At 38.1% G+C, this 1,153,433-nt stretch overlaps 3 protein-coding genes, 2 non-coding genes and 7 pseudogenes across 12 annotated transcripts; 6 read left to right on the plus strand and 6 right to left on the minus strand.

The window, feature by feature from the left end:
* Window positions 1-34,881: 34,881 nt before the first annotated feature.
* Window positions 34,882-734,889, plus strand: ENOX1 (ecto-NOX disulfide-thiol exchanger 1). 3 transcript variants are annotated; one of them, XM_053665398.1, is made up of 19 exons: window positions 34,882-35,152; window positions 167,136-167,201; window positions 212,871-212,994; window positions 389,931-390,076; window positions 438,705-438,851; window positions 488,570-488,713; window positions 489,548-489,685; window positions 549,502-549,675; window positions 550,843-551,049; window positions 554,646-554,879; window positions 565,035-565,247; window positions 582,171-582,277; window positions 586,620-586,740; window positions 614,659-614,843; window positions 645,609-645,716; window positions 649,815-649,871; window positions 676,000-676,102; window positions 721,339-721,424; window positions 733,991-734,889. In XM_053665398.1, the coding sequence occupies exons 5-19, from the start codon at window positions 438,764-438,766 to the stop codon at window positions 734,120-734,122; spliced, it is 2,097 nt and encodes a 698-aa protein (XP_053521373.1). In that variant the 5' UTR covers window positions 34,882-35,152; window positions 167,136-167,201; window positions 212,871-212,994; window positions 389,931-390,076; window positions 438,705-438,763; the 3' UTR covers window positions 734,123-734,889. The 3 variants fall into 3 exon arrangements, with proteins under 3 accessions (XP_053521373.1, XP_053521374.1, XP_036988117.1); XM_053665399.1 differs by lacking the exons at window positions 34,882-35,152; window positions 167,136-167,201; window positions 212,871-212,994; window positions 389,931-390,076; window positions 438,705-438,851 and adding an exon at window positions 445,831-445,998; XM_037132222.2 differs by lacking the exons at window positions 34,882-35,152; window positions 167,136-167,201; window positions 212,871-212,994; ... (1 more) ...; window positions 438,705-438,851; window positions 488,570-488,713 and adding an exon at window positions 546,479-546,583 and having other exon boundaries at window positions 489,611-489,685.
* On the plus strand, window positions 301,864-303,502 carry LOC128627469 (tigger transposable element-derived protein 1-like; annotated as a pseudogene).
* Window positions 411,241-411,922, plus strand: LOC119039444 (acidic leucine-rich nuclear phosphoprotein 32 family member E-like; annotated as a pseudogene).
* Window positions 459,414-460,414, minus strand: LOC119039449 (replication factor C subunit 5-like; annotated as a pseudogene).
* Window positions 722,981-723,087, minus strand: LOC119039486 (U6 spliceosomal RNA). The gene has a single exon (XR_005080622.2). It is a non-coding gene; the product is annotated as a U6 spliceosomal RNA (small nuclear RNA).
* Window positions 734,890-751,806: 16,917 nt separating the features above from the next.
* LOC119039469 (40S ribosomal protein SA-like) lies at window positions 751,807-752,702 on the minus strand (annotated as a pseudogene).
* A 30,995-nt stretch (window positions 752,703-783,697) lies between these two features.
* Window positions 783,698-790,743, minus strand: LOC119039470 (synaptophysin-like protein 1; annotated as a pseudogene).
* Window positions 790,744-801,862: 11,119 nt separating this feature from the next.
* Window positions 801,863-810,813, plus strand: LOC119039471 (40S ribosomal protein SA-like; annotated as a pseudogene).
* Window positions 810,814-812,121: 1,308 nt separating this feature from the next.
* Window positions 812,122-821,239, minus strand: LOC119039472 (Y-box-binding protein 1-like; annotated as a pseudogene).
* A 52,048-nt stretch (window positions 821,240-873,287) lies between these two features.
* Window positions 873,288-968,629, minus strand: DNAJC15 (DnaJ heat shock protein family (Hsp40) member C15). 2 transcript variants are annotated; one of them, XR_005080043.2, is made up of 7 exons: window positions 968,459-968,629; window positions 948,110-948,161; window positions 945,534-945,607; window positions 920,992-921,068; window positions 902,727-902,797; window positions 900,854-900,932; window positions 873,724-873,809 (listed from the first exon to the last, which is right to left on the minus strand). XR_005080043.2 is itself a non-coding variant. In XM_037128534.2 (6 exons), the coding sequence occupies exons 1-6, from the start codon at window positions 968,558-968,560 to the stop codon at window positions 873,739-873,741; spliced, it is 447 nt and encodes a 148-aa protein (XP_036984429.1). In that variant the 5' UTR covers window positions 968,561-968,625; the 3' UTR covers window positions 873,288-873,738. The 2 variants fall into 2 exon arrangements, 1 of the variants encoding a protein (XP_036984429.1); XM_037128534.2 differs by lacking the exon at window positions 900,854-900,932 and having other exon boundaries at window positions 873,288-873,809; window positions 968,459-968,625.
* On the plus strand, window positions 884,950-885,056 carry LOC119036668 (U6 spliceosomal RNA). Its single transcript, XR_005080044.2, has one exon. It is a non-coding gene; the product is annotated as a U6 spliceosomal RNA (small nuclear RNA).
* Window positions 968,630-1,007,902: 39,273 nt separating the features above from the next.
* On the plus strand, window positions 1,007,903-1,140,750 carry EPSTI1 (epithelial stromal interaction 1). Of its 5 annotated transcripts, XM_053665446.1 has the most exons (13): window positions 1,007,903-1,008,207; window positions 1,018,395-1,018,436; window positions 1,033,852-1,033,910; window positions 1,035,586-1,035,669; window positions 1,038,773-1,038,846; window positions 1,039,509-1,039,592; window positions 1,051,746-1,051,819; window positions 1,083,792-1,083,885; window positions 1,095,985-1,096,059; window positions 1,099,099-1,099,182; window positions 1,121,577-1,121,650; window positions 1,129,023-1,129,122; window positions 1,137,894-1,137,983. In XM_053665446.1, the coding sequence occupies exons 1-12, from the start codon at window positions 1,008,029-1,008,031 to the stop codon at window positions 1,129,096-1,129,098; spliced, it is 999 nt and encodes a 332-aa protein (XP_053521421.1). In that variant the 5' UTR covers window positions 1,007,903-1,008,028; the 3' UTR covers window positions 1,129,099-1,129,122; window positions 1,137,894-1,137,983. The 5 variants fall into 5 exon arrangements, with proteins under 5 accessions (XP_053521421.1, XP_053521420.1, XP_053521424.1 ...); XM_053665445.1 differs by lacking the exon at window positions 1,129,023-1,129,122 and having other exon boundaries at window positions 1,137,894-1,140,750; XM_053665449.1 differs by lacking the exons at window positions 1,095,985-1,096,059; window positions 1,099,099-1,099,182.
* The last annotated feature ends 12,683 nt before the right edge of the window (window positions 1,140,751-1,153,433 follow it).

Below are 1,153,433 nucleotides of genomic sequence, written 5' to 3' on the forward strand. Positions count from 1 at the left end.
CACTCATAATTATAATTCAAGTTACCTTTAAAAAATTCTCGCCCAAGGATATGTTTATTGATTTTAGAGAGAAAGGAAGGGAAGGAGAAAAAGAGAGAGAGAAGGAAACATCGATGTGAGAGAAACATCCATCAGTTGCCTCCCGTAGATGCCCCGATTAGAGATGAAACCCACAACCTAGTTATGTGCCCCAACTTAGGATTGAACCCACAACCCTTTAGTATATGGGACAATGCTCCAACCAACTGAGCTCCCTGACCAGGGTTCTAAGAGTTTTTTAAAAGCATTATAATAAACTGATACATTTTTATATATTTAATCTTATAATCAATGGCAGTATTATCATTAACATTCAAATAGCCCATTGTTGACCAGTAGGAGCTTCTACAGGTTAGCTTCTATATCCCTTGGCATAACCCTGAGTTTTTCATAGTTTATTTGATTTCAAGAGTGACAAGTTGTCTCATCCTTATCTTCTATATTTACTGTCTCAGATCTGAAAACTACTATTTTACCATGGAGCTTCCATTACTTTATTAGGAAATAATATTTAAGAAAAATAAGCTGAGTATAAAGGATGTCTATTGATACTGTGGTTGTCTTGTTCCTAGGGCTTTTCAGTGGACTGAATTAAGAGATATCAATATTTTTGGATAAAAAATAAATAAATCATGAATTGATACTGTAATTTTCAACTCAGATTATGTCGTTTTACTTAACATCTTAAGTTTTATAGGTGCATTTTTCTTTTATGCTAAAAATCTTAGTTTCTAAATCACATTAATATGGTATTTATTTTAGATCCACCAAGATGGTGGAGGAGTGAGTGGAAGTTACACTAACCTCCTCCAAGGACCAATCTGGAATTACAACTAAACTGTGGAGAAATCACCCAGCATAAACAACTGAAAAATAGAGAGAAGCCTTATAAACATGGGCAAATAGAAGAAGGAGCTTCAGCACAGTGTGAATGGTAAGGAGTGTGGTGAAAATTCGAGAGGACTGGCTGGGCTCCCAAGGTAGCAGCTGAAGTGCCAGAGAGACATTTAATCTGCTAGTTAGATACCCCTGAGAAGTGTTGGATCTAAACTCTAAGATGGGATACCCACCCTAGAATGCCAGAGCCCAAAAAGTTCACAGATAACATCCAGATGTGAAAAGTGGCAGGGTTGCTCTCTGCCAGAGACTGATGGCTATAGATGCAAAGACAAGTTTAAAGAGCCAATGCATAAACTTTCATTTGCAGCCACTCACCCTGGGGTCCGGCAAAGGTAGGGGGCAGAGTGGACTACACACACTTGAGCAGAGACTGGGGGGGCTTTGGGGAGAGAACTGAGAGAGTAGCAGCCAGGATCCTAGTGTCGAGTCAGCTCCCATATGCAGCAGGCATCTAGCTCAGGCAGACCACTCACCACCAGCACCAGCAGCCTTAGGGGAAACAATAGCACCAACCCCAGGAAGGATTCTGCCCCACACTATGGTACTTAAACCTGACTGCTGAGTGCAGAGTGACTAGATTAACCACTGAAGGAGTCAGCCAAACACAGTAAGATCCCTGGTAGTCCCTAACATGCTGCCTAAAGTAGAATGGGGTCACCGTCTGACATCACCAGAGGTGGATCCAAAAAAAATTAGTGATAAATACTAGATGCTACTGAGACAAAATCCACTGTGTTCTTCTCCATAATTTGTGATATATATATTCTTGCATGAATAGCTTTTTAACATTCATTTCTTGTCCTTCAAGTTTGTGCATGTTGTCACTAAATTATATACCATAGTTTATTTCAATTCATGTATTTTTCTCCTCCCTTCTCTTAAGCCATTTTACCCTCTTTTTACCTCTTATTTTCATTTTAAACTTTGTTTTCTCTCTTGCTAAAACTTGCTTTCATTCCATACTCTCGCTATTTCTCCCTCACCCAGCTTCTCAAAACCAATGATCTTGTCAATGGTCATCTCCCATTCTTTTTCTCGCTCTTAAAATACACATGTTCTCTCTCCACCTTCAGCAATATTTGCACATTGGTGTGGATAGGGTAGTTGTTGTTGCATTTTTTTTCAATTTGATCTCTATACCTTCACTAATTTTGTATGTCAAATCTCAAATTTTACCGTCCCCTTCTCCTACTCTATTTCATCTCAAAATTTAATTTTTCCTTGTCTTAGCCTGGTTTTTGTTCCTTAGTCTTAGTATTCCCCCTCCCTCTATCATCTCAAAATCACTAACCATTCTTCTAGACATCTCCTAAGCTTTTCTTTTTCTTTCTTTTTCCTTCCCCTTTCTTTCTTTCTTTCTCTCTCTCTCTCTCTCTCTCCCTCCCTCCCTTCCTTCCTTCCTTCCTTCCTTCCTTCCTTCCTTCCTTCCTTCCTTCCTTCCTTCTTTCTTTCTTATTTCCTCTTTCTCTCTTTCTTTCCTTCCTTCTTTATTCCCTCTTTCCCCATCCCACCTGTATTAATTTTAGCTCATTTGTTGTTAATAGTAGTGTGGTAAATCTCTCTCTCCATTTTAGTTCCTATTTTTATGTGAAATTTTGCATTTTTTGTTGTTAAAGTACAGTTGACTACATTTTCCAGCCACCACTTTCCCCTGTCCCACCCATGCCAACCTCCCACCCTTAATCCTTTCCCCTTTGGCTTTCTCCATGGATCCCATGCACATGTTCCTTGATGACACTTCCCCTTCTTTCCACATTATTCCCCTCCCTCTTCCCTCTTGTTACTGTCAGTCTGTTCTTTATTTCAATGTCTCTGGTTATATTTTGCTTGCTTGTGTTTTTTTTTTGTTGTTGTTGAATAGATTTCAGTTAAAGGTGAGATCATATGGTATTTGTTCACTGCTCTGCTTGTTTCACTTAGCATAACACTCTCCAGTTCCATTCATGCTGTTGTGAAGGGTAGAGGCTCCTTCTTTTTTTCTGCTGCATAGTAGTCCATTGTGTAAATGTACCATAGTTTTTTAATCCACTCTTTTACTAATGGGCAGTTAGTTTGCTTCCAACACTTGTTGTAAATTGTGCTGCTATGAACATTGGGGTGCATAGGTTTTTTTCAATTGGTGTTTCAGTACTTTTAGGATATAATTGCAGCAGTGGAATTAATATTAATTTTTCTTTTCTTTCTTTCTCTCACTTTATTTTATTTCATTTTCTATTTAAATCTATTACTATGTATTTCCCTTTTCTTATTCCATTTTGCCTTCTTCATTCTCTTTTTTAATTTATGATGTAAATTTTATTTTCTCTTTTTACATTGCTCCAATTATCAACTCTTATTAGTATTCCTGCCTCTACTTTCTCAAAATCATTTTTCTTTCAGTCAGCCATTTCATATTCAGTTTTCTTTCTTATCCTAGTCTTAATCTCTTTACACCTTTATAAATACTAATTCACTTGCTGTTGATAGTGGGATAGGGGGTGTGAGCTATTTTTGTGGGTGTGGGTTTGTTTCCTGGGCTTTGGGGTTTTGTTCTGGCAGGAACTGCACAACAGCATACCAGATGGGTGGAGTGACCCTCAGTCAACAAGCTAGAGGAAAAACTCCACTAAAGAACTACCGAACACCAATGAAAACCCAATTACATCCAGAGAGCCAACATAAATGGCATAAAGGGCATCCTAAGAGCAACAAGTTTAGAAGAGTAAGGAGACTGTGCCACTGAATCACATAGGTCTTCTACCACAGAAGTTCATACCACAAACTGAGGGAGTTAAAACAGATCAATTTAAGAAGCAGAAGCAGGCAAGAAGATGCTCCCACAAATTGGAAGATGAAGAAACAACCCCCAATTGAAAGGAAAGAAGAATTTCTCAGAAAGAGAACTAAATGAAATAGAGGTAACTAAATCATTAGGTATTGAGTTCACAACAATGGTTATAAGGAAGCTCAATGAGCTCATGAGAATTACAAAAAAACTACAGGAAAGCTACAAGGAATTTACTGTGAATCACATCAGCATGAAAAAGGACATAAAACTATCAACAAGAATGAGGGGAAAATGAAGTAGCAATTTCTGAATTGAAGAACACAGTAGGAAGAATTAAAAGCAGCCTAGATGAAAAAGAGGATGGAATCAGTGAACTGGATGACAAGGTGGAAAAACGTTCCCAGAAAGAGTAAGAAAAGGAAAAAAGACTCGAAAAGAACAAAGAGGGGTTAAAGTTAATTGGGCAGGACAAAATGAAATGTAATAATATTCATGTAACAGAGATATCAGAAGGAGAAGAAGAGCAAGGGATAGAAAACCTGTTTGAAAAAGTCATGATGGAAAACTTCCCTAATTTGATGAGAGAAAAGTCATACAAGTTCAGGAAGCACAGAGGGCGAGGCCCACTGCAAGGCACATTGCCATGTCCTCTTCCAACCATGCTGTCTGACAAGGTCCGGACATGGAGGATTCGAGTTCAAGGAATTTGTCTCCCTGGAGGAGAATGTGGCATCCAAAATGGGTTAACAATTGGCTGTTTTATTTTAATTATTTTACTCTTGCTACTGAATATAGACATTGTACTGTACTTACTTATTCCTGTGAAAATCACCCAAGAGGAAGGGAAAGTTCAGGGGGAAATATTAGTATTCCCCATGGAACTGCCTGAAAGGATGGAAAAATCCCTACAGATTCCCCTCTCCCTTATACAGGGGCATACAACAACCAGGATAATATAATTGTTAACCATAAGGGAAAACATGTCAAGTTGTATAAATTACCCTGGTTTGAGCAACTTAAAGCGATCAGGACTGCCATGGTGTACCAGAAATAAGAAAAACAAGTTAGATCTCTTAAATCAACAGTTAAGGCCAGTTAATAAAGAACCAGGTTATTGTTGCAAACATAGGTTGCACTGCCAACAGTTGAGGGAATGGAAGAACAGATTAGAAAGATTAGACTTTCCCACAACTGTTCCTTACCCACAGATACAAAGGGTCTTCCAAGAAAACAAGTAAAAACTATATAGATCCCTACTCACAGCCCAGGGATATAGTCGGGACGGTTGAGATGCATCTGCAAGGCAGAGGCAACTGTGACTGGATTTCCTGTTTATTTCTCCTTACATGTTTGTTTGGGTGATTAAAAGATGGTGGGATTGGTAGACTTGTATTTCAGGTTCATTGAGCATAATTTCAATGAAGTTATACAAAATAATTTCTTGACCAGAGAACAAAGTACCTGTATGTCTAAAAGTTGTTGGAGTAATAGCCCCTCCTTTACCTTGAATAGGAATATATATATATCAATTAGACAGGCAAAGAAATAGCTATTACAAACTAAACACATAGAAACAGTTACTAGGGAGTCAGAGTTTATAGTACACAGAGAAACATTTTAGACAGAAAAGGATAGATAGTTAAGTTAGACATCACAAAGGCCTTATAATAAATTTCCTATTACCTCTACTCAATCTAGCATATCCTTTTGCCCCATGACAAATTCTGAGAAATTTAATAAACATTAAGACATTCAAACTATGTACATACAGCTACTTCTAATTGTCTGACGTATGGCTCTCCTGGTCAAAATAATCTTTGTTTAATATAACTGAATCTATGGGAACTTGTGTACTTTTCCCGGTTACCTTTGTATTGATTTTTTCTGCTTAACTGATCATGCTATACTACAAATGTTAATCACTACCTAAAATGAAAATATAAAAACCTGCTTGTACTTGAAATAAATGGAACAGGGCTTCACTGTCCTTTGAGGCGTGTTGTCGTCTGTTATCCATCGACAACACCTTACCAACCTTTCAGGAAACCCTGGACCCTGCTGTGGCTGGTCTGTGGCAGCACATCATAATTAAAATGGCAAAATTCAAAGACAAATAGAGAATCTTGAAGGCGGCAAGGGATAAACAGGAAGTAACATACAAGGGATCCCCAATAAGGCTAGCAGCTGACTTCTTAATGGAAGCATTAAAAGCCAGAAGGGAATGGCAAGAAATAATTCAAGTAATGAAAAGCGAAGATCTGCAATCAAGACACTCTATCCAGCAAGGCTCTCATTTAAAATAGAAGGTGAAATAAGAAGTTTCCCAGACAAAAGAAGGACAAAAGAATACACCTCCACCAAACCAGCAATGTTAGGATATGATAAAGGGAGTGCTTTAAGAAGATTCAGAAAAAAGAGTGAGAGAGAGGGAAACACAGGTACAAAGGGGAAAATGGCAATGAATAAGTACCTATCAATAAGAACCTTAAATGTTAATGGATTAAATGCTCCAAAAGACATAGGGATCAAAAGACACAGGGTGGCTGAATGGGTAAGAAAACATAATCCAAACATATGCTGCCTACAAGAGACCCACTCAGAAAAAAAATCTACACAGACTAAAAGTGAAATTGGGCAATGATCCTCCAAACAAATGGACATAAAAAAAAGCCAAGATAGCAATATTTATCTAATACAAAATAGACTTCCAAACAAAGGTGATGAAATGAGACACAGAAGGAACTTTGTAATACTCAAGGAAAGAATCCATCAAGAAGACATAAACATTATAAACATGTACGCATCCAACATAGGAACACCCAAATATCTAAGGAAAATCTTGGAGGACTTCAGGAAAGATATAGACAGCAAAACTTTTATAGTAGGAGAGTTTAACATCCCACTGTCAAAACTGAATAGATCTTCCAAACAAAATATCAACATGGATATTGTGATACTGAATGATGTACTAGATCAAAAGGACTTAACTGATAATATAGAACCTTTCATCACAAAGAAGCAAAGTACACATTGTTTTCAAATGCACATAGAACTCTTTAAAGATAGACCACATGACAGAACACAAAACAAGCCTCAACAAAGTCAAGAAAATTGAAACCATATCGTGCATTTTCTTGGACCATGCAAGATTGAAACTAGAAACTAACCCCAAGAAAGAAACTCAAAAATAGTCTAACTCATGAAGACTGTATAAGATGATATTAAAGAATAAATAGGTTGACAATGAGAACAAAGAAGCAATCAAAAAAGTTCTGGAAACAAATGAAAATGAACATACAACAGTCCCAAACCTACAGGACTGTACTGAGGCAGTCCTGAGAGGGAAGTTCACAGTGATACAGGCCTACATAAAAAAGATAGAAACATTTCAAATAAATAACCTAACCCTACATCTAGAAGAACAGGTAGAACAACAACAAGCAAAGCCCAGAATGAGTAGAAGGAAGGAAATAACCAAGATCAGAGCGCAATTAAATGACATGGAGACTAAAAGAACAATTCAAAGGATTGATAAATCCAGGAACTGGTTCTTTAAAAAGATAAACAAAACCAACAGGCCTTTAAGCAGACTCATCAAGAAAAAAAGAGAAAAGACCCAAATAAATAAAATCAGAAATGAAAGGGGAGAAATTACCACAGATACCACAGAAATACAAAGGATTGTAAGAAATTACTATGAAGAACTAACTATATGCCAAGAAATTTGAAAACTTGGGTGAAATAGACAAACTTCTAGAAACATATAATTTTCAAAAACTGAATCAATAAGAAGCAGAAAGCCTGAATAAACAGATAATAGCTAGTAAAATGGAAGCAGTAATAAAAAAACTCCTGGCACACAAAAACCCTGAATTGGATGGTTTCATAGAAGAAATTTACAAAATAATTAAGGAAGAGCTAACCCTTACCCTTCTCAAACTATTCTAAAAAGTCCAAGAAAAAGAAAGGCTCCCAAACTCTTTTTATGAGGTCAACATCATTCTAATCCCCAAACCAGGTAAAGATACAACAAAGAAAGACAACTAGAGGCAAACACTGTTGATGAGCATAGACACTAAATCCTCAACAGACCATAGACAAACTGCATCCAACAATATGTTAAAAAGATCATACACCATAATCAAGTGGGATTCATCTCATAAATGTAAGGATGGTACAATACTAGCAAATTCATAAATGTATATATCACATAAACAAAAGGAAAGCCAAAAATCACATGATCATATCAATAGATGCAGAAAAAAGTATTTGATAAGATACAGCATTCATTTATGAGAAAAAACTCAGTAAAGTGGATGTAGAGGGAGCATAGCTCAACACAATAAAGGCCACATATGAGAAACATATAGCCAACATCATACTCAATAAACAAACTAAATGCTTTCCCACTAATATCAGGAATAAGACAAAGATGTCTACTTTCACCACTTCTATTCAACCTAGTATTGGAAGCTCTAGCCACAGCTATCAGACAATAAAAAGGAGTGAAAGGCATCCAAATTGGAAAGGAGAAAGTAAAACTGTCATTGTTTGCAGATGACATGAGAGTGTACATAGAAAATCTTATAGACTCCATCAAAAAACTACTCGACCTAATAAGAGAATTTGGCAAAATGGCAGAATACAAAGTCAATATTCAGAAACAGAAGGCATTTTTGTGCACAAACAACAAAATATCAGAAACAGAATTTATGAAAAAAATTCCACTTGCCATAGCAAGAAGAAAAATCAAGGATCTAGAAAGAAATCTAACAGAGAGGGAGACTTCTGCCAAGATGGAGGCATAGGTGGAGACGCCATGCCTTCTCACACAACCAAGTTTAGAGACAACTAAATATTAGCAACAGAAAACACAGCCAGAACACGGAAAATTGAACTTTTCGGAAGTCTGTTAACGACAAATTCTTCAGCCTGACCGGTAAGAGGGGCGAAACCAGCAGGTGGCAGAGCAAGGTAGCACAGGAAAACTCAGTCAGACAGACTCAGGTGCACGGAACCAAGCGCGGGGTTGGACGTAGTGAGAGACCCGGCGATCATGGGGAAACAGCAAGGGAGCAGGGCTGTGGGTTGACTGTGGTCGCGCATTTGTGTGTGGATAGACAAGCCAGGGAGTGGGCGATTGGACCAGGACCCAGCGGTTCCCAGCTGCAAGCGGCAGCGGAGGGCACCACCATTTCCTCGCTCTGACCCCACCTCCACATACAGCCTCATACCCCAGCGACTCTGAGTGGCCCGCCCTGGTGAACTACCTAAGGCTCTGCTCCTCACCCAGTGGCACAAAACAGCAGAGGGGGCTGCCATTTCCCCTCTCTGACCATGCCCCCACATACAGTGTCACAACCCAGAGACCTGGGAGTCCAAGGCTCTGCTCCTCACACTTAACGGGGGCGAACAGACCAAAAGTGGCTCAAGAAGAACTCACAGCCCCAGAGCCTATAAATCTAAGTGATGAAGAAATAGCAAAACTCTCAGACACACAGTTTAAAACACTGGTGATCAGGATCCTCACAGAACTGGTTGATTATAGCCACAAATTAGACAAACATATGAAAGTGAAACTAATTGAAATGAATGGAATTGCACAGGACACCAATAGCAATGAAAAGGAAACTGGGACTCAAATCAATGGAGTGGACCAGAAGAAAGCAAATAATGGCCAAACAGAAAAGAGTCAAGAAGCAAGAATTCAAAAAAATGAGGAGAGACTTAGGAACCTCCAGGACATCTTTAAACGCTCCAACATCCGAATTATAGGGGTACCAGAAGGGGTAAAGGCACAGCCACCAGTGGAAAACTTATTTGAACAAATAATAAAGGAGGATTTCCCCAATCTGGCAAATGAAATAGACTTCCAGGAAATCCAGGAAGCTCAGAGAGTCCCAAAGAAGTTGGACCCAAGAAGAAACACACCAAGGCACATCATCATTACATTAGCCAAGATTAAAGTGAAGGAGAGAATCCTAGATTCAGCAAGAGCTAAGAGGACAGTCACCTACAAAGGACTTCCCATCAGACTGTCAGTGGATTTCTCCAAAGAGACCTTACAGGCAAGAAGGGGCTGGAAAGAGGTATTCCAAGTCATGAAATCCAAAGACCTACAACCAAGATTGCTCTATCCAGCAAAACTTTCATTTAGAATGGAAGGACAGATAAAGTGCTTCTCAGATAAGATCAAATTCAAGGAGTTCATCATCACCAAGCCCTTATAATATGAAATGTTAAAGGGACTTACCTAAGAAAAAGAAGTTAAAAAAACATGAACAGTGAAAGGACAGCAAACTCAGTTATTAACAACCACACCTAAAACAAAAGCAAACTAAAAGGACAGCTAGATCAGGAGTGGAAACATAGAAATGAAGATCTCAAGGAGGGTTAGCAACAGGGGAGTGGGAGGAGGAGAAGGGGGGAGAAGGTACAGAAAATAGGTAGCATAAACAGTAGATAGAAAATAGATGGGGGGCAAGAATAGCATGGGAAATATAGAATCTAAAGAACTTGAGACACATCATCATAAACTAAAGGGGGGTAATGGTGGAGACGGGGGGTAGGGTGGAGGGGAATGAAGGGGGGAATAGAACAACTGTAATGGCATAATCAATAAAATAAATAAAGTTAAAAAATCTAACAAAGGAGGTAAAAGACCTGTACTCATAAAACTACAGAATACTGAAGAAAGAAATTGAGGAAGACACAAGTAAATGGAAGCATATACCATGTTCATAGATTAAAATAATTAACATGATTAAAATATCCATACTACCCAAAGCAATTTATAGATTCAATGTAATCACTATTAAAATACCAATGGCATATTTCACACATATAGAACAAACTATTTAAAAATTTTATATGGAACCATAAATAATCCCAAATAGCCTCAGTAATTTTGATAAAGAAGAACAATGTAGGAGGGATCAAAATACCCACTACCAAACTTTGTTACAAGTACACTGTAATCAAAAGAGTCTGGTCCTGGCATAAGAACAGACACATAGACCAGTGGAACAGAATAGAGAGCTCAGAAATAAACCCAAGTGTCTATGGCCAATTAATAGTCAACAAACAGGGCAGGAGCATAACATGGAGTAAAAATAGCCTCTTCACCAAATGGTGTTGGGAGATTTGGACAGGTACATGCACAAAAATAAAAATGGACCACCAACTTATATCATACTCAAAAATAAACTCAGGATGGATAAAAGATTTAAATATAAGTTATGACACCATAAAAGTCTTAGAAGAGAATATACACAGGAAATTTTCAGATATTCCATGCGGCAGTATTTGCACAGATATATCCCCTAGAGTGAGGGATATAAAGAAAAGAGTAAACAAATGGGAATACATTAAATTAAAAAGCTTCTGCCTGTCTAAAACAAACATCAGCAAAATTAAAAGGAAACTGAACGTAGGGAAAAATATTTTTGCCAATGAAACCTCAAACAAAGATTTGATCTCCAAAATATATAAAGAGCTCATACAACTCACACCAGGAAGACAAACAATCTAATTAACAAATGGGCAAAAGTCCTGAACAGACAATTCTCCAGGGAGGACATACAGAGGGTCCAGACACATAAAAAATGTTCAACATCACTAGCCATCAGAAAGATGCAAATTAAAACCATAGTGAGATACAACTTTACACTGGTCAGAATGGACATAATAAAGAAATCAACAAACAAGTGCTGGCAAGTTTGTGGAGGGAAAAAAAACCCTAGTACACTGTTGGTGGGAATGCTGACTCATGAAGACGTGGTAGAAAACAGTATGGAATTTCCTCAAAAAATTAAAAATGAAACAGCCTTTTGACCCTGAAATTCGACTGCTGGGACTGTACTCTAAAAATCCTGAAACACCAATTCAAAAGAACCTATGCACCCCAATGTTCAAGCAGCATTATTTACAATATTCAAGTGCTGGTAACAGCACAAGTGCCCATCAGTAAATGAGTGGATCAAAAAACTGTGGTACATTTACACAATGGAACACTATACAACAAGAAGAAAGAAGGAAGTCCTACCCTTTGTAATGTCATGAATGGAACTGGAGGTTACTATGCTAAGTGAAAGAAGCCAGGTGGTGAAAGATAAGTGTCATATGACCTCACTTCTAAATGTAACATAATCAACAAAATAAGCAAGCAAAATATAACCAGAGACATTGAAATAAAGAACAGACCATACCCAGAGGGGTAGGGAGAGGGGGTAAATGGGGAAAAGAAGAGGAAGGGTGAAGTTAAGGAACATGTATAAGGACCCATGGACAAAGACTGTGGAAGGGGAGAATTGAAAGTGGAAGGTGTTTAGGGCAGGGGAGAGTAATGGAGGAAATAGTGGGATAAATATAATTGAAAATTATATTTGAAAATAAAAAGTAACAAAAATATGACATTTATTTAAAAAAATAAAAATAACAACGGGACAATGTTAATACAGCAAACACATTTTAACTGTTCTTTCTTAATAATTAGGGTTTTTTGGCTTCATCATTTTTGGATAGCTATCTTTCAATATGGACTATGGTGGTAAATACAGAAGTTGCAATAGATAAGAACCAAATTCAAAATATGCCTGGGATGTAATTTATTTGGTTTGTTGGTTTATTTTAAAACTAAACTCAACATATCAGATTGTGAGTAGAATGCTAATATTTATTGAATACCTAAAAAATGCTAGATACTTGCTAGGGTACCACACAAATATTTATCTTGGTGTAATTCAGTATTCCAGAGTTCTGGATCACTTTTTCAACGATTGTATACCTGCTAACTGTATCTCTCTGTAACATAATATAATGTGCAATATATGAGTATGTTTCTTTCTCTCCTTTGTCTCATACTCTGTCGTGCCAGTAACGCAGGAATAAAATGCATCAGTTCAGCAATGTCAAAAGGGTAAATATAATGAAATCCCATTGCATGTAACACATTTGAAAAGGAATAAAAAACATGAACTGTCTTTGGGTTAATGTACAAGACTTGGATAGAAAGAAAAGGAAAAGATTGGATATTTCAAGGTAGAGCCATTATGTGCAGTAACAACCACAGCATGCAGGTGTAACTGGGGAAGAAGTAAAGGAGAATGTTTGAATGAGATACACTGAGATTCAGAGGCTGGGCAGAGTTGGGCAGGCTGCTTGGTGGAGGGGCAGAAGAGAAACATCTCTGAGAACTGCCACCTTTGGTTCATCTGTTGTTTCTGTTGGCTCCTCTGGGGTGTTTGGACATGAAATCACAATTATGCTATGCTTCTTTATATAGTGTTATGTAAGTATTATTGTGTATGATAATTCCATCAAAATGATTTCAAAACATGAAGTCAGCAAGAATGGTGTTATCTGTAATCATTAAAGTAACTCTCCCACAAGCAACTCTCAGCCAACCAACCCATTCATCCAAGTTAAGCTGGACACTATTAACTTGGGAGCAAGCCACAGGGCCTTTAAAAAAGCAATCTACACGTTTTCTTTTTAAAGCCTTAAGCTATACTAAATAAATATGAAGAGGTTGCAATTTATAATTTTGAATTGTCTTACTTTGAACTTGTCAAACTAAGTTCCGGTGTTTTTATTGTTTATAGCGCTAAAAGCTGCTAACGAGTTGATGCCATTTTATCGTGTTTCTTCTTACTCTTGAAAGTAAGAAGAAATGGCCTGGTAAATTTAACTTTGACAAATGCTTGAACAAAACCTTCCAGAATATATCCTACAATCCCCAATTTGATAGCAGGTCAGACACAACAGCAAGCTGACTCTGAATCAGAAAACTCTGGACAGTTGCATGGGCTGTGAGGGACTGTTTTAGTTCTTCTCACCCTTCTCAAATCCTCCGCTCTTCATGAAGAGCATCTAGATGGGTGTTTGACCTGTGCAGCTACACCCTCTGGCCCAAACCTCCCAGCATGCCTAACATTTCCATGGATTATTTAACTAAGATGCCTGTGGAGCAGCCGCTCCATGCACACTGCTGAGACCCAGTACAGATAGATGTAGTTCCTGAAGTAATCAAGCTTGTAGTTTAGCAGGGAAGCAGATATTAAATAACTACAAAGCTAATTATTGAATTGTTAAGATAGTAAGTTTTCTGAAGAAGCAGGAAAATCCTAAGAGGATGATTTCATCTGGGTAGCTCATGTAAGAGTTTGTCCAGCTAAGGAATGCTGCACATGTAGCAATTTTTTTTTGCCATAAAGACTATAGAATCTCCAGGATTCTAGAATCATGGTAAGAACAAGAAAATTATCATTAGCAAACACTCTTTTTGTACTTTCTATGTCTCATACACTCTGATAAGCATTTAATAGGCATTAACTCTATCTTCATAACTTCCTTATGAGGTAGGTGCTATTAGGATCATCATTCCCATTTCACATAAGGGGAAATGTGTGTATGATCACATAGTGACATAAAAGCTTAGCCAGGGTTTGGACCCAGGTGCTCTCAACCACTATGCTCTGTAGGCGTAATTCTCCTATATTACCCCTATGAAGCACAGGGGAAAGAAGAAAATGCATCAAAGTATAAAATATGGGGTGATTAGCTCATGTACATTCATCTTCTGCATCCAATAGCAGAATTCAATTGGATGAGGATTACTAAATTCCACCAGAAATCAGAAACAGCTGGATAATATTTGATATATAATTTATATTTTCTTCATCTATTTATTTTTCTCATCTATTTCTTTCCATATTCAAGTCAATAGCTAGCTCTGCGCTATTGACTTGAGATGAAGAAAGTAAAGTAGTCTCTCTTTTATAGCTTTCTAAAAATAAAACTAAGCCTGTAGAAGAACTCAACACTGTCTATAGAGAATGCATGAGGGAGAAAATGTTTGCAGAAGCAAGAAGAGTATGAAAAAAGTAGAGGGGAGATAATGGATTATCCAGGAACTCCTTGAACAGGAGTTAGATGCAGCCTTCAGGAACTATCCAGAGGACAAGATCTTGGTGCAGAAAGACTTCAAGAGTTGGCTATGACTATCCAGGAAGGAGAACATGGAAGCATCAGAGTGCCACCAGAGTGGAAGAGACAACACATGTGAAAAGAGCTAATAGCTGTGCATTCGGTAGGACAATCAGGAAACCACTGTTTAAATGTGTTACTACCACTCAGTATACTCTCTACCACACAGTAATATCTCAGATTCATAGCATTTCTGATCATTTTCAAGCATAGCTACAGTTTTACCTTTAGGGAAGCATATATCTGACTTGAATTTCTTGTTTCAATTAAAGCTTCTTCTCTTGTATCATCTAAGCTTCTTCATCTTGTATCATCTGACTTCTGGCTTTGTTTGGGTACCAAGAATAGGAAGTGAAGGCTATTTCTACTGATATCTTTTGAACTTAATCTTCCAACACCACCCCAATGTGGAGGAGGAAGGCTGAGAGGAAAGAGCAAAGGCCTATTTATTTAGCATTTGCTGTCTGTAGTTCTGTCAAATATAGACTCTCTCTTTTAGGTTATATTTGCATATTATTTAAACACTTTCCAGTCAGGGACCTCTAGTCTGCACCATTCTCTAATGAGATACATTCCAGATGACCTCTTACCACCCCCTGCAGCTGTTCCTCTAAGGGCACACACACAGTCTCTTTCTGCTGGAGTTCTTTCACTTGAACAGGAGCCTCCTGAGCTGGTTCAAACCTGGCTCTCCTCCAGAGTTCACTTGGTGATATGTAAAATCCCACAGCAACAATGCATTTGGTGTGGGGATCTTTCCAAGAAAGGCAGAGGTTATATTTTCCTTGAAGCTGGAATGATGGGAAGTCCAGAGTTAGAAACTGAGTTATAGAAAATAAATGAATATTTCTTACATGGTTATGTCTGTAGCTTAAGAGTCATACCTGCTAAAACAGTAAGCCTACTGTATAAATGCAACCCCTTGAAACTGTGTGCACATGGCCCTAATAATATATTAAATGTAGGCCAAGAACTTTTTTGTCCATTATAATGAATTTCTGTGGACTTCAGAATGCTTGTAGAGGAGAAGTCAATTGCCATTATCCTATAAGAGACTGAAGGGACAATTTACTTTCTAACCAATTCATAACCATGGAAACTCTAATATCCAATGAGCAGTGCCTTCTGGTTTCTCATTCAAGGATTTTAAAAACAGTCTTTATAGTAAAGCAATGTGAAGAAAGACATTTCTTCCCCTCCTTTCTTCTCTCCCTCTCTCTTCTTTTGTCGATTGGTCAGTAGTACTCCAAAATTTTGAAGTCACTGCTATCACTAATTGTCACAAGTTTGGCTTTTGTTCATCTTCTACTGCCTAGATTTTATCTTGTCCTTGTTGTGGCAGCAGGGGACCATGATGTTTTGACAATTTTTCTATTCTGTTGATTTTCTCTGTTAATTTTCAAGATAGTTAGCAAGAAAGTCCTTTACTTTCCATTGGGGGGAAATCTGTTACCTGGAATTTATCCAATATTAATAACAATTTTAAAAGAATAAAATTTTATACTTAAAAGTATATGATGCTACTGTATTATTGCATTCCACTTTATCTCTAAAGAACTACTAGGTTCTTTTGGGTCAACTTTTACACTTAATTAGTGAGAAAATTAATAAACCTACAAGTTGGGTCTGCATACTAAAAGAAGGCAACATGGCTGAAGGTCTTTTAAGAATCACACATCATTCTGCCTCAAATTTTGGTTTTCTGACTTCTTGAATATTTTTGATTTTTCATTTACACATCTGTGAATCCTTAAAAGACTAAAAAAAACCCCTAACCCTGGCAAATATGTTAGTATGTTAGGGGGAAAAAACAGCAAGGAAGGTGGAATAGCAGTAGAAATGGCTGTTCTCAGCTCACAGCACAGAATATATTTCGAGGAGGCTGACAAGGTTTCATGGCAATTCCAGGTCAATAGTTCAATACTACTTCTTTTGGCTCATCCCTCAATAGGTTATGAGTTCTTTTACAATAGTCCTCAAAGTTCCCTATATGTCCCTAAAAGCCCATCTAGTGAAACTGACAAATAAAAACTCTCACTTTTTAAATGTATTCAAAATCAGTGTATAAACTAATTGTATATTCTAGATCAGCTAGATTTTCCTGATAAAATACTTATTACACATGTAAATTTTATGTCATCATCATTTACATTGATTACTGACAGAAATATTAGGGGTCTGATAGTGTGGCATACAATTAATAAAGCAATTTCAAATGGTTGAAGGGAGGGAATTTTATCCTAATGTGAACCATTTTATTTTTGTGAAACCAATTACACACATATATTTATTAGCCATTTACATATCTCCTAGACACTTATGTGCCATGCAAAACATAGTGCTGGGCATAGAAATATGCCATCCTATTGTGTTCAATGGCAATTCACATGTAAAATCCTGGACGCAGTGCATGAGTTGGCAGTGAACTGGGTTAGATGTCGTAGCTGGCAACCTCATTTACTGGGCAGTGCATTTGAGTGGGAGTCATGTTTCTAAATTCCATTCAAGACAATCCTCCCCTCAAAGCAAATTACATTTCTTGTCTCCTTAATTTCTCCAGCCTTAAAGGTTGGGAGAAGTGCTCGAGAAGAGAGAACACTGGTGAAGATTCCCAAGGTCTTGTTTTATCAGAGTTTTTCATGGCATTCCAATTTGTAATTCATATATTAACTAGGTAGTTCTTAAATATATTTGGGGATCCTAGATTTGTAACCTTTGAAATATCTGAGAATTCTAGTTATCCCTGTAAGGTGATAGAAGTAGGATAGAGTATAACACCCCCCCTACACTGTATTCATACAATTTTATTAAGGTTTCAATAGTCTATCACTGTCTTCTTACTTTTTGTCAATGTCTATGCTTTTTTAAGGATTTTATTTATTTATTTTTAGAAAGAGGGGAAGTGGTGGAGAAAGAGAAGAAAAAGATCAATGTACAGTTGCCTCTCGTGCACCACCTACTGGGGATCTGGCCCACAACCCAGGCATGTGCCCTGACTGGGAATTGAACCAGTGATCCTTTGGTTCACAGGCCCACACACAATCCACTAAGCCACACCAGCCAGGGCTCGATGTTTATGTTTTCCTATATATTTTTTTAATAGTTAAATCTCGGGCCCTCGCTGGCGTATCTCAGTAGATGGAGCACGGGCCTGCAAATCAAAGGATCGCAGTTTGATTCCCAGTCAGGGCACATGCCTGGGCTGCAGGCCAGTTCCCAGCAGGGGACACTCGAGAGGCAACCATATATTGATATTTCTCTCCCTCTCTCCTTCCTTTCTCCTCTAAAGATAACTAAATGAAATTTTAAAAAAAAGTAAAATCTCAAGCCAGAATTTGTGATTTGAGGAGAAAGGCAAAATAGTAACTTCTTAGCTGAGCACAAAAATGTAGAGTGTTTTCATTTTTTTCTGAACATTAGAATTATAGGAGATTTTTTTAAAAGACCCACAACAACATGGAATCCTGGCCCCACTTCACACCAATTAAATAAGATTTACTAAAGAGCCTTGGGCACCAGCATTTTACAAAGTTGTCCAGATGTTTGCAATGTGTAGCTAGAGTTGAGACCCACTGGCAAAAGTAAACCAACAATGAGTAGAAGAGGATGAGTCTCATGGCTGTGGAAGACTCTTGGGAGCAGAACAAAAAATGTGCTTCGAGGAAAATGGAATTGCCTCAGGATCAGTTCTGTACAAAGAGAAAAGCATGGAGAACCAATGAAAGCTTGATAGAACTAAGCAGGTAGGATTCTAAAATCACCAGGTCAGAAGGACTTGGTCTGGGAAGGGACTGAATATGAATGACAAGACAATGATGGGTTGGGGCACTACACAGTAGATTGAAATCACTGAGAGGCGTCCTAGTAATGTATGACTGTTAAATGTGCTGCTGAAGGTGCTGCTGTGCAAGTACACATGGCTCTATAACAGTCCCCCCAGGAAGGCCTCAGTGGCTTTTTGGAGCCCTCCCAACCTGCAGTTTGATCTTAGACACCACGGAAGCTACAGAGTAAAGGATCTAGACAGTGATTACCAAACTCCAATGTCCATAAGAATAGCCTGTTAAATGAAGACTTCTGAGCCCCAGAGCAGAGGTTTATGATTCTGCATGTCTTAGGTTCAGGCTGGGAACCTGTGTTGCTCACATGCTCCCAGATGATGGTCAGGTAGGAGGTTGCAGGATAATAATTCAAGACCGTGTGTGGGGGTGTTGTCAGGACACAGATCACAAAGCAGTGAATGTACACTGACTTGGGAGAAAGCCCAGACCTCTTTTCCACTATGTGGGAGGCATGAAGTAAGCATTTATTTTTTTAAACTTTACTTATTTTTTTAAAGATTTTTATTTATTTATAGTCAGAGGGGAGGGGAGGGAGAGAGGGAGAGAAATATCAATGTATGGTTGCTTCTCGTGTGTCCCCTGCTGGTATGTGCCCTGACTAGGAATCAAACCTCGACACTCTGGTTCGCAGGCCCGTTCTCAATCCACTGAGCTACGCCAGCCAGGGCTCAAAGTAAGCATTTATGTATACTATATAGATCATGGCCTACTCAATTTTTTAAAAAGTGTTTCTTTTTTCTTCCTTCTCTTTGTAAAAAAGGAAATACATTAGTTAGCCTCTGAGGTAGATCAGATTAAGGATGGAGAGAAGAGTAGTTAGGCTGAACTGAGGAGATGAATTATTTTACAAACCTGAAGTTTCTCTCAGTTTTCACTTGGTGATGCTTACATGTATGGCAATTTAACTTTCTCTCTAGAGAGAAACTTCAAGACAGAAGTTTCTCTCTAGAGAAAAATATCAAGATGGATTTCTACGAAGGCAATTATTTTGTTTTATTAAATATTTTTATTAATAGAAATAGTAAAGCAACTTAGAATGTATTCATAAAGAAATAAACACAGCCACTTAAAATTGTCTTGAAGTATTCATGACAGGTAACAAAAAGGTCTCTTTATGTTTATGTTTTGTATAGGTATTGAATATGCACAAGTTATGATCATCTCTGCAAACCAAGTAACAGAGAAAAAATTAATGCCCAGTAGATGGCACTGTTTACGTTTCATAAGAGAGTCCAGTGAGAAAATATTCCCCTCATCCCCAAATCTATTTGTTTTGACAATAATATAAATCCAACCTCCATTTTTAAAAGACATTACTTACAAGGAGCCCAATCATTATGTCCTTTTCTGAACCCACATTGGATAACTCTGTCACAATTTATTAAATAGAAAAGTACTTAAGGATTATTAATCTTGTCTGAGAGCAGAAGGCATTTAACTTGTTCCCTTTTTTCAGTGCCACTAGGCAACTGTGATTCTCCTCCCCTCTGTTAGCCCCCTACCACTACAGACACTCTCTTCAAAAAAGATGTAGGTTAAAAATCGACTTCAGACCAGAATGCACTTGTGTTTAAATGAATTGTGTTTGTGTTGGGATTACATTTAGTTGTTCTCTAGCATCTTCCCTCGCCCAGACATTAATGAACTAATATTTTATTGTCTTTTGACATGAGAAAGAACATATGTATAACTGATGTAGGTAGAATCCTGAAATCAGAAGAATACTGGTATGAGCTTTGGGGCTCCAGCTCCAGCAATAAGCATAAGACCCTGGCTACGGTAATTAATGTTCTGAATATTATTTTTATCATGTGTATAATGGTGATAACGATGCCTACTCCACAGGGATATTATGAAATTAAACTAGGCAATGTAAACATCCAGTACGATGCATGATCCATAGTAGGGACTCATGTGGTGGTATCTCATTCATGTTTACATCGAATGAATCTCCTAGAGTCAGGCTTGCCTTACACGATCTTTCCTTAAGGACTTCAGGAAAACAAATTCCATAATTTACATTAGCCATATATTTAGTCCTAACTCTCCTCCAATATAAATGAGGCTGCGTCACTGTGTTTTCTCATCACTAGCATCAAACTTACATTTTTAAGCATTTTGAACTTTAGAGGTATATGGAGGTAATTCGTAATTCAGCAAGCACTCTTTACTGTTGAAGGTTAAAATAGCTGTACCTTGTAATCTCTTACTCAGCTGCCAACACTAATTAAATACAGAGAGGTGAACATATGGCTGAAATGTTTGACACAGTATCTATTTTTCCCATTTTGGTTTAAGATTATGAAAATTATATATTGTCTATAAAAGCTAGTATTTCTTGTTAGTGATAGTTTCCCAGTCAGAACACTAAATATATAAGAGTGCCAAGATATTCTACTATGAATTAAAATTTGATATCTGTTGGCATTCAATTTGATTAAAATTCAGAAACCAAGCAGAAAAAAGATAAGCAAAATAAACTAGAATATTCAGAAGGAAAAAAACTTGTAAAGAGAAGAGGATGGGAAATCACTGTAACAACAAGTTGAATTTTCTATATTTATCCATGTGTGTTTGCTTCACTTGGTTGTCAGTTTTAATTGGCCTGAAACATGCTGTGTTTCCAACCTATTTAGAATTTCAGTTGTCATTTCTGCCATCTATGATTGTATTCCTAAATGCAGTCTATGCCTACTGAATAATTAGGGTTTCTCTCATTATAGAAATAGCTAGCTTATAAAATCTACTGCTAGTTTTTATATCTATTACACAACTGTTTAGAAGTGCAGAAAATGAGAAACTGTGTCCTTCACAAACCATATTTACTTTACTAATAGCAAGGATGATTCATCAAAGTTGGCCCATAGGTTAAAGCCAAGGTGGGTATGTAGTAAAATGTCAGGAGCTCACTACTGATATATATGTCTTTCCAATACAACTGTTTCCTGGATTCCAGGACTATTTTGAAAAAGAAAAGAATCCTACTCCAAGTCCTAGCCCAGTAGCTTGGTTGGTTAGAACATCTTCCTGATATGCCAGGGTTGCAGGTTTGATCCCCAGTCAGGGCACATACAATGGATACACAAATAAGTGAAACAAGAAATCTCTCTCTCTCTCTTGCAAATCAGTGAATAAAATAGTTCCATAACACAAAAGATGATACCTATTCTGCTTATGTGCATGTATGTCTGCAAGAGTATACATCTATATAAAACTTGATGGTTTTAGGATTTGAGAGGTCAGATGATATACTGTAAAAAGCATAGACCTTGGAGAAAGACAGATTTGGATTGTTAGATAGATATTAGGATTTCTTAGTTTTCTTACCTTAAGAACTTCTTTAACGTTTCTGAAGCAAGCTTTGTCATCTATAAAAAATGAGGCTAATAATGCATGCCCCACAGGAATTGCTTGGTATATTCTATCACAATGTATGAAATGTAGGAGATGCTCAATATCTATTTTAAAATTAACTCAGAACATAGAGTTGTTTAACTCTTAAACAACTTCATATATAAAAATATGGACTTGTAACAACAAAAATTAGTTGTTGATTATTTTCAAACATAATTATATGGGAAATAACAACAGAATCTCTTTTTAAAAGCGTCTATTAGTATATTTAAAATTTAACAAAATAACACTGTAGAAAACATTATTAAGTATGGTGAAATATACTGTAGAGCACCAAAGGGCAAGGTATTATGTTGCTTCTAGGCCATTCATTTGTTCACCCCTATTAAGAAAAACAAACTCCACCACTAACAAGCATTTTTCTATGCTCTGTTATAAACAGGACTGGTTGATATTTAGGTATTGGGATTTGTTCGTTTAGTTAGTGTTAATTTGTATGTGAGTGTGTATATTCTTTTACCCTGTTCGGACATACTAGTATGTGCCTAATTAGTATAATATGGAGATTAAAGATTAAGTAAAATAAACATAAAGAAGATTTAAGGATCATGTGGGTAGGGAGTTGGGATTCACATTCCTTTGTCATTTTCTCTGCATGTCTCTCAGACCTCTCACTTGATATGAAAAGTTGGAAAGGTACTTAAAATCTCTGATGGTTTTATTGAAGGGGTAATAAAACCGAACTACTGCAAGGTGACACTGGATGCATTCAGAAATCTAGTGCTGGATATTCAAAATGTTATTAGACTATATTATCATAAGGTTTTCATTTTAAATAAGATTTTATTCCCAGAGAAATAGCTTGATTGATGGTTTTTTTCTGAAAAATAAAAAATTGAACTAAGGACACAATGTTAGCTATAATTCAACAATATGTATGTTTGACAGAGGCTGTGTGGGTGACAAAGGGCTGGTGGTAGTCTTCTGAGTTAATTACAATTCTGAGGAATAAGACTCAGTTGAGCTTAACCAACAACTTCCTTCATAAACAATTTTGAAAAGATAGTTAGCCAAAATGATGCTAAAAAAGTAAAACACATCTGCAAAATAATAGCATACCTAAAAAGGATGATGAGGATGTTGATTTGGTCCCTAAACTTTTGCACATATCAAGTATAAGCACTGTCATTTGATTCTGGCAACATTAAGAGTTGTAAGGCACTCCTAGCAACTAATACGTGAGAAACTCCTTCAGCTCAAATCCCGTGCAGCTAGTAAGATTATTGCCTGTTTCCTGCAACCTCTAAGGGAGATAGCCACTGACAAATACACAGCCATTCTCACACCCTTCCCTTAATTTCCTTCTACTATTCCCTAACTCTCTTATTGCACAATTCAGCTTGTGTGCCCAAGACTTTTCAAAGCTCAATATAGCACACAAATATCTCTGAACTCTCATGCATTAGCACGAAGAGAGTTCAATAATAGCAGGCTCTCAGTTGCAAGTCATTTGTGTCCTGATATTAGCATCTGAATTCTGGACAAAAGATTTTAGCAGTAAACACATCACACACTTTCTTCATGAAAAGGTTAAGCTTGAACTTTTTAAGGCTCTTCCATTTACTACATTTTGCAGGTTATAGTTGAGTTTAATAGTGAAGTGGCAATGTGCCTGAGCTACTGAATGAAGGTAGCAACTTCTCGGAAGAATGATGTGACTGGAAAGTGACATTTAAAACTGGCATCACAAGCTTCACTAAATGAAACAAAATATCAGCAATATGCAATGGTTTTCACATGTACAGCAGCAGACTAAATGGCAAGAATATCAGGTCATGGATTCAGCAATTAGTTTTTGAGTCCTAATAGAATATTCTGATAGGATATCCATACTATTAGTTAATTAGTTAAACAACTATTTATTAAGCATGTACTGAGGGTCAGGGTCAGGGTAAGTTCTGAGATACAAAGGAAATAAAATAGACACACTTCTTGGCATGTCCACAGAGCCATCACAGTTACTGCTATGGTACTCCTGCGGCATCAGTTGAGAAGAGCAGGAGGCAGAGATTCTGCAGGTACGAATTCCTCTCTAGCTGTACTGCTGGCTTGCAGAGGGGCCTTAGAGAGGCATTTAACCTGCTAGTCTCATTATCTGCTTTCATACAAGGAGGCTAACAGTAACAGTGCCCTACGTGGCTTCCTGACAGTGTCACTGTGATAGACAAATGAGGTAATCAATATGAGAATGCTTTCAAAATTTTAAAGTACCCATTTTATTTCCACCTTGCAACAGATAGAAATAATAATTTACACCTATTCACCTCAGATGGATGCTGTTGTTTCTTGACATTTATTAAACAGCAATGCTCTCTCCTTAATTTACAAATAGAATTAGATAGAGTCCTTGCCCTGTGATTTTAAATTAGGCAGATATATATGATAAAAAGATGAGAAAACACTCAAGACAGACAAGGGTGATGATTACCTGGGGGAAAGGGGTATAAGAAGACTAAATGGTAATGGAAAACTATAATAAAGATTATATATTAAAAATTTATTTTAAAAAGATACACAATGTTGTGTGATGATCATTAGTATCTTTATAAAAGGCCTATTTTCTTAGTCCTTAGGATTTTTGTTTATTGTGCAAACGTAACTTATATAATGTAAAACAAGAAGAAAGGTACAGGAAGGTTAAAAAGAACTGAAGTTGAGTAAAAAGAAAGGAATAAATAACACACACAGGGCAGCTGAGTCAAACAAGATGTACATACAGATCACCTTACTATATGCTTTATACTTTGCTGAGTCACTGATGGGGGAAACATTGCTGTTCACATGAGATGAACAGCAACTTAGTTTGTAAGTAGATCCTTCATTTTACTCTAATGGATCACTGTGATACTGTATTCAGCTTTAAAATATTAATATTTTAAGTAATAACAACTGTAGTAAAACCCTCGACTATTTTAGCATTTGTATAATGCTTTAGATTTTACAAAATTTTTTATGTGAGCCATTTAATTTAAACTTTGTAATAACTTTGTAAAATGAGCCTCATTATTATTTCTAATTTAAAGATGAAAAAGCTGGATTGTAGTTGGTAAAATAATTTACTCAAAGTAAGATAGAAGTGGGATACCCATGATTTTAACCCAGTTTTTCCAACTCTAAGATGTGTTTTCCATCTTTACTTCACATGAATAAGTGAACAGTCTAAAACAAAGCACCATTATAATGTGCTGAAAAAGAAACATGTAAAATAAATTAAAAAGTAAATGTAAAGCAGGACTTTAATTTGAAACCATTGTCTCTCATACCTCTTATTCCAGTTGTAGAATTCAGAAGTCAATTCCACTGGTGTCGAGAATAATGCAGTAATTAGAAGGATCTTGTTCAAAGGTCATTCTGAGCAAATAGTGTCTTCTTAAGGAGTGTCACTGTGAAAGTTTAGTTGTGGATTGTGGTTCTGCATATGTGTAGCATACATTTCTTTTGTAGTATTGTCGGTATGCAAAAAAAAGGATTGATGTGAGATTCACAGCAAAGTTTAAGGCATTTATTTTGTGTCATGTATAATATGAAATCTGAAAAGAGAGTGAAAGTGGCTTTAGAGAAGTATAAGCCAAACCCAAAGTCATTATTGACACTTCCATTTTAAGAATTAAACAAAATTCTAGTTAATTGTATTAGTGACAAGGGTATACATATAAAACCTATATACATTCAAATAATTATGCACTGTTGTTCATAAAACTTTAATGATTTCCTAGAATTTTAATAGTCTCCTAGTCCAAGAACAGATTCCTACATGGCCCCTTTGCCAAAGTTAGGGTGAAAAGCAACAACTACAATAATTTTTTATGTAGCGTTTTAGTTCAGGCTAATATAACAGAATATAATATACTGGGCAGATTAAGCAACAAACATTTATTTGTCACAGTTCTGAAGGCTGTGAGGTCTAAGGTTAAAGTGCTGGCAGATCCAGGGTTTGGTAAAGGCTCTCTTCCTGGCTTACAGATGGCCTTCTTTTTGTATCCTCACATGGCACAAAGGAAACTCTTCTCTTCTTGTATGGCCTCTAATCCCATTCATGAGGGCTCCACCCTTATGACCTAATACCTCCCAAAGGCCCCACCTCCTAATACTAATACCATCGCATTGGGAGTTAGGATTTCAAGACATGAATTCAGGGGAGTTGGGAAGAACACAGATATTCAATCCATAGCAGGTAGACTAGAATATCTAGTTTATTTTCCCTCCCCCACTTACCCCACTGCAATAAAAACATCTTTAACACAAGATTTTTTTGCCATAATCAGAATAAAATCTTGTTTCTTCTCTCCTTTTGTCTCCACTTTATAATTCTAGAATATAAAATGGAGATGTCTCACTAAAGTAGCTTCTAAAGGCCAATTTCCTTTTCTTTTAATTTCTTCTTCTATAACTGTCATGGAATAATACGTATCCAAATGTGTAAATACCCTAGTTTGTATTTTCTATTATTATAGTATGAGAGAATCACCTGACTAGAAGAGCATTTTATTGATCATCAATGTCTGGCTTTAAAAAGTACTCTGTGTAAATGCTTTTAACTATACCTATTTATAAAGAGTTTCAAAAAAGGACAATTCCGCCATCTTTCTTAGGAACTCAAGTGGGACACAATTGCTTTCTTTGCCAGGAAAATATACTTTAATTAAATCTATTGTATGCAACAGATTAAGAAATAAAAATATAGAGACTGAATCTTTTGCATGTGAAAACTTGAGTCTAAGAATATCTTTAATGTAAAAAAGAACTTGAGTTTACTTATTCTCAAAAACTTGTGTTGTGATTTTTATAATACGAAACTCACTGAATGTTTCACATTAGGTCACACAGGATGCATACCTTTGAAGAAATCTTCATGGTTTGGGACTTGCTTTACAGTTTTGCAGTTTCCAAAATGTAGGAGTAGTCTAGCCCTGAGGAGTTCCTTGTGACTTCATGCTAGCTGAAATCACAGGGAACTAATTTAGAAGGATATATGGTGTGATATGAGGGGTGAGAAGTTGAGCAAGAAGGAGGAAAGTCAAATAGGTGTTTTTTCTGTTGGGCTGTTTTTCTTTATATATGAATGTATTTAAATAACTGAATTCCAGTAATACTTTATTTATTCAGAATACAGTCTTGACATGAAAAGTAAATAAAAAGTGATTTGTAGTGAAAAATAGATGTTCTCAATTCTATCTAATGAATTATTTTGATGAGAGAAGACTCTATAGTCACACTGATAGAAACAAGAGATAACTCACATCATAAAGAAATATAAAGAAAGTAGGTGCATGAACTCAGAAGTCCATGTGGTGAAGGAAGAAGGTGTATTAGGGTTCTTCAGAGAAAAGAACCAATATACATATTATTGACTTTTAAACAACACAAGTTTGAGCTGCACGAGTCCACTTATACATAGATTTTTTCAATAAATATACAGTTGGATCTCCATATCCCTGGATTTTGCATGCACATATTCAACCAACTGCACATCAAAAACAATATTCTCTATCTAAGTTTGGGAATCTACATAGCTGGAGGACCAACTTAAGTCATACAGAGATATTTTACTGAGCACTTGAAGCTTGTATTATTCAAGGGTCAACTGTCAACTGTATTACATAAATATAGATTCCCAGTGAGGGCACATGCTTAGGTGGTAGGACCCTGTTGGGCACATGTGAGAGGCAACCAATCAATGTTTCTCTCTTACATCTCTCTTTCTCTCACTCCCTTCCTCTCTCTCTAAAGTTAAGAAGCATGTCCTCAAGTGAGTATTTAAAAAAGTTAAAAAAAAAAAAACCTTATCCAGTACACTCGGAGAGCAGTAGACTCATGATTAAAATCCAGCTCAATCTGATTTTAAGTCTCACCACATTTTTATTTTTCTATGATCTATGTTTTATTCTTAAATATTTATGTTTATTATAGTGATTCAGATTTATGAAGATTAGGTTAAAAGATATACAACATACAAAAAAAGATATACAACATACTGTATTTCAGCAGAATTGCCATAAAGTCATTAAACTAATCATTTTTCTTCATTATTCTGGTCAAATATGATTTTATCATATTAATTTAAAGGATGATTTTTGAGAATTAAATAAAAAGAAATGGAAGTGGAGAGCACCCATCTCTCTGAGCTTCAACCAAACCAGATATTGCATATGGGGTATTCCATGGCTACTCATGAACTTGGTCTGGACCACTGGCTTCATCCTGTCTCCCAGTTTCAAATTTTCTGTTTCTGCTCTCACCTCATCTTTTAGATCCAATGCTGTAAACTTGGTATCTCTCAATAAAGACTTTGTCACTCTTTCTGCCCAAGGCTACTTTTCAGCCAAAGGTGGACGTACACAGAGAAACTTATAGCATCTAGCACAGGGAAGAATCAAGATAAGTGATCCTGGGCAAGAAAAGGACATCTTTCTTGTTGCCAAAATTATCTGATTTGCTAAATATAATGGTTCCTCTTCTTTGACTAATGCTAGAGGCATGCCATCAAGTCTACAAAGCTTTTTAATGCATATTGTTATGCCAAGTACTGTAAATAATTTCCAAGATTATAGCTTCTCTCATATGTTGCATTTTATTATCTCATTATTTTCTTATATAAGTTGCACATGCAGGATGTTAACTTATTTACTTAAAACTTTCACAATGTACAAATGTAGGGTATATATTCTTCAGGGAACTACTATAGATAATTAATCTCACCTTATTTTATTTTTCCTTTTTTCCTACTGTCAATTCTTTAGCTTTTGTTTTAAAAATAGTATCAGAGAGGCTGGTCTCTTAGATTTACAAAGTGAGATAGGCTGGTATGGGGTTATTTTACTCTGGGAACCAACAGCCCTCTGTACAACTAACAAATTGGCAAAATTATAAACATTGCTATACATTTAATTAATAATGATAGCTTCTTGGGTAAAATAATACACATGCTCAATTGCAAAAGTGGGAAAATCTACTGGAATTATAGCCAGCATTTGCATTGTAAAGGGCTGTTTATGGACTTTTAAAAGCAAAATAAAACAAAATGTCCTGATTTTGCCTGCAGCTATTGACATAAATCATGAACTCACATCATTTACCTCCAGGCTAACTTTCTGCAGAACCAGTAGACGGTTACTCCAGTAAACACTTTGGTTACTTATTGAAAATCAAGAGTCTTTTCTGCTCCATCAGGAAATGTAGTGCCAGATCCAAGGTCAGAGCTGGACCTCATCTTGGGGGTAGAGTTAAGTAATGCAAAGCACCCACAGAATGGCCAGAGGCCAAGGAGAAGGGCTTGTGACTCCAGAACAGAGCAGCTGAAGGTGAGATTAAGTTTTAAAGGGTCATTAAAATGTACTCATTGTAAGGAGTGGTGAAAGTGGGGAAATCAAAAGGCCAAGTTTCAAGGATGACTAGCTAAAATCCCATTTAAAGGACTTGCTGAGCAAAGATCACATCTTAGAAAGAGTATGAAAGGAAAAAAAATCAAAACACTTTGGGACCTTTTCGTGGAAGTGTTTTAACTGTTTTTGTTAAAATGTTAGCATTTAAATGGCTGAAGTTTGACTTGAATGACAGCTAAAAAATAAATGTAAGCTTAAAAAAGGTCTGGAAGGGTATATAACAAAATAGTAATGGTGGTTGGTCCCTGAGAGGTGATGTTACAGAAAGTTTTTCTTCTTTATACATTTCTGTACTGACTATCCCCCCCCACCCATTAGCAAACCCACTGCTTTCACAATCAAGAGGGAAAAATCGGTGAACTATTTTTAAATTTTAAGGTTGGTATTAATCTTTAAAATAAATGTTTGCATAGCTAAATTAGCAGGGCAAGGCACCACTGGAGAGACAGAATATGTGTGATGAAAAAAAACATGGACTAATCAAAAAGAAATGAACACAAAAGCTTAGTTTTTGCAATAGCAGCAGAATTTATAGAATTACAGCACCTCTACAATTATGGAAGCCACAGTTTCCTGCATGTGTCTGTTTCTGCCAACTTTTGGTTGTCTATGGTTTTCTTAAAATATCCTTGGAAAGGACTCCCAGGAATCATCAAATCAGTTTAATGTTCCTTCAGTTATATTCTAACAAAGGCTTCCAGAATTTATATAGGAGCTTCCAACTCATGTACCAATTATCTGCCACACACATTTGATTTAGAGGCAAGAGTACACAAAGAGTTACTGACCTTCTACAACATGAAGAACCCTTTTCCACTGTTTTCTTAAAGTTACTATTCATTCACATTACACAGGAGAGCCAACCCGAAGCTGGAAAAGTAAGTTCACTAAGGTCTCACAGCAAATTGTTGGCCAGGCTGGGATTTGAACTCAGATCTTATGACTTGGTTCCCAGTGCTATTTTTACATGACACTGAGACTGCTTCTGGAAAAGTAAAAACATGAGACTTACAGACCTGGTTTTCCTGGGGCCCTTGAGGAGGCAGGCTGTGTAAAGTGTTCAATACATCAATATTTGGGCTTTCAATAGCTCTAATGATCTGACTGGCTTTATGGCCAGTCCACCCTATGAGTGAGGGGAAGTTGATGGTAACACTACCTTTAAGCACTGAAAACTTCTTGCTTCCTTTGACTATTCTTTGTCCACTCTTTATAATTTTGTTATGAATTAAGTAAAGAACTTATATTTTTAAAAGTTACAGTAATCAAAATAATTCTGTGTTAATAAGTGAAAAAATCTGAGGGATCAACATTAAAATTTTTAAAGAGTAATAATAAAATATTATGTTCAAATTACCCAAGAATAGATTGCTGGTTTACTATTTTTTAATTGGTTGCATATAAAGGCTAGCATATTCTGATCAATTCCACTCTGCCCAGGGATCCTCAGTGATAATCCACAGCTGCCACTGACAGCCTGGTTCATTTGCTCTTATCAGTACTTTTCCTTCTATCCCCAATCTAAAATTCATAATATAGAAACAGAATAGCTTTCTACTTTATACAGCATGTGATAATCGAAGTGATTATTACCAGGGAGTATGAATATGAAAATATACACATATACATTAGCCACTAATAATCAATTTTCAACAGAATATTTTATTTATTTAACAAGTGGTTTCATTAAGTTGTATTGGTAACTCAAGTAGAAGTTTGTTGTATGTGATCAAGTGGTAAATTATGCTTATGTTCACTGTTTTGTTTCCCAGAACAATGATAGCTAGGTTTTAGGCTCCTTCAAGACTGAGATAGATTGTGTTTTATAGTTCATTGGTAATAACCACAGCATTAGGAACAGAACTGATTATGATGCAGGTTCTTAATAAATAACCTGTTCAGTTTACTGATTTGCTTATGCATCTTCTTTAGATTAAAAATAGAAGTGAGGACATTAGTAAACTTACCAATTCATTTCCTTTTGGCCATAAATGTCAATGTGTGAATGATCTACGTTAAACAGGGGTTCTTGACCAGAGGTTCAAAAGAGGTTTCCTTAACTCCTTCAAGTTATATTCAAATTTTTTGTATATTCATATGTTCACTTTCCTGATGAAACAATCCATAGCTTCCTTCAGCTTTCAGAAAACCCGTAAGTCCATAAACTATAAAGAACCTACTGGTATCATATATCCACCTGCATCTCAATTGTCAGCAGTGGTAACTAAGAAAACCTGTCTACTTTTGCTTGGAATAACCTATAAGTTTTTTTCTTTTATTTTTGATTTCCCTAAAGATGCTTGATCTCCAATCAGAGTTGTTTCCCTAAGTAATATCTGGAATAAAGCTATGTATCAAAGCAAGACTTACCAACAGGATAACTGAAGACTTCTTGATCTTATGCTATACTCTGTGCTGAGTTGGCATTTTGTGACCACGTGCAGGTTGAGGCATTTTTTAAATCACTTAAAACTCTAATGGCCTAAGTTATCAGGGACCTAATTATGGGGTAAATTACCTGTATCCTTATGCATGCTCACAGCCTCTAAAATCTACAACAGCACTTCAGTTAACAGTCCCTGCCTTGTAACTTCAAAGAATTTGGGGCAATTTGCTCCCAGCATGAGGCATTGACTTTGAATTCATGGTATACCTCATAGCCTAAATTTACTAGTCTTCAGAGGTAGAATACATACATATTTTTATTTATAATTATATATAAATGAATAAAGTAGATTAGATATTTTATATATAAATAAATAAAATAGATTTTATATATATATATATGATTGGTTAGTTGTGGTTAGATCAATTTAAAGTGTTTCTCCACATATCCTATTCTTTCCTAATATTGTGTTTTTGAAAAAGTTAATGTTTGACTAGTTTATTGCATTGCTGCAAATTGAACAGAGCAGTTATACACTAAGGAACATTCCCTTTTTAGGAACAAAAATAGGACCTTTATAACTATGCTACTGAATCTCAATCCAATTGATAATAACATACTAAAACAAATATACTACTACTTTTAGTAATATATTTTATTATATTTAGTGCTTAAGTAACATGAAGAGCTATAGTTTGTATGGTTTATACCATTTTCATCTTACCTAGTCCTTCAAACTTTTACCTTTAAGTGGTCAGAAATACTATATATATCTTATATTGCTATTCTTTCTGTTGTTTATCAATTAAATTAACATAAATTAAGATGGCTATAACCCTACATTCTTATTTTCAAATGTTGGCTTCTTATAAATAAGTGTATTTATTTTTACAAAGACAAGACTGCTCCCTTTTTTTGGTCATCAGAGAAGATAGGGCTTTGTTGTATTCTTCAACCCCCCAAATGAGAAAAGCACATGGAATGCTGTTGAAATCTTAAAGGGAACTTCCTAAGGAAAACAATGCTTTGAAATTATTTCTAAAGACTGTGATGCATACCCATTTTAAAGGTTGGCTGTTGAGTTCATTTTGGTTATTAGAGTTTTCTGCTCCTCTTGTAAATTCTAGAGCTTCAATTAAAAAAAATTAAATATCTAAGATTTCAACATAAAAAAGCACATTAATTTCATATCACAGCAAATGGCTTCTAAGAAGATTGTAAATTGAATGACAGAAGAGAAGTCATTTAAAAGGACCCCTACTAAAGAACACAGGCAGCACCCAAATAGATCCATTTTAATTTCCAGTTTATTTCAGTTATATTTCAAAGCTGTGATATCATGAATGGAGACAGAAGTGGCTCATAGAAGAGCCTAAGTTCAAAGGAACTGAAATTTAGCATGCGATGTAAAATTGAGGACTTTCACTTTTAAAAGTATGATTGTAGAAATGCCAAGGCTGAAGGAGTTGGGCTTTGTGCTATAGCAGAATTAGTAGTCTAGGGTGATCCTGTATATTTTGGTGAATGGCCATCAAGTAAGGCTCTTTAGACAAGCTTGTACCTGATAAGCTTTTAGAAAGATGTATTTCTCTTAAAACTGTTTTCCTGTCCTTCTAATTTAGAAGGGGCATTATAAACTGCTAGTGAATGCTGACACTCATGTTTTGAAAGAGTAGATTCCCCCAGGACCGAAATAAACCATATTTTAGCCTCTCACACCCTGGGTATCCCATTGGCTTCTCTGCCGAGTGCTCTCTGCTTGCACCCCCTGGAAAGACTGCACAATGGATCAGTAGTCTCTGTTGTCTTTTCCGGGGCTCTGGCCTCCAGAGAGGAAAATAGACACACTCACAGGGAAATGGCGTAAGTTAAAATCATGCAAGCTTGGTGGAGTAGAAATGAGTTTCCCAGGATCCAAGTCTTGGCCTCCAGGATATGTGAAGCTGGAAAACGATATGATTCATTCAACATTTATAGAAAACACGCAAAGTGCTACTGTGCTCATTACTGGAGGGCATGCAAGAGTATACAAAACATAATCCCTTCTCAGAGGATTCCTGACCTGTAGGCGACTGCGAGTATCACCCAGACCTTATAATCGACCCTTCAAGAAATTCTTGGGTGAATAAAATTGCACTCGGTATTTAAGATAGACATGGGAAAGTATACAACTAAGGCAGTGTGTCCCTAAGGAGCAAAGGTATGTAAATGTGCTTGAAATTTTTATTTCTGAGGTGTATAATGTGGCTTGGATGAATGAGGGACTAGGGCGTTTAAGAGGCTCGAATCGTCAGGGTGACCGCACTAGCCTCTTTTTGAAGGAGCCTGACTTCAAAGAGGCACTGCTCAGATGCCTGCTCAGTTAGTTGAATTTGAACAAAGGAGGCCAGCACTTTTACCTGAGATGTGGATAACTTGGAGGAAAAGTGGCCTCTAAGGAAAAAAGGCACATTCCACCTGGAGTGAGAAGCACCCCGGCTCTCTGACCTTGCAAACCGATTGCATCTTCCATGGACCTACTCCCGTTTGCTCCCCCGGCCCCGCACACTCTACCCAGGCCAAGCGGTGGGCCGCGTTCCGCCAGATTCCGCCGCCACTCCACGCCCGCAGCCCTAGCACAGGCCGGCTCCAGCCAGTGGTCGGCCACGTGCACACGGATCCTCCTTTCGGCCCTTCACGGGTACGGGAGCCTCCAAGATTGCAGTGGTAACTGTGGGGTCCAGATTTCTGTTGTCCCGCACCCAGCCGAAGTGTTCGGACAACGAGGGCGGGAGCTAACCGCTCAGTCCCTCCCTAGAGGGGGCAGCGCGACTGTGGGCTGCGGGCGCCGCCTCTGCTGCATCCGTGGCTGCGCGCTCCGCGCAGCTCAGCCCCTCCAGGAACCGGAGTCCGCGCCCGCCGCGCTGCCGTCTTCTGCTGCGCTGCCTCTCGGTGGGCAGCTAGGCGCGCGTTCGATTTTTCTACCCCGATCATTCATCCGACCGATTTCCGGGTGTGAAGATTTCGCCTCGGTCCGTACGAGCATCTCGGCCTCTCTTCCCCTGCCTTCTCAATCCCCCCACCCTGCCGGCGCGCGCGCGCTCGCGCTCGTGCACACACACACACACACACACACACACACACACACACACACACACTTCCACTTGTAAGCGCGCGTGCGCCGCCCGCGCGCGCAGAGCCGGGGAGTCTCCAGTGCCCCTCAGCAGATTCTACTCTCTCGGGCGTCGCTACTCACACAGGCTTCCAGCCGCCAAGGGGTGTCCTCTATCTGCTGTGGAGGAGGCGGAGAAAACCGCAGCTGCAGCCTGGGGCAGCTCCGTGTTCGGGACGGAGTCCGGGAGAAGCGGAGAAGGAGGACGCCGAGACAAGGAAGAGCCGCACCCGGCGCCCAGCTCTGCGCGGCGGGCTGCCTCAGCTCCTAGTATCGCGGCCCCAGGTAAGCAGCTCCGGGCCCCGCGCATCCCTGGGGCGTCCGGGCTTGTAGCCGGGGTTCCCCAGCCTGGTCTCCGCCACGGCATCGGGGCAGAGGCTTGGAGGGGACTGGGCTGGGGCGGGATGTGAGCAGGTAGGGGTGGGGAGAGGTGGATGGAGCCAGAGGTGAGGATGGTACTATGGGTGCTTGGAAGCGTGGGGGCTTCGGCGCAACCCCCTTCGCCCTGTCACTTTTACGAGCCCAGCGGTGTCTGGCGCTCCAGACAGCTGTTCGCAGCGCTCCCCGCGGCCGGCAGCCAGCGTTGGCTACAAGCTCCGCACCCGCCGCGCGCCTCCTCTGCCCTGCACCTTGGACAGCGCACCCCGCCTCCTCTGGTCCCCTGAACCACACTCTGGACCGCATCCTGCTCCTGCAATCCTCCCGCTGCCCTCTTCTTCCCAGATTGTTACCCTCCCGCCCTGTGTCCCTTGCCCTTTCTTCCTTGGCAGGCTCTGCGCTGGTGCTTGTCGGAAACTTTCCTCCCTGCTTAGTCTGCTCTAGGTACTATTGTTGTTATTTGTGACTGTCTACTTAACGCGGGAGAACTCAGACACCTTGGACGGGTCTTCCTTGGTGGGAGAACGTCCTGCCCGGCCAAGCCCGAGGCAAAAGAGGCACTGGGCAGCTGGATTTGGAAGCTGCCAGCGTGCAGAGCCCGCTCCTCTTGGACTCCCCAGCTCCCGAGACTCCACACGTGCGTGCCTCCCACGGACTCGCCCCTCCCTGACCACCCGGGTTCTCTCCCGGCACGGCCACCGCCACCCCATAGGTTGGACACCGGGGCTCTCAGGCCTGATTGGCTGAAGGCGTAGCCCCGCCTCCTTTCCAGAGGGGGGTGGTGGTTCTGGAGTGTTGTGGTTGTCATTCTGCTGCGGCGTGTACTTGGGGGAAGTGGGGTCTACAGGTATCGAATCCCCTGCTGGATGGGATCCCCGCGTCCCATTGTGTACAGTTATTCACCCACCCTTTTTCCTCCAAATACACTACTGTGTTTTCTCCTTTTCTCTCTCTCAGCCGTTTGCTGCTGTAACATTAAAAAGTAGTCTTGCAACCCTATTTTTATTAACATTATATTTGTTCGGTGGTAGCGATTTTAAAAACAGGTTTAGAAGAATGAAGGAAACGCGTATGGTGGGGATCGTGGCAGACTGGGTTGCAGATTTGATCCAGCAGTCTGGACAAAATAATGGGTGCTTAAGGGATTTGAAGAGGGTTGAAAAAGTGAGAAAGACATTTTTTTTTTTTTTGGCGGGGAGGAGAGAGGTTGGTGAACGAGCTTGGGAAGCTGAGGGAGAAGGACGTGGGTCTTCTGTGGAGTGAGATGTGAAAAAGAAATGCAGACGGGCGCTCCCGAGAGGTGGAGGTGGCTTTTGAAGAGGGCTCTGCCTGGGAAAGAGGTATTATGGGAGTGTTGTATTTAGGTCGTTACTAACAGACTTTGTTTCTGTTTTGCCCTTATGATAGGAGACTTTATAGTAATAATGTCAATCCATTTAGTGGATTGGATGACAAACTTATTCCAGTTTCTTGTAATATATAGATCTGCTACTGGTAATGAATTTCACAAAGTGAATTTCAAAGGCTCCTCTAGGGGGATGCGCTAAAATAGTTAAGTTAGAGCGCTTTTGAAATATTGTGAAGGAAGATGGGTGAGCATTGCATAAAATTCAAAGATTGTTCTGGTATATTTAGGGCCCTTGCAGAAGTAATATGTAGGCATAAATGATACTGATTTCCTTTCAAAGCATGATTGCCTCTCGCATTTTGAAGCTTTAATTCCTTCAGGCTGTTTTGATGTTGTGTCTGTACATGTAGGAATATTGTAATTCCTATTTTTGAAGGCTTGTTACAAAACAAAAAGCAACTGATGCAAGTTAATGTTGACAACTTTATATTGAGTACACTGGGTTATTTTATTTGTAAGCTAGTGAAATATGCAAGAGTAACATAGCATGACTGTTATTCCCCCAGGAACCCACATCAAAATGAAGTGGGGATCACATGACGCTATTCCAGGGAGAATAATTCAACTATTTAAAAAAAATGAATGTATTTTAAATTTGGGTGTAAACAACAACCAAATTTTCCCATTTGAAGTATTATCTTTGTACGCAGTGGTACACATGACATTAAGCAAGGCAGCAAATTAAATATATTAGATGATTCCAAAGTAGGTAGTAAAGGCTTGCCATTTATTATTTTTATGTAAGTAGACAGAATTGCTTTTCTGACTGGAGAACTTTGTATTCAAAACAGAATTTGATACATCTAGCCAAACAAATTATTGTTATTGTCAAGAGTATAATTCTTACTGTGTTTGTATATCTCTAAGTCACACCTTCATTTTTCCTCAGGGATTCAGATTCTAGTTGTTGGCCTATTAAATTTGATGATCTTGGAGGTAGGTAGGAGAAGAATGTATATGTTTGCACATATACATATATACAAATGTAAGTATATGTATCAGCACACAGCTATATATTTATATACATGGGGCACATTCAGTGTATTTGTTTATATGTATGTTGTCATCCTTAGAAAATTTTCTGATGTCTTCTTGTCCAAAAGGTGGCCCTGTTTTAAAGTGTAGAAAGCATTATCAACAGTAGAATTGTCCAATAGATCATGGAAACAGACAATAGTATTTTGTTGCTTGGCAACCACATACTGTGAATGAAAAACAAAGCAGTGACAGCTGCTTCCACATCCTGATACTTGTATTGTAGCTGAAGCTTTGCAACCCTCAGATGAAGCAAATTTGTGGAGTTTCATTTGAGCAAGGTGAAACTGCTTCTTTTGGGGATATTTTTTAAAAGAATATTTAAACATTTTATTATGATAAGACATATTATTATTGTGGGTTGAAATTAAGCATCTGATTTCAGTGGCCTTATGAAACCTAGTGTGTAAACCAAATAATGGAGGATTGGGAGGAGTGCCTAGTCCCTTCTTATTCTTCCCTCTACAGTCAACGAGCACATTTTCTGCTGCCCTAGGTGTTCTTAGGATTTTACAAAAACTTTTGAGTTCTCCATGATACCTAAATAGATGGCTGGATTTTAACTGCTAGGAGGGAATTAGAGATTGATGTTCTGGCCTAACCCTTTAATTTTAAAGGGCACCGAGGTGCAGTGAAGTGATGCGAGTAGACTCTGGTGACAAAGCCATCTCCAGGATGTCTTCCCTTTATTTCCTCTTCTGACTTACTCTTTTTTGTTCTTTATTTACATAAAATTTGTACCTGAGATACACTTAGAAAATACAGTAATATTTTGGGGTGAAAATCCTGATTTGTCACTATACTAGATTATAGTTTTAGATACATTGTGTACTGTGTATTCTTCCTTTGATCTCTGAAAGTCCTATGACTCTCACCTCTTTCTCCAAAGTGAACAAGCCCAGTCCCTTGCCTTTGTAATTGTTTACAGCTTTGGATAGTCTTTAATGATCTATTATTCTCTATGTGAATTTTAAACATGGATGAGATTGAAGATTATATTGGCCAGCCTGTAAATCTGCAGGAGTTTAAACATTACAGTTTATTAGTCACTCATTCCAGTCTTTTGTCTGCAGCATGATAGACATAGTGTTGGTGTAGTAATCTGGACTTTAATATATGTGAGACATACTGTGTCACTGCATAATATTCCTTTGTCTTTTATCAAAGCTGTCTTGCTAAAATTGTTACCTGAAGCCTGTTTGTGGAGGACAAGTCACCTGTGAGAGATGGTAGTAGTGCAGATTGTTTCTTAACTCAAAAATGATAATAAATAGATTATTGGGGGACAAACTTGGATCACATTTACATTTTTGAGCGTTTCTTGTAAACTAATAAAGTGCATTGCATGGGTGATATGTTTTGAGGTTCTTTATGCTATTTTGAAGAATCTGTATTCCTTTGTTTATTACTTATGATGAAGGTAGGCATTTAATACGATACCTTAAGTAGAAAATTTTAGTCTGGACTGGTTGAAGAAACAATGGAGTGACTGTATTAAGTGTAATTGAAGAGCCATTTTCACCAGAAAACATGCACTTTAGCATATTTTGGGGGGGGATAAACTGATTTACAGCATATTTAACCTAGTTTTAGAAGTCTGCTATTAACTTCTTCTAGCTAGAAGGATTTTTAAGCATAATAATAATTTGGTGGATTTCAAGTGAACTTCACTAACTTTTTAAAAAACCTTTTTCCACAGTCTTGTTATAGCTTGTCCAGGACAAGTACTTCTTTTGGGTTAATATGAATTTTAAGATCACTGTTATTATTATTTATAATTCCTGAACCATTTCACTTTGTGTTATGTTAAACATGCTGCAGTTCACACATTTAGTTTAATCTGCTGGAATCTTGAAATTTAATGAACTTCCCTCTGCTATGTTTATGTACAAGGTAATGTGTGTATGTATGTATGCAAATGCATATACAGTAGTTACATTTTTTCCTTTTTATTGTTTTCATCCTTATGATAGAACACTAAAGGACTTGGTTTGTGTTGTTTTTAATATAGTAAAGAGAAGCTGTAAACAAGAGATATTTACATTTTCAATTTTCTTATGTCAGTTTCTGCTATTACAGCCTATAAACTCTCACCCACACAAATAGGATGATTACTAAAGACAAGGAAACAAATAAATATACATCTAAGCTTCATCCCATCTGCTACTCTCCAGGTTAGTCAAGAAAGGATATTCTTGACTAACAACATCAGTTTCGGTTTCTACCTACAATAGGAAAACATGGCACGTGGTAGAAATTCAGTATGTATTTTGTGGAATATGCACTTGTTTTCCTTTTTTTTAATGTTGCATATATTTCAATTTGCATCTATATGAATGATAAAAGTTGAGAAAATGGAGAAGAAATTAGTTTTTTAATTGTTTCTGACACTGTATTAGAAAGTAGAAATAACTACTTTAACCAGTGATATTTTGGAATGTATTTATTGTTAGTACAGAGAGTTATACTAGGGGTATTGATTTTTCACAAATACAGCCATCCTGAGTCCAGACTAGCTCTTTAATAGCCCACAGCAGCATAACAAAGGTTATGGCAGCTTGTCCGAAGGAATACTTTATTTAGTTGGAGCTGGAGAGTGAAGTTTGCTAGCCCTAATGTTATTATCCAGACTGGAATGTGGCCAAGGTGCTGTGCTTAACATCCCAAACGCTGGGAGAAAAGCCACATTGAGCTCTTTAGTCACTTACACATGGCTAGACCTCTCTTTTGTCTAATTTGCAAGAGAGCACCTTTGTAGCTTGAAAACTGCACAAGCTATAGTGCACTTAAGGGATAGAGCCCAGTGTGACCATCTGGCTCCCACACACCACATTTCTGGTCATTGGAAGAAGTCGTAATCCCAAGAGCCTCAGGGCCACTGAGATAAGACTTTCTTCTTTATCCAGCTCCCTCTTTGTGAAGTAGGTGGAAAGTGTAGTGTCTCTGTGGAAAATCCTGGCAGAATCACAAAGTAGGAAAAGTCTAACAAGCTTCTAATTCCTCCTGAAAAATCCTTCACCTTTCTACAACTTTCTAGGTGTTTCTTTCCTTTGTAGGACTTAATTCACAGTTGCTTATTAGCAAATCTTTGTTAATGTCATGCTGAAGAAGGCTACAGGATTTTTCTGGAGGAATTTTTGAGTGTCTGGCATATAGTAGGTGTTTGATATGTATTTGTTTAGTTCCACTAGTGGAATTATACCTACTATTTTGGTAAATATGGGAGACAGTTTTGTTCAAGAAACCTTCTTAGATAATATTATACCATTATGTTTTAGGATTCTTTCTTTAACAGACATCTGTTGAGCATTTACTATATGAATGGTACAGTATTTGGCCCTAGGGATCATAAAAATTCTTAAGTCACAGTTTGTGCTCGTGGAAGAGCGTCTATGCTACTTGCATGGAAGTACATACATTCAGTGCGGTTTAAAAGTGACTATATAGAGGTGTCAATAGTCTGGAGGCAGGGCATAGAGGACCTAATAAAGACCACCAAAGATTTTTTACTTAATGTTATTGGTCAGTGTTTTACAACCTACTATTCAAAGGAATCTCATGAAATGCTTGCTCTAGTATTGATTCCTGGGTCCTACCCCAGACTCACTGAATTAAAATTTTCAGGGATGTGGGGTGGAGCAGACATGGTCAACTTCGTGCTCATAAGCCAAGATGCTCACTGCTCTAGTACATGTTTGCTGTTTTCCACCTGAGGGCTTTCTCTCTCATGTGGGACAGCTTTGTAGGGTGGCAAAGCTAATGGCCTCAAGAATGGACCTCAGCCAATGACAGGAGAGAGCTGGATGGTAATATACTGGAATTCTGGACCCTTAGGTGCAATAAATGATGCATATTGTACACTGTGTCCTAGAGTTCCCCAGTGAGACTGAGCTTCAGTTGTCCATGCTGGCTGTCTGCTAGATAAACCTGTACCTTATTGGCTGTCTCCATCCCTCTACCTGAACTTCCTGGGATTCCCCTGCTGCAAAAAAAAAAATAATAACTTGCATTTAAATACTGCCTCAAGGTCTGTTTTTGGAAGAACCCAACATATAATACTGAAGAATCTGCTTTATTTTATTTTTTGTTAATGCCCTCCCCACCCCTGATATTTGCTGTATAATGAGGCAGATTTGGGAGACCGAGCCTTAGGCGATAAAGAGCTACTGAAGGATTAAGATGAGGGCACTACTGCTTTTTGATTTGCAGCAGATGGAGGGAGAGCTTGGGGCATAGAGATGAGCTAAGAAGTGCCCAGAAAAGCAATAGTGAGCACCTAAGCGGAAGTAGTAACTATGGGGATGAAGATAGGGAAAGGGTGCAATGTGGATTTTGATGGAAAGCTGTCTGGAAAAGTCAGCATAGTATGGAGGCCTGTGGTGTGTAGTCACTTAGCTCACTGCCATTCCAAAAACAAGATTTTCATATTCTATCCTATACCATTGCCCTGTCCATTGGGCTTGGCACCCCTTGAAGGGCTGAGAATTCTCTCTTTTGCTTATAATTGTGATCAAACTTTCTAGATTTAAGTAATATAATTCTGGACATAAGTAAGAGAATACAGATAAAAAAATATAAATAATTCTCAGATCACTAAAAAAAGAAAGATATATTTTATAGGAAAGATTTGTGGAGTTATAGAAAAGGGAAGTTGGAGAGGTACCTGTGACATGTGTTTATTTTGTGATGAACAGTGATTTTCCCCCCCATACTTTGGCTAAGGGTACACAAGATCTTCTTCACCCACCATCAGTTTCTGGAAGACCCAGCATGCACTTATAGCTATTGTTTTTCCTGCTTCTCTGACATCCTGTATTTTAGCTAAGTGAATGAGTCGTAGCTGTGGGTGGAGCTGATTCTTTGCTCTTGTTCTGTCAAAATGCCAGGCTTCCGACTCCAGTTTCTCCTGCCCCATCTTAGGTCACCAATTTCCAAAGGAGATCAAAGGATACAGGAGGTAGGAGGAGGAATCATAAATCCATAAAGAGAACCATTTTGAATTAAATGCTTAATTACAAAATGAGCCCGTTTAAGCTTGTTAGATGATAGGAAATAAGATCAGGCAGCCTTCTAATTGTCTCATGTATGAATACTAATATTCTGGCTCTGTCTGTAGTTAGAAAGACAAAGACTGAATAATGAAACTGGAGCACACTGAATAATTCTGAAAAAGTAGGGTGGAGGGCTTGACTAGATGAAAGGAGGTGAAGGCATTAGCCAAAGAACATGTATGCATGACCCATAGACACAGACGACAGTGTGGGGATGGCCAGAGGGGAGGGAGGAGTAAAGGCTGGGGCAGGGAAGCAGGCAAGGGTGGGGAATGGTGACATTTGTAACAGTGTCAACAATAAAAATAAAGTAAAAAAATATGAGCCAATGACAAAGATGAGACCAAATTATGATAAATTGTTGAGTGGGTCAGCAAAGAGATTACGGGTCTGCTTAACAGAAAGGACAGAGTTGTGACACTAGAAATCCTGAACACGTGAGTGTGACGAGGCTGGAGACACTGGGTGTGTAACACAGCAGAAAAGCAGAAGCCTTATTAATTTAGCATGTTATGCAAATTTATAATTGTTTAAATTAAACTGTTTATTTGCAGGTCATTTGAGGTTCATACGCAGTTATAGAAAATAATACAGAGATCCTGTGCACCCTTTGCTCCCCAGTGGTAACATCTTGCAAACCCATCTAGTACAATATCACAACTAGGATGTGATTGATAGAATCCACCAATCCTGTTCAGATTTCCCCAGTTTTACTGCTACTCATTTGGGTGTGTTGTGTTTGCACATGTGCATGTGTGTATTTTTTGTATCTAATACTTATGATATTTTTATTTTGAAGGAGCCTTTTTCATTCTAGAAATTTGAAAATAAAATTTAGTTGTTTAGACTAGTCCTGGCTTAACTGTAAATGAAGAAAGGTGCTATGGAATAAATTCCTCAACCGTGTTCTAAGTCTGTGATTTTGCATAGCAGTATCTGCTGCCACCTGAATGTGGCAGGAATGTCAGTGGGTCATTTGGCTAGGTATAGCTTTTACTTTATTTATACCTTGGTTACCATTATATGGCAATAAGAAAACCTTTTAAAAGCATGACTGTTGTAAAAGAAACTTGCTTATTATAGCTGGTTGTTATTCCTCTTCCTTGTACCAGAATTTCTATCCTTCCCTTACATCATTCCTTGCCCTTGCTTCTTCCTCTCTGTGTTGCTTTCCCAGATTTCTGAGCCAGCTGGCTCCCATGTGAGAGGTACATGGGAGATAGCAGGGTGAAGGGCAAAGACAGGGTTTTGTTTTCTTCCAGCTTTGTGCAGCATCTCTGACAGTGGAATGTTTCTTGGGTCGCACCACTCACACTTCACAGACCTCTGGTTCTAGCTGCTCACAAGTGACCTTGGCCCATGGACTCCAGCAACACTACTGCCATGATAGTTTCTTTAGCAGTTTCTTTAGCTAGGGGAGGGAGCAGCTTCCTGCTCTTGTTTATCTCTGTATTACCTCAAGATTATGTATTAGCCTCTCTGCTCCTCTGTCACCTGAGTAACCAATTCTCTATATTAAATTTCTTCCATGAAAAAATACTTGAAGAGATTTCTGTTTTCCTTATTACACATTCCCCAGTTCTTCTAAGCGTGGCAGTGGTATAAATCTGATGAGTTTTTCCTCTTTTTACATTCTGGCTTCTGCCACTGCAAAAATCTTGGCTAGCTACATTCAGAGTAGAAAGTACCTTAGTATAAAGTAAGGTATAACTTCACCTCTTCTATCAGGAATCTGTCCTTTACTGACTTTTCATCCCTTCCTAATCTCTGGTTTTCCAAACATTAATTTCCATTCCAAACATTAATTATATTTGGCACTTTGGCAATTTCTCCTAGGGTCTTTGTTATTCTATACTTGAGCCCCTTCTGTATCTTATTCTACTTATCTTCTCTATCTTATTTTTTGCCACTAGTTCTTCCTGACCTCTTTGCCTGTCTAATATTCTTATGCCCATATTAACATGTCAGTCCCATGATTCACTCCTGAACGTACTTTGGTACACAAGTTGGACCTCTGACACTTAAGATTTGGTTTTGCTGACACTTCACTTTTGTGCATCAGGATGCTTTTTAGATACGTATTATCAGGCTTTTTTACACCTCCTATGGAAGTGTTACATGTGGTTCTGTAACAAAAACAATGTAAAAATGTTAGTAAGAATGTTTTTGAAAGACGGGAACAGTATTCAAGCATCATCTTCAAGGAAAAAGCACATTTAAAAGCCATGCCAGAGGAAGCAAAGCTGGGGCCAACATGGTGGCCATACAAACTGCCTTAAGGAAAGGGACACAGAAGAGAAAGTTAGTATCTTAGAGAAAGGGTCAGGGTAATGTAGTGACTGCTGTGGTTCCTCTGCCAGTGGAGAGCAGCCTTGTTGGTTGCTGCCATACTGGATCTGTAGTTGGCCACATTGGGCAGTGTCACATACCCTCTCTAGGCATTCCCCAGCCAAGCATAGAGAGCTGGGAATTGGAGCAGGGAGAAGGGTTTAGAGCTGTCTTGGACTAAGATGTTCAGAGGCATTATGAACAGTGTAATTGTTGGTGCCCCACACTCAGATGCCAGGAGCAGTACCATTGCAGCACACATGAAGATTTTTTTAAAATTAATGGCCATGCAAATCAGCACCAGGTCTATGGAATTGGGCCTGGGAAAATTCAGAGCTCAGCTAAAGAAGAATATAAATATTGAAAAATAGCCTGTGGCATGGGCTTTAAGTGTATTCAGGTCCTCATTTCTGCTCTTGCAGTGGGAACAGGGCTGGAGGCTGTTTGTGGGCTGGTGCACACAGTTCTGAACAGACAGAGCTCTTCAGAACCTGCCCGTAAGACCACTCTTTTGCCTCTGCTCTCCATAATGATTGGAAGTGGCAGGAGAATTGTGGATTAGACGGCCCTGAGTAAAAACTAACAATAGAAAAGAAAAGTGTATTTTAAATGGGTACACCTTTTGAAGGTAAGTAATAAGATACACTTCAGCCTCATGGATAAATTAGGGGTATACAAGTGCAAGATTAGAAGAGATAAATCACTTGCACTCTTAAAATCACTAAAGAACAGATTGTTTAGTAATAATCACTGATTATGCCTGCTCTTCTGTGAATTTTTCCTTGAATTACTTTATTCCTTTATCTCTTAGTATCGATTGAGTTCAGGTCCCTTTTCCCTGGTTGTACTCTGTGCTCTTCCCTTCAGGAAGGTTGTGCCTACATGAGAGTGTTTAAAAGTTTTATATGACACCTTGCTGAAGCCTGGTCTTTAACCCATTTCATTTGCATCTTTACGCAAGGGTATAGTCTATAATATTTATTTCCTTATTACTCAGTGGAAACAGAGACTATATTTTCTTGTGCAGTGGCACAAGGAGAAAGTTTCTAAGGGGAATTTCTTTGAGGCTATAGAAACTGATTTTGTCAAGAAACAAAGCAGGTGCTACAGAAGTTAGAGAAGTTGTTTCTGTGCACTAGTTGTTGCATTCTCTATCATGTTGAATTGTCCCTAAGTAGTTTCTTATTTTTCTCATCCAGTTGTTAAAAGAATAATGTTAACATATATTTTATTTTTAATTTTTAAGTATATTTTATTGATTATACAATTATGGTTGTCCCATTCCTCCCCTCCTTGTTCCCCTTCACCCTGCACTCCCATTCCCACTAGCATTCCCCCTTAATTCATGTCCATGGGTTGTGCATATAAGTTCTTTGTCTTCTCCCATGCTATTCTTAAGGTCCCCCTGTCTATTTTGTACCTATCATTTATGCTTCTCATTCCCTGTACCTTTCCCCCTATTCTCCCCTCTGAAAACCCTCCATGTGATCTCTATTTCTGCGAATGTGTTCCTGTTCTAGTTGTTTGCTTATTTTGTTTTTGTTTTTTAGGTTTGCTTGTTGATAGTTGTGAGTTTGTTGTCATTTTACTGTTCATATTTTTTGCTTCTTTTCCTTGGATAAGTCCCTTTAACATTTCATATAATAAGGGCTTGGTGATGATGAACTCCTTTAACTTGACCTTACCTGGGAAGCACTTTATCTGCCTTTCCATCGTAAAGGATAGCTTTGACAGATAGAGTGATCTTGGATGTAGGTCCTTGCCTTCCATGACTTCGAATACTTCTTTCCAGTCCCTTCTTGCCTGTAAGGTTTCTTTTAACAAATCAGCTGATAATCTTATGGGAACTCCGTTGTAGGTAATTGTCTCCTTTTTTCTTGCTGCTTCTAAGATTCTTTCCTTATTTTTAATCTTGGACAATGTAATTATGATGTGCCTTGGTTTGTGCTTCCTTGGGTCCAACTTCTTTGGGACTCTCTGAGCTTCCTGGATTTCCTGGAAGTCTCTTTCCTTTGCCAGATTGGGGAAATTCTCCTTCATTATGTTTTCAATTTGTTGCTCTTCCTCTTCCCCTTCTGGCAGCCCTATGATTTGGATGTTGTAACATTTAATGTTGTCCCAGGGGTTCCTAAACCTCTCCTCATATTTTTTTGAATTTTTGTTTCTTCATTCCATTCTGGCTGAATGTTTATTTCTTCCTTTTGCTCCAAATCATTTTTGAGTCCTGATTTTCTTTTCTTCACTCTTGGTTCCCTGTATATTTTTCTTTATTTCACTTTGTATAGATTTCACTTTTTTTCTCTATTTTGCTACCATACTCAATCATTTCTGTGAGCATCCTGATTACCAGTGTTTTGAACTCTGCATTTGAATAGGTTGGCTTTCTCTTCATTGTTTTGTTGTATTTTTTTCTGGAGCTTTGACCTGTTCTTTTGGGGGGCTATTTTTTTGTTTCAGCACACCTGTTACATAGTAAGGGCAGAGCCTTAGGTGTTCATCAGGGTGGGGCAACACACATTCCTACTTTGTGGCTCTGTATGTGGGGTAGGGGCCTGAGAGGGAACATTGCCACTTGCTTGGTAGGCTCTCTGCCAGTTTTCAGTCACTTCTCCTGCTATGCACAAGCAAATTGGGTGCTTCTTGTGCTGATTCTTGGGTGGGTGTGTGTGTGTACATTCTAGGACCTTGTGGGTCTCTCCAACTAACTCTCCTGTGAGGAAGGGTGTTTTTCCTGCTGCTGCAACCCTCACAGGTTTTTTCAGTCGGAGGTTTTGAGGCTTTATTTTTGCACAGTGGGACACTGGGTTGTGTGGTCTGTCTTGCTCCCCAGTTGTTCCTCTGGGTTAATCTGCACATAAATGTGTGACTGCTCGGTCTGCCAACCGCTGCCTCACCCAATCCAATAGCTGCCTCCTTGTCTGCCTTGGTCCTCCAGCCTCTGCCTTGCCACCAGTTTTCTTTGCCCCAGGTGCCAGTGTCTGTACCTCCTACCAGTCTGCATGAATGTTTCTTCTTTAACTCTTTGGATGTCAGACTTCTGTACAGTTCAATTTTCTGTCAGTTTTGGTTGTTTTTTGTTTTTAAATTGTTTTTGTCCTTCTTTTGATTGTACAAGGAGGCATAGTGTATCTACCTATACCTCCATCTTGGCCAGAAGTCTTTGTTAATACATGTTTTAAATATCACATAATATTGCAAGCTAGCTCAATACTACATTTGTAACAGAGATTTAATGTTCTCTTAGGGAGGCTTGCTACACATTTATTGAGCCAAAAGAATGGGTGTTTATTGTGCCATGTTCATGCTAGGGAATGCAGTAGTGAACAAAAGTGATCACTGTTCCTGTCCTCCTGTGATCCAGAGTTTACTGGAAAGGATATTAGGCAAAGTGAAAATAATTATAAAATTAGAACTCATGATAAGTAGTTGGAAAGACTAGGTTTCTCTGAAAGGGTATAATGAGGGTGAAGTGGTTAGGGGAGGCTTATATGAGAGAGTAATTCAGAAATTAAGACCTGAATAGGAGTTAGGTCCAGGTGGGAGTCCAGTGTGGAAAGCCCAGACCTGAGAAAGGGCTTGGCCATTGGAGCCACTGAAAGATGGACAGTGTGTCTGGAGTACAGGGAATGAGGTTGTTGAGGTGTAAGTTAGGACCTGATTATGCCAGACCTACTAGGCCATGCTGAGGATTTTGGGTTTTATTCTAAGTTTGATGGACAGCTATTGAAGGGTTTTTGTTTTGTTTTATTTTTCTTTTTTCAAACTGAGGTGAAATTCATGGAACATAAGTGAACAAATCAGAGACATTCACAATGTAGTGCAACCATCATCTTGAATCGATTCTAGAATATTTTCATCACCCCAAAAGGAAAACCTATACCCATTAAGCAGTCATTGAAGAATTTTAAAGGAGTGATGTGATGTGACTTTTAGTATGTAAGATCTTTCTTCAAGTTTCTGAGAACAGATTGGAGAGAATACAAGTGGAAATAAAACAGCCCACTTGGAAATTATGGTCACGTCCAAAAAGTGATAGTTGGTGGCTTCCTGGACAAGAGACAAATACAGTGACCACAGATAGGGAGAAGAGTAGAATTATCCAAGACAGTTATAAAGCAGGTTTGATTATTTATAAGTGAATTAATCACCTTGTAATTGTCCATATCACAGTTTCCCAAAGGTTGATCCATAACTTACTCAGATCTATCTAGCATGTTTGTTAAAAGTACAGCTACTTAAGTCTACTGAAAGATACTTATGCAGAATAACTGAGAAGGGACTCTGATGAATTATTATTGAAAATGAGGTTTGATAAGCATTCATTGTTATCCTTTTTGTTATTCTTATGTCCTTTAAGATCAAAGGCTACCCACATTCCATCAAAGTGGGATGAAATTAGAATGTGACACAGAATAGACAAAGGATAACCTAGTGCCTGCTTGTAATTTTGAGTGGGAGGGATGCTTTTTTGAGGATTCCTCTTTAATTTGATCCCAAAGGCAGATAATGTGATACGGACATTTTTATAGGTGGTGTTTATTATCAAATCTTTTCTTTTTTGGAGCATTGTGGCTCTCCCAGAATTAAATTGTGACTGACTGAGAACAATGGCATTTCATGAAATACAATGTGGGTATAGTGTAGAAATTTATTGTAAAAGAAGGAAAATTAACTTGTAAAACAAATTGTCCTAGTATTATTTGCAGTTACATTGTGTCTACAAGATTTGTATTACTTTAAAGAGATTTTAACTCCAATGAACTAATTTTACTTAGAAGCCACATTTTTTGAGACCTTATAGTCAGAAAATCCTATAAGCTGTAGTAAAAAGTCACCAATAAACAAATGACAAATTTTTGGCTTCTTTTTTAGTTGCATAATTGCATTTTTAATTTTTTCTTTTTACGAATGTTTTATTACATATGCTGTTACAGTTGTCCCAATATTCCCCCTTTGCTCCCTTCTGCCCAGCCTGCCTCCACCACTTGTTCTTGGGTCATGCATATGTGTTCTTCATCTAGTAGCTTCACCTTCTTTCAAACAGTCCCCACCCCCTCCTCCCCTCTTACAGCTGTCAGTTTGTTCCGTGACTCTATGCCTCTGGTTCTGTTTTGCTCATTAGTTTATTTTGTTCATTAGATTCCTCTTATAAGTGAGATTGTATAGTATTTGTCTTTCACCAACTGTATAATTACACTTTTAAATATTCAGTTTTAAGTGCAGTCATTGCTTGATAAATTTTGGTGATTTTGAAGTGTGTTTTCATTTTATTTTATTTTACTTTATTTAATTTCATCATTATTATTTTTTAATGTTTTATTGTTTTTGCCATTAAATTTGTCCCAAATTCCCCCCTCCCCTTTGCCTCTCCCAGCCCACCTCCCAGTTCCGAGTTTAATCTCCACACCATTGTCCTTGTCCATGGGTCTTTCCTAGATGTTCTTTGACTCATCCCTTTAACTTCTTTCACTTATTCCCCACCTCCTCCTCCCCTCTTACAACTGTCAGTCTTTTCCATGAATCTGTGCCTCTGGTTCTATTTTGCTTCTGTTTTCCATTTGCCTTTGGTAGAGTTTTCAAACTCAGTGCTACATTTTATAGTTGTCACTTTCAGCCAAAGTCTGCAACACTCAAATGTTTCTATCCTAATTGCGTACAGATCTTTCAAACAATCTCTGCTCCCCCTATAAATTTATGAGATATATTTGCTTAAGTTATAATTTTGTAATTGAAAGGGGTCACAGAGAATGTCTAGTTTTTAGCTTGCTTGTAACTGCTTATTACCTTTGGAAAGCTAGAGTGACTGGAATGAAGCTCTGCCACTGAGAAGCAGGGTTCCGTCCTTGGAGATTTATCCCCCTGTGAAAGTGTGTTTGATAACCAGTGGCAGGTAGGGTGCTCTACCCAACAGCATAGCACCCCAAACCAATGGCCATTCTGCAGCTTTGAGTGGCCTCAATGGCACCTATCCTTCCTGGAAGCAGCTGTATGTATTGCTCTCCCTGCACCATTGGCCCTCGCCCACTTTATTTTTCCCTTTTTGGAACAGGAAGTGCTCAGCTTTTGTAAGGTTTCATTTTGATCAGTATTGTTTCCACACTTCCAGAAAGGCACTTAGGCACCTCTGGCTGTGTTTCTTTTTCAGCATATACAAATTCAGATCTTAAAATGGTTTTATTGCTTCATTGTGGAATTTTATAATGAAATAATATTTTGAGTGCCTGGCTAGCTTCTTCGATTTTTTTCTGGAATGCATATGAGGCAAAGCTCCTTGTTTATTTTGCACTAAAGATAAACAGAATCAGTAAATAGCCAACTTAAAAAAAATCTTAGTCTTTCTGTCCCACAGAAATGCCATCCTATAAGAGCAATGCTATGGAAGAATACAAAAAGGAAAGTAAAATTAGTCATAAATACTAGAGATAATTGTTGTTGACATTTTAGTAAAATTCTTCCAGGCATATCTTTCTCTCTCTTTCTGTCTTTGTCTCACATGTACATACCATGTAAAAATAAAAGTCTAAATAAACGGGATTTTGTTATCTGTGCTATTCTACAATCTGCTGTTTTTTTAAAGAATACATGAAAATCATCTTTCCAAGTCAATAAATATATATTATCTTTTAATGATGTAATACTTTTATTTGAGGCTTTTTATTGCAAGTAACACAAGTCCTAGGGCAAACTAGCTTGAGAGCATTTTGTTGGTTGCCAGATGGGAGGGGTTGTGGGAGAATGGGTGAAGAGGTCAGGAGATTAAGAAGTACAAATAGTCACAGAATAGCCATGGGGATGTAAATTACAGTATAGGAAATGGAGTAGTCAAAGAACTTACATGCATCACCCATGGACAAGAACAATGGTGGGGAGATTGCCCTTGGGGGTGGGGGACTGGGTGGAGGTGGAGCAAGGGGGGAAAATCAGGACAACTGTAACAGCATAATAAAGAAATTGTAATAAGATCAAAACAAATATGTTGAAAATTCCAGTGGATAGGGATGTCTGGCACAATTTACTGAAATTCAGATTTAGGATTATGTTTTTTATAATTTTTCTTTCCTACTCTTTTTTATTCTTATATAGCAAAATAACTGCACCACTAGGGGCCTGTTCACTATTCAGAGAGCTTCTAATGATCATCAGACTAAAATCCTGGGCTGCCTTCTACTTGGACCACCTTAGGTGGTGTGACCAAGGGAATGGCATTTTCATTGCTTTAGATCTGGGTAGATGTTTTTGTTATCCCATCCAAACTTCATGAATAGGAAGCTCAGGGTTCTGCTGGAAAGGAAGGGGAAATGGCTTGCTGGAGAGGCAGCTGCTGGTGTCTGTTAGAGTTTACAAGGCTTAGTGAGAGACATTTACATTTCCAGTTTTTCAATCTAAAAATCATTGCTGCTCTAAACATGCTTATGTGTATGCCAATTTATACTTGTGCAATAATCTCATTTGGGTAAATTCTATTAGAGGAATTGCTGGATCAAACGGCTTGCCAATTTTACCTTTTAATAGCCATAAGCCATCAAAGCTGTGAAACCTTTAAAATCACACTTTTGCCAATTATATATTATATGTTGAAATCCTTCAACTGTCTGTTTGAGCTCTGTGTGTGTGTGTGTGTGTGTGTGTGTGTGTGTCTGAATCTATAAGTGGAGACTTAAGAATTAAAGCAGAATTTCAGGTGTCACAATTTCTTTGAACAAGACGAATTTGAAGTGACATAATTTGAGGTTAATCAAAGCTTCTGTGGTATAAAATGTTTCATTAGAAGGTGCAGAGAAAAGGATGGGGAGGAATGTACTCAGTCAGCTGCAAGTTTAATGCTTGGTGGGTGATGCTTAGGGTAGACTGTTTGCCTGTCCCTGAGTGCCCACCTGAGTCTCGCCATTGTCCCATGCTCTGCAGTCAGTGTATTGCTGCTCACCTCCCCATTCCAGTGTGTGATATAAAGACCAGCCAGGAGTAATCGGAAGTGCTGGTAGCTGATGGCCATGCACATGCTTACTCTGCACTTTATCTATAGTACTTCTGAAATTCTTCCAGTTGAATTTACTAGAAAAGTTAATGTAGAAATCAGTGATCTCTAGGATGGCAGGACCTTGTATGCCTTGGTCATCATTTTGAGAAAGTGAGTGGAAGCTCATTGTGATGACACTCTTTTAGGGACCCAATAGCAGACAGGTGCTGTTTGCCAGGATAGCCTTTATTGATGTGAACACAAGGGGCATTTGAATGGAAATCTAGAAGAAGATCTCAGAATAATAATTATGTCTTGAGTATTTTCAGACATAGCTGCATATGCCATTCCATGTCATCCTCATGACAACATTTTTATGTCAGTAATAATAAGAAAAGCTCAGAAAGATTAAGTAACTCATCTGTTGTCATAGCTAGTAAGTGGAAGAAACAAGAATTTTGAACTCTTCCAAACATTGGTGCTCTTTCTCTCCTAAGATAGAAATTATTAATAGTAATTAGCTTTACTTTATTTTAACTGATGATACAGAAGGAGTACAGTATTTAGTATTGCAATTGAGATATGGCATTGAAGATTCACCTGAGAATTGTAAATGATAAAAATGACTGAAAGAGCAAATGGCCCAAATGAGGTATGTGACCTAGAAAATAATAGAGCTGGGTCAACAGTGACAAAGGGAACAGGCTTACCTGTGGGAAATGACTTGAGGATGAGAGTTTCATGAGAATGAGCCATTCAGAAAGGGGCCAGGCAGGAAAAACGGGTAAGATAAAGTGATATGGTGCATATGAGCATATTCTAAAGCTGTGACTATGATAAAAGATGTAAATTATTATGGTTAAATTAGAAATATTTCCATGACAGAATTTAATTACATAATAGAGAAATGGGAGGGGCTTGGAGATGTGTAAACTTGGCTGCTGTTTGTTTGGGTTCAGGATGCTGGAGGGATATGGCTCAATTAAAACAAATAATACCCTTATCAAGAAGACAAAAGAGGGCAGTTTATAATAAAAGTACAACTTTATCAGATACATTTATATTAAGAAAGAGAATGTTAAGGTATCCAATACTTAGCAGAGAAAAATTAATGGTTTAAACTCACAGGAATAGAATTAAATTATGTAACGCGGGCCAGTTCTGCTAACATTTAGAATGAGCTCTTTGTGAGCATGGGCCAGAGGAGGACCCCAGCTCTCTCAGGCTCTCTTGCTCTTCCCCTTGCTAATTGCAAAATGCCACGTGGACCTGGAGGGCACTGACAGACTGAGTGATTCTAGTGAGTCTGTATTGCATCTGGCACCACTTGCATGGCTGTCCCTGAGCTCCTGCTGGCTGCTAGGCACTGCCTGTGTTTGTGGAATCTGCCAGTGGACAGCTGATTAAGAGCCATGGGAGAGTACAGTGCTTTGGCAAGTGTGCAGCTGCACATGGCAGACCCAGTTCACTCGAAGTGCTTTGGTGGGAGCCGAGTGCATTTTTTCCCACTGGCACTCTAATGAACCCATTACAGAATACCTGCTACAGTATCTTTTTAGTCACCTTTATTGGAATTGACTCCATTGCCCAGTTGCATTGATCATTAAAAACTTTTAATGTGCAGTCTCCTTTTCTCTCCTTGGCAGGAGGCATTTGCTGCCTGCCCTATTTGGCAGTCGCCATGAATCCCAGTGAGCACTAGTGATGTTATTGGCTGAGGAGTAAAACAGAAGCTGAATAAAGTTTGGCTCACAGCGTACTTCAGGACAGAGCTTCTGGGTTCAGGGTTAAAACAACACAGAAACAGCAACTGAAAATGTCATTGAGTATGGCATTCATGAATGGCCTTGGATGCCCAGTGGGGGCGTCTGTGGCTTGGTGTGGAAGATGCTGCTGCCGACTCCACACTCTGAATTTGTGCTCATATCTCTTTAGTCTCAAAATCTTAGCATGAAATATTTAGTACCCCAGGAAAGCCAAATTAATGGTGAGTCAAAGTAATTAAGGCAAAGTAAATAATCTCCAAGGTTCTCATTCCCCGTGAAACTAATTTCATATCTTATCCTTCATGTGTTAAAAATAGTTCTCTGCTAATTCAAGATGCCCGTGCTCTGTGTTGGTGAAGTGCACTTCAGTTCTATTGAAAGATGCACAGCAGAATTATTTTCAATTGGGAGTTTTTTTTAAGAGAGACATTTTTGCACCACAAGAGCCTGAACCTCTTTGGTTGAACTGAGAGTTGTGTACAGCTGTAGCTGGGCAGATGAAAGGCCAACAAACTTATGATAACTTGCAGCTGGGATAGCCTTTTCATCCTTTTATGAAGGATTACCATCCTTCTAGCCTATGAGGAATTTAGTTAACTCCTTTGCGGGATTTTGATTGGCCATAGTTTGACCCTCCCTGTGTCTACGAGTTTAGAAACTAGATCTTTTAGCTCTTCTGAGCAATGGGAACATAGGGACTTGAACACAATTTTAGTTATTTTTCACCTTAAAATAATCATAACATATAAATAGGGGAACAGTTGTGAGCTTATGAGTTTTTAGGCCTCAGTCTTCCAAAGCCAGCCTTTCCACAATTGAGCTATTGCAGTGACAATAACCCCGTTGTAGCAGGGCCGAAGAGGACATGGTACTTTTGGCTTGAGGCATGGCCATGATGCTATGGGTCCTCAAGCTAATGAAGCTGCTTTAGGATTTATCACTGTTACAGCAATGGTCTTGATTAAATTAGAGAATTCTTTCTCTTTGTAATAAGAGAGTATTTTGGTTAGAAAGAACAGGGGTATTTGAAGATAAATGTTTAACATAGAATCTTCAGGTACCTACAGATGAATGAGAGATCATTATCTTGCTGTTGCTCACTTTCAAAATCCCTTAGTTATCTTTTTTCTCTTCAAAGAGCTGCCTCAATCCTTCAGTGCATCATGACCTGTTCTCCTGGAGAAATTCTGTTTTGCTTTTAAAAGGTTTTAAGGTGGCAACATTGGAGTGGTGCAGGCAGTACCAGCACACCTCAGAGTCATTGCGGGTTTGGTTCCAGACCACCGCAATACAGCAAGTCAGAATTTTTTGCTAGTGGAGGGTCTTGCCTTCAACTTGTAAAAACACAAATCTGTCAAGTGCAATGAAGCAAAGTACAGTAAAACGAGGTATGCCTGGGAGGCTTCTACACTAGGGCTGGGGTCATGCAGTAAAAGTGTACCTGTTTGTAGCTGATAAAATGGTATTTGCTTCACCTGTCAGGACACTTAACCGAGAATGTTTGGGCCTCAGCCTGCAGTTACTTGGAAATATAAAAGCTTTAGTAATTATTCTAAAGAGGATGGTGTTTTTTAAAGTTGTTTCTCTGGTTTAAAATGACTTTTTGTTCAAAGCGATGAGTAAGTGCTAGAAATAATTGAAAATGACTTGAAGAAGAAGGGTAGAGTGGAGGTAAGGCATTTTAGCTGCTGGCTGGTACCAATGCTTAAAAGCAGGTGGTTTTGTTAGATTTTATACACTGAGTGTGGTGTAAAGAACAAACCTTTCCATTTTTTTCCTAAGAGCCATGATGCTATCTTAGTAATTGAAAATAATCTTCTAAAGTTGCTCTTTAACTAGATTTATACAATCCCCTTTCAAATCAGCTGTTATCTGCCCTTACATTTCACAGTAAATGTTGCTGTCTGCTCAGTCCCTGCTAACAAGAAGATCAAGTGTAACTCTTTTCATGATTTGAAATAAAGTGTTTCTATTGTAATTATCCTGGCTCCTAGTTGTGCTGTTACAAGTGGGCTCATTTCTCAGCAGCTTATGAGGATGTTTCACTGAGGAATATAAGGCCTTCTGTTCTCACAGGGTTTTCTCTCATAGACATTTTAAGGATTTCTCTCAAACATTTACAATTTTTATGTTTAAAATAATTTTATTAACCAGTGCCAACCCAATATATTTAATAAAAATAAATGAAAAGCTGTTTGCAACAACAACAACGAAAAACATTTTTTTTTTCGTAAATATGTCAGGGTATGGCCTGGGATTAGGGACAAGTCTGGGGATTTTTTCTCCTATACTTGAATGATACTTGAAAGGCACTATATCCCACTATATCCCCTGTTTATATCTTCACTGACTTCAGTTGGGAAAAATTAGAACACTATGCCTGTTAAACTGCAGGAGGCAGGTTTTAAACTGGTGTTTTGTGATGGTGGTGAGAGAGGTAAATGTTAAAAGGTTCTGCTGGGGAATATTGTGAGAAGCTATTGGATCTCTTTTGGAATTCTCCAGGAACCTTGTACATTCTCATATTTGGGCTACAAATTCTGTGTGAGTCTTCTGGTTTGTGATAGCACATGTAACTATTTCTATATTGTGTTTATGTTTTATTTTTAAGCTATGTTATTTCTCTTGCATAGTTGGTTTACAAAATTCTTATGCTTATTGTAAGCTAGCAAAATTTTCATTAAGGTTTTCTTTAAATCAAAATTGCTAATTATTTCCTCAAGAAAGTTACTGATCAAGCCATAGAAGGATAAAAGTGCATTAAATCCTATTTACATTGGAGCAGCTCATCAATCTTAGACTATACCTAGGAAAGTCTGAGTAGGTAGGTATTTGTTACTGGTATTGGAGAAGTGAGCAAGGCCTAAGGGTTGAACTAAGGATAGGGTTAAGGAGGGAAGATGCTAACTGGGCCAACAAGTTGATTTTCAGACATCTTTTGACTATAGTCCACATGGCTCCACCTCTTAATAGCAGTTGGAACAGTTAGATTGAAGCCTCACTCTTCGATTTAACAGCTGTGTAAATCTCTTAAACATTTTAAACCAAAATTCTATTGGATACAAAATAAGAGAGTTGGACACAATGACCATTTAAGATTCTTGACTGCTCTGAAATGACAAATTCTATTCAATCTGAAGAATATGTGCTGTACTCATTTACCCATGATAAAGAGATTGGATTGATGAACTATGGTTAAGCTACACAGTCTGTCTTTTTAGGCTATCCTTTGTATCACTCAATTCTATAAGTAAGGATTATTGAGAATTGATTGAATTATTTAAACACCTTTAAATTACATTAACAAAAATATAAACATTTCTTAAATATGCCTATTCACAAGCTTCATATAATGACACCTTTCCTCCTTAAACTAACTTCTGATTTTAAGTAGAATGAGTATTGTTTTATATTGTAAATAGGAAGAGTGTAAATATCTTGCCTAATTCCCACAGTTGGCTACAACAGTGCCTTTTTAAGACTGTAGGATTCCAAGTGAGTGCTTGTCCCTGATTATTAACTTTCATCTGGTGTAAATAGATATACCACTGGCTTACTTTTGTTGGAAGCAAGATATCCAGGTTGTGCTTCTACTTTTCTTTCTATACTGTGTTTTGTCTTGTTTAATATTTACTACTTCAACCATTTAGAAGAGATACAGGAACAATCATAAGGCCTTCGAATCGAATTTCTCCCATGGTTAACTAAATAGATGAGGAATGTGATAAGAAACTTAACTCTGATAGTTAAAAGGAAGCTCATTTATCCCCAACCTGAATCATCTCACAAAACTGAGACTTGGTTGTCCTGTAGAATAAATAATAATGCCCAACATGCATACCCTTTACTCTTTGCAACAGTAGGCTGCTGACAGGCCAGAGAGTAAGGGAAGACTGAGGGGAAGCATGCATGGAAGAAATGGAAATGGCTGCTTCTGTAACTTTTATTCTGGAGCTCCAAACAGCGCACTATAGGAGCAGAGACCAAATCGGTAATGAAGTTTAAATTGCTCCTAAGCTGCTTTAATATATGAGTTTCTCACTTAACTGGAGATATTGCCAGATGAATTCTTCAGATTTTTGCCAACACTGAGCAATCCTTCAAGATATATCTCAGCAGTCATATCCATCTCAAATAGTTCTAAGCACATCAAACATGATTCTTGTACTTGTACCATTAAGTTCAGCTTTATTTGATATTAAGTGCAGAAAAAGTAAAGAAGGAAGATGTGCATTAGTTAACTTGCAGGAGGAGGTAGGATGACCTAGAGAAGGGCAGAGATATGCTTTTATTGTTTTTGTTTCTCTTCCTGTTCTGTTGCTTCTACTTGGGTCACTGTTTCCAATTCCTCTGCTATAAGAATTTGTAATATTGCACTAATTGAGGCTTGGAAGGGACACAAATCAGCTTAAACTGGCGAGAACATTGTGAATACTTGTTATATAGCAAGAATTCTGGGTGATTTGTCTGAAACAAATGAAGAGAAAGAAAGGAACCATAGTCCTTCTTGTAGAACAGGGAGGAGAAGTGGGTTCAAACGTAGAGAAATTCAGCTGAAAGCAGCTCAGGCTAATGCAGTAAAGTGAAATGACATCAAAGATAGTGAATGGTGTTATGTGTAATATGCTAATGGAAAGTCACTTCTCTGAAAACATATATAGAGTTTTATATACTGTCATAGAATGCTGTGTTTCTTTTCATTGTATAAAAAGTGAGTTACTGCATTTATCTGAAGTAACTGCAGGGTGCTGGGAAAGACGATGTGTCCATCTTCTTGTGGAGAACATTGAGTTGTGTTCCTCTGAGCTTTATTAGGTACTTTCTGTATTAATTTTTGTATGAAATAAAGATGGTTTCCTTCAGGCTGAAAGCACTTATTAAAAATTTTCACTGATCATACTTTTGAGGATCTTGCTTTACCTTACCTTAATTTCTCTATATCTGAGAGGAAGATTGGGTATCTTGTGGGCATTTCTGTGGCAGAGCTGTTTCCTGGAGATGAGATAAGGGCAGAGAGGCAGGAAGGGCCTCAGGCCTCTTTCTGTGACTTTAGGAAATTCCTTTAGAATTTTGGTGGTCATGGCTTTTTGTTCAAAGTATTAATATTTATACTTGCCTCTTTCTATATCTCAGAAATTTGGGGAAATTGAATCAGATAATAGTACGAATGTTTCAGCTCCTTGTAGGGAAAAGTACTATATGATTATAATCAAGATAGTGCTCACTGCCAGGCAGCTAATGTTTTTCTCTTTGTTTTTTTCTGCTCTAAACGCTCTGGAATATTTCTGACCTGGAAGCAAAGTTAGGAAAGCACAGTGCCCCTTAGCTCTCCAAAAAGATTTCCTCCAAATCCTATGCAGTTTACCTTGTATTTTTACTTTATATATGGTACTTATTGTTCAGGTTCCTTTGGAAATTTTCATTTTTTAAAACATTTTTTATTGTTGTTTAAGTACAGTTTTCTGCCTTTTTCTCCCACCCCTCACTACCACCTCAGTCCTCCCCACCTCCTTTCCCTGTTTCCACCCCCCTTGTTATTGTCCTGTGTCCTTTATAATTGTTCCTGTAAACCCTTCACCCTTTTCCCCCATTGATTTAGCTTTTAAACATAAGAGAACAGTGTAGTCGGAGAGAGCAGGTTAGGGGGGAGGAGTGATAGCAGAGGCAGGCAGTGTGGACCTGTGGCAGAGGACTCACAGGCCCTAAAGGAAACAGTGCTTCAGTGCACTTGCTTGTATGGTGCAGGGGCAAACATGCTGACACAGTCTCTGGTTACAGGGGCGAGGGGCACAGACAGATGGCAGGCTGCAGCATGCAGCGAGACTTCTAGTCTTTCCACATCTCAGCAGAGTTCAAAGTAAGTACAGGATCCCGGCATTCATAGTGATCACCAAGTGCCACTGGAAAGACAGTAAATTACAATCATTTGTCATTTTAGTGGGTCAGGAAAGTGTAAAGCTTGTTGCATTTTAGAAGGATTTAGTTTTTAGCACTTTAAATAAAATTTTAATACAAAGTGATACTTTCCAGCTTTATAGAAAGTACTTAATCAGACCAGAATACTGTTTGATGATGGCAGATAATTGAAGATATTACTTTTATTATGTAAATGGAAAACATTGAGCTGTGTTTCACAGTATGGAAGACATTCTTACTGTTGTTGATAACCTTTCAGATGAGTAGATGCTTCTACATCTAGGGTGGTATTCCCAAAGCCCCTCTGTAATCCCCATTATTGTACATTTTATGATAATCAAGCCATTATATTATTCTCCTGATAGACTATAAGTTTTGTGAAGGCAGAGACCATGTCAATCTTGTTCATTCTTGTAGCTATAACATTGAATACAGTACCTATCACATAGAAATACTCAGTAGCTATCTGTTGAATGAATGGATGTACCTACATACAGTGTAGCTTGATTATGCTGTATCTTGGATGGATTCAGACATCAACCAAGAAGAAGTACTGGTACATAGTTTAAGTGTTGTCTACAGCTACATACTGAAGAGACATCACTCTTCAAGGTGATATAAAATGCCATATCCATAGAAACCATTAATATTTATTTTTAAAATGCTTATCAGATGGTTGTAATGTGGCTTGGAATGTGAACCTCTGATGTAGAGTTTTGCAATTACATTTTACTTTGAAAGATGGACTTCTCCATCACTGGAAGTTAAAGAAAATGAGACACTTCCTTATTAGAGATTGTAGAGACTCTTTCAGCAGAGTGTGGTAAGTGGGAAAAGTTCAGTACCTTAACAACAGGGATTGCTATTGTCTACCTTGCTGTTATGCTCACAAAATCTGTCTGGACTTTAAACAAATGAACAAAAAATACTGTAACATAGGAGGTCCAAGAGGAGGAGCTGCTCTTTTGTTTGTAATATTCTAAAAAAAACCACTCAGAGGACCAGCAGCTGTGGACGCACCTTTTGTTACTCACTTTACAGGGGAGTGCACCAAGGCAGGGGAGCATGGGCAAAAGACTGGTCTGTCTCTGGTCTTGGTGCTGCTTGTTGGGTTAGGGAGTAGCAGCAGGGAGGGAGCCATGATAGCATGTGAAAATGCTACAGGACTGAGGAAAACACAGGGGCCTTGAGAAGGCTGGGACTCCAGATAGTCTGTTTTCCTCACTCTTTATGGCTGCTGGCCAGGCTGCCACTTGTTCACTGAGGTGGAGGGGCTGGGCCGTGTCTTAAGCTACCTCACAAATATTTATTTATGTGACTTTGTTTACTATTTGTTTTTATTATTTGTTATTATTGCCACTAATATTATCAATAACAGCACTTATTGAATGCCATCTTCTAAGAGCATCATAAATATCATTTCATTTAATCATCTAAGTCTTATGAGCCACTGTTTTAACCCCATTTTACAGATGAAGATCAGAGCTTTATAAATAAGTTCAGTAATTTGCCCAAAACCACTGAGGTTTTTAGTTTTAAATTAAACCTTTTATTTTGAGATAATTGTACATTTACATGCAGTCTTAAGACATAAGATAGAGATCTCTTCTATCCTTTACTTAGTTTCTCCAAATGGTAATATCTTCCAAAAACTACAGTACAGTATCTCAGCCAGAATACTGACATTGATACCATAAAAATACAGGCATTTCCACCACAAAGATCCTCCTTGTTGCCCTTTTTAAATGCCCACACCCATCTCCTCTCTTCTGGCTCCTGCCCATAGCTGTGACCCCAGCAACCACCAGTGTGTTTTCTAGATTCTATAATTCTGTCATTTCACGAGAGTTTTATAAATACAGTATGTGGTCTTTTGGGGTTGGCTTTTTTCCCATACAATATTACTCCCTGAAGATTCATCTAAGTTGTTGATTCTACCAATAGTTTGTTCCATTTTATTGCTGAGGAGTCCAACTTTTTAATCACTTTTCTGTCAGAGGACTTCTGGGTTGTTTGTTTCCAAGTGTTGATTACTATGAATAAAGTTGCTATGGATATTTATGTAGTATAGATTTTCTGTTTGAACACATCCCAGGTTTTCATTTCTCTGGGATAAATGCCCAAGAGTGCAAATGGTTTATAGTTTCATAAGAAACTGCCAAACTTTTTTCTACAGTGGCTATACCGTTTTACATTCCCACCAGCAATGTAAGAGTGATCTGGTTTCTCCACATCCGCATCAGCACTTGGTGTTGTCATCTTTTTAGCCACCCTGATAGGTGTACAGAGATATCTCATGGTGGTTTCAATTTGCATTTCCCTAATTCTTTGGTGAAACATCATGCATCTGCGTTCACATGCCGCATGGGTCAGGGCTGTCTGGTCACAAGGCTGGTGGTTGCCTGACATTCACTTGGAGTAGTGAGGGTGGCAGAGCTGCAGGACCTCTTATTTCCCATCATGCGGCAGGCAGCTTGGTGACTGAGCATGGGTCAGAGAGAGAAGATGCTCACGAGGCCTTTTGAGACCGTGTCTTGGAGCTGGCACACCTTCAATTCAACTGTATTCTGTTATCCAAAACGAGTCACAAGGCCAACCCAGATTCAAGGATTGGGAAATAGACTCTACCTCTCCATGGGAGAAGCTGCCAAGTCAAGTATCAAATGGTATGGGTACAGACAGGAACAGAGAATTGGGGGCCATTTTGCAATTAATAAACCACATTGGGTATCTTGTATCATTATGTTCTACCCATTTTTTTGGAACCATGTGCCTTAGTGAAAATATATTTGACTAAGTGTTGGAAAGTCAATTGTGTATGTGTTAAGAAATTGGGTTAAGGATGCTTAGAGCCCTAATATTATTCAGCTTGTTTATGAACCTTTGCCTTTAACATGTGCAGGGTTGGCTTCTGCCTAAAATACAATGTTATAGTTATAATTAGAGAAATGTAATCACGTTTTTATCTCTTTTGTAGTGTGTTACATAGGCTAATTTCTGCCTACCCAGTTTCAACTCAGCTGCCTCTGGGGCAGCCCTTACTAAGCGCCAGCCACTGGGGTTGAAAAAATAGGAATAAAATGCTTGCCAAGGACTTCTCATCCAGTGAAAGACAAGGCTGTACATAAAATGGAAAGTGGTGTGCTGTGTCTCTTACCTCATTCCCATCTTTTTTCTCTGGACCTCCAACGCTTACTATGTTTTTTCTTCTTCTCACCAGGGATGACATGGCCTCAACTCTTTCTACTTTCCTCTCCAAGGTGTGTGATCACATGTGCATACAGGCTACTTAGAGATTTGTCTGTGAATGGGGCGTCTGTCTCATGCAACCTGGCTGAGTGACAGTGTTCTGGGTATTGCTTTCTAATTAGTAAGGGATTTCTCCATTTGCTCGTTAATTCTGTTCATTTCAGTAATTAACTGTAAGCTGGTTGGAGGTAGTGCAGGTCTCCCACCATGATTATTTTGTGGCTTTGGTTGAAGCTCTAAAGCTCTCTGTGATATTTTACTTCTTTTGTTAAGATCACACTAAAAAGTAATCTAGTTCTGGCTGTCATAGCCCAGTGGATTGAGCACAGGCTGCAAACCAAAGGGTTGCCAGTTTGATTCGCAGTCAGGACACATGCCTGGGTTGCAGGCCAGGTCCCCAGTGGGGGCCACGTGAGCAGCAACCAAACACTGATATTTCGATCTCTCTCTTTCTCCTTCCCTTCCCCTCTCTAAAACATAAATAAATAAAATCTTTTAAAAATCACACCAAAAAGTAATCAACATGCCTTCTTGCCATTTCGCCTACTTGACAATTTGGAAGATGATTGTGGATTACTTTATAATTTCATTTTTTTTGTTAAAAATGTTGTAACAGAGGAGAAAATTCTGGGAAAACATATACCAGATGATTAGGAGTGGTAATCTCTGCCTGGTAATTTTAATGATAATTTGCTTTTTATTATTTAGGCTTAATTGTGTTTTCTAATTTTATACAGTAAAAAAGTATTATGGTTATAAAACAGTTAGAAAGTTTATATGAAATAAATTTAGGACCCACAGGTAATGATCTATAACCAGAGAGAGCATGAAGAGGGAGACGCTTCGAAGACCTTCACAGGTATGTGAGGTCCTGCTTAAAGCAGTGATGGAGGCCTCCTAAATGACTGTTCTGTCAAGGGAGAGAGATAAGAAGCAGCTTAGGGAATTTTGACTGGATTTTATTCTTCGATGATAATTCTGTATGTTTTCCCCTGGTGTCTCTATTTCTCTCTGCCCTTCATACAGTGTGCCATTCGTACTCAAAGATGATGATTCTGACAGCAGTGGTCATTTGCAGACATGCCTGTAGCTGAAGATGCTTATGTTCAACCCCAGAGCCTTTCAATTAGGAACCTGCTTTGAAGTTTTCTCTGCAGGGTAGAATAGTGAGTGGTTTGTGTTGTGGGGTTTGTAACAATGGTGTTCTTTCACAACAATGGTGATGTGGAGGGTGGAGAACCATGTGACCTGTGAGTTTTCTGTTGTGGAGAACCAAGGCAGCACACAGGGTGTGCTGCATTGCACAGCAAGCATCCTATGTACTGATGTGGGGTCAACAAGAACATAAGCAGACTTTAGGGTCAGCAAACCAAGACTAATCATTCAAAATATAAGCAGATACATATGTAGAGGAAATACTTCTGTTCATGGCCCAGTTCTGAAAGGTATGACCTAAATTCCTACTAAGAAAACCTGGTCATAGTGGGATGAGGAAAAGAAGCAGAAACCAGCCAAAAGGAATAAAGACCAAAAGAAGTCGAAGCATGACTGTTATTGATTCCCTGGATGTCCTTTTCTCTGGTGAGGGATTATACTGTTTCACATTTCAAAAATTGTTTTAGGAAGGATTGTTTGCGTTAAATCTTAGAATTTTAACAAAACAACTTGGATAATGTCTTAAACTCACCATGTTAGGCTGAAGACATAGAAACAGAAATACTGAGGATATATGTTTTCTTCTCCTCTTTCCCCTAACAAATCAGCCTCCATAGTATCCCTTTGCCCATAGGTAACTATGATTAACTTCCTTTCTCCCACTTGACCCCGATGTTAATTCTTAATCTAGTAACCTCTGGCAAGAATCCAGGATACAATTTCAATAGATATAAATTAATTGTATTACTATATAATAACAATAAGCAATCAGAAATTGAAATAAGAATGTCATTTATAATAACACCAAAATATAAAATACCTAGGGATAAATCTGACAAAAGATGTATAAAACCTATATACTGAAAAACCATAATATATTGCTTAGAAAAATTAAAGAAAACCTAAGTAAATGGCAAGCTATAACTTATGCATGGTCAGGAGTCTCACTGTTGCTATGTCAGTTTTCCCCAAATTGGTATATAGATTCAATGCAACCCCAATCAAGATGCCAGAAGTCTTTGAACTTTAAAAGATGAATCTAAAATGTCACACAGCTACTCAAGGAATCTGGAGTAGCCAAAGCAATTTAGCAAAAGAAGAACAAAGTTGTAGGACTAAAATTACCTGATTTCATGACTTACAAAGTTTAGTAATCAAGTGTGTGGTGGTGGTATCACAAAAATCAGATAGATTATTGGAAGAATGAGAGAGAGTTGTTCATGTAGAGACAACCGATTTTAGATGAAGGAGAAAAGGCAAGTCAGTAGAGAAAGGATTATTTCTTCTACAAATGGCTCTGGAACAACTGGGTATCTATAAGCAAAAAAAAAAAAAAGACCATTGAACCATATCTTAGAGTATCACTGACATATGTGTAAACAGATCACAGACATATCAATATATGTTAAACTATAACTATAAATCCTAGAGAAAAAAACATAGGAAAAATCAATGATATTGGGTTGGATGAAGATTTCTTAGATGTGAGATTAAAAACACAATGCATAGAAGAACAAAGTGATAAACTGGATTCATCAAAATTAAAAGGTTTTGTTCTTCAGGACTTCCGCCAAGATTGAGGCATAGGTGGAGACGCTGTGCTTTCTCACACAACCAAGTTTAGAGACAACAAAATATTAGCAACAGAAAACATAGCCAGAACACAAAAAATTGAACTTTTCAGAAGTCTGATAACAACGAATTCTTCAGCCTGACTGGTAAGAGGGGCGAAGCCAGCAGCAGGCGGAGCGGGGTTGCACAGGAAAACTCCCTCAGACGGACTCAGGCACGTGGATCCCAGGTGTGGGGTTGCAAAGGGTGGACCCAGTGGGGTGCAAAGGGCGGACCCAGTGAGCGACCCAGACCCAGTGAGTGACCGGTGGATCCGGTGAGGACGCAGGGTGGCGCGTTGACTGTGGTGGTGCATTCCTGTGCGGATAGACCGGTGAAGGAGTGGGCAGTGAGACTGACTGACTGAGTGGGCCCCGGCAGCAAGAGGCAGCAGAGAGGGCTGCCATTTCCCCCCTCTGACCCCGCCCCCACATACAGCATCACAACCCAGCGACCTCGCCCTGGTGGCCCCGCCCTGCCCCTAAGGCTCTGGTCCTCATACTTAACAGGTGCTCGAACAGACCAAAAATGGCTCAAGAAGATCTCAAAGCCCCAGAGCCCATAACTCTAAGCAATGAAGAAATAACAAAACTTTTAGATGCACAGTGCAAAACACTGGTGATCAGGATGCTCACAGAAGTGGTTGATTTTAGTCACAAATTATAGGAACATATGAAGGCTAAACTAATTGAAATGAAGGGAATTGCATAGGAAACCAATAGTGATGAAAAGGAAACTGGGTCTCAAATCAAGGGGGTGAACCAGAAGGAAGGAAAAAAATGACCAAACAGGAAAATATGAAGAAACAAGAATTCAAAAAAATTAGGAGAGACTTAGGAACCTCCAGGACATCTTTAAACATTCCAACATCTGAATTATAGGGGTACCAGAAGGGGAAAAGGGACAGCCACCAGTGGAAAACTTATTTGAACAAATAATAAAGGAGAATTTCCCCAATCTGGCAAAGGAAATAGACTTCCAGGAAATCCAGGAAGCTCAGAGAGTCCCAAAGAAGTTGGACCCAAGAAGAAACACACCAAGGCACATCATCATTACATTAGCCAAGATTAAAATGAAGGAGAGAATCCTAGAAGCAGCAAGAGATAAGGGGACATTCACCTACAAAGGAGTTCCCATAAGATGTCAGCGGATTTCTCCAAAGAGACCTTACAGGCAAGAAGGGGCTGGAAAGAGGTATTCCAAGTCATGAAATCCAAAGACCTGCAACCAAGATTGCTCTATCCAGCAAAGCTTTCATTTAGAATGGAAGGACAGATAAAGTGCTTCTCAGATAAGATCAAATTCAAGGAGTTCATCATCACCAAGCCCTTGTTATATGAAATGTTAAAGGGACTTGTCTAAGAAAAAGAAGATAAAAAAATGAACAGTGAAAGGACAGCAAACTCACAGTTATTAACAACCACATCTAAAACAAAAGCAAACTAAAGGACAGCTAGATCAGGAGCAGAAACAGAAATGAAGATGTCATGGAGGGTTAGCAACAGGGGAGTGGGAGGAGGAGAAGGGGGGAGAAGGTACAGAAAATAAGTAGCATAGATGGTAGGTAGAAAATAGATAGGGGGAAGGCAAGAATAGTATGGGAAATATAGAATCTAAAGAACTTGAGACATGTGCTCATAAACTAAAGGGGGGAATAGTGGGGGTGGGGAGTTGCAGGGTGGAGGGGAATGAAGGGGGGAATACAACAACTATAGTGGCATAATCAATAAAATAAAAATAAAAAAACAAAATTAAAAGTTTTTGTTCTTCAAAAAAGATACTGTTAAAAATGCAGAGACATGCCACAGATCGGGAGAAAATATTTGCAATGTACCTTATAATGAACCTGCACTCAGAACATATAACTCTTCTTAAAACAATAGTAAAAACATAGGCAAGTGATTTGAACAGATATTTTACCAAAGACAAAATATGGATGTAAAGTAAACACATGGAAAAATGCTCAAAATCATTACTCATTAGGGAAATGCAAATTAAAACCCCAGTGAGATTATACAACAAACATTAGTATGGCTATAATTAAAACATCTAACCATGTCAAATGTTGATGAGGATATGGAGGAAATGGAATTTTCATTCACCGTTAGTGAGACTGTAAGATGGCCTCGGTACTTCAGAACATAGTTTGGCAGTTTCTTAAAAAACATAGACCTATCACATGGTTCATCCATTCCCACTTCTAGATATTTACTCAAAAGGAAAAGAAAACATGTATCTCTGCAAAGACTTGCGTATGACTCTTCCTAGCAGCACGCTTTGTGATAGCCAAAAACTCAAATGTTCTTCATCAGGTGCAAGGATACTGACTGTGGCATAATGATATCTGTGCTGAAACTACGCAGTAGTAAAATGTAATGAACTATTGATTCATGAAGCTACATGGATGAGTCTCAATATAACCATGCTGAATGAAAGACACAAGGTGAAAAGTAAAGGTACGTACTGTAGGGTTCTGTATATGTAAACCTATGGAAAATACTAACATATCTATTGTGTCAGAAAAAAAAAACTGGTTGTCTGGGGATGGGAATGGATAAGAGGGGCAGATTAAGTAAAAGGTGTGAAAAACATTTGGGGGAAGCGGATATGTTCATTATATCAGTTGTCAATAATGGTTTGTCAGGTGAGGCCATATGTCAAAAATTATGAAATTGTATACTTTAAAATGTGCAGTCTAGTGAATTTGAGTTGTTTCTCCGTAAAGCTACTAAAAGCTGTGGTAAAGTCCTGTGGCAGGCAGAGGTATGGGGCATCTTGTGGTACAGAGAAAGGAGTGGGTCAGTCTTTCTGGGGAGACAACAGTTGGTAAAAGTAGGGGTGATTTTTGCTGAGCTGGGAAAGATTAAGAAAATTTGTCAGAACTGCCAGGAAGACAAAATATTCCAGGTAAGGAGGCAGTGTTGGCTAGGACTTACAAGTGTTAAGGAATGGGGCAAAAAATTTGAGGACTTATGGAGAGGTTTAGCATCCTTGCAGCCACAGAGATAAATGAAGCTAAAGAAGTAGGTAGGGGCAAGACCATAGAAGTCTTGTTTGTCATTTTGAAGTATTAGGATATAAGGTTATAGGGACAGGTGAGCCACTGAAAGTGTTTAATCTGAGCAGTGACAAACCATATTCACTTGAAGGAAGATTATTCTCCTATTAGAAAGAATGCTTAACTATGAAAATTAAGGGCATGTAGGATTTTAATTAAGAAGAAAGTTTTCCATGATGTGTTCCATATGAACCCTTTCTGTGAAAATATTCTATTTTAAAGGGCATGAAAGAAATTTGATCACATGGAAAATGTGGCACCAACTGCCAACTCTGTAGACACATGCACATGGACAGACATTCCTCTTTCTTTCTCGTTTTTTACTTACCCAACCTGTTGACATAGAGAACACATTCCTCAGTCTTGTTCCAAAGCCTTTTGACAAAAGGTTCTAGATAAGAGATGTTGCCTTAATCAAAATAGTAAAAGTGCTTGGCTACAGAATCCCATCAGAATGGAACTGATAACCAAGCTCAGCAGCCTGGAGATTTGGAAGGGCCCTCTGTGTGTTTGAGCTCCAGTGGCCAAGCACTCAAGACCGGGCCTCCTTCTTCCTGAGGTATTTTGAAAAGCCCCTTGTGTGTTTGAAAGTCAGCATTCCAAGGGCAGCTGATCATGTCCCAGCTGGAATGTTACACTTTAAGAGCTTTTAAGGCAGGGATGTCAAGCTCATTTTCACCGAGGGCCACATCAGCCTTGAGGTTGCCTTCAAAGGGCTGAAATAATTTTATGACTGTATAAATGTAACTGCTCCTTAACTGTTAAGGAGTTGAAATTACATTCTCAGAGATCAGTAGTGTGTATAGGTTTCAAATGAAGTCAAACCCTACTAATTGCCAGGTGAGGAGCGAGGCCAGTGCCGTGTTGGCAAATAGGTGCATCTCTGCACCAGGGATGCTGATGCTGCCCTTGCTGTTGTCATTGAGCCCAGCATTTCCATGGCTCCTTTCTACAAGGTGAGCTCCAGCCTGGGCCTCAGAGGCCCCTCTCTGCACCTGTTTAAAGATAAAAAAGCAAAGTTATGTTTATCTCTGTATGGCACAAATCTGTTGTCAAAAAAGAAGCACTGCAAACTTTAGAAAACCTGTCCTGTATAGGCTTTGATAAAGCCATGGAAAGAGGGGACTTTTTAATCCCTCCTAGGAAACAAACTGTAGCTGAATTTGCCCCCTGCCTTGTTCTAATTAACATCAAAATATATTCCTGTAAATAGTTACATTTAAATGGGACTGACTCCACTTTATTTATAATAAACCTTTACTAAAATCCAGAAAACAGGGGAAAAAAACATTCAGTGTGACTTGATGAGAAATGATTGTATGATAACCATTATACGATAAACTGATGATGAGAATGATAATGGCTGAAAATTACAATTCACTGTGTGTTGGCACTTTTTTATGTGCATCTATGGTTACTAATGTGATCCTTATAATGATCCTATGAAGTAGATATTATTATTTTCCATATTTTATATACAGAACCTGGAAACTGAATCTCAGTGAAATTAAGTAACTTACCTTGGTGTTACATGACTTGTAGTGGTGGAGGAAAATTCAAACCCAGGCAGGCTGATGTTACTCTTCAGGTATTCTGAAGCAATGTACAATATTGCCTCCTAATTATATAATATTGTGAAGAAATCATTTAAGCACTCTGTAACTTGTTGTTTAAATGGCATTAATAACTAAAATAAAGTAGTAATATGGCTGCAATTTATTGAGTACTTACTATGCCAGGTACTGTGCTTAGTACTTTGCATGTATTATTTAGTGTTTTGCGTGTATTTGATTTTGTTAATAATGCTTCAAGACAGCCATTATTACTCACATTTTATAGCTGAGAAAAAGAAAGCTTAGACACTGGGGGGTGGGCTGGGATGGGAGTGAAAAACAGAAAACTGTACTTGAACAATAATTAAATAAATTTTTTTAAAAAAGAAAGAAAGCTTAGTAAGGTTTACTGGCTTCCTCAAGGGCAGGTAGTAAATTTGAGATAGGATTCAAAGCCAAGTCCTTGACTCAAATGCTTCTGTTTTTAATCCTAAGCTATAAGGTAATACGAAGAACCCAAATTGGACTGTTTCATGTATAAACAGCTCTATTATATAAGTCATACCATAACTCTGAACTTTTTAGTTTTTATAAATAACTCATGCATTTCAGAATGGTTGAAGATTCTCAAATGGCTTTATCTTCACATTTAAAAATGTTTCAAGCAATGGGACTGGTGCCTGAATAATGCTTTGAATTATTGGCAGTATAGTCTGGAGCAGGTGTTTTTAACATTGTTAGTGTCATGGGCATCTTTGATTATCTGGTAGAGTCTATGTCCTTCTTCTTGAGTACAGTATGTAAAGTAAAGCATAAAATAAAATATATAGAATAACAAGGGACCAAATACATTGAAAGAGTTACCAAATTATTTAAACAAATTTGTTGTGTGGTAATACATGTGCTTCTTTTTTTAAAAGATTTTATTTATTTTATTTTTAGACTGAGGGGAAGCAAGCAAGAAAGAGAGGGAGAGAAACATCAATGTGTGGTTGCCTCTCACATGCCCCCAACTGGAGACCTGGCCTATAACCCAGGCATGTGTCCTGACTGGGAATCCAACTAGTGACCCCTTGGTTCCCAGGCTAGGGCTCAATCCACTGCACCACACCAGCCAGGGCTACATGTGCTTCTTTACTAACACATTATATTAGATATTGCATTGGGTATAATGGCCACTATAATTTCCTTTTATTTTTTATTTTATTATTTTTTATCCTCACCTGAGGATGTGCTTATTGATTTGAGACAGAGAGAGGACAGGAGGAAGAGAGAGAGGGAGAGGAACAGCCCTGTGAGAGACATTGATCGTTTGCGTCCTGTATGTGTCCCAACTGGGACTGAACCTGCAGCCTAGGCGTGTTACCTGTTCTGAGATTCCATCTGTGACCTTTCAGTTTATGGGACAGTGCTCCAACTAACTGAGCCACACTGGTCAGGACTGACCACTGTACTCTCAAACTGGTTATGAATGTAGATGATATTTTGAAATACCAGTAATTACTAAGATATGAAAATACCTATGATTTCTATTGGTGACAGTTGTGAAGTACTGCTAATGCTACCTTGATTTGTTGTCTAAATTCATAATTGAAGCAAGTGCTAAATTCAAGTTAGCTATTGCTGAAAATGTGGATCTAATCTTTTTCAATCTGAGTTTAAGTATCTCTGTGAATTCTATCTATGGAATCATTTGGGATCCATGAACCCAGATTTACAAACTCTAGACTAGAGGTTATTGATTAATCTTATGCTCTTCAAGTAAAGGTATCCAAGTTCACATGCTGTTTACATCTAAGCCCTCAAAACTTTGCACCTCAACATTGAAAATAATCTGGGATCCTTTCTACTACCGCCACATACAGGTTCTCCCTGAGTTTGAGAAAGGCTTAGAAATAGTTTCTTTTCTTCTTGACTTTATAGTGTTTGTTGGTTCTTTGCCATGGAATATGAAAACTCAGTCTTCACTATCTTAGATTTTACAGTTCTAAAGAGTGATGGCAATAGTGGGAATACACTTTCAAGTCTGAGGATGGGATGACACTGCCTAGGAAGCTTGCTCATCATTGACAATAACAGTCATAGAAGAAGTAAGTGGGAGACTTTGGCATTAAAAGCAAGATATGTGGCTTTATTACCACAGTGGATTCTGTTAGACTTTTACTCTTTTCCATACTTTCTTTTCATGTGCAATGATAGTACCACATGTAGCACAAGGGATTTGGAATGGGTTACTTTGTGCTTGTCTGGCTTTTTGTAAATTGATTGTATGTTCTGAATCTGCTCACTAATTCTGTTTATTCTCCGGTTTTTCTTTTGTGCTATTTTATTTACCATTACCCACTTTTTCTCAACCTCACTTTTCCATGCTTTGCCTCCTCCTCTCTTTTACCTTTCAGAAAATCTCCATCACTTTTTGTGAGAACTGTGAAGATGAACAGTGATCCTTTGGACCCTGTGAAATACCTTCTCCTGCCTTTATGTTCATTTGATGTTCACACTTCTGCTGTCCCTTAACGTAGGGTGGTTGGTTAACATCTGTTCAGGTTAGACCTCAGCATGACCAATTATTTTCATTCCTTAGTTATACTGCCTGTCTATACCCTTCCCAGCCCTATCCCTAACCACCATCTACCCTTGAAAGCTCCTCTTGGAATTTATCCCTCATTACCCTAGCATAAACTTCTAAAAAGTTTGTCCCCACATGCCAGTTGTTTTAATTTTTAAATCATTTTCATTGTTGTATTACAGTTGTCTAACTTTTCCCCCTTTTGCCCTCTTCAGCCTATCCCACCTCCCACTCCCACAGTCAATTCCCACATTGTTGTGCATCTCCATGGGTCATTCATACACATTCTTTCTCTAGTCCCTTCAAATTTATTTTAATTGTATTTTTCCATTACCGTTTATCCCCTGATACCCTTTTCAACCTTCACCCATCCCCCACAGCCAGCTGTCACCACTCTGTTGTTCATGCCCATGAGTCTTTTCACCTTTTTGCTCAGTGCCTCTACACCCTAACTTCCCCTTTTCCCAGCCAGCTGTCAGCCTGCTCTCTATCTATAAGTTGGTCTCTATTTTGCTTGTTAGTTCAGTTTGTTCATTAGATTCCAAATATGAGTGAAACCATATGGTATTGTCTTTCTCTGACTGACTTATTTCACTTAGCTTAATGTTCTCCCAGTCCATGCATGCTATTGCAAAGGGTATTTTTTCTTCTTTTTTTTTTATAACCAACTAGTATTCCTTTGTGTAAATGTTCCACAGTTATTTTATCCACTCATCTACTAATGGACAATTGGACGGCTTCCAAATCTTGGCTGCAATAAACAGCCATTGTAAATAATGCTGCAATGAACATTGGAGAGCTTATATCCTTTCAAATTAGTGTTTTAGGCTCCTTCAGATAAATTTAAGTTTTACCTTTTCAGAAGTTGTCTAATGACACACATAATACAGTTATACAGAATTCAAACATTACAGAAATGCAATAATGTAGAAAATTAAAGTGTGAAATCCCATAATTTCCCTGTCATTTAGTGTCTATTACTCCAGATGATTTCTTTCTTGTGTATAGACCAACATACATTAATATAGCTAGTTCATATAAATGATTATATCATGCATATATTTCTGCAATGTGCTTTTAAGAATTTTACTTGTCATATCTCATAGGAATATCTTCATGTCAATACAAATAGATATACCTCAATTTTAAAATGGTATAAGAAGTCATTTTATGTATATATAAGAATTTATTTAATCTGTTTCTTATACATAGATATTTGAGTTTCCCTCTTTTTAACCATCACAGACCTGCAATGAATATTTACATATACTGTAATTGCCCATAAAAATATAGTGTGTGTACATATGTGTATCCACAATAAGAATAAAGGACATTTTCAAAGAAAACTATGTAATTCTACTACTTACATCTAGTTGTTTGGGGGTTTCTATTTTCTCTTCTACATTTCAGCCTTTTATATACATGATTTTAGTCATGGTGTATTAATCATTTAATATTTTGCTTTTATCATTTAACAATCTATTATAAGCATTTTTTCATGTTGATAAATTTTGGTGGTTTAATGGGAATGTCAATTTCCCTTCTATTGATTTTCTGGTTGATGTTCTTGTCTCCTACTCTTCTATTTCCTGTTACCTGTCTCATGATACTTCATGGGTTCAATTATTTTATTGCAGTTACCTCTCTTCTTGCATTTTCTTTGCTAAGCAGCTTCTGTTCCCTGTGCTCTTGTGAAACCTTCTGACCAGAGGCTGCAGTATCCTTGTTACCTCTTCTGTGGGGCTCAAGGCCCAGAACACTCTCAGTGCTTAATACATGATCAACATTTGTGACTGAGTGTCTTCTCAGTTATTTCACTAAGAATTTTCTTCACAATGCATTTTTCTGCAAACATTGCCTTCTGGATAAAGGTGTATACCCTGTTGGTAATCCATAAATGTGAAGATGCCTAGGAGATGTAATTTATATTCACAACCATTTATGTAGTGCATTTAGGAAGTTCAGCACCAAGGAGAGTGACTATTTGCTTTAGCTTGGGTTCAAGGTTAGTGGAGGATTTACTGTGTTTAGGTCTCTGTAGTGCTGTTGGCAAGATGTAATTTTTCCATAATAGATGAAAAGCCAAGTCCTGTATAAGCAAACTTTAATAATGGCAAAAGCATGGGCAAAGCTATACACAAAGGAAATATTAAAGTTCACATGCCTGTAACTTAGACTTAATTGAAGCAAATAGTCTTCATATTTACATTTGAGTTCTTTGTTTTAATATCAGTTCCTGGCGTGATTCATTACAAGTCTTCCATTCTTCTACACCTAAGTGCTAACGGCTTATTAGTCCAGGATTCCCACTTGGTCTTTGTCTTGTCTCCATGCCTGAGGAAAGAGTTAAATTCACCTTTCTGTGTCTTAGAAATCCTTGACATGGTACTCTGGCCTCCTTTGCTCTGTCTCTGGTGCTGGGGGGGTATTGCTTTCTTATTAGGTGTTGGTTCACTGGGAAAAAATGACTTGAAGGGCTTATTAGGGTCTTGAAGAGCTTTTTTGTCTGTTTGCGTAATACGTTCTCTGAACTAAGTCAGGTATTGCTCAGAACCTGTTTCAGAAAAGCCTTGAAACTTCATGTGTTCACTGGAAAAAAATGCTTGACATTTATTGTGCCCTTGAACTCAGTATCTTTTCACTGAAATAGAAATTTTGTCTATGATAGAAGAGAGTAGAAAGCTGCTAAGTCCAGAGAAAATCACCCCTCTTATGCAGAAAAAGAAAAATAGCTTCTGTTTCCTCCCTGTGTTGTAGTACTTATCCTGCTATACCTGCTTCTCCTGAGGCCGGAGGAGGAAGATTAAGTCTCTTCAAGAGACACTAGAAATATAGTGCTTTTCTCCTGTCAAGGCACAACAATATATTTAAGTTGTGCCTTGACTGTCTTCTCAAAGGACTTTAATAGAACTTGAGGATTTATGCCTGAGAACCCCCTGGGCTGGACCTATTAGGAAATCTACATCAAAAGCTACTTGAGACTTTGAGCCAAGTCTCAAAGACTTGGAGGTTTAGGTAGACACACTGTACCTCCTCAAATACCAAAAGAAGGACAACTACAAGTTTAAAAACAAAAAGCAACCAGAACTGACAGAAAATTGAACTGTATGGAAGTCCGACAACCAAGGAGTTAAAGAAGAAACATTCATCCAGACCATTAGGGGGGTGGAGACAGGCAGCCGGGGTGGAGAGGACTCATGGCAAGGCAGCAGCTGGAGGACTGGGTTGGGCAAGGTGGTAAATGGTGGACTGGGTGAGGCAGTGGCCTGTGGATTGGGCAGTCCCACTACTGGGGAGCAAGACAGACCATGCAACCCAGTGTTCCAGTGCAGGGAAATAAAGCCTCAAAGCCTCTGCCTGAAAATACCTGTAGGGGTTGAGGTGGCAGGAGGAGAAACACCAAAATTCATAGCAGAGTTCATTGGAGAGACCCACAGGGTCCTAGAATGTATACATACCCACCTACCAGAGAGTCAGCACTAGAAGGGCCTAATTTGATTGTGAGTAGTAGGGGAAGTGACTGAAAACTGGCAGAGAGTGGAGCAAGTGGCACTGTTTCCTCTCAGACCTCTCCCCGATTATACAGCTTCACAACAGAGCAATGTGGGTTGCTTTGCCCTGGTGAACATCTAATCCTCCACCTCTACTACATAACAGGCACACTGAGACAGAAAAAAATGGTCCAAGTGAAATAACAGATCAAAGTGCCAGAAAAAATACAACTAAGTGACAAAGAGATAGCCAACCTCTTAAATGCAGAGTTCAAAAACACTGGTAATCAGGATGCTCACAGAAATGGTTCAGTATGGTTGCAAAATAGAGAAAAAAGTGAAGGCTATCAAAAATGAAATAAAGGAAAATATACAGGAAACCACAGTGAAGAAAAGGAAGTAAACTGGGACTCAAATCAACAGTTTGGAGCAGAAGGAAGGAACAAACATTCAACCAGAACAGAATGAAGAAACAAGAATTAAAAAAAAAATGAGAAGAGGCTTAGGAACCTCCAGGACAACTTTAAATGCTCCAACATCTGAATCATAGAAGTGCTAGAAGGAGAAGAGGAAGCGCAACATATTGAAAACTTATTTGAAAAAATAATAAAAGAAGACCTCCCTAATATGGCAAAGGAAATAGACTTCCAGGAAATCCAGGAAGCTCAGAGAGTCCCAAAGAAGTTGGACCCAAGAGGAACACACCAAGGCACATCATAATTACATTAGCCAAGATTGAAGATAAGAAGAGAATCTTAAAAGCAGCAAGAGAAAAGGAGACAGTTACCTACAAAGGAGTGCCCATAAGACTATCAGCTGATTTCTCAAAAGAAACCTTGCAGGCAAGAAGGGGCTCGAAAGAAGTATTCCAAGTCATGAAAGGCAGAAACCTATATCCAAGATTACTCTATCCAGCAAAGCTTTCATTTAGAATGGAAGGGCAGATAAAGTGCTTCCCAGATAAGATCAAGTTAAAGAAGTTTATCATCATCAAGCCCTTATTATATTAAATGTTAAAGGGACTTATCTAAGAAAAACAAGATAAAAAATACGAACATTAAAATGACAACAAACTCATAGCTATTAAGAACCTAATCTAAAAATAAAACTCCAAAAAACAAAACAAACTAAGCAAATAACTAGAACAGGAACAAAATCACAGAAATGGAGATCACATGGAGAGTTATCAGTGGGGGAGTGGAAGGGGAGAGAGGTGGAAAAGTAGAGAGAATAAGTAGCATAAATGGTGGGTGGAAAATAGACAGGGGGAGATTAAGAATAATATAGGAAATATACAAGCCAAAGAAGTTGTATTTAAGACCCATGAACATGAACTAAAAGGGGGGAATTCAGGTGGGAGGGGGTGTGCAGGGTGGAGGGGAATAAAGGGGGGGAATGGGACAACAGTAATAACATAATCAATAAAATATATTAAAAAAAGAAAAAAAACTACTTGCAGAACAATAAAAAATATTCAACAGTAAAAACCAAAAATCAAAAAACAAAAACAACTTCTGAGTTAATAGGAAAGAAGCTCTCTTGTCTTTCAGTAAAAATATTTTGGAGGGGTATATTTTGAGGGGTGCTTCAGATCCCATCTAGCCTTTAATATATTCTCTATTGACCAGTGTGGAAATTTGTAGTTCTCACAATTCATTATTTGAGGTTACTAGTCATGTCTCTAAGAAGTACTAATGACAATCCAAAAAAATGATCACTGAAGGATTATCTCTGCAGCTTTCTGACTGGTCCTTCTGCTTCTCTCTTCACCCCCTTTCCATGTGTTTTTAATACAGCAGCCTGGATGATCATGTTACTCTCCCCCAAACCAAAATTTCAGTCTGTGTGATTTCAAAACCAAAAAATATTGGAATCAACTTCAGGTTCTGTCTGGCACACCCACCACATCCAATCTCTAAGCATATTCTATCCGCTCCGGAATTTGAAACACCTGTGATATTTGACCACTTCTCACCACTTCTACTTCATGCTCCTCATTGAGTTATCTGGTTTATTACAGTAATCTCTTAGCTGATCTCTTTACTTCCACCCTTGCCCATTTATTCTATTCTCAATATGGCAGCTAGACAAATTCTGTTAAAATGTAATTTAGTTCAACAAGGGTGCCAAGATAATTTAATGGGGAAAGAATAGTCTTTTTTTAAAAATGGTGCTAGGACAACTGTATTTCTCTTTTTAAAGATTTTATTTATTTATCTTTAGAGGGGAAGGGAAGGAGAGAAGGAGAGAAATATCAATGTATGGGTTCCTCTCATGCATCCCCTGCTGGGAACTGGCCTGCAACCCAGGCATGTGCCCTGACTGGGAACCGAACCTCGATTGTGTGGTTCGCAAGCCCACGCTCAATCCACTGAGCTACACCAGCCAGGCTACAACTGTATTTCTGCATACAAAACAATTAAGTTAGAGCCCTGGCCAGGTGGCTTAGTTGTCCACACAACAAAAGATTGTGTGTTTGATCCCTGGTTGGAGCACATATGGGAGGCAACCAATTGTCTCTCACATCAATGTTTCTCTCTCTTTCTCTTTCTTCCCCTCTCTCTAAAATCAATAAAAAATATCCTCAGGTGAGGATTTAAAAAAAGAATATTTGGATAGACCCCATTCTCTCACACCATATAAAAATAAAATTCAAAATGGATTTAAGATGTAAATATAAGAGCTACAACTATAAAACTCTTAGAAGATGAAGCAGATTTAAATCTTCATGATCTTGGATTAAGCAACAGTTTCTAGAATGTGACTCTAGAAGCAGAAGTGACAAAAATATAGATATACAGTTAAAGAATTATTGTTTGGAAGATACTTCTCTTTGAAAGTATTGAATGAAAACATTTTCTATTTAAGTGTGGATAAGAGATGGTTTAATATTATCTTTACCAATTAATCTTTTAAATTGATAATTTAAAAACTAGTGTCACCATAATTTGATATATGGCAGTAAAGAAAGGCATTTAACCATAAAATAGGTCTATTCTGTCTAAGATATTTTTCTTTTTCACTTAATGCCACAGAGCTTTTTCTCAGATTACTAGATTTTTTTGACTATATATTTGACTGTATAGCTACATAAGACCCTGTTATGTTAAAATCTGATTAAAGATTCTTACGCTTAAAATAGTATGGCCTAATTTATAAAATTATTTTCCTCTTGGTTATATCATATACTATGTGTTTTTGAGCTTGGATAACAGGACTTTTGAAAGTATTCTCACTATAAAATTAAAAATATGGCATTCCTAATGATTTATAATTATATTTGGAAAACACTTTATTAGTAAAATTTTTCTATACATTCTCATTTGAAATACACAAGATTTTCATAGAAACTAATTATGTTGATACATTTAGTTTTAAATTAAAAAAATTCTATAGAAGCAAGAGAAAAATGGTTTAACATCATAGCCCCAGTTCTGTCAGAATTGGTTCAGATGAGACTGATCTCCAGTGTGGGTTATTGAGCAGAATAAGAATTAGATCCCACATAATCAGGAATGTTTGCTGTGTGAGAGCCCAGTGTGTGTTTAGTGTGATTGCAGATTAGCTATACAGGGTTCTAAAAAGTGAAGGTACATTCAGGATACTTACGAATTATAACTTGCTTGATAACATTTGTTATTGTGGATACCAGATTTTTAAACAGGTGGTCTTTTTTAGAAGGTCGAGCCTAGTCTTCTTTCTAGTTGAATATATTATTTTGCCTTTCACTCGTGGTATGTAAATATGTTGAATGTGCTTTCTGGGTAATGGATATAACTTGTGCAAATGGGTGGTGTTTTTGGCCAGTGAGATTATTTCTGAGGAAGGGCTCCCATTTATCTGTAATAGCTTAGTGAAGATCTGAACCAAATGGAAGGAGCATCCATGCTTAGGAATGGTGAAGCTGGGAAGAAAGTAAAGTTGAACCTGTCAGAGTATTCAAGCATTCATTGCTACTGCTGGGCCATGCATCCAGAGATCCAGACCGATGCTTGCTTGAGGAAATCTGTGTCAGTTGCTAATCTGATGCTCAGGCTGTCTGTTATTTATTATAAATACTTAAGATATGTAGCCATTTTGTTAATATTTGGGACTATTCAAGCCAGAAGTAGCTTCTGGAGAAGTAGTTCTTCCCACTATTGTCTGGGATTGGAAAAACTTAAAGAAAGGATGATGGTATGTAGCAGTGCATATTTAAATTATTTTCCCAGTTGGACCCATGGTTCTGGAGGTGTCTTTCAGATGCTATTCTTGATGTTATTACATACCTCATTGCTTCGATATTGGAAAGTACTAAATGCAATGGGAAATATATTTGCTGGTAAATATTTTTAAAAATCTAAGTCTAAATCTGCCTTCCAGTAGAAATATTCTGTGGCAGAGTGAGATTAGATCTGACCTGCATGAGGACTCACTCTATCTTCTGGTTCCCTCGATTCATCCAAATTTAAGTTAACTATTTTTAAGGGTCCCTAAAGTGGGATTTGGGGGGAGAGATGTAGGATGAGCAGCCAATGTTATGTCTATTTTCTACCTTGAAATTAGTGCCTTTGCTGCCTCCTATGCTTTCAATTAAGGCTCAGTACTACCTTTCCACTTCTACTGAAGGTCCCAAAACCCACCTTTCATTGCAAATGTAAAGCTGGTTTTATAGAATTTCTCACCCAGTTGATCTCCTTAATTTCTATTGTTAATCTATTACAGAGATTATTAAAATCTATTATATCTCACCCAGATGGGTGAGAATGAGTCTTTCCCTAGAACTAGAGGGCAACGCGGCAAATTAGAGACAAAACATTCAATTGTGTGGTAATTGCTTGGGGGAGGAAGGGGGGTCTACATGGTAATGGATAAAAATACAATAAAGATTAAATAAAAAATAGTAACTTGAATGTGGTAAAGTAATTCACCAGACAATATATGCCACTTCATGGTTGTCTACAACTGTTAGCACAGATCTGAATTTTGTGGCATTGTTTTTCCCCAGAAAGCTTCCGTATCTCGTGAGCTCTATGTAATCTGAATATGGTCACATGGAAACAGAACACGTGCTTGACATTCCCAGGGCTAAATTAAGGACATGTCAGTAATATTCATAGAAATTAAAAAATTTTTTCATCCAAGGAATTCTTCAGTGTCGTATAATTCTTTCTTTAGAGAAAATTATTGACAGCACCTCTCACATATAACTTGTTGACTGGCTTTTTTCAGAGGAACAAGCAAACTACCAGGCTTCATTTGCTGAAAATTTTAATAATTTTGTTGCCATAATTTGAGAAAGTAAAAAATATTTACAGTAAAGCTCTTCATGTTTTCTGGCCTACATTAATAATTAAAAGATGAGTAAAGGCACTGTAGCAAAAGTTTCCACACAAGTACAAATGTGTACAATTGAATCAATAAGGTGCATTAAAGGATGTTCTCTGAAACCAAGCTGACTGAGAGAGTGCAAAATGGGTTTAAAAAAATCAATAAAAGGAGGGAAATGGAAAGGGATATTCCTGAAAATAGGTTTTGATAATCATTCTCTGTTGCCTACTTTACTTTTAATAGTGGTGTGCTTTAACAGGAAGTCTGAGGAAGCAGGGATTCTTCACATCATTGTCTGCACTATGGTCAGTACTAAATAGAAGGCCTGTGTTGTTTTAAGCTTTAACCTTGAGTGACCTAATGGTGGTCATCTCACTTAGAGGTTTTGAATTCTTTTTCTTTATTGTCTTCCATCTTTCACATTTCATTTTTTCTCCAAATTTGCCTTTTTCCTTTTATACTTTCCAGTTCCACAAGTACTTGTATTATTTAAAATGATTGTTAATAAATTTTATTGTTTGTGTCAATTTGGTAAAAACCTTAATGTGTTTTATTGATTACATTATTGTTTTGTTATATATAACGGAGAATATATAAAGAATTTTTAATGTCTGTTCAGAAAAGCCAAGTTGTAATTGTGGTATTTAAAGGTCCAGTTACTAGATTGTTCCCTTAAATGCCATGCTTTTTGATACATTTAAGCATAGAATATTTTGATTAATATTTTTAGCATAGGAATACATTTTCTTTTTTTCCCAACTCATTTTTCAGTTCAAAATGGTAGACTTTTTTTCATTCTGACATGATGTTGGATTTAGCTGAGATCTAAAAGCATATTACAAATGGTGTCACCTCCCACCTGCCCTCTTTGGATGTAGAGAAACAGACAGCGAGCAGCAGTCTGGTAGAAAACCTGCCTAAGGCAACCCTGGCTGGTGTGGCTCATTGGATTGAGCACCGGCCTTCAAACCAAAGAGTTGCTGGTTCAGTTCCCAGTCAGGGCACATGCCTGGATTTCAGGCCAGGTCCCCAGTAGGGGGCATGTGAGAGGCAACAACACCCTGATATTTCTTTCTCTCTCTTTCTCCCTCCATTCCCCGCTCTCTAAAAGTAAATAAATCTTAAATAAAAATAGAAAGTCTGCCTAAGTCAGAGCTGGCAAAGGTATCTTAAAGATACATCTTAAGCATGATTTTTATTATCTATGAAATTATAGTATGAGATCTCTAAAAATATAACTAGCCCCTAATAAGTTCTCAGATTCTGTGTCTTCCAGAGCTGTCCTCTGTCTTTGTGAATATATCCCTTGTATCTTTGTTCCAAACAGAGCAAACTGGAATCTTTACATCACACATTATTATAGTCTCTTCAACAGGAATGCTCAATTTTCCCAATTGCTAGTGGTGCATGCTGTGATTTCATTAAATGAGATGTAGTTGTCATTATCTATGTGCTTATACCTGCAGATGTTCAAACATCAAGTTACCAAAGGGCCTTTATATCTGGGTGATATGAAAAACAAATGACAAGGGTCAGAAGTTGGTTGCTGAGACTTCTGGATTTGCTTCACTGCCTTCCTGAGGAAAAAGAAGGCACATTGACGCCGACAGTGTTCAGAGATACTTTCCAGTATAAAGGTAGTGAATTGCAATAACAATTTTTCATTTCCCTTTTGGTTTCAGAAAAGTTTCTGATTTGAGGGGATCTTATTCACTGGGATAGATTACAGACAAGTTCAGTGACCTCAATTTAGTCCAGGAGTCTGAAGTTAAGCTGGCAGCTGGCCACGATCTCTTTGACACCTATTGGGGGAAAAATCCTTCCCATCTTCTTTCTAGCTTCTGCTGGTTTGCTGGCAATCCCTGGGCTTCCTTGGCTTGTGCTCTACAGCACTTTAATCCCTGTCTTAGTTGTCACATGGCAGGTATTCTGTCCTTGTCTGTATCTATTCTCTTCTTTTTATAAAGTCTTATTGGATTAGGGCCCAGTGTTTGGACCTCTTCTTAATTTGATTACAATTTAAAAGACAAGATTTCCAAACAAGGTCAGATTTATAGGTACTGGACATTAGGATTTCAACATGCCATTTTGGGAAACATAATCAACACATAATATTTCTGAAGCTTTTTTCCATGTCTAAGATGCATAGAGTTTCTTGGTGTGGGGTTAGACCTGAAGATGAGCAATCTGAACAATTAAATTTGGAAAACAAGTCTCTGGTACAAAGAAAGATAATGAAGCTTTTTAAAGGATAGTGCTTTTGGTACATTGAATATCTGTGTCTCTATTTTTGTTTGGAACATTCAGACAATGTCAAGAGTAAATCACCACATTGGATATAGCTTACTCTAATGCCTTTTGATGCTTCTGACATGTTTGTAAAGCCCAAGATTCATTTGTGCATAGAGGTTATTATGTTTCAGTTCTTTGTGTGGAAAATAACTGAACTGATGGTGCTTTTCAATGACACAGTTACTGGACCTTCCATATAGCAATTGCTATTTGGTATTTGCTCTTCTCTGGCTACAGAAGGTGTTCTATGTACCATTTGTTGTATTTTGTCATTGTTAATAGTCCTCCAATGTGGCTAGTTTAAGACTATTTAGGGTGTATGAAATACTTACATTTTTGTTTCCCATCCTACACAATACAGACATTTGTGTGTGTGTGCAGAATGGGGTCTGGTCATTGAAGTAAGAAGTTGTACCCTGGAGAGAGCTTTACCCTTTACCAGGTTCCAGGAAGGTGCCAGTTAAGAGTGAGATGTATCTTGTGATTGTCTCTGGTGGGCTTTTACTCTGTGGGTGTGCTCCTGTAAAGTTAATGTAATTTGTGTTAGATGTAATTAGTGATATGAGCTGTCACTGATTTGTCCACATCCAGAGCAGTCTGATGGGCAGGTGGGCAACAAACATGCTTTGTCTTGCCTTCCTGGGTGAAGAGTAATGCCAAAGAGAATCCATTGAGTGCTAACAGCCAGTCCCCCCCCCCAAAAAAAGGAATTAATTGACAGTACTGCCTAAGTCCATGCTTCATTCTCTGAACTTTTTGAAAATATCAACTTAATTCTTGTGGGGATTCTCAATTATGAAAATCTTGGAGCAAGATTTAAGGTGAAGATATCTTAAGGTCCTTTCACCTAATAGCACACTGTATTTTTTGCAAGGGTACTGTTTTTGGTATTGATTCTTTAGTGCTTAGCAGTTGGAATCCAACTGAAAGACATTTTTTTCCCAATGGTAGAGGGCTGATTGGGCGTCCATCCTTATTTGGTAAATGTGCTTTAATGACTTGGTAGAAAATAAAACTAATGCTGTGAGAATGGAATTACAGTTAACCCTTAAACAGTGTGAGAGTTAGGGGCACCAACCCCCATGCAGCCCCAAAATCTGCATATTAAGTTTTGATCCCCTCAAAACTTAACTAGTAATAGCTTATTGTTGACTGGAAGGAGCCTTACCCATAACATAAATAGTTGATCAATAAATATTATATATGTTATATGTGTCATATATTCTATTCTTACAATAAAGTTAAATAAAATGTTATAAAAATCAATAAGGAAAAAAGACACTTACAGTACTATCTGTATTTATTTAAAAAAATGTCCACATGTAATTGGACCTGAACAGTTCAATCCCATGCTATTCAAGGGTCAACTGTACATTCTAGAGGCTTAAATTGTCAAATATCAATTTCAAATAGTCTTGGTAATAAGAATTTGAGGGTACATACTTATGAACAAATGCAGTGAAATATGGGCTTAATGTATCTTCTGTTGTTGGATGCTTAAATCACAAGGAGTAAAAAAAGACAAAATACTAAGAAAATTTCTGAGCTATCAAACAGGAGTGGGTCCCTGGAGTTCATCTCATTTGTCACATGTTTCCAGGCAGATCTGCCCTTGGCTGTGTGAGACTGTGCAAAATCCAACCCTGCAAATAAGCTGTTTTTTTAGAGTTAGCTGAAAAGGTGCAGGAACAAGGGGGTATCAGCCTTGTTCTAGAGAGGTGTTGCAAACCTCTTATAGTCACATTACAGATGATTCTGATAAGATTTGAAATGAATTCTGATGCTGTTAGTATTAATTTAGTTTTTCTTTCCCTTTTCTTTCTCTGCCTGGGATAAAATGTTAATTGACTCTCACCTGTGACACTTGTGTGACTCATATTGCTTGTTTAATTTAGATTATGAGCCATGGGCAGGCTCCTTTTATTTCCCTGCAGTGTGAGGGGCCCCAATAGCGGAAATGTTTATTATTATTATAATCATAATGTTATACTAAAATATTGTGCTGATTGTATTTACTCATACATGATAGCTTTAGTCATTTCAACTTGAAAATATTTTATTTTGCTTTAAGCAGGTTATACAGTGGTTTTTTAAGAAAGGCTAAGCTAGGTACTCACTTGAAATGTAGTATAAATGCATTTTTGAATTGTGTTGGTTATTCTGAGCCAAAAGCAGTTACACCTTCAGTGCAAAGTATGTTTTAATTATTTTCAATCTCCTCTTACTCCAGAATGGAAAAGTGGACTTTTTTTCCCCTCAAATTATCCCCAAAGAAAGAAAAAAAAGTAGAACTGGAACCAAGGTTAAAAAGGTTTGACTGAAGAAGAGGGTTATGATTCAGTGAAAGTAGGTGGCTATAATATTCTGCTTAGAAATATCTTCAACAGGAACTTTCTAAAAATTCTAATCTCTGTTATTTACTGTAGAAATCTCCATCTATGGAAAGTGACAGAAAACTGAGGCACACATATCAGAATAATTCAGGGCAAAAAACTTTCCATGTGAACTATATCAACAGAGAAAACCTTGTTAACTAATGCTGGCTTGGAAAGGCCAGCCAAATTAGTGAAGTTTAAATTAAAGTAATCTCTGGTGTGTTCCAAATTGATGTAATTACTCAAGGCCATTACCTAGAACTTGGCAGGGGTTTCTGGGTAGTCAGGAGGAACTCAGAGAGGAGCTGGGCTGGCTTGGTGGGTCTTTGCTCATCATAGATGGTTAGTCATTTTATTCATTCAGTAGGCATTTATTGCACAACTGATATGTAATTGGCTTTGTGCTAGGAACTGGGCATACACAGATGAGTAAGACATTGCTTTCTGCCCTCAAGGATGACACATGCCATAAAGAAAGCCTTAGGAAGCTACTACTGAAAGACCAGTAGTAGGTTATAGGATATCACAGAAATATTGAGAATGGTTAGCTAGATTAGCCCAAGAGCCAGAGAATGTTACCTGGAGGAGGTGATGCCTGAGCTGAATCCTGCAGAATGAAGGTGAGGATGAGGAGACAGTGTTAACAAAGGCACTGAGGTCAGAAATAGTGAAGGCATTATGCTAAGTGAAATAAGCCAGCTGATGAAAGACAAATACCATATGATCTCACCTATAAGTGGAACCTAATCAACAAAACAAACAAGCAAGCAATCAAAATATAACTAGAGACATTGAACAAACTGACAATAACCAGAGGGGAGGAGGTAAGAGGAAAGAAGGGGAAATATCATCAAAGAACATGTATAAAGAACCCATGGACAAAACTAAAGGAAGGTAGAATTGAAGGTGGGAACTGGGAGGAAATATATATATATATATATAAAGAAAGAAATAGTACAGGCATAACAGGAAATCATAAGCAGTTCCTGGACTACACAGAGCCAGTGGGGGGTGGGGGTGGGCAGTGATAGTGAGGCTGGGTAGTGGACAGAGACTAGATTGAGTTTGGGCTTTTTCTGTAGGTGATATGGCGCTACTGAAGGGTTTTAAGCAAGAATATGATAGAGTAAGTTTGGTGTTTTACAAAGATCTCTGGGGGATAGTTTCTTGAATAGAGGGTAGGTTTGAAGGATTTGAAGGTGGAACAAGTACAGAGGCATGCAGGTAAGTTAGGAGACTGTTGGTTATCCAGGCAAAAAAGGAAAAGCAATATAATCTCATTAGTAAAGATAGCAGACCTTGGAGATTAACTGGATATAGATTCTGAGGGCAATGGAGGAATATAGAATGAATATCAGATTCCTTGTTTGGACATCTAATGAATTGCTGGTGTTAACAACTGAAATTGAGAACAAAAGTGTAGGATCAGGATGATGGGTGAAGGTGAAGACATGTCTAATATGCTGTGAGATATAAACAAGTCATCTGTACAAGGCATGCCCTGGAGATACCACCTTCCTCTCCTTCTCATTTTCTCTTTGCTGCTTCACTGCAGAAGTGTTTAATGTGGCCAACTATAGTAATGGATTTGGAATTCATTAGCATATGGGTGGTAGATCAAATTGTAAGAGTGGAAGAGGATTCCCCCATGGGTAGAGGGAATACCCAAAAGTGTGTTAAGGACCCCAGAGGGTGGAAGAAGTCTTCTAGAAGTGAGGGGTGGAGGCTCCTGGAGTATGAGCAGAGGGCATATTCTCTTAAAGAGTGGGTGGTTACTTAAGAAGGGACCCAGTGCAGAAAAAGAGACTTGTTTAATATACAAAGTTCAATTCTTTGTCACTAAATCAAAGGTTACTCACTTCTTCTTCCATCAGATAGAGATTAGTATTTTCAGGCCATTTGCCATTTGCTTTGTTTTATAGTCACCTTCAAGATACTAACTTTTACAGGTTGATTCCACATTGATCAAAACATTGACTTCCATGGGGTGATGAGGAAAGAATAGGGAGTATTCTATGCATGTTTGTCTAAGACTACCTTTATTAAGAACATTGTATGGGCCAATGTATTTTTCAAAATGACAACATGAATAAGGTGTTACAAAAATCTTTTAGTTGATGAAAAATCATCAGTTTTGATGCGTTACTGTTAAGATGTTTGAAAATCACTTTTTGTCTAGCATATATGAATTAAATGTTTCCAGTGTTGATCACATTTACATTAGACATGTGTCTTCTTCATTAATAATGTAAGGAAAAATGTTTACCTATGTCTACTTGAATTATTCCACATGCCACATTTGCAGAATATGAGTTAAGAGGTTTTACTATAATTTAATTAAAAGACTAGTGTTTTAATCTGTATTAAATAGATACTTGTTTAGATTTTCTGCTTTATGTTAGCATATTAAATTATATTTGAAGTATATATTGAGTAAATACAAATTTAGGGAATGTTGGTTATTGTGGAACATTGAATTTTCTGTTGGTGCTATGTTCTGCCACTTTCTCACTGAATGACATCAGGCAAAGTAGATAATTTCTTTGGGCCTCAGCTCTCTCATGTGCACCAAGTCAGTGGCTTTTGTGGTTATTATGGTTATTGTTTTTGATTGTGTGACTAAAGCTGAGAAAGAGGAGCAGGTTTGAGTTGGAATGTAACTGTGTGTCAAGGAACTCACCAGTACTGTAACTAGCTAAAGAAAGGCAGAAATCTCTCTCCACCTTCTGCTCCTAGTCACTGAGATTTTTTAAAGGTATAAACATTATTTTTCTTTTATGGAAATACTAAAAATTTATATCAGTTTTTGGCCATTTTCAATTGTTATTTTATTACAGTTCTCCCAACTTTTCCCCATTGGCCCTCTGCACATCCACCCCCTACTGCTACAGTCAATTCCGACACTGTTGTCCATGTCCATGGGTCATTCATACGAGTCACTCAGATTCTGGATGATGTTCCACACACCTCCATTTAGACAGAATACTTTACAAAGATGTATGGTTGGATTAAAAATATGTTGTCCATTTTTCTCCAAATTGTGTTTTATAGAACATTGATTAGTGGCACTTAATGAAAGGAGTGAGAGGTTAGATAAGTCTTGAGGAATACTACTTACCTGGTCCCTTCCTTAGAAATTTCCAGTGCATCTCACATTTTCCTGGAAGTTTTCCTATAAACAATTTTTTAAAAATCTGGTGTAGTTCTTAAATGAGTTTATTAGATTCTATGTACATGCTTCTTCAGTCTTCAAGTGCTGAATTCTGATCAAAGGTGAATTCCTACTTCCCCCATTAAGCCAATTCTTCTTGTCTTTAATTATTGAAAGCACAGGTGCTATATTTTTTGGACTATAAGACACACACACCCCAATTTGGGAGGAATAATGGTTGTTAATGCTGCTGTTGAATTGTTTACATTTACATTGGTGAAATATTGTTATTTATGTTATTAAATATTTTATCACATTTTTGCTTCAAAAAATGTTTTCTATCTTCCTCCTCTAAAATCTAGGTGTGTCTTATGGTCTGAAAAATACTGTGATATTTGTTGGGTGAATCAGGTGTTTCCCAATAGTTTATTTTTAAAAATATACAGATGATAGAATGGTTACTGAGTAATAAAGTTGCAACATGAAAAATTGCTTAGCAAAAGTCAGAGTTTAAAACCTTAAAATATTTTTTGTCCTTTTCTGTGGATTTATGTTTTTTCATGTTGTATGACCAACTTTGTTTTATTCCTGTCTTGTATGTGATTTGCTTTGGAAAGTAATATCATCAGGGATCACTGGATCATATCTGGTCACCATGAAAATTAAGAGCATCACACCTATCTTTAAGTGGCTTACAGCTGGTCAGAAATGAAGTGGCTGTAGAAATAACAACACAGAACAGCAACCACTTCTCATGCAGAAATTTCTAATTTGTGAAAGATGAGTTTGACTCAGGAGACAAAAGATATGCCCTTATTTATAAAAGTCTTGCTGCCCAATCCTGCCCTAGTCTTGGAGAGGAGCATGACTTTGGTTGACACTGTTAGCTCTTTTGAGCCCTCTTTTTGGGACACCCCACAGCAGGAGGTTAATAATGTCACCTCAGGAATACTTGGTTTTCCTGAGGACTGTATCCTTTAGACTGGCAGTGATTTTAAAGGCCCAGTCAGCCATGTTCTGAATCCTTAACATTCAGTCATTTCAGGAAGCAGGGTTCTTTAGAGTCATCTTATCTGGCTCAGAGTGATTGGCTGATGGTTGCTTAACAATGGGAATGGAGACATTAGTTGGCTTTCTCATAATTAAAAATTAAAATGCTTCCATCACTCCTTCTAAACACCAGTCAGAAAACTATTAGTTTATTCTTTTCTGCCAAGGTTAAATGCTTTAGCATTACAACTTAATAATGAAGGGACCTAGGACATACATCCCATGTAATAGGGTTTGAATTCTCCATATGCAAGAGAACACTAGCTTTGTTGTGTCAACCCCCAGAGTAATCAGTGGAGGCAATTGTGCTCTCTCCTTCCCCTTCTCCCAGTGGTTCTACATCCTCATGATGAGAATAACAGATAATTTTTTCCTCTGTGCACATGCTGCATTTATAGCAAGACAAAGCAGGGTAACTAATTTAAGAGTGTATTTCTTGCATAGATTTAAATGGAACCTGTCCGGGTAAAAGAGGAGGAAGGCCATGGAAAGGGAAGTGGAATCATGATATTTGTATTTCTCTGATTATCTTATTTAATTTAGCATGATACTCTCCATAATTTCCATTGTGTCACAAAAGGTAACATTTCCTTCTCTTTTTTTAACCAAGTAGTATTCCATGAATCCAATTAACAAAAATTAACAAACAAAATTAAAAAGACCCATTGATACAGAGAACAGTCTTACAGTTGTCAAAGGGAGGGTGGTAGAGGGGCTGGGTGAAAAAAGTGAAGGGATTAAGTCAAAAAAACCAAAACTCATAGACATAGACAATGGTATGGTGATTACCTTAGGCTAAGGGAAGTGGTGGAGGTAGAAGAGGATAAACAAGGGATTAATGGTTGTGGAGGGAGATGATATACAGATGGTATATTATAGGATTATACACTTGAATCCTATATAATTTTATTAAAAATTGGCTCTCCATAAATTAAAAATAATTAAAATAGTAATCAAAACAGCCAAGTGCTGGTGTAAAAACAGATACATAAATTAATGGAACAGTAAAGAGCTCCCAGAAATAAACCTATGCCTTTATAGTCAATTAATATTTTACAGAGGAAGCAAGCACATACAATGGGCTAAAGACAGTTCATTCAATAAGTGGTATTGGGAAAATTGGACATGTATGTGCACAAAAATGAAACGACCACCTTCTTACACCACACACAAGAATAAATTTAAAATAGATTAAAGACTTAAATGTTTGGTGGTGTAGAAATGGAGACAACTATATTCAAACATTAATAAAAATGATTAAAAAAAGAAAAAAAGGACTTCCACTGAGATGGAGGCGTAGGTGGAAGCACTGTACCTTCTCACACAACCAAGTTTAAAAACAACAAAATTTTAGCAACAAAAATGCAGCCAAACCACAGAAAATCGAACTGTATGGAAGTCTGACAACAACAAACCCTTCAGCCAAACTGGTAAGAGGGGCAGAGCCAACAGCAGAGCAGGGTCAGGCAGGAAAGACCCACTGGACTGACCTGGGCAGACGACCCAGGTGTGCCAGCAGCTGTGGGTGGATCCCAGGTGTGGAGTAGCAATGGGCAGACTCACTGAGGGCACAAGGCGGTGGAACCACTGAGGGCTGATTGGGGTCACACATTCACGCACAGATAAACTGTAAACCGGTGAAGGAGCAAGTGAGACAGACCATGCAGGTCCCAGTGGTGGGAAGTGGCAGAGGGGACTGCCATTGTCCCTCTCTGACCCCACCCCCACATAAGCCTCACAAACCAGCAACCTGGGTGGCCCCGCCCTGGTTAACATCTAAGGCTCCGTTCATACATAAGAGGCATGAACAGGTCAAAACATGGCTCAAGAATAACTCAGAGCACCAGAGCAGATAAATCTAAGTGATGAAGAAACATCCAAACTTTCAGATGCACAGTTCAAAACACTGGTGGTCAGGATGCTCACAGAACTGGTTGATTTTAGTCACAAATTAGAGGAACATATGAAGGCTAAACTAATTGAAATGAAGGGAAATGCACAGGAAACCAGTAGTAATGGAAAGGAAACTGGGACTCAAATCAAAGGAGTGGCCCAGAAGGAGGAAAAAAATGACCAAACAGAAAAAGATGAAGAAACAAGAGTTAAAAAAATGAGGAGAGGCTTAGGAACCTTCAGGACATCTTTAAACATTTCAATGTCTGAATTATAGAGGTACCAGAAGGGGAAGAGGAACAGCCAGGAATGGAAAACTTATTTGAACAAATCATAAAGGAGAACTTCCCCAATCTGGCAAAGGAAATAGACTTCCAGGAAATCCAGGAAGCTCAGAGAGTCCCAAAGAAGTTGGACCCAAGAAGGAACACACCAAGGCACATCATCATTACATTAGCCAAGATTAAAATGAAGGAGAGGATCCTAGAAGCAGCAAGAGCTAAGGGGACAGTCACCTACAAAGGAGTTCCCATCAGACTGTCAGCGGATTTCTCAGAAGAGACCTTACAGGCAAGAAGGGGCTGGAAAGAGGTATTCCAAGTCATGAAATCCAAAGACCTGCAACCAAGATTGCTCTATCCAGCAAAGCTTTCATTTAGAATGGAAGGGCAGATAAAGTGCTTCTCAGATAAGATCAAATTCAAGGAGTTCATCATCACCAAGCCCTTGTTATATGAAATGTTAAAGGGACTTGTCTAAGAAAAAGAAGATAAAAAATATGAACAGTGAAAGGACAGCAAACTCACAGTTATTAACAACCACATCTAAAACAAAAGCAAACTAAAAGGACAGCTAGATCAGGAGCAGAAACAGAAATGAAGATGTCATGGAGGGTTAGCAACAGGGGAGTGGGAGGAGGAGAAGGGGGGAGAAGATACAGAAAATAAGTAGCATAGACGGTAGGTAGAAAATAGATAGGGGGAGGGCAAGAATAGTATGGGAAATATAGAATCTAAAGAACTTGAGACATGTGCTCATAAACTAAAGGAGGGGAATGATGGGGGAGGGGGTATGCAGGGTGGAGGGGAATGAGGGGGGGGAATAGAACAACTGTAATGGCATAATCAATAAAATATATTTAAAAATAAAAAATAAAACGAGAAAAAAGACTTAAATGTTAGGCCCAAATCCATAAAAATTCTAGAAAAAATAGCATTAAATTAGAGACATTGCTTGTAGCAATATTTTTTCGGATCTATCTCTGAGGCAAGGGGAAGAACTAAACAAATGGGACCATATAAGACTAAAATATTTTTGCCCCAAAAGGAAACTATCAACAATATAAGAAGACAATCCACTGAATGAGAGAACATATTTGCTGATACATCTAAGAAGGGATTAATTTCCAAAATTTATAAGGACCTCATAAAACTCAACACCAGAAAAAAACCCAATAAAAAATCAATCCAACTAGAAATTGTGCAAAGGATCTGAATAGAGACTTCTCACAAGAGTAATTACAGATGGCTAGTAGACATGTAAAAAGATGTTCAACATCACTAATCATCAGAGAAATGCAAACTAAAACCACGATGTGATATCACGGCACACTGTCAGAATGGCTATCATCGTTAAATCAACAAACAACAAGTGCTGGTGAAGATGTGGAGAAAAGGGAAGTACTTTTGCACTTTTGAGGGGAATGCAGATTGATGCAGTCAACTGTGGAAAGCAATATAGAGATATCTAAAAAATTTTAAATGACTCAGCAATTTCACTTCTGGAAATTTATCCAAAGAAATCTGAAACACTAATTCAAAAAATTATAAGCACCCTTTTGTCCATTGCAGCATTACTTACCATTGCCAAGATTTGGAAGCAGCCTATTGTCCATCGGTAGATTAATGTGTTACAGAACAGACTGGGGGCTGCAGAATGACATACTATTGCCAAATGGACCTACCCTTGTGCTTTGGGGGTCCACAACCCTGTACTAGGTTTGCCTTGCCCACCACCTAGGAAAGATGTCTCTCAATGCCAGAGATTGGTGAAAAGGAAAGGGATTATTTATTTAAAGAGTTATGAAAAGGAAAGGGATTATTTATTTAAAGAGTTATACAAAGTTAAGAGTAATGACTTAATGTCTTTATTGAGATCCCAAAGTCCTTTAGAATACACACAAATGCACGATCCTTTCTTCCTGCTGTGTTCAGTCCAGGGTACCGTATCTCAGAAAAAGAAATAGAAGTCCGTGGTACTTCTCTGCCCAAGGCACACCACATGGTGGTCCAAAAAACACACCGCATGGCTGCTGAGCCTGGGTTTAAATCACCAATCTTCCTCTGCCACACCTTTTCCAATTCCTCCCACAATTGGCCACAGCTGCCATTGTTCCCATATTTTTCCAGCTTTACTGGGCTGCCATAGTAAGTCCAGGCAGGTGTGGTTCTGTGATGTGGAGCCAATCATCTCCAAGCTCTTACACAGGCTGTGTAATCAGAGTTGCCTCTCAGTTATATTATAGGTTGAAGTCACTCCCATCCCCCAGCTTAAAGCATGACCAAAGTTATTTAACATACCTATGAAACCAGTTAAAGATTATAGATATGCTAAATGACCATTCTAGAGATTATCTGCAAACTGTTGCTATTCAAAACAACTCTCAATGGCCCTGCTCAATGCATCCCATGCCCCAGCTCAGACTTGTGGGGGTGAGGACATCATATATATATATATATATATATATATATATATATATATATATATTTATTTATTTATTTATTTATTTATTATTATTTTTTTGCCTAATATTTCCTGGACACCAAGTTCTGGGCCCCATTACAAATCCCTATTTGGGTCCCCCCTTGGCTGCACCTTGTTACAAGTGGATAAAACGAATGCCCTAACTGGTGAGGCTCAGTGAATTGAGCATGGCCTTGAACCAAAGGGTCACTGGTTCAATTCCTGGGTTGTGGGCCAGGTCCCAGTCATATGCCTGGGTTGTGGGCCAGGTCCCCAGTGGTATGTGGGTGAGATGCAACAGCACAGTGTTTCTGTCCTTCTCTTTCTCCCTTCCTTCCCCCTCTCTCTAAAAATAAATATATTTTTTAAAAGTATGGGAATTTACACAATGGAATACTACTTGTCCATAAAAAAGAAGAAAAGTTTGCCCTTTGATGGACCTGGAGAATATGAAGGTAAGTGAAATAAACTAGTCAGAGAAAGGCAAATACCATGTAATTTCACTCTTGTATGGAATCTAATGAACAAACTGAACTAACAAGTAAAATAGAGACTGAGTCATAGATAGAGAGCAGGGTGACAACTGGCCAGGAGTGAGGGGTGGGGAGAGATGAGGGGGTGGAGCGATTGAGCAAAAAAGATAAAGGACTCATGGTTGTGGACAACAGTGTTGTGATCGCAGGGTGAATGAGAGTATAAGGGGGATAAATAGTAATGGAAAAAATACAATAAAATACATTAAAAACAAACAAAACAAGAAAAAAAAGAAAGGTGGGGCGAAAGAGAGAGTCTTCTTTTGAAGAAGGTTGAATTAGATATACATGAATTAGAAACCATGCAGAATCTTTAAGTTCATTTTAGTTTCAGTTCCAAAATCTATTATTGGGGTTGTAATACAAAGACAAACTTAACTGGTTTTTGTTTAATCTTTACATATGTATTTGGTGTTTATTGAGTTCCTATTATTTTGCTAGTCAGGGGAGGTACTCAGATAAATGAAATATTTCTTTTGCTCAGCTACAGGGAGACATAGGTGGTCTGGGAGTTCTCTCTTCTCTTCTTTCCTTCCATTGAGTTGGAGGTATAGATGAAACAGAGATGTCAAAAGGAGGACAAAAGAATAAACAAGGTACCCAACATATAAGGAAGGGGCAGAGTACATGGAAGAGAGACCAGGCCCACTTGGACTCAGCATTCATGGTCCTGAGGAGAATAGATATGCCATTTCTCTTTGTGCAGAAGTGTGTGTTACCTTCATGCATGGGAAGTCCTTTGTATACATTTGATTTATTTAATTGAAAAGAATTGGTGGAGAGACAAAATAGGCACTTCCATTTGGGCAATAGCAAAAGAGCACGAGAAATGAATCCCTAGAATCTTTTCCTGGTGTTCACAGCATTACTTAAAACACTTAATATGATGTCATGTATGATTTATGCTGTGTAGGTGTTTTTATACTGTGCTTGAAGCAGATAGGTATTAAGAATGTAATATATTATGTACTTTCAAACACAAAAACTGCTTAGTGATGTGAAGAGATAAAGTGTTGTACTACTGATCTGATAGTCCAGAATAACTGTTTTCAGCGGCAAAGCTTATATTTGGACATTTTTATCTTAAAGAAATGTTCTGGAGTCTAATTTCCTTTTTTCTACTTGTATCTGTAGGGTTTGGTTCAATTCTTCTTTCTTTCATGTATGTGTATAATCTGTCCAGAAGGTATCCAGCAATTTACTATGAAAAATAGAGACATTTGTTGAAGACAATACAAGATACAAGAAACATTGTACACAGAGCAATGACGCTTTAGGCCCCTTCAAAGTAGGCACCTTGAGACCTCACACAGTTCTAATTACCATCAGCTGCCCCATATTTTCCTGAATCTCATCGACAGTATGAAATTTCTTCTTTTTCGAAGGTGATTTTAATTTTGGGAAAAGCCAGAATTTGCAGGGCACCTAATCTAGGCTGTGGGGAGACTGAGTTACTGAGGTGATTTGATGTTTCATCAAAAAACTGCACGATATGTGATGCATGAACGAGTGCATTGTTGTGTTGAGATGCCAATCACCAGTAGCCCATGCTGGTGCCTTCTGAGTCATCCAGATAGTTTCCACAGAGGAATGTTCAAGCTTAATGCAAAATTTGATGCAGATTCATGCTCTACTTGCTCAGTCATTTCGAATGCAATTGCCACACAATATGCATGCTCACTCAGCAGGCATCTACCACTCCCACTGACTGGTATAGTGGAGTCATTATTGTTCACACATGTGCATTCCAGTCCACTCTTCTTGGCTGCCAGGTAAACACTGTTGTTGTGCAAATCATTCTCATTATATTATGGCTGGACTTTCTCTGGACAAACCTTGTGTGTGTTTTCCTTTCCTTTCCTTTTTCCTCCCTCCCTTTTTCTTCCTTCCTTTTTCTTTTTTTCTCTGTTTTTTAATTTTATTTCAGGCATTTGTATATATGTATAAAGTGGGTGATACCACTGATGAAGGAGAGTAACACTTGGACAAAATGAGTTGTTTCCCATTTATAGCCATGATGTCAACTCATTTCTAGTTTTGAGTATCTTCAATGACTCTCATTTTGTCTTGCCCTTTCCCTTTTTATGAAAGTGTCTTAATGCATTTATACTCACAGAGTACTTTGTTTCTTAGTTGAAATGAATATAAGATCAAGAATTTAAAGTGCTTTGGGAATAACAGATAGAGTCAGCTGTCTTCCAATTTTTAACTTGTAGTTGAAATCTGTGGTGATGTCATTTGAAAACAATCCTAACAGGTAGAATGCAGAGCACTTACATGGCTCCTGAGTAACTTTTATAAAGGGAAAACACTTAAATGAGAATCACAGGTTTGCATTTATAGATAGTGGCTTAAATCATGCTCTTGGCTTAAGTAGCACAAAATAAGTTAGAGAAAGTAGAATGCCCCACCAAGAAGCAACTTCACACCTGCTAGACTTCCAGGTTCTTAATATGGCTTCCCTAGAGTGGTTTTCAAGACATTTAAGTATAAAAAGCCACAAAACTTATCTAAGCTTCTGTTTGAAAGGTCCAGGTTCTTACTCAGTCAGCCACGGTTGAGGCTAGGGGCTACATTTAGGGTCTTCTGCAGAGTGACAGAGCTCCAGAACTGTGGGGGCAACTTTACCCTCAAGTTCCCCCATCTGCCATGGATGAAAGTAAACACTACCAAGACATGATCTGCTTGGGGAGGAGAGGTAGCCAATCTCTCAGAGGAAAAAGGCCAGGAGCTCCTTCCTCTAGGGGCTTTTATTGGGTTGTAATACACAGGAATACAGGGCGGCAAGGATCAAACAGTGGATAACATTTCAAAGAAATCTGAGGACTTAGTCTGAGTCAGTGTCTGACAGGAAAGGGGGTTCGCAGAAACTCTGGGAGACATACTCATTTCCTGCTTGGACCCTTAACATATGAATGAAAGCACTCTTAGCAAAGCAGGTTTCACAGGATTTTTAAGGAATTCTTCTAATGCCATATTTCCCCAGATCCGCTCTAGCAAGGCAAGGAGCTGTACCACCTCCCCATCAGGTTTTCAGGCTTAAGTGGATTAGAGGCAGGAAGCGCTTCTCCCAGAGGACATGGGGACTCGGGCTATGTCACATAGCCAGAGGGCAAGGGTCCATTGCTCCCTCTTTGTTGCAGCCCCCCTCCCCGAGTCCTTCCATGAGGGCCTCCCCAGTGATTGAGTCTGGCTTAGGTTGCCCCCCCCTGCTGTGAGGAGTCTTACCCATCATTAACATCGACCATGCTTTTGGGGTAGGGGAGGAAGCTGAGGCAGTATTTGCTACCAGATACAAGCTTTGTCTCCTGTGGCTCCCATTCTGGAGGTCACTCGCTCATCCTTAGCCATGGTGGGCAGTTATAATTTCTGAAACCAGGCAGAACAGTTCCCAACACAGAACCTTGAATGTTTCTTAAGATAGTGTGACAGTTTTGAGAAGGCTGGAAACTCAGTCACTGTTTTGATGCTTCTGGAAAGAAAACCTGTTTTGGCTTTTTGATGTTTTTAAAGTCCTTCTTTGTAATGATGTAATTCTTCTTAACAGGTTTAGTGTATCTTTTAAGTTTTCTCTTAGAGATTCAGATGAATGTTGTCATCTTCGTGTGAAACTGAGGATATCATATTGAGAGTATTTCACATTCAGGTGTGGGATTTGCACTCATCCTTATTGCATTTAGCATTTGGGTCAATGTTGTCCAATATTTTGAAATTTCAGGGTTTAAAGAAAATTCAGTGGAAGGTGGCTGGCTTCATAACACAGTAGCTTTGTAATCTTGAATAAATTACCTAACTCTTCTTCTTTACCCTTAGAGTGAGAATAAGATCAATAAGAGGGATATTACCCACTTCATGGGTTGGTTTTTTAAAAAAGATATGTAAGGGCTGTTCATAGTATTTGGCATTTAGGATACACCAAGAAACATTATATACCCCATTGTTAAACTTATAGGTAAAATCACTGAAATTACACTATTTATATGTATTCTGCTCTTACTAGGAGAGTGGACACAAAACTACTTCATATATTTTTATTTCACTTATTGATATGTGGATATTCTCTCCAATGCTCTCTGCCTTTGGCTTACTAATAAATAAGAAAGACCTGAATGGAAAACAAACTATGGTTATCTTCTCTTTCCCTTTCTTTGTGTCATTTTCAGCAATAATTTTGGCTAATATTTAGAACAGCATTCAAAGGTCAACTGTATAATACTATATGTCAATTATATCTTAATTTTAAAAGGGAGGCATTAAAAGGGTTTCTATATGTGCAAAAACTTTTAGTAAGGCATAGAGGATTGGAATTACAGACTCATTAGGTTCAGGGGGCAGCTGTATTCCAGGGTGGCTTAAGAAGAGAGAACATAGTAGTTTTATAGAATATTTACTCTGCATTGCATGAAAATGGTGGAATAAGGTCTTTACTTCCTTATCTCATCTTTATTGCATAGGGTCTATAAATCTGCAAACATTGTCCTGAGAGAATCATCAGATTTATATATGTGATTTTTCAATAATAATGTAAGTAATTTATATTAACTTTAGACAATTTCTCCCAAATGAAACACTTAATTCTCTGTTTGCTTTTTAGAATGATTAGAGTTAGAAATATAAATCTTGAATTTTTTTCAAATATATCTGCTTCAAGAAAGCAGTATGTGAAAATACTGTAGGTTTTTTTCTTTATATGTGAAAACTCCCGTGAATTAAAATATGTTCCTCTCGTCACGTCTCAGAGATAGTATATGAGTTCTGAAAGCCTTTTCCAGAAACTTGAAACAGGCAGTCAGAATTGGGCAAGAAACTTATTAATTTGGGCTGGCTAGGACTTGGGAGGTGTATGGTCTATTAGGTCCATGGTCAAAGTGTCTGGAAAGTTCTTTTTAGGATTCTGACTTGTCTCTCAGAGTTCTGGATGCTCTATTTCATGTTCCAAGGCTACCCATACTTGTTAAGCTGCATTTGGGTCCTTTGATGGTTGTTACTTTGAATTCCTTATGTTGAGGTGAAGGCTTAAATTGGGTGTCTTTTCTATGGATGCCTTAGGACTTGGTGCCTAGTTTCTTCTCTTTTTTACCTGTGATTTTCTCCTTATCTCACAGATTCCCAGCCAATGTATTATGACCCTTGGTTTGGGAGGGGTTCAGAGGGAACCCCTCTGCATTCAATGCTCATCTAGTGCATTGAATGGCTCCAGCTCCCAGGCAGGGAGGCAGGCTGGGGCAAGGTGAAGTTGTAGAAACCAAAGCCCAAACATAACCCTGCACATGTAACTGCTGATGCATTTGGGTGCACGTGTATGTGACTGAGTAGGGCTTCTCTGTGCACCTGTGGGTAGGTGTGGAACACCACAACTCAATAGAAAGTTTAAGTACCCAGTTATCACTGCTGATGGATATCTGATTTTTAGTAGGCAGTATAAGAGCCTTAGAAATCTTGGTGAAAGCCATTTTCTGGGAGAGTGACTAGCTGCAGATCTTCATGGGTGGCCAATGGGAATGTACATGCTAATTGTTTTACATCTAGATCAGCTCGGAATTAGACCCTGAGCCTTCAGAGAAAGATGGAGGAGATTAGTGGTGGGAAAAATAAATCAGCAACTAATAATAAGATTTTCCTATATATGAAATATTTCTCCATGAATTTATTATAGCCATCATAGCTGATCTTGACATAGTTTTATTAAAGTTTCTGCATAGAAGTCTTATACATTTTGAAGTTAAGTATATTTTTGTTTTATTGTGGCTGTTAATCTCATTTTCTTATATGTATATTTAAAGATTTTATTTTTTTAATTTTAGAGAGAGGGGAAGTGAGGGAGAAAGAAAGGAAAAGAAACATTGATGTGAGAGAGAAACATCGATTGCTTGCCTCTCACATGTGCCCCAGCTGTGCACCTGGCCCTTAATCCAGGCTTATGTCCTGACCAGCAATCCAACTGGTGGCCTTTTGCTTTGTGTGTGATGCCCCCAACTGATCCATGCTGGTCAGGGCATTCTTTTATATTTTCTATTTGGTTGTTAGAGCTGTGTTGTGGATTTTTGTAAGATGGTCTTGAATTTAACTACCTTGCTCAAATTTGTTACTATTTTTTTATTTAAAAATCTATATATGCATTGATATTACTATTCTTATCTATTAGTTTTTTTATTTTTTGTACTGATGGTCATATTTTCTTTTTATAGGAATGCAGGTATACTCTATTATGTAACATGTAATCTATACCTCTTTTCTTTATGTTTTATTATTTATGCTATTACAGTTGTCCCCACCCCAGGCCATCACCACATCATTGTACACATCCATGGATCAAGCATATATGTTCTTTGGCTAATTCCTTCACCCATTCCCCCCTTCCCTCACCCCTCCAACATCTTTCAGTCTGTTCCATGTATCTGTGCCTCTGTTTCTATTTTGTTTGATAGTTTATTTCTTTTTAGATTCCACATATAGGTAAGGTCATATGATACTTCTCTTTTACTGACTGGCTTATTTCACTTAGCATAATAATCTTCAGGTCCTTTCATGCTATTGAAAAAGGTAAGAGTTTCTTCTCTCTTATGGCTGTGTAGTATTCCATTGTGTAAATGTACCACAGCTATTTTTTATCCACTCATCTACTGATGGCCACTAAGGCTGTTTCCAGGTCTTGGCTATTGTAAATCAAACTACTATGACCATAGGGGTATGTATACTTTTTCAAATTGCTGTTTCAGATTTCTTAAGATATAATCCCAGAAGTGGGATTGCTGGGTCAAAAGGTAGGTCCATTTTTAATTTTTTGAGATCTGATTTCTATTTATCTATTGATTGTGTTAATTTTTCTCTATTGATAATTGTACTTTCTGCTAATCCATTTTTCTCTACTCTTTCAATTATTATCCTTCTGATTTATTTTTTAAATAATTTTATTTAGTTATTTTTCAAGTACAGTTTTTTTTTTTGATGAAAACATTTGCTTTATTGCTGAGCATGTTGCTTCTGGTGTCTTGTTCTCATTAGGAACCATGATACGGTGTTTCAGCTTCCAGTAACTCAGCTCTTGCTGTTAATATTTTTTTATTATTAATTTTATTTAGTTATTTTTCAAGTACAGATTTTTGGTCTATTTCTCCCATCCCAGCCCCTCCTTGTCCCGTGCTCCCCACTTCCCTTCCATTTCCACCCCCCTTAGTTCTTGTCCCCGTGTCCTTCACACTTGTTCCTCCAAATCCCTCCCCTTTTTTGCCCTTAAATTCCCTTCCCTCTCCCCTCTGGTCACTGTCCCCTTGTTCTCTATTTCAGTGTCTTGGTTTTTATTCTGCTTGCTTGTTTGTTTTGTTCTTTAGTTTCCTGTTAAAGGTGAGATGATATAGTGTTTGTCTTTCAACTCCTGGCCTATTTCACTCAGCATAATGCTTTCCAGTTCCATCCATGTTGTTGCAAAAGGTAGTAGCTCCTTCTTTCTCTCTGCTGCATAGAATTCCGTTGTGTATATGTACCACCATTTTTTGATCCATTCATTTACTGGTTGGCACCTAGGTTGCTTCCAACTCTTGGCTATTGTAAATTGTGCTGCTATGAACATTGTGGTGCATAGGTTCTTTGAAGTTGATGTTTTAGGATTCTTAGGATATAATCCTAGCAGTGGAATTGCTGGGTCAAAAAGCAGGTTGATATTTATTTTTCTGAGAAAATTCCATACTGTTTTCCATAATGGTTGTACCAGTCTGCAATCCCACCAACAGTGAACTAAGGTCCCCTTTTCCCCAGAACCTCTCCAACATTTGTTGTTTGTTGCTTTCTTTGTGATAGCCATCCTGACTGGTGTAAAGTGGTATCTCATTGTGGTTTTAATTTGCAACTCTCTGATAGCTAATGATATTGAATATCTCTTCATGTGTCTCTGGATATTCTGTATGTCCTCCTTGGAGAGGAGTGTCTGTTCAAGTCCTTTTCCCATTTTTTAATTGGGTTAGATGCCTTTTTAGAGTGGAGTCGTGTAAGTTCTTTGTATATTTTGAAGATTAAACCTTTGTCTGAAGTATCATTGGCAAATATGTTTTCCCATACAGTTTGTTGTCTTTTTAATTTAATACTATTTTCTTTAGCTACACAGAAGCTTTTTATTTTGATGAGATCCCATTTGTTTATTCTTTCCTTTATATTCCTTGCTCTGGGGACATATCGGTAAAAATGTTGCTGTGTGAAATATCTGAGATTTTCTTGCCAGTGTTCTCCTCTAGGACTTTAATGGTGTCACGGCTTATATTTAAGTCTTTTATCCACCTTGAATTTATTTTGGTGTATGGTGTAAGTTTGTGCTCAAGTTTCATTTTTTTGCACGTAGCTGTCCAGTTCTCCCAACACCATTTGTTGTAGAGGCTGTCTTTACTCCATTTTATGTTACTGCCCCCTTTGACGAATATTAATTGACTTTAGAGAGTTGGATTGATTTCTGGACTCTCTGTTCTGTTCCATTGGTCTATGTGCCTGTTTTTATGCCAGTACCAGGCTGTTTTGATGCCAGTACCAGGCTGTTTTGATTACAGTGGCCTTGTAATACAGTTTGATATCAGGTATTGTGATCCCTCCTACTTTGTTCTTCTTTCTCAAAATAGCAGCTGCTATTCCAGGTCATTTATGCTGCCATATAAATTTCTGAAGTGTTTGTTCTATGTCTATGAAATATGCCATTGGTACTTTAATAGGTATTGCATTGAATCTGTATATTGCTTTGGGTAGTATGGACATTTTGATGATTTTAATTCTTCCAATCCATGAACAAGGTATATGTTTCCATTTGTTTGTGTATTCCCTGATTTCTTTCTTCAGGGCTGTGTAGTTTTCTGCATACAGGTCTCTTACCTCCTTGGTTAGGTTTATTTCCAGATATTTTATTTTTCTTTTTGCTATATCGAATGGGATTTTTTCTTGATTTCTGCTTCTGCTGATTCATCATTAGTATAAAAAACGCCTTTGATTTCTGGATATTGACTTTGTATCCTGCTGTTTTGCCAAATTCATTAATTAGTTCGAGCAGTTTTTTGGTAGAGCCTATAGGATTTTCCATGTACGCTATCATGTCAACAGCAAACAATGACAGTTTTGTTTCCTCCTTTTCTATTTGGATGCCTTTTATTTCTTCTTCTTGCCTAAGCACTGTGGCCAAAACTTCCAAAACTATAATGAATAGAAGTGCTGAAAGTAGACATCCTTATCTTCTTCCTGATCTTAGTGGAAAAGCTTTTAGTTTTTGCCCATTGAGTATGATATTAGCTGTAGGTCTCTCATATGTGGCCTTTATTATATTGAGTAATGCTCCCTCTATTCCCACTTTGCTGAGTGTTTTGATCATAAATGGCTGTTGTACCGTATCAAAAGCTTTTTCCGCATCTATTGATATGATTATGTGATTTTTTTCTTTTCTTTTGTTTGTGTGATGTAATACATTTATTGATTTGCAAATGTTGAACCATCCTTGCCTCCCTGGGATGAATCCCACTTGGTCATGGTGTATGATCTTTTTGATATATTGTTGGATGCGATTTGCCTGTATTCTGTTGAGGATTTTAGCGTGTATGTTCATCAGCAATATTGGCCTGAAGTTTTCTTTCTTTGTTGTATCTCTATTTGGTTTTGGAATTAGGATGATGCTGGCTTCATAAAAAGAATTTGGGAGTTTTCCATCTTTCTGGAATTTTTGGAATAGTCTGTGGAGAATAGGGGTTAGCTCTTCCTTAAATGCTTTGTAGAATTCTCCTGTGAACCCATCTGGTCCAGGGCTTTTGTGTGATGGGAGTTTTTTGATTACTGCTTCAATTTCCTTTGCTGTTATTGGTGTGTTCAGATTTTTGTTTCTTTTTCATTAAGTTTTGGAAGATTATATTTTTTCTAGAAATGTGTCCATTTCCCCTAGGTTTTCAAATTTTTTGGCATACAGTTCTTCATAGTAATTTCTTACAATCCCTTCTATTTCTGTGGTATCAGTTGTAATCTCTCCTCTTTCATTTCTGATTGTGTTTATTTGTGTCCATTCCCTTGTTTTCTTGATAAGCCTACTTAAAGGCTTGTCTATTTTGTTTATCTTCTCAAAGAACCAACTCCTGGATTCATTGATCCTTAGGATTGTGCTTTTAGTCTCTATGCCCTTTAGTTCTGCTCTAATCTTGGTTATTTCCTTCCTTCTGCTTGCTCTGGGCTCTTTGTTGTTGTTCCTCAAGTTCTTGCAGGCGTAGGGTTAGGTTGTTTGTTTGAAATGTTTCTATCTTCTTTAGGTAGGCCTATATTGCTATAAACTTCCCTCTCAGTACTGCCTTCACTGTATCCCATAAGTTTTGGGTTGTTATGAGTTTGTTTTCATTTTTTTCCAGAAAATTTTTGATTTCTTCCCTAATATCATTCTTGACCCATTCGTTGTTTAATAGCATACCATTCAGTCTCCATGATTTTGGATGCTTTGGGTTTTTTCCTTTGGGGTTGGTTTCCAATTTCAGTCCCCTGTGGTCAGAGAAAATGCTTGGTATTTTCTTGAATTTGTTGAGGCTCGTTTTGTGTCCTATCATATGGTCTATTTAAAAAAAAAGAAAATGTTCTATGTGCATTTGAAAAGAATGTGTATTTAGCTTCTTTGGGATGAAGAGCTCTCTATATATCAGTTAAGTCCATTTCCTCTAGGGTGTTGTTTAATGCTGCAATATCTTTGTTGATATTTTGTTTGGAAGATCTGTCCATTTTTGATAGTGGGGTGTTAAAATCCCCTACTGTAATTGTGTTGCTGTCAATATCTTTCCTGAAGTCCTCTAAGATTTTCTTTATATATTTGGGTGCTCCTATGTTGGGTGCGTATATATTTACGATGTTAATGTCTTCTTGTTGGTTTCTTCCCTTGAGTATTATGAAGTAACCTTCTGGGTCTCTCTTTATGGCCCTCTTTTTGAAGTCTATTTTGTCTGATATGAGAATTGCTACCCCAGCTTTTTTTTCTTGTCCATTTTATTGGTAAACTTGTTTCCAGCCTTTCTCTTTTAGTGTGTGATGGTCTTTTGTCCTGAGGTGGGTCTCTTGTAGGCAGCATATGTGTGGGTCATGCTTTCTTATCAGCTATCCTGTGTCTTTTCATGGGAGCATTTAATCCATTTACATTTAAGGTTATTATTGATAGGTACTTATTCATTGCCATTTTTGTACCTGTGTTTCTTTCTGTCTCTCTCTTTTCCTTCCTTTCCTTAAAGCAGTCCTTTTAGTATTTCTTGTAGGACTGGTTTGGTGGAAGCATATTCTTTTAGACTTCTTTTGTCTTGGAAGCTCTTTATTTGGCCTTCTATCTTAATTGAGAGCCTTGCTGTGTAAAGTAGCCTTGGTTGTAGGCCTCTGGTTCTCATTACTTGGAATATTTCTTGCCACTCTCTTCTTGCTTGAAGTGTTTCCATTGAGAAGTCAGTAGCTAACCTTATTGGGGCTCCCTTGTATCTTCTTTTTTCTCCCTTGATGCCTTTAAGATTCTCTCTTTGTCTTGGAATTTTGCCATTTTGATGATGACGTGTCTTGAGGTGGGCCTCCTTGGGTTCCTCTTGATTGGGACTCTGTGATTCCTGGATTTGTATGACTTTTTCTCTCATCAAATTAGGGAAATTTTCTCTCATTACTCTTGCAAATATGTTTTCTATCCCTTGTTCTTCTTCTTCTCTTTCTGGTATTCCTATTATTTGGATATTATCACATTTCATATTGTCTTGTATTTCTCTTAATCCCTCTTCATTCTTTCTGAGTTTCTTTTCATTTTCCTGCTCTTTCTGTGAGATGCTTTCTACTTTGTCCTCCAGCTCGATAATCTGATCCCCCACCTTGCCTATTCTGCTTTTGAAACTTTCTACTGTGTTCTGCAATTCGGAAATTGTATTCTTCATTTCCTCTTATCCCTTGCTGATTGTTTCTATTTCCTTTTTCATGGTGATATAGTTTTCGGTGAGATCATTGTAGCTCCCCTGTAGTTTCTGGTAGCTCATTGAACTTCGTGATAACCAGTCCTTTGAATTCACTATCTGATAGTTGATTAGCCTCTATTTCATGTAACATTCTTTCTGAAGTCTCTGCTTTTTCTTTCATTTGGGGATTGTTTCTTTGTCTTCCCATATTTTGTGAGACTCTTCTTTTTAGCCTCAGCTTCTAAAATTGATCTGTTCTGACTCCCTGGGTTTATGTTGTGAACCTCTGTGGTATAATACCTGTGAATTTCAGTGGTGCAGACTCCTTCAGGTATCTTGATGTTCTCCATTTCCGCCTACTCCTTTTATTGTGTATGCGTAATCAGTTGTAGGAGGAGGCAAAATGGTTTATGACAGCATAAGAGTTTTGTATGATATTTACAGTCACAGCCGGTAGAGAAGAGATAGGCAATCTTTAGGCTATATATAGTGTTAACTGTATTCTTCAGCCCAAGTCGCCACTTTTACGAGAGGATGGACAAAAGATAAGTCTCTTGTTGGGGAGGGAAGGCTTGTTAGTTGGAACTAGAAAGCGGTGAGGTTTTAGACGGTCAGATTTTGAGGTAAGGTGAGTGTAAGGAACAGTAAATAGGTGTAGTGTGTGAGCAAATAGAGTTAATCATGACAGTGATAGAATTCAGGGACTTGTACAATGGGCTAAGATGTGGGAGATCTGTTGTGAAGTGTTTACTGTTGTGTAGATCAGCTATTATTTACACTAATATTAGAGCAGCACTCATATAACAAACTCTATGTGATCTGTCTGAGTAGGGGCTATAGAGTTTTAGGTAGTGTGCTAAAGGAAAACAAGTGGCGTGGAGTTTACAGGATTAGCAAAGCACTGTGGAGGAAAGGACAGGGGGATCCTGTCTAATAATACAATATAACTACTCAAGGCTGAGAAGCCTATACAGAAAGAGGAGGAATACAGAGATATTATTAAAATATAAAAGATGTGAAAATAATGAAAAATATGCAACACCTCATGGCTTCTCTGCTATAGGAAGGTGAAATTTGTCTCTCTGTCTCTACTGTTGAGATGCCCCCTCTTTGGGTTCTATTCTGGTCCTTTCACAGTTCCTAGTTGTTTGTGTCTCTTGTGGGTAAAAGGAAATAAAGCAACAAACAAACAATCAAACAAAATGCAGGAGAAGGGAGGCCAAAGCGATGAGTTTAAGAGGAAAGGAAGAAGGACTAAAGCAGAGAAAAAGAAGGGAGAGGAACAAAGTATAGAAAGATAAAGCAGTGATAAAATTTAAAAAATATATAAGATTACTAAACAAATGCACAAGAAATTTACTAAAATAAAGGGAAAATAAGAAAAAAAACCCCAAATAACAAACAAACAATAACAAAAAAAACAATAACAACAGAGAAACCCTTCCCTTGTTGATCTCAAACTGTCTAGACTGGTTTTACTGGTTGCAGCAGGATGTCTCTGTGGGTTGGGATGCTGGTGCAAGTGCGCGCACCAGCCAGGCTACCAGATTGGGGTGTGGGCGCCCGCACACTCGCCAAGCTGCTTGGGTCCCACAGGTTCTGGTAGGGTCCTTCCCAGTCCTGTGTTGGGGACTCAGAGGCTTCTGTGCCTGTGTGCACCCGCCAAGCTGTCTGGGATCCGAGAAATCAGCAAGATGCCTCCCAGCCCTGTGGTGGGAACCCAGAAGCCTCTGTGCTTGCGTGTGCCCTCCAGGCCTTCCGGGACCTGCAAAACCGGGAGGGCACTTCCCAGTCCTGTGGCGAGTCCCCAAATGCCTCTGCTTTCCACCGGGCTCACTGCAAGGCTGGGTGGGAAGCAAGCCAAACTGTCCTGGCAGGAGAACACCTCAGTCCACTTTCAAAAAAAAAAAAAAAAAAAAACCTCTCCAGACAGCCTGCCTGTCAGTCCAGCCCAGTCCCCAGCGAGACCAGTGAGGCCAGTGCATCTCTCAGTTCTCCCAGTCTTGTGACCACAGAGTCTACAGTTGAACCAGGCCCTGTGTCTTTGTAACCCTCTCTGGTAATGCCGGCCAGCATACAAGTCTCTGCCCAGTGTTGTCCAGTTTTGCTTATATGGGGAGCGGGGGAGCTGCTGGCTTGTGCTGGTGGCCACTGGGACCTCTGGGTGCCCAGGCTCCTGTGGCAGACATCTATGGTGTTGGTCTCAGACCGATGGCTCTGGTCCCTGGCCGTAGAGGCAGCACCGGGGCCATCACAGTCTCTGTTCTTTTAATTTTACAAATGCTGGATAACCGATGGATTAGTGCGCTGCTTCTCTATAGATCTGCCAGGATTTTCACCCACGAGTTCGGGAGCTAGAATCCGCTCCATCCTACTCCATCACCATCTTTGAGAACTAACCTGATTTATTTTTCTTATTGCATAGTGTTGGCTTAAAGTAATGATAGCAGGTAACATTATCTGCCTGAAATTTTTTCTATTATGGTACTTGCTGTAGATTTTTGTACATAATGTTATTCTTGGTAAGTTAGCCTCATTTTCAGTGGTCTGATAATTTTAACATGAACCACTGTTATACTCTTTCAAATATTATTTCTGTATTTATTGAGATAATCATGTTATTTTATGATTTAATTTATTAGTGCAGTGGGTTACTTTAATAGATTTTCTAATGTCAAACTATGCTTGAATTATTAGCATATTTATTCTCCAGACATATGAAGTATCTGTATATTAAAGTAAATTATCTGATTATGACCGCTTTTTTTCCTTCTCTACCTCTTCCTTCTCCTCTATTATTATTTTAATACTCTTGTTAGGTTTGATTGGCTAATGTGTGCTTTAAGATGTTTGCATATATATTGATTAGTGGAATTTTCTTGCATTGTCTTGATCAGATTTTATAATGAAGATAACATTGGTCTCATGCTATATGTTAGGCATCTTTCCTTCTTTTCTTTTCATGTACTTTAACAGCTTACATAGGGTAGGAATTTTCTTTTCATTGAAAGTAGAGCTCATTGGCAACATGATCTGGGCCTGATCTTTTCTGTTGTGGAAATTTAAAAAAATTTTCATTATTGCAAATTTAATATTTTATACTTTTTTAATTTAAAGTTTCTACCTTATCTTAAGCTATTTTGACATTTCAATAATGTTCCACAGTCTTTTCTGATTTAGATTTTTTATTTGTAGATTTTTGTGTTCTTTTTAAAGATTTTATTTACTTATTTTTTAAAGAGAGGGAAGGGAAAGAGAAGGAGAGGGAGAGAAACATCAATTGGTTGTCTCTCACATGACAGCAACCAGGGCCCTAGCCTTGTAGTCCAGGCTTGTGCACTGACCAGGATTCAAACCCGTGACCTTTTGGTTTGCTGTACAAAACCCAACCTACTGAACCACACCAGTCAGGGATATTTCTGTCTTTTCCTTCCTTCCTTCTTTCCCTCCCTCCTTCCTTCTTTCTTTCCTTTCTTCCTGAGGTATAATTGACATATAACATTGTATTTATTTCAGGTGTACAGCATAATGATTAAATATTTATGTATGCTATTAAATAATCACCACAATAAGTCTAGTTAACATCATCACAATATGTAGTTGCAACATTTATTTTCTGATTCAAAACTTTGGATCTCTCTCAGCAACTTTTAAATATACAGTACAGTGGTATTAATTATAGTAACCTTGTGGTATATCTCCATGACTTATTCGTTTTATAACTAGAAAATTGTACCCTTCACTAATTTTCCCCCTGCCACGCCTCTTCTTTTTATTGTTGTTGTTAATGTACACTATTTTTAAAAATCTTATTCAGATTTGCCTGAGCTGTTTCACTTGGAATCTTTTAAAGAAACAGCTTTTGTTAATTTTCATCACTCTTTCTTCTTCCTTCTTCCTCCTCCTCCTTCCTCTGTCTTCCCTTTATAAATATTCGGTGTTTTATTCACTGAATTTTTTTTTGCCCTCATCATTCTTATTCATTTCCTTTTTTTGTGTTTGGTTTTATTTCCAGATTCTTATATTGAATGTTTAACTTGTCTGCTTTTAGTATTTCTTACTTACTTAAAAATATACTTAAAGTTATAATTTCCCTTAAGATTTTCTCTGTCATGGTTGTTTCATGATATGTTATTTATTTTCCAGACATATTTTTGTTTGTTTTTAGCTAACCCTTTGTTATCAATCTATGTTTATTACATATTATGATCATAGAACATTTTCTGTTTGATATTGACCTTGTGGAATGAATTTTTGTGTGTGTGTGCCCTACTGAAAAATCAAATTTAGGAAATGTTCTAAAGCCCATTTATCTATTTTCATGTAGAAACTTATCTCAGTCTAATTGGTTTCAATTTATGCATTGTGTTATTCTACTCTATTGTTTTGCTACTTTATTGTCTTCCTGATCCATCAGTTTCTGAAAATATGTGTTAATATCACAGTCATGATTTAGATTTATTCATTCTCTTTATATTTTTCCAACTACTAATTGGTATATTCTGAGGGAAACTTGTTTGGTGCTATACTCATATACATGATGGACTTATATTCTTAACCCAGTGTTCCTTCTAATAATGTGTAACTTCTTTGTCCCTCATGACATTTCCAATAATTCTATTTGTTTTTGTCAAATATTAAGAGAGCTATGATAGCTGTCTTTTGGTTTGTTTATAGTCTTATGTCTGGCTTCCTTTGCACAGTGTGATATTTTTCAGATTTTTCCAAGTTCTTGTTTGTATCAGCACTTCATGTTTTTTATTGCTGCATGGATATACCACACTTTATCTCTCAGACCACTGATGAAGTTTTTAGTTTTGATTGTCTGTTGTAAATACAGCTGCTACAAAAAATTGTGTACATTGCCTTCTTTGGAGGAAGTGGGAGAGGTCTGTGTAAATACCTAGGAAAGGAATTGCTGAGTCATTGATCAGTATGTAAGAAAAGCCAAACTGTTTTATAAGTAGTCATATTCTTTTATGTTTCCATCAGTGATGTCTGAAAGTTCTAGTCGCTCCACATTCTCAGGCTTTTTTAGTTACCAATCTGGTAGGTAGATCTTGTGGTTTTAATATGCAGTTCATAGGTAATTAATGATGTCTAATTGAATATCTTCACTGTGTTACTTGACTGACCATTTGTATCTTCTTGTGTGAAGATTCTATTTAATTCTTTTGTTTATTTTTATTGTGCTGTCTATTTCTTTATTATTAATTATAGAACTTTAAAATATGTTTTGAATGTAAGTCCATTTGTCACATACATGTATTTTCAATATTTTATTCATATCTATGGCTTGCTTTTTCATTTTTTATGTCTTTTGAAGAGAAGTTTTAATTTTGATGAGTCCAATATATCAAATTTCCCCTAATTATTAGTGTATTTGTGTGCAGAAATATCTTTACTATTTCCTAGTGACATAAAGTTATTTTCTTATATTTTCACATGGCCATCTTACAATTTTAGTTTTTATGTTTAAGACTATGAAACACCTGGGATTACTTTTTCTATATGTTTCAAGGCTCATTAATTATTATGGATTTATAGTTGTTCCAGTATCATTTGTTGAAAAAATTCTACTTTGTTGAATTATTTTGGTGCCTTCAATGGTTATAAATTGCTCATATATTTCTACACATATTTCTCAATTGTTTCTTCCATTGATTTATTAGTCCTTATATCAGCACCTCATTTTCTTGATCATTGTAGCATTTTTGAAAATTTTAAAGTTAGGTTTGATAAATGCTTCAACTTTTTTCTTTTTAATGATTGTTTTGATGACTAGAGTCTCTTACATTTACATGTAAGTTTTAGAATTAACTGTTAATTGCAACAAAAACTCTGCTGCAATTTTGATTGGGATGGTGTTGAATCTATAGATGAACTTTGGGGCAAGTGACAATTTAATGTTATTGGGACTTCTAGTTCTTGGAATTTCCAGGTTTATGAACATTCAATATGAATATGTCTTTTCATTTATGTAGGTCTTTATTTTATTCTTTAATATTTTGTGGGTTTTAGTTTATAGGCCTAGCACATTTTTATTATCTTTATTTTTGAGTATTTAATGTTTTATGATGCTATCATAAATAGTATTTCAAATTACATTTCTAATTTTTCATTTATGGTCTATTAAAATACAGTTGATTTATATGTAGTGATTCTCTATCATCTTGCCTTACTAAATGAAGTTTTTTTTTTTCTCCAGAGAATATGTTTGGTTACAAAGGAAATCTTAAGAACAATGTAAAAAGGATCTCTTTTCTGTACATTTTGGCTAGCATTCATTATCTTTTTTCTTCTTGATAATAGCCATTGTGATTTTGATTTGTATTTTCCCGATGATTAGTGATGTTGAGTATCTTTCCATGTATCATTTACATTTTAGGATTTTTTTATTTATGTAAAAAATGCCATTGATATTTTGATAGAGATTACATTGAACCTATAGAATGTTTTGGATTGTGTGGACATTTTAACTATATTAATTCTTTCAATCTATGAGCACAGAATGTCTTTCTATTTATTTATGTCTTTTTCAAGTTCTTTCATCAGCGCCTTATAGTTTTCAGTGTACAGATCTTTCATCTCCTTGGTTGAATTTATTTCTAAGTATTTCATTTTTTGATAACATTATAAATAGAATTTTCTTAATTTATTTCTGATAGTTTGTTGTTGGTGTATAGAAATGTACTTGATTTTTGTATGTTGACTTTGTATCATGCTACTTTACTGAATTCATTTATTATTTCTACCAGATTTTTGGTAGAGCTTTTAGGATTTTCAGTGTTTCATCTGCAAATAGAGACAATTTTACTTCTTTCTTTATTAGGATTTGAATGCTTTTTATTTCTTTTTCTTGCCTAATTGCTCAAGCTGAGACTTCCATTACTATGTTAAATAGAAGTGACCAGAGTATGCATTCTGTTTTTTTCTGATCTTAAAGGAAATCTTTCAGCTTTTCATCATCAAGTATAATGTTAGCTATGGGTTCATCATATATGGATTTTAATATGTTGAGATACGTTCCCTTTATACCCATTTTCTTGAGAAGTTCTATCATGAAAGGATATTCAATTTTGTCAAGTGCTTTTTCTACATCTATGAGAGATCATGTTTTTTATTCTTAATTTTTAATGTAATGAATCACATATTTATTGTTTTATGGATATTGAATCATCCTTGCATTCCTAGAATAAATACCACTTGATCCTGGTTCATAGTTAATTTAATGTACTGTTAAGTTCGGTTTGCTGATATTTTTTTTTAGGAGTTTTGCATTTATATTCATCAGGGTATTGCTGTGTTATTTTCTTTTCTTGTGGTGTCCTAGTCTAGCTTTGGTATGAGGGTAATGCTGGCCTCATTACATGAATTTGGAAGTGTTCCCTTCTAAAGGTTTGAGAAGGATTGGTATTAATTCTTTAAATACAGTATTTGGATGGGAGAAATAGACAAAAAACTGTACTTGAAAAATAACTAAATAAAATTTTTAAAAAAGAAAAGAAAAGAAATAAATACAGTATTTGGTAGAATTCACCAGTGGAGCCATCTGATCCTAGATTTTAGTTTGTCAGTAGTTTTTTGATTAGTTTATTTAATATCCTTAATAATAATTGGTCTATTTCTTCATGATTACGTTTTTTTTGGATTGTATATATTTAGGAATTTATCCATTTCTTCTAGGTTTGTTGCCATATAATTGTATACAGCAATCTGTTACCTTTCGTATTTGTGTGGTATTAGTTAAAATGTCCCCTCTTTCATTTCTGATTTCATTATTTGAGTCCTTTCTCTTTTGTCTATTTTGTTTCTTATCTAAAAACCAGGTCTTAGTTTCAATGATTTTTTTCTCTTTAATTTATTTCTGCTTTGTTCTGTGGTACATCCTTTTTTTTTTTTCTAACTTAATGTTTAGCATTTTGTTTTTTCTAGTTTCTCGGGATACAAAGTTAGGTTGCTTATTTGATATTTTTCTTTTTTCCGTAAAGGATGTGGACAACAGTGTGGAAATTGCTAGGGGCAGGTATAAGGGGACTAATTGGTGATGGAAAAATATAATAAAGATTAAATGAAAAAATAATAATAAATTTTCATCTTTGAGCTGTTGGCTGCATCTCATAATTTTCATATGTTGTGTTTCTGTTTTCATTTGTCTGAAGGTCTTTTTAAAAATATTTCTTTTGAATTTGTATTTGACCTTTTGGTTGTTTAATAATATGTTGTTTAATTTCTACATATTTTCCAATTTTCTTATTATAATTGACTTCTAGTTTCATACTATTAGGGTGGGAAAAGATGCTTAATATAATTCAACCTTCTTAAATTTATTAAGACTAGCTAGCTTTGTGGCCTAATTCATGATCTGTCCTGGAGAACACTCCATGTGTGCTTGAGTATATTCTGATGCTGTTGGATGAAATCTGTAAATCTCTGGTGGGTTCATCTTATCTAAGGTGGAGTTTAAGTCCAGTGTTTCCTATTGACTTCTGCCTGGAAGACTTAAACAGTGTTTAAAAAGGTATATTTAAGTCTCTTAATATTATCATATTGCTGTGTATTTCTACTTAAACATCTGTTAATATTTGCTCTATGTAACTAGGTGGCCCCTATACTGGCTGCATAAATATTTGATATGTCATATCCTATTGATGAATTCAACCTTTTATCATTGTATAATGACATTCTTATAATCTTTGGCTTGAAGTCTGTTTTATCAAATATCAGTGGAGCTTCTCCAGCTTTCTTTTGGATGGAATATCTTTTTCTGTCTCTTCACTTTCAGTCTATGTGTGTCTTTAAATCTATAGTAAGATCCTTGAAGGTAGCATATAGTTGTAGTAGTTGTTGATGTTTTTAATCTGTTCAGTTACTCTATCTACCCTAATTGGAGAATTTAGTTTACTTACCTTTAAAGTAATTATTGATAGGTATGGACTTACAATTGCCATTTTGTTAATTCTTTTCTGGTTGTTTTATTATAATTTCTTTGTTTCTTCCCTGCTCTCCTCCTCTGTGATTTGATGATTCCGTATTGGTATGCTGTGATTATTTTCTTTTTACTTTATTTTTTTGTATCTAATATAAGTTTTTGCTTTGTGGTTACTATGAGACTTAAATAAAACATCTTTTATTTATAACAGTCTATGTTAAGCTGGTAAGAACTTAACTTCAAATCTATATAAATGCTGTATATTTTTCACCTCTCCTGTATTTTGTTTTTGATATTACAATTTATATCTTTTTACCTCTTGTGTTCATGAGCAACTTATTATAGTTATAGCTATTTTTAATACATTTGTGTTTTAATCTCTATACTTAAGTTATAAATGATTTACCCATTAACATTACAGCATTACAGTATTCTGATTTTATCTATAGATTTACTTTTATCAGTGAGTTTTATACTTTCATATGTTTGCCTGTTACTAATTAGCATCTTAGCATCTTTTCATTTCAACCTGAAGAACTCCCTTTTCATTTCTTGTAAAGCTTGTGTAGTGGTGCTGAATTCCTTCAGCTTTTATTTGTCTGGAAAACTCTTTATCTTATCTTCAATTCTAAAAGAAAATTTTGCCAGGTAGTGTGGTCTTGGTTGGAATATACTGATCTGTATGATGGTATCTCATGAGTTTCCACACTATCTTCAGTCATTTTCTTTGTTTGTTTTTGCTTCTTTATTTGGATGATTTCACTGCCTTGTCTTCGAGTTCATTGATTCATTCTTCCAGCTGATCTAGTCTGTTGTTGAACTCCTCAACTGAATTTTTCAGTTCAGTCATTGTATTTTTTTAACTCTGTGATTTCTGTTTGATACTTTTAAATATTTCCCACCTCTGTTGAAATTTTCACGTTTTTCATGCATTACTCTCTTGACATTGGTGAGCTCTTTGTAACCATTATTTTGAAATCTCTATCAGGTAAATCTCTCATCTCAATTAAAATCTGTATATGGAGATTTATCTTATTATTTTTTTGGAACACATTCTTATGTATCTTTATTTTACTTAAGCTGTGTCTTATGTATCTTTATTTTATCTTTACTTTATGACTCCTTGTGTAGTCTCTGTACATTAAATGAAGCAGCCACCCCTCTTAGGCTTGACAGAGTAGTCTCACATTGGAGGTGTACCTTATCAGTCAGCCTAGACTGAGTTCCTGGTTGTCTGTTAAACCTTGGTGGTTGTGCAAACTACCTTATTTGGTCTTAGATACTCTCAGCAGTTGAGGGTTCCCAAGACCTGTCACTTTCCCAAAGGGGAGGATCATATTCAGCTCCTAGATGCAGGTTCATTTGAAGCTGAATTTTCATATTGTAGCTGGGAAATTATGCAGTTAAACTCCTCCCAGGGACAAACTAGAAGATGGGTGGTTTTGCCTGCTCCCTCTATGCTACATTCAAATGTATAGTACTAAAAGGTGGGCATGTTCTTGTGCTTATTACAGATTAGTGTTTTGTTTGAAACAGCCTGCTAAACTTGTGAATGCCAGTACATTAACTGTCAGAACCAGGTGATTTGGGTTCTTTTCCTTTGACAGCACCTGCAAAAGTTGGGGTACCAGACTTGTGAACAGGCTCCTTCTAGGAATATATAAGCAGCTTGGGCTGGCTAGAGGGAGAAGGTAAGGGAGATGTCTGCCAGCTTTTCTGGTTTCCAGGGAGGGCTGCCAGGTGGTTAGTTAGTTTTAAAATTGTATTCTTTTTCTAGCTTTATAATTTGGCAGCATAGATTTTTAGTTTTAAATCATTCTTGTTTTTTTAATATAAGCTTCTTTTAATGCTTCAAGATTTCCTTTAAGGACTCTAGTTAATTTCACAAAATTTTATATGTCTGTGTTCATTATTATACAGTTCTAAATATTTTCTAGTTTTTCTTATATTTCTTCTTTAGATTCATGGATTATTTAGAAGTGTGTAACTTAATCTCCAAATAATTGTGTTGAAATTTCTAGTCCTTTTTAATTTATTTCTAATTTAAATTCTTTGTGGACATATGTCATACAGATAATATATTCTGTATGATATTTTAAAATTTATTGAGAATTACTTTATGTTCCAATATGTGGTCTATCCTATTGAATGTTCTTCAAAGTACTGACAAGAATGTATATTGTGTACATTATGTATTTTGAATTTGGTATTCTACATATATATTAAGTAAATTTTGTTCAAATCTTATTTATCTATTTTATTTTTTATCATCTCCTGAAAGAGAGAGGTTAAAATTTTCTAACTATATGTGTGAATATTTTCATTTCTCTCCTAATTTCTGTCAAGTATTTAGCTTCATGTATATTAAAATTCTTAGGTGCCTACATATTTGGATTGATATTCTTTATGGATATAATAGCAGTCTAAATAAGACTGCTTTATTATTGTGAAGTAACTCAGTTTATTTGGTAATATCCAGTGGTTTGAAGTACACTTTGTTTAATATTTATTTAGCTAACTCAGCTTTCTTAGGTGTCATATTATATATTTTTCCATTTTCTTTTTAGCCTGTGCCTTTATATTTAAAGTGTACCTTTTTTATAGAGCATGTAATTAATTGTTTGCTTTCTTATCTAGTTTAGCAATCTAGGCCACATAATTTCTTGATTTATTCTATGTATATTTAATGTAACTATTGATATTTGTGTTTAATTTTGCAATCTTGATACTTGGTTTCTACTTGTCTACTGTATTGTTGTTTTTCATTTCTTATTCATTTTGGTTAATTGAATATTTTAATATCCCATTTTAATCTCTCTATTTTATTTTATTTATATTTCTGTATTATTTTTAATAGTTGCTCTAGATATTACAATGGTCAGTTTTATCTCATTGTGGACTACTTTCAATTAATGTTATAAAACTGCATATGAAATGGAGGAACCTTACATGAGCACACTTCTATTTCCATTTCTCTTTGCCATTGTACTATTGATATCTCATATTTTTCTATATAGATATTATTAAGCTGAGAATACACTATTATTCCTTTTGTACTAGTGAGCTGACTTTAAAATGAAGTAAAGAAGTAGTATTTTATATTTATCTATATATTATTTCAATCTTTTTTTTCCTTTATATCTCAAGGTCCAATATCCAACATCTGAAATGATCTTAGTACCATTCATTAGAGCTAAAATACTCCCCTTAACTTTTTTAACAAAAAAAAATCGCAGGCCTGTTGTAAATGGTTTTTGCTTATCTGAAAATCTTTATTTTGCCTTCATTTTTGAAATGAAAGATATTGAATGCTATATGTGCCAAATATAGAATATTAGTTAGGTTTTTCTTTTTGTCAATGATGTAAATATGTCACTTCAGTATCTTCTGGTTTTCATTGTTTTTGCTGGTAGATCTGTTATCATTCTTATTTTCTCCTCTGCCACCCCCATGTCTCTTTGTATGTGTGTATGTGGATTATTTTACTAGTTTGTATTTCTTCATATTTGGTTTTTGAAGTGTCACTATAATTTTCAAAGCTGTGGTTTTATTTTTATCTATACTGGATTTGTCAGTAATATTTTTGATTTATAAAATTTTTATCCTATTTTTTTCTGAAAATAGTTTTTCAATTTGTCTTCTCTCTCCTTTGAGGTTTCCAATCACAAGCATATTTTTAATATTGCTCAGTCTTTTGAGCCTCCGCAATAATAAATTTATTTAATTTTAAATTAAATAAATAAATTTATTTATTTTATTATCAGATAAAATTAATTAAATTTATCTGATTTCTGCGTTTTATTTTTTCAGGTGTTAGTAATCATTTTATTTCTTTTTTAATAATTGTGGTTCAAGTACAGTTCTCTTTATTTACCTGCCACCACTTTCCCCCACCCCACTTACTCTCACCTCCCACCCTCAATCCTTTCCCTCTTTGGCTTTGTCTGTGGGTCAAATACATGTTCCTTGACAATGCTTTTACTTATTTCCCCTGTTATTGCCCTCCCCCTCTAGTTGCTGTCAGTTTGTTCTTTATTTCAATGTCACTAGTTCTATTTTGCTTGCTTTTTTGTTTTGTTGATTAGGTTCCACTTGTAGGCAAGATCATATGGTATTTATCTTTACCATCTGGCTTATTTCACTTAGCATAATTCTATCCAGTTCTGTCCATGCTGTCGCTAAGGGTAGGAGTTCTTTCTTTCTGCTTCGTAGTATTCCATGGTGCAAATGTACCACAGTTTTTTTATCCACTCATTTACTGATGGACACTTGGGTTGTTTCCAGCACTTGGCTATTGTAAATTGTGCAGCTATGAACATTTGGGGTACAGAGGTTCTTTTGAATTGGTGTTTCAGCAATGATTTCTGTGCTTTAGTTTGGATGATTTTTGTTGTCCTCACTTCAAGCTTGTTGATTCTCTCTTATGGCCAATCTTGTTAATTCTATCCATTAAAAAATTCCAATTCAGATACTGTATTTTTCATTTTAGTATTTCCATGATTTCTGTTTCTACAACTTCTGTCTTCCCTGAAGTTCCTCTGTAGTCATCCTTTAGGCCAGCAAATTTCAACCAGTAGACTGTTGTGCCACAAGAATTTTTAAAACATGTGATACCTGACTATTTGGTCAGGAGCACTGACTGTCCTCCCCTTAAACTGTCAAATAAAAATATGACAACCGTTGACACTATAGTAGTCATTTGAGATGACTACTATAGTGAATTAATCAAACTTCTACCTATTTTTGTCAGATCAGCAAAAATATATTTTTGGTGTACCACAGAATTTTTATAAGTAGTTTATGTGTGCTATGAGATTAAAAAAGTTGAAAATTGCTGCTTTAGACCCAAATTCTCTCATAGCTTTTCTAACATGTATTATGTTATTTTAGTTTTTGTTTGCTGATTTCAACATTAAAAATTGTTTCTGTTGACTGAATTTTCTTGACAACATGTCCCATTTTCTTATTTATTTTTATACTTAGTGAATTTTTATTGTATGCTAATATCGTGGATGATATGTTGTACATACAAGTATTCTGTAACTTCCTTTGAATATTTGTGTTGCATTATAGCAGCCAGGTGTGCTACATAATAATCATTATACTTATGGAGGCTTGGTATTAGGCTTTGTTAGGGGAAGTTTATTTTAGTTTTGCCTTTAGTCCCATGAGAAATAGTTCTTCAACATAGTCTTCTAAGTTGTGGCTCTTCTGTGGTGTCATAAGAAAGCTCAATTTTTTTTCCCAAGCCCCATCTAAATAGGCAAGACTTGAACTGCAGATTTTGTTTCCTCTGAGATCAGCCACTGCTGAAATCTATATTTGGTTCATTCAGTCTTCTGTTGGTTGGTTTTTCCTGTGTTCTTTGGAGTCTTGCCCCACACATGCATGCATGCGCAATTACTAAATAATCAGATTATACATTTTGTGTTTCTCTTCTATGAGTTTATTCTTTCTTGGACCTCCACCCACTCTGGACACTTTTTACAGTGCTCTGGCAGCCTCAGACTGTCCTTTACCACCTCAGACCAAAAAGACTATGAATTTCTGCTTGAACTCTATCTATACTGCCTGAGGGGAAAGTGTGTAATAGTAGATCTTATACAGTGTAGTTTCTTTCTTCCAAGGTTTAGCTCTCCTCTTTGTTTACTTTCTCTTCAGTGCTTTCAAAGAGTTGTTTCTATATTTTGAGTAGAGTCTATTTATTTTCAGTTGGAGAATTAATTTGATAAAAGATTCTCTAGCATTATCATAAGTCATAATTCCTTTAAGATGTTGATTGGTGAGTTTAAACTATTTGTAATGATGTTAAGTACTATTATATCGGGACTTGTTTCTGCTGTCTTATCTATCCTTTTCCTTATTTCCCCTGTTATTGCCCTTCCCCATCTAGATTTTATATTAATAGGTTTTTTAAAATTATTTTTTCTTATTTTAAAATTTCCTTTGAAAAATATTTTTTGTTCTTTTTTAAAAGATATTCATTCAATTTTTACTTTTTAGGTGATTCTCCCTAACTTATTAAGATATGCTCATTTTTTTGTTTTTCTCCATAAATATCTCAATTTAATTGTTATCCATATTCCTTCCTATCAAGAAAAGTACAACAGTATACCTGTCTTTCCCAAGCCCTGTCATTTTGGTATTTTTGGATTTCACTTCTGTGTCATCAAAGATTCTTTTCTTTAGGTTTCAGCCTAAGGAGGGGATGCAATGGCCTCTTAATATAATTATTATTTTTAATAAAATATAATTCCAGTAGATACAGGGCTATTTTTAAAATATAAAAATGAGAATCTAATAAAGAAACAGTTTCTGAAGGAAGACCATTATAGAATTGGTTTATTCTTGTAGTCTGTGATTTCTTTTTGAACACATACCACAGGGAAACAAAACAGAGTCTTCATTTGGAATTTAGGTAAGTTTTCTTAACTCCTAAACTATTACTTGTTTATTATATTTTTGCTTTGAATACCTCAGGTACTGAGTAAAAATCCACTATTAATAAACAATATTGGGATATTCCATAGAACACAGGTGGCAAACACAAGGCCCACAGGCTGAATCTGGCCCTCTACCTTGTTTCTACCTGGCGACAGTGCCCCTAGTTAAGAGCCTCTGTCTCTAGTTAAGGAGTAGTTACATTTATAGTCTTAAAATTACATTCATTTTCTGTACCTTCTCCCCCCTAGTGCTTCTCCCACTCCCCTGTTGCTAACCCTCCATGTGATCTTCATTTCTATGTTTCTACTCCTGATCTAGCTGTCCTCTAGCTGGGGAGAAGGTACAGCAAATAAGTAGCATAGACAGTAGATAGAAAATAGATAGGGGGGAGGGCAAGAATAGTATGGGAAATATAGAATCTAGAGAACTTGAGACATGTGGTCACAAACTAAAGGGGGGAATAGTGGGGGAAGGGTGGAGGCAGGGTGGAGGCGAATGAAAGGGAAAATAGAACAACTGTAATGGCATAATCAATAAAATATATTTAAAATAAAAAAATTACATTCAATTCTTTGAAGGTAACCTTGAGGCTGATATGGCCCCCGGTCAAAATGAATTTGACACCCCTGCTCTAGAACTAAGTTAAGAATAGCTCATCACTGGGCCTGTGACAGTAGGAGGAGGTAGATAAGTAACAGTCCCAGAGAAGCCTTAAAGAGGTAACTGAGAATACCATTTGAAGCTGCCTGGACTTATGGTCCTGATAGGTCCACCTACTCAGGGGGAACAAACACATTTCTGGTTATCCATAAATGAAGGAGATAAGCATGAAGAAAGTGAATGGAACAGGGAGAAAAAGCTAAATTGTTGAGTGGAACAATTATTCCATAATCTTGGTATTTAAAGAGGAGAGGAAATGGATACATTTGTGGAAGATTATAAAAAGACTACTATCCATTTCACTTTGTTTCCTCACTCATCCCTCTGCTTGGTTTGAGGTTACCTGAGGGATGAGTTAGGGAAAAGAAACTTGGCATGCCCTAGACTTTGAGATGTGCCCATCAGTCTTCTAGCTATGGCAGTGCATAAGTTTAATCCTTTGGGAGAATGTTAGCCAAGATTTTTGCAACAGATATAAAGCCTTGTTCTCTAATCAGATTAAACAGCAAAACCCTTTATCGCCCATCTCCTTGCTTCATTAGCATTTTTATTTTGTTTGCAACTGGAGTGTTGTCAATCCTTTAAAATCCAACTTTAAATTTTGGACCCAAAGTCAGTTTGTACGATGATAAGAATGATAGCAGTATTTTAGAGCACTAAAACTGGTTAAGACAGACTATTAATACATGCAATATTTTGGATAGGTCTAAAGGGTGTTATGCTGAGTGGGAAAAAAAGCCTGTCTTAGGAGGTTACATGGTGTATAATTGTATTTATATAACATTCTTTTTTAAAAAACATTTTATTTATTTATTTTTAGAGGGGAAGGGAAGGAGCGAGGGAGAGAAATATCAATGTATGGTTGCCTCTAGTGCATCCCCTTCTGGGAACTGGTCTGCAACCCAGGCATGTGCCCTGACTGGGAATCGAACCAATATCCCTTGATTCACAAGCCTGTGCTCAATCCACTGAGCTACACCAGCCAGGGCTATATAACATTCTTTAAATGACAGAATTCAGAATTAGAGATGCAGAACACATTAGTGGTGGCCAGGGGACAAGGATGGGATGCACAGGGTAGCAGGAGAGAGTTCCTTGGTAGAGATAGAATTCTGTATATCAAATGTAATGGTGGTTACATAAATGCATATAGGGAGAAAAGTGCATGCACATACAAGTACATGCTAAAGCTGATAAAATCTGACTAAGACCTATAATCTGTAGGAGTACTGCACCAATGTAGTTTTCAGGACTTGATACTATACTATAGATGTGTAAGGTGTTACCATTTGCAGGAAGCTGGGTTAACGGTACACAGGTCTCTCAGTACTATTTTTGTAATTTTCTATTAGTTTATGATTATTTAAAAATAAAAAGTTTAAAACATGTGCAAACATCATCACTTAATTTATGTTCCTCCTCATTTAGAAGCTAATAAGTGGGGGGATGATCTAGAACTTAAACCAAGCGTACTGTAAGAGCCTTTGCAGTAACATGTTTTGTCCCTGTTGAAGTCATTACACAAATAATTTTGAAAACCAAGAAAATATCCCAGTAAAAAGTAATTTTTTAAAGTCCATTTATCTCTTCCTGAGGATTTTTTAAAACTCAAAAGAAAATTTAATTTCTACCCTTACTGGATGAGATTATTGGCTACCTTGTTTCCTGGTTTAAAATCCAAGACTTATGAAACACAAACTCATTTGTGATCATAAAAATATATCTTCATTTACTGTTGGATCTAATAAAATCAAGATGCCTTTTAAAAACAAATGATTGTTTTGAGGGAAGAAGTATGGATTGAGGCACAATTAATGGTTTTTGCGATTATTATTTACTGTACAGGCATTAACTAGTCTTCACTCATTAGTTGAACTATATACAAACCCCTAAATATTCAAAACATGAACTAATTTTTCTTTATTATTAAAATTTCTGCATGTAAAACTAGTAGCATTTGAAAGCTAATTTCCCTATATGCCAGAGTAATTATAGAAGAGTAAATAACCTCAAGTATTCTTTTGACCTATAGAAATGATTTAATATTTTTCAAAACTGGTATTCAACTCATTTAAAGAGCAGAAAAGTTCCTTAGTATTGAGGAAAGATGGGACTTTAAGAATTCTCAGGAACATGTTTCCCTTCTAGCAATTGCTGTAGGTTTTTTTTTAAACAAATACTTTTTTTTTACTCTTCAAGTACAATTATCTTGATTTCCCCCCACCAACCTCCCTATCCCATCCCTCCTGACCTCCCACCCTCAAACCTACTCCCTTTGGCTTTGTCCATGGGTCCTTTCTATATATTCCTTGATGACCCTTCTCCTATTTTCCCCCATTATTCCTCTCCCCACTTCAGGTTACTGTCAGTTTGTTCTTTATTGCAGTGTCTCTGGTTCTATTTTACTTGCTTGTTTGTTTTGTTGATTAGGTTCCACTTATAGATGAGACCATATGGTATTTGTCTTTCACTGCCTGGCTTATTTCACGTAGCATAATGCTCTCCAGTTCCATCCAGGCTGTTGGTTCCTTCTTTCTTTCTGCTGCATAGTATTCCATTGTGTAAGTGTACCATAGTTGGTTTTTTTTTTTACCAATTTGCACTATACACAAAAATAAATTCAAGGTGAATAAAAGACTTAAATATAGATTATAACACCATAGAAGTCCTAGAGGAGAACACAGGCAGGAAAATCACAGATATTCCATGCAGCAATATTTTCACCAATATATCACCTACAGCAAGAACATAAAGGAAAGAATAATCAAATGGAGCCTCATCAAAATACGAAGCTTCTGTACGGTTAAAGAAAAAAGCAGTAAAATGAAAAGGGAACCAATTGGTATTGTTCTTGGGTACTTTCATCATTTGAGAAGGAGAAAATAAATCTCTGCTTCTTTTCCCTCCCTTGCAGCATGGAGTGTGTGTGTTCCTTTGCAGAACCCCAAATCAGAACTGTGAATCAGAAGCCACCATATAAACATGAAGGGATTTGTTTGGCTTGCTGACCATTCCATAGGTTGCATTCTTTCATCAACTCATCTCTACATTGATGCCCCCATGTGATACTAGAGGCCACCAAACTTTTCCATGAGATTTTACATGGAGGACCTGAGCCATCATGTTGAGTTTTTATCCCTGGGACTTTTTTTTTAATCCTTTACAAGGTTTGTGGTACTTTCCCCATTCTATGTACAGGTTCTAGAATAAGTCATTATGCAATTGCTTCACAAGTTATGAGGCAGTAATCAACTTAGATGAGGTCTTTGCTTCTGTATCTAAAAATGTTGATATCAGGCCTCAAAGTGCCAAAGTAATTCTTGCTTTTTAAAACTGTGGAGTTGTTTTTCACAGGCTTTTTTACTAGTGTATGGGCTGGAAGCTGTAAATTTTTACCTGAAAAGTTAAAACTGTGAGGAGAGTGTCTCAGTACATGTGACTCATGTTCCCTCTAGAGTGGGATCATTAGAAGACATTCTGTTTGAAGTAAATATATCCTTAGTGAAGTGTGCACAAGAGTTGACATGTGCTACTTGCCATTTTCAGCCTGTTATAATTTTGTAAAAAGAAGTAAAGTGTTGATTGAAATTTTCTATTTTTTATCTTCTTGTTAAGATGGTTTGGGTTTTATTTTTAGCCTTGAAAATTATAAAATGAAAAAACAACTATTTATTTTTGTGAGTTTTTATTTATATTAAAATTGTAATATTTTAAATTTTCAAAAGATGCCTCATTATATACTTTGTTTAAATTTTAGTTAGTAATTTGTCTGTTTTATAATCACTGAGGGGTTTTTTTGCACTTTTTAATTGTTGTTCAAGTACAGTTGTCTCTCCATTTTCCCACCAGTACTTTCCTCCATCCCAACCAACCCCACCTCCCACCTTCAATCCTTCTGCACTTTGGTTTTGTACATGTGTCCCTTATACATGTTCCTTGATGACCCTTCTCCTTCTTTCCCCTGTTATCCCCTTCCCCTCTCCCTTCTGGCTACTTACAGTTTGTTTTTTATTTTGATGTTTCTGGTTCTATTTGCTTGGTTGTTTCTTTTGTTAATGAGGTTCCACTTATAGGTGAGATCATGTTATTTCTCTTTCATCCCCTGGATTATTTCACTCAGCATAATACTCTCCAGTTCCATCCATGCTGTCACAAAGAGTAGTGGCTCTTTATTTCTTTCTCCTGTATAGTATTCTGTTTCATGAATGTACCACAAATTTTTCATCCATTCATTCACTGATTGGGACTTAGGTTGCTTCCAGCACTTGGCTATTGTGAATCATACTGCTATGAACATTGGGGTGCATAGGTTCTTTAGAATTGGTGTTTCAGGATTCTTAGGGTATAATCCCAGCAGTGGAATGGCCTGGTAAAAAGGCAGTTTCATTTTTAGTTTTTTGAGGAAATTCCATACTGTTTTCTACAGTGGTTATTCCATGCAGCAATATTTTCACTGATATGCCCCCTAGGTCAAGGGACATAAAGGGAAGAATAAACAAATAGTACTTCATCAAATTAAAAAGCTTCTGCATGGCTAAAGAAGACAGCAAAATGAAAAGGGAACTAACTGTATGAGAAAACATATTTGCCAATGACACCTCGGACAAGGATTTGATCTCCAAAATATATAAAGAACTCACAAAACTCTACTCCATAAAGACAAACAATCCAATTAACAAATGGTCTAAGGACCTGAACAGACTCTATTCCAAGGAGGACATACAGAGGGCCCAGAGACATTTGAAAGGATGCTCAGCATCACTAGTTATCAGAGAGATGCAAATTAAAGCCACAATGTGATATCACTTCACACCAGTCAGAATGGTCATCATAAATCAATGCTGGTGAGGTTGTAGAGAAAAGGGAACCCTTTTGTACCATTGGTGGGAATTCATACTGGTGTAGCCACTGTATAACTGCTGTTTTGAATTTTGTTATTTATGTTGTGACTTGGTATTCTGCAGAATTTTTGATATTTTGCTGGTTGCCATAGGAATTAGGGCTTTTGGAAGTCTATATTTCCAACTTGATATTGTTGATATTTGATTTGCTTTGAAGATCGCTTCCAGGTCAAGATTTGACAAGTTTACCAAATGCTGTTGATGAGGGCATTGCCACTCATATGTGGTTTACCACAAACAAAAAAAGGGGCTTTGTAAAATGGGCTAATCTTGTAAATGTGACTCACTGCTGGATTGTGGGAGCAACTTTCTTGCAAGTCCCCCCGAGTGCCACGGACACGAGTGAATATGGCCGACACATGCTGTGATCTGCTTAGGGAGGAGGAGTGGGCTGTGGCCAGTTTCTCAGGGGAAACAAAGGCTGGCAGTGGCCAGTTTCTCTTAGGAGAAAAAGGCCCCAAGCCCCCTGCTCCAGAACTTTTATTGGGTTGTAATACACAGGAATACAGGGTGGCAAGGATTAAACAGTAGAAAACATTTCAAAGAAATCTGAGGGCTTCAGAATCTGTCAGGAAGAGAGTTGTAGAAACTTTGGGAGACATACTCATTTCCTCTCAGACCCTTATCATATGAATGAAAGCACTCTTAGCAGAGCAGATTTCAAAGGTTTATCAGGAAGTCTTTGTGATGCCAGATTTTTCCCCGTCACTCACTCTAGCAAGGCAATGAGCTGCACCCCTCCCCAACAGATATTCAGGCTTAAGGGAATTAGAGCCAGGAAGTGCTTCTCCCAGAGAACATGGAGACTCAGGCTTTGTCAAAGCCCGGGGCGGGGGGCAGCGAGAGTCCATTGCTTTTTGTTGCAGCCCCCTGAGTCCTTCCATGAAGGCCTCCCAAGTGATCAAGTCTGGCTTAGGTTGCCCCCTGCTGTGAAGGGTCTTAACCGTCATTGACTTCCAACCAAGCTTGGGGACAAGGAAAGGAAACTGAGGCAGCATTTGCTACCAGAGACAAGCTTTGTCTCCTGCGGCTCACATTTCAGGGGTCATCTCTTGCCCTTAGCCACATGGGGTCAAGATACAATTCCTAGAACCAGGCAGAGCGGTCTACAACACTGGATACACTGAAGTGAAAATTTTGGTGAAAACCAGTGATACCAAAAGTTCCTTAGTGACCCGCTCATTTCTTCTGAGTCCCCTCCTTCTTTAATTTCCCTGATCTGCTTCTCTCCCTCTTTGTCCTCATTTTCTATTAATGTACAGAGTGTTTGAATGTTTTCTCTGCCACATCCTTTTCCTTCCTCTGCCTTCTTTGCCTTGCCAAATGTGGATGTTCTTTATGTCTCTACCCTTTCCTCCTCAACCCTGGTTCTGGAGTGACTGTGAGCATCTGCAGGCCCAGTGGAATTGGGTTAATGCACTTTGTTTTTATTCCTAAGCAGGGCAGAAAGTACCACAAAAGCTTCATTTTCAGTAGCTGTTGAGGACCCAAATCAGCCTCTCCTAGGCCAGGTATTGAGAGTGAGAGGGTACTTTTCTGAGTGCCATGTAGTGCCACATTTTGTAGCCCCTGAGTCACATGGACTACCTGTGTTTGTGTATACCCATAATGAATAAAAATTTCTATTTTGTGCAAAAGTGATGTGGTCTTTATAGTCACCCCAATTATTTTCACAGCTTAGCCCAAACAACCAGAAAGTAGAGACAGAAGGAACCAAAAGAAATAAAAAAGCAAAGAAATGCTACAACCACATTGGAAAACAGTTTGGTGGTTTCTCAAAAACTTTAAATATAGAGTTACCATATGAACCAATACTTCTCTTAGGTATATACTCAAAAGACTGAAAATATATGTTCACACAAATACCAGTATACAAATGTTCATAACAATATTATTCATAATACCTAAAAGGTGGAGATCCCCCAAATGTCCATCAACTTATGAGTGGTTAAACCAAGGGTTGGGTATTCATACATGGAATTTTATTTAGCTGTGAGAAAGAATGAAGTTCTGATACATGCTACTAGGATGAACCTTGAAGAAGTTATGCCAACTCAAGGAAACCAGTCACAAAGTACACTTACTGATTCAATTTCTATGAAATGTCTGTAATAGGCAAGTGCATAGAAACAAAGTAAATTAGTGGTTGCCATGGATTGTGACAGAAGTAACAGAGAGTGACTTTCAATGGGTATGTTGTTTCTTTCTGGGATGATAAAAATCTCTGGAATTAGATAATGGTGATAGTTGTACAACTCTGTCAATATATGAAATTTGTTGATTTGTGCACTTTAAAAGGGTAAAGTTTATGGTATCTGAATTTTATGTCAATAAAATTGTTATTTAAAATAAAAACAAAAATTAAAGAATGTAAAGGTAAAAGGAGAAAGGGCTGGAATATTTCATTGAACCAAGGTAGGCTCTTTGACTGGTTAGGCTAGTTAAAGGACTTATGTAGATGAGGAAACCAAGGCTCAGAGAGGTTAAAGTAACCCTACTGAGCATCCTGCTAAGGGTTTGGTGGGGATGGAGTAAGAATCCATTCTTCTAAAAGCACACTTATTCTAATAAGTTTGTTTCCTCCTCAGAAGAGCATGCCTCTCCTATTGGATATTTATTTTTTGAACATATCACTATATGAAGACTAATTACTGAATTAGTTTGAAGTCTGAACTTGCTCAGCATAAAGTCCCACCTATTGCCTGCCTTCTGCTTCCTTGGAGGATGCTGTAGATTTGTGTGCTAGCCATGTTTGGGCTCTCCTCACTGTTGCTGTGTTTTCTATCCTCGCTAGAAACAGAGTGGTGGTTGCTCATCTCTATGAGTGGAGAGTAATTGGGACTTATGCTTTGGGGTGATTTTATTTTCTTAAATGCACTTTGTGAAAGACAACACCCATAAAATTCAGGAGAGGATTTTACTTAAGCTATTATAAGAGGGGAATGTTCATTGGTGTGGTCTGTCTCAAAGAGGAGGGAAAACGTTTGGGTTTCATGAAAGAAAGGAGCCAGTGAATAAGGGTGGCAGTGGGTCTCATCTTCAAACAGGAGAAAATGCAATAGTCCCTTGCAGTTAGCTACTGTTTTAACTGTATCTTCTCCAACATCAATAATACATTGAAAGCATGCACATTCCACTGGCATTATAAAGATGGAAGCAATCTAGAATGTCACTAAAGGGAATATATTGTCCCCTCTTTACACAGTTGAAGAGAACTCATTTACCTGGCCATGGTCAGTTTTAAAGGAAAATAAAAGAAAACGTATGGTGAGTTAAAGAAAGGGAAGGACTGGCTTGTGTGAACAAGTTCAGTAGGTAAATGAGTATCCCGGTAAAGTGGCTTTTAAGTCAGCCAGAACTCCTTCCAGCTAAAAAGGCACAAATTCAGCAGAAGAAGAACTTTGGAGGATGTGATGGAACAAATTTTTCTAAGAGTTGATAGATTTATTTTTGAACAGAAGAAATATAAAAAATTAAAATCTTAGCTTTGGTGTTGTTAAGACTGAATTTGTTCTGGCACAGACTAGCTCAATAACAAATTAGTCTTTCTCAGTGTTCCTTCCCCACCCCCACTGACCCAAGCCTAATTTCCATGATTTTGCCATATGGATGCTCTGACTTTTATAAAGAACTTGCTCTATTGAGCAATCTTGGTGCATTTTTCAAATGTTTCTTGACATTAACAGCTCTATTTCTCAATTAGCAAAGGGAGTAAAGTTGATTAAACATATCCATAGGGTGACAGTTTACATCTGATTAGCCAGCTCTAAGGTAAACATTAAAAGGTCGGGGTAGATAACTTTTACTTCTTTTGTTTATGGGAAGACCAGTCAGGAGGTCCTAGTTTCCTCACTCCCATGATTGAAAAGCCCGACTTTAAATTGATGTACTTAAACTGATTTTAAGTAATATAATTTGTTGAATTTAAAACTTACTTAGTTGATATTTTATTTGTGGCATTTTTCTAACCATATTCTGATACCCATCTGTTTTTCTGAAAACTACAATTAGCTAATTATAGACCAAAAAAAGAACATATGTATAGACTTGTAACATGTACTAGTAACCTATTCGTGGCTTTGTTCTTGGAGCTGGAAGGTCTCCAACTTTTTTTGTTTTCAGACTAAAAATAGGCAAACAGAGAGAGGAAGGGAAGAAGTTACTTCTATTTCTTCTATTATGAAAATGAATAGTTCATCCTTATTTTATGCTCTTAGGTATCAAGATAGCTACATTATTGTCTTGTGTATGAGGAGGATTCAAAATAGTAAATTTATAGTGTTAATTTTTCAGGAAGTGGTTTAAGTGGTCTTATGGTACTTTGTTAACTGAGTTTGGAAAACCTGGAGCGAATGAACGTTATGTTTCTTCTTTGTGGTCAGTATAATTTAATTAAAATGGAAGCTCTTTTAGACATGTGTTCCTGCTTTCTAAATCCATTCATATGAACGTATTTTTGTATTCTTTGTCCATTTTATTCATTCTTTTAAACAATGGGAATATATTATTCATAATATTTTAATTATAAAAGTGTACAGAAAGCTTTTAAATTTGATATAGTTCTATCTGTTTATTTTTTCTTTTGTTTCCATTACCTGGGGAGATATATCCATTAAAAAATCACTATGAGTAATGTTCAAGATTTTGCTGCCTATGTTTTCTTCTAGGGTTTTCATGGTTTTGGATCTAATATTTAAGTCTTTGATCCATTTTGATTTATTCTTGTGTGTGGTATAAGAAAGTGGTCTACTTTCATTTTTCTGCATTTATCTGTCCAAGTTTCCCAGCACCATTTATTGAATAAACTGTCTTCAGTCCATTGTATGTGTTAACTTCCTCTGTCGAATATTAACTGGCTATAAAGGTATGGGTGTATTTCTGGGCTCTCTGTTCTGATTCATTTGTCTGTCCATTTCTATGCCAGTACCAGGCTATTTTGATTACTATGGCCTTGTAGTATAGTCTGATATTAGGTAGCCTGATTCCTCCAACTTTGTTCCTCTTTCTCAGGATCACTGTTGCTATGTGGGGCTTATGTGGTTCCATACAAATTTTTAAAATATTTTTTCTGATTCCGTGAAATATGTCATTGGAATCTTGATAGGAATTCTGTTAAATCTATAAATTGCTTCATGTATTATGGACATTTTAATGATGCTAATTCTTCCTGTCCATGAATACAGTATGTGCTTCCATTTATTTGTATCTTATTCAGTTTCTTTCTTCACTGTCTTACAATTTTTTGTGTATAGGTTTCTTGCAGCCTTAGGTTTATTATACTTTTTTGAAGCAATTGTAAATGGGATTTTTTTTATTCCATTTTTTGTTTATTTATTATTGGCACATAAAAATGCAACTTATTTCTGGATATTGATTTTTGTATCCTGCCACTTTGCTGAATTCATCTATAAGTTCAAATATTTTTTGGTGGAATCTTCGGGGTTCTCTGTGTGCAGTATCATGTATAGGCAAATGAAGACAGTTTTACCGCTTCCTTTTCAATCTGGATGCCTTTTATTTCTTCTTATTGTCTAATCACTGTGGCTAGGACTTCCAGTACTATGTTGAACAAGAGAGGTAAAAGCAGACATCCCTGTCTTATTCCCAACCTTAAGGGTAATACTTATAGTTTTTGCCCTTTGAGTATGATGCTGGCAGTGGGTTTGTCATATATGGTCTTTATTATGTTTAGGTATGTTTCCTCTATTCCCACTTTGCTGAGAGGTTTTATCATAAATGGATGCTGGATTTTATCAAATGCTTTTTCTGCATTTATTGATATGATCATGTGGTTTTTATCCTTTATTTTGTTTATGTGGTTAATCACATTTATTAAAAATATACCCATTTATTGAATTATGTACCAACCTTGCATTCCCAGAATAAAGTCAGCTGGATCATGGTGTATGATCTTTTTGATGCATTGCTGTATGCAGTTTGCCAATATTTTGTTGAGGATTTTAGCATCTGTGTTCATCAGGGATATTGGTCTATAATTTTTTGTGGTGTCTTTTATATGGTTTTGGAATTAGGATAATGCAGGCTTTGTGAAATGAGTTTGGGAGCCTTTCCTCCTGTTGAATTTTATGAAATCGTTTGAGAAAAAGAGGTGTTAGTTCTTCTCAAAATGTTTGGTAAAATTCACCTAGGAAGCTAACCAGTTGTGGGCTTTTATTTGCTGGGAGTTTTTTGATTACTGCTTCAATTTTACTAGGTGAAAATCTTCTTCATTTGGGTAATGGAAATTACCCTTAAAATTTTCTAGTTTTTCTGTGATTTTGAAAATAATCTATCCAGAACTAAATTGGGTAAATTAAGTACCCCAAATTATTATTTCTAGATGCTTAACTTACTACCCCAGCATCATAGTTTTAGAGTACATTGCTCTCCCACTTTCATCATATGTAAAGTTCCCACAAGTCTTTAGGTCTAATTCCATTCCTCTTCTCTGTTCCAAAGATCTATTACCATGCTTCTAAGTCAGATATACAAAACTATAGTCATAAGCAGTGTTAGATTTTTCTCACAGAGTAAGGTAGAATTTTTAAAGAGCATTGAGAATGATTCCTAAGACTACATGAGGTGACCCCTGAATGACCATAAAGATGTAGTACGAGTGAGCCAAGTGAAGGTTGGGTGGGGTTATGTAGAAGTGCTTTCTAGGCAGAGACTTTAGTGTGAATGGCGTCAGAGGTAAGGACTAACTAGCTGTGTGTATATTTGTGTTATGAAATATGAGGCAAATGTCATGAGAAATCAGGTCATAGACATGGTCAGGTAGTAATGTTTGGTGTTCTTTCTGCCTTGTAAGAAAGGTATTTCTTTATTTTTATATACACTAATTTTCAGATGATGTATAATGTTACAGTGTCTTAAGCAGAGGCCTAACTCTGTCTAATTTGTTTTTTAGATAGATTTTTTATTCTTTTCATGTATATGGCCCATTCTAGAGAAAGTAGCTTGTATCAAGTTTCTACTAGAAAGTAGCAAGGAGATTAACAGAAGTTTCTGTGGTAGTCCGGATAAGGGTCACAGGGACCTGAACCAAGGTGGAGGTGGTAGAGGGAGAGAAGGGGGCAAATGAGAGGACTGTTTTGGTGATTTCTTATGAGGAATGGTGGATAATGCAGATGGAAGCATGAAGGGTGGTTCTAGGCTTCCCATTACTGGTAAATGGCCTCAAGATATAGGGGAGACAAGTCTGTCTTGTGAAGAGGAGGAGATGGCAAAGTAAACTCGGTGGCTTAAAAGAATGACAGGATTGAGGGAAGGATCTGACCAAACAAAACTGATGGGCCTTCAGCCCAGTTTCCATTTGAAAGTGTTAGAGTGTTCAAATTGTGACCTTTATATTCACATATTCTTTTTGAATACATGCCTGTGACTCTTCACAGGCCGCATCCACATCATGTTGGTGAACTCCTGCCCTTCTCCTACAGTTCTCCCTTGGACTAGCTGACAGAGTCCGGAATTTTTTTAACTACATATTTAACATAGCCAGTTGGAAACAAATTGCTATTTCTAAGTTTCATATATTATCTGCATCAGCAGCTAAATTTTTAGATATGCTTTGCAGATGATATTTGAAGCTAGTAGACTCTGAATAATGATGTCCCAATAAAAGAGCAATGAGAAAGACTTGTTGCAGCTGACAGAAAATCTTATCACAGAAGACAGGAGAGAAATGATACTTGCGGAGTTTTTCTTTGCTTATACACACTGACTCATCTCTCTCAAATAAAGGAATAATTTTGCTAATTGGAAGGCTATTTGTAATAGTTAGATTATCACCTGATATGAGTTATAATATGAGTGTCAGTATAGGAAGAACAAAATGCATATGATTTGTGCCACTGAACCACCAACTGTGTGTCATTAAGTGGAAAAATAGAATTTGTGGCATTCGTAACCATCCTCAATTTATATTTATTGAACACCACCATGTTGGAGGGTAGGCTTATAAATAGCCAGTGGGTCAAGTTGAGCATACTAATAATTTATGCTGGGAAAGTAGAAGAGGTTACTGATTATATTTTCTTCATCATCTGTGTACCTCCTGGAAAGGTTATTATTTAAAAATCTGCTTGTCTTTAAAAAAAACTGTTTATAAGCAAGGCTGGTTGTTCTTCTATGAAAAAGGGTGTTTTAGATAGAAAGTCCCTTAATCTCCTTCCCTGCCCCAAAGACTTGACATTCTAAAAGAAGTGAAAAGGGTAGATCGGTAGACACAGCCCCTCAAGATGTCATGTTATTTTCCTAGCCAAAGTCCTCTGGGGTCAGAATTGCTGAGGAATGGGCATGGGTGTTCTGGCCTGCATTTTTTTGTTTAAGCTATAGGCTCTGTTGTATTTTATAATAATGAATCAATGCTTAAAATGTTATTGGGGTGGAGAATTGCAAAAACTGGAATTGAAAACAAATGTATTCTGGTATTGAGTCTAGTGAGTGCTGAGTGTGTGTGTGTATATGTAGACAGGTATATATTATTCATGTTTATATTAATATGGTTGTATGTATATAAGATATGATCACAACTTTTTTGATGCAGAATATACATTTTACCTATATAGGTTGATTTGTGGACACAAAAATGAATGAGAAGAAATGAATATTATAATACATAGCCCTAAAACAGTCCATGTGAATGGTAATACAAATCTGGCTTTTTTGAGTTGATTTTTACCATTTTCCTTAAAGGCAATTTGGCTGACTTTGTAATCTAAATATTGAGGTCAGTTTTTCAGAGATGGGATCAATTCTTAATCACTAAATTTGTACTCATTTCTACATGCATTCATTTAAATATCTAACACGATCCCCCAGTTTCATTTTCATTTTGTCATTCTTCTTTGCTGCATCTCATCTCTTCTCATTTCATCTCCTGGCACTGGTGTTCTTCAGAGCTCTGAACCTGGCCTCACTCTTCTCAGTTGCCTGAGTCACTTTTGTTTATCCTCCCTCCTTCCTGGCCTATAGATAAATTTTGGCTCTGTAGATAGATCCTCGTAGGTGTCCACCCAAATCCACATGACTCTTATTCTAGATGCAAAGCTGTATAGTGTGTTTCCCAGCCTCTCATTCAGTTAGGTGGCCATGTGAGCAAGATCTCTCCAGGGAATGTGACTAGACATGATGTGTGTCTTTCCTTGACCTGGCTCTAAGAAAAATCTCCTCCATATGAAGGAGATTTTTCTCCTCCGCTACTCTGTGAAGTTTTCTTCTTTTGGCTGAGGGACAAGGGTGCTGCTATTGGCCGGGCTCCAGGAAAGACTGTCATACCACTATTGTCTGAGTTCCTTGCATCACCACATGAGAACGAAATTAAACTTATTACAAAGGCACTCAGTTTTGGTATTCTGCTAATACAGTCTAGTCTACTTTAACTAAGACAACTCACAAGTCTATGTTTCTTTACCTAGAGTCTGGTCTTCTTCCTAAAACTGAGATTGAAATATCTCAGTACTTATTAGACATGCTTTGGGTCATGTTTTTCTTAAACTCAACATGTCTAAAAACTGACTCCCACCTCTCTTTCCTAACCCTGCTCCTTCTCCAGTGTCTAAGACATACAGTTGGGAGCCATTTTTGACTGCCCACACTGCTACTTCCCTTATTTAGTTTAGGAATCAGAAAAATCTCAGTTCCTGGCTAACTTTGTCCTGTTGACCTGCTTTTTGTATATGTTTATTGAAACACAGGCACACTCACTTCCATGTGTATTTTCTGTTTCTACTTTCTAACTAGAACTTTGGGGTTGAGTATTTGTGGTAGGGACTCTATGGCTGGTGAAGCCTAAACTTTTCCTTTCTGACTCTTTATAGAAATTTTTGCCAACTTCTAATCTAGTTGACTGCCAAACTCTGTTAATTCTATCCTCTTAATATTCTCTTAAACCTGCCCAATTCTTTCCATCTCCACTGTCACCATTACTGTCCTCATCTGGAACACTGAAATAGCATCCTAAGTGGTTTCTATGATCTAGTCTTACAGTCTTATAGTCCATTCTCCATATGGCAACCAAAGTAATCTTGCTGAAGGAAACTGTTGAAGATCTGTTTACTGCTACATTTAGCCTGCTCTAATAATTCAACTCCCACATCTATATATGTCTTCACCTACAACCAAGTGTCTCTCCTGAAACTCAGAGTTAACTATCATTACCTTGGTTAAAATCATTCAGTGGCTGTCCATTACCCTTAGAATAAAACAGCTGAGGCCCAGGCTTACCTCATTTAGCAATTTGTATAATGTATCATGAAAGGACAGAGAAAAAAACAGATTCTTTTTTTTACCTGATTATGGGGAGATGAAAGTGAGAATGTATTATTTTTTTTGTATGAGTGAGGAAAGTGGGTAAAGTCACATCTCTTGTAGTTTGGTTTTGCCTGAGTAGTTTCTCTTTGCTGCCTTTGCTACTTTGGGGGATGGGATGGAGATAATGTGTTATTTTCTTCTTGCGTTTGCTTGGAAGATTGAATAATGATGCATTGCTGCGGCACCAAGTAATAGCAGCATTTCTTTGCTATGTACAGCTGAGTCATAGGCAAGAAGGCAGACACTGCTCCCATGCTCCCACAAGCCCTCACATGCTCCCCAAGGAGAGGACACAGTAAGAAAGCTCAGTTGCTGGGCATTGACCACTTGAAATAGAAAAATGGGGACAAATCACACTTAAATAAAAATGATAACCATATGAGTGAGGTTTGAGTATACAGGGGAGTCTTTTTAAAATAGGTGACTCGCTTGGCTAAAAACAAGCCCCAGTCTTTCTAGGCAAACATACATATGGTTTAACATTAGAATCTCCTATTGTCCCCTTAAGCCAGATAACGCAGAAATGAAATGACAATATGGTTGGAAAAATTCTGTTTTCCCTCAGGATTTTTTCTCTTTATTCTTTTTAGTCTACTTTTTAAAAAAGAAATTCTTGTTTTTCTTGCTCACCCCTTTCCTTCAATCTCTAAATATTTTTGGAAATAAACTAATCGATTTTTTAAAAATCTCATTGGCCACTGCTAGTGTAAGTAATTGATGGCATGTATTCAAATCCCATTTCTGACACTTATTAACTGGGAAGACTTAGATAATTTACTTAATAAAGCTCTCTAAGCCACAGTTTTCTCCTCTTAAATAGAGAATATTAATATAAGTCTCTACCTTAAAAGATTGTTGTGAGGATTACATAAGATATATAAGGTCCTTAAGGTTATCTTTTGTTATTAGGTCTAAAAAATTCTAAGGCTTGCCTATTGTTTCATCTCTCTTTAGAATGTTAGATACTTTCCCTTCATCTTTCCAACCATGACTGTGTCAAGACCCTGCTGAAAGATGACTCTCAGGCCTCATACATGAGTTGGCTTTTGACTTCTTGGCTGATATATATTGGCTAAGACTTCATTTATTTCAGGTGACTTCTCAGTTTTTAAAAGCCATGTGGTAATTCCCACCTCCTACTGCATATCTGGTTCTTCTAAAAGCCTGTGGCAAGTTTCTCGTAAGAGCTAATCTTACAAGAATCGGTATGCCTTTCTGCAGGCCAAGGTGCTGTCATTCCCCAGAATACATGGGAAAGAAGAACCCTAGCTGAGCTCAAAGTGGAGCTCACAGTCATCTAAAAGTCCAGAAAAATGGAAATGGTAGGGGAATATAGATGCCTATAGTTTATTAGCCTTGTTCTACCAGCAGCAACTTAAAGAAAAAAATTGGTCATCATTCAATACTTCTTTTCCTGAATTTTCTTTTCAGTTAAGGTCTTACATAGCTGAGGTTTGAACTGCCAAATGCACTGACTCACTCCTTCATTATGTAAGTCATTACAGGTCACATCTCAGGTGTTGGAATATCTGCTTCAGGCTAACAGCAAGGTGCCCAAATGTCTCTCAGCTGTGTCCTTACTCTTGCAGTCACCTGCATTTCCAAGAGAAATGCCAGCTCAGTTCTTCACCTTTAGCTATGAGTCCTGTGCTGAGGCCTCATTAGCATCAACAAGCTCCTCCTCTCTGCTGCCTTCCAGGCAGTGGCCTACCTAGGGGAATGGAAGAAAACTATGTAAGAGGTAGATTGTAGTGGCTGGCAATGAAACTTTTGCAGAACATGCAGATTGACTAGATCTGAATGTAGGGAAATATGAAGAGACCCAGTGTGGGAAAGTGTCATCTGAGTTCGAAAGTTGAGGCAGAATCTTTGGCACCAACTTGTATTTAAACCAAATACCATAGAGAATGACCTTGGGGATCCTGGAAAGTAGAAGAATAGTAGCATGATTTACACAGTGAGGCCAAAAAGAAAGTAAATGCTTAAAACAATAATTTCTAAAAAAACTACAAACTCTAAAGGGATATTCTAAACACTATTAATGAGAAATCCAATGCAAAGCTCAAATATTAATAATGATTCTATTTAGCTATGACTGAATTTTTTTTGGCCTGGCTGATACAGTATATGTATTCCCATTTGTAACTATCTAGGGAAAATATTGTTCTCAAATACCCCCAAAAAGATATAGCTTGTTACTGTCTGTGATTGGCTATAGCTACTATGCATAAGCCTTCTTTACTAAGAGGCCACATTATTCACTGTGGTAAGTACAAGCATGAAAATTCAGTTATTTTGGAAGATTACCTATTCTCTGTAGGGTGATAGTCCTCAGAGGAGTTACGGGGCTTCAAAAACAATTGTATTATTATCCTCTGGTCATTAGTATCACTGGTGTGGATAAGGAGTTCTACCATTGGTTTGATAGGTTTCAAAATGACTTCTGACCCCCCTTTATGGCCACTCAGAGGATCTTCAGGACCTACCACATTTTAAATATCTGTGTTAGGAGACATCCTTAGACATCAGACTTTTGCTTATTTTTGTCCTTAATTTAGACATGCTCCTTGTACTTTCCTCTGACAATTCAACATTGGTATTCCATCAAGAATAATAGCTGGATAAAGTCTTTCCTGACCATTTTGATTCTTCAATAACTGAGATAGTTGTCTCTACCACACAGTCAAGAACTTGACACTGACTTATTTTGCTCCTCAAATAAGTCATTAAAATATAATTGTTCAAAAAGTTTAAAGGGGCAGTAAAATAATTACAGAAATGGCTAAAATAAAAAATAGGCCCTGGCTGGTGTGGCTCAGTGAATTAAGTGCCGGCCTGTGAATCAAAGGGTTGTCAGTTTGATTCCCAGTCAGGGTACATGCCTGGCTTGCAGGCCAGGTCCTCAGTAGGGGGTGTGCAAGAGGCAACCACACATTGATGTTTCTCTCCCTCTCTTTCTCCTCCCCTTCCCCTCTCTCTAAAAATAAATAAATAAAATCTGTAAAAAATAAAAAAATACAAAATAGGGAAGACAGGAACTCAAGTGAGGAATTTGTTTTTTCTGGTTAGGACATCAACCTTATGGAACAGGTTTTATTTAAGGTAGGCCTTGAAAAAGGTCAGGTTTTGACAGGTGAGTTGCTTCTTGCACAGACATATACATCTTCATTAGCCTAGACCAGAGTCTCTGTGGGGGCAGGATGAATTCTCTTTCCTTAGTGTTCTTCCTGACATGTGGTCAGTGCTTAACACAGAGTAGGTGCCTAATGCATATTTGTCACCAGAGGTAATGAAATAACCATTTCTTCTAGGAGAAGGACTGAAATGATGCAATTGAAATATTCAAGCACATAATAGAAGAAACGCATATCCCTGCCATACCCCTGGAATATTTTTCAAGAGGGCATGTTTCTTTTTAACTGTTTGTTGGTTTCATTGATACAGTTACTTTGATGTCATATTAAAGAGAAGGTAGAGTAGTAAATGGGGGGGTTCTGTGGGTAGAGCCTGGTTGGTTTTACAAATTATCTTTGGAGATGGAACTATGGCTACTTCATCCTGGAACAGAGAGAAACCATCACAGAATCTCATCTGACTTGGTGCATTTTTAAGTCTTAAGTGTCTTTTTGCCTGATTCCACTGTATTTTACACATCTGCTTTTCATCTAACTAAGAAAGGTTATACCTGACTCACAAAGTAGCCATCGAATAAGTGTAGTGAGCTCTGGAGAGATCCAGGAATCAGAGACACTAGATTCTCACTTCCCACTCAGCTGAAGTCCAACTGAGTGGTACCCAGCATTACAAAAACAATTGCAGAAATCAAACCCTTGAGCTCTGAAAGAATCAAGTTAAGATTTTAAAGTTTCCATGGAAGAAAAAAATCACTGCTGCATCCTTTTACTGTGCATGCCAGCTAGCAGTGACAGTTCAGTCTCTCCAGATGCTTTCTGTAGCTGAGGGGACATTTGAGAGCTACTCCTCTTCCCCCAACCTTGGGCTATCCTCCCATAGGTTATCAAAAGGCCATTGAAAAGCTTGCACTGAGGGCAGAGAGGATCTGAAAGTTTGTCCTACCTTGCAGGACTACCCCAACCCTTGCTTTGCTGGACAATTGCAGGAACCTTAAAGATGTGCAAATCCAGCCGTCCAGAGGAGAGTTTCTCTGCAGTTATCTGCCATTGACCTTGGCTTAATTTGTCATGTTTTGGCTGATAATTCCAAAGATAAAGGATGAGGTATCTATTAGACATGATGTGCCATGTTCTTCCTTTGAAGTTAAGTTTGTTTTACTAGCTAATGATTCTTTTCTGTTATATTGAAAACTAGTGCACTGCTGGTGGGAAAGCAGACTGGTGCAGCCACTATGGAAAACAGTATGGAATTTCATCAGAAAGCTAAAAATAAAACTGTCTCTGACCTGGCACTCCACTGCTGGAATTATACCCTAAGAACAATGAAATGTCAATTCAAAAGAAGCTATGCACCCCAATTATCATAGCAGCACAATTTACACTAGCCAAGTGCCATAAACCCCGAATAGCAGCTGCAATTTTGAGAAAGAAGAAAAAGTATGAGGGACCACAAGACCTGATACGAAACTGTATTACAAGGCCACTGTAATCAAGACAGCTGGGACTGGCATAAAAACAGGCACATAGACCAATGGTACAGAACAGAGAGTCCAGAAATAAACTCAAGTCTCTACAGTCAATTAATATTTGACAAAGGGGGCAGAAACATAAAATGGAATAAAAATAGCCTCTTCAACAAATGGTTTTGGGAGAACTGGACAGCTACATGCAAAAAAATAAAACTTGAGCACCAACTTACACCATACACCAAAATAAATTCAAGGTGGATAAAAGATCTAAATATAAACCATGATACTCTTAACGTACTAGAGGAGAACATTGGCAGGAAAATCTCAGATATTTCACGCAACAACATTTTTACTGATACGTCCCCTAGAGCAAGGGACATAAAAGAAGAATAAACAAATGGGATCTCATCAAAATTAAAAGCTTCTGCATGGCTAAAGAAAACAGTATTAAAATAAAAAGAGAACCAACTGTATGGGAAAACATATTTGCCAATGATATCTCAGACAAGGGTTTATCTCCAAAATATACAAAGAACTTACACAACTCCACTCTAAGAAGACAAGCAACCCAATTAAAAAGCGGGCGAAGGACATTTCTCCAAGGAGGACATACAGAGGATCCAAAGACACATGAAAAGATTCTCAGCATTACTAGCTGTCAGAGAGATGCAAATCAAAACCACAATGAGATACCACTTTACACCAGTCAGAATGGTCATCATAAACAAAGCAACAAACAACAAATGTTGGAGAGGTTGTGGGGAAAAAGGGACCCTAGTTCACTGTTGGTGGAATTGCAGACTGGTATAACCACTAGAGAAAACAGTATGGAATTTTCTAAGAAAACTAAAAATGGATCTGCCTTTTGACCCAGCACTTTCACTGCTAGGATTATATCCTAAGAACTCTGAAACACTAATCCAAAAGAACCTATGCACCCCAATGTTCATAGCAGCACAATTGACAATAGCCAAGTGCTAGAAGCAACCTAGGTGCCCAGCAGTAAATGAATGGATCAAAAAACTATGGTACATTTGCACAATGGAATACTACACAGCAGAAAGAAAGAAGGAGCTCCTACCCTTTGTGACAGCATGGATGGAACTGGAGAGCATTATGCTAAGCAAAATAAGCCAGATGGTGAAAGACAGATTCCATATGATCTCATCTATAAGTGGAACCTAATCAACAAAACAAACAAGCAAGCAAAATGTAACCAGAGGCATTGAAATTAAGAACAAACTGATAGTAACCAGTGGAGAGGTGGAAAGGGGTAATGGGGGAGATTGGGAAGAGCTTTCAGGAACATTTATAAAGGACACATGGACAAAACCAAGGGGGGTAGAATCAGGGGTGGGAGGTGGGGATGGCTGAGGTGGGTGGGAGTGGTAGGGGGAAAATGAAGACAACTGTATTTGAACAACAACAACAAAAAGTCTAAAACCAAACCAAACAAAATTTGTTTTATAAGTGTGATGACTCATCATTATATAAGTGCTGTTCCACAGGCCCTAAGGGCAGAACATGTAAAATGTCATTTCAACTGCCAAGATTTTTTCTAATTTAAATTTTTAACAGAATTTTGAAAATGGCTTAAATCTAATCAGCTTCCTCAGGATCTCAACTACTGCTACGTTCATAGCACCAGTATTTGTTTGAGAACACCAGGAGAGACGGATCTGCCACTGCTAGCTGGCATGCAGGGTAGGAGGATGCAGCAACATTTTTTCTTCTGTCTAAGAAACTTTCAAATATTGGCTCAACTCCTTCTGAGCTTGAGTGTTTGATTTTGCAATTGTTTTTATAATGCTGGGTTCTGCTTTTCCAATTATTCAATTTCATATGAGTGAAAATGGCAACCACAACTGCCAGCACCAATAGTGGCCAAACTATATCTACTCTGAAGAAAAAAGAGAGAAAAAGAAAAAACACGTGGTTATAATATAGATCCATGTAAATAATACTTACCAAAACAGTTCTAATATATCAGCTTTAAGCATGTCTAGTCTACTAGAAGTAAACACCTATTTAGACAACAGAGCTGAGTTATTTTTAGTGGCTCAGATTCAGATGTTCCTATAGTCTAAACAACTGTGAAGAGACTGCCAAAATCTTTTCTTTGATCACAGTGAGATCATACCTTTGAAACCCCACATGGTGAAGCAAATTAAGGAGAAGATACTACCCTGATACTAGGGAAAGGAAAGGGGAAGAGTATAAGCAAGCCAGGAGATTTTTTTGTGTTTCAGAACATTTAGTTATATACTTATACGTAAAGATTGGAGATATAAAAAACAGAAAAACATACTTACAATGTCCATTTGAAAGTATATTTTTTTTTCTTTTTTTTTATTAAATTTATTTTTTTTGAATTAATTATGCTGTTACAGTTGTTCTATTCCCCCCTTCATTCCCCTCCACCCTGCCCCCCCAACCCCACCATTACCCCCCTTTAGTTTATGTCCATGTGTCTCAAGTCCTTTAGGTTCTATATTTCCCATACTATTCTTGCCCCCCCATCTATTTTCTATCTACTGTCTATACTACTTGTTTTCTGTACCTTCTCCCCCCTCTCCTCCTCCCACTCCCCTGTTGCTAACCCTCCTTGAGATCTTCATTTCTATGTTTCCACTCCTGATCTAGCTGTCCTTTTAGTTTGCTTTCATTTTAGGTGTGGTTGTTAATAACTGTGAGTTTGTTGTCCTTTCACTGTTCATGTTTCTTTAACTTCTTTTTCTTAGATAAGTCCCTTTAACATTTCATATAATAAGGGCTTGGTGATGATGAACTCCTTGAATTTGGTCTTATCTGAGAAGCACCTTATCTGTCCTTCCGTTCTAAATGAAAGTTTTGCTGGGTAGAGCAATCTTGGTTGTAGGTCTTTAGATTTCATGACTTGGAATATTTCTTTCCAGCCCCTTCTTGCCTGTAAGGTCTCTTTTGAGAAATCTGCTGACAGCCTGATGGGGACTCCTTTGTAGATGATTGTCCCCTTACCTCTTGCTGCTTCCAGGATTCTTTCCTTCATTTTAATTTTGGCTAATGTAATTATGATATGCCTTGGTGTGTTTCTTCTTGAGTCCAACTTTTTTGGTACTCTCTGAGCTTCTTGGATTTCTTGGAAGTCTATTTCCTTTGCCAGATTGGGGAAATTTTCTTTTATTATTTGTTCAAATAGTTTTTCCACTGGTGGTTGTGTTTTTCCCCCTTCTGGTACCCCTATAATTCGGATATTGGAGCGTTTATAGATGTACTGGAGGTTCCTAAGCTTCTCCTCATTTTTCTGAATTCTTATTTCTTCATTCCTTTCTGTTTGATGATTTTTTTCTTCTGCCAAGATGGAGGTTTAAGGTGGATGTGCCTGCCTCCTCACACAACCAAGTTTAGGGACAACTAAATATTAGCATCAGAAAACATAACCAGAACACGGAAAACTGAACTTTTCGGAAGTCCGCTAACAACAAATTCTTCGGCCTGACTGGTAAGGGGCGAAACCGGCGTCAGGTGAGGAGTTACAAAGGAGTCGACCGGGCGCGGAATCCAGACGCGCGAATCCAGTCGCACGGGTTCCAAACCCAGGACTGGACCTAGTGAGCAACCGAGCGGCCCATCGGGTGAGCGACTACGGAGGAGTCAGTGGGGAGGCGGTGGCAGCGAGTTGACTGAGGTTGCATGGTTGCACGCGGGTGAGGGAGTGAGCGCTTAGACCGGCGGCGGCGGTGGCGGCGGCGGCGAGACGCGCTGCCATTTCCCTGCTCTGACCACACCCCCACATACAGCGTCACAACCCAGCGACCTGGGAATCCAAGGCGCCGCTCCTCCCACTTAAAGGGCCAGAACAGACCAAAAATGTTGCAGGAAGACCTCAAAGCCCCACAGATAAATCTAAGTGACAAAGAAATAGCAAATCTCTCAGACGCACAGTTTAAAACACTGGTCATCAGCTTCCTCACAGATCTGGTGGACTATAGCCACAAATTAGAGAAACATATGAAGGCTAAATTAAGGGAAATGAATGGAATTCCACAGGAAAACCATAGAGATGAAAAAAAAACTGGGACTCAAATCATTGGAGTGGACCTGAAAGTATATTATTAAATGTATTAAAATATTCTGTCCTGGTCAGTGTGGCTCAGTTGTTGGAACATTGTTTAGGAAACTGGAAGGTCGCTGGTTTGATTCTCTGTCAGGGCACATGCCTGGGTTGTGGGTTTGGTCCCAGGTTGGGACACATGTGAGGGGCAACCAACTGATGTTTCTCTCTAAAAATCAGTAATCATGTACTTGGCTGAGGATTTAAAAAATAAAAGGCATTCACACAATGGAATTCTATGCAGCAGAGAGAAAGAAGGAGGTACTACTCTTTGCAACAACATGGATGGAACTGGAAAGCATTATGCTGAGTGAAATAGGCCAGGTGTTGAAAGACAAATACCATATGATATCACCTTTAATAGGAAGCTAAACAGCAAAACAAACAAGCAAGCAGAATAAAAACCAAGACACTGAAATAGAGAACAAGGGGACAGTGACCAGAGGGGAGAGGGAAGGGAATTTAAGGGGAAAAAAGGGGAGGGATTTGGAGGAACAATTATGAAGGACACAGGGATAAGAACTAAGGGGGGTGGAAATGGGAGGGAGGTGGGGAGCACGGGGCAGGGTGGGCTGGGATGGGAGAAATAGACCAAAAACTGTACTTGAAAAATAACTAAATAAAATAAAAAAATAAAAGGCATTAAAAGATTCTGATTTCAGAGACTCAGTCTTCCATTGTGGAATTGAAAGCTGGGAATAAGGAAGCATTTAAGAGACTACTGACCTAGTTTGGGCAAACCATACTGAGGATACCAGGAACCAGATATGAAAGCTTGATGAATATAGTGCTTAGGCTGCTTTTCATTGTTGAATTAGAAATAGTATATGGAGCAATAGCTAGAAACTTGTTTCTCTTTTGGAAGATACATTATATGAAGTCTTAGTTTAGGAGAGGTTTATCTTGTAATCTTTGAGATATTCTAAACACAGGGCATAAGTGAACAAAAATGGGCTCAGACTTTGTTTTAAGCACCTCTTGATTGTATGTGTGTGTGTGTGCATGGGGGCGGGGGTAGAAAGAGAGAGAGTATGTATGGCCCAGGCGAGAGTATCTGTTTAATTGAAATCTGATTGTCCTGTTATTGGTTGAGCAGGACCTACCTGAGCACAGTAAAACCTAATTTTAGGCTTAGCAGAAAATGAAGTTAATAATAAAACACATTAAAAACAGTTAGCTTATTGCTAATTCTTTAAAAATTATTTCTCAAGATTTTCCCCCCAAGATTAAAATTTATATATCTACCAAATGAGATGAGAGCCAGCCTGACTCCACATGGGTAAATGTACTAATTTTGTCATCTTAAGGGAGACAAGCACAGACCTGGGGCACAGGGAGTCCAGTTTTAATTTCATTTGTGCCATTACAGGGGCAAATGACTTTGTCTCACTGGCCCTTAGTTTTTCTCATATATAAAATAAACGGATTGGATCAGGTGACATCTAAGGTCTGTTGTACATCTAGTATTCTGTAAAACAAAAGTGTAAAGAAAAGCACAGAAGTGGTAAGGAAAAGAAAAGCTCTGACTCTTTCGTTCTGGGTAGAGAAAGAAAAGAGTCGGAGCTAGGCTGAAACCAATGTTCTCTTTTCTCTCCATCTTCAGTTTAATTTCTGCCTTATCTGGTGTTGTTATATAACTCAGAAATGTTCCTCCTGCCTGCTCCCTCTCTTTCTTTCTTCTTTTCTCTCCTCTTCCTCATGTTTCTTTGTTTAGGCTCCACACTCTCACTCATCTATGTCTCTGAAGACTGATCATATTAAGAATTGGTCAGGAAGACACAAGAAAAGTAATGAAACATTGGAAAAATTGTTTTCTAGTTTTCCCCCCTTTATTTCCTGGAATCTGTTATAGCTTCAGGTTTACTAAATAAAAAATGAAATGTCTAAAATTATGGATTGTAAATTCATGATGATAATTGTGGTAGTCATAATGATGATACTGACCTTGAATGCTTACTATGTACCAGGAACTATACTCAAGGCTTTAGGAGCAATGACTTATTTAATCTTCATAATGAACTACGAGATAGTTCCTGTTATCATCACTATTATGCAAGTAAAGGCATTGGATCAGAAGGTTGAGGAACTTGCCCACATTTTAGAGATGATTATGGCAAAGTTGGGATTCTGTCCCAGGCAGCCCTGTGCCAGTGTCACTGCTCTTGTCCACTCAGCCTTGCTGCATCTCCTCCAAGGCAGAGATAATATCTTCTATTCATTTTTTGTATCCCCTTGAGAATTTGGTACATTGTTTGAGGAAAGCACACTTTGAATTTGTGTAGAATTGAATTAAAGGAACACTATCCTACCTGGAAGAGAAAGCCGTTCCAGTTTCCCCTTGCCTCGAGCCTCCAGTGTTCATAATGCCCTCCCAAGTGAGCTTGTTGACAAATATTTGACTTGCTATTTAAAAGCACTTTTTCCTCTTTGTGTGAAACCCATGGATTCTTTTAATTAGAAGTTTTAGTTTTAATAGAGAGTTAGACCATAGTTTAAAGACCATTAAATTAAATTTCTGTGCTAACAGTGACACTGTAGTATTATTTATGCAAATGGAGCTGAGAAGTTAATATATGAATCAAATGGTATGTGAAGGAATAGCTAGGAATAAAGGGTAAATGAAAGCACTAGAGTTAGTTCTTAGAAAAAAATTCTTTAAGGGAATTGCTTAAACTCAGTTGACTTCTTTTGAGACGTACTAGGTTTTTTACTTACTATAAACATTTGACACAGAAAGAACAGATCAATACATTTATACTCCAAGGTCAATATTTCTATTCTTATGTATGATATTAGGGGTTAGAAAAAGAAAATGAAGAGCTAATTTTTAAATATTTATTACCATTGTATAAAGATAACACCCTTTTCCTCAGGTGTTCTATTAAATGATAAAGGATGGTTTACCTATTCATTATGTTTTCTAAGGCCTCACTTATTTATTTGGTGGTCAGATTTCCTGCAACTCTGTCATGTGGAATATGTACAGTGCCCAGAAGTATAGGATCATAGGAGATTTCTTTCCAATGGGAATCTCCAATTAGATTATTTAATCCAATTGTTTTATTTTGCAGATGAAAAAGTACAGCTCCAAATGTGTAAGAGACCTAGTTAGTCATAAATCAGAACAAAGTCTCCAAATAGAAAAAGTAATGACAAAGGTTGTATACTGTTTACTGTGTTAATTCACTTTATAAATATTTGTTGAGTACCCAACATGAGTAAGATATCAGAGATAATTTAGTCCATCTTGGACTAACAAAGATATGGGCACTCCCTGAAGCTCTAACCAAGCATGTGTCAGGAGGCCACAAATGAGAAATATCTGAGAATGATTCTTAGTCGACCCTTTGAAGTTGACAAGGACTTTGTCTTGTTACTTCCCCAGTATCTCATGCCTTCCAGGAGATGAAGCTGCTGACCACAGGAAGATCTGAAAAGAATTATTACAGCATATAAATCTGGAAATGTTTCATATAAGCAAATCTACTGACTTAAAAAGCCTCCAAAGAACTGTGACTTTTCATTACAGTGCTAAGTCTTAATAAGTTTATGTTGATAGTCCTGAGTCAAAAATATGTTAAAGTTCTTTCAATCTACTCTTTTAGCAAAGTATTTAAGTGTATAATATATTTTAGAAAACTTTAAGATAGAATATTTGTGCATAAAAGGGTGAGCTTCACTTCTTTGAGACATTTGCTTGAAAAGTCATTAAAATTTGTTGAACACTTGCTGTGCACAATAACTTATCTCAAGACAGTGAATAGAAATAAGTTTGATGTTAGTGGAGGGGAAATTAATCATCATTGTAAATAAAGTTGATATTCAGCGTTAACTTTATACTAGAGTGTTGAATAGTGAAGCACCATTATAAAGGTTGGTGTATAAGAGGTCATGGTAAATGTGGAATGGTTGGGAAATGAATATACTACAGCAACTTCTGCAACCTAAGAAATGTCCCAAATCTGTGACTTCATTGGATCCTCATACTGGTTTTGCATTTTACTCAGGGTTATTCCCATTTGCAAATGAGGCAGCTGAGAATCAAGAGGTGAGCAATATGCCCAAGAAATGTAGTTGCCAAAGAATAGGATTTAAGTCTCCATCTATGTTATTCCAAAGCCAAGGCTTGATTCACAGTGTCTGAAGCAAGTGGTATTTTATTCTTCCACTGATAGAGTGCAGCTTGATGACATATGCACTCATTTATATATGTGCATTCATCTACTCAACAAATATTTAAAAATCAGCTTTATGCTGGACTCTGAGGAAAGAAAGATATGAATTAATAGAAATTTTGAACTACAGGATAATATAGTAAATAATAAAGGTACTTGACAAAAGCATAAGAGTGTGCATTTAAAAAGAAAATGTAGAGTTCTGGCCAAGATGGAGGTGTAGGTAGAAACCCTTTGCTTTCTTGTACAACCAAAAGGAGGATAACAACCAACCTAAAATAAGTAAACAACCAGAAGTGCCAGAAAATCAAACAGCCTGGAACTCTGACAACCGAGGAATTAAAGAAACAGTCAACCAGGTTGGTAAGATGGGTGGACTGAGAGAACCCACTGCAAGGTGGTGGACTATGTGGGCAGGGCTGACTGAATGGAAAAATGAGACTCAGAGCTAACTATGGACTACGGTGGGAGCTGCTGCGGTGGGAGAAACTCCCAGTCTCACATGAGAGTTTGGTGGAAAGTGGACTAGAGACAAGCAGACTAGCTGCATTGTTCCCTTTCTGGCTCCTCCCCCACAGGCAGCACTGCAGCACAGCAAGGAAGGTTGCCCTGTCCTGGTGAATACCTAAGGCCCTTCCCCCTTACAACTTAACAGGTGTCTGGAGACAAAGGAGTACAGCCCAAATGAAAGAACAGAGCAAAACTCCAGAGAGAGAGAGCTAAGTGATGAGTAGATAGCCAACCTATCTGATGGAGAGTTTAAAACCCTGGTAATCAAAATGCTCACAGAACTGATTGAGGTTGGTCAAAAAAATGAAAGAACAAATGAAAGATACACAAAGTGAAATAAAGCAAAATATTCAGGGAACCAACTGTGACAGGAAGGAAACCAGGACTCAGATCAATGATTTGGGACAAAAGGAAGAAATAAACATTGAACCAGAGCAGAATGAAGAAACAATAATTCAAAAAAATGAGGAGAGGCTTAGTAATTTCTGGGACAACTTAGGACTCTAAGTTTAAATGGCCCAATATCTGAAGTATAGGGGTACCAGAAGGAGAGGAACAAGAGCAAGAAATTGAAAGCTTATTTGGACAAATAATGAAGGAAAACTTCCCCAATCTGGCAAAGGATATAGACTTCCAGGTAGTCCAGGAAGCTCAAAGAGTCCCAAAGAAGAGTCCCAAAGAGTCCAGGAAGCTCCGAGAGTCCCAAAGAAGTTGGACCCAAGGAGGAGCACACCAAAGCACATCATCATTAAGTTATCCAAGACTAAAGATAAAGAGAGAATCTTAAAAACAGCAAGAGGAAAGGAGACAGTTACCTTCCAAAAAGTTCCTATAAGACTATCAGCTGATTTCCCAAAAGAAACCCTATAGGCAAGAAGGGGCTGGAAAGAAGTATTCCAAGTCATGAAAGGCAATAACCTATATCCAAGATTACTCTATCTAGCAAAGCTATCATTTAGAATGGAAGGGCAGATAAAATGCTTCCCAGATAAGGTAAAGTTCAAGGATTTCATTATCACCAAGCCATTATGAAAATGTTAAAGGGACTAATCTAAGAAACTGAAGGTCAAAAACTATGAACAGTAAAATGACAACAAACTCACAACTATGAACAAATGAATCTTAAAAAAAAAAAAGAAAAACAATGAAAACAAAAACTAAGCAAACAACTAGAACAGGAACAGAATCAGAGAAATGGACATCACATACAGGGTTTTCAGTGGGGAGAGGAAGGGTACATGGAAGAAGAAGCACAATTAATTGGCATAAAATAGAAGGGGAGAGGTAAAAATGGTATAGGAAAGAGATACTTTAAAGAACTTGTATGTACAACCCATGGACATGAACTAAGGGGGGAAATGGTGGAGGGTTGGGGGATGAAGGGCAGACAGGTATAAAGGGGAAAAAATGGGAAAACTGTCATAGCCTAATCAATAAAATATACTTAAAAAGATAAAATAGAAAATTTAGTCTATAGACTCCATATTATTACTTTAAGATCAGACCTCTTATTCAGAGAAATTTTTTAAATTTTAAAAAACATTGATTAGCTATGAAAACAGAATAAAATCTTTTGTAGTTAGCAAATCCATTTTTATAAACCTGAATATACACACTAAGTTGGTGATGTTGGCCCTGATGACTAAGCAAATGGAAACATTCTCCTTATCCACCTTCAGGGTGATAGCTTCCCCATTAAGCATCCTGTGCCTATATTTTATGTGCAACATTTATCATAGCACCTCCCAGATTTCCAAGTACATGGAGTATCAAATGCTGATGCTTTATTTCTTGCTTTACTCATTCTGAATCAGTGAAATCTAAATTAATGAAATTTTCAGCACATACATATAGAAAATCAGAAATATACTAACAGTGTATTCTAGAAAGCATAGGATGTCAAGTCAGAAGATCTAAGTTTGAAGGAAGGTTCTTTCACTTGTGTGGCATTGTGCAAGATTACAAGTCTCTTTGAGCCTGGGTTTACTTAAGTGTATGTAGTAGTGCTTATGTCACACACTGTTATGAGAGTTAAATGACACAATAGATGTGAAAATGCTTTACAAAGTAAGTTATGGTATGTGCCTGTGTACAGATCTTTATGGGATGATCAAAGTGCTAACTGGCAGGCCAGGGTTTCAGGTGTCATACAAGGATAGTAAGGCATTTGCCATTGGGATTAAGCTGTGAAGGAAAAAAGAATATAGAAAAATGGAAATGCAGAGATAGGTTGTTTTGACTATAAAGGGAGTAGTGTCAGCAGTATTTGCCTTACTTTTGCCTACTCAGTTTTTTACCATCCGCAGTGATAGATACCCCTGGCCTCCTGCTGCCTGTGCTTCAGGCCTCTGGAGTTGCCTCTGAGGTATCTTATAGTGGGGTCAAAGGCCCACCGCCTTGAATGCCCCCCTGATTTCTAACCCACTGTTTCTTCCCAGTCACTCTGACTTGTGTGGTTGTCTGTTCTCCAGGCCTTGCATCATTGGTCCATCTTAATTACTGATTTAGTCTTCCTGGGAGCAGACTGAATCAAGTCTCCTATGAATTACCCTCAGTTTGCCTTTACCCTTGCCATCTGGCTTTCTTGGATTCTCTTTGTGAATCTCAATCATTATCCTGTCAAAAAAGAAAGAAAATTTTAATTATTTGAGAAAATGTAGTTAGGAAAATAATGTGTTCATGCAGTAGAAAGGGTTCTATAAGCAAAATTGATAGGGAGATAAGGCCTAGGTGGGTGACCTTGGTGTGAATGGAATGATAGGGAGGGAGTCCTGGCAGGTTTTGGAGGGTGAACCACTCGAGTATTTATTTAAGAGCAGGACAAGTATCGACTGTCTTTTTGTGTGTGCTGAGAGCACATCAGTTTTAGGTGCACTTGTGAATGCATTTGGTAAGAAAAGTAGTGGTGAGCCCTGCCTGGTGTAGATCAGTGGATTGAGCACAGGCTTGCGAACCGAAATATCAAGGTTCGATTCCCAGTCAGGGCACATGCTTGGGTTGCAGGCCAGTTCCCAGCAGTGGACGCATGAGGAGCAACCATACATTGATATTCTCTCCCTCTCTCCTTCCCTTTCCTTCTAAAGATAGATAAATTAAATTTAAAAAAAAGGAAAAGTAATGGTGAACTAGAGTGGTTCCCACATTAACATATATGACTATCATGCTTTTAGCCCTGAAAAGTGATTTTTTTGAATCTCCAGGTTGGAGGACACAGTTCCCCTGATCAAGCATATCAAACTACTTTCTCTTGAAGCCCCTTCTTTGGCTGTTTTTAGTCCAGGTATTTTGGGGACCACTAAATGTGACCATGTTGTCTATTGGTAGGGCTTGCTTGCAAGGTAGGGGGTCTTTGGAATAACATTATTAAAGAAAAGTAGAAGAGATGAAGTCTGCAAGTCAACAAGAAAACAAACAATACCAGTTTGGTAAGAACACAGAACATATGACTCACAGGGGCAAACACAGAGGCAGACAGCCCCTCACTATTTCCCTTTCAGACTTCAGAATGTGGGAGTCCTAAAGCCTTGGTGGGAGAGCCTGGCAGGGGGAAAATGGAGCCTATTTTCAAAACTTGCACAGGTAGTATGCAGACTAAACAGCAGGTTTAGGCCTCCTGGTCTACCTCAATGTTTGTCTTCTTTAAATATGATCGGAATTATTTTAGTGGTAATTTCATATAGTTGACTTTTACTCCTTGAAATAATGTTGCAAAGACCAGACCTGTCACCTCTTAGGTCCTAGTGTTGTGTTTTTCTCTTTTCCTAAACTTTGTGTAGTGCTTTTAGTGACCCTGGAGAATAGGTGAGGAGTTCCTGGTGAGGTGCATGAAGAGGTGCTGGTGTGCCTGTGCGTTATGGATGCTTGTGTTTCTCTCGTTTATGAGGAAGCTTCTTCTGGGTAGCACTGAAGGGAGTTTCTGAAGATCTTGTGCATGCAAGGCCTTGCAGTTCATAATATAAATGTCTTTTTAAGAATATGTCACAGTGCACTTTAATATTTGATTTTTCTCTGTAAGGCCTGCTTTTACATGATTCATTTCTTAATTTTGTCAGCCACATTTTATGGATTATTTAAATAGCCCACAGACAGAATGAGCTAAAGGAAAGAGGGCAGCAGCATTTCCACCTCTACCTCATCTGGAATGTGAGCTCTTGCATCAAGAACAGTGCTTGCAGGGCTCTGTGCATATCCTGGGTGGTACACAGAGGATTGTGGTGTATGTGTGATCTGTGAGGGAACTTAGTTCCTACTTCCTGCTCTGCTGAAAACTTGCTGTATGATTTTTGGTGAGTCTTCACTTCATTTGCCCTCAATTTCTTTGCAAGTCAATGGGAACCAGAACAGTAACAACCCATTCTCTTTGGTCTTTGAACTATTGTTGAAATGACATCAATATATTTTGAACTGCAAAAAAAAATCTATTAAACATTCAATATATTTACATATACCCAGATATGTATACATTTAGATATTTGTGGGTGTATGCATGTGTATGTATCACACTATTTACACTTAGGAAGAGATCAAGCAAGACAAACTTGAGTTCTCTTGATGGATTTGAACACTCACACCCCTTCCATCGTTTGGCCACATGGCACATGGCACCTTGTTTGGTCTTTATATGATGTCTCCTAGAAAGATCTTTCTATCTCAATAAATGGCATCTCTTTCCAGTCATAAATCTTTTATTTCTCTTACTCCCCTACCCCCATATCCAGTCTATTCATCACCAGTCCTGTTAGCTCTTCTTTAACAACATATTCAAAATGCACCTGCATCTGCTGCTACTCTACCGCCCTAGGCCAGACCACCATTACCAGCCTCTGGCAATTGCCTCTTGGTTTCACACATTTCCACATTATAACTTTACTTTCAGAAAAGTAAAGCACATTATGATGACCCCTGATTAAATCTAGTCAGTGGCTCCTGATGCTTTCAGAATAAGGATTAAACTTCTAATCACAACCTCCTTGGCTTATTCTGATGTCATTCTGTGGCTGGCAGTTAGACAAGATGAGAACAAGGACGATGGGCCAGGTATAGAAGGTCACTAGGGTGGAAAGGCCTGGGTGCCTGGCAGTGGGAAAACAAGGACTCTGCCCCCAGGGTGACCTTTTCTCCTTTGGCATATTGCTGGTCATGCAGTTTAGACCCCCTGACCTTTCATGTCACTGGTCATGTGGTTTGGAGGTTTGGACCTTCCCCTGACTTTTCTTCCCCTGGCATATTGCTAGTTGTGAGAGTTAGACCCTTCTAGATGGGGAACAACAAGGGGCCAAAAAATAACCCTTAAGCATTAAGCCCCCAGAATAATGAAGTTCTGACCCACATCAAATACATCTAGGCTTCAGTTGTGTTTCAGCTTCCAGCCCCCCAAAACAGCCAAACCAGACAAGTGGTGCCATAGCTGACATCAGGACCAGCTGTGATGACTAAGGACCCCTTCCCTGGCACCAATCAATCAGTGGAGACAACAGCCCTGAAAGGACACATCTGGAAAGCTGATAAATATTTTATTAATGTCCTTCCCTGAGATCTTCCCTGAAATCTCTACCCTTAAAAGCCCTTAGGACAGCAAACCTAGCACATTCCCTCCCAAGAATGCAGGACCATGCCCACACCTCTCCTCTCCCTTTTTTCTTTCCCCTAGGACCCTTCTTTTGCTTTTGTAACTTGTTTCCTAAGCCCATTTGCTTCTTTCTTCATTTAGAAAGTTTCTAAATAAACTTTCTCTTATAGTTTGAGTGTTTACTCTGAATTATTTCCTAGCCAATACTGAAGTACCAAGGTTGCTGAACCAAGGTCTGGTCTGACCTGGTGCCATTCTTGCTGCCACCAACAATTCCTTTCCCTGCCTTGTTCACTATGTTCTAGCAAAGCTGGCCTCTTCTTCAACTCTTTCGTGGCTTAAAGATTTTTAAAAGCACTTAATTTTTAGTGTACTTTTAGGTTCACAGCAAAAATGAGCCGTAGGTACAGAGAGTTGTCATGTATCTCCTGCCCCTAAGGACCCATACATGTGCAGCCTCTCTCACTATGGACATCCTGCACCACAGTGGGACATTTGTTACAGCTGGTGAACCTACCATTATACCATTATCACCCAAAGTCCATAGTTTACCCTTTGGTTGTACATTCTAAGGGTTTGGACAAATGTGTAATGACATATACCCACCATTATTATAGCACAGAGTGGTTTCACTTCCCCCCAAAAATCCTCTGCCCTCCTGTTTATCTCCCTATATCTAATCTCTGGTAACCACTGGACTTTTTTTATTATCTCCATAATTTTATCTTTTTCAGAATTTCATTTACTTGGAAACCATGCAGTATGCAGCCTTTTCAGATTGACTTCTTTCATTCAGTGATATGCATTTAAGGTTCTGCCATGTTTCTTCATGACGTTAAGTATTTTGCTATAGCTTTTTTGCTCTGCTGGGCTTTTCTCGCCCACCCTATTTAACTAGCTCCTGCCATCACACCTCCCTGTTGTATGTTCATCATAGTACTTATTACTCTCTGACTTTTCTTTTCTTATTTACTGATGTTTTCCCACTAGATCTTAAGCTGTGTGGGAGTGGAAGTCTTGTGTGCCTTATTCCTGGATGTACTCTCATTACCTAGAACAGTTCTTGTTCCATAGTAGGCGCTCAGTAAATGTGTGAAGAGTTGAATGCATGATGACTTGAATATCAATTCCTTTTAGCTTTACTCTTCTCTCCTTTTGGGTTTTCAAGTGATAAACCCTTTTATTCTCACTAATTAAGGTTTTGTTCCAAGAAAGAGGCAGACATTCATGTTAAGTCACTGAGTCTGAGAATTATATCTAGTTCACCTTTGGCTTCTGAAATTCTCGTGGTTGTCTGCTGAATGAATTTGGTTTCCAAGCAAATGGCAGTTGGTAGCATTGGTGGGAATCATTCACATTGAGAGTGGGAACAGAGTCAGTAGAAAATGATTAAGGGAAAGTAGCAGAAAAAATAGGATTTAACATTTATTGAGTTACACATTGTACTCAAAGCTGTATATAACATAAAAAGCAAATTAAGAGACAAGTCATATAAAATGAGTGAGCACACACAAGCACACAATACTGCAGAGATGAAGGTTTTTCTTCAGATGCCTTCTCTCATTTACCAAAGTGTAGTCTTAGCAAAACCTATAAGGCTAGTTCAGGAGAGAAATAACACAGCCAGTGTTTGTGGCCTAGTCATGCCCTGTGGGAAATAGGCCTGCAATGTCATTTCTGCTTTTTAAATAAACTTTCTCTAAGGCTAACAGGCTTTCTTGGGAGGCCAAACCAAGTGAAACTGAGTTTAATGTTCTCATTAAAATGTTAAAGAGACTGCCCTGGCTGGTGTGGCTCAGTTGATTGGAGTGTCATCCCATAACAACAAGGTTGCGGATTCAATTCCCAGTCAGTGTATATACCAAGGTTGTGGGTTCTTTCCCTGATTTGGGCACAAATGATCCCTGGTCCAGGTATGTATGCGAGCAAACAATCAATGCTTCTCTCTCCCTTACTCTCTTTCTAAAAACAATGAAGGACATAAATAACTAAGTATAGAAAGAAGAAAGAAAGAAAGAAAGAAAGAAAGAAAGAAAGAAAGAAAGAAAGAAAGAAAGAAAGAAAGAAAGAAAGAAAGAAAGGAAGAAAGAAAGAAAAATGAAATGTTAAAGAGGCTTTATTTACAGACAGTTGAATCTGTAATTGCTTTATCCTTGTAAACTGTGAAAGTCTCTGGTGATCTCTTGCGGAGGGATTTAGCCAGTTCTCTCTGTCAGGAAGGTCTGTTTAATGGAGAGCTCACTTGGATCTAGAGTCCCAGAAGTAGATACTCTGGATTGTATTTTTCAGAGATGTAGAGGATGTTTTTGTTAGGAGCAAACCTTCATCAATCTGCTTTCATTCTGTATATCTTGTTTTGAATGCACTATTTGATTACTTGATGTTGAGTTTTGACTTGGAAATGATATGACAGATAAACATACATATACACACACACAAATGTTATGGAAGGAAGTGGGGCTTTTCACCTCAAAGGTGAATTCTGTAGAACTTGCTTCTTAGACTAGACATTTTCAGAAGGTATTTAAAAAATATACCAGTACCTGTCTCTTCCTTAGATATGCAGGTCTGATTTTGAAAAGCAGGGTAATATGACTTGACTTCAGTGGGAAGCAGTGGGAGAGTCTGTGTTGCATCCTGTAGCCCAGTTTTCTGCAGGCCCACAGCAAAACTCTGAGTCATATGTTGTAACTGCAGAGAAACTTCATTCTTCAATGCAGTCTTTCCTACTTCTTTCTTTCAGAACTGTGGTTCTTATATAGCTAGAAACTATATTACTGGAAACCTCAAGATAAAATTTAAGGGGGAGAAGGAGATTTAACCACACTATCTTTTTAAAAATTTTCTTCTTATTAGAAAATCCTGCTTGTTGAATGGTAACAAAGCTGGGTCTCATGATGTCAGAGTAGTGTTATAAGTATTTTCCAGGGGTTGTTTAAAATCGGTATTTTTTTTCTTTTTCCACTGATAGGTTACTAAGATACTTTATAGATCAAAATATGTGTCATAGAGCTGTCAAAGTTTTTTCTTCAAAGGGTAAAGTCCTCTTTACAGTTATGAGTGCAGGGTATTTGCTAAAACTGGTTCAAGTCTGAGTGGGCAATAGGGTTACCCAGGACAGTTAACACTGGAAGTTCTCTCTGATAAATTAAAAAGGTTTATGAAGAATTCCTTTCTTATCCAGCAAAACTTTCATTTAGAATGGAAGGACAGATAAAGTGCTTCTCAGATAAGATCAAATTACCAAGCCCTTATTATATGAAATGTTAAAGGAACTTATCTAAGAAAAAGAAGTTAAAGAAACATGAACAGTGAAAGGACAACAAACTCACAGTTATTAACAACCACACCTAAAACAAAAGCAAACTAAAAGGACAGCTAGATCAGGAGTGGAAACATAGAAATGAAGATCTCAAGGAGGGTTAGCAACAGGGGAGTGGGAGGAGGAGAAGGGGGGAGAAGGTACAGAAAATAAGTAGCATAGACAGTAGATAGAAAATAGACGGGGGGGGGCAAGAATAGCATGGGAAATGTGGAATCTAAAGGACTTGAGACACATGGTCATGGACTGGAGGGGGGGTAATGGTGGGGATGGGGGTAGGGTGTAGGGGAATGAAAGGGGGAATAGAACAACTGTAACAGCATAATCAATAAGAAAATTAAAAAAAAAAAGAATTCCTTTCTTTGCAGAAAAGGAGGCATGACCATCTCAATTCAATGTTAATGTTAACTACAAAAACCTCTTATAGGATTTGAACATGAAAAAAGTGAATTCCAATTTCTGGAAGTAATGTTAATTATACAAACTAATAATACATTTTTAAAATTAAGAGTTTCAGAGCAAGATACAACAAATTACCACTGCTGGGTTGGCTAACTCTTGCTTCTAAACTCTTGGTTTATTTTTTGGAGTGACTTGCAGTCCCAGTTTTGGGAAACTGTTAACTTGGTTTCTGAATTTTGATGTGATCCAGAGAGGTGGGGACTCTTAGGATTCTATTCAGCCACAACTCAACTGTTTTGTATAATCTTCCCTTTATCACAGACAGGATAACTGTCCCTTTCCTGGAGTGAATTCATTCTGGAGCATTCTTGGATTGCTTAGAAAATCTTGGTGTCTTGTGATCTGATCCTTAACTCCCTACTTTAACTCAGAAACCACTGAAGAAATGTAATGGTGTGATGTATCTATTAGTAGTAATAGGGTATGTACAAAGTATCATGGAAACAAATAGAAGGATTAAATAATTAACTCCAGGTTACTGTATTTTTTGGAAAACTTTTGTCTGCTTTTTAGTATTTTAATTTTTTTCTCATTTGCTATTAGAATTTTAGTTGTCGCTCTGACTGCTCAGCATCCCTGTCCAAAGCAGCCCTCTTCCCTTTCTAGTTCTTGGAGGTGGGTTACATCAAGAGCCTATGCTGACCTTAAGGTTAGGTTACATAAAATAAAAACCTAGGAGAAATTGTCAAAGTGTATTAGTGTAAGAAGAATTTTCCTGCAGCTAGTTAATTATGTTGGTCAGTTAATTATTTGATTAATTAATTTATTCATGAAATGTTTTGGGAGCATATACTATATTTCAGTGGCATATACTATACCTACGTATTGGGGTCAAAAGGTAAGCAATCAAATTTCTCCACAAAGTTTCGATGACAGTTCATAGGGGTTGAAAATTAAAGAGTGAAATACCTGAAGAAAATCAAATTGCTTTTCTTCAAAGCATATGTGTGAGATTTCCATGTCACAGCCTACTCCTTATGTTAGTGGTGGTGTTAAACCTTGGTTCTTGAGTTTGGCAAAGAAAGAATTCAGAGCCAAGAACTCTAGCACGAGAAGTATATATTTAGCCTTTTGGAAGGAAAGTCATAGGGAGAATATCCAGCTGGGCTGTATGGATCCAGGAAAGAAGTTACAGAGGCAAAATAAGGGCCCTTGGAGCTTAGTATAAAGAAAGCAAAGGATACATGCCTAAGGAAAGAAGGGGTGAAATGTGGGGGCATGCTCTAGGTTGAGAGAGAGCATGACATAGGTACTTTGCCTTAAGGATTTTCAGTCTGTTTCTAAAGGCAAGAATTTTAGCTGTGGCCAGGTGGCGCAGTTGGTTGGAACATTATCCCATACATCAAAGGGTTGCTGATTCAATCCCCAGTCAGGGCATATACCTAGGTTTTGAGTTCCACCCCAAGTTGGGTTGCCTATGGGAGGTGGCCAATCAATGTTTCTCCCTCACATGGATGTTTCTCTCTCTCTCTCTCTCTCTCTCTCCCTCCCTCTCTCTCTAAATGTATCCTCAGTGAGGATTAAAAAATGAAAATAAAATAAAGGCAAGAATTTTAGAAGAAGTGTCAGGGGAGGATCTCAATAGAAAATTCATCAGTTTCCCAGGTGTCTCCTTACAGGGTCATGGTCTCTACCGATTGGTCAGCACTAGGGTAGGTGGACATTAGCTATTGTACCTGGTCCTGATGTCAGCCATGGTGTCATTTTGTTTTGCTGCTTTTCTGGGCCTGGAGATGAAACACAGCTGAGGCCTAGATGTTATCTCTAGCTTGACCAGAGCTCTGTCTCTGCAGTCAACAGACCTGAGACTTTGTGCCTAAGATTATCTGATGCTGATCAGAACCTTGTTGTTTTGAGGGTTTACTGCTTAAGGGAGTGGTTGTGCAAGGGAGAAGGAGGCAGGTGAGTCAGGGTGCTGGATGAGGCCAGTTTGAATCAGCTGTCCCAGTTTGCCCATTCATACTTGCCAAAGAATTTTTTTAGTTTCTTACCACCCTACATCACTTAGAGTTCTCCATAGGTGCATCTTATGTGGGAAAAAGTACCAGAAATTTTGTTTATTACAATAATTTTCTTATATTTATTGAGCTGTTACTTTTAAGGCTTCTTCAAGGGGCATTAAATGAGCCTCTTTTTGTGTGCTGCTTATGTCTTTGTCAAGAAGCGCTCTGTTAACTCTGACCTCACCTATGTTATTCATCTGCTTTGGGCTGGCAATGAGGCACATTTCAGTTATTCTAGGAAGGTTTGGGGAATCTGTACCAAGAGGGGTAAGACTAACAAAAAGGTGGGATTCATGTTGGGTGAAGGGAATGCACTTAAGGAAAACTGGGAATGAAATGAAATCTTGTCTAGTGTATTTTACATCTTTGTACCCTTTAAGCACAGCAGCTGAATATTTGAAAATTGTCCTGTATTTTAAAACATGCTAAGAAAATGCTAGCTTACTGCATTTTAAGAAATGTTATTTTTCTTCTCAGTTGTTGACCTGGCACCAGGTTAGGAGAATCTGAGAAATGCAAGTATGACAATGGAACAATAGAGGAGTCCAGTAATTTTCCTATCTGAGCTGAGCTCTATGTTTGGGAGGACTGGCTATATACTGATAACAGATATTTGACTCTAGGGAAGGAAAGAGAGCAAGGAAGAGGGGAATAGATGTGTGGGGACATTGGAAAACAAAAGGGTAAAAGGATCAAGGGGGAAAAATTAGAAAGATATTAGATTGTGTTTCTTCTCTCCCTTATCTCCTTCTCACAAAAACAGAGTGTGAAATAGCAGGAAGATTAAAAGGGGGAAAAGAGAGTTGAATTAGAGATAGGAGGGCACTTGGAGGTAGTAAGGGAGAAGGAAATGAGTCGGATAAATAACAAAAGTGAGGGAGAAGGAGGCAGGATAAGAACTATTTAAATGTAGGGAGTAGAGACAGGCACAGAGAGGGGAGTGTACCCGGTGGTCACACAGAGAGCCCTCAATTGCTCCCAGCAGTGCACCTGCCAAATAGCTGGTATACCTTCCTGAAGACATTTTCCTGACTTTTGTATTAACTTTAATGAGATTCCCTTTATGGTCCATGTATTGCTGGTTGCAGTTTCACTGACACTCTGTGTGATCAAATGACAAATGTGGAGGCACAGTTCTGTTATGCCTGCCCCCTTGCAGTGTTCAGCAGACTTCTGAGTCAGTGCTTCTTGCATTTGATATTTGCCATCTCCCCTTGTCCACAGGTAGGCAAGTTGAAAGGGAAAAGATGTTCCTAAGCACTGCCACATTTATAGCTCATGCATACAAATATTCAAAGCTGTTGAAAAAATATAAAATTATGATTCAATGTTTTTTTCTAAATAAGGTAGTTGACTCCATTGCTGGTCTGGGTGTTGGGTCTAACCCAACACCATATTCAATGTGCCTATAGATGGGCTCCTGCTAAAAAAATATTTTCTTGTTAGCAAACTTAGCTCAGGAAGCCTTTCCAATATTCCAGGCCTAGGTCAGGTGCTTTCTTAGTGTGCACCAGTGCTCTTCTCTGCACTATGGCTTCCTGTGCTGACCTTTCTTTGTTAGAACCACCATACCATGTTGTAATTTTTGTCCTTCCACCAGAGCTGGTGCTCTTTGTACCATGTGGGTTATTATAGAATACCTATGTAGATATTCACTAACTGGTGAACATCTGGTGATTGTGGGCCAGGTGCATAAGGCCCTTCAGAACTATGTTTCTTAGATTTTAATGTGGGCCAGGTGCATAAGGCCCTTCAGAACTATGTTTCTTAGATAGGAATCAACTGAAGGTCTTGGTGAAATGTAGATTCTTTTCCAGTTGGTCTCAGGTGGTTCTCAGTTTCAGCACTTCGGGCTCTCTGCTGACACTGGTGGTGCTAGTCTGTGTGCCTGACTTGAGTAACAAGGCTTTCAAAGTACTTTCTAGAAAATAAAATTGGGATTTATTCTATGAAAATATCTAGTTGTACTTTTATAGTTTGCAAAACAACAGATTTTCTAAGAGAAAATTTAGAAGTATCTAAATATTACTTCAGTTTGGAAATTTGCAAGAAATCTTTCTCTCACTTAAAAATAGTAGTCCTATACTGGCCAGCTCCTCAAACTGCTTTTGAATGCTGCCTTAGGTTATACTGCCCTTAAATTAGCATAGAGTTTTATTTATTTAGGGTTTCTCAGATTTGGGAGGCCCTGGCCTTTGCACTGACTTTGCTGTAGCTACTTTAGCAGCAAGGACAACTTTTAAAGCAGAAATATTCTTTGGAAGACTGAAAGCTCCAGGGATGTGTTTATGCTGAGACCTTCACATTTATTGATTGTTACCAGGTGAGCACTGTGCAAAGACTTTCTCTAAAGTCAGTGAGTTGGAATGCCTGGAAATAGGAAAGGGCAACGTTCAGCTCATACTTGGCAAACAAAACCTTGCTTACGCTTATGTATGTTCAAACAACTCTGAATTTGATGTTCGAAGTTTTTTCTAATAAGATGGCCTTTATTTTGTAGGCCATTTGCAGCCAGCCTTGCATCATATTTGTAACACCTGGAGGAGAGAGCGCTCATCATGCTCAGGTAAAAGGATACTGTCTACAGCAGGTGACAAGCAGAACTAATGACAAGATGTTTGTCACTGTATAAGAAGTGATTCAGGTTAATTATAACATCTTGTGTATGTTTTACTCACTCCTTCCTGGGCTGCAGAGGGCCTGTCATAGGTGATCTCAGTGAACTCGTGAACAGTTGGGGAATGTCAACAAAGTACCTACAATAGACCTCTGTAAACAACTGGTAAGGACACAGGATGGTGGTCGCCTGAAATCTCTTAGCATCTTCTACACAGTTCACATAGAATTATTACTAGTGTTCATATTTATTATCTTATTAGAAACCTTTTACCTTTTCAACATTTATGTAAATATATGAATATTGAAAACTTCTAATTAAAGTCTTATCTCTGCCTTCTTATATGAATTGCTGTTCTAAATATTCCTTGCATTTAAAAAAAGTAAATGCTTGTTTCACAATTTTGATTTGCCCAAATTTTGGTCACCAAGATTAATTTTTCATTAACATTTATTGCTTCTGTTTCTTCCTAATCATTTTTAGAAGATTAAACAGTCCCCATTGGTCAGCCTCTATATAGCACATAAACAATTATTTTATTTGATGGAGCTGATGCTGAGGTGGTAATCTGTGGCCCAGTGACTGAACCTGACCCTCTTAACTGAGTCAGAGCATCTGTAGATAGACCCACATGAGGAATGCTATTGACCATGGCAATTTTCTGATTAGTATTACTTCTTTTTTCACCCAATCTGGTGGCTATAACAATGTAGGACAAACTGGGTGGCTTAAACAACAGACATTTATGATTCTGGAGGCTACATCAAGGGGTTAGCAGGGTAGTTTCCTCCTGAGAGTGGTGAGGGAGATTCTGTTCCATGTCATTCTTCTCACTTCTGATAACCTCAGGTATTCCTGGCCTTAAATGATCATCTTTTCCCTGTGTCTTTACATTGTTTTCCTTGTAAGCATATCTTCTCTGTGTTAAAATTTGCCCTTTTTATAAGGATACCTGTCATATTAAATTAGGGTCCATTTTAGTGACTTCATTATAACTCAGCCATCTGCAGACTCAACTTCTAAACAAAGTGACATTTACCTGTATTAAAAATAAGGACTTCAACATCTTTTTGGAGTATACAGTTCAACCTCTAACACAGTCTAAGTGGAGGGGACTTAGTCCGTTTTGGTATACCTTAAGGAAAGTAACACAATACCTGCTGCTTAATATTGGTTGGCAAAGACTGCAATGGCCATTATAAAATTTGGCCATTACAGTGAGGCCAAAGTATAGTGAGTAGTATAGTGAGTAGATGTGAGCCTTGTTATTATGCTGACCCTTGTTCTCAGTGAACTCTTACTTTCAGGATAGTTCAAGTTAAACATCATAGATGTTATAAGATTTTTTCTTTAAAAGCAATAATGAATAGCATTTTTATAAAATATAGCCATCTGTGAGAGGTAGGTGAACTGTCAGTTTACATGCCATGTCTATCAATGCATCAAGATATCCTTCCTGCTAATTCAATACTATTGAATCATACTTAGACAGATTATTCTTTTTTTCCAGGTACATTGCTTTGCACTTATTAAATCTAACATTTTGTTCCCTAGAACTAATCTATAAATGCTATCCTGAACCAGATCTATACTAGCTGAGTCTTTCCTATGTTTCTTTAGCTCAAAATTATTAGAAGTTATATCTCTTGAGGATTTAGATTTGTGTGTTGGTAAAATATAAGTATACTGGTCTCAAGGTAATATTTAAATGATCCATTCTTTAGAGGAGCTTATTTAGAAAACCCTTATTTTCTGTATGGGGAGAGCTTTCTGAACATGTGTACTCAGACTTCCAAGAAAGAATTACCTTTTTATACCAAAAGGAAGCCTTCTCCTGGGTGAGGCTAAAGGCCAATGGCAGAGTTCTTTCTGAAGTGAAATAAGGATTTTTAGAGCCCTGTAGATGCATTTCAGCCTCTGGGTTAGTGGAGGCTCATGCTCTGGTCTCCCCAAGGCTGAGCATCAAGTGGGCTGGAATATTTGACGTATAGGCATCCAACCCCACAACTTTCTTATTCCTGAGGGTGGGACTGTAGTCTCTCTCATTGCCAATTGATAGCACTGGCCCAGACAGCACTAGATTTATTATATGATGACAAGTAGCCCTGGCTGGCATAGCTCATTAGATGGAGTGCTGGCCTGCAAACCAAGAGGTCACTGGTTCAATTCCCAGTCAGAGCACAAGCATGGGTTGTGGGCTAGGTTCCCAGTTGGTGGTATGTGAGAAGCAACTGGTCAATGTATCTCTCATATATCATTGTTTATCTCCCTGTCTTTCTCCCTCCCTTCCTGTCTCTCTAAAAATAAATAAATAAAATCTTTAAAAAAACCCTAGATGATGATAGGTAGTAGAAAATGAATATGAAAATAAAAATTCATTTTAGCATTTTCTACCAACATTATTCCTAAGAATATTGGTAAGTCAAATGACACACATTTATGGAATGTGTAATGCATGAAGGCATGATTGTATCAAATACCGTATGGGGATGTATAACTTTATTCTGGTGTCTCCACTTCTTATTTTTATTTTTTGTTCAAGAGCTTACTACCTTCTATTAGAGGTCTTCTATAACTTACCATGTGAATCTCCTTGTTTGGTTTGTGAGACTGTATAGGGCTTTATTAAAATTAAAACAATTAACTTGTGTTCCTAATACAATGACCAGATCAGAGCAATTGTGGAATAGCCCTTTGAAAATTACATGTAGAGTTCAGTGAGCAATTATATTCTGGTCATTAAACAGTCCTTAAATATCTTGCTAAGTATTCTAAAGTGGACACTAATACAATTTTAACAGTCTAATAAATCTTATCTAAAAAAGTAGGTTATTATATATATGCCTAGTACTTCTCTACTACTAAGGAGAAGAAATAAAGCCTCTAGCATCTTGAAAACTAGTTTTCATTGTTGCTCACACTTTCTTCACTTTCATTTTCAATTCTCCAATGTCACTAATCTTAGATTGCTGAAAATTCAGATGTAAATTCAGATGTTTTGTGGAATTGATAACAATGTATTCATTGTTAAACTCTTCTGATTTTAGAAGAAAGGGGAAATGATTTTAGGTGCTTTTAGGTAGCAGTCAACATAGTAGTTTTTCAGACTTCTGAAATTAGAGTGTATTTATGACACATGGAAAATACTTTAGAGAAACTATACTTTGAACCAAGATTCTATTAGACTTTTTCAGAAACACATGGGTAAATTAAAATATGAATCTTATTGTTTGTTCTGTCTGGATAATTCTTCTTCCTCTATATTTTGATGGTTCCTTCCTTGTTTCTTTTAAATCCATGAGTTAATGTTTAGTGCTTTTAAGTTGATGATATAGAAATAATGAAGAAGAGCAGTGGGCTTCTAGCAGAGAGTTGAGAAGCTTGGCATTCTCCTCCATCCCTTGCTTCCCTTACGTTTAGTTATTACTGAACTCTGTCAAGTTTCTGTAATTCTTTTATATTTAACTTTCCTTTTTGTGTTCATCTATTACCAGACTTTTCTTTCTTTTTTTTGTTTATTCTACTATATAGTTTGTTCATTTGTTTATTCATTCATTCATGCATTCATTCACTCATATATTGTCCTCACCTGTGCCAAAATTGCTCTGCAGATAATGTCAAAGAAGTTATAATTTAGGTGGGAGATAAGTTATTTGAAAATTATTGCTATGATCAAGCTATATACTAAGTATACCTTACACATAAGAGAAAGAACAACTAAGTTGGCCTGGGAAGTCAGGAAATGCATTATAGAGAAGACAGATTTGAGTGGAAATTGGAAGATAACATTGATAGGTGAACCAGTGTGGAGGATAGAGAACATTCCGAAGGAGATGAAGTGGGGAGGCTTAGTAGGTGTGAACGAGGGAGCTGGTTGGGTTGGTATATACCTTGCTGTTTAGGTGATACTGGAGCATGAAGCAGGAGGAGGATGTTGGACTGAATGAGGCTCTGTGGGGGAGGGGAGAACCAAATGTTGGAGGTCCCATTAACATATTGTTGAGCCTTCCTTTCTATCTCATGCCTGCAAATTGCAGTTGCCTTCATTTCATCCTGCATGCAGCAACCAGCCTGACTGCGTTCAAAGCTGTTCATCTTCTGCCAAGCTCCTCCCAGGTCTTGCTTCTCCTAAAAGGAAGTCAGGCCTTCCTAACCTAGCACTTGGAGCTCTCAGCCTTTTCTTTCTTTTGTTTACCCTGTAAATCAATTAGTCAAGCTACAGTTTGGCTGCTTTACTTCTTACACACAGTTCCTTTTCTCCTCAGCTTCCACTTTCACAATCTTCCCATTCTTCAAGATCTCACTCAAATTCATATCTTTCATGAAACTTTTCTCCACTTCTAAGTAATTTTACCCCATCTGAATTCTAGGATAACTTTCTATGGATTCTTTGCATGACAATTTTAACATACTTCTTTATATCACAAGTTATTTTGTAACACTCTTGGAAGGACTGCCTCATGTTGAAGGGAAGTACTATCTACCTATTATGTCTCCTGTTTCTGCTGAAAGTGAAGCTTCTTGCATGTAATAGATACTGATTTGATTTTTTTTAAAACAATGGAGGGGGACTGAGCTCCTTTAATTTGTAAGGCTGTTGCAGAGGTGAAAGGAACAAAGGGATTGATTAATCATCACATGGAAAAGGTAGTGGTTAATGAAATATCCAGTCAAAACTCTTGCAGGACAGAATTACTGTCAGTGAAGTTAGAAGGTTTACATTAAACAAAAAGCAGGGCTGTGAACAAAGAAGAGGTCCAATGTGAAAACCAGTTACACTGACCTAAGACTTAGACATGGAAAGAAGAAACTTGGAAAGCCATTAAACCGTATGTCTCGACAGTGAGTGACAAATGACATAACAGGTAAAAGCACCTATATTGCATTATAATGCTCTGCATCTTTATCAGAGATGGCCTCCGGAAAACTTGATTCAATTTAAGCTTCTTAGTTGCAGATCTGGAGACAATCACAAATTCAGAAATATATTTATGAAAGCCCATTGCCACTGAGCTCAAAAGACCATAATCCTATTACTTGTGATTTTGAGAAAGGGTAAACATGAATAACTGAAAGGAGATATTGATTAAGTCATATGAACAGGAATAATGGAATTAAAGTAATTGAAGCAATATTGGGCCTAATGGACCTTATTCTCTTAATGCTTTTCTTCTGCTATTTGTATTAAGTTGGCCCTAAAGTCAATTGGACAATGTGCACAGAAAAAGAAGGGCATAATGGAAGAATCTGTATGCTGTCTATAAAAAATCAATCTGTTTTCCATACAGAAGAACATCAGTCCGTCTGGGAAATCAATTAACTGAAATTTTTTATATTTGTCTTATAAGATAAAGATATGAGTGATGACCAAAGACTGTATGCTGTGCATACTGTAGATACTCAGTTTCTTCAATTAAAAAAAAAAAACAACTTAAGGACACCATGGAGGTAATTTAAAAACAACTTCAGTGTAAATCCTTTTGTCAGTGCTAATTCAGTCCATTCCTTTTACTTGACTATCTTACAGAACTGTAAATGTAGATTATGCAATTTGATTAATCCCTGAAGTGAATTCTCTACCTTTCCAGTGCCAGGCAATCCAGGCCAGCTTCATGTGACCTTGGGTCTTTGCATTATTTAGGGTCTGAACTTTTTTTTTCACTAAACTTGCTGCCCTAAACTGGCACATTACATTTATGAAGCATCATTTTGATGAAGTTACTTTCTATTCAGAAAACTTTAGTATCTCCTCTGTTTATAAAGTTATGGGCTCATTGTTCTTTAGAGGACATTCTCATCTAGATGGCTTTGAAGAGCTTCTGCATTCCAATGCCTCCCACTGCCCATCCACACTGAACTCCCACCAGGCTCCTACCCAGACATGCTGGGGGGAAGACTGATTTGTCTCTTTAATGGTGTCATCCTATGTTTTTAATGTACTCAATATTCTCCTTCAAATATTTTCTCTCATATTTATATCCATCCAATTAAGAGTCAGTTATGCCTAAGGCAATAGTTATATTCCTTAAAACTTTGCATTATAAAAACCATATTATGAAGATAATTATTTTAGTGGTATAAATGGTGTTAGGGACCAGAGAGTGCAGGTGCACAATAGCAAAGTTATTTTTACATAGAGTTAATTCAATAATAATGGTGTTTTCAATATCTATAAAAGTATAACATAAAAACCTGAGCATCATTGAAAAAATACATTTTACTATATCTCTTTTTTCAAGTTTGTAGTTAACCAAGCTGGTATTTTTAAAAATTACTTCAAGATCTGCCCTGGCTGATATGGCTCGTTGGACTGAGCATCAGCCTGCAAGGGGTTGCCAGTTTGATTCCCAGTCAAGGCACATGCCTGGGTTGCAGGCCAGGCCACCAGTAGTGAGCATGAGAGGCAAACACACATTGGTGTTTCTCTCCCTTTCTTTCTTCCTCACTTTCCCTCTCTCTAAAATTAATAAATAAAATATTTTAAAATTTTATTTCAAGATCTTAATAACCTACTAGGTGAAAAACAGAGTCAAGACTTAAAGTATTTGCACTGTAAGCAGGAGAGCTTTCTTTTTCTTATGCCAGCAGTTGTAGTCTGCATAAAATAATTTTTGTTCTTCAATCAATTGATTACTTTATATCTAATACACATTAGCTAAACTCTGTGGAAGAAATGCCTGTAATGTTTATTTTTGAAAACTGGGTTTTAGCCTTTCTTTCTTCCTTGAATTTGCCTCTTACCATTTTATTCTTTTGCCTGGTGGTTCTTCCATCTGACTATTCCTTTTTTTAGGTTCATTATCAATTTGAGAATTGATAGAGGCTGTTCTGAAATAATCCTTATTTCTCATACTTTTACTTCTCATAATGGCCAGCACATTGCTAGGACAGTGAGATATATTAGTCTATAAGGGCATGCAATTATTAGATTCAGCTTCACCTAAATCTGCCAGTTGTTATTGTCCTCATATCCTGTTCCTCCTGAACACTGGACCTTATTTTACTCTTGAAAAAGTTTTGAGTAATTCTCATTTCAATGTCAATTTGAGAGGTTGAAGAGTGACAGATGGGTTTCAGGTTAAGATGAATACATGTTTTAGTTCCTGGCCATTTCTGAAAATCCATTAAACGTACCTAGAAGAACAAAGAAATAAGGCAACAACTACAGCACTTTGAAGTGTGGATATAGATGGATAAGAGATAGCTCACTGATCTGGCCTGCAAAAGTAGAATTTTAATATGGTCAAGTAGAAAGGAAGAAGTAGCTCAATTTACACTGATGAACTCTGCAAAGCTCAGGAATTTTTAGTAACAAGAACCCCTTGGAAATGAGGGTAAAGATGGGATTAAAATTAGGAGCATTGGGCCCTGGCTGGTGTAGTTCAGTGACTGGAGTGTCATTCTGTAAACCGAAAGATCACAGGTTTGATTCTGAGTCAGGGCACATGCCTAGGTTGTGGGGTTTGGTCCCCAGTTGGGGCATGTGTGAGAGGCAACCTACTGATGTTTCTTTCTCACATCTATGTTTCTCTCTCTCCCTTTCCCTCCTTCTAAAATTAATAAGCTTGTTCATGGTGAGGATAAAAAAACTTAGGAGTATTCGCTGAAAGTTCATATCTGCTTTCCAACTTTATACAAGCAGGTAGCTGTTTCTCTTCCACTCACACAGAAGAATAGAGATTATTTTTTTCTATAGAGATGAGAAAATAGAAGGTTGCTAGATTATAAGGAAAAGATAAAAGTGGTATTATATAGTCTTGAAATTGGGGAGGTTGTATTGATATACCAAATCCCTAGAACCACAACTACCTTCTTTTTCCTAGCTCATAGCCTGAGGGCAGCTAGTATTATACCCTACCTGTAGGAGAGTACTGGAGACTTCCCTGAGGTTCTAACCTAAGAAATAAAACTCAAGGATACTGATATCAGATATTCCCTCAAAGAAGGGGCCTAACCAGAACAATCTCCATCATCCTTCCTGATGACTTTCCAGCTACCAATTTTTAAATATCAGCAGACAGCCAAAGGTCATTAAACATTTAAGGAAAGTCTCCATCATGAAGAACAGTAACTAAAAACATGTGTCTAGAAAAAAAAAGAACTTGGAGGAAGCAGAATTTTGCAGGAAGAAGAATTCTTAAGATAAAACAGTATACTGAGAGATAAGGAGTGTTATTGCAGCCATGAAACAGGACAGAAATTATAATCTTATGAGATAAAGTTAAGGAAATTTCCAGAATATGGAATAAAAAGAGAAAGAATAGAAAATAATATAGAAAAAACAAGAAAGTTAGAGGATTGGCCCATAATAAAAAATAGGACACTATATTGAGAGACTATAGCAAATGGAGAACAGAAAGTCATCAAAGGGATTATTCAATAAAATTTCCCACAGCCAAAGATAGGGTTTTCCAAATTAAATATGATCCCAATACATCATCATGAAACTTTACAACACTATGAGGTGCCCCAATTAATGACTCGGTAAATCAACATAAAGAAAGACCCAGGATCCCAGTGACAGAACTTACGCAACACTCAGCTGTGCAGTAGGACTAGGTATCAATAGATTGGAGTAAGGAGAGAGGTTCAGGAAAGACTTTTTCATGATGATGAAATTAGTAAAACACTCGATGTGTTTTCACTGAGAGGAGGTTTATAAATCTGGGGGGGCCTTGAAGATAACCTTATGATAGTGTATAGGTGATAACCCAAATTAAATGTAACAATGATTAACTCAAAGGGAGAAAAAAATAATACAGAAAAGGAAATTTAATCATATATTATCATATGACTCACTAATGGTATCTCTGTAGCTATAATGACATAGAAATGGATATTTAACATAACTAAAATTGTGGTAGAATTCTGGAAGGATGAGAACATGGGGCACATAATATGTGTGTATGTGCTCATGCATGTGTAGATATATGTATATATCTATATAAATACATATATATTTACATTCATATCTATATGTAAATATATACATATATAGATATATACATGTATATATACATATACATATATGCAGCAGCCACCCATGGATGCCAGTGAAAGATCACAGTAGCTTTAAATGGAAAGAAGTATCTAAAACCCATAAAGAGAATTTAGGAAGTTGCTACCTGTAACTTTGCCCACCAGTTCTCCCTCCCCCACTTTCTAATTTCCTACCTTTAGCCAGTTGTACTTTACTTCTGGAGTATAAGCTCCTCCAGCAGATTCATGGCTGCTTCACCAAGAAGGCAATGATGCCTTGTCAGTAGCCTGTTGAATCCGATGTTTGTGGACATGTTTAATGCCTTTCAGTAGAACAGTGGGTACTGTGTCTCTGTGTCTATGGAGAAGACAATGGGCAGCTGTGACCTGTGCTAGGCCTTACTAGATTCCCTGAGGCTGAGGGGTGTCAATACCTCATAGTAAACCTGGAACCAGGTTTCATAGCACAGTACTGATTTTCAGACATGGAACCAGACTCAAAAACAATTAAGAGTAGAAAACAAACATGTCCTAAATGAAAGCACAGGACAAAACTTCAGAAAAAGAACTAAACAATTGGGGACAAGCAATCTACTAGGTGAAGAGTTCAAAACACTGATTATAAGGTTGCTCAATGAACTTAGAGGAAGTGTAGATGAATACAGTATGAACTTCAACAAAGGAATAGGAAACTTGAAAAGGAGCCAGTCAGAAATGAAGACTACATTAAGTGAAATGAATAATGCATTACAAGGAATCAACAGTGGAGTAATGAAGTAGAGGATGGAATCAGAGAATGGGAAGATAAGGAAGCATCCAGTGAGAACACCAAAAGAAATGAGGGTAGTGTAAAAAGCCTCTGGGACAACTTTAAGCATATCAACATTTGAATCATCAGTGTGCCTGTAGGAGAAGAGAAAGCAGGAAATTGAAAATGTATTTGAAAAAAATAATGACAGAGAACCTCACTAACCTGGTGAAGGAAATAGACATATAAGCCCAAGAAGCATAGAGAGTTCTAACAAGTTGAGCCCAAAGAGGCCCACACCAAGACACTTCATAATCAAAATGCAAAAGTTTAAAAATAAAGAATCTTAAAAGCAGTAAGAGGAAAGCAGTTATCTAGAACAAAGCTCCCATAAAACAGAAATTTCAGGCCAGAAGGGACTGGCAAGAAATATTCAAAGTGATGAAAAGCAAGAGGTTGCATCCAAGATTACTCTACCCCGCAAAGCTATCATTTAAAATGGAAGGATATACGAACAGCTTCCCAGAGAAGAAACAGCTGATGTAGTTCATTACCGCCGAACCACTATTATATGAACTGTTAAAGGATTTTCTTTGAAAAAATATGAACAACAAAATGGCAATAAATACATATCTATCAACAATTGAATCTAAAAAGCAAAATGAACAAGCAGAACAGTAACAGACTCACAGATACAGGGAATATCTGAGAGTTGCCAGATGGGAGGGAGGTTGGGGAGATGGGTGAAAAAGGTGAGAGGATTAAGAAGTACAAATTTGTTGTTTCAGCATAGTCATAGGAATGTAACTTAGAACATAGGGAATGTAGTCAATATTCTAATGGCTGTGTATGGTTCCAGCAGGATGCAAAATTTATTGGGATGATCACTTAGTTACATAATGTCTTTTCACTGGGGTGTACACCTGAAACTAATATAATAATGTATGTCAATTTAATTGAAAAAATATAAATAAATAAAAATAAAGACAGTTGAAAGCAGCTGACCTCTGGGCCTAGTACTATTTAACAGTTAGAACTGTGTTATGAATCAATTGGTATAAATACAAACTAATTTTTTTTAAAGTCTCTAGTGTGGTTGTATTAGACTTTCCAGGTCTTTTAACTCATCCAGGTGTTGAAGAGAGCTGCTTTGAACTCTGTTTTTATGAGTTGAGGCTACTCATACATTATCTACATGTTGTATTTTACCATTTTGTCTCAAGCATTAAGATAAAGAAAAGGACCATACATCTGAAGATAGCAAACTTAATTTTTTTAATAAAAGGGAAAGTTGAAATAAATAGGGAACATAGCTTGCGTTTTGAATGTTTGATTATTTTCCTGTTGTTCCTTTAACATGCTCCTAGGGAAGTTAGTAATAATGTTCTAGGAGAAGAGTCAGGAAATGGATAATCACTCTTTCACTGAATTAGCTGGAAAAGAAGAAAGGCACTTGAGGATATTAGTACAGAACACTCTCCTTCTACAGAGAGGACAGAGAGTGAGGTCCATTTGGTGCCCTTCATATTCAAGGCTGAAATTGGAAATAGTGGTGTTTTAATTTGCCACTCAGTTAATGGGCCTGCTGATTTGTTCTCATTTTTCAGGCCTTAAATATGTCCTTAAAACCCTCTCAAGGGTTTTATACTTTTAGCCTGAGGTCTCACTCTGTGCTCCATTTTTTCTTTTGTTATTCAAACATTCTCATTGTATCTTTCTGTTTCATCTTCTGAGAGGTTCAGAATAATACATGGTATGCACTGAATAATTTGGGTGAAAATTGTGAGATGTCTCGATGATGTTAAGCCACACAAATCCTAGAAAATAGTCCCAGCTTATACTAGCAGTATACAGGTAAACTTTACAGTGTTACTTTTTTTTAATTTACATTTTTTGCCAGTGATGATGCATTCTTTTTTGCCCATATTACTGATTACAATTGCAAATATTTGCAAAAACTGCTCAAATGACTTCTTACTGTTCTGTAAGGAACACAGTATTACTTTACCCATTTAATGGCTATTTAATATTTAAAAAACAATTTTCCAAAAATATGTTCATAACTATATGTAACACATACATAAATCACAATGGGAAAAGTACTGTGATATGCACGCCCAACCCTGGTGTGGATAGGCTTACAAGTCTAAGAGAATTTGCCACAAGGAAAGGTTAAATTGGGGGGAGGTTTCCCATTTGAGACACCAGTATGAGAATGGTAAAAATAGGGTGCTTTTAGATGAAATCAAGATAGGGATTACTCAATAGGTTACCCACTTTTTGCCCCCAGGATTCCTGGCTGTGAGCTGGAGGTGAACCCAACTTTATGATTTAAATCAGGAATGGTGGAAAATCAAGGAAACCCATCAGTTGTTGAATTTTTCCAGAAAAGAATAAACAGGTGTCATTTTCTAGTGTTAAGGGATATTTATTTTGAGTGGAGATTTGAAGGAGGGCAGGAACCTGTGTGGGGGAGGAAATGGGAAAGAAGGTTTTGTTAAACAATCTGGAGAGCAGAGAGGGGTAGGCAAGGGAGCAGCGCACAGCCTGGAAGGAGAGTCAGGAAAGAAGGGAGTCAGCTGGTGGACATTTAGATCTGGGGTAGATATTTAAGAAAAAACATTTGAAACATTTGGAACATTTGACAACAAATGGTATGACCAACATGACATTTAGAGATGATTCTTGCTGTAACTTATAAAATAACTCAGAGGAGGAGGAAGGCTGGCACATGCTAAGGACTGCAGCTGAGGAAGAGGGAGAAGGGGATTGGATTTGGTGACAGGATGGACAGAAGAGAGAGAAAATAAATTGAAGTTATAGATATCTTTCAGTCAAGGCTAGATTGCTGTCTTGGGGAACTCCTCCCCTTCCTAACAATCCCCTCCCCCCAAAAAGAGAGAGAGCAAGGTATCCAAAATATTATACAGCAAATGACCAAATGACTTCTGGAACAGGTCAGTTCTCTTCTCAATTTGCAAGTCATAATATAGTGACAGTTTGCAAAAAAATAGAAATTTAAGTTGATCATTTCATGGTTGCATGTGCTATGGCCATTCCTTCTATTCTTCGAGCTCTTGTGAGATCCTAGGATGACAATAAATAAAGGAATGCGACCAGAGTTAGTGGTCAGGGAAGGAGACTTGGGGACCATCTGTGCACACATAGCAGTTGGATGGTGTGTGTGGCTCAGCATTTCCTGTCACAGAGAAGGGAAGAGGCTTGAAAGCAGATAGTGTGAGTTGCTTTGTGAGAAGGCCAAGGGAGTAAAGAGCCAGAGATGGGGCTGTCAGAGTGTCATGAAACTGTTTGATCTGCACTTGAAATGGATATTGGTTTCATTAGAGCTGACAATATGATTTGCAATTTTAGGCCATAAGTGAAGGGACTGATTCTTCCCCTCAAACAGAGAATTCATCATCTAGATACAGCAAAGTGGGCCCCCAAATTGGCATGGCGGAGTAGATGTTCAACCACCAGAAAGATTTTTATGAGGCTTTCCTCTTTTACAAATGTAATTCACCCTTATTTTTCTTATAGTACCTCACAAAAATTCTTTAAATGGGCATCAGAAGGGAAATTTTAAGGATAACTGTATCCTCCACAATGGTGGAGCTATTTAATCAAACAAAAAATGGGTGAAGGTGGTCAAAAGATTCAAACTTCCAGTTATAAAGTAATTAAGTCCTGGGAATATGACCTATAGCATGGTGACTATATTTTACAATCCTGTCTTATGTAATATCTTTGACGGGTGCTAAGGGAGTGGACTTTAAAAGTCTTGTCACAAGAAAAAACATTTTGTAACTACCATATTTTTAGGGCTATAAGACGCACTTAGATTTTAGAGGAGGAAAATAGGAAAAAATTGAAGCAAATAATGTGGCAAAATATTGAAGAACCTGTGACCCTGCTCCACTGTGCCCCTGTCCCCCTGCCCCCCGCCCATAGCGAGCCAGGTAAGCTGCATTCGGACTTTAAGACATACCTGCTTTTCCTCCCAACTTTGGGGTGAGTGCGTCTTATAGTCCAAAACTACTGTATGTGTGGTGATAGATGTTAATCAGACTTATTGTGGGGATTGTTTCACAACATATATATACACTGAATCATTCTGTTGTACGCCTGAAATTAGTATAGTGTTATGTGCCAATTATATCTCAATAAAATTTTTTTGACATTTTTAAAATTGTTCAAGTACAGTTTTCTGCCTTTTACCCCATTCCAGCTTACTCCCCAGCCCTCCCCGCTTCCCTCCTGACTTCACCCCCAATAAAATTCTTGAACAAGATATATTAATTTTTACATTATAATAAAAATCAGCACTACTCACCACACACCAGGATACTGTGTACTTGGTTAGCTCTAAACTGGAAATCCTTTTGAATTTTTGTATTATTTAGGGTTTTCCAGAGAAACAGAATCAATATGAAGATATACGGGTGTGTGTATATACATGCATGTATCTCTGTGTGTGTGTATACTCATATATGTATTAAGAGATTTATTTTGAGGAATTAGCTCATACAATTGTCGGAGCTAGAAAGACTAAAACTCACTAGCTTCAGCAGGCTATAAACTTGGCAAGGATTTCTTTTATAGGCTTAAGGTAGAATTGCTTCTCCTACAAACTCAGTTTTTTTCTTTTAGCCTTCAACCGATTAGATGAAGACCACTCAGATTATCCAGGCTAATCTTCCTTATTTAAAGATTTCTAATATTAAATCACATCTGCAAAATGCCTTTATAGCAGTATTGAGACTAGTATTGGACCGAGGAGCTGGGCACAATAGCTCACCAAGTTGACAAATGTTTATCATCACAAATCTCTTATTTTTACTATAGTAAAAGAGCAGAGTTGGCTGTATTTTATCCTGTTTCCTCAATGCCGAAGTCTTTACAATGGAGAAACATTCAGTGGTGGCAGTTTTAGTGGTACAATTTTTTCTGTCAGGTTTTTAAATAAAAAAAATATTTGTTTGAAAACCTATGTAATGTCAGCACCTTAGCTCTGTCCCAGTGATACTGCATGGTCTTGTCTGTTCCTCCTGGTGGGAGTCTGCGTGGGGATGCAGATCACTGACTTCTCGGGCTGACTGTGGGACAATCGCATGGAATGTGGGGAGTTAATATTTTCTGGGAGGAATTTAATGTAACGGTTTACTGTCGTACACATATAAATTTGAAGCCTTAATGTTATACTATTTTGATTATTTGCATTCACTATGCATGCAAATCCACAATGTATACTATATGCCAAGAACATAATTTATAAATTGGTACTTTCCCTGGTTGTTAGTATTTGGCTGCTTTAAAAATTAATACTTTGAGGAAATGTACATTATCAAATTTATATGTAGTATCTTTAGTTTCCAAAGAAAATATGTAGTACACTCTCTACTGGAAAGGCAGATCTCTGTTCTAATGCTCTCTGCTTTTCAGGAAGTTATGCATAATGCTAAAGGTTAGAATGTTTTTATTTCTCTTTCCTGTGAATGGGCTTGGATTAGGTGTTGTAGATGTTTTTCTCCCCTAACAGTGCTGAAAAATTTGTGTTTCTGAAGCATGATTGCAACCTGGTACAAATGGGGGTGAGCCATTTTAGCAGGTAAACACACCTCACATAATAGCATATTGTACTTCCAGGTGGAAGATCAGTTCTGCCCTGAGTAACAGAGAGCAGTAGAATCCCAGGGGGAGACCCAAGCCTCTCCCTGTTGCCATTTAGGCTTGTTGTCTTGGCAACTGAAATCCAGCCATCAGTTTTTTCCTCAGGCAGGGAACTCCAGTTATCCTTAACTCTGCCATGACCTTTACTCTTAACACCTTTCAAACTGGTGCTGGATTCTGCCTGGCAGCTCCAAGGCAGCTTTGGGTTTTCTCTTCCTCACACATCTCCAGGCCACCCCCAGCTTCTGTTCTTTCTTCTAGGACCACTGAACCCTTGTTACTGTCCTCCTGACTTCTCAGCTTCTTTCCTCTTCTATCAGTCCTGAACGAAGTTTCCCAAACCTTCCTTCCCACTATTGAAGAAAGTCGTCTTTCAGCTTAGACCTGTGGGGGTTCAACATTCCCTTCAGGGAGCAGACATTTGTCCTCTCCCTCAGTGGCCTGCTCTGGCATACCATTGTACATTTGTAAATGATTTTTTTTAACATTTTTCTCTCTAAGCTGCACATCTTATTACTGTTAGTCATCCTCCCTCTGTACCTCACCAGCACTGTGAACCACTTGACATAGAGGAATATGTCTCTAAGTTGTCTTCACCCCTTGTACAATCAGCCCTTTTTAAGTGATAATGAGCAAAGGCTCCAGCTGATGGTTTACTGGCAACACCGTCATCGTCTTCGTAAATATCATCACCAACTTCTATGTCAGCATGGTGCTAGTAGCTATGCAAAAGAGACTAAATTCATGTGCCCTGTAATACTGACTCAAACCCCAAGCCAGGGGTCCTGTGTGTTGTGAAGCCTGTAGAATGACACAAGTGGCGATGAGACTCCATCCTGGTGCTGCTCACCAACACATGTGTCCTTGGGCACAGCTGCATCTTCCAGGGGAACGGGTGACTCACCTCCCAGCATTCTCCTCCCCCAGCAAAGGGACCTTAGCCAGCCAAACTGCCAAGACACAGAGCTGAAGGGGTGCCACTTTCTATTTGCCGGCTGAGGGGACATCATTTACTAATTTGCAGCTGGGCACCCTGTAAGCTTGGAGAGGCCTTGACTTATGGTATATATACATATGAAAATCAAGAAGAAACAAAGTGAAGTATTCTATTAAGAGGGGAAAACATCAAAAGGAAGGACAAATTACTCCCTCTCCTTTAGAAACCATGAATGGTAGGGAATCTTGTTTTTGCTTTTGAATTATGTGACAGTATTCAATGAATCTGATATAAATAGCAGGTGAAAATAGTTTTGCAATAATAATGACATCCAGGCAAAATATCTTACCGTAGCTTTTCTTCCTCTTCCCTCCTCATCCCCTCTCTTCTTCAGCTGCTTTTTGCTCCTCCCCCTCTTAGTTTTTTGATAATAAGCATAATAGCTGTTAAATGTATAAAATATTTTGGGTGGCTCAGAGATGCATTTTTCTGGGCTGGATTGTGTCGTGAGTAACTTTAACCACAAGGTCCTATATGCTGTGGACAGAGTGGCCTGCTATCTGTCATAGAATGTTTAGGAACCGGGAAGCTTTGGGCTTGATTTACATAGAATTCAGGAGCAGTGAGTGTAAGAAGCCTGGCTCACTTTTGGAGTTCAGGAATGTACTAACCTCTCCCATAGCTTCAGATTTCCCCAAAGTGTGGATGAAGGGAAGTGACAAGCTTCCCAAGAGAAAGCCATGAGGGAATAAATCTGCCAGAGTAGAGACCAGACCACGTGACAGGGTCTGGTCTGGGTGTTGAGGGAGCAGTGGTGGCTGGTACCTCCCCTGACCTAACTAACTTCCCCTCAGCTCCCGTTACCAACAACAGACTCCTCCTCACACTCACAGGACCAGTCTGCTGTGGCATGAACAAGAGTCATGGTCTAAACCAGGGGGCCAGCAAACTCTGGCCTTCAAGACAGGTCCAGCCTGTGGCCTCTTTTTGTAAGGAACAAAGGCTAAGAATTATCTGCACATTTTTAAAGCATTGTAAGAAAAATGAACAAAGAAGAATGTGCTACAGAGACATACTGTTTAGACCTGTGAAGCCTAAAATATCTATTATCTAATCCTTAACAGATAGAGTTTGCTGACCCCTGCAAAGAACTGGTTGGAGAAGCCTGGTGATTCTTTCCTCTTGGTACCTTTTGCAAAGAGAAAGGCCCAAGAGTATGAGTGGTTTCCCTAAGGCCTAGGCCTTTCAATTGGTGTTCCAGAGGAAGTTATTTGTCCAGAGAACATTGTCAAGGATGTAGATTATGACTTGTAGATGGCAAGTGACAAAGGTCAGCAGAGCAGTAGAAGAACGTAAGAGAGGAGGGCTGTCAGGCAGCAGACCTTGGAGCTATTCCTGTGGAGGATGCACTCCCATAAGCACCAGGGTACCCTGGTGGGAGTAACTGGATGGGATGCAGAGAACTGGGACTTAGGCTATCACCTTAAACAGAATATATTTGTAGCACCATGTGTGAGGAGTCCAGGGGTTTTGGTTTGCACTTATGTTCTAAAGTGTGTCTCATTTTGTAATTGTGAGAACCCTCTGAGACAGACAGAAAGGATGTTGCTTTTCACTTCTTTCCATAGAGAAGAAAAGGATTGATGCCTCATCAGGCATAAGCCCTACTCAAGGTGATATAGTTATTATCTTGTGGAGCTGGAAACTCAAATATTCTGGCTCTAAAATTCGAGCACCATCATCCTTAGAGTCAATGAATTATCACTACAAAGTGTTAACTCTATATCCTACTACCCCAGCACAAAATCTTTCTCACTCAGTATTAAGTCTATTTGTAAGTTCATTATATGGACATATAAAACAACAGAAAAGGTTAAAACTGGAATTGTTCTGTGTATTCAGCTTAGTCACTTTCTCACATGGGCAGGTAGATGTTGAAGAAACTCTAGCCAGAGTGTACAGGGTAATGTGTAGTGCTCTAGATTGTTTATGTGTATCTGGGAACTCTGGGTTCTATCTTCATAATGAACCTCTGAAATGAACAATTGTGAGAAATAATTAATGACACTATGATTATCATAATCAGAATTAGAGACATTTTCACTGTCTTCCATAGATGTTAAAGTAAGACACTATGATAGATAAATGAAGTGGCTTATTCTGCTTATGTATGCCTTGGGTATCTAAACCTATCATTCCAATAGATAAGGCAGGAGAATTTCATACATTTACTCACTATGTAGATACTTTGGTATTTTTGGCATAACTCGGTGTGTAGGGGAGTCAGCTATGGTCTCTCTCACAAGCTCTAGCTCTGGCTTGATCTGAACCAGAGCAATGGATTTGGTCCTGGAGCCCATGTCATTGGTACATGTGACAAGCAGCCACAGGGAAATCCACCACAATAATAGCAATCTAGCCATCTCTGGGAGGAGTTGAACCATATCCATATTCAGGTAAGGGGAGCACTGAGTGCTCCCACTGAAAATGATATCGAGGGACTCTAGGATAATGCCCTCTTTACATTGTTCACAAGATATATTAACAGTAAAGCCTTATTAGTAGTGCTTGTGAATAGTGAAGACAGGAAAATGAGCATGGCAGTTCACATAGCACACTTTAACTTGGAGCAGCGAGTGCCACTTCCTCAAAGTGGGCATTTTGGCTGCTACAGTGAGTGCTCTTAACAGGGCCAGGCCAGCCATGGGTTAGTGACTCAAAATCTGACTTGGATCTTTGCCTTTCTAACTTGTTCTGCCTTTTTAACTTCATCTCCAAAGATATTTCTTAGATAGCCTTCTCCCCACCCATCCTAGGGTTCTCTTCCACCCAGCTCTGTCCTATCCATTCCCTGTCCCATCATCCTGTTCTATTTTCCTCATAACATTTATTACTCTTTCATGTAATTTTTAAAAATGTATTGGCCTCTCTTCTGTCTGTCTCTCTTACCTCTGGAATGTAAGCTCCATGGAAACAGAAGGCCACCATGACTCTGTTTTACTGTTGTTTTCTGAGGCACATAGAACAGTATTTGGCCTATTTTTAGATTCTCATAAATTCACTGAGTGAATCAATAAATAAATGAATTAGTGTGTTAATATGTACTTTTCCGTTGCTCAGTCCCACAGTATCATGTCCAGGTATAGTGTTGTGTTTTTTTTTCTATTAGAAGAATCCAAAGGGACTGTATTAGTTTTCTATTGTTGCAGAAACAAGTTACTACAAACTTAGCAACTTAAACAATACAGACTTATTATCTTAAAATTCTGAAAGTTAGCATTTCAACACAGGCCTCAGTATAACAAAGTCTGGTGTAACAGGGATCCAGAGGAAACCATTTTCTTGCCTTTGAAGCTTTTAGAGGCCATGCATATGGCCCCTTTTCATCTTGGTGGGTTGAAGTTTTGAATACTGCCATCTCTGATTCTCCATAGCTGGAGAATTTTCTTGCCTTTTAAGGACTCATGTGTTTAGACTGAGTTTACTTGGATAACTTAGGGAGATATTTTATCTCAATGTCTTTAAGGTTAATCATGTCTGTAAAGTCATTTTTGCCATGTAGGGTAACATAATCACAGGTTCCAGGTAGTAAGATGTACACATCATGGGGGTGGAGAGACATGTGGATTATATTCTGTCAAACTAGTGGACTTACAAAAGAAGTGGAAGTTCGGTCCAGCTCAGATCATCGTTTCTTTTCCAGAATATATACTGTAAAAGAGAGAGTAGGGTAAGTGGAGGCGGTTTGGCTTCCTTGCCCAGGTGTCTGAGTAACTAAGGGAATCATTGTTCCCATAGTTTTGAAGGGGCCTGATAAGTGGTGTTCTCATAGCCTTGAGACTGGGTCTAATAAATGTTCCCATACATGAAGTAGGCTCAGATGTGCAGAATTATGCTATGTTGTATAATTTTCTGGCTTTTAGCAGGCTTTCTTTGTTCCGCTATTTAAAGAGAGGCTAGGGGCTCCCTGCTGGGACTATGCTGGGGAGCAAAGACCATAATGTGTGCCACGCAGAGACATGTGGGGAGACATGCAGCTTGTAGTATGCGGGGATCACCCACCCATGAATAAAGGCATGCCAGACATCCCAACGGCTCTGTGAATATTTTTCCATCTGTCTGGATACCATGAACCTGTCAGGCCTTGAATGGTTGCAACACAGTTCCCAATTCATTTATCCATTCAACAAGAAGTATTTGTGGAGCTTGTCACATTCTCCTTGACATATTGTTTCTAGTGGCAGAGAAGACCAGACTAAATTGTTGTGTTATAGGGTTGTATTTGGGGAAAGTTTACCTGAATTCAGAACCAGGCCTGACAATCAGAAATTGGGTTACTATCCAAAGTGGATCAGTGTGACCAAAGGGGACTTGGAGCAGCTATAATAGTGGTGATAGTGGTGACACATAACATTCATTGAATACAGGCTTCTTTGGAGTAATTTACTTAACTCGTGTAATCTCTACCACTACCCTGTAATAGGGGTACTGTTATTTATTCCCATTTTACAGATGATGAAACTAAGGCATAGAAAGGTTAAATAAGTTGCTTAATATCACATAACTAATAAGCAATTGAGCTAGGATTCAAACTCCCAGGCAGTCCGGCTCTAGACGCTACTCCCTAAGCACTCTGTTCCCCCACCTTCATGGGGCCAGTTAGAGTGGCTAAAGAAGCCAATGAGAGGATCAGCATGGGTGCTGGGCAACAGAGCCTCAGTTTATGTGCAGCTGTGCCTGTTGGATCATTATTTGGACCTCATGGTTTATGCCTGAGGAATATAGGACAGACCTCACTGTGTGTCAGGCACAGCCACCTGCCTGCTATGGGGAGATGCGAAGACGCCATCTATGCTCAGAAGGGTACAGAACTGTGCAGCCAACGGGCATTCCCTTTGAGGGGCGGTGAGAGAGATGTTCTGTACTGCACAACTAGTCAAACTATCTGTTGGGTTTCTAGTTTTCATGAAGTACCAAGAGTGGAATGTACAGAGAAAAGGGTTCAGAACCCTGAGTTTATGTGTCTGCTTCCATAGTTAAAAGATTTGGGTTTGGGTAGAGTCACTTCAAGTTACTGAACCTCTGTGAGGAGAAAAAACAAATTCTGTTTTTATATACCTCCAGGGTGGTATCAAATGATTATTGGGGAATGTTCTATAAATGTTGGTCATAACTGTACACTTTTTTCATTTTTGTAGCTACAAGGTGGCCAGGCAATCCCAAGAATTTCATGTATGAAGGTGGTAGTTGTGGGTTTACCCTGATTGTGTGAGAACAAGTGGCAGCTGTGAGTTCCTGGCTTTATAGGGAGGTGTAAAACTTATTTGGGAGTTAGCAAGCCTCTACAAATACTTATTCAAATAATCAATCACACATAATTCTCAAAAGCAGTGAAGGCTCTGGGATTTTACCCTGCCTGCAAAGTAATAAATTAGCCTACTGCAGTTTCATACATACTGGCAGAAGACACAAAACCCCTGGGTCAGACATAAAGGACTTTTTCCTTGTGGCACAGCAGACAGCATGTGCTTCATGCTTATATCATTTTCTTTTGTCCCCAAACTCCCACAGGGCAATGCAGAGCAAGCCCAGGTGGATGCCTCACACTCAGTAGGTCTGTGTCACAGCAGAGGAACACAGAGTTTAGGCAATCACCAGTCTTAGGGCTGTTGGCAAGCTTATCTACCCTTTATCATCCTGATCAGAAAACAGGTCTGTCCTCTGTCTTGGAGGGAGGTACTATCTTTATTCTTCTAAGATGTTTGTTCTATAAACATCCTTGAAAAGACAGTCTGGGACAAAAGCTGTCACAAGGCATGTAGTAAAGACACCCAAGAGAAACTGATGCATAATTAGCTAAATTCTTAATAATGACCTATAAAATGTGTTTCTGTTTAAATATAGATAATTGTAACTGTGAGTTGGTATAATATGAATTCTGTTTGAAGAAAAAATCCATTTTTAATTCTATTCACTTAGCAAGTTCCAGTCAATATTTTTAGAATGGTGATTCAGCCAGACTTATTGCATAAATACTCAGTTACTACAGAGTTCAGAACATCTACCAAATTGGTAATGAAATGATCTTTTAATTAAAAATTATTTACATAAAGTGTTCAGAAAGCATAGGTTGATTCTCTCTTTGATCAGCTTTGGTTAGAGGAGTAGCAAGTAAGAATTTTATGCTTTGATAATGGATGATACTGATAGAAACTTATGGAAAGTTTTTTGTTAAGAATAACACACTTTTAAAAAAATTCACAATAAACTTCTAGAGAAATTTTTATTGGGAAAGATATTATTTGATTTACAAGTTTTTATATTTTATTTTTTAATTAATTTCATAAATATGTTACATTTCATCATAATGGTTAAACACTGAACTCCTGTCAATGCCTACTCAATGTATAGTCAGTGATGAATTGAACCCAGATGGATTGGATAATTGATAAGAACTTCAAATTTTAACTTTGACTGCTTTTTAGGTTTAAACTGGATATAAACACCCGTGTGATTTTGTAAATGTCACAAAGCTCAAGGATCTGCACTCTGCATGGGAGTTGGTGCAGTGCTGTGAACATGCAGACTCCAGCTCTGCTCATTCCTAATTCTGTAATTTACCTAAAATATCTGAACTTCAATTCCCTCATCTAAAAATTGTAGATAATGCCTATTAGCTCACAAGATAGTTGTTTGACCTAAATGAAACAAGTTATTCAAAGTTATTAATACATTACTTTAGTAATGTAAAGGAAGTAGTAAAGTCAGTTCAGGACCATTATAAAGTTTTTTTTGATTACTTTCATCTTAGGTGAAGCTTTAAATTTGTAGTTAAATTCATTCTCTAAGTACTTATTTATTGTCTATTATTTTTCTAGTTATCTAGGTGCATTGCAGAATTAAAATCATTTTTTAAAAATTATCCCATGGATATCAAAAGCTCATAAATTGCTAGATACTAATGTAAAAGTCAAGAATCTGCTCCAACTTATTATTACAGGCATAGAGAGCTATCTAGGGAAAAGCAAGGGTTGGCTTAAAGTCCTAGAATAAGATGCTTTGCTGATTTCAAAATATGGCACTCACTATAAAATTAATTCAATTATTTACCAGCTGCACACATACTAATCGGGGTTGAAAATATGAAAGACCACAGGGAATACTGGATGGTTACCTTTCTATTACCAGTGATGGAATTAAGAAATAATGACAGCTCACATGTGTGTGATGTCTCCAGTTTAAGAAAATCAGGAACTGAACATTTAAAAACTAATTATAATTAATTAAGATGACTAAAAGAGCTATGACAATTTGGTACTCTATTTTTAGCCATTTAATCAGTCTTTCCAATGAAAGTAGGAAAGAGATTTTAGATTTCACAAAAAAATTAAAAGCTTTGCAATAGGAATGGAATGAGAAAGCACAATGAACAGAAGACTATTAAATTCTATACTATTTAAAATAAGCAGCTACTCTGTTCTATAAATGTAGTAGAGTTCAGTCATGCCATGACTGAAGAGGTAGGCAGAAAGGAAAAGTTGATATATTTCAGCAGATGAAATGATGGAAAATAAATGGCAAGGTGCCTGCCTCTTTCTGATGTATAAATCTCTATTCCCTGCCACTGTATAGAAAACAGCACTATATGATATGATCAGCTTTTATACCAAATGTGTGTGTGTATATATTTATGTGTTGTGTGTGTGTATGAGGTCTGTATGGAAAAAGTCCAGACATTGTTCATATAATAAGAATGGTTTTGCATGACATTGATGTAACCTGGCAGCCAAAGAGAGTGGACTGGAATGCACATGTGTGAACAATGATGACTTCGCTGTATTATTCAATGGGGGCTATAGACACCATTGAGGGAGCATGTGTACTGTGCAGTTGTCACATTCAAAATGACTGAGTGAGTAGAACAATAAATCTGCATCAAATTTTTCATTAAACTTGAACATTCCACCATGGAAACTATTTGGATAAATCAGAAGGTCAATGCTATGGTCATTTGATGATTGGCAGCTTCATCACAACATACCTGCTCACGCATAACATCTCGTGCAGAGTGTTTTTGTGAAACATCAAATCACCCAGATGACTTAGCCCCACTATAGCCCAGATTTGGCATCCTGTGACTTTTGGCTTTTTCCAAAGCTAAAATCACCTTTGAAAGGGAAGAGATTTCAGACTGTTGATGATATTCAGGAAAATGATGGGGCAACTGATGGTGATTGGGAGAATTCTGTGAGGTCCCAAAGTGCCTATTTTGAAGGGGACTGAGGTGTCATTGTCCTACATACAATGTTTCGTATATCTTCTTCAATAAATGTCTCTATTTTTCATATTACATGGCTGGATGCCTTCTGAACAGACCAAATGTATATAAAAATATATTTTTTGAGATTTATTTTTATACGATATGTGTTCAGATTGTTAAAGGCTTTACTTAGTATAGATAGGGTTAAATATTTACTTCTGGCTAAATATTACCATATGGAAAACTTTAAAAATAGTAGCATTTTAAAGGGAGAAAAACAAATGAACAATTTGCAAACTATATCAAAGCTAGTCTAAATTGGTTTTTCATGGCAGTGATTGGAAAATGCTAATATTATTTCTATTCAGCCTAATGCATTAAATCAGCACCTACCATGGGCAGAGTGCTGTACTGTGTCTGCAGTTGACTAAACTGATCATCATCATTAGCATATCTTCTCAGTTCATTTCCAACCAGAGAGTAGTAGGCACCGGGGAACAGAGGCACTATGTGCCTCAGGCTGTGGCATCCAATTATAAGAGAAAAGATTTCTGAATCTGAATCTAACCCTTGCCTTCAAGAACTTGATAATATGGTAGGGAAACCTGCACACTGATGAGAGGGGACACATGCATATATTTAAATAAATTCCTTATGACAACAATTTTTCTTTATAAGTAAAAATTTATTTGAGTTAATTTTTATATGTGTTTTTTCCTACATAACTGTACTTTTTTTTTACTTTAATAGACAGTGAAATGAATCTTTCTTCCTTTTCCTTCTGCTTGTATTTTTCTTTGCCTTGGACTATATATGATTGGACATAAATATCCCACAAACACAGCTGTAGCATAAATGAGGAAGTAGAATATCAACTCAAGTGGAGGAAGTTGAAACTCTGGGCTCTATTAGACAGGAAAATGGATATCCAATAAATAGAGTTGTTGAGGCTACAGCAAGTTATCTGCACAAAGCTGTAGGGTCAGCAATCTTTAGATAGTATCACAGATGAGTAGTTAATTAAGTAAAGATATCCAATTCCAGTGGGATCTTAGGGAAATGATGTCTATTCTTTCTTCTCTTTGAATGTTGGGGCAAATTGGTCTTTGATTCCATTGTATCTATCTCTTCGGTCCTTCTGCCCTAAGTTCTGCTTTTGTTACTTTGAAAATTCTTTTTGTTGAAATGACCTTAGTGTTGGTGACACCCATAAGCTAAATTCAATTGCTTTTTGAAAAATACTTTTTCTTGAGTAATTTCATCAACTAACAATTAATTAAAGCATAAAGTGTTGGGCTCTTCTGCCAAGATGGAGGCGTAGGTGGAAGCACTGCACCTTCTAGCACAACTAAGTTTAAAAACAACAAAATTTTAGCAACAAAAATGCAGCCAAACCACAGAATATTGAACTATAGGGAAGTCTGACAACAACGGACCCTTCAGCCAAATCGGTAAGAGGGGCAGAGCCAGCAGCAGAGAAGGGTCCGGCAGGAAAGATCCATGGGACTAACCCAGGTGTGTGACCCAGGTGCACCAGCAGCCGTGGACGGATCCATTGAGGGCACAAGGTGTTGGACCCACTGAGGGCTGATCACGGTCACACATTCATGCACAGATAAACTGGTGGGGGAGCTAGCAGTGAGACAGACTGAGCAGGACCCAGTGGCAGAAGTGGCAGAGGGAACTGCCATTGTCCCTCTCTGACCCTGCCCCCACATAAGCCTCACAAACCAGCAACCTGGGTGGCCTTCCCCTGGTAAACACCTAAGGCTCTGCTCCTCATACCTAACAGGCATAAACAGATCAAAACATGGCTCAAGAACAACTCAGAGTCCCAGAGCTGATAAATCTAAGTGATAAAGAAATAGCCAAACTTTCAGATGCACAGTTCAAAACACTGGTGATCAGGATGCTCACAGAACTGGTTGATTTTAGTCACAAATTAGAGGAACACATGAAGGCTAAACTAATTGAAATGAATGGAAATACACAGGAAACCAGTAGTAATGGAAAGGAAACTGGGACTCAAATCAAAGGAGTGGCCCAGAAGGAGGAAAAAAATGACCAAACAGAAAAAGATGAAGAAACAAGAGTTAAAAAAATGAGGAGAGGCTTAGGAACCTTCAGGACATCTTTAAACATTTCAATGTCTGAATTATAGAGGTACCAGAAGGGGAAGAGGAACAGCCAGGAGTGGAAAACTTATTTGAACAAATCATAAAGGAGAACTTCCCCAATCTGGCAAAGGAAATAGACTTCCAGGAAATCCAGGAAGCTCAGATAGCCCCAAAGAAGTTGGACCCAAGGAAGAACACACCAAGGCACATCATCATTACATTAGCCAAGATGAAAATGAAGGAGAGAATCCTAGAAGCAGCAAGAGAAAGGGGACAGTCACCTACAAAGTAGTTCCCATCAGACTATCAGCTGACTTCTCCAAAGAGACCTTACAGGCAAAAAGGGGCTGGAAAGAAGTATTCCAAGTCATGAAATCCAAAGACCTACAACCAAGATTGCACTATCCAGCAAAGCTTTCATTTAGAATGGAAGGACAGATAAAGTGCTTCTCGGATAAGATCAAATTCAAGAAGTTCAACATCACCAAGCCCTTATTATATGAAATGTTAAAGGGACTTACCTAAGAAAAAGAAGATAAAAAAGATGAACAGTGAAAGGACAGCAAACTCAGTTATTAAGAACCACACCTAAAACAAAAGCAAACTAAGAGGACAGCTAGATCAGGAGCAGAATCATAGGAATGAAGATCTCATGGAGGATTAGCAACAGGGGAGTGGGAGAAGGAGAAAGGGGGAGAAGGTACAGAAAATAAGTAGCATAGATGGTAGGTAGAAAATAGATAGGGGGAGGGCAAGAAAAGTAAGGGAAATCTAGAATCTAAAGAACTGGAGACACATGGTCATAAACTAAAAGGGGGGAATGGTGGGGGAGGGGTGTGCTGGGTGGAGGGGAATGAAGGGGGAAATAGAATAACTGTAATGGCATAATTAATAAAATATATTTAAAAAATTTTAAAAAGCATAAAGTATTGGAAACTTTTGTTTAAACTCTTCCTATTCTTTACCTTACTGAGTTACTTATTTACAAGAAATAGCAAATAGCATATCTGTCAGCTCCTGGCTTTCCTTTATGATATTGATTAAATTTTAGGATATTTAAAGCAAACCTATAGAAACAAATAAAACTCTGTGTGTGTATATGGTGGGGGGGTTACTCCTTTTAAAAAAACTATTTATAAAATAGTGACAGAATCTTTTGAAATTAAAATGATTATTAGCTTGTGTTAATTCGGGCAAGTTAAATAATTCTCTTAAGCTTTTTTGTTTATTCATCTGTAAAATCTGGATAATAATATCCTCTAATGCTCCTTTTGTGCTTAAAAATTTAGAAAGCACCGACCTGCCCTGGCTGGTGTAGCTCAGTGGATTGAGTGCAGGTCTGCGAACCAGAGGATAGTGGTTCAATTCCCAGTCAGGGCACATGCCTGGGTTGCAAGCCAGTTCCCTGCAGGCTAGTTCCCAGCAGGGGACACACTAGAGGCAACCATACATTGATGTTTCCCTCTCCCCTTCCCTTCCCCTCTAAAGATAAATAAATAAATAAATAAATAAATAAATAAATAAATAAATAAATAAATATTTAGAAAGCACTGACCAACATGGCTCAGTTGGTCTTCTTTTCTCCCCATCTCCCAAAAAATAAATAAATAAAATCTTTAAAATTTTTTAAAAATAGTACCTAGTACATAGTAAATACTCAATCATAAATGTTACCATCGCAACTATTATTATTCTTGTCTGTTTTTATTGTGATTATTTGTATTTTAGGATTTTGTCAAATCAAAATTTCTCTCTAATTTGAGATACCTTAAGAGGCACATAAGACTTTTTAAAAAATTATATTATTGATAGCATCTCTGATTTCAGCCGTATTAATTTAAGCCATACAGTTGGTCACAGGGACTCAGGAGCCTTGAGGGCAAGATTATGTCTCATTCTTTTGTATGTCACTTCTGGGATGGCATTTTATTTAGAGCAAGTGATCAGCATATTTCAACAAAGCTCTGGGGGCTGGATTTAGTTCTTATTTCTTATCAGCTATGGAGTTACTCAGTCACCCTTCTTGGACTAAGGATTTCTGAAGTCCTAAAGCCAGATTTGGAGAAAGGTAGACCTGAGATTTGAGTTCTGGTTCTGCTGAGATCTGGTCCTGTGAATGTGAGGGCTCCTAATCCCACCAAATATATGTTCTTTAAATATTTCTTCAACATTTATTTAATGGAGGCACAGAATAAATAATTTGCAGTAATAAAATATAATATATTTACAGATTCATTAATTTATTTACTTTCTCTGGCCAAAGCAAGATTGATGTTCTGGGGATAAAAACAATGAAAGTTTTTCTATATTTCCTTTTTCTTGATTTTACTATAGACTGTGTATTTTCTAAATCAAACAAGTGATTGGAAGGCATATTAGAAGACTTATATCTTAGATAATAAAGTATCTTGCTTCAGTCAAAGAGCATGAGCCATACTCATTTGATTTCAGAATTTTAGTAGGCAGTAACTGCCATTACTCCAACAAGATGGACAGATGATTCTGGGAAGATTTTATTTGTATTGGTGAGTGAATTGTTGGGGAATGGGATAGTCTTTTTTCTTCTTGAGGGTGCTGTTTTTATATTTTGCTAGTTATATAAAGAATTGCATTAATGAAATTTGAGTTAGTTGATACATATTACTCAAGTAACATTTTAGCACTAAATAAATTGGTTCTTATTGAATTGGCCAATTGGCAAATTTGCCTATGGCTCTGACACTTACTAACTGTACTGTTTGGAGGAGTTATTTATTTTAACCTTTCTGATCCTTGGTACCGGTATCCTTAAAGGGCAAGACAGGAAGATGGGAGGAAAAGGGATCACATCAGCCAAGTGTCCTCTCTTTATCATTTAAATTCCAACTTTCTTGGAACTACTGGCCTGCCTGATGAAGAGGGACCTGGAGAAGCAAGTATTCTACTTTTTTTTAATGACTGTTGGTGCCAACCTTTTTCTTCTCTTTTAGACAAAAAGGAGATTGACTCTGGGTAGTAAGGCAGTCAATCCATGGGAGTATCCAAGTACTTCTAGGGATTTCTGTGTTTTAGAAGTACTGTTATATTAAGCATCTAGCAGAGCCTGGTAAACAGAAAAACAATTTAAAAATTGTGTATTTTCTTATATCGTATATGCTACGGATTGCTAGATGCAATAATAGTATTTTAGAATTTAAAAAAGAGTATACTCACACTTAACATAGATATTATTTTATGATGTATCTCATTTTCACAAATGTTAAAATGTGAAAAAGCATGTATCTTGGAATTGAGGAGCTATGAAAATAGATATGATTATGATGAACCTGAAATTTTAATATTTTTCACTATAAATATGAAATTTTAAATAGGGAATAACATATTATACAGTTTTAAGTAGAGATAAAAATAGATGCTCCTTTTAGAGGTATATACTCTACTTTGAATGTAATAATTTTGGGGAACTATTTTACAATTAATTTTGTAACACTGTCCAAATACTTCTTTTTATATAATAATATCAAGAATGACAATAAAGATTTTCATTTATTTAAAACAGCATTGAAAAACTTCCAAATGATCACTTATAGATATGAAAGAATTTTTGAAAACATAAAAACAAAAACCATGTTGGGTCAGATTCCTGATCTACCTACCTGATAGAATATATTCTGGGAGGGTGCTGTAGTCAACCCCCAAGGTTAGCTACTTGCTCCTAACTCATAGTGCCCCAATCAATATTATTTTCAGTTCAGTTCAGTTAATAAGCATGAGTCAATCAGGTGATAGTGATATAAGAGCAGTGTCAGTGTGTCTTTAGTGCAAATATTCTTAGGGAAATATTGGGTTCTTAACATATTGATATAATAGCCAGTTTGTTCTCATCAACTAATTTTACCTAATTTCTCAATTTTTTTCTCTTTGTGCAAGAGTTTGTATATGTTACATTTTTTGGAGTTGTGTTAATGTTCATGCCAACTTTGTGCTGTTTATAATTCCTAAAGAGATATTAATACTTCTAGAACGACAACAAAAACAAACTCAAAATTCAAATTAATAGAGAGTTATGTGCTAAACTGGAAACCTGGATGCATTAATCACAAAATGCCAATCATCAGCAGTGGTTTCTAATTCAGTGGACACATATAACACACATGAAATGTGTAGCATCCATTATTAATTGTTGTTTCATCATAGTCTAAATTTACATGAGCCTGCACACACATATCCACATATTTATAAACACATATAAACATATTATACACACATAAACATACACATATATAAAATATGTGAGAACACATTTTGTCATATATATAAACTATATTTTAACAGACTGTGAAACATTCTTGGACAATAAAATACATAACCATAATTTAAGAAAGACCTAGCTAAGCAATGCTGCTGGTAAAAGAAATAGTCATTTGGTTGTGTTATCGCTTATGTACTGCACAGATTTAAACTTTTTGGTTTAGTTGGCAAAAAAAATTTATTAGGTTAGAAGTCAGTTCCTTGTTACAGTCTTGCTAAAGTGCAGAGCATTTAAAGAAACTTTCTCTGAATTCCCTAATTCAGAGACCCTAGACACTTAGGATGGTAGTGTGAGTTAATTCTGTTTGCCTGGGTGAGGTCTCTCTGAGAGGACACAATGCACCACTTAGGCTGAGATACTGTTTCTACTAAATGTGGAAATAATGACTTCCAGTGCTGTGGCCCAGTGTGAAATCTCATGGGAAATAACTTGAAATTATGTGATAGGATGAAATTAATTCCTACCTCCTTCCCTGATATAACCAACCTATATTTACAAGATGTACTATTATTTTCTGGCCATCCAGAAAGCCAATGTAGTCCTGTTTTTTAGAATGAATAATGGTGATAAAAAATCTCCTAGTCTATATACCCTTGTTGCATAAAGCAACCTCTGATATTATGAGTTGAACACAGTGGTCTATAATTCTGTAAGTTCAAGAGTTGCTCTTTGACCCCTCTCCCTGCTTTTTCTTTGGCTTTCTCTGATGACTCTCAGCAGAGAATTATGATTGGGGGGTTTCTATTTGCCATATAAGGATGGTGTTGTAATGATGGATTTCAAAATAAAAACATGTTCTCAACCTTGTGAAATCCTGGCAGGATTAAGGTGAAACAAGCCTGCCATTTTCAGATTTCCTTGTTGAGGAACTGTTAGAGGCTTATTATGCTGTAAATGTTAGGAGGAAACAAGAGATAAAAGAGTGTTTCAAAGATCTTGGTAGGTGCCCTGACCAGTGTGGCTTGGCTGGCTGGGAGTTGTCTTGCACATGAAAGTTTGCCTGTTCAGTCCAGTCAGATCACATGCCTGGGTTGCAGGTTTGGTCCCTAGTTGGGGTGCGTATGAGAGGCAACTGATTGATGTTTCTCTTTCACACTGATATTTCTCTTCCTTTGTTCCTTCTTCCCTTACCCTCTCTCTGAAAACAAATAAATAAAGTCTTTAAAAAAACCCTACAATGAAATCTCCATAGGGTACAGCAGAGATACTCATTGAGCACTCACTAGGTGTTGTTCTTAATGGACTTGAATTCAAATGTGGTAACTGCCTGCTGAGGGCAGAAAAAATGAATCTATACATGCTCTGATTTGCTTCTTGCTGTATCAGTATTTGAGAATAGGAAGGGCTTTGGGGAGGCCTGGCCTTTGACTGATGTCTGGTGACTGGTAAGCTTCAGGGGATGAAGCATTGTGGATATGCCATTGATTATTTTCCTTCTTTAGGGATGAGTAATTTGTAGTATCCTCCTTAACTTTCTGTATCAACTGTGGTAGATTGTTCTCTTTAAATAATTTAACCCTGATTTTTTTCTTTTTTATATAAAAAAACTTTGTGAAGATTTAGTAGATTACTAAAACAAATCCTTGTGTGCGGTATTTTAAACTCTTGAGCCCTGGCCTGCATGTTTCATCTGGTTGGGCATCATCCTGCAAAGCAAAAGGTCACCAGTTCAATTCCCCTTCAGGATGCATGCCTGGGTTGCAGGTTCTGTCCCCCAGTCCCACGTGAGAGGGAACCGATTGTAGTTTTTCTCTCACATCAATGTCCTTCTCCATTCTCTAGTTAATTAATTAATTAATTTTTTGGAAGTTGATTTTGAATGAATTTAATGCAGTGTTATGCCAAGGTTGAAATTCTATGAAAGATGAGGAGGTACGAGCTGAGTCACTGGGCTTTATGCAGCAGTGCTCCAAGCAGCACCTTCAGAAAATGGTGTTCTCCATAAAATACAACCCATACAGCATGTGGCTCTGCTCCGTTTGTCTCACACAAAGTTCATTTATTCTCAAATGTCATCCCAACAATTCTAACTCCTTATTTTACACAGAGGAACTCAAGCCTTGTTCTCAAATTAGCTATGGCATGACTTAGGACCTAAACCTTTCATTCACTGTTCTGTTTTCCTCAGTGCTCCAAGTAGCATAGAATATCCACTTGCTTGCTTGATTTATTTGCTTTGCTTGGTATATTTTTTAAGCTTTAGCTTCTTTCCTAGTAATTGATTACTGCATCCTAATATTTCTTCAGTGACTGATCTCCCTCCCCCCTTAGCTCTATTTCTTCCTGACTTGTTGCCTTGGCTTTCTGCCACCCAAAGTTTTGGTATGCTTGTTACCATGTCTACTTTGCAAAGGACTTTGGTTAAGGAAGCTGCAGTGTTCTGAACATCCATTTTTGAGTGTGACTGTCCCCTCTAGATTTATTGAATAAGTACAAATGTCACAATGTGGGATACTGTTTACTAAGAGAATATTTATAACAAGAGTCTCATAATAAAACAAAATCATGGTCTTGAGGAATTTTCAGTGGTGGCCATAGAGTGGTTTGGGATGAGAAAACTGAGGCCCAGAAAGATTAAGTGATGATACCCAAAATTAAATAGGAACTTACATTGGACCCTAGGTAGATGCTGGATGACCTGCCTGCTTCCCTGGTGTCATCTTCCCAGAATTCTGTGGAAGAATTGTTAACCACAGACTATAAATGTAAAATTTCACCTTTGGGAAAATTCTGTGTTTTGGATTTGGATGTGATGTTGTGCCACTACTGATAATAGGAGAGAGAGCCTTTTATACTGTTTTTGTGTGTCACTATTACTTGCATGACCCTGGGCACAGTACCCAGTGCTTATGACCCATTGTCAGGATTGCCCATTTTATATTAACCCTTCCTGATGTACCTTAGTAACAGTAAAACTGCTGAGCCTGACTTCCCAAATCTTAGGCAGCTTGAAGGTTGTTCATATCATAACTCTCTTCTTATTCAATCAGTTGGTCTTCATTCTGAAAATGAGGCCAAACCTAATTCCACTGGCTGAACTTGTGGCTGTACCTGGACTGTGGTATCCCAGATGTCTAGCCTGGTGATAGGGCCCTGCTGCTTCCCCACTGACTGATAACTGTCTGCTGACTGTTACAGGAGAGCTTCCAAGGACTCCTGGCACAATTCCTGCATATTATCATGGGTCCTAGAACTCTCTAGTTTTCTTTTACCCTGAATTGAGATCAAACTGAGCATTATGCTTTGCTCAGCACACACATGTATGCACACTTGCTCCAACTACAAGTCTAGTACAAGTGCTGGCCTCTTCTTTGCTGTCTTATCTTGCTATGAGTAGCTGACAAGACCCAACAAAATCATGATATATATCATGTTTTCCCACTATTAGATAATTTTAAGTACTGTTTGTCACTTCTCACATATAGAAATTATAGGAAATATATGAACTGAACATATATTTCTACATTTAAAGAGTAGAAGATATCCTTCTAACACATTTATCTCTATCGAAAGGCAAAAAACTCATATATTCATTCTCTTCATATTATGTTTTTTTCCTAAGTTTCTTTAAAGGGAAGTCACTGGAAACTGAGCTGTTAATTCAATTGCAACTTTGTTTTTTTAATTTAATAAGAGTCATTTGTTCAAACAAAGAAATGCTTATCAATGGAAATGGTAACTGTGAAAAATCGCCTCTGCTTTCATGCTTACCTACTATTTTCTGGTGGTACTAAATCCCAGTTTTAAGTCCAAAAGAAATTAAACTGAATGTGTTTTCCATTTTCCACTGGTAATTTAGAGTTTTTATTTTACACCCCTTCTTTGGTTCTAACCTCTTTCATCACATCACAGGTATTAACCCTTATTTATCCCCCACTATCTGCCTTTATTCCCACTCAGAATTCACCCTCTCTTTTTCCTCAGTTCTTTTCTTTATTCCTTTCTCTCCCTTGCTTCTGATCTTCATAGAAACTACCACAGAAATATTTTCCTGTTCTCTGTACACATATACAGTAAATGTTTATTTGGGCCTTGGGAGAACTAACACCCCGGAGAACCACCATGTTTGATTAGTACGTGGCAGGCATAGCTACCATTGTATAGAAAAGTGTTCTAAGAACTGTATTTGCCCACATATACTTTTTCTGTTAATGGCCTCTTTGGCCCATTAGCATTGTTACATTAGTTTTGGACTTTGTTTTTATTTACAAAAATTATGTTTATGGTGTCATGTTGCTGATAGGCCCTGATGCAGCCTCTCCCAACTTTCCACTTAAATACTACTGGTGAAAGAGCATAAAACAAGCAAATATAGCCTTGGTAGAAAATAAGACTGATAGCCTTTAGCAGGATTCCTGCAGGAATTTCTTTGGATTATGAGGCTGATGCAGCTGAATTGAGAATAAAAAATCATTGATTAACATTGGATTTATGTACCAGTGAAAAGGCCTGAGCAACTATCTCCTGTGGGCCATGTGCTTTTTTGATACGAAATTCCGTAGTTGATCTTCTCTTCTATACCAACATTTTACACATCTTCATAGACTGCAACTTGCAGAAATTTACTCTTCTTGTTTCATGCTCAAGGTAAAGAATAAAATCCATCTCTGGTGGTAAGTACCCCACTCCCACGACTCAGTCGAAACACACTGCCAGACTGTGTGAGTAGAGGCAAGAAGAGCTTGTCTAGCTAGCATTGAATGCTAGATTATGGCTTTTCTTGTACTATTTTTTTGATAGGGTTTTGAGATTGAGAAAAATGCAATGACAAGGAAAAAATCTTACACAGTCACTTGAAGTGGTCCAGGATAAATGCTAACTAAACACTAAAAGTTTCCAGACCAACCTGCACCATAGAGTAGAACTGAGAAGGGGATTATTCAGAAACTACCACACATGAGGTGTTGCCAGCCAGGAGTCAGATATTGTCTGTTGGCTGATTCTAAGTATAGATAACTTTCCCCCAGTTCTCAAATAAATAAACACAAAGATGTTCAAATGGCAGTTTAGGAAATGGTAATGTTAATAGTGAGTAGGTGTTGTTTTAAATTTTTTAATTTAGAATATACAAGTTGTACATGAACACAAGCTTGTAGGGGATAAGTAAAATAATATAAAAATACTTAGATTATAATTATGATTAGAGATTATGCTCTCTAATCACACTACCCCACTATGCTTTTAGTGTTTGTCCTTTAAAATAATTTCATACATATACACACTACTTACACACACAAAGATAGATATTTTAAAATATAAATTGCAGAATTTGGGTCACATCATTCTGAAGTGTCTTTTCATTTAAAAATATATGTTAGAGATTTTGTTTCATATTGTTACATGTATATATTTACTGTTTTTTTAGTAGCTGTATAATAATATCCCATTGTATGGTTACTCAATAGTTTATATTACCAAACCCCTACAAGTGGACATTTATGTGGACTCCAATATGGGGTTTTTATAAATAATGCTACAATGAACTACTCCTTGTTTTTGTGTACATGTGTAAGAACATCTGTGGGGTAGAATCCTGGAAGGGGAATTATTGGATCAGATGGTCCACACATTTTGCATTTTGATAGATACTGACAAATTCCCTCTAAAACAGCTACCAATTTCTTTTCTCATAAATGGGCTAATGAAAATGTCCATTTATCCAATATTTAGGCCACCAATGGAGATTATCAAACTTGAAAATTTTTACTTACTTGCAGGTGACAGATAACCTGCAAAGCTATGATTAGCAGTGAAATTGAATGTCTTTTTATGTGTTTTACTGTCATAAGCATCTTTAATAAACATGAAATTTAAATCTTATCTTTAAAATCTGATAATTTTCATTTTTAAACTTGAATTATTGACTCTAAAATTTATTTAGAAGAATAAATGGGTGAGTTAGTAAAATTTTGAGGAAAAGAAAAAGTGAATGATAGTGAAAGAAATAATTTATTTTATAAGATATTAAAAAGCTGATGCACCCCAGTAATCAGTCTACAAATCAACAGACAACATGACGGTACAATGAGAATGGCTATAAAAAAACTCAGTAAATGAAATTGTCTAGAATATAATAGAATGAAACCAAAATCAGTGAAGAATTAAATCATTTCTCAATGATGATTTTACTAAATTTTTTAAATCATAATAAAAGAAATTGAAATCATAATGAAATAGCAAAATTATAACAAAACTAGAGGAAAAAAGTATAGCATATATATATGTATATATATGTATATATGGTTCTGGACTTGAGCAGGTATACTAAAACAAATGCTACAGTAAAATGCATATTTTAATATATTAAATTTAAACATTTTAATGGTAAAAAAAGAAATACACCAAATAAAAGTCATTGGCAATGAAAACTGAGAGCAATATTCACCACAAATATGATAGACATGGGTTAATTTCATCAATATTTAAAGGACTTTCTTAAATCCATAAAAAAATAACCTAACACCTCAATAGAAAAGTGAATGAAGAACATGAATAAGTAAAATGTAAATTCTTTCCTACTAAGGCTGCTCCAAGAAGAACAAAAAGCTGGTGGAAATTGGGTGTTTCAAAGTAGGTTTACAGATCAGTACTTATTTTGTGTAATAATACTGTTGTTCATCTTGACAGTAATGGAAAACATCCCTGTTTTAAACAGTACAATATTAAAAGATAGTATATGACAAGGTACATTTTTACAATTAAGTAACTTCAAGATCTATTAAGGAAAAGAAAATAGATTCACAAAGGCTTATGTGCACCAAACTATGATCTGAGGTATAGCATTACAATCATATAGTGTGATGAAACTACGTAGTTTCAAATTTTAGCCAAATAAAAAGAAAAGGTATTAAAAGGTAACATATATAGATATTGTGTTGCTGATTGTTTGTTTTAAAGACACTGTTTCCTTGTAGCATGGAAACTCTTATTTGTCCTGAAATATATTAATCAGTTAAGGTTTTCTGCAAAAAAAAAGTTTCATACTTTCCTGCTGACTCACACCTTCATCTTTGTCCTTAATATGAACATGTTAGTGGTGAAAAGAGGTAGGGTACAAACCAGAGGAAACACACACATGACTCAGTTTTCCCTGGTTCACAGCAGCTTTTCCAAGGAGAAGAGGAAGCAAATATGTGTTTGTGTAAGCCGGAGGAGGAGCCCCAGGCTTGCCTGGCCCCCCTAATGCAAAGGAAAGATGTACTCTGAAGAGAACCCTAACAGTATGTTGCCAGAAGATGCAGAATTTGCAGTCTCTTTTCAGTGAGGTGGCCAAGAGTGAACTTGGCTCTGATCCACAGTAGTGGATCACAGTACTTCCTGCTCTTTGAAGGAGCCATGTGCTGCCATTAACTGCAATTCACTAATGCAAGTGCTAACAGTATACCCTAAGAGAAATAAATTTTAAAATTATGTAAAAGGATATATATTGAGGCATTATGAAAAATGAAAAAAATAGAAACATATTCAATTAAAAGAATGTTTAAATAAATATGGTACTTTCATAAGGTAGAATATTATTATAGCCATTTAAGACTTGTATTTTTAAAGACCTTTTAATAAAATGGGAAACATTATTATGTTAAGTGAATAAAGCAGGGTTCAAAATGGCATTTATAGTATGAGCCCATTTTAGAAAAAAATAAGTTTTTTATAGTTAGATGGTATTATGAAGATTTATATTTTAATGTATTTCTTTCTCCCAACAAATAATCTACTGTGAGAAAACATAAGAAGTGTGTGTGTGTGTGTGTGTGTATACACACACATACATTTTTATACACTACATTGAATCTCAGAAGTAATTCTTTTATTTCATATATATATATGTGTGATTCTTTGTAGAGAGAAGCAGAAGCTTCAGTTTTTCTATTAAAAAAACAAGCAGCCCTGGCTGGTGTAGCTCAGTGGATTGAGCACGGGCCTGCGAACCACACGATCGCAGTTCGATTCCCAGACAGGGCACATGCCTGGGTTGCAGGCCAGTTCCCTGCAGGTCAGTTCCCTGCAGGGGATGCACGAAAGGCAACCACACATTGATGTTTCTCTTCCTCTCTCCTTCCCCCCTTCCCCTCTAAAGATAAATAAATAAAATTTTTAAAAAAAGAAAAAAACAAGCAAAACTCATTTTGATGACTGTGTATTAATGTCAATAAGCTTACCTGAGGGAGTCTGTTTCATTGTATTTCTACTTAAATGATGGATTTCACATTTAATTGCTGTCTTGTTCTTTTTGGAATATTACGGTGTTCAAAGTAGTATTTAAAGCCTATTAGGCTAAAATGTCTAGGAAATAAAGACATGGTATTTATCAAGTGTGAGGACTAAGTAAATATGGATACTTAACCTGACAAAATTGCTGTTGCTTATGCTTAATTTTCTCACATATTTTGGGACTGTCTGCCTCTGTTTAAAAGAAACTACTTATAAAAGTATCCACATAAAACTTCTATGAAAGATAAAAATTCACATACATATACTCTACAAAATGCTGACTAAAACAAACAATAAGAAGCACACATGGTGGAAGGGGGGATGGTGAGACTAAAGAATACTACCAATGTCACGGAAGTTTTGTCAAATATAGTCTGATTTAAAGTTAATTAGAAGAGGATGCCAGGAATTGGAATAAATTTTCCCTTCTCAGGACTCTGTGTAGTGTTTATTTCTGTAGGTGGAGGAGGTTTAGAAGAGCCCATTAACAGCTTTCAAATTAGATAAGCAGGGACTGGGTGGGAGGCAGGTAAATGAGAAAAGGAGAGCATCTACTGAACACTTACTTCTGAATGGCAGTCATGAGTTCTTTTCTACCCAATAAAAATTTCTTATAGGAAATCTAAGTTTACTCTAAAACAGCAGACATGGAACATCTGTAACCTTGGAAAATTAGAAGTGAGGGCAAAAAAAGATATCGAAGAGCAATGTCTTCAATGAAAACCAATAGCATAAGCAATATCAACTGCATGGAATTGTAAATTGGTATAACATCTATGGAAGGTAATTAAATAATATCTAATAAATTAAAATAGTAGACTTTCATTTCTACATAATTGGAGTAGATATACTTTTTTCCCGTTCCTTTCACTAAGTACAAATAGAAGCCCTGGACATTATATGTAGAATAAGCACAAGATTCTGAAAAGTGAAGAAAAGAAAAAGGCATATTGTTTAGGGACCTCAGGACCAGAAAAATGATCCAGTTGTCTGTTCCAGTATTTTCTTTTTGCCTCATATCCAAAATTTGATACTGAAAAAGCCAGCAATCTGGAAATTCCAGTGGCTGCAGGAAAAAAAGGATGCAACAAAGTTTCGTTTTTTCCACCCAGAAAATTAAATACGAGATAGCACAGAAAGATAGAATATTTTTATAGAGTAACTTATCCATTCCACCAAACATCAAGAAAAAAGGCCATTTCAGGAATAGCTGAGTGGGAAGTCTAGACTTTTACTTTCCAGAGACTATATCAATATTCCTGCTGAGGAGATTCTGACGCCAAGTAGGGAGCTGGCACTTTTATTCCCATTGGCTAGTAATGAGTTGCTCCTCTCCTCATGCTTGCTGCAATATCAATCACTAGAGATCACTTGGGGCATCTTGACTTCTACCTCTATCTGAAAAAAAATAGGTACTCCTTCCCCTTCCTACTGTAACAGAAGAGACCTTGTGGAGACTCAGGACTTTTGCCATTGCCCAGTGGTAATGAAGCCAGTCTCAGCTCGGTGTCTTAAGAGACCACATTGGGAGTCCAAATCCCTAACCCACCTAGAAGTCATAAGAAACTCCCATTTAGGTTGTCAGGGGAGGCCAAGTGAGGAGCCCGGAATCCTTCACTTGGTAATATTGTCAGATCAGTGTCAGGGAAAGCCAATTAAAACATAAGGTTTAAATAAGATCCAGAGTCTCAGAGCATAATACAAGAATTTTCAGGTTGCAGTTGAAAACCAGTCTTCATACCAAGATCCAGAAAAATCTTTGATTATATAAAAAGGATACTAAGTAAATACCAACATTGAAATGACAGTCAGAATTATCCTAAGAATTTTAAAGCAGCCATGATGAAAATGCTTCACCAAGCAACTACAAACCTTCTTGAAATAAATGAAAATTTAGAAAGCTAAGCAAAGAAATATAAAGTCTCAGCAAGGAAATATAAATTACAAAGAAGATCCATATGGGAATATCAGAACTGAAAATACAAACACTAAGATAAAAATGATGTGGATAAGCACTACAGCAGAATGGAGGGGACAGAGTAAAGAATCAGTGAACTGGAAGACAGAATAATGGATATTACCTCAATGTGAATAGCAGAGAAAAAGTAAAATGATAAAAAATCAAAGCCATAACAACAATAACAACAACAACAACAACAACAACAAAAACCACAATGAGCAGAGCTTCAAGGGAGTTGTAGGTTTATAGTAAAAGGTAGTGCTGAGAAAATGTTTGAAATTATAATAGAATATATATACATATACAAATACATATATATGGCTGAAACTTCTTAAATTTAGCAATGGACATAAACCTACAGAATTGAGTCTGAGAAAACCCCAAAGAGAATAAACACAATGAAATCCACACTAATTAAACTTTTGAAAACTATTTTCCAGAAAACTTCTTGAAAGCAATAAGAGAAAACAAAACCTTATAGGAGGAAAGCAATTAGAAAAACAAATTTCTCATCAAAAACAAATGAAAGCCAGAGGAAATGGTACAACATTTTTCAAGCACAGATAGAAAAGAACTGTGAACTCATAATCCTAAATATAATGAAAATATCCTTCAGGAATGTAGGGGAAATCAAGATTTCTCAGAATCAGAGAAAAACTAAGAAAATTGTGTATTAAGCATACCTGCCATACAAAAGTGGTTTGAGGAAGTTATCTGAACAGAAAGAAAATAAAAAAGGGACTCGGAAATCAGGAACAAAAAATGAATATGGTAAACAAAACTATGGGTAAATACATTAGGTAGTCTGTCTCTTGAGTTTTCTAAATTATATTTGATTGTTGAAGTGTATGTTATAACACTGAGGTAGCTAATAAATGCAGAGGAATATTTAGTGCAATTATATGTTAAATAGGGAAGGTAAAGGGTAAAAAAGTAAGTAGGTTTCACTTGAACTGGTAAAATGATGTCACCAAGAGACTGTGAGACATTGTGTGTGTATGTGTATTTTACCTAGAGTAGCCACTAAAAACTTGTATAGTGATGCAATGCACACATTACAAAGGACAAGATAACACAAATGTATTGACTTATATAAAAGTGCAAACTTTAGCATTGTGTCACAGTATGTTACTTTAAAGGTATGTTAATATATACAAGTGTGTATATGTACATTTTATAAGCACAGAGTACTTTGGGGATGGTAGACAAATGACTTGAAACCTTGTCTGAATCTGAGGAGAGGAGATGCATGTCTAGAGGGCAAGAAGCCCTCTTAAATTTAGCAATGGACATAAACCTACAGAATTGAAGAAGCCTTACTCATTATCTTTAAACACTGTTGTTTGTCTTGAATTTTGTACTTTGTACTTGTATTACCAATTGAAGAGTTTATTTGCATGTTTTCACAAGTAAGAATGTCCATAAATAAACTCAAGTGTATATGTAATATGTAAATATATATACATATACATATATATATGAATTTAGCAGATGATAAAGGAAGATTTTTAAGACAGTATGGGGAAAAGTTGGGTTAGTTCATGAAAGATATTGGGAAAACTGTCTAGCCATTGGAGGAGGGTGAACACAGTCATACAACTATTGATACCTAACCCTTATATCCCAATAAATTTTAAATGAAGATATGAATGTAAAAAGTGAAAAGTAAAAAGTAGAATAAAATATAGGTAAATGTTTTATTGTCTTGGGATAGGGAAAGTCTTTTGAAAGCATAACACTAATGATATAATCATAAAGGAAAATCAATGGTGGATTTAGTCATATGAAAGCTTATCCTTTTGTATGCCCAAAGCAGCAGTACTCAAATATATAAACTATATTAAGTGATAAAATGATTATGACCAAGAGAGTGGCAAAATAAATTGCAGGATATTCATATAATTAATTACTGCACAGCAACAAAAATGAGTAAATCACCAATACAAGGAGTATCATTGATAAATCTCATGGGTATAATTTTGAGCCAACAAAGCTATTTACAAAACCAATCTATCCTGTTAAATGTCAGTATAGTGGTTAGTTTTCGAAAGGGAAGGATTGAGTAATGTCTGGTAGAGACATGAAGGGCTTCCATGATGCTGCTAATGTGAATCTTGGGTAGCAGCACAGGTGATACAAGTGTGTGCTTGCTTTGTGATATGCATGAAGCTGTATACTACTTTATGCATATTTGACTCTAATAAAATGGTTTTTAAAACAAGCATACAAAGAAGATTTTTGACTATCACATTGGCAAAGACTTCTTAAAAACAAAGTTTTATTTTGTTCACACTATATATAATGAAAATTTACAAATGACAGACTGTTCATTGTGTTGCCAATTTTATTCAACAATTTGCATTAAAGGAAATTGTTTATCCTAAGAACAGAATGAGAAAATTGTACAAGGGAGCATCCATAATGATATATGTAGTAGCTTTATTTATAAAAATGAAAAATCAGATATAAACTAAATGCCCAAAAGTGAGAGTTTGTTTAACTAATAAAGGTATATATGGAATATGTTGTAGCCAGATATACTGAGGCAGGGCTACTTTTATTTGTGTAAAAAGTTATATGAGTAGTTTTGTGACAAAAATAGCAATTTCCAGATCTGTTTCTCTCACACTAACACAGATTCACACATACTCACATATACCAAAAATCACATTTTTAAAAACATCTATATTTATATAGATTGAAACACTAATCACGAAAATGTCAGCAGAGTTTATCTAGGTTTCTGTGTGATTTTTTTTCTTTATTTTCCCTTTTGTATTTCTAAAAAGAAAAATACAGGTAGATATATCATTTTTGAATACTGGGAGAAAATAATAAAGCAAATGTAAAAAAAACCCCTGAAAAGTATTTTTGTGTATTTCCTCCAGTGAGTTTCTTCCCTCCCCTAGCACCAGTCAGGTTTTTAAGTTAAAATGGGGGGAAAAGAGGAAGGGAGGTGGGAGAAATGTAAATGAATCATAGATTTGTTAAGTGTAACAGTGATAACTGATGACATTCATATTGAAAAATATTAATCTTATTTCAAAGAGTTCTTCTTTTCTAAAAGTGAGAATTATTTTAAGTCATCCTTTATTTAAGTTATATTCATTTATAGATTGAATGGTAGTAATATAATGCTAATGATTTCCTAGTACATTGAGAGAAACTAAAAAGTCTTGAATACTCCACACCTAAAAATAGTTTGCATAATTCACTAATTCAGGCATGGTCCCAGGTTTTATGGAGTTTTAAAGTTATATAATTTTTGAGGTTGTTTTAAGGGAAAATACACAATTTTGAGTATAATGTTAGTTATGGTCCTTGGAGTGGGCTTATGGAATTGGGAGGCCCTGGCACTTGTTTTCTTCACTTTATGCAAAAGTCACCTGTTGAGACACAAGCTTCATTTATGTATGCCTGTTCCCTCTTTTTATGGAGGGGACTTATTGCTCAAAATTATTAAGCAGTGATAACACATGTACTTGTTACTAATACAACTTGAAGATATCTGTGGAAACAGATTTATTAAAATACAAAGAAAGAATATGTATTTAAGCCTTATTTTGGAAGTCTGTTAAGCTTATGGATGTTTTAAGGTCCTGTATATAATAATAATTGGATTTTTCTCTCATATATATATATATATATATATATATATATTTGTTGAACAAATGATTTATTTTCTTTAAAACAAGATCGTTTTATTTTATTCAAATATAAATGTATATATATTTATATTTGAATAATATTATTTATTTACTCCTGAAAATACCCTCTCCCTGCCTCCTCCTTCAATTCTACAGTCTAGCTTTAAAATACTCATATATTTAGATTTTATATCAGGAATTCTCAAACTTCTAGGTACATCCAAGTCATCTAAGTATATTGTTAAAATGGGAGTTCTTATTCATTATTTCTGCAGTGGGGTCTAGGATTCTACATGTTTAGCAAGCTCCCATGAGACTCCCCCGTAGCCAGCCTGCTGACCATACTTCTGTATATCAAGACTCCACAGCATTCTAACCTGTCTCCAGCATCCCCTCGTTGGAACTGGGGAGGTCCCTCCATGCCCTCTACATGTAGGGGACTGTTTCAGTCTAGTGGCTCAGAGGGGCAGCTGATGATTATATAGCCAGGAATAAAAGTGTCGGATTTAGACTACATGAAACAAGTAACACAGCTAAGGATAGCAGATCTGCGCTTCAAAGTAAGAGTGAGAGAGTGAGTACAAGGGTGCCAGTACTGAGAAAGACACTATTTTTTCACCCACTACTTAGGGAAATGTTTATGAGTACATTGATAGGCAGATTGTTTTCTTATTTGGCCTGTCATGAGAAGCACAGGTGAGGCAATAAATGTGGCATTCTCTTGGGAATTTAGAAGTTTAGGAAAAGAGGCTCTGAATTGTTAAACTCTGATCACAGATGTGGGTGCTTCCATTTCAGGGTTTAGGGTATGCTGTGTGTGGTGACAACCCTTTTAGCCTGCAGCATCCCCTACCTGTGACTTCTTCTGGGAATTATCATCAGGAGCCAACTGCAACCAGCATTTCTAAGTTCTTGTGCCAAGGTAAGGAGTCTCTAATGTTGCACTCATTATGCTGTGAAGTTAATGGGTGGAGGGCTCCGAAGACACTGCTTTTCCAATAATCAATATTCCACCAATAACAGATATAGGGTAAACTAAGAAAAGCACTAAATGTTCTGTTGCTCCTACTTTTGATATTCTGCCTCCCGGGAGAGATGGATCCATGTTTTTTCTCCTTTATTTTTAATAGTGGCACTAATACAGATGTCCCCATTTCTGCACCTTTATCTGCCTCTACTCATGTTTTTTTTTTATTGTGGTAAAAGAAAACAACCACATAACCTATTTATTTACTTTCTTAACATATTTAAGTGTTCAGGGTAGTATTGTTAACTATAAACACATGTTGTACAGCAGGTCTCTAGAACACGTATTCATCTTATAAAACAAATTCTAAATCAATTGAAACTTCTTATTTCCCCTTCCTTGCAACCCCTGATAACCACCATCCTACTTTCTGCTTCTTTGGGTTTACAACTTTAAATACCTCATATAAGTGGTATCATGTGGTATTTGTCCTTCTGTGACTGGCTTATTTCACTTACATTATGTCCTCAAGTTTCATTCATACTGTAGCAGATGACAGGGTTTCCTTTTTTATGGCTAAATAATATTCTGTTGTATAGATAAGCGTGTGTGTGTATGTGCATGCTTGTGCTACATTTTCTTTATTCCTCCCCTGATGAACTTTTAGGTTGTTCCTACATTGTGAATACTGTGAATAATGCTACAGTGAAAATGCAAGTGCAGATATCTCTTTGATATCCTGATTTCAATTCTTTTGGCTATATCTCCAGAAGTAGAATTGCTTGGGCGTATGGCAGTTCTATTTCTGAGGAGCCTCATTACTGTTTTGCTCAGCAGCTGTACTATGTTACATTCCCACCAACAGTACCTAAGGGTTTCAATTTCTCCACATCTTCACCAACATTTATTTTCTGTTTTTCCCTTTTTTAGTAGTGGCCATCCTAACAGATGTGAAGTTATGTACTTTATTGTGGTTTTGATTTACATTTTCTGATGATTAGTGATTTTGAGTATCTTTTCTTATACCTGTTGGCCATTTGCATATCATGTTTGGAAAAATGTCTGTTTAAGTCCTTCATCTGTTTCTTAATGAAATTATTGGTTGGGTTTTCTGTGCTGTTTTGTTTTTTGTTTTTTGTTATTGAGTTGTAGGAATTTCGCATAGGTTATGGATATTACCTCCTTATTAGGTATATGGTTCACAGATATTTTGTCTCATTCTGTAGGTCACCTTGTCACTCTGTTGACTATTTCATTTACTGTGTAGAAATCTTTTAGTTTGACGTAGTTCTACTTATCTATTTGTGCTTTTGTTATATCCAAATAATCATTGCCAAGCCCAATGTTATAAAGTTCTCCCCTATGAGTTTTATAGTTTTGGATTTTATAATTAAGTCTGTAATCTATTGTGAGTTAATTTTTGTAAATGGAATAAGATAGGGGACCAATTTCATTCTTTTGCATGTGGACCTTCAGTTTTCCCAGCACCACTTGCTGAAGAGAAAGAATAGTCTTTCCCCATTACATGGTCTTGGCATCCCGGTCAAACATCATTTGAGTGTGTATGTGTGGGTTTAATTTAGGGATTTCTATTCTGTTCCATTGGTCTATATGTCTGTCTTTATACCAATATCATACTATTTTGATTATTGTAGTTTTATAATATGTTTTGAGGTCAGAAACAATGAGGCCTTCAACTTTGTTTTACTTTTTTTCCTTTTTCTTTTCTTATTGTTGTTCAAGTACAGTTGTCTCCATTTTTCTGCCACCACTTTCCCCTGCCCCACCCAACCCCACCTCCCACCATCAATCCTATCTCCTGTTTGGCTTTGTGCATGGGACCTACATACATCTTCCTTGATGATACTTCCCCTTCTTTCCCGTTACCCCTTCCCTTCTCCCCTATGGCTACTGTAAGTTTGTTCTTTATTTCAATATATCTGGTTATATTTTACTTGCTTGTTTGTTTTGTTGATTAGGTTCCACTCAGAGGTGAGAGCATATGTTATTTGTCTTTCACTGACTGACTTATTTCACTTAGCATAATGCTCTCCAGTTCCATCCATGCTGTTGCAAAGGGGAGGAGCTCCTCGTTCTTTCGACTGTGTAGTATTCCATTGTGTAAATATACCATAGTTTTTTGATCTACTTATTTACTGATGGGAACTTAGGTTGAATTCAGCACTTGTCAATTAAAACCACAATGAGATATCACTTCACATAAATTAAAATGACCATCATAAACAAAACAACTTTGTTTTTCTTTCACAAGATTTTTTTAGTCCTTTGTGGTTGCGTATAAATTTTAGAATTTTTTTCTATTTTTGTAAAAATATCATAAGGATTTTGATAGGGGTTGCATTGAATCTGTGGATTGATTTTAGCAGTATGGACATTTTAATAATACTAAGTCTTTCTATCCATTATGCTTTTTCATTTATTTGTATGTTCTTTTATTTTTTTCATCATTGTTTTGTAGTTTTCAATGTATGTCTTTCACCTCCTTGATTATATTTACTTCTAAGCACTTTATTCTTTTTCAGGCTATTGTAAATTGGTTTGCTTTCTTAATTTCCTTTTTGGTTTGTGTGTTATTAGTATATACAATATAAATAAAACTGATTTTTGTATATTGATTTGGTGCCTCACAACTTTGCTGAATATATTTATTAGTTCTAATAGTTTGTTTTTTAAATATGTAGAATCTTTAGTGTTTTCTACATATAAGATCATGTCATAGGTAAACAGAGATACTTTATTTCTTTTTTTCTGGTTTAGATACCTTTTATTTCCCCCAACTGCTCAGACTAGTGTACTTTCAGTAATGTGTTGAATAGAAGGGGTATCCTAATCTTGTTCCTAATCTTAGAGGAAAAGTTTTTAGTTTTTCACAATTGAGTGTGAACTTAGCTGTGTGGGCTTTTCACATATGGTTTTTATTATATTAAGTTATTTTCTCCTGTCTCTAGCTTAATGAGCAATTTGTTTGTTTTAAGCATGAAAGAGTGTTAAATTTTGGTCAAATGCTTCTTTTGCACCTATTGGGATTTTCATGTCTCATTTTATTAATGTGTATATTGCATTGATTGGCTTTTCATATGTTGTATTATTCTTGCATTTCAGGGATAAATCCCACTTGGTCATGGGATATGACCATTTTTTTAATTTTATTTAGTTATTTGACCATTTTAATGTGCTGTTGAATTCAGTTTTTAAAAATTTTTTGAGGATTTTTTATACCTTTATTTATCAGAGATATTGACTGGTAGTTTTCTTTTCTTGATAGATTATTTTTGCCTAGCTTTGTCATCAGGGAAATGTTCTCCTCATCAAATGAGTTTGGAAATGTCTCTCCTCATCAGTTTTCTGGAAGATTTTAAGAAGGACTTGCATAATTCTTATTTAAAAGTTTGATAGAATATACCATTGAAGCGGTCTGATCCTGGGCTTTTCTTTGTTGAGTTATTTTGGTTATTATTTCAATATCCTTGTTCATTGTAGGTCTGTTCAGATATACTACTTCTTCATGAATCAGTCTTGTTAGACTGTATATTTTGAGGAACTTATCTTTACTAGGTTATCCAAATTCTTGGCATGATTGTTCATAGAAATCTCTTATAATCCTTTTTATTTCTGTGGCATCAGTTGTAATATCTTCTCTTCCTTTTCTAATATTTTTTACTTGACTCTTCTCTTTTTATCTTAGTCTATCTAAAGGTTTGTTTTTATTTTTTCAAGAAACCAACTCTTAATTTAATTGATTTACCTATTTTATTTTTTTTCTTAAAAAATTGTATTTTATTGATTATACTATTACAGTTGTCCCAATTTTCCCCCCTTTGTCCCCTCCACCCAGCACCCTCCAATCCCTCAGATAATCCCCTCACCACTATTCATGTCCATGGGTCATGCATAGGTTCTTTGGCTGCTCCATTTCCCACACTGTACTTTACATCCCCATGGCTACTCCGTAACTTCATATTTGTACTTCTTTTTTTTAAATATATTTTATTGATTATGCCATTACAGTTCTATTTCCCCCCTTCATTCCCCTCCACCCTGCACACCCTAGCAACAGGGGAGTGGGAGAAGGAGAAGGGGGGGGAAGGTACAGATGGAAATATAGAATCTAAAGAACTTAATTTACCTATTTTAAAAATATCTTTAATGACATGTATTTTGCATAGCATAAAGTTTATCTATTTAAAGTATATAGTTCAGTGGGGTTTTAATATATATACAGAATTATATAATCATTATCACAATCTAATTTTAGAACATTTTCTTTTTTAATTTATTTTTTTATTGTTGTTCAGTTACAATTGTCCCCATTTTCCCCCTGTTGCTCTCCCCTGTCCTGTCCATCCCCTGCTCCCAAACATAATCCCTGCCCCATTGTCCTTGTGCCTAGGTCCCTTGTACATGGTCCCCTTCTTTCCCTCATTACCTGCCTCCCCTTTGATCACGGTCAGTTTGTTCTTTATTTTGATGTTTTTGATTCTTTTTTGCTCATTTGTTTGTGTTGTTGATTAGGTTCCACTTACATTTTCATCATTAAAAAAAACTGTATCCATTAGCAGGCTGAACCATATTTAACTGTATAAATATTATGGACTTCTGAGAATCTATTTTTGACTGGGATGAATATGATGAACTTTGAGAACTAATATTTTTAGCTATTTGTATTACTTTCTAAAATTGATTATGCTATTACAATTGTCCCAATTTCCCCCCTCTGCCCCTCTCCATCCATCACCCCCCACTCCCTCCAGTGATTCCTCCTTTGTTCATGTCCATGAGTCATGCATATGAGTCTTTGGCAATTTCATATCCTATACTTGCTCTTAACATCCTCCTGCCTATTCTTTTTTTAGTATATGTGCTGCCGAAGCAAGCACCCTCCTGCCTATTCTTGTAACTACCAATTAGGACTTTTTAATCCCTCACCTTTTCCCCCATTCCTCCAAATCCCCCTCTTCACTGTCTACCATCACAGTGTTCTCCATATCTATGATTCTCTCTTTTCTTCTTCTTTCCTTAGTTTACTTTTTTAGATTCAATTGTTGATAGTTATGCATTTATTGCCATTTTAATGTTCATAGTTTTGATCTTCTTTTTCTTCAATAAGTCCCTTTGACATTTCATGTAATAATGGTTTGGTGATGATTAACTCCTTTAGCTTTATCTTGCTTGGGAAGTACTTTATCTGCCCTTCTATTCCAAAGTATAACTTTGCTGGATAGAGTAATCTAGGTTGTAGGTCCTTGTTTTTTATCACTTTGAATATTTGTTGCCAATACCTTCTAACCTGCAAAGTTTCTTTTGAGAAATCAGCTGACATTCTTATGGGAATGCCTTTGTTAGTAATTATCTGATTTTCTCTTGCTGCTTTTAAGATTTTCTTTATCTTTAAACTTTGACTTTGCTGTACTGATTGAATATCTTTTTCTTCCTTATATTCCAATGCATTGATTTGATTCTTGGCTTTATCTACTCCACTGTTGATTCTCTGTAAATTGTTCTTTATTAGTATATCCTTCATTTCTGTCTGGGTATTTTTTATGCTGTTGAAGTACCCACTGAATTCCTTGAGCATCCTTGTAACCAATGTTTTAAACTCTGCATCCGATAGATTGCTTATCTCTATGTTGTTTAGTCTTTTTCTGGAGTTTTGTTCTTTCATTCTAGCCACACTTTTTTGTCTCCTCATTGTGGCAGCCTCCCTGTGTTTGTTTCTATGCATTAAATAGAGCTACTTTGACTCCTTGTCTTGGTAGCATGGCCTAAAGTAGTAGGTGTCCTGTAGGGTCCAGTGGCATAGCCACTCCTGTCTCCCACACTGAGTACTTGAGGTCTTCCCTCCATGTAGGCTGAGTACTCCCTTTTCTTGTACACAAGTCTTGTTTGCTGTCAGCAGGTCAATAGGAGGGATTTAGCCAGTCTAGACAACTGGTATGATGGGCTATGGTCCCAACCAGCAACCACCTCTCTCCATGGCTTTTGGAGGTAGTTGGGTAGTGCCATGACATGCTCTGTAACTGCTGAGTGCACAAGCTCTGAAGTTTCCTGGGTGGTGCAGGCCAAGGTCATCTTCCACCTGTGTTCTGTCTGGGGCCCCTTGGCATGATCTATAAAATGGTGTGCAGATGGATGCTGCTAATGTCAGGCCTGGGGCCACTTAGTGAGAAGTATGGGGGGCTGGGCTAAGCTGTTGCTTATTTGAATGGATTTAGGAAAATCTGAGGCCTGTGCCTAGTCTAGCCCTTCATATGAAAAAAAAAAAACAACACTGCTAACAGGTTGGGAGCGTTGCTTGGGAGGCCAGTAAGTTGGATAGGGCAGACCCTTAGATAATCATCAGGTCAGGGCTTACTGTGTGAGCCAGGTTGATGGAGATTCAGATATGGTTCAGATATTCAGACATATAATATAAATATATTAGAGTGAATTTCACCCCACTGTGAAATTTAGAGCTGACAGACCATGGCTCTGCATGTGGGAAGGCTCAGAAAAGATACAAAAGCCACTGTCTGTAGTCCTGACTGGGAGAAAGCTTTCCCCATCTCTCACCATGATGACAGACACTTAATTTCCTCCCCATATGCCACTGGTGCCTTTTAAACTGCTGCCCTATGCTGGAGCTCAGATGGCGTGAGGCTGAGTAAATCTAAAGTCTATTACAGGCCCTTTAAGAGGAGGGGCCTAAGAATCCCAAAGTTTCTTTTGCTGACCCAACCCCCACTGGTTTTTATAGCCAGAAGTCATGGGGTCTTATATTCCTAGCACCAGAACCCTGGACTGGGTGGTCTGATGTGATCATGGAATCCCTTGCTTCTAAGTTATCCATCTATTTTATACCTGATACACATGGGTTTGAGATCAGCCAGTTCCACATCTCTGCATCTCCAGCCTGGCCAGATAAATGTGGTTTCTTAATTCTTTAGTCGTCAGACTGTCATACAGCCCAGTTTTTCTAATGGTTCTCAGTGATGGTTGTTCTGTATTTTAGTTGTAATTTTGCTGTGGTTGTATAAAGAGGTGAGCCATGTTTTTACCTACAGCTTTATCTTGACCAGAAGTCTGAGAAGCAATTTTTGACTGTATTAATATAATGAGTTTTTGTATATGATCTTGCAAACAATAAAATTCATTAAGATAAATATTTTAATTATCAACTACTTATCAACACTAATTCATAATATAGTTAAGATAGTATTTTATTGTTATTAAGTAGTGTACATTTTTATTATCATTTAGAAAATGTTTTAGCGTACTGATTTTTTACTCAAAAAAACTAATTTGGTTTTACGTTTTTTAATTGTTTTTTAAGTATGGTTGTCTCCATTTTTCCCCCACTACATTCCCTACCTCACCCATCCACACTTACCATCCTTGATCTTACCCTCCTGTGGCTTTCTCCATGGGTCCTTTCTACATGTTCCTTGATGACTCTTTCTCTTTTTCCCCCATTATCCCCTCTCCCCTCCCCTCTGTTTACTGTTAGTTTGTTCTTCATTTTGGTGTCTCTGGTCATATTTTGCTTGATTGTGTGTTTTGTTGATTAGGTTCCACTTATAGGTGAGATTATATGAGAATAGCTTTTATTGTTCAGAAATATTTATTAAAAATGTAAAGCTTAATATTTCTTTGCAACTACAAATTGAGTAAGCAATTTATGGGGATATTATGTAAGCAATTATTGAGGATATTTATGAAGTGAGTAAATGAGTGATAGATGATGGGAAATGAAATTTATTGTAATATATTTATGGGGAAAATATGGGGCTATCATGGAGATATAGATAAAAAACCCTACTGATTTATGTGTGGAAATGTGTCATGGAAGTATTAATGACAAAAAATAAAGATAACTTATGGTAATTAATTGGCCAGTATTTTTTTATAACAAGTTCCTCTGAAAGCACTGATTTTTCAATCTACTTTAGAGGGAATTATTGGGTAAAACTCTCCCAAAGTCATAAAGTTTGCTTTCTTTTTATTCTTTTGGAAAGTGCCCATGATTCTATTTCTAAGCTTTTGGCAAGGAAAAAAAAAGAAGGAAAGAAAAAGAACATTTGTTCTTTATAGTTGGTGACAAACAAAAAGATCTTATTTCTATCCATTTAGAACCTTTAACAGGAAGCTAAACAACAAAACAAACAAGCAAGCAGAAAAAAAAAACAAAAAAAACCCAAAGACACTGAAATAGAGAACAAGGGGATAGTGACCAGAGGGGAGAAGGAAGGGAAGTTAAGGGGAAAATGGGGGAGGGATTTGGAGGAACAAATAGGAGGGACACAGGGACGAGAACTAAGGGAGGTGGAAATGGGAGGGAGGTGGGGAGCAAGGGGCGGGGGAGGCTGGGATGGGAAAAATAGACAAAAAACTGTACTTGAAAAATAACTAAATAAAATTTTTAAAAAAGTGGGAATAGAGGGAGCATTCCTCAATATAATAAAGGCCATATATGAGGAAAAAAAAAGAACTATGTGTCAGTGATAATCCAATTCCTTCCAGTTCTTTCTAAATAATCCAAAAGAACATTGTTTCTTAAGTACAATGCTCTAAAATTATTGACTCACAAGTATATGAGTGTAATCCATGCAGGGCACATCTGCGTTTTCTTTTATAACATGTTCTGCTACAGGTAAATGTGCTGGTCACTGTGAGATCTACTTTGTCCTTCCAGCAGTAATGTGCATGACTGCTTCCCAGAGGACAGCTCCAGATTAGCTGAAATGGTTTTCCTTTGGCTGCCTTCTAAAAAATTACCCTTCCTCAACTCTCCCTATAAAACAAATTATCGAGAATGATTTAATAATGTAGTATTAACATTCATACATGGAGATGACTATTGATAGTGATTGATAGGATATAAATTACTGAAAAAAAACCCTGAAGGATTCACAAAAAAGAAAGTGTTGTCTCTGAATGTAATATTAGAAACTTGGGGAGAATTTAGGGAATCTGTTTATGAGGCCAGTGCATTAGCAGGCTGGAAAGCAGTGTGACATTCCTGGAACTCATGAAGAAGAGCTAGTTACCATGCCAGGGACAAGCCCAGGCCTCTGGGCAAAGCTCCCAACTGCTGAGAGGTTTACTTGTTTTGAAAACTGTACAAATAATTATTGTTAAGTATAACATTCTATTGTTGCTAGCACTATTGTGCAGAGTGGCTTTGCAAAAGAAGCATTGCCAGAATGCATTAGAAATAATGATCCAAGATTGAACTGGCTCTGTTGAAATAATCTAAATTATATGCTGCAACATGTTTTTTCAAGAGACTCAAATCACTGACTTAAGATATTTTAAATGTCAAAAACTAATACAGTAGTCCACTTTCATCTGCATTTTACTTTCTGTGGTTTCAGTTACCTGTCAACAATTGCAGTACAAAAATACTAAATGGAAAATTCCAGAGACAAATAATTTATGTTTTACCATCAACAAAATGCAAAGGAGACCCACTAAATGGGGTAAAATATTTGCCTATGATACATCTGATAAAGGATTCATTTCTAAAATATATAAACAACTTATACTACTCAATGCTAAGACGGCAAATAGCCCAATTAAAAATGGGTGAAGGCCCGAACAGACACTTCTCCAAAGAGGACATACAGATAGTCAATAGACATATGAAAAAATGCTCACTATCACTAATCATCAGAGAGATGCAAATTAAAACCACAGTGAGGTATTATCTTACACCTATCAAAATGGCTATTATCAGTAAGTTAACAAACAGCAAGTGCTGGCGAGGACGGGGGAAAGGGAACCCTCATGCACTGCCGGTGGGAATGCAGACAGGTGCAGCCACTGTTGCAAGATACTGTTTCAACATACTGTTAAAAATAGTATGGAGCTTCCTCAAAAAAATGAGAAATGGAGGAGCCTATAGGATTTTCTATGTACAGTATCATGTTGTCAGCAAATAATGATAGTTTTACTTCGTTCTTTCCAGTTTGCATGCCTTTTATTTCTTCTTGTCTGATCACTGTGGCTAGGACATCCAGGTCTATGTTGACTAAGAGTGGTAAAAGCAAACACACCTATCTTGTTCCTGATCTTAAGGGAAACACCTTTAAAGATTTCTTATATATGGCTCTTATTATGTTGAGGTATGCTCTGTCTATTCCCACTTTGCTGAGTGTTTTTATCATAAATGCATGCTGGATTTTATTAAATGCTTTTTCTGCATCTATTGAGATGCTCATGCGATTTTTGTCTTTCATTTTGTTTATGTGATGTATCACATTTACTGATTTGTGAAACAATAAATTCTTGAACCTCTGGAATAAATCTCACTTTACCAAAAAACTAGTTGACCTAATAAATGAATTTGGCAGACCTAGTAAATGAATTTGGCAAAGTAGTGGGATATAAAATCAATATTCAGAAATCAACAGCATTTTTATATACTCATAATGAACTATCAGGAAGAGAAACTAAGAAAACAATTCCATTTATTATTGCAACAAAGAAAATAAAGTACATAAGAATAAAATTTAACCAAGGAGGTAAAAAACCTGTATTTGGAAAACTTTAGGACACTGAAGTAACATTAAGGAAGATACAAATAAGTGGGAATACATACCATGTTCATGGATTGGAAAAATTAATTAACATCTTTAATATGTCCAAACTATCCAAAGCAATCTATAGATTCAATGCAATTCCTATTGAGATACCAGTGACATATTTCAAAATCTAGGACAAATATTGTAAAAATTTATATGGAACCAAAAAGACCCAAATATTCTCAGCAATTCTGAGAAAGAACAAAGTTAGAGGGATCACAATACCTGACATCAAACTGTACTACAAGGCCACTGTAATCAAAACAGTCTGGTACTAGCATAAGAACAGACACATAGATCAATGGAATAGAACAGAGAACCCAGAAGTAAACCCACACCTTTATGGTCAATTAATATTTCACAAAGGAGGCTCTTGGCAATGGAGTAAAGACAATGTCTTCAATAAATTGTGTTAGGAGATCTGGGCAGGTATGTGCAAAGAAATGAATCTAGACCACCATCTTACACCATATATCAGAATAAACTCAAAATGGAGTAAAGACTTAAGTACAGGTCATGACACCATAAATATCCTAGAGAAAAACATATGCAGTAAAATTTCAGATATCTTACATAGCAATAGTTTACTGATATATCCCCTAAGTGTCCAACCTGTGGTCTGCCGGCCACTTGTGGCCTGGTATGGCTATGAATGCAGCCCAACACAAAATTGTAAATTTATTAAAATCTTTTTTTGCTCATCAGTTTTCATTAGTGTTTGTTGTGTGGCCGAAGACAACACTTCTTCCAGTGTTGCCCAGATACATCAAAAGTTTGGACATCCCTGCTAAGGCAAGGGAAATAAAGAAAAAAATAAATAAATAAATGGGACTCATCAAATTAAAAAAGCTTCTGAATATCTAAAGAAACCATCATCAACATGAAAAGGGAACTGACTGCATGGGAGAGTATATTTGCCAATGATACATCAGACAAGGGTTTAATGTCCACAGTATACAGGGTCTGCCAGAAGTAATGCCTGCCTGAGTGTGCTTGGGAGGATAATAATATGGGTGTAATAATTTATACTTTTAATTTGAACATTTTCCCTAAAATGTCACATGATGTACTTGAGTGTGATGTTATTATGTTACAGCATTACATGCTTATGATTTTGGTTTTTTAAAAAATGTATTTAATTATTGTTCAAGTACACTTTTCTGTTTTTTACTCCCATCTCAGCACCCCCAGTGCTCCCTACCTCCCTCCCATTTCCACCCCCCTTTGTTGTTGTCCATGTGTCCTTTATACTAGTTCCTGTAAATCCTTCCCCCCTTTCCCCTGAAATTCCCTCCTCTCTCCCCTCTGGTCACTGTCAACCTGTTCTCTATTTCAGTGTCTTTGTTTTTATTTTGCTTGCTTATTTGTTTTGTTGTTTATCTTCCTGTTAAAGGTAAGATCATATGGTATTTGTCTTTCAATGCCTGGCTTATTTCACTCAGCATAATACTTTCCAGTTCCATCCATGCTGTTGCAAAGGGTAGAAGCTCCTTCTTTCTCTCTGCTGCATAGAATTACATTGTGTATATGTACCATAATTTTTTTATTCATTCATTTACTGAAGGGCACCTAGGTTGCTTCCAGCTCTTGGCTATTGCAAATTGTGCTGCTATGAACATTGGGGTGCATAGGTTCTTTAGATTGGTGTTTTAGGGTTCTTAGGATATAATCCAAGCAGTGGAATTGCTGGATCAAAAGGCAGGTCCATTTTTAGTGTTTTTAGAAAATTCCATACTGTTTTCCACAGTGGTTGTACCAGTCTGTAATCCCACCAACAATGGATAGGATCCCCTCTTCTCCACAACCTCTCCAACACTTGTTTGTTGCTTTGTTTATGATGGACATTCTGACTGGTGTAAAGTTGTATCTCATTGTGGTTTTCATTTGCATCTCTCTGATAGCTAGTGATATTGAGCATCTTTTCATGTGTCCCAGGATCTTCTGTATGTCCTTCTTGGAGAAATGTTTGTTCAAGTCCTTCGCCCACTTTTTAATTGGGTTGCTTGTCTTCTTAGAGTGGAGTTGTATAAGTTTTTTGTATATTTTGGAGATTAAACCCTTATCTGAGGTATTGGCAAATGTGTTTTCCCATACAGTTGGATTTCTTTTTATTGTAATACTGTTTTCTTTAGTCATGCAGAAGCTTTTAATTTTGATGAGATCCCATTTGTTTATTCTTTCCTTTATTCCTTTGCTCTGGGGGGAAATCAGTAAAAGAGTTGCTGCGTGAAATATCTGAAATTTTCTTGCCAATGTTCTCCTCTAGGACTTTAATGGTGTCACAGGTTATATTTAAGTCTTTTATCCACATTGAATTTACTTTTGTGTATGGTGTAAGTTGGTGCTCGAGTTTCGTTTTTTTTTTTTTTGCACGTAGCTGTCCAGTTCTCCCAACACCATTTGTTGAAGAGGCTATTATTAGTCCATTTTGTTGCTGCCCCCTTCATTGAATATTAATTGGCCATAGAGATTTGGGTTTCTTTCTGGACTCTCTGTTCTGTTCCATTGGTCTGTGTGCACGTTTTTATGCCAGTATCAGGCTGTTTTGATTACAGTGGCCTTGTAATACAATTTGGTATCAGGTATCGTGATCCCTCCTACTTTGTTCTTCTTTCTCAAAATTGCAGCTGCTATTCAGGGTCATTTATGGTTCCATATAAATTTTTGAAGTGTTTGTTCTATATTTGTGAAGTGTGCCATTGGTGCTTTAATAGGTATTGGATTGAATCTGTAAATTGCTTTGGGTAGTATGGACATTTTGATGATATTAATTCTTCCAATCCATGAACAAGGTATATGTTTCCATTTGTTTATGTCTTCCTTGATTTCTTTCCTTAGTGTTATGTAGTTTTTTGCATACAGGTCTTTTACATCCCTGGTGAGGTTTATTCCTAGATATTTTTTTTTCTATATCGAATGAGATTTTTTTCTTGATTTCTGCTTCTGCTGTTTCATTGTTGGTATACAAAAATGCCTTTGATTTCTGGATATTGACATTATAACCTGCTGTTTTGCTAAATTCATTTATTAGGTTGAGCAGTTTTTGGGTAGAGTCTATAGGATTTTCCATGTACACTATCATGTCATCTGCAAACAGTGACAGTTTTGTTTCCTCCTTTCCAATTTGGATGCCTTTTTTTTTTTTCCTTTTCTTGTCAGATTGCTGTGGCTAAAACTTCCAATACTGTGTTGAATAGAAGTGGTGAAAGTGGACATCCTTGTCTTGTTCCTGATCTTAGTGGAAAATATTTTAGTTTTTGCCCATTGAGTATGATGTTGGCTGTAGGTGTCTCATATATGGCCTTTATTATGTTGAGGAATGCTCCCTCTATTCCCACTTTTCTGAGTGTTTTTATCATAAATGGGTGTTGTACCTTATCAAAAGCTTTTTCCACACCTATTGATATGATCATATGATTTTTGTCTTTGCTTTTGTTTATGTGATATAATATATTTACTGATTTGCAAATATTGCACCATCCTTGCATCCCTGGGATGAATCCCACTTGGTCATGGTGGATGATCTTTTTAATGTATTGTTGGATGCAGTTTGCCAATTTTTGTTGAGGATTTTAGCATCTATGTTCATCAGCGATATTGGCCTGAAGTTTTCTTTCTTTGTTGTATCTTTATCTGGTTTTGGGATTAGGATGATAGTAGCTTCATAAAAAGAGTTTGGGATTCTTCCATCATTTGAATTTTTTGGAATAGCCTGTGAAGAATAGGAGTTAGGTCTTCCTTAAATGCTTTGTAGAATTCTCTTGTGAAACCATCTGGTCTAGGACTTTTGTGCTTCAGGAGCACAAAAATCAGGAGATTTTTGGTTACTGCTTCAATTTCACCTGCTGTTATTGTTCTATTCGTGTTTTCTGCTTCTTCTTCATTGAGTTTTGGAAGATTATATTTTTCTAGAAATTTTTCCATTTCACCTAAGTTTTCAAATTTTTTGGAATACAATTCTTAATAATAATTTCTTACAATCCTTTGTATTTTTGGGGGGTCAGTTGTAATCCTTCTCCTTTCATTTCTGATTGTGTTTATTTGGGTTCTCTCCTTTTCGTGATGAGCCTGCTTAAAGTCTTGTCTATTTTGTTTATCTGTTTAAAAAAACAGTTTCTGGATTCATTGATTTTTAGAATTGTACTTTTAGTCTTTATGTCATTTAAATCTGCTGTGATCTTGGTTATTTCTTTCCTTCTACTCTCTCTGGGCTGTCTTTGTTGTTGTTCCTTGAGTTCTTGCAGGCATAGGGTTAGGTTGTTTGTTTAAAATGTTTCTATTCTTTTTAGGTAAGCCTGTATTGCTATAAACTTCCCTCACAGGACTGCCTTTGCTGTGTCCCATAAGTTTGGGCTTGTTGTGAGTTCGTTTTCATTTGTTTTTAGAAACTTTTTGATTTTTTTCTTAATTTCATTCTTGACCCTTTCATTGTTTAATAGCATGCTATTCAATCTCCATGATTTTGAATGTTTTGGGTCTTTTCTCTTGGGGTTGGCTTCCCGTTTCGGTCCCTTGTGGTTGGAGAATATGCTTGGGATGATTTCAATTTTCTTGAATTTGTTGAGGCTCATTTTGTGTCCTATCATGTGGTTTATCTTTGAAAATGTTCCATGTGCATTTGAAAAGAATGTGTATGTAGCTTCTTTGGGATGAAGAGTTCTATATATATATATCAGTTAAGTCCATTTCATCTAGGACATTGTTCAATGCCACAATATCTTTGTTGATTTTTTGTTTGGAAGATCTGTCCATTTTTGACAGTGGGGTGTTAAAATCCCCTACTGTAATTGTGTTGCTGTCAATATCTTTCTTGAAGTCCTCTAAGATTTTCTTTATATATTTGGGTGCTCCTATGTTGGGTGCATATATATTTACAATGTTTATGTCCTCTTGGTGGATTCTTCCCTTGAGTATTATGAAGTGACCTTCTGGGACTCTCTTTATGGCTTTTTTTTCTTTTGAACTCTATTTCGTCTGATATGAGTATTGCTACCCCAGCTTTTTTTTTCCTGTCCATTTGCTTGGAAAATTTGTTTCCAGCCCCTCACTTTTAGTCTGTGATGATCTTTTGTCCCGATGTGGGTCTCTTGTAGGCAGCAAATGTGTGGGTCATGCTTTCTTATCCATTCAGCTATTGTGTGTCTTTTGATTGGAGCATTTAGTCCATTTATGTTTAAGGATATTATTGATAGGTACTTATTCATTGTCATTTTTACATCTGAGCTTCTCATTCATTGTCATTTTTATACCTTTCTCTCTCTTTTCCTTCCTTTCCTTAAAGCAGACCTTTTAGTATTTCTTGCAAAGCTTGTTGGTGGAGGTGTATTCTTTCAGACTTCTTTTGTCTTGGAAGCTCTTTATTTGGGCTTCTATCTTGATTGAGAGCCTTGCTGGGTAAAGTAACCTTGGTTGAAGGCCTCTGGTTCTCATTATTTGGAATATTTTTGTTGCCATTCTCTTCTTCCTTGGAGTGTTTCCATTGAAAAGTCAGTTCCTAACCTTATTGGGACTCCCTCATTGGGACTTCCTTTTTCTCCCTTGCTGCCTTTAAAGTTCTCTCTTTGTCTTGAAATTTTGTCAACTTAATGATGATGTGCCTTGAAGTGGGTCTCTTTGGGTTCCTCTTGATTGAGACTCTCTGTGTTTCCTGGATTTGTGTAACTGTTTCTCTCATCAAATTAGGTAAGTTTTCTATCATTACTTTTTCAAATAAATTTTCTATCCCTTGTTCTTCTTCTTCTCCTTATATCTCTATTATTTGGATATGATTGCGTTTCATATTTTCTTGTATTTCTCTTAATCCCTCTTCATTCTTTCTGAGCTTCTTTTCCTTTTCTTGCTCTTTCTTGGCATTTCTTTCTACTTTGTCCTCCAACTCGCTGATCCAATCTTCTGCTTCATCAGTTCTACTTTTGATACCTTGTACTGTGTTCTTCCGGTCCGAAATTGTATTCTTCATTTCTTCTTGACCCTTGCTGATAGTTTCTATTTCCTTTTTCATGTTGATATAGTTTGCAGTGAGTTCATTGTAGCTCCCCTGTAGTTTCTGATAGCTCATTGTGAGCTCTTTGAACTTCCTGATAACCAGTGCTTTGAATTCAATATCTGATAGCTGACTTGCCTCTATTTCATTAGCTTTTTTTTTTTCTGAGGCTTCTTCCTTTCCTTACATTGGGTAGTTGTTGTTTTTGTATTCCCATTGTTTGTGAGACTCTTCTTGTTGGCTTCAGTTTCTTAAATTGATTACTTCTGGCTTCCTGGATTTGTGGTGTGCACTTCTGTGGTATAATACCTGCGAGATTCAGTGGTGTAGTCTCCTTGATCTCCCCAAATCATTGTTCTTGGGCTGTCCTTAATGTTGGCTCTGAATTTGTCTTTGGTTTTTTGTTGTTTCTGGGTCTTTTGTTGTGGGTTCTTCCCGCCAGCTGGTGAACTGATGGTCTCTCTGTCCCTACCCATTTTAATTTGCTCTGCTGGTGAGGGCGGGTTGTGTTGAAGCTAGTTCTTCTGCATATACAGAGTTTTTAAGACTCTGTTTTGCTCTTGTTCAGTTGTTTGCCCTGGGAAGTTTCTCCACTCTTTAGTTGCATTTCCAGGTAGGTCTTGGGTAGAGGTTTGCATGGTTTCTACTCCCTCCTTCACCTTCCTCTGTTGTTATCTTTTGGTGGTTCCTTTGTTGTTTGGTTTCCTCTTTCTTTGGGTATCCTGGTGTTCACTGCTTCCACCTATTCTTTTTTTGTGTGTGTGTGATCAGTTGGAATGGGATTCAAACTGGTTTATTACAGCAGGAGAGTATTCTATGATATTTACAGTAGCAGCCGGTAGAGAAGAGATAGGCATTCCCCTGACTCTGTACAGGGACAACTGTAATCTTCAACCCACCTAGCCACTTTTCATAATGGGTGGAAGGAAGATAAGGCTCTTGTTTGGGAGGGAAGTCTTGTGATTTGGATCCAGAAAGGAGTGAGGTTGAGGGAGGTCAGATTCTGAGGTAAGGTGAGAATGAGGGGTGGTAAGTAGGTGTAGTGTGAGAGAACAGAGTCAACCATTGCAGTATTATAGTTCAGGCAACAATGTAGTGGGCTAAGATCTGGTGGGGCGTGTCGTGCAGTATTTACAACAGCAGGCAACAACTATTATTTATGATAATATTAGAGCAACACTCATATAACAGAATCTATGATATACCAAGATTAGGGAGTATTGGACTTTCAAGAGTTTGCTAACTGGGCAAGGGGACGAAAGGACAGTAAATTAGCAATACACTATGGTTGAGGGGACAGAGGAAACCTGTCAAGTGATACAATATATCCAGCCAAGGGAAAGAAGACTATACAGAAAGAGGAAGAATACAGAGATACTATTAAAATAAAAGATGTAATAATAATGAAAAAATCATGAAAAAAATCAAATATGCAGTAACTTGTAGTTTTTCTGTAGAAGAGAGAGGATAAAAGTATTGAAAGATAAAATAATAATAAAGTTAAAAAATAAAAGATTATTAAAAACAAACAAACAAGCAAACAAACAAAAACCCCTCTTTTTAGTTTCCAGCTGGTCAAGCCTTTTCTTCTGGTCACACTGGCTGCAGCAGTCTGAGGGTCGATTAGTGCTGCCTTTCTCCCTTCTTGGTGAACTCAGCCAGTTTCACAATTCCTCTCCCAAGATTCTCTCCTCAGTGCCCCACAGACAGCAGACTTTCCCCAGGATTCACAGTCCTAGCCTGGGGTGTGGATGTGCATTCCCGGCCTGGCCTCTCTGGTCCCGCCAGCCTGGGTGTGAACCCTTCCCAGTGCTATGTGGGATTGCAAAGGCGACTCTTGATTCTCCCAAGCCGGCGACCACAGACTCCACGTGTGATCAATGTTCTCTGATTTGCTTCTTCATATCCACTCCTCTCTCTGGCAATCCAAGCATATAGATCTCTCCTGGCGTTTTTCAAACCGCGCCTGGCTGGGGAGGGAGGGAAGGCGGGAGCTGATGACTGGCTCTCTCCCAGGGGCCTTGCAGCCAGGCCTTGGCTCCCAGCTCCCAGAGTCCGCAGCAGACCCAGCAGAGCTGGCCCAGGCCCAGTGCAACAAGGAAGCAAGGGTGACTGTCAATTCTCCCAAGCCGGCATCCACAGACTCCGCGTGTGATCAAAGATCTCAGTTTTGCTTTTTCATACCTACTCTTCTCCCTGATACTCCAAGCAAATAGATCTTTTCTGGCGTTTTTCAAACTGTGCCCGGCTGGGTAGGGAGGGAGCTGGTGACTGGCTCTTTCTTGGCTCCCAGAGACTGAGGCAGACCAACCCAGGCCCTGGCATGGCCCTGGTGCTGCCCAGTGGAGGGCCTGAAGCCTCTGTGCTGTTCCCTCAGACCTTACTGACCTTCAGCCATCTCTCCTCACCATTTGGTCATTCAGAGTCTGCTCCAGTTTCTGGAGTCCTACATTCCTGTATGCTGGGTCCCTGTTGGCTGTCCACTGTGCTCCTCTGCAGATCAGCCTGGTTTTTCTTTGGTGCATGGGGGGGAGTGAAATCCTTTGTCCTACTCCACTGCCATCTTCCTCTGGCCCTTCAAATCTGGATATTTTTAAAAGCAAAATCCCTCAGCTCTTAAATATTAAAACTAATTTGAATTTAAAAAAATACTGTGTGGGCCAAATAAAACCTGCCCATGGGTTGGAGCTGGTTGGTTTGTAAGCTCTGGTCTAGCCAGACGCTGAACAGTACCCCATGCTTATGATTTTGTAATAAAAGATTTTGTAATAAAAAAGGGGCATTATCTGTGCCAGACCCTGTATAACAAGCTTATGTGGCTCAACACCAGGAAGACAAAAAATATCCGAATAAAAATGGGCAAGGGACCTGAGCAGACACTTTTCCAAGGAAGACTTATAGAGGGCCCGTAGATATATGAAAAAAAAATGATCGACCTCACTAGCCATCAGAGAGAGATGCAAAATAAAACCATAAAAAGATGTCATCTCACACCTGCCAAATTGGCTATCATTAATAAATCAACAAACAACAAGTGCCAGCGAGGTTGCGGAGAAATGGAACCTACTGTTGGTGGGAATGCAGACTGGTGCAGTCACTGTGGAAAGCAGAATGTAATTTCCTCAAAAAGTGAAAATGGAACTGTCTTTTGACCTGGCAATTCCACTGCTGGGGATGTACCTGAAGAATCCAAAAACACCAATTCAGAAGAATTTATGCACCCCCATGTTCATATCAGAGCTATTTACAATAGCCAAGATTTGGAAACAGCCTAAGTGCCCATCATAAAAAAAGCTGTGGTACATTTACACAATGGAATACTAAGAAGCAAAAAGAAAGAAGGAATTCCTACCTTTTTTGACGGTATGGATGGACTGGAGACTATTATGTTAAGTGAAATAAGCCAGTTGGTGAAAGAAAAATATCATATGATCTAACTTATAAGAGGAATCTAATGAACAAAATAAACTGATGAACAAAATAGAACCAGATGCATAGAATCATGTAACAGACTGATACCTGTGAGAGGGGAGAGGGGAGGCAGGGAATGATTGAAAGGTGAAGGAATTAGTCAAAACACATATATGAAGTATCCATGGACATGGACAACAGTGTGGGGACTGACTATGAAAGTGAGGGGTGGGCTGAGTGGAGGGGGGCAAAGGGGGAAAATTGGGACAACTGTAATAGCATAAACAATAAAATATTTTAAAAAGAAAAGAATGGTTGAAAAACAACGATTAGGACTTCTAGAAAGTCTAAGGGGCAGGATGGGTTTGGAGCCTCTCCCCTAAAAAATTTTAAAATGGAAATGCCTTATGACCCAGAGATTCCACTTCTGGTTATATATCTAAAAAAACTCAAAACACTAATTTGAAAGAATACATGCACCCCTAAGTTAATTACAGCATTATTTTCAATAGCCAAGATCTGGAAGCAGCCCAAGTACCTACCAGTAGATGAGTGGGTAAAAATACAAGCTGTGGTACATTCACACAATGGAATACAAAAAGGAAACAAAATTTTAAAAAGGAAATCTTACCTTTTGCAGTAGCATGGATGGATCTGGATATTACCATACTAAGTAAAATAAGCCAGTCAGGGAAGGATAAATACCATATGATCTCACTTATATGCGGAATCTAAAGAACAAAATAAACTGACAAATGAAAGAGAAACAAGATAGATAAATGGAACAGACTGACAGCTGTTGAAGGAGAGGGAAGTTGGGAGACTGGATGAAAGAAGGCGAAGGGATTAAGCAAAAAAATACATGTACAACAGTGTGCTGGTAGCCAAGGAAAAAGAAGGTGGGTGGTAGGTGAAGGTGGGGAAATAGGGATGGAAAGACACTTTGCTTGGGGCAATAGATGCACAGTGTAGTGTGTGGATGATGTTTTGTTGAGTTGTACACTCAAAACCTGTATGGTTTTGTGAACCAATGTCATGAATTTATTGAATAAATTCAATAAAAAAGAAATTAAAACAATTTATGTTTTAAAATGCGCACTGTTCTGGGTAGCATTATGAAATCTCATGCTGTTCAGCTAGATGCATCACACCTGGGACATGAATCATCCCTTAGTTCAAAGTACCCAAGCTGTATATGCTGCCTGACCTTTAGTCACTTAAATAGCTGTTTAGGTTATTAGACCTACTGTCAGGGTATCACAGTGCTTGTTTTCAGTAACCTTTACTTTATTAATAGTGACTCCAAATTGCAAAAATAGTGATGATGGCAATTCAGATAGGCCAAAAAGAAGCTGTAATTGTTATGTGTGTACAGATAAATATATAATATATACAAAGGTTGTGTTTCAGGCATCCACTAGGAGTATTGAAGCGTATTCTCATTAATAAGGGGGTACTACTGTATAAAGTTGGAGAGTCAGCCATAGTTCAGAGAGTATCATAGGTCTTCATTATCTAAGGAGACCTTTGAGACCACATGGATTGTAACTTGATTTGTCTCACTATAAATACATTCAAAATGACTGGTGCATTCTGACATCCAGACAAGGCTGAGCCAGATGTGTTACTGAGTCATATTTGCAAATTCCTTGATTCAAATCCTTCAGTGTATATTTAGCATTTAACATGTAAACACTTAGACTGAAGGAGTATTTGTCTAAGTATTGTCTTTTTTGATGCCTAACAGATGGATCCATGTCTGGTTGAACAAAATTAGTTTAAGGACTGGCAGCTTCCCAGGCACCACTGCATGCCAGTATAACATTATTGGTATAAATGGGAAACATGGCATCTGTTAACTCATGTTTTAAAATGTAACATTTAGGCAATTGGCAAGAAAAAATTTATTCCAGCCCCTTCATGGGATGGGAGCAAGTTAAGAATTGTTGCCATTGTTAAACTATCTCAGCTGAATATTTTCATAAAAATGACAAAAAGTTGTTGGCATTGCTGATCTATCTCTATTGAATATTTTGTACATTGTTACTACAAGCCTAACTACTTTTCTAGTTTAGAATCACCTGAATTTGGTGATTGACAGTCAGTTGTAAGTTTTATACTCGGAGCATTTTATTTATTTGTTTTATTGTGATAGAAATGCCTTTATTTTTTATCATTCAATTACAGTTGTCCCCATTTCCCTTCCATTATTCTTCTCCACCCTACCCACCCCCACCTCCCACATTCAGTCCTCCCCACCATGCCATTGTCTTTGTCCATGGGTCCTTTATAGATGTTCCTTGACGAACCTTCCCATTCTTTCCCCTGCTATGCCCCTCCCTGATCCCCTCTGGATGGTTTTAATTGGCATCTCTCTGATGACTAGTAATACTGAGCATCCTTTAATATGTCTCTGGGCCCTCTGTCTGTCCTCCTTGGAGAAATTTCTGTTCAGGTCTTTTGCCCTATCCTCAGTAGTATTTTAAATAGGTCTATTTGTTGGAAATGAATGATTCTAAGTTTACAAGTTGTTAGTGTGCTTTACAAGAATTTTCATGGTTTGATAAATCATAAAAGAAAACTGAACTGAAAAGGGAGAAGGGAAGCCCTGAGCAGTGTGGCTCAGTTAGTTGGGCTTCATTCTGCAAAGCAAAAGTTGGCCAGTTTGATTCCAGGTCAGGGCACATGCCTAAGTTAGGCAAGCAATTAATATTTCTCTCTTGCATCTATGTTTCTCTCCCTCTCTTTCTCCCTCCCTTCCCTTCTTTCTAAAATTAAATAAATAAAGTCTTTTTTTTCAAAGCAGCAGGGAAAAGTAGGAAATGTTTTGATAACATTTGATGAAATTAAGCAAGCAAATAAAATAACTCTGAAATTTATTTTATAACTCCGTAACTATATCTGTGTGAGTTACCTCTGCCCTCATGAATATAGCTAATACTACCATTAATAACAGACCAAAAAATTATGAAATACAAGAGGTTGAGGCAAGTAAAGTGGTATGTTTATTCAATGCATGAACTATGTTAACTAACCATAAATAAATACATACTTCACTTAACATAAAATAAATAAAATACATACTTTACTTAATAGAAAATAAGTTTAACGCTTAATAGAAAAATAAATTTTACCCATAAATCTTGTTGGGAGCAAGATTTCCTAATCTTTCCCAACTCTATTTAATATATGTTCAGTTGGTCTTCAAAAACACCAGTTTGATTGGGTACCAAACCTTTAGCTGTTTTGGGACACCCACATGATTCAATCTCAATTTGAAAGTGTGCATGTGTGTGTGTGTGTGAGAGAGAGAGAGAGAGGTATAAGTCAGCAAGTACAAAATTGTACTGTTGAATACACAGCACAAGAAAAGTACTCACCTGCATGTGATTAGATGGGTTCCATTTCGGAAAAACTAGAATTCATTTACCACCTGAAAAATTTAGCAAAAACATTATGTAGATGCCAAGAGCACTTTGACTTTATACTATCACATTGGAGAAATATCTGGATTCTGTCCTGATGGCCAAGGAAGATGGTTGATATCTGTGCTAAGAATGGATACTATGCAATTCCCAGCATTAGAACTTCAACACATAAGTTTGAAATAGATCAAAGGGAAATGCTGTAATTTTCATATGCTTATGAGAGGGTATAAAATGTTAAAACTGGGAAAGTCATAGGAAGTTATTTTCTGAGAGAATAACCCTATTAGTAAAGATATGTTTGGAACCACAGACTATAATTTATCTGAATCTTGCCTGGATGAACAGGAGGAGGAAAAAAATATTACAGAAATGAAGTCTCTAGGAGTATAGTGGAATAATGTTTTTCTTGTAATGATCTTTTTTTAATTCTCACCTGAGGATAACGTATGTTTTTTTTATTGATTTTAGGAGAGAGAGGGAGGAGAGGAGAGAGAGGGAAAGACAGAGAGACAGAGAGACAGACAGACAAAGAGACAGGTCATCAGTGTGAAAGAGAAACATCAGTCACTTGCCTGCCGTACTGGCCCCACTCAAGGATCTAACTCACAACCTAGATATGTGCCCTGACCTGAAATCAAACATGCAATCTTTTGGTGTACAGGCTGATGCTACAGCCAACTGACCTGCCCAGCCATGGCTATAATGATCATTTTTAATGTTTGTGTTGATCCACCTTACATTAACTTTTATTCCATAATAATATGAGAGTTATCACTACTAGTTATTTCTAATAGTTATAATGCAATTATGATATGTTTGTTAGATTAAATGAGAACCTGCAAGGTGACTTAAATAAAAGGATTCCATGACATGGTTTATGTAATAAATAAGAGAAGAACTTTCTTTTTCTTTTTTAAATTTTTTCCTCTTTCTTTTTAATTGTTATTCAAGTACAGCTGTCTCAATTATCCCCCCACTCCAACTCTCCCCACCTCCCATACCTCCCACCTCCCTAACCCCATTTGATTTTGTACATGTGTCCTTTATACATATTCCTTGATGACCCTTCCTATTCTTTCCCCTGTTATCTGACCCTTACCTCTCCTCTGGTTACTATCAGTTTGTTCTTTATTTCAATGTCTCTGGTTATATTTTGCATACTTGTTTGTTTTGTTCATTAGGTTTCACTTAAAGATGAGAACATACAGTATTTGTCTTTTACAGTCTGGCTTATTTCACTTAGCATAGTGCTCTCCAGGTCCTTCCATGCTGTTGCAAAAGGTAGAAGCTCCTTCCTTTGTGCTGCATAGTATTCCATTGTGTAAGTGTACCATAATTTTTTGGTGGGCACTTAGGCTGTTTCCGGCACTTGGCTATTATGAATTGTGCTGCTATGAACATTGGGGCACATAGGTTCTTTTGAAATGGTGTTTCAGAATTTTTAGGGTATAATCTCAGCAGTGGAATTGCCAGGTCAGAGGGCAGTATTATTTTTAGTTTACTGAGGAACTTCCATAGTTTTCCACAGTGGCTGCCCCAGTCTGTATTCCGACCAACAGTGCACTAGGGTTCCCTTTTCTCTACAAACTCCCCAGCACTTGTTTGTTGATTTGTTTATGATGGCCATTCTGACCAGTGTGAAGTGGTATCTCATTGTGGTTTTAATTTGCATCTCTCTAATGGCTAGTAATGTTGAGCATCCTTTCATATGTCTCTGGGTCCTTTGTCTGTTTTCCTTGGAGAAGTGTCTGTTCAATTCCTTTGCCCATTTTTTAATTGTGTTGTCTGTCTTCCTGGAGTGGAGTTATGTGAATTCTTTATATATTTTGGACATCAAACCCTTGTCTGAGGTATCATTTAAAAATACATTTTCCTATACAGTTAGTTCCCTTTTGCTTTTGCTGGTATTTTCTTTAGCTGTGCAGAAGCTTTTTATTTTCATGGAGTTCTATTTCTTTATTCTTTTTTTATGTCCTTTGCTCTAGGCGATATATCAGTAAAAATGTTGCTGCATGGAATATCTCAGATTTTCCTGCCTATGTTCCCCTCTAGGACTCTTATGGTGTCATGACTTATGTTTAAGTCTTTTGTCCACCTTCAATTTGTTTTTGTGTATGGTGTAGGTTGATGATAGAGTTCATTTTTTTGGCATGTAGCTGTCCAGATCTCCCAATACCATTTGTTGAACAGGCTATTTTAAGTCCATTTTATGGTTCTGCCCCCTTTGTCAAATATAATTGACCATAGAAACTTAGGTTTACTTCTGGGATCTCTATTCTGTTCCATAGGTCTATGTGTTTGTTACCAGGTTGTTTTGATTACAGTGGATTTTAATACAGTTTGATATCAGGTATTGTAATCCTACCTACTTTGATCTTTCTCAGAATTGCTGTGGCTATTTGGGATCATTTATTGTTCCATATAAATTTTTGAAATATTTGTTCTATATCTGTGAAATAGGTCATTGGTACTTTAATAGGGATCACACTTAATCTATAAATTGCTTTGGGTGGTATGGACATTTTGATGATGTTTATTTTTCCAATTCATGAACATGGTACATGCTTCCATTTGTTTGTGTCCTCCTTAATTTCTTGTTTCAGTGTTGTGTAGTTTTCTGAGTACAGGTCTTTTACCTACTTGGTAAGATTTCTTCCTAGGTACTTTGTTTTTCTTGTTGCTATTTGAAATGGGATTTTTTCCTGATTTCTGTTTATGATATTTCATTGTTGATGTACAAAAATGCCTTCAACTTCTGAATATTGACTTTGTATTCCTGTTTTGACAAATTCACCTATTATGTTGACTTTTTTTTTGGTGGAGTCTATAGGATTTCCTATGTACACTATCATGTCATCTGCAAACAATGACAGTTATATTTCCTTCCTTTTTAATTTGTATGCCTTTTAATTTCTTTTTCTTGTCTGATAGCTGTGGCTAGAACTTCCAATACTATGTTGAATAGGAGTGGTGAAAGCAGACATCCTTGTCTTGTTCCTGATCTTAGTGGGAAAGCTTTATTTTATGCCCATTGAGTATGATGTTGGTTGTAGGTGTCTCATATATGGTTTTTATTATGTTGATGAATGTTCCCTCTACTCTCACTTTGTTGATTGTTTTTATCGTCAATGGGTGATGTACCTTATGAAATGCGCTTTTTTTCATCTATTAATATGATCATGTACTTTTTGTCTTTGCTTTTGTTTATGTGATATATTACATTTATGAATTTGTAAATATTGCATCATCCTTGCGTCTCTGGGATGAATCCCACTTGATCATGGTGTATGATCTTTTTAATGTATTGCTGGATGTGGTTTGCCAATATTTTCTTGAGGATTTTAGCATCTATAGTCATCAGTGCTATTGGCCTCTAGTTTTCTTTTTTTTGTTTTATCTTTATCTGATTTTCAGATTAGGATGATGCTGGCTTCATAAAAAGAGTTTGGGAGTCTTCCATCATTTCGGATTTTTTTGAATAGTCTGGGAAGGGTAGGGATTAGATCATCCTTAAATGTTGTGTAAAATTCTCCTGTGAAACTTCAGTTCAGGGCTTTTTGTGCTGGGACTTTTTTGATTACTGCTTCAATTTTGCTAGATGTTATTGGTCTGTTCGGGCTTTCTACTTCTTCTTCATTCAGTTTTGGAAGATTATATTTTTCTAGAAATGTGTTCATTTCACCTAGGTTTTCAGATTCCTTGACATATTGATGTTTGTCGTAATTTCCTACAATTCTTTGTATTTCTGTGGTTTCAGTTATAATCTCACCTCTTTCATTTATAATATTGTTTACTTGGGTCCTGTCTCTTTTTATCTTGATGAGTCTGCTTAAGGGCATGTCGATTTTGTTTATCTTTTCAAAGAACCAGCCCCTGGATTTACTGATCCTTAGAATTGTGCTTTTAGTCTCTATGTCATTTAATTCTGCTCTGTCCTTGATTATTTCCTTCCTTCTACTTGCTCTGGGCTGTCTTTGTTGTTGTTCCTCGAGTTCTTGCAGGCATAGGGTTAGGTTGTTTGTTTGAAATGTTTCTATGTTTTTTAGATAGGCCTGTATCACTATGAACATTCCTCTCAGGACTGTCTTTGTTGTGTCCCATAAGTTTTGGACTATTGTGAGTTAATTATAATTTGATTCCAGAAAGTGTCTGATTTCTTCCTTGTTCTCATTCTTAACCCATTCATTGTTTAGAGATTGAATAGCTTGCTATTCAGTCTCTATGAATTTGGGTGTTTTTTAGTTTTTTCCCTGAGGTTGGTTTTTTTAGTTTCAGGCCCTTGTAGTCTGGAAAGATGTTTGATATGATTTCAATTTTCTTGAATTTGTTGATACTTGTTCTGTGTCCTATCATGTGATCTTTGAAAATGTTGCATGTGAATTTGAAAAGAATGTGTATTTTGCTTCTTTGTAACAAAAGGTTCTCTCTATATATCAGTTAAGTCCATTTGATATAGGGCGTTGTTCAATGCTGCAATATCATTGTTGATATTTTGTTTGGAATATCTATACATCATTGACAGTGGGGTGTTAAAATTCCCTAATATAAATTTGTTGCTGTCTATTTTTTTCTTGAAGTTCTCCAAAATTTTTCCTATACAGTTGGATTCTCCTGTGTTTGGTTCATATATTTTTTTCATGTGTATGTCTTTTTGATGGATTCATAATAGAAGTAATATGACTATTATGATGTGTCCTTCTGTGTCTCTTTTTATGAACTTTGTTTTGAAATTTATTTTGTCTGCTATAAATATTGCTACCCCAGCTTTTTAAAAGCCATTTACATTTAAAGTTATTATTGGTAAGTACTTATTCATTGCCATTTTACTCCCTTTATACCTGTATTCTTCTCTCTCTCACTCCTTTTCCTCCTTTTCTTAAAGCAGTTCCTTTAGCATACTTGCAGTGCTGGTTTGGAGGAGGTGTATTCTTTTGGCCTACTTTTGTCTAAGAAGCTCCTCATTTAGCCTTCCATTTTAATTGAGAGCCTTGCTGGGTAGAGTAGTCTTATTTGGAGACCTTTGCTTTTCATTACTAGGAATATTTATGCCATTTCCTTCTGTCTTGTACAGTTTCCCTTGAGAAGTCAGCTGGTAGCCTTATCAGGACTCCTTTGTATGTTACTTACTATTTCTTTCTTGCTTCTTTTAAGATTCTCTCTTTGTCTTTGAAATTTGCCATTTTAATTCTGATGTGTTTTGAAGTGGGCCTCTTTAGGTTCCTCTTGATTGGGATTCTCTGTACCTCCTGGATTTGTATGACTTTTCCTCTTATCAAATTGTGGTACTTTTCCATCATTAGTTTTTCAAACAGGTTTTCTATCCCTTGCTCATCTTTTTCTCCTTCTGGTATTTCTATTACATGGATATTATTACATTTCATGCTGTCCTGCATTTCCCTTAACTCTCTTTATTCTTTTGGAGTCTTTTTTCCTTTTTTGCTGTATCCTGAAATTTTTCCTACCTTGTCCCCCAGCTCGCTGATTCAGTATTCTGCTGTATCTAGCCTGCTTTTGATTCCTTCTACTATGTTCTTCAATTAAAAAATTGTATTCTTCATTTTCTCTTGGCTCTTTTTGATAGTTTCTATGTCCTTTTTGATGCTGGTGTAATTTGCAGTAAGTTTCTTGTAGCTTCCCTGCAGTTTTGGTATTTGTCAGTGATCTCATTGAGCTTCCTTATAACCATTGTCTTGAACTCAGTATCTGACTGTTGACTTACCTGCATTTTATTTAGCATTTTTTTCTGAGGATTTCTTTCTTTTTTTCAATTTTGGGTTGTTTCTTTGTCTTCCCATTATTTGTATGACTCTTCTTGTTTACCTCTGCTTCTTAAATTGATCTGTTTTGACTCCCTGTCTTTATGGTGTGAACTTCTATACTAGGAGACCTGTGAAATTCAGTAGTTAAGTTTCCTTGATGTCCTGAACTTAATGTTCTTTGGATGCCCCTTTTGCCATTTATGTTAGCTCTCTGGATGTAATTGGGTTTTGATTGTCGTTCAGTCATTTCTTGGTGGGTCCTTTCCTTCAGCTAGTTGACTGAGGGTCACTCCACCCACCACATCTTGTATGCCATTGTGCAGGTTCTGCCAGAACAAAACCACAAAGCCCAGGGAACAAACCCACATTCTCAAGAATACCCCCCCATTGCAATCCCACTATCAACAGTGAATGAACAAATATTAATAAGGGTATAAAGAGATTAAAACTATTATAAAAAAGGAGAGAAATAACTATAGTATAAAATCTAGTTACTTGATATGGACAGATTTGAGGGACAAGAAATGAATGTTAAAAAGCTATGCAAGAAAGAAAATGTCACTAATCATGAAGAAGACCACAGGAGATTTTGTCTCAGTAGCCTCTAGTATTTACCACTGTCTTTTCTTTCCGGATCTGCCTCTGGTGATATCAGGTATTGTCTGACCTTAGGCAGCCTGCTCCAAGACTGCCAAGGATCTACTGTCTGTGGCTGTGTCCTTCAGTTGCCAGTCCAGTCACTTTGCACTCAGCAGTCAGGCTTAAGCACCATAGAGCTTGGGCCAAGTCTCTTTTGGGGACGGGACTGTTGTTTCCCCTCAGGCTGCTGCAGCAGTATGGGAGTGGTCTGCCTGAGCAGGATGGTTGCTGCTGTATGGGGGATGACTCATCCCCAGAATCCCAGTGGCCACCTTCTCAGCTCTGTACCCAAAGCTTCCATCCCCAGTCTCTTCTCAAGCATCTCTAGCCCACTCTGACCTCACCTTTGCTGGAGCATATGGCAAGTGGTTGCAAATGAAATTTGTGCATTGGCCTTTTAAATGGCTCTTTGTATCTCTAGTCATTCATCTCTGACAGAGAGCAACCCTGCTGTTTTTCAAAGCCTGTTGTTATCAGTGTACTTTTTGGGCTCTGGTGCTCTAGGCTGGGATCCCAGTTTAGGGTTCAGACCCCATTCTTCTCAGGGAGATCCAACCAGTTGCTTAATTATCCTTCCAGCACTGCTGCCTATGGGTGCCCAGCCAGCCTTCTCTAGTTTCCACTACACTCATTACCAGTCAGTCAGTGCTGATGATGATTCTTCTGTCTGTCCAAGGTTATAAGGCTTCTCTCTTGCTATTGTTCAGTTGTGCATTCTGGGTGATTGCTCCACAATTTAGTTGTTTTCCAGATTGTTCCTAGGAGGAGGTTAGTGTGGCTTCTATTTGCTCCTCTACCATCTGGCCTCCCTAGAACTTTCTTTTTAATTGTAAGTGTGAAATTAAATGGGGAGCAATAATCAGACGCTGCATGTGTCATATTTTATAATTGTTTTGCTTTTAGATGTAAACCACAAACTTTCACCCGTTGTATACATTTGTCATCATTAGATGAGAGGAAGTGGCATCAGAATGAGTTAAGACTGTGTCTGGAAAGCTCAAATTGAATATCTGTCATAACATAACTCAGACCCAGAATTGTTCATTATAACCAAAATATGAACTACTTATAAAAATATAAATGAAGCAAAAGTATAATATAAAAATATAAATAAAGCTTTAAATTAAAACCACTGGATTGAGAAAATTTATTAGAATAATATGGAACTTTTTAAGCTACCAGACTATTCAGTTACAAGTGAGTTATTACAAACATGAATATCTTATATTGGTGTAAGAAAAAAAGAAAACTTTATTCATAGATATGCACACATAAAAATTGTGGTTTGTGATTCATTCATTTGCTGACCACAAAGTGAAGGAGTATGTGTCAGCCTGGTCAGAGGAAAGACGCAGAGGTCAGGAAAGTGTCACATGAAAGACTGGCATGTAGAGAACAGGGAAATGGGGCCTGCTCTGTAAGAGCACTCTGTTAGGCATTTTATGCACATTGTAATATGAGAAGAAGAAACCAATAAATGCAGAGTAATTGGCAGAGATTAGAAGGGGTGTTGTGCTATCTTTGGAACTCCAAGTGATGAAAGGGAGGTGGGTAGCTGACACTGATGTTAGAGAGGCGGCAGTTCTGGAGACTCTGAGGAGAAGGCTTCACCTGTGCCTCATTTGCAACTAAACGCAGGTTGGTGCTCATTCTAAACACATTTGTTAAACTGCGGGTGTATAGTTATGAATGGGATGGGAAAAACAGGAAAAGACCAGAAAGCAAACTGACATCAAGGGTATTTATATCTCTCTGTCCATCTATCTAATTTAAGAAGGCAAATTTAAATGGAAAGTTGTTGGTTAACTCCTGTGATCAGTTAACTCCTTAGCTCCTATGTCACACTGATTTCTAACTACAGCTATGTCTATTGTTATTGTAAGGACAGCAGCTGATGTTCATATGATGACCCTGAAATCACCAAAGAAAACATAATATTCAGTGTATTATTTTTAAGAAAGTAGATTCAGGTAAAATGTACTTTAGAAAGATTTACATCTGTCCATTAGCCTGATGATTCCTTGAGGGAAGAGATCATCTCTATTCATCTTTATATTCTTTGATGTCTAGCACAATGTTTTCTACTTAGCAGGTAAAATATTTGAGACAGTGAACAGAATAGAAATCATATATGCGTGGGGGGGTTGTGAGAAATCATGTTATTTGGAATCCAGTATCCCTTCTATCAGAACAATCAGCCAGAAATCAACCATTGCCCTACCTGTACTCCCACCCATTCTCAACTGTCAAAATAAAATGATGTTTTATGTACTGAATTAAGGGTTCAATTGCTGAAGTGTCTTTAGTAACAAGGAGTATAAGTTTCTAAGACATTTTAAAGGAAAATTTAACAGAGAAAGATGTTGTAAAAGTAGAGTCACATGAAGGGATTATTCTCTACTGTTCTGTATCACATGTGCCAGGCAGAGGCTCCCTCATTCCTGCTTTTCTGTGATGTTTCTCAGCTCAGTGATTTGGAGGCTGCTTGCCTTTAGCCTCATGGGATGCCCTAATCTGAAGGTGGAATTTGCCAGATTAACTCAGATTAATGAGGACTGTAGACATTCTGTAAAATATCTTTACCTGAGGCTTGGCCAGGGTGTCCTTGTGTCTACTCAGATCTAACATACATCCCTGGAAAGACCAAATTTTCTTCTAAGAGAATTATCCTCATGTGGTAGAAAAAACAGTAGGTCCTTGAGTCTGTGGTCTGTGATTTCAGTGACCATATTTGTCCTAACTGGTGAGCTATAATCTCCCTAAGCTTCAGTTTTCATAATTATAAGTGTTATAATATCTGACCTACAAATTTATTGCTTAGATCATGTGAAATAGTGTCTGATGAGTAGGGAGTTTGAAAGCACTATACACACACTAGGCCAGGATTATCTCTATGGCCAGACCAAGTCTTGGTAGCTTTGCTGCCAAGGATGTGTTTTCTTACTACCACTAATGATGGCTGAAAATAAGGAAAATTATAAGGAATTTTTTACTAACAAGCTGTGTAATTATAAATGAGTTATTTAACATATATTAGTAACAACAATACCAAGAAAATTAGAAAATGTCGTTTATGAAGAATGAACCTCTTTGCACAATAAGTACAAACTCTAAACTGTTGGCCCAATTAATCCAATACTTTGACTACAGTATCTTTGCCAAGGGCTCTTTCACCTTCCCAGCAAAATTATGACTGACTCTACAGTATTAAACAAGCTCAGTAAAACTCTGGTATTTTTATTGAAGTTTAGTTAAGATCTTATGAACACTTTTAAGTGGATCAGCAATGTTCTGTCTCTGGTAGAAATGTTTTGCTCACCACAAAGCTGTCTTTTGTGTAAGAATGGTATTTCACCTCCACAGGTAAAATGCCATTCTTGTCAGGTTGGCGTTTCCTTCAGAGCTTCTGTTAAACTGCTCTTTGAATCCTAAAAAGAGTAGTTTCACATTCTAAATAGTGTATTTCAAGGGAGCTCTAAACTTTTCCTACATTTTAATATATAGTATACATAACACCTGTAGTTCAATATTTGTTTTAACAAATTATGATAACAATAAATCCAGCTGTGCCATGCCTTTTGCAATTTACCATTTGCCTTTTTTTAAGTTGGAAGTATTTTTAGAAACTGAGAATCCCTGTTTCTTCTGCTCATGACCCACACTGGCATAAAGGAGTCCCTTTATGAACAGGTGGAGTAGGCTCAGGAAATTGCCAGGCTTTCTAAAACACAGAATTTTTTTATGAAAGCTCTGAAAATAGAGGTTTGGAATTTTGGTGCTCTTTCAATTTTGGTGCTCTTTGGTGCTCTGGGTATAGGGGATACAGTAAAATCTTAATGCATTCTACAAATACAGGGTAGGGCAAAACTAGTTTTACAGTTGTAAGCAAAACACAGATTTTATTTTTATATTATTTGTTAATTATTGTATTATTTTCCATATGAACAATAGTAAACTTACTTTTGCCCCACCCTGTTTTTAGTTTCCATAGTGTACCAAGCACATTAAGTCTTGTGGAAAAAGCATTCAGCAAAATGATCAAAAGCTCTGCCTTTATGAAGCATATCTTCTTGGGAAGAGGGTGATATATTTTTAGGAGGAAACTGCTATGCTAATAACTTGGCTCTCAATGGGAAAAAGGCCTAACTTTTAGCATTTGTTGATTATGGCTGATTTCAAGCTACCAATGTGATGTCACTGAATAGGAGTTGGGGAGAGAAGTGCATAACTAACAACCCAGAGTTGAGAAGAGCTAGGAGAGACAGCCAATAAACAAAGCAAATATGAAAGCTATGTAATATGTCAGATGGTGCTGTGTGCCAGGGGGATAATAAAGCAGGGAAGGGAATTTTAGAGGAGGGTGGCACATTTGAAGGAAAACAGTGAAGTCAACAGAGGAGAATAAGCAAGAAAGTGAGCATGAGAAGTGGGGGACCATACCATTTGAAGCCCTGTAGGCCATTGCAGGACTTCCCTTTTTCTCTGAGTGAGGTGGGAGACTGTGGAAGGTGTTTAGAAGAGTGATGTGGTCTGACTTAACATTTAACAAAACCTATATGGCTTCTCTAATGTGCATAGACTAAATGGAGGAAGGGCTAGAAACTCAGACATTAGTTAGGAGCTGATATAAAATAATAATTCAGGTAGACATGATTATGATATGGACCACAGTGGTTAGATATGGTCATAGTCTGGATTTATTTTGTGTTAGAGACAGCATGATTTGCTGACGGATTGGATGTATGGTGAGTGTCTAAAAGAGGTGAGTCAAAGATGACACTTAGGTTTGTGGTGTAGAAGTCAGTTAAACATAGGGTTTTGTTTTAGTTTTAAGATCAGACTTAGATTCTGTTCCTACTTCTGTTTCTCACTAGCTGTTTATTTCCCTTTGGGCTGACCTGTAGTCTTATCCTTGGAAAATAAAGTTCATGAAGGTAGGGACATGCTTTAATGCTTTATATTATTATATTTCTCATGGCCAGCACACAGTAGGTATCTAGTAAGTATTTGTTGAGTGAATATTGTTGGACCTTTCTCCATTGTTTAGTTTCTATAACTATGAGATTTAAATAATAATACCAACTTTAGAGTTTTGAAGACTAAGTGAAAAATGATGTGTCTCAAGTGCATTGCATATTCAATAAACAGAAAACATTAACAAATGGAAACTATAATTTTTATTTTTCATACTTTATGTCATTTAGAATGTTGAGATGGAAGGAACCACCTTGCGAATATCCAGAAAACATGCTTTTTCATAGGAAAAATAATGGTGACTAATTTTCAGTTTTCCTTAAGACTCTCATTAAGAGCCATCTCTTACATAACTCAAAAATAGAGGATTTCCATGTCTTAAAGCCATAAATGCAAACTATTTTGACTATATCACTGCTAATCTGTTGTGGACCACTCTGTCTGGTTCTAGGAATTGTAACTCTACCCCCCATGGCTAAGAAGGAGTCAGTGACCTTTGGAATGGGAGCTGCAGGAGACAAAGCTTGTCTCTGGTAGCAAACTGCTGCCTCAGTTTCCCCCCTGCCCCCAAAGCATGGTCAGAAGTCCTTGACGAGTAAGACCCCTTAAAGGAGGGGCGACCTAGGCCAGACTTGATGTCTTGGGAAGCCATCATGGAAGGACTTGGGGAGGCTGTGACAAAGAGGGAGCAATGGACTCTTGCCCCCAACTTTAACAAAGCCCAAGTCCCCATGACCTCTGGGAGAGGCACTTCCTGTTCTAATCCCCTTAAGCCTGAATACCTGTTGGGGAGAGGTGCAGCTCCTTGCCTTGCTAGAGCATGTCAAGGGGAAAAATCTGGCATCACAAAGACTTCCTGATAAACCTGTGAAATCTGCTTTGCTAAGAGTGCTTTCATTCATATGTTAAGGGTTCGAGCAGGAAACCCTAAAACTCTGTTCTTGATGGACTCTGCCTTATACTAAGCCCTCAGATTTCTTTGAAATGTTATCTACTGTTTGATCCTTGCCGCCATGTATTCCTGTGTATTACAACCCAATAAAAGCTCTTGAAGCAAGGAGCTCAAGGCCTTTTTCCCTTGAGAAACTGGCCACTGCTCAAGGCCTTTTTCCTCTGGGAAATTGGCTACCTCTCCTCCCCAAGCAGATTACATCATGTCTCAGTCATGTTTACTCTCATCTGTGACACATGGGGGGACTTGCGAGGAAAGTCGCCCCCACACTAATCAAAATGATTTTCACTATTCATAGCACTGAAGTAGGATGGAAGCAAGAAAAGCATCCCCTGGAAACTCACTTTCTGTACATAGATATTACTTAATATGATTTGTGTCTTAAAATGGTATCTATTCCTCATTTGGAATAAAAATGAAAGGACTGTGGTGATGTACAATGTAGATGAGCAGAGACCAAACTGTTTGAGAGGCAGTGTGCTTGAGTTGCCATGGTAGCCAGAAGCTGCCAAATACATCTTGCCCCCAATCCCCCACCCAGATGTCTAATGTCTATAATGACATGCCCTAAATGGTGACAGAGCCAGATGTGAATGTGCAATGACATTAATTTTTTTTGTCTTTAACAGTTTAGAAAATCCTTTTAAAGCTCAAAGTTTGAATTTAGCTTGGAATGAGCAAGTGAGAATTTGCTAGAACATCTGTGTTTCTGAAGTTTGTATTTTTAAGCTGTGTATGAATACTCACTTGCCTTTCCATATAAGTGTATTAATTCCACACATTCTGAAGATGAATTTATAGAGCCAGTTAATAAGAGCATGTCTTGTAATTGAGACTACAGAATTTAAAGCTGTTGATAGGAAACTTTTATTTTCTCAGATTATGGTTTGAGAACAGATACTAATTTGTGAGTAGCTCCCAAGCTGTTTTAAGAAAAGATCTTTGCTTTGCTTATAGCTCTTCAGTAAGTAAAATTGCATAGATACATTTTGTAAGTGCATTGATTTTCACAAGTGTTTTATTTTTATTTCATATAAGAAAGCTAATGTTAACTAATATTTTCCTGTGAAAATACCTCTGAGGAAGGTAAAAGGTGTAACCTCTGCTCACCACTGACCCCATGAATCTATGAGAGAATGTTTTCTGAGGGCCATAATACATGTTAAAAGAGAAGTTAACTCTTCTTGAGAAAGAAAGATTTTAATGTTCAGTTAATCTATATGAATAACAATGAACATAAAAGTCTAGTGCATATAAGAAATACAATAGTTATTGCAGTTATATTTTTTCTGATGACTGGAGGGTGAAAGAAAATGGAGGAGAATAAGTTTTGTTTTTAAATAAGATCAGAGTCAAATAATCAAAGAAAAAAATCATAGGAGAAACTGGAGAAGAAAAAATGTAAATAATTCCCTCTATGTGGCATTGCTCCATAAAACTCTCTTCTTCCTAAACCTTTACCTCATTTGAGTTCCAGTTTCCTTTGTCACTCAATAGCCACACAAAATCTATTAAACCTCATTCTGACCTAGGTATGCTATTCTTCACTTTCTGAGGCACCATTTTTTTTTCTCTAGCTATTGGTCTAGCCCCAGAGAGGCAGGTGTTTCTGAGTCCTCTCTGAGGTCCATGCCCACTGCCTTCCTTTTGTACACCTACCTTTCTGATAAAGCACATGAGCCATTCATCTCTAACAATATTCCCAGTGTCTGCAGGTTCTTATGAGGCAATGGTCTCAAAGGGAAATGCCTGTACAGTAAGTCATTTTTACCTCCCTTTTGGATCTGTACAGAGTTTAGCCTAATGAATTGTCTAAGCAAAAGTCGCTTTTTAGGGCAGTGAAGTTTAATAGAACTTTCTGCAGTGCCAGAAATGTTCTAAGTCTGTGCAGTTCAGTATGGTAGTTAATAGCCACTTGGGACTATTTACTTATAAAATAATTGAAGTAAAGAGAAATGCAACATCCAGTTTCATAGTCACACTACCCACATGTCAGGTGCTTAGTTACATGTGAGTAGTGGCTATTGAATTGGACAGTGCAACTTCAGAGGTACGGCAGTTTTGGGGGGAATGGGCCAATTCTGGTACCTACCATGACCAGCCATGGGCTGAGAAAAGCCCCAGGGAGTCTAGTCTTCGAGGAAAGCTGTTGCAGATGCAGAGGTACAACAGCCATTTGTCAACTTCACTCCCTGCATCAGGTTCCCTTGCAGAGAGACTAGAGCAGGGCCCCTTTATGGCCATGCACCACTTCCCACTACATAATGTTGTAGACTGAGGTATAAGACTCAGAGTTAGGCCTGGGTTTGAACATTGGCTCTACTAATAGTTAGCTATGGGACCATAGGCAGTTATGTAAATTCTCTCAACCTTTATTTATTTGTAAAATGGAGATGATAATGACACCTAGTTCCCAGGGTTGTCGTGAAACTCAGTGAGATAATAAATGGAAGGCAATATATTGTCTGGCATATGCTAACCACCTGCTTCATATACCAAAGATTACATACTGTGGATCCTATGTCAGCCTCAGCCCCCTCTTTTTATAACTTCAACAAAATACTCATTAGCCCTTTATTTTGAAGTATTAAATAAACAAAAGGATAATTTAGGAATTGTTGCTACATTGCCTATACTTTTCAAACACATTGTTTTATACAACTATAACTATCCTTATTTAAGATACTGTTTTGAGGAATGTGTGTGTACGTGGGTGTGCATATTCACACTGTTATACCAGACAGGCACAGTATAGTTAACAGTGCATGTGAAAAGAAGTACTTGACCTCTGTAAACCCAACCAGTTGTTGTTTTCTTTACAACTGCCATTCACAGTTTTTGACAATTGAAGTCCCACATGCAAAGCTGGTAACACATTCCTACATATTGCATTCTAGTTTGCAAAGGGAGGTGATATATATGAAGGAAAGGATTGTCTATGCATCGCAGAATAATTTGTTTTGCCCTCTTTCTGTGCAGTTCCACATGCTTCTAGCCACCCAGGCACAAATGGGACTTGGAGCACATGAAGCTCAGTAGGAGTTTGGGGCCACATGTACTTGCTGACATTGTGAGATACCACTGAACCTAGAGGATAGGACTGGAGACCAGTCCAATATTTTTAAAGTATTCAACTGGTTGAACATCCAGTTTCACTGTGCTATTTACAGCTCCATTGCTCAACTTCTTATGTGCAAAACAGGTCATATATTTGACAACAGAAAGAGGAGGAGTTCGGGAAACCAACATTTACCAAGCATCCTCGTATGAATTGTTTTAAATAGTCCAAACCTTCCCCTGAAGGAAAGTTAATGAATTGTTTCCAAAGGGGTGCCAGGGTGGAGGGCAGAATAATGGCAACAATAGAATCACAAATCCAAGTGGGTCCTTAAGGATGAGACTGCCTCCCACCCTCTCTGATCCTGTTTCACAAGGAACACTCCCTGTAGCTTCTCCTCAATTTCTTTCATTTCCCAGGTGAGCTATGAAGGGTGTTTTTTTTTTTTGTGTGTGTGTGTGTGTGTGTGTGTGTGTGTGTGTGTTATTTTAAAGGTTTCACTACAGTCAAGGTAACCAAGAGAATACAGTTGGGGCATTAACAGCTTGCCCAGAGACATGGAAGGGCCCTCCTACAGTGGTCTCTAAGACTCACTCTTTCCCCACTCATCCCATCTCTAAACAATTTTATTTCTGATCCCATCAATACATAAGGCTGTAGAATTGTTTCTTCATTTTGGTCCTTCTCTCTGGTAATAGACCTGAAGATACATTTGGGGTAAAACAGTAGAATCCCTTTGTTGCCAGCAAAACAATCAGTACAAAAAATCCACAGGAAGGTAAATAGATGGGGAAGTCACTCTAAAATAATTTTTAGCAAAAATTTTAATCCAATAACAATAGCAGTTCTTGAAAATGACATTTATTGTTTCATGTGAGCACTAGCCTAGTATTGTTACTGAATGACTATTATAATAGTTACTGATATTTTTAAGAAATTCAGTGGCATGGAATAGTTAGAAGAACTTTTAACATTTCTGAAATTGTTTTTGTATTGGTACCTAGCAAAAAAAAATAATTATTAGCAACTTCTACTTGAAATCGATTTTCAGACTGCTGAAGAACCATTGACTATATCAGATCCAAATTTGACTTTAGGAGAGCTTGTGATAAACATTAATGTTTTCAGAATTTCCTCTCTAGAGAAGGATAGCAATCAGACAAATATCTATGCACCTTAAGTTGGCTTAGTTGGATCAGTAGGCTGTCTTTAGCACCCCTCCCCTCCTCTCCTCTTCTTTCTTTCCTTCCTTCATATATTTTTAGATTATGTTTTCAGCATAGAAAAGTCCATACCAATAAGGTTTGCGTATTGATCTAAAAACTAAAATTCAACTAAACTAATGTTAAATAATTAATAAATCACAAACTAGTAGATATTGCTGTTCTATTATTACAGAAGTAAAGCAAGAATAAATCAATTGTCTAATTCTTAATGTTTATTTCCTAGAGTTTTGTTTCCCATACTATGTGTGTGTGTTTTATTAAAACAGTGATGACATCTTAAATTATCTATGAATAAAACCACATGAATGTTCCCATAAGTTACTTAATCACACATATTTACCTGTCCCAAATGCTCAAGATTCTAAATATATATATATATTTATTTATTTAGCATATGTTTATATGTATTTATATATCTCTATATATGTAATTATGTTTCTCAGGACTGAATGCTTCAGGAAACATTAATCAGCTGACATACAGTAACAAGTCTTAAATCCAGAAGTCACTGACATTTAAATGGATATCTACTTACAAGAAGTTGTAGTGGCACTCTTTCTTGGTTCTTTTTCACATTTCATATTTACTCAAAAAGATATTGAAGTGATTTTTCCCCACTGAGATGAATTATTAAAAACTTGTCAGCCATAATCATGAAAAATATATACAGAGCATTGGGATAATTGGAAGTAATTAGCTGTCTGGAAGAGGCTAGGGAAGCCTTTAGAAATGGTGTCCAGGCCGCTCCTTCTCTACTGTGCAGTAGTACAGTGGTGGGGAAGCTGTGAGGGAGACACCTGGCAGATGTGTGGGTTATGGGGAGGGCTTCAAAGCCAAACCTGATCTTTTGACTTCAAAGTTTCATTGGAAAGTTACCTTGCAATTTTATTAGCCGAAACCATGATGATCACATAGTCCCTCACTAGGATTTCTGGAAGGAAGCTGTAAGATGTGCTTTTAAATTAGAGAAAAGTGCACTAGAGTTAGGAAACATAGAGTCTGTAGTAATGGAAAAAATTATATTTAGATCTCATTCATTGGTTTTAAAATTTTGTTCTGAGGCTGGAATGGAATGGAAGGTTGGAGTGAATAAGACCCTGCATATATACATTTGCATCAATAGAGTAGTCCTGTTTGTGTTACTTATTTGTTGAAATTCTGAGTAGAATTTCCATTGTAAAAATTTTTGAAAAACTGATGCAGTGACTCTCATGCACTGATGAGGAAACTACAATTCAGAAATCTCATCTCCAGCAGGTGTGGGAAATGGCCTCAGTTAAAACTTTCAGTTTCATGTTTCTTTTCAAAAATATATTTTATTATTTAGGCTATTAGAGTTGGCTCATTTTCCCCCTTTTATTCCCCTCTGCCCTGTATACCTCCTCCCACCATAATTCCTGCACCTTAGTTCATCTCCATGGGTCATACATCTAAGTTCTTTGGCTTCACCATTTCCTATACTATACTTCCCCCTGTCTATTTTCTACCTACCATATATGTTTCTTATTCCCTATACACTGTCCCCCATTCTCCGTGCTCCCCCTCCCCACTGAAAACCCTCCATGTGATCTCCAGTTCTGTGATTCAGTTCCTGTTCTAGTTGCTTTTTTCGTTGTTGTTTTTAGGTTTGGTTCTTGATAGTTGTGAGTTTGCTGTCATTTTACTGTTCATAGTGTTGATCTTCCTTTTCTTAGATAAGTCTCTTTAATATTTCATATATTGAGGGCTTGGTAATGATGAACTCCTTTAACTTAATCTTATCTAGGAAGCACTTTATCTGCCCTTCCATTCTAAATGATATTGCTGGTTAGAGTAATCTTGGATGTAGGTCCTTGTCTTGCATGATTTCAAATACTTCTTTCCAGCCCCTTCTTGCCTGTAAGGTTTCTTTTGAGAAGTCAGCTGGCAGTCTAATGGGAACTTCTTTGTAGGTAACTGTCTCTTTTTCCCTTGCTTCTTTTAAGATTCTCTCCTTCTCTTTAATTTTGGCTAATGTAATTATGATGTGTCTTGGTGTGTTTCTCCTTGGGCCCAATTTCTTTGGCACTCTTTGAGCTTCTTGAATTTCCTAGAAGTCTCTTTGCTTGGCCAGATTGGGGAAGTTCTCTTTCATTGTTTTTTCAAGTAAGTTTTTAATTCTTTGGTCTTCCTCTTCTCCTTCTGGTACCCCTATGATTTGGGTGTTGGAAAGTCGTCCTGGAGGTTCCTGAGCCTCTCCTTGTTTTTCTGCATTCTTCTTTCTGTTTTGATTGAATGTTTATTTCTTCCTCTGGTCCACACCACTGAATTGAGTCCTGGTTTCCTTCCCTTCACTGCTGGTTCCCTGTACATATCTCTTCATTTCACTTTTGCATAGTCTTCACTTCTTCCTCTATTTTGCAACTATATTTAACCATTTATGTGAGCATCCCAATTACCAGTGCTTAGAACTGTGCATCTGATAGGTTGACTATCTCTTCATTGCTTGGTTCTATTTTTGGAGCTTTCATCTATTTTTTCAATTAGGCAATTTTTTTTGTCTTAGCACAGCTGTTACATTATAAGGGGTGGGGCCTTAAGTTTTCTCCAGGACAGGGCAACTCACTTTGTTGCATTGTGGTGCTGTGTGTGGGGGGAGTGTCAGAGAGGGAACAATGCCACTTGCTCAGCTCTCTGAAGGTTTTCAGTCACTTCCCCCTCTCCGCACAATCAAATTGGGCCCTTCTGGTGCTGACTCCCTGGTGGAAGGATTAGTGTACATTCTAGGACCCTGTGGGTCTCTCCAAAAAACTCTCCTGTGAGGCAAGAGTTTCTCCCAGCACTGCAACCCCCAAAGATTTTTATAGTCAGAGGTTTTGAGGCTTTATTTCCCTGTACTGGCACCCTGGGTTGAGTGGTCCATCTCTTTCCCTAGTTGTTCCTCCTGAGTTATCCACACATGAATGTGGAGCCACCCAGACCACCAGCCCTCTTGCTCATTTCAGTCCTCCAGCTGCCACCTCGCTGTGTGTCCTCTCTCTCCTAGCTGCATTTCTCTGCCCCTTCTGCCTGTCTGAATGAATTATTCTTTTTTTAAATTTTGTTTTAATTGTTGTTCAAGTACAGTTTCTGCCTTTTACTCCCATCCCAGTCCACCCACCCACCCTTCCCCATCTCTCTCCCATTTCCACCCCACCATTTTTTGTCCATGTCTCCTTTATAATTTTTCTTGTAAACCTTTCCCCTTTTCCCTGGAATCTCCTCCACTCTCCCCACTGGTCACTGTCAACCTGTTCTCTATTTCAGTGTCTTTGGTTATATTTTACCTGCTTGTTTGTTTTGTTGTTTAGGTTCCTGTTAAAGGTGAGATCATATGGTATTTGTCTTTCACTGCCTGGCCTATTTCACTCAACATAATGCTTTCCAGTTCCATTCACCCTGCTGCAAAGGGTAGGAGCTCCTCCTTTCTTTCTGCTGCATAGAATTCCATTGTGTAAATGTACCATAGTTTTTTGATCCGTTCATTTACTGATGGGCACCTAGGTTGCTTCTAGCACTTGGCTATTGTAAATTATGCTGCTATGAACATTGGGGTGCATAGGTTCTTTTGGGTTGGTGTTTTAGGGTTCTTAGGATATAATCCTAGCAGTGGAATTGCTGGGTCAAAAGGCAGATCCATTTTTAGTTTTCTTAGAAAATTCCACACTGTTTTCCCTAGTGGCTGTAACAGTCTGCAAATGCCACCAGCAGTGAACTAGGGTTCCCTTTTCTGCACATCCTCTCCAACACTTGTTTGTTGTTTTGTTTATGATGGCCTTTCTGACTGGTGTGAAGTGATATCTCCTTGTTGGTTTAATTTATATCTTTCTGATAGCTAGCGATGTTGAGCATCTTTTCATGTGTCTCTGGATCCTCTATATGTCCTCCTTGGAGAAGTGTCTGTTCAAGTCCTTTGCTCATTTTTTAATTGGATTGCTTGTCTTCTTAGAGTGGAGTCATGTAAGCTCTCTATATATTTTGGAGATTAAAACCTTGTCTGAGGTATCATTTGCAAATATGTTTTCCCATACATATAGTTGGTTCTCTTTTTATTTTAATACTATTTTCCTTAGCCATCTAGAAGCTTTTTATTTTGATGAGATCCCATTTGTTTATTCTTTCCTCTATGTCCCTTGCTCTAGGGGACATATCAGTAAAAATGTTGCTGCATGGAATATCTCAGATTTTCCTGCCAATGTTCTCCTCTAGGACGTTAATAGTATTATAGTTTATATTTACATCTTTTATCCATCTTGAATTTATTTTGGTGTATGGTATAAGTCAGTGCTCAAGTTTCATTTTTTTTTGCACATAGCTGTCCAGTTCTCCCAACGCCATTTGTTGAAGAGGCTATCTTTACTCCATTTTATATTACTGCCCCTTTGACGAATATTAATTGACTGTACAGAGTTGGGTTGATTTCTGGGCTCTCTGTTCAGTTCCATTGGTCTATGTGCCTGTTTTTATGCCTGTCCCAGGCTGTTTTGACTACAGTGGCCTTGTAATACAGTTTGGTATCAAGTCTTGTGATCCCTCCTATTTTGTTCACCTTTCTCAGAATTGCAGCTGCTATTTGAGGTCATTTATGGTTCCATGTAAATTTTTAAAGTGTTTGTTCTACGTCTGTGAAATAGGTCATTGGTACTTTAATAGGTATTGCATTGAATCTGTAAATTGCTTTGGGTAGTATGGACATTTTGATGATGTTAATTCTTCCAATCCATGAACATGGTATATGTTTCCATTTGTTTGTGTTTTCCTTGATTTCTTTCTTCAGTGTTGTGTAGTTTTCTGTATACAGGTCTTTTACCTCCTTGGTTAGGTTTATTCCTTGGTATTTTATTTTTATTTTTCTATATCAAATGGGATGTTTTTCTTGATTTCTGCTTCTGCTGATTCATTGTTGTTATACAAAAATGTCTTTGATTTCTGGATATTGACTTTGTATCCCGCTGTTTTGCCAAATTCATTTATTTGGTTGAGCAGTTTTGGGTAGAGTCTATAGGATTTTCCATGTACAGTATCATGTCATCTGCAAATAATGACAGTTTTGTTTCCTCCTTTCCAATTTGGATACCTTTTACTTCCTTTTCTTGTCTGATTGCTGTGGCTAAAACTTCCAATACTATATTGAATAGAAGTGGTGAAAGTGGACATCCTTGTCTTGTTCCTGATCTTAGTGGAAAAGCTTTTAGTGTTTGTCCATTGAGTATGATGTTGGCTTTAGGTCTCTCATATATGGCCTTTATTATATTGAGAAATGTTCCCTCTATTCCCACTTTGCTGAGTGTTGTTATCATGAATGGGTGTTGTACCTTACCAAAAACTATTTTGGAATCTATTGATATGATACTGTGATTTTTGTCTTTGCTTTTGTTTATGTGATGTATTACATTTTCTGATTTGCGAATATTGCACCATCCTTGCATCCCTGGGATGAATCCCACTTGCTCATGGTGTATGATTTTTTTAATGTATTGTTGGATGCAGTTTGTCAATATTTTGTTGAGGATTTTAGCGTCTATGTTCATCAGCGATATTGGCCTGAAGTTTTCTTTCTTTGTTGTATCTTTATCTGGTTTTGGGATTAGGATGTTGCTAGCTTCATAAAAAGAGTTTGGAAGTCTTCCATCATTTTGGATTTTTTGGAATAGTCAGTGAAGAATAGGTGTTAGCTCCTCTTTGAATGCTTTGTAGAATTCTCCTGTGAAACCATCTGGTCCAGGGCTTTTGTGTGTCAGGAGCTTTGTTGCTACTGCTTCAATTTCATCTGCTGTTATTGGTCTATTCAGGCTTTCTGCTTCCTCTTCATTGCGTTTTGGAAGATTATATTTTTCTAGAAATTTGTCCATTTCCCCTAGGTTTTCAAATTCCTTGGCATACAATTCTTCATAGTAATTTCTTACAATCCTTTGTATTTCTGTGGTGTCAGTTGTAATCTCTCCTCTTTCATTTCTGATTGTGTTTATTTGGGTCCTCTCTCTTTTTTTCTTGATGAGCCTACTTAAAGGCTTGTTGATTTTGTTTATCTTTTCAAAGAACCAGCTCCTGGATCCATTGATCCTTAGTTGTGCTTTTAGTCTCTATGTCATTTAATTCTGCTCTGATCTTGGTTATTTCTTTTGTTCTGCTTGCTCTGGGCTGTCTTTGTTTTTTTTTTCCTTGAGTTCTTATAGGTGTAGGGTTAGGTTGTTTGTTTGAAATGTTTCTATCTTTTTTTTGGTAGCCCTGTATCACTATGAACTTCCCTCTCAGGACTGCCTTCACCTTGTCCCATAAGTTTTGGGTTGTTGTGAGGTCATTTTCATTTGTTTCCAGAAACTTTTTGACTTCTTCCCTAATTTTATTTTGGACCCATTTGTTGTTTAATAGCATGCTATTCAGTCTCCACAATTTTGGGTGTTTAGGGTTTTTTCCTTTGGGGTTGGTTTCCAGTTTCAGTCCCTTGTGGTCAGAATAAATGCTTGGTATGATTTCAGTATTCTTGAATTTATCAATGCGCATTTTGTGTCCTGTCACGTGGTTTAAGTTTGAAACTGTTGCATGTGCATTTGAAAAGAATGTGTATTTAGCTTCTTTGGAATGGAGGGCTCTCTCTATATATATCAGTTAGTCCATTTCATCTAGGGCATTGTTCAATGCCATAATATCTTTCTTGATGGTTTTTTTTGGAAGATCTGTTTATTTTTGACAGTGGGATGTTAAAATCCCCTAGAATAATTGTGTTGCTTTCAATACCTTTCTTGAAGTCATCTAAGATTTTCTTTATATATTTGGGTGCTTCTATTATTTGGTGCATACATATTTACAATATTTATGTCCTCTTGGTGGATTCTTCACTCGAGTATTATGAAGTGACCTTCTAGGTCTCTCTTTATGGCTTTTTTTCCCTTTTGAACTCTATTTCATCTGATATGAATATTGCTACCCCAGCTTTTTTTTTTTTCTTTCTAGTTGCTTGGGAAATTTGTTTCCAGCCCTTCACTTTGAGTCTGTTTAGGTCTTTTGTCCTGAGGTGGGTGTCTTGTAGGCGGCATATGTGTGGGTCATGCTTTCTTTTCCATTCAGGTGTTCTATGTTCTTTGATTGCAACATTTAATCCATTTACATTTAAAGTTATTATGGATAGGTACTTATTCATTGTAATTTTCATACCTGTGTTCCTCTCTCTCTCTTTTTTTCTTCCTTTTCTTAACACAGGACCTTTAGCATCTTTTGCAGAGCTGGTTTGGTGGAGGTGTATTCTTTTAGATATATTTTGTCTTCGACGCTCCTCATTTGGCCTTCTATCTTGATTGAGAGCCTTGCTGGCCTTGCAGGCCTCTGGTTCTTATTGCTTGAAATATTTCTTGCTATTCTCTTCTTGCTTGGAGCATTTCCATTGAGAAGTCTCCAGCTAACCTTATTCTGACTCCCTTTTATGGTACTTCCTTTTTCTCCCTTGCTGCCTTTAAAATTGTCTCTTTGTCTTGAAATTTTGCCATTTTAGTTATGATGTTTCTTGAGTCAGGCCTCTTTGGATTCCTCTTGATTGGGACTCTGTATTTCCTGGATTTGTGTGACTTTTTCTCTCATCAAATTAGGGAAGTTTTTCATCATTATTTTTTCCAATAGGTTTGTGTCCCTTGCTCTTCTTCTCCTTCTCATATCTCTATTATTCAGGTATTATTGCATTTCATATTTTCTTGCATTTTTCTTAGTCCCTCTTCATTTTTTTCTGAGCCTCTTTTCCTTTTCTTGCTCTTTCTGGGTGTTTTTTTTCTACTTTGTCCTCCAGCTCACTGATCCAGTCTTCTGCTTTATTGTTCCTGCTTTTGGTTACTTGTACTGTGTTCTTCAGTTCGGATATTGTGTTCTGACATTTGCACTGGCCTGCAGTGCCTGCAGCATCATGGATGAGATATGGGACAAATTCACACAGACTACCGAGTCCTGTGGAGGAAAAGGGATGGCAAAGCTACTCCCTGAAGGGGGGAGCACCTTGAAGTGGCCTGGTTAGCCTCTCAAGGGGAGAGTGTACTCACCCTTGCCTAGACAGGCTTTTATTGGGTTTAATTTGAGCAGGAATACAGGTACAGCTCATTAATTATTGTTAGGCAGTAAGGATCAAACAACAGATAGCATACAGAGAACTATTAGGGCTTATTCTTAGTCAGGGTCTATCAGCTGAAAGGCTACAGATCTTTGGGAAACAAAATCATTTCCTGCTTTGGCCTTTGTCATTTAACTGAGAGCATTCTTAGTAAAGCAGGATTCACAGGATTTTACATATCCTCTCTCAGGCCTGACCACATGGGGAGCCCACCCTTTCCAGCATAGGGATGCACCACCCTCTGTCATTGTTTCAGGCTTAAATCAGGCAGAAGAGGCAAGATAGCCAAGGAATTTTAGGAGACTTTTCATGGACTCAGGGCAGTGTGGCTGACAAAGGAGCCACACTGCCCTGAGGAGACAAACACTGTCTCTCTAAGGAGACAAAGCTGAGGGGTGAGGGTCCATCACCCCTTTTCTCCATAGCACCCCCCCCCAAGTTTTTCCTTGGGGCATCCATGTGATGGTGCCATTCTTAAGTCATTCTCCCCTTGGGGATTACCCATCATTGGCTAACTGATGAAGCATTGGGGGCCAGGTATGAAAAAAGGAGCAGAAGCCATGTTCCTACTAGGGAGATAAGCTTTGTCTCCTTAGTGGCTTATGGTCCAAAGGTTCCTCGCTGAGGCATGGGGAGTTTATAGCTCCTGAAACCAGGCAGGGTGGCTCCCAACAGTGTTCTTAATTTCCTCCTGCCCCTCTTGATAGTTTCCATTTCCTTTTTCATGTTGATGTAGTTTGCAATAAGTTTATTGTAATTTCCCTGCAGTTTCTGGTAATTCTCTGTGAGCTCACTGAGCTTCCTGATAACCATTGCTTTGAACTCATTGTCTGATAGTTGAGTTGCCTCTATTTCATTTAGCATTCTTTCTGAGGCTTCCTTCTTTCCCTTTATTTGGGGATTCTTTGTCTTCCCATTGTTTATGAGACTCTTCTTGTTAGCTTCAGCTTCTTAAATTGATCTGTTCTGGCTCCCTGGGTTTATGGTATGAACTTCTGTAGTATCATACCTATGAGATTCAGTAGTGCAGACTCCTTAGGGTATCCTGTTCTTTTTTGTGATCTGATGGAGGGGTAGGGCAAAATGGTTTAAGACCCCAAGAGAGTATTCTACCATATTTATAGTAGCAGCCAATTGAGAAGAGATAGGAGATCCTTTCACTATGTACAGTGTTAACCGTGATATTCCACCCAACTAGACACTTTTTAGAAAGGATGGAAAGAAAATAAGACTCTTGTTGGGGTCGGATGGATTGTGAGTTGGATCTAGAAAGCAGTGAGGTCGTGTGAGGTCAGATTCAGAGGTAAGGTGAGAGTAAAGGATAGTAAATAGGTATAGTGTGTGAGAGATAGAATTAACTACTACAGTAATAGAGTTCAGGAAAATGTGAAGAGTGTCAAGGTCTGGGAGGGGTGTCATGCAATATTTACAATTGTATGGAATAGCTATTATTTACAATAATATTAGAGTAACAATCATATGACAGAATCTATGAGATCTAGATAACAAGAGTAGGGAGTATAGGCCCTTGAGTAGTGTGCTAATGGGACACAAGTTAAGTGAAAGACAGTAAATTAGCAACATACTATGAATGAGATAACAGGGGAAACCTGTCAAATGATACAATATAACCAGCCAAGCAAAGAAGACTATACAGAAAGAAGAGGAATACAAAAATACTATTAAAATAAAAGATATAAGAATAATGAAAAATATTACAAATATGTAATAACTTGCAGGTTCTCTGTAATATCAAAGTGAAATTTATCTCACTGTCTCAGCTGTTGGGATGCACCATCTTTGGGTCCAACTGATCTTTTCACAGTTCTGGGTTTTTTGTCTCACTCGTGTGTGTTTAAAAAGAAAAAGGAGAAAAAAAGCATAAGGAAGGAAGAAGAGATAAAACTGGAAAGAAAGGAAGAAGGAATAAAACTAGAAATAAGGATAGAGAAGCAAAAGGAATGGAGAGATATAACAATAATAAGAATTAAAAAACAAAAAGCTACTTAAAATTAACAAACAAACAAAAAATCTCTTGCTGTTTTCAAGCTGGCCAAACCAGTTTTTCTGGTCTTCTTGGCTGCAGCAGGCTGAGGGAGACTTGGTATCGCTTTTCTCCCTTCCTGTTCAGTACTCAGTCAGCCTTGCATGTGCTCTCCCCAGTGTTAGCCTGGCACCTCTCTGCAGGGCCTTGGGTGTATGATCTGGGCCTTCTTAAGCATGTGCTCACCCCTGATTTATGGGTATGAGCTCTGGGTCTCCTGTGGAGCACATGCTTTCCCCGGGGTTTACCACTGTGGGCTCCAGGTTTTCACAAAGCAGACCCTCCCCAAGATGGGGGTGCAGGCCCAGACTGCCTGTGGTCGCTCGGGTTAGGGTGTGTACTCATTCCAGGGCTGTGCGTGGGTGCTCAGAGACCCTGTTTGTTTGCCACTTAGTCCCTCTTTCCCTCCCAGTGACTTCAAGCAACCTGGTTTCTCCTGGTGCTGCTCAGACCTTTTTTGGCTGGTGAGGGTGAGGGAATGGTTGACCCAGCTCTCTCCCAAGAGCCCTGTGGCCAGCCCAGCCAGCCGGGGCTTGGGGCTGCAGCCTCCCTTCTCCCCGTGCTGATCCCTGGGTCCTTATTGTCCTGAAGCAGTCTCCTTATCATCTGGTTTTCCAATGTCTGCTACAATTTTTTATCTATTTTTATATATGCTGTGGTAGTTTTGGCTGTTTGCTCTGTTCCTCCGTAGATTGGCTAGGTTTTTCTCCCGTGTGTAGCGGGAAGTGAATCTGCTCCCTTTTACCATGCATCCATCTTCCCTCTACTGAATGTTTCTTCATTATTTAACTCCTTGGTTGTTGGACTTCCATAAAGTTTGATTTCCTGGCAGTTCTGGTTATTTTTTTGTTTTTAAATTTGTAGTTGTCCTTCTTTTTGTTGTGTAAGGTGGCAAAGTATATCTACCTATGCCTCCACCTTGGCCAGAAGTCTTAGCTTCACATTTCAACCCCACATTTTCTACACTGGAGTTCTAGGCTCTATTCCATACATTGTATTCTCTACAGCACAGGTTTGTATTTTGATCTTATTACATTATTTGTTTGTCTATTAAGTGTAGTATGGACCACTTAGCCATATTCACAGCAAAGGAGAAAAGATATTAAACATTAGTATAATTACTGATTAACATTGAATAAAAGAAATGAAGATCTAGAGGGATAATGTGACTTTTTGATTTAATAGTGAATGAGCTAAGACTGTGATCCAGATTTGCCACTCCAAATCCACTCCTTTTAATCTTATTTTAATGAGATAACATTAAGTCTGTAAAGTATGTCAAAAATTTCAAATATGTATGCTACAGTTTTATCAGGTCAGTGTGAAAAAGAGAAATGAACAAATTCACTGAAGCAATAGAAACATAAATCTGGGTTGAGATTTCTTTTTTCCAGGAGCCAATTAAAAGTGAACTTTTTGTTTATCTCGTCCCATTTCACTTGGAAATATAATTTGGGCCTCCATTTCCACTGCTTTATCAGAAAGGAAGATTAACTTAAAAAGCATTCTCTGCTCTCAGCTGTGTCTTTCTTATTGTAGACTTAAAAGATAAAATGCAGAGAGGTTAGTGGAATCAGAGGATAACCCCCAAACTGATTGCACTACCTGATACTGATACAGATGCTGATACAGGTACTGATCTGTCTAAATTATTATCTCTGGTGTTTATAGCTTCTATAATGAAGTTATATTGACTAATAGTTAAATAAGTGTATTTATTTTTACTTTGAATCAAATTGTTACCCACATTAATATATAACATGTTTTCAAATGAAGAAAACTACTAGAGAACTTTGTGAAGCTTTGACTTGACTTAAACGCTTTCAATCATAGAGTGGAATATCAAGTCAAGATGAACTAGACTGTCTACATCAGATAGTTCTTCAAAAAAGTGAGAGGTTTTTATTAGTCTGGAAAAATACTGATGGATTATCCTAGCCATCATAAAGAATAAAATTGACATGTAAGTATTCTGCAGGTAAAGAGCCATTCTCACCTTGCCATTTGGGGATATGAGTCAGCAATATAGGGCTGTTAAAAAGGCAAACATGATCTGGGGTTGCATTAACCAGAATGTCATACTCAAAAATCCTCAAATAATCTATGCATTGTGCTCAACATTGATAAAGCCCATATTAGACTCCAATTTTCATCTCCATATTTTAAACACAATTTTAGGAAATTGGAGATGGGCCAGAGAACAGGAATGAAAAGGATTTGAAAGTACAAAAACTTACCTATACTGATAACCGAAAGAAAGTGGAATTCTTTGTAACTAAGAAGAGAAAGTGAATGGGGTGGCATAAGAGTAGTTTTGAATGGGTGTCCATCTGTAGCAGAATTGTTACTGACAGGTGTTTCTTATTCTAAATCTATTTTTTAAGGTGAAGCTTTTAGTCATGATGCCAGAGCTGGTTGTTCTTGTACCACTTCTTAAATCTAGTACCTTCTCAGAGAAAATACAGGAGTATGAGGGCATGGTGTCTTACTAAGTTAATTTTCAAGGTAATTCAGAAGCCAAATGAGCCAAAACTAAGGGAAAGATAGGACAGGCATAAGCCTGAGGTCATATGAAGTCTTGTATCTCCTATTTGTTCACAGTGAGGGCTAGGCTAGGTACTATGGGGAGAGAGATAGAGGACTTCTTGGTCAGGGGCCTGCCAATAGAGTTGGCTCAGTAATGAAAGAGATGTAGGTGTTTGCCAGTTAAACAAGTAGTAGAACAACAGACACAGTAAAGATGAAGTACCAAGTATGAATGGAATGCTTGGTGGATCAAGTTTGGACAAAGGGCAGAAATTAAAATTGAATAATTATGTGGGTGTTGAAATACAAAGGGCTTTTTATCAGGTAAATTTAACTGTCGTTCTGTTTCTATAGTGAGCCATTTGGCTTGAGACCTTTTATCAGATTTGTATCTTGTAAAAATCTTCTGATGACAGTGTGAAGATTGAACTTGCCAAGTTGGGAATGGTGGGGAGAGTAGCCTGAGTAGATATAGAGAAATGAGTTAGAACTCTCAGGAGGCAGCTCTGTTTCTGGGAGTCCTCATGGACATACCAGCAGATGGGGTAGGAGGGGATTTAGGAGGCAGAATCAATAGGTTTTGGTGAGTCATGTGCAGAGTAGTATCAAGAGTGATCAGTGAATCTAAGGATGCTTCTAAGTGGTACCATAGTCTCAGATGAGAATCTGTTGTATTAGTATCCTATTGCTGCTGTAACAAATTACCATGAATTTAGTGGCTTAAAACAATACAAAATTGTTTCTCTAAGGCAGTGGAATTCAGATTTTAAGCAGTGTATGACTTTGCTAGTTTCATATGTAGAGCCAGCATTTAAAAAATGAAACAGGATAAAACCTATCAGAGTGCTTCATACCTGGTGAAGGAAAGGTCTTTGTCACAGAATAGCAGTGCAAGTGTCCATATTTGTGTACACCCACAGTGCCTTGAGCTTTGGCTTGTGGTATAAAATTTATTTCTTACTGTGTATGATAGTCAAAAACAGAGAGAAGCCGGCCTGCTGGGGATTTGTGGCAACTGGGATCACATGCCCTGTGTGGAGGGGGTGGCAATTTGCAGCTCCAGAAACTGCTGCCTTCTGGGGATCTGGGCCCAGATGGCTAGATGTTCTCATTCTGCAAGACAAGTTTACAAAGTACATTTTGATGTAAAATTTCCCAGTTTTAATATGTGGTGATTAATTAAAAGTTTTTAACCATAGGTGTGAGCCTGCCATGGAAGATTTTATTGTTTTTTAATTAAAAAATTACAGAATTATCTTACTTCAGAGGTCATAAATCAGAAGTCTGAAATGGGTTTTATTGGGCTGAAATCAAGGTACCCAAATGCTTACACACCTTTCAGACATCCTCGGGGAGAGCCCCTCTTGCCTCTTCCAGTTTCTGGAGGCTGCTTACATTCTTTGCTCCATGGCTCCCTTTCTCCTTCAAAACCAACAATGGCCAGTCAAGTCTTTGCTACCTTAAATCACTCTAAAACTGTCTCTTCAGCCACCCTTTCTCAAGAACCTTTTTGACTACATTGAGCCCACCTGGATAATCTCATAATTTTTAATCAATTCATATCTGCATAATACTCTTTGCTAGATGTGGTGACATAAGCAAAGGTTCTGGAGGTTAAGGTGTGGACTGTCATTGGGCCTCTCTCAGTTGGAATGAAGAAAAATGAGTTCAGTTTATACAGATAAGGTTGGTAACAAACTGGGGAATGTTGGGTATGTGATTCTTGTCTGGAGATAGAGATTTTGGTGACATAAAACTTTCAGTTTAGTGTTGAAGCTGTGAATAGTAGTGGGATCTGAAGTGGCATGAGTTGAGCTTAAAGGGCTGACTGTGCAGGCCTGAGGAATACTGAAACATAAGGGCAGATAGAAAAAGGGGGGCCTGTGAAGATGCGGGAGTATCTGAAAAGCAGGAGGAAAACTAAGTGGACATGTCAAATCTAAGAAAGGTACATTCTGAAGGAGGGATGGATTGACATGAGGAGCAGGGGATAAAAACTATTAGATTTCTATACAAGGACAATACTGGCTATGTCACCTTCATTTTACATGATCTTAAAATAAACTGTATTGTGTTCAGAATAAACCCAAAATTTGTCATTTCATTGGATTTATTAATTTTATTTATTTATTTGTTTGTCTATTTATTTATTTATTTATTTATTTATTTTATTTTATTTTAATCTTCACCCAAGGATATGTTTTTATTGCTTTTAGAGAGAGAGGAAAAGGAGAGAACGAGAGGGAGGGAGAGAGTGTGAAAGACAGAGAGAGACACATACACCAGTGAGAGAGAGAGCCGTTGATTGGTTGCCTCCCATACATGCCCTGACTGGGATCAAACCCGCAAACTAGGTATGTGCCTGACTGGGAATTGAACCTGTAGCCTTTTGGTATGCGGGACAATGCTCCAACCAGCTGAGCCACCTGGCCAGGGCATGTTACTAATTTTAGAGAGAGAATAATGGAAAGAGAAGGAGAGAAAGATAGAGAGGGAGAATGTGAGAGAGAGGGAGAAAGAGACATCGATTTGTTGTTCTATTCATTTATGCATTAATTGGTTGATTCTTGTATGTGCTCTGCCTGGGATAGAACTCACAACCTTGGCAATGCTCTGACCAACTGAGTAACCTGGCCAGGGTTATTTGTATTTCATTGCTTTTGAAATTATTCTCAGGATAACAAGTTTATTTTGAAAGTACAGTTCTCAAAAAGTATATTAACGATGGTTAGAGTATGGTGTTTTTGTACTATCCTAACCTAATGTTAGTTTCTCAGATTCAATCCCATAGTCTCTGCTCTGTTAATATTCTGCTTTTTTTATTTTATTTTAATTTTTTATTGATTATGCTGTTACAGTTGTTCTATTCCCCCTTTCATTCCTCTCCATCCTACCCCCTATCCCCACCATTACCCCCCTTTAGTTTATGACCATGTGTCTCAAGTCCTTTAGATTCTATATTTCCCATGCTATTCTTGCCCCCCCCATCTATTTTCTATCTACTGTCTATGCTACTTATTTTCTGTAACTTCTCCCCCCTTCTCCTCCTCCCACTGCCCTGTTGCTAACCCTCCTTGAGATCTTCATTTCTATGTTTCCACTCCTGATCTAGCTGTCCTTTTAGTTTGCTTTCATTTTAGGTGTGGTTGTTAATAACTGTGAGTTTGTTGTCCTTTCACTGTTCATGTTTCTTTAACTTCTTTTTCTTAGATAAGTCCCTTTAACATTTCATATAATAAGGGCTTGGTGATGATGAACTCCTTGAATTTGATCTTATCTGAGAAGCACCTTATCTGTCCTTCCATTTTAAATGAAAGTTTTGCTGGATAGAGCAATCTTGGATGTAGGTCTTTAGATTTCATGACTTGGAATACCTCTTTCCAGCCCCTTCTTGCCTGTAAGGTCTCTTTTGAGAAATCTGCTGACAGTCTGATGGGGACTCCTTTATAGGTGACTGTCCCCTTAGCTCTTGCTGCTTCTAGGATTCTCTCCTTCATTTTAATTTTGGCTAATGTAATGATGATGTGCCTTGGTGTGTTCCTTCTTGGGTCCAACTTCTTTGGGACTCTCTGAGCTTCCTGGATTTCCTGGAAGTCTATTTGCTTTGCCAGATTGGGGAAATTCTCCTTTATTATTTGTTCAAATAAGTTTTCCACTGGTGGCTGTTCCTTTCCCCCTTCTGGTACCCCTATAATTCGGATGTTGGAGCGTTTAAAGATGTCCTGGAGGTTCCTAAGACTCTCCTCATTTCTTTGAATTCTTGCTTCTTCACTCTTTTCTGTTTGGCCATTATTTGCTTTCTTCTGGTCCACTCCATTGATTTGAGTCCCAGTTTCCTTTTCATTGCTATTGGTGTCCTGTGCAATTCCATTCATTTCAATTAGTTTCGCCTTCATATATTTTTCTAATTTGTCGGTATAATCAACTAGTTCTGTGAGGATCCTGATCACCAATGTTTTAAACTGTGCGTCTGTGAGTTTTGCTATTTCTTCATCGCTTAGATCTATTGGCTCTGGGGCTCTGAGATCCTCCTGCGCCATTCTTGGTCTGTTCGGGTCCTTTAAGTGAGAAGGGGCGCCTTGGATTCCCAGGTCGCTGGGTTGTGAGGCTGTATGTGGGGGCGTGGCCAGAGCGGGGAAATGGCGACCCCCTCTGCCGCTTCTCACAGCTGGGTGCGGAGGAGCAGTGCCTTAGGTGGTTCACCTGGGCCAGGCCACTCAGAGTCGCTGGGGTATGTGGAGGTGGGGTCAGAGCAGGGAAATGGCGGCGCCCTCTACTGCCGCTTGCCATGGGGACCTGCCGGCCCAGTCCAACCGCCCACTCCCTCGCCTGTCCACCCGAGCACAAATGCGTGACCTCAGTCAACACGCAGCCCCGCTGCCCCGCTGTCTCCCCCGCGGTCGCTCGCCTGGTCGCTCGCTCGGTCGCTCACTAGGTCCAACCCTGCGCCTGGATTCCGCGCGTCTGACCGAGTTTTCCGGTGCAACCCTGCTTCACCAGCCGCTGGTTTCGCCCCTTACCGGTCAGGCTGAAGAATTTGTTGTTAACGGACTTCCAAAAAGTTCAATTTTCCGTTCTGACTGTGTTTTCTGTTGCTAATATATAGTTGTCTCTAAACTTGGTTGTGTGAGAAGGCACGGCACATCCACCTATGCCTCCATCTTGGCGGAAGTCCAATATTCTGCTTTTAGGGAACCTTCTGTACAATTCTGATTGGGACTGTTGACCCTGCTGCACATAACAAATTATACATACATTTTGAAACACTACATTATTACCATCTCATGAGCTTATACGTTTTCAGAGAAATTTTAAAATGCAAGTTAATATTTGGGTTTTAAGAAAATGAAAATATGAAGAGGCTGTGTGTGTGGTATGTCTGTGTATGTGTGTATGTGAAGTACTTGCTTCCAAACCAACAATCTAATGAAACCAACACTTCCATCCTGACTTCTTTACTCGTTTCTGCCCCTATGCCTTAAATTGATGGTTTTAGCTGCTTTTCAGCTTCTGCAATATCTGTGACTGTCAGCTTACTAGCTGGGTGAAAGTAATTAGAGTTTCTTAGTCTGGAGCTTGAGCGTATTTCATGCTGCCATGATTCTGGCTGTGGGGTGATAGTGGGGCTGGGCTGGCTACTGCCTTGCTGATTTCAGATTCTAAATTTTTATTCTCTGCACATGCAATAACATTTTAAGAAAACCACTGCTCGTAAGTCCTCAGCTTTCTTTTGCTTTTATATTGTGGATTTTTGTGTGTTTGTACATCAAAACATGCAAGTATATAAATATTTGTGGTTGGGTGTGATTGGAATACAAAGGTACATAAGACATGACTGGACCCTCAAAAAAGTTTCTACTGTAAAAGCAGAGGTAGAAAATATAGGTATTCAATTGCATGAATACCTATAAAATGAAGTTAGTTAACTGCGATGAGTTCTGTGCAAGAGAAAGAAAGCTTTTTGGTTGTTCAGCAGAAGGAGAGAGGTTTCTGATCGTGGGGAGAATCCAAGAAGCTATTCGTGTATGAGTTAATACTTAAATTTGGTTTTGATGAATGCATAGGATATTTAGAACTCAGAGGAATTTTGGACCCATAATATTCCAAATAGATACAAAATTAGTAGAGGTCAAGAGATACAAAATTTCTTAAGTGTATAGAAGACTAAATGACTAGCATTGTGGTGGTATGATTACTGTGGAAAGGAAAACTATCATACTCTGAAAGACACTGAATGCTGTAGTGAGGAATTTTGTGTTGATAGATTTGTCCTTAAGTTTTTTTTAAAACATTTTTTATTGTTTACATTTGTCAAATAAATTCCATTTGTCTATACATATTATTTAAATTCCATTGTGTTTATCAATAGTTAGTTTAGGATTTTTGCTTCGACATTCCTGAGTGTGCTCTTTAATTTTCTTTCAGGTGCAGTCTGTCAGGTTTTGATATCTATGTTACTATTGCTTTATAGAAGGAACATGGAAAGCACCCTTCTCTTTTTGCTCTTATTCTCTGGAAGAGTTTCAGTGGTATATTGGCATTACATGTTATTTTAAAGTTTTGGCAATTTGTGCTGTGAAACTATCTGGGTCGTATGTGTATGTAATGTGTGTGTGTGTCCAGTTTTGATGGTAGTTATTTAACAGTTTAATAATTGGCAGTTGGTTTGATTAGATCTTTTTTCTCTTCTGGAGACAGTTTTGCATACCACTAACATGTTCTATAAAGTTATCTATTTTATCCAAGTTTTGAAATTTGTTTGAACAGACTTGAACAAAGAAATTTGTTATGATTTTTAAAGACTTCTACATTTGTATTTGCCTTTAACTGTAACTTACATTGTATAATTTATCTTCCTCATCTGCTTTGATTTGCTTAGCTAAGAGTTTAAGTGCTACCATTTTTATTTATTAATTATCTGCTAGTCTCCCTTCCAACTGATTTGTGCTTTATGTATAGTAATTCCTTTTTCTTCTGTCTCTAGTTTTTTGTTTCCTTTAACTTCCAAACCTGGATGCTTAATTTATTTTTGATTCTTTCGTTTTTAATTAATAAACTATTTAAATCTATAGATTTTCCTTTAAGCACTACTTTAGTGATCCTATAGTTTTTTAGTAGTTTTGTAGATATTTTCCTTTTTTTTAATTTTTAAAATTTATTTATTTAATTGTTATTCAACTACAGTTTTCTGTCCTTTACTCCAATCCCACTTCACCCCCAGTGCTCCCCACCTCCCTCCTAATTCCACTCCCCCCCTAGTTTTTGTCCATGTGTCCTTTATTCTTCTTCCTGTAAACCCTTCCTCTTTTCCCTTGAAATTCCCTCCCCTCTCCCCTCTGGTCACTCACTGTCAACCTGTTCTCTATTTCAGTGTCTTTGGTTGTATTTTACCTGCTTGTTTGTTTTGTTGTTTAGGTTCCCATTAAAGGTGAGATCATACGGTATTTTTCTTTCACTGCCTGGCTTATTTCACTCAGCATAATGCTTTCCAGTTCCATGCACCTTGTTGCAAAGGGTAGGAGCTCCTTCTTTCTTTCTTCTGCATAGAATTCCATTGTGTAAATGTATCATAGTTTTTTGATCCATTCATTTACTGATGGGCACCCAGGTTGCTTCTAGCACTTGGCTATTGTAAATTATGCTGCTATGAACATTGGGGTGCATAGATTCTTTTGGGTTGGTGTTTTAGGGTTCTTAGGATATAATCCTAGCAGTGAAAGTGCTGGGTCAAAAGGCAGATCCATTTTTAGTTTTCTAGAAAATTCCATACTGTTTTCCCTAGTGGTTGTACCAGTCTGCAAGTCCACCAACAGTGAACTAGGGTCCCCTTTTCCCTACAACCTCTCCAACATTTGTTGTTTGTTGCTTTGTTTATGATGACCATTCTGACTGGTGTAAACTGGTATCTCATTGTGGTTTTAATTTGCATCTCTCTGATAGATATCTTTTCATGTGTTGAGCATCATTTCATGTGTCTCTGGATCCTCTGTATGTCCTCCTTGGAGAAGAATCTGTTCAAATCCTTCACCCACTTTTTAATTGGGTTGCTTGTCTTCTTAGAGTGGAGTCGCGTGAGTTCTTTGTATATTTTGGAGAGTAAACCCTTGTTTGAGGTATCACTGGCAAATATGTTTTCCCATACAGTTGGTTCTCTTTTTATTTTAATACTGTTTTCTTTGGCCATGCAGAAGCTTTTAATTTTGATGAGATCCCATTTGTTTATTCTTTCCTTTATGTCCCTTGCTCTAGGGGACATATCAGTAAAAATGTTGCTGCATGGAATATCTCAGATTTTCCTGCCAATGTTCTCCTCTAGGACGTTAATAGTATTATAGTTTATATTTACATCTTTTATCCACCTTGAATTTATTTTGGTGTATGGTATAAGTCAGTGCTCAAGTTTCATTTTTTTTTGCACGTAGCTGTCCAGTTCTCCCAACACCATTTGTTGAAGAGGCTATCTTTACTCCATTTTATTTTACTGCCCCCTTTGACGAATATTAATTGACTGTAGAGAGTTGGGTTGATTTTGGGCTCTCTGTTTGGTTCCATTGGTCTATGTGCCTGTTTTTATGCCAGTCCCAGGCTGTTTTGACTACAGTGGCCTTGTAATACAGTTTGGTATCAAGTCTTGTGATCCCTCCTATTTTGTTCACCTTTCTCAAAATTGCAGCTGCTATTTGGGGTCATTTATGGTTCCATGTACATTTTTAAAGTGTTTGTTCTACATCTGTGAAATAGGTCATTGGTACTTTAATAGGTATTGCATTGAATCTGTAAATTGCTTTGGGTAGTATGGACATTTTGATGATGTTAATTCTTCCAATCCATTAACACAGTATATGTTTCTATTTGTTTGTGTTTTCCTTGATTTTTTTCTTCAGTGTTGTGTAGTTTTCTGTATACAGGTCTTTTACCTCCTTGGTTAGGTTTATTCCTTGGTATTTTATTTTTATTTTTCTATATCAAATGGGATGTTTTTCTTGATTTCTGCTTCTGCTGATTCATTGTTGTTATACAAATATGTCTTTGATTTCTGGATATTGACTTTGTATCCCGCTGTTTTGCCAAATTCATTTATTAGGTTGAGCAGTTTTTGGGTACAGTATACGATTTTCCATGTACAGTATCATGTCATCTGCAAACAATGACAGTTTTGTTTCCTCCTTTCCAATTTGGATGTCTTTTACTTCCTTTTCTTGTCTGATTGCTGTGGCTAAAACTTCCAATACTATATTGAATAGAAGTGGTGAAAGTGGACATCCTTGTCTTGTTCCTGATCTTAGTGGAAAAGCTTTTAGTGTTTGTCCATTGAGTATGATGTTGGCTTTAGGTCTCTCATATATGGCCTTTATTATATTGAGAAATGCTCCCTCTATTCCCACTTTGCTGAGTGTTGTTATCATGAATGGGTGTTGTACCTTACCAAAAACTATTTTGGAATCTATTGATATGATACTGTGATTTTTGTCTTTGCTTTTGTTTATGTGATGTATTACATTTTCTGATTTGCGAATATTGCACCATCCTTGCATCCCTGGGATGAATCCCACTTGCTCATGGTGTATGATTTTTTTAATGTATTGTTGAATGCAGTTTGCCAATATTTTGTTGAGGATTTTAGTGTCTATGTTCATCAGTGATATTGGCCTGAAGTTTTCTTTCTTTGTTGTATCTTTATCTGGTTTTGGGATTAGGATGTTGCTAGCTTCATAAAAAGAGTTTGGAAGTCTTCCATCATTTTGGATTTTTTGGAATAGTCAGTGAAGAATAGGTGTTAGCTCCTCTTTGAATGCTTTGTAGAATTCTCCTGTGAAACCATCTGGTCCAGGGCTTTTGTGTGTCAGGAGCTTTGTTGTTACTGCTTCAATTTCATCTGCTATTATTGGTCTATTCAGGCTTTCTGCTTCCTCTTCATTGAGTTTTGGAAGATTATATTTTTCTAGAAATTTGTCCATTTCCCCTAGGTTTTCAAATTCCTTGGCATACAATTCTTCATAGTAATTTCTTACAATCCTTTGTATTTCTGTGGTGTCAGTTGTAATCTCTCCTCTTTCATTTCTGATTGTGTTTATTTGGGTCCTCTCTCTTTTTTTCTTGATGAGCCTACTTAAAGGCTTGTTGATTTTGTTTATCTTTTCAAAGAACCAGCTCCTGGATCCATTGATCCTTAGTTGTGCTTTTAGTCTCTATGTCATTTAATTCTACTCTGATCTTGGTTATTTCTTTTGTTCTGCTTGCTCTGGGCTGTCTTTGTTTTTTTCCCTTGAGTTCTTATAGGTGTAGGGTTAGGTTGTTTGTTTGAAATGTTTCTATCTTTTTTTGGTAGCCCTGTATCACTATGAACTTCCCTCTCAGGACTGCCTTCACCTTGTCCCATAAGTTTTGGGTTGTTGTGAGGTCATTTTCATTTGTTTCCAGAAACTTTCTGATTTCTTCCCTAATTTTATTTTGGACCCATTTGTTATTTAATAGCATGCTATTCAGTCTCCACAATTTTGGGTGTTTAGGGTTTTTTCCTTTGGGGTTGGTTTCCAGTTTCAGTCCCTTGTGGTCAGAATAAATGCTTGGTATGATTTCAATATTCTGGAATTTATTGATGCACATTTTGTGTCCTGTCACGTGGTCTATGTTTGAAACTGTTGCATGTGCATTTGAAAAGAATGTTTATTTTGCTTCTTTGGGATTTAGGGCTTTACATATGTATCAGTTAGTCCCTTTCATTTAGGGCTTTCTACAATGCTACAATATCTTTGTTGATTTTTTTTGGAAGATCTGTTTATTTTTGACAGTGGGATGTTAAAATCCCCTAGAATAATTGTGTTGCTTTCAATACCTTTCTTGAAGTCATCTAAGATTTTCTTTATATATTTGGGTACTTCTATGTTTGGTACATACATATTTACAATGTTTATGTCTTCTTGGTGGATTTTTTTTTTTTGAGTATTACAAAGTGACCTTCTAGGTCTCTCTTTATGGCTTTTTTTTTGGAAGTCTGATATGGGTATTGCTACCCCAGCTTTTTCTTCCTGTTCGTTTCCTTGGAAAATTTGTTTCCAGCCCTTCACTTTGAGTCTGTGTAGGTCTTTTGTCCTGAGGTGGGTGCCTTGTAGGCAGCCTATGTGTGGGTCATGCTTTCTTATTCATTCAGCTATTGTATGTCTTTTGACTGGAGCATTCAATCCATTTACATTTAAGGTTATTATTGATGGGTACTTAATCATTGCCATTTCCGTACCTGTGTTTCTCTCTTGCTCTCCCTTTTCCTTCCTTTCTGTAAAGCAGGCACTTTAGCATCTCTTGCAGAGCTGCTTTGGTTGACATGTGTTTTTTTAGACTCTTTTTTTCTGGGAATCTCTTTATTTGGCCTTCTATCTTGATCGAGAGCCTTGCTGGTTAAAGTAGCTTTGGTTTCAGGCCTCTGGTTCTCATTACTTTAAATATTTCTTGCCATTTTCTTGCTTGGAGCATTTCCACTGAGAAGTCAGTAGCTAACCTTATTGGGGCTCCCTTGTATGTTACTTCCTTTTTCTCCCTTACTGCCTTTGAGATTCTCTCTTTGTCTTGGAATTTTGCCATTTTAATGATGATGTGTCTTGAAGTAGGCCTCTTTGGATTCCTCTTGATTGGGACTTTCTGTTATCTCTAGATTTGCGTGGTTTTTTTCTCTCATCAAATTAGGGAAGTGTTCCATCATTACTGTTTCAAATATATTTTGTAATCCTTGCTCTTCTTCTCCCTCTTGTATCCCTATTATTTGGATATTATTACATTTCATATTGTCTGGCATTTCTTGTAATTCCTCTTAAATCTTTCTGAGCCTCTTTTCCTTTTCTTTCTGTTTCTGGGAGGTTTTTTTTTTTTCCTACTTTTTCCTCCAACTCACTGATCTGATATTCTGCTTTATTGATCCTGCTTTTGATTCCTTCCACTGTGTTCTTCAGTTCAGAAATTTTATTCTCCATTTCCTCTTGGCCCTTGCTGATAGTTTCTATTTCCTTTTTCATGTTGATATAGTTTGCAGTGAGTTCATTGTATTTTCCCTGTAGCTTCTGGTAGCTCATTGCAAGCTCTTTGAACTTCCTGATAACCAGTGCTTTTAATTCAATATCTGATAGTTGACTTTCCTCTATTTCATCTAGCATTCTACCTGAGGCTTTCTCTTTTTCTTTTATTTGGGGATTGTTTCTTTGTCTTCCCATTGTTTGTGAGACTCTTCTTGTTAGCTTCAGCTTCTGAAATTGATTTGTTCTGGCTTCCTGAGTTTATGGTGTGAACTTCTGTAGTATCATACCTATGAGATTCAGTGGTGTAGTCTCCTTGATCTCTCAAGCTCAGTGGTCTTGGGCTGTCCTTTATATGGGCTTTGTGTTTGTCTTTGTTTTTTGGTTGTTTTGGGGTCTTTCTTTTGTGTGTCCTTCCCACCAGCTGGTTAAGTGATGGTTTCTATGTCTACCACCTCTTTTAATTTGTTGTACTGGTGAGGGAAGGTTGTGTTGAAGCTAGTTCTTCCGTGTGTACAAGTTTTTGAGGATTCTCTTTTTCGTTTGTTCAGTTATTTGTACTGGGTAGTTTCTCCACTATTTAGTTGTATTTCCAGATAGGTCTTGGATTGAGGGTTGTGTGGTTTCCACTCCCTCTTTCACCTTCTTCTGTTGTTATCTGTTGGTGCTTCCTTGTTGTTAGGTTTGCTCTTCCTGTGGGTATCCTGGTGTTCACTGGTTTTACCTACTCTTTTTTTTTGTGATCAGTTGGAAGGGGATTCAAAATGGTTTATGACAGCAGGAAAGTATTCTATAATATTTATAGTAGCAGCTGGTAGAGAAGAGATAGGAGATCTCTAGGCTATGTATAGTGTTAACCATAATCTTCAACCCAACTAGCCACTTTTAAGAAGGGATGGACAGAAGGTAGGGCTCTTGTTGGGGAGGGAAGGTTTGTGAGTTGGATCTAGAAAGCAGTGAGGTTGTTGGAGTTCAGATTCTGAAGTAAGGTGAGAGTAAAGGATAATAAATAGGTTTAGTGTGTGAGAGAATAGAGTTAACCACTACAGTAATAGATTTCAGGAAACTGCGAAGTGGGCTAAGATCTGGAAGGAATGTTGTGAAGTATTTGTAGTTGTATAGAACAGGTATTATTTACAGTAATATTAGAGCAACTATCATATGACAGACTCTATGTGATCTGGATAACATGAATAGGGGGTATAGACCTTTGAGTAGTGTGCTAAAGGAACATATGTGACGTCAAGTATAGAAAATTAACAATACACTGTGGAAGAGACAACAGGGGAAATCTGTGAAATGATGCAATATAACCAGCCAAATCAAAGAAGACTATACAGAAAGAGGAGGAATAAAAGATACTATTAAAATAAAAGATGTAAGAGTAATAAAATAATAATAATAATACAAATATGCAGCAACTTGTAGTTTCTCTGCTATAGCAAAGTGAGATTTGTCTCTCTGTCTCTACTGTTGGGATTCCCCCTCTTTGGGTCCAACTCTGGTCTTTTCACAGTTCCAAATTGTTTGTTTCACTTGTGGGTAAAAGGGAAAAAAAGGCAGGAAAGGGAGGAAGTAGTGATAGGTTTGGAAAGAATGGAAGAAGGAATAAAACAAGAAAGAAGGAAAGAGAATAAAAAGGTATTGAAAGATAAAACAGTAATAAGATTAAAAAAATAAAAGATTACTTTTTAAAAAAAGCACCTGTTGTTTGTTTTAAACTGGCCAAACTGGTTTTTTGGGTCTTGCTGGCTGCAGCAGGCTGAGGGGCGATTGGTGTGGTCTTTCTCCCTTCCTGATGCTTACTCAGCCAGTCTTGTGTGCATTCTCCCAAGAGTCAATCTGGTGCCTCTCCACAGCGCCCCACACAGAGGATTCAGGTCCTCCTCAGAGCACTCTTTTCCTGAGGGTCATTGCTGTGGGCTGGGGTGTGGGAGTGTGCACTGGGCCAGGCTGCCTGCATCCTGCAGTTTTGGAGCGAACCCTTGTCAGTACTATGGGGGAATCCAAGGCCTTCTGCCCAGCCTTGCTGCCAGACTGGGTGGGAAGTAGGCCAAGCGCCTGTCACAGGAGAATCCTTGAAACAGTTTACTTTTTGAGAAATTCCTCCTTATCAAGCCTGTTGTCCGCTTAGTACAGCCCAATTCTCCAGCCAGACCAGTGACTATAGGAGTCAGAGCCCGACACTGGGACCCCCAACTCTCCCAGGCCAGAGACCACAGACTCTGTGGGCGATCACGGCCCTCGTGTGTATACCTCTTTGCCCTTATGTCCTTATTCCCCTCTCTGCAACCTCAAGCCACCAGGTCTCTCCCGTTGTTGCCCAAACCCTGCTTGGCCAGGGAGGGAGGGAGGTGATGACCGGGCTCTCTCCTAAGCACTCCGTGGCAGGCCTGCGGCTCTCAAAGTGTCTGTGGTAGACCTGCCAGGCACCAGGTGTGGGCTGAGGCTGCTGCAGCCCCTTTTTTCATGCTGGTCCCTGGGATCCTACCGTCCTGCAGCCATCTCCTTACCGTCTGGGTTTTCATTGTCTGCTATAATTTCTGGTCTCTTATTTTCATATATGCTGGGGTAGTATTGGCTGTTTGCTCTGTTCTTCTGTAGATCAGCCAGGTTTTTCCACATGTGTAGGGGGAAGTGGAATCTGCTCTGCCCTACTCTGTTGCCATCTTCCCCGATATTTTCCTTTTCTTAAACCCAGAAGTGAGAGAATTTTAAAATTTTCAGAAGATAAAGATATATTCTTTAGTTTTATTAATAATTGATAATTTTAGTATATCATTATTAAACTTCCTATACTTTTCTATTTTGGGGAATGTGTTGATGTATTATTTGTGGTATAACACTTTGTCAAATTTTGTGCCTATTTGATGGATACTGCAAAGATATTTTCTCTGTTTACTGGCAGATATGATACATACTAACTGTATGTGCCAATTTAATTATGGTGTTCAAATATTCTGTTACATTATGTATTTTTTGTCTACTTGATTTTTCACAAGTGAAAGATGATTTTTTGCTTTTAATCTGTTTCTCTGTTTTCTCCTTGTGTCCCCTGTGGACAAGTTAGGTAGGGCCATTTTTCATGATGAAACACCATTACGTGCATGTGTTACAGGATGTTTTGCACCCCTGACTTCTACATAGTAAAGGCCAGTAGGGTCCTCTAGTTAATTTTCATAACCAAAACATGAATTAGGATACTAGATATTTGTAATTGAGAGCCATTTGTGTATGGACAATATTATATTTTTTACTTTTAAAATTTATTTTTCAGTTACAGTTTACATTCAATATTATTCTGTATTAGTTTCAGATATAAAACAGAGTGGTTAGAAAATCATGTACTTTACAGAGTAGTCCCCTGTTTCTTCAAGTGCCCATGTGGCCACATACCTGTTAATCTTGATATTACTGACTGCATTCCCTTGCGGTAATCTACGTCTCTGTAGCTGTTCCCCAAGTACTAAATTGTGCTTTTTCACCCAGCATCCCCCACCCTCCCTTCCTTCTGACAGTTGCCGGGTTGTTCTTTGTATCTGTGAGTCTGTTTCAATTTTCTTTGATTATTTTGAGCATTACAGTCCACATGTTAGTGAAACCATATGGTATTTGTCATTTGTTGGGAACTGTCCTGCCTGGTTTCAGGAGCTGTAAATGCCCCCATGGCTAAGGCTGAGTGAGTGACCTTTGGACCATAAGCCACTGGGGAGACAAAGCTTATCTCCCTGGCAGGAGCATGGCTTCTGCTCCTTTTTCATAACTGGCCCACAATGCTTGATCAGTTAGCCACTGACGGGTAAGATTCCCCAAGGGGGGAACGACCTAAGACGAGTACCACCACATGGAAGCCCCAGGGAAGGACTTGGAGGGCTATGGAGAAAGGGAGTGTTTGGCCCTCACCCCTCAGTTTTGACAAAGCCTGAGTCCTCATTTCTCCTAATTCCTTGACTATCTTGCCTCCTCTGCCTGACTTAAGCCTGAAACAATGACAGAGGGCAGTGCAGCCCTGTGCTGAAAAGGGCAGGCTCCCTGGGTAATCAGACCTAAGAAAGAATATGTAAACTCCTGTGAAACCTGCTTTGCTAAGAATTCTCTAAATTAAATGATAAGAGTCTGAGCAGGAAATGAGTTTGTTTCCCAAAGTTTTATAGCCTTTTAGCTGATAGACCCTGACTAAGAATAAGCCCTAATAGTTGTTTGTATCTACTGTTTGATCCTTACTGCTTAACAATAATTAATGAGCTGTACCTATATTCCTGCACAAATTAAACCCAATGAAAGCCTGTCTAGGCAAGGGTCAGGGCACTCTCCCCTTGAGGGGGTGGCCAGGCCACTCTGAGGCACACCCCCCTTCAGGGAGTAGCTGTGCCATCCCTTTTCCTCCACAGGACTTGGTAGTCTGTGTGAATTTGTCTCATATCTCATCTGTGATGCCACGGACACTGCAGGCTGGTGCCCGCATCAGTCTTTCTCTGACTGGCTTATTTTACTTGTCATAATAGCTCCTAGGTACATCCATGGTATCAAAAAGGTAAAATTTCCTCCTTTTTCTAACAGCTGAGTACTACTAAATTTTGTGAATATACCACAAGCTTTTCATTTGCTCATCTACTGATGGGCACTTGGACTACTTCCTAATCTTGGCTATTGTATATAATACTTTAAAGTTCATAGAGGTAAGTGCATGTATTCTTTCAAATTAGTGTTTTGGCATTCTTTGGGTATATTCTCAAAGGTAGAATTGCTGGGTTAAAAGGCATTCCAATATTAATTTTTGAGGAAACTCCATACTGTTTTCCATAGTGGTTGCACCAATGTGCATTCCTACCAAGAGTACACAAAGGTGCCCTTTTTTCCACATTCTTTCCAACACTTGTTGCTTATTGATTTATTGATGGCAGCCATTCTAATAGATGTGAGGTAATAGCTAATTGTGGTTTTCATTTGCATTTCTCTGATGATTAGTGCCGGATTACAAAATGCATGCTGGATCTTATAAAATGCTTTTTCTGTATCTATTGATATGATCATATGAGTTTTATTCCTCATTCTGTTTATGTAATGTATCAAATTTATTGGTTTCTGGGGATTATGTCAACCTTGTATCCTTGGAATAAGTCACGCTTGAGCATGGTATTTACTCTTTTTAATGAATTGCTTGATCTGGTTTGCTAATATTTTGTCAAAGATTTTTGTGTCTACATTCATCAGGGAAATTGCCCTATAATTTTCATTCTTTGTAGTGTCTTTTTTACTTTTTATTTATGTTATTTTATTTTAATTGTTGTTCATGTAGTTTCCTGTCTTCTACTCCCATCCCAGCCCATCCTCCTAGCCCTTCTCACCTCCCTCTCATTTTCACACCCCCTAGTTTTTTTCCATGTGTCCTTTATACTTATCTGGTATTGGATTTAACACAAAGCTGGCCTAGTAAAATGAGTTTGGGAATCTTCCCTCTTCTTAATTTTTTTAAAAATAGTTTGAAAAGAGCAGGCCTTAATTCTTTTTTGATAATAATGTTTGATAAAATTCACTATTGAAGCCATCCAGTGCAGGGCTTTTGATTGCTGGGAGTCTTTTGATTATTGCTTCTGTTTTATTAGTTATGATCTGTCTGTTCAGATGATTACGGCTTCTATTTTATTAGTTGTAATCTGTCCAGATTTTCTTTTTCTTCTTTATTAGTTTTGAGAGATTGTATGTTTTTACAAATTTATCCTTTATACCTTTGGCATATAGTTGTTCATAATATTTTCTCACAATTTTTTGTATTTCTGCAGTGTCAGTTTTTACTTTGCCCCTTTCATTTCTGACTTTATTTGTGTCCTCTTTTTTGATTCTTGATGAGTCTGATAGATGTTTGTCAACTTTGTTTATCTATTCAAAGACCAGATTTTGGTTGTATTATTTTTTTGTATTGATTTTTTATACTTAAAAAAAAATTCTACTATCTTTTCCTTCTACTCACTTTTAGGCTTTGCTTGTTTTGTTTTTTTTTTCCCCTAGTTTCTGTAGGTTAAAGTTAGATTGTTTAGATTATTTATTTGAGGGTTTTTTTTTGGTTTTCTTTTTTACTGAGGTAGTACCGTATTGCTATAAATTGCCCTTGTAGTACTGATTTCAGTGTATCTTGTTGATTTGGGTTGTTGTGTTTGTTGTTTTTAAGGATTTTATTTATTTATAGAGAGAGGGGAAGGGAAAGAGAAAAAGAGGAAGAGAAGCATCACTGTGTGGTTGCCTCTCTCATGCCCCATACTGGGGACCTGATCATCAAATCAGATCAGGGAACGGAACAGCGACCATTTGGCTTGCAAGCCCGAAATCAATTCACTGAACTATACCAGCCAGGGCCATTTGTTGTTTATTAAGATGTTACTTAGCTTCCTTGCATTTGTGTGGTTTCCTGTTTTACTCTTGTAATCCATTTCTAGTTTCATACCATTGTGGTCTAAAAAGATGCTTGATATAAATTCAAGCTTCTTTGATTTATTAACACTTGTTTTTTTTTTCCTAATATGTTGTCTATCTTAGAGGATCTTCCATGTACAGCTGAAAAGAATGTATATTCTGCTGCTTTGTGGTGACATGATCTAAATATATCAATTAAATCTTTCTAGTCTAGTGTGTTATTTAAGGCTGCTGTTTCCTTAATGATATTTTGTCTGCAAGATCTATCCATTGATGTCAATAGGTGTTAAATTCTTTCCTATAACTGTATTACTGTCCAACCCTCCTTTTATGACCATCAAGATTTGCTTATGTATTTAGGTGCTACTGTGCTTAGTGTATATATGTTTACAAGGGTTACATGATCTTTTTGGGTTGATCCCTTTAGCATTATGTAATGTTGTTGTTTGTCTCTTATTATATGCTTTTTTTGAAGTCTATTTTCTCTGATATAATTATTTCTCCCCTAACTTGTTTTCTTTCCATTTTCAAGAAATGCCTTTTTTCATTCATTTGCTTTGATTCTCTGTATATGTTTGGTTCTGAGGAGGGTCTCTTGTAGACAGCATATGTATGGGAGTTATTTTCTCATCCATTCAGCTATCCTATTTCTTTTGACTGGAGCATTTCATTTGTTTACATTTAAACTGATGATTAATATGTAGTTATTTACTACCATTTTATTTTTTATTGTATTTTTGTGTGTATTGTATTCTTTTTTAAAAAATTTTATTTAGTTATTTTTCAAGTACAGTTTTTTGTCTATTTTTCCCATCCCAGCCTCCCCCGCCCCTTGCTCCCCACCTCCCTCCCATTTCCACCCCCCTTAGTTCTCATCCCTGTGTCCTTCCTATTTGTTCCTCCAAATCCCTCCCCCTTTTTCCCCTTAACTTCCCTTCCTTCTCCCCTCTGGTCACTATCCCCTTGTTCTCTATTTCAGTGTCTTTGTTTTTTTTTTTTTCCTGCTTGCTTGTTTGTTTTGTTGTTTAGCTTCCTGTTAAAGGTGAGATGATATGGTATTTGTCTTTCAGCACCTGGCCTATTTCACTCAGCATAATGCTTTCCAGTTCCATCCATGTTGTTGCAAAGGTATTTTTTTAAATATATTTTGTTGATTATGCTATTACAGTTGTCCCATCATTTTCTCTTCTTTATTCCCCTCCACCCTGCATACCCCCTCTTCTCTGAATTTCCCTCTTTAGTTCTTGTCTGTAGGTTGTACATATAAGTTCTTTGGCTTCTATATTTCCTATACTATTTTTAACCTTCCCCTATTTCTACCTACTATTTATGCTACTTATTCTTTATAACTTGTCCCCATTCTCCCTGCTTCCTCCCCACTGAAAACCCTTCATGTGACCTCCATTTCTGTGATTCTGTTTTTCTTCTAATTGTTTGCTTAGTTTCTTTTTGTTTGTTTTTAGGTTCAGTTGGTAACAGTTGTGAGTTTGTTATTATTTTACTGTTCATATATTTGATCTTCTTTTGATTAGATAAGTCCCTTTAATATTTCATATAATAAGGGCTTGGTGTTGACGAACTCCTTTAACTTGATCTTATTTGCGAAGCACTTTATCTGCCTTTCGATTTGAAATGATAGCTTTGCTGGATAATCTTGAATGTAGATTCTTGCCTTTCATGACTTGGAATACTTCTTTCCAGCCCCTTCCTGCCTGCTAGGTTTCTTTTGAGAAATCTGCTGATAGTCTGATGGGAACTTCTTTGTAGGTAACTGTCTCCTTTTCTCTTGCTGCTTTTAAGAGTCTCTCCTTATCTTTAATCTTGGCTAATAGGATTATGATGTGCCTTGGTGTGTTCCTCCTTGGGTCCAACTTCTTTGGGACTCTGATCTTCCTGGACTTCCTAGAAATCTATTTCTTTTGCCAGATTAGGGAAGTTCTCCTTCATTATTTTTTCAAATAAGTTTTCAGTTTCTTGCTCTTCCTTTTCTCCTTTTGGCACCCCTATGATGCAGATGCTGGAACGTTTAAAGATGTCCTGGAGGTTCCTAAGCCTCTCCTAGTTTTTCTGAATTCTTGTTTCTTCATTCTGTTCTGGTTCAATGTTTATTTCTTCCTTCGGGTTCACACCACTGATTTGAGTCCCTGTTTGCTTCCCTTCACTGTTGGTTCCCTGTACATTTTCCTTTATTTCAATTTTTATAGCTTTCATTTTTTTTGCAACCATATTCAACCAATTCTGTGAGCTTCCTGATTACCAACCAGTATTTTGAACTATGCATCTGATAGGTTGGCTATCACCTCATTGCTTAGTTTTATTTTTTCTGGAGCTTTGATCTTTTTTTTTCATTTGGGCCATTTTTTTTTTTTTTGTCTCAGCACACCTGTTACATAGTAAGGCATGAGTCTTAGATGTTCACCAAGTTGGAGTAACCCACATAGCTGTGTTGTGATGCTGTCAGTAGCGGAGGGGTCCAAGAGGGAACAGTGCCACTTGCTCAGCTGGCTCTCCACTGGCTCTGTCACTTCTGCCATTCCACACAATCAAATTGGGCCCTTCTGGTGCTGATTCCCCAGTGGGTGGTTTTGTGTACATTCTAGGACCCTGTGGGTCTCTCCAACAAACTGTCCTGTGAGGCTGGGAGTTTCACCCACTGCCTCAACCCTCATAGGTTTTTTTCAGTCAGAGATTTTGAGGCTTTATTTCTCACACTGGAACCTTGGGTTGCATGATCTGTCTCACTCCCCAGTTGTTTTTCCTGGTTTATCCACACACAAATGTGGGTCTGCTCAGTATGCCAGCTGCCACCTTGCTTTGAGTCCTCTCCACCCTAGCTGCATATCTTTGCCCCTCCAGCCTGTCTGAGTGATTGTTTCTTCTTTATCTTCTTGGGTTTTGGACTTCCATACAGTTTGATTTTCTGTCAGTTAAGTTTTTTTTTTTTTTTAATTTGTTGTTGTCCTTCTTTTGGTTGTGCAAGGAGGCATAGTATGTCTACCTATACCTCCATCTTGACCAGAAGTCCTATTTCTCTTTGAATTTTAAATGATAGCCTTTCTGGGTAGAGTAGTCTTCATTGTTGGCCCTTACTTTTCATCACTTTGAATATACTATGCCAATTCCTTCTGGCCCGAGGACTTCTGTCTAGACATCAACTCATAGCCTTATAGGAGCTCCCTTGTAGGTAACTAATTATCTTTCTCTAGGTGTCCTGAAGATTTTCTCTTTTTCTTTAAACTTTGCTGTTTTCATTATGACATTTCTTGGTGTGGGCCTTTTTGGGTTTATCTTGTTTGGGACTCTCGTACTTCCTGGACAGGTATGTCTTTTTCTTTTACAATGTTAGTGAGATTTTCAGCCATTATTCCTTCAACTAGGTTCTTGATCCCTTGCTCTCTTCTTCATTTTTTCTGGTATTCCTATGATATGGTAAATTGTTGCACTTGATGTTGTCTCAGAGATCCCTTAGACTTTCTTCAGTTTTTAAAATAATTATTTTCTATTTGTTGCTCTGTAGGTATTTTTTGTTATCTTGTCCTCTAAATTGCTGTTTCTGTCCCCTGCTTCATTAAACTTCTTATCGATTCCTTCTAGTGTATTCTTCATTTCACATATTGTGTTCTTCATTTCTGACTGGTTCTTTTTTATGGTTTATATATCCTTTTAAATATGTACTATCTTTTTAAGTTCTCATTGAGATCATCCATTCTTCCCCTAAATTCCTTAAGCACCTTTATTATTGTTTATAATTCTGCCTCTGATAACTTGGTTGCTTCCTTTCAGTTAATTCTTTCTCTGGGGATTTATTTTATTCTTTTATTTGAGACTTGTTTCTGTGTCTCCCCATGTTGTCTGCCTTTTTATGTTTATATCTGTATATTAGGTAGATTTGCTTTGATTTTCAAACTTATTATTGTTTTATATTTAGGGTTTTGTGGGGCTCATTGACACAATCTTCCAGATCATATGCACTAGGTGCTCCAGGAATTTCTCTTCTGTGGATTATGTGAGCACTTCTATTTTAGTTGAACCTTGAATGCTATTGGCCTATTTCTGAGTGGGGTTAATCCTTAGGCTGGCTAACTGTGAACCCATCCTGACCACAGTGTATGAGCCACTGTGCCAGAGCTGTCCCTTGAAGCAGAGTTGTGCCTAGCAGGACCTGGTGCCTGCTGTGAGCTCCCTTTGGGTGTGCTGCTTGTGTGGCTAGTTGGGTTGTGCTCTGGTGTGGTCTGAAGCCCACTACTGGTTGTGTTGATTTTGGGTCTACTTGGAAGAGATTCTGGTGCAGATTGATGTGAGACACTGCCTGTAACCAGCCTTGAGCTACCTGTCTGGAGCTACTGAGTGATCTGCTGTTTGTGGCTGCCTCTGTTGGGCTTGGGTGTATATGGGAAGGGCCAAGCTGTGTGCAAAAGCCAGCTTCCTCCAGCTCTAAACCCAGGTTCAGATAGCAAAAGGCCCAAGGCACCCTGACATCTGCCTCTACCTGTTGGCTTCTTTGCCAATCCCTGATTTATCCTGGTTTTCTCAAAAGCCTACTAAAGAAAGTCTGTAGCATGATCTAAGGCTAGTGGCAACCCATAGTCTCTTTCACAAGGCATAGGCTTGATAGGATGGGACTATTAGGGTCAGGAAGATGGAACTAATAGATCTCCTGCTTGGGGGCATCACAGTCAGGCACTCAGTGGTGGGAAAATGGTACCTATTCCAGAGCCATACTGTTGGCATAGGTAGCTAGTTATTATCAATAAAGGAGGGGAGCAAGTGAAATAAAACATTAAGCCTAATATACTAAGGAGCTATTTTGGACTATAAGCCTGCTTCACTAGGAAGCTGAGGCATTAATAAGCTCCTCAGGGAACCACTTCATTTTTTACCCTTGTAATCTAATCCCCAAAGCAGGCAGGAAGGATTGTTACCAATCATTAGTTGGCTTACCAAGGAAGGAATAAAAACAACAAAGGAAATTGCTCTGCTGGGCGCATGCCCAGTAGAAACCAAGAGAGCACAGGGAGAGTTGCTTCTACTTTGAGGCATTTGCAGTAGGAGCCAAGATGATGACCATAAAGGGGAAGTTTCTAGCATGGGACTCAATCTCAGCAGAGCTAGACAACCAGGGATCAGAAGGACAGGACAAGTGTGTCTCCAATTGGAGTAGGGGCACTGGCAGCTCTCTAGGTGGGGAGAATGGCCCCTGCTCCAGTGCCATACAGCTCAATGTGGTCTGAGTCTCCACCAAGAGCTTTTGAAGAACACCAAGTACACCAGAGTTCCTGGATGTATGCAGCCAGGAAACCTTTCTACAGGAGTGAAGAGTATGCTGCCAGGAGTTGAAAGATGGTGCTAGCGTACTCCCCAGACTCATGCTGTAAGAATAGACATGCTTAACCCTGGGGGATGGTGTTTGTGGTTGGTGTGGATTAAAGACTCAGCATAGAGATCTCAGTGGCTGACCCTCTGGTTCTCTCTTTGGGGCTATGGCACCCAGATCTTTTCTGCATTACTCCAGTATGCCCTGAGTTGCCTTCCTTCTATCAGGTGAGTGTCCAAGAACAAGATCCTGTGTGGTGTCCCTTTTAAGAGAGCAGCTGGGTTTCTAGAATACTCTCCATCTCTTCCAGGCAGATAATCCCTGTTGATTTTCACCACCAGATGTTATGTGGGCTTCTCTTTCTGGCTCACGTTCTCTGAGTTGGAAAAGTGGAGTTGAGACCCCTCACTTTTCAGGGGAGACTTCTTTTTTTAAAAGATTTTATTTCTTTATTTTACAGAAGGGGGAGGGAAAAAGAAAGAGAAGTATCAATGTGAGAAAGAAACATTGATTGGTTCCTTTCCATACACACCCCAACCAGGGACTGAACACTCAGCTCACGCATGTGCCCTGGTGGGGAATCAAACTGGTGACCTTTTGCTTTGCAGGATGACACCCAACCAACTGAGCCACAAGAGGCGGGGCTTGTGAGGACTTACTCAGCCAAGATATTTCTCTAGATTCTCAACTGCCATACATGGGTGTGGGACCATCCCTTTTCAGATCTCTGTCCCTCCTACCAGTTTCAATGTGACTTCTTCTGTAGACACTTCATTATAATATTTCTGTTCAGCTAGCCATCAGTTAGTTATTTAGGTTGATTGATCTACAATGTAGTTGTAAATCTGGTTTGGTGCTGGGAGAAGGTGAGTGTAGCTTCCATCTGCTCTGCAGCCATTTTGGGACTGTGTTCTCAATATGACAGTTCTATATGTCTTCTGATAAAATTTTAGATTAAAAATTATTTTTAGTTAATATGAACAAAATAGTTTTTATCCTCTATGAGCATTGGATGAAAGCATTGAAATAGTAATGCCAAAAGGAGCCATTAGGAACTAGAGATTACTAAAATTGCTTGGCTTGGACCCACCCTTTTCTAATATTTTACTCTGTGTTTGTGTACAAGGAAGAGTCTGCAAGATCTACCATATGAACTAACTCTTCCAATAGACTTAAAATAAATTTACATATCATATTTCAACAGAGTCCTAACTTTTATTAACATCTGCTGCAATTAATCTTCTAAAGGGCAAGCTATATTAAACTGACAAGTTCTTGAATGCAAACATTACATACTAAGTGACATATATTCATAAAATTTAAAACTTCTCAAGATTCTAAAATAAATTCCTAAGGACTCCAGGAAATTTGTGTCCATATAGTGCAAAAAAATCAGAGTTCCATTGAGAAAGAGTGGGACTTTACCTATAAAAATAAATTATGAAGTTCTTTGAACTCAAGATGAGCTTACTAAAAATTTTGTGCAGACAATGTAGATGGAAGGAATATAACAATATCAAAGCAACTTTTAGCTAGCTCATCAGAATTTGAAAAAATCCCCCCAAATATGTGTATAAGATTTGAAACAGGTTAGCTGAGGCTAACACACACTGACATCAAAGTCTTTTGTAGGATTGTTGAAAATGATTTTCACAGCAATAAAAAGGAGAATAAGTATATATATTTTAGGTATTCACCTGAGCATACAGGAACTGTTCTTCGTGCAGCTGCTATTCTGGTCAGTACTTGAAAATATCTCACAGAAAAGGTTCTCCAAATCTATCACGAGTGAGAATTGAGTTATACCATGTTTGCAAATGCTTATAAGTACTTGTTGAAGCTAAAAATGTTCATTATTGTTCACAAAAACCAAAAAGCTGAAGGTCAGCTAATCAAGTACCCATGGATTGCTAATTTGTAGACAATTAGAATATGATAAGAATTTACTTAATATAAAAATTGATGCAGAATTCTATTTAATTGGTCTTTTCTGGTATAGTAGGGGATTTAGAATTTTGTGTATCTCAAGGACATGTGTATCTCAGTTTATGTCCTGATGCCACAGACTGAGAAGCAACATAGTGATTTAGGTTTTTGAATCTCAGATGTAGATTTTTCAGGTCTCCCTTCCTTTAAAAGACCCAACTACCAGCTACTCTCATCTGAGAATTGCGCTCTACACACATAGGCCTCATTGCCCACCTCTGTTCCCTATTCCAGTTGAATTGGTAGCCATGTGAAAGACCCCCTGAAGCTACTCACCCATACTTGAGGGCATCTTTAGGAGAGACTGACTTATGCCCAGCTCCCTATCCCTCTATCTGCAGTAAGATAATGGATTTCATTGAATTTGAATACATTTAATTTTTTTCCCCATTAAGAACTGTAATGTTTTTTGTTGTTTTTGTTTTTGGCTCATTTGCAGGTCTCAAGGTCTTTGCAACTTCTCCCCCTTAGGCTTACTCTTAATTTTCTTTAACGTGAGCCTTTTAAGCAAGCCTAATTCTTTGTGTCTCTAAGAACACTTGGGCTCAAGTTCTCATGTTCAATCACTCCTACTTTCTTGTAGCCTCATGAGGAGATCAGAAACATACACACCAATAGTCAGAGGTCTTCAGGAAGTTCCCCATGCAAAACATAAATCAACTGTCTTGTGAAAATAGTCCAAATGCATTTGATGTATACTGTTTTTTATTCTTGCTTTTGGGAATTGTGCTATCTACTTCTTAGCTTCAGTTTACAATGTTGGTCATCTCCATAGAATTTTAGGTTAGGAATAAATAGTAAGGGGGTATTAAAAGTTATCTAGTATAATGGCTTTGTAATTCATGAATCTTTCTTCAATATCTCTGTTTAAACACCTCTAGGTACAGATAACTCACTCTAATACCATCTGAGAATAGAAAATCCTACATTTTTAAAATTTATTTTTAGAGAGAGGGGAAGGGAAGGAGAAAGAGAGGGAGGGAAATATCAGTATGTGGTTGCCTCTCACACGCCCCCTACTGGGGACCTGGCCTGCAACCCAGGCATGTGTCCTGACTGGGAATCCAACCAGCGACCCTTACCTTTGCAGTCCGCGGTCAATCCACTGAGCTACACCAGCCAGGGCCAGAAAGTCCTACATTTTATTAAGCCACCATTCTTTTATCTGTGATTTCCACCCATTATGGAGTTTATATTTAGCAAGTGCTTAATAGGTCCCAGACACTATTATGTATACTTTTAGTCTTCAAAGAAGTCTATAACATAGATAATATTAATAATTTAATTTTATGGATGAGGAAACCAAGTCATAGAAATGTTAAGGAGCTTATCTAAAGCTGAAAAACTAGAAGGAAAAAAATGAAGGAACTAGAATTTTTATCTAGACCACAGACATTTTGGTCCTACTCTCTTCCCCACCCCCCATAAAGTAATATTTTATATTTATTTATTTATTATTTTTTAATTTTTGGCACTATTATAGATTTTCCCCATTTCTCCTCAGTTTTCTAACTTCCCTAGCTTGCACCCCCATCTCCTGACCTTCACCATGCTAATGTCTGCATCCATGGGTTATGCATATATGTTCTTTAGCTAACCCCTTCACCTTTTTTCATCCAGTGCCCCTATACGCTTCCCTCTAATATTTGTTAGTCTGTTACATTAATCCATGCCTCTGGTTCTATTTTGTTTGTTTATTTTGTTCTTTCAATTCCACATATTAGTGAGTTCATGTGGTATTTGTCTTTCTCTGACTGGTTTATTTTGCTTAGTATGATAATCTCCAGGTTTAACCATGCTGTTGCAAAGGATAAGAGTTCTTTCTTTTTTACCCCTGTGTAGTAGTCTGTTGTATAAATGTACCACAGCTTTTTTATCTATCATGTACTGATGGGGATGTAGGCTGCTTTCAAATTTTGGCTATTGTAAATAACACTGCTATGAACTTATATATACACAGAAGTAGGACTGCTGTGTCAAATGGCAGTTCTATTTTTAGTTTTTGAGGTATCTGCATACTGTTTGCCAAGGTGGCTGTACCAGTCTGCATGTCCAACAACAGTGCACGAGAGTTCCCTTTTCTCCACATCCTTGCCAGCACCTGTTGTTTGCTGATTTATTGATAGTACTCATTATGTCAAGTACAGGGTGATACCTCATTGTAATTTTAATTTTCATCTCTCTGATGGTTAGTATTTTAAGCAACTTTTCATATGTCTATTGGCCATCTGTATGTCCTCTTTGGAGAAGTGTTTATTCAGATCCTTTGCCCATTTTTTAATTGATTGTTTGTCTTCCTGGTGTTGAGTTGTATAAGTTCATTATATATTTTGGAAATTAACTCCTTATTAGATGCATCATTAGTGAATATATTCTCCCACATGGTATGTTCCCTTTTCATTTTGTTGATGGGTTATTTTGCTGTGCAGGCGCTTTTTACTTTTATGTAGTCCCATTTTTTTTTTCTTTCTGTTTCCTTTTCCCCTAGGAGACATATAAGTGAAAACTTTGCTCTGAGAGATATATGAGATTTTATTGCCTATGTTTTCTTCTAAAATTTTTATGGTTTTATGACTTACATTTAAGTCTTTTATTCATTTTGAGTTAATTCATGTGTGTGGTGTAAGTTGGTGATCTGGTTGCATTTTTTACATGCACCTGTCCAGTTTTCCCAACATCATTTATTGAAGAGACTGTTTTTACTTCATTGTATGCTCTTGCCTCCTTCCTCAAATATTAATTGACCATAAAGGTGTGGATTGATTTCTGGGTTCTTTGTGCTCTTCCATTGATCTATGTGTCTGTTCTTGTGCCAGTACCAGGCTGTTTTGATAACAATGACTTTGTAGTAAGTTTGATAGCAAGTATTGTGATCTGTCCAGCTTTGTTCTTCTTTCCCAAGATTGCTAAGGCTATTCATGGTCTTTTTGGTTTCATGTAAATTTTTGAAATATTTGTTTTAGATCTAGGAAATATGCCATGGGTATTTTAATAGGAATTGTATTGAATCTATGGATTGATTTCGGTGGTCCCATGCTCTTAATTAACTCTGCAATGCTCAATAAATCTAGTACAACATCTATAGTAGTTACAAAATTAATAAACCTTCCAGTTACAAAATTTAATTAATCACTGCAGGGAGGAGGTGGGATGTGGAATTAAGTCAGGTGATTTATTACATTTGGATTTCTTCATTCGTTCATTCGTTCATTCATTCATTCATTCAAGGAAGACTGTACTATATCAGTCTTATAGATGCTGAAGATAAAGCAGTGAACAAGACTTACCAGCCATGCTCTAATAGGGTTTACATTCTAGAGCAGGGAGGCATATGTAAACAGATAGGGAATAGGAAAGTATCAGATAATGAGCAGAAGGAAATAAAGCAAGGTGATTTGATTGTAACTGCTGAGTGATTCTACTTTGACTGGAAGACATTTTGAGGAGGTAACATTTGAATTAAGAACATTATTATTAAGGATTAGAAAAAAGTTTTCAAATATATCAAAGAGTATGGAAACAAAATAAAAACCATCTAGAGCATAGATATACTACATGTTTTCTAATTTACCTCTTCTCCCTCATAAAGAATATAGTTGAATTTGAGTAAGCTCTTAGTTGAGATACTTTTATTGATATTTCCACCTTACAGTTAAAACTTTCTCAACCAGAAGGAAAGCTGAATGGTCATATGTACTTTGATGCCTATCCTGTGATTTTGATGACCCCTTAGAGTTCACCCCAAAGTATGAATCTGTGCATCTTGGTTGTATCAGAAGCCAGGTGGTTTCAAATGGTTGTCATGTCTAATCAGATAAATTCTAAGCACAACTGGTTTTCTTGTGTTTTTTCTTCTTCTATCTCTCTAATTACATATTACATGCACATTTGATGGATTGCTCATAGAATCAATCATGTGTCTGGTTCCCACCTTCCTTTATCAATCATTTCCCATTTTAAATAGCTCTTTGCTCTGGTAATTACAGTAGCTGTGATTTTAAGGATTAAGATTTTACTCTATAAGGACTATTAATTAGGATAGGGACATGGAAACTGAGCTGTCAATTGATAGAGAATGCCAAGCATTTGAAAGTCATCCAGGGATGCTATAAACATTTGAGGTTTTTGTCTGGAAAACTCCTTACCTAGTTGGCATGTTTTTTTTAAATCCTAGTTATCTTTGAAGATTTAGCTAAAACAGCCACCATTTCCTCTTAAGCTTTTCCTGAAATCCATTTTTAAAAAATCTATGTACATCCTCCATCTTGCCCTTGGCCTGCCTCCTAAGGAGCTATGCCCTGGATACAGTGAGCTTGGAAAAGGCCTCTAGTGCTTCATGACATGTGTGTACTTAAGGACATACAGCTCTGGGCTATACTGAGATCCTTGAGGTCAGGGATAAGGAGTCATGCCATTTTTTTGTTTATTTTATGATTATTTTTCGGTGAAATTTACGTAGCAAAAATTTACCATTTTAAAATGAACAATTTAACAGCAGTGAATACATTCAAATGTTGTTCAACCATCACTGCTACCTAGTTCCAAAGCATTTCATTATCCCAAAAGGAAACCCTGTATCCACCAAGCAGTTCCTCCCAAGCAGTTGCCCCCAGCCATGGGCAACCAATTTAATTTTTTTATCCTCAGGGCCTTGCACAGTACCTGGCTCAGAGTAAGTGCTTAATAAATGTTTATTAGAATAATGAATGGATTACAGATTTTTAAAAGGAGAGAAACTGTTTTATTTAAATTGCTTCATTAATTCCTGCTATTTGAGGCTGACCGGCATGAGCTAGTCAGTGTGCTGGAAGACAGGCATGTCCTCATGGAGTTTAAAATCAAACCCAAAGCTGTCCGACAGAAATGTGACCCATATAAGTAAACCTTCCACTGGCCTCATATTTTCTATTACTGCTGTAACAATTAACACACACTTAGTGGTTTGAAAAAAACCTGAATGTGTTCTTGTAGTATTGAAGGTCAGGAGGTGAGTGTAATTCTCACTAGGCTAAAATCAAGGAGTCAGCAGGGCTACATTCCTTCTGGAGGAATCCATATTGCCATCCAAACCCAATCTGTGTTTCACAGAAAGGCACGTCTCAGGCTGAACTAACCATATTTCAAGTTCTCAGCTAGTACCTACCATATTGAACAGCACAGATCTTGGGGGATAGAGACACATTGAAAAATAATTACAAATGTGAGTGATATTTATCAAGAAAAAGTCCAGGGTCTGAGCCTCATACTGAGGTGTGGGTGGGTTTCCTGGAGAAAGCAAGACTCTGAATGACAAAGGGACTGGGTCCTAGGAGCAGAAGGTGAGGTTATGTGGTCCCCACCTCCCAGTTTAAAATCCTTGAATAGTAGTTTCTGTAGTCCTATGGCAAAAGTTCACATTAAGGATTTTGGGCCAATCTATGTAAAGAAATTATGAGATTAGATATGCATTTCTTATACAATTATCGTGATTGCTCTAGACATCATTTTCTTTTTTATCACTTCTCCTTGAGTGGTCTTTTTAATTGAAAGAAGTATTTTTTGTTCCATTATCTTTTCTCACAAGTTTCTCATTAGACCACAAGGTCAATACATTTGAATGGAATAGAAATTATGACTTTTTTTGTCTTTAGGAACTATGCATTACAATATATTTCTAGGAAGTGCTTTCTTAAACTCTCCCTTACCCAGGCAATTAGCCCCTAGATAAAATCAAGGTATACATTTTTATTCCTTCAAACTATAGTAGACTGTCATGCTACCTGTTTTGATTGATTTTCTAGAAGTGGAACCTGGTATAAAATTCCAAACGACCAGACAGGTATTTTATTGGGTGAAGAGAACTATACATAGCCGGCACTTTGCTAAATTACTGAGAAATCTGTAACTTATTCTTCTGGTGACAATCCTAGTTTTTAGCCTTGGGAAAAAAATGGTTACTTGTTACTAACCAAGGTATAATAAAAGCATACTGTAATACCAGCCCCTCAAGAAGAGTTTAAGTATTCATGGGTCAGCAGGAATGCAGAGGTGCCTCTTAGGAACAGTTTAATAATGAATTTTGATGGTTGGAAGATAGGGACTGAATGTTGGTACTGAAATCTTCTGTGCTCTTGCCTCTGTCAGTAGCTGATGTATTTTCCATTTGTCAGGGCAGGACATGAACAGTAATGAAATCAGCCATAGCGTAGTTTCCTGAGACTTGGCTTGTTTTATGAAAACAGTCTTAAGTTTGGCAAACTCTCCTCTCAGCTCCTCTCTTGCCTGGTAGTGCTTGCTTCTTTTTCCAAAGAAAACTCGGAGACCTTAGGCATCAAGTGGAGTTAAACTTCCTGTTAGTTCTCCTTAAACTACCAGTAGGTAAAGCCTATGCGAGCTTCTGCCAGCCTCTGCTTCCTTTCAGGAGGGCTTTATGGTGATTTATTTTAAGTAAAGTAAATTATTAAAAGGCCAGGTGACTTACCCCATACTTGACTGTTGCACTTTTTAAGTGTATTTTTTTCATTACAGGTGTTTAAAACAAATTTTAGATTCAGTTTTTGGTGAAGTATTTAGCCCAGGCCTTTTAAAGCAATGACTCTTGTAGAACATCTGCATCTTTCCTGTGCCCCCTCTCCAGGAAGTGCTGTTTCCTGTAGCTGCTGCTCCTTCCCCTCTGCCTGCTTCTTAGCTGTTAAAGAGGCTTCTCTTGAGTCTTCTTAATCCTCTTTGTCTTCTGTTTGTTTTCTTAGTCTTTGTTTTCAGGCCCCACTGTGCACAAACTTCTACAAGGGAAGGAAAGAGATCAGACAGCTTTAACTAGTCCATTTCCCTTTCAATCCCATTTCAATATGACATATAGTTCCTAGAGCATTAAGGAAGTATAGGCACAATACAGCTTGGTGTCTCTCAGTATGGATGACAGTCATTGTGGAGGAATCTTGAATAACCTGGATTTTCCACACCCTGTGTCTCTGTAGTGAACCCTATTCATCTCCACACAGTGATTCTTGAAAGAGAAAGTTCCCTATTATGATGAATTGTGTTTGTAGAGAACCAGTGGTTTGTGTTTACTGAGAATTCAACCATGGCAGGTGTTTAAATAACTCAGATACCCTAGCCGGGATGAAAATTGAAAATAAAAGTATATGTTTTAGTCAGAAGTTTTAGAATTCTTAGTGTTCTTCCACCTCTCATGATTTGGGCCTATAGTGAATTACAAAAATTTAAAACTTCTAAAACAGTATGCCTAATGCACACATTAAATTGTTTCCATTAGTGTCTTCTAAGCACTGATTTTAACCCAAAAAGTTAATTTAAGTTGCTATATTATACATTAGAGGTCAAGCTAATGTCATGGGTATTGCTCAGGCTGAAAGGGTTCTTACATCTGAGGAAACTGGTGACAATATTGCACTTTTTCTAATTGAAAGGGAAGGCTGTTTTGTGGGGTTTTTTCTTGATTGGCATCTTTATAACCTTTTAAGACCCCTACCTATCTGAAAAGTCCTTCACATGGGCTCTTGTTCTTTCCTATCAGATTGACACATATAATATTACATTTTAAAAAGCATTTAGTCTGTCATGGGTAGCATTAGCCTTGGAGATTTGTGGCTGATGTTGTCATTTTGTGAGGGGAAATTGGTTAAATGACAGGAGAAATATGGCAGTTCATGAACAAAATTCTTTCTGAGTTTTGTTTTTCTGTTCTAGTCATTCATATTTCTGTCACTAATCCCATTAGGTCAAGGGCTTAGAGGCATTTTATACGAAATTGGCATATGTTTTGGTGGCAGTGGTATGTGTTTTAGCATCAGAATGGTGATTTTCTTTTCTGCTTGGGAGGAACAATAGGTTTCAAATATCTTTTATTTTTAACTTGAAAAATTAATATTGCACAATACATTTTACCTCGGGAAGACCTTTAAGGCAGGATACTGAAGTTTGTCTCACTTTTCCCATAGTCAGAGAACTCCTCAAACTCTTTCCAGCAGCTGTAAAGGCCAAGCAATTGAATTAACTTCTGTGGAAAGACTGAGGTTTTTTTTGGAGATTGTTCTTTTATTTGTCCTAAAGTTATCAGGCACCCGAGGAAAACAATATATTTTGGGTTTGAATCTTTAAGAAATGTTCATGTATTGGAAAAAATTAGTCAGGTTCATATTGAAGTGGACTGTGGAATGAAACATCTGTAGCTGTCTGTGGATGTCTGGGTGACATGCTTGCAGTAATGTGTTGCCAGCTTACATCTGGTATAGTTTGTAAGTGCTGAACAGATGCTGCTGTGAAATAGGCCATTGTCACAGCAGAGCATGGGAACATACAAATATCTGTATTCTTGCAGTGACAGCCATTGCCTTTTGTTCATGCTAATTATGAATATGTCATGCCATCCTTGTATTCATGGAACATACTGACAGCTGTCAGAAGAGAGGTGTGAGGCAGGACTGGATGAAAGAAGGTGAAGGGATTTGCCAAAGAGCATATATGCACAACATATAGACTCAAGGCAACAGTATGGTGATGGCCAGAGGACATGGCTGGGTGGGAATGGGCAAAGGAGGGAAAAATGGAGACATTTTTAATAATGTCACCAATAAAAATAAAGTTAAAGAAAATATCATGCCCTCTCCGAAATATCAATACACATGTGATAGCAAGAGGTGGCAGATCCTAGAGGTAAAAGTCAAACTAGCTACAGGGGATTCATACAACACCATTTCCATGGTACAAACAAATAACTCAGTATTATCAAGTGGAACTGGAAGAAGGGTGTGTAAGAGTGAATATGAACATTTCTGAGTGCTTTCTTGGTTGTAGACACCCAGAAGGATGTTAATTTATAGGGGTACATTAGTCCTGTGAAAGGAAAGGTCACTGAGATGAGAAAAGTGAGCAGCATGAGAACATGAAACAGTGACATACAATGCGTCCATGTCACTAGCTGTCATTAGTGTTTAAGCTTGTTAGTTTTTCGTGCTTGCAATCCTTGACCCAAAAGTTGGAGCTTGTAATGTCACACAAGTTTCTCTCTCTTTCTGGGATGCCTTATATTTTGTACCAATGAGATCCTTCTCTGTTTCCATGTGCCTCTAAGATTTTAAAGAGAATCAAAGAATGCTTAAGTTATATCTGTCCCAGAGGTAATGGAGTGACTCAGTGATATCACTGAGGGGATGATTTTAAATTTCATGTCTTATACAAAAGGTGATTTCTATGCAAAAACTGTAAGAACTGACCTTGAGGATAATCAGATGTGACCCCTCTAACAGCAGACTAGATTCCAGGGGGATGGCTGCTGAAAGCTGTGGTGGATCAGCTTTGCCCTTGTGAGTCATGTTTGCCACAATGGAACACCTAGCAACTGATTTCACTGCACAGAACACATCTCACTTTCTCTGCCTCTGGAGAGTGCCCACTGGAGACCTGTGTCTCAAAAGGCAGGTGAGCAGAGATTTTCTGTGCAAGAATTCAGGACAAGGCAGAGTGAGATTTCTGTTTACAGCAGCAGCAAAAAAAAAAAAAATTGCTCTTTCCACTCTGTTTCTGGAGGTGCTGACTGATGAATTAGATGAAATCCATTAGTCCTTAAGCCACAAATGCAATGACCCCCATGGATCATCCTTGTTTTCATTGATCGCAGAGCCTGAAAACCTTCCTCACCTAAGCCCCTGGTATATGGACTGTTGGAAGCAGAAAGATCCCAGAGCTTCCAAAGGACAAGAGAGCAAAGTAATGTACTACTATCTTCAATTTGGTTAATTATCTCTGGGTTTTTTGTTGTGGTTGTTCTTTTGTTCTTAGCATTTGCTTTTAAGCATTTTGTGGCTACTTGTTTTTTCTCTGGGGAAAATTTAGATGCAAAGGCACAAAGTCTTACAATCTAGTGGGGTAAGAGGCTTATGTAAACCTAGAATTCCAGCTGATGGAATTGGGAGGAATTTTTCCAGGTTGATTCTCTATATTGTTTTTTTGTTTGTTTGTTTATGTCTTTGCCTATACAGCTATCTACAGGTGTTATATACATTTTTGTTTGTGTATAGCAATCTTCATTTTATTGACCCTGTCCTCTTTCAGTGACTGCTCTTAATATGGTATCCTATGATCCCTTAATTTGCATTCATCCTAAAATTTTTTTCTACTGTATTATACTGTTGACCACCTGCATCTACTTGAAATTCTCGCTTCTTTTTGCTTCTGAGATATTTCTAACTCCTGGTTCCTCCTACTTGTCTGATATGCACATATATAGGCTTATCTCATTTTACTTTACTTTGTGATGCTTTGCAGATATTCCGCTTTTTACAAATTGAAGGTTTATGGCAACTCTTCACTGAATAAGCCTGTTGGCACCATTTTTCAACATTTACTCACTTTGTGTGTCTGTATCACATTTTGGTAATTCTCACAATATTTCAGACTTTTTCATTATTAATATATTTGTTGTAGTGATTAGTAATTGGTAATCTTTATTTTATTTTACTTTTTTTTTATTGTGTTACAATTGTGCCCCCATTGCTAACTCCCACCCTCCCCTACTCTCACAATCAATCCCTCTCCATTGTCCACATCCATGAGTCCTTTGTTCATGCTCCTTTGCTTGCCCCTTCCCCTGTTATCCTCCTCTCTTCCCTCTTGTCACTATCCATTTGTTCTTTATTTTCAATTCTCTGGTTCTATTATGCTCATTTGTTTGTTTTGTTGATTAGATTCCACTTATAGGTGAGATCATATAGTATTTGTCTTTCACTGCCTGGCTTATTTCACTTAGCATAATGCTCTCCAGTTCCTGTTACCATTGTAATTGTTTTGGGGCACTGCAGAACTCACCCATGTAAGATAGCAAACTTAATTGGTAAATATTGTATGTGTTTTGAGTGCCATTTCCCCTTCTCCCTCTCCTTCAGTCTTCTTATTTTCTGAGACCTAGCAATATTGAAAGTAGGTCAATTAATAACCCTACAATGACCTCGAAATGTTTAAGTAAAAGGAAGAGTCATACATCTTTCACTTTAAGTCAAAAGCTAGAAATGATTAAACTTAGTGAAAAAGGCATATCAAAAGTTGAGGTAGCCCAAGTTGTGAATGCACAGGTAAAGTTCTTAAATGAAACTAAAAGTGCTACTCTGGTAAACACATGACTAATAAGAAAGTGAAACAGCCTTATTGCTGATATAAGTTTTTATGGTCTGAGTAGAAGATCATACTAGCTACAACGTTTCCTTAAACCAATGCCTAATCCAGAGCAAGGCCCTAACTTGTCCTATGGAGGCTGAGAGAGGTGAGAAAACTGAAATAAAAGTTTGAAGCTAGCAGAGGTTGGCTCATGAAGTTCAAGGAAAGAAGACAGCGGCAGAGCTGTTAATAGAAGCTGTAGCGTTATCCAGAAGATCTAGCTAAAATAATTAATGAAGGTGACTAAACTAAACAGCAGATTTTCAATGTGGGTGAAATGGCCTTGTACTGGAAGAAGATGCCATCTAGGACTTTCATAGCTAGGAAGGAGAAGTTAATGCTGGCTTCAAAGCTTAAAGGACAGGCTGACTCTTATGTTAGGGGCTAATGCAACTGTTTAAGTTGAAGCCAGTGCTTATTTGCTATTCCAAAAATTATGCTAAATCTACTCTGCCTGTGCTCTATAAATGGAAAAACAAATCCTGGTGATGGCACATCTACTATAATGTGGTTTTCTGAATATTTTCTGAGATCCACTGTTTAGAAAAAAACAATTCCTTTCAAAATATTATTGCTCGTTGGCAATTCACCTGTCACCCAAAAGCTCTGATGGAGGTGTGCATTGAGATTAATGTTGTTTTTATGCTTGTTAATACAATATTCATTCATTCTCTAGCCCATGAGTAAAGAACTAATTTTGACTTTCAAGTCTTATTATTTAAGAAATACATTTTGTAAGGCTATAGCTACCATAGATAGTGATTCCTCTGATGTGTCTTGGCAAAGATTAACAGCCTTCTAAAGAGGATTAACACTGCTAAATGCCATTATAAGTATTTGTGATTCATGGGAATAGGTAAAAATGTTAACCTTAGCAGGAGTTTGGAAGTTGATTCCAACCCTCATGGATGACTTTGAAGAGCTCAAGACTTCAGTGGAGGAAGTAACTGCAGATGTGGTGGAAGTAGCAAGAGAACTATAATTACAAGTGGAAACTGAAGATGTGATTGAATTGTTGCAATCTCATGACAAAACTTCAGCACATGAGGAATTGCTTCCTGTGGATGAGCAATGAGAGTGGTTTCTTGAGATGGAATCTACTCCTGGTGAAGATGCTGTGATGATTGTTAAAATGACAATTAAGTATTTAGAATATTACCTAAATGTAGTTGATGAAGCAGCAGCAATGTTTGAAAGAATTGACTCCAATTTAAAAAGAAATAATTTTTTTGGTAACATACTATCAAATAGTATGTCATGCTACAAAGAAATTGTTCATGAAAGGAAAGTTCATCAATGTGGCAAACTTTTTTGTTGTCTTATTTTAAGAAATTGCCACAGCCATCCCAGATTTCAGTAGCTACCACCTTCATCAGCCAGTGGCCATTAACATCAAAAAAGGACCCTTCATCGGCAAATATATTATGACCCACTGAAGGGTCAGATGATGGTTAGTGTTTTTTAGCAGTGAAGTATTTTAATTAATGTATGCACATTGTATTTTAGACATAGTGCTGTTGAACACTTAGTGGACTATAGCATAGTACAAACATAACTTTTGCATGCATTGGGCAAGCAAAAAGCTTCTGTGAATCACTTTATTGCAATATTTGCTTTAAAGTTTGCTCTGGAGCTGAACGCACAGTACCTCTGCTACCTCCAACCAGTTTATCCAGCTCTAGGCCCAGATTTCCCAACGGTGTGCTGGTACACAATAACAAACACATGTTTGAAGACTGACCAAAGGGATTTTACAGATTATACACTTCCACCACTTCAAATCTCAAATGAGGGATTGGAGCCTTATATTTTTCTATCTCTTTTTTAACAGTCTCTTTGGAAGGTAGTCTTAAGGCTGTTAATCTTAAGCACAGATTCTTTCCTGGAGTTCAAATCTAGTTGAAAAACAAACATAGGAGTCAGACAAATTGGAGCATGCACTAGAAGCTTTATTATCAATGTGGCTGTATTGTAGAATATGGCTTATATCTATGACACATTGGGCTTCTTAATACAGCCCCATTGATATAAACTGACCCTTCAACCACAGGCAAAGCTAGACAGCCCCAGTTTTCCCTGGCTGTGGCAGGCTGTTGAAAGAATAACAGATTAGGAGGCCCTACACCTCCTGTGAATTTGAGGGAGGAAGGCGATGAGCTGGACAAGTTTTAATTCTTTTTTCCAAACACAAAAATCAGATAAATTACTTCTTCCCTAAGAGAACTGAATGAGAAGGAAGGCAGAGAAGGAAGGCAACTTTATCATCTTATAAAGTTGATGTTCTCTCCCCCTATGGAAACATTTTGACTTTCAAGTCTTATTTAAGAAATAAGATTCTGGCTGCCAATGAAATAAGATAAGGCTATAGCTGCCATAGATAGTGATCCTCCAATGGATCTTGGCAAAGATTGACAGCCTTCTGGAAAGGATTTACCATTCTAGATGCCACTAGGAATGTTTGTAATTTGTGGGAAGAGGTCAAAATATTAACATTAACAGAAGTTTTGAAGAAGTTAATTTTAACCCTCGTGAATGACTTTGAGGGACTCAAGACAATAGAAATTGTGGGACCATTTTATTAATGACATCTTGCCTTAAATATTCAATATGTAAAGTGTTGCAGTGAGGAGAACAGAATCTTTCCTGTTTTTCTTATTTGCTCATTTCTTTTCAACATGCTCTCCATCCTTCTCTTCCTTCACTCCACTGCAACACTTTACATATTGAATATTTAAGGCTTTATAATCAAGCCATCTTTCATCCAGACTCAGAGTCTGTAATGAGTCTGGATGAAACACACTCATTCAGTCTAACCAACTGCAGTCTGTTTTGTTTTGTTTTCTTTTCCTTTCTGGTCCTTTTCTTCCACTGAAATTGCTCTCAGTGATGTCTTAATTTTTACTGCACCCTGTCCCCCAAAGTTGTAAAACTAATTATATCTGTTTCATTTTCATACCACTTGACTATTGTGAGACACTGATATGACTGGTACTCCTTTTTATTTTCAATTTTCAATGCCTTTAGTCTCTGAAATCCTCTAGTCTTTGATATCTTGTTCTTTCCCACAGCCTTTCTACGTGTTTTTTTTTCTTGCCCCTTTGTCTTGTCTTTTATTATATCCTCTTTATGCATCTGTGGCTTCACTACTATTTCCATTTTAGTGCATTCCAAAGATTACCTTCACTCCAACCATTTTATCCAGCTCTAGGCCCAGATTTCTCAACTTTCTGTTTTTTTCTTGCACACATCTTACTGGAACTTTGAAATTTGAGCATCTCTAAATGAAACAAATTACATCTTACAAAAAATATGCTTCTGTTTTTTAATTCCTTCTCTTTGTTAATGTTATCACTATTCCTTTTGCCTCCTAAACTGAACATCTCGAATGTATCCTCAGTAATATTCAATGCGTCCTAAACTGTGCTGGGTGCTAAGAAAACAGAGACAATTTCAGAGTTCCTGCTTTCAGCCAGTATTCAGACATTAATTTAAATTCATTAACAAAGCACGTGATTGGTACAATTATAGAAATATTTAAGGGTGCGGTACAGAGGTGACCCAGAGAAGGGAATGACTGGCTTTTACCAGGGTGTGCTATAGGTTATGAACTGGGTTTTCAAAACCAAGTTGGGTTTGTCAAGCAGACAAAAAAGGAAAAATACCATGTGAAAAGACATGGACCTAGAAACAGCATGATGTGGTCAGGAAGCTGTAAGGGGCTTACTCTTGGGAAGTGAGAATAGGTGGTAGATGAGGTTGAATGAGAGCAGCAGGGGCCAGATGGAGAAAGAAAATTTATGCCTTGCTAAGGAACTTGTTTTTTTTATACTCTGAGTAGAAGATTTTAATAAAGGAAGAGGCATTGTCTCAAAATGACTCTCCAAGTAGTAATGCCAGGATATACTTTGCTGAAAGTGTCATTGGGACTGTCTTTTACCCAAGACTTTGGGTGACAATGAGAGTAAGGCTTTCTTGAAGGTCCATGAGCCAGAGCAAAGGAAATAGGGAAACAGAAAACAGAATAGCTGGTAAATTAACTAACAAATATCCTGGGTGAATTATCTGAGGTTCTTCTATCCATATACCTACCTATCTATCTATTGACCTATCTCCCTATTTATTTATTGTCCATCTGCCCATCCGTTCATTCATCCATCCATCCAATCTATCTCTCTGTCTGCCATTGCTAATTATTTTATGCTTATGTGGCATGCTTTACAAGAGAGCCCAGTGAGAATAAAGAATGAGAGATGAGATGGGCAAACATGCCTCAACACTGTTAAGGAAAAGGTTATTTTAGGAGCTACATGGTTTGGAAAGGGGTGTGGATGTAGGCAGGAAGATGCCTTAAGGAAATATTGAGGTATTCCAGATAAAAGGTTAAGTGAGTAGATGAATAAATAAAGGAATACATTATATCTAAGGACGTACAGCTATATATTGTCTGTTACGTAATTTTTAAAGTGTTTCTTACAAAGAGATCTCAGCCATGTTGCATAAAATCATTGATTTAATAAATATTTATTGATTACCTACCTGTACAGTCAGCCCTGGGGATCTGACAGACTTGTGCTTGTAAAAGACAGCATGAAATCATTGTTACACTTTCCTGCCATACCCAGCCTCAGAGTACTCAGCTCAGACTCCTAGCAGCTACTGCTAATGGATCAAAATGGGCTTTTCAAATAATGTCCATTTGCCTTTTTCTGTATAGTGTCATTAATAAAATGATTTTTTAAACAATGATTTTAGTGAAAAGAAATATAAGGATACTGATGGATCTAGATCAACAAATGAATGCAGAACTTGAATTTTGGCAGATCCACAACACCACATCTTGGGAGCTTCAGGGTCTGTCCTTGGTGATAGTGTGATTACAGCCAGAGCTGCTGCCCTGTCAGGGTGCAGCACTTCAGAAGCTTGATTCTTCCTTACTTGTGCTGTTCTCTCTTCTCCTGTCTTGAGATCTGACTTCACCCTTAGAGTCCTGGGTGGGCTGAGGCAGATCTAACAAAATGTTTCTGGGAGGAGGTTATCATACTGACACTGGTTCGGTTAAAGTGTGATTTTCCTCTTTCTTAGTGACAGAAATGGCCACAGAAGTCTCTGACTTTCTTCCAAAGGTACCCTGATGTATTTGCTTAGTACGACTCTTCATTGATTGGCAAAAGCTGAAATTTTAACTCAGATATTGGCTGTTCTTAATCTAAGTCATTTCGTACAAACAGGGCACTACATACCAGCAATTCTAGAAGGTTTCATGTATATCAGGGAAGGGGAAAATAATCTCTGGATTAGTATTTTGATGTAAAGCATTAACTTGACACTAAGCAAAATACTGTGGTTGTGATTATACAGTATCTGCTTTAAATCAAGTTTATAAACAATAGTGCTGGTTTTCAAAGAATTTAAAAGAGAATGATACAGGCATATCTCTTTATTTCATTTGACTTTATTGTGCTTCACAGATTTTTATTTTCATTTTTATTTTATTTTTTACAAATTGAATGTGTGTGGCAATCCTGCATTAAGAAGTCTGTTGGCACCATTTTTCTAGCAACATTTTCTCACATTGTGTCCCTGTGTCACATTTTGGTAATTCTCACAGTGTTTCCAACTTCACTATTATTACATTTGTTATGATGATCTGTGACCAGTGATCTTTGAGAAAGTTTGTGAAAGGAAGAGTCAGTTGATGTGGCAGATTTTTTGTCTTGTTTTAAGACATTGCCACAGCCACGTCAACCTTCAGGAAGCACTCCCTGATCAGGCAGCAGCCGTCAGCATCCAGGCAAGACCCTCCACTAGCAAAGAGAGTAAGACTTAGTAAGGATCCAATGATGGTTAGCATGTTTTAGCTAAAGTATTTTTAATTAAGGTATGTGTATATAGCACCCACTTAATAGATGACAGTGTAGTGCAAATATAACCTTTACATCTACTGGGTAACCAAAACATTCATGTGACTTGCTTTATTGAGATATTGGGTTTATTGTGGTGTCTGGAACTGAACCCACAGTATCTCCGAGGTATGCATGTATTCTATCAGAAAAAATATTTATCAATGAGGGATTTTTTATATTAGGTTTTAAAAGGAGAACAGATTGACATTTTTATAGTAGGAGAATATTTTCTGTGATTTTTAGAGACCTGAAGTAAACATTTTTAAGTGTTGGAAAGCTTTAAACAGGCTGGAGTCTCATTAGAGAGCAGAATGCCTAGAACTCACAAATTGAAATATCCTGCTATAAAACTACTGTAAAGAAGAAACCAGGAAAAAGCATGAATGCAATTCAATAATATTAAGCTCTGCATTTTTTGTTTGTTAAACTCAGAGAGGTTGGAGGTTACATAACCATACCCTGATACATGTTATGATTTACAAATCTACCCTATAAATTCTGTTTCTCCTTCTGCAGCTCTGATTATGGGAGGGGAGCAAAGTGAGTGGGTGTGTAGATGACATAGTGACCCCTCCTCTGTGAAGTACGCATCTCTGTTCCTCAGTTTCCCTCATCTAAACTGGGTACATTTATCATTCTCATTTTCCTACTTTCCATAAACATGTGAAGGATACTTATTTATTGGACTACATCTAGACAGGGGTAAAATTAACTTTAGGTATTATGTTTATCATCTCTGGCAATTATAGTCTTTTAAAAAAACAAAACAAAGTGTCTCTTGGTAAGCAGTTTGGTTTTTGGATATAATTTTGTCCACTTTAAAACATGTAAACATTTAAAAAACTATTATAGAAAGGTTAGATAAAAGTGATAGAACTCATTAGATTGAAGATCACATGGTTTTTAAAACGATAATAGAGGTTAAAAGATTACAGATGAATGTAGAGGTGGAGAAAAAGCACTTGATGATAATATTGTATTAAAATGTTACTTTTTTAACACTTCAAAGTAAGGTGTAAGGAAATACCTTAATATTGACTTTCCTGTTAAGGCTTGGTTGTTACATAGTTTTTACTTCAAGCTTTAAAACTACTAATTACTCTGTCATGTTTTAGTTATATATATTTTTTTCTCTATCTATCCTAGTGATTTTAAGAAAGTTCTTGGAAAGACTAATCAGGAATTGCCATAAGGGTACTTTGTTGATATTATGAATAAACAAATGGATTTCTTGAATAGAATAATGTTTTTCATTGGCTGAAATGTTTAATTCTAAGAGGAAAGGTTGTACCACTTATTCCCATGTTAGATGGTCTGGGCCTGGTCACTGAAATACTAATAGACAGGATTTTAGTCATAATAATTGGCATAATAGATAGCTCCAATATTAATAATGGCGTACCCTTAAATTTTATAGTACTTTATACTTTGCAAAGCATTTTTACATACATGAACATTTAAACTCATTTTATTTAAAATATATGGATAGTTCAGTAAGTTATTAAACTTTTCAAAGATCTGTCTAGACCTTTCCCTCTGATAGTGAAACAATATCCTATAATTATTCTCCTCTCAAATGATACCAGTCCAAATTATACTAACTTCCTAGAGTTCTTAGTTTCCAGGCTTAGCTCTTTGTCTTTCAACAATAGTACTTTATTCCTCAAATAACCATTGTTTCTTCTGTATTGCGGCAGATAGAAGTACTTTAATAAAGAAAAAATCATATTCTATCAGAAGATAGATATCTGTTCCTGTAAAATGTATTTATTCATCCTAAGTATTCATCTTCCTTGGAAGTGCTAGAAGAATACAATTTATATGACATAATAAGTGTATAATTCAATTATTTGACCTATGCATTGATGGTTTGCCCTAAAATGACTACATTTTGAATATTCAGAATACCTTAAATTTGTGTCCATGAGTTTACCCCTTATTATTATTACTGTGGAATAATTATTTATTTTGAAGAAAGTAGTATTACATCATAGAGAAATTTGCTCTTATTGTTTTGAAAATTAAATAAATCTAATGTCTATACAGACATAATGGTCTGTTTATATAAATAACAAATGGGAAAAATGTAAACTTTACTATTTCCAGAACAAATTACATTTGTGTAAGAAATAAAAATTTTAGTAGCAGAAACATTTTGTTGAAACTTGTCTTATAAAAATAGTCATTTCTGGGCAGACGGGGAAGATGGTGACAGAGTAGGATGGAGCGGATTCCATTTCCTGTACACATGGGAGAAAATCCTGGCAGATCTACTGAGGAACAGCACAAACAACCAACAGTTCCCCAGCATTTATGAAAATAAGAGGCTAGAGATTGTGACAGACATGGAAGGACCAGACAGCGGCAGGTCAGTGGGGTCTGGGGGACCTGAGTAAAGGCGAGAACAGTGCTGGTAGTGGCCAGTGCCCTCAGCCAGCACCTAGTGGCCTCAGTCAGGGTCCAGAGGCATCGGCCTGCGACCAGTGCAGGGGGTGACTGCCTGGGCTCTTCAGAAGCCCTGGCACCTGGTGGGTCTACGGCAGACTCTTTGGGAGCCTTGGGCCTGCTGAAGGGTCCTTGGAAGAGAGCCAGGTCATCAGTTCTCTCCCTCCCCATCTAAGCAAGGTTGGGCAACACCTGGCAGAGACCTTTCTGCTTGAGTTTACAGAGAGGGTAAAAAGGACAAAGGGCTCTGTTCAGTACCAGCCTGCAAGAATTGAGAGGCGCATTGTCGTCACTGGTCTGGCTGGGGATTGGGCTAGGCTGAGAGGCAGGCTTTCTGGAGAAGTTTTTTGGAAAGTGGACTGAGGTGTTCTCCTGCAACCGCAACTTGGCTTGCTTCCCACCCAGCCTGGCAGCAATCCAGAGGAGGGGCAGAAGCACTTGAGTTCCCCCGCAGAACCGGGAAGGACCATGCCAGATCCCACAGGACTTAGGCAGCCTGGCGGGCACTTGGTGCCTTACACCAGTACAGCAGCCTGGCTGGCGTGCGCATGCCTGTACCCCAGCCCACAGAGAGGACCCCGGGGGAAGGTGCTCTGAAAAGAACCTAGATCGCCTTCGTGGAACGCTGGGGAGAGGCGCCAGGCAAGCTCTTGGAAGAGCACTCTCAGAAAGCCTATACCAATTGACCCTCAGCCTGCTGCAACCAGAAAAACTGGTTTGGACAGTTTGAAACCAACAAGGGATTTTTTTTTGGGGGGGGGTGTTTTTTTTCTTTAGTAATTTTTTTAGTAATCTTATATATTTTTAATTTTATTATTGTTTTATCTTTCAATACTTTTTTCCTCTCCTTTCTTTTTTCCTCTTTTAGTCCTTCTTCCTTTCTTTCCAAACTTATCACTTTTTCCTCCCTTCTCCTCCCTCTTTTTTTGTTTGTTGCTTTGTTTTCTTTTACCCACAAGGGACACAAAAAACTGGGAACCTTGAAAAGAACAGAATGGGGCCCAAAGAGAGGGCATTCCAACAGTAGAGACGGAGAGACAATTTTCAGTTTGCTTTAGCAGAGAAGCCACAAGTTGCTGCATATTTGTATTATTTTTTCATTATTCTCACTTCTTTTATATTTTAATAGTATCTTTGTATTCCTCCTCTTTCTGTATAGGCTTCTTAGTCTTGGCTGGTTATATTGTATTATTTAACAGGTTTCCCCTATTCTTTCCTCCACAGTGTATTGCTTATATTTTATACTTCATGCCACTTGTTTTCCTTTAGCATACTACCCAAAGTTCTATATCCCCTATTCAGGTAGATCACATAGAGTCTGTCATATGATTGTTGCTCTAATATTATTGTAAATAATAGCTGTTTATACAACTGTAAATACTTCACAACCTATCTCCCAAATCTTAGCCCACTTTACAGGTTCCTGAATTCTATTACTATAGTGATTAACTCTACTTGCTCACACACTGTATTTGTTTACTATTCTTTACTCTCACCTTACCTCAAAATCTGACTGCCAGCAACCTCACTGCTTTCTAGATCCAACTCACAAGCCTTCCTTCCCCAACAAGAGACTTATCTTTTGTCCATCCTTTCTCAAAAGTGGCAAGTTGGGTTGAAGATTATGGTTAACACTATATATAGCCTAGAGATCTCCTATCTCTTCTCTACCAGCTGTGACAGTAAATATATTAAAATTCTCTTCTGCTGTCATAAACAATTTTGCCTTCCCCTCCAACTGATCACATACACACACACACACACACACACACACAAAGGAGTAGGTGGAAGCAGAGAACATCAGGATACCTGAAGGAGACTACACCACTGAATTTCACAGGTATTCTACCACAGAAGTTCACACCATACACCCAGGGAGTCAGAAAAGGTCAATTTAAGAAGATGAGGCAAAGAAGAAGAGTCTCACAAACAATGGGAAGACAAAGAAACAATCCCCAAATGAAAGAAAAGGAGGAAGCCTCAGAAGGAACGATAGATGAAATAGAGGCAAGTCAACTATCAGATATTGAATTCAAAGAACTGGTTATCAGGAAATACAAAGAGCTCACAATGAGCTACCAGAAACTACAAGGGAGCTACAAAGAAATCACCCGCAAACTATATCAACATGAAAAAGGAAATAGAAACTATCAGCAAGGGCCAAGAGGAAATGAAGAATACAATTTCTGAACTGAAGAACACAGTGGAAGGAATCAAAAGCAGGTTTGATGAAGCAGAAGACTGGATCAGCGAGTTGGAAGATAAATTACAAAAAACTCCCAGAAAGAGCAAGAAAAGGAAAAGAGGTTCAGAAACAATGGAGAGGGATTACAAGAAATGCCAGACAATATGAAATGTAGCAATATCCAAATAATAGGGATACAAGAAGGAGAAGAACAGCAAGGATTACAAAACCTATTTGAAACAGTAATGATGGAACACTTCCCTAATTTGATGAGAGAAAAAAATCATGCAAATCTAGGAATAACAGAAAGTCCCAATCAAGAGGAATCCAAAGAGGCCTACTTCAAGACACATCATCATTAAAATGGCAAAATTCCAAGACAAAGAAAGAATCTTAAAGGCAGCAAGGGAGAAAAAAGAAGTAACAGACAAAGGAGCCCCAATAAGGTTAGCTACTGACTTCTCAGTGGAAATGCTCCAAGCAAGAAGAAAATGGCAAGAAATATTCCAAGTAATGAGAACCAGAGGCCTGCAACCAAGGTTACTTTATCCAGCAAGGCTCTCAAACAAGATAGAAGTCCAAATAAACAGTTTCCAAGACAAAAGAAGTCTAAAAGAATATGCCTCCACCAAACCAGCTCTGTAAGAGATGCTAAAATGACTGCTTGAAGGAAAGGAAAGAAAAGAGAGAGAGAAGAACACAGGTACAAAAATGGCAATGAATAAGATTATTAAGGATATCAGTAATAACCTTAAATGTAAGTGGATTAAATGCTCCAATCAAAATATATAGAATAGCTGAATGGATAAGAAAGCATGACCCACACATTTGCTGCCTACAAGAGACCCACCTCAGATCAAAAGACAAACACAGACTAAAAGTGAAGGGTTGGAAACAAATTTTCCAAGCAAACAGACAAGAAAAAATAGCTGAGGTGGCAATTCTCATATCAGACAAAATACAATTCAAAAAAAGAGCCATAAAGAGAGACACAGAAGGTCACTTCATAATGCTCAACTGAAGAATCCACCAAGAAGACATTAACATTGTAAATATATATGCACCCAACATAGGAGCACCCAAATATATAAAGAAAATCTTAGAGGACTTCAGGAGAGATATTGACAGCAACACAGTTATAGTAAGGGATTTTAACAATACAATGTCAAAAATAGACAGATCTTCCAAACAAAATATCAACAAAGATATTGTGGCATTAAACAACGCCCTAGATGAAATGGGTTTAACTGATATAAAAAGAGCCCTTCATCCCAAAGAACCTAAATATACATTCTTTTCAAATGCACATGGAACATTTTCAAAGATAGACCACATGATAGGATAGAAAACGAGCCTCAACAAATTCAAGAAAATTGAAATCATACCAAGCATTTTCTCTGACCACAAGGGACTGAATTTGGAAACCGACCCCAAAGGAAAAAACTTAAAACACCCAAAATCATGAAGACTGAATGGCATGCTATTAAACAACAAATGTGTGAAGAACGAAATTAGGGAAGAAATCAAAAAGTTTCTGGAAACAAATGAAAATGAACTCATGGCAACCCAAAACTTATGGGACACAGCAAAGATAGTCCTGAGAGGGAAGTTCATAGCAATAAGGCCTATCTAAAAAAGATAGAAACATTTCAAACAAACAACCTAACCCTATGCCTACAAGAACTCAAGGAAAATCAACAAAGACAGCACAGAGCAAGTAGAAAGAAGGAAATAACTAAGATCAGAGCAGAATTAAATGACATAGAGACTAAAAGCACAATTGTAAGGATCAGTGAATCCAGTAGGTGGTTTTTTTGAAAAGATAAACAAAATTACAAGCCTTTATGTAGACTTATCAATAAAAGATGAGAGAGGACCCAAATAAACACAATCAGAAATGAAAGAGGATACATTCCAACTTACACCACAGAAATGCAAAGGATTGTAAGAAATTACTATGAAGAACTGTATGCCAAGGAATTTGAAAATCTAGGTGAAATTGACAAATTTTTAGAAAAATATAATCTCCCAAAACTCAATGAAGAAGAAGCAGAAAACCTTAACAGACCAAGTAACAGCAGATGGAATTGAAGCAGTAATCAAAAAACTCCTGACACACAAAAGCCCTGAACCAGATGGTTTCACAGGAGAATTCTACAAAGCATTTAAAGAATAGCTAACCCCTATCCTTCACAGACTATTCCAAAAAATGCAAAATGATGTAAGACTCCCAAACTTTTTTTACGAAGCCATCATCATCCTAATCCCAAAACGAGATAACGACACAGCAAAGAAAACAAAGCAAAGACAAAAATTGCATGATCATATCAATAGATGCAGAAAAAGCTTTTTATAAGGCACAACACTTATTTATGATAAAAACACTCAGCAAAGTGGGAATAAAGGGAGCATTCCTCAGTATAATAAAGGCCATATATGAGAGACCTACAGCCAACATCATACTCAATGCGCAAAAACTAAAATCCTTTCCACTAAGATCAGGATCAAGACAAGGTTTTCCACTTTCACCACTTCTATTCAATATAGTATTAGAAGTTTTAGCCACAGCAATCAGACAAGAAAAGGAAATAAAAGGCATCCAAATTGGAAAGAAGGAAACAAAGCTGTGACTATTTGCAGATGACATAATAGTGTACATGGACAATCCTATTGACTCTACCCAAAAACTGCTCAAACTAATAAATGATTCTGGAAAAACAGCAGGATACAAAGTCAATATCTAGAAATGAAAGGCATTTTTGTATACTAACAATGAAACAGCAGAAACAGAAATCAAGAAAAACATCCCATTTGATATAGAAAAAATAAAAATAAAATACCTAGGAATAAACCTAACCAAGGAGGTAAAAGACCTGTATACAGAAAACTACACAACACTGAAGAAAGAAATCAAGGAAGACACAAACAAATGGAAACATATACTGTGTTCATGGATTGGAAGAATTAACATCATCAAAATGTCCATACTACCCAAAGCAATTTGCAGATTCAATGCAATACCTACTAAAGTACCAATGACATACTTTACAGACATAGAACAAACACTTCAAAAATTTATATGGAACCATAAACGACCCCAAATAGCAGCTGCAATTTTGAGAAAGAAGAACAAAGTAGGAGGGACCACAATACCCAATACTGAACTGTATTACAAGGCCACTGTAATCAATACAGCCTGGTACTGGCATTAAAACAGGTATATAGACAAATGGAACAGAACAGAGAGACCAGAAATAAACCCAAGTCTCTATGGGCAACTAATATTTGACAAAGGGGGCAGTGACATAAAATGGAGTAAAATAGCTTCTTCAACAAATGGTGTTGGGAGAACTGGACAGCTATGTGCAAAAAAATGAAACTTGAGCACCAACTTACACCATACATAAAAATAAATTCAAGGTGGATGAAAAACTTCAATATAAGCCATGACACTATTAAAGTCCTAGAGGAGAACATTGGGAAGAAAATCTCAGATATTTCACACAGCAACATTTTTACTGATATGTCCCCTGGAGCAAGGAATATAAAGGAAAGAATAAACAAATGGGATCTCATCAAAATAAAAAACTTCTGTGTGGCTAAAGAAAACAGTATTAAAGTAAAAAGCCAACCAACTGTATGGGAAAACATATTTGCCAATAATACCTCAGACAAAGGTTTAATCTCCAAAATATACAAAGAACTTACACGACTCCAATCTAAGACATCTAACCCAATTAAAAAATGGGAAAAGGACTTGAACAGACACTTCTCCAAGGAGGACATACAGAAAACCCAGAGACACATGAAGAGATGCTCAATATTGCTAGCTATTAGAGAGATGCAAATTAAAACACAATGATACCATTTTACACTGGTCAGAATGGCCATCATAAACAAAGCAACAAATAACAAGTGTTTGAAATGTTGTGGGGAAAGGGGAACCCCAATTCACTGTTGGTGGGTTTGCAGACCGATATATCCACTATGGAAAACAGTGTGGAATTTTCTAAGAAAACTAAAAATGAATATGCCTTTTGACTCAGCAATTCCACTGTTAGGAGTATATCCTAAGAACCCTGAAACACCAATCCAAAAGAACCTATGCACCCCAATGTTCATAGCAGCACAATTTACAATAGCCAAGAGTTTGAAGCAACGTAGGTGCCCATTAGTAAATGAATGGATCAAAAAGCTATGGTACATTTACATGATGGAAATCTGTACAGCAGAAAGAAAGAAGGAGCTCCTACCCTTTGCAACAGCATGGAATGGAACTGGAAAGCATTATGCTGAGTGAAATAAGCCAGGCAGTGAAAGACAAATACCATATTATCTTACCTTTAACAGGAACCTAAACAACAAAACAAACAAGCAAGCAAAATATGACCAAAGACACTGAAATACAGAACAGGTTGACAGGGACCAGAGAGGAGAGGGGAGAGAATTTCAGGGGAAGAGGGGAGGGATTCAGGGAACAAGTGTAAAGGATACATGGACAAAAAACTATGGCTATGGTGGGGGTGGGGGAAATGTGAGCTAGGTGGGGAGCACTGCAAGGGGGTGGGCTGGGATGGGAGTAAAAGAAAACTGTAATTGAACAATAATTAAATAAATTAAAACAAAACAGATAAAATAGTCATTTCTTCAATTTCTTATTCTTAATTCCCATCAGTTGCAAGTTATTTTGATACTATAATATCCATGGTAATTGTAAAGATTAAGTATTTTAAATGATCCAAAAATTTAAATAGAGAAATCTTTTAAAAATTGTTTAAGTAGCTGATATTTATTCTCCATTCATCAATGGTTTTGTTTTGTATTTCAGAGTGATCCTAGGGGACATTTATTAGGGTGGCATGTTTTGTTGTTCATTTTTCCTTAAATCTTAAAAGGTTAGTGATGCACCAATAATTGTCTTCACTCCCTGTTCTTGGTTTACACATCTCTCACTCTTGAATGTTCTGCTATTCCAAACTGATTTTGTTCAAAGTGATAATTTGGAAGTTTACAGACAAAATAAGGGAACAAAAATCAGGAATCTTTTACTTAACTAAGCTAATTTTACTAAAATTCTGCTGAGGATGGATTAAAATCTCCCACCCTTGCTCCCTAGATTGTTTCTTTGTGAGTCTGGACCTGCAATGCCCTGGTTTTCCTCACTCAGCCAAGCCTTTCACATTTCTCTTGTCAGGCTCTTTGGATCCCAAGGCCCCATCCTGAATCCATGGGTGGGAGCTCCAGGCCAACCGAGCTTCTGACATCCCCAACCTCATGCATTTTGTGTCAAAAGCCTGAGCAGCTCCTAAACCTGACAGGTTCTGCCACAAAAACTGCAGATGGCAGAAGGGAGGGGAGATGTGTTTTTGATGTCCAAATCTGGAATTCAAAATTACTTTATGCTTACGGAGTATTGCCGCTGACTCTGACCAGCCTCCTTGTCTCTGCTGTGAACATACCAACCTTTTCTAGCCTCATCATCATTGCTCTCACTTTCCCTCTGCTGGGAACTTCTTGTCATTTCTCTTCTGTGTCATGGTTCAGATGTCATCCAAATGTCACCACCTCAAAGTGGCTTTCTACCACATGATGGTTCTCACTTTTACTTTCTTCATAGTGCTTTCTACTATGTGAATAATCTTGTTCCTCTGTGTGCCTCTTTTTCTGTTCTGTGTTCCTCATTACCCCCTTTCCCCACACAGAATATAAGCCTCCTGAGAGTAGATACATTGTGTCTCTCTGTTCACAACCGTCAATCCTCTCTTAGGAGGGCAAAGAACTGGTTGGTGATAGGCACTCATTGGATGTTTGAATGAATGAATGAATGAGAGAGGGAGAGAGAGAGAGAGAGAGAGAGAGAGAGAGAGAGAGAGAGAGAGAAAGAGATGATAGTATTATGACTCTCTCTTAGCAGGGTTTTATAGGGGCTACAGAATCCAGCCTAGAAAAGTCTCCACCCTGCACAGCAGAGCAAGTGTTTATCTTTTCTAAAAGTTGTCTTAGATATAAACTTTTGGAACACAACTTTTCTTTCTAAAGTTGAAGATTACCTCTGTTTCTGTGAGAACAGATGATTAAGTTTATTAATTGAGAGCAATGAATAAGTAAACATTTTATTATTTACGTAGAGCTGAGATGTTCGAGAGGTATAAATCCTTGGCAATACACATTTTTAAATAATTTTCTCCTTCTATCCAAACACAGCTTTTTGTTGCACTCACATTCATTGTCTCAGAGGTAATGTAGTGGGTTTGGGGGGTTTTTTAGGCTCTTTCCCACCTTTAGAATGCACACATTTGTCTGTGCTTATCTCAGGTCTCATACTCCGGTCCTGCCTTTTCGTGATGCACTTCTTGACTGCTTCTTCCAGGTTCCCATTTCTGTGGTCACAAAGTACTTAACTAAGGCTTATGGAACTCTATCTCATTTTGACTTATATTGCTCTCTTTATTAATTATTATTAATGGACCACATTTAGTTAAAACTTCTCATGAGCCAGGCACTTCGCTATGCAACCCCTTTTACCTAACAGAAGTTCATTGATGTGGCTGCTCTTATTAATTTGGAAACACTCTACCTATTCGTATCCCATGGATAAGGACTCTGAGCCCCAAGAAGTCAACCAGCTCTGGGTAATGCAGTGAGCACACTGGAGGGCAGGAATTGCAACTTGCGGCTGGCTTTCATCCCTATGTTCCACCTTTCCATTGAACAAGTACAAGTGAGCACATTGTAGGCTGGGCCCATGACCTATCTTTGTCTGCATACTAGTAGTAAATCCAGTCAGTGCTCTACACAGAGTACACCCTAAATATTGTACATTAGTGGTAATGATAAAAGGTAGGATGCAAATTCCCCACAAATAAGATCTCAGGCAATTGCTCTGAAGGTGCAAAAGGGGTCATAGGAATCTGCTGGATCCTTTTATCAGTGAAATAACAATTTCGTAGATCCATCTTTTGGTTTCATACTTTTCTCTCTCCCCTCTCTTTCCAGAATTGTTGGTAGGGATGGAGTGAGAACCAATAAAAAAGTAAAGAAATTTTGTTTACTGCCCTTTGAATGACTTCTAGGTATAAGAATCAGGAACATTTGGATCAGGATCCCAACTAAGAATAAAACAGAAGTGGCCAAGTAAGAGTGAATACTCTATAGACAGCCTTTGTGACTGTGGAAACTTGTAGGGGTTTCCATTAATTAGTCCTTGTGACCTTTTTACCTAAGATAAGCATAGTACCCCAACAGGGTCACTGTTGGCACCATGGAATCTGTGTTCTATAATTACCAATGTATTGTTTAAAATGCCTTCTTTTCTAGAAGTCTGCCCCCTCCAATCAAACTAACAAAAGTTAACAGACAAATGAAAATGTTGCAAAAGTATGTGCACTATATACAACAAAGATAGGTTTATTTCCTTGCTAAATAAGGGTTCATATGTATCAATCAATAAGAAATAACAACCCAAAGGCACTTTTTAGTTTTCTGAGGAAATTCCATACTGTTTTCCACAGTGGCTGCCCCAGTCTGTGTTCCCACCAACAGTGGGAGCAGAAGGTGAGGTAGGATGCAGGAGGGCAAAGGGGGAAAATTGGGACAACTGAATAAACAAGAATTTAAAAAAGTAACAACCAGTAAAAGAAAATAAGTAAAGAATATAAATGGTAAGTTCAAAGAAAAATACCATGACCAAGAAACATAGCCTCATTAATGATTAAAGAAAAAAATTAAAATAAGATAGTATTTTCAATTGTCAGTTGGAAACAGTTGATATCATTCAATGCTGGTAAAAAGCTGTCCCATGGTTGAAGTATAAGTTGTATAAATTGGCCAAATATTTTAGAGGAGTTTTAGTTTTATCAATAGAAGATATGCAGCTATACCTGTAGGAAAGTATATTGCATCTTCTTTTCTAATAGTTAAAACTTTAAAGTAACCTGAAAGTACATGAATAGGGATATAGGTATTACAGCAACTTGTTCAATAGAATGCACTGTAGTAATTAAAAAGAGCAAGTCAATGATATGGACCAATGCTGCAGGAATTTTACATATAGTTCAACACATTTGAATAAAAGAGCAAACAAATATTTGTATATGTTTAAGTAGCCACCAGCAAATATGCAATAGGAAGATAAATGTTTTTGTACTTATATATGCAAGAGCTATACATGAAACTATTTTTGTTTATTGTCTCTAGAAAGTGAAACTGTGGTGGAAGGGAAGTGTACATTTTTTTCTTAGTCTTTTGAAGCAGTTGAAACTTTTACTCTAATCATATATTAGCTTTTTTTTTAAGTTTTTTTTACAATAGCCAAGCACTGGGGAAGCAACCTAGGTGCCCATCAGTAAATGAATGGATCAAAAAACTATGGTACAGATAGATATTAGTTTTAAAGAGAAACCCTAGAGAGTACTTCAAGCACCCTACTAGAGGACAGTATGTTTTAGCATTTTAAAAAGTTACTTAGCCCAAAGAAGGAAATATTTCCCCTTGTGGTCCCTGCTCCTGGCATGTTATAATTTCTGTTAGAAATTAAGGTTTTCCTTGTTATAGATTAAAATCACTGTATATTTTGCTAATTTCTATGTGACTTTCACTATATCACTATTCTGGGTGGTTCTTTTACTGCTGTATTACCTTTGGTAACTGACTTGGAGAAAATTTCACATATTCTTTGCAGTTATGATCTTTGTTCTCTTGTTCATAGTTTTGGATATTTACGATTTGGGATAATTTATGTATATACCTCAAGAACAATAAAGGAAACATATTTAAATAAGCACTCCTTTTCAGAAATTGCCTGAACTGCTAGAGACAGTGAGGTCTAAATCTGCAGAATCTGCAGTAGATCTTAAGTCTTAAGTCCCCTTGAATCTTGTATTCACTCCTACACTGTACATAAAGTAAGGTTATGCACAGGATACTGGATTCCAAAGTAGTTTATATTGAGCCAAAGCAGAAAAAAAGGTTTAATTTAAAAAAAAAGAATTGAGCACTGAAAATGAGAAAAAGCTATAAAAACATTCGAAAAGAGTGCACGTGTTTGGAAGGGCAATTTCTGTGGCCTGTGACCCTTGCACATTGTTGAATCAGCAAGCCAGAGAGCTTGTCTCAGTTTAAAGCTATCCCCTGCTTCCTTCTGCAGGCACTGCTGAATTTTGTTGAATTTTGCCGAGAGGCCAGATGTGTGCGAGTCTGCCAGATTTAGTTGAGTGACTAGTGCAATGAACTGAGAAAGTCTCTAGTGACATATTCTTACTGTGTTTGTGGCACCTTTTTTATTGTAGAAGCCAAATGGTTTGTAGAGAAAAAGGGCTTGGGGCAGGATGGCTGAACACAAGAGAAGCATTTTCTCATATTGCTTTTGTCCTCTATAAGGGGACAATGTGTGGTTGGAGGCTAGAAGTAGACAACTAAGTGGCAGAAAAGAAATACTCTTTTATCAGAAAAATATCTCAGATCTAAAAACTGTCTTGGTAAGCTGGTGAAAGGAACTCTGCTGCATTAAAACAATTTAAAAAATTGATAGCTTTCTTATAAAAATCTACCTCTCTTTATTCTTCATATCTTTTGTTGATTTCCCACATACAATTTGCCATAATAATCTATTTTGCCCTTTATCTGGAAGAATGAAAAGAAAACAAAAAATAATGAGTGATGTCCAACCTATTTAGTGTTGGAAGGTGGAAGTATCTCCTTGTTACAGATGCAAAAATAAATAAACAAAAGCCTGCTGGAGAAAGGAAAATCAGTGCTTGATTCACTGTGGTCAGGGACAGAAATACTGAACTTTCTTCCTCTGTTGCTGACACACACCCAGACCCATCCTGGAAACATGCTGGCTCTTCAGAGTCATGCTGGTAGCTTAGTCCAGTCTAATAACCAATCCAGCCTTGCTGTGCCTCAAAGAAGTGAGCAATTGGCTCATTTTTTTCAAATTCACTGCTGCTCCAGCAAGGACACCCAGAGGAATAGTTCACAATAAAGACAGCAAAATTCTTTTAACAAGTCTAGTACCATCATCAACACATCAGCTGGTGGGGTTTGGCTGAAAAACTGCAATAGTTAGAAAGGTGCTTATGGAAAGCAAAAAGTGCAGCTTCCATGAGAAACCTAGCAAAGAGCCTCTTCTTCTCCCCAGACATACCCAAATCAGCAGATGCTGCCTTCTCGACAATGCAGCACCATGTTGATTTTCCAGCCTTCTGAAGATACTGAAGAAGCAGTCTTCCAAGTAGCATTAGCTCACTGTGCAATCTCATGGTTCAGACCCCCTCCACTCTTTGTTGTGATTTCCCATGGTGAGATTCTGGGCGGAGGTTTGCTGAAGCTTCCTAAGGCAGATGTGTGTGAACATGGAAAATATTAGTCCTAGTAGTATAGGCTACATCAGCTATGACCTCCTAACCAATAAAACTCCTTATATCTTGTTTTTCTCACCATTCTTGTTTTTTTTCTACTTTCAACACAAGGTCAGTTTGCCAGTGATGGGGGGTGTAGCGCTGAAGTAGGGGTCTATTTGAGCACTAAATAAAGCTCTTGATACTGCACCTGACACCAGATTCCATTCAGAGCCAGTCAAAGCCACAGTGCTTCTCACCTCTGCTATCCTTGCCCCTCTCATATGAAGGCCCTCCCAGATAGGACTCCTCTCTTGTACACTCATTTCTGTTCCTCTCATGGTATTTCTTCTACCAGAACCATCCTACCAGTGACCTTCCCTAGAATTGTGACTTGCTTGTAGGTCCTTGAAATCCATTTCTGTGGTAAGCAGGCTTCCTGGTAGCCTCATACTTCTTTATAAAATCCCCTACCGCAGCCACCTCCTAGCCACAGATGAAACTTCTTTCTTACATAGAGGATATCCATCCTTTGCAGTTCTAACACTGACAGTGCTCCTGGATTTGGAGATGGTATGAAAGTTCTCCTGGCTCTCCAAGTCTTCTCCCACTTTAAGTAACAAATTTTTCCCGCTTTGAAGCTCGTGCAGTACTGCTGCCATCCTTTCTCGTTATTGGAATGGACTTTTCTACCCTTAAGCACCTCTGATCTGCAACATGAACTTTCTCCTGCTTCACATTGGACTATGTGCTTTTACCTCCTGCCCTTGCTTTTCCTACTGACTAAAGTAGTTGTCATTTCCTTTTACCCTTTCCCTAAAACCCTGACAATAGAAATTTTTCTTGTCAATCCTACTGTATATATGTACATAATTATATACAGTGCTTGTGACCATTGGCTTCTATTTGGTATTATAATATAAATATTATAATGCCATATAACTTCTTAAGTGTTGTGTGCCTTATATACCTTAGATCCTCAATCTCTTTGAGAATAAAATGTTACAGGAACTTTCTTTGATATAGTTATTATCAAATTTATCTCTAATATTAAAATGTGTGATAAATGTTGAATGAAAGAAAGAGTTCAATCACAGATAAATATTTTAAGTTGTTAGCTTTGCCTCCTTTTGTTGCTGATTGGCTAGCTATGGCCTTTTGAAACAGATTTCCTGATGTGACCTCTTAGTTCTCAGCTTTAATTTGCTGTGAGAGTTGAGAGAGCGACAATAAATTAATTAGAGCTTGTAAGAAAATAGTATTTTAAATTAAACATTATAAGTACAAAGTAAAAGTTATAGTAGAGTCAAATAAGTGTCTGTATTCACTATCTTCTCTATAAATAAGGAAATGTAGTGTCCTTAAGAAAAAGCTTAGTGTTCTCTGCATTAATTACTGAAGAATGTCTTTTTTTCTTTTGCTATGTATTAGAAAAGAAAAAATAATTTGTTCCATACTTAAAATGATTGGATGGCTAAGACTTGTGACTTTTAAAAAAATTATTTATCTGTCCTGGAAGCAACAAAGAGAAAAAATACTGTTATTTAGAGTTAGAGCTCACCATAGGGTACTTTTTGCTATGCTTTAAAGGTCTGTGTGGCATCAGAATACTTTTATTTTTAGGAAACCACCCTGAAAGGAGAGAATTTTAAGTAAGGGAAGACTTGACAAGATTGAAAAATTGTTAAATATGGGAATAGGTATGTTGTAACTATTGGTCCCTTTCCTTTGAGTTCTCTGCTCTGTGGTGTCTCCATAAAGCAATATGTCATCCCTGCAGTGGAGTAGATTCATACATATTTACCAGCTGCAAATTATAAATGCGTGGCCCAGAAAGTAGCAATGTTCCTTGTCTTTCTGCTTTTCTTCATGCACTAATGATTCAAAAACTCTTAACACATCAAAATTTGGAGACTGGTTTTCTAACTTGTCATTTCCTTTATGCACCAATTAAGTCTTTGTCATTTAAATAGAATCTTATTTTCTAATTTGGACTCTTTCATGTAGGTAGACTGAGGTTTTCTCCATCTTGTTTTGGGGCTTTGATATAATGATTTATTAAGGGACTAGGAGAAATATTGATCCTGCTAATAGCTTCTGCCTTACCACATAATGTTTTACATTTTACTCAGCAGAAAGACCATATTCCCTTTCTCATCATCTGATTGACCGTAAATGCTTTGGCCTTTCCTCTCCAATTATCTCACTTACCAAAGCAGTGGGTAAAAGTCGAGTATTTATAGACTAATTAGTGAAGTCAACATGTCTAAATAGAGTACTTTTATACAACACAAAGAAGTATTGTGCAGTACTATGAAAAGAGCGAAGTTAGGTACAAGGTAGAGAAGCAAGCGTGGAGAACACCTGTGGCTGAGGACACCTGCTCCTGATAGCAGTTGTCTTTTGTGTGATTATTAGGACTCAGTGAAGGTGATGTAATAATAGTGCTTTTCCTGTAGCTTCTCTCCTTGATCCTGACGTCTTTTTACTTATGAAACCTTTAGCATATTAGTGGCTTCTGAGTTTATTTTAGTCTTCTTTTTAGACTTTAGTATATCTCAGGATACCTATGGACAGGAATATATCATTTAATATTTGAATTCTTGGGGAGAAAGACATGATAAAATGCAAGTATCATTTTGTTATATATAAAGGTACTTTGAATTTTTAAGTTTTAATTTTCATCTGAGGTATAATTACCCAATTTTCAAAATAGGGAAAAATGATGTAACAGAAAATGTAATGGGCTAGGAGTGAGAAGACCAGGTTTGGGTCCTGGCTTTGTAACCAGTCACCATGTGGCCACATGAGTCCCTCGGGCACCAATTTCATCATTTTGGAACTAAAGATACAAAAATTATAAAAAACGAAAATAGATAATGATGTCTAATTACTTTGTAAATTGTACAGCACTATAGAGATATAATGTTTTTCCCTTCCCCCAGCTTTATTGAGATTTTACTGACATAAACATGTGTAAGCTTAAGGTATATAACCTGATGCTTTGATACACATATATATTGTCAAGTGATAACCACCATAAGGTTACTAATTTCTATCCCCCACAAAATTACCCCTTTTTGTAGTAATAACATTCAAGATCTCTTAACTTGAACTATATAATACAGTACTGCTAATTATAGTGGCTATGCTGTGCATCAGATACCAGAACTTAAATTACTTTAAACCTGGAAGTTTGGACCATGACCAACATCTCCCCATTTTGCCCTCACTCTAGCCTCTGGCAGACACCATTTACTCTCATCTATGAGTTTAGCATTTTTAGATTCCATGCATGAGTGGCACATACAATATTTGTCTTTCTCTGCATGATTTATTTCACTTAGCCTAATACCCTCTAGGATTACCCATGTTGTTGCCAAAGGCAGATTTTTTATGGATGAATAATAATCATGTATATACAAAGTAGAGCAAAAGTACTAGGTTTACTGTTGCTTGTATAGAAAATCATACCATAATTACCAAATAATAATAGAAGAATAAACTGTTTGTGTACTCACAGTTGTAAATCTACTTTTGCCTCACCCAGTATATAAAATAGAACTTTATAAAATACATATATAGTATATACACTATATATATGTAGATGCATGTATCACATTTTCTTTTTCCATTTATTTGATGATGGGCACTTTGGTTGCTTCTGTGTCTTGGCTATTGTGCATAATGCTGCAGTGAGCATGGGGGGCACAGATAGCTCTTCAACATAGTGATTCCATTTCCTTTCATTACATATAACCAGAAGTGGGGTTGTAGGATCATCTGATAATTTTATTTTCAGTTTCTTCAGGAACCTGTATAAGTCACTATGTTCCTTAGTGGCTGTACCAATTTACAGTCACTAGGGTTTCCTTTCCCCCCTCATCCACATCAACCAACACTTGCCTCTTTGTCTTTTTTGATAATAGTCATTCTTACAGATGTGAAAACACATCTTAGTTATGGTTTTGATTTATATTTCCCTAATGATTAGTGATGTCAAGCACCTTTTCATGTACTTTTCAGTTATTTGTTTGTTTGGTTTTTTGGGGGGAACAATATCTATTATAGTCCTCTGCCCATTTTTAAATCAGAATTTTGTTTGCTGTTGAGTTATATGAGTTCCATAGATAATTATGGACATTAACTCATTATCAGATAGATGGTTTGCAATTTTTCTCCCATTCCATAAGTGCCTTTTTCATTTTGCTAATTGTTTCTTTTGCTTTGTAGAAGCTTTTTAGTTTGATGTTGAGTTTTACTTTTCATTCTTTTGGGTTATATCCAAAAAATTGTTGCCAAGACCAATGTCAAAACATTTTTGTCCTTCTATTTTCATCCAGTAGTTCTACAGTTTTGGATTTTACATTTAAACCTAACTTATTTTGGATTAACTTTTATGAATGGTATAAGATACATGTCCAGTTTCATTCTTTTGGCATATTACTATCCAGTTTCCCAGCACCATTTCTTGAAGAAACTGTCTTTTTTCATTTGTATAGTCTAGGTACCTTTGTCAACAATCATTTGACCATATGTATGAGTTTATTTATGACTTTTTATTCTGTTCTGTCTGTCTTTATGCCAGTTTCATACTATTGTAATCATTGGAGCTTCATAATAAATTTTGAAATCAGAAAGTATAAGACTTCTAAGTTTGTTCTCTTTCAAAATTGCTTTGGCTATTTATAGTCCTTGAGATTCCCTGTAAGTTTTAAGATTTTTTTTCTGCAAAACTACAGTTGTGATTTTGATAGGAAATGCATTAAATCTCTAGATCACTTTGTGGGGTAGGAACATATACATGGGATTTCTTTTCATTTATTTGTGTCTTTTTCAATTTCTTTCATCAATGTCTTACACTTTTCAATATAAAGATCTTTCACCTCCTTGGTTAAATGTATTCTTTAGTATTTTATTATTTTTGATGTCATTGTAAATTTAATTTTCTTTATTTCCTTTTCAAATAGTTTGGTGTTAGTTTATAGAAATGCATTTGATTTTTTCACTTGTATGTTGATTTTATATTCTGTGACTTTACTAAATTTGCTTATCAGAACAATTTTTTTGGTGTAACTGTTTTTAAAAATCACTTACAATTATATAATAGCCAATGCAGAGTTCCTTTTGAGGTAAATGTAGACAGAAATAGTATTGCAGCCCAGATTTCTGTTCAGTTAGTAATATTTCTTTCTATTTTGGCCTGTGTTGTTACTTCTTATTAGATGTGTGGCTGGATGCTCATGAACACCTGCCTTTGTCATCCCATATACATTTTGGAAAGGGATAGAGAATCTCCTTGGAATCTTCAGAGGAGATTATGGAATTGCTTTAGAAATAACAAAGAATTCTCCGTTATCCAGAACCCATTTATAGGTATTTCTATTTTTACCAAGTGGTATTGATGCACTTAGAAAGATACTTTATGCTTTTTCACAGTGTTCTCGCCCTAGAATGGAAATGAAAAACCAATACTTCAATATATCCTCCATATGCCAACATCACTGTGTGCCTGATTTATGCCATGTTCTTTGTTTGTTCATTATCTTGCACTTCCTTTAATTCCTCCACTTGTCATTATCTGTAGTAACTAACAATTTATAAAACCAGAAACCAAAACAAAATCAAATTGTACAAATGACATCACAAGGAAGGAGGCAGATATATTTAAGCGAGCCAGGGAAGTATGAACTTGCTCTTTAGATCTTATTATCAGAGCAGCCAAGTGTCAAGTCTTCTGGGATAGCATTGTTTTTCTGGTTTGTTTTGGAAAATTAACATAACTGTGTAATGGTGGTTGTCATATATTCACTATACACTTTCACTATGACTTCTTCATAGACTACTCAATGCAATTTTCCGCAGTTCAGTATACAGAGGTTGTAGCTACAACTGTATAATGCTAAACAAAATCGTGTTATTTATGTTCAACTTCATTGCCATCTTTCACTTTCAGACATTTTCCACACTTCCTGGTACCTCCTCTCATCTGCCTTTGGGTGCTTATGGCATCCTTTGATTGCCTCTGACTGCCCCAAATCCCCATTTTGTTCCAGGACCTCTCAGCCTCCAGCCCCTCTCCTCCATCTGCTCATGTGCAAATATCTCAGGCTCCAAAGTTTCTGCTCATTGTCATTATAAACTCTTGTTTTTCCTCTTACTATGGCTGGTAAATTGGGAAAAACTTATATGATTAAACTAATTCATAGTAAGTTTTCTGTGACCAATGAAACCTCTCTCTCTTTTTTCATGTTTTATTGTAGTTGATGTACAATTCTCTACATTTTTCACCACCGCTGCCCCCAACCCCACCTATCCCCACTTCCCACCCTTGATCCTACCCCTACTTGGTTTTGTCAGTGTGTCTTTTATACATGTTCTTAACAACCCTTCCCCGAAATCTGTCTCTTAATGCTTTTATCGTAGTGTCGCCCTTTTGAAGGAGAATAAGAATCTTCACACATGCTATGTATTTGACAAGCAATAATTTATTCATTCATTACTTCAGTAGATAACTGAGTACCTTGTCTTAGGTTCATGTATTAAGGCAGATAAGGAGTAGGAGGTCAGATAGATCCTTTGGAGTGGGTTAACTAGCTAAACCTTTATTTTAGGCTTGTCCTGGCTTTTCTGTTTATATGGAACAGTGACCATGATCCTGCCACCTTATAGGTAGCAGTAATTTCAGAGCAAGTGGGAGGAGGAAGAACAGTTATGGAGATGAAAGCAAGCATGTTGGGGCATGGACACACAGTGAAAAACAAAAGGAGGAGACAGAATAGCCAGAGGAGTTGAATGATTTAAACTTCAAGGTTTCTTCTAACCCTAAGACTGTGCACATGAGAAAGAAAAAGGGATAGAATAATGTATGGAATGAAAGGGGAAGGAAGAGTGTTCTGGGAATATAGCATAAGGCCATATTTTTTAGATAAATGTTTTCAGGTTAATAAATATATAATGGTGTACTGTTTACTTCATACGGCAAAGGAAAGCCCTTGTCTGTGGCTTCTAGGAATTTAAAAACCAGTGGTGTGCTGCTTCCCTGGCATGGCCCTTTCCTGACATCAGAGAGCATCTCCCACTGTGAGGTTCAGACTGTCAGTAAGTGTTTCAACATTTTCTTTTCAAGCATTTTCCTTCCTAAGCCACAACCTGCAGAGATTTGCTAAGAGATCTATAACCTCTCTGGGTGGCAGGACTCCTTTCTGACAGAGGTTGAAGATGGCTCAGACACCAAGGCCTCTGCTAGAGACAGAGCAGGCCAGCAGGACATCAAAAGGCTAAGGAAAAAAACCCAGCTCCTGATAAAATTGATGTTTCTGAAACTGAAGAAGCAAGAGGTGGGAGAAGACTTGAAGACTTAGTGTTTGTGGGGAGAATTTAAACACACTAAGCTTATTGTATACACATGAGGTCAAAAAACATCACCTTGTGTGAGGTTGACCTCCATGCATAATTGTTCTGGGCCTGTCCTCTCTTGCTGGGCTGAGGAGAGCCATGGAAGGAGAGAACTGTAAGGAAGCCCTGGAGGCTGTTGTTCCACTGTGATATTATGTGCACTTTAAATGGTGTTAAAATGATGTTCTTTTGCTTTGCTCATCCTACTATCTAATACAATCATCAACTGTTGCAGCTTCTGAGTGTGAAATTTGACTAAATTATAATGTATCTTTTAAGATTAAAAAATGTTTTAGTATATAAAAATGTTTTGTAGCTTTGAAAGGTCAATAGCTTCCTCAAGCAGAAGTATACCATATAATTTGTTTTTCCTTTTAAAAAATTTTTCAATTATAGCTGACATCCAATATTATTTTATACTAGTTTTAGGTATACAACATAGTGGTTAGACAGTTTCATAATTTATGAAGTGATCCTCACCATAAGTCTAGTACCAATTGGCACCACACATAGTTATTACAGTATTATTGACTATATTCCTTATGCTGTACTTTACATCCCTATGAGTCTTTTGTAACTACCAGTTTGTAATTCCTTCACCTTTATTACCCAGCTCCCTAGGACCTACCCCACCTCTCTGGCAACTATCAGTCTGTGTTCTGTATCTATAAGTTTATTTCTGTCTTGCTTGTTCTTTCCTTTTGTTCTTTAGATTCCACATATAATGAAATCATATGGTATTTTTCTTTTTCAGTTAACTTATTCACTTAGCATAATACTTTCTAGTTCCATCCATCCTATCACAAATAGTAAAATTTCATTCTTTTTTATGGCTGAATATATATGTACTCCATTGTATATATGTACCACAACATTTGATCCACTTGTTTATTGATGGGCACTTGGGTTGCTTTCACATCTTGGCTACTGTAAATAATGCTGCAATATATTCTGTAGGGGTGCATATATTCTTTCAAATTACCATTTTGGGTTTCTTTGGATATATACCCAGAAGTGGAATTGCTGGATAGTAAGGTAGTTCCACTTTTACTTTTTTGAGGAACTAGTATACTGTGGGTTGAATCGACCCTCAGGCTGACTGACTACATGTACTGGCCATGACCACAGTATAGCACTGTCACTGCTGTGTGGAGGCTGGTCTCATGGAGCAGGATTTGCCCCAGTGGGACCTTGTGCCTGCTAAGACCAAGCTTTGGGTGTGCTGCTTCTGGAGCTAATCAGATGATTTTCTTTCTTTCTTTCTTTTTTTTTTTTTAAAATCTGAAGCTGGCTACCGTGAGTGTTGGTTCTGAGGCCTCTTGGGATGGGATCCAGTGCCAGCTGAGTTAAGCCACTGGCCCAGTGCTAACTGGTAAAAAGCTACAAAGTGATCTGCGGTTGGTAGCTGCCTGTGATATGCCTCAAGGCTCATGGAGGAAGCCATGCTGTGAACTGAGAGGGGCTGCACGGTGCCAGCCCTGGGGTAGATCAGCCAAATGTAGAGGGCATCACAAGCCCTCCCACTGCTTTCTGGCTATCTTAATGCTCAACTGCTGAAAGATTCTAAAGTGGTATAAAAGTTGGGTGAGGTGGAATTTCAAGGAGTCATCAGATTTGATGCTTTTGGTGCTGAACCTGGATCCTTTCAGCAAAGGCAGAGGGCACACCAAGACCAGAAACCACCTGCTTGGGGACAGTGGACCTTTGAGAATTCTTAAGACTTCAGCTCTGGCCAAGGCCATTTGCTTGCCCCAAAAATAGTCTCTGAAAGTGCTCTGGTTGGTGGGGCAGGGCCTTGGGGAAGCATCAGTGTGGAGGGAGTTGGATTTACCAGGCTAATACAGGTTGGGGTTTGGCCATATGGGGGAAGGCTCAACACAGGGCAAATGACACCTGTCTGCTGTGTGGGAGGAGGATTCAACACAGGGATAATGGTGGCTGTCCGCCCAGCTCTATCCCCAAAGCTACACAACTCAGTTTCTTCTTGTATGTCTCTGACAACTCTCTAAGCCGCTTCCCCTCCACCAGAACCCAGGGTAAGTGTCTGAGAGTGAGTGAGTCTTTGTGCAGTCCCCTTAAGAGGATGTCTTGTAGCCTTGGCTGGGTAGTTCAGTTAGCTAGAGCATTATGCTGATATGCCAAGGTTGTGGGTTTGACCTCTTGTCAGGGCACATACAAATATCAACCAGTGAATGCATAAATAAATGAAAACAAATCAGTGTTTCCCTTTCTCTCTCTCTCCCTCTCTCTCTCTTTCTTAAATCAATAATTTTTTAAAAGAAAGAAAAGGATGCCTTGTTCACCAGCAGCCTTCCATCACCTCCAAATGGATGAAATCCTTGATGGTTGTCACAGTCACAGCCAGATGTTGTGAGGGCTTCTCTTCCTGATACTGGAGTCCTGGCCTACAAAGCCTGTGTGGGGATAGTACCCCTCACTCCTAAGGGGACTTCTACAGCTGAGATGTCCCTCTTGATTCTCAACCACCCACCAGTTTAATGTGTCTGCCCTTCTTCCATTCTCAAGTGTCCTTTCCTAGCCATAGGACTTCTATTCAGATAGTCTTCAGATAATTCTCCAGGTTTATTGTTCTGTAATTTAACTTTAATTTTGAAATGGTCATGGGAGGAGGAACGCAGCATTCACCTGCTTTATCATCTTGACCAGAACCTGAACTGAGTTTTCATAGGCTTGTGATGAAAAGGAGGAAACAGTTAAGTGAAGAAACAGTGTGGGCATTATAGGTAAGTATTTGTTGGTTGTTCATAGCAGCATGCACTTCTTTCTTCATAGCAGCACGTCAAGTTTTCTGTTGAGAACCAGGTTTTTTCTTAACTTGTAGAATTCAAGTGGTGTTAACTTCATCTTCCAGTTGCAGGGTGGAGGGTGGGCCCCCAGATCAGTCAATCAGTCATTCAGAGCATTACCTCCTCACCTTGCAGAGCCTAGTGACGACATGTGAGCCAAGTCAGGTTAATGAGACCCAAGTCTACTGTATTTGTTGGACCCTTGGAAAAGTTTTTGTTATTATTGTATTTTAAACTAAGGTTGCCATAGGCTACAACATAAATCTGGAGCTTTTGGTAGTCATTTTGCCTCTATTAAAGATAATCTGCTTAAAAATGAAACTAAAACAGAGGGTAGTAGAATTAAGTGGTGGAGAAATTTTCTGATAATATATAATTTAGCACGTAGATTTAGATATACCTGAACCCATTATCCCCTTGGACTGTTCAGCTGGTGTGCCAATACATTTATCTTTTTTACTTTAGCTACTTTGAATTCAGTGTCTGTCTTTTAAAACCAGAATAGTACTGATAAAGTGTTCTGTTTTAAGAATTTTGCAGCTTACAAGTAATTTTATTAATTTGGATTTAAAAAGAACCTGTGGCAGTTTTCAAATAAGCATGTTTCCTCTGAAAAGGAAACTTATTTTGTCTTTCAAATTCATTCTAATGATCAGAAATTTAAACTCAGTTCTGAAACTTTTATTTCAGAACAGAATTTTTATCAATTATATTCAGAAGGTGTCTGTAACCAAATTTTAGATATGAAAAGACATTAATTTTATGTAAAATGTTTATTTTGATTTTACATACCTTAGCTACCTTTTGGGGGAAGGACTGAGGTTTCCAGCCCAGGTGCTGCCGGTAGTGGGGAAGTCAGGCCTGTGCCTGCCTTGCCTGATAGCGCTTGGGTCTCAGGCCTCCCTCCTCTGAGGTGTGGTGTGCTGTCTCAGCATCATAGATTCCTGCTTCTCAGAAGTGCCTCTGAGGAGATTATTTATTGTTCAGTCTCATTGTAAGTTTTTTGAGCCATCTGGAGACATGCAAAACATAGGATTGTAATACATAAACGTTATCGTTAACTCAAACTAGTCCTTTCAAAAAGTAAAATTTCCCGAGTTGTTTGCTTAACATTTCAAACCAAAAGCATTCCTTTTGGACCTATAAACTAAAACAAACTAAAATTGCAACTATATTTATCTTATCTGGTGATTATTTAGCAGGTACATATTCAGATCTTTCTCCCTGATGTTTTTATCAGTTACCTTTTTGAGTCAAAAAAATTTTGTCTTCACACATCACTGATGAATTTTTTAAGTTTGCTTCTCTTAAACACATATCTTGTCATTTATATGGCAGTACAAATTAAGTTAGTGTGTTTTTCTGTGGACTTCTATTTCATTTCCATAGTTTTGACTTTGGTTTGTTTTCATTTAAAGAAAACAAAGCAGATACAGACTTAAGAACGTTAACTTGACAAAAATAGTTGATTGTGTTGGAAAGTCTTTCCTCATGGAAACAAAATTCAGACTTCACTAAACAATCTTAGTCCCAAATTGATCTGTGGACCTAGGGTGGGATTCTTGGAGATATTAACTATGGTCTAGTTCAGAGGCAAGATGATGGGCCTGGCCCGCTTCTTATATGATTTAATGGTTAGCTGAGCCAGCTTAACAAACAATGAGCTTGCATGCTTATTGAAACAATAATCCTCAATTGCTCCAAAGGGAGGTGTTGACAGCTCATATGGAAGAAAAGCAGTTTAGTCCAGCCTGCATTATCCATGTGTGAGATACTTTGCAGAAGGTACTCACTTCCAGGGAATCCCATTTGAAAACACAATTTGGCAAATCAATCTCAGAGATATTGTGAGAATGATGATTTAGATTCATTTGTACAGTTCTGACTATTTCTCATTCCTGTTTATTGCTGCTTAAGTCATTTAAAAGTATAAGAATTCTAAGTGAAAAAGATATGTTTTTTAAAGATAGATTAATTTAGATGTAAACAATTTATCATCAAAGATCAGTGTTTTTTTAAATCCTCACCAAAGGATGTGCTTACTGATTTTAAAAGAGAGAGGAAAAGAAAGAGAGAGAAAGAAATATCAATGTGAGAGAGAAACATTAATCATTTGCTTCATGTATGCACCCTGACCAGGGATTGAATCCACAACCCTTTTTGGTATATGGGATGACACTCCACCAATTAAGCCACACTGGTCAAGGCCAAAGTTCAGTATTGATTTAATCACAAATAATGATAAAGCAGACTTTAGGGGTATAGAGAATGTATCTCTATGCTGTTGAATTGCAGAGGCTTGGAAGGCATGGATCATTAGAAAGTGGTAAGCTGGAGACATGCAGTGAGGGGACAAAGGATGTTTATTGTGATTTAGGACTCTTCCACTGATTTCCCTTTGCTATTAGAGTGACATGAGAGCTCCTTCGCACCATCCACAAGCCCCTCAAGGATCCAGCCCTACTGCACTGTGACCTCTTCTCATGCCACTTGCCCATTATTTACCAGGCTCCAGATATATAGACCCAGCTCATCCTCAACCATCACCACAGGGCATTCTCATTTGTTACCCAAGTGCTATTGACCAGAAGCAGAGATTGACAGCTCCTTCTGAACCTTTGACTTTCAGCTTCAATGGCATTCAATGCCTCCTCTAAACCTGTCTAAAAATACCTCTACTTCATATCTGGTCACTCGTCCGATGACCATGTTTTATCTTCTTCTAGTGTGCATCACTATTTGAAATTATTTTTAACTGGTTTATTTTCTGTCTCTTTGTACTAACGTATATAAATTCCATGAGGTCAGGACCTTATTTACCACCATATTCCTAGCACTTAAATATCATTTGGCACAATATAGGGGCTCTGTTAAGAATGGACATTTAATTTTCTAGACCTGTTTGAATACTAATCCATTATCATATATTTATCAAATGTACACAAACAGTTCTATTGCCTCTTGCCATTATGGGGAAAATTTCAACCAATTGAAATAGCATCCCTCATACCTCCCTCCTACCTCACACCTGCCAGAGGTTCAGACAACTTGGCTGGTTTTATGGAGTGAAAGAGGAGAGGACAGTGGATGCTAACAACTGACATGTATATCTTGCTTGGAGGAAATGCCTTCCTCTGAAACATCTTCCTGACATGAATAGCAATTGCCCTTTCTTTACCCCCTCCACTGGAAAATGCACACTGTTATATAGCATGGACTTCAATTTTCAGAAATCAAGTTCCTTGCCATTTCCCCACTTGTAACCTTTAGATTGGCTTTATTGAATGTGCAGTTCTGCTACCTGGCAGAGAAATATGGAAAGAAACAAGCCCTGGGAAAGCTGTCTTCCCAGCTGACCCTTCAGTGACTTGGGGCCACAGACCAGGCCTCTGACAGAGGCCACTATCCTGTCCTAACATTTTCTCCCCCCCTGCTGTGTGGTAAAGAAAACAGAAAAAGACTTGAAGAAAAGATGATTTTTGTGAGCCAATTTAATAGCATAATAGACAGCAAATGCCACCCTAGAGTCAGCTGGAAAGGCTAGATGCTTTGAAGATGGTAGGATGGCAAAACTTAGTAGCATCATATACCTATAGATCCTTTAGAGATGATTATCAGATTACTGAGACATATATGGCCTGTTTTATTTGGATGCAAAGACATTTGGTTTTAATGATATCTGAAATTCCTTTTAAATGGCAAAGGAATGTTGTTAAAAATCATGTTCCCCTCCTCCTTCAAACACTGTCTTTCTTTTCAAAAATAAACAAAATTGTCAGCCTCTCCTCAGTCAAAGTTCTGTTCTTGTCTAGCCAGCAGGCACTTTCAATTATTGGCATCTTTCTAGAGCAGAGAGATGTGTTAATTCTTGTCTGGAAAGATGCAGCTTACCTGATGGAACTGGATGTTTGTTCCCTTCATAGTTGGGCCATTCGAGAAGTGGTGTTTTCAAATGAGATTACACTCCCAGTCCAAAAAAATTAATGAGGTAACATGGGCATAAAGATTGGCTTTTGTAATTATTTTGGCAATAAGTATACTCATACTGAGGGCTACTATAGCACCTCTCCTTACCTAATGCTGTGAAGTTTTATCAAGCATCTGCTGGGCACCAGGCTGTGGGCTACACTTGGGGGATGAAAGGAGGTGAAATGTACTCCGTATGAAAAGACAAGATCCCTGTGAATAACAGTCGTATGCTTGGGCCCTTATTTTTTTATCATTCAAAATGGTCACTTATTGAATGCTTAACTTTTCTGAGGTGCTTTGCAAAAAATCATCTCCACTTTTTGCAACCATCTGGCCAAAGAGATAGTATTTAATTTTAATTTACAGCCAGGGAAACTAAGGCTCAGAGAAGATGAATGAATACCTTTCCAAGTTTATGTACCAAGGAAGTGATTCTGATTCATCGTGTACTTTTTTTCAGTTGGACAATAATTTAGATAGAAATGTATTATTAAGTAAAGTCACTTCATATGCCAGGTTTTAAAGATCATTACAAAAGAGATGAACAAAGAAGAGGGATTATCTCTATCATCTTTAAAAGGTCAATGATCTAGTATGGCAAAGAACTATTTAACAGAGAATCAGCATATGTCAAGACAGACAAATAAGAGATAGTTTCTGAAAAGTTGGAAGAAAGGTTTTCTTCTGTGGTCCATTATTGCAAACAGAAGTGTATAAAGCCCACATAAAAAATGAAGAGATGCCCTGGCTGATGTGCCTTAGTGGATTGAGCGCGGGCCTGTGAAGCAAAGGGTCGCCTGTTCGATTCCCAGTCAGGGTACATGCCTGGGTTGCAGGCCGGGTCCCCAAGTGAGGGACACATGAGAGGCAACCACACATTGGTGTTTCTCTCCCTCTCTTTCTCCTTCCTGTCCCCTCTCTCTAAAAATAAATAAATATTTAAAAAATGAAGAGGAAGGAACCTTAAATACTATAGCTCAGTGACTAATTTTTTTTACTATGTATCATAAAATCAAGACCATTTTATATGACAAATCAATGCACACCCATTTATATAGTCTCACAAAATACACTGATGTATGTGAAATAAGAGTTTCATGACATATTACCTCTACTACACATGAATAAATAGCTTCTAGTTTAGAAGCTACCACTTAATACAGTGGATTCTGGTCATCATCCACTCACAAAATGACTTTCAACATGGTGCTAGAAAAACAAGGCTCTATCTAGTTCCTCAATTTTTTTCCTCCTCTTTCTTTATCCCTCAACCACAGAAGAAGCATTACAAGCAACAGTAAAAGCACTAACACCTTTTCTAGTTCTACATCCTCATATACAACATACATGTCCCCCTCTCAATCCTTCACACATATCTGTGCTCTAAATACCAGGGACCTCTGTCATCCACACCACTTTATTTTTTGCACATGAGGGAAGTGCCTCATTTGTCATTGATGCTCTGCAGAATGATAGCTGTGAAGACTTTTACCCCAGTAAATGAAGTTTCTGTGATGCTCAGAAAACATTATTTTTAGATGCTTTCTGACATAACTTTTGTAACCAAAAAAAGAAGAAAAACTGTTACTTAACAGTCTTATAATTTCATTAGGAACTTAATCTTTTTATTTTTAGAGAAAGAACATAAAGAACACATTTTTAAAGAAAATAATCTTTTTATTTTTAGTTTTCAAAACTTGAAAACCTAAATAAAATGCAGACCCAACAAATGATTTGGGGGCTATCATTTCAATTATAAACATGATGGTTTTTATAATAGAAATCTTCTATTGAAAATAGTGGTACTAAAGCTTTGTGTTAAGGAGAAACAAATTGTCTTTCACCAGAATTATCTATTTTCGATTTTGTTTTCTCATGAAAAATGCAACAGGACAAAAACTATTGTGTTTTAATTTTTTTAGAGTCAGTTATCCCACTGAGAGTTTCTGACCAAACTTTAGTTTTTTTGTGAGAATAGTACAGTATACTATGTGATTCATTGTTCAGTTCTATTTGATATCATTTTTAGCACAAAAACTGTAGAGGAAAACTATTGAAAAGCAACTGCAGTTTGGTTGTGGATCTATGAGAGATTTCTATAAGCTTATAATTTTAAAAGTTTTTAACTAATGGAAATAAGGTAATAAGCAATCACTTTGATAAATGGTATATCGGTAAGAGACTTCATTGTAGATATAAATGCTCTATAAACACTTCCCATCCACATGGTTCTTGAGCCAGAATCATGATATCATCATAGAAACCACCCTTTCCGTCACTCCACACATTATGAGCCACTATTATGTTCTATGAGTTCTGTCCTCAAATATATCTTGAATCCAACTGCTTCTGTTTCTCAAGTCAGAGGCACCACCTCTTTTTTGGGGGTGGGTGATGTCTTTCAGAGACTGAAATGGGTACCATGTCTTGCACCTCATTTCCATTTTTGCCTTCTCTAGTCAATTTTTACCATAGCTGTACAACTATTAATACCACAAATCATATTATGACATTGTCTTATGTACTGGGAAGTACATTTCTGACACAGTTAACAACCCTATAAAGCTTGGCGGGGTCTAGCTTATCCCCATCTCACTAATGTCACCACTTTGTAACACACTGGCCTCCTTTACATTCCTGAGACTCACAGAGCCCCTTTCCTTCTCAGAGTCTTCCCACAAACATTCTGATACCAGATATTTCTGAAGTTAATATTGATGTTCAGAAAAGCTAAGTAGATCATAAGATGATAGACTTAAATCTAAGTAAATTAGCAATTTTATTAATTATAAATAGTGCTTCAATTAAAGTGTGAAGATTACCATACTTTACTTAGCATCCTTATATAACTTAAGGATATAAAAAAGGCTGTGTAAGTAAAGAGATGGAAAAAATGCAAATACCAATGTCCTCCCTCCACACTCCTCCAAAACGCAGTGTAGCTATATTAATACTAAGCAAAGTTCAAAGTAAAAACATTACCAGGTATAAAGAAGATGTTTTACATTGGTAAAAGTTTTAATTTACCTGGAAGTTATAATAATTCTCAAATTTTGGCCACTTAATAATATAACCCAATCAAAGCAAAATTGACAGAACTAAGAGGAGAAGAGAAAAATTCATGAATGATAACAGATTGTGATATATCTCTTTCAGTAATTGAAAGAACAGGCAAAAAGTAAGCATTTAGAAAGTTTGAACACTATAACAAACTTCACTTATGGACATATAAAGAACATTGAACACACACATGCACAAAACCTTTTTTTGTCTAATAGACATGGGATATAGAAAAAACTTGAATAGATACTAAATAAAAAATCAAGTCTCAAAATATTTGAAAGGATTAGATCTTATAAAGGATTAAATGTTGATCACTTTATTTAAGCTACATCAGTAACAATAATCTTTTTAAAATATATTTTAGTGATTATCTTATTACAGTTGTCCAATTCCCCCCCTTTATTCCCCTTTACCCTGTGCACCCCCTCCCACCCACATTCCCCTCCTTTAGTTCATGTCCATGGGTCATACATATAAATTCTTCAACATCTCCATTTCCTATACTATTCTTAACCTCCACATGTTTATATTCTACCTAACATTTATACTGCTTATTCTCTGTACCTTTTTCCCTTTCTCCCCACCCATTCCCTCACTGATAACCCTCCATGTGATTTCCATTTCTCTGGTTCTGTTCCTGTTCTAGTTGTTTGCTCAGTTTTTTTCATTTTAGGTTTGGTTGTTAATAACTATGAGTTTGTTGTCATTTTACTGTTTATATTTTTTATCTTCTTTTTCTAAAATAATTCACTTTAACATTTCATATAATAAGGGCTTGGTGATGATGAACTCCTTTAATAACGACCTTATCTGGGAAGCACTTTATCTGCCCTTCCATTTTAAATGATAGTTTTGCTGGATAGAGTAATCTTGGATGTAGGTTCTTGCCTTTCATGACTTGAGGCAAGTCATGAAGGTTTCATGACAGAAACCTTCTTGCCTGCAAGGTTTCTTTTGAGAAATCAGCTGACAGTCTGATGGGAACTTCTTTGTAGGTAACTGTCTTCTTTTTTCTTTCTGCTTTTAAGATTCTCTTCTTATCTTTAACCTTGGCTAATGTAATTATGATGTGCTTTGGTGTGTTCCTCCTTGGGTCCAACTTCTTTGGGACTCTCTGAGGTTCCTGGACTTCTTAGAAGTCTATTTTCTCTGCCAGATTGGGAAGTTCTTCTTCATTGTTTTTTCAAATAAGTTTTCAATTTCTTTTTTTTGTTGTTTTTCCCTTCTGATACCCCTATGATTCCGATATTGGGATGTTTAAAGGTTCTGGAGGTTCCTAAGCCTCTCATCATTTTTTTGAATTCTTGTTTCTTCATTCTTTTCTGGTTGAATGTTTATTTCTTCCTTCTGGTGCACACCATTGATTTGAGTCTCAGTTTCCTTCCCTTCACTGTTGGTTCCCTGTATATTATCTTTTATTACACTTAACATAACCTTCATTTTTTTCATCTAATTTGCAACCATATTCAACCAATTCTGTGAGCATCCTGATTGCCACTATTTTGAGCTGTGCATCTGATAGGTTGGCTATCTCTTTGTCACTTAGTTTTATTTTTTTTTGGAGCTTTGATCTGTTCTTTCATTTGGGACATTTTTTTTTTGGTCTCAGCACACCTGTTACGTAGTAAGGGGCAGAGCCTTAGGTGTTCACCATATCGGGGCAACCCATGTCACTGTGTCCTGACACTGTATTTGGGGGAGGGGCCCAAAAGGCAATAGTGCTGCTTGCTTCACTCTCTGCCAGTTTTCAGTCACTTCCACTGCTACCCACAATCTAACTGAGCCCTTCTGGTGCTGATTCCCCAGGTGGGTGGGCTTGTGTACATTCTAGAACCCTGTGGGTTTCCCCAGCAAACTCTCCTGTGAGGCTGGGAGTTTCTCTGCTTTGTTCCTCCTGGTTTATCTGCATGCGAATGTGTGTCCGCCCAATCCTCAATCTGCCACCTCGCTGAGTCCGGCAGCCACCACCTTTTCTGCCAGCCACAGCCTTGCTTGCCCCTGTCCTCCAGCCCTAGCCTTGTCTTGAGGCCTCTCCACCCAGCCGGGCTGCGCATCTCCATCCCTCCTACTGGCCTGGCTAAATGTTTCTTCTTTAACTCCTTGGTTGTCAGACTTCTACACAGTTCAATTTTCTGGCAGGTCTGGTTGTCTTTAAATTTGTCATTCTTCTTTTGGGTGTGCGAGGAGGTACAGTGTGTCTACCTACGCCTCCATGTTGTCTGGAAGTTCCAGTAACAATAATCTTGAACACAACAGTAAAATCTTGACTGTTCCTATATTTAAACTTAAGATTTAAGCTTCTAAATAGATAATGGGTTAAAGAAAAAAATGACAGTGACAATTAGAAATATTTTGACCTGAATGATAATGAAATTTTGGCATATAAGAATATATGAAATGCAACTAATGCCATCTTTAAGGAAAATTGATAGGCTTAAATGCATATGTTAAAACAAACATTAAAAATTAGTGAACCGAATATTCATTTCAAAAATTTTAAAAAATAAAGGAAAAAATAAATGGAAAGAAAATAGAAAAAAAAGAAAAGAAATAAAGAGAAGAACATAAAACAATGACAATTTTAAAACAAAAAACAAATATAAGGAAACTATCATCAAAGTCAACAGTTTATTCTTTGAAAACTCTATTAAAATTGGCAAACTCAAACTTGGAAAAAGTGATTGAAATAGTAAGGCATTAAGAATAAAAAATAAGGGTATCATTATAGTTTCTTACTGACACTGAAAGTATAAGAGTTTATTATCAAAAACTGTAATAAATAGCCCTGGCTGGTGTAGCTCAGTGGATTGAGCATGGGCCTGTGAGGCAAAGGGTTGCCGGTTTGATTCCCAGTCAGGGCATATGCCTGGGTTGCAGGCCAGATCCCCAGTAGGGGACACATGAGAGGCAACCACACATTGATGTTTCTCTCCCACTCTTTCTCCTTCTCTTCCCCTCTCTCTAAAAATAAATAAATAAAATATTTTTTAAAAAAATTTTAAAAACTGTAATAAATACAAATTTTATGAAGGAAATATTAAGTCAATTAACATATAAAAACTTTAATATGTGAACAAATTGTGTTTAAAACACAAATAAATGATTGGTTTAACATAATTTTCCAAGCTTATTTTATAAAAAATATGATTATCTCATTATATGTCAATAAATTATTTATTCAGATTCTATTTTAGTTCATGATAATTCTTAGTATACCAATAAAAAAGGAAGCTTTATTAACCTGTAAAGTGTATCAACCCCCAAAATCTACAGTATATTTTATACAGGTGTACCCCAAATCTACAGTTAAAGCCTGTGTCTCCTCAGAGTTTCTCTTGGCCTCATTCAGACCTGTGCTGTGCCATTCAACATATGTGCTCATCTCCTCTGTGGTTTCATAAAAAATAAAAAGATGAAATAAAAGGAAATTGAAGGAAATATTTTGTTGATGCCGTATGGAATTCCTATAAAGATGATACAATTAGATTAAATATATTATTAGCATTTGGAGTTAGGCATTGCCTAAGATGCCAGTTTCACTAGGAATGCAGAATTGGCAGGGAGGGCTGGGCCTGGAAGGCAGGCCAAAGTCAAGCCCTAGGACCAACTGAAAGAAATCAGGCAGTGCTGAGAGGATGGGTAGCTGTTGTAAGGCCAGGGAGGCTGGGTCCGGAGCCCAGGACATGTAAGGTCATGAGAAGACAGGACTACTGTCTGACTAGAGAACAGAAGCTACATGCCCCAAAGTATGACTTCTGCTTCCAGGTGTTTGTGAGAACTCTGCCTTCTGGGTATTAACTATGGTCAGGCAGACTCTGCCCCTGGGCAAGAGACTGCTCAGGGTCAGGGGGGCCCCAAATAATGCTTAGACTCCAGGTATATGAGGCAGTTATTCTACTCCTTGATTCTAGTCAGTTATAAGCCAGGATAATTTTTATGGCTATAGTATATTATCATGAGTAGATGGAAGAAACATTGATTTTTAGCAGTTTCCTCCACCTGGTTTAACATTTTTGGATAGTGTGTTTCACATCATGGGGTGTTTTATAATTTAACTTGAGAGCTTATTAATTTCCAGTGAATTATTTTGATATGGTTATCCTACGTCACAGAAACAATTCTGAGAACTACATAAAAAATAAAGTAGCTATTATTGCAGTCATCATTATTACTGCTGCATGTTTTCTGTATTCCCAAACCACTTCATTCTAGGAATAAAAACAAATCACAATAACAGTTATAAGACAGCATTTTTTGGCTACAGATAGCTTTCTCAGTTTCCTCCAAATAGCCCTGGAGTCTCTAGTGAGCGAGTCACTCTCCATTACCACTAATCACCAGCAAGCTTGTTCCCCTTCCACCAGTGGTTGTGGGCCTCATGTCATTGATAACTGAGAGCTTCTATGATTTCTACTGATATCCTTCCAAGGGTGACAGATCCTCATCTCTAGGGACACTGAGGTGCAGCCCAGGACTGGGTGTCATCTCCCATAAATTGACAAGTGCAACTAAAATCTTGAATTTCTAGTACCTCACTGAGATTTCAAATAAACCACTTATATTTTTTGTCACTGCATTTATTGTAATTTTCTGCATGCCTGCTGAAATAATTTTGAATATGGAGAGGTCTCCATATTCAAAGATCAGATACATTGTTCTCAGCACCACTTTCTTTTTCTTGTATCAGTGTCTGTTGTCCTAGAAGAAAATTGTTTCCTTGTCACTTCTTTTCCTTTGCATTTCTTTCCTAGGAAGCTGCTTGGCCTTGTGTAGATTGGTCTGAAGAGAATCCACTTCTCAGTTCTCCAGGGATTCCAGATATCCCTGACTCTGAGGGGACACAGGTCTTCAACTCAGACACAGGACACACAGGTATCCTCCTAGGTCTGCCTGCACAAAGGAAGGAACAGCTTAGTGCTTTTTACAATTAAATCTTAGCAGTACTCCTTCCCAATCATAGAAGACTGTGAGTAACCATAATAATAATTGTATGGAAGCTGATGACATATTTTGAGGAGGAAGGCTGTCATGTATATACTTCTCTGCCTCCTTCATCACTCTGGTTTGGAATGTGTATTTTTCTTGAAGAAGGATTTTATGGACTTGAGACAACTATGGAGTCCTTTTTTAAGTGAAACTCTCTGCTTTCTAATATTCTAAAAACTAATTATCTTGTATCTTCTATGGTTTGAAGACTTTCAGCAAAATAGAGGATTTCTTATTAGATGCAAGTAAATCAGCCATAAATTTCTGTAAAGAAAATACTGTAAACTTTTCTACTCTGGAGGACCAAATTCCTGCAATGCAAGGCCAGCTACCTGCTTCTTTAAGAAACATGGATGAAAACAAATTTCACAAAAAATCTATGGAAAGCAGTCGGATAGAGAGTGATTACAGAAGTCAATCTGTGTACTAATTGGCTTGTTTAGGATGTACCACCAAACCAGATTCACTGATCATTACTGGTGCAAGTAAACAGTACAGCATGATGGCAATTATAATGATTTATTTTTCCACAGTGTTTCTATATTAACTTAAAAATACGCACTTGGGTTTAATCCAAATCAACAAAAAATACACAGCATCTAAATGGAGCATCTTCCTTTTGAGTAATTTTTCCTCCTGCTGGATGTATAAAATGGTGCAAGACAGAGCTTTATTTCTGAACTGCAGTGCTTGAAAGATTCTTGCAAGGCAAATGCCTTCCAAACAGTTCTATTTATTTATGCTACAGGTCATTATTCTAGTGAATGTGACATTGTAACTATTTGTACTATTACAAATTATAATGTGTATGCGCAAATTAAAACTTTCTTGAACAGAGCAAGGAACACAGCAGTATCAGATGATGTAAGAGGGATAAGTCAAAGTCACTTGATGCAATAAGGAAAATAAATTATGAAGAATTTTTTAACTTGTGGAATTTTTCCCTTGCAAGTGCTTATTGCTGCTAAATTAAGTTTCTAGTGGACACACATGGCAAAAATGCCATGTAGCACAGGTAGACTGATGGTATGAGCTGACTTTATGCTAGTCCTGTGCAGAATCTTTGGCCCCTAAATTTTGAACTCCATGATGTTGTCAGCCCTCCATTTTCTGAGTCCCATGGGAAGCCATCCCTCTTGCATAATATCTTCTCTTTGTTATGAGAATAAGTGTTTGCCACAAAATGCCTGAGGTCCCAAACCAGAGAACCTGGGGTTATGATAAAAGGGAAGGGTAACAGGGAAGCAGAGCCTGAGAAGACCCAGTTGGGAGGAGCAGATGTAAGCAAGCATCACTTTCTGTGATGCTAGGGGACAATGAAAAGATGTGTCCAACTGAGTGGTCAAGGGATACATAGTCTTCCTCTTGCTTGGGACAATTCTTTAGGATTTCAGAACTTTGGGATGTCTTCTGGTGCATTTTTGTTTACTTGGGTGTATCAGTGGGCTTCTCAGTGATAGATTCCAAATCTTTACTCAGGTCTGAACATGGAGCTAAGCACTAGTAGTTATTAAGTGTTTGGTGGTAGTGGTGATGCTGCTGTAGCTGCTGCTGCTGCTGATGGTGGTGGTGATAGCAGAAGTAGCTAATGTTTATTCACCAAGCATTTTGTATGTGTTATCTAATATAATCTTTATAATAATTGTATGGAGGCACAATTTTTTTCCATTCCTAGATGAAGCACAGAGTTTCTTGCCCTGGGAAAAGTTATAGAGGTGGGGGTAAGAGCCTTCTGATAATGAAAACACTATAATAATGAAAATAGTTGGATGGCCTATTGAGTAATGCAAGCACTATTTCCATTTTATCCATGGACCAGAGCTGTGTGTTTTACATTAGACCGAGGCAGGGTTTCTTAGCCTGTTGACATTTGGGGCTAGATAATACTTTAATGTGGGTGTTGCTGTGTGCATTGTAGGTATTTTAGCATAATCCCCAACTTCTACTTATTAGATACCAGTGACACACACACCCTCACTCCCCTTCTTCAATCATGGCAATCAAAAGTGTCTCTAGGCACTTCCGCCAAGATGGAGGCATAGGTGGATGTGCCGTGCCTTCTCACACAACCAAGTTTAGGGACAACTAAATATTAGCAACAGAAAACACAGCCAGAACACGGAAAATTGAACTTTTCAGAAGTCCGTTAACAACAAATTCTTCAGCCTGACCGGTAAGGGGCGAAACCAGCGGCTGGTGAAGCGGGATTGCACAGGAGGTCTCCATCAGCCGGACTCAGGCGCGGAATCCAGACGCGCAGAATCCAGGCGCAGGGTTGGACCTAGTGAGCGACCACGGGGGAGACAGCGGGGGAGCGGTGCTGCGTGTTGACTGTGGTCGCGCATTTGTGCACGGGCAGACAGGCGAGGGAGTGGGCGGTTGGACCGGGCCTGGCGGGTCCCCGTGGCAAGCGGCAGTGGGGGGGCGCCGCCATTTCCCCGCTCTGACCCCACCTCCACATACAGCATCATAACCCAGCGACTCTGAGTGGCCGGGCCCAGGTGAACCACCTAAGATGCTAATCCTCATCCAGCTGTGAGAAACAGCAGAGGGGGTCGCCATTTCCCCGCTCTGACCACGCCCCCACATACAGCGTCACAACCCAGCGACCTGGGAGTCCAAGGTGCCACTTCTTACACTTAAAGGGCCAGAACAGACCAAAAATGTCGCAAGATCTCAAAGCCCCAGAGCCCATAGATCTAAGCGATGAAGAAATAGCAAAACTCTCAGATGCACAGTTTAAAACACTGGTCATCGGGATCCTCACAGAACTGGTTGATTATACCGACAAATTAGACAAATATATGAAGGCAAAACTAATTGAAATGAATGGAATTGCACAGGACACCAATAGCAATGAAAAGGAAACTGGGACTCAAATCAATGGAGTGGACCAGAAGAAAGCAAATAATGGCCAAACAGAAAAGAGTGAAGAAGCAAGAATTCAAAGAAATGAGGAGAGTCTTAGGAACCTCCAGGACATCTTTAAACGCTCCAACATCCGAATTATAGGGGTACCAGAAGGGGGAAAGGCACAGCCACCAGTGGAAAACTTATTTGAACAAATAATAAAGGAGAATTTCCCCAATCTGGCAAAGGAAATAGACTTCCAGGAAATCCAGGAAGCTCAGAGAGTCCCAAAGAAGTTGGACCCAAGAAGGAACACACCAAGGCACATCATAATTACATTAGCCAAGATTAAAATGAAGGAGAGAATCCTAGAAGCAGCAAGAGCTAAGGGGACAGTCACCTACAAAGGAGTCCCCATCAGACTGTCAGCAGATTTCTCAAAAGAGACCTTACAGGCAAGAAGGGGCTGGAAAGAGGTATTCTAAGTCATGAAATCCAAAGACCTGCAACCAAGATTGCTCTATCCAGCAAAATTTTCATTTAGAATGGAAGGACAGATAAGGTGCTTCTCAGATAAGATCAAATTCAAGGAGTTCATCATCACCAAGCCCTTATTATATGAAATGTTAAAGGGACTTATCTAAGAAAAAGAAGTTAAAGAAACATGAACAGTGAAAGGACAACAAACTCACAGTTATTAACAACCACACCTAAAACAAAAGCAAACTAAAAGGACAGCTAGATCAGGAGTGGAAACATAGAAATGAAGATCTCAAGGAGGGTTAGCAACAGGGGAGTGGGAGGAGGAGAAGGGGGGAGAAGGTACAGAAAATAAGTAGCATAGACAGTAGATAGAAAATAGATGGGGGGCAAGAATAGCATGGGAAATATAGAATCTAAAGGAATTGAGACACATAGTCATAAACTAAAGGGGGGTAATGGGGATGGGGGAGTAGGGTGGAGGGGAATGAAGGGGGGAATAGAACAACTGTAACAGCATAATCAATAAAAAAATTTTTTTAAAGTGTCTCTAGAAGGCAAAATTTTTATCAGCTGGAAGGTGCTGGACTGAGAATGCCACCTGAGGCATTGGCTTCAGAAACATCAATTCCTACTATTGTGATCTAGATGTTTAATAACTGGCAGAGACTAACAGCATCAATTTCAATAACCCCTAGAAGATCTAGCTGAAGTACATTTACCTTCCTCTGTGATGGCATTACTATCCTCACACTCTAGAATTTAGATTAGGATACATTATGGAACAGGTATTTCCCCCATGCTTTTTCTTTCTATAATAGAAGAGTGAGAAGGCAAAAATATTACCCTTGGAAAATTATGAGAAACATAGTCCAAAAATATCACTTTCTTATCCTGGGAGAGGAAAAGAGTAGACATTTAGGAGTAGAGCTGCAAATGAAGGATGATGCAGTGGCAGAAAGGGTTACAATTTCTTGGTTTCAGAAACACTGGGACTAGTCTCGTGAACACAAGCCTGTAGCCAGATGCAAACTTTCTAGACCCAAAGGAATTTGGGAGGAGGAACCAAATGGATGTTACGTACCCTGCTCTTAGGTTTCTTAGAATCTCTCTTTATTGAGTACTTGGGTCTGTTGTGGTTGACTCATAAAACAGATAATTTTGTTTGATAGGAAGGATGTGGTTTGATTAAAATAGGTAGAGCCAGTGTAAATTTGGGGGGAGAAAATTTAGTTTCTGTACTTGAAAATCATTGATAATGATTCCCAGAGGCATTTCATGTTCAAATACAGAATCTGTAATACCAGTGTTCCTTTCTATAACCTTACATGGCTGTACTGTCATTTACGTCTATTCATTTTAACATTCTGACTCAGGTACCATGGAATACTTAAATGGGTATTCAGATACCTCTGTAACAGTGAAAATTCCTATGCACTGAAGAATACATTTTAGGGAATGCTGTCTGATTTAAGTTATTTAAGTAATCTTTTGCAGAGACCATTTGAGTTTAATGAAGCTAACTCCATACACATTTAATTCATTGAAAAGTAATATTAATGCACAAGAAAATAACATTTTATTGAATGTGTGTGCTTTAGAACTCTGGACAGGCTTTAAAAATTTATATTAGTGAAAAAATTAATTAATTAATGTAGGTAGTCCTAATTAAAGAAAATCCAGGTTAACAAAATAAGCTGGGCCATGAGTTCTTTGTATTATAAATATACTCTTAACCTTGTAAAAAACAGGCTAATTTAAATAATAATTCTAATTTATTAAGGGCCATATGAGTCTCCAGTGATTTGCCTAAGAAGTGACAAGGATGGGAAGAAAAGAAGTAGCAAAACTAAGATGCTAAGGACTCAATCAGATTGAGTGTAGGTCAAAAATAAAAAATATATCAGAAAGTTAACCTGAGTTAGAGGGAAATGACACTTGACTTACTGAAATAAATTTGTATTTGAACTCCTTTCAACATGTTTCTGTGGAAATCCCAGAATAATTAGAACAAATATTGAGAATGTTACTGAACAGAAAGTGGGGTCAGCTACATGCCATCACCCATAGGCCAATCCTGGAGGCAGAGGTTTGGTGAAAAGCAATAAGGTCTTTTATTCAAAAGCTACACCATCTAAGAGGATGGCAGGCACCTACCTCAAAGCCCATCCCCTCCAGAGCACCCAAGAAAATCTCAGCTACCTTCTGCCATGCCAGTGTAAGGCTGTGCCCAGAGTTCCTCCTCCCATTCAAAATACCATCCTTCTGGAATTGCAGGTGGCCACTGCATGATCATTTAGGCAGCTCATCTTCTTTCCCTGCTATCATCAGGCCTCAGGGTCCTTACTGGAGTCTCCATGGGGGGCTTGTGTCACCACACCACCATGGCCACTTCCCACACCAGGGTCCCAGGTCCATAGCCCACTACTGTGGCCAGCCATGTGGGGGCTCTGTCACTGGCCGCTGGGCTGGCACCTGCTCCCCCCACTGCCCACATGGCTTCCAGAGCCTGCGGATCCCACAAACCCAGGGCTTGAACATCCCCACTGGTGGGTTCCAGAGGAAAAGAGCCCATTTCTCTTTCCTCTGTTTAAAAATCCCAGCCCAAATATTTGCCTGCTTAGGGAAGGTCAAGCCGCCCAGCTTATCCTGTCATTGACAGGACAGTAACTCCCCCTGCTGCCATGTTGACCTTTATGGTAAATTTCTGCCTGTAACCCCGTGTCTCACATGCAATCAGGGACAGGAAGTGGGCAGGAGGGCTTTTCCCTTTGTCAATCACTTGCTAGCCTCAAACATACTCAGTGCAGTGACTTCCTCCTGTTGCATCTCTGCCCAGGGACAGGGAATCTGTCATCATGGTCACTCTTGCCTCAGGGCAGCTGTGCACAAGGCACTAGAATGGGATGCTGCCCCTGCCTCAGGGTAGTTCCCTCCCCCATCTCACCTCTGTCCCTTGTTGTGGCCAGGTAGGCTACCACTATCAAGAAGAGAGAAAAGCTAAGTAGGAGAATGAGTGCAGTTGTGTATAGCTGAGGGAACTCTATCCCTTGGTCCTTTCTTTTGGCTGAACCTCCTCCTGGGGAAGGATGTGATGACCACAAGCTGTAGCTTCATCTCCAAACCTCAGGTAATTACTCATTGGGAGCAAACATTTTCCTGGGCCCTTTAGGATTTATATAGGAATCCTTGCTTTTGAAAACTGTATTCTGGAATCAAATTAAGGCATGTCCATTAAAAAGACCACTATACTTCTGACAAAAATTCTGTTATAAACAGAATTTCCCAATTTTTTTGTTCCCAAGACTGCTTTACACTCTTAAAACTTAGTAAGAACTCCTAAGCACATTTGTCCATTTGGTTTATATTTATCAATATTTACTGTATTAGAAATTAAATTTAAAATTTAATTTATTTAGATATTTATACATTTAGAAACAATAAACATATTACTTGTTAATATAAAAAAGACATTTTTAAATATATATTTTTCAAAACACAAATATTAATGAGAAGGTTACTGTTCTTTTACATTTTTGCAAATCTGATTCATATCTAACTTGACTGGCTCAATACAAAGCATCTGGATTCTCTTACCTGCTTCAGTATTCAGTCAGGTATGATATGTTTCATTTGAAGAACATAAAAGAAATTAGGCCTCACAAATATATGTCACAGTAAAGGGAGGAGTATTTTAATAGCTTTTTTGATAATAGTAGATATTGTTCTTTGATACTGCACCAAAACTCAAATAAACCCTTGAAAGTTTTTAAGGCTACCGCAGTTCTACTCACTGTTATTTTTGCCCCATCAGTGCAAATACCAACCCTGTAAAAAGGGCAGATAACATTTTAGTATTGTGAAAACAAATTTGACTTCTCAGACCACCTAAAAGCATCACAGGGACACCTGGGAGTCTATACTTTGAAGACTGCTGTAATAAAGATTTTTAAATGTGGGGAAAAGTCCATAACATGTATTTTATGGAAAAGGCCCAGAATTGTCCTATATTTTAAATAAAAAATAGGGTAAAAAGAAGAACTGAAAAGTGTGCATCAAACTCTTAAACAATTATATCTCAGAATGGAAGAATTATGTGTCATTTTCTTTCTTTTTCTTATTTTAAAATTGTCTACAAAGCTATGACTGCTATGGCTCAGTGGATTGAGTACCAGCCTGTGAACCAAAGGGTTGCTAGTTCGATTCCCAGGCAGGGCACATGCCTAGGTTGTGGGCAAGGGCCCCAGGAGTGGGAGTGTCAGAGGCAACCACACATTGATGTTTCTCTCCCTCTCTTTCATCTTCCCTTCTCTGCTCTCTAAAGTAAATAAATAAAATCTTTAATAATTTTTCTACAGAAAATACTTGTACAGCTATAACAGAACAGTTATTTAGTCAGCCTTTAACATTTTGGAAAACATGTTTTGAAATTTTAAGCAAAATATAAAAGCTGCAATAGTCCTATTACACTAATAATATTGTTTTTACTTCTTTTTTAAAAAGTACTGTGGTGCAAGAACACTTAATATAAGATTACCCTTAATTTTTTAAGTGTACATTAGGGTAGTATTGACTATAAGCACTGTGTTGTACAACAGATTTCTAGAAGTTATTTGTTTTTACTTCTTGTTCATTTTTGTTTTTATTCATTTGTATTTATGTATTTATATTTGTATTTGGATAGTACTCTTCATAGAGTAGCAGAATTTTTTTTTCACTTATTGTGGCAAAAAACCTATCATTCTAATTACAGGGGTGGGTGAAAGTAGGTACTGTTGTGAGTATGAGAAACACAGAGTTTATCACTGTATTATTATTTATTTATTTATCATTGCATCATTTTCCATATGAACAACAGTAAACCCACTTTTGGCCACCCCTGTATATAGAAAATATTAGCCTTATTATTACTGCTACAAGTTTTGAGAAGAAATGGCTAACCTAAATAGACTCAATGATATTGGTTAATACAATTTTTTCCCAAAAGTAAGTAACAGTGATTTTTCATTCACTGAGTTTAAAGTTATAATTAAGATTACTAATTTTAGATCCCAAATTATACTGATTTTATTTTAATAATTTAGCAATTTCCTGTTTGTTCTTAAAGATTTAAAAATAGCCAGAAGTACTTTAGGAAGTTTGGTTTAATATTATTGTCACTATAACTACACTCTTAACTTATTCATTCTCAACCTGGTTTATTCTACACAAGTTAGGGCTAATGTGGAAAGATAACTATTTCTAAATTCTGTTGTTGATATACATCTGTATAGGATAGATTTCTGCTGGTTGGCATTAGCTACAATCAATTTGTAAGTTATATGATTTCATGTCTTAGTGTCATGTGTCTAATGAGCTCTAGATGAAGGTATTTTAACACAGGTAGACTCTGTAGGCTTACTCCCAGGTGGTTTCCTGTCAGAAATAATAAGTAAGGAATGATTTATTGGCAGCACCTTTCCTTTATACAGTTTTGATTCTTTTGGAGAAATTATGCTCTTTCTGTCAATCATGAAGTAAATTCCCTAAACATCATGTCTACTATGATTATGTACTTCAGTTCTTAACAGTATCTATGTCAAGTTTGTTACCTCCATTGAATCAGATGATTTATGGAAGCTGATAGATACTGTTTGAAATACTATGAACATAGGATGCTTTGTTTAGTTACTTCCTGTGTACCTCAAGATAGCCTTCACTCACATGTCACATGAAACATTAGATGACTATTGAAACATACACACAGGAGAGTTATCCTAGATCTAATAATTGGGTCAGAGAGATCCTGAGTCAGAGGCATTCTTGGTATATAAACTCAGACTACTCTGGTTGGACAGCTTAGTGTAACGACTGCCTTAATAGTTTGTTGTTGTAATATTAATGCAAACAATTGTTAAACTATTGGCTTTTTAAATTATATTTTATTGATTATGCTATTACAGTTGTCCCAGTTTTTCCCCCTTTGCCTCCCTCCACCCAGCAACTCCCACTCCCTCAGGCAATCCTCATACCTTTGTTTAAGTCCATGAGTCATGCATATAAATTCTTTGGCTACTCCATTTCCTATACTGTACTTTATATCCCCATGGCTCTTCTGTAACTACCTATTTGTACTTCTTAGTCCCCTTACCAATTCATCATTCTCCCAAACTTCCTTCCCATCTGGCAACCATCAAAATGCTCCCCGTATCTATGGTTCTGTTTCTGTTCTTCTTGTTTGCTTAATTTGTTTTTTTAGATTCAATTGTTGATAGATATGTATGTATTACACTTTTGTTATTCATAGTTTTGTACTATTGCCTTTTAAGTTGAATGGGTACTGGAAATACTCTGCCTGAGGTTAAACCCATCTGTTCTGCTTTTAGTGGTATCATTGGGGAAAGTTAGTGATTTTCTATGAATGTCTTTATCTTTAAAATGGGAATAACAGGGTTTCTGTGAGGATTAAATTAGATAATACAGGTAGAATACTTTAAAAAATTAAAAAACTTTCAATGTACATTAACTATTATTATTAGTAGTACTACCATAATTCCTTATTTTTAGGTAAGCACACAATAATGTTAAGCAGTGCCCCCAAATTTCTTCATTGAGCAACCTAAACTAAAATGCCATATTAGAGTACATGTAGTTTGGAAGTCAAGTTTAGCATACTCTAGCCTCATTACAATCTGCCTCAAGTAAGAGAACATGATACTGCTTAGACTTAAGAATATGAAAATAGTAGAGTCAGAGAACAGGGAAGACATACTGGTAAACATGATATTTACTAAATTAAAAAATCAATAGAATGGCTGAATAATAGAATGAAAATGCTGAATGTCAACATGATGACTTGGGAAGTAAAGCAGTCCTCCCAAAATACAAAGCAATGGGACAGAAGAATAAAAGTATGAGAGAAAGTGGAACATGGAAAATCAATCCAAGAGGTAAAACATTTATTGACCAAGAGTTCTAGAAGGGAACAGAGAAAGTAGGAAAGAAATAATCAAAGAAATTATAAGAGAAATAACAGAAGATTATTTCTCTAAGCTAAAGATAGACTATGTCTAGAGGTTAAATAGGTTGGACAATTGTCATCACAATGAAAGAAAATAACCTATATGTAGGTGCATCTTCATGGAATTTTAGCACTCTTGGGATAAAGAAAAAAAATTATTTTCTGAAGATGAGAAGTAAAAAAGCTACCTAAGAAAAAGATAGCATTAATTATGTTAGCAGACTTCTTTTGGCCATGCTGGGTTCTGCAATATTGTGAAGCATAGCACTTTAAAGTTGTTATAAAAAATTACTTTGAAATTAGAAATCTGAAACATGAAAGTAAAATAAAGATATTTTTAGAGATGCAACACCTTCTATTAAAGAATAACATATATATTACAGCAAAATGAAAAGCAAAATGAGTAATAGAATTTTAAAATGGACAAAAAAGTACTCAAACTCATAACAATTATGGAATTTTATTGAATTGAATAAAGATTGAATAAAGATTTTATCCAACACATTGATAATATTTAATGTTGGTGAGGGTTGTAGACCACTCTGCCTGGTTTTAGGAATTGTATCTCGACCTCTTGTGGCTAAGGGTGAGGGACGACCTTTGAATGACCTTTGGAATGCAATGCGAGCCACAGGAGACAAAGCTTGTCTCTGGTAGCAAATACTGCCTCAGTTTCCTCTTCCTGCCCCCAAAGCTTGGTCGGAAGTCAATGATGGGTAAGACCCCTCACAGCAGGAAGCAACCTAAGCCAGACTCGATCACTTGGGAGGCCTTCATGGAAAGACTTGGGGGGGGGTGTCTGCAACAAAGACCAATGGACTCTCGCCCCCTGGCTTTGACATAGCCCGAGTCCCCAGGTTCTCTGTGAGAAGCGCTTCCTGGCTCTAATCCCCTTAAGCCTGAATACCTGATAGGGAGAGGTGCAGCTCCTTGCCTTGCTAGAGTGTGTCCTGGGGGGAAATCTGACATCGCAAAGACTTCCTGATAAACCTGTGAAATCTGCTCTGCTAAGAGTGCTAAACAACAAAACAAACAAGTAAGCAGAAAAAAAAAAGAAAAAAAAAAACCCAAAAAACAAAGACACTGAAATAGAGAACAAGGGGATAGTGACCAGAGGGGAGAAGGAAGGGAAGTTAAGGGGAAAAAGGGGGAGGGATTTGGAGGAACAAATAGGAAGGACACAGGGACGAGAACTAAGGGGGGGGGAGGAAATGGGAGGGAGGTGGGGAGCAAGGGGCAGGGGAGGCTGGGATGGGAAAAATAGACAAAAAACTGCACTTGAAAAATAACTAAATAAAATTTAAAAAAAAAAAAAGAGTGCTTTCATTCATTTGTTAAGGGTTCAAGCAAGAAACCCTAGAACTCTGTTTCTGACAGACTCTGACTCATACTAAGCCCTCAGATTTATTTGAATTGTTATCTACTGTTTGATCCTTGCCACCCTGTATTCTCCTCAGAGAAACTGGCTGCTGCTGGCCTTTTCCCCCTGAGAAACTGGCCACTGCTCACGGCCTTTTTCCTCTGGGAAAATGGCCACTTCTTCTCCCTAAGCAGATCACATCATGTCTCAGTCATATTTACTCTCATCTGTGGCATACAGGAGGACTTGTGAGGAAAGTCACCCCCACAGGTGAATATGAGTGATAGGTACTGCTATGTACGTACTTTAGGGTGAAATTATAATAATTTAATTCAGTCATTTGGAAGATAGTTTGGCAGCATGTATTACTATTGAAAATGCACATTCCATTTGATCTAATAATTCTGGATGTATATAGAAAGACTATAGTCCTATGTATGGAAAGGGTGTGTACTAGGGGGATACGTTGTACAAGCGATAGGACTGGAAGACTAAGCAACGTCATCTCGGTAGTCTGTTGTACCATTTACATGACATAAGTAATTATACCAAGTGCCCAGGAATTCAGAAAGAGAATGGATCCTGAAGTCTGTCAGTGGCTACATCAACAACAAAAAAAAGATGAGCTTTAATCTACTTTTATGATCAAAAGAGGGAAAAAGTTGAGTTGAATCTTTTCCAAATTCAAGTGAATCAGAATATTCAGTTTTGAGCTGAAATCAAGCTTAAAACATTTCACCCCAAAGGATACCATTTTGGAAAATTATGACAGAGTGAATATTCAGTTATAATGGAAGTCTAACTACTCTATAATTTTATTGTTTTCCAAACAGTATATCATCTCACTTTGCATTGTAGACATTTGAAATATGGAAAACAATATTTAGAAGATAGCAGAAACATAGACTTAATGAGACTCAAACAGCATAAACAGAAAAGATAAATTCTGGTGTCTCTATTTTAAGCAAACAAATAATAGTTCAGGTGTAGAAAGTTAGCTGGCTCTCTTATTGCTTTCTATCTCTCAGATTTTTTGTCACATCATAATATTGTTTTTACTTCTTGCAAGATACATCAGACTGAATTTAGTGACAGAGGATGAAACAAAAAAGTACATTCAGTCTCCATTTCTTCTTAGTTGGGCTGTACTAAACTCTACTTGTAAAAAGGGTTTAGAAATGTGGGGTCCAAAATCAGTATAAAAAATATAGCAAGCAAGCAAGTCTCCTGCCCTTTAGTAGCATACAGTAGAATTTTTACAGGGGAGAAAGTTTATATCTTGGGGTTTATGGGGAGAAATACAGAATTGACTGTAGTGAAGAATAGTGGGCATGAAGTGACAACAAGGGCCTGTGGAGTTGTGACATCATGACTGAAGCACATAGTACAAGACCTGGCATATAATACCCAACAAATCCTAGCTAATATAATTTAAATTAATGATTTATTTAACAAACTTCTATTGATTGTCAGTGCTACATGTCTGGCATTGTAGGAGGCACCCACTTGTTGGTCTTCAGGGGGAGAAGGTAACTGAGGTTGAGCAAGGTCATGTCTTGCTATGCCAGGTACTTCACAGCAAATAACTATTCCAAATTAAGAAGACAGTAAAGTAAGCTGTGCTACTACTGGATGATTTTCCATTTTAGGATTTTGGTCTCATACTCCTGGACTGTGGTATCTTTCAGTTAGTGTGAGTAGGGAGGTAAAGAAAAATTGTATTTTAATATAAATATATTGTAGATTATAAGATAACTTTAAATCTAAAATGTTCTCTTCACTGCTGCTTTTCTTTTCTTGGCCTCATAGTTCAAAGAACATTAAAGTCTTATTATTTTTTAGTATTTTAGAAAACTATGCCTTTTTTATTACATAGTATGAAATGTTTATGTAGAAAGTTTTGTACTTTTAAAATTTTTCACCCTGGATTTTCAAGGCTGAAATAAAGAATGAAAATAATAGGTAAGAAACAAAGGCTTTCAAGTACAAGATGTAGAGGTTTTAATTAAAGGATGATGAAAAAGTGACTAGTCCTCCCAATCTTTAATAGAGCTAGTTAATTCTCTACTAATGCTATAGGAATTATGCTCTAGTGAGCTAGGACATTTTATTCATAATCAGCAACATTATGTGCTTTTAATTAACAGTTGTACTTCCATTTGTCAGCCGCTATTGAAAAAATGATACTGTGTGGTATCCTACATCATTTCACAACCATCCTCAGACAGCTTTAGGCATCAAGTCTGCATAGTGCATTATCTGCTAGGAATTGTGAGGATGAAACCAACTGGCACACTGTTTCCCCTTTAGGAGAACAACATCTAAAATAAATTAAGGGCTGGAATTAAAACTGCACATTTTTAGCAACCTACTGAGTGGGAAAATATTTGCAATTCATGTATTTGACAAGGGTTTAATATACACAATACAGAGAATTCCTGTAACTCAATGTTGACAAGAACAGCAACAAACAAATTGAACAACTCAATTTAAAAAATGAGCAAAGGAATACTCTCTACTCATATAAACATTTCTCCAAAGAACATACACAAAGGTGAACAGGTATATGAAAAGTTGTTCAACAGCATTAACCATTGGGGAAATGCAGATCAAAGGCACAATGTCTCCCCATACCGTTTAGGATGGCTAGATAAAAATAAGTGTTGGTGAGGATATAGAGAAATTAGAATGTGTGTGCACTGCTAGTAAGAATATAAAATGATTCAGCTGCTATGGAAAACAGTTCCTCAAAAGAAGTAAAAATAGAATTGCTTTAGCAATTCTGCTTCTGGATATATACCCAAGAGAATTAAAAACAGTGTCTCAAAGAGAGATTTGTACATCCATGTTCATAGAAGTATTATTTACAATAGCCAAAAGGTGAAAGCAAAACAATTGTCAGTGTATGAATAGGGAAGCAAAATGTGATATATACATACAATTCGATGTTCTTTAGCATTTAAAAGAAAGGAAATTCTGACATGCTACAACATGAACGAACCTTGAAAATATTATGCTAAGTGAAGTAAGCCAGTCACAAAAGAGAACTGTCTAATTCCACTTACATGAGGTGCCTAGAATAGTCAGATTTATAGAAATAGAAAGTAGATGGTGATGACTTCCAGAGGTTAGAGGTAGGGGAAATGGGGAGTTGTTTTTTAATGGACACAAATGTTTAGTTTTGCAACATGAGAAGAGTTCTAAAGATGAAGGGTGGTGATGGTTGCACAACAATGTGAATGCACTTAATGTACTGAACTGTGCAGCTGAAAATTTATTAAAATGGAAAATTTTATGTTATATTTATTTTACTACAATAACAAATTTATAAATATATGTACATTATTTGACATTAAATGTGTAAGATTAGTTGATGTAATTAAGGCTTTAAGAAGAAAGTCAAATGTTTTCTTCCTCCCTTCCCTTCCATTCTTTTTTCCTGCCTAATATTTAATAAATACTATATAAGTGCATTATATTATTCTTAAGACTTGAGATAGTGGGTCACGAAGTTAGTGTTCAGAACTCATGTTGCCAAATAACTTATAAGAGCAAAAACAGATAATAAATATATCAACTAATGCATGTACAACTGAATTTCAGGTGGTGATGTTTTGCAAAAAAATAATAAAGCAGAGTAAAGATAGAGAAAAGGAAGAACTATTTTAAATAGGGTGGTCAGGTAAAGCCTCTTTGAAACCTGAATGAAAAGAAGGATATATCTCTTCTGATATTGGGTGGAGAGTATTCTAGGTAGAGAAACCATCACCATGTACAAAGGCCTGGAAACTGGGATGTGCTTGATGTGATTGTGGACAGCAAGGAGTTCAGATAGCTGGAGCAGAGTGAACTGAGCAAAGGGGACAGTGGCCATATTTCATGGCTATGACAGAACTTGGGGCTAGATAGGGTGTGAAGTAAGCAAATGAATGAAGAGTGAGCCCAGAGATTTGATCTCAAGCCCTAGGTGAATAGCGAAGTCTGCCATTCACCAGGATGTGGCCCAGTGTGGGGAATAAGAGATTTGTGCCAGATGATTCAAAAAGAACATTAGGTAAATATGCTTGTCAATAAATGTAGCTAGGGAATGTAGGCAGTTAATGTGTTTGAAGTGTCTCAATGAAGACTATGAGGAGAGAACTTAAACCTAGTCACAGTTGGATTTTCAGATGTCATTATCATAACAATGAGTTATAAAAGCTTGAAGCTAACTAAAAGAGTCTAAAGATGGAGACCATGTGAGGAAGGTAGTTTGGTGGCTTAGGTAATTTCCAGTAAATTATGCTGTGAATGTAGCCATAAAGGATGGAAAAGAAAAGACAGATAGCATAGGTACTACAAAGAAAGGGGTGAAAATCCTTGGTTAGAAGCTGTGCCTTAAGAACAGGAATGGATTTTTTAAAAATGGTTCAGGACTTCTGGTCAAGGTGACAGAGTAGGTAATATAATCAATAATAATGATAAAGAATATAATCAATAGTGTTGTAATAAGTATGTATGGTGCCAGGGAGGTTGCAGACTTAGGAGAATTGCTTCTTTGTTATGTTAATGTCTAACCACTATGTCTTATACCTAAAACTAATATAATATCGAAATGTCAACTGTATTTGAAAAAAATGGCATCATGTATATATAAAGTTGTACATTACACCATGATTACAGTGTAAAATATTTATGCCTTACTGATAGTGATGGAAAGAAATATACCAAAATAATACCAGTGGGTGTAAATACGTTTTTTTTGTCTCCATTTCCAAAAGAAACCAAAAAGTTAAGAGCAGTATCTTCTCTTTGATTGTATTTGTGGTATTCATGGTGGTCCATAGCACTTCACCTGCATGTGAATCTCTTGTCAAAAGGGAGAATCTGGTGATTGAGTCACTACATTGTGTTGGCTAATTATAGTTGAACCAATGGCACTGCCTGGTGTTAGATGGTTGGATTTACCTTCTCTGAAGTGAGAACAATACCTCAGAAATGAGGAATATAGTTTTGTTGTCTTTGGTACAGGGAACCTCAGAGGCTACCTGCGGGTGGAGCATGTCTACGAGGAGCTAAAGGGACACAGCTCCCGGTCACTTTTACCACAGCAGCTCTGTGTTTGTGGAAAATTTTCCTTCAAAGGTTTTTTTTTAATTGTTTAATTGCTAAGAGTGGGTTTAAAAAGATCTTGTCCACAAATTTTTGTTTGTCAAATGAAAAAACAGAGACTGTGAGATAAGTGATGTCTTCTTTATTGTATTGGGTTGACCAAAAAATGCATTTATTTTTTTCCATAAAGTAAAAAGGCACATTTTTCATTTTCACCAATAACTTTATTGCTTTGGATATTTCAAGTATGTTGGCTGTCTCCTACATGGTATAATGTTGATTTTTCTCAATGTCTTGATTTGATCGCTGTCAACTTCAGCTGGTCTACCTGACCATGCATGGAGTGCTGTCCAGTGAGAAATAAGCATGAAACTTCACAAATCACTTTTGACATGTTCAGTCAGTCACGGCACCTTATCCATGCACTACACAAATCATTCTTTCATTCTTTGTTTCTTTGTTTCTTTCTTTGTTTTTTCTTTGTTTCTTTCTTTCTTTTTTGCATTTCAGCCTTTCTTGAAATAATAAAGAATAATATGCTGAAAATGTTTCATAATTTATTGTACCTTCAGTATTAAAATGGCCACACAAAAATTCACCAATTTTGGGAAGTTTTTTAATGACCTCTGTCACAATACAATCTGACAAAACTGTTTTGAATGAACTTCAAGACAACTAAGCAATTCTCAAGCCATCTTATGAAAAAAACAAACAAACAAACTTTTTGGCCAACCCAATAGTTCTTGCTTCTTGTCTTGCTTTTCCTATTCTCTTTTCTACTTCTATAGTAATTGCAGATTTTCAAAGGAACTTTTTCTTGTGATCTTACTAACAGCAGTTGGCACAGATACAGCAAACCATCATTTAAAGAATAAAACCCCAGGCTTCCTGCCTTCTAACCTTCATCTCTTAGCACTATATCTCATTTTATGAGAACCTCATCCAGGGTGGGGCTGAGGAACTTGGGTTTTATACAGGCATGTCAGATGATTCTGATGCAGGTAGTCCTAAGGCCACATTTTGAGAATAACAAAACCAGATTGTGTGTGTGTGTGTGTGTGTGTGTGTGTGTGTGTGTGTGTGTGAAGGAATGGCCCTTTTAGTGAGAAATTCAGAAAATATTGAACTTAATGGATAAAAACCACGAAGAGACCAAAATGACTCACTCAATGATGCCACTGAGATCACTGTGGTGTGGCTGAGAACCAAATTCTATGTTCTTTCCACAAAACCATTGCTTTCTACATTCAGGTCTACAGAATATATTTGCTTTTTTTCTGTGATCCACAGTGACAAGAGGAAGATGTAAGACTATATTTTATCAAGAATCTCCATTTATTCTGAGATTCTGCCCCTCCAAATGTTCCTAGTATTAAAAATAGCCCTTCTTTTATGACATAATGCTAATTATATATAGCAGTTTTTTTAAATGTCATGAGATTCACAAACCTGGATGCCAGTGCGTTAATGTCCACTGGGTCTACTTGAAAAGGAAGCATGAGATAGACAGTGGAACTCGACCCTTCAGGGCCTTCTACTGGGTGCCAAGCAGGCTCTGCTGAGCATTGTTTGGAAACTACTAAGTGGTAAAAGTATAGTAGACAAGGAGTCCTGAGACCCAGGTTCTAATTTTTATCTCATCATTAATTCACTATATGACTTTGGCAAATCACTACATTTCTCTTGGACTCTGTAACTCTGTAATTATCTAGGATTTTGTGTACTTAAAGATAAATTTCTACATTTTGAAATAAGGGTATTATTGAAATGGATTAAGGCTTATTTTCCTTCATTGTGAGTAATTAATCAACTCTACTATATTCTTATGAAATGACTAATACAATTTCTTATTAAGCCCAGTACACAGAAATTCATTAAGTCAGTACAGGCTTATCCAGAGTGAGACTTAATTCAAAGCAGTTGCTATTCCCTAGTAATCTGGATCTCTGTGGATTCATAGTAAAAGTACTGAATTATCTGAATCTCATCAATGTAAGACTCATTTTTTCAATTACCCTATTTTTGAATAGAGTTTTTCCTCATACTTGACAAACTGAATGTGACTGAGAAGTATATATCAGTGAACATCAGTCTCTGACTTATCAGAAGGTGAACCCACCTTTATATCCACAACTCTGCTCAACTGATTTGGTCCACAAATATGCTGTCAGATACTTAGGGTTTGATTCTATTCATGATTATCTACAACTCAGTCTCCACTGTGAGTTGTCTTATAAATATACTGTGTCTTATTATATACATGTGTCTTATATACATGCCACATCAGCTTTAAAACTTAAACTTCCATTTGGGACAACTCTAATGCATTATAGCATTTGTATGTGTGTGTATCCAGCAAGCACAGAATGAGCCTGCTTCATTGGCTGAACATTGAGCTAGGCCTTGAGGGCAGAGTCCCAGGCCCTGGGGAGCTGCTTATCAAATAAAGGAGTTAGGTTCACAAATAAACTACTAAATACAGTATAAATGTCATATCAGAAAAATTATGTTTTCACTCTTTACATGCAAACTTCTATTCATGTTTGCTTCATGTAGTGGCCTTTTAGGGCACAGTATATTTTTATGTAGGCCAGAGAGTCTGTAAGTACAATTAACCCCTCTTCATAACCTGCAGAGGCTGTTTTGGCCTTCTCTGCTCTCTGTTCTCACTTCAGGAGAAAGGACATAAGAACAGCCTTGTAGGACTCAGGGACAAAGAATTATTTTGTTACTAAAGGGCTTGAATTGTGTGCAAGCTATATAGGGTATGGGGAGACTTTGTAGCCTTCCTTATGGAGATGAGGATAGTCACTGGTCTCATGGGAAAGAGAATTTGGGCACACCTCCTGCTGTGGGATTACCTGCTGGCCCAGGATCAGTTGTTGGTGAGCAAACTGGGCCTCACTGTTGGGAAAACCCTGACTGCTTCTCTCCATAAGGACTGTAGTGTCCTACACAGCATACATCATCACATCGGGGTGTCCCAAATAGGTTTACTAACTGTAGCCATCTCATTGGTCCAAAACTGATGCTAAGTGTTTTATCTCTCAATTGGTCATGCCAGTAAAAATTAGATTTTATTGATTAACAACTTTTATAATGCACCTATAAAATATAGAATTTAATTTTTCTCTTACTATAGTAAAAAGTCTGTTTCCAGACACAAGAGGTCAGTGTACCTCATGCAAAGGTCTGGACAAAAGTCAAATTACATTGACCTTTTAACACAGTTGCAAATTAAAGCATGGGCCAGAGCATGTCATTCTTTTGTTTGGAAAATAGTGGTCTGTTCTTATGCATCCCTGTGTTATGGAAAACTTCTGTGACTTTCTGGTGAAGTATGTATACAAAATTTGTATGTATACAAAGTTTATATCATACAAAGTTTCTGGCAAATTCCTAGAGGTTACTACCTAAGAATTTGCTATCTTTCCTTCCCTTTCTCTCTCCCTTCCTCCCTCCCTCTCTCCCTCATTCCCTCCTTCCCTCTCTCCTCTCTTTCCATCCCTTCTTCCTTCTTTTTCTCCCCCCTCCAACCTTTAGCTATGTGAAAAGGAATCATACAGTTTAAATGTGGGAGATGGCAAGGGTTAAAATGTGCCCCTATTTGTTCATTCCTTTCTGCTTTTATCTGGACTGGGGTTAGGTGCCTGGGAGAGTCCTGGGAGATGTGTTTCATTCTTCTCTGCACTCCTAGGGTAATTATTATTGATTGTGTACATTTTGCATTTGACTATACATCAGAATCTTTGTTATTTGTCAGCCTTCCCCCACAGTATTGTGGTTTCTTAAGGACAGGAGTTTTATGTAAATATATCTTCCATGCTAATTTTTGTACAATTATTTGTATAGTTAGAGATCAGTGAGTGGAGTGACAGAGTGAACAAGTGGGATCTTCTGATGGAGACCCACTTTCTCTGTACATTTGCCAGCCCAAGGTAATTTTAGATAGTCAGATCATCTAGGTAGATAGTTGTGTTTCCTTATAGTGAGATATTTGACATCAACTTTCATTTCTAAAAACATAGTATCTAATAGCCATAATTATAGCCATGTAGCTAATCATTCTTTTCTGATTCATTAAACTTCAGGTGTCTATAAAAAATCTACATTCAATTCAATTGAACCCCATTCAGACTCCCTGGCTCTACCTAGTTATCATGAGTATTTCCATCACAGTTTACTCTGCTCAGTGGTAGGGCCTAAGGACATACCAGCCTCTTTGTATACTGCATTCCTTTCATGCCGACTTTCCTGTGTCCTCCAGAGCATTGTGAGGTATTTGGCTCCTGTTCTCTTGTGTATAAAGACAAGAGAGTTTTGGGACTCAAGTCAGGGTTTAAGCCCTATCTGTACCATGTATTAGCTTATGACCTTTGACAAATTACTCTCCTAAATCTGCTTTCATCATTCATTAAAATAAAGATAATCAAACCTACATCACAGGGTTATAAAAGTGAAAGGAGGTAATCTCTCTCTCACATAGTCTGATTATACGTGACAGAAAGTTATGACTGTTCATTCTTTTTGTGGTGTAATTAGTAGGTACAATGTTTATATTTCAACTCTCTGAAGTAATATCACCTTTTTTGAAAGTACAGATCTCCTGTTGAACTTACAGAGATGATGCTAAATCCTCTGCAGATAATAAAGGAAAAAAGTGTAGGTTCCTACAATGGAGAAAGTCACTTTAGTTTCTTTCTTCATTCTGATTAAAGTTTATGATACTATACTAATGTATTATAGTGTATCTATGAAAAAGAGTACATCAGTGTAGAATTCTTATGCTAGATCTTCAAAGCTTAATCTCTAAAGAATAGGACCCTTGGGTTTATGCAGTTAAATATTATTGGAGATTGTGAAGAATCATGAAGCTTTGCCATGTTATATAGTTGTGCCCTTCCCCTTTAAGTACGGCCCATTTTAATTGCACACGGAGGCGTTGCTAAAGCAGCTGGCTAGGTGGGGTTCATCTGTGGTGATTTTAGCAACCCTACTCTTGCCAGATCACGTTTTTCTTTTTTTATCCAGTAAAAGTATGCTACCTGGTAAAGTTTCCAGCAGCTTAAATCAGCTTAGTTTAGTGCATGTTTTTTTTTTAATCCTAACTTCTGAAGAGAGAGAGAGAGAGTTTATGAAAGGATTAATTTTAAAGAGTCATGGTCAGTACAGGTAACAGTTGTTGCTCAGGGAGACACTTCTGCCATGATTTCTGACACATGTAGGTTTCTGACACAGAGCCAGCTTCTTTCTTCACTGCCTTTCCATTGACCCTGACTCCTGTGTCTCTGCTGCTCGGGTTGCTACAAAACATCCTGGGCCTAGACCTGCTTGCTGTCACTTACTTCACCCATAAGTGCTTATGTCATGCCTTTATCTTAGTGCCATTTTCTCAAACACCCTCTACTCTCCCTGGCCAGTGGCCACTGCAGCAAAGCCTCCCTAGTCTTGAATCCTGTGTAGCTCATTTGCTGGCAGTTTTGCTCCTGGGTACATACATATCCTATATCTCTCCATCTAGATAAAGAGCTCTGTGAAAAGAAAGGTGCTATCATATCATGTTTGGATCCCACACAGCTAGCCTAGTTTCTTCCACATAGGCTATAAGTCAATATTAGTTAGTAATTATCTTAGTCCATTTGGGCTGCTATAACAAAAATGCCATGAACTGGGTGGCTTATGAACAACTGAATTTTATTTCTCACAGTTCTGGAGACTGGAAAGTTTAAGATCCCAGTCTTAAGGTACTGTAAGATTCCATGTCTCATGAGTGCCTTTTCACTGTAACTTCACAGGGCAGAAGATGCAATGGTTCTTTTGCAGGCCTTATGAGGGCTTTACTCCATAGCCTAATTGCCTCTCCAAAGCCTCACCATTTAATACTATAACATTGGGTATTAGGAGTTCAACACAATGAATTTGAGGGGTTGGGACAAGGACACATCATTCAGACCACAGCAGTGACATTAGAGAATTTTTAGGAATTTAAACAACATATAGTTATGAGATTCTAAAAAGCTTTGCCTTTACTTTAGGGAAACTATTAGTAATATAATTAGAATATTAAGATACTGAGGGTGTGTGAGGGTGACTGTTAAACTTAAGGAAATATAAGGAATGGCCAGGGATAATACCAGTGAAGTATGTTCCAGCAAAGATTGCTGGGGAACGGGCTCTAGTGTTTGCTTCTGACCTACTATGGGAGAGTTAGTAAAGGGATGGATGTTGCTCAGGACCATTGTGATGAAACCAGATCACTAAGCCAGTGGAGCAGTCAATCAGTAGGCACTGTCACATTTCTAAACTAGAGTTCATTTATTTATTGAATTATTTGATGAACATTTTAAAAGTCATTTACTATGGACTAAGTCTTCTGCTTAGTTTTGGGAACACTAAGATGTTCCCAAAGATGAATGCGGTCCAGGCTCAATTAGGGAACTCATAGCCCAGTGCGGAGGCAGACACATTAGTAGGTCCTTAAAACATGGTATAAACATGCAGGGTTAAAGATGTTACACAAAACACTGGGGGTCTTGGAAAGACACTGACCCGCTGGAAGTATGAATCCACTTTCCTAGCCTAAATCAAAGACATGGAGAACATCAGAGACAAGGGCATTGAGTATAAGTCTGAGACCGCCAAGAGGTGGGTTATGGCACAAGTCAGAGAAGATCACATGGGGTGAAGAGTCTTTTGCACTTTCTGTGTTTGGTTCTGCCTTCTCTTGCTGATTAACTATGTTCTCTCTACAAGGTCTGCTCCCGGGATATGATCTGTGCCCTGGGGTCTCTTGGTCTTTGCTTTCTCAGGCCCAATTTGTCTGGCTGCCAGCCAAGTGCTCAGTATAGGCTTTCTGTCAGGCACTATGGGCTGCCTGAGATGAATTTATCACAAGCTAGTTAGCGACAGATCCTAGAGAATGTGGGGATGACATTTCAGGTATTGGGAACAGCTTGAGCTGAAGCACAGTGGCAGGAAAAGGGAGAAATGGTCAAAGTTGTGGTCAGTCAGACTGTAAAGCAGGTTCAAGTTTTTATTTTGGCCAGAGAATATATTCCTTATAAGTCGACAGATAATTTTTTTAAATGAGAATCACATGATTATTTACATACTCAGAACTAGCAAGGATTTTTGACTTGGGTAGGGCAGAGTTTTGTCATGTACTGCCTAGAATAACTAATGTCAATCTTAATCCTAATGAAATAATGTTAAAAATTAATGGAGATTTCACTTGATTATATTTTCTATAATTTACTTTTAAATTCTTCAGTGTAGACACTATGTGGTATATATATTGTATGTGAATTAATCTGCATTTCAAAGATGGAAAGCTAATATCTGAAGCACTTATAGAGAATATTTAGTTCAGGGTATTTGGCTGCTATTTGAAAGATTCATAAAATGATTACTATAAATGTTTCAGTGATCTTTTTATCTAATCAACAAAGAGGATTTAGAAACCCTACTTGCCAGTGGTAAAATGAATAGGAATGAAGATTTGTGGATTCCATACCCCTACATGAACAAGTTGTAAGAATCTAGTGATCTGGTGAACCAAATATTAGAAATCCAGTCACCTTCGAATATGACTGTAGATTTGTAGTTTGGGGGCATCTTATATGCAAGATGTTCTAAACTAACTGAAAGAGTTGAGTGCTGCTTACATTTACACAATGGAATACTATACAGCAAAAAGAAAGAAGGAACTTCTGCCCTTCAGGACAACATGGATGGAACTGGAGATCATTATGATAAGTGAAATAAGCCAGTTGGTAAAAGAGAAATACTATATTATCACACCTATAAGTGGAACCTAATCAACAAGACAAACAAGTGAACCAGAGACATGGAAATAAATAACAAACTGACAGTGACCAGACGGGGAGGAAGAAGGGGAAAAATGGGAGAAAAGTGGGCAAGGATCAAGTCAAGGAATATGTGTAAAGGACTCATAAACAAAGACAACGAGGTGGGGGGAGGGGATTATATGTGGAAGGTGGTGGTTGATAGGGCAGGGGAGAGTAATGTGGGAAATTGGGGACAACTATAATTGAACAATAATAAAAAATATCATAACATCTACCAGCACTGCAATTTTGAACCAAAATGCTATTGAACACTAAAAATAACAGAGAGGGACTTCTCATGGAATTGATTACATAACTGTTTTATGCTTACTTGCTAATATATCTAATATATGTTTGAATATGTGGCAGAATTTGGTAGCAAGGTTGTGGGAAAAGAGACCTACAGCTGTCATCTATCTGATGGAACCTAACATTGATGAATGATCAAATTGGCTTAGATCAGTTTTCACAACACCCTTCCTAAGAATGAACCAAATGAAGGCAGGGAGGAAAAGCATTTAAAGGAGAGGAAATCTTATTAATATGGTTCTTGGTGAGGAATGCATTCTTTAGATTTGTTTTGTTTTGGGGGGGTTCTCTTTGATTATGTCCCAGGACTCCCTGACTCACCCTGTAAGTCCCATTTTGAAGAGAAATAATAGTGTGTTCTTTGACCATGGGACAGCGCAGAGATAAATGGCTTACACACATGATCAAATCTACAACCATGGGAGAGCGCACTCACTCCTGAACTTTTGGGCAGTGCCATTGACTGGGCTTCATTTCATAAACTATGATTTTCACACACCTGCATGTGTCATATGAAACTTGTGGAAACTTGAGGGAATTTTCCATAAATCATCAGGCCAAAGCTTCATAAACATATTTATCATCATAAAATATAAGTATGAGGTATAGTGTAATCTGTTTTATCTGAAACGCATTGTGTATTTGTGTGGTAATCTGAGCCCTTTGTCACTGAATCAGCATAATGGCTTTAGCCTGTTTTTCTCTTAGAGTGATATTTATACTCTAGGAAAAATTAATATGGTCTCTACTAATCACAAATTCTGCTTTGTGTTTCTTTGATATACTTTCTTTGATATGAGGGAGAAAACTAAATCTCTTTAAAAGGAAAAAATCAGTGAGTCTGTTTAGCATGTGTATAATCTCAAGAAGTTAGTAAACTGCACAAGATGGGGAATCTAATATTTTGTGTTTCAGGGTGCTTACATGTTTAAGGAATTTAATTTCAACTGGGTGGCTTTCTAGACATGCAAGAAATTCTTATCCTAAGACTGTAAAACAATTTGCAATTATACTGTTTGATTTACTAGTCCATTGAGAGACAAGTTAGATGAAACACCGGCTAGACTTTTCTAGAAGCAGAAGTCAAAGAACTAAAGTACTACAGCTTCCCCTTATTCCCTGTGTTCTTGTATGAAAGAATTTTGTTTGCCCAGATGGCTTCAATGGTCATTGCAGAGAGGGGAATTTGATCCTTCAGTAGCCAGGAGAGCAGAGCTGACAATTTTTTGCTTCTGCCAGCTGGAGAAGAAAGGACTGTATTCACAAGCCAGACTTCATAGCCCCCTTGTGCTTGTGCATTTATAACCTTGAAGACAGCATGCTTTAATGTTTACACCTTCCTTTATGCAACAGGAGAGTCCCAAAAAACCTTGTGTCTAATTCACATGCTTACAGATCAATAGAGGATTTTCCACTGACTTAAATGATAATTTCAGAGATATTTTATCTGAAATTTGAATTGATCTCCAGTTGCCAGTAGTTTTAACTTTCTGCCCTCTAGGCTTTCTGTCTAGAAATAAATGATATGTAAATGAATGCAGGTGTTTGGAAATCAGCAGTAAATTCTATGATAAAGCAAAAACCATTCATTGCTTTGTATACAACCATTTATTTGAATACAGCCTAAAGCATCTATGGAGCTCCTGGGTAGAAATGAATGCTTACTTTCTGCCCTGAGGGTATGTACAGTCTCCTGTAGAAGATAGGAGCAAACTTGTGGGTATAGCTCATGTAATTGGAGTCAATGTGCACTGTACCCTGGAAGTACAGAAGACGAGCCTCTAACTCATCTTGGTCATCCAGAGCTAGTGTCCAGGTTTTATAAGATGAAGAGGAATTAACCATGTAAGTAAGACATAGGGGCATTGCAGACATGTTAGGAGAGAAAACAACAGGAGAAGACACAGTGATATGAGGTAGGAGGACATCTGGCATTTCTCACAGTGGTTGCAAATCTTTGTTTGGGGCTGCAGGTCTAGCATAGCATAGTGGTTGGCACAGGATCTCAAGCCAGACAGCCTAGTATCATGTCTTGCCTGTGATTTGAAGCAAGTCCCTTTGGCCTCTGTGTATGTTTCCTCATCTATAACACGGGTATTATAATAATATTATCTACTACATAAGCTTGTGGTGAAAATTTAATCAAGTAATAGAGTCTTACATGTAGTAAATACTATGTAAGTATTTATTAAATAAAAATGTGAGATCAGGAGGGTCAGGATGGTGGCTGTTCATAAAAACATTCAAACAATAATTTAAAAAATCTGAAGATGTTCCTAATGAAAGCTGACTAACCCTCCAAAGTTTAGAGATAGGAGAAAAGACTTAGAGTAGTAGTCCCCTAACTACTGTGAATAAAAATTGCCTAGGGAGCTTATTAAAATGCAGATTCTAGGTCCCACCCTCTGAGAATCTAATTTCTAGCTCTTGGCTGGGATCCAAGAACATGCAATTTAAAAAATTACCCATAGCATTTTTTTAAGCAGGTGGTCCCAGGATCTTTTTGAGACATTTCCTGAATTTTTGCCCTTTTGGAGCATGTGAGTCACAGGGATGCAGAAAACCTGTGTTCTAGTCCCAGGTCTGCCACTTTCTGGTTGTGTGACCTCAATAGGTCAAATAAAGCTGTGAACATCTATTTATTTTGGAATAATATCATTGCACTGCTATAAAGATGAAATGCGATGTATATCTAAAGCTACCAGTGAACCAGCCATTTTTAAGTGGTCTTGTCATTAGAAATAAAAGTGCCTGAGCCCACAGTTGAGCAGGCAGGAAGCTTCAGTCCGATAACTAGGTTATTTTAGGATTGTAGAGGGAGGTTGATTGAAGCTAGACTTCTGGCCACTTTTCTTCATAGAATCCACCTTGATTGATTATCTACCTAATATTTCAGTGCTCAGCAGACATAGGTAAAGGGAGTTACTATTGGGTTGCCCGAAAAGTCTATATGGTTTTTTTCCATAAAGTAAAAGACACAGTTTGCATTTTCACTAATAACTTTATTGATTTGGATATTTTGAGTATGTTGGCTATGTCCTGCATGTTATAACATTGATTGTTCTCAATTAATGTCTGGATTTGATTGCTAGCAACTTCAACTGGTCTACCCAACTATGGAACATTGTCCAGTGAGAAATCAGCATGAAACTTCGCAAAACACATTTGACATGTTCAATCAATCACAACAACTTCACCATGCACTGCACAAATCCTTTTTTTGTGTTTCAGTTGTGTTTTTACCTTTCTTGAAATAATAAAGCATAATATGCTGAAAATGTTGCATAACTGCTTCCATCTTCAATATTAAAATGGCTACATAAAAATTTACCAATTTTTATACATTTTTGAATGCATGCCATAGCTAACACAATTGTTTCAAATGAAGTCCAAGACAACTAAATGCTACTAGAGCCATCTTACAGAAAAAAACTGAACGAACTTTTTGGCCAACCCAGTACCTTGATTAGGCAAACAATTCCATTATTAGATAGCTCCGGTTGTAAGAAAGCTGTACAGATTAGACCAAAATGGGCCTGCCAGTAGATTTCTGCATGTCATTTTAGACAACCGAGTGTGGAATTGTTCTCCAAACCCATAATTTGAGTAGGGAGAGCACAGAGGAGGGTTGGCTGGCTAAGTTCACATTCTTTTCTCAGCTCCTGTGTTTTGCTACAGCTACAAGTTCACATGCCAAAGTGAAAACAGGATTTAGAAAAAAATAAAGGATTGGAAAGACATTTTGTATTTTATTAAGATAAAAGTATGTTTGGTGCTAGATATAAACATTTTCCCAAAATATAGTTTTTCCCTGGTCTGGGAACTTAGCAGCTACCCACAAGGACTTACTGCGAGGGAACAAAATATTTAGGACTAAAAATTTTTTCAAACTCTCAATAAAAAATTTAGTATAAAATTGGTTTGAAGTATATTTTATTCTACTTTAATGTAAGTAGAATACAACAAGAAAGAGAACTGAAATCCAAAATTGCCTCTTTGTCTCTGGAGATAAGTAAAAGGAGATTTTTTTCCTCTACTTAACCCACAAGGATAAAAGCTAGTTATTACTGTTCTTCTCACTGCCTGCGAAGGGAGAAGTAAGTTCACATACAGATGTATATGTATATGTGTCTGAATGTAAGCCAGCCTTACATTATTATATGTGTTTTATAGTTAGAGATTTTGATGTTTTCTATAAAAATATTCCATTGTTTATATAATAAGTTAATGAAAAATTATAGTGTTAGGATCTCTGTTTTTCTTTGAAAACTATTGCTCATCAAACTATGTGGTTTGCACCTAAAGGAGAATTATTACTTGAAGGTGAAGCAGTACTTGTAATTTTTCTTTTTTCTTTATTGATTTTAAATGTATTAATTACTTTTGTGTTATTTTACTCATTATAATAAGTTTCTTAAAGGATCAGAGATGAAGATGTGATCACAATGCTTGACCTATCATGTTAAAAGCTCTCCTAAATTTCCTGGTGGAGTTCTTATGTCTAATTATAGATAGTTTACTGTGTTGCAAGGTAAGATTTGTGTTAAGAATAATGGAATAATACTTATATTGTTTATTACTTCTTCAGGGTATATTAGTATAATCACCTTGTTCAGTATATATTAAAATGATAAATTATCAGAGAAGAGAGATCAAGAGCAAAGAATGAATCTCAATAAAATAAGGATGGTGCTAACTTGTACCCACCTCTCCAGCCTTATTTCTCACCACTTCTCTATTGTTGTCTACACAGTAACCCTTCCTGCTCTGAGTTTTTAATGTCTCTCACCCTTCCTTCCCCTGGTTACTTAATTGCATGGTTCCCTCTGGCCTCTAACTCTATTTTTTTTCCTGACCCAGTGCTACTTATTCTCAAGGTCTCAAGATAAGTGCTATTTCTTTCAGGAATCATTAACGATCTGTTCCCAGCATGCTGTTCTTTATCTGAGCACCTAGCACAAATTCTGATTATTATTCCTTTTACTGTAAGTCTTCTCAGCTACACTAGAAATTCCATCATGGTAGAAGCTCCATCTTATTAATAATTATGTCTCTGGCAATCAGCCTAATTCTCAACATGTCTTAGGTACTTGATTAATAATACTTATTAGGAAAAATGGATAGATGGATGATGACTAGATGGATATATGCATGAATGGATGGATGAATGAAAGGATATAATACTCTTAAAGAACAGAAGATGCTGGATCCATGATTCACAATCTTACTAATAACAATCTGTGCCAGGAAACATACTTCTTTTGTTTTCATAATAAATACAGGTTGACTGACTGATCTGATTAGCATGCAAAAAGTGCAAGTGATAGCAGCAAGTGAAATATGAACATCAACACATGAACACTATATCAACACATGAACACAATATATGTGATAACATCACATATATTTCCTTGACTAAAATTGGGTAAAAGAAAATTTTACTGGTTTTGGAAGCACTCTAAAAATGTATTTCTAACATTTAATTATTTTTATTATAAATGATTTTCTTTATTATGTAGCATGTTAGACATCTCTAAAATAGTGCTGACAAGTCTTTTAGTCAATTATATGCTCATTGGCAAAATGTTTCAAAATATTTTGGTAAACTTGGGAGCTGTGTGCCATTCAGCAGCTCACATGACATTTCCATGTCAGTATGTTGTTTTTTTATTACATTTTGTTCACTCATCAAAAGTGCTTCTTGCCAGCTTTTGTTCTCAGAATGGAATAGGTTTGAATTCTTGGATGAAAATATGCAAAATGTAATGAGAGCCTCAAACAGTATTGTGTAATTAGAAGTGTATAGTACATTCAGAAAAAAAAGCAAGTTAGAATTAGCTGTTACTCTGGGGAAGATTTTTGTGTAACTCTTTGTAACATTTTAAATGTAAACAGCCATTTTTAGACCTGCTAGTAGTAGAAAAGCTTGACCTAATCTTATAAAAGTATAAATTAATCAACCATACTTCTATATGTATATTGTATATGTATGTATGTATGTGTGTATATAAAACATACATGAATATAAACACACACACTTTTAAGCTTTACACTGAGGTATTGGCATGATCACTTATGGAAAGAAAATTGCTGGTAATCTCCTCTTGGATCTCTTAGGAAGAACCTGCAGGATTATTACACTTTGAAGCAGCTATTCATAACAGTTTTTCCTAAAAGGAGGTGAAGACCAGTGGTCTAACATTTCTCAAAGCACTATAAAAGAATAAATAAGAATCAATGAAATGGCATATTGCTTTATGCTTTATTTTGGGAATTTTATAATCACGTCGGCAGACTACTCAGTCCCCCCTCCACCCCCAACCTCATGACCAGGGGAACCCCTAATCGACCTAATTTAGTAAATTCTAATGAAAATTCTTACAACTCAGAATATGGTTCAGAAGTGGTATATTGTTTTGCTTTTGATTTTTCCTTTTAAAGTCTCCAGAAAAATTCACATCAATCTGATGTGTTTACATTGAAGTAAACTAACATTTGGATTTCAATAATAATGGAGAAAAGAGATAATATAAATATAACTACAGGAACTATATTATTTTTCATAAAGTCATAAACTCTTCTAAATGAAAGTTATGTGAAAATATGCTTACAACACTAAGAATATTCCTAAAGAAAATCTCACTAACAATTAAAACGGTTTTATTTTTAATGTCTAAGTCACTTTAAAAGGCTTTCATGAGAGAGAAAACACAGCAATGTGCTTTGAAAAACATACAGAGTGGGTAGAGACCCTGAAGCTGCCTCTGATTTAAATGCCTCAGCTAACATCCATATTTTACCCAAAACATACAACTTACTGAGCTGTTGTATCTCCACCGAGATTTTTAAGCAGATAAATATGTAGACAAAATAGTGCATCAAGTTGAAACTTAAAGAAATTGTGGATATAAAACATATTCTTAAACTTGTATGGCATTAGTAAAAAAAATACATTATTGAATTTCCTTTTCTGCATCCTGTAGTAAAACAGTAGTATCAGCACTAGTAATGGTACTTAGTGCTTCTGTGTGCCAAGCCCTGTTTTCAATGAGTTATATTTAGAAACTCGTATAATTCTCACAATATCCCCATAAGTTAGGCACTACTGTTTCCCAATGTATAGATAAATAATATAAGCATAGAAATGTTAAATAACTTGCTCAATGTCATATAGCCTGTAAGTCAGTCTTAGAGGCAGAATTTGAACCCACACAGTCTGGTTCCAGAGTTTATGCTCTGAACATCTGCACTCTTCCTCCTCTCACCTGTGGGTGAGACTAATTACATGGGTCAGTATTAGCATTCAAAATACAGGGAATGACTTTGCTGGAGCCCTTAGGAACTGGCCCCAACAGGGCATTGCATTATGTAGAATAACAACAATAATATTGAACTCTTAGAATGTTTTAGAATTTGCAAAGCACTTTCACCTGTACTTCCTCCTTTGCTCTTTACAATAATTATTTACAATACTTTACAGAATACGTATTATATGTCAGAACATCTTCTAGATGGGATATGGTAGTAAATGAGACAACGACATCCTTGCTATAATGTAACTTACCTGCTTAAAAGGGTTGCATAGTAATTACAATGTTAATAATAGCCATTGCTATGTGTGAATATATCAGAAACAACAGTGTAGGCAGGCAAGGCAGCAAAATCTTGTCCATTGCTGATTCTGAAAGGTCTGTGAAAGTTTGTCTGGCATTGCCTAAAAGCTCTGATTTTATTCACAACAAAACAATCCTATAACATTTATAGATTATATATTTTTGGATTATTCTACTGCAAAAATATTTTGGAGACTTTCTTCTTCTGGCTATATCCATATATATGTACAGATAAACTCCTTCCATAATGAAGTCAAACATAGATCAAAGTCTGTAATGACTTGTGAACTTTTCTAAGCCCTAGTTTTTGTTAAAAATGAGTAATTGCATGTAGGACCACCCAACCTTGAAAATGTGTGTCTCGAAACTTCGCAGCAGCTGGAAAATTCTCATTCTGGAAAGGGGAAAAAAGCCTGCATTTTTTTCCTTACAAAAAGCAAGCCAGCAGTCATTTTTAAAGCTCCTTCAAGATGGGAACTATTAAAGTCTGCTGTTGAATTCAAATGTTGGCCTATATTGAATGACATTAGAAAAATTCTTCATCTGAAATGTTTAAACACAGAGCAAAGGGAATTTGAAGATGAATGAGAATAGCATCCACAGGCCCTACAATCTTTCTTATTTTGACATTTGTCTCTTTTAAGATTTTCCACTTTATTTTTACTTTTTCCAAATCTGTATCACAGAACAGTTATTACGTCTAGAAAATTCAACTTCATGACATGCCAGGTACTTCCCAATTTTTAAGTGACATAGATTCTGTGGTGACCTACAATGCCTAAAGTCATATGAGCTATATCGTGTTTGATGGTGAAGGTATTGTGTCCTAGAAGGAAAACTGGGGCATGGCTCCCAGACCTTCGTTCTGATGGATCCTTTGTCATCTTGCTTATTGGAAATTACAGAGGAAATTGACAGACTCAGGATATTTCAGGATGGCTCCCATTTAAGCAATCTTTCATTGCTGTATTAGTGAGAAAAAGAGACCAATTTGCCCCTCTCCCTGATGTGTATAGGTGTATCATCATGGAGAGTCATGAAGGACAGGCATTTACTTAACCTTATATATTTTGCACAAATATTTTAACCACAAAATTTAAACATTTCTTTAACAATTAATATCACCGAAGTAAGCTATTTGCCATGTATTGTAACAATTTTCTGTGGTACATAACCTGCCACAGAATAAGATTTATAGAAGAGCCCTGGCTGGTGTTGCATAGTGGATTGAGTGCTGGCCTGCAAACCAAAGGGTTGCTGGTTCTATTCCCAGCCCAGGGCACATGCTTGGGTTGCAGGCCAGGTCCCTAGTAGGGGGCACTTGAGGGGCAACCACACATTGATGTTTCTCTCCCTCTCTTTCTCCCTCCCTTCTCCTCTCTAAAAATAAATAAATAAAATCTTTAAAAATTATTTGTAGAAGACATTTCTGTTTAAGACATAAAAAGGTAATATTTTAATTTCTGAAATACCAACAAGACCTTATTTAAATGCTGAAGACTATACTATGAAGCACATAATGTAGTTGGGTGATTTCCAAATGAGTATTTTTAAATGTTAATAAATGTTTCACATTTATTTTATCTATCTATATATCATTTATCTATTTATCTATCTATGTGTGTGTATACATATATACACACACACACGCAATTTCTAAATTGAAAAATATACTAGCCTTGTAATGAAAAGCTATACTCCTGGATCTCATTTCCAGATTTATTGTACAGAGGAAAGATTATTTCTTTTGATGTCTTTGTGTTTATACATTACTTCTGCCTTTATAGCTCTAAGTGCATTTGTAAGATCAGCTGAGTCAAACATATGTGTATGTATGTGTGTGTACATAATTAGTTTCTTAATTTTTCAAATTTAGATATCTGTTGACTTATTATGATAGATAAGAATGTAGTTTATTTGTACTACTGCCTCCACACTCCCAATATACTCAAGTTTTAGTTCTTTTCTTGTTACCTGTAGGTCTTTAAATAACATACTTTTTCTACTACTCTCCTTTGTGCTTTTAACTTTATATTAAGGTTGGTATCATTTATGTTTGATTTTTAACCATATTAAGATTTTAGTGTTTTACTTAGGTTGATTCTAAAGGTTGAAAGTCAATTAAAGAACTATTATGAATATTAATTATCATTCACTGCTGACCAAAGTACAGTAGTATAATGTGATTACATTGACTTATTTGATACATGTTTTTGTGTTTCTTAGAGTTTCTAATTGCTTTAATTTTTCTTTGAATCATCTATCTTTATGGCACCCTTATGTACCTTCATCTTCTCAAGAGGTAGGATGGAACCTTTGAAATTCCTTATTTTCCTGGAAACCTTCCTCTGTTCCCAGGTGGACTAATTGCTACCTGTCTGTTTTGCACTGACTAATCTTCCCTGGATCCATATCTTTCCCTTTCTCACTTTAATTCCATGTGTTGCTAAAGCATATACTCAGAATCTTCAAGTAAAGGGCATGTAGGAGGTAAATATTCTTAATTTCTAAATATCTGAAAATGACTTGATTAATATTTTGGCTAAATCAAGAATTATAGGTTAAAATAATTTTTTAAAGGAATTTGGGAGACATTGCCCTATTTTTAGCAGGTAATATTTCTTTTTTTTTCTTTAGAAGATTAATGATTTTTATTTAATGCTTATTTATTTTATTTTATTTTTAATTATTTTTCAACTACAGTATTCTGTCTTTTACTCCCAGCCCAGCCCACCCCCATGCCCCCCACCTCCCTTTCCTTTCCACCCCTCTTAGTTGTTGTGCATGTGTCCTTTATACTAGTTCATAGCAGGTAATATTTCTGATAAGACATCTTATTCTTGTCTTTGAAAGTTGCTTTTTTCCCCCTTAATTTCTATAAACTTTTTTTTAGGATTTCTTATTGAAACATATCTGATTACGGTTTCTTGATGATCCCTTTTGATGGATCTCTTAATGTACCTTTCATTCTGAAAACTCATGACCTTTAGTTTTGGGAATTTCTTATAAATTCTTATAAACAGCACATTTCTTTTAATGTGCTGTTTATTTTTGATTTTTTGATTTTTTGATGGTTTACAGCTGCTCCAATTATTTTCCTCTTTGTCTCCTTCCACCCAGCCCACCCCCCCCCATTTCCATAGTCAATCCCCACCCCATGGTCCATATCCATGAGTCCTTCATATATACTCCTTGACTAATCTCTTCATATTCTTTCAAACAATCTCCCCTCCCCCCTCTCCTGTTGCCATTGTCAGTCTATTCAGTGATTCTATGCCTCTGGTTCTCTTGTGCTCATTAGTTTATTCTGTTCATTAGATTCCTCTTATAAGTGAGATCATATGGTATTTCTCTTTTACCAACTGGCATATTTCACTTAGCATGATAGTCTCCAGTTCCATCTATGGTGTCAAAAAAGATAGGAATTGCTTCTTTTTTCTTCTGTGTAGTATTCCATTGTGTGGATTAAAAATCTATAGTACAGGGGACTTCTGGTCAAGGTGGTGGCATAGGTAAACACAGCTTTTCACAACCACATCAAAATTACAGTTAAAATATCACTCAGAACCATCAGAAATTGAGTTGAATGGAAGTCTGACCACTGAAAAATTAAAGAAACCACATCCATCCAGACTGGTAGGAAGGGTGGAGACAATGGAGATGGGCCAGTCCCAGACTCACGTGTGGTAGATAAAAATTCAGGAGGGATATCTCAGGAGTGAGGACTCACAACTCCACACCAGCCTCCCCAACCCAGGGTTCCAGTGCCAGGAAGGTAAGTCCCCATAAGTTCAGGCTAGAAAAACCAGCAGGGATTGAGTCAGTGGAAGAAACTTCTGGAATTCCAAGCAGTTCTCCTTAAGAACCCACACACAGACTTATTGAGATTCACTCTCCCTGAGCTCCAGCACTGGGGTAGCAGCTTTAAAGGCACCAGTGGCATACAGAGAGGAACTGAAATCTCTGGCATCAGGGCAAGAGCTGGGAGACAGTTTTCTCTCAGACAGAATGGTGGGCAGAAGCCATTGCCCCTTTTAGAGCCCCCTCCCTAACTGAGCTATGGAGCCAGCAGGCTGGTGCCATATCTGAGACATCTGAGACTCCATCAAGCTCGCTAACACTGTATGTCCTACCCTGGAGATCCCCTGAGACTCTGTCTCACCCAACTTACTGGTCCATCCAAACCGTTAACCTTCACCTTTCCATATGAACAACTGGCCTTGGTTAATGATTCACAACTTCCTAAATCCTTTCAAACAAGCAACAGCTGGCTTCAGTGAGTTCCCCCATCTCCTATACCTCTTGCTAAGTGGTCTCAGGCCCAGCACTAGCAGCAGTAGCCTGCATTCACAATTTGACTTCACCTGGGAGTCTCCAAGCCCAGCACAAGTAGCAGCCATCTGCAGATTGTTTTATAGCTCAGGCAGAGTGGCCCCAGGCAAAACAGAGGTGGGAGCTGATCTTGGCCTTCATGACCCAGGAAACTGCAGAGCCTGCACACTCAGTGGACAGATGCAGAACATGTCAGAGCACCACCACCCTGCCTCTGCAGAGCTGATCTTCCATGGAGGGTGGAGGTTGGTGGTCCGTGGTCACAGCCAGTTCTTAAAACTGACTGGCCTGGGTAAATCCCTCCCATTGACATGCCAATGCCAATGTAGCCTCAACTATAACAGGAGGGTGTACTCAGCTCACATGAAGGGCTCACCTCGAGTACCCAGCTGGAGTAATAGGGGAGGCTATGCCACTAGACCAGGGGTATCAAGCTCCTTTTCACCTGGGGCCACATAAGCTGCCTGGTTGCCTTCAAAGGGCTGAATATAATTTTAGGACCATGTAAACGTAAGTACTGCTTAACAGTTAAGTGAGAGCTTGGCACTGCTGCTGGATAGAAACAAGATGTCGGGCCAGATGAAACAAGGTGGAGGACTTGATTCAGCCTGTGGGCCTTGTGTTTGCTGCCTATGCACTAGACCCTGTAGGACAGCTACCACATTAGGCCACACTACCAAGACAGGGAGTCATAGCTGCTCTACCTAATACATAGAAACAAACACAGGGAGGCTGCCAGAATGAAAAGACAAAGAAACATGGCCCAAATGAAAGAACATATCAAAATTACAGAAAAAGAACTGAACCAAATGGAGATAAGCAGTCTATCAGATGCAGAGCTAAAACACTGGTTATAGATGTTCAAGGAACTTAGTGAAGACCTCAACAGTATAAATGAAGGATGTATTAATTAAAATAAGGAAGAGTTTATAGGGAAACTCCAGTAGAGTGGATGAAGCCTAGAATCAAATCAATGATTGGAATAAAAGAAAGCCAAAAACCACCAATCATAACAACAAGAAAATAAAAAAGAATTCCAAGAAAACAAGAATAGTATAAGCAGCCTCTGGGACAACCTCAAGCATACCAAATTCACATCATAGGGGTGGCCTCATTCACATCATAGAAAGAGAAGAGAAAGAGCAAGAAATTGGAAATCTATTTGGGAAATAATGAAAGAAAATGTCTCTAATTTGGTGAAGGAAATAGACATGCAAGTCTGGAAACACAGAGAGTCCCAAACAAGATGGATGCAAAGAGGTTCACTCCAAGACACATTGCAGTTAAAATGCCAAAGGTTAATGGTAAAGCAAGAATCTTAAATGCAGCAAGAGAAAAGCAGTTAGTTATCTACATGGGAGTTTCCATAAGTCTGTCAGCTGATTTCTTTTTTTTTTGTGCTTTTTTAAAAAATTATTTTTCAAGTACAGTTTTCTGTCTTTTACTCCCATTCCAGCCCACCCCACCCCCATGCTCCCCACCTGTCAGCTGATTTCTTAAAAGAAACTTTGCAGGCTAGAAGGGATTGGCAAGAAATATTTAAAGTCATGAACAACAGGAACCTAGAGCCAAAATTGCACTATCCAGCAAAGATACCATTTAGAATGGAAGGGCAAATAAAGTGCTTCCCAGACCAGGTAAAGCTAAAGGAGTTCATCATAACCAAACCATTATTATATGAAATGTTAAAGGGACTTATTTAAGAAAAAGAATAAGATCAAAACTGTGAACAATAATAGGGCAATAAATTCATATCTACCAACAACTGAATCTAAAAAACAAACTAAGCAAACAAGAAAAATAGAGACAGAACCATAGATGTAGAGATCATTTTGATGATTGCCAGATGGGAGGGGGATATCAGGGAATGGGTGAGGTGGGGGGATTAAGGAATACAAATAAGCAGTTACAGAATAGCCACTGTGATGTAAAGTACAGTGTAGGAAATGAAGTAGCCAAAGAACTTACACACATGACACGTGGGCATAAACAATGGTGGAGGGATTGCCTGTGGGAATGGGGGGTGCTGTGTGCATGGGGGCAAAGTGGGAAAAATTGGGACAACTGTAATTGAGTAATCAATAAAAATAATTAAAAATAAAAGCAACTGTGGTAGATTTATACAATGAAATAAATTAGTTTTTTGATTATCCTTTCTCCTCTATTTTTCTTCTTTGAAATTCTTTTGGAACTTTTAGTAGTTAGGCCTCCTGATTAGATTCTGTACACCTTTTTTCTTGTGTCCTCAATTTTTCTTTAATGTTTTGTTTAACTTTTTGAGAGACTTATTCAAAACTATTTTTTACCTTATACTGATTTAAAATTTTTTGTATTAACTTTTAATTTTCTAATACTCATTCTTATTCTCTATTCCTTTTTTGTAGAATTTTATTCTTGTTTTTTAGAGTTTTAAAGTTCCCGTCTGTTCCCCAAATTATTCATGTTTCCTCAGGCATTATTTTTGTTTGTTTGTTTATTGCAGATATTTTCCTTTTTCTTTCCAACTTTCTTCAAATGTTTTTCAATCGTCATTATCCAAATATATTTAAGAATGAAAACTTGACTGGGAACTCAGTATCATCATAGATTGTCACCCAGTATCTTACCTTTTACAGTAATTTCAGAAATGTGGCTGTTTCCCAGCAGGGTTCCTCAAGTTTCTGTGTTCTTTCTGTTATCCTCCCTTTATACATCTATCCAAATGATAGCTTTATCAGTCCTCTGTTTGATTTTATTATCTAGAATTTTACCAGAATGTTTCATCTATTCCTATTTTCTTTGTTTCTATAGATTAATGACCATTCGTGACTTTGACTTTAATGTTAGTGGAAACCAAGAAAGCATGGAATAAACTAATGTGATCTGTTTGCCATCCTGAGCTCAAATTATTTCTACATCCAGTATAAATCTAGTGCCTTTTTACAGTTGCTTGAGAAGTTACAATATGAAATAGTTCAGTGCTACCTCATTAAAGGATTTCTGTGTTTCTTTTACTTATTTCTTTTCTTAGGGACTCAGTAGTATGTCTATTATTTGTGAACTAAAAGCAGTTATGGATGTTGACTTTTATTATTTACTTCCCTTATGGTGCCCTGTGTCTTCCTGGAAATAGGTGTCATGCTACTACTAATACGGTTATTAGTAATATTACTAGTAAATTATAATGTTACTAATAATTTTTCTCATTTTATAATATTAGTTTATGTTTAATTATAAATCCAAACTACTGTAGACTATATGTCACAAAAGAGAGCATAAGTTCAATTATTAATATAAACACAAGGAGCACAGACTACTGATAAACCCAAACATAAATGTATAAAATGATGTCATAAGTTGTTTTTAATTTAAAAATGTCTGACTTTGAAATAATTTCAGATTTATCAAGATGATACAGAGAGTTCCTGTATATCCTTTACCCAGCTTCCCTTAATAGTACCTGTGGTACCATGGTTACCTAACTACGGTATATTTATCAAAACTAAGAAACTAGCATTGATACAATAAAATTAGCTATGCTCCATATTTTATCCTCACTTCACCAGTTTTTCAATTCTGTCTTTTTTTCCTCTTCCAGGGTCCAGTCTAGGGTACCAGAGGAAGCATGTCACCTTAGTTTCCTCCAATCTGTAATAGTGTCACAGTTTTTCCTTGACAATTTTGCAGAGTAGTCATCAGATATTTTGCAGAATAGTCCTCAGTTTTCTCTGATGTTTTGTAATGGTTGGATGAGGGCTTTGGGGTCTAGAGAAAAATACCACAGAGATAAAATGCCCTTTTCTTCATATAGAAGGTATATGATATAATATGACTTTTAAGGATGATGTAAACTTTGATCACTTGATTAAGGTGATAGCTGCCAGGTTTCTTCACAATTACTGTTTTCTCTTCTTTTTAAATTTACTTTAAGCAAGTTACTAAGTCTAGCACATAGTCAAGGGGAGAGAAGTTAAGTTATATCTCCCAGATAGAAGAGGATGAGAGAATTTTGTTATATGTTACCACCAGAGTAATTAATAAATATTTTACGGGACTACTTTAAGGCTATTTAACTCTTCCTCAAATTTTTACCAACTAGTTTTAGTTGATCATTGTATCTTAAATGTAGTAATTACTACTGGGTGTTCTCATTATTTTCTATTTATCTCCTTCTTTTTACATTTTCTATTTGAAATTCTGTAGGGAAGTCATGTCTCTTCTTTCCAATTTGTTTATTTATTCAATCATTTATTTATATTTTTATGTACTCATGGATATTTATTTTATTCTTTGGGTTGTATGGTCTAATACTATCATTATTTGTATTATTACTCAAATTGTTTTATTTGTGGCCATTGGGAGCTCTTTTAGTTTGGCTCCTGTGCTTTTTTCCAAGCCTAATCTTAGTTGGTGTTTTTATTATTATCTTAACACTTCCATGCTTTCTGGCCCTATAAGATGGTCTAAGCTCATCCACAATAGATAGTTAAATTAACCCACAGGGTGGACAAATCAATAATCTCATAAATATTTATTTAATGTTAAAGACTATGCCAGGTGCTAGAGTGACCATGAAGTTTAAGAAATAATTTTTACATTAAAAGATTCCATAATCTATTTTCAGGAATAAATGAATAAAAGATAAAAGTACAAGGCAGCACAAGATTAAATTAGTAAGGGCTGTAGAAGCTAACAGAAGAAGATAAAAATGTCATTTTGGGAAATATACCAAGAAAGGAGACCCAGAGAGATGGATAGAATTTAGTCAAGTGAAGTAGAAAGGAAAAGACATGAGTGCAAAAATCGTTATTAGGAGTGTGAAGAGCAGTAAGAGACAAAAAAAATCATTATAGATGAAATGGATGAATTTCTTGTTTAGTGAGGTAAGATATACTAAAATTGATACAAGAAGAAATAGAAAATAGGAATAACACTGTATTTGTTTAATTAATTGAATTTGTAATTGAAAGTTTTCCACAAAGAAAATTCCAGTTGCAGATAGTATCACTAGTAAATTTCTTCAAACTTCTCAGGAAGGAAGAATACTGATAGTTAGCAAATACAGAAAATATAGACAACAATTCTCAAGACATTTTTCTGATATCTGTATAACCATAACACCAAGTCATAAAGGCACTATAAGAAAATTACACATTGATATCCTTCATGACAATAGACACAAAACAACTCACAATTAGGAATATAACACAGTTACATAGACACAATGATACATCATGCCCAAACTGAATTTATTCCAGGTATGCAAGTATACTTTAATTTTCAAAAACTCAGTCCACATTAGTGGAATAAAGGATAAAAATCATACAATTATCTCAGTAGACTCAGAGACAGCATTTGAAAAAACACCTAATAATGATAAAAGCTGTCAGCAAAACTAGAAGTAGAAGGGTATCTATGCAAAACCTACAACTAACAATATTGAGGCAATGTATGTTTTTCTCCGAGGGAGAAGACATGGGTGTCTACTCTCACTAATTCTGTTTAATATTGTCTGGATGTCCTACTCAATGCAATGGGATTAACTAAAAATATATTTTAAAATGTTACATATTGGAAAGGACAAAGTAATTACCTTATCTCTATTTGTAAATGACATGATTATATATCTAGAAAAATCCTAAGGAATCTAAATCTCTTTAAAGTTAACAAAAATATGTTGATTTAATTTATCAAGACCTCAAGATACAAGGTCAATATAAAAATATCAATTTTATTTCTATACACCAGTACTTGCAGCCTCACCAACATCATCATGTTCTATTATACATCAATACTACCATGTCTTCCTAATATTTGATGAGTTCTTATGATGTACCATAGGCTGGACGAAGCACTTTACATTGGTTATTTTACTTAATGCTCACAACAACCTGCACCATAAATGTATCATTTCTGCATTTTGCAGATAAAGAAGCTGAGGTTAAATAGTTTAAGTACCTTGTTCCTGGTCATATAGTTAGTTTGTAAGAGATAAAGTGGGAACACTCTCTGGCAGCCTGGACCAGACCCCATTCTTTCAAATAATTATTAATACCACTTTCTTATATTTGACATCCTAGTTGTATTCCCTTCCAAGGTAGTAGATGCTTCAGGTAAAGATTATTATCTTGTTTATTTTAGTATTCTTGGAATTTTTTACTAATTAATTGACTTATAAGTATGTAATAAATAGTGGCTGGGTGAGTACTTAAACATTGCCATTGAGATTTTATGGGAAAAGGGGTCTACAAGTTTAGGCATGAAACATGAAATTTTCCTTTAAGTGGTATAAAAAAAACAGAATTCTATTATGAGGTTTTAAGACAAATTTACATTTATTTTGTATTCCTGTCATTTGGGTTAGATTCTACTCTCCAAATGCTTCTTTTCCCTACTCTTCAGCATGCTATTCTCCTTCTTTTATGCAAGGATAAACTGGCTGTGTTTGGCCCTATTTTCCCCCCGCAGTGTGATAATCCTAGGTTACACACCTGCTCAACTCTGAAAATACTAGCAGTTTTTCCCTCTGTTTATTATTCATGACAAGCTCTTGGTGCCAAAAATAGAAGAAAATAAAAAATTTTAAAAGTTATGTGTGACCTTCCACTCCATCATTCTGTAGCCTTCCTAAGCGCAGTGTGGATGTGAGCTAAAAGTTCCAAGATCCAGACAGAAGTCTGTGGCATTAAAAGCTGAAACTTCAAGAGAAATTTTGAAGTGATTAATTAGTGGGCACTGACCCTGAGACATACCTTAGGAGTGGCTGCTGGGGCATCCTGTGGAGGGTGACCTGGGAGGCTGGCTGTGTGGACACTGGAACCAGCTACAACACATAGATATTTGGCTAAAGGAGAGAATAGAACTCTACATTGAACCCTGTTGAGCCTAGCTCAGTCACTCAGCTGTTCAGATGGAGATGGCCATGAGCAGACACAGTAGTATCATTCATTCAGTGATATCCACAGAAGGTGTGGTTCCATTTCTTACTCCATCAAGAAAAGCTCTGGGAAAAGAAGGGGCTCTTTTTCACCAAAACAGTGAAGGGACTGTGGGTCATGTGAAGGGACTGTGGGAAGGCTAAACTTTTGTGCTGCTGTCCTAGATGGAACTCGGCACACAAACTGCCCTGTAGTACAAAGGAGTTCCTGGGTTTCCAAAAAGTCTCTCTTTGTGTAAGGCAAAGAAGTGGGTGGCAAAATGCTCTGCTTATAACTGTGTGTCTGTATTTCTGTGGGTGTCGGCTGAATAAGACAAGATCTGATAAAAAATAAGTAATAAAGCAAATTAAGAAAAATTTCTTAATTAATTTAGTATATTGCAACATTATCTGTTCTCTTATAAATTCTGATATGAAATAGTTTTCTAAATCACAGAAGCTACTGGGTGAAATGAGGGAAAGAGCCACACCTGAGCTTTTGGGCTTTGCTAGTCTCAGGTTCTAAGCCTGACCGTGCTTTAGTCTTCTCCTCTGAAAAATGAAACCAGCACTCTAACATTGCAAGGCTGTTCTTTAGATCCAAGTGCCCATGTATATGAAGCCCCTTACACAATGCCTTGCAGCATGTAGGCACACAGTAAATACTAGTATTGCTCCCTTGGACTCATACTCCATCCTCAGTCGCAGTCCTGGCCTGCTGAGATAAGGAGAAAAGCAGATTTTGCTTAGTTAGTAAAATACTTCTGACATTTAGAAATTTCTGAAAACTGCTAAAAGATTATTATTCTCCTCTCTGCCAGTGATACAGAAGGAGATTGGGAGGGATAAATTAACAGAATTTAATACCATTTTAAAAATAATAGCAATAAGTGCTAATACACTGCTTTCTGACCACGAAGGCTGAGACTGGCAGCAGTGGTACCTTGGACATAATCTAATGGTGTGCTTTTCTTTCCTTCCAGAATCACCTGGTATGTCAAAGCCACACTGTCTTCTGTGGGGTCTTCCTCTGTGAACGGCTTCCATTTCAAAGACTTTTGTGAATACATGGTTTCACCCAAGTCCCCAAAGAACATTATTTTTCTTCTGATCTGCTGGAGTTTTTAAGGTTTGTGTTATTTTTTCCATTTCTCTCACCAATGGTATTATTAATTTTGAGGGATATTTAAAAATGGATTAGTAGTCCTACTCTATTGCAATAAGAACTCTGGAAGTAGATTTTACACTGGTTATAATCACTTAATTTCATTGGAAGATGGTTATTAATGAAAAGAAATTTGATATGCTACTTCTCATACTTATTGTAAGTATATTCTGTGGGATGTTACAAGGATATTAGAAATAAAATATCCTCCACATTGGCTTAAAACAAATTTTATTTCTGCATTCATAGATTCTAACTGAACAGACTCAATAAGTTTTTACTACATGTCCACATATATCAGACTTTATTAAATACTTTCAATTATAATAGTTAAAGCCTTGTGGATGAATTATATTTTGAAACATTGAAAATCAAAACTGCATTTGTTAATGGCAACTAGTATTATCATTATGACTTTTTTTAAGTATAAAGTCTCAGTGGCCAGAATTCTTTCACTTAGTTCTTCCAAGGGCTACTCACCCTATGATTTATGATGGTAGAACAGGGTTGGTGTTGTTGTTTCTTTTAATGTGTGTATATTAACAGCTTGAAAAATCACTAACAATACTGTTGTTTACTCAAGGAAAAAGCTTGCTAGAGAACCAGTTTTAGAAGTACATGTTTTGCTGTTGAGATAGTACAAGTAAGACACTTTTATTTTTAAAGTGCTTTCTGACAAAAGACCTACCAAAGGATATATTCAATCCATGCATCTTTTATGGATGGAAAAATAAACAGGAGAGCAGATACAGCTTGGTACACTGCGTGGACAAAACGTAAATGGAAAAGGAACACAGTACTCTCCCTGGAATGACACATCTTTTTCCACAAGCATTTATTTCATTTGGTAGAATTTTTATTCTGTTGATGGTGACAAATATTTTCTCCCCTAATAGCCATTTAGAGTGTTTTTTCTCTTTTGTTTCTACTGAAAAATCACAGTAGATTTTACTGCAGTGCTGGCTAGATTCCAGTTTTCCCACTGCACCCTTCATTGTGGGACCTCATGATTGACAAGCTTTGAGGTGTGAGACATGTGGTACATATCAAGGATGAGAGTGGGTGGGAACTTGTTCCTCCATCTTCAACACTCCCTTCTGTCTATTTTGTGGAATACTGTAGTATGTAGAAACCTAATAAGTGTATCCATAGAAACAGACGGGCTGGGAAGGACTTGCGAAACTATCTAAATATTCCTCCTACTTTACAACCCAGATCCTGCTTAAATTTTCCAAAACCAATGAGAATCTATTTGTTTTTAAACCTTTATACATACTCAGTTTTTTTTGAAATTTGATATAGATTCTTCTTTCTTAGACCTTGTTGTCAAGAAAGCCTAAGTAATTCCTAACCTCCTATGATGACCTCCTATGATGTCAATTTCCATTATTTTTTCTTCATGGAGAGTTTATTAGTCAGAGTACCCCATTATAAACTTGGGTCATCCTTTTTCTTCTCAGGAGAATAAACTCATTTTTTTAAATTTTTTTCTGTAAAATTGTTTAATCCCAAATTTCTCAGCTCTTGTCCAAGTCTCCTAACTTCTGTATATTCCACTTAAGTTTAAGAGGTCAGACTCATTGAAGGAACATTAAAAATTACCTATTGGAGTTTCGCACTGCCGCTATAGATATTTATGATATAAGACCATCCCATCAGTTTTAGAATGGTAATAGCCCTGGTTTCTTAGTCCTCAGTCATTGTGATAAGCAGACTCAGACCTTCTTTGCATTTCCTTGCAGAGGAGGACCAGGACTGTCCAGACTATAAACTTCTCACTTAGAATTGAAAATACTGAAATTGGCAGAGTTGAATGAAGGATGGTGCTGGGTGTAGACCCTGGCTCTGTCATATCTCTACTCTGGGTTCATATTTATATTTTTAGCTGTTTAAACCCACACTAACATGCATATGCTGTTTTTAGACAACCAGAATTTCTGGTTTAGTGCTTAGGTAGACCACTACTGTTTGATACGGGAAAAGACTTTGGGAAAGATAATCTCAAAACTCGGTGCAGGGAAATGGCAGAGAGAGGACAACTTTGGAGATTCAGGGAGAAAACAGGACCTGGACCCCAGATAAAATAGTGGGGCTGATGTTGTAAAGGTACTAGTGTAGTCCCTGGGAGAAAAGCAGGTAGAAAATGTGAAATCTGAGCAAAAACTGAAAAATATAAATAAAAAAGGAAGTCCTTTTACACTGGCTTTTCACCATTCCTCCTGGTTTCAACTCTGTACTCCATGTTACAGAAATTTGAGGATCAGTTTTTGGGGAGCTCATAGGTCCCTGACTGAAACTTTCTCCCCTCAGTCAGATATCCCTTGCCTCTCTCCTTTATTAGCATTTCTATCTTCTCCCTCACTTGTCGGAGGCCTCTACTTCATCCTTTATGTATGCAGAGAGGAAGGAAATGACTTGATGAGTTTTATTTCTCTGGATCTTTCCAAAGTGTCTAGTGAACTTATAAATTAAAAGAAAATTACTTAGAAACTATTGAAGTTTGGGAATTTTTTCCCATAAAAGTCTTCTTTTTCTTTTCTTTTTAATTTCTTGTCTTTTCCTTTTGTTTATATATTTTTTTGTTTAATCTTTATGGTATTATTTTTCACTAGTATTTAGTTTTCTTATACCTCCCATCCCCTGCAATCACCACACTGTTGTTCATGTCCATGAGTCCTATTTTGCTTTTTTGCTCAATTCCCCCACCCCATAACCCCCCACTCCTGCCAGTCTGTCATATGTTCTCTATACCTATGAGTCTGTTTCTCTTTTCCTTGTTAGTTGAGTTTGTCATTAGATACACATATGAGTAAAATCATATGGTATTTGTCTTTCTCTGACTGGCTTATTTCACTCAGCATAATGTTCTCCAGGCCCATCCATACTATTGCAGAGGATAAAATTTTCTTCTTTTTTATGGCTGAGTAGAATTCTATTGTGTCAATGTCCCATAGTTGTTTTAACCGCTCATCTATGGATGGACACTGGTGCTGCTTCCATACCTTGGTGATTGTAAATAATTCTGCACTGAACATAGGGGTGCTCATTAATGTTTTTGGTTTTTTTGGATATGTTCCCATAAGTGGGATCTCTGGGTAAAAAGTCAGATCCATTGTTAATTTTTTTAGGTATCTCCACACTGCATTCCACACTGTCTATACTTGTCTGCATTTCCACCAACAGTGCGAAAGGGTTCCCCTTTCTCCATGTCCTCTCCAGCACTTGTTGTTTGTTGATTTATTGATGATAGCCACTTTAACAGGTGTGAAATGATATATCATTGTGGTTTTAATTTGCATTTCTCTGATTATTTGTGACATTGAATGTATTTTCATATGTCTATTGGCCATCTCTATATCCTCTTTGGAAAAGTGTCTGTTCAGGTCCTTTGCCCATTTTTTAATTGGGTAGTTAGTATTCTTGGTACTAAGTTTTATACATTCTGATTGTGTTTTTTGTGTCCTCTCTCTTCTTTCCTTGATGAGCCTACTTAAAGGCTTGTCAATTTTGTTTATCTTTTCAAAAAAAACAGCACCTAAATTCATTGATCCTAAGAATTGTGCTTTTAGTCTCTATGTAATTTAATTCTGCTCTGATCTTGGTTATTTCTTTCCTTCTACTTGCTCTGGGCTGTCTTTGTTGTTGTTTCTTGAGTTCTTGCAGGTGTAGGGTTAGGTTGTTTGTTTGAAATGTTTCTATCTTTTTTAGGTAGGCCTTTATTGCTATGAACTTCCCTCTCAGGACTGCCTTCACTGTGTCCCATAAGTTTTGGATCGTTGTGAATTCATTTTCATTTGTTTCCAGAAACTTTTTGATTTCTTCCCTGATTTCATTCTTGACCCAGTCATTGTTTAATAGCATGCCATTCAGTCTCCATGATTTTGGTTGTTTTGGTTTTTTTCCTTTGGGGTTAGATTCCAATTTCAGTCCCTTGTGGTCAGAGAAAATGCTTGGTATAATTTCAATTTTCTTGAATTTGTGTTGAGGCTCATTTTATGTCCTATCATGTGGCCTATCTTTGAAAGTGTTCCATGTGCATTTGAAAAGAATGTGTATTTAGCTTCTTTGGGATGAAGGGCTATATATATATCAGTTAAGTCCATTTCATCTAGGGTGTTGTTTAATGCCACAATATCTTTGTTGATATTTTGTTTGGAAGATCTGTCCATTTTTGACAGTGGGGTGTTAAAATCCCCTACTATAATTGTGTTGCTGTCAATATCTTTTTTGAAGTCCTCTAAGACTTTCTTTATATATTTGGGTGCTCCTATGTTGGATGCGTATATATTTATGATGTTAATGTCTTCTTGGTGGATTTTTCCCTTGAGTATTATGAAGTGACCTTCTGGGTCTCTCTTTATGGCCCTTTTTTTGAAGTCTATTTTGTCTGATAATGAGTATTGCTACCCTGGCTTTCTCTTTCTGTCCATTTGCTTGGAAGATTTGTTTCCAGCCCCTCACTTTTAGTCTGTGTTGGTCTTTTGTCCTGAGGTGGGTCTCTTGTAGGCAGCATATGTGTGGGTCATACTTTCTTATCCATTCAGCTATTTCATGTCTTTTGATTAAAGCATTTAATCCATTTACATTTAATATTATGGATAGGTACTTATTTATTAACATTTTTGTACCTGTGTTCCCCTCAGTCTTTCTTTACCTTTCTTCAAGCAGGCCTTTCAGCATCTCTTGCAGAGCTGGTTTGGTGGAGGTGTATTCTTTTAGACTTCTTTTTGTCTTGGAAGCTCTTTATTTGGCTTTCTATCTTGATTGAGAGCCTTGCTGGGTAAAGTAGCCTTGGTTGCAGGCCTTTGGTTCTCATTACCTGGAATATTTCTTGCCATTCTCTTCTGGCTTGGAGTGTTTCCATTGAGAAGTCAGTAGCTAACCTTATTGGAGCTCCCTTGTATGTTACTTCCTTTTTCTCCCTTGCTGCCTTTAGGATTCTCTCTTTGTCTTGGAATTTTGCCATTTTAATGATGATGTGTCTTGAAGTGGGCCTCCTTGTGTTCCTCTTGATTGGGACTCTCTGTAATTCCTGGATTTGTTTTCCTTTTCCTGTCATCAAAGTAGGAAAGTTTTCCCTCATTATTGTGTCAAATATGTTTTCTATCCCTTGTTCTTCTTCTTCTCCTTCTGGTATTCCTATTATTCGGATATTATTATGTCTCATATTGTCTTGCATTTCTCTTAATCCCTCTTCATTCTTTCTGAGCCTCTTTTCCTTTTCTTGCTTTTTCTGGGAGTTCTTTTCTACCTTGTCCTCCAACTCACTGATCCGATCTTCTGCTTCATCAATTCTGCTTTTGATTCCTTCAACTGTGTTCCTCAATTCAGAAATTGTATTCTACATTTCCTCTTATCCCTTGCTGATAGTTTCTATTTCCTTTTTCATGCTGATATAACTTGGGGTGAGATCCTTATAGCTCCCCTGTAGTTTCTGGTAGCTCATTGTGAGCTCTTTGAACTTCCTGATAACCAGTGCTTTGAATTCAGTATCTGATAGCTGTCTTGCCTCTATTTCATCTAACATTCTTTCTGAGGGTTCCTCCTTTTCTTTCATTTGGGGATTGTTTCTTTGTCTTCCCATTGTCTGTGAGACTTTTCTTGTTAGCCTCAGCTTCTTAAATTGATCTGTTCTGACTCCCTGGGTTTATGGTGTGAACCTCTGTGTTATAATACCTGTGAATTTCAGTGGTGCAGTCTCTTTTGGTTATCCTGTTGTTCCCCGCTTCCACCTACTCCATCTGGATCCTCCGTGACTGTCAAGACTTCTGATCCCTTATTTTCATATATGCTGAGTAACTGCTAGCTGCCTGTGCTTCTCCTCCACTGATCAGACAAGATTCTCTCCCTTGTGTACCAGGAACTGGAATCTGCTCCAAATTACTCTGTTGCCATGTTGCCCTGGTCAACTTTTGTACATTCTTTATGAATTTTGGATATTAACCCCTTATGAGATGTACTGGCAAATATGTTCACCCATTTTGTGGGTTTTCTTTTTATTTGGTTGATGTTTTCCTTTGCTGTGCAAAAACTTTTTGATGTAGTCTCATTTGTTTATTTTTGCTTTTGTTTCCCTTTTCTGGGAGATATATCCAATTAAAAAACATTCTATGAGCACTGGCTGGTGCAGCTCAGTGGATTGAGTGTGGGCAGTGAACCAAAGGGTTGCCAATTGGATTCCCAATCAGGCCACATTCCTGGGTTGCAGGCCAGGTCCCTGTGGGGGGTGCATGAGAGGCAACCATACATTGATGTTTCTCTCCCACTCTTTCTCCCTCTTTTTAAAAATAAATAAATGAAATCTTTTTAAAAATTCTATGAGCAGTATCTGAGATTTTGCTGTCTATATTTTCTTTTAGGATTTTCATTATTTCATGTCTAACATTTAGATCTTTAATCCATTTTGAATTTTTTTCTTGTATGTGGTGTAAGAAGATGGTCTGGCTTCGTTTTTCTGTGTGTATCTGTCCTATTTTCCCAATGCCATTTATTGAATAAACTATATTTAGCCCATTGTGTGTGCTTGATTCCTATGTCAAATATTAATTGGCTATAAAGGTGTGCATTTATTTCTGGGCTCTCTGTTTTGTACTATCAATCTATGTATCTGTTTTTATACCAATACCAGGCCGTTTAGATTACTGTGTCCTTGTGGTAGTTTGATATTAGGTAGTGTGACTCCTCCATCTGTGTTCTTCTTTCTCAGGATCACTGTTGCTATGCAGGGCCTTTTGTGGTTCCATATAAATTTTTTAAATATTTTTTCTGGTTCTGTAAAGTACATCATTGGAATCTTAATAGGAATTACATTGAATCTATAGGTTGCTTTGGGTAGTGTGGACATTTTAATGATGTTAATTCTTCCTACTCATGGACATGGTATGTGCTTCTACTTATTTGTATCTATTTCAATTTCTTTTTTCTCTCTCTCATAATTTTCTGTGTACAGGTCTCTTACATCCTTAGTTAGTGTGGGCAGTGAAAGGTTAGGTTTATTTTATTATTTTTGAAGCAATTGTAAATGAGACTGTTTTCTTAATTTCCTTTTCTGATCATTCATTATTGGCCTATAAAAATGCAACTTATTTATGGATATTAATTTTATATCCTGCTACTTTGCTGAATTCATTTATAATTTCTAGTACTTTCTTGGTGGAATCTTTGGCATTCTCTATGTACAGTATCATGTTATTTGCAAATAAAGGCAGTTCTATATTATTCTTTCCAATTTGGATGCTTTTTATTTCTTCTTTTCTGATTGCTGCACTAGGACTTCCAGTAGTATGTTTAATAAGAGAGGTCAAAGGAGATATCCCTGTCTTGTTCCTAATCTGAAGATAAATGCTTATAGTTTTTGCCCATTGAGTATGATGCTGGCAGTGGGTTTGTCATATGTGGCCTTTATTACGTTTAGATATATTTCCTCTATTCCCACTTTGCTGAGAGTTTTTATCATAAATGGGTGCTGGTTTTTATCAAATGTTTTTCCTGCTTCTGTTGCATTTGACCACGTGTTTTTTTCTTTATTTTGTTTATGTGGTGTATCACATTTATCGATTTGTAAATGTTAGCCCAACCTCATCCCATCCTTGTAGGATCCTGGAACAAATCCTACTTGATGATGGCATATGATTTTTTTGATGCATTGCTATATTTGGCTTGCTAATATTTTGTTAAGCATTTTAACATCTATGTTCATCAGGGATATTGCTCTGTAATTTTCTTTCTTTATAGTGTCTTCATCTGCTTTTGGAATTAGGATAATGCTGGCTTTGTAAAATGAGTTTGGGAGTCTTCCCTCCTCTTGAATTTTATGAATAGTTTGAGAAGGAAAAGTGTTAGTTCTTCTTGGAATTTTTTGTAAAATTTACCTGTGAAGCCATCTGGTCCAGGGCATTTGTTTATTGGAAGTTTTTTGGTTACTCCTTCAGTTTTATTGGGTGTACTTGGTCTACTAAGGTTCTCTGCTTCTTCCTGATTTAGTTTTGGAAGATTGTATGTTTCTAGGAATTTATCCATTTTGTCCAGATTGTCCAGTTTGTTGGCATATAATTGTTCATAATATTTTCTTACAATCCTTTGTGGTTTTTTGGTCTCAGTTGTTATTTCTCCTCTTTCACTCATGATTTTATTTATCTGGGTCCTTCCTCTTTTTCTCTGTATTCATCGGGTTAAAGGTTTGTCAATCTTGTTAATCTTTTCAAAGAAGGACTTGGATTTATTGATCTTTTGTATCATTTTTAAGTCTGTATTTCATCTCTGGTCTTTATTATTTCCTTCTTTTTACCCAATTTGGGCTTTATTTATTGTTGCTTTCCCAGTTTCTTTGAGTATAAAGTTAGATTATTTATTTGAGCTCTTTCTTATTTTGGGAGATAAGCCTGAGTTGCTATTAATTTCCCTCTCAGTATTGCTTTCCCAGTGTCTCACAGGATTTGGATTTTTGTGTCCTCATTTTCATTTGTTTCAAGGTATCTTTTGATTTCTTCTTTGATCTCATTTTTGACCCACTCATTTTTTAATAACATGTTATTTATCTCCCATGTTTTGCATGATTTTCAATGTTCTTGATTTCTAGTTTCAAAGCATTGTGGTCAGAGAAGAAGCTTGATATTATTTCAGTCTTCTGAAATGAATTATGACATGTGGTCTATCACAGAAAATGTTCCATGTGCATTTGAAAAGTATGTACATTCTGCTGCTTTGCAGTGAAATGCTCTGAATATATCAATTAAATCCATTTGATTCTAGTGTGTCATTTAGACTGCTATCTCCTTGTTGATTTTCTGCCTGGAAGATCTATCCATTGAAGTCAATGGTGTGTTAAAATCTGCAACTATGACAGAATTTCTGTCAATCTCTCCATCACAATTTGCTTTATATATTTAGGTGCTCTTATGTTGAGTGCATAAATGTTTACTAAGGTTATATCTTCTTTTTATATTATTCCCTTTATCGTTTTATAGTCCTTTTTTGTCTCTTAATGTAGCATCAATTTTAAAATCTATTTTGTAAGATATAAGTACTGCTACACCAACTTTTTTTCTTTTCCATTTCCATGAAATATCTTTTTCTAACCCTTTACTTTTGGTGTGTGTGTATCTTTTGATCTGAGATTGGTCTCTTGGAGCACATATATTTGTCTTGTTTTCTTATCCATCCAACTACCCCCTGTCTTTTGGTCAGAGAATTTAAGCCATTTACATTTAAGGTCATTAGTGATAGATACATATGTAGTGCCATTTTATTATTAGATTGTTTTCTCTGTTTATTTATTTTTTCTTTCTCCTTTGCTTAAGGCAATCCCTTTAACATTTGTTCCAAGACTGATTTGGTGTTACTGAACTCCATTAGCTTTTTCTTGTCTGGGAAGCTCCTTATTCTCCTTTATTTTACATGATAGCCTTGCTGGGTAAAGTAGCATTGGTTGTAGGTCTTCACTTTTCATCACCTTGAATATTTCATGCCATTGCCTTCTGGCCTGAAATGTTTCTCTTGAGTAATCAGGTGCCATTCTATGTGGTACTCCCTTGTAGGTGATTACCTACTTTTCTCTTGCAGCTTTTGTGATTCTTTCCTTGTCTTTAAGCCTTGTCATTTTAGTTATGATGTGTCCCAGTGTAGACCTCTTTAGGTCCTACTTGTTTAGGACTCTCTGAGCTTCCCGGAGTTGTGTGACTTTTTCCTTCACCAGATTAGGGAATTTTGCAGTCATCTTTAAATAGGTTCTCAATCCTTTGCTTACTGTCTTCTCCTTCTGGTATTCCACGATGCAGATGTTGTTATCATCTAACCTATTATTTATTCCTTCTAATGCATTATTTATCCCAGATATTGCATTCTTTCTTTCTGACTGGTTCTTTTATGTTTCCTATGTCTTTTTTCATGCTGTTGAATATCCTTATAATCAGTACTTTAAATGCTCTATCTGATAAATTGCTTGCCTCCATTTCATTTAGTTCTCTGGAGAATTCTCTCATTCTTTCATTTGAGGTCTGTTTCTTTGTCTTCCTATTTTGCCTGCTTCTTTGTATTTTCCACCTTACATGTTAAACTAACCAGCCATCAGACTTTCATCTGTTAATCTAATCAAGGTGTAATCAGTGGTCTGGTTTAAGCACCACTTGGTGGAGCAGAGTAATTTCTGTGGGGTTGGCTATTGTGTCCCCTCAGGCTGATGCCAGTTGGAGAGGAGTGCTTTGCTTGAGAAAGATGGTTTCTACAGTATGGGGAATGACTCATCACAGGGATCCTTGTAGCTCTTCCTTTGTATCTTTCCCCAGAGCCACTAGCCCCAGACTCCTCAAGCGTCTTTAGTCCACTCTGCCTTCCATCTGCCTGGGCCCAGGGTAAATGGCTGCAAACAAAATTTTGTGCATTGGCCCTTTAAGAGGCTCTCTGCATCTTCAGCCATCTCTCCCTGGCAGAGAGAAACCCATAGCTGGATGTTACCTGAATTTCTTTCTGGCTTTGGTGCTATAGGCTGTGGAGCCCAGTTTGGGGTTTACAGCCCACACTTCTCAGGGGGAACCCCCAGCCACTGAAATATCTCTAGAACTTCATCTGCCACCTGTGGAAGCCCAGCCAGCCTTCTCACACCTCCTATACTCCCTACCTGTCTAGCTGTGGTGATGTGGTTTCCTCTGTCTGTCCTTCATTATTAGGCTTCTCTCCACCTAGTGTTCAGTTGGTTGTTTTGGATGATTTCTCTACAATTTATTTATCATTCCAGATTGGTCCTGGGAGAAGGTGAATGTAGTTTCCACTTACTTTTCCACCGTCTTTGGTCTCCTAAAAAGTTTTCTTAAGGCTTTGATCTCTTGAGACATTTACCATAATATAATACAAATGGCCCATGGAAAAACAAATTCTCCTTCATTTCTATTTTCTTTGAATTTATCATGAGAATACATTGAATTCCCTAATTCAGAGGTTACTTAATAACAAAGTGAGAATAATGCATGACTTAAAGATACAATTCTAAGTAGAAGTATCTGGATTGTTATAGTGGATTACACTTAACTATCCACCTTGGTGGATAAACACACACAGTGCAGAGTTGAAAATGGGAGCTGGATTAAAGGGCTTTTTTTTCTGTTTTCTAGTAAAGTGAAAAACCCTACATGATAAGATTTATGATCTATAAAAAGGCTACATTTATGGAGAAATGATAACATCAAGAGCATTCTTTATCTTGTGTTATTTAATTATTTAAAGCTTTATGACACAGTTCCTAAGCCAGATGTGTAAAAAAATGGTGATTCCTCTGCCCTGTCTTCTTTTGTGCACAGGACACCAAGTTACATTTGACTTCTCATACTTCCTCATTCTCTGAAATGCACTACTAGCTCTATAAACATGGGAGAATACATATTAGCTTTATGAGACCATGTTCCTCTACTAGTTGAAAAATAGCATATAATAAAAAATACAAGAATGTAATATTAAAAATTATAGGTCACTATGCCCTCTTATTGTAGGTATATATCTAATTCTCATGCAAGGAGACTACTTTTGCAGAAAAAATGTGTGCTGTGTTATACCACTTGTTTATATGATGTATTTCCACCCCTCAAATTTAACAGTATATCTCAAGTGACTCTTGCCTCACCAGTAAAATGTTCCAGACTTATTTACCACTATGACAAAAATAACAAAAAGGAACCAGAGGGCTCCTTGCTATTCTAAGAATTACATATGATCCAATATCAGTAAAATGTTTGTGGGTTTTCCTCCTGTTTGAGACGCCATCCTCTAATGAGCTCCTCAGAATTACATTAGAAAATGTTTATTGGCGATTTGAAAGAAAAGGAAGTCTTTGTGAGGGAGTTTTAAAAAAGCCAGTTGTGGTCTTACACAGATAATCAATACTCAGTGTGCAAATTGTTACTCCAAAATCCTGACTCTATTCATGAATTTTTAGTAGCAATCAAAATGTGGCATTCACTGTGTCTCAAACCTCACATCTACACCCTGAAAGGAAGAAAAAGAGTAACTATCATGGATGGTATATGAGTTGAAACAGTCTTTTAAAGCTATAAGATTCAGGCTTTTAGAGGGAAGATAGCAATGGAGTAAGACGGAGCAGATTCCATCTCCCCCTACACATGGGAGAAAAACCTGGCTGATCTACAGAGGAACAGAACAGACAGCCAACAGTTCCCTAACATATACGAAAATAAGAGACCAGAAATTATAGCAGACACTGAAAAATCAGACAGTAAGTAAACGGCTGCAGGACAGTAGGGTCCCAGGGACCAGCTAGGAGACCAGGGTGGCAGCAGCCTTGGCCCATGCCCAGTACCTGGTGGGTCTAGGGCAGACTCTTTGGGAGCCTTGGGCCTGCCACAGGGCCCTTAGGAGCGACCCTGGGTCATCAGCTCCCTCTGTCCCCGTCCAATCAATGTTTGGGCAACCCCAGAAGAGACCTGATTGCTTGAGGTTGCAGAGAGGGGAATAAGGACAAAGATGCTGTGATCACCCTGGGAGTCTGTGGTCGCTAGCTTGGGAGATTTGAGAGGTGCAGTGTCAGGCCCCCACTCTGATAGTCACCAGTCTGGCTAGAGAATTGGGTTGTGCTTGGCAGGCTTCAGTGGAAGGAATCTCTTGAAAAGTAAATTGTTTGGGGGATCCTCTTGCAACAGCAGCTTGGCCTACTCCCCACCCAGCCTGGCAGTGATCCCAAGGTTGGGCAGAAGGCTTTGCATTCCCCCATAGCACTGGGAAGGGTCTGCACCCAAACCTGCAGCGTCCCTGCCCACAGCCCAGCCCACTGCAATGACTCCTGGGGAAAGAGTGTTCTGAAGAGGATATAGATCCCCTGTGTGGGGCATTGGGGAGAGGTGCCAGGCTAATTCTTGGGAGAGTACTCATGAGACTGGATGGGTACACATGGAGAAGGGAGAAAGCCCCTCAGCCTGCTGCAGCCAGCAAGACCAGAAAAACTGGTTCGGCCAACTGGAAACCAACAAGATATGTGTGTATGGTGGATGTTTTTTGTTTTAAGTAATCTTTTATTTTTTCATTTTATTATTGTTTTATCTTTCAATATCTCTTTCCTCTTTATTTCTTTCTTCTTTTATTCCTTCTTCCTTTTTTTTTGAAACTTATTGTTTCTTCCTCCCTTCTCCTGCCTTTTTTTTTCACCCACAAGTAAGACAAAAAACTTGGAACTGTGAAAAGACCAGAGCTGGACACAAAGAGGGGGCATCCCAACAGTAGAGACAGAGAGACAATCTCACTTTGCTACAGCAGAGAAACTACAAGTTACTGCATATTTATATTAGTTTTTTCATTATTCTTACATCTTTTATTTTAATAGTATTTTTGTATTCCTCCTCTTTCTGTATACTCTACTTTGCTTGGCTGGTTATATTGCATCATTTGACAGATTTCCCCTGTTCTCTCCTCCACAATGTATTGCTAATTTTCCATACCTCACGTCACCTGTGTTCTTTTAGCACACTACCCAAAGTTCTATACCCCCTATTCATGTTATCCAGATCAAATAGATTCTGTCATGTGATTGTTGCTCTAATATTATTGTAAATAATGGCTGTTTTATACAACTGTAAATACTTCACAACACCCCTTCCGGATCTTAGCCCACTTCACAGTTTCCTGAACTCTATTACTGTAGTGGTTAACTCTATTCTCTCACACACTAAATCTATTTACTATCCTTTACTCTCACCTTACTTCAGAATCTGACCTCCCACAACCTCACTGCTTTCTAGCCAACTCACAATCCTTCCCTCACCAACAAGAGTCTTATCTTCTCTCCATCGTTTCCTCAAAGTGGTTATTTTGGTTGAAGAGTACGGTTATCACTATACATAGCCTAAAGATCTCCTATCTCTTCTCTACTGGCTGCTACTGTAAATATCATAGAATACTCTCCTGCTATCACAAACCATTTTGCCTCCCCCTCCAACTGATCACAAAAAAAGTGTAGGAGGAAGCGGTGAACACCAGGATACCTACTGGAAGAGGAAACCCAACAACAAAGGAACAAGCAACAGAAAACAACAGAAGAAGGTGAAGGAGGGAATAGAAACCACACAAACCTCAATTTAAGACCTATCTGGAAATACAACTAAATGTGGAGAAACCTACCCAGTACAAACAACTGAATAAGAGCAAAAAAGAATCCTTAAAACCTTGTACACATAGAAGAACTAGCTTCAACACAACCTGCCCTCACTAGTACAACAAATTAAAACAGGTGGTGGACAGAGGGACTGTCAGTTAAGCAGCTGGTGAGAAGAAACCAAAAAAGAAAGACCTCAAAACAACAAAAACCCAAAGACAAACACAGAGCCAGTGTAAAGGACAGCCAAAGACCAGTGAGCTTGGGAGATCAAGGAGACTACACCACCAGAGCTCACAAGTATTATACCACAGAAGTTCACACCATAAACCCAGGAAACCAGAACAAATTAATTTAAGAAGCTGAAGCTAACAAGAAGAGTCTCAAAAACAATGGAAAGAGAGAGAAACAATCCCCAAATGAAAGGAAAGGAGGAAGACTCAGAAAGAATGCTAGATGAAATAGAGGCAAATCAGCTATCAGATATTGAATTCAGAGCACTGGTTATCGGGAAGTTCAAAGTGCTCACAATGAGCTACCAGAAACTACAGGGGAACTATAATGAACTCACAGCATACTATATCAACATGAAAAAGGAAACAGAAACTATCAGCAAGGGCCAAGAGGAAATGAAGAATACAATTTCAAAGCTGAAGAACACAGTATAAGGTATCAAAAGCAGGATTGATAAAGCAGAAGATAGGATCAGTGAATTGGGGACAAAGTAGAAAAAAACACCCAGAAAGAGCAAGAAATGAAAGAGACTCGGAAACAGTGAAGAAGGATTAAGAGAAATGCAAGAAAAATATAAAACATAATGATATCTGAATAATACAGATACCAGAAGGAGAAGAAGAGCAAGGGATAGAAAATCTATTTGAAAAAGTAGTGATGGAAAATTTCCCTAATTTGATGAGAGAAAAAGTCACACAAATCCAGGAAACAGAAAGTCCCAATCAAGAGGAACCCAAAGAGACCCACTTCAAGGCACATCATCATTAAAATGGTAAAATTTCAAGACAAAGAGAGAATCTTAAAGGCAGCAAGGGAGAAAAAGAAAGTAACCTATAAGGGAGTCCCAATATGGTTAGCAACTGACTTCTCAATGGAAACACTCCAAGCAAGAACAGAATGCAAGAAATATTCCAGGTAATGAGAACCAAAGGCCTGCAACCAAGGTTACTTTACCCAGCAAGGCTCTCAATCAAAATAGAAGGCCAAATAAAGAGCTTCCAAGACAAAACAAGTCTAAAAGAATACACCTCCACCAAACCAGCTCTGCAAGAAATACTAAAAGGTCTGCTTTAAGGAAAGGAAGGAAAAGAGAGAGAAAGGCATACAAATGACAATAAATGAGAAGCTCAGATGTAAAAATGACAATGAATAAGTATCTATCAGTAACATCCTTAAACGTAAATGGACTAAATGCTCCAATCAAAAGACATAGAATAGCAGACTGGATAAGAAAGCATGACCCACACATTTGCTGCCTACAAGAGATCTACCTCAGGACAAAAGACCTACACAGTCTAAAAGTGAGGGGCTAAAAACAAATTTTCCAAGCAAATTGGCAGGGGTAAAAAGCCGGGGTAGCAATACTCATATCAGAGAAAATGACATCAAAAAAGGTCCTTAAAGAGAGACCCAGAAGGTCACTTCATAATACTCAAGAGAAGAATCCACCAAGAAGACATAAACATTGTAAATATATATGCACCCAACATAGGAGTGCCCAAGTACATAAAGAAAATCTTAGAGGACTTCAAGAAAGATATTGACAGCAACACAATTATAGTAGGGGATTTTAACACCCCACTGTCAAAAATGGACAGATCTTCCAAACAAAATATCAACAAAGATATTGTGGCATTAAACAACACCCTAGATGAAATGGACTTAACTGATATATATAGAGCCCTTCATCCCAAAGAACCTAAATACAAATTCTTTTCAAATGTGCATAGAACAGTTTCAAAGATAGACCACATGACAGGACACAAAACAAACCTCAACAAATTCAAGAAAATTGAAATCATACCAAGCATTTTCTCTGACCACAGGGGACTGAAACTGGAAACCAACCCTGAAGGAAAAAATCCCAAAACATCCAAAATCATGGAGATTCAATGGCATGCTATTAAACAATGTATGGGTCAAGAATGAAATTAGGGAAGAAATAAAAGTTTCTGGAAACAATAGAAAATGAACTCACTACAACCCAAAACTTATGGGACACAGTGAAGACAGTCCTGAGAGGGAAGTTTGTAGCAATACAGGGCTACCTAAAAAAGAGAGAAACATTGCAAACAAACAAACTAACCCTACACCTGCAAGAACTTAAGGAACAACAAGAAAGACAGCCCAGAGCAAGAAGAATGAAGGAAATAACCAAGATCAGAGCAGAATTAAATGACATAGAAAGGAAAAGCACAGTTCTAAGGATCAGTGAATCCAGGAGCTGGTTCTTTGAAAAGATAAACAAAATTGACAAGCCTTTAAGCAGACTCATCAAGAAAAAAAGAGGACCCAAATAAACATAATCAGAAATGAAAGAGGAGAGATTACAACTGACACCACAGAAATAATAAGGATTGTAAGAAATTACTATGAATAATTGTATGCCAAGAAATCTGAAAACCTAGGTGAAATGGGCAAATTTTTAGAAAAATATAACCCTCCAAAACTCAGTGAAGAAGAAGCAGAAAACCTGAACAGACCAATAACAGCAGATGAAATTGAAGCAGTAATCAAAAAACTCCTGTCACACAAAAGCCCCGGACCAGATGGTTTCACAGGAGAATTCTACAAAGCATTTAAGGAAGAGCTAACCCCTATTCATCACAGACTATTCCAAAAAATCCAAAATGATGGAAGACTTCCAAACTTTTTTTTATGAAGCTAGGATCACCCTAATTATAAAACAAGATAAAGACACAACAAAGAAAAAAACTTCAGGCCAATATTGCTGATGAACATAGACACTGAAATCCTCAATAAAATATTTGTGAATCGCATCCAACAATACATTACAAAGATCATACACCATGACTAAGTGGGATTTATCCCAGGGATGCAAGGATGGTGCAATATTCGCAAATCAGTAAATGTAATGCATCACATAAACAAAAGCAAAAACAAAAATCACATGATCATATCAATAGATTTCAAAAAAGCTTTTGATAAGTACAACACCAGTTCATGATAAAAACACTCAGCAAAGTGGGAATAGAGGGAGCATTCCTCAATATAATAAAGGCCATACATGAGAGACCTACAGCCAACATCATTCTCGATGGGCAAAAACTAAAAGCTTTTCCACTAAGATCAAGGACAAGACAAGGTTGTCCACTTTCAACACTTCTATTTAATATAGTATTGGAAGTTTTAACCACAGCAATCAGACAAGAAAAGGAAATAAAAGGCATCCAAGTTAGAAAGGAGGAAACAAAACTGTCACTGTTTGCAGATGACATGATAGTGTACATGAAAAGCCTGTAGACTCTACCCAAAGCCTTCTCAATGTAATAAATGAATTTGGCAAATAGTGGGATACAAAGTAAATATCCAGAAATCAAAGGCATTTTTGTATAACAACCATGAAAGAGCAGAAGAAGAAATTAAGAAAAAAATTCCATTCAATATAGCAAAAACAAAAGTAAAATATCTAGGAATAAACCTAACCAAGGAGGTAAAAGGCCTGTATGCAGAAAACTACACAACATTGAAGAAAAAATCAAGGAAGACACAAACAAATGGAAACATATACCATGTCCATGGATTGGAAGAATTAACATCATCAAAATGTCTACACTATACAAAGCAATTTACAGATTCAATACAATACCTATTAAAGTAACAATGGCATATTTCACAGACATAGAACAAACACTTCAAAAATTCATATGGACCCATAAATGACCCCAAATAGCAGCTGCAATTTTGAGAAAGAACAAAGTAGGAAGGATCACAATACCTGATACCAAACTGTATTACAAGGCCACTGCAATCAAAACAGCCTGGTACTGGCATAAAAACAGGCATATATACCAATGGAACAGAACAGAGAGCCCAGAAATCAACCCAAGTCTCTATGGCTAATAAATATTCAACAAAGGGGGCAGTAACATACAATGGAGTAAAAATAGCCTCTTCAACATATGGTGTTGGGAGAACTGGACAGCTACATGCAGAAAAATAAAACTCAACCACCAACTTACACCATACACCAAAATAAATTCAAGGTGGATAAAAGACTTAAATATAAGCTGTGACGCCATTAAAGTCCTAGAGGAGAACATTGGCAGGAAAATCTCAGATATTTCACACAGCAACATTTTTACTGATATGTCCCCTAGAAAAAGGGACATAGAGGAAAGAATAAACAAATAGGGTCTTATCAAAATAAGCTTCTGCACAGCTAAAGAAAACAGTGTTAAAATAAAAAGAGAACCAACCGTATGGGAAAACATATTTGCCAATGATACCTGAGACAAGGGTTTAATCTCTAAAATATACAAAGAAGTTACACAACTTCACTCTAAGAAGACAACTAAACAAATTAAAAAGTGGGCAAAGGATTTGAACAGACACTTCTCCAAGGAGGACATACAGAGAATCCAGAGACACATGAAAAGATGCTCAATATTGCTAGCTATCAGAGAGATGCAAATTAAAACCACAATGAGATACCACTTTACACCAGTCAGAATGGCTATCATAAACAAAGCAACAAACAACAAATGTTGGAGAGGTTGTGGGCAAAAGGGGACCCTAGTCCATTGTTGGTGGAATTGCAGACTGGTACAACCACTGTGGAAAACAGTATGGAATGTTCTAAGAAAGCTAAAAATGAATCTTTCTTTTGACCCAGCAATTCCACTGCTAGGATTATATCCTAATAACCCTGAAACACCAATCCTAAATTGGTGTTTGCACCCCAATGTTCATAGCAGCACAATTTACAATATCCAAGGGTTGGAAGCAACCCAGGTGCCCAACAGAATGGATAGGTGCCCATATGAATGGATCCATAAAATATGGTACGTTTACACAATGAAGTTCTATGCAGCATAAAAAAAAGAACAAGCACCTACCCATTGCAACAGCATGGATGGAACTGGAAAGCATTATGCTGAGTGAAATAAGCCAGGTGGTAAAAGAAAAATATCATATGATCTCACCTTTAACAGGAATGTAAACAATGATACAAACAGCAAGCAAAATATGACCAAAGACACTAAAAGAGAGAACAGGCTGACAGGTACCAGAGGGGAGAGGGGAGAGAATTTCAGGGGAAAAGGGGGAAGGATTTACAGGAACAAGTATAAAGGACGCAGGGACAACAACTAAGTGGGGTAGAAATGGGAGGGAGGTGGGAATCACTGGTGGGGGTCTGGGATGGGAGTAAAAGACAGAAAACTGTACTTAATCAATAATTAAATAAAAACAAAAATAAAATACATCAATAAAGTAAAAAAACAAAAAAAATTAAAAGCTGTAAGATTGAGTGTAATTATGTTCAGATAATTCACTTTCATCTGGAAATAACCATCCATTTGCAAAATTGTCACTAACTTATATCAGGAACAGTCTTTTCCTTCATATTAACTGTCTGTTTTTCTTCTTGTCAAAGATGGAAAATAATCAGTCTTATATATTCTGGACTCAAAAGTAAGAAAATTAGACTTACTGGAATAGTTCCTTCAAATCACCTAAATTTCCATAGCATTATTCTTTAAACCATAAAAATTTTTAAAAACATAAATTTTTAAAATTGGGAAAATGTTTCAGTTACAGTTGATATACACTATTATATTAGTTTCAGGTTAATTTTTATATGAAATAGTTTAAATTTATAGAAAATAATAAATCTACATTTTATTATTTAATTTTTTTTCAAGATTTTATTTATTTATCTTTAGAAGGGAAGTGAAGGAGAGAGGGAGAGAAACATCAATGTATGGTTGCCTCTCATGCATCCTCTCCTGGGAACTGGCCTGCAATCTAGGCATGTCCCTTGACTGGGAATCAAACTACGATCCTCTGGTTCGCAGGTCTGCTCTCAATCCACTGAGCTACACCAGCCAGGGCTTATTATTTAATATTTTAAAATGTTGATACCATCATATTTGCTTTTGATCTCTGTTTTTTTTAAGTGAAAAAACTCACTATCCTTCCTATTTACCCATCCCCAGAGATAATATAACATATATAAATATCAGCTATGGATATATATCTATTTATATCTAATATGCCCATAACTAATAAATGTCTGTGTTTATATAGAGAGAATACTATTTTTAATTTTACGTGGATGAGATCACACTGAATTTATACCTTTGCAACTTGCTTTTCCTCACATTATTTTTTTCAGAATTATCTGTGAATATGTGAATATCTGGCTCATTCTTAATTGTCATATAGTTCCACATATAAAGTACATCTACCTTCTCATACCAGAACATCTAGCAGCTCTTTTTTTTCTGGACAACCATCTTCCTGTATCTATCTCCTCATTCATAGTAGACATATGCATTTACCATACAGTATTGCTGTATCCTGCCTACCATAGAATAGGTACTTGGGAAAATATTTGTTCACTAAATTAAACTGTGAAACTTTTTATTTCCTTCTTGTCAATAATGTTTTCTATTTTGTTTTGTTGTTATTGTTAAGTGTGCCTCTGTCCTTTCCCCCTGGTTTTTTCTATGAGCATTACCTGTGGTAATGTGGCTTTACCAATTTCATCTCAATCAAGTTTTATTGTGTCTAAACAGTGAGGAAAGACAAAAGAAATAGGGCAAAGACAAATAAGAAAGAATGAAAGACAAAAGAAAGGATTATTTCCAATTCTTAGCCTCTGACATTAAATTGGTGACCACAAGTCAGGTACAATTTCAGGATTTATCTCACAACAGATAAATCTACCCTCGAATGCAGCCAGGATCCAAATCACCTCTAGCAGGAGCATAAAGAATATCATGGTATCCTCAGAAGGAGCATAAAGTGACACAGGGCCATAGTGAGTCCTAGTAATTGCCATTGTGTCAATGGGGAAATTGAGGGTCTGACTGATACTTTAAAAAGGATAGAGTTTCTGAGAATGGTTAATGTGGACCTAAGTTCACTGGCCTGGCTTCCCAACTTAAGTAAACTTTGAAAGTTGGAACTTATTAACAAAAAGAATTTCTGAAGGCTTGGAGGTCCTGGCAGAGAAGTCCTAATCTTACCCACTTCAGTCTGAGTGGGAACAAAACAAAAAATGTCAATGCACTAGAAACTCTGCAAAATTTAAAAAAAATTGAAGTCTTGACTTGTTTAACTGTAAGATCACAATTCTAGAAGATTACAGAGAGAGTATTTTTGAACTGCTGCAACAAATCTCATAATTAGATGGATTTGATCAGGAGGGTAATGAACCACCAGACTTGGGAGTGGAGGATGATGTGGATGGAGATGAAGATGATGAAGAGGAAGTTGAATATGGTCTACCTGAAGCATATGAGGAAAAAAAGGAGGAAGATGAGGATGAAGATGAAGCAGGCTTAGAATTGGGAAAGGGAGAAGAGGAAGTGGGACTCTCATACTTAATGAGAGAGGAAATTCAGGATGAAGGAGATTATGATGACTATGTTGAAGAAAGAGAAGAGGAGGGAGAAGAAAGTCTTTGGGAGGAAAAGCAGAAATGAGGTGTCAAAGATGATGGAGTGGAAGATGACTAGATTATTCTAAAACCAGATTCCCTTAATTCCTGGGTATGTAATAAAGTGATCATATCTTCTTTGTTGTTTCATGTATAATAGCTATCTCTAGAGAATATAATGTATAACATTTTCCTATAAAAACTTTTATAGGAAAGTTTTTTTCTATAAAAAGGAGAATTCTTTCTATATATAATTTTTATAGGAAAAATTTTACATTCCAAATAAGACTTTTTTGCCTTACCATTTCAAATAAGACTACTTTTTCCTTACCATTCCAAATAAGACTTACTAGTCTGCTAATGATCATATTGTATGTAGAGAAAAACTTCCATTAACCCCATTGTGAAATTACCTAGCAGTTTATTTACAATCTTAATTTTTCTCATACAAGCTCACTGTATTAGTCAGTTTTAGCCCATAATTAAAACATGATGGCTTTTATACAGGAAAAAGATTATTTATCTCCAGTTAAATATATATTTTAGAGTCTGGTACTTTCAAAATGGAAGCTATCAAAATTCCTTAAGTAAACATATATTTGTACTTTCTGGTAGATTTTAGGAATAATTTGTGAGTATTTTGTCTAGATGTGCTAAATAAATCTTTGTTGAATAATTGAATGCATAAACAAAATAATAAAATTTGTAGAGGTTACATGGTCATTTGACTTAGAAGTATTTTAACATTTCTAGCAGTCCTCTATCATCTACTAGAATGTTTAATTTCAATATTTAGACCTCCTGTGATTGAAAGTGGAACTCTAAAAACAAATGAAAGATCAGAGTTAACAGAAAGCATCAGTTCTCAAAAATTATTAAAATTAAAGTCTCTTGTTAAGGTTTCCAGATTTTTTAGGGTTCTAAAAAATAAATGTGCACTTCCTTGAAATTGTAAGAGCTATGTGTCTTAGAGTTTAGACTATTCTCAAAATCTGTTGTTTTGTTACTCTAAGAGATGAAAGCTTTTTCTTGGACAGTTATATTTTTTGTATATTATTATGGGCTGAGCCATTTGACACCACTAAAAAAATGCAACTTTGAAAAATTCAAGAGAAAAAGTAATTATTTCTAGAAGTGACAGAGCCTTTCCTGGGTTTAATTCTCCTTTAAGTTATTTATTCCCTTCAAGATACCGGAAATTATTGGACTGTAAATGATCTTACTACTTGCCAAATGTAATTTTCTGTATGAAAAGATTAATACGTATTGAGAATTTTCTTTGGTCTCCCTTGTAAGCAATACTCTGGACATTTCTGAAGATCAAGTTTGTAGGGTTCCCACCCCGCTAATCTTTATTTTTGTTGTATTTAATGAAGTTCTACTCAGCTAAGATTTGTGGCAAGTTTAGCTTTTATCAGACTTTTGTGTCTAAGTGTAAGACCTCAGAAATTAGAGTTTCTGTCAGAAATTTTTGCACATAGTACTTAGAACTGCTACTGGGCATCACCACATTATTATTTATAGGCTTTATGTATGTGTGAAGACAGTGAAGAAATGCTTTTCAATCTTAGTCACATATGTTTCACAGTAGAATTTTTTCCTGGTAGTACTAATATTCCCAGTAAGATATTACTAGTACTATTTTCTAACAGTAGCATATGATTTTATTAGTATCCATCTGATGCTAGATGCATGGGTCGCCTTGGCTTCTCATTTGGCTTATTTGTTAATAAGTGTGAGGAATTTCAACAAATTACACACTCTTTGTCCTGGTAAATTTTACTTTGGAAAGTCTAATAGCTGCTCTGTCCACCTGCCTGCCTCCAACGTGCTGCATCGGGTCTCAGCTCAGATTATCACCAGATCAGCAGTCTTTCCTTCCTTTCTCTCCCCTTCTGTTGCAGACTCATGCTCTCATGAGATGGATTAGAGCTGCTGGGTTCTGGCACCATCCAAGAAAATCAGTTTTCAGTGGAAAATGAGGAAAAGTGTCCCATAATTTGCTTACTGACATCATTCTACATTTTCTATTTCCTTTATTTTATATCAATTCCAGAGTTTTTTAAAAGTAAGAAAATTAAAGATGGAAAAAAGAAAAGAAAGATAATTAGACCAACAATAGCTTGGCAGAAATAAGACTAGTCATGCTGTTGGATTATACATTTTTTAGGTAGGATTTGAGAAAATATCTGTTAAAATTCAAAATAGATGGAGAAGAGTGAGTAAATAAGTGTGGTTTTTAACTCAGATTAGAAGGTCAGAAAATTCATTTTAAGTAAATTGAAACCTGAATTTGGATTTTTTTTTACTGAAGATATAATCATGCAAGATTTAAAGATTTCAGTGCATTGTTTCAGAAACTATTGAAGACAAAATGAGGTTAACAAGTTAGGCAGAAAACAAAGCTAATATGTTAGGGACTTAGAAAACTGTTAAATTTCAGTGTGCTCTTAATTTTTGAGAAATAGACATAAATAATTAATAAGGACAAAGTCTCAAGGATGCTTGTGAAAGAGACAAAATTAATATAGGGAAGCCTCTCTAATTTGGGTGAACTAAGGAAAGCACACTTGTTGGAATTATGTAATGATTAATCTCAAGGACAGTTATACTTTCTCAAGTAAATACAGTAATATAAGCTGTGGCTAATAACAGCCTCAACCAACAACAACAGAAACCTCTATACTGCTTCATGAATCCTTAGTTTCCCCTTAATAATTTTACTCTGTGATAATCCATACTGGGAGGAATTACAAAAGTTTGGCCTTTTACCCTCCTAAGTAAGCAACTTGCATTAATTTAGAAAACAGTGGATTCACCTAAAGTCAGGGGTAAACTTTCTTTGAATATAGGTCTCCTAATATGTACTTATCTGACATATTCATTACTATTGAAATTGAAAGGATGCTTTAACATGACAAGTGTATTGGTGGTAAAACCCAGAAAGATGATTTACAAATACTACTTTCATTTGCATATTACATTTTACTTTCTCCTAACAATAAGGTTCCCCTCAAGGGGAAGAATAATATAGCATTAAAGTGCAGAGGACCTGACTCACAGCCTGTGTTGCCACTCAAGAAAGAGGTCATAGACTACAGACATCCCAGCCCCCTATCCTAGGAGAGAGAAGTGTGAGGAAAAGATAAGAGCTAAGAGACATGACTGCTGAGCAGTTTTCTCTTTCCTATCATCCCAGAATTTGGGTTGCTGCCAACGTTTCTTTAATTTTATCTTTAGCTTATATTGATGGTACAAGGTTTGTGTGTGTATGTGTGCTGGAGGTAAGGGAAGGAGTTCCTTTCTATATTCACGGAAAGAAACACCTTTTTATAGAAAGACATTTTTCTAAAGTCTTTCCTGAAAATATGGACATTTGAATAAATAGTATAAGCAAAAGTTTATGAGAAAATTTCCATTTGAAATTTGCACACACGGAACTGCTATTAACTGAACAATGGCATCACTGTTAGAAATCCCACCCTAAATTTCAGTAGAGAATACATAATCCCAAAATAAGGATGAGTTAAAAGAATGGAATGTATTTTTTCTTTAATTTAAAATAATTTTTTGTTGTTTTAAAATCCTGAGTAAAAATCCACTAATCACATTTTCTTAGAAATAGCACAAATATTTATATCTGACAACCCAAAGGACAGCAGTTGTAATGGGACGAAATAGTTTTCAACATTCCAGAGCTCAGTTTTCCTTATTAGGAACATTACTAAATTGAAAGTAAAGGATATTAATAAGCTTCACTTGCATGAAAAATGTCTACTTATAAAAATAACACTTCTGTTTTAGAAAATATAATTTATAAAAATGTATTTTTACTTTTGTGCTTCTCCACAAAGATAATATACATGGATTCTGTGACCTTTTTTCTCTGAGAATATATGTAATTTGTAAAAATATGCTGATGTATTATTGATTGAAAATGCTAAAATTGTATTTTGAAAACAAACCTTGAAAGAGGAGATGGAAATATTAACCTCTCCTCATACTGCACTTAGAACATTTTTTTCTTAAATTACCTCACCCATCTTCATTTTGCTGAAGTCATAGAGAGCATGCATAGAACTTTGCCCAAGTAGGCTGTGATTTAAATGTTTGTTAACCAATAAATAAGAAAATTAATTAAATGTGACCTGCAAAGGTGACTTTCAAAAAAGATCATAACTTCATGGGCCTAAATACCAGATGGGAAGGGTATCGGAGGCACAATGCTCCATGTTCTTGTGTTACACTTCCTTTTCAAGCCCCACTTCATTGCTGTTACATCTGACAACCTTTCCTTTTTGGGTCCAGCATGCTCCATGCCATGTCTTAGCTTTTCAGTTGCTAAGAATAATCAGGTTGGTGGAGTTATGACTGGGAATATGTTCAATCTAGGGCTCAATTTGCAAAGAATTGACTCCTTATCCAAATTGAGTCTTCCAATCCATACACATATACCCTTTCTACATTTATATAGCTCTTCTTTAATATTGCTCAACAATATTTTATAGTTTTAGTGCAAAATTCCTGCATGCTTTTTATTTTATTTATTACTAAAAATTTTATGAATTTTTAATATTTTACATACCCAACATCATTAGTCAATAGGAAAATGCAAGTCAGAATTACAAGATATCACTTTGTACCCACTTGGATTACTATAATATTATAAAAAAAGACAGGCAATAATAAATGTTGATGAGGAGTGGAGCATTTGGAACCCTCATACATTTTTGTGGGAATGTAAAATTACACAGCCATTATGGAAAACAGTTTAGCATTTCCTCAAAAAAATTAATTGTAATTATTTTACTCTGCAACTCCATGCCTAGGTACAGACCCACGAAAATTGAAAATACATGTTCACACATAAAAAACTAATATTGCTAGTATTTATAGCAATATTATTTCTACTATTTGAAAAATACAAATAATCTAAATATCCACCAACTGATGAATGAATGAATGAATGAATGAATGAATGAATAAAACATGGTATTCACATGCATTGGAATATTACTTAGCCAAAAGAGGAAATGAAATATTGATACGTGCTGCAATGTTGATGAACCTTTAAAACATTATGGTAAGTGAAAGAAACCAGACAAAAAAGACAACACATTGCATAATTCCACTTACATGAAATGCCCAGAGGAGGTAACTTCTCTTTATGGCTTTCCACATCCAATCATTTAAGTTCTATGCATTTAATCTTTTTTAAAATATATTTTATTGATTATGCCATTACAGTTGTTCTATCCCCCTTTCATTTGCCTCCACCCTGCACACCCTCTCTCCCACCATACCCCCCTTTAGTTTATGACCACGTGTCTCAAGTTCTTTAGATTCTATATTTCCCATACTATTCTTGCCCTCTCCCTACCTATTTTCTATCTACTGTCTATGCTACTTACTCTCTGTACCTTCTCCCCCCTTCTCCTCCTCCCACTCCCCTGTTGCTAACCCTCCATGAGATCTCCATTTCTTTGGTTCTTCTCCTGATCTAGCTGTCCTCTTAGTTTGCTTTTGTTTTAGGTGTGGTTGTTAATAACTGAGTTTGCTGTCCTTTCACTGTTCATCTTTTTTACCTTCTTTTTCTTAGGTAAGTCCCTTTAACATTTCATATAATAAGGGCTTGGTGATGATGAACTCCTTGAATTTGATCTTATTTGAGAAGCACTTTATCTGCCCTTCCATTCTAAATGAAAGCTTTGCTGGCTTTTAAAATATCTATTATATTGACTCTTTCTTCTACAGTCCCATAGCCACTATCCAATTTCAGGTTCTTAATTTTCTGTGTGGAGCACCACAGCATTATTTCTAACATTTGTCCTTACCTCAAACCTTAGCTCCCTTCTATCCATCCCCTACTTCACCTCAGAATAATGTCTAAAAATATAAGTAATGTAACTTCTCTATGTTAAATGATTAATACACTTTCACAGTGCTTATTTTCACATTTTCTATTATATTAAGGTAGAACCTTCTTTGCAAAGAAAGTTCAAATACTGCAGTGGAACAAATAAGTAAATGGGTGGTGGGAGCCATATTTCTCCTTGTCAGGGCATTTGCAGACAAGGAAGAGGGTAAGATTAGTACTGAATTAGACTTAAACATGTTATTATGAATACATACACACACAGATCTAGAAATAATTATAGCTATGTGCATATACCTGTATGTTTCCTAGCTCTTTCTACTGAGAGAGCTTAAGGGTAGTGATAGCCCAGTAACACCTAGCACATCAGTGCCCAGATCTTGGTTTCTAAATATTATCTTCCAATGAAAGGAACTAGGGATCCTTAGAGAAATGGCTTGTTCTAGGGCTGGAACAATAAAAATACAGTATTTTTTACTATAAATAAAAAGGACAGGACATGGCTCTCAATGGTGAAAGCTGGAAGAGTTTCAGCAACAAAATAAATAACATGATATTGGATTATAACCCAAAGTATTGAATAAATATACATGATATGTAAATATCATCCTAATATAAATAGCTGAACAAGTAAATAATGAAGTACAATAAAAAAGTTTTTTTAACAAATAATATATATAGCTATAGCTCCCTCCAAGAAGTAAAGCTTACCCTCACTCTGCAATGTAGGCTGAATTTAGTCAGAGATTTCCAAATAAGAGAGTATGTAAAGGGGAGAAAAAGAAACTTAACTGTGAGGAAACCCAGTAAACATTACATTAATCAAGTGGTCAAGGTTAACATCACAAGTGATGAGTCTGTTTCCTGATATGATATGATGAAAAATGTACCTCACCTTTGTGGTACTCCTTCTCAAACCCATAACCTTAGTCTAGTCATGAGGAAAACATCAGATGAGCCAAAAATGTGGAACAGTCTGTAGAGTACCTGACTAATATTCCTCAAGACCATCAATGTCATAACTAAGAAGGAAAACCTGGGAAACTGTCACATATCAAAGGTACTACAGAAACATGATGACTAAATGCCATGTGGTGTCTTGGATTGGATTCTTGCACAGAGGAAATACACCAGTGGGAAAACTGGTGAAATGTAAATGAAGTCTGGATTTTAATTAATAGCAATGTTCCAATGTTGGTTTCTTGGTTGTGACAAGTTTGCTATAGTAATATAAGATGTTACTATAATGGGGAACTGGGTGAGGAGGTTATGGGAACTTTCTGTATTATCTTTGTAACTTTTTTGTAAGTCTAAAATTATAAAAGGAAAATATTATTTAAAAAGTTAAGAAGGCCTGATATAAAACAAACATTAGCAAAGCTACTGTGATTGAAGCCGAGTCCTGATTGCCTGGCCTCTCTCTCACTCCTTTTACTGCCTCCCAGTCTGATTCCCTTTCTCTCTTGTTCCCCAGGGTTCTCTGGCTTATGTTTTGCAAACTGCTGCCCCATAGAATTAAATCCAAACTCTTTGACTATTCTTCTGGGGGCCTTTATATTTTCACCCTTGCCGAGCTTTCATCTTCATCATGAGTTGACCTCTTGCCTTCTATATTTATTTTCTTCATCTATTCTGAAGGCAATTTCTTTTCTTCAAGCAGACTGTGACCTTCCTCTTGATTGTACCCATGCTTTTCTTTTCTTTTGGAAGACTTTTCTCAAATACGTTCAGCATCAGAAACTTCATTCTATGCCCTCTTTATAGATCCTAGAATTCAAGAATCCTCTTTGAAGTCTCTAAGGGGAAAAGATGCATCCTGAAAGTACTTCTACAATAGTGTGTAGTCCCTTCTGGTTGTCTGTATGCATCTCTGTATGCATACATCTTTTCTCCAGCCAGTAACAAGCTTCTGAAGGACAGGACATTCATCTCCATGTCAAATTCAAGCACAATGCCTTACACATAGTAGATATTTAGTAAATATTAAATAGATGGATAGTGTAATTTTATTGAAACTAAGGTATTTTCTTTTTTGTAGCATTTCTATCTATTTGAATATAGTTGTTATATAATTATAAATTTAACATTTTTAATAAGCAAGTCAATCCCAGTTTGCCAATGTAAAGAGAAAAGCATTGAATTTTCAGGAGTAAGTAATAGTCTTAATTCAACCAGTATGCATATAAAAATATTGAGGGGGGTGGGGTTTTAATCCTTTAAAGAGACAAAATTCTACAGGGTGTGTACTTTACAGTAAATTATTTACTGTAAATTAAATATGTACTGTAATGTTGCCTTTCAGTCCTCCTGCATGTGAAGTTGTCAGTAAAACTAGCTGCATGCATTTGTCTTCATTAGCCATTCCAAGGTGATGCAGGTGGCCCAGCTATTCTCAGGCACTTTAATTTGCCAATTATTGTACCCATGGCTAAGAACAGATGGTGATTAGTTTCACATTTTGCTCACTGGGCAGCTTAATGTTCTTGTCACCTTACATTGAGTTTTAAATGTGCAAAGCACAAAGAATGTAAAACATGTTTCTCAGACTTCAGGTATGTGTATCATACCTCATAATTTGAACTGCTTCTGGATATAGACATTCAAGGGTCTGACTAAATAATAAAAGAACAAGATAACATGGCAAAGTACATCAAGAAAGCTAATGTGTGGGTATTCACTGACATATTCACACACACATATATATACATATGTATATATATACATATATATGTATACACATATATTTAGGAAGGCTCGAATGTATAATTTCTTTCATAGAAGCACCATTTGCTAACTTATTGAATCTGAGTGCTAGTTGATAACTTAGATAACTACCATTTAAGGAAAGAAAGGAAAAATTGTAGGATCTTTTTTACAAAATAGCATTCAGCCTTCTTTTAACTGAATTTATTGGGGTAACATTGGTTAATAAAATTACATAGATTTCAGTGGTACAATTCTATAATAATATCTGTATATAGTATTGAGTGTTTATCACCCCGAGCCAAATCTCCTTTCATCACAATTGATTCCCCCTTTACCTTCTTGTATCCTTCCCCACACTCCTTTCCCTCTGGTAATTACCATACTATTGTCTATGAGGGTTTTTTTCCTTAATCCCTTCACCTTTTTTTAAACAACCTCCCAACCGCCCCCCCCCCAGAGATGTCAGTCTATTCTTTGTATCTATGAGTCCATTTCTATTTTGTTTCTTAGTTTATTTTGTTGATTAGTTTCCACATATAAGTGAAATCATATGCTATTTTTTCTCTGACTGGCTTTTTTCACTTAGCATAATAATTTCCAGGTCCATCCATGCTATCACAAATGGTAAGATTTGCTTCTATTACATGGGCAAGTGGTATTCCATTGTGTAAATGTACCATACCTGTTTTATCCACTCATCTATTAATGGGCACTTGGGCTGCTTCCAAATCTTGGCTATTGTAAATAACACTGCAGTGAACGTAGGGGTGCATATGATTGAAGTCTGTCCAGAAAATATCCAGCCATTGTTAATATAAGGAGAACAGTTTGTGGAACATCTATTTAACCTGTCAGCCAACAAGAGTGGACTGGAATGTGCATGTGTGAACATAATGATTTTACTGTACCAATCAGAGGGGGTGGTACTAGCCTGTTGAGTGAGCATCTGTACTGTGTGGCCACCACATTCAAAGTGACTGAGCAACTACAGCAACAAATCTGCATCAAATGTTGCATTAAGCTTGAATATTCCTCTGTGCAAACTATTCAGATGATTCAGAAGGCTGTAGCTATGGACAACTGGTGATTGCAGCTTCATCACAACAATGCTTCCACTTATGCGTCATGTCTTATGCAGAATTTTTTGGCAAAACGTAAGATCACCCAGGTGACTCAGCCCCCTACAATGCAGATTTGGGGCCCTGAGACTTCTGGCTTTTCTCAAACTAAAATCACCTTTGAGAGGGAAGAGATTTCAGACCACCAATGAGGTTCAGGAAAATACAATGGACAGCTGATGGCAATTGAAAGAACTGTGTGAATTGAGTAGAACCCAAGGTGCCTAGTTTGAAGGGGACTGAGGGGTCATTGTCCTATGTACAATGTTTCTTATATCTTGTTCAATAAATCTCTCTATTTTCACATTACATGTCTGGATACTTTATGGAAAGGCTTTGTATATTCTTTTGAATTAATGTTTTGAGTTTCTTCAGATATATTCCTAGAAGTGGAATCACTGGGTCATAAGGCAGTTCCATTTTTAATTTTTTAAAGTATCTCCATACTGTTGTTTCCATGGCTGCATTAATCAGCATTCCTGCCAATAGTGTACAAGGTTTTCCTCTTCTCCACATCCTCACCAACACCTGTCTGTTTATTTTACTATTTTTAATATATTTTATTGATTATGCTATTATAGTTGTCCCATTTCCCCTCTTTATTTCCTTCTGCCCTGCACACCCCTTCCCACCCACATTCCCCCCCCCCTTTAGTTCATGTCCATGTGTCATACATCTAAGTTCTTTGGCTTCTACACTTCATATACTATTCTTAACCTCCCTTTTTCTATTTTCTACCCACCATTTATGCTGCTTATTCTCTGTACCTTTTGCCCCTCTCTCCTCCTCCCACTCCCCCACTGATAACCCTCCATGTGATCTCCATTTCTGCGATTCTGTTCCTATTCTAGTTGTTTGCTTAGTTGTTTTTTTTGGGTGGGGGTGTTGGTTGTTAATAGCTATGAGTTTGTTGTCATTTTATTCATATTTTATCTTATTTTTCTTAAGTAAGTCTCTTTAATATTTCATATAATAAAGGCTGGGTGATGATGAACTCCTTTAATTTGACCTTATCTGGGAAGCACTTTATCTGCCCTTCCATTCTAAATGATGGCTTTGCTGGACAGAGTCATCTTGGATGTAGGTCCCTGCCTTTCATGACTTTGAATATTTCTTTCCAGCCCCTTCTTGCCTGCAAGGTTTCTTTTGAGAAATCAGCTGACACTCTGATGTGAACTCCTTTGTAAGTAACTGTTTCCTTTTCTCTGGCTGCTTTTAAGATTCTCTCCTTATCTTTAACCTTGGCTAATGTGATTATGATGTGCCTTGGTGTGTTCCTCCTTGGATCCAACTTCTTTGGGACTCTCTGAGCTTTCTGGACTTCCTGGAAGTCTATTTCCTTTGTCCGATTGGGGAAGTTCTCCTTCATTACTTTTTTCAAATAAGTTTTCAGTTTCTTGCTCTTCCTTTTCTCTTTCTGGTACCAGTATGATTCGAATGTTGGAATGTTTAAAGATGACCTGGAGGTTCCTAAGTCTCTCCTAATTTTTTTTGAATTCTTGTTTCTTCATTTTGTTCTGGTTGAATGTTTATTTTTTCATTTTTCTCAAAATCATTGATTTGAGTCTCAGTTTCTTTCCCATCACTATTGGTTCCCTGTACATTTTCCTTTTTATAGCCTTCATTTTTTCCTCTAATTTGTGACGATATTCAACCAATTCTATGAGTATCCTGATTACCAGTGTTTTGAACTGACTCTCATAAGTTGGCTATCTCTTTATTGCTTTTTTCTGGAGCTTTGATCTGTTCTTTCCTTTGGGCTTTTTTTTTTTGGTCTTTGTGGACCTGTTACATAGTAAGGGGTGGAGCCTTAGATGTTAACCAAGGTGGGGCAACCCACCTTGCTGTGTTGTGATGCTGTATGTGGAGCAGGGGTCCTGAGGGTACAATGCCACTTACTTCACTCTGCTGGTATTCAGTTACTTCCCCCTCTACTCACAATCTAATTGGGCCCTTCTGATACTGATTCCCAGGTGGTTGGTTTTGTGTACATTCTTCTAGAACTCTGTGGATCTCTCCAATGGACTCTCATGTGAGGCTGGGAGTTTCTCCTGCTGCCTCAACCCCCACAGGTGTTTTTAGTCATAGGCTTTGAGGGTTTAATTTCCTGCACTAGAACCCTGGATTGCATGGTCTATCTCACTCCCCAGTTCTTTCTCCCAGTTTATCTGTACACAAATTTGGGACCACCCAGTCTGCAAGCCACTGCCTCAACCAGTCCTCTAGCCACTGACTTGCTGCAAGTCCTCTCCACCTGGCTGCCTGTCTCCATCCCTCCTATCCCCTCATACCCATCTGGATGATAGTTTCTTCTTTATCTCCTTGGTTGTCAGACTTCTATGCAGTTTGATTTTTCTGTCAGTTCTTGTTTTTTGTTTTTAAATTTGTTGTTGTCCTTTTGGTTGTATGAGGAAGTACAGTGTGTGTACCTACACCTTCATCTTGGCCAGAAGTCTGTTGGCTATTGATTTATTGATGATAGCCATTCTGACGGGTTTGAGGTAATGTCTCATTGTGGTTTGAATTAGCATTTCTCTGATATTAATGATGTTGAGTATCTTTTAATATGTCTATTGGCCATGTGTATATCCTCTTTGGAGTGGTGTTTATTCAGGCCCTTTGCCCATTTTTTAACTAGGTTGCTTGTTATTTTGGTGTGGAGTTTTATTAGTTCTTATTTTTTTAAATGTTTTAAATTTATTTTAATCATTTTTGTTATTATTTTGTTACAGTTATCCCAATTTTCCCCCTTTGCCTTCCTCTACCTATCCCCCCCCAACTCCCATAGTCAATTCTCAAACTGTTGTCCATGTCTATGGGTCATTCATACACGTTCTTTGTCTAATCCCTTTCCACCATTATCTCCCTCCCTCCACCTCTCTGGTTACTTTCGGTCTGTTCCATGTTTCTATGCCTGTGTATAAGTTCTTTGTAAATTTAGATGTTAACCCTTTATCAGCTGTATCATTGGCTAATATGTTCTCCCATTCAGTAGGTTATCTTTTGATTTTGTTGATGGTTTCCTTTTCTGTGCAAAAACTTTTTAGTTTGATGTAGTCCTATTTTTTTTGTTTCCCTTTTCCTAGGAGATAGAAAAAAATATTGCTATGAGAAATGTTGGAAACTTACTGCCTATGTTTTTTTTCAACCTCAAGAATTGCCTCCTTTAAATGTTCTCAGGCAACACAGGTTACCCAAAACAGGATGAGATGCACCCTTTACTACCTTATATTTTGGACAATTTTTCCCTAGCTTGTACTAATGCCTTCTAAAAATTGTCATAGAGAGGTAGAAACTTCCATTTGGAAAATTCAAAACCACTCTGGCAGTTTTGTCTGTCATTCTTTTATTTAATTGCCTGGGAATGAAGTCAACTCATTTATGGAGACTTAAACTAGTACCATTATTAGCAGAAAAGATTATTTAACATTATAAGAAGGCATGGGAAAATGTCAGGCACACAGCATCCCAAACATAAACTTTATTTGCTACCCTCTAGAAGAATTTGTTTGCATATAACGTTGTTCACACCACTGATAGCAGAAAATTTATTTAATAAGTACTCAGAATTAATATGCTATAGTATGCATGAGTGCCTAATTTAATTTATCTCTGATTAAGCCTATTATGTTTGAGATCACTTTACAGAAGAGATTTTTTTGCCAGCTGTAAGCTTATTTGAATTGTAATATAAGTTAATAATGTGTGAAAAACAAGTGATGCCTCCTTTTAAATGTTAATTTTGCCACCTGACTTTCTGAGATGATACATATCCAGATCATTCATTGGCATTTAGTTAATATCTTGCATGAAGACCAGATAGTGGAATAAATATAAAAATTAACTATTTTAGGAGGCAAAGACAAATAGAACAGTGATGCTTTATGTTTGAAATCCAGAGAAAAACCCATTGCATTTGAAATTAATTTTAAAAATTAATTTATAATCACCTAACAACAAAAACGAGAACACATGACCTTTGTATGATTTTTATTCTAAATGTATTCCTTTAACATTAGTATGTGATCAAATTTATTGCAAACCTCAAATGTTTGGCAATGATCTCTGCAGCATTTGCCTCTATTGAAAGATGACTGATTCTCATCAGTGGACACCAGTATGAGAGAAGGGACTTATGCAGTTCTCTTCAGTGACTTGTTTTCTATGTTATAGGCCAAACTTGTCTTTATGCTTATGTTAAACCAACTACTTCATCTGCCTATCTTCTTTTCAGTGTCAAGAGGCTTATCACCAAAAAAGTGATTGAACTAATAATTTCCCCTTGCTCAGCATTTGGCCTTATGGAGAGCTATGTATATCCCTTGATATAGTTGCATTGCTCAAGATGTGAACTCTATTATTTGTATATATATTTAAATTTGGTAATCTGATGACTTCAATATTGCCTTTCTCCACTTTCTGGCTCTTTCATAGAAATTTTACCCAATATTCAAGACCTTCTTAAAATCCTACCTGCTCTGTGCAAATTTCCCAACCATCTTGGGCCATAGCTATTTCCCCTAGTACAGTCATTTGCTTGATCATTTGGTTATCTTTCATGTATTCAACAGTGAGCTCTCTTAAGGCATAGAACTTGAGTTTTATATATTTATGTCAGGACAGTGCCTAGTATAGCTTCTTATGCAAAAATCATGTCAAAAGATGGTAGTGATTGATAATCAGAATGAAAATAAGTTTGTGGGTTCTCATTTGTTTTAAATGTGAAGTGGAAACTCACGTGTAATAATATTTTAAAAGTGAGCAAGTGATCATGAAATGTATTTCTCCTTGTTTTGAATGGCTCTTGACAAATTTACACTAGTTTGAATCTCAGAATGAATGTGCTGTTTCTTAGTTTACATTAGAATCAGCTGGGGAATTTCAAACACATATCTGATGACTGAGACACCTTCAGATCAATTTAGCAGAGAATAAGATCATTTTTGAAAACCTAACCACATGACTCCAGTAAGAAGCCAGAATTGAGAACCACAGGTGTAAAGGAAATGTAAAGGTCATTAAATTCATTCATCTATCTGGTGTTTAATTGCTTTCTACAGCTGTTTAGCAATGAAAGAAAAGTACTTCTAACAAGAGGCTTGAAATTGCAACTTTTGATGCAGACATTCATTGCCGTATCCACTGCCTCAGTCTGTCATGGACTGACCCACTATTAGGTGTTAGTATGTAAAGTCCTACAAAGTGGGAGACCTCTCAGTACTGGACAAACCAAGACATTTGGTCACCCTGCTACCAACACACTTCTTCTTTGGATACTGCAGAATTGTGTTTTGATAAATTTTCTTTTAAGAAGAAGGAAAAGCATTTTTTGTGAGTGTAGAATATTTGAAAAAACAGAAATAATTACAACACTTTAAACCTTTGCATCCCTTAGGGTAAAGAAACACATCAAGAGAAAAATGGAAAACATTACAACAAGTTCTTGTAGAATTTCTGTGATTAAGATGGAGGGGAATTTATTGCATGCACAGTAATTAATTCGAGAACATCAAAATAATTCATTTGCTTTTATCTCTGCTATGTAGATAAATTAAGAATGATTTTGTAGTGTAAGGAGCATTAAATGAAAATCTCAAACTTGTAAATAAAATTCACTAAACTATAAGCTCTTTGGAGATAATTATTTTTAAAAGTAAGAACAGAGACATATTCAAGGCTGTTAGAAAAGTTATTTACAGAGCATCTGGCTCCCAGGCATTTTTTGGTAGGTTCTTTGGCCTCTTTGCTATTATACATCCTTTTATTCCCAGTAACATTTGGCACAATCCCTCCCTTTCAGATAAAGTAAATGTTAGTAGATTGATAGAAAAAGTGCAAGCATTTTATTAACAGAAATAATTTTAAGTGTTTAATTTATAATTATAGCATTAAAAAGTATTCATTGTAAATGCCCATTTGAGTTCTATTTTGATACCATGGCATAGTCCTACAGTTTAAGGATTAATTTATCCCACAGTTATTTGCTCTTAAGTCACATTGACCACTGACCAGCCAGTGCAATCACCACATAGTTGATTCATTTCATTCATCAATTGCCAAAATTGTCATATGTGTCACAATCATCTATCTCCATAACCAAATCAAATCCACTGAAATGGGAGCAATTCAGCCAATGCTTTGGTGATCAACTGCCCAAGATATTGATGTATCATATAGATGAGATGTTAAACTATTCTTTGAAATGTGTAGTTTCACTGAAATTGTGGTATATTTTTCTCCCACTCTAAAATTTGTATGGTACTATAAGAGAAAGCATTAGTGAGTAAAACTTCTGACATGATTCTCCTTTCTTCATTAACCAAAACATTTAGCTGAAGTTGTAAAACTCAGAGAAACACATTATACAATGCAAAATTGCTGATCAACTTATGCATCCTTTCCAAAATATGTTAATGAGTAGTATCTGAGGGGAAAAACGTGGGGAGGATTTTTAGGCAAATAGGTTTGTAATATGCTAGGTAAAACAAAATTAAACTGGTACCTTGAATGGGGGAGGGAGGAGGGCATGAGGCAAAACATGCATGTTCCAAAATTAGAAAACTCTTTGGAGTGAACATCTGGAGAGACTTCATCCAACCTTCTAATTTTGTAGTTAGATATACTGTGTTTCAGAAAGGTTAAACAATTGATCTAGAGTCAAATACTTACTTTAATGTTTTCTAGGCCTCCTTCTTCCTCCAGTTTTCATACTGTTTTAGATAATTGCCTGTAAGAACTTTCTTCATATTTCTTGAGTAGCTAGCTGATGATTGCTTCTAATTGAACAACTTATCAGTGATGTGATCCCTGAAAATGGAAACAAAAACTGTTCACTTATTAAAAATGTACTTATATTTTATTTCATTTTATGTGGGGGTGACTTCTTTCTCGAGGTCCCCCTAGTGTCACGGACACGTGTGAATGAATAAATACGGCCGAGACAAGATGAGATCTGTTTGGAGATGGAGGAGTGGGCTGTGCCAGCAGCAGCCAGTTTCTCTGAGGAGAAAAGGCCTCCAGCACCTTTCTCCATAGCCTTTTATTGGGTTGTAATACACAGGAATACAGGGTGGCAAGGATCAAACAGTCGATAACATTTCAAAGAGGTCTGAGGGTTTCAGTCTGAGTGAGTGTCTGTCAGGAAAAGAGCTGCAGAAACTTTGGGAGACATACTCATTTCCTCTTGGACCTTTATTATATGAATGAAAGCACTCTTAGCAGAGCAGATTTCACAGGTTTATCAGCAAGTCTTTGTGATGCCAGATTTTTCCCCAGGGCACGCTCTGGCCAGGCAAGGAGCTGCACCTCTCCCCATCAGGTATTCAGGCTTAAGGACATTAGAGCCAGGAAGTGCTTCTCCCAGAGAACATGGGGACTCGGGCTTTGACAAAGCTGGGGGGGGGGAGAGTCCATTGCTCTCTGTTGCAGCCCCCTGAGTCCTTCCATGAAGGCCTCCCAGGTGATTGAGTCTGGCTTAGGTTGCCCCCCACTGTGAGGGGTCTTACCCATCATTGACTTCCAACCAAGCTCTGGGGGCAGGGAGAGGAACTGAGGCAGCATTTGCTACCAGAGACAGGCTTTGTCTCCTGTGGCTGGCATTCCAAAGGTTGTCTCTTGCCCTTAGCTACAGGGGGTAGAGATACAATTCGTAAAACTAGGCAGAGCAGTATGCAACAATTTTATTATATTATTTCATTACCATTTACCCCCCTGACATCCCCTCCCACGATCACCACACTGTTGTTCATGTCCATGGGTCCTTTTTCCTTTCTGCTGGATCCCTTTACCCACTAACCTTCCACCTCTCAGTAGCTATCAACCTGATCTCTATGAGTCTCTCTACTTATCTTGTTAGTTCAGTTGGTTAATTAGAATCCACATATGAATGAAATCATATGGTATTTGTTTTTCTCTGACTGGCTTATTTCACTTACCATAATGTTCTCCAGGTCTATCCATGTTGTCACAAAGAGGAAAATTTTCTTATTTTTTACTACTGAGTAGTATTCCATTATATAAATGATGTGAAAAGATGTACTTTTAGAGTTTAAAGTTTCAGTATCTTCTCACGTTCTGATTTTAAAGCTTTTATTAATTGAGTACCTATAGTACACCAGGTTCTTTACATGTATTACATGATTTAATCATAATTAAAAACTGCGAAATAGGTATTATGTCCATTTTTCCTGTTGGGGGAAATTATTAGCTTCCTGAAGGTCATATATTCAGTAAGTAAAAGAATTAGTGTTTAAAACAAGTGCAGTCAGACTAGAAAGTCATCTCATCTAGCTCAAAGATATAATTTACATCTTCATTAGAAATGACAACACTGCCCTGGCTGGTGTAGCTCAGTGGATTGAGCACAGGCCTGCGAACCACACAATCGCAGTTCGATTCCCAGTCAGGGCACATGCCTAGGTTGCAGGCCAGTTCCCAGCAGGGGACTCATGAGAGGAAACCATACGTTGATATTTTCTCCTTTTCTCCTTCCCTTCCTTTCTAAAGATAAATAAATAAAACCTTACAAAAAAAAAAGAAGTGACAACACGATTAAATTTTTTAAGTTATTGGCTCACAAGTATGGCATAGTTCAGAGATATTACACAATTTTAGGCACACAAATTTGTATGAAATGTACTCAGGAAAATAAAAAATATATTCAAGAAATATATTTAAAGGATAACTAGCAAGCTGACTAAAATTTACTTTGGTGATGAGGTGAGGAATACATAGACATTCACATTAGCATATACATGTACAAGTATGCAAGAATTTAAGCCATTTATGCATTCTCTGGCTATACCTTTTAAGGCAGTAAAAGGGTAGGTACTTAATTGAAAGGTAATGTGGGCATGAGATTGTGAGAATGTCTTATATTGATAGCTTTTTGCTGGGTATGGTGATTTTTATATGAATTTTGGATATATGATGAATGAATGAGTAGAATTTCACAGTTAACATTCAATGATATAAATTACTCAACAGCCTTCCAAGTGATGATCATTGTTTAGAGTTATCTTATTTAATAAACTTACATAGATGTTCTTAAAATAATTATTTATTTGGGCCAGTCTTCTTGTTATTTTGTTTTTAAATTATTTTCTTGATGTCTGTTTTTTTTTTCTTATTTACCCCTTCTTCTTGCCTTCCTGTGTATTGAGAAATTGATGTGGCATCCTCCTCAAATTTTGCTTCAAGTTTCTGGGGCCAAGATAGGAGCAAGATGCTCTAATGATACATTCATGGAGCAGTTTACCTTACTTTGCCCTATGCTTCTTAGTAAATAACAGAATTAAAATGATTTGTCAATATTCTACCCAAAAGTAGGTGTTAGGTACTTAGTTGGGGGTAAAACTTAGAGTTCTCTGGATAAACAAACTAGAGTGAAGAACATAAGTACATATAATTTCAAAGTAAAATTTGTAAGACTAGGAACTGGAGCAAGAAATCAAAAACTATAAGAATATTGCCCTGGCTGCTATAGCTCAGTGGATTGAACATAGGCCTGTAAAACAAATAGTCACAGCTTTCAGTCCCAGTCAGGGCACATGCCTGGGTTGCAGGCCAGCTCCCCAGTTGGGAGTGTACAAGAGGCAACCATACACTGATGTTTCTCTCCCTCTCTTTCTCCTTCCTTTCCTCTCTCTCTAAAAAATAAAATAAATAAAACTTAAAAAAAACTATAAGAAAATAAGTAGAGGTGAGAGTGAAGTAGGAGGAAATGCTACTAAACAAGGGATGCCATCAGTATTCTGGAAGGCAGCACTGTGATGGAGGAGGGGGAGCTGAAGTGTGCTGAGAGAAGCTTGACACTCATCCTCAGCACTCTGGGAAGTCTCAGGAGGGGTACAAGGGTGAGATGAAAAGGGGAGACTGGTTAAAAGCTGTTATAGAGAAGTTAGTGGAATGTAGTATATGAAGTAGTTAGATGCTGTTCCTCTGCTTTCCTTACTCTGCCAGTACCAATCCTCCAATCTTGGTCGAAGTGTGAGGGGTAATCTTGGAGTATGCTGAATCAAAGATGCTCTGGACTCAGGGAAACAAGGCCAATGAGACAAAGATAAAACTTGATAAAGAGATGTAAGAACCTCCTAGATGATTTCACAACATAGCTCACAGAGCAGTATAGCCAGTGATACCTAGAGCCATGGACAGGTTCGTTAGGTAGGAGTTTGAAGGATTCTTATCTAAAGAAATTGAATAGCCCAAATAAATGATTTGACTAGCTTTTGGAATCCCTGTTGAAATGAATGGATGCCTCACTCAGTTATATCACAAGCATTAGGTATGCCTTACCTCCACCCAGGGTTTCTAGTCAATTTAGTTAGGTTTCTAGTCAATATGTTTCAATACATATGTAATTCAATATAAATTTTATATTTTACATATATTTGTGTATCCATACATTTAAGTTATTCATACATGTAAACAAATATAATATATGAATGTTAAATATTAATGAGTAGTGAGAGGGTCACCAGATATTGAGTATAACCCCCAATATGAAATAGAGAATAAAATATAGAGATCAAAACAGAGAAAAACAGAAAGTGATGGAGAGCTCAGGAAAAATACAGACACAAATTCAAGAAACAAATGAACAAAAAAAGCTTTTAAAACCCTGTATCAGACTTCCGCCAAGATGGAGGCATAGGTAGATGTGCCGTGCCTTCTCACACAACCAGTTTAGAGACAACTAAATATTAGCAACAGAAAACACAGCCAGAACATGAAAAATTGAACTTTTCGGAAGTCCATTAACAACAAATTCTTCAGCCTGACCAGTAAGGGGCGAAACCAGCGGCTGGTGAAGCGGGGTTGCACAGGAGGACTCAGTCAGACGGACTCAGGTACGAGGAATCCAGGCGCAGGGTTGGACCTGGTGAGCAACCAAGCGAGCGAGGCGAGCAACCGCAGGGGAGACAGCGGGGCGGTGGGGCTGTGTGTTGACTGTGGTCGTACATTAGGGCGAGGGAGTGGGCAGTTTGACTGGGGCCCGGCGGGTCCCCACGGCCAGCGGCAGTGGAGGGCACCACCATTTCCCTGCTCTGACCACGCCCCCACATGCAGCGTCATAACCCAGCACCAGGGGGTACCAAGGTGCTGCTCCTCACCCAGCTGGGCACAACCCCACTCTGACCACCCGCACCCCACACTGGGATCAAGGCCCTTCTCAACTTAAAGGGCACGAACAGACCAAAAATGGCGCAAGAAGATCTCAAAGCCCCAGAGCCTATAGATCTAAGCGATGAAGAAATAGCAAAACTCTCAGACGCACAGTTTAAAACACTGGTGATCAGGATCCTCACAGAACTGGTTGATTATAGCCACAAATTAGACAAATATATGAAAGCGAAACTAATTGAAATGAATGGAATTGCACAGGACACCAATAGCAATGAAAAGGAAACTGGGACTCAAATCAATGGAGTGGACCAGAAGAAAGCAAATAATGGCCAAACAGAAAAGAGTCAAGAAGCAAGAATTCAAAGAAATGAGGAGAGTCTTAGGAACCTCCAGGACCTCTTTAAACGCTCCAACATCTGAATTATAGGGGTACCAGAAGGGGGAAAGGCACAGCCACCAGTGGAAAACTTATTTGAACAAATAATAAAGGAGAATTTCCCCAATCTGGCAAAGGAAATAGACTTCCAGGAAATCCAGGAAGCTCAGAGAGTCCCAAAGAAGTTGGACCCAAGAAGAAACACACCAAGGCACATCATAATTACATTAGCCAAAATTAAAATGAAGGAGAGAATCCTAGAAGCAGCAAGAGCTAAGGGGACAGTCACCTACAAAGGAGTCCCCATCAGACTGTCAGCGGATTTCTCAAAAGAGACCTTACAGGCAAGAAGGGGCTGGAAAGAGGTATTCCAAATCATGAAATCCAAAGACCTGCAACCAAGATTGCTCTATCCAGCAAAACTTTCATTTAGAATGGAAGGACAGATAAAGTGCTTCTCAGATAAGATCAAATTCAAGGAGTTCATCATCACCAAGCCCTTATTATATGAAATGTTAAAGGGACTTATCTAAGAAAAAGAAGTTAAAGAAACATGAACAGTGAAAGGACACCAAACTCACAGTTATTAACAACCACACCTAAAATGAAAGCAAACTAAAAGGACAACTAGATCAGGAGGGGAAACATAGAAATGGAGATCTCAAGGAGGGTTAGCAACAGGGGAGTGGGAGGAGGAGAAGAGGGGAGAAGGTACAGAAAATAAGTAGCATAGACAGTACATAGAAAATAGATGGGGGGCAAGAATAGCATGGGAAATATAGAATCTAAAGGACTTGAGACACATGGTCATAAACTAAAGGGGGGGTAATGCTGGGGATGGGGGTAGGGTGGAGGGGAATGAAAGGGGGAATAGAACAACTGTAACAGCATAATCAATAAAAAAATTTAAAAAATAAATAAAACCCTGCATCTACTGAAAATGTGTATTTTATTAATTAGTGACATTTAACATTATTTTATGTTAGTTTCAGATGTATAGCATAGCAGTCACTTATATAGTTTGTAAAGTGATCTCTCATAATTCTAGTATCCACTGGAATTATACACAGTTATTACAATATTATAGACTACATTCCATATGCTGTGCTTGATATCCCAATGATTATTTTGTGACTACCAATTTGTACTTCTTAATCCCTTCACCTTTTTTACCTAGCCCCTAACCCCCTCCCATCAGACATCTCTCAGTTTTTTCTCTGTACCTCTAAGTCTGTTTCTCTTTTGTTTGTTCATTTATTGTTTATATTCCAAATATAAGTGAAATCATATGGTATTTATCATTCTCTATAGTTTTTTTCTTTACTTAGCATAATACTCTCTAGAGCCCTGGCTAGGTAGCCCAGTTGGTTAGAGTGTTGTCCCCAAATGCCAAGTATATGGGTTGATACCCAGTCCAGGCACATACAAAAATCAACCAATGAGTTCATAAATAAGTGGAAAAACAAAAAAATCATTCTCTTTCCCCCTTCCTCTCTAAAAAAATCAGTAAATTTTTAAAAATACCTTTTAGGTCCATCTATATTATGGGATGGAAAGATTTCATTTTTATGGCCTAGCAATATAATATTCCATTGTATGTACGCACCACTTTTCCTTTATCCATTTGTCTATCGATGGACACTTGGGTTGCTTACATATCTTGGCTACTGTAAATAATGCTGCAATGAACATAGGGGTGCATATATCTTTTCAAATTAGTGGGGGTTTTTAAATTTCTTTGTATATATACCTAGAAGTTGAATTGCTGAGTTGTTCAGTAGGTCTATTTTTAATTTTTTTGAAGAACTTCTCTACCGTTTTACACAGTGGCTACACCAATTTGCAGTCCCACCAGTTTGATATCAGGTAGTATGTTACCTCCATCTTTGTTCTTTCCCCAGGTTGTTGTGGCTATTCAGGGTCTTTCATGGTTCCATAACTTTTAGGACTATTTTTCTAGTTCTTTGAAATATACCATTGGTATTTCTATAGGGGTTGCATTGAATTTATAGATTGCTTTTGGTAGTATGGACATGTTAATGGTATTCATTGTTCCTGTCCATGATCATAGTATATGTCTCCATATACTTGTATCTTTTTCAAGTTCTTTCTTCAGTGTCTTATAATATTTTGAGTACAGTTCTTTGACCTGCTTGGTTAAGCTTATTTCAAGATTTTCTTTTTTTTTGCTTCAATTGTAAATAGGATTGTTTTCTTAATTTGTCTTTCTGATTATTGGTATATAAAAATGTAACCAATTCCTGAATATTAATTTGTATCCTGCTACTTTACTGAATTCATTTATCAGTTGTAGAAGTTTTTTGTGGAATCTTTAGGGTTCTCTATGTGTAGTACCATATCATCTGCAAATAATGACAGCTTTACTTCTTCCTTTCCAATTTAGATGCCTTTTATTTATTTTTCTTTTCTGATTGCTGTGGCTTCATCATTCAAAACCATGTTGAATAAAAGTGCTGAAAGTGGAAAACCTTATCTTTTTCCTGATCTTAAGGATAAAGCTTTTAACTTTTTCCCATTTAGTATATTTGCCATAAGTGGTGTTTATTATATTGAGGTATGACCCTCCATTTTCACTTTTCTGGGAGTTTTGTCATAAATGGGTGCTGGATTTTGTCAAATGATTTTTGAACATCCATTGATATGATCATATGGTTTTTATCTTTCATTTTTAATGTGGTGTATCACATTAATTGATTTGAGGATATTGAACCAAACTTGCATCCCAGGAATAAAACCCACTTGATTAATGGTGCATGATCTTTTAAATGAATTGCTGAATTTGGTTTACCAGGATTTTTGCATCTATGTTCATCAGGAAGATTGTCGTCTGATTTTCTTTCTCTGTAATGTCTTTGTCTGGTTTTGGAATCAGGATAATGGTGTCCTTATAAAATGAGCTTGTGAATCTTCCCTCCTCTTGAATTTTTTTGGAATAGTTTCAGAAGAATAAGTATTAATTTATCTTTGAATAATTAGTAAATTTCACTCGTGAAGCCATTTGGTCCAGGACTTATTTTCTGGGAGTTTCTTGATTACAGATTCTATTTCGTTGGTAGTAATCAGTCTGTTCAGATTTTGTTTTGTTTTGATTCAGTCTTAGAAGATTGTATATTTGTAGAAATTTATCTTTTTCTTTCAGATTATCAAATTTCTTAACATATAATTGTTTGTGGTATTTTCTTATAATCCTTTGCATTTCTGTGGTGTTGGCTGTCACTTCTGTGGTGTCAATTTTCTTTTATTTCTGATTTAGTTTGGGGGGGGTATGCTCTCCTTTTTTTCTTGATGAGTTCGGTTAAAGATTTAACAGTCATTTTATTTCTCTTTTAGAAGGACCAGCTTTTCATTTCATTGATTACTTGTGTTGTTTCAGACTCTCTTTTATTTATTTCTGATCTGATTTTTATTATTCCTTCTTTTGTCATTCTTTTTCTATAATTTTAGCTGTAAAGTTAGCTTGTTTATGAGATTATTCTTATTACTTGAGCTAGGCCTGTATTGCCAGGAATTTCCCTGTTAGCACTGCTTTTTCTGTGGCCCAAAGATTTTGGGGTTGTTGTGTTTTCATTTTCATTTGTCTCAAGGTATCTTTTAATTTCTTCCTTGAGCTCATTATTAACCCATTCATTGTTTAATAGCATGTTATTTAACCTTCATGTGTTTGTGTGTTTTTCCATTTTTTCTTGTGATTTATTTCTAGTTTCATACCATTATGGTCAGAGAAGCACTTGATATGATTTCAGTCTTCTTACACGTATTGAGACTTGTTTTGTGTCCTAATATGTCTATCCTAGAAAATGTATCATGTGCACTTGGAAAGAATGTATATGCTACTGCTACCATGTAAAATACTGTGAAGGTATAAATAAAATCTATCTGACCTAGTGTATCTTTTAAAGCCACTGTTTTCTTGTTGATTATCTGTCAGGAGTATTTATCCATTGATTACAATGGAATGTTAAAATCCCCTACTATGATTTTATTACTTTCTATCTCTTCCTTTATGTCTATCAATATTTTCTTTATATATTTGGGTGCTCCTATATTGGGTGAATAAATATTCACAAGGGTTAAATCTTGTTGGATTGACCCCTTTATCATTATGTAATGTCCTTCTTTGTCCCTAATTATAGTGTTGGTTTTAAATTTTGTCAGATATAAGTACTGCTATTTTTATTCTCTATCTGCATGAAATATCTTTTTCTATCCCTTTACTTTTAGTGTGTGCATATCCTTCAATCTCTTGGAAACAGTGTATGTATGGGTCTTATTTTCTTATCCATTCAGTTAACTTATGTTTTTGACTGAAACATTTAATATATTTACATTCAAAGTGTTTATATATAGGTATGTAGTTATTATTTGTTATTCATAATTATATTTTTTCTTCTTATAAAAAGTTCTCTAACACTTTTTTGTAATATTGTTTTGTTGGTGATAAACTTTAGATTTTTATTGTTTATCTCTCCTTCAATTTTATTTTCTTAAAGATTTTACTTATTTATTTTTAGACAGAAGGGAAGGGAGGGAGAGAGGAAGAGAAACATCAATGTGTAGTTGCCTCTCAAGCACCCCCTACTGGGGACCTGGCTCACAACCCAGGCATGGATCCTGACTAGGAATCAAACCAGCAACACTTTGGTTCATAGGTTGGTGCTCAATTCACTGAGCCACACCAGCCAGGAACTCTCCTTCAATTTTAAATCATACCATTGATGGGTAGAATAGTCTTGGTTTTAGTTTATTGCTTTTCATCACTTTAAATATTTTGTGCCCATCTCTTTTGGCCTGAAAAGTTTCTCTTGAGTAGTCAGCTGACAGTCTTATGAGAGCTCCATTGTAGGTCATTGTCTTTCTCTTGCTACTTTTAAGATTCTCTTTTTGTCTTTGACCATTGTCATTTTCACTTTTGATAATTCTTTGTCAAAAATCTATGATATGATGAGAGACAGTGTTATATCCATGATATAAAGAGGGCAGTCTATAGAAAAGGAATAATGAGAAAGTAAGAACAAGGTCTTGTAAATTAAACTGTAAAAAAAAATATTAAGAAGATAAAGTCAAGAAAACATTCTAGAAAGTATATTGACAGGCTAAGATATACACAATGGGGGAGGAAAGTGTTGAGGGAAAAGAAGTGAAAAAAATGTACTTTGTCAGTTCATTAGTTTCAGTGTTTTACTATAAGATTTCCAGAAATAGAAAACACTAGAAAATGGTGGGGAAATAAGTATCAAACAATAATACAAGAAAAAAAATTAATTGAATTATAGGAATTTACAGGTTTAAAGGGAAGAGAAAATGCCCAGAATAATAGATTTTTTTAAAGATGATCATTAAGATTCTTTACTATGAGAATTCAGAACACCATGGATTAAAAGGATTTCAAAACCTTCCAGAGGAATAAAGCGTGTCACATTTAAACAATCAGGAATCCCCTTGGCATCAGACTTGGCAACTGCATCACTGGCAACTAGAAGCCAATGAAGTACAGCCTTTAACATTCTGAGGAAAATGACTTTTTTACTTGGAATTCAATAACAAGATTAATTATCAAGCATGTGTAAGAGTAGAATTAAGACATTAAGACGCACAAGGAAAGTCTCAACAAATTTACTTCCCATGTACCCTTTCTCAGGAAGCTTCTAGAGAATGTGCTCTACAAAAATGAGGCTGTAAACCAAGAAAGAGGAAACCATGGGATCCAGGAAACGGGGGACACAACACAGGCGAGAGGCACAGGGATTTCGCAAGATGATGTTAAAAAGAAGCCCCAGGACAACAGGTGGGCAGCAGGCCTGGGAAACTGATAGACCAGAGGGACTGAAGGGGAGGCTTCTAGAGGGTAAAAGTAGGTATGACAGATTTACCAGTTGGGTTGATGACATAAACAATGGTTTTAATAGGGTTTTCATAGTTCCTCTAAATAGTTCAGGAACAGTGTGTAATAGATTAATATATGAGAAGGAGAAATAAAAGACAACATGAGGGAAAAATATTGAACAAGATAGGAAGTATATTCTTCAACTACATTGCTCAACAGTAACAATATTACATGGTCTCACTAATAAACATGGAATATTAGTTTACCCTCATATTGCTATTTAATCTCCTGAAAAAAATGGGGGAAGAAAGTTTGTTGGGAGGTGGTGATCAGGTAAGAGTGTTACATTTTTCTCATTTTGCATAGTAGTAAGACATTACGTAATCTCTGAAAATAATAACTTAAGAAATATCACTATGCACACATTACTTAAATATATGGAATCAGATATCACAATAAAAATTAAAAGGGATTTCCTCTGCTATGACAGTATTCAACCTCCTTGCAGGGGAGGGGGTAGGTTAGAAATGCTGGTTAGTCTTCCTGCCCTGAGCAAGCCCCTATATTAATCAAACTGAGAAAAATTGTACCAATATAGGACACTACTCATTCTGGCCAATAAATATCTTTCATTATAGAAGTAAATAACAACAAAGTGGTTTCCTCTGAGGAGTAGAAGGCAATGGGTAGGGACATGTGGGGTAGGGGTTTCCTGTTTTAGGTCATACAATGTTATTTGCTTTTTTAACATATAGGCATGTATTACTTGGATAAGTTTTAAGTCATTTTTAAAAATCACTGAACTTAGAAATAGAGGTTATAAAACAAAGTACAAAAATACTCCTGCAAAAAAAGCAAAAGCAAAACCAGAGGAAGAAGTTGATGGTGCTTTTCTCAATATCTTTCAGAACTTATCTGTGTATCCCTTACCTGATAACAAAGAAGGGGCTGCAGGACCCTCTGCCATTCTCATTCCAGACAGCATCCTTGGTCACCCACCAGTGCTCCCCACATTCTGTGTCTAAGCTCTGCTGGGCCACTTCGCGTTCCCTTTACAATGCCTGTTTTCCCCTCACCCAAGACTTTGCTTACAGTGCACTCATTGCTCCCCTTTTGTTTCCATATTCACACATACATACATACACTCTCACTCACTCACTCACATTTACACTCTCATGCCCTCTCAAAGTACTCTTGTTCTACCTCCATTCCTACCTATACATATCTCAACTCAGATGGATCCTAGCATTCCCCCCTTTCTTTTAATGTCTATTATATTGTCCTATACCACCTTGCATGCCCAGCCTTAAATCACAGTTGATTTTGAACTTTTCCTTTGTTAAAAGCCTAGAAGGTGACATAAGCAGGAACCATATTGCAATGATATTTGTTCCTCCTATAGAGACTGGCAGAGTGCTGACATATTCCACATGTTGCCTCAGATAATAATTAAATGAATAAATTAATCTTTTGTTAAAAGTGAAATCTGTTCAGTCATTTGGCCCAGTGCTAAACATCTATATCCATGTAAATAAATGGGACCAGAAGGTGAAGATTTTTTGTGTGTCTTTGTTTTAAGGCAGCTTATATCCTTTTTCTTAAGGGGAAAGATCATGCTTAGAGCCCAGAGGGTAAACTGTTCCCTAAAATTTTTCTTATATTGCCTTTGTGGAGAATGTAGAAAACTTCTCACCTGGAGGGTTGAAGTTTTTATTTGACTCTTCAGAGGTTACAGGTAGCCTGACACTGAGAAAACTGTTGCAAGCAGGACATCGCCTTGGCCTCCAGGTAGAGAAGGTCGTGAACATGCCTTTGCACCTGATGGACAGTAACAGCCTAAGATGTGGCAGGAAAAGGTAAAACCTCATGAGGCCAGACTATTAACATAAAGAAAGGAAGTTGATAAATACTCAGTAACATAACATGGTCACCTAGGTAGAGAGGTGCAGCTTAAGCTTGCATCCCCAGCTTCTCAACCTAACAAATCATACCGGTATTATCTAAAACATTCCATTGATACAAATAACAAAATGCCCATCAGTGTGGTGTATGCAAACACGGAGTGCTGTGGAGCCTTTAAAAAGAATGAAGTAGGATCTACAAGGTCTCAGTACCTTACCATAATTGCTAAAAGGAAAGATTACTATGGAATAGGATTACCTCCTTTATGTAACTCAAATACCATCTTTTCAGTGAGACTTCTCTTAACCGCTGTATTTGTAATTGCAAAATCCACCTCCTCTTGTTCCTAGCTTTTTCTCCATTAGCATGTATTTCTATTTGATATAATATATATTTTACTCATTTGTTTATGATATGCCTCTCCTACTGGTATGTAAACTGTGCAAGGGATTTTGTGTATTTCACTTACTATTTTACCTCCCAATGCCTTAGAATGACTGGGTGAATGAATTTGTTTTAAAAAGTTTATTTGCATATAGCAGTTCTGGAAAGCTACCAAACCCAAAAGTAGTTATCTCTGAGCAATAGAACTAGGAGTATATATGTGGAAGACTAACTTTTATTGCCTATATCTCAACATGTACATGTATCACTGAAGTGTTTCTCAAATGGCTATAATGAAATATAAAATTTAGTTGTAGGTCTTTGGATTTCATGATTTGGAATACCTCTTTCCAGCCCCTTCTTGCCTGTAAGGTCTCTTTTGAGAAATCCGCTGACAGTCTTATGAGAACTCCTTTGTAGGTGACTGTCCCCTTAGCTCTTGCTGCTTCTAGGATTCTCTCCTTCATTTTAATCTTGGCTAATGTAATTATGATGTGCCTTGGTGTGTTCCTTCTTGGGTCCAACTTCTTTGGGACTCTCTGAGCTTCCTGGATTTCCTGGAAGTCTATTTCCTTTGCCAGATTGGGGAAATTCTCCTTTATTATTTGTTCACATAAGTTTTCCACTGGTGGCTGTTCCTTTCCCCCTTCTGGTATCCCTATAACTCAGATGTTAGAACGTTTAAAGAGGTCCTGGAGGTTCCTAAGACTCTCCTCATTTCTTTGAATTCTTGCTTCTTGACTCTTTTCTGTTTGGCCATTATTTGCTTTCTTCTGGTCCACTCCATTGATTTGAGACCCATTTTCCTTTTCATCGCTATTGATTTTCTGTGTAATTCCATTAATTTCAATTAGTTTCGCCTTCATATGTATATCTGATATGTGGCTATAATCAACCAATTCTGTGAGGATCCTGATCACCAATGTTTTAAACTGTGCATCTGAGAGTTTTGCTATTTCTTCATCGCTTAGATTTATAGGCTCTGGGGCTTTGAGATCTTCTTGAGCCATTTTTGTTCTGTTCATACCTGTTAAGTATGAGGAGGGGAGCCTTGGACTCCCTGGTCGCTGGGTCGTGATGCTGTATGTGGGGGCGTGGTCAGAGTGGGGAAGTGGCGGTGCCCTCTGCTACCGCTTGCCTCTGGGGCCTGCTGGGTCCCATCCAATCGTCCACTCCCTCACTTGTCTATCCACGCACAGATGCGAGACCACAGTCAACCCACAGCCCTGCTCCCTTGCTGCTTCCCCACAGTCGCTCGCTGAGTTGCCCACCAGGTCCAACCCTGTGCCTGGATTCCGCGAGCCTGAGTTCGTCTGACTGAGTTTTTCTGTGCTACCCTGCTCTGCCAGCTGCTGGTTTCACCCCTCTTACCAGTCAGGCTGAAGAATTTGTTGTTATCAGACTTCTGAAAAGTTCAATTTTCTGTGTTCTGGCTGTGTTTTCTGTTGCTAGTATTTAGTTGTCTCTAAACTTGGTTGGGTTGCTCTATCCAGCAAAACTTTCATTTAGAATGGAAGGACAGATAAAGTGCTTCTCAGATAAGATCAAATTCAAGGAGTTCATCATCACCAAGCCCTTATTATATGAAATGTTAAAGGGACTTACCTAAGAAAAAGAAGTTAAAAAAACATGAACAGTAAAAGGACAGCAAACTCCCACTTATTAAGAACCACACCTAAAACAAAAGCAAACTAAGAGGACAGCTAGATCAGGAACGGAACTATAGAAATGAAGATCACATGGAGGGTTAGCAATGGGAGTGGGAGAAGGAGAAGGGGGGAGAAAGTACAGAAAATAAGTAGCATAGACAGTAGATAGAAAATAGGTAGGGAGAGGGCAAGAATAGTATGAGAAATACAGAATCTAAAGAACTTGAGACACATGGTTATAAACTAAAGGGGGGTAATGGTGGGGATGGGGGGTAGGGTGGAGGGGAATGAAGGGGGGAATAGAACAACTGTAATGGCATAATCAATAAAAATAAACAAATAATTTTAAAAAAGAAATATAAAATTTAGAAAACATCATTTATTTTTGATTCTGAGGTAATAAACATCATTCATAATCTCTCTTCTTGCTAAAAGTCAAGTTGTAGCTGGGCCACATTTTGAGTCCATGCACTATATTTTAGGAAGCCTTTACTAACAAAGACTTTTTGTGACAGTGGTACCATCTGTAGTTATGCTGGGCAGGAAGGGGTAGGTCGGATACATTTATATCTTATAACTTTTAGGTAAATTCAGGGGAGGTTACTTGGCCACCCTGAATTTCAGTTACCTTGCTTATAAAATTGGGATAATTTTTCCTACAAACAAAGGATATTACCAAGAAAAACAAGATGAAAAGCATATGTGTCTAGAAGTATCTGATGCAAGACAGGGTTCCCTTTTCCCCACAGAAGGTGACTCAGATAGAAGACTCTTAGTGATACATTTGTGGTTGTACATACTCCAAGTGTGGTCCAAGGAGCTTATGAGAAATGCAGAGTCTCAACCCTCATGTGATCTAATGAATCAGAGTCTGTACTTTAACAAAGTACCCAGGTGATTCTTATGCACTGTTAAGTCTGAGCAGCTCTGTTTTTATGATTTTTATAGCAGTGTTTCAGGCAGGCATATATTAAGCATGTGTTTATTTTCTGTGTTTTATGGTACTTTGACATCTTAGGGCCTTCCAGACCCTAAGTGGAGGCACTGACCTTTCCAGGGCACCCTAATTCCTAGAGATAGCCAACAGTTTGCCTGGGAGCACACCTTTGATATGCAAACCATTCAATCCTGAGTCCTTGTCCCCACCAGCCTCCTTTACCAGACTGCTGCAGTCCAGAACTCTATCCTCCTTCCCTGAAACACTGGAGGGCCAGTTATCAGATCATTGGAAACCCCCTGTACCACCTAAACCACTGAAATTATTTAAACTATCCAATCCCACACCTTCTTGCCCTGCCTTGCTTTGCCTTTTGTGTGGAAACCACAGTAAATTTTCCCCTCACTTCCTCTGCTTCTGATCTACCCTGAGGCCTCCCCATGTGGTCCTATGCGGTTCAGCATGGTATTTCATGCTCCCTCCTCTTGGGAACTATAAGTATCAAACTATCTTTTCAGGGGCAAGCATGTCTTAATCTGTTGTCCTCACCATACCTGAATACAACTAAATCCCAGTTACATATTAAAACAAGGCCGCCCTTTTAAACTTTTTTCCTAGTTCAATGCCACCTGCTCCCTCTACGCCTTTAACTTGCCAACTTCACTTTCATTTGAAGAAGATTGAAGGTTCCCAGCAGAGCCAGGTGTTCTGGTGTGGCATGACTAACAGGCTGAAATGTAGGATGCTTAAGCCACCTCATCAGCCTAAACTTACTTTTAAATAAAGATGATCAAGGATAACCATGAACGAGGCTGTAAATCTGCTTAATGTAGTATGACTACTTTGAATACCAATAATGCTCCTTAAGCACAAGCTCTGAACACTTCAGAAACTGCTATTAGAAATGATTAAAACCTCCAAGATAATGGAACCATTTGAATGGAAACACACAAACTTATTTACAGTGTTCTGAGATGGTATGCAAACAGATGAACCTGCCATCCACATCCATTCACTTTTCCCTGTGGCTTCTTAATATGGTGTGTATGCTTTAGGTAGGAATAACTCCTGCCAGGAGGCAGCTATGATGTCACCAAGCAGCTTCCCTCCCCAGCATCACATTACCTCTGTCTCTTCTGTTTTGAAGTTTTGATACATGGAAGTGAGCTAACTGAGGCTGAGGTTAATAAAAACAAGCAAATGATAAAAGAACATAAGAGGGACTTTTCTCCCTATGAGTCAAAGGAAAAAATAAAATAAGGAGGATCTATTTCAGAAATATTCCACATTTCTTAGATAGGATGATGAGAACAGAAGATAGCAATTTTATGGTAATATTTCCCATATAGAAGTTTTACTACAATTTCATTAAGAAATTAAAATTTGATTAGTAGCTTTTAGAAATATTAGACAAGGGAATTTTTCATTGACTATCAGATTTGTTTCCATAAAAAATAAACCCTCCTCACCACATGCACACATGCTCAAAGGTAACTATGTGAAGCGATATATGTGTTAACTAACTTTATCGTGGTAATCATTTCACTATATATGTATAGCACATCATGTGTACATGTTAAATTGATACAATTTTATTTGTCAACTATACCTCATTAAAGCTGGTAAAAATAAATAACCTATTTGTTATGACCACACAAAGAAACTTCGGCTGCAGATATCATGATTTTGGGCCAATAATTGGCCCTATCAGATTCAATACACAGTACAAGCAGTGTCTAAAATTTGACTTGTGGCCTGCATGATTAACAGTGTCCCCTGAAACCACGTGTTTGTTTCTCAGTAGATTTGTTTTGTTTTTTTCGTTGCTCCTTGACCTTTTCCCAAGAAACTTAATTTGCCCAAGGGAGTCTCACACAGGAAAAGAGTGTTTGCATCTGTTTAGGGAAATGCTCCTATAATAATGACTCACTTAGAAGGGAGAGATCAAAATGGAATGGAATGGAATGGATTGATAAGCCAGTTTGAGCAGGCAGAGAGCAACCTGGGCCTCATAACTCTTATAAAAGGAGCTCTGCTGCAAAGCAGTTTGCCAAGACTAGGTCTAGCAAGGCCCATTTCCATTCAGTATGCATTGTCTCTGTAGACTCCCTGAAAAATTCTTATTATAAACACCTCAAGGCATGCCAGCTCCTTTTAAGTTTTACTTGCACTTCTAAGATGGTGCGGATTTCTCGGTTCAGCCCTGCACACCCCAGGGCAGAAATTACTCTCCGAGGTATGTTACCTATTTTAAACTTGGTGGAGTCCTTTTGATGACTGCAGAGTGGTTGGTGGTGGTGATGCTATGGCAGTAAGTTCAAGTGATTTCTTGGTTGCCAGAAGAGTTGGTGAGTTTGCTGGAAGAGAAAGCTAGACTCAGGTTCTTTCTCATTTACTAAATTTAAAATGTGCCAGCAGGCCAAAGTAGAGAGCTGACAGCTCATCTTGGGGAATGAAGGATTAGTTGAGGTAAAAGAGAAGAAGAAGAAGGAGAGAGAGAGAAGGAAGGGAGGAAGGGAGGAAGGGAGGAAGGAAGGAAGGAAAGAAGAAGGAAGAATGAAGGAAAAAGAAACAGAACATTGATATTGCTGGCTCCTTAGTGCTTCTCAAATTCCTGTTTCTTTTGCTTTGTCTTTTTTCTCTTTCACTTTTCTACCAAGAAAGCATGGTCAATTTGTTTATAACCATGGCCTCAAGGCTAGCAACATATTGAAATGGCAAAGGTGACAACAGAAAGTTACTTAAAATAAATTTTGAAAACCTGAAGCTAAATTAATTTCCTTATGTCAACTTTGTCTGCTATTTAGTCTAAAAAACAGAAGGTGAAACCATTGACCATATTTAAGTTAGCAGGGTTAATCTAAAACAAATTTGATTTATACTCAATGTGTATAATTTTTTTTAATTTAAAGATTTTTAAACTGATCTTTGCACAATTGGCAAATTACTAAACAATCTTTCCTTCAAAGTCTGCAAGCAATTGCTTGTTCCTATGAATAAGTGAATGTGTTTTACAAGGTTCAAGTTGATTGATTGGCAAATGCTGATAAAATCAAAGCAGGGCTAAAATGCAGTTCACCAGCTATAGTATAAATTACTTTTGTTCAATAATGTTTCAAGTGGCTATACAATTATGGTTTACCTTTCAATAAATACTACTGCCTTAATTGCAACATCATTGTGGAAATTTATCCTTGAAGATGACTGTTGGGAACCACAACTAGGACTAAACACTTCTATATCTGTTCATGCTTTTGTGCTCAAATATAAGCATTGATTGCTGTAAGCATTTAAAAAATGGATACTTTATATTTAATGCGAATGAATGTTAATATACTTTGAAAATCATGTTCCACTGATTGGCCTAAGTATAGTGTTTTGTACATTTCTGGGTGGCTTGAAGTAAAAAAAAATTAAATTCTTTAAATCACTAGCCTTACGCTGTTCACTAGGAGCATTACATTCTTAGCCCATTACCATCCACCTGTTTTGGCAGCTGTGTTGGGCTCTAACAGAGGGCCTATAGCAGTCTGTTTCACATTCATATGTGTTTCAGACAACTGAAATGCTTGGCCAAACCCAGATTCCTGTTTTTGTTTATGAAGTAAGTAGTTGATCACAAGGATCTTCCACGACCTAGGTGAGACCGGAAGATATGGAAGATCCCAGCAGGACGGGAATGTGCATTAGGTCACACACTGTCCTGGGGAGTTCTCATTCCTCTCTTATGTTGTCCGGGCCTATAGAAGAGACTTCCCCAGGCTACTACTGCCAAAAGCATGTATACCTAGGGATTCACTGATCTGATAGTTTTGTCAGGGCATTTTAAGTTTCCCTGCCACATCCAAGCTCCTGGGAAATTAGGTATCCTCCAAAAGTGCCTTTGACATACTTTTCTTAACAAAGTCATTTTAATTCAGTAAATGTTTATCAGCCCTACTTTATTCCAGGCACTCTGTGTGGCCCTAGATGTAGATATATAAACCAAAATCATTCTCAATCCTGAAGTTTACGATTTTCTGTCATAACTCTGAAATTTGGCAATTTGTTATTTAAAAGATGTCTTTATACAATTTGCCAAAAAGTTGGAGGCCCCATTGTGTTCAAGGAAGTATTCTAGATGTTCAATAAATATTCCAGATGTTTTCTTTCTTTAGTATTTTTAGAGACCACTAGGTTCTGGTGGCCTTCGGGGGCAAATTTGGTATTTGAGCTACCTCAGTTGCTGGTTATCAGGTAATAGTTGTATTAGAGAATACCACAGCTGCCAGACCTTGATTGAATCAGTGGAACAGCAAAAACCATAAAGGGCTGTGCAGTGAGGGAGTTAAGGACTATTTGGGATAACTGGAATCAAGCTTGTTTTGGCATATAGATCACAGTAGAAGCTAATTAAACTGGCAAGTCAAGGTTTAGAGTTGAGCAGAAGTTGCATTGGACTAGTAAATGTTAGAATTCCAAGTAATTGCCTAGAAGGTAAGGGCAGAAGGTAGACTAGATGAGGGTCACAGACAGGAAGCAGGTTAGAAGAAATCAAAGCAGATTAACAAGCAGCTGAGCAGTTAGAGCCATGAGCCCAGTGAGCATTGGAGCATTCTGAAAGATAGGCAACTGCTGAGATGGGCTCAACCATCAAAAGAATCAGGCTTAAGGATAATGAGAAAAATCTCTGCCACTGACAGCTTTGTCATAAGAAGTAAAATGTGCTCCTAGTAATCTAGGTCATAGTCTTGTGGGCAGGACTGGCAGCATGCTGGAGAATTCTGAGTTTAGGCTCTTTCCTCTCAGCCCAGGAAGGCGATGTCTGGCATGCAGTAAGACTCCACAAGTATTCCACTGAACTGACCTGGGTTCCGGGAGCAGAGGAGGGAGGTTCCTAAATGAAGTGATTTTCACATGACAATATAAAATAAAGTAAATTACTTTGGCATTTAATGGAGAAAAATAAGCATGAAGGAGTAAAACACATCATTTTTTAAAATGACACATATATTGTCCCAGGATTTATGTTTGTTTCCTCCCTTGGTTTCTTTCCCATGAATGCCATTAAGTAAGAAGAGGTATGGAACCTGGGAAGTTTTAAGACTCTGTGGCTAGGTGTTACTCACTCTGAGGTGTTTTCCTTGTAAGAGCATTTGGAAAGAAAGAAATAAAAAGGGAATAGTGAAGTGATTAAAAACCTACTGAACTCCCAGATTCGTGCCTGTGAAAAACCTAGGTGAGATGCCAGAATCTGGCTGATGGACAGCCAGTACCTCTTCTGCTCCTCCACAAGGAAGGTACTGCCTGCTGATTTCCATCCTCTGAAGCTCTTTTATGTTTGTGGTGAGTGATAGCTGTCAATAAATGTAAGAGGAAAGATTATTTTGTGCCACCTTAATAAAAGTCCTATTGTGCTAGTGGTGTACATCACACATAAGAGCTGTAAAACACAACCTCTCAAAAGCCTTCCTGTGTCACCAGGATGGCTCAGTAGGATATAACAAAGCTCACTGGGGAAGCGTTTATGTGGACTGTCACACTGAGCCCTGCAACTGAGAAAGGCCAGAAAACCATTCCTCACCCTGCACTCCTGCACCAGTGTTCCCTGTTTTGACACTAGATGGGGCATTGTTATTGTTACAGTGATTCTAAAATGTGAATATATAAAACCCAGAAGGGTGGAAACATTACTTTATGGCATAACATGGTAAGACCTAAGAAGGGTGGAAACATTACTTTAGGACATAACAAATAAGAGAACGTTGGAGAAGAAAATGGCCAGGAAAAGTGTCTAATCCAAACCCTAACTCTTCAGTGTTAACTATAAAAGCTGTGACCATCCCATGTGCACACATCGATTCAGAGGCAGACCCAGAACCAGAAGCCTGAGGCCAAATCTTAGGCACCCAGGGTGTGCATGCCACATGGATCTGAGAAGCCAAATGCTTGGCTCTCAGAAGCTGCCTTCTTTTACATGGGGAATAAAAATAAAAGTTAACTCTCCAGGGCATGTCCTCCTAAATAATTCTTTCTACAATTTGATTCTACATGTAGATGGCTCATAGAAAATTAAACAATGAACATAACTCACATACTTGGCTTGTTTTTATCATTAATCCCTCTCTTTCACATACATGCAGGGGCTCACACATACTTTCACACATCTGTGTACACATCTTTGAAAAAACAGCAATGTGAATGATTTAACTTCATTTTTAAAAATATGAATAAACAAAATACAATGTATTATATTTGGATTCTAGCTCACTTAAGTTTCCCTTAGGTTTTTTACTCTGGTTAGCTTCTAGGCACTGTGGAAACTGATCAGAATAGTGTCCTTGTTTTGGTCTCTCAGCTATTTACCAGTTATCATTTGAGCATTAGAATCCTGGAGGCTTAGAGCCCTTCCTAGAACCTAACTGAAGAAGGGGAGCAGTTCCCAGAACTGCTCTCTCTCTCCAGGTGTACCCCCCATCCTCGCCTTCTGCCTTCCTCTTTCCTCTGAGCAGAGGAGCAGCCAGCCAGCCATCACCTCCACTTACCATACCAGTGTGATTAAATTACTGAAAGAAAATGACTAGTTTCTCCTTGTTCCCCTTTCTTCCGACTAATAGGTTCCAGCACAGAACAAAAGTCTTATAAACCCTGTAGGTGATCGGCAGACTTGGTTCATAACAGAAACTCTTTCTTAAGAAAATTAATTTAACTTGTGTTTTAGTCACACTGAAAAGGATGATTACTGCAGTAGCTTTTTCTCATTTCAGTGGTAGCACTCCTCACTCCCAGGCCCATTGTGCTAAGGTACTTCAGTGCCCTCCACTTTGGTAGATGTACTTTCTACACGTCTAGGGAGACTGGTAAGAAGGGCAAGCTAGCGAGAAGGAAACCATCTACTCTGTGATTTTTATTTCATATTAGACATTGCAAACTTAAATCTTTTAAAAGTAAGACACTTGTAAAAGTCTAATTTTAAGAACTTGGCATGCATGGGCTGATTTTTCCCCCCAGCTTGGAATGCTCTTCTCTGCCTGGTCTAATCTCATTCATTAAGATCCAGCTCAAATGTCATCTCTGCTGGGCCTCTACCCTCACTTTTCACATGTCCCCTTACAGGACCTTCACTCTTTATTTTGTGCTACCACACATTTTATTCATACCACTGGAATGTAATCCCAGTACATTGCAGTCAGTTGCATACGTGTCTGTTCTGCCAGCCCAGGAGTGGGTTCCTCCAAGGCAGGAAGAGCGGGTGGTGCCTGACTCATCTTGCATCACCTGCGCAGAGCATGGAGAAGATGTGCACTGGAATAAGCATGCACATTTATGGGGTTGAAGCAAATTGTGTCAGCACCAGCTCTTTTAATATAAGGGTCTGAGGACTTGGAAAACATCTGAAGTAAAAAGGTAATTTAAAATTCATAGTCTTCTGAAATTTTTTCAAGATAAAGTTTTTTGTATTATATTTAAGGGAAAAGTATTATATAAGGCCAGGCATATATTACCATGTATATGAGAATACTGGTCATTTATTTGCTCCCCACATCTAACAGAATAGAAATTTAAATCACCAATTCACTTTGCTTTATGCAAAGAATGTATACTACAAAAGTTGTATGTAAATCTAGTGTCTATAAGTCATTTTATGTTTTTAAAATACACTAAGGAATCAATTTAAAGAACATGTTTTTCCAAGTGAAAAATATTTATATAAAAAGGATAATTTCAGAGTTTATCAGGAATCTTCCTGTTATAGAGAAGTGTTTTTCCTAGAACAATAAAGGAAGGCTCTCCTGTGTTTCAGTCAAAATTTACCCAGCATTCGTTTCCTGCTTTTCCATACTCTTTAAAACAATGGACTTCTAAGGTTTTTAATTTATACAACAGATATTCTTACTAAAGTGAAAAACTCCTCTCACTGTCATAAAATTAGTATGTATTATGTATTATTTCTGCTTCAGTTAATAAAAAATTACTTGCATGAGCATTTAATGATCTTTAACTCAAATCTTATTGAAGGGAGTCAGTATGTTACATTATTGATTTGCAAGAAAATCTGAGGACTGATGTGAATGCCTATGCAGATCTGAAATACAGAAAAAGACACCAGGCACAAATCTCCATGTTTTTGGAACTAAAGTTTTATTTGAGTTTTATTTAAACATTTCCATTTTCCTTATTTCTGTAATGGTCAAAAGGGAATTGAAGAGAGGTGCAGAGTAGTGTGGGTTTGGGGTTATTGCTGTTAAGCATTTATAGTGAGGGACTCAGTCAGCCAGTGTCCCTTTGCATTCAGACTGCAGGGTTACAGATGCCTCATCTCCATCTCCCAGCGAGGGGCACAGCAGAGGTCCTTTAATAATGCATTCACTGAAAATAATATTCTTGGCTCTAAAACTATGCATTTAACACATTCTCAGCAAATGCCATCTGAAAAACCTAGTGCTTTTAGACTGAGGTTCTGCCATGCATAAATCAAACACTGGAGTGTTGACCTTTTTCAGTAAACAATACTAGAAATGTTGAGTACCTTTCAAATTCGAACGCAGCTTTTAAAATGTGTTCTAATTTTCATGGACAGCTGAGGCCTGCCTGCACTAATACCCAGCTAATCTGAGGTCTGGGAGATGCTTGGGCATCAGTCAGACTTGGTTCATCTTTGCTTGTTTTAGTTCCACTTGTGGAAGCTCTAAGGCCTGCACTGTTCTATACTCCCCCCAGACAGGCATTTTAATTTCCCAGGAGATCTTTCTCATGTCTGAGCATTTCTCTTGTACATGTCACATTTGGACCAGCATATATGCCTCTACCCAATTTTAATTAAGTGGTAAAGCTGATCTTTATTTATTAGAATTTTATTTCAAACATAGATATCTCCCCTCCTACCACTACTTCCAAAAAATGTTTATATTGGCTATGTCTTTTCTCATTCCTAAAAAATATCTAAGGAACCCCCACCCCATTGTGAGATCTCATCCAACTTTTATGACTGCTCCTCGGGATCAAAATACACAAAGCTGAGTGACTGCCTGGAGATTGCATTTACCCAAAGGTGACCATTACCAGCAGACACTCAGTACTGCCCTGGGGCAGGTAGGTTTTGGGACAGGGCTTCCAGGTGAGAGAGCTGCATCTGACCTGTTTCACTGGATTAAATATTAAAATCTGTTTAGAAGCCAGCTGCTCACTTCTAGCCTGGAGCATCTAGTAGCAGTCCCAGGTTAATGAATGTGCTTCAGGGAAATAGTGTTTTCTTCCTTCTTGCTTCAGTTCCCCCCCTCCACACACACACACACACACACACACACACTGCACTTTTGTTTTTTCCTCTTTGTCTCATTTTCTGTTTGGACAATGGAAATAACCATCATAATTCTAATAATTTGAGCTGAGATACTTATATAGAAAAACATACAGCCTTTGTGAGAGATGGGATGTAAATTTAGCTTAATATAAAGTAATTGGCAATCAGTTAACTAGAGTTTCTGGTTCATAGGGGATTTTTTTCTTTGATTCATAAGGGGGTAATTGCAAATAATACAAAAACAAGCTTGCATCATAGAATGTAACTAACATTTTGGATGCAGTATGGAATTATCCCAATCTCTTAAACATGCATGTATTCATCCAGTACTATGCACTGACTGCTGATCTGCAGAATGATGACCTGAATACATCAGAAGTATCAGAAATGAATAGGACAGTTCTTCAGTCTTTCTTTGCCTTTCATGGCCATGACAGTTTTCAAGAGTACTGGTTAGTTAATTCGTAGGATATTTTTGAGTTTCCTTTGTCTGATGTTCTCTCATGGGGTTAGAGAATTTTGGCAAGAATACCACAGAGGTGATATACTCTTCTCAGTGTATTGTATGAAAGGGCACATGCTATTAATATATGTTATTATAACTCCAGAAGCAAAAAAAACCTACTCCCCTGCCTCCACTGAGCTACACCAGCCAGGGCTGATTTTAACATCTTTTTGATAATACAGTTGAAACAATATTTTCTCTTTAGTTGTCTAAATTATAGCATTAATTAGAACATACTGTGCTAGAATTCTGGTTATTTAGTATTTTCATAGAAATATGTTTTCATAAATATAATATTCATTTTCACCTGGATTAAAATGATACTTCAGGAATTTTTTAAATTATAATTAACTCTTTTTATAGTATCTAGTTTTAGGCATGCATCTAAGTTTACTCTGATTTTTAGTTTCTGTTCTATAAATTTGTTGAGAATTAGATGAGATGATATAAGTGAAAGTGATGTCATTTAAAAGGTGCTTGGCAAATTTTAAGTATAGAAGAATTCTGATTTTATCTCTATGTAAACAATTTACATTTAGTCTTAGGGCAATAAAATGCCAAAATGTGTCATGAGTTAGTTAAATATTGTAATAAGTACTATCAGCAAATATTTAGCACATTAATCACAATTACTGTAGAGAGTTTCAACACTTCTCCCGCTTCAAGTTAGCCACAGGTTTTCTAACTGTCCTTTAATTGTTGTGCTAATAATAAACTTTGGGTTTTCCATTAGTTCAACTTCTTTGTTTTGTACCTAATTGTTATACCTGATAATTAACCTATAAATAATATGAAAGTTTCAGGTTTTTCCTGAAAAAAAGACTTGAGGCTAACACTTCTTATGTCAAGATAAGGGATAAGACCAAGCTTTAAATTTTATTTCTCAGGTTAAACATCTGAAATTTTATTTCTCAGGTTAAATATCTGTGCCTATTTTACCCTATTAGACATCTATCCTCTATTTGTAGTTTGATATATTTCATATAACAACCTTATATATCATCAAAAAATCTAAAAATATCTTGTCTCTAGCTGTAGTTTTTTTTTTTTCTGAAACCACTTTCTGGGTCTATAATTTACTTGTAGATAGATCTTTAGGCATACTGAGCATGATTCAATGAGGTCTAAAAACTTTCACAACAAAATCTGGCTCATTGATCATTTATTCACTGAACACCTATGTTTTGCTAGTTAGGTGCGAGATAAATAATGATGAGCAAAAGAAACAATGCATGGCACCACAGTCTAATAGGAGACACAAACATTGAAGAAAATATGTATTTACAAATACACAAAACATTATGAGGTTAAAGAACAGGTTACCATAAAAGAGGATGGCCATTAATAAAGTAAGAGATGTAAGAATCATCAAGTCAGACCATGATTGCTCAGCCAGTGCTCTGCCTGTAAGAGTCAGAACTAGGGATACCATAACATCATATTCATGAATCCTTAAGATTAAAAGATCTGAAAGGTTCTCTTGCAAACTTCTCAGTCAATACTATGCTATTGAGTTTCTTCAGATACACTAATTCAAAAAAATGTATACATCTCTCTGTTCATTGCAGAGTTATTTAAAACAAGCCAAGATATGGAAGCAACCCAACTACCCATCAACAAACAAGTGTATAAATATTTGTGGCACATATATATAATGGAATATTACTTGGCCATAAAAAATAATGAAATCTCACTTATGAGTGAAATTATATGATTCTTGGTATTTTTAAAATATATTTTATTGACTATGCTATTACAGTTGTCCTATTTCCCCCCTTCATACCCCTCCAGCCTGTACACTCTCTCCCATGCACATTCCCCCCCCTTCAGTTCATGTCCATGTGTCATAAGTTCTTTAGCTTCTACATTTCCCACACTACTCTTGCCCTCCCCCTGTCTATTTTCCACCTACAATGTATGCTACTTATTCTCTGTACCTTTTCCCCCTTTCTCCTCCCCCCACTTCCCTGTTGCTAACCCCCCATGTGATCTCCATTTTTGTGATTCTGTTCCTGTTCTAGTTGTTTTCTTAGTTTCTTTCTGTTTTTGTTTTAGGTGTGGTTGTTAGTAATTGTGAGTTTGCTGTCATTTTACTACACATGCTTTTGATCTTTTTCTTAGATAAGTCCCTTTAACATTTCATAAAATAAGGTCTTGGTGATGATGAACTCCTTTAACTTGACCTTATCTGAGAAGCACTTTATCTGCCATTCCATTCTAAATGAAAGCTTTGATAGCTAGAGCAATCTTGGATGTAGGTCCTTGCCTTTCATGACTTTGAATACTTCTTTCCAGCCCCTTCTTGCCTGCAAGGTTTCTTTTGAGAAATCAGCTGACAGTCTTATGGGAACTCCTTTGTAGGTTATTGTTGCTTTATCTCTTGCTGCTTCTAGGATTCTCTCCTTCATTTTTATATTGGCTAATGTAAGTTCGATGTACCTTTGTGTGTTCCTCCTTGTGTCCAACTTCTTTGGGACTCTCTGAGCTTCTTGGACTTCCTGAAAGTCTATTTTCTTTGCCAAATTGGGGAAGTTCTTCTTTATTATTTGTTCAAATAACTTTTCCATTTGTTGCTCTTCCTCTTCGCCTTCTGGTACTCCTATAATTCAGACAGTGGCATGTTTAAAGATGTCCTGGAGGTTCCTAAGCCTCTCCTCATTGTTTTTGAGTTTTGTTTCTTCAGTCTTTTCTGTTTGGTTTTTTCTTTCTTCCTTCCGATTCAATCCATTGATTTGAGTCCCAGTTTCCTTCCCATCACTATTTTCCTCCCATCCTGTGCATTTTCCTTCATTTCACTTATGGTAGCCTTCATTTTTTCATCTAATTTGCAACCATATTCAACCAATTTTGTGAGCATCCTAATCATCAGTGCTTTGAACTGTGCATCTGATAAGTTGGCTATCTGTTCATCGCTTAGTTGAGTTTGCTGTGGAGCTTTGATCTGTTCCTCCATTTGGGCCATTTTTTTTTGTCTTGTCATGCTTGTTATGTATGAGGGACAGAGCCTTTGGTGTTCACCAGGGCAGGGCAACCCAGTCACTGGGTTGTGATGCCATTTGTGGGGGTGGGGTCCAAAAGGGAACAATGACACTTGTGCTGCTCTCTGTTGGATCTCAGTCCCCTCCACCACTTCCCCCAAGCAAACTGGACCTTTCTGGTTCTGATTCCCATGTGGCTGGGCTTGTATACATTCTAGGACCCTGTGGGTCTCTCCAACGAACTGTCCTGTGAGGCTGGGAGTTTCTCCCAGAACCTCGACCACCACAGGTGCTTTCAATCAGTGTTTTGAGGCTTTATTTCCATGCGCCGGGACTCTGGGTTGCACTGTCTTGCTCCCCAATTTCGCCTGGTTTATCTGCAAGTGAATGTGGGACTGTCTGGTCAGCCACCTTGCATGATGTGCCCAGCTTCGCAATCATTGTCTTGCTTGGTCTGCCTGTTGCCACCCCATGCCCAGGTTTTGCCAGCTGCTGCCTGTGTGCCCAGGGTCCCCTACTGCCATCTTGTGAGTCCAAGGTGCCTTTTGTGCCCGGTGCTACTGCATTTTGTGCAGTGACCTCTCTCCATCCAGCTGCCCGACTCTGCCCCACTTACTGGTCTGGATGAATGTGTCTATTTTATCTCCTTGGTTGTCTGACTTCCAGAGAGTTCAATTTTCTGTCAGTTTTGGTTGCTATTTGGTTGCTATTTTGGTTGCTAATTTGTTTCTAAATTGTTGTTGTTATTATTTTGGTTGTGCAAGGAGGCACACTATGTCTACTTACACCTCCATCTTGGCCAGAAGTCCTGATTCTTGTCATTTTCTGACTGTCTTGTTTCACTTAGCATTATGTCCTTAAGGTCCATCCGCGTTGCTGCAAATGGCAGTATTTTATTCTTTCTTAGGGTTGAGTAGTATTCCATTGTATATATGAACCACATCGTCAAATAAACAAAAATTCATAGACACAGGCAACAGTATATAGTGGTTGCCAGAGAAAAGGAGGTTGGAGAGTAGTAAAGGGTAAAGGGGGCCAAATATATGGTGAAAGAGGACAATTTGACTTTGGTAGGGGTCACACAATATGATTTACAGATCAGATATCATAAAACTGTACACTTGAAACACACATAATCTTGTTAACCAATGTCACCCCAATACATTTAATTTTTTTAAAGGAATGAAGTCTTACCATTTGCAACAGCATGGATGGACCTAGAGCGTATTATGCTAAGTGAAATAAGTCAGTCAGAGAAAGACAAATGCCATATGATTTCACTTATATGTGGATCTAAAGAACAAAATAAACAAAACTAAAACAGACTCATGAAGAGAACAAACTTATGGTTGCCAGAGGGGAGGAGGGTTGAGTAGAAAAGGTGAAGGGATTAAGATGTGCAAATTGGTAGTTACAAAATTATCATGGGGATATAAAGTACAACATAGGAAATATGCTCAGTAACATTGTAATAACTATGCATAGTGCCAAGTGAATACTGGAAATATCAGGGGGATCACTTTGTAAATTCTAATTGTCTAACCACTATGCCGTACACCTGAAACTGATACAAAATAATACAAAATATTGAATCTAATCTGAATTGAAAAACAAAATTTTAAAAAATAAAATAGAAAAAAAATAACATATAAATATTATACTGTTGAATACAGAGGTTCAAACAGATATTTTTTTTCAAAAGTTTCAGAAAACCTTCCTGAAGTTCTCTTCTTCCATTCCTTCTTTTAATTAATTTATCAATTTTTTATTCACTGTATATTAAAGTGACTGTTAAATACTGATGGACATTAGAATCTTTTTAGGAGCTATATAATAATGCCTCCTCCGCACATCAGATCCACTGAGTTAAAGTCTGCTGGGGGTGGAGAGCAGCATGTATTTAAAAAAAAAAACCTTCTCGACTGACTAAAATGTCCTTCAGATGTTGAGAGGTGTGTGCCAGACACAGAGGCCAGCCTTGTGGCTACTGAGAGAAGCAGATATCTGCCTGGGGGACAAATGTGCTTCCATATGTTATATAAGTTCAATAAGGAAAGCATTCAATTGCTCTGTAGAAAGCTTATGTTTTCTCTTTTTTAAACAAGAAAGCTGCTTTATTTTCATTACGAAGAATGACATAAATGTAGCATGACTGCTGCAAAATGCTACATAGGCACACAGGTCCTAATCCCTCTGGCAGGTGCAGGTTTAGAGTCAGGCTTCATCTCACCTGCACTACCTGCATTAAATATACATGGGTGTTGTACAACATCTGGCCTCTAATGGCACAAATTGAAAATTTACTGTCCACCCACAATTAGGGACCTGGTGGTAACTCCTCTACTTCAAGAGGAGAAATAAAAACTAGTTTCTAAAGTAAGAGAATTGAGTCCATTTTATGAGTATAATAGTTTTTGCAAGAAATCTGTTAACATCTATTCTAAAAGATACATGGAAAATGTCTCAGATTACACTTGATTTTGGACATGTTTTCTTTATCTTGGGTTGGAAGATGTGGGCCACATAGATTTGAAAGCTTTAGTATCCAAAATGAAATGGGGTAGGCTAACTTCCTGTCATCCAAGCAACTGAAGGGTAAAAGCCTGAAGATTGAAAGAAAGGTGTTTGGTTTTTACTCCCTATAGAACACAAGTGGGCACTGTAATAAGACAACTGTATGTTAAAACTGTTTTGCACATCTCCACTGCAGACAGCCAAAAGCAACATACTTTTTATGCATCTCTCCACCCATGCCTGGAATAATAATTTTCCAAGAGTTGGGGTGATTGTGGTATTATCCCCTGGCCCCAGGTGGCAGTTCACCCCATAACCAAGTCCCCAGTTCTCTAGTCACTTCTGGGCCTCAGAATTGCAGCAAATGGCCCTCAGTCAGCCTCTGTGACACTCAGGTCTCTGGTGACTTGAAAGGCTGCAATGAGGGAACTCAGCTGAATCTTCTCATTGGTGACAATAGAAAGTCTGTACTCAATTTCTGCCATTTCAGTCAATAAATGTATTCATATTGAAGATGGAAAGTCAATGCTATGTATTAACAAGTGTATCTCTGTCAGGATATCACTTAATGCCAACCCCTTCAGCATTTTCTACTCTATAATATTTCTGTAGGCTGTGGTGAAGTCTTGATTCAACATCAGTCTAGAATGTTGGCAATGTCTGACCTGAGCAGATGCCCTGCACAGGTATAGTAAGGTCTCCTCTGTCACTTTTCCAAAGATGATATTGGTACTCTCAAATGATCAGAGCCCATTGCACATCTTCACAGAAAGTGTCACAAGTGCTTTCATCCCATCTTTACTCATATCAACTTTCTCTTTACAACATGTTCCAGGCCTGGAACCATCAGTTCAGGAGTTAGGGGACTGAATCAGAACCTTATACTGCAGGACTGCAAGCTGGGGATGATCTTTGACAGATAGTTACAGATGAGGCAAGATCTGGTATTTTTAGTAAATTTCTCAGTCACTCTCCCCAAGGCATCTTGGGCATCTTTAGTCATGGCATCAGCTTCATCCAGTATCATTAGTTTAAAGCCTTTCTGAAATATTGTCCTTGTGCTAGCAAAGCTCAGATTTATTCCCTGGATTACACCTATTCTTTGATTGTCTGGAGCACTCAGCTTCAAGACCATGGAGTTGAAATCTGTGTCTTTGTATAGCTGTTTCACCCAGGCTAGAATGGTGGGTATTGTTCCTGTCCCTGGAGGACCAGAGAGAAATTGGTCTTCACTGATACATTTTTTAATGGTACTCACAATGTTCTAATGAGAAAGATCATTCTGTGTCTGTGGCCAGTATTTTTCAACCCAGGGCAGGTTCCTGATCTGGGGTGTCAAGGGCTGCTGCTACTTGTGCCCTGAAGTGTCCATGGCAGGGTTATGAAGATGTCTGGGCCTGCTGGAGTTGTGCAGTCTCTGGAGAGTCTGCATAGATCTCTACATTTTCTCCTTTTTAAATGAGCTAAACAAATAACTTAACTGTTTTCATGCCTTGAAAAATCCCTATTTTTATCCACCACGTCACTGAGTAAGAAATCTGTGGATAGTTTTTGAGGATTGCCTTCTTGGACCATCATCACTGCATTCCAGCTTCTCAGATCCTGTCTTTATATCTCTAGAAATATCTCACAAATCCATTTCCTGTCTCCATTCTCCACAGCTGCTACCTCATCTTCCATATATTCTAGTAATTACCTTAAAATAGGTTATGCTGCCTTGAGCTTCTCTCCCTGTGAGCTTACACTCCATTTTAGTAAGACTATCATTCTGAATTACAAATTTGATCCTGTTACTCCCAATTTAAAATACTCCATTAGGTCTCCATTGTCTATGGAAATCAAACTTTTTAGCATGATCTGACTAATATCAGTATCATTCCCTACTATTCACCATTTTTCCCTAAAGTTCTAGTTAAACAAAATTACTCACTTTTCTATACCATGCCATACACTTTTCACCTGAGTTTCTTAGCTCATGTGTTGTTGATGCCTAAAACACTTTTTGAAAAAAGATTGTATTTATTTATTTTTAGAGAAAGGGAAAGGGAAGGAGAAAAAGAGGGAGAGAAACATCAATGTGTGGTTGCCTCTCGAATGTCCCCTCCTGGGGACCTAATCTGCAGCCCAGGCCTGTGCCCAGACTGGGAATCAAACTGGTGCCCCTTGATTCACAGTCCAGCACTCAATCTACTAAGCCACACTAGCCAGGTCTAAAACACTTTTTTAAAATTTCTTTTAATACTAATAACCCTCCCATTTTTACCATCCATCTTTCAGGAAAATCTAAAACACTTCTACTGGCAGAGTTGACTGGTTCTTCCATTGTGTTCTTTCTATTAACCTATGTTTTAATTAATGTACCCATTTATCTACATACCTACCTATATACTAACTTATCTGTCTAGCCCTCTCTTTTTTGGAGTAAGTATTTTGTTTACCCAGAACTTAAAATGGCACTATGCATAGTAGAGATTAACTAAATATTCCCTGAATTGATGGAAAAAAGAATGAATAAACCTGAAACCAATTTGCTGTATCCCCTACTCATTGGTCCTAATTCTTCTTTGACATTTTATTTAACTAACCTAGACTATCTATATTTGCTTTCCTTCTAATATGTGAAGATTACTTTTAACCTCTATCTTTTCTTCTTTTATATTTTCTTTTTTAAAAATTGTTATTCTATTACAGTTTTCTCAATTTTCCCCCATTGCTCTCCGCTGCCCCACCTACCCCTTGCTCTGCTCCCACAGTCAATCCTATCATGAATGACCTCCATGGATCATTCATAAGTGTTCTTTAACTAGGCCCTTCCCCTTCTTTCCTCTCATCCTTTATCATTTTACCCAAGTCACAATGCTAGTAATTTACTACTCCAAAACAGACACCAACTCTGGAATTTTAGTAATTATGGGTAGTTTCCAAAGTTGAATGAAGTTCTCAAGGTCAAATAACCTAATCCTAGTAGATATGCTACAAACTCAGATTTGCAAGAGAGGGCAGTGGTTAGCATTTAATTTAGTGCCATATCACCTTGGTTCCAGGATTGAATCTTACACTTGCATTTTGTTCTGAGGATATCTGATGCTAGCTCTAATGTCCTCCCTCTCCCTATTTCTACCACTATCTTGGGCTAAACTTTCACACCTGCATTGTTTATTAGACTTTTTCTAATTTATAGATTACTTTGCTTGCAGAGGGAGACACAAAATGGGAGTTGAACAATTCTGTCATCTTGTTATTTATTGTTAGTGGCCTTCCCCAAAAGTGTGTCTATTTTTCCTTGTCCTCGCCTTTGGATATTTTAAAATATATTCCATGTACTACCTTTGATATTTTCTAAAATATTCAAGTATAGTCCTTCTGGATTTAGGCCTCTCCAGTGTTCTAAGACATCCCCCTGCCCTTTTTTTACTGTATTTACTTTTCTGTCATTGTTTCCATTTATTTCTCTTTCTTTGGGAATAGAATTTGTAAGAAAAAGTTCTTGTAAAGACACAGTGATTTCTATAGTGATACACCCTCTTCATTCACTAGGATTATGACAACAAAACTTCGCTAAGTTTTTAAAAATTTCTTTTATAAGCCAATGGCATGGATCTGATTAGAAATAATGTTCCCTGTCCTCACTATTATCAATACAAGGCTGGTATAATAATTTGTTTTCTGAGTTCTGTTATCTTCATGTTGTCATTGACTTTTTCTTGCAGTTGGTCAATATTAAGGCTGTTATGTAGTTCTTCCCAGCTTTCCAAGGTTGCAAACAAGATTCCTGTCATTCCTAACCTGGCCTAATTAAACCATTGTAAATCAGTTCTCGCTGACTTTATTTAAAGCTGTCTTAAAATCATGATACCTTGTGTATTTTTTGGTCTCTTGGCTAATGAATTCTGAGATTACTTTCTACGCTGTAAAATGTGCTTTATTTTCTTTCTACTAAAATGATACTATGCTTTGAGCAGTAAAATATTAGTTTTAGTATTTTATGATTTAGTGAAAAAATATGTATTTACATTGTCAAGATTTCTCTAATCTTTTCAGCCTATCTTTTATAAAAAAGCTCACTTTGGTTTCTAGTTGATAAACTAGATTTTTTATGTAGAAAAATATTTTACCTAGGAAGCATGAATTTAAATCCCTTGACATTTTCCTCAAAGCAACATTTTAGAGAATAAATCTACCATTGTCATTACACAGATGTGGAGAGCAGTACAATCCGAATAACCTAACTGAAAAGTAAAGGAGTCAAGAAACAGCCAGCTCGGACCTTCCAGTAGCCTCTACACGCTGCATGCAAACCTCGGAGTTTGCCATGCCCTTCTTCACCCATCTGCCCACTTTCCCTCCCTCTTCCTATTGAGGTCTTCTTTGTCCTTCAAGATTCAGCTCATATTAGTCTTTGCTTCCCTGACACGGAGATGAAAATAACACCTTTCCCCTCTCCTTATCATACATTTTTACAAAACTTTAAAAATATAATTGGCTGCAACATCCAGTAACTGAGCCCCTACTGTGGAGACAGACTGTATAAATGATAATAAAGACAGGTTATTAGGCATAATTTTTTCTTAACCACTGTTTTTCTTAAAAATTATCAGTTCCAAGAGCTTTCAGAATGACAGCTGTATTTAATACTTTATACATTTTTCAAAAAGAGAGGTATGAGTCACATTAGTTAATTTCAAAAGACCTAGGCTCATTGTTTAAAGAGCAGTATTTAACTGGACCTGGTGCTGGTTGCAGTGGACAGTAGCTGTGCCGAGAGGACAGGTGCCAAGAGGATATTTTAGGAGGACCTGGCTCCCCACAGTCTTTTTTCTCCCACCTGTTTGTGACATTGTTCATTAGGACTGGGACATGGAGGAGACTATGCACATTATGCTGCTAAATATAGTGAGTCCAGATGGTCAACCCATGTTCTGTTCAACAGACCACACAGTATCTTAATACTTTTTTTTGGCAGTTTATAACATGCAATACTACTAAGAGCCCTGGGTTTTAAATTGCTACAGGTCTCAAGCTTCCTGGCAGGAACAGCACGGTCCATCAGTTTTCAGTGTTAGAATAAATAGCAGGAAGGAAAACAAATTGTATTTTCTGAAGAGATGTCATCATCATAAGTGACCACACAAAGCCCTATCATAGGTCTGTGTGCTGTGTATCCTGAGAACTTGATCATTCAAATTGCTCCCTGCCTTTCAATGTCTGGGAAATTAGTTGGAGAGAAAACACACACAGACAAACAAAGGGGCATATGGAATATTTATTGTGAAAATACAGTTGTTGTGCAGTTTATTTGTGGGTACCAGCTTAATTTGCTATACTTGTGTCATCAGAATGTTTATTTACTCATTTATTTATACATAAGAAAGTATTCTAGCCTCTTTCTAAGCCTAATATCAGCCAAATCTTAGGATTCTTCTTCCTGATATATATGAGTTTGAACTTTATGAAACTGCCCATATTTGACTATTTTTTAATCCACTAAAACATTAATCTTATGGCTCAATGTAAACACAACTATTAAAAATTAAAATAATTCATGTCTCACATTATATTCTCAGACATATCACCCATGAGAAATTCTGTCATTAGAAGGAGCAGACAGGCATGAAGAGTTGGTCTTACAAGGTTTCACAGACAAGTTGGGCCTTGATGTGAGTCTAAACGGAAGGATGCATAGAGCAAAAGGAGGAATGATGCTCAGCAGGAACAGCCATGAGTGACATGTATAGGAGGCAGTGTGCACCAACAGTGAGAAAGGAAGCTGATGGGCCTCTCTCCTCTAACGTAAATTTTTAATATTTGCACTTATTTGAAAAGCATGCTTTCAAAGCATGTGAGTGAAACCTTATGACCTTTCTGAAGTTTTCAGAAAATTATTCTTTTAATATTACTAATACTTTAATCAGAGTCAGATATTTCTGTTTGGGAGTAGGTGTTTGTCAGCAAAGTGACTGTGTTGGAAAAAGCTGTGTAATTTAGTACAGGAGGCATGAGTTTGCTCGTGTGAAAACAGCTGCATAGAATGGGAGGCACATTTCCCTTTAGGGAGTTAAGCTTTACTGCCTATCAAATCCTAGTGAAGGCTCTCCTGCCAAAACAGCAACTGTGGGGTGAAGCTCTCAAGAGCTCTCTTTGCCATTCCTGTGGATGTCCTTCTACCTTTCTGGCCCTTCCTTACTGTGTTGAAAAACTGCAGCCTCAGGTGTTCCACCTTACCAGGTGCAAATAATGGCTAACCACCCAGCACATTCCTCTGAGACTACCATGAGGGTGAATCAAAGGTCAGCTTCTCAGGATCAGTTTCCACAGCTGCCCTGCCTGTCAGTCCCAGGCTTAATGCTGCCTGAGGTGTGTTCCAGCAGAGATCATCGAGGCATCTGACTAGGGGCCATGGAACAAAATGAACTAGATTTTCTTGGAGTGAAAAGACAACGACTGTGCTCTATCTAATGTGTTGAAAAAACTCCCTGGGTGCTTCAAGTGGTGCAAATGTGTTCTCATTATTTTTAGAGCTTCCTGTATAATTTAGAAAATTATGGCTAGGTATTATTATTTCCTTATATTTAAAGCAAATAAACTTGTGTGTGTTTTAGTAATAATTTATTGGAATTTGATGTCTACTGTTAATCATTTGTGTTTAGCAAAAAGAAGAAGGCAGGGTTGCTTTCTTCCTTGAGTTAATGGTCTCTAGACCTCAAAAAAGCTTGAGGTTCAAATTGGAAGTCAACAATAAGCACAAGAACAACCTGTAAATTAATCTCAGAGCCAAGATGAGAGCTAAATTTCATATGAATTCTTATAGTGTCACAGGCATTATCTTTCTTGTGGGTCCAGGGAAACCATAACCCCTAGTGATGATTATATATCATTTTTCTTGAAGATACAGTGAATTTCATTTGCTTGATTGAACAAATTTGTATATGTACATTTAAAAGTATAAACTTTATTTTTGTTCAGTATGGTGAATCCAAGAGATCAGAAGATGGCCCCAGAAAAGATAGTCTGTAAGAGTTCCTGCGAGGAGAGAACATGCCCACAGCACAGGAGGCCACACTGGAAGCACCAGGGCCTGTCGGGTGGGTGCAGAGGGAATGAAGAGAAAGTGTTGGCAAGAGGTTTCATGGTGGTTTCCTTGGGGAAGAACTGGTGAAGCAAGATATACAGCCTTACGATTGGCAAGTCTGAAAAATTTCAGGGCTCTGAGGTATAGGGGCAGGCTCTGTTTGTCTAGTTCCTGGCCCTGAAGGATAGTGGTTTGTTATGTGAGCCCCACAAGAGAGATGATTGAGGGTATGAGCTCTGGAATGTTGGTTTTCATTTGAAATGTGTGCTTCCAAGTGTATTGTTTGCCACCTCTAGGAACAGGCTAGCCCTCTAGTATCAGCAATGCCTCAGATGTCAAAGCAACATGAAATACAAAAAATAAAAAACACAATTAATATAGCATTTTATGGTGTGTGTAACTGTACACATATGCAACATACACACTCATAATATTTATTCAGTGAATGTATATGTGGGGAGGGAAGAGAGGATGCATGTCTGCTGTGTACCAGACACTATTTTACCTGATGGAGACTTAGAAGGAAAAATACTTCAAAGTTTTAAAAGTCAGCCTGTCCTTGCGGATGCCCAACTTACTGAAGAAATAATTATGTAATAGAACCTTTGAGACTGAGAAATCCTGTAGAGAAATAGAACTGATAGGAAGACAGAAGGTAAGTGAAGATGCTATTTTAGGTAGATCAGGATAGGCCTTCCTGCAGAGGGTGATATTTCAGCAGAGAAGGGACTAAGGAGCAAGCAGGGTTGTTGTACATGTATCTGGGGGAACCACAAGTGCAAAATCACTGAGAGAGAATAATGCTTCTCAGGCTCAAGGAAGAGTAATAAGCTCTGTGTTCTGGGAGCTCTAGGGAAAAGGGAGTTGTAGCAACTGAGGTTGCCAAGGTGACCAGAAGGCAAATACTGAAGGAGCTTGGAGGCTACCCAAGAGCAATTGGAAGTTGTGCATGTTTCTGTGATGCTAGAAACTTACACCATCTGAAGACAAGAGATCAACTTTAGCCTAAAAATGCAAATTAAGTAATCATCCCTCCACTGAATTTTCTTATACTCTATACTGTCGAATGTTTTTATATTCATTTGCGATAGTTCAGTTTTCAAATGTGGAAGCTTAATATCTTTCTACCCCAAAGCTCTAAATTTGGATTTTTTAATAGTTTTTAACATATCAAACAATTAAAAATTTCTGCATGTAATACAAAAGGACAGCTTTAGGTCATGACAGACATACCTCATAGATGGTATTTAAGTAAAATGAAATACAATTTAAAAAACTGCCACACTTCTATAAATCTAGAAGAAAAATCTGATCAACAATTTGCTTTTATTTTCTATTTAATCATGGTGGGTTTATATATATATATATATGTCATTTACTAAATATAAAGTAAAATCCACATATACTCCATTTGCCATAAGAATGCCTACAATGAAAACCTTGTTTCAAATCTAATGTGGACATTGTTCCTTCATTAAAATTTTTTGGTGTTCATGAATGTGTCACATAAATCCCGGAGTCTCCATTATTTCCCCAGCTCTTTTACAGCTTCCAGTTCTGATCAGAATTTTAAAACACTATCTTAAAAAGTGTTCTCTGAACAACAAAGGAAGGAGGGAAGGAAGGAAAGAAGGAAAAGAAAATAGGCTTTCTGATCAAATGTGCTGCCGTTTCCTATTTAAGTATATGTAGGTAAATGGACAATCTTCTGTTAACCTTAGCGTCTTGTTACTGCTATTAATTTCTTCCTCTGAGCAAACTTTAAATGCGTTATTAACTAATAGCTGGTCAGTTGTGTTGCTTTGTTTTAGGTAAAGGGAAGAAACTGAAGAATAGCTCACTTAGCTGCTTTTTTGTTCTAATTCTAACACCTCTCCCCTCACATTAGTGAGGCAAGAGTCACATACCACTTATTAATATTGTGCATGTTGTTTGCTTCAGTGGAAAAGATGAGCCATGCTCTGGAGCTAAATGCTTTGGTTAGCCTTCATGTTGAGCCCCTATTGCTTATATATATAACAAAACTGTGATCATATATCATGGAGAAAATGTACTTTTCTGGGTTTCATATATAAATTTATAATCATTGTACTTAATATGTTTCAGAAATCACTTTTTCTCCTCATATACAGTAATTTTTGCAATTTAATTTAGCAAAGCACTCACAAATTCAGAAACAATTTAAGCTTAATACAACTCTGATTGGAATGATACAACTCTAACCTCTATTTTATTCTGCATCACATTTTCAGTACTAATTCACATGTTCTCTTTAATTTGCTGTCCTTCGTAAAATGATCCACTCATTTCCTTGGTTCCCAAGTGTGTGCTCTAAAGGCAAACAGCATTTCCAAAAGCCCCTGCCATTGTTCTGAACTTTGCTGGATTAAAACAGCAAGATGACTGGCTTTTCTTTCTGTTTAATCTACTGGACCACAGCAGTTTACAGAACAGAACAGCCATGCTACAGAGAAACCCTTGCCATACACAGGCTTGTACCACCTAATTTATTATTCTGGTGTCATTTGTACCAACAATGAATTGAACCAAAATACTGATAGAGATTTAAAAAAACAGATCAGAATATGTACTTTGGGTAGGGGGGAATAGTTGGTTTGAAGATGTGCTCACAAAATTGGCCTTAGTGGAGTTTTGCTGCTATTTTAATAATCAAAAGAACTCCTTTATGAGAATCTGTCTAAAGGGATCTGGACTTAACTATCAAAATGCCTCACAGTGTTGCTAGCTATGTTTTATTTCCTTCAGTTCTTCCAAAAGGAATGATGCGTTTAGCCCCTGAAATAACTTGTGAGATGAGGATTGAAGGCACAAGGTGGAAAAGCTCAGGAAACTGGCCTGTAGGGAGCTTGTGACAAGAGCTCTCTTATGGTATGCAAATTGTGCTGCCACACTGCTGTGCACATTTTAATAGTAGAGGTAGAAAAAGATGTCCTCAGATCAGCTCTCAGGGCTAAAGTGTATCTTTACTGGGAATGAAAAAGTGTCAAATGGCAATGAATCTGATAAACTCACAGTGAGACTTTGATTCACTTGACATCACACAGTAACATAGACCCTTGTGCTTCCCTCATTCCCAGTATGTGGGTGCTCCCTTGGAATAGAAATTAGAACTTGGGATTTCTGGTTTACATAGCTTATGGCTCTACCAAGATCCACAGTACCTTCACTTTTTATTTTCTGTAGCTCTGGTTCATGGTGGTTGCAGAAAAAGGAACAGAATTCTGGGCTTGCCTGTAGCTAGCTGCCACTGTAATTAGATAGCTTGTGTTAGAGGCACCATGTTGGGGAGAAGTGAGAGTAGGGCAGAAAGAAGAGTTAGTAACCCAACTTTACCTCCCAGGCATCCCATTCATATGGCCCTGACCAGACTTTCCATCTTGCCCTTTTATCTCCTCTTACTATTATGTTTTGTTAGGGTGCAGAAGGGTGGTCGGTGTTGGTGAAGTAGCTGTCTACACAGGGAGAACAGTTCTAGGCAGTTATCGAAGGTTATAATGCTTATACCAACCTCTCAGCTCAAAACACAAATTTACCCTCAGTGTATGTATTTGGACAAAATTAAGCCCAGTTTGGGCTAAGGTGCTGTGAGACTTTCTGATAAAATCTAACCCATTGAAACTCAGGCTATGTACAGATCAACCATAGGTGGACATCTCATGCCTTTGTTTTCCCTCTTCTTTTCTCTAATGTGCAATCAGTGTTCTGACTTTAGAAAAAATGAGCTTCTTAATAGAGCATGGATCTTGAAATGTTTTCCAGCAGTGATTTCTGCTGATTTGCTCAAATTCTTTTCCTTGCCTACTTTATAACTGAAGTAGAGGGGTTAGGATGGCTGCCAGGGACCTGGGATCAGGGTCATGCAAAGACACAACAAAGCTTCCAGGTCCTGGTCACCGTGAGATCCTCAGACTGTGCTCTGCCTTGCTACCTCAGACTGTCTCCCAGCACAATGCTGATGCTAGCATTTTCCCTTCAAGCAACTCTGGCTTCATGATTTCTTACTGCTCACCCTGCTTTTTATTGGGAGGGAGTAATCTTAGCAAGTGTCCTTCCTTTCTGCAAGCCTAGCAATACATCAATAAGTAGCTATATTCAGAATGCAGTTGTTTTCTTATATTAAACAGGCTCCTAAGAATGTCTACTATGGGGGATTATAGCATGCTCAAGTCTGCTAACACTTTTTAATTTGTAAACTCCTTCAAGATGGGGTCTATTTCTTACCATTAGATAGCTGACCTCAAGCACAGTGATCTGCATTCAGTGAGCATTACATACAGATCTCTTGAGTGAGATGCATTTCCAGAAAAAGAAGCTACTTCTTTTAACCCAGGCTCTCTCTCTTTCTCTCTCTGTCACCAATCAAACCAAAAGGGACTCCCTACTCTGACTCTTTTTTGGAGAGAACCTCAGTTCTACAAATCTAGAACAATAGAGGTCCAGGCCCAAACAGAACCCTGGTCTCTGCCATTCATTAGCTTTGTGACCTTGAGTAAATGATCCAAATCTGAATACTAGTTTTCTTCTTTTGTAAAAAGCTGCTAATAGCCATGGCTAGTGTAGCTCAGTGGACTGAACATGGGCCTGTAAACAAAAGAGTTGCTGGTTTGATTTCTAGTCAGGGCATATGCTTGGGTTGCGGGCCAGGTCCCCAGTGGAGGGTGCATGAGAGAAAACCACACATTGATGTTTCTCTTCCTCTCTTTCTCCTACCCTTCCCTTCTCTCTAAAAATAAATAAATAAAATCTTTTGTTAAAAGTTGCTAATAACATCTATTTCATAGGTTGTTGTGGGTTTTCACATAACCACATATGTGGGGCTATTATATAGTACATTGTTTTCCCAATGTCTGCCCCTGGGGAGAAGGGATGAGGGAATGATATTTTTCCTTTTATTTTAAAACTTTAGCTTTCTTAACTCATTACAATTATTAGTGTTAGTAATAATATCTTTTAAAATTAATATGTCCTTAGAATATTAGTTCCCATCTACCTAATGTGTATTGATGTTTATTCTCAGATGGAAAGCAAATGTGTCACTGCATTTTCATGCAATTTTCAGTACTGGGAAAAAAAGACACTTGAACTAGCTGTTAGTTAGGAATGGTAGCAAGAGTTTGGGAAATGTCTGAATGAGGATGGTTGTAAGAGTTTGGTGTTTGGAGATTGCCCTGTGGGAATTCTAGGAATGGTGATGCATTTAGTTGTAGGTCATGTGTCTCACTGTTTTTAGCTTGTAAATAAAACTATTTGTGTTGTAGAATTTGTGTCAGGTTGATATGCTGGGTAAGTACATGAACACATGTCTATTTCAGTGTGCAAGTAATAAAATCATTATCCTAATTGCATCAATGTTCAAGTCCTGGTGAATATTGAGAGTTGACTGCACTTCTCAAATACTATCACTGCATACACTTCACTGTGTAACCACAAGTTGCTGGTTGTTTTCTTAGTTATTATTTTATAATAAACATTATCTAATGATAAGCCATAAATTTTAGAATTGCACAAGAGTGAGAATATCATAGGACTTAAAGAGCAGAAGATCTTTTTCATTAAGACTCAGAAAGAAGAAATGCAATGCTAGTGTGAATTCTTTTTTTTTATTCCCGTCCAACCTTCAAACCCCCTTCCACCTGCATTCTGCACCCCTCCTTAGTTCATGTCCATGGGTCATACGTATAAGTTCTTTGGCTTCTACATTTCCTATACTATTCTTAACCTCCCCCTGTCTATTTTCTACCCACCATTTATGCTACTTATTCCCTGTACTCCCCCCCCCACACCTTCCCCACTGATAATCCTTCACGTAATCTCTACTTCTGTGATTCTGTTCCTGTTCTAGTTGTTTGCTTAGTTCATTTTGGTTTTTGTTATTGTTTTGTTTTTTTCTTAGGTTTGGTTGTTGATAGTTGTTAGTTTGTTGTCATTTTACTGTTCATATTTTTTTATCTTCTTTTTCTTAGATAAGTCCTTTTAATATTTTATACAATAAGATCTTGGTGATGATAAATTCCTTTAACTTGGCCTTATCTGGGAAGCTCTTTATTTGCCCTTCCATTTTAAATGATAGCTTTGCTGGACAGAGTTATCTTGGATGTAGGTCCTTGACTTCCATGACTTTGAATATTTTTCAGCCCCTTCTTGCCTGTAAATTTTCTTGTGAGAAATCAGCTGATAGTCTTATGGGAACTGCTTTGTAGGTAACTGGCTCCTTTTCTCTTACTGCTTTTAAGATTCTCTCCTTATCTTTAACTTTGGGTAATGTAATTATGATGTGCCTTGGTGTGTGCTTCCTTAGGTCTAACTTCTCTCTCTGAGAAGTCTCTAACTTCGCTCAGAGACTCTCTGAGATTCCTGGACTTCCTAGAAGTCTCTTTCCTGGCCAGATTGAGGAAGTTCTCCTTCATTATGTTTCCAAATAAGTTTTCAGTTGCTCGCTGTTTCTTTTCTCCTTCTGGCACCTCTTTGATTTGGATGTTGGAACATTAAAAGATGTCCTTGAGGTTCCTAAAGCTTCTCCTTATTTTTTTTTTTGAATTCTTGTTACTTCATTCTATACTGGTTGAATGCTAATTTCTTCCTTCTGGTCCAAACAGTTGATCTGAGTCCTGGTTTCCTTCCATTCACTCTTGGTTTTCTGTACATTTTCCTTTATTTCACTTTGCATAGCCTTCGCTTTTTCCTCATTTTGTGACTATACTCAACCATTTCTGTGGGCAACCTGATTACCAGTGTTTTGAACTGTGCATCTGATAGATGGGCTATCTCTTTGTTGCTTATTTTTATTTTTTCTGGAGCTTTGATCTGTTCTTTCATTTGGGCCTTTTTTTTTTTGTCTCTGGGTGGCTATAACATGGTAAGGGGCAGAGCCTTAGGTATTCGCCAGAGTGGGAAACCCATGTCACTGTGTTGTGGCACTATAAGTGAAGATGGAGTCAGAGAGGGAACAGTGCAGCTTGTTCAGTTCTCAGCTAGCTTTCAGTCACTTCCTCTGCTGCCCACAAGCAAATTGGGTCCTTCTGGTGCTGATTCCCAGGTGGGTGGGGTTTCGTAGGTTTCAGGACCCTGTGAGTCTCTCCAACAAACTCTCCTGTGAGGCTGAGAGTTTTCTCCCTCTGCCTCAACCCCCACAGGTGTTTTCAGTCAGAGATTTTGAAGCTTTATTTCCCCTCAGTGGAACCCTGGGTTGCACAGTGTGTCTCACTACCCTGTAGGTTCACCCAATTCATCTGCACACAAATGTGTGGCTGCTTACTCCACCAGCTGCTGCCTTGCCTAGTCCAACAGCTACCACCTTGCCTCCAGTCTTTTTCACCCTGGGTACCTGTGTCTGCCCCTCCTACAAGTCTGGATGAATGTTTCTTCTTTAACTTCTTGGTTGTCAGACTTCCATACAGTTCAATTTTCTGTCGGTTCTGGTTGGTTTTGTTTTTAAATCCATTGTTGTCCTTCTTTTGGTTGTGCAACAAGGCACAGCATACCTGCCTCCACCTCCATATTGGCTGGAAGTTGTTAGTGTGAATTCTTTTAAAATATTTGCTTAGGCAAGTTTAAGCCATCTAGCTGTGAAAATAATAAACCATAGTAGCAATAGCACTATGCTGTAACTCCCTCAAAGCACATTCAGCATAATTTTTATAAATAACAAATCGTAAATAATTGTGATTATGCTAAGGTAACATGAATTTGCATTCAGAACCATGGGTCAGATGTTTTTCTTTCATATCTATGTTCTTTAGGGACAGTTTTTGCTTGCTCCACCACCTTCTCCTGATGCTCTGTAAGTAATCTGTGAATAAAAGCTGGGGGTGGCATTTGATACTGAACTGAGTTTGGTGAATTTTAGGGGAAATAGAGATTTGTTTTCCTGTCAAGAAGTTGGCAGGAAAGACACAGCCAGTGCCTCAGAACAGCCGTTTGAAACCTGAGTGGGCTCCAGGCAGCAGCGGCTCTACTTGTGGAGGCCTTGCCCCACACCGTATGGAATATGGAATGCATTCACCTCTGACATTGGGTTAATTACAGGACACTTGGACAAGATGTTTATAATTTAGATTTTGTGATTATTTGGCTACAAGTTACTTCTTTCATTTAAAAACAGCTCTGATTGCTCAAAAAATGTTCAGGAATTTTTTTTTACAAAGTAGGAATGCCCCACTCACAAATGATTTTCAGTGATAATGATATCTATGTGAATATTAAATGTGATAATCAGAGAAATTATAATACAAACTTTTTATGTATTTCATTAAATGAGTATTTTTGTTAAGTCATGTTTCATTGCAAGTTGATATATTTTCAGTTCTCCAACATTATTATAGACCTTGAGCGTTCTGGGACTAATTGGTGACCCAAACACAGTTAGAAAAATAGGCCACTTTCTCAGGTGCAGATGGGTCCTTGACCTGGAAGATTGGAGTAGAGAAAGATTTTGTCTGAGGAGCTTAGTCCTCCAAATACCATTCCCTTATAGGGAAGAATCTCTATACGACATTCCTAAGAGGCAAATAATTATCTCCTGCTAATGTGGAGAATGAGTTAACATGGGATAAGATAGGGTAGAGAGCAGCACATTTTCACCTTTTTATGGAAATCTATAACCAAGATAGAAAAGAGTAGAGAACGAGTTATAGCTATAGCTGCAATGTTTACAGTGACCTTCAACCCTTTTTCAGTGCTGGAACCTTCCCATCAGTATTTATTTTACCCCCTTTGTGGAGCAGGAGCCTCCATGGAGGTTTTCTGTATTACCAAAGCCTCACTGGAATCGCTGTGTTCAGACAAGCCTTACTTCTGATGATAATCCCTGACCTCCAAAAGCAGCTAGAACATAAAGACCTTCACCAAAAAACAGCCAGAGCAATCTTCCTATTAGCTTCTGAATCACAAATGTCCTTGGAGACTAGAACCTCCTTGCTGTACCCCTCTTTTACCTCCAGGCTCAGCAAACTTTAGGCCTCAGAGGTCTTCCTCTTATCTGAGCACCTCCATTTAATCTTGCTGAACACAGCCAGTGGCATCAGAAGTGTGACCTGTTTTCTCAGAATGCTTCCTCAGAATGCTTCCTGCCAGCCAAGACCTTTCCAATTGGTTATCATACTGCATATGCATTTGCATCAGACACTTGCACCATACAATCTCTCCCCTGAGTAGCCTGCCTGCATTAGGTAACCACATCATCTGTGAGTTTCATTGAGTAAAAAGGGCCATCCCAGGGAGTCTAAGGCCCCTACTGTCCTGCCCACTGGTTACAGAGCATAAACAAGGGCTACAGGTGGCCATTTAGAGAAAGAGAAAACAAGGTCTCTAGCCCAGGACAACTCATCGGAGGTGGGGTGTCCTGCTAAGTCTGTAAATCCTAGGGCGATCTTGACCACAGAGCTAATTCTTTATGCATCATGTTGCAATGGCATCATTAAGAGCACATTAGTTTAAAGAGTAACTGACCTGTTTTTCTTGACCCTACTAGGAGAAATGTTAAACAGGATGAGCAACTGGCTCAGGCTGGACATGGTTGGACTGGGTTTTATTGCATGTAGATTTCCACAGACCCAAGAGCTCTAATCAGGGCTTTGTGGAAAGTAGATAATTCATTTACCACAGTTTGCAGCCATTTCAGGGTCAGTTACTCAACCATGACAATTAAAATGTTCCACTTTGTAGCTTAATGTGTTTTCCATGGTTGGGTCAAGGTGTAAAATGAGTACATAATTTTTAAAAAGTACAAAACAGCAATAATTAGAGAATTATATATTGTCTGGTTCTCCTTATATAAGAAGATATTAAAGTTTTTAAGTATATTTTATTGATTATGCTATTGGAGTTGTCCCAGTTTTTCCCCTTTTGTCCCTCTCCACCTGGTACCCCCTTTCCTTCCAGCAATCCCCTCCCTTAGTTCATGTCCATGGGTCATGCATGTAAGTTCTTTGGCTTCTCCATTTCCTATGCTATTCTTAATTTTCCCCCATCTATTTTGTTCCTACTAATTATGCTTCTTAATTCCTGCCCCATTTCCTCATTCTTCCTCTTCCCCCTCCCAGCTGATAACCCTCCAAATGATCTCCATTATCTATGATTCTGTTCATTTTCTGGTTGTTTGCTTAGTTTTGTTTTTGTTTTTAGATTCAGTTGTTTCCATATGTTCCTCTAATTTGTGAATAAAATCAACCAGTTCTGTGAGCATCCTGATCACCAGTGTTTTGAACTGTGCATCTGAAAGTTTGGCTATTTGTTCATTGCTTAGATTTATTGGCTCTGGGGCTCTGAGTTGTTTTTTTTTTTTTTTACTCTTTCTTTTTCTTTTTTTTTAAATTAATTTATTTTTTATTGATTATGCCATTACAGTTGTTCTATTCCCCCCTTCATTCCTCTCCACCCTACCCCTGATTTTAGTCACAAATTAGAGGAACATATGGAAGCTAAACTAATTGAAATGAATGGAAATGCACAAGAAACCAATAGTAATGGAAAGGCAACTGGGACTCAAATCAAAGGAGTGGACCAGAAGGAGGAAAAAAATGACAAAACAGAAAAGGATGAAGAAACAGGAATTCAAAAAAATGAGGAGAGGCTTAGGAACCTCCAGGACATCTTTAAACATTCCAACATCCGAATTATAGGGGTACCAGAAGGGGAAGAGGAACAGCCACAAGTGGAAAACTTATTTGAACATATAACAAAGGAGAACTTCCCCAATCTGGCAAAGGAAATAGACTTCCAGGAAATCCAGGAAGCTCAGAGAGTCCCAAAGAAGTTGGACCCAAGAAGGAACACACCAAGGCACATCATCATCATATTAGCCAAGATTCAAATGAAGGAGAGAATCCTAGAAGCAGCAAGAGATAAGGGGACAGTCACCTACAAAGGAGTTCCCATCACACTGTCAGCTGATTTCTCAAAAGAGACCTTATAGGCAAGAAGGGGCTGGAAAGAAGTATTCCAAGTCATGAAATCCAAAGACCTACATCCAAGATTGATCTATCCAGCAAAGCTTTCATTTAGAATGGAAGGGCAGATAAAGTGCTTCTCAGATAAGATCAAATTCAAGGAGTTCATCATCACCCAGCCCTTATTATATGAAATGTTAAAGGGACTTATCTAATAAAAAGAATATAAAAAAGATGAACAGTGAAAGGACAGAAAAACTCACAGTTATTAACAACCACACCTAAAACAAAAGCAAACTAAGAGGACTGCTAAATCAGGAGCAGAACCATAGAAATGAAGATCACATGGAGGGTTAGCAACAGGGGAGTGGGAGAAGGAGAAGGGGGGAGAAGGTACAGACAATAAGTAGCATAGATGGTAGGTAGAAAATAGATAGGGGGGAGGGCAAGAATAGTAGGGGAAATATAGAATCTAAAGAACTTGAGACACGTGGTCATAAACTAAATGGGGGAATGGTGGGGGAGGGGTGTACAGGGTGGAGGGGAATGAAGGGGGGAAATAGAACAACTGTAATGGCATAATCGATAAAATATTTTTCAAAAAATAAATTAAAACAACAAAAAAGATTCAGTTGTTGATAGTTGTGAATTTGCTGCCTTTTAAATCCTTTTGTTCATGGTTTTGATATTCTTCTTTTTCTTAAATAAGTCCCTTTAACATTTCATGTAAAAATGGCTTGGGGGTGACCAACTCCTTTAGCTTTACCTTGTCTGGGAAACACTTTATCTGTCCTTCCATTCTAAATGAAAGCTTTGATGGATAGAGTAATCTAGGTTGTAGGTCCTTCCTTTCCATGACTTTGAATACTTCCTGCTAGTCCCTTCTTGCCTGAAAAGTTTCTTTTGAAAAATCAGCTGATAGTCTTATGGGTACTCCTTTGCAGGCAACTCTCTCCTTTTTTCTTGCTGCTTCTAAGATTCTTTATTTTTAACCTTTGGCATTTTAATTATGATGTGTCTTGGTGTGTTCCTCTTTGGGTCCAACTTGTTTGAGATGCTCTGTGCTTCCTGAACTTGTATGTCTATTTCCTTTGCCAAATTAGAGAAGTTTTCTTTCATTGTTTTTTCAAATAAGTTTTCAGTTCCTTGCTGTTCCTCTTCTCCTTCTGGCACCCCTATGATTCAGATGTTGTCATGTTTGAAGATGTCTCCGAGATTTCTAAGCCTCTCCTTATTTTTTTGAATTTGTTTCTTCTTTTTGTTCTGGTTGACTGTTTGTCTCTTATGGTCCAAATCATCGATTTGAGTCCCAGCTTTCTTCCCTTCTCTGTTGATTTCCTGGGTATTATTCTTTATTTCATTTTATGTGGCCTTCATTTCTTCAATTTTTTCTGTACTCAAGGAATTCTCTGAGCATCCTGATAACCAGTGTTTTGAATTCTGCATCTGATCTGTGGGCTTTCTCTGCTTCCCTTAGTTTTTTTTCTTGGATTTAGTTTTGTTCTTTCATTTGAGCAATTTTTCTTTGTCTCCTCAACTTAGCAGCCTCCCTGTATTTGTTTCTGTGTATTCCATAAAGTTTCTTTTACTCCCTGTCTTAATAGCATGGCATATGCAGAAAAGGCACCTGTAGATTGTGTGGGGCAAAGCTTTAGGTAATTGCAAAAGCAGGGCAACCCACTTCACCACTTTGTGGCTGTGTAAGGGAGGGGAACTCCCAAGAGGAGACAGTGCTGCCACCTAGCTTCTGGCAGTTCACCCAGTGCTGGAACCCCATTTCAAGTCACTTCACTGACTTTCCTGTGTGTGATTGGCACTCTTCAAGCTGTTGCCCCAGTGGCAAATCCTGAAGTGAGTGGGTTTGCATATATTCTAAGACCATCATGTCCATTGAAGTGTTGAAAATATCGCAGTTTCTTCTGCTGCCCCAATCTCTGCTGGTTTTTACAGCCAGAGGTAACAGGATCTTTCTTCCCAGTGCCAGAATGCTGGGCTATGTGTTCTGGCCTGGGCTGGAATTGCTTGCTTTCACGGATCCCTCATATCTATTCCACTGCCGCTGCTGCCTTTTTGTACCACACTGCCTGTCTGCTTGTGTCCATGGTTCTGCCCCTCCTACCCATCTAGATGAATGTGTTTTTAAATTTTTGGTTGTTGGACTCCCATACAGCTCAATTTTATAATGGTTCTAAATGTTTTTGGTTTTGAGATCTTGTAATTCCAACTGTGGTTGCACAAGGGGACGAAATGTGTCTACCTACACCTCCATCTTGACCGGAAGTCCTCAAGAAAATAATAATGTTTACAGAAATCATTTTCTGTATACGTGTGGTCAAAAATGCCAGTATTTGATATATGCCTTTCTACACAATACATGTATAAAAAATTGTTCTTGATTTGTGGTTGTGTCTGTGGTTTACAGAATTCACGTCTCTTAAAGGCTGTGTCTGTGAAGCCTAAAATCTGCACAAAGTCTTTTTGAAGTTGTTGCCCTCTTTTTCAAGTGGACTCCTTCCTTTGGTCTCTCTGCTGATCTTTCTCGGCAGTCCGTGGCTTTGCCATTTCAAGTGAAGTTTTTATGTAGTCACAGCATTCTGTTTACTTTTCTATCCTCTTTGATTGGGGATGTGAAGAGAAAAGAGAGAGTGAAAACAGAAAAAAACTTGATCAAGGGGAAGCATAAACTGTCTGATGGGTCTTTATTTACTTGTCTGTGACTTACTAAGTTGACCTTCATACCTCAATATCCCCTATTCAGGGGATAGACAAGTCACATTCCCAAGGCCGTACATCACCACAGAAGTACAACAGGATTCAAGGGCAGAGCTCATATCTCTTACTTTTTAGATAAGTCTCAGGTGAAGGGAGAATTTGTGAACTGTAAGGTTATTTTGAAAGAGTTGCCTGTCAGACACATTTTGGGGATTTCTGTATCTCTGAGAAGTTGAAATTGATGAACTCCAAGGTTCAAACCTTGATGTTCTAGGAAGCTGGGTGTTTGTTCTGAATCCTCAGGGACTAAGAAAAAGCTCTGCTTAAAATGAGACTCCTCTGGCTTCAAAGAATCCAGGCTTATGCTTACAGATTAGATTTCTTTCTTTAATAATTCACATCAGAGTCAGCAATAATAACTTTTTCCTATAATACGTGTATACTGGAAGGTAGAAAACAGCATATGATAACATACTGTATGTGTGCTTGATAGATATCCATTAAAGAGAGGAATGAATTGACTCATCACATATTTCATAAACAGTCTTAAGGCATAATATAGTTCTTCTCAGAAAATCTTAAATAATCTAAATTTGGAAGATCCTATATTTTAAATGTTGTCTATACAAAGACTTTGAAATTACACAGTACCATGGTAGCATTCAGTCTTATTTTCTTTTCTGTTTTGAATAGGAGAAAAGCACATAATCCTTAAGGTCTAAAGCTTTCTCTTTTATTATTACATTCAGTTTAGAAATATAAAGAGTAATTTTTTAAAAGCACAGGATTCCTGAAAACAAAACAATATTACCTCTGTCATTTCTCTGCATTTATATATGGCAAATAGTATTTTTCTTTGTATCAAAAGATAATTGGCTTTATCTACTATCCTGGTTGAGTTGTTTCCCTGGAAAATTTGGTTATTTTGTTCAATTGCTCGATTTTAGAGGGAGAGCTTCTGTTCTCTTTCATTCTCTATCTCAATGTTAAATTCTTTGAAGACATGGGTAAAACCTTATCATTCATTCAGTAACCATTTTCTTCCTAAGATAGAAGAACAGTTATTTGTAATTTAAAATTGGCTTCTAGACAAGTAGAAAAATGGAGGATGTAATCACAGACCCTTAATGGCATTTTGTGTTTGAGAAATGGCCAGATCTTCTTTTGATCCTCTATAGTATATGCCAGTTGAAACTTTCCCTTTCTTCCAATGATTTCACTTCTTTACAACTGTACATTTATGCCTTTGTTACTCTAATGCATTACTTAATGGGTCTGGAAATGTCATTATTTATAGATTTCAGTTCATTCAAAGAGCAGCAGCAGGAAATCTCCCAAAAGGAGAACATCATTGTAACCTACTTATGACCTCACATTGGCTGCTAGGGAGGTGGGGTCTTAGATCTTGCAGAATGACCTGTTAAGTGCACCAAAAGTTTATCTGGGAAGATTCAACTTTAAAAATTTTTTTCTTTGACACTTTAAATTCATCTGCATTGTAGTTTCTAAGAGCATTTTTTCCTTTTGTGTTCTTTAGCTTTCAAATCTCCAACCTTTGGGACTGAACCTTTGTTCCTTTAGTACTTCCTCTTTCCTCTTTATTTTCCTTTTTTGCTTTTCTTCTGTCTTTCTATGCTTGAATTCATTCGAAAACCATGTATATATGTTTGCATATATGTGTAATTTATATATCATTTTAAACATATTTTATGAATTTATAGAAAGAAACATAGAAAGATGGACATTCCAGAGATTGTGCTTGCTAGAAGCTGGGTATGCAAAGATTACTAGTTTCCTAAATCATTCTAAGCTTATTGTTTATTAGGGACATAGACATAAACAGCTAATAGGAATATGAAGGTACAAATGCTCATATAGAAAAAGGTAGAGTGCTATGAGAGCACAGAGGAGGGAGCACATGTATCTTCTGTCTTCTTGCCTTAAAGGACAAACTAAAAACTACATAGAACAGAAATGGCATCTGTCCTCAGGTGCACAGTGCTGTGATATATGTTAATTCATGACATTGTCAAAAAGAGTTCAGTGATATTATGAATGTGTGAGTAACAGGCCAGCTATTAAAGAAGACCTTTTGATTTCATGGCTCTGAGATAAAGTACTTTCTGATTCAGCCCTGACTGAACTGATCTTTGCCTGGTTCCACCCTCCACTCCTACCATTTCCAAAAGGTAACTTTTCTCTCCAACACCGAGAAGGATCTTTTTAGCTTTATGTAACTAATAGTCCTACTTTGCAATTCTATCATCAGAAATTACCTATAAAATGTAAATCCTCATAAAATCTAATCTATTCTAAATCTCTTCTTCAAAACCTTAATCTTTTTATTTCCATAATAAGAAGATTTGTATCATTAATAATCAACATCCAATATACAGTTATATGCTGCTTAATTACAGGGCTATGTCCTGAGAAGTGCACTATTAGGCAATTTTGTCATTGTGTGAATATCATAGAGTGCACTTACACAGTGCACTCTATGAGATAGCCTACTATGCATCTGGGCTAAATGGTACACCACTGTCATATATGTGCTCCATCACTGACCAAAACATTATTAATGTGGTGCATGACTGTATTCAACAGACTTGAAAACTTTATTATGCTTTATGGTATAGTACCTTAGATAATCTTCATTATCACCTGCCTCTTCATTATCCTCTTCAGGCTCTCTCCTCTAAAATACCCCCACCACCCAAAAATTGCTCCTGCCCTGGCCAGTGTGGCTCTGTTGGTTGGCTTGTCATCTCGTAGACCCAAGGGTCACAGGTTTGAGTCTCAGTCAGGACATGTATGAGAAGGCAGCTGATCAATGAATCTCTCTCTCTCTCTCTCAAAAAGTAATGAAGAAATGAATGTCCTCAGGTGAGGTTTGACAAACAATTTTTTCTATCTATGAATTAAGGACCAATGTAGATCTCACAGACATTTTGTGGAGGGAGCAGGGGAAAGATTTACATAGTATCTTTCCAGCAAACGACCTGAAAATCTGCCTTAGTCATTTATGTTCTCCATGGGTGGCCACCAAAGATCCTTTCTGTCTTTTCAATCAAAGCATTTATCCTTACTGCCCTCTTCTGCCACATTTTGCAGAGCAATTCCACTCTGCCTGGAAACTTGCAGATTTCACTCATTTCCTAGGTCAGTAAAACAAAAGACCCAGCACTTAAGAGGACCTATTCTCCATACAAGCCTATTTAGTAATTCCCTACAGTAATTAGAGCATATCCTTTAGGATCCTTTAGTATTTGAAAATAGTGAGAATTTTATAAAACTGACAAAAGACATTAAAGTTTTCTAGTTGTTTCTCAGTGGGTCAATTGGTATGAATTACATAGCTTGTCATTTACAGGAAGCAAAATTATCTCCATTAATAATTATAGACAGTTACTTAAAAATTATTGAGTTAATACATAAGTAACATCTATTTAACAATATTCTATATTGTGTTAAACTATGTAACATTTGCATAAGCTCAAGAGAGTATCTTACTAATTACATGACGAGCACAGTGAGATATTTTCTTAGTGATAGAAGAAGAAACTAGAATTTTGAATGGGAATATATTTTTATTACATATACTGTGATAATGCTAATAAATGATTTTATAAAATATAGTTTCAGATTCCATATGAAATAAGTTTCTTTTGTAATTAACTTTTAATAAGGCATAATAAATATGATTTTTTCACTATAATTATTTTTCTACTGAAGTAGGAATGAATTAAGGACAGACATCAAATAAAATTACTCTTTAAAAAATGTAATATGATTCTCTAATGCACAATGCAGTATACCTGAAGCTAATACAAAATAATATTGAATGTAAACTCTAATTGAAAAAAAGATTTATTTAAAAAGAATTTTCAATATTTAATTTTATCTTAACTCTCTTTGAATAGGAATTTATGTTTTTTGGACAGTTACAGATGGGTTTCATTATTCTGTGTGTGTGTGCATGTTTCCTTGGGACCTGTAAACACTGAACATAGAGTTGTGTTATTAAGAGTAGGAGAAGCCTGTGCCAGTTTTAAAGCCAAATAGTATTTTTATTGGCTTCATGAGTTTCAAAAACTATTTGCCTTGTCGATATAACTCCATGAAACTCTGAGCATAACTATATCTTATTGAACAATTATAAATTTGGTATGAGGTTTTGTATTTGAACATACTTTAACAAAGAACAGGTTAAATTTCAGTTGAACCCTGGAAAAAGCTGTACTGTTGTCTTTGGCTTTTGTATATCTGATTGTTTGTAAAGTCTTACCTCATAAAAGCCAGTCTCACAGTTAGTCATGAATTTCTTGAAAGCTATGTAGAAAAATTCATACATCTTTTAAATTACATTATATTATTTTACAAAGGAGTTGTGGAAAATGAAGACATATTTTGCTGCGGGGGCAACTTTGCCTGCAAAATCCCCCCATCCCACATGGATAAAAGTGAAACTACCGAGGACACATGGCCAATCTCTCAGAGGAAAAAGGCCAGGAGCCCCTTTCTCAAGGGACTTTTATTGGGTTGTAATACACAGGAATACAGGTGGCAAGGATCAAACAGTAAATAACATTTCAAAGAAATCTGAGGGCTTAGTCTGAGTCAGTGTCTGTCGGGTAAGGGGGTTGCAGAAACTTTGGGAGACATATCCATTTCCTGCTTGGACCCTTATCATAATATGAATGAAAGCGCCCTTAGCAAAGAGACTTCACAGGACTTTTTAGGAACTCTTTCTTATGCCCCATCACCCCAGATCCAGCTCTAGCTGGCAAGGGGCTGCACTGCCTCCCCTATCACAGGTTTTCGGGCTTAAGTGGATTAGAGCCAGGAAGCGCTTCTCCCAGAGGACCTGGGAACTCAGGCTTTGTCAGAATAGCCGGGGGGGGGGGGGCGGCGAGGGTCCATCACTCCCTCTTTGTTGCAGCATCCCCCCCCCCACCGCCCTGAGTCCTTCCATGATGGCCTCCCAAGTGATCGTGTCTGGCTTAGGCTGCCCCTCCTCTGAGGAGTTATACCAGTCACTGACTAACAAACCACGCATTAGGAGCAGGGGGATGAAGCAGAAGCAGTGTTTGCTACCAGAGACAAGCTTTGTCTCCTTAGTGGCTCGCATTCCAGACATCACTCACTCAGGCTTAGCCATGGGGAGCAGTTATAACTCCTGAAACCAGGTACAGCAGTTCCCAGCATTTTGCTATGATTTAGGTGTGGCACAGAAAACTAGAACAACACTTACTTTTAGAAATATCAAGTGTTACTCACTGTTTTAGAATTAATTACATAATTATCGGGCAGAAAACAAAGATCCCAGGGTACCTTAATGAGAACACTACACGTGCAAATAAAACAATAATAATCACCTACTATATTCCAAGTGCTTTATTAACTATAATTTTTAACTGCCATACCTCTGTGTGTAGATAAATATCATTAAGAATATCAATCTGTCTGTTATACTAGATGACAAACACAGCAGAACCTGGATCCTGAGAGTTGATAGGATAGAAGTGATCCAGAGTGTTTTTATTGACAATGAAGGCCAGAAGACCTGACTGCCTTCTAGTTATCTGCCCTTCCTTTTGGGGAAAAGTCCACCTCAACTCAGGTCCCATAGTTACAGTATTGCCCCATCCCCAGTGGTCAACAAGAAAATGTCAGTACTGAGATTTCCTAGGAATGATTCTTAGTGCTATAAGACCACAGTATCTGACTAAAACGCTGGTCATCAGTGTATCCTTTGGATTGATGTATGAACAAAAGGGGGAACTGTGTATTCTAAAAAATGGGGTTTTATGGGGAGTAGCCTCACAAGATGATTGAATCATAAATTCCTAACTAGGCAGGTCATGGTGAGCAGTTATGTCTCAGGCCTATAACTTCTCTAGTGAAAGGTTTTAAGCCAACCCTGTTCATTGTTTTTCTGCATCTAGATTAACACACCTCTGAAATACCATTAACTAATACACCTTGAAGCAGGTAATAACCCTTGAGAGAGCACATAACCTTGTTAATTGTCCTATCATCCAAACCCTGTGTTATTTTCTCCAATCTTATTTTCAAATGCATAAAATCAGCCACAAAACTGTTATTCTCTGCAATATTTGAGAGCATATGTTATTGGTTTGGCTCAAATAAACTCATAAAGATTCTCTAAAAAGCATTAATCTTTTTAAGGTTTAGAAATAATAAAACTAAGGCAAAGTAATTCATTTGAATGATAAATTAAGCATTATGATCTTGAATCATTTGAAGCGGAAGATATTCAAGTAGGAACAATAGATGTTAGTAGAGAACAAAAATAGTTCTTGTGACTATTCATAAATTACTAGATATAAACTAATTAAAAATATCACTTTTCTTCCAAGCCAAGTGATCAACTCAATTTTATTTTTTTAATGAATTGCTTAGCATCCTTGAAACTATTGGAAATGCCTAAGATGTGTTAGAACTTATTTTAGAGTCACCATTCAAACTATTGGATTGGGAGATTGAACAGGTATAATAAATTGAAAGTCACAATGTCTATGTGGGGATACATTCAGATTTACAAACTACATGTTGCCAATGAAGAAATGCAAAAAAAATTGATGAAGCAAAGCAAAAAAAATTGATGAAACAATAGCAGTTTGTTAAGATGGTCATGAACAAAATCTTAAGATGAGTAGAAGCTATGGGCCCCTCAGAACACTTGCTACCCTTTTGTAAGACCATAATCACCAAGGTAAAAACTCCCATTGGAATAGACATCTACAAAGCCAAGGAAAGCTAACAGTGTCCCTAAAACACTCTAGCAAAAAGGTGAGGTGAAACAAGGCTGGTTGGGCACAACTCATAAAGCGTACAAAGTAAAGGAATGTTCTCTGATAGAGTGTTCCATAACTGTGGACTAATTGGACAGAAAAAAGTTATGATTATTGACCATTTGGGGAGAACCTGAGCTACCAGGAAGCCGGTTAACTAACTTCATTTGGGGAAATAAGTAAGACAAATAGTTATTTTGTGATGATCTGAAAAGACTCTATTACAGGATCATTGAGCAAAAGAATGGACACATTTTAGCCTCACTCTGCTTTGTTGTTCTGAAATGGTTGGAGGAAGAGAGAAAAAATTGCTTTGAGGTGTCATTACAGAAATATTGTTGGTGTGTGAATAGCTAAAGGGCAGACATTTTGGCTAACTACATAGTTATGTCACTGAGTTTATTTTATATGGTGAGGATCTCCTTATCTGATGGCATCCACTCTCTGAGGTAGTCTACATATGTATATAAGCAAGTTCTGAATTCATCTGCATAGTAGAATTTAATTGTAAGGTATAAAACTTTTGTTTCAAGTACAGTTTGCTCCCAAAGTTGGAATTGTCCACTACTACATGATGAATATGTTTCATCTTTCCGACAGATGATTGGAAAAAAAATTCCATTCTCTCACAGTCCCCATGAGTTGAGGGCCAGGGATTTGTGGGGAGTGTGGGAACAATTTGCTTATTATCCTTGAGATATTGAGACCTGAGCTTCCATTTGAATTAACTTATACTCAACTGGCAATAAGTTGTTTTTCGATAGTACAGCATTCAAAGGGTTACTGGTTCTTGCACTTAAGCATCAAAGAAAAGAAAGGGAGTACCATAAAAGGGCCAAACTTCACACTAGATACACTGACAAACAGACCATAACATCTTAGTCTAAGAGATCCAGTAACAGAAACATGGTTTTAAAGAAATTCTAAATCTATAACTAAATAAAAATCTTATTTAAATTCAATTGTTGTATCTAACCTACTTAAAAGTCAAACTTCTCACATCATCCATCTAAGTGCAGTATGTTTTATCATACATTTTGAAATGGTGAAAGTGCACTTAAAATACATATGTATGAATGTTATGATTTTGCATTTTTGGGGTGGTGAGAAGGCATAGGATTTTATAAATAGTGTGCTATAGAGGGGCTCTATGCATCTTCATTAATGTTTTTTAATGTTATTTGGTTTTGTTAGAAGTGTGCTTTGAAAAGTCTAATTATAAATACGCACACATACACACACATATATATGCTGTGCAATTTTAAGGAAAATTGGGACCAGTTAAATTTATCTTTCTTTTTTTAAAATTTTATTTAGTTATTTTTCAAGTACAGTTTTCTATTTCTCCCATCCCAGCCCACCTCCCACCATGCTCCCCACCTCCCTCCCATTTCCACCTTCCTTAGTTCTTGTCCTTGTGTCCTTCATACTTGTTCCTCCAAAAAACAAATATTTTTTCTTTGCTGCCCAAACACTCTTTTGATCTTTGATGGGCAGCATCCCATCCACCCTTGCTTTTTTCCTTTCCTGACCATTGCGATATGGGTGCAGTCCTTTACTAGTCTCATGGTGAATAGATTCTTGCTTTTTTCCCCCTTTTTCCTATTTCTTTTTCCTCTCTAAATACATTTCATAGATGACTGTCTTCCAAAATAACAACATCAATTAATTTTTTGAATTAAAAAAATCTTACTTAGCCCTGAGTCTGCCCTCTCCATTGATGTGTATAGTGTGTAAGAGGCTGTGCAGGGACTGATAAGCCCAGTTTGTGAAGTCTCTTCAGTAGGAGGCACGCTCGCTGCTTCTGCAACTTGCTGTTTATTCGGCCAGCCCTGGTCCTAGGTGGGTTGAAAGTTGACCCACCCATCTCAGAGGGCTCTGAAACCCAGCCAGGAGACAGCTGTGCCTGTTATTGGAAGTTGCTCTTTGTTGTTTGTTTTTTAATAGACAACAGTTTTCCCTTGAAGGTTTTCTCAGTATACTATTATGGCTTTTCACCACACTCTTTTTTTCCCCTTTTGCAGAATCTGATGATCTCCGTGGGGACCCTGAACTCAGCCTTCAAAGTGTTTCAGCCCCGCAGGATGCTCATAATTCAATAGTAGATGTTGCTGGCCTTGAAAGCATCACCCAGTGTCCCCAGAAGCTTCCTCAGATGATGGCTGCAGGTAAATGTCATTGGTCAGTCCAAGACACAAGGAATTTTGAATTCTTAGTGGAAATGCTTACCCAGCTATGAAAATATGCATTGAACCCAGAGCCTGGGATCCTTAAAGAAATCAGGCTATGGAACAAGTGAATATCAAAGACATTAAGTCAAATTTGACATATTTTGCAGTATGTATGTGTTTTTTTTTAGCTCTGTGCTATTGTTTTTTAATATCATGTATTTGTTTATTTTGTTTTGATGAAAGTCTATGCTTATGAGAAATATTTTAGAAAAGTCACTTTAGGCAGACTCCTGCATTTCCTTAATGCGGTGCTATAAAAGGTTTGTAAAGCAGGAAATCTGTTCCAGGGTAACACAATAAATTCACTCAGGACCAGTTTCATGACTTGGCAACTATTCTAAAGATTCTATTAGTTAAAGGTATGCCTGCTCCAGTGTTGTACTCAGAATCAGATGAATGTATTTATTCTCCTATCAAGCCAATTGACTTGTTTTACCAAGAGAGTATTCCTGCTTTACCTCTCAACCTTGGAACTTACCTAATGTTGTTTCACTAGGAGAAGGAAATGATTCTTCAGTTTTTTCCAGATGTACATTTTTCCAGATGTACTTTCCTGTGTATACTATAAACTATATGTCATTAAGTTTCCTTCCAGAATGTATTTGGAAACTCTTTATGTCTGAAGAAAAAAATTTCTCTGTAGTATTTTCTTTATTTTTTCATGGCTTGGGAGTATGCTAAATGAAACCTCACATCTCTAGAAATGTGATTCCCTTTAAAACACACACACTCCTGGTTGTTGACTAAGTCATTGTTTGTTTTTCCCTGCAGCTGCCGATGGTTTGGGGAGTATAGCAATAGACACAACCCAGCTCAGCATGTCTGTGACAGATCCCACAGCCTGGGCCACCGCCATGAATAATTTGGGCATGGTTCCTGTGGGGTTGCCTGGACAGCAGCTTGTGTCTGGTAAGCCTTCTTTCTCCTGGGTTTGAGGCAGCAGTGCCAAAGGGTGTAGGTGACAGGTGCCCAGTAATCTCTTCACACGCAGGTGTTGAGCATGGTCTGTGATTTATGATTGGGGAATGTTTGGCAGGTTGTGCTTTAGAGTCTTTTCCTTATAACTTTGCTCGCCTGCCTAATAGCTCTTCTTAGGATAAAAAGCCATATGCAATATCTATCATCAATTTCCTGTTTTAAATTGGTAAATAGAAGGATAATATTTGCTTTTCAATGTGCAAAAGTCTTTCACAAACCTTATGCCATTTGATTCCACAGTCTTCCCTTTGACATAGATGGGTACTTATTGTTGTTGCTCTTGTTAGTATTCTCACGTAAAAGCAAGGAAGCAGAGGACCAGAGTTGAGGTTACTTTTCTAGCACTGAGGTGGCAGACCTAGAAGTCTATCACAGCTGACACTAAATTCCACATTTTCTTTTCACCACACTTTGGAATCATAACACAGTGCATTCAATAGGTAAAGTGTTTAGAAATGTTACAAAGTAGAAGGTGATCATTGAATTTAATACACATTTATTGAGATTTTCCATGTGCCCTCTAACAAAAGCTTTGGGGAGTAAACAGATATACATAAATAAGTGTCCTTGAGGAGCATGTCTCTCTAAATTGAAAAACACAGCAACCAGAAAACAGCATAAAAATAAGGTTTAGAATCAGGTGTTAAGTAGTGGTTCAGGATAGTAATGTAGTCATATCTGGAAAGATCAATTACTAAAGCTCTGATAAATGTTATTAGGAAGATAAGATTAGATCTGTCTAGAAAGATACATAGGATTTGCACTATTCACTTACTCATTCATTCATTCATTCATTTATTCATTTAACACATATTTATGGAGACACTGTCTGGGTGCAGGGACTCCAAGCAGTAAACAAAACAGACCCTTTCACACTGCAGTGCAGAAGTGACAGTCAGTTATAACCAAGTTCCATACCCATAGGCCTGTGTACTTTGTGCTGAATTAACCAAGCATTTAAGGTTTTTTTGTTTTTTGTCAGTAATGGCCACAGATGTAAAAGTTTGAACCAGCTGTAGTAAATTATATATAATTTGTATGCACATGTGTACATATATGCATATGCATGCATATACACACATGAGCATATATTATACATATACACATATATGCACACTTTTTAAATATGACAGGAAAGAAACAACATGAGAGAGGATGGGAGACAGGGAAAGTGGGAGACAGAAAAAGAAAAGCTAAATATTGAATTCTAAAACATCATACTTAAGATATTTATAAAATTCTCCACAATGTTATGAGAGTCATGCAATTGAAGATTAGCCTGCTGTGGGATGCATGTGTGTGCACACAAATGACATGTTCTATGGTTTGAACATGTGTTCACCCAGGTCCCTTTTTCCTAAAGCTAATCTAGACAGATACTTACTTTTAATAACTTGAAAATAAAGATTTGTATTTGTCTACCCACATTTTTCTACATTTTCTACCCACATAATTGAAATATTCATATAGAAGAAATTACGGCAGAAACTTTTGTCTCCACCTCCTACTTTTCTCAAAAAAACATGTGACTTCCAGAGTAAGCCACACCTCAATAATTCATTGTTTTTTAATTATTTTGAGTCTTCTGACATTTTAACCATGACCAATTTATGATGTCCTCAGCCACTTACCATGTAAAGAATTACAACTTGTTATAGAAGATTAACCATATCTGCCCTGAATTATGTTCTCTATTGCTTGTTTAGCCAAACTGTTTAAACTGTGTTTGAGCCCTTCATGGTCTTCCCGGGATCCCCTTCTTTATTTCCCAACTCTGCCAGTTGAACTACACTGTGCTTTGTTCTCAGCACTGCCAGCGGCAGGGTGTGCACTAACTATCTCAGGGGTGATCCTGTTTTATTTGATTAGTGTTCATGTATTTTCTTGTATTCTTTTTTCTGTGCAAATATTTTAATCATATTAGATGTAAGATTTTCTATATGCATTTTAATACCTTATTTTTAATTATTTTTCGTTCTAGAGTTTTACATTTAAAAGTCATAAAACTGCATTGAATAATCTTTCCTAGTTTATTTAATTATTCTAGTTTTATATATAGGCTGTTTCCATTTTTCCCTCTTACTAGCCAAGTTACTTTGGAGAACTTAATTTCTTCAAGCACGTAAAAGCATTTTACCTTTTCTGTAAAATTATGATTGTATCTCTTTCATGGGACTATTGTGAGATTTAAATACATAAATGCATAAATACAGCTATTTGTTTCTTTACAGCATAGTAAGAAAGTCACAGAATGTTGCTTCTTGCTCATTGTTCATGCCACCTCTGGAACTCTTCAGTGTGGCTGTAGAATGTTAGAGGCAGTCTTTAATGTTTCAGAAGGGATTTAAAGATTATTTAGTGCAAACTTCCTTCCAAGAAACCTCCTCTAAAACTTCTCTGACAGGATTAGGGAGAGGCTGGATTTTATGAGCACTCAGCTTTCTCCCAAAGTTTCTCATATTTCTAAATGACCAGGTACTCATCCCATATTAGTTAAAGTGACATTAAATTCCTTCCCTTACTACCTTTTTTGTTTATTAAAATTAATAGCAAAGCAAGGCATACATTTTTCATATTCTCTGGTTTTATCAAAATACTTTCCAGGAAATCAGATCAATTATTACAAGCATTTCTGGGATGTAATTGTCAGCTTCCACAATTACATATCTTCTTCTATCTTCCTCCCACTTCACTATCCAGGTGTTTCCCCCCCACAATTCTATTACCATTTTTAGGAACTTTCCCCTTTACCTTCTTCAATATGAAATGCTAAATAATATCATTAAATTGAATATGTTTCTTTTATCCAAAATGTATCATTATACTGTTATATTCTAGCCCTAAATCCCATACTCCAAAGTCTTGGTTTATCCATGAGATAATATTTACCTCTTTTATTATTGTTTCATATTATTTTATTTCCCATACTTTTAATTGTGTAGAATTTTTTTTTATTTTTATTGATTTGTTCTTATAATCAATACCTTGTGCATTGGCATTGCCAACTGATGGTTGCTGGTATTGGCATCATTTCAACTACAACAGCAATCCCCAAGTTGAGGTGCAGTGAAGAAGGAAACTTTATTTAGTGCAAACAGTTCAACTGTGATACAGCACTGCTGTGAAAACAGCATGGCTATTAGGAGGCAAGGGGCCAGGCCCCTTGCCAGCTTGGCTGCTCTGTTCTGCCCTGCTATTCTGCTCTACTCTGTTCAAGTCTGCTCTGCCCTATGCTGGTCTGCTCTGCTCTGCTGAAACATTTTCGATGTTTCATCTCCAGAGTTCAGCTCCAGAGAGGGAAACACAGTGTTTAGTCTTTGATGGAAAGGGAAAGTACACTCCCAGAGCCAGAGAGGGGCTGACTTATATAGAGAAAAATCCCTGCCCTGATTGGTTCATCCTCATGTAAAAGAGGATTCCAAATTCCCCTTGCAGTTTGACTGGTACAAAAGGCACTGTCCTGATTGGTTGAAATGGAGCTGCTCTGATTGGTCAGTGAAAAAGCAAATGGAGGTATGATTGTGCAGCTCTGTTTAGAGGGGGAATACCTCAGTCCTATGGATTGAAATACAACTCCAAGAACTCCTTTAAAAAGGCCAGATCAGATGACAGAAACACAGTGCAGGGAGACAGTTCAGTGCAGGCTTCTCATTGAAGTGCATTTTGCATGAGAGGCCCATGCGTAGAAATGGCTAGTAAACTCTGTTTTTTAAATTTGAGCACAGTTAGCCACCTAGAGCTCTTTTGAGTGGGTCTCTTCTTTCTCAGGGTCCAGAGTATAAATCCAGGTTCTCTAAAATGGTCTGTTGGACCATCAGTGTCCCACAATTGTTGTTTGATAGGGAAGCTGTAATATAAGTATTTACATGGCCTAATGACTGTGGTAAACTGTGTTTAACTCAAGCAATTTGCTTTCTTTGTAAGTTTCTTCAGAGCCTTTACTATGCTAATGTGCAAATTATAGTTTCAAAGAGCCATACCTAGTATATAGGATTCCCCAAACTTAATTTAACCTTAAAAAAAATCTGTTAGCATCACATAAAACAATAGAATATAGCCATTGAAACCAATTTTTTTCACCAACTGTGGAGATCCCTTTCCACTACTATCCATATTTCTCTGCCATGTTTTATATCTTCCCTAAGGTCTAGTTTACAATTTTGTTTGTTTGTGTTTTCACTGAACAGTATCACTCTATAATTTCAAGTTTCAAAATAATTCTCTTGTGGTCAGGTGTTGCCTGAAGAGTTCCAGTTTTCTGTGATCTACATTGTCACTTTCCAGGAGCTCCCACCTGTGGTGTCATAAGCTGAAATCCGGAATATTAAATCCTGAACTCTGTTACCATCTGTGTGACCAGCTGCTCCCATCTTATATACCCTGGCTTCTTATCCAAGGTTATAATGATCAACTGGAAAAGCTGAAAAGCAATAGCTGGGTCCCCAGTTTTAAGTTTCTTGTTTAGGCCTGCATCACAACTGGGATACTTTTTGGATATATTCCCTAGCTGTGAGAGTATACCTTTCTCATCTCTAAACTTTGAAATTATTTTTCCTAATGTCAACAACCCCCTCTTAGTTGTTATTGAATTTAAGTAGATATATGTCTTTTACCCCCAAGTTTCTTAGCATGCCATTTGTTGTAATCCAAATACATGTTCTGAAAAGGCATCACACCTCCCTATCAGCTATGACAGTGCTATGACAGAGCCACATGCTTTATCAGGGACTAACAGAGAGCCAATAACAAGAATGTCTTTACTCTTAGAAATATTGTGTATGTGAACACTCTGAATTAATCCTGGGCTCATTCCTTGCTGTTTCTTCTTCAGAAGGTCTGAATTTACTGTCGCCACCTCTGTTCCCTGCAACTCTGAGAAGAGCTTATCTTTGTAACTCATGGGGAGACTAAAAGGGGTTACAGTCCCCTCTCCACCCTTTCCTTCTGCTCCCCTATTCACTAATGCTTCCACCCATCTTAATTCCTCTCTGCTTCCGTGAATATTTTTTCTAATCCTCCCAGGAACACCTTTATCCTCTTTAATATGCCCAGATTTGAAGAGGCCTTTGTTAAATTTCTTCGTCTCCTGAAGCATCACTCTTTTAACTGGGATTTATTGAGACAGACGCAGTGCTTAATACTGGAAATATAATTCATATATCTTACTGTCATGTTTTAGAGACTAGTGGGAGACACAGAGAAGAGTAAATAAGCAAATACAAATCAACATGATAAGTGGTCTGCTACTAACAGATAAAGGGTGCTATGAGATGTCACTGAAAAGTGTTAAGCAGGGGAGTAGTATGATAAGAGTTGTATTTTCTACAAAGCACTTTTGTAAGTCCTACAGATAACTATCGTGCACGTGGAAAGGGTGGTGGCAAGGTGATTGGATGGGGGGGTTGTAGCGGTTACTCAAATAAGTGATAATAATGGCAGTAATGGCAATAATGATCATAACAATAAAGATAGAGAGGAGTGAAGGAACTCAGGAGACATTTAATTATAGAAACAGAATGAATTAATGACTGAGCCCATATAGTATGTAAGAAGGGAGAACCAACAATGACTCCTGGGTTTCTCACTTTGGAAATTGTGTAAATCCAGCTTGGGGATGCGTGGGGAGGCTTGTTTATTGAGATGGGGAAGGCTGGGAGAAAAGAAGGGCTGGAAAAAATGGTGAGTTTCTTATTAGATGTGTTAATTTAAATAACCATTTGAAAGGAAACCTTTCAATGTAAGATTCTAGAGCTCCCAAAGGAAGAATGGATAGAGATGTAGCTTTGGCAGCCTCAGCACGTGGATAGTCACTGAAGATCTTTGTACCTTTCTCTCCTGGCCACATGGTTGCTGAGAAATTAGAAGTAGACCTCTAGCTGTCACTCAGGTGTCAGCCTAACCTCCAGTTGTGTCTCCGCATATTTTTTCTCTACTTCCAGTTGGATTGCCACATACTTTTTTCTCTACTTCCTCCCTTTGTCCCACTAGTTTGCTGTCTATTACTGAACTCCAAGGGCTAGTTTGAGAGAAAAAGTCCTGGATAAAACAAATGTAGTCTAGGATTCTATACCTGAACCCATCTCATCAGCTTACAGAGATACTCAGATGGACATTGACATACCATTCCACATACTCATTTTTAAAATGAAAATAATACTCAAACCAGCAAATTTCCTTTCTTTAGTTTTCTCAGATATTAATGGTGGCATATTCTGACAGGGGAGTGATTAAATGGATGTAGATAGCCTGATTTATAGTTGTTGTGCTCTCTATAAGATAATGCTTAGAGGCCTCTTTTGTTTTTATTTTCCATCTTTTGAAAGATTTCTCATGGTCAAGTGTCAGAAAACAAATAGGGTCTTGACTTGTGTTTCACAATTTATGTATCTGATTTCCTATATTCTTGACAGTTTCATGACACTTTACAAAATTATTTATCCTTTTATCCCCAGGACATTAGGACAAGTTCATTGGTATATTCATTCATTCACCACAATATTACTGGAGGTTCAAAATGTGAAGTGTATTCTACAAGGCACTAGAGATTTACAAGGTAATAGTAATTTATACAACAGACAGGTGATACTCCTGTGGAGAATACATATTTCTAAAGAAGCAGATGTTATTCAAATATTTATGCAAATGATTATTTAACTATAATTGTAGGGTATTACAAAAGAGGGATGGGAAAGTCTAACTTAACTTGGAGGTTGTGGAGCATATACTCAGAAAAAGCTCCACTTCACAGGCAATATTTAGGCTGAGACCTAAAGGATAAATTACAGCTTTCTAGGTAGCAGGAAGGAAGAGCAGGAAGAAAAGGGGAATTTGAATTTGGGAAGATAATTCTAAAAGCAGAAAATGTCCTGCGCAAAGGCCTGAAGTGATGATGGCAGCCTGGCATCTCTGAGGAAGTGAAAGGGGGAAATATGTGGGCAAGAGGTCTTGGCTGGGTGGGGTTAGAAGAGTGACTGGGGCCAGATCTTTCCTGCCAAAGGAAGGACAGATTTTTTTTTTTGATGTGTGAACTATGGAGGGTTTGAAGCAAAGAAGTAACCTCTGAGTCATGTTTTTAAACAAAATTACCCAAGTTGTTTAATAGGGGCTGGACTGAAGAATGGCGAGAGGGGATTCTGGGTGTCCCTTATGAAGTCCAGAAAGAGATTATGGATTAGATGGCCTACATATATCCACATGGGACTGAAATGCTGAGCACCTGCTGTGTCAGTCATTGCCAAAGTTTCTAGGAGTACAAACGTCCTCCTGAGTTTTCATTCTAGTGCTATGTTTATGATATGTGCGTCTATGATATCTCTCGAGATATGAGAATTTGGAGAAAATTGTTTCCCCAAAATAGTTGCTTCTGCCTATACTGTTTACCACATAAGGTACTTTGACATTTCTTAAAACAAATCAAGGCTCCTTACGTAACCCTTCATAAGTGACAACAGCCTGTATCCTTGTGGCTGGAAATGTTATAAAATGGAAGTCCTTTTCAAATGCTTATATAACATAATATAGTAATTTTAAATAGCTATTTTTCTTCCATGGACTATAGAATATAGAATATAAATATAACTTCTCTTGAGTTTTTCTATAAAGGAGATGATACCAATATCAGAGAGTTATTACAACTTTTATTTTTATTTTTTAAATCTTTTTAAAATTTAATTATTTTTTAAGTACAGTTTTCTCTATTGCAACTTTTAGAACTGGCAATATAAAGTGTGGGACATATTGTAGGGATCCAAGCCTTTTAGTTTTCTTTGCCCTCAATGGACAGCAGTTTAGGAAGGAGTATGGAAGAGGAGAAGAGGACCTTGGATGACTCCCCATGTTAAGGTTCTGAAAAAGGAAGCCTTGGCCCCTGTGCAAAACCAGTCCCTTGTCCTGACTTTCCTGTTCTAGGAGCAGTGACAGCCATTCTTCAGCAGCCACATGGAGGCACCCACTATACGCATGGCATGCCCAACAGTTGTTCCTGTACAACACCGTTGCTCACAGAATTTTCCACAAGTCACCCATGTTAACTTTCTCTGGACTGTAGATTGCAGGGCCTGTATCAGAAACGTGAGGTCCTGTGAACTACAATTAAAAGTTTAAGACCACAGCTATTTAAAGCTGATTTCTTTTAAGAGATGTCAGTTACCACCTTCAGGGGCTGAGCTGGTAGGGAAACAACAACAAAATAGCCCATTTGGCTTGGGAATGGGTAGGGATGCTTGCCTCCTGCTGCGTTTCTGTGGTCTTAACTGCAACACAATTTTACAACTGAAAATGATTTGTAAAAGTAGCTGAGCCAAGAAATACCTAAAAGGTAGCCACAGGTGCAGATTAAAAATATATATATATATATATATATATATATATATATATATATATATATAATCTACTATGCCCAAGCACATTGCATAATCTCATTTAACCAGGTTTTGTCTTGAAAAGGGCTTCTTGGGCACCAAGACACACAAGCTTGAACGATGATAAACTTTACCTTCTCATCAGGTACATTAGCTTGCTATCATAGAAGATACATTTTGACCTTGAAGCTTTACTTCTGAAAGTTTATGCCTATGGGGCAAAGGGACACTTTATCCTTAAGGGAAGGAGAAATACTGTAGTCTTCAAGTTCATAAATCTTTCCCACTACAAGGGCATCTTTAGAGAAATATTCCTCACTTCACTAGATGGGACTCTTGTGACCTCCATCAGTTAATGCTTCCTACTCATATATTCCATCTCAGCAGGAAAAATAGGCCTCAGTGCCCTAATGTGAAGACTAAAGTCTCCACAGGGGATCCTTGCACAGAGTGAATCATTGCTGATGAGGTTCTAACCAGAGACATTTTTATGAGCTGTGCAATCACTCAAAAATGCTCATTTTGTATTTTCAAAACTCAGTGACCTCTCCCTTGGAAGCCGTGTATTTGAGAACATCTTTTGAATTTGTTCATCCCCAGCTGTGAGAAAGTATTGCCTAGTCATGGGTAAGGAAAAAAAAAGCAATTTAGGAAAATAATAGAGGAAGACGATGATTTCATCTTTGTCTGGATTTCTATGTCATCTCCCTGGGACTTGGCTGGAACAAGGGCAGGCCAGAGTCTCTGTAGGAGCAAGGGGAGGAGCCAAGTGTGTAAAGCAGGTCCTGACCGACCAGAGAAGACTGGGAAGGGCACAAAAGTACACGAGAAGCCAATCAGTAGCATATGAGGAAACAGAATGCCAGAGCCCTGGAAACTGGGTGTCACTCCTCTGCTCTGTCATATGGTGGCTGAATGACTGTGGGCTAGTCACATAGATTTCAAGGGCCTTGCCTGCCTACCTGCAAGGTGGGAGTCAGGTTCCTTTAAAGCACTGAAATTCTATGATTTAGGAAAATTCTAATAATCAAATCTTAAGACATTACTACACACATTGCTAGTGACCAGCACCCAGTTAATGTCTTGAAGAAATAAAGCAAGATAGGAACTTTATACAGAAGGAGTATCTGTATAATTTAGATAATGTTTTTGGTTGTGATGGTGTTTTTATTTGTGTATTTGTTCTTTAATTGATCCAGAGAGCACCTGCAGAGTTAATCACATATTAGCCATGTGAGTGATGTAGGAGAATTATCACAAGAAACTTTAATCTTTCTAGGCTTTGAAAAAACAAGTTGCAAGAGAGGGAAGAACATATCCCTGCCAGTTTCAAGGACTTTGACACAGCAGTGGCAGCTGCTGAGTAACCAAAATTTCAGGGCAAATGTAATACGAGCTATAGTGTGGATGCTGGGCATTGGAGGGTCTTAGTTCATGCCATCTTAGGAAGAGTATGAGTAGGCATTTTGTATCTCAGTTTCTCCTGTCAGTTTAAGAGAACAGGGTACAAAACTGTCAAAATCCAAATAAGTGGACTTGTTTGTCTTTATTTGTATTTGATTTTCATCATGGCTATATCTGACTTATGAATTTAGAGTTCTTTAAAGAAAATTAGGAGTTTTGTAAAAATATGAGTGAGAAGGAACCAGAAATGTACATTTTCTCACCAACTCCCTTCACAAAGCTGTTGCTGTTCTCCTGAGTCTATGGTCCACCCACTGGAAAGAGCTGCAGCATCCATGCCACCCTTCACAGTCTGTGTACTGGGTTCCTCTTTGAATGTGTAAACTAAGTATTTGGTTTCAAATGGCCTCCAGCTGGACTGCGTGTTTAGAAATGAGAAGTAAAACTGCCATGTGTGTTCCAATTATGTTAATGAGAACCTAAAAATAAGACTTGGGGCAAAAAATAACTGCAATATAGATGATTAAGAATTTATTATAATACAGTATCTATTGAATGGAAAAACTGATAGCACCAACTCAATAGAAATAGTAAGATTTTGGAGTTACAGGCGACTTTAGATCTTAGGTATTTAGTGTTTAATTTTTCAGAGAGATTTCAGACACAATTTTTCACTTAAACCTTAGTGACCTGCTCCCCAGTGGCAAATGTGTCTTATACTATTCCCATGTTTGTGGCAAACATTGCTGACCTAGCAGGTCCCTCTTTCCTACTGAAGTCCACAGAAGGTCACTCAAAAAACATATAAGTTTCTTTTTGCCAGTTACATGTAGTTCCAGCCGAAAGCATGTCAAAGGGAACTACTGTTATGTTTAAGCTAAAAATGAATTTTTTTCTAGCAGTAATTCAAAAACATATAATGCCTCATATTCTCATTTTTTCATCTTTGTAATGTACCTTCTTATAGGATTGTTTATAATGACTAATTAAAAATATGGGCCTGGGTTTGCCTCAAATTCTTTGTAATCAAACTTAAAATGGTCAAGATAGGGGATCCATTCTACTCTGGCAGACTCACACTCATTAATTGATTGATTGATTGGCTGAGGACAGATAAAAGAACATAGAAAGGGGATTTACTTAAAATACTTCCTACCAGGACTTCTGGCCAAGATGGAAGCAAAGGTAGATACACTTTGCTTCCTGACATAACTAAAAGAAGGACAACAACAAATTTAAAAACAAAAGCAACTAGAACTGCCAGGAAATCAAACTATACAGAAGTCCAACAACCAAGAAGTAAAAAAAGAAACATTCATCCAGACTGGTAGGAGGGGTACTGACAGGCAGCTGAGGTGGAGAGGCCATGTGGCAAGGTAGTGAATGGAGGACTGGGGTGGGCAAGGCTGCGGCTGGCAGACAGGTGAGGGGGTGGTTGGCAGAGTGGGTGGTCTCACATTTGCACGAGGATAAACCAGGAGGAACAACTGGGGAGCAAGACAGACTCTACAACCCAAGGTTCCAGTGTAAAGAAATAAAACCTCAAAACTTCTGAATGTAAAAACCTGTGGGAGTTCAGGCAGCAGGATAAACTCACAGCCTCACAAGAGAGTTCATTAGAGAGATCCACAGAGTCCTAGAATGTACACAGAACCACCCACTGGGAATCAGCACCAGAGGGGCTCAATTTGCTCGGGGGCAGTGGGGGAAGTGAATGAAAGCAGGCCAAAAGCTGAGCAAGCTGCATTGTTCCCTCTCAGATCTCTCCTTCACATACAGCACCGCAACACAGAGAAATGGATTGCTCTTTCCTAGTGAATACCAAAGGCTCTGCCCCTTACAATGTAACAGGTGCACCAAGACTAGGAAATATGGCCCAAATGAAAGAATACATCAAAGCTCCAGAGAAAATACAACTAAGCAACAAAGAGATAGCCCACCTATCAGATACACAGTTCAAAACATTGGTAATCAGGATGCTCACAGAAATGGTTGAGTATGGTCAGAAAATAGAGGAAGAAGTGAAGGCTATAAAAAGTGAAGTAAAGGAAAGTATATAGAAAACCAACAATGAAGGGAAGGAAACCAGTATTCAGATTGATGGTTGGGACCGGAAGGAAGGAATAAGCATTCAACCAGAAGAATGAAGAAACAAGAATTCAAAAAAAAATGAGGACAGGCTTAGGAACCTCCAGGACATATTTAAACATTCCAACATCTAAATCATAGGGGTGCTAGAAGGAGAAGAGGAACAACAAGAAATTGAAAACTTACTTGAAAACATAATTTGTCAGTCTGGCCAAGGAAATAGACTTCCAGGAAATCCAGGAAGCTCAGAGAGTACCAAAGAAGTTGGACCTAAGGAAGCACACACAAAGGCACATCATAATTACATTACTCAAGATTAAAGCTGAGAAGAGAATCTTAAAAGCAGCAAGAGAAAAGGAGACAGTTACCTACAAAGGAGTTCCCATCACAGTGTCAGCTGATTTCTCCAAAGAAACCTTACAGGCAAGAAGGGGCTGCAAAGAAGTATTCCAAGTCATGAAAGGCAAGAACCTACATCCAAGATTACTCTATCCATCAAAGCTCTCATTTATAATGGAAGGGCAGATAAAGTGCTTCCCAGATAAGGTCAAGTTAAAGGAGTTCATAGTCATCAACTCTTACTATATGAAATGTTAAAGGGACTTATCTAAGAAGAAGAAGATAAAAAATATGAACAGTAAAATGACAACAAACTCACAACTATCAACAACCCAACCTAAAAAAAAAAAAAAGCGAACTAAGCAAACAACTAGAACAGGAAGAGATTCAAAGAAATGGAAATCATGTGGAGAGTTATTAGTGAGGAGGAGGTAAGGGGAGAATGTGGCTAAAGGTACAGGGAATAAGTAGCATAAATGGTAGGTACAAAATAGACAAGAGGAGGTTAAGAATAGTTTGGGAAATGGAGAAACTGTAGAACTTACATGTATGATCCATGCACATGAATTAAGTTGGAGGAATGTTGGTGGGAGGGGGTACAGGGCAGAGGGGAATGAAGGAGAGAAAAATGGGACAACTGTCGTAGCGTAATCAATAAAATATACTTTATAACTAACTAAATTAATTAATTAACTAATTAATTAAATACTCATTAGTAGAGTCATTCACTTCACACTTTGAATGAAAAAACAAATTTGCAAAGAAATTAGTCTCTTTTTTCTTTTTAATTATTTTTTAGTAATGTTCCAATACAATTGTCTTATTTTCTCACCACCACTTTCCCCCAGCCTACCCACCCCCACCTCCCACCCTCAATCCTACCCCCTCTTTGGCTTTGTCTATGGGTCCTTTATTTAGTAATGGGGAAAGAAAGAAATTAGTATCTTTTAAGGAAAAGCAATAATTTTTAATGTATATAAAGAAATGAAGCAAAAACATACAGAAAATATTGATATAAAATTTTATTCTCAAATTTTTAAATTAACTTTATACCTCATGCAACACACTTTTAGGGATGCCATAGTATTTTTAATGTATAGTTTGACAATACCTGCTCTTCCCTCTTTTCTTTCTCCCTTCCTTCCTTCCTTCCTTCCTTTTCTTCCTTCCATATTTGTTGACTATCTTTCACTGTGAAGAACTAAAGCTATTTCTCCTTTATGGAGCTTATATTATAATGGTGCAGACAAATAGTAAAAAAATTAATAAGTGTGTCATTAGAAATTATAACAATTAGTATGAGGGAAATATTTCATAGGATACTGCAATGATAAGAGCCTAAAGGGAAGAGTCTACCATGGATCTTCACATTTGCAGGAAAAGCTTCTTTGTGGTGACCAAATTCATGATGAGATCCTGAGGGATGAGAAGGAGACAGCTCTGGAATGCGTGGAAGGAAGAATGTATGAGAAGGCAGTGAAGGCAGAAGGAGCTTGACTTGCTTGAAGATCGATTAGATGAACAGTTTTTAGTGGGTGAGGTAGAAACTGTAATAAGACTTTGAAGAGGTGTTAGAGGCCTTGCCAGTCCTGGTAAAGAGTTTGGATTTAATTTTAAGATAACTGAAGTTTGTTTTTTCATTTGTTCACTCAACAGAGGGATTCCATGATTGAATCTGAATGTTAGAATGGATTTGGTTGTTGGTGGGAGTGAAAGTGAGGTAGTTAGTGGAGATGCCCTGCGAGGCCAGATAAGCAATAGTGTGGATTTCATGAGGGAGTGTTAGTGAGCTGGAGAGACTGGAACAGATTGTGATACATTTTTGAGGTAGAGGCCTTAGGACTTGGTGATTAGATGAGAGAAAGGGGATTCAAGCTGAATCCAAGTTTTTATCTTAAGCACCTGGGTAAATGGTGGTGATACTGCATGAAATGAGAAACATGGGAGGAACAAATATGGAGAAGAGTCACAAATTCAGATTTGTACATCTCAGGTTTGAGCTCTCATGAGAAATCTAAGGGGTCATATGAAGAAGGCAGATGGATATAAAGATGGGTCTAGAGTGACAGACATGTGGGCCAGACACAAACCCATATAGAGATATCTGTGTTCAACAGCAGGTAGAATATAATTGGCACCATGGCCATGAGGGAAATGGCATGAGGAGAACAGAGTAAAAGAAAGGTATAGGAGCAGGCTTTGAAAATTTCCAGCATTTAAAGTTTAGGAAGAAAGAGATAATCCAGTCAATGGGGGTTGAGGAGAAAGAACAGCAAAAAAATTAGGAGAAAAACAGGAATGTGTGACATTATGGGAACCAAGCCATATATTGTATCTTATCCATGTAATAGCCAGCAGGATTGATTTTTTCTAAAAGGTCAAGTAAAAATACTGCAATGGGGAGGTCGCAGGTGACCTTAAGAGCCATTTGATTGAGTTGTAGGAGTAGAAGCCAGGTTTGTGAGTTAAAGATTGAAGGATATCATAAGGATTGAGAGATAGTGCCTGTTAAAGGCCCCATGAAAAGCCATAAAGGGCTATACAAAGAAAAGAGCTTACTCTTGTAATAGTACCTTTGTAATGTTAATGTTTCACAACTTTTCATGTTTGTCTTATATTTAAATTTGGACTGCCTAAAAAAAGAGGAAGAAAGGATGGAGGTAGGGAGAGAAGGAAAGAAGGATAGAATAATGACAAATGAGAAGTAGAATATCTTGCATAGTCAACTCTTTGAAGATATTTGTTTAGAAAGGAGACAGGTAAATTTATCAGTAACTTGAGTAAGATATGGGATCAAGAAAAAATTAAGACAAAGTAGAGCATGGCAATATTCTTTTAGAAATGTCCATAGATATAGCCCTGGCTGGTGTAGCTCAGTGGATTGAGTGCGGGCCTGCGAACCACACAACTGCGGTTTGATTCCCAGTCAGGGCACATGCCTAGGTTGCAGGCCAGTTCCCAGCAGGGGACACAAGAGAGGCAACCATACATTGATATTTCTCTCCTTCTCTCCTTCCCTTCATCTCTAAAGATAAATAAATAAAATCTTTAAAAAAAAAAGAAATGTCCATAGATAGGAAGAAGTATTTGATTGGATAGAGGGGCAAATATATAAAGCCGAGTCCTTGAAAAGAAGTTTCAAAGCTCCTGATTTGGGGAAACTTCAGTCCATATTAGATACAGTGAAACTGATACATAGAAAAATAATGGATCCTTGTTCTAAAATCAGATAATGAGCCACTGAGAAGGAGGATTTTATTTTATTTGTATAGACTTTTTAAAAAGATTTTATTTATTTATCTTTAAAGGGTAAGGGAAGGATGGAGAGAAATATCAATGTATGGTTGCCTCTCTTGGGTCCCCTGCTGGGAACTGGCCTGCAACCCAGGCATGTGCCCTAACTGGGAATCGGACCGTGATCATCTGGTTCTCAGGCCCGCGCTCAATCTGCTGAGCTACACCAGCCAGGGCCGAGAAGGAGGATTTTAAAACTCGAGATGAAATAATACATTATTGACTGACACAGTCTTGTCTTTACCAAAATTGCTATATATATAACAACTGAATTTTTGCAGAGATTTCCCTTAGTACATAATAGAACAGTTATAATATATGTCCACTGAAGTTATTATTGGACACAGCCATCTGGTCCAACACCATTTCTCCCTTTCAAGTAATCTCTTCTATAGAGTTATTTCATGTGTCTGAAGCTCATTTAAATGCCTTGATTTCTCATCCTCGTGGTGTAGCTCATTCTAAATATTCACTTTGGCTAATGAATTGATTATTGTAAAACCCACTGAAGTCCACATGGCTTTTAGAAATGATGAGAATTACTCTCTTGCTATAAAATAATAATGCTTCACCTCCCTGTTTGAACCAGTTTTCCAAGTATATGCAGTACTTGTGAAGAATAGATCTCTCACAATCCTTACCTCCTTGTAATCATCCACACTGTATCTTCTCTCCCTCTCTTCCCTCCCAATGTAATGGGAGCAGTGTTATCTGTTATTCCTCAGGAAAGAATAGGCTAGACCATCATTTCCCCCCTGACCCTAGTGGTTTGCCTCCATGAATTGAGTCGTGCTTAAACAAAGGTATATTTTTTTCCCACATAAACAAGATGACTATATTAGCCTTGTGAAATTCCCACCATTTGCTTCCTGGAACACTAGTAAAATATTTGACTTAACTTGCTAGACATATGAAATTAGGGCTGGTAAGGTTAATTCTTTAATTTCTATGACCTTTGGGTTCCTTGTTGGCAAATGGGACTATCAATATCTATTGTGCTATCCTTTTTTTCAAGGATCACATGTATTGTGTATTAGGCAGTTTTAAAAAGGAAATTAAGAGATGCTTTGGGGTAAGTGAAATTCTTCACAAGCTTTAAGCATTTGACTACCTGATCATTTCTTCTCATAGTTTCTAGAACTGGAACAGAAGAGTATAGATTTAAAATGTTAACATTGCCAAATTGTTCTCTATGAAAGTTGAACCCATTTTTCACTCATACCAATAGTGGACATCATTTTAACCTTTACTATTTCCATGGTGAAAAATGATCATACACATGGGTCTATTTGCATTACTTTGACTACTCTGTTGGTAATCTTTGAGCTGTTCCTGATTTTCAAGTAGTATAAGCAACTCTGCATTTCTTAGCTTTGACATTTTATTTCCCATATGAAATATTTTTTAAGGTCAGTTTTCAATTCAACAGATGATATGGTCATTCCAATTACTCTTGAGACATCACAAAATTATTTTCAAAAGAGTTCTACAATTTATACTCTCATCAGAGATGCCTGAATGTTTTCTTTTTAGCATACCTGCTAAGTCTTGGTGGTATTGAAACTAGTATTGCTAATTTAGTAAGCAAAAGTTATGTCTCCTTTTTGTTTACCCGGAGACCATAATTTAAAGGGCCTCCTAATGGATCTGTAGCCAGAAGGAATCCTGGCAGTGACGCCAGAGGTTTGTTTTCTGTTCTTTAGCCTGCTAGTTAATAATTAGACAGTATTTCCAGACTCAGAGTTAGATCAGATTGAACTGGTCCTGCTGAATTGTTAATGATTCAGAACACCTTCCCCTACCTCTCTACTTATCTAAATTCTGCCAGCTCCTTTGAGGGCACCTCAAGTCCCACTTCATAGTCCCACTGAATTGCTTTCCCTGATAGCTCTGGCCAACCTCAGAAATGTCCTTTGCTCCCCACACCAAAGCAATTATTACTCTTACCATATGGTTTGACCTTGGGCTATAACTTATTTGTCTCCATTATTTTCTCTGCTGGTAGCCTTTTGTAAGTTGGTTATATATTCTACCTGCCAAGTGATGTTAATGTCATGCCTTTTCTCTTTAATAGGTTTTGCTCTTTGTGAGCAGAGACACTTTCTTACATGGTGCTAGCCACACATAAGTGTGAAATTAATATTAGCAGTCATATTGAACTAAATCTCTCATCAAACAGATTTTACTCCAAAGTAAAATGTAGTCCATGGAGTAATGGACTAAAATGGGTAATGGAGTACATGAAACACTGCTCTCCCCTCACATGCCAGTTCTAGAACTCTGGACAGGCAAACCCAGTTTATTATGCTTTGCTTTCAGACATTGTCATATTTATATCATTCTTATTTGTTTTTTAGGTACCTAATCCTAATGGTCTTTTCTTGTTTAGTTTTTCTGATTTACTCTAGTGAGCAAGATTAGTTTCTCCTTTAACAAAATATCTTAAGCATTCTCACACAGTGGGTTGAATTTCTCTGTTTAGATCATATCTCTTAAGTGACACCAGTCCACTTACATGCTGGCTGCTTTCACTGTTTTTATTGACTCTTTCTCTAATGTTATCATTTTACAACTCTGCTATTTTCAGGATATGCCTGCCTGTTCATGTCACTCATGTGTCTTTTATAAGTAATCTCTGGTTTCACTGATGTATTGAACTTCTCTGGCTAGAGAAAAATTCTACCCCCCTATGGTTAACATTGCCTCCCCAGCTTAAAGTGCTTCTAGACAATGAATGTTCACTTTTACCTCCTCTATCATGATTTCTAAGATGCTGATTCTTGTCAAATGTTCTAAAGCACTTGTGTTTATGCATGTGTATGTCTGTATGGGTGTACATGTTTATGTATACATGTATAGTATATATGTTTATAAACACACATGCATGCTTATATACCCACATATACATATGTGTATAATACATGAGTATATGTGTATACATATATATATATCCTCTAGCAATGGGAGGAATTAAAAGTATTTACAGACTTTTTAAATCTTTCTTTTTAGGTTTAGGGCACTTTTGAATAATCACACAGGCAGAAAGTCAATAGTCATAAAAAATAATGATTATGTAGTTAACTAGTGAGGATGAGGAGGCTCTTGGGAGCACTGCTTAAAATAATGATCTCGTATGTCTTCACTGTACCCATTTCCAACCAGGCTGCATCCACACTGGCCTCCTTTTAGTTTTGGAACATGCTGAGCTTGTTCTTTTCCTCAGGTCTTTGTTGCATCCATTACCTCTGTCTGGAATCTTCTCTCCCAGATCTTCTGACTTCCCTGAGCCTGGCTCCTTGTTATTAGGAGCTCAAATCAAAAGTGTTGTTTCCATAGAGACCTCCCTGGACCAGCTAAATGGCATCCTCCATCCTCTCCAACTTCCAGGTTATATCCCTACAGCTGGTACTTATCACTATTATTTGTTTATGTCCCATCAATCCCCATTAAGATGTAAGCTTCCGGAGAGTAGGGAGCAAACCTGTCTTGTTCAAAGTTGTCCCTCCAGTTTTTAAAACAATGTCCTGCACACAGAAGGCATTTATTAGTATATGCTGGAGAAAAAAACATACCAATGGATCACTGGCTTTAGAAGACTCTAAAACTTTAGTATGATTTTCTTCTTCTACTTCTAAATTCATTGGAGTATATTTTATTAACATTTTGTGTTTTTTAAAAGGTGTTTAGTCAGCTTTTTTAATGTTATTAGGTCACGTTGTGAGATTTGAACTCTAATTTCTGGTCGAAGGTTGTAAGCTTGTGATAAAGGCTACTGCAAAGAATAAACTAAAATGTGTTAAAATTAGTTCCAATCACTTTAAAAGAACAGCTAAGGAGAATTTCTACTTACTAAAATAAATTTAATTCAATGTTAATTTCCCAAAAGTGAATGACATTAGGTTTTTGTATCATTTAATTTCACTTCTAATTTTTATTTCTAATTTTTAAATGTTATTTTTCAATTGAAGCTTACATTCAATATTATTTTTTATTAGATTCAGGTGTACAGGATAGTGGTTTTATAATTATATAATTTACAAAGTGTTCTCCTCAATATATCTAGTACATATCTGGCACATACATAATTATTACAATTATTGAACATATTTCCTATGCTATACTTTACATACCCATCATTTTGTAACAACCAATCTGTACTTCTCAATCCCTCCACCTTTTTCACCCAAACTCCCAAACCTCCTTCCCACTAGCAACCATCAGCCTATTCTCTATATTTATGAGTATTTGTTTTGTTATTTGTTTATATTGTCATTTAGATTTCACGTATAAGTGAAATCATATGGTATTTGTTTTTTTCTGATTGGTTTATTATTTTCTAGTTCTATCCATGCTGTTGCAAAAGACAATATTTTATTCTTTTAAATGGCCAAGTAGTATTTCATTGTGTAAATGTACTACAGCTTTTTTATCTACTCACTACTGGTGGGCACTTGGGTGGCTTCCAAATCTTGGCTGTTGTAAATAATGCTGCACTGAACATAGGGGTGCATATATTTTTTTGATTTAGTGTTTTGGGTTTCTCTGGATATATTCCCAGAAGTAGAATTGCTGGACCATAAGACAACTTTATTTTTAATTTTTTGAGGAGCCTCCACACTGTTTATAGTGGTTGCACCAATCTGTATTTCTGCCAACACTTCACTGTGGCTCCCTTCTCTCCACATCCTTTCCAATACTTGTTGTTTGTTGATTTATTGATGAAAGCAATTTTGACAGCTGTGAGGGGGAATCTTATTGTGATTTTTAATTTGTGTTTCTGTGATGATTAGTATTGCTGAGCAATTTTTCATATGTCTGTTGGCCATCTCTGTCTTCCTTGAAAAAGTGGCTATTCAGATCTACTGCTCACTTTTTAATTGAATAGTTTGTTTTTCTGGTGTTACGTTGGCTGAGTTCTTTATTAATTTTGGATATTAACTTCTAATCAGATTTCTCATTGGCCAGTATGTTCTGCCATTCAGTAGACTGTCTTTCTTTATTTTATTGATGCTTTCCCTTGCTGTGAAACATTTTTTAGTTTTATGTAATCCATTTGTTTATTTGTTTATTTTTTTTTCTGATACCTTTCATAACCTAAATATTTGACCTTGCACTCCTGCCTAATTTGGTGGGTATCTGGAATAATGCTATCTGCAAGACAGATATGTAAAGTCAGTAGAACCACAGTAAGGTCCAGAACCTCTAAGGTGGAATCTATTTCAATAGGTAGCTCTTTTTCTTTAAAGTGCAGTTTAATTTTTTTAAATTTTATTTAGTTATTTTTCAAGTACAGTTTTTATCTATTTCTCCCATCCCAGCCTCCCCTGCCCCTTGCTCCCCACCTCCCTCCCATTTCCACCCCCCTTAGTTCTCATCCCTGTGTCCTTCCTATTTGTTCCTCCAAATCCCTCCCTCATTCCCCCCTTAACTTCCCTTCCTTCTCCCCTCTGGTCATTGTCCCCTTGTTCTCTATATCAGTGTCTTTGTTTTTTTTTTTTTTTCTGCTTGCTTGTTTGTTTTGTTGTTTACCTTCCTGTTAAAGGTGAGATCATATGGTATTTGTCTTTCAGCACCTGGCCTATTTCACTCAGCATAATGCTTTCCAGTTCCATCCATGGTGTTGCAAAAGGTAGTAGCTCCTTCTTTCTCTCTGCAGCATAGAATTCCATTGTGTATATGTACCACAATTTTTGAATCCATTCATTTACTGATGGGCACCTAGGTTGCTTCCAACTCTTGGCTATTGTAAATTGTGCTGCTATGAACATTGTGGTGCATAGGTTCTTTGATATTGATGTTTTAGGATTCTTAGGATATAATCCCAGCAGTGGAATTGCTGGGTCAAAAGGCAGGTCGATTTTTATTTTCCTGAGAAAATTCCATACTGTTTTCCATAATGGTTGTACCAGTCTGCAATCCCACCAACAGTGGACTAAGGACCCCTTTTCCCCACAACCTCTCCAACATTTGTTGTTTGTTGCTTTTTTATGATAGCCATCCTGACTGGTGTCAAGTGGTATCTCATTGTGGTTTTAATTTGCATCTCTCTGATAGCTAACGATATTGAGCATCTCTTCATGTGTCTCTGAATGTTCTGTATGTCCTCCTTGGAGAAGTGTTTGTTCAAGTGCTTTTCCCATTTTTTAATTGGGTTGGGTGTCTTCTTAGAGTGGAGTCATGTAAGTTCTTTGTATATTTTGGAGATTAAACCTTTGTCTGAGGTATCATTGGCAAATATGTTTTCCCATACAGTTGGTTGTCTTACTAATTTAATACTGTTTTCTTTAGCCACACAGAAGCTTTTTATTTTGATGAGATCCCATTTGTTTATTCTTTCCTTTATATTCCTTGCTTTAGGGGACATATCAGTAAAAAAGTTGCTGCATGAAATATCTGAGATTTTCTTGCCAATGTTCTCCTCTAGGACTTTAATGGTGCCACAGCTTACATTTAAGTCTTTTATCCACCTTGAATTTATTTTGGTGTATGGTGTAAGTCTGTGCTCAAGTTTCATTTTTTTTCACGTAGCTGTCCAGTTCTCCCAACACCATTTGTTGAAGAGGCTATCTTTACTCCATTTTATGTTACTGCCCCCTTTGTCGAATATTAATTGACTGTAGAGAGTTGGGTTGATTTCTGGACTCTCTGTTCTGTTCCATTGGTCTATGTGCCTGTTTTTATGCCAGTACCAGTCTGTTTTGATTACAGTGGCCTTGTAATACAGTTTGATATCAGGTATTGTGATCCCCCCTACTTTGTTCTTCTTTCTCAAAAGAGTAGCTGCTATTCGGGCTCGTTTATGGTTCCATATAAATTTTTGAAGTGTCTGTTCTATGTCTGTGAAATATGCCATTGGTACTTTAATAGGTATTGCATTGAATCTGTATATTGCTTTGGGTAGTTATGGACATTTTGATGATGTTAATTCATCCAGTCCATGAACAAGGTATATGTTTCCATTTGTTTGTGTCTTCCTTGATTTCTTTCTTCAGGGCTGTGTAGTTTTCTGCATACAGGTTTTTTACCTTCTTAGTTAGGTTTATTCCCAGATATTTTATTTTTCTTTTTGCTGTATCAAATGGGATTTTTTCCTTGATTCCTGCTTCTGCTGATTCACTGTTGGTATACAAAAATGTCTTTGATTTCTGGATATTGACTTTGTAACCAGCTGTTTTGTCAAATTCATTAATTAGTTCGAGCAGTTTTTTTGTAGAGTCTATAGGATTTTCCATGTACACCATCATGTCATCTGCAAACAGTGACAGTTTTGCTTCCTCCTTTCCTATTTGGATGCCTTTTATTTCCTTTTCTTGCCTGATCGCTGTGGCTAAAACTTCCAATACTATATTGAATAGAAGTGGTGAAAGTGGACAACCTTGTCTTGTTCCTGATCTTAGTGGAAAAGCTTTTAGTTTTTTCCCATTGAGTATGATATTGGCTGTAGGTCTCTCATATATGGCCTTTATTATTTTGAGAAATGCTCCCTGTATTTCCACTTTGCTGAGTGTTTTTATCATAAATGGGTGTTGTACCTTATCGAAAGCTTTTTCTGCATCTATTGATATGATCATGTGATTTTTGTCTTTGCTTTTGTTTATGTGATTTATTACATTTACTGATTTGCAAATATTGAACCATCCTGCATCCCTGGAATGAATCCCACTTGGTCATGGTGTATGATCTTTTTGATATATTGTTGGATGCGATTTGCCAATACTTTGTTGAGGGTTTTAGCATCTATGTTCATCAGCAATATTGGCCTGAAGTTTTCTTTGTTGTGTCTCTATCTGGTTTTGGAATTAGGATGATGCTGGCTTCATAAAAAGAATTTGGGAGTTTTCCATCCTTCTGGATTTTTTGGAATAGTCTGTGGAGAATAGGGGTTAGCTCTTCCTTAAATGCTTTGTAGAATTCTCCTGTGAAACCATCTGGTCCAGGGATTTTGTATGATGAGAGTTTTTTTTTTTTTTGATTACTGCTTCAATTTCTTTTGCTGTTATTGGTGTGTTTAGATTTTCTGTTTCTTTTTCATTGAGTTTTGGAAGATTGTATTTTTCTAGAAATGTGTCCATTTCCCCTTGGTTCTCAAATTTCTTGGCATACAGTTCTTCATAGTAATTTCTTACAATCCCTTCTATTTCTGAGGTGTCAGTTATAATCTCTCCTCTTTCATTTCTGATTGTGTTTATTTGTGTCTTCTCTCTTCTTTTCTTGGTGAGCCTACTTAAAGGCTTGTCGATTTTGTTTATCTTCTCAAAGAACCAACTCCTGGATTCATTGACCCTTAGAATTGTGCTTTTAGTTTCTATGTCATTTAGTTGTGCTCTAATCTTGGTTATTTCCTTTCTTCTGCTTGCTCTGGGCTGTCTTTGTTGTTGTTCCTCGAGTTCTTGCAGGCATAGGGTTAGGTTGTTTGTTTGAAATGTTTCTATCTTCTTTAGGTAGGCCTGTATTGCTATGAACTTCCCTCTCAGGACTATCTTTGCTGTGTCCCATAAATTTTGGGTTGTTGTGAGGTAATCTTCATTTGTTTCCAGAAATGTTTTGATTTCTTCCCTAATTTCATTATTGACCCATTTGTTGTTTAATAGCACACCATTCAGTCTCCATGATTTTGGGTGCTTTGGGTTTTTTCCTTTGGGGTTGGTTTCCAATTTCAGTCTTTTGTGGTCAGAGAAGATGCTTGGTATGATTTCGATTTTCTGGAATTTGTTGAGGCTCGTTTTGTGTCCTATCATGTGGTCTATCTTTGAAAATGTTCCATGTGCATTTGAAAAGAATGTGTATTTAGCTTCTTTGGGATGAAGGGCTCTATATATATCAGTTAAGTCCTTTTCATCTAGGGTGTTGTTAAATGCCGCAATATCTTTGTTGATATTTTGTTAGGAAAATCTGTCCATTTTTGATAGTGGGGTGTTAAAATCCCCTACTATAATTGTGTTGCTGTCAATATCTTTCTTGAAGCCCTCTAACATTTTCTTGATATATTTGGGTGCCCCTATGTTTGGTGCATATATATTTATGATGTTAATGTCTTCTTGGTAAATTCTTCCCTTGAGTATAATGAAGTGACCTTCTGGGTCTCTCTTTATGGCCCTTTTTTTGAAGTCTATTTTGTCCGATATGAGAATTGCTACCCCAGCTTTTTTTTCTTGTCCGTTTGCTTGGAAAACTTGTTTCCAGCCTTCCACTTTTAGACTGTGATGGTCTTTTGTCCTGAGGTGGGTCTCTTGTAGGCAGCATATGTGTGGGTCATGCTTTCTTATCCATTGAGCTATTCTGTGTCATTTGATTGGAGCATTTAATCCATTTATGTTTAAGGTTAATATTAATAGGTACTTATTCATTGCCATTTTTGTACCTGTGTTACTCTCTGTCTCTCTCTTTTCCTTCCTTCCCTTAAAGCAGTCCTTTTAGTATTTCTTGTAGAGCTGGTTTGGTGGAGGTGTATTCTTTTAGGCTTTTTTTTCTCTTGGAAGCTCTTTATTTGTCCTTCTATTTTGATTGAGATCCTTGCTGGGTAAAGTAGCCTTGGTTGTAGGCCTCTGGTTCTCATTACTTGAAATATTTCTTGCCATTTTCTTCTTGCTTGGAGTGTTTCCATTGAGAAGTCAGTAGCTAACATTATTGGGGCTCCCTTGTATCTTCTTTTTTTTCCCTTGCTGCCTTTAAGATTCTCTCTTTGTCTTGGAATTTTGCCATTTTGATGATGATGTGTCTTGAAGTGGGCCTCCTTGGGTTCCTTTTGATTGGGACTCTCTGTGATTCCTGGATTTGTGTGACTTTTTCTCTCATCAAATTAGGGAAGTTTTCTCTCATTATTATTTCAAATACGTTTTCTATCCCTTGTTCTTCTTCTTCTCCTTCTGGTATTCCTATTATTCGGATATTATTACATTTCATATTGTCTTGCATTTCTCTTAATCCCTCTTCATTCTTTCTGAGCCTCTTTTCATTTTCTTGCTCTTTCTGTGAGATGCTTTCTACCTTGTCCTCCAACTCACTAATCCTATCCACCGCTTCATCTATCCTACTTTTGAAACTTTCTACTGTGTTCTTCAATTCGGAAATTGTATTCTTCATTTCCTCTTGTCCCTTGCTGATAGTTTCTATTTCCTTTTTCATGTTGATGTAGTTTGCAGAGAGATCATTGTAGTTCCCCTGTATTTTCTGGTAGCTCATTGTTAGCTCTTTCAACTTCCTGATAACCAGTGCTTTGAATTCACTATCTGATAGTTGATTAACCTCTATTTCATCTAGCATTGTTTCTGAAGTTTCTGTTTTTTCTTTCATTTGGGGATTGTTTCTTTATCTTCCCATTGTTTGAGACTCTTCTTGTTAGTCTCTGCTTCTAAAATTGATCTGTTCTGACACTCTGGGGTTATGATGTGAACTTCTGTGGTATGATACCCGTGAAATTCAGTGGTGCAGACTCCTTCAAGTATCTTGATGTTCTCCATCTCCACCTACTCTCATGCTGGTCCTCTCACTGTTCCCCGCGCTGGTTGTCTACTGCTGCTGAGTGTCCAGCTCCAGTAGCCAACTCCTCCAGCACCAAAGCCCATTGCTATGGCAGCAGCACAGGGGCCAAGAGTGTCCCATCTCCTGTAGCTGACTCCTCTGGAACCCAGGTTCTTCACAGGAGCTTGGGGTTTCTGGCTCCCGTAGCTGACTCCCTGGTGCCCAGGCCCATCTCTATGGCAGCAGCACAGGGGCCTCTAGTGTCCCAAGCTCCCGTACCTGACTCCCTGGAGTCCAGTCCCATTGCTATGGGAGCGGCACAGGGGTGGAGACCCTAGCTGACTCCTCTGGAGTCCAGGACCATCACAGGGATTTGGAGTGTCCCGTCTCTCATACCTGACTTCCCGGAGTCCAGTCCCTTCGCTATGGCAGCAGCACAGGGCCTGAGAATGTCCTGGCTCCCATACCTGACTCCCCGGCACCCACCCCTGTTGCTATGGCAGCGGCACAGGGCCACATTTGTCCCAGCTCCCGTAGCTGACTCTGCCACTTTCTGGTGTTTCAGCATCAGTCACAATCTCTGGTGTTTTAATTGCATAAATGCTGGGTAACTGATGGTTTATTGTGCTGTTTCTCTATAGATCTGCCAGGATTTTCACCCAGGAGTACAGGAGCTAGAATCCACTCCATCCTACTCCGTCACCATCTTCCCAGCATCCCTCTTATAATTTTCTTAATGAAGGTATCTTTCTTACCTCCTTGGTTAAATTTATTCATAGGCATTTTATTGTTTTATTGAGTTGTAAATGGTATTGTTTTCTTAGTTTCCTATGGGGGCAGCTTTGCCCCCAAAGTCCCCCCATCCACCACGGATAAAAATGAAACTACCAAGAAATGATCTGCTTGGGAAGGAAAGGTGGCTGATCCTTCAAAGGACAAGGGCCAAGAGCCCTTTCCTCAATGGCCTTTTACTGGGTTCATTTGCACAGGAATACAGGTAAGGATCGAACAATAGATAGTATTCGAAGAACTATGAGAGCTTATTCTCAGTCAGGGTCAGATAGCTAAAGAGCCATAAAACTTTGAGGAACAAACTTCTTGCTTTGACCCTTATTATTTAAATGAGAGCATTCTAAACAAAGCAGGTTTCACAGAAATTTTACATATTCTTTCTTAGGCCTGATCACCCAGGGAACCCAACCTTTCCAGCACAGGCTGCACTGCCTTCCCCATCATAGAATTTCAGGCTTAAGTGGGTTAGAGCCAGGAAGCAGTTCTTCCAGAGGACATGGAGACTTGGGCTATGTCAGAATATCTGAGGGAAAAGGGTCCATCACTCCCTCTTTGTTGCAGCCCTCCGAGTCCTTCCATGATGGCCTCTCAAGTGATCATGTCTGGCTTAGGTTGCCCTCACTCTGAGACGGGTCTTACCCGTCTCTGACTAACTGACCATGCGTTGGGGGCAGGGGAGGAAACAGAAGCAGTGGTGCTACCAGAGACAAGCTTTGTCTCCTAAGTGGCTCACTTTCCAGAGGTCGCTCACTCAGCCTTAGCCATGGGGTGGGGGGCAGTTACAACTCCTGAAACTAGGCAGAACGGTTCCCAACAGTTTCCCTTTCTGAAAGTTTATTATTGGTATAAAAAATACAACCAATTACTAGATATTTATTTTGTATCTTGCTACTGTTCTGAATGTATTAGTTCTAGTAATTTTTTGCTGAAATCTTTGGGATTCTTTATACACCTATCACATCATCTGCAAATAATGACACTTCCCTGCTTTCTTTCCGGTTTGTATGCCTTTTGTTTTTTCTTGTCTGATTGCTGTGGCTAGGACTTCTAGTATGATGTTAAATAATATTGGTGACAGCAGGCATCCCTTACATGTTTCTGATCTTAAGGGAAATGCTTTTAGTTTTTCTCTACTAAATATGATGCAGCTATGGGTTTTTAGTTTTTCTCTACTAATATGATGTAGTTATGGGTTTGTCATATGTGGACTTTGACGCATTGAAATATGTTCCCTGTAATACACTCTGCTGATAGTTTTTGTCATAAATGAGTGGTAGATTTTATCAAATGTTTTTTCTGCATCTATTTATATGATTGTATGATTTTTATTCTTCATTATGTTTATGTAGTGTATCACCTTAATTAATTTGTGCATATTGTACCAACCTTGCATCACCCAAATAAATCCCTCTTGATCTTCGTGTATAATCTTTCCAATGTATCACCAAATTCAGTTTGCTAATATTTTGCTGAAGATTTTTGCATCTATGTTTTTCAGTGATATTGGCCTATTTCTTTCTTTGTAGTGTCTATTTCTGGTTTTGGAATTAGGATAATCCGGCCTCATAAAATGAGCTTGGGAATCTTCCCTCCTGATGAATCTTTTGCAATAGTTTGAGATAGACAAGTGTTGGTTCTGCTTTGTTTGGTAAAGTTCACCTGTGAAGTCATTTGGTCCTGGACCTTCACTTCTTGAAAGTTTTTTTTAAATTACTGTTTCAATTTCATTAGTTGTAATTGGTCTGCTCAATTTTTTTGATTCTTCTTGATTCAATTTTGAGAAATTGTATGTTGCTAGGAATTTATTCATTTAATTTAGAATGTTCAATTTGGTGGTATATAGTCCATAATATTTTCTTATAATCCTTTGCATTTCTTTAGTATCAGTTGTTACCTTTCCTCTTTCATTTCTGATTTCCTTAGGACCTCTGTCTTTGATTCTTGATTAGTCTTGTTAAATGTTTATCAATTATGTTTTTTTTTTCAAAAAAACAGTTCTTAGTTTTATTGGACTCTATTTATTTATTTCTGAACTGATCTTTATTATTTCTTTCCTTCTATTCACTCTGGGCTTTGTTTGTTGTTCTTTTCCACTTCCTTTAAGTGTAAGACTAGTGTGAGATTTGTCTTGTTTCTTGAAATAAACCTGTAAAGCTATGAATTTTTCTCTTAGGACTGCTTTCATGGCGTCCCACAGATTTTGGGTTGTTTTGTTCTCATTTTTATTTGTTTCAAAGTACCTTTTAATTTTTCCCTTGATCTCATTGTTAACCCATTCATTGTTCAGTAACATGTTATTAAGCCTCCATGTGTTTGTGTGTTTCTCAGTGGTTTTCTTGTGATCAATTTCTAGTTTCATAGCATTGTGGTTAGAGAAGATGTTTGATATGACTTCAGTCTTCTTAAATTTATTGAGTCTTGTTTTGTGTCCTAACATGGGATCTATCCTGGAAACTGTTCCATACTCACTTGGAAAGAATGTATATTCTCTTGAATATACATTCTGCTTTGAGATAAAATATTCTGAAGATATCATTTAAATCCATCTAATTTAGTGTGTCATTTAAGGCCACTATTCCTTGTTCATTTCTGTCTGGAAGAAATATCCCTTGATGTCAATGGGGTGATAAAAATCTCCTACTATGACTGTATTACAATTGATCTCTCCTTTATATTTATTAATATTTGATTTATGTAGTTTGGTGATTTTCTGTTTGGTGCATAACTGTTTACTAGGGTTATATACTCTTGTTGGATTTATCCTTTTATCATTGTGTAGTGTCTCCTTTTTCTATTATTATAGCCTTTGTTTTAAAGTCTATTTTTGTCTAATATAAGTGTTGCTTACCCAGCTTATTTCAAGTCCATTGTGTGAAATATTGTTTTGCATCCCTTTACTTTCTGTCTTTATATATATTTCATTCTGAGGTGGGGTTTTTTAGACAGCATATGTAGGGGTTTATATTCTTATGTCTTTTGACTAAAACACTTAATCCAGGGGCCCCCAGACCGTGGGCCACAGACTTGTACCAGTCCATGGCCCATTAGCAACCAGACCGCACAGCAGGAGGTAAGCAGTGAGCAAGTGAGCAAAGTTTTGCTCACATTATTGCGTGAGCTCCACACCCTATCTCCCCGCTATCCCTGTCTGTGTAAAAATTGTCCCATGAATCTAGTTCCTGGTGCATAAATGTTGGGGACTGCTGATTTAATCTATTTACATTTAAAACAATTATTCATAGATTTAAAGCAATTATTGATAGGTACATATTTATTACTATTTTATTCTTTATAACTGTGTTCAGTTTTTTCCCCTTTCTTCTTCTTGAAAAAGACCCTTTAACATTTCGTGTAATACTGGTTTTGTGATAATGAACTCCTTTAGGTTTGTTCGTTTTTGTCTGAGAAACTATTTATTTTGCCTTAAATTTTAAATGATAACCTTTCTGGGTTTTGTAGTCTTGGTTGTAGATCCTTCCTTTTCATTACTTTGAATTTTATGCCAATCTCGTCTGGCCTGAAGTATTTCTGTTGAGAATGGCAGCTCCCTTGTAGGTAACTATTTTCCACTTGCTGCTCTTAAGAATCTCTCTTTATCTTTAACCTTCGCCATTGTAATTACAATGTGTCTTGGTGTGGGCCTCTTTGGGATTACCTTGTTTGGGACTCTATCCTTCGTGGACATGTGTTTATTTTTCCTTCACCAAGTTATGGAAGTTTTTCAGCCATTATTTCATTTAATATGTTCTTGATCCTTGCTGTCCCTCTTCTCCTTTTGGTACACCTATAACATTTCATGTTATTGCACAGATCCCTTAAACTATTCTCTTTTTTTAATTCTTTTTTTATTTTGCTGCACTGACCTTTTTTTTTTTGCCACTATCTTGTCTTCCAAATCACTGAGTGAATTCTCTGCTTCACCTAACCTACTGTTTATTCCTTCTAATATATTCTATATTGTAGTCTTCATTTCTGCCTCTTTTTATGGTTTCTATGTTTGTTTGTTTTCATGTTATTGTTTGCTTTATGATTTTCTGTCTGGAAGAAATTTCCATTGATGTCAACAAAGTATTAAAATCCCCTATTAGGACTGTGTTACCATCACTCTCTTTATATTCATCAAGATTTTCTTTATGTATTTAGGTGCTCTTATGTCATATGCATAAATTTTGCAGGGCTTATATCCTTTTGTTGGACTGATTTCTTTATCATTATATAGTTTCCTTCTTTTTATCTTATTGTAGCTTTGTTTTAAAGTCTATTTTAATATAATTATTGATTTTATTGTTTGCTTCATATAACATACTGTTTATTCCTTCTAGTGTGTTCTTTTAAAAAAATTTTTGTTTTAATCCTCACCCAATGGTATATTTATTGATTTTAGAGAAAGAGGAGTGGAGAGAAACAGAGAGGAAGAGAGAGAAAAACATCCATGTGAGAGAGAAATATCAATTGGTTGCCTCCCATAACCAATGGAAAACTTTTCCCACACATGCCCTGACTGGGAATTGAACCTGCAACTAGGTATATGCCCTGACTAAAAATCAACCTCACAACCTTCTGTAGTATGGGATGATGTTCCAAAGAGCTGAGCCACTATTGGGCTATTTCTTCTAGTGTATTCTTTATTTCAGATATTACATTCTTCATTTCTGCCTAGTCTTTTTTTTTGGGGGGGGGGTATGTTTTTCCCCTATGCTTACTATCTCTTTGTTAAGTTCTCATTGAATTCATCCATTCTTTCCCTAAGGTCATTGAGCATTTTTACAACCATCGTTTTGAGCTCTATATCTGGTAGATTAGATTGCTTGCCTCCATTTAGTTAGGTTTTTCCCCCCCTGTAGATTTCTGCTGTTCCTTCATTTGGGTCATGTTTCTTTGTCATCCCATGTTTGGCTTTTTCCTCTGTGTTTGCTTCTATGTATTGGGTTGATCTTCTATGTCTTCCAGTCTTGGTAGAATTGCCTTATATAGCAGTTGTTCTGTGGGACTGAGTTGTGCAGTCTCCTTGGTCACCTGAGCTATGTGCTCCAGGGATGTCCCTCAATTTGGTTATTTTAGTCCCCCTATAGTAATTGATGCTTGATTGCTGTAGGTCTATCCATGTGTGGAGTCAAACCATAGGCTGGATAACTGTGAGGATTGACACCCATCACAGTATTTGAGTTACTGTGTGGGTGTTGACCACATGAAGTAGAATTTGTGTCAGTAGGATCTGGTACCTGCCAAGATCTCCCTTTCAATGTGCTACTTGTAGAGCTGATAGGATCCTGCTTTGATCTTATCTCAAGCTCACCACTGGGTGTGCTGGTTCTGGGGCCTCTTGGAAGAAACTCTAGTGCAGATCAATGTCAGATCCTGCCTCTGAGTGGCCCTGGCCAACTTGCTTGGAGCTACAATGCAATCCACAACTTGTGTCTGTCTCTGCTTGGCCTGGGTGTGCCTTGAAGGGCCAGTCTTCTCAATAAGGCCACTTCAATCAGTACTAAGCCCAGAGGCATGTCAGTAGAATGTCCAAGTCACCTCAAGATCTAACTCTGCCTGCCTCTACCTGCCAGCTGCCTGTTAAGCTCAGTTACTGAAAGAGCCTCTAGGCAATACATGAGTTTCATGAGGTAGGTTCTTAGTAAGTCACCAGGTAGGGTCAGTGGTGTTCACCAGATTGATGCCAGTTCAAACTTGATTACAGTGCTAGGTCTGAGACCACTCAGCAAAAGTTACAGACACACCAAGACTGGTAGCCACCCTCTAGGTACCTGTGGACCTTTGTCGTGAGGAATCTTCATGAGTCATCTGGGTGAGGCTAGCAGAGTTTATGAGTCCCAAACTTGCCAAGATTTAGCTATGTGATGGGAGAGCTCTGCACCAGTCAGTGTATGGGGGGGGGGGGAATGGCTCCCAACCTAGAGCCAAACAATTTAATCATTGACATGCTATGACTCTACTCTGATGTCTACACCCCAGGTCCAGGCAGCTGAATCATATGCAGTGTGAGAGTTTTGTAGGGTGGGTAACAGGGAGTCATGAGGGTGGAGCTCCCCCTGGTTCATGCCTTATGGTGGGAGATTCCACTCAAGAAAGATGAAATCTCTATGCAGTGTAGGAGAGATACTCAGCACAGGGACTCTGGAGACTGTATCTTCAGCTTTCTCCCCAAAGTCACAAAGCCCACTCCCTCCTCACATGAGTTTCACCCACTCTGCCCTCCCTCTTGGAGCCCAGGGGGAATGGCTACATATGGGATTTTGTGTTGGCCCTTTATGAGGGCACCTGGGTTTCTAGCAGGCTGCTGTTGCTCCCTGGCAGACAGAATCCCCACTGATTTTCACAGACAGGTGTTATGTGGATGCCTTTTCCTGGCTCTGGTGCTCTTTGCAGCTGAGAAATCCCTCTGGATTCTCCACTACAACATGTGGTTCTGTGCCCAGCTCTTTTTGCATTTCTGCCCTTCCTACCAGTCTTGATGTGGCTTCTTCTGTAAATCCTTGGTTATAAGACTTCTGTTCAGCTAATTTTCAGTTGGTTATTAAGGACGATCATTCTATATTTTAGTTGTAATTCCAATTTAGTTCTGGAAGGAAATGAGTTAAACTTCCTCTTGCTTTGCTGCCATCTTGGTTCTTTTCTAATTTTTTAACTGTCCAAAGAAAAAGCAAAAATCTTATATCCAAGTCAATGGTGGATGGTTAAAATGGTATGTTAATATTATTCTTTGGTAATCATATTTTTGCCCAGTTACAAATTTATGGAATGGGAAGCAGGCTTTAAGCATATAATTTGATTGAGAAAAATAATATTATAGTAATATGGTAATGTAATTCATGTTCTCTTTATTCCATTATTATAGAGGAGTTTCCCTTTGCTGACTGAACTGGACTTCTAAAAATTATTTTATGTTAGTTCAGTTCATGGATGGAGAACAGATGAGAGCTAGTGTGGGGGGATGATTAGGGGAGGAAGGGCTTGAGGGAAAAGGAAAAGTACTCATGGACATGGACAACAGTGTAGTGATTGCTGGGAGGAGGGGGATATAAGGGGACTAAATGGTAATGGAAAAATACAATAAAGCTTAAATTTTAAAACAAAATGGAGAGACTAGCAAGAGATGTTCTCTCTGTCTCTTGTGTGAGGCTGTCCACAAGCCAGGACACAGGTTCTCACCAGACATTAAATCTGCTGTCTCCTTGATCTTAGACTTCCCAGTCTCCAAAACTGTGAGAAATAAAAGTTTATTGTTTAAACTAACTAAATAAATAAATTATTTTATGTTAAATTTTCCAATGGGCCTACCTACCCAATCTTACATAATCCTCTTAGGAAACAACAGTCATACTTTGTTACAAAGAAATTTTACACATCATCAACATGTCATGACATGGTAATGGCATGGAAGGATGTGTAATAAAAAACTTGTTTACCCATTTCTCATAAAAGATAGAGTTAAAAAAATAAAAGAAAGTTGGAATGTACAGAGAAAAGTTTTAATAGCCTGATCTTATTAGAAAAATTTGAATACATAAAGATTTGAACAAAAAAAATTTATCATAATATGAGGGCTTAGAAATAACCCCTACTTTTACAAATAGATGTATTTCCTTCCAGTCACTTTTGTAAACAAATGTGTTTAATTCTAAAAATATGGTTTCATTTTAAATATGTAAGCATGTATGACTTTTTCTTACCAGTGGGGATATGTAATTCTCTTACCTATACATATTGTTGGTGTGTCCCTCAAATCCTTGCTAAAACTGATATTATTATATTTTAAATATTTGCTAGTAGGATGGGTAATAACTATTTTGCTTTTATTTGGACTTTTTCATTTTTTCCAGTTTTATTGAGATGTAATCAACATACATTACTATATATATTTAAGGTATAAAACATAATGATTTGGCTTACATGTATTATAAAATCATTACCACAGTAAGTTTAGTTAACATTTATCATCTCATATGGATATATAAAATAGCAATTTTTTTCCTTGTGATAAAAACTCTTAGGATCTACTCTCTTAACAGCTTTCATATTAATCACACAGCCGTACTAATGATAGTCATAGTGTTGTACATTACATCTCTGGTACTTATTTATCTTATACTGGAAGTCCATACCTTTTGACTACTTTCATCCAATTTATCCTAACCCTACCCCCACCTCTGGTAACCACAGATCTGATCTTTTTTTCCCCTATGAATTGGAAACTATTCAGATTTTAATTGACTATATTTCTTCTCTTGTGAATTTCCTGTTTGTTTTCTATGGAGACATTCTTTTTTTTTTCTTTTTGACCAACTAGGGTTCTTTGTATATTAATGATTTTGTCCCTTTATATCTTATATATCTTGTAAATGTTCATAGCAGCCAGGGTTTGAATTCAATTTAGGTTAATAGATTGTTACTTAATATAGAAGTTAGTCGTTATAATTTTCTTTCTAAAGTAATCTTGAGAATATTTTGATAGTTATAAGCTTATTGATGGTATAAGTAAATTTTTTCTACCTACAATTACTTTTTTATTTTTATTCATGAAATATTTTAAAGGTGCATAAAAATGCACTCATTTAAGCATCAGTCACAGAACCTTTCTCTTCTATCTAGAAAGCAGGAGAACAACCTAGATTTCGATGCCTCAGGTCCTTCTAACCCTTGTGATGTCATGATGCCACCAGTGCCACACATTTCTTTTTCTCTGTGGTTCCTGCACAATATCCTTCCATGAGTGAATGTGCATTAAACAGCCTAATTTGAAATGTGGTGCCAGGTAGGAACCAACGGAAAAAAAACAGGAAAAATGATTATTGTTTCAAGTATATTCTCCAAATACACAGTGATTATCAGCAATAATGATTGTTATCTTTGTGTTCTGGTGCAGCAACAAAACTGTACTTAAGACTGTCCTTTTAATAATTTCAAAAGACTGTGCACTGTTGGAAACTCTGCCTCCTGACAGATTTGTTTTCCTTCTGAATGCCTTTGCTCAGAACACACCACCACTTTGTCGATTGAAAAGCTGCATGGCATAGTGGGAAAACCATGGGCTAAGAGCCAGACAGTTTTGTGCAGAAATGCTCTTACCAGCTACATGAACTAAGGCAAATCATTTAACTTCTCTGGACTTCCAGTTTCCTTGCCTTGTTTCCTTGCCTGGAAACTGGAAGTCCAAAGTTTCTTCTGCTTAATAGGTGGTTGTGGAAATTAATAATGTAGTGTATGTGATAACCTTTATATACGGCAGTACATTCAGAAGATATGTAATCATTGGTGGTGTTAGTATAATTACTATCTGATAGACTGGTCTTTTATGGTTTTCTTTCCCAGAAGAGTTTGCTGCATCAATAGAGAAAATGGTTCTATTTCTTATTCCCACTGTGCTTGCCTAAGGGGCAAATAAGAGGTGCTGCTATGATTCCCCATAAATGCTGTTGTGTCAACAAAGCTTGTTGATAATAATAATTGCTTATATTCACCACATACATGCCAGATCCTTGTCTAAGCATCTTATTATTGAATGTTCACCTAATAAAATAGGTACTGTTATTACATTAATTTTTACAAATAAGCACATCAGGACACAGAGAGGCCGAGGAATCTGTTCTGAGCCCCACTGCTAGAGAGTGGTACAGCCAGAATGTGAACCACAGCACTGGGGCTCGCTCACCCAACAGGCTCACACCTTTTGCTCTGATACCTCCCTGGAATGCCTGCCTTCACATTTGGGGACATTTAACTCAGAAAAGTGTAAAAACACCCGCTGGAAGGAGAGAAGGTGAATGCTCAGAGATGAGTGTTATTTACCTGCAGGGTGGTGAGCAGAAGGGGCAAAGCCATGGCCAAACAAAGTCCATACATTCTTCTAACAACAGCCTTCATATTTCTTTCCATAGAGAATCTCTATGGGACCAGGAGAATTCCTGTTGATGATAATGATGTCATTTCTTATTTTGCCAAGAATCCTTTTCCATAATTGCAGCCCTACAAACCTTAGCAGCAGGAGACTATGAGGGAAGGCTTTGCTGATACTACCATAGGGTCTATTGCATTTAAGTAAATAAATAGACTTTATTTATTAAGCATGTAGAATTTAAAATACTAATTCTAAGGGAAGCAATAGAAGGATTTGTATTTCCCATGGATTGAAAACCTAAAAGAATAATATTGCAATATTAGTGATATCTAAAACTAGCTTTGTCTTAAAATTCATTTTAGCACCTAGGATACTGCTGTTTCTCTCCTCAACTCTATTTTAATCTGAAATACAAACAGCTTAAGCTTTACTTGCCTTGAATCATTATTACAGTGAAGTTGAGCCATCTGTTTTTCTTATTCTGTGCATAGCTCCAAAGAGAAGTCTTGGAATTTAACAAGTTGGAAGAAGAATTTCTGTAGAGTAAATTCAGGTGTATAGTGACATCCGAAGCCCTACAAGTATTTATATTACTTGGGAGCCTTTTTCTTTCTCAGATTGACGTGAAACTGAGAATTAATCTCACCCTACCAAATCATCTATAATTTTCAAAACCTGTGGGTCCTGGAGCCATATTTCATGTGAAATTTTGCTAGATCTATTTATAATCCTCAATGTTCTTCTTGTCAATTTGAGATGGTGGTACTGTCACAATGGTGGACTGTGTTTATTTAAAATGGGATCTGTTAGGTATCTCATGTTGGGAGACTTAAAATCTTTATATATGCACACCTAACATTTTTATATTCATTTCTATTACTTGGTTCATTGTGGCAGTACTTGTATGTTTACAGATAACCTAAAGAATCTGTTTTAAATTATAGCTTCAATGAAGTATAACTGACATAAACTGTATAACTTGATAATATTTGACATATGTACACACTTAGGAAATTATCATCATAATCAAAATAATTAACATATCTGTCACACCAAGTTTTCTTGTTGCCCTTTTCATCTCTCCACACACTCCCACCAGCCCTCTTTCCCCATTCCCAGGCAACCATGGATCTTCTATCTCTCTCTACAAACTTATTTTCACTTCTAAAATTTTATATACATGAAATTATACAGAATTTACTCGTTTTATGACTTTTTCACTAGCATAATTATTATGAAAGTCATCCACGTTGTCATGTATACTTATTGCTAAGTAGAAGTTATAAGGGTTGATATCCTCATCTTATTCCTGATATTATAAGTAAAATACAATTAAATATGAGAATAACTGGGAATTTTAAATATATCCTCTTTATTAGGTTGAGAAAGTTTCCTTCAAATTTTAGTTTGCTATATGAATAGATGTTGGAATTTTTCAAATACTTTTTCCATATCTATGGACATGATCATGGGATTTTTTTTTCTTAGCTTGCTATTTTGGTAAATTACACTGATTGATTTTCTTTTAATGTTAAGCCAACCTTGAATTTCAGAGGGAAAAACCCTACTTGGTTATGATGGATTAATATTATCTCTTATGAAAATTATTAGATTCAATTTCTTAAAATTTTGTGTCAAAATTCATAACAGATGTTGTGTATCAACCTTTTTTCTTCTTAAGTATCTTCCTGGTTTTGTTATCAGGGTAATGCTGGCAAGATAAAATGAACTGAGAAGTATTTCCTCCTCTTCAATTCAAGAGATTACATAGCATTACATTATTTTTAATTAATAATTAATTTCCACTGGGGTAGAACTTGTTAGGGAAGTAGTTGTCCGGGGTTGAAGTTTCTTTGTGGACTGATTTTAACAACAAATTTAATTTCTTCAATAGATATAGTGTTGCATAGATTTTTTAAAGTGCTGTTTGTTAAGTTTAAGGAATTTATTTCATCTATGTTGTCTAATTTATTAACATAATAACTTAGTTTGTTTATAATATTCCTGTAAGTATAAAAATACTGATAAATAAGTTTGTTTATAATATTCCTGTATACTTACAATTTACATATCATCTGTGGTTATTTTACCTCTCTCATGCCTAATATTAGTCATTTGTATCTTCTCTCTTTTTCCTTCCTAAGACTGACTAGAGGTTAATCAATTTTTTTATCTTTATAAAGAAAGTTTGATTTTACTGATTCTATCTAAGGTTTTTTGGCTCTATACTTCTGCACTCTTCTGTATGATTTTCTTTTTTTGCTTATTTTAAGCTTAATTTTATCTATTTCTAGTGTTTGTAAGATGAAAGCCAGGATCATTGATCTGAGGCTCTTTTCTAATATAGACATTTAGTTCCAGAAATTTTTCTCTAAGTTTTACTCTAGCCATATCCTGTAAATTTAGGTATTTCTAATTTTTATCTAGTTCAAAATAATTTTAATTTCTTTTTCATTTCTTCTTTGACTTACAAGTTATTAAAAAATATGTTATTTGGTTTCCAAATACTTGGTGATTTTCTAGATGTCTTTCGGTCATTAATTTATAATTCAATTCCATCGTAGTCCAAGAATATATTTTGTATTATTTATTTTTGTAATTTTATTAGGGTTTGCTTTATGCCCAAAATATGGCTTATTTTGGTAAATTTACCATATGTGCTTGAGAAGTATGTGTTTTCTGCTATTTTTGGGTGATCTATTCTAAAATCTCAATTAAGTCAAACTGGTTGATAGTATAACTAAAATTTCCTGTATCCTCATTTATTTCCTGTCTATTTGTTCCAGCACTTATTGAGAGAGGATTATTTATATCACTACTTGTTACTGTGGACTTGTCTACTTTACCTTTCCATTCTATCAGTTTTTACTTTCTGTATTTTGAAGTCCTATTTTATAGTGCATAAGTGTTTGGGGTTGTTATGTTCTCTTAATTATTTGACACCTTTATCATCATGCAATGGACCTCTTTACTCTTGGTAACTTTTTGTTCTGAAATCCACTCTGAACAAAATCTACTTTGTCTATTATTAATATAGCTCTCTTTCCAGGTTTTTAAAATTTCTGTTAGCATAATTTATATATCTGCAATACTTTTATTTTAACCTATTTTTAAGTTCATATTTAAAGTGGGTTTCTTACAGGAAGCATATATTATAGTTGACACTTATTTTTAAATCTAATTTAGCACTCTCAACCTTTTAATTGGGGCATTTAAACCACTTACATCTAATATAAATACCAGTATGACTGGGTTGAAATTAATCTTATCAGTTGATTTTATTTGTCTATTCTAGTGTTTATGCAATATTTTCTGTTTTTCTTCCATATTTTAAATGGAATATCTTTTATGATTCCAATTTTATCTCTTTTGCTGGCTTATCATTTTACATATAGTATAAGAATCACACAGTATATATTTTTTAAAGATTTTATTTATTTTATTTTTAGAGGGTGGGGAAGGGAGGGAAAAAGAGAAGGAGAGAAACACTGACATATGAGAGAAACATTAACTGGCTGCCTTTTACACACAGCCTAACCAGGACTGGGCCTACAACCCAGGCAAGTGCCCTGACCAGGAATCAAACCAGTGACCTTTTGCTCTGTGGGATGATGCTCAACCACCTGAGCCACAGAACAATATATTTTTATTTTCTCCTCTTCTCCTACATGCCATTTGCTGTCTTACCTTTTAGTTAACCTTGTGGTATAAACCCAAAATACATTGTTAGGTGTTTTTTTGCTTTCAGTCAGTCATCTTTTTAAAAAGTTTTAAAATGTCTACTACAATGAATCACATATTTATTACTTTTTACATTCTTCATTTCTTTGTGTAGGTAAAGGTAAGATATATATATTTCATATCATATTTCTTTGCATACAAGACTTTCCTTATTTTTTATGGTATAGATTTTCTGGTGATGGATTATTTCAGTTTATTATGTCTGAAAAGTCTTTAGGTTGCTTTTATTTTTGAACCATATATTTACTAGATACAGAATTCTACACTGATATATTTTCTTTCAGTTTTTTAAAGTTGAGTCATTTCAGTGTCTTTTATCTTGCATTTTCCCAAGAAATTTGCTCTTATTATGATTTTTTTCTCATGTACATAATATATCTTTTATCTCTAGTTGCTTTTAAGAATGTCTTGATTGCTAATTTTAAGAAACTCAACTATGATATATCTTCGAAAACTTTCCTTCCTGCTTCTTGGTTCTTATTCTCTAACTTATTGGAACTTGAGTTTGTATTTTTTGTCATATTTGGAGAATTTCTATCATTATTTGTTCAAATATTTTTCTGTCTCAATCTTCTTTCTTCAGGGACTTCAATTACAAGCATATTAGCCTGCTTATGGTTGTCACACAGATCCCTTATGCTCTTTTTAATTTATTTGTGTATTTAATTTTTTAAAAATTACAGTTAATATACAATGTTATATTACTTTAAAGTGCAATGCAGTTTTCATCTCTAAATTTGAATTTAAGAATCTTTCTTGTGTCTATTTAATATTCAATCTTTCTTTCACCTTCTTGAACAGTTGGAACATAATTATAACCATCTTAACATCTTTGTCTACTACTTCTGTCACTTGTAATTTTTTATTGATTTATTTTTCTCCTTACTGTGTGTCACATTTTTCTGTTTCTTTGTATGCTGTAGGGCAGTTCAACCATGAGAAAAAAGAGGCTGTTTATGGGAAAAGGATCTGAAAGAATTAGAACTGTGAAGTGGTGGGTTGGAGGAAAATTGGGTAGTGGTCTCCATAGCTAAGAAATTTGTCAGGCAGGATGGTGTGAAGTCAGTCCAAGGGGACCTGGTACCCAGAGTCACAGGAGATGCCATTGCAAGGCAGGCCAGCCCCAGCAGGTGTGTGTGTGTGTATATCTGTTGTTATAACTAGCTACTACAACCTTAGTATGTTAGAAAACTGCATCTTTATTATCTTGTAGTTCTGTAAATTAGAAGGTCTCATTGAGCTGAAATCAAGTTGTCATCAGGGTTGCATTTCTTTCTGGAGGTTCCAGGGTAGAACATGTTTTCCTTGACTTTTCTAGCTTCTGGAGGTTGCCAGTATTCCTTGGCTCATGGCTCCCTTCCATTTGCAAAAGCAGCAATGGTGGCTTGATTTCTTCTCACATTAAGTCATTTTAACATTTCCTCTGCCTCCCTCTTTCCCTTTTTTAAGAATCTTGTGGTTATTTTGAGCCCCTTAGAATAATCCAGGGTATTCTTTCTACTTTAAGGTCAGCTGATTAGCAACCCCAATGCCATCTGCAGCATTAATTCTCCTTTGCCATGAAAATTAATTACACTTCAGAAGATTGGCCTTTCATACCTCATATTTTTTATTGGTTTCCAGACACTGTGAGTCTCACCTTTTTAGATGCTGGATGTTTTTGTATTCCTATGAATATCCTGAGGTTTATTCTACGATACACTGAAGTTAATTGGAAACAGTTTGAACCTTTTGAGGCTTGCTTTTAAGCTTTGTTATGAGAGATCAGAGCAGCCTTTAGTCTAGAGCTCATTGTGCCCCTCTACTGAGACAATATCATTTTGAATATTCTTTCCACAACTGAATGAATTTTCAAACTTTTCTACTGTAGTTGATAAGGTAACATACTCTTTCCCACCTTTTTGATCTCTGTGAATCCTTTCTAATCCTTCAGGGTGGTACTTTTTCCAGCCTTGGGTAGTTTCCTCACTCAGACAGTTCCCAACTAAAGACTTGAGGTGGCCCCTCCTTATATCTCACATATATATGCAGGTTACTGTGTGTCTGTGTGTGTGTGGTTCTCTCCTTCCCCTGCCTTGCAAACTCTAGTGGCATTGGTCTCCTTAAACTACCAACAATCTTTACACAAGGATACTGCTGGGGTCCTGCAGGGTTCCTCCTTCCTACACTATGGCCTGGAAACCCTCTCACAGCAGTACACTTGGCACTTATATGGTCCATCTTGTTCATTTCCTTTCTCTTGGAAATCTTTATATTGCACTTCCTGATACCCAATATCTGAACAAAATTCTTCATATATTTTATCTGGCTTTTTAGTCATTTCAAGTGGGAGACTATATCTAGTCCTAGTTACTCTCTTCTTGCCAGAAGTAAAAGTCAAGCATTTGTTTTTTGCCACACATTTCATTTTGATAAGGACAGCTTGATACCCAAATGTTTAACAACTGATATGTCTCGGGCATTGACCAAACAGAACAGATGCTGGCCTAAAATAATGATATGGCCATACTGGTGTTTACCAGCTAAATGTCAGTTCTGTGTAATAGTGAAACCCAATAATCCAATTCATTCAGAATTTTGTCATTGACAATCCCAGTGAGACAAAACTTGCTTTGCAATAAGAGTAACCTCACTTTGAGTTTCAACTCTGACTCTTCTATTCTTAGCTGACAATTTGACTTAAATTTCCTCCATTCTTTAAGTTTCCTTACACTATTATAGTGAAGATTAAGTGTGATAAAATATCTGAAAGTGCCTTATATCTTGCCTGTCAACTAGAATACTCAGTAAAAACAATTACCCAATGTCTTTCCAAACCTTCCACCATAATCCACTTGGATTCCTCAAGGCCAACCACGACATTTTGCTAACAGCAGATTTTTACTCAGAGAGCAGTTCAACCAAGAGAAAAGAATCTGTTTATGAGAAAAGGATCTGAAGGAATTAGAACCATGAGGTGGTGGGTTGGAGGAAAATTGGGTAGTGGTCACCATAGCTAAGAAACTTGTCAGGCAGGATGGTATGAAGACAGTCCCAGGGGACCTGGTGTCCAGAGCCACAGAAGATGTCATTGCAAGACAGGCCAACCCCAGCAGGTGTGGAGGGGTAAGACAGGGGAGAGGTACCCCAATTCAGTTAGAAGAGCTTGATAGGAAGGTGCCTGACCTACATCCTTCTGATTCATACCTCTCTGCTTCTTAAGGTACTAGTCCCTTGACAAATGGTGGCAAGTGAGATAGTGTGAAGGACACTTTGTGGAACTTAATTTCTCTGACATCATCCTTAGGGATTAGGATTTACCTCTTGCATATGACTTTCTTTTCATAATCCACTGTGAATATGTCAGTCATGGGTAACTAACTGCATGTACTGTCAGCCTTTTCATTTCATTTGGGCATGCTTTTCAACAAATTAAGATACTCTTTATTTGTTCCTTTTATTTTCTTTGAAAATTTCAATCCTTCTGAAAGCATGAAGCCTAAACACTTGTCTTCATTCAAAGTTTTTGTACTTCTAGCACTTAACACACACCTTGATCATAAGTGCACCTGTATTTGAGTGTGTTATATAGTTCTTTGTTCAAGACATTGAGTAAGATACTGAGCATAAAAGGCCCCAGGATAAATCCTCATGACACACACCTGATCAATCCTTTCAGTTTATTCTATTTCATCTTAGTTTAATTTAGCTCTGTTTATTCAACAAATACTTTATGCTGAAATTACCTACTTCACTCATGCCCCTTGCTCTGTGATGGGTAGTTTTCAAATTCTTTTGGCTGACTTAAAAAATGTATTTGAAAAAATGTGATGCTCAGTTTTTGTTGTAGCCAAAACAAACAAACAAAGAAAAAACATAATTGAATAAGGGTGTGATACCCAAGCTAATGTTGTTATTCTGGCTTTTTGGCACATGTAAATTCTCCATTCAGGTGCAACAAGCAGGTATGAATTAGCTAGCCCTTGTACTTCTCTCTGAGAAATCTGCATTTTGTAATCTCAGTCCTTTTTAATCTCTTTTAAAAAATATTTATGACATACTTACATTTATTTTTTTCATTTTATTATTTAAATATATTATTGTTTATGCTATTGCATTTATCCCAGTTTTCCTCCTTTGCTCCATTCCACCCAGCCACCCATGACTCCCACAGTCAGTCCCCACACTGTTGTCTGTGTCCATGGGTTGTGCATATGTGCTCTTTGGCTATGGGCACTTTCGATGTAAACTCAACATGAAGGAGGCCTGCTGATCTAATATGGTCCTGCTAGTAAGAGGAGAAGAAAGATCTATAATAATACAGATAAAGAAAGATAAGTAAAATACCCAACAGTCCTCTGCCCTCAAAAAGTTGTTTGAAAAGTGCAGAAAAAATGACTGTAACAGAAAGTATGACTCCAGCCCCAAGGGGCAGCCACTCTCTGACTTGGGTATGTGTTTACAAGGTGTTCTGTGCTTAGGTTTGGGGACACAGTGGCTCAGCTAGGTAGATACTTTCAAAGGGGAATACCACTTGTGAATGACTGTGGTTGGGCTCTTTTCAGGAGGATGGCACAGGTGCTGTACATGCCTTTGCAATTTGCTGCCGCTTTCTAATGCAGCTATGTACTCAGATGCCTCTGTTGCAGTGCACTTAGCACCTTGGCCCAGGGATCCTGACTTACCCCTAGGCTCCTAGATTCTAGCCCATTGCCTAGCAACATTGTAGTTGATTAGTAAATGTGCAGTGAGCATATATCTCAGAGATACCTAGAGTAATCTGCCTCTCTGCCCATCAATTTTTCCAGCAATAAAATTTAGTGGATGACCCTAACGTGTAGAATGGCATATTTCTGCTGAGAATAAGACTATAATGTTAGTGAAAAAGAATGAACAAGGCCACTGTAATCAAAACAGCTTGGTACTGGCATAAGAACAGACACACAGACCAATGGAACAGAATAGAGAGCCCAGAAATAAACCCATGTCTGTATGGTTAATTAATATTTGACAAAGGGAGAAGAAGTATAAATTGGAATAAAAATAACCTCTTCAACAAATGGTTCTGGGAGATCTGGAATAGTACATGCAAAAAACTGAATCCTGACCACCAACTTACACCATACACTAGATAGAATAAACTCAACATGGATAAAGACTTAAACATAAGCCATGACTCCATAGAAGCCAGAGGAAAATATAGGCAGTAAAACTCCAGATATCCCACACAGCAATGTTTTTGTCGATACATCCTCTAGGGCAAGGGACATAAAGGAAAGAGTAAACAAATGGGACTACATAAAATTAAAAACCTTCCACATGGCTAAAGAAAACATCAGCAAATTATAATGGAACCAACTGTATGGGAAAATACACTTGCCAATGACACCTCAGACAGGGGTTTGATCTCCAAAATATATAAAGAACTTTCATCACTCAATGCCAGAGAAACAAACAATCCAATTAAAAAATGGGCAAAGGACCTGAACAAACACTTCTCCAAGGAGGACATACAGAAAGCCCATAAGCATATAAAAGGATGCTCAACATCATTAGCCATCAGAGAGATACAAATTAAAACCACAATTAGATACCACCTCAAACTGGCGAGAGTGGCCATCATTAACAAATCAATAAAGAAGTGCTGGCAACGATGTGGAGAAAAGGGAACCATAGTACACTGTTGGTGGGAATGCGGACTGGTTCAGCAGTCCAAAACACTGTAGAAAGCAGTATGGAATTTTCTCACAAAACTAAAAATGGAACTGCCTTTTGACCCAATGATTCCACTGCTGGGATTATGCTCTAAGAATCTTGAAATACCAATTCAAAAGAACCTATGCACACCTATGTTCACAGCAGCATTATTTACAATAGCCAAGTGTTGGAAACAGCTTAAGTGCCCATCAGTAAATGAGTGGATCAAAAAACTGGTACATTCACACAATGGAATGCTATGCAGAAAGAAAGAAAGAAAGAAAGAAAGAAAGAAAGAAAGAAAGAAAGAAAGAAAGAAAGAAAGAAAGAAAGAAAGAAAGAAGAGAGAGAAAGAGAGAAAGAAGAGAGAGAAAGAGAGAAGGGAGGGAGGGAGGGAGGAAGGAAGGAAGGAAGGGAGGAAGGAAAAGGAAAGGAAGGAAGAAAAGAAGGAAGGGAAAAGAGAGAGAGCTCCAACCCTTCATGACAGCATGGATGGAACTGGAGAACATTATGCTAAGTGAAATAAGCCAGACAGTGAAAGACAAATACCATATGATCTCACCTATAACAGGAACCTAATGAACAAAACAAACAAATGAACAAAATAGAACTGGATGTATGGAAACAAGGAACAAATTGATATGGGCCAAAGAGGAGGGGAGAGGGGGATAAGGAAGGAAAGAAGGGGAAGGGCCTAGTTAAAGAACAAGTGTAAATGTCCAATGGATATGGACAACAGGGTGGGGTTTGACAGTGGCAGTGGTGGGTGGGCATGGCAGGGCAAGGGAGAGCCACAGGGAAATTGGGGCAAGTGTAATAGAATAACCATAAAAAAAGAAAAGAATGAAAACACATACACATATTCATTCTCCCTCCCTTTCACTCTCTTTTCCCCTCTTTTTGTCACACTTGTGTATATACTTTAAGCACAATAGTGTATGAAATAACATATTGCATTATCTTTCTATACAAGACAAGCACTTAGTACCATTGTGGAGCCCCAAACGCCTTTGAAATGGAGGACTTTGAAATAGTAAAGTTAAATCTAACTCTAACTTACAGTGAGTATTTTTTTTTGTTTGTAAATTGCTGGCACATACAGACCCATCATATAATTTGCATTCCTAATAACAATGTGAAGCAGGCAGCACAGATAGCCATACATCTGAGATGAGGAACCTGAGGTGGACAGAAGTCTGAACCTCAAATATTATTCATTCCAGCTTTTTCCCTCCAGACCTTTATTGCCACAGGAACAGTGTAGCCCATAATTCTTTTCTTCTTCTGTTCTAGTGATGCTGAGGGTACATGTCTCAAGTTGAGGCTAAAAACATCAATATTCTCATTCATCTATCTGTAAAAGGAGAAAAATATTGAAGAGATATAATGAGGACTAGGTTATTAAACGGTTGAAAAGGATTTTTTAAATATAGCGTTACTTAACCCTGGCTGGTATGGCTCAGTGGTTTAAGTGCTGGCCTGCAAACCAGGGGGTCATGGGTTTGATTCCCAGTTGGGGTGCATGCCTGGGTTGCTGGCCAAGTTCCCAGAAGGGGGCATGCAATAGCCAGCCACACAGTGATGTTTCTCTCCCTCTCTTTCTCTTTCCCTTCTCCTCTCTTTAAAGATGAATAAATAAATAAAATCTTTAATATATATATATTAAAGATTTTATATATTAAAGATATATATATATATATATATATATATAGTTATTTAAAGGCTTTGTAACAATTTTAAAATCCTTAGGAGTGAGAATGAGATACAGACCTTGAATGAAAAAAATCCTTTGAGTTTACAACTGGACAGAAAATAATTAATTTTAAATGAAAAGCTGAGTGGTAGTTTCTGTTTCTAATATTACACTCCCCAGGAAAAAAATGTTTGGGTGTGTATGTTTTTAACAAAGGAAATGATATCTATCTGTGGGTTTTTAATGTTGAGGAATCACATGTAGAGGAAGGACACCACCAAAATAAGTCAATAGGAAACACTCTTTCAAGTATATTTTACTCAGCCCAAAACACTGAATTAGTTTTAAATGGTGATTTGTTTGTGAAATTATTTTACCTTAGCTTACTTCACTGAAAAGTTAGCCACTGGACTCACTCAGGATATTGCCAAAAATGAAAGGCTATCAGAGAGTATGATTTGGCATTGGCTATCAGCAGGGTATTGGGATGTGCTTTCTAAAAAATACACATCATGTAAATAATTAAATCTGTTCAAGGCCTCAGGTATAATGAAGTATTTTTATTTTTATTTTATTTGTTGCTAGAGAGGGGCAGAGAGGGAGAAAAAGAGGGTGAGAAACATCAGTGAGTGGTCGCCTCTTGGGCACCTGCTACTGGGTACCTGGCCCACAACTCAGGCATGTGCCTTGACTAGGAATTGAACTGCTGACCTTTTGGTTTCAGTCCAGTGCTCAATCCACTGAGCCACACCAGCCAGGGCTGAAGTATTTTTAAAGTCTGGTGCTGCTCAATATTAATTTACAGTCTTGTATTCACATACCATTTTGGTCGTGCTCTACAGGCTTATATAGCCTAGGATCAATAGGCTACACTATATAGCCTAGATATGTAGCAGGCTATACCATGTAGTTTTGTATAAGCACACTCTACAGTGTTTGCACAATGACAAAACCACCCCATGATGCATTCTTACAGAGTATCCCCTCTGTTAAACAATCCATGAATATATTAATAACACATGTCTGTGTGTATATGTGTGCATGTGTATGTGTGTAAAGAAGGTTAATAACAGACATTAATTTAAGTTAATAAAATAGGATTACAAAGGGAAAAAACTAACTTTAAGGGGAAAGCAGATATGCTGAATATGTGAATGAACACAGTTGGCATGTTTAGTAATAACATCTAATCTTCTTGGCACAAAAAGCAGAGAGGAAAGAGCTCCAAATTCCGTAATTCTCCTTTCCAGGCACAGAAAAATATCTTGGGTCCTTGGGGGTAGAGAGTAGCTTTTTTCCTAATACTACACTGGGAAAATTTAATCTGTGGGGAAATTATATGGCACTGCCTCCTCAGTTGTTTTCCTAGAAAACGCTCCTGATTTCCAGCTAAAAAATTACTTCTCAAAATTAGAATAGATAATAAAACATTAATGTAGAAGGCAACATGGAATTGGGGTGTGCCTTTTCTTAAAAGGAAGGCAGAATTGTATTATATATACTGTATAACACAAATGCAACATTGAATACATCAAAAATACAATATTCATCAAAGCCATAGCTAATGTGCATGTAGTATTCCCCCATACCACATACTCTTTTAAGCTCTTTATGTATTTTAACTCATTTAATTCTTACAACCATCCTATAAGATAAATATTATTTTTAGTGCTCCTTTTGCAGATTAAGGACTGAGGTGTAGAGAGGCTAGTCAATTGGGTAGGAGGATGAACCTGACCTTGAACCTGGAATTCAGACAATCCCTCATCTGTCTTTTACTGAGAAAAAAAATTCCACTTTTCTTTCCATCTTTATCTCTATTTCTTGCCTTTATTGCCTCATTTCCATAATTTACAGCTCCTTTATTTTTCCCTTAGTTGACCATATACAAAATCAAATATGGTTTATGCCCCCTATTTAAAAATTTAATAGTAGATGAGTTATGATTTTATCTTTACCTCTTTTATAAGTTTGTTTTGATTAAGTATCATTTTGCTTATGCCACTATTAGATTATAGCATTCCCCTGGGGCATGAAAGGAATTTGCAATAAGATACCCATTGCTGTCCTGAATTTCCAAGTGCTCCCAACTGGTTTGACCTCATATGGATTTAAAGAATGCTGTGCTTTCTTCTCCTGCCTCACCATCTCATGCCTGTAAGGTCAGGTCTGTGGTTTGGCAGCCATGAGCTGGAGCTGGTGGGAGGGTGAGGACAAGGGCCATCTCACAGAGGCTGTGTGAGCCAGCCCTCAGAGACCAGTCCTGTCTGTGTGTCCTGTGATCTTGAACACACCCTCAGTCCTGGTGCCTCTTAGGTTCATGCTCTATGACATGTAAGTAACAATCATCATTTTCTAATGATAATAAGAGGCATGACTAACAGAAATCCTCATGGCTCTCATTGTTCAGTTAATACAATAACTATAAAGAATGCCAAACACATTTGCTCTAGACCTCTGGAACCTTATATGAATTTATGTGGTGACATTCTGGATTGAACAACCAACTATTTTATTGTTTTGTCCTTTTAGTATGAACTCTGTAAATCCTGTGAATTTTATAATCTACTTCATTCACTTGACAAGTATTTCTTTTAGATGATACTATGTTCCAAGAACTGTGTTGGACCCAGTAGATAAAGTGATGATTAAGTCAGCCAGTTGTCTTTTCCCACACAATCTAGTAGAAAAATTAAATTAATACTAGGTTCCGATATGATTTAAACAAAACCCATGATTTAAAGTTTCCTTTAGGAGCACTCATAATGTTTTACTTTTAATATAGGCTTATTTTGTCTTCCAAGTCCACAACTATATGCTGGTCTTACCTAAAAAGACCAACTCTGTATTGCTTCAATGCCTTCAAATAGTTTAAATTGAAACCTCCATAAATTGTTTAAAATAATAAATGAATGTTTTCTTTGAAGCCAAATGTTGAATAAGCTTTTCTTTGTTCTTGTTTAAATTTATGAGATGTTACCTGTCTCCCAGATGCTTTGTAAACTGAAAGCAATGTTGATAAATGGAATCAAAAGGTGATCCCCTCGATATTGCCTTAGGAAGATGCAGGTTCCAAAGGGCAGATCCCTATAAAGACATTTATGTACTGTGAAATGCCACCTCTGCTATTATGAGCACTGACTGAAGTGGGTTTTCTACAATATGAGTCTAGGCTATTACCCTAACTTCAAAGAAAGAGGACAGCTCTACAAAGCAAGAAGGCATTAAATGCCAAGAAGAAATGTGTTGACATAAATTATTCAGTCTAATCATATACCTGGAGTGTCCCACTCCTTAGAAAGATAGATAAATGGATAAATAGATAATTAGAATTATCTAATTAAAGAGTGCTTTTTATGTGTATTGAATATTCAAAAATATTTGTTAAGATTCAAGTCTTTTTCCTCTACTTTCTGCTACTGTGCCATGAGCCTGTCAGGACAAAGCAGAGAGCACTGAAAGAGCCTTTTCAGTTCCTTTTATTTTTAATCATTATATAACTGTCCTGCTGTACAAAGTCATATAACATTGTATATAGAGAAAATTACACATCACCTAATGTGATAGGGATGTGAGAAAAAGTTTGAAAGAATAATTTAGAGGCCCCAATTACAGCCTATTCCCATGGGTCTTCTGTGGGCATCACTGGCTGATCCCAAGCCCGGGCCTCTGACAAGAACGTGGGGGAGGGAAGGACAGAAGAGGAGGGAGGAAAATGTAGAAGGTATAGATTCTGGGCACACAAAGAGGTTTTTGAAATACTCCAGATAAGAGTGAATGAGAACCTAAATAGCAATGGGAACAAAAAAAAATGATGTTGAAAACCTTTCAAAGGTAGGTCTGTCTGAAAGGTTTGACATAGGATGGGATGTACTTGCCAATAGGGGTTTTAAACTAGGAACTGAAAGAAAGGGGGAGTACTGTGAAAAGAAATAGGCAAACCCACAAGTTACTTAATCTGCTCAAGTGTGTCTACTAGAAATGGTAGGACAGATGCCCTGGATATTGTGTTTTCTTTGGAGTCCATCAGACAACATGTAGAAACAAGTGAGAGGGTGCCAGCAGGTCACAGAACAAGAAAAATTAGTATGAGCCTTCAACACAAGGATTAAGAATAACCCCAGATGTACTGAGACTTGGCAGTGGCACTCAAAACTAGAAATCAGTAACAAAGGGTTCAGAGGAAGTCAATGTTAAAGAGAAGGAGTTTAAATGGATTTGTCTAAGAGGATTTTCCCTGCTTCTGTGGCTGAGTATGACCAGCAAAGAAAAATTTGCTGGTGAACTAGAAGGGGCAGGAACTTTAAGAAAGGGTTAGCCTGTTATTGTATAGATATTGAGAGCCAGGTAGGAAAATTTGAGATAGGAGAAGAAACTTAGAAGACAGATTATGGAGAATTCAATGAAAAATACAGACTCTTTTATTTTGTTTCAAAATGTCAATCTCAAAGTTGAATAATGGCATTCTGCAGAGACAAGACAAGTGGTTTAGTTGAATGAGGTCATTCAGTCTATGGAAGCTGAGACAGGACTACAATTCACATAATGGGATGATGTCATGGGCCAGCACAAAGCAAGACTATTGTGTTTCATCATGATGTGCCAAGTCAGTAAAAAATATAAAGTTTAGAATTCAGAAATGCAAAGAGTACCTCTAATCCAATAGGTCAGCTTCTACCTGGACCATTTCCAGGGATAATCAGAGGTCCTGAAAAGTGGGTTTTAGAGAAGGAGAGTCATTATAAGGAAGAGTTAAAGGAAGCAGGATGTTGATGCTGACTGAGAGAAGACTCAGCTATTCCTGTGAGCTTTCTTCATGGATTTGATCAATAATGATAGGAAAGAGAACTGTACCCATGAGAATAGCCCAGGAGTACAGAATAAGCACAGTGGATTTTACTACCAGATATCAGATTCTGAGTCAACATATGAGGGCCAAATCTGTCATGGCGAACTCAGTTAAAAAATGAAATAGGCCATCCTAGAAGGTAGTGGCTGTATTGTCACTAGACATGTCTTGAGGAAGACAGGATGGAATGATGTTGGAGAACTCAAATGCAGTGATGGAGCAAGAAGACTCTTAATTCTAATTCTATCTTCACTCTTAACTAGACTTTGGGTAAGTCACTTATCTCCTGGGGCTCAATTTCCTCATCTCTAAATCTAGAGGGTAGGACTAGGAAATGTCCACGTCTCTTTCAGCTTTGAAATGTCATAATCTTTGGTAACACCCAGCGACCTTTGCTTCCTCATCAAAGTGAACCCGTCCACACCTGAATGACATGTGCCAGCATGGCTTTTATGCCTCAGCTATGAGGCCCACTGTATCTGAATAGTGTATTTCAGCAGGTCCAGGAGTTATAGAGCAGCTTACTTTAAGAGTGACAGCTCAGACCTCTGTACAGAAACCACTCTGGCATCGATTTCAAATCACCAGCCCCCAGTATGAGTGAATTTCACAGTACCTTTGATAGGCTTTCACCTCTTGCTGACTCAGAACACTTTTGGTTTTTAAGTGAATATTTCATATGCAAGTGGCTGAAAAAACCTGGCACACTTTTTTTAGCAGTAGGCTCTTCACACCAGTTTTGGTCAGGAGTTCTGAAATTCTTTTCACTTTGTGTCATGTTGTATTTTCAAATATGGACATGTCTCTCCTCACTGAAGTCAACAGTACTTACGTCATCTGTTGCTGGTTGCTTTGCTCCATGCTTGCACCCCAGCCACAGGAGGCAGAGGTTTTGTTGCCAGAATGAGGTCTTTGTTTATCCTGTGTACACAGCAGGGCCCAGGAGCTCACTTTGGATTTGCATTTTGGGTTTAAATGAGTGACATGCTTCTCCACCTCTGAATCTCTTTGGAAAGATCACTGAAGTATTTTCAATTTTACGTTCTTAAAGATTCTGCTTGCAGGTATTTACTTATAAAATATACTATTATATTACTTTATAATCTGTGTGGTTGATTTGTTTTCAGTAAACACAGAGCAATCTTCAAGGTTTGTCTTTTCAAAGCAAAAACCTAAGAGCAATGTTTTCAATATTTTTTCAAAGAGGACATTTGAAATAGCTTTGCATTTATGATTCTGATGGGCATATTTGGGGAATACCATTTTTGCATGCTAACTGAATACATAGAAGTCCCTTTTAAGACTCAAATCAGCTGTCATCCCTCAAGGATTTCTTCCATGGCACTCTCCCCCGTGTAGTTTCTTAGGGCTACCATAACAAAGTCCCACACACTGGGGTGGCTTCACACTGAAGCTTCTGCTCTCTCACTCTAAAGGCAGGGTCTGAAGTCAAGGGCTTGGCATGGCAGAGCCATCCTCTTTCTGAAAGATCTAGGGAAGAACTTGGTTTATGCCTTTTTCTTAGTATCTGTTTTTCATTGCTGTCCTTGGTATTCCTTTGTTTATAGCTCCTTATCTCCATCACTGCCCCATTGTCACATGGCAGTCATTCTGTCTGTCAGTGTCTCCTCTTTTTATAAGGGCACCAGTCATATTAGATAGGCCCCACCCTAACTGAGTATGACCTTAATTTGATTACATCTTCTAGGACCCTATTTCCAGATAAAGTCCCATTCACTGGTACCAGGGGAATTAGGACTTCAACGTTTTTTTCAAGACAAAATTTAACCACAACATCCCCTAACCCAGACTGATTTTAATGTCCCCTTTTCTGTGTTTCTATAGCATAAGTGTTTCATAAAAGTTGTCATACTGTATTGTCATTTTCTGGTTAGTTGTTTCTTCCACTAGACTCTTACTTGCATGAAGGAAGGACTTATATCTTATAATGTCTTTGTAGGCAAAGTACCTAGCAAAACATACAACACCTAGTGGCACACAGATGTTTGTCACATGAAGCACTTTGTCATCATCATCATCATGATCCTTTTATGTGTGTACAGTGTTAATATATTATATAAGTTTGCATAAATATTTATTTTAACAACCTATGTATGTATTAATGTATGTAACTACTACCAATTTTTGAGTATCATGTGCTGAACATTTATGTTAAACACTTTGTGGATTTTTAACTCCTTTAAACCTCACAAGAGTGTTGAAATTTAAATGTGATTATCCCCATTTACAGATATTACAAATTAGGCTTAGAAAGAGTAGCTAAATTTCCTGAGGTCACGCAGCCAGCACGTGGCAGCCCCAGGACCTGATCACAAGGACATTTGATTGTAGACTTGGGCCCTTAGCAGTTGGATATACTCTTTTCGCACTGATTGTCTTCTTGGACACTCCCATTGTGTGGAGGGGTTTGTCTGGTGTTCATGTTCACATTCACCTATTGAAGACACTGTAAGAGGTTCAAGAACCAATCAGCCTCAGGGTCACCCAGCTGTAACCACAGCCTTTTACTTCAGGATCGCTTGTTTAAGACTGCTTTTCTTTGTTGATCATAAAAATTAGTTTGAAGAATATTTGAGAAAAAGAGGACATAGAGGAGGAAAAAGTGTTACTTTAATAGTTCATGAACTTAACTGACATGGAAGAGCAGGGCTTATAAATTGCGGTGAGAAACTGTTGTGAGAAGCTTTCTTCATCCTAGAGTTACAATAAACAGAATGTTCTTGCATATCATGTGGTTTCTCTGTTGAGTGAGTATAGATCATATTTTGGATCAATAATTCTTATGGATTAAGCAGAGCAGCTACTGCTACGTGTGTGTCAGAGCCCCTCCAGCCTGCCTCTCTGACTTGTGTAAGTATTAGGCCCTGGCTCCCATGTGCTCAGCTCTCCCTGGACTTGAGGTCTTATCTTGGTCTCAGGCAGGAGGAAGTGGGCTCTGGAGCCCTACCTTCTGGGACTCAACATCCAGTGGAGTTTGACGCTGGTCAGGCTCTGTCCTGTGTTTCAGGACTGATAACTGGGTGTCTTCCCTTATCCTCAAGCCCCAGGCCTCAGTTTTGGTGTCTGGAATCTGTCTTGCTTGTCCAGCTTGAGTCTCAGTTAACCTGCATGACTACCTGGTATTTCTTGACCTGTGATACCGTAGTGTTATTGCCAAACCTCAGGGCCCCCTGGGCTGAGTCAGGAGCCTTGACCTGGGGGATTGAGGCCCAGTGACCTGTGAATGAAATCCCTGGCACAACTGGCTTACTTAGATTTGTGTTTTGTCTGCTGGTAACAACTCCTACCCAGGACTAAACATGCAATGCTACCACTTGGCTTAATTGCTGCCTCTTTTATTGTATTATTTTCTTAGAGCACCATATCCTGCTTTCCGGGCCAGACTTGTTCCTGGCATACCTCTGTCCCATCAGCCACTGTCCAGCCTAGCCCAGCATCCACACTTACACTTAACCTAGTTATGTCCAGCCCTGACTGGAGACAGTCCTCTATTATCTTTCTTTCAAGTAGGGTATAGTTCTCACCTCAAATATGAGACTCTTTACTAAGGAAGAAAAGGGGCAAGCCACTGCCAGGGTCAGCAAACAGAGGAGGGGCAGGGGACAGCCCAGCTGGCATGGGCCTCTGGCCTTGCAGAGTGCACATCTGATTGTCAGTAGCTGTGATCCCAGAGAGAATAAAAGCAAGGTCACTTCTGATCTGATCTGATTCCTGTGGCCCCTCAGTACATTGTAGCCACACTGCTGCGTGCTCACTATGCTGTAGCCGTGGAAAATTATTTGCAATGCCCAAGACCTATCAGGTCTCCTCGGCTCCCTTCCTGGATAACTCTTTCAGTCCTTGAGCCTCAGATCATATTTCTCAACTCTTCATTTGATTTTGGTGCCCATCCTTTTTACTCTCCTCAGACCCTGAATTTTCCCCAACTGGGGAAACATGTTACAGTTACGCCTGTAACTCCAATCCTGGCAATAGTATGCATCCAGTAAATATTGAATGAATGGACGGATGGTGCATGAAACCAACATGCCTCTAAAGTCCTGAATAAAAAACCCCAGTGAAACCCCAGCCCTCTGAAAATTGCCCATCAAATTGATAAAACACTGGATTATATATGAATCAGTAAGAGGATTATTTGTTTCTGTTTTTGTCTTGTCAGGATGGTAAAGGAGAACTAAAACGAAACATTTGCTGAGCTTTGGCCTTGCTGCCTCTGCTTCCAGTCAGCAGTGCAGGGAGGAGCTGACAGGCCACAGTCTTTGAAGTAAATAACTCTTCCTCTTGTTCAAGCACAGTTTCTAAAAGAAAGTTCTACTATATACTTAATTGGATTCTTTTTTCACTGCAATTAAAGCCTTCTTCCTCCTTTCCCTGAGTGGAATTATAACTCATTATCTTTGAATTTTACAGGGGCACCTTTTCTAAGTGACACAAGGAACTGACTCAGAGTGCACATTCGCTCTCGTCTTTGTCTTTCTGCATGTGTCTTTCTCAGACTTTCTGCTTTAATGAATTATTACATAGTCAGTTCCTAGGCTGTTAGAGAAAACTATTTCTAGCTGTTCATATATTGTTAAAAAGTAATAGGTTCTTTTAAAAAAAGTTTAATCCTTCCCTACTTCTTTCCTCAAATACTGAATTTCAGATCCTTTGGGGTCCAACATAATTTACGTGTTAATTCCTTTCTAAGTGCTTTTCAAGGTTCTGCACTCACCATGTGATTTCATTAAGCATCATAGTCTCTTCATATGAGTGTCTCAGAAAAAACAAAGCAACTCTTGCTTGTATTAAAATATTTTGTTCAAACTATAGCATCTTTTGCCCCCCTTTCTGACAATGTATTTATTTATTTTGATTGCAAAAAGAAAACAGAAGTCTGTCACAACTGGAAAAAAATTCAAGCACTGGGCTTCTCCTCTCATTTGTGGGAAACATCTGGTTATTACAACTCATGGGGCTCTCATTTCAGGGTTGCAGCTCTGCATGGTTTCAGCCTTAAATCACCCACTGTTGGCAAACTGTAGTGAGGGCCAAGCCAGGAAATAAACAGGCAAAGCTTAGGTTCAGAATGAGATTAAATAAAGGCATAAGCATGTCAATATTCCCATTTCTATTTCTAATATATTCACTTTGGAAGCCAGTATGTTATTTTAATCATAATGACATTGAAAATCATTGTATTCTGGGACTTTTCCTATAGAATTGGCCTCTGGATCAAAAGGCCACATCTTGACTTTTTTGAAGAGCAGGGTAAATTTCTAGTAATGGTGAAAGGTCAAACTGGGCCATTCTATGTAGAAACTTTGAAGTAGAGAAAGATGTGTTTAAATATGTGGCAGAGACCTGAGTTTTACTTCTAACTCTGCCATTTGCTTGCTTTGTGATGCTAGAAATGTCACTTAACTGCTCTAAGTCTCAGTTTCTTTATCAGTAAAGTGGGAATAAGATCTGTGAAACTTTATGAGGATTTCAAGTGACTAAGCCAAGTTCCGGTCTTGTCTCCGTTACTTCCAAATGTTGATGTGTTTTGTATACCCCCTCCTTTTGAGCAATAGCAGCACAGAGTTCTGGAGTTCTGGAATGCTGGTGGTCTGAGAGATCATCAGGGCAACCGTCCCACAGCACAGATGCAGAAACTGAGGACCCTAATCAGAGAAGAGTGCCTAAAATGCCAAGGTGGCTACTTTCAGAGAGAATGCTCATTTTGCATTTATATTTAGTGTTAAAAAACCAAAAATTAAAATAAAAAAAAAAACTGATTTTGCTGAGGCCCTGATAGGTGGTACACTATCAAATTAGATGGATTTAATAAATGGAACAGCAGTCCTCTTGGGGTTATAGTGCAGGATCACCTGGCTTATTCTGTTCAAACCTAAGGAGAGATGGAAATATCCAGGGTGGCTGGAGGAAAACTATAATAAACCTTTTCTCAGAAAGGAAAATCTTATGCTGGTCCTTCTACATGCCCTGGAATGACTTAGGAAACCCAGGCGCAGTTGTCATTCCATCTGCCTTTGGGCTTATGTGATGTTTCAGCACAGGTAAGCAAGGAGCAATGCCATGCAGGGTACAAGATGTACAGGAGAGCCACAGAAGAGCGGGGGCAGGAAGGAAGAAGAGGAATGACCTAGGAGAAAGAGGAGGAGAAAGATAGGAAAGTAAGAAAAGAGAAGGAAACTTCATCCATGATGCCTGTGGTGGAGGGAGACCACAGATATTATGCCTCGTGGCACCTGTGCTACAACGTGTCTGTGTAGAAACTATGGCACACCAAGAAGAGTGTTTTCTGCAAACAGGAAGATTCTCCACAGAGGGGTGCTCTTGCAGCTACTCTAGAAGCTCAGTACATTTGAGCAGTCTCTGCTCTTAGAAAAGTCTTATTTATTATTTTTTTAAAAGTTCTTTTACATCACCTTTGAAAGTACTGGTTTCATTATCACACTAAAAGAATTCAGTGTCTATATTGGAAAACTCATTATTTTTGCCTCCTTCAATTTTTTTATAAAGGGCATAAATTTGGCATTTTATATAGGGAATAAAGATTTCAAAAGGATGGTCAATTATTTGCTGATTGAATTATAGAAAGAAAGTACCAATAGAATTTAGAAATGTATATAGTTAATTTTATGACTGCATGCATCTAACCAAGCCATAGTAATTATAATAACTCTTTGTTTTTTATTTTCTGGGGGAAATAGGTTAGGTTGGACCTAAATGCATCATTATAAAATATGCACATATAAATTGAACTTTTCTAAATCTAGGTCAATTGGGTAAGAAGGCTCTTTTGATAAAAATCAGTTGATGATTAGATTCACAGGGCACTTCAATGTTAAATGATATTTCTCCCTACATCCTGGCTCATAAAGCAGTATAAATGATTTACTGATGTTAAGAAACAGAAAATCATGTTCACAATAATAGCAAAATTTCATGATGCATGGTTTTACAATTTAATATTCTGTGTTTCATTCTGCCATGGTAGTGTTTTAATTAACATAGCTTCCTTTTCATGTAGTTTTAGGTTCCTCTTTTATTTTTTTCTTTACCTTTCTGGAATAGGTTTCTATAGTACTAGGAGAAATTTCTAAAAATTAGATAGCATAAAGTCAAATAATCTTTTCAGGAGAATATAAAAGATTTCAGATTCTGCGGTCAAAATATTCTCTTTGTGATTTCCAGACTCAATCTGCGTACCAGGCTTTGATCCAGGCCTCAACATGATGACTGGGATCACCCCCATTAACCCAATGATACCGGGACTGGGGCTGGTACCACCCCCCCCACCAACAGAAGTGGCTGTCATCAAAGAAATAATCCACTGCAAGAGCTGTACTCTTTTCCCTCAAAATCCAAGTAAGTGATGCTTGAAAGAAATGTTTGCTTATTAATTTAAATTTATTTCTTCTTTTAAATATAGCATTGCATTCATTTTCACATGTAACTCGGAATTTTTCATTTCACAATAGTCCTTTGTCTTTAGATTGTAACATCTGTGAGGGTGTCCTGGAGCTGATCCAACACCGTGAAGTCAGAATGTGATTTGGGAATATGTATCCAGCATCAAGAATCTTTTTGCATGCAGTGAAGTCTAGCTTTTGCTTCAGAACATAGTGTGAAATATGTGAGCACTTCATTCATCTTCACAAATGTGGGAGAAAACTCTGTAATGTTTTTTGCTAAATGGAAAATTGAATTAATTTGGCAGTTAGCAATTTTGGGGGGAGACTGCCTTTCAGACTTCCTGAGCCAGATTGTGTTTGCTTGAAGGAAACATACATTTGATGAAGTAAATGGACCATATTTTTTTTTAAATTCAGCTACAGATACTAAATTTATGGGCTTAAATAGCTAGAACTTTTTTTTATTCATATTGATCATTGTTGCCTTTTTTAACTGGACTTTTCAAGAGATTACTCTAGTAATCTACATATAAACTAGGAAAAATGTTGCAACCGTGTACATTTTATCTTTTCATACAGCCTTTCTCAAATTTAATAGTTTGCTCATTTCAATGTGAATTAAAAAAATTTTTTTCAGGCCCAGGTTTCCCTGCCAAGTAAGTAGTGCACATGCTTTAAGGTCTAGTTCCCACGTTCTACCTTGCTGCTTCATTATCCCACAACAAGACAAAGCAGATAACAAACCAAGGTTTTTCATCATGTTGCCATTTCATCATGCTTTGTACCCTATGAAGGCTTTTCTCTCTTTTTTTCTTTTTTGAGCTTCTGTATTATGAAGGAGAAATGAAATTATGCTAACATTTGCTTTATCTTTGCTCACGGGCAAGCATAGCTACTCTGTAGAAATGAACAAAGAAAGCAAAGAAAGCTTGGGAGGAAGAGGGGAGAGGAACTGAAAAACAAGACAGCCCATAGTCACTGTAAGCCAGTGTAAGGAATTTTCATTGCTCCAAGTGGAGGCAGTTACTCTGCAAGTTTTACTTTTGCCAGGTGAACTAGAAAATAAGAGCACAAAGAAATCAAAAGCAAAACCTTCTGTTTTGTTGTGCTTAATTATTAGATCTTCCACCTCCTTCCACAAGAGAACGACCTCCTGGGTGTAAGACTGTGTTTGTTGGAGGATTACCAGAAAATGCCACTGAGGAAATTATTCAAGAAGTCTTTGAGCAGTGTGGTGATATCACAGCGATTCGGAAAAGCAAGAAGAATTTTTGTCACATTCGCTTTGCAGAGGAATTCATGGTCGATAAAGCCATTTACCTTTCTGGTACTTTGCATTACATAGGGGTTTTTAGGCATTTTGTTATGTTTTATGATGTTAATATGGGTTTATTTCCTCTTGCCTTAATATACAATAAAAATCCTTACAGTTTGGGGCTAGAAAAGGAGGGATTCTGCCTTTTCCCTAGGCTGCAGAAACTCCAGGTTAAGTCTGTGAATGCACCTCACTGCAGGAATGGCTTCCCACATCCAGTCTTTAGGAATTCCATCAAGTTTCTAATTAATGATCTCAAGTGCTTATTAGATGAAAAGCAGTATTATGAATAATGAGGACCATTATTATTGGATGTAATTCTCTGGTGGAATAACGTACCCTCTCAACATAATTTCAATTTTTCAGTAGTGATTCACTTTCTAGACACCAGGGGACTGAATCAAAATCAGTTCTTTGCAAAAAAATAGCCTATAAGAGCTAGCGGAAGACCCAGTATCATTGCCCAATTGCTGGTACATTTGTCTTTGTTAAACCTACTCCATGATCCCTTCCTCTTCAGCGCCAATTTATATGGGAGATTTTTACAGATGTTGAAATTATATCTAATGCTGCCTTCCACTCTGTAGGTGTCAGAGCAAGTGTGTGGAATCTGTCTACATGGCCTTTGCCAAATCTAAGAATTATGGGGCTGGTACTGATATGTGGCTTTAGAAGGATGTATTTTTAGATTCAACTCATTGCCACTCCCTCACACTCTCAGTCTGTATTTTATAGTCTGCTGCTCTGGACACCACCCCCCTATTCTAAGACAAAGCCAGTACCGGGAGGTGGAAAAAGAATAGGAAAAAATAAAAGCACATCTGAACATTACTGCCAGGTTTACTTGATTGGCCCCTATTCCTGTGACATTCTCTCGCAAACCCTGGAAGCCTTGGGAGTTTTTTCAGTACTGCAGAAAGTTTCCTGAGCAAGATAGTGATACAGAGAACTTTAAAGCCCTTATTCCAATAAAACCTTATAAAGTGAGAGAAAAAATCTGACAACTTTCCAAAATGGAGATGGAAGATAAAACATAGAATAAAAATATATTACAACACACAAACAGCTATATTTTACTTTTCACTTATACTTGAGCTATAGCCTTGGAGTGATCTATTAGACAATCAGGGATTCTACTGAGTGACTGGAATGGGGCTTCACATCCCTTGGACAAGTTAACCTCCCTCTGAAACTCCTTTCCCTCATCTGCAAAATTAAGATAGTGACAGTACTCTTCATAGGATTGTTATGAGGAATAAATCAAAATAATGGATATTAAGTGGCACCTGCAATATAGGAACCATTCAGTGCGTACAGGGTTGTTTTTAACACAAACAGCCTGATGATGAAAAAGAAGAACTGACTTACTTCTCAGGAACCTTGACCTAGGAATGTGGGTTCTGCTCACAGCTCTACCAATAAAACTATTACTTTAACCCACCTGATTAAATGAGAGGGTTAGAGTAGACCAAAGGTGCTTTAACAGCAACATTACACAATGTTTTGACCCCAATCAGAAACCCTATTAGACATTGCCAAAGATGAACAGGCCCAAAGGTAAGCGTGAGAAAGGTTCTTCCTTTATTTATGCCTTGGTGTTATGATTTTGTCAGCTTGGACCCTGGTCCTGCTTCTGAGCATTGCTTGGAAGCACAGGAAGAACAGCCTTCCTGCTTCCTGCATTGCTTCTCGGTCTGCTCTTTGGAGACAGAAGGAACCCACAGCAAAGACCTTACACCCTGGCTTCCCCGCCTGGATGCATGAGCATCTCCCAGCTGTGCCTCCACTGCCCTGTGGTGGCTGCAGCATGCATCCCAGGAAGTTCTGAGAGGCTGATTAATTTGTGGAACAGGAAGGAGGGGAGGCCGTGTGCGAGCTTTTGCAAGCCTGAGCCCAGATGGAAGGCTTGTATAATTTTAGACCTGGGTTCACATCTGAAGGCCAACCTAATTTTAGACTCAGCCTCATCAGGGTCTCTTTTAAGGCTTTAATGATGATGTTTTGGTAAAAGGGAGGGTGATTTTTGGAACCAGAAATGTCTGAAAAGCAATCCTTGGGACATGAGCAAGAGAACGTTCCTTGGCTTATCCCAACACTGCCCAGTCTTAGGCACCCTGCCTGCTCAGCTGTTGTGTATGTATCACTGTGGCCTGCAGATTTATCAAATGGGAATTTCACAAATTAATCTTGGCCCACAATGAAGATACACTCGGCTTTAGAGTTAATTCTGCTCATCTGTGATCAGATGTTTGCATTTTTATGGCTATTAATATGTCTTTCCATTTTTAGATAACACTGTTGAAACCTGGGTGTCAGAAGGGTGTAATGGAAATCAGATGTGAGGTCTGCTTCATATTTGTGACTTTTCAATTATGTGAAGTGCCCTACTTGGGAGAAGTCAGCCTCTACAGGGATTTTCAGCTGAGTTTCAACCCAGAATGTTATGATAATCCATTGACATCTACCACAAGATCTTGAACACTGGCACAATGTAGCCTAGCATTTCACAGTGGTGTCTTATTTGCAAAGCACCTACACAGCAAAAGTACTTATTTTGCTCTCTCCTCTAGCAGCCTGACCATTGTGATTCTGCTGGAACCTGAATTTACGTTTTTAAATTCTGAGTACCCCAAACTAAATAGCAACCTCAAAGCCAAGTCTTCTTCATTTGAAACTTGGCTGGCTGTCTGGCTTCAATTGTTTCTGTTGATTTCTCAGATCAAGTCTCTGCTCACAATCTTCATAAGTTGGGTATCTCACAGTAAGTTCCCTGAAGACTTGCAGGCTCATTTTTTGGTCTAGTTCTGGGCTCTCATGTTGGTTCCTGTGGCCTTCAAAGACTGTGTAGACAAGTTGTAGTGTTGCCTACCAGCTGGGCTGCTGCAGGGATGTAAGGAAGGCAACATAAGGCCTCCTGATTGAAGGTGAAATATTCTCCTGTGTGCCCTAGAGGATAAGTGGAAGTAAAAGAGCATTGCAAAATTGCCTGATGTGGCTAAAATTGGTAATTGTGGCTTTTGCAGTTGCCAAGAGAGAATTGAGCAGCAGCTTTTTCTAGTAGAATGAAGTGATTGCCTGTGAGTGAGGTGTTGTGGAATTTACCTTGTAGATCTCTTTAAATATCATAGATAGTCTTTATTTACTCCTACTCCATCTCTTTCTAAAAAGAATTTCAGAGAGCTCATGCAGTAACATTAGAGTAAATTGAAAATATAAAATCACACCATAAAAAGGTAGGGGGGAGTAAAAAAAAAAAAAAGCATGTGTCAAATTTGTGTTTGAGCTGCCTGGAAGCCAGATGGAAGAAGGAGTTAGGATAATTGCCCAGGTTCTTGAGATCATCCTCTTGGTAACATTGGCTTGCAAATGGGTAGGAGACCCTGTAAGACACCTCCCAGCAGTGTGTTTATCCCCAAATCTGTATGGGCTTCACCTGGCAATGCTTCCAGGTTATGGGAGAGAAGGATAACGGCCTCCATTTCCGATGGGAAGGGTGTCCTCTGTAAGAAAGAAATGACAGACTTTTCTTAGTGCACCTTGATCAAGGGCCAGAACCAAACTATGCAGTGGAGATGCTACTATATGATAAGACTTTCCATTGGTTTCAGGTTATCGGATGCGATTAGGGTCTAGCACAGATAAAAAAGATTCTGGGCGCCTTCATGTGGACTTTGCCCAGGCCAGGGATGACTTCTACGAGTGGGAATGCAAACAGAGGATGCGTGCCCGCGAGGAGCGGCACCGGCGCAAGCTGGAGGAAGACCGGCTTCGGCCACCCTCCCCACCTGCCATCATGCACTACTCAGAGCATGAAGCTGCTTTGCTGGCCGAGAAGCTGAAAGGTAGGAGGCTATGTGCTGGCACTGTCTTTTCTTCCTCCACATTAGCCATTGCCCACTAAAAAAAGAAAGACTGTGGACTCTAAACACCAAAGTCTCTCTTGTTCGTTCACGGGCTGATTTGGTGTGAGCAGGGAAAGTCACCTGCAAGCAGGACACCGATGGGCTTGGTCCTGCTATTTGGGACAGAGCACTGCCCTTTTCCAGTGCTCTCACCACAGTTCTCTGTGAATGTGTGTGCACCGTCACTCAATGAAACTCCTGGAAAGAGGGGCAGAAGAGTCATCAGCACTAGCCCCAAAGCAGGCTACTGCCTTCTGACTTGTGTTGAATGAGACTTGAGTTGAATAACTAGGTTAGCGTCTACTCCATGGGCAAGTTGATCTTGGTGATCCCCCTGCTCCATAGAGTTTGTACCTATTCGAGACTTGTAATAAAGCCCCCTTAACACCTATCATTCTGCACTGGGGTCCTTGGAGGAGAGAAGCAAAATATAGACTAGGATCCTTCTCTTTGGAGGTGACGTTGAAGAAACACTCCTAGTACCTACAGGATAATTAGGACTAGAAGTGTGTGTATTTCCTTTCTTCACATTTTCTGAGCTCCTCTCCTGTGTTTGATTCTATGAGAGATAAAGACATGGAGGCTTTATTACCTGCCCTATGGATTGGGGAAGTGCCAGGTCTTGAAATTAGGACTGTGTATATGTAAATTTTTTGCCATTATAATCAAATTTGTGTCATATGAGTAACATCTGAGCGTTTCACAGGCTGTCCTCAGGACATTGGGCATGCCAGGCTTTAATGAAAATACATAGGTCACAGTTGCTGGTCACACAGAGGTGTCTACAAGCAAACAATAAATGGTAATACAAATCTGGTGACATAATTGTCTGTGGTACAAGAAACATGCTTTGAGAATTTAAGAATGACTGTAAATAATGTTGATGAAGGTGTCAAGGAAGTCTTCACAGAGAAGGCGGAATTTGAACTTTGCAGGATAAACAAGATTTTATTCCCACTACACGAATAAGTATAAACACATTCCAGTCAGAGGCTGCTAGGAATAAAGACACAGGAAGCAGAAGGATATTTAGCACAGGGGGAGAAAGGCATGTGGCCTGCTCTGGCAAGGGCGAGAGCTGCATGAAATTTATAGAGTAAGGTGAAGCTGGAAAAGTAGTCTGGGGCCAGACAGTAGAGCCACGAAGGCTGCCACTGGCCTGGGGGCTTATTTCATAAGCAAAGAAAAAGCCATTGACAATTTCTTATGAAAGGAGAGATGTGATTGATCCTTTAAGCATTTTAGAGCATACCTAGGGTATTGCTTGGCAGTGTATACAGTGGATTGGATATTTTCGCTAAAGGAAATGTATGAAAAACTGCCCAAATCCTATTTTAGAAAGATAGGAAGTTGACATTCTATGCTTGAAAAAATAATTTTTCAACAAAATGACCTCTGCTTCTAGCCCTGGCTGGTGTGGCTCAGTTGGTTGGGTATCATTCCATAACCTGAAAGGTCACAGGTTCAATTCCTGGTCAGGGCACGTGCCTGGGTTAATGGTTTGGTCCCTGGTGGGGACCCATGTGAGAAGCAACCTATCATTGTTTCTCTCTCATATTGATGTTTCTCCCCCTTTTTCTCCCACCCTTCCTCTCTCTCTCTAAAAAAAATTGACTTCTGCTTCTAACCGTCATCTCCTATTCAGGGCTTGGGAATCCCTAGTAAGCCGCAGCTGCCGCTGAACTACCCCACTGTATCAAAGAAGTCATGACTGTCCCTCTAATGAAAAGCCTATAGAATTTAAATACATCTTATTTTTCCATTCAGACTCAAAGCTGTAACAACTGGTCAGAAAGAGAGACCAATATCCTCAACCAGGAATGTTGAGTTGGGAACAAATATTTTTTCATAGCCAGTACATTCTGTAGTTACCACTTGTGAGCTATATAGTCTGTATTGTATTCTGCCATGTCCACTCCTGGAAGTGACAAAAACCAGCACCTTGATTCTGGGAGGGATTTCATGAAAGTTTGGCATCTACATTATGTCATTTTTAAGGAACCAACACAGAAGTATCTGCACATAAAAGGCACACAGCATTGCCTTTCCTGTTAGAGGACAACAGATTGGGATATCAGTTTGGTAATTTACAAGCCTTGCCATTTCAAAAATATACATTTATATATATAAGTATAATTTGCAGAATTTAGAAGCTGCACCTTTGCCAAGTACTGTGCGATCCCTTGAGGAGAGAACAGATTGGAAATTTTATTAGATGGCAATTACCGTAGAATGAACTAGCTGGGGATACATCTTAGGCAACAGTCAGGTAATATCAAGCTTGACAATTTCAACCCAAGCACAGAGTTTGGAATATAAACAGCATTTAATTGCTTAGGAAATTGGCTGCCTCAGAGAGGAAATCCACTCATGCTCCTTATAATGCTGCAAAGCCAGACAGGAGGAGCCTATGAAACTGTTTCCCTGAAGATGGTTTCATTGGTATGGGGATATAAAATGCAGTCAGAACCTAAGGTAAAGAAGCCTGGGTCAGAAAGGAGGTAGAAATGCAATCTGAAAATACCTAATTGGATTTTTTTCTCTGTGAAAAAAATCTTGCTATTTTACATTTATAACAAACATTTTCCCCATTTTTATATCATACTTATTTACCCTTATAATTTCCTTTTTGCAAATCAGGTTTATCTATCAAGATCTGTATAGGCCAAGTCTCCATTACCACTTGGTAGGCCTTCCACATCCTGCTCAGTGCTAAAACTATGCACATAGTAGATGCTCAGTAAACAAATTATTTTCTCTGTTTCTTAACTATTTGGATCTGTGAGCATGTCGCATTTCTAGCCAACAGTACCACTAGGCATGACCTATGGCCAAAAGTTAGGGAAGTGATGTGCACTCAGCCATCATTCAAATCATTCCATAAGCATTTGTTGAGCCCTTAGCATATATGCCTGGGCACTGTGCTGAGCACTGCAGAAAAAGGAAACAGGATACAAGCCTCTGCCTCACATAGTTTACATTTCTTTAGTGCTAGAGGCAATTTACAGAGCACTCTGTATTTCCACTATTGCAGGTGACAAGTACAGAGGTGGAGATATCACACCACCTGGCCAGTAGAGGGGTGAGACAGGGGAATCTTATGGGACCAGGTAACCTTGCCTGGATTACCAGGCAATTCAGTGGCCACAGGGCTTTCTGAAGTCAGATGAAACACTGAGTTATAATCGTATACTGTCTAAGGCATAAAGCACCAGTATTTGTTACATTAATACAAATTCTAAAAAAGAAAATTAATGAGCACCCTGCTGATTAAATAGACATTGTTCTGAGATGATTCAACTTAATGAAGACTGACTGGGAAGTGCACACAGTCCAAAGTTTATAGCTTGGCTCCGAGAAAGTGGGAAGGAGCTCAATAACACCATAATTACACTTTATTGGAAACAGTAGCACCAGGCAGATGAGATAATGAATTTCAGTGTGTCTAACACAGACCATCCACCCCTGGAGGAGCCCTGTGTTTGGACTGTAGAAGGAAGACATTGATCAGACAGTGAGGAAAGATTATATCCTAATTCACTAAGGATCTCTCTAGCAAGAACATTTAAAAGTTTTTGTGTATTCTCCCCACTTTCAAAAACTTTGCATAATCTTTACATGATGAAATGAAGAGTTTTTCTCTGCATCAGGTGAAGTTTTAACAAAGCTTTACAAACAGTGCCCTTGGAATTCCTGGCTATGTCAGGAAATGGGATCAACCCTCACGATTTCCAGAAGACTAGACTCTGATTTGCATGCAGAGTAACCTGGTGTCTGCCTGCTCAGGGGGTAAATGGGTGGGAGTGGTTCCAGCATTTTGCTAAGATGGTTGTCAATATTAATGGTTCTAAGGATGTACAAATCAATAATACTATGAGGCAAGTGGACGTTCCATTAGCTAAAAGCCAGGCTGTCTTCTTAGGACACAGGAGTCTGTTTGTGAATCACTTCTTCAGACATTACTGACCTTCATACAAGGAAGATAGGCCATTTTATTTAGAAACACTTTGCTTAATCTAAAGCAGGAATAATCAGGGCATTTTCATATTGTGCCCGCCCTTAGTTTTTGTATTTTTACAGGTACTAAATATTAGGGAGATTGAATGTGTGTGTGTTGGAGATAGAAGAGATTGTTAAATTAACCGTGTGTATAACTTTTTATGTTACTCATGATTTGGAGGACAGGTAAGGTACTACCCCTTTCGATGGTTGATTGAGCAGCCAGAAAATGGAGCCTTATTTAGGGATATCCAATGTGTGTTGAAACAGTGAAATTCTAGGAATATGGTAGCAGCACTTTTGGCTATCCTGGAAGCCCCATTCTCCTTGCATCAGTATGTGACTGTTCACCGTGAACTGTTTCTAGTTATCACAGAGGCCAGAAATCAATAACAACTGTGTAGACACACCATTGTATGTGCATGTACACACATATATGTGTCTCCATGTCTTTGGAAGCAGAAATGTTGTACAATGTTTTCCTTTTTTTAAATTCTCAATACATTGTTTTCCAACATGAATCTCCACTCTTGTTGTTCCTTTACAGACCCAGCCATAAATGGGGGGACTCAACCACCTATGTTTTCATATTCATTGGTCATGGCCTCACATTTATCCCATGTGCTTTTCTGAAATTCAGGCCAGGTCTCCCTCTATACACAAATGGGGAGAAAACAACTACTTACATGTTTGATTCCTTTCCCCTTTATTGACTACACACCAGCTTGATTAAAGTTCACCAAGTGCCGCCTGCTGAGTCCTGGCTTCTATGCTGCACCCTAGGGTGTCAGATGTTACTGAAGCCCGGGCCCTGCCAGTCTAAAGGGTGTTGAAGTGGACCATGGCAGTAAAGTCATGGCTGCCTTAAAAATGTAAAATAAATGTGTGCCAATGATTTTTTTAATTCTGTAATTAATGAGGGAATCAGTAAGAAGGTAAAAATGGCTCGAAAAAGAACTTACTTTATAAATATTTATATTTCCTACTGGACAAAAATTCATTTGCATTGTTATCAACAAGAATTATTGGCATGTTATCAGTTTTCCACAATATATGCTCTAGCCATATGACACTGTAAAATAGCCTAGTCAAAGACTATTAAAGATTTATACCCCTGCAGAGTCAGATAACATAGGGGGAACTGGTGAGCACCCTTTAGTTCATGCCCAGTATCCCACTGAAGGTATCTTCAGTAATCTCTATGCCTATTTCCAAATCTGTGACATTTTCTCACATTTCTTCTTCCATGATAGGGATGACAGATGTTTAAGCGGCTATTCTTTAAGTGAGGTAGGGAGTTTGGGGGCAGGGATTCACAAAGCTCCTAAGAATTACATCAGATCCTTTCAATATTTTTTCAATATCTCAGGTGCAATCTTCTATTTCAGGTTTTTATTATCTCTTAACTTGGATGAGCTCCTAACCAGTTCTCAATCTTTCATTGAGCAGTTTCTTCCAGTGCTTCTCAAACTTTAATGTGTGTATGAATTACCTGGAATGGAATGCAGATTCTGAATCAGAAGGCCTGACTAAGAAGAGAGAGTCTGCATGTTCAACAAGCTCCCAGAGGAGGCTTATGCTTGTGGTCTTTGAATAACAAAGATTTATCCATAAGCAATTTTTAAATGCCTGCCATGTGCGAGGTGCTCAATAAACATGGGAGAGAGGGAAAGGAAGGGAGGTTGATGAAGTCTGAAGTAACCAGGAATAAAATGAGATAGGTATGGGTTCAGGTAGTGACGCTGAAATATGATAGATAATAATTGCATGACTTAGCTCTCACAGAATTAAAAGTGGTTGGTGCCTTCTGAGAATTAAAATGCATTCAAAAAATGTTTTGAGCCATTTGATAAGCTGGTTAATGCCTGGCTATAGAGGCTGTGCTTCTGTGTGATTATCTACCATCACCCTTAACTTTCCTTGCCAGTGGGAAGGACCTCAGAGGCCAGAAGAATGAAAGGATCAGCCAGCTAAAGTGCCATAAGAACATTTATCTCTCATAGACAATGTAAAAATACTCTTTATCATGAAATTTAAATGTTTATTAACAAATGATGTTTCCCAACTTTGAATTTGGAGCTTTCTAGTGTTAATCACTGCAAATATAATAGAAATAGGGTATAATGAAATACACAGGGTGGGGCAAAAGTAGGTTTACAGTTGGGTGCATGCAAAACAGAGTTTATTCTTGTGTTGTTTATTAATTGTTATACTATTTTCCACACAAACAACTGTAAATCTACTCCCCTCCACCATGCAGATAGTCTACAAAGGGAAAAACTCAGAGTAATCAGGAGATTGAAGTATTTTTGGAAGTTTTTTTAAAGATTTTATTTATTTATCTTTAGAAGGGAAGGGAAGGAGAGAAGGAGAGAATATCAATGTATGGTTGCCTCTCCTGTGTCCACTGCTGGGAACTGGCCTGCAACCCAGGCATGTGCCCTGACTGGGAATCGAACTGCGATCCTTTGGTTCGCAGGCCCGCACTCAATCCACTGAGCTACACCAGCCAGGGTGGAAGTTTTATTCTCATAAAAGACTCAAAACTAGAGACATACATAAACCAATAATTATTATACAGAATGACTAATGTTTTAATAGCAGGATATGTAGGGAATCGTAAAACATACCAAATGGGCACCTAATTCATCTTAAGGCCACAGAAAAGCTTCTTTTATGAAAGGCACTTCAACTGAATCTGGAACAAAGAATAACAGCTGGGTGGGCCAGGAGTGTGAGGGCCTAGGATGTGTGCAAATTTGGGGAGGCATGCCAAGGTGCCTAACAAAGAAGAATGTGGCAAAGGAACAGAGGGGGGTGGATTTAAGGGGAAAATGAAAGTTAAAGGATAAAAAAACATGTGAGGCAAACTCAGGTGTGATAAAAAAACATTGTGAGGACCCTGATTTGAAAACATTGAAGAATGCTTAATGAGAAAATGCTCCATAGTCACTTCATGATACTGTACCAGTTTTCCAGATTCTTACTGTGGAAAGAGCACATCTTCACATTCTAGTTTCTAAACAGCACCCATGTTCAGAGTTATGCCTAAGCATGTTCACAGAAAGTACCTACAATATTTATAAGTGCATCTGATGTGATTTTTATGAGTGTTGTTCATTTCTTCCCACTTGAATAGCTTTAATAATGCTGCAATCTAAATCTAGTTTAACTAGTTTATATAGTTTTCTGTTTTTCCATAATGTTTCCACTGAATGCAAAACTGAATTTAGATATTGAAAACCATTAGTTAGATATTGAAAATGACTGCTCCCAGTACACTTCTGTAGCCATTTAAAGAATTACTGGCTTAATGTTGGTTAATATAAAGTCACTTCTTACATGACAAGAGATATTGACATGATTTACCAATCACGCCTTAAACTAATGTTTTTTACACTTAATTTGAATGTCAGTATATCAGTCATACATTGGCCTGCCAGTTTCAAAAAGTTAAGAAATGACAATAAAATTGGGCATTTTCAGAACTAAGTACTTCTTTTAAGCTAATGGAATTCTGTCTACTGTGATTTGTTAAAAGATTAGAAAGTGTCTTCTCTACTTTTTAAATTGTATATTTTCAGTTGCCCAATCCTAAGAATGCTGTTTCTATTTCTGAAAACTATGAGCTAACTATAATCTGCTCATGAATTCATGTTCTAAGACCAAGGGTGAAGAATAATAACGTTTGGTTTTTAGACAATTAAAACAAACACATGTGTTCTCCCTAAATTAGGATATTTATGAACTGAGTGCTCACAGGCAGGAAAGAAAAAACTTCTGGTTTGCAAGGAAAAGAAAGATACAACAGTGTTGCTTTCTCCCCATGTAAGTGCAATAACAAAAATGAGGATTTTTTTTCTCTGTGTTATGTAGACATGCAAGTCACAGCAAAGGGGGAAAATGGTACATTAAGTCAGTGTTTGCTTTTTTGTTGTTGTTTTTTTTCTGCTCTCTTCTCAGAGGCCCATTCTCCATTCTCTTCATGTACATTGGCAGGGAGCGAGGTAGAGAATGTGAGGGAAGCAAAATTCATTCTAACTGTAGCAGTTACAGTGGATCTCTCAGAAACATGAAGCTAATCATGAGCCCCTCCATTGCCTGCATGTAATGTTAAGTTGTATGACAGATTTTATCTAACACAAGCCTCTCTGGTCTGTGAGATGAGATGAGAAACTACTGTAGCTGGAGTTCACTGATAGTTGAATTTACACTGAAATTCCAGAGTTAACAAAATTGTATAAGCTGGCTATGATACTGAACAAGTATATTCTGTGCCTGTGGATTAAGATTTTCAAGAAAACGTGACTCTTTCCCTTGCAGGGTGCCTCACAGGCGCCCCCCAGGCCAGTTATCTCCTTTGGCAAAAGTACTAGAGCAGAGTGGTCAGGTGTGCACAGAAAAAAAGTTTTGATCCCCTGTCCACACTGCCTCCCCACAGCAGGGGAGGGCCTGGAAGGGTGGCTGATCGATAGCACTTTGATAATAGTTGCTTCTCTCCTGAGAAGGCAGAGTACATTCCACACACACTGGTTAAGCTGATCCTGCCTTCATCGGGTGCGTGTACCTCCCGGACAAGCAGCAGCCACAGGAATGAAGTTGTAGCTTGTCTGGGAGTGGCCTCAGGAGAAAAAGGTACTCACAGCATTTCTACAGCACTCTACAAAATTCACAAAGCACTCCACAAATGGAGGTTTTGTGTCATGTGTAAAATACAATGGTTGACTCCAAAACATCTGGTGAATAAAATAAAACTCTTTCCCAAATATGAGTCACCCTCTATTTGTTCATCTGAAGTGTATGTATGTATATGGATGTATATGGATGTATGTGTATATGTGTGTATATGCATGAGTGTTCATATGTAAAAATAGTATATAACACTACATAATAATATACATTGCATGTGCACACACACACACGCAGATCGCATAAGGATGTCTCAGATGTCCCCTAGTGGAGGGAACATAGTAGACACTCAATGTGTCAAATGAGTATGAATCTGAATCTTCTATTCTCATTTTTCTCCTTATTTTTAGAATTCAGACTCTACCCAGTTTACTTGAAAAAAATAGTATATTTTTCCTAAATCACAGTTTCCAGGGCTAAAAAAATACCAGTGAAAGACTTTCTTCTAAGTTTGCCTGGAAAATATGCAATGGGCCTTCAGCAGTAGGATTGATTAATGTTGTACTAACTGACATATAGCTTCCAGTTATAATTAACTTAATCACCTTCAAACTTGCTTTTTCTCCACCTCCAAGCCAAACAACACAGGTCTGTTCCAGTAACCAATCCCAAACAGGCAAGTCTTTTTCTTTTCTTTGAAAGAAACTGTATCACGTATTTATCAGCAGAACCTCATTCCCCACTCCTACCTCCCTTCCCAACTCTGTACACCTTAAACCAGAGCAAATAGATTTTCAACAGCCTTTTTAAGCAAAAATTGACTACCCCAGGTCCTCTTTCATTGAAAACAAGGAAATATTCTATTTTTTTCAGCCTAATCAAATATGTTATACTGTACCTAAATGAAATTAGTTTTGAACAGTAGTAAAACAAGAATCAACTTATTCCTCCTACTACATAAAGGACAATATCTTATATAACAACCAGTTGTAAAGTAATTAAATCTGTCATCCACAGTTTGACACTAACTCAGCTGATTCTGTAAATCAAAAAACTGGCATCACTATGTAATATTTCTGATGAAAGAATAAAGAAGTGAAGTGGATGCCACATAGATTACTAACAGTTTTTTGAGCCAGACTTAAGAAAGAGAAATCAGGGTTTAGAGTAAGAATGAAATTGTACAAATTACAAAGAGTGCCCAGAACAGATGTAAAATTGAGCTCATTGAGTTGGTGTATGAGAAGGTGAATCTCCCTTTGTTTCTTGTTTGTTTGTGATGCCAGGGAGTTAGATGGCAAAAGAGAAGCTAAGTGATGATAGATGATTAGTCTCAGGAAAACTAACTTGTCAAATTCTGAACATGTATCCATTAGGAAGGGCCAGCTCTGTCTTTCAAGAGGAATCAACATAAAGTATATTTTCTTGCCGTGGCATGATTTGTACTTGGTGGTTTTCCATTTCCAGATGATAGCAAGTTTTCCGAGGCTATCACAGTGCTACTTTCCTGGATTGAAAGAGGGGAAGTGAATCGGCGTTCTGCAAACCAGTTCTATTCCATGGTGCAGTCAGCCAACAGCCACGTCCGCCGGCTAATGAATGAAAAAGCTACCCATGAGCAAGAAATGGAGGAAGCCAAGGAGAATTTTAAAAATGCCTTAACTGGAATCCTTACTCAATGTAAGTAAGATTTTGGGGGCCATCTGTCTTATTGTGACTTTGCCTTTTCTTTCGTATTCATTTTATTTTTTCATTTGGGGGTAAGTAGTTCAATAATTTCCCATTTACTCCATATTGAATGGCAAGCCTCATAACCTATTTCATGTTCTGTGGCAACTTGGAGGAACACGGACCCTGCCCTGAGAGCTTACTTCTCAAGGTGAGCAATGTTTCTGTAGCTTTTCCTCAGGACACCCAGCCTGGCTCCAGGTCAGGGCAGCCAGATGCACCTGTGCCTGCTGAACCCACCACAGTTCACACCACACCTGTGGGCTGTCCGCACTCACCTGCATGTCCTCCTAATGCTGACGGTAGTAATAGACCATGAACACATTGTCTTTGGGCTCTGTTTAGGAAGATGGTACCATCAAAAACACTCCTCCTCAGGATCCTATATTTGAGGTGAGCTTTTGGCTGTCAACACAGGCAACTCAGAAGTAGAGATTTTTTTGCAGTATTATTTTTTTGTCCTTTCTTCATTTGGAAAGCAAATTGCCTTGATTACTTTATGTTGGTGATTTTTCATGTCCATGTCCTAAATTGATGAAGGGGCATAAATGTGACTTTTCCATAGAACAACAGTCAGGGTAATTTTCCAAGGTTCTATTTTTTTAAAAAGGCTTATATTTTTATGGGTACTTTATCTGTGCCTATAATTAATGTCACAGTGGCACCCTTGCTCAGTAAAAGCCATTGAATGACACTGTAATAATATGCTCCATTCAATACCAAGCGCAGAGTTCCAGACGGGCAGGTGACATGTGTGATTTACCTATTTATTTTAAGAATAAGTGTTATTGTCAATGATATATGTGCCAAAATGCCTAGCACCTCTTTCATTAGTGTAAGCCCAAGTGATAATGTCATCTAGTAGCATGGGAAGAGAAAGGAGGATGAAAAATGGGGCTCTTATGCATAAAAAATATTTTATTATGACTTTGTTATCAAAAGACCATTTTTGTAACATCATAAAACATTATCTAAGAAACTCCCAAACCTAAACTATGGTAAGTGACCAAATATCCAGTATGAGATCAACCTGGTCCACCTGTCTTTATAGAAAAGGAGTAGGAAAAACAGAACTGCTCTGTCTCATTCAGGCCACTCTCAGACCAACTTACCTAGATTCCCCCCAGTCATGAAGAATGGCCTCTTATCCAACTGTGTATGTCCAACAGTTCTGAAGTTAAAGTAACTGGGTATAGAGTAAAGAACACTAATATTGGTACCACCTTTCAAAGGAGAAAAGCAAAGAATGGATTAGCGGGTAGAGGAATGAAAAGGTGAATTAGTCATGAAGAAAACGAGAGAGGGGAAAAAGGCCACACAAAAAGTAATACAGTTCCTGTAAAGTTATGGCAAAAAGCCAAATGTCCGAACAATAGAATGATCACTGGCATCTGTTCTAAATAAATTTCCATTCCTATGCAGTTTATAGCCCCACCTGGCAGGGAAGAATAAGCCCTTGACTCTAACAATGAAGACCAAGGCAGCCACGTATTAGAAAAGGGGAGAAATTTATTTTTCTTTGGCAGTGTCTATTGAAGGAAGCACCTATTAAAACAAAGCCCCAATCATGTAGCTGAAAGAACGCAATGTGTCTGCCTAGCATGCTACAGGTACAAGTTGGCCTGGGTTTGAAATCATTGAGAGCCAGAGAAAGAAGTCTAATGTGGGGGGTCCAATCCTCAGCGTTTCATTACTGACAGAAGTCACAAGGGAAAATGAGGTTGAAATCTGCAGCAACAGTGGATAATAGTCTTCCTAATGGGGCTGAGCATCTGGCCACAGGCAGCACTGAATCCCACAGGCCTCTTCCCCTGGTGTGGGCACCTGTAGGTGCACATGGATGACCAAATAGGAATGAGCATCTCTGTGGCTAGGTTGCTTCACTCACTGGCTGAGAAGGAGAGAATGAAGGGCTGCAGCAGAGCCTTGAATTCTGGAGGGAAACCCCACCTCATGGACCCACAGGAGTGGAGATTACTCTCATAGCTAACTATATCTTAGGTACATTAACTGTAAAATATCAAAAATTACCTTGCTGCTTTTAATATTCAAACTTATCCCTATTCTGGGTTTTTTCCCCATTTTAATAAATTCTCAAGCAAAAATCCTATAATTTTTACACTCACCGTCTCCCACCACCAAACCACATTGTTTCCACCTTCAAATAGGCCCACTTTTCTTGATTTTAGCAGCTACCATGCCCATGCAGACTGCCTGAACACAATAATGTATGGTGTGTCAGTTAGAGACTCTGTCTGCCTGTGAATCACGGAACACTGCATCTTAAATAAATGGAGTTTTTTCTTTACACATACAGTAAAATCCAGATTTTGGTATTTGTTGGCACCAGTTCAGTAAGCCAAGGCTGTCAGGCCTGGGGTTTCTATGACATGATTAGGCTTTCCTAGATGTTTGTCTAAGAAGACTGCTCTAGCTCCTGCTATCACATTTTTTTTTAATAGACTAGAGTCACATAACAAAAGAAGAGGAGTAAAAGCAAGAGTTTAGAGCAACAAAGCAAAACTTACCCTAACATCCCCAGCAGACTTTCATTTATGTCTAACTGTGCAGAATTATTATGTGTGGGCTTGCCTACGCACAAGGAAAATTGGAAATACACTTTTTTGACTGTGCTCTTTGATCTCCAGAATAAAATTAGAGTTCTCACAGTAAGGAGGAAGAGGCAAATGGCTACTGGGAGGCATTTGGCAGTTTCTGCCATACATACGGGAGTGGGCAAAAGTAGATTCGCAGTTGTGAAGATGTAAAGCACAGAGTTTATTCTTATATTATTATTTATTCTTGTATTATATATTTTCCATACAAACTACTATAAACCTACTTTTCCCCACCCCTGTAGTTACTCCCCTTCCACTTTTATCCCAGGTCAGGCCACTCTTCACACATTGTCTGATATAACTCATATTCTATCTTCCCCACTGAAACCTCTAAGTGGCTTCCTATTTGACTCTCCCTAACTTAAAAAGCTCTCCATGCCTGCTTCTCCAATGTCAGTTTTTCCTGACTCACTGTGTGTCATTCTTCCTGATGAGCCCTTCAATGCTGCCCCACAACTCTGAGCCCTTGCATACCTGTTCCCTGTGTCTGATGTGCTCTTCCACCCACTCTGCATGCTTGGATCCTCCTCCTTTAGATCTTGGCTGAAATGTCACTTCTTTAGAGGGGCCTTTTCTGATCCACTCTCTTCTAGTAGGTTCACCATCACTATATCTGATTAGGTCCTTTAGAGCACTTATCAAAATGTGTAATGATTTAGTGATGTATCTGCTATTGATTATTTTAACAAGTATCAAAAAGGAAACAACATGTCTCTTTATTCATCAAAATATATCAAGTGTCTGGAACATAGAAATGTAACAAATATTTGGTGCTGAGTGAGTAAGTGAGTGAGTAAATTGTGGGGATGGGGGGTGGTGGTGGGGAGATAGGGCAGTAAGGAAGCATGAAACAGTGAAGTCAGAGTCTCCAGGGACACAAGAAGCAGTTTGACTTTGGTGTTAGAACTTTCTGCGGATAATGAGGTTTCAACTTGCATGTGTAATCAAGCAAATCATAAAAGGAGCTCACTAGCTATGCTTTTATTGGAGATTGCAGTACTTTACCAGACACTTGGTAGCAGGCTATGGGATGTGAGGAGAGTTGGAGTGGAAGAGTCAACAGAAAAATTCACTTTACATATCCCCAGTTGTAACTAACTGTCCAACAACCTTCCAATTTCCCATATTCCTATTACTATTTAGGAGATCCCACTTGGCCCTGTAATTTGATTCTAGGAAATATTTGTCAGCCAGCAGATATCAACAAAGATTACAAAAATTCTAGCTGATCTTGACAGGCTTCCATGCTGGCTAAGGGGACACATCCCAGCCATGGAGTCCCTGAGCAGCCTTCTGGTGAGTCCTTGCTAGCCAAGACCCTTCAGGATGCCTTGAAGATGGGAGACACCTTAAGTGTGCTCATGAGTGGCAACAAAGCCTGTGAGGTAGAACAGGAACACTGAGGTGTGTCTCTCTGAGCAATGTCTGAATGTTCCATTTTCTTCTATGCACTTTTATAAAGCTGACTACTCCCCAGATGCAAAGGAGAACCAAATCCTAACATTTGTCATAAAAATCTTAGGTAGGTGCTCATTTCATCATCCTTTGAATTTTAAATATCTCTCATGTAGTATCTGGTGGAGTTTTGTTTATTTGTCTCAGACATACTTTTTTATTTCTCCAGCTCAGTTCAGTGTGGTAGGGTGACTTTGGTATTGGTGCAGAGAGTTGCCTTTAAAACAGTAACCGCTAAAGTCCACAGTGATTGACATACTTGCTATATTTGCTAAAAGTAGAACCAGTCATATCGCCATTTATCTGCATTATATCCCTGGAAAATATCATAGGAATCATACTTTGTTTTTGTCATTTGGAATTAGATTAGGATTGTTAAGCACCAAAACTCAAGAATGGCATCTTGGCTTTCTTTCTCCCAAGTGGTTGTAAATCTCCTGGTTATTCAGAAGTAGTCCTGAGTGTTCTCTCCACATAAAAGATCCCACAGTGTGAGTCCCCTTCTCCATACCATCCCAGTGCAGCCTCCCCATCAGAAAGCCTCGAGCAGGGGTGTCAAACTCATTTTCCCCAGGGACCCCATAAGCCTTGAGGTTGCCTTCAAAGGGTGGAATGTAATCTCAACTCCCTAATAGTTAAGGAGTAGTTACATTTATACAGTCCTAAAATTATTTTGGCCCCTTGAAGGCAACCACAAGGCTGGTGCAGATCCCGGTGAAAATGAGTTTGACACCCCTGGCCTAGGGTGTCAGGAAGTTGTTCTGAGGCACCTTGGAAGCAGGTATATTGATGACCTGGCTTATTACAGCAAGTGTGGCTGGCCTGGTGTCCCAAGGAAAGGGCTCATTTAACAACTTCCAGGAAATGTCAGATACATTTCAAAGTTCCAAATACAGTAAAAGTTTGGGTCCCTACTTAGAATTTGCTGGAAATAGCAACTTGGATGAGCAAGAGAAGGAAATTTCATTAAGTGATAGTCCATTAAGTTGGATTAGATGCTCCTTTCTCCTTACCCTGCTTGTCATATTTGTCCTGCTTTCATATTTGAGCAAGTGGCATTTGTTCAAAGGGAAAAAATTAAGAGCCATTACTAATAACATCAAGAAAAAAATGTGATTTATTTCAAGGTCTATATCAATGCTCAACAGTTGCCTCCCACCTTTATCAGTGTTGTGTTCTACCAACATTTGTTTAATCCTGACCTTTTCTCATGTCTTTGGCCTTCACTATTACATATATTCAAATGGGCATCAATTCCATCTGAGCTTTGGAGTAACACATCAAGGGGAAGCAACTGAACCCAAGCGAGAATTTGGGAGAAGTATAGCATTTGTTTACTTCTCTTTGGGGTTGTTTTGTATTTCTAACCATGGTTGTATAATTATCCAAGATGTTAGATGAGAACATCATCTATCCTGGTATGGAACCTGGGACTTTCTCTTTCTGGGCCAGCGAGGTAGATGTCATTTGCTAGATATATAAGAGAGAGAAAAATAACTGCAGAGTATACATATGAATCATCTCATTTGTATGTTGTCGTATCCTTATATCATCCTTGTCTCATGTTTATGTCATTTCTTAAACTGTCCATCGGCAGAAACTCCTCCAGGTTTCCCAACTGAGAGAGTTTTGGGTTTTGATCTTCTTTGTTTTCAAAAAACATATACTTTTTAGGAGCTCCTCATAGGTCTGCCCACATTCAGTTTTTCAGTTGTGAGCAAAGCTTATCATTTAAAAGCTCAGACAGTTGTTTATAAAGTACAGGAAGCAGTACCACAGCATTCAATTATTAATATGCATGCCAAGATGATCAATTGTGCATGCCTTGTTACAACACACATTGAATGAAAATTTAAATGCTCCATGATATTCCTACTTTGGTACTTTGCCAACATTCTTCCTGGTAAGAGAGAAGAGAGAGAAGGGAGCAAAGTAGGAAAAGGCAAACAGGAAAGCAGATGGCAATGGGAAAGGGTTTATTGATATTAATTTTAGAATACATGCCACAAATATAATGAAGAGAAATGAGAAGTAGAAATTGTAGAATGTTAGAGCTAGACAGGACCTGGGGGAGTCATTGGCTCCAACCCTTCATTTCACAGAGGCAGAAGCTGAGACTCAGGGAGCAGACATGCTAGCCCTTGGTCATTTAGCAATTTAGGGACAGATTAGAGCCCAAGACTATTGGCTCCTTGTACTGTTTGCTTTCTACTACCATATATTTTTTAATGAAAAAATGATCAGAGGAAGATATTCTAATTGGAAATGTATAGTTCACATGTGGAGTTGAAGAAGTGTGCTGGCATCACACTGAGCATACATGCTGCTATTTGGTTAGAAGATGAAGCATTTGCCTCTCATACAACCCACCAGCCCCGCTGCCAGAATGCAAGCCCAACTTCTATCACACTTCCTCCAGGAGACCTTTTTGGTCTATTATAACTTATAACCATCTCCCTCTGTCCTGCCTTCTGCAGTACCTGTTAATATTGTCTACTTGAGCATTTAGTTATTCTCTAAGCATAAGGTTTTTGTTTGTTGGTTTTTATTTCCTCTAGTAGGATTTCAGGCTAAATAAAGGCAGAGACCACTTACTCTTTTCATTTCCCACCTTACTGCACCACTCCCAGGTCTAGCGTAATTCTTGTAAAGCACCTTGTATGAATAAGGGTTGTTAATCAAACATCCTAGATGAAAATGATGGTGGTATTGGAAATTGAGCTGGCACCTAATAACTACAAAACATATTCTAAATGTTGGTTTTTTGAGTAAACCATGACCTCAACTGGCATTCTGTTAATATACCATTCCCCCTAAAGTAGAATACATAAAGTATACTTTGGTTTAGACGTTTACAGTGATAGTATTATAGTTGGTAATATTTTAGCCTGGGGATTGGGAAGGTTAGAACTATCATGCAAATTTACTTTATCCATTTATGATAGGAATTGGCATCAACCTCATCTTAGACCTTGAAAGCAGCAAATAGTGATGAGACTTTTGATTAGGCATGAAGAGATCTTGATTCTAATCCCAGTGCCATCATTAATTAGCCAGGTGACTTTAAAAGTCTTTTAAGCTTGTTTTTTCATCTCGATGGTGACAGTGTTTGTCCATTCTCCTAAGTTCCCTTCCCACTCTGAAAATTCTACAGTCCTTATCACATCAACACTTCCACCCTTTAAGGTCCCTAAGTACCTAAACACAAGTATGGGCTGGCTCCCAGCCATGATGTCAAATGCTCCCAAGCTCCTCACAGAACAGAGGATCAGCCAGGCACATGTCCTGGTTCTGCCTGGCTGTGGAGGTTACATCTGCTGAACAGCCCTGTGAATTATCAGCTGCATTTTAATCCTGAGAGCATGTGGGACACCTGCAGGTGCTTCCAACTGGCCATGAGTCTTGTTAGAGACAGTCACCTAGCCCTGACTGTCTCCTCTGTCGTATCCTCATCTCTTTTCTTTATTAAAATGATAAAAGCCTCAAGCATTTGAGTGAATGATGAAATTCATCCACAGATATTTATTGGGTTCCTATTAAGTGTCAAATACTTAAACGCTGAGTACATGAGAGGGCTTTCTACTCTCCATGTGCACCACGACCCCTCTTTCAGGCAGATTGGTGTCCTCATTCACATTTCTTCTGCCTAAAAGCTTCTTCCTGAAATCACTTACGTCTTAGGAACATCTCAGCTAAACATTTTATTTCCACCAGGGGAAATTTGGCTCCTATGTCCCTGCTGTGGAAAAAGAATTTTTATGAAGTGTTATAATGTTTTCCAGTGTCTGTAGTCATTGCTAGCATTCATTCATTCATGGGACAAACATCCCCTAACTGCTTTAGCAACTCGACAGGTTTTCTATTTCTCCTGAAGATCATATTTGCCAATGTTTTAAGTGCTGGAAGCATAATTTTTATTAAAAATACCTCTTTGCTCTCAGGAAATATATGTCCAGAGAAAATACTTTCTTTATAAAAACTGCCAAATCCAGGATGAGTGTGGAATTTTCTTTTTCCCAGGATACCACAGCTGGAAGTAAAGTTACTTAAGGCAGAAATGATGTGTTCTTGACTCTGTACAACAGAGGAATACAACTTACTGTTCATGCTCAAACAAAAGAAATCTGTGCCCAGAGAGAATGATGAAAGAGTAGCCACAGATGAGTGAGAGCATTTCTACTGAAGGAGACAGACTGCTTAAGTATGGAAACACCTTCTCTATCAGCATAGTTGTTGTGACCCACAAAGCCAAAAAAAAGTATTTACCATTTTCCTATGCAGAAAGTTTGCAGGCCCTGTTGTGCTGGATCTCAGGATTGTCAAGCCCATCCCCCAGCCCTGGGATCTGAACAGATGGAGACTTTCTTCAGGCCTCACAGATACTTGGAGTTGGAGCTGTGAGTGACAGCACAGGCTTCCGGACTCCCCTTCTCTCTCACCCACAAAAGAGCTTGCAATCTCCCAAGCATTTCCTGGACCCCACCTCCTTAAGTTTCCTCTACTGAGGCTTTCTGTTCAACAACAGTGATAATTGGGCAGAATGGATTTTAGGTTAAAGTGTGTGCTCAGACCATCAGTACACTTTTGGAGAGGGGTAAATGCGGGTCCTTGATCAATCACAGCATCAATGTTTGGCTTCTTTGTGATAGAAAATTTCATTTACCTTAAAGTGGCGGCCTTCCCCACCTTCTTGGTACTCTCCACAAGCTCTCTTACCATACTTACTGTGATTCCATCATGTACAGGTTCCCCCATCCAAAAATAGAGTTCCTAGGAAGGCTTTTGTAAGCTCGAATGGCATAAAATGAAGATGCAATTATCATTAATGTACATGGAAAAAATTTTTAGGGTTTCCAAACACCCAAAATAACCTACCAAATCATACTAAATATACTTCATTACATCTACTTTTACACTAAGCATAACACTATTACAAACTCTTAGGCTCTTTTTCTTATTACGTCATAGGATACATCTTGCTACGAGATGTACAAAATAAATCTAAAAGCACAGATGTTCACAGGTACAGTTCAGGGCTCTGGGGCTTCAGGCTGAGAGGCCAAATGTGGTTTCCAAGGAAGGAGCTCAATGGGGCTACTGCTAATGCTGGGGGTGCACGCTGCCTCTATATTGGCTGCTGCAAAACAAATAATACTATTTTTGCTTTTCTTCATAAAAGCAAAAATCCTCTTCAGATTTCTCTTGATTAGGAACACAGATACTGATATTAGGTCTTTCATAAAAGTGAAGTGTCATAATACAAACTTTCAAATAGCGGGGGTTACCTGTATATGGTTATATGGCCCCCATTCTGCAGGGCTGTAGGGACCAGAAGTGTTTTTGGTTGTTTTTATCTCCAGCATCTAGTACAGTGTCTGGCTCATTACACTTCACAGTGCTCATAAGGCTTTGGCCTATAAATATACATGCAAATTTGTGGTTGCCAAAGGCAGAGGGTAGGAGTGGGGAAAATGAGTAATAGGGGACCAAAAGGTATAAACTTCCAGTTAGAAGTAAGTCCTGAATTGGCCGGATGGCTTGGTTGGAACATCATCCTATATACTAAAAGGTTGCCCTTTGATTCCCTGTCAGGGCACATACCATATTTTTCAGACTATAAGACATATCCCCTCCCAAATTTGGGAGGAATAATGGTTGTTAATGCTGCTGTTGAATTATGTTTAGATTTACATTGTGAAATATTATGTTATTTATGTTATTAAATATTTTACCACATTTTTTGCTTCAAAATTTTTTTTCCTATTTTCCTCCTCTAAAACTTGGGTGTTATGGTCCAAAACATATGATACCTCATTTGCAGGTTCAATCCCTGATCAGGGCACATAAAGGAGGCAATCAGTCAATGTTTCTCTTACATCAATGCTTCACTCTCCTCTCTCTCTCCCTTCCTCTTTCTCTAAAAATCAATAAAAACATATCCTCAGGGGAGTATTTTTAAAAGAGACAGAGGAAGAGAGAGAGAAGAGATACCAAAAGCCAGGTCTCTCCCCTCCCTGCTGGATAATCATCCTTAGCAAGGAGTCAACTGCTGATGAAAGGGGGATGTTGCTGTGTTTCATGGTGGAACTGCCAGTGCGGATTAGCTCTGGTGCAGGGCATGCTGTCCTGTAACTCATGCCATTCTTACCTATCAGGAATGGCAACAAATAAATGTTTGATTACCAACTATGAACAAGGGGATAGGAAAACAATTTGAAGAACACTTAGTGGGCATAAAATTGGAGGACAGCCTAGCTGTCAAAAGTTAAAAATTCAGATAGTCTCTCCTTCCCACTGCTAAGAATTTTTTATAAAGATATTTATGTAAGACTGTCAGGAGGTACATCTGAGGATGTTCACTGCAGCCTTATTAACATACAATGAATAGATTTCCAAGATATGTTAAGTGAAAAAAGCAAGGTGCAGCACGCTGTATGTAATATTAGCATTTTTGTATAAGTGAAAAACAGGCTACACATAGAAAAATATACAATGTGTATATTCATACAACATTTTCTCTGGATGAATGCACTAGAATCTTTCAGATATCTTTAAAGAGATAAATGTAGTGGGTGGCAGTCAGGGTGGAAAAGTAGACATTGCTTTTCATTTTACTCTTCTTTTCTTATATATGTGTGTTATTTGAATTAGTCAGTAAGGACAACCTAGGCAGGAGGATTTATTGAATTTAAAAAGTCTAATAAATGCAATATATTGTAAGAAACTATTAAAATGATAATATTTTAATAGATTTTGTTATTAATTTCCAAAATATTCTAAAATATGCATTAATAAGGGAATCTGCAATCCTCTAAACCATCCTGGGATTTATACAAAGCTTAAGAAGTCACCATCTATCTAATATCTTTCCATTTATTTGAACAATATCACCATTTCCTGCTTGCTTGAAATTTGCTAAAAAAAAATCGATTTCTTTTTTTATAATTTGGTCAGTGGGTTTCTCTTTCTTTTTATGCCCACCCTATTCTGCAGAAGAACCAAGTCTCTGTCCTCATCTAGTCAGGAAGTTCAGAAAGGGCCCTGTTGGCTCTCAGGTGTGAAGTGGCTGAAATGGAGTCATAAAGTCACACAGGGTTCGTTTTACTCATCTCAAGACAAAACCCCAGAATGCCCTTTTTTCCTCCTCAACTTGAAATTCCAGTCAATGCCTTCTTAATATATGGCTTTGACCGTATTAATTCTCTGTTTCCTGGGCTTTCCGCCAGGCAGACTTGTAGACTCCTCTGCTCTCAGGACTCAGAGCCGCCTGAGTGAATGAGCAGAATTACTTCTGGGAGTCTCTCCTAGCAGCTTCCTCTTACCATGTCCCTGTCTGTTTGACAGTAACTGCTCCTCCCTCTGGCTTTGTCGGGCTCCTCTGGGTGTCCTGAGAGCCCAAATCACTTACTACCTTCCCTCCATTATAATTCTTCAATCCAGGACCAAGGCCCATCAGCTCCACCCAGCTTTTAGTATTTAAAAACAACAATAACAAGCTAGGGTAGAGGAGGTCTGCTATTTCATTTGTTATATACCTTTGAAAATCTCTTATGAGCTACTCTTAGATGATTTAGAGAAAATGTTATCCCTTAAAGGAAAATGAAATTTCCTCTGAACCCTATGGTGTTAAGGCTCTATCCTGAGCCCAAATAGCATTAAAAACAAAAATTAAGCTTGGAAGACCTGTTCAAGGTGCTCTATTTAGGCAGGGGTACTGCTGGTAAGGACTTAATCAGTTTCTCCAGATATTTGGGACACGAAATGGATTTCAGGCTCTTTCACAGCTATTTGGCTGGAACAAAAGATGCTGGAGGTGCAGGAACTCTGAGAAAGAATGCAGTCAGGGGGGTATAAAGGAGAAGGGGTGATGTTTGTGTTCTTTGGAGGAGCTTGACCTTTCTCTCCACTGCTTTTAATGCTTTTCTGTTCAGAGCTCAAAATTCAGGAGAGCTTAGAAATCTGAGGTTTTATGCTGGATGCCCTGTTCCTTCCCAGGAATCTTGTTTTTTACATTGTTCTATTCCTGGGTAAGTGAAGTCCTGTTCTGAGCTTTCCTTGCTTGAGAAGAATAAAGACAGCTTCTTTTCAAGATCATTTATAAAGTTCTCTCTCAAGTAAGGAGTATGCGCTGAACTCAGCAGATGTCCAAACATTTGGGGGTAGTGGAAGGTGCTGAAAAAAGGTTTTAAATTAACCTGGTCTTATGGATTTTTTTGAAGTTTTGAAGACTATATACCTATATGTGTGTATGTTATATGTATGGATGTGGGTGTATTTGTATCCTCATGCATGTATAAGATAGTGAATAAACAACCACTAGTGGAGTGTTAAATTTATTAAACAATGAGGCTGTTAGTCTGAGGTAGCTCTAAGGCTGTGGTGGACCAGGTAAGCAAACCAGAGTCTAATCCTGTCAATGCCTGAGGCTAACACAGTTGAAACCTAAGGATAACCAATTACAAACAGCCAATTATGCTTTAAGCTATGGCTAATCAATAATTTCCTTGTTTTCCTTCTGTCTTTTCTCTGTAAAAGCCTCTCTCTAGTTCCTGTTGTTGGAGTGTTCCAAACTACTTCCAGTTTGGCACTGTCTGATTTTAATCAATTTTTGCTGAAATTAACTTTAAATTCTTAATATGCCTCAGTTTATCTTTTAGGAAGAGATTTGTAACCGTAAAGAGTGATGACCAATTTTATCACAGCTCTGTTTATCCTTCCATTATATTTACTGATACCTGCTGGGTATATAAGCAAGACTCTATTATGAAATCTAAGACTGACATTCAGGCATATTTTTGAAGAGTCAATCATTTAATTTATTTTATGATTCTCAAGTAACCTAATTTAGTCTAAGCACTTAAAACATAGAATTAGGGGAGAAAGATTTGCAAGGTATAAAGGGTAAATTTAAACTTTCTGACTGAAAGCTCCTGTTGATAACACTTGCAGAATGGTAAGCATGCTAACTACTATAGGCTTTCGTGGAATGCCCCCCCAGCACCTTTCACCACTAGCAGTGGGGAAGGCACCGGTGGGGGTCAATCTGAATTTGTTCTGTGCCTTTGCACAACTTTCTATAAGCTACATTTTTCAGTGAATGCCACTGCCATCTTGTCTACTATTTATCTCTTCTCTGAGCTGTTAGGTAGAGTTTTAAATATCCCATTTAGTTGGTACCTGCTTGTAGCTTCATTGTATATAGAAGGAATAGTATGAATTATATTGGAGAAGTAGTGAGTGGTAGTGTTCATGGACACATTTTTGGTCTTCACTGTTGGAGACAATGAAGAGTATATGGTCTTTAGCTGTGACATCAATTATATGGTCATCCCATTTATAATTTTACAAATATGCTGTCTTTGAATCATATTCATTAGTACATAAGCACTGAGGTGGCTTTTCCCTAGTGATGATGAATTCATGCTGATCCAAGCACTCTTTCTGAGTCTTTTGTGTGCCCAAGAACTTTCATTTGTAGATCAAAAGTAAACTTGGCTATAGAAATACCATGAGAGTATTTTTTAAACCTAAGTCGAATTACAGTTTTTGTTTTGTTTTGTTTAATTTGTTACTATGTGGGCAAAGGTATAAAACTTAATTTAAAAAGGGGTATACAATTGATCACATTTAGTTTTGCTTTTAATTAATTCCCCTATTGAAAAGAATACAAATGCATGAAATTGAGATTGGCCAGAAAATTTAAGACATAGCTCTTTGAGTTCTGACTTCTTTCTTAACCCCAGTGTATATTTCAGCTCCATCTGGATTACCTTCACTCATTTCAAATTCAGCATTTCCAACAGCAAAGTCCTGATCTTCTTCCTGAGACCTTCACCTATACTCATCTTCTTGGTCTCTGATGTACTTCCCAAGCTGGAGTTTTCCTGATCTCCTTCCTCTCCTCCCTTGTAGCAAGTCAGCCACACTTGTGTCCTATCAACTTGCCCTGTCAAATGACTCCTTGCTTCTCCTTCCACTCCAGTGTTCTGCCTTAATTCAAGCCTCATCATTTCTCCCAAGCAATTTCTACCCAGATCTGCCTCCTCTGGCTTACAATGTAAAGTTCACAGTCTGGCTTGGTGTACATGGTTCTTCCTTATTCATTCTTACCCAGCATTAACCCCATCCCTACCACCTGTGTTCACACAAAGTCCTTTTTACATTCCTTGGAAGCCTTTGAAATGGCAATCTTGCCTTCTCAGCTGAGCGAGTATTAATTCACTGTTTAAGAAATGGCAAAATGTTGCCTTCATTTTGCCAGAGTAGGTGGGCTCTCTGACCCCACCTACTGAGTTAGTCCCTGTAAGTGACATCCATACCTCTCTCAAACAGGGTAATTATCTGCTTGTCTTTCTCTCTAGAGATTATATTCTCACCAAAGGCAAGGTCATGTATTCATCATATATTTCTAGCAATCAGTCAAGTGTCTGGTAACCAATAGGATCTCAGATGTTTGCTGAATAAATGAGTGAGTGAATGAGTGAATTGAACCTGTGCCCTAGGATATGGTAGCAGCATATTCTAAGCAACTGAGGCACTTCCCCTGAACAAGGACTAGCTGCAATAGTGTATGACTTAAGTAAATATTAGAGATCTAGTTTTACTCTTGAATGTGTGTAGTTTTGGCCATCTAGTCTTTCTTCTCAGTGCTTTTTCTTCTGCACTACTCAATGTGCATCCCTGCTCTCTCTCACCTCTGCCCACCCTACCCCACACACACATACAACACAAATTTTCTCCTTAGTGTATCTCCTTTATTAATAGCCTTCCCTGACTGATGGCAGAATTTTGACCACTACCACCCAAATTGTCAGCCTCAATCCTTGCTGTCCTTTCCCTCAGGCCTGGTGTCAGGACACCACAGTTCTTATTTTTCTAAATGATGCCCATCAAAGAGCTCTGCTATTAAAAGCAATGGGGCACATTATTCTCTAAAAATCTCTCAATCACTACCACCTCTATCCCTGCCAGATAATCTCATCTGACGGTGGAGTCCACCGCAGTATTTTGGGCTGACTGCTCTGTGTTGTCTTCCGAAAGCAGCTTGAAGTCCCCCATGAACCCAGTCTGCATGCAGACAAAACAACAGGAAGCCTGGGTGGCCAGGCTGCACTGTGCTCCTTCTCCAGCTGTGCTGCTGATCCCAGGGTTTGGTAGTCAGGTGAAAGGCAGCCCTCAGAGCAGCTCTCAGCCTGATTAGTCTGGCAGTCTTACTTCCTCCAGGTGAGCTTATGAGAGGGAAGCCCCTCGTACTTAAGGAGAGTGTGAGATAAGCTGGTGACGAATCCTCCTGTTAAAATTGAGTGCAATAAATTCATTGTGTGACATGATGATAAAGTTTGATAAATAAGGAGGTGTGGAGGTGGGATTCTTTTGAAGTAGAAAACAGTAAACATAAAAGCTCCTGTGAAAACTACCCATAGATTGAGAAATAGCTGCTTATTAGCATTATAAGATATTTCCAGTATGGGGAGTGAATGGATCTGCTTTCTTCCAGTGCTCCATCACACATTTGTTTATTCTGTGTGCTTATTTTAAAAATTGTGGCACCATGTTTTGTTCTTCTGTGCAGATTATCCTATTACTCTTTGACATTCTTTGGACACCTGGAAGATTTGGAAGAGCTTTAATGTCCTTTTTTATAATAGAGACTTGGAAATCACTTAAGAATAATTCACATTTGATAGAGTGTTAGCATTTATGAGAAAGAAGCTAATTTTAACTGTGTGCTTTTCTAACTAATATTTAGAAGTTTGTGTTTAATCATATGGTTACTTCAGTGGTATAATTTCCTTAATCCCATGCTTACTAGACCTATAACTGTTTAAGCAAGACTGAATCTGTAGTTGGTTGGCCCTACCCATAACATTCACTACTAAGAGCCCCCATCCCTTTCTCTTTATAGCTTTGGTCACAACCCCTCAACATTTATCATTCCAATAGCACAACTCCTACAAGCCACAGAAGTTCTAAACGAAGTCAAAGTGATAGCAAACATCAAGGGGTTTGGGAGCCTGTGGGAAGGAAGCCTTATGAAAGAGAAAATAGAATGACAGACAGTGGTACATGGTCCTGATGAACTATGGAGGGTGCTACATGGTGTCAAAATAAGATCTGCATGCCAGTGCTTCAGGAGCAGCGAGCCTTGGTCTGTCTTGATTTGGAGACAGTGGCTCTTTGTCCCTGCCAGAAGACTGGAGAGCTGGATGCATGGGGTGCAACAGGGGAAGAAAAAGAAGCCATGGAGTAAAAATGGCCCTGAGATTGTGGGGAGATATGACACAATGACTCATTGCCCCAAGTTAGAATTTGTACACAGTAATGTCTTCAGAGGGCTACATGTGACTCCTTCAGATGGAGCCCAGAGGAGAAAAAGATCTATGTTTGACTCTTCCTCATTCAGCCCAACTTCACTTCTGAGACCCCAACCAAGGCATTGCATTGTCTGTATATCTATATCTGTATGCCAATCCCAGTGTCCATATCATCTATAGATACAGGTAATATAGACAAACTAAGTCACATTGTTAAACAAGGTAAAGAATGCTTGAATGCAGATGTCCATAAACTATTCCCAGTATATTTAGCATTTGTTTTAATTTAAAGTTGTGGAGACAGACTTGAAGAGAGACATCCCCAACCTTGCTAAAATGTAAGTACAAAAAGGCACAAATTGGATGGATATTGATGATGTTATTTCTACTGTGACATCATCCATAGACTCCTAGTGTCTTTGCTTTGCTTCCCTAAAGTGATCACAACATAAATTACTTGTCTTGTTTGACTTCCTTGTTCACCAAAGTTGAGCAGATTGTGGCCGTTTTCAACGCTTCTACCAGACAAAAAGCTTGGGACCATTTCTCGAAAGCTCAGCGCAAGAACATAGACATTTGGCGAAAGCATTCTGAGGTTGGTGATTTTATTATTACTTTTTAAACACCATCACACAGCTGGATTGGCAGAGAATAGTGTGGCTGCAGCCACTATGGTTTTTGTTACAGTGGGCAGTCACCTCACCATTGTCCTGTCTCATTGTCACCTCCAAATCCAGCTCAGATTTGTTCCTCACCTGGGAACAAATGCTTAGAAGGGAGAAAAGAATGTCTCCATTAATAGTAAAGAGCTCAGAAATAAACCAAGACACTTTGCCTAATGGTTATGAAGTAAAGTGGATTAGAAAACAAAAAACTAGCTTTTAATAAATACAGAGGTTTTTTGTTTGGGTTTTTTTTTTTTACTGTTCTACAACATGATGATAATAATACTTTGTTCTTTGGGCTAGAAATGGCAAGTGTGCCTCTCATCCCACATTTTCTCATCATTAGCAATGCCTCAGTCCCCTGTGCTAGCCTGTAAATTAAATCACACCTCTCCTAGAACAAAATTCCTCAGGGCAGTGAACAGCCAGGCTGGCCAAGTCTACCCTTCCGCATCAATGCATATGTGAAGTGTGAGTATTAACCCCAAGTAAAGAGTCCAGAACTTGACCTTCTTTGCCACCTAGAAGGGCCAAAATGTGTCATAAGTCATTGGTCACCAGCTGTTATTTTTAACTCCACAGTGTAGTGTACGCTTTGAACCTGTGCCTTAAAAGTAAGTATACTGTCTTTGCTTCTTCTTTAAATGAGAGAATGTCTTTCATTTGGATGCCTGTCCATCTCTAGCATGTTGCTATCAAGGTTCTCTAAATGACATTCCCCTTTTTCAAAATTCCAAACTTAAAGAAGGTAAGGCTTATTTATTTAATGATTTTGGCTCACACTTGTAAAATAAGTGTTTTACATAGAGTTTGAAGAACCACAAAGTACCATGATATCAATCATTTGGGTAGCATTTTAAGTGCCCATTAACTAATGCTAAATTACAGTTGAATTCCAATGGCACTAGATATAATATCCACATGAATACCAAATGAATTCTTTATTATCACTGTTATTATGGCGAATACCAAATGACTTCACAATAATGGGACACTTAAAGTGCTAGTGTAATTTATTGTTAAAAAGGACATTTTTTTATTTTGTTCACAAATGACTAAAAAGGTGGTTGGTGAGTGATGAGTTCTGTCCCTCTGCTCAGGATTATGAGTGAGGAGGAGGTGGGATTTCTCTTTGATTTTTCAGAAGCCAGAAAAACAAAATATGCTTCCCTAGTGCTCCCCCAGACAATGGCTCCATACCAGAGTCAAGGCTGATTTTCAGGAGGAAAGAGCCCTTGTTAATTACAAAATTTACAAATTGAGGGTTATGAAACAAACTAGAATCCACAAACTATGATTCAGAATTTGGAATAATCTATGAATTGTTTATTTTTTTCTTCATGTAAAAACCAAATGTGATTAAAAGAAATATAAGGGGGATCCAAAAACATAATTTATTTATTAAAAATTGTGTATTTATTCCTATGTGTTTAAGTTTCAGCCACCATCTCCATTTGATGCAATACACCTATTGAGACTTAATTCCACTGCTCAAAACACTTTGGAACTCATTGATCTTGATGCTTTTTAGTGCTTCTGCTGTCTTTTGTTTCACCCCTTCCTCAGCCACATTGGCAAAATGTTTCCCTTTGGGGACTTTTTTCACGGAGGGAAACAAAAAAAAAAAGTCACTCAGAGCAAGATCAGGTGAACAGGGAGGCTGTGACAGGAGGGTCATGATGTTTTGGGTCAAAAACTGCTGAAAACCACCCATCATGAAATGGGCAAATACCTTGAAAGAGTATTAAAAAATATTCATTGAAGCCAACCAAACACAGCCTCTCACAACATGACCAGCTGGTGCACTGATACAGATGGGTTTCTAGAACACTCACCTAGTGGGGGAAGCCTGTACTTCAAGGGTCCCCCTCTCCAGAAGATAATTATATTTTGTGGGGATCACCCCTCATATTAAGAGTGGCATGATGGTGAGTAAACCTGTGCATAAAATGGCTGTCCTTAGTAGGTGAGTGTCAGCAAAGAGCAGTTACTGATCTAAATCACACTTCCTGCCACATCTGGTTCCCTTCTCCTGGCTTCCTGGACTGGGGTTGGGGCTGTCCTCCCACCACCAAACAGGACACACAGGGCTTCCAGCTTTCCAGCTTTGTTCCAAGGAAGCCTGTTTGCTTGCCCCTGCTGAGGGGTAGAAGTGGACAAGGTCCTGAGAGGTGCTCCTGGAAAGGGTCTTTCTGACTCCCTGCAACTCCTACCACATCTTCTGATATACTAGAAAATAGAATTGTAAATTACTTTTTTATTTTCTCTCCTACACGTCACTTAATTGATTAAGTAACACTTGGTAGTTTAACATTGTGAATGATTTCTCAGTTGCATAAGCTTGATAATTGGCTTGATTTTTTTCCGCGTTCCCATGTACAGCACCTGTTAATTATCTGCAACACCTTTACAGACTTATTAGAGAGTACTAGTGATTTACTACTGTTGAACCAGAGGCACCCTGTGGAAACACCCTCAGGTTTTTTTCCTCCCAATTTTTTTCCTTTCTGCCATCCTTCCCCACAAGAACTGCTGCTGTATAAGTTTGTCATTAATTGTGGGTACTAAACAACAGGCGCTTTCAGACTCATTTATTCTTTCTACCTGACTTTTCTTTGTTTTAAGTATTTTCAGGCCACCTCTTTGGGAATTGGGCCCTTTGTCAGAAAAAAACAGCTGTCCACAAACCTAGAAACTTGCCCACTAAATCACATGTGATATCTGCCTCTGATACCCACTGGTATTATTTAAGGCAGGATTGGCACCTCCTTTCTACCGGGTGTCATGGTCATATAAGGAAACATGAGCCATCAGCCTGGTGGCCTTTAAAGACTGCCCTGTGAGAGGTGTCCTTGTCCTAGGAACCTGCCCCTCTACCTGTCCTCTGCAGTGGTGACTCCCAGGGTTCAGATCTGACCATGCAAATACTGTTAGCAATAAATATTTGCCTTCCCATCACACTATGCCTAAAATGTGTGCACTATGCAGAGAGACAATTGAGAGAACCTGTAACATGGACTAATATGTGCACATCAATTGAATGGGCCCTGGAACTATGCTTAAAGTCATACCATGAATGTTAGGTGCTATAGTACACTTTCAAAGGTTTATTTATTATAAAGTGAAATTATTTTAATTATATGACTTTTATTTAGAGACTTCAATTTAAATGAAGTAAAAAAAAAGGAAACACAGCCCTGTTTTTTTAGGATAGTACATATAAGAGAACAAAACAGATAAGGATTTACAAATATATGTAGATTGATACACATGATGATATCATTATTTAACAAATGATTACAGTGTCCTGATTTTTAGACATAGCTGTAAAAGATGTATTCTGGAATTCTTGTTATGAGTTTTCACATGCACACTTGCATTCAGAAATCCTTAATTATTGTACTATTCTTCCCTGTTTGTGTGTGAGTTGACAAAGGCTCAAAGACATTAAATGCCTTGACTACAGTCACTCCTCTAATAAGTGGAGAACAGAAGATATGATTCCAAGATCTTAAAGTGATGCTAAAACAATGATCACACCAAAAACAATAAACTCTACATAATAATGCGAAACACCAAAAAAAGGAAGGCATCTGTTTATTATGTTGTCCTCCAACATTTATTTTAAGGTTACCATTTGGATATCTGAATGGTGTGTGTGTGTTGATCACACATGGGCACAGGGGCACATGCAGGGGAACTATTTTACATGAAGAATAGTAGCAGCCTAGATTTTCAACTTAGAGAACCAAGTGCCTAGCGTGAACTAAGTACCTTACATGCATTTATTTTGTTCTCAAAATTATAATTCAGTGACTTAACTGAATCTTAAGAGATATGAAGAAACATTCTTAAAGTTACACAGTAGGTCAGTGGTAGACTGGGCCTTTTGAAAGTTCCCCTGTTTGTATTCCTAATCCTTAGCTGTGAGCCCCTCCTGTGTGCCAGTCATGGTGATAAGTATTTCTGTGTAGTTCTCACAAGAGCCCTACTGGGTAAATGTTACCATCTCCTTTTCTACAAATGTGGAAATGGATACTTAAGAGATGAATAATTTGCTGAGGAGCTCTTGACCAGTCACTAATGAGCAAAAATTTATCCAAAGTCTGAAAAAAGTCTGCCTCCTATACTCCTGAGAACTTTGCCCTACATTAGGTGGGGCCACCTTTGGGAGGGAAAAAACTGCAGATTCTAAGTGGTCATATGTCAGCCATAATACACTGAAAGACCCTGGGGAAAAGTTACTGACGTTCATGTATTCTTAACTTTCAGGAGCTCCGGAATGCTCAAAGTGAACAACTCATGGGCATCCGCCGTGAGGAAGAAATGGAAATGTCAGATGATGATGAGAATTGTGACAGCCCCACTAAAAAAATGAGAGTTGATGAATCAGGTAATACCAATAACTGCCACATATTCGTGAGGCATTGTAATGATCTTCCTAATCCCAGATGTGGCATATATATGGGGAAATGACCACATAACTCATATTTATTTGAGTTATACCAAACTTTCACCTCTGAGTGACTCTGCCTTTTATAAATAGAACTTTAAATTTCTTCTTAGGAATATAGTAATTCAAATTGTTCCAGTTACTTCTTTACACATAGGTCTAGAGCCATTATTTTTTCAGGGATATTTGCTTATTCCCATAAAAATCCTTTTCCAGAATTATGGTAGCCACTGCTGATGTTGAAATATAGATAAAATGTAGTTTCAGTCAGTATACTTCTGTCAACAACTGAACCTAAAAAAAACAAAAAGAAACTAAGCAAACAGCTGTAACAGGAACAGATTCACAGAAATGGAGATCACGTGAAGGGTTATTAGCAGAGAGGGGAAAGGGGTAAAAAGGGAGAAAAGGTACAGGGAATAAGAATCTTAAGTGGTAGGTACAAAAGAGACAGTGGGAGGTTAAGAATAGTTTGGAAAATGAAGAAGCCAAAGAACTTATATGTATGAACCATGGACATGAAGTAAGGTGGGGGAATGATGGTGGGAGGTGGAATATAAGGTGGAAGGGAATAAAGAGGAGAAAAAATGGAACAACTGTCATAGTGTAATCAAAAAAATACATGTAAAATAATTGCTTAATCCTTAAAGAACCTTTCTAGCCTCTGAGCCAGCATGCTAAAGAATAAGACTTTTTTCCAATAAACTAGTGCACCTAACCTGTAATCAAAGGGTTGGCTCATTTCGCATTACTCTTTTTTTTTAAATATTTTATTATTTATTTATCTTTAGAGGGGAAGGGGGGAAGGAGAGAGGGAGAGAAACATCAATGTATGGTTGCCTTTTGTGCATCCCCTGCTGGGAACTGGCCTGCAGGGAACCGGCCTGCAACCCAAGCATGTGCCCTGACTGGGAATCGAACCGCGATCGTGTGGTTCGCAGGCCCGCACTCAATCCACTAAGCTACACCGGCCAGGGCTCGCATTACTCTTGAGTGGTAAAAGGCAGAGAAGCTCAGAATGAACCATGGCTCCTGCACTCTGTGCTATCTGAAATGCTGATTTAAAACTCTGTCCTTGAATTGTGTATATGTAAATTCCTTGGTGTTGTAAAAGCATTCCAGGAAAAGGCTCACTCACACACAGGAGACACCAAGGGAGACTGCTTGTCAAGATGAAGAATGTTGTTTATAGGGCTCAGTAAGAAAGAGAATTGCCACTGTTGCCAAAAAGGACAATTGGAGGGGGGACATAGATTTGATCTGTCTCCTCAAATGTCATAGTAAATAAAATACTTACCTGTCCCACGTTTTTTAACAGAAAGATTCAGGTGACCAGAAACAGAGGACTTTTGCTAATTTGTTGGCAGAAATCCAAATCAAGATTTTAAAAGGCTCAAGTCGTCCAGGCTGCCAATGGTCATGAACTTTCTGTTTCTCCAGGGCCTTCAGAGAGAATGCCAGAGGCCTAAGTGATGACTGCAAGCTAACCTCCTTTCCCCAGGCATATCAGAAGGCAGCTTCATTTCCTTAGAGCAGTGGTTCTCAAAAGTGTGGCCCTCAGTCCAGCAGCATCAGAATCACCTAGGAACTTACTAGAAACATAAATTCTCAGGCCTTACTCAAGACCTGCCGAATCAGAAGTGCTCTTGGGAGGCGAAGGTGCAATCCAGCAATCCCCATTGTAAATTCCCCAAGGAGTCCTGCAATGTTTGAGAACCACTGCCCTGGAAAATGTGGCTTTTATCCTCAAATTTCATTCATTTAAATCTTTTAGAAGCTTAGCAGAAGAGAAGGCACCATGCCACTGTTCTTTGAAACCATATATCCTTTGTCTGAAAAATGAGCCTAGCATTTGTGTGTCACCGTATGCCTCATCTTACGATGACATCAGGTTGCTCAGGACCACTTGATTATTGGGTTTGGATACACTTATATGAGGAAACTGCCTTCCTTACCACATTGCCATTCTGCAAATCTTCAAATATTAAAAGAAAAGAGCAAATGTTAATGTGAATTTCTTAAATTCAATGCAATCTTCCCATGAAATATAATTTTTTCTCTAAAAAGCTTTCATCATTCTCGAAGTTTCTAAATGAGGGACAGGTTTATAGAAAATTTTAATCCTTAATGTTCTTAATAAGGTAAGTATGGGAGAAAAAATTGAGTTAAGCAGGCATTTTTATTTAAACCTGTGGCTTTTTTGGGCAGAAACAGTGACTACTTTTTAAATAACCTATCAATTTCCCAAGTAAGAAATGTGTTTAATTTCTTAGCCTGCATAGGATAGGGCCAGAATAATGACTCAGAACAGTCAGCTCCCAAAGGGGAATCTCACTGACCATGGTAGCAAGCATGTACCTGCAGGATCAGCCCCTGATTTCTGCTGCATAAAATCCACAGAGAGGCTAAGGACCTCTCCCCTATCAGGGACCCCAAGGTCCTCTGGGAAAGTTTGACCAAACCCTCATCCCAGACCTCTCTTCATTTTTTCCAGTCATCTGGAAGAGCCTGAAGTGGGACCTGAACTTTTAGAAGCTTTCACCAGGCTTGTTAGTTGGTCAGGAGAATTAATGAGCACAACACAGTGCATGTTCTGTACTGAGTGCTGAGGCAAAAGATGAAAGAACTGGAGTTCAAATGCCAGACCCCCAGGAGTTCAAAGTCTTTTTTGTGCTTTTAAAAATGAGATGGACCAGAGAACATGGCATGTGGTTTATGAGGAAAGCTCAGGACTGATTAGAGGGAAAGGAAAGCAACTAACCTTTTTTATTCCACTGGGCCCTGGAGATCCCGCCGAAAGGCAGCAACTGTTTTTCTTTCTGCCTGCATGCTGGGCACACAGCCTGAGAGCAGTCTTCCCTTCTGGTCTTTTGACCAAGCTTGAGACAGATCTGCTGCTTGCAGTGGGTTAGAGGGCTGAGGCTCCATAACTAGAGGGGAAACACTCCTTTCAGTGCCACCTACTTACGTGATGCAGCAGTAAATTTAGGTACGAATTTGCATCTGTCAGGCACCTGTGAGCAGTCCTCTCAACATGTATCTCTAGTTCACTGACAGGGGAATTGCCAAATGCTGAAATAGAAGTAAAATTCTCTTTTAAAGAAAATCCCTTGCTCTTTTCCTTTCTGCTAAAACAGCAAGATTTTTGCCTTGCACCCCTGAGCAGTAGTTGACCCAGGCATCCTAGGAAATTCTGGAGTGACTTCCTCCTCTGGGCCTCCTGCCTGGGCACGGACTATGCTGAGGCCACTCCCATGGCTTGAGTTTGGTCCACCAGCATTGACTTTCCTCTTCATTTGTCTCCGAGAACAAAAACTACATGCACAGTTTTATTTCTGAGGAGGAGCTGGAGATAACTGGTTTTTAGAGAAGGCACAATATGTTATGTAAGGACTTGTATGATACCTTGGGTTTAATTCTTTAAAAAAAATTAAAATTGTTCAAAATATCTCTGATCTTCCAGTTATAAAGAATATTTTATTGTAGTTTTGCTTTCCATCACACAATAATTTGCAGTGTGTCTTTGGCTGGAGTTCCCCAGTACTGCTATAACCACAGTATAATTCTGGAGAGCCTGTTCACTGTTGTTCCTCATCAGCTGAATCTTAAAGGGGGAGAGGAGTTCGTTGGAGCAAAACTAAGATACTGATAAAAATGAAAATGAGTTTTGTTAATACATTTGAAAACCAAGACACATTAATTGAAACGTTTATTCAAGAAGATTGACATCCTGTTCAGAAGCCTGTGAAGATCATTTTTGATAAAAATTCAAATTTATTGTTGCATGGTCTGCCTCCTACTGGAATCAAGCCAAACTTTAAAAGCCAGATATCTATTACTTCTTGTCCCTCTCAATCTCCTTCTTTCTCTCTTTTTTTCTTTTACCCCTCCCCCTCCCCAGGGTGGCAGTGGGGGTGGGGCAAAAAAGCATAAGGAAGGGAGGACACAAGAAGTCTGTCTGGGATTGTAAGGCTTCAATGACAGAACTGATTAGTTTTCCATATTGTGAGAGTTGAATGAATCAGTACATGTAAAACCATCCTCATAGTGTTGAGCACATATTAAGTAGTCAGTAACTGTTAACTCTTTTCATTATCTTAGTCATCCTCCAGCATCCGACCCTCAGCTTTTCAACAATAACTGCTCAACTAAAGTAAGGGTTAGCAACAGGGGAGTGGGAGAAGGAGAAGGGGGGAGAAGGTACAGAAAATAAGTAGCATAGACCATAGATGGAAAATAGATGGGGGGCAGGGTAAGAATAGTAGGGGAAATATAGACTCTAAAGAACTTGAGACACGTGGTGATAAACTAAAGGGGGGAATGGTGAAGGAGGGGTATGCAGGGTGGAGGGGAATGAAGGGGGGAAATAGGACAACTGTAATGGCATAATCAATTTAAAAAATTAATTAATTTAAAAAAAGTTTGTTGACTTCAATTGCATATTCCCATCTTCTGGTCTTTATTTTCTTGCATTTGTTCCATTAGTTGATAAGAAGATGGTAACCCTAAAAATATTCATTTTAATTAAATTTTAATTCATTTCCCCCAAACAGTCTGAACTTCTATGCATACAAAATTAAGTGTCACATACTTGATAGGCTATATCCCAGAAACCTGAAACTCAGCATCATCATAATTAACCAAATGTTGTCAAGTACCTTCTTGTATTCAAGGCACTATGGACTGACTAGGACATGTGGGGAGGATAAGACACAGTCTACCCTGCCCTCAAGGGTATAATATGCTTTTAGAAGAGAAAAAAATAAACATTTTAAGTTAATAAAAACACAATGTCTAGTGCCAAATATGTTCTAAAGCCACTAATTTAAATTCAGTATGAACCAAGTGAACATCACTACCCACTGTATGTACCTCATCCAATATTTAGTGTGTATACAGTATGCACTGAAGATAAATTTTACAAGAGTAAAATGAATATATCCCTTGCTTGACAGACAACCCTTAATACCATTCCATAATGCACAAATATTCTTGGATTTTCATAACAACCAATTTAAACTCTGAGTTCTTTAGGGGAGCAAATACTCTTTTAATTATGAAGAGTGTTTTCTGGGTTGTTGATTTTCCATGGACACTCACCATAACACAGATACGGACTTTAAAAAAAATTCAGTAAGAAGCCATTTGGAAAGATTCGCCAAATCTTTCAGTTAACTGAGTCAAATTCAGTACTAATAATTAAGTTTAGTTGGAATTAGCAGTATTGTCTATCTGATTAGTTTTATACTCAGTAGCTTCCAGTAGCTTGAAGCTTTAGGTTAAAAAAATCAGTTATAATAAGGCTCTCTCTGGCTATCTCCTTGATGTCTTTGAACACCAGCACTGCCTGTTTTTCTGATTTAATTCTGCCTGCTTAGGAGTGCTTTTTAAAGACAAAGGATGCCCAATGTGGAGGTTACAATTAGGCAGGAGCCTAAGAGGCTCACTGCCACCCCCAGCACCTGATTGGACACAGGAGAACAGGGCCACTGGATGAGAGCTCAGGGTGTAGCTAAAGGGACCATTTCACTCACAGTAGGTAGAAACATCCCATGAATGAATGAATGAATGAATGTGATCTGAGCAGGCTTATTCTAGAGTTGTTGGCAACTTGTCAGACTCACACTCAGAAAGTGAGACGGCTGGGTCTGCAGCCACTTGCCACAGGGTGGAGCTCTGGGCGCCAGCAGACTTTGAGGCAGGCAACCAGGCAGTGGTGAGAGGAAGCTGGGAAGCATAAGCCCCTTATAGACTTCTGTTTTCAGATGTAAAGACAGCCTAAATGAGAAATCCAGCATTGGTGTGTGTCTATCAGCGACCACCAAGTTAAAGACATGCATTTTTTATCAATTGCTAAAGAATATCTTCTGGAACACAAATGCCTAACAAGAAAATGTGATTAATTAAAGCTAATACGACTTAAAGATGATGAAATAAATCTTCCAAGGTGGGCTGAGTAGCCTTCTTCATTCCTAAATTGCTGAAATAGAGCTTCATTTACAAGGAAGAAAGGCTTTTTCCGTTTCTTTTTTTCTTGCTAATCTTGCCAAAGAATTCAAATATATGTTTATTTTGGGTATATTTTTTCAGCGCCCTGATTTTATGTATAGTTACAGTTCCCTTTTCATAATGGACATGTTTATGAAGAGTATAAAATCATCTTTTTATAATTGCTTTACCTTTAAATACAAGAGGCAGATGCTATTGCATCGATCCTGTGGCACACGGTTCCTCGGTAATGGAGGCACTCCTTCTGCCCAGCCAGACTGTGTATCTGTTTGGTCAATTCACACGTAGAGTCCAAACCATCTTTAAGCTTAGCCTCCTTATAATCTTACTTTTATGTAGCACCTGACCATGCCTTATTCCTGATATATCTCTCATGTATGCACAGATTTTCTATAATCATGTGTTTTATGTAAAATTGATTTATGCTGCTGAAATTGCATTGTGTCAAGGAAAGCACAATTTTCCCCAATACTCTAACCACTCGACTGGGCTGCACCTTCACAAAACAGGTGAGCCTTCACTGTGGTTCTCCAACAATCCACACCTGGTCAGTCTAGCTTGTAGTTAGGTGGGCACTCTGAATGGTTTCCTACTCGATAAGCCAGTACGTCCCCCCACCCACATTTGCCAAGAGGACTCAGGCTCTGTTAAGTCCTGGCTTCTCACCTAGTGACATGAGCTCCTGGAGCCTGGTGAAGGGCTTGAGCTGCTGGGCTGTTGGCAGGCAAAGGAAGTTAGCAGCCAATTTTCAAGAAAAAACTACACAGACCTTGACCTGGGAAGAGTGTAAATGAGTGACCAGTGAATAGCACAAGGTCCTAGTGCAGCTGCCTGTGCACAGCCGTTGGTGCTTGGATTCCCTCAACTGCCAGGAACAAGATGATCTAGATTACAGTTTATTATGTTTTCTGAGCATTTCATTCTGATAAGGGTTGATGCAGGATCACTACATAGGAAAGTAGATGTAATCCTCTTTTCTTAGCAGCAGGCTTTAAGGACACAGGAATATTTATGTAATAAGATGCAAAGTTGCTATGGAAAATACTATAGCAACTTAATATCTTCCCAGAGCCAGGCAGGTACTTGTAACAGCAATCTAAATTTACATTTATTTTAGTGTCATTTTATTAACACTCTTAGTATCTCATTCTGACAGGATGTTAAAATATGTCTTCAGCTTGTATTTGAGCAAAATTAACACAGTGTTGTTAGATTTTAAGTGTAGTTTATATAAGTTCTGAAAAAATCAGAATATTTTTTAGGGAATTTAGATGACAGAATTTGGGTAAGTTTTTAAGTTGTTTTTTTCTTTCCTAAATGTAGGAAATAATTCCTTAGTAGTATTTATTCCTAATTTTTACTTTTAGTTTGTAAGTATTAAGTAGGAATTTCTGGTTGTGAAATAGAGATTATTCTTTTCAACACTGACACAATTCATCAAGTGCTCACCTGTGGTTCTTTGGGCGCTTACAAAGAAAACACTTTTAGTAGATCAGCTCACTGCTCTCTGGCAGCTGTAACATTTTAAACATAAAACCTGTCTTTCACGTAAAAATAATACCTGGTCATTTTGGGAGATATAATGATGGATAATAAAGAGGAAAATAAAACTGTTTTACTCATAACACTAAAACAACTGTGATTTCAAATTTTTTTCTTCTGCACAGCTTAACTATATAAGCATTTTTCTATGTAATTTTAAAAATCCAGACACAGTAATTCTACATGCTTTTGTTTTCATACAGATCTTTTGTGTAACAAGTAAAGTTTTTAAAGCTTCCTTTTTATATGTTAATGCAATAGAAAATTAGAGCAAATTGGGTATGTCCTTTCTGGATCACAGGCCCTTTTGCAGGAAGCTTCTAGAATCGATGCTATAATCTTTGAAGTCATCAAAGTGGATACCTGAGATTATTAAAAGCCTCATAACTGAACCAGTCCTTCCAAAAGCAGCTTTTGGGTTCCTTGAATGTGAGTGTGTGGCAGAGAAACTATAGATATGTAGCTGATTTGGTAGTGAAAAGATAGTATCTATTGATTTTCTTCCATACCTCTCCATCTAAAACTTAAAGTGTGACTTTAACACAGTTTAAGTGGGACATTGGCCAAAAGAATCAATACCAGACCATATTGAAAGATATGCTGTGACCATCTTCTTAGCACAATAATGTACTTTACTCTTTATGAATGTCATTGTCCTAATTCTCCTCTGCTTTCATACTGCATTGTTCATCAAAACACAGCTGGTGACATAAAGCTATTATATCTTGACTCCTAACGCTGCTGCTCATAAGCTCCATTAATCAAAGACCTGAAGGTGCTAAGTCTACTGTATTAATACAGAAAGTGAGGACAAAAAATGTCCTATAGAATTCCAGTTAGCCATACACATTTAGTGCCACATAATTAATGAAAAAAAAAGATAGAATTAATTACTTTCTTTTTCCTGGAAATTCCACTGGTCACTATATGATTCTTATACAGCAGGTCCTCATAGAACATCGTTCTGATCAATGCCATTTTGTTATAATGTCCATGAGAAAAAAAATTCCTGGCCAGGGTTACTGCCTGTGTGGAGTTTACACATTTTCCTATATCTGCTAGGGCTTCTCTGAGTAGTCTAGTTTTCTCTCATATCCCAAAGATGTGCATGTGAGGTGAATTGGTTAAGTGTCTAAATTGCCCCAGTTTGGACGAATGTGTGTTGTGAGTGCACCCAGCACTGGAATGGTGTCCTGTCCTGTCCTGTCCAGGGTTAGTTCCCACCTTGTGCCCTGAGCTGCTGGGCTAGGCTCTGGCCACCTCCACTCTTATCTGGAACAAGCAGGTCGGAAATAGTGATCTCACATGCTTTTATTAATCATCCTTATATGTATATGTAGCTCACATTTATTTCAGTTTTAAATATTAAAGTGTTTAGGCTCCTTATTTAAAGCTCTGGTGATGCTTTTGTGGCTAGAAACAAGCTGCAGGAACTGAACTCCTGTCAGGAGCAATTAGTCTGTGTTACAAGTGATTTTGTCATATGTTGTTTTGTCTAAAGCCACACTTTTTAAGAACATATCAACTATGTTAGGCGAGGACTTACTATACTTAGAAGCCCAGGACATTGAAGTTTATAACAATTAAAAATTATTGAGACTTCCACCAAAATGGAGGCATAGGTGGAGATACTGTGCCTTCTCACACAACCAAGTTTAGAGACAACAAAATTTTAGCAACAGAAAACACAGCCAAAACACAGAAAGCTGAACTTTTCAGAAGTCTGATAACAACAAATTCTTCAGCTGGACCGGTAAGAGGGGCGAAGCCAGTAGCTGGCAGAGTGGGGTTGCACAAGAAAACTTGGTCAGATGGACTCGGGCACGCGGATCCCAGGCGTGGGGTTGCAATGGGCGGACCCAGCGAGGGCACAAGGTGGCAAGCTGAACTGGGTCACATATTTGCTCGCAGATAGACCCAAGAAGGAGTGAGCAGTGAGACGGACCAAGTAGGTCCCGGCCGCGGGAAGCAGCAGAGGGGGCCACTATTGCCCCACTCTGACCCCACCTTCACATATAGCGTCACGACCAGCTACCTGGGTGGCCCTGCCCTGGCAAACAACTAAGGTCTGCTCCTCATACTTAATGGGCGCGAACAGATCAAAAATAGCTCAAGAAGATCTTAAAGCCCCAGAGCCCATAACTCTAAGCAATGAGGAAATAGCAAAATTTTCAGATGCACAGTTCAAAACACTGGTGATTGGGATGCTCACAGAACTGGTTGACTTTAGTCACAAATTAGAGGAACATATGAAGACTAAACTAATTGAAATGAATGGAAATGCACAGGAAACAAACAGTGACAGAAAGGAAATTGGGACTCAAATCAAGGGAGTGGACCAGAAGGAAGAGAAAAATGACCAAAAAAAAATATGAAGAAACAAGAATTCAAAAAAATGAGGAGAGACTTAAGAACCTCCAGGACATCTTTAAATGCTCCAACATCCAAATTATCGGGGTACTAGAAGGGGAAGAGGAAGAGCCACGAGTGGAAAACTTATTTGAACAAATAATAAAGGAGAATTTCCCCAATCTGGCAAAGGCAATAGATAGACTTCCAGGAAATCCAGGAAGCTCAGAGAGTCCCAAAGAAGTTGGACCCAAGAAGAAACACACCAAGCCACATCATAATTACATTAGCCAAGATTAAAATGAAGGAGAGAATTCTAGAAGCAGCAAGAGATAAGGGGATAGTCACCTACAAAGGAGTTCCCATCAGACTGCCAGTGGATTTCTCAAAAGAGACCTTACAGGCAAGAAGGGGCTGGAAAGAAATATTCCAAGTCATGAGATCCAAAGACCTACATCCAAGATTGCTCTATCCAGCAAAGCTTTCATTTAGAATGGAAGGGCAGATACAGTGCTTCTCAGATAAGATCAAATCCAAGGAGTTCATCATCACCAAGCCCTTATTATATGAAATGTTAAAGGGACTTATCTAACAAAAAGAAGATACAAAATATGAACAGTGAAAGCACAGCAAACTCACAGTTATTAATAACCACACCTAAAACAAAAGCAAACTAAGAGGACAGCTAGATTAGGAGTGGAACCATAGAAATGGAGATCACATGGAGGGTTAGCAACAAGGGAGTGTGAGGAGAAGAAGGGGGGAGAAGGTACAGAGAATAAGTAGCATAGACAGTAGGTAGAAAATAGACAAGGGGAAGGCAAGAATAGTAGGGGAAATACAGAATCTAAAGAACTTGAGACACGTGTTCATAAACTAAAGGGGGGAATAGTAGGGGAGGGGTGTACAGGGTGGAGTGGAACGAAGGAGGGGAATAGAACAACTGTAATGACATAATCAATAAAATAAGAAAAAAATTAATTATTATTATAGTAAGCCCTCCCATGTCTAAACAGCTTAAAGACTCTTCTCTTGGTGAATGTTTTTGATACCAGAGAGGGACTAACTACTCAGCAACTCTTCTCAGTTCTATGGCATAATGTGTGAAGCCTTCTGGGAAGTGGCTAGAGCAGGGAAATTTTATTTGACTCCCCATACTAGCAGAGAAGTAGGGAGAAACATTTCTAGAGCAGAAGTTGTAAGGCCAAGCCTATATTAAAGTGGTTCAGGCAGGGTGTTGCAGGTTCTTGAATTAACACACAATGACTTCTAGAGCTGCTATGTCCCAGAGGCCCTTGCTTTCCACTTGGACCACATGGGTCATTGCCACTAGACACAGTTACCTAAATTTTGAGTTTTCAGAATTACTCTAGAAACACATAAATATCTAACACTAGGGTGCTGGTTAATTAATCATGTACATGTACATAGCCTTGAAATAAATCATGTTTTAGAAGACTGTAATGGCATGAAGGAAGGTTCTGCAAAGAAAACCAAAAGTTTATTTGGGGTGTTTAGGGATTCAAATTGGGAGGCACATATTCAGGAGGAACCTGAAATGTGATCTGAGGAGGGAGCAAAAACACAGTGTTTATACTGGCATAACCTATAGGCTTACCTAGTTGATTGGAAAGAAATTGGCATAGACAAAAATAAGTAACATTAGTCTGTATAGGATAGGTTATTATGCTATTTGCTAGGTTGGAGTTCACAGAAATCAGCCTCAGTCTGAGCATGGCAACAGATGTAATCCATCTATGGTTGGCACAGTCTAAAAGTTCATGTGCTATCCAGGTATAGACATGCATAATACCAACTTTCCCAGTGGCCTTCTGGCTCAACTGTAGGACTCCTTGACATTAGTGACTCCATTTCGGATATTTCTGCTCACATAGTAAAAACAGTTACAAAACAATATATATAGGTCATTCCAATTGTGTATGTGTGTGTTATGTTGTACTTAATAATTAGGATATAGTTCAAACGTTCTGAATGGTTATTTCTAGATTGTGTGATAAAAGATTATTTTTGTTTTCTTCTTTGTATATATCAAAAAAATTTTCCACATTATGGTCCTGGCTGGTGTGGCTCAGTTGGTAGGAGCATTGTCCCATAACCAAAAGGTTGCTGGTTCGATTCCCAGTCAGGGCACATGCCTGGGTTGTGGACTTGATCCCCAGCTTGGGTGCATATGTTCCCTGGTTCAGATGCATACAGGAGACAACCAGTTAATGCTTCTTTCTCATATCAATGCTTCTGTCTATCCCTGAAAAAAATGTCCTCTGGTGAGGATTAAAAAACTTGTTTAATTTCTACAATATGTACATGTATTACTTTAAGAACTAAGCTACCATGAATATTAATTTTAAAATTAGGAGAATCTGGTAAAATTCATATTGATAAGGGAATACCACCTGGCCATTTTTAATCATTCAGGAAAGTTCAATCATTCAAAACTAGTGATGAATAGTAACTAGTATCAGATGGACATTTACTGAATCACTGCCTTTTGCTTTAAATTAGGGAATTTCCACATTTAATTTGCCAAAATATGCTTACCTTCCCAGACCATACTGTCGTACCATTTTCTGTTACAATGGCTGACCATATTTGCTTAACTATTTAGTCTAGGATCCAAGATATAATTCAAGTTTTCAACCAGGTAGACATGTTGAATTCTTACTCACAGAGAGATTGGTAATCATGAGTCTCTTCAGATGTAGAAGAGACCTTTAGAAATCATCTTGTATAGTCACCTCCTGCTTTGTACAAATAGAAATATGCAGTTCCACACTGAGAAGTTGTGTTACTTGACCAAGATAGTAAGTAGAAAGTCTAGAACTCAATACCAGTTTCCTTTTTTCCCCAAGCTAATGATTTTTCTATGGCACAACTAAATTTCATGGGGAGGATAAAAGATCCAGAATATTTCAGAAATGTCTTAAGTGTCTTTAGCCAAATAAAATTATCCAAGGATTTTTTAATGCCTGTTATATACATGGCACTGTAATGCTATTTGGAGGCAAAGGTATACTGGGGATCCTTATTACCTTAGAATATTAGTCCAGACAAAGCTGCCCAGGGCTTCTGCTTAGTTTTCCCATTGTTTTTTCTGTGTTTTCTGCTAACTAGTGATGAGCTTCAACACAGGCAGTATATCCAAAAGCTCTTTTTAAGCTGATTCTAACAGATATGCTAACTTTCAAAAATATTAGGAAATTGGCACAATCCTTCTGGTTGAGTGATATGTATTTCCTCAAAAACAATCTTCTCTATGGCATTAAGCAAGAAAAAGAAGAAATGCTCTCCTTTGGTAACCACATACTCTCACAACCCATGTCTTCCATTGCCTAACTCTCCAAAAAGCTACAAAAAATAAGGACATTTCTCAAAACACAGGTGTAGACTAGAAGGTTGATCTGAAATGATTTGAGCTATTAGCCCTTTGATATTCCTCCTCATTTTCTGTTTTCTCTGTATTCCTAGGCCCCAGGGAAGCCTACCTGTCCATCCCCACTTTATTGACTCTACGTCTAATTTCAAGAGTTACTGAAGTGCTCTTTTTGCTTCCTATACCTTTTCTTTGGGAGATGTGCCTCCCAATAAATCTTTAAAGTAGAAGTGTGTGGGAAAGGATTTACAATAATATCAATCTTATTGAGATGCAGAGACTCAGGGAAGTTTTAGCCTGGAAGAGATCTCAGAAGCATAATAACATTTATGTTATTTATGCTTATGTTAACACTTCCTCTCCCTCCCCACCCCATGTCCTAAATTAATGATAAAAAGTGTGGGACTTTTTTTATCCCCAACAATAATTACTTGGAATGCTGAGTGAATTCTGCAAGTTTATATTGGGTACTGTTTGTGATTAAAAGTTTTAGGCACAACTTAAGTGACAACACATAATTTGACAAATCCTTTAGAGATAGGATAAAAGATTTTATTCTTCCTTTAGTTATTTACCAGTCATTTGTTTAAGAAATGTCTCCATCTGCTACTCTAGACTTTCATAGTGCAGGTTACATAATCTGAGAATCCTAAAGTAATTCATTTCTCTATCTTTAGTTCTTGCCTCCATGAGTTGTCTTAAATACAAAGCAGTGATAAAATAAAAACAATAGAGCTTCCTGCCAAGATGGAAACATAGGTAGATACACTTTGCTTCCTCGAACATCCAAAAAAAAAAGACAAGAACCAATTTAAAAACAAAAAGCAACCAGAACTGCCAGAAAAATCTAACTGTATGCAAGTCTGACAACCAAGGAGTTAAAGAAGAAACATTCCTCCACACTGGTAGGAGGGGTGGAGATAGAAAACTGGGGTAGAAAGTACTTATGGCAAGCCAGCTGACCAGGTGGGTGAGGTGGTGGCTGGCAGACCCAGCAGTCCCAAAATTTGCAGAAGCTTCCAGAAGCTAATCTGCACTGGGGAGCGAGATAGACTGCACAAACCAGGGTCCCAGTGTGGGAAACTATAGCTTTAAAACCTCTGGCTGTAAAAACCTGTGGGGATTGTGGTGGCAGGAGAAATTTCCAGCCTCACAGGAGAATTCATTGGATAGTTTCACAGGGTCCTGGAATATATACAAATTCACCCACCTGGAAATCAGCACCAGAAGGGCCCAATTTGCTTGGAAGTAGCAGACAAGTGACTGAAAGCCAGCCAAAAGCTGAGCAAGTGGCATTGTTTCCTCTCTGACCCCTCCACCACATACAGCACCACAACAGAAAAATGAGTTGCTCCACCCAGGTAAATATCTAAGGCTCACCCCTTACAGCATAACAGTTGAACCAAGACTAAGAAATATGGCCTAAGTGGAAGAACAGATTGAAACTCCAGAAAAAGAACTAAGCAACAAGGATATAGCCAGCCTATCGAATGAAGAGCTCAAAACACCGGTAATCAGGATGCTCATAGAAATGATTAAGTGTGGACATAAAATAGAAGAAGTAAAGGCTATGAAAAGTGAAATTAAGGAAAACACACAGGGAACCAAGAGTGAAGGGAAGGAAACTGGTCTCAAAACAAAAATTTGGAGCAAAAGGAAGAACTAAACATTCAACTAGAACAGAATGAAGAAACAAGAATTCAAAAAAATGAGGAGAGGCTCAGGAACCTCCGGGAAAACTTTAAATGTTCCAACACCCAAATCATAGGGGTGCCAGAAGGAGAAGAGGAAGAGTGAGAAACTGAAAACCTATCTGAAAAAAATAATGGAGAACTTCCCTAGTCTGGCAAAGGAAATAAACTTCCAGGAAAATCAGGAAGCTTGGAGAGTCCCAAACAAGTTGGACCCAAAGAAGGCCACACCAAGGCACATCATAATTACATTACCCAAGATTAAAGATAAGGAGAGAATCTTAAAAGCAGCAAGAGAAAAAGGAGACAGTTACCTACAAAGGAGTTTCCATAAGACTCCCAGCTGATTTCCCCAAAGTAACCTTGCAGGCAAAAAGGGGTTGTAAAGAAGTATTTGAGGTCATGAAAGGCAAGTACCTACATCCAAGATTATTCTATCCATCAAAGCTATCATTTAGAATGGAAGGGCAGATAAAGTGCTTCCCAGATAAGGTCAAGTTGAAGGAGTTCATCTTTACTAAGCCCTTATTACATGAAATGTTAAAGGGACTTATCTGAGAAAAAGAAGAAAATAAAAACTATGAACAGTAAAATGGCAACAAACTGACAGCTATCATCAGCTGGACCTTAAAAACAAAAACAAGAACAAACTAAGCAAACAACTACAACAAGAAGAGAGTCAGAGAACTAGAGATTACATGGAGGGTTATAAGCCAGGAGAGGGAGCAAGGAGAATGGGGAGAAAGGTATAGGGAATAAGAAGCATAAATGGTAGGACCAAATAGACAGGGGAAGGTTGAAAATAGTATAGGAAATGAAGAAGACAAAGAACTCGTATATATGACCCATGGATATGAACTAAGGGGGCAGGGAATGGTGATGGGAGTGGGATGCAGAGGAGAGGGGGATAAAGGAGAGAAATATATGGGACAACTATAATAGCATAATCTATAATATATACTCCAAAAAAACTAAAACAGTGAATTCTCATGATGTGTATAAGCCAATAATTTCATTTTACTTGCAGTGCCAGATTAAGGAAAAAATTAGCAAGCAAAATCTTCTAAGACTAATTGAAACTCAGTCTTTGATATGAGAATGTTGCTTAGCTACTTTGACAAATCCTAGCAGCATATCATCAGAGGTCTTGTTCTGGAATAGCATTGGGTCATGGTTCCCCACAGTGCCTGCTCTCTGTATACTCATCAGAAGTCTCAGCAAGACCAGCAGATAAAGTCTACCATAGAGAACTATGAGAGCTGAGGTTATCTAAGAAGTTGTGTAAACCTGTTCATTGGAGGTTTTGTATGTTTCCTTGTTTGTTTCAAGCAAATAAGAGTGAAAACATGCTGAGATGGTAAGACCTTCTACCCCATAAGCTCTTCTAAGACTAGTTTTCCTCTCTGAATGTCCAGTGTATTGCATTTTACACAGTAGGTGGACAAGAATTTGTTCAGTGAATAGAAAGGAAATTAAAATTTGGGGGAATGAATTTTTATTCCATTGAAGGATATTTTTTCCAATTTAGACAAAAAACACAAAACAAGAACAAACCACTATTATCTATTTCATTGTCACAGCACTGACTGTTTTTCTCAGATGAGGACCCTGAGGTGTAATTAAAGCCTCATCTCTCTTTCTCTAACATTCTCTGGCCTCCTGCTGATACATAATCCATGTCTACACGACTCTCTGAGGTTGGCAACAGCAGAAATGTGAGAGGCCGAACAACATGATAGAGTTCCTCTCAGGTGTCCTGCTCCTCAGAAACACTCAGTAGTCCCCAAGCTGCCATGAGTCCCATCCCTCCTCACTCCTCTGTGGAATCCTGCATCCAAAATTACATATCAGAGACTGTATATTTTATACTTTAGAGCAGGTAGAATGACATGTTCTTTTAGGTCATTAAAAGATGGGGGACTATGGCAAGGAAAAGGATGGGGCCAAAAGGTAGGACAAGAAAGAAATCAGTAAGATAACATTTGAAACTTTTTCCTCTTGAACTAGGTTGAAACTATTGAAGACAGAAAGAAAATATACCTTAATTTTTTCTAGTAATGGAAAGTTGTTAGATCCTTGGGGTTTTTAAATAGAAATTAAAACTTAAATTGGACTTTTTGCCCCTTCTATAGAACATGTAGGCCCCTACAGAACATTACGATTAATTGGCATTAATATAATCATCAGCACCATGTTAACCAAGCACTTTGTATAAAACTACCCACAGCACCTCTCTCTTGTGTTCAGTAAAAAGTTAGTAACTGGAGGGCTGCTTTCTCAGAGGAATTTTTTAACCTTTCGGAAATAAAATATTTCATGCTAATTCCTGCTTAATTGAAGGGGAGTCATTTCTTTACAATCATTGAGTATGAGTTTGAAGTCTGTTCCATCCTTGACCTCTTTAATTCAATCAAAGTCACCTCATATACTTGCCCAAATAGCTTTACTTCTCAATTAGAAAAAGGGGTAGGGATGTCTAAAAGCATTGGTATTTGATTAATCATACTTAACTGGGGCATCAGCACTTGAAGAGGGTTTTGAAGGACCTGCAAGTAAAAGTAAAACATTGCTACCTAAAAAATTATGCTCATCAAAAACCAAAAACAAATCATTTTAACGAGCAAAGCAAAAACTGCTTTTCATGAAGTATTAAGAAAAATTATCATGCTCAATGTATAGAAGGTTTTAGTATCTGAACAACCCTCTCCCAGGGAAATATTGCTATAATTTAGCCATCCAGACAGTTTTTAAAATATGTGCACTTTTGCCTGCCCAAGGACTCAGAGAAGATGAATGCAGAGTTTATCAAAGCAGGATTTTGTAGCCCTCAAGCTCTGGGGATAAAAAGAAGTAATGAGAAGATGTGTCCTGTTGAATGTGAATTGGAGCCATCTGAATGAATGGGAGACCAGGAGTTCTGAAAATGAGTTTTGGGAGGCTTCCTCCCATGTTTTCTTCCTGTTTACTGGGTCTGGCTGAGGACTGCCATGGTACCCTTGAAGCTCTTTGGGAGAGAGGGTCATTTGAGTGGTCAAGGTATTAGGAAAGCTCTGAGAAGGTAACCTATGCACTGAGAATTGGTATCCTGGAACAGAGAGTTTAAAGTCACTGAAAAGAGCCAAGAAATAACTTGGAACCAGACAAGGTCAGAAGTTCTTTGAGGTATCTTAGCTTTATTTCTGGGTTTCTTGACAAGTAATGTCCCTTCTCCAAGCCTCAGCTTTCTCAGCAGTAATAGAAGGCTCATCCTAAGGGATTTTCCTCAGGGTTTTAAGAAATAACTAATTAAGGGATTCTATGGCACTTTGCAAATACCAGGTACTTTGGCAATGCTAAGAACTGATACTGGTGAGTAAAAACAGAAAGTGTAAATGAGTTGTTTACAGGCCTGGCTGCACATGCAACAGTCCCAGGAGTTAATGTCCAAGCCACTGTGTTATTAAAATACCATCAGGTGATTCTAATGCACAAAAGATCAAAAACACTAGCTTACAACAGAACAAATGGCTGTCGATAATAGGTGAGGGTGAAGGAAAAAAACAGGTTGAGGTAAGGTAATAAAAATACAAGAATGAGAGGAAAATAAAAATGGAGTAAAAGATGAAATGATTTAGTGGAAAGAAAGTGACTGACAGGCAATAATAAAAGACCAAAGAAATAAGAAATGAAAATGGATGTAGTTTATTATTACTTTAAGTATGGCCTGGGTGACACCAGTAGAAGATTCCCCTCATTATGTCTGCGCAAGGTGTACTTGTAGTAGTCTTTGGTTAATTGGGAAAAGGCTCATTGGAAGGAGAGAAAAAATAAAGATAACTTGATACACAAAATGTGATGAGAACCAAGGACATAATCCCTCTTTTTCTGTGACTGTAGAAGAGTAGTGGGGACATTTCCTCATCTTTCACTGGTGAGAGAGGGAAGCAGGGATGCCCGGACATATACCTGAGGATCTAGTGACTGGTCTGGAGAGAGAGTTCACACACTGGACAGACCTTGTCTCCTTCAGTAAGACAGTTGGTCAAAGTGGTTCATTCCCACAGAGCACAGCACTCAGCTGGGCCTCTGCTGGGTGCAAGCCCCAAACCTGCTGCAGCAGGAACTTTCTCCAGAAACGTGGCTGCAAAGGAAAGTAACACAACTATATCTAGAGGATCAGAACAATGTGTTTTGGAGATACCACCTGGAGGATTTATGAAAGCATTCAGCCACCATATCATCTCAGGAGAGGTAGTGAGTAGCATTCAGAGAAGAATGGATAGATCAATGAAATGTAAGAAGGCAAGGCAAAGAGCAGAGAATTCTAAAAGGCCATGTTGAATGGTAAAAGCTGAAGAGGAGAAGGTTCTTTCAATAATAAGAGAGAAACTGTTAGAAAAGGCTGAAAGCAAGCAGGCGTCAAAAAAAATGAAAGGAATATAAGAGTGGAAGAATGTCATAAAGAAAGCATGAGGAAATGGGGACCTGGTTTTAAAAGGCTGAGAAAGTGGTTCTAAAAACTTTGGCATGCATTTTGTTTAAATGCATATCCCCAGGCTCTGTTCCAAAAACTCCTGTTTAAGGTCTGGAATGGAGCCTAGAAGTCACATTTAAGAGATGCCAAGATGAGACATGTGGAGGCTCTGTGTGGAATGAACTTTGAGGAATAATGGCCTGGAGACACCATTCAGTAGTTCATACCAGTGTCCTTCTCTACCTTGCTTGTGTGTTTAGAGAGGGTCGGGATTGTTTTGTCCTAATGCCAGGTGCACTTAGGTGTGCATAAATCATTCACAGCATTGGTGACAGGATATAGGGACGAGGAGACTTCAGAGGCAGCTCAAGCTTAGTCACTGGCCCTCCCTTCCCACCAAGCTTAAAAGCAAAGTCTTGGTTCCCACTTAGTAGACTAGACAGACTGTATATAAGACAAAAACTGAGAATAGAAAAAGGTTTTCTATTCAACTCATCTTTGTTATCCAAATTATTTAGTATTATGAAATAAAAATGTTGTGGGAAAAGTCACTATTCCTTGCAACAGGCAATGACTAGAACTGAGAACATACTTTTGGGATGACCTTCATTTCATGTTTCACAATGTGGATGTTTTATGTGCTAGAAACCACCAATTCAAGAGTGTGAGGTGGGGGAGTGAAGGGGAGCTAGTAGGAGGAGCAAAAAGTCACTTCTTGGGGGAAAGGTTTCTGGAAAAAAATTAGAAGTGATCCTCTGTTAAAAGGGAAAGAAATCTGCAAGTTAAGAGGAAGGAGAGGTGGTGGCCCTTACATTGCAGGCAGATCATCTGAGAGGAGGAATTCCCTCAGGAGAAGGGTCACTTCTCCCTTTGGACAAGGCCAACAATGACTTAGGGTGAAGTCACACCCAGCAAAATTCACTGGTGGAGTGCTATTCCCAAGGGAGGGGCTCTGTCCATGAAGAAGCAGTGCTGCCATGGCCAAGGTAGGTGGACTATTCCTGAAAACCTGTGCCATCATGTGATTGATCTTGGTCTAAGTCTGACTCCCTTTTCAGGCATCTTTAAATCCTTCAGAGGGTAGAAATGTTGTCCTGTATCTTGGAAATGGAAATAGGGATTGAAAATGAAAAAGAAAACAAAAGTCTAATCCAAAGAAAAGGGGAGGTGCCCCTCTGCATGTGCCTGCTGCCTGCCCCATTGTCATCCTCCTGGAGACTGCTGGGCCTCTGTGGAAATGGTGTCCACTCTGTGGCAGCCCAAGTCCTGCCTTCCCTCAGCAAACCCAGGATCCAGGTGTGAGCCCGACTTCCGGCCCAACTCAACCCCACCTTCACAAAAGAGCCCACCCTCCACCCTCCTTCCGCAGGCAGAAGCCTCCTCTCCTGTAATCCTACTACAGAACACACTGTGGGGACAGCCCCTCCCAGAGCACTCTACAGAGGCTGCCACCAGGTGCACACCTATGTTAGCTGCCAGGAGGGACTTCTGAGGTCAGGCAGGAGCCTTGCTGAGCCTGGAGCAGGACTGAGCCAAGGTTCCCAGGGGTTACTGCAGAGGTGCTTCCCTGGGGACTCGAAAGGCCTCCCTCACCTAGCACAGTGTCCATCAACATTTGAAATGGTGGACTCATCCTGCTGTTGGAAGAAGTGGACCTGCCTTTTTCCTTCTATTTTCTTCTGAGGACAAAGGGGATGGATGTAGAAGGTATCAGAGGATAATGTCGATGGAAAAGCGATAAAATGTGAGGTGAATTCTCAATAGTATTGAGCAGCTCACTGCACAGACCACTTCATTAGGAAGGCCGTGTGGAGGGAGGGGCAGGGGATTATTTCCCTGAATCACTTTCTCATCACTGTGCCTCCAGACTCACATTTAAGTTATTATAATAACAAGATCTAGCTCTCCAAATTACCCTCATTCCATTGGTCTCACACCAAGATGGAAATAGACACTGTATTGTGCTTCTGTTTAGCTCTCCCCAATAACTAATGTGCAGACTATAATACACACTGCAAATATCAGGTGTTATGTCAATGCTAAGTTATAATAATAATAACCCTGCAAAAATATAGCAGAAGGAATTTCCCTGAGCAATTTGAGGAAAATTGCTGTTTCAGTAGTGATACAGGTGTTACTGAAACACAGATGGATTATGGTCCGTTAGTCCCATAAGAGGCTACGTAGCCGGAGACTGTGCATGTGGAAGGCATCCCATGGTGCTTCCAGCTCTGAGCCTGGACACTGGCAGACACCTGAGCAACTGACTGCAGCCCAAGGAGCCATGCCATCACCTCATCATCTGATGGATGGACTGCACCTTCCTCAGTCCATTCAGACCTGGGGACAGACCTCTGTGGGTGCAAGGCACAAAAGCAGAGCACAGGTGAGCTCAGGTGGATGGGTAGGCACTCTTAATGATGGTCCTTCAGGAGTCCTGAGAACAGCATGAGTCCCTGGACACAGCTCTCTTAATGGAAACTTACTGCTGAGGCTCAGGGGCTCAGCAATTTTTGGCTATCAGTGTGCGTGGCCACTTCAGAAGAGAGAGACGCAGGGCAGAAGAAGGGCTCCCTGAGTGGTTCGAGTCAGCCTCAAGACAGCCAGATAGGAGAGTTGAACCTTCATATGATCATTTCCAAATTTTTTCTGCAGAAAATGTGTATTTATTTTTAAAAGGGCCCATCGTGTTTGCTTTCAGAGCAGAACCTCTCTCCAGCAGAACACTCCCCCGAGCAAAGGCAGCAGTGGAGCGTTTTCCCTCTTTAGGAACAAGTCAGACACCTCGGACGTGTCCTAGCTCCCTCCCCCCTGGAGCTGCAGCATTTACCTGCACTCGGCCGACCAGGTACATTGCTCAGGTGTCCTAGAGCATGGGTTCTGGAGTCACACTTGCTGAGCAGAAACCCTACACTCCAATCAATGTAAACTGCAACCCCCATGTTTCTCAAATTCACTTTCATCACCTGGAAAATAGAAATAATATATTTTCTAGATTATGTTTTTGTGATAATAAAGGTAATTGTACAAATATATCATGTTGCCTGACACATAAAAGTTATTAGCTCTTACTGCCACTATTACTATTACTATTGCAACTCTTGCTTCTTCTATTTGGGGAAAACACAATAGTAGCTTTCTGCACAAACCCCCTCCTCACTGCCTAAGTTGGTGCCCAGGCCATTGGGACTGGGCTGTGACAGGACCACCTTAAGGGTGCAGAGCTTGGAACTGGGGTCAAGTAATGAAACAAGAATGACAAGCCAAGCACATAGTTCCTCCAGAAGTATTTGTCCAGGTAAGCCAGCCAGAACCCCAATTGAGGAAGCAGGTGATAGAATGAACTGTGGTCTCGGTAGCATCAGCACCAGCTGGTAATCTGGAGAAATGCAAATTCTCAGGCTTCATTGCAGACATACTGTATTCATACTCAGTCCAGAAACAGGTGCTGCGGCAGCCCACCAGGAGACTCTTCTGTGGGCCAGTGTCTAGGGAACGCTGGGTCAGAGTAACACCAGCTGTTTTATAAATAATTCCCAAATCTTCAGTGGCTTACCAAAAAAAGTTTTACTTCTTGGGCACAGAAGACTCTGAAGCAGACATTCTTGGTCTCTGGGCACCTGTCCTCCACATGGGGATACAGAGACCCAGGCCCATTCTAGCCACAGCAGGAGAATGAGGGATTTCACACTCTCTCAGTGAAAGCTAGTCCTGTGGCAACACTGAGGCACATACCTCTCAGGAACAGCACTGCACCAGGCAAAGAAAAGCATGAGGTGGGGTACCCGGTGTATACAGACCTCATGGGGTTTGGGTCACAGAGCCCCTGGAGCCTGGAGAGTCTCTAAGTCAGCAGGCCACTGGGGCTGGAAGGCAAGCAGACACCATGGGGATACTTTGAGGCCTCAGAACCATCCGGTCATCCAGAGTGAACCTCCCAGCACGACCCCACTCCAGGCAGCAACCGATGAAAATTTTTTGAAAATGACATTCCTTGCATGCAGGAAAGAAGTGTACAGTTCGGCAGCATTCTCCCAGCTTCCCAGGAGGACATCTGCCAAAGTGGAGGGAGAATACTAAGCAGAGTTCCCCAAAGACACAAAGACAAACTGTTCTTGAGAAATCCTGATATTGTTAGAAACAATATGTTAAAGTGTTTCATTATTTAGTTGTCCCTTGCCTGAGCATAAAAAAGATATTAATATACTATTAACTTACTGGGACATAAGTGAAAATAACTTACGTTTTTCATATAGTGCTAATTATTTTTCTGAGGCTGGCTCAGGCTGGCAAAAGAGAGCTTTCAAGGCTTTCACCAGATTGTTTACTTAAAGAAGTTAACATGCCATTATCTGTTTCCATGGAAACACAAGTAATACAAAGAATAGAGGAGAAGGTCACTTTGACCATAATTAATATAAGAAATAATAGTTTATACATAATCTAGGAAACAGGACAGTGAGGTGATATAACACCTTCAAGCCCTTTCTTCAGCAGTGTGACTTAATCTTTGGGTCAGTTTTCATACTAGTGTTGCTTTGGTAATTTTAGTAGTCTAGAGCTAAGTTTTAAAGTGAAACTTAACCTTGTTTAGCAAAGCTTTTCCAATGTTATTATTTCATTTTGATCCAATCAGAGCATTGCAGTAACAATTTTTCTAAGTCCTGAACATGCGCGAGCCAACAAGTACCCTCGTGTGGGCCACAGCTCCTTGCCCGCACCTTCTCAACAGGCTGGAGGATGCACGAATGATAATCCAGGCTTCACTAGGTTTGGTGCCTTTAAATAGCCAAAGAAGATTTAGTTATGTCCAGAATAGTTTACATTTAAAGTGTCTGATTGTATTTTTGTTTTACATTGAAAATTGGCAATCCACATGTGGTGGCTCTTAGCTAAATATTCCACTTATTGGAACACACAGTACACTCCTTTGGGATTCTTACAAAATGATGAATACTGTAGTTTATTTTTAATTCTTGCACTTGATTACACATTTTTTCAATACCATTTAATTTAATACAGTGTCCCAGAAAGAACTAAGAAAGAAAAAAAGAGAAATGAAAGAACTGACCTTTTAAAGTTTCTGAATTTTTAATACACAAAGAAATTATATTGTTACAAATTATTAAGATTCGTTTGTTTTAGAGCTCCAGTCCAAGTAACATCATCTAGCTTCTTCCAGGAAGCCTCTTCTGAAGATGGACTCAGCACTTGCTGCAGCATGATGCTAGGTAGTGTTTACAAACAGGTGGCTTGAAGTTAAGTGGAGCCGATATACAGCTTCTCACCCTTTAGAAGAGAACCCCTTTGCTGCTACCTAAAGAACCACATTTTTTCTTGCAAATATTTAGCTTGAAATCATTTCATCAGAAATGTAAATCAGGTATATGCTCCAATTATAAAAACATTAATAGGATTGGCTGCAGTATTGGATTTGGGAGGTGGGGTTGAGGTGAGTGGAGCTGCTGGTTTGTTTTTTTTAAATATATAATGATATCACATTTCTATTCCAGAAATGCAAACCACATTGCATCCTACTTGGCAGGAACAGTGGTCACTTGGCTTAGCCAAGAATAAGAACTCTTGGCAGTGCCATGTCACAGGCTTATAGAACTAAAATAATGGATGGCGCACTTTCCTATATGTATTTGTGTTCAGTTTATTTAAATAATGTTGCTGGCACATGCTTTATAGCTGCTTACATTTTGCTACACGAATTTCAGCATGTCTTGCAGACTATGCAATTCATTTGGAAAATGAAATTTTCATCCCTGCATACTAATCGATTTCTTCACAAGACACCTGCTATCAGTTATGATAATAAAAATGCCAGTCTGAACTGAGAAAGGACTGAACAGAGCTTCCTAAGGAAATGACTTAAGTGTCTTTGAATGCTACTAAATGTAGTAATGTGCCTATGTGGTGCCAACACTTTTTTCATCATTTGTGTTTTCTGTAATTTTGCTCTATTACAACATGATGCCTCATAACCATTTCCTTATGAATTGGTAAACTGAATTGTCAGGAGTTGGTGTCCCATAGTGTGGACAAGATCTAAAGTTGGGTGTCAGAAAACAGTAGCTCCTTCCTGGGTATACACTGAGTCATTTCTGATTTTATACAACCCTAAAAACTGTAAAATTAGCTGCTCCTTAGTCTTACATCCACATATACACCAAATAAAACTTCCCTTATTTAGTCCCTTTAGCCTCCAGTTTATTCCACACATCAGTGCCAGACTAATTTTCCTAAATCACCAATTTCCTCATATCCTTCCAGTGCCCAAGCACCTTTAGTGGTTCTCGGTCGCTCCATTAAGCCCAACTCTCCATTTTGACTTCTGAGCCTCTATCGTCTGTCATTACCTGACATAGTTCACCTGTCCCTTCTGCTTCCAGACAAACTTTCTCCTTTTTGGTCAAGCTTCCTCTGCTTCCTGCCCCCAATTTTCTCTCTCCAATTCTCATCTCTGGACTTTGGCTTTTATTTATTTTTTTGCTCCTGACTAGATGTCCTTCCTCAGTTCTCGGATTTCATTCTTTGAAGACCACTCTGATTATTCCAGTCTGCATTTTTCTCTTCTCTGAACTCCTGTAGGATGATTTTCTTGTCATATACTTTGACACTGTTGCTTGTTTATTTAGTCATTTAACCAACTTTTATTGAGTACTTATATGCCAGGCAGCAAGCTGTCTTTTCTTCCTTTGAATGTATTAGTTTCCTTCAAATGTGTTGGTTTCTATTATAATTTAAGCTCCTTGAGGCAAGAGACATATTTTGTCTCCTTTTCTGATCCAAGATGCCCAGGCAGGTTTGGGCACAGAGTATATATATGCAATAAATGCTTATTGACTAATTGATGTCTAATGGTTTGGGTAGGGAATTTTCTGAATTAATTGAATGTCCTATTTGATTAGTATTTTAGTGTTTACTATACATGAATTATTATTGTGAAAAATAGAATACCATAAAACACTTACTTGTACAACTGTTAACATAAATTAATGTTTGATATTTGAGGACAGACTTCACCAGGGTGTCCCCACATCCCAGTACACATCTGCCTTCCTTGTGCTGTAAAGTGTGGGTGGAACATGTACAAGGCTGCCCTGGACCTGGCCCTCAGGTTGGGACTGGGATGGTGGCAGAGAGGAGCATGGGCTGAGTGCCTGGGCTGAGGTCCACTCCCTGCCCTGACACACAGGAACTTACTTCTGTGAAGAAGTTATTAATAACAAGTTTTTAAAAGTTTCTTTCACTTTCCTCTTGCTTCCAAAAGTAGAGAATGCATTTTCTGTGGCAGGGAGAAAAATTGTGGAAAACTGGTAGTATCAGAGAGGGGAAGAATTAAAGACTGGCTTTAAACAGTCTGGTAAGAACTAAGCACATCTGGATGGGTACAATAGCCCAGTGACTGAGAGCTAGCAGCCTGGGTGTAAAGACTGTGCTACTCACGTTGTAGGATCTGACCAATTCTCTGCTTTTTCTGTACCTTGATATTCTCATCTGTAAAGGCGGGATAAAGCAGTTTGGTGGAGGGTAGTTATAAAGTGAGTTAGTGCCTGTGAAGCTCTTGGCCAGTGTCCATTTTGTGGTGAGCGCCCAGCAAACAATTATTCATACAGAAGAGACCACAAAGCAGTCAGCTAGCATGTAGGGAAGGGGTAGCCCATCCTTAATTACCTTTTATCATTCACTCTTCTTTCTTATTCATTTTCAGTTATTTCTGAAGCCTTGAGATGTGTAAGACCCTGAGTGAACTGTCTCGGTCTCTCAGTAAGATGCACATGGGACTGAGGTCTGAATCTACATATAGAGAACTTAAGGTTTCAGCAAGGAGTATTAGAGTAACCACTCAGCCTTGTAAAGAAAGGGTGTTTTAATCTGTTGGTGAAACAGGTGGAACTAGGTTACCATTCTGATAGGAGTTAGAGAAAAATAATTTGTGCGATTTGTCCCAGCAGTAGAGCAGGGGAGGGGTGCATATAAATTCTGCCCTCCCCTGGGCTGCTGCCACACAATCTATGGAGCTGACTGTGTGCAAGAAGATGGCTCCCCAATAAGCAGCACCGTGGAGAGGGAGAGGACAGCAGTGTGGCAGAAGGGATGGCTACCTAGAATGCTGAATGCTGCCGTTACTGAGCTATGCACACTGATTTCCAAGATGGTGCCTATGCTGGGGGAGAGGTCAAGACACACACACAAAACACATTCACATGTGAGACAAGACAAATAAAATACAAGAAAATTGCAAAAGAAATTATGCTTACCCACTGCACAGAATCCTGGTGTAAGGTGTTTCAGTTTTACTTTTGAGGTGGTAAGAAATGTTAAGAATTTGGGTGAGACTCCCTTTCCCCAAGAAGGCCACTCAGTCTCAGCAGGAAGTGACTCTCTTGAACTCAACTGTGTTTGTCCCACAGCCCTGGCTGCTCAGGCCTACGCTCTGAAAGAGGAGAATGACAGTCTCCGTTGGCAGCTGGATGCTTACAGGAATGAGGTGGAGCTGCTGAAACAAGAAAAGGAACAGCTTTTCCGAACAGAAGAGAACCTCACCAAGGACCAGCAGCTCCAGTTCCTGCAGCAGACCATGCAAGGCATGCAGCAGGTATGGGCCAGGGTTTGGTGGCATTTCGTTTGAAAGGGATGGCTGTATTCAGTGGAAAGAAAATGACAGCCATTTGCAGGACAAGTGAAGGAGAAGAAATGATGACTGAAAAGTTAAGTTGTTAGGACAGGAAAGTGCTGATGACTGTGGGAGGGTAGAACCTGGAGAAAATCCAAGCTGAAGAAATATCTTGGAGAAATGCACCCTTGAGGTAGGAAATACAGAAAGAAGATCTAGGCAGTGGAAAGGATTGTGTATGAAATTTAGCCTTAAAGCCAATGGTCAGGATATCCTGATTGTGACACAGTGCTTTGTAATCTTAGAACTTTTAAATTAAAACCATGCTGACAGATTTTACAAAAGCATGGCGAGTTTTTTTTCCCCAAGACCAAAGAAAACATAAGCTGAATTGTTTTTACTTCTTCTGGATTATTTTAGGATTTGGTCAGGATCCATGAACACATTACATACTTAAGAAATGTTTGCTAATGGGTTGGATGAAGCACTAGAATTTGGGTAATAAGCAACTTTAGAAATAAGCCAGTATCTGTGCTTTAGTTAAAGAATGACAGACATTAGTCCTGCACATGCAAGTTAAAGATGTATATTTCCAGCAGTTACTAGAAGGAGGCAGAGGCTGTGGGCTTCTGAAGAAGGGAAACACAGACTGTATGAAATGAGTTGAAGGGAGGGCAGCCCTGATCCCTGGCCATGGAGGCATCCACATCAAAAATTCATAGCTGGATTTATATCTGAAAACATCCATTGATACCTGATACCTGATTAGGATGTTCGGATCTTTGAGTTATCATTGAATAATGTAGCATAATTATCATCATACATGGGTATTTTTATGCCTCTAAATATGTAAATCTAACCACTCTTTTCTGGCAAAAATATTGTTTTTATTTAAATAAGGGAATTGTAAGGAGATAATGGGAAATTAAATATATAACTAGTAATATTTTTAAAAATTCATTCATATTGACTGCTATCTAAGATCAGGAGTATGACTTGCCTACAAAACTGCCTTAATGACTAAAGGTGGCTGCTACAGAAACATTCTCCAAGCAGGGGGAAATAATTGAGAAAAAGGAATATGGAAAAGAAGTATGGATTAGGATATAAAGAAGTTAATAACCAAGTCACAGAAATTGTCTTAAACACCTCCCACCATTTTAAAGCAATTTTTGAGTCTTGTCTCTGAGTCCTGACTGTTTGATGTCCACAGAGTGTTGGACAGATCAGTGAGATTCAGGGGTAAGAGTCCACCAGGAAAATGTCATTATGGTCATTGCACAGGTCCCTATGCTTGGAAGTTGGTGCAACAGCTGCTGTGTGAGGCTCCTGGGGCTGTCCAGGCACCCCAACACCAGATGTGTGCTGACACCCTTGCCAGAAGAAAAGTCTGTCAACTTCCCCAAAGATCATGATGCCAGACCTAGCCCACAGGCCACTAGTCACACTTCCCACAACCAGCCTCTTTTCTGGAGGGAAAACTATCCTAGCTGCTTCAAAAGTTAATAAAAATTTTTAAGGTGGTGAAGATTCAAGTGTGAGAAAAGTCAGAGAAGATAAGGGCAAGCTCATCAGTCAGGGAAATGCCTGTTGGGGCTCAGCACAGCGCAGTGCAGGCAGCCAAGGGCCAGGTCCACACAGGAGCAGTGTGATAAGCTGCCACCCACACACAGCCCCTTCAAGGAGGTACTCACTTACTGCAGAATCTCCTTATCAGTAGGAAGCTTATTTATTGTATAGCTTTTTGTTTGTTTTCAGAGTGAAGGGGAGCACTTTGTTTTGTTTTTTGTCTGGTTTGGTTTGGTTTAAACAACAGAAATTAACTGTGTCACAGTTCTGAAAGCTTCAAGTCCAGGATCAAGATGTGGGCAGACTTGATTCCCTGAGGGCTGGGAGGGAAAATGTATTTCTGAGGTTCTGACCTAGCTCATGGTGGTCAGCTGGTGATCCTTGTCCTTCCTTGGTTTGTAGACATATTACCTGCTTTCTGCCTTCTTCACATAGTGTTCTGTGTGTGTCCAAATTTTTATTTTTTACACAATTTGTGTAGGCTTAAGGGGCCCACATATTCAGTATGACCTCAGCTTAACCAATGACACCTTCAATGACTCTCATTTCAAACAAGGTAACATTCTGAGGTACAAGGGTTTAGAACTTCACCATATAAATTTAGGAGCAGGGAGACACAGTTCAATCAGTAATAGACACATAGTAGATAGTCAGAATACATTTGCTGAATAGAGGAATGAATGGACAAAGGCACAGAAGCAAGAACTAGCAGGGTGTCTGTGAAGAGCTTTGGGCTATTTGGAATTCTAGGGTAATAAACGGCCAGGCAGAGAGTGGTAAAAGATGACATTCTGTAGGTTGCACATGCAGACCCTCCTAGGCACATGGGAAGCACTAACCTAGGGGTAGTGGATGTGATTTTAATTTTTACTGGTTGTTAGGTGGACTCAAGGCAATCTCTGTGGCAACCCATCTTTAATATAGTTTTAAAATACGTGTGCTTTTTAAGAATTGTATTTCTCCCTTAACATGACTTTGAATAAATGTCCACAACTTGGCAATTTGAGCCCCTAAGCAAATAATTCTCATTGAAATCTACTCTTAATCTCTCCACTATCACTTTTTAAATTAGAAAATTATGATCTCATGGGAAAGTTAAGAGGTAGTGGAGGGCTTTGCGCCCCACATGCCATTGTTTTAGCAATCTATCTATGGGAAATTATTTCTGCAATAAACAAAAGAAAATAAAGAGTCTCAACAGCCTTAGAATTAGCATAAAATTTTTAGAGTTGCTTTAAGTTTAGCCAAAAAGTTTCTAACTTTTCTTCTTTTAATCCCTTAAGTATATGTTTACTGACATCACAGGGTTTCTTGTATGTTCACGAAGGAAACATGATGGGTAAGGTTCCTAAAAATGAAAAGCCCTTGGGTGTCTTTGTCTGGTTGTTCCTCAGTCTGCCCCTACATTACATGTGAGTCATAATTTAATATTAGAGGTTTCAATAATAGCTTGCTGCCATGGTAACGCAGTAGCCTTCCCCAACTTAAACTAACAAGGAAGTTAACCTGTCTTTGCCCAGTGATAGTGAGGTTGTTGGCTTTCATGCCTATCTTTAGGTGTACAATGGAAATAACACATATTTTAAACTCTTATTTATCTTTAGATTACCACCTTGGATTGTGTATTCTTATGTTTATTGAGGTAAAAAAAAAACCCATACCATATAAATGCTCTTTACGGGTACAGTTCTACGAATGTTGACAAATTCATACACTCATATATTTATATAACCACCACTAACTACCTCAGTCAACATATAAAACAATTCCATCATCGCAAAAAAATTCCTTATGCTGCTTTTTAGTTAACCTCACTCCCAGCAACTACTGATTTATTTTCTACCTCTGTAGTTTTGGCTTTTGCAAAATGTCAGATACTTGGAGTCATACAGTATGTGACAGTTTGAGTCTGGCTTCTCTCACTTAGCATAATAAATTTGAGATTCATCCATGTTGCTGTATAAGATCATTCCTTTTTACACTGAGTAGTATTCCATTGTAAGGAAGAGCCATAATTTGTTTAGCTAGTCATCCGTTCATGGACACTTGGGTAATTTCCTGTTTGGGGCAAATATGAATAAATTACTGTAAATACTCACATTATTTTTGTTTGGATATAATTTTTTATTTCACTTGGGTAAATACCTAGGGGGAAGATTGCTGGATTGTCTAGTAAGTGTGTTTAACTTTTTAAGAAACTGATGAACTGTTTTCCAAAATGTCTGGACCATTGTGCATTCCCATGGGACTATATAAGAATTTCAGTCGTTCTGTTTTCCTGTCAGTCAGCACTTGATACAGCCAATTTGTTTTGTTTTATTTTGTCTATTTTAGCCACTACAATAAGTATACAGTGGTATCTCATTATGGTTTTAACCATGCTTAAATTTAGACAATATTTGTATTTTCATTCTTGAGGTCAGTATGTCATATTTTAAAATAACCAACTTAAAATCAGAGTTCTTTTAAAATATATATATATGTTGCTTTTTAGACAGAGAGGGAGAAAAACATTGTTGTGAGAGAGAAGCATTTATTTGTTGCCTCCCTCACATGCCCCCCCCCCAGGGATTGAACCCACAACCTAGGTATGTGCCCTGACCAAGGATTGAACCCACAACCTTTTGGTGGATGGAGCCATCCTCCAACCAACTGAGCCCCCTGGCCAGGGAAGAATCAGAATTCTTTTTGAAGCTGTATATAAGTCATATTGACAGTACTGATAAATATTCAACAAAAGAGGATACCATTATAAGCTGCTGATCATAAAACTACATGTGACTAATAAAGATTGGTATGTCAGATGACTTTCTCATGAATACTTTAAGTTAAAAGCTTTTAAATAATATTAACAAATGTTGTCTGAGGACCAGCTGTCTTAGGCCAGTAAATCATTGACCCATATAGAGAAGTGGCTTGACATTTATAAAGATCAGGCAAGTCAGCAATCTTGACAACTTCCAGCAAAGGAAAATCAGACAATTTGTGGAAAAAATTATTATGATCAGTAACATTTTAGAAATTAAAATAGAGAGTAACCCTATCTAGTTTTGCCAAATGTTGCTCAGTAATTGGTCTTTGAGATGTAATTAATAAATAAATGAAAGTGTGTTGTGTCCTGGCCCATGTGGTTCAGTCGGTGGGAGCATAGTCCCATACCTGAAAGATCTCAGGTAAAATTCCTGGTCAGGGTACATACCTGGGTTATGGATCCAGTCCTAAGTCAGGGCACATGCAGGAGGCAACTAATAGATGTTTCTCCCTCACATCAGTGTTTCTCCTTCTCCCTCTCTCCCTCACCTTCTAAAAACAATGAAAATAATGTCCTCTCCCTCACTTTCTAAAAACAATGAAAATAAAGTAAGGTTTAAAAAGAGAGAGAGAAAGAAAAGAAAGTGCATTGAAATGGAACATTAGCAAGTACATCTGACCACTTACATTAAGCATCTCTTCTAAAATCTTTATTACACTACTCAATTGGTTAGTAAATAATTAGACATAGTACATAGTTTGCACTCCCCAACTGTTTGAAATTCATATGTGATGAAATGTGATGTGTAACTGTTAAAATCAGGATAATTATGGCAGCAGGAGTGGTCCTGAAGGTGATGAATGTGGCTCTGTGGCAAAGAGGCCTCTGATAATGGTAACTGTGGTGGCCATGAAGGCTATTGTGATGAAGGTGCTGGTGGTAAGGTGGCTGTGGTGGGTACAGTGGTGTTTTTGATCATTAAAAAATTTTGGGACAGACAGGTAAAATGAACACATCCAAGAAAAGTTTATTTATTCTTATTTTTTAATTTTATTTATTTTCAGAGAAAGGGGGAAAGGAGGAAAAAAATGAGGGAGAGGAACACTGATGTGCAAGCTGCCTCTCGCACACCCTCAACCAGACCTGGCCCACAACCCAGGCATGTGCCCTAACTGGGAATTGAACCTGAGAACCTTTGGTTTGTGGGATGGTGCCCAACCCACTGAGCCACACCAGTCAGGACACATCCAAGTAAATTTTAGAGAATTCTTTTTATATCTTTTTATATCCTTAAAATTGTGAAAATCCTTAAAATCCCAGCAGGCCCACTGCTCCCAGCAGACATCAAAAGGTGATGCTACAGCCCTAGCCGGGGTGGCTCCATTGATCGGAGCATTGTCCCAATGCTGAAAGGTTGCAGGTTCGATTCCTAATTAGGGCACATACCTAGGATGTGGGTTTGATCCCCAGGTGAAGCAACCAGTCAAAGTTTCTCTCTCACACTGATGTTTCTTCCTTTCTATTCCTCTCTTTCTAAAAGCAATGAAATAATAGGCTGATTCTCTGCCCATTATTCTTTTTCTCATATTATCTGTTTAAACTTTATCTTTTATCCTTTCCACTGAAGTTTCTATTGATAATCACATTATTTTATTTGCAAATGTCATTTTTGTTCTTTGATTATTATCTCTTCATGAAATCTTATCCCTATTTTTTGGTTGCATTATCTTCTCAAGTCTTTTTGAGAATACTAATCAGAATTTTTTAAAATTCTTTTTGTTCCTGAATCATTTCTGTGTATTCCAAGATTGGTTGTTTGGTTTTTGTATCTCAGTCTGTCTCTCATGCTACAAGTTTCTTCTCATGTAAGGGGATGCTTGGTAGCCTGTTTGTATTTGAGAGTGAAAGGCTCAGCTTACTTTCCAAGGAGGCTGTGTGGTTTCACTCACTGTTGAGTCCAGTACTCCATCTTCTACAAAGAGTCTTCCTCCCATGCATGACAACTGACTGGCAGGCTTCATTGTCAGGAGAGTTTGAGATCCCACAAATTTCAGAATCTGTCCTGCACTAGGAACTCCCTAGAACTCCCTTCCCATTTTCTGTTTTTTAAAGTTTATTTTTGATAGACATTTTAACTGACTCTCTGGAGAAAAAAAAAAAAAACCAAAAACCAAACACTCATGGATTGTGTCTGATACTTGAGCAAAAACCCATTTCAGGAACTTTTAACTTTAATGCAGCTTTTGAGTGAACTCTGAGTGGCATGTGGGCCAGTGAGGTCAGGGGAAGAGTATTACAAGTTACTCTGGCTGGACTTCTGGTCAAGATGATGGCATAGGTAAACATGGTTCACTTCCTCATACAACCACATCAAAATTACAACTAAATTATAGAAAAACCATCACTCAGAACTGTCAGGAATTGAGTTGCATGCAAGTCTGACAACTACAGAATTAAAGGAATCAATCCATCCGACTGTAGGAGGGGCAGAGATGCAGAACAGGCTGGTCCCACATCCATGTGTGGTGGATAAAAATTTGGGAAGGATATCTTTGGAGCAAGGATTCCAGCCCCACATCAGGCCCTGCAGCACAGGGTTCCAGGGCCAGGAAGATGAGTGTCCATGACTTCTGGCTATAGGGATTAAGTTGATAAAAGAAACTGCTGAAGTTCCTCTTAAAGAACCCACACACAGACTTACTCAGACTCACTCCCTCTGAGGTCCAGGATGAGGGTAGCAACTTGCAAGGCACTAGTGGTACATGGAGAAGAACTAAAATGAGAACTGGGGAACAGCTTTCTCCCAGACAGAAAATAAAGCAAAAGTCTTTGTCCTATTTCTGAACCCTCCCCTCACAGAGCTATCAGCAACTGGTACCATATTTAAGACTGCATCAACCTGGCTAACACTGTTTGCCTACTCTGGAGATCCTCTGAGGCTTCATCCCACCCAACTTACAGCTTTTAACAGTGGCTTTCCTATATGAATGACTGGTCTTGGCTCATGCTTCACAACTTCCTAAATCCTGTCAGGCAAGCAACAGCCTACCTTAGTGAGCCCCTAGGACCTGTACCTCTTGCTAAGTGATCCCACGTATGGAACTAGCAGCAGCCAGCCTAGATTCACAGCTTGGCTTTGCCTGGGAATCTCCAAGCCTAATGCAAGTAGCAGCCATCTTAGATTGCTTTCTAACTCAGGCAGAGTACTCCCAAGGAAAAACACAGGAAGGGCTGCTGTGCTTTTTCTTGGCCTGAACCACCTGGGAAATCCAAAAGCCTGTCCACCCAGTGGACAGCTACAGACCAATCAGAGCACCACCAACCTGCCCCTACACAGCTGATCCTCCACAGAGGGTGGGGGTTGGTGATCAGTGTTCATATCCAATCCTTGCAGCTGACTGGCCTGGGTAAATCCCTCCCACTAGTCCACCAACAGCAACCAAGGCTCAACTACAAGAGAAGGGTTCACTCAGTCCACATGTAGGACACACCTCAAGTACCCAGCTCCAATGATAGAAGAGGCTGTGCCACTAGAAACTACAATCCATCTACTATATTAGGCTATGCTACTAAAACAGGGAGTTTCTATGCTCTACCTGATGCATAGAAACAAACACAGGGAGGCTGCCAAAATGAGGAGTCAAAGAAACATGGCCCCCAAAAAGAACAGATCAAAACTCCAGAAAAAGAGCTAAATGAAATGGAAATAAGCAATCTATCAGATGCAGAACTCAAAATACTGATTATAAGGATGCTCAAGGAACTTAGTGAGGACCTCAACAGTATAAAAAAGATCAAGTCAGAAATGAATTCTGCACTAATTGAAATAAACAATAATTTATAGGGAGGAAACAGTAGAGTGGATGAAGCCAAGAATAAAATCAATGATATGGAACATAAGGAAACAAAAAACAACCAATCAAAACAACAGAAAGAAAAAAATTCCCCAAATGAGGATACTATAAGTATCCTCTTATAAAGGACAATTTCCAATATTATAAGGGACAATTTCAAGCATTCCAACATTTGTCCATAGGAGTACCAGGAGGAAAAAAGAAAGAGCACAATATTGGAAATCTATTTGAAAAAGTTATGAACAGAACTTCTCTAATTTGGTGAAGGAAATAGACATCCAAGTCCAGGAAATATGGAGAGTCCCAAACAAGATGAGTACAAAGAGGCCCACTTCAAGACACATCATAGTTAAAATACAAAAGTTGTCTTGGCTGGTGTGTCTCAGAGGAGTGAGTGCCAGCCTTGGAGCCAAAGGGTCACCTGTTTGACTCCCAGTCAGGGCACATGCCTGGGTTTCAGGCCAGGTTCTCAGTAGGGGGTGCATGAGAGGAAATCATACATTAATGTTTCCTTCCTTTTATTTCTCCCTCCTTTAGAAAAAAATGCCAAAGTTTACAGATAAAGAGAGAATCTTAAAAGCAGCAAGAAAAATGCAGTTAGTTACCTACAGGGGAGTTCCCATAAGACTGTCAGCTGATTTCTTAAAAGAAACTTTGGAGGGTAGAAGGGATTGGCAAGAAATATTCAGAGTCTTGAAAAGCAGAAACCTACAGCTAAAACCCAGAAAAGGTATCATTTAGATTCAAAAAGCAGATAAAGCACTTCTCAGAGAAGAAAAAACGAAAGGAACTCATCCACCAAGCCATTATTATATGAAATGTTAAAATGATTTATTTAAAGAAAAAGAAAATTAAAACTATGAATAAAATGGCAATAAATGCATATCTGTTGGCTATTGAATCTAAAAAACAAAGTAAGCAAACAAGAACAGAGACAAAATGATGGTTACAGAGAACATTTTGAAGCTTGTCAGATGGCAGCAGGGAGGGGGAGCATCAGTAAATATGAGGAGATTAAGAAGTACAAATAGGTATTTATAGAATAGCTATGGGGATATAAAGTACAGTATAGGAAATGAAGTAGCTAAAGAATTTATGTGCATGATCCCTGGACATGAACAATGGTGTCTATGAACAATGAGGATTGCCTGAGGGAGTAGTGAGGTTGCTGGTTGGAGGGGAGCAAAGGTGGAAAAATTGGGACAACTATAATAGTGGAATCAATAAAATAAAAAATAAAGTTACTCTGGCTGTCCAGAAGCATACAGGGAAAGTAAGAACAGTATGCACATTCTCCAAATGTCTGAGAAAAAGAACATAGGGACTTAAGGCAGCAAATTTTGGAATAAAGATAGCTGCTTCAGGATGAAGGGACAGATACACAAATTAGATGGAGGCTTTAAGGGAGGAGGAAAGGAAAATGATTAGTTCAGAAAAGGTATCATGAAGAGGCTGCAATATGTAATAATGATAGTGACATGATTGACTATATCCATTCTATTTTAGTATTTTGACCTGGAAGAAAAGGCAGCAGGGAATAAAAACAACTGACTGTACAGAGGCAGGCAAGCGTAAGCTCAGATGTATGTGCAAAGAGGAGAGCAGAAGAGTTGGAGGTTGAGAAGGACAGAGACAAGGAAAGGGCAAAAGAAGAGCAGTTCTTCCTCTAGAATTTTTTTAAAGGAAAATAACGCAAATGTAGAACAAGAGAGAAAAAAAATCTCTAAAAGAAAAAAATTTAACATTTTTATAATGATATATTTTAAGAGCTCTGACAAAATATTTAGATAAATGAATGATATGTAGAATGTGAAAAACTAAAGATTGATTAGTCTGGAATTTAAATGATGATATATTATGAGGATTTTTTTCTAAGTAGGATTCTTCTCTCAGGAAACTCAAAGTTGTTCAGTTAAAGGAGAATAGCACACACAGAGAGAGATCTGCTTGTTTACTCATTTAGGAATAAGCACGTAACCACATTATCATAATATCTTTACTATATGAAAACATTTCTACATCAGTGCATAAAACAACTCAGTATCACTGGATAGGGCAAAAGAAACCACATTACGGTGTAGACAAAGGGGCTTTCTTTTACACTTTCATGTGTAAGTAAGAAAACATTTAGTTTTAGGAAGTTCAAAATATGTGTATGTATAAAATGTACTCACACAATACAAAAAAATTGAGAATATTTATAAGCTATGACTGCAGAGAAATACTCCATGTTTATTTGATTCTACTTCAATGACCCAGATGAAGTTTCTTTTTAAATAGAAAATAACTCACAAGACATTTCCCATATTCATATTAGAAATTTTTGACATTAGAAGATTTTGGTAGAATCAGGAAAATCATAAAACATGTACATTTTCAGATGCTGTGGCTTAAAAAAGATTAAGGATTGGGCACCAGGGTTCATAGTAGCTGCAGATTTGGGGTCCACCAGTATCTTTTTTTTTTTTTTTCACTGAACTACCCTAGAGTCTTTCATTTTATTTTCTACCCATTCTTCAGTCATGTGCCTTGGGATGGTGCTGTATAACAGCAGCGTACATGATGGTGATGACAGTCCTCATTTTAATTCAGTGGGCACCATTCACTGGGCAGCTAAATGTCATTTGTAGAGTTCCCACTGGCAGCATGTGCATTTTCTAACATCTGCAGATTGTATTCTCTGGCACATTGGAAAAAGTATATATCCCACTTCAGTGTGAGACTACTAAGGGTTTGGTTGGTCTATTTGGAATCAGAAATAGAAACCAATTCTTCAATGCTGGGTCCAGGGATTTACATTACAAAGACCTACGGGTTTGAAATGAAAACCTGACATTTGCTAAGGAGTTTGGGAGTTTAAAGCACATACCCATTAGACTCTGGCAAAGATACAAAGACTGAAAGTGAAGATAATGGAGAGGAAACCTCCCTAAGTTTTTTAGTTGCAAATAAGAATGGGCCACTGGGCATCTTGCTGTGTCCACTGGGCATCTTGCTGTGTCCACTGAACAGAGATCACAAGTTAAGGAAGGAAATAAGTTGCTTTTATGTCACCCAGTGGGTACCAAACTTTTGTACAAGGGAATGGAAACAGTAAAAGGACAAGGTGCTGTATAACTTTGTGAGAGCCAGCCTGTCTGAACCTTAGGTTCTTCATCTGGAGAATAGGTCCTGCCCACCGCAGTCAAAACTTGTTGTAGTAGAATGAGGTTATATATGTGAACACACTTTGAAAAGCTATTATACAAATGCAAATTGTGATTGCCACATTCCTAGTGAAAATATGAAGAGTGGAGAGGTTTAAGAGAAGCTTCAGGGTTTACAGAATAAGTCTGGACAAATCCAGATCTGAGTTTCCTGATACTGGGGTATCCTGCACTGTTGCTTCTTTGCCCCTGACTGCAAGTCTTTGCCACTTTCCATGGTTAACCCCCAAGAGCACTTCACAGTATTTCACACAATGCCCACAGCTCAGGAGTAGGTGCTTATCCTGGTTTCTCAGGTAAGAAATTGAGACCTAGAGATGTCAAGTGACTTGCCCAGGGCACAGCATGTACCTGGCAGAGTCAGAGTTCTAAGCCCACATTCTCTTTCCTTGTCTCCATCTCTTTCCTGTTGTACGCTAGACATGGTGCTGCCAGGGCTGGCCTCACGAGAGTAGAGGACCAGGAAGCTGTCCCTTTCCTGTACTTGATGACTGCTAGAAATGTGATTGGCAAAAACCCATTGTCTGTTTTCTGATTCTGCGTCATAGCCCCTAATTTGGTCTTTATATTAGCAGAGTGAGAGCTAGCAATAAGAAAATGGCATATATGTGGGGTTTATTTATTAAATTTGGACTGCAGGAATAAAACTCTTTGCTCTGGGAAGAAAAAGAGAAGCCCTAATAAAATTAACTACAGGAATATTCATTGCATCATTTGTTATTTGCTCTGCCATTGATTAATTTGATCATCATATTCATCCCCATTAGTAACTGTCCTTTCTAAAAATAATGAAGCCAGCAGACAAATTAATGTGGGACCTAGGGGTAGAAATAATGGCATTGTCCTGCACAACATTAAGTCTTTTGGCTTCTTTCTTTTGCTCTTTGCCTGTGGATTCTACAATGCAAAATACAGCATCTTCTGTAGACTTAACAGCCATACACAGGACAAAGAAACTCTGCTTCTCCCAGTATCATAGCTGCAGTTGTTGGATGACCTTTGCATGAACCTCCTCTCCCCCACCTCTTTTGGAAATTGCCTCCTGAGTTGTAGGCCATATCACACCAAGAGTGCCAGATTTATAGTGAAATGGATTTTTTCTTAAGTGCTATAAATCAAAACAGGCTTTTGCTGCAGACACATACTAGCCTTTCACTCTGTTGACCATTGTCATCTCTCCCTCCAGCCACAGATGCTAAAATGAATCCTTGTGACCTGGCCTTGACTTCATTTCTGTGTAGTCTGCCAGTGCAAAGCAGCAGCCCCATCTACGCTGAAGCCCTGAACCCGAGTGCACACTGCCGCCTGTATGTAGCAGGTGTCATGCTCGCAGCCAAACTGTGTAATCCTCCATCTCTCAAATTGGGCTGCAGTTGGAATGGAATTGTGCTCCTGGGCTTTCTCCATGCAGCTGGTTAGGGGAGGAAACATGAGGATTAGAAAAACCAGTCAATTGTCTTCTCATCAGAAATTAAGGCTGTGAAGAGAAAGCAAGGAAAAATGTGGTAGAGGGTGAAAGAATACAATTTGGAAACAATCGAAAAGGACAAGAACAATTCTGAGGAAAAAATCCTCTTTAAAAGAATAAACAGGGAGGAGCAAATGCATAGGTGGGAGTTGCAGTTTTTCTGGGTCTAGGTTTGTCATTTTAATTTTTGTTTTATTTTCTTTTTTATAAAGTAATATATACTCAATGCAGAAAACTTGGAAACAGAAGCATATAAAAGGAAACAAGTCATTCCTAATGTCACTACCCAGATAAAAGATTGTTAACATTTACATATATCCTTTCAGTCTTTTTCTCTATGTACTCAAACATATAGGGGTAATCATTTTTAAATATTGACCAACGGAATAGCCAAGCTTAGTCAGGTAAAGTGTCTGGAACTGTAACCAAAGTGTGGAATTAGGAATTCAGTTCCAAGATGTTGTTAGTGGTTAGTTAAAGACCATATTTTCTCCTCTGTTTAACAAAGCATACTGAATAGTCATCAAGGGAAACTTAAACAAAGTTAGTGCCCAATCTGGTCCTCACTTAACAGACCACCCATTTCACTCAGCTGATCATTGGGAAGCCCATGCCTCATGAAGTTCTTTTCTTGATGCAACTTCCTCAGGTTGGTAATCACCTCCCCGAGTTTTCCTGGTTTTTGTTTCATCTCTGTGTGTCTCTGTCTCCTTCTCCTTCTCCCCCCATCTCTTCCCCTCTGTCCTGCTCTCTCTCTCTCTCTCTCTCTCTCTCACACACACACACACACACACACACACACACACCACTTAATATAGTCTTAACAGTTTTATTTGTTGGAGGTGCTGGAGATGATAGAAAAAGAGGAATTATACTTGAACTCTGGTTGTACAATAGGTTTCCAAGGAAGGGGTGTTAGAAGTAATGCTTATAAATGAAGGATGAACAGAATGACTTCTCAAAGCTTCATTATCCTTTTTTCTTCTTTCTTTTGTTCTCTTAATTTATTCTGCTGTGGCCCTGTGCATACACATTCTATTTTTCATGTCTTCCACCACCAGCACCACCTTAATTAATTTTAAGCTGGGTATTACTCAGGTATTCCAGTCAGAGGGGTTTTAATGGCAAGCACAGGGACTCTCATTCTCAGTGTTAGAGATGCATATTTTGACCCAGGATTTATATTTTATCCTGAGTAAGTCATTTTGGTCATTTAAGCAGAGTGGTGTTCTGCAGTTTTGTCTCTCACTAATTCTCTGTGAGCCTTGTCTTCTTTTCTTCTGGGTTTGTATTTCTTCCCTCGTGGTTTGTATTTCTTATCTTCAGCGCCACTCAATTTATTTCAGGAAGGTTTTGGCAATGACCTAATTGTAAAATCCATAAAAAAGCTGTTATGCTGAGTTTCTCTTTACAAATATAGTCCCCCTCCCTGCCAGTAATCCTCCTATTTATCATTTGGAGAAAAGGGGAAAATGGGGGTTCTTGATGTAGTTCCTCTACTCTACATCTGATATGTGAGCTCAGAGTGATCTCAGAGACTCTCCGGATCACTTAAGGAGCTCTCCCAGGTCTAGTCTTTCCCTCATAGGTGCTTGGGACTTAGCTGATTAGGCTGGTCTTTCTGCCCCACTGGTGGTTGCCTTGCTTGATTTGAAGCCCACAGTTTGCTGGTCATTTCTCATGTGAAATGCATTGCTTTGGCTACATGGACCACTCACAGTAAGAAAGCATGAGAGAATGCAACAATGAAAATTCTGTATTAGATAGAAAATTTGGGCTGGATTTGGGCTCAATTTTACCACTGTTAGTACAGCACCATGACTGCAATGTACAGAATGTTAAAACTAGGAGGGGCATTACTAGGCCCTACATTACCCTACTTACTTCCTAGTTTTAATCAAACAGTGAGGTTAAGTCACTGAGCTAAGACCCCTGCCCTTCCAGTCTCATCTGGCTGCCCAGGGCTTCTGATTCCTGGCCCTCAAGTTCATACTCTACCTCCTCGTAGGTGTTTGCATTCTGAAAATTGTTTCCTTTTACATTTATTTATATCTGTCTCCTACTTCCCTGAAAAATATGAGTTGAGACACAAGGGCTATGAATTTCCCCTGACATGTTAAATAAGTGCTAGTTTCTTTTGCCTTCTTATGTTGGAGTTGAAACTAATTCTGACACCTAAGACCAACCTTTTATGGCTTACTTAGTACTTTATATTCAACAACTATCTGAGTAAATGAATGAAGGAAAGAACAAATCATTGAGTCACCTCACAGATTTTATTCTCAGTGACAGAAAAGTCCAAACCAACTTACCTGATTCTTAGTCTTTGCTGCTTTTTCTACTTAGGCCTAAATAAATAATAATCTCATTCACTGACTAAGCAGAAGTAGCTTTCTGATGAGACTTTGTTGAAGTTTAAGGATTGATGAGGTCCATCTCTCTTTAAAGGTCACATGCTCTCTGCTGGTGATGAAGATCCTACAGAGCTTACTAGTCACTGGCCTTACTCAGGGCAGTTGGTGTGGCCTCAGCACTCTGAAAGAAGGACTTCAACTGCAGGAAATGAGCCATTGTGTTTTCACTCTTGCTGAATGGGTGTACATTTGCTCACCAATGTTTCTATTCAGACAACATCTTTCTACTATCCAGATGGATGCTTTGGAAGCCTTAATGATGTTTTTATTTGTACTGTGCTTACCCAAGGAACCAAGGCATAGAAAGGGTGGGTGATGAGTCTCCAAACCAGACAGTACAGTGCTTACAATTTCTTCCTAACTGTTCTTTCTAATGTTGAAAATGAGACTGTTTCACAAAATTAGTTATAAAGGACAATGGAAAGCTGCCAATCACACTCTTTAGTGAAAGACCCTAGAAGATATTAGGGAATAAGGACATTTTTCTAAGCAGCTCTGCTGTTTCCTTCCTCTGGCTCTTTCTGCAGATGTTTGCAGTTAATGATGCATTTACATAGAACTCAGCCCCTGTAAGCTTCATCAGCAGAGCACATATAGAAAACTGTATTTATCAAATATACCTAGAACAGAATAATCCTATACTGGATCTTAAAGGAGGTCTCGACAAATTTCAAAGAAGTATTTTCATCTTCTTATCACAACAAAATTTTTAGAAATCATTGTCACAAATGCTAACTAAAACAATTCTATATATTTGAAATTTTAAAAACATACATCTGAACACGCAGGCCTATGAAGAAATCAGAATTATAATTTTAAACTATTTAAAAATAATTGATAATCAAAATACAACATATCAAAATTTGTAGGATTCAAATAAAACAGAACCTAGAGGGAAAATTAAAAATGTAAATGTCTACTTCAGGAGAAGAGAATATTGGAGTAAGCATCCAATTCTTATATAAAAAGAATAAACACAAAGAGAGAAGGACAAATAAAGATAAGGATAGAAATTACTGAAACAGCAAACAGCCATACAATAGAGAGGATCAACAAAGCCTAATGTTGTTTATTTGAAAAGACTAATAAAATTAAAAATCTTTTTCAACAGTAATCACAAAAAAGAAAGGTGTAATAAACAATATTAGAAATGAAAATGGGGTATAACTACAGATGTGACAGAGATTAAAGAGATATGCAAATATCAAGAGTAGCTCTGTGACAAATTTTTAACAGGTGATATAGACACATTTCTATAGAAAACAATGTCATATCAAAACTAAATCAGGAAGAAATTAAAAGCCTAAATGACCTCATTAAAAAAACTGAATTAGTTTCTTAAAATCTTGCACCAATATAACTGACTCAAAATGGCTTTGCAGAGAGGTTCAACCAAACATTCAAGGAAGATTAAGCCAATCTTTTATGAAGTCATTCAGAGAATAGAAAAGAAGGAAGCATGTCCCAAGTCACTCATAAGGCCAGTGTACTTAATACCAAACAGGACAAAGACAGTGGAAAAGGGGAAGGGGTTTGGGGGAATTACAGGTCACTCTCACTTATAAGGGTAGATTTAAAATTCTTTTTTAAAAAGCTAATTTATTCTGGTATTGTGTAAACCACCAAAATGGATTTATTCCAAGAATGCAAGCTTGGTTCAATATTACAAAAGTCTATTAATATAATGATCCTATTAACATATTAAACCAGATTAATACAATTACTTTATTGGTACAGAATATCTGTTCATGACTTAGAACTAAAACAGCCAAAGGAAAATACGTCTTTTAACAACTTGAAATAAAAAAGAATTTATACTGTTTGCCCTGACCAGCGTGGCTCAGTTGGTTGGGTCTCATTCTGCAAAGCTAAAGGTCAGTAGTTTAATTCCCGGTCAGGATACATGCCTGGGTTGCAGGCTTGGTCCCTGGTTGGGAGGCGTAGAGGACACAACTAATCAATGTTTCTTTCTCATGTCAATGTTTCTCTCCCTCTCATTTTCCCTTCCTTCCACTCTCTCTAAAAATAAATAATAAAATATTTTTTAAAAGAGAGAAAGAGATAACCTTTCCTGTTAAGGATTATCCATAATGAACTCAGTGGCAATAGAATTATTTTTTTAACCCTCACAGAGTAATCCTGATATAATCCTTTTAATTCCGATACAATTATTTTGACTATAATGTAACTGCTTTATATCACTTGTTTTGTTTCATGATTCACATTTTCAGATCGACATCTGAAAACAAAAAATGTAAAAGATTGCTGCACAAAGTGTACTAGCAGATGTTAAAATTGTGGTTACCCTATTTTTTCCTTTTGAAAAATTAAATTCAACACTAACCTTGGTATTATACCCTGTTTAGCTGTATATCATGGATGATGATCTTAACTATGACATCGTTGTTAGGAGCTGAGCCTTTCAGCTTACTTCAGCAAAACCTGTGATTGAAATTTTCATTAAAAGGACGTGGATAGACTTCCACATATAAATTTAAAATGCATGCAATTGCTGATCGTGAGTTGGGGGCCGCCTATGGCTGGAGGAGCACTTCATCACAGGGCAAATTGATGCGGACATTAAGGGTGAAGCTACAGCTCTAATTTCTCTTAGTTTTTAATACCTTGAGAGCCTTTGCTTTCTTTTCTGTTATAATTCATGACCATGCTGACATCATTTATTATAAACAGCCTGAGTAATTCAACTCACTTCTTTTAAATTTTTTTTAATTTATTTATTCTTTAGAGAAGAAGGGAAGGAGAAAGAGATGGGGAGAAACATCAGTGTGTGGTTGCTTCTTGTGAGCCCCCCACTGGGGACTCAGCCTGCAACCCAGGCATGTGCCCTGACTGGGAATCAAACCTGCAACCTTTTGATTTGCAGGACTGCACTCAATCCATTGAGCTACACCAGCCAGGGCTCAACTCACTTCTTAATGCTTTGTATATTTAATGTTTCTGAAGTAGAGAAGATTAGTTTAAAATGGTCATTTTCTATCTGCACTTTTGAAATCTATGTAAGCTGGGTGGTGCTGTATTTTATTTTACCAAAAAGATCTCAGCCCCAAATATTAAGAGTATTTGCAACAGCACTATTTGTTGAAGTCTTCTGTTGTTGCTGCTATTGTTCCCACCCCCCACCCCTGCTTGAAGACAATCTGCAGTTCAGAGGTTCAGAGACAAGGCAAACCTGTGTAACTGCCACAGGAAATACCTGCAGGTGAGTGAAGTCATGCAAGGAAGCTGTTTCTGTCTGCTGTGGCCCTATCCAGGGCTTGGAGCAGGGAGCCAGTGAAACAGAATCTCTAAGAGGTTCTGATTACTTCTGAGACTCAGAATGTGGGGTTCCAGACCACCATAAGTATGTTAAAGCAACTTTGAAACTTTGGGGGAATGAGCAGATGTGCCTGCCTTACACTTCTCCTGTGATAAATGAATGTGCCCATTTATTTGCAGAGCTTGTTGCACCCTGTCCTTAGATGTCAGAGTCTCCTAGTCACAAACGTGTTAACTTATGTTAACAAAGAAAAATTGGGAATATTGTAATCATTGAATTAGCTTCTCTAGTGTTCTACAGTTAATCAGGACTTAACAATATAGGTGATAAAGGCCTTCCAGACCCACAATACAGAAAATTTTCCATCTGTAGTCATCTGTGGCTGATGTAGAGGCAAAACTTTCAGCTATATTTTCTCTTTTCGTTTATCTGAAGAACATGTTTGATCATTAGAACTTTCTCACTCTGGCCAGTGTGGCTCAGCAGAGTGAGCACCAGCCTGCAAACCGAAAGATCACCATTTCAATTCCAGTCAGAGCTCCTGCCTGGGTTGTGGGCCAGGTACACAGTTGAAGGCGTTCCGATAGATGCTTCTCTCCCTCTCTTTTTCCCTTCCTTCCCATCTCTCTGAAAATAAAATAAAAGTTAAAGAAAAGAACTTTCTCATCATTAGGATACAACTAAAAGCTCTCAAGACCCCAACACATTCTTATTCTATAACCATAAGTCAAACACTACTTTCCTAAGACTGCAGTCGAAGAAGGCAGTCAGTGATGATGGTAATGTCTGCTGTGGGTTATAAACCCTGCAAAGATGGAACAAATCTCTGTTGGCCTTTGGGCAACAGTACAAGACCCAGCTGTTCAATCAGGTTTTTGTTTGAAGTAAATGAGCCAACCTGGCTAGAAAGTGTGTTAATATTTTAAATTTCTACATTACCAGCTGACACGTACCCAGAGGCTGGGGTGATGACTACTTCATATAATTGCGAAAAAGAAAGTGATAAGAATAAATAAATCCCAGCAAATTGGATTATCATTTGCACTGGAATTGCCAACAACAGTAATGGGGAGAATATCACTGACATATATTCCTACTTCAGCAAGGCATTTGACACCTTCTCTTGTGAATTGCATGAATGGTGTTAATTCCAGCTGGCTGGCGCTGTGCTTTGAAAAGTGGCAGAAGGAGGGCAACCAGCATGGCTAGGGTGGGGCTCAATGACAGGACCTCTTCTTGCTGAATATTATTTCCCCATAAGTGAAAAGTCACTGGACCTTGCTGGGTCTTAATCTCTCCATTTTTGTCAAGAGGAAAATGACAGAAGTTTCCTTTAACTTGGTACCCTTTGCTGTCGAAAGAACCTCACATACTTAATTGATGTTCTTTAGTGTCTTAGTATACCACTGCTGAGTATTGTTAACATGAAGAAAGTGAAAAGAAAAAAAAAAAAAACAGGTGCTGAAATGATTCTCCAAATTACACAATTTAAAAAGAAATCATCTACAGAAGAGAAAATGGGTTTTCGAGCCTTCCAAACCACAAACCACTTTTGCATCTTCTTTTCCTGTGTTCATTGAAGAAAGTGATATATTGGTGTGCAAATGATAAATTATTCTCAAGAGAGACAGTTGTGAGGGAAAAGAGGAGACCAGAGGAGTAAGGTGGCTTTTTCAAGGTTGAACAGCAAGTCATGCTAACCTTTGAAATAATGACTTGTGGTGATTGTGGTTGTTGTTTTTCCAATTCTTGGCTATATTTCTTTGTGAAATAATGTTGCCTTATTGGGATATAGTATAACAGGACTAGTAACTCCATTGAATTATACAAAAGCTAAAAAGTATCTGTCTTTTACAAGTCCCTCCCAGGGGAATATCCAAGTAAAAGAAATAGTCTCTGAAGCATTGTCTGTTAAAAGAGTTCCCCCTCTCCTCAGCTCACTAGGCCAAGGTCACCTTTTTTCCTGTCCTGCTCAGACTCTGGGCTGCCTGCCAGTGGTGTGCCTACTGGAATTTGATACTCAGAGAGGATCCTTTTGTAAATGTCCACCTCCTCTAAATAACAAAATTATTCCCAGTAATAATTATGAAATGGAAATAATAATAATAGCCAAGAAAGAAATTCAGGCAGTGACATTTTTCTTATATTGAATTTCACATATAATTATGCCTGTAAAAAGAAGGGGGAGGTGCAAGTCAAAGGACACGGATAGAGGACTCACAGGCACAGACAATCAGATGGTAATTGACTGTGGGAGTGGGGGGTGGGCAGGGGAGGGCATTGGGGAAAGGGCGGGACAACTGTAACTGAACAACGATTACTAACTAAATAAATAAATAGTACAATAAAAAGGAAAAAATCAAACTTTTCAAAATTTTTTTTAGTTTACCTAACATTTTGAACTTTGATCCTTTGATCATAGTTAATATAACACAGTATGTAAATAATTGTCCAACAAATGAATGAATTTTAATAAATCCAATACAAAAAGTCCAATTTAAACAGCTGTGTACTAAGTGTACCACTGATGTAAGCATTTTCTTGATTTGTTCTTTCATTTTAAGGCAAACTATTAACAATATTAAATTTTTAATATTAAAATTTAGTATTTTACATATAAACTAAAATTTGCACTTACCAACCAAAAATAATACAACTCATGGTTCTCACATTGCACTGGTCTACATTTTAAATGTAAAAATTCCTCTAAGAGGTCCTGTGGAATGAATCGAAGTAGCTCAAACTCTTGTTCTTACTCTTTGCAAAAACTGCTATTGTTGTTTATTACAAATCCACTGTAGAAATATAGAAATATATGTAACAGTTGTACCTGCAGCAAGTTCAAATGATTCTAATCCAGAAAATCCCTGTGTTGGGGGTGGAGGGGGGCGTTGGGCATGGGAGTAGGCACCACCTTGAGGTCTCAGACCCTTGAAAACAATTCCCTCTGCTTTTTCCCCAGTCTCCTGGAGCTGCTGCAGGCTTCCAGGGTACTGATAGGCATGACCCCAGAGGGCAAGCCCCGTCAGGCCTGCACTTGGGCTGTCAGCTTTGGCTGACATTTGGATCTTAATAGCCGGTCAGGGAACAGGGCCAAGCTCTAGTGTCTCTAGGCTGTAAATGAAGCCTGATCCCATCATGAGCAAGAGATTGCCTTTCTGCCTAACAATGAGAATGGCATTTAAAATTCAATATCAGAAAAGATATTGACGAGATTAAGGGCCTGAAGGAATTGATTTATGAAGAAAGACCCGAGGAATTAAATATGTATAGCCTGGTGTAATAGGATATTAGGCTCTGAGCACAGTTTCATTTATGTGATCTGATGTTCCCAGTATCAGTCATCTGAACAGTGGAGCACTCTCCCAGAGGCGGGCCTCTGCCAGGGGTCATGGTGCCAGAGGCGGAGAGGCTGGCTCCAGGACCAATAAACGGGCCACAGCTTGGTCACTCTCATTTCTCACCCTAAGTTGAAGTGCAGTTTCATCCCCAGGCAGAAGCAGATGACATTTTAAACTAGAATAGACCTTGAGTAGTCGTACCACCTCCTGTGACAAGAAAATTTAAACTAGTTCAATTCCATCCTTTTTCCCAAGAAGAAAAGTGAACTTTGTACTTTCCATGTGGTAAATGACTGCCTTTCCCCTGAGCCAAGTTTCTCTCCTTTGTCAGGAACACCATTAAATGTGTTTGCCTTTAGGCAAAGCCTTTCCCTTAAGTTACAATAATATTGTAACTTGATTTTTTACACCTCAAACTCTCCCTGGAAACTGGGGATGGGTTCAGGATTGACATCACCACATAGAGCTGATGGTAAAACAGTCCATCCAGACACAGTCACATCCACCATGGCCTTTGGTGGAAACTTCTATTTGGATGTCCCTGGGCCTCATTTCCTTAGGTGATATTCTACTGGACTTAAATGCATAGTTCACTAAGCAGGGCATCTGACTTACAGCAAAGGTATAGAGATAGAGTGGCATTTATTAAAACTGAATCAACCCCAAAACATAGTAAATTAATGACACTCTATAGGTTCACATGTTTCCAGACTTTTATGCATGAATATTCAGTGTTCATTTCTAACAAGTAGAAGTTCTAATTCAAAATGGATCACCTGAGCCCATTTTCCTCATGCCTAAACTGATCCCTAAGACTTTACTAGGGAAACTACACTGGTTAAGTTCATTCTTAGAGCACTTTGTACCACTTAAATTAATTGTGATATATATATTCACATTCTCATGAACCAGCATCTAGAGAACAGGCTACTTAGTGTTTGTTCCTTGGTATCTTCCATATCACCTGGCCCAGCACTACATACATAGTACATCAGTGTTGACTGAAGGAATGAATGAATAATTGATCGAATGAGTTGATGAGTGAATGCATATGAATATATTCATTTTTAAAGATTTATTTATCTTTAGACAGAAGGGAAGGGAGGGAGAAAGAGAGGGAGAGAAACATCAATGTATGGTTGCCCCTCCCTTGCCCCCTACTGGGCACCTGGCCCACAACCCAGGCATGTGCTAGGACTGGGAATCGAACTGGCTACTCTTTGGTTCGCAGGCCAGTACTTAATCCACTGAGCCACACCAGCCCAGGCATCAACAGATTCTTTTCAAAGAACTGAACATAGAGCCAAGCATTGGGGAAACCCTGAAGTAAGAGGAAGATGGAAAGAGAAGCAATATGCATGCATGCATACACGCATATGTGTCTGTGTGTGAAGGTACCAATCACTATCAGTATATATCTACCTGGTAGCATGAGTTCACCTTACCTACCACCAACCTAAATTTAGGAAATGTATTCCTCTACCACCATGCATGACACAAAATCAGTGTTCTATTTAGAGGTCCTCTCTTTAATGCCAACCACCACCTCCATTCCCCCAGCCACCCACCAGCCCTATATTAGATTCCTGAGTTAACACAATTCTGTGAATGTCAGTTTATAATGAGATGCTGCTGGTGAATTTCATATAGAATATTTGCACTGTAGTCTGTGATTTTCATAGGTTATAACTTTATATAATCTTTATATGAAAACTCCACCTTGGTAACAAAATTGTAAAATGTAAGAAACAAAAGGCTAGGGGGTATTACAGTTTTTAAATCCACAATGCTACTCATAGATGTATAAACAAAAGTATGCCCAGCTCTTCAAGGAAATGGTGAGCACTTAGGTAGAAGTCATTGCTAGGAGGATTTTAAGATTGGCATGTCCTGATTTCCATTTCAAATTGACAGTGCAGCATGGTTGCTAAGGGAGAAATCATAGTCTGATGCAGAAAAATTGAGTTATGCATGTGGTAGGTTTCTCCCAGACAGTGTGGCCTTGGGTATGTGACTTAACCTCTGTGTGCATATGACTCACTCATCTGTAAAAATAGAAATGTGACCTCACTTATTCTGGGGCCCCAAATAACATTTGTAATGCTCTTTGAATTTGTCAGAGGGAAAGACCCATTACACATTGAAGTCCACATCCCCAAAGAGCATTACAAATGATCCTATTGAATCAGTGGCCTGAAAATATCAAGATGTATCAGGTGCAGCATTTGTTTACCTGTTATTGTCCACCACAGTGTTTGCCCTTGATTAGCATATGGATAATTGCCTAATTGGAACACACTCAATTGTAACCACCAAAAAATGTAATAGTGTATCTGTTTAATACCACAATCTCTAATGTTAAATTAAAATTATGCTGCAGTCAACCAATCCAACCAAGAGACTTTTCTGATTAAGTTCTAGCTGCCTGTGAACTTCTGTAATTGAGGCACTTTGGTACTTAAAAATTCAAACTAGAAAGAATATTATACAGGCTCATAAATTTCAAGTGAAAGGGGACCAGGGAGACTGATTTAAATCATCTAGTTGTGGATTACCACATTGTTTTTATAGAACATCTAGTCAAAGAAGAATTTTAAGTCACCACTGCTTTGGATACATAAATATTATATTCATGAGTTTATGCTTTATAAACACACGCAAACATTAATTGTGAAGAATGCACAAAACAGTCTAAAAGTGTTGATTTAATTTTTCTCCAGTGGTGGCTTTGTTATTATTTCTTTTTGGTAGAACATGGGAAAAAATTACATAATTATATATTCATTGACTGGATTTCCATAGCCTTTTAAGAAATACTCCCCTTTAGATTAAGAAAGACATAGAAACCTGCCAGAATAATGAACCAAAATGTCTTAAATGCTACTTTCCTCTGAAATTTTCCTATGTGCATATAGCTAGAACAATAAATTACCCAGTGATAGAGCCTCAGGTAGTTTTTGTTTTTGTGGTTGTTTTGGTTTTTGCCTGTATGTGTGTATTTTTTGTTTTGTTTTGTTTTGTTTTTGAGAGATCATGGTTTAATCCTATAAAGCTTAAGAGACCAGAACAAGTATACATGTATTGCTTCGCTCATTTATTCATCCATTTATTTGTCACCTATTATGTATTAGAGATAACCAAATAATTAATTAATCCTACCATTGGTGGGTATAGTCTAGTTGAGGAGATATCTATGAAATGTAATATGCCATATTAAGTACTTTGGGAGTATAGAAGTTACAGCAACTAACTTGGCTTGGATGAATGGAAGAGGTCTTTCCTGAAGAAGAACCCAAGTGTACTTACTGCATGTAGTTGTGCAGGTTCTGTCCTGGAGAAGGGCACCAGGCCAAGTGGGTGAGCGACAATGAAATCAAGTCCAACTGTCCTACCTAACCATATGCTCTAGTGGGAAATTGTGTCTCCCTAGAAGATGGGCTTCTTTTCTATAGTACAAAGTCCTAACATGGGTTGCTGTTAGTTCAAATGCATTGTTTTTCTTTTTTTAAAGGTCAAGAAAGTTTATTAGGTGACTATCTCAATCAATACATAAGAAGAGACTGTTATCACTTGCTTTTGTCCATAGGTTTAAGAATACTTGATAATTTAATACACTGGATAAAGTTCTATTAAAAAATTATAAAATGAGCAAAAGTTCTTGCATATCATAATAAATGGCATAAAGTGGCATGCTGGAAATTTTGACTCACCTTTTTAATCTTGTAGTTAAATAAATTCACATACTACTAAAATTAGCTATTATATTTCTTTATATTATAAAGAAGGGGTTTTATTATTTTTTGATAGAAAACACTTTTAATTTTATTTTTTAACTTTTTTATTGATGTTCAAGTACAGTTGTCTCCACTTCCCCCCACCCCATCCCCCTATCCCAGCCATCTCACTTCCCACCCTTGATCCTACCTGCCTTTGGTTTTCTCCATGTGTCCTTTATAGTTGTTCCTGAAACTCTTCCTCCTTCTTCCCCCATTAGTCCCTCCCACCTCCCCTGTGGTTACTGTCAGTTTGTTCCTAATTTCGCTGTCTCTGGTTATACTTTACTTGCTTTTTTGTTCAAATGTAAGTTGAAATCCAAACCACTGACCTTCTTGTCCTTCCTCAGAAATAACAGGTCCTTTCATGATGCTAACAAACTCACTACCCAGCATTATGCCTGGAAGATTCCTATTATTTTTTAAAGTTGAATGCATCCTTTAAGTTGGCTCTAAAAATAAATAAGTATCTGCCAGGCATAATGCTGGGTAGTGAGCTTATTAGAGTTATGAAAGAAACTGCTTTTTCTGGGGGAGGAAAGGAAGGTCAGTGGTTTGCATTTTATCTAGTAGAGGTTGGGGAACTAACAGTATTTTAAGCATAGGAGCACTTTAATTCTTAGATGGTCAATTCTCTCAGGAGTGTTGAGTGAATGACAGGAAACAAGCAGAATCAGAGGGAAGGAGATGGCCGCCTTACCATGACAGCCAAGATGGATGGAGAGAAGGCAGAGAGGCTGTGAGGGCAATGAAAGAACAGGGTTTGACTTCAAAGTTTTAATTCTAGATACCATACAGTAATAGATTTAGGCTAAAGATTTACCATACAGTAAATAGATTTAGGGGAAGATGGGAGGATGGTAATAATAGGCACTATTTGAGATAGTAAGTGTCTAGTGGGTAGTAGGAATGAGGTAGAGACTATTGAGTTAGCTTTGTAAAGCACAAGTGGTCGAGATATGTAGTTGAAGCCATGGGTATGAATAGACTCACCTGAAGAGACCATGGTATCAAGGAAAAAAAGAACCTGGAAATGAAATAAGTATTGGTGACCTTAGTGAGAACACTTTGAGTAGGATACTAGGGGTGGAAGTCACACTGTAGTGGAATGAGGATTAAATAAGCATTAAAGGAAACAAGTTTTCATCGAAGCTGCACCTTAGAATTTTCTGTGGATGTTTTTTGTTCTTTACTTTGTTAATTTTTAAAATTAATTTATTTTCCAATTATAGATGACATACAATATTATATTAGTTTCAGGTGTACAGCATAGTATAGACACTTTTATATCTTACGAAGTGATCACCCTGATAAATCTAGTACCCATGTGATACTATACATAGTTAATTACAATATTATTGACTATATTCCCCATGTTGTACTTTACATCCCCATAACTGTTCTGTAACTACCAATTTGTGTTTCTCAATCCCTTCATGTTTTTCAACTCTTGCCCCATTCCCCTTCCCATCTGGTGGCCATTGATTTGTTCTTTGTATCTGTGTGTTTCTGTTTCGTTTGTTTGTTTATTTTGGGTTTTAGGTTCCACATATAAGTGAAATCATATGTGAAGTTTTTTTTAAAGCATAGCTGCCTGGATTGCACTCCTAGATATTCCGAGTTAATTGCTTATGTATGTGGCCCAGGAATCAGCATTTTTAAAAGTCCTCTAGCTTTAAAAAGCACTACCTTGACTTATTCTTTTAAAAAGTATAAATAAACTTCAGTAGCTAGCAAGCATATAATGAGGTGCTTAAAATCACAGGGAGTCAGAGAAGTACAAAACTTTTAAAGGATGAAGACCCTTTATGTTATCAGACAGTTGGATAGTGCTAAGTGCTAGTGTGAATGTGGGGCACAGTAACTCTTCCACACTGCTGCTGGGTGGGTAGACTGGCACAGCCATCCCATAAAGGAGTTTCTGCTAACTAACTCCGTAAGCCTGCCCTATGGACCAGCAGTTCCACTGATGGAAACATGCCAGGGAGATTCTCCCATAGTCCATTAGGGAACCTGTACTCCGTGTTCCTTCGTAGTCATGTATGAGGGAGAGAGAATTGAAGATAATCTGGGTGGCTTTCATGGGGAGAGTACATCAGGTGTAATTGAGTGGATGCCCTCCATAGATTATCATGGATCATCAGAAGCAATTGGATTGGATATACAGGGTTGGGCGAAGTAGGTTTACAGTTGTTCATATGGAAAATAATACAATAATAAATAATAATATGAGAATAAGCCCTGTGTTTCATGTACTCACAACTGTAAACCTACTTCTTCCCTACCCCATATGCATATTGACATTAACACCCCATGTGTCCATGTTAATATGCAAGGGCAGACCTTAAAAATAGAATGCTTAGTAAATAATAAATATGACAATATTGCTTACATAAAACTGCACACTCACCAAATAACAATATATGCTTTTAAAAAACACATTTAAACTTAAAAAATAAAAGCCATTGAAAGTAATTGCCTACATGTAAGAAGAAAAGGAAGCGGGAATGACAGAGAAGAAATTGTATTTAAACAGCATGATACAGTTACCATCTGGCTGGTGTGGCTTAATGGATGGAGCACCAGCCTACAAACCAAAAGGTCACCAGTTTGATTCCCAGTCAGGGCACAAGCCTGGGTTGTGGGCTGGGTACAAGAGGCAATCGATTGATGCTTTTCTCTCACATTGATGTTTTGCTCTCATATTGATGTTTCTCTCCCTTTCTCCTTCCCTTCCCCCCTCTCTGAAAAAATAAATAAATTTAAATTTAAAAATAAATAAATAAATAGAAAGTGTGATACTAAGGAAGAGTGAAGTAGGATGGAAGCTTAAAAATGGGAAGTGACATCAAAAGAAAAAGGCCTGTATGTGTGTGTGTGTTTAATTCTTTAAAATTTTTAATTTTTAACTGTGGTACAGTTTGTATAACATAAAATTGACCATCTTAGCCATTTTAAGCATAGTCCAGTAGTGTCATGTACATTCACACTGTTTTTTTAATAATATTAATGACTATATTTCCTATGCTGTACATTGCATCCCTGTGACTTTGTGTGTGTTTTAATAGAAGGAAAAAGAGTTATAAATGTATAGATGAAATGGCAGACTCTGATGGAGTTCTTACTTTCCCTCTTAGTTAGTCACACATTGGTAATAAAGCTGAGAGTTATATCCAAGTAGTACTCCTTTCTTTGTCCTTTCCCCAACCTTAATCGAGTTCTTCTGATTTTTTTCTCATCACTAAAGCAGTGAATGCTCCTTAGAGGTGTACTAGAAAATTACAAGCAAATCTAACAAATATCCTTAAGCCTACTAACCCAGAAATAGTATCCAGATATTTTTCTATGTCCTGAGATATGTGTGCAGCTTCGTTTTTAATGGCAGCATTGTGTTCCATTGTACAGATGTGCCATCATTAGTATAGCCAAGCCCCTTCTGCTGGACACCACTTGCTCTAATTTTTGCTGCTCAGGGCTGGGACCTGAAATAAGCATAAGCTACCTGCCCTTCATTTGGCTCATTTTTAAAGGAGGTTTAAGGATTAAATTTAAAATTGTCTAATGATATAAAAATTTACTTGGCATAATCAAAGTCAGAGCACCAGTTCCCCTCTGAACTGTTGTGGGCCAGACATGAATGAGAATAAAGGAACAAGGTCATTACCCACTGTTTATAAACTGTCATTTTAGGTACTTGTCACAGTGCAAAAGTACAATATGGGCTCCCAGGGTTCTGTACCTTAATCAATGGATGCACAATTAAATCACATAAAGTGTTTGGGGAGCCGGTGCGGGAAGTGTGTATTACCTCACATGTGATTCTGATATGGGCAGCTGGTGAAATGGGAGGCACTGAGTTTTTAGAAAATTGCAAGGAAAAAAAAAAGAAAATTGCAAGGAAATCACTGTTCATGCCAGAGGACCAAAGTATATGCTTTAGTTTATATCCAGTGCCAGAGTAGGGAACAGAGCAAGCCAGCCCATGGGAGAGCACAATGTGCTTTCCTGAGTACTCACAACCCCCCAACATGCACAAAAACTAGTAGCTTTGAAGATTTAACTTAATCCTTCCAGCTGGTGGGTTTAAAAATCAGAAATGCAGTGCCACTGTGTATTCAGGACTTGGTAGTTAAGAACTGGCCAGACAGCTCTGCAGCCAGCCTCTTGTCAACGCACCAAAGATTTTGGGAGTGGAAAAAAAAAGGACCAAAAGAAGCAGGAAAGCACCATTTTCATACCATTAGTCCAATATCTGTTATGTACCATAGCAAAAGAAATGTGCTTTTATCTTTTTAAACCAGTCCTTTGTTGTCAAGAAGTTTTGAATCAACATCGGTCTTTCCAGGGTCTGTTTTGAAGCTCTTGAATGTTCTCCAGCCTGTGTATGCATTAACATATAACCATGTTCCAGAGAACATGTTCCAGAGAACTGGTGCTGGGCAGCCCTGTGCTTTTGGCAGGCAAGGGAAGCCTCCATATGAATTACAGTTGAAAGGGCAGGGAAAGCTCAAGGTTCACAAAAATCCCTCAGTGACCCTGCTTAAAATAGCAGTGTAGGCAGTAGCTTAGTGTTTTGACAGCTTATATCAGCAGTTTTCTCAGTTGACATATTGATTGTAGTTTGGACTTCAGTTGTGCTGATCTAATAAAACATCACTGTCATAACAGTGAATGTAAAAGGATCTTCCATGGTCCCAGCCACTTGGAGAAGCAGCTCTACTGTCATGTGTACAGTGAAGTAACCTTGGACAAGATGACCATTAATCTATTTTTATGTCTTAATTTCATCTACCAATATGTTGTTTATTAACCCTATTCTACATATTTGCACAAATATGCGTTTGTTAAAAGGAATATGATGCTTCCTTCACAAATTCCACAGCAGACTTGTTTCGTCGTGTGGCAGTTCACAGACAGCCCAATGGTGTGTCATGAGCTGCAGCCCTGGGCACACTAAGTTGAGGGAAAGGGGAACAGTCGAAAGTTAACTGAAGTATGTAAAACTCTTCTCGTGTTTTTGAATGGATATTTTGATATTTTATAATCTCCTGGCCTTCAATCCTACTTACCCTAAATATCCTTCAATTTCACAGCAATTGCTGACCATCCAGGAAGAGTTAAACAACAAAAAGTCAGAACTGGAACAAGCAAAGGAGGAACAGTCACACACACAAGCATTACTTAAAGTTCTCCAGGAACAAGTAAGTGAAGGCAACAGCTCTGACTGGTGAACCCGTTCAGACCCGGACATACATCTCTCTGGTGCTAGTGCACTTCACTCAAGTTAATCTGTGGTACAACTAGCCTTCACCCTGTGCAGCCCCATAGCAGCTTTGCTCTGGAATTTATCATCTCTTTCCCAGCACCTCTATTTGCACTCTTAGGTACCTATTCAGACTACCCAAGCCTGCTAGTGATGCAAGAAAGTTTCTTCCAGAAGACAAAAGAATACTGATAAAGTTGAAAATATGACAGTGCAGATATATTTCCAAACAAGCAGCTCATTTCCTCTTAAGTATAACAAGGAGGAAATGAGTTTAGCATAACCTATGATACTCCTGCAGACATATGCATAAGAAGAACTGATTTATAGCAATATTTAAAAAATACCTTCCCTGTGCTTTGGGGCACTTACCTAACCATGGTGAGAACCAAACCTTGTGCATGAAGCCTGTAAATCTGATCGTCTCATCCTGGCTTCCTTTGATATTAAAGTGTGGCCTGACACTGATAAGTGGATGTGCAGGCACTATCTGCCAGCAGGTAAGATGGATGGCTCGGCCGCAGGGTGAAGTCTCAGCCCAGTGTCTGCTTGCCTGTTCTGGGCCTGCGCTTGCTGCCCCTGATGAAACAAAGGGCACCTGGAGGGAAGAATCACATATAGCAACTCCAACCCTAATCAAGTTTAAGTTGTTTTAAGTTAACTTACACAGGTTTATGAAAACATTATTTTATAATAAAAGTAACTGCAAAAGTGATGTTTTAAAAAATATGAAGGTGGGAGAGTGTGACCCTAGTCAGCTGTGACTCAGTCATTTTACAAGTGTTTATTTTTTAATGGTTTGGGATCAAAAAAACATATTTTTAGTTACTTTCCCCTAAAAGTATAAGTGGCTTGTGAGGGAAAAGTAAAGGTGTTGAATGCTTTATAAGCTTTTATAGCTTTGGATGAAGATGCTTTATAAAATTAAGCATTATTTTTATATAATGAACAAATATTCAGTAACAGACTGAGGCTGAACCTGATGGTTTTGAATAAGTTAGATTGAGCTGAAAAATGTTGTTGACTAAATTCACAAGATCTACTGTCTAGGAGACTGGAAGTCACCATTCTTTCCTCTTTTGCATTATTTGGTTCAAATTTGCTCCTGATTGAACCGACATTAGGTCTGACCTTTGGTGTTTATACTCCAGTGTGTGTGCCTATGCATTCTTCCTCTAAATAACTTAAATCCTTTGTTTTGATTAGAATCCAAACCCTAGTCATGAACATAGATTCTGAGTTCTGCAGAAAGTACTGATAGAGCATTGTTATGGTGTGCATTTTTAAAGAGAAAAGCACAAACGCAATCGTTGGTGAAGCATCACACTTCACTGTCCATTACTCAAAAAAAAATGGGGAATGTGAAGAAGATTCAGAATAACTAAAATTATTAAAAACCTATGAAATACCACAGGGAAGGAAGTGTTTTTAAGTCTACTGTACTATTTGAATGAAACAACTCTTTCCAAGCAAAGGCACTGAGAATACCTAAGTCTCAGTGGGCCCATAGCTGCCAAATGTGTCTGGGTGCTGTTAGCACAGCCGGGTTTTTTCCCAACAGCCCCTCTCCTGGAGCTGCTGTCACCCTTGCAGATGTGAGTGTGCAATGGACATGCTCCTTTCATCTCCTTGTAGCCACCCACCCACCCAGAGACATGCACTTAAAAACCCACCACTATCTCCAGGAGCATTGTCTCACAAGACTTTCTTTGGGCTCATGTAGAGTAACTACATGGGTAAACATATTTTCAGTTCCTGCATAGCTAGGGTCTAAATAAATGACCTACCTTCTAGAGATTCTGATTATTTTTGTCTGGAGTCTTGCATTACACATGCACACATACACACAGGAAAAGATACACCCTTCTCGGAAGACTTGGAATTTTGCTATTCAAAGTGACATGGGAATCCTGCAAAGAAAGACTAGATTTTAAGGGCTGAGCCTTACCCTCAGCAAGCCCCAACCCCCCAGGGAAAGGAGGCTCATTTCCCCAGTTCTCCATTTGCTAAGATACAGTTTCTGCAGGTCCCTCCAGCCTCCATTGGCCCCTGCCTCTCATCTTCTTTACAAAGGTGGTAACTTTCAACACCTGGAGCGTATTCACAACCCAGGTATCATCAGACACAATGTTGGGCCGCTCCTTCTGGAGGAGCAGAGCAGCAAAGGGAGAATGGGAAGCTGGCCAATCCCTAGGAGCAGAGCAGAAGTTTGCCTCAAGCTTCAGCTGTAGGGCAAGGGGAACCTACAGGAGGAAGACATGACCTGTGATCCTCTGGCAGCAGAGAGCAGGGTGCGACCATACTGGTGGACATGGAGAGATGAGAGCATGTGGGTAGTGGACAAAGAAGGATAGGGCAGAGTTCAAGGAGAACAAGGAGGAGGAAGATGTAATTTATTTAAAGGAGAGAAGAAGAGAAGGGGCACATTTATGCTAATTAGAGTATACAGGTAGAACACTTTGGTAGCATAGTTCTGTACTTTTGCTAAAGGAACAAAACCTTCTGAGCTAACGTCACTTTAATTCACAGAAGCAGGAGTTATAGGACCTAAGGCAGGATGAGCAGAGAGGATTGATAAAGAGGAAGAAGATGAGAAATACCTGCAATAGAAAAACGTGGAGGGCTTTTCTTAAGATCTTTTGTGCCCACTTAAAATAGATCATATTTTTATCACTGTGTGCTTTTCATATATGTCACACATTGCCCTTGCTCCCTTGTATTTGTTATGTGTAGAAATATCAATGACATAGCCCTAAAGAACAGCAGGCAGAATTTTTTTTGTAAGTGGGATTGGAGTGCTGTGTACAAGCCATAATCACCTCCACTGGTCCATAAGCAGCTACCCACACTCAATCTCTTCATGTCACCATTTTCTTTGGCAAAGCCCTTCTCTTAGCATGAGAAGCCATATGGCTTCTTGCTGAGAGTTTGAGATTGCCTTAAGAAATATAATGAAGCTTTCATGAATGATCCATGGGTGCAGACAATGGTATGGAGATTGCCTGAGTGAGGGGGGCTGGATGAAGGTGGACAAAGGGAGAAAAAGTGGGGACAATTGTAATAGCATAAACAATAAAATATAAATTAAAATGCAACTAATATTTAATATTAAAAAGTATGTACAATAGCAAGAAAAAAAACAATGTTCAAATCAAACACATTGATGATATACATGTATTTATTTTTTTCAAACTTTAAACATTGGTTTTCCACCATAAATTTTTTGTTTGAGACATTAAGAAGATACAGAGACACTACTTCTAAAATATAATAATCCAGGAGGAAGTACTGGAAACACTTACCCTTTGCCTTTCTTTGCTCTCTGCCTCCACATTTTGCTTCGAGTCAAGCTAGATAAATTGCCAATTAAAGGTTTCCAGAAATCACCTGATAGCTGATTACTCTCAATCCTTCAGAGAGTCGAGAGTAGTGTTTTCAAAGATTCACTGTTAAAAATCTCTTTTGAGAAATAGCTTTTCTACTAACGTCTCAGTGACTAAGGAGATGTCTTCCTAGTTCTTCCTTTATGTAAAGAAGCAAATCATCTTCTCTGAAGCCTCAAGAAACAATGCCAGTCATTCAAATATGTTTTTAAGAAGAACGTGTACAGTCCCACTGCAGCATATTAGAACAACCAAAAATATTCATCATTCATGAGCCACAGTTAGTATAATTTCATTTGGCTGGTGGCAACTTGCAAGCACTGCAGGGTTTAAGTTAATAGTAATACAACTCAGAAATGAAATCATTTTTTATTCTTAAGAACCAATTTTTTGTACATTCTATGCCTATGGAATTGCTTTCTAACCTTATTATTAAAAAAAATAATAACCAAGACTCATTTATTTTTTGCCAGCCATCAAGTTTCATAAAATATTGGTCTCAAACTGGGTTCTATAAAACTCATTAGAATTATGTACTCTGTGTTTTTTTCTTATTGGAAGTTTTATAAAGTGCTATGTCAGATGAAACAGAATTAATAGGATGATACACACTTAACAGATATGCCTGCTTATTAATTTTTTTTAATTTGCAGTTAAAAGGTACCAAGGAATTGGTTGAGACCAATGGCCACAGCCATGAGGACACAAATGTAGGTACCAAAAACCTGGTGTTTACTCTTGCTTGATGTTGGTTGAATGCTCACGGGAATGTGGCACTTTATTTGTAGCACAAAGGATGTGTACCTCTCAGTGGCTTATTAAGATTACTGTGTTTGGTTTAACAATAAAATATAGTAGCTAGGCACTGCAATTGTTAGCTCAGATTACGGATTATCAATTTAGAATTACTAGAGCTAATCTCTAGTAATTCTAATCTCAATGAATTTGTTTGATCCCTTTATATTTCCAGAACTATAAACCAATTCTGTGTTAGGAGGACAGATGGAATGAGACCCAACAGGGTAATAAGGTGGATATTTCATATGTATTTATTCAATTTGCCTGTGTAATGCAGGTGGTAATGAAATTATTGATATGTTAAAGAGGTATCAGAGCAAACCTCTTCTCCCAGAAAGTGTAACTATCTTCTATTTCAGACCCAGAACAGTAGCATGATGCATTTGTCTTCTTGATACAGATAGAATGGTATAAGAGCTCAGTTAGCATTCTTGACTTCCTCTTTTACTGTTCCTTGAATTGCCCCAAATTAGTCAATTACCCTTTGCCTTGGAAATTCTTTAGCCTCAGGTAGAATATTAAATACTATGTAGATTATTGGCCTTCCATATGTTTTATGGTTTTGTTTTTGTCTTTTAAAAAATATATTTGAGCCTTGGCTGGTGTGGCTTAGTGGGTTGAGCACCAGCCTGCAAACCAAAGGGTCACCAGTTCAATTCCCAGCCAGGGAACATGCTTGGGTTGCAGGCCAGGTGCCCAGTAGGGGGTGTGTGAGAAGCAACCACACATTGATATTTCTCTCTCTCTCTTTCTCCCTCCCTTCTTCTCTGTCTAAAAATAAAAATAAAATCTTTAAAATATATATTTGATATCTGTATGTATCTGATTACTCTCATCACAGAAAATGCTTACTAAACGATCCTTGTCACATAACACAGAGTCAGACATGGTAATAAACCTGATTAACTAGAGCTAGGGGAAATTATACATTTCATGTTCATTCTTGTTTTAATTATATACAGCAGAGTGCTTCACATTCAGAGTACCAAAAGCTCTGTCTTATTAATTACTGTTCCTACCAAACAGATATTTAACATATGATGCTTATTGAGAACCTACTGCATACATGGAATTCTGCTAAGTACAGAAGGGGTTGGTTTACAGAGAATTGTGAGGCTTGCTGTCTGTCCTCAAAGAACTTTTAAACAAGTTGATGGGTTAAAGAACACATGGACAATATACGAGGTGCAGTAATTGTAGAGGAAGGTGAGGCCGCTGTGATGTGATATAGTTTGAAATTCAAACTTTGCTGCTTATTAGCTGCTTATTAAGTAACTTGTCACTTGACAAGTTACCTAACCCCCCCAAGCTTCCTTTTCTTCATTTGTAAAAATTGATGACAGTGCCTACTTCAAAAACCATGATGTGTAATGAGCTGAAGAACGTGAACCTTAAGGTGTTATTATCAAGGTTTCTTTGTGCTGGATGATTAAGAATGGCTCCTTGGATCTGTGGCATTTGGGCTTGACTTTGAAGAATAAATAAAACTGAGAGAAAGAAGACATTCATTCAGAACTCCCATAGGAGATGTTGTGACCTAAGTAGAATCTGTCTTCCTCCAGTGTTTCATTCCCCACATCTTGCCCTGCAGCTCCTCTTCAGCCTCCCAGGGACCAGGGACACACTGCTGCCACATTCTCAGCCCAAACTTTCACACGTGCTCCCCTCAGCATCAGGCTGTCTGTGCCTCCCAAGGAAGCTGCAGTTGAATCCAGTAAGCCTGGAGGAATGGCAGTGTGCTTAAATTCTTGGTCTGTAAAGTGGGGGTGATATTACCTGTCTTTCCTTCCTCAAGGCTTAGTGTGAGACGCAAAGGAGATAATGGATTTGGAAGATCTTGGGAATTGTGAGGTTCTACCTGAGCAGGAGGTTGTTATTATTGTAAACTCATCTGCTGATTGAATCAAATTAGATGATACATGTAAAGGGAAGCCTAACACAATATCTAGCCATCTCTTAGGCTCTATTTTGAGGAATGTTGAAAGGCATTTATTATTAAGTGGGAAAAATGAAAGGAGATCATCTTTGAGGTCTTTGTCCTTTCTAGAGGAAAGTTTTTAGATTTTAAAAATACCCATCTAGAGTCCATGATGTGGGCTTTGTTGAAAGATAAGGTTCAAGTCTGATAGGAGGGAAGAATAGCACCTGAAGCAAGGTAGGGTGAGATATTTGTGGAGGGGCAGAACCCAGCACCTCACCACTGCTGGCCACGTCTCTCACCATGCAGAAGGCGAGGGTAGATTCAACAACCACTGCCTGTTTTTTCAGGGGATTCCCAGTATGTGAATTATTTGTTCTCTTTCTTGTCTCTAATATTGTCTCCTTTGGGCAGTTTCCCTAGCACCTCCACTAAGGTCATATGAAAGAAAAGGAACAAAAATGACTTATTTTGTGGCTATGCATTGAAAATGCTGGCAAAATATTTTCACGAAATATTTTTAAATGTTCAAAATACAGTCTAGGTGTCATCTGAAGTTTCTACCAGCCCTGTGGTGGTCAAAGAAGAATTTATTTTGTTCACTAAAAAACCATATGACCATGGCAAGTTATTTACCTTTTTTGAACTTCACCTTCCTCATCCTTAATGTGTTAAGTGAAAGTGCGTACATAAATACTTGGCCCAGAGTATGCACTCAACAAGTACTGATGACCTATTCTGGTATCAGTGTCAGTAGTATCTACTACAGTAGGCTGTACTTTGACGGATGAATTTTCATGCAGATCATGAGGTTTAAAGAAAGCCTCTAGTCCAGAGGTTGTTGACAGAGACATATAGATTGTGTGTGTGTGTGTGGGGGGTGTAATTAGTCACAGATGAGGGCAGGGATTTGCTATATTATCATTTATTAATAATTATACAGTAGATCAGGGCTGATATGGCTGGGAATTCTTGTGAGAGTTGATAAGCGTTTTCAAAAACTATACTATTATAAAAGTAAAAAGGAAAATTTTATATGCAACTAAAAATTACAGAAAAAATACAGAGTTAAAGAAAAATAACTTAGTGTTGTATTGCTCAAAGATAACCTTTATTAACATTTTAGTTCATTTCTGCCATATGCATGAATATGACCAGAGAGAAAAACCCATAAATAAACAATTTTTAAAAATATTATCACTCTTCGGTTTTTTAACTCTTTTATTTCTCATTATAAATATTTTTCTTGTCACCAAATGTTCCTCAAAGACATGATTCTTAATGGCTATATAAAGTAGATATAAAATAATAGAACCACATGCATATGTGTTAGGCATTTTTTAACTTCCCCTTTTTTGAGCTGTTATAAATAATGTTGCAATTAGCATGCCCATAAATCTTGATCTGCATCCCTTGTATTTGTTTACAGGGGATTCTGTATATTGATAGCTGTGTCATAAAGTCTGGCAGGGAGCTCCAGACTTACAGAACTGTCTGGCATTCAGAGCACAGTGTGACAGATGCTTACTTTTGGTATCCATTCGTCGTCCTGGGGGGATCCACCAGAAGATATGTTGAGTCTTGCACTTTACAAACAACCCTTTTGCCTTACTCTCAAGAGTTGAGAAGCTTACGGGATGCTAGGTACACGTAGATTTGGTCAGTTACTATTGTTTTTCTGTTGTTTTTACCTTTTATTGATCAACAATAGTATCTGACCAACACCTTGTCTGGTGTTCTTGAGGTCCTCAAACATAGGCACCCTTATGAGACCCACCATTGTCCCCACATCAAAAGATTTTCTGGGAGCCCATCGTGCCCATAAGGTTTTCTGAAGACTAATTGAAAACCATTAAAAATGGAGATCGAATGCAGAGTCCTTGTTCTCCAAGAGGACTGCACTTACCAGTTTTAAACAGGTTCTCTTTGTATTTGGAACTGGATATATTAATGAAAGTGGGGCAATTCAACCTTTTAAGTGTACCCAAGTTTGAAACTAGCCTTTATCACTGTTCCTTTAGAGACTTCTGTTATTCCAGATCAAACTTTCTTTCCTAAAAAGCAAAGATATGACATTTTTTTTCACCTCCATCTTTAAGCAGTCTTCCAATCTCTAGAAGTGCTGAATAACTAGCCTGGTCCCTGGTAATTATGCATAACAGATATCAAAGTCTTGTCCTCATCTAGCATCTTTTATGATGACCTTCCTCCCAGAGGCCTCTCCACCTATGATCCTTACATGTGTATGTTTGGTGAAAAGATGGAGGGGAAGGGAGAAGACACGAGAAACATAGGAACAAGTAAGAGGAATAAAATAAAGTGGCAGCTGAAGCCTGAGGTGTATGGTACAGTTTGGTGTAAGAGACTCCCATAAATATTCTCTCCTCCATCCTTGTTTCTGCTTTCAGAAAGTTGCTACCCCATATTCTCTATCTGCAGGCTCACACGTTAGGGTTAGAGAAATCATTTGCAATACATAAGGTAGTTTAATCTGTGATGCTGAAGGTTACCACTGTCAAGTAAAATACCCTTTCCATCTCACAAAGAAAATTCAAAAGACAAAACACTTCAGTTTTTCATGTTGCCTCCATAAGAAAGTAAATCCTCAGAGTTGTCTTTAAATCTGTCAGAGTAATGATGTTAGGAGTGTACAGAAGAAATACTGTGTGAAGAACATTCTTCAGGTTTAATACACAACAGAAAAAAGCTACTGTGAACCACATATTTTAATGATGTGCATGTCAGAACCCTGGAAGTGCCAAGTGCTGTGCCCACTTTCAAATGTGGCTTTCACCCTTTAGGCCATCAATTTTCAGCCAGTGTGTTGCAAGAATTTTTAAAACATGTGATACCTGACTATTTAGAAGTCAGTGACCTCTTTTTCTTTAGACTGTCATATTAAAAATGACAATAGCCAAAGCAACAATAGCCATCCAGTGTGAATATATCAAAATTCTTTTTTGTCAGGTCAGCAAAATATATATATTTTTGGTGTGTCACAGAGTTTTAGTAATTAGTTTATGTGTGCAATGAAATGAAAAGGTTGAAAATTGCTGCCTTAGGCAGGTAAGCATGTGTGCTAAGAACATATCATGATGTATTAAGCAAGGCCAGAAAGAAAAGGGAAACCCCACAGGGAAATAGGACCACACCCTCAAACAGCAAAAACCACTCAGGCTCTATCCTTTCCTCCCATTAACAACTTGCTGCCTCTCCTTGGGAGACCCAACACTGAACTAGAAGAGGAGTAGAGAAAATGGTAGGGACCACCTCACCATGAGGAGTCGCACCTCCTGCCCAGCCTCTCACAGGCACTGTCTGGGGCTCAGGAGCACTAGATACAGCCAGGCTGAGCCCGAGGAACCAGAGGTGTGAGGCTGCTGCTTGTCACAGTTCTTTCAGCCCCTCATGTCTTTCTTCTCACTGTTTCCTGCTGTCCCTGGCCTGTACTGAGTCTCTCAGTTTGGGTTCCCACATAGCCTGCCATCCTTTGTTATTCAGTAAATTGACAAATATCCACTGAAGTGTGAGGGTTCAGAACAGATCCAGGTGCCAAATGGCCTGGTTTCAACCCTGGCTTTGCCAGTAACTGTCTGGGCAACCCTGAGTGATATGCTGAATGCCTGAACCACCCTTTTTCTCACTTCTAAAATGAAGGTAATAATCATACCTACCCCACTGTGTTAATGTGAGCATTGTGTACAGTGCTGGTGCGATCAGTACATGTTAGGTACTATTAGTTCTCCAGCCTTCCATGTTCCAGGTGCTGTGTGAGGTTCTAGCAAGATGTGGTTGATGCCCTAGGTGAAGCTGACTCACTGTCCTTACCCAAATTTGTCCACTGTGTCATGTCATCATGACTCACTGTCCTTGTCTTCAGGACATGTTGACAGTTTGAATAATGGAGTTGAGGTAGTTTATGTGCATGTCTGTAAAAACTCTCCAGAGGCAAGGCCTTTATCAGAAGGATGGACTCCATGGAGAGGAGAGCCTGGTGGCAGTGGGATGCAGTGCGTGGGTATGCAGGTGACAAGACACCTGAAAAACTCAACTGCAAAGTCAGAGGCCACTTTGTCTTCCTTCAGGGAAGGATGGACCCATGTCTCTAAATATCTGAGGGTGTAGATGTCTGAAATCCATAAGGTAGACTTTTCATGGACTAATATTTCCTCTACCCTGCAGTATACAACCCTGTTTGTATATTAAATGCTCACACCTAGAACCTGGTCTTTTCCTCAAGTTACAGCTCCTGTAAATCCTTGCTTTTTTCCTGCTGATGCTTTCTTCCCCACCTTCACCCCACTCCACTCTCTGCACCCGCCTGCCCCACCACCCCCAGCTACCTTCTTCCAGCTAGGGTGCCGTGTTTTCTGCAGTGAAATTCGTAATCTCACCTGAAAAGCCCCACTCACATTCCAACACAGCATTCTCGGAAAAGACTGATGGCTGGTGGAGACCCTGAGAGTGCACCTACTTCCCAGCAGGTGCAGAGCTGCAAGGAAGGATGAGCAAGGGAGCTGCCTTCACAGACAGGCAGGAGCTGGCTTCCTAGTTAGAGCTTTGTTTCCAGTAAATACTCAAGAGATTTCCTTACCAAGCACCTCCCTGCCAACTGACAGTGTGTTCCCACTGCTGGGCCACAGTTTGTCCTACGTGTCAGGACAGGAGTTGGTAGGACCTGCTTGGCCATTAGTGGATTTGGAGCATGTAACTAGATTAGTACATGTTTAATAAAGATGACAGGTTGGGTTCAGAGACGTGGAATTACCTTCTTTCCCCAGGCCAAATTTAAAGAGAAACAGGAAAAGGCAAAAAAAATCAGCTCTCTGTGAGATGGTCTGACATGTATGTGGATACCTGTGGCTAAAGCTGAAATATGAAACAAACCTTTTACATTTTAAAGATTGTACTTCCCCCAAAAGTCTAGTGGCAATGCTATCTGATATAGAAGCCAAACCAATACATACATATAGATGCTCTTATATGTATGTATGCATAAAAGTGCCATTTTCTTTTTGTGAAAAGTTTGGAAACTGCAGAAAAACATAAAGAAAAAAACTATCTGCAATCTCACCACTCAGAAATTAGTGTTTTCATTTCTTTGTATTTCCTTCATCTTTGTCTATGTGCATAGATAGAAAGATAGATAGATATAGATATAGATATATATAACCAAATTTATAGCTTATATGGGCTACTTAACAGCCTATATATTTTTCTAATAAGTCATGCACATTTCCCTGTGTTAATGAATATTCTCTTAGTACGACTTTTAATAAGTGCCTAATACTTCATGCCACAAATTTGCTCTAGTTTTTTAATCATTCCCTGCCATAGGACTTTAAAATGTTATTTGTCATTGATAGTAGGCAATGAATATTCTTTTATAATGTATTATCTAACTTAACCACTTTTTTAAAAGATTTTATTTATTTATTTTTAGAGAGGAAGCAAAGGAGAGGAGAGAAATATCAATGTATGGTTGCCTCTCGTGTGTCCCCTGCTGGGAACTGGCCTGCAACCCAGGCATGTGCCCTGACTGGGAATTGAACCGTGATATTCTGGTTCACAGGCCCACACTCAATCCACTGAACTACACCAGCCAGGGCTAACCACTTTTTAAATGAAGCTTTTCCACTTGATTGGAATTTAGAGATAGAGATTCACTGCTTCTTTTAAGAGATCCAGTTCAGCCCCTACGTGGTAAGTGATGCAATTATCAGCCAATGATAGTGTCTGGGTATTATCACATAGAGAGGATTCTGAACTCCTCAACAGGTGAGGAAAATAACTCCCAAGAATATTTGCATTCTGAAAACAAAGGCAAATCGTGTGTACTTCACAAATAATTTAGAATGATACTGAGGTGCGTCATTTAGGATTTTGTGCTGTGAACTGTAGGTTGGTGCTCCTGGTGTTCTATGGATGGCAGAGCCTGTTTTTTGTGTGGATCCCAGACCCAGGCTCATGGACCCAGGCCCCCCACCCAAATGGGGCTTGTCTATCCTCTCAGGAGAATAGATGACATTCAGAAGAGTTATCAATTAAAAGAACAAAAGAGTTCTAGCACTAAACTGAAAATTAAGGCTTTATTTCTAACACTGCTAAGAAAATTAGTGTAAGCTCCAAACGACAAATGAGAGAGGCATACATAAAGATACGAACATGACTGGAGTGCAAGGAATAATGTTAAAGTCAAGTAAACCTTACTTGGGCTTCTGTCTTGGTGACTCTGCCTCCCGTGAGATATAGCTTAGCACTGTCTGGCGTGTTCATCGAAAATGAACAGAGGGAAAGTTTAGGAACACTTATGAAAAAAGCCAGGAACCCAGAGGGTGGACAGAATTTCCTTCTAGTTTCTCTGGAAGACAGAAGAGAGTCAGGAGCCTCCTTTGCTCAAGGAACTTCTGTTCCTACTGATGTGTCAGCAGGATTAAAGATGAGAAAACAGTGAGGAACAGAGATTCACCCATAGTAAGTCAACCTCCTCTTATTAGTTCTGTAAGTTTACTCAGGAACCATAGCTTCCAAGATGGTTGTGGTTGTTGTTTAGAATATTAAACATTCCACAGTGACTTCCACACTCCTGGTTTCTGCTCACCACACAAGAGCCCAGGACAGGGAGAGGTATGAACATACCAGGAAGGGCTGGCACCAGCCTTGGTCCACCCACCATCTGTAACGCTGGCCTTCCTCAAGGATTCTCTGCTCGGCTCTCCCTGGTTCTTCTGGAATAGTCCTGAAATGCCACGAAGGGCAGTCACTCTCTGTTTACACACATTGCTCACCACCAGAGCCACAACTCACTGAGCTGTGGCATTTCTTTGAGGAAATGTGTAGGAAGATGACAAAGAAGAAAAGTAGGTGGAAAGTGAGAAGGAAGAAAAAAGGGGGTGAAGGGCAGAAAAGACAGCTGTAGGAAGATGCCCATCAGCCCTTCCAAATCCACCAAGCAGGCAGAATAGCAGTGCCTTCACCATCCCATACTTCCCAGCAAACTCCAGTAATGAAATCTGCCTTCACTGAAGCTGTGTTTGTGGTGAAACACAGTATACACACTTAGTGAAAACTTTAGCCAAAAATAAGGTTCTCAGATTCAAATCAAAAAGTTCAGGAGTTAATCTTCAAATAAAATATTAGTAGGCTTCCTAGGGGAAACTATATATGTGTGTGTGTGTGTGTTATATATACATTTGCATATGCATATGTGTGTATACATATATTCACCCCCACACATATACATTCATATTCAAACACAGCACCCACAATAAAGTAAAGTGTGTTCTAGTCATTCAACCTCAAAAGTCTTCCCAGCTCTGATGGAAATGCCCTTCTCCATTTCCCCCTTCTCTGTCTGGGGTCTAATAGGAATCATCCCTAGCGGTGAGTCCACTGCTTCCTGCTCTAGCTTCACCTCCCTGCCTCCTGGCCTGCACATGGTACCCAGAGGGACTCCAGATCAAAGATCAGCCAATAGCCCAGCTGCTCACCCGGGAGGCAGATACCGTGTTTGTTTGTAGCCACTCATAACTGGGCATTGTAATCAAACCACCAAGAAGGTCGCACTCCTGACCCTTGTGCCTTTAAATCTAATTTAGGATATCACAAAATTTCAGAACTTCAGTGAACTACACCTCAGTGTAAATCCTGTTCTAATTCACACAATGGAAAAGTTAAACTCTGAAGAAAAGTTGATCTCAAAAGGGAAAGGCTTTCACATTTTCTGTTCTTTATAGAAATGCTATAGGATTTTCCTGAAGAAGTGGGTCTGCAGCCCTTAGCTGTTGGCTCTGGTGTCAGAGCCAGAGAGGCCACGCTGTCTCTGGGCAGCAGCCTGCCTGTAAATATGTGAAGAGTCACCAGGGACTCGGAAGTGGTCCCTTGCCAGGTATATGGTAGCCAGTCTCTGAAAGCTCTGCAGGTTCCCCTGAAAAGACTCACCAGCTTTGGAATGATTAATGTTTTTTTTCAGATTTCTATTCATTTGATTATTTTTTCCAAGAAAATTCGATTTGCCTCTGACTTCCCAACCCTGACATTGGAATTGTGGAGGAGATTTGTGACTGTGATGCTCAGCATCACCATCGTTTTTATTACGTCAGCTTCCCCATGAGATTACAGAGTGGCTTTCTCTGGGCAATTTCCAGACTGTTCAATGTATGCTGATGAGCTATATATGTTTATGAGGCTTTCAGAATCTAATTTTCACAGGCAGTTTCTTTCCCTGCCAACTTTGAGAATGATGGCTTAGAATGATGAGAAAGATCTACAATTGCAATCTGTGTAAGGTTCCCGCACTGTGTAGGTATAATTCCTGCTTCCTCACTCCACATAACACACATACCCACAAACATGAGCATAGTATGTCTCATAGCTGTAAGCTTACGTATTGTTCCTTACTATTTTACACAACAGTATTCAAATTGCTCCTTTTGGTAAGAACAGAATAATTATTGGCCTAGTTATGTTGAATAAATGGTTTTTGTTAACAGGTCGAATTCAGCTAACTCTACCATTCATTAAAAATTCTAATTAGAATTTTTATTGATAATTTCACTTCCCATCTATCATGTCATTCTTTCTGCCTGCAATGCAAATTCTACATGTTTTTAAGCCCATCTAAATTCCTATTTCTTGGTGACTTATCCTAAGATCAGACCAAAGCAATTAATCATCTTCTCCATATTCCCACAGTATTTATCATTGTGAACATTCTGAACACCCAAGTTGTGATAGGTCTGTCTCCTTAACTCAGGTCTAAGTGTCTTAAGGGAGGTGATGTATATGTGTGCTTTACAGAACCTAATGCACTGATGAGCCTATGTAGATGGGTACATTTGTAATACATGTATTATATGTATTAGATGTACCCAATTGACAAGTAGAATACTTATCAGTTGATGAGTGAACTGACTTAGAATTTCCAGCAGCTTCAGACAGCCCTATGAATCTCTTTGGCCTGGTTAGGTAAGAGTTGCAAACACTTCCTTCTGTATATTATCTGCAGCTAATCTTGAAAATGAACACCTTTAGTAGGGAAATATAGAATCTAAAGAACTTGAGACACATGGTCATAAACTAAAGGGGGGAATGGTGGGGGTGGGGAGGTGCAGGGTGGAGAGGAATGAAGGGGGAATAGAATAACTGTAATGGCATAATCAATAAAATAAAAATTAAAAAAAAAGAAAATGAACACCTTTAATTCCAGTTCACTTTAAGATGTGTACATAAATCTTGTAGACTATGAAAGCTAGAATAGAGGTGGTAGGGATCACCTCATCTAACTTTCTTATTTTATAAATTTTAATTTGGTGTATATTTTCTGGCCTGATTGTTGTGTCCCTGCATACATTTTTGAAGGCAATACATCTCAAACTTTAGTAAGCAACAGAATCAAAGGGAGAGCTTTTTAAAACACAGATTGCTGGGCTCCACCCTAGAGTTTAAGATTGGGTAGGTGTGAGGCAGGGCCTGAGAATTTACATTTCTAATAAGCACCCAGGTGATGCCAGTGCTGCCAGTCTGTGGACCACACTTTCAGCAACTGCTGTCTACTCTCCATCCCAGACTAGGTCAAGTGCGGCTCTGGGCTTCTATAGCACCTGAGGCCAATCCTTGCCATAGCCTTTATCACACTGTATTTTAATATATTTTACATGCCTCTCTATCTTGTAGGTTCTTATTATTCATTCTTGAATTCTGTTGTCTAGAACGAAGTCTGCCATAAATACTCAATAAATACTTGATAAATGGAGAGTGGTGGAGGCTGATAAATTCCAATTAAATTGTACTGAACTGAGGTGTCATGAGACCGTAGTCTAAATGTTGAACTTAGTTACTTTCAACCCAAAGAGAAAAATATACAATTAGTAATTGCAAGGCTCTGGTTCATAAGAAATCACATTCATTTGGAGTACACAGAAGATAGGTGGACTGTCAACTAGCTACTCCTAACTTCTCCATCCAAGTCCATGTGCTAGGCAGTGCAGTAAGTTGGGACCACATCTGATCACAGCCTAGTCACTGTCCTCAAAGGGCACACTGCCCATTGAGGAGATAGCATATGACTAAAGAGGATAATCCACAAAGATTGGTCCTTTCAGTAAGGGAGAAGACTTGGGTTGGATTAGGGTCTTGCACGAAATCGAAAAGTTGTGGTTATCTGAGAGGTACCAAAGACAGAAGGCTGTACAGACTAATAGCTAGAGAGTCTGACTGCCTGTGCCTTTGGAACCACTACTTTTTAGGTATGTTAGCTTCAGAAGTTATTTGTGCCTCAATTTTTTTTAATCTGTAAAATAGAGATTATAGTATCAGAACCTGGCATCTACCAACCACTCAGTAAGGGCTAACTATTAATATTATCATCATCATTATTAGTTATACCATTTTCTATTTAAAGGATCTCAAATTCTACATTGATCGGGTACCATGCATCAGCAATTCAGAACACTGAGTTCTTGGAATATTTATCATGTATGGCATATGCAAGAAGGCAGTGAAGAAAAGGAACTGGATTTTTTGTGTTGGAAGGGAGGGAATATTTAACATTAACTAAGATCTCATAGAATGCCCAGTAAACCTTGTGAAATTTGACTTTACTTTAATAATAATGAAATGTCTCTCTTTCTCATTTATCCATTTGTGTCCCATCCATTCTCATGACCTAATTTACCACTACAAAGGTCAAAAGACTCTAAAACTTTAATGTTATCATTAGTAATGTAAACTCAGCAGGTGAAAATTATGATAGTGGGTGCTTTGTAGCACAGAAAAATAAGAAATATCATAGTGAGAAATAGCCTGGGAAAATAACATGCCAGGAACACCATAATACAATTAATCTTCACCAGCAATAGAGTCAGTATCATACACGATAAATCAACCCAACTAATTCTGGATGCACATAAATACATTTAAAAGTATTTCACTTTATTTTCTTCTGTTTGCTTTCTCCATTTTTATTGGTAGAGGAGATTTTTCATGTCAGTACTTTTTCAGGTTATGAAGGGAATGAACTTGCATAGATGTAGCTAGGTGCATCACATTTTCAATAGTGATTAGAAACACAATGTTTTTGAGATCAAGTGTATTTTTTCATTTGGTAACATCTACAGTGGCATATAGAAAACTAAAAATAAAATACTAAAACCTACACTTTAAATCATGAATGAAGTTACTAGAATACAAATAAATTTTTCCCATATCTAGATCATTTTTATTTACTATGGCTGTCATGAAACTATGCCAAAAGAGAGTAATTTAATTGTCATCTTAAGACCCCAGTTTAAGTGTGGCAAGAACTGTGATATCCATAATTAAGTGATAATCCAGGCAACACTGATGCTCTTGGTATTTAATAGAAATGGTTACAAAATTGAAATTACTCTTTCTCATCAAAGTCTTTGTTCTCTAATTAAAAGTATATGTGAGGACCATCCAAGTTTCCCAAATAGAAACTAAACAATAATATATACATATATGCATGTGTGTGCACATATACAACACATATACACACATGTATATACCAAGGTCTGTCCAGAAAAAGTTCCGCCATTGTTAACATAATGAGAACAGTTTGTATGATCCTGATGTAACCTGGCAGCCAAGCAGAGTGGATTGGAATGTGAATGTGTGAACAGTGACAACTTCACTATACTAGTCAGTGGGGGCAGTAGACTCTGTTGAGTGGGCATGTATACTGTGTGGCCATCACATTCAAAATGATTCAGCAAAAAGAGCAACAAATCTGCATCAGACTTTGTGTTAAGCTTAAACATTCCTCCATGGAAACTATTCAGATGATTCAGAAGGCTTTCAGGGACAATGCAGTGAATGCAGTACAAATAAAAGCATGGCACAAACACTTCAAAGATGGTTGAGAATCAGTTCAGAGTGATCCATGTTCTGGAAGGCCTGCAACAAACAGAGCTCCTGAGAATGTTAAACATGTATGGACTGCAGTCGAGAAAGATTGGTGACTGACAGTGTGAGAACTAGAAGCTGATCTGGGGGTTGACACAGGGTTTTGGCATGAAATGTGTTGGGCAAAATTTGTTCCATGGCTTCTGCTACCAGAGCAGGAAGAATATGGTGCTGCAGTTGCTAATGACCTGATTCAAACCCAACCAATGAACCAGATTTCCTGAAGAAGGTCCTAACTTTGAAGGGGACTGAGGTGTCATTGTCCTATGTACAATGTTTATTGTATCTTTTACATTCAATAAATGTCTCTTTTTCATAGTGTGTGGCTGGATACTTTATGGACAGACCTTGGTATACATTATGATATTATTATATATATATGTATATAGGAGGAGGGTTATATATGAAATACAGGGTGAGGCAAAAGTAAGTTTACAGTTTATCCTTGTATTATTTATTAATTATTATATTATTTTCCATAATATTTAAGTGTTAATAGTGCTTATACCTGGGTAATAGTAAAAGGTGAAAGATTTATGCAATCTGAAGAGAAACCAGAGTATATATCTGGGTAATAGAATTTCAGTTAATTTTACTTTCATTTTATATTTTGTAAATTTTCCACATTGGACATGTATATATATAATATTTCTAATGGGAAAACCAAGGAAGGTTGTTATTAAGAATTAAAGTGAACTAAAGAATTGTCTTAAATTTTGGAAAAGAAAAAGAAAAAGTTTATGAGCTTATATTATGGTCTCCAAAAAAGTTAATATTTAAATTAAAAACATATTGAAAGCATTAATAATAGATACAGATTCAAAATTAACTTTTTTTACCTTATTTAATCTAAGATAATAAAGAAATTATTTTACTTTAAAATGACACAACAACAAATGCATTTAGGGACCAAAAGGACATAAAATATCCAAACTGATTGCATTGTTTTTTTCACTGCCCAGTGTATATATTCCTCATAGACCTTATAAATTGCCACAGGCCAAAGGTACTGACTGAACCTATGAGGCCAGTCAGTTTCACCTGCAATATTTACCCTCTCTACGAAGTAACAGATTCATTTGATGTAATTCAACAAATATTATTACTAAAGGTCTAAAATGAGTTCTTTCTTTTTTTTTTTTTTTAAAGATTTTATTTATTTATCCTTTAGAGGGAAAGGGAAGGAGAGAGGGAGAGAAACATCAATGTATGGTTGCCTTTCGTGCGTCCCCTGCTGGGAATTGGCCTGCAGGGAACTGGCCTGCAACCCAGGAATGTGCCCTGACTGGGAATCGAACCGCGATTGTCTGGTTCACAGGCCTGTGCTCAATCCACTGAGCTACACCAGCCAGGGCTTTAAAATGAGTTCTTTCAAAAAATACTGTTTACAGATTTAGTATGTGAGAACTATGCTAGGTTCTGAAAACATTGTTCCTGTGTGGAGAAATGATTACAGGTAGAGCCATCACATAAAGTCCAGGCAGGGACACTTTTGGAAGTGACAGGAATAACAGGTGTACACTGGGACCATGCAGGATAGGGAGAGACAGAAGCTGGGCTGCAGAATCACTCCCAGCCCAGACTTTCTCCTGACTCGGGCCCTGTATTTCCAGCTGCCTTCCCAAGACCTCACATCCAGTATTTTTAAAGTATTGGAGCCAGTACTTCTCATTCTTTATGATCTTTAAATCTGGTATCATTATTCTGCTAGTCATCAGACTTGTTTAAATTTTTTAAAAACTCACTTCCCTTTTCTCTGCTTCACAGGCACAGAATTCGTCCACTGTTCCTTTAGAATGGCTCCTGCACCCCTCTTTTCCCTCTTTTTCTTCCTACTTAGTGGTTCTGCTTTGCTGCCACAGGCATAAGCCCCCTGCCTGAGCCTGTTCACCTGCTTGGCCAGTCCTGCACATGGCCCACACTTGTTCTTTGGAGTGCTGCTTTGACCTCAGCTTTCCTCCACCAGCATCTTCCAACCAAAGCACGTGTGCTGCCTCTTCCTCATTCCCAGAACTCTGCCTTTGAAATCCTTCCCTGTTGCACACCCTATGGTTACAAATCAAACTCATACAAAGGAAATGTGTCACTACCTAACAGCAGCAGCCAGCCAGTCCCCTGTCCCTAGCAACACAGCTCCTCAACCAGGCCCCTCCTGGCTTCCTGCCTTGCTCACCTTTGTAGTCTGTGAGAGTCACTGCTCATTGGTCCTGCCTGGAGCCCCTGCTGGCTCCCAAATGGCCAGGAATGTGGGCATCCCTCAGGAAAGGACTCACTCCCAGTGCTCAATAGATACTTTCAATCGAATTGACAAAGATGATGATAGGTACCAGGAGTGCAATCAAAAGGGGCAGGCTAGCACAGTGGTTAAAACTCTGGAGTGAGAAAACATTGGTTCAAATCCCAAGTCTGCTTCTTAACTAACTATGTGAGCTTCAGCAAGTCATTAGCCTCACTATGCCTCAATTTCCTCATCTTTAAAATGGGAAAGCAACAGTATTGACATAGGGCTATAATAAGGGTTAAATAAGTTCATATTTGTAAAGTTCTTATAATACTGCCTATACATACTAAGCACTATATAAGTGTTTATTAAATAAATACAACCAAGGATGACCTAAAAGGAAGGCTATCAGGAGAAATGCTATCTCCAGATATCTATAGCACCTAAACCACACCTGTCTTTCTTGAAAGGCTCCTTTTTAGGACCTATAACTAGTTCTCCCTATTTTAATCATAAGATTTCTAAGAGTTAGAAATCTTAGAAAACACAGTTCTTGGGATTATCTAAGAACATAATGAATGAACTCCATGGCCAGCAATTAAACCCCAATGAGGTAGAACATCTTAGCATGTAAAATGTGGTTGTTTTGTAATAAATTGCTGAATCTTATCTGAGGGCAGGAGTCCCATAGTTCTGCTTTCAAATTGTCTCTCTGAGGCTGAAGCCTATTGGGGCCTCTTTTTTCCCTCATGCAGACCCTGGACATCAAAGGCTTCTGGGGAAAGGGCACAGGTGGCTCGGGGCCCATAGCTCTCTGCACTGGTGCTAAACTGATACTAACGGGGCCTTGGGACTTCTGACCCACAGAAAATTCCTGAGATCCTGTTTGCTCCTGGGGATTAACAACTTCTTACTTTCCCTTGAACCACAAGAAATTTTGAAGCTTCTCAGTCACTCATTCTCATCAGTCCTTTTCTCATCCATTTGGTTTTTTATTGTCCCCACCCTGCCTCCTCTTCCCTTTCTAATTTTTATTGGCATTGAAATCCAGGATAAGTACATTTTCAAGTTAGCTGCCCGTATCAAGCTGATGGGTTCATTCTGAAGGGAAGCTCCAACTCAGGGTAAAGGGCACAGAGCAACCATAGAATTTTGGAACAAAAAGATACTGTAGATCATATGTTTCTATAAGCAGAAATAAGAAAACAAAGGTACACAGCAAGTCAGTAGCAATTAAAACCAGTATGCTGTGTCCAAATCCATCATTTGTTTACTATTTCAGGCCATTTTTTGGTGGGTCACTCCATTTATCAGCCACTGGGCACCTACTACATGTTTGTCACTGGCTAGTCACTGAGGAATATAGCTTGAAGGTTATTGGAGACTGGTATATCACTTGACAGATTGCTTGTGGTACTTTGGAAAAAAAGAGAAAGAACATTGAGTAAAGGATATTGAAATAGCTGACTGGTATCTTGAGTGTGGTCTACAGAGACCCTGGTTTCATGGAGTGTAATATTTGAGTCGGGTCTAGAACCAAACAGCAAAACAAGGCCATGGAACAAGGAAAGCAGAGAAGGAATAAGAGCCTTGTGGTGTGGTATTGGCAGAGTGGGAGGTGACATGGTCTGTCTTTACCGGACAGATCTTGACAACTGTCCCACTCACCTTGCATGCACTAATAGCTGTAAGACTGCCAGCCTTTGGAGGGCCACAGGGAAAGTCATATTGTGGCGGGCTCCCTATTTAGCATGTATGTGTAGGGGAGTGTCACTCAGTGTGTTATTCAGTGAAGTAGTCAGCTACTCTGTGCTTCCATATAGCTCTTCAAAATGGCATCTGTATATCTTTAGCTTTTTATTCCTTTTTAAATTTTAAGAATAACAGCCCTGGCTTGTGTGGCTCAGTGGATTGAGTGCCACCCTGTGAACCAAAGTGTCACTGGTTCTATTCCCAGTCTGGGGCACATGCCTGGGTTGCAGGCCAGGTCCCCAGTAGGGGCCACAAGAGAGGCAACCATGCACTAATGTTTCTCTCCCTCTCTTTCTCCCTCCCTTCCCTTCTCTAAAACAAATAAATAAAATCTTAAAAAAATAAAATAAATTCTAAGGATAGCAGTATAACAACATTGCCATAGAACATGTAGAAAATAGAAAAATATGCACTATTTGGGCACTACCACAGTTAGTTTATATATTTTTGCATACATATTTTTATATGATTGCAGTCAGAGTTTTATACATAATTCTCACATGGATTCAGAACCCCAAGTATATATTATGCACATGTTCCATATCCAGTCAGTTCTGAGAATAATAATGGTAATAATGATGCCACAATATATTCATAGATGTTGTAATTTTCAGAAGCAATGTCTCACATATAACATTTAGTCCTCAGAGAAACCCCAGAGAACTCAGGGCAACAAACGTAGGTTATTTATCCCTGTCTTACATAAGAGGGAGTTAAGCGATGCCCTGCCTACAGTTATGCAGCACGTAAATAATGGTGACAGAATTAGAACACAGTTGCACTCAGCCATGCCTCTTCACCTTGTCAGGTGAATGACTGCCCTAAAGGAGTTGCTGGTTTTGTTGAAGAAACAAACACCAGTGAAAGCCAATTCTGTCTAAATGTGTAAGTGATCAACTGTCACATAAATGACATAGGAAATGTGATGAAATAAGGAAACCTTGCAAGTAGCTTGGAACAAATGCCTCTGAAAAATATGGGACTTGTATTGTGTGTAAAAATGTAATTAGGGAGTGGTGAAGAAAAGGGAAGAGAGGGCTCGCTCAGGGTCAGCCAGTTCTTAATGGAAGAGCCAAGGCTAAAGAATGCTCTCCTACCACCTCATGGCCATCTCTCATTGTCAGTCTGAACTGGCCAGTAGTAAATTCAAGCACACAAGCCCAATGATCAAGTGATGATAAGAAACAGAGTTAAAAAGTACAATGATATCCTGGCTGGTGTAGCTCAGTGGATTGAGTGTGGGCCTGTGAAAGGGTCACTGGTTCAATTCCCAGTCAGGGCACATGCCTGGGTTGCAGGCCAGGTCCCCAGTAGGGGACACATGAGAGGCAACCACACATCGATGTTTCTCTTCCACTCTTTCTCCTTTCTGTCCCCTCTCTCTAAAAATAAATAAATAAAATATTTTTTAAAAGTGCAGTGATAGTTGAACCCATGGAAGTAAAAGAACTCTGATAAAATGGGAGGAGGAAAAAGTGGTGACTGAACTTGGGCAAGTAGCAAAGTTAGAGTACAAGGAGAAGAAAATTGCCTTCTCCATGTGTGCTGGGCCAGCAGAAGGAATGAAGAAACCAGTGAGGACTAAACAAAAAATTAGGAGGAAAAAGACCAGAACATCTTGTGTAACAGAAACAAGTGAGCCAGATGGTTTAAAAGTTGCTGATGTCAAAGAAGTCAAATGTCACATGGTAAGAGGGTTGAGAAAATGTAGGCAGTCACTGAAACTCTTTCAAAGGATAGCTTCATGGTGTGAGTGCTGAGAAAACTGAGATTTCAAATAGTGAGGCAGGGGACACACATTCGCATATTCAGGGAACTTTGCAGTAAAATAAAACAGCACCAGAGTTAAGGGGGCCACAAGAATAATGAAATGAGGAGAATAATGAAAGGATTTTATAAACTGGGAAAGCCATTATTCTTTATTCTTAGGTTGCTTGGGTGGGTAGAGGTAGACAAAGCAAAACAACAACAAAGTATAATTCTAGCTCAGTAAATTATTGAAAAAGAACCTTTCTAAATGCATAAATTACTTTAATCATTTCTCAATGATAAGGTAATTGATGAGGAGTTTAGAGGAGAAATTTCTGCCTTCAAGTAGCTATTTAGGAAGTCTAAAAAAGAAGGCCATGATATCTAGTTTCTTGTTATTATTAAAAACTTTCTTGCAAATCAAAGCATTGCCAGTCTGATTCCCAGTCAGGGCACGTGCCTGGGTTGGAGGCCATATCCCCAGTGTGGGGTATGCTAGAGGCAACCATACATTGATGTTTCATTTCCTCTTTTTCTCCCTCCCTTTCCCATCTCTCTAAAATAAATAAATAAATTTTTTTTAAAAAAACCTTCTAAGTGTCACAGCAATTATGGTTAAAGGTAAGAGAGAAGATTATTAGATAATTTTGTCCATTCTTCTGCCAAGTGCAGAATTGTCACTTATTGCGTCTTTTCAAATCTGGGGTGATTTTTACTCTGTCAAGTGGATGATATTCTTACCACTTCCCTTAGAACACTATCTCATAGTCCTATTGACCTCACTATGAGGAAATTCTTGATGCCCATACTAAAGTGCTCTCCATCTGTATACTTTGCATGGTATTAACAATTTGTTTAGTAACTTCCCTTACCTTCCAACCCTATCCATTGTTATCCATGTCCAATGTGCAACTCTAGGCATGTGGAACATCTTCTCCAGAACATCTAGTAGACACAGCATTCTTTGCAGCATATTACATTTATTGGTAAAGGATTTTAATAGGGTAAGTGAAAAACAATCTTCACAACTTTGTGTTTCTAATAGTGAAATATTCCATTCTTAGGTCCTTCCATTGTCTAAAGGTTTGGAATGGGATGAAGTAATAAGAACAGTAACATTTTCTTTATTGATTTTAGAGAGAGAGAGGAACAATGATTCATTGTTCCATTTATTCATTTGTTCATTGGTTGATTCTTTTTTAAATTGATTTTAGAGAGAGATAAACATCAATTTGTTGTTCCATTTGTTTATGCATTCATTGGTTGTTTCTTGTATGTTCCCTTACCAGGTATCAAACCTGCAACCTTGATATATTGAGACAATGCTCTAACCAACTGAGTACTTGTTCAGGGGAGGACAGTGAAGATTTTAGGAAAGGGGCAAAACCTTGCTAACTCATGACCCAATGTCCCAGTAAAATATGTTGTCCAATTACTAAATAGATAGTTGGAACATCCTAAGTAGAGAATATGAAATTCTTGAGATAGGACTTAAGAATTGACCCATTTTTTGCAGAGTTAAAGATGAAGCATAAACTGGTTATGTTCTCTTGAAAATGTACTACCTTAGTGTTTAATATTATGGTCAATTTGTCCCTACTGTGATGAGTTATTCTCATAATAATTTTGGGCAACAGTCCATTTGAGGTTTTATCATGTGCTACCAGACAGCTGCCCTGGCTTCACCAGATTTATCCTTAGGGATCTTACAGCCTGGTCACATTCCCCCACAGAGAGGGGTCCAGATGGAAGCCTACATGTGTGGGGTTATATTACAAAAGAGAAACACTGAGCTTGGAATATCCACCTTTTATATTAAGCAGTAAGCAAGCCTTTTCTTTGTCTCAGAAGAAGACGCCAAGGTACAAACACAAACCTAATAAACACCCATAAAAACAGTTGTCAGGGACTTGCTAAGTTATAAAACCTGTACATCCTACCTTCTTCCAAATATCTGGAGATGTCATAGAAACCTTAAGTTTAACATTTCCAAAATTGAACACACCATCTTTTCCCCTATTTGCTTCTTTCTTTACTTCCCTGTTCACCAAGGCACCTACTTATTTTTAACATTTCCCTCATTCCTCAGGTCATCAGGTACTTTGTAGTTCCACTGTTTGAATATCCCTTATGTTTTATACACCACTGACTTGGTTTGGACCCTCATCATGAAAAGGAAGAAAACAAATAGACTCTTGCAGGAGGTGCCAACATGGCATCCCTACCCCCAGTTTCACTTTGCTTCAAAACAGTAATCTAAAATTCAGAATCATTCGTGTAACTTTTCTACTGAACACTTCATTAGGTAAGACTTCCAAATAAAATCCAAACTTCCTGTTATGATCTACATACTTCTTCCAGCTCCATCTACTGACATTTTCTATAAGATTTCTTATAGATCTTTTATGAGAATTGCTTGTGAGCCCCTGAGTAGGCATGTGATATATGTTTGTGGCATAAATACTTATTGAGTGGTTGAAAGTAAAAACAGGCTTAGCTTAAATGCAACAAAGGTTTGGTTAGAGGAGTTATTTAGTTACAGATTTTCTCTATGTACAGGATTTTCTTCACCTTACTAGTCATGATGATGGAACTCTTTTGACAAACATTGGAAGATAATTTAGATTCACAGACACTAGTACAAACATGGAAAGAGAGATATGGGTATTACTTATATCTACTCTGTGCTTTGTAGACTACTCCAGAGAGCTATCTAAAATCCCTATCCTGTCTTCTAGACCTTAAAACACCCTGCATTGACTTTCAATTGTGTCTCTAGCAAAATGTATGACATAAACATTCACCATCTCATGAACTCTGTAATTTTGTCAGCTAGTCTGAGTTTTACGTTATTCCCGAGGCAGGCATGGGCTCCAGGGCATGTAGCAATGACTTTTTTGAGTAATCACAAGTTGGTCCACTTCACTAAATGATGTTGTAAACCCAAGTATCTGGTTAATATGTTTGGACACACCTTTGACTATGATGGAAACAATAGTTCCCCTTTTGGAGATTCTTTAGGTCAATTTATAATCTGCATTCTTTGGAGCCTGCCTGATTAGCTTCATTAGGTACACTACCATGTCCCAGCACAGTCCCTGTCCCCACTGGAGGAGTTAGAAAAGCACCTTCATCTCCACCCTGAACACAACTCACAGTAGAAGGCTGACGCATCTGCCGAGCCTCAGTCTCTATCAGGCCCAGGCCTCCAGGACTACTGTAGAGCCTGGCAAAGAGGTGTGTCTACCCCACAGCCACTGTTGATGCCCACATGAGAGCATGTCACTGGTAGTCAGGAGAGCACAGGCTACAATAGTCCATCTTAATTTCTACTTCTTATCTTTCTATCCTCACTTGCTCAACCCTAAAACGTCATCAAAATAGCCATCTTTGTTTGGTAGGCCGTATCAGCTCCTTCTAGGCATCATTATTCAATAGGATTTGTTGGAGCCAGCTCTGAGTTTCCTTTTCTTTATGACTCCAGCTTTGGATATGGGAACAGGTACCTAACACCACTCCAGTGGCCTCAATCTATTCCTCCCTTGCCATTTCACCCTGACTCTTGATGTGCTGCCAGCTCTTTGGTCCATTTCCCTCCCTAAACCTGGACCCTCAATTGTGTGATGGTCCCAAGACACCACTCAACTTTGGCAATTAATGTGGGCCTATTGTCTGCTAAACTCTTCCCAGTAATTCATTTGTCCTGAATTATCATCCAGGCTGTGATCCCATCACCCTTTCTTGAAGATACTATTTCCACTCAGCCCTAGGGTTCATTACTGTTATTTCTCTTAAGTGATACAGTCAGTACCCTAGTTAGTAATTTTCCATCCTCTTTCCTCCTAAACCTTTGCTGGGAGAGCTTTACAGAGCCCAGAGCCATGTCCCTAGGGGACCTATTTTTCCTTAGGGCATGTCATTAAGAGAACTTAGCAAGCTCCTTGAACCCACTAGCCCAGGGAGATGAAGTTTCCACACAGCCTTCTCTGTTCTAATGGACACAGTCTAATCATAAAACACCATAAGAAGTTCACCATACAACAAATTCCTATTTCCTTCTACCTAATCCTCTTTATAAAATATGTTATTCCCTGTGGGGGTGACTTTCCTCCAAGTCCCCCCGTGTGCCACGGATGAAAGTAATCATGACTGAGACATGATATGATCAGCTTAGGGAGGAGAAGTGGCCATTTTCCCAGAGGGAAAAGGCCGTGAGCAGTGGCCAGTTTCTCCAAGGAGAAAAAGACCTCGAGTCCCCTCTTCCAGAGCCTTTAATTGGGTTCTAATACAAAGAAATACAGGGCAACAAGGATCAAACAATAGGTAACATTTCAAAGAAATCTGAGGGCTTACTATGAGTCAGTCTGTCAGGAACAGAATTTTAGGGTTTCCTGCTCAAACCCTTAACATACGAATGAAAACACTCTTAACAGAGCAGATTTCACAGGTTTATCGGGAAGTCTTTGTGATGCCAGATTTTCCCCAGGACATGCTCTAGCAAGGCAAGGAGCTGCACCTCTCCGCAACAGGTATTCAGGCTTAAGGGGACTGGAGCTGGGAAGCGCTTCTCCCACAGAACATGGGGACTCAGGCTATGGGGGGCAAGAGGCCATTGCTCTTTGTTGCAGCCCCCGGGGTTCTTCCATGAAGGCCTCCCAAGTGATCAAGTCTGGCTTAGGTTGCCCCCCGCTGTGAGGGGTCTTAACCATCATTGACTTCCGACCAAGCTTTGGGGGAAGGGAGAGGAAACTGAGGCAGCGTTTGCTACCAGAGACAAGCTTTGTCTCCTGCGACTCGCATCCAGCAATCCGGAGGTCGTCTCTCACCCTTAGCCACAAGGGGTCGAGATACAATTCCTAGAACCAGGCAGAGTGGTCTACAACAATTCCCATCTACATAAACCTTTGAATTTGTTTAGTTTTAAAGTTCTTGAGTGTATTTCTGCTGGGGCTGGTTTGTAAGATCTCTTTTTGGAAGTATAAGAGTATTTTTCTCCTATAATGACTTGTCCAGCTGGCTCCGGATTCTGCTTAGACCATTCCCTATGCCTTTTCTGACATCTGTCCTCATGGGCTTACTCCTACCATCAGCCCCAGGCCTCAGTTGGTACCTCTAGTCAACCAAAACCTTTTGTCTGACCTACTAACACATAACACTATGGTTCCCCCAGTTCTTCACCTTACCTATTTTCACCTCTCATGGAGACTTGACCACTCATTCTTCAGCAGGTAAGTGTAACCCTTAGAGGAGCCTCCAAAATGTTCACTAAATGTTGCTTTCCCAACTGAAATTGCCAGGAGAAATTTCTTTTCTTGCAATTTCCAATTATCCCTGATTTACATAGTAGAAGATCATGAGTTAAAGTCTCATAGATCTATTTTTATTGGTATGCACTAAGGGCTTTTTTTCCTTCTCTTTTTTTATTTAAATGCTTTCAGATAGGAGTTGCTCAATATTACTTCCAGTGGTCTCCTGTATTCCTTTACATGGCCAATTTTGTTAATTTGTGGTAACAAGCTAGATATCCTATAACCAGATCAGTCCCGGTACCACCTGCGAAATCAATGCCCAACTTTCTAAGTTTTCCTTTGTCCCTACCCACCTACCCTCTGTCCTCTGGCAGATTCCCCACCATCTACTGGAAACATTATCCTTAACTCTTTGCTAAAATGCTAATTCCTCTTGAGAGCTATCTAGGAAATTCCCCCCAACAAGATTCAACTACTCTAATGAATCCACTGCCTCATATATGCAGGTCTCTGATTGTTAAATTTGACCTTCTGTTAAATCACCATTCTGTTTTGAGGTCTAATATCAAGTCTGGAAGGATATGAGTTAAATCTTTACCTTTAGTTTTTAAATTAAGAAAAAAAGACTATAGAAAGAACTAAAAATGCTCCAACCTCAATGTTTCTTGTGTTACTGGTTTGTTGTATAATTCTTCATGTTCAATTTCTAAAGAAAAGAATTTCCCAAACTTTGCTTTATCTGCTGTTTGCAGTTGTGCATAAGGATATCTACCTCCTCCACTTACACACTCCTAACAACTCTATCTTACCTTCCCAATAGGCACTATTTCCCCCAACACACAATTTAGTAGCATAGTGTCATAAATCAGCCTGTGTATGCTTTTCAGAAAAAAATTCATATTTAAAATAAAACATGTTAAAGTAACTATAATCAAATGCAGAATTTGCTAACAGTTTAATCAGAATACGGACAAAAATATGTAATAATTTGCACCAAATTTGCCATTTTTGCAGAGAATTACTTGGTTTGCTGAGTGCTGTAGCCAGGAGTGTAATTTTAGAATTATATACTTTCTACTTTTGGGCAAATAGATCAACTACTTACAAAAGTTAATTTTCAGTTATAAATGTAAGTGATGACCTCTTTTTTAGAGTTTAAGAGATCTGGTGACTTTTATTGAAATCTACATAAATACCTATGTGTTGTTTATTTTTTAACTTTCTAGGAAATCAATGTGTTGACAGTCGCATTAGTCAACCAAGACCGAGAAAACAGTATTGAGAAAAGAAGTCAAGGCTTAAAATCAGAAAAAGAAGCTCTACTTATTGGTAAGTAAATTCTGTTTACCTCATGTGTTGTTAAATTATTCTTAGGTAATTCACTTAAATAATATTTAATTAGTTCACCTCCAACTTGTTAATAATTTAAATAGTTTTGCCTTCTGGTCATTGGTGAGATTAATCTTGTCAAGATTCTATTATGTACATTTCAAGTTAGGAATGTACAAATTACTGAGGGTTTTACTCATCTGTAACCATGTCTATTAGTTGTTTGTCCAACATTAAACTGAGTATAGAAGATAGATTAATTTGCATCTCACATGTTATGAATCTGAATTTCAAAATTTGAACATATCACTTTCAACTAGAGGCCAGGCTGGATCCAGTCCAAAAGTTCCAAACCAAGCCAGATTCCCAGGCTCGAGAGAGACCATATCCTGAGGCTGGACTTGTAATGCTTTTGTGGGGGAGGAATAAAATTTCCTCTACTCCCAAGTTTCTTCTGGCTGGTCTAATAATCAAATGGACATGAGACAAATTAGCAAGATAAAATAATTAAATTTAATTCATACATATAAATGGGAATTCTACATACATAGGAGTCAGAGATAGAAGTTGAGGTGGTAGGTTGTCATACATGTCATTGAACCAGTCTTAGACTTGACAACAGTTCAGAAGTTCAGGTAAAAGTTGTGTCTCATTTCAGGCAGTGGTAATGCAGGCAGGTTCCCAAAGTTAAGCCTAGGGTGTGAGCAATAGGAGGCATTTCTATGGAAACAAAAGAAGAACAAAGGTTAATGTTTGGAGAAGACTAATTTCAGTTTCTGAGTTCTGAAAGCAGGCAATCAAGTTTTCTGGATGTCTGTCCCAAATCATCTTCATGTGTAATGAAGGCAGGCAGTGACAGTCTGATAGATTCTTCTAGTCTACAGTTTGATGTCCCTGGTGATCTTTCTACAGCAGGAACGAAGCTTGTCCATAGATAAGCTATTGTGGTGATTTCTCTGAAGTCTACAGAGAAATCTGTACCAAGTCTACATCAGGTTGTCCCACTTTAATGTGCATGGCCTTGGGAAACAAGCAGTTTTCATTCCCAGTGATTCCATGTCAATGGATGGGAAAATGTTAGTTTGGAAGGCTACAGACAAATATTTATGAAAACTAGAAAAATTCAGGATCCAATTCAGTTTATAGTAAAAAAAATTAACTAAAAGACAATAAACAGCACTAGGACCTAATATCCATAAAGGTATATTATAGTTTCTATTGAAATGATTTTCTCTCTAAAATGACCCTTTTTAAAATCAAAGATAGCCAAACTAAGACTAATTTATTTGCAAAATAAGTCATTTCAATAAACTTGGCCTGATTATTTATGTAAGTTCAGCAAGAATAATAACTACATGGGCTCTTTTAAATCTGCTTTGGCAAATTTTTTCATAAGGAGTATTCAGATTGACGTTTTAAAGTTCTATTGAGGCTGAGAAGCCAAGCTGCATACTTGCCATAAGATTTTGCCTGCAGGACCCATAGATTTGGGGTTAATTTTTCTTTACTCAAGGTCCGCAATATATCCTGCAGTTACTTCTTTCTTTGCATCTTCCAGTAAGCAACCTTTGTTCCTTACCTGGAAAGACTACTGTGAACCAAGGCAAGCAAGGTAACAGGCTGTTCTTCCAAGGAATTTCCTTAATTCCTTATAGCTGTCTGGTCATATTTGAGCTCATACATTTCTCTGTCAAACATGACCATCTAGTCAAAGCCTTGCAATATATTTAGTTTTCAGTTGTATCCTATTATAAAGAGAAGAGGTTCCTATTGAACTTATGCAAATAAATATATAGCCATGAAAATAAAAGTACACAATTATTGAGTTTTCAAAGTCTAGAGGGATTAATTAGAGAGAAAAATAAATACATGTTTCAATACTGCTTACAAAGATGTAAAGAAGAAAAATTTCTTGTATCTGGAAGACAAGATTTTAAAAATCAGCACTATTTCACATAAAAAGTCATAAAATTGTAACCCTTCTCATCACTTCATTCAGTCCAATGGAATTAAACTTGGTTTGTAGGAATCCAGTTTTTCCATTAGCTCTCTAAACCTCGCCTGATAATTGAGGATAATACAGTCAGTGATAATTCCTAGAAGTTTGCAGGGTTGTCCATGAAGGCTTATATGTTTTGCTCATTAAACTGGGTGCCTTGATCTCTAGAGATTTTGGAAAAGATACTCCTAGTGGGAAAACACTTTTTCTAATAGTTCTTTTGCCACTGTGAGGCCACCAGCCTTGTGGCAGAGGAAAACCCTAATTCAAATAGGAAAACATACACACAAGAACATATTGTTAACCTACACAAAGTGACAGTTGAGTGAAGTCTAACTCAAATGTACATGGTGAATAAAGGAATGTAAACACTGAAAAATGCTGGGGAACCAGAAAGAGCCAAGCAGCTGTCCTTGGTTTCCCATAGCCCCAGTTATTCACTTAATTTACATTCACTATTTACCCATCTTAATTTCTCTGATTAAGGAGCAGATTGTTGCCATGTTACAAGGACATCAGGATGGCAAAGTCTGACAGTAATGGGTAATTTATTCAAAAAAATAATATATTTCATCCACATGTGCCATAATCTGATACTGAGGTTCATTTGTTTATTGTATCCCTCAATTTTGATGAAGGATATTTTAAGTCAGGATATCTCATATTTCCAGCAATTTTACACATATTTTTTTTGTTGATTGAGTGATTGATTTTTTATTGTTGTTCAAGTATAGTTGTCTCCATTTTCCTGCCACCACTTTCCCCCACCCCATCCACTTCTACCTCCCACACTCAATTCTACCACCCTTTGGCTTTGTCCATGGGTTCTTTATACATGTTCCTTGATGACCCTTTCCCCTCATTCTCCCATTATCCTCCTCCCCTCTTCCCTCTGGTTACTGTCAGTTTGTTCTTTACTTCAATGTCTCTGGCTATATTTTGCTTGCTTGTTTTGTTGATTAGGTTCCACTTATAAGTGAGATCATATAGTATTTGTCTTTCACCACCTGGCTTATTTTACTTAGCATAATGATCTCCAGTTCCATCCATGCTGTCTCAGATAACATGAACTAAATTTAATAAAGCTTGGTAGAACAAATGTATGATTTAAAGCTAATGATTCTAAAGATATGCATACTTATCCAAACTATACTCAAAAAATAATTTTCTTTTTTTAATTATATTTTATTGATTATGCCATTATAGTTATCCCAATTTTTCCCTCTTTGTCCCCTTCCACCCAGTACCCCCAACTCTCTCAGGAAATCCAAACACTATTGTTCATGTTCATGGGTCATGGATATAAGTTCCCTGGCTACTCCATTTTTACATTCCCATGGCTATTCTGTAACTACTATCTGTACTTCTTAATCCCCTCACCTCTTCACCCATTCTTCCACAATCCTCTCCCATCTGGCAAATATCAAAATGCTCCCCACATCTATCATTGTGTCTCTGTTCTTCTTGTTTGGTAAGTTTGTTTTTTAGATTCAGTTGTTGACAGATAATGTATTTATTGCCATTTTATTGTTCATAGTTTTGATCTGTTTCTTAAATAAGTCCCTTACATATTTCATATAATGATGGTTTGGTGATCATGAACTCCTTTAGATTTTTCTTCTCTGGGAAGCTCTTTATCAGCCCTTTGACTCTAAATAATAGTCTTGCTGAGTAGAGCAATCTTGGCTGTAGGTCTCTTCCTTCTTTTCACGGCTTTGAATATTTCTTGCCAATCCCTTCTAGCCTGTGAAGTTTCTTTTTAGAAATCAGCCAAGTCTTATGGAAACTCCTCTGTAGGTAACTAACTGCTTTTCTCTTACTGCATTGAAGATCATCTCTTTATCTTTAACCTTTGGCATTTTAATTATGATGTGTCTTAGAGTGGGCCTCTTTACATCCATCTTGTTTGGGACTCTCTGTGCTTCCTGAACTTGCATGTCTATTTACTTCACTACATTAGGGATGTTTTCTTTCACTATTTTTTCAAATAGATTTTCAAATTCTTGGTCTTTCTCTTCTTCTGGCACCCATATGAGGTGAATGTTGGATGTCTTAAAGTTGTTCCAGAGGCTGTTTATACTATTCTCATTTTTAAAAATTCTTTTTTCATTTTTGTTTTTCTGACTGGTTGTTTTTTGCTTCCTTATGTAAGGAATCAAATATTGATTTGATTCTTGACTTCATCCACTTATTGTTGTTTCCCTATAAATTGTTCTTTATTTCAATTAATGTATCTTTCTTTCATTTCTGACTGGATCTTTTTTATATTGTTGAGGGCCTTACTAAGTTCCTTGAATATCCTTATAACCAGTGTTTTGAGTTCTACATCTGATAGATTGCTTATTTCCATTTTATTAGTTCTTTTCCTGGAGTTTTGATCTGTTCTTTCATTTGGACCATGTTTCTTTTTCTCCTCATTTTGACAGCCTCCCTGTGTTTGTTTCCATGAATTAAGTAGAGGTGCTTTGACTTGGTGTCTCGGTAGTGTGGCCTAATACAGTAATTGTCCTGTAGGGCCCAGTGGCACAGCCACTCCTGTCACCCAAGCTGGGTACATGAGGTGTACCCTTTGTGTGAGGTGAGTACACCCTCCTCTTGTAGTTGAGCATCAATTGCTTTGTCAATGGGAGGATCTACCCAGGCCAATTAGCTTCAAAGACTGTCTGTGACCACTGACCACCCAACTTCACCCTCCATGGAGGATCAGCTGTGCAGGGACAGGGTAGTAGTCCTCTGATGTGGTCCGTACCTGTCCACTGGGTCTTCAGACACTGGGTTTTTCTGGGTTGTGCAGGCCAAGGTCAGCCCCCACCTGTGAAATACCAACTTTAATATCAAATGTCATTTTAGCTTATGTGATTCTGAAAAGCACTTGAGTTAGTTTCTGTTATATTTTTGAGAATTCTCATATAAGGGCTTGTTTGTTTAAGCCACTTTAATAGAGCTCTTCTAAAAATAAATCAACAACACTATCCAGAGAAAGAAAATACCACAACACACATTAACATACAGACACACAGATCTTTTAACCATGAGAAGGCACCATAAAGGAAAAGTCACTAGTTAAAACAACAACAAAACCCCAGCTAGCATTGGTGTAATTGATCTACTCAGATGGCTATGGTTTCTTTTTCTTTTATAAGAATTACCTCCCTGAAATTTGCATTTTAAAAGATGGCCCAGATAATAGTTATTGAAGGAGACCAGGTATTTACATCTCATAGGTACAGGAAAGGAAATGCAAGCACCTCCTAGAAGGATGTTGCTTTCATAAAGCACTTTGAGATGAAGAGGGAAGGTTTGAGGAATGTACAAAGAATTGTTGGGCTTTAGCTACACTTCTGGCCCTGTGGGAAAAAAGACAGTTATTTTTAACCTCAAGAATTGGATTGCCACCTAAATGTTGGCAAAGGACTGAGAAATTTATTCACACATTTTTGGAATTATTTTCCTCTTAGATAGATTTCTTACTAGGCCCTGACATTAGTTTCTAATTTTGCCAAATTTCTGATCGAAAAGTTGTTAAATTCTTTCAAATATCTTTTCAGATTTCACCTGGGACAAATAGTAAATATTTCTGGCATTATTAAACAATTCCCTGGACCTAAGAGGGTGCAAAGGTTTACCACCTTCTAGAGCAGTGATTTCAACTGGTGTGCCACAAGGACCAACTGATATGGCACAAGAATTTTTAAAACATTCAATACCTGACTACTTAGCCAGTGACACTGACCTCTTTTCCCTTAGACTGTCAAGTTAAAAAATGACAACAACCAACATAACAATAGCCATCTGGTATAAATGAATCTAAATTATTCATATCATTTTGTCATCTGAGCAAAAAATTATATACATTTTTGGGCATCCTTCAGAATTTTAGTAATTAGTTTATGTGGGCTATGAGATGAAAAAGGTCCAAGATCTCTGATTTAGAGTCCTTCCCTCTGATAGCCAAATGAAAGAACTGGCAGCCTTCATGTTCAGTTCCAATGAGACACAATGTCTGCTACCACAAACCAATCAGGTAAAAGAGATGCAATCACCTAAAGCTGACATATTTTAAAAAAATATAAACCTGTTTAAACATTTGGTTATACGCACAAGGTTTGTGTGCCCAGTGCTTCAAGAGAAAGGCCAATATTCAATAGATCAGAATTTTGGAACAAGGAAAGGTTTATTGATGGAAAAGGGTTAGCTTGATAAGGTGGGAGAACTACTTCTCAAATCCATCTTAGGAGAGTTGAATATTCAGGTATCATATATGAGGGAAGGGAGAATGGGTGAAGAAGAGGTGGGTAGGGAATGTAGAGAGCAAGAATATGAAAAGGGGCCGTAGGAAAAGCACAAAAAAATCTAAATCCATTTGTTCCTGGTCAGTCTCTTGACACCCCCCTCTGGTCTGGTCAGTGAGTTGACTCCTACTGATCTGAGCTGGTTCTGGAGTCATTACTTAGAACGTATTGCCCCACCTCTTCACTAATGAAGGAGCTGCTTAAGCCTCAAGCAGAATTCCTCTAGTTAATTAGCATATCTTCAGCAGGAGGTAATAGCAAGACTGAAGACCAATGAGAGGAAGTATTTCACTGTGACGATTCCCCCCTTTTCTGTTTATCCCTCAATCTTGGGGAATATAGAGCAACTGAGTCCAGGTTCAGTCAAGAGGGAAGATTAACTTATAAAAGGGAGTCAGATTTGTCTGCCCACCATGTTCTTCTTATCTGGTTGTTACAACCTCACATAACCCCCTCTTCTAAGATGGTCACTGAGCCTTAGAGGGGGCATTCAAGGTGTTCAGTTCAAACAGAGACCACAGCAATGATAGAAGAAGCAGTAGGCTAGGATACCTGTACCCTAAGTATTAATCAGAGCAAACCATTATATCAATCTCTGAGTCTGTAAGGTGAGAAAACCTCCAAATGAAAGGCTCAGAGCTTCATTTTTGCTGGAATGGAGGCAGGCAGTGACAATCTGACAGGTTTGCCTGGCCCACAGTGCCAGTGTCCCTGATGATGTCATCAGGTGCTCAAGCAAGCTCTTTGTGTGGTTTACATAGCATGTGACTAAAACTGTCCAGCATGAGCTGTTGCAGTGATTTCATCAAAGTTTACATTATGCCCTCTAGCTGCAATCTGCATTTGCAAGGCTCAGAAACAAGTTTCAAATCTCAGTCATTCCAAGGCAAATGATGGGAGAAAACTTTAAAGACAATTAACCAAAGTTGAATCTAATATCCACAGTTGTGCATTACGGTTTCTACTGAAACATTTTTTTTCTCCCTAAAACCACACTAATCAAAGCTAGCCAAGTTAAGACTCATTAATTGTTACTGTCTGCTTTTAATAAATTCAGCCTGTTATTTGCATAAGTATGACAAGAATAGCAATTAATCCTATAGGCTTTTTTTTTTTTAATTCTGCTTTGCTGGAATCTCACAAGGAATCTCCAGCTTGAACCTTAATTAGCCTGTTGGGGCTAAGAAGCCAAGTCACATCCTTTCCCTCAAACTTTACCTGCAGTACCTACAGATTTGGGTGAATTCCTTAGGTTCTTGAGGCCCCAAAAATATCGTGAGTTCTACCTTTGCAATCTCCCTGGAAAGCAACCTTCCTTCCTTACAAGAAATGACTACTGTGAATTATGTGAACAAAGTACCAGGCTATTTTTCCAAAGGGATTTTATCAGACTCCTAAGTCAATCTTAATTCTTTAGAGCTGTCCAGTAACATCCAGATTCTGTGCACATCTCTTTCAAGCATGAAATTCTACTCAAAGTCTCATCAAGAGTTTCCAACTGTGTCCTATTATAAAAAAGATTCTTATTGAACTTATACAAACAACTATATTGTCATAAAAATAATAATACTCATTCAGAGTCTCCAAATTTCTGAAGGGATCAGGTAGGGAGAAAAATATAAATGTTTCAATACTGTTTACAAACTGCCCTAAGAAAACACAACTTTCCTTATATCTGGAAAACAAAGATTTTTTTTAAATCAGCAATATTTCAAAGTTATAAAAAATTGTAATCATCCTTAGTTCATTCAGTCCCTAGAATTAATTCTGGTCACCTGCCAGCATTCTGTGCATCCAGTTATTCCTTCAAGTTCTGCAAATTCTCATCCAGTTTAAAGGTATAATCTTAAAATGCTTAGAAACTCATATTTTAAAATAAGCCAGTCTTCATAGATCTTTCTAGAGATGAAATATACTTGCTAAAATATCAGAGTAAAAGAATGTCTGTAAATGACAAAATTTTAAATGTCATAGTTCTATATTTTATAAAGCACTTGAGGAAGAACTTTGCTTTTCTGTAACATAACATTTTTAAATTAATATTAGTAAATATTTATTTAGTATATAGTATGTATTGGATACTCTTCAAATATTATGTCATTTTATTTTTTTAAATATTTTATTGATTATGCCATTACAGTTTTTCTATTCCCCCTTCATTTCCCTCCACCCTGTACACCCCCTCCCCCACCATTCCCCCCCTTTAGTTTATGACCACGTGTCTCAAGTTCTTTAGATTCTATATTTCCCATACTATTCTTGCCCTCCTCCCGATTTTCTACCTACCATCTATGCTACTTATTGTCTGTACCTTCTCCCCCCTTCTCCTTCTCCCACTCCCCTGTTGCTAACCCTCCATGAGATCTTCATTTCTATGATTCTCTCCTGACCTAGCTGTGCTCTTAGTTTGCTTTTGCTTTAGGTGTGGTTCTTAATAACTGTGAGCTTCTTGTCCTTTCACTGTTCATATTTTTTATCTTCTTTTTCTTAGATAAGTCCCTTTAACATGTCATATAATAAGGACTTGGTGATGATGAGCTCCTTGAATTTGATCTTATTTGAGAAGCACTTTATCTGTCCTTCCATTCTAAATGAAAGCTTTGCTGGATAGAGCAACTTGGTTGTAGGTCTTTGGATTTCATGACTTGGAATACTTCTTTCCAGCCCCTTCTTGCCTGTAAGGTCTCTTTTGAGAAATCCGCTGGAAGTCTGATGGGAACTTTTTTGTAGGTGACTGTCCCCTCATCTCTTGCTGCTTCTAGAATTCTCTCCTTCATTTTAATCTTGGCTAATGTAATTGTGATGTGCCTTGGTGTGTTCCTTCTCGGGTTCAACTGCTTTGGGACTCTCTGAGCTTTCTGGATTTCCTGGAAGTCTATTTCCTTTGCCAGATTGGGGAAGTCCTCCTTTATTATTTGTTCAAATAAGTTTTCCACTCGTGGCTCTTCCTCTTCCCCTTCTAGTACCCCTATAATTTGGATGTTGGAGCGTTTAAAGATGTCCTGGAGGTTCCTAAGCCTCTCCTCAATTTTTTGAATTCTTGTTTCTTCATATTTTTCTGTTTGGTCATTTTTCTCTTCCTTCTGGTCCACTCCCTTGATTCGAGTCCCAGTTTCCTTTGCATTACTATTGGTTTCCTATGCATTTCCCTTCATTTTAATTAGTTTAGCCTTCATATGTTCCTCTAATTTGTGACTAAAATCAACCAATTCTGTGAGCATCCTGATCACCAGTGTTTTGAACTGTGCATCTGAAAGTTTCATTATTTCTTGGATGCTTGGAGTTATGGGCTCTGAGGCTTTGAGTCTTCTTGAGCCATAATGTTTTGCTCTGTTCGCACTTGTTATGTATGAGGAGCAGAGCCTTATATGTTCACCAGGGTGGGGCCACCCAGGTCACTGGTTTGTGATGCAGTATGTGGGGGCGGGGTCAGAAAGGGACAATAGCTATCTTTCCTGCCTGACCCTGCTCTGCTGCTGGCTCTGTCCCTTTTACCGGTTTGGCTGAACGATTCATTGTTGTCAGACTTCCGTATAGTTCAATTTTCTGTGGTTTGGCTATGTTTTTGTTGCTAAAACTTTGTTGTTTTAAACTTGGCTGTGCAAGAAGGCACAGTGTTTCCACGTATGCCTCCATCTTGGTGGAAGTCCTAGTATGTCATTTTATAATCACAAAATATCCGTATTTAAAATGAAGAGCCTACAATCTGAAGATGGAAAATAATGTTCCCTTGTTTACACAGCTAAATAGTGAGAAATCCAAAATTCAAATCCTATCATTCTTGAATTTATAGTACGGCAAAAATTTCTGGTTTTTTTCCTCAATATTTTAAAAAACATTTGCATTATGAATATTTTATATAATTTTTAAAATTTAATTATTGTTCAAGTACAGTTTTCTGTTTTTTACTCCCATCCCAGCCCACCCCCCCAGTGCTCCCCACCTCCCTCCCATTTCCACCCCCCTTATTTGTTGTCCATGTGTTCTTTACCCTAATTCCAGTAAATCTTTCCCCTTTTCCCCCAAAATTCCCTCCCCTCTCCCCTCCGGTCACTGTCTGCCTGTTCTCTATTTCAGTGTCTTTGGTTATATTTTGCTTGCTTATTTGTTTTGTTGTTTAGCTTCCTGTTAAAAGTGAGATCATATGGTATTTGTCTTACATTTTAAGATAACAAGAACTATGAGTATTATATCAGGACTTTGTATACCGTTGGAGATTTTTACATAATGTCTAGAACATCCCTTTAATTATATATACATACATACATATATATAATATATATATGCAAATACAATGTAATTATTTCCTTAGTTGACAAAGCTTCCTGTGTAATTAATTTAAGCATATCAAGTAGGTTTAATTAGTTTAACATTTCTTTTGTAATGACAGAAAAATCTTTGAGATGTTCCAGGTACTCACTGGAACAACCCAAAGCCATTTTACATGTTAAGAAAAAAATGATATCTCCTTTTAAAATGTAAACCCTGAGTAGTTTGTCAAACACACTTTACCAAATAGATCATATATCATTATGAAACAATATTAAATTATCAATTTACCTAAAGTGATAATAAAAGAGTACTAAACAAAAAGTACAGGTAAGCAAAACTTTAATTCTTAAGGCTCAGAAGATTATTTTCTTAAGTAACTAAGGATCTAATCAAGACAATAGAAAACCGTTTTATAGAATCTTTGCTTTCTTGGGAGAAACCTGCTATACTATCTTATCTGAAGTAGAACAAATACAGGGAAAAAACTTTCCTTTTAACAGAGAAAAAGAACCAAACTCTAATTCTGTATCAGCTTACTATTGATACTAAAATTTATGTACTTATTCTTATTTAGCTTAACCATACATAAACTTTCAAGATTTTTTTCATAAACATTCTACAATAATATTAGTCCTTTTTACTTTACTTCTACTTATTCAGAAATAACCAGCTTCAGAAGAAACCATTTCTTTCTAATTTCCTCAAAAATGTATCTCCATATTTTATACTTCTGCCACCAGAAAACAACTTCCCTCCATCTTATTTAGATTTCTAAACTCTTAGAAACCTTAATTACTATTGACAACTAAAAAGTAAATTACAGTATTCCTCAGATTGGCAAATTTATTAATACATTTCATAGCCTTTAAAAATACAGGCAGGGGAGAAGGAGCCATTTTCTCCAAACCAATAGAGAAGAAAAAACCTCAGACAGACTCACAAATGATACAGAAGCAAAAATAAATAAATAAATAAGTTGAGTACTCTTCTAACCTAGTCTCAGATACACTAGGAAAGTTACAAAATTCAAATTCAAATGACCAAATAAGTGCCAATGACCAGTTCACAAAACAAGTACAGTTCCTACAACTATTCCCCTCTCCAAAAGGGTACCCCAAATGCAAAACAAATTGGCGTATACTAAGGGAAAAGCACAAACAGAGGAGAAGCTGTACATGCCAGGGTAGCTTACCCTACTTCTAAACTGAGCCCAAAGCTCACAGGATAACAACTAAGTAATGGGTAGTGTCCAACAGTTCTAGTCCTACTCAGATGGAAGTCCCCAAATGCAGTTGGCTTTGTCCCACAGAAGTGAAAACCCAGAGAGTAAGAATTCCAGCATCCCAGTCCTACTCTCAAATGGAGGCCCCCAAAATGCAGTTGGCTTGTCCCAAGGGAGTGAAAGCCGAGGTAGAGAGGAAGGATTCTTGGCTGCCCACCCCAAAGCCACTTATCTTACAGGCAACTGACCAAACAAAGTCCACAGGCATGTCCTTACTCCAAATGCAAAATGTACAGTGCCTGGAAGGGCCCCTTCCCCAAGACAAGCAGGCCCTGCCAGCTGCTCAAGATTCATTTGGGAATAAGGGGGTCAGAGTGTTTGATCTACCACAGACCCTAGGTCCTGACTAAGGATTAACATTTGTTACACGTACAAGGTATGTATGCCCAGTACTCCAAAAGAAAGGCCAATATTCAATAGATCAGAGTTTTGGAACAAGAAAAGGTTTATTGATTGAGAAGGCCCAGCTCAACAAGAAGAGAGAACTCTCAAATCCATCTTAAGAGAGCTCGAAATTCAGGCATTTTATATGTATCAAGGGAATGGGTGAGAAAGAGGTGGGTGGGGACTGTAGAGAGCCAGAGGCTGAAAAGGGATTCAAGGAAAAGCACAAAACTTCCCAATCTCATTATTAGTCAATCCATTGACCCCTGTTGATCTGAGTTAGTTCTGGAGTCATCACACGTGCATATCTCCCCACCTCTTCGCGGATAAAGGAACTGCTGGAGCCTCAAGCAGAATTCCTCTAGTTAATCAGTGTATCTATAGCAGAAGCTATTAGCAAGCTTGAAGGCCAGAAAGAGGAAGCATTTCACTATATTACCATTTCAATTTTTATAATCTTATCCTTACATTTCCCTATTCTTTCAGTCTAATGGTGCCTGAGTCAGGGCTTCACCGATTGGTTTTGGTACCATGGTTCAGGAATTCCCATACCACAGAGTTATGGAAATTTTTTTATCTCTTGATCATTTTACTCAAAAAGGCTTTGAGTTCCCAATGAGCTGTCAAGCCCAGGGACCCTAGCCCTGGTCTCAATTTTTAACTCGACTTAACCAGCCTGACCAGTGCCCCAAGCAATTGCTGGTCAGTTTTCTTATTGTAATTTCTTCCTTCCAGTCTTTTTCTTTTTTATTGTTATTCAATTACAATTGTCCCCATTCCCACCACCCCCCCCAACCTCCCACATTCAATCCCCCCTCCATTGTCTTTGTCTATGGGTCCTTTATATATGTTCTTTGAGGACCCTTCCCTTTCTTTCCTGTTATCCCCTTCCCCTCTCCCTTCTGGTTTCTTAACAACCTTTTCCCTACTTTTCCCCATTACCGTCCTCCCCTCTGGTCACTGTTAGTGTGTTCTTTATATCCATGCCTCTGGTTCCACTTTGCTTGCTTGTTTGTTTTATTGATTAGGCTCCACTTATAGGTGAGATCATATGGTGTTTGTCTTTCACTCTTTGGTTTATTTCCCTTAGTATAATGCTCTCCAGTTCTATCCATGCTGTCGTGAAGGGTTCCTTCTTTCTTTCTACTGCTTAGTATTCCATTGTGTAAATGCACCATAGTTTTTAGATCTACTCATTTACTGATGGGCACTTAGGTTATTTCTAGCACTTAGCTATTGTGAATTGAGCTGGTATGAACATTGGGGTGCATAGATTCTTTTGAAATGGTTCTTAGGGTATAGTCCCTTTCAGAATTCTTAGGGTATAGTCCCTTTCAGTCTTTTAAATTTTTCCACACTGAGATAAACAGAGCAGATTTGTTTAGAGCCTTTTAATCTTAGGGGACCAACTGGGGGAAAATTGGCCCATTTAGCCTTTGGTGGTGCTATTCTAAATCCTTTGTTTTAATCTCATCAATGTTAATTTTCTTTAGCCCATTTTTTTTCTAATTAGCACATTCCTTATGACAGCTACTATAATTTTAACTTATAATTTCTTTGAAGGCTGTCAGCAGTTTGGTGGCCATAAATGGAGTTTAGCCTATGTGTCTGTCTACCAATAATTTAGGGCTTCCAACCTGAGATACCAAACCAAGTTTTTAGGACATAAAAATTTTAGGTTGTCTTTTAGTAAGAAAAAAAACTTGTTTTACACGTATTTTCTCTACTAATCTAAATTGAAAATAAAAATATTGTCACCACTTTTACTTCCACTGGATCCTGCAGACAGACCTAGGGGCATGGTAACACAGTAAGAATCCTTACCTCCTGTCGGCCTGTGTCAGAAGTCCCAGGCTGTTTTTAGGACATAAATATTTTTGGTTGTCTTTTAGTGAATTTTTTTTCTTTCATTCTTCTTAAGTGTAAGACAAATTTCCAATGTCCTAATTTTTACATTATCTGAAGGCAAATAAGATAGTGTCTGAGTGGACTTTCATTTTTGTTCTAATTTCTTCCATCTAATTAAGAGAATCTTAATGACTAACTAGTATAACACTGAGAGCTATCTATGAAAAAATATTTCTTTATTTAAATTTTATTTTATTAATTTTATTTAGTTATTTTTCAAGTACAGTTTTTTGTCTATTTTTCCCATCCCAGCCTCCCCCGCCCCTTGCTCCCCACCTCCCTCCCATTTCCACCCCCCTAGTTCTCATCCCTGTGTCCTTCCTTTTTGTTCCTCCAAATCCCTCCCCCCTTTTCCCCTTAATTTCCCTTCCTTCTCCCCTCTGGTCACTATCTCCTTGTTCTCTATTTCAGTGTCTTTGGGTTTTTTTTTTTCTGCGTGCTTGTTTGTTTTGTTGTTTACCTTCCTGTTAAAGGTGAGATCATATGGTATTTGTCTTTCAGCACCTGGCCTATTTCACTCAGCATAATGCTTTCCAGTTCCATTCATGTTGTTACAAAAAGGAGTAGCTCCTTCTTTCTCTCTGCAGCATAGAATTCCATTGTGTATATGTACCACAGTTTTTGACCCATTGATTTACTGATGGGCACCTAGGTTGCTTCCAGCTCTTGGCTATTGTAAATTGTGCTGCTATGAACATTGTGGTGCATAGGTTCTTTGATATTGATGTTTTAGGATTCTTAGGATATAATCCCAGCAGTGGAATTGCTGGGTCAAAAGGCAGGTTGATTTTTATTTTTCTGAGAAAATTCGATACCGTTTTCCACAATGGTTCTACCAGTCTGCAATCCCACCAACAGTGAACTAAGGACCCCTTTTCCCCACAACCTCTCCAATATTTGTTGTTTGTTGCTTTGTTTATGACAGCCATCCTGACTGGTGTAAAGTGGTATCTCATTGTGGTTTTAATTTGCATCTCTCTGATAGTTAACGATATTGAGCATCTCTTCATGTGTCTCTGAATGTTCTGTATGTCCTCCTTGGAGAAGTGTTTGTTCAAGTACTTTTCCCATTTTTTAATTGGGTTGGATGTCTTCTTAGAGTGGAGTCGTGTAAGTTCTTTGTATATTTTGGAGATTAAACCTTTGTCTGAGGTATCATTGGCAAATATGTTTTCCCATACAGTTGGTTGTCTTGTTAATTTAATACTGTTTTCTTTAGCCATGCAGAAGCTTTTTATTTTGATGAGATCCCATTTGTTTATTCTTTCCTTTACATTCCTTGCTCTAGGGGACATATCAGTAAAGAAGTTGCTGCGTGAAATATCTGAGATTTTCTTGCCAATGTTCTCCTCTAGGACTTTAATAGTGTCATGACTTACATTTAAGTCTTTTATCCACCTTGAATTTATTTTGGTGTATGGTGTAAGTCTGTGTTCAAGTTTCATTTTTTTGCACGTAGCTGTCCAGTTCTCCCAACACCATTTGTTGAAGAGGCTATCTTTACTCCATTTTATGTTAGTGCCCCCTTTGTTGAATATTAATTGACTGTAGAGAGTTGGGTTGATTTCTGGGCTCTCTGTTCTGTTCCATTGGTCTATGTGCCTGTTTTTATGCCAGTAGCAGGCTGTTTTGATTACAGTGGCCTTGTAATACAGTTTGATATCAGGTATTGTGATCCCCCCTACTTTGTTCTTCTTTCTCAAAAGAGTAGCTGCTATTTGGGCTCGTTTATGGTTCCATATAAATTTTTGAAGTGTTTGTTCTATGTCTGTGAAATATGCCATTGGTCCTTTAATAGGTATTGCATTGAATCTGTATATTGCTTTGGGTAGTATGGACATTTTGATGATGTTAATTCTTCCAATTCATGAACAAGGTATATGTTTCCATTTGTTTGTGTCTTCCTTGATTTCTTTCTTCAGGGCTGTGTAGTTTTCTGCATACAGGTTTTTTACCTCCTTAGTTAGGTTTATTCCCAGATATTTTATTTTTCTTTTTGCTATATCTAATGGGATTTTTTTCTTGATTTCTGCTTCTGCTGATTCACTGTTGGTATACAAAAATACCTTTGATTCTGGATATTGACTTTGTAACCAGCTGTTTTGCCAAACTCATTAATTAGTTCGAGCAGTTTTTGGGTAGAGTCTATAGGATTTTCCATGTACACTATCATGTCATCTGCAAACAGTGACAGTTTTGCTTCCTCCTTTCCTATTTGGATGCCTTTTATTTCCTTTTCTTGCCTGATCGCTGTGGCTAAAACTTCCAATACTATATTGAATAGAAGTGGTGAAAGTGGACAACCTTGTTTTGTTCCTGATCTTAGTGGAAAAGCTTTTAGTTTTTTCCCATTGAGTATGATATTGGCTGTAGGTCTCTCATATATGGCCTTTATCATTTTGAGAAATGCTCCCTGTATTCCCACTTTGCTGAGTGTTTTTATCATAAATGGGTGTTGTACCTTATCGAAAGCTTTTTCCGCATCTATTGATATGATCATGTGATTTTTTGTCTTTGCTTTTGTTTATGTGATGTATTACATTTACTGATTTGCGAATATTGAACCATCCTTGCATCCCTGGGATGAATCCCACTTGATCATGGTGTATGATCTTTTTGATATATTGTTGGATGTGATTTGCCAATATTTTGTTGAGGATTTTAGCATCTATGTTCATCAGCGATATTGGCCTGAAGTTTTGTTTCTTTGTTCTGTCTCTATCTGGTTTTGGAATTAAGATGATGCTGGCTTCATAAAAAGAATTTGGGAGTGTTCCATCCTTCTGGATTTTTTGGAATAGTCTGTGGAGAATAGGGGTTAGCTCTTCCTTAAATGCTTTGTAGAATTCTCCTGTGAAACCATCTGGTCCGGGGCTTTTGTGTGATGGGAGTTTTTTGATTACTGCTTCAATTTCTTTTGCTGTTATTGGTGTATTTAGATTTTCTGCTTCTTTTTCACTGAGTTTTGGAAGATTGTATTTTTCTAGAAATGTGTCCATTTCCCCTTGGTTTTCAAATTTCTCGGCATACAGTTCTTCATAGTAATTTCTTACAATCCCTTCTATTTCTGTGGTATTAGTTGTAATCTCTCCTCTTTCATTTCTGATTGTGTTTATTTGTGTCCTCTCTCTTCTTTTCTTGATGAGCCTACTTAAAGGCTTGTCTATTTTGTTTATCTTCTCAAAGAACCAACTCCTGGATTCATTGATCCTTAAAATTGTGCTTTTAGTTTCTATGTCATTTAATTCTGCTCTAATCTTGGTTATTTCCTTCCTTCTGCTTGCTCTGGGCTGTCTTTGTTGTTGTTCCTCAAGTTCTTGCAGGCGTAGGGTTAGGTTGTTTGTTTGAAATGTTTCTATTTTCTTTAGGTAGACCTGTATTGCTATAAACTTCCCTCTCAGGACTGCCTTGGCTGTGTCCCATAAGTTTTGGGTTGTTGTGAGATCATCTTCATTTGTTTCCAGAAATGTTTTGATTTCTTCCCTAATTTCATTCTTGACCCATTCGTTGTTTAATAGCATACCATTCAGTCTCCATGTTTTTGGGTGCTTTGGGTTTTTTTCTTTGGGGTAGGTTTCTAATTTCAGTCCCTTGTGGTCAGAGAAGATGCTTGGTATGATTTCAATTTTCTTGAATTTTTTGAGGCTCGTTTTGTGTCCTATCATGTGGTCTATCTTTGAAAATGTTCCATGTGCATTTGAAAAGAATGTGTATTTAGCTTCTTTGGGATGAAGGGCCATATATATCTATATATATATATATATATATATATATATATATATATCAGTTAAAGTCCATTTCATCTAGGGTGTTGTTTAATGCCACAATATCTTTGTTGATAATTTGTTTGGAAGATCTGTCCATTTTTGATAGTGGGGTGTTCAAATCCCCTACTATAATTGTGTTGCTGTCAATATCTTTCTTGAAGTCCTCTAAGATTTTCTTGATATATTTGGGTGCCCCTATGTTTGGTGCATATATGTTTACAATGGTAATGTCTTCTTGGTGGATTCTTCCCTTGAGTATAATGAAGTGACCTTCTGGGTCTCTCTTTATAGCCTTTTTTTTTTTAAGTCTATTTTGTCTGATATGAGAATTGCTACCCCAGCTTTTTTTTCTTGTCCGTTTGCTTGGAAAACTTGTTTCCAGCCTTTCACTTTTAGTCTGTGATGGTCTTTTGTCCTGAGGTGGGTCTCTTGTAGGCAGCATATGTTTGGGTCATGCTTTCTTATCCATTGAGCTATTCCATGTCTTTTGATTAGAGCATTTAATCCATTTATGTTTAAGGTTATTATTGATAGGTACTTATTCATTGCCATTTTTGTACCTGTGTTCCTCTCTGTCTCCCTCTTATCCTTCCTTCCCTTAAAACAGTCCTTTTAGTATTTCTTGTAGAGCTGGTTTGGTGGAGGCATATTCTTTTAGACTTCTTTTGTCTTGGAAGCTCTTTATTTGGCCATCTATCTTGATTGAGAGCCTTGCTGGGTAAAGTAGCCTTGGTTGTAGGCCTCTGGTTCTCATTACTTGAAATATTTCTTGCCATTCTCTTCTTGCTTGAAGCGTTTCCATTGAGAAGTCAGTAGCTAACCTTATTGGGGCTCCCTTGTATGTTATTTCTTTTTTCTCCCTTGCTGCCTTTAAGATTCTCTTTGTCTTGGAATTTTGCCATTTTGATGATGATGTGTCTTGAAGTGGGCCTCCTTGGGTTCCTCTTGGTTGGGACTCTCTGTGATTCCTGGATATGTGAGACTTTTTCTCTTATCAAATTAGGGAAATTTTCTCTCATTACTCGTTCAAATACGTTTTCTATCCCTTGTTCTTCTTCTTCTCCTTCTGGTAATCCTATTATTCGGATATTATTACGTTTCATATTGTCTTGCATTTCTCTTAATCCCTCTTCATTCTTTCTGAGCCTCTTTTCATTTTCTTGCTCTTTCTGTGAGATGCTTTCTACCTTGTCCTCCAACTCACTAATCCTATCCTCCACTTCATCTATCCTACTTTGGAAACTTTCTACTGTGTACTTCAATTCGGAAATTGTATTCTTCATTTCTTCTTGTCTCTTGCTGATAGTTTCCGCTTCCTTTTTGATGTTGCTGTATTTTGCAGAGAGATCATTGTAGTTCCCCTCTAGTTTCTGGTAGTTCACTGTGAGCTCTTTGAACTTCGTAATAACCAGTGCTTTGAATTCACTGTCTGATAGTTGATCAGCGTCTATTTCATCTAACATTCTTTCTGAAGTTTCTGCTTTTTCTTTCATTTGGGGATTGTTTCTTTGTCTTCCCATTGTTTGAGACTCTTCTTGTTAGTCTCTGCTTCTAAAATTGATCTGTTCTGAAACCCTGGTTTTATGGTATAAACTTCTGTGGTATGATCCTTGTGAAGTTCAGTGGTGCAGACTCCTTGAAGTTTCTTGATGTTCTTCGTCTCCACCTACACTCACGCTGGTCCTTGCGCTGGTCCCTGCGTTGGTCGCCTACCACTGCTGAATGTCCCGGCTCTAGTAGCCGCCTCCTCAAGCACCCAGGCCCGTTACTGCGGCAGCGGCACAGAGGCTGGGAATGTCCCGGCTCCCGTATCTGGCTCTCTCTGCTGCCCAGGGCCATCACAGGGGTTTGGAGTGTCCCGGTTTCTGTACCTGACTCCCCGGAGTCTAGTCCTGTTTCTATGGCAATGGCACAGAGGCTTAGAATGTCCCAACTCTCATACCTGATTTCCCAGTGTCCAGTCCCGTTGCTATGGCAGCAGCACAGGGGCTGAGAACGTCCCAGTTCCCGTAGAGGGCTCCTCTGCCACCCAGGACTGTCTCAGGGGTTTGGAGTGTCTCGGCTTCAGTACCTGACTCCCCGGTGTCCAGTCCAGTCCCGTCGCTATGGCAGTGGCACAGGATCTATGAACTTCCCGGCTCCCGTAGCTGGCTCCTCTGCTGCGTAACAGGGGTTTGGAGAGTCCCAGCTTCAGAACCTGACTCCCCGGCATCCAGTCCAGTCCCGTCGCTATGGCAGCAGCACAGGATCTGTGAGCCTTCGGGGTCCCATAGCTGGCTCCTCAGGACCCAGGCCTGTCTCTATTGGCGGCGTCACAGGGGCCTTTGGTGTCCCAGCCCCTGCAACTGACCCTTCTGTTGCCGGGACCAGTAGCTATGGCATTGTCCCCGCTCCGGTTCCTGACTCCTCTGTCTCCCAGGACCGTCACAGGGGCTTGGAGTGTCCGGCTTCCATACCTGACTCCCCAGCTCCCAGGCCTGTTGCTCTGGCGGCAGCACAGGGGCCGCGTGAGACCCAGCTCCAGTAGCTGACTCTGCCGCCGTCTGGTGTTTCAGCGTCGGTCACAATCTCTGGTCTTTTAATTTCATAAATGCTGGGTAACCGATGGTTTATTGTGCTGTTTCTCTATAGATCTGCCAGGATTTTCACCCATGAGTACAGGAGCTAGTATCAGCTCCATCTTACTCTGTTGCCATCTTCCCAGCATCTCCGAAAAAATATTTCTTCCTTTTCAGTATAGTTCTTTCCATTAAAAAGGCCTTCATGGTAATATCTATACCACTCAGACCAATACTGTGGATGCAAGAGGCATCTCCAAAGGAGAATGGAAAAAGACAACCCATACAAGAAAGTTAATCTTCATTTGCCTAAGAAAAATGAGGAGACCTATCCTTAAACAAATGTTCCAAAACACATGGAATCACATCCTTTCCCCCCTTGAACAGAATAGATTTAAGATTCCCTATGCTTGGATCGACATCCCATTCCACTGCCTGCCAGATGCATATGTATCATCCATCTGGTGGAGAGAATGCACCATCTCTGGGAGGGAGAGGATAAACATGGAAAACTCTTTGAGGGCTTGTCATGGCCATATGGAGATCAAGGTGTGCCTTGGCAAGTGTACCTGCTGGACAATAGAAGCCAGAGAAAAAATATTTTCACTAGTCATGAGGCCAATCTCTCAGGACATATAACAAGATGAATGCAAAGAAACCAGACAGAGACAAAAAAAATAAAACTGATGAATACTCATAGCAAGTAATCAAAAGTCACTAGCCCAAGAAACTTGTTTCATGCATATTTTCTCTATCAATCTAAATTTAAAATAAAAATATTCTCACCACTTTTGTTTCCACTGGATCCTGCAAAAGGAGACTTGGAAGTGTGGTGACACAGTAAGAACCCTTACCTTCTGTTGGCCTGTGTCAGAGGTTCCAGGGTCTCCTCATCTGCAGCCTCCTTGTGGGTAAGTGTGACTTTCCAGACACAGCACCAACTGTTGGCAGAGGAACAAACTTTCCTCTGCCCCAGGGTTCTTCTGGCTGGTCTAATAATCAAATAAACATGTGACAGATTAGCAAGAGAAAATAACTTAATTTTTTTTTGCTTTTACTTTTTATTAGCATTTATTGTATGCTGAATTCAATCTGGCCACAAGTTTTTGTTTCTTCAGTTTTTTCTGGGATATCTTTTTTCTTCTCTGCAACCCCCTCTTCTTATTTAGAGCAAATCTTCTCTTAGTAAGAATCATCTCAGTGTGTCAGGGAGAGCTCACATACAGGTTAATCATCATAAACTCTGTAAGTTCTGCTCTATACCTTGGGAGCATTGTTTACCTGGATGTGCTCAATGACCAGATAATCTACATCCCATCCCTTAGGTACAGCATTACTCTACATTTTTAAGCATGTGCAACAAAAACTCAGCACTCTTTTTGGGCAACCAACCCTGTATCCAGACCCACTGTTTGGCCCAGGCACATCTACCAACTCTACCCTCGTAACAACGAAATGGTACACCTTGCTTCTGTAAAGTGGCATCCTTCAGATATTTGGTGGCTTTTCAGATATGCATATTCTTGATGACTTAGGCAGTTTCATGAGTGTTCTTACAGTGAACACAAAGATTTGAACCTCTTGATTTGTCTGATTTTGTGGGGTTCTCTGGGTCAACTGAATAGCACACCATTTTCAGAAGTCACCTCAGAGAAAATAACCAAATTTAATACATACATATGTATGGGAACCTCACACACAAGAGTCAGAGACCTCACATGTTGGAGAGGTTCAGAGATAGAAAGGGAGACTGAGGTACATAAGACATTCTGAGCTGGGGATGTATAGTATACCTTGGAGTCTTCAAAGGGTCATTGGAGGATGATAAGCAGAGAAGATATTTAGTGAATAAAAGTTTGCCATGCTGTGAAGGTAGATAAAAAGGTTATGGTTAATAACCTCTTATGGGCAAGGATTATAATTCAAATTCATGTAGGCAGTTGAGGATTGGGGGCAGAAGTTTCTCCTGAGCCTGCAGCTAAAGTTGCCTTTAGTTCAAAAGAAACTGCATACCACAAAAGCACACCTTGAGGTGACTTTTTCTGGACCCCAACACTGACCATATAGGGACATCAAGACTACAGTACGAGGCTGATCCAGTACAGTCTAAACCAGACTTCCTGCCAGCCCCATTTGGATCTATTAATCCAAGATAATTAAAATAAGCTGGCCATTAAGAAAGAGAAAAGAAGAAGGAAGTTGCTAATAAAAAACGTTCAGTTGGAGGACATTTGAGATCTTTCCCCTGGCAAATGGCATCAGTTTGGCTCGAATACATTCATAAAAATTATTTTAAAATAAGTAAATAAATAACATTCATTTGCCCCCCAAAATACAACTAAATTGTTTTTTTTTAATTTTTCTGGACCAGAGACAAAGCCCTAAATATTCCCTGTTGATAGTCATTAGCAGCAGATCAAGAAATAGTACTGACTCTCACCAGGAAGAGTTCTTGAGGAGGATGTGTTAGTAATGTGCCTGGAACCCCATTTTAGAAGCCACTGTGGTTAAGACTCTCCCAAATCCTCAAATTCAGAGAAGGAGCAGCTACCACTGTCACTTCTTGAGACATAGCATTGATTTGAGCTGTACCTGTCACTGACCCCAATGTGGGGCTCCTCCTTGGCATGGTTATGAATGAAGGAGACCACTGTACATATGAGACACTATGTTATTCTTTAGCTCATTATCTGGCAGAAGGAGCACCTGGTTGCATTTTCTAAATACTGCATGTGCTTACCTCAAAATGACAGGTATACCAGGGCCTGTAGAAGCTGGCACAGGAGGAGTAAATTCAAAAGATAGAGTCCAAACTTCATCTTTCACATATAGATTTTTCAACTACAGGGTTATTGAATATGACATCAACTTAGAGATACTCTAAGGAAAACAAATTATTTTTTCTTTCTGATGATATACAGCTGTAATAACATTCCGTGCACAAGCACCATAAGACATGCTGATGTGCTATCAGCTCCAAGAACCCGAAATGAACCCATATGGATTTAGCAACTGGATTTTTCTTGTATTGGGAAATTATGTCAAACTCTGACAACTGGTTCTCTTTTGCCAGTGTGACAAAATTGTGATTTTCTCACAACTTTATATGCTTTTAGAATATAAACAAGCATATAATGACCAGCAGTACACTTTCCCTCTTTAAGTCTGAATAAAGCAGGCCAATTTAAGGTGAAAAAATGGAAATGGGTCTCCATTTCCTTAATTTTATTTCCTGCCTCTCACTGCAGATTACTTCTCCTTTTACGTTCTACTTGGAGAAAACAGTTTATTTACATTGTCTTCTAAATAGCCCCTCTGCTAACTGAGTTTGGCTGTTCATAATCTGTAGATACCTGAATGTTGGAACAATAAAGACTCCTCCTGCAGGTTCTAGAATCTAGATAAGAACTGTGATAGGGACAGAATGACAGACTATGGGTCCAAAATACTCTGGACCAGGCTATAGGAAGGAGTTTCTAATGCTGAGCTAGTTTTTTTTTTTTTTTTTTGACAAATACTTGTAAATAGAATTTCTGGGAGTCTCCTGGGTTTCTGATATATCTAGAGGGGTCAATAATTCCTCTGGAATCTTCCCTTGGAATAATTAAACGAACAGAAAAGACACTGGACCTCTTCTAAGTCAGTCAGGAAAGCCAGCAGCACAGCAAAAAATGTGCCCTCTATTGCAAATCTTATTAACGAAATCTTCATAACATCTGGGTGCCTAGAGTATATGCTGTGTGTGAATATATTCAGATCATTCATACCCTCTTGAGACACACAAATGTTATATTAAAAATGCAGTGGCACAAATCTCAACTGCCTATAAGAGAAGGGGAGAGTTAAAAATAAGCTATCCAAATGGATCCATCTCCAGAAAATATAATACTCAGGCTAGAACTTCCTAAACAATAAGCAATCCTAGTTGTTTGTAAAGATCAGTGACAATAATTTAGCTGGGCAAAAGTATGTATTCTTTCCAGACATTCTCATAACCATTTCATAAAACTGGAGTCTTGCTCTGACTAGTTGGGCATCATTCCACAAAGTGAAAGATCGCCAGTTCGATTCCTGGTCAGGGCACATGCCTGAGTTGTGGGTTCAGTCCTCAATCGAGGCACATGCAAGAGGCAACCAATTGATGTTTCTCTCTCACATCGATGTTTCTCTCCCTCTGTTTCTCTATCCCCTCTTCTCTCTAAGAAAAATAAAATAAAATCTTTTTTAAAAATGTAGTCTTTAAGACATAAAAGTTAGGTACATGTTACAGAAGAGTAGTGGGATTTCATTGAAAACATTATTTGGAGCCTTATAGATTTGGATCCTAAGTTCCTTGGGAGTTCAACCTTTCTGTCAAATTTTCTGCTTGGCAGTTAATGAGGATAGACTGCTATGTTTCAATTCAGCTAAAGAAGATAGGCCCTTAGAAAGCACTTTATCATTGTGATTTCTGGATTATTTTGCAATCAATCTTTGTGAAGACAGGTTGACAATTATAATTGGACCTAAAATAATCACATTTGTATGGAGGCACTGCAGGGTAGCATCTTATGTCTCACGACTTTATAGTAGGCATGCGTCAGAGCAGCCTGACATCACCTACTGTCTGTGCCAGAGCCTCTAGTGCATTTCACATGTGGCCTGCACGTTGATTTTGGCATGTGTTGAACTTGTGTGGGATAGAGTGAGTCAATACTTTTAATTTAGTACCAAAGCTTTAGAGCTGTATTTTGCTGGAAACCACCTGCTATTTTTTGAAGGAGAATACATCAAAATTTTTTTATTGGTAGACAAATAGCTCTGAAGAGATGTTGACAGAATAACACTGGGTCTGTATCATTTCAACTTCTCTTGCTTTTTAATTTGTTTCAGTACAATAGATTTCCAATCCTAGCAGCCTTGGGCACCCTGTCAATGGTAGTCATCATTGGAAATCACATGCGAATATAGTCAAAACTTTCTCAGCAACCCATTTTATAAAGTAGCTGTTCTTCAAAACTTCCTCACACCACTGAGAAACATCCTCAAAATCTTACTGCTCAAGCACACTTCTTTACATATATCCTGACCCTCCCATACTACCACCACCATTTCCATCATTGTTACCATTTCACACATCTGCACAGACCAGTTTACATCTCAACTGGAAAGTTCCCCCTAATAGGTGGGTGTTAGGAAGCAGAATGGAATGTAGAGAAATGAAATTAAGGTTGAGTGGAGACTTTTTTGTTGCTCCTAATTTTAGACAGAAAGAGAAGAAGGGTAAGAAAGAAAGAAACATCAATTTGTTGTTCCACTCATCTGCGATTTGTTGTTCCATTCATCTGCAATGAATGCATGACAGTTATGCATTCATTGATTGCTCCCTGTATGTGCTCTGGCCAAGGATCCAATCTACAACTGTGGCATATGGGGGAAGATGCTCCAACCAACTGGGCTACCTGGCCAGAGCCAAGTGGGGACATTTTGTTGTTTTCAGTGAGTAGAAACTGAGAAAAGTAATCTGAGGGGTGTGTTCTTGTCTAAAAGCTACTGACCATAAAGAATGAGTCACTGACCCAAATTTTACTACAAATTTATTTCTCACAGTTCTGGAGGTTGGGAAATCTAAGATCAAGATATTGGCAGATTCGGTATCTGGTGAGGATCTACCTCCTCATAGACAGCTGTTTTCTTAATGTTACCTCACATGAGAGGTTACAATAAGTGACCTAAGTCTTGTTTCAAAGACACAAATGTCCCTATCAGTAAATCATCAAACATTTGTCAAGAGCCTGCTGTAAAAATTACCAGCCTTCACTGTGGAAAGGAATTGTCTGGGCAACTTGTTTAAAAGACAGAATCTTTAGCCACCTACAGAGAGATTCTGTGTATAAAACTAGAGAGATTATTGTAAAACTAAAATCTGAGGTGGCACTGAAGCAGGCACTTCTGGGCCATGTTCTGAGTACTGCTGGCCTGCCAAGAACTGTGACAAGAACTGTGTTAGCAAATAAATGGTGGTGACAAGATGCCCTCTTACCTTGAGAAGTTCATAAACTACTGACAGAAAGCAGTTATGACAATGAAATGTGGTTCATACTAAAATCAGAAATAGAGGGGGCTACTTATGCTATAGATGCCTTGTCAGAAGAAAAGCATAGGGTTTCTCTGGATAAATAAGAAAAATGCCAAGACCATTTCAGATACAAGAAAAAAAATACTGGAAGGCCCAAATACAGTTTTTTAGAATCCCAAGGTCCTGAGAACCACAAATATTTGATCAGTCTTCTCCCACCTACTCACAGTCTCTTCTCTCTCCAGTTCCCATAAATGCTTTATCACTCTGCAGGTGCCCACAGACAAACTGTCCACTCACAGCTTAGTGAGAAACCCAGATTTCACATACTCCATCCCTGCTGCTCTCCAGTTCAGTGTCCTCAAAGCCTTTGTGTGGGCTGGGACAAGCAGCCAGAATATTTCAGGTTGGTTAACAGTTAGGCCTCCATTGGTTTCCAGTAAGATCTGACTGTTTTTAGAGAGACAGCTTTTCCCCTGCAGAGCTGAGGTTCCTGGCATACTGGAGCACTCCCCTGCCCCTGCCAGTGAACAGATAGGCCCTGTGTTTTCTGAGGCTACCCAGAATGCCAAATAGAGTGGATGTAAGGAAAGCTAATCTCAGCCAGAAATTTACAAGCTGACACAGAGTTTGGAATGAAACTCTAAGCAGCCTGAGGAATAGAAGTATATTCTGGTACAATCCCATTTCTCATTCAACTCAAAGAGAACATTTCACTAACTAAACTGAATGTGCAATTTGATATTTTGTTTTTCATCAATAAACAAGTTTTAAAGTCCATAAGAGAAAAAGATAAGAGTGGGATGGATCAGCCCTGTGAAAAACCCAACTATCTGATAACCTTTAAACAGCATTAAGCAGGGTGAGGCCACTCTGAGGTTTTGTGGATGAAAGTATTTTTTACACTGGGCAAATCACTTAGCCATTATGGATCTCACTCCTAATATTGTGTAAAGTTAAGAGGTTTGATTAGATGGTCTTTTTCAACTCAGCGCTCTAATCCATGATCACTGTTATGAAAGCTGCACTGCCCGTAGGCAGTGATCTCATATGTAAGTAGAGGATCATAGTACCAGAGTATAAACATGAAATCTATTATGTTGTATCTTTAAAACACAAGAGAAAGTCAGGGTAATCACTTTGTAAGTTATGTAAATATCTAATCACTACATTGTACATCTGAAACTGTATGTCAGCTGTAATTTTAAAAATACATTTGAATACAAATTTAAAAATCATTAAAAGAATAAGACCAAAAAATACACACCACGATGACTGTAGTAAAATAATCTATCTCATATTTGAAAGTCAATTAGATAGATCTTAAAAGTTCTCATCAGAAGAAAGAATTATTTGTGACTACGAGTATGTGTAGTGATGGATGTTTGCTGAACTTACTGTGCTAATCATTTCACAATATATATAAATATTCAGTCATTATGTTGTTTACCTGAAACTAATATATTATGTCCTAATTGCATCTCAATTTAAAGTTAGTTTACTAAAAAAAGAAAAGCTTATCTTGACCTCATGATACTTTTCAAAGAATAGCCCTTTTGCCTGTTCTCCATCCAAAGCACAACTTCTCCAAGCATTGTCCATTTCCTTTCCTACCCTCTCTCATCAGCCTGCTTCGGCCTGGCCTGCACCCTCACAGTGAAGTCGTTCTGGTCACTCTGACCAGAGAACTCCATTTTGACAATTTCTCAGCTCCCTCTGTCAGCTACACTTCACACAGCTGACTACTCACATCTTCTGGAAATACTTTCTTCTCTTGGCTTCATGACACCACTCTTTCTCATTGATCACTCCTTCTAAGATTCCTTTCACAAGTTTTCTTCAGCTTCAATTCTAAATGTGGGGCTTCTTCAAGATTTAGTCTTGAGGCCTTTCTCTACCTAGGTAATCTCAATGAGTACTTTGGTTTCAATTTCAAATCCCTTTTTGTTGCCATTGACTCACAAATTTGTATCATCCCCAAGTATACACATGTCTATGGTATCTCCATTTAGATACTAAAATACACCCCAAATTTAATAAGGCTAAAACAGAACTCTTGATTCCATGCTTTTCTCTGCCCTAATATGCTCTTTCCTGGTAGTCCCAGCTGAGAAAATGGTACCACCCTGTTGCTCAAGCCAAATACTGAGGACTCATCTTTGATTTCTCTCAAACTTTCACTGCTCACATGTAGTCTATCAGCTCTATATTCAGCGTTCACTACTGTCTGATCCAGATTACTAGTTTCCATTACAGGTCTCGTGGAAAGACTTCTAATTGGTCATCCAGTTTCTCTTACATCTGTTTACCACACAGCAGCTTGAATAAAAATTTTAAAACATAATTCAGATTATAACAAACCCCTGCTTAGATAACTTCTACTGGTTTCCTACTATATTTAGAATTGAATACAAACCCCTCATTCTGACATACAAAGCCCCAGAGATCTGGCTCCCCACCTACCTCTCAATGCATGCTGCAACACTCTCTACCCATGTTTGTTCCTACGAGCTCATTTCCACCTCAGGTCCTTTGCACTATTTTTTTCCCTGCACCTGGAGCAATCTTCCCCCAGAATCTCTGTGGTTGGTTCCTTCTCATTTGACACTCAGGAAAATTTACCTTCACTGAACCTCCCAATGTAAAGTATCACTTCACCAAGCTTGAGATTACTCCCCATTCTATCCTATTACCTATATTTTCCTAACTATGCTTATACCTATCTGAAAATATTTGTTCACTTTACTCTTTATTTCTTTTAATTATACTTTAATAATTATGCTACTACAGTTGTTCTGATTTTTCCCCCTTTGCCTCCCTGCACCCAGTGCTCCCTACCCCTCAAGCAATCCTTCCACCATTGTTCATATCCATATACTATTTGTATAAGTCCTTTGGCTACTCCATTTTCTATACTGTACTTTACATTTCCATGGCTATTCTGTAACTACCTATTTGTATTTCTTAATCCTCTCACATTCTTCACACATTTTCCCTCTCCCCCCTCCCATATGCCAACTTCCCAGTAACTAACTTCTTTTCTCTTGATTTTAAGAGTTTCTCTTTATCTTTATCCTTTAGCCTTTTAATTATGATATGTCCTAAAGTGGTCTCTTTGTATCCATCATAATTTGGACTCTCTGTGCTTCCTGGACTTACATGTCTATTTCCTCCACCAAATAAGGAAGCTTTCTTTCACTATTCTTGCAGACCAATTTCTTGCTCTTTCTCTTCTTCTTCTGCACCCCTATGAGGTGAATGTTAGACCTCTCACAGTTGTCCTAGAGGCTGTTTATACTGTCCTCATTTTCTGGATTCATTTTTTCTTCTTGTTCTGACTGGTTGTTTTTTGCTTCTTTATGTTCTGAATCATTGATTAGATTCTTAGCTTCATCTACTTATTGTTGTTTCCCTGTAAATTGTTCTTTATTTCAATTAGTATATCCTTCATTTCTCACTGGGTCTTTTTTATGCTACTGAGGTCCTCACTAAATTCCTTGAGCATCCTTATAACCAGTGTTTTAAGTTCGGCATCTGATAGATTGCTTATCTCCATTTCATTTAGCTCTTTTTCTGGAGTTTTGATCTGTTCTTTCATTTGGGCCATGTTTCTTTGTCTCCTCATTTTGTCAGCCTCCCTGTGTTTGTTTCTATATATTAGGTGAGCTGCTTTGACTCCATGTCTTAGTAGTGTGTCCTAATGTGGTAAGTGTCCTGTAGGGTCCAGGGCCACAGCCTCTCTTATCTCCTAAGCCCAGTATTTGAGGTATGCCCGTTGTGTGGGCTGAGTACACTCTCTTCTTATAGTTGAGCCATGGTTGCTATTGGCAGATCAGTGGGAGGGATTTACCCAGGCCAGTCAGCTTTAAGGACTAGATGTGACCATGGACCACCAACCTCTGCCCTCTGTGGAGGATCAGCTATGCAGGGGCAGAGTGGTGGTGCTCCAACGTGGTCTGTAGTTGTCCAATGGGTGTGTTCACCCTGGGGTCTCCCAGATGGTTCAGGCCAAGGTCAGCCCCCACCTGTGTTTCACCTGGGGCACCCTGCCTGAGCTGTAAAGCAATCTGAGGTGGCTGCTACTTGTGCTGAGTATGGAGATTCCCAGGTGAAGCCAAGCTGAGACTCTAATTTGGCTACAGCTAAGGCTCATTGAAGCCAGCTATTGCTTGTTTGATAGGATTTAGGATCCAAGATAAGCCACTCTTATGGAAAAGCAGCTTGGGTGGGCCTATAAATTGGATGAAGTGGAACTTCTGTGGATCTCTTAGGTGGATCACATAGTGTTATCGAGGTTGATGGAGTCTCACATCTGGCACCAGCCTATCTGCTCAGCAAAGGGACAATGGCCTCTGCTCACCCCGATGCCAGACACTTCAGTCTGTCCCTGTGTACAACTGGTGCCCTTCAAGCTGCCACCCTGGTGCTAGAACTCATAAGGAGTCAGTCTGAGTAGGTGAGTCCATGTGTGTTTTCCCCAAGGGGAACTGCTTAGGGCTCCAGCAGCCTCCTCTACTGACTCAATCCCCACTTGTTTTTGCAGCCACAAGTTGTGGGGACTTATCTTTTTTTGCACTGGTTTCCTGGACTAGGCAGGCCTGATACTGGTTTGCCACGCCTCGCTCCTGAGATATCCCTCCTGAATTTTTATACACATGGGTGTGGAGCCAGCCTGTTCCACATCTGCACCCCTCCTACCAGTCTGGATGGATGTGGTTTCTTCTATTTTGTAGTTGTGAGACTTATATTCAACTCAATTTCTGACATTCCTGAGTGATGGTTGTTCTATATTTTAGTTGTAATTTTGATGCAGTTGTGCAAAGAGGCAAGCCATGTCTGCCTACATTGCCAACTTGGCTGGAAACCTACTCTTTATGTACCTGTGATGTTGCTTACTTAGAATAAAAATTTCTCAAGAGCAGGAACCTTTACTGTCTTGAGCAATGCTATATCCCTAGCATGTTGGCACCTAATTGCTGCTAAAGCAATGTTTAAATAAGAGTGAATGAATGGGATGCTGTTATTTCATATGAAAAATTAAAGGAATTTAAGAAAACTCACTGTGAATTACTTACAGGAAAATTTTTAAACATGGAATATAAAGTTAGTAGACTATAAAAGGACCTATCAAACAAACGAAATCACAAAGCAACACAATGTGGAATGGGACAAGAGGGTGGCAGATTAGGTGGAAATGGTACTCAGCTCCTCCCAGGACCAAACTAAAATTATAAATAAATTATAGAACAATCATCTTGAATAACCAATGGAAGACTAGCTGAAGAAAAGTTTTATAACCAAGGATTTACAGAAGTCACATCAAGATTGGAGACATGAAAAGGGCAGAAACATGAAAAGGGCCAGCCCCACTTCCACAGGTTGCAGTTGAAGTTTCAAAGGGATATCTCAGCTGTGTGGAGTCCCCCCCGAGAAGTATGGTCTCTAAACCTGAAGCCAGCCTCCCCCGCCCAGAGCACAAGAGCCAGGAAGAGTCACCCACATAATATCTGGCTATGTAAAGCAGCAGGTTTCTGTTCACCAGGGAGAGATGGGGCCTGCTAGTGACATAGGCACACACTTAAAAGGCCAGTGCACAAAATTTTGTCCCCAGACTCTGACATGGATGGAGGAAGAGTGGACTATAGTAATGTGTGGAGAGTCTGAAGTTTGTGGCTCTTGGGAGAGAGTTAAAGGAAGAGCTGCCAGAATCCCTCTGCTGAATCATTCTCCCATACCACAGAAACCATCTTTCTTGAATGGAGCACTTCCCTTCATGCAGAATCAGCCTGGAGGAAAGCAATAACACCATATTCTAGAATTCATCTTGCCCCACCCTGGAGAACTTATGCCCTCCTAAAAAAGGCAGCTGCCTTAGCCAAGGTGTAGACATCTCAGAAGACTCAAGGGGTATCAGTTACTGAGTAGTGTGGCTTTAGAGCAGGGACCATTTCCCCCACTTTCCGGTGAAGCTGACTAGTACTTCCCCATCATGGGAAATCCACTAGAACCACCCTCTAGGCTTCCATCACACCCATCCTCTGGGCACTGGCAAGCTCCAGATGTCTCACACACCTGATTCCTAGTGGCTCTGCCCTGCCAAACTGCTGAGCTTCATCTCCTCCCAGGAGAATCTTCGGCAGACTGAGCTGTGTGGCTCTAGAACAGGGGCCATGTTCCCTTGCATTCCTGACCAGAGCAGAGTGCTTTATTCACACAGCTAAATCTTGGTATGTTTGGGCCAGATAAAACATGCTGGCCTCACCCTGATGTCTACCTGAGACCCTGCACCAACATGAAGGTATGCAAGCACCAAATGGGTGGTGGCTAGACTTGTTATACACTGGGAGTTTTGCTGAGTAGCCTCAGACTAAGCACTGGCACCAACTTTGAATATGTATCAGTGTGGTGAACACTGCTGATCCTTACCTGGAGATTTACCAAGAACTTAGCTCATGCAACCAGAGTACCACCAGCAGCTCTTTCAGTGACTGCCTAACAAGCAGCCAGCAGGCAGAGGCAGGCAGAGACAGATTTTGCGTTGCACTGGGACTTTTTCTGATCTGCCGCTGGCACCTTAATGTGCAGCTTGATCCTTCCCTCCCACACACAGACCTAGCAGAAGCAGTCACAAACTGTGGACTGGTTGTAGCTCCAAACAGGTTACCAAGGGCCACTCACAGGCACTATCTTATATTGGCCTGCCCCAGTGTCCCTCCCAAGAGGCCCCAAACCAACCTACCGAGTAGTGAGTTTTAAACAACATCAGAGCAGGATCCAATAAGCTTCATAAAGCAGCATATCCAAAGGGAGTTCTTGGCAGGCACCAAACACTGCTGAAGCAAATTCAATTTCATGTGGTCAGCACCTGCACAGCTGCTCACATGCCAGGATTGAGACTCACAGACAGATAGCCTGGGGCAGATCCTATGCATGAATGGGCCATTAGTAATCAAGACTCAATTACAACACATACCACACACAAGGGACATTCCTGGAGCACCTAGTGCAGGTGATTAAGAAGACTGAAAACTGGGTCCCACAGGACACCTACTACATAAAGCCACTGTACCAAGATTGGGAGACATAGAAAATCTACCTAAAACATAGACAAAATGGGAAGACAAAAAAATGTGCCCCAAACAAAATAGAAGGAGAAATCTCTAGAAAAAGAACTAATGAAATACAGGCAAGATATTTACTTGATGTAGACTTCAAAACAATGGTTATAAAAATGCTTAATGATAGGGGAAGAATGGGTGAATTCAATGAGAACTTAACAAAGAGATAGTAAGAATGCTTAGAAAAACATAACAACTAGAAAAAAACATCAACAAAAGGAAAATATAGCATGCTGAATAGAGAACATATTAGCTGGTACGTCAGATAAAGGGTTAATATCCAAAATTTATAAAGAATTTATAAGACTTCTAGCCAACATGGAGGCATAGGTAAATACACTGTACCTCCTCACACAACCAAAAGAAGGGCAACAACAAATTTTAAAAAAACAACCCAGAACTGACAGAAAATCAAACTGTATGGAAGTCTGACAACCAAGGAGTTAAAGAAGAAACATTCATCCAGACCAGTAGGAATGGCAGAGACAGGCAGCGAGGGTGGAGAGGACTTCCAGCAAGGCAGCTGCTGGAGAACTGGGGTGAGCAAGGCAGCAACTGGTGGAATGAGCAGTCCCATATACATGTACATGTGAATAAACTGGGTGGAACAAATGGGAAGTGAGACAGACCTTGCAAGCCAGGTTTCCAGCATGGGGAAATAAAGTATCAAAACCTCTGACTGAAAAATCCTGTGGGGGTCGAGGCAGTGGGAGAAGCTCACAGCCTCACAGGAGGGTTTGTTGGAGAGATCCACAGTGTCCTAGAACATACACAAACCCACCCATATGGTAATCAGCACTAGCAGGGCCCAATTTGCTTGTGGGTGGTGGGGGGCGGGGAGTGACTGAAAGCCCCTCAGAGAACTGACCAAGCAGCACTGTTCCATCTTGGACCCCTCCCCCACAAATAGTGCCACAATGCACTGTTGCTTGCCTTGGCAAATATATATATATATATGGAGAGGCTTAGGAACCTCCAGGACAACTTTAAACATTCCAACATCTGAATTATTGGGATGCCAGAAGGAGAAGAGAAAGACCAAGAAATTGAAAACTTATTTGAACAAATAATGGAGAACTTCCCCAGTCTGGCAAAGGAAATACACATCCAGGAACTATAGGAAGCTCAGAGAGTCCAAACAAAGTTGGACACAAGGAGGAACACACCAAGGCACATCATAATTATATTAGCCAAAATTAAAGATAAGGAGAGAATCTTAAAAACAGCAAGAGAAAGGAGATAGTTACCTACAAAGGAGTTTCCATAAGACTATCAGATGATTTCTCAAAAGAAACGTTGCAGGCAAGAAGGGGCTGGAGAAGTATTCGAAGTCATGAAAGGGAAGCACCTTATATCCAAGATTACTCTATCCAACAAATTTATCATTTAGAATGGAAGGGCAGATAAAGTGCTTCCCAGATAAGGTCAAGTTAAAATAGTTCATCATCACCAAGCCCTTATTATATGAAATGTGAAAGGGACTTATCTAAGAAAAAGAAGATAAAAAAATAGGAACAGTAAAATGACAATAAATACAACTATGAACTGCACCTTAAAAAAATAAATCTAAGCAAACAACTAGAACAGGAACAGAATCACAGAAATGGAGATCACATGGAGGGTTATCAGTGGGGGAGTGGAAGGGGAAAGAGGGGCAAAAGGTACAGGGAATAAATAGCATAATGGTAGGTAGAAGATAGGGGGAGGTTAAGAATAGTGTAGGAAATATGGAAGCCAACTTATGTATATATATGACTCATAGGCATGAAAGGGGGTCAATGCAAGTGGGGGGTGTGTGCACAGTGGAGGGGAGTAAAGGGGGGAATGAGATAACTATAATAGCATAATCAATAAAACATATTTTTAAAAAATCAAAATAAAAAAGCAAGTGGGGACTTCTATTCAAGATGGCAGTAGAGGTAAATACAGCTTACCTCCTTACACAACCCCATGAAAATTACAACTAAACCACAGAACAACCAGAACTAGAGCTGAATGGAAGTCCTACAACTATGGAATTAATGAAGAAACCACATGGAGATTGGCAGAGACACTCAGTGGGCCAGTTCCACACCCACAAGTGGTGAATAAAAATAGGGAGGAATATCTCAGGAGCAAGGGGTCCCAGCTCCATACCAGGCCTCTCCAGCTCAAGGTTTCAGTGCCAGAAAGATAAGGCTCTATAACTTCTGGCTGTAAAAACCAGAGGTAATTGAGGCTATGGAATATAAACTTCTAGAGTCTCAGGCAGTTCCTCTTAAAGTACCAGTGCACAGACTTTCTTGGAATTACTTCATCTAAACTCCAGCAGCAGCAGATTGAAAAGCACCAGAGGTATACAGGGAACAACTGAATATCTGGCATGAGGGCAAGAGCCAGGGGGTTTTACTCCCAGACAGAAGTACTGGCATAGGCCATTGTTCCTTCTATGAGCTTTCCCCCAACAGAGCATGCAGGCAGGTTCCATATCCTAACTGCATCAACCTGGCTCACACTGTTTCCCACCCACCCTAGTGATTCCTTGAGGCTCTGCTCCACCCAATTTTCAGGCCCACCCAAGCTATTTCCAGTGGGTTTTCCATACAAATGGCTTATCTTGGCTAACACTTCAGATTTTCCTAAATTCTCTCAAGCAAACAACATCTGGCCTCAGTGTGCCACTTGCTTATTGCTAAGTGGTCCAATGCCTTGGACTAGCAGCAGCTGGCCTTATTTCACAGCCTGGAACTTGCTTGGGCACCTCCAAAAGCAATACAAGTAACAGATAACTACAGACCACTTTGTAGCTTATACTGGGTGGCCTGAATCAAAACAGGTGGTGGCTGACTTTAGCCTCCACTGCCTGGGAGGCCCCAGAGCTTGCATACACAGTGGACAGCTATAGAGCACATTGAGACACAACCCCCCAACCACCTCCACAAGTGACACACTCACAGGGCAGACTCAGCAGGCACCAGAGGCTGCTGCTCTGTGGAGTGGGCCCCTGTACAGCTGATCCTCCACAATGGTTAGAGATTGGTGGTCAGTGGTCACAGATAGTCCTTGCAGATGATTAGCCCTGGTAAATCCCTCCCATTGACCTGCCAGCAACAATAAAGGTTCAAATACAAGGGGATACCATACATAGACCATAGCATGGGCACACCTCAAGTACCCAGTTTGGGTGACAGGGGAGGTTGTGCCACTGGACCCTACAGGATGACTACTACATTAAGTCATGCTACCAAGACAGGAAGTCATAGAGGCTCTACCTAATACATATAGACAAATACAGGGAGACTGCCAAAATGAAGAGATAAAGAAACATGGTCCAAATAAAAGAAGAGAACAAAATTCTAGAGAAAGAACTAAACAAATTAGAGATAATCTACTAGATTTAGAATTCAAAACACTTATTATAAAGAGGCTCAGTGAACTTAGAACTTCAACAGTGTGAAGAAGGACATGGAAACCATTTAAAAAACAGTCAGAAATGAAAGATGAGGAACTAACTGAAATGAGAAACAAGTTACAGGGAATCAACAATGGCATGGATGAAGCCAAGAACCAAACCAGTGATTTAGAACATAAGGAAGCAAAAAACATCCAATGAGAACAAGAAGAAAAAAGAGTCCAAAAAAAATGAGGATAGTATAAGGAGCCTGTGGGACAACTTCAAGCATACCAACGTTCACATCATAGGGGTGCTTGAAGGAGAAGAGAGACAGCAAGAAATTGAAAACCTATTTTTAAAAAATGACAGAAAACTTCCCTAAATAGGTGAAGGACATACACATCAAATCCAGGAAGCACAGAAACTCCCAAATAAGTTGGACCCAAAGAGGACCACACCAAGACACATCATAATCAAATTACCAAAGGTAAAAAACAAAGGAAAATTCTTAAAAGCAGCACCTAAAAGTATTTTATGCTGGGTGGCCTGGGTCACCCAACATAAGAGAAAAGCAGTTACTTTCCTACAAGGGAACTCCCATAAAGTTGTCAGCTGATTTCTCAAAAGAAACTTCACAGGCTGGATATGATTGGCAAGAAACATTCAAAGTGATGAAAAGCACGGACCTACAACCAAGATTCAAAGCTATCATTTAGGATCAAAGGACAGATAAAGAGCTTCCTAGATGAGAAAAAGCTACAGGAGTTCATCATCACCAAACCAGTATAATATGAAATCTTAAAGGCTCTTCTTTAAGAATAAGATTAAAAATATGAACAATAAAATGGCAATAAATACATATCTATCAATAATTGAATCTAACAAGAAGAACAAAAACATAATTATACAAAGAATGTTTTGATGTTTGACAGATGGTAGGGGTATCAGGGGATAGGCAAAAAAGGTGAAGAGATTAAAAAGTACAAATTAGTTGTGACAGGATAGTCATGGGGATGTAAAGTACAGTATAGGGAATATAGTAACCAAAGAACATATATGCATGAGCCATGGAAAATGGACAATAGCATGGGGATTGCCTGAGGGAGTGGGTGGGGTCTGAGTGGGGTGGGGCAAAGGGTAGAAAACTGGGACAACTCTAATAGCATAAACAATAAAATATAATTTAAATTTTTTTAAAAAGCAAGTGGGCAAAATTGAACAGCTTCAGATAAACCTATAAGGCACACATTCAGCTAGGGATTAAAAGTAACACTTAAAGAAATATACTGAGTTAAAACTATCTCTGAAATATAGTTTAGATCACAAAGTAAAGAAAAATGGTAAGTTAAAAAAATACAGGATTTAAGAATCTCTTTTTTGGTACACATTTAGTTTTATTGCAACAAAGCAACTTGTATGTTTTTAACATTTAAAACTATGCATCATCTTTCCTTTCCAGTGAAACAAAAGGAAAATTTTTAAATAAAAAGGAACAAATTACAACAGAGAATGTCAACTCCCAACCAGATTCTACTGATTCTCCCAAGTGGCAGGACTCAAATCATGATTACAAGAGAATCTTTTTTTGAAAGGGTGGCCATCAAACCTCACAATTAAATATGTCAAAGGAGAAGCCCACTAAACCCACCCAAATATCTCAAACCCACCCTTTGTTGACTGTCTATAGCCCCAATTTTATTTATTTTCTTTTTCTAAACAAGAAAAAGGAGACAATTTCATATTGGTAAATGCTAATTGTCCATATTCACGTAAAGACACAGTGTAATTTCTGTGCCCAATATACAGAGAGAGAAAGAAAAAGCTACTGGCAGAGCTAAGGAAGTAGGAGGCTTTTCTTTTTCCCACAGAGCATGGTGGTATTGATTTCATAAAGGTTTTATTGAGACAGGAAGGGGTACAATTGAATTTGGAACAGAAAGGGGCAGAGATTCTTTTCTCACTGTATTCTGCTCAATGAACTTCCCTCCAAATTTTCCTTTATAACCATGGTGTAAAGGAAAAAAGACCTCAAAAACAGGGCAACTGTGCACAAGAAGAAAAAAAGATACTACTGTTTGCTTCCAGGGACTGGAGAAAATGAAAAAAGGAGGTCAGAATCCATCAGGGTTCCATTAGTCATCTCCTTCATCTTCCTCTCCTTCCTCCCTTCATCATCATCTTCATCTTCTTTCCTTCATTCCCTTCTTAACCCCACTCATGGGTGCCCAGGGAGAGAAACCCACATAACATCTGGCTGTGAAAATCAGGAGGGATTCCATCAGCCATGTTGAAACTGGAATTTGCCAGAAACCCAGCTCCTTATTCTTAAAGGGCCAACACACAAAATCTCATTCATGGGTACTCACCCTGGGTTTGGGTGGAGGGATGGTGGCTCAGAGTGGACCAGAGTCATACAGGGATAATAATATGTACAGATTTTGAAGGAAAATTATATGATCTAAACAAATCATAAGAATGTATTTATTGCACTACATGCATAACATTTTCATTGTTTCCCATTAACATGACATACACAAACCTTTACTTAAAATATTTTTGTATCAACAAATAAAAAAGAGTGAATGAAGCTGTAATTATCTAGCACTATTTGACTAATTTAAATGCTGCTCCTTTGGTCTTAAGTCTAAAAATGAAAGTAAATTAGATATTTTGACTGGAAAATTTCAAAATGCCTTTATGTGCCTGTTGAGACCTGAGCCTTCTTGATGAGGAATTTACCACAGGTTATACAGACTTGGTTTGTATAGCTTTCTAAAGTAGTTTCTAAAGCCCCGATATGTGCAAAAAGCTCAAACATACTGACAGCCTTCTCTACTCCTTTTTATTTTCTTAAATTAAGTACTTAACAGTAGTATTTTCCATTGTCAGGATATCCATTATTAAATATGGAGACCTCAGCTTCTACATGGAAATAGCCAAGACAAATTGTTCAACCCCTGCCTTTAAAGATCCACCAAATTCAGTAATGGCTAAGTTCTCCACCCTCAGTTCTTAGTGTACGTTTTACCAAGCCTTTAGGTCCCTCCCAGAGGACAATAAAATGGTCTCCAGTTTCTAGTTTGTAACATTTTCCATTAGATTTTGCCTTAGATCTGTCCTTTTTCTCATTTGCAAAAAAATAAAAATAAAAAATCCCAGTTCCTTTAAAGGAGGTGCCAAAAAGCTTTAGTTAATTGTTTAGGAAACTCCCCCATCAAGTGATTCATCATCAAAACCAGGGGCTAGAAACTTCATTTTCTCAGACAATATGACTGATGCTTCTGGGATGCTACTGGTATGAGCAGTGGTGGAAGTAGTGAGGAAGACAGGTGCAGTGCATGAGAGGATGATGACTAGTGTCTCCCACTTCTGCTATATATCTAGCAATACTGAATAACTTGGTTGCCATTCATAGGAAAAGGTTGGTAAACTTTTATTTAACTACCTGTCTTTGCCCCACATGTATGTAGTGGCAATTGCTAAACTTTTATAAAGAAAAGCTAATGACTTGATAATATCAACCACATCTGAGATGGTTCTGTATACCCTCCTAAGGAAAACTACTCATGTCTAGGTCAGGATTTCTAATCTGAGTTTAGAAAGATATATAGTAACCATATAAGCATTATTTACTTAGCTTTTAAACAAAAATAGTTTCAATAAGAAGTGTCCATGCCCAGTGAAACACAACCAAAGATAAACAGATAGGATTACATCAAACTAAAAAGCATCTGCACAGCAAAGGAAAGAAATCATTAGCAAAACAAAAGACAACCAATCGAATGGGATTGGGAACTCCCATTTGCAAATGATATTTCCAATGGGGTATTAATATCAAAATATATAAAGAACTCTTGCAACTCAACTACAACAAAAAGCAAACAACCTTATTCAAAAATAAGCAGAAAACCTGAATAGATATTTCCCCAAGGAAGACATAGACATGGTCAACAGGCACATGAAAATGTGCTCAACATCACTAATTATTAGAGAAATACAGATTAAAACCACAGTGAAATATCATCTCACACCTATTAGAATGACTATCATCAATAAATAAATAAGTGCTGGTGAGGATGTGGGGAGAACAGAAGCCTCATACACTGTTGATGGGAAGTAAATTGGTACAGCTACTATGGCAAATAGTATGGAGGTTCCTCAAAAAATTAAGAACAGAACTGCTATAGCAATTCCTCTTCTAGTTATTTATCCAAAGAATATGGAAACATTTATTCAAAAAGGCATATGGACCCCTATAATCATTATTTATAATAGCCAAAATATGGAATAACCCATGTCTATCAACAGATGAATGGATAAAGAGATGTGGTAGATAAGTAGGTAGATAAATAGACAGACAGATGGATAGAGAAGATAGAGAGAAAGAGATAAATATAAAAAATGGAATACAACTCAGTCATAAAAAAAGATGAAATACTGCCATTTGTGGCACTATGAATGGAGCTTGAGGGATTTGTGCTAAAGTGATAAATCAGATAGAAAAGGACAAAAACTTTATGACTTCACTCATATGTGGAATATAAATTTCAAAAAGCAAATGAGCCCTGGCTGGTGTAGCTCAGTGGATTGAGCACAGGCCTGTGAAGCAGAAGGTCACTGGTTCGGTTCCCAGGCAGGGCACATGCCTGGGTTGTGGGCCGGGTCCCTTGTTGGGGACACATGACAGGCAACCACACATTGATATTTCTCTCCCACTCTTTCTTCTTCCGGTCCCCTCTCTCTAAAAATAAATAAAATATTTTAAAAAAATAAAAAAGCAAATGAACAAGAAAAACAAACTCATAGATATAGAAAACAGATTGGTGAATAAAAGAGGGTAAAAGAGTAGGTGTAGGGAAAAATAGGTAAAGAGGATCAAATACACGGTGAACTAGAATTTGGAAACTAGAATTTTGGTGCTGAGTACTATAGTGTATACAGATATCAAATTATGTTGTACACCTGAAACTTATATAATAGTATTAACCAATGTTACCTCAAGTAAAAAATTAAATTTTAAAAAGGTTCCCATGCCCAAAACACCCAAGTTATTCTGCCTTTCTGAATCTATAACAGGATGAGTTAAGGCCCTTGAGGTACTTAACTCATAAGACTGCTCAAGCCTCTCTGCCTTCTGAGATGCTTTTGCCCATAAGAAACTCACATGTCCTTGTCACCTCCAATGGTATAGTGCCACACTGCTCACTCCCCATCTCAGCCCCACCACCTCCCCTATGCTTGGTCAGCACAAAGCCAGATCTGTCAGTCTGCTGCCTAAGCAGATGTGGAACCCAGGGGAGGAATGCTGCCCCCTCCTGCAGCACCCCTACTGACTATTGGAGCACCCCCTATCCTCCCTGTGTGTGAGAAGAGCCGCTCACTAGAAACACCTTTGCCTAGTCACAAAGCCAGAGCTGACTACCCCTGTCCTCCTTATGGGAAGGGGGTCTGTCTGTCATTTGTTGGAGGGTTTCTGTGGAAAGTGGTGTATGTCCAAGCACCACTTGTCCTCAATCTGGGACAGCAGAAAAAGTCTCATCCCCCATCCTGAAGGATTCTGCACCCCCCTTAAGAAATGCAAATAAATGTGTTATTTTCAAAATACTTCTAATTTTTCTTTTAGTAAATCAGTCATGAGCTTCCGTATCTTAGCTCTTAATAGTAACACAATTACGTATAATACCACTTCACCAGATTTAAGAATTTTAGACACAGGGAAGCAGTTGCCAATCTAGAAAATTAAAAGATAAATTAACAAATAAAGTGGTAGGAGGGGAACTAAACAATACCACTTAAGTAAATTAAAAATGGCTATTTGCCACTTAAAGATATTGCCTTTATTAACTACTATTATTGCCTTTTGTCATCACCAGTAGTTCATGAAAAGGACATTTTAGCAAAAAAAAAAAAAAAAAGAACATAATCTCAGAATAAAATGGTAGTGCTTTATATCTCAGGAAAAAGAGATCAGTTTCTGAAAGTGAGGTTTGAGCTTTATGGAGAAATGTAATGAATTATTTCTATCTTCTTCATTTCACTGTCAGCCAAAAAAACCCACCTGCAAGCAGTGTTCTGAGGACAAGGCTTTGAGACTGCTTGTCTAGACACTTTAGTTCATGGCCTCAGCCTAAGGATAAACTGCTAACTTTTCTTTAAAAACTGGCAAGCCTCTCAGAGCATCCCAAGCATCACACAAGAGATTAGAGGGGCATGAGAGCCTACTTCAGACCGATCCAAGGCTACCTGCTATTTACAGGCTGACCTAGCACAAGGATGACGGGTTCTCATCCAGTCTTTCCCTGACTGCATTTCATACAAGGTGGGCTTCCCTTTGCTTTAGCTTTCAAGCATCAAAGCTTCCAAATATACAATATGAAGGTCTATCCTCAGATTTAAGTCATCTCAAAGCCTGCTTAAAAGAGAACCAAACAAACAGCAGTCTGAACACAGTTTCTTAAAAAACAGAAGCATACATACAAAGAACTTACATGCCTCCACTCTAAGAAGACAAATAACCCAATTAAAAAATGGGAAAAGGACTTGAACAGACACTTCTCCAAGGAGGTCATACAGAATATCCAGAGACACATGAAAAGATGCTCAATGTCACTAGCTATCAGAGAGATGCAAATTAAAACCACGATGAGATACCACCTTACACCAATCAGAATGGCTATCATAAACAAAGCAACAAACAACAAATGTTGGAGAGGTTGTGGGGAAAAGGGGTCCCTAGTTCACTGTTGGTGGGATTGCAGACTGGTACAACCATTATGGAAAACAGTATGGAATTTTCTCAGAAAAATAAAAATCGACCTGCCTATGACCCAGCAATTCCATTGCTGGGACTATATCCTAAGAACCCTAAAATACCAATCCAAAAGAACCTATGCACCCCAATGTTCATAGCAGCACAATTTACAATAGCCAAGAGCTGGAGCAGCCTAGGTGCCCATCAGTAAATGAATGGATCAAAAAATTATGGTACATATACACAATGGAATTCTATGCAGCAGAAAGAAAGAAGGAGCTCCTACCCTTTGCAACAGCATGGATGGAACTGGAAAGCATTATGCTGAGTGAAATAAGCCAGGCAGTGAAAGACAAATACCATATGATCTCACCTGTAACAGGAAGCTAAACAACAAAACAAACAAGCAAGAAAAGCAAAAACAATGACACTTAAATAGAGAACAGGAGGACAGCAACTGGAGGGGAGAGGGGAGGAAATTTCAGGGGAAAAAGGGGAAGGATTTACAGGAACTAGTATAAAGGACACATGGACAACAACTAAGGGGGGTGGAAAGGGGAGGGAGGTGGGGAGTATGGGGGGGCTGGGATGGGAGTAAATACAAAATACTGTAGTTGAAAAATAATTTAAAAAAACAGAAGCATACAGTCTGTGGCATCAACACCATCATAATCACTATTTTGATTTTGGATATAGGAGCAGGGAGGGTAGAAAGGTAATGCTTTAACTCATCTGTGACAGCAATGTCAAGCTTTTCATTTGTTAGTATAATGTTGACAATTGATTTTTCATGATAGAAAAGCCTTCTGATTTATATCAGACTCCAGCCAAACCATCCATTCCTGAATCTTTCAAATGATCTTGTAAATTAGCACAGAGAGAAAGAGAAAACAAGCTGGCCCCCTTGAAACACAAGCAACAACCAGGGGAAAAGAGCAAAGGTTTCAAAAAGGATTTATGCTTCCTTCTGTGGTAGTTATGTGAAATATGGATTAAATACTTTTCATAACTAGCAGCTATAACTGTCAGGGAAATTTGAGGCAGTGTGATTTCTAACACAGCTGTATGAGCCATTTTCATATGGCAGAGTCCACTGAAGGAAAGAAAGGAGAAAATTTTATCCTCCCAATAACTACAATTTTACATTGGTAAATCAAGCATAAAATTGGTAGTTGAAATGCTTCCAGGAACCTTTGTTTAGCAATACATTCATTCATCTATATATTATCTCATGCTCTAGCATTTCTAACTACTGTCATCCCATGAGATGGAGTGTTCTGTTTGTCCTGTTATTACTACTGTCTTCCGAATGGGCTGTTATTGAATGCTCTGTTGAGAGCTGTTAGAAAGGACAAGGCTGTATATGACTTAGCCTGACAAAACCACCACTGGAGTTAGGTGGCACTGTGATATGTTATCTAATAGATGAAATTTATTTGCCTTTCAGTAACCAATGTTTGTCCTTTTAATTCAGGCATCATATCAACGTTTCTTCACGTCCATCCTTTTGGAGCCAATATAGAATATCTCTGGTCATACATGCAACAGCTGGACTCTAAGGTAAATTCTCGTTCCAGAGGGGCTCCCACTGCTGACACTGAACTTGCTGACTTCTGGCTGCCAGGGGGCCATGTGCACTGTGTCAGGGATACAGTAGTGTGTGGAGGCTGACCAGCACTTCTTTCCAAGGACTTTGGTTTCGGGCAGATAGTTGTCTTCTTTTCACTTTTGTCTTTGTAGAAAGAAGAGCAGTTATCTAACATGACAATGACTTTCAGCAGATGTCAAATTAGCTTCAAAAGCATTCTGAGGGATTTAAAATTGCAGTGTGGCCTGAAAGTTCCCCAAACAAGGGAGAAATTATGTCAGGGCAGTTCGTGGGGCATTATCCTTAGCACATAGTCTCACAGAACTCTTTGTTAAGGACTTCACACAATAAAGGAAAAAATTACCTCAAATAGAGATCTGATATGACTCTCAAGAAAATTGTTATTAATGGTTATTTTTCAGCTTTATTCTCTAAATGACAAAAATTACTAAGTCGGCTTTGCCCCTCAAGGGTCATTCCTAGAGTCAGTACATCACTCCTCATTTTTCTATGGCTGTTTTTCCCATTTGCAAATCAGCTATACTCCTAGCTCACTGCAGTGTTTTTACACCCTAAGAGAGGGGGCAAAAGAGCATAATTATGTATCAAATTCCAGTGAACAACAAGAGGGGTCCCCGCAGAAATAGAGGGATGCCACTTACTAGTACTGCTGGTACCAGAAGGTCCTGGAAGCGGAGGGACACAGAATCAAACACAGAATCCAGGCCTGTTACTCAGTAGCTTGTTAAATGTCCTGCTTGAAATAAAAATGAAATAAGAAACTCTTCCACAGGGCACAGCAAAGTACTTGGAATTTGTAGGACCAGGAGCACAACCGGCAGTTCTAGGACCCTGAAATTCACACATATAAGTCACTCTAAATTTTCAGTGGTTAGTGTCAGTTAAATTACTACACTGTGCTCTTATTTTGATTCAAATGATCTTACCAATTGATGATCCCACAATTGCTTGGCTTTTCTAAATAGGTCTTATACTTCCCCTTTGAGAGCAGTCATGTGGAACAAAAAGTATTTTTCAGCCATTGATATTCCTACCTTTTTATTCTATCACAGCTGATGATGGGGAACGAACCAAAGCAGAGCGAAAGGGAGTGAGGATATTGTAAGATTCTTGAAATTAACAATCATATAGTGTCTTCCATGTGTGCTCCCCTCATATGGACAGGGAGGTAGTAGAAAATGCTCATTTTAACTCACAGGAAATAAGAAGGAAGAACTCTAGATGTCACCTTGTTGAAAGAAAACTTTGAAGGGCTTCTTTGTTTTTTTTTTTCCTCCACCAACACCATGCTTCCTTACTATCTTATCTCCACTACTTTTTCTTGGCGAATTCCATATAACACTGCTGCACCAATGCGTTTGGCCTAGAACAAGCCCTTGAGAAATCATTACTCTAGTTGTCCTTCTCTTCCCTGGTATTATTGATATCTCTCTCCTTCCCTGTATGGAAATCCTACATGTGAAGCCTTTGTGGAGAAGCAGTTGTTTTTATTTTTATTTTTATTTTTTTAAATATGAAACGCTTCACGAATTTGCCTGTCATCCTTACGCAGGGGCCATGCTAATCTTCTCTGTATCGTTCCAATTTTAGTATATGTGCTGCCTAAGCGAGCACAAGAAGCAGTTGTTTTTAGTATGAGCTAAAATAGCCAAAGAGTCCACTTGTCATTTGTCTAGAATTCCAGAACTTTGGTCTCCACTGCTGCATCAGGGCAGGCTGGTGATCTGTGCATCTGTGAAATGTGTGTGTGTTATCACACAAGCATGTGAGTGCACATGTACATGTGAAATCACCTGGGGATGATAAATAGTGAATTATTTGGGTGGAATAGAGGCTCTTGTTTTATTCCTACTCTCAGAACCAAGTGTCCATCATCCATTTCCTCAGGTGAGATTTGTGTGGTCACCCTCAGATGTCTCTGGTCATTAGATGATGGTTTCCAGAAGGAATTTAGTCAAGGGAAATTCCATTTTATCTCAGACTGGTACTTTTATTTTAGAAGATAATGAAGAAAGTATTTTCCTTACAGAGGAAGTACACAGGGTCCTCAGACAGCCATCCATCTCCTGAATGAAGTGCTCAGTAGAACTGTCAAGTTTTTCTTCATGCCTGAGGTAAAACATACATTGAAAAAGTGCTCTGACTTAAAACTCCTGGGTGCTAGGGATTAGATTAAATATTCTTTCTATCCTAGTGAAACTGAAAGGATATTGACTTTTTAATCCAGAGAGCAAATTATTGCTATATACTAGAATTCCAAATCCTCAGGGCTTTAAGCAGAACACAGAACATGAAAGGTTGTCCTCTAAGTACCCACCAGGGCCTTGTCCCTACCTCAACTACAAAATAGCTAATAATCTTGAAGCTCTCCAGTGTAGCGGCTGGTGCACCTGTCTCTGGTTAACCAGAACCAACGAGTGTCATGGGCTCCCCACCAGGTTTGGCTGATGTTACATTTAGGCAGTGACTTCTTCCTGGCCTCCACAACACCTTGGCAGCAGCTTTGGCGAGTGCTGACTCCAGTAGGATAGCTTTGTAAAAATTCCACCTAAAACAACACAGTTCCCTTGACATCAGACAACATCACCATTGCCACAAATGCGGTAAAAGTACATTTAGATGCTGCCTGTCCCAGTGCTGATGAGAGCAAGCAAAGCAGGCTCAATCCAGGCTGTAGTGGAGCTGTTTTTATTAGGATTTTCCAAGGCCACATAAGCATGATTAAAAATGGAAGAGAGACAGGAATTAATTTAAATTCCCCTCAGCATGTAAACTGCACATGCCTTCCTAAAACTGTATAGCATGACAGATTATTTTCCCATTAAAAATTATTTCTACTCTGATAATGATAATTGCATATCTTTCTCTTCCTAGCCTCCTCTAAAGCACTCACTGCCATTCGCTCAGCTCTGTCATATCAGAACCATCTGACCAAGTCAGAAAGATTCATTCAGATTCATTCATAGGAAAACAGGGCAAGTTGAGTAGGGGAGTGTCCTAAACATTTTGTTGAATCAAAATGCATACCCTGGGCACTGGCAGGTAAGGTCTTTGAACAGGCAACACTATCTTGAATATGGTTTCTGATCTATGCATAGAATCTCTCCATCAGCCCAGAACACCTCAAGCCCACTTGTTAAACCTGAGGAAAGAAGAGGTGAGCATTAGCAGGTCAATATTTTCTATTTTACAGACAATAGGACAGATCCTTCTGCTCTTCCTTCAATTTGTGTATCGGTTAGGAGACTAAGACCCAGTTTTCCAAGTGTTTTTGGCTGCTCCTTCTAGCTACCTGTAGCCTCTTCCCAAGGCTCACTGGGTGGAAGGTTTGATTCTGAAAACCAGACTCACATGATGTAGCTACAGATGCTGGAGGAATTAGAAAGATTCGCCATTTTGTCATGATACCACTGTCTCATGGGCATGTGCACATTTCCCACCAGAGGGTCGAACCATTTTCATTCTACACTAAAAGCATAACTCTGGAAACATAAAACTAAAATATCTTATCAGTTCCAAAGGGATTCAAATCAGCCTTAATGGGAGAGCATTCTTTCCCAGACTGTAGCTAGGCAGTAGTGTAGATTAAATGTCCCCAGTAGTATTTGTAAGATTTCCCACCTGAATAATCTTAAAATTATGTATATTCTGGTGTTCTCCTAAATAACCACCTGTCACAGTATATTAATGATCAAATGAGGCTTCTGTTGCTTAGACAGGCTATAATGAGTGTGTTTTTTAGATATCACAGCACCTCTGGAAAGCACATGACATATGAAGTATTGGAGGTATGTATACTTCCTTTTGGCTAATTTAAAAAAAATTAAAAGATATTTACTCACCTACAGCCAGAGAAATTGACAAGGTTGTCAGGGACCCAGTGAACACTGAGGTACTTCACTGCTTTTCCCTTTCTAGGCGCTGTCCTAGAGACTAGAAAGAACATGGAATGGCCAAAAGAAATTTAAGAATTCTGCTCTCAAAAAGCTTGCAGTCTAGTTGAGGAAATGGCATATCTATAAAGCAACTTGAGCACAGGCCTGCGAACAAGAAGATCGCAGTTCGATTCCCAGTCAGGGCATATTCTGGGTTGCAGACCAGTTCCCTGCAGGCCAGTTCCCAGCAGGGGATGCATGAAAGGCAACCATACATTGATGTTTCTCTCCCTCTCTCCTTCCCTTCCCCTCTAAAGATAAATAAATAAAATATTTTTTTAAAAAAAGCAAGTTGAGAATCAGACATGAACTAATGAAGTGCTAAGTTGGGCAGGCAGATATTTAGTGAAGCAGATGTCCTTGAATCCACACTTGTTCTTGTTACTTCCCTCTGGGGCACCTTTCCTTGTGCATTTCCTCCCATTCTCTTTCTCCCCTCCCTTCTTTCCTTTCTCCCTCCTCTCATTCTCCATCCAGATCTTTCCTTTTCTCCTTCTAATTCTTTCCTTCTATTTATCTTCTCCCTTCTTTCCTTTTCTTTTCTTCTGCCTATTCTTTCCTTCCTCCCTCCTCTATTCCTAATTCTTCACTTATCTTTCCTTATTCTCCCACACTTCTTTCCTGGTGTCTTCCCCCTCCATCCCCCACCCCACATTCTGTATTTCTCTCTGCAAATGTTTGTGGTGATATCAGTGTGCTGATGGTGTGCTTTGCCCAGGGATATGAAAAATGTACATTGAAGGTGAACAGTCAGTTTACCCTGTGGAAGGAATTCTGGTCTTGCAATTGGCTGCTCTATCCAGCCTTGACAAAGCCTATGCCAGTGTCTTCTCAGTACCTCAGACAAGAGCCCCACATCACTTGGCTTCCCTTGTCTGACTAATTTGGGACATAGAGCCAACCATCTTTATTTTAAAAATTGGTTTATGTCTGCTTGTGTCAATTTATACATGTGCTTAGAGGTCTGGCAAGGAGGCAGTGGGCTTAGACCAGAGTCCACAAATTGGAGAAAAATTTAAGGAGATCTTACAAATTACCTTTATGGGGTTACTCACCACAGAAGCCCCTTTGACACTGGGGCCTCTATTCCTTCTCATCTTTTCTTCTTCTTCTTTTAAATTAGGACAAATCAATCTTTTCTAAAAGAATAAGTGTTAGACTGAAAATTTTTAAGCAAAACAGGGATAAGGAAATCCACTGACATCAAAGGCTGGAAATACACACATCACCAATTTCTTGGAACAAAAGCCAGTTGATTAAGAGGGTAATAAAAACATGTTTATGACAATTTTCCTCACCTTATAGAGCACCAAATACATGATGAATGGAGGAATGAGGTTTCACAGTCACAGCACATGCCTCTAACCTCCATCATAATGCCACACAGGAATCTTAACCAGATGTATTTCATTCTCCTCATGGCATCTTTGTGAGAAAGGGAATGCAGTGCTGGGGAGAGCAGAGCTAGAGCCCCTCCTCTCAGCAACTGGGCTGGCAGCCCTGGACCCCAGTGTCCTGGCCATGACACAGGGATGCTTAGAGAGAATCCCTGCTCTCCAAAGGGATGCAGTGAAGGGAATCCTACACAACGAATGAGGAAATGGGTACATTTCACACTGAGCTCATCCAGGGAGGCTGGCTGCTGTGTTTAATGTGATGACATCATGACTCAGTTCTCAAGAGCAAGAAATTACTGTAGGATGATAAGGAATAGTATGAAAGCAAAAATTAGAAATAATTTATAAGGAGGAGAAGAAAATAGAAATAAAGTAAGTGAAGGTATTTGCAAAGTAAAAATTCTTTAGCCATAGTGTATAAAAGGAGGACAAATAGAACTTTCTCTTGAATTTTTCTTGAAAATCCAAAATGGAACATGTCATAAAGGTTATTCCTTTGTTCAGGGTATAGAAAGGTTTAAAAACTATTAATCTAACCTGAAAGCAGTTTCTCCTTGATCTTTCTTCATGGATATATTAGACAGGATTTCACTTGAGGTGGTCTGTTCTGTAATTGTAGCATATTCCTGTCCACATTATTTACATCTTTATGGCAGAATCAGTCTATCACCCTTCCCTATTAACAGCAATTTAGAGTTAACTGTCAGGATGGGCAGGATAGGATAAAATGGCAGCTGAACTACAACTCAGAAAAGACGGCTGACATCAAACCAGGGAGCCAAAACATCGGGCTTTGCCAAAACGGATATCTGCATAGCAACCTGAGCCCGAGGAGAACCACCAATGCTATATTGCCACTTTGTTCAAACGGGACCAATTCCCAGCTCCCACAGAGAGCCAACCAAAATAAAACCCCACCACATTCCCTGCTTGGGTGAGACTTCTTCGGCCCCACTTTGCAGACTGGAGAACCTCACCCAGGTGCGCGAACCCCAATAAAGCTCTATACTGCCTGACTTTGTGGCTGATTGGCATTTCTTCCTTGGTGGAGCCTAAGAAAATCTTTCATTAACTACTTTTGAGGACACAAATTTCCATTATACCCAATTCTGGCTGTGTCAAAATCTGAGGAATGGTTACTTAGTTATTCAAAGTAAGTACTCATGAGCATTTCAAATCTCAGTTTCACTACTTCTTAGCTGTGTGTCCTTGGACAGTTTTTTAAACATCTCTGTGCCCCAGTTTTATCCTCTGTACTGAATGACAAGCTATCAACTGCCTTCAGAGCATACCTGGCTCTGAAGTGCTGAGTGCTGGCTGCCATTTGTTTTGTGCTTTACAGCACGCAAGGGACCAGTTACACCCTCTCAGTTTGAAATCTTTGCCCCAACCCTAGTGACCAGGTGAATTTTAAATAGCTTGTCCAAAGACGGGAGCTTAATATATGGCAGGGTCAGCACTTGGATCCAAATCCTCAGATCGTTCAGTGAGTTTTTTTCCAATTCCCTTGTCTCGCAAAGGAAAAAACACCCAGAGGTAACATGACTTAGACAAGGTGGTGAAGGAGGTTAATGGTCATGCCATGAGTGAAATCCAAATCTCACTTCTTTCGTCCAGCAAGCAGGTGAGGAGTTTCTTTGCTTGTTTAATGAGCTTTCCAATCAGATGATACACATAAAGCACTTGCTCTGAGGGGCCCTGGCCACAGTGAGGACTCTTTTTCTGTCTTCTTCCTTTGAGGTTGAATTTAGTTCAACTCAGGCCAGAAAACCATGTAAAACAAGATTTCTGAGGATCTGCTTTCTGTTTTGGTGAATCATGTGAGGGTTCATTAGTATATGAATTTGTAGAAGCTGTTTGAGTTGGTGAAAATATTCCATTTTTTTTGCCTGTTGATGTTGCTGTCACTCTAAAGGATTCATCACAGAGATCTTGCCCGCATGTACACAGGCCCCTACCCAGTGGTCCCGATCCAGGAGCACAGACGCTATGACCAAGATCATTTCGAGGTCTCCCTTCACAGTCTGCGCCCCCTGAGGTGACTGGCATCAGTGGTTAAGAATAAGGCCAGGAAGCCTGGATCTGCCCCTGGCTCCACACTTCTGTCTGAATTACCCTGCACTAGATGTCTAATCTCTGGACCTCAGTTTCCTCATTTTTAATTACTGCCTCTCTTAGAAGACTGTGGTAAGATTAAAGAGAGTGTTTTCAGAAGAGTCTGGTAAGGAAAAGGTTCTGGGGGACAGTTTTTACACTGTTCACAACCAGCTGCAGGGCCGCTGCATGGCACTACTGACCTGATGAACCCGGCTGGCCTCCGACATAGATGCCATCTTCAGATCAGATCTTTATTTTACCTTCAAAACTCAGCTTTTTTTCTTCCTTTCTGATGAAGAGCACAAGCTTCTTCCCCACTTTTCAAAGGGAGGTGATAGTTATGCTAGAGACAAGCCTATGAAGGACTGGCTGTTACCTCAGTCTGTCAGCATCTCTGGAGCCACTGCTTAATCCAAGGAAGGACCCCTCATCCCAAGGCAATCACTGGGACTTGAATGGAACTGGAGCCTATGATACAAAACCTGTGCTGTCCTCCTACAAAAGCAAGAAGGGAGCTTGTTTAGAGGATAACTTGGCCTCAGAAAACCTAAGGAAAGCTGCCTTTTAGACCAGCTAAAAACAGGGTTTGACCACATACCTCTCTGAACTTATTTCCTTTGACCCGTGGATACAGAACTTGAACCACCTGCCACAGGGTTTGATATTAGTGTGCTCTGTCTGCATCGATGTATGGATATACAGAGAGTGTATTTGTGCTAGGCACTGTGCTATATTTTACATATAACTCTCTCAATAACAGTAGGAAGGAGATTGTTATTTATTTTCTTTTTTAAAAAGATTTTACTTATTTTCAGAGAAAGGGAGGGAAAAAAAGAGGGAGAGAAATATCAATGTGCCTCTTGCACACTCCGCAGCTGGGGACCTGGCCTGCAACCCCAGCATGAGCCCTGACTGGGAATCTAACAGGCAACCCTTTCTTTCACAGACTGGTGGTCAATCCACTGAATCACACCAACCAGGGCTGTTATTTCTATTATACACATAAAGAAACAGAATTACAGCTACTAAGTGACCTGCCCAAAGTCACAAAGCTCACTTGAGAACTAGCCCCAATTAAAACTCAAGCCTGTGTGATTTAAGTCCCCATTCTTAACTCAAATATGCCCGAACATAAAAATTACTTGGAGTGATTTTTAAAAATAGATTATCTGGGCTGTACCCCAGATCATCTGAATTACAGTCTCCAGAGAAGGGGCTAGAGAATTCTTTTTCACAAGTACCCCAGGTGCTTGATATTTAAAAGAACAACTACACCCTAGTTCTTTCCCTGCTGCTGATGACACTCATGGGGAGAGCTTAGCCTACCAATGCACAGGTCCCAACCCACATGTGCAGGTTTGTCCAAAAGTCCGTCTGATTAAAAAAAATAATGGTTCTGCAGTCAGTCGGATTTCTCAGCTATAAAATGGAAAACATATCTCTGCCTCGCAAGTCTCACACGAATGCTGTGAGAATGAAATAAGCGTGCTCACAAAGGTGCTCTGTACAGTGCTCGTTGAAAGAAAATAGGCTTTTTGAAATCTCCATGAACCTTTTAATCATCTGTTTAGTAGGCTTTCGTAGGTTGATCTTAGAATCTACTAATCTGTTTAACATGGTTTTATGGGAAAATGCACTCAAATTTCAAAATAATTCCCACAAAAAACATTTAAAATACAACCAACTTAAACTTTCAGGACTACCTCTTCTTTTTTTAAAATTTTATTTGGTTATTTTTCAAGTACAGTTTTTTGTCTATTTCTCCCATCCCAGCCCACCCCCCCGGCCCCGTGCTCCCCACCTCCCTCCCATTTCCTACCCCCTAGTCCTCGTCCCTGTGTCCTTCATATTTGTCCCTCCAAATCCCTCCCCTTTTTCCCCCTTAATTCCCTTCCCTCTCCCTTCTGGTCACTGTCCCCTTGTTCTCTATTTCAGTGTCTTCGTTTTTATTCTGCTTGCTTGTTTGTTTTGTTGTTTAGCTTCCTGTTAAAGGTGAGATCATATGGTATTTGTCTTTCAACACCTGGCCTATTTCACTCAGCATAATGCTTTCCAGTTCTATCCATGCTCTTGCAAAGGGTAGGAGCTCCTTCTTTCTTTCTGCTGCATAGAATTCCATTGTGTATATGTACCACCATTTTTTGATCCATTCATTTACTGATGGGCACCTAGGTTGCTTCCATCTCTTGGCTATTGTAAATTGTGCTGCTATGAACATTGTGGTGCATAGGTTCTTTGAAATTTATGTTTTAGGATTCTTGGGATATAATCCTAGCAGTAGAATTGCTGGGTCAAAAGGCAGATCCATTTTTATTTTTCTGAGAAAATTCCATACTGTTTTCCATAATGGTTGTACCAGTCTGCAATCCCACCAACAGTGAACTACGGACCCCTTTTCCCCACAACCTCTCCAACATTTGTTGTTTGTTGCTTTGTTTATGATAGCCATCCTGACCGGTGTCAAGTGGTATCTCATTGTGGTTTTAATTTGCATCTCTCTGATAGCTAACAATATTGAACATCTCTTCATGTGTCTCTGGATATTCTGTATGTCCTCCTTGGAGAAGTGTCTGTTCAAGTCCTTTTCCCATTTTTTAATTGGGTTAGATGTCTTCTTAGATTGGAGTCATGTTAGTTCTTTGTATATTTTGGAGATTAAACCTTTGTATGAGGTATCATTGGCAAATATGTTTTCTCATACAGTTGGTTGTCTTGCTAATTTAATACTGTTTTCTTTAGCCACACAGAAGCTTTTTATTTTGATGAGATCCCATTCGTTTATTCTTTCCTTTATATTCCTTGCTCTAGGGGACATATCGGTAAAAATGTTGCTGCGTGGAATATCTGAGATTTTCTTGCCAATGTTCTCTTCTAGGACTTTAATCTTGTCACTGCTTATATTTAAGCCTTTTATCCACCTTGAATTTATTTTGGTGTATGGTGTAAGTTTGTGCTCAAGTTTCATTTTTTTGCACGTAGCTGTCCAGTTCTCCCAACACCATTTGTTGAAGAGGCTATCTTTACTCCATTTTATGTTACTGCCCCCTTTGTCGAATATTAATTGAGTGTAGAGAGTTGGGTTTATTTCTGGGCTCTCTGTTCTGTTCCATTGGTCTATGTGCCTGTTTTTATGCCAGTACCAGGCTGTTTTGATCGCAGTGGCCTTGTAATACAGTTTGATATCAGGTATTGTGATCCCTCCTTCTTTGCTCTTATTTCTCAAAAGAGTAGCTGCTATTTGGGGTCGTTTATGGTTCCATATAAATTCTTGAAGTGATTGTTCTATGTCTTTGAAATATGCCATTGGTACTTTAATAGGTATTGCATTGAATCTGTATATTGCTTTAGGTAGTATAGACATTTTGATGATGTTAATTCTTCCAACCCATGAACACGGTATATGTTTCCATTTGTTTGTGTTTTCCCTGATTTCTTTCTTCAGTGCTGTGTAGTTTTCTGCATACAGGTCTTTTACCTCCTTGGTTAGGTTTATTCCCAGATATTTTATTTTTCTTTTTGCTATACCGAATGGGATTTTTTTCTTGATTTCTGCTTCTGCTGATTCACTGATACAAAAATGCCTTTGATTCTGGATATTGACTTTGTATCCTGCTGTTTTGCCAAATTCATTAATTAGTTTGAGCAGTTTTTTGGTAGAGTCTATAGAATTGTCCATGTACACTATCATGTCATCTGCAAACAGTGACAGTTTTGTTTCCTCCTTTCCTATTTGGATGCCTTTTATTTCCTTTTCCTGCCTGATTGCTGTGGCCAAAACTATATTGAATAGAAATGGTGAAAGTGGACATCCTCGTCTTGTTCCTGATCTTAGTGGAAAAGCTTTTAGTTTTTGCCCATTGAGTATGATATTGGTTGTAGGTCTCTCATATATGGCCTGTATTATATTGAGGAATGCTCCCTCTATTCCCACTTTGCTGAGTGTTTTTATCATAAAAGGACTACCTCTTCTTAAATCTTATATTGTAGGCTCAGGAATACTGGATATATCATATGCAGCCTTTTTCATGTGACTGTTAAGTGAACAGTTGATTTGACTTCCTGGGCTATTTGGTCTCTCTTTAAAATTAGTCTTAGTATTGTTAAACACACAGTGTGGACTCTAGAATGGTGTCTAGATGGCGATCATACCATGGAAAATAATAATAGGTTTGACTCAGTGAATATTTCTGTGTGCCTGAATCTGTGCTAAGCCAGTGGTCTTTTCACATCCTTATGAAATCTTGTTACTCCCACTTCCTGAGGCTTAGAGAAACTATCTTGGTAGGCAATGTTTAGTAGATATAAGATTCAAACAGAAATGTCAGGCCCCCAATTCTAGGGTCTTACACACCTTGCTGTATGGGATCCTCATACACATGGGTGGGTTAGGAAGCAAACACATGAAAACAAGAACAATGGCTATGTTAGAAGAGGATTGTAGTTAATTTGCTCTTTATTTAAGATAAAATGAGTTATTGGTATAAAAATGTATGAAATAAGAAAAGTGGTAGAAGAAAAAATGCATTTAAAAATCTGCTTGGGTTTTAAGACTAGATGTCAAGACCTTTATTGCTATAGATTTTGGGTTTCTATACCTAATCTTTTATTGTCTTCTGGTCCCTGTGAAAGTTAAAGGTAGAGAAAGAAGAGTGGCAAGAAATCGACCTACATTCTCTAGCTCTCAGCGTGGGGTAAGAGTGCTGCCCTTCCTAGAACAGGATGAGGCACCGAAAACTTTCCCCAAGCAGTGGTGCTTTACTCCCAGCTCTCCTCTGTCTCCCGATACCCCTGGTATGTCATGAGAGGGCTGTTCAGGCACAGCACTGCCAGCAAGGAAGCCATCCATGTGAAGGGTGGACCTGGAACTTTCTCTCCATTTTCCCCACATCCCTCCTCAATAGCTCACAGAATGAGGAAGAATCCCATCCGTGCAATCCTCACGCTGCTGTGACAAGGACATTACTCGACAGCCAAGTGGAAAACTTCGTGCTGTCTGTCTCACTGGAAAAGCCATCCTCACCCAGCCCCTGCTACCTCTACAATGCATTCCTCTCCTAAAACTAAATTTTCTTCCTTCCTTCCTAACAGATATCTGCAAATGAAATCGAAATGCTTCTCATGAGACTGCCACGCATGTTTAAACAGGAATTCACAGGCGTGGGAGCAACGCTGGAAAAAAGGTGGAAGTTGTGTGCCTTTGAAGGAATTAAAACGACCTAACTATGAAAAGCAAAACAAAATCTCTGGAAATGAAACCGCCTGAACCTGTCCAGGGCTGTGCAGTGTGAGTGCAGGAAGTTCGGGGTTGGTCCAGCGCAGACCTCAGCGGAGCCAGCAGAGCCTGACTAGTTCCATCTGTGGCATTCTCTTGTGAGTGGAAATGTAATTACGTACCAGTTCCCTAAAACAAACAAAGCTTCATACTGTGACAGATCTGTTTCCTATGAAACCACACAATGATTCCACAGTCGTAATGATGGCAAAATCTTCAGATACGCTACATTTGAGAATAGCTCGCCAAGCAAAATATTTAAAGTTAATGATGGTGTAGCGATGGTTGTTGCTAGGCTACAGAATTATATATATATAAAAAAAATGTATAGCTGAAATCATTCAATGACATTTTCCTAAAAGTCTTTCTGTTTTAGTAAAAAAAAAAAAAAATTACAGTGATGGGAAATCATACCAAAAGAAAACTTGAATATGTGTCTGAACAGTTATTGTATTTTATAAATTAAGTTATATGCTATTCCAAGGACTTCTGCCTTATTGAAGAGGCAGAAAATATGATTGGGCTCCTTGGGAATGCTATATCAAAAATATTATTTTTCTAATGTAACAATTCTCCATCATAAGTTCTTTTAACACAGACTGCATAACAATTTTCATAAAATGTAAATAAAGGAAAAAACTAGTGCTACTGTCTTGTACTTGGTATGTAATATTGGGGTTTATGCATCAAAATAAATATTCAGTAAATATTCCTGTTACAAATTTTATAGCAAAAATATTAATTTTTTTCAATAAATATGACTTCTACCATATTGGCTTTGCATATTATTATTTGTTGTATTTTAATTCTTACTCAAGAAATTTTCACATTTTTCATTCCCATCTCATATCCCATCATTTTTAAATGATTAAATGCATGAGTGACACTGAGACAAAACATATTTAAAACAGGACTATATAAAAATTGTGAAAGTGCTACAAAAATGGGATTATACGACATTAGAGTACATGTTATGAAAACACCAAGAAATAACATCCAAATGAGGTCAGCGTAAAATATGCCTTTGTTTTGTGTATCATGGGCAGGTACACAGTAACCAGTTAGTTAATTTTATTAATCCCTGGACTTATTTATTTGTATGTTTGCTGGAAAGCATTCAAGTTAGAAAAGGAATTAAACAAATCACACCTGGACCAACAGTTTACACAAAATCTGGGCTTCACTTCTTTCTTTTAATTTCAAGAAAAATAGAGCTTTAAATTGTATCTCCTTCCTGCTTTTTTACAAAGGAATCACCAAAACGCAGGCACTCGAGATATTAACTTTAATTTTATAAATATATTTTATTGATTGTGCTATTACGGTTGTCTCATTTTTCCCTCCTATATTCCCCTCTGCCTTGCACAACCCTTCCCACCAGCATTCCCCCCACCTTAGTTCATGCACATAGATCATACATGGAAGTTCCTTGGCTTCTTCATTTCCTACACTATTCTTAACCTTCTCCTGTCTATCTTGTACCTACCATGTATGCTTCTTATTCCATGTACCTCTTTCCCCATTCTCTCCCCTCCCCCTCTCCGCTGAAAACCCACCATTAATCTCCAGTTGTGACTCAGTTCCTATTCCAGTTTCCTTTGTTTTGTTTTGTTTTGTTTTTGTGTTCATTTTAGGTTCAGTTGTTGAAAGTTGTGAGTTTGTTGACATTTTATTCTTTGGATTTTTTATCTTTTTCTTGGATAAGTCCCTTTAACATTTCATATAATAAAGGCTTGGTGATGATGAACTCTCTTAACTTGACCCTATCTGGGAAGCACTTTATCTCCCTTCCATTCTAAATAAAAGCTTTGCTGGATAGAGTAATCTTGGATGTAGGTTCTTGCTCTTCATGACTTTGAATATTCTTTCCAGCCCCTTCTTGCCTGAAAGGTTTCTTTTGAGAAAGCAGCTAATAGTCTTAGGGGAACTGCTTTGTAGGTAACTATCCCCTTTTCTCTTACTTCTTTTAAGATTCTCTCCTTATCTTTAATCTTGGCTAATGTAGTTATGATGTGCCTTGGTGTATACTTCCTTGGGTCCAACTTCTTTGGGACTCTGAGCTTCCTGGACTTCCTAGAAGTCTATTTCCTTGGCCAGATTGAGGACATGCTCCTTCATTATATTTACATATAAGTTTTCAATTCCTTGTTCTTCCTATTCTCCTTCTGCCCCCCCCCCCCATGATTCTGATGTTGGAATACTTAAAGTTGTCCGGGAGGTTCCTAAGCCATTCCTCATTTTTTTTAATTCTTTTTTCTTCATTCTGTTCTGCTTGAAGGTTTATTTCTTCCTTCTTGTCCAAACCATTGATTTGAGTCCCAGTTTCCTTCCTGTCACTGCTGGTTCTTTGTACATTTTCTTTTATTTCACTTTTCGTAGCCTTCACTTCTTCTTCTGTTTTGTGACTATACTAAACCATTTCTGTGAGCATCCTGATTACCAGTGTTTTGAACTCTTAATCTGATAAGTTGGATATCTCTTCATAATGTACTTCAATTTTTGGAGCTTTGATCTGTTCTTTCATTTAGGCCTTATTTTTTTGTTTGTTTTGTCTTGGAGTACCTGTTACATAGTAATGGGAAGAGCCTTAGGTATTCTCCAGAGTTGGGCAATCTACCTCACTACGTGTTGTGGCACTGTGTGGTAGGGAGGGGTCAGAGAGGGAACAGCGCCACTTGCACAGCTCTTGGCTGGCTTTCAGTCACTTCCTCCACTACCCACAAGCAAATTGGGCCCTGCTGGTGCTGACCCCTGGTGGGTTTGTGTATGTTCTAGGACCCTGTAGGTCTATCTCTCCAATGAACTCTGCTGTGAGGCTGGGAGTTTCTCCCACTGTTGCAACCCCCACAGGTTTTTTTCAGTCAGAGGATCTGAGGCTTTGTTTCCTCCCACTAGAACTCTGGGTTGCATGGTCTGTCTTACTCCCCAGTTGTTCCTCCTGGTTCCACACACAAATGTGGGACTACGTGGTCTACCAGCCACCACCTCACCCACCTCAGTCCTCCAGCCACTGCCTTGCCAAAGTCCTCTCCACCCCAGGTGTCCACCTACACCCCTTCTACCAGTCTGGATGAATGTTTCTTCCTTAACTCTTTGGTTGTCAAACTTCCATACAGTTCAATTTTCTGGCAGTTCTGGTTATATTTTGTTTTTCAGTTTCTTTTGTCCTTCTTTTGGTTGTGCGAGGAGGCAAAGTGTATCTATCTACATCTCCATATTGGCCAGATTTCAAGATATTAATTTTAAATAAAACATTTTTTTAGAAAGATAGCTAAATACTGAATGATCTTTGAAGTTGTGAAAAGATTTTCATAATTTCCTATTTGACATTATTATCTTCAGGATCTTTTTACTGAGCCCTGATAAATTAAGGTACTTTGTGGGAGTGCTTTCCTCGCATGTCCCCCCAAGTGCCACAGATGAGAGTAAATATGACTGAGACATGATGTGATCTGCTTAGGGAGGAGAAGTGGCCATTTTCCCAGAGGAAAAAGGCCATGAGCAGTAGCCAGTTTCCCAGGGGAAAAAGGCCAGCAGTGGCCAGTTTCTCTGAGGACAAAAAGGCCTCGAACCCCCTCCTCTAGGGCCTTTTATTGGATTTAATACACAAGAATATAGGGTGACATGGATCAAACAGTAGATAACATTTCAAAGAAATCTGAGGGCTTAGTATGAGTTAGCCTGTCAGGAACAGAGTTTTAGGGTTTCCTGCTCAAACCCTTAACATATGAATGAAAGCACTCTTAACCGAGCAGATTTCACAGGTTTATCAGGAAGTCTTTATGATGCCAGATTTTTCCCCAGGACATGCTCTAGCAAGACAAGGAGCTGCACCTCTCCCCATCAGGTATTCAAGCTTAAGAGGGTTAGAGCCAGGAAGCGCTTCTCCCAGAGGACATGGGGACTCGGGCTATGTCAAAGCTGGGGGGCAAGAGTTCATTGCTCTTCGTTGCAGCCCCCCGAGTCCTTCCATGAAGGTCTCCCAAGTGATCGAGTCTGGCTTAGGTTGCTTCCTGCTGTGAGGGGTCTTACATTGACTTCCAACCAAGCTTTGGGGGAAGGGAGAGGAAACTAAGGCAGCATTTGCTACCAGAGACAAGCTTTGTCTCCTGTGGCTCGCATTCCAGAGGTTGTCCCTCACCCTTAGCCACAAGGGGTGGAGATACAATTCCTAAAACCAGGCAGAGTGGTCTATAACACTACTTACTTTACCTCTTATAAATATGTACACATATGTTCAGGTTCACTGCTAATACTGTGAATAAGGAGGTGAATATGGAGGTGAGTAAGAAAAAACTCTCTCCTTAATAAGCTCAGAGCTCAATGGGAAAATGACATTTTCCCAAAAGTTCCTGTATGATATGAGCCAGGTGACAAAAGGTATAACAAGGGTGCTATGGGATTCAAACTAAATGGCAACATCACATTGAATGTTGAAACACTAGAGGTCTTTCTATTACCATCTGTTGATGCCCATGACCACTGTCATCCTGACACATTTGTCTCTATATCAGGGGACACAAATAATAATACAATAGTCAAAAAGGAGATGACTCATTTACAAATAATGTTATTATAAAACAGAAAACCTATGAGGGTCACCTGAGATATAATTAGAAGAAAGGCTAGTTACAAAGACAGAAAGGCTAGTAAGGACATACGGTACCACCATCTAGGTAGACTATTTGTAATTCAAAGCATGGGAGATATTTTCAAGTATGGCTGATAGTCATTTTAGTAGGATACACTTCATAGGTTAAAACCCTAACTCAGAGCTCTGATTAGGAAAATAAGTTGGAAGGACCTTATATTAGTTTTGATAACAAGACACTATTTTCTAAACACATGATTCAGAGCCCTACCTGGCAACTCAGAGGGATGAAATGGTTAATGCAGCTCTCAAAAATATTTGAGTAATTTCAAGAAATAAGTAACTGCAATGGGAAAATCTACTTTGGCTATAGTTTTATTTATACTTGAAACTAATTATTAGTTGTCTAGGAATATATCAATTATGTATTTTAACTTCAATTATGTGAATAACTTATTTTTGCAGGAAAAACCTTCTAAATTTTTTCACAGATATTTGACTTCAGCTGGGACTTTAGAAATCACCTGGGGAAGGAGCTAACATTGGTATCTTTGAGAGCCATCTGGCGTCTACATAAGACTGTCACGCATCCCCTCTAATCTTTGCAATAACCCTACATAGAGATACTACTATTGTCCTCATTTGTCATGTAAGAAAAATGAGGCTCAGAAGTTCTAAATAATTTGGCCAAGTTTGCATAGTCAGTTTTGAATAGAGAATCTGAACCCTGGGAGTTAGTTGCCTAACTCCTAAATATGTTTCTGTTTTTTCACTACACAATGCTTCTAGTTCAATCTATCCCTGCGCTTCCTATGAGCCCAATGCCCATCCAGTGCCTTTGGATCACTGCTTTTATTCTCCTTTCTTCTCCACCATCCTTTGTACATGGGCAGAGATGTGAAGAGTCTCCAGGCTTTCTCTCCTAAATTAACACAGTAACAAATCATGGTTCTTAGATTCTGAGGACAAGGAGAACATTAATGGTTTTGAGATCCTCATAATCTGTCCCCAATGGACCTTTCTGCCTTGCTTTTTCATTGCTTTCATTAATAGGACTAATATTTTGTTTGCCTTTCTGCTTCTGTGTACACATTTCTATCCAAATGAAATGAACTTAATCTAGTTATAATTCTACACAGCCTTAAGAGGACAATTCAAAAGATACCACCCATGGCCCCCCCAAGGATATTTTTCTCCTGCCTTTACACGGCCATCCTCCCTGACTGTTTCTTCAGGACTTACTGACCAGCTGACTTTGTCTCATCTCCCTATTAAGTTACATACTCTTTAAGGGATCTGAGTATATTTCATTGACTTTGAATTATTTCTCAAAGTGGTTTTGCTTATACATTTTTAAAAATAGGACAGAGAATTAACCAAGATTCTTTTTTACTCCAGGGATGAGTCTGTTTATACACAAGAGGAAAAACATTTAAAAAATATTTGGAAAGGTTGCAAATACTCTAGATCTAAGATTCTAAGGCAGAAATGTGATAGAATATGTTCTGCATATTATTAAAATACAATGAGCAATCCAATTCCTTCTTAAATTTCAAATGCAGATCAATTTATCAACTTTTTTATGAAACCTGGATACCCTCAGGAATTTCCTGCCCTGTGCTCCCACTTTTCTTCATTATGTTTCTACTGCAGCCCATATGCTACAGGGTATGGCAGAGGTAAGGCCTGCTTGAGTGTGGTTGGTAGGGTAATGATATGGGTGTAATAATTTATAGTTTTAAGTTGAACATTTCACCTAAAATGTCATATGGTATGCTTGAGTGTGATGTTACGTTACAGAATTACATGCTTATGATGTTGTAATGAAAATATTTTGTACTAATAAAGGGGTGCTACTTGTGTCAGACCCTGTATACTATAATCATTTGTGAATGTAGCTGTCTCTCCCAGTCCTGGCATCTGGAGACTGTCCTTACCAATTTTTCTAGACTCCCAGAGTCTGACACGACATACCACAATTTTTAAACAAGCATTTATTAACTGAATGAACCAAATGAGTTAAAGAAAAGCCTACACAAGAACCTTCTGAATTTGTTGAAATGCAACATATTCAGGTGTTAGGTCCTGTAATAGAGGCTAGGATTTTCTGCTCTTCCGTTGTAAAATCTCAGCAGAATTCTTAATTATTTCACTTATTGTAGTAAAATATACATAATATTTTTCATTTTACCATGCACAATTGTACAATTCAGTGACATTAAATATATTTATAATGTAATAACAAATCACAACTATATCTAAAACTTGTTCATCATTATCTTCAACAAATATTTTAACACATCTATGAAATAATAACCTCTACCTTCTCCTTCCAGTCCCTGGTAACCTCTATTTTACTTTGTGTCTCTTTCAACTTGCCTATTCTAAGCCTCTCATATAAGTGGAATCATGCAGTATTTGTCCTTCTGTGTCTCACTTATTTCATTAAGCCTGTCTTCAAGGTTCATCCATGTTGTAGCATGCATCAGAACTTCATTCCTTTTCAAAACTGAATAACATTCCATTGTATGAAAACTCGCTGGCACGGAAAAGTCAGTGGTCTATGTTTGAAAATACCTAAATGCTTTTATAAATACAACATTAAAAACAGCATTTGAAAATGTGGAACCTTTGTTTCTATTTGAAAACAAACCTCTCATTTTTACTAAGAATAATAAATATGAAATGAAAAAATTAGAAGAAGTTGGTAGTAATTTTTAGAATGAGATTGTTTAAACAAACGTCCATGTGATAAATGTGATATGCAATATTTTGGGGGGTTGGGAAAGTTTTACTCTGAGGGTTTTTTAAAATATATTTTCTAAAAATGGCTGCTGTGTTTACTTGCTGAACTCAATAAAGGATTTTTATCCCCAAAACTTAAGAACTTCACTACCATAATACTCAGTTGCTTCTTATAATTTGATAAAATAAAAAGACATTAGATCCCTAAAATCCTATAGTTGGCTCACTTCATATTAAAATATAAATGGCTCATACATATATATTCAATCAATCTATCATCAGTATCTGAATAAACTATTATTTTTTGTGTGTAGCACATAAAACATGAACATTTGAGTTAAGTTATAGTGGATGTGTTTATATATTAGATCACTAAAATGTTGTGTCCCTAGTTCCACAACCTCTAAATTTCCTCTTTTGCTTTTAGGAGTTTTGTTGTTGTTGTTTTTCATTTGTGGAGTTCAAAAACTTGGAAGTTACTCATACTGTATAAGAAAGTGTCAGTTTGTGCTGTGATGCGGTCCCAGTCTCAGTATTCACTGGCCTTGTGAATGTTAGAGGCTGAGATGTTAGCACATGTTACCTAACCTCAGTGAGGCACTAGCTCCAGATTCAGGAAATGGTAGTGTACTGGGGATACCTACTTCAGAGCATTGCTGTGATGGTTAAAAAAGCTGGCATGCACATAGCACATAACACACAGGTGCAGGCAGACTGAAGGCACTGGTTACTTCAAAAATAGTACTTTAGATATATCATCCCAGCCAAGCAAAGGGGGCTAGCCTTTTCCCTGCTATGTCCTTAGGGATAAAGTCAATGTTTATGTTGCTAACTGTAAGAACAAATAAACATAAGACAAACATCATCCCCACAAATAGTTCATTAAATATTTCAAGTGTAAGACTGACATAAGCAAAATAACAATAATTCTCTAAACTGCAAAGACTTTGGCATCTCTTATAAAGCAAACAGGTGTCACTGTTACAGTGACTGTCAGCATGGAAGAAATGTACTGCTGGAATTCTTTGTCATGGCACCTTTTTACTTATTTGGTACATTTCCATTAAATAGTCATCATGGCCCGATACACTCAACTGTGAAGAAACTATATGACTCTGGGCAACTTCCATTTTCAATGATGGTCAACTAAGTATAGAGTATGCAAGGATTAAATAGAGTATTAATTATGTTTTTTAACCCAGCAGAGACACTGTCAGGAAAATTATAGTTGTAGCTGGAGCATGCAATAGTGTTATTTTAGAGAATATACACACCCATTATAGTTGCTGAGAGTATGAAAGTAAAGAACTCTAGTAAATATAGTAATTACAGATTGGTTGTATTAATAAAATTAGCTATTCTGGTCCAAAATAGCTCACTCTATTTCCCTGCCCTCAGAACTTCACAGATGCCCAGACAATAAAGCTCAGATGTTCGTACTGTGTATTTCACCCCTTACATAATGTACACTTATTGCTAGAGGGCTATGTAATGGAATGTTTTTACTTCATGGGAGAAACAGACTCATAAAAATAAATTGCAGACATTTTACAGGAGAAAATGGTATTTTTCCATACATGGCAAGAGTGGTTAATATATAATGGAAAGTGCATAGCATGTAATGAAATGAATTTTTTTGTCTACAAAATATACTTATTGTGTGCTGAAAATTGTAATATCTTTCCCCGCACAAGAAAATTTCTATTATAATGTTCATTTGCTATTATAGAGAAGAAAACCCCTTTTCTTCTTTACCAAAGCAGTGTATCTTAGTATCAGCCCACAACACTGTCAAGTTCACTTAAGAAGAACTATGTGTAGATAAGAAAAGGACTGAGTCAAAAGCCAGAATATTTCATTTCATCTGCTTTTCATACTGAGCAAGTGCTATGTAATCCACTACATCTGGTAGCAATCTCTTTTCATAAAGCATTTTTCCTTTCAGAAGAAAAAGATAAAATTGGTCAATTGAGGATCTCATCAATAAATAAATCTTTTGCCTTTGAATATGTTTACACATAAGTAAGGGTTTGTTTCTCTCGTGGTTTTAAAGAGAGAATGTAAAGAATGGGCTGGAGAGTCAAACTGTCTTCAGATGGAGATAATGTATAAAAACCATTGTGGGCCATTTATTAAATAGATACTGACTGTTACATGAAATCAACATATCATGCATCATTTTTATGACTTGCAATCACAGTAAATCAAGTTTCAAGTGGGAAGTGCTATATATTTTTACTGAGGATAATTGTCACTTCCTAAGGCTGAGCAGCAACTGAGTGGGATTTTGTGCTTCATCATCTACTCCCTGAGCATGGCTCAGTGCAGGCCAAAGAAAGGCTCTGCAGGGCTGGGGCTGGTTTGCAATGTGACTATGAGGAGCAGAGGACAGAGAGCAGAATCTGGCCAACCTAGAGTCAAATATTTTGTATTGCTGCTTACCCTGAAGGGCTAGGAAATGAAGCTTCCAGCCTCCTGATCCTGGAAGGAGGCAGGGGGCCAGGTAGTAGAGGCAATAAAGTGAGGTGTTCAAGAGCATGTTTCTGGAATCATTCCACATGAGTGATCACAGGCACATGATTTAATCTCTTTGATACTTTATCCCCTGAAAATGGGGATAATAGTACCAACTATCTCACAGTGTCTTTCTGTAATTTTGTCCACTAACTGGGTCTCACTAAATCACCTAAGATTGTAGAACTCTTCTAGGTAGTTTCAATCTCACAGTTTCACAGTCTCCTGCCAATTGAAAAGTATTTCGCCTCAGAGGTCACCACTAAGACATCAAGTGGAATCAGCTTCCTGACTCCTCCCTGGAATAACAAATGCTTTAACAAAATGTTAATAGGAAATCTCCCAGCTGTCCTAAGAGCCTTGTGGACTGTCTAGGACTAGAACTAGGACTTCTGAAGAACTCCAAATTCCCATGGCTTCACTGGGAAGTTTCAGGGACTCATGGAATCAATGAATAACTAGTAAAGTTCCTAACTAAAACCAGGCCTCTTGGAAGAGAGTCCTGACAAAGACACCTGGTGTATTTTTTCAAATATAAAGTAGTTCAGAGGAAAGAGAACAACATCTTGGGACAGAGAAAGAACTAGATATCTTCTCTCTGATCTTATCTCCAATAAGGATAGGGCATTTTAGTGGGAAAATCAAAGGGATAAAATCTACACTGTGCTTCTCTGCTTCATATTACTTTCATGGAAAGGCAACATGGATGTTTCACCCCATATTTCCCCATCACCCATGTGTAAGGAAGGATACCTGGGGAAAGGGGTGAGTAAATGCTCATTACTGCTATTTGGAATTTCTCAAACTTTGAAGTGTAGGATGGGGTGCAGGAACCCCCAAGAGCTGACTCCTGTTTCATATTTCTTTTTTTCCCCATATGGCTTTGCCCTTTCGGTACTTACCTCACTGTTCCATTGTCTTATCAGGAAAAATACAGTGGTATTTTTGACTAAACTGAGAAGGAACACCCACCACTGGGCATATATACATGCATTAATTCACATGTGCACAGATATGGATGCATTCACACACACTAATAAAAGTTAACGTACACACAATGCAAATGCACACACATGTGGCCACATTCACAACTTCGACAGCTCTGAAACACCTCTGCTTCCAACAATCCTTTTACTCCCTCAGGTTCTTCCCCCTCAACCCTCTCTTTCTATTAGCTATTCATGCTTTCCAGTAGGATGATTAACTTAGGACAAATAAGAGAAGGTGCCACTCAACCCTATAAATAATAAACATATAAAACTTATTTTGAGAAGATGGTACTGGCAAGAAATAGATGTCAATTTGAAAATATTCCTAACAAATTTACAATACAGCCAGAAAAGCAAAGAAACTGAGATAGCCAAACCATGAGTCACCAGTGAGCCATGTTCCAGGGAGATGCTGGAACAAGGTTTTCACTCCTCAAATTCCCTATTTCCACAGAAATAATTCTTATCACAGATGGAAATTGTTAATAATCCATTTGATGGCTGATTGATATCCAAAATTATTTCCCTGTAACTTTGTAATCTGTTCATGCTACAACTCTGAACTTGGTCATGTGCCCTTTTGGGCCAATGAGATGTTAGCAGAAGCTTGATGAGTACCTATAAGTGTCTGCTTGCCCTCTTGCCTGACTGGGCTTGTGTACTCTTGCAGTCTGATGTGGTTATAAAAACACATTGGGTTGGCTAATGTCAGGACAAACAATATGTAGTTGAGCAAGTGGCCTGAACCAAGGTCATCCTAGACTAGCTGACAGCCAGCTGATCCCTCATGACAACATGTCAGAGAAAAAAGTATACTGTTCAGGCCCAACTATCTGTCGATCAGCAGACTTGTGAGCTAAATAAATGGTTGTCTTAAGCCACTAAATTTTGGAGTGACATGTTAAGCAGAATTATTTGTGATCATAGATAAGTGACACAGATGTTGTGATTTAGAATTAGGATGTTATTATAATAAAACAATTTTAAAACTATGCCATTGGCTTTGAGATCAAGCAGTGGGCAGAGAGATTGGAAAACTGATGAGAAAACTGTTTTAGAAGGATGGAAAAATGGCAACATGGGTTATGTAGCAGCAAAAAAAAAATTGTAAAAGCTACGTGTAGTGATTCAAAAGATAGAAAATACACCTGACGAACTTTAGTATTTGAGCAATAACATTTCCAGGCAGACTGCTGAACATATCAGTAGCTCTTATGATCTGCATATTGATAAGGTTCTACAAAAAAAACAGGAAGGTTAGAGAAATAACTGACCAGAGTGTAGGGAAACTTAGATGGTCTATAGAGGGTCTGAAACTTCTTGGCTGGAAAATAAAATTGTTTCTCATCTTTAGCCTCTCCAGTTAGCAAAAGATCTCAAAATAAAACACAGCTTGTGGAAGAGATCCAATCAAATATTAACATTTAATGCTTTTTATTAATGCCTCAAAGAAATAAAGCAGAACCTAGAAGAACCTTAAAAGTAAGCAAAAGGGATGCTAGGAATCTTAATAATATTGCCCCACAGAAATTTGACTTGCCCACATAACAGCAATTAAGTCTATGGAGAGATCTAGCTCTAAAAATATTATAGGTGTTATTTTATGATCATTAGATTTATAGAAAACCTACAAAAATTTTGAGGGTACTGTATCAGCAAAAGGTTTTTCCAATTTATACTAAAAAACTGAGACTGCTGAAAATATCTCTGAAAATGACTGAAGAAAACCTCTGGGTCCCTCATTTCCACAAGGAGGAAGTAGGCTTAAAAGCAAACATTTTCTTTTAAGCAAGAAAATTACTTAAAAGACACAGAGGTGACCAAGGAGAGTGGAAAACTGAAGACATCCCAGATGGTAGAGCATAGAACCATAGAAAACAATTACTGGAAAGTCACTCTCAGGAAGCAGAACTGAGGCCTAATCAAGGAATATTTCCTTCCTCTGAACTGGAGGTCCTAATAGCATTTGCTGGGCTAGACTTCAGAATCAGTGCTAAGAGTCAATGACTTTAAGGTGCTTCCATCCTTCCTCTTTCAACATGAGATCGTCTACTATGGTTATCCTATCCTTTATTACTCTTGTGTATTAGATTTAGCAACAAATAGCTTGTCCTTTTCATTCATAGGTTTTCAATTCAGAAGACCTGAATCCAAGGAGCCAAATTCAAACCTGTTATACATCTTGAGATCCTGGAAGTTGAGCCTGATAAGAAAGGGGCAAGTTTTGAATGTGAGAATAAAATCGATAACTAGGACCAGAGTGTAAGCATTCTACTAATGTATCAATTTCCATTCCAACTTCTGTAGCAGTTTTGTATTGCCATGCATAACAGATCACCAGAAATTGAATGGCTTGAGACAATAATCATATCTTTACTTCACAGGTCTGCAGACTTGTGATTTAAATTGGAAATTTGTTGTGTTTGTTTAATTCACTTGCATGTTTTCTAAGGCAGCTAGCTACTGGCTGGGATCATGTTTATGATGGTGGTTGGCTTGGCTCAAGCACGTCTCAAATGACCTCATCTATGCCAAATCCACTCTCCTCTGCAAGTCTCTCTCATCCTTTAAGCACACTAGCCCTAATATGCACTAATAATTATGATGGAGCAAGGGAAGAGTATGATTAAGATCATGATTATGAAAAGCAGTAAGAAAGCAAGCCTCAATGCACAAGGACCTCCCAAGCCTCTGCTTGCCTCATACTTGCTAACAACTAACTGATTGCCCAAAATAAGTCACCTGGCTGAGCCCAGAAACAGGGATGCGGCCATCAACGCAGTCAACCCACTGTACTTCCCATGAACTGTCTGCCATGAAAACTAGTGTCCTAGAAGATGTTATGAGACATTCTATGGTCGTACAAATCTGTGATGCTGTTTATTATATTCTCTTGGTGAGACACAGTAAGTACCCATTAACCTATAAAGTCTCTGAGACATTCTATGTCTTTTTACCTTGGTTTAACTGTGTCTCCCCCAACACTTGTTTAACCATGAAACACATTGTTATAAAAAGAAACACCCAAAATGAAGTAATTGGTGCTAGGCTGCACCAAGACTTAATACCTAGCCTGACTGCAATTTCAGTCTCTCCTGGGAGTAGAATTTTAAACCAATCAGCTTAGAATTTCTGGGTCAGCTCTAGATAAGATGCTCTAACTTCCCTTAAGGGAAGAGCATCCAGGATGGTGACTTGGCCAAAAATATCCTCTTTTTTAACCTCTTTGTGCCACCCTTCTCCTGCCTATAAAATCCTTCCATTTTGTACCGCTCCTATGAACACCCTTCTATTTAGCAGATGAGATGGTGCCTGAGTTCATGAATCTTTTAATAAAGCCAACTAGACCTTTAAACTTACTCAGTTAATTGTTTGTTCTTTTTTTCTGCTGTTTGTGTATTTATTTATTTACTATTCCTTCTGTAGGACATGATTCATTTGGCATAATGTTTTTTAAATAATTTTATTTAGTTATTTTTCAAGTACAGTTTTTTGTCTATTTCTCCCATCCCAGCCCCCCCCACCACGTGCTACCCACCTCCCCCCCCATTTCCACCCCCCCCCAGTTCTCCTCCCTGTGTCCTTCATATTTGTTCCTCCAAATCCCTCCCCCTTTATCCCCTTAAATTCCCTTCCCTCTCCCTTCTGGTCACTGTCCCCTTGTTCTCTATTTCAGTGTCTTCGTTTTTATTCTGCTTGCTTGTTTGTTTTGTTGTTTAGCTTCCTGTTAAAGGTGAGATCATATGGTATTTGTCTTTCAACACCTGGCCTATTTCACTCAGCATAATGCTTTCCAGTTCCATCCATGTTGTTGCAAAGGGTAGTAGCTCCTTCTTTCTTTCTGCTGCATAGAATTCCATTGTGTATATGTACCACAATTTTTTGATCCATTCATTTACTGATGGGCACCTAGGTTGCTTCCATCTCTTGGCTATTGTAAATTGTGCTGCTATGAACATTGTGGTGCATAGGTTCTTTGAAATTGATGTTTTAGGATTCTTAGGATATAATCCTAGCAGTAGAATTGCTGGGTCAAAAGGCAGGTCGATTTTTATTTTTCTGAGAAAATTCCATACTGTTTTCCATAATGGTTGTACCAGTCTGCAATCCCACCAACAGTGAACTAAGGACCCCTTTTCCCCACACCCTCTCCAACATTTGTTGTTTGTTGCTTTGTTTATGATAGCCATCCTGACTGGTGTAAAGTGGTATCTCATTGTGGTTTTAATTTGCATCTCTCTGATAGCTAACGATATTGAGCATCTCTTCATGTGTCTCTGGATATTCTGTATGTCCTCCTTAGAGAAGTGTCTGTTCAAGATTACACATACACGATAAAAGGAGTAGGTGGAAATGGAGAATATTTGCCAATTGTTTGTTCTCTAACAACATTTATCACAGAAAACTTTGAACACATCCTGCAGAACAAGTGTTGCCTGAATCACAATATGAAAAACAGTAGTCTAAGCTATGAAAACTTGTCGTGCTACAATAACGAGCTTTAGGAGACCTAGAAGTTTTTGTGGCACAGATAAACTGCACATGGTAATCATTCTTTTTGCTGCCAGATGAAAAATCAAGATTCAGAAAAGTTAAGGAACCCCACCCCCCAGAAAAGAAGAAGCAGAGCTGAGAAGCACACCCACATCTGCCTGACCAAACACTATCATCTTTTTCTTTCTCCACCTGTTAGTGGAAGAATGTCAGATACCATGACAAATGGCAGGTGATACAGCACAGGGTGAGAGTCTAGCAATTGAGAAATTGGTTTTAGTCCTGCCTTTGCTACTAAGTGATGAGTAGGTCACAACCTCTTAAACAGAGGAGATTGGAGATCCCATGCTTTATGTCCCTTACAGCTCAAAGAATCTAGAAAATATTTTGATGAACAGCTCTTTGGGACACAGAATTCTCTGGGGCCTCCCAATCTGCCACTGTGAAAATGACCTAAAATTCACTGCCTTGTCATTAACCTACTACTGAAAATAACAAATTCACTTTTAATGTGTTTATTTTAATCCTTTAAGATATTCTAAATATCCATCCACCCTGAAACTCTTCCCTTGCCCTGTCTAATTTTCCAGTGAAATCTCAGTGATGTATTCCAGTGAGGGAATATTAATATTCTGAGGAAACACAATACCATACTGCAGACTCTAATTTTAGAACATTAATCACTAAGGATGGTTTTCTTCTTCCTGTCCTAATTTTTTTTCAGGTCGTCAGCCTATTGGACTACATTAAGCTAGGCGATGACTTTCCTTTATTACACATCTCTTTCCTTACCTTTTGGTAGGAATGATAGAAAACCCCAAAAAGGGAGAGTCTGTAGCTCTTGGCTGCTCTGAGCTTGCCTTAGGGACATAAAACTTGAGGCCTTTTCAGTCTTGGCAGAGATAAGGTCACTTTGTCACAAACACTGATGAATGGTCATGGAATCCATCTTGGCTTTATTTCACCATCTTGCTGAGGCTGAGGCAATAATGTGAAATTAGTCGCAAAATTATTTCCACATCAAACAATGATCTAATATCTGTTTTTGGTGAAGTGGCACCCACACACAGCAGCATACTAGGCACTGAATGAAATTCTTTGTCTTGGAGGAGACATCCAACATATATTTGTCTCCTGTTCTTCAAGAAGCTACATGGTTCCTATCCTTCTGTTGGTAGGATAGTTTCCCATCCTTTAGGGCAGGGAGGGCTTCCAGAGTAGGGTTTCTTCATCTCTGCACTACTGACATTTTGCACTGGATACAGTACTTTGTTGTGGAGCTGTCCTGTGCATCCCAGTATCTTTAACAGACCTGTATGCCTACTGGCTGACAATAGTACTCCCTATGCCAGGCACAACAACAAAAAGGGCTCCAGACATTGCCAAGTGTCCCCTGGGGGACACAAATTCTCTATTGACTAGTAACCACTGCTCTAGAGTATGAGAAAAATAGAATCCCATTTTTTCATTTTGTTAAAAATAGATACCACCACCATCGCCACAACCAAGTCATGTCCCTGAGGCATCAAGCTTCCCTCCAAGCTGTTGCCCTTCTGCATATTCAGGCTTCCTCACCACTGTTCACATAGGACTTTTCTGGCAGTTGTTCTGTTCTGTTTCTTATCTGCTTCTCTTCCACAGACAGTACCTTTTGCTGCTCTATTCACCAGGTTTAATAGCTCTTTTTCAGGCTTCTAATGAGTGCCCCATTCTCCAAGTTTCTATAGCTATCATACTTCAGTGATTTGGGACAAATTTAGTGGTAAATTGGGGAAGATTCCAATGGCATGACCTGGTGTCACATGCAGAAGTCTTGCTTCTCAGTGTTGATGAGTCCAGTGAGAATCCAAAGCATTAGTCCTTCAGTTCTTCCTCTCTCAGAGTGAGTTCTCTGGGCACCAATCTAAGCACAAAGATCTCCACCCCTACTGAGCCAGGATCAAACCAGAGGTTTGGTAATATCATTTGCATTAAATTATACAGCTATCAGATGGAGGAACGTGGGTTTATCTACCTCCAAATGCTCATGCTCTTTCCATCACTATTACCAACTGCATCCCTTCAGAAAACCTAGAACTGATTGTTCAGGAACACCATGACAGGCATTCCAAAGTTTTTCTCACCCCTCCTCACACATTAGTATGTGCATACGTGTCCTTTTATACCTACAAGGCCAAATCAACAGTATATGCTACTAGATTAATTTAATAAATATTGAGTTTACTATGTGTCAGTCAGACCCTCATTTAAACCCTACAAAAAACATAACAGGGCATATAGTCTCTTTATACCTTTTTTGTCAACGTATTTCTATTTTCTGTTTAAGAATCTGGGGAAGAACACACTGAGACCACTCGGTGGTTGTTCCTACCCATTCAGTGGCCAGAGCAGTAGAGCTGCAGCCCAGTTTCAGTGGCAGCTGGAGCTCCAGTCTTCAGTAGAGAGCTGATGGCCAGGCACTGAGGCCACCCTCATGCCTTCTGACCAGTCTGCCACCTGGGTTCAGTAGCAGTGAACTCAGGAGCCGGAGTGGTCCATCCACCCTGAAATGCCTCCTTGATCACAGCCTCTTCAGCAGCAGCCTGCTCTTCCTTTTCAGCCTCATCAGGATCTCTGTAGAAGCAGAGATCAGGCGTGACCTCCCATGGGTGACCATGGGAGATGGTACCACTCAGACTTCCCAGGCCAGCACCCACCACATCAGACCCACTGAATGAGCTCTTTGTTGTGGCATGAGGATGGCAATGTCCACAGAGCACAGAAAAGAGTCGGTTGCATGGACCAGAGCTATGATGGTAGGCAGGCTGACATAAGGCACTCCTGTGAGAGGCTGGTGGTTAGCCCTGGGATCAGTGACTGCCAGGAGTTTCAGTGCCCAGAAGGCTGCCTGGATCTGCTTAGGGAAGGTCCCATGAGTAAAGTGACCAGCAGTAGGAGTGGCTCTGGGGCAACAGCACTTCAGCACAGCTCACTGGCCAGTGTTACTGGACACAAGACACTGACATTGGTGGGGTTTTCAAGGGCAGCAATGGTACAAGCTGCCAGCAGAAGCTTCCCCCAGGTCCTCTTCAGACTAATGAGGTACACGTCATCACTTTTCCTTTTGTAGACATATGGCTCCATTTGGAAGTCAAGGTTGGTGCCACCTAAGTGGATTTCTGCTGCAAGGAATTTGAGGGCATTTTCTTCCTTCATTTGCTGACATCAAGGGCTCTAGACACTGTGAAAGTTTTCCTTTAAGTTATGTGAGAACCAGGAACAACACCATATGGGCCCCTCTCTGGGTAACACAGAAAGGCTCTTTATTCCTTCTTCAATGTTGGGTAACAGAGGCCCAGAAATATATATAATCTGTCAAACATCTCCCAGCTAGTAAGGGGCAGGACAGGACAAACTCCAGAATGCTTTAATAATCTGCTGGTCCTTTGAAAAAAAAGGAATGAAAGAGTTTGGTATTAAACAACTATATTAATTACAGTTCTCTAGACAAACAGAACCAATAGATAGAAAATATTTCTTTATCTCTATCATCTGTCTGTGTGTGTATGTGTGTATATGTGTGTATGTATGTGTGTGTGTGTGTATATAGATATATATATATAGAGAGAGAGAGAGAGAGAGACTAAAAGAGGGGGGCAAAAGTAGGTTTACAATTGTGATTATATAAAACAGTTTATTCTTGTATTATTATTTACTAATTATAATATTATTTTCTATAAAAACAACTCTGAACCTATTTTTGCCTCACCCTGTATTTATCTTAACGCATGGTTCATAGTATTATGTTGGCTGAGAAACCCAAAATTTATAGGGTGGCTCAACAGTCTAGAAATTCAGGTTGATGTTGCAGTCTTCAGTCTAAAACCACAGGGCAGGCCAGAAAGCTAGAAATTCAGGCAGAATTTTTATGTTGTAGTATTGAGGCAAATTGCTTCTTCTTTGGGCAAACTGTCTTTGCCTTTAAGGCCTTCAACAGATTGGATGAGGCCCACCCCCATTATAGAAAGTGATCTGCTTTACTCGAGTCTACTGACTTAAATGTTAATCACATCTGAAAAATACCTTCACAGCAATACCTGTCTAGTGTTTGATCAAATAACTATGTGCCATATCTATCCACGTTAACACAAATTTAACCATCACTCAAAGGCACAAGAACAAGGCAAACAAAAGTGTTATTCTTGGTATCCACTGATTGCTCAAAGGGAAGCTGGCCCTTTTAATCCCAGCAGGAAGGAGGCACTGAGCTTGAAACAAGGACACAGCGGTGAGAAAGCCACAAAGAGGGTTAACAAAGAGACCAGAGGGAATGTGTCAAAACTGAGCATGTTCCTCACAGGAAGGTGAGGGGAGCTCGGAGAAGGTCACAGCCAAGGATGCTGCAGGAATCAGCACAACAGGCTGGCTGGCTTCTTCCTTGAAATCCATGCTTGCAGATTAGATCTGACTTGTTTTAGATAAGTCTCCATGTTAACAGATAAGATATGCCATAGTCATGGAAATAATGGAATTTTCAAGAGCTCTGAAAATCTGCTACCCACCAAAATTTTTCTATCATCCAAAATAGCTTCTAAAGGCATTCATTAATGGGAAGTACAGTAAAATGCATTCCACTGTTTACAATCTCTTATAAACAGTTTCATCTAGAGACAAGTACATGGCACTGGAGCAACGTTAACAAGCTGCCTCCGCAAGAAGGGCCTCCACTGCCTACACCCCTGCTGGTGCTCCCTCCTTGGCTTGGTTTCATAGGCTTTGTATTTTTAATGTTTTCCCCTAATAGAAATGATTAGTGCAGAGAGGTCCTGAGTGCTGCAAGGAGGATACGTTGTAGGATGCAATATGTTAAAAACTGGTATGGGACGCAGGTGTTCAGACAGGCCTCTGGAGAGCAAAATGTCCACATGAAGTGGTTTCGTGAGATGCTTAAGTGATACCCCCCCCCCAAAAAAATAGAAACAGGGAGATGACACGGTTGTTCAGGAGAGAGAGCATATAGCTCTAAGACACATTCCCATTTGTCCTCCTTTGCTACCTGACCTTTGCCATTCCATACCTCAGTTTAGCTACCAGCAGTACTCAAATCATAATAGCATTTGTCTGCTTTCTTCCCATGTAATAAGCAATAAATCAGGATGTTGGGACATTCTGTAATCTTAAAGTATATAAATCAAGCACAGCAAAATATAGAAACCATCAATATCATCACCTTAGGTCAAAAACAAGATTTAAATTCCAAGCTCCAGTGATGAAAAGCTGGTGGGTGGAAATGTTGTCAGCTGGCCCATAGCTCTTGTCTCCATGTTTAACATGTTTGCCTTCAGATCAAGGAGTCGTTAGTGAAAGACAACCTCACCATACAGTTGCTGTGTTATAATAGCAGATTGACAAAAATGGAGACAGATGGCTGCTCAGCAGCAGGTTTTTAAAAGAATTCACTGTTTATGAAATGTGCTAGATTGATGGTGCCAGTGACTGAATCTGCTGCTTAAAGGAAGAGATCAAGGGGGACAAGGACAACTGTCTAGGAAGCCTCTCCTCAATTCCCCATGACCTAATCCCAGGCCGAGGCTTGGGCTACCTGCCAAGTCCCCAAAAGGGAAACAATATCTAGACTCATGGTGATACTGTGGAACAAGAGAACAGATGCAGCACCATTTATTTCTCACATGGCAGAGAAAATGCCAGTGAGTGACAGCTGTGAGAGAATGGGAGAAAGTTCGGGGCTCTTCTCCTGGTTATTTATTGCCTTGTGTTCGTTTCTTGGGAAATAGCATGGAGGGCAGGGTAAAGATAATGCATTTCCTGAAATGAGAGCACCAACTGAGTCAGTAGGGCAAAACCCTTAAAGAGATGGTGATTAGGGAAACAAAAGAAAAATAATCAAATGGGATTACATCAAACTAAAAAGTTTTTGCACAGCAAAGAAAACCATCAATAAAACTAAAAGACAACCTACTGAGTGGGAGAAGTTGTTTGTCAATGATACATCCAACAAGGGCTTAACACCCCAAATTTATAAAGACCTAAAACAGCTCAGAAAACCAACAACTCAATCAAAAAGTGGGCAGATGACCTGAATAAACACTTCTTCAAAGAAGACACACAGTCAATAGGCATATGAAAAGATACTCAATATCACTAATCATCAGAGAAATGCAAATGAAAACCAAAATGAGATTATCACCTCACACATGTCAGAATGACTATAATCAGTAAATCAGCAAACAAGTGTTGGCGAGGATGTGGAAGAGAGGGAACCCTAGTGTACTGTAGGTGAGAATGCAGACTGGTACAGCCATTGTGGAAAACAGCATGGATGTTGCTCAAAAAATTTAAAATGGATCTGCCTTATGACCCAGAGATTCCAATTCTGGAAACATATCTAAAGAAATCCAAAGCATGAATTCAAAAGAATATATGCACCCTTATGTTCCCTGCAGTGTTACTTATAATAGCCAAGCTTTGGAAGCAGCCCAAGTGCCCATCAAAGATGAGTAGATAAAAAAGCTGTGGTACATATCCACAATGGAATACTACTCAGCCATAAAAAAGAATGAAATCTTACCTTGTGATATAGCATGGATAGACCCAGAGTTATTATGTAAATAAAATGAGTCCAACATAAAAAGATAAACACTATATGATTTCACTTATATGTAGAATCTCAAGAACAAAATAAGCAAGCAAAGTAGAAACAGAATCATTAGTGGTTACATAGTAGTCACAGAGATACAAATTACAGCATAGGGAATATAGTCAACAATATGTTAATAACTATGTATGGGGCCAAGTGGGTACTTGAAATACTGGGGGAACCTCTCCATAAAGTATATGATTGTCTAACCAGTATGTTATATACCCAAACTTATACAGAATGATAATGAATACACCTGTAATTAAAAAAAATAAAGAGATAGTGATAGTTCTTATGAAATCCCCTGAGGTTTGACAAGCTCCTACCATCATTTCTTTCAATTCCATATAAGCTTTAGTAGTCCTCCCAGGTGCAGTGAGTTTGATAATATCCTTCTTTCATAATGTCAAAGGACTTCTGCCTAGTGGCCTAATTCTGTTTTTTGAACCATTTTCTTTCTTTCTTTTTATCAACAATTACTTTATTTTTTTATTTTTAAATTATTTTATTGTTGTTCAATTACAGTTGTCTTGCATTTTCCCCACCACTCCCCACAAACCTGGCCAAACCCACCTCCCTCCCTTGTTTCCACCCTCCCCCTTGGTTTTGTCCATGTAATAAAAAAAAAAAAATGGGAATACAGGAGACTTCTGCCAAGATGGAGGTATAGGTGGATGTGCCGTGCCTTCTCACACAACCAAGTTTAGGGACAACTAAATATTAGCAACAGAAATCACAGCCAGAACACGGAAAATTGAACTTTTCGGAAGTCCGTTAACAAATTCTTCAGCCTGACCGGTAAGGGGCGAAACCAGTGGCTGCTGGAGCGGGGTTGCACAGGAGGACTCGGTCAGAGGGGCTCAGGCGCAGAATCCAGAAGCGGAATCCAGGTGCAGGGTTGGACCTAGTGAGCGACCGAGCAAGTGACCAGGCGAGCGACCGCGGAGGAGACAGCGGGGAAGCAGTGCTGCGTGTTGACTTTGGTCGCCTATTTGTGCGTGAGCGGACAGGCGAGGGAGTGGGCGGTTGGACCGGGGCCTGCGTCCCCCAGGCAAGCGGCAGTGGAGGGCGCCGCCATTTCCCCGCTCTGACCACGCCCCCACATACAGCGTCACAACCCAGCGAGCGACCTGGGAGTCCAAGGCGCCCCTTCTCACACTTAAAGGGCCAGAACAGACCAAAAATGTCGCAAATTCTCACAGTCCCTGAGCCCATAGACCTAAGCGATGAAGAAATAGCAAAACTCTCAGACACACAGTTTAAAACACTGGTCATCAGGATCCTCACAGAACTGGTTGATTATTGCCACAAATTAGAGAAACATATGAAGGCGAAACTAATTGAAATGAATGGAATTGCACAGGAAACCAATAGCAATGAAAAGGAAACTGGGACTCAAATCAATGGAGTGGACAAGAAAGCAAATAATGGCCAAACAGAAAAGAGTGAAAAAGAAAGAATTCAAAAAAAATGAGGAGAGTCTTATGAACCTCCAGGACATCTTTAAACACTCCAACATCCGAATTATAGGGGTACCAGAAGGGGGAAAGGAACAGCCACCAGTGGAAAACTTATTTGCACAAATAATAAAGGAAAATTTCCCCAAACTGGCAAAGGAAATAGACTTCCAGGAAATCCAGGAAGCTCAGAGAGTCCCAAAGAAGTTGGACCCAAGAAGGAACACACCAAGGCACATCATAATTACATTAGCCAAAATTAAAATGAAGGAGAGAATCCTAGAAGCAGCAAGAGCTAAGGGGACAGTCACCTACAAAGGAGTCCCCATCAGACTGTCAGCAGATTTCTCAAAAGAGACCTTACAGGCAGGAAGGGGCTGGAAAGAAGTATTCCAAGTCATGAAATCCAAAGACCTACAACCAAGATTGCTCTATCCAGCAAAACTTTCATTTAACATGGAAGGACAGATAAGGTGCTTCTCAGATAAGATCAAATTCAAGGAGTTCATCATCACCAAGCCCTTATTATATGAAATGTTAAAGGGACATATCTAAGAAAAAGAAGTTAAAGAAACATGAACAGTGAAAGGACAGCAAACTCACAGTTATCAACAACCACACCTAAAACAAAAGCAAACTAAAAGGACAGCTAGATCAGGAGTGGAAACATAGAAATGAAGATCTCAAGGAGGGTTAGCAACAGGGGAGTGGGAGAAGGAGATGGGGGGAGAAGGTACAGAAAATAAGTAGCATAGACAGTAGATAGAAAATAGATGGGGGGGCAAGAATAGCATGGGAAATATAGAATCTAAAGGACTTGAGACACATGGTCATAAACTAAAGGGGGGGTAATGGTGGGGATGGGGGGTAGGGTGGAGGGGAATGAAGGGGGGGAATAGAACAACTGTAACAGCATAATCAATTAAAAAAAATAAATAAAAACTTTTCAAAAAAAATTTAAAAAATAAAAAAAAACAATGGTACATTTACACAATGGAATATTATGCAGCAGAGAGAAAGAAAGAGCTCCTACCCTTTGTGGCAGCATGGATGGAACTGGAGAGTATTATGCTAAGTGAACCATTTTCTTGAAAGAGACTGAAACTTCAATAAAACACTCCGGTGTTGTACTTTTCCTGAGCACTTTAGAGCCACTGCTACCACCTTTTGGCAGCCATTGTGATTCAACGGCATGAAAAGAAATCACACACAAGTAAAAGTGATTGTGCACCAAGAAAAACAAAGTTTCTATGACCTGCCAGTGTCCAGTGGTGGGAAGCTTCAATGGTGCTCCCTCTACTGGTTGGTCTGTTCCATTGTGCTTTCACTGTGCTTTCCCTACACATTCAGTATCATACTGGCTTGGAACATGTACCAGAAAAGTATTCCTGGGACAAGCTGCATGAAATGGGTGAGCACTGAGTAGGACATGACCATAACTATAAAAACATTCTGTTGACACCCAAGAGAAAGCAACAATTTTCCTGAGGCATGTAGGCCATGATCTCTGACTACTTCTGGGAAGCCTCAAATATTTGCCTCCCACAGTTCCTGTCTGAGGGGGTCACCATTTAAAGAGCACTGTTCTGAGGCAGCCAGGTACAAGGACTCTACACACTGCAGCGGGGCCTCTGCTGAACACTGCCTGCTAGGTCTCTAACAGCTGGACTGTAGGACCTAGAGATAGAGCCCCAAGGAAAGAGGAACTCTAACAGCTGACAGATACCCTAAGAGCAGGTGCTAAACAGAAACCGTAAGGTTGGACAGCAAAAAGTTATTCAATGGGAACAACAGAGGTCAACTGGAATCAGTGTCACCACCACGGTAGTGTGTAAATCAAGGAAAAATCTTTCTCTCCTGAGTGGCCTGGCATGAGCTGGTTTCCAATCTCCCTGGCCTTCCCTGAATACTTTGTTTTTTAAACTGGCTTAACTTGAGCATGCACCTGTTTCTTGCAACTAACACAAGAGCCTAACACAGGTATGATCTCACTATAACCTCCGTCAGTGTACCCACCTTGATGTGGATTTGTAATGGCCACTTTCAGCAGCAGGATGAGTATCCTAGGAAGCCTTCAGTTAGAGAGGATTTATTTAGGCATGACTTCATTCAGACATTAAACAGTCTTGATAAATACCTATTATGTGCCAAACAATAGGCCAGGTACTATAGCTACAATGTACCTTAATCTCAAGAGCATTCCAAGAACTTGAACTTCTAAGTCCTGACTGTCCAACACCTTGCAGGAGCAAAAGCATCCCATCCTCAATATTTTCAGTCAGAGATAATGAAACAAACACCACTGTTAAGTAAACACCACCACTGCCAATAGATCAAGAAGAGCTTAGAAGGGCTTAGTTATATAGACAACTGTGAAGAGAAAGTTAAACACTGAAGGCAAATGATTGAAGAATTAGTTTTTCTACTCAAAAGAGTCCCAACAAAATTAAAAGATCAGAAGAAAGAAATATGAGCACACTATAATATTGCAGAAACACTTTAATAGTACTTTTCTGATGCAAATGTAATTCCACCTTTACCAGGTTTGGTCAGCAGGTGGGAGAAGGAGGGCAATGGAGGTTTCTATTGAGATTTGGAGGAAGCATGGGTCAAGAGAAGTATGCAAAATGACTGCTTGCCCTGGGAATAGTCTAGGGAAGAAAAAGCTGCTGTTAGTTCCAAAAATACTTTTGTGTAAATTAGAAAAAGATGCCTCCTCTGAGCCAACAAAACCCCATGCCAGCATTTATGCCTCAGCAAGCAGAGCGTAGGCTGGATTTCTGCCCTCATTTCTCCTCTTGGCAAGGTGCCCTTGCACAGGTCACAGCCTACAAACCCTTATGGCTTAAAGAAGAAAGGAGAAGAGAGAAGCAAAAGAATCATGCAGAAAAACATGGAAACTGAGATAAAGACAGGGAATAAGACTGAGAGGGAAGGTTGAAGAAAGAATGAAAGAGAAGGAAAAGCAGAAGGGAAACTCAGAAAGGAAGGGAGTGGTGCTCATATAAGCAAAAGAGTCGAAAGTTTCAATGAGTGTACATGCATGTCAATAACTAACAGTCTTATAGCAAAAGGAAAGAATGTATAAGAAAGATAAGGTTGGGTCCTCCTGTCCCATGGAAGGGTGAGGGAAATAAAGGGGGCCAGAGACTTTAGAATTGTTTGCCCATGGCCAATCAGTGTTCAGTAGTGATGGAAAGGCCAGTGGTGGTGACAACTCTAATAAAATCAATTTAATTTAAAACAACACACCTGTTTCAAGGACTCACTCATGATGCACAAAACAGAGCACAGTATGGGATTAACAGCAACCAGCTTCCTGCCCTAAGAGCACTGCTGCTTGTGAGAGAACAGGGAATGAAACACTAAAACGTTCCTCAGCTGCTGTGGGAGAACCACGGCCCACGTCTTGAATCCCAACTAGAAACACCTGTTTCAGACCAGGTAAACGAGGTCTCATGACTTTGCTAGTCAGTTAGTAAGTCAAACCTTGACCAGAAGTAACAACCAATTAACCTATCGACTGACCACCCACCGACCCACCAATCCACTTACCAATCAACCAACCAACCTTTGACTGTAAGGTACACACTGAGGTTTGTAGTGGCTGGAGGCTTACTAAAAATGCCAGATGTCTTGTCAAGCATTTTCAACTATTACAGTTGTCAACAAAAAGAAAAACTGACTCTGAAAATTTAAGAAAGAGTCATATTTGGGCCTTCCTTAGGACTATAAACCAGGAACACAGATTCCAGAAACCTTGAAGGAATACTCCAACCAAAGGGAGTGGTGCTCATATAAGCAAAAGAGTCAAAAGTTTCAATGAGTGTACATGCATGTCAATAACTAACAGTCTTATAGCAAAAGGAAAGAATGTATGAGAAAGATAAGGTTGGGTCCTCCTGTCCCATGGTATCAGGGAACCTGGGAACAGTGTCTGGAAACAACTAATTATTTTAAAAGTCTTTGAGATAATTTTTTTAATCTGGATCTAGAAAGAACAGGCCCTGTTTTTGGTAATCATTAACCTTTAGTGTGGAACTGCAGGAGGTGGCCTGAATAACTCCAGGCTTCCTGCCTTAATGAGGACTTCAGGGAAGCTCACCTTGTTACTCAGAGGTTACCATTTCATAGGAGAAGCTTCAGGACCCTTTCCTTTTCTCGCAATTAGCTATTAAAAGCAAAACCAGGACTTCTGCCAAGATGGAGGCATAGGTGGAAGCACTATGCTTTCTCGCACAACCAAGTTTAAAAATAATAAAGTTTTAGCAACAAAAATGCAGCCAAACCACAGAAAATTGAACTACACAGAAGTCTGACAGCAACAAACCATTCAGCCAAACCGGTAAGAGGGGCAGAGCCACCAGCAGAGCGGGGTTGGGCAGGAAAGATCCACTGGACCAACCCAGGTGCCCGACCCAGGTGCACCAGCAGCCTGGGTGGATCCCAGGTGTGGAAAAGCCAGCTGACCCACTGAGGGCACAAGGTGGTGGACCCACTGAGAGCTGATCACGGTCATACATTTGCACGCAGATAAACCGGTGAAGGAGCCAGCAGTAAGATGGACCATGCAGGCCCAGTGGCGGGAAGCAGCAGAGGGAACCACCATTGTCCCTCTCTGACCCCGCCCCCACATACAGCATCACAAACCAGCAACCTGGGTGGCCCCACCCTGGTGAACATCTAAGGCTCTGCTCCTCATACCTAACAGGCACAAACAGATCAAAACATGGCTCAAGAACAACTCAGAGCCCCTGAGCCAATAAATCTAAGTGATAAAGAAATAGCCAAACTTTCAGATGCACAGTTCAAAACACTGGTGATCAGGATGCTCACACAACTGGTTGATTTTAGTCACAAATTAGAGGAACATATGAAGGCTAAACTAATTGAAATGAATGGAAATGCACAGGAAACCAATAGTAATGGAAAGGAAACTGGGACTCAAATCAAAGGAGTGGACCAGAAAGAAGAAAAAAATGACCAAACAGAAAAATATGAAGAAACAAGAATTCCAAAAAAAAAAAAATGAGGAGAGGCTTAGGAACCTTCAGGACATCTTTAAACGTACCAACATCCAAATTATAGGGGTACCAGAAGGGGAAGAGGAACAGCCACGAGTGGAAAACTTATTTGAACAAATAATAAAGGAGAATTTCCCCAATCTGGCAAAGGAAATAGACATCCAGGAAATCCAGGAAGCTCAGAGAGTCCCAAAGAAGTTGGACCCAAGAAGAAACACACCAAGGCACATCATAATTATATTAGCCAATATTAAAATAAAGGAGAGAATCCTAGAAGCAGCAAGAGATAAGGGGACAGTCACCTATAAAGGAGGTCCCATCAGACTGTCAGCTGATTTCTCAAAAGAGACCTTACAGGCAGGAAGGGGCTGGAAAGAAGTATTCCAAGTCATGAAATCCAAAGACCTACATCCAAGATTGCTCTATCCAGCAAAGCTTTCACTTAGAATGGAAGGGCAGATAAAGTGTTTCTCAGATAAGATCAAATTCAAGGAGTTCATCATCACCAAGCCCTTATTATATGAAATGTTAAAGGGACTTACCTAAGAAAAAGAAGATAAAAAAGATGAACAGTGAAAGAACAGCAAACTTGCAGTTATTAACCACACCTAAAACAAAACCAAACTAAAAGGACAGCTAGATCAGGAGTGGAACCATAGAAATGAAGATCACGTGGCGGGTTAGCAACAAGAGAGTGGGAGAAGGAGAAGGGGGGAGAAGGTACAGACAATAAGTAGCGTAGATGGTAGGTAGAAAATAGATCGGGGGAAAGCCAAGAATAGCATGGGAAATATAGAATCTAAAGAACTTGAGACACGTGGTCATAAACTAAAGTGGGGGAATGGTGGGGGAGGGGGTGTGCAGGGTGGAGGGGAATGAAGGGGGGAATAGAACAACTGTAAAGGCATAATCAATAAAATATATTTTTTAAAAATTAACCAATACAATAGGTATATTTATTGTGAAACCTGTAGCCTCATTATGATTTTAAATTTTAATATCTTATAGTTCTATTTTGGACTTTATTCATACATAATCTTGTCTTCTGAAAAAAAAAGAAAAAAGAAAAGGGTTGTTTATAGCTTCTCCAATTCTTATATATTTCTTTTTGAGGGTTGGGCAGTTTCTTTGTACTGGCTAGAACTTTTATTAAAATGTAAATATTGCAAGAATCTTTAAATCATTTCATATCTCAGCAAAATTTTTCAACAACTTACCATTAATTATGATAATTGTATGTCTTGATAGTTTTTAATAAATAAAAGATATGCCCTTCTTTGTTAACAAAGAGGTTTATTTTTCATAAAAGGATGTTAAATTTTTGCATCTATTGAGATGATCATGTTTTATTTTTGTTCTGTTCATGTAGTAAAATGCACTGACTTTGTTGCTGTTATTTTCTACTCTAGTTATCAATCATTTATTTCTATAACTCTTTGGAAATGCTAATGGTCCAAAGTCTGTATGAAAGGCCAAAACTCAAAACATCAGACTTTGGAGTAAAATAGGTTTATTAATCAGGAAGGCACAGATTGAGAGGATGAGAACATTAGTATTTTCTTAAATCCATTTTAAGAATAGCTAGAAGATTCTTTTATGTCAAAGGAAGGGAAATGGGAGGGGCTGCTTTGTAAAAATTCAAGCCCTAAGCAGAATTCCTCTCATGATTATCATGTCTGAAGCGGGAACTATTAGCCTGGAGGTCATGGGAACTGCACATACTTGAACAAGATGGAGTAAAAGAGATGAAGTATTTCACTTTTTTATGAAAGAAGCAATAATTAGAGGCCTGTTATATCTTTGTAACATAAAAGGGCATACTATACTTTAAGCATACCTGTTCAAAGAGTTACAAAGAGTTATAACACACTCCACAATCCAAAAATGGCAACCTAAATTTGAACTCAGTTGTTAAACTATCAGCATTTTGTAATAAAACAAGAATCCATACCACATATACCAGCAGGGTGTGTGTGTGTGTGTGTGTGTGTGTGTGTGTGTGTGTGTGTGTGTGGCTCACAGAGGTTTGTCTGGCTCACAGTGCTTTTAAACTACCCCCACCTAATTTGTCACTGGAGATACAAAGATTTTCACTTATTTCTGTTATTTCTGCCTTCTCTTTAAAATTCTGACAATAATGGGCTTCCATGAAACATTCAGCTAGAGTACAGACACCTCTTTTGACAAGACAAGGCATCTGCTCTTTAGTTTGCCATTGATGTTTTTACAGAACAGGGACAAGGGGGGCATGATATACTATTACTGAAAGGACCCCCTACTAGTTTCACATTGTCCATCACCAGAGGAAAGACGTCTCTCAATGCCAGAGATTTGTGAAAAGGAATGGAAAGGTTTATTAAAGCTATACAGACCTAAAGTAGTGACCCAATGTCTTCATTAAAATATCAAAGTTCTTTAGGACACACACACACACACACACACACACACACAGTCCTTCCTTCTCCCTCTGCCCTAATTTGGTGTACCATATCTCAGGAAAAGTTGCAGTCCACAATTTAGGCTCCCAGCACCATCAGCTGTGTTGCTGTCAGGATCTCCAACTTTGGACCACAGTTAATCCAAAGTCATGTGGCACCTTCTCGTGACTTACTGGCATGAGTCCTTTTACCCTTCTTCCAAGTGAAGTCTCTCCTGCTTCACAGGCCACGAGGCCAAAGGGAGCACCCCAAAGCCGTGTGGTCCTCTTCTACCAAAGCTGTGGGGAGGTCCCCACTCTGGCCAAAGCTGCGTGGTTTTCCCCTTAATGGCTACAGAGTCTGGGTCTAAATTCCCATGCCAACCTTCCTCTGTAGCCCCATTTCCAACTCCTCCCACAATCAACTACACTTGCCAGTTTTGCTGGGCTGCCATAGTGAGACTGGGCAGGTGTGGACCCATGTCAGGGAGCCAATCTTGTCCAAGCTCTCATGAGGTGCTGTAACCAGGGGGACCTGCCCCTAGTTACATCTTGGGTGGAAGTCCCTTCCATCCCCCTAGCTCAGAGCATGGCCACAGCTATTTAACATATCTATGCAACCAGTTAAAGGTTATAGATATGTTAAATGACTATGCCAGAGGTGCTGAAAAGCTGTTACCGTACAAAACAGCTCTGCATGTTCCTGCTCCATGTGTCCTTTCCCCCAACTCACACCTGTGGGGGGAAGGGGTGAGGACATCCTATATATTCTTCTAATATTCCCTGGACATCTTGAGGTCTGGACCCTATTCCAAATCCCTATTTGGGGCCACCCTCTTGGCTGCACCCTGTATCAATGTGTACTAACATACCAGATTTCTACTTTTAATTTTATCGTACATTTTGTAATCTTGGCAGACTATTTGACAGTTTATGAAAATGTTTAGTAAGTAAACAAACAAAAACATGTAAATTTTATACTGGTATAATGCTGGAACAAAATATATTAAATCAAAATAAAAGAAGGTAAATTAAAAGGTTTATGTGGCAGGGGTTGGATCTTGGACTTTAAGATTTCAAAGCAACCCAAATCATAGTTTACAGTTTGAGAATGTTATATGTGTATGACATAGGGTAGATCCTGAAGCTAATGTAAAAAAAAATCAGCAATTTCTAAGGGAGACGGACAGACTACAAAGATGACTTTCTTTCTTTAAAAGATTTTATTTATTTATCTTTAGAGAGGAAGGGAAGGAGGGAAAGAGAGAAATGTCAATGTACGGTTGCCTCTCATGGGTCCCCTGCTGAGAACTGGCCTGCAACCCAGGCATGTGCCCTGACTGGGAATTGAACCGTGATCCTTTGGTTCGTAGGCCTCAGCTCAATCCACTGAGCTACCCCAACCAGGGCTCACTCTTTCTTTCTTTCTTTCTTTCTTTCTTTCTTTCTTTCTTTCTTTCTTTCTTTCTTTCTTTCTTTCTTTCTTTCTTTCTTTCTTTCTTTTCTTTCTTTCTTTTCTTTCTTTTCTTTCTTTCTTTTCTTTCTTTTCTTTCTTTCTTTTCTTTCTTTCTTTTCTTTCTTTCTTTTCTTTCTTTCTTCCCCCCTCTTTCTTTCTTCTTCCCCCCCCCCCCTCTCTTCTCTCTCTCTCTCTCTCTCTCTCCCTTTCTCCCTTTCTCCCTTTCTCTCTTTCTCTCTTTCTCTCTTTCTCTCTTTCTTTTCTTTCTTCTTTCTTTCTTAAAAAATTATTGATTATGCCATTACAGTTGTTCTATTTCCCCTTCCACTCTGCACACCCCCTCCCCCTTCATTCCCTTCCACCCTGCACACCCCCTCCCCCACCATTCCCCCACTTTAGTTTATGACCACATGTCTCAAGTTCTTTAGATTCTATATTTCCCATATTATTCTTGGCTTTCCCCCGATCTATTTTCTACCTACCATCTACGCTACTTATTGTCTGTACCTTCTCCCCCCTTCTCCTTCTCCCACTCCCCTGTTGCTAACCCGCCACGTGATCTTCATTTCTATGGTTCCACTCCTGATCTAGCTGTCCTTTTAGTTTGGTTTTGTTTTAGGTGTGGTTAATAACTGCAAGTTTGCTGTTCTTTCACTGTTCATCTTTTTTATCTTCTTTTTCTTAGGTAAGTCCCTTTAACATTTCATATAATAAGGGCTTGGTGATGATGAACTCCTTGAATTTGATCTTATCTGAGAAACACTTTATCTGCCCTTCCATTCTAAGTGAAAGCTTTGCTGGATAGAGCAATCTTGGATGTAGGTCTTTGGATTTCATGACTTGGAATACTTCTTTCCAGCCCCTTCCTGCCTGTAAGGTCTCTTTTGAGAAATCAGCTGACAGTCTGATGGGACCTCCTTTATAGGTGACTGTCCCCTTATCTCTTGCTGCTTCTAGGATTCTCTCCTTTATTTTAATATTGGCTAATATAATTATGATGTGCCTTGGTGTGTTTCTTCTTGGGTCCAACTTCTTTGGGACTCTCTGAGCTTCCTGGATTTCCTGGATGTCTATTTCCTTTGCCAGATTGGGGAAATTCTCCTTTATTATTTGTTCAAATAAGTTTTCCACTCGTGGCTGTTCCTCTTCCCCTTCTGGTACCCCTATAATTTGGATGTTGGTACGTTTAAAGATGTCCTGAAGGTTCCTAAGCCTCTCCTCATTTTTTTTTTTTGGAATTCTTGTTTCTTCATATTTTTCTGTTTGGTCATTTTTTTTCTTCTTTCTGGTCCACTCCTTTGATTTGAGTCCCAGTTTCCTTTCCATTACTATTGGTTTCCTGTGCATTTCCATTCATTTCAATTAGTTTAGCCTTCATATGTTCCTCTAATTTGTGACTAAAATCAACCAGTTGTGTGAGCATCCTGATCACCAGTGTTTTGAACTGTGCATCTGAAAGTTTGGCTATTTCTTTATCACTTAGATTTATTGGCTCAGGGGCTCTGAGTTGTTCTTGAGCCATGTTTTGATCTGTTTGTGCCTGTTAGGTATGAGGAGCAGAGCCTTAGATGTTCACCAGGGTGGGGCCACCCAGGTTGCTGGTTTGTGATGCTGTATGTGGGGGCAGGGTCAGAGAGGGACAATGGAGGTCCCCTATGCCACTTCCTGATACTGGGGCTTGTACGGTCTGTCTCACCACTCCCTCCTTCACCAGTTTATCTGCACGCAAATGTGTGACCGTGGTCAGCCCTCAGTGAGTCCACCGCCTTCTGCCCTCAGTGGGTCCACCGGCTTCTCCACACCTGGGATCCACCTACCGCTGCTGGCACACCTGGGTTGCATGCTCGGGTTGGTCTGATGGATCTTTTCTGCCAGACCCCGCTCTGTTGCTGGCTTTGCCCCTCTTACTGGTTTGGCTGAAGGGTTTGTTGTTGTCAGACTTCTGTGAAGTTCAATTTTCTATGGTTTTGGCTGCATTTTTGTTGCTAAAACTTTGTTGTTTTTAAACTTGGTTGTGGGAGGAGGCACAGTGCTTCCACCTACGCCTCTATCTTGGCAGAAGTCTGTATTGGTTAATTTTATATATCAACTTAACATGGCTAAGAGGCACCTGTATGGCTGATAAAGCATTATTTTGGGGGTGTCTACGAAGGTGTTTCCCAATAAATTAAAATTTGAATCAGGAGACTGCTTAAAGATCTACCAATAAGGGCAGGCATCATGCAATCCCTTGAGGTCCTGAATAGAACAAAAAGGTGAAGAGAGGGCAAATTTGGTCTTTTCTTTTTTTCAGCAGAAATGTACATCTTTTTCTCCCCTCAGACAACACTGCTCCTGGTCCTCAGGCCTACAGCGTCAGACTGAATTATATGACTGGTTTCTTTGTTTCTTTACCTTGCAGACCACAGATCAAGGGACTTCTTGGCCTTCATAACAGAATCTTGACTTACACACCAATCATTAATGCTTTTTTAAAAAATATTTTATTTATTTATTTTTTTTTTGAGAGAGGGGAAGAGAAGGAGAAAGAGTGGGACAGAAATATCAATGTATGGTTGCCTCTCATGCGTTCCCTGCTGGGAACTGGCCTGCAACCCAGGCATGTGCCCTGACTAGGAATCGAACCGCGATACTCTCTCATTAATCCTTTTTTAAAATATATTTTATTGATTATGCTATTAGAGTGGTCCCATTTTTTTCTCCCTTTTATTCTCCTCTGCCTGGCACCCCCCTGCCAACCAGGACTGCCCCTCCTTAGTTCATGTCCATCAATCACACATATAAATTCTTTGGCTTCTCCATTTCAAATACTGTTCTTAACCTTCCCCTGTCTATTTTGTACCTACCATGTATGCTTCTTATTCCCTGTACCTTTTGCCCACTTTCCCCCCACCCTCTCCTTGCTGTTACCTCTCCATGTGATCTCCATTTCTGTGATTCTGTTCCTATTCTAGTTGTTTGCTTAGTTTGTTTTTGTTTCGCTTAGGTTCAGTTGTTTACAGTTGTGAGTTTGTTGTCATTTTACTGCTCATAGTTTTGATCATTGTCTTTTTCTTAGATAAGTCTCTCTAACATTTTGTATCACAAGGGCTTGGTAAGGATGAATTCCTTTAATTTGACCTTACCTGGGAAGTACTTTGTCTCTCTTCCATTCTAAATTATAACTTTGTTGGATAGAGTAATCTTGGATGTAGGTCCTTCCCGTTCATGACTTCAAATATTTTTTCTAGCCCCTTCTTGTCTACAAGGTTTGTTTTCAGAAATCAGTTGCTTGTCTAATAAGAACTACTTTGTAGGTAACTGCCTCCTTTTCTCTTGCTACTTCTAAGGTTCTCTCCTTATCTTTAATCTTGGCTAATGTAATTATGATGTTTCTTGGTGTGTGCTTCCCTGGGTCCAGCTTTTTTGGGACTCTCTGAGCTTCCTGGACTTCCTAGAAGTCTATTTCCTTGGCCAGATTGGGAAGTTTTCCTTCATTATGTTTTCAAATAAGTTTTCAATTCCTCGTTCTTCCTCTTCTCCTTCTGGCATCTCTATGACTCAGAAGTTGGAATGTTTAAAGTTGTCCTGGAGGTTCCTAAACTTCTCCTCATTTTATTTGAATTCTTGTTTCTTCATTCTGTTCTGGTTGAATGTTTATTTATTTCTTCTTCTCCAAATTGTTGATTTGAGTCCTGCTTTCCTTCCTTTTACTGTTGGTTCCCTGTATATTTTTCATTATTTCACTTTGCAGAGCCTTCACTTTTTCCTCTGTTTTGCAACCATACTCAACCATTTCTGTGAGCATCATGATTACCAGTGTTTTGAACTCTGCATCTAATAAGTTGGCTGTCTCTTTATTGCTTAATTCTATTTTTGGAGCTTTGATCTGTTCTTTCATTAGGGCCATATAATTTTTGTCTTACTGCACCTGTTACATTGTGAGGGGCAGAGCCTTAGGTATTTGCCAGGGGTAGGCAACCCACTTCTCTGTGTTGTGGCACTGTATGTGGGGGAGGGGTTTGAGAGAGAACAATGCTGCTTGCTTGGCTCTCAGCCTGCTTTCAGTGACTTCCACCACTACCCATGAGTAAATTGGGCCCTTCTGGTGCTCATGCCCCGGTAGGTGGGTTTGTGTACATTCTGGGATCCTGTGGGTCTCTAACAAACTCTCCTGTGAGGCTGGGAGTTTCTCCCACTGCCACAACCCCCTCAGATTTTTACAGTAAGAGGTTTTGAAGCTTTATTTCCCAGTGCTAGAACCCCGGGTTACATGATCTGTCTTGCTCCCCAGTCATTTCTCCTGGTTTATCTGCTTGCAAATGTGGAACTGCCTGGTGTGCCAGCTGCTGCCTTGCCCTACCCATCCTCCAGCTGCCACCTTTCCCTAAGTTCTCTTTGCCCTGGCTGTCCATCTCTGCTCCTCCTACTGTCTGGATGAATGTTTCTTCTTTAACTCCTTGATTGTCAGACTTCCATACAGTTCAATTTTGTGGCAGTTCTGTTTGTTTTTTGTTTTTAATTTGGTTATTGTCGTTATTTTGGTTATGCAAAGAGTCAAAGTGTATCCACCTACAACCCTGTCTTGGCTATAAATAATACTTCTTTATATTAGATTTTTTAAAAGTTTTTGCAGTAACATCCCAAAACATAAAATATCTATGGAAAAAATTAGAAAAGATATGTAAGACTCTACATGAGAACTATAAAACATTATTGAATGATATTAAAGAATATCTATGTAAATAGATATACCTTACACATATATTGACTCAGTTTTGTCAAGATATCAATTTTCCTAAAATGATTTATTAATTCAATGCAACCTAAAAAGAAATCGCAACAGGCTTTTGCTGTTTTTATTCAGGAAATTAATAAAATGATTCTAAATATTTTTCTAAATAAGAATTTTAAATATGGAAATACAAAAATAAGAAATCAATACAATCCTGAAGAGCAAAAATATTAGAATGCCTAGTCCACTGGATATCAAGATTTAAAAATTAAGAGAGACTTCCGCCAAGATGGAGGCATAGGTGGATGTGCCCCTGCCTTCTCACACAACCAAGTTTAGAGACAACTAAATATTAGCAACAGAAAACACAGCCAGAACAAGGAAAATTGAACTTTTCGGAAGTCCGTTAACAACAAATTCTTCAGCCTGACCTGTAATGGGCGAAACCAGCGGCTGGCGGAGCAGGGTTGCACAGGAGGACTCGGCCAGACACACTCAGGCCGGCGGAATCCAGGCGCAGGGTCAGACCTAGTGAGCGACCCAGCGAGCAACCAGGCGAGCAACCTCGGGGGAGACAACCGGGCCCGGGGCTTCGTGTTGACTGAGGTCGCCCATTTGTGCGAGGGTGGACAGGCGAGGGAGTGGGCGGTTGGACTGGGCCGGCAGGTCCCCACAGCGAGCGGCAGTGGAGGGCGCCGCCATTTCCCTGCTCTGACCCCACCTCCACATACAGCATCATAACCCAGCGACTCTGAGTGGCCCGGCCCAGGTGAACCACCTAAGGCACTGCTACTCCGCACCCAGCTGTGAGAAGCGGCAGAGGGGGGTCGCCATTTTCCCCGCTCTGGCCACGCCCCCACACACAGCGTCACAACCCAGCAACCTGGGAATCCGAGGCGCCGCTTCTCGCATTTAAAGGGCCCGAACAGACCAAGAATGGTGCAGGAGGATCTCAGAGCCCCAGAGCCAATAGATCTAAGCGATGAAGAAATAGCAAAACTCACAGATGCACAGTTTAAAACATTGGTGATCAGGATACTCACAGAACTGGTTGATTATACCGACAAATTAGACAAATATATGAAGGTGAAACTAAATTGAAATGAATGGAACTGCACAGGACACCAATAGCAATGAAAAGGAAACTGGGACTCAAATCAATGGAGTGGACCAGAAGAAAGCAAATAATGGCCAAACAGAAAAGAGTCAAGAAGCAAGAATTCAAAGAAATTAGGAGAGTCTTAGGAACCTCCAGGACATCTTTAAACGCTCCAAAATCCGAATTATAGGGGTACCAGAAGGGGGAAAGGCACAGCCACCAGTGGAAAACTTATTTGAACAAATAATAAAGGAGAATTTCCCCAATCTGGCAAAGGAAATAGACTTCCAGGAAATCCAGGAAGCTCAGAGAGTACCAAAGAAGTTGGACCCAAGAAGGAACACACCAAGGCACATCGTAATTACATTAGCCAAGATTAAAATGAAGGAGAGAATCCTAGAAGCAGCAAGAACTAAGGGGACAGTCACCTACAAAGGAGTCCCCATCAGACTGTCAGCAGATTTCTCAAAAGAGACCTTACAGGCAGGAAGGGGCTGGAAAGAGGTATTCCAAGTCATGAAATCCAAAGACCTACAACCAAGATTGCTCTATCCAGCAAAACTTTCATTTAACATGGAAGGACAGATAAGGTGCTTCTCAGATAAGATCAAATTCAAGGAGTTCATCATCACCAAGCCCTTATTATATGAAATGTTAAAGGGACTTATCTAAGAAAAAGAAGTTAAAGAAACATGAACAATGAAAGGACAACAAACTCACAGTTATTAACAACCACACCTAAAACGAAAGCAAACTAAAAGGACAGCTAGATCAGGAGTGGAAACATAGAAATGAAGATCTCAAGGAGGGTTAGCAACAGGGGAGTGGGAGGAGGAGAAGGGGGGAGAAGGTGCAGAGAATAAGTAGCAGAGACAGTAGATAGAAAATAGATGGGGGGGCAAGAATAGCATGGGAAATATAGAATCTAAAGGACTTGAGACACATGGTCATAAACTAAAGGGGGGGTAATGGTGGGGATGAGGGGTAGGGTGGAGGGGAATAAAGGGGGAATAGAACAACTGTAACAGCATAATCAATAAAAAATTAAAAAATTAAAAAAAATTAAGAGTGTGATATTGGCGCTAACGTAGAAAAACCAATGGAACAAGTTTAGAGATCGACCTGCATGTCTAAAGATATTTGACCTGTGTTAACTACTCATTTCTATTCTTTGTTAGCAAATAGTTTTTTTTTTAACTCTAACTCCTCAAATGTTTAGCGTTTTTTAAAGATTTTATTTATTTTTTTTCAGAAGGGAAGGGGAGGAGAGAGGGAGAGAAATATCAGTGTATGGTTGCCTCTCATGTGTCCCCTGCCAGGAACTGGCCTGCAACCTAGGAATATGCCCTGACTGGGAATCAAACCATGATACTCTGGTTCGCAGGCTCACACTCAATCTACTGAGCTACACCAGCCAGGTGTTAGCAAATACTTTTGTTTTTGGTTTTTTTATGATAGTATATTGAATTTCTACATCCATTGAGATAATCATATTTTTTTTACTTTTGAATTGATCTGAATTTTTGCAGGTTAGTAACTTTCTTTACTGTTCTAGAATGTTTGTCTACTCTAAGATCATGAAGATGTATTCAAATGTTCTAGCAAATTTATAATATTATCTTTCACAATTAGATCTATGATCCATGGAGAAATTATTTTTGTATGGTGGGGACAGGGTGGCTAAGAGTCATATTATAGTCTATGTATACATTCTACTTTCCAAGCACCATTTATTGGACCATTAAGCTAACTAAGCAGAGACTTCAGGGACACACATAACAAAAAAAAATGGAGTTTACAAAATTAGATCAGAAAAGTCATGAAACAAATACACAAAATTGATAATAAATAGCAGCAAGAACTGGAAGGCAGACCTACTGACAACAAATTCCCTTAGTTTTTTGTCATCTATTAAAGTATTTGTTGCTCTCATACATTTTTGAAGAATAATTTTACAGGGTACAAAATTCAGGTTTTTTGTTTTTTACTCTTGTAACACTAAATATTTTACCCCACTCATTTCCTCCTTGCATGGTTTCTGAAGAGAAACCATACATAATAGTTATGTTTATTCCTCTATAAATAAGATTTCTTTTTTCATTTGCCTTCTTTCAGAACTTTTATTTTTTATTTTCTTTAACATGAAAGTAATATGCCTTGTAAGTCACTGTTTATTATAAAAGTTAAAAGACAAAATTATTTAAAATAACTATAGTTAGAATAGCAGCTGATTTCTCAATACAAGCAGTACAAGCCAGAAGGGAATGGCAAGAGATATTCCAAGTAATAAAAAGCAAAGACCTGCAACTAAGACTACACAAGCCAGCAAGGCTCTCATTTAAAATGGAAGGTGTTCCCCACACAAAAGGAGGTTAAAATAATATATTTCCATGAAACTAGCATCACAAGATATGCTAAAGGATCTGCTTTAAGAAGTTGGAGGTATAGAGTGAGAGAGAGAGGAAGACAGGTACAAAAGGAAAAAATGGCAATGAATAAGTACCTATCAATAGTGACCTTAAATATAAATGAATTATATACTCCTATCAAAAGACATAGGGTAGCTGAATGGATAAAAAAACATGACCCACATATATGCTGTCTACAAGAGATCCACCTCAGAACAAAAGATTTATACAGACCGAAAGTAAAGGATTGCCAAAAAAAATATTCCAAGCAAATGAACAGGGAAAAAAAACCCAGGGTAGCAATACTTATACCAGACAAAAACGAATTTCAAAACAAAGGCCATAGAAAGAGACAAAGATGGTCATTTCATAATTCTAAAGGGAAGAATACACTAGAAAGCTATGAACATTGAAAACATACATGTACCCACCATAGGAGCACCAAAATATATAAAGAAAGTTTTGAAGGACTTCAAGAAAGAAATAGACAGCAACACACTTATAGTAGAGGATTTTAACACCCTACCATCAACAATGAATAAATCTTCTAAACAAAGAATCAACAAGGACATTGTGGCACTGACTGACATGCTAGATCAAATGGGCTTAACTGGTATATACAGAAACTTTCACCCCAAGAAGCAAAGTATGCATTAAAATGCATATAGAACATTTTCAAAGATACACCACATGATAGGACACAAAACAAACTTCAACAAATTCAAGAAAATTGAAATCATATCAAGCATTTTCTTGGACCACAAGGGCTTAAAAATAGGGTATTTTTAAGGACCATAAATAGGACCCATAATGGGTCCCATAAATAGAACCATATCCAGGTCATTAACAGGCAGATAGCAGAGCCTTGTCATAAACATTTACCACTTTCTCTAGGTGACCAGCAACAGTTCACTGATTAGTGCTCTTTCATCATTTTTGTGCCTAAACTAGGCTATGATATAACAAATAAACCTCAAATCTCAGTGAATCAAGATACAGAGGGAGGAAAGAAACATTATATCCTGAAATTAAACTAACTTACAATATTTTTTTTAAAAAAATCACTCCCATTTGGGGCATTAATGGTATTTGGGCAGAAAATTCTTCATCATGAGGGTTGACCCAAGCATTACAGAATGGTTGGTATCTTAAGGGCCCATCCATTAAAAGCCACTAGTTCTCTCTAGTTATGAAAAACACAGCCACCCACATTTCAAACTGCCCCTAGGAAGAGACTAAGACCTACTCTCATCTGAGATGCTCACACATCTTCGTTTTGCCCAGCTTCAGGACATACTTAGGCACCCCTTCTCCTATGTTGCCAACTGTTATATTTCCCTTTAACCTTCTATTCGATTTTATGATTGGATTATTTATTGCTATATCTTTTTATTATTTCTTGCCATATCTATTGCCATTTTTGTGGAGGGAAAAATGAATAAATAAAGTGTAAATTTTCTCAAATTCATCACTTACATGCAACACAAAAGACATAAAATAATCCAAATGAAATTAGGGGATGTAAGCATTGTCATAGAGGAATCACTCAGTTCAGAAAAAAAAAGTAAAACTAAAATATTTTTTCCTGTTGGGAGAGGAAAATTCATTTACTTAATTAACAAACCTATTAATTACTATATGCTAGGCATTGTGTTATATGCTGGGTATATGGAGATAAATACAACACAGCCTCTGCCTTCATGCGGAGTTTGATCTAATTATAGAGATAGAAACGTGACAAACCAATTACCATGCAGTGTGTCAAAAGGTGGCCAAGAGCCTTAGGGGCACTCCTGATAGGTTAGTGTGCTCCATTTCTGCAGCTACTTAGGGACACTTTGAAAGGCCTGGTAAATGACTGGCTCAACTGTGGACTTCCAGCAACTCCCCAACCCAGTCATAGAAGGGGCCTTGGAGAGCAAAAGAAAGCTGCCAAGTTGCTGAAGGTCATGATCATACCTTACATTATAAACAGGTTAATAAATTCAAGTCCTTGAAATGTGGAACCTAGAAACCAGCTTGCAGCCAGTGCCAAAGCACAATCTACTGTATGATGTGACTAGACAATCATTGCTTGTCTTCCTCATTAGGCCAGTTGACACATTAGCCTCTCTGTTGCTTAATGATGCAATTGTTATTGTTGCTTTCCAAAGTGAAGCATCACATGGCTATACAGACACATGTGCAGAAAATATTTACAGCCTCTCCCAATGCAATGTGTGTCAAGGCAAGCTTTTCCACTCAATGCATTCGCTTTGTCACTCTACCCATGCACCTCCCATTTGCTAAGAAATAAGGGTCCAGGAGTGGCAACGTGACCCTATAAAGACATAAAATTCACACTATGAATATATCCTTAAAAATGGAAGGCTGTGTACTTGCAAGTACTTAAATCTGTTCAAATTTCAGATCTCTCCTGCTTGTTCTATGAATGCTGACTGTGATTCTTCAGAACCTTGCTCCAGTTCGGGCTTCAGACATGCTGAGAAATGAACCAGTAATCCAAGAGAAAGATGAGCCCATCTATTCTCTGAATTTTCAGAAACCAAATATGTGTATGCACTAAAAGAACAAGAATGTAACAGCTCCTCATGGTGCCCTATAGTGTCAGAGGTTTCCAGCCCAGGATTTGAAATCAGTAGCCACCTTACCAATGACTGCATCTGTGGATTGATTGATCCCTTGTCCCTTGTGGAGTTTTATGTGAGTGTCACAGAGCCCATTCAAAGCAGGAAGCTGTGTGTATGTGCATATGTACTTATGTGTGTCCCTCCTTTGGTATGAAGCTTTTCTTTTTAAACTCTCAGAGCATAAACAGAATAAGGAACTTGAAAGTGCTTTATAGACTATAAAACACATGTTAATGATAGTTGTGAGTTGCCACTTTATTACTGATGCCAATTGAAATCCTTGCTGTCACAATTAATTATCATCAACATATAAAAAGGGGAATTTTTATGATTTAAAAAGCTGCAACTTGAGTTCCTCTTAGGTCAAAAGAACTGTCTTTGTTAAGAATATATGCCTTATGGGAAATTTCGGTGTAGAAGGTAAAGCCCTAAGGAGATAAAGAAACCAAGATAAGGAAAGAAGCAATCAGAAAACCAATATGGGGACAGCTATGAAATCTGGGAACTGTGGAGTTCAAAGAACTTTTAAGTACTGGATATCTTACACTTAAATCTAATATCGTGCAAAACTTAGTGCTTATACTATAGCACTAATTTTTGTAGTGCTACATTATAAATCCTCCTATTGCCCTAAAACTTGAGGACACCCTCTGCATACCCAACCTTATAGATAGGAGGTAATTGGAGGAGTGAAGAACTCAGAGTAACATTGAGCATGGGGTGGCAATGTAGAAAAAAAAATTAGAAAGTACAAGATGAAAAGACAGTCCCTGGAACTGGACTTTTTTGGCTAAAGAAGGAATTCAAAGCCAATAGTTACCAGAAGAAATGTAAATTTACTCCACAGGGTCTTTTCTCCTCATGGGGCAGAGCTAATGGAAACATTGTGTGCTTGGCCCTGTTCTTAATACTTTAAGTGCAATAGTTCATTGAATCATTACCCAAATTTATGATGTTTTTATAACCACTTTACAGATAAAGAAGTAGAGACATTAAGTCACATGCATCTGATTGTGCAGTGAGTAAAAAAAATACCCGGTGTGGAATCTGAACAAATAGACTCTAGGGCCCATATTTTTGTTTGTATGCTTTGAAGCCAATGCCATTTGAATCTCTAAAGTCAAAAAACAAACAAACAAAAAAACACAGGTGATATTGGGCTTCAAATTCTTCTGTTTCACAATTTTCAACTAGTGGACTCAGGGTTGGGCCAAGTTTTGATGGTATTATGAGTCTACTGGAACACTAAGAAACCAAACGTCAACTCATAGCTTGCAAATGAGCCATCAGCCCATGGAGAAAAGAGCCCTTTGGAATGGCCTTGGTGTGGAAGGCATGCATCATCCCCACTTCTGGAAACAAGGCCAGCACTGGCCAGAGTATGAGGGGGAATCATAGGAACTGATCATGGCCCAGGGATGGTGCAGGCAAGATCAATAAAATTCCCAAGGAAGCTAATTCAAGTTTAGAGTAACCTCCAAGGTCCAGAAAGTGTTCATTCACAATAAGGATCACTTTTCTGTGCTTGTAATGATAAACCTGAAAAACACCAGCAATCCAGCCAACGTAGGATGGGTGACTAAGAGTATGGAGTGGTTAGTGGGGCCTCTGTGTGTGACCCCCCCCAACATGAGGGAGCAAAGAAACTGTTGAGGCGACTACTTCCACGAGGTCCCCCCGGTGCCACGGACACATGTGAGTGAATAAATATGGCCGAGACAAGATGAGATCTATTTAGGGGATGGTGGCGTGGGCTGTGGCCAGTTTCTCTGGGGAGAAAGAGGCCAGCAGTGGCCAGTTTCTCCGAGGAGAAAAAGGCCCTGAGCGCCTTTCTCCATAGCCTTTTATTGGGTTGTAATACACAGGAATACAGGGCGGCAAGGATCAAACAGTAGATAACATTTCAAAGAGGTCTGAGGGTTTCAGTCTGAGTGAGTGTCAGGAAGTGAGTTGCAGAAACTTTGGGAGACATACTTATTTCCTCTCGGACCCTTATCATATGAATAAAAGCACTCTTAGCAGAGCAGATTTCACAGGTTTATCAGCAAGTCTTTGTGATGTCAGATTTTTCCCCAGGACATGCTCTAGCAAGGCAAGGAGCTGCACCTCTCCCCATCAGGTATTCAGGCTTAAGGGGATTAGAGCCAGGAAGCGCTTCTCCCAGAGGACGTGGGGACTCGGGCTTTGACAAAGCCCCGGGGTGGGAGGTAGTCCATTGCTCTTTGTTGCAGCCCCCTGAGTTCTTCCTTGAAGGCCTCCCAGGTGATCAAGTCTGGCTTAGGTTGCCCCCCACTGTGAGGGGTCTTACCTGTCCTTGACTTTTGACCAAGCTCTGGGGGCAGGGAGAGGAACTGAGGCAGCATTTGCTACCAGAGACAAGCTTTGTCTCCTTTGGCTAGCATTCCAAAGGTCGTCTCTCGCCCTTAGCCACAAGGGGTAGAGATACAATTCCTAAAATCAGGCAGAGTGGTCTACTACAAGAAACAAATTGCCTCAGGGAGATATGAGCCAAGTTGACAAAGCAATGAGGATTCAAGAAGTAAAGAGGAAAACCAGAGTACTGGGTGAGATATGTAAGAGAGAAGTATAGCAGGTACAGAAGTATAGGCTGCTGTCTGTGTTTGTATTCTCAACCCTTTGGCTTAGGAGGCTGGGCAAACTTAAAGGACTCATACCACAAGTGACAATAATTACACGGCTACATTTGATTCTCCAAGGATCCCTGCTTTGCTCAGCCTCTTATATGTTCAGACTTTCCAGGTTATACCTATGGGTTCACGATCTGCCATCACCCAGGCCTTCTTCGAAAGGGAATGTCTTCTGAAAATAAAAGGAAATTTGCTTAAAACCTATTAAGAATCCTGAGATTTAAAAAAATTGGGCAGATGAAATTATAGTGTGGTGAGACTAGTGCTGTAGGCAGGAAGGTGGATCAGCCTCTTTATTGAGAAGTTTTCAGGGGCATATGAAGGCACAGTGCTCCCCCATACTTCTAATTACTTACTGGTGGCTAAATTTGTTTAATCAGCAATCTATTTTCTTTCCAATGCCCTTATTGAAAATTCTAGCACAGAGGTTTCTGGAACTCATCAATCTCCCTACCTGTAGCCTCAGCTCCTACCTAGAAAAGAGTAAAGTACCCAGGTTTGGGGGGGTGGTCTCATGATTACTTAGCACTGGGAAGAAGGGGGTGGTAGATTACATCTGAGGTCATTTTCTTCCATTCTCTTATCCTGCCATTACTTCCTATCCTAGGGAACAATCAGATGCCATTAAATGACCGATAGAAGCTAATATAGGTTTAATGAAATGAGGGCCTTGGATTGACTGTACTTGTTTTAAAAACTCTCTAGGCTCTGGAAGCAAAATTTATTTATGACTTGCTGCTCCCTAGGAAGGTAAAATAGGTTGTTTATTTATTTCTAAGTTAGAGATTGAAGGACTGAGATCAACAGTCACGCTCCCATGGCAAACACTGCTGTCTGGATACATGGACTTTGGATTCCCCTTTTCTTTTTCCTTCCTCCCATGATGAAGACTGAAAATGCTTAACACTCAGGTTTCAAGCTTCCTTAGCAACTGAAGGTTGTGCTAACAGAATTATGCTGAGAGGACTCTGCGAAGTATTTTTCCTTCCTGATCAAAGGAAGGAGGCCTACAGGAGATTACTTTTATGTGCCCCTTATTTCTGTCCTTTGGACATGGTTAGGTGAGACTATATAGTGCCTGGGCTGTGCCAGAAAAAGGAGGCCAAAAATGGCATTACGTGAGAACCCGGTATCTTGATGTCTTAGAAATGCTAAATTTACCTGGGAACCACCTCAAGACTTCTTCTCCAGAGTAAACAAAAACATATTTATTGTTTAAGGACCTCTGGTTGAGGTTCTTTGTTACTTGTAGCTAAACACATTCTTTCTGAATTTAGTTGCAGCAAACAGAGCAGGACAGATAATGTATCTGGAAATACAGAATGGCTGAACCCAGCACAGAGAGCAGTGAGGATGTGTATTATAGGCTGTGATATGGGTAATACATGCTCATTAGGTGATGACAAGACATTTGTTTTAGACTCTTGCCTATCATGGAGATTCAAAGCACACACCTACTAAGATGACAGTGTTAAGGGAAATGATGGGAAACCTTCAAAATGTTGAGTTATGCTGGCTATTTTTTGCAGCTTCTAGCAAGTTACTAAGAGGAAAAAAAAGAGTAGAGAACATCTGTCAGTAGGGAGAGGAGAAAAAACTCTGAGATGCTCTTTGTTGGTAACCAGCAAGCTAAACTAACTGAAAGTTCTGTAATTTGGCGACTAGCTGGAGTCAGAAGAAAGAAAGTGCAAACACAGCAAAAGATAAGACTGACAAAATTAGAAGCAAGCTCCCAAACTCCTCTCATTCATCATTCTTTCCCAGGCAAAGAGGACGAGCCTGCTGGCAAAGGTTTGATCAAAATGGTGTTTCCCACTCAATCCTATTGTTTCTAATTGCCTCAGAGTGACCATCACTAAACTCATAAAAACAGGAGTGAACAAAGCTGGTAGACCAGATCCTTGGCCATTACAGCTTGTCGAAGAGTGGTTAGCTGACTGTCTCTAAGCTGTTAGTTCCTTTGGGATCTTATTCAGCTTTACAGCTAAAGCCATGCTTTCTGAGAAGCCTCTAGGCAATGACTGAGGACAAAGTATACAAGGAGTGTACAGGAGTACAAGGCCTGGCTACTTCTGCCCCATATGGGCTCTTCTAATGCGCGGTTTTTGCTCCGAAGCTCCCTGTTAGGTTAGCAAAGACTTTTTCAAATGTGTATCATAGTCTGAGGCCTTCCCTGCCCAATTCCACATCTTTCACTATTTCATTTCACAGATGTTAGTTTGGTCTACATCATAGTCAGAAGGCTTTCCTTGCCCTACCATTTCACTATTCTTATTACAAGTATTACCCCCTTAAAAAATCTCTTACACTCCTAATTTTATCTCAGTATTCAGCTTCCCAACGGACCAAAACTGACACATTTATTGGTTACAGGAACTGTCTTGAGCAAAGATATCAGAAAGCCCACTAAGAATTTGAGGGCATTGTATTTATTGCAAGATACACCCTAAGGCTGGCCAACAACAGGCTATGACTTGAATTCTGTTGAACTCCTAAAAAAATAACAAGTTCCCTGAACCTTGATCTAAAATGAAGTGAGCTAAAATGGTTGTGCAATTTCTAAGTGGAGAATCTTACTTAATATCTCAGGCCATAAGGGAAATGAATACAGAATATTCTCCAAAGAACAGTTTCATAGGCTGCCAGATAGACTAACCAAGGAATTAAATCTTCTCCCATTTTCATTATTCCAGATCAAAAGAACTAGATTTGTGTTAAAGACCAGTGCCTATTACCCTTTTTCTTTTTCTTTTTTGAAATCCAAGTTGCACTTATTTTCACAATATCAATGCTAAATTCAAAATAGCAACTTTATTGAATCCAAGTGTTAAACGTTTCAAAAGTAAAAGGCAATCTTAATTTTTTAAACTTATGAGTAGGATCTGCAAAAATAAGTGGGCTATTTTATTCTACTTTCAAGGACACCATGTCTCAACCAGCACTTAAGTGCCACAAGCAACCAAGTGTCACTATGAGTAATGCCCGTACACATCAAAATGCCTACTTATTTCTACTTATGTAACAAGTATATTACATCAAACACTCAGAATAATGGAAGCTTACATCTCATATGATAGAATTACTAAATTAACTATACATCTATTAGAAATTTTCAACCTCTAGTCCCCAACAATTTTAGCATACCTGTTAAGTACTGCAGGTCATTTAGAAAAACACATACCCAGTCTTCGCAGTTAAAAGTTTTCATAACATGTAAACAGTGTTCAGATACAAATTCTGAAATTCTGAACTAAACATGTTTTTTTCCAAATGTGGTTTATGTAATCAAGGTGACTTAACCAGAGACAGGTCAAAGCCATACAAGCTGTACAAACTGACAGTAGTGTATATTCCAAACACAGACTTTCCTCCTATTATGTGACAATATAACTCTTTTTTTGAGTGAACATATATTTGAAGGCTTAAGGTGTAAACAACCTTGTGAAGAAATTAATGTTCATTTAAAAATGTATTATCTCATAATAGGCCCCTGAATTTTCAAATTTACAAGAGAGAATACATTTATATCTTAAATTTTTAGGAAAGGCACAAGCTTTATGTAAAAAAAAAGAGCAACAAAATTTTAAACCCACCAATTTACTGTAAAAGCCATTACTTTTATTAGAAACAAATAACGCTTTTCAAGATGTTGTCAATAGGTCATAGTATAAATGTACATTTCATACAGTGTACTTCTCTCTTTAATTATATTCTGGTAGGAGGTAGAATATCTCTCCGTTATGGGAAGAAGTGTTTAATTGACTGTGTTAGCTGATCTCCTTGTACACAAACCATGCATTTCCTCCCCAAAGTATCATATTCAGAGAGCCAAAGATCACAGATACATTTAGACATCCCATACTAGTCACAGAGCCAAAATAACACATTACTTCTTGAGAATTACAGGATGCAAGTTCCTGGACAATATTGTGACTGGCAGCTATTTTAATATCCATAAGAGCTTCAGCCCAGGCTGAAGTGCTCACCAGCCACAAGAAAATGGCAACAAGAATAACAACAATGTCAATCATGGGAATTTTTTTATTACCTCCATCCATACAGGTTTATGTAACCAACAGAGAGCAGAAGAACAGCAGTGATGTAGCAGGGGTCTCCAACCTGTGGCCAGAATGGCTAGGAATGTGGCCCAACCCAAAATCATACATTTACTTAAAACTTGAGATTTTCTTGTGATTACATGTCACAATGTATTTAAGGTGTGTCCCAAGACAGCTCTTCTTCTGGTGTGGCCCAGAGACTCCAAAAGGTTGGACACTCCTGTTGGAAGACAACACAGGATTGTGCAGAAGGGTAGTAATCTCTGGTAAGGATATGCTCCAAACTATACCACAAGTATTTACACTGGGAAGTGCCTGAAATGATACCTGATTCAACCTGAATGGATGACCAAAAAAGTAAGTGTAACTGTTTTATTGGCAAGTTCTTTTTAGTCAAACATCTCACTAGATCTTCTATTTTGCCCTGAAAACCTCCACAGGGGGCAAAAGCAAAGATAGAAGCAATCCTCTAGAGGACCTTGATGAAGCTGAGTGGCTTCTTGAGTGCATTAAGGTTGAGCTGGAAGGAGGACAACTTCTGAGGGAAGAAGAGAATGACAACCAGGACTGTGGGGCAGAGGAGAAGGGATACTGAGGAGAAAAAGCATCCCTTCCAGCAGGCAGATATAAATGGCAAGAGGGACAACTCTGGGAGGCAGGCCCAGGAGCCTGCCAGGAGGAGTGGCCTCTTTTGTTCTAAATGAAAGTTTTTATTGATCCTTCTGCATTGTAGTGTTTGAAGCTGGTACACTGCTGTTTAGCTATAGGCTGCTGTGCCATAAGAATCTACTCTGAGACTTGATGGAGAAAGTTAAAAACCACCCAGAGATCAGAGATTTGGTGCTTGCTATGGTAACCAGTGGTCCTGTGGATTTGTTCTCCCTGAGACAGTGGGTAAGAACGTTTCACCTACAGTGTCTGTCAGGGAGGAACAGTATCTGCAGATTGTGGGGCCCAAGGAGAGGTGCTCTGGCAAACACTCCAGAAGGCCATCCCAAGACAGGCCCAACTTTCCCCTACACCTTCCACAGTGGAGGCTGAAAACTACAATGGATTTTTGCTTTGTCAATGTCCTTTACTGCTGAGATGAAGGGGAAGTCTTCTGGGGAAGCTCCTGAGATGTTTTCCTTTGTAACGGAAGGAGAGAGGAACACACAGAAAGGTCTATTCTGCACCTTCACTTTCTTTCTGAGAATACAGTCATGTGAGGACTTGCTATCTGAGGCTGTAGGAGCTGTCTTGTGACTACGAGAAAGCAGGAGAATGGAAAAAACACAAATCCAGGCCCCAACATCTGAAACTACCCACTCCAGATGTCTTGTAGGGTAAGCAAACTGTTTTTAGGATTTCAGTCACTACCAGTTGGGTTTTCAGTTACCTGTAACTGAATGTGTGCTGATTGATCTAATCTCAGACTTCTTTGAAAGAAGTATTTACATTCTTTCTTACATGAGTGTCTCTAGTTATTTTTGTTACTTATATACATGCATCAAAAATTTTTAAAAATTAAATATATCTTCATAGCGATCACATAAAATATCAGAAAGTAAATAAAATAATTAGATTTTGAGCTCTATTTCCATAAAGTTTTATGATTACTGGTTAAGAAACATATTACCTATTCCAAATCACTGGATCAGTTCAAAATGCTAATAAAACATCCAGTCTTATGCATGAGATCCAATAGACTATGCCTTGAGATAGTTTTGAGATACGTCTCTAGCCTTGTAGATAGTGGAGGTAGCCAAAGCCCAGCAGCAGGACTTAGTCCCTGGTACTGGAAGAGGACCTTCTATTTAACCTAACTGCCACTGTATCCCTCTACCATTTGCCCCATGAGAGGAGATGGGGCTCAATAGGTACCAAAAAATGGTATAATGTGTTCCTTTCAAGCATCTCTAGAGACTGGTGAGAGCCATCTGGGACACTGACTTTCTAATCCCTAGTATTCATTTGGCATCATCCAGTGTGATACACTAATTCTACATATAACAATCTGAGGTCCAGAACTGTGGGGATGATTTGCTAAGTTCACTTTGCTACTTACTGACAGAGTAGGGGTGGGGAGTCAAACCCAGGTCTTTTGCTATCTGTCAATACCTTATTTACTGAACTTTTCTTTCCAAATGTGCAAGAACAAAAGTGATCTCTTCTTTTGTCTCGCTCCTTACAAAATATCTAATCCAGAGCTGTCATGACCATATTTAATAGATGCTCAAAAGATTTTGTGGGTTTTTTTTTTGAAGAAACGAGGGAAGGAAGGAAGGAAAGAAAGAAGGGAAAAAGTAAGGACCTTAGTGTGAAAATGAAAGACTTGCCTTGTGGCAGCTAAAATCAGGCTTGGGAACCCAAATTTGTTAGAGATTTTTTAATCCCAAATTATCACACTGAAATGAAGCATTCTATTGCCACATTATGATCCTTGGATATCACAGACACTTGACACTTACTTAATTGACTCTTTATGGGGTCAAAACTATCACAGACATACATATCTAAACTGCTTTTGAACAGTCATTGGAAGTTAAGTTTTCTAAAAATATTGTTAATGGGAGGAGATAAAGAATCTTACATTTCTCAGAAATACAAAAAAAAAGCTATCAGTAATCATTCATGCATGAATTAATTAATTAATTAATTCAATAAACATTATAGAGTATCTACTGCCTACAAGTGAATGATTAGCATTGTAGGGGACTCAAAGGTGAACCAGATGTAATATCTCAAAGAGAATAATAGATAAGACTTGGATGTCTATATCTAACAAATAATTGCATCACAAAACTATATAGAGCCATAGATGATAGATAGATAGATGATAGATAGATAGATAGATAGATAGATAGATAGATAGATAGATAGATAGATAGATAGTTATAGATACACACATGCACTTGTGAGCTCCCAAGAGAGGGCAAGTTAACAGACTTGGCATTGAGCCTCGGAGGGTGAGTGTCTCTAGCTCAGTGGATCTTGCCTCAACCACCCCTGAGATTTTGATGGTGGTTACTAGACTTGTATTGCCAGCCTGTTTTGACTTTGTAGAGGTTCTTTGATAGCAAATAAAAGATTCTGACTCAGCCTAGAGATCCGGGGTTTGTAGGAGGGTGAGACATGAGAATTTTCAGGAAAAGCCTCCCTGAGAATGTGAAATTTGAGGTGACAAGAGGAAGATGAACAGGAGATAGCCAGGTGAAAAGAGAATGAAGAACATTCAACCTAAAAAAAATACCAGAAGGGAAAATACCACATCTGACAAATTAAAAACTAGGTAGCAGGACTGAAAGCAGAAAGGAAAGGGAATCTAGGGTAAGACAAATCTGGGGAGGTGGGCAGCATCCTCAGAAGACATGCAAACAATATGGGTCTTCATCAGAAAAGAGGTGGAAAGCACACTGAAGTATTTTATTTAGGTGGAGTTTTATGTGCATTTTAAAATGCTTGTTAGTGAGTTAAGACTGAAATTATTTATTTAACCTCCAAGGAATGCTAGTAATAGAATAGTTCTCAAAAGACTTTCCTTCTCCAGATTTGATGGTCATGAAAAATTTCTTGGGTCCCCTTTGGTGTTCATCATCAGCAAACACTTAAAGAGCACTGACAGTGATCGGTTTCTGATCTGGGCTGGATAAAAGTCCAGTGCTGTGTTTGTATAATGACAGACTTAATAGATGCTGGCTTGTGGCATCAATGCTTTATCAGGAAAAATGGAAAGTTATTCTGAGCTAAGAGGGTAAAGAGATCAGTTTATGGAAAAGAGAGACTCCTTGTGCACATATTCTATAAACTACAGGTCAAAAGCCAGAAGAGGAGAGCCAAACATGAATAATGAAATCACACATCGAAAAGCCTGGGTGGAGTCAAGCATCTGACAGTTTCTTTTTAAGAAAAAGTTTACCTGTGTTTAAAGATAAGTGCTCTGAAGAAAAAGCAAGATAGCTAGCACATTCAGTGACATAGGTGAACTTTCAAAATTGGATTCATTTAAATAGCATGCCCTAGAGTGTTCCATCAGACAAGGAGGATCACAGTGGCTTCCACTGTATTTGAGGGGCACCTTAATCTCCAACAATTTACTTGTTCCTTGATATCTGGTGGTTAGGGACTGAGCTGACCTTACCTGAAGATTTTACTTTGGACAAAAAACCCAAACCCACATTCTAACTAAGAAAACTCCCAATGTAATGGAATTGTCAGAAAAGCCATAATCATGCCCCATTCACTTCCCAACACATTAAGCTTCATCCCTGCCTTTTCTCCACACTCATTTCTAAATAACTGCTGATGCTGAGGTGGGGAGGTTGGTCTGGTCTCTTTGCTAAAATGATCCCAATTTTAGCACTGAAAGTCCTGCATGCAAAGCAACCCCTACCCTCACAGTCTTAAAACCAAAAAAGGCCAGCATTCGTGCTGCCTGTCACATACCAAACCCAATAAGCAGAGATAGGGAATGAATTTTTATGGTGCTTTATTCAGATGGCTGGTGATCTGAGAAGACAGTGGGTTCACATCCTAACAGACTGTCTTAAATTCCATTCTAAAGTGGCCCTTTTTATAAGGAGAACAAAGTGTAGGTAAAGGGTTTGGAATTCAGGGGAAAGTTAACTGGATTTAAAAAACTGCAGCATTCTCACCCTGGGCAGTGGTGTTTAGTTGTGCCCCAGTCAGTCTTTAGCTGTGTCCTGGACAGTGGTCATCTCAATCTGGAGTACAATGGAGTACAATTCAGATACCATCTTGAATTGCTAGTAGTCTTCCTGAGGCACAGAGATGGAACTGTTTATGATCTCCTGGAGTCAGGGTGGGTCATACCTTCAGTTCCTGTAATAATAGCTTTTACATGCATTGATTACTAAGCTTATTAGCTATTACTTAAACTAAAATTTTCCAACCGAAAGTCCCCTATCAGTCTTAGGGAAACTGACTTGTTTGGTCATACTACCAAGGTGATGAGCACTTTCTGATAAACACATAAAGTGACCTATTTGCATCCCTCACATTTGACTTCTTAGCAGGTGTGGATATGTGTCATCTCCTGTGCTTCCAGAACATGCTTCAGTCCCCTGGATTGCTTTCCTCATCCCTCTCTCATTTCGTATTCCTCTTCTAACCAAAGGTTACTGTTTCTCATGATTCTGTCCTTAGCTTTCTGTTTTCTCTCTCCACCTTCATCCTCAGCGTGTTCCCAAATTCACATCTTCTTGAAACCTCAGAATGTGACTTTATAACTGGGGTCTTGATAGAAGTAATTAGTTAGAATGAAGTTGTACTGGATTAGGGTACTCCCTAAATCCAATAGGACAGGCGTCCTTATGAGAAAAGGAGATGACCCACAAAGATAGACAGAGACAGAGGGAAAAAGGCCATGTGACCACAGAGGCTAAGAGTGGAGTGACATAATTCCAAGCCAAGGAACTCCAACAATTGCCAGCAACTATTAGAAGCTCAGAAGAGGCAAGGAAGCATTCTTCTTTAGAGCCTTCAAAGGGAGTATGTCCCTGATGACAACTTGATTTTGGACTTCTAGCCTCCTGAACTGTGAGAGAACAAATTTCTGTTGTTTTATGCACCCCCAAGTTTGTGCTAATTTGTTACTATATCTCTAGGAAATCAATACACTACCTACTTAAGTAATTTTATTCAATCCTCATGGTTTCAGTTCCATCTACCTGTGATATCTATTTCTTAAGACCTGGCCTGGAGCTGTCTTCTAAGTTCTAGATCTGTGCTTCCAAACACCTGCTAAAGCAACAGGAACAGTGGGTCTCAGTGTCCTACATGTATTGTCTGTATAATACCTTTTATTCTGAATTTATCCCTTCCATTCACCTGCTCTCCCCTCAATAATTTTTTATCTAGGTTAGTGGCATCATCAAACAACTTCCTCCCCAAACTCAAATCTTGATTATTTCTCCTCCTCCTCTTTCTACATTTATCTGCCCATTAAAACCTCAACATTTCTTCCTTAGAAACCTCTCTCTGCAGAATATTGGGTGAAGCAGAGTTGTGTCCGACTAGAGCCAAGTGATCTTCAGAGGTTGGTTTCAGACTGAGGCACTGGGCAGATGGGGGGAGATCCAGCCCAGAGCCAGACTGAGTGATATTTGCATGAATTTCTGAGGGTATAGCCTACATATGGCTGGTTTCACCAGCCTGTCATTACAGAAAAAGTTCATACTTTTCTTTTATAATCTAAATTATTATGGCAGGAGATCTCATACTGCTTGTCTGCAGGACACAGGTCTTTCTCAAAGTGTCTTTGTGTTATTTCCAGAAGTCCCTAGAGGGATGTCTCATCCATATTCCAAATCAAACTGGTACCTGCTGGCATCAGAATGTGCATTTATCAGGGCCATTGTGGCCATGTGTGCTCAGAGGCCATTACAAATTAGCTTATGCAAGAAAAGAGAATAATTGGCTCCCATTTTTAAGAGAGATGCTGAGGATTTTCATGTGACTGAAGTAAAAATGGAGGGGACAGGGCCTCAATGACCAGAACCAGTGCTCGGTGCCTCCACATCACTTTTGTCCTCCTGTCTCTCACTTCTGTTGTCTTTGCTCTTCTTTATGTACTGGCTTTCTTTTCTCTCCTTAATCATATGGCATAGAACATGTCTACCTAAATCAATCCCAGAGGGAACTCAAATGAACTCTGCATGGGTCTCACATCCATGCCTGGGGCTGATCATTGTGTCCAGGGTAAGAGGGCTAGAGCTAAGAGGGCTCTGTGACTAGCTAGAACAGGTTCATGTGCCCATTTCTGCAGCTAGGAGGCAAAGTCTGTTACTAGGAGAAAGTGAGTGGCAGCCAAAATCAGTGGTTACCACCAGCTCTTACACATGTGTCTTTGTTCTCCTCTGTGTACATTCCCACTGCCTCCAAAGTTACATAGTAAAGCCTTGTCACTGCTACGGTCAACATGAGATAGCACAGGGGTACTGGTTAAGGCCCAAGTGGAAAAGTGCAGCACCAAGGAGGTAAGAAGGGCATTATTTCCTGTGAAAACACATAGTCTAATGCCTAAAGACCCCTAGTGAATTCAGCAGTTATATCTGCCACAGAATATGAGAGGAAGTAAGATGAAGTAAGATAGCGATCTCATCCAGGGTGTGATAAGAAGGTGAAAGATATTTCAGTAAGGTCAGGGACTATGTGCTAAAGCTGGCCTTATGAACTGCTGTTCAGTTAGCACCAAGTGAAATAGAGAGTTGGGAACTCAGAGATCAAACCCGAAGGTGAGTCTTATTGGCCAGAAAGTCTTAAAAAGTGAATGTGTCCTCACAGGGACGAATAGTCCAAGTGAATAAGCCAATTGGCTCTAAACAGATTCAAGATTCTATAACTTTAGAAGCCCTGACTTTTTACATTCTTCACAAAGCAGCAAGTCATGGGGGCTCCCCTGGAATCCCATTGCAAGTGTTTACCTTCTGCATTCAGGCCCCATTGCCACTCCTTATCAGCAACAACAGGGCAGCACAGTGACCCACTGGATTAGGGGCAACAGAAGCCAAGTGGGTGAAAGTGGAGATGTGAGCAGCACTGCTTGCTCCTGGAGTGGGAGCCCTGGGACCACATTTTGGCCTGGGTCAGCTGGCACAGAATGCAAGGCTGGTGGTTCTGCACAGCCCATCTGGTCCAGAGAGGCTGAGACTGTTGGCCCAGCCTTTGCCTGAGCCTTGACTGCAGCATGTCAATGGAGCCAAAGTTAGCAGCCAAGGCTGCTTAAAGGGACCATTTAGACTTACACTCACTTGTGGTATGAAATACAAATGACTGTATTTGCTGAGAATGGCTTGGGGAATAGAAGTTTGTGGTTTGACAGAGTATAATTAACACATCATCTACACAAAACCCAAAGATGGACTCTGCAGCACCACTGTGATTACTCCTAGGAAAAGCACTGTAATTGTGTTGTCCCATGCAAATGCACTGAGACAAATGTTTATGTGTCTGGATGAATGTCAAGGCAGATTAAGAAGTGCTTATGCCAGAGGTGGCTTCCCTGACCAGCATGAAGAGGCAAAAAGTGAGAGAAACTAGAAGGGGCTGGTTAAGTAAGTAATTCCTCAGGTATACAATAGAATATACAACAGAATATGATGAACAATTAGAAACTATATCACAGAATGTAAAAACTGAGGAAACATTGTAATTTTAGGACCCTCAAATGTTTATTACTTTGTCAGCTTTTTTAGTATTTCAAAAATTTCTCTTTGAACCTGGGTTACTTGTATAAGAAGAAAATTTCAATTGCCATTATTTGAAAAAACAACACCTAGAGGTCAGAAGGACATTTTTCAAGCTAAGAGATTTCTTCTTAATTATTCCTACCCTTTCCTCCCCATTCCCTACAACTGAGTCCTTCCCAGGAATATGTCAAGTCAGGAAATCCTTTCCCCTTTTTTTGCCTTGGGCAGAAAGTCCCGGGATCTAATCCCATATGAGAAACACACATAGTAAAATCCCACACATACACACACAGTAAAGAGAGAGTCATCTCAATGGGAACTTGAAAAATAAACTCTTTATCTTAATGGTGTTCTATAAAAACTGATAAAAGAAAAATGTGAATTATAACAAAAGGAACAGCACAGTGGCTGGCCATCTGTTATGAATGTTATAGAGGAGATTTCTGGAAGGAAATTGAGCTAAATTATCTCTAAGAACTCCTCTGAATCCTAAATTCTGTGAAATACATGTAAGCTATAATAACAGGAAGTATGGAGTTGGTGAGAAAATACTCTTTTAAATGGTTGAGATATGACATATATTTTCCTTCAACATACATTCTGTGACTTGTGGCACCACTGCCAGCCTCACCTTGGTAAACTGGCACTTTTATTATGTTCTAAAAATCTCACCCTGTTTGTAGCTTCTTTCTCCCTGAAGAAAACCTGGTATCTCCATCTCTCTCTCTCTCTCTCTGACCCTTGACAGTTCTGATGCTGACCTCTCCCTTCCCTCTGCCAGCCTGCACAGCCTGAATTGTGGTGAAGCTTCAGCTTAACCACCAGATGCTCAAATGACAGCATCCTCTCCGAAAGGGGCTCAACATTCCTCCATCTCTTTCTTCTTCTCTTCCTTCCCAGCAGAAGCGTCAAATCCCATGCAGCCGGGGCAGCTTCTCAGTGCACAAGGCAATGGAAAACAGAGCGAGCTCTGGCAGGGTAGTGCCTCATATCATACTTTGTGTCCATTTTAGGCCAAATATGTTCATGTATAGTACGTGTGGGTTTTAGGAGTTATTAATCTGAGCTAAACAAGATTTATTTTTTCCTGTCATGTTTTCGAGAAAGGAAGGAAAAAGAGGGAACTGATATTGGCTGAAAGCCGAGAGGCACATTTCACCTCACCCATTCTTCTTTTTTTTTTTTTTCAATTTTTTATTTTTTATTGCAACTTTGTTAAAAAGAAAAACAGAAAGACTAGAAGTAAATGTACCTAAAAAGATCCGGATGGTTGATGATTGGACTAGGATTACAGGAAGACTTTCTCATTATTTTATGCAAATGTTACCTTTGGTGTGGTTATATGATATTTTTAAGAAAAATATTGTTTATTATTTTTTTTTCTTGCAAGGTGGAAGATTTTATTTAATCTTTTTTTTCATGTAGGTGAATGTTTATTTATTTTATATTAAATTTTATTTAGTTACTTTTCAAGTACATTTTTTTTTTAATCTATTTCTCCCATCCCACGCCCCCCCCCCCCCGCCCGGTCTCCCCCCTCCCTCCCATTTCCCCCCCCAGTCCTCATCTCTGTGTCTTTCATACTTGTTCCTCAAAATCCCTCCCCCTTTTTCCCCTTAAGTTCCCTTCCCTCTTTCCTCTGGTCGCTGCCCACTTGTTCTCTATTTCAGCGTCTTTGTTTTTATTCTGTTTGCTTGTTTGTTTTATTCTTTAGCTTCCTGTCAAAGGTGAGATCATATGGTATTTGTCCTTCAATGCCTGGCCTATTTCACTCAGCATAATGCTTTCCAGTTCCATCCATGTTGTTGCAAAAGGTAGTAGCTCCTTCATTCTCTCTGCTGCATAGAATTCCATGGTGCATATGTACCACAATTTTTGGATCCATTCATTTACTGATGGGCACCTAGGTTGCTTCCAACTCTTGGCTATTGTAAATTGTGCTGCTATGAACATTGTGGTGCATAGGTTCTTTGATATTGATGTTTTAGGATTCTTGGGGTATAATCCTAGCAGTGGAATTGCTGGGTCAAAAGGCAGGTCAATTTTTACTTTTCCGAGAAAATTCCATACTGTTTTCCATAATGGTTGTACCAGTCTGCAATCCCACCAACAGTGAACTAAGGTCCCCTTTTCCCCACACCCTCTCCAACATTTGTTGTTTGTTGCTTTGTCTATTATAGCCATCCTGACTGGTGTCAAGTGGTGGTATCTCATTGTGGTTTTAATTTGCATCTCTCTGATAGCTAACGATATTGAGCATCTCTTCATGTGTCTCTGGATATTCTGTATGCCCTCTTTAGAGAAGTGTCTGTTCAAGTCCTTTTCCCATTTTTTAATTGGGTTCGATGTCTTCCTAGAGTGGAGTCGTGTAAGTTCTTTGTATATTTTGGAGATTAAACCTTTGTCTGAGGTATCATTGGCAAATATGTTTTCCCATACAGTTGGTTGTCTTTTTAATTTAATACTGTTTTCTTTAGCCATGCAGAAGCTTTTAATTTTGATGAGATCTCATTCGTTTATTCTTTCCTTTATATTCCTTGCTCTAGGGCACATATCCGTAAAAATGTTGCTGCGTGGAATATCTGAGATTTTCTTGCCAATGTTCTCCTCTAGGACTTTAATGGTGTCATGGCTTATATTTAAGTCTTTTATCCACCTTGAATTTATTTTGGTGTATGGTGTAAGTTGGTGCTCAAGTTTCATTTTTCTGCACGTAGCTGTCCAGTTCTCCCAACACCATTTGCTGAAGAGGCTATCTTTACTCCATTTTATGTTACTGCCCCCTTTGTCAAATATTAATTGACTGTAGAGGGTTGGGTTTATTTCTGGGCTCTCTGTTCTGTTCCATTGGTCTATGTGCCTGTTTTTATGCCAGTACCAGGCTGTTTTGATTACAGTGGCTTTGTAATACAGTTTGATATCAGGTATTGTGATTCCTCCTACCTTGTTCTTCTTTCTCAAAAGAGCAGCTGCTATTCGGGCTCGTTTATGATTCCATATAAATTTTTGAAGTGTTTGTTCTATGTCTGTGAAATACGCCATTGGTACTTTAATAGGTATTGCATTGAATCTGTATATTGCTTTGGGTAGTATGGACATTTTGATGATGTTAATTCTTCCAATCCATGAACACGGTATATGTTTCCATTTGTTTGTGTCTTCCCTGATTTCTTTCTTCAGTGTTGTGTAGTTTTCTGCATACAGGTCTTTTACCTCTTTGGTTAGGTTTATTCCCAGATATCTTATTTTTCTTTTTGCTATATCGAATGGGATTTTTTCCTTGATTTCTGCTTCTGCTGATTCATTGTTTGTATACAAAAATGCCATTGATTTCTGGATATTGACTTTGTATCCTGCTGTTTTGCCAAATTCATTAATTAGTTTGAGCAGTTTTTGGGTAGAGTCTATAGGATTTTCCATGTACACTATCATGTCATCTGCAAACAGTGACAATTTTGTTTCCTTCTTTCCTATTTGGATGCCTTTTATTTCCTTTTCCTGCCTGATCGCTGTGGCCAAAACTTCTAATACTATATTGAATAGAAGTGGTGAAAGTGGACAACCTTGTCTTGTTCCTGATCTTAGTGGAAAAGCTTTTAGTTTTTGTCCATTGAGTGTGATATTGGCTGTAGGTCTCTCATAAATGGCCTTTATTATATTGAGGAATGTTCCCTCTATTCCCATTTTGCTGAGTGTTTTTATCATAAATGGGTGTTGTACCTTATCGAAAGCTTTTTCTGCGTCTATTGATATGATCATGTGGTTTTTGTCTTTGCTTTTGTTTATGTGATGAATTACATTTACTGTTTTGCGAATGTTGAACCATCCTTGCATCCCTGGGATGAATCCCACTTGGTCAGGGTGTATAATCTTTTGGATATATTGTTGGATGCGATTTGCTAATATTTTGTTGAGGATTTTAGCATCTATGTTCATCAGTGATATTGGCCTGAAGTTTTCTTTCTTTGTTGTATCTCTATCTGGCTTTGGAATTAGGATGATGCTGGCTTCATAAAAGGAGTTAGGGAGTTTTCCATCCTTTTGGATTTTTTGGAATAGTCTGTGAAGAACTGGGGTTAGCTCTTCCTTAAATGCTTTGTAGAATTCTCCTGTGAATCCATCTGGTCTGGGGCTTTTGTGTGATGGGAGTTTTTTGATTACTGCTTCAATTTCTTTTGCTGTTATTGGTCTATTCAGGTGTTCTACTTCTTTTTCATTGAGTTTTGGGAGATTATATTTTTCTAGAAATGTGTCCATTTCCCCTAGGTTCTCAAATTTCTTGGCATACAGTTCTTCATAGTAATTTCTTACAATCCTCTCTATTTCTGTGGTATCAGTTGTAATCTCTCCTCTTTCATTTCTGATTGTGTTTATTTGTGTCTGTTCCCTTCTTTTCTTGATGAGCCTACTTAAAGGCTTGTCTATTTTGTTTATTTTTTCAAAGAACCAACTCCTGGATTCATTGATCTTTAGAATTGTACTTTTAGTCTCTATGTCATTTAGTTCTGCTCTGATCTTAGTTATTTCCTTCCTTCTACTTGCTTTGGGCTGTTTTTGTTGTTGTTCCTCGAGTTCTTGCAGGCGTAGAGTAAGGTCATTTGTTTGAAATGTTTCTGTTTTCTTTAGGTAGGCCTGTATTGCTATAAACTTCCCTCTCAGGACTGCCTTGGCTGTATCCCATAAGTTTTGGGTTGTTGTGAGATCATTTTCATTTGTTTCCAGAGACGTTTTGATTTCTTCCCTAATTTCATTCTTGACCCATTCATTGTTTAATAGCATACCGTTCAGTCTCCATGATTTTGGGTGTTTTGGGTTTTTTCCTTTGGGGTTGGTTTCCAGTTTCAGTCCCTTATGGTCAGAGAAAATGCTTGGTATGATTTCAATATTCTTGAATTTGTTGAGGCTTGTGTTGTGCCCTATCATGTGGTCTATCTTTGAGAATGTTCCATGTGCATTTGAAAAGAATGTGTATTTAGCTTCTTTGGGGTGAAGAGCTCTGTATATATCAGTTAGGTCCATTTCATCAAGGGTGTTGTTTAATGCCGCAATGTCTTTGTTGATATTTTGTTTGGAAGATCTGTCCATTTTTGATAGTGGGGTGTTAAAATCCCCCACTATAATTGTGTTGCTGTCTATATCTTTCTTGAATTCCTCTAAGATTTTCCTTATATATTTTGGTGCTCCTATGTTGGGTGCATATATATTTATGATGTTAATGTCTTCTTGGTGGATTCTTCCCTTGAGTATAATGAAGTGACCTTCTGGGTCACTCTTTATGGCTCTTTTTTTGAAGTCTATTTTGTCTGATATGAGAATGGCTACCCCAGCTTTTTTTTCTTGTCCATTTGCTTGGAAAATTTGTTTCCAGCCTTTGATTTTTAGTCTGTGATGGTCTTTTGTCCTGAGGTGGGTCTCTTGTAGGCAGCATATGTGTGGGTCATACTTTCTTATCCATGACGCTATTCTGTGTCTTGTGATTGGAGCATTTAATCCATTTACATTTAAGGTTATTATTGATAGGTACTTATTCATTGCCATTTTTGTACCTGTGTTCCTCTCTGTCTGTCTCTTTTCCTTCCTTTCCTTAAAGCAGACCTTTTAGTATTTCTTGTAGAGCTGGCTTGGTGGCAGCAAATTCTTTTAGACTTCTTTTGTCTTGGAGGCTCTTTATTTGGCCTTCTATCTTGATTGAGAGCCTTGCTGGGTAAAGTAGCCTTGGTTGTAGGCCTCTGTTTCTCATTACGTGGAATATTTCTTGCCAATCTCTTCTTGCTTGGAGTGTTTCCATTGAGAAGTCAGTGGCTAACCTTATTGGGACGCCCTTGTATGTTATTTCTTTTTTCTCCCTTGCTGCCTTTAAGATTCTCTCTTTGTCTTGGAAGTTTGCCATTTTAATGATGATGTGTCTTGAAGTGGGCCTCTTTGGGTTCCTCTTGAATGGGACTCTGTGAGATTCCTGGATTTGTGTGACTTTTTCTTTTGTCAAATTAGGGAAATTTTCTCTCTTACTCTTTCAAATATGTTTTCTATCCCTTGTTCTTCTTCTTCTCCTTCTGGTATTCCTATTATTCGGATATTATTACGTTTCATATTTTCTTGCATTTCTCTTAATCTCTCTTCATTCTTTCTGAGCCTCTTTTCCCTTTCCTGTTCTTTCTGTGAGATGCTTTCTACTTTGTCCTCCAATTCACTAATCCGATCTTCTGTTTCATCCACCCTATTTTTAATGCTTTCCACTGTGTTTTTTAATTCAGAAATTGTATTCTTCATTTCCTCTTGGCCCTTGCTAATAATTTCCATTTCCTTTTTCATGTTGATATAGTTCACAGTGAGATCATTGTAGCTTCCCTGTAGTTTCTGGTAGCTGATTGTGAGCTCTTTGAAATTCCTGATCACCAGTGCTTTGAATTCAGTATCTGATAGTTGACTTGCCTCTGTTTCATCTAACATTCTTTCTGAGGATTCCTCCTTTCCTTTCATTTGGGGATTGTTTCTTTGTCTTCCCATTTTTTGTGAGACTCTTCTTGTTAGCCTCAGCTTCTTAGATTAATCTGTTTTGACACCCTGGGTTTATGGTATGAACTTTTGTGGTGGAATGCCTGTGAATTTCAATGGTGTAGCCTCTTTTGGTTATCCTGTTGTTCTCTGCTTCCACCTACTCAAATATGCAGCAACTTGTGGCTTCTCTCCTGCAACAATGTGCAATTTGTCTCTCTGACTCTACTATTGGGAGGCCTGTTCTATGGGTCCAGCTCTGGTCTTTTTATATTTTCAAGTTGATTGTGACTCTTGTGGGTAAAAGAAAGAAATGATAAGGAAAGAAATAAAAGGAAGAAAGAAAAAAATGGTAGGGGAATGGAAGAAAGAGCAATAAGTTTAGAAAGAAAAGAAAAAGAAATAAAACAGAAAATCCGGGAAAAGAGGACAAAAGTATGGAAAGATGAAACAGTAATAAAGTTTAAAAGAAATAACAGATTACTTTAAAAAAGCAAAAAGATAAAGAAAAGGAATGGAGAAGGAAGAAAGGTAAATAAAAAAAAAGAAAGAGAGAATAAAAATAAAATAAAGTAAAAAAACAAAAAAACGCACCAAAATAATCTCTCAAAAACAAGCTCAGAAAAAGGAATGTCACTTGTTGGCTTCAAACTAGCCGAACCGGTTTTTCTGGTTGCAGTTGGCTGAGGGTCAATTGTTGTGATTTTTTCAGCCAGCCCCTCTCAGGATCCAGTCACTTGGCGCCTCTCCCCCAGCTCCCTACAATGGGGAGCTAGGACTTTCTCGCAGCGCTCCCCTCCCAGGGGTTAGTGCCATAGTCTGGTTTGCTGTGTTTGCAGGCACCTGCACCGGCCTAGTTGCCTGGTTCCCTCGGGATTGAGCACAGGCCTGCCCCCGTTCAGTTGGGAGGCCCCAGACCCTCTGCCCAGTCCTGGGCTCGCTGCCAAGCTGGGTGTGAAGCAGACCAGGCTGCCGTGTCTACTGGATTCAGAGCCCCAGGCTGCACCTCTGAGTTCTCCTGGGCTGGCAACCACAGAGTGTTTGACTGGGGCCCTTTGTCCTCCGCACCCTCTCTGTAAACTCTATCAAACAAGTCTCTCCTGGCCCCCCACCTTGCTTGGCCAGAAAGGGAGGGGGTTGAGGGTCTCAGCTCTTTTCCCAGGACCCCTCAGCGTCCCGGGCTTCCAGATAGTCTGAGGGGGGTAGACTGGAAGCCGGGAGCCGATCTGAGGACTGGGCGCAGACCTAGAAACTGTGTGCTCGTCATGGCACACTGCGTGGTGTGTATCCCTTCTGCTCCTGTGTTTGTCTGGGTCCCCTGGCCAACCTCTGGCAAAAAACAAAACAAAAAAAAAAAAAAAACCCTAGGGATGTAGCAGCACCACGCCGGGTGCTGGACCCAGAACTGTGTGCAGGCTGAAATCTCCTCTGCTCCCCTCTGGTTGGGTCTCTTGGCTGGTCCGGGCCCAAAAATCCTAGGGAGGGAGCTTTCTGGGCGCTGAACGTTGGCCTAGGCGCCCTCAGGCACTTGCCCAGACACACGGCGTGTGGAGGGACTAGTTTCCCAAATTGCACGCAGGCTGAAATTTCTTCCACACCTCTTTGCCTGGGCTACTCGGCCTGCCTGGCAGAAAAATTCCGGGGAGGGAGCCGTCTGGGCGCTGAACGCTGTCCCAGGCGCCTTTAGGCACTCTCCCAGACTCAGTTCCCACCAGGCGCTGAACCTCCGAGCTATGCACAGACTGAAATCACCTCTGCTCCCCTCTGGTTGGGCCACTTGGCAGGTCCCTGGCCCAAAAATCCTAGGGAGGGAGCCGTCAGGGTGCTGAAGGCTGTCCCAGGAGCCGTTGGGCTCTCGCCACAGGGCGCTGGTTCCCCTACCCTGCACCGGCTGTTTCTCCCTGCTCCGTCCCAGAGACTACTGTACCGCTGCTGTCTCCCTACCGTCTGGTTCCTCCGTGACCGATGAGGTTTCTGGTCTCTTATTTTCATATATGCTTGGCAACTGCTGGCTTGCTGGTCTTACCTCCTCCGATCAGATAGATTTCTGTCTCTTTTGTACTAGGAACTGGTATCTACTCAGTCCTAGTCCACCACCATCTTGAAACCCCCTCACCTATTCTTCTTAAGAATTTCATTTACAGAACAAGGATGGTGACTCAAATATCTTGCCCAGGATTACTGAGCAATAAGTGGCAAAGCAAGGGTTAGAATCAGATTTGTCCATTTTTTACCATTTATTTAGCTTATTGTAAAATATAAGATTTTAAATTTTTCTTTCAAAGTGTCAAATCATTTGAAAAAAGTGATGAATGGGTGGATTCAAAGGTTATATTTATACCACAATGTGATTTCGTTTTAAATTTCAAGGTACATGTCATTAAATTGCATAACTTAGAATATGATCATACTTCTATATTAGCAAGGTAGTCACACTCAGTAATGCTTACAAATGAACATAAATGGGCCATTTAATTTAAACAACATAATTCAAACATTTACTTTGTTTAAAGCTCATAAAATGCCATTTTATTAAATACTTTTTTATTTATGTAAGATGTCTATCATATCAAAGCTATTTTACTCTTATAGCAGTTAGAATGGTATAATGTATTATTATCAAATTATAAACATAATGGAAAATACTTTTTAGAATACAATACATTTGGCTACATTTTTACTCATTTCATAAATACCAGTGAAGCCTCCATTAAGTTCTAGGCATCTGGGAAGCAACAGATACCCTTCATGGAGCAACTGAAGGGAGACAGAAATTATAGAAGGCTGGATAACATCCCCCCAATGATATCAGGTCTTAATCCCTGGAAGCTGTAAATGTCACCTTACCATTCACCCCCAAGAGAGAGGGGCTTTGTAGATGTGATTAAGTTAAGAGTCTTGACATGGGAATATTATTCTTCTAAAAGGGAAGCAGAGGGAGATTTTGACCTAATCACACTGAGAAGGTAATGAGAAGATGAAGCAAAAAGAGGTTGGCCTTGAAGATTGAAGTGAAACAGCTCTTTACGCATTACCCAGAGAGGGGCCCATATGGTGTTGTTCCTGGTTCTCACATAACTTAAAGGAAAACTTTCACAGTGTCTAGAGCCCTTGATGTCAGCAAATGAAGGAAGAAAATGCCCTCAAATTCCTTGCAGCAGAAATCCACTTAGGTGGCACCAACCTTGACTTCCAAATGGAGCCATATGTCTACAAAAGGAAAAGTGATGGCGTGTACCTCATTAATCTGAAGAGGACCTGGGGGAAGCTTCTGCTGGCAATTGTACCATTGCTGCCCTTGAAAACCCCACCAATGTCAGTGTCTTGTGTCCAGTAACACTGGCCAGTGAGCTGTGCTGAAGTGCTGTTGCCCCAGAGCCACTCCTACTGCTGGTCACTTTACTCATGGGACCTTCCCTAAGCAGATCCAGACAGCCTTCTGGGCACTGAAACTCCTGGAAGTCACTGATCCCAGGGCTAACCACCAGCCTCTCACAGGAGTGCCTTATGTCAGCCTGCCTACCATCATAGCTCTGGTCCATGCAACCGACTCTTTTCTGTGCTCTGTGGACATTGCCATCCTCACGCCACAACAAAGAGCTCATTCAGTGGGTCTGATGTGGTGGGTGCTGGTCTGGGAAGTCTGAGTGGTACCATCTCCCATGGTCACCCATGGGAGGTCACACCTGATCTCTGCTTCTACAGAGATCCTGATGACACTGAAAAGGAAGAGCAGGCTGCTGCTGAAGAGGCTGTGATCAAGGAGGCATTTCAGGGTGGATGGACCACTCCGGCTCCTGAGTTCACTGCTACTGAACCCAGGTGGCAGACTGGTCAGAAGGCATGAGGGTGGCCTCAGTGCCTGGCCACCAGCTCTCTACTGAAGACTAGAGCTCCAGCTGCCACTGAAACTGGGCTGCAGCTCTACTGCTCTGGCCACTGAATGGGTAGGAACAACCACCGAGTGGTCTCAGGGTGTTCTTCCCCAGATTCTTAAACAGAAAATGGAAATAAGATTGATGAAAAATGAACAGTTTCTAAAAGTTAAGGAAAAAAGGAGAAGTGGTACAGCCATAAGCCTAAGAATGTCAGCAACCAGCAGAAGGTAGAAGAGGCAGGAAAAGATTCTGTACAGTCTCCGGAGAGAGCGTGAGGCCTTGAATTTGGCCCAGTGATGTCAATTTTGGAGTCTCAGACTGCATAATTGTGAGAGAAGAAATTCCTTTTATTTGAAGTCACAAGTATGTGGTAATTTGTTTTAGCAGTAATAGAAAACTAATACATATATACACATTCTTACATCAGTGGTGGTTGAGAAAACTGGGAGGTGTGGTCAGTGATGACTGGAGGGGCCACTATAAAAGACACAGTTCAGGCAGACCTGTCTGCAAGTGAACATTTCAGTGGGGCCTGTGAATCTAGAGCAGGAGCAACACAGACAGGGACTATTGGCTGGCACTCAGTGGCTTGCATGTAGGCAGCAGGGCTGCATGAGTAGGGGGAACAAATGAAAAGCCAGAGATTGAAACAAGGCAGACCAGGGCCAAGGGCCATGAGATGTTGTCAAAGAGACTGGCTGGAGCCACTTCATATAAGGTTTGTTGGTCAGAGTAAGGCAAATGGATTATAGCAGGAAATAATGTGACCTGCTTTACATTTTGTAGAGATCTCCATGTAAAGGATGGATTATAAGGCACAAGGGGAAAAGAGGAAAAGCAGTGAGAAGGCCAGGGTAGGATTGCAGCAGCTCAGAGCAGAGATGCTGGTGGCTCTATCTTGTTCCAGACACCTGCTCCTCTTCTGGGCACCCCTACTTCAATGGTATAACCACTGTCCCCTAAATCCCTATGGCAATCAGTTAGGTGATCCTCTCCATGTTTCCCTCTCCTGATCCTTCTCCACCCCTTGCCATCACATAACAACAGGTGGCCTCTGATGCCACGACATCAAAACCTACCTTTTTCTTTCTAATGCCATCCTACTTTTGCTCTGGCCTTCATTGTGTTTTGCCCAGATGGATAGATTAGAGCACATGGTTATACTCTGGGTATTTCACTTATTAGCTATGTGACCCTGGACAAGTTACTTAACCTCTCTATTCCTTAGTTTCATTATCTGCAAAATGGTGAAAACAATAGTGTCCCCTCCTAGTAATATGATAACAAAGTGTTTTAAACTGTGAATGTCATCATAAATCTTTCCCGATATCATCTTCTTTATCACCACTATCACCATCAACATCACCATCATTACTAACTGGTACTCCACCAGCTTGTCCTACACAGCTTTATAGGATTAATCTTCCTAAAATGCTGCTTTGATCAGATCACTCTCCTCTAACTCCTTCAGTAACTGCAGGAAGTTTGAACTCTACAGCCTGGTTTTCAGCCCCTTGTACTTTTCTAGTCTTCCCACCTCCCTAATTATTTCCTATCCCACAGCCAATGGGACGCTCCTGAACACATGCTGGATGTGCTTCCTTCACCTCCAGTGCCTTGCACTTTCCTGCCTTCACCGGCCTCCCCCTTGAGCTGTCTCCAGGGCACAGCTGCTGGTGCTTGCCTACAGCTGAGCTTGCCTGTCTTTGAAAGCTTCAGAGCTTTTCCAGCACTTCCATGGAGACCTTACCCTTCTTTCCCCTAAATAATCTCATGTACCAACATATCTATATTGGGGTGAACTAACTACCTGTTTTTAACAGAAGACCTGGATCGAAACAGATTAATGTGAGGCAGTGCACAGGCTTGGAGAAAGCCAACGGCAATGAGAAACTCCTGGTGGCCTTGTAAAGGCAGCAGGGCCTGGGAGGGGTGGGGAAGTGAGGCAAGGCCCAAAGCAGGCAAATTGGAAACCTACCCTTTTCCCTATATGGGATTCTAGGACCGGGCTCGGTGGTACCTGAGGAAAATCTATACTTGTCTTGCAAGTAGTAACTTCATAGATGACTGGGGTCAGCCGCCCCACAGCTTTCCCTTGGTCAAAATCAGGAGTCCTCAGCCCACCCTGACATGCAGCTATGAAGTATGAACCATGCAGCTAGGAAAACTGAGCAGAAAGCATGATTGCATGGGCAGGCAGAAGTCTACCTTATAGGATTCTAGAAGAAACCATTTAGGAAGGCAGAATATTTTCCCAGTGTGGCTATGGGGTCCTGGCACTAAGATCTGGGATGATAGCTAGAGAATGGGTGACTAGAGGGAAGAGATGTAATGCTGAAGCTGAGGGTATGTGAGAGGACAACTGCCTTATGCAGGTCCAAGTCTGGAAAATGTGGGAGTAGGAAATGTTTACCTAGAATTTAAACTCTAATCCTTCCTGCATTCTTGGAAATACTCTTTGGAGATTATGTGTTGCAGTTCTTCATCTTGCCTTATTGCTGGGAACAGCCTCACCTGCCTTTCCCACCCAATATGCACACACGTTTACATGGAGGGAAGGGGATTTCTACTCTGAGATCAGAAAGAAGTACTGGAATGTATATTGTGGTCCCCTTTCTCACTCTCTCTTCACTCTTCCCAAAGGAGGAAGAATTGACCTGATTGATAAGTCCAGAGAGAAAGAAATCCCTGGGATCTTATCCCATATAAAATGAGTAAGGGTGCTTGGCCTTAACTTGGAGAACAGACTCAGGCTGTCTCTTGCTCTCACAGTCCATCTGTGCCCATGTTGATGTGTTCCCAGGCTCTGTGAGGTAGAGTTGCAGGGGAGGCCTTCTACTGGGAGACCCAGCCAGGTGTCTGCCCTCTTCATGCCTTCTCCTCCATCTGTGACTCAATGAGGTCAGCCTGGACTTCACCAAGGGCCTCATAACTTTAATTCTGGCAGAGGTAGTAAGAAGGCATATAGAGGAGCCTCCCTTTGTTCATGGGGGGTATGCTCCAAGAGCCCCTGCAGATAGCTGAAACCACAGATAGTACTGAACTTTCATTCAACTTTTCACTAAAAGGAAGCACTTTACAACTTCTTTTTGGCATATCCAAATTGTCAACATCAATACTCTTGCATCTTGAGCTTCAGGGCCATTTTTAAGTAAAATAAGGGTTACTTAAATACAAGCACTGCAATACTAAGTGACTAACATGTAGGAAGCAGATGCAACATGGATGTGCTGGATGAAAGGATGACTCACATCCCAGACAGAACAGACAGGGATGGCAAAAGTTCATCATGCTACTCAGAACAGTACACAATTTAAAATTTATGAGTTGTGTATTTCTGGAAGTTTTCATTTCATATTTTTGAGCTGAGGCTGATGGCAAGTAGCTGAAAGCTTGGAAAGCAAAACCATGGATAAGGGACCACTGTGTGTCCTCCATGAGTGACTGCAGCATGGGTCCTCCCTGGTCCTTACCTCTGCTGGTTCTAGTTCAGGCCTGAACAACACATGCAGTTGTCCCTCTCAATGGAGTATCTATTAAATTGCTATTGAGAAAGGAAGCCATGTAAGAATAAAGAGCCAATGAGATTAATGCCCCACATCTCTTCCACGTCACTGGGTCCCTCCTGTCACAACCTCTTAGGCACACAGCCATCATCCAGATGCCAGCTCTTTCCTGAGGATTAAGAACCAGGTATGTTAAATTGATGATCTGAGATTCTGCCCCGGGGCATTAACTTCAGTCAATTATTGAAGTTACTGCCAGTTTTGAAATATTGTTTGCTTTAAATCTCTGATAATGTAAACCTCACAGTTAGGAAAAGTCCCTCAGCAGCCATTCCAGCTGCAGTGAGAAGCTGGAAAACATGCTGAGAAGTTAAATGGTGGTAAAGATCAGGGTCTGTCATTTGACTAACACTACAATCATGTTAAACATCCAGGGAGGGGATAAAGAATTTTGTTTCAGGGAGGGGTAGGTAGACACACTGTGCCTCCTCACAGAACCAAAAAAAGAACAACAACAAGTTTCAAAACAAACAAAAAAACAACACCAACCAGAACTGACAGAGAATTGAACTCTATGCAAGTCCAACAACCAAGGAGTTAAAGAAGAAACATTCATCCAGACTGGTAGGAGGGGCAGAAATAGGCAGCTGGGGCAGAGAGGACTTGTGGCAAGGCGATGGCTGGTGAACAGGGCGGGCCCACATTTCTGTGTGGATAAACTGGGAGAAACAAATGGGGAGCGAGACAGATCTGCATGACCCAGGGTTCCAGTGTGGGAAATACAGCCTCAAAACCTCTGACTGAATAAAATAGTGAGGATTGAGGCAGCAGGAGAAACTGGGACTCAAATCAAAGTTTTGGAGCAGAAGGAAGAAACATTCAACCAGAACAGAATGAAGAAACAAAAACTCAAAAAAAAAAATGAGGAGCAGCTTACAAACCTCTGTAACAACTTTAAATGTTCCAACATCAGAATCATAGGGATGCCAGAAGGAGAAGAGGAAGACCAAGAAATTGAAAACTTATTTGAAAATATAATAAGGAGAACTTCCCTAACCTGGTAAAGGAAATAGACTTCCAGGAAGTCCAGGCAGCTCAGAGAGTCCTGATGCAGTTGGACCCAAGGAAGCACACACCAAGGCACATCATAATTACATTACCCAAGATTAAAGATAAGGAGAGAATCTTAAAAACAGCAAAAGGAGACAGTCACCTACAAAGGAGTTCCCATTAGATTATCAGCTGATTCCTCAAAAGAAACCCTGCAGGCAAGAAGGGGCTGAAAAGAAGTATTCAAAGTCATAAAAGGCAGAAACCTACATCCAAGATTACTCTATCCAGCAAAGCTATCATTTAGAACAGAAGGGTAGATAAAGTGCTTCCCAGATAAGGTGAAGTTAATGGAGTTCACCATCACTAAGCCCTTATTTTATGAAATGTTAAAGGGACTCATTTAAGAAAAATAAGACCAAAAATATGAACAGTAAAATGACAACAAACTCACAGCTGTTAACAACCAAACCTTAAAAAAAAAAACAAAAATAGGCTAAGCAAACAACTAGAATAGAAACAGAATCTCAGAAATGGAGATAACATGGAGGGATATCAGCAAGGGAGTGGGACAGGGAGAGAGAGGGGGAAGGTACAGAGAATAAATACCATAAATGGTAGGTAGAAAATAGACAAAGGGAGGTTAAGAATAGTATAGGTAATGTAGAAGCCAAAGAGCTTACATGTATGACCCATGGACATGAACTAAATGAGGGTAATGTGGGTGGGAGGGGGTTTGGAGGGTAGAGGGGAATAAAGGGGGGAAATGGGACAACTGTAATAGCTTAATAAATAAAATATATTTAATTTTTTTTTGTTTCATTTGTGTTGGAGAAACAGGTCACTGATTTGGGTTTCAAATTACAGCAAAATAGTTCAATTTATGCAAATCATAAATGAGATTATATAATGTAGTTATGAGTAAAATACACACACCAATCTAACCAGGCATTTCTCCCTTGTTAATTCTTGTCTTTGTTTGTGTTTAATATACCATTAAGACTCCTAAAATTTGTGCACTTAACCAACCTATACTACCAGGTACTGTGGTCTGTGTTGGCTCCAGGGAACCTTAGGAGCCTCTAGTCTCCCAAGTGAGATCAGATATGCTCACAAGTAAATCTAATTACAATCTTGCTATAAGGGACATTAGAAGGTGTGCTCATTTGCTACAGCTTCATAAACAAAGTACCAAAAGTTGGGAGACTTAAAACAACAGAAATGTATTTTCTCACAATTCTGGCTGCTAGAAGTCCATCCAGAATCAAGGTGGCCATGGACTCCCTGAAGCTCTAAGGGAGGATCCTTCTTCTTGTCTCTCTGGTTTCTCTTTGTGTTCACATCACTGCATCCTCTGCCTTTATCACCTCATGGTGTTCTCCATGTGTGTTTCTGGGTACATGTAGCTATCTTCTTTTAAGGACACCAAGCACATTGGATTAGGGGCCCATTCCATTCCAGTATGATCTCCTCTGAAATGATTATATCTTCAATGACCCTTTTTCCAAATAAGATCATATCTGAGGTATGGGAGTTAGGATTTCAACATATTTTTGAGGAGGTATGTGTGTGGTGGGGGGGCAATTCAACCCATAACAGAGGGATCTTTAAAACTTGATACCCTCATGTAAATAAGAGAGAAGCATTAAGGTTTAATTCTTACTCAGTGAGTAAACTCAAGGCATGAATATAACTTGGCTCCTCTGGCCAAGGGGTGAGCACTTGACACAGGTCCCAGTCAGGCATTAGTCCTCTGAGTGTTGGAGCAACTCTACCAGGAACACTCAGAGTAACCGAGGTCTAACCTCTGGGGAGCATGAGCCTCTCTTCTCTCTCTTTATTCTCCAAGGCATCTTATTATGAATGCTGAAGTGTACTCCTAGGCATTATCCAACCAGTTCTAACCAGGTGGCCTTGAAAAATGCTCAATTTCAGTAGCTGCCAATTGTCTATGTATATTAAACAAAAGCCTTCTGTGAGCAGACTTCTTTGGCAGCTTCTTTGGCAGGTGACTGTAAGACAAAGAGATTTACTATATGAACTAAAAAACCATCTGGTCACCATACAGGAAAACACCTCAGGCTTACCTACTAGTTTTCTAGGTGAAGCCCACATTTAGGATCTGAGGGAGAGCTTTCCTTGAGGGAGAACAATTCATGAAACCAGAAAAGAGAAATGTTCTTTGCAAACTCTGAATAACTAGCAATGGATTATTCTGATGACCTTCATTTTCCATAGCATCCAGAACAGTGCTGTCAATATTCCTGAGTGACTACTCTAGTTGAAAGTACTCTCAGGGGTCTTGCAGTTGGCTAAGATTGGCCTAGACTACACAGATTCCCACAGCGCAGGTAGATAAGACCTTTACCCCCCTTGGCTGCTCCTTGTCTCATTCCTAACCCAGCCTGAACCCCAAGCAGCAGAGCAGGTGGGGAGGGGACAAAAGTGTTTATGATTTCCTTTCTTGCAGGTTTCTGAACCCAAGTGTGGCCTGAGCTAGAGGGAGGAGAGAAGATTTAAACAGGAAGAATAAGAGATAACAGTTTTGGAGTTTTTAATGTCTGATCATAGAAGGATACATCATCACCTGGAAGCAACCAGACAAACTATTGCCTCTGCCTTGGATATTGTCCAAGGGTCAGGAAGAGTGGGACTGAAAGACAATGATAAGTAAAATTAAGTTACTTTCCATTGGCACCCCACTGTGTCCATCAGAAATATGCATCATAATAAGAGGATTGTGATGGAACTAAGAAAACATTCTCTATTGAAGGGTCATGTGTATTGTAAAAAAAAAACAAAAAACAATTGCTGTGAGGGAGATAGTAGTTCTAAGTGGAGTTCATTTGACCACTGAGTTCTGTGATGGAAGGAAAAGACTTAACATCTTGAGCCTGTGAAGTGATGATGGTAACGGGGCTTTCTGTGGAGACACTCCCTCCCTGTCTCCTTCTTCTATCCTGCCCCCTGCTCTCCAGGTTGTCCCCACACAGTGTCTCCTTCTAAGTTTCCCAGTTCCTACACCCACCCTGATTCTACCTCAGAAAACTCCATCTTTCCCCAAAGGAGTTTCAACCCCTTGGTTTCTTGTGTTGCAAACTTGAGTAGCCAGAGTTCCACCAGATCCTAAAGGAGATGCTCGGCTTAATCCTGTTGACACAAGAAAGAGAGGCTGGGTTCTTCTTCCTAAGAGTGAGTGAGAAGGTAGATCTTGGACATGCAGCTGGGGCATCACCTGGGAGTTTGCTGGGAAGGAAGATTCTTGGGTCTCACATAAACCTACTCAACCAAAATCTGCATTTTCACAACATCCTGTGGGGGATTCATATGTACATTGGTATTTGAAAAGCAAAATTAAAAAAAAACGTGTTGAAATCTGGTTTAGCACAGACCTTGGACGATGTCCATAACATTAGGAGAGGAGCAGCAGGCAGACGCCACTTCCTACATCCCATATGCTGAGTGTGAGCCTATGCATTTAAACTAGTTTTGCCCCTCTGGGTCATTCTCTGACTTGCAACTTCTTCCTCTCCTTTTTTTTTCTCCCAGTTTCTAAGGTTTCAGTAATGCTGTGCCCTTATTTATCTTTGGAAAAGTTCATGACTGCACCAGCTGTGCAACCAAGTCCTCGGAAGGGCTAAAAGCCCACATTACCTCCGAGCAGCCTATCAAAATCTATTCTCTAGCAAGGTACTCAAACACCACTTGGTCAGCTGCCATCCTAGCTCAGGCCTTCAAAAGCGGCAGGCTGTGAGAAAGAAAGTTTTGGGCATGGTTAGTACCCATGAAGCAGTAGAAATTTAAAATCTCTTTTTAAAAAGTTAATTATTATTTAAGACCTTTATTAACAGGTACTTGCAATTTGTTGACGTTTTTGAAAAAAATCAAGTTATAAACTGGGGGGGAGCTCTGCCTACAGTGCCCCCCTGGCTGCCACGAATGAGAATAAGTCTACCAAGACATGACCTGCTTGGGAAGGAAAGGTGGCTGATCTTTCAAAGGAAAAGGGCCGGGAGCCTTTTCCTCAGTGGGCTTTTATTGGGTTCAATTTGCACGGGAATACAGGTAAAGATCATCAATCATTATCAGGCAGTAACGATCAAACAATAGAAAATGTACAAAGAACTATGAGAGCTTATACTAAGTCAAGGTGAGTTAGCTAAAGGGCTATAAAAGTTTGGGGAATGAACTCATTGTATGCTTGGACCCTTATCAGAAAACTGAAGAATTTCTTTGCAAAGCAGGTTTTGCAGGATTGTATGCATTCTTTCTCAAGCCTGATCACCCCAGGAAACCTGCCCTTTCCCTCACAGGGCTGCACCACCCTCTGGCATTGTTTCAGGCTTAAGTCAGGCAGGAGAAGTAAGGTAGCCAAGAGATGAGGAGACTTCTTGAAGTTTTCAGAATGAGGACTCAGGTTATGTCAAAGCTGAGGGGAGAGGGGCCATCACCCTCTTTTTCTATAGCCCCCCAAGTCCTTCCCTGAGGGCCCCTTCATAACTATGCCTGTCTTAGGTCATCTGTCCCTTAAGGGATGGATGACAGCCAATCTTACCCGTCATTGGTTAACCGGTTGTCCACTTGGGATCAAGCAGGGTGAAGTACAAGGGGGCAGAGTGGTGCCCCTGCCAGGAAGATAAGCTTTGTCTTTTAGTGACTTATGGTCCCAAGGTCTCTCACTCAGTCTTAAACATGGGGGGTTACAGCTTTGAAACCAGGCAGGGTGGTTCCCAATAATAAACTTTTATTACATATTAAAATGAGGTTCTTAAAAGTCTCTACTTAATCAGATATGAAATAATTTAAAAACCTTTAAAGATGTAAAACAAAAAACAAGACAAAAATAAGTTCGTCATTACAAAAAAAATGTCTAAAAATAATAAAATAATTAAAAAATAGGAAATACTCCATGCTGCATGGATAATGCAGATAGGTCTAGTTATCTGGTCAATAGCAAGCATTTAAGGTGTTTAGCTGCAATTTCTTGTTCATTTTCTATTGCTAGAATTTTATATTCATTTCTTGCTGGACGACTAAACAAAATGATGGTAGAGATGGTAAGCTGGCATTTACTCAGGCCCACCTTGCTCAGCCTCAGAAGCTGACAAATTCTCAGCTGCTGGTTTGACTGCTTTTGTCTCTTTGCCATCTTGTGGGTTTAGGGTTTCCTGGGCACCTGTGCTGGTCCATAATTGAATTTATGGCTGTACCGACTTGAGGTGACTGCTGACCTTGGGTCTCATCTCCTTGATTTTCCTTATCTTCCTCATTTCCACCTTCTCTAGGCTGTCTTTGGTGAGGAGAGCCCCTGAGGAATTGTGGTTTGTAGCCTGGATACATAGTATGCCTCATTGGTCCACCGTGTTCTACTGGATACCGGTTGTCAGCACCTCCATCACTTCTGCCTGCACAAGAGGGTTAGAATACTATGGTCGATACCCATAGTGTCCCCACATGTATTAAAGTGGGAACTGCCATCTGTGTTCAGGCAGGTGCTGTTGGGCCTGGCCTTCGGGAGCACTCTCTGATCCCTCATTCTTTTCCTCACTTTCACTATTCTGGTAATTCTGCTGGTAATTGCATGGAGGACCCCTGCGACATGGATAGTGCCTGTAATGGTTACAGTCTGCTGCATATTTACTGCCTTGCACTGTTAGGTCCACCAGGCAGCCCTCTCAGCTAGGACCTGTGCCCTGAATGTTGACTATCAGCTCCAAGCCCTTTCACCCCTGAGGGCAAGAGTGCATATGGGCTCACACGTGTCTCTTTTTACTCACACTTCCTTCTGGAAGCAGAATCATGGGAAAATTTGCTTGTCTACTTCCTGGAAGGTTCTGTGGGAACATGTGCTCTTTTCAAAAACACCAGGCATTTGCTGCCTCTGCACCCTGTTTTCCTTCAACAACATGAAATTCCACAGTCTCTCCACCTCCCATGCTGCAGAGGTTATTATTCTTTATGGAAGTTTGGTGGACAAATACACCTTCCTTGGTTTCATTCCAGTTGATGAAACCATATCCATTTCTTATACTGAACCATTTTACTGTTCCCAATGGCCTTCTTATCCTCACCGGCAGGCGCCACCAAACTGAGGACAGCCAGGCCACTGCTCCCTGGGCCACCGCTCCCTGCTCAGCTGCCTGTGATGCCAGGCGTGGGGTGGTGGCAATTCTGAGGGTTGGGACAGCTGCTGGGACTTGCCTCACTGCTCCTGGTTGTGGTGACAGTGGTGGCGATTGCAGTGGCAAGGCTCCTTCCGGAGCAGCGGTGGTGGGCTGCTCAGAGCTCTCTGGGGTCCATTCAACACTTAAAATCTTAAAGTTTCTTTAAAATTCCTTAGAGAATGAATTTCACAAAATCTGGCTTGTTTAAGTGGGAAAAAACAGACCTTTGGAGTAAAGTGCAACATTCTCCCAAATTCAAAATGTGTCAAAATATAAACCTCTGACTTTAATTTTTGGAGGGGTTTTTTTTCCAGTAATTATCTATAAATTTCTCACAGTGGGAATTGAGAACTGTTCTCCATTTCTTCCCAGCATATTTTAACACTTTATTTAAAAATGCTGAACTTTGTTAGGTCTTCCTCCACAGCAACATGTAGCATTAAATCAAGAATATCAGCAATCCAAACTCTACCCCTATTTGGGATGTGGAGCAAAATACATCAAAACCTACTCCAAGATAGATTGTACACGAGAAACCCTTGAATAACCCACATTCTCATTCTCAAGATGCTCTCTAACAAAATATAGTCCCAGGTATATATAGCAAGCTCATTTCTCTAATCCAAATTGCAATTCAAGTCCCACAAGTATATACATTTGCGTGAAATATTCTTTTGAAGAAGTTCCTCCCAGGTGAGGAATTTTAAATGGGCTTCTCTCAACATGGGAGGCAGATAAATGGCATTGGCTAGTCAAGGATTACATTTCTCACAACCAGGATATTCCAAATGGTTTCTTATTCCATGGGATCAATAAGCAACCAGGTTCATATGCATAAAGCTGTCTTAACCTCACCAGTGCTCACACAGATCATTTCTTGAGCTTCTCCCAGGATGGAGACTTAAAAAATACTGACATCTCTGAAATATGTACAGTAACAAAGATAATAAAAGGATGAAGATAGACAAACTCAACTGAGGGCCTGTTCCCAAGATAGTTGTTCAGTGCAGTTCAGGCTGTCTTCTTGTGCGGAAGAAAAACAGACCAAAATTTGTCAGCAGGGACAAGCCCCAATTTCTGTCACAGTCATCTTCAGCCCAGATAGGACCTATAACACCTATAATGAAAATAGCCAGTGTGAGATGAATTAACATGACAGGGCCATCACTGTTCATCATAAAAACCCTTGAAGGACCTTAAAACCTGCAGAACACAAAAATCAAAAACATTTAAATGCTGTAATCTCCCTTTATAGACCTCCTTAGTGCCTGAATTTCTGGTGGCTGGACCTGCAGTCCACGCAGCCCTCTCAGCTAGGACCTGTGCCCTGAATGTTGACTATCAGCTCCAAGCCCTTTCACCCCTGAGGGCAAGAGTGCATATGGGCTCACACGTGTCTCTTTTTACTCACACTTCCTTCTGGAAGCAGAATCATGGAAAAATTTGCTTGTCTACTTCCTGGAAGGTTCGGTGGGAACATGTGCTCTTTTCAAAAACAGGGTGACATTTTCTAAGAAGCTTTTATGAGAAGGTAGGACCAGAACCAATCTGTCATCCTTTTTCATTGGCTTCTCCTAACTCCTTCTCTTGGTATTTAATCCCTATATCACTGTGACTGAAGATCCTAAGTCCAGGACATTAAGCCTCCTATTGGATTTGCTTCCCCCAAATCTTTGCATCAAATAATAGAGAAGAGCAATGGAAAAGATAGGCTTGGACTTCTGCAAATATAGACATTTTAGCAGCCATGCTTGCTCAGTCAATCATGAAAGAAACTTCTATCAGTGTTGTTATTGAACAGAGGAGTGCTCAGTGAAAACAGGAAAATAGAAAACTCAGTGGGAAAAAAATAGTTAAAGATGCAGAACAATAAAGCACACCCACATGACAGCATCCTTCAAGCTCCCTAAACAAATGGGAAAGGGATTTAGAAATAATAGTATACAATAGTAGACATTTACTGAGAATGTACAATGTGCCAAGCAGTATTCTGGTTGTATAGGTAGAGAGGGACACACTTTTTGAAAAAAGACTGACACTGACTGTAATAGGGTGCAGCCAAGAGAGGAGGGGACCCAAAAAGGGATCTGGAATGGAGTCCAGAACTCAAGGTATCCAGGAAATATTAGAAAGACATATAAGATGTCCTCACCCCTTTATCCCCTCCCAAGGTGTCAGTTGGGGGAAGGGACAAATGAAGTAGGGCCATTGAGAGCTGTTTTGCATAGCAACAGTTTTGCAGCTAACCTCTGCAATGGGCATTTAACATATCTATAACCTTTAACTGGTTTTATAGATATGTTAAATAGCTGTGGCCATCCTTTGAGCCAGAGAGAAGGGAGTGACTTCCACCCAGGATGTAATTGGGAGGTAACACCCCCTGGTTACAGTGCCTGTGTGAGAGCTTGGAGTTGATTGGCTCCATGCCATGGGGCCACACCTGCCCAGACTCACTATGGCAGCCCAGTAAAGCTGGGAGGATATGGGAGTCCTGGCAGGTATAACTGATTGTAGGAGGAGTCAAAAATGGGGCTGCAAAGGAGCACAGGTGCGGGGATTTAAATGCCAACATGGCAGCCAGTGGAGAGAGAGCCGCACGGTTTTGGTAGAGTGAGGACCTCTCAGCCATGTAGAGGAGAGTCACGCAGTTTTGTCAGAGTGCAGACCCCCTCTTGCCCAGGTGAAAGGGAGAGCCATGTGGTTTTGGCAGAGTGAGGACCTCCTCTTAGCCAGGTGAAAGAGAACCACACACGTTTGGCCAGAATGGGGACTCCCGCAGCCATGTGAGAGAGAATCACCATGTGGCTTTAGCAGAGAACCACCACTCAGCTTTGCCAGAGTTGTGACCCTACCCTCTCTGCAGCCATGTAAAGGAAAGAACCATGCAGTTTTGGCCAGAGTGCAGGCCCCTGCAGCTCTGGTGGAGGAGGCCCATGTGCCTTTGGGGTGTTCCCTTGGGGCCTGTGGCCTGGGAAGCAGGAGAGACTTTGCCTGGAAAATGGGTACAAAAAACTCTTGCCAGTGGACCATGAGAAGGTGCCACATGACTTTGGATTAATTGGAGATCCTGCCAGATGGCGATACAACTGATGGTGCCAGAAACCTGAAACATGGACCTGTGCTTCTTTTCCTGAGATACGGTACCCTGAATTAGGGCAGGGGGAGAAGGAAGCACTGTGGGCATCTGTGTCCTAAAGGACTTTGATATATTAATGGGGACATTGGGTCACTGCTTTAGGTCTGTATAGCTTTAAATAAATCTTTCCTTTCCTTTTCACGAGTCTCTGGCATTGAGAGATGTCTTTCCTCTGGTAGCGGACAGATGAGCCCAGTAGATATTAGTATACTGTCCTCGGAGGAGTCCTGTTGTTCTGGAGCAGTTTTTGGCATCTCCGGGTAAGCCAAATATCCCCCCACCTTGGACCTCTGTTCAGTAACATGACCACTGACCTTGAGGACCTCAAGGATAATTAGGGGTGCAAAAAGGTGGGTATTTTTTACAGTACAGTGAGGGAGGTTCTACAACACAGTTAAGCAGAGAGAGGTACCTGATCTTTTTGAGAGCAACCAGAGACAGTGGATGTTTATAAAATAGGAATTTTAAAGGACAGGCCAGCCAGCCAAACAGTAACATCTGCAGCACAGCCTGCTCTGTGAGTGGGCAGTAGTGTCACATGTCAGGCTGATCTGGATTTGAACAGCCTGGTAGGAAGTATATTCCTGAGTAAATAGCCTTGGTTTTGTCTCTGTTTTTGTATTTGCAAAATGGGAGACTAATATCAATCTCATAACATTCTTTTAAGGCTAAAACCCCATCACATGTACAAAATGCTTACTACAGTGCTCAGCATATTTTTGGTTTTCCATGCAAATTCAATTAGTCTTTCTATTTTGTTCTCCAGTTCTTAAACTGAATGATGACCCACATTTAAGAGAAAGAGTCCCAGAGGACATAACACTATTGTGACTTTATACCCCTTCAACTTTGCACTTAAAAAGAATTGATGCAGCTCCCCCAGGCATTGCATTAGTGAAAGGACAGAACTTACTGGTTCTCTCTCTGAGACCTCAGAGTCATGAAAGGAAAGCCTTTTGACAGCATCTGATTTCAGCATGCCTGCTTGGTTTATGAACAGCCCACCTGCATAATCAATACTAGTTCAGGGTAGCTGGCTGGTTGTAAACCAGCTCACCCTGCACACCACAACCACACAGGCAGATTTGAGGAACTACAGCGGGCCCTTCCCGAGACAGCTGGGGGCATGACTGTACTCACAAGTAACTCACAGACTGAAGCTATCAGTGAGCTGGACCCAGGAGCTTACACAGCACAGAACTGCTGAGGCCAGTTAATGTAACAGGGGGAGGGCTCTGTCCTGGAGTCCACAGCATCAGAAAATGGCATTTGTTAAGTGCCACTACTAGGGTTGCCAGACTTCACAAATAAAAATTCCGATGTTTAGTTAAACGTGTACTTCATATAAACAATGTTTTTTAGTGTGTTTCGAATGTTACCTAGACCATATTTATAGTAAAAAATAGTCCATTATTTTTCAAGTATTTTATGGTCCATATTTATACTGAAAAATTATCCTTTTATTTATCTGAACTCCAAATTTAACTGAGTCTCCTGTATTTTACATGTCGATATATATATATATATATATATATATACACACACACACACAACACAGTCATCCCATCATAGCCTGGGAAACCCTCTTCGTGACCCCTGAGCATATCTAGATATCCTACTGCCCTTCACACAGGCACATAGACTTGCAGTGCTCTCACTCCTCCCATTCACAGACCCACTTCTCACCTAAGCCTCAAGACCAACTCACATCTGTGTGGATTCTACAATGGCCCCCTCCCTAAGCCTCCCAGTAGGTCTGAGGTGACCCCTTCCTGCTAGGAGCTCTGGAAATGTTTGCTTTCTTCTTCACTCACTAGGCCTTAAGCTTGGTAATTTTCATATGTTTCTTTGGAAAGCATGAACAAATATCATAACTTACAGGGGAAGAAATTACTCAATTTTTTATTCCCATGCATCTGTGTGGAGTCCCCACCTGCCTGGCTAGTGGTGAAAGTAATTGAAATCATGTGACTGGGTTTTTGACTCCTGGGCTTGCAGCAGATGTGCACTGGGGAATGGGACGGGGCAAACGGTGGGGCAGGGAGCAAACACTAACTCCACTCAGCCTTCAAGTCTGAAATACACCCTGGTACATGCACATGTCATCTCTCAAATTACACAGTGGGTCTGGCAATGCCTTCTTCCATGGGAGTGCAGACAAATGTTTTAACACTACCAAGCCTTTAGCATCTGGCTCCATTTTGATAAAGTCCCATTTGTTTATTCTTTCCTTTATGTCCCTTACTCTAGGAGACATATCGGTGAAAATATCGCTGGGTGTAATATCTGAGATTTTCCTGACTATCTTCTCCTCTAGGATTTTTATGGTATTACAACTTATATTTAAGTCTTTTATTCATCTTGAGTTGAGTTTTTTGTATCGTGTAAGTTGGTGTTTGAGTTCCATTTTTTTGCATGTAGCTGTCCTACATGGCTAAAGAAAACAGCAAAATGAAAAGGAAACCAACTCTTTGGGAAAACATAGTTACCAATGATATCTTGGACAAAGGTTTAATCTCAAAATATATAAAGAACTCACACAACTGTATACCAGGAATGATACAGGGTGCAGACAGGGGGCCCCCCCAAAAAGATTTAGAAAAGTGTCCAGAATTCAAAGTGTATAGGAATATTGGAGAGACATATAAGATGTCCTCACCCCCCCCCCCAGGGGAAAGGAATGAATGGAGCCAGGCCATTGAGAGCTATTTTGCATAGCAACAGTTTTGGAGCTAACCTCCGGAGGAATGGTTATTTAACATATCTATAACCTTTAACTGGTTTCATAGATATGTTAAATAGCTGTGGCCAAGTTTGGAGCCAGGAAGAAGAGAGCAGGATGGGAACTAGAGAAGGGAGGAGCTGGGACTCAAGATGGGATCTATGAGCTGCTCTCCTGAGTGAGGAGGGCTTGGACTCAGGATGTAACTAAGGGCTGCGCCCCTGAGTGGAAGGGCCGCTGTGTGGGAGCTTGGAAAAGACTGGCTCCAGGACATGAAGGGTCCCTGCTTGGGCAGATGAGAGAGAGAGCCACGCGGTTTCAGCAGAGTGAGGACCCCCTGTTGGTGAGGTGAAAGAGGGAGCCACGCGGTATTGGCAGGGTGTGGACCCCCCTCTTTCCCAGGTGAAAGGGAAGAACCACGCAGCTTTGCCAGAATGGAGATCCCTGCAGCCAGGTGAAGAAGACAGCCACATGCTTTTGGTGGAGTGCGGACTCCTGCAGCTTTGGTAGAAGAGGCCCACGCGGCTTTGGGGTGCCCCCTTTGGCTGCGGGGCCTGAAAAGCAACAGAGACTTTGACTGGAACTGGATACAAAGGACTCTTGCCAGTGGACCATGAGAGGGTACCACAGTACTTTGGATTAACTCGAGATCCTGCACAGTGACACAGCTGACGGTGCCAGCGGCCTGCAACACAGACGTGTGCTCTTTTCCTGATTTACGGTACCCGGAGTTGGGACAAGAGGGAAGGGAGCGCTGTGTGGGTGTAGGTGTATAACCTAAAGGACTTTGATATTTTAGTGGTGGCATTAGGCCTGAATAGCATTAAATAAACATTTTGTTTCCTTTTCACAAATCTCTGGCATTAAGAGATGTGTTTCCAATTGGCGGCGGACAGAAGGGCCCAGTAGATTTTAGTATTTTGGTTTTTGGGAGGGGCCCCTGTTGTACAGCAGTTTTGGGCATCCCTAGGTGGGCCAAATATTGTATTGCCCCTCCCTCGAACCACCTCCTCCTGTTGTTCGGTAACAGTTTTTGGCGACTCCGTCGGGACGATAATTGTCCGTGGCAGACCGACCCCCTCAGGTGCGAGAGAGTGAGGCTTTGGAATTTTCCCAGTCTCTGAGTATTTCTCTGCGCTCTTGAGGGCATCGGCTGCCTAATCACACCTGGAAAGGTGAAAAGGAAACAAAGAGGGAAGGGAGCAGAGACGTGAAAGTGTTCGGGGTTGAAAAACTTGGTTTCTGACTGCTCTTTTGCAATAATGGAGCTGGAATTGTGGGCGGTAGCAGGGGGAAATACCTGGTCTTTACGCCATCTGTATTCTTTTTGCTCTGAACCTTTGTTTGCTTTGTTGGAACTGTATGAGTAGTTCTACAGAGAAGTGTGTAATGGTTCAGAAGGAGAAAGGGGTCGTAGAATCCCTCCCTGATAGTCGATCTCAGGAGGAGAAAGATGATGAGGAAAAAAACCTCATTAATTCTCTGAACCCAGGGAATGGGGGACCCCAGAGAGCGGGAACTCCCGTGGCGACACTGCTTTCTGGGGAGGTGAGGCCCACTGTAGCTTCTCCTGCCCTGCAAGTGGGAGAAGTCTCCACCCCAGATTCGCAGCCTCTGCAAGTGGGCTCTGCTCACCCAGTGCAGCAGGGGTTGCCAGGAGCCACTTTGGCTCCCGAAAACGGAGCTGCAGAGCCCCCACCTTCACAGGTGGAGCAGGAGAGCAGTGGAGCCTGCTCTCCACCTGCATTGGTGACTGCAGCCTCAGTGCACCACCCCCACTGGGTAGAGGGTGGCTTTGTGGTGTCCCCTTGCCCGCTGGTGGAAGGGGCCTTGGGGGGCTTCCGGGGCTCCTGAAACCGGAGTCCTGGAACCTTCCCAGGTGGGTGGAAACAGAGTCGGGGTGCTGCCATTTTGGGTAAAGTGGATGAGCCACGTGAGTGCCCCACCATGGAGGACAGAGCATGCATGGGCATCGCCATCTTGGATGACCCTGCACGCATGGGTGCCGCCATGCTGGATGACTCCACGTGCATGGGCACCGCCATGTTGGAACTGGATAAGGCTTCTCTTCTGATTATGGGCTGTATGCTGCTGCTGTGTGAGCACTGCAGCTGTCAGGTTCTCTGTGTAACTGGTTCTAATAGTAATGGCTCTGGTTTTGAAGGTCATGAACTGAGGTCCAAGAGTGACCATCTGCTTTATAGGGTATTTGCAAGGTATAAGCTTCAGAAAGGTGCAAAATGTCCCTGTGAATCTAGGGACTTTTAGTGGAAGGTACCTGTAGTGCTATGGACTTTTAGCTGCCACATACTGAGTTTAAGTAGAGTCCTTCCCAGTGTGGGAAAGGGACCAAGATTAAAAGAGAGTGATGGTTAAATCTAGATGAGTAGAAATGTGTATAAAGGATATGAAAGTTTTAAACCTGGAGTAAAGGAAACCTCAACTACTTGTTTTCTGGTTTCATGGGAAGAGCAAATTTCTCACATGTGCTTCTGTTTCTGATCAGAAACCTGTATTGTAAGACCTAGTGAAGGTCACTGTAGCCGGTTGGAGAGAATGCCTTTGCCACCCGGTACCCAGGAAGGGTCAATTGGGGCTGATAAGTGTTTCAGCCTGAGGCAAAGCAGCATGTCTCTGCCAAGAGACCGGGCCTGAAGGAGCATGTCTCTGTACCTGAAGACCTGTTTAAGGTCACCTGAAGACCTAAGGAAGGTCACTGTAACCGGTTGAGGAGAATGCCTTTGCCACCCGGGACCCAGGAAGGGTCATATGGGGCTGATGAGTGCTTCAGCCTGAGGCAAAGCAGCATGTCTCTGCCATGAGACCGGGCCTGAAGGAGCATGTCTCCGTACCTGAAGACCTGTTTAAGGTCACCTGAAGACCTAAGGAAGGTCACTGTAGCCGGTTGGGGAGAATGCCTTTGCCACCTGGGACCCAGGAAGGGTCAATTGGGGCTGATAAGTGTATCAGCCTGAGGCAAAGCAGCATGTCTCTGCCAAGAGACCGGGCCTGAAGGAGCATGTCTCCGCACCTGAAGACCTAAGGAAGGTCACTGTAGCCGGTTGGGGAGAATGCTTTTGCCACCTGGGACCCAGGAAGGGTCATTTGGGGCTGATGAGTGTATCAGCCTGAGGCAAAGAGCATGTCTCTGCCATGAGACCGGATTGGAAGAGAGTAAGTCTCTGCCATTGGTTTTGCTTCTGATCAGAAACCCTGTGTATCTGAAGACCTAAGGAAGGTCACCTGTAACCGGTTGGGGAGAATGCTTTTGCCACCCGGGACCCAGGAAGGGTCATTTGTGGATGATAAATGTTTCATCCTGAGGCAAAGCAGCATGTCTCCGCCAAGAGACCGGGCCTGAAGGAGCATGTCTCTGTGAGGCACCAGTGGATGCATTGGTGCGAGAGAATGTCTCTACCTGTATTGTTTCGGAACACTGTGTTTCAGATTTTGCTCTGTATCTGCTCTGAAAAGGAAATTGAGGATTCCAGGAAAGGTTGAAACTTCATACTCTGTAGGAAAGTGAACAAGAAAAAGGATTTTCCATTATGATTTGTATTTTTCTCCCTACCTGATCTCTCCAGAAATTTGGCATTTTAAAGGAATGAGTGATGACATAAGGTTTCTTTGCATAAAACCAATAAGACCAGTCATTAATAGTGGCTTTGTTAACCAGGACTTTGGCTGGAATGTCACGCCTGAAGGAGGCATGTATGTGTTCTGGTCGTTACCAGAAAGCTCAGAGGAACTGGGATTGACCTGTAAAGCTAGTGAAAGCCCACAAGAAAAGCCTGGTACTTTAGTTGGTTGTGCGGTTCGTGCCAGTATTTCTAGGGAAGGAACGAAGGTTGCTTTCCTGAAAGTTGGCTAAAAAGGAACCTGTAGGCACAATGGAGGCTCAAGGACTTGAGTGAAACAACTGGTACAGGTGAAGCCAGATGGCAGGTGTGTGGCTCTGCGGTTGTGCCCTGAGGGGGCGGAGTGAGAAGTCAATCTGAAGGTTCCCTGTGTCAGTTCCAACAAAGTAGACTTAGGGATCATAAGTGATCCAGGCTGCTCTTGGTGTGTTTATGCAAACGAACAGTAAAAATCAAAAGCGGGACCAAAGAAGTCCCTGTAAATAACAGTGAGGGTGATCTTAAGGAGAAAAATTATAATTCAAGGAAAATCACAATGCTCAGTATTACACATCAGAATGGCGCAGCTAATTGTCTTGAAAGTTTGTTTTCATTTGAAAGTTGAAACCAGGTTTGTGATGTTACCGAAGATGTACAATTTACAGGTGCAAAGGATTTTGCAATGGAATGTCTTCCCAAAAGACAGTCTCACAGGCGCAGAGACTGGTTTGGGGATTGTTGTGTGAATTAACCTGTGCGTTCTGTTTTCATAGAGTGTATGCCTATGACCTGCCTATGCCTATGAGTGATTGGTTGCAATATAGGCCTCACTTAAGGAGCCCATCTTCGTCATCGCCCCCCTGAGACTCAACGGTTTGGCTGAACTAAGTAGTTGGGTTGGTAAAGGGCTGGGGCAGTCTGTGGGCTTCACTTGAAACTGATTTTCCCTTTTCTGTCTCGATGGCTTGGGCAGAAAGGGCGCAGAAATCTGAAAGGAGGGAAATCTTAATGTATTCCCCTCAGCCTGAGTGAAGTATAGTGGAGCGCAAGAGTTTTTAGATAGGTGTAGCATGCCTTGTACACCTTCCACTGGATAAGCCATTCTTTACTGGAGTGTCTGCCTTTGTCAATTAATGGTTATGATTTAATTGTGCTTCCAATTTCTTGCCTAATCTGTCACCTCCAGAATATGACCTGACCGGAATGCCAACAGTCCAGTAATGCCAGCCTTTGGACACCAAGCCTGCGACGTCCAGGTGACAGCCAACTGACCAGGACCCTGTAAGGTCTTTCCCCTTGCAGGAAGGACTCCCTCTGTGCTGCACTCCCCTCCCCTTTCAGGGCACCCCTGACCTCGGAGTACGTAGGACAGCGTCCATTTTCAGCTCGAAGCAGTTACAAGAAGATGAGATCTGCGTCCATTTTCCTTTATATGATTATAAAGGTGTATATCTGAAAGGAGGGATATTGATACAGGGTGCAGACAGGGGGGCCCCCCAAAAAGATTTAGAAAAGTGTCCAGAATTCAAAGTGTATAGGAATATTGGAGAGACATATAAGATGTCCTCACCCCCCCCCAGGGGAAAGGAATGAATGGAGCCAGGCCATTGAGAGCTATTTTGCATAGCAACAGTTTTGGAGCTAACCTCCGGAGGAATGGTTATTTAACATATCTATAACCTTTAACTGGTTTCATAGATATGTTAAATAGCTGTGGCCAAGTTTGGAGCCAGGAAGAAGAGAGCAGGATGGGAACTAGAGAAGGGAGGAGCTGGGACTCAAGATGGGATCTATGAGCTGCTCTCCTGAGTGAGGAGGGCTTGGACTCAGGATGTAACTAGGGGCTGCGCCCCTGAGTGGAAGGGCCGCTGTGTGGGAGCTTGGAAAAGACTGGCTCCAGGACATGAAGGGTCCCCGCTTGGGCAGATGAGAGAGAGCCACGCGGTTTCAGCAGAGTGAGGACCCCCTGTTGGTGAGGTGAAAGAGGGAGCCACGCGGTATTGGCAGGGTGTGGACCCCCTCTTTCCCAGGTGAAAGGGAAGAACCACGCAGCTTTGCCAGAATGGAGATCCCTGCAGCCAGGTGAAGAAGACAGCCACATGCTTTTGGTGGAGTGCGGACTCCTGCAGCTTTGGTAGAAGAGGCCCACGCGGCTTTGGGGTGCCCCCTTTGGCTGCGGGGCCTGAAAAGCAACAGAGACTTTGACTGGAACTGGATACAAAGGACTCTTGCCAGTGGACCATGAGAGGGTACCACAGTACTTTGGATTAACTCGAGATCCTGCACAGTGACACAGCTGACGGTGCCAGCGGCCTGCAACACAGACGTGTGCTCTTTTCCTGATTTACGGTACCCGGAGTTGGGACAAGAGGGAAGGGAGCGCTGTGTGGGTGTAGGTGTATAACCTAAAGGACTTTGATATTTTAGTGGTGGCATTAGGCCTGAATAGCATTAAATAAACATTTTGTTTCCTTTTCACAAATCTCTGGCATTAAGAGATGTGTTTCCAATTGGCGGCGGACAGAAGGGCCCAGTAGATTTTAGTATTTTGGTTTTTGGGAGGGGCCCCTGTTGTACAGCAGTTTTGGGCATCCCTAGGTGGGCCAAATATTGTATTGCCCCTCCCTCGAACCACCTCCTCTTGTTCGGTAACAGGAAGACAAACAATCCAATTAAAAAATGGGCAAAGGACCTGAACAGATGCTTCTCCAGGGAGGACACACAGAGGGCCCATAGACACATGAAAAAATGCTCAACATCACTAGCCATTAGAGAGATGCAAAATAAAATCACAATGAGATACCACATCACACAGGTCAGAATGGCCATCATTAACAAATCAACAAGCAACAAGTGCTGGTGAGGTCGTGGAGAAAAGGAACCCTAGTACACTGTTAGTGGTAATGCAGACTGATGCAGTCACTATGGAAAACAGTATGGCGTTTCCTCAGAAAAGTAAAGATGGGACTGCTTTTTGATAACAGTGATCCCACAGCTGGGACTATACCCTAGGTATCCTGAAACACCAATTCAGAAGAACCTATGCACCCCAGTGTTCCTAGCAGCACAATTTACAATAGCCAAGTGTTAGAAACAGCCTAAGTGCCCATCAATAAATGTGTGAATTAATAAACTGTTACACAATTAATTTACACAATGGAATACTACACAGCATAAAGAAAGGAGTTCCTACCCTTCAAAACAACATGGGTGGAACTGGAGAGCATTATGCTAAGTGAAGTAAGACAGGTGGTGAAAGACAAATACTACATGATCTCACCTATAATTGGAACCTAATCAACAAAACAAACAAGGGAACAAAATATAACCAGAAACATTTAAATAAAGAACAGACTGACAGTAACCAGAGGTGAGGGGAGAGGGAAATAACGTGGGAAGAAAGGAAATGAACATGAATGAGGGACCCATGGACAAAACCAAAGGGGTGTAGGATAGAGGGTGAAAGGTGGGAGTGGGTAGAGTGGGGGAAGGTGGTGGTGGGAAAATAAAGACAATTGTATTCGAACATCAATAAAAATTTTTTTAATTAAAAAAGATCTAGCTTCAAAGTCATGTCTTTGATGAAGTCTATTCTGACTCCAGCAGAAAGAGCCAAAGTCTTCACCAGAGCCTGCAGACCCTCCCTGATACTCCTTTCTCCCTTCTTCTTGGCCACATCACCCATTACTTCCCCTTGGCTCAGTCTGCAGCAGCCACACTGCCCTCCTTGCTGTTTCCTCTGCCTGGAATGTTCTCCTCCCTCCCAACTCACTCCCTCCCCCTGAATACAGCAAGTGACATTATTTGCCTTCAACGAGGTCAGCTGACTGCTATATTTATAGTTATAGTTTCCTTCCCAGAAACTTCTGTCCCTGTTTCTGCTTTATTTTTCTCCTTAGTACTTACAGGTAACATATATATATATATAGACATATATTTTTTTTTTATTAGCTTTTCTTATTTATTGTCCATCAACCCTTACACTGGAGCATAAACTCCATAACAGTAGAAATTTTTCAGTCTGTTTTGTTTTACTGCTGTAGCCCTAGTGCCCAGAACATGATAAAGAATCAATAAATATTTGCTAAGTAAATGAATAAGCGAATGATTTTTCTCTTGTATTTTCACAAAACACAAGAATTTTTTATACAAAAGTCTGTAACTCCACCTACTTTCTTTCCAGATGTTCACAGATCTGCCCCACCCTCCACCCAGGGAGATGTTCTAGTGAATGAAGAATGAACATGTCAGGAGATTGCAGCAAAGTGTGTGCCAGTCCTTAATTCATTACAGGCTTTTGGTGAAAACATACAATTCAAAGAAATGGGAAAATTCTAAAAACACATGTACAAACACCTCAGGGGGCATCAAGCAGGTAATCCTGGAGAAACCAGTACTGACTTTTGCAGAAGGTAAAGGCTCTGCAGGAAGTAGCTATTCCTTTAGTAGCAGTGGGGGATGGTCTGACCCCTGTCACTCCAGTGACCTTGGCCCAGTGGTGCACACACAAGCATCAGCCAGAGCACTTGCGTGCAGCCTCTGGCAATGGAGCAGAGTGAAGATAACTGGCCCCTATGGGGACTGAACCCAGACTTTGGCCTCATTATCACTAGCTGCAACCAAACAGTCACACACAGACTCCACAAAACAGAGAGATCACAGGATGGCTGGAGCGGGCACATGAATAAACCAACACACCCATAAATAATGAAATGTTTATGTGAAGCACAGGCTTAGCAGCACTTCGTGAAGAGGGCATTGAACAGAAAAGCAAGAGCAACAGCTTCCTTTCCTCTAGGCCAGGGAAGGTAATGCCACCTCTGTGTGTGTTTTTAAGGTGGGTCTCCTCAATCTGAAAAGAGCAATTTGGGACTCAGGGTTTGCCGCTACTGCTATTATACTTTTAATTTTTTAAAAGAACTTTATATTTTATTTTAAAATTACAGTTTACATTCAATATTACTGCATATTCGTTTTAAGTGTTCAGTACAGTTTTAACTCCCAATCTGTACTTCTTAATCCTTTCAACCTTTTCACCCGGTCATCCAATGCTTCTCTCATCTGGCAACCATGAGTTTAGTCTGCTCTCTGTATCTATGAATCTGTTTCAATTTGTCTGTTCACTTATTTTGTTCTTTACATTCCACAGATAAGTGAAATCATGTGGTATTTATCTTTCTCTGTGTTGCAACCCTCCAAGGCCTGGCAGGTTCATGGTTTTCGTGTAGACAGAAAATATCCACAGAGTAGCTGGGATGTCTGGCCTGCCTTTATTGATGGGTAGGCGAGCCACTCATGCCACAAGCTGTGTGTCTATCTTCATGTCTGTGGGGCACATGTCACAGCCCTTGCTCCCCAGTGTGGCACCCATTGCAGCACCTGTCCACTTACATGTCTTTCATCATCACCCCCAGCAGGGAGTCCCTACCTGTTTAAGGACTAGAGAGGAACAAAGTGAGAAAACTGCCAGAACATTACATAGCATAACATAATTCTGCACATGCAAGCCCACTTCGTGTTATGGGAACAGTTTATTTGACCCAGTCTCAAGGCTATGAGAACACTGGTTATCAGGCCCCTCCGAGGCTATGGGAACACTGCTTCTCTTAGCTATCCAGACACCTGGGGGAGGAAGCCAGACTGCCTGCATTTATCCTACATTCTATGACTATCTTATCTCACTTAGCACAATACCCTCTAGGTCCATCCACACTATAACACATGGTAAGATTTCATTCTTTTGAATGGTCAGATAATATTCCATGGTATATATGTGGTACAGCTTTTTTATCTACTTGTCTGTCGATAGGCACTTGGGTTGTTTCCCTATCTTGGCAATTGTAAATAATGGTGCAATGAATTCTTGTTCTTTACACTATTAAAAGAAATGTCTGTTGCAGACATAGAGAAACTAATTGCAAACACCTTGGCTGCAGGGAGGCTCAGCGTTCTCCAAGTTTAACCCTTTGTTGTTGAATGAGAAAGGCCCATTGTGCTACTTCTAAAAAATGACAAACCAACCCTTCCTCAAATTTTAGGCTTCCAGAAACTTGCAGCATCCAGAGGTGACTGCAGTAGAAAGAGAATCATCTAGCAAATGAAGAAAAAGTCTTTGGATTCATTCAGAGAGAAGGGCCCTGCTTTTTGCCACCCAGTCCTTTGCCTAAAATGTGGTTTAGAGAACATGGCCACAACCCTGAGTGTGACTGCTCTAGGTAGTTTTCTCAGTACCAGTCCTCCATATAGAGCTTCTGTACAGAGCCTGAGGCAAGGATGAGACCACCTCTACTTTATTTAGGAATCAAAACCCTGGAGGAGGGTGAGGGATGGAAGGGAGAGAGACAAGGAAGACAAGAGGCAATGTGATACAACGGTTCTGCCCTGGACTCTGCTTCTTCAGAAGCTGCCAAAGACACAGGCCACTCTGCAGGCATGTCCCCTCGGCCCAACAGACTGAGAAACTGAGCCTCAGGGTGAAGACAACGAATTCTCAGGTAACTTGGTCCAGGTTCACTCCCAGGGATGCCACACCCCACCCTCCTGGGTGTCTTCTGGTCCCTCAGAAGCCATTCAGGGAACAAGGTCCCATGCCTGTGGCTGTAGCATTCATTGTACCCAAATTCTGGAGTGGAGAGCCACTTAGAATGCGTATGCCTGGCAGTGACTCTGGGAAGTTCAGGGCCTTGACCTGGAGCTCAGGCAATTACAGAACTTGGCAAAAGCAACAAAGTTGTTAGTGGGTGTGCGGGGCTGGGCAGCATCTCCAGAAATAATGTGGTCTGTGGTCATGAAGGGAATATTAGGAGGCCTTCAAGGTTTGTGTCTAATACAATAGGGATTTCAAAGAGTTCTATTTCCAAACTTAGTATAAAGTTGCTTCCAATTGTAATACCTTTTGGCTAGTTTGTTGGAGCCATGCTTCTGAATAGCTACCTTTCCATCTTCAGCTCCACATTGTTTTTGCTCTTTTTAAGTATCATATTCCCAGATTCTTCCTGCTTTGGCCCAAGTGCCAGCTCTACTCTTTCCTGCCTAGCCTCCTTCCTCAGCAGTGGACTGGAGTTCTCTGAGGTTACAGCTGAGGCCTCAGGTTTCAAGATTGTGACTTTGAATGATACACAAGCCTTAAGAAAGATTGTTCAACCTCTTGAGGTAGCAATTGCAATTAAGTTGGGAAGATCCAAAGGAAAATGGATCTCAGGTGAGATCAGAGGAGAAAACAGAACACAGTGGTCACCCAGCCAGGTTTACAGTTTGCTTTTCCTTGTCTCCATGTTCCTCAAGGCTTGAGCACCACACTTTTCACTGGCACAGACTGGCATGTGAAGTCAGGTCCAGAGCATTAGCATAGCATTTCTGCCAGGGGCTGAGATACTTCAGTGACATGTCAAGACAATGATGTCTACAGCTTCCACAGAACATCAGATGTAAGGAAGAAGTGGTGATTTGGAGTCCATTTAGCAATTTCTTTCAAAATGATGATAGGACTTGTGTGTTTTTCCAGATAGAATATGCATTCTCTCACTATTTTCTACAGTTCACTCATTACTTTGGACTTGAGCACAACTAAGGTATATGTGTCTGGGTAGGTGTGTGCATGAGTTAGGGATTTGAGGTAATAGGATAAGCTAGAAATAAAATCTGAAAAAACTCTTTACCCCATGACAGCACAAAGCAAATCAATGCAGTGAGTTATTTCACAGGCAGCAGATGAATAGAAATCTCTCTGCCATTGCCTTATGCTCACAGGAGACAGGGACTCCTCCTGCCCTTTAACTGTCCTGCCTACAAGACCACTGTAACACTTTTTTTTTTAGGAGAAATTCAAAATTAATTTGGTTTCCCTGCATCTTGTCCTATTGTTAGCTAAGTGCTAAATCTTTGTTCAAAAATAAAAATAAAGGATTACACAAGATGCACGCAATTTCCTTTCATACTTAAGGATGAAAAACTGGTTATGAAGGCAGTTAATGTTATTCCAGAGAGATAACCCCGGTTGCCATGACAAGGAATCTTCTGTCAATCACCCCAGTCAAGCTGGCTCCTCTTGCAAGAAGAGCCTCAATTAAAGCTGCAGTTTGAATATATTTGCCCCTGAGCTTTGACTCAAATGTTTAACTTAGTGGACAGGTCTGTGTTTTATTAATTGAAACATTGTGCACTTTAAATATGGTGCCCATTGAATGCAGCTGAGTGAAATTGCATGCTCTCAGAATGGGCCAATTTAACCACCAAGCTAGGCATTCTTTATTCTCTGAAAAAGTATGGAAGAATTTGAGCAAAAATAGAGCTAACCATGACCAGCAAAGAAAAGATCCAAAGAATATGATACAATATGTGGTGCAACTGGTTTGTAAATGGAAGTTCTTTTTGATGGATTAGTTAATTGATTGATTTTTTTTTAAATTCAATGGTTTTGATCTGTGGCATTCACAGCATAATTAGCTGCCATTCCTGTTAAAATTTATTCAGGCAATAATCCACAAGAAATTGGTTGTTTTCAGCAGTTTATGACTTGTTATTTAACATTTAACAGAATGGCTATTTATTTTGGAAACAACCAATTGTGAGAGGTTTATTGCTATTGTAAACCATAATCAACTGCTTGTATCATTACTAGTTTTGCAAGAGATAAAACGGGCAGCTGCAAGGGGAAATTGTCGAGCAGCTTTCAGCATTTGCATTTGCAATTGTACAGGGGAGGGACTTCACCTTGCTGTTCTCCTGCATTTACATCTACTATTTAAAACTGCATCCAAATAAGATAATGCTTCAGAAGGTCTCTGCAATTTTTTTTCAATTACTTACAAGGAAAAAGAAGGTATGATTTGGATGAGATGGACAATGCTGTAGATTACATTTTGTTTATATCATACCAAGAATTAAATTTCACTGCTTTCAGGGAAACCCAATTGTTTGAGTAATTTATTCCATCAAAGCCTCAGAAAGCTCCTTCTGTCACTAGGGTCTCTGCTTTAGCAATTGCAGCTCCACTGTAAGACTCACTGCAGTGGACTAAGACCTGAACAGTGATTAGATCTCTGAGTGGCCATTCAGCAGGGAGCCCCGGTAAGTGTGTACAGCTATGGACTATGATTTACAGAAGACACCGTGTGCATCAAAACCGCACAGATTTTCTTGAGCAAGTTTTATCTGAGTTGTTTGGAATTTTTTAATAGAAGTCAAAGTACTGAAGCTGGAAAGGAAAGGAAAGGAAGGACAAGATATCACCATCCCCAGCAAATGAGTATTCTGGGTCCTGGAGCAAGGAAGCTAAGTCTGTGACAATGTGCAAATCATCACATTTCTCTGAACCTCAGTTCTCACTTTTTTAAAAATAGAGATGAGAGTAAAAATATCACCTGTCCTACTGTAAAAATTTATCCTGAAAAACAACAAGAGTGGTACAATATATCCAAAAATATATGAAAAGGTTAAGATAAAGGGCAATGTTTTAATTACAAACATTTTATTCTTAGTTATTCTGCATGTCTATGAGTGGACTAAATCAAACAGCAACAAAAATCTTGTTCTAGATTCCAAGATGGCTGCAGAGTAGGTAGAAGCTACACTCATCTCCTCCCAAGACCAAGCTGAAATTACATGTAAATTACATAACAATCATCTTGAATAACCAACGGAAGACTGGATGATGAGAAGTCATAAGCAAGGGTTTATTGAAAAAGCCACAAGACTGTTAGGAAAGACAGAAACACAGAAAAGTAGGCCCTATTCTTTTGAGTGGTGACTGAGGTTATGAGGGATATCTCAGTGCATGGGGTTCCTCCTGAGAAGTGTGGGGTCTAAACCCCAAGCTGGGCTCTCCAGCCCAGAGAATCAGAGCTAGGAAGAGGCACCCATATAACATCTGGCTGTGAAAAGCAGGGGAGATTCTGAATGCCAGTGAGAAACAAGAGTCTGCTACAGACACAGACACCCTCTTAAAGGGCCAAAGCACAGAAATCTCATTCTTAGCCACTTACCCTGGCTCAGGCAGAGGAAGGGCAGAGTGGACTGCACTTGCATGGGGAGAGTCTGGGGTTTGTGGATATGGGGAGAGAGCTAAGCAAACAGAAGCTAGGATCCCTGTGTTGGGTCCTTCTTCCTCACCACAATGCCATCTTTTTGGGGTGGAGCATTCCCCTCCAGGTTGCATCAGGCTGGAAGAAAGCAATAGCCCCACCTTCTGGACTGCTTCTCACCCCATTCTGCAGAGCTTATGCCAGCTGAGGAGTCACCTGCCTTGGCCAGGGTATAGAGGTCTGAGCAGACTCAGATCAAAACTGGAACAGTCTGTCTTCGTTCAATTTTTCTGTCCATGCTCTGATGGATCCTCTGTGGGCAGACCTGGATTGTGTTCCCATGTCCTTATGCAATCCTGATTTTCATAGCAGTTTGAGTTTCTTTTCTATGTGTAAATGACAAAAAGCAGAGTAGGAGAAGAGCATGCATCAGTCAGGTTTTCTTGCAAACAACTAGAACCAATTCAAGTTGATATAAGCAGAAAATAAACTCATTACAAGGATACTGAGAAGCACACAGAATCACAGGGAATACAGATGAACCAGGTTCAGGGGCCTACAGCCAGGACAGTGGCTTGGGTTCAATGGTGACAGCCTACATTACTGATAGTGCTAACATCGGTTACTAGATGTCATTGATCAGTGTGGTTACCAGTGCTGCCCTCAAAAGGTCATCTTCCTGCAGCCATTGACAGCACCCTTGTCATTATCACACTTCTGGGTCAGACTAGTGGTGCCTGGGACACCTGCCTACCTGCTAGCTGCAAAAAAGTCTGGCGAAGCAAGTAGCTGCCACTTTCAGCTTCATCAATGGGAGGGAGTATCTACCTTAGCTCAGGGAATTCCACAAAGCTAGGAAGTTGGCTGAGCTGCCCAGTGATGAAAAGAATGAATTTTCCTTCATGACCAGTATACAACACTTACTCAAATCTTAATGGATGCCAGCAAGATCTGCATTTCCTCTGGTTTAGTAAAGTATCTCTGTGAATCTAGCTAGGCCATCAGAAGCCTGTGTAGCCAAATCCCATTGTACTGGCTGCAGAATTGCCTTCCCTGAAGGCATACTTCCTTGAAGTATGATACCATGAGTGGATAGTGAAAGGTGTTACATGACACAGTACCATGAAATGTATTAGGTCCATTCTAAGGACATTGTTGAGGATGTTGTTCCTGACCTCTCATGGAGTTGCATTGGCAGCCAGAAAGCTTAGGATCAAAGCCATGGCCCATCTGAACCTGAGTCGAAGACCCCAGAGTATGTATTTTGTGCACAAACCTCATTCCTTGTTTTTTTTTTCTCACCTTTCTAACCTTTACGTCTCTTTGTCCTGATTTTGTCATCTCCTTTAAAGTTAAGGGGTTTATTTTACATCTTAATTGTATATTTGCAACTTACCTTACCTCCCTTTTAGAGCATGTCAAAATAAAAATATGTAATAATATGAACTCAAAATTATAACAAGAAATCATACAAATGTCCTAAGGATACACAAGAAAGGGCCAATGGGCTCTGCCTAGGAAGGTGCACAGGGTGAGGCAGTGCTGGGGAAAGCTCCTGAGAGGGGAGTGACCTTTGAGGATGGAGAGGTAGACATTTAGTCACAAAGAAAACAAGGCAAGGGAGAGCCTTCCAGGCAACAGGAGCAGAACTAACATTCAATTTTGGTTTTCAGCTCTTTTTCTCTAAACTGTTGCTGTCTGAAGGTGAGTTTTTATTGTGCAGATTTTTGGATGGGTTTACTCTAACTCATGTACTTACCTTCCACGGTTTTCCTGTTTCCAAGAGGGCCAAGAGCAGAGCAGGAAAGGATGCCAAGGCTAAATTAAGAGGCAATCTGATGCCCCTGCTTGGATCCCATCTGCCCCATTTGGCTGTAATCCTCTTGACAGGTGGGCCTGGCATAGCAGCTGAGGCCTTACAGCTGATTGTGGTCACTCTGAAAAGTCCTGCTCACACACTTTGGAAAGCAATGCCCAAATAAATCTACCCTCTTGGTAGATTTAGCAGCCAAAGTAGCTTTCTGGAGAGCAAATTTTGTCAGACCAATTTAATCTCCTACTCTGATAGAATGAAGAGCACACAGATAAGGAAACAAACAATAGATGCAATCTTCTAGGGCTGCAGGGGAGCTTTTGACTCTGCCCTGTGTGATATTCTCATCAGCAGAGCAAAATGGCAGGGTCACAGTGGAGCAAAACCTGGAGGGAGATGTGAAGTGGCACTTGACCAACATGCTTGATGGCTTGGGAGTCCTGGGTAAAATCCAAGCTCTGGGGACACGATCGAAGTTGGACATTTCAAAGACTCCACTGAGAATGAAAGTCTCCTTTATTTAGCAATTTGATGTCATCCTCATGGGCTTCAAGAGTCCAGAGTCATGTCTTATGTGAGGGGACCCAGTAGTGGTTGGACACTGTCCTGAGCCAGGGAGCAGTAGCTCTGCAGAGCCAGGGCTTTTCTTTCCTGAGCTTAACATTTTCTGTGGGTGATGATACCCTGTGGTTAAAGAGCCTGCTTTGGTTGTTTTTGGTGTCAGGCAGAGAGACTCACTTTCATGTTCCAACTCTGCTCCTTCTAGCTAGCTGGGTAATCACAGATCCCCTCCAAACTTCAGCTTCCTTATCTATGAAATGGGCATGTTTGGACTTACCTTGTTTTGAACTAAAAATTAGAGGTTAAAATGAATGTAAAATGCACAGTGCCCACACTCAAGAGGCACTCAATAAATGTTACTTTCTTTTCCTCCTAACTCCAAATGCCTGTGCCCAGTGAACCAGTACTACTTACATTAGCCTAGATATACCATTGTGTCAAAGGGTCTGTAATGAAACAAAAATCTTTCAGGGGCCCAGAAACCCAGGCCAAGAGCCATGTAATATGGGACATAATCAAATAGAAAATAAAGTACACAAGAACAAAATTCAAATGAACACAGTCAGTTGGACTTTATTTTTTGTTTGATTATGTTTTAATTATTTTGTTCCAGCTTTATTAAAATATAGTTGAGAAAGATCCAAAATGGTGGTAGAGTAGGTGGAACCTACACTGCCTCCTCCCAAAACCAAACTGAAATTATAACTAAATTATGGAAAAATCATCCTGAATAATCAGGTGAACACTAGCTGGAGAGAAGCCTTATAACCAAGAACTAATGGAAGAAAACACATCACCACAAGAAGACTGGTAGGAAGTGCAAAGGTATGAGAGGGCTGGCTGGGCTCCCACAGGTGGCAGATGAAGTTCTGAAGGGATATTTCAGCAGCAATAGGGGTTCCCAAGAAGTGTGGAATCTAAACCCCATGCTGGGATTCCCAGCCTAGAGCACCAGAACTAGGAAAGAAACCAAAAAAAAAAAAAAAACCCCAAAACAACAAAAAAACCCACTCAGCTGTGAAAAGCTCTGCAGGGTATCTGTCTGCCAGGAGGAGATGGTTAGAGATCAGAAAGCCTCTTAAAGGGCCAAAACACAAAATTTTGTTTGCCCTTTGCCCTGGATTTGGGCAGAGGCAGAGCAGAGCAGACTAGAACTACATGAGGAGAGTTTGGGATTGGTGGCTCTGAGGAGAGAGCTGAAGAGTCAGTGACCAGGATCCATGTGTTGGGCATTCACCATGCTGCAGAAGCCATTTTTCTTGGACAGACTACTTCCCTCAACACAGCATCAGCCTGAGGAGAAGCAATAGTCCCACCCACTGGGATCTCTCTCACCCCACCCAGTGGAGCTTAAGCCCAGCTGGTGAGGAGTACAGCTGGAGGCAGTTTCAGTGACTAAGCCTAACAGACAGCCTGCAGGCAGAGGTGGATCTGTGAGGCCTGAGACTTTGACTGACCTTCCTCTGGAGGCCTGGTGCTAGTAATAGCAGAACTTGGTGCAGAGCTTGGTTCTTTCTGCACACACCGAGGCCCAGTAGAGGGAGTCAGAAGATGGAATTACAGTTCCAAACAGGTTGCCAGTCACAGGCAGTGTCTGACACAGGTCTGTATCAGAGTTTTTGCAGATCTACCTAATACACAGAAATAAATACAAAGAGGCAGCTAAACTAAGAAAACAAAAAAATTTACAGGCCCCAAATAAAAGAACAAAAGAATTTTCCCAAATAAGAGCTAAATAAATGGAGGCAGGCAATTTATCAGATATAGAGTTCAAAGTAATGATTATAAGAATGTTCAATGGTATGAAAAAAGATATAGAAGCCATGAAAAGTAACAGTCAGAACTAAAGAATGTAATATCTAAGATAAATAATTCACTGGAAAGAATAACAGTAGGTTAGATGAAGCAGAGGATCGAATCAGCAGTTTGGAAGCAGAAAAAAACACTAAAGCAGAGAAGCAAAAAGAATTTAGAAAAACAGAAGAGTTGAAGAGACCATTGAGATGGCATGAAGCATAACAATATCCACATCATGGGAATATCAGAAGGAGAAGAGAGTGAGCAGAGTATGTATTTGAAAAAATAATGACTGAAAACTTCCCTAATCTGGCGAAAGAAAAAGACACACAAGTCCATAAAGCACACAGTCCCCAACAAGATGGAAGCAAAGAGGCTCACACCAAGACACATCATAATTAAAATGCCAAAGGTTAAACATAAGGAGAAAGGTTTTTTTAAATAATTAATTTTATTTAGTTATTTTTCAAGTACAGTTTTTTGTCTATTTTTCCCATCCCAGCCTCCCCCGCCCCTTGCTCCCCACCTCCCTTCCATTTCCACCCCCCTTAGTTCTCCTCCCTGTGTCCTTCCTATTTGTTCCTCCAAATCCCTCCCCCTTTTTCCCCTTAACTTCCCTTCCTTCTCCCCTCTGGTCACTATCCCCTTGTTCTCTATTTCAGTGTCTTTGTTTTTACTCTGCTTGCTTGTTTGTTTTATTGTTTAGCTTCCTGTTAAAGGTGAGATCATATGGTATTTGTCTTTCAATGCCTGGCCTATTTCACTCAGCATAATGCTTTCCAGTACCATCCATGTTGTTGCAAAGGGTAGGAGCTCCTTCTTTCTTTCTGCTGCATAGAATTCCATTGTGTATATGTACCACAATGTTTTGATCCATTCATTTACTGATGGGCACCTAGGTTGCTTCCAACTCTTGGCTATTGTAAATTGTGCTGCTATGAACATTGTGGCGCATAGGTTCTTTGATATTGGTGTTTTAGGATTCTTAGGATATAATCCCAGCAGTGGAATTGCTGGGTCAAAAGGCAGGTCAATTTTTACTTTTCTGAGAAAATTCCATACTGTTTTCCATAATGGTTGTACCAGTCTGCAATCCCGCCAACAGTGAACTAAGGACCCCCTTTCCCCACACCCTCTCCAACATTTGTTGTTTGTTGCTTTGTTTATGATAGCCATCCTGACTGGTGTAAAGTGGTATCTCATTGTGGTTTTAATTTGCATCTCTCTGATAGCTAACGATATTGAGCATCTCTTCATGTGTCTCTGGATATTCTGTATGTCCTCCTTGGAGAGGTGTCTGTTCAAGTCCTTTGCCCATTTTTTAATTTGGTTGGGTGTCTTCTTAGAGTGGAGTTGTGTAAGTTCTTTGTATATTTTGGAGATTAAACCTTTGTCTGAGGTATCATTGGCAAATATGTTTTCCCATACAGTTGGTTGTCTTTTTAATTTAATACTGTTTTCTTTAGCCATGCAGAAGCTTTTTATTTTGATGAGATCCCATTTGTTTATTCTTTCCTTTACATTCCTTGCTCTAGGGGACATATCAGTAAAGAAGTTGCTGCGTAAAATATCTGAGATTTTCTTGCCAATGTTCTCCTCTAGGACTTTAATGGTGTCACGACTTACATTTAAGTCTTTTATCCACCTTGAATTAATTTTGGTGTATGGTGTAAGTTTGTGCTCAAGTTTCATTTTTTTTCACGTAGCTGTCCAGTTTTCCCAACACCATTTGTTGAAGAAGCTATCTTTACTCCATTTTATGTTAGTGCCCCCTTTGTTGAATATTAATTGACCGAAGAGAGTTGGGTTGATTTCTGGGCTCTCTGTTCTGTTCCATTGGTCTATGTGCCTGTTTTTATGCCAGTAGCAGGCTGTTTTGATTACAGTGGCCTTGTAATACAGTTTGATATCAGGTATTGTGATCCCCCCTACTTTGTTCTTCTTTCTCAAAAGAGTAGCTGCTATTTGGGCTCGTTTATGGTTCCATATAAATTTTTGAAGTGTTTGTTCTATGTCTGTGAAATATGCCATTGGTCCTTTAATAGGTATTGCATTGAATCTGTATATTGCTTTGGGTAGTATGGACATTTTGATGATGTTAATTCTTCCAATCCATGAACAAGGTATATGTTTCCATTTGTTTGTGTCTTCCTTGATTTCTTTCTTCAGGGCTGTGTAGTTTTCTGCATACAGGTTTTTTACCTCCTTAGTTAGGTTTATTCCCAGATATTTTATTTTTCTTTTTGCTATATCAAATGGGATTTTTTCTTGATTTCTGCTTCTGCTGATTCACTGTTGGTATACAAAAATGCCTTTGATTTCTGGATATTGACTTTGTAACCAGCTGTTTTGCCAAACTCATTAATTAGTTCGAGCAGTTTTTGGGTAGAGTCTATAGGATTTTCCATGTACACTATCATGTCATCTGCAAACAGTGACAGTTTTGCTTCCTCCTTTCCTATTTGGATGCCTTTTATTTCCTTTTCCTGCCTGATCGCTGTGGCTAAAACTTCCAATACTATATTGAATAGAAGTGGTGAAAGTGGACAACCTTGTCTTGTTCCTGATCTTAGTGGAAAAGCTTTTAGTTTTTGCCCATTGAATATGATATTGGCTGTAGGTCTCTCATATATGGCCTTTATTATTTTGAGAAATGCTCCCTGTATTCCCACTTTGCTGAGTGTTTTTATCATAAATGGGTGTTGTACCTTATCAAAAGCTTTTTCTGCATCTATTGATATGATCATGTGATTTTTGTCTTTGCTTTTGTTTATATGATGTATTACATTTACTGATTTGCGAATATTGAACCATCCTTGCATCCCTGGGATGAATCCCACTTGATCATGGTGTATGATCTTTTTGATATATTGTTGGATGCGATTTGCCAATATTTTGTTGAGGATTTTAGCATCTATGTTCATCAGCGATATTGGCCTGAAGTTTTCTTTCTTTGTTGTATCTCTATCTGGTTTTGGAATTAAGATGATGCTGGCTTCATAAAAAGAATTTGGGAGTTTTCCATCCTTCTGGATTTTTTGGAATAGTCTGTGGAGAATAGGGGTTAGCTCTTCCTTAAATGCTTTGTAGAATTCTCCTGTGAAACCATCTGGTCCGGGGCTTTTGTGTGATGTGAGTTTTTTGATTACTGCTTCAATTTCTTTTGCTGTTATTGGTGTATTTAGATTTTCTGCTTCTTTTTCACTGAGTTTTGGAAGATTGTATTTTTCTAGAAATGTGTTCATTTCCCCTAGGTTTTCAAATTTCTTGGCATACAGTTCTTCATAGTAATTTCTTACAATCCCTTCTATTTCTGTGGTATCAGTTGTAATCTCTCCTCTTTCTTTTCTGATTGTGTTTATTTGTGTCCTCTCTCTTCTTTTCTTGATGAGCCTACTTAAAGGCTTGTCTATTTTGTTTATCTTCTCAAAGAAGCAACTCCTGGATTCATTGATCCTTAAAATTGTGCTTTTAGTTTCTATGTCATTTAATTCTGCTCTAATCTTGGTTATTTCCTTCCTTCTGCTTGCTCTGGGCTCTCTTTGTTGTTGTTCCTCAAGTTCTTGCAGGCGTAGGATTAGGATGTTTGTTTGAAATATTTCTATCTTCTTTAGGTAGGCCTGTATTGCTATAAACTTCCCTCTCAGGACTGCCTTGTCTGTGTACCATAAGTTTTGGGTTGTTGTGAGATCATTTTCATTTGTTTCCAGAAACGTTTTGATTTCTTCCCTAATTTCATTCTTGACCCATTTATTGTTTAATAGCATACCATTCAGTGTCCATGATTTGGGGAGCGTTGGGTTTTTTTCTTTGGGTTTGGTTTCCAATTTCAGTCCCTTGTGGTCAGAGAAGATGCTTGGTATGATTTCAATTTTCTTGAATTTGTTGAGGCTCGTTTTGCATCATATCATGTGGTCTATCTTTGAAAATGTTCCATGTGCATTTGAAAAGAATGTGTATTTAGCTTCTTTGGGATGAAGGGCTCTATATATATCAGTTAAGTCCATTTCATCTAGGCTATTGTTTAATGCCACAATATCTTTGTTGATAATTTGTTTGGAAGATCTGTCCATTTTTGATAGTGGGGTGTTCAAATCCCCACTATAATTGTGTTGCTGTCAATATCTTTCTTGAAGTCCTCTAAGATTTTCTTGATATATTTGGGTGCCCCTATGTTTGGTGCATATATGTTTACAATGGTAATGTCCTCTTGGTGAATTCTTCCCTTGAGTATAATGAAGTGACCTTCTGGGTCTCTCTTTAAGTCTATTTTGTCTGATATGAGAATTGCTACCCCAGCTTTTTTTTCTTGTCCATTTGCTTGGAAAACTTGTTTTCAGCCTTTCACTTTTAGTCTGTGATGGTCTTTTGTCCTGAGGTGGGTCTCTTGTGGGCAGCATATGTGTGGGTCATGCTTTCTTATCCATTGAGCTATTCCATGTCTTTTGATTGGAGCATTTAATCCATTTACGTTTAAGGTTATTATTGATAGGTACTTATTCATTGCCATTTTTGTACCTGTGTTCCTCACTGTCTCCCTCTTATCCTTCCTTCCCTTAAAACAGTCCTTTTAGTATTTCTTGTAGAGCTGGTTTGGTGGAGGCATATTCTTTTAGACTTCTTTTGTCTTGGAAGCTCTTTATTTGGCCATCTATCTTGATTGAGAGCCTTGCTGGGTAAAGTAGCCTTGGGTATAGGCCTCTGGTTCTCATTACTTGGAATATTTCTTGCCATTCTCTTCTTGCTTGGAGTGTTTCCACTGAGAAGTCAGTAGCTAACCTTATTGGGGCTCCCTTGTATGTTACTTCTTTTTTCTCCCTTGCTGCCTTTAAGATTCTCTCTTTGTCTTGGAATTTTGCCATTTTGATGATGATGTGTCTTGAAGTGGGCCTCCTTGGGTTCCTCTTGATTGGGACTCTCTGTGATTCCTGGATTTGTGAGACTTTTTCTCTTATCAAATTATGAAAATTTTCTCTCATTACTCGTTCAAATACGTTTTCTATCCCTTGTTCTTCTTCTTCTCCTTCTGGTATTCCTATTATTCGGATATTATTACGTTTCATATTGTCTTGCATTTCTCTTAATCCCTCTTCATTCTTTCTGAGCCTCTTTTCATTTTCTTGCTCTTTCTGTGAGATGCTTTCTACCTTGTCCTCCAACTCACGAATCCTATCCTCCGCTTCATCTATCCTACTTTGGAAACTTTCTACTGTGTTCTTCAATTCGGAAATTGTATTCTTCATTTCCTCTTGTCTCTTGCTGATAGTTTCCATTTCCTTTTTCATGTTGCTGTAGTTTGCAGAGAGATCATTGTAGTTCCCCTGTAGTTTCTGGTAGTTCACTGTGAGCTCTTTGAACTTCGTAATAACCAGTGCTTTGAATTCACTGTCTGATAGTTGATCAGCGTCTATTTCATCTAACATTCTTTCTGAAGTTTCTGCTTTTTCTTTCATTGTTTCTTTGTCTTCGCATTGTTTGAGACTCTTCTTGTTAGTCTCTGTTTCTAAAATTGATCTGTTCTTAAACCCTGGTTTTATGGTGTAAACTTCTGTGGTATGATCCTTGTGAAGTTCAGTGGTGCAGACTCCTTGAAGTTTCTTGATGTTCTTCGTCTCCACCTACACTCACGCTGGTCCTTGCGCTGGTCCCTGTGTTGGTCGCCTACCACTGCTGAATGTCCTGGCTCTAGTAGCCGCCTCCTCAAGCACCCAGGCCTGTTACTACGGCAGCGGCACAGAGGCTGGGAATGTCCCGGCTCCCGTATCTGGCTCTCTCTGCCGCCCAGGGCCGTTACAGGGGTTTGGAGTGTCCCGGTTTCCATACCTGATTCCCCAGTGTCCAGTCCCGTCGCTATGTCAGCGGCACAGGGGCTGAGAACGTCCTGGTTCCCGTAGCAGGCTCCTCTGCCACCCAGGGCCATCTCAGGGGTTTGGAGTGTCCCGGCTTCCGGCTTCCGTACCTGATTCCCCCGCGTCCAGTCCAGTCACTGTGGCAGCGGCACAGGGGCTGGGAATATTTCTCTCCTGTAGCTGACTCCTCTGCCGCCCAGGGCTGTCACAGGGGTTCGGAGTGTCCCGGCTCCCGTACCTGACTCCCCAGCGTCCAGTCCCATTGCTACGGCAGCGGCACAGGAGCTGAGAACGTCCCGGCTCCCGTAGCTGGCTCCTCAGGGCCCAGGCCTGTCTCTATGGCAGTGTCACAGGGGCCTTTGGTGTCCCAGCTCCTGCAACTGACCCTTCCGTTGCCCAGGCCGGTAGCTATGGCATCGGCACAAGGGCCGAGATTGTCCCCGCTCCGGTTCCTGACTCCTCTGTCTCCCAGGACTGTCACAGGGGCTTGGAGTGTCCGGCTCCCGTACCTGACTCCCCAGCTCCCAGGCCTGTTGCTGTGGCAGCAGCACAAGGGCCGCGTGAGACCCAGCTCCAGTAGCTGACTCTGCTGCCGTCTGGTGTTTCAGCGTCGGTCACAATCTCTGGTCTTTGAATTTCATAAATGCTGGGTAACTGATGGTTTATTGTGCTGTTTCTCTATAGATCTGCCAGGATTTTCACCCAGGAGTACAGGAGCTAGTATCAGCTCCATCTTACTGCGTTGCCATCTTCCCAGCATCCCATAAGGAGAAAGTTTTAAAACCACAAGCGAAATGCAGTTACCTACAAGGGAGGTCCAATAAGACTGTAATACCATTTCTCAACAGAAATATTTTAGGCCAGAAGAGAAGGCCATGAAATATTCAAGGTGATGAGAAGAAAGGACCTACAGCCAAGAGTACTTCGCCCAACAAGGCTATCATTTAAGATTGAAGGAGTGGCAGCAGGGCAGGAAGGGCTTCATCCGCAGAGCTCCCCTACCACTGTGGATGAATAGGTATACCAAGACACAATCTGCTTGGGGAGGAAGGGCTGACCAGTCTCTCAGAGGAGAAAAGTGTCAAGCACAATGTGTATTTATTGAATTTAACTTGCATAGGGATGCATATCAAAGAAAGGAGGTATAGTTTACAAATAACATTTCTGGGATCACAGGGGTCCTTCTAGTCAGGGATTGGTAGACAGGGTGACACCAATTGGCTGTAAAACCCTGGGAAACAAACTTATTTTGTGCTTGGACCCTTAACATTTAAGTTGAGGACATTCTTAGCAAAGCATGTTTCACTGGACTTTATGCATTCTTTCTTAGGTCTGATCACCCCTCGCTGGGAACTGCTCATTCTGGCACAGGGCTGCTCCTCCCTTTGGCTGGTGCCAAAGGGAATTGTGGGGGTGGGGGGATTGGGGAGCAAGGCAGCTAAGAGATTAGGAGACTTTTTACAGATAGAATGAGGACCCAGGCTATGACAAAGCCAAGGGGTGTGGGTCTTTTGTCCCTCCTCCACAATCTTCCAAATCCTTCCCTGATGGTTCCTTCATGACTATGGCTGTCTTAGGATGTTCCTTCCTTGAGGAGTCTTACCTGTCATTGACTATCCAGTCATCCTTGAGGGGTGAAGGAGGGTGAAGTAAAGGGGGCAGAGGCTGCACCTTTACCGGGAGGATAAGTTTTGTCTCCTTAGTGGCTTATGGTCCCAAGGTCCCCTAACCGTGTGACCTTTTTGCTTGTTGGCAGGATTACAGCTTCTGAAACCAAGCAGGATTGTTCCCAATAAAGAGCTTCCCAGACAAGAACATACTGTAAGGGTTTGTTACCAACAAACTAGTATTGCAACAAATGTTAAAGCACTTGCTTGAAGAAGAAGAAGAAGAAGAAGAAGAAGAAGAAGAAGAAGAAGAAGAAGAAGAAGAAGAAGAAGAAATATATAACTATTTTTATTATAGTTAAAAATAAGATAGCAATAAGTAAGTATCTATCAAAATCACTTTAAATGTAAATGGCTTAAATGCTCCAATCAAAAGACAATAGGGCAGCTGAATGGATATGAAAACAAGACCTATATATATATGCTATCTCCAAGAGACCCACCTCAGCACTAAAGATATACAGACTAAAAGTAAAGGGATAGAAAAAAATACTTCAAGCAAATGGAAGGGAAAGAAAAGGTGGGGTAGCAATATTTATATCTGAAAAAATAGACTTTAAAACCAAGGCTATAGTTAGAGACAAAAAAAAAGGACACTAGTGGAGTGAGGTTCCATATGTCCAGGCCTTCTTTGAGCTATGCCAGTCCTGTTCCACCTACCAAACCCTTCTCTGCTCTTCTCTTTCCCAGCAGCATCTGCCTATTCCCAGTGCCCTGACAGAAACATCTTTTGACCCCTTTGAGGACTCTCTTCCCCCTCCCTGTGCATCCCCTCCTTCCCCATCTGGGCAGGACAGGGCTGGGACCACAGACTATGAATCTCCTACCTCTCCCAATTCCACCTCAGATCCTCCACCTCCCTCCCCTCACATGACCAGGTCCAAAAGGCCTCATCCTATCTTACCCCTCCAGGTAGGAGGTAGCAGGACCAGAAGGGCCCATCTGAGAGTCTATGTCCCCTTCTCCCTTTCTGATCTCTCTCAAATTAAACAACACCTAGGATCCTTTTCCTCTGACCCCATCCTATTTCTCAAAGAATTTCAGTATCTGATTGTCTCCTATGATCTCACTCGGTGACACCTCTATGTCATACTCTCAACCTGTCTTTCCCCTGAGGGGAAAGAACGTGTTTGGTTGGCAGCCCAGGCTCATGCTGACACCCTAAACAGGTAAGATCCCACCAATGGCCCGGTAGGAGCTACTGCAGTCCCCCATGAAGACCCTAACTGGGACTATCAGGACAGAAAACCGGGTTGGCAATCCTGCCATTACATGATAACCTGCCTCGTGGCAGGACTGCAGGCTGCTGCACACAAGGCAGTCAACTCTGACAAACTAAAGGAAATCTCCCAGAGAGCAGACAAGAATCCCACCACCTTTCTTGCAAGACTCAGGGAGGCCCTTCGGTGTTTTACTAATCTGAACCCAGACTCCCCAGAGGGCACTCTACTCCTTCATATGCAATTTTATCTCTCAATTGGCTCCAGACTTATACCGAAAGCTCCAAAAATTAGGCACAGGTCCTCAAACTAGCCAGAATAAACTAGTTAATCTAGCCTTTAAAGTTTTCAACAACAGAGATGAGGAGAAGGCCCAGCAGGAAAGACAAAGGGAGGAAGCTAAGGCTAAGTTCCATAACCAGGCCTATCAGCGATTTGCTTCATCTTTAAAAGAGAGCTGAGATTTCCCCAGGAAAAGGGAAAAACACTTCAAGGGACCTGTTTTAAATGTGGGAAGCCCCGGCACTGTGCCAAACAATGTCCAAACCCCCAAAGCCCTCCAAGGCCATGCCCACTGTGGAAACTAGAGGGCCATTGGAAGTCCGACTGCCCCCAGGCTTCTCAAGGCAAGGGGTTATCAGTTACCCACTCAGACTGGACCTCTGGTTTTGAACTCGCAGACCTTCTGGGGTTAGCAGCAGAAGACTGACGGTGCCCGGGAACCACACAAGGCCCCACCATAATCAACAGGATGGAACCTTGGGTAACTACCAGTAGCAGGTAAGCCAATCTCTTTTCCGATTGACACAGGTGCCACTTAATCTGCTCTTCCTGAATACTCCGGGCCAACAATCCATTCCCCAATCTCAATAGTAGGAGTTGATGGCACAGTCTGACAGACATTAGCCACCCCTCTGCTACCCTGATCACTAGAGGACCACTTATTTACTCATTCATTTCTTGTCCTCCATTGCTGCCCTACACCAATTCTTGGAAGAGACATTCTTGCCAGGCTTAAGGCCCAAATACTCATTCCTTCTCCTTGAAATTTGCAGAGTAATTTCCTTCTCTTTCTAACAGATAGACTCTTAGTCCACTCTGTCTACTTCCTTTTTCCACCCTACTCTGTTAACCCAGAGGTATGGGACACTGAAATCCCAGTCATTGCCAGCCACCATGAACCAGTCACTATACATGTTAGGGATCAAACCCAACACTCAGCTAAGTTCCAATACCCAATACCTCTCAAAGCACTGTGAGGAATTAAAACTACAATTACTCACCTCTTGCAGGCAGGACTTCTATGGGCAACTAATTCCTCATTAACACCCCAATTTTACCAGTGAAAAAACCTAATGGAATCTATCAGTTAGTCTAAGACCTATGAATAATTAAGCAGGCTGTAATTCTTATACATCCAATAGTCCCAAACCCCTACACTATTCTTTCCCTCATACCACCCTCTACCATCTATTACTCTGTTCTAGAACTTGAGGATGACTTCTTTACCAACCCCTTATACCCTGACTCCCAAAACCTATTTGCTTTTACCTGGACAGACCCAGACACCCATCATTCCTACAGTTAACCTGGACCGATCTTCCCCAAGGGTTCCAAGACAGCCCTCACCTGTTTGGACAGGCACTGGCCCATAACCTGTGCAACATTGATCTCTCCCCTTCTACTCTCCTACAGTATGTAGATGGCCTCCTCCTACACAGACCATCCTTTTGCAGACTCCCAAAAGAGCACTGCTAAACTCCTAAATTATCTAAGACAAGTAGGATATCGAGTCTCAGCCCAAAAGGTTCAAATATCACAAACCCCAGTCACCTACCTAGGCTTCACCTTAACACCCAATGAGAAGGTAATGACAGCAGACAGACAAACACTAATCACCTCAATGCCAAACCCTCCTACTAAAAAAGACCTCCTCTCCTTTCTGGGCCTGGCTAGATACTTTAGAAACTGGATTCTGAGCTTTGGCATTCTAGCCAAGCCATTATATGAGGCAATAAAAAGATCCCTCCAGGAACCACTACTGCCTGGGAAGCCCCTCAAATGACCCTTTCAGGAGCTAAAGCAGGCTCTCACCAATGACCCTACTCTGGCCATCCCTGATTTCAATAAACCCCTTATCTTATGCACAGATGAAAGACAGGACATTGCTCTAGGTCTCTTAGGACAGAAGTCAGGCTCAGACCTAAAAATTATAGCCTATTTATCCAAACAACTAGATTCCACTGCCCCAAAGTGTACTACTTCTCTAAGAGCATTAGCTGTAGCAGCCACCTTCATCATCGAGGCACGAAAACTGACCTACTCTCAACCAATAATTGCATATTTTCCTCATGCTATTTCTGATCTAATATCCAACCAGGCAGAAAAATTCCTCCAGCCCACCTGACTTCAGGAAATTTTCCTTATTTTACTACAAGCTCCTCACACATCGATTGTGAGATGTACCACAATTAACCCGACCACTCTCGTCCTCTCGCCTGATCTTCAACACAATCCCTGCTTGTGCTCTGAAGTATAATCTTCTTTCTCCCTTTCCCCACATCTCTGACACACTCTGGCCCATCCCAGATGACACCTGGTTCATTGACGGCAGCTCCTTTTTCACTGGTGGAAAAAGAAAAGCAGGATATGCAATATTCTCCCACACCCAGGTCATAGAATCCAGCCCTCTCCTTCCTAGAACCTCATCCCAATGGGCTGAACTTATTGCACTAATATGAGCCTTTGCACTTGCACAAAACAAATGAATCAATATTTACTCTGATTTCCACTATGCCTACCACATTTTATACTCACATGCCACAATTTGGGCAGAAAGGGGATTCTCACAACCAAAGGATCCCCCATCACAAATGCTGCACTGATATCCAAACTCTTACCAAAGGCACTAGAGGTCTCTCAAACAGCAGCTGTTCACTGCCAAAGCCATCAAGGAACATCTTCCAAAATTGTGCTAGGAAATGAAAAAGCTGACAAACAGGCCAAAAAAGCAGAAGCCACAGAAACTCCAGAGTGTTGGTTCTTAGCCATTCCCTATATTATTCCTCAATACGAAACTAAAGAAATTCAGTCACTAACCCAAGGTATGGTGTGGTATGGGAAGGGGCTTGGCTCACACCTAAAGAACAGCTAATACTCCCCAGTAAACAGAAGGAACAAGTCCTTAAACAGTTCCATGCAGCCCTATGTGTAAAATTTAGGCCACTATTAAAATTCCACACCCCTTTGGTCGTGGGCCCTCACCTGGCCTCCACGCTGCAGAGCACCACCCAGCAGAGCAACATTTGCAGACAGGCATCCCCTCAGGGAGGGATTAGACCTCCACCCTCATTCCCCACCCACCAAACTAGGGGATAGATTCCAGAACAAGACTGGCAAATTGACTTTACTCATATGCCCCCCATTAAAAAGCACAAATACCTCCTAACCCTGGTAGACACCTTCTCGAAATATGTGGAAGCCTTCCTACCACTTCAGAAAAGGCAGCTGAGGTAACCTGAGTCCTGCTGGACCACATTGTTTCCTGCTTTGGGGTCCCTATCTCCATACAATCTGATAATGGCCCTGACTTTATATCTCAGATCACACAAGAAGTGGCCAGCACCCTAAACATCCAGTGGAAACTCCACATTCCATACTGCCCCCAATCTTTAGGTAAAGTGGAAAAGGCCAATTTTATTATAAAAATGCAACTACCTAAACTATCTCTAGGACTGTGGATGGACTGTATTTCCCTTCTGCCCCAAGCACTCACTAGAATCTGAACCACTACTCGGGTGGTTCCTTAGCTCCTTTGAACTTATGTATAGCTGGCCCTTTGTACTTGTTAACTTTCCAAATTCCCACCCACTGCTTGGAGACTACCTTCCCACTCTTGCCCTAACCAGGCAGATCCTGTGAGAACACACCAAGAAGGTTCTTCCTAAACCAGCAGAAGGTACCCTAGCTCCTGCCTGCCCCAGAACCAGGGGATTGGGTCCTACTAAAGATACCCTCAGAAGCATGAGGGACTCTAGCCCTTCACTGGCAGGGACCCTATCAGGTCATCCTCACCACACACATGGCTGCCAAACTTCAAGGGCTCTCTCAATGAATATGTTCCTCCAGGCTAAAGAAGACCTTCTGACCTGAATCCACCACTTCCCCAAAGACTGATCTGTTTGGGTATTGACCAGAAACTCTAACACCCACCCATTTATGGCTAACTAGGATCCAGGAAGAAGATGACAAGGTCATAAGAGACCCCCATATTTCCATAACCACTGTGTCCCCTCACCATACCACCCTCCTTAAGAACCCGCCCAGAATGTGTCCTACAACATGAGCAGTGCAGGAACTGTCAAGCATCTCCTTGGTCTTATCCTGTTGCTTACTGCTATTATTACACCTCTCCTTGCCCCTTAGAATCTTTTTGCATTATTCCCTCCTCCTCTCCCAACTGCCCCAGATAATCCATAACCCTCTCCTTTCCATGAGCAGTAAGAATTTCCCACCAGTTAGCATCCAGGCCTTTTATGACCTCTTCATAAGCATCCTGGCTAAGGTAGCACCACAGCAATCCACACAACAGAACACACTCCAAATACTATTGGACATTTACCTCCAGGGGGACTTCCAGGACTATTTCTGGGAACTAGTTTCTGCATGGCTAGAGTTTGATTAGCCCTAGCTAACATTTTCTTACTTTTACTCTCCCACCCCTCTTCTTCAACCTTACCTGGGCCAGAAACCTCTTTCAACCTAGCAGTCCATATAGCCCACTCCCTAAAGTTAAATTACTCCTACTAGCTTTGCCTCTCCATCTGTAGCTGAGGGTATGTTTAACACCAACTGCCAGGTCAGTGAGGTACTGTCTCTTGCAATCTTGACTTCACAACCACAATTAGTGGTTTTACCACAATTAGTTACCAGATACCTTCTCCACCCATGACTGGCACTCTTCTTAGGGCCCCTTATTCTCTCACATCATTAATCACTTTACACACTACCTACCCTTCTGCATTATAAGCCAAAGGAGTGAAGGGACCCCAGTTAGTTCACTTAACCCAAGCCAGTGCCAACAGAGCTTCACAATCCCACAAACCCCTCTAACAACCTTGGGATAGCATGAATCCAAAATCTTGGAGATGAAACTGCTTTCTTACGTATCTGCTCCCCAAAACCCATGACTCTTACTGGCACAATCCCAACACAGTCATCTACCTACTGAAACAGAAGACCAGCCAGAAAAGTTAACTTTCTCAACCCTCTTTCCCTAGAGGACCAGGACTGTCTCCCCCTGTACCGAGATCACACTGTGGCAGCTCATTATTGGAAAAAGCGGGGCTCTATCTATTCTGAATTTATAGACAAACCCTTCCAAAATCCCATCACTGACACCCTAGTTGCAGCATCCCTAACTGCACAAGGACTTGAATACTAGGGCACCAAATGCCCTAAGACTAAAACACTTGTTAACTGTAGATATATCTCAATAGAAACCCAGCCCATTCTGCTTGCAGAATACAAACTCTCCACAGAAATCTACAACTCTTCAGAGGTATATTGGACCTTGCCTCTAAAATGGGCAGAGATCTGCTCCCTGGAATACACTCTTCCAGACATATCAATCACATGAGGAAACACCGCACTTCCCTTTCCCATTAGGGGACAGGGACACTTATTCAAAAGGGGTAGCCTGTTGATCCTTATAATATCAGGAGTTCTCTCCATGGCTGGGACCATGACGGGTGGCACCGTCTTGGGTATTCATCACCAATTATCTCTAGAAACAGCAGAGGCACCGACCAAGATGGGGGAAACCCTAGCCTTACTCCAAGAACAACTAGACTATGTAGCAGGGATATCCCTTCAAAACTGAAGAGCCCCAGACCTACTCACAGCATCAGAGAGGGGGGCATGTCTGTGTCTTGAAGAAGAGTGCTGTTTCTACATTAACAAATCAGACCAGATTCAACAAAACATTCAAGCTATACTGGAGTTTGCATCTGAAGTAAAAAATCTAAGCCCCTTCATAAATCTTACTTCTTAGCTCTCCCGCATAACCTGGCTATTGCCTTTCCTTACCCCTTATGCTTGGGCCACATATCTTTAACCCGATTGTAAAGTTCTTATCTTCCAGGCTGGAGCAGTTCAAAATACAAATCAGGGCAGCACTTGTCCTGCAACACTATCAATCAGAGCAAGTGCAGCACAGCTCATGGGTATGGCTCAGGGACAGCTCTACATCCCTTTCCAACAGGAAGCAGTTCCAGAAAACAGACCTTTACCCATTTACCCCCAGCCTCAGAAAAAATAATAAAAAGCAGTCTGGGGTGAAAGGGTCAGGCCAGTTTCCCAGCCTGCCAGACTGCTCATGAGTCAGGCCAATTGTCCAACCCACTGGACTGCCTATGCCTCAGTTATCCTGACTTGCTTGATAGCCAGCAGCTTAATTTAAACTCTCTCCCACTATGCATAATACACATCTGGTGCCAACGACAATGGCCTGTGGTCAGACTGACCTACCTGTACCTGGGAACAGCCCGGCCCTTTACCTACCTTATTGTCCTGGCTCACTTCCTGGAATTTTAAGGCACCTGCCTAGAAGAACAAGAGGCTGACCCCTCTCTTATCCCTTCACAAACCCTTCACTTTTTCTTTTAAAAACCCCATTCCTGCCTCTACCAGGGCTACAGTTGATCTCGACTCAGCCCACATGTAAGTGCAGCATCAAATAAAGACACTGGATCAGATCCTGTTGGATCCTCCAGTTCCTCCTGCTTCTATTTCTTGTGCATTTCTAACACCCAGTAAACATTTATACACCCAATACAGGAACACCTAAATTTGTAAAAAAACAAAAAACAAAACCTTCATGGACTTACAGAGACATTGACAGAAATATAGTCATAGTGGGGGATTTTAAGACATCACTGACGTCAATGGATAGATCTTCCAGACAGAATTCAACAAAGAGACAGTAACCTTAAATGACATACTAGATAAAACGGGTTTAATTGTACCTTCTGAGCATTTGACCCCAAAGCAGCAAAATATACATTCTTTTCAAGTACACATGGAAATTTTTCTAGGATAAAATATATATTAGGACATAAAACAAGTCTCAACAAATTTAAGAAAACTGAGATCATATCAAACATCTTCTCTGATCATAATTCTGTGGAACTAGAAATCAATCAAAAGTAGAAAACTGAAAAATATACAAAGACATGGAAGTTATATAATGTTATTAAACAAGGAATGTGTCAACAATAAGATTGAGGAAGAAATAAAAAGATACCTTAAAACAAATGAAAATGAGTACAAAACAACCCAAAATCTGTGGGACACAAGGAAAGCAATCTAAGAGGAAAATTATAGCATTGCAGGCCTATCTCAAGAAACAAGAAAAAGCTCAAATAAACATCTAACATTATAACTAAAGGAACTTGGAAAAGAATAAAAACAAAGCCAAAAGTGAGTAGAAGGGAGGAAATAATAAAGATCAGTACAGAAGTAAATGAAATAGAGTCTAAAATACACAATACACATAATACAAAAGATCAGTGAATCCAAGCATTGGTTCTTTGATAAGAAAAACAAGATAGACAAACTTTTAACCAGACACACCAAGAAATAAAGAGAAGACCCAAATAAATGAAATCAGAAATTAAAAATAAATAAAACTGACACCAAATAAATACAAAGGATTGTAAGAAAATATTGTGAACAACAATCTGCTGACACATTGGACAACCTGGGTGGAATGAGTAACTTCCTAGAATCATACAATCTTCCAAAACTAAGTCAGAAATAATAAGAGAATTGGAATAGACAGATTATGCCTAGTAAACTTAAAGCAGTAATAATTAAAAAAAAAACTCCCAACAAGAGCTTGGGACCAAATAGCTTCACACATGAATTTTGCTAAACATTCTAAGAAAAACTAATGCCTTTCCATCTCAAAGTATTTTTTAAAATTCAAGAGGAGAGAAGACTTCCAAGCTCATTTTACAAGGCCAGCATTATTCTAAGTCCAAAACCAGATAAAGACAAAAAAAGTTTATAGGCCAATATACCCAGTGAACACAGATGCTAAAAATTCTAAACAAAATATTGGCAAACTGAACACAGCAATATATTTAAAAGGTATACACCATGATCAGGCAGAATGTATTCCAGGCATGCAAGGTTGGTTCACTATTTGCAAACCAATAAATGTAATATACCACATAAAATGAAGAAGAAAATCAATGATCATATCAATGGGTGCAGAAAAAGCATATGATAAATCATGCACCTATTTATGATAAAAACTCACAGCAAAGTAGAAATAGAGGGAACATACCTAAACATAATAAACACCATATATGACAAACACAATGAGAGCATCACACTCAACAAGCAAGAACTACGTGTTTGTTCTCTTTAAGATCAGGAACAAGATAGGGTTTTCTGGTTTCATCTCTCCTGTTCCACACAATACCAAAAGTCTTAGCCATAGCATTCAGAAAAGAAAAATAAATAAAATGCATTAAAATTAAAAAGGAAGAAGTAAAACAGTCAATATTTGCAGATTCTACCAAGAAACTATTACAACTGTTAAGTAAATTTAGTGAAACAGCAGGATACAAAATTAATACCCTGAAATTGGTTGCATTTTTATATGCCATAATGTGCTAACTGAAAGGGAAATTAGGAAAACAATCCTATTTACAATTGTTTCAAAAAGAATAAATGACCTAGGAATAAATTTAACCAAGGATGTAAAAGACCTATATTTGGAAAAATGTAAGACAAGGAAGAAAGAAATTGAGGCAGATAATGTTTCTTCTTTCTCTGATTGTCAGACTTCTGTACAGTTCAATTTTCTGGCAGTTCTGGTTGGTTTTTGTTTTTAAATTTTTAGTTGTCCTTCTTTTGGTTGTGTGAGGAAGCAAAATGTATATACCTAACTCTCCATATTGGCCAGAAATTGTGTTGTTGCCAATTTCTCATATCAGATATGTTAGTATTTGCTTAATACATTTGGGTACTGCAAAGTTGTTATATTCTCTTCATGAACTGACCCCTTTATCAGTATATAATGACCTTCTTTTTTTTTGGTTACAGCTTTTCCATTAAGGTTTACTTCATCTGATGTAAATATATCTATTTCTGCTCTACTTTCATTTTTACTTGAATAGAACATCTTTTCCCATCCTTTTATTTTGAGCACATGTCTGTCCTGAAAGGTGAAGTGAATATCTTGTAGGCAGCATATAGCTGGGTCTTGTTTTTCTGTTTTTAATTTATTCAATCACTCTTTGCCTTTTGGTCCATTTACATTTTTAGTAGTTATTGATAAGTGAGAAATTACTAATGCTTTGTTTTTAATTATTTTCTGACTGTTTTCTAGTTCCCTTCTTACTTTCTTCCTGTGCTGCTGTTGGCCTTTGTAAACTAATGATTTTTTATAGTAATATATTTTGATTCATTTCCCTTGTTTTCGTCTATTTACAGGTTTTTGCTTTGTGGTTACAATAGCTTACATGAAGTATCTTACAGATATAACAGTCTATTTTATACTGATAACTTTGATCTTTACAAAAAATCTATTTTTTCACTTCCTTTACTATGTTTTAAAAATATTTTTTTAAGATTTTATTTATTTATTTTTAGAGAAGATAAAGGAAGGAGAAAGAAAAGGAGAGAAACATCAATGTGTGGTTGCCTCTCACAGGGCCCCCAATGGGGACCTAGTTGGCAACCCAGGCATGTGCCCCGACTGGTAATTAAATTGGCTACCCTTTGGTTCATAGCCTAAGCTCACTCTGCTGAGCTGTACCAGCCCTTTATTATGTTTTTGATGTCACAACTTACCTGTTGTTATAGTGGATATTCACCAACAAATAATTATAGCTATAGGTATTTTTTATTTTAAAAAATTGTTCAGTTACAGTTTAATGCTTTTGTCCTTTAACATTTTTACTAGAGTTAGTAAATGGTAACACACTGCCATTTTACAGTATTGCCATATTCTGAATTTAATTATGTACTTACCTTTACTAGCCAGTTGTATACTTTCATATTACTAATTAGCATCCTTTCATTTCAGATTGAAGACTTTCTGCAATATTCGTGTAAGATAGGCCTGGTAGTGATGAACTTTCTTAGCTTCTGTTTGTCTGGGAATGTTTAAAGAATTCTTGGTTACCAATTTTTTTTTCCTTGCAGCACTTTGAATATATTAGTCACTATCTCCTGGTCTGTAAGGTTTCTTCTGTGAAACACACTGATGCTTTCTAAGTGTTTCCTTATTGATAAGTTTCTTTTCTCTGCTGCTTTTAAGATTCTGTCTGATTTCTAACAATTTTATTATAATGTGTCTTAGAGAAGATTTTTTTAATTGAATTTATTTGGAGAGCTATGAGCTTCATGAACTTGGATGGTCAAATCTCTCCCCAGATTTGGGAAGTTCTCAGCCATTTTTTTCTTTAAATAGCTTTCTGTCCCCTTCTGCCTCACTTCTCCTTCTAAAATGCAAATATTTCACAGATTGTTTCTCTTGATACTATTCCATAGTTCACATAGGTTTTCTTTACCCTCTATTCTTCTTTCTGTGTTCTTTGCTGACTGGATAATTTTAAAGATACTTATCTTCTACCTCAGAGATTCTTCTGCTTAATCCATTCTGTTAGTGATGTTCTCTATTGCACTTTATTTTTCATTTCATATATTGTATTTTTCAGCTCCAGAATTTCTATTTTGTTCTATTTCTACCTCTGAAATAGAACAAAATACAATGACTTCTACCTCTGTTTTAAACTTCTCATTTTTTGTGTGTAGTTTCCTAATTCCATTTAGTTGCCTTTCTGTGTTTATCTACATCTTATTGAACTTCCTTAAAACAGCTATTCTGTGGTTTTTTTATTAGGTAAATCACAGATCTCCATTTGTTTGGGGTTAATTACTGAAAGATTATTGTTTTCCTTTGATGGTGTCATGTCTCTTGATATTTCATGTACCTTGAAGTCTTGCATTGCTGTCTTTGCATTTGAGGTAGCATTTCCCCCTCTAGTCTTTACTGACTGACTTTAGGAGAAATACCTTTTGTCAGTCAGCCCTGCTATGGATGCTGAGGTAATCTCAGATCTCTTGTGGATATGACTACTCCACACTTCTTGCTCTCTCCTGTGGCACAAATCTTAAGCTTGTACATCTTCTCTTGCAGGAGCAATGTACCAGGCCAAGTTCTAACAATTTCCTTTTTGCTTCCCCAAGGATGGTGCTATATGCTTGCTTGTGGTATGTCTCATATATGCAGATTCAGTCTGGCTTTCTGCATGTGCTTACTAGCTGTCTGCCAAAGCTCACACTTGTAATTGGGAGTGCACTTAGGGAGCTGGCAACAGTGTTTATGTAGGTAAGGTACTCAGAATGCTGGAGGTGCCCGTGGTCCAATTGCGGGATCTGCAGGCTAAGCTTTCCAGCAGGCTAATGGGTGAGCCTCTAATGGAGTCCATAACATGGTTAGTAGAATCTATAGCCCTTAAATAAGTTGCATACCAAGGCCTGGCTGTTGTCCTCCCAGTTGCTTACTGTCCCCAGTCATGAAGCTTACAATTCAGTGCTCTGGATGGAGTGAGAGAGAACTGAGCCTCTTTAGAATCATCCTACACAGCTGGGGAAGACAGCTACTCCTTCATATGCTCTCACTTTCCCCTGTTGGAAAAGTCACAGGCTGAGAAAGGCTCTTTTGGCCCCGAGCTGCACTGCGCTGAAGTGTGGAGAGAGTGGTTGACAAGTGTAAAGTCCTTCTTACTTCCTCTAATGCACCCAATCCCAGATCTCTTTTCCCCAATGGTGTCCTGAAACATCTCCACTGGACTTCCACAAAGGCTTGCTTGCTTGCCTAGGGGAGATTTCCTAAATTAGTGTTCTCCACGGTTCTCTGGATTGTGGCTGAGAGGGATTCTAGCCAGTTCATGGGCCTTTTCAGGGTCTGCAGGTGAGACCAAGGTCTGTATACTTATCACCTGGTGCACAGCATGACCAAGATCTTCCTGGGACTCTTGGTGTATGATGCTGTGTCTCACACCTCCTAAAAAGGCAATTTTGTCCATGGATGGGTGCTAAATTGTTGTTGTTGTAAGGGAGGATATAATTGAGGAATATCTTATTCAGCTGTCTTGCTCCAGTTGGACTTTGTATTAGTAAGGGTTCTTCTAAAAAGCAGAACCAGTAGGAGATCTGTGTGTGTACACATATATGTAGTTTTATATATGCATATACACACATGTATGTATATATGTATATACACACACACACGGAGAGAGAGAGAAGGAAATTTATTTTAAATATGGCTCACAGGACTATGGTGGCTGGCAAGTCCAGAATCTGATGGGTGGACCAGCAAACTGGAGGGAATAGTCAATGTTGCAGTTCAGTCTGAATACTGTCTGGGGCAGAATTCCTTCTTGCTCAGGAGAAGTCAATCTTTGCACTATTTTTTTCAATTGATTGGATGAGGTCTACCCACATTATCAAGAACAATCTGATTTAATCAAAGTACATCAGTTTAAATGTTATACTCAGCTAAAACTACCCTCACAGAAATATTCAGAATAATGTTTTACCAAATATTCGGGTGCTGTGGCCCAGATAAATTGACACAAAATTAACCATTACAGACTTTGCACTGTACCCAAAATACTCTCATTTCTATTTCTATTGAGTACCCTCAAGGGACCCTCATTTCTCTTTCCCCTCCTGCCCCTGTTTGATTAAAGTTTTCTTTCTTTACTTCTAGAGCCCATAATGTTTTCATATAGGCAGGACCAGGGCAGAACCAGGCTGATAGTAAGTGCTTGATAAATATCTGTTTAATATATAAAAACTAAGAGATTATAGGTGCTTAGTGAGCCAGCTGATATTGAATCAGGAGGATGCTGGAACCCTTCATCTGTGCCCCCACATCAAGATGTAAGAACATGTACGACTGTGGACTGTGTGGAAGTTGAACACCAGCTTTCCCATTGCTAGTTGTGTGATACTAGACAGCTCACTTCACCTCTCTGACACAGAGCAGGCCCTCAATAAGCAGTAACCCTTATGCAGTAAAACCAGATCTAGCCAGACAAATGTCTGGAAGTAAAGTTGACTAGACACAGTGTGCATTCTGATGTACTGCCAGAAAGGGTGGGAGAATCCTCTGGTTCAGGTTTTGCATAAAACATGATGATGCTGAGCCGGACAGCCAGGGTGCTGTTATGAGCTTCTCTGCCTGTGAAGTGTTAGACACATTAGATTCTGTAGTTTAATCACAATAATAACTTGTAGCGCAAAAGGATTTCTTGAACAATTTGAGGGTATGAGTCTCTGGACCCCTTTTCAGAATAAAGTTTTCAAATCTATACAATAAAAATTAAATAAAGTTATAAACGAAACCAATTAGCTTAAAATACAGTTTCATGAAACTGAAAAACATTTATGATCAAGTAATATATGTACCTCAATGTTGACACATTAAAGATCAAGATCTAGTAGCAAGTTTAAAAACTATTTTTGAAGTAGAGATATCGGCAATAACTGTAACACAATATGAAAATGTCGGTGATTTCTACTGCTGACAAGGGTGCGTGTTGCTAACACTGCAGTGTGATTTGTTGCCCTCATTCATAGTTGAAGAGCATGCTAAATTTCAGTTAGAGATTAGTAAAAATACCAATGATTATTTCCCCATTCAAGACTACAGACCCCCGTATTCTCTCCACAATTCCCTTGGCAGTTTATTATTAAGGTAAATGTTTTATTATCTCAAATTTATAGTTGAGGAAACAGGAATTCAGAGCAGTTAAGTAACTATTCAAAGATCACATTATAAAAGAGCCAAGGTTCAAAGTCAGAAACATTGTTTGCCCCTAAAGTGGTTCAAATTTACTTTGTATTGGTTTCACAATATACTTTACAAAGTAAAGTATTCTCCTTGATATTTCTATACCCCAACTGCTGCCATACACAGTTATTATAACATTATTGACTATATTCCTTATGCTATACTTTATAGTCCTGTGACTATTTTGTATCTAACAATCCGTACTTCTTCATCTTTTCATCTCTTTTACCCATGTCCTCAACCCTCCTCCTCTCTGCCAAACACCGGTTCACTCTCTGTGTCTATGGGTCTCTTTCAATTTTGTTTGGTTGTTTATTTTTCTCTTTAGATTCCACATATAAGTGAGATCATATGGTATTTGTCTTTCTTTGTTGGACTTCTTTCACTCAGCACAAAACCCTCCAGGTCCATCCACACTGTCAGTGCTTCTCAATCTTTAATGAGCTTGTTAGTCACTTGGGAACATTTTTAAAATGCATATTTCTAAGCTCCACCCCTAGCAATTCTGACTCAGTAGGTTTGCATGGGAGTGTGAGATTCTGTGTTTCTGCTGCTGGTCCCGGGAGTGACCCCACTGAACTTCTGAATAGTGATTTAGGAAAACCCCATTTAAAATAACGAGTCTTTCAGTCCTTGACTCCTGGGGGGACAAAGAGATGATCTCGCTGAGAATCTTATACTGAAAGTCAGAGTGCTGTCATGGTCAGTGCCCTGGGTAGAGGCCTGCTCTCACCCTAACCTCTCGCTATCTCTTCTGCCCCTTGGTTTATCATCCTTTCTTAAGCTGCCCACTTTGGTCCTGATTCTTTAGGCTCCCCTCAAATTCTGTTTTGAGCTGGTTTCACTTGCATAAAAATGCTGCTGGGGAAGAGAGGCCCAGGGTGATTAATTTCCATCGGGCCCTGTGTCAGCCCAGCACACAGCTCCCAGCAAATGCCGACAGTCCCTCTCATGCTGCCCCTCTGGCCCCAGTCCAAGCTGCTTCCCGACCTGTGCCCCCCACACACACACACACAGCGCGGCCCAGCCTGTGTACGTGCTGGGACACACAGCCTGCTCCCCTTCCGGGAGGCTCAACCTTGGCAGGACGGGGAGTACCAGAGGGGCTTTAAAAATACTGTTGCCTGGCTCCCGGGTGCTGCCCTGGGCATTAGCAGTTGTGAAAGCTACAGAGGTGACTGCAAGGAATGGCCAAAGTACAGAATCACTGGCTGAGTGAAAGAAAATCATTTATGAACACGCCTTGGACCAGGCACTACGTTCAATGTTTTACACACTTCACTTTATATCTTCCTGATGGCAATCCCGTGAAGTGGGTGATGTCATCGCCATTTTAGAGGTAAGGAAACTGAGGGCTTATAGAGGTTAAGAAACTTTTCCAAAGCTACACAGTAAGTGAGCCAGAATTTAAACCCACATTAGTTTGTCTCCAATGCCTGAGTTTTTAGAATCTTTCTGTTTCCCAGTGGAGAGAACATAAAAGTGTTAACATTCTCTCTTGCCCCCAGACCTGATGCTGTTCCTTTTAACTCACAGCATTTGTCCCCTTTGCTGTAATGCATAAATCTGGAAATTCATGGGACGGCAGCTAACGGTGGCCTGGAGATTAACAAGGTTTTTTCCAGTTCCAACCCCAGCTTCTTAAGTGTGTCACATAAGTGACTACAGTTCATGTTGGTTAATGCCTCCTCTGGTGTCCTAAATGCAACATGACAAGTGACAGATGTTCTGAGAGGTAGTGAGGTCCTTGGACTCTTATCATGTTGGAATGAATGACTGCCCAAGAAGATACTAAAATTCCAGGCATTTACTTTAAGCCAGGTGTGAAATTTTTAGGGACATAGGCTGAGAATCTTATGGCAAGTTTGTACTCAGCTGGGACTATTCCCAGGAGGCAGCAGGAGAAGGGGACAGAGGACAGACCTTTGGACTTTGGGACAAGACAACCAGTACAGATCCAACCCCATCTCTTCCTAATTGTGATTCTGAGAAAGGTGTTTAAGCTTTCAAACCCACTCTTCATGGAAGAAATGGGGATAAAAATAGCTAGGTACCTGGGTCGTTACAAGGATTGAAGAGATAATGTATATAAAGGATGTTTGGTGCAAACATCAGGCACTCAGGAATTGACAGCTGTTACTATTATACCTTGCTTTGCTATAAACCTGGTCAAAGGCTAATTTTTTCCTCTATATTCTCTTGGATCAACTTTTCAGCTATTAATAAATAAGACTAAATATTCTTATTTAGTCACAAATCTTGCTTATCAGTTATTTCTTTAGTAACGAGATCCTAATATCATTACAGTGTCATTGTAAAATATTATAGTTTGATTTCCAATCTAGAGATTTGCATATTTGTCCACAGGCATTTCCTGTGACAAATTCCTAAGTCTTTATATTAAGATGTACTGGAAGGGGCACCAGAAGAAAAGAAAATGGCTAATATTAAGATGTTGAAATTATTAGTAATTTGTGTTTTATTTAAAAAAACACTTATTGTTGTAATATTTGTACTGTCCTTGAAATAAAAAACCAGCAGAGCCAAAGAGATAGGCAATAAAGATGAACATTTTAAGAAAGCTACCATGTACAAACACTGAGCAGGTACATCCATATCTAAGAAATCATTAAACTTCCCAAATAACCCTCTAAGATGCATATTATTATACTCATTTTACAAATCAGAAAATCAAAAAAGAGGCTACAAAACTTCCACAAGATCACTGTGCTGATAGCGAGTGTATCACAGATTTAAACTTAAGCCAGTGCAGCTCGGGGGTGTGGCTTCCTTTCCAGATAGAATGACTGTTGGAGAGCAGGAGTGGCTGGTCCAAATGGCCCTGAAAAGGCTGTGTGCTGCCCCGAGTTCCAGAGCTCATCAGCTGCAGTTAGTGGGCTAGAACCCACATTTCAGGTGCTCAAAGTTATAGAAATTTCATTTGAGAAAAACTGCCATCTTTAAACATATTGTTAAAAGGAAATAAGACCTTGCCCTGGTGTAGCTCAGTGGATTGAGCACAGGCTGTAAACCAAAGGGACATGGTTTGATTCCCAGTCAGGCCACATGCCTGGGTTGTGGGCCAGGTCCCCAGCGGGGGTCATGTGAGAGGCAACCACACATTGATGTTTCTCTCCCTCTCTTTCTCCTTCCTTTCCCCTCTCTCTAAAAATAAAAAAAAAAAAAGAAAATATTTTTAAAAAGCAAATAAGACCTCAAATAAATCTTTATTGGATAATTTAGGCTAGACATGCAGTATTACTAGAAAAATGGCATGATAATAACATAAAGATTTGTTGCCCCTCCTGCTCTGGAAGCACTTTAGATGGGCAGGTAGTTTCCTGAGAGTCATTCATGTAAATATTAGCACCAGGAAGAGAATCACTAGGCACAGCCCCACTCTGAAGGCAGATCAAGTTGGTAACTTGTGTAGGTGTGTCTGTCTAATGGAGTGGGTGGAGAACAAGACCAAAGATGACCCTGTGTCAAGTGAAAAACGTCTTCATATAGAGCGGAACATACGCAGATCCCGTTAGAGCAATGCCAGTCACTTGCAGATGCTACCTAGCAGCTTTGTACCTGGCTCCGTGAAAAATATTAATTGGCTTAAAGGTACAGTCGGACACCTGATGGTCTGGGTTGCAAAGAAAAATTTTAAAACCATTGTTGTGCTAAGTTGCAGCTTGGATCCTGCACAATGGAGCATGTGCCCAACATTGGTTGACTCATACACCCAGCCCCAGATAGAAAACAAAATAATGTAGAATTACCCAAGATAGATTTAAACAAAGACAAGCTCTCCTAGCCACCTACCTGAAAAATGCAGCAAAGATTTGTGCTTGGAACTGGAAATAAAAAAATGCCAATGTCAAAGTCTTTGCTATTAGGTCATGGGTGAGGCACTTCCCACATTGAGAAGAGTCCAACACTCTAGTGACTGCAAATGCAGAATGATTCCCAGATAAGAAATTGATGTTGCTGTTCCTTGCCAAAATATTAGTAATGCCTTGAACAAACACCTCTCTTCAAGGAGTCCAGAAAATTTGATGCATTTCTCATTACTTCCCCACTCCTTTCTCATTAGTCTTACCATCTCACTCTGTGGACAGGAAGGCATGTGGCATTGCAGGAGAAAGCAAGGGAAGGCAAATTGAACAGCTGAGCTATGGTCCCTAAGCTTACCCTTGGCCCAGCAGGAATCAGCCCCAGCACCCTGAGGCTGATAGAGGTATGACTGGTGCAAAAGTAGAAAGAGGTAGAGTCAGAGAGGACAAAGGCAGATGATTTACTATAGCTCGTTAGGAGAAAGAGAAACTTTCCCTGCCACTGTGGACTTTTTTTCTTCTAATACATATTTAAAAAAAATTTATTGTTGTTCAAGTACAGTTGTCTCCATTTTCACCCCACCATGTCATCCTGCCCCACCCATCCCCACCTCCCACCCTCTAACCTACCCCCTTTGGCTTTGTCCTTGTGTCCTTTATACACGCTCCTTAATGGTCCTTCCCCTATAACTCTAAGACAGCAAAGACTGAAAGCTGTGGTAGGCTAGGCAGGCTTGAGAACAAAAATGGTTGCCATAGGGATTTAGGAAGGGAACATAAAACCTTAGAGCTACAGGCCTTGCATTTCCTCATTGAGTCTAGAAAATTAGAACCCTATCTATAATCTGAACACTAAAATTCTTTAAACCTTTTTGGGTTGATCAATGTTTTCCCTAGAACCAACTTATAGCATGGTAATTCCACTGCTGCCAGTGAATGAGGCTCACAATTACCACCTGACCTCTTGCTAAACTTCACTAAAGAGCTGTCCGTGGCTTCAGTTATTTCGGTCAGTTAGACCAGTGACAAATTTGTCAGCCAGATTGTTCTTTCCCCAGAGTAATTAACTGTCAGCCAGGCTTTGGGGGGAAACACCTAGTCCCTTGATATTAAAAAATGTGAGGCCCTCGGGCCTGCTGACACCAGACACTGTGCTTGGAGCCCCAAGGTGAGAAGCTGTAACTTACTGAGAGCATCACTGAGCTACACACCAGACCCTTCAGGCATTTATTCTATTAAAAAATCAATTAAAAAAAGAAGCTGGTAACAATATTAAACCATCTGTCTTTGTATTGTTACATAGAAAATATGAAGGGAATAGTTGCTTTGCTACATTTTGAGCAAAAAATTCGAAGGAATTTTATCAGTTGCATACTTTCAGGTTTGCTTAACTGATTTTGAGCAAAAAGTTCGAAGAAATTTTATCAGTTGCATGCTTTCAGGTTTTCTCTGATTTTCCCCTTCATTAGATTTGTTAAAATTTAACAACCCACACACCATACATATTCTTGCAGTTTCATATCATGGTAATATGTACTCAATTATGTCTGTAAAGAAAATTGATGTTGCATATACAAATCCCAGCAACAGTCAAAGATAACGCGTTCACCATGTGATCCTGTATATTGTTCTTAACTCACCAGACTGCTATGAGAAACACATTCCTCCCATGACAAAACAAAATTCAAACTTGTATTTTGTGGTAGACAGGCCCTTTATGTTGTTAGCCCAACACCACCAGTCCTCTCTGCCCGTCTGAAAACAGATCACAGGGTAGAGCATCAAGACAAAAAGAGACCCTCCCAGATCAGTGCAGTGATTGCCAACACATGTTACCCACTGAATGTCTAACTGGCCTGGGCAGATCTTTAAGACATGACCATTTCATGGGCACAGTGTGAGAGTAGTCGGGGGAGGAAGATGATGAAAGGGCAAGAGAGAAGGAGAGGGGCATCTGCCTATCCTGTCCTCCTGTTAGAAGCTGGGCACTGAAGAATAAGCAGGCTTATTCTTCTCATACACGAAGTATGGGACCTAGGCATTTATGCAGACACACCCAATAATATATTTTAGGGGTAGCAGTTCAGTTGTGTCAGCATTTATATTATCAAGGTCAGTCGAAAGTGCTACAAGACAGAACCTGATACGAAGATACCTGAGGCAAGAATGAAGTAAACAAACCAAGGAACCTGGCACTTTCTTTGGTGCTTGCAACAGAAAATAAATACAAAAGTCAATTTTAGCCCTGGCTGGAGTAACTCAGTGGATTGAGCACCGGCCTGGGAACCAAAGGGTCACTGGTTGGATTCCCAGTCTACAGCACATGCCTGAGTTACATGCAGGCCAAGTCCCCATAAGGGGGCCCACGAGAGGCAATCACACTTTGGTGTTTCTCTCCCTATCCTTTCTAAAAAAATTATCTTTTAAAAAAGTCAATTTTAAAGTATTACTGGGATGATTTCTACATTTTCCATTGCTTTTCTTGGTATGAGGAGTAGAACCAAAGTTTCATTAATTTCTTTTGAGAAAACCCACATGTAATGATTGTGGTTTCTGATAGTTGCCTTTTGAAAATGAATTGTCAATAGCGTGTCCTGAGGTAGGACTAGGCCAAACAGCTCTTGAAGTAAGGAGAAAAGTCTGGGAGCTCACAGTGTGGATGACATTACATAAGGTCAGCATCTTTGTAAGAGTTGTACAATGGAAAAATCAAGTGTAAATTCAATTTTTTCAAGTCAGGTTTAACTTTAACTGTATTGGGAAAACTAGAAAGATAAAATTATCTTACAGTTTATCTTCTATGATTTTAAAGCAAAACAAATACAACAGTATTTATTTTCACATATTGGGTTAAAAAAATCTGCTTACAAGTGGCAGAAAGCCCCAACAAGCGCACAGTATGAGTATAAAATGGAATAGACTAGAATGGAAATGGAATACCTAAGTACCTAGAAGCTGAGAAGCAAAGCATAAATCAGATCTGAGTGAGGTTAATTAGGGGGGTTGCATTTCTGTGTGTACATGCTGCTCTTTCTGCAACACTGCAGTCTCCAACACTCCGGGACAGCCCGAGCGAGATGCAGACTTCGAGGATATAGTCTGACATCTCACCACCAGAGGACAGACATTGTTAGATACTTTCATCCTACTCTGCAGGCATAGAAACTGAAATGTTAACACTTCTGAAGTCAACTCTGGCTTTTCTACATTCATAGAAGAGCAAAGGCACTGAAAATCCAAGAGTAGATAAATGGAAAGATGACTGAGTTGGCTTTGGAATGTACTTATTGTTGAATATAGACCTAGTCAATGTTCAAGGAACTTACAAGTCAATCAACTATGAGCATTATAGTCATCAGGTATTAGAAACCTCTAAGAGTTGGAATTTTTTTCACTACTTGATTAGAGCAGCTGAAAGCATTTAAAGTGGTAATTTCAAAGACTTAGGTGGTGACTAAAGTTCTATGGGTTCTGCTAGACACTCTATAACTACAAAATACAATTTTGGAATTTGGCATAAAAGCATAGCATGAATAACCCAGTTCATAGTTAACATTGGAAAGCAATTTTCAAAAATTCAACTGAGCATTGTAATTTCCTTTCAAATGCTGCAAGTTATCTCTTCTTCTCTTTTTAACTTTTTTTCACTGCCCCCGCCCGCTCCTTTCAATAAATTCAGCATTTTTATTCCCAACTTTGTTTTATTGTACAATTTCTTCCTTTCCCAAGTTCCACTGCTTCATTTCATGAGCTGTCTTCTGAACTTGCTCTAGATGTTCTCCTTGGAAGCTCTTGCCCAAGAATGCTTCAAATAAAATCTCCTCAATTTCCTTCATTCCCACACTAAGTCAGAGAAACCCACACTAAAAACTTTGCAACTGAACTTGTGCAAAGTGCAGTTGGATGAACATCATAAGCTTCTGGGACAGAATTAAAGACATTAGGCACTCCTTGCTTGTAATGCCAGTGGCACTAGATCCTTCCATACACCTACTCCACAATCCATAAAACTTCACAACCACCAAAGGATGAACCAAAAGCCCAGCAAGCCTCTTTATTCCATAATGATTCCCATGTATATAGATTTGTACAGTATAATGGGAAAGAGCATGTGCTTCAGTCAAGCCAAATTAGATTTGGATCCTAGTCCCGCCACTGACTAGCTATGCAATGTTGGCGAAGTTCCTAAACTCCACTGAGCCTTTGCTTCTTCACCTGTAAAATGGAGACAATCATAGTACCAATCTCTTCGGGGTGCTATGAAAATTACAAGAGATAACGTACTTAGGAAGCTTGGCATGAGGTACTTAACAAATATTAGCTATTATTAAAATTTTTGGGATTTATGAAAATGAACCAATTCTAATTTCTTGGTCTTTAGAAGTATAGCTCCAATGTCACTATTGAAGCAGTATGTCAACATGATTTTCCTCTTGTCGAAATCAAGTTACATTTCATACTGTTGATTTAATTTTCTAGGGGCATTTTCTTCCTCGAAGTTGAGGTACAAATTTGAAATTTTGGGCTAACGTCTAGCTTGAGCGATCACATCCAGACAATGTGCAATTATACTCACTCCTCGGATGGAGATTGCATATCTACAGCTGTATAATTTCCTGTTCAGACTCCAAATGTTGACCAGTGCTGTTAGGCACCACTCAACAGAGCAGGGGGGGAAATGGTTATTTATGGCAGGAAAAGAAATGAGCAGTATTTAATGAACTTGCATTTCAATTGAGCAGGATTTTTAACAATTTTTTCCAGAAAAGCTTTTTATAAATTCTTTTGCTCAGCAACAACAACAAAAAAAAAAAAAGAAAGAAAGAAAAAAGGAAAAAGAGCACTCAGCTGGGAACAATAGCAACTCAGCTCATAAAAATCATTAGAAGGAACATTTCCTTTGTCTACCGTGCCTAGCAATTTCACTGGTTGGCAACAATTCAGATCACTTAGATTCCACCTTAAAAAAATGAGTTCAGAAAACCTTCTCAACATTTCCAGCTAATAAATTATTCTAACAGAATTCTAATTTCCTAATACGCTTAACTCTACCATAAATGAAATATTAGCTCCTAACTCATAGAATATTTTTTGGCAAGTACATGATACTGATCTGGTGTTAACAGGATATGCTCTTCGGGTTGCCTTTCCATTCATTAGGAGGGAGGTGTGATGCGGACCCATTTACTGCCATCAAACCCTCTTTGTAGCAAGAGGCCTTATTGCAGGTGACTGCTGAGCAAAGTGCACAGTGCCTGCGGACGGCGTGTTCCCACTGGGTGAGATGAGTTGCCTGCTTGGGTATTTAACTCTCACCACAGCCTCTGTAGTTTGTCAGAAGTGGGCTGGGTCAGAGTAACTTGACAGTTTCAACATTAAGGGTCTGACTAATTAATCTTCTCCTGCAAATGTCATTGAAGTACCTTAAGCTAATTTCCAAATGTGTTTAAGATATGTCATTAAAAGCTCTTTTCTATGTTCGAGGTTTCTCATGAGAACCAAAGTATTCCTGTACTTGGACAAAATGTGTTATTTCAAATGACCCTGCTGGAGCATAAGCATGTCTCAAAAGTATCAAGAAAAAAGTTAAGGATCTTTTTTTCTATTTAGTTTGAGCATACTATACATTTTAAGAATGAATTTATTTTCTATCTTTACTGCATGATGTAGTAAGTGCACAATATTTGCTGAATGACTAAAACGCATTTCAAACCAAATAAAGGAAATGGTTTGAGGACTAAATAAAACACTGTCTTCCACAACTGACACACCTTTTCCTTAATAACTTCCCTCCACTTTTGACTTCATGCTGGAGATCGGCACCACCAACTACAGTCTTAAATGGCATTCTGGGTTCCCCTTTAATTAACTGTCCATTTGACTTACACTTTCTCTGGAATCTGAGCAGTAATTATTTTATTTAAAGGTCTTTCCTGCTCCCTCGGATTGCATCTAAGATATAAAAATAAACAGAAGCTGCAATATCAACAAAAAACTTAAGACAAACATGCAATGACAGCAAATATGGAAAAGCAATCTTTACTAAAGATGGATAACCATTCAAATAAGCCATTACAGATAATAAGGAGTTGAGGGTGGGTCACTGTTTAAGATCCAGTTTTGCAAAGACACTGCCATTTAGAAAATAACTGGTGAATTGATATGTACTTAAAATAGCAGTCATATCATCTGAAACTGCTTCAGCTAGTTGTACTTAAAATTCTACAATCCTGACTTTTTTAAAACAATGCCTTAAGTGATTTAACTGGGGCAGGGAGGAGACCCAAATCCTGCCTTGCTACATAGTAAAGATGACGACTAATTATTTCACAATCCTCTACATCCTCTGCCTTTGAAATCTAGGTAGGCTCTAGGACTGTCAGAAGAACTAACTGTGTTCAGACCCACACTGAGTTTGCAGCTTCCACTTCCTGTCTCTTTGGACCACTTTCTTTGTAACCCAGCTGCCATCGTGTGATGACACTCAGCCTCTGGAGAAGACTCTGGAGACAAACTGAGGTTTCCAGTCAAGAGCCAGTACTAACGTGATGTGGCTCCTGCCCCAGTACAGGCTGCATGAAACAGAGATGAGCTGGCCCCACCATGTGCTCCCAAACTGCAGATTCAAGAGTGAGAAAAATGATTACTAGAACACACCTCAAACTCTAATTCAAGGTATTCTAAGATTTAACTTTCAAGGAGCAGTGAAAGAAGTAATAATTATTTATTTTGAACATTTGCTATGTGACTAAATGTTTCATACATCCTTATTCCCTGCAACAACCTTATTAGGATTAGTATCTCCTTTTTATAGATGAGGCAATTATAGACATTGCCTAAGATCATGTAATAGGAGGATAATATTAAAAACCAGATCTAACTCCAAGGCACATGCTTAGCAGGAAAATGGGAATGAAAGAAATTCCAAGCTAATGCTTGGTACTCCAATCCTCACACAGTATGAATTAGAAAATGTCAAAAGGTATGTCCTGAGGGTGCCCCAATATTGCTGAGCATAACTTTCAAAACTAGCACTAACAATTTTTGTAGTATTCAGAAAACATTTTCTGAGCATTTACAAGTTTATGATGTCTACTAAGTACAAGAGTTCCACACAAGAGGTTACAAAGATTAATGACATCGTTTTTGCTCTTACACTTTAAGTGGAGAAATAAGCCATGTTACACATGATACCAAGATAGAAGTACTGCACAATGAAGGATAAAATGTTATGGAAAATTTTATATTCATAACAAAATAGAGTTGTAAGTACAAAGAGATCCTACAAATGCCATCTCCCCCCACTGAATACCCACAACCTATCCCATTATCAATCTCCTATACCGAATCAGTACATTTGTTATAATCAATGAGCTACATTGATACAGCATTCAATGTTCACAGTTTACATTAAGGTGTACAATCTATAGATTTGGACAAATGTCTACAAACATGTATTCATCATTATAGTATCATACAGAATAATTTCTGTGCCCTAAAAATCCTCTGTGCTTTGCCTATTCACTCCTCCCTCCCCCTTAACCCTTGACAACAACCAATCCTTTTACTGTCTCCATAATTTTGCCTTTCCTAGAATGTCATATAATTGAAATCGCACAGTAGGCCTTTATATTGGTTCCTTTCATTAAGGAAGATGCATTTAGGTTTCCATGTTTCTTTATGGCTTGGTAGCTTATTTCTTTTCAGTGCTGAATAATATTCCATTATCTGGGTGCACCACTGTTTATTTATCCACTCACCAAATGAAGGGCACCTTGGTTGCTTCCAAGTTTTAGTAAGAGTGAATAAAGTTGCTATAAACATCTGTGAAAAGGGCTTTGTGTGGATATAAATTTTTAATTCCTTTGACTAAATACCAAGCAGTACAACTGCTAGATTGCTATGTTAAAAGTATGTTTAATTTTGTATGAAACTGCCAAAAACTGTCTTCCAAAGTGGCTGTACTATTTTGTGTTTCCATATTATTATATTAGAGTTCCTGTTGCTCCACATTACTAAAAAAAAAAAGAAACAATGGTATGGGAATTTATTCATTCATTCAACAAATATTTACTGGGTGCCAATGTAGCAGTAGACAAGATAGATATGGTCCCTGCTCCCAGAGAGCTGATTACATTACTTTCACTGGAAGCACAAGAAAAGGAGGGGCACATTAGCTTGACCTTCAATGATCTCTACGCTTTGAGCATGTGAAGATCTGAGGATAGGAAGGGCACTTGAGGTAGAGATAGTAACGAGCAGAAAAATGAAAACCACTAAAGCACAATAAAATTAGGACATGGAAGGAGACTTTAAAGCAAGAACAATATTTTACTAACTCTAAAATTCAATCAATTTTAAGTTAGGCCATTATTTTATATGCCCAGAGAAAAAACATTTATACCATGGCCCTCAAATAGGGACAATTTTGCCTTCCAAGGGACATTTGGCAATGTCTATAAACATTTTTAGTTGTCACAAGTGAGTGGGTGCTACTGGCCTTTAGTAGGCACAGGCATGCATGTTGCCAGTCATCCTACATTGCACAGGAGAGCTCCCACAAAAAGGAATTGTTCAACTCAATACTGATAATATTGCCAACACTGAAAACTCTCCAACTAAGGGAGACAATAAAGTGATAGATGCATCTAGAATATTAAAAAGTATTTTAAAACCCTGGCAGGTGTAGCTCAGTGGATTGAGCATGGGCCTGCGAACCCCACGATCACGGTTTGATTCCCAGTCAGGGCACATGCCTGCTGGGTTGCAGGCCAGTTCCCAGCAGGGGACAGACAGCAGGCAAGCATACATTGATATTTCTCTCCTTCTCTCCTTCCCTTCCTCTCTAGAGATAAATAAATAAATACAATCTTTTTTTTTTAAGTATTTTAAGATAGATGAAGTAAGTTCAGTTTACTGGGGATGAACCCAGAATTTGTAAAGTGGTACTGGAAAATAATGCTGGCACTCTGTTATTGGAATCTGCTTGCTCACCCTTGAAATAGTAAAGTGATGATGACCAGGGGCTGTTTTCAGAAAATAATTTAATCACTTTTAATTACAGTAATTAATACCCCACTTCTGCTATTCTAACTGCTCTCAGAAGAAACACAGACTCACCAATCACATGCTCTCTCTCTTACTGTTGTTAAAGCCCAGCTCTATGCCACTTACCCTATGAAGTTCCCCCAATGCTCTCAATTCAAAATATTCCTTTTTTCTTTCGAATTTCTTCAGCATATAATCTCTACACCCCTACTAGTATTTATGTGATTTATCTTTCTTTTAAATATAAGTTCCTTTGGGTCAGGATCCACAACTGGCTCATATCTATAACTCTCAGACGGGCCACTATAGCACCTTCCACATTTGAAGTGGTCAATAAATATTTGGAATGAGTAATTGAATAAATATACAGTATTGAAGACTGTAATTAAATACAAACTCCTCAGACTTCTCATAGCTCTTTTCAGCTTTTCCTCATAGGGCTCATTTTGCAAATTTTTAATCATTTTATTAGCTTTCCAAGCTCTCATGCTTCAGCTATAGGGTCTGAGAGAGCAGAGTTCTCCAATAAATCCTAACTATTACTTTAGAAAACACCATTTTGTAAATTCCATTAAGTTTCTGATCATTTCCCCATTGGATGGCAGTCAGTGTTTGGTCTCAAAACATTTCCCCATTGGATGGCAGTCAGTGTTTGGTCTCAAAACATTTAAAAGCCCTTTACAGAGGCAGCATACTAAATTCTTCCAAGGAAACGGGGACAATGTGAGTATAAACATGGGGTGTGGGGAGCGGCAAAAGTCGGTTTCCAGTTGTTCATATGGAAGAGACATACAGGTTCTTATTGACTACAACAGCTTTATTAACGCAAAAGAATGTCACAATGCAACTGAAATGCCCGCCCCTGTACAAGCAGTGAAAATGTTTCTACTCATTGCTCACAAACACCAATGACATTACTGATGATGATACTTTTGGGATACTTTTGTGTGGGGGAAGAGGGTATGGAGGGTTTAAAACTAACAGAACAGAAATATTAAAAGGTATGACTATCATAGAGAAAGTAAGAAAATAAAAAAAATCTGTTATAAAAATGTAAAGTATTCCTTTAAAAGATAATAAGCAGAGAGATTGTTAATCTTTTATTATACCACTTAAGAGAGAATAAATTATTTATCATTAGCACATGTATGAAAATTATGACACTGGTGGTTTTGATTAAATTTGCTAGACTTTGTTTTTAACCACCCCCCCTGCTTTTTCCCTTCAGAGCAGTCCTTGAGCATCAATCAATGTTTGGAGGTTTCTTCTAGCAAGTCTTTTGCTTCATTTATTTTGGTTGCTAAGTATGGAGAGCCACCTGAGAACAAAGAAAAACAAGTGTGTTAAAACACACTTTATTAATGATATTTTTAAAAGTCTCAAAGTAAAACACTCTTATAGTTCTGATATTTTTTCTGCACATTCATCCTCAAACATTGCACTGATAAGACATTACCATTCAAATATTTAACCAGCGAATTTTCTAGTGGATGGTTAAGTAAATAAAATGATGGTCCTTCTCCAGGACATTTTTTTAAGAGGGAAGACTATCTTTTAAAGGATATCTCTCTGAAGAAAGTAAAAAAATCCGAGGGCTTTTTCAGAGTCTAATTAAACAAAAACAAAATACATGTTAGAAAGGTAACTATGTATTTCCCAGTTCTAAAAATCATATTTACTAATACAGATGAGCAAACTAATAAATGAATGATAATAAGAATTTAAATAAAATTCTCCCTGTCCTCTGAGATGAACCTATTAGAATACTTACGAAACACAGCCTTACATTCACTATGCCCTAAAATAAAATCAAATCAGTTCTTTCTTAGAATTCTTTAAAATGAATTCTTTCTTATGCAAACAACAAGAGAAAAATTGACGTGAATTTCAAATTCAGAATCATTATAAATCACAAACAGAACCTACTTGACATACAAAAACACTATTGTCACATAAAACCTATTTAAGCATCATATGCCTTCTAATGTCTAGGCCTGAACACTTTCATTGCTTAACAGTCAACCTAACAATCGCATTACAGTTCACCAGTTTGTGTTTGTTTTTATTTTTGTATTCTCCCCTTGAGTACAAATCAAAAAATATACAAATAGTATTGGCCCAAACTGTCCTGACTTTATTCAAGCCTTCTATTGATTAAGGAAAAAGAAAGAAGGCAAAACAGATCAACAAACATGGTACTATAGCAAAAAGGCAATGTGGAAGGAAGCTATATTTAGCTTTTCACCCTTTAGTATACCAGTGACATTTTCACATCAAGATCTGAATTGCTAAACTTATGGAGTATATCAGAGTGTCCTTCAATGTACAAAAAGAATTACAGATGAAGTTGATGAAATTTTCATACATACTTGATTATGAAACAAACTGATTTCATGATTATGTTTAAAAATAATCTTGGAATTAGGCTAATGTCAATTTTGATAGGCTGTTTAAATTTTTAGAGCTACCAAGGTAATGCAAGGCATGTTGTATGTCCTCAGTAAAAATTAAAATATTAAACACAACCTTTAATTGATTGATATGCATTCTGGATATTTTAAATCACAGGCTATAATATGCTCATTTAGAAGAAAAAACAAAGCAAAAGCAAGGAAGACTGAAAAACCTCAGCAAACATTGTATTTACTGATGGCAATGTTAGAGGGATGGACACGGAGCTTCTAATTGATGTTCACAGTAGGAACTTTGACTTGGCTCTCATTCTACCCTCCTAAGCCAAAAATTGTAATTTCTATATTCCATTCAAGTAGTGTTTGATTCAAATTGTGAAATTTGAAAGGCTGAAGTGAGGAAAAGACTTTCTTGCTGGGTCTCTGTTACTGCTGCTAGCAAGAGAGACTGTGGTGAGCAGTGGCAGCCACTGTGCCGTTGTACAGCTCTAGTGGAAATCTATGAGGTGGTGTCTTCACTGACAGAGCAGCTTGCTTGGGGAGTCATTCTTATAGGCCTAGTCTAGAATTTACTCCTCAGACCTTCCAACAATGTGTAACCACTAATTACCTGTACTAAATGCTCCCCTGCCCAAGACACATAGTTTGTGATATGGAATCTTGACTGATATAAGATACATATCCTATATTAAATGGGAAAAACATATGCTTGAATCTTTCAATCCTGCTCAAATTTATTTTTTAAATATATTGTATGGATTATGCCATTACAGTTGTCCCACTCCCCCCCTTTATTCCCCTCCACCCTGCAAACTCCCTCCCCCACCATTCCCCCCTTTAGTTCATGTCCATGTGTCACAAGTTCTTTAGATTCTATATTTCCCATACTATTCTTGCCCTCCCCCCAGTCTATTTTCTACCTACCATCTATGCTACTTATTCTCTGTACCTTCTCCCCCCTCTCCTCCTCCCACTCCCCTGTTGCTAACCCTCCATGTGATCTCTATTTCTATGGTTCTGCTCCTGATCTAGCTGTCCTCTGAGTTTGCTTTTGTTTTAGGTGTGGTTGTTAATAACTGTGAGTTCGCTGTCCTTTCACCGTTCACATTTTTTATCTTCTTTTTGTTAGATAAGTCCCTTTAACATTTCATATAATAAGGGCTTGGTGATGATGAACTCCTTGAATTTGATCTTATCTGAGAAGCACTTTATCTGTCCTTCCATTCTAAATGAAATTTTTGTTGGATAGAGTAATCTTGCTTGTAGGTCTTTGGATTTCATGACTTGGAATACCTCTTTCCAGCCTCTTCTTGCCTGTAAGGTCTCTTTTGAGAAATCAGCTGACAGTCTGATGGGAACTTCTGACTGTCCCTTTATCTCTTGCTGCTTCTAGGATTCTCTCCTTCATTTTATTCTTGGCTAATGTAATTATGATGTACCTTGGTGTGTTCCTTCTTGGGTCCAACTTCTTTGGGACTCTCTGAGCTTCCTGGATTTCCTGGACGTGTATTTCCTTTGCCAGATTGGGGAAGTTCTCCTTTATTATTTGTTCAAATAAGTTTTCCACTTGTTGCTCTTCCTCTTCCCCTTCTGGTACCCCTATAATTCAGACATTGGAACATTTAAAGATGTCCTGGAGGTTCCTAAGCCTCTCCTCATTTCTTTGAATTCTTATTTCTTCATTCTTTTCTGTTTGGTCATTTTTTTCTTCCTTCTGGTCCACTCCCTTGATTTGAGTCCCAGTGTCTTTTCCATCACTATTGGTTTCCTATGCATTTCTCTTCATTTCAATTAGTTTAGCCTTCATTTGTTCCTCTAATTTGTGACTAAAATCAGCCAGTTCAGTGAGCATCCTGATCACCAGTGTTTTGAACTGTGCATCCGATAGGTTGGCTATCTCTTGATCATTTAGAAGTATTGGCTCTGGGGCTTTGAGTTGTTCTTTTTCTTGAGCCATAATGTTTTGGTCTGTTCAAGCTTGTTATGTATGAGGGGCTGAGCCTTAGATGTTCACCAGGGCAGGGCGACCCAGTGGCTGGGTTGTGATGCTGTACATGTGGGTGGGGTCAGAGAGGGGCAATGGTGTTTGTTCTGTTCTCTCTCGGATTTTGGTCCCCTTTGCTGCTTCCCCCAAGCAAATTGGGCCCTTCTGGTGCTAGTTCCCGGATGTGTGGGCTTGTGCATCCTCCAGGACCCTGTGGGTCTCTCCAACAAACTCTCTGTGAGCCTAGGAGCTTCTCCTGGCACCTCGACCTGAAAATTTTTCCAATCAGTGCTTTTAGGCTTTAATTCCTAGGGCTGGGGCCCTAGCCTGAGTGGTCTGTCTCACTGCTTGCTCCTTCGCCTGGTTTATCTGCTCTCGAATGTGTGACTGCAGTCAGCCAGCTGCCTTGTGCCCCCACACCTGGAATCTGCCAACCACTGCCTGGGTCGGTCAGGCCGATTTTTCCTGCCCGACCCCACTCTGCCAGCTGCTGACTCTGCTCCTCTTAACTGTCTGGATGATCGGTTCATTGTTGTCGGACTTCCGTATAGTTCAATTTTCTGTGTTTTGGCTGCGTTTTTGTTACTAAAACTTTTTTGTCTTTAAACTTGGTTCTGCAAGGAAGCACAATGTTTCCACCTACGCCTCCATCTTGGCTGGAAGTCCTGCTCAATTTTCTTGTGGGAATCACCCAGATCCCATTTTATTAGGATACTCACCCTCACCCTTGACCTCTGTACCACTTGCACCTCCACTAAATACTGCTGAAGCTTTTTTGCTTTTGGCAATCATGAACTATCATATTTTAGACCAATCCTCCTACTGAAACCAACTAGAAGAGTTGAACAAAATACAAACACATCAATATGAAAGAATAGGGTCTACCAAGTCAGCCAACTCTTGAGGATTAAGATCCTGAAGGTAAGGAAAATCCATTGTGATGAAGCCAACATTCTGTACTGCTTTTTCCCTTCAAAGAAGCCAAATACCAGCCAAGATCTACTATACAATTCCACTTATATAAAATGCTAGAAAAGAGATATGTAATCTATGGTGGCAGAAAGTAGAACAACAATTATGCAAATTGGGGTAGGGGCTAGCAATGGGAAGGAACACAAGAGAACTTTTTTGAGTTCTGATAAGCCAATATTTTGTTTTTGTATATATGTATATCTTGTGAGATTTTTCTTCATCAGGGCTTGTAACCAAAGATATGCTATCCCCATAAAAAAATCAAAATGTCTTCTCTTTTTCTTCTCTCTCTTTTAAGAAATTCATTTATAAAACTATCCTGGCCAATGTTTTTATTTATTAGGAAGGTGTTTAACTACAGATTAAATTTCTCAAATAGAATTCTTTGAAATGTTTTTCCTAGAATTTATTTCTTCTAAATTTTGAATGTTTTAGTATGAAGCTGATTTTTTTTTTTTCTTAGCAAACTAACCTTTGACTATGTTGGTTCTTTTGAATGCTAATTTCTATTGTGGTATTTTCTTTGATGCATGGGTTATTTAGAAGTATACTGATAAATTTCCAAACACTGAGATCCCTTTGATGTGTTTATTGTTTTCTAATTTAATTAGGTTTATGTCAGAAATCCAGGATTGGCCTTAATATCAGAAAATTTATCAAAGTGATTCATCACATTAACAGAATAAAGAATAAATGTCATATAATCGTCCCAACAGATGCAGAAAATTCAATGCAAATTCATAATAAAAAACTTTAAGTAAACCAAAAATAAAACCATGTCATCGAAGTTATCAAAGAACATAGCAAACATTATACTTAACAGTAAAATGTTGAAACCTTTGGCTCTGAGATCAGCAACAAGGACAGGATATCTACTATCATCATTTTATTTAACACTATTAAGGGTTCTAGACAATGAATGCCCTCCTCTATCCCCAATAAAAAAAGAGTGGAACAAAAGAAATTATCATTCTTCATGAATGACATGATTGAGTTTATAGAAAATCTCAGGATTTAGAAGATCTAAAAGGATACTTTAGACAAAAGGATCTAAAGACAAAAATAAAAAAATTAATAAATGCATTTAATGAGTTGCTGCATACAATAGCAATATATACAAAAAACATTTCTATGTCCTAGGAATAAGTAACTACACAATATAAATTTAAAAAACAATACAATTTATAATAACATTAAAAAATCAACACCTAGGGGTAAATGGAACAAATTATATGTATATGGCCACAACCCAGAAAACTGAAAAGCCTTACTGAAATAAATTAAGATGACCTAAATAAAAGAAAGAATGTATCTTCTTCATAGAAAATTCAATATTGTAAAGATGTCAATGCTCCCTAAATAAATCTACAGATTCACAGTAATTCCAATCATAACCCAGGAGATGTGTGTGTTTGTGAATGTGTGTTTGCACAGGTGCACATACAAACTGACAAGATGATCCCTAGTTTGTAAAAAAAAAATGTAAAGGGACAAACAGAACGTAAAAACCTTATATAACAAAAAATTGAAAGCTTTACACTACCAAAAAAATAAAACTTGTGAAGCTATGCAAATTAAAAGTGTGGTACTGGCACAACAAGGCCCTGACTGGTGTGGCTCAGTTAGCTGGGTATCGTCCCTCAAAGCAAAGGGTCATTGGTTTGATTCCTGGTCAGGGCACATGACTGGGTACAGGTTTGGTCCCTGGTTGAAGCAACTGACTGTTATTTCTCTTCATCTCTTTCTCCTTCCCTCCCCTCTGTCTCTAAAAATAAATAAGTAATTTTTAAAAAGAAATTAATCAATAAAGAAAATAAAAAGCATTCCCATAAATACCTGGTTACTTGATTAGTAACAGGGTTACAACACTGTGGATCACTGGGGAATCAATGCCCTTTTCAATAAATAATGCTGGCTCATTTGAATATCTGTATATAAGTAACTGAAGCTCTGGTCTTGCCTCTCACCATATACAAAAACCAGTTCCAGTTTATTACAGATATAATTCTGTAAGATAAAGGTTCAAAAAATGATCTTTAGGAGCTTTTTATGAACTTGAGAAAGGCAAACATTTCCTAAACAAAATAAAAAAGCAACAACTATAAAGGGAAAGTTTGATAAACTAGGTTATATTAAAATTAAAGAATTTCCATTCATGAATGGATACCATTAAGCATATGCAAAAGCAAGCTACAGAAAAAAAGCTATTTACAATACAAAGAACTCATATATACAATACCAGAACATACAAGTTGGGGCAAAAGTGGTTTATACTTGTGAGTACACAGAACACAGTTTATTCTTGTATTATTATTTATTAATTATTGTATTGTATTGTTTCCATACAAACAAATGCAAACCTACTTTTGCCCCATCCTGGATGTTCTTACCAGAAGCCAGTAAGAAAAAGAGACAACGCAACAGAAAAAATAGATAAGCAAAGTTAATCTATGGTGATAGAAGTCAGGATAGTTGTCAACTTTGAGGAATGGGGAGTGACTGAAAAAGTACATGAGCAAAGTTTTTGTTTGGTTTCATTTTTTAAGAAGATTTTATGTTTTTAGAGAGAGGGGAAGAAAGGGAAAAAGAGGGAGAGAAATATTAATGTGAGACAAACATCGATCGGCTGTGTCTTGCACATGCCCCACCTGGGACTGGGCCCTCAACCCAGGCATGTGTCCTGACCAGGAATCCATCTGGCAATTCTTCACTTCACAGAATGACACCCAACTGAGTCACAATGGTCTGGATATATGGTTTAATTTTTAATATGAGTACTGGCTACATAAGCAGGGTCACTTAGTGATAATTCATTGAGTTGTACTTTTATGAACTTATATTTCAATTTTAAAAAGTTTATTGAAGCACTAATACTAGAGATGTGTTAACCTCCTTGTCATTTGAAGACCCTACAAATTCATACTATCTAAAAATCACTGGGATCAGTAAACTTATGATCAAGGCCATCATAATGAAGATAATGACTATCCATTGTTCTAAAATATTATTTCATTTGGTTCTTCCCACCATCCTTTATAGCTGGCTCAATTATTTTTGTCATTATATAAAGAAACTGAATCACAAAAAAGTTTAGTGAGAGCCTGCACACTTCTTAATCACTACACCATGCAGCTTCTCATTTTGTTACTAGAATTTATTAATAAATATGTCATTATGGTAAACCTTTTCTCTTTCTTTAAACATGTATCACATCCCAGATCCTCTTCCTTTTCAAAAGAACTGAAATCATGTCTTGTGATTCATATTTAAAAATACATATCTACTCATTAGATAATAAATATCTTGAGCAATCATGTCTTAGATTTTTCTGTATTATCAACACACCTCTGAGTACACGAATGGGATTCAAGACATGTGTTTTTTATGAGGAGAAGAAAGTTATTTTCTTCCATCAACTACCAGCTTCGTAGTAGTAAAACCACTCCAGAGATAGAGAAAACAGGTGAAACAAGCGTGTTAGGAGAGGGTGCTTGAAAAATAAATGTCTACGAAACATCTATGTGAGAAATACTAACCAGCACAAGAGAAAATAAGTAAACATTCTATGATTAACATTAGTTCAAAGTTAGGTATAATTTATTGCTTCAGTACATTTCATAATTAGCATACCAACCCAAGGATTAAGAAGATACATGTTCCCTTTAATCTGTTGGTCTTACTTAGGCAGATTCCTTAACTCTCATTGAAACTTAATCAATATCTACATTCCGAATCTGTGGGAAATAAATAAAATACTGCCATTTGCTAATTTTAAGGGTTCTTAAGGGCTACCCACCTTTCTAAAAAGAAAGATGTTACAATCATGTGGAGGCAGATAGCAGTTTGACTTCTGGCATGAGGAGTTCCACTCACTGTTCTGTTCCCCAGAAATTAGCAAAAACTATTAAAAAGCCCCAACTATCTAAAGCCTCTGGAAATATTAAAAGCAAAAATTAAAAAGGAACATCTATTAAAGAAAATCTATGAAAATTCAGTATAAAAAGCAGGAATCTGTGGTATTTGAACCAAAATGGTTCCTTCCTTCCCCCTGCCAAGCTCAGCTAGGGAGAGGCTTCAACTTTGCCTGGGAGGGGCAAAACCTCTATATTTCTCTTCTTGTACCCAGCTGCCTGATGATGAGGCTAAGTCTCAGACAAGTGGAATAAAGGCTCTACCTTAGGTCTAATTCCCCTAGATATTGGCAGCTCAAGAGCTCTTCTCTTAGTCCATAAAGCAAGGAGATTCCACATGAGAAGTATGCCTAGAAGACCCCCACTATTGCACACTTAGCTACTACAGTGGGGGATTGCTCAGGAGAAGCTTGCCATAGTTTCCATCCCCAACTCCAGAGCCCTGGCACAGAGATTTTGACTGTGGAATAAACAGACCATAAAGGCAACAGTTCCTAATCTCTTCCCAAAGAAACTGACTTCATTTCAAACAGTGTGAAGGGCTCTCTCGTAAACAGTGCAAGAACAGTAGAGGTTCTGATAAAAGGCAATTGGAAGGAGATTCATGAATCTACTTAAGATACAGCTTAGACTGTTAACCAGTTCATAGGGTAGAAGCAGGGAATAAGAGAGCAGAATAGGAGCCTTCCTGGAGTCAGAACAAATATCAAATACTGACTTCAGAAACTACTCCATCAAAGAAGCTACAGTCTGCTAGTATGAGTTTGTAGAGAAATTTTTGTCCCATGGCACTGCTGAAAACAACCAAGCAATTGGTCAGGAATTAGTGGAGTTTAGCAGTTGGGCGTGATCGAGAAATAAGAGAAAGAGAGTCTGACCAGTACCACTGTCATCCCAGGGTGACTGTGGGCATACCCTAAGCTGTGCCTCCCTGAGGAGCCGTGCAAGAGGCTTGACACTGTGGGGGATGACAATGTAGAGTATAGGCTTCACGAAAAGAATCCAGCCAGTTTCTAACAAATATTACAAGGTATGCAAAGAAACAGGAAAATATGACAGTATGACCTATATATACATCTGGAAAAAAGCAACAACAGTAACTATCTGTGAAAGTTACCAGCATTAAACTTATGGAAAAAGATTTCAAAGTAGCTATTAGACATAAAATGATGGGAAAAAAATCACTAAAGGGGCTCAAGCATAGATCTGATCTTGCATAAAAAAATTAAACTTGAAGACACAGTGACTGAGATTATGCAAGCCAAAGATCAGAAAAAAAATAATAAAGAAAAAAGAGCCCCAGAGAAACGTATGAGACATCATTATCTCTATCAATCTATGTGTAATGGGAATACCAAAAGGAGAGGAAAGGAGAAGGAAAAATAAATACATAATGGTTTTTCAAAGACTTTCAAATTTACTGAAAAACAATAACCCATACATCCAAGAAGCTCAACAAACTCCAAATAGGATGACTAAAAAGAGACCCCAAAACAGACACATCAGAGTAAAAATATTTAAAAAAAATTACTAGTGTTGGTAGGAGAAAATCTAGAAGTAGTATTACATTAAATAAGGAGGCCATTAGAATGATGTGACTTTAATGCCTTAGTAGTATGCATAACCAAAATCTAAGCCTAAAAATCCCTCAACATTAAGAAATCAAATCCTGAGAAACACTAATTACAATAAATAACTAAGATTTTCCAAATAATGCAAATGGTAAAGCTACAGCCTATCAAATAATTTCCTTGCTTTGCTCTGTCCCTTCTTTCTAAAAGGCTGGCCCCTAGCTCCTGTCAGTAGAGTGCTCCTAACCATTTCTGATTCGGTACTGCTGAATCTGAATAGATTTTTGCTCATATAAACTCTTAATTTTTTAATCTTAACCAAAGGACTTTTTTCATTGCTTCCTTCAAAAAACTTTTAAAGAGAGAAAGGAGGAGGAAGGAAGAGAAACATCAATCATCTGCCTTCAGTATATACCCAGATGAGGGACTGGCACCCAGAACTAGGACTGGCGTCCAGACCAGGAATTACATGGAATAAGAAGGGGGTCGCATGCACCCACAATGAACCAGAAATTGAACCACAGTCTAGGAATGTGGCCTGACTACAAATCTAACCTACAACCTTTCATTTACAGGACAACACTCCAACCACCTGAGCCACACCTGCCAGGGTTTAAAATTTTTAATATGCCTCAGTTCACCTTTTGACAGTAGAAAGAGAAGAAAAAGTGTCACTTATAAAGGAACCCCAATAAGGTTAACAACTAACTTAGCAGAAACAATGAAAGCCATGAAACTATGAGATAACATGTTCAAACTCCTCAAAGAAAAAACTGTCAACCAGGAATTCTGTACCAGCACAGCTGTCATTCAGAAATAGAGGTGAAACAAATACTACCCAAGTAAACAAAAACTGAAAGGATTTGTTGTTAGCAGACCTACTTCACAAGAATTACTATAGAAAATTATTGAGAAAGCAACTGATCTCAGATGATAATTCAAATCCACACCCACAAAGAGCACTGGTAAAGGCCACTATGCAATTATAAAAGACAATAAATATGCAAAGTTTTCTCCTTTATTCTCTTGACTGACAGAAACAATTATATAAAATAACATATACACAATATTCTGTTGAGTGTATAACATGTAGAAATATATGTATAATATATTTTCTAATAATAGCACAAAGGAGGTAGATGGGAGTGAAGCTGTTACGAACTGAGGAAATAGGAAATGGTAGAGTAATAATTTGAACAATGCATTATTGGGTTTGCAGCACATGTCTAACCATAATAGCACAAAAACAGGGAAATGAGAATAGCACTACATAGGAGATATATTTCTATACATTACTGGAATTAAGCTAGTATAAACCTGAAGCTAATTCTGATAAATTAAGATAGGCAAACACTTGGGCAATCATTTCAAAAAAGTAACAAAAAACACCCTTCAAATACAGGGGAAAAATAATTAATGAAACTAATATTCATTCAATGCAAAACAGAGAAAAGAGAAGCAAAAATGAACTGAGACACAGAAAACAAAAAAAAAATACAGACATAAATACAACTATATCAACAATATAATAAATTCATATTAAATGTGAATGACTGAAACAATCCAACCAATCAAAAGGTTGTCTGATTAAATTACAAAATCATGATCTGTGCTTGCTTAGGCAGCACATATACTAAAATTAGAATAATACACAGAAGATTAGCATGACCCCTATGCAAGGATAACACACAAATTTGTAACATATTCCATATTTTCATGATATCCCAAAAGAAATGGAAGAAACAAAAACTTATGGCCTGGGTGTAAATTCAAAATTAAATAAGTATTAATAAAAGTTTTTTAAAAATTTTAAACATAAACATTATCCAACTATATGCTTTCTACAAGATACAAATTTTGGATTCAAAGACACAAACAGATTACAATTAAAAAGATAGAGGGAGGGAGGAAGATGACGGAGGGGTGAGTAGAAGTCACACAAATCTCCTCCCAGGGCAATCTGGAATTACAATTCAATTGAGGAGAAACCACCCACACAAATAAGTGAGCAACATCAAGACAGAAGCCTTACAACCTCAGACAGATAGAAGAATCAGCCTCAGCACACCTATCTGCACCTGTACAACAGCACACAAGACATGCTGAGCAGAGTGACCCTCAGTCACCCAGTGGAAAGACCCACAAAAGAAAGACCCAACAACAATCAAAACCCAATTACACCCACAGAACCACATAAACAGCCTAAAGAGCATCCCAAGAGCATCTAGTTCAGGTAATCAAAGAGATCGCACCACTGAATCTCACAGGTCTCCTACCACAGAAGTTCATACCACAAACACAGGGAGTCAAAATAGATCAATTTAAGAAGCAGAAGCAAACAAGAAGAATCTCACAAATAATGAGCAAAGAAACAACCCCCAATCTAAAGGAAAGGAAGAATCCTTAGAAAGAGTGCTAAATGAAATAGAGACAAGTCAATTATCAGAATTTAGTTCAAAACAATGGTTATAAGAAAGTTCAATGAGCTCACTGAGAATTACAAAAACTACAGGGAAACTATTAGGAACTTACTGCAAACTATCAGCATAAAAAAGGACACAGAAACAATCAACAAGGACCAAGATGAAATGAAGAATACAGCTTCTGAACTGAAGAACACAGTAGAAGGAATCAAAATCAAGCAAGATGAAGCAGAGGACTGAATCAGCAAGCTGGAGGACAAGGTAGGAAAAAAACTCCAATAAGAGCAATAAAAGGAAAAAAGCCTCAAAAAGAACAAAGAGGGGTTAAGGGAACAGCAGGACAACATGAAACTGAATAATACCTGTATAATAGGAAAACTAGAAGGAGAAGAAGAGTAGTATGGTATAGAAAACTCATCTGAAAAAGAAATGATGAAAAACTTCCCTAATTTGATCACAGAAAAAGCCACTCAAATCCAGGAAGCACAGAGGGTCCCAATCAAGAGGAACCCAAAGAGGCCCACTCCAAGACACGTCATAATTAAAATGGCAAAATTCAAAGACAAAGAGAGAATCTGAAAGGCAGCAGGGAGAAAAAGGAAGTTAACATATAAAGGAGCCTTGATAAGGCTAGCAGCTGACTTCTCAACAAAAACACTACAAGCCAGAAGGGACTGGCAAGAAGTAGTCTAAGAAATGAAAAGCAAAGGCCTGCAACCGAGACTACCCAGCAAGGCTCTCAATTAAAATGGAAGGCGAAATAAGTTTTGCAGACAAAAGAAGGCTAAAATAATACAACTCCACCAACCCAGCACTGAAAGATATGCTGAAGGGACTGCTTTAAGAAGAGGATGAAAAAGAATGAGAAAGAGGAACACAGGTACAAAGGGAGTAAAACGGCAATGAGTAACAACCTATCAATAATAACCTTAGATGTAAATGGATTAAATGCTCCAATCAAAAAACACAGTAACTAAATGCATAAGAAAACAAGGCCAATACATATGCGGCCTACAAGAGACCAACCTCAGAACAAAAGACCTACACAGACTGAAAATGAAGGGTTGGAAAAAATATGCCAAGCAAATGGACAGGAAAAAAAAGCTGGGGTAGCAATACTTACATTAGATAAAACAGACCTCAAAACAAAGTCCATAAAAAGAGACACAGAAGGACACTTCATAATACTCAAGGGAAGAATCCATCAAGAAGACATAAATATTGTAAACAAATATAAACCCAGGATAGGAGCACTCAAATATATAAGAAAAGTCTTAGAGGACGTCAAGAAAGATACAGATAGCAATACACTTATACTATGAGATTTTAATACCCCAAGTCAACAATGGATAGATCTTCCAAACAAAATATAAACAATGATATCGTGAACTGAACAATACCCTAGATAAAATGGACTTAATATTATATATATATATAATTAACAAAACAAGGAAGGAAAAATATAACCAGAGATATTGAAATAAAGAACACACTGACAGTAACCAGAGGCGAGAGGAGAAAGAGATAACAGGGAAAGAAGGGAAAGGGTTGTCAGGGAAAAGACCCATGAACAAAGCCAGAGGGGAAATATGGAAGGTGGGACAGGGGAAAATGGTGGTATGAAAATGGAGACAACTCTATTTGAACAAAAATTTTAAAATGATAAAGAAAAAGGATGGAAAAGTATATATTATGAAAGGGGAAACCAAAAAAAAGCTAGAGGGGTATACTTATAGAACAAAATAGACTTTGAAACAACAAAAAAAAGTTACTAGAGATAAAAAAATTTAATGATCATAAAAGGGCCAGTTCTTTAAGGTGATATAACTATTGTAAACATACATGTGCCTAACAACAGAACACCAACATATAACAAATAAAAACATACATTAGAAAGATAAGTTAATAATAAAAGTTAATGCCTCACTTTCAATAACAGATAGAACTAGACAAGAGATGAGTAAGTAAATGGAAGACTTGAACACTTTAAATCACTAGACATAACAGGCATTTTTTGAACATTCCACGCAACAACAGAATATAGATTCTTCTCAAGTACACATGGAACATTTTCCAGGACAGACCATATGCTAGGCCAAAAAACAATCTTAATAAATTGAAAGGATAAAATTAAAAGGATAAAAATGTTACATTATATTCTCTAATCACAATAGAACAAAATCAGAAATCAATAACAAGAAAAACCTGGGAAACAAATATGTATGTGGAAATTAAGCAACATCCTTTTGAACAATAAATGAATTAAAGGAAAAAAATCAAAAAGAAACTTAGAAAATACTTTGAGATAAATAAAGATACAACATTCCCAAACTTATGGGGTACAGCTAAAGCAGTACTTACAGGGGAATTACAGTGTAAATGTCTGTGTTAAGGAAGAGCAAACATCTCAAATCAATATTCTAAACTTCAAAATTAGGACATTAAAAAAAGAACTAAACCTAAAGTAAGAAAAGGAAATAGTAAAGATTAAAACATAAATTAATAAAAGTCTAGAAAGACAATAGAGAAAAATCAATGAATCCAAAAGCTGGTTCTTTGACAAGAAGCTTTTAAAACCTGATCAGCAAAACAAACTTTAGCTTGTCTAACAAAGAAAAAAAAGAACAGATTAAAATTACTAGAATCAGAAATCAAAAAGGTGACATTGCTATCAATCTTACAGAAATTAAAAAGATTATAAAAGAATACTTTGACCAATTATATTAAAAAAATTAGATAACAAAGATAAAATAGGCAAATTCAATAAAAGATACAAATTACTGCAAAATGACTCAAGTAATAAATCATCTATATAGACCTATAACAAGTAAAGAGACTGAATCAGTAATCAAAAACTATCCACAAAGAACTAAATGATTTATAGAAAAGGAAGGAATGCTTCCTAACTCATTTTATGAGGCCAATATTATTTTGCTACCAAAACCAGAAAAAGACAACAGCAAAAAAACTACAGACCAGTCTATTTCTTATTAATATGAAAAAAACTCAAGAAAATACTAGCAAACTGAATCTAGCAACATATAAAAAGTTATACACCATGACCACCTAGGATTTATCCTAGGGATGAAAGGTCGGTTTAATTGCCAAAAGTCAATTAATGTAATCTATTACATTAACAGAATAAAGGCAAAAATTACATAATGATCTCAATAAATACAGAGAAAGTATTTGACAAATTCAACACCTCTGCATGATTAAAATACTCAACAAACTAGAAATAGAAGGAAACTTCTGAATCCAATAAAGGGGACCCATGACACAGCTAATACTTAATGCAGGAAAGACTGGATGCATTTCCCTAACACCAAAAAGAAGACAAGATGTCTGTTTTTGTAACTTCTATTCAACATTGTACAGGAGGTTCTTGCCAGGATAATTAGGTAAGAAAAAGAATCAAAAGGCATCCAGATTCAAAAAAAGGAAGTAAAACTCTCTGTGTTCACAGACAGTGGGATCTTACATATACAGAAAATCCTAATGAACCCACTAAAAAGTAACTGAAACTAGTAAGTTCATCAAGGTTGCTTATAGAAAAATCAATGATATTTCTAAACATCTGCAATAGCCTCATCCCACCCCCCCAAATTAAAAAAGTTATTTTGTTCATAATAGCATCAAATAGAATAAAATACTTAAGAATAAATTTAAGGGCAAAAATTTATATTCTTAGAACTACAAAACATCCTTGAAAGAAATTGAAGCTCTAAATAAAGGAGAAAACATCACATGACCCATGAAGCAACAACACTCCCTAAACTAACTTACTGATTGAACACAATCTCTCGGAATTCCAGCTGCCCTTGTGAAAATGGACAAGCTAATTCTAAAATTCTAAAAAGCTTATTTAATTGTAAGAAATCCAGAATAGCCCAAACAATCCTACAAAAGAAGAATAAACTAGGTCTCACACTTCATGAAATTAAAAGATTAAAAAGCAAAAGTCATCAAGACTTTGATACCGGAACAAGGACAGACACATAAATTGATGCGTCTGAACTGAGAATTCAAAGACAGGGGCTGGGGTTTATAACTAAAGGATACGGGGTTTCTTTTGGAGGTGATGAAAATGTTCCAAAATTGCCATAGCTGCACTTAAATGTACCAAAAACTACTGAATTGTACAACATAAATGGATTAATTGTATGGTACATAAATTTTATCTCAATATAGCTTAAAAATCAAGTATAGAAAGAAGGATCTAAAGAATACTTTGAGTCTGATTCAGTTTATCAGATTATTAGAGAATCATAGAAACCTAGAGCTGGAAGGGTCTTAAAGGGTTCTACATATTACTAAGTATCTCCTATGGCATCTCTAGCAAATTGCCCTCCAGCAGATTTTTCTCTCAAATTACCTTCACTGCTCTGCCTGAACATCAATCACTTTTTCTACCGCTGCAGCTTCAGTGTTTAGAACAGGTCTTTGCTTCCAGTAGGTACTCATAATTACTAGCTGATTGATGTGAAGGGAAACTAAGGCAGCTCCAACTGTAAGAACAGCCATCTTAACAGAAGTTCAATCTTCGCTGCTCATAGTTGCTTCTCTGTGAACATAATCCTGCCCCCACAAAGGCATAGAAGAGAGACTTCCTACGTATAGGTCACATTTTAAGTATTAGATGTAACACAGAACTCCTCTAATTTTCTCACTATAGGAAGGTTTCTTGTTCTTATTGCTTTGGCCAAAACCCCAGGAATCCTTCCTTGTTTTTCTTCACTCCTCATCCATCAGCTTTCCTGAATTAGGCCATTCTTCACCTTCTTAATTTCAAAACCCTAGTCTCAACCAATATTTTTGGGTTACAATTTTCTGTTCTAATTTCTTTGCTTTCACTGTTGACTCTCTATTTTCTCTACAGCTCCCAAAGTAGTCTTTCTAATATCATAAATCAGATAATATAATTTCTGTAACACCTAAAAAATAAAAGCCAAAGTTCTCAGCATACCTTGCAAGCTGCTCCATCATTTCGCCCTAGGCATTCTCTCCAATCATACTTCCTATCACTCTTCCCCTTGATCATTATGCTTTAGCACGCCTTACAATTCCAGAAACACAAAATACGTTCTCATAGTCAAGACCTTCACACTTGACTTTCCTTCTGCCTGAGACACCTTTTCTTCATATTTTTGCATGACTTACTCCCTCAGGCCTCTGTTCCAGTATTATCTCCTTGCAGAGAATTTCTAAGATGGCTATAAATTGACACTGCATCTGCCTCCCCTTCAGCTGCCAATCTCTAACCTCCCTACTCTACTTATTTTTATTAAAAGTACTTATCATCATGGGACATTTCCTATATCACCCTTTTCTGTATAACTACCCCAAAACTTAGTGGCAAAAAACATTTTTTATCTCACTATTCTATGGACTAGCTGGTGGTTCTGAGCTGCATCAGGTCAATGAGGGCTGGATGGTCCAGGTGGTCTCACTGGGATCTCAGTTGGGATGGCTAGGCCTCTTTCTCCACTTGGTCTTTAATTCTTCAGGAGGGGAGCCCGGTCTTCTTCACCTGGTCTCTGGGTTCTCTGATAGTAAAATCTAAAGCTACAATGCTTTTTGAGGCCTAGGCTCTGAATTCACACAATTTCACTTCTGCTGTATTCTACTGGTCAAAGCAAGTGACAAGGCCAGCCTAAATATAAAAGGTGAGGAATACACCACCTCTTCATGACAGTTGTTGTGAAGAAATTGTGGCCATTTTCAATTTATCGAATTACTACCTACTATCTGTCTCCTAGTGGAATACAAGATCCATGAAGAGGATGTATTTGCTTTCTTCTTCATGTTAGTACACACTGTCTGGCTTGAATAACTATCTGCTGAATGAATGACTCACATGACACTGCTTCCAGCTGTTCATCATCCTGTTTGGTTTCCTTTGAATACTACTCAGTCTGTCAGTGTCCTTCATAATCTGGCACCCAAAAAGGAAACAAAATTCTAGATAAGGTCTAACTGCCTAGTTTGGCATAGCTGTGTAATAAATATTAGGTAATGAATGATGACAAGCAGAAAAAATTGTGGTAATGTACAGTCCTATAATACAGATACTGTGGGTTCTCAACAATGCACCATCAGACTGCACTCACTTATTTTTAGCAGCTTTTACACTGTCAAATCTTATAGGCTTTGAGGTCAAATATACCCTCCAAGGCTCTTTTCCATGATAACACTGGCAAGGTGCTATTTTGTATTTACACAATTGACTTTTGGGACCTAAAAGAATATTGTATTTATCTCTGTTCAATTTTTTCATGTTTTTTAATCCTTGTTTAATTTAAATTTAGTTTCTTCTAAATCACTGAGCTCTTTAGCTGATCATTTCTATTGATACATAAACATGCTTGAAAGTATTCAATAAGTTTCCATATTAAAGTATATTTTCAAATATACAATAAAAGAAAGCAAAAACATTTTGTCCTTTAATATCATATCCCCCCTCCTCTAGCTACTAATGTATTTCTTTCCTTTCCACAAAACTCAAAAAAGTTGTATATAAGAGCCAACTCAAATTCCTCATCTTCCTTTCACTCCTCAACACCCTAGCAAGTACAGCTGTTTTTCAGAGTGATCAAAGTCTACCAATGTTGCAAAACTACAATGAGTCCTCCTCTCCTTATCTTGAGCTTTCACAGCAAGACAGCACAGTTGATCATCTGGTTGCCTTAAATATAGTCCTCTCTTGCCTTCCATGGCACCATTCTCTCCATTTTCCACTCTACACATTATTTTTTTTAGATTTTGTTTTGCAAAATATAAATTTTTGTAAAGATTATGATATTTACATTAAAATATAGCAAGATTAATATTTTACAATGAAGCAATCATTAAAACTTGCTAGTTTTAATTTCTACTATTATAAATTTTGATAGATTTAATCCACATAAAGTTGTTTTGTGTCTGAGACCAAAAAGTTTGAATACTATTCCTTTCATATAAAATATGACATAAAAAAAAAATCAAATCAACAACTCAACAAAAACCAAATTGATAGATACAGAACAAAACAATGGTGGCCAGAGGGAAAGGAGGTAGGAGAAAGACAGAGAGAGTAAAGGAGGTCAAACATATGGCAATGGATGGAAACTAGACTTCAGGTGGTAAGCATGCAATTGAGTATAAAAATGTCATATCAGAATGTTATACATCTGAAATTTATATAATATTATAAATCAATTATCAGCCCAATAAAGTTAATTCAAAATTACTTTGCATACACAAAGAAGACCTGAAAACTACAGGGGACCGGTTTGTTTTAGTCTGGCAAATGTGACTCAGCACTGTATGGAAAACCTAGAGAAGCCAAATGGTGGGCAGGACCCAGACCTTCAAACCGAGTTTTCCCAAGGGAGTCAGGCCTAGAAAACGCATACAGAATGTTATGGCTTGCTCTTGCTAAAACTCTATCACCCTGGTCTAAAACAACAAATATGTATTGTCTATCTTCAAGGTAATATCCAAAGCCTGTATGAGTTCTCCCAAGGACAGAGCTAATCAACTCATTGCCATTCCCCTCTGCATATTATTTTCATTTCCTTGACTGTACCTAAAATGTACACAATAATATACTATGTAATAGAAGGCACTCTCCTCTTGAAAGAGTGCCGTACTGTTCCCTTTTTTTCCACAGGATTGTTGTTGCCCATGCATTCATTCATTCTCGTCGTCAGCCACAACAGGCGGACTCTGCTGGCTGGAGTCCACCACAAAAAACAAAAAGGGGGAAAAATGCAACGGAAAGAGAAAGAGATGAGCTAGATATCACAGGTATCAGACAAGGGCTCTCAAATAACTATGAGTAATATATCCAAGAAAACAGAGTAAAAGTAGAAAAGATAAATAAACATGTAGAGATTTAAAGAGATTTAGATTCCATAAAAGAGAATTGGCAATTTTTTGAAAATAATTTTAAAATAAAAAATATATAGGTTTAAGAGCAGATTAGACACTGTAAAATGATATCAAACTGAAAAAACTTAACTAAACATATCTCTATAAAAAATAATGAAATTGCCTAAGGCAGCATAAAAGACATCTGAGACACAGTGGAAAAGGTGGGAGCCAAAAATGCATGTAATTTGAGCTTCAGGAGAAGAAAAAAGAGGCAACATTTAAACAGATTACAAATAATGGAGCAGAAACCTCAAAACTGATTAAAGACATCATTCCATAGCTTCAAGAAGCTGTATAAACCCAAGTAGGATGTGTGCAGAGAAACCTACACCAAGTTGCATCACAACAGAATTGCTAAAAACAGAGAAAAATCTTAAAAGCATTCTCAAGTCCCAGCATTGCCTGAGGAGTAGCTAAAGTAATATTTTATTTTAGACTGTAGTAAGTCAAAAGTATGTTCCATTCTTTAATCATTATGAAATAGTTTTTAAAGTCTATCAAGTTACTAAAAGAAAAAGGTAAACAGTTTTTTAAAAATGATTTTGAATGAACCAAAAGTCAAGAAGAAATAGAAACAGGTAAGATGAATGGTAACATGCTATAAATATACTCAGATATCAATAAGCACATTACATATAAAAATTAAATACCTGTATTAATAGTCTAAAATTATTAGTACTAAAAGAACATAATCCAACCACATGGTGCCTAAAAGAGACAAACTTCAAACTTCAAAAATAAAGTACAGTAAGATTAAAAAAAAAAGAAAAAGATATCATGTAAACACGAACATAAAGAAACCTAATGTGCCTATAAATAACTTGAGATAAAGCAGACTTTATGGCAAGAAGTATTACTAGATATAAAGAGGGATATTTCTAAACGAGGGGTCAATCCAAAAGGAAATATAATATTCTAATTTATTTGCCCCCAAATCATACCATTTCAATCAGAAAAAAAAAAAAAAACAGAACTAAATGGAGAAATAGACAAATCCACCATCATAGCAGGTAAACAAGAAATCAGTAAAAATATATAGGAAATCTGATCAACACAGTAAATTATACCTTACATATTTAGACTACTGCATCCACGAGTTACAGAAGATACATTCTTCTTATAGACTATTTACCAAAATTAACCATATGCCGGATCATAAAGGTACAACAAATTTCAAAGAACTGAAATCAGAGTATGTTCTTTTCCCAAATGGAATTAAGCAATGTTAATAATATAGAGAAAACTAGAAAATCTTCAATTGCTAACAAATTTGGCAATACATGTAAAATAATACATAGGCCAAAGAAACAAATCATAATGGAAATTACAGTACTATGAGCTGAATAAATGAAACAAATGATGTCAGTATTTATTTTTAAAGATTAGAAAAAGAAAAGCAAATTAAACACAAAGACAGTAGAGACAACAAAATAATGACATAAAAAATCAACTTACAAATGGAGTATAACAAATTAGATGCGAATACACTGTAAAAGTACGTTGACCTCTGGCAAGACTTGCCAAGAAAAAAAGAGAATACAAATTAATAAATTACCAACATTAGGAATGAAAAAGTAGTGAATACTATAGCAACTATAGATATTTATAAAGTCATGAAATGATATTACGAACTTTATTCCAATTAATCTAAAATTTTATGTGAAATGTAAAAATTGCTAGAAAAAAAACAAGCCAAAGCTAAATTAAAGAGAAACAAAAAATCTGAAGAGATGTGTATCTTTTAAATAAATTGAATCTATAATTTTTAACTTTTCTGCAAAGAAGTCTCCAAGCCCTGAGCTTCGCTGGTGAATTCTTACAAATATTAAATAACATGTTACACAAATTCATTTAAGAAATAAAGGAAAACACTGCCTACTTCCTCTTAAGACCCTAGAGTAACCTTGTCAACAAAATCTAGCCACTTTCCAAAACAGCAAAATTACAGGCTAATTTTTCTTATTATACAGAGAAACATTTTAATTCCTTTAAATAAATAGTAAGCACTTTTCAATGCCCTGTTTTAGAGATCTTTGCCTATTCTATGTTTTTTCTTTCTTTTTTTAAAGAACAGCATTATTGTTTTATTTTTCCCAATTAGGTTAAAGTCCACTAAGAATTAATTTTCCAAGTGGTGTGAGATAGGGTCAAGATTTAATTTCTTTATATGACCACATGGTGCCATTGCCTTTATTATTGCAAAGGCACCAGTAGTTTTACCCACTGATGCTTTTGCACTACCAGTGCAAAATGTCAACACAATAAAAGGACAATAGTTTTCACCTTGCAGAGTTCCTGAAAGGGTCTCAGGAACCCCTGGTTGTCCACAGAGCACACTTTGTTATGGCTTCTATATACCAATGAGAATGAACAAACTATTGTTCCATATTACAACAGGAGGAATCTCACAAGAATAATACTGACTAAAAGCACCCAGATGCAAACAACTACATGCATTTAAGAGGCAAAAACTAGTCTATGATGATATAAATCAAGACAGTGATTGCTTTTAAGGGTATGGCAAACTGGGAATGGTCTTGAGGGGGGAGTTCAGAAGTGTGGTAATGTTCTAGTTCTCAATTTGGGAGCTGGTTACTACAAGTATATTTGTAAAAATTTACTTAGATATGTACTTATGATTTGTACAATGTTCTACCTGTATAACATACATCAATATAAAATATAATTAAGAACAGGATGGGTCCTACACCTATCAGAGGGATCACTTTGAGTTATATAAATGTCTAACCATCTGAAAAGAATACAATATTGAATATTAACTGTAATTTAAAAATAAAATTTTTAAATTATGCTAATACAAATTAATATTGAATATAAACTGTAACTAAAAATAAAATTAAAAAATAAAGTGACCAGATATTAAAAAAAATCAAGATTGTGAGAAAAGTGATTTTTAAAAAATTACATTAAATTATACCATTCTACTGCTTAAAAGCTGAAAGTAACTTCTTAGAATAAGTCCAAATGTTATATAGAACCTACAGCATTTCATTATCGTAAAATATACCTCTATTTTTCAAAATCTGGGTAGCACCTCATGTCATGCTACCTCTTCTCTTGCTTATTATACCCCTGTCCCACTATTTGTTCTAAAGATTCATTCATTTATTTATTTACTTTTAGAGAAAGGGTAAGGGAGGGAAAAAGAGAGGAAAATGTCAATTGGTTGCTTCTCATACATATCCAAACTGGGAACTAAATTTGCAACCCAGGCATGTGCCCTGAGAACTGGACCACTTTGTGATGCTCACTTTCTCACTTTGTGATGCTCAACCAACTGAGCCATACCAGTCAGGCCTCCCACTGTTTTTTTTCCCAAGTCTTGAGGCACCCTAAATTTCTTCCTCCCATAAAGCCTTCACACATGCGAGTTCCTTGACTTTCCAACCACTACAACACAAGTAGCTTCTTTTCATCCTTTAGGGTCCCTCAGAGAAGCCTCCCAAAATCACCTTGTGTAAAGCTGCCTCGTTCCCACAGTCTGTATCTCAGTCCACTGTACCCGTTATTGCACTTTCAACTTGAAATAGGCTTACTTGCTCTTTGTCCCTCCATTAAAATTTATGTTCAATGTGAACAAGAATCTAGTTAACTTGTTTTACAGTTAAAGTCCCAAGATTTAGTACTATGTCTGGTGCACTACAGAAGGTGAATAAATAATCTGAATGAGTAAAAGAATAGTTCCAAAAAGTATTTTAAAATTTTGATATCATTATGTATGAGCTATCGTTCACAATTCTTTTTGTCTATAAATTTTATTTGTGTATTTCCTTTTTTAACCATTTGCATATTCATTCACTCTTGAAAAAAGACATTGGTAGTATACTAAATGTCAACCATACAGGTTATAAATGAAACAAGTCATGCTCTTTACTCCTAAAGATCTTACCATTTATTAAGGAAAATCAATGTGATAAGATAAAATGATCTTTTTATCAAAAGAAATAATGAGCCTTGGTTGGTGTGGCTCAGTGGATTGAATGCCAGCCTGTGAACCAAAGGGCTGCTTGTTTGATTCCCAGTCAGGGCATGTGCCTGGGTTATGGGCCAGGTCCCCAGTGGAAGGCATGTGATGTGCAACCACACATTGATGTTTCCCTCCTTCTCCCTCCCTTCCTCTCTCTCAAGAATAAATAAATAAATAGATAGATGATAGATAGATAGATAGATAGATAAATAAAATCTTTAAAAAGATAATGAACTCAAATACAATGCCTTCGATCTAATTAACATGTTGCAATGAAGGGAAAGATGAACCTACTGAAACAAATAATAGACTAGTCATCTATCAAAAGACAAAATTGAGCTGATTATGCATCGCATTTTCTTAGTGAATCCATCTTGACTCTTGGTGATCCTGTCTCTCTTTTTCTAAATGTTTACAATTCATTTTTAAGTGTAATATACTGTAAAAATTGTAATATATTATACCAGGTCTTCATGCCAAATTTAGCTTCTTTTACAATGAGAGTAATCAGGGCCAATCCATTTTACTGTATAATTACTTTGATTTGTTTTTAATCTCAATATTTAATCTTATTTTGATTTAAATACTGTTAAAGAAGAGTAAGAATATTATGTTTATTGAAAGGGGACATAAATGGAAAAAGACTGAGAGTAGGAAGGCAGATATTAGCAGAATAAAAGGAAGAAGTTTTTGGTAGTTAGAACTGCCTACCAGTGTTTTGCCTTGCAAAAACAGGGAGCTGCCCATCCCTAGAAATCTTTAGGACAGCTATCCAGCCATATTTACCTAGACAGCAGAAACAATCTCGGTTTAGGAGAAAGCCCGATTTATTTAGATCAGTGTCTCTCAAATTATGCTGAAGAAGCAAAAAAAAAAAAAAAAAAACCTGTCCCACTCTTTAGTAGACCAATTTATAAAATTAAAAAGTATCACACATTTAAGAATGAACCCTGGCTGGTGTAGTTCAGTGGATTGAGCGCAGGTCTGCAAACCAGAGGATCGTGGTTCAATTCCCAGTCAGGGCACATGCTTGGGTGGCAAGCCAGTTCCCAGCAGGGGATGCACTAGAGGCAACCACACATTGATGTTTCTCTCCCTCTCTCCTTCCCCTCTAAAGATAAATAAATAAATAAATATTTTTTAAAAAAGTATCATACATTTAGATGTCATGGCAATGTCAAACTGCTATAAATTTTTCTAAATCAGTGATTTTCAACCTTTTTTATCTTGTGGCAAACATAAACTAATTACTAAAATTCTGTGGCACACCCCAAAATATATTTTTGCTGACCTGACAAAAAATATAATTTTGATTTGCAAAATAGTAATAATAATAATAATAGTAATTACTGTTTCGCTCCACAGTGATTTTTGAAAAAATATCAGGTGCCTAGACAGTAAAAAAAAAAAAAAGGTTCCTGCATAACCTCTTTTACTGCATTAAACTTTTATAAACTGAAATAGCACAATTTCCCTTTTTTACCAAAACACATATGAATACTCATTTAAAACTTAAAAAAAAATTTATTTTGGGCCATTTCTCACACTTAATTTTCTAGTGTCACTTTCTTTGCACAAGCTGATAATATGTAACAAATCATAGCTGAACACACAGTTAAACTTCTTTCTTTTACCAGCAGGTAGCAAAACCAACAGAAAAGTAACTTTGGGGTGGGGTAACAGTGGTGGAACACATTCATTTCAGAAGCAACTGGGTAGAGGATTTAAGTTTTTGCAGTCACCTATAACAATGTTGATTTGGCCAAAACAAACATGGTGAAAATTATAAAAATAGGAGGCAGAACTAAGAGTTGGCCATTCTCATGGACCTACAGGATAGTATGCTAAGTGAAATAACAGAGACGAACACCATATATTTCACTTATATGTTAAACTGAAAGAACAAAGTAAACAAATAAAACAGGAACAAACTCAGATACAGAGAACAAAACAACGGTTGCCAGACAGTGGGAGGGAGGCTGGGGAGCTGAATGAAAAGAGTGTAGGGATTAAGAAGTACAAATTGGCAGTTATAAAAGACTCACAGGATATAAAGTACAGCATGGGAAATATAGTCAATAATATTGTAATAACTATTCATGGTGCCAGGTAGGTACCAGAATTATCAGAGGGACCACTTCTTAAGTTATATAAATGTCTAATCATTATGTTGTATATCTGAAACATTCAATATATAATATTGAATGTCAACTGCATTTGTAAAATTTAAAACCATATTTTTAAAGTTAGCCATTCTCATACTTCCTCAAATGCTCTTGGCTTTCTTTCCAAGCAAAATCAGACCTTTTTCGTTAAAAATTGGTTATCGTCTTCCCATTAAAAACAAAACAAAATAAAACAAACTTCCTTCTTAAGAGACAATTTACAGATTTCTAAGCTGTCCTCTCGCAATGCCATCATACATAAGTTCTTTCCCTGCAGTAGTGCCTTAATTCCCCATGATTTCACTAGAGCAGGAATTCTGAAGTTTGAGTATACAAATAGATTTTAGAAAGTTTGTGAACTCTCTAAAAATCCAAATATTTTAAAACTTTGAGTGGATAAGCAATTTATATGGACAAAATGTCCACAGTTTCCAATACATACTTAGAGGGAACAATAATCTATACAGGTTAAAAGCATTTTTATTAAATGAAAAATGTGATCTGAATAGAAATATAGGGTATAGGTTCTTTATTAATAGGCATATAAAGACATTATATGATACATATATAATCAAAAAGAGCTTTTGAAATAAATCCCTTCATTTTATAGATGACAAAATTGACATTTGGAGAGTGTCCAGGCCCTTGCTAACTAGAAGACAGGAGCCAGAGAAAATTGCTGGCCTCCTGCTTCCAGGTCCATGTTCTCACACTCTGCTACCCTCACAGGGACAGACAAAAGGATATCATATTAGTAAGCACACTACCGTCAGGCAACAATCCACCTCTGCTAAGTATACAATCTCAGAACAAATCAAGTTATTAATTATTTAAACACTACTGGCTCATAAGATATATAAACATTTTCTTTTTTTACTGAAGATACCTAAAAATACATATTCTCTTAGATACATTTTAGAACTCGCTTCCTTGCCAGCAGGCACAATCGATCACCTGTCAGTCATCAAAAACCATGAGTACTTGATCCCACTGCAATCAATAAGAGAAGGGCATACACCAGACCTGAAAGCGACAGCGGATGTTTAGGAGACAGAAGGCTTCAAGGAGGTACTTAAACACACTTCTTTCTGAGGCAATTACTCTGAAAGCCCACAATACAAAGTTAATTAGTTGGGTGTATCTTTCAGTTAACTATTAAAGCTATTTAGAAATTTTAAGAAAAAACTAATTTAAAAGGTGATTCCCTTGTTTATTCACACTAAAAAACAGCAAGTTCAAAAACCAAAGGAGATAACGAACGGTTAGTAAAAAGAATTGTTATAGTAATTAAGTGAGAAAGCTGAAAAAAAGTCTCATTTTGTTGTCAGTTAAGATGGGTATGAATTCAAATCTTGTTTTAAATGTTTTTCAAAATAATTATAAAACAAAAGTCTATAAATAAAAATCCAAGGGACACTTTCCTTCTCCCCCCACCAATCCCCACCACCTTAACTTCTGAAGTACAGCACAACTTTCTACCATCTGTTATTTCAGAGCAGAAACAGTAAGGAACATATGGGCTTTCTCTCTCAAGCAGCTGTAGTGTAGTTAAAGTTAAAATAATTGTCTTTCTGTAAGATAAATTTCATTAAAAATCTGGCCAGTTAAAAATAAATGGCTCAGCCTCAGAGCCTTCCAGAATAACATTTAAGACATTCGGAATCTTCGATGACATACTATATTCAGAGATTTGGAGGATATCCTCTAAATCTTGTGCTTCTGTATTTAAGGTTAAATAAATATAATTCATGGTGCACAAATCAGTTTCTTTTTTTTAATTTTTATTTTTGTTCAGTTACAAGTATCCCCATTGCCCACCACAACCCCACTCCCCAGCTCTCACACAGTCAATCCCCCACCCTCTTGTCTGTGCCCATGAGTCCTCTATTCATGTTCCTTTGCTTGCCCCTTCCTCTTCTTTCCCCCATTATTCCCTTCCCCTCTCCCTTATGGTCAGTATTCGCCTATTCTTTATTTCAGTGTCTCTGGTTATATTTTGCTTGCTTCTTTGTTTTGTTGATTAGGTTCCACTTATAGGTGAGATCACATGGCATTTGTCTTTTACTGCCTGGCTTATTTCACTCAGCATAATACTCTCTAGTTCCATCCATGTTGTTGCAAAGGGTAGGAGCTCCCTTTCTTTCTGCTGTGTAGCATTCCATTGTATAAATGCATGGAGGGTTAGCAACAGGGGAGTGGGAGGAGAAGGGGGGAGAAGGTACAGAAAATAAGTAGCATAGACAGTAGATAGAAAATAGATGGGGGGGAGGGCAAGAATAATAGTATGGGAAATATAGAATCCAAAGAACTTGAGACATATGGTCATAAACTAAAGGGGAGGAATGGTAGGGGTGGGGGGGGCAGGGTGGAGGGGAATGAAGGGGGGAATAGAACTGTAATGGCATAATCAATAAAATAAAAATTAAAAAATAAATAAATAAATAAAATAAATGTACCACAGTTTTCTAATCTGTTCATGTACTGATGGGCACTTAGGCTGTTTCCAGCACTTGGTTATTGTAAATTGTGTAAATTGTGGTGCTATTAACACTGGGGTACACAGGTTCTTTTGAATTGGTGATTCAGGATTCTTAGGGTACAGTCCCAGCAGTGGGACTATAGTTTCTCAGTCAAAAATCAACCTCAAATAAGAGTGAGGTAGTCCCATAAAAAATTCAGTAACTAAGTTCTTAAAAGCTGATAATATAAATCTATCACTGCTGTGGGTCACTGAATTTCAACCTAAAGCCTCATTTGTTATAAGAAAATATCACAATACATTGGCATATATACTTTCATTTCAATTATGAATCATTTCCAATGAGTTTAAGTAAACTGAAAGCAACTCAGAGCAGATTCTGAACCACGAATTATGAAAAATAAGACTTTCACTTACCTTTATCTGGGTGATTCAAAATCATAATTCTTCTGTGAGCAGTCCTAATCTTGGCCTTAGTAGCAGATGGGCTGTAAAAAGAAATTAGAGAGATTATAATAAATTATATCAAATGTGGATTATAAATTAATGGTTTATATGGGTTTCAAGAAATTAAAAACTAATGAGAATTTCACCATCTTGTGGATAAATATGAAATTACAGCCTATCACTTATTCTAGTAACCACCAAAATGAATTACTGATTCAATGTGCACATATTTTTCTTCAGTCCTTTGTAATATCAGTCTTTATTTTCAATCAATTTAAAAAATAAAACAATATAGAGGGAGTCACAATTTACAGATTATACTGTAGCACTGAAAACTTATGCTTCAAATTATTTGGGGGGAAAGGCAGTACATAGAGTTTAGCAGACAGGTTCTTGGACTCCAGAGCTACTCCACTGCTTAATTTTAATCCCATTGCCACATAGAATGGTAACCTTCTTCAATTTGTCAACCTCCTCATGCTTCAGTTTCCGCATTATACACCACAGTTAGGAAAGACATATTCCTAATAGAGTAACTGTAGGTATTAAGTTAGTTAATGTTGACAAAGTGCTAACAGCACCTGTTGTATAACCAGTGTTCCCTAATAGTTAGCTCTATTATTATTATTATTATTATTATTATTATTTTCAATAGAGCATCTCAATGTTTTGTAGCTTATAATTAATGTAACTTTGTAAGAATCCTATGAAAAAAGTCTGTATGCTAGAATCTATGCTTTAAACGAAAGTTTTAAAAAGTTAAATAAACCTAAAACTAGGTTGGTAAAACCAAATTTATCTAGTATTAGAAATGTTTCTCATTAGTACATTTTTAGGCAAAGAAAAAAATAACACAACGACAAAATCTTAGTATTGCTACTTAGGTCTTATTTAAGGTACTGAGCTTATCTGTGCCTCAAATGGAAATAATTATACCTGACAAAGTATGGGGTGGTTTGTGAAGCTCAAAATAATTTCATTTGTATGGATGATTCATGGTGTAGTAGATAAAAGCAGGTACTTTTAGAGATGTTCAGATATAGTTTCAAAATCTTGATTCCACCATTCATTAGCCACACGATTAGTTTTGCATATTTAAACTCCAAGTTATAATTTCCTCACAGGTAAATTGTAAATAATAAAACAACTTCCCAGGATTATGTTAAGGATACATTACATAATATAAGTAAAAACATCAGTACAACTAACATATAGTTAGTGTTCAGATAATTGTAGTTACTGTAGATATAAAGGATACTAATAAAAATATGTACTTCCTACATTTAAAATGGAGTATAAATAACCTAATTTAATATTCCTTAAATGACTCAAAGCATTTCCATGACTATTAATTAAGTACAAATAAATGGCTACAGTCTGCAGAGGTTTGCTTGCGCTTCTACTAAATGGTCAAATACTGCTACTCATTTACATTTTTCCATGTGTTTTTAACACTGCCTCCCTCACTATCAGCTGTCAATCCTCAATTCTGCCAGTGTTTCAGTCCACTGCCAGTTACTTGCTACTTCTAATCTCCTAGGGTTAAATGACCAAACATTCAAAATGCACTATCAATTGCTGGAAAAGCATGCAAAATATTTTTCTATGAATAAAACAAATGCCTTGAGTTAAAGAAGAAATCAAAAAAAAGAAGTAAAAAATACTCTGAGACCAATGAAAATAGAACTACAACATAGTAAAAGTTATGATACAGCCAAAGCAGTTCTAAGAGGAAAGTCTGTAGCAATAAACTACAACATCAAGAAAAAAGAAAGAGCTCATATAACCTAACTTTACACCTCAAGGAACTAGGGAAAAAAAAGAACAAACTAAGTAGAAGGAAGGAAATAACAAATATCAGAGTGAAAATAAATGACATCGAGGCTGAAGAAACAATAGAAAAGACCAGTGATATTAAGAACTATTTTACTGAAAAGATAAACAAAATAGACAAACCATTAGAGAGAATCACCAAGGAAAAAAGAGGACTCAAATGAATAAAATCAGAAATAAAAGAGGAGACATTAAAATAATGCCACAAAAATACAAAGCATCCCAAGAGACCACTATGAAAAATTATACAACAAATTGGAAAATCTAAAAAGATTGAAAAAATTCCTAGAAACTAACAACATACAGAGACTGAGTCCTGAAAAAACAGAAACTCAGCACAGACCAATTACTAGTAATACAATTAAATCAGTAATTAAGAATCTCCCAACATGGGATGCAAGGCTGGTTCAATATCCGCAAGTCAATTAACATGATATACCACGTAAACAAAATGATCATAAAAATAATATGAACATATTGGTAGATGCAGAAAAAGTATTTGACATAACCTAGCATGGATTTATGATGAAAACTCTTAGCAAAGTGAGAACAGAGAAAACATAATAAACACCATATATGACAAACTGGGACTTCCACCAAGATGGAGGTGTAGGTGGAAACATTTTGCTTTCTCACACAACCAAATTTTGTCTAAAAACAACAAACTTTTAACAAAAATAAATGCAACCAAACCACATAGAAAATCGACAATAGGGAGTCTGAAAATAATGAACCCCTCAGCTAAACTGGTGAGAGGGGCGAAGCCAGCAGCGGAGCAGGTAGGGCAAAAAAGATCCCCCCACGTGGGCGGTGCACAGGCAGCCAAGGGAAGGGCATGGATCTCAGGTGTGGGCTAGCTATAGGCGGACACAGGGAAGAGGAGCGTCTGGCTGTCTGCGGTCAGTCCTACATTTGTGTGCAGATAAACCAGTGAAGAGATGAGCATTGAGACCGCACGGCGCAGGGCAGTGGGCTTGCACATTTGCGCTCAGATAAACAGGTGGGGGCAAGCAGTGAGACGAACCCAATGAGCGAAAAGGACCACCATTGCTCCCTCTCTGACCCCACCCCCACATACAGCATCACAAACCAGCGACCTGGGTGGCCCTGCCCTGGTGAATACCTAATGTGCCTCTCCTCATACGTAACAGGCACAAACAGATAAAAACATGGCTCAAGAAGAACTCAGAACCCCAGAGCCAATAAATCTAAGCAATGAAGAAACAGCCAAACTTTCAGATGAAAGTTCAAAACACTGGTGATCAGGATGCTCACAGAACTGGTTGATTTTAGTCACAAATTAGAGGAACAAATGAAGGCGAAACTAATTGAAATGAATGGTAATGCACAGGAAACCAATAGAGATGGGAAGGAAACTGGGACTCAAATCAAGAGAGTAGACCAGAAGGAAGGAAAAATGACCAAACAGAAAACGATGAAGAAACAAGAATTCAAAAAAATGAGGAGAGGCTTAAGAACCTCCAGGACATCTTTAAACACTCCAACATCCAAATTATAGGGGTACCAGAAGGGGAAAAGGAACAGTCACGAGTGGAAACCTTATTTGAACACATAATAAAAGAGAACTTCCTCGTTCTGGCAGAGGAAATAGACTTTCAGGAAATCCAGGAAACTCAGTCCCAAAGAAGTTGGACCCAAGATCAAGGCATATCATCATTGCATTAGCCAAGATTAAAATGAAGGAGAGAATCCTAGAAGCAGCAAGAGATAAGGGGACAGTCACCTATAAAGAAGTTCCCATCAGACTGTCAGCTGATTTCTCAAAAGAGACCTTACAGAAAAGAAAAGGCTGGAAAGAAGTATTCCAAGTCATTAAAACCAAAGACCTACAACCAAGATTGATCTATCCAGCAAAGCTTTCATTTAGAATGGAAGGACAGATAAAGTGCTTCTCAGATAAGATCAAATTCAAGGAGTTCATCATCACCAAGCCCTTATTATATGAAATGTTAAAGGGACTTACCTAAGAAAAAGAAGATAAAAATATGAACAGTGAAAGGACAGCAAACTCACAGTTATTAACAACCACACCTAAAACAAAAGCAAACTAAAAGGACAGCTAGATCAGGAGCAGAACCATAGAAATGAAGATCACATGGAGGGTTAGCAACAGGGGAGTGGGAGAAGGAGAAGGGGGGAGAAGGTACAGAAAATAAGTAGCATAGACAGTAGATAGAAAATAGATAGGGGGGAGGGTAAGAATAGTATGGGAAATATAGAATCTAAAGAACTGGAGACATGTGTTCATGAACTAAAAGGGGGGAATGGTGGGGGAGGGGTGTGCAGGGTGGAGGGGAACAGAGGGGGGAAATAGAACAAATGTAATGGCATAATCAATAAAATTAAAAATATATATAAAAAAAGTAAACACCATATATGACAAACCCACAACAAACTCTTTTATTTAACATATTGGAAGAAGCCATAGCCACTGCAATCAGATAAGAAAAATAAATAAAAGGCATTCTAATTCAAAAGAAGTAAATCTGTCACTCTTTGCAGTTGACATAATATAAATACAATATATAGAGAACCCTAAAGATTCCATTAAAAAAAACCTTTTAGAATCAAAAAATGAATTGAATAAAGTAGAACAGAATATTAATATTCAGAAACAGGTTACATTTATATAAAACTATGTATCAATCTATCAGAAAGAGAAATCAAGAAAATAATCCACTTACAATTGTTATCAACAAAAAAACCCCTAGGAATAAATTTAACCAAGAAGGTAAAATGCCTGTACTTGGAAAATTTAAGACATAGAAAAAAATACTGAAGATATAAATAAGTGGAATCATATACCATGTCCATGGATAGGAAAAATTAACACCGTTAAAAAGTCAATTACCAAAAGCTATATATAGATTCAATGCAATCTCTATCAAAATAGCAACAAAGTTTATATGGAACCACAGAAGACCCTGAATAGACACAGCAATGCTGAGAAAGAACAAAGTTGAAGGCATCATTGCTACCTTGTATCAAATTATACAAGAATCCAGTAATCAATGCAGCATGGTACTGGCATAAAAATAAATATACAAATCAATGAAACAGAATAGGGGGCCCATAAACAAGCCCACACCTACCTGGGCAATTAATCTATGACAAAACAGGCAAGAATATATGATGGAGTAAAGACAGTCTACTTAGTATGTAGTGCTGGGAAAACTGTACAGATACAAGAAAAAAATTAAACTAGACTACCTTCTTAAACCATATATAAGAATAAACGCAAAATGAATTAAGACCTAAATGTAAGACCCAAAACCACAAGACACCTAGAAGAAAACATCAAGAGGTTACTCTCACACATTGCTCTTAGTAATACTTTTTCTGACATATCTCCTCGGGCAAGGGAAACAAAAGAAAAACAAATGGAACTATCAAAATAGAAAGTTTTTGCACACCAAAGGAAACTGTCAATAAAACAAAAAGACAACCTACCAATTACCATCACCAATGATACATCCCATATAGGGAAAATACCCAACATTTATAAAGAACTCTAATGACTCAATACCAAAACAAACAAACAATCCATTTAAAAATGGGAAGAGGCCCTGAATAGATACTTCTCTGAAGAGGACATACAGATGGCCAATAGACATGTGAAAAAAATGCTTGATTTGACTAATTGTCAGAGAAATGCAAATTAAAACCACAATAAGATACCACCTCACTACTGTCAGAATGGCTATTATCAAATTAACAAACAACAAGAGTTGGGAGGATGTGAAGAAGAGAGTTGGTAGGACTGCACTGTTGGTAGGACTGCTACTATGGAAAACAGTACGGAGGCCCCTAAAGCATTAAAAATAGAACTATGTTATGACCCAGTAATTCCACTTCTGAGTATTTGTCTGAAGAAATCCAAAATAGTAATTCAAAAAGATATAAGAACTCCTAAGTTCATTGCAGCATTATTTACAATAGCCATGATATAGAAGCAACCTAAGTTCCCATCAATAGATGATTGGATAAGAGGTAGTCATATAATATATATATATATATATATATATATATATATATATATATATATATATATATATGACACACACACAATGGAATATCACTCTGCTATAAAAGGAATGAAATCTTACCATTTGTAATAACACAGATGGACTTAGAGGGTAGTATTCTCCCTAAAATAAATCAGACAGAGGGAGACAAACACCATATGATTTCACTTATATGTGGAATCTAAAGAATAATAAATGAACAAATAAAACTGAAACAGACTCATAGATATGGAAAACAAATTGAGGGTTTCCAGATGGCAGGGGGTTTGGAGGACTGGGTGAAAAAGATAAAAAGGATTAATAGGTATAAATTGGTAGTTACAAAATAGTCACAGGGCTGTAAAGTACAACATAAGGAATATAGTCAATTAATATTGTAATAATTATGTATGGTACCAGGTGAGTAAAAGACTTATCAGGGGATCACTTTGTAAATTACAGAAATGTCTAACCACTATTCTGTACACCTAAAACTAATATAAAGAAAAAACAAATGCCAACTGTAATTGAAAAATTAAAATAAAAAAGAACCTCCCAAGAAAGTTAAGACCAGGACAAGATGACTTAATTTAATTTTTACCAAACATTTAAAGAGGAATTAATATCAATTCTCCTCAATGCTTCTAAAAATAGAAGGGGAGAGAGAGAACACTTCCAAACTCATTTTACAAGGCCAACATCATCCTGATACCAAAACCAGAAAATGATACCAAAAAAATCACAAATTCTCCTGAGGAACACAAATTTTAAAAAGCCCTCAGCAAAATATTAGCAAAGAAAATCCAACAATACCATAGTCAAGTGGGATTTATTCCAGGCATGCAAGTTCAACATAGGCAAATCAACAATGAGATACATCACACTATTAAAATGTAGGACAATAATCATACCACTATTTCCATTGATACAGAAAAAGCATTTGACAAAATAATAATATCTGTTTATAATATTAACTATCAACAAAGTGAATATAGAAGGAATACACCTCAACATAATGAAGGCCATATATGACAAACCCACAACTAACTTCATACTCAATGGTGAAAAGCTTTCCCTCTAAGAGCAGGAACAAAACAACACAGCCCAGCCAACTCATTAATTTTATGCAACACCATACTGGAAGTCTTAGCCATACCAATCAAGCAAGAAAACTAAAATAAAAGACCACAGAAATCGAAAAGTAAGAAATAAAACTGTCCCTATTTGTACACTGCATAACAATAAAAAAGAAAAATCTTAAAGGCTTCACTAAAAAGCTATCAAAATAAATGAATTCAGTAAGTCACATAATACAAAATTAATATACAGAAATCAGCCATTTCTAGACTATCAGAAACAGAAATTAGGAAAACAATCCCTTTTACAATTGTATCAAAATGAATAATATACCTAGGAAAAAAATTTAACCACGAAGGTGAAAGACCTGTATTCTGCAAACTATAAGAGGATGATTAAAAAATTTTGAAGACAACACAAATAAAAAGATATACCATGTCTTGGGCTAGAAGAAATAATATTATTAAAATGTCCATACTATCCAAAATGATCTACAGGTTCAATGCAATGCCCATAAAAATACCAACTGCATTTTTCATAGACTAAAACAAGAATTCTCAAATTTGCATGGAAGCACAAAAGACCACAAATATCCAAAGCAATCTTGAGAAAAAAGAACAAAGCTGGAGGTAACACACTCCCTGATTTCAAACTACACTACAAAGACAGAGTAATCAAAATAGTACTGTACAGGCACAAAAACAGACACAGATCAGTGGAACAGAATAAAGAAACTAGAAATAAACCCACAGATCTATGGTCAATTATTCTATGACAAAGAAGGCCAGAATATACAATGGAGAAAGATTATGACAGCTACATGCAAAAGAGTAAAACTGGACTGCTATCTTACACCATTTACAAAAATAAAACCAAATGGATTAAAGACTTGAACATAAGAACTGAAACCATAAAATTCCTAGAAAAAAATACAGGCAGTAAGTGCTTTGACATGGGTTTTAGCAATATTTTTTGGACCAGTTTCCTTAGGACAGAACAAAAGTAAAAATAAATAAATGGGATTACATTCAACTAAAAAGATTTTGTGATGTCCAGCCAAGATGGAGGCGTAGGTAGACACACTATGACTCCTCACACAACCAAAATTAAGGACAACAAAAATTTAGAAACAAAAAACCCACCAGAAGTAACAGAAAATTGAACTATACAATCATTCATCCAGACCTGTAAGAGGGGTCCTGGCAGGAAGGGGCAGTGGCTGGTGGACCCGAGTGCTCAGACAGCGGCTGACAGACCCTGGGTGCAGGGCGGCAATGAGCAGACCCAGTGAGGTGGGCACAGGGTGGCTGGCAGACCTCAGTCACACATCTATGCGAAGATAAACCAGAGGAAAATGGGCAGCAAGACAGACCTCACAAGCCAGGGCCCCAGCACTGGGAAATAAAGCCTAAAAGCACAGATTGAAAACACTTGCGGGGGTTCAGGTGCCAGGAGAGACTCCCAGCCTCATGGGAGAGTTCATTGGAGAGACTCACAGGGTCCTAGAGCTTACACAACCCCATCCACATGGGAATCAGCACCAGAAGGGCCCAATTTGCTTGTGGGAGGCGGCAGAAGAACCTGAGATCCAAGAGAGAACGGAGCAAGTGCCATTGTTCCCTCTCTGACCCTGACCCCACATACAGCATCACAGCCCAGCAACGGGGGTTGCCCTGCCCTGGTGAACACCTAAGGCTCTGCCCCTCACTACATAACAGGCATGACCAGACCCCCCAAAAAAAGGCTCAAAACGGAAGAACAGATCAAAGCCCCAGAGCCAATACATCTAAGCGACCAAGAGATAGCCAACCTATCAGATGCATAGTTCAAAGCACTCGTGATCAGGATGCTCACAGAACTGGTTGATTTTGGTTCCAAATTAGATGAAAAAATGAAGGCTACACTAAGTGAAATGAAGGAAAATGCACAGGGAACCAACAGCGATGAAAAGAAAACTGGGACTCAAATCAATGGAGTAGACCAGAAGGAAGGAAGAAACAACCAAACAGAAAAGAATGAAGAAACAAGAATTCAAAAAAATGAGGAGAGACTCAGGAACCTCCACATCTTTAAAAGTTACAACATCCAAATTATAGGGATACCATAAGAGGAAGAGGGAAAGCAACAAGTGGAAAACTTATTTGAACAAATATTAAAGAAGAACTTACCCACTCTGGCAAAGGAAATAGACTTCCAGGAAGTCCAGGAAGCTCAGAGAGTCCCAAAGAAGTTGGACCCAAGAAAAAAACACACCAAGGCACATCATAATTACATTAGCCAACATTAAAATAAAGGAGAGAATTCTAGAAGCAGTAAGAGATAAAGGGACAGTCACCTACAAAGGAGTGCTTATCAGACTGTCAGCTGATTTCTCAAAAGAGACCTTACAGGCAAGAAGGGGCTGGAAAGAAGTATTCCAAGTCATGAAAGGCAAGGACCTACATCCAAGATTGCTCTATCCAGCAAAGCTTTCATTTAGAATGGAAGGGCAGATAAAGTGCTTCTCCGATAAGGTCAAGTTAAAGGAGTTCATCACCAAGCCCTTATTTTATGAAATGTTAATGGGACTTATCTAAGAAAAAAAGGTAAAAAATATGAACAGTAAAAAGACAGCAAACACACAGTTATTAACAACCACACCTAAAACAAAAGCAAACTAAGCAAACAACTAGAATAGGAACAGAACAACAGAAATGGAGATCACATGGAAGGTTAGCAACAGGGGAGTGGGAGGAGGAGGGGGGAAGGTACAGAGAATAAGTAGCATAGACAGTAGGTAAAAAATAGATAGGGGGAGGGCAAGAATAGTATGGGAAATGTAGAAGCTAAAGAACTTATGACACATAAACATGAACTAAAGGGGGGAATGTGGGTGGGAGGGGTGTGCAAGGTGGAGGGGAATGAAGTGTAGGAATGGGACAACTGTAATAGCATAATCAATAAAATATATTAAAAAAAGATTTTGCATAGCAAAGAAAACCATACGCAAAATGAAAACACAACCTACTGAATAGGAGAAGGTATTTGCAAATGATATATCCAATAAGGAGTAAATATTCAAAATATATAAATAACATATGCAATTAAATATCAGAAAAACAAGCCAATTAAAAAATTGGCAGAGGACCTGAACAGAAATTTTCCCAAAGAAAACATAAAGCCAAGAAGTACATGAAAGATACTCAACATCACCAATTATCAGGGAAATGCAAATCAAAACCACCATGAGATATCAGCTCATAATTGTTGCAATGACTATCATCGAAAAGCAAAATTTATTCCCATGTATTTTATTGTTTTTAAAGCAACTGTAAATGGGATTGTTTTCTTGATTTCCCTTTCTGATAGTTCATTACTAGCAATATAAAAATGAAACTAACTTCTGAATATTAATTTTATATCATATTTTATATCCTTCTACTTTACCAAGTTCATTTACCAGTTGTAGTAGTTTATTGGTGGAATCTTTGGGGTTCTCTATGTACAAGATCATGTTATCTTCAGATAACGAGTTTTACCTCTTCTTTCCAACTTGAATGCCTTTTATTTCTTCTTCTTGTCTGATTGTTGTGGCCTGGACTTCTAGCACTATGTTGAATAAGAAAGGTGAAAGTAGAAAACCCTATCTTGTTCCTGATCTTAAGGGGAACACTTGTAGTTTTTGCCCATTGGGTATGTTGCTGGTGGTGGCTTTTACTATGTTTAGGTATATTCCTTCCATTCCTACTCTGCTGAGAGTTTTTATCATGAACGGATGCTGGATTTTATCAAATGCTTTTTCTGCATCTATTGATATGATTATGTGGTTTTTATGTTTCATTTTGTTCATGTGGTATATCATATTTAAAAATTTATAAATGTTGAACCTATCTTGCCTCCCTGAATAAATCCTACTTGATCATGGTGTATGATCTTTCTGATGTATTGCTGTATTTGGTTTACTATTTTGTTCAGAATTTTAGCATCTATGTTCATCAGGGATATTGCCCTGTAATTTTCTTTTTTGTAGTATCTCAAAAAAGTAAAAATGGAACTGCCTTATGACCCAGTGATTCCATTTCTGGGAATTTATCTGACAAAACACTAGTTCAAAAGAATATAAACACCCTTATGTTCACCACAGTGTGTTAATTACAATAGCCAAGATTTGGAAGCAGCCCAAGTGTCCTTCAGTAGATGAGTGGATAAAATAACTATGGTACATTTATGCAATGGAATACAACCTGTTGTAAAAAAGAAAATTTTACCCTTTGCAACAGTATGGATGGACTGGAGAACATTATGCTAAGTGCAATAAACCGGTCAGACAAAGACAAATACATGATTTCACTCATATGTGGAATCTAATGAACAAGCTGAACTAACCAGCAAAACAGAGACAGACTCATAGACAGAGTAGGCTGACAGCTGTGGTGGGATGGTTAGGGGGTTGATGGACCGAGAAACAAAGAAAAAAGCTCATGGACATGGACAACAGTGTGGTGATTCCAGGGAGGAAGAGGAAGGTAGAAGAGAGTATAAGGGAGATAAATGGTTTTGGAAAAAATACAATAAAAATTTTTAAAAAATACAAACAGACAAGAGAGAGGTGTTGATAAGACATGAAGATAAAGAAACCCTTTTACACTGTTGGTGGGAATGTAAATTGTTAAAACCACTATGGAAGAAGTATGGAGGTCCCTCAAAAAATCAAACATAGAACTACCATGTGATCCAGTAATTCTACTTCTTGGTATACAAGTATATCTGAAGGAAATGAAATCACTATCTTAAAGAGATATCATCATCCCCATGTTCATTCCAGTATTATTTATAATAGCCAAGATATCAAAACAATCTATGTATCCATTGATGGATGAAGAAAATGTGAGATTATACATATATATGCATATGCTATGTATATGTATATAAGCAAAATGAAACATTATTTTTAATATATTTAAATATTTAAAAAGAAATATGTCATAAAAAAGGAAATCTTGTCATTTGTGACAACATGAATAGAACTTGAGTGCATTATGTTAAGTGAAATAAGTCAGACAGAGAAAGACAAATACTATGTGATATCACCTCTATGTGGAATCTAGCACAGATGAATTTATAGAAAAAAAATAACATACTGGGAGAAGCCAGAAGTGAGGGAGTGGGAGCAAAACAGATGAAGGTGGTCCAAAGGTACAACTTCCAGTAAGATAAATAAGTCCTGGGGATGAAACATACAGCATGGTGACTGTAGTCAACAATACTGTCTTGTATATTTCAAAGTTCCTAAGAGAGTAAATCACGAAAACAGTCATCACAAGAAAAAAATCTGTAACTATATTAGGTATAGGATGTTAACTAAACATACTGTGGTAAACATTTTGCAATATATACATAAATCTAATCATGTTGTTCACCTTAAACTAAGATAAAATGTTATGTGCCAATTATATCTCAGAAAAACTGGGGGGTATTTAAATTTTTTAAATATATAAATATGTAATAAGTATTTTAGTTTAAAACTTAAAAGTATTCCTTTTGGCTGATTGTGGAAGTCTTTTAGGGACCATTTCTAACTTGCTTTTTGGTTTTTAGATTCCTCCCCAGAAAAACAGATGTTGTTTGAATATACAAACTAGCAAATTTTGAGAAAAAAATCATTAATACTCTACCAAGGCTATGAATATTTTATTGTTTAATTGCCTATTAAGTATTAATAAGATGTTGCTACGAAAAATTACTGTATGATTTAGTGTCCTGAAGCGACATTTATCATTCCCCTCCCATTTTTTGGTGTTCTATGACACTTAATTTCATTTGTTAGTTATGTTTTCTAGTTTTGTATATATATATTTGACATGTCTCCTGAGGTAGATACTAAACTACTTAAGGACAGAAGCTGTGATTTGGATCTTAAAATACTATCTAGTATTAAATATGCAACAGGTGCTTAATGCATTTTATACCACCTACCAAATGTAAATAAAGGGTTATAAAAAGTTAAATTCCTCAAAAGAATAAAAGGTCTATATTAGTAAATACTAACAATTTAAAAGATTATTCTATAGTAGGAAATCTTAAAATAAAAAAGGGGGAGTTTTAAAAACTTTATTTTATAAAGTTAATCAAATATGGGTTACTCATCCAAATTTCCACTGTATGTGTTTTGGGAGGGAGTATGTATGTTAAGTTGCATCTCATTTTGGACATTAAGCTTTAATTTAGCATGAAAGACAAAAGGCGGCACTTCAGCCAAGATTATCCCATGCCCTGGCTGGTGTAGCTCAGTGAATTGAGTGCACGACTGCAAACCAGAGGATCCCGGTTCGATTCCCGGTCAGGGCACATGCCGGGGTTGCAGGCTGGTTCCCTGCAGGCCAGTTCCCAGCAGCGGACGCACTAGAGGCAACCATACATTGATGTTTCTCTCCCTCTCTCCTTCTCCTCTAAAGATAAATAAAATCTTAAAAAAAAAGATTATCCTTGAAAATCACTTGCATTGCCTATAAGTAACAATGCACATGGTTTTGTATATAAAACTCCCTAAGTATTACATACCTTGAGATCTGCCAACAACTGAACTAGATTGAAGGTAGTGAAAAGTTCTTTTGCACAAGTATGCCCACTCAAAATATTCTACCTTGGACTTCTGGCCAAGATGGAGGCGTAGGTAGACATACTGTGCCTCCTCCCCCAACCAAAAAGGTAACAACAAATAGAAAACAAAAAATGGAGCTGACAGAAAATCAAACTGTATGGAAGTATAACAACCAAGGAGATAAAGAAGAAGGTTTGTTTATCCAGACTGGTAGTAGGAGGTGGAGACAGGCAGCCAGGTGGAGAGACAGGTGAAAAGTACTCAAGGCAAGGCCGTGCTGGAAGTCCAGGGGGGGCAAAGCAGCAGCTGGAGGACTAGGTGGTCCCACATTTGCATGCAGATCAATCCGGAGGAACAACTGGGGATCAAGACAGACCACGAAACCCAGGGTTCCAGTGTGGGGAAATAAAGCCTCAAAACCTCTGACTGAAAACACCTGTGGGGGTTGAGGTGGCAGCAGGTGAAACTCCCAGACCCACAGGAGAGTTTGTCGGAGAGACCCACAGGGTCCTAGAACATACACAAAACCACCCACACAGGAATCAGCACTAGAAGGGCCCAGTTTGCTTGTGGGTAGTGAGGAAGTAACTGAAAACTGGCAGAGAGCACAGTAAACTGCACTGTTCCCTCAGACCTCTCCCCCACATAAAGTGTCACAATGCAGCAATGTGGGTGGCTCCAACCTGGTGAACACCTAGGGCTCTGCCCATTACTATGTATCAGGCATGCTGAGACTAAAAAAATGGCCCAAAAGAAAGAACAGATCAAAACTCCAGAAAAAAATACAATTATGCGACAAAGAAATAGTCAACCTATCAGATGCACAGTTCGAAACACTGGTTATCATCAGGATGCTCGAGGAACTCTCTGGGTACTTCAATGGCATAAAAAAAGACCCAGCAAGAAGGTTGCATTATGTGAAATAAAGAAAAAGCCACAGGGAAGCAACAATGAAAGGAAGGAAACCAGGATGCAAATCAACAGTTTGGAGCAGAAGGAAGAAATACACATTCAGCCAGGAACAGAATGAAGAAGCAAACATTCAAAAAAAAAAATGAGGAGAGGCTTAGGAACCTCTGGGACATCTTTAAATGTTCCAACATCCGAATAATAGGGGTGTCAGAAGAAGAAGAGGACAAGCAAGAAATTGAAAACTTGAACAAATAAGGAAGGAGAACTCCCCCAATCTGGAAAAAGAAACAGACTTTCAGGGAGTGCAGGAAGCTCAGGGTCTACCAGAGAAGTTGGACCCAAGGAAGCACACACCAAGGTACATCATAATTACATTACCCAAGATTAAAGATAAGGAGAGAATTTTAAAAGCAACAAAAAGAGACAGTCACCTACAAAGGAGTTCCCATTAGACTATCAGCTGATTTCTCAAAAGAAATGTTTCAGGCAAGAAGGGGCTGGAAAGAAGTATTCAAAGTCATGAAACACAAGGACCTACGTCCAAGATTACTCTATCCAGAAAAGCTATCATTTAAAATGGAAGGGCAGATAAAGTGCTTTCTGGATAAGGTTAAATTAAGGGAGTTCATCATCACCAAGCCCTTATTATACGAAATGTTAAAGGGACTTATCTAAGCAAAAGAAGATGACCAAAAATATGAACATTAAAATGACAACAAACTCACAGCTATTAACAACCAAACCTAAAAAAACAAAAAACAAACTAAGCAAACAACTTTATCAGGAAAAGAATCTCAGAAATGGAGATCACATGGAGGGTTATCAGTGGAGGAATAGGAGGGGGAGAGAACAGGAAAAAGTAGCATAAATGAATGGTAGGTAGAAAATAGACAGGGTAAGGTTAAGAGTAGTATAGGAAATATAGAAGCCAAAGAACTTATATGTACAACCCATGGACATGAACTAAAGAGGGAATGTGGGTAGGAGGGGTTGTGCAGGGCAGAGGGGAAATAAAGGGGGGAAAATGGAACAAGTGTAATGGCACAATCAATAAAATATATTTAAAAACAACAATGAACAATAAAAACAAAAATAATAAATTTAAAAAATTCTACCTTTAAGAAAAAATTGTAAGACTCCTAGTGATCAGCTGTGGGGATAAAGTACTGTCATTTGCCTACAGAGTTTGTCCCCTTTTCTTTAAGTCCCTTAGACCTTAATATATTTTAATACATTTACCTGTTGTAAAGATTACACAAGATGGGAGAATCCTAGTTCTTAAATATAATATAAAAATTAAACATAGTTCTAATTTATTTCCAGAGTAGATAATTTCACCATGAAACTGAAAATGTAGTTTTAAGTAGCATGTTGCCTCGATTAGCCATTTCAAATTGTGCTCCCTGGAACTCATCCTTTTTACTGTTGGGTCTTTTGAGTAACATTTAAATAGAGTTCCACAGAAGCTTGTAGAAGGTTTGAAAGTCACAAATGTGCACCATTTCAGAAAGTATCAGGTATAATAATTTTCCTGGACATTAAAATATTTTAGGCTTTGTAAGAATGTACAATATAGAATCATTTAGTAGCACACAAAGTATTTTTTAAGTAAATCAAGAGTCTGCTCCATATTACCTTTATCTACTTGTTCTATAGTGTAAGTAGTTTAGATTCACTAACCACAGAATACGGAACCACAACAGTTATTGACATCTTGAAGAATCTCCTCAAAAATCAACATTACCCAAATGAAAGAAGAGGCTAGAGGAAAGCAAATTAGTTTTAACCTATTTAATGGGTTAAGAGCAAATATTTAGCTTCTGCATTCATGATGAAGATGGGGAGAAAGAGGAACCAACATTTATTCAGCACCTATTATTTCATAGGCACTTTCATAAAAAGGTATTGGCCTATCAATTTTATTATTCCAATAAGGCTACATATTATTAACTCCAATTCAAAATTAAAGAGACAGAAGTGCAGAAAAGCTAAAAATAACTTCACCAATATCATACAATGCAGTGCCTCAGCAATAGAGTAAGAATCTGTTTTTGTTTACATGGCATTTATTGAGTAGTTAATAAGTGCCATGTTTATGTCAAGAATTTTTTAAATTTTTATTTATTGATTTTAGAGAGAGGAAGGGAGAGAGACAGAGAGACAGTGATTTGTTGTTCTACTTATTTATGCATTCACTGGTTGAATTTTGTATGTGTCCTGACCCAGGATGAAATCTGCAATCGTGGCCTATCAGGTTGATGAGATAACCAACCAAGCTACACAGCCAGATGATGTTAAGAATGTCATATGCAGTAGAAATTAATATTACCTCTATTTTATAAAATGATTATTTTACAAATAATAAAACTGAGGTCACGCAGGTAGTATGTGCATGCAGGTAAAACTGGTTCTAGTACCCAGATTTACCAGTTATCCGAGTCTGTGCTCTGAACTTTATAACTGTGTACTCAATGTACCTTAAGTCAACTCCTAATTATCTGTCTTAATATGAGTGTCGTGGCTGATATGAATGATATTCTCAAAAACCCTAGTGCTTGGCCTGTGGATATAATGTGTTTCATATCCACATTTCAAGACTATGAATGGGATGTTATGGGGGACCCAATAGAAGTTAAAAAAACTAACAAGGCTATTCTGAATAATATTAAAGCAAACAATAGTTAGCAATGTGTGTAACTTACTAATTTGGTTCCCCGCCTTAAAATCATTTTTCTTTTTCTATTTTCAGATTAAGATAGGGATCATCTCTTCTTTATTTAAATAAAGCACCAAGCTAAAATGAGCCATTTTCTCTTTTCCCTCTCCCTTTTTATTTTTTCTTGCTAAGTTTTAAGAAATAATAAATGGGGCTTAAAAATCTGCTAGTATGTAAGACATTTTAAAAATTATGCCAATATATATAGGCCTGATTGGTATGGCTCAGTGGGTTGGGCATCATTTTACAAGTTGAAAGGTTACTGCTTCGATTCCCAGTCAGGGCACATGCCTGGGCTGTGGGCCAGATCCTGGGCTGGGGGCATGCAAGAGGCAGTCAATCAATATTTCCCTCGAACATTGTTGTTTCTCTCCCTCTCTTTCTCCCTCCCTCTAAAAATAAATAAAAATTTAAAAACATTATGCCAATACAGAACTTTATGATCTATTTGCTTAATTATGTTGATCACATTACCAGGGGATTTAGTTGTAGATGACATATACTATAACCAACTCCCACAAAAATTACATGAGCTCTAAAGGAACCTCAGATAAAAACCTGAATGCAGCTACTGGTAAATGTACAGTAGGGAAATTATTAAATTTAAGTGTTAAATGATATCACACAACAATCATATAGTATCATTAACTTTCTCCTATACTGTCTAATGTTAGACAATAAATGCATACTGTGAAAGCATAATAAAATATGTTAGATGTCAAATTACAGAACTAGAAAAGAATTGGGAAACAAAGCCCATATTATAATTGAAAATATAATACATATCAAAATATAAAACTGAATCCAGAAAGAGTTCAGTGTCACAATAAGGAATATTATAATTGCTTTGAAACTTTAGCATTGAATATAACTCCTTGTTAAGGAATAAAGACACATCACAACTTTGCCTGATTTTTTTATGGGGGTGTGAGATACTCTCTAAGATATGAGGTTTTAAAATGTAAAAAGTTGACATTTTCTCCTTTGCCTCCTATTCATAATTCAAAATATATGGACAACTTTATTGTAACATTTTCTCCACTTCCAATACCAACTTGGCCACAGAGCAATATACTTATGCAGGATACCTACCTTACACCCAAAATAAGACTAGCTTCTCGCCTACTCATTTTCTGTTCAAATCCTCCTTTATAATAGGAAGAAAGGCTCTGTACAGGTAAAAAGAACAAGAAATAATTAGTTCCATGTATGAGGTGGCGTAACCTCAATCTCATCACATAGTTGCGGTAATAGTAATTCATTTTACTAGAAGTCATCTTGAAATTCCAGGGGCAAAGAAAGCACTAAAAGATGATCCTTTACTAATACCACGATGAACAATTAACATTTTTTAACTTTCAAATATAATATTTCTACACTGAGATATAAATAAAAGAATAAGGTCAATAAAAGCAACAGACGAACTTTTTCTAAGGCCTGCAGTAATTTTCTCATTTGGAATACCTTGACCGAGTCAATTAATGTGATATGACCAACATTGTTTTAACCCACTAGATCAAGAAGAAATACGAGGAGAAACTGACAAAGTGGGGAAGATGTCAGGAGAGTAGATAGGCAGGCCAACAGAGACCAGAAAACTGGATTGAAAAATCAATGTGGCTGGAAAGGCATGAGCAAGAACAGTAGTAGAGAAGTAATTAGAACCAGAATGTGGAGAACCTTGTAAGCAATGGAAACAATTTAGAATTTTATTCTCAGAAACCAGAGCCCTGTTCAAGAGTAACATAACTTGACCTTGTTTTGGAAGGATTACTCTTAACTACTATGTACAGAACAGAAGAAAGATGCAACAGTGGAAGCAGGAGACTAGTTAAGAGAGCATAACAACAATCTAGGCAAGAGATGAGGGTGGTATGGACCAACACGGTAGTCAAGAAGGAAGTGAAAAGTGGTCAGATTCTGGATGTATTTTGAAAATAGAACATTTGTTTGGTGGGATATGAGAAAAGGAGAGGAATTAAAGAAATGTAGTAATCATTACACACTGCAGATTCTCACTCAGAAGCGAAGGATTTACTCCTTAGACATGGGCTGCTACTGGCCGACAGCACTCAGCTATCAAACTCTTTAGGAATTGCCTTGGCTGAAGAAAGTCAAGCTCATGCCCCTTCTCAGGGCAATCTCTTACAACTGGTTGACATGGTGATTAAGCCAGTATGGTTATCTATGGCTCTGTTCTTGGACTTCGTATCTTTATTCACTTCCCAGATGATGTCATTTAGTCTCATGACTCCTTGCCCTAACTTGGAACAACCACAATGAGCCATCTGAGCTTCCAAATTCTACAGGGCACAGGCTGAGGTGTTCATTAAGACTGCACTGCAGCCTAAGTGGTCCCCCCATCCTCTGTCCTTCTCTTCCCTCCTAGAGCTGTTCATCCTATACTCCCTAATAAACTAAAAGTTTGCTAATCTCTGTCTCAATCTGCCTTTCCAGAGACTTAAACTACAAAAGGCTTTAAGGTCTCTGCTTAAACTGCCACTCAAAGATTTAGAGAAGGAGCAGTTGTTTGTTGTGGGTAATGATATCAGGAGAATGGTTTTGGCTACATTAAGTCTGAAGTGTCTATAAAATGGAAGAGAAGTCTGACCTACAAATAACATTTGAGAGCCATGAGTATGAAGACAGTATGTAAACCTATCAGACTGAACAGGATCACCTATTTTTTTCTTTCTTTTTTAAAATTAATTTTTTATTGTATTTCTTTTCCATTATCATTTAGTCCCCTTATACACCCCTCCACCCAGCAATTATTACACTGTTGTCCATTTCCACGAGTCCTCTCCTTTTTGCTTGATCCCTCCACTCCCTCACCTCCCAACCCCCACAAGCTGTCATCCTGCTCTCCATCAATGAGTCTGTCCCAATTTTCCTTGTTAGTTCAGTTTGTTCATTCGATTTCACATATGAAGGAAGCCATATGGTATTTGTGTTTCTCTGACTGGCTCATTTCACTTAGCATAATGTTCTCCATGTCCATCCATATGACCCCAAAGGATAAAACTGTCTTCTTTTTTTTACAGCTAAGTAGTATTCCATTTTGTAAATGTCCCACAGTTGTTTTATCCACTCATCTATTAATGGACACTCGGGCTTCTTCCATATCTTGGCAATAGTAAATAATGCTGAAACGATCATAGAGATGTTTATGTTCTTTCAAATCAGTGTTTTGGGTTCTTTTGGATATATTCCCAGCATTGGGATTGCTGGGTCAAAAGTTATCCATTTTTAACTTTTTCAGGTGTCTCCATACTGCTTTCCATGGTAGCTGCACCAATCTGCACTCCCATCAACAGTGCAAAAGGGTTCCCCTTTCTCCACACCCTCACCAGCACTTGTTTGTTGACTTACTGATGACAGCCTTTCTGACAGGTGTGAGATGTATCTCATTGTAAGCATGAGCACAGAAAAGAAGTCCAAAAACTGAATCCTAGAAACTATAATGTTTAGTGGCACAGAAATGGAAAGGAATCAACAAAGGAAACTGAGAAGACCCAACAGTGAGAGGTAGGAGGAAAAGCAGAAGCCAAAAAATGACGAAGTAAAAAATAGTTTCAAACACTTCTGATAGATCAAGTGAGCTGAGAATTGACTACTGGATTTAGCACAGTCAGAAAACTTTGACAGGAGTGGGAGTGACAGTCTGATTAGAGTGATTTTATGAGAAAACAGGTGGAAGGGAATGAGAGACAGCAAGTAAAGAGAACTCTTCAGAATCTCTAAATAGAGAAACAGGATCCATTAACTCAGTTTTTAGAAAGAAAAAAATACATTATATTATTGAAATGAAACACTTCTCCTAAAACATGAATCCATATTTTTCTAAGAAGAATAAAGTATACATCTGCATAAAATAAAGTCTGAAAGTACATATACCAAAATATTGTTTTGGGGTGGTGGGGTTTTACAAATAATCTTTTTCTTATGTTTATTTTTACTTTCTAAACTTTCAACAGTAACATAGGCTACTTACAAATTTTCTTTAAAGGACTAAATAAAAGAAAACAAGGAACTAATCAGAGCTTTAAAAAAATGAGTCCTGTGCCCTGGCTGGTGTGCCTTGAATGGACTGAGTGCCAACCTGTTAAGAAAAGGGTCACTGGTTTGATTTCCAGTCAGGGCACATGCCTGGGTTGAGGGCCAGGTCCCCAGTTGGGGGCAAAGAGGCAACCACACATTGATCTTTCTCTTCTCTCTCCCTAACTTTCCCTCTCTCTAAAATAAATAAATAAAATCTAAAAAAAAAAGAGTCCCAGGGAGCCAGATCTATCAATTTGTATAAGCTGCTCTCTTTGAACATCCTGTTATAAATTTCTAACTGATAATAATTCATTCAACAAACATTCTAGCACTTACTATTCTAGCTGGGAACTTTTTAAATGAGACAGGCCAAGTTCTGTCCTTCATCACCTAGACAATAATCTATCAATATAATAAACTGCGAGGAATAAAATATATTACTCCAAGTTTCAGTTGAAAATTTACAATTTAATAGAAGAAAAAAATCCCTAATGCCAACTAGTGAGAGGAAAAAAGGAATCAAACCATTTAAGTAATTATATTTACATGGACAAATTTATATGTGTATATATACATATACATATATATATATATACACATACACATACACACAGGGAAATATATAAAGGAATAAGGGATACAGAGAAAATATATATGGATAAGGGATTTAAAACAGCAGCTGGTGTTAAAGTTTCTCTTAGAAGACCCAAATTTTTCCTAGGTGTGTATCATACTCCCTGATAGTCTGATGAGTTCCTTAGGGAGCTCCAAAATTTCAAATTTTCAGCATAATAAACATAACTTGATGTTTCATGAACTGTCATTCCTACTATCATCACAAAACTTATTAGCCCTACAAGAAAGTATTTTATCTGAGCTTTTTTTTAAATACTTTCAGTTTGCCCAGGTAGGAAGAAAAACTTAGAAAAGGTTACTTGAATGCTAGCATCTGGATGAGGCTCATATCCTAAAACACAGAGTTACTTATGAGGAAGTCAATCCATATATATACAATCATTACAACCTCCCTAAAATAAGTATATCATTTTGAGGGTAGAAATTTAATATTTGGGAGCTTTATACAGAAAAGCAGACAGAGGGGAAAAAACTGCTTATGTTACTCAGCACATTTCTTCAGAAAAAAATCATGCCTTCTAAACTATATATTTAGGTTTTATATAATTAGGTTTTACATAATTTTAAATAGATTAAATACTAGTTCTTAAAATATATTAGTTTTTTTAAAAATGTGATTGATTATGCAATAAAGTTGTCCCATTTCCCACCCTTTATTCACCTGTGCCCTGTAACCCCTCCCACCTGCATTCTCCCCACTCAGTTCATGTTCATGGGTTGTATATTTAAGTTTTGTGGCTTCTACATTTTCTATACTGTTCTTAACCTCCCCCCGCCTTCTGTTTTGTACCTAACATTTATGCTTCCTATTCCCTGTAGCTTTTCCCCCATTCTCTCCCATCCACTCCCCCGACACCCTTTGGCAATAACCCTCCATATGATCTCCATTTCTGAGATTCTTTTCCTGATAAAGTTGTTTGCTTAGTTTGTTTTTTGTTTTTTTAGGTTTGGTTGTTAATAGCTGTGAGTTTGTTGTCATTTTAATGTTCGTATTTTTAGTCATCTTGTTTTTCTTAGATAAGTCCCTTTAACATTTCGTATAATAAGGGCTTGGTGATGATGAACTCCCTTAATTTAACCTTATCCAGAAAGCACTTTATCTGCCCTTCCATTTTAAATGATAGCTTTTCTGGATAGAGTAATCTTGGACGTAGGTCCTTGTGTTTCATGACTTTGAATACTTCTTTCCAGCCCCTTCTTGCCTGAAACATTTCTTTTGAGAAATCAGCTGATAGTCTAATGGGAACTCCTTTGTAGGTGACTGTCTCTTTTTGTTGCTTTTAAGATTCTCTCCTTATCTTTAATCTTGGGTAATGTAATTATAATGTGCCTTGGTGTATGCTTCCTTGGGTCCAACTTCTTTGAGATTCTCTGAGCTTCCTGGAGTTCCTGGAAATCTATTTCTTTTGCCAGATTGGGGAAGTTCTCCTTTATTACTTGTTCAAATAAGTTTTCCATTTCTTGCTTGTCTTCTTCTGACACCCCTATTATTCAGAGGTTGGAATGTTTAAAGATGTCCCAGAGGTTCCTAAGCCTCTCCTCATTTTTTTGAATTCTTGTTTCTTCATTCTGTTCTGGTTGAATGTTTATTTTTTCCTTCTGCTCCAAACTGTTGATGTGAGTTGCAGTTTCCTTCCAGTCACTGTTGGTTCCCTGTGTATTTCCCTTTTCATAGCCTTCATTTTTTCCTCTATTTTGCAACCATACTCAATCATTTCTGTGAGCACCCTCACTACCAGTGTTCTGAACTCTGCGGCTGATAGACTGGCTATCTCTGCATTGCTTAATTGTATTTTCTGGAGCTTTGATCTGTTCTTTCTTTTGGGCCATTTCTTTTTTTTTTTTTATCTCCACAAGCCTGTTACATAGTAAGGGGTGGAGCCTTAGGTATTCACCAGGGCAGGGCAACCCATGATGCTGTTTTGTGGCTCTGTATGTGGAGGAGGGGTCCAAGAGGGAACAATGCTGCTTGCTCAGCTCTTGGCTGGCTTTCAGTCACTTCTGCTACCACAAGCAAACTGGGCCCTTTTGATGCTGATTGCAAGGTGGGTGGTTCTGTGTGTTCTAGGACCCTGTGAGTCTCTCCAGCAAATTCTCTTCTGAGGCTGGGAGTTTCTCCTGCCACCCAATCACCACAGGTTTTTTTTCTGTCAGAGGTTTTGTTGCTTTATTTCCCCATCATGGAACCGTGGCTTGTATGGTCTGTCTCACTACCCAGTTGTTCCTCCCAGTTTATCTGCAATGCAAATGTGGGACCGCCTGCTTTGCCAGCAGACACCCACCCCAGTGCTGGAGCCACCACCTTACCACGGAGTCCTTTCTGCCCTGGCTGCATGTCTGCCCCTCCTAGCAGTTTGGATGAGTGTTTCTTCTTTAACTCCACAGTTGTCAGACTTCCATACAGTTCAATTTTCTGTCAGCTCTGGTTGTTTTTTGTTTTTAAATGTGTTGTTCTTCTCTTGGTTGTCACAGTGTATCTACCCACACCTCCATCTTGGCCCAAAGACCAAAATACATTATTATTTAAATTAGTATCTGTGTAATGAGCAAGCACAAAATTATAACTCTGTACTCTTTGACCCCCCAAAATATAACTATTGATAAAAGGCCCTTTCAAGCTTATAAATAATATACCAATATTGCATTATATTAGGATATATAAATATAATGCAATGCAGAGCCATTTTGGCAAAGGTAATATTTAGACCCATAAATATGAGATTATTGTAATAAGGAACAGCAATATTATCAAAAAGACAAAGCAAGTGGTCATATTTTTCTAACAAAATTTCCAACAACAAATAATGGAATTCTACTAGTTTTATTATGCTATTTGATATACACTCTGATTCTTACACATTATTTCCATTTTTCTTTACTTTTTTTATTATTTATTCAATTACAGTTGTCCCAATTTTTTCCCCTTTGGCATCCCTCCACCCAGCCCACCCCTCTGACAAATAGTCAATCCCTTCTCTACTGTCCATGTCCATGAGTCACTCATACATATTTGTTGACTAATCCCTTCCAATTTGATTCCTTCTACCATTTTCCCCCTTACCCTCCTACAGCTATTAGTTGTTCTACATTTCCATGTCTCTGGTTCTATTTTTCTCATTAGTTTATTTTGTTCACTAGATTCCAGTGATAAGTGAGGTCATATGGTATGTCTTTTGCCAAATGGCTTATTTCACTTAGCATAATTGTCTCCAGTTCCATCCACACTATAGTAAAAGTTAGGAGGAACTCCTTCTTTCTTCCTGCTGCATAGTATTCCACCGTGTAAACGTATCATACTTTTTAAATTTACTCATACACTGATGGGCATCTGGGCTGTTTCTAACAGTTGACTATTGTAAACAGCGCTGCTATGAACACTGGGGTGCATAAATTATTTTGAATTGGTGTTTCAGGATTCTTAGGGTATACCGTATTTTTTGGACTACAAGACACACTCCCCCCCCCATTTGGGAGGAAAATGCAGCAGCGACCCTGCTCCTGCCTGCTGTGATCCCACTCCAGTGCCTCCCCCCCAACACACAGCAAGCCAGGTAAGCTACATTCAGACTATAAGACCCCCTGCTTTTCCTCCCAAATTTGAGGGTGATGCATGTTATAGTCTGAAAAATATGGTACCACCAGCACTGAACTTGCTGGGTCATAAGGCAGTTCCATTTTTAATTTTTAAAGAAAATTCCACACTATTTCCCACAGATGCTATACTAGTCTGCATTCCCACCAACAGTGCACTAGGATTCCCTTTTCTCCACATCCTCACCAGCACTTGTTTTTGATTTATTAATGGCATCCTGACAGGTGTGAGATGATACTTCATTGTGGTTTTAACTTGTATCTCTTTGATGGCTAATGATGTGCAGCATTTTTTCATATGACTATGGGCCATGTGTATGTTCTCCTTGGAGAAGTGCCTATTCAGGTCCTTTGCTCATTTCTTAATTGGGTTGTTTGTTTCCATGGTATTAAGTCATATGAGTTCTTTATATATTTCGGATATTAATCTCTTATCAGTTATATCATTATAACTGATATCAGTACATGAGTTATATCTCCCATATGGTGGGTTCCCTTTTTCATTTTGATGGTTTCTTTAGCTACACAGAAACTTTTTAAGTTGATGTAGTCCCATGTGTTTATTTTTTCCCTTTATTTCTCTTGCCCTAGGAGATAGATATATTGGCATAAATATTGTTATGTGGAATGTCTGAAACTTTACTGCCTATGTTTTCTGATGGGACTTTTATTATATCATGACTTATATTGAGTTTATTTTGGTGTATGGTATAAGGTGGTGGTCTAGGTTCATTTTTTTTCATGTACCAGTCCAGCTCTCCCAACACTATTTATTGAAGAGACTGTTTTTACTCCATCGTATGCCCATACCTGCTCTGATGAATATTATTTGACAATAGAGACCTGGGTTTATTTCTAGGCTCTCTATTCTGTTCCATTGATCTATGTTGTCTGTTCTTCTGTCAGTACAGAACTGTCTTGATTACAGTGGCCTTATAGAATAGTTTAATATCAGGAATTGTGGTCCCTCCAACTTTGTTCTTTTTTTCTCAGGATTGCTGAGGCTATTCGGGGTCTTTTTGGTTTCATATAAAATTAAAAAAATATTTGTTCTAGATCTGTGAAATATGCCATTTGTATTTTAAGAGGAATTGCTCTGAATCTATAGAGTGCTTTGGGTAGTATGGATATTTTAATCACGTTAATTCTTCCAATCCATGAACACAGTATATGCTTCCATTTATTTGTGTCTTCATCAATTTCTTTCTTCAGTATTCTATAATTTTCCAAGTCTTTTAAAACCTTGGTTAAATTTATTCCTAGGTGCCTTATTTTTCTTGTTGTCATAATAAATTGGATTTTTTTCTTAATTTCTCTTTTTGATACTTCATTCTTGATATACATCAATGCCATCAATTTCTGAATATTGACTTGGTATCCTACTTGCCAAATTCACTTATTAGGTAAAGTAGTTTTTTGGTGAAGACTATAGTATTTTGTGTATTCTATCATGTTGTCTATAAATGACAGTTTTCCTTCCTCCTTTCCAGTTTGGATGGTTTCTCTTTCTTCTGCTTGTCTAACTGCTGTGGCTACAACTTCCAGGACTATGATGAATCCGAGTGGTGAGTGTGGGCATCCTTGTCTTGTTTCTGACCTTAGGGAAAATGCTTTTAGTTTTTGTCCATTGAGTATAATGTTGGTAGCAAGTTTCTCATATATGGCCTTTATTAAGTTGAGGTTTGATCTCTCTATTCTCACTTTGTTAAGTGTGTTTATCACAAATGGTGCTGGATTTTATCAAATGGTTTTTCAGCATCTACTGATATGATATGTAATTTTTTTCTTTCATTATGTTTATGTGAAGTATTATATTTATTTATTTGTGAATGTTATGCCATTCTTGCATCCCTGGGTTAAATCTCATTTAATTGTGGTGTATGATCTGTTTAATGTATTGCTGGATGTGGTTTGCCAATATTTTGTTGAAGATTTTATCACATATGTTCATCAGAGATACTGGCCTGTAATTTTCTTTTCTTGTTGTATCTTTACCTGGTTTTGGAATTAGGATAATACAGGCCTTATAAAAAAAGTTTGGGAATCTTTCCTCTTCTTAAATTTTTTGGAATAGTTTGAGAAGGACAGGTGTTATTTCCTCTTTGAATGTGTGATAAAATCCATCTGTGAAGCTATCCAGTCCAGGGCTCTTCTGTGCTGGGTGTTTTTTGATTACTGCTTCAATTTGCTAGTTTTTATCAGTCTATTCAGCCTTTCTCCCTCTTCTTGATTCAGTTTTTGGAGACTGTATGTTTCCAGAAATTTGTCCATTTTACCTAGGTTATCTAGTTGCTTGGCATATAGTTGTTCCTAGTAATTTCCTAACAATCCTTTGTATTTATGTGGTATCAGTTGTTACTTCTCCTCTTTTGATTCTAATTTTATTGGGGTCCTCTTTCTTTCTTCATGAGTCTGGTAAAAAGCTTGTCGATTTTGTTTATCTTTTTAAGAACAAGCTGCTGTGTTTATTGATTCTTTGGATTTTCTTTTAGTCTCCCTGTCACTTAATTGATCTTGATTATTTTCTTCCTGCTACTCACTCTGGGCTGTTTATTGTTGTTCCTCTAGTTCTTTTAGATGTAGGGTTAGGTTGTTTATTTGAGTTTTTCTGTCTTCTTTGGGTAGGCCTTACTGCTCTCAGGACCGCCTTCACCATTTCCCATAGATTTTGTATTGTTGTTCTTTTTCTTTCTTTTTTTGTGTGTGTGGTTGAAAGATTCATTTATTGATTTATTCTTTGTCATTTTAATTTATAAATTTTATTTTTTAAATTTTTATTTAGTTATTTTTCAAGTAGTTATTTTTCAATTTTGTAAATTGTTTATTTCTCCCATCCCAGCCCGCCTCACCCCATGCACCCCACCTCCCTCCCATTTCCACCCCCCTTAGTTTTTCTCCATGTGTCCTTTATACTTGTTTCTCTAAATCCCTCCCATTTTCCCCCTTAAATTCCCTCCCCTCTCCCTCTGCTCGCTGTCCCCTTATTCTCTATTTCAGTGTCTTTGTTTTTATTTTGCTTGCTTGTCTGTTTTATTGTTTAGCTTCCTGTTAAAGGTGAGATCATATGGTATTTGTCTTTCAATGCCTGGCCTATTTCACTCAGCATAATGCTTTCCAGTTCCATCCATGCTGTTGCAAAGGGTAGGAGCTCCATCTTTCTTTCTCTCTGCTGCATAGAATTCCATTCTGCATATGTACCACAATTTTTTGATCCATTCATTTACTGATGGGCACCTAGGTTGCTTCCAGGCTCTTGGCTATTGTGAATTGTGCTGCTATGAACATTGTGGTGCATAGGTTCTTTGAAATTGATGTTTTGGGGTTCTTAAGATATAATCCTAGCAGTGGAATTGCTGGATCAAAAGGCAGGTCAATTTTTATTTTTCTGAGAAAATTCCATACTGTTTTCCATAATGGTTGTATCAGTCTGCAATCCCACCAACAGTGAACTAATGACTCCTTTTCCCCACACCGTCTCAAACATTTGTTGTTTGTTGCTTTGTTTATGATAGCCATCCTGACTGGTGTAAAGTGGTGGTATCTCATTGTGGTTTTAATTTGCATCTCTCTGATAGCTAACGATATTGAGCATCTCTTCATGTGTCTCTGGATATTCTGTATGTCCTTCTTGGAGAAGTGTCTGTTCAAGTCCTTTCCCATTTTTTAATTGGGTTCGATGTCTTCTTAGATTGGAGTTGTGTAAGATCTTTGTATATTTTGGAGATTAAACCTTTGTATGAGGTATCATTGGCAAATATGTTTTCCCATACAGTTGGTTGGCTTTTTAATTTAATACTGTTTTCTTTAGCCATGCAGAAGCTTTTTATTTTGATGAGATCCCATTTGTTTATTCTTTCCTTTATATTCCTTGCTCTAGGGGACATATCAGTAAAAATGTTGCTGCATGAATTATCTGAGATTTTCCTGCCAATGTTCTCCTCTAGGACTTTAATGGTTTCAAGGCTTATATTTAAGTCTTTTATCCACCTTGAATTTATTGTAGTGTATGGTGTAAGTTGGTGCTCAAGTTTCGTTTTTTTGCACATAGCTGTCCAGTTCTCCCAACACCATTTGTTGAAGAGGAAATCTTTACTCCATTCTATGTCATTGTCCCCTTTGTAGAATACTGACTGTAGAGAGTTGGGTTTATTTCTGGGCTCTCCATTCTGTTCAATTGGTCTATGTTCCTGTTTTTATGCAAGTACCAGGCTGTTTTCATTACAGTGGCCTTGTAATACAATTTGATATCAGGTACTGTGATTCCTTCTACTTTGTTCTTCTTTCTCAAAATAGCAGCTGATATTTGGGGTTGTTTATGGTTCCATATAAATTTTTGAAGTGTTTGTTCTATGTCTGTGAAATATGCCATTGGTACTTTAATAGGTATTGCACTGAATCTGTAAATTGCTTTGGGTAGTATGGACATTTTGATGATGTTAATTCTTCCTATCCATGAACAAGGTATATGTTTCCATTTGTTTGTGTCTTCCTTCATTTCTTTCTTCAGGACTGTGTAGTTTTCTGCATACAGGCCTTTTACCTCCTTGGTTAGGTTTATTCCCAGATATTTTATTTTTCTTTTTGCTATATCTAATGGAATTTTTTCTTCATTTCTGCTTCTGCTGATTCATTGTTGGTACACAAAAATGCCTTTGATTTCCAGATATTGACTTTGTAACCCGCTGTTTTGCCAAATTCATTAATTAGTTCAAGCAGTTTTTGGGTAGAGTCTATAGGATTATCCATGTACACTATCATGTCATCTGCTAACAATGACAGTTTTGTTTCCTTCTTTCCTATTTGGATGCCTTTTATTTCCTTTTCTTGCCTGATCGCTGTGGCTAAAACTTCCAAAACTATATTGAATAGAAGTGGTGAAAGTGGACATCCTTGTCTTGTTCCTGATCTTAGTGGTAAGCTTTTAGATTTTGCCCATTGAGTATGATGTTGGCTGTAGGTCTCTCATATATGGCCTTTAGTATATTGAAGAATGCTCCCTCTATTTCCACTTTGCTAAGTGTTTTTATCTCAAATGGGTGTTGTATCTTATCAAAAGCTTTTTCCCCATCTATTGATATGATCATGTGGTTTTTGTCTTTGCTTTTGTTTATGTGATGTATTACATTTACTGATTTGCAAATATTGAACCATCCTTGCATCCCTGGGATGAATCCCACTAGGTCATGGTGTATTACCTTTTTGAAATATTGTTGGATGTGATTTGCCAATATTTTGTTGAGGATTTTAGCATCTATGTTCATCAGTGATATTGGCCTGAAGTTTTCTTTCTTTGTTGTGTCTCTATCTGGTTTTGGAATTAGGATGATGCTGGCTTCATAAAAAGAATTGGGGAGTTTTCCATCCTTCTGGATTTTTTGGAATAGTCTGTGGAGAATAGGGGTTAGCTCTTCCTTAAATGCTTTGTAGCATTCTCCTGTGAAACCATCTGGTCTGGGGCTTTTGTGTGATGGGAGTTTTTTGATTACTGCTTCAATTTCTTTTGCTGTTATTGGTGTATTTAGATTTTCTGCTCCTTTTTCACTGAGTTTTGGAAGATTGTATTTTTCTAGAAACGTGTCCATTTCCCCTAGGTTTTCAAATTTCTTGGCATACAGTTCTTCATAGTAATTTCTTACAATCCTTACTATTTCTGTGGTATCAGTTGTAATCTCTCCTCTTTCATTTCTGATTGTGTTTATTTGTGTCCATTCCCTTCTTTTCTTGATGAGCCTACTTAAAGGCCTGTCTATTTTGTTTATCTTCTCAAAGAACCGACTCCTGGATACACTGATCCTTAGAATTGTGCTTTTAGTCTCTATGTCATTTAATTCTGCTCAGATCTTGGTTATTTCCTTCCTTCAGCTTGCTCTGGGCTATCTTTGTTGTTGTTCTTGGAGTTCTTGTAAGTGTATGGTTAGATTGTTTCTTTGAAACGTTTCTATCTTCTTCAGGTAGGCCTGTATTGCTATAAACTTTCCTCTCAGAACTGCCTTGGCTGTGTCCCATAAGTTTTGGGTTGTTGTGAGATCGTTTTCATTTGTTTCCAGAAATGTTTTAATTTCTTCCCTAATTTCATTCTTGACCCATTCATTGTTTAACAGCATACCATTCAGCCTGCATGATTTTGGGTGCTTTGGGTTTTTTTCTTTAGGGTTGGTTTCCAATTTCAGTCCCTTGTGGTCAGAGAAATGCTTGGTATGATTTCAATTTTCTTGAATTTTTTGAGACTTGTTTTGTGTCCTATCATGTGGTCTATTTTTTAAAAATGTTCCAAGTGCATTTGAAAAGAATGTGTATTTGACTTCTTTGGGATGAAGGGCTCTATATATATCAGTTAAGTCCATTTCATCTTGGCTGTTGTTTAATGCCACAATATCTTTGTTGATATTTTGTCCATTTGGAAGATCTGTCCATTTTTGATAGTGGGGTGTTAAAATCCCCTACTATAATTGTGTTGCTGTCAACATCTTTTTTGAAGTCCCCTAACATTTTCTTGATATATTTGGGTGCCCCTATGTTTGGTTCATATATATTTATGATGGTAATGTCTTGTTGGTGGATTCTTCCCTTGAGTATAATGAAGTGACCTTCTGGGTCTCTCTTTATGGCCCTTTTTTTGAAGTCTATTTTGTCTGATATGAGATTGCTACCCCAGCTTTTTTTTCTTGTCTGTTTGCTTGGAAAACTTGTTTCCAGCCTTTCACTTTTAGTCTGTGATGGTCTTTTGTCCTGAGGTGGGTCTCTTGTAGGCAGCATATGTGTGGGTCATGCTTTCTTATCCATTGAGCTATTCTGTGTCTTTTGATTGGAGCATTTAATCCATTTACGTTTAAGGTTATTATTGATAGGTACTTATTCATTGCCATCTTTGTACCTGTGTTCCTCTCTGTCTCCCTCTTTTCCTTCCTTTCCTTAAAGCTGTCCTTCTAGTATTGTAGAGCTGGTTTGGTGGAGGCGTATTCTTTTAGACTTCTTTTGTCTTGGAAGCTCTTTATTTGGCCTTCTATCTTGATTGAGAGCCTTGCTGGGTAAAGTAGCCTTGGGTGTAGGCCTCTGGTTCTCATTACTTGGAATATTTCTTGCCATTCTCTTCTTGCTTGGAGTGTTTTTATTGAGAGGTCAGTAGCTAACCTTATTGGGGCTACCTTGTATGTTACTTCTTTTTTCTCCCTTGCTGCCTTTAAGATTCTCTCTTTATCTTGGAATTTTGCCATCTTAATGATAATGTGTCTTGAAGTGGGCCTCTTTTGGTTCCTCTTTTGGGTCTCTCTGTGATTCCTGGATTTGTGTCTTTTTCTCTCATCAATTATGGAAATTTTCTCTCATTACTCTTTCAAATATGTTTTTTATCCCTTGTTATTCTTCTCCTTCTGGTATTCCTATTATTCGGATATTATTACGTTTCATATTGTCTTGCATTTCTCTTAATCCCTCTTCATTCTTTCCGAGCCTCTTTTCCCTTTCTTGTTCTTTCTGTGAGATGCTTTCTACTTTGTCCTCCAACTCACTAACCCTATCCTCTGTCTTATCTACCCTATTTTTAATGCTTTCTACTGTGTTTTTTTAATTCAGAAGTTGCATCTTTTTTTTTAAATTTTTATTTAGTTACTTTTCAAGTACATTTTTTTTTCTCTATTTCTCCCATCCCACCCCACCCCCCTGCCCGGTCTCCCCCCTTCCTCCCATTCCCCCCCCCCCAGTCCTCATCTCTGTGTCTTTCATACTTGTTCCTCAAAATCCCTCCCCCTTTTTCCCCTTAAGTTCCCTTCCCTCTCCCCTCTGGTCGCTGCCCACTTGTTCTCTATTTCAGCGTCTTTGTTTTTATTCTGTTTGCTTGTTTGTTTTATTCTTTAGCTTCCTGTCAAAGGTGAGATCATATGGTATTTGTCTTTCAACCCCTGGCTTATTTCACTCAGCATAATCCTTTCCAGTTCCATCCATGTTGTTGCAAAAGGTAGTAGCTCCTTCTTTCTCTCTGCTGCATAGAATTCCATGGTGTATATGTACCACAATTTTTTGATCCATTCATTTACTGATGGGCACCTAGGTTGCTTCCAACTCTTGGCTATTGTAAATTGTGCTGCTATGAACATTGTGGTGCATAGGTTCTTTGAAATTGATGTTTTTGGATTCTTGGGGTATAATCCTAGCAGTGGAATTGCTGGGTCAAAGGGCACGTCAATTTTTACTTTTCCGAGAAAATTCCATACTGTTTTCCATAATGGTTATATCAGTCTGCAATCCCACCAACAGTGAACTAAGGTCCCCTTTTCCCCACACCCTCTCCAACATTTGTTGTTTGTTGCTTTGTCTATTATAGCCATCCTGACCGGTGTAAAGTGGTATCTCATTGTGGTTTTAATTTGCATCTCTCTGATAGCTAACGATATTGAGCATCTCTTCATGTGTCTCTGGATATTCTGTATGTCCTCTTTAGAGAAGTGTCTGTTCAAGTCCTTTTCCCATTTTTTAATTGGGTTCGATGTCTTCCTAGAGTGGAGTCGTGTAAGTTCTTTGTATATTTTGGAGATTAAACCTTTGTCTGAGGTATCATTGGCAAATATGTTTTCCCATACAGTTGGTTGTCTTTTTAATTTAATACTGTTTTCTTTAGCCATGCAGAAGCTTTTTATTTTGATGAGATCCCATTTGTTTATTCTTTCCTTTATATTCCTTGCTCTAGGGCACATATCCGTAAAAATGTTGCTGCGTGGAATATCTGAGATTTTCTTGCCAATGTTCTCCTCTAGGACTTTAATGGTGTCATGGCTTATATTTAAGTCTTTTATCCACCTTGAATTTCTTTTGGTGTATGGTGTAAGTTGGTGCTCAAGTTTCATTTTTTTGCATGTAGCTGTCCAGTTCTCCCAACACCATTTGCTGAAGAGGCTATCTTTACTCCATTTTATGTTACTGCCCCCTTTGTCGAATATTAATTGACTGTAGAGGGTTGGGTTGATTTCTGGGCTCTCTGTTTTGTTCCATTGGTCTATGTGCCTGTTTTTATGACAGTACCAGGCTGTTTTGTTTACAGTGGCTTTGTAATACAGTTTGATATCAGGTATTGTGATCCCTCCTACTTTGTTCTTCTTTCTCAAAAGAGCAGCTGCTATTCGGGCTCGTTTATGATTCCATATAAATTTTTGAAGTGTTTGTTCTATGTCTGTTAAATACGCCATTGCATTCTTCATTTCCTCTTGGCCCTTGCTGATACTTTCTATTTCCTTTTTCATGTTGATGTAGTTTGCAGAGAGATCATTGTAGTTCCCCTGTAGTTTCTGGTAGCTGATTGTGAACTCTTTGAACTTCGTAATAACTAGTGCTTTGAATTCAATATCTGATAGTTGATTAGCCTCTATTTCATCTAACATTGTTTCTGAAGTTTGTCTTTTTTCTTTCATTTGGAGATTATTTCTTTGTCTTCCCATTTTTTGTGAGACTCTTCTTGTTAGACTCAGCTTCTAAAATTAATCTATTCTGACTCCCTAGGTTTATGGTGTGAACTTCTGTGGTGTAATACCTGTGGATTTCAGTGGTGCGGACTCCTTCAGGTATCTTGATGTTCTCCATCTCCACCTACTCTCGTGCTGGTCCTTGAGCTGGTCCCCACGCTGGTCGCCTACCACTGCTGAGTGTCTGGGCTCCCATAGCCGACTCCTCTGGTGACCAGGCCCGTCACAGGGGCTGTGGTCCCGTAGCTGGCTCCCCCACCCACAGGCCCATTGCTAAGGCAGCGGCACAGGGGCCTCTAGTATCCAGGCTCCATACCTGACTCCTTGGCTCCCAGTTTCTTCACTATGGCAGCGGCACAGGGGCCACATGTGTCCCGGCTCCCGTAGCTTACTCTGCCGCTGTCTGGTGTTTCAGCGTCGGTCACAGTCTCTGGTCTTTTAATTTCATAAATGCTGGGTAACTGATGGTTTATTGTGCTGTTTCTCTGTAGATCAGCCAGGATTTTCACCCACGAGTACAGGAGGTAGAATCCGCTCCATCCTACTCCGTCGCCATCTTCCCAGCATCCCCTATTGTTGTTCTTTTTTTCTAGATACTCTGTGACTTCTTTCTTGATCTCATTGTTAATCCACTCATTATTTAATAATATGTTATTCAGTCTCCATGTATTTGAAGGTTTTTGAGTTTTTTTCCTTGCAGTTGGTTTCTAGTTTCAAGCCATGGAGATCTAAGATGAGTGATATGATTTCAATTTTCTTGGATTTGTTAAGGCTTGATTTGTGTCTTACCATGTAGTCTATCTTTAAAGATGATACGTGTGCATTTGAAAAGAATGTATACTTTGCTTCTTTGAGGTGAAAAGTTCTGTATATATCAGTTAAGCCTATTTGATCTAGCATGTCATTCAGTGCCACAAGATCCTTGTTGATTCTTTAGAAGATCTACCTATTGTTGACAAAGGCGTGTTAAAATCCCCTACGATGATTGTATATTGCTGTCAATTTCCTTCTTTAAGTTCTCCAAGATTTCCCTTATATATTAGGTGCTCTTATGTTGGGTGCATATATGTTTATAAAGGTATCCTCTTGTTGAATAACTCCCTTAAGTATTGTATAGCTACCTTCTTTGTCTCTTGTTATGGCCTTTGTTTTGATGTCTATTTTGTCTGATATAAGTATTCTGACCCAGCATATCTTTCAGGCCCATTTGCTTGCAGTACTTTTTTCTATCCTTTCACTTTCAGCCTGTATAGATCTTTTGTTTTGTGGGTCTCTTGTGGACAGCATGTATGTGGATCGTGTTTATATTTGTATTTTCTATTCATAATGTATATACAGGGGTGGGCAAAAGCAGGTTTACAGTTGTTCATATGGAAAATATATAATAAAAGAATGATATAAGAACAAACTCTGTGTTTTGCACACTCATAACTGTAAACCTATTTTTACCCATCCCCGTATATATATATATACAACAGAATTCAAAATCATTTTCCTCCTAAAATTAGCATTAAATCTTATTGTCATGTTATCAAAGGATATGTATATGAAATGAACCAAGTTACACAAAAGTCATTAGCTAATTTACTCAGTCAGTAGTTTGAAATATGAAAGTCCCACCAGACAACCAGAGGACTATATCATTACAGTCTTATGAGAAGAAATACATTTACCATAAACTGTAATTTTTATTATATATAATAATCTATTTGATTTATAGAGCCACAAAAGGATGATTCTAATTAATGTTATTTCCATAAATTTCCCTTAACCATAAACAATAGAAGTTTAATTAAAAAAATACTATATTCAAGTAAAAGGACAAAATTCACATAAAGGAAAATAAAAGCCTCGAAAGAAGATAAATGACTTGGGTTTTTCCCCCAGGAAAAACATTAGGAGTAATGAGACATTAGCTGAGTCAATAATATACATTAACACTTTAAAAAGCAAGCAAAAGGGGACTGGTTCAAAACAACAGACTAAATAATAAAGGTCTTTTGTTTTCCAAAATGACCTTGAAATGAGAAAACAATAATTTCTTTTACTTTTTACATATTTTGTTTTAAACAATATTTTCAACAATAAAAATCCATAATAGGCCTAGAAAACAAGAAATGGAGTGAGTAGCAAACCAGAAAGTTTAGAGAAACCCCGGAAGACTAAAAACATAAGATTACACATACAGAAAAGTCATAGCTGCCCCAACCACCAGAGGAAAGAAAGATACACTTCTCAGAAATCAAGGGAAAAAACATTGAATTGAGTTAACAGAAAAAATAGTATCAGGGTACTTAATTAAAGCAGAACAGCAGAGATAGACCATTCCTAATTCTATCAATACAGATCATAAGGAGCTTACCACATACTGCTTTAACCCTCATGGTTTGTGTGTGTGTGTGTGTGTGTAATATTTAATATTTATTTAGCTAAATATTGGAACATTTGAGACATAATGGTGCTTACTCAAATTAGAAATTCTGTCTTAGCCCTGGCTGGCGTAGCTCAGTGGATTGAGCACGGGCCTGCGAACCACACGATTGCGGTTCAATTCCCAGTCAGGGCACATGCCTGGGTTGCAGGCCGGGTTCCCTGCAGGCCAGTTCCCAGCAGGGGATACACAAAAAGGCAACCGCACATTGATGTTTCTCTTCCTCTCTCCTTCCCTTCCCCTCTACAGATAAATAAATAAAATCTTAAAAAAAAAAAAGAAAAAAAATCTGTCTTGCTACAGATATTCAATAATGCAACACATACAGTCATAAATGAATAATGAAATAGAATTTATCAGAAATTTTATGTAGACTACAAGTATGAAACTTTATTACAAGTAATAAGTCCATGTGTAATGTCACATGGTTTATATATCCAAGTTCTAAATAATCAAAACAAATAAAAGATCAACCATGTTAAACAACTGAATTATCTTTCTTTTCTTTATATACAAAATTATCTTATAAAATCATTATCTTATAAAAATCAATATCAGAGAATTATCTGCCAAAATATTTCAAGAGGTAGATTGGTTAAAAATAGTATATCATCATTTTTTTAAATTTTGGTAATGTTCATAGTATCTGGCAGTTTTTTAAAATTTGTAGTTTGTTGTACTTTCTTTTCTCAGTCTAAAGAAATACTTTTGCATTTAATTTGTTTTTTTCTTAAAAATTATCTCACAAAAGTTTGATCTAATCCTAATTTATTTCCACCTTTCTTTCTTTCAACGTTCTTCCTACTTTCACACCCATATCCAACGTAACTGGAAATTCTATCGAGTCCGTGTACTTCGATGTTTAAACAGAATCATATGCCTGTGATGCATCTTACTGCAGGTGGCACAGGTCCCAAAAGAAACAAAGAATACTAACAGATCACATTCCATAACTCAGAAGGCTGGTGAGGGTGACAACCAAGTACTCTGCTCCTGGATTCTGGTCCCAAGCCTGCCTCTGGGCTCCTTGCTCTGAAAGACATAGTTACTGACACAGCCCATCTATGTATCCACACAGCATTGTAAATCCTCTCATTCAATTAAAGTGTTGAAGCAAGCCTATCAAACTGCTGAGGAATGACATGCATATTAATCAACTTGGTCCTCATAAACATAAATCAAAAACCAAAGATCATCAGACATTTAAATAAATCCAGTATCATGGTGGTGGTGGTTGGGAAGGGAATAGAACCAACATGAACAATCAGGCCATGTGTTAAACCAGGCCACGTCTGGGTACTGGCAGACGTCTGTGACCTACATACACATTGGGTACTTAGACCATGTTGGGCTTCTTGTTATTCTTTGGCTGGAAAAATGAGCCATTAGGTGATGAAAGAGAACAAAAAGGTGTCTCAACAAATAAAATCCCCAAGCCAACTGGTGAATTAGAGCAAAAGAATGAAATAATAGAGTCCTCAAAAGGGTTCTATATAGGAAACAACTGTCACATATAAAGATTTTGTTCCAATTAATGACAAAATCCTCAACTATTGTAAATCATGTACTGATGACCCTGGACCAGAATGATTGACTACTGAATTCCAGAAACCAGGACTTTGGTTCACCATATAAATCTGATAGATGTCTTTATTTCCATTTTATGTTTGTGAAAAATATACACATTAAATTCTGCTATAAACTATGATCACTAATAATATGCAATAAATATATCTTTCTGGGATAAAAGATAAACAATTAACCACTGACTTTGAAGGAAGGAGATAAATTAGGAAACAGAAGAGAACTTAAAGTTTGAATTAATGTCTTCAGAGATATTCAAATAAATAACACATCCATGAAAGAATAAGTTGCTATGAGAAAGAAATAAGAAAAACTCTTGAATATTAAAAATTATTGCCCTGGCTGGCGTAGCTCAGTGGATTGAGCGCGGGCCTGCGAACCAGAGTATCGAGGTTCGATTTCCAGTCAGGGCACATGCCTGGGTTGCAGGCCAGTTCCCAGCAGAGGACGCATGAGAGGCAACCATACATTGATATTTCTCTCCCACTCTTTCTCCTTCCCTTCCCCTCTCTCGAAAAATAAATAAATAAAATATTAAAAAAAAAATTATTGATGTAAAAAATTTAGTAGATAGACTGAATAACCATTTAGACCATTTCTAAGGGCCAAACTGGTGATCTGGAAAATAACCTCTGGAAATACTGTGGAATGTAGAATGGAAAGATAAAGGAGATAGAAAAGAAGATATAAAATGTTAAGAAACATAAGGGATAGACTTAGGGGCCCAATATCTTTGTAATAAAGAATTCTAGGACCAGAGAAGAAACACAGTGGAAGACAACATCTATGGTACATTCATGCAATGGAATACTAAACATCCATAAAAGAGAAGAAAAATTTTACCCTTTGCAACAGCATGGACAGACCTGGAGAACAGTATGCTAAGTGAAATAAGCCAATCAGAGAAAGACAAATACTGTATATTTCACTCATATGTGGAATCCAATGAACAAACTGAACTAACAAGCAAAATAGATAGAGAGCAGGCTAACGACTCTGGGGAAGGGGATAGTGGGTGGAGAAATTGAGAAAAAGAAGAAGGACTCATGGACACAGACAACAGTGTGGGGACTGCAGGAGGACAGGGGTAGGTGGAGGTGGAAGAGGGCATAAGGGAGATAAATAGTAATGGAAAAAATACTATAAAAACAAACTTAAGAAAATCATTAAAGGAAAAACATAAAGAGATAATTTCATAGAGTTAAGGCTCACTAAGAATTTCTGTGAAATATCAGAACATCAAAAATAAAGAGAAAATCCTACAAATTTTCAGAACTAAAGAAACAAAAATCACCAAAACCTAAAACTGAAAGCACAAGCAACAACAACAAAAAAATTAAAAGAGGCTGCATACAAAGAAATAAGAACACCAGGAAATCTGGCTGAGAGTCTGGTAGTACCAAAAAAAATCTGGCTGTGAATATGCAAGAAAGGATACAGAAGGGCACGGAGATTCAGTCTGAGCAGAGATGACTGTACTTCTCTAATGCTGGTTCCACCAGATTCCAAAGAGCCAGCAGCTCAAATGATAATTAACAGTTAAAGAATACAAATTATTTAACAAAGAACTTAAAGTGTTTATCATCCATATATCCTATATAAAAAATTACTCTAGGCAGTATTCCAGCGAAGTGGAAAAAAATGTATGAGAAAAAGAAAAATGAGATTTAAGAACAAAATGATGTTAAAGTGTAGAGGAAGCAAATAACATTTTAAGAAAAATTTGATAAAGATATTCTAAGATATTTCACTGAAAACTGCAAGAATTTTGTGAAAACAAGGCAAAACATATCTAGAGTCATATTTGTTAACTTGAGGCCCAGACATAAAGAAACAAGGGCATGTATCATTTCTCTCCCTTTAAGAAATGGAAGTGCCAGGTTCAGTATATTCAACCTTATCTGTGAGCCTCCACAAAGCAGTGAAAATTTTCACATTTTCTCGCTTTCTCATCCTTTACAATGTTAAATAATGTAGTTCTACAAAACTTGGGAGTCTTCTATTTATGCTATAAATATATCTACTAAAGATCACCCTAACAGAAGGTAAATGATTTCTTAAATTTTCTCCATTTATTATATATAAACATATGGAAAGACATAAATAATGTTCATTTAAAGAACTAGGTCATGCAGGTAGCTCAGTTGGTTAGAGCATGATCCCAATATACCAAGATTGTGGGTTAGATCCCTAGTCAGGGAACATACAAAAATCAACCAATGAATGCATGAGTAAGTGGAACAACAAACTGATGTTTCTTTCTCTCTCTCTCTCCCCCTCCCCTGCCTCCTTTTTCTATAAAATCAATCAATATTTTTTTAAAATAAAGAACTAAGAAAAATAAATAAAATAAAGAACTATGTAAGCATTTCCTTTACTATTAACTCTATTTCAAGTTTCCATCATTTATTTATTATCTGGACTATCTCAATGCCTGGTAACCAGTTTCACAGCTTGTACTCTGGTTCATTCTAGTCAATATTCTATGCAGCAGGCAGAGTAATAATCTAAAACAAAAAAAAAATCACATTGCCCCCATGCTCAAAACCTTCCATAGACTTTCCATCATACTTAAATAAAAATTTCAGTTTTTATCATAGCCATTAGGCCCTAAGTGATCTGGGCCCAAATTACCACTATTCCCTTAGCATACTTCATTGGATTTACTCTTGATATTAAACTCATTTCCACCTCAGGACCTTTGCAGTGTTTCTATTGCCTAGAAAACTCTTTCTTGATATGTTCACAAGACCTACTTCCTCATCTCCTCAGACGCCTTCCCTGACCTACTAACAGAGATTCCTTTCTGCTGTTATTATTTGACCACTTACTCTCCTTTAGTTTTCTTAAAAGCATTCAATACTTACATATTATACATCTCACTCATTTGTCAATTGTCTACTAAAAATGTAGGCTCCCAGAGGGCAGCGTCTTTGATTCATTACCATATCCCACTCCACACAATAATGCCTGGTAGGTAGTAGACATTTAATGATTATTTATTGAATGAATGCTAAACACCTATTAATACTTCACCCAAATAAAATATAAATAAGAAAACAGAAAACTTCTTGTAGTTCTTTTGAACTTGAGTTTAATTATTTGTCACTATGTTATCCTCTGAAAGTGAGGTTATTGTTTATGGCTAACTAAGCCTCACAAATTTGTAATGCTTTTGCTAAAATAACACATTGTCAAATTGCTGCAAGCCACACAGATGGCTAGACCTGCTTTTCTCTCCCAGCAGCTGATGTCTGTGCTGTACTGCTTCAGTGAATTCTCTCTGCATTGTTTCCAGTGGTCACAAACCACAGTTGACCACACTACAGTTTTTAGATGCTGCTATCATTTATTCTTTACTTATATTTGGCTCAGCAGAGAAACTACAATACTGGTAGATAAATGTATTAGCCCTACAGGATTTCAAGGTTGGAATGTTAAAATTTCACATTTGAGATGGCCAGTAGTGGTGGTATAAGGAAGCTAGTTTCAAATTTCACGATGAAATAAAATGTCTGGATAAGCACCACTAGACCACAGACCGTATCTGTTTGTTCACCAGCCATACCCAGCTCTGGGCACAAGGACTGCTTTATAGTGACCAGTCATGGAGTGAATGAATATTAATTAACCAATGAAAATACCTCAAAGTGAATGTAATACTACTAAAGGAATATAATAGTAAGAAATAGATGTCAAAACCAGAAAAAAGGTTAGATATAAAAACAACATGTTCAAAAAGCTTAAAAAATATAAATAAATGAGACAAATTCTCTGATGACATAATTAAAATAAAACTTATACAAAGTTGGAAAACTCAAGACATTTTCTGAATTACTATCAAATACAATACTTAAAAATCAAAATGAGCTTTCCAATGAAAGTTATCATTAACTTACAGGAGTTGAAATCTTCTTTGCAGTTTCTGTGATTACTTGTTGTAGAGGTTTCCAGATCTGAAATACATAGCGACCTAAACAGTAACAAGGATAGAAGCCAACATAACATACTGTCTATAATCAAAGTCTATACTCACAAGGTGCTTACCACAGTATTTACTAATTTACTTTATATGTATTATTTTGTTAACTATTTTAAAATTTACCACAAAGTTGTATTTTCTAACTTCTAATTTATTATTGTTATCACAGGTATTAAATTTATCAAGTTCTAGTCCATAATTATAAAGTCAACAAAAACCAATGTTACATTTCTATACAATGTTATAGGTCGCAAAAAAGTCTTATGCTCTTTCCACACCACACTGCAGACAAATTAACATAAAGATATGTTAATATGTATCTTTATGTTAATATGTTATCTTTAACATAAAGATACTCATGAATCTAAAATGATTATTTATATTACTTTTCACAGTGGTAATTACTTTGAAATATATAGAAAACAAATACAGTTTAGAAGCTATACAACATAGGAGTGATTTTAGTGGAGTTAGCTCTAAAGTAAAAGCATTATTAAGTAGAAAATATTTACCAATATTTTATTACCAACATCCATTAGCAATTTCTTACTAAAGAGGACCAATCTCCTAAAAATTTTATTTTTAGCACTTTTCTTTCTTAGACATCCTAATAATAAAAAAATTCTCAAGTCCTGACAACTAAGAATCAGTAACAAAAGAGGGCCTAAATTGTTTTGGGGACATAGAATAAAATATTTACCTTTTGTACCCTAATCAGAATGACTGAGGACTAATCTTAGTGTCTCTCTTCCCAAAAGCCTTGGTAAAAAACCAGTTTTGACACTCTGAACTTCAACTTCTAACCATAACCTTATTTACAAATCAAGATTTCTACTGAGAAAATTCATCTACATAGATCTTTTAGAAGGAGTTACCTGTCTGAATACACTGCTATTCCTGTGCAAACTCGCTATAGTGAAAAACAGGGTGCTAGACCTGAGCTGTGAACCAACTAATCTAATTAGGAGATAAAAAGCTCTTGAGATCAAGAAGATCATTAAGGAAAATTACAAAAGGTTGAAGCCCCAACTCACCCAGATCTCTTATCATATAGATATCAACTTCCATTTGTTATAAAATTAAATACCACACAAAACAAAACAAAAATCGTTTTCTACTCATTTTTCTACTGGATCTTACTAAACTCCATATAGCCACAATGGAATGTAGCTTCACCTAAAAAGAAGATTCAATTAACAAGATCAATTCCATGAAACTTAAGAGACACAACTGTTAAATTAAAATTAAAAAATGTAAATTTAACATTAAATGTAAATGGCAATTTAAAACTAAGTTGATGACTCTAAACTGTAAGTTGATGAAACAGCAATTTTCCTTCAAATATTTATAAAAATGTGACTTTGGCAGTTTATCAAAGACATTACACCACTATGTTAAAAATGAAGTAATAAATACACTACAGGAAACAACGGCTACGCTCATCAGAAAAAACTGACAGTGGGGGTGGGAGTAGGACTAGTGGTGTGGAAGGATTGAGCAACAAAGAGGGAAAAAAAACGTGAACACAGACAAAAGTGTGGTGATTGCAGGGGGGGTGGAAGTGGAGGAGTGGAGGATAAATGGTGATGAAAGGAGACTTGACGGGGTAGTGAATACACTATACAGTGTATACATGTTATATAATTGTGCACTGAATCCTATACAATTTTGTTAACCAGTGTAAGCCAAAAAAAAAAAAATTCAATGTAAAGAGAAAAAAAGAAAGAACAGATTGATAGCTCAGGAAATGTGCAATCCTACCTACAAGAAGAAATACATATGAGAGAATAAAGGAACCCCATATCTGCACACACCCCCTCCTGGGAGCTGCCCCACCTCTTTCCCTTTCCCTTCTTTCCCCACAGGCCCACATCAGCTAAACTCTAAGGGACCCCAGACACCTGCAACCACAGGAGTTATGGGCAATGCTGTTTAGTCCTGGGCTGACCCCTGAAACTGTCTCCAAGGCCCCCTGCTAACTCTCCTGTGAGTTGACAGCAACCCTGACTTAGCTCACTTCGTCCCCATAATGTTTCTAGAGAGCCAAAGCAGCCCCACCTAGTCTCTCCCCTGGTGCTTCCTCTATCCTAGGCCCCTCCTTGTTTCATCGCCCCCAGCTTTAATAAATGTACTCTCAAAATAAAAAATAAAAAATGAAAGAACCCCATTTCAATTACACTGCTTCATATTGAAGATTCTTTTTTACAGTACACTATGGCCCAGACTAAAAAACTGCCAGGAAGATCCACTAGTATCGGGGCTAATTTCCTAACCTTTCCATCATTACTTTTCTTCACCACAAATTTTATCTAGATTTTGCTACACCGACAAATATAAATGGTTTAGTGAATACAAATGGTGGAAAGAATAGAAATGCACAATGCCTTAAAACCAAAAACCTCAGAATACTAAGAGTCTGCTTATGAATCACTATAGGAGCAATCTGGAAATATTTCATAACATTTATTGATATGTATCCTTCAATTATCTTACCTGCAAATGCAAAAGCTGCAACACCCAGTCCTACAGCTATCAGGCTTCTTGCCTATGGAAGAAAAAATAATTACTTATAGCATCACACACTGGGTTTTTCAAGTAAATCATTTTAAATAATATGAACAACTATGTTAAATAGTTTTCTTCAAACTCTACTGTGAATAGAACTTAAAAAAAATATCTTCAGTGTCTATTTTATCTGCTGTGCACTACATCAGTTAATTTTCAGTAAACTAATTCTAGATTGTCATTTAACTTCCATATATTTGAACTCATTCTAACCTAGAGCTTTTTTTTATATTACCTATGGGTAAAATGTTTTCTATAGACTATTCTTAATAATGGGTTTAATAAATTTGTTTTCTATAAATATAAAAGGCACATATTTCATCCTCCATCACATCTGTGATATTCAATGGCATTTGCTATATGTAAAAATTTAGTAAAACTTAGATGCATATTTAGTAAATATGTCAAAATCTAAAAATTGTTAAAAACAATAAATAATCTAAAAGTTATTTTATTTCTACCTTTCTAAAACAATGTAAAAATTTTAAAATAAGAACCAAGATTTCAGGATCTAAAGTTATGAGCTAATCTGGATAAAAATTTATTTTAAATTGGTACACACTCCATTTTATTATGTGCTTTTCAGTCTCAGCCCTCCACCTTACAACTTCTGCAACAATGTGAGGGATTCTGTTCCCTAGTGAGAGTATTCTATCTTTAAAAAAAAATTCTGCTGGATCTTATGGATTTACCTCTCACACTACTGCTGATCACTTCAGGAGAGCGTGTAAGTCACAACAGAAAAGGGTTTATGTAGCAGAGATCAATGGTGGTTCCCTGATACCATCTCCCTTTCTTCTATGGGATCAAAAGTTCCATTTTACCCAGCCATGTATTTCCAAGCCTCCCTTAGACTTACCTATGGATACAGAATTAAGGAGAGACACCACAGAAATGTTTCTATCTGAATAGTAGTGTGAAAGGCAAATCCCTAAGAGCCAGCAAAGCTTTTTTTAAAAGCTAAAATAATCTCAGTAGGGAACAGAATGGGTTCATCTCACATTGTTGCAGGAGTTCTGAGATGAAGGGCTGAGACTGAAAGAATTGCTGAAACCAAAAAGCCCTTCAGACATCAGTCTTCAAGTTCTGCAAAGGACAGCAAGCGCCACATCATCAAGGAGAGACTCTACAATGACAAACATCAGGTCACAAAGGACATGAAGGATGGTGCTCTAACTTTACTCTCCAGTAAGAAGGTGAGTACTGACATAAAGATGTTCTGTGGAGGTGTATTTCTGCTCTTTTCTAGAGCTTCCCTGGTACGAATATATTTTGAGTTCTCTAGTCTTATCTTCTATTGGTCCATGTTAAGGACCCTCAGTCTAACAAACTACTCAATTGTGTCATGGGTGAATTTACTTTACTTACTTTTTTATTTTTTCATCTGAGAAGAAATACTTATCTTTGCCTCTCAGATCTAACCAATTTTTAATATTTCAGCTTGGCTCTGCCACAGAATGGGAGAAATCATCTGTAATTTGTAACAATGAGCATATATCCAAAAATACATAGAATTCCACAACATCAAAAATAAAATGACAGACAACCCAATAAAAAAAAGACAAAGACTAGGTTGGGGACCTCATAGAAAAAATCTAAATGGCTAATAAGCATATGCAAAGGTGCTCAACTTGAAAAGTAACTAGGGACTACCAACAATAACAAACGCCAATCAGTACAGAACTATTCATACCGGAATATAAACAACCCTGGCCTTTATGGAACGTACTCTGTCCGTGAATGAATCTCAAACACCAACAACAGTGTCTACACTTCCTAGGATCACTGTGAGGATAAAATGTAATAATTATGTAAAGGACTTAACAGAGCGGCTTGGCACATGGTAAAAACAACTAGTCATTAATAAATATAAGTGGCAGTATACCACTGATACATTTAAACAGTTTTCATACATTTAAATTTATCTAAGGAAATTCCTAAAAGTGGTTTTTGAGGCAGGCCCTAGAAAATGAATTGTCTTCTCTTGATTAAATAATCTAAATTTCCACATGGAAAATGCATATTTAAAAAATACAAAGTCTTAAAAAGTTGAGTTATCCTAATTTCACATTTTATAGATTAATAATTATTGCATCATTTTTACTATTTCCTTTTTTTAAGATTTTATTTATTTATCTTTAGAGAGGAAGGGAAGGAGAGAAGGAGAGAAACAATGTGTGGCTGCCTCTCGGGTGAGTCCCCTGCGGGAACTGACCTGCACCCCGAGCATGTGCCCTGACTGGGAACATTTTTACTACTTCAACTATTCAAACACATGAGACAAATAGTTGCCTCTATAATTACAAAGGAATTTTTACTTTAAGGTATTTATATCAAAAACAGTAAACTATGAGGTATTTGCTCATTTTCCATTTTAATCTAATAATATGTAAGGCTAAATTGTGTTTAACAATAAAAGTTCAATTTAAATTAACAAATAAGAATTGAACACTCTGCTAATATTTTCCATTTGTCCCTCTGGACACATTCTACACCCTTCTTTGCCTTATTCTGCACCTCTGCCTCCCCTGGTCTCTAAGGATTACATTATCTAGTCCTCAGCTGCCCTCTAGCTTCTGGTTGGGTTTTGCCAATCAGAGGACCTGTGGAACAAAACACCTTCCTCGGGTCACCAATCCCAGGGGAGGACTCCGAACACTTCTGCCCACTGCATCTTGGGGTCAAAGTTGCCAAGGAAACACAACATAGTTCGGTACTGGATAGAACAATGCTTTAATCACACTGAGAAGAGATAGAGTAACACAACTCCAATCGTGTCCATGGGTCCCTTATAGTTTACTGGGTGCCCCAAGTGGTGGTCAAAAGGAACAGAACCAGGAGCATGCATGCTCTCGTTTTGCAGCAGGAAAGACCCCACTCACCCCCTCTCCACTCCACTCCACCCCACACTCCACCCTACCCCTGGAGTCTGAAGTACTGAAAGCTGGAGGCATGCCTGAGGGCCACTGACTACCCTTAAACAGAACGAAGACCACTCAGAGCCTGAAGAAGAGGATGATAGTCCCACGAAGGTGGTAAGCCCAGTACAGTCAGTGTGGCTCCTCACCTCTCAGTAAGGAAGTGCTAGAAGCTAAAGTGGGCACAGTGAGGTCAAAAATCTGTGTGACATTGCCTTTCCCAACAGGTAAAACCAGCAGAAAAGCAAAAGGTGGAAGGAGACCGAAATAATAGTACAATTTATTACCAGGTACATTTCCTTTTTGGCTACAACTCCTGTTTATGTGGCTCCTCTTCCATTGCCTACAACTCTTGAGTTCTGAAACAATTCCTATCCTCTTCCTTGCCCTTTGCCCAGGTGGATAGTAGTTTCCAATTGTTGCTGGTGCCTGACAGACTCATCATCTCTTTTGATTATCTATGCCCACACCTCTGCAAATAGTCTTTTCATTAAACTATCTTCAAAAAAGCTACCCACCTATTACTACCATGTCCAGCACCGATACAAGCATCACACTTTATACCGGTCACTATACTATGTACAAAAGCTGTAGCAACATGGAACAAGGCAAAGGCTTACATCAAATGAGCCCTGTGTAGGACCTTGAATATAGTTGGCCTCCAATATTTATGCTATCCCAAAGATCTTTACTTCTTTTTATCCTTATTGTGACATTTATTGCAGTACATTATACAAAAGAAGAGCCCCCCAGAAAAACACCAAAATTTATTTATAAAAAATTGCATATTTATTTGTAGATGTTTAAATTTTAGTCGCCTTCAAAGTGCTCTCCATTTCATACAATACATCTACCAAGACATCCCCACTGCTCAAAACAGTCTTGAGCTACTCAATTTTGATGCCTTTTAAGGCTTCTGCTGTTTGTTTCACATCTTTCACTTGGCAAAAGGTTTTCCTTTAAGGACTTCTTTTTATCCAGGGAAAAACAAAATGTTGCTCAGAGAGAGATGGAATGAATGGGGGGTGAGGGGTGCAGAGCACAAGGGTCATGCCATTTTGGTCAAAATTTGCCGAACACTAAGTGTGGTGGGTGTGGGCAAGTGCTCTCTGTAAATCCCCCATTGTGAAACGGGCAAAAGCATTGAAAGTCTTCAAAAAACATTCACTGAAGCCAAACGCAGTTTCTCACAACAATGCCAGCTTCTGCACTGATACAGCTGGGTTCCTAGAACACTTACCTAGTGGGGGAAGTCTGTATCACCAGAGGTCTGCGCTCCAGAACATGATTCCTGTTTTGAGGGGACTCTCCCTTCATAGTTTAGTGTTTTGTCTCCTTTAGCTTTTCTAGATATCAAGAGCCTTTTGAAAATATGGTGAAATCTCTAGATCATCACCACTGAAAACCACAAATACATATATACATACACATACGTACATACACACACCCCCTAAAGTCCTTCAGTTGACAAGCCCCAACATAAGAAACATTGAGATAAATAAACAAGCAAGCAAGCAACCTCACTGAAGTCTAGGAGGGTATCTCATTTACCTTTGAGCTCCTAGAGCAAGACCTGCCATATATATTAGTTTTCCATTCATTCAAAAATTCAAGAAAAATAATGTTGCTTATAGAACTAATCTCTACTTCTAAAGTCTAACTTTATAGAAAAATAAATACAGAAGACCTTGCCACCTTTAAAAACAACAAAAAGAAACCCAAACTAGGTGGATCACTAGAGCAAAAAAGGATGTTCAATAAATGACTAAAAACTATGCAATCAAAATCTTATTTATGCGCACTGAGAAGACAAAGTATATCACAGGTAATCAAAAACTCAATTCTCTATTGCAATTAAAATTCCTTATTGAAATGGTATTGTACCCGATCTACTTCTTTAATTGTATTTTTCACTAACTTGACATTAAAATAGTTTATATTTTTTAGCACAAACAATTGACAACAAACAAAAATATATTATTTGGAAACTCAGCCCAAATTGAAATTTTTTTAAAAATATGTTCTACAAAACCAGATTTTGTACTCTGAAATAAGGGTAATGGTCCTCATAAAGGTTTCTATAAAAATACTAAAGCCCTTAGAGGTAAGCAATTAAGTTAAAACTTTAACCCTAACTAGTCTAGAATAGGGATATGATGTTACCCCAAAAGAAAAAAATATGTAATACTACCTTTTTTCATTAACTAAAAAGTAATTGGCTTCTGTTTTTATTTTTTCAGATACAAATCTCAAGAGTTTTAAAACAAGTTCCCCCAGCACTCCACATATGTGAATGACCCAAAGCAAAAAAAACAAACCAACTGCAAAAGCAGAAAATAAGCAGTACAAAGCACGCAATCTGAAACCTGAGCAAGTAGTCCACACAGAACTCTTGACCTACACTTTATTTGAATTTTTAATTTTAAAAAGTATAACAACACCTGAAAACACAGTGGGGCTTTTAAATAGCCCATAGTTCATTTGACATTACTGTGTTAATAAACAATTCCATCAACATCTTCTTTATTTTACTTCTGTTGAAAAAAATTGCTTTATCACCATGCCATTTCATATTTATTTAAACTTCAATACTGTATCCTCCGGCTAACAGGATCTATTTTGTTTCTTTTATAATGCAACACAGTATTCAATTTGGTGGCAAGCACAAAGATATACTTCAATTTTTATTCTGAATGTTTTTTAAACAATGATATTTTAAAATTAAATTGTCAGTAACAGAATGATAAGAATGACAGTGGAAAGGCAGTTGAAAAGCAAAATGGTGAATCAGGCATAGTGTTAGTGCCACAGTACAGTCATTTTCTACTAACTAGGCAATAACCAGGTTCAAGGTCTAAAATTGCTCAAGCAACTAGACTGACATCATGGTACATCTGTGAATTGACAGAAAGTAGACAAATGCTGTGATTTCTTTGACTAGAAAAATTAGAAAGTGTGCTGAAAATAAAATCAGGCAGTGTGACTTAAGCAGCAAGACACGTGAACACCTTGTACACTGGCCTAAGCTACAACTGCCACAGGTGCCACACACATGCAGGAGACAGGGAATGGTAAACGTGGATGCACACCAGGGGCTGTTCTTTTCTTTTTAAAAAATATTTGCAAGATTGCCTTGGGCAAGTTCTAGTTTTGAAAGATTCTCTCTGAAGATTCAGATGTATATGTGTTAGAAAAAGAGCTAACATTTTGCAGGCCTGCAGAAGACACACACATACAAAATTAGACAAGCACATACTTAGAACAATCTGATCCTAGAAATATGTGTACATACATACCTAAAAGAAAAATCAGTGACAAATCAATTAAAAATTCCACCAACCAATTCTTTAATAATTGGTTCAAATTAGGGTTTGGGAATGAATAGTGGTCTATATAAGAAAAACAGAAAACAATAAATTTATACCAAATCTGTAAATTCAGTTTTTAATAATCTCATCATGGTCACCATGGAAACAAATATGATAAATATGTGCATAACAAATTTATGTAATATTAATCAATGATATTTAAGTTTTTAAAAATGTATGACTTTATATTTGTTACTAACTGCCAAAAAATATAGTTTTCACTGCATTTCCTTTGACCATACACAATGCATTAATAATTCAGATTTAAATATTTCCAGGCATATGCATAACAGCACTACAACAATCATCAAAGGGTAAATTCTCAATATCATCCATTGGTTGGTTCTAAAATGGTGGGAGAGTTACCATACAGAATCCTTTTCCAAGACCACTAAGTCTGTTTGCTCTGCTAGGTCCTCCTAGAAAATTCCCACTTACTTATCAAGAGCCAGTTTCAAGGACTTTCGCCAAGATGGAGGCGTAGGTGGAAACACTGTGCCTTCTCACACAACCAAGTTTAAAGACAACAAAGTTTTAGTGAAAGAAAAAAAAGCAACCAAAACACAGAAAATTGAATTATACTGAAGTCCGACAACAAGGAACCTTTCAGCTAGATCGGTAAGAAGGGTGGTGCCAGCAACTGGTGGAGCAGGGTTGTGCAGGAAAACTCGGTCAGACTGACCCAGGCGCCCGGTCAGCGGTTGGCGGATTCTAGGTGTGGGGTTGCGACAGGCGGACCCAGTGAGGGCGCAAGGCAGCAGGCTGACCACAGTTACACATTCGAGCACAGATCAACCAGAGAAGGAGCAAGCATTGAGACAGACCACGCAGGTCCCAGGAGCAGGAAGCAGCAGAGGGGACTGCTATGTCCCTCTCTGACCCCACCCCCACATACAGCATCACAAACCAGCAACCTGGGGGGCCCCGCCCTGGTGAACAACTAGGGCTCCGCTCCTCATACATAACAGGTGCAAATAGGCCAAACATGGCTCAAGAAGATCTCAAAGTTCCAGAGCCCATAACTCTAAGCAACCAAGAAATAGTGAAACTTTCAGATGCATAGTTCAAAACACTGGTGATCAGGATGCTCAGAGAACTGGTTGATTTTAGTCACAAATTAGAGGAACACATGAAGGCTAAACTAATTGAAATGAATGGAAATGCACAGAAAAGAAATGGTGATGGAAAGGAAACTGGGACTCAAATCAAAGGAGTGGACAAGAAAGAAGAAAAAAATGACCAAACAGAAAAATATGAAGAAACAAGAATTCAAAGAAATGAGGAGAGGCTTAGGAACCTCCAGGACATCTTTAAACGCTCCAACATCCAAATTATAGGGGTACCAGAAGGGGAAAAGGAGCAGCCATGAGTGGAACGCTTATTTGAACAAATAATAAAGGAGAATTTCCCCAATCTGGCAAAAGAAATAGACTTCCAGGAAATCCAGGAAACTCAGAGAGTCCCAAAGAAGTTGGACCCAAGAAGGAACACACCAAGGCACATCATCATTACATTAGCCAAGATGAAAATGAAGGAGAGAGTCCTAGAAGCAGCAAGAGATAAGGGGACAGTCACCTACAAAGGAGTTCCCATCAGACTGTCAGCTGATTTCTCAAAAGAGACCTTACAGGCAAGAAGGGGCTGGAAAGAAGTATTCCAAGTCATGAAATCTAAAGACCTACATCCAAGATTGCTCTATTCAGCAAAGCTTTCATTTAGAATGGAAGGGCAGTTAAAGTGCTTCTCAGATAAGATCAAATTCAAGGAGTTCATCATCACCAAGCCCTTATTATATGAAATGTTAAAGGGACTTATCTAAGAAAAAAAGGTAAAAAAAGATGAACAGTGAAAGGACAAGGAACTCACAGTTATTAACAACCACACCTAAAACAAAAGCAAACTAAGAGGACAGCTAGATCAGGAGCAGAAACATAGAAATGAAGATCTCATGGAGAGTTAGCAAAGGGGAGTGGGAGGAGGAGAAGGGGAGAGAAGGTACAGAAAACAAGTAGCATAGATGGTAGGTAGAAAATAGATGGGGGAGGGCAAGAATAGTATGGGAAATACAGAATCTAAAGAACTTGAGACATGTATGTGGTCATAAACTAAAGGGGGGGAACGGGGGGAGGGGTGTGCAGGGTGGAGGGGAATGAAGGGGGGTAATAGAACAACTGTAATGGCATAATCAATAAAATTTTAAAAAAAAACAGTTTCAAGGTCATCTCTCAGTAAAGCTTTCCCTGACCACTTCCTCACCTATGTTAAAACTCTTCAGTGCCCCACAGTACTTAGAAGACCTATTATAATACACAGCATGTTATTTAATAATGTTTTACCTATTTCAAATCCATTCTAAAATGTGACCTTCTGGAGATAGTGACTGTGTTTATTTCTCTGGATTTCCAAAATCTAGCAAAGTACCTGACACAGAGTGTGTTTTCAGAAAGTTTGTACAATGGAATAAAAACAGTCTTAAAAACCATCTCTACCATCCAGATGCATTCTGTGTACTGTATTGGTATCTGCCAGTTACTGGAATTATGTTTTGAAGTGGAAAAACTATAAAGGACAGTGATAGTAAAACTTAATCAAGAGATTAACATGTAATCATGCCTCAAAATACCCTGGAACAGGTAAATATACCCCAAAACCCTATGGAAGACAAAGAAAATGATATTAAAGGCCTTGTGTCAGGTAAATTTTATAAAAATGAAACAAAGATAATCCATGGTACAAAAGCATAAAGGAATGATTGCTTCCCTAAACAAATATAACGAAAAATAAAGCAACTTCCAATAAAAGAGTTAGGTAATTTTTAGAGCAGCCATTTGGAGGCTATCTCCTATCTCTGATTGGTTGACTGATTTCAATAAACACTCAGTGAATGTCCCTGTGCCGACCACAATTCTAAGCCCTGGGGATATATCAGACCAAATCCCTATCCTTGTGAAGCTACATTTTAACACAATACAGAAAACAAACAATATAAGTGAGGAAAGTATACAACAGAGAGTGGACTATGGAGAAAAATTAAGCAAGTAAAGGAAGGCCAGTGGGCTTAGGCCCAGCCAGGAGGCTAGTGTGCATAGAGCAGAATGTGAGAAGGGGTAAAAAGAATAGCAAATCAGGTCAGAAGAGTAACATGGGCAGCAGACCATGACAGGCCTTAGGAATCAATATAAAGACTTCAGTTGTTTTTTTTTTTCTCTTCTGAGTGAAATGAGACATTACTGTTTTGAACACAGGCTTTAGATGATCTTATTTAGAATTCTAAAATGGTCCCTAGTTGTCATGTTGGGAATACACATGTCAAAGGCAAAAACATGGAAGGAAGTTAGGAATCTATTAAAATAATCCAAGAAAGATAATGTTACAATAATTTGGACCAGAGTGATTAGTGATGGAGATAAGGAAAAGTGATCAGATTTGGGATATATTCAGGATAAAGCCAAGATTTGTTGAGAGACTAGATATAAGGTACTAGAGAAAGAGAAAAAATGGTGTTCATTAACAGATGAATGGATAAAGAAAATGTAAAACATAGTGAAACTCATAGAAGCAGAGAGCAGAATGGTGGGTTGCCAGGCTAGGTGTAGGGAAAGTGGGACAATGTTGGTCAAACTTTTTGTTATGAGAAAATAAGTTTTATATTTGAAATTTGCTAAGAAAGTAAATCTTAAGTGATTTCACCACATGCAAACACACACACACACACACACACACACACACACACACACACACATACAGAGTAACTGTGAGGTGATGGATTTGTTAACTAGCTTGACTGCAGTAAATACTTCACAATGTGTATGTTAAATCACATTGTACACCTTAAACACATAGAATTTGTCAATTATACTTCAGTAAAGCCGGGGGGAGAAAAAGGATGCCACAGTTACTGCCTTAATGGAGCTGCCTTTTGCTGAAAGGAAAGACTAAAAGAAGATGGGGTGGGGGCAGAAGGGGTGTCATAAGCTCTCTTTTGGACTTCTTTTTCTAAAATCATGCCATTATGAGATAATAAAAGTCCAAGCACACCATTTTTTAAAAAAAGGTCTCATCTACTAGCAAAAAAGAAGAATGAGCAGGCTGTTTCAAAAAACATTCCTATCTGACAGTGATTCAACTCTCAGGGGTTAATAACAAGCAAATCACTTTCTGCTAAACTCAGTGTTTTATGCTGCCTTATTATTTGGTTCAATTTCTACAAAGAAAGCTTTATGAATTTAAATAAAACAACAGCAAGTGGAAGAGAGAAAAGAAATGAAATAAGAAAGACTGCCAGCAAATCAGCAAAATTTATGAGAGGTATTAAACATGGAGATCAAAAGGAGGGATGGGGAATATATACTCAAGAAAAAGTGTCAGAAATGGTAAAATGACTTTAGGAAAAAATGTTTACAATTATCCTTCTGCACAATTTTCAAGACAAGCTGACATGACTTTTGCAGATATTCATATCTAAACTGGACCAATTCATATTCATCTACCTGGCGCTTACCATTATTACTCTGTTGCCAAAAACAAATACACCTGAACTTCTCTCAAAACACCAATTCCCATTAAAACTTTAAATTAAGTAAAAAGGAAAGATAACACTAAATAACTTGTATTTGCTCCACTTCAAAGTAACTTAATTTATTTTATGAACCACAGGCAAGCATTAATTTCTACAGCAAAACTAGACAGTAAATAGGAGAGTAAAACAAAAACAAAGCAAATCAAACCAAAAGTCAAACATGGTAAGAAACAAAACTCTTAGGCTTATGACTAATGAGTACTTCTCCACTCTCTAATATAATTAACAAAAAATTCTCCAAACTTAAGTCCTCATTATACATTATGATTTCTTAAAAATAATCTATAAGCACTGCTTTGTATTTAGTGACCTGCCAACATAACTACAATTTAAACATATTACCCTAAGAAAATAATGAGGTGCATACTTATACATGAGGATATCATCACTGCATTACTTATAATATAAAAACACAAAATGATATGAATACCCAAAAATAGAAAAGTTAGTAAATAAATTGGGCCCTTAATGAACTATACACAGACAATTAACTAATATACTGGGTAATGTTTACAGACAATATGTCAAACAGAGAATAAGAACAGATTATATAAAAAAATGTACACCATATATAGAAAAAAAGTGATATACACCAAAATGTTAACAGTACATCATCTTAGTACCTACCTTTTATCATTAGAACAATGTCTTTGTATTACATATCAAAGAACTCTTGCCTGAAATTTGTCTCCCTACTGTCATCTCCATAACCTTGGCTGAGTTACTTAACTTCTAGACTAGTGGTTCCTTATCTGTAAAATGAGGGTAATAAGTATACCTACTTCCTTAGGTTGGTATGAATTTTTATAAATCAGGACATCCAAACATATCACCTAATATTTTACATGTGATAAACATTCAATAAATTGTAGCTATTACAATTAGGATATGATATTATTATACAATTGTTTCTTTGAAAAACAGGAGAAAAATGAAACTTATTAGAAAAATCTTGGGAAGATCCTACCTGGTCAACAGTTAAAAACTTTTAATTTCCTAAGTCGGAAAAACTTTTGACCTGTGTACTTTAAAATTAACTTTAAAAACAAATTCTGCCCTGGCCCTATAGAACAGCTTGTTAAAGCATCATTCAATACACCAAGGTGTCAGGTTCAACCCCCAGTCAGGGCACATACAAGATCAACAAATGAATGCGTAAGTAAGTGGAACAACAAATGGATGTTTCTCTCTTGCCCCCTCCTTTTCTTCCTCTCTGAAACCAATCAACAAAACTTAATTAAAAATAAATACAAATTCTTCCTAGCACTCTTCAGTAAAAACAAATGCATTAATCTTTGCTATCCCCCTTTTTAATCTTACACCCTGACCATAAAAACGATCTAGCCAGCCCCTCTATCGTGTATTTCTACAGACTTACCACACTGATTCTGAAGTCCTTGGCAAGTACCCCTTAAACTCTCTTGGCCTACACCTGATCTACACTTACCTGCAACACTCTGTAGCTTTGCTAATTCTTCTTGCTTGGGAAATCATTCTATTATCTGAAAGATACTTTTATTCTCTTATAAAAGTGTATTTATTTACTTTAAAGCAGCAATTTCTGAAAATAGCCATGCTTACAACTTAAATCTCATCACATTCTTTCCTTCTTTTTTTCAGTTAAGATAAAATAAAATGAACTCTGCACCCTGGCTGATGTAGCTCAGTGGACTGAGCTCAGGCTGTGAGCCAAAGGGTTGCTGGTTTGATTCCCAGTCAGGGTATATGCCTGGGTTGCGGGCCAGGTGCCCAGTGGGGGCCATGTGAAAGGCAACCACACATTGATGTTTCTCTCCCTCTCTTTGTACTTCCCTTCCCCTCTCTCTAAAAATAAATTATGGGGAGCATGAGGGGGTGGGCTGGGATGGGAGTAAAAAACAGAAAACTGTACTTAAAAAATAATTAAACAAAATTTTTTTTTAAATGAAATGAACTGTTTTGAAATTTAAAAAATTTAAAACATACCTTGAGGCATCTAAAGACTGAAAATTACTTTAAGTTGAAGTTCATCAATTTCTGATATCTACATAAATGATGAAGCAGCAATATGGTCCAGTTAAAGAGTTAAGAACTTTTGGAGTCGAAACTGGTTTCATATTCTAGACCTACCACTTACTAGGTATATATCCTTGAGACAGTTAATTAACTTTTCGGATCCTCAGTTTTCTTATATGTGAAATAGTGAAAAGTAACAATGAACTTTCCAAGACTATTATGAGAAATAGAAAAATATAATCACAGTGTCTGGAATGTAGTAGACATACACTCAGTGCCAGTTCGCTACCTCCTTAATGGACTCAGTACATTCACATGTATCATTAATTTTTATCTGATTTCTATACGATCAATGAATAAAAACTGAAAACAGTACTGACATTATGGAGCAGGAGACAGTTATGAAAATTTTCAGACCTTATGTTTGAAAAAATTGGGAAACTGTTTTAGGGTAAATAAAGGCAAAAATACATGTGTCCACAAGTGAATTTTTACTATAAGGACCTAAATCACAGATGGCAAACACTAGGCCCGCAACCTTGTTTTATTTCACCTGGCACCTTGTTTCGCTACCCAGAGACAGAGCCAATCTCCTTACCCGCCTAGTTAAGGAGAGTTACATTTATACAGTCCTAAAATTACATTCAGCCCTTTGAAGGCAACTGCAAAACTGATGCGGCACTCACTGAAAATGAGTTTGACACCCCTGATGTAAAAGATCCTTTTTCACAAAAACCTCAGTGAAAAAAATCTCATCACATTGATAAAATAGACAATACATATAGCGTTAGAAATAAATCTGTTGACACTTAAAACTGAGAATGAATGAGTCAAAAATTCTAAACTGCATGATATTCCAACTGTTTCTAAGTTACAGACCAGAGATGTCCCAACTCGCAGCCCAGGATGATTATGAATGCAGCCCAACACAAACCATAAATTTACTTAGAACATTAGTTTTATTACTTAGATTTGTACATTTCCTATATTAGTGATCACAAACATGGGACCTACTCAATGATTTTAAAAGATTATTAAAAGGCCCACTACATAATTAGGATTATTACATGAGGACTTTTTCACTCATCTGTGGTGGCAGATGTCATGAAAATTATGCATGGACCTTTTTTTGCTGGTCAGTTCTTATTAGTGTGTGTGTATTTAATATGTGGCTCAAGAGAATTTTTCTCCCAGTGTGGCCCAGAGACACTAAAAGGTTAGACATCCCCTGTTACAGACTATCACAAGTTTTCTAGAATGGAAAGAAAGGCTGAAATGGGTTACCACAAATCAATTAAAGAGAATATACAAATTAGGTATCAATTCATGCCACTTATTAAAACTTCTACTTAAAATTCTTTACAAAGTCATATAATATATTTATAAATGTTTTAAGTTCTATGTATCGGGTTGGCCAAAAAGTTCACTTGTTTTTTTCTGTAAGATGGCTCTATTAACGCTTAGTTGTCTTTCACTTCATTTGAAACAATTTTGTCAGATTGTATTGTGACAGGGATCATATCAGCATGCATTTCTAAAAAAATCAAAAATTGGCATGTTTTTGTATAGCTATTTTAATACTGAAGATGGAAGAAAATCGTAACATTTTTGGCATATTATGCTTTATTATTTCAAGAAATGTGAAAACGCAACCAAAATGCAAAAAGAGATGTATGCAGTGTATGGAGAAGGTACTGAGACTGATCAAACATATCAACAGTGGTTTGCAAACTGGAGATTTCTTATTGGATGATGCTCCATGATTGAGGAAGACTGGTTGAAGTTGATAATGATAAAATCAAGACATTAACTGAGAACAATCTATATTATACCACATGAGAGGATTGCCAACATACTCAAAATATCCAAATCAATAAAGTTATTGCTAAAAATGTAAAATGTCTTTGATTGGTCTCAATTAATGGTGTCTCAATTTCATCATTATCAACTTCGGCTCATCTATCCCAACTCTGGAGCATCTTCCAGTGAGAAAACTCCAGCATGAACCTTTGCAATTCACTTCTGACATGTTTGATCAGTCTCAGGGCCTTTTCCATACACTGCACACATCTCTTTTTGTGTTTCGGTTGCATTTTTACCTTTCTTGAAATAAAGCATAATATGCCTAAAATGTTACATATTTTCTTCCATCTTCAATATTAAACTGGCTACACAAAATTCACCAATTTTGGTAAGTTTTTCTTAATGCATATTCATATAACAGCTGTCACAATATAATCTAACCAAATTGTTTCAAATGAAGTTAAAGACAACTAAGTACTAATAGAGCCATCTTACAGAAACAAACAGATTTAAAAGTATGAATACAGGCATATTTCATTTTATTGTGGTTCTCTTTATTGTACTTTACAGGTGTTATTTTTTTACAAATTGAAGGCAAAACCCTCCAACCAGCAAAAAGATTATGACTCACTTTATTGTGATACTCGCTTTACTACAGTGGTCTGGACCTGGACCCACAATATCTCTGAAGTATGTCTATAGAAGATTGGTAAGTCCCTCCTTCCTTTCACATTCCCCTGGCACCTTCCATTAGCAGTCCCTAACAGCAGATATTAAAATAAATAAATAAATAAATAAAGACAAAACTAAACGAAAAGAGAGGGTTGCTGAAGCTGCACGAGTAATTACCCTGGTGGACTGAAAGCTGAAATCACTGACTCCAAGACAAGGAAATCTTTTACTCTCATACCTCATTAGTTATACAGGGTGAAGAGCTGGATTAAAAGATAAAAATGGGATTATTAAGATGCAGAGTTGTGACCCAGAATGAAGTTTCCCATAAGCTATTATACACATGGAATTAAAAAATGGGCAAAAGACCTGAACAGATGCTTCTCTGAGGAGGACATACAGAGGGCCCAGAGACCTATGAAAAGATACTCAGCATCACTAGCCACAGAGATGCAAATTAAAACCACAATGAAATACCACTTCACATCAGTGAGACTGGCCATCATAAATAAATCAACAAACAACAAGTGTTGCAGAGGCTGTGGAGAAAAGGGAACCCTAGTGCACTGCTGGTGGGAATGCAGACTGGTGCAGCCACTGTGGAAAACAGAATGGAATTTCCTCAGCAAATTAAAAATGGAACTGCCTTTTGACCTGCCAATTCCACTGCTGAGATTATATACTAAGAACCCAAAACACCTATCCAAAAGAACCTTATGCACCTCAATGTTCATAGCAGCACAATTTATAATAGCCAAGTGCTAGAGGCAACCTAAGTGCCCATCAGTAAATGAATGGGTCAAAAAACTATGGTACATTTACACAATAGAATTCTATGCAGCACAAACAAAGAAGGAGCTCCTACCCTTCATGATGGCATGGATGGAACTGGAGAACATTATGCTAAGTGAAATAAAACGGGCGCTGAAAGACAAATACCATATGATCTCACCTTTAAGTGGAACCTAATCAATAAAAAAAACAAATAAGCAAGCAAAACAGATCTAGAGACATTGAAATTAAGGACAATCTGACAGTAACCAGAGGGGAGGTAGAAGGGAATAATGGGGGGGAACAGGGGAACTACAGAGGACACATATACAAAACAAAGGGGAGGGAGGTGTGGATGGCTGGGGTGGGGGGAAATGCAGGCAAGTGTACTTGAACAACAGTTAAAAAAAAAGAGAATATCTAATTTGCCCTGCTGGGTAGCTCAGTTGGTTAGAGTGTCATCCTGATTAACCAAGGCTGCAGGTTCAACCCCCAGTTAGAGCACATACAAGAATCAAACAATGCATGTACATATAAGTAGAACAACACACGGTTCCTCTCTCTCTTTTCTCTCTCTAAAAATCAATAAATTAAAAAAACTAATCTTAGTTAAAAATACATATCTCAAACAGGAAAACAAGCACTATTTAAATAATGCCAGCAAATCAACAAGTGGGCCAAGTCAGGTATCCGCTAACTGACCTCTAGTTTCAAATATCCACCTGGAAAAATTACTTTAAATGTTCCACTACCATAAATCAAAGAATGTCTGAAAACTGGTATAACAGTCTACTCCATCAAAGCTGCTACTGCTGAGGGGGAAAAAAGGCATCAAAATTGTTTACAAATTCCCTAAGGCATTTCAGCATTCCAATACAGCATAAGCAGTAAGTAACTTTCTAGATAAATGTGAATTGCCTCAAAGTGTTATAAAATGCTAAAACTTCTATCTTGAGACTGCGACGCATAAGTTCAAGATAGACAACAGTTATACCAGAGGGAAATTAACAAGGAAAATAATTATTCCTCTGCCTCAAAAAGGGAAGTGGTGATTGTGACGGAGAGGAAAGATGGAGACTATTCTCTCACTCAACAAATATTTATTTATAACACAACATCTGCCATACAAATATACAAGCACTATTTACCATACGCCAGGCCTTGTGTTAAGTTCTAGGGAGAGAGCAGTGAGCAAGACAGACCCAGAGTTTACTGTTCTCCCTTAGAAGCTAACATAAAGGAGAAACCCTACAGAAAAAACAGTAAGTGCACCAGTATGTTAGAACCAAAAATCCATATTTTTCAAGTTACTGAATAGTAATAAAAGTTAACAGCTGTTTGTATAATAAACAATTAAGTGAATACCATATGTCAATTATAATGTCAATCAGAGCAAATAAAAAAATTCTTGCCTCAAAGACTTCACAACCAAGGTTCTTAGGTAAATACATTTTTATACAAGAAATACTATAATAAAAAATTATATAACTTTCTAAGGAAATACATAAGATAAAACAACTTCATTCTACTAGGCAGAGGGAACTGGAGTCAGGGAAGGCTTCACATCAGTAAGCTGAGCCTTAAAAAAAATAAACAGGAGTTTGCCGGGCAAAGTTTCAAACAGAGGAGAAAACTGTAAGTCATGACACAGAATGCAGTGCAGTACAGAGGATGGAAGATGGGGCTAGGCAAGTGATTTGTGGCTCAGTTCATGAAGATTCCAGTACACTGCCTCAAAAAAAGTTTGGGCTATGGTAAATTTATAAAAAGGGGTGATACCATTACTAGGTCAGGATTATAGAAAAATAACTGATGGCAGTATGGAGATTGAAAAAGCTAAAGTACCAGAAGCAAAGAGACTAGTTTTTAAAGGATACTATTGTAGGCCAGGGGAGAGGTGATAGAGACTAACAGAACAGCAGTGAAAAGGGAGGGAGAAGGAAATCACAGAGAGCAGGGTAAGTGGCTAATGAACTGGATGTTGGAAGGAGAGGTGGAGTTGAGTATGGAATTATTTAAGATAAGGGAAATAAAGAGAATCAGAATGTTTGGCAAGAAGATATGTTACATTTTAGATAAGCTGAATTTTGTATTTTGAATGTATTAATTCTATTCACTGAAAGAATAGTTCTTCTCATTCATTCCCAGTCCAGAATAACATTTATTCATTCAACAATTTCTTTTTGGAATGCTATTCACATATCAAGCATCATTATAAAGGCTGGAAATCAGAGACCAAACAAAGTTCCTGTCTTACATTTTAGCCTCTTCTTATGATATAAAGACCAGCAAGGAAAAAAGTCAAAGTTAAAAATATGGATATATAATACATAACCCATATGATTTCTTCAAATGGAAGCTTCCAGGTAGTATGGTAAAACATGTTTTATATCAAACTGGAATTGAAAAACTGTAGAAGTGGTCTCTTTTTTCTGGTAATGAATACTTGATAATTTATGTGTTTGACAGGTTTTAGCCTTCATACATTAGTTTTGTTCATATTGAAATATATTGATGGCTAATTTTTTTATGTTACACTATCCCAGCGATTTTCAACCTTTTTCACCTCACAGCACATATAAACTAATGACTAAAATTCTGTGGCACATCAAAAAACATATTTTTGCCAATCTGACAAAAAATAAGTATAATTCTGATTCACTCACACCAGATGGCTACTGCCATATAATGGAAATGAGGTCAGTGCCCCTGACTAAAACTAAATAGTCAGGTATCACATGTTTTAATTATTGTTGTAGCAAATCAGTTGAAAATTGCTACACTACCCTAATGACACTAGGGAGTTACACTATCAAGAAGGTACTGGAAACTAAAAAGCTACCCCTCATACAAACTGAGTTTTGTTCAAACTGCTTTAAAAATTGATGATATTCTCTTTTTAACTTTAAAGTTTCTTTCCTACTTTTCAACGAGAATCGGCTTGCTAAAGCAAAGTTTTACTATGACCTCTAATTAAACAATTAATTTTGTGTTACTATTTCACTCAAAGTACTACACAAATACTTTTACCTACATTTTTCTTTTTAATCTCTTAAACAAGTTTATTAGCATGTTTATTGGCATGCTAATATTAGTTCCTAAAGAGAAGCTTATTTAAGACAAAGTTATTTAACTCTACTACTATTTGAGAAAAAGTTATCTAACATCTAGCAGACACATTTTTTCTTCAACTCCTCGAGAAACATTTTATTTTCTATTATTTTCAAAAAGATTACTGAATATGTCCCACACCTAGGTCATTTATTCTTTCTTAACACCTACCCTTTGTCAGTTTCCCATCACTTTTAGTACTTCCAAGTTCCCCAAACTTACTCTCAACTTATTTTCTACATCTTCATTGGTCATTACTTGGACGAATGGTTCCCAACAAGAGCAGAAAAGGCCTTTGGGGACACTTCGAAAATCTGTATTCCTTTTCGGTAGGGGAGAAGATAATTGGTGGATGGAAGACTATGGATCCTAGAAATCCTAATAAGTATGAGACAGACAACCCTGGAATCAAAGAACTGTCTGCATCCCTCAAAATTTTAAGACTCTACTGGACACTAAGTAGACACTGCGGGATGGAGTAGCAGGGAACGTGGTGTAGAAAAGGGATAAAACAGTGCTGGACTTCCCCCATCTCATTCATTCTTCCTGTAACTGTAGCCAGAGAGAATCGTACAATGGCCCTACTATCACTCGTTTACTTAAAACTCATCAAAATGGTACCACTGCCCTCAGAATATCCCAATTCTTTCACGTTGCTTACCACGATTGAAATATTATGGTGACTATAATAAAATACACTGTTTTCTTTCCAAAACTGGACTGGGGTCTCCTAGGTGATAAAGAGAATCCATCCTACAGCACTTACAACAATCAATTTCCAAATGCCTGTTTTGGTCTGTATCCCCGACAAGACTGCAAGCTCCTTGAGGGGACAGAAATTCTCTAAACATGCCTCGTTGCAACGCCAGGCACAGCACAGCGTTGGAGCTGAAGGAATTAACCTTGGGGTGATGATGGTGAATGAAAGCCGAGAACCAGGGTTCGAGGGAAAAGGGGGTACACAGAGGTGAGGCAGGACTCGGAGGAACTCCCTGCGGCTGCTACGTGGCCCAGCCCGGAGCTAAGAGCTGGAGACGGGTGGGAGCGCAGCAGGACTCACCAGTCCCTGGTCAATCTCCGCGTCGGGCTGTTTGCTCGAGGGAGGCGAGTACTTGAGGCCCTCACTCCTCGCTGAGACCCCAGCACCACCACCCGCAGCCATGACAATGGGGCCCACCGTGACGCGACAATGCCGACGTCCGACTGAGACGCACCGAGCTGCTGCCGCGGAGCCGCCTACGGGACGGCGGCAGGGACAAACTAGGCGCGTGGCTTCTCTGTTTTAGTAGAGGTTGCACCCGCTCAGCTGGTTGAGGGCGGGTCACTGGGAGATCTTACCTAGGCTGGGGCAAACCCGTTTGGTTAAAGCATAGAGTCACACTCGGAGCTGAGTAGGGTGTTTTGTTTGTCTCAAGTTTGCTGGGCCAAAGCCAACACTAAGGCCTCCTGGGACAGTGCAAGGTTGGCCCTGGCCAGCTCCCCAAGTAGCCCCAAAAGCCTTGGTTTAAGCCTAAACCCTGGTGTTGGTCTCATGGAACTGCAGTGCCTGAAGGTCCCTGACTCACACAAGACCTTTCTTCCTACCCCCTACTACTGATTATATTTCTATTTAATGCCACAATTCTCCCATCCATGAAAGCAATATTAGAGACAATTTCTTACCCATCTCCAATATAAATGGCTATATTTAAGACTAACTTGCAAAGAATACATCTCAACCACAAATGGTTTTGTGGAGACTTGAATGTAGAAAGACTCCACTTTATTATGAATTTGTAAGTCGAGCCTTTTTGAGCAAAAATTGACCAACAGATGAAGCATGTATAGTGTTTTCCAACTCCTGTATACCAACTTGACAGCAGTTTTGCCCTTTATACCCATTGCAAAAGCAGCTTACAAGAAGAGAAATCTTTCTTTTCTCTATTCCTGAATTTAAAGTTTTGAGGGTCTATTAACTTATTTATTTAGTTACTATTACCAGCAAGTCCAAGAAGTTAGTGATTGTAAGAATGTACAGTCTTGCAGGGGATATAACACTGACACAGAGTGTAACAACACATACCAGAACATGAACACATGCATTGTCCAGCAGTATAAAGAACTGGACTAAAAGGATGGAAAAGATTTAAGTCCAGTGTATACTCTATTTTCTCTAGGCTTGTATCTCTGAGCATGTCCATTAACCTCTCTAAATTTCTCCTTATCTATGGAAGAAGAGCAACATATGTCCAACATTTTGACTCAGGAAAGTTGTAAGGATAAAATGAAAAAAGATATGGAAGTAATCTGTATGATTGCACAGTGCACTCATGAAAAGTGTTACTACCACAGGTATGGCCTCTTTTACATTTTTTTGATTGGTTTTAAAGAGAGATATGGAGAGAGAGAGAGAAATATCAATTTGCTGTTCTACCTTTTTATGTATTCATTGGTTGATTTTCAAATGTGCCGTAAGTAGGAATCTAACCTGCAATTTTGGTGTATTGAGCAACATTCTAACCAACTGAGCTGCCCAGCTATGGCAAAAACAGCCTCTTTCTCTGGGGTCATCTAAGAAGTTTAGCTAGTGGCTTAGCTGTTGAGATGGCTAGTAAAGAATGGGTAAGACTTTTTTAGATGGAAGAGGAAGAGGGCTGAAAATTTCAGCTGAAAACAAATACAAAGAAATTTAAAAGGTTGTATATAGGACTGGGTAAAAAACACACATCAAGACTCTTCAGGGGAAAGGGACTGGGATAGCAATTTGTCAGTTATAAAAGTCAAGAAATGCAAAGTACAGCATAGGGAACGTAGTCAATAATATTGTAATAACTATGTATGGTGTCAGATAAGGGTACCAAATTTACTAGGGTGATCACTTTATAAGTTATGTAAATCTCTATTCCCTTTATTGTACTTAAAACTAATATAGTATTGTATGTCAACTGTAATTGAAAAAAATTTTAAATATTTAAAAATAAAAGACCAGCAACATGGTCTTATCACAGATATTAATTTTCATTAGACTGGTGTACAATTATCAAGGGCACTGGTGAACTAAGCAAATGAATTTGATTGGAGTCCACAGGTCATTCATTCATTCATTCATGTATTCAACAAATATTTACTGAGCATTTGTTAGATATCAGGCATTGTTCTAGGCACAGGGCTTATAGTGTCAAGTAAACAAACTAGATCTCTGATTCTTTGGAGTTCACAGTCTATAAGTCACAGGCTGCCAGCCTGGAGCAACTGGAACAAGACCCAGGTCAGCTGCAGCACCTCTTAGGGCAACTGATGCCCCTGCTCAAGAACTAAAGCTCTGGAGCAGAAGTCAGGAGAAGGGGAAAAAGGAGAACTGGGCCAGGAAGAGAACAGCAAGTTGAAGGGGAGATGGACTCAGTAGGGTAGCTCCTTGGCTCAGATCCCAACCTACTGAGAGTGGTTTGCTAGCTGCTTACAGGCTTGACCCCAGTTCCACTACTCCTATACTAGTAGTTGGTATTAAAGAAAAATCTTACACAAAGACTACTCTGTTCTCAGCCTTTGGTTCTTTGCTAAGGTCACCCTCATGAGGAAAGAAAGGATAGAAATAAGAGCAATTAAGTCCTCTGTCTCCACACAGGATGTCTTCCTTACTTGACCAAACTGAATTCCCTGGCTTCCTTGAGAAAGAATAGAAATGCTTGTTGAGAAACCCAAAAGGGAGACCACATCAAAAATTTCACTGGCCTTTTAAAAATCAATTATACCACTTCAAAGACAGATTACATTATGTTCAACTGAATATGTAAAAGAAAAAACATACAGTAGTAAAGACATCCTAAAACATGTCATTAAACAAAAATATTTTTACCTCTGGCTCAGATGGAGATGTAGATAAATACTCTTTGCCTCCTCACACAACCAAAAGAAGGACAACGATAAATTTAAAAATAAAAAACAACCAGAACTGCTAGAAAATCAAACTTTATGGATGTCGACACCCATGAAATTAAAGAAGAAGTATTCATCCAGACTGGTGGAAGGGATGGAGATGGGCAGCTGGGGTGGAGAGGACATGTGGCAAGGCATCTTCTGGAGGACAGGGCAGTCCCACATTTATGTGTGGATATACCTGGAGGAATAACAGGAGTGAGAAAGAGAGTACAGCCCAGGGCTCCAGCATGGGGGAATAATGCCTCACAACCTCTGAAGGTAAAAACCCGTGGGGGTTGCAGCAGTGAGAGAAACTCCCAGCCTCACAAGAAACTTCACTGGAGAGACCCACAGGGTCCTAGAACATACACAAAACTACCCACCTGGGAATCAGCACCAGAAGGGCCCAATTTGCTTGTGGGTAGTGACTGAGAGCTGGCTGAGAGCTGAGTAAGCAGCATTGATCTCTCTCAGACCCCTCCCCCATACATGGCACCACAACAGAGAGAAATGGGTTGTCCCACCCATTGAGAATATCTAAGGCTCTGCCCATTTACAATGGAAAAGGCACACTGAAACAAAATATATATATATGGCCTAAATGAAAGAACAGATCAAAACTCCAAAAGTAGAACTAAGCAGTGGGGAGATAGCCAACCTATCAGATGCATAGTTCAAAACACTGGTAATCAGGAATGATTGAGTATGGTCACAAAATAGGGGGGAAGTGAAGGCTATGCAAAGAGAAATAAAGAAAAATATGCAGGGAACCAACAGTGAAGGGAAGGAAATCAGGACTCAAATCAATAGTTTGAAGCAGAAGTAAGAAATAAGCATTCAACCAGAACAGAATGAAGAAACAAGAATTCAAAAAATTCAAGAAGGGGATCCACCCTTTACAACATAACAGGTACACTGAGACAAAGAAATATGGCCTAAATGAAAGTACAGATCAAAATGCCAGAAAAAAACAGCTAAGCAACAAGGAGATAGCCAACCTATCAGATGCAGAATTCAAAACACTGGTAATCCAGATGCTCAGAGAAATGGTTGAGTATGGTCACAAAATATATGAAAAAGTGAAGGCTGTGCAAAGTGAAATAAAAAATACAGGGAACCAACAGTGAAGGGAAGAAAATGAGACCCAAATCAATAACTTGGAACGAAAAGAAGAAATAAACATCCATTCTGGAACAGAATGAAGAAACAGGAATTTTAAAAAATGAGGAGAGGTTTAGGAACCTCCAGGACAATTTTAAACATTCCAACATCTGAATCATAGGTGTGCCAAAAGGAGAAGAGGAAGAACAAGAAATTGAAAACTTATTTGAAAAGATAATGAAGGAAAACTTCGCCAGTATGATAAAGAAAATAGACTTCCAGGAAGTCCAGGAAGCTCAGAGTACCCAAAGAAGTTGGACCCAAAAAAGCACACACCAAGGCACATCATAATTACTTTACCCAAGATTAAAGATAAGGAGAGGATCTTAAAAGCAGTAAGAGAAAAGGAGACAGTTAGGTATAAAGGAGTTGCCATTAGACTACCAGCTGATTTCTCAAAAGAAATCTTGCAGGCAAGAAGGAGCTGGAAAGAAGTATCTGAAGTCATAAAAGGCAAGGACCTACATCCAAGACTCTGCATCCATACTCTATCCTGCAAAGCTATCATTTAGGATGGAAGGGCAGATAAAGTGGTTCCCAGTAAGGTGAGTTAAAGGAGTTTATCATCACCAAGCCCTTATTATATGAAATGTTAAAAGGACTTATCTAAGAAATAGAAGATCAAAAACTATGAACAGTAAAATGACAACGAACTCACAAATATCAACGACTGAACCTAAAAAAATGAAAACTAAGCAAATAACTAGAACAGGAACAGAATCACAGAAATGGAGATTACATGGAGGGTTATCAGCAGGGAGGGGGAGAAGGGAGAATGGGGAAAAAGGTACAGGGAATAAGATACATAAATGGTAGGTACAAAATAGATTGGGGGGGATAAGAGTAGTATAGGAAGAAAAGGAGAAGCCAAAGAACTTATATGTACAACCCATGGACATGAACTGTGGTGGGGGAAGGCTGGTGGGGGGGGTGCAGGGCAGATGGGAATAAAGGGGAGAAAAAGTGGGATAAATGTAATAGCATAATTAATAAAATATATTTTTAAAAGTTTTAAACATTTGTTGTTTAAAAAGACTTTTGGCAAAAATAATTTTAAAAATATTGAACTCTGCCCTTGCCAGGTAGTTCAGATGATTGGGGTGTTGTCCTGTACACCAAAGAGGTTGCTGGGTCACTTCAAAGGCAGGGCACCTGTGGAAGGCAACTGATAAATCTCTCTCTCTCCCCTCCCTCCCTCTCTTCCTCTCTCTCTTAAAATTGATAAAAACATATCCTTGGGTAAAGATTAAATTTTTTAAAATTCATTTCTCTATGACTCAGTTTCTCATCAGTAAAGTTGGAGATAGTAATAGCACCTCCCTTGTGAGAATTAAATGAGTTGACTTTTGCAGAGCTCTTAGAACAGTGCTGGATATGTAGTAAGTTCTATAAAAGTGTTAGTTACTATTTTCTTTATATTACCTTTTTCACCTGATTTATTTCCATATATAGTTTCTCTTTGCTGCTCTTCCAACAATTATATGGTTATCTTTATTTTTTTAAGATTTAATTTACTTATTTTTAGAGAGAGGGGAAGGGGAGGAGAAAGAGGAATATCAATGTGTTATTGCCTCTTGCAAGCCCCCTACTGGGGAGCTGGCCCAAAAGCCAGGTTTGTGCCCTGACTAGGAATGTAACTAGCAACCCTTTGGTTCACAGCCCATGCTCAATCCACTGAGCTACACTAGCCAGGGCTGTATGGTTATCTTTAAAATAATAAAATTCAATTAAACATTACACAGTAATAAAGTATAAGTGCAGGTAGATAACAGTTGTTTTTCATAAAAATGGAATTAAGTGCTTTGGAATAACTTGATAAATGCAAGTTTTAAAAAAGCTGTCAAATGGTGACCATGGGAAAAGAATCATAAAAATTGAGTGTGATTCTATACTCAGTTTGCTTTCAAATAGTCTTATTCCCCCTTTATTTTAAACCAACACATAGAGGGTAGATTGTGGGAAAAAATCCAAGGAAGAATGAATCAGAGAACCCACAGCCAAACAAAAGGTTCTTGGCTCTGCAGATATTCATAGACTCTATGAATAGCTATTGTGTATGTCTGTTGTGGTATTAAACTTTTATAGGAGACGAGGGAGATGGTATCATTAGAAAAAATGTTTAACAAATCTCCTTAGGGAAAATAAAAAATAGAAAAACAGAAGTTTATAAGTGATGTTTAAAAAATAATGTTTAATGTATGCATCATTATTGTTATGATGCCAAATTTAATTTGTTTTTCAATTAATCCACCAATCACTATCCTGGTCTGGTCAGAAAAAAAGAGCTCTGCTGTTTGTCAAAGTGCACAGAACACAAAGGAGAAGGGCCCTGAAAAGACTGAAGGAGTTGGAGAAGATAATACTCATGCTGACCATGGAAGGATGACTTCAGATTTGGTGCATGGGTAGGAATGAGGTGGACTTGGGGAAACAAGGTATGAGAAATCATTATATATAAACAGTAGTACAAGTAATTCAGTTTTGCTAAAGCTTCAAGTGTAAAGAATACAATGAAGATGAATAAGAGTAGACAGATAACCAAAGGCCAGATATTGAACAGCTGTATTTAATAAGCAAAGGCATTTTGAGTTTATCTTATAGATAAAGGCAAGATATCAAAAATGTGGAATGTGGCAGTGACATGATCAGATATACATGCTAGGAAGGGCATTCTGCCAGTGAAATGGGACTGCTGGGCCAAAGCTAAATAAGCATCAGTAAGAAAGTTCTCTGTGTTGCCAGACTGAACGGGTCCATTTACCTGCATGTATCAAAACCCAATAAGACATGAACACAAGTTTGCAGCCAAAAAAGTGAAAAGTAAAGATTTATTAATTGAGGAGATGGCACCATGTCCAGAGTCAAAGGTGAGCTAATGCTCAAAGGCCCAGCTTTCCCAATTGCTTCTAGGAGATGAATTATATAGGGAAAAAATCATTAATTATGGTCTCACCTGATTGGTGCTAGGGTAGGAGGTAATTGATCATTGCATCTGGTCCTGATGACAGTGATGGATTCTTTCTGCCTGATTTCTCAAGAATTTATTTGGTGTGATCATTCTGCTTTCCTGGGTTTAGAGCTAAAACACAGCAGAGACCAAGATGTTATCTTTAGTTAGATTGAAATTCTGTTTCTGTAGTCAGTAGAGCCAGGACTTTGTTCCTACTGGATGCTGACTGGAATCTCATTGCCCTGAGGGCCTAATGATAGAGCAATGGAAACCACTGGGTGAGTCAAGGTTCTGGGTGAGGACAGTTTGAGTCAAAAGAAAAAAAAATCAAAATAAAAGTCCAGGTTAAATAAAATAAGGTTTCTGCATGTTACTTCTGAGTAAGAAATGTTGAGGTCTAAATTAAGGCAATGACAAGGACAAGGCAAGGACATGGCAAGGAGAGGTGTAGTAACCATTACTGGTTTCCTCTCTACATTTAATTTCTCTTGGCCTCACTTAAAAAGTAACCAAGGATTGACTTTGTCCCCTACTCTCAGGTTGAGCCATGATTTACATAAATTAGCCAATGTATCCCATCATTCTATCCATAATATTTGTTTTATTGATGGGCACATAAGCCCTTCCGGAACATTGGAATGATATGAAGGGTTTGCTGGGCACTTCTGGAAAAGCAGCTTCACCTCTCGTCAGCTGCATAAAAACAGAGAAGTGTGAAGATATAATTATGGTGGGCAATCATTTGTCAACCATGGGCTAAGTGACTGTTAATTTACCATCCAAAACTTGGTCACATTTAAATAAAACATAGTGCTATAAATAATTACGTTAGAGCAATTGATATAACTGGGACTGCCCTGGCAAACCAGGATATATGGTGCCCCTACCTTAGAAGAAGTGTCCTTAGATGAAGTAAATACCTTTGAAAGCCACAAAGAGATTAAAAAGAAATTATGAAGTAAAAATTCCCTTATTTCTCTTTAATTTTGTATTTAAAACTTTAAGCATTAAAAAAAATAAAGAATAGTACAATGAACATTCACACACCAAAATCCACATTAAACTATTGTGAAAATTCTGCCACAATTCTTATTTTCTTTCTTTTTGTTGAGTATTTTAAAGCAAATCAAAACACGATGATATTTCACTGAGTATTTCAGTATGTGTTCCTGCTAAATATGGACATTTGCTAACATATCACATCACTGTTTCACCTATTAAAAAACAAATTTCAACTGAATAAATTTGAAGATCTAATTGGCTTTATTAAGTGATTAATGAATTGGGCAGCATCCCATCTAGAATCTAGAAGGGTCCTCTCAGGAGTTGTACAAAATTGAAGAATTGTATAGGCAGAAAGAGGATGGAACTAAGAAGTTAAAAGGGTGGTTTATTTCTGGCAGGGACACCTTCCCGTAGGAGAAGGCAGTAGGTCTTATCAGGCAGATTACTGGTACTTCATTCTCATGGATCAGGAAATTCCAGCTACTCCCAAGGAGACACAGAAACTGTGATGAGGGTTAGTATCACTGGCTTTTAGGACAAGTGACACCTGTGGCTTTTCTTTTTAACATACCTTATAAAATTATTAACTTTTTGTGTCATTTAATATCAAATTCTTATCTAAATTTTCATGATTACTAATAACAATACTTAAATATCTGGTTTGTTCATATAAGGTTCCAAATCCACAAACAGCAGTTAATGTTTATGTTACATCAGTTTTCATTTAATCACAAAAATTCTTCTTCACATTTTTTCATGTTATTGACTTGTTGAAGAAACTGTCACTCTAAATTTAAACTAGGTTTTAGTTGAGTTTTCTATGTTTGCAAACAAAGCATTGCAGACATCTAGGAGAGATAGAAGTCAGGTGAATGGGTTCATGAAAACCAAAGAAATTTCAAGAACAGAATAGTGAAAAATGCTAGATACCTACAGATAAATCAAGTAAGATAAAGATAAATATGCCCACTGAATCTGGCAGGTAGGTGGTCACTGGAAACTTGAACAAAAGGAGTTTCATCAATACTAGGGAGATAATGAGCATCACCCAACCCACATTCTAGAATATTCTAGAAAATATATTTTTAAAAAATCTATAAGGAGAGCAATGTGTAATTCTATGTCTCCATGTACAGGTATCAGAGAGTTTACATATCAGGAAGGGGAGGGAAAACTAGCTAATTTAGATTTTATCACCAATCAGATTGTTGTCAGTGGAAGTGGGGTTTTATGCTGTCATGAGGAAAGCATTCTAGGATACCCACAAGGGAGGATGAGGTCTGGTGATAATATTTATTTGTGGCAACTGATATAAAAATCAAAGGAGTTTCCCTGGGTTTCCAGTGTCCCATCTTTGTTGGTCTGCTGTTGAAAAATTCTAGTCTTGCCTTCATCAGGCCCAGAGACAGGACCAGTGTCTAAAGATTCTGTGCCATGCTAAGGCTAGTTCATATTAAACCTTAGTCCAGTCTTTATCACCATTCTGCTAGTGTAGCTTTGCAGCCTTTCCTGGCTGAGCCTCTGTTTGGGCCACCTTAGAAGTCCCTGTAGCCACCAGGATGACAGGCAGCTGCTAGTCTCAGGGGACAAATGGGGTGAATACATATTACTGGGAGAGAGAGAGAAAGGAAGGGCTTTCTTAGCTGGGGTTATATTATTTGGGGCTTGGGAAGGACAAGAAGCTTTTTCAAAATAACCAATCAACTTATCAAGATTTTGTGGGCTTCTGATGGGTTTGACTTGAAAGTTAGAATATTTTAGTGTAAGTAATAGCATGTAAAAACTGTTGTTCCAGGAACTGAAGGTATGACCCACCCTGACTCCAGGAGACCATAAGCAGTTCCACCTTTGTGCCTCGGGAGGACTGCAAGCAATTCAAGATGGTAAATGAGCCACTGTGTTCCAGAGTGAGATGACCAACTGTTAAGGACACAGCTAAAGACTACTGAACAGGGAGAAAATGCTATAGTTTTTTTAATCCAATTAACTTTTTTCTGAATTCCAAACCCCTTACCTACACTTTGTTTTCCTTATAAAAAGGGTCATTTTAAAGTGGAATTTAAAACAGTCTGTTAAGGTACAAACTTGCCATCTTCTCAGGTTACTAACCATCTGAATAAAGTGCCCATAAAGATTCAATCCCCGTCTCTGCTTACTGGGTCTGGCAGGTGATAGGCAGCACGAATACCAGCTTTTCAGGCTACAGGTTCACCCCCTAACAAATCTATTTCCTAGATCTTCCAGGGTTCCATCTCTTATCCAATCCAATCCTTTCCCCAGGTTACACTGACAGGCCTCTATGATCACCATCTTGGCCTCTGCTTGCTTGTGCTTACCTCTCTCTTTATTGTTCCATCTTTTCCCCAGTAATCTGCAGAGAATGGACTGGTGGTTCCTGGGGGAGTATGTGAAGCTGTAACTTCCCAGGGAATCAAGCAAACTTATGTTTCCTAGTTGATTATGCTTAATAATGTCAGATTTCCTTCACTCTCTTTCTTTATTAATATCTAGCCACCCACACTGACAAGATGATTAGGTTTTGAAAATGACTATTTCTCACTCTTGCCTAATTACTAAAATGTTCATCCATTGGAACTTAAAGTAGGAAGACAGTGAATTGCTTTGTTCCCCCTAATATTTTACTAAACTACCTACAATAAGGAAATGCAAGCTGAGGAGCAGTTTCAGGCAGAACTTAATTTATATTCTTATGGGAGATTTAAAAGAAAGGAACGTAAAGAAAGTCATTACAGGATAAGCCAAAAAAACCCCACCTGTTTTCATGTTTAACTTCAACATGCAATTTCAGTTGCACTTGCCTTACTGCCAGTAGTTGGCAAGTTGGCTTTGGCCTATGTCAAAGGTAGTAAAATAGGTGCCATTTGTGGAGTTGTCATGGAAAATGGGTATCTGCATTGTGTAGATTTGTCTAGTGGTCATCCAGAGCAGCATCTGCTGCTCAGGTGCCAGCTAGAGATAATCCCATGAAAGAAAAGCTGGCACTAGTACACATATGTGATTTTCTGGAGCCAATTTACATTTTGTGCTTTTGTCTATCTGAGCCAAAACAGCATTAACAATGCCAAGCCCAGTTTTCTGATTATTTTCAGGCTGATTGAATCTGGCACATGACATGGTTTTATCTAATTAACCCATATGTGGTACAAAACAAAACAAATTTGAAATGGAAAGCTCTTTCTGCCTGTATTGAAAGACTGAGGTGAATATATAATTATTTTGTTCTTATTTCCCAGCCAAATTTATAGGTGAGAGAGATCTTTTTCACTAGACAGCAAAACAAGTTATATATATTACCTGCCTATTATAATTAAAATTTGTTTTATATTTTCCCAAATCCAGTTAGTTCTTTTCTCTCTCTGTCCCAAAAGGAGGAAAAATGTGTGGAAGATATGTTCCTAATTATAGTATAAGAACTATATCTGGTCTTTTCCCCTGGTTCCTGGCACAAAGCTTCTAAAACCTTTGGAATTTCCAGAGTGATACAAGAATCTTTTGTTATTCCTAAGAAGCTCCTTTTGAGCAGAGTCTGAGTTTATGCTAATGAGTACTTTAAGGAACAGTCCCTAGACAGCCTTAGGATATGGTTGGTGTTGCTCACACTACCTGTTGCACATATTTAAACACATCAGGAATGAAGACTTAATTAGCAAAGGTCATTCAACAAGGGAAATGGCTATAAGAAATAAGAAAAGATGGGCTACCACATGATTTGTTTAGCTGGCCACCTTCAGGGTTAGGAACTTTGTTTTGATCTTTGTTGCAGATTGTTATTATGATATTGTCAGGCTTGCTGATCTTTTTGGTAGCATTAGAACTCATAGTCTATTGTCTTTTTCACTGCTTGAACTCAGCCGCTTATACTAAAATTATGGTGGTGTTACAAAACAGACCTGGCTGTGGCAGAGTGAACAATATACTTTTATCAAATGGACCCACCCTTGTGCTCCAGGCATCCACCCCCCAAACTAAGTTTGTCTTGCGTGCCACCAGGGAAAGATGTCTCTCAGTGCTAGAGATTGGTGAAAAGGAAAGGGATTATTTATTTAAAAAGTTATACAGATTTAGATTAATGACTTAATGTTTTCATTTGAGAAGCTCAAAAGCTTTAGATTAATGACTTAATGTTTGAGAAGCTCAAAAGGAGCTTCTAAATACTAAAGTCCTTTAGAATACCCACAAACTAACAGTCCTTCCTTCTCTCCTTTGCCCAGTCTAGGGTACCGTATCTCAGGAAAAGAAGTAGAAGTCTGTGGTTCAGGCAGCCCCTCAGTTCCGGCACCATCTGCTGTGTCACTGCCGTGATCTCCAATTAATCCAAAACCATGTGGCACTTTCTCATGGTCGACCAGCAAGAATCCTTTCACCCCTTTTCTTCCAGGCAAAATCTCTCCTGCTTCCTAAGCCACGTGGAAAAAAAGGGAGCACCCTAAAGCTGAACAGGCCCAACTTTTGCCAAAGCTGTGTGGTCCCAAAAAGCCCCAGCATGGCTGCTGTGCCTAGGTTTAAATCCCAGCACCAGTCTTCTTCTGCAGCACCATTTCTGACTCCTCCCACAACCAATTACACCTGCCAGCATTCCCATCTTCTTCCAGCTTTACTGGGCTGCCACAATAAAAGTGGGCAGGCATAGCCCCATGGCATGGAGCCAATCATCTCCAAGCTCTCACACAGGCACTGTAACCAGTGGGGAGTTGCGTACCAGTTGTATCCTGGGTTGAAGTCACTCCCGGGCCCCTGGCTCAAAGAATGGCCACAGCTGTTTAACATATCTGTGAAACCAGTTAAAGGTTATAGATATGTTAAATGACTGTTCTAGAGGTTGTCTGGAAAACTGTTGCTGTGCAGAACAACTCTCAATGGCCCTGCTCCATGCCTCCCATCCCCCAGCTCAGACTTGTGGGGGTGGGCACATCCTGTACAAATATTTTTTCTAATATTTCCTGGACACCCTGAGTTCTGGACCCCATTACAAATCCCCATTTAGAACCGCCCCCACGCTTGGCTGCACCCTGTTAAAATGGCACAAAGAATAGAAATGATCTACCAAACCCTACCTCCTTTTAATTCAAAATGACTTGAACTCTGTTTCTGCTGTACATAAATTGTGTGCATATCCATTTGGATCAAGAAGATAGAGACTAACAAGATTCTTAAGTCCGATTGCCTTTTGCCGACTACACTTAATTTATTAATTAACGTCTATACAGTAAGTCAACAAGGTCTGTTATCCATGTTAATACGAGTGAAACCTGAAATGGCTGTAAAACAATGGCCAACAGTTGGCAGTGGTAAGAATGACCTCAGGTGTTGGACTGGTGGGGTCAGATGGGACCTTGGTTCAGCAACCTCAGTACTTGAGGTCTGACAAGGAAAGGATTTAGAGCCAAGGCTCAAACTGTAAGAAAAAGTTTATGTAGAAAGTAGGAGAAATGGGCTCATGAAACAGGTCACAAATGCAAAAGGGTTCTTGGAGTTTAGGAGAGAGAAGGGTAAGCTACATGCCTGGATGGGGGCAGTGGAGGGCGAGGGGAAAAGACCAGGGATGTTTCTGGGAGGGAGAGTGTGCTGGCTCTGCTGTCCTAGGGCTTTTAAGGGTGGAGATTTCAGGGAAGGTCTCAAGGGAAGATCCCAAAAGAGTACTCATCAGATTTTCAGTTGTGTCCTTTCAAGGTTGTGGTCTCTATTGATTGGTCGATGCCAGGGTAGGAGTCATTAGTCATTGCAGCTGGTCCCAATGTCAGCTGTGGTGTCACTTACCTGGTTTTATTGCTTTTCTGGACCTGGAGATGAAACACAACTGAGGCCCAGATGTATTTGATGGGGTCAGAACTTCGTTGTCATGGGGACTTAATAATTAAAGATTATTCTTTGCCCCCCCCCTGCTTATTCATTTCCCCTCTAAGGGGGTCTAACCTGTATGACTAGCAACATGCCAGAGAAGGAAAGGTCAGAGGAGGGTCTGAACTGCATGACCAGTAATATGAAAGGTCAGGGGGTCTAGACACCATATACCAGGAGGAAAGGTTACCCTGGGGGGTGAGGTCTTTGTTTCCCCAGTTTTGACCTTCGCTGGGCACCTGGGGCTTTCCACCCTCCTCACCTTCTGTATCTGGCTCATCATCCTTGCTCTGCTCACGTTTGTCTAACTGACAACCACACAATTACAAGGGGTGCAGAAGCCCAGGCCAAACACTTATGGAACTCTTATGGGTCACCCTGGGCTTTGGAAATTTTAGGTGAAAAATGTAACATGACACTGTATTTTAATAACTCAGGTACCCTGGCTAAATCCTAAACTAAAACTCTCAATAGTTAAACTGGCTGGTATAGGAACTATTCCTTTTTTTTAAAAGATTTTATTTAGTTAGTTATTTTTTAGAGAGAGGTAAAGGGAGGGGAAAGAGGGAGAGAAACGTTGGTGTGATGTAAGAGAGAAATATCAATTGGCTACCTCCTGCATGTGCCCAAGCCAGGGACCAAACCGGCATCCAAGGCATATGCCCTGACCAGAAGTGAACCAGTGACCCCTTGCCTTGTGGACTGAAGCCTAACCAACTAAACCATACCAGTCAGGGCAGGAACTATTCTTAATAACATTCAAGCACTTCCAATGGGAAGTAAATGGGTCATATTAAAAAATAACAGTACATGGAGAACCCATCTTACTGTCAGATCATAAAAATCAAAGAGGTAAATAGTTATACCCTCACACATTTCATTTCATGAAATGAAATTCTGAATTCACTCAAACCTGATTTATCTACCCCAACAAACAATAATATATAATATGTGGGAAAGGGACATTTTTGTTGGAAAGTATTAAAGAATTCCTCTATTATACTAAGTAACTAACATTAAATTTACATTGAACATGATTGGAATATGGTATAATACTGAGGTTATAGGTAAAGTAACTTTGCTTGAAGCTAATAAAACTTAAAACAATATTAACACTGAAATCAAATGCACTGGCATATTGGATTCAATCCTGCCCATAAAGTTATGTCTATAGAAACTAATTGGCCAGAAGAAAAGTTAGAACTTTTAGATCATAAAATAACCAAAATATTTTGTTCATTAGGCAAAACCTATTATAAGGTACAAATGCCAATAGATGAAGGAGGAAAACACATTAATTTGATTAAAAATGTAACACATGCGAAGGGTTCTTTGGTTGACTGGGATTTTATTCCCTTCAAACTCAGTTTTACTCAATATAAGTCACATTATGTTTTAATTTATGTTATTGGACCATTGTTATTATTCCTCTTCTTGTTAAGTGCTATACTAGATGTATAAAGTAAATGGATTATAATAGCTCATAGATTATAAATGATCCAGAGTGGGCTTTATGATGAAGGCCTATAGGGCCCTGACTACCTTACATCTACCTACCTTGCCCTTTTGTGAAAATTTGGCCTCAATTCATGTTCCATGATCAGTCTTTCCCCACCCTCAGTGGTTCATCCTTTCAACAACACTGAGGCTGTGACTTCCCAGCAATGAGCCTTTCTACCACCATGTCGCCATATCATCCAACCAACAGCTTGATCACAAATGAATTCTTCAGATTGGTTTATGACAAAATGGGTAAATTATGGACAAAAATGGGGCTACCTGACAGACTCAACAAGGTTGGGGCTAAGTTGGCTGGCACAGCCACCATGTACCGTGAGGTCTGGGTTTAGTGTGTGACAGGGTCTGGGTAGGTGGTAACTCAACCAGTGAAACCTCTGTGGGGGCCAAAGCTGAGGAGAGATGGCCCACATGGTGAATACATTGGTTACATATAAGGGGATTGAGTAAATAAGTACACTTCTTAAAGATAAGGAAGGAATTAGGTTACTACTTTTTGAAGGCAAGATTTGAAAAAAGGAACATTAGAAAAATTTTGGCTACTTGATCAGAATTAGTCTAAACTAATAGTTTTATCTTCACATCAATGTCTATCTGTATAAGTTTTCTATTGGTATTGTAACAAATTACTGCAAATTCAGTGGCTAAAAATGACACTCATTTATGAGCTCACAGTTCTGCAGGCTAGAAATCCAAGGGGGACTGGTCTGGATTCTATTGTCAGAGTCTCACTATCAAGGTGTTGTGGAACTTTTTATCTGGAAGCCTGGGAACAGGATCAGCTTATTTGAGGTTGTGTGCGATTGTAGGACTGAGATCCCTATTCTATTTCTGGCTGTTAGCCAGGGCCATCTTTGGCTACTCGAGACCACTGACATTTTTCAACATATTGCCTTTCCACCTTCAAGCCAGTAACAGCATGGCAGACCTTGTGCCTCATGTCTCTGACTTCCCTCTGCTTCCAGCTGGAGAAAACACACTGCTTTTGAATGACTCACCTGCATAGGCCAGGCTTACCTGAATAATCTTATTTTAAGGTCAAATAATTTTGAACTGAATTATATCTGCCAAATCCCTTCAAAGCAGTACCTACATTAGTGTTTGACTAAAGGAAAACCTAAAGAAAGCTCTCTTCAGAATTCTATGTGCTATACTATCTATTTATCTATGGATTGATGATATCTATGTGAATATAGAAAAATAAATGTATGTATGTGCATATATATATTTTCTATATATGTCTTCAGAAAGCCTAGAAGCAATGATACTCCTGTAAAAAGGAACATATATTGCAAATGTTGGTGTCTAAATACCAGCCCCCACTCAAATGAAACAAGCCTCCTTGGAGAAACAGACAATTCCATGGCAGAAGCAGGGAACATACAAGATAAGTCTGGAACATCTTGGTATACCAGAAAGTAAGGAAGTGCTCAAAGAATGATGAAGATATATCAAAAGGATACAGGGGCCAGCATGAAGAGGCTCTCACTGGCTAAATGTGGCACTGAAACAAAATAATAACAGTAATGGATTATAACCCACCGAGTCAAATAAGTATCCATTAGTCTTAATTATATAAGTGAATACATAAGGGACAAGGGAAAACTCTTCCTTAAAGTAAAGTCAGCTAATAAATGTTGAAACAATGAGGGAGTTAGAAATTACTAAGTTGCAATTATAAATTATTCCAGCAAAGAAAATCAGTGGATGCTAAAAACAGTGGTTAAAAGTTTGATGAGAAATGGGGTATTTACATAGCATCATAGTATCTCCCCATAAAGTGCAAATCAGTTGCTTATTAATTATTCATTAACTATAGTCGAGAAAGCCAGCATGCACTATCTTAACCAAGTGATAATAGTGTGCGTTTCCAGTAATGGGACAAACTGCCATTGTGCATCCCATGATGGCACTGAGAAAAGCAGGGCATTTCTGCTGTGCTATGTCTGCCAAAATGCACACCTTTAGCTGAATCTTGAGGAAATTTCCAATGAACCTTTGTAAAGGACATTCTGCAAAAGTACTGGACTGCACTCTTCAAAAAGTGTCCAGGTTGCACTGACCAGTGTGGCTCAGTTGGTTGGGCATCATCCTGCAAGGTGAAAGCTGGCCAGTTTGAATCCCGGCCAGGGCACATGTCTGGGTTGTGGGTTTAGTTCCCATCAGGGTTGCATGTGAGAGGCAAATTGAAGTTTCTCTCCCTCTTTCTCTCACCTTTCCCCTCTCTCTAAAAATAAATAAAAAATCTTTTTTTTAAATGTCAGGGTCATTATAGACAAGAAAAACTAGAAACAGTTTCAGCTTGAATGACACCAGAGACAACTAAACAGCCCTGGATCATGAAGAAAAAGGGGGAAAGGGGAGAATTTTGCTTTTTATGTTTGTTTTATTGTGAAGGATTTTAGGGGGACAACTGGAAAAATTTTAACAGAATCTATTGCTTAAATGGTAGAAGGCATCCATGTTAATTTCTTCGGTCCTATGGTATACTATGGTTATGTGGAAGAGTGCCTATTTTTAGAAAACACACAATTATTTAGGAATAATTGGGCTATGTGTCTACAACTCACCCTCAAATGTTTCAGCAAAACTTTTTAAAGCCCAGGTGTGAGTCAAATTGCATCCCCTAAAGAGATTTACTTGTGAACCCTACACCCGTGAATGCGGTGTTATTTGGAAATGGAGCCTTTTGTAGATGTAATCAGGTTAAGATGAGGTCATACCGATTAGGGTGGGCCCTAAATACAATATAAAAGAGAGAGATTTGGGGACACATGAACACACAAGGAAGAAGACCATGTGATAGCAGAGGCAGAGATTGGAGTGATGTAATTATAAGCCAAAGAAAGACAATGATTTCCAACAAACATCAGGAGGTAGATGGTAAACATGGAACAGGTTCTCATTCAGAGCACACAGGAGGAACCAATTCTGCCACCACCTTGATTTTGAACTTCTAGCCTCCAGATTGTGAAAGCATACACTTCTGCTGTTTTAAGCTACCCAGTTTGCAGTACTTTGTTATGTTAGCACTAGAAAACTAATACAAACCCTTTGTTTGTTTGCCATTAATATCAGCATCTTATCCATATCATTTTCTGGACTTAAATATTCTAAATCAGCAATTAAAATAGACATACAAGAATGTATTGAAATAGAGAAAGACATAGATAGAGAGCAGGCTGAGAGCTCTAGGGTGGGGGTTGAGGGTAGAGGGATTGAGCAAAAAGGAAAAAAGACTCATGTACATGGACAACAGTGTGGTGATTATGGCATGGAGGGGACAAATGGTAATGAAAAAATACAATGAAAAAGAAAAAAGAATCTATTGCTATGTACATGTAAGAAAAATGTGTCATTTTTGCTATGTACATATCTGTCATCCACATACCTATTGGGGACTTGCATGGAATTTCACTGTATTTGCTATAGTCTGAATGTTTGTGTCCCACCCATCCTCCCCAACCAATTTGTATGTTAAAATTCTAACCCCAATGATGAAGGTATTAATAGGTGGGGCCTTTGGAAGCCCTTTTTAAAAAGATTCCACGGAACTCCTTAGCCCATTCTACCATGTGAAGACATAACAAGCAGTCTGTGAATTGGAAGAGGGCCCTCACCAAACCATGCGGGTGCCCTGATTACAGACTTCAAGTCTCTAAAACCGTAAGCAACAAATTTCTGCTATTTGTAAGTCACCCATTCTGTGGTATTTTGTTAAAGCATTCTGAATGGACTAATATGATATTTTTTAATCCTTACTTCCTTGCATAGTATCTCCTTTAAAATGTCCAATATGATTTTTTTTTGCTGTCACTGTTTAATTCTAAATTATTGCATTGAAAAAAAAATACCTTGACAGAACTCTTGCACTGTATGGCCTTTAGTTTACTAATTTTGGAATGAGTTTTTAACCCAGAGAATATCTTTTTAAAAAAATTTTATTTAGTTATTTTTCAAGTACAGTTTTTGTCTATTTCTCCCATCCCAGCCCCCCCGCCCCGTCTCCCTACCTCCCTCCCATTCCCCCCCCCCAGTCCTCATCCCTGTGTCTTTCATACTTGTTCCTCAAAATCCCTCCCCATTTTTCCCCTTAAATTTTCTTCTCTCTCCCCTCTGGTCACTGCCCACTTGTTCTCTATTTCAGTGTCTTTGTTTTTATTCTGTTTGCTTGTTTGTTTTGTTGTTTAGCTTCCTGTTAAAGGTGAGATCATATGGTATTTGTCTTTCAATGCCTGGCCTATTTTACTCAGCATAATGCTTTCCAGTTACATCCATGTTGTTGCAAAGGGTAGGAGCTCCTTCTTTCTCTCTGCTGCCTAGAATTCCATGGTGTATATGTACCACAATTTTTTGATCCATTCATTTACTGACAGGCACCTAGGTTGCTTCCAACTCTTGGCTATTGTAAATTGTGCTGCTATGAACATTGTGGTGCATAGGTTCTTTGAAATTGATGTTTTAGGATTCTTGGGATATAATCCTAGCAGTGGAATTGCTGGGTCAAAAGGCAGGTCAATTTTTATTTTTCTGAAAAAATTCCATACTGTTTTCCATAATGGTTGTACCAGTTTGCAATAACCCAGAGAATATCTTATACTTATTTTGTATGAATGAATCTTATTCTTATAAGCACATAATGTTTCATGTGTATGTTTTAGAGAATTGATCTAATAGTTTTATAAATATGCAAATAATACTTAGAAAATGACATCTGAACAAAGACATATTTTAAGATGTAAAGTCCCTAAGAAGAGAACGATATGAGTTTATCTAAGAAATAAACAGCAATTTACAGAGTACTCTACGTATCTTTTTATTAAAATGTATTGTCCCAGTGTCCAATATGATTAAACAGAGCTAGGTAGTGAACAGAGCAGTAGAGAGTCAGATGAGTTAGATTTGAAGCCTGATTTTGGAAATAACAGAGGAAGCAAAAGTGCCTACCAAGATGTAACACATAGTAGTAGTAGCACAGTAACTGTGTGTGTGTGTGTGTGTGTGTGTGTGTGTGTGTGTGGTGTGGCAATAATTCTGAGCTGCTTATTTTACCTTTAAAATTCATAGGTTAGGTTAGCCCTGACCAGGTAGCTCAGTTAGTTAGAGTGTTGTCCCAATACACCAAGTTGTGGGTTGGATCCCCAATTGGGGTACATGCAAGAATCAAACAATGAATGCGTGAATGAGTGGAACAACAAATCAATGTCTCTCTCCCTCTCTCTCTGCCTTAAATCAATTAATAAAAATAAAAAAATTCAAAATGAAATTCATAGGCTACATCAAGATAAATAATGAGATTCTAAATATAATTTTTTTAACCTCTAATCCTCCTGTGGAGAACATTTGCATTACTGTATAAGAGTCACTTCTCACTAATACATGCCATAGTACTACTTGAAGATCTAGATTATGGCGTATGCCATTGTCAACTTGTTAAGTAATAACTATAAAAGCACTTTATAGTTTCCAGTGTAAAATTATCACATTTGGTCCTGAAATCATGTAAAAGCAAATGGGTAGGATATGTCTTACAGAGAAGGAAACTGAAGTTCAGAGGAGTAGAGTAATTTGCTCAAGGTCATGAAGCTTTTAAGAAAAGACAATACGGGTACCTTCCTGTTTGAAATTCACACAATACCAGTGTCAGTCATCTCTTTAGAACACAGTTCAGCATTCTCACCAGAATTAAATATCTGGTTTCAAGCCCAGATTGTTGATGGTGTCTGAGAACTAATCCACCTATTACTATTTATAACATGATTCATTTGATTGCTTCATTTATTTTCCCAGCTTAAAACTCTACCTTGACATTTCATAGCTCAGAAGCACATTTTTCTTGAATTAAATGCACCCTAAAAGGAAATAATAGCATGTTGTCCCAAGGTCTTTTGCCTCAGAAAAACACAACCAAGAAATAGAAAACATTATGTTTTTATTTGGGTTTCCATTTTGTTTTTGTGGTCAGATTCTTTGTGAAAATATGAGATTTTAGGACAAAATCTCCTGGATTGTTTTAACTAAATTGAGCCCCCAAACCTCTATCTAATATTGACATAGTACAAACTGTACTGCTTTTCTAGCGTTTTATTTATTCTTCATACATTACAACCATGTTACTTTATGAAGAGCAAAATGGTGATGTGAGTTTTTCAAAATGCTTTCATTTTTCAACACTGTACCACAAAACCCATCTTGAGGATGTGACATTTCTGCACTCCAGTGACAAGAACTGTGTGACTTCTTCAGGGTCAGCTGCATGGGGTCTAACAAAACAACATACTAGAAATGTGTTTAGAGAGAGTTTCCAAAAGCACTGTCTAAACAGTTACAAATTTCTTACATCAACAAACAATTTTTTATATCTTTACTTTATCCACATTCTCCTGAAAAGTGTCAGGTATTAAATTCACTACTATGGCTTAGGTTTTAGTGCATTTTGTGTACATATTTCTGTTATTCTTCATTCACAGACCAGCTGATGATTCTTCTGCTATCCTCCATGATATCTACTCAGTCACAAACTACAAAAAAGGCCAAATTGTCCTTATGCTTGCATATAGCCTAATGGTCTTAGCCTAATGTTCCAAGAAATGACTTACTAGAAGCAATTTACAATAATTAGATGGAATGCAATCATCAGATTATGTTTTACACATGAAATTTATATATTGGCCAATGTTATCTCAATAAAAATAATTAATTAAAATATGTTCAAGACTTTTCCATATAGTTTGTCTATTTTTCAGCCTTCTAAGCTATCATTCTGTTACAGTTTAGTAATTTCTTCTGAAGTATAGGGAACCTATTTGAGTTGAATGGTGAATGTAGCCCAGCCCCTGACTTGGAAAACTGGTAAAGAGCAAGTTGGCACATAGGAACAGAGCCCATGGATTGGTTCTCCCATGGGGAATGAGGCCAGCAATGTACCTAGGTTGCTTTGAGGCTTGCTTTTTGCTAAAACTCCCTCACCCTGAATTGAGGCAGAAAATGTCTACTGCATATCTTTAAAGTAACATCCTAAAATCTGTGCTAAACCTCCCAAGTATGGAGTGTAACCAGTTCAACCACTTTTCCCCTTGATCTGCAACATTCTTCTCTTTGAAGTAATTATCAACATTCTTTACTTTGTCTTCTTTAAAAGGTAATCACCTAAAGGGAACCTATGCATAGTAAATGAGGACCATCCTTGATGTAATGTACTGAAAAGCAATAAAAGTTTGTTCAGGCAGGGGTCGGAACCCTCTTTTACTTAGACAGCGGCTGTGTCATTTCTTTTTCTCCACAGGACTTTTGTAGGCTGTGTGAATTAGTTCATCACAGCCACAACACATGGACCCTGCTGGCTGGAGTCTGCATCACTAAAGTGTTCTGGACACAAAGTGGAGCTGCTCCTTAAGGTGTTCATAAAGAATACATTAATTATAATGTTTTGCATCTACAGTGCTGATTTTCAATCTTGTCTGTACATTTGAATCCCTGGTAAGCATTTAAAACTCCCAGTGTCTAGGCTGCACCCCAGACCTATTAAATCAGAATTCTTGGGTGGGACCTAAGCTTCAGTGATTCTAATGCTCTCAAAGTGACTATGACATATAGACAACATTGAGATCCATTGAGCTAGAATATAGAGAGCTGGATTATCAGCTGCTTTTCTACCTTACCTAGGACCAATCTAGTTCCTTACTAGATTTTATATTTGGAGGTTCAGATGAGTCTGCTTGTTCTTACACTCTCAGTGTTGACCCCACACCCTTGGAACATTGGCCCAGTTTTATAATGTCCATGCTTGAATACCCACGCATTCTTACTGACTGACCAGCCTCAGCCTAGACCTGGAATGAGCAAGGAAAGCATTTTAATTGTCTTTCAATACCTTTTCTTATCTTCTACTATAGTGATAAAATTGATTCTAATTTAAAGTTTGGAACAGGGACACCCAAAGTCTTTTGTATCTAAATTTATTTTCTAGGTAATCTCATCTGATCACTTGGCTTTTAAAAAAAAATACACTCTGTTGATGAGTTTCAAATTTATATCTTCAGTCTGGACATCTTCCTCGAACCCACGCTTGTGCTTTGAACACTTACTCTAGTGTCTTGGATAAAGACAAAAATGTGGGTGTCTGGTAGACTTTTAAAACTTAACATGTCCAAAAGTGACCTTAGGACAATGCCCCCTCCTCAACATCCCAGGCAGAAATCCCCCTTTCATGCCTTCCCCAAGTTTGTTGATAGCACCTCAATCCTTTCAGTTACTGACATCAAAAACCTTGATGATATCCTTGACTCTTTAACTCTCATTCTGTCAGTTCTTGTTTATCCTGCTTTCAAAGCCTGTCCATTATGCTTTTCTGCAACAGATTCTCAACTTGCTTCCCTGCATCTACTCTTGGTCTCCTCATCTATCCTTTTATGGGCTTTAAATAATTTTTTATTTTAAAATTAAAGTAGATATACAATATTATATTAGTTTCAAGTGTACAACCTAGTGATTAGATATTACATAATTTATTAAGTGATCACCCCAATAACTCACCAGATACCATACCATACAATACTTATTACAATATTATTGACTACAATATAGAATCTAAAGAACTTGAGACACATGGTCATAAACTAAAGGGGGGGAATGGTGGGGTACAGGATGGAGGGGAATGAAATGGGGGAAATAGAACAGCTGTAATGGCATAATCAATAAAATTAATTAAAAAATAAACATAAAAAACAATATTATTGACTACATTCCCTCCCTATGCTGTACTTTGCATCCCTGTGACTATTCTGTAACACTCTCCCTCCAAATCCACTTCCATCTGGCAACCATCAAAATATTCTCTGTATCTATGAGTTTGTTTCTGTTCTGCTTGTGTGTTTATTTTGTTTTGTTTTGTTTTTAGATTCCACACATTAGTGTAATCATGGCATTTGTCTTCCTCTGACTTATTTTGCTCAGCACAAAACCCTCTAGGTCCATCGACATTACAGATGGCAGGATTTTATTCATTGTTATGGCTGGGTCATATTCCATTGTACATTGCACACCTTCTTTTTTATACATTCATCTATTGATGGACACCTAGGTTTCTTCCATAACTTGGCTATTATAAATAATGCTACAATGGACATATTGATGCATATGTCTTTAATTTTGTGTTTAAGGATTTTTTCAGATAAATACCCAGAAGTGGAATGACGAGGTCCTTCTTTGTCTCTTGTTACATAGTCTTTTTTTAAAAAAGTCTATTTTGTCTGTCATAAGTATTGCTACCCCAGCTTTTGTTTGTTTCTTTCTTTCCACTTTTGTGAGGTATCTTTTTCTATTAATTTAGTTTTAGTCTGTGTGTGTCTTTCAGTCTGAAGGGAGTCTCTTCTACAGAGCATAGGTAAGGTTCTTTTTTTGTTATCTACTCAGCCTCCATCTATCTTTTGATTGGAGAATTTAATACATTTGCAGTTAAAGTAATTGCTGATAGATATGTATTTATTGTCATTTTATTATTCATAGTTTTAATCTTTTTCTATTTTCTTCTTAAAGAAGATCCTTCAATATTTCTTGTAATACTGGTTTGGTGGTGATAAACTCATTCAGCTTCTTCTTGTCAGGGGAGTTCTTTATCTGTCCTCTGGTTCTAAACAATAAGTTTTTCTGGGTAAAGTAATCTTGGTCCTATTTCCTTGCTTATCATCATTTTAAATATTCTTGCCAGTCTCTTCTAGTCTACAAAGTTTCTATTGAGAAATCAGCTGACAGTGTTATAGTAAATCTCTTGTAGATAACTAACTACTTTTCTCTTGCTGCTTTGAAAATTATCTCTTTGTCTTTAACCTTTGACATTTAATTATGATGTGTCCTGGGCCTCTCCATTAGTCTTGTTTGGACTCTCTATGCTTCCTGGACTTCTATAAATATTTTCTTCACCAGGTTAGGGATGTTTTCCATCATTATTTTTTCAAATAGATTTTCAATCCTTGCTCCCTCTCTCCTTCTGTCACCCTTTCATGTGAATGTTAGTACACTTGAAGTTGTCCCAGAGGTTCTCTTGATACTATCTTAAATATTTTTGGATTCTTGTTTATTTTTGTTGTACTAATTTGTTATTTTTTACTTTCTTATCTTCCAAATTTCTGACTTGATCCTCTACTTCATCTACTCAACTATTGACTTCTTGTAATGTATTCTTCTGACTACCTCTTCTTATGTTTTCTATTTTTGTTATATATATATATATATATATATATATATATATATATATACATTGCAATATTATTTCAATAGCACAAAGTTAGTGGTAAGAAATTTGAATGAAACAATACGGTGACAGCAGAGAACTGAAAACTCTAAAGAGGAAGTAAACCTATAGCATGATAATTTGACATTTAGTGTTTCATCTTAAGTTTTGATTCACACTTGATGCTTGCAAGTTTTGAAACAAACTTTTAAATCAGGATGACTATTCTGAAAAGATTTAAGCACCAGCAATAAGATTTGTACACTTAGGTGGTTTGCATTGTTTCCTATCACTTTGTTAAAGTTCTTACCAAGTTTCTCTACTCTTCCCTTAAATTGATTGAGCATCTTTATAACCAGTGTTTTGAGCTTTGTATCTATCTGGTAGGTTGCTTTTGTCCATATTGTTTAGTTCTTTTTCCTATAATTTGTTTCTGTTCTTTTATTTGGGACATGTTTCTTTGTCTTCTCATTTGTCAGCTTCCCTGTGTTTGTTTCTATGTATTAGATAGAACTACTATGTCTCCTAGGCTTCGCAGGGTGGCTTAATGTAGTAGGTGTACTATAGGGCCCAGTGGCAATACCTCTCTGATAACCCATTTGAGCCTTGATTGCTGTTAGTATCACAATGGGAGGGATTTACCCCAGGAGGATTAGCTGCAAGGATGGCTATGACTGCCATGGAGGTTCAGGTTTGTAGGGGCCAAGTCCATAGAACAGGGCTTACTTCAGTGGGACTCTGTGCCTGCTGTGAGCTACAGAGAGATCTGCAGATGGCTCCTCTTTGTGCTGGGCTTGACAATGCCCAGGAGAGGTAAAGGGGTAAATTAAGGACAGCTGCCACTAGCGCCAGGCCTGGGGCCAGTTAGCAGGAGGTACGTAGCATGCTGAGGCTAGAGGCTAATTGTGTGTTTTTTTCTTTGTTTGTTTGTTTTTATTTTTCAACCACACTTTGCATTCAATGCCATTTTGTACCATTTTCAGATGTACAACAAAATGACCACAAACCATGCACTCTAGCAGAGTGGTCCCCAGCTGCCCAAGCTCTCACCTGGCCCCATTACCCATTATCTCCATGCTGTAGCCTGAATCTATGTGGTTATTCTGCAACTACCAATTTGAACTACTTAATTCCTTCACCTTTTAAACTCAGTCCCCCAACCTCCCTCCCCTCTGACAGCTGCCGGTTTATTCTCCGTATTCATACATCTATTTCTATTTTGTTTTTTGTATTTTGCTCATTATATTCCTATATATCCTTCATTATAGTCAGGAAACCCCCAAGCTTGTTTCCCAGTTCTTGCCTTGCTCAAAAGAGATTAATTCAAGTGAGAGACAAACACATATAGTAGAAATGAGATAGCAAGTTTATTTAGGAAACACATAGCACAAAACTGCAGGCAGGCACTGGCTGGCCTGAATGCCCCACATATAGAGGAAGTAAAGTTCTTAGTAAGTTTGTTCTATACATTTGAGCTAAGGCTACAGGTGGGCACTCAGCTAATCTGAGTGCACCAACTATTAAGGTTCAGGGGTTATATACTTTAGTCAGTTTCTAGGTACCCCTCTTTCTTCCCCTTCTAAACCTTGGGAATAATGTACAGCTGCAGAGTCTTTCTTTCTCAGCTACTAAAGGCTCTTTGTCTTAGTGAAATTGGTACAGAGGCTCCCTTTCCTAGCACAGAGTCTCAAGGACTCCCCTCCTCCTACTCTATCCCTGCTTTTAATGTTCAGAACACCCACAATCTTATCAGACCAGGCTCAGGACTGCTGATTCAATGGGTAAGACATGTGTTCCTCCTCCTCCCTGCCTTAGTTTACTACCTATCTTACCTAACAGGAGGAGGCAAGTACCACATTTACTTACAACACCATCTTGACCAGAACCTTTTTCAGTCTACTCTAAACAATCATTGAAGACCTCTTGGCCCTCAAAGATTCTTATCTCTCCCCCATGAAGATATACTAACCTCCTCCCAAGGCTCTATGAGTCTCATCCTATAAGGCATCATTGAGGCTTCTCACATGTAGTTCCTTTAATATATCCAGCATAACATGGTAAGATATGCTTAGGATAACCAATAGAGATACTCTATTCACAGGGGAAAACCGGGAGGCACATAGCTATCACTGGATCCAGCAATTCTGAAATTCAGCAAGCAACAGATTGGCACTTCCTTTATTAGTACTCAAAACATGGGAATAATTCTTTGTGGCATTTGGTTAACACTCTGGGCTCTAAGTGTCATCTTTCCTCTTTCATGAGAGGTAGCCCATGTGTGCAGTTGTACAGTTCTCCTGGCCCCATTTCTGTCAGTGCAAGACTTTTGTTCATTTGGTAACATATCTGTCTCTTTTATTCCAAACTGATGGTATTTCTGCAAATACAATTCTCTTAAAGGTTGAGGGATTTTTTTATGAATCTCATTTGAGTTTTTCTATTGAACAAAAAAACACCTGGACTTTTGTCTGCTTTGGGATTCTGATAATACTGCTGAACGACAACACTCTTCAGCTTCTGAAAATTTTATTCTTTGACCAAATGATTTCCTGAGATATTTATTACCTTGGATCATTTGGATGTCTTCACAATTGGATTAACAGCTACTTTCTCAGCTTCCTCTTTAGATCAGGCATTCTCTGACATGATGGTACTCTGACTTGATGTTTTCTGGGAGCCATTCCTTCATTTTAGCATAGTTCATCAGTTAGGGAGATGGAAATTTCCAAAACCAGCAAGACCTGGCTCTGTTATAAAAGGTAATTTTTCATTTAGGTCATCTCTCTTCTTTCACATTTTACTATAAGCAGTGAGCATAAATTAGGCAGGTTCTTCAACATTCTGTGTGGAAATCCCTTTAGTTATCTCACTTAATTCATTAGGTATATTTTGTTTCTTTTTTTCATTGTTCAAGATATATTTTATTTCATTCTTTGTGTAATTTAAAAAATTACTTTTAAATTTTATTTTTCAACTACAGTTTACAGTCAATATTATTTCATATAGTAGGTACATTTCCTATTCCTACATTACCACAGGTAGTGCTGCTAAGCTATCTATGGCTAATTAACATAGATCCCTTATTCTTCAGTTCCTCATAACATTTTCTCTAATCTTTCAGTGGCAGCCCCCTCAAAGGCTAATGGGTTTCTACTAACAGTCTCTTTAATATTCTTAAACTTCTGCTAACATTGTCCTCAAAGTCCTTTCAGCTTCTACCTTCTGATCAGTTTTAAAGCCAAGCCCATATTTCTATTTCCATTAGACTGTACCACATTTCCTGGTACTAAAGTTTATATTACTTATTTATGCTACATTACACTTTACCCCAAATTTGGGATAGGAAGCAAGAATCTCTGGAGGCCATCTTGAAATCTGACTACACAGTACTTGGCAAAATCTAACACACTACATATTTTACTTCTATACTTTGTTGGTTGCCCATCTAGAATGAAAGCAGGGCTTTCTGATGGGTTTATTCACTACTATAGCCTCAATTCTTGGAACAGTGCCTGGTATTCATGAATATGTTTTCAATGACTAATTCGAGATTTTATTTTTTGGCCTTTCTTGTAAGTATAGATACATAAGTTTAGAAAAGTGAAATGTGATAAAAAGTGATCAGTGAAATCTTTAGGTTGTGCACTTAAAGGAAATGGACTTGTCTTCCAATTTCCTTTACTCCCTCCTCATTGTGTAGATTGTTTACACATTAGGTACAGATAAGGATACACCCTAGAGAAGTCAGGGTAACATATGGAAGCCTGAACCCTGGACACTGTAAAGTCACTATACTAGTTCTGGCCTGCATGTGCCAGGTCAGGTACCTAAGATAAAACTTCTAAGCTGTTTACAGTCACTTTGAGTCTTTGCTATTTTGGATGAACCTATAGTTTGACTAATATAAGTTACATGAGTGAGGGGGCCTATCTAGAAGTACAATAATGCCTGAAAAGAGCCTGAGGAAGTAAGACAATAGCCAACTAGTACTCAGAGAATAACAAATGTAGATCTCTTCATAGATAGTTATCATATTGTAGGGTATACCATGATTTTTTCATCTATTGTTGATAGGTTGTCAATAGTTTCTGGTTCTATACTGCTATGAATTAATGCTGATATAAACATTATTGCACATGACTTGGCGAACATATTTAGTATTGTCTTGGCAAACATATAGTGGATTGTCTGGATATGAAAATATTCAGCACTGGAAGATTATGCCAATTTTCCATAAAGGTTATACTACTTCACAAGCCCACTAAAGGAACACAAAAATTTCACTGTTTCACATCCTTGTTACAGTTTTTTTCTCCTTCATTTTATACCCTACATTAAGTGTGTAAAATAGCTCATTATAATTTTAATTTGCACTTCTCCAATGACAAATGAAGTAGGGCTCCTTTTTATATATTCATTACTCACCGGAATATCTTTTTTGTGTAAAGTTCTTCTTCAAGTATTTTGCTCTGTTCAATTTATTTTTTGAGTTTAAATAATAATGATAACTACATTTATTGATTATACATGTCAGATATATGGTACCAAGCACTTTGTTCTTAATGTATACAACAACACTATTCAGTAAGTTTTATGACTCTTATTCCTATTTTAGAGTTGAAGACTGAGCCCCTGAAATGTTCAGTATCTCACCCAAGGCTTCTCAGTTGTAAGTGCTAGAGTCAAGATCTAAACCTAGGTCTATATGACACCCTACAGTTTGAATAGAAAACCCTGGTAGATAATACAGGAGTCACTCCCTTTCCTCAGACTGCATGTAATTTCTTTATCTTAACCATTTTCAGGGATTATCTTACTCATACCTCAAGAAAAGTAGCCATATAGTTGGTGGGCTGCTGAGGGCTCATCAGGAGAGTCTTGAACTCCAATTGGTGGGGTGTGTCTGTGGGGAATTCCAGCCCTAATCACACTCCTGGAAGCATTTAAAGGCCATGGGAATTTCTAATATGACTTCTTCCCCAAATTCAGTGAAGTAGAAGCCTAGATTTTAGCCATAGAAATTAAACTCTTGTCATCTTCTAAAGGACATTATGGATGAAACAGTGTCACAAAATGTCCATGGATGGCTCACTGCCTTCCAGTTATGCCCAAAGAGTTTCAGCTTCACTGGGGACTACTCCTGTGCAAGGTCTTTATATATTGGTGGGTAAAACATAACATACTGCTTTTTTTCTATTATGAAATGGATTTCAAAATAAAACACACTAAGAATATAACTCTGTAATGTTTTAGCAATTGAAAGCCAAGAGCTGCAGGGACTGAAGTTATGGACTCTTTGGGTACACATTTAAGTATTATTAGAAAACACATATAAAGCTCTTCCATTTATATGGCATCAAGTGTAGTTTATGAAAACTTTCATATATGTTATCTCATTTGATGTTCACACAACCCTAAAGGTAGATTGACAGGGGGTGTTATGATTAATATTTCCATTGTACAAATGAAACAACCAAAGCTCAAGAGAGTTTCAGTGATTGCATGAGGTCAGAAAATCATCAATGGTCCTTCTAGGGCTCAAGGTCAGCTGTTCTACATTTTTACCTGCACCACATATTCTATTACTTCCCAGGTAATATTTAGAAAAGACTGTGAATGCTCACAAAATAGTTGGCTTAGAGTTAAAACATCAGAACAATTAGGAGTTCCCTAAGAGGGAGCACTTTTTGAAAAGGCACAGTGGTTGGGGAAAAAATGGGTAGCACTGTGGAGAGTTTCTGTTCAATTCATTTATCACAGCTAAAGAAACCATTCAGGGGAATTTGACAGAATCTTCAGAAGTTTTTTTTTTTTTTTTAAGTTAAGGAAAGTTTCTTTTATCCCTGCAGCCAACAGAGGTCTTATGACAGCAACTCAGAGATGCTAGAACCCAGAGATGAAAGCAACTCTCCATCCCTCAGATAAGAATTTACAAAGAAATTCAGTCATGTTTCAGAGGATAGAAAATATCACTGAAAGCACATATCTACAATCCTCATGTCACCAAGTGACAGTACACAATGTCATCAGAAAAATAAAGAAAATAAATGTATATCTTTCCATTCTTAAGTAGAATTCTTTGTGTCACATTGTAAAGCTCATTATTTTTTTTTATCTGGGCATCTTTGATTTTTAATAAGTGTACTTATAGGTCAACTGATCCAGATTGTTAAAACATTACTGAATTTTGAGGACAGTTAAGCACGTGATAAGCAAAGACTAACCTAGGGAGTTGTTGAATGACTAAATTATTGCCTTGTCTTGGGTTATCTAATCTAGATTAGATTATTATTAAATAATAATGATAACTACATTTATTGATTATACATGTCAGATATATGGTACCAAGCACTTTGTTCTTAATGTATACAACAACACTATTCAGTAAGTTTTATGACCTAATCTAAACTCTAGAAATGTTTCTAGTCTCTGACTAGTGGTGGGTATGCTTTATTGTTTTTTTTTAAGCTCATTATTTTAACATCATCAAAGAACAGAAATTCTAAACAAAACTAGTGTTTGCTATTTATGAAAATTTGACAAGTCCTATAAAGCACTGTTGTTGTGTAGATCATTTGATCATGTAATTATAGAGATGAGCATTGGAGTGTTAAGGCTTTTATTACTGTTGACTCTGATAGGTTTAGAAACTTTGGCATACTGTTTTGGAAAATAACACACAGCTGCTCATTGGGAAACTTATAGTACTAGAAAAGCATTCCAAACCCTGAATTTTGTAAAAAAATGTATTTGTCAAAATCATTTTCCAAAATGTGTAAAAAGTTAGACTTAGACTCAGAAGACCTAAATTCAAGTTCTGGTTCTGCCACTAATTTGTTATACAATGCTGGCAAGTCACTTGACTTTTCTAAGTGTCTGTTTCACCACTTCTAAAATGAGGTTGTTAGAGGAACTTAAACATGAATATAGAACAACAAGGTTCTGTCTGTTTCCACCTTTGACTTCAGGGTCTGACAGAATTGAGTGGTATGTGTCACTACATATTTACTACATATTTATTGCACGAACTTAAGGTTACTGTAATTGTAGCATTCCATGATTTTATGACATAAATTTGAAGAATTTCTAAAGAATACAAAATTGTCAAGAAACAAATGCACGCACACACTTAAAATGAGACAATGACAAACATTAAGAGAGTTTTCATTATTCCTTTGTCAGAAGGGAAAAAAAGGGGCTTTAAAATAACTGCTCTCCTTAGTCTATTGGATTAATTTAACTTTTCTCTACAGAATCAAATTTAAGGAAGCATGACTTTTAGGATTTTCAGAAACTTTTTTCATTGACATACTTAATGACAAGAAAAAGCTGAGTCTATGGATCTTTATCTACATGTATTTAATACTAATGAAGGAGTAATCTAAGGCAACTAATTTACAACTCAGGTATATGTTTCCATTTAACTTCCTTGGAAGATAAAACACACTTGGTTATGTTAACTTCAGACAAAGCTGGTAAAGATTCTTTTTGATTTAATTTTATCTTAGCTTACTGAGCTAGCTAAAATTGTCCATTATAGTCCTGAATTGCCATTTTCCATAAATGTTTCATTTTGCATTTTCCTTTGCACATCTTGTTTAATCCTTTCCTTTCCATTTAGCTTCCCTCTTTTTCAACCAAGATGTTTTTTTCTTAGATTAAACTCCTTTACCTAAAGGAGTGAATAAGTAATTATTTCCTAGAGGTAGTTATATTTTAAAAGAAAACCATTTCTTACCAGGGGTGTCCAACCTTTTGGTGTCTCTGGGCCACACTGGTGGAAGGAGACTTGTCTTGGTCCACACATTAAATACACAAACACTAATGAAAATAGATGAGCAAATAAAAAGGTTTTAAGTAAATTTATGATTTTGTGTTGGGCCACATTCATAGTCATCCTGGGCCATGGATTGGATACCCCTATACCTAAAGAAATCTCTAATTGTCCAAATTTCAGGCAACTTAAAAATCTTGCTAGACTGCAGATGTTTCCCATATCCCATATAATATATAGGTAATAGTCTAGTAGAGTGGTTCTTCAAACTTCTGAAGCCATGGAAGCTCAAACAAAATCAGGCAGCAGTCCAGTGTATAGAAGAGATGCTGATTAAAGTACTCTGAATCTTCCCCACTCATCCTGCTTCTTTTCACCAGCCACTGCTGTATAGAAATACACCCGAGGACAACCCTGGTAAAAGGCTAGGCCATGTTCTCATACCAATGCACACACCAAGTGAGAGAATAGGTGAAATAACTCACTCTCCAGCAGGCTAAAGGAGCCTGTAGATGTCTATATTCTAATAATAAATCACATTCACATTTTTGACACTTTGAGAATGTAGTGAAATGAGGAGTGAGCAGAATAAGCAATTCAGATTTTGCAAATTATTCTCTATTTCTACTTCATGTTTGAAAATTTGTTGCACTACAGAATAAATATGGTCAATTAAGTGTATTCCTGAAGTCAGTGGTACTATTTCTAGCTCCTTTAATATAGTTGGTTTCCCCCTAGTTTGGGTTTTCCCATACTCATACTTTGAATTTAATTCAACCATCAAAACAATTGCTTTCTCCTCTGAAACAAAACTTCCAGTGGTATTCTCCCACCAGTAAAGGTTTTGAAGAAGATGTCCTCCAGAAAGAACACCAGATCCACTTTTTTTACATTTCTCACCCAGTAGCACCTCTAAATCAAACAGTTTTCAATCAAGCTCTTTCACCTTCCCTCAGAATCTGATCCTGGTTAATGGTTAATGGTTCTGCCATCTATCCAATCACAAAATTAAACCTTAAGTCACATAAAAACAGCACCATTAAGTTACTGGGGCTCTAATCTAGGCATATTATATGCTGATCAGGATATTTGAACTTCAGTATCTCTAATATTTGGGGCAGAATGATTCTCAGTTGTGGAGGCTGTCCTGTGTGTTGTAGATGTTTTGCAGCATCCCTAGCCTCTACCCACTAGATGCCAGAAGCCTGATCCCCACCCACTTCTAGGCTTCACAACAGAAAATGCTTGCAGGCATTGTCAAATGTCTGCTGGAGACAAAATCAACTCTATCTAAGAACTACTAATATTTTGAAATAGTCTGTGGAGAATAGGGGTTAGCTCTTCCTTAAATGCTTTGTAGAATTCTCCTGTGAAACCATCTGGTCCGGGGCTTTTGTGTGATGGGAGTTTTTTGATTACTGCTTCAATTTCTTTTGCTGTTATTGGTGAATTTAGATTTTTCTGCTTCTTTTTCACTGAGTTTTGGAAGATTGTATTTTTCTAGAAATGTGTCCATTTCCCCTAGGTTTTCAAATTTCTTGGCATACAGTTCTTCATAGTAATTTCTTACAATCTCTTCTATTTCTGTGGTATCAGTTGTAATCTCTCCTTTTTCATTTCTGATTGTGTTTATTTGTGTCCTCTCTCTTCTTTTCTTGATGAGCCTACTTAAAGGCTTGTCTATTTTGTTTATCTTTTCAAAGAACCAACTCCTGGATTCATTGATCCTTAAAATTGTGCTTTTAGTTTCTATGTCATTTAATTCTGCTCTAATCTTGGTTATTACCTTCCTTCTGCTTGCTCTAGGCTGTCTTTGTTGTTGTTCCTCAAGTTCTTGCAGGCGTATGGTTAGGTTGTTTGTTTGAAATGTTTCTATATTCTTTAGGTAGGCCTGTATTGCTATAAACTTCCCTCTCAGGACTGCCTTCGCTGTGTCCCATAAGTTTTGGGTTGTTGTGCGATCATTTTCATTTGTTTCCAGAAATGTTTTGATTTCTTCCCTAATTTCATTCTTGACCCATTCATTGTTTAATAGCATACCATTCAGTCTCCATGTTTTTGGGTGCTTTGGGTTTTTTTCTTTGGGGTTGGTTTCTAATTTCAGTGCCTTGTGGTCAGAGAAGATGCTTGGTATGATTTCAATTTTCTTGAATTTGTTGAGGCTCCTTTTGTGTCCTATCATGTGGTCTATCTTTGAGAATGTTCCATGTACATTTGAAAAGAATGTGTATTTAGCTTCTTTGGGATGAAGGGCTCTATATATATCAGCATACACCAAAATAAATTCAAGGTGGATAAAAGACTTAAATGTAAGTCATAACACCATTAAAGTCCTAGAGGAGAACATTGGCAAGAAAATCTCAGATATTTCACGCAGCAACTTCTTTACTGATATGTCCCCTAGAGCAAGGAATGTAAAGGAAAGAATAAACAAATGGGATCTCATCAAAATAAAAAGCTTCTGCATGGCTAAAGAAAACAGTATTAAATTAGCAAGACAACCAACTGTATGGGAAAACATATTTGCCAATGATACCTCAGACAAAGGTTTAATCTCTAAAATATACAAAGAACTTACAAGACTCCACTCTAAGAAGACACCCAACCCAATTAGAAAATGGGAAAAGGACTTGAACAAACACTTCTCCAAGGAGGACATACAGAACATTCAGAGACACATGAAGAGATGCTCAATATCATTAGCTATCAGAGAGATGCAAATTAAAACCACAATGAGATACCACTTTACACCAGTCAGGATGGCTATCATAAACAAAGCAACAAACAACAAATGTTGGAGGGGTTGTGGGGAAACGGGGTCCTTAGTTCACTGTTGGTGGGAGTGCAGACTGGTACAACCATTATGGAAAACAGTATGGATTTTTCTCAGAAAAATAAAAATCGACCTGCCTTTTGACCCAGCAATTCCACTGCTAGGATTATATCCTAAGAATCCTAAAACATCAATATCAAAGAACCTATGCACCACAATGTTCATAGCAGCACAATTTACAATAGCCAAGAGTTGGAAGCAACCTAGGTGCCCATCAGTAAATGAATGGATCCAAAAATTGTGGTACATATACACAATGGAATTCTATGCTGCAGAGAGAAAGAAGGAGCTACTACCCTTTGCAACAACATGGATGGAACTGGAAAGCATTATGCTGAGTGAAATAGGCCAGGTGCTGAAAGACAAATACCATATGATCTCACCTTTAACAGGAAGCTAAACAACAAAACAAACAAGTAAGCAGAAAAAAAAAACCCAAAAAACAAAGACACTGAAATAGAGAACAAGGGGATAGTGACCAGAGGGGGAGAAGGAAGGGAAGTTAAGGGGAAAAAGGGGGGAGGGATTTGGAGGAACAAATAGGAAGGACACAGGGACGAGAACTAAGGGGGGGAGGAAATGGGAGGGGGGGGGGGAGCAAGGGGCAGGGGAGGCTGGGATGGGAAAAATAGACAAAAAATTGTACTTGAAAAATAACTAAATAAAATTAAAAAAAAAGTATTATACATACTTTTTAAATCACAAGTCTGTGATTTTAAGACAAATTTTTAAAAGTCTAATTTCATATTTCAAATTTTTCTAGTGATTAATATCACTGCTAGGCATAAGTTCCTAAGTTTGTTTTATATTGTAATGAGTAATAAAAATCAAATAAAATATTAATGAGAAAACTAAAAAAAAAAAAAAAAGAACTACTAATATGGATTATGTCTTTATTCCACAAAATACCCAACAAAGTAAGTAATGTAACTTCATTCCACATTGCACAGTTGTAGAAACTGGGCTTCTGAAAAATTAAGAGACTTGGCCTTGGTCATGTGTCTATAATGTGGCAAACTTGGGTAAATGTACTGTATAAATTATCTCCTCTTCTCTCCAGGCCTCTGGTACTCAGAACTCCTTTGCATTTAGTTGTTGTTTTTAAATCTACTCATGTTAATCTTTCACTTGGAATGTCTTGATTTTGCTTCCTGCTTTCTATTTTCCTTAGTTCAGACCAATATTTCTTACCTAGATTGTAATAGCTAGACTCTTACTTTATCTCTCAGATTTCAGTCCCTTTATTTTCAGTCTCTCTTTTACACTGCCAGTAGACCTAGCTTTCTCGAATAGGAATTATTACAGAACTGCATTATTGAAAAAAACATTGCCTATAGCAGTGGTCTTAAAAGGTTGTTTTGATTAGGTTCCACTTATAGGTGAGATCATGTGGTTTATTGGCTTATTTCACTTAGCATAATGCTTTCCAGATTCATCCATGCTGTTGCAAAGGGTATGAGCTTCTTCTTTCCTTCTGCTTCATAGTATTCCATCATTTAAAAGTACCATAGTTTTTTTGTCCACTCATTTACTGGTGGGCATTTAGGTTGCTTCCAGCACTTGGCTATTGTAAATTATGCTGCTATGAACATGTGGGTGCATAGGTTCTTTTGCATTGGTGTTTTGGAATTCTTGTGTATAATTCAGCAGTGCTATTGCTGGGTCAAAAGGCAGGCAAAATATAACCAGAAACATTGAAATAAAGAACAAACTGACAGTAATCAGAGGGGAGGAGGGAGAGGATAATTGGGGAAGGTTCATCAAAGAGCATGTATAAAGGACACGTGGACAAAGCCAAAAGGGGGTAGGTTAAAGGGTGGGAGGTAGGGATGGGTGGGGAGGGGGCCATGGTGAGGTGAAAATGGAGACAATTGTACTTGAACAACAACAAAAAATAAATTTAAAGGAAAAAAATGTTGTTTGTGGAATCAGCAGCATCTCCCAGAATCTTGTTAAAAATGCAAATCCTTAGGCCTCATTCCAAACCTACTGAATCAAAAACTCAAAGGTTAGTAGAGCCCAGTTTGTTAAGACATACCATCCAGGTGGTTCCAGTGCTTGTTAAAGTTGGAGAACCTCTGGCCTACTTCATAGAGCTCTAAGGCCATAGGGTGCCACTGAAACCCTGACTTCCTTTTCTTCCGTGTTCCTGCCACTACCTTCTCCCCTTCTGTCCTACCCCATTATTCACTTGATCATGTTTCAATTCCATTCTCTCAACAGCCACCAACATGTATCTCTGTTCTAAGCACTGTAAAATAGCAAAACAATCCAGCTCCTAAATGGCTCATTGGCTTGGGGCTTGGGTGCTTCAGCTACCCACCCCATCTGGAGTTAGGAATAGATGTTGCCATTTTAAGCCACAGGTCTCTGTCACTGCATCTCCTTCCTGGTGAACTCCTATGTCTTTCATGGCTCATTCTCCAATGTCCCTTTTCCTCGAATTACCCAGAGGGCTAACCCCAGTTTCCCAGAGCACCCACTTGTTATTTATCTCATGGTGGCGCCAGCATCTGTTTATCTGTCCCTGGAATACAGGTTTCGTGACGGAAGAGCTTTCTCTCATCTTTGTATAGCCAGCATTATGATCATGGTGAAAAAATCCAGTTCACATCAGAATCACCTGGGAGCGTTTTAAAACTACCCCAGTGCCTACAGAAGCAGAATCTTACAAATCTGTATTTTTAAAAATCCCCACATCATACTTGAATCATTGCCCAATGTCTTGCACAGAGCAGATATTTAGCCAATACTTCTTTACTAAGTCCGATCAATGACTTAGCAAGGCTGCCTGGAGAACATCTTTGCCTCCCCCTCAGCTGGTTTCTCCAGCTTTGCTTTTTCTCTTCTTTTGATTTCAGTTTCCATTTCCTTTAACTTGGACGTACATGCACAACGAAGAGCAGTAATCACAGTTAAAGTCAAATTTTTGTTTAAATGCATTAAAGTACTGACTTAATCTCTGACATCTGAAGGTTAATATATAGTCTCATCAGTAACCTCGAACTCGGATTACCTGTGAAATAATCCCTAAAATGTCTTACTCACAATATGTCCGTGACTGATCATAGAATAGTTACCTTTATTATCCTCTAAAGTTGTTTGTGAGATTTTAAACTGACTCACCTGCTGCAGCCAAGTGAGCTTAACTCAGCACCCCGCGAGGGGCGGGGTGGCCATGGCCTGAGCTGTTACCTGAGATGACTGTCGGGGATGCCCCAGTGAAGCACGAATGGGGAAGTCCCCAGGGCGGGCGCAATCTGCAGCTGTAGACAAGAAATCGAAACTCAGCTGTTGAAACCGCTGCCCCTGGTCTTTGGAATCGCATCTCGAGACTCGCTAAGCAACCCAGCCCGAAACCCCCTACGGCTGCGGCAGCGGGGTCCCAGCTGGCTCTGAACCATGTACACTCGCAGTAGGCTGTTGGGATCCGGGCTCGGCTCCTCCTCCTCCTCCCGCCCGGCCCAGGACGCCTCTGGACAGCATCGAGAGGGGGACCAGCTGCAAGGCCCTAGGCAAAGTTTGGAGGCGACTTCAGAGAGCCCTTCTCGGGAGAGACTGGAGCACACAGGCCAGAGACTGTAAGTTTTCACAAGAGGTGTTGGAGGAAGGGGGCCGGGAAGAGCAGGATCCTAGATCCCCTGACATATTGACTGACACCTTCTTGATCGTTAGAGTTTGAAACCGCCTTAGCTCAAGCAAAAGACACAAATTGAATGTGCTGGTCTGCGGTTCTTTACATACTGAACTGTTAAGTCCCCATTTCTTTCAAGGTCACTAGTCTCCTGATTCTGGTGACTGGCTACAGGTTTGAAAGATGTGGGTGTGGAAAGACTGCCATGGCTTCTTACTAATTTCCAAGTATCTTCAGAACTCATACTCTAACAAGCATGAACATTTTTTCCTTCCTGTATTAAAATTTGGTACCCTAAATGGTATCTCCACATTAGCTGCTAGGTAAGGGTGAAGAGGGCAAGTGCTACCGCGGTAGATCCAAATGCTGCCTCTCAACAAAACTCCCAAATAAAGTAGCCACCAGGACCAGAGGAATAGACCAAGAGAGGAAGTGAGTGCAGTTTCCTGTCCCTGATGGTAAGTGCTCTTCATTGGAACAGACTGATACTTTTACTCTTGATCTCTGTTCTAGGACTACACTTGGTATTTATTTATTATGCAAAATGTCAGTGGTTCTCTCTTTCTGCCTCATGAAATGAGGTTCTATACCTCCACAGTATGGTTTGTAAAGACATTATTGCTTGTGAATTAGGTCTGACCAAATGGTGTCATTTATAGTTCCCCTTTTCATCAACTTCTAGTTGGGTGAAAGACAAATGCTGGTTGCTAAGAAACAGTACATAACCTTATGACCAATAAACAGATTTTCTTTCATCTCTTAACTTTTGGGAGAATTCGTAGGTAGCAGTCACTTAATATTATTCAGTTTTGGGTTAATTTTAGTTGAGGTAGATAATCTAGGTGATTTCAATGCAAGATTGCTGCATTTCCCCTGCAGAATAAGAGGTATCATACCATAACAGAAGCTCATTAATTTCAATTTCATTTTCTGATGGAAAATTAAGGAAAAGGAGAGATAAAATTCAGTGTTTAACAGTTAGACTTAATTTGTTCACTCTTAATATGAGCTTAATTATATGATGAGGGGTTGGAATTTGACCTTGTTTTGTGTATATACTTCCACGTATTCATTAGGTAAGCCTCATTTTGGGCATAAGAGCATCGGCTTTCATGCCAGGCAGACTTGGGTTCAAGTTCTGATTGTGCCATTATTCACTCCATGAACTTCAACAAGGTGTTTAGCTACTTTATGCCTCAGTTTGTCACTACTTAAAATGAGTTAACACTAACCTCTCAGTGTTTCTTATTTAGTATGTGTGTGCATGTTTGTGTATATACATGGATATTTTGCTGGATATTTGCATCATTTTATTGGATATTTGCTTTGTATGTTTATGCACAAAGCAAATAAATATTTAGTGAAATATTGGGTGCTGATGGCCTTAAATTCATTGAATGTGTTTATTGACCAAGTACTGTGCTGTGACCCTGAAGTGGAGTGTTCGTGCCTTGTAAAAACATACTGATTTAAAATACTTACATATAAATATAAAGACATCTTAAGACAGTTTCTTAAAATAATTTCTGAGGATCATTACCTAATATGCTACAAAGCAAAGCTGAATTCTTGGCTATGTTTGGATTTAAATAATTATAAGTATTTACTAATTCATATTGGTTTTCAAATTATTTTTAGCTGATGGTTTTTGTCCCTAAATATCATAAGCTATCTACACAGACTTAAAGAGAAAAAAGCTCCCACAAATTTCTGATCCAAAATAATCTTTTGCCTTTTCTTTCAATATTTCCCTTGTTTGTAAACACATTATTCATATCTAGATAACTAAGGCTAAGACGTGGGGTTTTCTGGAAGGGATTTTTTTTACCTCACTGTATATAATTCCTAGGAATAGGCTCTTGCCTACGATCATAATATAGGTGGAATATTCAGATACTTGTCTATAACCATTCCTGGATCCTTTTGATGCTGTTTGGAGGAAATCAAAATACATTCTGAAAAGGAACCCACAGTGTAGAATTTTACTAAACAGTTACCTTTAACATAATGCCCATACAAATTCAGTTTACCTTAATGTATTTGCAGCCTACTTTACACTTAGAACTTCAGAGACTTAAAGATGAGCAGTAATAATAGCAAATACATGTCATGCTTCGTATGTGAAAGTGCATGACGTGTATTAAATCTTTCAATCCTTACAACAACCCTGTAATATAAGAGAGGATCTTTACCTATGAATATTTAAAATATAGGGACAAAAAACTACTCGACAAAATATAAGCTTGTATGAGGCTTACTGTGTAATTGATGGGACAGACAGTTATCAGATAATTACATACATAACTCTTTATATGCATTATAAAGGAAATCCATGGCCAGAGCTAGTCTTGGGAGCAAGAAAGGCTATCCTAAGAAGTGATGTTTCATCCACCAGTCCACAGGATAATTAGGAGTTTGGGCTTTTTTTTTTTTTCCACAAATGTCATTCCAACACTAAGCAACTACAATTCAGTTCTGACTCTAACAACTCAGAGTTCTCACAGGTGCCCCAAGTTAAGGGTTTGTTCCCCTAAGTCTTTTCCCACTTTAGGAGCAAGCCACAAGTGGGGTCCCCAGGATATTCACATTTCTGCCCAGCTGATGACAAATTTGGAGTTTCCATGACTTCTGTACACCTCTAGATTCAGTAATTTACTAGAATGAATTACAGAACTATGGAGACCACTATACTTAAGATTACAGTTTTACTTTAAAGTATATAACTCAGGAAAAGTCAGATGAGAGTCATAGGGCAAAATATAGGGGGATATTGTACAGCTCTGTAGATGGGTGGTCAGTTTCCTAGCATCTTGACGTGCTCACCAATTTGTAAGTTCCCCAAACCTCAATGTTCAAGAATATATTTAACAAAATTTTATTATTTATTTTTATTTTTGATAGTTTATTTTTATTGTAACCCTCTAATCACATGGTTGGTTTTTGTGACAAATAGCTCCCGTCCTGAAGCATCCTAGAGCCTCCCACCTGGAGTCATCTGTTGCATTAGCATATAATCCAGGCTTTTTATTACTTGGAATTACAATGATTTCTATGCTGGGAAACAGGAACAAAGGCTGGGTATTTATTTTTATTATACCACAGGAGTTTAAGTAGCTTCTCTCATAACCAGGGAAGCTTGCTACTCAGATCTCCTTCAAAAGAACTTACTTCGAGGGGCATAGTCAATTGATGGCCTCAGCTATCACTTTTGGATCCATGACTTTGGGTTGAGAGTATACTAATTCTGTACTCTTCCCAGCCAGTGTCTGAGCAGTCCAGGGTACTAATGCCAGCTGAGTTCTGCCTGTGTGGAACTCCTTTACTGGTCAGTATTTGCCAGAAGACTCCCCATTGACCTACCCAAGACTTGCTCAGAACTGTATAGCAGCAGTCTGAAGCTCCTCCTTCTCAATCTCCATATGCTCTCTCCTTTCATACGTATTAGACCTGCTCACATTCTCAAAGCTTTCCTTGACTACTCCTGCCTGTTCCCCTTTTATCCTTTACAGGCATTTCCCCAGTAAATCTCTTCTGTGCCTAATTCCACCTAGATGTCTGCTTCTTGGAGAGCCCAAACTGACACAGCCTTTAAGATGCACTATACCCCTGACCACAGCAGCTTAGACACTATGTCTGTTGGAGCGTTCTATATGTGTGCTGGGGAAACCCACTCCTTTGTCTCACTTCCTTCTTTTGAGCTCAGGAGACATTCCCTAGCTTTCTTATTCTAACTTCAATACTTGCCATAGCTCATTGTGCTACTGAAAAGGAAATAATCCTGATAACTAGTTATTTTCCTTCCTTTCATCCTCAAACTCTCAAAGAGTGAAGGCAGATTAAATGTGTTACTAGACAGGGGCCTGGCTGTTAGCAAATCTGCCTAGGGCCAGCAGGTAGTATGTGGGTTCTTGACTTTGTGCAGGAAAGATTTCAGAGCATGAGTCCAGGTGATTATGAGGGTATATTTATTGAAGCTGGAGACACTGAAACAAGGAAGGGCTTAGGATAGGAGAAGCAAGAGGAGAGAGCCTAGACTGGGCTGCCTTAACTCACTAGGAAGTCAGAGATAAGGGGACCTTGAGGACAGGGTCAGGGGATTAGCCTGGGATGAGCTGCTGCTGCTCATTGCTCCCCTGGTTGCAAGTCTTATGGGAATTCTTAGAGTTTAGGAGATGCTGTGCTCGGGTGGCGGGGGGTGGGGAAGAAGAGAGGGAAGAGGGAAAGGGAATGGCACAGGCTGTTCCCCAGAGGGGGAGTGGAAGCTGGGTCCATTGTCTTAGGGCTTTTATCTCTCTCTTGCAGGTGGGAATCTTAGGGGAGGTCTCAGGGAAGGTTTCTGCAGAATATTTATCAGTTTTCCAGATGTGCTTTTTCAGGGCTGTGGTCTTTACTGTGCCATGGCAGAGGTTCTTCAGTCATTATAGTTGGTTCTGATGTCACCCACCAGTTCTTTTTGCTTTTCTGACCCTGGAGCTAAAATACAACTGAGACCTAAATGTTATCTATAGGGAGGTGACCTTCTGCATCTGACTGTAAATTGCTCAGCCAGTTTGTTCATGTATTTGTCTCAGTTTCTCCATTCCACTTATCCTAACTTACTGGCCTGTCTCAAAGGATGGATTAGTAAGACAACTTATTAATGGCCAATCCCTGGTTTTTCTTTCTTTTCCCTTCAAATAGCACTGTGGCACATTAGTATTAAATATTTTATAAATATAAATTGGGGTAGAATGTGATATATATGATAACAGTGATTAAGTTGTAGTATCACTCTAATTTTTATAAACATCACTGTTTAATAATTGATATGCACATTCTTTTTTTAAATTTATTTTATTGGTTATGCTATTATAGTTGCCCTATTTCTCTCCCTTTATTCTCCTCTGCCCTGCATACTGCCTCCCACCTGCATTCCCCCACTTTAGTTCAAGTCCATGGGTTATATATATAAGTTCTTTGGCTTCTCCATTTCCTACACTATTCTTAACATCCCCCTGTCTATTTTCTACCTACTAATTATGTTACCTATTCGCTGTACCTTTTACCCCTCTATCCTTCTCCCACTGTCCCCTGCTGAATGCCTTCTAGGTGATCTCCATTTCTGTGATTCTGTTCCTGTTCTAGTTTTTGCTTGGTTTGTTTTTGTTTTTTGGTTTTAGGTTAGATTATTAATAGTTGTGAGTTTGTTATAATTTTGTTGTTCATATTTTTATCTTCTTTTTCTTAAATAAGTCCTTTTAACATTTCATATAATAAAAGCTTGGTGATGGTGAACTCCTTTAATCTGACCTTATCTGGGAAGCACTTTATCTGTCCTTCCATTCTAAATACAGCTTTGCTGGGTAGAGTAGTTTTGGATGTAGGTCCTTGCCTTTCATGACTTTGAATACTTCTTTCCCAGCCCCATGTTGTCTTCAAGTTTTCTTTAGAAAAATGAGCTGAGAGTCTTATGGGACCTTCATTGTAAGTAAATATCTCCTTTTCTCTTGTTGCCTTTAAGATTCTCCCCTCTTTAATCTTGGGTAATGTAATTATGATGTGCCTTGGTGTGTTGCTCCTTGAGTCCAACTTCTTTGGGTCTCTCTGTGCTTCCTGGACTTCCTGGAAGTCTATTTCACTTGCCAGATTAGGATTGGGGAAGTTCTCCTGATTCATTATTTTTTCAAATAAGTTTTTAATTTCTTGCTCTTCCTCTTCTTCTGGAACCCCTATATTCAGATGTTGGAATGTTTAAAGTTATCTTGGAGGTTCCTAAGCCTCTCATATTTTTGGATTCTTGTTTTTTGTTTGCTTCTGGTTGACTACTTATTTCTTTTTTCTGGTCCAAATCATTAATTTGAGTCCTGGTTTCATTCTGATCACCATTGGTTCCCTGAATATTTTTCTTTATTTCACTTTTCATAGCCTTCCTTTTGTCCTCTATTTTGCAGCCATACTCAACCAGTTCTGTGAGCATCCTGATTACCAGTTTTTTTTTAAAGATTTTTAAAATTTATCTTTAGAGGGGAAGGGAAGGAGAGAGGAGGAGAAACATCAATGTATGGTTGCCTTTTGTGCATCCCCTGCTGGGAACTGGCCTGAAGGGAACCGGCCTGCAACCCAGGCATGTGATCTGACTGGGAATCAAACCGTGATTGTCTGGTTTGCAGGCCCGCGCTCAATCCACTGAGCTACACCAGCCAGGTGATTACCAGTGTTTTGAACCGTGCATCTGATAGGTTGCATATCTCTTTATCATTTAGTTGCATTTTTTTCTGGAGCTTTGATCTACTCGTTCATTTGGGCAGTTTTTTTTTTTTTTTTTGTCTTGGCATGCCTGTTATGTAGTAAGGGATGGAGCCTTAGGTATTCATTAGGGCAGGGCAATCCACTTCACTGTATTGTGGCGCTATATGTGGGGAAGTGGTCTGAGAGGGAACAGTGCTGCTTGTTCAGCTCTCTGCTGGCTTTCAGTCACTCCTGCCACTACCCACAAGCAAATTGGGCCCTTCTAATTCTGATTCCAAGGTGGATAGTTTTGTGTACACTCTAGGACTTTGTGGGTGTCTCCAATGAACTCTTTTGTGAGGCTGGGAGTTTCTCTTGCAGACTGAACCCTCACAGGATTTTTCATTCAGAGGCTTTGAGGCTGTATTTCCCTGAGCTGGAATCCTTGGTTGGGTGGTCTGTCTTGCTCCCCAGTTGTGGGACTACCCAGTACACAAGCCACTGCCTTGCCCAGTCTGCCAGTCACCACCTTGCCTGCCCAGTCCTCTAGCTGCTGCCTTGCTGGGAGTCCTCTCCACCCCAGCTGCCTGTCTTCACCCCTCCTATGGGTCTGGATGAATGTTTCTTCTTTAATTCCTTGGTTGTCAGACTTACACACAGTTCAATTTGCTCTCAGTTCTGGTTGTTTTTTGTTTTTAAATTTGTTGTTGTCCTTCTTTTGGTTATGGGAGGAGGTACAGGGTGTCTCCCTACACCTCTATCTTGGCTGGAATTTTCGATCTGTATATTCTGAACCCTGAAGTATAATTTCTTATGTCTGAAAGAGGTGATCAAAAACAACTCATTGACTCACCTTGTTTGAATCCATACTAACCACATAAAAAATAGTCTTAAACTATTCTTTTTTTTAAATTTTATTTATTTATCTTTAGAGGGGAAGGGAAGGAAAGAGGGAGAGAAATATCAATGTATGGTTGCTTCTCATGGGTCCCCTGCTGGGAACTGGCCTGCAACCCAGGCATGTGCCCTGACTGGGAATCGAACCGCAGTTGTTTGGTCTGCAGGCCCACGCTCAATCCACTGAGCTACACCAGCCAGGGCTTAAACTATTCTTAAACAGAATGCAAGTTTCTAAAAACTTATGAGAGCCAATAAGAACTGCTTTTACTATTTACAATTTCTTCTTCACTGCAATGCTTGAGATTTCTTTTTTGTTTCTTATGTGACTGTGAGAAAATAAGCTTTGCCTATAGATACCAAATGGCATGAAAGCATCAGGCTATTATTCATCCCTAGACATGGAGAACTGAATAATGCCAAAGTTCCTTTTAGTGCTATGAAATCATAATACACAGGGAGAGAATAACCTGTGATGGATTCTAATGAGTACTCACTCTTTTTGATTACTCAATATCCATGGCTATTCATGAGGGGACTATTTAACCCAATCTCCAGGCAAGACTCATAAGTAGTTAGGAAGTTTGTAAAAATAATATGCAGTATTTAACAGATACCATTTAATGAATTTCTAACTTTATGATAACGATATGGCTTAATGTGCTGGGTAGGTTCTTCAATGAGTATCAGTTTCCACCACTAAACTAATCAGTAGAGCTTTCCCCAGTTGACTTATTTTTGAAGTGAGAAGTATAATGAAGCATTGCAATATTCTGATAGCATTAAGTGAATTAGTTGTGATCTGAAATAGTTAAACTGAGAGACTAAAACCAAAATAACAATCCCAATAACTGGAACTTTTATGTCTGGAACTGAACCCTGTGCTAGACCTTGTGCTAAGCATATTACATACTTTGTTAAATTTTGTCTTCATGATAAAGACACTGTTACTTTATAGATAAAGAAACTGAGTCTTGAGAGATAAAATGATTTCCTGAGGTCTCAGAACTAGTACTCAAACCCCAGTCTGTCCACCACAGCCGGGACCTGGATGTGATGCAGAGGTGCAGGAAGGCGTGAAGTGCAACTAGCTAGGTTCCTGTCAGTTGTCATCTTTTCATATCAAGAAAATAGAACTTCTATAGGCTAGTGGTACTGTAGACACTGTAATGTGATATTTGTTTATAGCTTTAAAATGATTTGTATAGAGAAGTAGCTTGTAAGAACAAAGTTTCTGTGGGAATCTTTGCTATATGTAACACAGTCCTGACATTTTCCCTTCTTATTCATTAAGAATATATTTTCCACTAGTGGGTTACCACTTACAGTTTTAAAATCACAGTTCTAGGCATGGCAGAAGAGGTTATTGGAGTGAATGGAAAGAAGAGATATTTCAGTTTGATTAGAACACATTTATCTTGCTGTTTATGCAGAAGGGCAGAGATTATGGTCCTGCTTTGAATAAATTTCCCTGTTCTTCACTAGATTCCAGTATGATATAAATCTGCAGCCTGCTAGATCTTGGGGAGTAATCATTTTTGTTCAAATACAATATCATAAAAATTGAGCGAGCATTTCTCAAAAAGCCTTTGATAGCTGAAACAGTGAAACACTAAATCAACAGGATGATGAAAGCTCCCAAACACCTAATACCTGTAATAATCAGTAGACACATAGCAGAAATGAGAAATAAAAGAAACTTAGTTCAATTACACAGTAAGGTTACTTACTTCAAAGTCAGTACAGTGCTGTAAAGTTATACATATTGTTAAGGTTAATTGCATCTATTCAGATTGTATTTGAATCTGAAACAAAAGCTTACCAGGAAAAATATCAAAGGGAAAAGAGTGCATTGGAAGGTTCTCTTCTATATCAGAGAATCAATCAGTGATAGTTCCTTTGTTCTGTAATGTTTGTAATCTCCCCCCGCCAAATATGAACACTTAAAAGGCAATCCATTAAAGGCTTGTAGGAAATTGGAAGGCATTTACCATCATTAAAATTCAAGGGCTAATATTACCCAGTGATTGTTTTACTATGGAACAACTGACTATGGAAATCATGTGCTACCTGATTTTGTAAAAAAATGTGAGGCCCCAAGTTTTTGCTTTAAATATTTTCTCACTTAAAAATTTTTGGAATATTTTTTCTTGCTTGTATAAGTGAAGTTATATCTGCTTGTGATAAACACTCAGACACTAAAAAATAATATAGAGAGAGTCCCCTGTAATTCCAGTCCTTAGAAATAAAACTGAAGTGTTCAAATAGTTTGATCTAAAGACATTTTTATTTTTAATGTGTAGGTTGTGCTCTTTGACTCTCTATGCCAAGTAGAAAGTCTTAGGGCCATTATATCCTTTGATTTCTACTGACAATAGAAGGTGACAGGTAGAAGATATGTGCTCTTTCTAATCTTTATTTTAAAATGCGATTGCTCTCTATCATATAGGCAGATACTGTTTTTCATGTTGGCTTATTATTTATTTGCACAAGGAGACAACTTTAATTCTAACAATGGAATCTTGGATAACATCTACCATGTGTCACTCTTTCCAAAACGTTTAACCTAACCAATGTTTAATTGTGAGAGAAAGCATAATTTATCAAATTCAGATTATAAGTTATTCTGTAAATTCTGTAAGACAATTTACTTGATGTATTAATCAAGGTTCTTCAGCAGAAGGGAAATATAGATTTGTATAAGTATAAATATATATTTAAATATATTTATATATACACATATACACACACATGCACACACACACATGATTTATTGTAAGGTGTTGACTCTCACGAGTGTGGAGGCTGAGAAGTCCCCTAATCTGCCATCTGCATGCTGAAGACCTAGGAAGCTGGGTGGTGTTGCTTGAAGGCCTGAAAATCCAGAGAACCTATGGTGTAGATTCTACCCAAGTCTCAGGGCCTAAGAACCTGGAGCACTGAGGGCAGGTGAAGATTGCTGTCCCAGCTCAACAGGCAGAGTGATTTCAATCTTTCTTTGTCTTTGTTTTTTTTTTCCTATTCATGAAGTTCCTCAGTGGATTGGATGATGCCCATGTACACTAGAGAAAGGTACCTGCTTTACTCACTTTATTGATTTAAATGGTACTATCTTCCAGAAATACCCTCACACAGACACATCCAGAATTAATGTTTAACCATATATTTGGGCATCAAGTGGCACAGTTAAGTTGGCACAATATTAGTCATCATGCCTGTACTCTTCAAAAATGTCATTCATGAAAGGAAAAAATTCAAGGAAACTGATTAGATTATAGGCGTCTAAACAGACATGTCAGATCATTGGAGTGTGTGATCCGTGATTGGATCCAGGGTGAGGCAGGGACAGGGAAGAATATAAAAAAATTGGAGCAAGTTAGAAATTTCAATATAGATGGAATATTAGACAATATCATATTAATATTAAATTCCTTGGGATATTGTTGTTGATTGAAGTAGAAGAATGTCTTTGCCCCGGGAGATGCATCCTGACTCTGTGGCAGACTTTCACAGGACTCAGAAGACATTGAGAAGAGGAGAGAGAAAAAGCAATTGTGACAAAATGTTAACAACTGGTAACTTCAGGTAAATAGTGTATGGGTTTCATTTTACACAATATTTTAGTTTTCTCACAGGCTTAAAATTTAAAATAAAAAGTTATGGAAACCTAATTTAGATAATATTCTAAAATTCATGATTCCTCTCCCTTTTTTTTCTTCTCATTATTCCTTTGGAATGTGGAGAGGTTAAAAGAAGGCTTGTCAAAGGAATTGTATATTTAAAATTTGTGCAGTTTACCCTGGGCTCAGAGCCATGCTATTTTTATAGGGGAAAACTACTTAGTAATTTCTAATGATGTATTATTTATCAATACCATTTTGTTCAGTGATTTTTGTTACTTCTGGGATACAGAACAAACAAAAAATTAGGAACCAGGATGTAGATGTGAAAGGGAAGAGCCAGAACCAGGGATGTAAAATAATAACCTGAAAAACTAAATTACACACATCATGAAAGAAGATGCAGCAAAGGATGTAGTCACAGCCTGAAAAAGGACACGTGCTACTGACTCAGGATTAGGTTCTATTACTCTATGAATAATAGAAGTCTATAATATTATGTCTGTTATATATAATTATTATAAGTCCATATGATAAAATAGATATCTTCAAATGAGTGTCTTAATAGATGGCTTTATTTACCTGCTTTTTTCCTATAAATAAGTCTGTAAGTAGATAGTTTAGGGCTGATACAGAACAAATAGTGGGCAACCATAATAGAACATTTATTTCCAAGCATTGTTCTAGTTTAAGAATTGAGGGGTGTTAAGCATAAGAGCAGAAATTAATTATATGATCAAATTGTCTCTGGATTTTGGAAATGGGATATCTAAAGAAAATTTAAATGTCCACATTCCTGTTCAGAGTACTAATTTTAGAAGACAGAGGTTTCTTCTGGATATTGTTTTGTGCAAAGCTTTATGTTTTACAATTTGTATATCCTGCAAGGTTGTTTATAATAGTGAACAATTGAAACATGGCAAAGTGAGTAATTATATTATGATGCATCTATGTTGTGGAATATTATAAAGCCATTTAATATTAAGCTTGTTACATGTGTAATTGGGAACATAATTTATAAGTAAAAGTAAGATATAAAATTGAATTAAGATATAATTGCAACTGTGTAATAATATGCGCAAAATATAGAGTGGGCAGAAATATTCCCAAATAAAACTGTAGTTGTGATCTCTGAGGGGTGGGATTTTGAGTGACTTTTAAATGTTTTAAAAATAATTTTATGCATTTTCAGTGAGAATATGTGTCTTTTAAAATCAGAAATAAACAATGAATATCATGTTAAAATGTCCTATACAGAGATTTAGATATAATTTCCTATATCTTGCACTTCTGATTTTTTTCTTTTAAGTTGCATATAAACTTGAGGAGCTTTGCTTAAGATGTGTGTACATAATTAGATCAGAGCCTATTAATAATAATTTCAGGCTTTTATGCAAATGTCAATTTCTTTATTATTTAGCCTTTCTTAATTAGAATGTTAATCCTAAATAATCTGTTGTTGGAAAAGACCATGTTCCTTGGGATTCTTTCACTCTTACATGACTTACTGGGTGTGCCAAGACTCACTACTTGACCATTCTTTTTTTCTCTTTTTTTTAAATTTATTTTTTATTGATTATGCCATTACAGTTGTTCTATTCCCCTCTTCATTCCCCTCCACCCTACCTCCTGTCCCCACCATTACCCGCCTTTAGTTTATGACCATGTGTCTCAAGTCCTTTAGATTCTATATTTCCCATACTGTTCTTGCCCCCCCATCTATTTTCTATCTACTGTCTATGCTACTTATTTTCTGTACCTTCTCCCCCCTTCTCCTCCTCCCACTCCCCTGTTGCTAACCCTCCTTGAGATCTTCATTTCTATGTTTCCACTCCAGATCTAGCTGTCCTTTTAGTTTGCTTTTGTTTTAGGTATGGTTGTTAATAACTGTGAGTTTGTTGTCCTTTCACTGTTCATGTTTTTTTTAACTTCTTCTTCTTAGATAAGTCCCTTTAACATTTCATATAATAAGGGCTTGGTGATGATGAACTCCTTGAATTTGATCTTATCTGAGAAGCACTTTATCTGTCCTTCCATTTTAAATGAAAGTTTTGCTGGATAGAGCAATCTTGGTTGTAGGTCTTTAGATTTCATGACTTGGAATACCTCTTTCCAGCCCCTTCTTGCCTGTAAGGTCTCTTTTGAGAAATCCGCTGACAGTCTGATGGGAACTCCTTTGTAGGTGACTGTCCCCTTATCTCTTGCTGCTTCTAGGATTCTCTCCTTCATTTTAATCTTGGCTAATATAATGATGATGTGCCTTGGTGTGTTCCTTCTTGGGTCCAACTTCTTTGGGACTCTCTGAGCTTCCTGGATTTCCTGGAAGTCTATTTCCTTTGCCAGATTGGGGAAATTCTCCTTTATTATTTGTTCAAATAAGTTTTTCCACTGGTGGCTGTTCCTTCCCCCCTTCTGATACCTCTATAATTCAGATGTTGGAGCGTTTAAAGATGTCCTGGAGGTTCCTAAGACTCTCCTCATTTTTTTGAATTCTTGCTTCTTCACTCTTTTCTGTTTGGCCATTATTTGCTTTCTTCTGGTCCACTCCATTGATTTGAGTCCCAGTTTCCTTTTCATCACTATTGGTTTCCTGTGCAATTCCATTCATTTCAATTAGTTTCGCCTTCATATGTTTCTCTAATTTGTGGCAATAATCAACCAGTTCTGTGAGGATCCTGATGACCAGTGTTTTAAACTGTGTGTCTGAGAGTTTTGCTATTTCTTCATCGCTTAGATTTATAGGCTCTGGGGCTTTGAGATCTTCTTGAGCCGTTTTTGGTCTGTTCACGCCCATTAAGTACAAGGAGCGGAGCCTTGGACTCCCAGGTCGCTGGGTTGTGATGCTGTGTGTGAGGGCGTGGTCAAGGCGGGGAAATGGTGGCCCCCTCTGCTGTTTTATGCCTCTGTGTGAGGAGCAGAGCCTTAGGTGGTTCACCAGGGCAGGGCCACTTAGGTCATAGGGTTATTATGCTGTATGTGGAGGTGGGGTCAGAGCGGGGAAATGGCAGTGCCCTCTGCTGCTGCTTGCCACTGGGGCTGCTGGCTCTCGTCCAATTGTCCAATTGCCCACTCCCTCACTTGTCTATCCACACACAAATGCGCGACCACAATCAACCCACAGCCCTGCTCCCTCACTGTTTCCCCTCGGTTGCTTGCTGAGTTGCCCACTAGGTCCAACTCTGCGCCTGGATTCCGCGTTCCTGAGTCTGTCTGACTGAGTTTTCCTGTGCAACCCTGCTCCGCCAGCTGCTGGTTTCACCCCTCTTACTGGTCAGGCTGAAGAATTTGTTGTTATCAGACTTCCAAAAAGTTCAATTTTCTGTGTTCTGGCTGTGTTTTCTATTGATAATATTTAGTTGTCTCTAAACTTGGTTGTGTGAGGAAGCACATCGTCTCCACCTATGCCTCCATCTTGTTGACCATTCTTTAACCTGGAAATTTTTTCAGGGCTGTCATATAGCTGGGAACTTAGAATGATGAGGTACGCTCTCCCCCAGGACAAAGACCAGTCTTGCTTTCTACCTGCCATGAAAAGAGTAGGTCCCCCAACTCAGTGTTCCCCTGCTGCAATGTAGCCACAATGTGCAGTGTTGCCCCATAAGACTTGGAGACAGAGATAACTGTAAATATGCTGACGCTCATGCTGCCTGATATGTCCTGAGTAAAGGCAGTCCTTTGTTTCTGACCCAGTGTCTTATAACTTCTGTCAGCATCCATGAAAGAGTAACAGACTAAGATTAGTTTCTTGGGTTAAGGTTTGCTTCTAAGTAGGTCAAATCAAATCCCAGACATGTATCTCTATACTCTGAAAATATAAACAACTTCTTATTTTTACTGAGGAAGCAAGTTTATGCATTTTGCAAGTATATCTACTAGTCAGTCCCCATTTCTACTTCCATCTTTGACGTTTGACATCTTAAAGATGATGAATCTCTAAATATTGTATTTCATATACATTCTTTGTATCTTTAGAGTTAATCCTTCTTGCTTTCTTTTTTCATAGATTTTATTATTTGTGTGTGTGTATGTGTGTGTGTTAAGTGAAGAAATTTTACCTTGTTCAGGTCTACCCTGTAAGGTTATGCAGCTTGGTAACTGCACAGACTTGTCTGGCTAAGGCGGTAATTTGGAGCTGAAACACAGTTGACCCTTAAACAAAATGTGATTGGAATCCCAATCCCCCAAGTAGTCAAAAATCCATAGCTAACTCATTAGTCTACAGTCAGCCCTGTGCATTCACAGATTCAACTAATCATGGATCAAAAACAATATTTTCAGCTTTCCTCTGTCATGGAGATGGCGCTTGACCCAGTAGGTTAAATATTGAGAAGTGTGTCTGCTGGGTCATATAAGCAGCATCTCAGACATGTCAAAAAGATGCTTTGGTCTCTAAAATAAGGAGAGAAAAAGCTCAAGAGAGGTGTTCTGAAGAAGTTCAAGATTCTCCCCAATGTTTCAAGGAGCCTGAAATCCTTATGGTAGTATAATGTCAGAAATAAATTCTGCACTGGAAGAATGACTAATGGCTTACTATAATAATATGCCTTTTATGAAGAATGCAAAATGGGATACATGAAGGAAAGGGAAGAATTCAGAAAAACTGAAATTCCTACCATGAAAAGGTGACAGAAGTTTCCAGCAAACTGCTCCGGCCCGCGGAGCAATCAACTGGGGCTCGACCACCTACCTAGAACAAATGAGTTGGGGGGACAAGAGGCGCGAAGAATGGCAGCAAGACAAAAGATTCTGATCAAGCTGCAAACTTTATTTTTCCGAACTGGGTATATATATAGGGGGGGGAGGGAGAGGAAGGAGATTAGGTTGCTTGCTATTGGCTAGCTTGAGACAAAGAAGGGCCCGCTTATTGATTACTTGGGTGCAACTGGTACACGTGGACACCTCATGTGCCTGTAGCTGATTGGCTTGGGGAGCGCATGCACACCTCATGTGCCTGTAGCCGATTGGCTTTGTGGAGCGCACAGGTTCCTGTAATCAATGCAATGTTTTTAGCTAGAAGCCAGGTGTAAGGTTCCCAACAGCAAACATGTAGGCAAATATTCAAATGATACTCAGTAACTTTATTCATGGAAATGACAATAACCTAAATAGTAGACTCAAGGAAACATATTTGCTTTATCCTAAATTATGGGAATGTTAATTTTATCTGAAATAAAGATTTTTAAAATAAAAAACCCCTAGTATTTTGAATTAGAGGTGAGAATCCATGCTTGGGAATATAATAATATTAGTTTTGATCTGTGGTTGGTTGAATCTGCAGATGCAAAGGGCTGGTTGCTTTTATTGAAAAAAAAATCCAGTAGAAGTGGACCTGCACAGTTCAAACCCATGTGGTTCAAGGCTCAGCTGTATATATCAAACTATGCATCCTAGTGTGGAGTTATCACCATCTGAAAGAAGAGGCACTTTGTTCTCAGTCACCTAAGTTTTCTGTGTCTCACTGAGCCACGGACCTGCATGGGAATCCTGGTATGGGGGTGTGTCTGTGCATGTGTTCTTCCTCCTAGTTTCCATAAAGGCATCCCATGAACAAAGGCTCCGATGACCTGATGATCTCCTCTTTGTCTTTTTCCTCTGGGTGTCTGTTCAGCCCTCTGGGCATCTATTCAGCTCTCTAACAGAAGCTTTGAGTTGTATAGAACTAATCAGCTTCACATCAATCAGCCTCTTGGATGTGCAGACAATGTTTTGGGCTTTGCACATTCTGAAAACAAAGTACATTCACAAACCCTTCCACATGGGACATGTTGAAGATCATTTAGCAAAAAATGATGTGGAATGTCTTATCTAGAAAATAAATTTCTATCCAGTGCCTTTGATTAACCAAAAATTCTTTTTTTATAATATCACCTTAAAATTTTTTAAACTATGAAAACCTCAAAACAATTTTTTATAGGACAGTAGACTATGTCTACTATTCTGCTTCAAATTATGTTTGTAATATAATCTTCTACCCCTTTCTGAATTTTTGCTCTTGACTGTGTTTTTTTTCAGTCAACCAGTGTTATTCTTTTTTTTTATTTTATTTTTTTATTGATTATGCTGTTACAGTTGTTCTATTCCCCCTTTATTCCCCTCCACCCTACCCCACCATCACCCCCCCTTTAGTTTATGACCATGTGTCTCAAGTCCTTTAGATTCTATATTTCCCATGCTATTCTTGCCCCCCACCATCTATTTTCTATCTACTGTCTATGCTACTTATTTTCTGTACCTTCTCCCCCCTTCTCCTCCTCCCACTCCCCTGTTGCTAACCCTCCTTGAGATCTTCATTTCTATGTTTCCACTCCTGATCTAGCTGTCCTTCTATTTGCTTTCATTTTAGGTGTGGTTGTTAATAACTGTGAGTTTGTTGTCCTTTCACTGTTCATGTTTCTTTAACTTCTTTTTCTTAGATAAGTCCCTTTAACATTTCATATAATAAGGGCTTGGTGATGATGAACTCCTTGAATTTGATCTTATCTGAGAAGCACCTTATCTGTCCTTCCATTTTAAATAAAAGTTTTGCTGGATACAGCAATCTTGGTTGTAGGTCTTTAGATTTCATGACTTGGAATACCTCTTTCCAGCCCCTTCTTGCCTGTAAGGTCTCTTTTGAGAAATCTGCTGACAGTCTGATGGGGACTCCTTTGTAGGTGACTGTCCCCTTATCTCTTGCTGCTTCTAGGATTCTCTCCTTCATTTTAATCTTGGCTAATGTAATTACGATGTGCCTTGGTGTGTTCCTTCTTGGGTCCAACTTCTTTGGTACTCTCTGAGCTTCCTGGATATCCTGGAAGTCTATTTCCTTTGCCAGATTGGGGAAATTCTCCTTTATTATTTGTTCAAATAAGTTTTCCACTGGTGGCTGTGCCTTTCCCCCTTCTTGTACCCCTATAATTCGGATGTTGGAGCATTTAAAGATGTCCTGGAGGTTCCTAAGACTCTCCTCATTTCTTTGAATTCTTGCTTCTTGACTCTTTTCTGTTTGGCCATTATTTGCTTTCTTCTGGTCCACTCCATTGATTTGAGTCCCAGTTTCCTTTTCATTGCTATTGGTGTCCTGTGCAATTCCATTCATTTCCATTAGTTTCGCCTTCATATATTTGTCTAATTTGTCGGTATAATCAACCAGTTCTGTGAGGATCCTGATCACCAATGTTTTAAACTGTGTGTCTGTGAGTTTTGCTATTTCTTCATCGCTTAGATTTATTGGCTCTGGGGCTCTGAGATCCTCCTGCGCCATTCTTGGTCTGTTCGGGCCCTGTAAGTGTGAGAAGCGACGCCTTGGATTCCCAGGTCGCTGGGTTGTGACGCTGTATGTGGGGGCATGGCCAGAGCGGGGAAATGGCGACCCCCTCTGCCGCTTCTCACAGCTGGGTGTGGAGGAGCAGTGCCTTAGGTGGTTCACCTGGGCCGGGCCACTCAGAGTCGCTGGGTTATGACGCTGTATGTGGAGGTGGGGTCAGAGCAGGGAAATGGCGGAGCCCTCCACTGCCGCTTGCCGTGGGGACCTGCTGGCCCGGTCCAACCGCCCACTCCCTCGCCTGTCCACCCTCGCACAAATGCGCGACCTCAGTCAACACGCAGCCCCGGGCCCGGCTGTCTCCCCCGCGGTCCGTCGCCTGTTTGCTCGCTGGGTCGCTCACTAGGTCTGACCCTGCGCCTGGATTCCGCCGGCCTGAGTGTGTCTGGCCGAGTCCTCCTGTGCAACCCTGCTCGGCCAGCCTCTGGTTTCGCCCCTTACCGGTCAGGCTGAAGAATTTGTTGTTAATGGACTTCCGAAAAGTTCAATTTTCTGTGTTCTGGCTGTGTTTTCTGTTGCTAATATTTAGTTTTCTCTAATCTTGGTTGTGTGAGAAGGCACGGCACACCCACCTATGCCTCCATCTTGGCGGAAGTCCCCTCAGTGTTATTCTTAATTAGAATTGAAATTACATCTGCAGTTTGTACACACCAGAGGGTATATTTATATAATGCTTTTAGCCAGCCAAGATATTTTTCATAACTTCAATATAACATTTTTTTTCATAGAGTGTTTATTGATGAGACTTTGTAAAAACTGAGCAAGAATGTATGCAAGAGAAGCAGTTGTGTAGCTGAGGAGAGACCTAAGAAAGAAAATATTTCTTGAATATATTTATTTTTTTATGGTGCAGAAAAACATTTTTTCTTTTTGTGCTATCCTTTTACACTTCTTCCTTAGTATATCTCTGATATGTGCTTTTGGAAAGTGAACACAATCTTACAAAGTGAGAAATGTCATTAAATTTCAATGAGGTGATTAAGGAAATTCATTTTCAAAAATATACATTTATTTCAGTAGCTTGAATGTTGCTTCATCAGGAAATGACCAGAATACTAAACACTAAAAGACAGGCTGAGCTTCAGTGAGTGAGCAGCTTTGAGTGACACTGGCGAAGGCGAAGGCAAGGAGGCTAACACTGCATAGGCCTTTGCTGTGGGTGGAAACTAATTGGCTAAAAACATGAATAAGTTATATTTGTTATTCAGGTCAAGGAAAAGCTAAGAGAAAGAGGACTAATGTTTTTATTTTCCAAGCTTTTTGCTCTGCCACATGATATAAAAAATAAGCAGTTCCTTAGACTTAAACTCTTCTTCCTACTTCTTCCTAAGAGGAATAGAAGCTAAATTCCTGGGCAGGACTTTATTTTGAATATTATGGTTTATACTTGGCATTCTCAGCCAATAAGATATTAGTAAAAGGGTTGCTAAGGAATTCTCCAAGGGGGAGGGTGGAGTGGAGGTGGAGAATAGTATGGGGGGGAATGATGGTAATGGGAAAATACAATAAAAAAATCTTTAACATAAAGCATTTATAATTGGGACCATTGTCCTTGAGCCTGGGATTATGTTTAAGTGCTTTCAATTAAAAACCTCTAAGCCCTGGCTGGCATAGCTCAGTGGATTGAGAGTGGGCCTGGGAACCAGAGTATCGCAGTTCGATTCCCAGTCAGGGCACATGCCTCGGTTGCAGGCCAGTTCCCATCAGGGGACAGGCAGGAGGCAACCATACATTGATATTTCTCTCCCTCTCTCCTTCCCTTCTACTCTAAAGATAAATAAATAAAATATTTAAAAAAAAAGAAAAACAAACCTCTAATTTCAGGGCTAGACATTTTCCCCCTTTTTTCTTGGCCCTGTACTGTGTCTGGGGACCTGGGGCCTGTACACATTGGCCATAGACTGGCCACAGCAGCACTGTTCTCAAAACTAACGATTCTAGTATGATGTTATCAGACTTGAACTTAATCAAATTAGATATTGTAGAATGAAATCTTTTACAAACATGTTTATTTTATTTTCCAAACCTTTTGCAAAATTTTTATAAGTGAGACCCATGGAGCTTGGAAAATTTTCTACAAAGCTGCTGTTAGCAAAGTCCTAGCAAAAAAAAAAACTTATAGCCATTTTTAGATTCTATCTTTTAAGCCTCAACTTGTTATTTTCTGAAGTGTTCTACCCCAGAGGGTCTCTACCTCCTCTACCTTGAGTCTCTCACTACTTCTTTCATCTCACGTTGATGCTTCTTTGGGTATCTTTGTGGTGTTCTGTAGTAGTTTCATGAATTGTTCCTAACTAAATCATAAACTCTGTTATAGTGGTTGGTGTCTGTTTTTGGTATTGTCCCTAACACAGCAAGTCTGTGTAGGTGCTCAGTTAAATTAACTATGTCACTTTGTTTGAAGTCTATCAGGAGGCTGACATTATGGACAGTCATACTTTATACTTTCTACATTGAGTTGAAAAGTTAGCTGCAGACACTCAGCTGGTCTGAGTCAAAAGTCGGGTTGGCATCTCAGCACTGGTGCTTAGTTAACCTCATAATTTGGGCATATGTGTCTTTATCAATGTTTTATTAACCCTAAATTCCCTTTTAGTGCAGATGTTCTAAGTCAGCTTGATTGATTGACCTATAGCAGTGGTTCTCAAAGTGTGGTCCCCAAATCAACAACACCAGCATTACCTGGAACTATAAGAAATGCAGGTTATCAGATTGCAACCCAGACCTGCTAAATCAGAAACTCTGCACCTTAACAAAACTTGCAGGTGATTTGGCTGTGCACTAAGTTTAGGAATGACTGATCTACACTAGAGTCAAATCCTTGGTATGGTGAGCAGCTCCATACCACCGTCTTAGTGAACATTGTGGATTGTGTAGTCATTTCATGGTTGGCACTTTTATCCATTGTCTCATGTTTCTTCTTTAAGGCTCTGCAGAATGTCTCACTATTGTATCATATTCGTGTTTGCAAGGCACTATCCATAGACTTGCAGCTCTCAAGCTCCTATAAAGTGCTGGCAATTGAGGAGTGGAAAATCTTTCTTAGGGTGAACACAAAATATGCAATGGACTAGGGATTAATTTCCAGCAGCAGCCTCCTAATTTTGTATTCATAACATGCATATGTGCTGAGCTGCACATGGAAGGTCTGCTGATACACATTAGGTAATTGGGCATCCAGCAGCCCCATTTGTATGCAGAGGGAATTGCACACCTCCCATTAACAAGTCCAAAATTAAAGCCCAGTTTGAAGCTGGCTGAAGGCTCACTGCTAGGAACATAAGGAGATAAGGAAGAAATGGCTTCTGTTAATCAGCCCTTTTGACCTCTACTATTTGATCTTTGCTAATTTGTTCTTTGAAATTGTGCATTGTCTGTTGAAGAGAGACTTCTAAGAGTATCTTATTTTTTTGAACTGCATTTACAAGCTGATTCTGTTTATCTATAACATTTCTCCTGACACTGTAATAACATGCATGCTACCGTCTGTTGCTGTGCTGTATTTTTGCTCTATGAACCATTCATGCTCTTGTGGGACCACATGAATCATCCAAAAGAAGAGACACCCAGCAAAGACTCACAGATTGGATGTTGGCATCATTTTGTTTCATTCATCAAGAAGCTAGTTTGTGCCAGGCACTGTCCCAGTGGCTGGGCATATATAGGTCAGTCAGGCACAGTTTCTGCCCTCAAAACATCACAATATTTTAACAGTTCTTGATTATTTAGAGTCGAATATTTTTTTCATAAATGAAGTTTTCCCTGATAACCCAATGAATTGAAGTGACTCCTTGCTTCTTGAGCTACTAATTATGTTCAACCAGTGTCTGAGGAGAATGAGGGAACCATGCCTGGAAGAGTCAAGCTCAAAAGCACAAGATGGTGGTTGGTTGGCCACTCAGGTGTGTCATCAGGAAGCAATAGCTGCACTAATTCAAAAGCATATATGTACCCCTATGTTTATTGCAGCATTATTTATAATAGCCAAGATTTGGAGGCAGCCCAAGTGCTCATCAGTAGACAAGTAGATAAAAAAGCTGTGGTACATTTACACAATGGAAAGAGAAGGAAATCTTACCTGTTGTGACCTCATGGATAAACCTGAAAAGTGTAATGCTAAGTGAAATAAACCAGTCAGAGAAAGAAAAATACCATACAATTTTACTTATGTGTGGAAACTACTGAACAAAACAAAGTAACAAACAAAATAGAAACAGATTCATAGATACAGAAAACAGACTGAGGGCTTTTGGTGGGGAGGCTGGATAAAAAATGTGAAGGGATTGAGCAAAAAACAAAAACAAAAAACCCCAACCTCATAGACCAAGATAACAGTATGGTGATTACCAGAGAGAAAGAGGGTGGGGGAAGTGAAGAACAATGAAAGGAGGATAAATGGTGATGAAAGGAGACTTGACTTGGGTGGTGAACAAATAATACAATATACAGATGATGGATTGTAGATTTGTACGCCTGAAGCCTATATAATTTTATTAACCAATGTTACCTCAGTCAATTCAATAACATAAGTGTGAGAAGAGATGGCTGCATTGCAAATGTCCCATATTCCCATTTTGTGGTAACAAAGAATCCATGAACAGACTGACAGGGACCAGAGGAGGGGGGAAGGCTGATAGGGAAGGAAAGAAGGGAAAGAATCTAGTTAAAGAAAAAGTATAGACTTCCAGCCAAGTTGGAGGGGTAGGTAGGTACACTTTGCCTCCTTATACAACCAAAAAAAGAACAACAACAAAAATAAGAACAAAAAAACAACCAGAACTGCCAGAAAATCAAACTGTATGGAAGTCTAACAGCCAAAGAGATAAAGAAGAAACATTCATCCAGACTGGTAATAAGAGATGAGCAGCCAAGGCAGACAGGAATGTGGCAAAGTGGTGGCTAGAGGACTCGGTTGTCCCACATTTACCTGTGGATAAATGAGGAGGAACAACTGGGGAGCAAGACAGACTGCACAACCCAGTGTTCCATTACAGGGAAATAAAGCCTCAAAACCTCTGTCTGAAAAAACCTGTGGGGGATATAGCAGTGGGAGAAACTTCCAACCTCACAAGAAAATTCACTGGAGTGACCCACAGGTTCCTAGAATGTTCACAACATCTCCATCCAGGGATCAGCACCACAAGGGCCCAGTTTGCTTATGGGTAGGGGGAGAAGTGACTGAAAGGGGGAAAGAGCTGAGCAAGTGACATTATTTTCTCTCTGACCCCTCTCCCACATACAGTGCCACAATGCAGTGAAGTGAGTTGCCCCGCACTGGTGAATATCTAAGGCTCCAATTCTTACAACATAACAGGTGTGCTGAGATAAAGAAATATGGCCCAAATGAAAACAGATCACAATGGAATTCTGTGCAGCAAAAAGAAAGAAGGAGCTCCAACCCTTTGCAACAGCATGGATGGAACTGGAAAGCATTATGCTGAGTGAAATAAGCCAGGTGTTGAAAGACAAATACCATATGATCTCACCTTTAACAGGAAGCTAAACAACAAAACAAACAAGCGAGCAAAATATAACCAAAGACACTGAAATACAGAACAGGCTGATAGGGACCAGAGGGGAGAGGGGAGGAAATTTCAGGGGAAAATGGGAAGGACTCACAGGAACAAGTATAAAGGACACAAAACTAACAAGAGTGGATGGGGGAAGGAGCTGGGGAGCATGGGGTGGGGTGGGCTGGGGTGGGAGTAAAAGACAGAAAACTGTACTTGGAAAATAAAATAAATAAATAAAAATAAATAAAAGGGAAAAATAAATAAAACTTTTGTTAAAAAAAAGAAAACAGATCAAAACTCCAAAAATAGAACTAAGTGATGAAGAGATAGCCACCCTATCAGATGCAAGTTCAAACCACTGGTAATCAGGATGCTCACAGAATTGGTTGAGTATTGTTGCAAAATAGAGGAAAAAGTGAAGACTATGCAAAGTGAAATAAAGAAAAATATACAGGGAACCAAAAGTGAAGGGAAAAAAACTAGGACTCGAATCAACTATTTGGACCAGAAGGAAGGAATAAACAGTCACTTAGAATAGAATGAAGAAACAAAAATTCAAAAAGATGAGGAGAGGCTTAGGAACCTCCAGGACAACTTTAAACATTCCAATATCTGAATCATAGGGGTACCTAAAGAAGAAGAGGAAGAGCCAGAATTTGACAACATAATGGAGGAGAAATCCCCCAATCTGGCAAAGGAAATAGATTTCCAGGAAGTCCAGGAAGCTCAGAAAGTCCCAAAGAAGTTGGACCCAAGGAAGCATACACCAAGGCACATCATAATTACATTACTCAAGATTAAAGGTAAAGAGAGAATCTTAAAGGCAGCAAAAGAAGAAGAGGTATTTACTTACAATGGAGGTCCCATAAGGCTTACAGTTGATTTTTCAAAAGAAATCTTTCAGGCACGAAGGGGCTGGAAAGACATATTTCAAGTCATGAAAGGCAAAGACCTACATCCAGATTACTCTATCCAGCAAAGCTATCATTTAGAATGGAAGGGCAGATAAAGTGCTTTTCAGATAAGGTCAAGTTAAAGGAGTTCTTCATCCCCAAGCCCTTATTATATGAAATGTTAAAGGGACTTATGTAAGAAAAAGAAGATGATCAAAAATATAAACAATAAAATGACAACAAACTCACAACTATCAACAACTGAATGTACCAAAACAAAACAGAACAAAAACAAAACAAACTAAGCAAAGGACTGAACAGAAACAGGATCACAGAAATGGAGATCACCTGGAGGATTATCAGTGGGGAGGAGAATGGGGGAAAAATGAAGGGGAAAGGAACAGGGATTAAGAGGCATAATTGGTATGTACAAAATAGATAGGGGGAGTTTAAGAATAGTATAGGAAATGGAAAAGCCAAATAACGTATATGTATGACCCATGGACATAAACTAAGGTGTGTGTGAGGGGAATGCTGCTGGAAATGAGGTGCAGGGCAGAGGGAAATAAAGGGGAGAAAAATGGGACAACTGTAATAGCATAATCAATAAAATATACTAAAAATAAGAACAAGTATAAATGACCCACAGACATGGACACAGGCTGGGGATTTACTGTGGAAGCAGGGGGGGTTGTGCTAGGCAGGGGAGAGCCATTGGGGAAAACTGGGACAACTGTAATAGAACAACAATAAAAAAATTAAAACAAAAAAAGAATGTATGAGCATTTTTTTGTAGGAGTCACATGAAAGAGAATGCCATCTAAAGCTATCTCTAAGGGATGTTCCCATGAGCACCACCTAGAGGAACAATGGATCCCTGCAAAGAGAATTTACCAAGAGCCAACAGTGAAGCAGTCTCTTGTCACTTACCAACTGCTTTGTATTCTCTATTTGGTCAAGTGCATTTTTTTTTTACTGTGACAACTAGATGGTAAGATTCTGGAGAACAGACCTGGTTCTTAAAAAGGTTATCTTCCATAGTACATATTTGATGGTGATGATAGCAAATACAGTATATTAACAGAAAGATTGTCTGGTGGTTTATGGGCATTAATAATTTTTCATGATAATAAGCAGTTTTTTTTCCCTTCATTCTAGAGTAGGTGCATACACCTTGATAGCACCAAATGAAAACAGAAGAAGTCAGATACAAAGGAGTATGTATATTTATTTAACCCTCAGCTTATTTTCTTGTAGCATAAAATTGGTTTGCTTTGTTCTGAAGTATTTTTAATTTCTGATTTGAATATACTCACCAGATCTCATCAAGTTTTTTTATTTAACTTTAGCATTTTTAATTATACTTAAAAATTATTCATTTGTTAATGCTTCTAAATTTGAGCAGAACTCACAGCATACTTGTGAATCTCAGATTTCTGTTGGGCTTAAACAGTTTCATACCTGTTGCCAATAGACCCATTTAGTTCTCATAATGTTGGTCTGAATGCAGATATTTTTATAGGACTATGAATACTTTTGAAATAGACAAGTTATATACTTCAAATAATAATATAATTTGTCTTTTTTGATGTTTTATCTCTTCATAATGGAATTATTTTTTGAGTTTCTGTGCTCCCATAATTTTGTAACTAACACAGTCTACTTTCAACTATTTGTATTTGCATACTGTAGGTAAATACACTTCACATTGTTGATAAGTTCTGCAACTGCAAGTGAAACAATGTATAATGATGCCAGTTTTACCATAGGCTACTTGATATAAACGAGAGCCAAGTTCCTATGGCATCAACATTACAATGAAACAAGAGTATAAGAGGAACTACCATACTTCACTTTTCTTCTCTAGATTATAACCTGTTAGAGGACAGGGAGCACACTGTCCTTATTTCTGTTCTGATACCTAGTGGGTGTATAATATATATAATTGATTTTGTACAGTAAAATAAATGTCATTTTAAGTTACTGCATTATCCATTAATTAGAGTTGGAAGGAAAACAGTTACTAATTTAGTTCCCAAAGCAGTTATGAAGCTTGTTCAAGTCAAGTTGTGGGACTAGTACCAGGATTCTGTGCTCTCCTACGTTAGATCTGGGTAGCAACTTTAACTTTATGACTAAATGGTGGACACAAGGGCACAACAGGAAAGCAGCCTTGTTAAGAGTCTCCACCAGACAGGTATTTCCCTGGTGGTAAAACTGGGTCAGTGCAGAATATGACAAATGTTGCGTTTGATTTAAATACTTAACTCTTAGTGTGGTCTGGATTTTTGAGGTATTTCAGAAGTTGTTTTTCTCAAATAAATGGACATTTGGAAGTCAGATCTAATGGGGAAATTCTGGCATGGGTTAGTACAGAACCAGTATCTCTGGCGCCCCTGCTGTCACTCAGTGTATATTTGGGCAATAAGCACTGCTGTCTGAAGTGCCAGAAACTGGAGCAAGTGCAGTGCAGAGCCCTCAAGCGCTATAGTTGCAGTAAGCTCGGGGAACGTTTAAAATAAAGAATGTGGACATCATAATTACCTGGGTATATATATTTGCCTGTGTGTGGAAAGTTCTTATTGACATGAATATTCTAGTTTTGCACATATTCTCTAGAACAAGAAGGAAAACTGAACTTCTTTATTTTAGTGCAAGTTCAGGTTATTTTCCAGATTTGAAACTCCTGTGCACAGAAAGTGCCACAGAGGTGGGCCCAGGGCTACTCTGAAGGATTAGGATTGAATGGTGTCTACCTTCCCTGGATATCTCTTCCACTCATGCTTGCATGTATTTCATAGCCCTCTGATGGTTATTTTTAATGTTTTAAAGGGACCAGTTTCCTTTGAATATTCTAATAATTGATCATTTGGTATTTCTCACTTGGTTTAGTTGCTGAGAAAGAGCTAGAGAACCTGGCGAAGTGGAAGGAGCAACATAGAGCCAAGCCAGTTCACCTGATGCCGGTGCGGCTAGGTAAGTGTCTGAGTAGGGAAGGACAGGTAGTGCAGGATCCTGTCAGCACCTCTCCTGGGTCTATATTTGAATGTATCTTACAGGTTGTTGGGTCACTGTGCTTCTTGGAATGGAACGCACTTAAAATGGAACCACTTTAGTATCTTAAGTATGCAGATATATTGTTGTTTTTGATTTTCTGCAAGTAGCAAACATGTGATTACATAGTTATTCGAGAATAAAGTGATGACTTAATTGCCAAATAATTTAGAGCCACTTCAATGATCAAGGCCGAAGAAATCTCACCCAGGGCCCTACATATGCCCTGTCATAGCACTAGTCAGGATGTGAGTAAAAGCTTTCACAAGCACAGTAATCATTTCACCCAGTGGTGGGTGTAAAGAGAAACGTCACCTCTGTGTTCATTTCAGCAGATAGAGACCTTTGGGTGTCTGAAGCACATGCTGCCTTTGCCCATGTTTGAATCTTCCAGTGGGAAAGCCACCTAATGGGAATCTTCAGTCAGTCCTTTCTTTCCTTTTCTTTTGTAGTAGCAGCTAAGAACTTAAAGGGCTAGGCACACAGTTTCTACAGATTTAGTAAATGCAAATGTGTTAAGCGTCAGGGGCCACTTACTGTCATAATAGTTTTAGAGAAATATTTTTTCCAGAATATAAGTAAAAATAAGCTAATTTGGAAATAATTTAATGGGGGAAAGTAATAGTATTATCACCACCCTCCCACTATATTTCATGGAAAGGGTTAATCAAGTCTCACCTTTACACTGAATGAGCCAGATTTGAGAGGTACACCAGGAAACACTTTGGTCCTGCCTAACTAGCTGCTTCAGACTGGCCCTGTGGGACTAGTTTTTTTCCCATAAATTCCAAATTCCCAAATTTGGATGAAATTTGATTTTTTTATCTTTCTCAACCAATAATGTTGTTCCGCCAATTTTAGGTGTAGAACAGTGTAATTTTAGTAATTAATCTTCAATTCTAGCTACTGGTCAAAATGGCTACTAATGGAGATTAAAACTTCTACCACGCTCCAACCCAGGGCTATTTTGGATAGAAAGCTGCCAAAGAAATGGGGCATAGCTGAGTTTTTCTCTGATGACTGCTCTGTTTCCAGATTCTGGCCCCTCCAGGATCAAAGGGAAAAGGGGATATAAGAGAGACTAATCCCAGTCACTTCATGTCTTGGTGTGTGCTTACTGCAAGTGCTTCCCCCTGGGGTTCTTGGAGTTCTTCCACATCCCTCCTTGCTTGCCCTCATCTTTCACCTGGATTCTCCCAACAGAGATGATACACTTGCCTGCTGGCATGCTTGGCTTCACTATTGGCTCTAGGTAGGTAGCATCTCTTTGTGGGGCTGCATTGTTCCTCCAAGTGGCCCACAGGGGCAAGTCCCTTTAAGAAAGCTTTAGATTAGCTTTCTCCTTTTCAACAGTCCAGACTGGGAGTACTGGAAATACTTGTTTGTCCTCTTTCACCACAAGTTTTGGAACTAGAGGCCATTGGTCATGTAACTACCTCTTCTGAGTAGTCAACCCACAACAACCTTTAGGCTCTGACTTTTCTATGCCTGGGTCCCCCCATCAGTCTTTTAGGGACATGGATTGAAAGCTCCAGATGATTTTCATTAAACTTCTCTGTTCATTCTTATATGAAGATTCCTCTTTCCCCAAACACACAGAGAAGGTGAGCTTTATAAAGACATCTTTCCTCTGATTTCTACCTCCCTTTGACCTATCCAATGTTTTTTATAGGATGACAGTAGTTGCTAGTTAATGTTCCCCAAACTGGTTCAGTTACCCCTCTGAAGATCCTGCTTAGGGACCCAAGTACCTCGTTTTGGAGTTTGGAATAGTTGGCTCCTCTTGTCTTCAGACCTTAGATAAAAATGAACAGACTCTCATTTTTTTCATATCTAGAAATGGCCAAAAATATTTGTGCAGGAAGAGGCTTGGGGGTAGAGAAAAATTTCTAGAATGTATTAAACTTTATGATGATTTTTGAACAAAACCTGTAAACACTTAGACATCTGTTTTTATTCATTTATTTTTTATTCTCAGCTCTTCCCCTTTTCTTCTATTTCTTAAAGTATTGGAATAGTTTGAGAAGATAATGAAAATGGCTGTAATATTAGATAAAAGCTTCAATGGCTCCCACTGTTTCTTTCTTTTTCCTTGATCCCCTGTGACAGAGATAGAAAGGTCAAAACCAAACAGGCCTTATATATCTTTTGGGATTCAGATGAGAAGTGTTTATGGTGTCTTTATCAGTTCAACTATAAATACTATGGTGAATGCAAATTGTTTTAATGTATCTTCTGTGACAATGAATCTTTCAGAGAACTAACACTTTTAGAGACCAAAACACCAGAGAATTATATCAAAGGGATCTTTATAATACACACACAAGCTTGTATAAACACTGGGAAATCTCTAAACAGTAATTCATAGATGATTACAAAGCTAGTTTAAGAGGGAGTAGGCACATAATCTAAAGTTTATGTTTTTCTCTTGAATAATGAAAGAAAAACAATAAATAGTATACATTAGCCATTAATTACTAACTAGAATATTTCCATTGTACTTTTAAGAACTGGGTCATAAAGACTACATATTTTAGTGGCAAGAGTGTTTCCTAAGTGTTTCCTAACCTTTGCCACCTGAGTACAGGGCAGACAGGTCAGAAAAAGAAAAGCGAATCAAGCATCACTGATCATCATCTTTATTAGGTTGAGGAATGGTCATACTCAAGCAGGAGGAATGTTCTAGAATTTCCAAGGGAGGCAGTATTTCTTATTACTTAGCATGGACCTTCAGGTATGATTTCAATATAAATGAAAACCTGAATACTGACATGACTGAAAAACTTTACTAGGATTGTCCTGTTCTTTTAGGAATATGGCCTTTCTGTCTAGCTCTGTTTCTCTTTTAAGTGATTACCATTCTTTAATGTCTTATTAAGAAAATTGGTTCTGCTCTTACTTCTAGAAGTATGAAAATGTTAAAGAAACTCATGGTATTGTCTTATCATGCATTAGTTAGTTTTTGATGGCTGACATCTCAGCTGAACATTCACGTTTCAACTTCGTGACTTTATTTCTTCCATAGGTGGAAGCAAATCAGAGGCTGAAGTCAGGCAGAAACAACAACTCCAGCTGATGCAATCTAAATACCAGCAGAAGGTCAGAATCGATCTCTTTTAGTTTAATTTTGGCAAATAATTTGAACACCAACACTTTCTAGTAACCATGAAAAAACACAGTAACTTAACCAAAAGTGTAAATCCTTTCAACCAGTTGCAAAAGGAAATTCTCAAAAGCAAAGAAATCAGGACTGAGAAGTGAAGAGGTAAATATCTAGAATTTTCATCCAAGCTATATATTAGCAGGACCTCTGATTTAGGGATTTTTTTCTACTTCAAGTTAACTTTACTAGGTTTTGAATATTTTGATTCCAACAACACAGATTTGTTTACCCAATAACAGTCACAAAAATAGTAAAAAAAATAAACTATTTAATGTGCTTAGTGATTTTTTTCAACAAACTGAGTTTTATGATCAGGAAAAATGATCTGCCTACTTTTTTCCCCTCCCTGACCTGAAGGGTGGAGGGATGTGCAGAGAGACAGAGAGACCGAAGAAGAAATACAGAGAGAAATTTCATAGGCAGAAGTAGCCTGATCATTCTCTGTGATCTAAGTGGCTTGAAGCCCCAGCCTATAATCATGGCGAGGTATAGCACAAACAATACTGTAATTTGCCTTTCATAATAATTTTGTGCTTCAGAGGTTCAGGCTGAAAAATAGTAACTGTTTTTTGTCTTTTGTACTTTCAATACAATTTAGCTAAAAAAAGAAGAAGCTGTAAGAATCAAGAAGGAAGCTGAAGAAGCTGAAATCCAAAAAATGAAGGCAATTCAGAGAGAGAAGGTAAGATGGTAGAGAAAATGATTAGCTAACCTTTAGTGAGTGTGTTTTATGTGCCAGATTCTCTTCTAGACACAGCCCATACACAAACTCATTTAATCCTTATAATAACCCTATAAAGTATATGTTATTGTTATCACCCTAGCTGAGAAATGAGGAAACTAAAATGGAGTGTGTAGATAACTTGCCCAGACCTCATAGCCAAGTAAATAGAAGTAGGATTCAAATCCAGATCAATGGACCTCAGAGCTTGAGTTCTTAGTCACCACACTATCTTGCTTCTCAGGCGAGTTATGGAAGTAGTCACTATGTATTTGGCTATGAGCAAAACAGGTAGTAACAATGGCAATCAGTGTGCACAACCATATTTATATCCAAATACTGACTTTCCCATGGTGAGTGTGACAGAGGTAAACACACTCTCTTACTCAGAGAAGAGAAAGTGTGCCTTTGAGTTTCAGTATTAGTGATATGATCTATTCAAACCTCCAAGTCTTTTTAGTGCTGATACTTATTCTGAGACTTGAGTAAATAAACCTCCTAAAAATGTTCATCTGCTAGAGAAGGAAGAACATCATGTTATTCTCCAACACCCCTTCCTCATACTTTCATTCCCCACAAAGTCCTAAACTGAAGTAGGGTTTAAGTGCTTAAGGGTTAGGGGAAAGGGGTTGACTCATAATACTGACTCCCAAGTATGACACCTGGTGCAGGGACAAGTCATGGAAACATAACTTCTGTTCCTGCTGTCTGTCTGCCTCTCTTCCCCTCCTTCTATTTTCTTTTAAATATTAACTGTTTGTCAATATTTAAACCTGGTTACCAAACAACAAATATTTTTGCCAGACTTAATGAAGTGAAACCTGATGACTTACAGAATGCATGAGAGTATATAAGTCTCTTCTTCCCCTGGGGAGTTCTCTACCTGCTGGTGAGCAGACTGAGTTTTTCTTGGAAGGTGTCCTGTTTTGCTGTCTAAACTTGAACAGGCCATATTCCTTCCTAAACTATTGGGTTGGCCAAAAAAGTCTATTGAGCTTTTTTTCCATAAAAGACACATTTTTCATTTTCACCAATAACTTTCTTGATTTGGATATTTTGAGTATGTCATCTTCTCCCGTGTGGTATAATGTTGATTGTTCTTAATTATTGTCTCAATTTTTATCTCTATCAACTTCAGCTGGTCCACATGTTCATGGAGCATCATCCAGCAAGAAATCTCCAGCATGAAACTTGGCAAGCCACTTTTGACACATTTGATCACTCATAGAACCTTCTCCATATGCTACACAAATCTCTTTCTTTCTTTCTTCTGTTTTTTTTTGCATTTCAGTTGTTTTTACCTTTCTTGAAATAATAAACATAATATGCCAATAATGTTGCATATTTTCTCTATCTTCAATATTTAAATGGCTGCACAAAAATTTTTTGATAAGTTTATTTTTAAAGTGCATGCTGAAATGACAACTGTCACAATACAATCTAACAAAATGGTTTCAAATGAAATTGAAGATAACTAAGTATTGCTAGAGCCATCTTATGAAAAAAAAACAGATGAACTTTTTGGCCAACCCAATATTTCTGTAAAATGACTCTGTAAGTCCTACCTTGTCTTCTTCCAAGGCCTAGGAACATCTGTAGATTTAGATGTGATATCCCTAAGGATGTAGCCTCTGGGGGAGGAGATGACTGGACTTATACATGTGGTACTGTAGTGAAATGATGGAGGTATAAGGAAAAAAGAATATAGAAAGTTTGTTTACAAAATTCAATTGAGCAATTTGTTTCCAGCTGATGAGGTATTACACCCTCACTGAAAACATTTTTATTACAAACTTTTAAAAACCCATCTTCTTTCTTTCTACTTCTTTATGCCCCACTCTTTTTTCATCCAACTCCCCCTCCCTCCACTTTCTTCTTCAAAGGCTCTCTCAGGTCGTGTGGTTGTAGAGGAACATCTGCTTACATGGAACAGAGTCTGTGTGCATTGCAAGTGGGACTAGGACAAAACTGAAATCATCGCCAGGAACTGAGTTAAGAGGCTTGCATATCCTGAAGAATTACTGTGTTGCAACCTCTTAATTTAAAAGTCACTTACTAGTTGTCATTTAATACCCATAACTGGCTGGCTTGTGGGTCATTTTTAACTCATTTCTTCATGGGTCGAATAATGTATATGATTCAGATATGTTAGTGGTTGAAATGGTTTTCCTTACCATTAAGTAAAAGCAGCATTTTCCCCTTTCCAAGTGATACCATAACACTAGTTGCCTAGTAATCACCAACTGTAGAAATCTTAATGAGGTTGGCTTTTCTAATATGATAACTGTAATAATTATTGGTATAAATTTGTTTGAAAGTGAGAGATGGGAAGACAGATTATGTACATCCCTTTCATTCAAATTGTGGTCCCTGAACCAGCAGCACTGGCACCACTTATTAGAAAAGCAGAATCATGAGCCCACCCTAGACCTTCGGAATCTACATTTTAACAAGCTCTCCACGTGATTCTTGTGCACATAAACATTGCAGAGCAGTGTCTAAACTACCTTACAAGAGAGTGAGCAGCCCACCCTGGTCCTTCCACAGACTTGATTTCTCAGGCTAATTGGTCGGCACCGCCACCATGACCCAGCTCTTCCTGTTGTATATACATCTGTGGCTTTTCATACTAAATGTGAGCCTATTTAGTAGCTTGCGTCATAAAAGAAAAATGAACATTAGCTATCTAGTAATGGAATACTTCACATTGCCAGTGTGAAAATGGCCAAGAGAGGCGATAATGGCTGTGCTTATTGAGCATTTATTCTTTAAAATGCACAGTAAACACACACAGACATCAGCCTGCAAAATACTTCCCTCCTCCCCAGGTAGATGGCTGCTGTCCAGGAACTCTGAGCCCAGTAGAATCCATGCAGCCTGTTGCCACCTAAGAGCCTCTACCTTGGCCTCTGTTCTTACCACCCCCACCCCTTCAGTTTTCCCTGGGTCTCTCTCTGGTCAGTCAGCACTTGTGTGTGGGTGAGGGGAGAGTAAACTGCATTCTCTGCCAGCACATGTTCTTTGATTCTTAGTAAGCACAGAGGTATAAATGGCAGCCAGCTCTTTAGCATCTGGTCAGGTCAGTGGGGTCCAGGAGGAGTTAATGCTATAGATGAAGTGGTGACTTGGGAGGGCACTATGCCTTAGCATAGGGAATGCATAAGCAAGTATTCCCTATGCTGAGCATGTTGGTGTTAGGTAGACTTCTCGAGGTGTGCTGGAGCTTCCTCTTACTGGTTCATGAGACTGGATTGCTACATTTTCAGAATTTTTCAAACTAGTTAACTTTATAGTAGGAGCTTGAAACTGACCATGTGGGAGTATTTTCACTATGGAATCAGTAAATACTTTTTTCAGACTTTCACAATGCCCACAAATTAACCTCCCCCCTCCCCTCTGCTGAAGCAGGTTGTTAAGTTCAGCTGCTTAGCCCTAACAGGTTCTCTCTCACCCTCCCCTACCATCCACATATCAAAGCCAAGCCTCAGAGGACTAGAAGGTCAAGGATTTTTTGAAGTATCTGCCATATTATGTGTCTGATACTTACTGATTTATAAACATTTAACCCATGTGGTAGGCAGAATAATGTCTCCTCCCCGCCCCACCCACATTCCAATTCCTGGAACCTAGAACTATATTATGTTACATGGCAAAAGGGGGATTAAGTTTGCAGGTGGAATTAAGATTGCTAACTGATTTACTTTCAAAAGGGAAGAGTAGCCTTCATCACCCAGGTGGGTCCAATGTAATCACAAGGGTCCTTAAATTGGAAGAGGGAGGTGAGGATTGAGAGCATGAAGAGAGGGTAGCCAGAGAAAGATTTCGCCTGCCATTGATAGCTTTAAAGATGAAGGAAGATATCACTATCTGAGGAATGTGGGAGATTTCTAGAAGGTGGAAAAGTCAAAGAAACAGATTCACCCCTGCAGCCTCCAGAAGGAATGCAGACCTGCTGAAAACTTGATTTTAGCCCAGTTAGGCCCATATTGGACATCTGACCTCTAGAAATGTATGATTACTAACAAACTTTTGTTATTTTAAACCACCATGTTAGGGGTAAGTTTTTACAGCAGCAGTAGGAAGTTAACACACGCATGTGGTTTTATAGTGATGTATGAATGAATGTCTCCTCTTGCAAATTTATAAAGAGAAAATATCTCTAAAATATTTAGAACATCAGAGTGAAGGAAAGTTATTAAAAATAATAAAACAGCAGAATAGCAGATGTAAGTGCTTTCTTTGCCACTGGATTTAACAGCATATGTAACCAAGTTTTCATAAACCCTCACGGCAGGAGTTTCACTGGATTTAGTGCTGCAGAAGTGATCTTGCACCCTGCTTTCTCCTTATAATCATGTTGGAGAATTAACTAATAACTTGATATTTTCAACTTTCATAATGTCCACACACTTAAAAGGAAAAAAAACCTTCCAATTCTATGCCAAAGACCCTCCCCACCTCCTGGGTTCATCTTATTCTGCCTTGAGCTAGTAGTGCTTGAAATAATATACAATGCTATATAGTTTACAAATACTTCATTTAATTCTTCCAAACTCTTGGGGTAGCATAACCTCAGAAAGAGCAGAAAAATAGCTAGAAATCTGAGTGGCACCCAAAGCCTTTCCTTGCTCTTTTCAATACACCATAAAGTTATAAAGCTTATCAAGTTATTTGGAGCACTGGAGGTCACGGTGTTTTATGCAGACACTGTGAAGTGTTTTTATTTTTAATGTTGTGAAGTGAAGTAGGAATTCACTAGGAGGAAAGTATACATATTAGATGCATAGATGCATACTTACACATATTTTTAAGGAATCACATTTGTTACTTAGTCTAGGAAACTGGTAAGCAGAAAGGGCTGAAGGTTCAAGAATAACTTATGGGTAAAACTCAACATCGAAAACATTATTTCGACATTGTTTTTATAAACTAGGAATATGTCCATTTCTGAAAACTTTCAAAAAACACCAATATTTCCCAGAAATATGGTCCCTACATTATGCAGTTCTTTGTGGATGCATTGGTATGGGGCATTAAACCTCTGGTTGTTGAAATGCTGTTGGACCCCATTAATTAATCTTATAGTGTTGGGATGTTAATTTTATTTCTGAAATGCAGATGTAGTACTAAGAGGGTAAGCTGTTAGCTTCTCTATGCTTCACTTCATCTGTAGATTGGGTTTAATAATATATAATAATAGGACTGGTAGGCCTAAAGCAATTCGTAAACACTCATTGAGGGTGACCTAACCTACTTAATTATGCATGTAAAGAAGCACCTTAACACTATCTCATTTGACTCTATTATATCAACCTTCTGTGTGGAAAGCAAGCAGAGGTGATTATTCTTACTTTACATGCAAATTAATTGACTCATTTATGTCATTTCCACCAAGACCACGTGAATAAGGTTGCTGGAGAGAAAAAAAACACTCATGGATTTTTTTTCTGGCCACATTAAATTTCTGGGCTTCCTTCTCACCTGGGTCTTCAACAATGCCCGACATTTCTCCTTTGCAGTCTAGGCTTGTCTCTATTTACCAAGATTCCTCCCTCCACCTTTTTAAATCCTCTTCTTTCTTTTTATTTCATCTCTTACCTTCTAGGAAGTAAAGGCCATCAGGCCATAGGTACCTTTATTTTTCTGTTTCCTTATTCTTCCTTTGCTATTTGTACCCCTACCTCATCTCAAGAGGAAAAAATTGCTTTTCTTTGCTGCTGTAATGAATTCCGCCACCTGTGCTTACCATCTCATCTCAATTCCATCTTCTCAGGAACCTTACTACTCTGTCATTAAGCCCCCCTTTCACCTGTCACTCTCATTATTTATTTTTATGATCTTGTAATATAATCATAATCAAGTCTCTCATCTTAAAGACAAGTCTCTCTATTCTTATTTGCTTTCATTTTTAATTTAGTCTTTATTGTATACTTTTTTGATTACCATTTAGTTCCCTTACACCCTCTCCCCCCAATAATCACCACACTGTTGTCCATGTATATGAGTCGTTTTTTCCTTTTACCCAATCCCTCCATTGCCTCACATACCCCCTCACTGGCTATCATCCTACTCTCCATCTATGAGTCTGTCCCCATTTTACTTGTTAGTTTCATTTGTTCATTAGGTTCCTCTTATAGGTGAGATCATTTAGTATTTGTCTTTCACTGCCTGGCTTATTTCACTTGGCATAATGTTCTCCAGGTCCATCCATACTATCACAAAGAGTAAAATTTTCTTCTTTTTTATGGCTGAGTGGTATTCCATTGTGTAAATGTCCCATAGTTGTCATATCCACTCATCTACTGATGGACACTTGGGCTGCTTTCATATCTTGGTGATTGTAAATAATGCTGCAATTGCTGTACTGGGTGCTTGTGTCCTTTTGATTTAGTGTCTTGGGTTCCTTCAGATGTATTCCCTGGAGTGGGATCACTAGGACAAAATGTACATCCGTTTTTACTTTTTTTGAGGTATCTCCCTACCGCTTTCCACAGTGGCTGCACTAGTCTGCATTCCTACCAACAGTGCAAGAGAGTTCTCCTTTCTTCACATCCTCACCAGCACTTGTTTGTTGATTTACTGATGATGGCCATTCTGACAGGTTTGAAATAATATCTCATTGTGATTTTCATTTACATTTTTCTAATGTTTAGTGACATTGAGCATCTTTTCATATGTCTATTGGCCATCTGTATGTCCTCTTTGGAGAATTGTCTATTCAGATCCTTTGCCCATTTATTAATTGGGTTGTCTGGTTTTTCAGTGTTGATCTTTGTAAGTCCTTTATAAATTTTGGGTATTAACCCCTTATTAAATGTATTAGTAAATATGTTCTCCCATTCTGCGGGTTGTCCTTTTATTTTGTTGATGATTTCCTTTGCTGCGCAAAACCTTTTTAGTTTGATGTAGTCCCATGTGTTTATTTTTCATTTTGTTTTCCTTGCCTGGGGCGACACATCTGATATAATGTTGCTATGAGTAATGTCTGAGATTTTGCTGTCTAAGTTTTCTTCTAGGATTTTTATGGTTTTGGGTCTAACATTTAAGTCTTTGATCCATTTTGACTTTATTCTTGTGTGTGGTGTAAGTAGGTTGTCTAGTTTCATTTTTCTGTATGTATCTGTCTAATTTTCTGAATACCATTTATTGCATAAACTGTCTTTAGCCCATTGTCTGTGCTTGCTTCCTCTGTTGAATACTAATTGACTATAGAGGTGTGGGTTTATATCTGGGCTCTCTATTCTGTTCCATTGATCTATGTGTTTGTTTTTATGCTAGTACCATGCTGTTTTGAGTACTATGGCCTTATAGTGTGGTTGATATTAGGCATAGTGATTCCTTCAACTTTGCTATTTCTCAGGATTACAGTTTTTATGTGGGTCTTTTGTGGTTCCACAGAAAATTTTGAAATATTTGTTCTAGTTCTGTGAAATATGTCATTGGAATATTTTTCTTTTTTAAAGATTTTTTTGTTGTTATTTTTAGACAGAGGGAAAGGGAGGGAGAAAGAGATGAAAACATCAATGTATGGTTGCTTCTCGTGTGCCCACTACTGGGGACCTGCCATGCAACTCCCAGACATGTGCCCTGACTGGGAATTGAACTGGGGACCCTTTGGTTTGCAGGCTGGTGCTCAATGCATGGGGCCGTACCAGCCAGGGACATTGAATATTGATAGGAATTGAATCTATAAATTGTTTGGGTGGAATGGACTTTTTAATGAAGTTAATTTTTCCTACCCAAGAACACGGTATGAGCTTCCATTTATTTGTATCTTCTTCAATTACTTTCTTCAGTGTCTTACAATTTTCTGTGTATAGGTCTTTTACATCCTTGGTTAGATTTATTTCTAGGTATTTTATTCTTTTTATAGCAACTGTGAATGGAATTGTATTATTAATTTCCCTTTCTGTTAGTTCGCTATTGGCAGGATAAATGCAATTGATTTCTAGATATTAATTTTGTACCCTGTTACTTTGCTGAATTCATTTATCAGTTCTAGTCATTTCTAGGTACAATCTTTGGGGATCTCTATGTACATTACCATGTACATCTGCAAATAAAGACAGTTTTACATCTTCCTTTCCAATTTGTATGCCTTTTATTTCTTTTTCTTGTCTGATTGCTGTGGCTAGGACTTCCAGTACTATATTGAATAAGAGAGGTGAAAGCAGACCTTCCAGTATTGTTCCCACCACTTACCCCTCCACTCTATTGGATCTTTCTTGTTTGCTTTAAACTCCTCCACCCCGAACATCATGACTCAGCTTCTGAAAGTTCCTCTACCACATGTGGTTTCCACGTGCCCTTCTGTGCACCAGCTCTAACAATCACCTTAACACAGGATCTCTATTGCAGCAAATGTTCCTCAGGGGAGCTCAGCTGGCTTGGGAACTGACCCTTTTTGAGTCCTTGCCTTTTGTATACTTTTTCCTTGGAGGGCTGAATCTGCCTTCTGTTTCTAGTACTTCACTTGTATTGATCTAGCCAAAATCACCAGTGGTGTTTTTAATCCAAAAACTGAATGGAGACTCTTTAATTCCTAAGTTATTGAAACTCTTTGTAATGTTGTAACAATCAAAAACTGTGTCCTTTAAATTCCACCCCTCTAGAATGCTTCTGGGTCCTTTTTCTTGTTTTTCTACTATTGACATTTCATCAGGTCCCATCCTTTGGTCTTCTCTAATATCCCTATGCCTATACTGTCCTATTCTTAAGTGAAAGCTCCCATGTTTCCACATTTCCACATTTAAGGATTTAGTTATTGTGTGTGCTAATGATTTCTGAAATCCATATCATTAGGCCAGACCATATTTCTAAACCCCAGGGCCAGATATTTTACTGTATGCTTGATATTTCTCTCTAGATTACAAGTGGCAAACACAAGGCCTGTGGGCTGAATCTGGCCCTCCATCATGTTTTATCTGGCCTGAAACCTTGTTTCTACCCAGCAGCAGTGCCAATCTCTCACTTAAAGAGTAGTTACATTGATACAGTCCTAAAATTACATTCGGCTCTTTGAAGGCAACTGCAAGGCTGATGTGGCCCCCAGTGAAATGAGTTTGACATGCTCTAGATGTTCCACAAGTATATCTCAAATCTAATAGGTGCAAAACTGACCTCATATATTTATTCTGATGCTCTTAAATGACATTCATCCTGTACTCTCTCTTCTTTCCTTACTCATCCTATATCAATATAGTTATACCTTCTGTTATTTCATTTTTCCTTCCTGATATAATATTTCTGTCACCTACATTTTTCTAAAGTTTGTCTTTTCTTTTCTGTCCCTCTTGTCTTAATCTGGAACTCATAATTTATGGATTACTATGGGAATCACTCCATTGGCTTTTAGATTTGTGGTCTAACCTCTGGGATGCTTTCAGAGTAAGTTGTTTACTTTCATGCTTAAACTAACATAATGGCTTATCATTGACTTTAATGAGGTCCAGACTCTTTTTAGTTGGCATGCAAATTCCTTTATAATTACCCTCTTTTACTTCCTCAACCTTATCTTCCACCCAACTCACTACAAACCCCTTTGAATTAATCCAGGAACTTCTTGAATATCATTGAACTGGAATATTCTCTCAGGCCTTTGTACATTGAAAATACTGTAAACTGTGGGAATGCTCTCTTTCTATCCAGGGCCACTGCCAGCCCATCATTGCCTTTGTGCAAATTAGAAGTGATTCTCCATCCAGGCAATCAGTTCTGTGGGTATGCAGATTATTGATAGATGGTACCTTTGTGAGAAATAGAAGACACCTCTGCTGTGTTGAAGCATCCCATTCTGGGATACAAGGCTTGGTAAGCTGAAAGCTGACATTTTTCAACCTTTTCTATCCTCTCTGCTTGGCCCCCTTAGGCAGTGAGTAACACATACAATGGAGTACAGTAGCCCTACTCCCATAATCCCCTTCTCCTCCTGGAAAGCTATTGCTTGTTTAAGATTGGTTTCTATGTAGAATTTCCACCTGTCATTAGACCTATGATTCTCATCCTCTTATTTGATCATCAGTCCTTTGGAGAATCTGAAGAAAGCTATGAGTCCAATCTTGGTAAAAATGAACATGCTCCTAACATACAGCTTATCCCTGAACTTGAGGTTAGGGAGCACATTCCAAGGGTCATTCAGCCCCTTGGTTCCCATGACAAGGATGGGGACTGCCACTTAGTTGGCACTAAATGAACATTTGTGGAACTGTTGAGAGCACTTCCTGACAACCCACTTCCGTGCATGTTCTGCATTCATATTGCACTGTTTGCAAACCTCTATCTTCTAACATACTTTATATACTACCATCATTGCTTTCTTATCTACGTCCCTAGCTAGCTTCTGCTTTCCTGAGTAGGCACTGCTCTGTTTATATCTGCATTCCTAGTTTCTAACCCAGTACAAGAATATAATAGGCATTTCATAAATTTTTGTTGAGATTCAGTGATTTTAAGTGACTTAAAGTCACCCTGCAGTGATAGTGAACTTAAAGCTGATCCTATAATATTTTCTTCTGGATCTCATGCTACTATATATTTTAAATTCTACATTTGTATATGTATGTGCAAATTGTTTGGGTGACTCCTTAACTGACTGTTAAGTGGAAAGAGATAAAGTCTGAGACCCAAGTATTTGGGTACATATACTTTGGTAGGTATTGGATACAATTTTTCAAATATTCCAGTATTATAAAATGCTTCTCCATAAGCTTCTGAGGAATAAACAGACCTTTGCTGGTTGAAATTTAGCTACTGTTTTCATGAGATGAATTCAGTGATACTCTACTAGTGAAGAGATTAAAACCACTTTTTAGTTTTTGACCTTGCTAAAGGAACCCGCCCTTGGTCTCTAGGTGCTTGTGTGTTTTTTTGCCTCATCATTTTCAAAGTGGCATTACTGACACTAGTGTAAGCAATGCCTACTGCTTGCTGACTGTGTCTTAACATTTTTTTCCCTTCACAGATGTAGGCAGCTCACAGCAATTGATCACTTTTGGTTTCATGAATAGGGTTTTTTTTTTCTAGATTAGGATCACATTTATTTAGGTTTATAATTCCAATACATTGGAAGTGATTCATGTTGGTTGTAGTAAATTTCCTTTGTATTTTTCTGAAACGGAAATCATCTACTTTGCCTTTCAAATAGGACTACTAAATAGTTCTGTGTGAATAAAGAGCTTTATGAAAATGAAAAATATGAATAGTTTCTGGCTCTCTTTGAAAGGTGAAGCCAAACTTACATCAGGGTTTGGACATGATGGTTTCCATGAGTTACTTTTCACAGTTCTTTGTGCTGGGAAAATCTGGTTCTTCTTCTTCAATCAAACCCAGCTGCTCATGTCTGCCTTGAATTCATTTAAAATTTCAAGTCTCTCCTGTGCTGTAGAACATGTTTCAAGTACCCATTAACTTTGTTGTCCAGGAATTTTACTTGTTTTTCTTAGGCAAGTTTTTAAAAAAATGACAGTTGTGTCATAGTGAATAAAAAGCAACTCTTTTGAGTTATTAAGTTGGATTAAAATATGCCAAAGCCATGGTGACAGTAATATTAAATAAGAAGTTTCTTGTCTCTAATAAGCAACTTATTATAAAAAAGAAAGACCTCTTTTCTATTTAAGTGGATGGCTTTTTAATGACATTATGCTGTTCAGTCTCTCAATAGCTTTAAGTGTCTAAGTCAGAAGGGAGTTGGGTTGGTTTATTGAAAGTATTTTCCTGAATGTGTTAGTATATATAAATATTGTATAAACTATTTAATCATTTATTGGAATTTTAACATATTTGATGTAGAAATTTCATGTTTCTCTAAGAACATTTTGAAAACCCTGCTTAAAATATGAACGTGCTGTTGTTTGAACTAAGGAGTAAAAATGTGAAATGCAGAGTCTGAGATTATAATGATCAAGCTGAAAGCAGAGTCAATGAAATAACTTAGGGCTCCTGGATTTCAGTGTAGTGCCCAGAGGCTATAACGGGATACTGCCTTGGAATCCCTGGTAGGTACTGCACTAGACCATTGAGGCCAATTAAGCCTAAGGGTTTTAACCCTTGGTTAACTTTAACATCATGATTCATTTGTTTCCCTAATAAATTACAATTTTATATTTGAAATTTCAGAGTGAAAAGCTAGAGGTGAAAAAAAGATTTCAAGAAAACCTCAGAAGAGAAACATTTAGAGAGCATCAGCAATAGTAAGTTTGTTTTCAGGACTTTGTACCTTTACAGGCATATTGTTCATTCTACTTTTTAGTTCTGGGTGATGCTAAGTTTAGTCCTCTAGTATTGGATAATTGGCTGTTATATTAATTATGTAATTGAACTCCATTCTGTAAGTGAGATGTATGAACATGTATGTTCACCAAAGTGTTTTTTAGTCAATTGATTAGAAACAATACTGCTAAACTTGAGGAATTCTTCATTATAAATCACCTGAAAGACTTGATTCATTGGTGATTTAGGGTACTTCTGATTATCCTGACTTCCAAAATACTGATATAAAGAATAGGGTGTTTGAAAAAAAGTACCCATGCAGAATCTGAACTAACTAGAAATTAACCTAATGTACTGAGGACTATTCCACACATGTATTTTTGTAGACAACAATAGAGAAAGTTTTTAGCAATTACTGGCAAAACTGCCAATTGGTGGTCATACACCAAGGTATTTTTTTCCAGTGTGATTTGTGAATTACAACAGTTAACATGTATAGCACAACTACTCCGTGCTTTATAATTAGATAAAGTACTCTGTTACACAGACTTTAAAGGTAAGCTGGTGTGCTCACTCTATGTAGTTAGACTATCTGCACATTGCTTAAAAGAATAGACAAAACCAAAGGAACATATCTCTGGCCCAAGGTTAATTCCAAAAAGGAATGGAATTAAAACCAAGCAGATATGGCTTCAAAGTCTTATTGCAGTTCTCAGATGTGACCCTGGACAAACTATTAAAGCTCTTTGAACTTTAATTTTCTTTAAAAATAGGGATAATGATCTTTCCCATAGGCAATTTGTAAGGATTAAGTAAGATATCATCTGTAAAGGACATAAAGATGCCTAAATATTATAGGGACTTGAAATTAAACTTTTAATAGAAGTCCTTGTTCAATTGGTCAGACAACTTTCATTTTGCAGAACTGTATGAGATTTCTGGCCCATGAGACCTAGTCATTTACCTTCCACTTTCATATGGATTGTTCTCTTCTGACTCCCACCTCTTTTCTCTTCCCATCATTGTACCTCCTTTGCAGAATTTAAGGGGTGAGCACATATGACATGCTAAATCATGCTCCTCCTGTAAGTACAGAGTGTTGTGGTTTTCTGATTCCACTGAAATTATCCTGCCTCTATTGTAAGCAGGCAGCTCTTTCTTGCTTTAACAATCACAAGTAGAAACTGGAAAAGAAGTTTCTCAGCTCTTCACTTTGCCCCTAAGCAAGTAGGTACTTGGCCTCTGCTACTCAGAGTAGAAAATGAGTGGGAGATGATATGGGGTTGGATGATAGGGGGTTGGGTGACATTCTCCCCTCTAAGTTAAAAGAAACATTACTCTTATTTGAATCATAAGAGCCATAGCCTCTTTTTCCCTACTCCTCTTCTAAGGCAGGCTTGGGGAGGCAGGCATTGTTGAGGGAGTGATGGAAAGCTAAACACCAGAAATTCTCTCTCTTACAGAGATAGTAGGAGGGAGGCAATAAATTAAGGGTGTTACTGTATTACTGAGCCCCATTCATGGGTAGAGAATGGATGAGAGTTTAATTCTAAGCCAACCAGATTAGGTGAAAGAGATAAGGAACTACCATGAGGCAAGTGTAGCCTAGAGATACAAGGATAACAAATATATTTATCCTATGGCATCATAGTTTCACAGTGTAAAATTAGGAGGCTTTTAGGCACAGGACTGGGAAGTTGAATGAGTCCATTTTCTGGAGTTTTAAACATGACAAGGTCAAGGATGAGAGAGAACTTTAAAGGAGATGCAGATTGTGTGCCATTCAACCTCCTTTCTTTCATAGTCTTCCAGCTTCTTGAATTTGTGTTTTATTAAATGCTAGAGATCAATCATCTTTTTATCTGTGGAAAAAATGTTTTAACCTTAGCTACTTCACAACTTTCAGTGGAGCTGAATCCAATTACATGCATATTTCACTCTTGATCTTTCTTCTGCTTATCCTGAAAGTCCCAGTTAACCAGGGAAGAGAGAAGTTGGCTAAAAATGAGAAGCATCTGAAATAGATTGTTTTAAAGCCTATTGAAAAATACAAGTATTATTAGTTTTTTAAAAATTTAGTTTTGAACTACTTTTGAAATTAAAAGACCAATAGTTTATGAAATGAATGGCCATTATATAGTTAGAAATATGAAAGGGACTTCTTAAAAAAGATGGATCCTTGATTACAAGCCTTGGACATACCTTCTTAGAGTGAGTTTATGGGGCAAAATTGTCGAGGAGAGCTGTTAGAATTTTAATAGCACAATGATTTCACCAGACCAAATAGGCTGGTCTCCATCTCTCTCTGCACACCCCTGAATTAGATTCTCCTGAAGCAGTCAAACCAAAAAACACAAAATAGAGACATAGTTAAGAAAAAAATTTTAACTAGTCAATACCTCATGTCCTTGCCAATTTCAGCATGCTGTTGCTGTGATATGTGGTTCAAATAGCAGACCAGGAAAGTTTTTTCTTTCTTTCTGTAGAGGAGGGTAACCATGGATTGAGCAGACTGTAAATCCAAGCTGCTAGAGAAAATGCTCATGATTGCATCCTGGGGCACCACCATGAGAATCTTAATGTGCTCACTCTGAGCACCTCATTTCTGACTTCGTTCATTTGCTCCTGATTATTTTTAGTGTTGTCAATTATTTGGCTAACAGGCAGAAAACTAGGCATTTATTGACATCCAAAGGGACTCTCCTGAGTGTAATAATCAAGGCAGTTTATTGAATGCCTGTGAGGTTGTTTCCTAATTGTACACATTAATCCACCCAGGCAAGCTGGCTGAAAATACCCCAGCAGATTGCACATGCAGATGGAGAACCCAGGATGGTTTTTATGAGAAGACCTCTGGAATACACTTCTGCAGTACTCTCTTTTCCTTAAAAATCAAATGACTGACTATTTCAATTGGCAGCTGAGAGCAGACCAGATTAATAGTGCATTAAGTCTGCTACTCTGACTGGGGACAGACTCAAATTTCACAATTCAGTGTTTGTTCTAGGATTCTTGAGCATGAAAGTGAAAGGTAGAAGTTGACACCTAAACTTGGTGTAGTTTTCACTGTTATTTTTACTCTGTAAGTTTTTCCTACTTATAAAAAGTCAAATATGATACTTTCCAGAATGGCATTTTCTATTAATATTATGGGTAGATATGCATGTTTGAAATAACAGATAATAAACCCTTTGTTGCATGTTTTTTAAATATCAAATGGAGGATGTTGTGATTTATGTTATTTAAAACATTGAGTAAAATCTCAGCATTTAAAATTTTAAGTGGTGATTTATTTTGAGGGCTATAGTCATCATTCTAATCATTTTGATGGATGTAGAGACAGGTTTAAATTTTTTAGCCTATTTAACCAATGCAAGGGGGGTGGCTGGGTAGGATGCATGGGTGGGTAGTCAGATGCATTTTGTATGTGGGTGTCAGGAAAAACAATGTTTTCTTAAGAATTTATTGAAGAGTTATGTTCCATTGAATCCACTGCTAGGATTATATCCTAAGAATCCTAAAACATCAATTTCAAAGAACCTATGCACCACAATGTTCACAGCAGCACAATTTACAATAGCCAAGAGTTGGAAGCAACCTAGGTGCCCACCAGTAAATGAATGGATCAAATAATTGTGGTACATATACACAATGGAATTCTATGCAGCAGAGAGAAAGAAGGAGCTACTACCCTTTGCAACAACATGGATGGAACTGGAAAGCATTATGCTGAGTGAAATAGGCCAGGTGTTGAAAGACAAATACCATATGATCTCACCTTTAACAGGAAGCTAAACAATAAAACAAACAAGCAAGCAGAATAAAAACAAAGACACTGAAATAGAGAACAAGGGAACAGCGATTAGAATGGAGAGGGAAGGGAATTTAAGGGGGAAAAGGGGAGGGATTTGGAGGAACAAGTATGAAGGACTCAGGGACAAGAACTAAGGGGGGTGGAAATGGGAGGGAGGTGGGGTGCATAGGGCGGGGTGGGCTGGGATAGGAGAAATAGAAAACTGTACTTGAATAATAACTAAATAAAGTAAAAACAAGAATTTACTGAAGAGAAGAGAATTGGGTAGCTTTTGAACATTTAAAATGTTACTTTATATTTAATAATCATTTTAAAGTATATCTTATTGACTATGCTATTACAGTTGCCCCATTTTTGTCTCCCCTTTTATTTCCCTCTACCCTCCACCCACCACCTTAGTTCATGTCCATAGGTCATACATATAAGTTCTTAGGTTTCTCCATTTCCTATACTATCCTTAACCTCCCCCTGTCTATTTTGTACCTACCAATTATGCTTCTATTCCCTGTACCTTTCCCTGCTTTCTCCCCTTTCTTCCTCCCATGGCTAACCCTCCATGTGATCTCTATTTGTGATCCTGTTCTTGTTCTAGTTCTTTGCTTACTTGGGGTTTTTTTTATTGTTAAGTTGCTGATAGCTGTGTTTGTTGACTTTTCACTATTCATAGTTTTGATCTTCTTCTTTTTCTTAGATGAGTCCCTTTAACATTTTATATAATAAGGACTTTGTAATGATGAACTCCTTTAGGTTACCTGATCTGGGAAGTGCTTTATCTGCCCTTCCATTCTAACTGATAGCTTTGCTGGATAGAGTAATCTTGGATGTAGCTCCTTGCTTTTCATTACTTTGAGTACTTCTTTCCAGCCCTTTCTTACCTGCAAAGTTTCTTTTGAAAGTCATATGACAGTCTTATGGGGAATCCTTTGTAGGTAACTCTCTGCTTTTCTCTTGCTGCTTTTAAGGTTTTCTATTTAACTTTAACCTTTGGCATTTTAATTATAATGTGTCTTGGTGTGAACCTCTTTGGGTCCAACTTGTTTGGAACTCTCTGTACTTTCTGGATTTGTATTTCTATTTCCTTCACCATATTGGGGAAGTTTTCTTTTGTTATTTTTTTAAAATAAAAATTTCAATTTCTTGCTCTTCCTTCTCTTTTTCTGGTACTCCTATGATTTGGATGTTGACACTTTTAGAGATGTCCAAGATTCTTCTTACTCTCTCCTAATCTTTTGAATTTCTGTTTCTACATTCTGTTATAGTTGATTATTTCTTCCTCATGTTCTGAATCATTGCTTTGATCCCTGGCTGCCCTCCCTTCACTGTTGGTTCCCTGCAGATTTTTCATCATTTCACTTAGTATGGCCTTCACTTCTTCCTTTACCATTTTGCCTTATTCAGCGAATTCTCTGTGCATCCTTATCGCCAGTGTTTTGAACTCTGCATCTGATAGGTTGGCTGTATCTGTTTTGCTCAGTCTTTTTCTTGGAGTTTTATTGTTCTTTCATTTGGGCCATATTTCTTTTTCTCCTTGATTTGGGAGCCTTCCTGTGTTTGCTTCTGTGTATTAGGTGGAGCTGCTTTCACTCCCTGTCTTAGCACAACTGTTAAGTTATATGGGGCAGAACTTTAGATATTTGCCAGGATGGGGAAACCTGCTTCACTGCTTTGTGGCTCTGTATGTGGGGAAGGGGTTAGAGAGGGGGAAATGCCACTGAAGCTTGCTTGGCACTCATCCCATTTCCAGTCACTTCACCCCCTTTCCATATGCAACTGGCTTTCCTCTAGCTGCTGCCCCAGTGGTGGTTCCCAGAGTAGGTGGGTTTACATTTGATTTAGGACCATGTGGGTCCTTTAAGTAGCCTCTCCTGAGAGACTGGTAGTTTCTTCTGCCAACCCAACCACCATGGGTTTTTACAGCCAGAAGTTATGAAGCTTCATTTCTTGGCACTGGAACCCTGGGCCTTGCAGTCTGGTCTAGGGCTCAGATTGCTCACTCCCAAGGTATCACTCACATTTTTATCCACCACATGTGAATGTGGGACTGCCCGTTCTGCTGACAACCTCACTGTTCCTGCCTTGCTGCCACCACACCATGTCCTCTCTATCCTGGCTTCCCATCTGTACCCCTCCTCCTTGTTTGGATGAATGTTTCTTCTTTAAATCCTTGGTTCTGAGTTTTCCATACAGTTTGATTTCCTGGCAGCTCTGGGTGGTTTTCTTTTGGTTGTTGTTTGTTTGGGTTTGTTTTGAAGTTAGTTGTGATCCTTCTTATGGTTGTGGAAGGAGGTGAAGCATGTCTTCATATACCTCTATCTTGACTGGAAGTCCCACAGGGCTCAGTTCTTAAAACCCTATTTTGAACAGCTCTTAGGATTGAGGTCTTTTCAAAATAGGATATTTCTATTTCTAAATTGTCAAGTGCCACCTCATGCTCAGCCTATCATTTGTAATGTTGGAAAATTTTCTTCATTTCTGCCACTGGAACCATGCATCTCCTTTATTTCCATTTGAATAATAGTGTGATTAGTTCCTAGAAGGCATATCTTTATCTATTTTAGTTGCTTATAACTGAGGATCTAGACAGGTATGCTGAATATGCATACTTAGGCCTCAAGTTTGCCTTCTAATATGCTCACAAAACTTCTAATGCCCTTCACGGGAGCTTCTGGAAGACACTTAAGAGCTAAATTGATCCCTTATCCATATGGTCAGTTTAAATCCAACCTCCCATTTTATAATCCAAGTAAGGTGAATCAAAAGTCATCCTTTTCATAACTTTCTATCTTATGCCAATGAAGTAAACTTAAAGATACAAAAAATCCTGTATCTATTTTGCTTGACATAAGACTGAACATTTTATGAGAACTTGGATCTGAGAGCATCTCTGCCTACTGAATGTTAAATCATGTTACAGTTAAGAACATATCGAAATTTTTACCCACTCTTCATTCTTTCTGCAGGTGTCCTAGTGAATGTTAACTCATTTTCATTCCCACTGCCACCACCTTCACATGCCATTTGCATTATGGCTTCTGTCTCCCTGCCATCCTCTGAACAACTTCAATGGCTTCATAACCATCTTTGCCAACAGTCTCCTCTTCTCTTTATTGTCTTAAATGTTTTGTCAGATTTTGTTTTCTAAAGCACAGCTTTGGTCATGGTGCTACCCTCCTCTAAAAGCCTCATTTCTTCTCATTGCTCATAGAATAAATTCTAAATGCCTTAGCCACACCATGAACCACCTTATTAAGAAGATGTCATGGCCACTGTAGTAAGAAAGTGTCAAAAATGACTAAAGAAAGAGTTGCCATTTTGTTGGGTGATTTGGTGGGGGAGGGTTTGAGACAGCAGGGCTTTGCTCAGGAAGCAGGGGTAATTCTGTATCAGTATTTTAATCAATATTACCTAAAAGGAGGGGGAAGACAGAGTGAGATAAGTTTTGTAATTGATAAAGACACAGCTGTCACTCATATAAGCCAGAATTTTGGGATATTTGACTACTGTCATAGATGAGAAAGGTTTATATATTTTCTTTGAAGTTTCATGTATTATTTTCTTCATTCAGACATGTTATAGAGTAATCTTACTTTTTATCATGATCAATTACAGTCACGGAGCAACCTCTTTTGATGTTGATATTGTGTAAAATTATTTCTACCAGAAGAATACCCGGGGGCCTAGGGGCCTGGCTGTCAGGGACAGCTTCTGTCTTTCTCAGTATGCATTGAATAAACAGTAAAATATAAAAGGTGACTAATGCCTTATTTTAAAATTAGTTTCACTTATTTCATCACTGGAAACTGGTACCATCAATGCTGCCCTCTTGGGAGGGCAGATCTGGGATTAGACTGGCTGTTTGGGGTAAAACTTTAATCTCTCTCCTTACTAGTTGAAGAACGTTATTTAATTTTTGTGAGCCTTTATTTCCCCATGTTTCACAAGGGCTGGGGCTAGAATTGTTACTAGTTCAAAAGAAGATTAATCAATATAATTCATGTTAGAAATCAAGTATAGTGCTTGGAGGACACAGGGAAAGAAGGTATGATGGAACTCCAAACAGGCCTATACATCATCAAAAATTCTTTATGAAATATAATTGTAAGAGAAATTATACTTATAATAAGTATCCACATTGTAAGACAGGTGGGTATATGTCTAATATGTAGATGTATATAAAAAGTAAAATACCTAAAAGAAGATGAAAATAAATGTAGCCATTTATTTATTATAAAAGAAAAAATCAAATCAAGGATGATATTTTTTCCCCTGGTTAATATATAAATAAAGACTTCAGCCAAGATGGAGGCATAGGTGGAAGCACTGTGCCTTCTCGCACAACCAAGTTTAAAAACAATAAAGTTTTAGCAACAAAAACACAGCCAAACCACAGAAAATTGAACTACATGGAAGTCTGACAACAACAAACCCTTCAGCCAAACCAGTAAGAGGGGCAGAGCCAGCAGCAGAGCGGGGTCAGGCAGGAAAGATCCACCGGACCAACCCAGCTGCGCGACCCAGGTGCGCCGGCAGCTGTGGGCAGATCCCATGTGTGGAGAAGCGGACAGACCCACTGAGGGCTGATCATGCTCACACATTCACGAGCAGATAAACCGGTGAAGGAGCTAGCAATGAGACTGACCTCATAGGCCCCAGCGGCAGGAAGCAGCAGAGGGAGCCACCATTGTCCATCTATGACCCCGCCCCGACATACAGCATCACAAACCAGAGACCTGGGTGGCCCCGCCCTGATGAACAAATGAGGCTCCACTCCTCATACATAACAGGCACAAACAGATAAAAGCATGGCTCAAGAACAATTCAGAGCCCCAGAGCCGATAAATCTAAGTAATGAAGAAATAGCCAAACTTTCAGATGCACACTTCAAAACACTGGTGATCAGGATGCTTACAGAACTGGTTGATTTTAGTCACAAATTAGAGGAACAAATGAAGGCTGAACTAATTGAAATGAAGGGAAATACACAGGAAACCAATAGTGATGAAAAGAAAACTGGGACTCAAATCAAAGGAGTGGACCAGAAGTAGGAAAAAAATGACCAAACAGAAAAGGATGAAGAAACAAGAATTCAAAAAAATGAGGAGAGGCTTAGGAACCTTCAGGACATCTTTAAACGTACCAACATCCGAATTATAGGGGTACCAGAAGGGGAAGAGGAATAGCCACAAGTGGAAAACTTATTTGAACAAATCATAAAGGAGAACTTCCCCAATCTGGCAAAGGAAATAGACATAACAGGAAATCTAGGAAGCTTAGAGAGTCCCAAAGAAGTTGGACCCAAGAAAAAAACACACCAAGGCACAACATCATTACATTAGCCAAGATGAAAATGAAGGAGAGAATCCTAGAAGCAGCAAGAGATAAGGGGACAGTCACCTACAAAGGAGTTCCCATCAGACTGTCAGCTGATTTCTCAAAAGAGACCTTACAGGCAAGAAGGGGCTGGAAAGAAGTATTCCAAATCATGAAATCCAAAGACCTACAACCAAGATTGCTCCATCCAGCAAAGCTTTCATTTAGAATGGAAGGACAAAAGTGCTTCTCAGATAAGATCAAATTCAAGGTGTTCATCATCACCAAGCCCTTATTATATGAAATGTTAAAGGGACTTACCTGAGAAAAAGAAGATCAAAAAGATGAACAGTGAAAGGACAGCAAACTCACAGTTATTAAGAACCACACCTAAAACAAAAGCAAACTAAGAGGGCAGCTAGATCAGGAGCAGAACCATAGAAATAAAGATCACATGGAGTGTTAGCAACAGGGGAGTGGGAGAAGGAGAAGGGGGGAGAAGGTACAGAAAATAAGTAGCATAGACAGTAGGTAGAAATAGACGGGGGGAGGGCAAGAATAGTATGGGAAATATAGAATCATAAGAACTTGAGACATGTGGTCATAAACTAAAGGGGGGAATGGTGGGGGAGGGATGTGCAGGGAGGAGGGGAATTAAAAAAAAGAACATATGTACAAAACCAAAGGGAAGAGTGGAAGCAAGGGAGGAAGGTGGGTTTAGATGGAGTGGGGGGAGGGGTGGGGAGAAAATGCAGACAACTCTAACTGAACAACAATAAAGTAATTAAAAAAAAAGAAAAAAAGAAGAGGCAAAAAGAAGCTTTAAATATATATATATATATATATATATATATATATAATAGGATTTCTTGTGGAATTTATTCTAATTTTAAAGAGAAAATATTAAAAAATAGACAAACTTGAAAATGAAAAACTGAAGGGACATGAGAGAGGCTTATTGTACCATGTATTTTATATATATATATAAAATGTGTATTTTATATATATAGAGAGAAAGAGTAGAGAGATAGTAATAAAATGTTGTTGGCATTTTAATAAACAAATAGATCTATTGAAGGAGAGCCTACAAATAGATTCATGAATATATGGGAATTTAGTATTCAGGACTTTAGTTATTGATAAAAGTATTTAGCTATTGATAAAAGTATTTTTTCAAATCAGTTTAAAAAAGTACCAATAATTTAAGTGTATTTAGTAAACACAAAGATAATATATGTGATGAAGAATGTGTAGAAAATTTTTTCTAAGTGTTATACATAACTCAGAGGCCATAAGGCAAAATGCAGATTTGACTACAGAAAAAAATTTTTCATAGATGTCATAGTGAACAATGTTACAAGTAAGTGATAGGCTAGGAAAAAATATTTGCTTCAAAAGGGATTGTCAAAAGCTCACTTTCACAAAGAACTCTAGAAAAATTGACAAAGGGCTCGAATAAGCAGTTGAGAAAAACAATATAAATTAATAAAAATATTGAGCCTCACTAATGACCAGAGAAATGCAAATAAAGATTTTATTTTTTACATTGTCAAACATATAAATGTATTGATAATGTTTAGCATTTGGGCATGTGCTTTCATTTATTCAACAATGAGCACCAGGCATGCATTAAGCGCTGTGTTACCTTAGTAGGTTCTAGGTATGTATTGTGAATAGAATAAATATGGCCCCATTATCGAATGTGAAAATTCAGATAATAAACAAGTTAACAAAGAAATATGTAGCATAACATAGAAGACTATAATAATTCCTATAAGGGAGTACAGTGGTGGAGACAGTGATCTCTACCTGTGATAAAAAATAGTGGGACTGTGAGGGGAGAATCTCTTTAGCATCACAGGGAATTCCTAACTCTGTGAAAATGACAGTTGAACAGAAGATAGAAGGATGAGAAGGAACCAACCATGCTGAGAACCAGGGGAAAGAGCACTAGGCTGAGGAACAAGCATGCAGTGTATTTCATGACCTGAACAGAAGCTGGTGAATGTGGACTGAACTAGGCGGAGGGGGGGTTAGGATGGGAGAAACTGACAAAAGAAAACTGTACTTGAAAAATAACTAAATAAATTTTTAAAAAATTTAAAAAAAGAAATAAAAAAAAAGATAGGCAGGAGTCAGACATTCAGGCCATTGCACAGGGGTGAGCCTGGATTTTATTAAAGCCACAGGCGTGAACCTTTAGAAGCTTTTTTATTATTTTTAAAGAAGTGACTACTCTGTTTTTCTGCATTGAGAATAGGTTTGAAGAGACAAAAATGGAAAAGAAGGAGCTAGTACCTGAGTAACTTGTTTTATTGTGCTTCACTTTTTTGCACTTTACATATATGCATTTTCATTAACATCCAGGCAAGACCTTCCACCAATAAAAAGATTACAACTTGCTGAAGGCTTAGGTGATGATTAATGTATTTTCAGTTCAGATATGCATATTTTAGACATAATGCTATTGCGCACTTATTAGACTATAGCATAGTATAGACAACTTTTAAAAAACTTTTTAAAAGTTATTTATTTATTTATCTTTAGAGGGGAAGGGAAGGAGAGAGGGAGAGAAATATCAATCTATGGTTGCCTCTCATGCGTCCCCAGCCGGGAACTGGACTGCAACCCAGGCATGTGCCCTGACTGGGAATGGAACCTCCATTCTCTGGTTCTTTTTTTCTTTTTTTTTTAAAATCCTTTCAATTCTCCATCCCCCCCCCTCCCCATAAATATAACTTTTATAAGCACTAGAAAACCCCCAAAAGTTGTGTGACTCACTTTATTGTGGTGTCCTGGAACCAAACCCATAATACCTCTGAGGTGTACTTGTAAAAACATTACTGCGGTAGTTCAGTCAGGAATTGGTAGTAGTCCAGATTAGAGTAATGCCAATGCAGAGAGGAGTAATACAGAAGTCTTCCTTAATTCGTGGTTATGCTCCATGAAGTTTCAGATACCTGTGGTGAACCATGGTCCAAAATTGCAAAAATAAACAATTTGCAAGTTTGAAATCATGCACCAATTTAAAATCTGATGAAATTTGACACTATCCTGCTTCATTATACATTGGACATGAATCATCCCTTTGCCCTGAATATTCACCCTGTTTTCATTACCTGCCCATTAGTCACACAGCTCTGTAGGTTATCAGATCAGTTATCAAGAGAGACCACATGAACATAACTTTTATTACATTATATGTTATAATTGTTCTATTTTATTATTAGTAATTGTTGGTAATCTTTTCTGTGCCTAATTTATAAATTAAACTTTATGTATGTATAGGAAAAAACATGGTATGTGTTAGGTTGATATTATTCATGGTTTCAGGCATCTGGTAGGGATCTTGGCATATTTCCCCATGCATAAGGGGGACTTATGTGTATGTTTTATGGAAAATCAGTAAGACATTTTCAGGGATGAGGAGGAAGGAAGAATCATGGGTGACTCCCAAGTTGCTGACTTGATGTGGGATGTAAAATAGAATGGTGTCATGTGCTGAGATGGGGACTATTAGAAGAGGATCAAGGTCTGGGCAGAAAAATATCAAAAGTTTGATTTTTAACATGGTAAGTTTGAGATGCCTGGCGGATGCAGTTATACATATGAATTTGGTGCTTTGGTGCGCATGGGTAGGTGGGACGTAGAAGTTTAGAAATTATGAGTGTGTAAATATAAAGCCATGAAAATGAATAAGATCACTTAAAATGTGATTTTATACACTATGGAATATTACTCAGTCAAAAAAGAATGAAATCTTGACATTTGGGACAACATGGGTATTAAGTGAAATAAGTCATACATAAAAAGACAAATATATTATTTTATTTATATATGGATTCTAAAAGCAAAATAAATGAATGAAATAGAAACAAGAAAACATCAGCAAAATAAAAAGGGAACCAAACACATGGGAAAATATATTTGCCAATGATATCTTGGACAAGGGTATGATCTCTAAAATACATAAAGAACTCACACGACCCCACTCCAGGAAGATAAACAATCCAATTAAAAAATGGGCAAAGGACCTGAACAGACGCTTCTCTAAGGAGGACATACAGAGGGCCCAGAGACATATGAAAGGATGCTTAGCATCACTAGCCATCAGAGAGATGCAAATTAAAACCACAATGAGATTCCACTTCACACTGGTCAGAATGGCCATCATAAACAAATCAACAAACAATAAGTGCTGGAAAAATTTCAGAGAAAAGGGAACCCTAGTACTTTGTTGGTGTGAATGCAGACTGGTGCAGCCACCATGGAGAACAGTATGGAATTTCCTCATAAAATTAAAGATGGAACTGACTTTTGATCCAGCCATCTCACTGCTGCAATTGTACCCTAAGAATTCTGAAACACTAATTCAAAACAATCTATACACCCCAAATATTCATAGCAGCACAATTTACAATAGCCAAGTGCTAGAAGCAACCTAAGTGCCTATCAGTAAATGAGTAGAGCAGAACACTGTGGTTTATTTATACAATGCAATACTATGTAGCAGCAAGAAAGGAGCTCCTACTCTTCATGACAGCATGGATGGAACTGTAGAGTATTATGCTAAGTGAAATAAGACAGGTGGTGAAAGACAAATACCATATGATCTCACCTATAATTGGAACCTAATCAACAAAGCAAAGAAAAATATAACCAGAGACATTGAAATAAAGAACAAATTGACAGTAACCAGAACAATGGGGGAAAGAAGAGGAAGTGTCATCAAGGGACATGTGTAAAGCACCCATGGAAAAAGACAAAAAGGGGTAGAATTGAGATGGGAGGTGAGGGTGGGTGAGGTAGGGAAAAGTGGTGGTGGGAAAGTGGAGACAGCTGTTCTGGAACAACAATAAAAAAATAAATTCATAGATACAGAAAACAAACTGATTGTTGCCAGGTGGGAGGGCATTGGGAGCATGGGTAAAATCGGTGAAAGGAACTAATAAGTACAAATTGCCAATTATAAAAATAGCCATGGGGCCTTGGGAGGTGTGGCTCAGTGGATTGAGTGCTAGGCTACAAACTAAAGGGTTGCCGGTTCAATTCCCAGTAGGGTATGCCTGGGTTGTGAGCCATGTCCCCAGGTGGTGGCATGTGAGAGGCAACCAAACATTGATGTTTCTCTCCCTCTCTTTTTCCCCCTCTTTCTCTCAAATAAAATAAATGAAATCTTTAAAAAATAGTCATGATGATGTAAAATGCAGTACAGGAAATATAGTCAATAATATTGTAATTACTCTGTATGGTGACAGGTGGGCATTACACTTAATGGTAGTCATCACTTCATAAGGTGTATAATTGTCTAATCATCTAATCACTATGTTGATTACATTGAAGCCAATATAATATTGTGTGTCAGCTATAATTAAAAAAAATTAAAAATATATTTATAAAGAAGGAAAAACAGAGACTTCCAGCCAAGACGGGAGTATAGGTAGACACACTGTGTCTCCTTGCACAACCAAAAGACAAAAACAAACTTATTTTTTTATTTTTATTTATTTTATTTTATTTATTTATCTTTAGAGGGGAAGGGAAGGAGAGAGGGAGAGAAATATCAATGTATGGTTGCCTCTTGTGTGTGCCCTGCTGGGAACTGGCCTGCAACACAGACATATGCCCCGACTGGGAATCGAACCTCAATACTCTGGTTCACAGGCCCACACTCAATCCATTGAGCTACACTAGCCAGGGCCAAACTTAAAAATAAAAAACAACCAGGAGTAACAGAAAATCAAACTGTATGGAATTTTGACAACCAAGGAGTTAAAGAAGAAACGTTCATCCAGACCAGTAGGAGGGGAAGAGAGGACTCAAAGCAAGTGAGGAGCTAGAGGACCTGGGCAGGCAAGGTGGTGGCTGGCAGAGTGAGTGGGTGAACTGGGAAAAAAACTGGGGAGAGAGACAGATTGCACAACCTAGGGTTCCAGCATGGGGAAATAAAGCCTCAAAACCTGTGATGGAAAAAACCTGTGAGGGTTGAGGCAGTGGGAGAAACTCCCAGCCTCACAGGAGAGTTCATTGGAAAGACCCAAAGGGTCCTAAAATGTTCACAAAATAACCCACTCAGGAATCAGCACCAGAAGGGCCAAATTTTCATGTGGGTCGTGGGGCAAGTGACTGAAAGCCAGCAGAGAGTTGAACAAGTGGCATTGTTCCCTCTCTGACCCCTCCCCACCTGCAGCGCCACAATGCAGCTATGAGTGTTGCCCCTCCCTGGTGAATACCTAAGGCTTCGCCCCATACTATGTAACAGGTGCATCGAGACAAAGAAATATGACCCAAATGAAAGAACAGATCAAAACCCCAAAAATAGAACTAAGTGGTGAAGAGATAGCCAACCTCTCAGATGCAGATTTCAAGCCAATGCTAATCAGGATGTTCGAAGAATTGGTTGAGTATTGTTGCAAAATAGAGGAAACAATGAAGGCTATACAAAGTGAAATAAAGAAAAATATACAGGGAACCAACAGTGAAGGGAAGTAAACTGGGACTCATATCAGTGATTTGAAGCAGAAGGAAGAAATAAACATTCAATCAGAACAGAATGAAGAAACAAAAATTCAAAAACTATGAGGAGAGGCTTCAGAATCTCCAGGGCAACTTTAAATGTTTCGACATCTGAATCATAGAGGTGCCAGAAAGAGAAGAGGAAGAGCAAGAAATTGGAAACTTATTTTAAAAAATAATAAGCCCTGGCTGGTGTAGCTCAGTGGAATGAGCGCGGGCCTGCGAACCAGACAATCGCGGTTCGATTCCCAGTCAGGGCACATACCCGGGTTGCAGGCCGGTTCCCTGCAGGCCGGTTCCCTGCAGGCCAGTTCCCAGCAGGGGACGCATGAAAGGCAACCATACATTGATGTTTCTCTCCCTCCCTCCTTCCTTTCCCCTCTAAAGATAAATAAATAAAATCTTTAAAAAAAATAATGAAGGAGAACTTCCCCATCCTGGCCAAGGAAATAGACTTCCAGGAAGTCCAGGAAACTCAGAGTCTCAAAGAAGTTGGACTCAAGGAAGCACACACCAAGGTACATCATAATTACATTACCCAAGATGAAAGATAAGGAGGGAATCTTAAAAGTAGCAAGAAAAAAGGAGATAGTTACCTACAAAAAAGTTCCCATTAGACCAGGGGTGTCAAATCATTTTCACTGGGGGCCACATCAGTCTTGGAGTTGTCTTCAAAGGGCTGAATGTAATTTTCAGACTCTGTAAATGTAATTACTCCTTAATTGTTAAGTAAGAGCTTAGTACTGCCTCTGGGTGGAAACAAGATGGAGGGCCAGATTCAGCCCTCGGACCTTGTGTTTGCCACCTGTGCATTAGACTATTAGCTGATTTCTCAAAAGAAACCTTACAGGCAAGAAGGGGCTGGAAAGAAGTACTCCAAGTCATGAAGGGCAAGAATCTACATTCAAGATTACTGTGCCCAGCAAAGCTATCATTTAAAATGGAAGGGCAAATAAAGTGCTTCCCAGATAAGGTCAAGTTAAAGGAGTTCATCATCACCAAGCCATTATTATATGAAATATTAAAGGGCTTTATTTAAGAAAAAGAAGATCAAAATATAGCCAGTAAAATGACAACAAACTCACAGCTATTAACAACTGAACCTAAAACCCCAAAACAAACTAAGAAAACAACTAGAACAGAAAGAGAATCACAGAAATGGAGATCACATGGAGGGTTATCAGCAGGGAAGGGGGAGAGGGAGAAAGGGGCAAAGGTACAGGGAATAAGTGGCATAAATGGTAGGTAGAAAATAGACAAGGGGAAGTTAAAAATAGTATAGGAAATGGAAAAGCCAAAGAGCTTATATGTATGACCCATGGACATGAACAAAAGGCAGAGAGTGTGGGTGGGAGGGAGTGTGCAAGGTGAAGGGGAATAAATGAGGGAAAATAGGGCAACTGTAATAGCATAATTGATAAATATAATAAAAATAAAAAATAAGCAATTGTGAATTTGAGAAGGCCCATGAAGTGCAGATGACCTTTATCAATTAGAGTACTAATAGATAGGAAAGAGCACCAGAGAGGTAGAATAAATGAAGTGTGTGGTGTCACAGAAGTGAAGAAAGATTTGTTTCCAAAAGGAGATTAATGAATTCTCCATGGTTGCTAAAAGGTCAGATGAGAGAAGGACCAGTGGATGTGGCTTTAATACAGTCATTTGTGATCCTATCAGGAATAATTTGGGTATAATGGTAGGCATGGAGCCTGATTGCAACAGACTCAGGAGTAAGTAGAGATATGGAAACAGAGATGGCATTTATCAATACTCTTTTGAATAATCTGAGAAGGTGAGCAATGAAATGAGCCAGTAGCTGGATGGAACTATGGTATCAAGAGAGAGTTATATGTATATGTGTGTGTGTGTGTGTGTGTGTGTGTGTGTGTGTGTGTGTGTTTACTTTTTACTAAATTTACTGGGGTGACACATTGGTTAATAAAATTATATAGGTTTCAGGTTATACAGCTCTAGAATGCATCATCTGTATGTTGTATTGTGTGTTTACCAACCCAATTTAAGAAGGAAGAGTGTTCTTAAGCTGGCACTCCTGATACTGATAGAAATAATTCAGTAGAGGTGGGGGAGAATGGGCAGAATGGGAGTGACAGAAACAACAAAGTCCTTGAAAAAACACATGTGAATAGGTTCCTGAGCATATATGATCAATGGGTTAGCTAATGATTGAAAATAGTGTACTTACCCTATTATAAGTGAGGAAGTGCTCTTTTTTTTATGTTTTTTAAAGAGACTGAGTGCATATATAGGGAGACTTGAAGACTTGGTTTGGAGGCAGATAAAAGATGTAATATCTCTGTTCTCACTGAAGAATGAGGATATTGTCAGCTTCGAATAAATTGTTGGGTAGAACAGAAGATGTTGAGTAAAATTCATAAGTGAAGTGGAATAGAATTACTGGGTAAATAGAGTTCATGAATTTCATGTGAAAAAAATTAACACCACTACTTCTCCATTCTCCTTCATACCTACCATCCCAAACACGTGTTCTGTTATTTTCCCTAAGTCTGATTCACTTGCTGTGGTGCAAACCCAGAGAAGGCATATGGTTGACTTTTATCTGGTTTCAGCTTTTCCAGGAAACTATGGTTAAGAGAGACAGAGAAGGGAGAGCACTGAAAACATTTGTAAGGGAAAGATTGTGAGATGGACCATGGTATTTAAGCTGTACAGTGAGTAAAGAAAGGTGGTAGCTAATGATGAGAAAGAGAGGGAAACAATGGTTTGGAAAATTGTTGTAGTGAGGCATTTGTGCAAAGAATATGGAATGGCACAAAGTTCTGTCCAAGAGAAGGATTTATCATTTTCTATTTTGCAAGGGAGACATTTAAAAAAATTATTTATTTTAGAGAGATGGGAAAAGTAGTGAGAAAGGGAGTGAAATATCGATGTATGGTTGCCTCTAGTACACCCCTACTGAAGATATGGCCTGCAACCAAGACATGTGCCCTGACTGGGAATCAAACCAGTGATGCTTTGGTTTTCAGGCATGCATTCAAGGGAGGACATTTTTAAATGACAGTGAAGTCTATGGTGTGACTCTAGGAGTGTGGCTCAGGCAAAGTGAAGAGCTATTGGAAATGCAATCAGGAGCTAGCCTGATCTGTAAGGTGGGAAGGAAATAGACCACATCCATGTTGATGACTATAATCGAGATAGGAAGATTTTAAACAAGTGAGAGGTGGCTGGCCAGAGGGTTGGAAGATGACAATAGTAAATAGGGAAGATGATGGTACATGCTGAGGCCAGGAATGCTACAGGAACAGGCAATTTTTTGCAAGTAGTGGGGAGACAAGTGATGGTCTGGAAGTAGCATGAGGAACAAAGAGGATGTCTGTTTCAGCCCTAGGCATGGAGGAATATGTGTAGTGTGAGAAATAAAACAGCTTCTTTTAGGGAGCTCAGGGGAATGCACTGTCATCAAGAAAACGTCATGGTTTTGAGTAATGCAAGAGAGCTAGGGGGATTTTTCCCTTTTTCTTGTGAAAAAATTTTCAGCTTAGAGAAAAGTCATTAAATAGTACAATGTTTTCTAGTGTTTTGAAGTAGACTCTTCACTTAGCTTCTCCTAATGTTAGTATCATATGTAACCATCACACAGTTATAAAAACCAGGACATTATTATTGAGAAAAACACTGTAAACTACAGGCTTTATTAGAATTTCACCAGTTTCTCCCCAGGGCTCTTTCTCTATTATAGGATCCAGTTCAAGAGCACATAGTATATTTAGTGGTCATGACCCTTTAGTCTCCTCCAGTATATGTCAGTGCCTCGTTTTCCAATTATCTTTCATGTTCTTGACACTTTCAGGGGGTACTACTGGTTAGTTACTTCATAGAATGTCCCTCAAATTTTGGTTTGTCTCATGTGTTCCCATGATTCAATTCAGTTTTTAATTTTAGAATACTCAGAAGCATCATCTCAGAGATGTTAACATCATCTCATGAGGTTAACATTCTTATTACTAGTGATGTTAACTTTGATTATTTGGTTAAAGTACTCTGTACTGTAAAGTTATTGGTTTTTCCCCTTATAATTGGTACTTTGTAATTGCGATGATACTTTAAGATTATTATTACTATTTTAATATCCTGTTATTCTCAAACTTTTCCTCACATATTTTAGCATTCATAGAATCTTGCCTCCCACAATTTTTATCTTAGTGTTTGCCTAATAGTGACTTTGTATTTGAGGAAGACTTTCTGAAATGAGGTTATGATATACAATTGTTGGTTCTTATATCGAGGTTGCTGCTGGGTTGGGGAGGAGTAGTGGGGGGAAATGGAGACCACTGTACTTGAACAACAATAAAAAAAGGGGTGCTGCCACCATAAAAGAATATGGGAGGGTCAATGAGGTATGTGGGCTACGCAGTAGCAAATGCCCAAGGTAGTAAAAGATGAAGAGAATGAGTGATAATGGGGGAGGTAGGTCACTTGGAGGTGAATGAGATAAACAGAAATGTGTGAGACAGGATGGGATTAATACTCAGAGAAGGCAGGCTGTAACTGTGAACTTCATTCTCATATGGTTAATTTTTTATAAGAATATAAATTTGTATAGAGAAGCTTGGCATTGTCATGCATAGTTTAAATGTGAACAATTGTACATGTAGATCGCTATATCCTAGAAGATTACTCATACATATAATTTACTCATACATGTGCACAAAGATGTACCAGGTCTGTCCAGAAAAAGTCCAGCCATTGTTTGTATATCGAGAATGGTTTGTGCCACATCTGATGTAAACTGGCAGCCAAGGAAAGTGGACTAGAATGTGCCTGCATAACAATGATGACTTCACTGTACTAGTAAGTGGAGCAGTAGACTGAGCATGTGTACTGTGTGGCAGTCGCAATCAAAAACAACTAAGTGATTAGAGCAATGAATCTGCATCAAATTTTGCAGTAAGCTTGAACATTCCTATGTGAAAACTGTTCAGATGATTCAGAAGTCCACAGTTATGGGAAACTGGTAATTGGCAGCTTCGTCAAGGCAATGCAACCACTCATGTATCACATCTCATGCAGTTTCTTGGTGAAAAATCAAATCACCCAGGTAACTCAGCCCCCCTATACCCCAGATTTGGTGCCCTGTGACTTTTTGCTTTTACCAAAACTAAAACCACCTTTGAAAGGGAAAAGATTTCAGACTGTAGATGAGATTCAGGAAAATAAGATGGGGTAGCTGATGGCAATTGGGAGAACTGTGTGAGGTCCCAAGATGCCTACACTGAAAGGGTCTGAGTTGTCATTCTCCTATGTGCAATGTTTCTTTTATCTTGTCTCTTCTTCAATAAATGTCTCTATTTTCCATATTACATGGCTGGATATCTTCTGGAGAGGCCTTGTATATACCAGGATAGTTTTTGGAATCAGTATAACTATCTATAAGTAGGAGTGGTTAAATATATTATTTTTATCCATATTTTTTAAATTTATTTATTTTTATTGATTATGCCATTACAGTTGTTCTATTTGCCCCCTTCATTCCCCTCCACCCTACCCCCATCCCCACCATTACCCCCCCTTTAGTTTATGACCATGTGTCTCAAATTCTTTAGATTCTATATTTCTCATACTATTCTTGCCTCCCCATCTATTTTCTATCTACTGTCTATGCTACTTATTTTCTGTACCTTCTCCCCCCTTCTCCTCCTCCCACTCCCCTGTTGCTAACCCTCCTTGAGATCTTCATTTCTATGTTTCCACTCCAGATCTAGCTGTCCTTTTAGTTTGCTTTTGTTTTAGGTGTGGTTGTTAATAACTGTGAGTTTGCTGTCCTTTCACTGTTCATGTTTTTTTAACTTCTTTTTCTTAGATAAGTCCCTTTAACATTTCATATAATAAGGGCTTGGTGATGATGAACTCCTTGAATTTGATCTTATCTGAGAAGCACTTTATCTGTCCTTCCATTCTAAATGAAAGTTTTGCTGGATAGAGCAATCTTGGTTGTAGGTCTTTGGATCATGACTTGGAATACCTCTTTCCAGCCCCTTCTTGCCTGTAAGGTCTCCTTTGAGAAATCCGCTGACAGTCTGATGGGAACTCCTTTGTAGGTGACTGTCCCCTTATCTCTTGCTGCTTCTAGGATTCTCTCCTTCATTTTCATCTTGGCTAATATAATGATGATGTGCCTTGGTGTGTTTTTTTCTTGGGTCCAACTTCTTTGGGACTCTCTGAGCTTCCTGGATTTCCTGGAAGTCTATTGCCTTTGCCAGATTGAGGAAATTCTCCTTTATGATTTGTTCAAATAAGTTTGCCACTGGTGGCTGTTCCTTTCCCCCTTCTGGTACCCCTATAATTTGGATTTTGGAGCATTTACAGCAGAGGGGGTCACCATTTTCCCGCTCTGACCAGGCCCCCACATACAGCATCACAACCCAGCAACCTGGGAGTCCAAGGCTCCGCTCCTCATACTTAATGGGTGCAAACAAACCAAAAATGGCTCAAGAAGATCTCAAAGCCCCAGAACCTATAAATCTAAGCGATGAAGAAACAGCAGAACTCTCAGACGCACAATTTAAAACACTGGTGATCAGGATGCTCACAGAACTGGTTGATTATAGCCACAAATTAGAGAAACATATGAAGGCAAAACTAATTGAAATGAATGGAATTGCACAGGAAACCAATAGTGATGAAAAGGAAACTGGGACTCAAATTAATGGAGTGGACCAGAAGAAAGCAAATAATGGCCAAACAGAAAAGAGTGAAGAAGCAAGAATTCAAAAAAATGAGGAGAGTCTTAGGGAACCTCCAGGACATCTTTAAACGCTCCAAAATCCGTATTTTTATTTATATTATAGGATGCAATACAACTGCCAATGGAATAAGGTAGCTATAGAGTAGCATGGAAAAATCTCAAGGATATTGTTAAGTTAAAGAAGCAGTTTTTCAGAACAAAATATTATGGTATTCTAGTTATGAAAACAGTCTCTATTGGTTAGGGTAGTAAAGGAACTGGGAGAATACATACCTGTCAAGTCATGGTAACTCACCTCTGGAGAAAGAAGTAAGGTTGAAAGGGATGTTAAGCAGGATGTTTACTTTTATACTTCATATTTTTCTATTTTCTATTCCAATTTTATGGCTCACATTTATATACTACTTTTTTAATTAAAAATTATAACATTAAAGACCAGTTAACTTGGGGAAAGAATTTTTTAAAGTACGAGGGGTAGTTTGCTTACTATGATCAAGTACACAATTTAGCTCTCCTGGTGTTAGTTAGTACCTTGCATCCATGCTTAGTTTCATACATCTCATTCTGAGATCTTTTAAGTGGGGCTTGTATATCTATTCCAGTACATCTTCTTTCATCTCGCTTCTTAAATGGGCTCTGTGTATGGTCAGAGGTGTGCGAAAGTCTTTTGCTCACTTCCAGTTATGTGAAACTGACTCAGGCAAAGTAATACCTGTTTAGATTATTCTATAACACATATTTTTTAAGCACAAAGCAGAGTCAGAGGAAATGTTTGTTGCCTGCATGAATGCATGTGTGAATGTAAGAAGGGTAACTTGCTCACCTAAACCTCATAGTGGCAAAGTTCAGGTTTGTGAAGTTATGTGGAATATAGGAAGAATGTATTGTTAGATAGTACTTACATGAAGATTCTTAAGCCACACAGGTTTTGTTTCAAAATAAGTTGTATAATAAAAAGTATTCTTAAGTCAGAATAATGTGGACATGAGGTACTTATGTATATTAAATACCCACGTGTACTACCACAGTAGTTCTCAAGATCAGCAGGGGCGAATTTCAGAAATGCAGATTCCCAGATACTACTCCATATGCAGTAATTTCTAAGAAGCACCACAATGATTCTCATGGTGACAGCCAAGAAAGGCCTTCTTACTGGCATTTTGGAAATTATTATTGTTCTACAGAACCCACAATGGCATATGCCAAGCCTTTCCTTAGTAATCACCACAATTATTAGTGAGATTGAACATATTCTCACATGGTTATTGCTAAGGAGAAATAGACAAGTATAGTGACCAAAACCGTGACTTGGGAGCCAGGCTGTGTGGGTCTGATATTGGCTTTGACATTTAATTTATAGCTGAACTGTATGATTTTGAGCATTGTAATACAGCCTTCACAAAGTTGTCATGAAGCTAATATATATAATGTGATTACAATATGGCCTGAGACACAATAAGCACTATACAACTCCTAGGCTATTTTGTTGTTTTTATTATTACTAATAATTGGGCTTCTTCCTCTGTGAAGTAGGATTCTACCTGTTGTCCACTTTTCTATTGGGTTGCCTTTTTATAATTGATTTATTATATCTTTATACATAGTCACATTAATCCTTTTATTATTTTTTTTGGTTATGGATATTTTTGTGGGTTATCTTTTCATCTTAGTGTCTCACCATTTCTTTGTCATGTAGTAACACAAATATATACTTACAGTTACAAACCATAAATCAAATGATATACTTTAGTGTTTAATATAAACATGAAATGATATACCTTCTTTCTCTTGATGTTAGTTGATACACATAAACCAGTGTAGCAACTGTTTCTGAACTCTTTTTTCAATACTAGAAATCAACCTTACTTGTTATTTCCTTTTTTATTATGAATATAGTATGGCAAAAATAACATCTCTTTTTATTACAAAATCTCTTATTAAAAAATCATAAGCACATAATTCTGTAACATAATAATATTACGGTCAAGCATACCATATGACATTTGAGGTGAAATGTTCAAATTAAAACTATGAGTTATTATACCCATATTATTACCCCACAAACCACACTCAAGCAGGCATTACATCTGCTGCATATAATTAAGAAATACACAAGTGTGGACAGGCAGAAATGAAATTACCTGGTCACAATCAGGTAGCCTTTGGGGCCATGTTTGACTTGCAGAGATTTTTGGGGGGGTTATTGTTGTTGTTTCTTTTTTTTTCTTCTGGTTAGAAAGGAAAAAAAAGAAACAGTGTCAGGCCAGCGTTTCAAACATTTTTGAATCCATTGCAACAGTATTTCACATTAAAATTGTTAGCATCTTTATTATACCTATAAAAACTAAGACATCTGGCAGTGCTGGCCTGTGTCCCCATGGGGCAGTGATGGCCTGGAGCTGAGTAGCAGATGACCTTTTTATAGAGAAGATTATGCTCTAGTTTGTCAAAACCCTCTCTATACTCTCTGGCCTCTTGAGCACTGACCTGAGTGGCAGTTGTCATTTATTGCTGAGTCCAAGCTCCTGTGCCCTCACTCCAGGCTCACTTCACTCATTGAAATTACCTGTCTGCACCCTGCAGACATTTGAGTCATTGGAGATGAGAGAAGGTAAACCTGTCCTATGTACTCTCAACAAGACAAAGAATACCAGGGTTAGTAACTGTTTTGTTTTATTTTGTTTCTCAGTGAGGGCACCTTCCTAATTATGACTGTTTAACTTTAAATTCTGTAGTTTAACATTTTTATTAGAATGTATTCATGTACCCTGTCATGGTGCAAAGTTGGCAGACATGGGTTACCAGGTAGAGAAAGGTGCTTAGCCCTGAAGAATGATGAGTGGCAAATGCCTGACTCATAAGCCCCTAAACATCTAAGTTAATTTTTTATTCTTTCTTGAACACTAAAACCCTAGTCTTCTTTTCTAACTAAAAAGAGTCTTATAGGAATTGTCTTTTGCAATTCCGTGCTCTTGAAAAGAGCCAACAGGCACATGTTTCATTCTCTGTGGCCATCTGTACATATTTTGTCCTTTCAAAAAGGTCAGATTTTGTTTTTTATTGATGAATCTCCATTAAAAGATTTTAAATATGCCATGATATTAAATATAACAAGCCACATTCCTTTTCTTCCTTGACTTTCTCATAATGTATCTACTTTTCTCAAACTACCACCTAGTTTCTTGTCTAGTTTCTACCAGTTCAGAAACTAAACAAGATTAATATTATTATTAATGGGATTAATGAAATTAGTGGCATTGGGATACATTTTATACATGTGTTTCATGCCAGCTCCCAGATCTGACATAAGGAAAGCTCAAGGATGAATAGGCTCCTCCCTTGCCCACCTTTCCCTCTCCCCACTAAGGTTCTGAAGCAGCAAAGATGCATAGATAATTTTTTTTTTGGTAAGTCATGCTTTATTGTATTTTTTCATTACCATTAACCCACCTTATACCCTCTTCCAAATCAACTCACACCCCTCCGCCATCAATCATCACACTGTTGTTTATGTTCATGAGTCTTTTCTGCTCGATCTCTTTACCCCCTAAACACCCTTACCCCAAGCTGTCAGCTGGCTCTTATGAGTCTGTCTCTATTTTGCTTGTTAGTTTATTTCATTAGATTCTATATATGAATGAAAGCATATTGTATTTGTCTTTCTCTGACTGGATTATTTTACTTAGCATAATGTTCTCCAGGTCCATCCATACTGTCACAAAGGGTAACATTTTTTTTATAGCCAAGTAATATTCCATGGCGTAAATGTACCATAGTAATCTCGTGTACTGATAGATACTTGGGCTGCTTCCAAATCTTAGCAATTTTTATAATGCTGCACTGAACATAAGGGTTCTTATATTGTTTCAAATTAGTGTCTCAGGTTTCTTTGTATAAATTCCCAGAAGTGGAATTGTTGCGTCACAAGCAGCTCCATTTAAAAAAATTTGATACATTTCCACACTGCTTTCCACAGTAGTTGCACCACTCTGCATCCCCACAGCAGTGCACTAAAGTTCCCCCTTCTCCACATCCCCATCAGCACTTGCTGATTTATTGATAATGGCCATTCTTACCAGTGGGAGGTGATATCTCATTGTGGTTTTAATTTGCATTTCTCTGATAATTAGTGATGTTGAGCATCTTTTCATATGTGTATAAGCTGTCTGCATGTCCTCTTGGGGGCAGTGTCTAATCAGGTCCTTTGCCCATTTTTAATTTGGTGGTTAATTTGTTTTAATTTTTTTGGTGTTGACTTACATAAGTTCTTTATAAATTTTGGATATGAACACCTTATTAGATGTATCATTGGTAAATATGTTTTCCCATTCAGTGTTTTTTATATTTTGTTGATAGCTTCCTTTGCCATGCAAAAATTTTCAGTTCAATGTAGTCTTATTTGTTTTTATTTCCTTTTGTTTTCCTTACCCCAGAAAATATATCAGAAAAGATATTGCTATTAGCAATGTCTGAGATTGTACTACCTATGTTTTCTAGGATTTTTATGGTTTTGGGTCCAACATTTAAGTCTTTAATCTATTTTGAATTTTATTTTTGTATGTGACATAAGGAGGTGGTCCACTTTCATTTTTCGTCATGTTACTGTCCAGTTTTCCCAATACTGTTTATTGAATAAACTATCATTAACCTATAATATGAGCTTGTTTCATTGGTCAAATATTAATGACTACACAGGTATAGGGTTATTTCTGGGCTCTCTATTCTGTTCCATTAATGTATCTGTTTTTATGTCACTACCATACTGTTTTGGTGACTATGGCCTTATATAATCATTTGATTATTAGGTAACGTGATTCCTCCAACTTTGTTCTTCTATCTCAGGATTGCTGTTGCTATGTGGAACATTTTATGGTGCTATATAAATTATTGAAATGTTTGTTCTAGGTCTGTGAAATATGTCATCTGAATCTTGATAGGAATTGCACTGAATCTATAGATTGCTTTGGGTAGCATGGGATTTTAATTATGTAAATTTTTCCTATCCATGAACACAATATGTGCTTCCACTGATTTGTATTTTCTTCTGTTTCTTTCTTCAGTGTCTTATAATTTTCTGAGTACAGGTGTTTCCCATCCCTGGTTAGATTTCTTTCTAGGTATTTTATTCTTTTTGAAGCAATTGTGAATGGAATTGTTTTCTTAATTTCTCTTTCTTTTAGTTTATTATTGACATATAAAAATGAAACTGGCTTCTGGTTATTAATTTTATATCTTGCTACTTTCTTGAATTTATGTATCAGCCCTAGTGGTTTCTGGTAGATATTTTGGGGTTCTCTATGTACAGTAATATGCCATCTACAAATAAAGACAGCTTTACTTCTCCCTTTCCAATTTGGAAAGGTTGCTTGTCTGATTGCTATGGCTAGGACTTCCAGTACTGTGCTGAATGAGGTGAAAGCAGACATCCCTGTTTTGTTTCAGATCTTATAGGGAGCAATTGTAGTTTTTGCCCACTGAGTATGGTGCTGGCAGTAGGTTAGTCATATATGGCCTTCATTATGTTTAGGTATGCTTCATCTATTCCCACTTTGTTGAGAGTTTTTATCATAAATGGGTGCTGGATTATATTACATGCTTTTTCTGCATCTATTGGTAGGATCATGTGGTGTTTATCCTTCATTTTGTTTATGTAGTGAATCACATTTAATGATTTGCAATTTGTGCCAAACTTGCATTCCTGGGATAAATCTACTTGATTGTGGTATATGATCTTTTTGATGATTGCTGTATTCAGTTTGCTAATATTTTGTTGAGGACTTTAGCATCTATGTTCACCAGGGACATTGCCCTGTCATTTTCTTTTTCTGTAGTGCCTTTATCTGATTTTAGAATTAAGATAATGCTGGCCTCATAAAATGAGTTTAGAAGCTTTCCCTCCTCTTGAATTTTTTGGAATAGCTTGAGGAGGGGTGTTCTCAGGATGTGTGCTGAAATTCACCTATGAAGCCATCTAGTCCAGGACTTTGGTTTGTTGGAAGTTTTTTGATTATTACTTCAATTTCACTATGTATCATATGTCTATTCGGATTCTGATTCTTTCTGATTTAGATTTGGATGTTCATATGTCTAGGAATTTATCCATTTTTTTCAGGTTGCCCAGTTGGTTGGTGTATAGTTATTAATAATATTTTCTTACAATCCTTTGTATTTCTTTGGTGTCAGTTTTTATTTCTCCTCTTTCATTTCTGACTTTATTTGAGTCCTTTCTTATTTTTTCTTGATTATTCTGATTGTAATTCTAGTTTGGTCTCAGGAGGAAGTTTGTGTAGCTTTCACTTACTCCTCCACATCTTGGGTCCTTCCATCCAAGGACCCAAAGGTCCTTTTAGTCTGTGTGTATCTTAAAAAAAAAATATATATATATATATATATATATATATATATATATATATATATATATATATATATTTAGAGAGGAAGAGAAGGAGAAAGGGAGAGAAACATTAATGTGTGGTTGCCTCTCATGCACCCCCTACTAGGGACCTGGCCCACAACCCAGGCATGTGCCCTGACTGGGAATCAAACCTGCAGTCCTTTGGTTCATAGATCTGTGCTCAATACACTGAGCTACACCAGCCAGGGCCTGTGTGTATCTTTTGATTTGAGATTGTTATTAGGAGGATACAGCATATGTATTGGTCTTGTTTTCTTATCCTTTCAGCTACCCTACATCATTTTAGTGTAGAATTTAGGTCATTTACATTTAAAATGATTATTGGTAGAGATACATATTTATTGTCATTTTATTTTTAAACCATTTTCATCTTTTTCTTCTTCTCAAAACAAGCTCTTTAACAGTTTTGCAATATTGGTTTGATGTTAACAGACTCCTTTTTCTTGTCTGGGAAGTTCTGTATTTCTCTTACAATTTTAGTAATAGTCTTACTTGGGTAAGTAGCCTTAGCTTTTTAGCAAAGTCTTTGCTTTTCATCATTTCAATATTTTATGCCAATCTCTTCTGGCCTAAAATGTTTCTGTTAAGTAATCATATGACAGTCTAATGGGAATTCCCTTGTAGGTAAGTTATTGCTTTTCTCTTGAGCATTTAAGATTATCTCCATGTATTTAATCTTTGCCATTTTAGTTATGATGTGTCTTGGTATGAGTTTGGTCCTCTTTTTTTATTCTTTGAGCTTCCTGGACTTGTATGTCTTTTTTCTTCACCAGGTTAAGGAAGTTTTTGGTCTTTTTTTTCTTCAAATATGTTCTCAATCCCTTACTTACTCTCTTCTCCTTCTCATATTTCCATGATGTGGATGTTATTATACTTCCTCTCATCTGTATGCTTCATACATGTATGCATTCTTTATTTCTGACTAATTATTTTTATGGTTTCTACGTTCCATTTTATGCTTGCTATCTCTGTAAATTATTTTTATGCCTTCTGTGTCTTGAGAATTCTTTTTTCTATTCTTCCTTAACAAATCTCAGCTTCATTATATACTTTTGGAATTGCTCACTTAAAATGAGAAATTATTTTTTGTGACTATTACTTTATGTTATATTATTTGAGTAGAGTAGTTGCTGTATAAATGTACCTCAAAATATGTAATTGCTTGGTTACTATATTTTTTTCCTGTTTATTTAAGACATGAATGAACAGGTTGGAGAGAAGGCCCCCTTCACTCATATTCAGGCAGCACAACAAATACAGGCCTTTCCATCTTTAATATATGATTTTCAACATTGTGCTGGCATTGTCTGTTTTTTTCAGGCAGCCAAATGAAAAACAATATATGGAGGTGGATGCACGGGAAGTGTATAATTAGTTCTGGAAGTGGAAGTGTACGTCACTTCCTTTCACATCCTGTTGGTTGACTCAACCATGTGACACTGTACTAATTGTAGAAAAATACCTGTTAGCTTGGTTACTTAGAACTTGTCTTATTTGTGTAGTTAATCATTTTGGAGTAATCCACTTTCTCCATTGGCTCCTACTCACATTTCTGTGACAGTCCTGTGGCCCTGTAATTATGATTTAATCTTGTGGCATGAGCAGGGCAATGACACTGGCACAAAGTCCATGCTGGTGGTTAGCTATCCAGCCATCTCTGTGCTGGAATTGACAAGTAAGAAGCAACCATCAGAACACAATGCAGGGCTGCCAGTCAACTTAGTCTGAACTTCTGTCCTTATTTGTCACGGTGTTTCTTTTTCATTACTTTCTCCTATGTTTTGCTCTCAGCTAAAGATATTCAGAAATCTCATCCAAACTTCCGGCAACTCTCTTCTCCTTATACTTTTGACTGATGACTTCATAAAGCCCCAGACACTGGAGCAGCTTCCAGACTCTGCAACTTCATTAGTCTCCTTGTCTATTCTTGGCAAGATAAGAAATTCTAGACAAATGGAAAGGCTGTTTGTCTCAACTGTTAAAGCTTTATGTTTCTCAGGGTTATGTACATCATTGAACTTTTAGCTCTTCCTTTCCCAGCTCAAGCTTCTGAGCTTGTTCAAATGTCATGTTCTACTTAAGTAACTATTTGAAGTGATGTTGGCATTTCTGTTTATTTTTTAATTCCTTGTTTTGATTTTCACCCCACTGGATAGCATTTATTTTGGCCAGGCTATTTGTATTTCCTCTGATGCTCATGCCCTAAGTTCTGATGAATTGGTTCTTAGTATTATACCTGAAATATTAGAGCGAAGCAGAAAGATACAAGGAAGGAAGCAGATGGTGCAAAATGAATGAGGTGTTTTGTTGTGAATGAGAAATAGAGGGTTAACAAATCCCACACATTATGTGAGGAGAAGGACAATGGAATACACAGAAATGAATAATAGGTAGAATGGGGCAATTACAAAAGTAAGGGCCAGGAAACAATCCCAGTGTTCTATGCTTCACATACCTAAGAGGCAAACTGGGGAGAGGCAAATTTATATTTTTAAGGGATAAACAAAGAACCTCTTAACTCTGAGGATAGGTCTAGGCCAATCTTTTATGTCAAAAATGCAGATCAGAATTACAGCACTTTTTACAAATCAAATGCAAGTGTGTATGTGTCTGGAAACAGAAGGTCCATTTCTACTTTCAGAATCCCAAAGGGGTCCATGATTCATAAATGGCTAAGAGTTACTGGATTAGAGGGTCTGTGTATGTTGAAAGGAGTCAAAACTATGAAGGAAAGGAGATGACCAGGAGAAAGAAGGTGAAGGGCCTAACGCAAAACTGGTGTGGAATGAGACATTGTGGGAATTAACATTTCACTATATAATGAAGTCTGAGTGTCAAGCATTAAATGTTCAATTATGAAATTAAAGACCTATACTGTATAATATAAAAGAGTATCTATTTCCATGTCAAAGTATATGAAGTAAAAAAATGAAAGAATAGGTTTAAATTCTATAAACCTAGACTTATATTTTTCAAACTAATGTTCTTTAAGAATGCAGTTTTGCAATAGCATTTTGTTTTTATTTTCTATTCCACTGAAACTGACCTTTTGTTTTACTTAAGACATTTTTTAGGCATCAAAGAATACAAGCCTAGGCTAGTATCCAAAGGCACACTAAATAATGATATTTCTCTTTTTATGAAGGCACTAACACTTATTTTTGTTTCTGCTAGCAAAACTGCTGAGTTCTTGAGCAGACTGGAGACAGAGTGGCCAAACAGAAGTATCTGTCAAACTGCTCATCATAACCCACAATCTTCACCTTGGGTAAGTGGAATGCCACACAAGTAATGTCTGGCATTTTTAAAAGAGGTGTTCAGTAAGTGAAGATTAAGTGCATAGAGTGACCTATACAACATAGAATATTGCAACTAGAGACAGATGTCCTAACCTGAAACTTTAATTGCTTCTTCAGTTGTACAATAATGTTTGTACCTGTAACCTGTATTATGGACACTTGGACAAAAAAAAAAAATTGGCCTCAGTAAAGCCTTTGATCTCACCATCTATCCACCGTGCCTGTAAGGACCTTAGTCAAGTGAAGGAGAAAACCATAGTTATACAACAACATAGTGAGTGTAGAGCATATAGTAATTAGAAACCTGAAGTTTAAAATATGAGTCAATAAACTGAAGAGAGTCAGCCTAGGTGTCAAATTAAATTAAGACACAGAAGCAAGAGTTAAAGTACAATGTCAAAGAAAAGCATGGCTTGTTTTAGGAGTTTTGTGTAGGTGCAGTCTACTGGAGTGCAACTCTAGAAGAGCTGCAGTATAGAAGGCTGGAGAGATAGGTAGGAACTATGAGGACGGTTCCTCAGTGGGCTCTCTTTGATGCTGCAGGATGTTTAGCATTCCCGATTCTTGGGCACAAAATGCCAGTAGCACCCCACAGACAGTGAGACATCCAGAAATGCCTCACACAGGAAGCTGGTGGTACTCCTGGTAGAAAACCACTGTAGAAATCTATGCATCATCTTGGAGAACTTGGACTTCATTCTGTGAAGACTGAAGGTAATGAAAAGTTTTAAATAGGAAGGTCCAAGGTTAGATTTGTCCTTTAGCTGTATCACACTAATAATCTTGTAAAGGATGGATCCAAAAGAGTATAGGGGGCAGAGGGACCTCTAAGACCCTTCTGTATTAGCTGAGGTGAAGAAAGATGAAGGCGTGAAGTAGGGTGGTAGGTGAGAAGATGGAGATGATAGTGCAGGTTAGAGAACTGCTGACAGGTGATATTGGCAGAGCTTGGTTATTAACTAGCTAATGGGGCACAACAAAATAAGTGTAATTAAGGATGAGTCTAGCAAAGGGTTGTAGTTCAAAGAAAATACGGGTTTGAGTTCTAAAACGTCTGTGTTTTCAAGATTTGGGAAGCTAAAAAAAATAAGTTGTTAGAGAAATCTGATCTTCATCTTCTCCCACCGACCCCCTTTCTCATTAGTGATCACATTTTTAAAATGTCAGGAAGATATTATGACACTTTATGGGAAAAGATCATTTTTTCCCTATTGCTAATGTGATAGTTTAAAGTCTAAATTTGCTATGTGGGCTCTTCAAGTCATGTCAAATTCATCATTTCTCTCCCCTTGTTGCAGGGCTCTGGAGGAAAGGCAAGTTATAGGTAGCAGAGTTAAATCATGTGTAGGAACAGTCTTTGCACCTGTCCAGATACCCTGTGGCAGTGAGAAAGGGGAGGGAGAACAGGAGTTGGATAGCCTTACCAGCTGGGCGTTTGGCTGCCAGGATGGTCTTGTTTTCTGCTCAGAGCTTCCTGACCCCTATGGTTTGAAACACCTCGTGGAACTGTGCATGCTTGTTCTGTTGATTTTGGCTCAATTCTTCAACTTAACAAGATCATCCTGAACTTTAATACTGTCATAGAAAGCATTAATAATGTCTCCCATAGCTGCATGTTTTGTGGACTGATAGTGCATTAACTACATGGTCCTCAGCACTATTAATAAAAAATATGAAGCAGGATTAGACCCAGAATGGTTCCTTATGAACTGAGTTCAATAGCTTCTCAGATTTTGACACCAAATTGCTACTCATTTTTGCCACATATTTAATTCAGTTTTTACCCATACTATATTCTTATTCTATCTAATACATCTGCATAGATTTTCTCTGCTTTGCAGAACCATCTAATGCTTAAGGAAAGTCAAACATGTACATGAAACTTTTGCAAAGCTATGACACCTGTGGTTTGCCTTAATTATGGTCAATATATGGAACATAAATACTGTGCAATACCCATTTACATGGAATGTGAAGAGCTGCAGGGTTTCAAGTTTTTTTAAGAAACAATTTTAATTTTATGACATAATGCAACTTTCCTGAGAATATTGTTTTTCTTATGCTATTTACTTGTGGATCTGTCATGGGCAGACAGGAATTTAATAAATACTATATAATTATGTAAATGAAAAAGACTATAAGAACATTTCTTTAGATGTTACACATAAGGACTTCAGACAAAAGCATGCACACTAAATGGTTTCCAGTCTCTGGTTTGCTACCCCTTGCTTCCTTTTCTTCTAGAGAGAGTAGTAATTGTTAAAACTCTCATCCTGTTGTTCCATTGCCCAGTGACCACTATATGTTTAAGGATAAAGTCAGAATGCCTTAGTTTAATCAAAAAGTGCTATCTGCTCTCTGCTCCTTTCCTCCTACTCACCTCTCTCTAAAGTTTAGGTCTTTGCCACTCCCAGGCCAGAAGCCTGGGCATCACCTGAGGACTTACAGAAATGTAAACAAATCTTAAGCCCCACTTATTTCAGAAGCTGCATTCTAACATGGTCTGTGGGTGATTTGTGTGCATATTAATGTTTTAAGGGCATTTCTCAATCACCTATATCTGTATGGCCATATGATATCACTTTTACTACTCTAAACACTTACTGAAACTTGGTTATTTTAATTTTTTTCCATGTGTCACATATTCTTTAAAAGTCAACACTTAAGGGGCATATGCTGCTTCCATGCCTTTGGTCCTACTTTTACTCCAACACTTTAAACTCCTTTTATTAATTTCCCATCACTTATAAAGTAACTAATGGATATTTAAGGTATGGCATGATGACTATAGTTAATACTATATCACATATTTGAAAGTTGCTAAAGAATAGACCATAAAAGTTCACATCACAAGAAGAGGTTCTATAACAATGTATGGTAATGGATGGATGTAAATTAGACTACTGTGTTGATGATTCCACAATAAATATAAATATTGAATTAAGTTGTAAACCTTAAACTTATATATTATATGTCAATTATACCTCAATAAAACTTCCCTATTGCTGCTGTATCAAATTACTGCAAACTTAGTGGAAAAAAACAACACACATTTATTCTCTTACTGTTCTGGAATCAGAGTCATAAATGAGTACAAAGGGGTTAAAAGCCGGTGTCAACAGGACTGGTTCCTTCTGGAGGCTCTAGCAGGGAATCTGTTTTGTGCCTCTCCCATTGTTTCTTAGCCACCATCATCCTTTGGCTCCTTGGCATGTGGCTATATTATTCTGATCTCCATTTTCATTCCCAAATCACCTTCTCCATACTCTTTGAGTTTGCCTTCCTCTTATAAGAAACCTTGTGATTATATTGGGCCCACCTGGATCACCCAGCATCCTCTCCTCAAGATCCTTAATTTCTGTAAATTCCCTATTGCCACATAAGGTAATATTCAGAGCTTCCAGGGATTAGGACATGGACATCATTAGGGAGCCATTATTTATCCCACCATACTCTGCCAACTGTTTCTTTTGTTATTTGATTTCACATTATCTGTTAACATGTATATTGCTGTCTCATGATTAATCAATTTTAGTTCTCAGTAATTTATTTCCCCTGTTCTCCTAATGTAACTATTCATTATTTCATCCTTTCTTGTTATGAAAATGTGAATATTTTCTCACTGCTAAGCCAATTACATTTTCTTTTTTCACAACTTTTAGAAAATTTCATTTTATTTTTGCGTTTTCTTAGTTTCCTTCGAAATCTGACTGCTTTTCCCCAGCTTTTGTGATAGTTTACAAAGTGCCTCTTCATGCAAATTTCCACACAATTTCCAATTTTTGCCTGTTAGATAGTTTGTCAATGCCAGGTTTCTTTCCCTCTTGGAAATATCCCTTCTGCATCCCTCTTACCTCCTACCTTAACCTGGGCTGGTTCCTCTTTAGGGTTTCTACACAGTTCTTATTCCGAAACTTTCAAAGAATGGTTCTCATTCTTGTCTGCACACTGAAATCAACTGGGGAGCTTTAAAATTCAATAGTGCCTGGGTCATGCCCTCATGTGTCCTGCTGTACTGAGGCCTGGGCTTCAGGCCTTTTAAAGCTCCCCGTGTAATTCTATTTGTGCTGCCAATGATAAGAACCACTGCTGTGAATTCATCAGGGGAATAGTTGTTACTGCCTTCATATGCTGGGTCCCTGATTTCTAGGTCTCATCTATATTCTTGATTTATTATTATTATTTTTTGTTTTGATGGAGCCTATTATTTAGTAGCCTTTCAAGATAAGATGCATGTTCAGATTCTTGTGTATCTGAAATTATCGTTTTTCATCTCTTATTCTTAGTTTACAATTTTCTGGTAAGTATTACAAATTAAAAATAATTTTTCTTCAGGATTTTGCATGCATTGTTCTTCTAGCCTTGTGTATTGTTTCCTGAGAAATCCAAGGCCATCTGAATATCAGTCCTTATATGAGGGTTTTCTCTACTTTTCCTGTAAATTCTTTAATATCTTCTTTTTTCCTGGTATTCTGTAATTTATAGTGATATGCCTTAGTGTGGGATCATTGTTATTCCTTTTTAAAAATAAAGGAAACTCATTTCTAGTTTTAGATGATTTTCTTGTGTTATTTCTTTGATTTATTTCCCTTCATTTTCTCTTAATGGAATTCTTGTTATTCAAATATTATGCCTCCAGGATTTTCTAACTTTTTCATAAAAAATTATATTTCTGCTTTAACTTATTCTTGATGACTCCTGCCCACCCCCACTTCCTGGCATATTGACTTAGAAAAAAATCCCAGTCCTTTCCCTTCTGCATGTCTCTTTTACTCACACAACTACTATACTCTCAACACCTCTGACACCAAATGTATGGGTTTTTTCTCATATCAAGTAATTTGTGACACCAGTTAGGTGCCCTATAATTTAACTCAGTTGTGACCCTATCTACCTAGAGATGGTGTCAATTCCCACTGTTTAAGGGCTTAGTCCTATAGGACTGCTTCCACTTCAGATTACAGTCATAGCTAGTAGGTCCCTAGGTTACTCACAATTTCAGTCCGACATGGCTGCAAATTGGAGGTTCTGTGGGTTTGACCAATTTGCTACTGTAGTTTACAGAACTCAGGGTAACACATCTATCAGTTTATTAAAGGATATGATAGGGGATTCAAGATGGTAGCATAGTAGGTAGGAGCTGCACTAACTTCCTCCAAACACCAAACTGGAATTAAAACTAAATTACAGAAAAATCATCCTGAATAACCAACTGAACAATAGCTGGAGAAAAGCCTTATAACCAAGGACTTACAGAAGAAACCACATCACCACAACTTGACTGGTAGAAAGTGAAGAGGTGTGAGAGGGCTGGCTGGGCTCCTACAAGTGAAGCTGAAGCTCTGGAGGGATATTTCAGCACCTGGTGGGGGGCATTCCTGAGAAGCATGGAGTTTAAACACCAAATTGGGGTCCCCAGCTTAGAGCACCAGAACCAGGAAAAGAACCCAAATAACATCCAGCTGTGAAAATAGTTGGGTTTCCCTCAGTCAGAGAGAGACAGCTATAGATAGAAAAGGCCTCTTAAAGGGCCAATGCACAAAATCTCATTTGCAATCATTTACTGGGCTCAGGCATAGTGGACTAGAGATGCGGGAGCAGTCTGGGGTTGATCGGAGGCTCTCAGAAGAGAGCTGAAGGGTCAGTTACCAGGATCCCTGTGCTGAGTCATTCTGCATACTGCAGAAACCATCTTTCTTGGGCAGAGTGCTCCTCTTCAAGTGGCATCAGTCTGGGGGGAAGCAATAGCCCCATCTGCAGGAATCCCTCTTACTCCACTCTGTAGAGCTTAAGCCAGGCTGAAGATGAGTGTATTTGGAGGCAATTTCAGGGCTTAAGCCTAACAGAAAGGCTGAAAGCAATGGTGGGTCCCTGGGTCTGAGACTTTAGAGCTGACCCTCTTCCAGGGCCAGTGATGCTAAAAGCTGTCCTTGGTACACAGCCTTGTTTTTCTGAAAACATCCAGGCCCAGCAGATGGAGCCACAAGCTATGGATCACTGATAGCCACAAACAGGTTGTCCAGAGCCAGTCAAAGACAGTGGCATGCACCAGAGTCTTTGCAGATCTAAAATAATATATGTAGAAACAAATACAAAGAGGTAGCCAAAATGAGAAGACCAAAAAAGGCCAAAAATGAAAGAACAAGAGAATTCTCTAGAAAAAGAGGTACATAAAATGGGGGAAAGCAATTTATGTGATACAGAATTCAAAGAAATTATTATAAGGATGCTCAATGGCTTAAAAAAAGACAGATTACACCTAGTGAAATTGAAGAAGTAATCAAAAACTCCCAACAAACAAAAGCCCCGGACTGGATGGCTTCATAGGTGAATTTTACCAAAGATTTTAAGAAGAACTAACACCTCTACTTCTTAAACTATTCTCTTGAAAAAATTTAAGAGAATGAAAGACTCCCAAGCTCATTCTATATGCCAAAGATATCCTAATTCCAAAACCATATAAAAACACTACAAAAAAGAAAATTATAGGTCAGTAACCTTGATGAACATAGATACTAAAATTTTCAACAAAATATTAGCTAACCAAAAGCAACAATACATCAAAAAGATCATAGAGCAAGATCAAGTGACACTTATTCCAGAGATGCAGGGTCGGTAAAACATTTGCAAATCAATAAATGTGATATACCACATAAACAAAATGAAGAGTAAAAAGTACATGATCATATCAATAGATGCAGAAAACATTTGATAAAATTCAGTGCCCACTTATAAAAACTCTCAGCAAAACAGGAAGAGAACACACCTAAACATAATAAAGACCATATATGGCAAACCCACTACCAGCATCATGCTCAATGGGCAAAAATTACAAGCTTTCCTTTTAAGACTTGGAACAAGATAGGGATGTCTGCTTTCACCTTTCTTATACAACATAGTACTGGGAGTTGTGGCCATAGTAATCAGACAAGAAAAAAAAATAAAAGCCATACAAATTGGGAAGGAAGAAGTAAAACTGACTTTATTTGCAGATGACATGATAATGTACATAGGGAGCCCCAAAGATTCCACCAAAAAACTACTAGAACTGATTAATGAATTCAGCAAAGTAGCAGGATACAAAATTAATATTCAGAAATCAGTTGCATTTTTATATGCCAATAATGAAGTAACAGAAAGGGAAGTTAGAAAAACAATCATATTCACAATTTCTATAAAAAGAATAAAATACCAGGAATAAATCTAACCATGGATATAGAAGACAAGTACTTGGAAAATTATAAGACACTAAAGAAATAAACTGAAGAAGCTATAGATAAGTGGAAGCATATACCATGTCTTTGGATAGGAAAAATTTACATTATTAAAATGTCAATGTACCCAAAGCAATCTAAAGATTCAGTGCAATTACTATCAAGATTCCAATGATGTATTTCACAGACTTAGAACAAATGTCAAAAATATATATGGAATTACAAGAGGCCCCATATGGCAAAAAAATCCTAACAAAGAAGAACAAAGTTGGAGGAATCATACTACCTAATATCAATCCTTACTATAATGACATAGTAATAAAAACAGCCTTATACTGTCACAAAAACAGACATATAGATCAATGGAACAGAGTAGAAAGCCCAGTAATAACCCACACCTTTATACTTCATTAATATTCAACAGAGGAAACAAGTACATACAATGGGCTATAGATATTTTATTCAGTAAATGGTGTTGGGAAAATTAGACAAATATGTGCAGAAAAATGAAAGTAGACTACCTTTTTATGCCACACACAGGAATAAATTCAAAATAGATTAAAAACTTAAATGTTACACCCTAAAATCATAGGAGAAAACATAGGCGGTAAAATCTCATATTGCTTATAGCTATATTTTATCAGATATATTTCCTCAGGTAAGGGAAACAAAAGAAAAAGTAAGTGAATGGGACTACATCAAACTAAAAAGATTTCACAGCAAAGGAAAACATCAACAAAATTAAAAAAACAACCCACTGAATGGGAGAACATATTCACCAAATAAGGTGTTAATATCCAAAGTTTATAAAGAACTTAGAAAATCAGTACCAAAAAACAACCAATTAAAAAATGCACAAAGGACCTGAATAGACACTGTTCTAAAGAGGTCACCAGATGGCCAATAGACATATCAAAAGATGCTCAATGTCACAAATCATTAGAGAAATGCAAACTAAAATCACAATGAGATCTCTCCTCACACCTATCAAAGTGGCTATCATAAATAAATTTTTAAAAAGTGCTGGCAAAGATACAGAGAAAGGGGAACACTTCTGCACAGTTAGTGCAAATCTAGATTGGTGCAGCCACTGTGGAAAGCAGTATGGAGATACTTCAAAAAGTTAAAATGGATAACCTTTTTACCTAGAAATTCCATTTCTGGGAATATAGCCTAAGAAAGTCAAAACACTAATTTGAAAAATATAAGCACCCCTATATTCATTGCAGTGTTAGTTACAATCACCAAGGTATGGAAGCAGCCTGTGTTTATCAGTAGATGAGTGGATAAAATAACTATGGAACATCTACACAATGGAATACTACTCAGCTATAAACAAAGAAGAAAAATTTATTCTTTGAAACAGTATGGATGGACCTGGAGAACATTATGCTAAGTGAAATAAGCCAGTCAGAGAAAGATAAATGCCATACAAATTCACTCACATATAGACTCTAATAAACAAATGAACTAACAAGCAAAATAGAGACTGACCTATAGATAGGAGCATGTTGACAGCTATGGCGGCAGAAGTCAGGTGGTGAAGGGACTGAGCAAAAAAGAAAAACAACTCACGGACATGGGCAACAGTGTGGTAATTGCAGGGGGTGTGGGCATCAGGGCAATATAAGTAGTATAAATAGTGATGGAAAAATACAATAAAAAATAAAAATAATAAGGATGTGATAAAAGGTACAGATAAACAGCCAGACAAAGATACGTGTAAGACAAGGTCTAGGAGGGTCCTGAACAGAAGGACACTCTGTGTTACCATGGGGTTGAGGTGTGGCCACCCTTCTGGAACATGGCTGTGTTCTCCTAGCTAGATATTCCCTGAATCCCTTTATTTCTGAGATGTTTATAGAGGGTTTTTTACAAAGACATGATCAATTATTAACTCCATCTCTAGCTCCTTTGACCTGACTAGAGGATGGGGTGGGTGAAGCTGAAAATTCCAAGCTTGTAATCATGGAGGCACCCAGAGTCACCTCATTAGAACAAAAGATTCTACTAGTGCTCTTATCACTTGGAAAATTATAATGATTCTAGGAGCAGTGTTTAAGAAACTGGGGGCAGATACATTATGTCAAGAAAATATGTGAGAGATAGGAAAAAGTGTGTGTGTGTGTGTGTGTGTGTGTGTATATATATATATATATATATATATATATATATATATATTCTGATTGGATGTTTCTTTCTTCCTTCTGGTCCACTCCACTGAATTGAGTCCCAGTTTCCTTCCCATCACTCTTGGTTCCCTGTGCATTTTCTTTCATTTCATTTAGCATAGCCTTCATTTTTTTACCTAATTTGTGACCAAATTCAGCTAATTCTGTGAGCATCCTAATCACCAGTGCTTTGAACTGTGCATCTGATAGGTTGGCTATCTCTTAGTCGCTTAGTTGTATTTGTTGTGGAGTTTTGATCTGTTCTTTCATTTGGGCCATTTTTTTGTCTTGTCACACCTGTTACGTATGAGGGACAGAGCCTTAGGTGTTCACCCCGGTGGGACAACCCAGTTGCCGGGTTATGACACTATATGTGGGGGCAGGTCTGAGAGGGAACAGTGGCACTTGCTCCACTCTCTGTCAGATTTCAGTCCCTTCTGAGCTTCTCCCAATCAAACTGGACCTTTCTGGGGCTGATTCCCATGTGGTTGGGAATGTGCCCAGGCACATTCTAGGACCTTGTGGATCTCTCCAATGAACTCTCCTGTAAGGCTAGGAGTCTCTCCCAGCACCTTGACCCCCACAGGTATTTTCAAACAGTGTTTTGAAGCTTTATTTTCCCATGCTGGGACCCTGGGTTGTGGCTTGTCTCACTCCCCAGTTTTGCCTGCTTTATCTGCATGTGAATGTGGGACTGCATGGTCAGCCAGCCACCTCTCACACTGTTCCCGGCTTCACAATCGCCACCTCCCTGGGTCTGCCCATTGCCACCCCAAGCCTGGGGTCCACCAGCCACCCCCTGTGCACCCAGGGTCCACCCTTCACTGACTTGCCTGCCCGATGCAACTACTTTTTTTTGCCCGGACCCCTCTCCACTTGGGTGCCCAACTCCTCCCCTTCTACCAGCCTAGATGAATGAGTCTATTTTAACTTCTTGGTTGTTGGACTTACATACAGTTTAATTTTCTGTCAGTTCTGGTTGTTATTTTGTTTCTAAATTGTTGTCCTTATTTTGGTTATTCAAAGAGGCACAGTGTGTCTTCCTATGCCTCCATCTTGGCTGGAAGTTCCCAGAGGAGATAGTTTTAATTGCCAAGAGCTTTTTTCTGTGGCTATTTAAAAATTACAGTAATTTCTTGTTTCATGAATAAAATCTCACTTTCTGCCTCTCAAAGGAAAGGGCAGAGAGCATACAAAAACTTCAAGTAAGGACTTGCCAGTCAAGATGGCAGCATAGGCAGACATGGCTCACCTCTTCATACAACCAAATCAAAATTACAACTAAAATATACAACAACTATCACTCAGAACTGTCAGAATGGAAGTCTGACAACTATGGATTTAAAGAAACCACATCCACCCAGACTGGTAGGAGGATGCAGAGGCAAAATAGGCTGGTTCCTCACCCTCACATGGTGGGTAAAAATTTGAGATGGATATCTGGGGAGTGAGAAGTCCCACGCCAGGCCCCCAGCACAAGGTTCCAGTGCCAGGAACATAAGTCCCCATAGCCTCTGGCTGCAAAAAAAAAAAAAAAAAAAAAAAAAGCAGAGATTGAGTTGGTGGAAAAATCTGCTGGATCCCCAAGTAGTTCCTCTTAAAGAACCCACACAGATTCAACCACTTAGACTCACTCTCTCTGAGCTCCAGACCTGGGTTGGTAGCTTGAAAGGTACCAGAGATATACAGGGAAAAATTGAAGTGTCTGGCATCAAGGCAAGGAGAGGCCATTGTCCCTTTTCTAAACCCTCCCCTCAAAGAGATACCAAACTGGTGCCATATCTGAGACTCCATTATCCTGCTTAACACTCTTTGACCCACCTTGGAAATCCCCAAGGACTACACTCTACCCAACTTATGGGCCCATGCAAGCTGCTTTTTTATATGAATGGCTGGTATAGGTCATTCCTAATTTCTATTAAAAAAGTAACAGCTGGTCTGTGAGCCCTAGACCCTGCATCAGCAGCAGCCAGCCTAGTTTCACAGCTTGGCTTCACCTGGATATCTCCAAGCCCAGCACAAGTAGCAGTCATCTCAAATTGCTTGATAGCTCAGGCAGGGTGGCCCCAGGTAAAACATAGGCAGGGGCTGATCTTGGCCTGTACTAACTGAGAAACCCCAGAGCCTGTGTACCCAGTGGACACATACAGACCATGTCAGAGCACTAGCACCCTGATTCTGCACAGTTGATCTTCCATGGAGGGCAGAGGTTTGTAGTCAGTTGTCACAGCTGACTGGTCTGGGTAAATCCCTCCCATTGATCTACTAATAGCAACCAAGTCTCAACTACAAGAAGAGGGTGTTCTCAGCCCACATGAAGGGCACACCTCAAGTACCCAGCTTGGGTGATAGGGAAAGTTATGCCACTGGACCCTACAGGACACCTACTACATTAGGCCATACTATATGTGGAGTCGAAGCAGCTCTACCTAATACATACAACGAACACAGGGAGGCTGCCAAAATGAGGAGACAAAGAAACATAACCCAAATGATGAACAGACCAAAACTTCAGGAAAAGGGCTGAAAGAAAATGGAGATAAGCAATCTATCAGATGCAGAATTCAAAACACTGGTTATAATGATGTTCAAAGATCTTAGAGAGGACCTCAGCAGCAGAAAAAAAGATGCAGTCGGAAAGGAAGGATATGCTCATTGAAATTCTGTTCTTACTTACTTACAGCGACAGAATGATGGATACAGAGAGCGTTTTGATGGTTGCCAGATGGGAGTGGGCTGTGAGGGCATGGGTAAAGAGGTGAGGGGATTAAGAAATACAAATTGATAGTTACAGAATACCCATGGGATGGAAAGTACAGTATAGGAAGTGGAACAGCCAAAGAAGTTATATGCATGACCAATGGACATGAACACTGGTGGGGGGATGGCCTGAGGAGGGAGCCCTGGTTTGAGGGATGGCAAAAGGGGAACAATTGGGACAACTGTAATAGCATAATCGATAACAAATACTTTTTTAAAAAAGGAAAGAAAACTTCAAGGAAGGTGGCCCAGAGGCTCAGTGCTCAATATGCAGGATTTTTCAGAATCCTTTCATTCTCAACCAGGAATTTGACTGCTGCTGGCTCTGTATGAAGCGTGCCCTGTTTAGTATAATGCAGAGAATACATTTTTTATTTCCTGTCAGGATTGGGAGAATTACATCTGAATTTTCAGGGTGGGAGCAGGTATGGGCACTTTCCTGTCATCCTTCAGTCTCCCCCAGCAACTGATACAAATATTGGACCCTCACATTGATCTGTGGAGAAACTTGGAGTCTTATACATGTTCTCTATTTCCAGGTAGCCAGTGAGCTATCTCTTGGTTTCTGAAGATAGAGTTTGTTTGTTTCATTTCCTCCTCTGTTTAGGGTAATTTTTGAAAGAAGAATGGAACAGAAGCATTTTTATTCCATCATCTTAAAATAGGAACTTAATGTTTCTCATGGGTTGAATTGGGTTTGCCTCCCTGCCAAATTTATATGTTGAAGTGCTAAACTCCAGTACTTCAGAGTGTGACCTTATTTCAATATTGGGCTTTAAGCGGTAATCGAGTTAAAATGATCTCATTAGGGTGGGTTCTAATTCAATAGGAAAGGTATTTTTTTATAAGGGGGAAATTTGGGCAGAGAGATAGACATGTGCAGAGGGAAGATGTCCATCTACAATCCAAGAAAATACTCCTGGACCCTTCTTTTATGGTCCCCAGAAGGAACCAACCTTGCAGACACCTTGATTTTGGACTCCTGGGCTCCAAAACTGTGAGACAGCAAATTTCTGTTGTTTGAGCCATCTAGACTGTTATACTTTGTTATGGAAGCCTAAGCAAACCAATACAATGCTATTTTTCATTTGCTTGCATATCCTTCCCCTTACTTAGTGTGATTTATGCTCTTTAAAACACAGCTTTGTGTCACGCACTTGGAGAAAATATCTTTGATCCAATTTAGTTAAATATCCTTCTTTGTAGCTATCGTGATGTACTGTAGTGATTAATCTTCTTGTCTGTCTTCCACACTAAGCTATAAGCACTTGAGATCTGGGACCATGTCTTACCACAGAGCTTGCACACAGGAGGTTTAAATATTGTTTATCGAATGCTTATATTATAAATATAGCTTTTGGGAGAGGATGATTAAAACTGCATTTTCATTGAATACCAAAGTTTAGGTTTTAATATGTTAAATTAGTATTTAATGATAGAAAAATATGTAAATACAGTGACATAGAAAATTCTAGCCGTTAGAACTAAGAAAACTAGTGATCAAAAGTTTTTTTCTTCCCTGTTTTTAAACAGAAGCGTCCTGTCTTGCCTAGAGATCTCATCTGGGTGAGAACCTGTTAGGATGGCAAATAATTTTGAAGTCTTTATAGTGAGGTGCTATGTGACCTCCCAGTTTCTGTAGCCTTTTAAATGACACTTTATGTGTCCAACTTTTCTTTTTGAGTCAAAAACTAGGACCATATTCTGATAAAAGAACAAGTGGTTACATTTAAAAGGAAGGAGTACAAATAGAATTTAGGTTCCCAAATCAAGTCATCATTTCTGATTTAACTAAATATTTTACTCCTTCTTTTAATGTCTTGATTAGAAGCACTCCCTTGTCCTTTCCCTCCCTTTTAGGTTCTATGTAGAATATTTGTGATGAAGACTAGCCTTCTCTAAAAATAAGGGTCATTCTGTCCTATCATAGTCACCTTTTGTTTAGTATATAGATAAGAGGATATAGCTATAGTGGGGTTTGTATATATAACGAATTTCTGAACAAACACTCAGAGCTCCACTATTTTAATTAGTAATGTTATTGATGAAGTTATTTGATGGAAAATGGGTTTTATAATGACAGAAATGGGGGAATGAATTAAGAAATGCTTGAGGAAATCTTATAGTAAGAGAAAAGGGTGGGGAGGATAAGCCTACATAACCTTTATGGATTATTAGTCCAAAGAACTAGGTTTGAAATATGCAGCCTACTGCCATGAGGATGCTGGTAGTTTTATGAGAAAATGGAATTTCAGACACAGTAGCTTATCAGCCTGGCCTCTGTGCCTTACAGAAGCTGGACTACAAATCAGTGTGAGAGAGACAGAATACTTGATATCTCATAAATTCCAGAATATCTGGTTACTGTGCCAGTGTGTGGAACCCTGACATGGTGGGTCTGTGGGACTACAGACACCCTGCTGTGTGTGCTAGCTCTCTTAAGGCTGGCTCCCCCTGGTCCTGATTCAGCCAGAATGATGATTCTTGTGCTCTTAAACAGGCCTTGTTTTTCTGCTTGGAAATAGGAATGAGCTCCAGGTATAGATTGGGAATGCAAAGACTTAGAAAGAAACAGACATCTGGGATAGTGTGGTATCAGTCACCAGCTGACAGACTATTTAATAGGATACCATTAGTGAGCAGTAGATATGTCAGTGCTTCTAAGTCAGTGCCATTGTTGCTTGTTCCTGATATTGACTGATCAGTCAATGGGAATATTCTTGAAAAAATATTTTTTTCTCTATTTCAAAGCCTTCTCATTAGAAAGAACACAGTATGTTGACTATCTCTGAGTCGGTATTTTTAAAGATTAATTAATAGATCATACTTTAAAATGTGCCTTACTAGCTTTCTTTTTTATATATCCCAAGGAGCATTTTCAGACATATGCATAAATCACTCAATAGGCAAGTGTGTATGGAAATCATGCTGTATGCTTAGTACAGAGGATGAGTTAATTAAAACCAGATCCATGGTAGACTGACTAGTATATTGCGGTGATGCTTTTTCCTAAGATTTTCTTCCTATGCCTTTACAGGCCAAAAGCCAGGTGTATAAGGATTCTCTAAAGGAAGAAGAAAATAGAAAATTACAAAAAATGAAGGAAGAACAACATCAGAAGGTATTCACAATGCCCTGTTAGTCATTGCTAATTATTATTTACTTCTGACAATAACTTCAAAGTGTTTCCGAACAGAAATATTTATATGCATGAAAATCTTGGAAAATAACACAAGCCATTAACACTAAAAAGTGTGGGTATGTCTTAAAATATGGTGGTGTGGGGGAAACTTCCCTCAAAAGTACCCCCATGTGCCATGGATGAGAGTAAACATGACTGAGACATGATGTGATCTGCCTGGGGAGGAGAGGTGGCCAGTTTCCCAGAGGAAACAGGTCTTGAGCAATGGCCAGTTTCTCAGGGGGAAAAGGTGTTGAGCCCCTTCCTGCAAGGCCTTTTATTGGGTTGTAATACACAGGAATACAGGGCAGCAAGGATCAAACAGTAGATAACATTTTTAAAAAATCTGAGGGCTTAGTCTGAGTCAGAGTCTGTCAGGAACAGAATTTTAGGGTTTCCTGCTCGAACACTTAACATATGAATGAAAGCATTCTTAGCAGAGCAGATTTCCCAGGTTTATCAGGAAGTCTTTGTGATGCTAGATTTTTCCCCTGGACAGGCTCTAGCAAGGCAAGGAGCTGCACCCCTCCCCATCAGGTATTCAGGCTTAAGGGGATTAGAGCCAGGAAGTGCTTCTTCCAGAAGACAAGGGGACTTGGGCTATTTCAAAGCCCCGTGGTGCGCGGGTGTGTGTGTGTGGGGGGGCGGTCCATGGCTCCCTCTTTGTCGCAGCCTCCCTGAGTCTTTCCATGGTGGCCTTCCAAGTGGTTGTATCTGACCTAGGTTGCCCCTCTTCTTACTCGTCAAGGACTTCCGACCATGCTTTGGGGACAGGGAGGAAACCGAGGCAGCATTTGCTACCAGAGACAAACTTTGACAAGCTTTGTTTCCTGCAGCTTGCATTCCAGAGGTCTTAGCTCTAGCTTGCTCATCCTTAGCCACAGGGGGTAGAGAGTTACAATTCCTGAAACCAGGCAGAGCGGTCCACAGCATGGCGGCTAATTCTAGTCAAAATTACCATACTACTTTATCTCGTAGGGGCTACGGTATATGTGTTATAATTGGTGCCAGCAGTTCATGGAGATTAGAGAACACTCGTGAACTTCTCATCTGCAAAATATAACCAAATCACTGCCATTTTTTAATTCAAACATGTACATATGATATTACAAGCAGTGTCCAGGGAATGCTACAGTATATATACACATTCATGAAACTGGCTTAAATATTTATCTAAAATACACATAAAGGACATAAAGATACTCTATACATATATAGAAATATGTGAAGCAGTTCAAAATTTCTGAGTAGAAAGTTTCTGAGGCGCAGTGAATGCAGAGCCTCCTAAGAAGAGTGCTTAGAAGGGTAATTCTCATTAGAATATAAAATTTCTGGGACAGCAACTGAAAACATTCAGTGTTCTGACTTGATGGTCATACTTGCTTTGATACATAGGCCTAGAAAAAGCCAGGAGCTCCTCAACATGGGCTGAGAATAAGGAGGGATGCCAGAGGTTAGCTCCAAGGTGCCTCTGCATTCCAAGTCCTTTGCAAAGGCAAAATAAGTTATTTGGCTACTTGGAGACCATTATTTTCCCCATAATTCTCATTTGTTTAAGTCCATTTTTACTATATTGGTGATTGATATATCCTGTCATTTATTCAATAATATCTCTCAAATCTATTTCATCAATTATGCAATTAACTTAAATTCACATTTTCTTGATTTGGTTTAATTTTTCATTTTTATGTCTTTGCCACACAAGGGTAATTTACAATTGCAGTTGGGTGTGAAACTCACATTATGAAATGGACTGTATATATATTGTACTAATTGTTGTTGCTATAATTTGACTCTTAAATTTGACTTATAATTTGAGTGTTACCCTCATTCCAACAGCAGTCAATCCTTTACTTGCTCAGGGTTTCACCCAGCACACAATACTATGACTGTGTCACTAACCTGTTTTGTTCATGGTAGGCAGTAATTAAATTGTTAAAAGAATAATGCAAATTCTAAATTTAGTTATCAAGCTACTACGCTATGAAACATTTTTGTTCCCTGGTGTTTTTTAAAAAAGAAATATATTTTTCTTTTGAGAAAGGCTGTATTGAAATCCACAATAAAATAAGCAACATTATAGTAATATTCTGGGAGTTAACAAGTAGAAGCTAAATCCGGTATATACTCATGTTGTATTTTCAATGTCAATCAATTTCAAATGACATGTAAGTTTTAAGCTGTTTCTGTGACCTTTTAATTTACTACTAAGTCCTGAGGTAGGTACAGAGGAGAGTATTATGAAGTTAGTGTACATATGATTTATTTTAAAGTAACTTCTGTGTAAATTTTAAATAGTATTTTATAAAGTTGGGTGTATATTTTTGGAATGTGAAAGCATTAAAAGTATAACATGTTACAAAGAGAATGCTCAACAGATTAGAAAATAAGATCTGGGATTTAATTTTCAGGTTGAGCAGTTATTTTAAACAGTGAAAATTAAGCTTTTTATTTCTTAATCATGTTTTTCTTCTAGAGTTTGACAAATATTGATGCATACATATTTCCTGATTATTGATTGAACATACTTTTCTTTTATATAAACTGTTTCCCTTTACTTACTGTAACTTTTGGTAAAATGAATAATATTAGCACATAAATAATTTCCTCATTAGGGATTTCAGTAATGGTACAATACATAAAGCCATTTATCACATTTTTGTTGAATCTGTTGTTAGAAAGTGTTCATTGAATGCATTCCCTGATCAGTAGAATCTGTCATTCCTTATCACTTCAATGATTTAGCTTAAGAAAATAAGGCAGATCATGTCTTTGGTAAGAAACATAAAACAACACATTTATATAACGGCATCTATTCATGTATCTGTTCATTCCATTCATTTAACAAGTATTTATTGAATACTTTCTTTGGAATATCTTGTAAATGCATTTTCTAGGTTAAGTTGAGGTGACAGCACATTTATTTGGTTCATTATGTCACTGACTTTCACATTGTTTTACTCTGGTCTCTGGGGACAGTAGGTTTTTCTCTGTTTACATGTGATTAAGTTTCTTTTTCACAATTTGTTTGTAATTCCTTTTCCCCCTCTATACCTTCAGTATTTTTTTCTATTGACTAATACTTGTATTTTATCAACTAATATGCTTACTATTGCATTCATTCTAAAATGAATAAACCAACTAACCCCTTCTTTGATTTTGCTATTCTCAGATACATCAACTTTTCTGCTTCTACCAAATTAATAAAAAGACAAGGTAATATTACTATAATCATATTTTTAGAATATTTTTATTGTTATTCTATTGCAGTTGTCCCAATTTTTCCCTCAGCCCAGCCCACCTCCTGCTCCCATATCAATCCCTATACTACAGGTGATAAACACAAGGCCTGTGGGCTGAATCTGGCCCTCCACCTTGTTTTATCCAGCCAAGCACCTTGTTTCTTCCCACTGGCAGCACAAGTTCTCACTCAACTGTTAATGGTAGTTACATTTATACAGTCCTAAAATTACATTTGGCCCTTTAAAGGCAACTGTGAGGCTGATGTGGCCCCAGTGAAAATGAGTGTGACACCTCTGCCCTATACTGTTGTCCATATCCACGAGTCATTCATGCATGTTTCTTGACTAGTCCCTTCCCCTTCCTTCCACCTTAATCCCTCTCCCCTTTCCTCTGGTCACCATTGATGTGTTCCATGTTTCCATGCCTATGGTTCTATTTGCTCATTTTATTTTGTTCATTAGATTCCTTTTACAGCTCAGGTCATATGGTATTTGTCTTTCACTGCCTGACTTATTTCACTTAGCATAATATTCCCCAGTTCCATCCATGCTGTTGCAAAAGGTAGGAGGACCTTCTGTCTTTCTGTTGTGTCATATTCCACTGTGTGTAGCACAGTTGTCTGATCCACTCATCTACTAATGGGCACTTAGGCTGTTTCTAGCACTTGACTATTGTAAGTACCACTGCTATGAAAATTGGGGTGCATAAGTTCTTTTGAATTGCTGATTTGATATTCTTAGGGTATATTCCCAGCAGTGGAATCGCTGGATAAAAACATAGTTGCATTTTTTGTTGTTTGAGGAAATTCTGTATTATTTTCCACAGTGGCTGCACCAGTGTAACATTCCCAACAACAGTGCACTAGGGTTCCCTTTTCTCTACATCCTTACCAGCACTTGTTTCTTGATTTATGATGGCCATGGCCATTCTGACCAGTGTGAGGTGCTATCTCATTCTACTTCTCTGATGGCCAGTGATGTTGAGCATCCTTTCATATGCCCTCTGTATGTTCTCCTTGGAGAAGTGTTTATTCAGGTCCTTTGCCCATTTTTTAATTGAATTGTTTGTCTTTCTGGTGTTGAATCAGATGAGTTCTTTATATATTTTGAAGATCAAATCTTTGTCCAATGTATCATTGGCAAATATGTTCTCCCATATGGTTGGTTTCCTTTTCATTCTGATAGTGGTTTTTTAGCTGTGCAGAAGCTTTTTAATCATATCTTTACTACATACATCATTCTTAATTTTTTTACATTCCCAAATGCTCTTACTGAAACAACTCACTGAAGGCAAAATCCCTTCTGAACATTCAGTTTAGTGATCATTTTGGAATCCCTGTCTCCCTGTAATTTAACAACACCACTTTAAAACTTTCCTTTTCTGGCCTTTTTACTGCATTATTTTGGTTCAATTTTCTGAGAATAATCTATTTTTGTATTCATTCATCTATCCATCCATTAATTCATCCTATCAACAAATATGTTGTGAGCTCCTATAATGTGCTGAGTCTTGTGCAAGATGCTAGGGCTTCAATTAAGATCAGGATAGTTCCCATATGCAAAAATTAAATCAAAATGAATCAAAGACATAAATATATGACCTGAAACAATAAATTACATAGAAGAAGACATAATTATGGGCCTTGGTCTTAGAGAAGATTTTATGAATTTGACCTTAAAGGCAAGGATAGTAAAGGCAAAAATAAATGAAAGCAACTATATTGAACTAAAAAGCTTTTGCACAGCAAAGGAGAACACCAGCAAAATATAAATGCAACCTACTGAATGGGAGATGCTATTTGCAAACAACAGCTCTGACAAGGGGTTGTTCTCCAAAATATAGGAGGGGGCACAAATAGATTTACAGTTGCTTGTATGGAAAATAATGCTATAGTAAATAATAATACAAGAATATACTCTGTTTCACATACTCACACAAATATACGTCTACTTTTGCCCAACCCTGTATATGAATAACTCATACAACTCAACACCAAACAAACAACAAACCAATTAAATTGACAGAGGACCTGAACAGACACTGCTTCCAAGAAGACATACAAATGGCCAACAGATATATGAAAACATGCTCAACTGCACTAGCTATCAGGGAACTGCAAATCAAAACTACAATGAGATAACACATCACACCTGTTAGAATGGCTATTATCCATAAAACAAGTAGTAACAAGTGTTGGGCAGGTTGTGAAGAAAAAGGAGCCATCATTCACTGCTGATAGGAAGGTAAACTGGTGCAGCTACTATGGAAAACAGAATGGAGGTTCCTTTAAAAATTAAGAATAGAGTTACCATATAACCCAGAAGCCTCTCTTTTGGGTATCTACCCTCCCCCCAAATTGAAAACATGTATTTGCAAAGATATATGCACCCCTGTGTTTATTGCAGCATTATTTATAGTGGCCAAGACATGGAAACAACTGGTGTCCTTTGGTAGCTGATTGGATAAAAAAGGTGTGGTACATATATACAATGGAATACCATTCAGCCATGAGAAAAGATGAAATACTGCCATTGTGACAACATGGATGGACCTTGAGAATATCATGTTAAGCAAAATAAGTCAGACAAAAAAAGTAAAGAACAATATAATTTCACATGTGTGGTATATAAAACTGAAAGCAACAAATGAACAAACAATAAAAACAAAAATTCATAGACACAGACAACAGTATGGTGGTTACCAGAAGAAAGGGGTAGAGTAACAGGAGTCAAATATATAGTAACAGAAGATGACTTTGGGTGGCAGGCATAAAATGCAATATACAGATCATGTACCATAAAAATGTGCACCTGAAACCTGTATAATCTTATTTATCAATGACAATCAAATAAATTTAATTAAAAAAAAGAGCCATGGCTGGCATACCTCAGTGAATTGATCACAGATCTGGGAACCAAAGGGTCACTGGTTCGATTCCCAGTCAAGCTACATGCCTGGGTTACAGGCCAGGTCCCCAGTGGAGAACACATGAGAGGCAAACACACACTGATGTTTCTCTCCCTCTCCCTTTCTTTCTCTTCCCCTCTCTCTAAAAATAAATAGATAAAAAAAATTTTAAAGGTATCCTATTTCTATTTTTTTAAAAAGACAGAGAACAGTAGAGACAAGTTTCCCATCCTCCTGAAGTTTACTTTTTAATGATGGAGGAGATAGATAATTAAAATGAGATAAAATAAAACATTGCACTTTTTATTTTATAGCAGTTAATCACTGTGTGGTAATACTGCAAAAGACATAATAGCGTTGTGTTGTAATAGCTTCGGTGTAGTGTATAAAATATTACTGATTGCCTACTTCTCTCCCAAAACTCTAATTTTTTCTTCAGGCATCCATCCTACTTAGCATGGCCTGTGTTTCAGAGAAGACAGACACCACTCCAGTCCCAGGGATCCTGTCCCAACTGGTTTAACCTTTCATAAAAATTCCATTCCTCTTGACTACGATTGGTTCTGCCATGATGTGGGAAGCAGTTCCAACCAATGAGATTTATGGGAATTCTGCCCTTTCAGTATCGAATTTGGTCAACATGAAGTATATTACTCTTTCCACTTAAAGATTTTCAGCTAGATTTCTTTTTATCTTTCTATTTTGTTGGATTCAAGTCCTTTCTCTGCCAGTTATTTTGTTAGAATGTATGTGACAATTTTTTTCCATCACTTAATTTTAACCTCTCTGTGTCACTGGCTTAAATTAGATTTCTAATGACAAGAATGGCTGATTTTTAACCCTGTTTTATAATCTCTTTTAATAGATAAATTTAATATAGTCTCATTTATTATGATATATTTGCACATATCCTTGCTACAGAATTTACTTTTTAATTGTTTTCTGTTATTTATTTTATTTTTTCCCACACACTGCTTTTATTTTTAAAAATTATTTTCAAGTACAGTTTTCTGTCTATTTCTCCCATCCCAGCCCATCCTTCCCATTTCCACCCCCCTTAGTTCTTGTCCTTGTGTCCTTCATACTTGTTCCTCCAAATCCCTCCCCTTTTTTCCCCTTAAATGTTCTTTATTTTCTTGATTCCTTGAATTTTCTGTTCTGTTATTTTCTTTTTCTATTTTCTCTCTTATCTGCTCCCTGTGATAAGGAATTTCTGTATTTTTGTTTTAATCTTGTAAGATATTTGCTTAACCCATTTAATCTCAAAATACATGTCTTCAGTTCTAGGAAATTCCTATTTTATTTTTACATTTTTTTTCTAAATATGTGTTGTCTAGGTTTTCCATTTCTGGGATAAGTATCAAATAGATTTTGGAAATTCTACATCTGTTCTCCATTTTTTAAAATTTGCCTCCTTGGCCCTTTTCATTGTATTCTGAGAGAAACCTGTAGCTAGATCGCCATGCTTCCTAAATTATTTCATAGGTTTTTATTCTGCTTACTTGGCAAATGTATCGAATTTGTTTATTTACCATGATTGCTGATTTATTTTTTCACAGCAGTGTTCTGCTTTATAAGTGCAATATTTTTCCCAATTTCTTCTTTATGGTAAATAATTATACAGACATTAAAATTTCTATTTGCTATTTCAACAGTATTTTTTTCATTTTCATTTTAAGTTTTATCTCCAATAGTTGTATTTGTCAGATGTTTGGTGATTCATGGTTATCACATCATATTTCTTTGGGTGTTCTGCTAAGTGAGATATGCAAGAGCTTGTCTTTTATATGTGGTAGCCTCTTGTTTTCCTATAGTCACTAGATCCCTGGGACATTGTCCTGTTTCTCTGAGCCCAGACACCCAACCCCATTCACTGTTTACCCTGTGGACCACATCGATGCTCTCTAGTGTGTACTGTGGAGGGGAGAGAGCCCACTGCCAAACTGCTTTCAATGCGGACCTCTATATGATCATCTAATGGCCACTTCAGTATTCCCTGTTGGAGCTCAATTGGAAGCACTGCTAGCTCAGTGCTAGCTTATCCCATGTATTTGTTTCTGTGTATAATTTATCCTGTCTCCTTTCTACCTTTTAGGAGTTTAAGAAAAAATTCTTATAGACTGATTGCACTACTGATTTTTGCATGATTTTGATTTTGTATAGTCCTTTGGAAAGTAAAAATAAACCAAAAAATATTTTTAAAATGATTAAATTATTGGGTGACATAGAAAATCATTATAGAGTATATAAAACTTGTTCTGAGAGCACCTAATGAAGAATGCATGCAAAGCTGTATTCTGAGACATTATACTCAGAAAGATCATAACTTTAAATCCAATCCATATTAAAAAATGATGAATTAAATATCCAGTCCAAGAATTTAGAACAGGAACAATAAACAGTTACTGAAGAAAGTAATTAAGATAAAAACAGAAATTAATAATAAAACTTCAAGAAATAGCTGTTATAAAAACACAACAGATTGTTCTTTGATAAGGTCAACAAAATGAAGAAGTTACTGGCAATTCTAATCAATAAAAAGTGAGTAAAAATGCAAATACACAACATTAGAAATTCAAATCTATGAACTGAAACCATAGATTTGGAAAGATTTAATTTTATATTACTATATATAATATACTGCACCAATAAATTGAATATATGTACTAAGTGAATAATTTTATAAGAAAATATAAAACTCTAAAATAGCTTAAATGATAAAAATATATAAAGTCAAATAAAATACAAGTGATTTCTAAAGTTTTGTGAGAATTACTTCCCCCTAACAAGCTGAGTCATTTTATGGTCATGTTCTTTGGAATTTATGAGAAACAAATTTTTTTCTTTGCTTTATAAATTATTTTATAGTGAGGAAAAAGATGAAATAATTTAGAATTAATGTTATTTAACTACCATCTGTATAATATCACAGCCTGATAGAGCACACAAATGTACACAGTAACTTATAGAGATTAACCTCTAGAAGAAAATTCTAATTTTCTTCTAGAAATGGCATTATTCTCTTAAATAACTTATCATGGCAAAGGCAGGTTTATTCTAGGAATGCAAAGATCATTATATAACTTTTAAAATTGATTTGAGAGAGAGAAATATCAGTTTTTGTTCTTCCACTTATTTATACATTCATTGGTTAATTCTTGTATGTGCCCTGACCAGTGATTGAACCTGCAACCTTGGTGTATTGGGATGATGCTCTAATCAACTAAGCTACCTGACAAAGGCCACTAACTATTTAACTTTTTATATTTTATAACTGCAATAAGATAGGTCATGAGAGAAATAAAAATTTGACTAGCTTTTTATCTGTAAAAAAAGTTATTGATAAATTTTAACCTCTCCTATCAATTAAAAAAATGAATTAGAAATAAATTGTTCTCTTAGCATATAGGTAGTCTTTCAAATGAATAACCAACATTATACTCAGTGGTAATAAACAAGAGCAGTGAAAATATAAGGTCATGTGCAACCCCAATCACCAACCCATACTGTGTGGAAAATTCTAACCTAGTTCCTCTCAAAATTATTTGATAAACTCTCTTTTCAGTTAAAAAGAATCTCTTAATATAAAATGAACAAGGTTTAGGAATTGTTTTAGCCAACTTGAAAAGACAAAAGTTAGAAAGCAACTTTTCTAGTTACTAAAAATAAGTACAGTAAAGTTATCTATGGATGAGAACAGTTTGCCTCTACCTTCCAACAGAATCAACTGAAAAATGACTAGACAAATGAAGTTAAGTAAGCAAGAGTTGGTTGTAAAATATATATATATATATATATATATATATATATATATATACACACACACATATATATACACATATATACATCTATATCTTAACAGCTTTCTCATACATCAGCAAAAATTAATTAGAAAATATAATGGAATAAAAATATCTCATTGAAAAGCAATTATGTAAGAAATCGCTCAATTAAAAAAAACCTAAAGTTTGCTATAATCCATGACTGTCAGTTTGAATGGAGATGATGATGCACCTGAGTTGTAAAATTCAATATTGTAACAACTGCAGTTTCATCCAAATTAATTTATGATTTAATGCAAATCCAATAAAATTTTCAATGAAATTGGAGGCAGCTTGAAAAACTTTCTACATTTCAGCTGGGAAAATAATCATGAGATTAAACAAGAGGCTTTTGAAAAATATGAAAAATAATTTGTATGTTTGCTGGGGCAAGGAGAACTTAACATGATTAACTATTAAAATATACTTCAAAATCCCTTGTACTTCTGCTGGTGAGAAGTGAACTGAAGGGCTCTTCAACAACATCAAATTCTGAAGAGTTTCCTGTAAGGGAAAGTATTAGATTTTAGTGGTATATGTTTATTCTGAGGAAATAATGAGGGATACACACAAGATGTATGAACAAGGTGGTTTATTTCTAAACTGATATTAATGGAAAGTTTGAAGCCATTTCATCAGCAATAGAAGATTTGAAGATTTTGACATTTGAAATATTGTACAGCAATTAACTGCCACGTTTTAAAGACATGGGAATGTGCTCACCTGTATGAAAATGAAAAAAATTATAGAATAGTCTGAGGGAGTTTGGAAATCTATCTCTTCTTATTGTGCTTTGTGCAAAAGTTACTTCTCTCCAAGCCTCATCTGTTATGTCTGATAGGGATGTTATTTACCTTATGACATCACTTCTAGAATTACATGATAGAAAGCATGTGGAAGGTTTATCCTAATTCCTGGCATGTGGTAGGTCTGTAAATGTGACCTGAAATGATGATATAAAGCTATAATCTATGTGTATTAAGGAATAAAGGAAATATATTGACATGTTAGTTTATCTTTGGATAGGAGTTTTTAATGAGTAGCTATTATATTTTCCGCTATAGTTCCTGTACTTTATATATTTTCCACAATGAATAATTTTGAAAATTATTTGAAGAAGAATTTTTTTAAAGAAGAAAGTTGATAGGAAATATGAAGTCTGTTCAGAGAGCATCCAACAATGTACTATGAAAAATAGGGATATTTATTGAAGAAGATACAAGAAACATTGTACATATGACAATGATGCCTCAGTCCCCTTCAAAGCAGGCACTTTAGCCCTTCACACAGTTCTCCCATTTGCCATCAACTGCCCCATTGTATTTTCTTGAATCTCATCAGGTTATATCCAGAAAATGTCCAGCCATTGTTAATATAACAAGAATGGATTGTGCATCATAGATGTAACCTGGCAGCCAAGGAAGCATGGACTGGAATGTACACATGTGAACAATGACAACTTCACTGTATTAATCAATGGGGTGGTAGATGCCATTAAATGAGCATATGTACTGTGTGGCCATTGCATTCAAAGGACTGAGCATGTAGAGCAACAAATTTGCATCAAATTTTGTGTTAAGCTTGAACATTCCTCCAAGGAAACTTTTTGGATGATTCAGAAAGCTGCAGCCTATGGTCAACTGGTGATTGGCAGCTTCATCACAACAATGCACCCACTCATGCATCATTTCTCATGCAGAGGTTTTTTGGTGAAACACCAGATCAGCCAGATGACTGAGCCCCCCAACAGACCAGATTTGGCATCCTGTGACTTTTGGCTTTTCCCCAAACTAAAATCACCTTTGAAAGGGAAGAGATTTCAGACTGTTGATGAGATTCAGGAAAATACGACAGTATAGCTGATGACAATTGAGAGAACTGTGTAAGGTCCCAAGGTGCCTACTTTGAAGGGGACTGAGACATCATTGACCTGTGTACAGTGTTGCTTGAATCTTGTATCTTCTTCAGTAAATATCTCTATTTTCTCATACATGTGACCAGATATATCTTCTGGACAGGCCTCATATAGAGCTGTGTGATTCAATGATTTTTGTAACTGGAACTCCCTTTTATATTACAATGACAGAACTAACAGTAATAAGAGGGAGTATACATTATTAATGCTATTTTTTACTCCCCTACTCTTCCCATTAGTATTTACTTCCTTTAATTGGTTGGTCTTCTCAGTTTTGGAGGGGATGTAGTTTTCACTTTTTGTCTCATAGCCAAGGCAATCTTTGTTCTACTGGGCAAGGCATTATTACCGTGGTGATCAGCAGAACCTGCACTTCTCTAAACTGTCTCCTCTCCCCTCAGAACTCTCCTGTATTTAAAAAAATTTCAAAGGAAGGAGTTCTTTAACTCTCTGTTTCCACTGTCCTTTTTCCTTTGTTGAGTTAAGAGGACATCCTCTCCTGGAAGAAGTTTGATCTTCCTGGGTGATGACACTTTAATGCTTACACAGTGCAGTTAAGCTGAACCATGAGAACACACGTCAGTGGATTTCAGACATAATCTCTAAATGACCATATCCTAATCTTTGATTATTACGCAACAGCTTTGCTATGGAGCATGCTTTTCACTCTAGATTCATCTGATTTCTCCAGCGTCCAGCCTTGCACACACCTGTCTGTTGTATTGGGTTGGCTGAAAAGCTTGTTTAGCTTTAAAGTAAAAATGAAAGACATTTTTCATTCTCACTACTAACTTTACTGAACAATGTGTTCACCATTTTGTTCCACTACCTTCTGCCACATTTCAGGCAACTTTATAATTCCATATTCCCAAAACTTTTTATCTTTTTGAGCAAAGAACTGTTCCAGGTGCCTTTTGCAGTCTTCCAGGGTTTGAAATTTTTTCTGTTAAGAGCATTTTGTAAAGGCTAAATTAAATGGAAATCTGAATCCTCAATGTCTGGTGAATGTGGTAGAAGAATCAAAACTTCCCATCCAAACTCTAACAGTTTTGATTTGGTCATCAAAGAAACATGCAGTCTTGTGTTTTCCCGATGGAAGATGAGGCATTTTTCTGTTGACTAATTCTAGATACTTTTTGTCTTGTGCTTCTTTTAGTTGGTGTAATTGGGAGTCATTGTTGGAATTAATTGTTCAGTTTGGGGGAAGAACCTCATAATAGAAGACTCCTTTCCAATTCCACCATATACATAATATCACCTTCTTTAGATGAAGACCATCCTTTGGTGTGGCTGTTGGTGGTTGATTTCACTTGCCCCACTATTTCTTCTGTTATACATTATTGTAAAGTATCCACTTTATATTGTCCATCATAATTTGTTTTAAAAACAGAACATTTTAATTATGTTTGAGTAGAGAATCACATGCAGTAATACAGTTGAGAAGGGTTTTTTTTTTTTTGCTTATGTGAAACCCAAACATAAAAGCGATTAACATAATCAAGCTGGTACATATGATTTTCAACACTTGATGTGGATATTTTGAGTATCATCAGCTCTCTCCTGCTTGGTGTAACATTGACTATTCTCAATTAATGTCTCGATTTGATCACTATCACCTTCAAATGGTCTGCCTGACCACGGAGAATCATCCAGCAATAAATGTCCAGCATGAAACTTCACAAACCACTTTTGACACATTTGATCAGTCACAGCACTTTCTCCATACACTGAACAAATCTTTTTGTGTTACAGCTGTGTTTCTACCCTTTTTGACATAGTAAAGCATGAAAGACCCAAAATGTTGCGTGTTTTCTTCCATATTCAATATTAAAATGGCTACACAAAAATTCACCAATTTTGATAAATTTTAAATGCACACTGATATGACAGCTGTCACAATATAATGTAACAAAATTGTTTTGAATGAAGTTAAGATAACTAAGTACTAGTAGAGCCATCTTACAGAAAAAAAAGCCAAATGCCCTTTCTGGCCAATTCAATATTTAACCTTTGGGTAAATGGGAGCATAGAAGCAATTTCTACAACTTCTAGCAAGAGATGGCGATGACCCTGTTACTTCTTGCTGTTAGCTGGGCCCCCCAGAACTGACTCTCAGTACTCACCTGAAGTGCCCCAGCAGAGCAACCTTTCCTCTGACAGGAGAGCCCCAGCAGGGTGCACACTGGCAGTGGCATTTACAGTATTGTTCTTATTTACCATATATCACTCAGCCAGTATTTACAGGAAGTTCTGTTTTGGCATCTCCAAGATGGTATACTCTTGGAATGGAGCTCTGTCTGAATGCAGGGAGTTGTGAAGAGCAGTGAAAAGACACTCTCTTTCTTCTGGGAGGCTTTATGGACACACTTAAATGATCAAACAGCACCCAGAAACAATTGGTCCTTGTTTCTCTTTTCTGTCTCCCTTCCTTCATACTCCCAGGTCATGTTGCTCGAAATTGTATGCATCAGTGCATTTATTTCTTTCTGCTTTGTATTGTGGTTGTTTCTGGGTCTCTCTCCCTCACTAAACTGTAAATTTAATCTGAAGCATCTATTTGCATCTGTACCTTTAGAATGAATCCAGGTATCTGAAAAATGATTGGTGCTCAACAAATATGTGTTGAGTGGGAAAGGACTTGACAGTGTCTCAGTATATCATGTCCTGAGACATCATGTGTTGTACATCATGTCCCTCCTGCTTAGAGTATTTTGATTTTCTTAATGTCCAAAGATCAGTCCTTGGAACAGAAACAATTTATTTTGTATCTGTCCAACTAGGCAGTGCAATTCTGTGTGAGACCCAGTAAATGAACCAAAAAGTTGCTCACAAGGCACATGGATGCATCAGTAGTGGCTTTCAATTCAGCAGAACAAATTTATTACCTGAAATTATTCTTCATGGTACCAAAGGAAAGTCAGTCTGTCCCTAGTAAATATGCCTTGTGAGTGGTAAAATAATAATCCTGAGTGCAGCAAAGCCAGAGTCCCTTCTTCTGCAGTACAGAGCAGTGTTCTTACATGGTGAGCCCATCCCTGTTTTTCTCCTGCTCTGGGTTTTCTCCTCTCCCCTCAGCCTCTGTCAGAGGATGCTGCATGTTTCTCTCTTCTGTCCTCTTTTCTTTCTCTTTAAAAGTCGTTGGTATCATAATGTAGTGTTCTGCTCTTTTACACCTTCAAGTATTAGAAACAATATTTATTGGGATTTTTAAACAAAGGAAAGAGTAAAGAAACAGAAATGGTGTCCCACACAGATAAACATTTGTTGCTGGTATGAGGAAATACTATATTCATACGGTTCAAAGTTAAAACTCTAAAACAAGATATGATGTTCAAACTTCCTACCCCGCCCATCCACCCTCCATGTTTCTCTCTCCAGTGATAATTCCAATTAACATTTTAGTGTGTGCTTTCCCATAAAAAAATGTTTTAAATATGATATACACCAACATATAAAACTTAGAATGGATTTATGTGTATCTTTTCTATTTACACAGAGCCATTCCAAAGCTGCTCAGATCTATGTTATCATTTAATTAAGAGAGGCATTGCTGTCTCCCCTCTCCTCCATCTACCTTATTTTTTGTAACTGTTGCAAAGTATTCCATTGTGTAGATCAGGGGTGTCAAACTCATTTTCACCGGGGCACATCAGCCTCTTGGTTGCCTTCAAAGGGCTGAATGTAATTTTAGGACTGCATAAATGTAACTGCTCCTTAACAGTTAAGCAAGAGCTTGGCACTGCTGCCCAGTAGAAACAAGGTGCCAGGCCTGATGAAACAAGGTGGAGGGCCAGATTCGGCCCATGGCCTTGTGTTTGCCACATGTGGTGTAGATGATCTATTATTTTGCCAGTTCCTTTTTAATGAGCATTATGATTTTCTCTTAAACTTTTTTATTTACTTGTTTTTATTATATTTTATTGTTTAGGCTATTACAGTTGTCCCAATTTTTTCCACTTTGCCCCGCTCCACCCAGCACCCCCCAGTCCCTCAGGCAGTCTCTACACCAGTGTTCATGTCCATGGGTCATGGGTATAAGTTCTTTGGCTTCTCCATTTCCTATACTGTACTTTACATCCCCATGGCTATTCTCTAAATACCTATTTGTACTTCTTAATCCCCTCACCTCTTCACCCATTCCCCACACCTACTCTCCCATCTGGCAACCATTAAAATGCTCTCCATATCCATGATTCTTTCTCCATTTTTGTTTGCTTGGTTTGTTTTTTAGTTTGATTCAATTGTTCATATGTATCCATTGCCATTTTAGTGTTCATAGTTTTGATTTTTTTTCTTTTTCTTAAGTAAGTCTCTTTAACATTTCATATAATAATGGTTTCGTTATGATGTACTCTTTTATTTTTTTCACATCTTGGAAGCTCTTTATTTGCCCTTCAATTCTGAATCACAGCTTTTCTGGGTAGAGCAATCTTGGCTGTAGGTCCTTGCTTTTCATGTCTTTGAATATTTCTTGCCAATCCCTTCTAGCCTGCAAAGTTTCTTTCGAGAAATCAACTGACAGTCTTATGGGAATTCTCCTGTAGATAACTAACTTCTTTTCTCTTGCTGCTTTTAAGATTCTGCTTTACTCGTAACCTTTGGCATTTTAATTGTAATGTGTCTTAGAGTGGGCCTCTTTGCATTCATTTTGTTTGGGACTGTCTGTGCTTCTTGGACTTGCATGTCCATTTCCTTCACCAAATTAGGGAAGTTTTGTTTCATCATTTTTTCAAATAGATTTCCAATTTCTTGCTTTTGCTCTTTCTCCTCTCCGTTATGATACATTATGGCACCACTATGATACGAATGTTGGACTACTAGTTGTCCTAGAGGTTGCTTGCACTATCCTCATTTTTTGGGATTGATTTTTCTTCTTGTTGCTCTGATTTTCTGGTTGTTTCTTTATTTCTTATGTTTCAAATCATTAATTTGATTTTAGGCTTCATCCACTCTAATGTTTTTTCTTTATAAATTGTTCTTTTTTTTAAATTAGTGTATCCTTAATTTTTCTCTGGATCTTTTTTCTGCTGTTGAGGTCATTACTAAGTTCCTTGAGGATCCTCATAGCCAGTGTTTTGAACTCTGCATTTGATAGATTGTTCTACCTCCATTTTGTTTAGCTCTTTTTCTGGAGGTTTGATCTGTTCTATCATTTGGGCCATGTTTCTTTGTCCACTTATTTTGGCAACCTTCCTGTATTTGTTTCTATGTATTAGGTAAAGCTGCTATGACTCCCTGTCTTGGTAGCATGGCCTAAATAGTAGATGTCCTGTAGGGTCCAGTGGCACAGCTTCCCCCATCACTCAAGCTGGGTACTTGAGGTATACCCTTCATATGGGCTGAGTATACATTCCTCTTGTAGTTGAGTTTTGGTTGCTGTTGGCAGGTCAATGGGAGAGTTTTACCCAAGCCAGTCAGCTGCAAGGACTGGCTGTGACCACTGGCCACCAGCCTCCACACTCTGTGGAAGTTCAACTGTGCAGGGGCAGGGTGCTGGTGCTCTGACATGGTCTGTATCTGTCCACTGGGTACACAGGCTCTGGGGTTTCTCAGGTAGTACAGGCCAAGTTCAGCCCCTACCTATGTTTTGCCTGGGGCCACCCTTTCTGAGCTATCAAGAAATCTGAGATGGCTGCTACTTGTGCTGGGCTTGGAGATACCCAGGAGAAGCCAAGATGTGAATCTAGGCTGGTTGCTGAGAGTGCCTACCCTGCAGCCACTTAGCAAGGCGAGGGCTCACTGAGGCTGGCTGTTGTATGTTTGATAGGATTTAGGAATCTCTGAAGCATGAGCCAATACCAGCCATTTATATGGAAAAGCAGATTGCACGGGCCCATAAGTTGGGTGGAATGGAGTCTCTGGGGATCTCCAGGGTGGGACAAACAGTGTTAGCCAGCCTGCTAGCTCTGTGGATCTGTGGAGTAGGGCTCAGAAAAGGGACAATGCCCTCTGCCTGCTCTGTCCTGCAGCTCTTGCCTCAATGCCTGACACTTCAGTTTCCCCCTGCATACTAATAGTGCCTTTCAAGTTGCTACCTGGGTGCTATAGTTCAGAGGGAGTGAGTCTAAGTCCATGTGTGTGTTCTTTAAGAGGAACTGCTTGAGACTCCAGATGTTTCATCTACTGACTCAATCCACACTGGTTTTTGCAGCCAAAAGTTATGGGGACTTATCTTTCTGGCACTGGAACTCTGGGTTGGGGGCCCTGGTATGGGGCTGGGACTCCTCTATCCCAAGATATTCCCTTCTGATTTTTTATACACCACACGTGGGTATGGGACCAGCTTGTTCTATGTCTCTACCCATTCAATCAGTCTGGCTGGATGTGGTTTCTTTAATTACGTAGTTGTCAGACTTCCATTCAACTCAATTTCTGATGGTTCTGAGTGACAGTTGTTCTATATTTTAGTTGTAATTTTCATGTGCTTGTGCAAGGAGGTGATCTGTTTTTACCTAGGCCACCATCTTGACCAGAAGTCAAGAATCAATTCTCTCTTGAACTTTTATTGCTTCAGTAATACTAATGTGACTATCCTTATGCAGACATCTTTAAACACTTCCGCAAAGGATGTGTACATTTTGCATGTTCATGTTATTGCTATATTGTCTTCCAAAAACTAAATTACTTTTCACTAACTTAGACATTCCCCCAAGGTGCCCGAATATACCTGATTAATGGACTTTTCTACTTTTTGTCAATAAGATAGGAGAAAAATTTTATCCTATTTCTATATATATTTTTGATTATGTGTGAAGATGGTGACCAATTAAATTAATAGGCAATTTGTAATTTATCTGTGAACTGCTTCTTTCTATTCTTTGGCCTTTTTTCTGATGGTAGTTTTTTCATTATTTGCTTATATGAGGTCTTTAGTTACCTCCTCAGGCCTTCCTCAAACTTCTATCTAAAATAGTAACTGAGCTGTTGATCCTCATGTCAATCTGTTTAATCCTTGGCAAAGAACTACCATTGGCTATTTTCTCATTTGTTTATTGTTTTCTTTATTTTAGAATATAAACTCATCTATCTTGTTCATCACTCTTATCTCCATCACATAGATCCAAGCCTGACTCATAATAAGCATTCAGATATTATAGAATGAATGAACAAAAGAATAATAGAATCAGCCTATGTATGTCATAAACATTTAATTGTTTTCAGTTTGTATGGTATTTTTTCCCAGGGGAAGCTTTACATTTTAATTTATCTAAATGTATCAGTATTTTTCTTTATGTCTTTTGGAGGTTTCTTGCTCCAAGTTTATAAATAAATTTACCCATCCTCCTTTGAAACCTCTATTGTTCCATCTTTTATATTCAAACCTTAGACCTCTGTATCATTTATTGTCATGTAAAAAATGAAGGATTTAGTTTTAATTTTTCTCAAAATAGTTGGCTAGCTAATTATCATTCACTAAACCACCTTTCTTGTATGGGTTTAGCATAACAGCAAACATAAGCTACATTTCTATGGATTAGGTCTATTCCTGGACTTAATCAAATTTTTTTAATTACTGTAGATTTATAACATGTTTTAATAGTTGTTGAAGGTGACTCTCCCTCATTTCATTTCTTTTTTAAATGGCTAAGGTCATATGTTTATTTTTTCCAGATAAATTTCAGGATCATTTTTGCTAAGGATGAAAAAATTATCTTAAAATATATTTTAGAGCCTTTGGTTTGTAGGCTCAGTGGATTGATTGCCAGCTTGTAAACCAAAGGATTGCCAGTTTGATACCCAGTCAGGGCACATGCCTGGGTTGTGGGTCAGGTCCCCAGAAGCAGCCGTGCAAGAGGCAACCACACATTAATGCTTCTCTCCCTCTCTTTCTCCCTCCCTTCCCCTCTCTCTAAAAATAAATAAATGAATTATTTTTAAAAAGTTGGGAAAATTTATTTTAGAGAACTAAGTAATAATATGCATATATGGTATACATAGTATATGTATTTTACAGTTTTAGAAATTTTTATCTCATGAACAGAACTGATAAAAATTTAGTTTGTTCAGGCACTGGCTGGTGTAGCTCAGTGGATTGAGTATGGGCCTGTGAACCAGACAATCACGGTTTGATTCCCAGTCAGGGCACATGCCTGGGTTGCAGCCCAGTTCCCAGCAGGGGACACACGAAAGGCAACCATAATTGATGTTTCTCTTCCTCTCTCTTTCTCTTCCCCTCTAAAGATAAATAAATAAAATCTTTTTAAAAATTTAGTTTGTTCAGAGTTCATGTTATTAAACAAGTTGTTCCTTAGGGAAATGGGTCAATGCATATGAAAATACTTAGCATCCTTTGAGTATAGGTATTTAGATTTTAGCTTAGATATATTATGCTAGAACTTTTATAGTTCTAGGCATGATTTGAGTATGGTGAACTATTGACAAGTTACCCTCAGTCTTAATCACCTATTTTGCATATGTCTTACAGGAGATTAGATACAAAGAAATTTAGCCCTAGTTTTTATTTTGCTTCTCATGAGCTGTTTAGCTCTTGACAATTGACTTAAATTGAGTTTCTGAACCTCTGCTTTATCATCTGTAAAACAAGCATATAATGGTCATTCATTCACTCATCAAATAATATTTTATTTATCTGCCTACCTTTGAGAATTTCAAGGATCAAGTACCAAAATTCTGGCAATTTTTTTAACATATTAAGGTCTTATGTTAAACATTGAACCTTCAAAACTTTTCATTTGCTTATCTTCAGTCCCTTAAGCCATAAGCCAGTAAGAACAAAAGAACAGGCCAGGAGACTTCCATAAATTTTCAAAGCTGGAAGTAGAGAAGGAAAAACAAGAACTTGGCACCCAGTACCTCTGAAGGCTAGTGTTGAAAAAAGGAGGGTGAATTGGAAGTCTAAAAGCAGAGTCCCTCCCCTACCACGCTGAAAGTTGAAAACAAAAAGAGCTGTAAGGATGCGGAATGAAGATGATGGTGTACTGACAGGGAAAGTTGGGATTAGGACTGAAGTAGTGATAGAGTCATAAATCTTCCTCCATAATAGGAAGTCAAAAGATAATACAATTAAAAAAATTAAGAAATACAAGAATATGCATGCTATTAAGAAGATAACTGAAGATGAATCTACACATCTTCAGTAGCCACACGCCTGCAGTACCCTCACAGCATTGGAAGTGTAGGCCATGTGGAGGACTACAGCTTCTGTCATTTTAGTGTGAGCCTTAGTAGTACTGTTTCTTGGTAGGCTTTTAAAACTATGTACACATATTGTAGTGACAAAAATTAAAAAGAAAAAAGATTTTATGCTATTGTGAAAAAGTGAGTCTCTCTAGCATAAGACTTGGCATTTGGCATTTAATCAATGCATGTAAAATGGTTGAACAAATACCATTCAATTATTTAGAAAACTCCAATTACCTCTTTGTTGTTAGTACTATATAGGAATTAGAATTAAATAATGTTCTTTAAGGACTGATGACTAATATGTTTGGAATATCACCATGTAAGAAACCAATTTTTTTATTTTTGAGAATTATAAGATGGTGGAAGACTTTTGAATAAAGTTAAAAATAAAATGTCATTTTAAACCTTGAATATATTTCATACTTTTCATCAAGAAATTTTGGGGTTAAGAATACATGTGTTGGTATATGTTTATCGAGATGTGACAGTATTTTCTGTGCCAGAAAATCTCTATGACTCAGCACTAGTTTAGGAGATTGATAATGCTCCCTGTGCCTTTTTTTGTCTTTGAATTGAAACTCAGTCTGCCTCAAGGTAGGCAGTATCAGACAAATCCTGGCACCTAGTTCTTTAATACTGTGAACATAGTAACTGAGTTTGGGAGTTAAGTTACCTCTTCCAATAGCATAATCAGAATGTCAGATGCTAGAGATTTAGTTGTAGTAGCATGATCTCCTATTTGAAGCAAAGTATTTATCCAGAAAGTTTAAAGCTCTGCTAATATTAGGAGTAACTTGTCAATAAACAGGTTGAGTGATTATTCTCCAGGAAGGAGAATGTTTTGCTAATGGAATTACTCTATGGAATTGGGTCCAATATTCATTTGTAAGTGTCTATGAATTTGTTGGGAAAGAAATGAATTTGTTGGGAAAGAGAAATGACCAAGAGATAATATTGTGTGATATTAATGAAGGAACAAATATAATTTCTTTTACTTTGTAAGACACAGGTAAGTTTGACTCATATTGTGCTCACCTCTGTATATGTTGTACTAATTGGTCTAATTTCTAGAACATGTATTTTGGCTTCTTAATCTCACAATTTTATACTCAGAGCTATTGTTTGACTAAGCCACTTTTTTATCTAGTTATGTAAGAAAATAATTTCACTTGGAAATGGTACCTAAGTAAAAGTTTCAAAAATGAAATATTGCAACTGTTAAGGTTAAACATGTAATTGATTTGGGTGTCTTCTGTATAACCAAGTGAATTGAAAACTGTATTTTAAAACTTTATTGTCCCTAGAGTGAATTACTGGAATTTAAACAACAGCAACAGGAGAAAGAAAGAACCAGAAACCACCAGGCTGCACACAGGAGGTATAATGGCTAATAAATTATCATCCTTGGTTAAAAAAATTACCTATAAATTGTTTGCAGTGTTTTAGAAAAACATTATAGTAATATTGACTATAGTTTTGAAATTCATATTATATTTTTAATCTTTATATTATACAGTGTGATATGTGTGTGAGAGTGCCCATTGCTATACACACATGTACATACACATACAGTATCTACTTTTTCTGGGTAGATGGCATTACTTCACACTAGAAAACTGAATGATACTCTCAAGTTATATGTTTATTTATATTATATTTCACTTGCCTTCCATGGAAGAAGGCATCTTCATCCTTTGAGATGATGCTTTAGAATAATTGAACTAGTACAAATGGTGAGATACCCATACTTGAATACAAAAGCTCAGACAAAAATTACCATAAAGTTGTTTTATATTGACTAACATATTAAGAAAAAAATCTTAAAATAGGACCATTAAGGACTTTTTAATAGTGTAAGTGCTCTCTAGTTTATTCCCAATAGCTGACACTCAGTACCCAGTAAAACACCATGTTGATGTTGGGGACAGGGCTAATAGCCACTGTATCTGTCATTATTATGTCAGGATTTTCCTGAAGGGCACTTGGGTTATTTGAGTTAATTGTAGTGTGCTTGAGTGTTTTAGGAGAATAATTTTATTTAAAGGCTCTCATGGTTTAAAGGAACAAATTCTTCTTTTGAAACTTAGTGGTTCTTTTATATGTTTGAATTCCCACTATCAGTAACACATATTTTTAAATTGTGGTAGTTTCATTTTGTGAATGAGACTTTAAAAGGTGTTAATGGACATATTGAAATCAACAACAAAATGACAGTAACCAGAGGGGCAAGGGAAATAATGGGAAAGAAGGGAAATGGATTTTAACTTGAATGAGGGACCCCTGGATGGAGCCACTGAGGGTTCAGATTGAGGGTGGGAGGTGGGCATGGGTAGGGCAGGTATGGGGAAAGTGGTGCTGGGAAAATGGAGACAACTGTATTCGAACATCAATTAAAGAAAAGGGGAAAAAGAAAGAAATTCCCAATTTTATTGTAGTCCTCAACTCTGGATGGTGCCCATATTCTTTTGACTAGATTATACTGCTTCCACTGTCCAGTAAAAATAGTTTTAAAATGTCAAATGTGAATTTATGTGTTCTCCTCCAATTATAAGGAAAAATCAAAATGTTGATGCAGTGGTTAAACCATTTGGTTGGGTAAGAGGACACCATTACTGCTACGTATTTTTTTTGAGAAATAGGCCACAAATTTGTTTAGTCTTTTATAGTTTTTTTTCTCATTTTCTCTTTAAACGTTTTTTTTTTATTTTAAAAAGCCCTGATATTATATGACAGTTGTTAGTACTAGCCAGTTATTTCTCTGGATTTTCGAGGATTGACTGGATAGGAAAGCTTCAAGCATCTTAGAGATAGTAATATGTCACATTAATAAGCCCTGTTGCTAAGAAATTAATCTTCAATAGGCAGCCAATAAGAAGGCAAGTTATCCGATTAGAGGTGGAAAGGATTACTTTTGTTTTATTATAGGAACCTTGACCCTCATTCTTTAGGTTTATTTTCATACTGAAGAATACTTAAACATTAGTGGGGCTATTTATCGGATATTTTCTACACCTTATTTCTATTGATTCTAGTTAAGTATAGATTCAAATTTAATCCATGAGGAACAAGTATGAAGGACACAGGGACGAGAACTAAGGAGGGGTGGAAATGGGAGGGAGGTGGGGAGGACGGGATGGGGTGGGCTGGGATGGAAGAAATAGACAGAAAACTGTACTTGAAAAATAACAGAATAAAAAAAATTTTAAATAAAAAAAAAAAAAAAAGAATCAGGTTTGAGGGCCGATCTGCAGAGGAGCAGAGCAGGCAGCCGGCAGTTCCCCAGCATATATGAACATAAGGGACCAGAAATCCGGATGGTCAGGGAGGATCCAGAGAGTAGGGAGACGTACAGTGGAGTCTCAGGGACTGGAGCAAAAACAGGAGCAGCAAGGACTTTGGCCAGTGCGCAGTCCTGGGGCCCAGTGCTCGGTGCACAGCACCCGGCGCGGTTCTGCAGGCATCCAGCGTACCCGGGTTGGAGCCCAGCACTCCTGACCGGCTCCTGGACCGGCTCCCGGTGCATCTCCGTCGAACTCTCTGGGAGCCCTGGGCCTGCCGAAGGGTCCTTGGGAGAGAGCTGGGTTATCAGCTTCCTTCTTCCCTGGCCAAGCAAGGTTGGGTGCCGAGAAAGACTCGTTTGGGACAGTTTGCAGAGAGGGTGCTGAAGACAAAGGGCCGAGATCAACCGCAGACTCTGTGGTCACCAGCCCCGGAGAACTGAGAGGCACAGTGTGGGGCTCTGACTCCGATAGTCACGGCCGCCCTGTCTGCTCCCCACCCAGCCTGTCAGTGAAGGGAGGTTGGGCGGAGGGCCTGGACTTCCCCCACAGAACTGGGACTGGTAGCCCGAACCTGCAGGAACCGGGCAGCCTAGACCCCAAACCCAGCCAATGGTGGTAACCCCTGGGAGAAGAGCACTGTGAGGAAGTCCTAGATCCCCTTGGTAGGGTGCTGGGGAGAGGCGCCAGTTCAGCACTTGGGAGAGCCCTCGCAGAAAGACCACACTAATCCTCCTGCAGCCTGCTGCAGCCAGAAGAACCGGTTTGGACAGTTTGAAACCAACAAGAGATTTTTTTTTTAAGTAATCTTTTTATTTTTATTATTGTTTTATCTTTCAATACTTTTTTCCTCTTTTTTCTTCTTTTCTGTTTATTCCTTCTTCCTTTCTTTCCAAACGTATCACTTTTTCCTCCCTTCTCCTGCCTTTTTTTTTCTTTACCCACAAGTGACACAAACAACTTGGAACTTCGAAAATACCAGAGCTGGACCCAAGGAAGAGGCTTCCCAACAGTAGAGTTAGAGAAACAAATTTTACTTTGCTATAGCAGAGAAGCCACAAGTTGCTGCATATTTGTATTATTATTATTATTTTCATTATTCTCACTTCTTTTATATTTTAATAATATCTTTGTATTTCTCTTCTTTCTGTATAGGCTTCTTTGCCTTGGCTGGTTGTATTGTATCATTTGACAGGTTTCCCCTGTTCTCTCTTCCACAGTGTATTGCTAATTTTCTATACTTCACGTCACTTGTGTTCCTTTAGCACGCTACCAGAAGTTCTATACCCCCTATTCAGACACATCACATAGAGTCTATCATATGGTTGTTGCTCTAATATTACTGTAAATAATAGCTGTTCTATACAACTGTAAATACTTCACAACACATCTCCCAGATCTTAGCCCACTTCACAGTTTCCTGAATTCTATTACTGTAGCGGTTAACTCTATTTGCTCACACACTGCACCTATTTACTATCTTTAACTCTCACCTTATCCAAGAATCTGACCGACCACAACCTCACTGCTTTCTAGATCCAACTCACTAGCCTTCCCTCTCCAACAAGAGACTTATCTTGTGTCCATCCTCTCTTAAAAGTAGCAAGTTGGGTTGAAGATTATGGTTAACACTATATATAACCTAAAGATCTCCTATCTCTTCTCTACCAGCCTTGACTGTAAATATCATAAAATACTCTCTTGCTGTCATAAACCATTTTGCCTCCCCCTCCAACTGATCACACACACACAAAAAAGGAGTAGGTGGAAACAGAGAATGCCAGGATAACCAAAGGAGACTGCACCACTGAATTTCACAGGCATTCCACCACAGAAGTTCACACCATAAACCCAGGGAATCAGAACAGATCAATTTAAGAAGCTGAGGATAACATGAAGAGTCTCATAAACAATGGGAAGACAAAGAAACAATCCCCAAATGAAAGGACAGGAGGAAGCCTCTATTTCATGCTAGATGAAATAGAGGCAAGTGAACTATCAGATATTGAATTCAAAGCACTGGTTATCAAGAGTTCAAAGAGGTCACAATCAGCTACCAGAAACTACAGGGGAGCTACAATGAACTCACCGCAAACTATATCAACATGAAAAAGGAAATAGAAACTATCAGCAAGGGACAAGAGGAAATGAAGAATACAATTTCTGAATTGAAGAACACAGTTGAAGGAATCAAAAGCAGAATCAATAAAGCAGAAGATTGGATCAGTGAGTTGGAGGACAAAGTAGAAGAATCAGGTCTGAAATAAGTGATCTAGTCTTTAAAAACACTTTTTGTATTCTCAATCAGTTTCTGAAAAGAGTTTGTTTATTTTGTCATTTAGAGTTTATAGTGAGCATTCCTATGTTATCATGAGAATACTCATGCAGTAGCCTCTTAAATGAATAAAGTAGCTGCGTTTGTTCCTGCTGAAAGCAACAGCACAAGCTACATAGTCAGGGGACATAAGAACTCTTCTTCACGGACATTAATTTTATTAGAGTCAAAAAGACAATGTGCTTTCTACTATTTATAAGTTCACATGGCTGAACACTCAACCCTGAGTTTTATAATAGAACATTAATGGGATTCCTCACAAGGTTTTCAATGAATCCTATAATTGTTGAGCTTGAGTGCATCTGCACCTGACTCAGTCTAACTTTCTGAGTAAGAGAAGAAACTTTAAACTCCAGAGAGAAAGGACAGACCATGGAGGTTAAGGACTTGAAAGGAACTGGACCGTGAGCTGAAAACTGGAATGAACTGAATTGATTTATTGAAACTTGAACCATTCTTGAATAACAGTTTTTATCCAAATTAACCCTGGGAAGAAAATCCAGAGCATTAGTTTGACAGCAATAAAATGCATGTATTGTACTTTCTAATACTAGTAAACAAAAATATAAACTGGTACTTTTTTTCCTATTTGAATTCTTATTAGGAATTGAGAAAATAATCTCTTTACCACATATAATCTCTAGCCGACCCCTGCGTGTTCTCCTAGTAACTGATGCTCAAAAGTGAATTGCATCACCTTGCATGAATGACAAGTCACCAGTCTGCAGTGTCTGAGAGAATTGAGAGAGGTGGACAGTGAGCAGTTTTGCAGCCTGCACTAACCACCATGGGTGGTTTCACAATGTAGCTGCAGTCACAGAGTCAGGGAAAGGTGGAGATCATGCACATGGATAATTCATTCATTTACCTTTTGCATATTTGGGCATGTGAAGGCTTTGTTCTCAGCACTGGGAATAGACTTAACAAAGTAGAAAAGGTCCATGACTACATGGAAATTACAAACTGGAAGAAAGAAGTCAACAATTTAGCAGCAAGATTATTTCAGATAATGATACATGCCATGGGGACTACACCGTGATTGAAGGCGATAATTCTTGAAAAAAGAGGTAACATCACAGGACAAGAGCTAGTCACACAGAGACTGGGGACCAAAACATGGATGTCCCCCATTCAGGCATAAGAACAAGTGCAAAGTCCCTAAAAGGGGAATGACCTTGGACTTTTTGGGTCCCAAATGACTGGATTATAGAGGGTAAGGAAGAAAATATTATGAAATAATGTAGGAAACATAGGCAGAAGCTAAAAAAATACAAGATTTCATAAGCCAGTGATTTTATTCTGGGAGTAATGGAAAGTCAGAGAAGAGTTTTAAGGAAAATGAAGGCAGGCCCTCTTTCATGATTTAGTAAATTGGTTATGTGGAAATAGATTACAGAGGCAGAACTGGAAGCAGAAGCCAGATGAAAGAGGATAGCAATTTGGACCAAAATGGTGGCCCTAAAAAGAAATGGGTGAATTCAAGATGTGCTTGGTTGGTAGAGCCAACAGGACTTTTAGTGGTTTGGATATGGGGTGTCATAGGGATGCTGAGGGAAAGGCCATCTCTGTTACTGACAAACAACAATAACAAAAACAGTCCTAGGGGTATGAGAAGTGAAGAATACCATTGGTTGTGCTGTTAAGTGGGGAGCAGGGTCGGCTTTCATTTCTTTAATATGCAAATCTCAGTAAGATACTGTTCAGTCTGTGTGCTGAGAGGTCCTGGAAAGGTGACTTACACACTGAGCTCTTCAGGGAGCCAGGCTGACCAAATATGGCACTTGGATAGATTTTATGGTAAGAGGAAAAAAGCTTTCTAATAACTAAAATGTAACCAGTGTACAGTGGGGCTTGAAGTTGTTGAGAAAACAGCAAACCAATAAGCCCAAGATCCAGCAGGATGACATGCAGTTGGCATTTTAAGTATCCCTAAGCAAGCACAAAAGACAGACAAAAAATCATCTTATTTTGCCACCCAGTACTCATTACCCTTGAAGTCCCCAAACTTCCCACACTCATGGATTAACAGCTCCCCACCATGCTAATCTTCATGACTGAACAGGAGGCTAATGTCACTGAGGCCGGCCTACCCTTCCTCCCATAAACATGTATTGAGCTGCTGCTGTACACCAGGCACAGTGTTTCTAACAAGAAGCTGATGGTCTTAATGACACTGTTCCTCAGTAATTTGTTGACATCATAGGCTACGTATCACAATGTTTCTCCAGCCTTTGCCTCCCTGACTATACTCATTCATACCAAGGCAGCTCAGAGCATGCTGTTGCCTTCACTTTACTTTTTTAATGTTAAAAATTTTTAGTTTAAAAATTTAATTTTTTAGTAAGACAGGTATATCTGAGTCCATGTAACAAATATTTAGAATGATTAATTATAAAGTAAAAAAACAGGTAGCCAGCCCCAGAAATAGAATATAACTAATGTCCCACAGTTAGTCCACATTCTGACCTTTAAAGTAATCACTTTCTTACCTTTCTTCAAGGTTTTACCTCCTATGTGTTAAGTTTAATTTTTGAAATTGGTTGCTGCAAATATGACTGGACATCAGTGAAAAGTGTACCCATTACCTCTTTGAAAGCTCAAGTTTCTCTCTTAATATTTCCTTTTCCTCATACACTTGTCCCAGTCCCTTCTATTTTTCACTTGTGGGATTTACCTTAGCAAGACTGACAGTGGAGCACAGGGCATATGGAAGGGACATCTATCTTGCAACAACAATGTCACAGAGCTATTTTTGTTTTTCCTTCATGTTTTTATTCTTATAAAGCCTTTATCTTTCCTCAGCCTCTGGGGTTCATGCCTTGCCTGCCCTGGCCTTTAGGGGTCTGGTTGCTTGGGTGAAGAAGGTTCTAGAACTGAGAGAAGATAGGCCAGTGAAACTGAAATTAGCAACTATGCCCACTCTGACCAAGCCACCACCCACAGCCAGCCCCAGCTCCAGCAAAGGACTGCTAATAGCATGTCATGTGATTGATGTAAAAAGAAGTTCCTGTAGATTTCTTCTAAGCTGAAGGGAGGAAGCAATCCCCATAGTCAGTCATACAGCACATTAGGTTCTCAAAAATCTCTCAGCCTTGCAACAAGCTTTTCACTTACACACATTTTTCATTGTTTTAAAGGGTAAATAATGCTTTTCTGGACCGACTCCAAGGCAAAAGTCAACCAGGTGGCCTGGAGCACTTCGGAGGCTCTTAGAATATGAATAGTGGTAACAGCTGGGTGAGTTTTTCCTTTACTCTTAGAAAATATCTTTCAAATTTGAAGAATAAAAAATAAGAATTTAAAAAATATGTTGTGGCCTTCTCCCCAGATATTTTTTCATGTGCTGTTCAGCTGTGTGATGGGCAGTCAGCCAGAGTGATTATTGTAAATTCCACAATAGCTTCTGAAAGAGGGAAAAAGTCCTGATTTCAGCTCTGGCCAATTGCAGTAAAAATGACACCTGCCCTTTATTCTCAGCATTATTTCCTGGGCTGTAAGGCTTTTTAACACCCCTGGCCCAGACCCATGACAAAAACAAATGAACATTTTTTTTCAGGAATATTTTAAATAAAATATGGTTATAAAAATAGTGAGCATTCTCTAGTAATAAATTTTTTCAGTGAGACTAGCATATCAAAGAAACCAATATTTAATTTTTCATTACAAAACGATAAACCCTACAGCAAAAGGCATTTTAAAAAATAAAATATTGATATAGATTTTTGTGAAAAAAATCTTGCAACTTGTAATGTGTGTTTAATGTGTTTTGCATGCTTTATAATTTAATTGAAGCACAGGTACATATGTGTCTACTAAAAAAAATGGAACAGATATAAATCTTTAAATTGGTAAAATATAACAAAATAATCAAGTGCTTGCTGACCTGAAAACTCTAGAGACAATCACTCTTCAATAAATACTTGATCAGGTGTGACTCAGTTGGTTGGACATTGTCTTGCAAGGCAAAAGGTGACTGGTTCAATTGCTGGTTAGGACATATACCTGGGTTGCTTGTTTGGTTCTCTCACTTAGTAGAGGCAGCTGGCAGCTGATTGATGTTTCTCTCTTGCTCTCTTGCTCAATATTTCTCTCCCTAGCTTTCTCTCTCTCTTCCTCTCTCTAAAACAATAAATAAATAAATGAAAAAATTAAGAAAAAATAAATACTTGATTGACAAAAAGTCATTTTTGAGAAGACAGTCTGTTAGGAATTTTACATGCATGTTTTCTTAAAAGATATCCAGTAGTTAAAATTGATAGGTAGATTTCACAAATTATATATAGGGAAGAGAACACAAATTTCAGGCAAATTTGCAGAGAAGGTGTAGTGGATGTATTTATTTATCCATAATGTATGCTCATGTGCATGACTACAGCATTCAGAAAAGAGACAATCTGGAAGAGAGAACAGTTTTTGCATCATGTGTTACAATTTATAAATTATTAATTTATACAAATATGTGAGTAGGAGCCATATGGTAAATGGAGCACTCTGAGTTTAATACATTATCCAAGTTCAAGGAATTATAAGTTATGAAACATGATTGAAACTCAGATTTTGAACAACTTCAAAACTTGCTGCACATTTTCTCCTCTATTCAACTACTACCAAATGTAGAAAGTACCTAGAAAAATACCTGGGATTGAGGAGAAGATGATGGGAGAGAGTAAAGGAATACTGCATAGACTGCTGCTAAGAGAATAAGGATTTGGTTCACCAATGACTACTGGTGGCCTTACATGAGTGAGCTGTAAACCTTTGCTTGGGTTCCTCACAGATTAAAAAGAGAGGAATGTTGTTTTCTGAGGACGTGATATGAGTGAGGATGATTAAAGTTTTCTTAGTAGGGCAGGCATATCCAAGTCCAAAGTGATTACTGGTTCTTCCCTTACTTGAAAGAAACTTGATAGAAAGGTGAAAACTCCTTCAGACTCCCAGTCCTACTTCCACATTTACTTACCTACAGACATCCCTACCTGTATGCCCGCTCTTCCTTGTAAGCCAGTTTCTATCTTCTTCACTATCTTTGTACTACTAATACTCCCCCCTTATCCTGAATTATCCATCTCAACTAGAAAATGCCCATCAGCATAAAATATTGAGAAATATAAACTACTTTGCTACTACTTTTCTTCTTGCTGTTTTTTCTTCCCCTTTAGAGCAAAACTTCCAGCAGTGTCTATTCTTGCTGTGTGTACTTTCTTTCCTCCCATTTCTTTTAAACCTACTCTAATCAGGTTTTAGACTTTCCTAGTCCTACAAAAAATGCTTTTGGCATGGTCACTAACAATGTCCACATTGCAAAACTCCAGTGGTTATATCTCAATCTTTAGTTTTAAGACCTATCAGCATCATTCATCATGATGAATTGCTTCCTCCTCTATGAAACTTTCTTTACTGGGCTTCTAGGACACTATACTCTCCTGGGTTTTTATCTATTTCTATGGCCAATATTCTCCTTGGATGAATTCCCTGCATCTTTTTGTTCTCACAATACTGGAGTGTTTCAGGGATCCACCTTCTGAAGACTATGTTCACTTAATATCTTGGTGGCCTCATCTCATTTTATGAAATGAAATAAATGCTTGGGAGTATATGCTTATTACTCCCAAATTTTAATTTCCAGTCTAGACCTCTTCCTCCAAATTCTAGGCCTTTATATTCATTTGCCTACCCAACGTCTCTACTTGCATATCCAATATACATTTCAAGCTTAATATATCTAAAATCTAATCTTTATTCCCTTTACCTTAATGCTCTATCTGCACTTTTTCCTATTTGCATAATGGTGCAACCCATCTCTCACAGCCCTCCATAGATAATCCATCAGGAAATATTCTTGATTCTTCTAAATATATCTAATCCAACAGCTACTCACAACCTTCACCACTATTATCCTGCTTCCAACTTCTATCAATTATCATCTAGATTCTTGAAAATGTCTCAAGTGGTTTCTTTGCTTCAACATTTCCACACCTAGAGTTTATTCTCTGTATGAGAATGATCTCTTTGAATCCAAAGGCAGATCCTATCACTCTTATGCTCAAAATTCTCCAATGATTCCCATAACTCCCCAAATCACATGAAGTAAAAGTTCTTATGGGAGCCTACTAGGTGCTACATGATTTAGACTCCACTTTATTCTTCTGGTGCTCTCCTACACTGCCCTTTCTCATTATTCTTAGCCATGCTTGCTTCTTGCTGTTTTTTTGAAAACTTGAGAAACTGGATGCTCTCACCTTATGGCCTTTGCACTGGCTTATCCCTCTATACTATCCTCCAAAATATCCATGTTATTTGTTCTTCAAGTTTTTTTTTAATTCCTCCTCAGTTTATTTAGTGCTTCCACCTGTGCCTTCACCCCTGACTCTTGCCAGCTCCACTTCCTTTTTCCATACACTCTGCAACTTCTAACATAATTTACTATCCTTTGCTTATATGTTTTGTTGACTATTTTCCCTTAGTCTCTCCCTGTGGTGATATATGTTCCATATGCCATCAGAGCAGGGCCCTTTGGTTATATTCCAAGCATAAAACAGTGACTAGATCCTACCACATGTACAAGGAGAGAGGTGGCTGTGATTAAGGGTCACCAAAACAGCACAGATTTAGCACTAAATGATGTGATATACTAAAATGACTAGTTATTGAATTTTAAAAGGCTATGTATAAAACATTTGATGAAATAGATATTGGACTTAAAACAATGAAATAAAATGGGTGACAATGCCAACCAAGATTTGAAAAAAGAACAATTTTAGGAATAAAAAACATAATCTTTGAAATTAAAGCACTCAGTGAGTTTATCCTAATAGAGGGAATACAAATTAAGAACTAAATCAAAATACCATTTCTCTTCTATTATTTGGAAACTCCCCCCACCTACAAAATGAGAGATTGGCAATATACTCTGTTGGCAAGGCTGTGGAAAAACAGGTTCTTTCACACATTGTTGGTACAAATTCAAAATGATGCAAGCACTACATAGGTTAATTTGTTACTGTCTTCCCATAAAATAAAAACCAGGCCTAGACATATTACAGAAAAGTTCTAATAAATGTTCTAGGAACAAATGATTTCAAATGTCGTGGAAGATTTTTCAGATAAATCAAAAGAAGAAAATATTTCCCAAAATGATTAAGCAGGTAAATGGAACTTTCAATCAAAATCCAGCAAAGACTATACAAAAAAAAATGATAGACCAATCTCACTCATAAACATGTATTCAGCCCTGGCTGGCATAGCTCAGTGGATTGAGCATGGGCCTGTGAACCAGAGTATCGATTCCCAGTCAGGGCACATGCCTGGGTTGCAGGCCAGTTCCCAGCAGAGGACGCATAAGAGGCAACCATACATTGATATTTCTATCCCACTCTTTCTTCTTCCCTTCCCCTCTCTCAAAAAATAAATAAATAAAATATTTTTAAAAACATGTATTCTAAAAAAATTCACAAAATTTTGATAGATTCTCTAACGAATTTTTAAAAGCCATAATATGTCTATTTCAATGGAATTTATTCCAAAATGCAAGCTTGGTTTACCATAAATGAATAAATAAACAACATAAAAAACAAAATAAAACAAACAAAAACTTCACCTCATAAATTACAGGGCAAATACCATATAATCATCTCAATAGTTAAGAGAAATCATTTGATAAATTTCAACATACACATTTGTGGTAAAAAAAAATCTTCTAGCAAACTAGGAACAGAAAGAAAATTTCTTTAGTACAAATAGGTAGTTACAGAATAGCCATGGGAATGTAAAATGCAATATATGAAATGGAATAGCCAAATAATTTATATGCATAACCTATGGACATGAACAATGGTAGGGGGATGACCTGAAGAAGTAGGGGGTGCCGGGAGGAGAAATGCAAAGGGGGGAAAATTTAGACAACTCTAATAGCATAATCAATCAAATATAATAAAAAAGAATGTATGGACACAAATAAAAATTTTTTAACCAAAATCAGCAAAAACCTATAATAAAAATACATCACAAATGTTTTCTTGGCCTTGGCTAGGTAGCTCAGTTGGTTAGAGTATCATCCCCATACGATGAAGTCACAGGTACAATCCCTGGTCAAGGTATGTAGAAGAATCAACCAATGAGTGCATAAATAAGCAGAACAAGAAATCAGTATTTCTGTCTGTCTGTCTGTCTCTCTCTCCCTCCCTCCCTTCCTCTCTCTCAAAATACATTTTTAAAAGTGTTCTATTTAAATCAGATATAAGGATTGAAAAAATGTATAAATCACCAATAATACAGAATATTGACACTGACAATATCCATTAATCTTACTTAGATTTTCCCAGTTTCACTTCACTGTGTGTGTGTCTTTGTGTGTGTGTATTTAGTTCTATGAAGTTTTATCACATATGTAGGTCCATGTATCCACCAGAGTACAGAACATTCTAAACAAGTCCATTAACACAATGATCTTTATAATGTTACCATTTTATAATCACATTTATGTCCTTCTTAGAATGAGTCCCCATACATAACCACTGGGAACTATAAGGCTGTCTCCATTTCTAAAATTTATCATCTCAAAAATATTAACATAAATGGAATCACATAGCTCTGGTAGCTTGTGGGTTCAGTCTCTGGTCAGGGCACGTACAAGAAGCAACCAACGAGTGCATAAATAAGTGAAACAACAAATTGAATATTTCTCTCTTTCTCTTTCTCTCTCTTTGACTCTCTAACTCTCCCTTCCTCCTTCTCTCTAAAAATCAATAAATAAATTTAAAAATAAAATAAAATAAATGGAATCACATAGTATACACATTTTTGGATTAGCTTTTATTCACTTAAAATAATTCCCTGGAGACCCATCAAAGTTTTTATTATTTTTTTATTGTTGAGTAGTAGTCCATGATATGTATATACCACAGTTTGTTTAACCTTTCACCCATTTGAGGACATTTTTTTTCCATCGTTGACTATTTTATATAAAGCTGCTGTGAACAAATCATGGAAAATAAATTAAATAGACTTCCGCCAAGATGGAGGTTTAGGTGAATGTGCCGTGCCTCCTCACACAACCAAGTTTAGGGACAACTAAATATTAGCATCAGAAAACACAACCAGAACACGGAAAACTGAACTTTTCGGAAGTCCACTAACAACAAATTCTTCAGCCCGACCAGTAAGGGGCGAAACCGGCGTCTGGTGAGGAGCTGCAAGGGAGGGCTCGGTCGGACCCTGGCGCGGAATCCAGACGCGCGAATCCAGACGCACGGGTTCCAAACCCAGGATTGGACCTTGTGAGCGACGGAGCAACCTACCGGGTGAGCGACTGCAGAGGAGACAGTGGGGAGGCGGTGCAGCGAGTTGACTGCGGTTGCCTAATTGCGCGTGAGCGAGGGAGTGGGCGGTTGGACCGGCTGCAGCGGCGATAGAGGGTGCCGCCATTTCTCCGCTCTGACCACGCCCCCACATACAGCGTCACAACCCAGCTACCTGGGAGTCCAAGGCGCAGTTTCTCACATTTAAAGGGCTAGAACAGACCAAAAATGTCGCAGGGAGACCTCAAAGCCCCAGAGATAAATCTAAGCGACGAAGAAATAGCAAAACTCTCAGACACACAGTTTAAAACACTGGTCATCAGCTTCCTCACAGATCTGGTTGATTATAGCCACAAATTAGAGAAACATATGAAGGCTAAATTAAGGGAAATGAATGGAATTCCACAGGAAACCCATAGAGATGAAAAGGAAACTGGGACTCAAATCAATGGAGTGGACTAGAAGAAACCAAATAATGGCCAAACAGAAAAGAGTCAAGGAGCAAGAATTCAAAGAAATGAGGAGAGTCTTAGGAACCTCCAGGACATCTTTAAACGCTCCAATATCCGAATTATAGAGATACCAGAAGGGGGAAAGACACAACCACCAGTGGAAAAACTATTTGAACAAATAATAAAAGAAAATTTCCCCAATCTGGCAAAGGAAATAGACTTCCAAGAAATCCAAGAAGCCCAGAGAGTACCAAAAAAGTTGGACTCAAGAAGAAACACACCAAGGCATATCATAATTACATTAGCCAAAATTAAAATGAAGGAGAGAATCCTAGAAGCAGCAAGAGCTAAGGGGACAGTCACCTACAAAGGAGTCCCCATCAGACTGTCAGCAGATTTCTCAAAAGAGACCTTACAGGCAAGAAGGGGCTGGAAAGAAATATTCCAAATCATGAAATCTAAAGACCTACAACCAAGATTGCTCTATCCAGCAAAACTTTCATTTAGAATGGAAGGACAGATAAGGTGCTTCTCAGATAAGACCAAATTCAAGGAGTTCATCATCACCAAGCCCTTATTATATGAAATGTTAAAGGGACTTATCTAAGAAAAAGAAGTTAAAGAAACATGAACAGTGAAAGAACAACAAGCTCACAGTTATTAACAACCACACCTAAAACAAAAGCAAACTAAAAGAACAGCTAGATCAGGAGTGGAAATATAGAAATGAAGATCTCAAGGAGGGTTAGCAACAGGGGAGTGGGAGGAGGAGATGGGGGGAGAAGGTACAGAAAATAAGTAGCATAGACAGTAGATAGAAAATAGATGGGGGGGGCAAGAATAGCATGGGAAATATAGAACCTAAAGGACTTGAGACACATGGACATAAACTAAAGGGGGGTAATGGTGGGGTTGGGGGGGCAGGGTGGAGGGGAATGAAGGGGGGAATAGAACAACTGTAACAGCATAATCAATTTAAAAAAATAAATTAATTTAAAAAAAATTAACATTGTTAAAAGTAAAAAAAAAAGAAAATAAATAAATAAACCACAGATTATAAAATTATCTACCTAATACATACAAAAGAATTTATTTAATATATTCAAATTATGGGAATAAATAGGGCCCATCAATGAATATGTTTTATAAATAAAAAGTTGACAAAAGGTTAGTATACAGAATATATAAAAAATATTTCAATTATGGTTGATGACTGAGATCCCCTGAGGAATGAAAGAGGAGAGCTGGAAGAAATAATGGAAGCAGTAAAAAGTGAAAGATGATAGGAAAGGAAGAAAATATGATAAGACTATGATGAAAGCCAAGGAAAAATAAAGTAGTTTTTTGAAACATAACACAGACACTTAAGCAGTGGGCTTCTGCTAAATGTATATTGGTAGCCAAATTAGATAAAGCTTTATTTTTAAACCTTTCAAAATTTAAATCATATTCTTCTCATACTACTTAATATATACGTATTATTTGATAATTCAAACTTCCTTTTATATTTAAAAATGTGTCTTGCTTCTCTAGATTCATCTACTAGTTTTCAAATTGCACCTAAAGTGGGACATTTAAAAAAATCACTTCAACTGATCTTTTTCTGATACCAGTAGGTGAGACCCTTTGGGATAATATGGAAACTCTAAATTCTTTGTCTTTAATGGCAGTTAAGTATTTGCCACAACCTATGGGACAACCTGGGATTTTAGTTTCCTGGAGTGTTAGAATAGCACTAGACTGAATCCCAAGTAAATGTGGTCCACCTTTCTACGGTGAAGATTTCTTGACCTTTGCACATAGTCGACAGGGAGGGGACTCATTTAATTTATCTCCCTTTCTCAGAGTCCCTTAGAAGTCACCTTCCTGCTGTCTCATACAATACAACTGTACTTTATATATTTCCATTTAAATTGCTCTGCTCCACACTGTGTTAGTCCCATCCTTGCTGTAACTTTGGAGATGGGTGGCAATACTTGTGAACATTATTATTTGTAACCCACGTCAGCCTATCTCTAAGAACACAGCTGTTGAGCCATCCCTCAACAAGCCATTCATTGTTGACAAAGACAATTAGATTTGTGCATCTAATGCAAGGGGACTTAAAAATTAAATCATTTCATTGGGACTAAATTATTAACAGTCACTTAAACCTGACATAATAAGAGTGTTTTTTGAAGGAACTTCATAGTGGTTTACAAAAGATTTGAATTGTGTTTTGCTGCTTGTAGTAATTATATTTTGTTTTTTTTTCTTCCAGGATATATAAGAAATGTTTACTTAACATCTGGCCTTTGTCAGCTGACCTTGAAAACACCTATGAGATACTTTCTTTAAATGCAATTTTGTTCACCATGACTTCAAATGACTACCCACACACCTAGCTGAGCAGCTGCGCTATGACAGGTTTCTCCCTGTCTTTATTTAAGCATGTTTGCAGGTTCTGATTACTGAACTCATATTTAATCTCTATTGCCAATGAAATGTTACAGTATTTTTCTTATTGTTTCTTGCCTCTTATTGGAAGTATAATTACAGCAATGTTAGTAAGATAGAATATGAGAGAATTCTTTGATGCTTTCAGGTTAGTGAGAGCTGTAGGTGCTGCATGCATGTCCATCTAAACAGCCGACTAATTCTCAGATCAGATTAGGAAAGCTTTGGTCTCTTTTTAGCTTTTAATCTCTACTTTCTTAATTCAGTATACAAATGTGAGCAAAAGAAAAAATATTTTAATCTCTTTTAAACAAATTAAATAAAATTTGAACTACCTTTGCATAGATGGTTTACTTTTATTTTTAATGAAAAGCTCTTGAGTTTTTCTCTCTTGAGGGGGGTCTCATTTTTATGTTCTCCTTTACAATTCATATATATCAAATATACTACTGAAATCACTATGGGATCAGCTTTGGTCTGATTTATTTACTAATACTGTTCCTCCGGTTTTTCAGAGTAGGACAGTTAATTTCCTGAAAGCACAATGTTTCTAAAAATTAACCATACACAAATGTAGTTTGTAAATGTTTTTGGAAACTTGTCTTTGCTATATGGGACCTATTTCCTATTGCAAATTCAGTCAATTTTTAATCCTATTTTTATAGCCTTGAACCAGTTTGTAGACTCCAGAGTGCAGGAACATTGGTCCCTGCTGCATGCTGCAGTCCCCCTCCATAGGAAACACTGCATTCAGTCTTAGAATGAAGGTTGGAGGAATGAATAATTTTTGCAGCTGGACAACTAATAATAATACTTTGCAGCTTTAAGAGATCTTTTGTAGTACCAATTGCTCTGTTGAAATAACTTTCCATATCTGTGTATTGAGGGAAACATTGAGGTTCTTAGGCCAAGACTAGGGGGCGGGGACTCACAGAAAAAGGGCAAGGGTGAGGTATAGAAAGGACCAAATTTTGTGAGAGTGGTAATGGCTGAGGACAGATGGTTCACAGCTAGTTTCTCTGGAGTAAATAATGCAGATACCATTGGTTTCCTCCTCTTCTGCCAGCTGAAATTGTACTGGTGCTGTTGACACTAACATGAAATGTTTGGACTATTTGAAATTTTGCCATTACCTCATCCTGGGTTGAAAGCACTGCCTAACTGATGGTAAATGTGGGACTTTTGTGGTCATTTTACTGCTACGGCCTGCGGCCATTTCAGCCCTACACCTGCCAGTCTGGCAACCTGATAATCCACAATTGTGTTCAGGTTTTGTGTCTAGACTCAGTATTCCTCACTTGCTGTGCTTTGCCAGAGTGTCACCAGGAACTAAGGTAAGGGAAAGGGATGTTTTCTTACTTTGGGGGTTTTCAGGAAAATTGAACTCGATATCTCTTCCACTGCCTGCTCTATCCTGCATTTCCAAATAAAGACATTTTGTTCAGGTATCTGTTCTCATTTCCAAAAAAAGTCATTGTGCTGCTATGGAGAATTGTGACTTCATGCCCAAAATTATCTAGAATATGACTGGGATTGTAAATATCTTCCTTAAACAGTTTTCTATTTAGGTGGAAGCAACCAGAAAAGAAACAATGGTTTTGTTGTATAAGGGAGTAGATCATTTTGTTTTTCACATTTAATGTGCCCTGTTGAATCAATTAAAACAAAATATGACTTGTGGTTAACTCAGGATAGGAATCCCAAATTCCTAACACCATCCCCGTGCTTTCAGTTCTTTATTTTTCTGAGAAATAAAATATATGCAAGATGGATTGCTACAAAAGTAATAGGTATTTGTTATAAAAACTTCAGACACAGTGATGAATAATAAAAAGAAAGAAACTAGTGGTTTTCACATTTTATATCTGTTGATAATAGAAGTATATTTGGGCATATACCCCTCCAGATATTTTTCTATCTGTATGTGTTTCAAAATCCCTGTGATAAAAACTCTTATGGACACTGTCTGACGACTGGATAAGGACAAACACCTGGACTTAGAACTGGTGGTTCTAATGCAAAATCTATTTATAAGTGTTTTGATATATGTAGTCAAATAACTTCCCAAAATGTGGCACCAATATTTATTACTGCCAGAAGTATGCTCTATACTCTCCCCAATACAATTAGTTGCTCTTAAATCTTTGCTTACATACTGAGTGAAAAATGCTATTGGTGGAAATTAACCCCTGTTTTTTCCCATGGGTTTACTGGTCATTTTTTTTGTATGTGTTTGTGTAATATAGCTGATTTGTAAAAGATCTGTTAGAATAGTATGTTGTAAATATTCTCATTTTTATGTGTCTTTAATTTAGTAATGTTTAATACTGAAGTTTTAAGTATTTATGTATTTGGATCTATTAATCTTTTTTCCTGTGTGGTTTCTTCTTGGTGTTATGTTGTTAGATTATAAAATGTACAAAGCCACACCCCACCCAGTGTCCCATTTTGAGAACAGGAAGGATTTTCCCTCCCGCTGGGCATGGTTTGAGCAGTATAGTGCAGGGTATCTTTCTCCACACCTAGCACAGACCTGAGAACCCATGCATATCTCTACACTGGAGAAATATTTCCTCTGGTTCATAAAGACTTTGTTTGCATTAAAAAACATAGCATGTATTATTTAGGATTTAGGATGATTTTGTTTAAAAAAATTATAAAAAGCCTACTACAAGCTTATTTTTAACTCGAAGGTTTGTTTGTCTTTTCAGAAAGTATCTTTAGGAAATTATATTGTAGTTATAGTAAATGTAGACATACTCATATTACTTCCAAAATAAAACACAGCATTTATAAAAATGAAAACTTGAAAGTCAAGATTTTGTGATACCCATAGCTGAAAGTTTGAAATTGATTATAGAAAATATATAATCATAGAGACAGTGACTGTGAGGTTAATTAACATCCAGGATATTAAACAGATGGGTGGCGATGAGTTGGACTTGTCCTATAAAGAGTATGTTTGGAAGTGTGGTTTTCAGAGGAGGTAACAGGCATGGTGTTAGGGCCATTAACAGGAGTGAGAAAATAGTAAAGCTATGGGCTTGTTTTCTTTTTTAACTCTGAAAAGTGCATATAGTAGCTAGCTCTTTGCTGAAAAGTGCATATAGTAGCTAGCTCTTTGCTTATTTCATGATGTACATGAAATAAGATTGGAGTAACCTATAATACATTTACATGAGGAAAAATATTACCTTTCAACTTACTGTAAGGATTACAGAGGGAAAATAATATTAGGCATTTCTTTCAGGAAGAAGCCTTGTGTTGGAACTCTTTCCTTTCTAAATATTTCATTGTTTAACAGTGGAGTTTAAAAAGGATCATAGAAAGAGGATTTTTTTGTCACAGAATTATATGTCCCAGAATGGAGATTTTTATAGGCACATCAAGGCAAATGGAGGAGTATTTCAATACATTTATTGTCATGTCATTGTGCCACCTGCTGGGGCAGAGGACACAGGGAGACCTGTGCTGCACATGCCCCGGGAAGCTGATTATTGCAACCCCTTCCATGTGCTGCCCAGAGCTGTATGTGAGTGCCTGCCACCTCCCTCCTCTCTCGTTCCCTGCAGAGCTCTGCCTGTAGCTGTGCTATAGGATTTTTTAGTCAGAGGGCAGACATTTCATTCTACAGAAACGTTACATGAGTGATCAACAATGGATTAGGGACTGGTTAGAAATTTTAATTTGTATATTTTGGAAATCATGATTGTGCTAAAATGAAGCAGAAATTATGCTTTAGTAATGGGGTAGAACAAATGAGAAGAATACTTGAAATTGGACATTATGAATTATAGAAATAAAATTTTAAATATAATGTTTTTATTCTAGTTTTTTTCCGAATATGCAGTACGGAAACACACAGATAAGTGGCACAGCTCCTGTCCTCAGGGAACAGAGCGGTCAGGATTGGCAAGGCTGTGTGACCGCAGTAAACAACCCCCACGTCTCAGTAGATCTCAGTGGATGGTAGCGTTTGTGCTACCATCCTTGTGCTACATATCAAGCACACGTCAGCAGGAGGTCCTGCTCATCCTTGTCACTTAAGGATCCAGGCCAAGGAAGGCTCCATGTTTTCCTGTTTCCCCTGTAGTGAGGGGAGAAGATAGCAGTAGTATTTTGTACTGGCTACTTAAATGCTTTCACCTGGAAATGATGCATACTATTTCTGTTTATATTTCATTGACCAGGACAAGTCACATGACTATTTGTAACTTGAAAAGGGAAGTAGAATTCTACAATGTTTTCAGAAGAGAACTGAAATATTTGTAAATATCTCTAAAGACTACATCCCCCTGCCCCCACCAAACAGCACTATTAGGATGAAGAATCAAATTACAGGCACATGAAATCTTAAGATTAAATATACATATAAATGCAAACAATAGCAGAAACCCAATTCAGTTCAAAATTTATTAAGGGGATAGTATATTTCAGGTACTGTGTTAGGCATTGAGGCTACAAAGATATAAAAACCAGTCACAAAAGAACTTTATGTTGAGTTAGGGACATACACAGAGATTACTTTAAAAAATGAAATAAGGACTCTGCAAAGCAATAAGACAAGAGATGTAAGGTACAGATCATAGAGGGCTTTGGGCCCTATCAAATAGCTTGGGCTTTTGAAGGGTTATGAGCAGGGAATGGACATGATTAGATTCTTGTTTTAAATAAAACATGAATGATCCATTGTAGATGGATTTTGGGAAAGCGGGACCAGAGGCAGAGCAACTAGTTACAGTTGATTACCTCAGTTCTAGTGACCTAGGATGAGAGTTCTAAGCCACAGCATTGAGTGGATAACAGAGTGAATATGTGGAGTTTTAAGGATATTTTTAAAAGCAGGACTTTTATAAGTGACTGAATGTAGAAGGAGAGTAACAAGTCAGATGTGAGTTTCATGTTTCTAGCCTGGCTAAGGGTGATGTGACCACAAAGACAAATTTTGTGGCATGTCCAAGAAAGAGGAGCCCTAGTGTGATCAGTAAGGAGTTTTAAAGACTACTGATGTAAACTGAGTAAGTTCAGGGACTTTGTCTCGTTCAATGCTGTATCCCCTGTGCCTTGAATGGAGCCTAACACATAATAATGATTTGATAAATGTTTGATAAATGAATGAATTTTATAGAGAAAGATTTTTATAGATGAAGAGATAGAAGTTTGGTGGTGGTGAGTGGGGGATGGAGAGGAGGGACCAAAGTGGCTGGAGCTTTACACCCACACCTCACCCAGTCACCAGGGCTGTCTGGGAAGGGGCTTGACATTGGATGGGGCCACCCTCTGTAGCTCAGGCAGACCCAGAAGAAGTTGACAAAGGCTGTCTAATTCACGGTACTGCCCACCGTTGAGTAGCAACTCCTTTGAAGAAGCATCTGAGTATCAGATTGTCTATGACGTGATATATCTAGATAAGTTTGGGAAAAATTAAGATAGGTTATCTCTGTGTATTCTCTGATCTAACCATAGTGAGAACACAGTATTTGTGACTCATATACTACTGGACAAGTCCAATGTAGCAAGTGAAAGCACAAAATGGCACATGCCAGAGACTGTGGCCTACTGAGATGGATGTTAGTGAGCAGGAGTTTGTTAGGAAGTGCTCTTGGGATCACTAGCTCTGTGAGGAGAAAGAGGAAGAGGACTGAGCAGAAGGAGAAGCTGGCCTGTGAGGCAGCCTCAACACAGGGAACTCTGAAGCTGGTGAAGGGGGCCAGACCTTTGTTCCTCCACATAAACCAGTTGTTGGATGTGGGTTTGCTGGGAAGAGGGTGTGGTCATCATTGAGATGACACTCTTCACCTGAAGCAATTGTGATGAGAGTTAACAGCTGGGGCTTCCTGCCAGAAGCCCTTTTGGCAGCTGGGAGAAAAGTCCTTTAGTCCTGAGGGGCACTCTGAGAGACACATCCTAGCATGACACTTCTACCTCCTGCAGAAGTCTACCAAGCCTGTCCTGGCTAACTTTGATGCCAATAGTAGTAGTAGTAGTAGTAGTAATTGGCTTTAAAAAGTTCTAAATAAACACTGAAAGAATTAAGAGTTCAGACAACAGGTAGAAACTAAGACCATCTCTAAGCAAATCAGAAAAAAGTAAGCCTCTCTATAGTGGAGTCTAAGGCAAGATTTCTATGGAAAAAGAACAAGTTACATTTGACCACCTCGAAGGTAAGATGTAATCCAGTAATATTTTTGAGCTGACTTATTTGGATTTTCAATTGGGCTTCACTCAAATGCCAAAGGACTTAAGTAGATTATTTAACTCATTTTTTCTAGAGTGTAGTATGCCAGTGCTTTTTCCTTTTGTCATGTTTTCTTTCATTTTCAGCAGTTTCCATTTAATCATTGTGCCTGCTGCCCTATCCTGATCACTCAGCAGATCTCTCTGCCATTCAAGGGTCTACGGCTGCAGATCCAATGTGCTCCATGCCTGATTATTTGGCCCTCACTCTGCACACAGATGCACTCTTCCTTGAGCTGTGAGCAGAGAATTTTTTTCACAACAATTGTAAAACATAAGAAATCATCCACACTGATCCTTACAAACACCCCAGGGAGCCAAAGATGTTCCAATGAGGTATTTCTGCCAAAAGACTATGGCAAAAGGGATTCTATGGCTATGAGAAGGAGGAGGGTGCATTTTGTTTCATTATGAAATCAAACCAGGGGTGAGAGAAGGTTAAAATACCTTTATTTAGCTTTCAGTCACTGTCATGTCTGACTCACAGTGCTATGGAATTGTGAGGGAGGGAGACAGCAGAAGGAGCTCTGCAGTAGACATCAACCCTTCTTAGCCCCTGATATCTGATTCCCCATGGATCAGGCCTCGTTTCCTTATCACTCCCACTGCCCAGGAGAGGGTTTCACAGTGGGTGCTCAGAGTATGTGCTTTTGTTAAAGGAATTTTTCCACACTGCTGAATGTAGCTTGTATAAGGAAAGAATAAAATAGGGGTGGAAAAAGGCTAAGTAGTTAGGTAGTGTAAACAGGAGCTATCTGGCTTCTCACCCAAGTATCTGGGCAACTAAGGGAAGCAGTTTCCCATAACCTTGAAAATAGGCCTGATAAGTAGTGTTCTCACAGCCTTGAGACTGGGTCCGAGTAACAGTTCCCATAACATTGAGTGGACTCCCATACGCAGAAGAGAGTCTATTTTGACTCTCTTCTGGCTTTGTTTGTCTCTAGTATTTAGGGAGGTAGGGACTCCCGACTGGGTCCCACATAAGGGGACAGGCGACGTGCAATGAGACATGCAGGGGGACACACAGCTAGCATTGTGCCCAGCACACCCACCCATGGATAAAGGCATTTGAAGCTCCCCACGGTTCCATGGATATTCTTCTGTCTTCCCAAATCTAGAGTGGACCTGTCAGGCTTTGAGCAGTCACAACACAAGTTATAAAAAATTTTTTTAATCCACATTGCACATTCCTCTACCCCCATCACCCAGAGCACAATACACTTTTTCTAACATTGTACCTTGCAACCCAGTGGAAACATCTTATATTTACCCTTGTGGAATATTCTGTCTTTACTTGTGCTTTGTCTGGACATGTGCTTAGACTTATTCCATGTCCAAAGAATAGAGTCCTGTGATTGGACAGACGTAACTGTTGCATTTTCACCATTCTCTACTTCTTGTTATCTTATTAGATATACGATGACTCTTCTATTCTTCACATTTCTTCATCCTTCCTGCATAATTTATATTCTATTATAGTTGATTGTGCTACATTTTCCATAACTTCCTCAAATATGTTTATAGTTTACTAATTCTATCTTGAGCTGTTTTAATTTGCTATAACCTACTCATTGCGTTTTTAAATTTTTTAATAAATAATTTTTGAAATAAAATAGTTTCTTAAAATGTAAATTTGTTCCTAATACTTTTTATTTTGGTAAAAAATAAGCCCAAATAACATGAAATCTACCCTCTTACTAAAATTTTAAGTGTCTGGTCTTAACTACAGGTACAATGTGGTACAGCAGCTCTCTAGAACTTTTTCATCTTTCATAGCTGACACACTGTGCCCAATGAACAATAACTCCCCATTTCTCTCTGTCCACATAGAAGCAGCCACTATGCTACCTCACATTTCTATGATTTTGACAACTTGAGATATCTCATGTAGCTGGAATCTTGCTGTATTTGTCCTTCTGTGACTGGCTTATTTTACTTAGCATTAGGTCCTCAAGGTTCATCCATGTTGTAGCATATGACAGGATTTCTTTCCTTTTAAATACCATTGTAGGTATATACCACATTTTCTTTATCTATTCATTTAGTGTTGGGCTGCTTAGGTTGTTTTCACCTTTTGGCTATTGTAAATAACACTGCTATGAACATGAGAGCACAGGTATCTTGAGATCTTGTTTTTTAAAAAAATAAAAACCCTGAAGTCGTATTTCTGAATACCTGGACATGCTGGTTCATATGGTCGTTCTGTTTTTAATATTTTGATGAGACCTTATACTGTTTTCCACAGTGATTACAGCAGTTTATATTCACTCCAATAGTACACAGCATTCTAGTTCTTCCACATCGTCTCCAATGCTTCTTATTTTTGTTTTATTTTATTTTTAGAATGAACATCCTAACAGGTGTGAGCTAATGCCTCATTATGACTTTGATTAGCATTTCTCTGATGATTAGTGATATTGAGCATCTTTTCATATGCCTGTTAGCCATTTGTATATTGTTTTTGGAGATATGTCTATTTAAGTCCTTTGCCGACTTTTAAATCAGGTCATTTGCTTCTGCTATTTAGTTGTAGAAGTTTTTAAGTATTTTGAATATTAAACTCTTATCAGCTAGATTGTTTACAAATAGTTTCTCCCATTCTGTGGGTTGCCTTTTTACCCTACTGATTTTTTTTTTTTGCTGTACAGAACATTTTTAGTTTTATGTAGTCACACATCTATTTTTCCTTTGGTTGCCAAATCCAAGAAATTATTGCTGACAGAAATATTATGAAGATTTTCTTTATGTTTTCTTTTAGAAGTTTTATTTTTTCAGGTCTTATATTTAAGTCTGTAATCCATTTTGAGTCAATTTTTGTATGTGGTGTAACATAAGAGTCTAATTTAATTATTTTGGATGTGGATATACCATTTTCCCAACATCATTTGTTGAAGAGAATATGCTTTCTCCATTGTATAATCTTGGCACCTTTGTCAAAGATCATGTGACAATATATTTGTTGATATTTCTGGGCTTTCTATTCTGTTTTATTGGTCTATATATGTTTATTTATGCCAGTGCCACACTCTTTTGTCTACTATAGCTTTGTAATATTTTTAGAATTTTTTAAAATGTATTGCTTTGAGATCGAGAGAGAGAGAGAAAAGGGGAGAGAGAGAGAGAGAGAGAGAGAGAGACATCAATTTGTTGTTCCACTTATTTATGCCTTCATTGTTTGCCTCTTGTGTGTGCCCCAACCAGAGAGGGAACCTGCAACTCTGGTGCATCAAGACAATGCTCCAATCAACTGAAATACCTGGCCATAGCTGCTTTGTAATGTATTTTGAAGTTATGTTTGCTCAAGATTGTTTTGGAATCATTAATTTTTTAAATGTGTTTCATTTTTGTTTCAATTTTTCTCCTTTTTTCTTGTGCCAGCAATTTCCTTTTAGCTTCTACTCTTATTTTATAACCTCTTTCAGATTTTTTTAACTACTCTAGAACTTGTGGTATTAAACCTGCTGGTGATTATTACTATTGATTCTCCTTTAAGTAGTTGCATTTCTTGTGTGATTTGTAATTTTTTACTATAAGCTCCTGTTTAATTGGAGTTGGTTTTCTATATATGTTATACACTCCTTTGTAGCTTAATTTTGTATGTATTTGCTTGGGCTTCAGGGATTACTGGTACTAAAACAGTTTTTATAGTCTCTTAGTTTGCCTTCATTATACTCATTGGGCATTGTAGCTTCTGATACCATATCTGTGTGTGGTTTCAATTCCATGGAAAATATTGCTCATTTTCCACACAGATTCCTGGCAATTTGCAACCCTTCTATTTTTCTTTGCTGAGTTGTGAGTGGAGTTTTTCTTATCCTCTTTATCCAGACAGGGGTCCTTTCAGGATTTACCTTTATGTAGGATTCTTATTATCTGCTTCTTGCTTCACACTGGCCCAGGGCCTTATTTTATTTTTCTACCTGCAAAGTAAAGCCCCTGCCCTTAGCATTCAGGGCTGATATTCCACACCCTTGTCCCTTTGTGCTTTTCTTTCATCAATTATCAGAAGTAGCACTCTCTGTGTTCTTTTTTTCATCTTGGTTTATTATGGCTTTTTTCTCTTCCTTGCTTTCTCTCTCTTTCCTTTTCTCATTTCCTCTCTTTCTTCCTTCTTCCTAGTTGACTATGTATTCTATATAAATGCTCTATGCTTCTACCTGGCATTCATGTGTGTTTTCAATAGGATCAATAGCATTTATGTGTGGTGGTGATAGCAGTAGAAGGATTCAGATGAATTCAGTTCATGTTGCCCAAGGATCTTGAGTGATGTTTTTAAAATGAAATAGATCTTGTCACTCCTCAAGTTAAAGTCTATGAATGATTTGCTATTGCATTTAGATAAAGAAATTCCAAGCTCCTTATTTTGGCTTAAAATACTCTATATGAATTGACTCCTATTTCCCTTTGTAACCAGGACTCATGGTACATTTCCCCTCAGTCAAACAAATTTTTTCTCTTGCCCTACAGTCACGGTTCTAACTGTTGCTTCTGCCTGGAATGGCTGGTCCCTAGATCTTTGCATGGACATCTCCATCCAGAACCTCCAGATGACAGAATTGTCACCATCCTGAAAAAAAAAATTTCCCTGACTAAATGCTTTTATATTGTCATTTTTACATGTGTAGAAATTGAAGCTAAGAGGTTAAATTTCTTCTCCAAGGTCATGCAGTTGTATGTAGCCAAGCCAAGATAAGGTGTAAACCACAGACCTCTGATTTTTTGGTCAGTGCTTTTCAGCTGCCTGATACTTGGGCTTTGAAAAAAAGATTAATTCTCTATTGTATGCTCAACTGACATTTCATTTTGTTTCCTTGCCATCCATGACTACAGCACAGTGGCTAGCATTTCAGTACATTTCTGAAGTATTGATTTCTAGTCAGCCCCTTCCAAATACTACCACATACCCATTTCTATTTGCCTCACTGCAGCACACTGCATGATGCTACTGAAAGTTCCTGGTTTGTTCTTGCTCAGCTAATGTACAGAATTGCATAGTTTTACTGCAGCTACTAAGGCTAGTGCTAGGAAAACAGGTGAGTTTCAGAAATGTCCACAGATTTTGCTATTTTTTCAGTTAACAACAATCAGCTTTATACATGTAGAAATACATGCATTTATATTATTTCACATAAGTCCATACATTGCATCATATCATAATGCCTTAAGGGAAATATTTTTCTTTAATTAGTTTTCTTGTCCCACTCATAACACTCTCCACCCCAAGTAAGCCCATGTTTAACCTAGCATGTAACCTAGCCCTTCCAAAAAGTTCTCAATGCTCATTAACTCACATGTAAACATATGAATATGTATATATGTGTTATACATGTATATATCACATGTATATGAAAGAGGACTCTCACCAAAAACCAGAATTACCTTCTGGAGGGCAGGCTTCCTCTCTTAGGTGTGTATTTTAGCAACCCATATGTATTAGTGTACCAACTGGTGTGAGAGCTGCATTCAACTTCAGTGAACTTTTTTAAGACTTTCTATGAGTTTACCAACTTAATGATGGATGATTTATAAACATACCTGCCCACAACATGCTGGCTGTTCATCAGTTTTTTACCATAAATGGCATGAACCCATGCCCCACCCTCCTTATTCACCTGATGTTGCCCTGAGAGACTTTTTTTTTGTTTCCCTGAATGAAAAAGTCCTCAAAGGGAAACATTTTGCCAATGTGGAAAAGGTGAAATAAAAAATAGCAGAAGCACTAAATGTTATCAAAATCAGTGAGTTTAAGAACTGTTTTGAGCAGCGGAAAAATCATCTCAATAGATGAAGAGTACTTTGAAGGTGACTGAAGTTTAAACATGTAAGAATGAATACACAATTTTTATGAATAAATTCTTTTTTTAGGTTTCCTATGTGTATGTGTGTGTCTGTGTATATTTTACAAAAACAAAATATTGTTTTATAAAACTGGGTTCATATTATTATTGTTAGTCAGTGTATACTTTACTTTATCTTCTTATTTTCACTCAACAAGAAATCATGAAAATTGCTCCAAGTTATCTGGCAGAACTCTAATATATTAATTTATTATTTTTAAGTTAAAATGGAAAATTTAAAACATATGCAAAGATGAAGAAAATAATATGATGAGTCCTTGTTAACCATCACCTGACTTCAACAATTATTGGCAGTTTTTCAATCTTCTTTTATGTATTCTACCTGACTTTTATAATTTTTGATCTATTTTTTTGCTGGAGTATTTTAAAAAATATTTTACTTATTTATTTTTGGAGAGGGAAAGGCAGAGAAAAAGAGAGGTAGAGAAACATCAATAGGTTGACTCCCATACACTTAGGTATGTCCTCTATCAGGAACCGGACGGGTGGCCTCTTGCTTTGTCACCAACTAAGCCACACTGCCCAGGGCTGCTGGAGTATTGGTTTAAACAAGAAGCTTTTTTAAACAAGACACTTGACTGAGGGGAAAACTATCTAGAATTAATTTCTTTTAGAGTAATTTACCTATTTCTTTTAGAGTAATAAAGACGGGTTGCCCTCCATGTAACATACATACAAACTTATAAAATTGTCTCTTGTTTTTCAATGATAAATGAAAAACACTAAAATTCTCCATTGAAAAAGGAGGGTTTGGTGCCCCTTTGGTGAAGCAGTAGCTGGGGAGACTCTGGCGCCATGGCCTTCAAAGATCCTAAGGGGAAAGTCAAGACTGAGGACAACAATCCTATTAGAGGTGGCGGGCAGGATGGTTCTGTGGTGAAAATTAAGATTAAGAGTGGCATACATTACTTAGTAAACTAGTGAAAGCCTATAGTGAATGACAAATTTTGTCAATGAGTTATATCAGATTCTGATTTGACAGGTAGCCAGTCAGTGAAAGAGACCCACCTGCACAGTTGAAAAAGCGAGGGTGAAAATGCAGTTTATGTATTCAAGCAGCAAATAGGAGGTGTCTACTAAAAGAGGAACCTGCTACTCGACTCCAGAATGCTGTTTTTTCCAGACCAAATCTCAGTTAGAAAACAGCCATTTGGTTTCACCACATCCTGACTACTACAGTATTGTTTTCTCTGTCATTTCATTTCTCCTTCTCCATCCTTTTTTTGAACATTAATTAACTGATGCATTGCACCAGCATTGGCATTTTTTAAACTAAATGGCCAGTGATATGTTTGATAGACATCAAATGGAGATGGGATGGGAAAAAACATTGCTTTTATGAAAATACTCTTTCTCCATTGTGGGCATGTTCATTTAGCTCTTATATTTATTTTCTAATAAGTTATTTTGCTGGAATATTTTTCAGCAAATCCAGCACTTCATGCTATTTTTATTCAGTAAACACTTTAGTATGTATCACTAACAGAGATTTTTAAAATCATAATAATACTATTCTTGCTTCAAAAAAATTTATAATAGTTCTTTAAAATCATGCAATCTTATTCGTGTTCAAATCCTGTTGATTTCCTTAAAATATCTTCTTTGTGGTTGGTTTGTTTGATGAGGATTCAAATGCCAAACATTGCATTTTCCTCATATGTCTTATAAGTACCTTTTAAATTTACACACTTTAATGCCTGTTTAATGCGTCTCTTTATTTTCATTGTAGATTTTCCCACCTTCTAGATTTGGTTTATTGTATCCTTATAGTGCCATTTAACACAGTCTTCTACCCTGTTTTTCCTTTACATATTAGCTGAATATAGAAGATTGATTAGATTCAGGTTCAATTATTTTAGCAAGAATACTTAGTAGCTGGTGCTGTGTATTTCCCCTTGCATTATATCAGGAAAAATAGAATGTTGATTTGCCCACTTTTAGTGAGGTTAGATTGATCAGTGGATTCAGGTGTGGTCAGCTTTATTTCCTCAATATAAACTTCCCCATTAACTGTTACCTAATAGTTTTAGCATTCAATATTGAACATTATCTACATTGATTATTTCACTCAGAGTTGAAAAATGACTTTTTTTCTGCATTTATTAGCTACAATTCTATAAAGAACTCTCCCTAGTCCATCATTGGCAACTCTGAAAAGCACTTTGCATAAGAAAGGCAGAATAAAGGCTTCTTTTCTTTTATGTGTTACTATTCTGATTAACCAGTTTGTGCTATAATGACACTCAGAAATGATCAAGTACATTTCTGAACTCAAATTTTTTACATCTATGTTTTAGTCTACTGAAGTTATTGTTTGATTTAATGCCCAAATGGCCCCATTCTTGGAAACCCCTGGAGTTTCTTGGAATGGCCAATGGAACCCCTTAGGCTTCTTTTGACAAAACCCCAATAGTTCATGCTGTTTTACTTGCTTTCTGGCACAATAAGATATACTAGATTTACCCAGTATATTTCTTACACCATACCTAAATGGAATCATTTCTCCAAGGAGGAAAGGTCCTTTTAATTGGGAAATGATATTTAGAGATATTTATGATAAAAGTGATAATTATCTTTTTAGGCTGTATGATACTGCATGACATTCTATGATATATTGGGTTGGCCAGAGTCCACGCAAGGGTTTTCCCCCCATAAAATAAAATGGGGGAAAACACATTGTTCATTTTCACTAACTATTGACTTGGATATTTTGAGTATGTTGGCTATATACCACTATTGTCTTCTAGTGGATAGAGGCTAGGGTGTTGCTAAGCCTCTTCCAATACACAAGACAGCCCCACAGCAAAGCATTATTTGGCTAAAATGTCAATAGTACCAAGAAATATCGCAAACATGTTTTGACATGTTTGATCAATCACAGCAAATTCTTCAAACACTGCACAAATCTTTAAAGCATGGTATGCTGAAAATGTTGCATATTTTTCCATGTTCAATATTAAAATGGCTACACAAAAATTAATCAATTTTGATGTTTTTTAATGCACACGGATATGACAGCTGTCACAATAGAATCTAAGAAAATTGTTTCAAAGTTAAAGACAACTAAACATTACTAGCACCATCATATGGAAAAAAACTTAATGAACTTTTTGGCTAACCCAATATTTAACTATTCCCCATAACTGGCATTCACTTTAATCCCAATTTTGCCAGATCCTGTCTTTCAATGGAAAAGCCATATTGCAGATAGAAAATTATTCAACAAGCTTGCTATAGTCCTTGTACCATTAGCAGAAATTATAAGATTA

The sequence above is a fragment of the Artibeus jamaicensis genome, unplaced genomic scaffold, assembly GCF_021234435.1.
Source record: "Artibeus jamaicensis isolate MK-2021 breed Jamaican fruit bat unplaced genomic scaffold, CSHL_Jam_final contig_414, whole genome shotgun sequence".
NCBI classification, from domain to species: domain Eukaryota; kingdom Metazoa; phylum Chordata; class Mammalia; order Chiroptera; family Phyllostomidae; genus Artibeus; species Artibeus jamaicensis.

Bases quoted from the DNA above. Each gene is read 5' to 3' on its own strand.
- ENOX1 (XM_053665398.1), top strand. From the start codon at position 438,764: ATGGGATCCAGGAAACGGGGGACACAACACAGGCGAGAGGCACAGGGA. The intron at 551,050-554,645 runs GTACTTTGCATT...CATTGGTTTCAG, and splicing joins TAAAGCCATTTACCTTTCTG to GTTATCGGATGCGATTAGGG. The intron at 586,741-614,658 runs GTAATACCAATA...TTTGTCCCACAG, and splicing joins AATGAGAGTTGATGAATCAG to CCCTGGCTGCTCAGGCCTAC.
- DNAJC15 (XM_037128534.2), bottom strand. From the start codon at position 968,560: ATGGCTGCGGGTGGTGGTGCTGGGGTCTCAGCGAGGAGTGAGGGCCTC. The intron at 948,162-968,458 runs GTGAGTCCTGCT...TTTCTTCCATAG, and splicing joins CGGAGATTGACCAGGGACTG to GCAAGAAGCCTGATAGCTGT. The intron at 945,608-948,109 runs GTAAGATAATTG...GTTACTGTTTAG, and splicing joins TGCAGCTTTTGCATTTGCAG to GTCGCTATGTATTTCAGATC.
- EPSTI1 (XM_053665445.1), top strand. From the start codon at position 1,008,029: ATGTACACTCGCAGTAGGCTGTTGGGATCCGGGCTCGGCTCCTCCTCC. The intron at 1,035,670-1,038,772 runs GTAAGTGTCTGA...TTTCTTCCATAG, and splicing joins CCTGATGCCGGTGCGGCTAG to GTGGAAGCAAATCAGAGGCT. The intron at 1,096,060-1,099,098 runs GTGAGGGGATTA...ATGCCTTTACAG, and splicing joins GTGAGGGCATGGGTAAAGAG to GCCAAAAGCCAGGTGTATAA.